Source organism: Pezoporus occidentalis, unplaced genomic scaffold (genome assembly GCF_034315485.1).
Source record: "Pezoporus occidentalis ecotype Australia unplaced genomic scaffold, CSIRO_AGI_Poc_V1 ctg25, whole genome shotgun sequence".
Taxonomy (NCBI): Eukaryota; Metazoa; Chordata; class Aves; order Psittaciformes; family Psittacidae; genus Pezoporus; species Pezoporus occidentalis.
In genome coordinates, this window is record NW_026914394.1 from 1 (window position 1) to 1,119,352 (window position 1,119,352).

General features: G+C 46.8%; 37 protein-coding genes, 5 long non-coding RNA genes and 10 other non-coding genes across 108 annotated transcripts; 27 read left to right on the forward strand and 25 right to left on the reverse strand.

Annotated features, from left to right (window-relative positions):
- The first annotated feature begins 6 nt into the window (after positions 1 to 6).
- LOC134165800 (E3 ubiquitin-protein ligase RNF220) lies at positions 7 to 58,762 on the forward strand. 5 transcript variants are annotated; one of them, XM_062622910.1, is made up of 11 exons: positions 7 to 162; positions 345 to 387; positions 8,303 to 8,424; positions 9,445 to 9,577; positions 25,473 to 25,569; positions 26,532 to 26,618; positions 28,325 to 28,380; positions 30,130 to 30,211; positions 45,224 to 45,332; positions 46,455 to 46,529; positions 55,920 to 58,762. In XM_062622910.1, the coding sequence occupies exons 1-11, from the start codon at positions 118 to 120 to the stop codon at positions 55,989 to 55,991; spliced, it is 921 nt and encodes a 306-aa protein (XP_062478894.1). In that variant the 5' UTR covers positions 7 to 117; the 3' UTR covers positions 55,992 to 58,762. The 5 variants fall into 5 exon arrangements, with proteins under 5 accessions (XP_062478894.1, XP_062478895.1, XP_062478897.1 ...); XM_062622911.1 differs by having other exon boundaries at positions 30,133 to 30,211; XM_062622913.1 differs by having other exon boundaries at positions 8,303 to 8,346.
- Positions 58,763 to 63,760: 4,998 nt separating this feature from the next.
- Positions 63,761 to 67,678, reverse strand: TMEM53 (transmembrane protein 53). Its single transcript, XM_062622915.1, has 3 exons — positions 67,586 to 67,678; positions 66,894 to 67,006; positions 63,761 to 65,110 (listed from the first exon to the last, which is right to left on the reverse strand). Exons 1-3 carry the CDS (start codon positions 67,626 to 67,628, stop codon positions 64,448 to 64,450), a joined length of 819 nt encoding a protein of 272 aa, XP_062478899.1. The 5' UTR covers positions 67,629 to 67,678; the 3' UTR covers positions 63,761 to 64,447.
- Positions 67,679 to 68,681: 1,003 nt separating this feature from the next.
- On the forward strand, positions 68,682 to 93,002 carry ARMH1 (armadillo like helical domain containing 1). The gene is given in 13 exon segments (XM_062622923.1): positions 68,682 to 68,895; positions 71,203 to 71,391; positions 71,709 to 71,802; positions 72,292 to 72,455; positions 73,886 to 74,082; positions 74,235 to 74,319; positions 76,536 to 76,591; positions 76,593 to 76,660; positions 76,956 to 77,030; positions 77,601 to 77,730; positions 78,496 to 78,517; positions 78,520 to 78,572; positions 92,543 to 93,002. Coding segments are annotated over 12 exon segments (1,254 nt in total). The 5' UTR covers positions 68,682 to 68,895; positions 71,203 to 71,210; the 3' UTR covers positions 92,672 to 93,002.
- Positions 74,744 to 74,858, forward strand: LOC134166001 (U5 spliceosomal RNA). Its single transcript, XR_009965734.1, has one exon. It is a non-coding gene; the product is annotated as a U5 spliceosomal RNA (small nuclear RNA).
- Positions 75,708 to 75,822, forward strand: LOC134166000 (U5 spliceosomal RNA). The gene has a single exon (XR_009965733.1). It is a non-coding gene; the product is annotated as a U5 spliceosomal RNA (small nuclear RNA).
- LOC134166002 (U5 spliceosomal RNA) lies at positions 76,291 to 76,405 on the forward strand. The gene has a single exon (XR_009965735.1). It is a non-coding gene; the product is annotated as a U5 spliceosomal RNA (small nuclear RNA).
- On the reverse strand, positions 79,879 to 98,853 carry KIF2C (kinesin family member 2C). 6 transcript variants are annotated; one of them, XM_062622918.1, is made up of 22 exons: positions 98,608 to 98,849; positions 98,437 to 98,531; positions 96,755 to 96,844; positions 96,483 to 96,531; positions 94,664 to 94,711; positions 93,684 to 93,803; positions 92,867 to 92,980; positions 92,366 to 92,466; positions 92,012 to 92,107; positions 90,802 to 90,856; positions 90,553 to 90,715; positions 90,188 to 90,278; positions 88,275 to 88,338; positions 87,095 to 87,186; positions 86,715 to 86,857; positions 85,064 to 85,268; positions 84,524 to 84,634; positions 83,971 to 84,038; positions 82,349 to 82,445; positions 82,155 to 82,271; positions 81,672 to 81,798; positions 79,879 to 80,381 (listed from the first exon to the last, which is right to left on the reverse strand). In XM_062622918.1, the coding sequence occupies exons 1-22, from the start codon at positions 98,669 to 98,671 to the stop codon at positions 80,305 to 80,307; spliced, it is 2,187 nt and encodes a 728-aa protein (XP_062478902.1). In that variant the 5' UTR covers positions 98,672 to 98,849; the 3' UTR covers positions 79,879 to 80,304. The 6 variants fall into 6 exon arrangements, with proteins under 6 accessions (XP_062478902.1, XP_062478901.1, XP_062478904.1 ...); XM_062622917.1 differs by having other exon boundaries at positions 96,743 to 96,844; XM_062622920.1 differs by lacking the exon at positions 94,664 to 94,711.
- Positions 98,854 to 99,147: 294 nt separating this feature from the next.
- LOC134166003 (U5 spliceosomal RNA) lies at positions 99,148 to 99,262 on the reverse strand. The gene has a single exon (XR_009965736.1). It is a non-coding gene; the product is annotated as a U5 spliceosomal RNA (small nuclear RNA).
- Positions 99,263 to 100,093: 831 nt separating this feature from the next.
- Positions 100,094 to 100,208, reverse strand: LOC134165994 (U5 spliceosomal RNA). Its single transcript, XR_009965727.1, has one exon. It is a non-coding gene; the product is annotated as a U5 spliceosomal RNA (small nuclear RNA).
- Positions 100,209 to 101,363: 1,155 nt separating this feature from the next.
- On the forward strand, positions 101,364 to 106,414 carry RPS8 (ribosomal protein S8). The gene is made up of 6 exons (XM_062622966.1): positions 101,364 to 101,492; positions 102,323 to 102,429; positions 102,808 to 102,907; positions 104,292 to 104,467; positions 105,420 to 105,549; positions 106,249 to 106,414. Exons 1-6 carry the CDS (start codon positions 101,489 to 101,491, stop codon positions 106,356 to 106,358), a joined length of 627 nt encoding a protein of 208 aa, XP_062478950.1. The 5' UTR covers positions 101,364 to 101,488; the 3' UTR covers positions 106,359 to 106,414.
- LOC134165995 (small nucleolar RNA SNORD55/SNORD39) lies at positions 102,169 to 102,253 on the forward strand. The gene has a single exon (XR_009965728.1). It is a non-coding gene; the product is annotated as a small nucleolar RNA SNORD55/SNORD39 (small nucleolar RNA).
- Positions 102,613 to 102,716, forward strand: LOC134165998 (small nucleolar RNA SNORD46). Its single transcript, XR_009965731.1, has one exon. It is a non-coding gene; the product is annotated as a small nucleolar RNA SNORD46 (small nucleolar RNA).
- Positions 104,706 to 104,779, forward strand: LOC134165996 (small nucleolar RNA SNORD38). The gene has a single exon (XR_009965729.1). It is a non-coding gene; the product is annotated as a small nucleolar RNA SNORD38 (small nucleolar RNA).
- LOC134165997 (small nucleolar RNA SNORD38) lies at positions 105,968 to 106,039 on the forward strand. The gene has a single exon (XR_009965730.1). It is a non-coding gene; the product is annotated as a small nucleolar RNA SNORD38 (small nucleolar RNA).
- Positions 106,415 to 106,839: 425 nt separating the features above from the next.
- LOC134165999 (small nucleolar RNA SNORA35) lies at positions 106,840 to 106,969 on the forward strand. Its single transcript, XR_009965732.1, has one exon. It is a non-coding gene; the product is annotated as a small nucleolar RNA SNORA35 (small nucleolar RNA).
- A 2,986-nt stretch (positions 106,970 to 109,955) lies between these two features.
- On the reverse strand, positions 109,956 to 114,102 carry BEST4 (bestrophin 4). The gene is made up of 9 exons (XM_062623257.1): positions 113,951 to 114,102; positions 113,550 to 113,644; positions 112,672 to 112,905; positions 112,216 to 112,370; positions 112,048 to 112,125; positions 111,597 to 111,749; positions 111,289 to 111,369; positions 110,726 to 110,880; positions 109,956 to 110,466 (listed from the first exon to the last, which is right to left on the reverse strand). The coding sequence occupies exons 1-9, from the start codon at positions 114,100 to 114,102 to the stop codon at positions 110,016 to 110,018; spliced, it is 1,554 nt and encodes a 517-aa protein (XP_062479241.1). The 3' UTR covers positions 109,956 to 110,015.
- A 1,560-nt stretch (positions 114,103 to 115,662) lies between these two features.
- LOC134165984 (SLIT and NTRK-like protein 6) lies at positions 115,663 to 117,979 on the reverse strand. Its single transcript, XM_062623258.1, has 2 exons — positions 117,908 to 117,979; positions 115,663 to 117,639 (listed from the first exon to the last, which is right to left on the reverse strand). Exons 1-2 carry the CDS (start codon positions 117,924 to 117,926, stop codon positions 116,405 to 116,407), a joined length of 1,254 nt encoding a protein of 417 aa, XP_062479242.1. The 5' UTR covers positions 117,927 to 117,979; the 3' UTR covers positions 115,663 to 116,404.
- A 3,977-nt stretch (positions 117,980 to 121,956) lies between these two features.
- On the forward strand, positions 121,957 to 128,335 carry PLK3 (polo like kinase 3). Its single transcript, XM_062622924.1, has 15 exons — positions 121,957 to 122,193; positions 122,961 to 123,068; positions 123,155 to 123,271; positions 123,699 to 123,828; positions 123,916 to 124,003; positions 124,532 to 124,627; positions 125,307 to 125,502; positions 125,848 to 125,974; positions 126,344 to 126,453; positions 126,540 to 126,657; positions 126,762 to 126,845; positions 126,992 to 127,154; positions 127,284 to 127,413; positions 127,509 to 127,619; positions 127,983 to 128,335. Exons 1-15 carry the CDS (start codon positions 122,035 to 122,037, stop codon positions 128,175 to 128,177), a joined length of 1,932 nt encoding a protein of 643 aa, XP_062478908.1. The 5' UTR covers positions 121,957 to 122,034; the 3' UTR covers positions 128,178 to 128,335.
- A 1,323-nt stretch (positions 128,336 to 129,658) lies between these two features.
- Positions 129,659 to 131,439, reverse strand: DYNLT4 (dynein light chain Tctex-type 4). 2 transcript variants are annotated; one of them, XM_062622927.1, is made up of 2 exons: positions 130,671 to 131,439; positions 129,659 to 130,399 (listed from the first exon to the last, which is right to left on the reverse strand). In XM_062622927.1, the coding sequence occupies exons 1-2, from the start codon at positions 131,205 to 131,207 to the stop codon at positions 129,719 to 129,721; spliced, it is 1,218 nt and encodes a 405-aa protein (XP_062478911.1). In that variant the 5' UTR covers positions 131,208 to 131,439; the 3' UTR covers positions 129,659 to 129,718. The 2 variants fall into 2 exon arrangements, with proteins under 2 accessions (XP_062478911.1, XP_062478912.1); XM_062622928.1 differs by lacking the exon at positions 130,671 to 131,439 and adding an exon at positions 130,565 to 130,651.
- Positions 131,440 to 131,905: 466 nt separating this feature from the next.
- On the forward strand, positions 131,906 to 139,811 carry BTBD19 (BTB domain containing 19). 4 transcript variants are annotated; one of them, XM_062622931.1, is made up of 9 exons: positions 131,906 to 132,228; positions 134,032 to 134,269; positions 134,665 to 134,718; positions 134,971 to 135,027; positions 136,279 to 136,338; positions 137,541 to 137,609; positions 138,419 to 138,550; positions 138,670 to 138,795; positions 138,925 to 139,811. In XM_062622931.1, the coding sequence occupies exons 1-9, from the start codon at positions 132,137 to 132,139 to the stop codon at positions 139,057 to 139,059; spliced, it is 963 nt and encodes a 320-aa protein (XP_062478915.1). In that variant the 5' UTR covers positions 131,906 to 132,136; the 3' UTR covers positions 139,060 to 139,811. The 4 variants fall into 4 exon arrangements, with proteins under 4 accessions (XP_062478915.1, XP_062478913.1, XP_062478914.1 ...); XM_062622932.1 differs by lacking the exon at positions 134,971 to 135,027 and having other exon boundaries at positions 132,066 to 132,228; XM_062622929.1 differs by lacking the exons at positions 138,419 to 138,550; positions 138,670 to 138,795; positions 138,925 to 139,811 and having other exon boundaries at positions 137,541 to 138,387.
- On the reverse strand, positions 139,805 to 161,851 carry PTCH2 (patched 2). Its single transcript, XM_062622926.1, is given in 26 exon segments — positions 139,805 to 141,116; positions 141,218 to 141,631; positions 141,793 to 142,038; positions 142,445 to 142,544; positions 142,821 to 142,963; positions 143,095 to 143,232; positions 143,738 to 144,021; positions 144,554 to 144,734; positions 144,824 to 144,966; positions 145,216 to 145,528; positions 145,615 to 146,020; positions 146,568 to 146,686; positions 146,766 to 146,891; positions 146,976 to 147,068; positions 147,194 to 147,349; positions 147,431 to 147,562; positions 147,792 to 147,939; positions 148,324 to 148,445; positions 148,541 to 148,736; positions 150,637 to 150,728; positions 150,956 to 151,025; positions 151,149 to 151,338; positions 161,146 to 161,338; positions 161,558 to 161,656; positions 161,658 to 161,779; positions 161,782 to 161,851. Coding segments are annotated over 25 exon segments (4,296 nt in total). The 3' UTR covers positions 139,805 to 141,116.
- A 13,096-nt stretch (positions 161,852 to 174,947) lies between these two features.
- EIF2B3 (eukaryotic translation initiation factor 2B subunit gamma) lies at positions 174,948 to 277,959 on the reverse strand. The gene is made up of 12 exons (XM_062622947.1): positions 277,833 to 277,959; positions 277,494 to 277,642; positions 274,766 to 274,905; positions 255,675 to 255,834; positions 247,963 to 248,074; positions 224,669 to 224,758; positions 206,570 to 206,700; positions 205,746 to 205,939; positions 201,612 to 201,689; positions 200,791 to 200,939; positions 186,570 to 186,673; positions 174,948 to 175,164 (listed from the first exon to the last, which is right to left on the reverse strand). The coding sequence occupies exons 2-12, from the start codon at positions 277,639 to 277,641 to the stop codon at positions 175,112 to 175,114; spliced, it is 1,359 nt and encodes a 452-aa protein (XP_062478931.1). The 5' UTR covers position 277,642; positions 277,833 to 277,959; the 3' UTR covers positions 174,948 to 175,111.
- Positions 277,960 to 278,547: 588 nt separating this feature from the next.
- LOC134165823 (E3 ubiquitin-protein ligase HECTD3-like) lies at positions 278,548 to 286,858 on the reverse strand. Its single transcript, XM_062622968.1, has 21 exons — positions 286,429 to 286,858; positions 286,166 to 286,326; positions 285,584 to 285,676; positions 285,044 to 285,179; positions 284,617 to 284,729; positions 284,291 to 284,404; positions 283,373 to 283,455; positions 282,992 to 283,157; positions 282,791 to 282,872; positions 281,747 to 281,929; positions 281,603 to 281,652; positions 281,419 to 281,483; positions 281,072 to 281,175; positions 280,713 to 280,832; positions 280,509 to 280,598; positions 280,188 to 280,394; positions 279,810 to 279,939; positions 279,368 to 279,442; positions 279,035 to 279,116; positions 278,892 to 278,963; positions 278,548 to 278,722 (listed from the first exon to the last, which is right to left on the reverse strand). The coding sequence occupies exons 1-21, from the start codon at positions 286,753 to 286,755 to the stop codon at positions 278,641 to 278,643; spliced, it is 2,535 nt and encodes an 844-aa protein (XP_062478952.1). The 5' UTR covers positions 286,756 to 286,858; the 3' UTR covers positions 278,548 to 278,640.
- Positions 286,859 to 291,484: 4,626 nt separating this feature from the next.
- LOC134165809 (E3 ubiquitin-protein ligase HECTD3-like) lies at positions 291,485 to 301,728 on the reverse strand. Its single transcript, XM_062622935.1, has 21 exons — positions 301,373 to 301,728; positions 301,122 to 301,282; positions 300,642 to 300,734; positions 300,230 to 300,365; positions 299,683 to 299,798; positions 299,304 to 299,417; positions 298,771 to 298,853; positions 298,245 to 298,410; positions 297,731 to 297,812; positions 296,616 to 296,798; positions 295,888 to 295,940; positions 295,507 to 295,571; positions 294,980 to 295,083; positions 294,527 to 294,646; positions 294,089 to 294,178; positions 293,520 to 293,726; positions 292,983 to 293,112; positions 292,469 to 292,543; positions 292,158 to 292,239; positions 291,965 to 292,036; positions 291,485 to 291,701 (listed from the first exon to the last, which is right to left on the reverse strand). The coding sequence occupies exons 1-21, from the start codon at positions 301,697 to 301,699 to the stop codon at positions 291,617 to 291,619; spliced, it is 2,544 nt and encodes an 847-aa protein (XP_062478919.1). The 5' UTR covers positions 301,700 to 301,728; the 3' UTR covers positions 291,485 to 291,616.
- An 89-nt stretch (positions 301,729 to 301,817) lies between these two features.
- On the forward strand, positions 301,818 to 305,944 carry UROD (uroporphyrinogen decarboxylase). 2 transcript variants are annotated; one of them, XM_062622950.1, is made up of 10 exons: positions 301,818 to 301,956; positions 303,461 to 303,573; positions 303,656 to 303,735; positions 303,935 to 303,997; positions 304,095 to 304,292; positions 304,536 to 304,697; positions 304,829 to 304,966; positions 305,081 to 305,181; positions 305,448 to 305,514; positions 305,675 to 305,944. In XM_062622950.1, exons 1-10 carry the CDS (start codon positions 301,949 to 301,951, stop codon positions 305,837 to 305,839), a joined length of 1,095 nt encoding a protein of 364 aa, XP_062478934.1. In that variant the 5' UTR covers positions 301,818 to 301,948; the 3' UTR covers positions 305,840 to 305,944. The 2 variants fall into 2 exon arrangements, with proteins under 2 accessions (XP_062478934.1, XP_062478935.1); XM_062622951.1 differs by lacking the exon at positions 301,818 to 301,956 and adding an exon at positions 301,970 to 301,984.
- A 919-nt stretch (positions 305,945 to 306,863) lies between these two features.
- Positions 306,864 to 406,321, reverse strand: ZSWIM5 (zinc finger SWIM-type containing 5). The gene is made up of 14 exons (XM_062622933.1): positions 405,625 to 406,321; positions 336,902 to 337,258; positions 328,154 to 328,302; positions 327,326 to 327,476; positions 321,513 to 321,692; positions 318,981 to 319,157; positions 316,492 to 316,638; positions 315,408 to 315,545; positions 314,688 to 314,948; positions 314,148 to 314,283; positions 312,395 to 312,552; positions 310,253 to 310,416; positions 309,887 to 309,968; positions 306,864 to 309,330 (listed from the first exon to the last, which is right to left on the reverse strand). The coding sequence occupies exons 1-14, from the start codon at positions 406,304 to 406,306 to the stop codon at positions 308,468 to 308,470; spliced, it is 3,645 nt and encodes a 1,214-aa protein (XP_062478917.1). The 5' UTR covers positions 406,307 to 406,321; the 3' UTR covers positions 306,864 to 308,467.
- On the reverse strand, positions 352,079 to 357,516 carry LOC134165985 (uncharacterized). The gene is made up of 2 exons (XR_009965720.1): positions 356,734 to 357,516; positions 352,079 to 352,927 (listed from the first exon to the last, which is right to left on the reverse strand). It is a non-coding gene; the product is annotated as an uncharacterized LOC134165985 (long non-coding RNA).
- AKR1A1 (aldo-keto reductase family 1 member A1) lies at positions 405,835 to 606,890 on the forward strand. Of its 6 annotated transcripts, none has more exons than XM_062622960.1 (9): positions 405,835 to 405,838; positions 588,380 to 588,475; positions 595,254 to 595,373; positions 597,044 to 597,195; positions 599,888 to 600,083; positions 600,717 to 600,916; positions 601,920 to 601,992; positions 602,936 to 603,022; positions 606,359 to 606,890. In XM_062622960.1, the coding sequence occupies exons 2-9, from the start codon at positions 588,386 to 588,388 to the stop codon at positions 606,422 to 606,424; spliced, it is 984 nt and encodes a 327-aa protein (XP_062478944.1). In that variant the 5' UTR covers positions 405,835 to 405,838; positions 588,380 to 588,385; the 3' UTR covers positions 606,425 to 606,890. The 6 variants fall into 6 exon arrangements, with proteins under 6 accessions (XP_062478944.1, XP_062478940.1, XP_062478941.1 ...); XM_062622956.1 differs by lacking the exon at positions 405,835 to 405,838 and adding an exon at positions 585,708 to 585,828; XM_062622957.1 differs by lacking the exon at positions 405,835 to 405,838 and adding an exon at positions 585,812 to 585,860.
- Positions 416,815 to 509,329, reverse strand: LOC134165818 (selenoprotein Pb-like). 2 transcript variants are annotated; one of them, XM_062622962.1, is made up of 5 exons: positions 509,323 to 509,329; positions 419,001 to 419,226; positions 418,685 to 418,897; positions 418,443 to 418,578; positions 416,815 to 417,804 (listed from the first exon to the last, which is right to left on the reverse strand). In XM_062622962.1, exons 2-5 carry the CDS (start codon positions 419,207 to 419,209, stop codon positions 417,538 to 417,540), a joined length of 825 nt encoding a protein of 274 aa, XP_062478946.1. In that variant the 5' UTR covers positions 419,210 to 419,226; positions 509,323 to 509,329; the 3' UTR covers positions 416,815 to 417,537. The 2 variants fall into 2 exon arrangements, with proteins under 2 accessions (XP_062478946.1, XP_062478945.1); XM_062622961.1 differs by lacking the exon at positions 509,323 to 509,329 and adding an exon at positions 420,022 to 420,057.
- Positions 421,420 to 423,921, forward strand: HPDL (4-hydroxyphenylpyruvate dioxygenase like). Of its 2 annotated transcripts, none has more exons than XM_062622948.1 (2): positions 421,420 to 421,507; positions 422,678 to 423,921. In XM_062622948.1, exon 2 carries the CDS (start codon positions 422,689 to 422,691, stop codon positions 423,862 to 423,864), a length of 1,176 nt encoding a protein of 391 aa, XP_062478932.1. In that variant the 5' UTR covers positions 421,420 to 421,507; positions 422,678 to 422,688; the 3' UTR covers positions 423,865 to 423,921. The 2 variants fall into 2 exon arrangements, with proteins under 2 accessions (XP_062478932.1, XP_062478933.1); XM_062622949.1 differs by having other exon boundaries at positions 422,742 to 423,921.
- On the reverse strand, positions 424,766 to 430,256 carry MUTYH (mutY DNA glycosylase). Of its 4 annotated transcripts, none has more exons than XM_062622943.1 (15): positions 429,823 to 430,254; positions 429,487 to 429,620; positions 428,675 to 428,714; positions 428,244 to 428,317; positions 428,070 to 428,111; positions 427,922 to 427,993; positions 427,617 to 427,730; positions 427,335 to 427,432; positions 426,909 to 427,053; positions 426,736 to 426,808; positions 426,486 to 426,659; positions 426,135 to 426,280; positions 425,761 to 425,913; positions 425,561 to 425,611; positions 424,766 to 425,344 (listed from the first exon to the last, which is right to left on the reverse strand). In XM_062622943.1, the coding sequence occupies exons 1-15, from the start codon at positions 429,929 to 429,931 to the stop codon at positions 425,240 to 425,242; spliced, it is 1,530 nt and encodes a 509-aa protein (XP_062478927.1). In that variant the 5' UTR covers positions 429,932 to 430,254; the 3' UTR covers positions 424,766 to 425,239. The 4 variants fall into 4 exon arrangements, with proteins under 4 accessions (XP_062478927.1, XP_062478926.1, XP_062478929.1 ...); XM_062622942.1 differs by having other exon boundaries at positions 426,733 to 426,808; positions 429,823 to 430,252; XM_062622946.1 differs by lacking the exon at positions 426,909 to 427,053 and having other exon boundaries at positions 425,221 to 425,344; positions 426,486 to 426,679; positions 426,733 to 426,808; positions 429,823 to 430,256.
- TOE1 (target of EGR1, exonuclease) lies at positions 430,283 to 435,218 on the forward strand. The gene is made up of 7 exons (XM_062622941.1): positions 430,283 to 430,493; positions 430,568 to 430,608; positions 430,752 to 430,848; positions 430,992 to 431,150; positions 431,465 to 431,724; positions 433,066 to 433,237; positions 434,274 to 435,218. Exons 1-7 carry the CDS (start codon positions 430,380 to 430,382, stop codon positions 435,066 to 435,068), a joined length of 1,638 nt encoding a protein of 545 aa, XP_062478925.1. The 5' UTR covers positions 430,283 to 430,379; the 3' UTR covers positions 435,069 to 435,218.
- Positions 436,439 to 553,352, reverse strand: TESK2 (testis associated actin remodelling kinase 2). 5 transcript variants are annotated; one of them, XM_062622937.1, is made up of 12 exons: positions 553,334 to 553,352; positions 551,819 to 551,940; positions 512,344 to 512,647; positions 492,657 to 492,778; positions 481,603 to 481,651; positions 462,103 to 462,249; positions 451,714 to 451,796; positions 449,954 to 450,029; positions 448,297 to 448,380; positions 447,085 to 447,171; positions 443,290 to 443,419; positions 436,439 to 441,351 (listed from the first exon to the last, which is right to left on the reverse strand). In XM_062622937.1, the coding sequence occupies exons 3-12, from the start codon at positions 512,563 to 512,565 to the stop codon at positions 440,339 to 440,341; spliced, it is 2,013 nt and encodes a 670-aa protein (XP_062478921.1). In that variant the 5' UTR covers positions 512,566 to 512,647; positions 551,819 to 551,940; positions 553,334 to 553,352; the 3' UTR covers positions 436,439 to 440,338. The 5 variants fall into 5 exon arrangements, with proteins under 5 accessions (XP_062478921.1, XP_062478920.1, XP_062478922.1 ...); XM_062622936.1 differs by lacking the exons at positions 551,819 to 551,940; positions 553,334 to 553,352 and adding an exon at positions 520,799 to 520,978; XM_062622938.1 differs by lacking the exons at positions 462,103 to 462,249; positions 551,819 to 551,940; positions 553,334 to 553,352 and adding an exon at positions 520,799 to 520,978.
- Positions 529,651 to 544,821, forward strand: LOC134165816 (uncharacterized). 2 transcript variants are annotated; one of them, XM_062622954.1, is made up of 6 exons: positions 529,651 to 529,776; positions 539,661 to 540,122; positions 541,132 to 541,455; positions 541,609 to 541,775; positions 541,914 to 541,961; positions 542,596 to 544,821. In XM_062622954.1, the coding sequence occupies exons 1-5, from the start codon at positions 529,710 to 529,712 to the stop codon at positions 541,938 to 541,940; spliced, it is 1,047 nt and encodes a 348-aa protein (XP_062478938.1). In that variant the 5' UTR covers positions 529,651 to 529,709; the 3' UTR covers positions 541,941 to 541,961; positions 542,596 to 544,821. The 2 variants fall into 2 exon arrangements, with proteins under 2 accessions (XP_062478938.1, XP_062478936.1); XM_062622952.1 differs by lacking the exon at positions 541,914 to 541,961.
- On the forward strand, positions 557,968 to 562,547 carry MMACHC (metabolism of cobalamin associated C). Of its 2 annotated transcripts, none has more exons than XM_062622964.1 (4): positions 557,968 to 558,079; positions 560,408 to 560,602; positions 560,968 to 561,120; positions 561,662 to 562,547. In XM_062622964.1, exons 1-4 carry the CDS (start codon positions 558,008 to 558,010, stop codon positions 561,971 to 561,973), a joined length of 732 nt encoding a protein of 243 aa, XP_062478948.1. In that variant the 5' UTR covers positions 557,968 to 558,007; the 3' UTR covers positions 561,974 to 562,547. The 2 variants fall into 2 exon arrangements, with proteins under 2 accessions (XP_062478948.1, XP_062478949.1); XM_062622965.1 differs by having other exon boundaries at positions 561,665 to 562,547.
- On the reverse strand, positions 564,689 to 570,783 carry LOC134165824 (uncharacterized). The gene is made up of 2 exons (XR_009965651.1): positions 569,670 to 570,783; positions 564,689 to 569,179 (listed from the first exon to the last, which is right to left on the reverse strand). It is a non-coding gene; the product is annotated as an uncharacterized LOC134165824 (long non-coding RNA).
- On the reverse strand, positions 573,229 to 581,631 carry PRDX1 (peroxiredoxin 1). Its single transcript, XM_062622967.1, has 6 exons — positions 581,499 to 581,631; positions 577,715 to 577,831; positions 576,610 to 576,763; positions 576,210 to 576,332; positions 575,242 to 575,372; positions 573,229 to 573,616 (listed from the first exon to the last, which is right to left on the reverse strand). Exons 2-6 carry the CDS (start codon positions 577,818 to 577,820, stop codon positions 573,531 to 573,533), a joined length of 600 nt encoding a protein of 199 aa, XP_062478951.1. The 5' UTR covers positions 577,821 to 577,831; positions 581,499 to 581,631; the 3' UTR covers positions 573,229 to 573,530.
- Positions 606,891 to 609,321: 2,431 nt separating the features above from the next.
- Positions 609,322 to 620,954, forward strand: NASP (nuclear autoantigenic sperm protein). Of its 3 annotated transcripts, none has more exons than XM_062622969.1 (15): positions 609,324 to 609,493; positions 610,447 to 610,497; positions 611,363 to 611,473; positions 612,033 to 612,113; positions 612,294 to 612,391; positions 613,078 to 613,962; positions 615,788 to 615,870; positions 616,627 to 616,712; positions 616,828 to 616,901; positions 617,946 to 618,134; positions 618,388 to 618,554; positions 618,988 to 619,041; positions 619,135 to 619,206; positions 620,171 to 620,302; positions 620,788 to 620,954. In XM_062622969.1, the coding sequence occupies exons 1-15, from the start codon at positions 609,432 to 609,434 to the stop codon at positions 620,839 to 620,841; spliced, it is 2,199 nt and encodes a 732-aa protein (XP_062478953.1). In that variant the 5' UTR covers positions 609,324 to 609,431; the 3' UTR covers positions 620,842 to 620,954. The 3 variants fall into 3 exon arrangements, with proteins under 3 accessions (XP_062478955.1, XP_062478953.1, XP_062478954.1); XM_062622970.1 differs by lacking the exon at positions 609,324 to 609,493 and adding an exon at positions 609,501 to 609,523; XM_062622971.1 differs by lacking the exon at positions 612,033 to 612,113 and having other exon boundaries at positions 609,322 to 609,493.
- A 1,278-nt stretch (positions 620,955 to 622,232) lies between these two features.
- CCDC17 (coiled-coil domain containing 17) lies at positions 622,233 to 625,216 on the reverse strand. Its single transcript, XM_062623259.1, has 9 exons — positions 625,032 to 625,216; positions 624,804 to 624,933; positions 624,572 to 624,710; positions 624,402 to 624,461; positions 624,192 to 624,322; positions 623,986 to 624,108; positions 623,204 to 623,373; positions 622,779 to 622,930; positions 622,233 to 622,352 (listed from the first exon to the last, which is right to left on the reverse strand). The coding sequence occupies exons 1-9, from the start codon at positions 625,140 to 625,142 to the stop codon at positions 622,343 to 622,345; spliced, it is 1,026 nt and encodes a 341-aa protein (XP_062479243.1). The 5' UTR covers positions 625,143 to 625,216; the 3' UTR covers positions 622,233 to 622,342.
- Positions 625,217 to 627,644: 2,428 nt separating this feature from the next.
- GPBP1L1 (GC-rich promoter binding protein 1 like 1) lies at positions 627,645 to 661,313 on the reverse strand. Of its 3 annotated transcripts, XM_062622973.1 has the most exons (13): positions 661,175 to 661,273; positions 658,249 to 658,335; positions 644,648 to 645,565; positions 643,684 to 643,798; positions 642,711 to 642,840; positions 642,059 to 642,342; positions 639,268 to 639,340; positions 638,054 to 638,247; positions 634,155 to 634,295; positions 630,521 to 630,679; positions 629,814 to 629,938; positions 628,832 to 628,934; positions 627,645 to 628,576 (listed from the first exon to the last, which is right to left on the reverse strand). In XM_062622973.1, the coding sequence occupies exons 4-13, from the start codon at positions 643,741 to 643,743 to the stop codon at positions 628,430 to 628,432; spliced, it is 1,416 nt and encodes a 471-aa protein (XP_062478957.1). In that variant the 5' UTR covers positions 643,744 to 643,798; positions 644,648 to 645,565; positions 658,249 to 658,335; positions 661,175 to 661,273; the 3' UTR covers positions 627,645 to 628,429. The 3 variants fall into 3 exon arrangements, with proteins under 3 accessions (XP_062478957.1, XP_062478956.1, XP_062478958.1); XM_062622972.1 differs by lacking the exon at positions 658,249 to 658,335 and having other exon boundaries at positions 661,175 to 661,313; XM_062622974.1 differs by lacking the exons at positions 644,648 to 645,565; positions 658,249 to 658,335 and having other exon boundaries at positions 661,175 to 661,199.
- A 436-nt stretch (positions 661,314 to 661,749) lies between these two features.
- On the forward strand, positions 661,750 to 664,115 carry TMEM69 (transmembrane protein 69). 3 transcript variants are annotated; one of them, XM_062622978.1, is made up of 3 exons: positions 661,750 to 661,945; positions 662,342 to 662,439; positions 663,075 to 664,115. In XM_062622978.1, exons 2-3 carry the CDS (start codon positions 662,395 to 662,397, stop codon positions 663,801 to 663,803), a joined length of 774 nt encoding a protein of 257 aa, XP_062478962.1. In that variant the 5' UTR covers positions 661,750 to 661,945; positions 662,342 to 662,394; the 3' UTR covers positions 663,804 to 664,115. The 3 variants fall into 3 exon arrangements, with proteins under 3 accessions (XP_062478962.1, XP_062478963.1, XP_062478961.1); XM_062622979.1 differs by lacking the exon at positions 661,750 to 661,945 and adding an exon at positions 662,037 to 662,265; XM_062622977.1 differs by lacking the exon at positions 661,750 to 661,945 and having other exon boundaries at positions 662,038 to 662,439.
- A 2,751-nt stretch (positions 664,116 to 666,866) lies between these two features.
- IPP (intracisternal A particle-promoted polypeptide) lies at positions 666,867 to 673,035 on the reverse strand. The gene is made up of 8 exons (XM_062622976.1): positions 672,698 to 673,035; positions 672,122 to 672,553; positions 671,657 to 671,812; positions 670,754 to 670,921; positions 669,823 to 669,960; positions 669,412 to 669,534; positions 668,501 to 668,721; positions 666,867 to 667,555 (listed from the first exon to the last, which is right to left on the reverse strand). The coding sequence occupies exons 1-8, from the start codon at positions 673,002 to 673,004 to the stop codon at positions 667,331 to 667,333; spliced, it is 1,770 nt and encodes a 589-aa protein (XP_062478960.1). The 5' UTR covers positions 673,005 to 673,035; the 3' UTR covers positions 666,867 to 667,330.
- A 135-nt stretch (positions 673,036 to 673,170) lies between these two features.
- Positions 673,171 to 677,130, forward strand: LOC134165830 (uncharacterized). Its single transcript, XR_009965652.1, has 2 exons — positions 673,171 to 673,506; positions 674,624 to 677,130. It is a non-coding gene; the product is annotated as an uncharacterized LOC134165830 (long non-coding RNA).
- Positions 677,131 to 684,417: 7,287 nt separating this feature from the next.
- Positions 684,418 to 695,718, reverse strand: LOC134165834 (riboflavin-binding protein-like). Its single transcript, XM_062622999.1, has 5 exons — positions 695,537 to 695,718; positions 695,106 to 695,205; positions 693,884 to 694,012; positions 688,800 to 688,911; positions 684,418 to 684,800 (listed from the first exon to the last, which is right to left on the reverse strand). The coding sequence occupies exons 1-5, from the start codon at positions 695,673 to 695,675 to the stop codon at positions 684,534 to 684,536; spliced, it is 747 nt and encodes a 248-aa protein (XP_062478983.1). The 5' UTR covers positions 695,676 to 695,718; the 3' UTR covers positions 684,418 to 684,533.
- Positions 688,361 to 903,356, forward strand: MAST2 (microtubule associated serine/threonine kinase 2). Of its 18 annotated transcripts, none has more exons than XM_062622984.1 (32): positions 688,361 to 689,315; positions 699,529 to 699,690; positions 728,279 to 728,426; positions 731,663 to 731,805; positions 791,464 to 791,495; positions 800,103 to 800,309; positions 833,082 to 833,173; positions 840,666 to 840,741; positions 843,219 to 843,239; positions 845,744 to 845,822; positions 849,737 to 849,891; positions 858,654 to 858,729; positions 860,023 to 860,232; positions 866,271 to 866,372; positions 870,296 to 870,428; positions 872,070 to 872,131; positions 872,759 to 872,844; positions 874,836 to 875,044; positions 876,189 to 876,327; positions 877,196 to 877,328; positions 878,678 to 878,843; positions 879,879 to 879,980; positions 881,604 to 881,726; positions 883,947 to 884,056; positions 886,509 to 886,663; positions 887,864 to 888,168; positions 891,473 to 891,688; positions 893,474 to 893,700; positions 895,147 to 895,269; positions 896,033 to 896,169; positions 896,378 to 896,565; positions 897,253 to 903,356. In XM_062622984.1, exons 3-32 carry the CDS (start codon positions 728,282 to 728,284, stop codon positions 899,328 to 899,330), a joined length of 6,030 nt encoding a protein of 2,009 aa, XP_062478968.1. In that variant the 5' UTR covers positions 688,361 to 689,315; positions 699,529 to 699,690; positions 728,279 to 728,281; the 3' UTR covers positions 899,331 to 903,356. The 18 variants fall into 18 exon arrangements, with proteins under 18 accessions (XP_062478968.1, XP_062478964.1, XP_062478965.1 ...); XM_062622985.1 differs by lacking the exons at positions 688,361 to 689,315; positions 699,529 to 699,690 and adding exons at positions 707,764 to 707,871; positions 709,660 to 709,749; XM_062622980.1 differs by lacking the exons at positions 688,361 to 689,315; positions 699,529 to 699,690 and adding an exon at positions 707,487 to 707,871.
- A 14,523-nt stretch (positions 903,357 to 917,879) lies between these two features.
- PIK3R3 (phosphoinositide-3-kinase regulatory subunit 3) lies at positions 917,880 to 997,617 on the reverse strand. 3 transcript variants are annotated; one of them, XM_062623002.1, is made up of 17 exons: positions 997,349 to 997,617; positions 996,071 to 996,764; positions 991,990 to 992,085; positions 991,673 to 991,750; positions 983,551 to 983,682; positions 980,709 to 980,910; positions 980,231 to 980,316; positions 935,201 to 935,312; positions 932,627 to 932,725; positions 930,968 to 931,148; positions 930,369 to 930,494; positions 929,465 to 929,607; positions 928,128 to 928,304; positions 927,211 to 927,285; positions 926,663 to 926,833; positions 925,037 to 925,234; positions 917,880 to 918,378 (listed from the first exon to the last, which is right to left on the reverse strand). In XM_062623002.1, exons 2-17 carry the CDS (start codon positions 996,384 to 996,386, stop codon positions 918,300 to 918,302), a joined length of 2,271 nt encoding a protein of 756 aa, XP_062478986.1. In that variant the 5' UTR covers positions 996,387 to 996,764; positions 997,349 to 997,617; the 3' UTR covers positions 917,880 to 918,299. The 3 variants fall into 3 exon arrangements, with proteins under 3 accessions (XP_062478986.1, XP_062478984.1, XP_062478985.1); XM_062623000.1 differs by having other exon boundaries at positions 917,880 to 925,234; positions 997,349 to 997,613; XM_062623001.1 differs by lacking the exons at positions 980,231 to 980,316; positions 980,709 to 980,910; positions 983,551 to 983,682; ... (2 more) ...; positions 996,071 to 996,764; positions 997,349 to 997,617 and adding an exon at positions 949,635 to 950,374 and having other exon boundaries at positions 917,880 to 925,234.
- A 6,046-nt stretch (positions 997,618 to 1,003,663) lies between these two features.
- TSPAN1 (tetraspanin 1) lies at positions 1,003,664 to 1,008,539 on the forward strand. Its single transcript, XM_062623003.1, has 7 exons — positions 1,003,664 to 1,003,795; positions 1,005,010 to 1,005,216; positions 1,005,610 to 1,005,684; positions 1,006,396 to 1,006,494; positions 1,006,868 to 1,007,005; positions 1,007,458 to 1,007,541; positions 1,007,814 to 1,008,539. Exons 1-7 carry the CDS (start codon positions 1,003,739 to 1,003,741, stop codon positions 1,007,865 to 1,007,867), a joined length of 714 nt encoding a protein of 237 aa, XP_062478987.1. The 5' UTR covers positions 1,003,664 to 1,003,738; the 3' UTR covers positions 1,007,868 to 1,008,539.
- A 6,068-nt stretch (positions 1,008,540 to 1,014,607) lies between these two features.
- On the reverse strand, positions 1,014,608 to 1,031,178 carry POMGNT1 (protein O-linked mannose N-acetylglucosaminyltransferase 1 (beta 1,2-)). 2 transcript variants are annotated; one of them, XM_062623004.1, is made up of 22 exons: positions 1,030,936 to 1,031,178; positions 1,028,875 to 1,029,063; positions 1,025,791 to 1,025,899; positions 1,025,287 to 1,025,402; positions 1,024,941 to 1,025,006; positions 1,024,388 to 1,024,501; positions 1,023,637 to 1,023,754; positions 1,023,258 to 1,023,356; positions 1,022,640 to 1,022,767; positions 1,021,999 to 1,022,069; positions 1,021,633 to 1,021,708; positions 1,020,150 to 1,020,233; positions 1,019,976 to 1,020,017; positions 1,019,840 to 1,019,898; positions 1,019,651 to 1,019,723; positions 1,019,229 to 1,019,357; positions 1,018,779 to 1,018,904; positions 1,018,555 to 1,018,619; positions 1,018,124 to 1,018,168; positions 1,017,819 to 1,017,954; positions 1,017,227 to 1,017,336; positions 1,014,608 to 1,016,969 (listed from the first exon to the last, which is right to left on the reverse strand). In XM_062623004.1, exons 2-22 carry the CDS (start codon positions 1,028,983 to 1,028,985, stop codon positions 1,016,867 to 1,016,869), a joined length of 1,980 nt encoding a protein of 659 aa, XP_062478988.1. In that variant the 5' UTR covers positions 1,028,986 to 1,029,063; positions 1,030,936 to 1,031,178; the 3' UTR covers positions 1,014,608 to 1,016,866. The 2 variants fall into 2 exon arrangements, with proteins under 2 accessions (XP_062478988.1, XP_062478989.1); XM_062623005.1 differs by lacking the exon at positions 1,030,936 to 1,031,178 and adding an exon at positions 1,029,993 to 1,030,011.
- LURAP1 (leucine rich adaptor protein 1) lies at positions 1,030,252 to 1,036,235 on the forward strand. The gene is made up of 2 exons (XM_062623006.1): positions 1,030,252 to 1,030,481; positions 1,033,645 to 1,036,235. Exons 1-2 carry the CDS (start codon positions 1,030,290 to 1,030,292, stop codon positions 1,034,332 to 1,034,334), a joined length of 882 nt encoding a protein of 293 aa, XP_062478990.1. The 5' UTR covers positions 1,030,252 to 1,030,289; the 3' UTR covers positions 1,034,335 to 1,036,235.
- Positions 1,036,236 to 1,042,177: 5,942 nt separating this feature from the next.
- Positions 1,042,178 to 1,054,117, reverse strand: LOC134165840 (uncharacterized). The gene is made up of 2 exons (XM_062623009.1): positions 1,052,851 to 1,054,117; positions 1,042,178 to 1,043,349 (listed from the first exon to the last, which is right to left on the reverse strand). The coding sequence occupies exons 1-2, from the start codon at positions 1,053,326 to 1,053,328 to the stop codon at positions 1,043,174 to 1,043,176; spliced, it is 654 nt and encodes a 217-aa protein (XP_062478993.1). The 5' UTR covers positions 1,053,329 to 1,054,117; the 3' UTR covers positions 1,042,178 to 1,043,173.
- A 1,751-nt stretch (positions 1,054,118 to 1,055,868) lies between these two features.
- LOC134165987 (uncharacterized) lies at positions 1,055,869 to 1,058,591 on the forward strand. The gene is made up of 2 exons (XR_009965721.1): positions 1,055,869 to 1,056,017; positions 1,058,053 to 1,058,591. It is a non-coding gene; the product is annotated as an uncharacterized LOC134165987 (long non-coding RNA).
- A 26,550-nt stretch (positions 1,058,592 to 1,085,141) lies between these two features.
- Positions 1,085,142 to 1,095,848, forward strand: LOC134165988 (uncharacterized). Its single transcript, XR_009965722.1, has 2 exons — positions 1,085,142 to 1,085,211; positions 1,095,328 to 1,095,848. It is a non-coding gene; the product is annotated as an uncharacterized LOC134165988 (long non-coding RNA).
- Positions 1,095,849 to 1,119,352: the final 23,504 nt, after the last annotated feature.

Below are 1,119,352 nucleotides of genomic sequence, written 5' to 3' on the forward strand. Positions count from 1 at the left end.
GCGGCGGCCGCAGGGGGCTGATCGGCGGCGCCTGCCGGGTCTCGCCGTATCCGCCCGCATCCCGGGCCGTGCGGGGGGCTCCGCCCCGGGGCCCCTGCCCACCGCCCGCCCGCGGCTATGCAGAGCGGCAGGAGGGGGCCCGGCGGCGGGGGCCGGGAAGAGGTGCGTGCTGGGGGCCAAGGAAGGGGGGGTAGTGCAGGCCCGGGGCTGTTGCGTTGTCCCGATGATGCGCGGGGCGGGGGGGCGCCGGGTCGGCGTTGTTTACCGGCGGGGGGGGGGTCGAGTTGTTTACGTTGGGCGCCCGCGGGCCCTGACAGTTTTCCGCTCTTGTGTCCCCTCTGCAGACCTTCCTGCGGGTGCGAGCGAACCGGCAGACCCGGCTGAACGGTGAGTGCGGCCCCGCGTTCCCCCCGCCCCGCAGGGCGGCCCCTGCCCGGAGAACTTCACAGAGCTGGGCCGAGTGGTGTGAACCAGCCCCTCCGAAGGCCGGGAGCTGCGGCCTGCCCCACCGGGGCCTCGCCGTGCTGCTGCACAGGGTGCACAGGGTGGGTTAGGGGGAAACCCTCCGCGTTCATCCTGGTTTCCCGGGAGGCAGCCCCCGGGATCCCACCGGTGAGGCTATAAAGTGGGCCCAGCATCCCGTCTTTTCTAGACCAGCTTTCCATGTTTTCATAGCTCATATGGCAGAATCTTGCAGTAAACTTTTAAACCAGCAGTCTGGGCGTCCGTGCATCTGACGTCATGTTTTGGTTGTGGCTTTTTTTTTCCCTCTCAAACCCACTGATGCTTGTGCGTTACTTTTGCTCTTGTATTTCTGGGTGTTCCTGGCAACAAAGTGTTCCTAGCAAAATATGTTTTTATATTTGAAGAACAAATCAGAGGTCGCTTTATTTCAGAGAAAGTCCCATCTTTGTGCTCATAAATCAGAAAACAAAAGCAGAAAGTATACTGTTTTGTTGTTGTTTGAGCTGAAGAAGTTGAAACTCTTTTCCCAGAGTTCAGAGAACTTAGAATTACACTTTAAATGGTAACAATACTCTGGCATCTGATTTTGTGTTGCTTGGAGCTGGTCTGATAAGTACCATTTAGTCAAAATGTGATTATTCAGGCTAATAGGAGGTTTATTAATTGTTATCACAGCTTCCTGCTGTCCCAGTTTAAGCTAACACCGGTGACATTGTGCTGCTGCGGTTTACTCAGAAGAAGATAGAGATACTTTAACAAAATAGCAAAAGGCTTTAGAGTGTGCTGGTGGCACAATAGGGTGCTTGAATTTGAAGTACTATGTGTTTAGCGTAGCCTGAAGCAAATAGGAGCATTATTATGACCCAGGATCTTTGATAAATGATACGTAACTGAGTTCAGATTCTTAAATATAAGCCCAGAAGGCCAGAAACCTGTGAGCTCTTGGAAGCCTGTTCAGTCGTACAACAAAGAGGTGAGTTGCTTTACCTCAGTTACAGGTAACTGCTGGTAGGTGTGCTCATATCTGTGCTCCCAGATGAGTGCAGTGAGCTGCCAGCATTGGCAGGTCCTGTTCCAGACAATAGAGACTTTAGATGGCTGCAGTATGCTGAGGTATTGCTCTGCAGTGACTTGTTTTGTGTGACAGAGGTCTCTGGAGTCAGCCATGTCAAACTGTTTCTTTATCATTTTTGGATAGATGGGGTTAACTCCCACCTTCCACCTTTTTTTCAAGCCAACAATGTGAAGTTACCTTATTTCAAATTAAAGAAATACCCCCCAAAAAAAAAACCCAAAACCAAAAAAAAACCACATCTGAGCCAGGCTTGTGAGGTTCTTGGTGTTGTGCAGTCCTTCAGAATGAATGAAAGCTCTTGATGACAGCATGCTCTGCTGAACTGGCTCAGTAGTACTTTATGCTTTCCACTATAGCCCAAAATAGGGCTTCAGCACAGTCACTCCTCTTGGACCCTGTTCTTGGATGTTTTTGTGAATCTGAGCTCATAATCTAAAGGGATGCTGGTTTTGAACAGCGTTTGCATTGCTTTTGCTGAACCTTTTACTCCTTTTATATATACCTTTTGGGGTACAGTGAGCACAACTAATGAGGGCATTTGTTTGATTTATATAATGCCTTTATAATGCTGATATTCCTGTCCTTTCTGTTGTACACCCTGACAGTACTAGGCTCAGACGTTACGGAGCTGGATGCAGGGATACCAGCTGAAGTGCTTGGCTTTGGGTCACAAAGAAGGTCAAACTAGAACAGAACTAGTTCCTCCTGACTTTAGCTTTTTATGATTCTGTTACTGCTGTCCTCAAAACATACCTGTAATGATATCCTATGCCCTTGGACTGACATCCAGCTGAATGGTTATACTGCTCCTTTCTATGCCTGTGACTTTCTATTTGTGACTACTGAACTCAGCCTGCTTGCTTGTTTTCTCCTCCACGTGTTTTTGGGTGTTTTTTTTTTTTTTGCACTAAAATAACTTTGTGGTACTCGTAAGCTTTGCCACATGATTGTTAAACAGTTATTTAAGCAGTGTTGCTCTAGATGGAGAACACTTGAATGCTCTGGGAAAAGAAAAAATGCTTATTTGATACTGTCTTGTGGTTTAATGAGCTTCTGATCAATCATGCAGCTTTGTAGCTTGCTTGGTGAGAATGGTTAGTTTGCATTGGCACAAGGACTTGTCCAAAGATACCTGGCTTTTTGTTTCATATTCTTATTGATGCACTGAAGAAATTCAGGATGTAGAAAATACAGCCTTATCTGTCAAAGAAAAATCTACTTCATTTGGGTTTATTAAGTTTTAAGTGTACTTTTGAATGTTGTTGTAACATGTTTATCTTGGTATGTCTGTCAAGCTTCTTCCCAGCTGAGTTCCAGAATCACATCTGGAAAAAAAAAAAAACTCTAAAAAAGGGCGTATTTGCTCTTCTCACACATCATCCTTGACTCAAATCTCAGCTGCCCACAGCTTTGCTTGAGCCCTGTCAGATCTCCTTGATGTCTTCAGTCCTGTTGTAATCACTTGGGAAAGTGCAACAAGAGCTTAGGAAAGAGAAGGTAGAAAGAGAGATGCCTTCTGTGGGCTCCTGTTGGCCTGGCTGTGACATGATTAGGTCCTGATGGTTACATGGTTCACAGGTACCTGACAGTCCAGAATTTTAATTCTGTAAGTCAAATCTTTGACTTAAATTGAACTGTAAGTAAGGTGAATGCATTTGCAAGCTCTGGAGGAAGAGATTAATGTTCTGTCTGTTAGACTCTAGGTTGAGTGTTTTTATCTGAACTTCCCTGTCAGCCTCAGTGAGTTAAACCCACACCTCTCACTTGTGCTAAACTCACTCTGCAGAGGTTGAGTCCTTGTGAACCCTGGAGTATGAGGTGTTGATTCCTTATGAACCCATGTGAGAAAGAAGGCAATTCTTTCACTTGCCTTATTTCCAGTGTTGCCAAACTGGAAACTTTAAGCCACCCTGTAAATTGATGCTTATGAAGTTCAGCAGTGCAGAGCAGGTTGGGTAGTCATTCCAAATTAGAGGCACAATGTTACGGGTTAGTGTTTCAGAACATGGATTCAGCAGGTTAAGTATGTGGCAACCTTGGAGAAGAGTGTCAGAAGGCTGCAGAAAATCATCTGTGGGGAAGTTTGGCCATGTAAATGTGAAAGTCCCACTGAGACCCTTCTGTGAATTTTGCCCTTAACATTCTCTCTTGGGTAGATGAGCAGCAAATTGTACGTGAGGTCTGAAACGCATTCATTCTTGACCATCTGGGTTTTTTTGCTTTAGCGTGTTCTTAAGATTTTTTTGTGCTCTGCCATTGCTGCCTTTGTTCCGTTTGGTCACATGCTCTTGGAGAAGTTGGTCATCCACACAAGTTTTTTGTGATAGGCCTAACAAAAATAGGTATAACCACTCCTCACGACTCCTCCAGTGGATTTGTAGAGAGCAGGTGCTAGCTCTTGTGCTTGAATATCTTTAATGCAAATTTAGGGGTATTTGCAAAGTTGGCATTTTCAGTGCAGTTGTAAAATAGGGCCTTACAAAGCTCCTTTTGTACCTGCCTGAGAAGCTGATTCCTGTTTTGGTGGTGACCATAAGCCTACCTTTGGGCAGACATCCATTGAGGTGGCCACGGTGCACTTTGTTGTTGAACCACCACCAGCATTTCATGTGCTGTTGTAGCTGATGGGTGTGGGGTGGAAGAAAGCTAGATGGTTTTCACTGGAAAGGAGACAAAAAATGTTTCCACTTAATTTGATTGGCCTGCCATTGCAGGAGCTGCTAATGATGTCTGCATGGGACTCGGGGGACCACTCAAACTGGTGGAGGGAATCATAAGAGATATTGCTAGTAACTTAATCATCTCCTTTGATGCTGTGGTAGAGGTTTGTATAGTATCCACTGCTAGATGCTGTGTAAGAGCACTTCTGAGGTAATTAATGCCATGTCCTGAAGGTGAATTTTTACTAGGAGAGGGGAGTACTAGTGAGAGCTAACATCCATTAGCTTTTCTCTCGGGAAGTTTTGCTGGGCTAGAGAATAACATGATCTTTAGGTTTAGCCTTGATGTGGGGAGCCTGTTGTGACAAAAGATCCTTGGTCTCTTCTGCTCATAAGGTTGGCTCCTCTCTGCACCCATGGGAAGGCAGGGACCAGTGTGCCCTCAGCAGCAGAGGCTCTGTCAAGTGCAATTTGGCTCTTCCTCTTGTGTCAAAAGCAGCTTCTCACCTTGTGCTGTCCCAAAAGACCCTATGTTAGGAAAGGGAAGAGCAGCTCCTGTAGCCAGCACAGCTCCTGAGTTAGGTCAGAGACTGCAACTGAGGCCTCAGCCCCTGCAGAAGGTCCTAATTCTTGCTCACCATCATGTGCTGCTTTCTCATTCATGTGTTGTAATGACTTAAACTCCCTGGGTGCCCGATGCTTTAGTGTAACCTGAGGGAGAACATGCAAGTGCAGCAGGAGCAGTGTGTAGGGTAATGTACGTCTGTTAAAAGTGAGGCCTCAGACGTGCTGGAAGCCCTCTGATGGCCTAATAATAATTATTAATGCTAATAAAAATGAGTGAACTCCTCACCTCCTGGCAGAAGGCTGGAATAATAACTATGGAGTCTTTGTTCAGTTACAGATAAGAATGAGGGGCTGAGGGTCAGCCTTGTGCGAAGACCTCCTTCCCTGAGCTCCGTCCTCTTCTTGCATCCAGTCCCCCACTGGCTGCATTTTTATCCTCCTGCATTACAAGAGGGAATGGCTCTTTTTTTTTCCCCCTTCTCCCCGTGTTCCTGCGACAGGAGCAAGAGGGAGAGGGATTAGTGAGCTAATTAGAAATGATCGCATCTATCAACACTAATTAACAATCCTGTGGCCTCACTTGCGTGTTCTTTTGAGCTGCTCCCCTTCGGGACAGCACCACAATCACCCCCTGCCTTTGGGGCCTCTCTGTCCCTTCTGCACTGATTGGAAGTGATAGCCTGGTTGCATGTTGAGTTGGGCAGGGACAGCGCTGCTTCAGATGTGCTTTCCAGGCTGCAGCATTCCCTCCTGGTTTCTGCTGTCACCTGGGGTACCCTGACCATCCATGGACACAACGCTGCTGCTGCTGACCACAGAATGAAAATGGCAGGGGATTTGTTTCCAACACCTCTTTCTTCCAGTGGCCTTTTTAACTTGTGGCACTAGAACTGAAAGAGCTGCTTCTTGGCAGAGCTAAGTGAGCCAAGAATAGGGGCTGTCTGCTGAGTCTTGCATGGAGCTGGAGCGGAGTGAGGTTCTGTTCCCAGCTCTGCAATAATGTTTTGACAGCAGATCAGGTGCTTGTTCTGGCAAAATGGTCCCAAGAATTTATCAGTGCAAGACCTAAAATAAGTTATCTTCCTTTTGTCACTGTTAGAGCACATGGACTAGAGGATAGCAGTAAAAAAGTTAAAAATACCAATAAGCTTGCCAGGCAGACTGACTGAGCTGAATTGATTGGCCATGGAGAGTCCTACCAGAATAATTAAACTGCTACCTCCCTACATTTCCCTGTTTAAAAACAAGACGAGGTAAGAGAAAGATGTGTCTGTGATCAACATAGAGGAGGCTTTGCTCCTGTGTTTTTCTCTGGTCAGATAGATGAGTGCTGGAGAATACTCAAGTCATACCTGATTCCAGCCTTCTATTTTGTGCTGGCTCTATAGAGTTAGTGAGCCAAGGAAAGAGCATCCTTAAACTTACACAGAAGAGCCGTACTGGAGGATACAGGTATTCACTAAACCAGAACTGGAGAGAAACCTTCTGCACTGAAGTACAAACCAGAAAGAGCATGGCTTAACTCTGACTACTTCTGAACAGGGCCAAATGATGTTGAAAGGGTGCAGGAAGGGGAGAGAAAACACACAAGAAATGTTGAGGGGTCATTGTTTTATTTAAAGCAGAACATAATTCATTTGGGCACAATGAAATTAGCAATAATACTTCATGATGTTTGCTTCTGTATTGACTGGAAGTCGTGTGGTTTATTTTCTGAAGGAGGAGCTGACAGTAGAGATAACAGATTCAAGCAGAAAAATTAGAAGGGAAACCTAAAATACCCCAGTAGGAATGCTGAGGTACCTGATGTGTGGGGAGAGGCAGGTGGGCTGTGGAGCTGGCAGTGTGGTGTACCCAATGAAAGGGAGGGTTGCGGAGCTTCAGCAAAGAAAATCTAGACAAGCGATGAAGGTGGTGTGTATTCACTTGGGAGTCTCTTGTTCAAAGTGCCAAGTATCAAAACCACTCTTGTTTTGATCTCGAGTTGCATCTCAGGAATGTCCCTTTTGCAGAACCCTTTTCATGGTGCCAGGAGTGGAGTTTTATTTTTCAGGGAATTTTTCCACAAATCTGTCTTGTTCAGTGAAGGAAAGTAATGCCCAGGGAATAATTTGAAGCCTTCTTAATCCTGGAGCATCAGAGAGTGTAGGGGATGCTGAATACTCCTCATTCTGGATTGTGGGAAAGAGTATCCTAACCCATAGAGTCCTGAGTCCAGAGAAGGCAAAAAGAAAGCCTTAAAAGAGGCTTTTCAGGTCTGTGTTAGTGTATTCAGCTGAAACTTTATAATTCACTTGGTGATGTGCATGCACTAAACTGAGGTACTTTAGAAAACAGTGACTGGCAGAAACTTTCACGTACCCTGTTCCTTCCCTTCCTGGCATTCCAGCAGCTTTCTCTGACTTGTTGGCTGCAGGGAGCTGTTGATCCTTCAGTATTCAGGCATGAAGGCTTTCAGAGCATGCTGCAGTGCTCACAATGTCAGTAACGATTTCTGGCTAACGCAGCTTTTTGGTGGTGTCATCTCTCATTATCACATGGGCTATCCTTGGGCTTTTCCTTGTCTCTCATTCAGAATTTTGACCTTCCTTATTAATTAAACAGCGACTTTCCTCCAGCCAGTGATTGAGTTATTCGGTAATACCTGCCTAAAGCCATCATAATAAAGGACAGAAGTTTTTTAATGCAAATGATTTGGTTCCAGATGTTTTGATCACATTAAACGATGGCTCAAATTAACCAGAGATTGGATTAAGCAACAGGCTACCTTGGCTGCTTTTTCTAATCATTGTGATTCCTGACATGTTAGTTTCCCAGAGCATGCCCTCAAGAAGGCAGTGTAGCCCCCAGTTTTCCTGTGTGTGAAAATAGTGAAATAAAAGTAATAGAGTGCCAGAAGCTATTGAGCATAGGTGCTGCATTTTTCAAAGCAAAGATCTTTCCTCTCTGTAAATGTTACCTGCTACTGAGATGCTGCTCTGACTTGTGATTGGGAAGAAATTATTCAGGGTGTACAGGAGACTCGGTGGTCCTGGAAGTGACTCTTAAATACCTTCTCCGGGGCTTTTCAGGTGCTACATCATCCTTCTGCAGTCTAAGCAAGTTCTTACATAGGGAATAGATGTGTCAGTGGATGGGGCTCAAGACTTAGAAGGCAAAATCCAGAACAGGATTCAGTGGCTTGGTCACTCAACTTTGAAGACAATTTCAGGCTTCCAAGAGAAAGAATTTAACCATTTGACTAACTTACCTGGGATGTGCAGCAGGTATTTCCTCTCCTAGTTATTAAATCATGAGTAGCTGCCTTTCTGAAATTGGGCTGTTCTCAGCCATGGGTTACAGATTTAATCCGGAAAGTGCTAAGTAACACTGTACTGTTCACAGAGGTCAGAATAGGGGTTTTCTGGTGTGAAATCTTACCATTTCTGCTAAGGGTTTATTTGGAGCTGAGCAAATAGCAGAGTGGAACTACAAACTTGACATGTCTTCCTTTCCTGTTTTTTGTTTGTTTTCTTTTCCTGGTTTCTCCATGCAGCTCGGATTGGAAAAATGAAACGGAGGAAGCAAGACGAAGGGCAGGTATGTCCCCTCTGCAGCCGACCTCTGTCAGGATCCGAGGAGGAGATGAGTAGGCATGTGGAACAATGCCTTGCAAAGGTAGAGGCGCAGCAGGATCGCCAGCTGCCATTCCCTTCTCCCTACTCCCAGCTTTGTCTGCAGTTGACCTAACACGGGGCAAAAACTAACACTGCTGAGCTTGCAGGCAATACTAACTGTCTCACTAAGAGCTGTGTAGTCACTTCTCTTTGTCTTGGAAGATGGATTTTTCTGGATTTTTCTCCTGTGTTGCATTAGTAACTTTCTTTCTTCATGCACCCTTTCGCTGTTACTGAAGTCTTGAGTTGCAGGCTGTGAAGGTAGAGCTATTGAAGTTTATGATGCCTTTTGTAGGACTTCATGCTTCCTGTGTAGCACAGCAGGAAGATTTCTTTCTGATCTCTGCCTTTAACAATATTAAAATTATTTTTTTGTTGGGTTCTTTTGTAACAGACTGGCATTTGTAAATGTTGCATGACCACCTTAACTCCAGGAAGTGCATTTGAACAGAGCCATTCTCTTGCTGTTCATCCCAAAGATTGAAAGGAAAGAACGAGCCCTAGGGGAGGGAGAGAGTTGTCATAGGGCTTTCTGTGCTTGTTTCTCAGGAAAAGCCCACAATAGAGATAAAAACATATTCACGCTCGTTGCCTCAAGAGGTGCATGGTGTAAAGAGTGGGGTCTTTTGATCAGTGTGCCCCAAAAATTATGCTATAGGAGGACATTCCTGCTGGGGATCAAAGGAATTTGTACTTTACATGGCAGGGTTGTTGTGCATGAAAGGCAGGGGAATGCATGTTGAAATGCACACCAGCATTGGTGTAGGAACCAGAGCTTAAACTTCCATGTGTAAATATCGTGAACCTCTCAACTTGTTTTAATCTTAAGGTTGTCACGTTCTTCCAGCACCCATTTACTTCTAGATTGAGATCATTGGGAATGGGAGTGGGAGTAGATGTCTGCTGTCCACTCTGTACTTGGGAGCAGTCCAGCTTTTCTTCTCCATTCCACCATGAGTTGTTAACCCCAAAGAGCTATTTCCTGCATCTCAACAATATGCCTCTGCTTTACCCTTTGCAGAGAGAAGGTTCATGCATGACTGAGGATGACTCTGTGGACATTGAGAACGAGAACGGCAACCGATTCGAAGAGTATGAATGGTGTGGGCAGAAGAGGATACGGGCTACTACTCTCCTAGAGGGAGGATTTCGAGGTGCGCTAGTGTTTTGGGGGCCCTTGTAAATTATTCTACTGTGGAAATTGATCATTGCCTGTCTTTAAAGGGAGGGAGCTAGAGATTCGCCTTTCACAAAGGGTGGGACCTTCAGCCTTTGCCAGAATGTAAACTGATTCCAGCTTTCTGCCTCTCTTGAATGATGAGAGTCAAAATTTGTGCAAATGTTGAACAAAAAGCGTGGTGCTATTTCTTGCTTGAGAAATGTGTCTGAAGAGGGAATGAGTAGGAATGGATAGAATGGGGAGATCATTTGGGGAAAATAGCTTCTTACATGTTACACATAGTAAGAAATAGGTGGAAATATATGAAGAGAGGGAAATAGAAATGAAACTGTAAAAATTCCCAGCCTGGAGTGACGAAAGCTGGTGTATCGGCCTCTGGTGATGTATTGAAGGTGACAGCTAAGTCGCTTTAGCACCTGCATAAAATATTAAAGGGCCAGTTGTGCATTTATCACTCCATCCCTTTTAAGGTTGATAAATGAGAATCCAGGAACCTGCTCTGCACCTGCAGCACTGCAAGCCCTTAGGGCTCCCAGACAAACACATTTTATTTTTCCTCCTTCTTCTGCTCCTTCCCCAGTGACGGGGAAATCAGTTACTGTGGAGAGAGTGAGTTATGGCAAAATTTGACCTCTCGTGAGCTTTATTGGTGAATGTAATTTTAGCTAGAAAGCTGGCCCCTTTCTTACACTCAGCCCTTTGGCCTCGAAGAGGAGGATTTACTAAACTGTTCATTGGCATGAACCTCTGGCACTAAGGAGAGTCTCTTGCAAGCAATCCACGTAGCGCATGCCTAATGAGAGGAGGAACGCTGGCTCCCTCGGTTCAATAAAGAGGATGGGATGTGATCTCTTCTTATATCAGCTTGGATTTTAATTTAAAATATCTCAAGAGGAAAGGCTACTACATAAGGAGTTGGACTTAAAAGCCAGCTGTGTGCTCAGTGACAGCCTGGCACTCCTGATCTGCTCTTACCTTCCTCTGAAATTAAATTGTAGCTGGGTTGTAGCAGAGCAGATGATCAGGAGCACAGAGGTGCAGGAGCAGCTTCTTTGGGTTTTAAAGGCTTCCCAGTGAAGCTCACGCTGTCACTCGCTGTGTCTGTAGCCGTATCTACCTTAACTGTTTTTTGTACCCACATGGAAAGTTGCATCTGTACATGACCTGATGAGACCATGCAAGGTCTTAGACCATGTTTGGCAGTACAGTCACTATAATCCATAGTGAAGCATGGGACGTCTGCATGCCCCTATTGTTGTCACTGCTAGTCCTGATTAGATAAAGCTACTTAGTTAATTTCTGCCCCTTTTTTCTCATTCATGGCTTCTTCCTTCACCCCCAATAAACATCTGAGTTTGAAAGCACAATATTCCGCCTGCTTTGGTATTGATATTGTGCTGCCTTCACCTAGTTAATGTTCCCAGATGGTTTTGAGTTAAGTGAAAAGTGTGATCTGAAGCTTTCATATTGCTTCTACTATATGGAGATGCTCTTTCAGATGAAGCTTCAGGTGGTTAAAATGTCTAATTGATGTGATTAGGCTGTGTAAATTCAAAGTACTTGCTCCTTTTTGTGTTTTCTTCCTTATTTTAAGGAATTCTCAAAAGGGTTAGTTTGTGTTGTATAGATCAGCTGCTTTCCTCCACCAGAAGTTAGACAGGTTCTAGCATCAGTCAGGGCTGTAACCTAAGCTAGATGGCTGCACCGTGCACGGACAGGTATTTCTGTGTTTCATAGTTAGAAATAGCCCTGCTTCCATCAGGAAGTGTGGGGTATCAGAAGACTAGCAGAAGAGTAGAGCACAACTAGATGTGGTTCAAAAACCCTCTGTAATTACCCTGATGAGAAGGCTTTTGGATTAGACACTTTCCCTTTGTGGTGCTGGATGAAAGGTGTCTGTAGATCAGCTTGCAAGCGCAGGAACCTCCTGGTAGCATTTGTCGTGAGGAACATCCTCCTTGTGCTGCTTTTGGTAGCAGAGCCACTGCTGAAGAGATGACTCCACCTGAGGGGCTGGCAGGTCCCTAGTGCATATGGTTCTCTCTGCCGTTCCTCCTCTGGAGCACACCTCTGCTGGCAGCTGGATTCAACAGCTAGGACAGATTCAACAGCAGAGGACCTCTAGAGAGGTGTCCTCTTCCCTAAACAGGGGAGCTTTGTGCCACCAACTTTCTACCTAGTATTTTGGGATGACCAGTTAATATCTGCAAGGTACCTACCTACTCTGCAAGAAGTTTCTGTAATATTTGCCATAGCAAAGCTGGAATCTCCTGTAGTTCGCTGATTGCTGCTTGTTTCTGTTTAAGCAAGTCACACATTTTTATGCTCCCTTTTGTGGTTTTCGTATTGTCTCTGGCTGCTGGCATTGAGAGGTCTCCATCAGTCAGGCCTGCTTTGTGCACTCTCAGGTAACCTTAAAGGTGACTGTCCCTTTCTCTGCCAGTGTTGGCTCTTGCCTTGTTTTAGGGACAGAATTCTTAATTTAAAGCCCGGAAGCACAGCACAACGTTTTGGAGATGCTTTCCAATGCTTAAAACTGCTTTGTCTGGAGTTGGCAAGGCCCTCGTTAACCCCTGTCACCCGGGGCTTTGTATTTGGCTCTGTTCCCTTTGCTGTGAAGTAGCAGCGATGTGGAAATCGAAGGCCTTTTATAATGCCAGACAGCCTTTGCCAGGCTGCAGCGATGTCACCGGTGTCTAAAGAGATGACATGGGGAAATACATAAAACCGGAGGGGAAAATAGATGGCCGTGTGTCTCATTAATTTTGGTTTTAATGGTGTGTTGCTTTGAGGAGATGTCACAGCTGGGCAAAGGGGGAGCAGGATGCGGTGGCCAGCATGTATCACATGAATCGGCCAGACCGTTGGGCAGCATTGCAGAAGTGACTCAAACTTAACACAGGTCCTGGCTTCTTCTTTTTATCACTTCTCATTAATGTACAAAGTTCATATCGCTCTCAAAGTGAGGCAAACTCTTTGCTAATTATATGAAAGATCTTGCCAGGCTCTCATGTGGGATAAGGTTGGGTTTTTTTTTCTTCTTGAAAACAGGAAGGTCAGAGAAATGAAGAGCCCTGCTCAGATGTTTTGGAAGGTGGTCTAATCCTTAGGAGCAATCACAGGCTGAAACTCTCACTTATGTGGTTCCTAGGATGGCTTTTTCTTGCTTCCAAAGCACTCGCAGGGAAATCTTGCTCCTGTCACCTATGGGGCTGGCTTACAAGGTGGAAATTCTGTTGTTTGTATTAGAGCTGCAAATCCTCAGTCAGGTCTAGGGAAGCAGAGCCAAAGCACACGGTTTGGCATACTTGAGGCAGCAGGTGGAAAGGACAGGAGATGGCAGCAAGCAGGAGCATGGCGTAACTGAGAAGTGCAGGGATCAGTATGTTGTTTCTTAAGCTGTTGGGTTTGATGGAGGCATTCAGTCAGGAAATACTTGGTACATCTACCTGTCCTCCTGGCTTCTTAAAAGATAATTTCCTATCACTTAATCTGCTGACCCAAAACTGGAAGAATGCAGGGTGTAAATGAAGATTATTGGCAGTTATCTAGGATTTGAAACCACTTTGTTTCAGCAGAGGTTCTACTTGAAGTAGGGGTTTGTAGTAGGAGAGTTCTTGCTTCTGTTTAGGATAGGTGCAGAAGGCTACCAGCATGAAATACCAGGTGCTGCTTGAATCAAGCTTGTGCTTCAAAGTGAAAAGCTATACAGTTATAATAATGAAATATTTCCCTGTCTCAGTCCAGTGTCACAAGACTAAAATTTCTCTTGAAATAACCTGAACATTCAGTAACCATCTATCCCCATGTCTCTGAGTCATCCCTCTCTGAAGCTCTTTGTTGCAGAGGATTATTTCATGCCATCTTTGTCTAATGAGTTTCTGTGTTTAGGAAGCCAGCAAGGCTTCGCAAGTGAAAGCATCAAGTGGCTTCCTCTCTGATGTTTTCTTTTAATGCTCAACATATTTGTAGCAATTCTTCTGTTCCTCTCCAGAATGGATGCACGTTACCCTCAGTGTTTACACTGTAAGGTTATCCTTTTAAAGAATTCCTGAGGGAAGTTCAAAAGGGTTTTTTTTCCCCTTTGAAAGATTCAGTGTCTCTTTTTGTGTGTATGTCTCTTACTTGAAAGAAGGGAAAGGGAGGGGGGAGTGAAAAAAAAAAGTGCTTTATCTGAAAAGAATCACATCAGCTTCGCACTGATAGAAGCCGCTGTCATCTCTTAAACGGCTTAGCACAGTCAAAAGGCAAGAGGACTTAAAACAGTGTCTTACACAGGGATCGATGGGTGGAACACATAACTCGTAACTGCAGAAAAAAGGGGGGGGGGGGAGAGATAACAGTAATGATTGCATTGAGGGAAGCTTGAGGGAGGCTGGGTCTTTGTAACACAGCTTCAAAGGTGTCCGGATCGGTGCCTAAGCAAACGGTCCTGTGAAGTCGCTGCCTCTGTAGGTCTAGGGAAGGCGGGGGGGATGCTTGCACCCTTCTGTTTCTTAGCAGATGGGACAAAGATTAGTAAATGCCAGGTTAGCAGCTCCCTTCTGTTGCTTTGGATTTGAGGAGAGGATTTGGTCACTTGGTTTCTTGCCCTCCATTCTGGGCTTGTCCAGGAGAGGGGAAGAAGGCGAGAAGCGGATGGGGTGGGGGGACGGGATGTCAGTTTATCGATCGCACCTCAGTCAGGAGAGCTGCAGGCGCAGTGCTCTGAGCACGAGCGGCAGCGTGCTTAATGTGATTGAAAGGCAGTTAAAATGGCGGTGACCTTTTCAGGGGGAATTAGATTGCCTGCCAAGAGTGGTTAGAGGGAGTGATAACGCCAGCTTGAGGAAGCTGTCCAGTCTGCTTCAAAGGGAGAGAGACAGGGAAAGCAAGCTGGCAGCAAGTACCATTTAAAGCACGAGCCGCACGATCTGATAGAACAGAGATTGCTGTCCTCTTTAGATATGAAAGAATAGAAGAACTTCAGCTAAGTTCTCTCTACCCGCCCTGTCCCCATCTTCTCCCCTCCAGCTCCCCCACCAAAAAGCCTTCCTCTGGGTGCACTAGCAAGCTGGTCACCACTGCTCTTGTGGGTCTCTCTTTCTTTCAGCAGATCAGTTTCATCAAAAGTAACACAGAAGAGAGAAAGACTTTGAAAATGTTAGAATGGTAAGCAGGGCATTTTCAGGGAAGGATGCTTTCTAAGAAAGATCAACATGACAAGGATCTGTCTGATAGATTGTGATACTCTTGAAGAAGGAGAAACACACAGGGATTACTTAACTCTGAAGTTTCTCTTTATTTCTCCATGCTGCCCTCCTCCCAAGCTGGCAGAGGGCTTGTATCTGTTCATTGATGTCTTGCGAAGGGAAAAGAACAGCAAGACTTAGCAAATGCATAGAAGGACATAGTAAAGCCTCATAAGCTGTAACAAACTGCAGTTATACTTGGGTGCCCATCTGCATTGGCTCTCATGGCATGTACCATTAGGGCAGCTGCCTGGAAAGTGGGACTGTATTAAAATATCTAAAAGTTTGCAGTGGATGCCTGCATTCCCACTGTTGACTTTCTGTCTCTGCAGAATCAAGATGTTCTTCAGTTTGAGCAGCAAATGCTGTAAGGCCAGCTTTTGTCCAGCATGGATTAGTTCTCCAAGGAAAAGCACTGGGGCAATAGCTGTATGCTCTCACCATTTCTTCTCCTTCTAAGTACATGCAGCATTAGAAGCATGCTTTCAAGTGTGAGGTCCTGTCCTCAAAATCTCAGTAGATGCTTTCCAGTCTCCTGCCTCAGCAGCAGTGACTTTGCTTGTGCCTGGTAACTGCCTGGCAGAAAGCTCCAAATAGAGGAGGAAAACTCAGTTGCACTTCTCAGTGCAGTTCTGTGAGCATCAAACTCTACAACAGAACTCCACAAACATCAGTGTTTGACACGTATGTGGAAACTGAAGTGTAGAGGCATCTTCTCTAATGCTATAAAGATACTAGCAAAGCTGGCAACACAGCTTTAAAGTTTTGCTCTAGAATGACCCCTAGCCAGCTGTGCCCTCTTTTTTAGATAATATATAAGGAGGTGTGTAGAAAAGCATCAGGAGGTAAGGAGACTTTCAATTTTTCCATGTCAGGAGGTTCAGGCTGCATTTAAGATCATACTAAGAGGCTGTAAATTGATCTACTCAAATTCAGCAAAAGAATTTGAGCTGAACAGTGTGACTTCTCCTAAGAGACTGTGTGGGATATAGAAGATGTCACTGGCATATTCAGGCTTTTTGGAAGAACGGTCTAGTAAATAGAATCATCCCTATTTCTGTATAGATGAGTCAGAATTCATTCATTTTACCCTGGCAGGCTGAAGCAAACTTCAGCTTGGATGCAAGAGTATAGGAAATCTTTGCCATAATGAAATTCTACTCTTCCTTCCACTTAGCAAGAGCTCAGTTCAGTGCCTTTCTTTGTCATGTTTCCAGTGTCAGCATCCCTTGTAGCTTAGTCTCTAAGGTGAATACATCTATATGTTTGAGCATCCTTCTTGGCTTTACAGCTTTTCCTTATTTGGGCTGCTACTTTCTGCTGGTCACTTCTACCTGCTCTAAGCTTTCAAGTGGGTGAGATGTATAAATTTCATGTTTCTCAAGTGCTTATTCTGTGCCTTATACCCCTCTTTAGCAGGCTGCTGAGTCCCAGAGGACTTGTATGCCTTACCTCAGCCCTTGTGTATAATGGTGGTAATCCTGGGTAATCTCTCTGTGGCTGAAGGATGGTACTTTGTACTGGTCTGATGGAGTAGCCCAACCACTCCTTAATGTTTGCACCTCTCTTCTTTGAGAGCAAGTACTTGTTCATAAGGTAATACTTGACCTAAAATGCTAACACATCTGCTTACATAGTGTTAGATGCAATAATCAAATGGGCTATACTTGCATGTCTTCTGTGATTTGTGCCCACATACAGAATGTGAGAGATTCTGTGGCTAATAAAGATCTCTTGGGTACTGTACTATATATTAATTTCAGAAGTTGACTTTAGTGAGCAGGAAAACCAGATGAGAATAGCATGTGATTTAAAAAGAAAGAGATTCAGAATTACTTTATACCTCACGTACAAAAGCCAGCAGGACCCAACCATATAGATGGTTCTTGATATCCTGTGTGTTTAAAGTTCATATACTGCTTCAAGGAACAGCGTTTTCTTCATTTTGGAGCACAAAGTAATCAATGGGACTTGGCAAAGCAAAAATCACTGTAGTTGCAAACAAAAAAAGCATGTTGTTTATTGCCTTTAAAAGTCCTGATTGTTGGTAGAACATTTTCCTTAACTTGAACACATGTAAAAATGTAAGAACCTAATTTTTGTGCTCAGACTGCCAGAATGCATTAGCTGAAGGGAGCACAGTCAACTAAACCTTGCTGTTTGATTTATGTAATTCTGACAGCCACTCTAAGTAGGGAAAGTTTTTCTGCTGGAGGAAGGGGAATTCTCTCCACTTGGCAGTATTATGTATCATAACTTGAGTTAGGAAAAGGGATGTGTGTCACCCAGGAGCAGGGCAAGGAGGTAAAATAAAGCAAGCAAACAGAAAGTGTAGTTGTAACACCTTGAAAATTGGCAGGGGGAGTAAGGGAGCAGGAAGAGCACCTGAAACTACTCAGTTTTTTGAAACTGAATACCAAGTTGGCAGCATCCGTTTGAACTTCTCAGGTCTTAGACATTCAGCGTAAGATCTTCCATTCCCGTCTGCTGCATTTGCTTGCCTGCTCTCTGCAGTCCATTTTTCTAGTGGTGTGTCTGCTCTGGTTTTGAGAATCTCAGGCTTTAAGAAGTCATTTGGTAATTATTTGTTTCCCCCGGCATATCTGCAGTTTTGCTACAACTGAAACCTACTTCTTGGACACTCAGGTCAAACTTCAGCCTTAAGCACACAATAGTTGATTGACGTGATTTTAATAGCATTTTAGAATACAGTTGTTAAGTCAGGGGCAGGGAGATTTTTCTAAAGGAAAAAGGGAGCGCAGGTCTCAATGGCTCTAAACAGCTCCTGTCTCCACATGTCGTCTCTTACACTCGGCGGTGAAACGCGTTATCGAGTAGTGCCCGGAAAGTGGCTAACTGCGTTTGACACACGCCAACTCCCTGCCTCCACACTGGATAATTGCATTGTCAACTGTTCAGCAAAGTGGCAGGTGACACTGCAGCCGGATTGATTGTCCTAGTATGGAGGCTCCCAAGACTGTCAGCCACCCAATCGATAGAGTTTACACAAGACACCATGACTGCATCTGTAACTAATTTCAGTTTGAACCTCACAAGATGCGCTGTCCCTGTTTCCTGGCGTCTCTTCTTCTTTGCTTGCATCTTCTCCCGGGATGAAGAAGTTGCTTTTCCGCTGAAAGCCCAGGTTTATTTCTCATTTTGGAGCTGGAAGTGAAGAAATCAATGGTGTGTTTTGTGGTTTCAGAGTTGAGGGCATTACAGCACATGGCTAACTAGCAGCTCCAGTTTTGCAATCAATAGGCTGATCAATTGATTAAATTAGCACTGATTTTTCTTTCTTCTTTCCAACCTAGAAAAGAATTAGTTTGGGGGGAAAAGCGCATGGGTTTGGCCTGTGAAATTTAGCCCTTGTTTTTTCCAGTCCTTGGCTGCCTTTCTCTCACAAATACAATCTCTGTGCTCATCATTATTTAAAGCAAACTGCATCGAGCCCCACCGCAGGCAGTAGCCCACTGTAAGCCAGGGTGTCACTTTCAGCTGTTCACCAGCCCTTGCTGCTTCATGCTCGGCTGCCTTAGAAAAGTCATCCTCCAAGCTCTGCTGTGCTGCTTTATTATTGGCAAAGTTGCGACATTCCTGTGATCCCTGTCAGTGGTGCTTATTGATCCAGTGATGTGAATCTGCTTAGTGATTCAAGATTACTTTAATTCTCCCTCTTCCTTTTTTGTTTGTTTCCACCCTCTCCCCAGGGGAACAAAAGCTTTCAGATCCACCTTTCCCTGGCTGTGGAAAAGGAGCTGTAGCTGCAAAGACCATGGCTGTTGCTGTTGCTTTTGTACTCTAGCACTGGGTTTTGAAGAGCAGCCTTTGAGATAGAAGTGAGACTGTTCTCACCTTAGTGCATCACACTAGCGTGAGGCTCTAGGAGGCAGCCATGCATGAATGGCCACACCAGATCAGACCTTTGGTCTGAGTGCGTTTTCCCCTCTAGCCACAATCTGTACCTGATGGATTATGGAGAGGCATTAAAGAAATCTCTGGAATACTCCATGGTGCTGTGAAGGGTGGGGAAGCCTCTTCCCCAAGCCCTGCAGCAGCTGGCTCTTACCCTGTACAACAGAGCTGGCCTGCCCTTTGTTCAGCATACTGCTGCAAAATGATGTTAATGGTCATAAAATTATATGGCCCCTTTCCTTAAAGGCAGCTGTTCCTCTGATCTGTTAGCAGAGATCACTGTAAGCATCCAAGACACTGGTAAGCAGTCAGGTCTCTGGCAGCCTCTTTGTGCCTCTGTGGGAGCTAATAGGTGCATCAGATGGGTGCATCTGCTCTTCCCGGTGTACGCTGTAATGGCACAGTTGGGTCTCGGTTTTCCAGGTAAATCACTGTTTTGCTTGAAAAGGTTCTGGCTCAAGAGAAATAAAACTGTTGCCCTATAAGCAGCTTTTGATAGCCTCTGAATGTCATTTTTCTTGCAACAGGCTAGGAAAGTCACCAGAAGAACTATTCTATCCCTTTTTGTGCTAGGAAAAGAAAACAAACGGGGGAACAATTTCACTGTCCCAAAAATAATGGCTGAGGTTGTGTTATAGATCTGTAGCAAGACTCCTGTTCAGCGTGGCATCATCTCTGCTTTCCTCTTGTTTTCAAGAATCCCTAATGGCTTTCTCTTTCTTCCCAAAAGCCTTTTAAAATGAAACAGCATCCGTGCCACCTTGTCTTCTTAGCACTAGTTGGGGATACTTCAGCAGCTGATGAAATAAACCCAGTTTAGAGCCGTTCTTGGGAAGTGTGTGAGGCCTGGCCGTGTGTCTGCATAAACTACTTTTATTGCCTTCGTTGTTTTTACTCTCCAAGAAGCCAACGAGTGACATTTTGTTAAGAAAATAGAGTGAACGTGCTGGAAAGGGAGGTTGTGCAGGAGGGGGTCACTGCAAGGAGTGTAATTAGCAAAGGCTGCAGTGCTGGAGATTTATGGGAGGCTTTTTTCTTCTTTCCTGAACATGTGTAAATTACCTGCAAGCAGAACGAATGCCTCTTCCCAGCCAAAACAGGCCCCAGCAGAGCTGCATGCCCCCAAGATGGATTTGGATTTAAACCCACTTACAGAATTTACACAAAATTCTGAGTTTCTAGAATTATTTCCAGTATAGATTTGACACTCCCCCAATTCCTTGGGAGCCAAACAGGAGAAACACTAATTATACAGATGAATTTGTTCCTCTGCGTGAGCAGCAGCTAGTAGCTGCTTCATAACAATGGTGCAAATAATAACACTAGCATCTTTGTTTTGTTCCTTGTTCTTGTTTGAAGTGACAATCAAATGTCTACTGAAGAGTTTGCCTCCAGACCTGATTTATCGACCCAGGAATGAGTTGAGGATCAGAGGTGGGGCACAGCCTTCCTACCTGTGCTGATGAAATGTGCCTATGGTCTTTTGAGTCTGCACTGGGGTGGTTGTCTCACTTTTCAAGTCCTGAGGCTGCTAGTCTCCCTGTGAGCTCATGTCTGCACAGGAGCCAGCAGTGCTGCCAACACCTGAAGCAGCATATGTTGTCACTTTGACCATCTGCCACTGCATGTGATGGGGGGAAAAAAGGGACTTGAATGTGAGGCCCTTTTATCTGTTCTGTGAATCTGCTTATATATAACATTAATGACTCTCGATCTTAGCTTGAGCCACCATTCACTTGAGAGGTGTTGAATTGGCCAGTCATCAGGGGGATTGCACAAAGGAAGAGAGTTTTGAGAAGCAGAGCAGAGGTCAAAGAGGATGTTTAGGCACAGGGGATGGCTTAGGAAAAAGAAAAGTGCTGTGACAACTTAGGGGGAATAAAGTGATTCCTGATGAGATTTATCTCCAGCCATTATTAATAGAAAGTGGGAAGTGTTTTCCAGTCTCCTACAAGCTCAGCCGATTGCTGTAGTGCCTGCAGCCTGACAGTGGTGAAAAGGCATGTGAATTTTTCCTGCTCTTCAGACCTCTTGAGTCAGTATTTCAGAATCACTGTTGCCTGTGTAGAGTACCTAAATTTTTCAGAAACTACCTTGAACTGGTGCTCAGACAGACTGCTCCAAGGCCAGCCCAAGCAAAGCTGTGTACACAGTGCTGGAGGGTGGCTGGGCGCTCTAGGTAAGTGATCTTGATAGGTACATTCTGATTGATGGGTGAGTTTGTCTCCCAAACTGTCACAGGGTTTATAGAGGTGCCACTCAATACCGGTGTTGGAATTGCTTGTCAGAGCACCTGGCTACAAGAGCAATGGGGATTGGAGACAGAGCTGTAACTTTGTTTTTTCTCTGCTTAATGGCCCCAGCATCTGACCTGCCTGCTCACTCCTGTTTGTCTGGACCTTAAGGAGGCAGCTGGGATTAAGACTGTCAGAGGATTGTGCTGCTTTAGCATCAGGAGGCTAATTGTATCGGGGCTGGCAGTATATGACAAGTGGCTGCCTCCTAACAAATGCACAGCAAGAGCAAAAATTTCTTCAACAAGGAAAGGGAAAGATACAGGAGAGCCTGCATTTTGGTGTATTCTTTTTTCATCTGAAAGCAGTGTTTTCACATTCACATGTGGAATTACATTCCTCAGGCCTTAGGTGACATCTCTCCTTGTAAGAGTTGCAGCTGTTTCTGTGAATAACAGTCTCCTGTAAATTCCTAGGTCAAACACACAACATTCAGTTGTTGGATTTCAGTTTATTAACACGTTGGGATAAAGTTCTGGTCCCGAGCGTTGACCTCTGGATAGTAGCAGTGGCCTCAGAGGTCCACTCTAGGCAGCATTGCTGATGGCTCGGAATTATTGCATGACCTTCAGAAGCTGAGCCTTGCTGGAGGAACCCTTCTCTGTTCCCAGTACATACTATTGAATTGCAAATCACTCAAGTGTAATGGTAGGGGGTCTTCTGGAAGCTCCCATTCTCCTATGGTAGGTCCAAAACAATGCTATTGCAGAGGCAGTTTTATTCTGCTCGACATCCTCTGCAATCCATCTCACATTTTCCTTGCTCCTGGATGGCAGCATACACTACTGGCAGGAGCTGGAAGTTGTGAGCCCTCTTTACACTTGGGCTGAGTTAGTGAGAAGCAGGTGTGATCCTGTCAGGCCTTCCTTGCATTTAGTGGTCCTCTTAATCCATTTATAACAGCACTTTTCCAGAAATCTGGTTTGAATGAGCCTGAGATAAATGAATAATGTCAAGCAGTTCAGACGTCAAATATTTGAACAGCTGCCTGGGTGTTTTCACTGGCTTTGTGCATGGAGGCATCCCAAGAAGTTAGACAAGGAGGGTCAGGTCGAAATTGTGGCACTAAACCCCAGGCCACTGGAACTGGCCTCAAAATCCATCCCTCGGCCCTGCTGCAGATGAAGGGGCATTAGGATGCCAGTGGCAGGCCATTCACTCTGCAGGTGATGCTGGACTGAGCTTTGCATCCTCTTTGCTGTTCTCTTGTGTGCAGGGGCAGTACTGAGATTCATGGACCTTTTGATTCACATCAGAAACATATTTTGTGGAGGGTTTTTTCCCCTTTTTTTTGTAAAGCAGCCTCTGAAGTCCTAAAACTGATAGCCCCACTTATATTCAAAGTCTTTTCTGGGTTTGCAGAGGTTCCTTTGGTCAGCAGTTAGCATACACTTTCTGAATCACTTTGTTTTTACCATGTTGCAATGGACTGCACTTGGTCATGTTAAAAAGAAATCCATATTTGGCAAAAATCTAAGAGTTGGATCATCTTATTGTGGTTTCCTTTAGCTGCTGGCCTGGGAGTCAGCATTTGATCAGGAAAGAAAATGTACCCTTCTCCTGTCCCTCATCTTAACCTATGAACTTCTCTGCTACACCTCCTTTATGACTGAAATGCTCTTTCAGGTCATCCCAGTTGTATCTGTCACTGTGACACATAACTGCCCAAACCCATCGCTGTGCACTCCCTGTGTAGAGAGGAGAGGATTCTGTGGCAATGCAGTGATTCCCATTAGAGACTTAGATTCAGCAAAAGCTCTGGAATATTTTCCTTTCAGACTTAAAAGGGATTTTCTTAAGTACAAAGGTTTTGAGAGCAAGGACACCAGGATTCTGAATTCAACGTACTTCAATATTTGTAAACTGTATCACAGTAAGCAGATCTTCTCTTCTTAAGCTCTAACCATAAACCACTAGTTGGCTTGAGTCATTTGGAAACAAAATTGATGGAAAGGTGCATATTTGATGTATGCTTGGCATCCTTGCAGATGGAGAGACATGGGGAGCGGTCCCACTTACACTCATTCTTTTGGACACCTTCACTCTCCTCAAGGCACTTGTTCCAAGTATTCATTGTCTGGCTAAGGTTCAGATCACCTCTGGGACTGGCCAAGTCACAGCTCCAGCTTTGCATGATTTGTGTTTCCTGCAGTTACAAGAAAAATGAAGACCTATGTGTCCAAAGTTTATGGCCTTTGAGAAGTGATGGGCTAAAGTAATGCCAGGTGCAGGGGATGGTGTTACTGAAGGTTAAATGCCATTCCTGTAAATTACCACGCCATCACCCACTGTGACTTGAGGCAGCTTTGAAAGACTATCCAGCTTCTTTGACAGGTCTCTCTTGCTCCTCTAAATCTTCTCCCAAGCATTGTGATGAACTGAAGGAGTCAAGATTTACTAGATAAGCCATTGCAGCTCATGACATGTGTTGGCTGGCAGCATGCAGCCAGTACGTGAAGTGCTTTATTAAGGGGCCTGCTAGGTGACAGCTGCCCCAGTGACACCCCAGAGCTGACCTACAAGTGTGGCTCCTGCAGTACCTGGCACAGATGGTGGATGCTGCATTGTCAATGCTCATCGTGTTACCTCTGCTCAAGATTAAGGCTGGCAATTACTTTGAAGTAAAAGGTAGTTTATGCTTCTAGGGAAAGGTTAGTCTTAAAATCATTGCCATGCTACGGTTATCACTCGTTAAGGGCCTTCTTTATATTCAGGGAAGAGAAATATCAAATCCATATAAACAAATTTTATTGGGGGCTTAATGAATCAGTGAGAGCATCCGTTCCTAGAGAGTGACAGTAAAGAACCGTGCCTGCATGGTGTCCTTGGAAATGAGACCTTCGCCTTGCCCTGCTCTCTGCACAGATGTAGGCTGTTAGATATAGCGCTCACTATTCTGGGCTAGGAAAGTGCAAGTTTGCAGCTGGCAGCACAAGCTTATGTAAGTCTGCTGTTGAGAGCCCAGTGGGATGAACAGACTTGGACATCTGTAGCACTAAAAGAGCTATCCTAATGCTTGGGAATGTCCTCATTCTTTGGATATGCATCTTATATTCAGTGCTTCTAGATTAATTTTAGCCTGTTGTGTCCATTCAGAACCACATTCGAAGTGCAGAAATGTAACCCCTGTGGGGAATATGTGCAAAGCCAGGACTACATCTACCTGTCTGCAGGTGGGATGTGCTCCTGGTCTAGTCATAGACTTAGGTAAGTTACCAGCCATCTGGATGTGCCAGGTCCTTCAGGCTCCACCAGCTACCTTCTGTGAGCCAGGTGTCCAGGTCTGCTGCCTGGACAGTGGGGTGCTAAGTGAAGGAAGGTACTGGAGGCAGCCGGAGTGAGCAAATTTCTGCCTGCTTAGCTTCTATCCCTAAACAGCTTAGATCTGCTGCAGTATCGAACACAAATGAGGACCTTACACCACCCTAGGTTTCAGGAGATGTTTAATTTCCAGTCTCATGGGAGAGAGCATATCCAGTATTAGATCTCATAAAGAGAGATCTAAAGAGTAAAAGAGTAAATTAGTTTCCCTTCTATTAATAAACCTAAGGCAGTAAATACCATGCGAAGGTTCATCTTTGTCAGTGTTTGCACACCAATTCAAGAAAAAGAAGCTTGGTTACTATCAGCAGTAAAACAGACGACAAAATGCTTGAGAACCAAAGTAAATGTGTAAGGTTTTAGAAACTGGCAAATGTTAAACAGTTCAGTCTCGAATGGAACTGTTAAAGCTTTAGTTGGGACTGACTGGTCTTGTGCCTGATCCACCTATGTTGGAAGTGCAGGACTCTTTTTGACTTTCACTGGAATTTACTCACTGAAGTACTTGTAAGGAGCTGTTGGTGACTGTGGAGGCTTTCTGGGTTTTATTTTATTTCTTCCCCTCTCCTAGAAACAGGTTTCCCATTCTTATATGTTTTTGTATTGTAAAAATCTAAGCCATGGTTAAATGCATTTAAAAAATAAAATGGCGTTTCTGATTGTATTTTAGTCTCTGCTTGCCCTTTGCAGCTGAGTTAAGGACTAATTCCAGCGGTCCCTGTGGCCTTCTCTTACCTGTTAGTTATGCAGTTTTTGTATTAACCACTTCTCTGAAAAACCAGTCTTCCCTATTTTGCTTCTGTTTTTTTTCTGCCTTTGAGAGAGCCTGCCAGTGCCATCAGCTTTAAAGTAACTCGTGGAGAGCAAAAATGTCAGTGTTGAGGGGCATTTTAGAGCATAAAATACATGAAGTTAGAGCATTTCTGTGAGTGCTTTCTCTGTAGTCTCCTAAAGATTATTCTTTTGCAGCCTTTGGAGATGATACCTTTTGTGAGGCTGTTAAGAGTAAGGACAGCCTGCAGACTGATGCTGTTGCACCATGCTTAGGAGATCTTGTACACTTCATCTCTAATTCAAATGCTCATCCATGTGGTTTATTTTCTTCCAGGTTCTGGGTTTATCATGTGCAGTGGCAAGGAGAATCCAGACAGCGACGCTGACTTGGATGTGGATGGAGACGACACACTTGAATACGGGAAAGCACAGTATCATTTTTGAAAGGCTCTTACTGAGAGGGAATTTAGAGATGCATCTTCAGCTAGCTTTCCTACAGCACATCCTGGGTATTGGTGGATAGTCTGTGTCCAGCCCTACTGGAAATGGCACAGCCTTCTCCAGTTACCATGTTATTTGAAAGAGGAGGAATTCTCAGTTACCCCCTTTGAGAACTTTCTGTTGATGCAGTGCTACTTCAGACCTGGTTGGAGAGGTCTGTAGGAGATATTATAGGAGATCAGAGTTAGTGATCTATCTTTCTGGTTTATAAGCAAACCAGGAAGATAGATCAGCAAATCCATGTTTCTTCCATGTGGGTAGTTTTTCCTGCTTCATGGGTAGGCATTGAGTTTATTTTCCACAAGATAATCCATTGTTTTCAGGAGTTTTGTGCACTATTCACCTGCCACTCCTTTCATTAGATATGGACAATCATTAAGGGCAGTTATGGGGAGCTTCTCTGTCTGGGAGCCAAGCTTTTCAGACACAGTTCTCCTCCATCAAGGAGGCATTCATGCAAGGGTATTAGGTAGACATTGACTTAGCTGTGATGAGGGGGAGTGTATAGCTATAGAATTAGACCGTATTGAAATCTGTACCAGCCTTTAAGACTGAAGCCCCAGCTCTTAGCTGGTAAAAGATCTCTGTACCTCAAACAGAAATAGTGGAATTGTGCAAGGTAGGCTTGCAGAGGTTGAGGAACTGGTTTTCCCCTTCTAGAAAGCTGTGGCATCATGTTGCTGTCAAAAGACTTTTCTGTTTCTTTCCACCTAAACCAGACTTTAATCAGGAATTTAAAAGCAAGCCCCTCCATGAATACCAGCCCCTCTTCCTTTGAGGTGTTTCCAGTTGGAATGAATTTGTTCTATATCCCAGATAGTGTCCTAACCATCTCAAAAGCCTTTCCACTATCTCCAGCAAGACTGCATGCTCCTTAATCCCTTGTGTTCAGGTACACAGAGGCAGACGTTATCCCTTGCACTGGGGAAGAGCCAGGTGAAGCCAAAGAGAGGGAAGCGCTCCGAGGTGCTGTTTTAAAGTAAGTACTGTACCTTTATAATTTGCTTTTATTACTTTTGGGGGAATCTCAATTTATTCAACCACTTGAGTGCAAGGATCGCAACAAGAGAGACTTAGATGAAGCATAGTGTGATGGGTGGGTCTCCATTTCTGCCCATGCAACTTTATAAAGCCTCTGTGTACACTCTCCCTCCCTTAACCACCCTGCTTCCCAGCCAGTGCCATCTCCTCCCTGAAGGGGCTGGACAGAAGGTGAATTCTGGCGATGGAGAAACTGTGTTGTACTAATACTTTATGCATCAACTTGCTTCACGATGAAGTGTGGCTTCTTAGTAGTATAATGTGATGCTGGCTGAATCATGTTCAGCACATTTGGAGTCTGGCACCCAGGGTATGATTTCATTGCATCATATTGTGTGTTGTGAGGCATGCAGACTAATCCTTCTGCGTTTGATTCTGGTGTTGGGGCAGGATGTGTGCTCTGCCCACATACATATGTGGAGAATGTAGGCAGCCAGTATTCTGGGTGCCTGGGGCGGCTTTCAGGCAAATAAAATGAGTCTTAACACGGAGCTAGGATTGCTTTCTAAGCCCTCTGCCCTGCATAAAACAGGGCTTAAATTATCCCTCTGTCTCTTTCACGGGGTGATCTTGTGAGGTCAAGGTTGAAGTGATTGATAGAGCAGTGAAATGAAGTTTTCTTACTGCTTAGCCTGTCACAAACACTAGTTCAAAATTAGGTTCCACTCCATAGAAAAGTGGCATTTGCCACACTGGATCCAAACCACTGGTCTGTTATATACTTTGCTAACCATGCTGGTCCATAGACAGGGCCTCAAAGATGCTGGAACTCTTTCACAGCCAGGACAGTGGTATTGTAGCAGGAGGATATCTGGGTATCCCTTGTGAGTGACTGTGGACACTTAGTGCTTGGTGAGACAGTTGAGGTCCTGAGGCCAAGAGACCAAGTTCCTTCATGTGGCTTGCACCTAGTACATTGCTTCACTGTTTGGGCAATGTCCTTGCACGTCTCCAGGATGAGCTTGTCTGCCCATCTCTAAAACAGGAGAGGTGATGCTGCTTGTAAAAGCACTTTGAAATTGCCAGGTTTTTGTAGAAACACAGTAGGGTAGCTGATGCTATGGAGCATGAGCCTGTGTTACCTTTTGAGTGCAACTGTCCTAGCACATAGAGCACATAGAGCCAAAATGTTATACAGCCACAGGTGTGCAGCCTGCTCAGAAGATTCCTTTCTCTCACATTCTCTTGCCGGCTTGCAAGTGAATAGACAGGGTTTTGAGTTGTCTGCACTTCAGCGCTGCTGTTCTTCAGATGGGAAGATGGAAAAGATGGGGCTTATGAAGGTGTAAAGTTATTCTTAAAGGGAGAAGCTATTGCAGCACTGAGGATTTCTGTTCACAAGTAGGGTTTTCAGAGTAAGGTTTTCATCTTTGAAATTGTGTATTCAAAAACGAGCCTTAGGTCACAGATGCTCTCTGAATCCCAGGCCTTCAGTTAACATCACTATCCCCATGTGATTCAGCAGAGGTCGCAGAATGTGGATTAGCACAAAAACACCTGGAGCAGACCAACTGCTCACATTTTGAAGCCTAGACTGATGGATAGAAGTATTGAGAGAGAACTGCTGGGTGGAAGGGGTAGCTTTTCCTGAGCAGCAGAACTTCCCATGTCCAACCTTTAACATTCTGCCCTTTTCTCTTTCAGTGGTGGCACACCCAGTACCCGAATAACACCGGAGTTTTCTAAATGGGCCAGCGATGGTGAGTGTTGAACTTATGAAATATTAATGTGTGTGCTGCAAGAGGGCAGGTAGATACTCCGTATCTTCCAATTGCCAGTAATTAGGCAAACCATAGTTACACATACTTTAGCACAGTAGCAGCAGATATGTATGCACGTACAATCACACTATCTTTGTGAAACTTTACCACACAATCAGCTGGAGTTAACGACAGCTGAAGGAGTTCCCAAAAATGCAACCTTAACTGATACAGTGATAAGAGATAGGGGTTGGATTGACTTGCTGTTGTGTCACTAAAAGACAAACTGCTGTATCACAGAGAGGGCCATCAGAGCTCGACTGTGTGGTGGCAGAGTTCAGCTGCTGGGCAGTTAAACTACACAGGCACCAGCTGTTTAGGTCTTTTTCAACAACTTTTTTACCATCCTTGCTTCTTTAAAAGGGTGTGCTGGGGACTTGTATCATGATCTGTTGGGTCGGTCTTGTCCTTGCCTGCCTCTGTAGGGAAAGAAAAGCCTGCAGCTCTGAAGCCTCCACCTTTGAAGTGGGACCTCTAGGATCTGTCCTACTTGATGACCTGTTGTTGAGACTCCAGCGTGAACGAGTGAATGTGACATTGTACCTATGCATGCATTATTTGAGAGCTCATAGCATTAAGGGCACAAGGGTGTTAAACCCATTGGACCGCTGTGTTTTTTTTATTTAATGCCTGTAGCACTGGAAGTGTAAGCAGCAACCTAGTGGAAATATGAGAATGATAAAACCTGGCACTTTCCAGCTGTAGATGCCAAATCCATTTCCAGAGCTGGGCAGTGCTACTCCAGCTCCCTTAGGAAGGGAACTGAAGCTCGGCGACCTGAAGAGACTTGTCCCAGTGATTTTGTTCACTGTTCTTTTACTGTAATGCTTTGGGCATTTGATTCCCAGCCTTGAAAGTACCTACAAGACATAATTGCTTGCCAGTGGGAGGGGGGTGGGTAGAACCAGTTTGCCAAAGGCATGATGATGAAATGGAAGAACATAGGATATCTATCGCAGGCATTTTCTTCTGTGGGATAGGCAATCTCATTTATTTTCTGTGATGTAGGAACAGTTGCCTTTAGGTGTGTTCAGCTTCAGTAACTACAGCCACAGAGGTGATGAGGAAGGAGCCCTAATGACATTTGCTATAAGCTGTTTTCTTCATACCTTTTACTCAAAACCACTGTACTGAACCTACAGCTCAGGGGCTCACCCTAGGACAGTTCACCTGGCTCATCTCCAGCTGGTATCTCACACCTCCTCCAGTGCTGGGAGGAGCCATAGGATTGCAAGTACTAGGAGACCTGTGAGCAGACTCTTCTGTCATACTGGTTACCTGGCATATATTGTTGATGTCTGAGGGGTCTCAGAAAAAGGGAGAAGCTGAGAGCAGGGGTTTTGCTCCAGAACCAACTTTTAAGAAGTACGCTTTGGCGTGGCAGCCACATCAGATCATTCTGAATTAAATCCTGGCTTGAACAAGTGCTACATCTGTGAGGGTCAGAAAGTACGAAGTGGGGAGACCGTAGGAATTGTATTTTCAGCCCTGAATCATAGAAGCGTGCTTTCCAAAGAGAGGGCCTCCCTCCCAGACAGGGACACGTAGCATCAGTCTCTTCTCTCTCTTTCCAAGAATCAGCATGAAAGTAACTCATAGGGATCCTCTGCTTCTGAAGCTGTAACTCACTCAGACTGTTTCATTGCAAGGATCAAATGCCCTCTTACTAATTTGTCTGTTCTTCCCCAGCAGAAATGCCCTCAACGAGTAATGGCGAAAGCAGTAAACAGGAGACCATGCAGAAGACCTGTAAGAACAGTGACATTGAAAAGTGAGTGTAAAGTGGATAGCTTTCATTTTTCTTTTTTTAAAAAAACCATAGCGTCTCACCTGGTGTTCCCAGAAGCAATGCTACTCTGAGGGTAGGCATGTTTGAAGCTTTTAGCACTGAGAAAAGAAGTTGTGCTCCAATGTGAAGCCTGGACTTGGAGCTGTTGGTGTCCTGACTTGCTGTTGCTGTGCCCACAGAGGGCCTGCGGGGGAGTTCTTCCCCAGATAACCTGCATAGGCAGGTACCCAATCACAAGGAATTGAGCACAACTTCCAAGTGGCTTCTTCACTGCAAATTGCCTTCTTTTAAATTATGTAAATAGATATATCCATGTTTTCCACCATATTCTAGTTACAGTGTGTTTTCAAATATGTTGAGTGATGCATAACAGCCTAGACTAGAGCTGGGACTTTGAACAGGAGGTGAAGATTCAAACCCACTTTAATGTGGCCAAAGTAAATGGCTTGTCAAGCTGTACTTATTGCAAGATTTCTGCTATAAATGTATCATGGGATCCTGCTTTTACAGGAGAAGTTACCTTATCTTTCCATCTTGGGTTTTGAGAGCATTCCTTCACATGGTCTCTATTCTGTTTTCTCTGTGGTACTTGCATTTTTCACGCTCCTTCTCTCCAGCAAAAGGGAATCCCAGCAGCCCTGTAACTTGACAGAAGCATCACTGAGATAATTTCTTTTCATTTAGGATCCTGATTTCATCTTTGTATGGTTGCTAATGGAAATAAGGCCTCAGTTCCTGAGGTTTTCACCTGCAGCCTTTCCAGTTGATTCAGAAGTGTTGGAATATGCAATAGTGCATTTGAATAACAACCTCTGTCCTCAGCCTCCTTTCACACGCTGCTATGGTGACTTATTGCTCAGGCAGATTCGACAGTCCAAGCCTAAAACTGCAGGCTCTTCACTGCTGCCATGGACTGCATTAATTGATGTGTTTTAAGTTGATTGTTGCCTGACATAAAATGTTCCCCCAAGATCAAGTGGGAGACAAAACAGCTCGAATGAGATGGAAGCAATGAGGTAGTTATGGGTTTTAAACAGATGGCATTTACATTTTGAGGCTGAGACCTATTGATAATTTGTGATTGAGGAAAAATTCTGGTGATAGCGTTAAGCTGATTTCCTGTAAAGTTGGGGGTTTTAAATGTAGTTTGTTCTCCTTCTGCCTCCTGGTCCCAATTTGCGTTCCTGGCACATTTTGGGATCTCTTGATGGTTCAGCCATCCTGGCAAAGCATATGTTCACAGTTAGGGGTTAACTGGGGAAACTCCCTGCTGCAAGAGGAAACTTTAATACTGCTTTGCTGTCTCGGCACTTTCCTTTTTAGAAGTCTTTTTATTAGCATGTCCCAAATATGGGCTGTCTGTGCTTCTCAGTGAGCAGACTGTCCAAGGACCACTGAGTTTGGCCTTGCAGGTCAGTGCAGAAGCAGCTTTGTCCTTAGAGTGAGCAACCACTGCATGCTGTCTTGGTGGCAAGGACTCATCCCTTCTGCCCTAATCTGTCAGCCTCTGTCTCAGCCACTGCTTGGCTTCCCTTTGGGCCTCTTGCCTGTCAGCCCAGCAGCCCTCTAGCCTCCCAGATCCACTCCTATTGAAAATCTTTAAACTGCAGGAGCTGAAAGGATTTGACATTTTCCAGAACACTTGAGTTCAAGTGATAAAATTGACATAGCTTTAATAATCTGATCAAAGAGGCTTTAGCTTGCACCTTTTGAAGGATCCCGGAATCCTTTCCAAACAACACTTGTGCTAACACTGCTGTGAAGTACAGGGAGCACGTATGTGCGTGTGTGCGCGCACATGTACGCACACACACCTTGCTCTGCAATAACCTTGCCCCACTAAAGCTTCAGTTCCACAAAAGGTCCAAAATGTCAGCAAAACCTAATAGAAATTACAGGAAAAGCCTTAAGTGCCTTGCTGAATGTTTCCAGTAACGTTGGTTTTTTTTGGAAGTAGAAGGTAGAGGTTTTTATTTAAGGCTTTTTATTTCACCATGGTTCAGAAAACAAGATGGTGTTTCAGGTGGAGAATTCCTTTTTTTTCCCCCCTCTCCTTTCCTTTGAGATTTGTGTGTGATAAATAGTTTCTGTCCTGCCATTTAAGGAGTCTGAATGCTCTGTGTGCTTGTCTGTGTAGAGGGGTTCTGTTAAATTAATTGATAACAGGGATCAGAGCTAGAAGCCTACAGAAAAGGAGGGGGAAGGGTTTCACACTGTCTGGCTGCTTCCCACTCCACTGCTGAGCCATGATATATGGCGACCCAGCCCAACAGGCTAAATTGATTCATCTTCAGTTCCTGTTTCTTAATCTGGAGCTAAATTGGTTTCATTTTTCTTGTTTTGGGCGGTGCTTACAGGAAGTTTTTGGCAGCATCACTTTACTCCATTGTTTGTAACTTTAATTTTTGCCTTTAAATCTGAGCGGTATTGACTGGCATGTTAAACCCTGCGCAGCATCTGATTAGCATTTTTTAAATTGTCCACAAGCACATGGCTTACCTCTTGTGTCAGCCGTGCTCTCTCTTCAGAGCAGTGCCTAATAGAGTTAGCAGCGATCCGCTATTGATCCTTCTCTCATAAGAATGACGTTCCTTCCCCCTCCCCTCTTCCAAAAATAAGCCTAGCAAGGAGAGCAGTGTGGTTTTGTTTGGGTTTTAATCCATTAATACAGTACAGCAGGTAGTCCTCCTTTTGACACACTGCTAAAGCTCTGCTTAGGCAAGTTAATTTAGTCTAAACTTAGGGTCTGGTGGAAGTCTCTTGCATGTTGAATAACTAGATGGGGTTTGGGGTAAGTCTGCCTTTGTTGCTTCACGCCTTGTGCCATGCCAGGTCATCAGTAGCTTGGGAAGGTTGACTTCATCTATGTTGAACGTCAGATGGCAGCCACAGGTAATGAGACATGATGCTGGTCCCAGCATATGCTGGGTCCTTGGTAGCTTGGGCAGATTTTTCACTGTCGGGCTCACCTGTGTTGCATTGAACTTCAGGTGGCAGCCATAGGTAATGAGGGAAGTTGTCCTGGTCCCAACACTGTGGGGTGTCTCAGCCCTGCTGAACTTTTCTAATCTCACCAATGCGAGGTGTCTGGGAGAGACACCCTGAAGGTTCATGGGGAAAGCATTGCACTGGCTGCAGCCCATCTGCTGAAGACTTGACTCTGCCCATCTTGAGTCTCTGAACTCAAGATGCAGCTTTGCTCAGGGAGAGCAGCCAGCCCCTAGTTGCGCAGGTATCCTCCTTGGCTCCTCCACCAACATCGTACTCTCAGCCAAAGCACTGTCACGCACAGAGAGCTGCAGAAAGCACTTTCCCCACAAAAAGTCTTCCTCCCCCCCTCCCTCCCACAATGCTGCTTGCAAGGGTCTGGTGCCATTTTGAAACCGAGGTTTCCCGGGGTTAAAAGCCAGCATCTTAATTCAGAGTGCCAATGTTCAATTTTGCTTTCTGCCACCAGACTAGATTGCAGGCCAGCGAGAGAGTCTGGGTTAGTGGCCCACTGGGTCACCTCCCATTTGTTTTCCTCAATTTTGTGTTGTCATAAATTCATTCCAGCCCGTTGTGGTTGATCAGTTTATCTCCGCCGGGGCAGGGAGCGCTGCGAGCATGATATATGGCACAGAGCATTGTAGCCAGCCTCTCCATGAATCACTCCAGCTGTTTGGTGTCAGCCCCAAAGCAAACAGGACCCGGCCGCTGAGCGTTGACTACGATGAGCTCAGTATGGGAAGAGACATGACGTATGAATGTTTATTTAATAATTCTCTAATATTTCCAGCGGAGTGTGGCTGTGCCTTCTGGGAGGGGTGAAAGGCGGGGGGAGGTTGAAGAGGGAAACTCTAATCTGTTGGGGTGGGTCATAAATCAGGCAGACAACATCATTAATCAGGGATGGGACAGAAGTGGAAGGAGGTGGGACTGGAGCTGCCATCCTCGGTGGGAAGGGGGCTGTGCTCTTCTTTTTTTTTTTTCCTTAAAACAAATCTTGTTTCTGATTCCGCTTGGCCCCAGCCGCGCCACCCGCATAATAGCAAACCCGGACACAAGGCTGGTTAAGTGAGTATGCTACCTCTGCTTATAAACCTCCAATACGAGCCTGCCAAGCATTAAATCCCTTTATAATTATCTTCTTTATATAACACTTCATGCTCATCATGCTTCATTGGATGAGACACTCCTTGGGTTAAAAAGAGGGGTTTAGAGACAAAAAGCAATTGTATTTGTTTTATTTTTCTTGCCTCCTCTTTCCTCCCCCTCCCTCCCACCTTACCTCTTTCCAGTCCAGCTGTTCTGAAAGCATCAGTTCCAGAAGGGCTCTGGTGTGGCAGCACAGGAAGGAGCATCAGTTAAAATGAAACAAAGTTTGGTTTGGGGTCCTTGTGCAGAGTCAAGTGTGTGAGAGCAGTTGGGGGGACAGCAGTGTCTGTCCCGGGGACCCTCCTCCTGGGCAGACAGGTCAAGATGGGAGCAGAGTAAGTGTGAAGCCAGAGGATTAGTAGAGGCCTTAAAGCGAAGGAGCCATGCTTAAGCTGGTGCATCAGATGGAAACAGAAGCTGTTGTGAATTGACACCAGAGGATAAGTGCTTCTTAGCCCTTCGCTATAGTGTCACACCATTAATAGGCTTTGGTGGGAGGCAAGAATGTCATATAGCAAAGACAGAATCTAAAAATCAGCTTGAGTCATAAATGAACTAACCCTTTGTGCTCTGCTGAGAGAGAGCATCCTCCTGGTGTGTCCAATCCTAGATCAGCCCGTGTTAACTTGAGACAGGATCCAGGAAGCTGAACTGAACCATGGGACTGTCAGAGCCAGGCTGAGAAAGCACTGCTGGGCTGTGCTGCTTGTGTTCCAGATTGTTGTCTTTACTAGGTTTTACTCCTTCCATTCAGTAATTCACTAGTGTGTAATACATGCTTGTAATGTATACTGGTGTTCAGTGTTGAAACGGTGCATAGGCAGATGCTCTGTTTCTTTATGAAGTGCGACTGTGTTGTTCCTTCATCCCTTAGACTGTGGTGTTGGAGAGCAGAGTGCTGGGCTGTGTTTCTTTATTCCGCTCCCTCTTTTAACTGTGCGGTAGAATTTGCAATGGTCTCAACCATTATTACCAGTGCACCAGCTGAAATTGTATCAGTGTCGTGGATTCATCACAGGCTAGCGGATGACGAAGCTCAGCGAGGCAGGCCGACTGTATGAACTTAGAGATGGGGGAAGGTGGTATCCTTGTTCAGTGCAGCTGTGTCCAAAGGTTAGGTCTCATGCCTTGGGGCAGTTTTCCATAGGTTTTTAAATTCTCATATATACTCTTATGTCTGTTGAACCTGTGGTGTTTTGGAGCTGAATCGTCTGCAAACACAGGGTAGCTGCTTGGCTTCGGCAGTATTAGCATCCTGTCGCATAACGTGAAAACCCTAGGAAGAAATTTCATTCCCATGTTGGGGGTACAATTTAGACATCTTTCCATTTGTATCTCTTTCCCTGCCCCTTTTCTTTTTTCCTTTTCTTTTTTACCTTAGTTTCAGAAATGCTGTTAAGTGTAATTTGTGGAGTTGCTTCCTGGGAATGAAAAATCGATGGGGGGCTATCGCAGTGTGAAATTCGACTGTCACTATTGAGCTATAGAGTTAGCAAGATGTCTTAGAAGGTAAAAAATAAATCGTGGCCCAGCAAGTGCTCAGCTGTGCTATTTCAAAGGGGATATGAGGCTGATGGTCTGTTAGAGGGTACTTCAGTTAGATGGATGATGATTCCCTGTGAAATATTGGAGTTATTCCATAGGTAAGAGAAACTTTAGCTTATAAAACACAAACAGGCTGCCTTCTAGCAGACGAATTCTGCCCTTAGATGTGTGAGCAGCTTGTCAGAGAGAGGACTTGTCCCTGAAATTAGCCTGTTGTGTTTAACAGCGTCTCTGATGGAGCATTGTAGATGTTGCTGTGTTCCTTCTGAAAATATTTTGAGGATGCGACTGTGTATTCACATTCCCTTACGCATGTTTGTACGGTGCCCAGATGTTCTCAAGAGAAAAGTAACAATTATTCTTGCATAGGCTGCATCCCCTGTTTGTATGGAAATGTTCCTTTGAAGAGCAGAAAAGGGATAATGTTGTGCCCTATCCATTGCCAGTTTGCTGTCGCTTTCGTGCATCTGCTGAAGGGCAGCCCTGGCGGCACAGGCTGGCTGTATGCTGGTGTTAATAGGGCTACTGCTTTCTTTGGCACTTACTGGCTATTGTGGACAGACTTAGTAGGTGTTTGTGCTGTGCCAGCTGCTGTATGACAACAGAATGATTGTAATTATGGCTCTTGGTGGTTTATGCATTTATACATTTATTTAACTGTAGTTAGTAAGTATAAATATGAAACAGTACCTCAGTAAAAAAAACAGCCCCGTTTGTATTACATCTCACTAAACTGTATCTGGAACAACTGTAGAGTCTGTAATTATTTCTCTTACACTTACACGCACAGTTGTAATGCCGCAGAGGGGAGCTTACTGCTGCAAGAAGGAGTTTTAAGCCACATTTAGCTGGAGCTTGGTAAAGATTTCCCAAAGAACTTAATGACAGAAGAATTCATTGTGCTTTCATCTCTCCTTCTGTAACACAGAGCCCAGCACTGCCTTTACAGAAGCAGTGTAGTAGTAAGTAATGTAATTAACTTAGTTTAATATCCATGTTGAGTTTTTGCCCTCACTTCACCATCGATACTTATCTTATCCTTACTCGCTCCCCGTTGCAGGCACTTCATCCTATTTACTACTTCTTTCTTCCTTTTTGATAGTTTCTGTCCATAAAAATCTGCTGTTTCCCACTCAGTTACATAAGCATTCCTGCTTTTCCCTCAGATAGCCGGCTCATGACCTGTCCTTCCTCTGCATTGCTGGTTTCCTCTTTCAGCTCTGGGACCACAATTGGTTATGTGATACTAATGTGCCGTGGCCTCCTTTAATAGCCTCATGTTTCTTTTTGAAGGCATGATTACCTTAAATGATACTAATTCTGATCCTTTCTTTCCCTGTAAAGGAAACAGCAACAGTGTAAAAGTTCTAGGGCGGCAGCAGCAGTTGTAGGAAGCTGTCTGGAGGATGTGTTATCGCACTGCCCTTGAGTACCTCCAATCAGCAGTCATGAATGGAAGTTCTGGAAAGCATATCACCTCCACAGCAAAGCCCTTAAAAGGCTGCAGATGAATCCAAGTGCTGCTGTAGTAGCATAGATATTTCCTGTTTATTTCGGCTGTTTGGATGCAGGCCATGGGAGTAGAAGGCATTTCATTGTGAACAGAGGCTGGCTGCAAGACTCAGCTGTGTGTCCAACCTTCTGAGCACCTTTCAGCCATAGGAATTTGCTATTCCTCTTTCCCTTCAGGGATATTTTACAATTTTGTGCCCTAATCATCCAACCAAAGCTACCACTAGTCCCAGGCCACGGTAAGATGACAGGTTACAGCTGCCATAGGTCTTCCAGTAGAAAAATATACCTGCCTAGCTATACGTGGAGTGTGGTCATAATCCAGACATGTTTACTTGTGGGTGAAGGCAAGTTTCAGTAGGCTGAAACCTGTAACACAATGTGCCTGAGCAGGGTGAGGACCTGCATTTTCCATTTCCACTGCCTGTCTTTTGTAGCCTTGACTTCTATTACGATAGAGAGCATGGTGCACCTTCACAGGTCTGTTAGGAGTACAGTTAGGGTCACCAGGATGAAGGATGCGATATTAACATATTAGATGTGCAGTAATTTCTATTTAGGAACTTTTGTTCAGAGAATCATTTTCTAACTCAGCCTCAACGAAACCTCGCTGCAGCAAAATACTTTCCTGTAGCATAGCTATTTCCTTTATCGCCAAAGCTGCTCCAGTAAAGCAATGGGATTGCGTTTGTTTTCTCTGTGGAACAGGGGACATAGTCTCTAAATTGAAATCAGAATGACCCATGCATTCTTTCTCCCAGCTTTCATGTCGAACCATAATTGCTCAAATGGCGCATTTAGAATTTTGGCGCAAGCTCAGGCTTTCACTAGCCGCCTTTTTAAATCAGTCCCAGTGGCCAGTGGATACTGCGCAGCCCTACATATGCATCTAAACATGCTGACTCCGAGGCTCCTTCTATTCTGAATGATCAGCTGGGCCATCTGTCTCTGTTTTGATTGGGGCTGGGCACATGTGTCCCAGCGAAACACGGGCCAAGAAAAAGAGAGAAAGAGCCAGTGCCTGAATTCACTTCCCGCTTCTGTAAAGACATTGTTGGGTTTTGTGTTATAGAGGCGGAGGAGATATGAAAGCATAATGAATTCTTCTGTCATTAAATTCTTCGGGGAATCTTTACCCAAGTCCCTACTAAATGCCCTTAAAACGCCTTCGTGCAGCGGTAAGCTCCCCTCAGTGTTATTGTGACAGCGCATGCAATGTAAGAGAAGTAATTCCTCTGTAGGGAAAAAAAGAGACAACATTTTGGTTTGCATCAAGATGAAATTATTCAGAAGCAACTCTGAATTTGGCAAGCAAATGCCAGTATTAACAAGTTGTGCAAGCAAGTATAAAATAGAGGCGCTCATGACTGAGAGAGCATCGTATGTGTGTGCCCTTGCATGCACCCCACTCCAAATTCACAACTTAGAACACGGAAATTAGAATGGGGAACATTGCATTATTCATAACTTGGCAACCAGAAGCCAGGGCACTTTGCCAGAACAAACTATTCTCTATAATTACAGGTGAAGCAACATTCTTTAATATCTTACAATACAAAAACATACATTAATCAAGGAAAGAGGGCTTTCTTTTTTTTTTCCTAGAGGACAATAAATTAGCATCCTTGCCAACTTCCTCAATACATGTGACAATGCTTTACAGGATTATAAGTCAACCTTTTTAAAGAAGGTTAGTCTGAAACCAAATAAACCAAATACATGAGATTTTTAGCTAAATAGAGGGGAAGCCGGCTCCTAAAACATTGATATCTTGCCAGAAGATTTGCTTTTATCACTGGCACTCACAGGCTGAGGGTCTAAACTTCACTCGGTGTGATTTGACATGGCTCTATTGCAAACAGCTTTGCTGGGCAGTTTTCTGCTGCTGGGGATCTGGCCCCTTCTGCTGCAGCCAGCTCATCTAGTGAAATAAAATCACAGTGCATCATGCCAGTCCAGTAGCTCACATGTTCTGGGGTGTTTCGTAGTCAGTCTGCCACCAGTCCCTGACACTGGACTTCTTCTCAGAGACTTAACATAGTGAAAATGCTTGAGCTGTGTCTGTTTCCTTTTAAAGCCACCTGTAACTTTTCTTTTCAGAAACTTCCTTATCCGTTTAAGCGTTTTGCTTGTTAATAACAAACTTTTTTTTTCAGCATTATGCTGTGTTCTTGCATTCCAGTAAGTGCGGGAGGCATTTGTGTCTTTATCTCCCACTGACTCTAGTGGTGCTCACCCACGTCTGCCAAAGTAAACTCCCCATATTGTCAGCTATAGCACTTGCCGCAGGTGGTGCTTGCTGAATTGAAAAAGGGGACAGATTCTTTCACCAGGTTGAAAACAGAAGCAGTTTTTATCCTGGAACGCTTAGGGTTGTTTTCAGTGAGTGTTTAGAACTCAGATAGCAGGGGAATTGTGCTGAAGGCAATGTACGAGTGAGAGCCAATGCAGCAGCATCATGCTCTGCCGTTCTGCAGTGCTACCAGTGTCACAGGAGCTACGCACACCATGTTACAGGCTAATAAAACATGGTCTCTTCTCTGAAAAAGTTGCCCTCTCACCCAAACGTAAATTGTTTTTGAGAGAAGGCTTGCAATTAAATGATTGAGCACTGATGCCTGGGTCATTTTTTGGATCATTTTATCAGGTTTAAAAGGTTTGTGCCCCACAGTGCAAGGACTGCAGTAGGCTTTCTCTTCTGCAGCATAGTAGTGGTTATGATAATTGTCATCTGTGGCCATGGTTGGATATGGCCAGGAGCAATTTCTCTGCTCCTGGAATCTTACTTTAGTTTGACTCTGTCTTCAAAACATCGACCAGTCTGTTTCTAATATTTATGATATGTAAGCTGCTAGTGACCTGACCTCTGGCCCTGGTGTAGGGAAGAGGCATGTATGTTCTGCTGGGATCAGGTTCTTCACCCCAGACAAGGGAAAATAAAGGCTTTGTTTAAAAATGAAGACATCACTCTCAGGTTTATCAGCAGTACTGTACATTTTCCACTCTGTGTTTACAGGCATACGAAAACACAAATAAATACATGTGGAAGAGGGAAGAAGGTCAGAATATCAAGTGTCAAAAGTAGCCCATGAAATTTTATTGGTGGTGCATTTAATCAGTGCTAAGCGTTTTTTACAAGGTACATACAAACGGTGGAATTGTAAAAATTTATGGAATGCTGTGTACAGTGTGGCCATTTATGAAGAAAGGGAAATTTATATCCAGTTGAAATAAACCAGAGGGGAATGTTTTATGGAGACTTGTCAACAGCAGGGTACATCGAGAGAGATCTGGGTAAAGGGAGGATGGGGGCTCACAGATCTTTGAGATGTTTTTCTGCTTCTTCAGTAGTGAACAGTTTGCATCTTTCTGTGGCTCTCAGATACACAGGATACTGGAGGCCGTAATAGTGTGGTGGATTTTCTGCGTAAAGGAAAGGAAACACAAGTGAACAGCTGCTACTGGTATCTCTGGTACAAGGCTCTTGCTCTTGGGCTCATTCCAGTGCAATAGTTCCTTGAGTAGCCCTTGATATCCAGCTGGGAAGGGTTAACTGAAGCCAATCACTTTGACATCAGCATTTTTTGTTTCCTTTTCCGTCCAGTATTTTGTTGATGATAAAGCACAGACTTAGTCAATTGAGAGATTCCAGAGCTGCAGAATCAGAGATAATTTAATTAACGGAATTGCTTGTGATTGCCCACTGGGACAGCGGGTAGCAATTGCTCGATTTAATTTGGAGAAACAAAGATCACATGCATGCTAATGTTTAACAAATAACCAGTGTTTGGGTTAAAGTCTATTTTTCCTTTTGCAAAGAGGGGGGCAGCTGATTCCCAGGGGAATTTCCCAGGAGGTGATTGCTGACTAACAGCTCAAAGCTACAGATAGGTGCTTTTTCCTTACCCAGGGTATTCTTACGCCCTTCTTCTGGTCTTTTACCTGAACAAAGCACGGATTTGCTCAGGGGAGGAAAGTTTGTTCTTATTTTCAGTGCTCGGGGGGAGATGCTGCGAACAGTAGAAGAACATGCATTTAGCACAAAGGCTGAAAACTAACACATGCCGTGTGCCCAGTTTCGCAGACTTGCCTCTTGGTACCCAGCTTCCTCAACTGCGACTGCCAAGTTGTTGAGGAGTTAACCACAAAGCCCAGAGAAAAGCACAGGACCAAGCTTCCTCTGCAAGAAACCAGCCCTTTATGTTCTTGCTCTTGTATAAGTGTTCTTGCTCATGCTCCTGTTTGTGGTGATGTAGGTCCACAGTGCATAGAGCATGAATGTGCCCTATTGATAGGTCCTCAGCCAGGGAGGACAGTTCAGGCATCAGTGAGGCCGCTCGCATGTTCTGGAACCCCAGAAGAGCAAGGGCTGGGGGTCCAGGCATTGCTTTTGCAGCAGTTGTGCTCAGCAGGTCTCTGGAGGCTGATAAATGACGTTATCCAAACACGTCAAATCAGAGCACTGAGGCGCAAAATTGTTCAAAGAGTCCTTCTATATCCAGCATGAGATCAAGGCAAAGCAGGGAGAGCAGGGCTGTGGAAGCCAGTTGCTTCTTCCCTGCAATTCCCTCTGCCTCCCTTGGCAAGGTAGGTTGTACACAGCCTTACCCTGGGTGTGGAGCTTGGCTTTCTGACCCTCACTCCACCCTGGCATTGCCCTGTAAAAATACTGCCCAAGCTGCTTCCAGCTGTGTCCAGGCAAGCGCGCATGAGGTGCGCACGGAAGAGGGAAGCCTGAGGGAGTTCCCAAGATTGCTGCTGCAGGAAGAGTTGCTCCTCAGCGATGCTTATCTTTAGGATACAAGCAGCAGGTTGACGGTAAAATGTTGCTAAATGGAATGGCATGTGTCCCAAGTGTGCTGGCCACCGCGGGAGCCAGACACATGGGAAGTGACTCTTGTCTTTATTCTATCCCTGGAGGTAGTTCCAGTTTCCTTTATTTACTAATGTTCTCCCTATTTCCCTTGACCTCATTTCCTCTGGCTTTTTGGAAGCAGCCATGCAATTATCATTCACTTTGGGTTGACCCTTGGCCGCCTTGTCCCTGGTTGCTGCTGCTCCAAGAGGCTTTCCTGAATTCTCAAGTGCAAAATACTCGCTTACGGCCAAAACCTCTCTTTTTTGAGGTAGGAGCTGCATCTTCAGCACTACACTGTGCATCAGGATTTGTCCTGAATGCACACTTGGCAGGGAGATCATGGGGTTTAAAGTCTGTCACAGCTGAGCTTTGATCAGCACTGGGAGATATTGCAGTGGCTAAAGCTCCCTCTCTTACCAATGCACCCCAGCCTTGTTAATAAATGTATATTTAACAATGTCTGGAGCGTATGAAGTGATAATAACTAAATCAATACCTCCCACATTGATTGTCCAGGATCCCTACAGCGTGACGCACGCAGCGGTGCGGTAATTTTCCAGCTAACTAGCACCCTGATCTACAGCCCTCCTATTGATTGGCCATTGTATCAGGCAGCCTCTGAGCATTATTGCTTATACCTCTATTCAGCCTCCTTTTCTGATTCATTCGTTTATTACTGGACAGGTACGATTATCTGGGAGACTTTCCGAAATTGGCCAATGGGGGTCAGCCATTTAGGCTTCTATAAACAAGCCATTTTCTATCTCCTCTGGTTGTTGCAGTGGCAAGTTTTTCCTTTTCACTGTTTGTGAAACAGTGAAAAAGTTTCCTTTGACTGTTATTGGGGTGGGCTTGGGGATGGATATGCCTTTGCTTGGATCTGTTCGAGGAATCAACTTTTCCCTTGCTGAGCTGCCTGCCCTTCAGAGGACAGATAGCTCCACAGATAGTAATAAGAGAATTTAGCAAGGGTTGAGGCTCTGCTTGCCACCTACTTTTGGCAGAAGCCACACTCACTGCCTTTACACCTCCAGTGCCCTTACTCGTGCTGGAAGAAGTGGATTTCAGAAAGTCAAGTTCAGCTGCAGCCTTCATCTAGCATCAGCTTGTTGACAGGCTAGACTGGAAGGGAAATAATTTTCTCATTCAAGAATGGTCTTCAAGCTATAAATAAATAGTTCTCTTTCTTCCTTGGACAAAACTAACACCTTTTAGACTTTCTTTGAAAACACTAACAACTCTTCCTTGAGGGCGAGAACCCAAGCTGGGATGCGGTAATAATTTATCCCAGTGAGTAGGAGCAAGTGGGTGGTTCACAGCAGGGAGCACTGTCTGCTACTGAAGCTCTTTCATTTCACTCCAAAGAATATTTATGGATACGCAGACTTGAATCCACAGTGTCCCTGTCCCTAGGCAATCCTCACCCACTGGTCTGTCAGGGGACATGTGCGTTTCTTTGCCTTTTTTGCAGTTTTAAAATCGTTACCATTTCACAGCAGCTGTCATTTGCAATGAGTCTCCTGATGAAGATCTTCCCACAGTTAACTCGTGCAGAGAGCGTCTGATGCGTGCAAAGGCAGGAGTGAACTTGGAGGAGCTCTGTAACACTGGTACTTAACCAGACACACTCCTGCAGCTGCGGTTTCTTCTGAAGTGTCATAATTAGACAATCAGTCAAGGTTTTTAACTAGTTGTTTCCAGAGCCTTGGGAGAAGCCAGCAGTCACCTCAAGGGAGATACCTCAGGTTCTTCCCTGCGTGCTGGCAATAAGTGACTAATGAACAAAGGAGTGAATGTATGCGTGCAGTAGGAGTACTGAGACTGCAGCTCACTTTATTAGTTGCAGTGATTCCACTAGACCTATGTTTTAGCCACCTGTTGATGAATCATGCTCTAAAAAGGCAGAACATGTAGGTGCCGCTGTGGGTTATGCTGTGATTGATGCACCTCCTGGTGGTGAGGGTACTTTGCAGGTTCTTCTGAGCTGGTTCTGCTTGGACAGGCCTGAAGTTCACTGACTTACATGACAATTGCTGGTTTGTTTTTTCAGAAGAGTGAAAGCTTTAATGTCAGTAAAAGCTCTAAACCTTTTCTGGGGAATGCTTGAGGGTCCCTCCCTGTCTGCACTGTAGAAATTGGGATTTTTGCAGCATGCTGGAGTGACACATCCTTGTCTACATTGCTCCCTGCATCTCATTTGCTAAGCGTTGCTGTCTGCCCTTGCTTTTAGGTTGGCAAGTTGCTCTTTTCACCAGCCTTGCAGAACCATGAAAATACACTTGTCTGCCCTCAGCACAGCACCTGTGTGACAAAAGAGATAATGCTGCCCATCAAAAATGACCCTAGGAAATGGGAAAGCAGAGATTGTAAAGCTGCTTTTATAGCCGCCCCTTTGGCACAGTGTCCATCGCTTTGTTTTCTTCTTTTTTTCAGTATTGGAGCCTAAAAAGCTAGGAGTTCCTGTAATATAAAAGTGTTGTGTTATCTTGTGTAATGAGCTGATTTTGTGGTTTGGTTGATGGCCAGCAAAGACATTTATTCTCTATGGGGAAGAGCAGCTCCTATCGTCTACAGAAAGTTATCTCACCAGCTTCAGAGCAATGTACAGAACTTTGTCCAGAGCATTTTGTCCTAGAGGAATCTCTTAAGGGGGATAAGAGGCAAAAAGCAAACAAATCTGTTCCTTAAATGCCTGTGTTTTGCGGAAACTTGCTCTCTGTGAAGCTGGCAGCCCCAGCACCGTTGTGTTCTGTCATGATGCGTTTGGAAGTGTTTAGTAGGACACCTCAAAGAATTCACACTGGGCTTTCCAGGAATTCTTCTGCAGCCCAAGTTGGATGTTGCCATTTCCTGTGTGGTACCTGTGATGGGATCCATTTCTTCCCAGACTCTTAACCAGTCTTGTGTGCTCAGTGATGCTCACTCTCCATCATCTTTTGCAGAATTACAGAAGACTCGGCAGTGACAACATTTGAAGCGTTAAAGGCTCGTGTCCGTGAGTTAGAAAGGCAGCTTTCCCGTGGGGACCGCTATAAATGTCTCATTTGCATGGTGAGTAGCACTCCACTTGTGGTAATGAATCAGAAATGCCTTGGTATCTTTGCTAAGGAGGAGAGAGGCTTGTCTCCTTTTTTTGGTAGAGTGGGGGAACTCACTTTTGTCCCTCTACACCAATCAGCCTTTTATATGAAGGTGCTGGGTTATTTTAGCAATTGAAATTTCTATATGCATTACACCGTTCCGCTGGTATTTGTAGCTGTCCATCTGTATAAGGGGTAGAAAAGCCACAACTTGAGACAGCTTACAGCCTTCCTATACAAAACTCCCAGATAACAACTTCCCCTTCCTGCATGTACAGGTTTACATCCATAGAAGAGAGCAGAAACTGTGTTCTGAGACTCATAATGTGATTTGGAAACAGGAATGCTGCCTGAGTGCTTAAAAGTTGTCGATGTCCTGCTTGCTCTGTGGTGATGCTGTGGCCTTCTTCAAGAAGAGCAGCAGCTCCCTCTGATGGTGTGAGCCTGTAAAGTTTCACATCTGCTGTTAGGTTTTTACCCTGCTGATAGGAGAAAATTCTGCTTGGTGAGGGCTCCCTCTACAACTTCAGCTTGATGCATGGTGCTCTCTCCCCCACCTCACGGTTTGTAGGTGTGGAAGCGCAGTCTGTGTCTCAGGTTAAGCAGCTTGCTGCTGATTTCCAGAGGTTTATTCACAATGATAGAAAATACTCAAGGCCTGCGCACTGACGTTCCAGCAGCACTTTTAGGATGCAGTTAAACTGTTCCTGCCAAATTAAGAGTTGGGGTAAGGATTAATCTTACCCTGTCACTGGTTTTCATATGCTCTGTGACCTTACAATGAGAGTGATGGCAGGTGGCTACAGCAACTTCAGATGCTCCTGTGATAACTGCTGAGCCAGGTCGCCACTTGAGTGGACTGTGGGCTTCCAACAGGAGTTCTGGGAAGTCAGAAAAAGGGACTGCAGGGGACTCTCTGCCTCTACTAGACAAACATTACAGAAATACAAACTTACATATCGCACAAGCTTACTTTTTTTAATGCAAAATAGAAGGCAATGTTATCCACAAAGAAGGACATTGTGATGGGCTTGGGAGCAAAGGATCAGTAGATCCCTGCTGTGGCAATAATCTCTTTGCTTCTTCTCTTCAGGACTCTTACACAATGCCCCTGACTTCCATTCAGTGCTGGCATGTGCACTGTGAAGAATGCTGGCTGCGGACTCTGGTGAGGCTCTTGTTTACTTTCTTGTTGTCTTACAGGCTTTTTCCTCTCTTCTGGGATACTTTATTTTAAATCACCACAGGGAAAGGTGCTTTTTGCTTTATTTTAAACTGAGTGCTGTGCATGCAGACTTCCCAAGCCTTGCAGTTCAAAACCCCATTCTGGCTTTGACTTGAATGAGTTTCATTGGATTCATCATGACCAAAGTGTAGCCCTGCCCCTCGCTTGCTCCTCTGCTGCTGTGGGGACAGACATTGCTCATGTAAGAGGTCTGTGCTGGGGACAACCTTGTCTTGCAGTAGTTTCCTCTGGGACAGCCAGGCAGAAGGGTAAAGCTGTGAGAATGGAGGCCAAATCCACTGAGATTTCATGGAATGGGTAGCTTCTGAGAAACCTAATATTCCCCATGAAGCAAAGGGAATCATCTTCAGGATACAAGATATGAAAGGGAGCTTTTATGAATATGAATCTGTATTTTTCAGATTATTTGAAACAGCACTGTGCATTTTTCATGTGTATGCCATTCTGTTTTGAAGATTGGGGACTGCCTTGAACACTGAATAGGTGATTCAGTGCAGTAGTAATTTACACATGTATTAAAGGAGATCAGGTTAAAATTTAAGGCATTATTAAATTAAGTGTTTTCCTTTCCTGTGTTAGAACTGTGGCCTTTATAATCAGCCCTTAATGTCCCCTGTGCAGCTGATTTTCAAGCTTTCATTTTGCCCAGGCTGGGGAGTGGAATATAGTCAGTTACGCTTTCTACTTCTCCTGTTAGCAAGATGATACAGTGTTGGGTTGCCAAAAAATGCAAGGGAATGCCACTCCTAAAAACCATTCCTGTAAGGCATTACTAAATCTACTTTATAGAACATGTTGTGTGCTTGGAATTACGATTAAGCTGATCATACTCCTTTAAATCTTGCCTTTTAAAAGTCTTGTCCAAGAAAAGTTACCAGGATGGTGAAGTGCCTGTGGGCTTGAGTAACTAATAGCAACTCAATAACTTGGCTATCCCTTGGGCTGTATTTTATAGCTCTTCAGCTACACCCCGTCACTATTTAGATTATACAAGCTTTTGTAAACATTTTAGCAGCATGTTATAAAAGACACATATGTGGGTACATAGCTGGGAGGTGTTTGGATGAATGTGTGCTCTGCCACCTTTGCTAAGTGAAGAGTGATCTTGTCCTTTAGCGGTGCTGTAATAGAGGATAAAACACTGATTTCTGTCTCATTTTCTTTACTCTGAAGTCTTTGTCTTCTCCTCTTCCCACCAGCCTCAAGTCATCTTCTAAATCCGTGGCACTAATTTCAGGTTGTTCTTAGCCTCAGCAGCTACTTAGTTCAACTTCAGTCAGGCGCCTTTGTTTCTTGTACTGTGGTTACTGCTGCTCGTGGGGATGGGGAAATCCCATTCCACGTACTCAGTGATTAGCATTTACCCTTGCGGGGGGGAGCCATCTCCTCTAGAATTCCCTGCGGAAGGTGGGGATGGAGCTGGCTGTGTGCTCTCCGCACACGGCTCTTCTGCCGGCCAGGCAGGCGGGATGGGAATAGTCCAGCAAGACATCATATTAGGACTTGGCACTTGCATAGGGGAAGCAATTAATAAGTGGCTACTCATGTGTTCCCCAGCCCCAGCCTCTCCCTGCAGCCCCCAATTTATTAAAGCAGGCCTTTTCACAAGGCATGCTTGCACTCCTTCTCCCGTCTCAAAAAAAAATCTCCCAGCCTGTGTTCGCATGTTTCTAATGTAACCATTAAAATGTAGCCCGAAGACAGCAATAAAAACCCTGGAACGCCTTGGTGCTTTTGTGTCTTGATCAAAGTCAATGTGTGTAATCTCGTTAAGACTGCCCTCCTTCCCCCCTCCTTGTTTTTATGAATTTAATGGCATACAGCAGCTGGGCTCAGTGTTTAATGCTCACCAACCTGCATTGTTCTAATTAAGGTATCTCCTTTTATTTCGGGCACAAAAGAGACTCTTGTGTTTTTTAACAAGCGAGGAGCTGTGGGATAGTGTGTGTAATAATCGCCGCCGTTACCTTTCCCTGGGTATAAAGCTGGCTCCCCAGCAGGGGCAGGAGGAGGGAGCCTGCGCGTGCAGCACACATGGAAAGACTTGGCCGGGGAAAAGGGGCAACGTTTTTCTTCTGTTGTGCAATAAACAATTTGTTGGAGTTAATAGGAGCTGGGGCGGGTGGGTTGTGTCGGGCTTCCGGCCCCTTTTGAACATTCTGGAGATCTGCCATCCCTGCTGGTGAAAAGTCCCCTTTCTCCTATGCGCCTGTGGTTTGTGTGCCCAGCCAAGATCTAATGTTAAATTAGAGTGTGAGTGTGTCTGAGAGAGACGGAGAGAGGGAGGACCGTGTATTGAACAAGGCCCTGGAACTGGAGGCTCACAGTGCCTGGGAGCACTTCTAAACCTCTGCAGGGTATTGAAGACAGGGTGAAATTTGATGTGCACCTCTGTCTATAGACCAGAGGAGGTGAAGTGGGTTTTAAAAGGCTTAAGCATTTTCTAGGATACAATGCTACAAGGATCTGAGCATCTCTGGTATCCCCTGACTTCAGTGGTGTCTAGGGCACTGATGAGGATTGGATCTTTAGAGCACTTGGGCTTTCTGAAGATGAAGCTTTTGGACTTTGGGCTCTTGATGTCCAGTTCCAAATTATAACTGTTCAGTTGCTAAGGGAGAGGGATAGATGTATTTAACCACTGACTCTACAAATGTTTGCTGGACTCTCTAGCTTTGGCACCATTATATTAGAGCTGAGTGCATCCAACTGACTTCAAGTTGTGGGGGATGAAACATTCACCAGAGGAGACTCCATCTCTGTCTCCTGTTGGTGTGTTGGATTAGCATGAAGGAAAGGCTAGGGCTGCAGAAAGGGACCCTGGAGATGGCTTAAGAGAACTGAGATCACGGTGCTCACTGAGTTAGACTGCACCTCAGTGCCAGTAGGAGCTGCTTGGCTAGACAGTCCTCCTCAGGGCTGTGGAGAAAGGGAGGAACAGTTTAATGGTTTTCTCTCCTTCCACTTGCTATGTGAGCAGAACTGTTCTCCCCGAGGGCTTTGGTCCAGGGGCCACAGGTTAAAGATGTGCTGTACACTGTGTGCGCTGTGGGCAGCTCTGTAGTTGTAGGCAAAACAGAGAATGGAGGCAAGCAGAAGGAGACAATAAGGTGTTACTTGATGCCATGTAATCGTGCCTAGGTTCCCAGGAAATCCTATTGGCTGGGTTTGTCTGCTGGTTTTGTATTGCTGTGTCTAATCTCACCAGTGAGCTTGCTACTCCCTGCTTGCTGGTTGTCTGGGGCACTCAACACAGTGATATTTTTCATTCATCCTTCCTGCGTGCAGAGATCTAGTTGACATCTTCAGGTAACACAGAAACTGGGATATAAGCCTGGAATGACTTCCCTGTGATCCCTTTTGGAAAGTCCTGAAAACATGTGCTGGCTCTTCCAAGACAGGAGAGGGAATGGTGCTGCAGGAAGGAAGCTCAGCCTGGTCAGCAGGAGGTGGGATTCATTTCCCTGGATGTCAGTCCTCCTAGCAGCAGGTATCTGTCCTCTGTGGGTTGTTGTACTGCAGCCCTGAGTCACTGGGTGATGGGGGATGAATCTCCCTCTAGCAGAGGTTTATCTGCCTCTTCTCCATCCTTCCCCATTAACTTGAGCTGCTGGTGACTGAGATTCATATTTTCCTTCTCCTGAGAAGAGTGCTTTGGCAGTTTGCTGCAGTGCTTTGCTGGAGAGGTCCTTGAAGGTGTGTGAGAACAGGTTTGGTGCGTGTCCATCAGCAGTAATTCAGGTTGAGGTGATCTTGCTGGGGAATGGGTCAGTGAGTTCTCGATGTCCCTCTGAGCTATAGTTCTGTGACCTCCCAAACCCTGGTGTCCTTCCTTATGAAGTAAATAGCATTCAAAGCTAAGTCAGTGGTGGAGCTGTTGGTGGGTGCAAGCAGGCAGGGGCTGAAAGAGGGCGGTTTTATTTGGGCAGATGCCATTTGCTGAGTTTCCCCCATCACCTGTACTGGGTCCAGCATTTCCTGTGTGTATTTGCAGACCCCAGGCTTGTGCTTGCCTGTCTTGGGCCTATTTGAAAATGACAACTGCAAGAGCAGGAAAATACCACTTCTAAAAAGCCTTCTTCACAGAGAATGTGCTTCCAGGGGACCCGTCGATAGATGTGTATGGTCTGCAGTTGACACATTTATATCTTTGGTAGATTACTACGTTCTTAGCCTCATCGCTTTTTCTAGGCTATAATAATGTATGTCCCATGTGGGCTGGAGCAGGTTTGTAAGAACAGTGCAGATACAGAGCTATCTTTCGGGGGGATTCCTTAGTGCTTCCAGCAACATAGGTACCTTTGGGTCAGCAGCTGCATGGACAGTGCTGTGCTTGATCCTTCACTGTTTCTATCTGTGGTGAGGTTATCCAGTTATTTATTAACATACTTCAGCTTTGGCCTCCCAAAACCTGTGGGGGTGATCGCCACCCTTTTGGGGGGGTCTTTGTGATAAAGATTGCTCTCCTGGTTGCTTTAACCCTGATAACCGGTGGAAACCCCCCAACGGCAGTGAATGGCTGCTTCTCTGGGAATTAGCATTTGCAGAGAAGCAGCTGCCACTTCATGTGGAGACAGGGGAGGGAGACGGGCTGTTGCCTCTGTTGGGAATTGGATCTTGGAGTTCAGTTCTCCTCCTAGCAGAAGCTGGCTCTTAGTTTGGGTCTCTCTAGTCACCTTTTAGAGGTCCTGTCACATTTTAGAGGTTTTCCTACCTCTAAGCTAGGCAAGCTTTAAGCCTAGGTTTGATGGTAGCACTGTGTAGGCAAAGTTGCTCTGTGTGTGTCTCTTTATTCTCTGTGCCTGGTAGTATATTCAGCTTGGAAATGGCCCATTTTTAGGACCCACAGGACAGCAGGAAGTGCCTAAATCCTTCCTTTTGAGTTTTCTTGTTTTAGCCACTTTATAGCAGACGTCACACCATTTCTTGGTTTTTAAGAGGCAACTTTAAGACAAAATCCTCCAATCCTTCCTGGCACCATCTGAGCCCTAACGACTTCTCAACATCTCAGCTCTCATTAATGTATTTTTCAAACTAGGACCCCAAGTGATTAGCCTGTATTGTGGATCAATCACTTGCCAAATTTTAATTAAGAAAGGAGGAGAAAAAATAAACTCCATCCTGGTTTCCAGCCCCTTTGCATTGCTTTGTAGCAGCCCTGGAGCAAACTTCTTGCAGCAGAGTTTTATAAACCCCTCAAAACTGGGGTTTATAATGGAAAAGCTGAGGTGGCCTTTACTCTAGCACACGCAGCTATAACACATCAAGGCTTTTCCATGAAGCCATGATGAAAAGAGCAGAAGGACCTGGAAAAAAAAAAGAAGAAAGAAAGAAATGGCCGACAGGTGGGACTTATTATTCCACAGCATTTTTATTTCAAGGGAAAAGTTTAGTAACCCCAGCTGGCAGGTGAGCAGTGGGGGAGCAAACGCTTTTTCATTGTGCCTGTGCCAGCATGTGTGTGTGTACAAGCTTATGTGCCTCTCTACAAGACAGGAGAGCTTAAACGCTCGTGCCAATAAATGTTGCACACCTACATCGAAAAGTCAGATGTAAGGAATAAGGTTCTAAGCAATTTCAATGTAAAAAGGACTAAAAAAATCAGGACTTAGTTCTCAATTTAACACACATGCTTATGTGTGCAGGGGATGACAGTTTTATTTAAAAGGGGGAAAAAAGAGAAAAGAGAAAGGCTTCCCCAAGGGTCCAAAGTCATTATTTTTGCTTGAACTGTTTAATACCAAGCATAAGTACTAGGGAGACCCGGAGACCCGAGCCCAGCATGCCTTGTGCAGTCAGCCTGCACAGCATTCGGGCCAGGCTGCTGAAGAGCTCTAGGATGCCATTATTCCCTCCAATGTACCCAGGCTTCAGAGCTCGAGAAGAGCTGCTCTTCCCACGTACAGGTGAAGCAACATCCACCACTGCCCTAAATCAGTCTGTGATCATGAAGCTTCTGCAGAAAATGGGTCAGGCTACACGTGGTTGTGTTCTGCTTTCTGGCATGATTGAAAACATGGCCCTGGCTGCACATGTGCCTTAGGCATGGGAGAGTGGGTCTCCCTACAGCCGTCAGCATGTGATGTAGAAAGCAAACCTCCAGGACAGAGATCCCGGGGTATGGCAGGGCAAATCCACTCATCTTCCCTTCCCTGTGGTGTGAAGGAATTACACACCTGATCTTACTTCGCCATGGAAGAGAGAGCAAAGCTGCAGTGGTTTAATCAGGCTTGTTCTGCCATCCTGTGGGCTGACTGTGGAGGACTTCTGCTTATAGCAAGCACCTGCACAGCCTTTGGAGAGACCGGGGCAGAGCAGCTTTCCAGGAATCTGTCCTTCCAGAATTTCCCACAAGGAGGTCTCTGATATGTGTTAGCGAGGTTGCCCTTGCCACGGCCCACATACATGTGCCTGCGGCTGGCTTAGTTCACCTCCAAATCCCAGAAGGGAGCACGAGATGCAGTGAGATGGCAGCACTGAGGTTTAGTTTTAGAAGAAGTTAACTCAAGGGGGGGCTCCTCCCCACGCACCAACAGACAAACATCTCCAGCTTCAGCAGAGCTAAAAGGGAATAACTACTGAAATGCTGTACAGCATTGCACAGGAGCACTGAGGAACAGGGGGGCAGCAAGCATCCTTTGAGGCGTTTCATGGCTCAGGAGACTGGTCTTGCAGAAGGTACCTCTCTCCCTGGTGCACTGTTCAGAGGAGAGGCTCCAGCTACTTGGTTGGATGCTTTGCTGCTTCTTGCCATTAAGCTGTGCCTGTCTAGGGAAGGAGAGCATGAACACAGATGTGTGCAGGAGTCACATCTGGAATGCCTTAAAGTCCCCATGCACGCTTCTTGTCAGGGCTCACAGGGCAGCTGCCAGCTGCAGCCCCTTTGACAACATGGTGTGAATTAATTCCTCAGCACCTCCCTGCCACTTCCCCTGGGACACTTCAGCTACAAAGATGATTTGAAGAGGCCAGCCAGATGCAACAGGCGCCTCTGAGGACCTGGGGACTGCATGGCAATGCAGGCCTGAGCAGGGAGTCAATTGAAACAGGCTCTTTTGTGACATTTGAATCCAGATCAGTGAGCCCCTCCTGAGCAGTGTTGTTATGTAGCCTGACCCACAATGGTTTTAAATGTGGCAGAAGGGGCAGATGTGTAGGTTTTTCTGTCCTACCTGTTGTAACTGCTGCAGGAAGTTTTTACTGGGACATTGAGGGACGTAGAGCTTGTCCTTATCTAATGCAGCTTTGGATCTCCAATCCAAAGCTCTGGACTTAAGCAGGAGCAAAGGGGCTTGTTATATAAACAGGCTCTGTTAAAGTCCAGTGCAGTCAGTCTTCAGTTTCATCAGGCTTTTAAGCCTTTCTTTCCCACTGTGGTTTGTGCTTGCTCTTCCCAGAATCCAGCACTCAGCAAAGACTGGTGCATGGGGTTGCCCAGTGCCTTGCGCAGGCACAGTGAGATGCTTCCTGCCCCAGAATGCTGAAAATCTAAATAGACACGGTAGTTAGAGGATGGGATAGGTCCCAGACAGCTGGAAGGATGTGCCCATAGGCATCAGCACCACAGCGAGGTCCACCATCCAAGGCACGAGCGCTCTGTCATTCACCCTGAGAGTGATGTCAGATGTGTCTTGGGTGTGTTACGTGTTTAATTCAACTGTAGTTCAACAGGACTTTATGCATGGCTATTTTAGATCTTGGGTGCAAGTGCCTGTGGTTCCAACATGTGTCAGAGCAGCAGCTCAGCCACGAGCAGCAAAGGGTTTCAAATGAGAGCCTGATTGCTCAGAAGTCCAAAGCTTGAGGAGCAGCAAGCATGCAAAGTCCATGTCTACCAGGAATAATGGGAGCAGGGTTCAAGGCTGGCTGGTCTGCAGGGGCTTTTTGGTAGTACTCAGTAGTGCAGAGCAAACATGACTTGCACCTCTTTGGAGCTGCATCCTTGTGAATTACTTGTACCTGTTTAACTTCTCTGTTCCTAGGATTGTCCTCTCCAGATTCTCCTGAATCCAAGAAGCTTCTAGGGGAGAAAGCCCCTGTCCTGTCTCTGCAGGTGTTGTCACAGAGCAGAGAGGACCTTTCCTAAAGATGCTTGCCTTTTGTAAGCAGTGGTGCTAGGGATGTACCCAAGTGCAGGCAGCAGTGCCAAAGCAGCATGGCAGATCATGGTCCTGCCGTGCCACTCCATCCATGTCCTGCAAGCTGCCCACTCACTGCCGCAGCTACTGAAACAAGCCCTGCTAAGGAAGAGCAGCAGCAGCAGCAGCAGCACTGAACTGAATGGCTTCAGTTCTGTCAGCGAGAGCCTGCGAGCTCTCTCACAGCATGCTGCATCCCTGGCAGCTTGCTTGTCACACCGAGCACTGGGTGTTAGCTGCAGGGAGGGCCTGACAGCAGTGAGCAAACTTGGGGTGCTCACACAGAGCCTGCGCTCAGCTGTGTGCAGAGGGAGGTTGTGTCGATGCTGTGGTCAGTGTTTAAAGCCAGGACATCCCAGTTTCCTGTGCTGGTGCTGTAGATGGGAGACTGCCTTGCAGCAGAGACATCATTCTGTCATTTTTCTCATCAACTGTCTGTCACATCGGCCAATCTAATGATGACCGGCTTAGGTTGACCCCGATTCTGAGGCTTATTAACACTCTTTTGCTGTCAGGCTCGGTGACAGATGGCACATCAGCCCTTGGTTTATTTCATGTCGTGTTCGTGTTGGCCGCCCATTTCCTCACCCAGCTCACATCACAGCTTGATGGTTGTAGCTCACCTTGGCAGAGCACTCATCTCCACCGCATCTCTGTGAGCTGAGAGGGGACAGGATGGGGTTCCCTTCATGCCAGCAGCTCTGGGTTTGAGGCAGTCCCCTGGTGTGCTGCCCTGAAAGGGATGGTCGATCCCCACCATGCGCTTCTTCCTTCTGGGTTGGGTTTCTGCCTGCTCAGTGACCTGAATTGGCTCAGTGAGGGCTGTAGGTAAGCAAGGGAAGCAGAAAGGAGCAGCTCTCCCAGAAGCCAGCGGTCATAGCGCAGCAGGACATGGGGCTCAGGATGATCCATCTGCAAAGACTCCTCTCCCAGGGCTCTTGTGCTGGGGACTGCAGTGGGATGAGGGGCTTGCGGGGTAGGGAAGAAAGGCACTGGGGCTTCTCCTTCTCACAGCTTGTACCTGCTGTTGGGAGGACATGGTCCTCTTGGAGGGGAAGTGGAATGGCCTCACTGCTCCTGTGCTGCTCCCCCTGAGGTCCCAGGCCAAGGGCAGGGCCATGCAGGTTGTCCTCCTTCCCTCTCTCACACCGTTCATCTCATCTGCCGGTTGCAGGGTGCCAAGAAGCTCTGTCCCCAGTGCAACACCATCACGTCTCCCGGAGACCTTCGGCGCATCTACTTATGAAGGACCCAGCGGGAGGGCAGGCCCCAGCTACTCGGCTCAGCTCATCCATCACACCAAGGGGGAGAGGAACGACAGCAACAACAAAAAAGACCTTTTAAAATTCAGAGAAGATGAAAGGTTACAAACAAAGCAGAGACTCCAGGCACGGACTCGAGGATACAGGAGCAGTGGGCTCGCGTGTTGAGACCTCCTTCAGCACCCGCAGCGGGCAAAACCAAACCCTTTGTTGTGAAGCCCCCTTTTTTAAGTACCAGTATTCCCCATCACCCGTCCCCTGGAGCTGGCTTTGCATCGCGGATGGCTCGTGAGCCCTCCTTTGGACTGTGAGGTTCACCACTCTGACCCCAGGAGACCTGGGGACAAGGGACCCTTGCCAGGAAGATGTTAAATAACCTGTAACTTGTGTTCTTCGTTCAGTTTTGTTCTGGTTTTGTTTTTATTTGGTTCAGTTTGGGTTTTGGTTTGGTTCCGTTTTGTGGTGTTCTAGTGATAAAACATAAAGTTTAAAGGAAAGAAAAACCCACACCCAGGCAGAAATGAAGCACATGTAATATAGATTATATATGTTTACAATGTTGTGTATAAATGGGATAGACTCAAACATTACATACTAATAAGTTTCCCTTTCTGGTTTGTTTTTTTTTTTGGGTTGTATTTTTTTTAAAGAAGAAGAAAAAAAAAATGAGCAGAGAACATTAAACCCATATTTTTCTTGGTTCAGCAAAGTTTTGGCATTAAAGTCATTAGTTTAAACAAAGTATATATATACATATATATAATATAAATGGTTTAATGTTCTGTGGTGTATATTTCCTCATTCAGATATGAAGTTAACAGCTTTTAGTAATGGCTGTAGCATTGCCCATAACTTACAGAACTTATGGGGAGTAGAGGAGGTGGATTTTTGTCATTAGTTGTAGCTAATGGGGCTATTTATAATAGAATCGTTATCCCCGGAAAGACACGGCTTTTAACTCCTCGCCAGGGGACCGGGCAGGGCGGGGGGATCTGGCTCAGCCCCCTTTGCCTTTCCCAGCTGGAGAAGGAGCAAATGGTGTGGAGCTGGAGCCCCTCGTGCCTCCTCCAAGGCCGTAGCCCCTTCCCCTGCCCCTGCCTGGCTTTGCTTTGCTGCTCCCAGTGCCAAGGCAGGATGCTGGGAAGCGGTGGGCACAGGGAGGGATGGAGGGGTCTGAGCGATGGCTCTGTTGGTGGCTTGGCCGGTCCCCTCGGTGCCCTGGCAGCCAGCACTGCAGAGCCAGCCCCTGGCTTCTCACAGGTCTCTCCTCCTGCAGCCTGTGTTTGCGAAGGGGATTTTGGCGCTGAGAGCCAGCCCTGCCTCATCCCCAGGGCTTCCCAGCTGGGATGCTTCCAGCTGGGGCCAGAGGTTCCCTGCAGCCCCAGGTTCTTCCACGCGGTCCCTCATGCTTGTCCCTGTGTCCCCTGTCCTCAGCCTTAACCAAAGCTGCCGTCTGGCCTGTTGTTTTGTTGGTTTTTGTTTTATCTCCAGGACCCAGGAAACAGATTCTGATCCATTTCCCAAGGTGAACGCATGCCCTGTGTGCCGACTGCTCCCAGCCCCAGCTTCCCGGGCAGCCATGGGGTGCCAGCTCCCCAAAGTCAGAAGACAGGGAGATGGAGAAGCTCATCTCCTCCACTCCCGCTCCGTCTTTCCAAGCAGATCCCACCTGGCACCACGGAGTGGCTGGGGCATTTTAAGACAGTCCAGAGCCAGCAGTGGATAAGGGGTTTGGAGCTGGGCACCGCTGGGCTGATGGGGTGTTTCCAGAGAGGGAAGGGATAGGGAGGTAGGATGCCTGGAGTGATAATCCCATTGCCACTTCTCTGCCCTGAGCTTGGTGCTGTTTTGCAGAGAACAACTGCTGTCCTTGGCATCTCCCAGGTGATTCCAGAAGGATCCCACTGCACCCAAACCAAATTGAAGGAGCTGTATTTACAAACACCTCAGCAAAAGGCAGCAGTTCCCAATTGAGATGCATCTCCTGGGTGTCCACACTCACAGCAGCATGGTGGTCTCAGACCAGAGCTGCAGCCTCCCCTCCTTGAGAGCACATCCCTGTGGAATGCCTGGGGACCAGAGGAAGCCAGGGCACTCCCATAGGGTCCTGCCTCCCCCTGGGCAGGGGAAGGGGCTCAGCGGTGGGTAACCCTCCAGCCAGCAGCACTGGGGATGGGGAAGGGCAGGGACAGAGAACGTGGGTCTGGGTTTATAGAGGTGGGAGGGAAGCTTTGGGATGAGTATGGATGGGCTGTGAGTGCTGGATTTGGAGAGGGTGCAGTGGGTTTGAGAGGCAGGATACCCCATCCTAACCTTTCATTGGGAATAGGCCCCAGGAGGGAGCCAGCCTTTCTGGCGGGTGTTGTGGACCAGCCGTGTGCTCTATGTACGTCTGTGTAAAGCCACATGTAACTCGTCGTTGGTTCTTGGTTTTGGGGGTTAGATTTTTGTTGCTTTCTTTGGTTTCATTGTAAAGCCATCCCCTGTTTTCAAAGGGGGGCTGCAGGGGGAAGGCTGGGGAGAGAGGTTGGTCACAGGCATCCGCCACTTCCCCTCTTCTGGAATGAGTTGAAATGATTTAAAAAAGAAAAGAAGACCTATTGGAGTTACCTATCTTTGCCCAAAGAATCCCAGTTGCACAAAGCGATATTCCGGTGTGTCGATGATTGTGTGTCAGTGTATATTATACAAAAAGGTACTTGTCACTCCCGTTTGTAAACTACATTTGACATTAATTAAACAAGTATAAATCTTCTCAGGCGCTTTCTGCCTTTCTGTGTTTCCCTTTGCAGGTGAGAGGCAGCCGAGGAGACACAAGCCCTGGATGTTGGCAATATCCCAAAGGAGAGCCCCAGTCCTATTTGGGATGCAGGGACAGATGCAGCAGCAGCACCCCCTCCAGACCCCACCATGGATGGTGTGTGTCCCCCCCACCCGTAGTGCCAGGAGGGGCAGGGTGAAGGGCACACCTCAGGGGACACCCCAGTAATGAAGTCTCATCAGCTGCATTAGCTGGGGGCCAGAGGCGCCCAGCCCCAACAGATCTATACGTCCTGCATTAGGGGCCACCGCCGCAGTATAGGGTTACCCCCAACAACAGGCACTGGGAGGCTGCAGGGACGGGGCTGGCGCCGACGCTTTTGGTTTACAAACATCCAGCAGATGGGTCAATGGGGTGGTTTAATCCCACCACCACCCCCCCCCCATGGCTGCATGCACAGTGATGGGGTGCTGGGAGTCCCCTGGAGCAGGACATCAGGGACCTCTTCCCAACTGCAGTGGGAAAGATGGGGAAAGGGGTTGATTTGGCCGCTGATTTGGCTGGCAGGGAGCGAGCAGAGCATCTCAGCCCATGGGAGGCCTGAGGGCAGGGTGAGGGGCAGGAACCCACCCTCCTCCCCTGCACCCGCCCCGCAGCAGGCTGCTAATATTTTATTTAGGATATCTTTAGGAAGCGGAGGCCCGTGATGTATCAGAGGTATTGAGAAAATGCTAATGTGTAATAGCGTGTGTCAGGGGCCTCGTTCATCACCCGGCGCCGCCTTCTGGGGGATCCATATCTAATTAACAGTAATGAATGAGGGAGCCCACCTAATGACAGCCCGCCAGTTTGTTATGGAAATGAGGCAATCCCATTAGGCAAAACACTTAATTAAACAAACTGCTCCGAATGGAGGCCGGAGCAGGATGGGCCCAGGCCCTTTGGGGGAGCTGGGGGGGGGGGGGGCTGTGGTATCCAGCCCCCCATATGCCGGGTGGGGGCACACAGAGGCTTCTGCAGCCCCACAGTGTCCATGGTCAACCCAGCAGCAGCAGGCTTGGGGAGCCGAGGGGGACCCACTGGTGGGGGCTCCAGCTGGGGAGGTGGCAGCAGGGAGGTTTACATCTCCCCCCCCCAGCCCTCATCTCTCTGCACATCGACGGGCACAGAGGCGGCAGAGGCCAAACACGGATTTCCAATCACACGTGTGTACTTGGCTCCTGCTCTATTGACATTGAAGCAAGAAGGGCTCAAGGTTAATTCCTTATCAATACCCTATTGTCAGCTCATTCATCACCCAGGGAGGGCAGGAGCTGCCCAAGCTCTCCCTCCTCCAGCCCCCCGTAGGTTTGGGAGGGTGACCAAGGATGCTGTGCACACCTCTGCCCACCCCAGCCCTGCCTGGGCCACCCATCTCTGGCCAGTGGTGCTGGGGTGGGCTTCCAGCCGTGTGAGGATGTAGAGATGAGGGGTTGTGGGCTCAAGTTCAAGGGCAATGGGATGGGGAAATGCTGTGCAGGCAGAGTGAGCTGCTGCCTGGTGAGCCCCTGCCCTGGGCTGGGTGCAGGAGCTGTGCATAGGAGCTGCATTGGGAGGTTCAGATAGTGCCTGTGGCCCCCATTTGTGCTGTCATGTTTCCTGACTGCCCTCCAAGCCCCAGCCCTGTGTGCTGTGTGGTCCTACCAGCCTTTTAGAGAGCAGTGCTAAGCTCAGGTCCCTCGTCAGGGCTTGGGGGCTACAGGGGACCTGAGGGAGCTCCACAGTCCCGATTTGTGGGGTTTCGAGAAGTTGGACCATGGTCTGTGACCACAATATTGTATGGATTTGCTTTAAAGAATAGTTAGCCCTCTCTGTGCGATGGGTAGGGAAGGTGCAACCTGACCTCCTGATGTGGGAAGAGCAGTAATGCTATTCCTGACATCAAGATTCCAGTTTATGTTCAGTTGAAGCTAAGAAACAGTACCTAAGTACAACTTCCCAGGGCGTGCAGCTCCAGGGCCTGTTGCTGTTCTCTATTAGCTCACCCTTTCCACTCCTCGCCATCAGAGTTTGCTCTTGCTGGTCTTTTTCCTTGCCTCACGAGGGGCCTTTCTCGCAGGAGATGCTCCCAGGCACACGCTCAGGTTGGGGTCTCCTCGGGTGGGAATCTCCCCACGCAGGAAGGAGAGCGGCTGCTGCCACCTCGTGGAACGCTGCTCTGCCCGGATCAAACGCCCCAGCCTGAGGGCTGCTGTGGCCACCCCCTACCAGCTCTGGCCTCCATCATCCCCATGGGGATGGAAACCAGGCTCACGCCTCCCCCCTTCTCTTTCTGGCAAGCAGCAGATGGAGCTGGGTTGCTCGGGTCCATTCAGGCCATTCACATTTCTCCATCAGTGGCAGACCTACGTCTGCAACGTCCCAACACAGATGAAGATGGGAGCTCAGCGCACAAAACGCAACAACAGACTCGGTTTAAAACAACACCTTTATTAGGCACAAGTCTTTGCTCAAGGGGCTGCTTTGAATTAGCTGTGCTGCAAGATGCTCCCTCCTGCTCCAAAACGTGACCCCTGGCTGGGCTGGATCATGCCCCTGCTCTGCACCAGTCCAGACCGCAGCCTCTGCCAGTGCCATGGGCCACCCTGGCTACACAGGCACCCCCCCAGCAGAGATCGCTCGTGCCATATCCTGCTCCCATCCCACAAGGCAAGCCCAGGGATGCTGCATTTTTCCTCCCAAAGACCACATCTGAAATAAATACCCTCCCATAGCTCCTCTCAGATATTTACTTGGATTTACCAGGATATCCCAACCTTTGGCTTTCAGTGTTCGGGCTGAAGCTCTTTAGGAACCCAGGCTGCACCAAACTGTGACAGTTTAGCAAGGATTAAACATCTGAAGCTGGATTTTTTAAATCCAGTAGTGCTTGGATCAGTTCTTGGCCGTGTGCCTTCAGGCTCCAAGTTATTAACCTTCTGTTTTAAATAACAAGCAACAGAAATAAAGAGGGCAGAAAGGGGACTGTGAGCATACATACTGTATAGGCAAGAAGAAGGTGATGTATCAGACAGTACATTTAACACACTGCTCATAAGCATAATTAAAACTAGCTGGGACACAGAAAACGAAACCCACCCAGGAGATATTGATGCTGATGGTGCCTCTGTAAATCGCTGGCTTGCTGGAGAAGCCCCTGCTCTTAGAGAGGTGTGTGCACTGACTAGCCCTGAACTCCAAGTCAAGTTTGAGCAGTGGAAATGCCCATGAGCAAGTTCCCACCTGTAAAGCCCAGGGCATCTCCAACTGCAGAGCTCCGGCACCTGCTCCCTGCCTGCTGCTGTGGAAAGTGGGGAGCTGGAGCAAAGCTGTACTGAATTAGGGAAGCAGCAATCCCATGGTGGGGAGGTGAATGTGGAGCTGACACTGGTGAGGCTCTTCCCAGAGGGAACCTCGCTATCCTGTTGCACAGGGACAGAGGGTTTAGCTCCAGCTCCTGCCAGCCATGCTCTGCAACAGCCCAAGTCCTTAAACAGGAGAAGTTCCAACACCCACAGCAATAAACAGGAACAGCAGATTCCCAGCCCAGCACAACTGCATTAATCCAGTATGTTACGGAGTGTTTAACTGTTCTGTAAATACTGAACCCACAGAAACCAGCATGAGGGCAAGCGCTACTTAAATAACCTTTTATCACCTCTACTCCCTAAGAGTTTTCCCAGTGCCACAAACGGGCTGGATGCTTAGCAGACACAGCCCAGATCCCTGGGAAGGCAGGCAGAGCACAGCTCAGGAGTTACAGCACAGCCAGCACAAACCAAGGGCCTGCTTTAAAAAGCTGCAAGATCTCTGATCTCTGGGTATAGGGGACCATGCCTGGATTCTACAGGCCGAAACTCTAGGGGGTTTGGAGAAGCAGCAGGCTGAAGCTATCTACCTATCTTACCCAGAGCAATCACAGCGCATCTTCACAGTGGCAGCTGAAACTGGGATCACAAGTACAGAAGACAACCTGAGCAACAAGGACTCCTGTGCCTGGAGCCAGTTCTTGCTTTAAAAAAAGCTGAAGATAAAACAAGCTATCATCAACACCTTTTCACTTAATTATCACCTGCCTACCCCAGTACATCCTTTACAGCCATGCCCAACATGGGGTTACTCTTCACTTTAAACAAATGCTGCCACACTAGCCTGCTAAAAACAGTCGTGCTGGCTGCCATCCACAACCCACCCTGGTGTACTTCCACAGAGAGCTCCCTCTCTGCATTTCGATTCAGAACAGCAAGTGCCTTGTAATTGTGGATGCCAGCATCCCAAGGGTGGGAAAGACAAGCACAGCAGCCCACAGGCAGCAAACAGCCATGAAAACCCTCGTGCTTTTTATGTTCCTGCTTTACAAGGGCAGGCCCTTGCTCAAACAAGCCTGTATCACAGCCCTCCACAGCCTGTTTCTGGCAATCTTGGACTGGGAATTTAAAGTTGGCTAATCCTGTCCACCACAAGGTTAATTAACTGGCAATGCTGTGACATGAAGTAAACATACTAGCAGGCTCTCTTCTGTCTTTATCACTGTTTCTCCCACAAAGAAACAACAAACCCCAAAACCAAACGTGGCTGAAGAGCTGTGCAATGAGCAACTTTTTCACTAGGTGGAATTAATTTCTTGTATTACTAGTACATGCTGCACATACAGCAAAACCTGATCATCTGAAGAGAACATTATGGGGAAAAACATTGAAAGTCACAGTCATTTGTGGGCTGGAAGTGACTTAAGACACAGCCAGCATAAATCATCGCTCCAAGAGACAGTTTCATTTTTCTCTGTAGTTCCACCTTTCTGTTTCTATGGTATTTGGGGTTACAGCTGTGCCAGTTTCCCTGCATTTCCCAATGCACACTATAGGCTGCTCAAAGACCCACAATAATAAATCAGAAGTTCTCATAGGAAGCAAAACTACTCAGAAGAACACACAAAAGACTGGAAGAAAGAGAAACAAACACAAGACACATTCAAAAAGGTTAACTTACATGTTTTAGTTGAAAACCACAAAAGTTATCACAAACATTTGAGCTCTCAACAAGGATCAAAGCTTTGAATGCTCTATCTCAGCTATTTAGTGGAACCAGATGATAGTATGGCCACACTGCCCTGCACACACTTTCTCCAGGTCTTACACTTGGTTTCTGGGCCTGAACTCCAGCAAGCAGTATAGCAAGAGATAGGATGCACCAAGAGAGGCAAATCCTGCACAGCTGCTTCTGTTTGCTCACTGTGAGGTAAAAGAAATGGCTCAGAAGAAAAAAACAGCTAAAGACATGTAAAATCAGCACAAGGCAACAGACCATGCATACTGAACATGAGTGAATAAGGACACAACGTGGAAAGCAGAGAACAACAGGAGAACAGGAAGAAACAAATAACCACCTGTGTGAAATTCTGGCCTCTGACACCCTGGTGCCATCATCAAAGCAGATCAACATCAACCATCCTAGGATTTCACCTTCAGTACTTTAAATTAATCCTTATCTACCTTCTGCTGTAACACAGAGGCTTTCAAACCTGTATATGGTGGAGAGAAAAAACCAACCCAAACAGCTAATAAGTCTCAACTTCCCTCCCTCCAAACATGTAAAGGCAAAGGGGGTGAAGTTTCCCATATAAACTGAGCAAAGAGGCAAACACTGGTGGTCATTATAACTCTATTGAGGTGAGCCCTCAAGACAGTCAGACAGGAAAGTCGTACAGAGGCTGCTGTAATAGGTGGGATATGCCCGCATGTGGCTAACATGAGCTGAATATGCAAAGTCCACAGCCTTCACAGAGACACCAAGCTGCTGACGGGCATCAGCCATGGACTTCACTTCGCTGGCCTTGATGATGGCATCGGCTTGGGAATAGAGGTAAAGCTCAGGCCACCGTGAGGGTGCTTTCAGCAGGACATCATAATGGCTCTTGTGGATGAAGCGGGTCAATGGGTACAGCAGGATTCGCAGCACAGCAGCTGCAGTAGCAAAAGCAAATAAGAGGAAATACTTGAGCAGCACATTCCTGGACACCAGGATTGTTGCAAAGGCACGAAGGGCTCCTCTCAGGTTTCTTCTGCCAGGGGCGCTATCGAAAATGGTGCCTGCTACTTTGAGGTCTTTAAATTGCTTGTGAGAGTGGAGCATTTCCATGATGTAGCGGTACAGCATGACACCACCATTGCTGAAAACATGGAAAAGAACTGGTCTGTTCTCAATGCTGTATTCAAAGAGTAGCTCCAGAAGTCGCTTGGCTGGGGTCTGGAGGGACCTGATGCCACAGGTCTCAGAGAAGAATACCATCCTCCATGGAGCTGTGTAGCGGATGACAGTGCACCCCTAAGAAGAACAGAAAGAGACCCCACAGACATTTAGGCTGTGCTGTAAATTACATGGAGTAGGCAAGCATCAACACAAAGAACATGAACATTTGGGACAGGTTTCCAACAGAAACTACAGGGCCAGAAGAAAGTCTTCAGTATCTGTAGCAATGCACCAATATGAATAGGATTATAATAATCATAACAGCACACAGTATTATGAAAAGGCTTATGTGGTACCAGAGGCCTGGATTTGATAATGTTTTAAATCCTTTCAGATCTTGTACTAACTGGCACAGCCCCTGTGGACATTGCCACCCGAGGTTTTACAAGTGTTAGTCTTCACCCAGGAAGAGAAAACCATCTCTCTGATTTACAAACCATAAGTATCAGCCATTTGGGTAAGAGGGGCCTGCTCTGGTACACATCTAGTTCGTGATACTGAAACAAATGCAAGAAGGAGAAGGAACTTCTTCCTGTCTTTGGGTAGTACTTATTTGCAGCTGTCTCCAAGACCCACCCACAATAAACACTGACATGATTTTCATAAGCCTTTTTGAAGTGCTCCAGCTGTACAAATGAAGAGCAGTAGTTCAGAGATTCAGAATGCCTGACCAACTGCCTTTACAGTTAAGGCCTTACATTTAGGTGTAGATTGGGAAACAGGGTCTTGGCAGAATTTCTTAATAAAGCAGATGGCACCACATTTATAAATGCTTTAGGTCTTTTCTACCACCTAAACTCACTGACATTACACAATGACAACACAAGCCAAAGCCACCAAGTCAGCCCTCTGGCCCAGAGCTCCATAAGCAGTGAACAACAAAGAAGGGGATATCAAGTTCTTAAATCAAAGTCTTCTATAGAGTCCTACCATGGTTGCAGCCACTTCCTTGCTAGGGAGCTAAGAAACCCCTTTCTCTCCTTTCCCATTTGTGTCATCTTTCTGACAGAAAAGTGTTTTTTAAAAAGTTATGCTGCCATGTAACATGCTCCCCATCTGCTCAGCAGCATTTCTTAGTCACAACAGTCACTTCACAATTAATTCTTCACTAGAACAAGGCAATTAATGACTCTTGCACTAGATTACACATTAACAATAATCTTGTTAATGTACAAACTTTACCTCCTATAGCTGAAACAGATCTGGATAAATACTGGATCTACAAGCTGGGGTCACTCCAGTACAATACAGTATTAGAAAATATTATAACTTACAGAACTAGCAATTACACAGACCTCTCCAGCTCAAACACAAGGAGCTCCCAATAAGCAGGTATGATTATTATAGGATGCCTGTTTCACAGACAGGGTAAAATGAATTTGCATTACAATATTTAGATGAATCACCTTCACAGGAAGCAAAAGCCAAACAAATGACAGACGCTGATAGGCTCTGTCAATCCTCAGCCTGGCCTCACCAAGTCTGTGCTGTGACCGATTAGGAAGCCATAAACCCATAATCTTTCCCCACATGTTTACCTGTTTGGAAAGCTAACATAGTTCGTATCATTCCTGAATAACTTCAAAAGCCTAAAAATACTCCAGTGATTCACACAAGTTTCTCTGAGACAGTAATTTTGTCTCAGCTGCACACACAGAGATGACATCAGCCACTGTTAGGTAGCGCTGCCTGGGCTCCAAGAGACAAGGAGTTTCCAATGACAACAGAACTTGCCACTCACTCCCAATGACTCTTCAGACTAAGAGAGGCTCTAGAGTGATTTTACCAACATGCACACAAAGAGGCAGTTTGTCAGAGAGCTGCATGACTGTCATAAAAATATGAATCAGGTACTCACCTTCTGGCTGTAGATTGTGCTGTATTTGGCCAGGTATCTGTCCTGGCAGCCTGCCCAACCCAGAAGGATCACCACAGGCTGACCATCTGCATGCCCTCTCTTGGTACTGCTTTCTGAAACAAACCACAAGATTTCAAATGACTGTCCTCCCGTCTACCAGAATCAGAACTTATGTCAACTTGCTTAATAAAGTTTAAAGGTAATGGTGAACTGGGTATTAGCTTAATTTCTCAGTCAGTTATGCACACTGCCCCATCCCAGTTTCACAAGGACTTGCAGCACAGTTTCAATCCCTGCAGCTTCCCAAAGCTCTCCACTGATGAATAACCAGCAGTGTGCAGATCACTACGGGGGGCACAGACACCTCCTAGGGGCTGGGGAGGCATCAGAGACCACTTACAGGGGGGAGAGTGTCCTGCGCTGCCCTCCACAGCCGATCACACACCTAATGCACAAGTGTCCCCCCGGCTCCCACCCCTCCCATAACCTGACAGGTCCCCCAGGCCCGGTCCCCAACGTCCGCCCTCAGGAACGAGGCCTGCTCCACTCGTCCACCCCCGGGAGCCCCCCAGGCCCGACCCCCGCCTCTCCACCCTCTAGGGTCCCCCCGGCCCTCCTGTCACTGGGGTCCCCCTGGTCCCCCCGCCTCCCCTTTCCCCTCGGAGCCCCCCCGGGCCCGCTGTCCCCCTCACCGCAGTCGTCCCCCGGCGCCAGCTCCACCACCGCATCCTCCATCCCGCTGGCGCCCGCGTCCACAGACCCCCACCTCCCGCCCCACCGGCGCTTCCGTTGGCCCTCACAGGAAGCCCCGCCCCCAGCCCCGCCCCGCAGCCAATGGGAAGGCGAAGCGCGGACCCCGCCTCGCTCTCCGTCCCCTCCCCTTCCCGCCCCCCATTTCCTTAGCAACGCGCCCTTAGCACCCGGAGGGGAAGCCCCGCCCACTGTGGTGTAAACTCTCTCTCCCATTGGGCAGGAGGGGTAAAAGCGGGTTATGATTGGCTCGGCTGAGGTGTCAGTTATTCGGCGGGTATCCGCCCCCTCAGGGAGGTTGAGGGGAAGTGGGGGGCCGAGGGGGGCGCTGCCGTTAGGGGGTGTAGGGCCTGGAAGGATCGGGATGGCGGGGGACTGGAGGGAGTGGAGGTCGGGACACGGTCAGAGGGGCTGGGGGATAGGTTGGGAGTGGGGGACTTGAGGGGGTTGCTGGTCCTGAGCTGGGCGTTTGGGTCTGGGGGAGCCCCTGGGGACAGGGAGTGCATGAGGGACTGTAGGGCCTGAGGTGGTTTTGAGGTGTAGTTGGGCTGGCTCAGGCCTGGAGTGGGGAATGTTGAGGCTGCAGTGGATTAGGGCAGGTAGGGGCTGGGATCTATGTAGGGGTCAGTGCAGGGCCTGGCTGGGGTTGAGGGGAGTGCAGGGGTTAGGTTTGGGGTGGTAGCTGGGGTTAACAGTAGTGCTGGGAGGCAGGATGTGTTGTGAGGGAGCGGCCAGTGGGACTGTGGGCGGGTAGGGGTTGGGTGGAAGGCATTGGAGTGTACTGAGGAAGGTGCATTGTGTATGAGGAGGGTTGTGGGGGACTTGAGGTTTGGCAGGAGGGGGTGAAACCTGCTGGGGAAATACAAGCGCTAAGCTTTGCTTGAGGCTGGGCACAGTCTTAGTGTTGCAAGATGCAAAGGTAGTGCCAAATCACCGTCACTCTGTCCTTCCATGAGTTCAAGGCTGTCAGTCCCTGGCACCTCACACTCAGGCTGAGGCTGATGCAATACCACTCTGTCTTTTGATCTCAATCTGATGATTTAGCAGCACTCTGGATGTAAAGAACTGCTGAATTGCTAGAGCCAGTTGCTAAATCACTTGTCCTTTTCTTGGCAGCAATAAAGCTCTGCCCTGACCCAGCCTTGTTTTGGTTATTAGGTCCAGTGGACTGGGGTGGCAGCCCAGCACTGTTGAGAGCAGAGTCTGAAGCCAGTTACGTGCTGAGACTAGCAGTGACAAACGACTCAGGCAAGTCATTTCCCATATGTATCCATCTGTATGTTCCCATATGTAAAATAGTCATCATAAAAATATTCATGTACATTTTCAGGGTACTTGTAATGACTACTCTGTCAGCAGCTGCTGTTATTATAGCAACCAGGGACTGATACCACTGTATCCTCAGAAGCCTCACGTTATTGTTTCCAACTTTTTTTTTTTTTGCCATTGATTCATAGGCAAGCCCTACGTATCCCTAAAATCCTCACGTCTAGAGGCTGGTGCTGGTATTTCTGAATAGTGGAGGGCTTACTGCAGCTTTATAATAAAAATAGGATAGCATTACACCACCAGCATCTTCAACATAAATATGGAAACGTTAATTTAGAATCAATTTTGGGATGTTTCAGACTGTAAAGTTCTTTTAACTAGATCTCTGTTGAGGACAGAGGAGCACTTTATGGGACTGTAAATTTCATGCAAACAGCGCTGTGAAATACAGGTTCCCCCTACACACTAGCTGTTCTCTCAATATCAATCATATGCCTTGCAAGTAATGTTTCACAAATATTCTGTAAATCACAGGAAAATGTTCGCAGTAATGTGAAATATGACTTTCACTTGACTGTTTTACCAGAGGCCCCTAACAGGCCATTCTCCTGTCAGCACTAACATTTGTTATGGCTAATAACATTTTCAATCACAACTATTTGGGGAAAATGGATTTATTTTAAACCTGCTTCCCTGCAAAGGAGATCCTGAAAATGCCCTGCCAAGGACACAGGCTCCTTACAGAGCACAGACCGTTAATTCCCAAATGAGATTTCATCTCGTCTAAGTTCTCAAACATTGTTTCTTAGACAGCTTTTTGAAGACATTGTTTGTTTGTTTTCAGGTACTGTTTTCAGGTACTGAGATTCATGTTCATCTCTTGGTCATTGCTTTCAGTCTGCTCAAGGTAATAGGAATAGAAAGTTACTTTTGAGCAGCTTGGGGATATTCTGGAACTGATCTGGAATTTTGCTCCATATTCTAGGGAAAAAAAAGCTTAAGAACTCTGTGGATAGGAAATTGGTAATCTTGGTAACTTATATTGCATTGAAAGAAACTTCTTATTCTGAAACGTGAAGATTTTGTGTCATTGTAACCTTTTTTTTCCTCCTAAACCACACTTTACATAGAACCTAAAATGGTGCTTTTCTTATGTAGGAAGTTCCAGACTGGTATTAGATAGTACATGAATTCCTTTCTCATCCTCAAGCATGTTGCTATGCCTTGATGGAGGACAACATACCTGTGTTAATGTAGATGTCTGTGACCTCATCCCTCTTTCTGCACCTGTTTCTGCACAGACACTGGTGTTTAACTGCAATGCTCCTTGAGGTTGGTCAGTCTCTTGAGGCCAAACACATACACATCAGTGGAATTCTCATCTACCTGAATGGAGAACTTAATCCTCTAATGTTTCATTCCTCTACAAAGTGTACCTTCACAATTGTCAAGTTGGACTAGGGGATATACCATAGTGAGTGAAAAGTGTGCGAAAGAATTTGGGCAAATTATGGATTGCTTTATTTAACACCTGTATGAAGGGATGGAAGGAAGTGCAGGCAAGGGATGTTTCTGGACTTTCTGTCAACTTGTCTATAGTTCTTATAATTTTAGGTTTTCTTAGATTGTTTAAAACCATGCCATAGCAATTAGCTAAGTAAAAAACAGAGCAAATATCTGTTGTGCCAAAGGGTCCCAAAGTGCTCTCCCACTGACAAGAACAAGCATGTCTTCCTGGAGTGGATGTGGACCCAGTCCAAATGACTGTCACTGCGTCACACAAATGAGGGCACGCTGCGCTGCTGTGCTAACAGGCATTTACAGCCCCTTGACCCTGTCACTCCCCATAAATCCATACCTATTTGTGATCTCATTTCACCCTAGTTATTCTGTGGCAGGTCAGATATGGGATGCAGTTTTCATATCATGAGGCTAGTGAGAAACCAAGGCTGGGGTAATGGGTAACATCAAAATGACTTTATTAACAGAGCAGAGAAGAGAGCTCCTGTGGTGAAGCCACCTGCCCTGGAAAATAATGTCAAGTCTGTTGCAAATTCATTGTGCAGCTTCAGACACAGCAGAACTATCCTTTCGCCTCAGGTTTTCTATCTATGAAATTAGTATAAAGGATAATGAGACTAAATTAATGGTTAGTAAGTGCTTTAAACCTAAATGATTCCATATTATTTGCCAGAGATTTTAAATCTGATCTTGGTAGAAACTCCTTAGTACCGACTTCTTCTATCTTCTAAGCCCTTTTTTAACTTCTTTCTGACTTTTCTCTAGGCAGAAGAGATCATGAATTCTGTCAAAGAGCAGAAAGCCACCAGGAGGCTCATGGTTTTCTTACAGGAATGGGATAGTGCGCACAAAGTTGCACGAAGCCACATACTGGACAACTTCATTAAAAGCAATGACAGCAAGACAGAACCAGAACTGGAGCTGGAGTTATCCCAGTGAGCCAGCAGCATGGCTCAAGGTGACGTATCTGCTTCCTTGGAGGTGGCAGTGGGATGGAGAGAAGGGGAAAGTTCTCCACCAAAAAATTGTTTAAAGAGTAAGCTTCTGTATGGAGATATCCATATCCAGCTGTGTTCTGCAGGGTTAAATATCTCTGTCTATCCAAAGATGGAACTAAAGGGAGAGCCACATAACCTGTCTCTCAGGGACCTAGAATTAGTGTTTTTTCTCATATTGGGATGAGGGGAAGGTCCATGCACTGTCACATGACAGAGTAGGCAATTCAGACCTCCACACCACCAAAGGAGGCCTGTGGGACACCACAGTGGTCTGCAGATCTCTCCTTAACCCTGCCAAACAGCTACACGTACAGCACATGCCTCAACAAACTGCTCAGGTCCATTGGCATCTTTTTATCTGCTGCAAGCGGGTGAGTATGGCATGTCACTGTATCAGAGGTGCATGGGGAAGGCACACAAGGGTGAGCAGATAAAGCAACAAGTCTCTGGACATGTTTTGTGAGAGCTGTGTAAGAATTTCAGGCAAGGCAAGCCTCAGTGAGGCTTCTGGTAGGAATTTGGAATGCTTTCCAAGCCAAATCCGCTGCTTATGCACATCCCCAGAGCCATCGGGTCAGTGACACAATGTGGAATGAGTGTGGTGAGAGTCCAAGTGCAGAGATGGAGCCTTCTCTGCCTGTGGTTCTGAAATGAGCACAGGATAAAACAGGAGTTGGTGACCTGCTGGCAGCAAAGCCTCCTGTTAGCAGGCATCTGCCTCTGCATTTCAGGCTAAGCCTCCTGGTGTTCCCTGCCTGGGCACCCGCGCTCCAAGGCAGGAGGTGATGGTTCCTGGGAGCATGATGTGGTGACAGAGGAAGTAGGCGATGCTTTTGGCTTTGTTCCCCCTAGCCTTGCAGACACAGATACCTTATAGAATTACTGGAGATCGGAGGTGTCTTGATTGTCCTGGAAATACTAGGGCTGAACTACCACAAAGAAGAGGACAAGAGGGAGTCTGTAAAGCTGCTGCAGCTCATTGAAGATGCTGGCAGGAAGTATGAGCTCATCTGTGAAAGCTACGGTATGCAGTGTGTCCGTATGTGCTTGTTCCTAGTTCAGACAAGGATGTTATCCCTTGACCTCTAGCCTCTGGGGCTGCTGTAGGTACAGAGCTATTCCTTTTTCTTCCCCTGCTGATGGCAGATGCCCCAGTGTCCTGCTAGAAGGAGTTCAGAGATTTGGCTGTTGTTGAGCAGTTGCATTTCATCCCCTCTCTCAGTTTGTACTGAGCTTGCTTTCTTTACACTCATTTCTTTTGATGCAATATGGCTGTCCTCCTGGTTGCATCTGCTTCAGTTAAAACCCACAAAACAGTTTCCCTTCTTACCTGCAGCATTCACCTACTGCAAGCTTTCCTCTTGGGGTGGGAGGATTTTGCAGTTTGTACCTTGGCCGACTGAACATGAGCCAGCTTGTGCCCAGGCAGCCAAGAAGGCCAACGGCATCCTGGCCTGTTATCAGCAATAGTGTGGTAAGCAGGACTAAGGAAGTGATCATCCCCCTGGTAAGTGATCATGAGCACTGGTGAGGTTGCACCTCAAACGCTGTGTTCAGCTCTGGGCCCTTCACTACAAGAGAGATATTGAGCTGCTGGAGCAGGACCAGAGAAGGGCAACAAAGCTGGTGAAAGGTCTGGAGCATGTCTGACAAGGAATGGCTGAGAGAACAGGGTGTGTTTAGTTTAGAGAAGAGAAGGTTCAGGAGGGACCTTATCTCTTCTCTACAGCTACCTGAAAGGAGGATGGAGGGAGGAGGTGGCTGGTCTCTTCTCCCAAGTAACAAGTGATAGGACAAGAGGTAACAGTCTCAAGCTGCACCAGGGGAGGCTTAGACTGGATATTAGGAACAATTTCTCCATCAAAAGGGTGGTCAGGCATTGGAACAGGCTGTCCAGGGCAGTGGTGGGGTCACCATCTCTGGAATTGTTCACAAACCATGTAGATGAGGCCCTTATTGACATGGTTTAGTGGTGGACATGGCAGTCCTAGGGTGGAGGTTGGGCTTGATGATCTTAAAGGTCTTTTCCAACCCAGTTGATCCTATGATTTTGAAAGAACATGACAACAGGTTTCTTCCTGTTTTGTTTCTTTTTTTCCTGGGCAGCATAAGCCAAACCCTGTTAGCCATCCTGTAGCTCAGATTCCATTGTCAGAGGCCATGAAGTGATACCTGCCTTCAGAGAAAGACAGAGCCGCAGGATCACCAGAGCGATCCTTAGCAGTGCCAGACTCTGCTCATGTAAATGCCTGTGGAAGCGTCTTGGCCACATACTCCACTTAGAATTTTGCCAACTGGTTTTCCAAACAAAGAACCTTTTTCTTGGCTTTTCTTCTTCAAGCCATATTTTGAGTGAGATGTGGTGCTGGGCTCCCTCTGAGGTGACAGTGGAACAGCTGAGGTGGGTGATCTAGGCTCATGCAGGCACGTGAGTTGGTGTCTCTCTTTGCACAGGAGTGGAATCCCTTGCCAAGTTCTTGGCCGCTTCCAACTCAGCAGAGGCTCAAGGAAACACGCAGATTCTGCTGGGCTCTTTGGGTCACAGCAATCCAAAGTACCAGAACCAAGTCTACAAAGGCCTCATTGCTGTGCTGCCGTGTGCCTCCCCCCAAGCCCAGCAGCTGGCTCTGCAGACACTGCGGGTCATGCAGGTAGGTCATGGCTAAGGGCAGCGTTAGCTTCCCTATCTGTCCTTCCTGCCCTGGCAGGAGCTGGGACAACCTCCTTGGCATCAGGGCTGAAGGAGGACAGCCTGGAGTATGGTGTGAAGACTGTCCCTGTCACTCTCCCCTTTCCCCCGCAGGATGTGGTGGGAGAGGTGCCCACAGCCATGGTGGAGCTGGTGCTGGGTGTGCTGCGCTCCACACACCTGCAGGTCCAGCACGAAGGTAGGACCTGTCTAGCCACCCTGGGCAGGGGCTGAGGGTGCTTGGGGGAGGCTGTGGGTGTGCATTAAGGGCGGCTTGGGCAGGGGATGGGATGCCTCGGCCCGTGTGGCAGCGGGACGAGACGGGCGGATCATCCCGCACGGGGCTGAGGCCTCCCTCGGTGACTCGGGTGCCTCATTAGCATGCGGCTCCTTAGCACTGCTGTCATTTGCATACCCAAGGTGCACTGCGGACGGAGGCCCCGGCCCCGTTAAAGTTGTCCGTTCCCGCGGGGCCGCCGCTGTCCGGGTGCGGGGCATTGCCCGTGTACGCCGTAGGGGAGGCGACGAGCCACAGCGGCGGGGACCGTCCGGGAGCGGCGGGGTCGCCGTGTCCGCTGGAGTGACAACCGGGGGAGGCTGCGTGTGCGCGGGGAAGTAAGGGCATACTCTGGTTTCTCTTCAGACCGCATAAATCTTTCGCCTTTTACTAAAGATTTCCGTGGAGAGGAACAAGCACGAGTGTCGAAGAATTTTTTGAGGCTCCATTTCGGTGGAGCTGACCCTATTTTGGTTAAAAACAGAACTCGTTCTAGTATTGTTAAAGAGGGGAAGGTGGGTGGGAGTTGCGATAGTGCAGTGACCGCGGAGTAGATAAACGAGCCGCTTTGGGCTTGAGTTAGCGAGGGTCAGCCTGGCCCCGGGAGCCCGGTGGGGCTGCGTCCGGCCCGGCTGCCCGCAGCGCTCAACCCGCTGCTTAGGCATCTGCGCCGCTTCTTCGGCGGCCGCTTCATCACCCGACCCTGCGCAGGGCACCCTAGGTCTGCCCAGAAGACGAGCGAACGGTCCCTTCCCTCGGACCCGGCGGTGCAGAGAGGCCGCTGCCTCCGGCAGGTCATGCTCCGAGAGAAGCGCCCCGCAGGTCAACGCCGCCCCGCACCGCCGCTGGGCTCCGCTGCGCCGCCTCTCCCGGTGCCGGCTGTTCGCCTCTGCGCGGCGCTGTCCGCGGGGACGACGCGACCCAACCCGGGCAGTGCCACGTCCCTCCCCGCTTCCGCTCAGGCTCCCGCCTGCCTCTCTCCATCGCCCCGGTCCGGTCCAGCCCACCCGGTCCCCGCAAGGCCCCGCCCAGCGCTGCTGCGATGCAGGGAGCAGGGTCCTCATTAGCATGTTCTTCATTAGCATGGACTCATTAGCATACCCAGGGTGCAGTGCGGGAGCCGGCCGTGCTGCCCCGCTGCTGCCGCCGCCCTCAGCCGGCGTGGCCGTCGGGCTTGGGCCGAGCTGGGGGTGTCGATAGCCGCGGCAAGCCAGTGCTGGTTGGGTGGGAGGTGTAGCTCGGAAGTGGGGTCGCCGTGTCCTACGGGGCAGCAGCTGGGGGTGGGAAGGTTGTAGGGGGAGCAGTGACGCATACTCTGGTTTCTCTTCAGATCGTATAAATCTTTCGCCTTTTACTAAAGATTTCCGTGGAGAGGAACAAGCACGAGTGTCGAGGAATTTTTTGAGGCTTCACTTCGGTGAAGCTGACCCTATTCTGGTTAAAAATAGATTAATAACAAAAAGTGTTGGTTAAGTGCTTCGCTGGGGCTGTGTGGTGGTGGTGGGACACGACTGGGGTAGCATCCGGCTCGTCGGGGTTTGGGGGGGCGAGAAGCTAGGGTCTTGCTGTGGGACAGGCACCGGCCGCGGGGCTGTCCGTGCCTCATCCCGCCCGCCCGCCCGCCGCTTCATTATCATGCTCCTCATCAGCACTCCGTTAATTTGCATACCCAGAGCGCACCGCGGCAGCGCGGTGGTGCCTGGCCCCGCCGGTGTCCGCTGCTGCGGCCGGTGCCGTCGGCCCGTCAGGGCTGTTTGCGGCCTGCACGGCTCGAGTGGCCGCGGCGGGGCTCGGTCGCGGGGCACCGCGGGGCCGGGAACGGGCGATGGGGTGTCGCCCTGAGCTATGGGTGGCGGGGCAGGCGGGCGGTGGTGGCTGGGGGAAGGATGGAGCATACTCTGGTTTCTCTTCAGACCGTATAAATCTTTCGCCTTTTACTAAAGATTTCCGTGGAGAGGAACAAGTACGAGTGTCGAGAAATTTTTTGAGGCTTCACTTAGGTGGAGCTGACCCTATTCTGGTTAAAGACAGATCAAATAGTTTACTGACGGTTACCTCACCATAGTTTAGCAACCACCTGATATCGGGGTGGGTGTTTCCTCCCTTACCATGATCCCTGCCTTTGCTTTCTCCTCCAGCCATCCGGCTGCTGAAGGTCCTCATGGCCCATCAGGTCCGCCCAGCGCTGCTTGGAGGGCCTCGTGGTGTTTCTGACACCATGCTGCAGGAAAGAGCTCACCTTCTGCAGCGAGACCGCCAAAGGTACACAGCAGGCTGCAGCCTGCCAGGGCGCCCAGCGCGGCGCTTCCCCAGGGTCCCTCAACTCCTCCTGCAGGGCTCAGCCATCACCCTGACTTGTAGGGGGAGAGGCTCTTAGAGCTGCGGGCATCATGCACACAGAGCCTTGCAGGGTGTTACATATGATATTGTATCCATAGGGTGTCCCTAAGGTGCGTTTCCTGAAACACTACATGCTCCTTTCGTGTTAGCCGTGTAACTGCACCTCCCCTCCCTTCAAACATCTTAAAAGTGTTTCAAATGTTCAACCTTCCTAATGTTCCTCGTGCCGTACCTGACCTGAAAGAACCCAAGCTGGTGTATAGTCAGCAGGCAGCTGCTGCAAAAATCGTTGGGTAAGAAGCTCGGGAGTAGAAACTACAGGAGCACTGAAAAGACCTTAGAGAAGAGGCTCCCTTTGGGTAGAAAAGGACATCAGTCACCCAGTGGAAGAATATAGTACCTATGACTGACTACAAACTAATGAAAATCAGACAATTCAGTATGATTTTCTCGCAGTGTCCACAAGATAGTGCTATCGGAACACTTTTCCTGCAAAAGCAGATGACAGAAAACTCTTGGTGGGTAGGAAGACATATGGGACTGACTTGCAGGGATGTGTTCATGGATGTAACGTTGGTGGCATTTGTTCGTTATGGTTACACAAGAAACTTGCTGGGCTTTAATACACATCTGGAAGCTCCTGCCAATCATTAAGCAATAATATCTCTGCAAGTCCACGTGTTAAATGATCACTGTGCCATACACAGTCAAACATTTCTTGTTTATTTTGACTCTGCTCTCTGTTGGTGTCACTGGGGTGACACACCATTTGCCATTGAGGTCACACCAAGAGGCCCAGCCTCAATTTGTTGCGTGCTTGTTCCCACACACAAAGTGAGGGCTGATGGTCTATCTCATTGCAGTGTCTTAGCAAAGGAGTCAGCAGAAGTGGCCGAGGAGCTGATCCAGATGAAGGCGGTACACGGCCTGATGGTTGCTGTGGGGAACCTGGATCGTGTGGTCAGCCAGAGATACGCCAGCATCTCCCTGGAGGTGAGCATGGTGGGACATCATAGCATGGGGTCTGCTCCCACAGCACCTGAAGAGGAAGGCTCCTTGCACTGTTTTGGGGTTTCTCATTGGTTAATTGGGGTTTTTGCCTAAGCATAGCAGGAAGGCTTATTCACAAAGGCAGGAGTGACACTTTCTTCAGGGAAGAGCTGTATTTCCACTCCTGCCACTCACTGCACACAGGATACTGGGAAGCCAAATCTGGCCCTCACACCTCTGTTCTAGCCCCAGGCTTGCTGTGGGTCACAAACACACAGAGCTAAGGGGGCTAACCAAGACAATTTGCCTGGAAAAAGGCTATTCTTCCCTGCTGATGCTGGCCTGCCTCAGCACAGCTCTGCCTGTGTAACAGTGGCAGGGAAGGACTTCATGGTCAGTAGCTGGGAAAGGCTGAATAAGCAATGGCTGAAACCAGGCTGCTCAGCTTCCTGGTGCAAGCAGGCACAAACAGCACAGCAGGATGAACTTCCTAGCAACTACCGCACGTAAACACGGTGTAATACTTTCAAACATCCTCCCTCTGTCAATGAAGGTGGGAACTGGCACTGGGGAACAAGGTGAGGCTTGAGTAGGGAGCCACAAGTTTCTCTTGCTGTGTTCACAAAGTGCCACTTGTAGTAGCACCAGCAGTAAAGGAGGTGGTGAGGGACTCACTGGCATGGGACACAGGTTAGCTGAAGCCACGTCATTGCTACAGCTCTACCCTCATCCCTTCTCCCTTCACATCAGCTCTCAGTTCTGTTGCAGTATTTTGTCCACCCATTTCCCTTCAGGAGGAGTGCATGAAGGATGCATTAGGGGACACGTTGTTCCAGTACTTCATGGTAAACATGTCTCCCTTATGGGGTTTAGTAGTGGCCCTAGGACCTTGGTCTGTTTTGCAGGGATGTAGGGTCTGGATTTCACAGGGAAAAAGCCTGTTAGTAGATGGGACTTTTCACAAGAACTAGTCTTGCATGAGAGCCCAGAACTAAGACCCCCTTTGAGAAGCATTCACTTTCAATCTCAGTGTTCAGAAGATAATTGTTCTTCAAGACAGAGCAAGGAGGGATCTCAGATCTTCTGTGAAGTAACTTGAACTCCTCCAAGTCAGGTCACTCCTGACTGGCTATAGAGATTAGTAACCAATGTTGGGACCAGTGAGGGAAGGTGGAACAAACCAAGGGCAACATTTGCTCCTTGCACCCAGGCCCATCCTTACTCATCCTAAAACAGCACTAGGAAAGGCTAGATAATCCAAGCAATTAATAACACCTGAAGTGGAACAAGACTGCCTTGCTTTAGTCACAACTAAAGCCCTGGTACTCTGGCTATGCCACCTTAATAGGATGCAGGCAGCACCCAGGTACAAGTCTGTTTTGACAGCTCAGAGGGCTCAACCCTAAACATTTGATCACAAAAGTGCCCCAGCTGTAGGGGATCTTGTCTGGGTTAAAGTATCCCTTCTCTAACTGCTTGTCACCACTGCTTGCCCACATCCCATTAACATCCTAAATCTTCTGCTGCCTTTTCCAGGACAGTCCTGAGACCTGTTACACAAAAATGGATCCACTCCAGGCAGAGGTACTGGCCTCCATTGTGATGGGTATCTCTTAGAGCCATGGCAAGGATACAGTCCACAGAAGGTGTGTGCAGAGCTGCTGGGGGCATAGTCACTTAAATTATACCCTTTACTTTCAGGGGGAGAAGGTAGCTTAGGGAGCAGATGAGGGAAATGGTAGAGGGAGCTAACATGTTTGCAGCATGTTAGCCATAGGAAATTATGTGAAGTAAGATCCTGGGGCTATCCTTCAAATCCTAAGTAAACTCCAGGGGTACAAGGGAGTATCACAGGACCTTTCCTACTTACCCGATGTCGTAAGAGCTGAGCCACTTACTACGTGTTGAGCTTTACTCAGCTGCAGGATAGGTACCCTCTAAACCAGCTTCTCCCTTGCTCAGCAAGTTCTAGCCAGCAAGATCTCAGAATTGCAAGACAAGATTTATTTTCAGTGATTTTTAAACATTACAAGTGTAAAGACTTAAAATAGAACGTCTGACAAATCAGCCTCTCTACACCACCTGTGAGTCTTCAGGGACTGTTAGACCGCACCAGAATCAACAAGAAATATTTTATAATTTAGAAGATAATTAAATCCAGGAACATTTATTTATCAAACTTATTAAAATACCAGTGTTGTATAATTACATACAAGTCAATTTTCTTTCTAGAAAAGCCAGACTTGCAATGTTTCAAGCACATCTGGAAAGGTTATGTACACTAGAAAACTATACACGTATATCTAGTTCTATCAAAACAGACCATTGTCACTAGCAAAGGACCAGAAGAGACATCTAGCAGACTCTCAGCCCCCCTCCCCAGGCCTTGCAGGGGTGTTTCTAGCACTCTACTAAGCACCCTGATACCAGACCATGAAGAAGGAGATGCTGCTGTGTTCTCCACCCTCAGGCACATGTAACCTGCAAACACTCTACCACATTGAAAACAGGAATGACACAAACCAAACAAACATGCAAGACAGAGAACTGCTTGTGAACCACATTTTGCTGTATTTACTAAGGCCTCTTTCGCCTCATCTGCTTGCTGGCTTGCTCCTCCAGTTGCATGGCAGCCCCCAGGGCATCCAGAGTTTCTGTAAAGGAAGATAGGAGTGACAAGGTGACTGACCTGGAAGCTGAGCTCCCTGGGCCAGCTGTCCCTCTCAGCAGGGCTCTGCCAGGGCCACAGAGATAAGTGGACTGGGCAATAACTGCTCAGCCAACTTCAAATCCTGCCTGGTCCCACAAAACTCTTCAGTTGTACTTGTTCATTTCTCCTCATCAGTAGTTGCAAGCCTGCAGTTTGCAGTTCAAACTAGATGCCACTAACCCAACCATCGCAGAGGGCCAGATTTCCTCAGCCTATAAGGCTGAGAGGGCAGCAGGGCATTTACTCATCCTATGTTGTCACCACTCTAGATGGCGAATGGAGAGATACAGCTATGGGGCTGCATTTGAGATGGGAGGACAGTCAGGGCTGCTTACAAAACAAGTCACTATTTCAGACTGACAGTTCACTTTGATGCCATAATATTTAGCCTCATTTTAAAAACTACAACCCTCATAGGCCTGTTTTTGAGGCACAGACTATGCCAGCTGCGATGGCTGGAATGGCAAAGTACAAGTTACTGCGATAGTGGCAGAAAGGTAGCAATTACCAGCATAGCTTCCCCTGTCCCAGCCAGGCAGTCTAAGTACGCACCCCTGTTACCACGTGTCAACCAAGCCCATGCATCTGCCTTACTGCCTCCCTTCCACCCCTGCTCCAATAAAGGTGAGCAGGGCAAAGGAAACAGGCAATTGACATCCTCCTGTGCTGAACTGGCAAGTCCCCAAACTGGGTCAATACTTAACAGTGGAGGGATTTTGTGCCACATTTATTAATGCCCTATAGTAAGGCAAATGCATGCCAAACTGAGGTGCTGGCAGATGTGGCATCTCAGTGTATGCCTGGCAGATTGATGTAAGTGGATGGTTATCAAGGCCTGATATCCATGAAAACAGGAATGGAAAGAGAGGGTACACCCCTATGAATCCCTAGAATATGGTACTAAGACCTATTTCTCAAAGTCTGGGTTTTGGCTAAGGCAAAAGGTAAACTATATAACCAACCTAGGCAAACAGACTTCAGCTCATCTGCTTTTTGTGGATATAGTGTTCTGCTCAAGGGAAGGCAGTGTTACATGGCAGTAAAAAGCAAGTGGAAATTTCTAGCCAAAATTTTACTTTGGAAAGCGCAGACAACAGGATATTTCAGATCTGCCTCTATGATCAGCAAAGAAAGTGATCAGAATCATAAGGTAAGCAGAAGGACTGGGTGCTCAAACCCCCAACAGGTGTGCTGGTGGAGTGACAGTGCTAATCAGAGACAGGCATTAACATACCTCCAACACTCAGGAGGTTTCTTGAGCTCTCCTCTACAAAGTACTTAGCTGTGCTCACAAAGGTCTCAAGATCATAGTCTGGCTGCTCCGTGATTCCCAAGAGGTAGTCAAGTTCAGTTTCCAGTCTCTGTTATTTACAAGGATAACAGTAAGAAATTGACTTTCTGGAAATTTGTTTCCTCAAACCTGGCACATCAATCAACAGAGCCAAGCTTCGACAGAGCGGTACCAGTCAGTGCTCACTAGCAGGCAAGTAGAGGTTTCTAGTTGGAGGGGAAGGGGGACTGGATGGTCACAAGCACTGAAATGCCCCAGTTTAACCAGTTGGGCAGGAAAACACAGGAAGAAGTGAGGAAAAAGCAACACAATAGTACAGCATCTTGCATTACAGCCTGCAGCCTCCCCAGCGGCACTTGGCTCAGAGAAGCAAGCTGCAATCAACATGCAGAAGGCAGCCTAACCAGGCTTGCCTCTTCCACATACCTGTTTCAGTTCTTTAAGCTGCTCTACTACCTTCTCCTCACGTTCACTAATTTGAGTCATAGCCTCACGAAAGCTGAACATGTGGGGAGAGAGCTCTTCCTCCTCATCCTTGCAGAGCTGCAAGAAACAGTCCAAGTAAGAACAGCAAGTTGTTCGCAGCTTAAAGATCTGTCCAACCCACTGCACACACATACATTGTATTGAGGACTTAAGCCTTCCATTTCCTCACTTTCAGTCTCCATCTGATTCTGTGTTTCACCACCTCCATTATGAGCGCTTAGCTCTTTCACCCTGCAACAAAAAGATTTGTCACTCAAACTGTTCTTCCAGCAGTTTCTGGTCTACAGCATCACAGAGCAGTACTGCAATCAATCAGTGTTCAGCAAGAAACATTCAGCTGCACTTATGTTCCACATTACCCCACCTAGAACAACTCACATGGGCAGAAATCTCAGAGGGCTGTGGGAAGGAAAGCTGAGATGTTTATCTCCAGGAGCTGTCCTGGAGAGAAACATCCAAATACACAATGCTAATTGCAGCAAAGCCTTTCACAGAAGCTGTTTTCCACATATCAGCTTGGTTTAGCATGACCAACTAAGAGAAGCTAGTATAGAAGGAAAAGGTTAAGGTTGATTTTTGCCCAGATACCCATTGTGCCAGAATAGATATAGAAGGATGAAAGTCATGGCTGATAACTTAGTACACAAGCTGGACATTTCATTCCAGTTACTAGTGTCAAATTCATATTTCCAGTCAGTTTCAGCCTTTTCTTGGGGCTTGAACTTGTCCTGTACACTGGCAAAGAACCCACTGGGCCAGCTCAAGGCTAGAATCTCACTGAAGCATGCCAAGTCAGATGTTGTCCTGTACTTATAGTTGAACAGGAATAACTGTCCACAAAAAGGAAAAAAAAAATGCAACTTCACTCCAGAGCCAGATCTGGAAATCTGTCAAGATTCAGTGTTCCAAATGCATATGACAAGCATTACCAAACACCCTTTCAGAGAGTGGAATGCTTTCCAGAAAGGAACCAGCAACATTTTGTGAACTAAATGAAGGCAAGTTACCAAGCCAAAGATGTCATATATTAACAAAATGATACCTGCATAACAGTCAAGTCTTATCTTTGCTTGTCACCTCACTGGAGGGGTGTAGAGGTATGTAAAGCAGAAACCAGGAGGCACCCACTGCTCTGACACAGGTGTTCCAGCTACCAGCAAGACACCCAGGGAAACCTGGGGCTTGGTCCCTGCCAGTCTACCTTACCCTGCAGGTAGCCAAGGTCAGCTGTGGGGCACTCCAAACACACTTCCACCATCTGCTTAGAGGCATTTGAGTTCTCAGGTCCATCAGATTTCACCCAAAGTCTCCAAGGTACCATACCTTATGAGCTCATACTAAAGCCCATCAAGAACAAAGTGTTTTGTGCCACCTGTAGGGCACTATAAGGGACACATTCTTAGCACACACTTAGAGATGGGACCTAAAGTAATCCAGAAAGTAAAGGGCATGGAGGTAATCAGGACAGGGTAAACTCTCTACAAAAACCAGGGCAGTCAAGTCCAGTATAACAGACTCCTCCTCTGAGGAAAGGAAATATTAGTCATGGTCTTATACAATCTCTGTTATGTCTCACAGAGAGAACACCCAGGTCAGTTTCATAAGACAACTCTAAGATAACTTGCTCCTAACAACAAAGCTCCAAATCACCATTACAAACAATGTAAGAGAACTCGAGTTTCCAAAGGTCAAATTAAAAACAACCAAAGCACTTTCTGTGACAAGAATAAAATCCCCAAATCATAAGGGCCATTACCTGTCAGCATATCTCAGTGTGTTCAAGGTGTATTCACATGAACTCATGCCTGGAGAAATCATTGCTATCTGCAAACAGAACAGAAGACCTCAGTGACTCTCACATCTGATTTCCACTCATGTTAATGGTCCTACAGATCTCACCAGGCATCTGGGACACATTAGGGCAGAGTTGAGCCATTCTCTCAAGTGCATTTTAATTTATAGTTCTGTGGGACATGCCAGCAGCCGTGCATCCAGCTTTGCACTGGCTTTGTGTATACCCACAGTGCTGCACCCCCACAGGAAGCAGAGCCCTTTGAGAGCATGCCAGGCTCTACTGTACATTCACTGTATGAAAGTGACTTCTGCAGCCCTGCTTCTACCAGGGCTAGGCATAGCTCACCACTGTATCTCAGTAACCACAAGCGAGTGGAGGAGGAAACTATGACTTTTTTGCCAGGGAAGTGAAGCTTTCTGCCTTTAAAGTCCCCTCATTCTAGAGGAGCACACAGTTATCCATCCAGTAAAACTGTAGAACCCATAAGCAGTGTGTGTCCCATGCACGTACTCACCATACAGGTCCTTGAGTTTGTTCCTATGAAAGAGTCTCTCAGCACCTGGGTCAGCTTGCTCTCCCGGAAAGGGGTGTGAGATTTGTTCTGCCCTAAAGCTCGGATACATTCCTAGTAAAAAGACAAGTCTTGTGAATGCAATATCTGCGTCTCTTCTCAACCAGCTCTGCACACTATCAGCCACAAATTGCTGGTAAATCCAACAGGCTGGAGAATGGTCATCTTTATTGCTCTAAATGCTTCATAGTCTTTAAATATACTCCAGGTCTCTGACTTTGACAGCTGGTATATCCATCATATGTAAAAAAGATGGCTTGAATGACGCTTGAAATGGCTGCAAAAGTGTATGGCCTGACAAAGCCGCACTGCTTTCCTGGAAGCACTCTGAATGGAATTATACACCATTTTCAGGGTTCTTGACATACTAAACTAGGATTTTTGGGGCTGTTCTTTTCCCTTGCACTGTAACGGAGCAGAACAGACGACCCCAGAGTTGAACAGAAGTCATTAGCACTACTTGCTCCCTGAGCTATAGCTTACCTTCAAAGCCAGCAAGCTCTTATTGATCTCTGCACCTTCCATTCGTGTCTGCCGATCAGCACTAGATGTGTCTGCACCCCTCTCATTCCCTGCCAGATCCACTAAGGAAAATTTGCCAAGCAGTTTCCCTCTTCGGCGTAGTAGGATTTGGAAGCAGGCGTGCGACCGGGAAGAGCTGGCATTTGCAAACGTCTGCCCAGATGTCCTACAGCAAAGATGCAAACAAGCATTAGAACTGTGTCCCAGAAGATGCAACAGGTTCTGACAGCGATAGCCAAGACTTGCAACCATTCAGTCAAGTTGTTTAACCTCCTAGGCTTTATCCCACATATTGGTACCTCAAGTTTGGATGAATTATGGAATTACTTCTGATAGAAGAGCGCAGAAGGACTGCTGTGAGAAATATGAACCTGAATTCCAGTTGTAGAGATTTAAGGCTATTTAAGCTGCCTGGCTAAACTCAGCCAGCCCTCCTGACTGCTAATGCGTTACATTTGGAGCTGGAAGAGGTGCCTTCAGCACTGCAGCTCTCTGCCTCAGAGCAGGCCACGTGTCATTTTCCTAATGCATTTGCCATTACACAGTAAGCTCAGCCAAGCTCCCCACTAAACAGCATTAGTTGTGATAGCACATTACAGTCATGGTAAATCCCCTTCTCCAGCCAAGCTGGCTTGGCACTTCACCTCTGCTGTGCAGTTGAATGTGCGCCACCACTACAAGATACAGACTGGAAGCTTAGAAGTTCCATAAATCTCCCTAAGACCTTCACTCTAAGGGGGAGAAAGGGAGGGAGATTGTCCCAAAGTGAGGCAGGAGGCTGTAATGTTAAACCCTTCTTGACTGAACTGTTAGACAAATTAGCATGCACAGCAGAGTGCTGAGTGAGCTTTCAGGATGTGCATATCTGCAAATGCAGTGTAATACAGAAGCCAAGGGCTTGTCATTTGCCTAATAATATTTCCACAGGAGTTGGCACTTAACTGAGACTTGAGATACAGATTATGGTGGGGGGTTGGAACTACATGATCTTAAGTCCTTTCCAACCCAAACCATTCTATGATTCTAGCTCCCAATTACAGGCACCAGTACAACAGTAGAGCTGCCCTGACCACAGCCTTCTTGCCAGGATGATGAACCAAGCCTGCAGCTGTCCCTTGGCACCTGCTCTCGAAGATTCTTTAGACAAGATCCCTGAACAACATGCAGCACTTTTGTTGCCATTGGAATAGCTCATCTGGCCTGCAGCTAAGCCAAAGCATTTTTTAACTGTAGGTTGATGCCAGCTGCTCTTCCTTGATCTTGGAAGACCACAGGGAGCTACATGTGCTCCTGTAAACTAGCTGATACTTCTAGAAAGCTCAGCTTAGCTATGGCACCAGGGCAGCCATCTCCTCATGTGAACAGTTTTGCTCTTCTTGGAGTTGCATGAGGACATAAGAACCAGGAACTCTGACCTTCTCTATGGAAGGAGGGCTAAACCTAGCCCTGTTAGCCACCTTCCTGGATTCATGCAGAAGTGCTGCTCAGTGCTTGCCTGTTACTGAGAACAACAAGCTTCTATTTAAGTCTCTAAGCACTAGCTACAGACATTTTTCTAGACATGAAGATGCAACAGGATATGACTATTTTTACTGGTTTTAAGGCACCAAACCTGCAGGCAGTGCCCATCTCAATCATTCTGATGACATCCTCAGCACAGCTGACTTGTCTCTCCTGGAGACCAACAACCTGGACCTGCTGCTTGCCATCCTCCAGGACTCGAAGCTTTGTCTTCTTGTTCAAGAGGTCAAACACCTACAAGGTAACAATATTGAGGCAAATCTGAACAAAAATTTGTGCCATCTTTATATAAAGCTGTACAAAACCAGCACCTTTAACAGAGCCTTCCAATTCAATTCCAAATGCACCGTAAACAATAGATTATATAGAACTATCGAAACTAGTGAGTTTCACTTGGCTACTTATGAGACATTCAGCCAAAGAAGTCAGGTCAAGATTAAAAAAAAAAATAAATAAAAAAAGGAGTCTTACCTTTCCATTGTATATTTCAAAGAAAGTCACATAGACTTCCAGTTCCTGACTCCTGTACCTGGGCTGGTTTAGGAGGAGGAAGACATCTTGTGCTAGTGAGGAAAGGCAGTTCAGTTAACTAGTTTGAAAGACATTCTAGTTAATACTTGATCTACATTCAAACATTGCACAGCCATAAAGCAGTGTCATGCAGCTGAATGATACTTATTAACAAATGCTAGTGAAACAATTAGTGCTGTGCCAACATCTGGAGAACAGTATCAGCAGCATCCACTTCCAGGGACTGCAAACACAGGGGCACACAGAAGTTTTTATTGCCAATGTGCCCTGTAGACAGCAATCCTCACTGCTGTAGGACAACACTGGGATCTGCTATTGTTTTGGACAGGCTTGAAAAAGTCTTGTATTTTTTTTCATGCATCCCTGAACACCAGCATTGCTGCTGTTTGGAGACACTACACCAGATTAGTTGGCCCTTTGGCTGGATCCGGTGCAGCTTTTCACAACTGAGCCAAAAAATAAGGATTTTATTTCAGGGCCAGTCTTAACTGACTTTCATAGACTAGTAAACAGGTGCTCTTGTTTCAGCTGTCTTGCCACACACAGGCAAGTTTCACAATATGCCTTTCTAAACAGGAGGTAGAGGAGGTCATGGTGCTTTCTAGGTCAAGGAGGGGCTTCTAAAGCATACGTTTTCTGGAATGATTTTGTATGTGGTAGGGTTTTTTGCATCTAATGCTTACAGGAAGAAGCAGAACATTTATATGCTTTCTCTATAAGAAGCTTTATATTAGAAATGGGTAGGGTTGTGTTGCATTCAAGTTGGGTATTGGCAAACACCATCTTGAGTTTAAGACAAAAGCACAGCAGAAGAATCAAAATCAAATAGTTCAGCCCAGCAAATGCCAGAATAGAAAACTGTCAACTCTTTGCCTCAAAAGCAAGTATCTTCTGGTGAGTTATGTGTGGACCTAGAAGCTTCCAGGCTGGATGGAAAATATTTTGTGAAACTGAAGAAACTAAATCCTACCTCCTGCCACAAATACCACTACTTATTACTGACAACACAAATGCTTTATGTACCTTCTACTGGAAACATTTTAAATAACCATACACAGACAGATCTTATCTAGGAAAAACATGCACTAATTTGATTTTCATATCTGAAGAATGAACTTACATGCAAAAGCATATATGCCCTTTGAGGCATTTTGTGTCCTCCCAGAGAAGTCTCCTCCCATAGTCTGTAAACAGAAAAGGCCAAGGGTAATGTGTGGTACAAACAAGTCAGGCTACCTGATTGTATTCCCAAGAACATACTAGGAAGTTACTGTATGTGTATATATATATATATGTTTTGATGCCAATGAGATGATTAGAACAGTGCAATTCAGGATAAAATTAGTTTGCTGCTTCCCTATCAGTTCACAAAGCAGCTTTGGACTATGCAAAGCTGCAGCTGAATACCTGCAAGGGTCTGCAGTGCCGCACAAAGCACTTTCTCCCAGGAGAAATGCATAGCCTTGACAATGCAACCCAACTGCCTCTGGTCAGAGGAAATAAAGCCTCATATCTTAGGGCATAGGTTGAATAAAGTTTTCATTGCTACTTGCAAAAGATCACGTGGTACCAAAAATCCATCAAACTTCCAGAGCAGACAATGCCTAACTCCTTTGACCAAGGTACCTTTAATCCCAGCTTTTTCAGTTGGTGCTGTCCTGACTCTACCATTTTTGTAAAAATGCCTCAGTTTTTAAAACATGACTCAGTCATACAATCACAGAATGGTTTGGGTTGGAAGGGACATTAAAGCTCAGCTAGTTCCAACCCCCTACCATGGGCAGGAACACCTTCCCACTAGACACCAGGTTGCTCAAGGCCCCCATCCAATTCAGCCTTGAACACTGCCAGGGATGGAGCAATCCCATGACACAGTCAGTTCAGCAGAGTTTAACAGGCAGCACTCCAGTCTCATGCTACAGCTATTGTCCTTGCACTACTTCTGCACCCTAGGGAAAGGGACTTCACTGCCTATAATTTTAGTCCCTCACACTTGTATTCCCATAACTATTCTGAGATGAGTATGTTCACCCATTCAAGTGCAATGGAGGCAGCCTATGTCCAAACTTCTATAAACTTTCAAATTGCCTTCTGGATTACTGGAAGAGATCTGCAGCTCACTGCATATCACTAATGATAGGAGATCCTAGCCTAAAACTTGGCAATAACACTGGAATGACAGCAACTGATTACTCAAACTGATAGGCTAGCCTAGCTTAGTCCAGATCACTGTGGTCTGGGGTAAAGGCCTCTTGCAGAACAAGACAGCATTTTGGACTCTGCTATCATGCTGTGAGGAAGGAGTTTCCCACTTTCCTTCCCTACAGTTTCCAGAAGGAGGTTAAAAAGACAATACAGTTGTTTAAATCAGAGCAGATCATCTCTGAGGCAGTAAACACAATCTTCAGGTCTCTTGAAGCTGCAACTGGTAGACTGGAAGGAGTTGTTAGAAAGTGAACACACCAACTTGCCCACTTCACAACAATACCAAATCACTTAAATGTTTATGTGCAACAAGACGCTTATTCTTTTACAGTTGCTAAAGTCTTTGGAATGCCTCCAAACTCTCAAACACAGTATAGAAAACAGCCTTTGTCTCAGAGGTAGGCTAACAGCCCCACTTTGCAAACTGGAGTTCAGCAGCAACAGCAAGGGATAGCTGTGACTAACATGTTAAGATATCCTAAGTCTTTAAAAAGCCAGCTATGAGGGGATTTTAGTATGATTTTCCTCACAACCTCAAAGGAACCCCAGTAATACATAAAGCTACCAAAAAAGAAGATTAAGAGCTGACAAAGTATTAGCTTTAAGGCAAAAAAACAAAAACACCCCAAGGTCCAAACTCGTTACACAATCCTATTATCATAGAATCATAGAATTAGGGTTGGAAAGGACCTTAAGATCATCTAGCTCCAACCCCCCTGCCATGGGCAGGGACACCTTACACTAAATCATTATTCATTATCATCATCAAGGAGCTTTACAATGCTTCAGATAAAGCTAGAGAATTTGAGACCTTGGAGAAGAACTTACATGTGTCTTGCCACTGCCTGTCTGGCCATAAGCAAAGCATGTTGCCTTCCCACCCTCAAAGATAGTCTCCACAAGAGGTCTAGCAGTGAACCTGGTAGGTAAAAGACAGTTAAGACAAACATTTCACACCCTGCTTCATCAATTTTCTTAAAAAGAAAGGAAAAAAAAAGCAAATAAAAGCAAATCCTTTGGAAATCAGCAAGACCATGCTAAAAATAAGATTTAGACTTTTCAGTCCTTTGGTTTCCTCCAAAAAGGATTTTAATACTTATTTCAGGTTGCAGTTTCTTTAAGCTCAGATGCTGTCTATCCACAGCTCCATGCTTTAAGCTTCGAAGTTATTCTCAGCAAGAAGAAAGCATTACCTGTATACCATTTCATTAGAAGAGGATTCATCAAATGAAAAGTCAAATCTAAATGCCTGGGTGTCAAGGTATTTTGTTAGGTCCACTTTCTGCTTTGGCTCATGCACCAGCAGGACACACTTGCTTGGAACAGTAATGACATCACATTCCTTTTTTTGCAGTTCTGTAGGCAAAAAAGACCCTCAGTTTTAACAAGAGTAAGCAATGTCAAACTGCTCTAAGGCACAGCTGCTTTGTCGGTACACTCACCTTGCTTATTGAGAGGGCGCTTCCTCACACAGACACAAATCCTATGCTCTTCCATCTAAAAGAAAACAAGTAATTATTTCCCAGTTAGACCCATATCTTCTTAGTATTACAGAGAGAAAGATCTGATGCTCCCTGATACCTACTTTTCTATATGTTGATCAGAGTTGCCTCCACTACTGATCAAACCCACTCATACAGGGATGCAAGGCTTAAAAGTCTGCTCAGTGCAAAAGCAGCACTACAAACAACAGCTTTACATAGCATGCTCCAGCATATTAGGTGGAAATGCTGCCATGCTATAGAAAGTGCCCCAAATATCCTGTATCAGAATTAGTAGAAAGTTTAGCCCTTGGCCAGCTTTCCAGTAAAAGCTGCCATATCAATACTGCTACTATAGTCAAATCATCTTAATTTACCCCAGGGGTGTTTTTTGACTTGGGATATTTTACTGATGCAGTAAGTTTAGCGATTTGTCCAGGTGAGTTTGGTAAAGCAGGAAAACCGCATATTCCACTATGTGAGGCAGAAAGCAGATGGCAAACTCTTCTTCTATCATGTGGTGATGCTTACACCAGCAGCTGGTTGTCAGCCCCATAGGATGCAGGCACACAAACCACCTAGTGTTCTAAGCTAATCAACACCTACTTTTTCTTTTGAGCTGAAGTACTACCATTTTTCACTGACTAACACCTGAGAACAAGTAGTCCTTGTTTAACAAAAGCCTTGTTAAACAATGCTACCTTTGTAATTGCTGAAGATAAACTGAGCCTAGTTTTATGGGTTTGTTTTGTTTTAATTCTTGACCTCTACTTTTGCTCCTCCACTTTTTGACCTAGTTTAAAATTACTTAATATGTTAATATTACAATAACACTTCCAGGGCAATAATCCATTTTAAGTTATACCTACAACAAGCTAAGTTACGTAATTGGCTCTGCTGTTTACAAGCTCTGGAAAGTACTGATGTTACCATGCAAATAATGATAATTGTTGAAGTGCAAGCTCTATACTAATAACACATGCAAAGCAGTGCAAGGCAGCTTAGCCCTAAAAAGGGAAGGTAAATAACTTCACATATACCACCAGGTACCTCAAGATCACAACACACTCAGAGGATTTCCAAGGTACAGTGATGCACTGAATTGCTCATATACTAACATCTTCAGTGCAAAATAGTCTGTCCACAAGCTGCAGCTTCAGTATTTACTTACTGGATCGGTTATACTTATTGGCTGGCAGTCTAAAGTTGCTCTGAATTCCTTGATCATCTTTGCAAACTCCCAGTTTGGACAGCTGCTGTCAAATTCCTGCATGGAAAAAAAAAACATGGATGCGTAGGTAATTAACATGTAACAGCAAAAAAGCCCCAGAGCATGATAAACCATCAGGTGTATGCAATTAGAATTATTTCTCAATATTAAGAACTTTCCAAAACTATAATCAATCCATCCTTATGTACAGCTTCATATGAACTGAGCTTGTCAAAAACATGGTTTAGTTTCGAGCATTGTGATACACTGTCTTTAAGCAATGTCCCAATACAGGTGCATTGTAGAGTACTCCACCTGTGCACGCTTGGTCCTGATTTCACTGATTTGAGCTCTCTTCTCTTCCCTCTTGTTTTTCATTTTCTCCATCTCTTTCACAATGTTGGATCTTCTCCGAACTAGATAAAAGCATTTCCTTGAATTAAATAACCACACTAGGTTTTAAGCACAACACAAGTATTTCAACTTCTCCAGGTTGCTGCCAGACTAGCTTGTACAGGAAACAATCATCTTCAGAAGGATGTAATTCATCATGCAGTATTTCCTCCTCCCAACCAGATCTACCCACCACGAACTTTTCAAGAAATCCCACTGCCACTCTAAAGTAAAGGCAGCATTTCTAAGGTGATACACCACTGTAATAGAATTACACATCTGTAACAAAAAATACTGACGATACTCAGTCTTACTGCCAAAGCCACCTTTTTCAAGCTTTACCCTTGGCGAATACAGAGCAGCAATCACATAGTGATGCATCACTGACTGGTGACGCAGTTCTTACCCACAGCTCCATGGTACCTGGGCTCACTGAAGAGATTCTGCCAGGAAGCAGGTGATCCTCTGTATTTCCATTGAGATTTGTCACTGAGGCTTCTGGAACACAGTTCAGCTTGCTAGTCCTGGTTCTGCCAGCTGCAGAAAGAAGCCAGACCAAACCCAGTAATTAGATCCCCAAGATCAAGAACAGTTTTATAATCAGTAAAGCCTTGTAGATCATAGGCATTCCTCAACTCTGGTTCTGGATCAGGAGAGAGAGCTGGCTAAAAACCTGTGACAGGTGTGCAAATGTTATTTTTTTTAATCTTTTGCTGACCACCAACTTTTATTCGAAGCTACAAATCAAGGCCACACTAACTAGACAAGAACTTAGTACCAAGTCTCTTATTTCAATGTCTTGTAAGCAGAACTTAATACAACAAGGCATGCCCTCCGCTATTCATTGCATAGGTCTGGTAAAGACATAACTACAATTTAGTAATTTAAGTAGGCTCAAGTTCTTGCTTTGATCAACCCATGTAGGTAAAACTACAACCAGTACAGTTACAGAGCATGTTGTCAGCAGTATTAAGGCACTTCCTTTCCCATTCTGGTGCTGTGAGTACCACTTTATGCTGTTAAGCAGATCCCACATCCACAACTGCAGCTATGTGCTTAATAAAGCCCCTCAAGGTAGGAACCCTGAATATTTACATTCTGATAGACCTCTAGGCCTCTCTTGCTTTATATAAAGGAGTAGGAGTTGCTCATTCCCTTGGGATTTGCAGTTTACCTATTTAAATGCATACAACCCATGTTGCCTCATGGTAAGAATTCACTGGGTTCTTTCTCCACTCACCAGGAACAGAGGAATTGTTTCTGGTTTGTGTAGAAGTGCAAGGATCTACCCCCATCTCATTTTCCTGGAGGCTGCACTGTGATTCTGCAATAACAGACATCCTGGAACGGCCACGCGCAGCTTTGGAAACACAAATTCAAGGTCAGTATCATGCCTCAGACACCGAGACATTTGCAAGTATTCAAATGCTCACAAAGTGCAGAACAGAAGGGAACAAGATGTGCTAAAAGGATATTTTCCAGATCTCTGATGCATTAGCAAAGTTTATCAGTGAAAATGCAGGGGGTGAAAAGTGATCGTGAAATACACCACTACGGGAAAGCAAGCAGTTCATTCCAGATTTGCAGTTCCATTGAATTTCTTTCAGATACCACTAAGGATTCACTAACATGGAAGCTCCAGAACCATAATACCTAGGAAGGAGAAAGTTACAAGTTTGTGAAATCTTCTGAAGCTTCACACTTGCAGGGCTGTGTGAATTAGTTGTTTGATGGTGACAGTAGTACTGCAACCTGGCAGTGGTCATGGGCAGCATCATGCTCACCATCCCAGCATCCACGCTCAGACAGGGTGCGTGGTGCACGGTGGAGGGGGAGCTTGATAAATGCAGCTAAAAGACTGTATAATCACAACAGCAAATCTTTGGACAAGTTCCTTTTATAGGGAGGCTCCATTGTTACATGCCAAGGTTATTTCTTTCAGAGAGCAAGTCCATCATCACAAAGCTTCCTAGGCGAGGGTTTGGAGCATACACCACAATAGATTTGTAAAGATAGCAAACCTGATATGAATAAACAGAAGTGTGATATGCAAACTAGAGCTACCTTCACCTCTAGCAGCCACAAGAATTGATCCAGAATTAATCACTACGATTTCAAAGGATACCAGATCTATTTCAGACCAAGGTTTAACTTCAATTCTGGATCAAATTCCCAAGAACCATATCCACAAAATTCAGTGCTGCTATATTAACTCTTTACCTGGAGTCCTCTGCTCAGGTGTAGAGACATTGGGTGTTGCTGCTGCAACTTTAGGAACAAAAGGCATCAGTTTCATTACACTCAGAGGTAGCATTTTATTCCATTTGTTTGTCACACATGTCCAGACCCAATCTCATCACAAACTCAGCAGCACATTTTCTGTAATACTAGCGCTCCTGGGCAGGCATATTGACTGGAGAATTGCTGCAGTCAAATGGGTTTGATTCAGGTGATTCTTATATGAGGTGATATGCAGTATCCTCCAAAACTCTTGTTGATTTTTGAATAAGAATTTTGAATTCTTGTCAAAGAAACAGGAGTAAGGCAGTGTTTCTTAATTCATCCTGAAAGCACTGCTTCTGCTTCTCTCACTTCCCTGAATGAGATGGAAACAGACACCTCCTGGATCTTGCTTAGTTTGTATGGACCAAGAACCAAAACCTGTAGCTGGTGTTAGCTTTCTATTTGGCACAGTACAGCTTGCAACCAGATGGACACTCATTGACACTCATGGGGTTTAGCTAGTTATAACAACGGATAACACTATTTGAGGAGTACTGAAAACATTGCTTCTCTCTTGTACTCTGAGCAGGTCTTCAGGGACAAGAGTGAGCCTGTAGGAAAGGCAACAGATTTCAGATTTGAAATTAGATTCTATAACTTCAGGAAAGCCATGACCTCTGTGAGGACATTTTCCCATCTATCAGTGGCTCAATTAACACATCTTTTTCCAGCTGGCTGCCCAACTCCATTAACTGACCTGTCTAGAAACAGTCATGACCATCACATCATTCTGCTTGCCAGTTCACAAAGTTTATGGATTTCACAAAACCCTCTGGATTTGAGGAAGATCAGGATGTTCTAGCACAGAACAACTTTTGACATATTAAGCTTCTTGGACTACTCCTGCCTCTCTGATACAAGGGGATTTGTTCTGTTGTCTGCTGGTACTGACTTCCCTGTCTTGCATCACACACAAACAAGGCCAGACAAGCCCAGCTGTTTTGTTTATAGCTCAGTTGCATGGGAAAGCACAAGTTTCAGCTAACTACACTCTTGAAGAAAATCATCAAATTAGCAACCACTCAACCTCAGCATCACACAAGTTTATTACAAATAGACCTGTAATGCTGCCACTTGCAATTCAAAAAGCTAGAAGAATTAACTAATAAGCTAAAAGAAGGTAGAAAACATGAGAGTTCAATTCCTGACACCTCAAGAAAAGCCTCTTAGTGATTTAACACTCTGACATCTCTATCTTCTCTTCTGGCTTTGCTCAAAAACATTGCACTGACATACAATCACTGAGCTACAGCACACCAGCTGGCACTTTGGCTGCCTGGTCCAAAACATCTCCAAGGATAAAGCTCTAGTTATTATCTAGGGGTACTGTTTGAAGAGGATACATCCATTTGTCACTGCTATTTCTTTCTTGCCCTTTCCACTCTCATTTTGACACTTTTAATTTTAATAAGTGCCACTTACCTTTTGTTGTTCATGGCATTTGCAAAAGCTCCGTACGAAACTCCTATACTCACTGCCACAGAACTGCCTAGTGACATTTAAAAGCAGCATCAAGGAATAACTACAGCAGTACTGCAGAAAAGGGCAACACATCAACAAGCCGCAGCTCACGGGAACAGGACAGCAATCTATTAGCAAAGTTTCTGCACTCCAAAATGTCAGTATGAAACATTATGCTCTTTGTTAGCACTGTCTGAACAGGCAGCCTTACGATTCCACTGAAGATTATTAGGACTACAATGAAAACATACCACTGTTTTACAGGGATATAGCACAGAAAAGAATATTTCCTCACCTTCCCTTGGAGCAGGGATTTTTGAAAGGGTTGATCTACGCTTCTGTTTCTGAAAAAACAATGAATGCTGTCAGTTATCAGAGTAAGCTGCAAATCCCTAGCACAGCACTTCAAGACAACATTGATACAAGAATTTCTGACCAAAGTCTAACTACGAGATAGAAAAGACAAGCTAGAGATCTGGATTTTATTTATAACAAGACCTATGCTGCTGACACATTAGTACCTTAGGAAAGACCAAACCCCTTTAAAGCACTTACCTGTACACTTACATTCTCTTGGAAAGGAAAGTTCTCTTTCAGATCAGCAGCAGGTAGTTCTGATAACTCAGGATTTATTGTTATTACATCTTTAATATCAATCTACAAGAGCAAAAGCAGAATTTTAGAGAGCAGAATATTGCTGCTACCACTTACAGCATGTTTATTTTCTTTTTAACCTTTACTTCCAGCACATGCAAACAAACCTGACCCACTGCTGCCAAACACTAAATTAAAATTGACCAAGAGGGCAAGACAGCAGTTCATGTTCTGAGGAGTCTCCTACATCCAAATATATGGGAAGAAATGTGCCCCCTAAGCCATTTACCCTCATCTGCCAAACGCCATGCAGTTCTGCAGGTACACTAGAGCACTTCTGAAGACACAGGCAAAGCATATTTAGCATGAGCTACTTTAATCTCTTACTGCTAATCTGAGTAAATCTCAGCCACTCTGTGGCTTCAGCACAAAGAGAGCATTAAGCATTTACTGTGATTGTGCTTACTGAAATAAACTTCAACGACTTTGGGAAATGAAGGATTCAACATTTAATCCACAAATCGATTCACCTGCATTTTCACTTGCTATTCTGAGTAATTTCACCTAGGGCCAGCTACTGCTGCCTGCCTGACCCTCCAGTGATCACAATCCTGGTCTGGTGCAAGAAGAGGGAGCAACAGCAAGCAGGCAGCCAAGGGCAGGCTCTGGCACAAGAGACAGCAGCTCTCAATGTTCTGTTTTCCAAAGCTAACGAAGCTGCAGGGGCTGAAATCACCAGTGCACAAAAACTCTGGTGTCACAGCAGCTTGTGCTAGAATTCACTGAGCAAAGAAACACAAGCACTGCTTCAGGAAGTCCTTGAGTTCTCATTTAACTTGCAAATTACTTAAATAAGAGTCCATAAAAAGAGCAAAAACAAGCAGGTGAACTTCGTAAAATGTGGAGATACCACATCCTAACACAACTGATCTATAAAGTTTGATTTATATGGAACCTGTGAGTAACTAATTGGAACATGAATTAGCTCAGAAACACACATGTGCACAGCATAATGTATAAATGCATATACACTTACTTATGCAAGCATATTAAAAAAATGCTGTATTTTGAAGCATCTTCATGAAGATTTTCTATCATAACACATACAAGCAATCTACCCAGCAGTTACATCCAAATCTGCGTGTTTTGCATATCTGAATGCAGCAGGCACATAAATAGTGTAAGAACCAGCTTCAAATAACGAGCCAATAACAACCAAATGCCAGGCTATATATGTTTCCAGACAGACCAGTAGGACAAGCATGTTTGGTCCATTACCAGAGGAGATCGTGCTAGGTATCAGGATTTCAGCTACATTAACCTCAAATGCCCCATCCCACCTCACACAATGTTCATGTACACCCATGTAGGGAGTCAGGAAACCAAACTCAGCCCTCTTAACATTACACGTTAAGCCTTAAGGAAAGGCTGAGGGTCATTGCTAGAGACAGAAAGGCCGCAGGCAGTCTGCAGGGAAACGGGGACTTTGGGGGTACTCCACAGCCCACCACCGAGGCCCAACAGCCCCTGCTCACCCGCAGGCCCAGCCGGGGCAGCGCAGCGGGCCTGCCCTGGTGTGCGCCCAGCCAGGCTCCACCAGACTCGTTTCCCCTGCTGAGAGTGCACCGGGACCACCCGGGCAGGGCCGCACTCACCTCTTTGCCCTTGATGGTGCCACCCTCGGTCCACTCCACGGACACGGAGGCCCCATCCACTCTCACGGTCTTCACCTTCGCCTCATGGATCTGACCTGGAAGAAGCGGGCTGTGAGTCCCGGCCCAGCCGGGACCCGCGCGCAGACAACCCGCTGCCCTGCCCACGCTCACCGTTGCTCCGCTGGATGTTGATGATGAGTCCGGGACAGACACGGCTATAGAAGCGAGAGTCCATGGTGCGGGCACGGCGAGAACGAGCAGCTGCTCGGCGGCAGAGCTACCCGGCCCCGCAGTGAAACCCAGGGCAGGGCAACCGCCGCCGATTTAAACCCCGCGCGCCGCCGTGCCGCGGGGCCTACCGGGAGACGCTGGCGGAGGGACTACATCTCCCAGCGTGCTCTGCGCCGCCTACAGCTCCCGGCGTGCCCCGGGAAGCGCACCGCCGCTACGGTCATACGGGGGGGTGTGCGATCAGCCGTGCTACCGAGCGGCTGCTCGGTGTACGGCGGGTCCCGGTGCCGGGTAGGGCTGAAGGAGGCACCAACCGCTATAGAGCCTTACGGGAACTGGGGGGCCAGCGGCACATCCTGCGCTGCGGAGCTGCTGCGGGCGGATCGGGGAGCTGTATGAGGGCATTGGGGGGCACTGGGTGGCACTTTGCGGTTGTCAGTAGAAACAGTTTAATTCTTTTTTTTTTACCAGGATAGGGTCAGCTCCACCGAAATGGAGCCTCAAAAAATTTCTCGACATTCGTACTTGTTCCTCTCCACGGAAATCTTTAGTAAAAGGCGAAAGATTTATACGATCTGAAGAGAAACCAGAGTATGCCGGACCCTTCTCCCGCGCCACACCGCCCGCCTGCCCCGCGACACATAGCTCAGGGCAATACCTGCCCGTTCTCGGAGCTGTGGCTCTCGACGCGGCCCCGCCGGGACCACCGGAGCCGTGCAGACCCAAACAGCTCGGATCGGCTGCAGCAGCGGACACCGGCGGCTCCGGGCAGCGCCGCGCTGCCGCGGTGGGCTCTGGGTATGCAAATTAACGGAGTGCTGATGAGGCGCATGATAATGACTCGGAGAGTCACAGACTGGTTTGGATTGCGAGAAACCCTAAAGCTCATCCATTTCCAGCCCCCTGCCATGGGCAGGGACACCATCCACTAGACCAGGTTATTCAATGAGGCGGTTGCGCGGGCAGGCAGACGGGGCCGAGGTCAGCTCCGCCTATCCCGATCCCGCCTCCGGTCCGCGCCCCAGTCAGAGCCTGTCTCCCCGTGCGGTGTTACCCCGGCCGGTACCGAGCACACACCACACAACCGGTCGCCCACCTGCTTGGTCCCACCCGCCCCGCATGGATGGGGGAAGAACAGGAAGGGTAGAAGTGCCAAAGTCATGGGTTGAGATGCAAGCGCAATAATTCAAACGAGCTAAGAAAGATGAAACCAGTTGTAAGGAAAACAATACAGAGAAATGAAACCCAAGCCGGACAAGCGATGTACACCACAACAACCGCCAGCCGCTCCCCGACCAGCGCCCGTCCTGCGCGCTTTCCCGCAGTTCACACCACTGCGACACCAGCTGGGAAAAATGTAGCATTCCCCGCTTTGATTGCAGTTACTGTGTATCGCGTTTGTTCTGTTTTTAACCGGAATAGGGTCAGCTCCACCGAAGTGGAGCCTCAAAAAATTCCTCGACACTCGTGCTTGTTCCTCTCCACGGAAATCTTTAGTAAAAGGCGAAAGATTTATACGATCTGAAGAGAAACCAGAGTATGCCCTCAGTCCTCCGCGCACACGGAGCCTCCCCCGGCTGTCGCTCTGTGGCACACAGCGATCCCGCAACGCCTGCCCGATCCCCGCCGCTATGGCCCATCTCGGTCTTCTCCGACGGCGTACACGGCTCAGTTCCGCGCCCGAACCGCGGCGGCCCGGCGGGAGGGGGGAAAGTACGACCGTGTCGGCGGCGCTGATCCGCAGTGCACCCTGGGTTTGCAAATCAGGCTGAATAGTAATGAAATGGGGCGGAGAATGGATTCAGGGCGGCCCTCCGGAGGAGAAGCAGCTCAACAGGAGCATGTGTGAGCTCACAGCCCAGAAACCAACCATGAGCTGGGCTGCATCAAAGGGAGCGTGACCAGCAGACTGAGGGAGGGGATTTTTCCCCTCTACTCCGCTGTCATGAGGCTCCACCTGGAGTACTGTGTGCAGCTCTGGGGCATTAATATAGGAATGATGTGGACCTGTTTGAGCGAGCCCAGAGGAGGACTGGGGCACCTCTGCTATGGAGAGAGGCTGAAGGAGCTGGGCTTCTTCAGCCTGGAGAAGGCTCCAGGGAGACCTTAGAGCAGCCTTCCAGTACTAAAGAGGGCTAAAAGAAATCTGGAGAGGGACTTTTTACAGGGACATGTAGTGACAGGACAAGGGGGAACGGCTTTGAGCTGTCAGAGGGGAGACTGAGATGAGCTCTTAGGCAGAAGTTCTTCCCTGTGAGGGTGCTGAGGTGCTGGCACAGGTTGCCCAGAGAAGCTGTGGCTGCCCCATTCCTGGCAGTGTTCAAGGCCAGATTGGACAGGGCTTGGAGCAACCTTGTCTAGTGGAAAGTGTCCCTGCCCGTGGCAGGGGGTTGGAACTGGATGAGCTTTGAGGTCCCTTCCAACCCAAACCATTCTGTGACTCCATGCCCCACATGATGATGAGGCGCCTCCACCTGCTCTGCCGAGCGCAGCCGCAGCCCGGTGGACTCTGTGGTGCTGCTCCTCCTGCCCGGCCGGTCCCGTTCGTGAGGTGACCCGCGGGGCAGGACGGGCGGACCTGCGGCAGTCGAGCCCCCGACCATGCTCCCGTTCCGAGGCTGGACCCCTCGTTGCAGCCGGTGCCCCAGCGCTGACACAGGCTGAGACCGGGCCTCGCCATCGCCCCCCCCCATCACCGCCGCCGCCTCGTCGCTAGGCAACGGCGCGCTGGCGGCGCCGTGACGCAACTGCCTCGCGAGAGCTCTCCCCGCCAAACCGCCCCCGGAGGCACCGCCCCTCCTCTTTGCGCCGGTGCCGCACCATGGGTGAGTAGGGGCCGCTGCCGTGCCCGCCCGCCATCCGCCGCCATCTGCTCGCCGCGCCGCTCCTGCCCGCCCCTGTCCCCTACCGGGTGACAGCGGGGGGTGCCGCCACCCTGCAGCGCCCGCCATCTTTGGTGGCCGCGACGGCACCGAGCCGCTGGCGGCAGGAGGCTGCCTAGGCCCAACATGGCGACTGGGGCGGAGGGGGGGCGGGCTGACGGTTTCGCTTTGGGTTCCTGCAGGTCCTAATCTCTGAGGTCTTTTCTCTGCGCCTTCCGCAGGGAATCCCGCGGATGAGGTGGGGTGGCTCCCTGGGGGGAACAGAGGAGGGGTGTGGGGTGACCTCGGGAAGGGCTCTGCAAGTTGGCGGGGGTGGGGGGGCACCCGGGAGGTCGGGTCCTCTGGAGAGATAGTCCCTGTAGAAGCAGGCTTGAGATGGGGCATCTCTTGTTCGGGCTCAGGGTACAGGTGGGATGGGGGTTGCTTCCCATAAAGGGTCTGCCAGGCATAGTGGATAGCACGGAATGTTTGCTGTAGTGTGCCTGGCAGCTCGGAATGGGATGTTTCGCATAGGGTGCCCAGCAAACAAGGTAGGTTTGGAGGCTGCTTTCCAAGGGAGACACTGGTAGGACATGGTGGTGCCAGTCTGCTTTGTACAGCCCTGCTGGGAGGGAGGATCTGAGTATCAATGATGAAGCTTCTCTAACTGCTGCATAAGGCCGAGTGCACTGTGCGGATACCAACCTTGGAGAGCTGAGGACTCAGAACTGTGCCCTGCCATGGCCAGGTGGGCTCCTTGCTGTCATCTTCTGACCACGCTGCTCTCCATTCAGGTATCTCCAGGGACAACTGGCATAAGCGCCGCAAGACTGGGGGCAAGAGGAAGCCCTACCACAAGAAGAGGAAGTATGAGTTGGGGCGACCTCCTGCCAACACGAAGGTGGGTAGTTAGGGGAGGGTGATCAGTAGTTGTGCTTTCAGACTCAGGTTGCTGGTTGTGTGTTGTTAGAGGCTTAAGTATATACTGTGTCCTGTGACTGGTTAAATGTCTGTCACTCCTTTAAAAGGTAGTATTTTCCTCTATGCCAGTGAAAAGCAGCAATACATTTTTGCACTAAGAGGCAATTGGAGTGATGAAACTTTCACCTTAGGTAGATGCAACAGACCGTTTTGGTCATTTACTGTATCTGCCAGTGCTGGGGTTTGTCATAGTTACACTGACCACATTGCCTTTGAGGTTAGGAGTTGGCTGGGCTCTTGCGTGAGCTGTGCAGCATTCCAGCACCAACACCACCCTGGTGTTTGTTTCCCACTGTAGATTGGTCCTCGCCGGATTCATACAGTGAGAGTTCGTGGTGGAAATAAGAAGTACCGTGCCCTACGGTTGGATGTTGGCAACTTCTCCTGGGGATCGGAATGTAAGTATGTCATGAACCTAATGTGTTGAAAAGTGTACTACAGCTGTGCTGGTTTTTGGTACTGCTGCAGAGCAGAGGGACAGTAATGTATGTACGGATTTTTAGGCTGGGTTTGAAGATCATGGAGCTTGAGTGCTGGGTCTGAAACAGCATGCATAATGATGATAACTTTGACCTTATGTGGCCTTAGGAGACTTGGATGTCTTCTAAATTCACCGTGATAGGAGTGTCATAGTTACACTGAGTGACATGCTTGCATTACCTTTTTACTGGCCAGAGGAGCAAAACACCTAAATGCAAGTAGTTCTTCATAAATGCAACTTTCTTTTTGTTTATTGATGAGCACTTACTAAAAGTTAGGTGATCATGTACAATAGAGTAAGGTGTTGAGGATTTTTTCTGAGAAGGCTTTCCCCTGGAACAATGTTACATCAGCACGTGCAGTTTAATTCATATTCTTGCTTTGCTAAGCAAAAGTGGGAAGCACTGAAGCAACAGGGGGGTCTGCTGTAAGGTGAGTCTGAAGCAAGGTGGATTCTCTTTAATTGCAGACTGAAACTATACAATTTGAGCCTGGCCTGTTCAGCATTACTCATTATGATGGTCAAACCAGCAGTAAGAAAGGTGGTGGCCAGCATGGTGTAAGGGTGAAAGGACATGGTTTTTCCCTGGTCAGCACAAAACATTGTCTGAACAGTGAAAAGTGCTGTTGCTCATAGGCAGTACAGCAGAAGCAAAGAGACCTGACTGTTCCTTGCAGAACAAGGATGAGGTACATGAGTGAACAGGAAAAAAGACACCTTGTGCCTGACCTTTGCACATGTGCAGGGCTGTATCTCCCAGGCAGGCAACTTCTAAACATTCAAATCTAGTAGTTAAGAGTGAATGCTTCAAGGGGGCCTTAAAAGGTGAAAACACCAGTTTCCCCTCTCAATTTACCCAAACCCTCATCCTATAAAAACAGTTTCTAGTATGTGTTGCAGAGCACTTCTGTTCAACACAGCTTAATTCAGTAATTCTAGTAAGGACAAACAGGGTTGAACCCTGTGTGTGGTTAGCTGGCCTCTGCTGAGGCATTTTCCAGTCCAGAAATTTAGTTTTTAGCACTGCTTAGTTTTATTTGAGATGAGCTCCAGCAAGGCCAGAGATGCCAGTGTTTCATCCTGGGATGAATGAGTTTCCAGGTGTTGTCCTAGCAACAACAGGAAGTTGGACTGATGAAAAATAAATACGTTTTACATAAATACATTTTACTTAGTCAAATTTAATTCAGTGCCAGGGAAGCTGAGGGATGTTTGGTGGGGTGGTGAGTGAGAGATGCTGTGGACTGTATTCTCAGTTGTCTGATCCCTGTAGGTTTGAATTCATACTCTTCTTTTGAAAGGCTGCACTCGCAAAACCAGAATCATCGATGTCGTCTACAATGCTTCCAACAACGAACTGGTGCGGACAAAGACCCTGGTGAAGAACTGCATCGTGCTGGTTGACAGCACCCCATACCGGCAGTGGTATGAAGCCCACTATGCCTTGCCCCTCGGACGCAAGAAGGGTGCCAAACTGGTATGTCTGGACTGTCATCTGGCCTCCTTGCAGACTGGAGTCTGCCTGGGAAGAGGCAGTTAGCTGTGGTGAGCAGGCAGTGCCTGACAGATGAGGATTGGGTACCTGTCAGTGACAGCACTGGTTATCTGGGCTATGTTCTTGTCCATTCCCAGTTCATGGAGTGTCCAGTACCACAGAGCTCTCTCAGGCATTGCACCTGTTTGTGCACAAGGACCTGCCTGTCAATCTCTTTGGTCTTCTAATGATGATACCCTTGTCCAGTTCTGCTACTGAAAGGAGAGCGATGACACTTGTATGATGCTGAGGAAGACTTTGCAGGTCAGGTCCTTGTGCTGGGAAATGATGGCTTTGATGAGAAGCTTGTGGCTTGCTAACTGAACTTCAGCACTGTTTTAACTGGCTTTAAACTGTCCAGACTCATTGTAATTTGTTGAAGATCCAAATTCCAGACTTAACAGAAGTTGCTCAAACCTCTATGTGTAGCACTCAGCTTATGGCTGTCGCCTTGCATTTAGAGCAAAGCACTTCTTACCTGAGCCCTGCATAGTTCAGCAGCACTGGGATAGCTCATAACCTGTCTGCCCGGATTCACACCGCACCCAAGTGCTCCCATTATGTCTGGAGAGGGAAAGAGCATTCGCTTTTTTTTGGAGGACGATTAATTCATCAAGAAAACCTTTGCAATTCTATTTAGTCTTAAGAGCACCCTTCCTTAGGGCGCTGTGCCTTGTAGTCAGCAGTGACTCTAGTGAGCAACATTGCATTTCTTAGCCTCAAAAGAAACACAGCACCTGGTTCTGTGAGGATGAGCTATTTGTGCCTCTGCCAGGTATGACTTGTGGTACAGGCTGAGAATACAAGGGTCTCCTTTGTATTTGTGGGGACCACCTGCATTAGCTGAAGTTGGCCATATATTTAACCTTGGTTTTGCTTATGGTCTTGTTTTTAGACTCCTGAAGAGGAGGAAATCTTGAACAAGAAGCGCTCAAAGAAGATCCAGAAAAAATACGACGAGCGAAAGAAGAATGCCAAGATTGCAAGTATTCTTGAGGAGCAGTTCCAGCAGGGAAAACTGCTTGGTGAGTCCCTGGCAGCTTAATGTGGATGGGGATAAGGGAATCGGGGTACCAGAGCGGGTCGTATTCCTCATCTTTGGATCATTTAAAGTTCTACCTGCTATGATAAAGCTGACTGCAGGGTTAAGGCAGCAGGGTGTTCCCTTTATCTTCAGGAGTATCTTTTGGGTCTTAACTTTTCTTTTACCTTCTCTGGAAACACGTTGATTTTGTCAGGAGGGGGAAAATCTGTTTCTGGAGCTTGAATGGCAACATTCCCAGCCAGGCTCCTAGTTGGCCTTTGGGAAAAATAATAGGGCTTGAGACTTGCAAAACAAGCAAAAAGACCCACGGGCTGCACTTGTCAGAAAAATGTCCTGCAATCACAGAACAGCTTTGACCAGGTTTGAGTTCAGACAGAAATAATTCTGTGTTCTGAAGTCTTCTGGTGATGAGACCTTTGTCCAGTTCTGCTACTGAACTTGAGCGATGACAGTTTGGAGATCTGAAGAGGACTTCATTAGGAACTCTGCCCAGCAGAGCAGGTTCAGGAGCAGGGTTGGTACCTTAGGGGGAGGTGCTAAAGCCAGCCCAGGAAGTGGTGTATCCATTACTGGTAACTTTTCTGGTCCCTGCTTTTGCACAGAGACTGCATGCAGTGCTTCCTGCAGCTGGAGTATCTGCTGGGGTGGTGAAGTGTTAATTGATGATTTCTCCTTGCAGCCTGCATTGCCTCCAGACCTGGACAGTGTGGCCGAGCTGATGGCTACGTGTTGGAGGGCAAGGAACTGGAGTTCTACTTGAGGAAGATCAAGGCCAGAAAAGGCAAATGAATAAAAACTGTTCTGCCGAGAGAACGAATAAAACCAAGAGTCTGCCCTACAGTAAAGGGTTGTGTGCTCATTTGTTAGGGCAGGGTGGAGGGGGCTTGTGTAGCTCCTCCTGCCTGTAAAATGGAAAGAAGGATCTCTCCTGGAATCTCTGAGTGCCTGTGTGTCTTCAGGCGAGCTCTGACCCTGCGTGCTCTCGACTGAAACATTTCCTTGGGTTCTGGGACAGTGACTTCATGGACCAAGTGTGTGTGGAAGAGCTGTCAGACTTGGACAAGTAGAGGATTTCCATTACTGGAAGCCTGCAAGCAGGAGGAAGGTGTAAATGTCCATGGGGCACTGGCTGGGCACATGTACCACCACCCCCCCCCCCCCCCTTTTCCTGTTGTGTAGGTCAGCAAGCCATGCTTGGGGTTTTAGAGTGAGGTCAGTGGGGGAACGGGCCCTGCTGCCTCAGAAGGGGAGAGTCTTCTAGCCACACTTGCTGCACTGCTCAGTGACCAACTGGCCTTTCCCTGACCTCCTTGGTCTCATTGCAGTGCAAGAGAAACTCCTTCTAGCAGAAGGGCCAGGCTCGCACCATGGTCTGTCCCTTTCGAACGCTGGGTACAATCTCCAGCTTTCTGCCCTGTCATGTGCTGGGATTGGAAAGCAGTGATGAACAAAAGCTTTTCTGGACGTTTTGGTGCCTTCAGTGTCATTCCTTGTAATTGATGCCTTTAAAGAAAGCTGTCACAAGGGAGTCCTGCATCTAATCGTGAAATTATTTGTGCAGGTATCAGGGTGAAGTTGGGAGCCCATCTAAAAGGCTGATCCTGGGGCTGCAGGGAAAGGCCAGGCTTGCACATCTTATGCCTGCTGAGTGTGCACGTTGCATGCTTCACACTGCTTGTATATTACAGAAGCCTTAATTCTTTGTAGGAATGTTCTGGTGTAAAACAGGCTACCTGCAGCCCCAGCTTCACCATTTTCAGCTCTGAAATCATAGAATCAACTAGGTTGGAAAAGACCTTTAAGATCAAGTCCAGTGATTACCTCAGTATTGCCAAGTCCACCACTAAATCGTGTCACTGGGGGCCTCATCTACAGGGTTTTTGAACACTTACAGGGATGGTGATTCCACCACCTCGCTGGGCAGCCTGTTCCGATGCCTGGGGAAGAAATTGTTCCTAATGTCCAATCTGAATCTTCCCTGGTGCAACTTGAGGCTGTTACCTCTTGTCCTATTGCTTGTTACTTGGGAGAAGAGACCAGCCACTTCCCCTCCATCCTCCTTTCAAGTAGCTGTGGAGAGCGATAAGGTTCCCCCTGAGCCTTTTCCAGACTAAACAACCCCAGTTCTCTCAGTTCCTTGTCAGATTTGTGCTCCAGACTCTTCATGAGCTTTGATGCCTTTCTCTAGACCCGCTCCAGCAGCTCAATATCTGTTGCAGTGAGGGTCCAGAACTGAACACGGGATTTGAGGTGCAGCCTCGCCAATGCAGAGTAACGGGGAATGATCACTGCCTTGACCCTGCTGGCCACACCATTGTTGATATCGGCAAGGATGGTGTTGGCCGCCTTGGCTGCCTGGGCACTGTCTGGTTCATGTTCAGCAGCCATCAATCAGCACCCCCAGGTGTGGCCCAAGTGCAAGACCCAGCCCTCTGCCCTGTGGTGAGACCCATGTCTCTAGTGCCTTAAAATGCAGGCTGTCTGCCCCACAAAGAGCTTGTGCTTGGTATTTTTTGTAAGTTTTACATACGGTTTTCTGCCCCAGCTGCTGTGTGTGGCAGCAGGAGGTGCTGGCGGGCTCAGGCGTCCCTAGCAGCATGAGTTCGTCCTGCCTTGCTGGCAGGAAGCCGAGAATGGGTCTGGGCTGAAGATGGAGGCACACACTAACCACACCAGCAAGCAGTACCTGTTTCCTGGGTGGCAGCAGCAGTATGGTTATGCCGTGGTGGGCACATGTGGCTTGGATGTGTGCTCCTCTGGGCACTGACAGCAGAGCCATGCCCAGCAATGCCTTTGGAGTGCTGGCAGCGGGACCTGGGCTGGGTGGGAAGTTTGCACAACCACATTCCTTCTCCATAGTGATCTGGGGAAAACTTTCCCTGCTCTCCAGCAAGGCCTGCTTTTCAGAGAGGTGGGGCAGAGGGGATAAAGGGCGCTTAAGGGGTATGTGTCACGGCTGCTTCCTCTGAGTGTTTCTTCTCTCCCCTCCATAGAACACAAACAGGATTCAGGGTGTTTCTGCAGGACTTTGTACAGATGGAGAAACTGATGCTTATGGAGCAAATGCCAACTCCGTGTCAGTGCAGGAGCTGTAAACCTGTCTCCTGATGCGCAGGATTATGACTAATTCATCAGTGCACGCTGCTTATGAAGTTATTGCTCTGAAAAACACAGCTGCCAAGGGCAGGAACTTGTGGGAATGAAAGCAGCGCCTATTGCCTGCTCCAGCCGTGCTGTAGGTGTGACACAGGAATGGGATGGTGTCAGCTTGCTCCCACGGTGGTACAGGCTGTGTGATTTGACCACAGGATGTATGGCTTCTGGTTTGGCCTTGGCATAGTCCCATGGATCTGCACAGGGATTTACCCACCCGGGAGGAGGCAAACCTGCTGTGCACTGAGCCAGGTTAAGCACAGCTTTAGCCTGGCTGGGTTTATGAGGTGACAAAGCCTGATCTAAGGACCTTGCCCACTTCTGCAAATACCTGTGAGGGCTGAGTTACACAATAAGCAACCAGCAGTGTAACCCACGTGAGGTCACTCGTCATCCTGAGTGATGCTCCTTGCTGCTGAGTGGCTCACTCAGCTCCACGCAGTATTAACTTGGTATTTTCACAGGACATGGTCTGACCCAGAAAATAACCTCATGGTTACCCTTTAACTAATCCAGCAGTAGCCTGGAGGGTAGCAAAAGAGCATTGAGGCTGGTTTGCTGCGGGAAAATGGGAGCTTTAAAGGAAAAGTGGCTCTTGGAAAGGGAGGCTAACAGGAAAGGGAATTATTTGACAGTTCTGCTGATGTTCTCAGGAGAAACACACGTTTCTGAGTGCAGGAATCTTTCTACAGAGGCTGAAAGCATCAATCTGGGTTTTTTTCTGATGGTATCACTTGGTCTAATACCCCACAACCATCACTGCTGTCAGTCCTTGGGGCTGTGCCCTTTTTACCCCAGAAGAATGTGCATAAATATAAGCACATTAAATACAAAAATAAAATGGATAAAATCCAGTTCACCCACTTTGTGAATAAATGCGGTGTCCCTGCTGTCTCACTGCTGGGGGTGACTTGTACCAACAAGGAATAAACTCAAAGCTGAGGCTGGTGATAACTTTATTAGTATTAAGGGGACATATCCATCACGGTGTTGGTTTTCTGCAAGACTAATTGCCCTCATCCCATCCCTTGCTTGAGGTGTGGGTTGTCCCCATCCCCTGCCATGGGAGCAGGGAGTGAGCCTGGCCAGCAAGTTGGGAGCATCATCACCCAGATGGGCTGAATCCTGCAGTTTTGGGGCTAACAGCGAGTGTTGAAGGCTGTTATCCCAAACCCACCAGGAATTTCCCATCAACCTGGGAACACATCTTGGCTCAGGGCTGGGTAGCAATGCCCTGCTTCTGGACAGGGAATCTGAAGGGAGTGTCTGAGGAGTACCTTGGACTGGGGGCAGCTATTCTGCCTCAGGAAAAGGGACACTTTTAGGGCAGCCTTGGTGCTCCGAGGCCTCTTGTCGATCAGCCCCAATGCCATCGCTGGATGGTGCCTTCACCTGGACCAGTGGCAGCTCCTTCCTCTGTACTTCAGAGGCTTCCAGTGGCCTGTTCCCCTCCAGATGACCACCAGCCATGGTGGTCTCACTGGCCCGGCTGTCATCCTCCATCTCCTCCTTGATGCAGGCCACAGCCTCAGGGTCCCCAGCATGGCTGGGATGCGGGGAGGGGAAGCCACCATCTGCCTGGGGCTGCTGCAGGTGGGGGTGAACTCGGGGGCCCCGGCCCAAGTGTTTGACGCTGATGGCAGGGGATGCAGCAGTGAAGAAGCGGCTGAGGAGAGGTGTCTGGATGCACGGCACAGCCTGCGAGGCCTCCATGGGCTGGCTCTGCTCTGTGTCCTCACACATGCTGCGGGATGATGGGGACAGGCTGCCATCCTCCACAGCACCACTCGCTGCCTCCATCCCAATGCAGGGAGCAGCCCCAGGAGGCCACATCCCTGCCCCAGCAGCACATCCATCACCCAATGCACCTGCAGGGGCTGGGCAATGCATTCCCGGGGGGGCAGTTGCTGTTTGATCGCTATAATAGGGCCCAGGTGGACAACCTGTTTGTGCTGTTGCCACACTGAAGCACTCACCCTTCTTCTCCATCCCCATTCACTCACCGCATGTCAAAGGTGGAGCCCAGGAATGAGGGCTTCAAGGTTTCAGCGGCTGTGGCTGTGGTGTAGGGGGGCTGAGCTGTGGATTCGTTCCAGTATTTGTCCTTCACGGCCGGGGGCAGGTTCTGGTACATGTCATCCACCGAGAGCAGGGACACCTGGGCACAGCAAAGGCATGGGACAAGGGTGGCTTTGCAAGGAGATGAGGGATGCAGATGCTGCTCCTGGTGCCAACCTGGTAGGGCTGGGCTCTGCAAGGGGTAAGAGAGGCTCCATGCCCATCTCTTGGCTGCATTTGAGGTTTTCCTCTTCTGAATGCTGTTTTCAGAAGTGAGGGGCTGAGCAGCAGTGCCAGGCTGCTGAGTATCCCTCGGGGGTGCTGATTCAGCCATGGGGAGTAGATACAGAGGGACAGAGATGGAAGGACAAGGTGCAGTCCTGCTTCCCTGCGTGGGGATCTACTTTGGACAAGGACATGTGTGTCCAGAAGCTGCCCCTGTGGACAGGGAGCTCCCTTTGCCCTGATTTCAGCAGCCACACACAGCGTAAGCTGGGGCAGGACCCACCTGCAGGTTCCTGTCTATCAGCTTGTTGGTCTCAAAGTCATCATCATCTTCTCCAAAGGGGTTAATGATCTGCTCTGCAACCTGCGGAGGAAGGGGGCCAGGGCAGCAAGGACAGCGACACCTTCCCATGGTGCTCTCCATCCCTTGGTGCACCCATGGGGTCCACCCATGAAATATGTAGATCTGGAGCTCCATGGTGCCCCAGTGTGATGGCTGGGACAAAGGATGTGTCCCCAAGGGTAGCCAGCAGTGACATGGGGTGCTCAGGGCCACCTCAACCCATAAAGCAAAGCCTTTCCATGTCTCACCTTCAGCCAGCCAGCATAGAAGAAGAATTGGAGGAGGGTGGAGAGAGGGATGTACATGTCCAGGTCCCCCTCCTGCCCTGGCTCTAGTGGCTCCAGGAACTGCCGCCCGATGAGGCAGAAGGCAAAGAAGGAGTAGACAGCGATGGTGACCACCTGCAGGGAGCAAGGGTCAGCCACGGTGAGGGTGACAGCCAGCGGGGATGCTTGGCACAGAAGTGAGGATATGAGAGCTCAGCCGGTCACTGATGCATTCATGGGCTTAAGGCAAAACCTGGGCTCCTGCACATCCCCTCAGGGCTGTGAACCAGTGGCTGTGCCACCCAGTTCAATAGGGGAGTAAAGTGCTCCCCATCAGAGTGGAGGGAGGAGGCTGTGGGGCTCCTCTGCCGTTGTGGGGTGGAAGGAGCTGGGATCTGAGCTCCTGGTGCCCATGGGATGCATGGGTACCCACCTGTGTGTACACCAAGGGGATGCTGATCCAGTCGTAATGGAACAACATGCTGCACTTGGCCCGGTAGAGATTCAGCTCCTGGGCGGAGAGGACAAGGACGGGTGACCAGGGCTTTGTGTGAGCCCTCCACAAAACCTGGTCCTTCCCGCATCCCTGGTGCCAACTCACATCCATGAGCAGGCGGAGGGCCACGTCATCATGGATGTGGCCATCCTGCCTGGCCTGGGCAGCCAGATTGGTGAACCACACGCAGGGGATCCAGTACTTGTTGAAGTCGGAGTGGAGGCTCTCGAACTTCTTGTGCTCATCCTGTGTCATGAAACCTGTGACAGAGAAGAGGCTCCCCTGTCAATGGGGGAGAGCCCTTCTGGAGACTGTCCCCAGTGGGAGCACAGGCTTTTCCAGGTGAAACTAAAGCCCTAGGAGACAGGCTCTGGACAGAGGGGACATGGGGCTCTTTGGCATTGAGTATCCATGCAAGGGTGCCACCCTGTGCGTGGGACTGTTTAGGACAGGGATGCTTGTAAGGATCCCCAGCACACCCTCCTGGTGACAGGGACACATCTGTGGACCCCAACCCTCACCCCATATTACAAACCATTAGCCCAGGGTTGAAGTCCTCACCCGCTTCCACCACGTGGTCCATGGTGGGGAAGCGCTTGAGCACCCTGGTGCTGACGGAGCGCAGGATGAGCACTGCTGACAGGTTGGCATAGCGGATGAGGGTACGCCGCAGGATCCGGCCCCTCTCGTCCTTGCCATGGACGTTGCTGGAGATGACGCACATGAGCTGGTCGGGCAGGGGGATGCTGGTGTACTGGGCCCACCACCGGTTCACGACCAGGGTCACATAAAAACCTGCACCGATAGACAGCACGTGGGGCTCAGAGTGGCTGGGCAATGGGACAAGGTGAGGATGAGCCTGTACCAGGAGAGCTGCCACGTTTTCAGGAGTGATAGATTTATCTGTGGCCAGGAGATAAAGTGCACATCAGGCTTCCCACTGGGCTGCCCTTCCCATGGATTGAGATGGGGATGTCCCTGGCTCTTCCTTATCCTGGGTGCAGGTGGCTCAGGGCATGTGTTCAAGGCCAGGGCAGTGTTCAAGGCCAGGTTGGACAGAGCCTTGGGTGACATGGGCTAGTGCGAGGTGCCACTGACCATGTCAGGGGCATTGGAACTTGATGATCTTAAGGTCCTTTCCGACCCAAACCATTCTATGATTCTATGTGTTGTAGATAAGGTACCCCTTTCCTGGGCAGGGGGAAGAGGGTGCAGGGCATGCCAGGGGAAATCACAGCCTCCCACTGGCATCCCTGGGTCAGGGAGCTGTGGTTGGTGGGTCAGGAAGCCAAGTGCCACCCCTGGGGTGCCAGGCTCCAACATCCCCCAACCAATGGTGTTCAAGGGATGTTTTGGTGTGGGGCAGGATGGTCTTAAGCCACCAGCACCACGGGGGAGCAGGGGAGCCCAACTCCTGTGTTTAGGGGAGGGACCCATACCTAGGACAAAAGACATGGGGATGAGGTCCGTGGAGCGATTGCAATATTGAGCCACTTTGGTATAGAGGCGCTTCTGCTCCTTGGTCAGCAACGACCTGCAACAGAATCACAGTGGGTCAGGGGCATGGAGCAGGGTCAGGGACATGCAGTGGGATCAGAGACATGCAGTGGGGTCAGGTGCAAGCGGTGGGCCTGGGGCTCTGCCTCGGACCTCTATGAAAAAAACATTGCCTGATTCCCATTCTGCTTTCCCTCCCCTGCACAACCCCAGCCTCCCTGGGGACATCCCTTGGGCTTTTCCCCTCCCTGCAGGGACCTCAGTCCATGACCAGTGGGGCATCTCTGCACACCCCAGTGGGTCACCATGGAGCAGACACAACCAACACCCTGACCCTGCTCACCGGTAGATGATGCTGAGCATGGTGTACAGCACCGCGAAGACGATGAACTCCTTGTACAGCAGCTTGTAGATGCTGCCCTTCCAGCGGAAGAGCAGCTTGGAGAAACCTCCAAAGCGGGAGTTGGCAACTTTCAGTGTGTAGGAGACGGTCATTGCAGCTCAGCCCTGCACCTCGCACCTTCCCTCAGTGGCTGCTGGCTAAACTGAGAACTGGGGTTCCCAACACTGTCCAGGCTGCAGGGCCTGGGCACATGCACTTGCTCCCACCCCAAGCTCTATGGGCCATCAGCAGGTTCGCCCATACAGCAACCCTGCCCTTCCCACACCTGCCTGCACCCAGTGCTGTTGCTTCTTCCCCTAAATACCCCAGCGTGGGCCCACACAGCTGAGCCCTCCCCATGATGGATTGGGGTTGTCAGAGGCACAGAACAGGGAACTCCAGGTCGGTCACACCTCCCTGACACCCGTCATGGCTGGAGATTGCAGTGGGAGCTGGGGGCATCAGAGACAGGGCTGGGCAGCACTCAGTGGCATGGTTTGGGTAATTCCCCTTTGCAGCCATGGCAGCTGAGTTTAGGCTCCATGGCAAGAGAAAAGGACCAAGGGTTGCATTGCCCTGGGAATGGGACCCCGGAATGTGCAGGCAGAACCAGCACAGGGAGGGCTGCAGGATGTGTCTGGAGCATGGGTGAAAAATGTGCCCATCACTGCCTGAGTCCTTGCTGCCAGCTACAGGCGGTGCCTGCGGCCATGGGCCAGGCTGCAGCCCCTGGGGAGGGCTGGCTGAGTCCTGCCTGGCACTGAGGAACCTCCCGGTCCCTCCAAGTCCCTTGGGAATGGCACAAGGCAGGGCACACCGGGATGCTGTGGCTGCAGTACGTGACAGGGTGTGATGGAGGGACATTAAAGGCTGGCACTGGGCCACTTTCCCAGGGCTGGGGAAGGGGTGTGGAGGGAACAATTCCAGGGGGATATAAACCAGCAGTAAACATCTACAAGCGACAGCGAGACACGCAGGGAAACCATCGCATCCTCATGCCCAGCCCACACTGGGGCTGAGCGCTGCCCGCGCCTGTGCCTCGGCCCACCACGGGCTGCAGGAGGCCGCGCTGTGCGCTGCAGGAAGCGCAGCTTCCTTTGCCGGCCGGAGCGCCGCGTCCTGCCCTGCCCGGCTCCCTCCCTTCCTGCCCGGGCACAGCGCCCGCCCCGGGCCCAGGCTTGCTCCAGTGGAGTGCAGGGTGGCTGCTGGGGCTTCCAGCTGGGAAACGTACCCCTGGGCAGGAGGGACGGGGCTCAAGGGCAGCTGCATCCCCCCCATCCCCAGGGAAGGGCTGAGGCACCCATGGGTGAGACTTGCTGGGGAGTGCCTGTGCAGGGGGGTGATTTACAGCATCCCCAGCCTTTGCCCCGTTCCCAGGAGCCCCACAAGTCCCTGTTCTGGCCAGGAACTGCAGCGTTTACAACAGGCTGACACCTTCCCCAGCTGGCTGTAAATCACGGCGCCAAGGCAGAGGCTCTGCTCGCCCTCAGCCAGGGTCCAGCTCTGTTGGCAAAGTGGCCCCGGGGCATATGAATGAGACCCACACTGGAGCATCACACAGAGCATGGGAGGGTATATGGTGTGGGAGCAAAGCCCCCCATCCCTACACTTCCCTCCGTCAGATGGCTCCCCACCACCCCAAACCACACAAACACAGGGATGGAGCCGCACTGCCAGGAGTAAAATGATTTATTTCTTACTGAGAGCTGGATCCTACAGGGCTTGGGAGCACAGTGAGCAGGGGATGCTGCAAGGGGCCCCCTCCAGTGCTTCCCTGTGTGCATGTTGTGCACCCTGCACACCCACTCACAGCTAACGGTGCAGAGTCCCTGCACACACATGTGCATGCACATCCATGCATGCAGCAGCACACATGCACCAGCTGTTTCTAGCCCCCATGGGACACTGCAGGATGTGGGGTGTGCAGCAGGCAGGGCACCCAACCATGTATGACACTCCGCACAGACCATGTAGGCACAGCCAGCCCCATTTCATGTCCCCAGACCCTGTTCTCTGCAGGCTGGGGAGCAGTAAGTCCATGCCAGATCCCGTTTGGCTACAGCAAGAGAGGATGGAGGGTCAGTCAGTGAGTCTGGCACACACAGTATTGTCACCTTGTCCCCAAAACCAGCCCCCACCTCTCCATGTCCTTCCTTGGGCACTTGCCAATCCGTGCATCCCCAAACACCACCAGCCTGCCCCGTGTCCTCACACCCCTTGCTGAGCTGTAGCACATGGCAAGCGAGGGGGGCACATGGTAGCACAGGGGAAGGGATGGGGATTTGGAGTGCAGCTTTGCAAGCAGCCACTGTAAGCCATAGCAGGACAGCTCGTGGCTCTTCTGCTGTGCTGGCTTTCACCACTGGCTGTCCTCTTCCATCCTGCTGTGTCCCAGACACAGCTCGAGTCCCATCATCAGTGCAGGTCGATGTTCTCATACTCCACGTTGTCTGAGTCCTCCAGCTCGATGCCGGGTACCAGGTTGTAATAGTTGGTTGACTGACTCATGTAGATCTTCTCCCGGTCAGCTGAGTCCTTCAGGACCTCACTCACGCTGACGGTGTCCACCTCTGGATCACTGCCCCCCAGCTCCTCTGCCCTCAGGGATGGGGTGTCCCGCTGCCTGCCCAGCCCCGTAATCCGCTGCCCTTCATAGGTTGGCACCTGGGACATGCTGGGGGATCCCACCCGGATCTCCACCTCCTCATAGAGGTCCCTGCTGCTGTCCAGTGCGTCCACAGAGGGCTGGAGCATGACTTGGCTCCCCAGCAGCACCTTCTTCTCAGTCTCAGAGGGGGCAGCAGGCAGATCGTAGGGGACATAGTGGTGGGGTTCTGCAGGCACTGGTGCATTGCCCCTCTCTGCTGTGGCCAGGTGGCTCTGAGACCTGCTCTGAAAGCTGTAGTTGGTCTTTCTCTTCCGCCTGCAGAAGCACCAGGTGACGATGGCGAGGATGAGGAGAGGGGGTAGGCAGATGAAGAGGGCGGTGAGGCTGATGGAATGGCACAGCTCATCCCGGGGGATGCTCTGGAGGTCCACACCGTGGTAGCGCTCCGGTGTGTGGCAGATAACCTCAGCGGCCAGGCTGGGCCAGTCCTCCAGGGTGCTGAGCAAAGCGCAGCTGCAGTCCCAGCTATTGTTGGAGAGCTGGAGATGAAGCAGAGACGGCTTCAGGAGGCTGGTGGGAAGGAAAGTCAGGGCATTGAAGCCCAGGTAGACTTCCTGGACCTGGTTGGATGCTCTCAGGAAGAACCTGGGCAGCTCCTGGAGCTGGTTGCTGTCCAGATAAAGGACCCTCAAATTAGGGGCATCTTCCAGAAAGCTTCCAGGGAGTCTTTCCAGCAGGTTGTGACTTAAGTGCAAGATCTCCAAGGCAGGGGGGACTCCTTGTGCATTGCTGATGTCCGTGATGCTGCAGTGCGAGAGGTAGAGCTCCCGCAGCCCCCGCACCCCTACCAGTGCTCCCCAGTCCAGGCGGGTGATGTTGGAGCTGGTGAAGTTGAGGCAGCAGCTCTCGGTGAGCGGAGCTTCCCGGAACACCTGGAAGTCCATGGGCTCCGTGCAGTTGCAGCTTTGCGGTGCTGGGTCGAGGGTAAGGCCGGCAGCGAGCAGGAGGCTGCCCCACAGCGACACGGTCCCCAGCCCAGCACCTGCGGGGACAGCAGAGTGGACGGACGGGTGACCGCGCTGCGGGACCGGCTCTCCCGCTCCCGCAGCTCCAGCCCACAGCGGATTGAACACGCTTCCCCCCACCGCCGCATCCCATGGAAGGCACCCGGATCCCCGCCGCCGCTCCCTCCCAGCCCTGGGCTGTCTCACACCCGACGTCCGGCAGCTCCCAGGGGGCAGCGAGCGACCCCCGGGGCTGCGCTCTCCCCCCCCCAACCCCCCGGCCCGGGGAGCCCGGCCCGGTCTCACCTGCCTCCGCACGCCCCATCCTCCGGGGCCGCTCCGTCCCCGCCGCGCTCCCCGCCGGGCGCGGCCGTCGGCTCCGCCTCGCCTCGGGGCGGCCCCGCCGCAGCCCGCCCCGGACCGGGCCCGCTGCTCTCCCCCGCGGGCCATGGGCTCCCTGTGCCCCAGGCACCCACCAGCCATGGACCCTCCAACCGCGATGGACAACCCCCCCCAAAATATTCCTACAATATGTCCCCTACAGCCAATATGCCTGGTGCCCCCGCTTCTTCTGCCTCCCTCCATAAACCACAGCACCCCGTTCCTTCCCCAACCCTCTCCTCTCCATCCCCCCGAAGCAATGTCCCTTCCCAGCTTTCCCCAGTCTCCAGCCGGCTCTGGCCCACCCACACCTGTATGTCTCTCTAGACCCCCCCCCCCATACTCCAGCATCAACCCCCCAGGATCCTGGAGAGGGGACAGGTTGGGGTCTGCTGAGTTGCCCCCATCTTGGGATGGGGAGAGGGCTCTGCCTGGCTGGTCCCCATCTCTGTACACAGTGTGACTCCCAGCCCCACTGGGGAGAGGATACAGAGTGGATACGCTTGCAGGATGGGGGCAAAGAGCCAACTCCTCTTTCCATCACTGGACCCCTTATGACTTCCTTCCATCTCATGTAAGTCCCAAGCCATAAAGGAGAAGTGGAATCAGATACGAGACCTCAGCCCACAGGAGAAGCAGTGCTGGAGAGGGGAGCTGGTTTTGCACACCCTGAAAATGCCTGTGTGCTCACCACAGTGTGAACTAGGTAAACTGAGACACATGGTGTGGCACCAACAGCGCTTTGCTTCAGTATTTGAGAGATGGGTGAAATGGGACCTGGCCTGCGCACAGACCCATCATCCTGTTTGTCTGTCCCAGACCCACAAATCCCACAGCAGGGTGATTTCTGGCAGCTGGACCTGACCTGTCCTGCTGTGGGCGTTGTCTTGTGAGTGAGGTTTGGGGTGCCAGCACCTCATGCTGTGCAGCAAATGCTGCAGCAACGAATCCTGTGTCAGGGATTTCTGCTGGGAGGAGGGATGGGGTGGGAGGGAGCAGGGAGGGAAGCAGGACTGGCTGCATCCCGGCAGGCTGCTGGGGTGGGACGCAGGAAATCGCCGTTTCAGGCCCATGAGGAAAGGGAGGTACCTGCAGCAACTGGCCTGGGGGGGAACAAGAATTGCCTCCGTGGTGCCTTGGACACGGTTACATTGCCCTTGGCTGTCACCCACGGGCTGGAGCCTGCTGACACCCTGCTTGGGGCAAAGCCTCCCCTGCTCCCCGTGCTCTGGGGCAGGAGCTGAGCCAAGGGCCCCGTTGCAGAGGATTTCAGAGAGCTTCCTGAACCTCCCTGGGCTGGATCCTGCCTCCCAAGGGGTACCTCCCAGCACTGGCATTTTACATACCACCCCAGATCCAAGCGCTTCCTTAATCCTGAGGGATCCGGGTCCTCTCATTTCTCCCTCCAGGCAGCTTTACCCAGATTTGCAGCTTCCCCCCTGCATATCCTCAGCCAGCCCCTGGGGCAGGTTTGCTCTGCTGGAGTTGCAGCTGGTGCTTCCTTCCCCAGTCACCAGAGGGACCATCCACCCTTTCCCTCCTCCTCCTCCTCTTCCTTGGTGGCTGCAGCCCCATCCTTTGCAGGAGCTCACCGGGTGAGGGGGAAATCCCACTCCTGAGGGGGTCAGGGCTGTCACCCCAATGCCAGGGAGCTCACCCACACCCCATTGCGTTGCCTGGGCACTGTATGTACAGCCCATAGCAATGCCATGCAGCCGCCCTGAGAAGCATCCCTGCAACCGAGCCAACTTGGCAGCTGGGTTCAGCACCACTGCTCCTGATGCTGCTCAGCATCCCTGAATACTGTGAGGGTGGGGGGACACTGAGACCAGGCCAGGTCTGAGTATAGTGGAGGACAGAGATGCCACAGATTCTCTGGGCTCCTGTTACATTTTACCATTCTCACAGGGGGGAAAGAAGTTTCCTGGTATCTAGATGGGATTTCCCTTGGCGCGACTTGCATCAGGTGCCTGTCCTGCTTTCACTGTACGCTTCCTAAAGACCCTGGGTCTCTTTTCCTGCAATTCCATTTAAATAGCAGCAGGCAGCCTTCCCTTGCCCAGGCTGGGCAGGTTGTTGATGTCAAACCACACTCCCTCCCGCTGCTCCAGCGCCGTAAGGGGAAAACCCCATTTTCCATGCTCTGCATCTCCACAGACCCCAGCTGCAGGTGGATGGGGGCTGCTCCCGGGCTCCATCTTTCCTGGAGAGGTGATGCCTTGGTGGGACTCAGGCTGCGGGGTCCGTCCATGCCCCAAACCCAGCCTAAGTTCTCTCCTGGAGGCAGGCAGAGCAGGAGCGGAGCCGGCAGCTCTCAGCCCTCGCTGATCCCCTCTGTGCCTCTGCAGGGGTCCGGGGGCAGGCCCGGGGCAGGTCCCCCGGTCTCTCCATCCATGGGCTGCTTCCAGACTGTGCTCCTGACTCAGCTCCGCCCAGTTTGCTCCTCCATCGGAAAGCCAACGCTGCCCCATGACGCTGCCTGTGCTCCGGGAGCCCTGGGTCCCTGGTGGAAACAGGCAGCTTTCCCCAGGGAGCAGCAGCCCCCGCCCGAGCCGTGTTCGCTGCCGGGTGGTGGGTTTGCAGGTGCTTCCCCTGCAAGAGCTGGAAACCCGAGGAGAAAAGCAGACAGATCTGGGTTGTTTCCGCTGTGTCTTGCAGGTTTGCTCAGCTTTTCTGCAGCACAAAATAGGGGGCTCATTCCTGTGTGCTATAGTGGGATGTGCTGTGGAGAACGGGGCTGTTTGGCCATGGGTGTTCATGCAAAACTCTCTGCATATTCAGGAGCACTTTGAGCATCAGTGACAAGAGCCTTGAGCTGCGCTGGGGGAAACTGAGGCACGGAGCAAGGGATTTGCTCACAGTCACCGTGTGGGAGTATGAGCAGCGGGATCTGCTTTTGAAGGGCTTTTGCAATGCTGCTGCTCCAGGCTCATGGGGGGCTGTGGGTTTGCAGCCACCTTGGGGAGAGATGATCCGCATCCTGCCATGACCTGTTTCAGGTGACACAGGCTTGTCCTGCTTATGGCCATGAGAGAGCAGCACCGCTATGGCACACTGCCCAGGAACCATCATTACCTTGGCCAGCCCAGCCAGGCCACCCCTCAACACCAGAGCCACCAGGACTCAGCGCCCAGGCACTGAGGAGCCAGGATGGAAGTCCCTACTGGAACAGTCCTGCAGGTTCCCAGTCTTGGACTGGCAGCTATGGGGAACCGATCCTTCAGGGTTCTTTGAGGGCTGCTGGAGCTGGGCTAGAGCCAGGGCAAAGTGTGGCCAAGGGCCACCTGACCATGGGATAGCCTGGCTGGGAGCTCACCTGCACCTTCCACTGTCCCCTGTGTCCCCAGCACCCCACCTGGGGTGGACTGTGACCCCTCTCCTCAGCCCCTGGCACAGAGTGAAAGGTTCTGCCTGCATCCAGGTTTGTTGGGGTGAGGGGCTGGGCCCACAGCGAACGCATTGGGCTTTGCATCCTACCCTGGATTTTGCCTTCCTGGGGGGTGTAACTGTGGGGTCCGCAGGGGTTTGTGTGACACAGGCTGACCATCCCTGTGAGGGGAGATGTCCTGTGAGTGTGTATTTACAGAGGTGTGTGCGGAGGGGACTCTGCGTGTCCTGGGAGAGAGGGGAGGGAGCTGAGGAGGGGTCTTGGTGTGTCTGTAGGGGATCCCTGTGTCAAGGAGGGGCTGATTGTCTGTGGGGGTCTCTGTATCTAGGAGAGGCACGCATCCACTGAGGTGCTCTGGGTGTACGGGGGGACTCTGTACAGTGGAGACAGCAGGGCCGTGGCTGGGTTCCACCCCCGCGGCTCAAGGCTGGCAAAAGTGTCCCAATGGGCACATAAAACTCAGGTCGCCGCTCCTCATTTTCCGTGCTGCGGCCGCTTTAAGAGCCGAGCGGGGCCGCCCGGGGGCGGAGCTCCGGCGGGTGACGTCAGCGCGCCCATTGATAAAACCGGCGGGATTCCCGCGGCGGCGGCAGAAGCAGGGGTAGCGCGGGGCGGTGGGGCCACGTGTGCGGGTTCCGGTGCTGGCGGTGGAGCAGCCTCAGCCATGGAGCCCGCCGGCCTGTTTCCCCCTTTCCCCGCCGTCTGCCCCCCGCCACCGCCCGCTCACACCCCGGTACCCCCGCCCCGCGCCGCCGAGACCACCCGCATCATCACCGACCCCATCTCCGGCCGCTCCTACTGCAAGGGCCGCCTGCTGGGAAAGGTACCGGGGAGCGGGGAAGGGGAGGGTGTGAGGTGCTGGGAGCCGCGGACCGGTGCGAGGAGGGGGCTACGCGGCTGCTCGATCCCCACCTCGGGGTCGTCCGGTGCTGGTTGCGGCCCCCTCGGCTGCCCCCGCCGCCTCCACCGGCCTCGCCTCTGCCGGTGGGCCCGCAGCAGCGCTGGAAGGGGTGAATCACCGGCTGGCTGCGTGCCTCGCCGGTTATCGGAGGCGCATCGGTTTCGGGGCGCCCCGCGGGGCCTGCGTGGGCCGCGAGTGCCCCGGTTCCCAGCGGTGCCGGCCCGCGCCGCTCCGCCGCACGCAACTTTTGTTCCCGCTGCCGGCGCTGTGTGTAGGAGGCGGGTGCCGGTTCCCAGCCCGGCCCGGGCGGCTGAGTGTGCAGATTGGAGGTGACATCACGGCAGGAAAAACCTGTCTCCACGGGGCTGCCTTTCGGTGGCCTCCGGTCCCCGGGCTTCCTGCCCCGCGCAGGACTTTCCAGATCGATCCGTCATGTGGAAAGATGAGGAGCTCGGCCATGGTGGGAGGGAAAAATGGCCCTGGAGGTTTTACAGGAACTGGGTGAAGAAAATCCCTGGTTGAGAGCATCACAGTTCAGATCTTAGTGGGCGACACAGCAGGAGGGAGCGTGTGACGCTTGCCGGGCTGTGCTGCAAGGGAATGGAGGAGGAGGAGGAGGAGGCAGCTTGTGAGCAGGCAGGGGCGAAGAGCTGTCTCTCACCCATCCATAACCACCTCTTCCCTTGCAGGGTGGCTTTGCACGATGCTATGAAATGACAGATCTCTCTAGCAACAAAACCTATGCCGTGAAGGTCATTCCTCACAGCCGGGTGGCTAAACCCCATCAGCGGGAGAAGGTGGGTGCTGTGGGGCTGGTGAAGTGGTGGGCTGGTGGGACACAGAGTGGGCCCTGTACTTACCTGGTACTGCTGCTCCCTTTCAGATCACCAACGAGATCGAGCTGCACCGGGACTTGCACCACAAGCACATTGTCAAGTTCTCCCACTACTTTGAGGACTCAGAGAGCATCTACATATTCCTGGAGCACTGCAGTAGGAAGGTGAGCACTGGTGTGGCCTTGTCAAAGGATCTCCTAAACAGAGCCATAGCTGGTTGGAGCAGCCCTTATCTGAGGTGCTTTGCTAGCATTCCCCTTCTCCTGGGCTGCCTCCTCTGTCACACCCTCTGAGCTCAGCCATAAGCTGTGTGGTTTTGCGTGGCATCAGGGACGCTGTTGGCTGCCTGTCCATACTGGCAGCCCATAGCTCCTGGTGGGGCCCCCATAAATCCAGTGGTTCTCCTGGCTCTGCTGAGCAACCTCAGCTTCGTGTGGAGTTTGCTGAGGTCATGGCTGTGGAAGAAGGATTATTTGTGGATGTGCAACTTCTGGAAGAACTGGATTTGACCCTGCCTGCCCCATGCCTAGTCAGCAGGGCTGCCTGTTCTCCCTGCCTCCCATCACCAAGCTGCCTTCTCTCCCTCTGCAGTCCCTGGCCCACATCTGGAAGGCCCGCCACACACTGCTGGAGCCTGAAGTGCGCTATTACCTCAAACAGATCATCTCAGGCTTAAAATATCTTCACCTCAAGGGCATCCTGCACAGAGACCTCAAGCTTGGTGAGTGCTGTGGTTGGGACAGGGTGCCACGTGGGGAGCGAGGTGCCCCAGAGAGACTTGTGGTGACACATCACCCTTGAATTGCAGGTAACTTCTTCATCAATGAGAACATGGAGCTGAAGGTGGGGGACTTTGGGCTAGCTGCTTGCCAGGATACCTCTGACCAGAAGAAAAAGTAGGTTTAAGGCTTCCCTATTCCGGAGCTCTCTGAGGTTTTTTCCCCTTCCTCCTATGGCTTCCTGGGAGGGTAGAGGGATGAGTGGTCGTCCCTGGCCTGGGGAGGGGAAGCCTTAGGGTCCCTTCCTGGTGTGGGGGAGTGATTCCTGCCCCAACTGCAGGCAAGGCGAGGGGCCTGGGGGCTTTGTGGCTCCTCCAGGAGGGAGCTTGCAGGCATCGGGGAGAACAATGTGCTGACTATGGCTATTGTGCCTGCCCGGCTGCCCTGCCGGCTGCGCAGGGCCGGGACACAAAGGCTCTGTTCCTCCCCGGCTCTAGGACAAGCTCTTCCCAACGGCTCCCCAGGACCAGCTGCTCCTGGGAGCTGGAGAGGGGGGAGTCTGTATGGGGCTGCTTGTCGGTGGAGGGAGCTTTGGGCCACAAAGCAAAGTGAAATGGGGGGATGGTCTGCAAGCTAAATCCCAGGGCTTAGAGCAGAGAAGGGTGTCTGCGAGGGGATGCACTGACCTGGCGTTTTGCCCCATAGGACAATATGTGGGACCCCCAACTACCTGGCCCCAGAAGTGCTGCTGAGGCAGGGCCATGGGCCAGAGTCGGATGTATGGTCTCTGGGCTGTGTCATGTAAGTCTGTGCTGCTGGGTTGGGAAGGGTCCAAGCAGGGGAGAGCTGGGCTGTGGAGCAGCCCCAATGAGGAAGTCCCCTTGTGCTCTGCCTTGTGGCTTTGCAGTGGTTGCCCAACAAAAGGCAAGGGGAGGGTAGAGAGTGGCTGGATCCTGCCCAGCTCTGCTCTGGTGTGGGTGCTGCCAGTCATGCCGGGATGCCTGTCAGGGGCTGTGCATGCAGGGTAGCAAAGGGCAGGTGCTCTTGTGCTGTGCTCAGCTCCGGTTCAAAGCACTGCCCTGTGAACCTGGTAAACAATGGAAAACCTTAGTGTCTGGTGGCAGCTGCTGCTCTGTTTGTTTGGGGAGCAATTGCTTAAGTGCATCCAGCCCTTTGCCTGGCTGCTGCCTGCAGGCTTCCTGCTCCGCTTTCCACCCCATCGGCCATGCAGGGCTGGGAGCGATGGTGGCAGAAGGTGGCCTTTGCCTGCCAGCCCCCTCTCCCTCCCCAGTGCTCCTTGCCTGTTGCTCTAAACAGTTGCTAGGAGGAAGCATGGCCGGATGTCAGCAGGGCAGCCCAGGGTGGAAGTGGTGCTCCCAGCCAGGTGTGGCGGCCAAATGCCAATGACTTCCTTGCTTTAAGTGCTGCTGAGTCACAAGCCTGGTGGGGATGTGACAGTGGCACGTGTATCCCCTCCCAGGTACACCCTGCTGTGTGGGAACCCTCCCTTTGAGACCTCTGATCTCAAGGAGACGTACAGGTGTATCAAGCAAGTAGAGTACACCCTCCCTGTCTTCCTCTCCCTGCCCGCCAAGCACCTCATCGCCGGCATCCTCAGACGCAACCCTAAGGACCGCTTCACCCTTGAGGAGATCTTGGACCATGAGTTCTTCAAGGTGAGTGTGTTGGGGTTTGGTCCTGACCCTTCTCCAAGTGGAGTGAGGCTTTTCGGGCTGTGTTGTGCTGTCCTTGGAGCCCAAGTCTCAGTCCTTCAAAGGAAGTAGCTGATGTCCTACCCAAATGCCAGCGAGGGGAACTGAGGGATCTGGTGTGCTCCCGCTGCCTTGTCCCTATAGCATGGGTTGTTTCCTGCACTGATGCCATTCCTAGGGCCAAGGCTTGGAGGAAATGCAAGCTGGCTGTCAGGAGGGTTGTGAGTGACTGTGGTCAGCCCAGGGCAGCTGCTCTGCCTGAAGCACGTGGGCTATGGAAACCAAACCTCTGCCTTGACCTCCCTGCAGGGCTACACGCCTGAGAAACTCCCTCCCAGCAGCTGTGTGATGGCTCCAGAGCTGAATCCCCCCAACCCAGCAAAGAGTCTCTTTGCTAAAGTCACCAAGACCCTCTTTGGGAAGAAGAAACCCAAAGGTGAGTCCTGGTGCTAGCCCAGGTGACCTTTCCTCCAGGGAGAAGTGGGTTCTGCCTCCTGGAGAGACCTCCTGATGGGTCTCTGTGGACCCCCTGCCTGAGGCCATCATAAGCTGTGCTTGCCCTCCTGCCTTTCTGGCACCGGTGGCCTGGCATGGGTGTGCGCTTCGAGAGCGGATGCGGTGCTGAAACCCATGGGAGCAGTTCCTCCTGGAAGCCCTCTGTTGCATGAGAACTAGGAAGTGAAAGTGGGAGGCAGCTGCCTGATGCTGTGCTCACCACCATGGGCAGATGAGGGAGAGCTGAGCAAATGGGAGGGGTGGCTGTGATGTCCCCATCCCCTGTGCTCATCACTTCCTTTCTCCTCAGCCAAGAAGGGCTCTTTGGAAGACAAGGATGACATCTCCAAGCTGGTCACTGGGCTGATGAAGACCTCAATCTGCCGGCAGATGAGCTATAAAACTGTGGAAGGGAATGAGGTGAGAACACCCCTGAGCCCATGCACACCCTCCTTTTGGGTGGGGGGGAGCAAGTGGAACAGTGATAAAGCCAAGTCTCTCCACAGGCCGCCCCTGTATCATGCCGCAGTGCCAGCTCTAGCCCCGTGGAGACAGTGGTGGAGGAGACATCTCACAAGTCTGCATCCCCTTCCATCCGAGGGACGATGGCCAGCAGCTGTGAGGGTGAGCAATACCTGCCTGGGCCACCCCAGCCTGCCCCAGGCTTCCTGTGCTGCCCTGGCTGATAGTGGGGCTGGCTGACTCAGCCTGTCATCTTCTGCCCGCAGCCTTTGAAGACTGCATCACTACCTCTGCCATCATTGAGTCGGCTGTCCGGCTCCTGCGGACCTGCCTCTCCTCCATGCCCCCAGGTAAACCGGTTGGTCCACTCTGGGATGGGGCAGGGAGCTGTGCATCCCCTTCCCCATGGGATGAAGGCATGGCTGCTATTCGGGTACTGTTAGAGGTGGGCAGGGGTTGTCTTCCTGCTCTGCTCATCCCTTCGCTTTTCCACCAGCGGGGAAAAATCCGGCTTCCCTGGCCCGCCACGAGCACTTTGTCTGGGTGAGCAAGTGGGTGGATTACTCCAACAAGTATGGCTTTGGCTACCAGCTCTCCAACCGTAGCATTGGGGTCCTCTTCAACAATGGCACGCACATGACTCTTTCCCCCAACCACAGGTAAGTGGTGGGGAAGGGGATGGTGTCTCTGGGGAAGCCCCTGCTGTAGGAAGGGGCAAGGGGAGGCAGTGCCAGGGTGGGTTTGGTGCTGGGTGGCCCCAGAGCTCATCATGGTCTGCTCCTTCCCAGGACTGTGCATTACAACCCAACCAGCAGCAAACACCTTGTGTTCTCTGTGGCCGCTATCCCTGAGCAGCTGCAGGGGCAGATGAGTGTCTTGCGCTATTTTGCGTCCTACATGGAGCAGCATCTCATGAAGGTGGGTGAGAGTTGTGTGTTGAAGGCTGTGTGTATGCTGGTGACAGCATTCCCATGTATGGGACCAGTGGCTTAATGAAGACTCTTCTCTCTAAGGGAGGTGACTTGCCCAGCATAGATGACCTTGGGCAGCCGGCCCTGCTCCTCCTGCAGTGGGTGAAGACTGACCAAGCCTTGCTCATGCTCTTCAGCAATGGCACCCTGCAGGTATGTGTGGGGCACAGTGGAGGTGCCCAGACCCCCATGGGGAGGAGGGGACTTGTGGCATCTGTTAGATCTTGTCTGCCACAGCCCACAGGCACAGTCCAGCTGTGGGTGCAGCATGCTGCTCCAGTGCCCAAAGCTGCTGGTCACAGCTTGTGCAGCCTGTGAGGGACATGATGCTTCAGTCGGCCACTTGTGTCTGCCCTGATGTTGGGGCTGGTGCATTCCTGCCATAGGGCATGGAGCAGGGATGCTCTTGGGCAGGTTGGGGAGGAGGAACGGGTTGAGGCAGGAAGCGTGGCTCCATCCTGGCTCCCGACATGCCGCGGGAAGCATGGGTTAAACCAAGTCCAACCTGTCTCCTAGGTGAACTTCTACAATGACCACACCAAGGTGATCATTAGCAAGCCTGACCACTCCTGCCTTGTCACCTACATCAACCGGGAGCGAAATTCCTACACCTACAAGCTGTGCAGCATCCAGGAGCTGGGCTGCTCTCCTGAGCTCCACCACCGCCTCAGATACATCCTCAAGCTCCTCCAAGAACGTGCTGAAGCCTAGTGTGGGACCTTGGGGGAACCCTTGCTGGACATAAAGGTCTCCCCCTCCCCTCCCATGGGATGGGAGGGATGTTGTGGTGCTGGCTGCCTGCCTGGGCACCCTGTATCCCGGTGCTCAGATGGACTCTGGACTAAAGACTCGTGGATGTGGTTACAGCAGCAGGTCTGGACATCCTTGCTGCTCTCTGGCTCTGGGCAATCGCTGTGTTCTCACTGGTAGCTCCTGCTCTTGTTGTGCTGGTCTCGGTGGGGTGGACTGGGGTGGCACAGGGAGGGAGGTGGTAGGCGAGTGCCCCACGGCCAGCTTTGGCCTCGAGGCTTTTGGCTGCTGTGGGGTAGGAAAAACCCCTTCCCAGGGGTGGACAGGGGTGAAGGTTGCTGCCTGCCCTGCCAGGGGCTCTGTGGGCTGGTGTGTGCCACTCCACAACTGCTACACTAAGGAAAGTGGGCCCAACGAGCGCCGTCTGCTCCTAAATTGTGAATTGTCTGGTGCAACCTGATGTTTTGATAAGGGGGGGGGGGGGGGATATGGAATTCAGGGGCTTGCCTGGAGGAGCCCTCATCTTGCTGAGACCCAGGGAAGTTTCTTGTTTCGAGGCAGTCTCTGCCATGTGGGACTATTTATGTATCTTATTTATATGGAATTATTTATTTTCCTGTTGGACTGTCCCTGTGCAGCTCCCCTGTCTTTGACTCACCTAAATAAAAATCTATTTGTGTAAGGGCAAACTGTGTTTGACTTGCTTGGAGCTTGGGCACCAAAGGGCTTAATCTTCATCCTTGTTCTAAGGCTGTTACTACCTGCCAGGCAGGACCCCTATTGCTGCTGCTGGGGGACAAGGTCAGGGATGCAGGATGGAGGGGAGGAGCCTGTCTGGTACCTCCACTGTTGCTGTGGATGGTGGGAGGGGCAGAATTAGCTGTTGCTGGTGCCTGTGGAGCTCTGGAGCTGCCTCGGTGTCTCCTTGCTGCTGCCAAAGTCTCATTCTCAACTGCCACTGCACTTGGACCAAACCCACCCGCTCTCAAGGTGTTGCTGAGATGCAGGAGGCAGGGGCTGAGGCCCAGGGGTTGGTGGGTTGCCAGGGTCCCTGCCCTGTGAGAGCTCATGTGATGGGATATGAGCTGGGACTGGAGCCAGGAAAAAGGAGGAATTTAATGTGCTCCATGAACTTGTTTCGAAGGTAATTTGTCACCTCCTTCCCCATCACTGTGTAATTGATCCGCCTGGGAGCGGCTTGTGCTGTGGGAAGCAGCCTGGGCTGTTCCCTATAGCATTGCCTTGGGCAGACTCCGCTCCCAGGGTAATGCAGCCCTTTGGGTTGCCTTTGCTGTAGCTTGGGTCTTGTAAACTGGGCTAGTGAAAGCTATGGTGTGGCTGTGAGCCCAGGCTGGGGACTAGTGAGCATCAGGGCACTGAGGTGCACCCACCCCTTGATCCTTGCGTGCATCATGAGGAAAGACTGCAGGTATGAGCCAGAGCTGGTGCAAGCCTCTTTATTTCAGCAGCACTACAGCACTGAGTGGAGGGAGAGGCAGGTCCTACTCAAAGTAGACCCCATGCACTGTGGCCACAGCAAAGAGGGATGCACTGGAGAAGGTGGTGGAGGCAAAGCTGTCACTCTCGGGGTCCCACAGTGCCTGGCTGGCCACCAGCAGGCTCTGCTGTGCCTGCTGCCCCAACAGCACGTGGCAGACCAGCTTGTACCGGGGTGGCACCACGTCCTTTGCTCTGCTCTGCAGCATCTCAACCAGGTTCTGGGCTAGCAGCGCACTGCTCTGTGGTGTGTAGACCATGGTCTCAAGGGCACCTGTCAAGGCTCCCTCCAGCACTCGCTGCACCCGCCCTGCATTGAACTTGCAGCCTTCATCTGGTCCTATCCTGTAAGTGTTCTCCAGGCGGGTCTTGAGGATGGGCTGGAACAGGGGCAACCCAGAAAAGCTCACGCGGCTGTGGAGCATCCAGGGGCCGATGGAGGGGCGCCTGCCCCCCGGGGCTGCCCCCAGCGAGCTGCGGCGGCTGGCCAGGGCTGCTGGCAGGGTGCTGAGGATGGAGCTGCGGCGGGAGAGCAGGAGCGGCGGTTTGCCTTCCTCTGTGCCCCGTGCATGGGGCTGGGACCCACGGCGGGTGGTTCGGAGCGGGTGGGCTTCGGTGTTGTCTGCAGCTATCGCCTGTGCTGGCACGGACACCTCTGCGAAGGGCTGCTCAGCCATCTGGGTGGCCTGGAAAGGGGGGTGTCAGGAGGAGGTAGGTTGTCCCACAGGTTGTTCACCCCATCTCTGCTTTGCCTATCTCTGACCCCTGCAATCCCATGGTAAGGGGCTGGGGGGACCACGGTAGCTGCCTTGCCTTCTCTAGCACCACCCTCCCCAGCAGCCACCACTGACCCACTGCATCCCAGGTCCACCCAGCCCTCAGCTCTCCCATCTCCAGCCTGTCCCCTGGCACAGGGGAGCAGCTCCTTCTGCTCCAGCCTCCCTGTCCCACGCTTACCGCTAGCCCTGCTCCTGCCCTGCAGGGGTAAACCCAGGGGACTTGTTTCCAGCCAGTGTTGTGCTCCTGGCTGCCCAGGACCAACCTTGGCAGGGACAAACCTGTTGTGCTCCTACAGTGTGTTGCTATGTGATACTGCAGCTCTCCAGGGCTGCTCTGGGGCACGGCTCCTGTAACTCCTTGTTTCCTGGTCTCTGGACAGCTGCAGTCACTCCGGGCATTCCGACGTTGGCTGCTCCCTGCCAGCCCCCAAAAACTGTTTCCCTGTGTTAAATGTGTGAAGGAAGAGCAAGGAGGGGTGGAGAATAGCCACTGTGATTGATGCTTTGCACCCCAGCTATGGGCTGCACCTCCAACAGCTTGATCTTTGCACCGTTTAGGTCCTTTTCTCCCTGTATCAAGGGAGACTATGGGCAGATGGGCACCCACTGAGCAGAGCCCTGGCCCGAGGGCAGGTTTGCTGGGGATTCCCAGCCCTGAGGGGGTTTCTCTCCACTGTCGGAGCCCAGCCCAGCTGGTACACCACCGCCACCCCATCAATGTGCCTTTGTTTGGCTCGGCTGCCAAGCTGTTTGAGGAAAGACGAGATGGCTTTTGTGTTTCTATCTCCCATCAGAGGTATTTATAGCCTGCCGCTGACTAGCGCTGCCAAGCGCTGGCAGCTGGACCCTGCTCCCTCGGGCTGCTGCTGTGGGCCCTGTGCTTCCTTCTGCATTCCACTACCACTGATAGGCAAAGACGGGTCCCTCTGCAGGCACCCCCATCGTGTTCCTTGGGTCCAGCCAGGCTTGGGAGACAGGGGACTGGGCATCCTCTGGTGCAGTGCCTGAGTGAGGCTGGTTATGCTTTTTTTTTGCCTGTGCTCTCGTGTCCTAAGCAGACAGGGGAGTCGCAGGGCTTTGACCTGAAGCATCAGCAGGAAAGATTACTTTTGCTGTTTAGGGGCTCGATCTCCCAGTGCAGGGCACTCAGCCATGCCCAGCAGCTTTCCATGGGGGCTGTGCATATAAAGGTGGTGGTGATCTTTGTGCATTGATCATGCACATGTTTTGCCCTTCCCAAAAATCCCATCTGCCTGTGTCCCTTCACCCCCATCCGCCCCATCCAGGGGCTTCTCTGCAGCAAAGCCACTGGCTGGGGGGGGACGGGACGACCCGCCCCGGTGCTGGTTCGCTGCTGTGAGCCACATCAGGGTTAGGGTATCGCCACGCGGACCGAGCCATCCAAATCCCGCCCGGCAGACACCCGGATGGTGCTGCCTTGGCAGCAAGGAACGGGCTTCACCACTCGCCACCCCTTTGTCCCTGCCGCTGCCTCCCCAGCAGCCCTTCCGCTCCGTGCCAGGTTTCCCTAGCAAGGGGCCATGGCGCATAGCTGCCTCCTCCCTGCGGGCTCCCCGGGCCGGCCAGCCCCCCGCCTGCCTCCCTCCTTCCTCCCTTCCTCCGCCCTCCTCCCCAAGGCAGCCCATGGCTGCTCCCTGCTCCGCGCGGTCGCTGCAGGGCGAAGCGGCCGCCTTCACCGCTGCCCTCCGCACCCTGGTCAACAACCCCCAGTTCAGGTGAGGGCTTGCGGGGCTCACCCCCCGCCCCAGCCGTGCCGAAGCCCTCGGCGCTTGCTCCGTGCTGCTTCCCCATGGATCTGAGCCTTGCTTGGGGTGGGGGGGTGGTGGTGGTGGTGGTGGTTAGGACCTCCCTTCTGCATGGACCTCCCTTCTGCTCGGCTTTTGCAGGAGCCCGGGGCTGCTGGGTACATTCCGCACTGAGGCAGCCACCACCTCTCCGGAGCAGGGAAGGATCCCAAGTGTGCCCAGATCCTCTGTCCCAGGGGGTGATGCCAGCATGGCAAAGCAATGTTACAGGCAAAATCCCGTGCTGAGGCTTCTGGCCTTGCCAGCAGTAGGGTGCTGCAGTCACCCTGCTCCCCAGGGGCAGCCAGCTATCCATGGTTGGCTCTTCAGTGCTTTCCTTTGATATCTCCAGCCTTCCGGCAGCACTGAAGGCAGGTGGCAGTGCTTGGCATCCCTGCTACCTCCTCCCGCAGCAGTGAGTGGAGATGGAGAGCTGCTGCCTCTGCTACCTGGCACCTACACGGCATGTCCTGCCTGGCAGTGGGCTGGCCCTGTGGTCCTGTGCTGAGGCCTGGCACAAATGTCAGTGCAATCTGAGGAAACCCCTGCCCCTGCTGAAAGTTTTGGCCACCCAGAAGAGAAATTCCAGTGAAAACTCCCCAGCCACAGCACCAGGCAGTGGGGAAGCGGCTGCCAGTGCCTGGTCTTCCCCAGCCCACTGCTTGCATCCCACACTTTTCACCCTGCAGCCTTCATTTTACATCCTGCAACTTGAAATCTGTGCTCTGCATCTGTCACCTTTATCCTACATCCTTCCTCCTGTAGCCTGCATCCCACAGCCTTCATTCTTTCTGCATTTTGCAGCCTTCATCCTCTGCCCATCCTGCTGCCTGAACCTCCATCCTGCATCCCACACCTTGCATCCCGTAGCTGCAGCCTGCATCCCACATCTCACAGACTGCTTCCCCTGCTTGTTTTGTGGTTCGCAGCCATGGAACAGTTAATTTCAGTCCCCCTTACAGTAGCAATCACAGAGAGCTCGGCTCATACTGCCCAGTATGCCCATCCCAATAGACATGTGGGATGACTCAGGTGCCTTTCCCTCTGGTGGACACATCCATCTCCATGTGGGACACCATGAGGTTTGGGCCATGGGTTTGTGCATGGCCAAGTGGCAGCTAGAGTTTGGGTGGCATGTCTTCTGTTGCCCTGCTGGGATGGAGGAAGAGAGGAGGAGAGGATGAATTGGCCATGGCTGCGTGGTGCACATAGGCTAGAGAGCCCCTTTTCCTCTCATCTTGCCTCCCATTCCTGGGAAGGTGAACAGTGCTGGGAGGCTATGTGGGACAAGGGCAGCAGGGCGGACCTTGTGCCTCAGAGTGCACCACAGGCCAGTGCCAGCCCTGCTGGCAGCAATGCCAGAGGCTGCACATCCATGAGACCATGACTCAGTTCCTATGAGTCAAGGAGGCTGAGCCCAGTGACAGCCGTGCTTTCTCCTGCTCTGCCGTGCCAAAAGAGAAAGCCACTTTCTCCAGCTGCCCCTGGCCTTTCTCCGCCCTGCTCTGTGCCAGCACTCACGTCTCGCTGTGCCCCATACCTGTCGCTGGCTGTGCTTTCCAGAGGACCTGTCTTGCTCACCCCACATTTCAGATGGCCATAAGGAGCCACAGGCAAGGGCCCTCTTGTGCCTCTGCTAGGAAAAGCCCACCCAGACAGTCCCTGCCCATGTGCCCTGTCCCAGCTCCCAGGCACCCCAGGCACCCCATCACTGATGGTCCCCTCTCCGTGCAGTGATGTGACATTCGTGGTGGGCCGGGAGCAGCAGAAGGTGTTTGCACACCGCTGTGTGCTGGCATGCCGCTGCCAGGCTTTCCGGGGGATGCTCAGCCAGGGGCCGCCAGGCAGCGAGGACTCCCCCAGCAGTATCTCACCCCAGGGACCCTTCATCCTGGGCAACGTGCAGCCCGAGGTCTTCCTGGCCGTCATCGAGTTCCTCTACACCAACAGCGTCACCCTCAACAGCCACATCGTGAGTGGGGATGGGGCTGGCAGGGACCATGGGCATGGGAGGGAGAAGGAGGGATGCAGAGGTGGGGGGTGCTTTGAATGTAGAGAGGATGCTCTGTATGACTGTGGCTGGTTAACAGTGCAATGAGTGTGTGGGGCTCAGCCTAGCACAGAGGAGTGTCCAGAGCATCTTGTCCCACATGTGTCTGCCCCAGCCTTGGGGGGCTGTGCGCATCCTGGATGATGGGAATGGAGACAATAAAGCAGGCCACATTCATATGCCCCTATGGAGCAGCCCTTCCTGTCCCATACCCCGCCTGGGAACTCCCGCAGGGGCAGGAGGACGCATGCTCTTGTCCACTGGGCTGCCATGCCTGTTCCTGCACCCGATGTTCACAAGGTCTCTCTTGCCTGCAGGCACTGGAGGTACTGACTTCATCAGTGGAATATGGTCTGCAGGACCTATGCAAGGTACAGCACTGCTTACTCTGGGGTGGTGGTCCCCAAGTGCCCCCATGCTAAGGAGCACTGCAAGATGGTCCCTGCGTGGCTGGAGGTGGTTCTGAGGATGGATCACCGTGGTCCAATGCAGGCTCAGCCCCTGCTTCTCAGTTCCAGAGTGTCTCTTCAGTGGGATCCCCCTTCAGGGGATGCTGCACCAACCAGGAGTCCTGCAGGGGCCAGGGAATCCCTGGGAAGCTCATGGAGTCTCATATCTTGCAGGAAAGCCCCGATGCTATCACCCACGGGTGTCCCGTGGTCATCTGGCTGGATGATGCTGTAGGGAAAGCCCCATTCCTGGAGAGTGCTCAGCCGTGGTGCTGCCAGGGGGATGCTGCTCAGGAGAGAAGGTTTTGGGAAGGCAGCAGGGAGCAAACAGGAGGGATGGGAGGCGGATGAGGGGAAGGAGCTGGAGCAGTTTGGCGTTGGAGCGGGCGGCTGGGCCACGTCATCAGGATGATTCCTGGATTACGGCTGTGCTGATCGCGTGACCTGCCATCTCACACCCTGACTTCCCCTCTGTTCCCACCCTGCCGAGGAGCTGAGCCACCATGGGCTGCTGTGTGCTGCAGTGGTGTGGTGGGACGAGTCCTGCCCCGTCACCCCATGAGGACAAGCACAGCCCAGATGTGGCACAGGGCTGTCAAACAGCTGGTTGGAGGGACATAAGGGGTGTTGCAGGAAAGGGGGATGCGGTGCCCCAGACACGTGAATCCGGGTGGGATATCCTGCAGTGAGCCATAGAGGAGGGGGGGAAGGAAAGGGGCTGACCAAGGGAAACCCCTGACTGTGTCCGCAGCTGCAGGGTGACCTCATGTCCCTGTTGCCAATGACTCAGGGCCCTTCTGCTCCAGCTGAAGGTTCCTCCCTGCATGTCACATCCCCTTTGGTTTCCTAGGGGCTCTGACCCCTTAGGGTTGGTGGTAAGACAGACAGATAGCTGTCACAATGCCATGTACTGCTCAGCGGGATTTTCCCTGAAGATGCACACAGCAGATGCTATTTAGAAGGGACAGGATCTTGAATGTGATGGTTGCTTTTTTTAATGTGTGAATGATTGCACATCTTTTTTTTCTATTTTGGGTGCTTATTATAAATATAACTTTGCATTCGTTAGTTTCTTTATAATATCTTACCCAGAACAGTCAGGTGAAGGGAAACTGAAATACAGGCAGAGAGCAGGGCTGGGCAAAGCTGACATCACCCAGCCAGAACCAGGGCTGTCCCCCATGGCAGGACACAGATGGGGACAGTGGCCAGGGTTAGGTGGCCCGCCTGGGGCTATGAGGTTGGCTGCGGTTTGGTGGCATCAGTCTCAGCCTATGGCTGAATCAGTGCCCAGGCTGGCTGCCCACAGGCTGTGCTGTGAGTCCTCATCCCACAGCCCATCACTGCCTGGGGGGCTGGAGGTGCCATCCCCTCATGTCTCCTGTCCCGTGTCCTGGGAGCTATGGGGAGGCTGAGAGTCGAGGAGAGGGGTGGCAGGGCTGGGCCTCTGCTCTTTCTATTCTCTCCCCATTTACCTTCCAGCTCTGCATCAAATTCATCAAGGACACTCTGAGCGTGGAGCAGGTCTGCGAGGCTCTGCAGGTGAGTGTGACACCAGTGGGGTCACAGAGGGTTGAAAACAACCCGTTCTGTTTTGGGACAGGCATTGGCCTGACCTTCCTGCTCTTGGCTGGATGGTGGGGCAGGATTTCCTACCCTGGCACATCGTACCAGGGCTGCAAGGGACACCAGGGCCACCGTGGCCTGGCAAGGGAATGTTCTCATGCTGCCCTAAACAGAGCTGGCCAGAGCTCCCCAGTGCCATGGCCTTGCCATCATCTGTATGAAACTGAAATGCACTGGGTTTCCACGAGTTCTCATGGTTTTGAGGCCAGCCCCAAAACCCTGCTGAGATTTAGGGCATCTAAAAATAGCCTTTTAGGCAGGTCCCAATGGCCCTGCAATGCTGCTTGGTGAGACCAAAGCTGCTCCCCAGGGTAAGGGGATTTGTTCCATCACCCACAAGACAAAGTGATGCTCTTATGGTGAGATGCTGGCCCCAGAGCACAGAAGCTCCTACCAGATGTGGTGTCAGACCACCCTGGCATAAACAGAGCCAAAACTGACCTGGAGGAAACAAACAGAAAACCCCAAAACCCCAGAACAAAACAAACCTGAAGAAAACATCTTCCATTCCTTCCCAGCTTGTGTCAGTCCCAGTCCCATGCCATGGTGGAGGGGGAGGCGATGCTCACCCTGCCTGTGCTGGTCCCGTGTACCCTGCACGCAGGGGCTGCCATTGGGACCAGCATTGCTGGGTAGGGCTGGGGGCATATAAGGGCACCCCAAATTCCTGCTGCAGAGGGGTGATGGTATCTGTGGGGCAGGCTGAGGCTGATACCAGGGCATGGGACATATATGGGGGGTCTAAGCTGTCCCTGTGCCTACACAAGGAGCACTGGAGACATGTGGCCCCATGTCCTTGCAGTGTGACCTCCTGATAGCAATGCTGGGGCTCCTTGCCCACCAGGGCTGGGTGATGTCCCTGAGCAGCAGTGGAAAGTCAGGTGCTTCCTGCTGACAGCAGGGCTTTCGGGTGATGGGGCCACCAAACTCTTTGCTCTGGGGCAGGCCAGGAAAGCAGGGACCTTGGTGCCCTTTCCCCCCACATCCGCACTGTGGCGTCCCCACACATGGATGCTCAGCTCGCCCTGGTCCTTAAGAGGGCTCATGTCTCAGCAGGGCTTTGGTGGGAGGTCCCTCCTGCCCCAGACCCCATTGCAAGTGTCTGTGTTGTCCCACAGGCTGCAGTGACCTATGGGCAGACAGACCTCCAGCAGCACTGCCTGGCCTTCATCGAGGGCTGCACTGCGGTACGGCTGCAGGCATGGGGGAGCATGACATGGGGTACCCCAGGGCATGGGGAGCACTGGGGGGCATGGGGAACACTGGGGAACACAGCATGGAGTAAGTCCAGAGGTGGCCACAAGGATGATCAGGGGCTTGAGCACTTGTGGTATGAAGACAGGCTGAGAAAGTTGGGGCTGTTCAGCCTGGAGAAGAGAAGGCTGCGTGGAGACCTCATAGCAGCCTTCCAGTATCTGAAGGGGGCCTATAGGGATGCTGGGGAGGGACTCTTCATTAGGGACTGTAGCGATAGGACAAGGGGTAACGGGTTAAAACTTAAACAGGGGAAGTTCAGGTTAGATATAAGGAAGAAGTTCTTCACTGTAAGGGTGGTGAGGCACTGGAATGGGTTGCCCAGGGAGGTTGTGAATGCTCCATCCCTGGCAGTGTTCAAGGCCAGGTTGGACAGAGCCTCGGATTACACAGTTTAGTGTGAGGTGTCCCTGCCCATGGCAGGGGGTTGGAACTGGATGATCTTAAGGTCCTTTCCAACCCAAGCCATTCTGTGATTCTATAAGGCAGGAATGCAGGGACCCTAAGAATGGGTTGACTGGAGGTTGGACAGGAGAGGAAAAGGAGCAAATGGTGTTCAGGGAGATGATGGGTGCCAGGAAAAGGCTGGATGGAGGGTGCTGGGATGCCAGGGGATGGGTGTCTGGTTGAGGAAGTGCTGGGGTGGGAGGCAGGGATGCACCAGGATGGGCTTGATGGCTCAGGGAGAGGGATGTGTGTGGGGTCCCTGTACCAGCGCCCCAGCACTGCGCTGTGCTGGCAGGCAGTGGTGCGGACACAGGGCTTCCACGAGCTCTCTGATGTGGTGCTGGCGCGGGTGCTGCGCAGTGACCGCCTGGCCGTGGACGAGCTGGACCTGGTGCAGGCTGTGCGGGAGTGGGCGCACGTCAGCTCGGTGAGTGCAATGCATGGGCACGGTGGGGTGGTCATGGATGGTGTTCCGCATCAGGCAGATCCACCCAGAGGTGCCCAAGCCATCACCAACCCCATCCCTTACATTCTGCTGTCTCGCAGGCTGTCCTGGAGCGCCCCGTGTCTGAGGTGGCTGCCCTGCCTGTGCAGGAGCTGCGCCTGCCCCTGCTGGCACCCAGTGAGCTGGCAACGCTGGAGAGACAAAACCAGCGGGATCTGCTCATCCCGGTGAGCCTCTGCCTCCTCCCATGGTGTCCTGGCTCACCTCAGCAGCTGGAGGATGCTGTAGGGTTGGGTTTGAGGGGGGACCACGCTGTGGCCGTGCTGATGCCACCATCCCCGTCCCCATCCCCATAGGCAGAGAGCATCGCGGCAGCCTGGCGGTCCCATGCCCTGAAGAAGGGCAGTGGGGTGCCCTCGCACCTCTGCCAGCCCCGGCGCGGCACGCGGCCCCGCGACCACCACCGTCACCTGGACCCACACGCCAAGTAGGGGCTTGGGCAGCGGCAGTGCCCCCCAGTACAGCGGGGCAGGGTGCGGGGCTGGGCACTGCCAGAGGTGCCACCGTGGCCAAGAGCATCCATAAAGCTCTTTGTCCCATGCCACAGCTCCAGGGTCAGGGCAGGATTCCTGGTTCACCCCAAGAAGTGGTGCAGGGAATGGGGGCTTGGGCCTGCGCTATGCGGTGGGTGTGAGGACCCCCATACACCCCAGTGACGCAGGGGTAGGGGGCTAGGCTGCAGGAAGGGGTCCCTTGTGGGATGGGGATACAGGGTGAGCCCCCCTTTCCCCAGCCCCATGCTGCCCCCAGCCGGGCTCTGCGCTGGGCCCTTCCCCGGGGCCGTGCTGCCCCCCTGCGGCAGCGGGACTGAGCTGCAGCGGGCAGCGAGCACCGCGGCAGGGCTACAACATCCCCTCCACGCACCGCTGGGGAAGGGACTGAACGAGATGGGGAACCTGGGGTTTAAGAGTGAGGGGAGACCCCCGGCATCTCTGCACCTACCCAGCACCAACACCAGTGACCCCCTCCCCAAGCCCTGCCAGCATCCCCAGCTCCTTATAGCCCTGGACACACGCACCACACTGCCAGCCCCCCATGTGCCACACACATCCCCCTCCACACAGCCTGTACCCCCACTGCGCACCCCATTGCATGTGCACACACAGCTGGATCTGCCTCAAGCATCCTCCCTTCCCCCAGCTATGCCCCCCAGGATAAAGGGCCGGACACAGCAGGTAATTTATATATAATATATATATTTACTCTTTAAAAATAAACCTTCGGTCCCCACTACCGCCTGTACAAACTACAAAAATAAACCTTTGCTCTCTTTGATATAAATAACTTAGATGGCGTGTTGGGGAAGGGGGGGGCTGCCCACCGTGCCCACGCCTGGCACGGGGACAGGGTCCCAAGGGCCACCCCAGTGTCTGGGGCTGGCGGGGGGACCAGGGCCATGGGCACGGCAAACACCGCTGGAGTTAAAGTGCTGGGTAACGGCATGGACAGTGCCCGGGATAGGGATGGGGATGGGGATGGGGACAAGGACTGGCATTCGGGGACAGCCCCATGGCATGGGAACATGGTGAGAAATGCGCTTTCCAGTGGGATGTGCCCGGTGGCAGTGTGGGCACCCATGGGAGTGTGCACTGCCCTGTGTGTGGCACAAGGGGCTGTGACTGTGGGACAGCTCAGGGGCTTGGCACAGCAAGGATCACCCTCAAGGACACCCCCCCAAAACCCCTGCCTGTGCAGTGGGAGCAACCACATCAGGCACATCCCCGATCTCCATCCCTCCTGTGATCGCTGGTGGGGAAACTGAGGCACGGAGCAGCGAGAATCAGAGGAGGGGAGAGCTGCCTGTGGCCACCCAGCACCCCATGGAGCTGGGGGGCATGAACCAGGTCTGTGCTCCAGCTCCGGGCTCCCACTGCACTGGCAAAGGGTGTCCCCCCTTTCTGCCTGGGCTGGGCAGCTGGGCGAGGCCATAGGCTGAGAAATAAACCTTTAAAAATAAGCTTAAAAATATATATCTCTCTATAGATAGTTTCCCTTTGCAATAAATAAAGGTGGGGGGGTGCTCACCCCAGGCCTTGCCCACAGCACCCCAGGGCATCAGAGCACCCTGTTGGGGCACCCCAGCTTGTGGCCTGGGTGAGGGGTCCCAGGAGGAGGTGACAGGGAGCAGGCAGTGACCCCACAGGGGGGGAGCTGGCAGGCCATGGAGCCTGCCCTGCCAGCAGCTCCAGAAACAGAGTGGGGGGGGGTTAGTGCTTCCATTTCGGGGGGGGGGGGGGCAAACAGCCCGGGGCAGGGTAACCCCAAACCCTGGGTGAGGGGATGTGGCACCATCGGCACAGCCCCGGGTTGGGGACACATGGGCACAGCATGGCCTGCACACAGCTTGCATAGAAGTGCCAGCCTGCCCTGCTGACCCCCTTTGCTGGGGGGGGCACGGTCCTCCGAGACCGGGGGCATCGCCACACCGGTGATTAGCAGCACGATGCGGGCGACCCCGCTCTGCACCCTCCTGGGCCTGGGGAGCAACCTGTGGGGAGAGAGAATGATGGGGGTCAAACAGGTCCCTCCAATCCCACCCTGCATCCCCATGCATGAACCTAGAGTAGGGTGCCCATGTCCCCAGCTCACCTAGCGCCGGGCGCCCACCCCGTGGCATCCCATGCTCTGCATCTCAAAGGTGTCGGGCATGGTGGTGCTGCTGGTGCTGGGCACGCTGGGCTCTTCCAGGCAGTCCCGCTCGCTGCTGGTGAAGCCTTCAGGGATGAAGCTGGGGTAGGAGCCGGGCAGCGTGGGGTGCAGGGCCACTGTCACCGAAGCGGTGGCTGTGACGGTGGTGTAGGTGCCGGCAGGGCCCTGCAGATGGGTGCTGTAGGCAGGCAGGGCTCCGGGGGGCACTGGCTGGGCACCCGGCGGGCAGGGCTGTGGGTGCTCTCGGGGTGGAAGAGAGCACGGCTCCCTGAAGGACAACGGGGGTGCTGGCTGCGGGCCGGGAGCCTCCTTCTTTCCCTGGATTTCTGGGCTGTCCTTATAGGGCTTCAGCACCTGGATGGGAGGACATGGAGCATGAGGACCCCCAGCCATGCTGAGCATCCCTCTGGCAACCCCACCAGCACTACCGGGGATCCATGAGACCCCATCCCCTGGCTCTGTCCATGACCCTCTCCCAGGGAGATGGTAATGCCATTGTGGGCAGAGGTACTTACAGTGATGCGGGGGAAGCTGGGGTCCTTGCCGGCCTCCAGCAGGATGTGTGCTGGGGTTGGGGGCACAATGAAAGGCCCCCGTGGGCTCCCCGGCCCCATGGCCTCTGTGTAGTGCTCCGTGTCTGAGGGGTCAGGGAAGGTGGCAGGCCAGGCTGGGGCACGGCGGACATAGAGACCCCCAGGGCCCAGGCATGGGGGCACCGGCTCTGACGGGGGCAGGCGGGGGCTGTTATCCACCAGGGATGCCTAGGGGGAGAGAGGATGGAGTCAGAGGGACAAGGAATATACAGGGATGGAGGGCTGTGGGGTAGCAGGGATAGAGGGTAAGGGATGTGTAGAGTGATAGAAATACAGGGTGAAGCAAGGATGGGTTCAAATGGGTCAGGGAGGGATAGGGGGAGTTGAGTGTGGGGTGAGGCAGGAATGGGATCAAGCAGAAATGGGCCAAGTTGGATGTGGGGCAAGGAAAGGATGGGATAAAGCAAGGATGGTACAGGGTGAGGGATGGGCTCAGGTGGCAACAAGGTGAGGTTGGGACAAGGCAAGGATGGGTATAGGGTGAAGGGGGGACAGGGTAAAGGGTGGTAGGGGATGAAGAGAGGTGGGTACAGGGTTGGGGAGGGACAGGTAGGGGTGGGATGGGGCATTGTACCTCAGGGGGTGGCCCGATGACAGAGAGCACGACTGGCAGCAGCACCAGCCCGTTGAGCAGCCCCAGCAGTGTCAGGATGGTGAGCACTGCAAAGAAGTACCTGGGGAGGGAGCAAAGGCAGAGGGAATAAGTGGGCACAGCTACCACGAACCCCATGCCACCACAAACACAGCTTCCTATACCACACCCCATAACCTCCCCATGTCTCCCCAGCCTCCATTTAAGATGGGGTAGGTACCCCCAGCAAGACACATCGGCACCAGCTGCCCCACATCCCCACCACCAGCCAGGGGGCTGCCACGCTCACCAGCCTCCGCTGCCAAAGCTTTTGGCAGGCAGCAAGTAAGGGGCTGGTTTAATCCCTGCTGGCACTCACCTCATGATGAAGTCAAACTCGGAGCCAGCCAACATAAGGACACCCAGGAGGGTGGAGACAGCTCCATCCATCACAGGGGCGAAGGTGTGCTCCAGCGCTGCAGCTGAGCGCACGTTCCTGCTCCCCACAGCCGTCAGGAAGCCCTGCATGGGATGGGGATGTCACGCAGGGCTCGTTCCCATGTGCCACACGTGATGTGGCCCCCCATCAGCGCATGGGCAAGGGGTGAGGGTGCCAGAGAGTGAGAACTGGGCAGGGGTCTGCTTGTGCTCACCAGCGCCACATGGACGGTGAACTCCACACCAATGCCCACCGAGGCGATGAGGATGACCACGGGGATGGCGCTCAGCTTGATGCCCATAAGGCCCATGATGCCAAACAGCTCCACTGCCATCATGGCCAGGATGGAGACCTGGGAGGGGGTGGTGGGGTCAGTAAGAGGTGGCTCCGACTGGCTGTCCCTTTTGCTCCCAACATACCCAATCCTACCCCTCCCAACAGGGCACCTTCATCCCATTGCCCCCTTTCCCTTTATTCAGTGTCCCTCACCCATCTCTGCATGGATTTCCCCAAACTCCTGCCTACTACACACATTCCTTTCATAAGGGGTGCCCCTGGTCCCTCCATGTAAGGCCTCCACTCACTGCCATGTCCATGCGTGCTCCCCTCACCCTCTTCTGCACTGATGTCCCCAGACCCCTGTACCCGCCACATGTTCTCTTCATCATTGAAGTCCCTGATCCCTCCACATGGGTGCCCCTTTCACACAAGGGTGTCCATGTCCACCCCATCCCCATGAAGCAGGTCCCCAGTGCCACCCAGCGGGATAGCAGCAGGCCTGGATGTCCCTGTCCCTGCCATCAGGAGGGCAGCATGGCCGGTCACCCCTGTCCCCACGCATCAGGGTGCGTACTCACGATGATGCCAGCGGTCCAGGGGTTGAGCAGCAGCAGGGCGCAGACGAGGAAGGTGCAGGCCAGCAGGATGCTGATGGCCAGCAGGAACCAGTGGCGCAGGCCGATGTACTGCTCCCAGAAGAGGAAGGGGTACCCGCTGGGGTAGCTCAGCACCCCGTGGCGCTGGGCAGCCTCTCGGCAGATGGCACGGACACTCTCAATCGCCTCCACAAAGTCGGCCGTGCGACGCAGCCCGCTCAGGTAGAAGGGGAACTGTGCGAACTCCAGTGGCTGGGCTGCAGGGACTGGGGAGGAGAGCACGGGCAGTGTGAGGGGATGGGCAGCATGGGAGTGCAGGCAGCATGGGGCACCCAACTGCTGCAGCCTGAATGCAGCCTGACGCCTGGCTGGGTACCACAGGGCTGGGGAGCATGTGCAGAGCGGACTGGGAGCAAGGACAAGGGTGTTTCTCTGCCAGCAGGATGCATCTGAGTTAGTGGGTCATGGGGAGCAAGGGGTTTCTCTACAGGACAATGTTTGTGGGGCAGAGTGGAGGGGCTTCTTTGCAGTGAGATGCTCATGGACTGAAGCAGGGATCTGTTGCTGCATGCTAAGGGTACAGGGAATGCACAGCGGGGTGGACGGGGACAAGCACGGGGCACAAGGAAGCAGCACAGTTCCTCTACCAGAGGATGCTGATGGGATGAGGGATGTGGGGGTTTCTCTTCAGGGGGGAATGCTTGCAGGGCAGGAAAGGTGCAGGGAGCAGGGTCCTCTCTGCAGGGGGGATGCCAGGAGGCAGGAAAGGGCCATGGGGAGCCCACTGCGCTCACTCACTTCGCAGGTTCTCGCCCGTGGTGTCGTACTTGTCATGGATCCACTCGGGGGGCGGTGGGTAGAAGTTGGCTTGGGAGGCAGCAAAGCCCAGGGGGTCGTTGCTGGCCCACACCGTCAGGCAGATGTAGAAGGTGTCAGGGGGGATGATGCCATTCTCATCCACCAGCCGCCGCGTGGTCAGCTACAAGGAGAGCGCAGGAGTAGGAATGAGCTGAGCAGTGGGCACAGCATCGTCCCCAGCCCAATCACCCCAGCCCAGTCCCTACGCACCTGATTGAAGTTGAAGGGCTCCTTCTTGTTGCCAGTCTGGATTAGGAGCTTGTACGCCAGCGCCCCATCCTCAGAGCCATTGCGGTAGCTATCGTGGGTGATGCGCCCGGCTTGCCAGTCCCTGTCGAAGGTGGCCTGGAGCCCTGGGGATGCAGTGTGGTGGGTGAGAATCCCCTGGGGCACGCCACCCTGCACAGCATCCCGTGTACCCGAGGGAGTATGGTGCTGGTGGGATGGGCATGCAGAAACCCCAGGGCATTGCTAGTCACCCTGGGAACGCCATGGGACCAGCCTGCCCAGGGAAGACATTCCCAGATCAGGAGGGAGCATGCTGGCTGGGGAGAGGGTCCTTGGGCAGGGGGGTGGTCACGGGGAACAGGGATGTCCCTCACCTCTCAGCCAGTCCTGGAAGTAATGGAGCCACATCTTGGGCAGGTCGCTGTTGTCCTCCCGCACCACGTACTTGACGGTGCTGAAGGCCTGGTGCAGGCTGAGCAGGGCAGCTTGGGCGCCGGGGTAATGGAAGCCACCCTTGGTGACGATGAACATGTTGTAGAAGGAGAAGTACTTGAACTGGGCCGAGATGAAGGCGTGCGCCTTGGTGTCCCGCGGCACGATGTCCGTCAGGTAGAGCCCGTCGTGCACCATGGTGGTACCATAGAGGCTCAGCCCCAGCAGTGCCAGGAACAGCACTGCCACCACCGCCTGTGGGGACAGCAAGAGGGAGTCAAGCAGGGTCCTGTGCCAACAACCCACCCCGGGTGGCGCCTTTGGGGCCAGCCCCACCTCACCTTGGTCCGGGTCCGCAGTAGGAGCGGGGCATACTTCTCGCGGGCGAAGTCAGCGAGGCTCCAGCGGCAGAAGGGCAGCGGGACACATTCCCTTCCACTCTTAGCCTCATCCATATGGGCCAGCAGGTCCCGCGTGGAGCTGGATGGGGCGAAAACCTGCGAGCCCATGGGGTCGGTGGGGGGCAGGAGGACGGCGGGTGAGGTGCACACTTGCGAGGTGGGTGGCAGGACGGTGACGACGTGGTGGCCCGAGGGGTCGCAGCGGGTGAAGGCTTGCACAGTGGTGGTGATCTGGGTGCTGGTGGCCACGCCGGGGTGACCATAAGGGGATGGGTGGCAGGCATGGTTGTCATTGGCGTCAGCAAGCTCCTGGGGCTGGATTTGGATAACCCGTGAGGAGCAAGGGCTGTGGAAAGAGAGGAAAGGAGAGAAGGAAGAACAGGATGAGTAAACTGGGGGTGATTGGAGTAAATTTGACAGGCTGAGAAAGTTGGGGCTGTTCAGCCTGGAGAAGAGAAGGCTGCGTGGAGACCTCATAGCAGCCTTCCAGTGTCTGAAGGGGGCCTGTAAGGATGCTGGGGAGGGACTCTTCATTAGGGACTGTGGTGACAGGACAAGGGGTAACGGGTTAAAACTTAAACAGGGGAAGTTCAGGTTAGATCTAAGGAAGAAGTTTTTCACTGTAAGGGTGGTGAAGCACTGGAATGGGTTGCCCAAAGAAGTGGTAGTGGCATCCATCCCTGGTAGTGTTCAAGGCCAGGTTGGACAGAGCCTTGGATGACATGGTCTAGTGTGAGGTGTCCCTGCCCATGGCAGGGGGTTGGAACTGGATGATCTTAAGGCCCTTTCCAACCCAAACCATTCTGTGATTCTATGACAGTAGGTTATGTTGAAGCAGAGGAACAAGGGTGAACACGGGGTCTGCCCCATTGTGGCCAGCCTGGCACTGGTACCTGTAGAAGCAGCAGAGGATGTCGAGCCGACGTCTCTCCCGGCGGTACAGGTCCAGGCTCAGGATGGCAGGGAACACAAACAGCACCATGGCGAAGTTGAACACCACAACCACCGCAGCCTGTGGTGCAAGGGGACATGTCAGAGTGGGGCCTGGCCGCCCTTCCTGCCCACACCCTCGAGAGGGACCCTGGCCCTACCTGCAGGGAGAAGGCACGCAGGGCAGGGATGGGCACCAGGGCTGCCATGAAGAAGGCGATCATGTTGCTGACCGAGGTGAGAGCCACGCTGGTCCCTGTGCGCTTCAGGCACTCACCCGTTCGCTCCTGTGGGGACAGAGGGAGGGAGCGATGGGGACTGCAGGGAAATGGGAGGGAGCCAGGGGCCCCCAGGCAGGGCTTGGTGCTCACCTTGAAGGGGATGTGCTGGCTGGTCTCTGTGAAGGCATGAGCCAAGAGGAACATGTCATCCACACCGATGCCAAGGGCCAGGAAGGGCAGGACCTGCCAGAGCAGCTGGTGTCACTGAGAGGGGACATGGCCACCACCCAGGAGGGGACCCGGCCACCCTAACAGCCCCCAGGGTCCCACCAGCCCCATGGTACCTTGGCTGTTCCCCTAGCACATACCTGGGTGGTGGCTGCGTTGAAGGAGATGCCCAGCAATGAGCAGAGCCCCAGGCCAGAGGCCACGGAGAGAGCCACAAGCAGGACCCCAGCCAGGCCCACAGCCCCTTGGGACTTGGAGCAGTCCCACCGCAGCATGGTGACACAGGCATAGGCCAGCTGGAAGAGCACAGTGGGTTAGTGGGGATGGGAGGCAAGGGAGGGACGGTGCAGGACAGAGAAGGGGACATGCATACACACCATGAGGAGGTAGCCCCCAGCCACCCGGATGACACTGACGTCGGAGAAGGACTTCATGATGTCGTTGAGTGTGGTGGTGGAGAAAGCATGGACGCTCTGCGTGGCATTGGGTGGGATGGAGTCCTGTGCCAGCTGCCAGAGGTGCACCCCGTTAGAGGAGTCAGGACCCCCCAGCTCCCCATTACATCCCCCAGAGCCCACAGGGTATCAGCATCACCACTGAGTGTCCCTAGAGACCCACTGGACCACAAGAGGGTGGTGCCAGGACCCATGGCCACACGACAGCCTGGACACAGGGGGGATGCCACATACAGGCTCACCCCTGCCCCAGCCCCATGTGGGGGCCATTCCTGGTGCCTACCTCAACGAATTTCCTCTGCCAGGCCTCCAGGATGGCGCCCGCCTTCTCTTCGCTCCAGCTGATGTCATGGATCTCGTAGTCATCCTTGAAGTGCTCAAACAGCTGCCGGGGGCTCATGAGGAGGAACATGGTCTGCAGGGCCTCGGCGCTGGGAGACAGGCACGCACCTCGCTGGGACCGGCTGCAGCACCCCGGGATGCAGGAATGGGTCCATCCCCCACCCCATGGCTCCCAGTCCCACTGCGGACACCCAGGGGAGGACCCAGGCATCCTGCCCCCCATCATCCCCACCTTGCTCCAAAGCACTGCCCCACTTGCCAGACCCATACACTCATCAGCATCACATGCTCTTCCAGACAACCCCACAGCCCCTCCTGCAGCCAGGGCAGGTGCCCGTGGGCATCACATGAGGATGAGGATGAAGATGAGGATGAGGATGAGGGAACCCTGCCCCAAACCATCGCAGGGGTGAGTGCTGCAGCTGGGACCCTACACCATGCCCTGAGGACACCCGCACCACAGCAGCTCTCACCGTAGCAGCTTGCCCTGGGAGTCTTTGGTCGTGCCACCTAAAATCAGCTCCTGCTGCCAGCGCATGAACTTCCTGGAGAAGCCGTGGCAGCCGCCTGAGAGCTCAGCTGGGATGTCAGGGCTCTGCGGATGCAGGGGAGGTGTCAGGGATGCAGGGAGGCAGGTGGGAGAGCAGCAAACCCCTGCATCCCTCCAGGTCCCCACGGGCTGTAACCCACCTGCTGGCTCTGCTTGTTGGGAGCACTTGGGGGGCACTGGGGATCATGGGGGTCCAGGCAGGGCCGCTCCATGTAAGCCTGCCCCACCTCTGCCTTGTCCAGCAGCTCTTTGAAGCCTTCCAGGGATGTGAACTGCCCCAGCTCCTCCATCAGCTGCAGAGGGTCCAGGTTGCTCCACTGGATGTCTGGGCGGCCCCTGGGGAAAGAGCGGGACCGGAGTGATGCAGGATGCTCAAACCCACATGTGGTACCACCACCACCACTGCCACACCATCCCATGAGTCCCGGGGGTGCCTCTGCAAGGATGCAGAGGAGTAGCATCAATTCCCAGCGCATCCCTTATCCCCTCCTGGGGCCGCCTGCGGCATCCCCCGTGCCCTGCGCGGCACAGCGGCCGTGCCCCGAGTCAAGTAGCATGCCTGATCCTGTTAGGCTGGGACAAAGCGGGGGGAGCCGGCCCCGCTGCCTGGCCCCGCTTTGTGCGAGCAGTCAGGCCGATTACTGCCCGCGGGCTAACATCTTGATAGAGGGGAGCAGGCAGGGAAGGGCTCCCTGCATCCCCTCAGCCCTTCCCGCTGCATCTCCCCAAGCTGGACAGTTTGGGGCTCAGCAGACATTCTGGGCGCTCAGGAGAGGACACAGGGGTCCAGCAGGACCCCATGGGAACATGGATACCCGGGAAAAAGGGCTTTTCCATTGCCTGTGGATGCTCTGCTCCCTCCATCCCAGCCCAGGGTGCCGGGGGCCAGTTCCCAGCCTCACTCAGTTCTTTTTAAGACAGAAAGGACACACAAAAAAGCCAGTAACCCAGCCCAGCACTCCAAAGAGGGGAAGAAAAAGCCCCGAGCAAGTGTGGGCTCTGGGGAGAAACGCAGCCTAATAATTCATGAAGGCTGGCTGGGCCGGAGCCGGCCGCTCGAGATTCCCACATACCAACCGGAGCTGCTGCTGCTTCCAAAGAGAGCCCCTTTTATCTGCTTTCGCTTGCTTCACTGAGCCAGGGCAAATCCTTTTGTCTTTCCATAGATTGCTGCTCTTTGTTCTCCCAGCTCCCGCCCCGCTCACCCCTCGGCGTTAAAAAGGGGGACGGGTCCCCATGGGCTGGCCGGTGCTCAGCCAGGGTGCCCGCCCGGGGAACCCACTCACCCGGCTGCGAGGGGAGATGGGTCCCACCGCTGCTGCGGGTGCCTCCCTGCCTGTCACTGGTGCCACCCTGCCTGCCATGTACCCCTGCCCCAGGATGCTGCCCACCCCGGCGGGTGATACCTGCAGCATCCCTATCAGCACAGCCACCCCAGTGCCGCTCGCTCCCGCTCCCAGCTGCTCCCCAGGGTGCGATGGGGAGAACCGGAGTTCTTGGGGGAGCAAAGCTGGTCCCCCAGTCCTGGCTGGGGATGCTGCGGCCCCTTCCCCCTCCTCCCGTCCGGCAGCAGCCTGAATAAGGCCACTATTTCATCTGTTTGGCAAGGGGCAGCTTTCAGAGCAGCATTAGCATGAGAAAGCGCGGGGCTGCGTTTGCTGACAATGCACAAGCCGCCCGGCTCTCCCGGACAAACACACGCGTAAACAGAAGGAATGCAGGGGGGAGCTCCCCCCTGCCCAGCCCAGGGTCCCCAGCCCCACCACCGCGGTAAGGGGACCTGGCCGGGAGTCACCCACCACCCACCCTGGGCATGCTGTGTGCCCTATCCCCTTAGGCACAGCACAGGAGTGTGGGTGCCTTCTCACCACTGTAGCACCCAAAATGTGCTCTGGAGGGGAGCAGAACCCAGGGACATGCTTGCGGTACAGCCTCTGTCCCTGCATCCCCATCCCTGGCTGCTGTGATGGCATGGCATGGCATGGCACAGCACAGGATGGATGGGCAGCTCCTGCCCTGCCAGGCTGATGAGGACAAGGACCTGTCCCTGGGGTGCTGATCCAGCAGGACAAGCCATGGTGGTAGGACCATCCTGGGGATGAGCAGGACAAGCAGCAGCACTGAGGAACCTTGGGGGAGCAGGGCCAAGCTGCATGGAGAGGTCAAGCACAGCCCCCTGGAAGGCACCCCAGCCCCTGGTCCCAGCCACAGTCCCCAGGGCAGCCCCAGCACTCACGGGAGGTAGGCTGATCCTCCCTGCAGCTTGGAGCCTTCCCAGAAACAGTCCAGGGGCGTCAGGATCACGCAGGGAAACAGCTTCTCTATCATCTGGAGGAGGAGGAGATGCAAGGGGTCAGCAGGGATGGATCAGGACCCTTCTGGTCCACCCTCCCAGCCCTGCTGCACTGCCCAAACCTGCACCCTCCCACATGGAGGTGGCAGTGCCTTTGCAGCACATGGGGCTCGTAAATCCCATCCCCACCACAGCCCGTTTCTTGAGGGACTGACCCCTGTGGGGGGGCTCCATGGGGGACCACACCATACCCAGCACTCACCCTCTCGATCATGCCATTCTCAATGATGGGGACACCCGACTTGTAGCAGATCTTGTTCAAATCCCACGATCTGGAAAGGCAGGAAGTGGAACTGAGGACGGGCATCACCCCACAGAGGACACAGCAAGGGGCAGTGGGGCACGCAGGACACAGTGGGGTTCCCTGTCCCCACCCTGTCCGGAGCCGGACTCACTTTCCGTACAGCGAGACTTGGACTTTGCTGGCGGCCAGGGCCGCCTCGAGGTGGAGCTGCAGGGCCTCCTGCGTCAGGATGTTCTCCCCATCCCTCTTTGGGGTCTGGATCAACATCTGGGACGTGTAGACGGACTCCTCGCCAAGCTTCTCCTTGGTGTAGCGTAGCTCCTGGCTCACCCGACTGCCCGCTGCGGAGGGGACCATGACGTGCCCAGTCAGTGCCAGGGTGAGCAGAGCCTCCATCCCACCAACCTGTCCGGCCCATCAGGATGCCCATGGAAGGGGGCAGGCAGGACCGAGGCCCCACAGCATCAGATGGTGCCACATTAACCCGGGGGGACTTCTTGCCATGGGGTTACCCACCTGCTGCATCCTCTGGGTGCTTGCATCCAGGGGACCCAAGCAGGGAGCACCCCAGCCTGCAGTGGACCAGGCACCCCCCTTCCCACCAAAACAGGTATTTCCAGCCCCACAGCAGCTCATTGGTTTTGCTTTTCCTGGAAAAAAAACCCCACAGATGGATGGATGGTGAAGCGGATGGGGAGCATCCTGCCCGCTCCCACCCATGTGCTGTGGTGGGTGCTGCAGATGCCAAACGCAACCAGCCTCAATGCAGCAAACAGAACTGGGGACACCCCACCCCATCCATGCCCAGCTCTTCTCTGGCACCCCAAGGTGAGCAGTGTTTTGGCCAGGGAATGGGTGCAGGGAAAGGCGGGCACCCCCAGCCTTGCAGGTGCAGGCTGCCCCAGCAGGGGTCTGGGGACAGGAGAGGGATGCAGTGCTGGGGAGCTCTGCAGGACCCTTCTCGGATCTGTCCCTGATGGAGCAGGATTGCTCCAAGCATGGCAGAGGTTTAAGGGAGAAGCCACAGACTTCATCTGCAGCTGCCTCAGCATGGAAGAGAAATCTGCTCCCGGCCAGCACGGCTGGGGCTGAGATCAAACCCTGCATGGCCTTTTGCATGCGGAGCAGCATCCCAGGGACAGCCATTCCCATCCAAAAAGGGGCTCCCATCCCTCCTGGCACAGCAAAGGGGGCACGACACAGCCCAGAGGAGGGTGGGAGACCAATCCCAAGACTCCCCCTACCAAACGCAATACCCACCGCCCTGCTCCCGCCCCCTGCCTGGAGCATGGGGATGCTTTCATGCAGCCCCCCCCCCACTGCCACCCACCAGGGACACCCCAGGGTGCCTGGTGCTGGACAGATCCCAAGGCAGAGCTGCAGGCGGGAGGGAGGCCGGCTCTTGCCCTGCCCTGGGTGCTGGGGGGGGTCAGGATTCATCCACACTGGGACGCTCCCTCAGCAAGAGGCGGGAGCCCCGGCGGGCCTGGCCCCCCGCCAGCACTGAGGAGGCCAGAGCGAGACCACAAATAAAGAGCAGAATCTTCCCTTTTAATGACTTATTATATGGGTTGGTGTTTTTTGGTGTTTTTTTTTTTTTTCCCCTGCTTTTTGGGAACGGGGAGGGGGAAGCGTCTTTATTGTTCCTGGCTGGGCTGGGGAGCAGCTGGTGTCCATCAGATGCCAGTTGGGATAGAGGTTGTGCCAGGGCCAGGGAGGGGGGGACACGGACACGGCCTTTGTGTGTGTGTCAGAGGGGACAGCAGCGCCCGGGGCGAGGGGATGAGGACACAGGGAGGGTGGGTGTCACTGGGAGGTGGCAGGGAATGGGACACCCATCCCCTTCCCAGCAGGCTGGGAGGTCGGGCAGGAGGTGTACCGAGCTGCTCTGATCTCAGCCGTGCCACCCATGCTGAACCCGGGTGGGTGGTGGGACGTGGCCACGGGGGGGGGGGGACGGACGGCTCAGCATCACCGCCATTCCCAAGGGACGCATCCTGCTGTGCCCAGCGGGCATCTCCACCCAGCACGGGAGGAGCCACACATCTGTAAGCGTGGAGTAAGGGGGAGCCCCCCGAAAAATTAAGGGGGGGGGGAATAAAGAGAAGAGAGAAAATAAAAAGCCGTCCCTTGTAATTAGTGTTAATTTGGAACAGGGCACTGCGAGCCGTCAGCAAGCTTCAAAGGCTGTGAGGAAGCCTCAAATTCCAACACCCTAATTAACCAAAGAGCAACATGAAAAGACAAGGCAGCGCACACAGGGCTGCCAAGGACACTTCAAACGGGCGCGCACCCGCCGGCCGGCCGGCCCGGGAGCGGGGTGAGACGCCCCACACCGCACGCAGCCCCCCGGCCCGGGGAGGGGGCCTCCCCGATACCAACAATGGGCACCGTAATGAGGAACTGTATGTAAATTCTTCTTCTTCTTTTTTGTAATCCCAATTAACAAAGGGAGCGTTTGGCTTTTTCATGCAAAGGGCCCTCTGGTTCCAATCAGACGCCCCAGCCCTGCTTATTACAGCCCGCTCCGCTCCTCAGTGGGGTTTGGAGTCATCCCCCTGGATCCTTATGCTGGGCAAAGTGACATCAACATCCCCCCAGAAGCCCACAGTGGGCCTGGGGGCAGCCCGAGCATCCTCCCTGGGGTGGGCACTGCTTTGGGTACCACTGGCTGGGGGGGGTCACACGGTCTATACATGCAGCAGTGTGGGCTGCAGGGTGGATGGGACCCCAATGTCACCCACACCCCAAACACCAGGGGTAGAAAGCGGGCTCCCACTGTGCCCAAGTGGGGACAGCGGGTGGCAGGGAGGGGATGGGGGCTGGTGTGGGGCTGCCTCCTCCCCATGGGCCACACCAGGGGAGCCATCCCCGTAATTACAGCATCCACCACAAAATTACAGAGCAGAGCAGGAGCCTCCCTGCCCCTTCCTGGCCACCCTGCCTGAGCCACCTCCTGCCACTGCTCCCCCAGCTCTCCTGGCACAGGACCCACAGCCATGGCCTCTGCACTGCAGCCGGGTCACCCTCTCACAGGGGGATCAGCTTGTGCCCTCAGCTGCACTGGTGGGTGCCAAGACTGACCAGTGCCATTCCCCCCTACACCCTCCAGCTATGGGCAGCCCAGCCAAGACAGAGCTCCAGCCCCTGCATTGCCCCCTTACCAGGAAAGGGTCTGACCCAAGCTGACCCCACTTTCCTTAAGGGGCTGCCAGCACCCCACATTATCAGCTCAGAGGGTTCCAAGTCAGAAGAACCAGGTCATGGTGCTCCTGGCACACATGCAAGCCCCCCAGCACAGGGCTGATGCAGCCACCCACCTGGCATGGTAGCAAGGGGACATCCCACCATGCTTACCCAGGGCAGGAGGTGGGCAAACCCCATGGGAACCCTGTCTCCAAGCACCTATGGGTCTGGAGCAGTGTGCCTGGGCAGCACCAGGAGGGCAGTGGGTCAGGGCAGGCTGCCAGCCCCACACCAAGCCATCCCTGCCTGACAAGGGCAAAGGGGCTGGAGGTAAAAGAGGGCCATGGGAGGTGCTGGGGGCCTCAGAGAGGCACTGATGTCCCCCAGAGAGACACATGCTGCTGCAAGGACCACGAGGACCACTCCATGTCCCCCAAGGGTGGGTGGAGTCTGTGGTCAACACCAGTGCCACCACTTTGGCATTGCCAGCAGCAGTCACCACTGCTTGGGTGACCTGGACCCAAGGGCAGAGTGGCAGGGAGGGAGCACACCTGGGGTACATGTCCTTGCTTGGCCTCCAAAAGTCAGGCCCTGTTCTCCTGCCTGGTGCAACGGGACTACAGGATGTGGTAAATCCCACATTCAACTGGTACATGGGGGATGCTTCACCTTCATCCCTGGGCCAGCCTGACCCCATCTCCAGATGTGCCCCCCTCAGTTAGGGAAGAGCTGGGGGGTCCCCTGGGGAGCATCTCCATTTCCACAGCACAACATCCTAATGCCAGGGCTACAAATCCCTGCTAAAGCCCACAGCTGAGAGAGGGGCAAGGTCATGCCAAGATGCCCTGGCAAAAGCCATCCCCATGGAGACCCCCCTCTGCAGCACCCTCCCCACCGCAATGACGGGCACCCACGGGGGCAAACACCAGCCTGTTGAGCCATGCTGCAGCACAGACTGCGCGCATCCACTGGCAGATTCACCCACCCCTACGCGATTAAAGCCCCCAAGGGCATCAGAGAGATGTCAGCAGCATCCCACATCCCCTGCGCCATCCCACATCCCAGCGGGAAGGGTTCCCGAGGCACCGCCCCGAGCATCCCTCAGCCGTCCGCTTCCCCGTGCTGAGCTGCGCGCAAGCCAGAGGCCACCTTCAAAGTGTTTTGGGGCGGATTAGCTGGATTAGGGAGGCAGTGAAAGGACCCATGCTGCTCCGGAGGAAGTCTCGCCCAGGGCACGCTGAAAGAGCCATTTTTACCTGTCCCGGCCGCTACCGCCGGCCTCGCCAAAAGCCCCGCGGCCCCGTCCTGTCAAAACACGTCCTCCCGGCCCCATTCACCCCACGGAGCGGGGCTGGCCCTGGGGAAGGGGGGTAGGTGGGTGGCAGATGGGTGTCCCCAGCAGCCGTGAGGGATGAACGAGGTCTCTCACCGCTGCCCCGGCGCCTCCAGCCAAACCCGGCCCCACCGAAGGGGCTCCCGGCTAAGTCAAGAGGGGCGGCAGAAGAGGGGGGGATGCCTTCAAAAAGCCAGCGGCAAAGGGGCTGAAAGGGCCCGTTTGGGGCCAGCTTCGCAGCCGCCGGCCCCGGCCAAACCCCTTTTGTTTAAGGGCGAAGCTAAATTAATGTCTTTATTACCCCAAATCGCGGGGCGGCGGTTCCCAGCGCGGGGAGGGGGGCAGCCGGGAGGGGACAGAGCGACCCCCGAAAAAGAAGGGGGGTAAAAATAAGGGGGGTGGGGGGGGAGAGAGAGGGGATTCAGTTGGGAACTATTCACCGCTAAGACTCCTGTCAGCATTGACATAAATTTCCACTGGTGTTGGCATTTAGGCATTTGCCATTTCCATATGTATAGGGCTGCCTGTACTAATTATGCTAATCACCCCCTCTGTTGGCTGCTGTGAAAAATGGCCACATTAGGCACTCCACTGCTTGCTAATGTCACTTAATGTGTGGTTGAAACATACATTCATCCCCCTCTGAATGGTGAAATTTTTCCACATTGCTGGCTTCATTCAGGCAAGAAATGAATTTTTTGAACTCAGACCACTTTTCCAGGCCCGAGGGAGAGGCAGATAATAAAACCCTCTTCTCGGGCCCTGCCGCTGCCCCCTCCCAGCCACCAAATCACATTTAAAACGCGAAAAAAGAGCCCCCTCCCCAAGTCGGGGAATATGGGTGAGTTTAGAGATAAAATAGAAACACAAAAAGCACGCAAGCAAAAAAAAAACCCCACTTTCTAGGAAATAAAAAGAACCCGTGTCTATAAGTTGAAAAGCAAAGCAAAATGGATAGGGGCAGATAAGCCACAGCCATCTGTAAAGAGCCTCCCAGTCTCTTCGGGTTAATTAGCAAGATTTTCCAGCCCGAAAAAGATGACCGAGCTGTCAAGGAAGGGAAAAGGAAAAGCCAGAGGTTTCGCGCTCGCCTCCCCAAGATAAATAAATAAAGGCGAACTGCCTGTGCCCCATCTTTGGGCGGGCTGGGGACTGAGCCCTCCCCATGGAAAGAAAGGTCCTTTCTGAGCCAGCTGGGCTGGGAGGGAAAAGGCGCTTTGGAGCAGAGGGCAGAGCCAGGCAGGCGGGTTTTGGTGATAACAGGGACCTTGCTACTCTATGGCAGTAATGCCCCTGCTGCCCCTCACTCCCCCGAGCCCACCAAGATGGGGGCACAGAGACCCCAAGGATGCCCACACGCTGCGAATGGAGAGGGCTGTGGAATCCCAAAGGAAAAACCCTACCAGGCCGGGCAGGAGGGTGCCCAGGGCTGCCCCTTCCCTCCCTGTGGGGCAATACCTGTGTCACTTGTGCCCTGAGTGGGGACCCCAAACCCACAGGATGCTCATCTGGGGACCAAGTGGGGACGTGGCAGCCTGGGAGCCACCTATTGGGCTCAAGGCCGGCTCAGGCCAGATACCGGCAGGAATCTCGCTGCCTCAGCCACAGACACAAGCTGCCATCAGAGCCGCCATGCTACCAGCACCAGCCCCACACAGCCCTCCAGCCCCACAGCCTGGCTTTGCCATCTCTTTTCTCAGCCCCTGCATCAACATCTCGCCCCACAAAACCCACCCGCCGGCAGCCAGGACCACCCACCTCTCCCCGTGCCCACCCAGGAATGGCCACGGCACCCCGCTCCCCCCACAACTGCTGCCCACACTTCCCTGTGGGTCCTACAATGCACAGTGGGGACAATGGCTCGGAAGGGGAGCCACAGAGGGTCTCCCTAGGGCAGAGGCAGGGTGGGGAAGGCACTGAATACCCATCTTTAGCTTTCTGTTGTGGCTTTCCCATCCCCGATGGCCCTCTCTCTGCAAAGACAAAGCCAGCCAGGGTCTCCCCTGCTGCTTGCCCTTGCTATAGGGGGTGCCCCAGGCTGCACCTCAACCCTGCCCTGGGTGCTGGGGAGAGGACACCCTGTGTCAAGCCCTGTTGCTGAGGTCAAGAAAGGCCAAAAACTATTGCCAAGGGGGTTGAGGGTGTCTCAGCTTCATGGTCCAAGCTGGGACCGAGGCGGCAAGTTCCACTCACCCCCATATCCCGCATCCCATTTCATCCCACCAGAACATTTGGGGTGTCCCTTACCCCTCCAGCAAAGCAACAGGGTCTTCTCCGAGGAGACTCATCAGCTCTTTGAGAGCGCGACGGCTGCGTGGGGCGCTGGGCTGTTCCGGTTAGGAATTAACCCGGCCTTCCTTTGAACCAGCCCTGGGCGCTATAAATCAGGCAGACCCATTCACCACCCAGGGCTCTGCCTGCCCGGAGCTCACCACCCCGGCCCCTTGGCCCTGCAGACACCCTGGGAGAGCGGGGAACAGCTGCCAGGTGTCCAGAGGTAACTCAACACTCACTGCTAGCCAGGGTTTCAAAGCCTCTGAGTGCCTAATTGCTTCGGAGGAGCCTAATTGAACATTTCCACAGGCAAGTCCAATTTATAGGGTGACATGGCCGCCTTCCATCTCCCCAACAGGGATGCAGGTCAGGCATCACCCCAGGACACTGCAAGCATCCCCCCAGGGCTGATGACAGCCCCTGGGTTAGGACAGGAGAGCCTGCACTTTCCCACGGTGGTTGGGGTCACAACCCAGGCTCAGGGGGGACCTGCCATCAGCATGCTCTCAGCGCTGACCCCAGCGATGGGGCCAAAGGAGGGATGCTCATCCTATTCCTGCAGTGGTGTGGAGAGCAGCATGGTGTCCTCATGGGAAGCAGCTCCTTCCCCACCAGGTCCCCAGCGGGGAGGGCTGAGCTCAGCCTGAAGCAGGGACAACCTTGAAGAGGGTCATGCTCTGCTCCTGCAGGGTTTGGACCTCACCCAGGTGAGGTGGTTTGGGTTGGAGCATCACCAACCCACATCCCTCAGCCTGGCTAGGCAAAGGCAAGTGGTCAGGTACAGGCCAGTTTCAGGGCGTCATCAGAGGCTTCCTGAAATCATCAACCACCCTGCCTCTGAGCTGAGACCTACTGCCCTAGGATGATAGGAGCAGGACTCTCTGCACATAGGCCCTGCCCCTTAGACACCCTGCATCACTGCCTTAGGCTGGGATGGACCATGTTCCTGCAAACATCTCCTCACACATGCCCAGAGAGGGCAGGAATAGACATCCCCTGGCACCCTGGGGATCCAAAGCTTTAGGGCCAGGCTGATGGGGCACCAGCTTTGCAAGAGCTGCACTCCCTTGACCTGACACAGCAGTACCAGGAACACTGCAGAGGGACACTCACACAAGCCACCTTGCTGCACACCCAGGGACAGCAGAAAGTGGTGGCTGAGAACGTACCAAGACAGCTTCAAGTGGTCCGGATCCAAACGGACAGCCTGGGAAATTGTGCTCAGCTCCCGAGGGGCAGCCCAAGCCCTCCTGCCCCCTGATAACACCCATCCCCACACCAGCAGGACAGGGTGCAGAGACCAGGGAAAGCTCGGTACACCCAAAGACACCAGGGAAGGCTTTGATCTACCAGAAAAAGCAGAAGCACAGGACAGCAGAGAGGAAAGGACCCACAGATGGTTATGGGGAAGGGAGGCAGCCCCACAGCTGATACACGAAACTGAAAGAGCCACTGCAAACCTTCCTTCCACATCCTGACCCACGCATGCCCATCAGGGACCCTGCAGGACTAAAGCCACATCATCCTTGGTGGTCGCAGGTAGTGCCAACGCCTGACAACAGCCTCCCTGAGCACACTGGGGCCGTGCCACCCAGGAGCAAGGCACAGAGGGGTCAGCCCCAAGTCCATGCTCCTGGGGGAAAAGCTCTGCTGGGAAGGCCAAAGGGGTGCCCTGAGCAGCACCCTCGGCATCATACACCATCTGCACCCCAGGCACTACAGATCCAGAGCCGGGGCCGCATGCAGACCTCAGTGCACCATCACCCAGGAAGGGGCAGGACACCCCAGGTCAGTGGTGTTTTGCTGTAGGGTAAAATAAATCCACCTCCTGACACCAAAGAAAGTGCCCCAATCATGAGAAAGACCCAGCTCCCCAGAGAAGCCCCAGTACCTACATTACAGCCACACTACAGCATGGGAGGAATATCCCCCAACAGCAGGCACAGTCCCTCCTGGCTGCACCCATGCTAGCAGGGAAGCACGGTGGGCACAGAAAGTGTGTGCAAGAAAAGCCGGGTTTCTGGGCACTTCCAACCATCCCCAGGCTCGGCCCCTTCCCCATCCCGCTTCCCTCCCCATGCACCACAAGTCCTGTTCCCCCTCCAAACAGGAACAACCACAGCTGCTTCCCTGCCTCCGGCCGCGGTTGCACAGAACACTGACTCCTTGCAACCCCAAAAGCACAATAAAAACCCGATGGAGCCGGAGCCACGACCCGGAGCTAGGGAACCACGGCGGGAGCGCGTCCCTCCTCCAGCAGCCACCGTTCAGACGCCGGCCGGACCGGGAGGTATCACTGGGTTTCTCTGCTACGTGTTGCAAAGGAAAAGGGTGATGGAGACAAGATCTGGGGAGAGGAGGGGGGGACACGCGTAGAAGCACCCTTGGGAAGTGGGGAGCAGGTGGGAGAGCCGGGCATTCCTGGGCAGGGGTGCGTGTGTGCGAGCAGCGAGGCAGCGAGCGCTCCTCTGTTTTTTTAAATTGAGGGGAAAAAAAAAAAAAGGGGGTGGGAGAGCAAAGTTGCTTCTATTGTTGAACCAAATCCAAGAGTAGCTGAGGACCACACAGGGAGCGGGGCGTGGGGGAGGAGGCAGCGCTCCCGCACAAAGATGGCTGACACCCCTCCGCTGAGCAACATCTGCCCCTGCACAGCACCCCGCGGGGACCCCAGCCTGCGAGACCCCCCCCCGGCAGGGATGTAGGGGGGAGGCCATGCGGGGTGCTGCCCCCTCCCCACCCGCCCTCTTTCCTCATGGGACCCCCAAAGCGGGAAGGAAAAACACAGCAAGCAAATCACAGCACCGAGGAGCTGCAGGGAGAAGGGAGAGAAAAATCCACGCTGGAGTTATTAATAACAAAGGAGGGGGGGATCAGCCGCTTCCACTCGGAAACGGGGATTTGCTCCTGCCTGACCCTGCCCGCTCCCCCCGGCCCCGCTGGGCAGGGGGTCCTCAGCCGGGACCGGCAGCCCCGCGGCGCCGGGTCTGTCCCGGTGCGGGGCTCCGGAGGCTGTTCCCGCGGGGAACGGGGTGTCCACGCGTGGGGACGCCAAAGGCCGTGTCCGCCGGAGCGGGGACCCCGCCGGGACACACGCGTGAGGGTCCCTTCCCCAAGCACCGAGCGGCCGCGCGGACGAGACCCGTGATCACGGGCACCCACGGCCGCGTCCTCCCCGAGCCCACTCGCGGGACGCCCGACGGCATCATCACCATCCTCATCCTCCTCCCGGCCCCTCTCCCGCGCTGTCACCTGCCTCCGGGCCGGCCCCGCACCTCCGCGCCTCGCAGAGGGACAAAGCCAAGACCGGGAGCGGGACCGTTCCCACGGACGGACGAGCCCGCGGGGCCGCGCTTACCTTCCACCCAGAGGTGCTCGATGTCGGTCTCGATGGAGGCCACCCGCAGCCCCACGGCCAGAGCCCCGAACACCAGCAGCCCCACGAAGAGCACCTTCCCGCAGTGCCGCTGGATCCGGCAGCCCAGGGCGAAGAGCAGCGCCTGAAAGCGGGCCCGCAGCCACAGCGGGGCCCTTTGGCCCAGGGCCCTGCCCTGGAGAGAGGGCAAGGATCAGGATGGGGGATAACGGCGACCCCGCAGCCGGGCGGGATGCTCCGTGCGCTGCGGAGCGCGGCCGGGAGCCCTCCGGCACCCGCGACGCTGGCGGTCCCGAAGCCGAGGGGCACACGGGGGTACCCGCAGCGGCTCCGCGCCCCCACCCCCAGCATCGGAGCCCCCCCCCCTCGGTACCAAGCGACGCTCGCCCCTTACCTCGGTCAGCGGCTTGCGGCGGGCGGCGCGGAGCGGCGGCGGCGCGGCGCGGGGGGGCTCTGCCGGCATGGCGGGGCCACTGGCGGGGCTGGGCAACCCCCGTTATGTGGGGCCGAGCGCGGCGGCCCCCATGCGCGCGGCGGTGCCGGTGCCGGAGCAGCGCGGTGCCGATGCGGAGCGCTCTGTGCCGCCCGCCGCCCGCCGCGCCTCTAAAGGGGAGGCGGGGGCGGGGGGCGCCGGGGCCGCGCCGCCGCCGCCGCTCCCATTGGCCGCCGCCGCCGCGGCAGCGCCCATCACCGCTGCTAGGCAACGGCGCGCCCGCCGCCGGCGGCCACACACGGCGGTAACCCCCCCCCCCCCCCCCCCAGCACCAGCCCCGCACGGCCCCGCCGCGGGGGGGAGCGCGGCTGCGGCACCGCGGGAAATGGACACCCCCCCCCCAACCCCGGCACCCCCCAGGTCACCCCACACACCCCCCCCGCCCCCCAGCAAAGCCCATCTGCAGGGTATCCCCCCCCCCCCCCCCACAGGCACCGCCGGGGGTGGGCGTCCCCATGCAAGCACCCCGAGGGTGGGCAGCACCCCCCGAGGGTGAGATAACCCCACAAGTGGGGCGTCCCCCCATAGACACCCCTGAGGGATGAATGTCCTCCTGCCACAGGTACCCTGCAAGGAGATGCCCCAAGGGGTGGACATGGTGCCCAAGGGTGGCCCAAGGGCAGGGTGTGCACCCCTAGCGCCTCCACAAGCACGGGCATCCCCCACGGTTCAGGCATTCCCCCTCTATGCCCCCCAGTGCTGGGCAGATGCCCCATAGCCACCCCAGGGGCCAGGTATCCCTTTGAGGGCCATTCATCTTCCCATAACAACTTCCCAAGGGATACACAGCACCCCCAAAGGCTTGGTACCTCTCTACCTCCATCCCCCAAGGGCTGGGCAGCCCTCTATAGCCACCCCAAGGGACAGGCAGCCCCTTCCCAGAGGCTGGACATCTCCCCTGTAGCCATCCCAATGGATAGCCATCCTTCCTTTGAGGACCAGGTATCCTCTCCCAAAGGAAGAGGTATCCCCCTGGATTCCTTTTGTCAAAACCAAACTACACCCATCCTCCCTCCAAGAGCAGGGTGTCCCTACACCCCCAGTGCCAGCTGCCCTCCTCAAGAGCCAGATATTCCCCTAGGGACATGATGGGAGGCAGGAAGACAGCACACCCTTTGGGTGGATGCTGCCCCGTCCCCTGCTATGGGGAGCCAAGCTCAACACCTCGGGGCTGGAGGCAGAGGGGGCACAGCAACCCCATCCATGGGGCAGGGGATGGGCAAAAGGGCAAGGGGTAAATGCCACCAATGATTTGTGGGGTAATAAGGGTTATTTCTTTGCTCATTTTATGCCCTTCTCAGGTCTTCATTGGACAGACCTGGTGCTGCTCCCACCGGGAACATTGCCCGGAGGAGCTGCCGAGGACACCCAGCGAAGTCAGTAAACCCACATAGAGCAGCAGCCACCCCACAGGCATCCCCACCCCAGTCCTCTGGAGCATTGATGGTGATGTTCATCCTGGCACCTCTTTCCTGGCCGAAAGTGGGAGAGACCCCAATAAGTGAAGTGAGCTCCTCGGGCAGCCCCTCTGCACGCCTGACCCATGGCTGCCAAGTTCTTCTGGGCGCCAGCGGCATGTAAAGGGTTTCTCCCTCGTCCGGCGATAGGCCTGTAGCATCTGGCGTGTCCCCAAATACAGAAGGGAAACGGCTATTCAGCACTTCTACTGCCTGATTGCTATTAACAGCTCCATCATTCCTCTTCCCCCATGGACCCGCTCCACCGCTGGGCAGCTGCTGCCTTTTGTGAGCTTCATCTTGGAAAACTAAGCTGTCATCTCCCCTCCAGCACCACCGGTTCCCCTGACCCACCTTCTGCATCCGCTTCCTATCTGTCACCATTGGCTTCCACCTGGGGCTCTCCCGTTGGTGCCCTACACTGGGAAATGGCATCAATATCCATGGAAAAGTTGTGGGATGGTCAATGGAGACATGCTTGATGTCTGCTGGGCCCCAGAGCTGAGCTGGATCTGCCCCATCTCAGGGCACCAAGGGTTCCCCCAGGATCTGGGCTCCCGGTGCTGCAGGACCAGCTTCCCTGACCCCATCCTGGCTCACCCATGCCAGCACCAATCTCCTGTGAGGACCACACACGACTGGCTGTGCCAGGACCATCCCTGGCACCCCTGCTTGCTGGGGGGCGGGGGGGGGGGTGACCACCCCAGCGACAGGGCCAGATTCTGCCACGCCAACAGAGATTGAAATCCCAACTGGAAAACGCCTGTGGGCAGGACAGGCCCCCGCCCTGACGCCACGGAGATGGGCTCCCGGACAGTGGGTCTGCTCTGAGCTTTGGGTCTCCCTTCAGGGCACTTATTTCCCCTAAAGACTCCCAGGAAGGGACATGGAGCCCTGTGGGCCTTGGGGCAGTGGGATGGGGAGCAGGGTCTCGGCTTGTATGTAAGGACGCTTTGCTCGCTGCTTCTTGCTGACCGGCTGTTTTATATCAAGGCGGGAGGGGGGATTTGCTGTTCTAGATGGTATTTTAATGGGCAGGCAGGCAGCTGGAGCCTGGGAGAAGCCTGCTTTACATTGTTTGGGGTTGTAACAAATAAATTCAATTAAAGGCAAATGGCTCCGCGCAGCTCCCACCCTGCGCAGTGTCTCTGTGGCACCGGTGGCTGCAAGAGCTGAGGGTGCGAGGCGGGAGCCAGGGGCTTTGCCCCACAACGGGGCCACCCAGTGCCATCCCTTGCCCCTGCCATGGGGAGGTGCCAGGGCGAGCCGATGGGATGCGGCGGGAGTCAGGGCACGGCACCCACTGGGCACCCGGAGCGGGAATGGCGCGGCTTGCGGGTCCACCCTGTCCCCACTCTGGGCGTTCCACCCCGTCGAGTGCAGAGGATGGGAAAATCCCCGCGGGCAGGATCCACGCCGCAGCGGGCGCTCCTCGGGGAAGGGCAGCCCAGGACAAGGGCCCCGGCAGGCAGCGGCATCCTCCGGGGTGTGGAGCTGGGCTGCGCGGGGCCGCCATGCAGCCCCGGAGCCCTGCGGCCAGCGGGGAAAGCGGAGGGGACTTGGCAGGGACGTGCCAGAGCCTCGGCACGCTGTAAACAGCCGCCGCCGCAGCAGCAACTCCTCTGCCGGGAGCCAGCGCCGGGCGTTTGTTAGTTGGAAACCAGATGGTGCTCTCCCAAGCACCGGCACAGCCCGCCCGGCTGCGGCCCTGCGCCAGCAGCGGGCTCCCGGGGACCCCCGGGCTGTGCTGCGCCCAGTGCTGGCACCCCATAGGGGTGACCGCAGAGATGGGAGTGCCAGGAGGGCCCCCCGGATGTATGGGTGGTATCGTACATCCATCGTGCCCCATTGTTTCCCCAAGCCAGCATCAGTGTGTCCCAAGAGATGCTGTGTCCCAAAGGGATGCTGTGTCTCTAGGGATGCAGGAGGGCAGAATCCAGCAGAGGGGATTACAGGGAGGATATTAACATACCCCATAAAACCTCACACGCACCCCTGTACTGCACTGTGCCTCAGTTTCCCTGTGCCTCCCCAGCAGCAGGAGACTGAAAAGAGGGGATAGAGGCTGGTCCTCAAGCTGGAGTCCACCTGGTCCCCCAAATAGGACTGAGATATCAGGAAAGGGACAAATCCCCATCTCCAAGGCCAGGGAAAGCCCTGGGAAAGGAGCAGAGGGGTCCGTGCCACATCCCACCTGGGGACACAGCACAGGGAACATGGCCAGCGAGCCCCTGTCCCAGCATCACCAGTGGGACCCGGGGGTCCAGGCTCTTCCCCAGCCCCAGCAGTCCTAGGGCAGGTGCACTGAGGGGCACGGATGGACCGATCCGATCCCATCCCATCCCTGGGATTCTGGGGGGGTCTGCAGCCAGCAGACAAACAGACAGGGCTGGGGAGGGGCCGGGGAGCAGGACGGCATCGCCGGTAGCCGTGGCGGGGGGGGTCCCGCAGTGTTTACAGAGCTTAAAACCCGCCTAAGCCCAGCAAGGCCACAGCGCACAATAGCATGTGGACGTGGTGACACCGGCCGTCTCCACACCACCTTGGAAGACAGAGAGCCCTGCCACCCACCGCCAGCACCGGGATTAATTATGATAATGTAGTTCTTTCCCCCTTTGTCACCCTAATGAATGGGCCCCTTTAGGATTTTAAGGCCTTTGTTTGGTGCCTCTTTACTGCGGTATTGTAGGATGGGGACTAGCAGGTGGCAGGTCCCCAAACAGCCCCTTTTGTCTCCTTTGGGGGCTGTTTTGTGGTGGAGTTGGGGAGGGGGATGCGAGGATGTGGGGAGGGAGGGGGCTGCAAGGGGGATCCTGGACGGGACCATAGGGCTCACCCCATCACTGCGAGGCCGTGGCACCCCACACCCTGCAATGGTGGCATTGGGGACCGCTGGCCCCGGCCGTGCCCTGAGCTGCCCGCGCCCTGGCCCGCCCGGTGGGCAGATGCCGGGAGCCACCGTCTGAGCCCCTGCCTTGATCTTTTACTGCCAGGGCAAATCAATTACCCGGCAGAAAAGTCCCTAAATCCCACCATAAAACCCGTTTAGCAGCCGCCGTGGCGCTCGCCAGGCCCTGGGCAAACCTCGCCCGCTGCCGGCACGAAGCCGGGAGCGATTTGCTGCGGGGAGGGTGGGCAACTGCTGCTGCTGCTGGGGAAGGTCGGGCTGCAGCCACAGCTGCCCAGAGCATCCCCATTCCCGGGAGCCAGTGACAGCTTACAAGGGGTTCTGGCTGTGCTCAGACCCTTCCCACAGCTCCCTGCCCCTCTGCACCAGCCTGTCCCCATCTGCATCCCCTGGGCATGGAAGCAGTTACGGATGTGCCAGCGCTGGGGACTGGGGACAGACAGATGAGGTGGCACAGAGGCACAGGGAGAGGGGACAAGGCAGGGCATGGAGGCGCCTGGATACCAGTGCCTTGTGCCAGCGTGAGTCTGTGCCACCGGCTGTGAATCAGCACCGTGGTGATGATGATGGAGCCTTGCAGCCAAATAGGAGCATCTTTAATACCATGGGGACAGCGCCAGCACGGGGACAACACCAGCATGGGGCTGAAGGGCCTGGGGATGGTCGAGGTCTCCCTGATGCAGGTTGGGCTGGGAGATCCCTTCAGGTTCATCCTGGGTGCATCACCAGGTGCCAGGCACTGGGGACGCCTGAGCCCCATGGTACCACCCCCATGGCAAAGGGGACCCCGACTACCCCATCCCCCTGGATGAGCAGGGCTCCCCACGGGGAGAGATCAGATCCTGTCCCAGCACCGCCGGGGGCTACGAACCGGTGAGCAGCGGGGTGGTAAAACGGTGACAAGTAATTGGTGTCCCGGCCAGTCCTTTCATGCTGACGCCGTTTTATGGGTGAGGAAATTGCTTGTGAGTCAGGAACACAGGAGACAAATTTAGGAAGTGCTCTCTGAATGTGCCGGGGTCAGGCGCCGAGGCCGAGTGCTTGAAACCTGGGTGGCCTCGGCGCTCGCCCCGCATCCAACCCCCCGGCTCCTCGGCATGGGAAAGCAGACCTTTTATCTTATCACTGCTCTTCCGCCGCTCCGGCATCCCCCACACGGCCCCCTCCCGGCGCAGACACAATGCACAGTGGTGGCCAGACCCATATCCAAGACCCTCCAGGAGTTCCTGGGCTGCCAGGGGGCTTGGGGTGCCCTACATCGCACTGTGTCCCCTTGGGAAGCAGCCTTGCTGCAAGCTGCTGTGGCCTTGGGGACGTGGCGATGGATGCAAAAGCATCCATATGCCATGGGGCAAAGCGGTGCCTGCAGCCAGTCCCCATCCCATCAGCAAAGATAATGGGGTACACCGATACACTGACCCCCATCCTGCATCACTACCCCTCACACCTCCTCCTTCCCTGCATCCTCTCCATGCTCCAGGGAGCAGGTTGTCCCTTTTGTTCGTTTGCTCCGGTTTTAATTGGGAGGAAAGGCCGTGGCCCCATTAAAACGCACCCGGATGCAGCCGACGGCTACCTTGAGCGCGCAGCCCCCCGTTCCCGGGCGCTGCATGGAGCGGTTTGGATGTATTTGTCTTGATCGCTGGCCAAGCGCTCTCTCCTGCAAAGCAGCATGTTTCTCATTTTCTGTAGGTTTAACTCCAAATTAATTTGTAAGTGATCTAGGTTTCTTGTCCCCCGAAAGATACCTAATAGCGGGGGGGTGGGGGGGTAGCTCCTGCCAACCGAAACGTCTCAGCGGGGTAAAGGAAAAGCAGGAAAAAGAAACCCAGGAACTGTGACCCCTGGTGGGTATTTAACAAGGTGTCAGGGCGAGGGATTTTCGGAGCCGGCTAAGTGGATGTGACACCGGCCCTGCGGGTCGGGACGGGGCGTGGGGATGCTCCCGCTGCTGCAGTGGCTGCTGCTGACAGGTCCCATCCCGACCCAGTCCTTGTGGGGAGCAGGAATGGGGAGGGATGTTCAGCAGCCCACTACCTGATGGGTGCTGTGAGCCTGGAAAGATGGGGTGAACCCTCCCACCACGGGCCATGGGAGATGCCCTCACGGGGTACCGATGGAGCCTGGTGCGCGCAGGGAGGCCGCACAGAGCGGGGGTCCCCGGGGCTGGTGCGTGGTGCAGGGGCCGCATGGGAAGCGGGCACGGTTTAATTGGGCGGGCGGCCGCGCGGCGGGGCCGGCTGCTGGCAGCAGGACACAAGCTCTTTTGTCTCCGCTCTCGCTGCCGGCACCGGCTGGGGCTGGCAGGACCCGGAGCGATTCAGCCACCGAGAGCCGAGCTCGCCACGGGGGCAAGCAGCCAAACCCAGCCCGGCTCCTCGGGCTGACACAGGGCTCTGCTGCATGCGAGGCAGCGCCCAGGTGGCCCGTGAGGCTTCCCCAGTGATTAGGGGGTAGGAAACGTGAGGCAAACCCCGGCAAACAGCCCTGCAGCCCTCCCTGTGCCCCTTCTTGCTGGGAAAGAGAGCGGGAGCAGGCAGACCCTTGTCCTTCCTGCTGGCTGGGGCTCCACAGGGCTCCCAGGGGGATGGCTGCATGGCCAGGGCTATGGGGCTGCAAGGGTGTGAAAGACCTGGGCTCTCGCTCTCCAAGGCTGGATCTGCAAGGATCAAGGAGGGATCTGCAGCAAGAGCAGCACTGCTTTTGGATCATGGCTTCTCTCAGATCCCCTCTGTGCATCTCCCCTATTCCCCAGTAACCTCTGGGCATGGTGGTTCTCCAACGCCATGGGTGACATCTGTAAGGGTTGGTGTTGGCTGGGAAAGAAGGGGGCTGCCCCCCACTACGTGTATCCTTTGCCTGCTTGGTCTGGAACAGCACAGTAAGGAGCCCAGGAGCCTGCTCTCCCACATCTTCCTCGCCATGTTGGGAACAGGGGCCATGAAGGTTGGAAAGGAGATCATTGTGGAAGCAGATCCCAAGTGATGGAGGGACGGCCCGGCCACCAGTGAGAGGGAACTGTCCCTCCTTGCAGAGCAGCTCCAGCCCCTTGCATGCGGGAAGCAGAGCTGGGGCGGTTGGGTTCATCGAAGCCAACTGTGGATCAGCGAGCAGAGCACGGCCAAATCCCTTCTTCCCGGCATCTGGCACCAAACACCCTCTTTGCAGAAAGGCCCATGCGGGGGGAGATGCTGCTATTGCTCAATGACCCTGTGAGGACCCAGGTTCCAGCTCCTCCCTGGAGCCGCTGGGAATGGCTGGACAATGCGGCTGAGCACCACCAACCCAGAGGTGGTGAGGGACCTCTCACGGGCAGTGCAGCCTGGCCAGGTTTGGCTCCCTGAGTCTCCCAACCCATCACTGGAGGATTCCCAGCTTCCTTGCTTGGAAGCATGGCTGGATGCTCTGGGAGAATCTCAAGTGCTGGGATGAAAATCAGAGGGAAGGGACTGCGGGGCATCTCAAATGCACCCAGCACTGCTGCTGACATCACCAGTCGGTCATTCCTCACCATCCCTTCCAGCTCTCCAGCACTGTCAGGCTGTGTGCAGCCAGGGGGTGTGTGCCAGCCCCGTGCACAGGTGTTCATCAGAAACCATGGTCCTAAGGGACATTGGTCGGTCCATCACCGACCCCATGCCTTGGGGTGACCCACATCCCGCCGCGGGGTTAAACTCCCCAGGGAAAGGAGGGAGGAAGATAGGAAAAACAATCACAAGAATTTGTTTCATGCTGCCTGGATCCCTCCCCGCACGCAGCAGTGTTTTTGGACGGCCAATTTATAATCAGCAGTGTGGAATGTTGTAAATTAAATATTTTTAAACAACTTTGCTCTCTCTCTGGTTAAACATTTCAGAGATCGCTCTTTCTTGTCTGTCTCTTGCTGGGTGGTCCCTCCATTCGCCCGTACATCTTCCTCAAACACAATTAACCATTTAGATGTTGCACAAAGGAATAGCTTATGCATACAACACCAGTCGCTCGCTGCTCCGGCGCTGGGGGAGGGAGGCAAATAAGAAGGCAGCTTCTTTTATTTTCTACTAAAAACAAAAACAAGAAAATCCCTTTTTCCTTCCCAAAACTATCCCATTTTTTCCTTGAATTGTAAAGGCACCGATCCAAGCTCATCAGCTGTCCTGGTGCTCAGTCCAACAATCCCTTTGCGTTCCCCCCTCCCCTGAAATTCAGCATTAGCATTTTAAAAGCCTTAAACATACAAGTTTATTTAGACTCAAGCTCTCCCAAGCTCTTGCTTTCCATATTTATATACACACGTATTTTAACGTATATAAAATGTCTGTCTATAGGGCCTGGAAGGAAGTTCTCGTCTGCCGGCCCGTCTGGGAGGCACAGGCACGGCTGTGGACCTTGGCTCCCGGGAGATGGAGTGAAACCTGACAGGATCCAGGAATCAGCTGCCCAGCTGGGAGCGAGTGAGGCTGCAGAGGTGCTGGGGGGATTGGCCGGGTGCTGGACCCTGCGAGGGAATCTCCATGGCCCCACATCAGTTGCTCAGTGAGAAGGTCTCTGTGCCCTGCATGCCCCCATGGCACCAGGGAGGCTGGGATGGGGCATGGTAGGCAGACTGCAATGCTAAGGGACCTAGCTCCAACAGCCTGCTGCAGTCTTCAGTGCTTTAAAACAGGTGACCAGAGGCCACAGGAATGGGCAGGGTGACAGAAGGGTGGCACTGATGGCCCCTGTAACATCCCAGGACCAGTGGTACCTGGGTTCTGGGTTACACCATGCACAACGTGCTGTGAGCACCAACTGGGGCTTGATCTAGCCCCCCTCCCATGGCAAGACACTAGGGCAGGGACCAGAGCAGCCAGTGGCTCTCACTGCAGATTTGGGACAGTGTGGAGGCAGCAAAGCACCTCCTGAGAATACTGGTGTTCCCTAGACCTGTAGGGTTTGTAAGGAAAGTTCTGGTCTCCTGGGACAAGAAGCTCCCACGAGCAAAGTCCAAAGCATGGGCAGAGCATGGGGATGGCCACTCTTTCCAGGCAGCCAGAGGAAGGAAAGCAGGGTGCAGAAGCCAGCAAGAAAGCCTGAAGGAGCAACAAGACTCTGCAGGATAAACCTTGGAGACTGGAAGCAGGAAAAGACTAGTGAGTCCTCATGATGTCCAGCTCCAAGAGGTTCAGGAGAGTCCTGCTGCTAGGGCTGCACACACAGCATCAACTTGATAGATCATGGGGGAGCCAGACCTGTGGACCTGAGGCCATACAACTGCTCAGCCTGGTGCTCCTCTCTCCTTCCTGCCCACAAACCAAACAAGTGTCCCAAAAGTGAGATCAAAGGCTGGTGCCAAGAAGGTTTTGTGTCCATCTGAACACCACTGAGGTGGGCAGCCCACTGTCCCACGGAATGACTGGCTGCTTGCATTCCCCTCATGTGACTCTGCTCCAAGGCTGCCAGGAAGATGGGAGCCATCCACTTCGGTTTGACTGCATAAGGGATCAGATTTGCTGCTCCTTCCTGAAAGATCACAACCATCACCTACAAAAGCAAACATGAATGGCTGAGGGAGGAGATCCATGTCTCTGGCATGTGTAACCATCCAACAAATGCTTTTCACAAGTCTCGTGTCTTGCAAATGGGTTTGGTTGCAAATACAGAATCACAGAATGGTTTGGGTTGGAAGGGACATTAAAGCTCATCCAATTCTAACCCCCTGGCATGGCCAGGTACACCTAGTCCACTAGACCAGGTTGCTCCAAGTCCTGTCCAGCCTGGCCTTGAACACTGCCAGAGATGGGGCAGCCACAGCTTCTCTGGGCAACCTGTTCCTGTAACCACCCTGAGAGTGAATAATTTTTTGCTATTATCTAATCTAAATCTCTCCTCTGTCAGCTCAAAGCCATTCCCCCTTGTCCTGTCACTACATAGCCTTGTACAAGTCCCTCCCAAGGTTTCTTGTAGTGCCCTTTAGGCTCTGGAAGTTGCTCTAAGGTCTCGCCAAAGCCTTCTCTTCTCCATGCTGAACAAACCCAGCTCTCAGCCTGTCTCCATGGCAGAGGTGCTCCAGCCCTTGGAGCATCTTTGTGGCCTCCTCTGGACCCACTCTAACAAGTCCACATCCCTCTTGTTTTGGGGCTCCAGAGCTGAACGCAGGACTCCAGGTGGGGTCTCATGAGAGCGGAGTAGACGAGGAGAAACCCCTCCCTTGACCTGCTGGTCATGCTCCTTGGGATGCAGCCCAGGAGAAGGCTGGCTTTCTGCAAGTGCACACTGCTGGGTCATGTTGAGCTTCTCACTGACAAATACCACCAAGTCCTCCTCAGGGCTGCTCTCAATCCATTCTGTACCCAGCCTCTATTTGTGCATTGAATTTTCCTGACCCACATGAAGGACGATGAACATCTTGGGAAGGACATCGCTGCAGAGCTGTTGCAGGTGGTACCCACCTCTCACAGGAGCCAGGGCAAGGGACAAAGCTTCAGGTGCCCCCATCATGGTGTAATAGCGGTGCAAGACTCACAGGAAGGAGTAGGGTGCAGTGTGTGCACACACTGCTGCTGGGCTCTGCACCCACACCAACCTGCTGCCCAGGGCACTGCCCAGTGACACCCAAGAGCCAGAGGTGCTGCTGGCTGGGGACCTCACTGGGCATCATGGCAGGCCTCTGCTTCACCACGTGCAGATGCAGCACGTGGCATGCCACTGCAAGAACCTTCTCACATCAACCCCGGTTGTACATCTGCCAAGGAAGTGCTCAGGACAAGCCTGTCCAAAAGCACCGGCACCTACAGAGTTGGGACGTTCCATCTCAGAGAAACATAAAGAACCAACTTGGTGTTAGTAGCACTGTGATGGGCACGGGCTGTGACAGTCTGCTGCATGGGTACGATAGAGCAGCACAGTGAGGAGACTTACTTGCTACCTGAGAGGTGACCCATTCTTCAAAGCTGATAAGTAGCTCAGCTAGCAACACCTTCCTGAAGGTGTGTAGGACACAGGATCAACAGTCACATCTATAACTGGGAACAGAACTTCATTTCCTTGGTCACCTACCCAGTTCTCTTGAAGACAGTAACATTTATGACTGAAGTTGCCTGACTCAACCCATCATCTGCTCACCTGATGATGACAGCAGTGTGGAGACCTGCTTAGATGAGGAAGGGTTAACCTCCCAGTGCCCGCCTTGGGATTCCTGAAGGCCCTATTATCCTGAACTATTTTTCATAATTACTGCCACACACGTCGAGTGCATCAAGAGTGAATCTTCACTTTGATAATTTGTGCTGCGAAATCTCACTTTGGGATCTACTTTTATCTCACCCCAAACACCTGCAGGTCGTAAAAGGCAAAAAGGAAAAGAAAACGCCTCAAATCCCGGCCAGGTTTTCAAGTGTCAGAGAACACTAAATTAATGCTAAATTCTAACCGACACAGTAAAGAGCCCCCCACCCTCTTCTTAAATTAGCTAAACAAAAGGACTGAGACTTTAACGTATAATTAAGGCACAAGGAGGTAAAGCTGTAGCTGTTAAGTAAGGGGATGTGGACTTTTCAGAAGCTAAAATGTATCCTAAAAACAGAAAGGGAGAAGGCTTTGTGTTTAAGTCAAAGTCCCTGTGGACCTCTCTGGGCTTTGCCACAGCTTTCTGGCTAAATGCAAAGCCAGGTAATTACGCTCCCCTCTGCTTCTGTTTCTACACACCCAAAATGGATGCCTCGCTCCTTGCCGCACACGGAGACAAGAACTCTCTTTAATTAAACCTTTGTGAAGCCTCTGCGATCCTTGGATGAAAAAGGCTTCGTACCTTAGGAACATGTTTGCGCACATACGTGAGGCAAAAAACCTCTAGCACGAAGCTGGAGCTGAACTGCAGCATGTTTCTTCTTCCTGCAGCTTGTCAAAGGCCTTGAAGCTCATCCTTACCCCCACTTCCCATTCCAATCTGGTCCCTTAGAGAAGGGATTTTGTTTATGAAACTCAGGGAACGTCTGGATTATAATCCCTCTCCTGTCAAATTAGCTGGGAAATGGTAATTTTCCTCAGGGGACACTGGTGCCCACGAAGCACACATCTAACATTTATCACTTCAGTTAATGAAATATCATCCCAGCCAGCTGCTGTAAGCACCTCTGGATGTCAAACTGCCAGGGGCAGATAAATGTCCCGTTGAATCCTACCAGATTCTAATAAACAGCTTTTAGGTAGGAACTTGTGTCCAATTTATAAACGTTAAAGAACAGCTTGTGTTTCAATCCCATCCAGGTGCTTTACAATCCTGGCACAACCCCTGACCACAAGGCTATGCGTTTCACATCAGCACACTCGACTCATCGCACAGATGTAGGTAGTCATCCACAGATTATCTAGATGTGGGGAGGGAATCTCTTGCCTGGGATTAGGAACGTCAGACTGACAAGTGAAAGAACCATCAAAATAAGGCACAGCACTCAGGGTTTAGCCCCACTTCCCCTCCATGCTCCTCCATCCCTCTCACATACTTGCTCTTGGGCAGGATTTCAAAGTAACAGCCCAAACTCAGCCCTGATGGAAATGGGTGCCAAACTCCTCAACTGCAGTACAGGAGAGGAGAGGCGCAGCTTAAACCCATCTGTGCTATGGGGCAGCATCATGAGAGCGAGGAGGAGGAGGCTGGCAGAGCCACCGGGCTGCAAAGAGCAGCCCTCATTACGGCTGTGTTCCGCTGCCCGCCTGCTGCGTTGATGAGATGCACCAGCCGCATCCCGAGCGGTCTCTCCCAGGCTCGGGGACGGTGGTGCAGGGCTGCAGGGACGTGGTTTACATCGCAGGGAGGGCGGCTAAATCATTCTTTGGAGTGGGCACAGTCTGTGTGGTCCCTTCTGCTGGAAAAGTACAGTGCGTTCGGCGGGCGCAGGAACCGATATTACCCGGCACAAACCCACGTGCATCCCAATGAGGGGGGAAGGGCTGGCGGACACACCGCTCTGCAAATACTGCTTTATTAAGACATAAATATAAAGCTGCACAGGAAAGGAGCAATGACAGGGTAAACCGTGCCAGTACTGATGTGTTCGGATGATCTTACGATGCTTGAACATCTGGTTCTGCTGCTGGCTTCCATAAAATCATCTTTAAAACCTACTCCGGTTATATCTCCATCAGCTGTTCAGTGCCCACAATGACTTCATTAACATGTTTGGCTGAAAAGAGAGAGAGAGGGAGGAAGAGAAGAGGAATTGAGTTTGCCACAGTGCTTCAGACCTCTCATTTTGCAAATCTGCAACTATAAAACAAATGAGAAAAGCAGATTCTGGGGAGCTCAAACACGGATTCGCTGCCTTTCTGTGGACTCCAGCATCAATCCCACACACATGGCAAGAGCCTAAACAACTGACTAAACATCAGGAGGTTTCCCTAATGAGTTTTCACATGTATGTGTCACTACTAAACAAGAGAGCCCGGACGGAAGTCACAGCTGCTGCTGACAGGTGTAATCCTTGGTTGAGTCGAAGAACCCTCCACATCCGATGTGGAGATGTGACATAAAATTAGAGATCAGTAATGCACCCGGCCCTGAAGAGCGCCGTGTGGCCTCAGACTGCAGGCAGCCTGGGGAGGAAAGGGGCTGCTGAGCATCTGGGGCCATCATGGAAGAGGGTGAGATCCTCTCAGCAACCCCTGAGATCTCAACCTGGCATCTTGAAAAGAAAGAACTTTTATTTATTTTGTAATTTAAATTTGACTTCTCCCTCCTGGATTAGGCTCTGGATGGAGCCTCTGCAAAAGCATCTGTGTGAAGCAAGGTCTCTGAGCACTGTTATCACCTCTAAGGGGAACAGTGGACAGCCCTCCTCAGACTCCTTGTGGAGCAAACATGTTGGAGAGGCCAGTTCCACAAGGTCACTCCTTTGCCTGTTCCCAGGAGCTCTGCACAGCCCCAGCGGACACATTCATGTGCCAGTCCCTGCCCCAGCACTGCTAATGCACTACTGAAAGAGCCTTCCCTTTAAAATGCAAAAGCAGCTTGTCAGGGAAGGACTGCAAATAAGGGATTTGAAGCCAAAATAATAAAAACACGTAACTGAAAGCCCAGTGCCTAACCCCCCCCCCCCAAGCATGTGGCCTCAGAGCATGACACAAAGCTGGTGTGCTCGAAGTGGGTGTCCTCAGGGTACCATGGGGGGGAGGTGGTGAATCTAAATTGCTCTCTGGGAGCTGGACACCTATTCAGGTGGAGCTCAGGTGGTCTGACCCATGCCCTCAGGCTTTCCATCTCCCCTTCTGCACATTAGGAATAACAATTGGCTCTGGAGCCCGGGATAAAGCTCAAGGCTTGCGAGGTGCTGGGATACACTGATGGAGGCTGTGTTGTCCCCCACATCTTACACAGCAGTGGGGGTGGATAGCCAAGGATGATGGAAAGAACTGGTTGTGTTTTATTTACCCACCTAAAACTCCTCCCCTCAGGGGAGTGGATTTTGCAAGACTGCTGCAAAACAACAAACATGCCACCTTTGGCTAAATGAAGAAATTCCTGGCAATCCCCAGGCTGGCTGGGCCAACATGATGTTTCTCTTGGTTTAAAATTCAAGGCATTACCTTTGTACCATGCAAACCAGTGCTCCAGAAAGGGTCTGATCAAAACCTGCTCTACAAACTTCAAGGAATATTGGACTGTGGCAAGACAATTTCCCAATACAACTCCAATCCTATGAACATATGGATCCTGCTCTCTCCTCAGCCTGGGTTAGCCACACACCTCCTTACAGAGACCCTTCATGAAGGCAAGAATACAGGGATCAAGGAGCTTCTCATCTTCAGCATCAGTTTGAGTCATTTAGTTCTTTGCTGAGGGTATTCAGTGACAAATGACAACGAATCCTGGAGCCTCATGCTAACATCCTGAAGTTGGAATGTGGAGCTCCATCTCCAGCACTTTGGGCAGGACGAGCAGAGGTGGATGCAGTGCTCAGGAAAATGAGGGACTGACTGTACAAGTGCCAGGTGCAAGTGTGATGTAGGTAGCACCACACAACCTCTGCAGCACAGCTCTGCCAACAGCCCCAAGTCCAGCCTTCAGCACCTCTCTCCTCCCGTCCTAGACCCCACACAGCTTTGCCAAGGTACCTCAAATCCAACCTGCAGCACTTCTTGCTATAACATTCCTCACCCCCAACAACTTTCCCAATATATCTCAAACAGGCCCTGTAGCAACTCCTGTGACTCCATTCCTGAACCTTCTCCAAGCAGACTACCTATCATGTTGATTTCTATGATGTGAATAAGACCCTGGCTACCATCCAGTGAGAGTAATTACGTTATGCCTCTGCAGATTAAACATGCCTTCATCTAGGCTTATAAAGAGCCATGTCAATTTATGGGTCTATATATAGGTTATCTGTAGCAACACTTTTTAATGAGGAACTTCTTGCTTCGTTTCAGACAGCATCCTGCACTGTCCTAAACACGCAGAGCTGGGATGGGGCCTGTCGCATACTTTGTGGCAGAGCGGCTACCATCTGTTTGTATTGTGCACTGACATGCTTGCAGCTGACTTGTATCTTGCATTTTATACCTGATGAATCCAAAAGACTACTTGGGAGTGGGCAAATAAGATCACTCCTATTTTACAGATGGGGAAACTGAGGCAGCAATGAGTTTAAAGAGTTTAAAGGCACACAGGAAATCAAAGCATGCATTCCCTCATCTCCATCCTCCTGCTCATTTCGATCCATGTTGACCAGATTTCCCAAAGTGGGCACACACAGCCTGCCTGGTATGTCACTGCTACTTCAGACTCCCATGAAATCACCAAACTCATTTCTCCCTGCACAGCCTAAAAGAAAACACATGAATGTGCCTGCCTTAAATCTTCGAGAAAGTGTTTAAGTGATAAAGAGGAATGGTTTTGCTAGAAACAAAGCCTGATTCCGCACCCTGAGGGGATGCGATAGGCAGATAAGGATTCACCCTGCTTCCCTCTTCCCTTCCCAAAGCCCTCCTTGTGGAGGGAAGGGAATTCAGACTCCTCCGTGTGTGCCAGAGAGCCGAGCTGCAGATAGCGTTTCATTATCAGCCGTGGCTGCCAGTTGCCAGTGGCTCTGGCTGGTACCAGCAAGCTCAGTTCATGCAGAAACTCTGCCTGAAACTCCGGGGGAGGAGGGAGAAGTACCTCACATGCTTAGCTGTTCAGCTCCCTTCTCCTTCCCTAGCTCCCCATTAGGGATTTCTTACCAGGCTGCCTTTTATCTGACACTGGCAGGGTTACAGATGCATTCAGCCCACAGAGAAAGAAGCGGGATTAGAGAAAGGACTTTCAGAAACCCTTAGAGTTGGACTCCGCAACCTTAAATCATGTTCAACTAGATCTTCTCAGATTGGGAGCATCTGGTGCTAAGCGAATCCAGAGCTGATCAACACATTCAACCTTCTTGATTAGCACTTTGCTTCAACTTGCTGATGCAGCCCAGCCTGAAGCCAGCCTGGGCTCTTGAACCCAGCGTCCACGGGGATTTTACTGAGTCTAAATCAAAAACCTGTCACTCGTTAGAGATGCGTTCCTGCTTTGGAAGACATTTGTTTACACATACTGTACACTAGCCCCTTAAAAACATACGCACAAGGCGAGCTGGGGAGCAGCGTGCAGCTTTTGGTGCTTGGCTAAAACCAAATTGTAATGCAAATAAACAGAGGGGCGGAAATGACTGCGCACAGGCCAGCACAAACCCCACCAGCACCCGGGGACCCCCGCTCCCCAGCCTTCCTGGCAGGTTCCTGCCAAGCTGCTCGCAGAAAGGGGATGCCGGAGCATTCCTTTAAAAGCCATGTGAAAGCATCTCCTTGTTGTTTGCTCAATTAGCCCCAGACAGATTGCTGCTGCTGCTGCTGGTGGCAACTCTGGGTTGTAAAGGAGGAGGGGAAGGAGGGGAAAGGGAGAGGGGGGGGGAAGGAGAGAGAGGGGAAAAAAAAAGGGTTAGGGCCTAGGCCCAGGACCACCACGAAGTTCCAGCCCTCAGGGGCTCCAGAAAACGTTCAGTTTACTCACTCAATTACATACACTGTTTTATAAACCCTTTAAAATAAAATAGAAAACAGTCCCTGGCACAGAATTACTGCTCTATTATACAGCAGTGATGAAAGCCACTGCTGTGTATTTGCTCTCTTTAAAGCAAGAGATAGTTTAACTTAAAAAACGAGGCAGGGGGGAGGGGAGACTGCAGAAACGCATGCACGAAAACACGCTGTGGGTGGTTCCTACCACATTCACCCAGGACAGAAAGGATCAGAGAGTGGGAGAGAAGAGCAACTTGTCTCTGCAGTGATGGTTGGCCCTGGAAAAGCAGCCAGGTTGGGAGTGGGGGGGGGGGGGGAAGGAACTAAAGGGGCTTAAGGGGATGGGAAGCAGCTGAAGCTTGACTTTGGGAGGCTGGAGGGTGTTTTAAATTACATGCAGAGATAAAGAAGGGAAGCAGGTGATGGGGGCTGATTTGTTTGTGTTTACAGAGCAGTGGGGCTTTCCAGTCAAGGCCTGCTCGCTCCACAGCTACGCTGTACTTACAGGATCACTGGAGATCAGGGGTGACCACGCTGTGGCCCTAAAGGCTGTCAGTGCCTCACAGATTTGTCCGAAGTGCCGTGTCTCTGTGCTGGAGGGTCTCCGAAGTGATGCTGCCCATCAGCTGGGTGCCCCTGCTGCTCCCAGGGGTGGGATAAGCAACTCACCCCAAGGGCTGGTGAAAGCTTCAAACAGATCAGCTCTGGCCTATACCTGGGTCTCCAGCCCATGGAACAGGCGGGCAGCTGAGACCTCATCCCAGCAACCATGCAGCGCACAGTGCCAGTGCTCACCTGGTTCAGCTGAGGCTTTTCTCATAGTTCAACCAGTATTAACACCTTTACCCTCAAACCCGCCTGGGGAATAGATGTGTACTGGGAGTGTAAAAGAGACAACACTGAATTCAGTGCCTGAAGAGAGATGAATTTACTGTGGCTTGGAGCAGATAGATGGGGAGTTAAAGGTGCATGGGAAAGTGATTGGTCAGGGACCTATGAGGAAGGTTAGTAAAGGATATGGGAGACCATGAGCTTGGGATGTGCCTGATACCAAGCTTCTCAGGGAGGGGGGACACACTTAGAGTACTGGTACAGAGTCCTAGCAAAGTGTTAAGAAAGGGACAGGATTGTACTGACCAATGTGCTCCCATGGACTATCGCCACCTCACAGCAAATGTAAGCAGGGATCTCAGAAATGCCAGTTTGAAAGACTGTCTACACTTCCTGCCAAGATGGCAAAGATGCCGTATTTGCCTGGATACTGCTGCCTGCTGCGCTGGATGCAAGCAGAGGTCCCTTTCCTTTCTCAGTGTCCTTTGGGGTGTTCTTCCTGGCCCTTTCATGTGGCTGGGCTCTAGCAGAGCACAAGTGGTTATTTTCTCTGCGTGGAGCATGTAAAAATATTTCCACAAGGTTACGAACTGCTGCCTTATGGGTAGACTCCACAATGGACATGCTGCGAATGTGGCAGCTCGTTTAACCCGCTCACTCGGGAAGCCTGAACTTCCCTGGCCAGGAATGATAGTGTGCCGAAGTGTGACAGTCCCCAGTGGCACAGGGGAGGATGAAGCATTGCTGAATGGATATTATAGGGAAGTTTAATGCCACTGCTAAGGCAGAACTCATAAACCATTTTTATACAACTTGGAGAAGAGGCTTATTAGGATCAGTTAGAAATGTAGTCCCTGCATGGTCACTGAGACAAAAACGACAAATACTTAAGAGATGCCTCTTTTAACTGCCAACAATATCTTTGCCACAGACACTCAGCAGTTAAACTGCTTTAGGGAGCAAATCAGTTTTGCTATAAATTTACACCATTCCTACATCATCTCCAGCTCATCTTGCACCCCAGTGCACAGTATACATGTGTGCACTGTTTAGTCTGTGTCTGTTCTTCATGAGATTTCCTAACTCCCATCTGTGCTGCAGCATGCTTTCTGATCCCGACCTTGTGTCGTGCTAAGTGTTTTCAGTTCCTGAAGACTTCACCAGGAGGTACTCAGCATCTTGCAAGAGCAGATGCTCACCCCTACTTGAATGCAGAGCACCAGCAAGTCCCTCAGTTACTTCCTGCCCCTATCCTGCTAAATCTTGCCTGAGGTGAAGCATCCTCACAAGCAGTCACCCATTCATATGTAGAGGTTTCATAAACTGTACCTGCCTTCAGAGGATGACATTAGAGAAAAATGTGCTCTTTGGCCCTCATTAAAATAAAACAATCTTACTCTGTTTCATTGAGAAGTCCTAGGACTCCAAGCTTGGAACAGGACTTGGAAAATGATTGGGAACAGGAGCCAGTCCTTACTGGATATGTGCCTTTTTCTGTTCTTGTGTGAAACCACAGAGTTTTGGCTATGTGATAAGCCACTGGAAAAAAATAAATCTCAGTTTGCACGTGTTCTCAGGAGGGCAGCTAAAAGCTCCAGGGACTGTCTGCAATGAGCACTCTCAACCATGGAAGTGCAGGAGGAAGGCAGGACTTCCCCCACTCTATGGACCAGTGCAGTGCACAGAACTGCTTCCCTCCTGTGCCCAGAACAATCCTGCCTGGGCACAACAGTGGTACAGAATGGGACACAGTCTGACTCAAAACAGTCAGGGAACAAGTGCCAGATGGGAAATGGAGCATGGGACTGTTAGGCAAGGGGACTGGAAACAGCAGCTATGCTCAGACCAGAGGAGCAGTCAGGTGGATATCTGGGAATACCAAGTAAGAGGGAAAATCAAAACTCTTTGTGGGAGAAAGACTAGAGGAAAAACCAAAGAGAAGCCTAGGAATGGGATGACTCTGGTCCTGGGACAATGACATAGCACAACCTGTGAAGTCAGGATCATGTAGGACATAGGAGATGTAGTTGGGGCTCAATGCCAATGCTGGGAATAGGAGCAGTGAAGTCTACAATAACTACAGCCTTCTCCTCCCAGTACCAGGAGTGGATCTGAGGGCTGCTGATGCCCATGGGCATTTGTGAAACCTCCTGCAAAGAGGTTCTCTTGTCCCACTGCAGATCCAGCTCCTTTTAATGAAGATGATCCATCACTATCAGTTTCCATCAGCTGAAGCAGCAAAAGGCAGTACAGTGGAGTTCAAGTTTCTGACACTGCTAATGGTCCATGCAAGGGCCAATCCTGCATAATAAAACTTTTCTTGTTTCTTTTTTTCAGTGGACTGAACCTTCCCTCCCAACATGCACAAAGAAAATGCTAAGGCTAGAATGTCAAGTCTGTAATAGCTAGGAAATGCCATATGTAACATCCAACTTCAGCACTTAAGTTGGCCAGTCCAAATGAATAGGTACATGATTGGAATCTCCCTGTCTCGCAGGTCTCTGTAAAACAGAGAAAAAAAAACAACCACGTTGAGGAGGTAAAATGTGGAGCTGTTAACAGTTGTGAGGCATTAAGATGACAAATGTTGCAGAAAAGCCTTAGAAAGGAAGGATCTTGCCTCTTGCATAGTGTGCAGTAATTAAGGTTTGAGACACAAACTGAAACAAGACAGGAAAATGAGGAATATGGAAAGCCCCAGCATTCAGCAAGCACTACTCATTCTAGGTGCTGACTGTGTCAAAGCACCAAGGAAAATAAAAATATATGGTGGCACAAAAACTGCACAGGAACAAGCACACTGAAGTTCTAGTCTACAGCCTGACCACAGAGGTGATGCTGCTACTAAGTATGCACCAGGATGCCAAGCTAAGATTACATCAGCATCCTGAATGCTGGTATTTTTTCCCTTTCTGAACATACACTTTGTGGCAACAACACTCCTGTAATGCACTTTTGTGATGTGCAATGACTCAAGCTGTCCTTAAACAACACTGGCTCCATAATTCCCAATGCACATAAAATATCCCTGCCCCAACAACAACAGAGATGAGGGTGAGAGATAACACAGTGAGTTTTATGTCAGTTTTGCTAGTTCTATCCTATGTGTGTGTGTGTCTTTACCATCTCTGTTCCTGGTGTTGCTTTGAAGAAAGGTTAGGCCCTTTACTGTGTATGCCTCTTCCCAGATAACCTATACCAGATGTATAATGTACTCCCCGCTGAATCTGGCCTAGAGACTCCTTTGGGAACTGTACTTACTGACTCCAGGGCTCATCTGACTCCTTGACTGGCCCATCACCAGCACTCCCTCCCTCTAGTCCTACTTCAATGCTGCTTTTGAGCTCCTCTTTTAAAATAGGTTCATCAAAAAGGCTGGAGCATGATTCTAATAGCTGTCTTCAAAACAGTGATTGAATGCTCTGCGCAATTAAGTTCTTCCAGAACTGCTGCCTGCCATTTCCTACCCCTTTAATAATTACCTCCTTTTTCTTAGATACCAAAGTGTTTTTCAAACTGCTACCTGCATGAGGTAGCTTCACAAAGCCCATCTGTTAATTCTCTGCTGGCAAATTCCTTAAATTAAAGTATCAAAGAGGAAGGAAAGTGGATGCTTCCTAAGCATGGTAATAAAAGCAGTAGGAAGAGAACAGTATGACTCTCGGGAGGCACAGCTTGCAAATCCAGAAGTTTAATAAAACTCCATACCTTGACTTTAACAGAGGCACTTAAAAGTACCATCTCTGGCCAGTGCTGTGATGGGGCTTAAGTTAAGGTGAGACTGGGACATCACAGCTGACAGTTACCTGCCCCTTCCTGTGTCTCTAACTTTCTTTTCAGGTTGAAAATACTAAGCTGCATCTGATCTACCCCAGTAACCAGTGCTGGAGTGTTGCCTCTAGTTAGGTGTCCAGAGCTTTGCCAAGCCCCATTATTAAGTGATGAGGTCTCCCGCCATGTCCCCAGGGAGATTATCCCACAGCCTACCAGACCACATCGTTAGGAAAACGTTCCAGATAGCCAACCTAAATTGTGTTTAATTCAATCCCATTACTCCCAGCTGTACCATTTGGACCACCCTAAATATGCCCATATTCTTCCACAGAAGGACGAGAGCTGGTTTGAGTTACGTTTGCGTATCATTTGTGGTAGCTGTTCTCCTGCCATCCTCCTTGCATGGGACTGGAGTTCATTTCATGAAAGGAGGTCAGAGCAACACTGGCTCAAAGAGCTCCTGTACCCCGAGCAGTGTGGCCAGGACTCGTACAGCAGAGCAGGGAGCACGCAGCCAGTTCTGCAGCAAAGTCAACTGTGGGATTTGCCTGGGGCTGTGTAGGATGATTCAGGGATATTTCTACCTTTGATGAATCCTGGCTGATGCTCTGGAATAAGGGACTGCTGTATTTCTATTTTTTTCATGTTTCTGGGAAGGTGTACACAGCTTTGCTGAGGAGGTTTCTAGCATGTAACTCCCAGACTAGGGTCAGCAGCCAGCTGCTACTGCTTACGTCTGCTCAAGTGTGATCAGCTTGCAACAAAAGGTGGCTCCAACCCAAGAGAGAGTTTTTTTTCCTAACCTGGCCATGGAAGCTCGAGTTTGAAGAAGGAAAAGTTACCAAACAGAACAACACAGCCAAAGTCTTGATGAAAGGAGGAATATGGAAACAGACTTACAGGGCCACACCAAAAGCTTGGCACAAGATACAGGAAGTCTTGGGCAGGGGAAAGGAAGTCATGGCATGCTTTCACAGCGAAAAAGAGAGGACCCAGTTTACTACAGGACCAGCCAAGGTCAGAAGAGACATGCTGGGCTGGAAAGACTCCACAGTTCAGGAAGTAAGTCATGAACTTCGCAGACAGATCCCAGACCACCGAGGAGAACCTGACCCCCAGCCCAAAGAAATTCCAGAATGGTTAGGAAACTGAGGCAGCGAACTGAACTGAGCCTTTATTTTTTCTTGCTCAGCATAATGGTGTATTCATGATCTACCTGAGTGTGTCTTTGCTAACGTCAATCATAGGTTTCTGAACAGTTTAACTAGAGGGCCCACAGACTCATTAAGAAGTGGGTTTAAGCTTTGGAGAGGTGAGCAGGCAGCAGACTACAAAAATAGGCAAACGAACCACAGGTTATAGCTCTGTTACTCTCCCTGCAAATACATCTGCAGACCCTGAAAAATATTCAGACAAGGACAATCAAGGAGAACAAATGATTTCCATTCTAAAATCAAGCAGATTAGGATCTGGACCCTGGAAGAGACTACTGATGTGAGCAAGGTCAAAGGGTGATATTTCTGTTTGATATAATCTATGAAAGAAATAACACATATTCCTATTTCCTAAATAGCTAAAGCCTACGCTCCATCTCCTCATAGTTCATGCTGCAGGTTAACAACCAAACATGAGCTGATTCAGATCTCCTACTGATTAATGCCCATATAGCGCTTCAGGACGTGGTTTAGTGGTGGGCTTGGTAGTGTGGCAGTAGTAGGTTAATGGTTGGACTCACTGATCTTAAAGGCCTTTGAGTCTATGATTCTATGTTCAGGCATCAAAAACAGTGCAAATCTTCACTGAATGAACACTGCAAAGGCCACTGATTTAGACTGATGTGATGGGCAAAGCCATGAGTAGGCAAAGACTGGCATACAGGAACCAAGACCAGAGTGCACAGAACACTCACTGGGTGTTCCCTACAGTATCAGAGATGTGCAACTGCAAAATCAATACGCTGTTTTCAGGAGTCTTTTTCACTTTTAGTTTCAATTTAAAGGAAAATTTGTCACATGCATGACTGACAGCAGGCTACTTTATACTACATTAAATGCAAACCCTGCTCTATACCACAACACTTACAATTGAGAATCCACCCATAAAGACAAAGCAAGCAAACAAATCCTGATCTGAGTAAATAACCTCACATGGAGCCTGAAAAGGAACTCACTTTTGTCCTCAGTCCACACCCTAGAGTGGGGATCTGCCAAACCCCAACAATAAATATTCATTAAAAGCCCTCTGCTTGGGATGCAGTCACTGAGACAGCCATTTCCTGCCCATTATCTCTTAGGGCAGGAAATCAGCAGTTCCACTCAGGCGGTTACCACCGAGCCCTCCCCACGCGCACTTCCAGCGGATGGCTTAAATTTGCCCAAATGAGGGCCACGTAGTTGTAATCCCTCTGAAGTCCCAAAACAGCATTTCACAGCAGTAAAGCAGATCTGAACATAGCTGCTCTTGTATTTAGTAGTGAGCACAGCAGCTCCTAGTATGATATTCCATCTTGTGCTCCTGCTTGGAGCAAGGTGAACAGGAGCATGCTGGCATTGTGGGTTGGTAGCATCTACAGAGAAGGACGTCTGTGTGATCAGTAATTTGACTGACGAAGATTACTAGTCCAAGTAATGGCTCCTTCTGCTGAGGACAACTCCAGGCTGATCTAATTGTGGTCTCTGGGAAAAGACTGTCTTAGCACCCAATCTTTCTTTATAACAATGACAACAGACCTTTTCTGCCAATTTCAGAGGACCAAGTCCCTGAAGCTGTATTTTCTTATGCCCAGAAGCTGTACTTTCCATGAAAAGCAAATCCCAGTATTACAGGACATTACACTCAAGAACTGCCACCGTTTACTGGCACTTCATGAAGAAGCAGGAGTAAAGCCTCAAGGAAGAACTTCTGAAAATGATTACAAATGTACTGTAAATACAGCTCTGTTGCTTACCTTTGGTTTCCAGCCTCTGATCACTTCCAATCAAACAGTCTTTGATGTCTGCACCCTTCTCTATTATTGCGTTATGACAAATGACACTGCCCTGAAGAGAGCACCTACAAGATAAACACAAAGTAAAGCAAGAAAATAATTTAAAATGACAGGTACAAAACAAAGGTATTCACCGGGATATCTAATGAGCTTGCTACATGATCCTGTGAGCAGGTTCAGTTCTCTCTTTTTCCAAGAACTCCACTATTCTTTTCCTGATCTTCACACCCAGTTGCTGGAAAAAATGAAATGCCAGCTGTCAGAATGGGTTTGCAAAAAAGGGTTTCCAGTTTCCCCTCCTGTTAGAACAGCTTTCCTCTACATTTCCTTAACAGAATAAACACTGCCAGAGGATTTCATGGACAAGACAATGGCTTGGGACTTGGGACCTGGATCAGGTCTTGTGTTTTCCACAGACAGTCTGGGTAACTACAGCAGTGTGTTCTCTGCTCAGCTCCCCAGTTCAAAAGAGGAGCCCAGTCCTTGCCTCCGCATTTTTCTCGGAAGTTTCCTATGTTCCAGCTTGCCAGGCACTAAGCAAGGACTGGGAGAAGGGACAGTTCAATACCTCAGCTGGTTGGCTTTGTTCACGTTCAAGCACCCAAACGTAATTACTGTGCACTGAACCAATGTAACCCACACTGGACCTGCTCCATCTTCCTTGGATATCTTCACATTCACATAGTCTTTTGACATCTGAAATGCTACACAGGATGGAACTTTACCAAAAGTCACCTTCTTCCAAAATATGTTTGAATCTGTGATAACCAGCTTTAAAATCTGCTCATCTGATTGTCCAGACAGGAAGGAAATTCAGAGTCCAAGTGCTGGCTTTGTAACTCCCCTGTTGAGAGATACTCAGTGAGTTTGGTCTGAGCCCCTCCATGCAGTAAAATGGAAGCTGTGAATCTTTACTAGTGTCAGTGATGTGTCCTGAAATGCTCTTCACTCAGCACCACAAGTACTGATAAATTCCTTCCAAAGCTACAGAGAAAAAACAAGCTATGATGCAAATTATTTGTTTCCTTGTGTTCACATGTGCAAAGATAAGCAAGAGGACAAACTGTCATTGAAAGACACAAAATTTGAAGGCACCAAGCTAAGAAGTGCCTAAAAATACTAAGTCTGACATACCAGCTGATTGGGAAGAAAGTGTAAGCAAGATCTGTAACGCCAGGGAGACACAGGTCATCTGCTCCTCCATATTAACCCTGCTGTGAAGCACGGCATTTCATATATTCTCCCCAGTATTTCTGCTAATATTAACTATAACAACTGTGAATATTCTTGCTATCCTCAGTTGAACAGCTGATCTCAGTCATGAATTTCTGCATGGTGGGTGCCACAGTTCAATGACCTGCAAACATTCCCCATCTTGGTCACAAGCATCACCACTACTCATTGCACTAGTGAAATACAGCTGAACCACACCATTGGGCCCTGGAGTCTGAGCTAACAGCATAGAGGAGTTTTGGTATCAGGTCAAAGACCTGAGCCTCCATTCTGTACTGAATGGAGAGCTAGCCAGCCATGGTCCTTAGGAGAAGAGAGAAACATCACTCCTCACTCCAGACTGCTGATCCTAAAATTAATTCCTAGCATTTTCCTGCTCACACATCATTATTATCTAGTGTACAGAATGTGCCATTAAACATATTACGATTCTGTTGCTTGTGTGAGTCAGAGCAGAAACCATCTGCCCCACAAAACCAGCATTAATTCTGCAGGAGTAAAAGCAATAAAACCGGACCTCAGTCGCAGTGGTTAGCAGTTACGACCCCCCTTGAACAGACTGTCCCCTCTGAACAATTATTCTTTTAACTCACTTAAACTCCCCCTCCTCTGACCTATAAGGAGGCAACGTGAGCAATTATTCCACAAGTAACCAGCTCAGGTTGCCTTGGCAAGGTTTTTACTAACATGTTAATAAGATAAAAAGCGGCAAAGATACACAGCAGACCCCTGCCTGCCTTTGCTCTCACACTGTCACGATCTGCTTCCTTTCCAATAGCTTCATGTGCCCGTGCAGCAGCTCAGGCCATCGTCTTGCGCAAGAGCAATCACTGAGAGCAACTTTGTCTTCCTCTAGGGAGGAAGGACTGCCCACCGCTGCCACCCTGACTTGGCTTTCAGCAGGACTAGTGAGGGCGATGGGAGAGGTTGCTCACTTCCCACTGAAATGGCTCCCATCCAAAATGCACACTCCAAAATACCTCCTCCTGAGACAGGCGGATGAGAGCTTTCCCCTGCAAACTTTTAGGTTCCCACCATCTATCACGGCTTCTGAGCATGAGAGCAGCTGTGAGTGCACTCCACCTCTCAGCATTATCCTCATGCAGGAGGATATTCCCCAGCAGAGAGGAGATTTAAGCTGTTGGTCTGGAGTTCAGGCTGGAGAATACTGCATGTGCGTTCAGAGCCTACTTGGGGATAGTTTTTCAACTAGCATTGTAACCAAGAAACTGCTGATGACATTAACATCAAAGATAAGGGAAGTTCTTGCCAAACCATTTGCTGGGAGGGACAGGCCAGGGAACCAAGATGAACTTGTCTGTGCCAGGTGTTTGCAAACCAACCCTTCCCTAGTGCCAAGGTAAAACAAAACCCAAGAACTCCACCACCCCGGGAGTTTCTTAAAACTTATAAACCCAACCAAATGCAGGAGTTTTAAAACCATACTCGATGCTCAGATTACCCCAATCACACAAACCAGCAGCGAATCCGGCTTTTATTGCTCAAGTGGAACAAAACTTCAAGAGATAAAAACACAATTTGTGGGTGTTCCCTTCACCCGCTGACAGATGTAACACAGCCATTTTGAAACCACTTGCAAATGCCTTTTTTTTCTTTCAAGAAGTATGTTATAAAAGCCTGCCAAGAGAAGTATTTTGTGTGTTTATTTAATTTTTACCATTTTTTTAAGTTGAAGAGTAAGGAATAAACTTTTATTCTCTTACAGGGTTACTGTCACATCTTGGGGCACTCTGCTATATTCTCCTTGGCTAAACAGCCACCGTGGCTCCTGCCTTGCTTAACAATTAGGTGCTATTAGTCCTCAAAGGTGCTCCAACAGCATCCAGCTCCATCCACACTGTCGTGTGTGTGCATACACACACATCTGATGTACTGCTTTATAATGCAAACCATATTTCTGCCCCCCTCCCTGAAAATGTAGTATATTTTTAAACTTTTCAGCACGGTGAAAACGGATATCTCCTGACCTTAAAATCCAAAGAGCATGTTCAAACCCACAAGAGGAACTAATTTGGGGCGTTTGATTTATGGCCGAAATTTCAATTTGAATTTGTTGTAAGTGTAATCACAAACTGAAAGTCTGGCAGCTGGGTGTTTTTGAGAAAATAAATAAAAATACATTCGGTGTACGTCTGCATTCTGCAGAGAGCATTTTACAAGCCCAGTCCTGTAGTGGGAACAGATGTAGCTAAGACATTAATTTGTAATACAGGTACAACGTGCAAATGGAAGCATATGCGTGTACGTCTGTGTCTGTGCACACATACGTGCGTGTGTCTTACAGAGAGGCTGACTTTGGGGTGGGTTTTTTCCTTTGGAAGTGAGAGAACAAGAGCAAAAGGAGTAGTGGCCAAGGAGGCATGGGGGGATTACAAGGATTTAGGTCTTTAAACTGCAGACCACCTAACAAGATCACTCTGAAATGCCACTAATTTCAGTTAAGGCCACAGACCTCCCTTCCTCTGCCCTCCCTCTCTTCCCCCATTGTAAACAACTAATCCCAGCAGAAAACAACAGAGAGCAAAATGTACACACATTCTGCAACATTCCAGGTCCTTCTTTATCTTTTATTTATTTTTCTAAAAGGTCAGCTTATGGAGGGAGGGAGGGGGGAGGGGAAGAAAGCCAAAAAACCTCAAGTCCATCTCTTGTGTGGGCTTGAAGGAAGCTGGGAGAAAGCAAAGTCCAAGAGCATACAATATGGAGCTTTTATAGCACAGCAATTCCTCGACTCGGCTTACTTCTCCCTCCCTCTGTTTGTGGCAAAGTCACATAGCTTTAAACCAAAGGACAGGGTGGTCGATTACATCTGAAAGAAATGTAAAGAACTGAGAAAGAATTCCATCTCCTATCGACATTATAAATAAGGAAGTATTAGTCCCAGAGACAGGCTGATTTATGCAGCCCTGGAACTGCTGACTTTCAGCCCGCATATCGGTCTATAAATCAAACTCTTAAATCAAGTGTGTCAATTGCCGCAGCACTGTGATACTTAGGAGAAGCAAGGCACCTACCACTGAAAGCAGGAAGATTGCCAGGGGACTGAGGTGCTGTACCCTTCTTAATTTTCTAAAGTGTAAATCTGAGATCAAACATCCTTTGCGGGAATGGGAAATCAAAATACGCAGCGCTCAGCACACCGGGAGCAGGCTGCAGGAGTCCAAGACACAACCCCCTAATTACAGGCTACCCACTGATTATTTAGGACTCTGTGATTAAAGTGATGAACGCTCCTGGGAGAAAGGGGCTTAAGTAACTGAGGTCAAGACCTCAACTGCAGCTCTCGCCCTAGTTGTGCAAGCTTAGGAAGGTATGAATGTCACAGGTTTGCCTTACAGCAAATCTCCTGAAATGCCAGTGGAAGTTATCCAGGACTGCTAGTTTAATCCAATTGTGCCAAAACCCCGACATAATCTTTGTTGGGCAGCAAAGCAAATGAGGTGTCTAAAATGCAACGCTTAAAACTATACACTCACGAGGAAGAAAGAGCCTGGAGCACAGAGCTTAGGACAGCCTGTTGGTACTGCTATGCCATGCCAAGAAGCCGGCTCTCTTGCTCCTCCAGATGAGCTACGGAACGGATAGACTGATTCAGGAGTTAAAAGCAAAGGGTGACATGCCTCGGCAGCTACTTTGCTGACTGAGGGGTAACAGCTGTGGATTCCCCTGGGAGCAACATCCCATTCTGCCCTGACCAAGAAGATAACAGCTACAACAGGCACCTTAATAACACTGAGAGGTGGCAAGGAGAAGGGTAGAGCTCTAAAACCTATGAGCAACCCCTCAAGGAATCCCGTTAGCTAGCGAGTCAGTGACTAGGACACGGGATCCAGGAGTGAGGCACAAAGACCATGGGAAAACAGGGAAGAGCCAAAAACATTACTAGGAGAAACTGGAGAACCTGAAATGTTGCCTTCACCAACATGCTTTACACACCAATACATTTTTATACCAACACAGTTTTCCTCGTGAACTCAGGGCACTGTGAATCTCACGATATACACTCAAGTAAATACCAAAGACTACAATAGGTGCCAGCAGTACATGCTATAATTTATAGATACATTTCAAAGCAAGCATTCTTAAGTGAATTTGGGCTTTGATCTCCTGTTTTTCCCCTTGGGGGTAACAAAATCATTCTACCAACCCCCCTAAATTCTTCACCCCTCTCTGAGGGTGTTTTCACTAAGGAACTTGTTTCATGTCTCTTTTCTAGCCAAGCTCATCACTGTGGTATGGCTTCTTTACGCTTCTTCCCCACACCCTAAACATTTTGCATTACATATTGCATATACTTGCCAGCACTCGTATTTTCCAGTGAAAGTTCAACTGACCTTACAGGATTGCCTCAAACCTACCTTAATGTGTTTTATTAAGTGAAACTTGGGCTGCTGGGGGAGGTCACCTGGAAGGTTGTGCCTCACCTCTGAAACTTCAGTTAAATCCAGCTGATCTTGGAACAAACAAATTGGCAGTCTTTTATGTAGCTGCAAGCTCGGGTCTGCACACTCCAGCAAACGCACGCTGCAAGGAGTCTGACACCAGGAAACCCCCCACACGGGGAAACTGACCTCCCTCTGCATTCTCTCTTGCAGAGTGGGAGGGCCACGTCCTGCACAATTTTACACTTAGCTGATGACTGGGAAAAGCTATCGCTGTCTATGTGAAGGTAACAAAGCAGAAAAATGATATACTTACTCCCATCTCTGGGTTTGCTTTACTTTCTTGCTAGCTGGCACAGTCAGGCTGAGCAGAGCAACTGGCACACACAGCAGAAAGACATGCTCTCTGGGGTTTTCCAAGGGCAATTCTGGGTTAAGACCTATAGCCCTCCATAGGACATTACTGGTTAAATTGGCTTCTGCACCACATGTTGCTAGGTTGACAAGGAAAAGGGTTTTCTAAATGTCAGTTACAAACTGAGCCTGGCTTCTTAGAGCCAAGTGGAACTTGTTCAATCCCACAGTCCCCTTAGGAACTTACAGGCACGAACCTGGCACAATGTGATCATTTCTTCCTTTTCCATATCCAAGTTGGGGAAGATTTTCAGGAGCACCAGAGACAGTCAAACCTGAATTCCCACAAAAACCCAACAGCAATCAGCTGCTTGTGAAAAATCTCCATACTCTTTGATTAGACCCATGTGGCTACCAGGAGGCAGAAGCTTATTTATAGCTCTGAAGTCAGATGTACCACTGGCCACCTGAAGAAGCAGATCAGCAGAATGAGCGATGTTTTAAAATGCCACTTTTCAGAGCTGACCTGTGTTTTAAGTTCAACATCTGATGTAGAAGATGTTTGGAAAATTGGGAAGAGCTCCCTGCGCTATCTGGGAAACATCTGCATCTGAGATTAAAGAACAGGTGATTTATTTAAGACAGACTGATGTACCAGGAAGCTAGCCAGAAGAAAACATTAGGGGTTTTTGAGAAGCTGCTAGTAATAATGGTTCAGACATTCACAAGATAACAGGTACTATATGAGACATATCCTAAATACATCAGATATAGTAGAATTTGACTTCAGTTGAAAGTCACTGAAAACTAGCCCTGCAAGTAGCTTAACCCTTTCTGCTCAGTGGTTTCCTAGTCTGCCCTCTCTTCTTCCATTTATCTTTCTGAAAGCAAACTCTGATGGCCAGGGGTAGTCTCTCTTCAGTATCTTACACAGCATGTGCATTGAATTAAACAGTACAATGAAAATTATGGTTCCTGACCAAAAATGTTTACAGTTTAAAACTGAGAGGTGTGACAGAAATGACAGGATGTAACTGCTACATCACCAAGAGGAGTAAGAGCCCTTTTTACAGTCAAGGACTATGCCTAGCTTTCTTCATATATTCTTGTTTAACCATATCCATGATATACTTTATCCATATATACACTTTATCCATATATTGAAGCTGAGCATGTGCTTTTTCAGAATCAAATTCACACTTTCCATGTGCTTTCTGCTAAACCTATTCTAACCTCATTCTCCTTTCTAGGGCTAGATAGTTCAAGGGCAACTGGTGGTGGGAGACAAAGTATCCAGAAGACAACAGCCATCTTAAAAAATGGTTCAAGATACAAAATGTTTGGGAATCCCAGCATAAGCAAATGTTTATTTCCAGCTTTGCAAGCTATGGTGCTGGAAAGAACTTACTTAACCTCATTCCTTCTCATGAGGGCATGTACTGTAAAATATATTTTACAATTTCAACAAATGTTGCCTTGGCAATAGGATTATTCCCTTGTACTGCCATTATCCAAGGGGAAAAAGACTACTTATGCACTGAACCCCTATAAATGCTCAATTCCACCCTGGTTTTAATTAGAACTTTCTTCAAACCGCTGAGGGTTCCTACATCAGGTGCTGATTTGGCACTATTGAGGAAACAACCAATAAACTTCACAATCAATCTGCAGTTAGTAGTCAATCCAGCTCGGCTTGCTTGTTGTTTTCTTCCTTTGTACATTTTCTCATAGAAAGTAGCAACAGATTGGAGACATGCGGCAACCCGGAGTAGCCTTTAACCAGTCACATGTGGTCTCTCGCCAGTCCCCTCAACTGAGGGACATTACAGAATATGTGCCATCTACTTTATGCAGGTAGCCAGAACACCTTTAACAAATCCAAAACATAGCTCAGTTGTCTTCATATGACTGAACACAGAAGATGCTAGTTTTGGCTGATGTAACATTTTTGGTGCCAGTCCTTCCTCCACAAGTTTTTAATCCAGCCTGTTCTTTCTGCCTAGGGAGTCAGAACTCCCCATGGTTTACCCCATCCATGGGACTTACCTTACTTTACCTCTATCCTCAATAGCCACATCACCTCCCTACAGCTTTTGTAACCCACAGTGCTTGGTGTCACCTCCCTTGCATTCCAAGTTCCCTGATGTTGCCACACTCTGCCATCACGTGCAGCCTGACCTGAAAAGTATCTGCTTGTCTTTTTAACTCCTTCCCTTTCCAAAAGGTAACCACAGCCGTGTGTCATATGGGGAATTTCAGCTGTTCTTCCTGGGTAGTATGTTTTTATGGAGTTCCACAACTTGCTGTAAGCTTTACAGACACAATAAGGAGATAAGGTTATCATTCAATAGTTCCTGCCCCTGCACACACACACACACGTTAACCTCTGTCACATCTGCAATCCTGGCCTTAGATCCTGAAATGAGACTGCCCACTACACTGGGCAATCTGGCAATTGTCTGCTGCAAACTCCTTCCTAGAAGAACCTCCTCTCCTTCTCTCACTGCTATTCCCAGTTCGGGATACAGCCTGGGGAGATCAAAAGCGAATAATCTATTGAGACATCGCATCAAAGTATATCCACACGATGGACACCAGGATAAAGACACTGGTGTACCTGCAAGGGGGAACCTTGCAGAGTTCCAGCCAGAGAACTGTTAAATGTCAGCAATGTAAATACCAGAGGCAGGCAGTACCTGCCTGTCAGAGCTTGTGATTCTACACCCCACAAATTACACCTGTGCTGGCAAGCCCCTGTGCCACACAGAGCATCTCTGACTGCAGAGTGTAAAACACGCAGGAACAGAGGTGCGTGTATATATATTACAAATGGAAATGGGGACTAAAATGAACATGAGGTGGTCAATTGACCCTGAACTTTCAAATGCAGATCATCAGCAGGTGCCGACTAAAATTCTCTGGCCTGTGCAAGCAGATGACCAGACATTTCATTTGTCTTTTCCATCATCCAAAACCAATCATTCCCAATGAGTAGTTCTTCTGATAAAATTACAGGTGAGACAGGTTGAGCTCCCTTGGTTACTCTGTGTAGATCTGGTACTTTCCAGCAATGGAGGTGAAATCTTGATGCAGACCTTGGGCTGTTTGCATTTTGCTCTGATAACCATGGCACCCTATTGATGACTTCCATTAAAACATCATTTGAAACAAAAGGCTTTCCTGTATTTCCATGAAGAAACAAAAGCAGCAAAATACTTCATTTTGGAGACTAAATCTGCCACAGAGCCCCTGCCGTACTGATTACCAGCATGTCAACGAGACCATTTCAAAGCATGGGTTACTGTGGACTCAGTATTTACCTGAGCTTTTCATGCTTTCCTCTTCAATGACCTCTAAAGTAGCCCAAAAATCCTTCCTCTACTATAGTTCCATCTCTTGAATCTTTCCCAGGGAAACATTCATTTTCCACAGCCAAGGAAAAAGGATATACTATGCATGACAAAATGGCTAAAATCCTTTCAGTAAGTGTATACACTGGGATAGTTTTACTAACAAACAAGAGATTTCAAAATCTTTATCTGCAGGGATGGAATAAAGAATTCAACAAGCTTTTCCTGTTAATATTACTTGTAATGCTCAGAGCACTTCAGCACAAGGTCCTGTATGATCTGAGCAATTAGATGTTCCTACTGCCAGAAGTTAGAAAAGTAAAACTACAAAACTGGTAAAATAAAGCTGATGTTTGGAAAAAAAAAACCAACCCAACCCAAACCACCACAAAAACCAAACCAACCACCAATTTCTAAAACAAAAGCAAAACCAGGAATCTGTAACTAAATTCATCCCTCCATTATCTAGGTTTCATTTCCAGGAAGCTAAATGTGCCCGAGTATACCAAATGAATCACAGTTATCATGCTCAGGTCAGCATAATTCATTGCGAAACCCAAGAACAGTTATTTCTGTTCTATGAAGAGATCAGGGTAGAGTTAGAATCACAGAATAGTTTGGGTTGGAAGTGACCTTTAAAGGTCATCTAGTCCAATCCAACCTCCTGCAATGAACAGAGACATCTTCAACAACATCAGGTTGCTCAGAGCCCCGTCTAGCCTGACCCTGAATGGTTCCAGGGATGGGGCATCTACCATGGCTCTGGGAAACCTGGCCCAGTGTTTCACCACCCTCATTGTAAAGAATTTCTTCCTTATATCTAGTCTAAATCTACCCTTGTTTAGTTTAAAACCATTATCCCTTGTCCTCAGGACTCCAGGATGCATCTTACAAGGTCCCATAGACTTCTTTTCAGGTTCTGTAGGTGGTCATGAACCTAATCTTCTTTCACAGTGAGGAGCGACTCTGATCCCCTAGTCCCTGTCTTGCCATCCATCCACTCAAGAAGTGTGGGAAGAGAGACTGCCAGTGAAGACTGAAGCAAAAGTTGTTGAGTACCTCAGCCTTCTCCTTGTCTGTTGTAACCAGTTTGCCAATCTTGTTCACTGGGGGAGTAAATCTCCAGATATCACTTTTCATTTGCAAATGGCATGATCTCCCTACTTCAGTCAGTCTGCCAGCGTTACAGATTGCAAGCGAGCTTTAATGATGGAACTCCTGCACCAATGACACTCAGTCCAGTGGCTCTGTTGCACTGCACCACCCTTAATGCAAACAGAACAAAGAAAAGGGGCAGACTCAAGCTACTCTAGAGACTGAGGAGACGTACAGCTACTGCAGGAGCGCTGAGATATACAAAGTTTTCAAGTGACCAATAACTTCAGCTCAATTAGTCGATTTTCTCCAGCTATGTAACTCAGTGCAGTCATTTGTCACTGAGCTCTGGGGAGTCATCCAGGGAGAAACAAGAACCCTTTCCCCACTGCAAGCTGTCACCTGGGCAGTCAGCATCTCTCAGCACTTGGGCTGTTGTATAAATTACATCCCTCCCAGCTTGGTCAAGTATGTCCATCATTCAGCACATATGTAATCTTCGCTATTTTATTGTCTCATTGATGGAAGAATTAGCTGCACAGTAGGAAACACATTAAGAAAGGACTAGCAATTATTTCGCCCGTGTTACTAACTTCTTTAATCCTCTGTAATCTCTTCTAAGGGGGATTCATATCTACTCAAATCACTTCACAGGAGACATGTATAATGTAACAGAGACCCTACACATCAGGAAAAACAAAAAACCCCTTCTACTGGTCCTCCAGAGCATCAAATGCACCAGCCATTGCTGGAGGATGGATCATAATTTGCAAACAGTATGCAATGGCACTGTCCAAGTTCCTTGATCCATTCAGCTGGGAAAGGTCATCATCATCTAGGTCATAACCTCTGTTTCTCCAATTATGAGCCAACCACAGCCTAACAATAGGAACCTAGTGCTGTTCTAAGCACCTTGTGGTGTTCCCATCTGCGCAGAAAGAATCTACTTCTCCATTTAGGAAGCTGGTATCTAATGTGGTGAGGCTATTCAAAACCTTTTTCTGGTTTGGAGATGTAATTTGTGGATCTTGAAGGCTCAGGAACTATGTCACAGGATCCTCAAATCACATTACAGGAAGACCATAATGAAATAAATATTTTTAATCTGTTTGTTTGTTGTTTTGCTTTGTTTTTCTATACTGACATAGTGAACCAAAGCTGCTGATTACTTCTGCAGCTGAGATGGGGCAAACCAAACAAACACACAAAAAGACAGGCAAGATTCAGCCCAGAGAAGCTAAGGTGATGTAAGTGGCAAGGGAATTACCAAGGCAGTGCCATGTATAATTGTAGCTCTTGATAAATAAACTTAGATTGCAGAGCAATTTTTGCATTTGTTTGTTTCCACTCTCCTGATTTTCAGCAATGATTCACCCAGTCTTTCTTTCTTCTCTAAACAGCTTTGTCTTTTCCATATGTGCCCTACTGCAGTCTTCTAAGCCCGCTTCAAGTTGGTGTTACTGCAATGAACACTACTGGGACTAGCCTTCACTTACCACTCACATTTGACTAGGGCATTAATAGTTCATTAGTTTGGTGAAGCTGCTCATGTCAGCTTTAAATGTATATTCTTTAAATGACGCAGTGCTATTCCAGAAGTTTCCAATATACAATACCTTAGATGGTGTTAAAATTGGCTTACTTGTCGGACATTTGCTATACAACAAAAAGTGAATTAGATCTGTCAAGGCACTTTATTATGTTCATTTTGACCTGTATCAGCCAACATACACTGACTTTAAAACCCAAGACGTTTTCTGAAGTTGGTGATTAGATAAAGCCTGAGTTATTTTAGAGGCACCTGGGAAAAGAGATGTTTGTAAAGAGCTGTCGTCCATTGTGGGTAGTTTAAAGCAAAACCACATATAATTTATCCACCTGTGGCAAATTGATCCATCAACATGCCTAAGAATCACCAGCATTTGAACAAAAAACCTATCAGATTTAATCAAAGTCATGAAAGAGGGTCAAAATACATAGAAATTCTTCACTACCTTTCAAGCAAGATTTCTTTCAACAAAACTCAGCAGCTAGAGTACTTCTTTATCTCACTACCTGTGTATGCCTGACTTCATACCCCTCTAATCTTAGGGCTTACCATGATGCAATAAGAAATACTTTATCAGCTCAGTGTCTGTCCAGACCTACACAATATGAATTACTGTATGCTTTGAAATAAAGCTCTATGATTTTAATTCTGGCTGGAGAGGAGTAATTACTCATTTGATTCCAGTGCATCAGTGTGCAGTAACCATAGAGAAGCTGAAGGGGGTAAACCCCTGGTGAGGTTTTTCACTCAATGGTGGCTATGTTGTTTTCACTGAGAGTGACTAGGGATGACACTGTTTCCCAGAAATTCACAAGTTACCCCAAAAGTTAGTTTATCCCTCTTTAAAAAAGAATATCTCACCTTTATGATGCTTGTGGAATTCTGTGAAATGCTTAAGATAATGACTTTGAGTTCGATTTAGGGTTTAAAAGAGAATAATGCTATATACCAGTGCACAGAGTCAAGCTGATTTGAGACTCTCCATAAAACCAGCACTATTCATACACTTAGCTGTCTCTGTGATTTAATGGTAGAGCCGCTCACCTCATACGCAAAACCATACAAATATGACTGTGGCATCAATTCATTAATCACAATGACAGAGGGTCTCAGGATCAAACGAGAGAAGTTCTGGTACTTTTAATGACAGCAGTGCCTGTGATACTGCCATACTGGATCCATTTGTGATTGAACTGGAAACCAGCTATTTTCTATACTCAATGGAATTCTGATTTATTATGTGCTTGAAATTACTGTGGATTTCTATTAAAGATAAACACTTGGCAGTTAGGTACCATACTTGCCTGTAATTTAGTTATGTAACAGTAGTATCCTCCATAGACCCCACATCCTTTGGGGTTTTTTGTTTTTCAGATATGCAACTTTCAGAACCAACTTGGCATTTTTTAAGAGTTTGGCCTTCTTCCTGAGGCCCTAAGCAAACCTCAAGCCATGAAGGAGCGGGGAATTTATAGAGGCCTGCACAGACTCAATCAGCAGTTTCCTTTCCACTGACATCCACAGGAAGCCAGGATGTATGGAAAGATGGGGGCATGCAGACATCAACAATTACAGATAGGCCACTTTTCCCACATTTGGAAATGTACAGCTCAAGGCTACCTATTTAGTGTCTTTAATGCATGGGAAACCTTTGCTAGCTGGCAGATACTCTCTTTGAAAACTTTATTAGTTTATCCTATTACTCAGCATATGCCATGGCAAAGGAAAGCTGCAAGATGACAAAAAAGGGCCGAAGAGTATGACATTTTGGGTGAAGCTGTAATGTTCAAAGAACATTTCTAATTGGTAAGTGTGCCACTTGAAAATATGCTTTGTGACTCAAATATTTCAGGTACGCTCATAGACAGAGCTACTGAAAAAAAGCTTTGAAAGATGACACACAAGCCCATATGGCCTCATACATTCACTTAACTTACTTGCACGTTCTGAATATAGTATGATCTCCTCTAAAAAGAAGAAATTTATGTTGAATGACTGCAGCTTGTTAATTAATTTGACTTGTGCATTTGTAAACTGTTTATAGAGACTTACTACTGACTCAGTCTTTAGAAACACCCCCCCCCCGATATCAACTGTTCTGGCTGAGGATTGCTTACAGGGCAAAAACTACTGACTCAGAACCCATCTAAAAAAGAAACTGCAAATTTAGGGGACTGAGATAGAAAGAAGTGACATACCCTTCCTCAATCGTAACAGAATTCATGATGATGCAGTTTGTTATCTTAACTCTGTCTTTTATGATACACATGCTGCCGATGATGGAGTGTTTAATGGATGTCTTCTCCCCCACTTGCGTGGATGACCCAATGATGCTGTCTGATCCAACCTAGGGAAGAAAAGAATGGAAATTAGCAAAAGCACCCAGAGATGTCTGATACATGCTCTCCATACACCTTTTCCAAACAGCACGTCTCAAGCACTCATCATCAAAGCGTATCCTGCTCTACCCTTAGGGATTCTTGGCAGAGGAAAGACCTAGAAACTTGAGGCCCATCCCATATTCAGAGAGTTGGACAGTCTCCCCAAGGTCTATTAGCTTGGTAAAACTCCAATGTCTAGTCTTGCTCTGTAGGCCTCATGCAATAAAATAACCATAGTAAGAACAGTCCTGATAGTACTTTGCTGGTTTAACTAAGGTTTGCCCAGTGAGACCTGTGAAAAGGAGACTTGAAGCTGGTTTTCAAGCAAAATTCTTCAGCAAGAAGCACAGCTAAAATACTGACCTCTTCTGAGTTTGGTGTCCTTTGGGAGGCAAACTGCTCAACTACTGTGAACTGGTATTAGGAAACAAGAGACTATTGACCTGGGAGCAAGACAGACTTTTTACCAAACATTTCTAAAGACCAAGACTCTGGGCTGCGTCACCTACACTGTAATTCCACACTTCAAAACTCAGCTTCACTTCCAACAGTAGAACTGAATTTTAGGAAGCAGTTCTTAAAGTAAAGGGCATAAAGATTGTATTAAAAGAGCAGAGACTGGAAAAGGGAACACTTACCATGCCTCTGTCAGTGATCTGTGCTGTCCCGTGAACCAGCGGCTCTTCCAGACCCAGATTAAGCAATAGTTTAGGAACCTGGATGGAAAAACCCACATCACAAGTTAACACACAGTTCTGTACCCTCAAGTTACATAAACAGCTCAATGATGGTTTTGATTCCCATTGCACTAGTGCATCTACCATAAACATTTAACTTAAAGGAAAACACAGGTTCCTGCATTTTAAATCTGCAACCAGATAAGCGTGATTTATCATCTTGCCCTTCTGTATGGGAAACAGGTACACTTCCAGTGCAGTGCACACTGCATGTCTCAACTCAGCTTCCCACCTGTGGAAAGCAGAGGATCAGCAGCAGCAAGCAGGCTGGCTCCAGCTGAACACAGTGACATCCTGTACATCACAATGTCCAGCATCTGCCACTTCAAATGCAGATCAATGTTGTTTTACACTGCTCAGAGGGAAGCGAGTGGTATTAAATATACATCATTAAACTGGCACGGAAAGATGACTATGTTCAGCCCACTCAGTAAGATAGTATGCTGAAGTATAGGCAACAAACAGTATTTCAGATGTTTAAGCAGAAACTGAAGTTGATCAAGTGGCTATTCCAGATGGTAGAAAGTTGTAAAAGAAAAGGCTCTTGAAAGAGAGAAGGCAGGTGTTAGATAAGCAGACAAAGTACAATGGTAATAGAGAGAGACACAGCCCATGAGGTAGCCAAGAACAAATCCATGGAGAGCAATTCTGAACTGGCTCCTGAAAAGAAAGGGGAGCCAGTGTTGTAGGAGGATGGGATATCACTCCATCGTTCCTCCTTTTCTGGGTGAAAGAGCAGCCTGAGGCACTCTGCATCTCCTGGCGTCAGGCTGGGGCCAAGGTCACACACCAAAGAAGAGGTGATGACAGCACGGGTGGGGATTTCAGAGGAGGTGGGAGTCTCACAGCAGTACACAGATATACTGCTGCACAGCATTGCTTGCAGTGGTGATGCAATGTATGATGCACCTTGGTAGGCCAGAGATGGCAGTCAAAGAAACACAGCAGATACAGAGGGTGAGCCAGGATGCATGCACTGACTGTCCATCTGGGATGTCAACTGGAGTCTCAGCACAGTGATGGTGTAACCGGGTTTGCCTGAGGGGAGGAAGTGGTACTCATTAAGTCTCTCTTTTCCCTACCTAGGCACCTATTTTTACAAAACTTTTAGGAAAGTTTATCTTGGAGATCTCCATTGCTCTGAGATTAATTTGGCTGAGACTTGCCAGCAATTTCCAAAGCTGCTATGAAGAAGCTGCCATACAGTATGATTGTGTAAAACAACTTCCTTAGAAAGCTGGGATCACAAGAGCTGATGGCTAGGGAGTGAACTTCAAGAAGGAGATCCCACAGATCTGAAGTTGGGATCAGAGGAGAAAAAAAATATCTCAACATCTCAAATGAGAAGATATTTGCAGGAAATTATTTGGATATTCATAATATGACTAGCCCATTTCTCTTCCAGCATGCAAGGATGAATAAGCAGCACTGGTTTTCCTATGATAAGAATTTTCACAGTTGATGCTACATTCAGATGAGTGAGATGAGCTCAGATGAGCTCACACTTCTGTGCTATCATCTGAAGCTGCCTGTTGCCCCCAGCAGACATTTCACATCTGTAGTTCTTTACATCTTGAAGACGGTCCTTCCTACTAGACTTGTGTTTTCTTTGTTCTTTAAAAACCAAGAGTAGGTTAGATCTCTCAGTCCAAGGTGTAGGTGCTACAGAAAACCACCAGCTTACCAGAACACCACAAACTAATTCAATCTGCCTGGATGGTGCTGGCTTGTTGAAAGGATGTTGTCCTCACCTGACACACAGCTAGGCGGCCACAACAGACAGATCCGGAGAGGAACACACACCAAAGCATACCTACAGCATAGGTTGGAAAGATTCCTACTACCCAGTGTTGCTCTTTGGGAAGGGAAAGAAATGAGGAAAACCTCTTGCCCTCCTCAGTGGAAAGATGGTGTGGTGAAATAAATAAGGGATTTTACTGGCCAGAGCAAAGCCCTTATTAGAATCAGTCAATAGTTGTGCAGCCTGAGGGGTAACCCAAGAAAGCTACCAGCTCAAGCATTTTGCTCTGAAAAGGAAGGTTAGATAGGGGGCAGGAGTCAGAGGGAGTGCCTGTGTCAAGGGAAGGTTTAAGATGTGTTTGGATTTAATTCATCTTACAAAGAAACTATTTCCTGCTATTGAAGATAACTCCCTCCTGAACCCACCTGCCCACACACAGGCTGCAGGCATCCAGGAACCCAGCTGGAAGTGAAATGCTGTGAGCAAAGTGTTTCCTCACCAGAAGGGCAATGGGTTAGGATGCCATTCCTTCCCACGGCTACTGGGCTGGACGGCTACTGCTCCCTCCATGAGTCTGTCCTCTATGGACAGCAAAGTTACAGGTCCTGGCTTTGCAGCAAGGGAATCAGAATCTGGTCTGTGAAGACCAAGATAAGAGCAAACAAGACACAAGAAACTCTTCTGCAGAGATGGTCAAAACAGGTTAAAAAAAGCAGATAAAATTAAACATGTAGCTTTTATGAGAATCTGCAAGAGAAACAAAATGCAGTGGCACTGAAAATAAGGAACTCCTTTCTCACAACCCCTCATTAAGCTCCATTTTATGTTATACCTCCACATAGTTTCCTTAGAAATTTTACCATCCTGGAAAAGCAAAAAATTCAAAGAGAATCCTTTCCAGCATTGAAGGCCCCAGTGTGATTTCAAAACACTAATTCTATGTACCACCCAGGAGCAAACACATTTCCTGCACTGACCAAAATGTAGAATATTTAGGTTAAAAAGAAAAAAAAAAAAAAAAAAAAAAGAGAAAGAAAGAAAAAAACAACACAAAAAAACCCACATGGAGTCTGACTGGCTTAACTCAATAACTTTTTACTGAAGTGGCTGCTGCCAAATGTATACGCACACTTCCCCCAGCAAGTGGTGTTCTCCCTTAACCCTTTGGGCACACTCGCTCCTGATATTCTTGGGGAAGGTTTTCCCTATCTAACAGCAGTGCCCCTCCTCTCTTCCTCATGTCCCTATCACTTTATTTCTGTGCTCCTCTGCAGGCACTGAGGAGAAAGAGCTCCAGTGTGTAAACTCACTCTGCCATGCTGCAATTCAATTTGCATAAATTCATCCATTCATTTTATTAAAAAGGAATCAGCTCAATCTGAGAGCACTGGCAAGGCAGTGACCACTTCCAGCATCCCAAATACAACTTTATTGCTCTTCCAGCCCCACTTCCAGAGATCTTGAGTCCTTCCCTACTGCACTCCCTATTGATTTTCAAAACTAGATGAAACTGTCCTTTAGTTCAAGCAACAAAGTTAAGCACTAGCACAGTGCAATGAGAACTTACATACTGCATCAGCCAGTGTAGTAAATAACCCCCCAAAATGCCCCCCCCCCCATATTAAAAGCTTTTAATCATCAGCTCATTAGCTAGCACAGGGTTTCTGTAATCCTCCCCTGTGATCTCTTCTTTTATGAATTTTCGGTAGTGTCAACGTGAAAGCTGCAGCAGGTCAACATTTCACCTCTGTACCTAGAGCGCCACTGTAGTGAAACCTCTTCATAAAATAATTCTTTCAGAATGGAAAGCATTAGGCAATTTAGAATGCAAGGCAATTTGAATGTATGGGTAGTTTACGACTTCCTCAAATCATTAGTAACCTTTGCCATAATCACTGAGATAAACAGCTGTTAGGAAGAGTCCAGTCAGAACTGATCTTGCCTTTAGGACATGGAGGACACTGATTAAATGAACTATCAAAGCTACTTCCAGCCTTATTTTCCACAATTCTTGGCTCTTTGGCTGCAGGTCTTACCACCCCCAAAAACCAGAGGAGTGTGTGAAATGGGGGCTTTCTTAGCTCTATCAAAGCTATGGAGTAAATTAGTGACAGAACTGTTTCCAGGCCTCATGTCCCTATCCAGAAACCAGTAGGGTGATGCGCGTAGGTAACATGGTGTTGGTTCAGTTCCCACACGTTCCTCAGCTGTATCGCAGGGAGGCATTCCTGGAGGCTGACATGTCCCATAAACTACTGCAGTATTCCCACATGGCAGTTCTGTATTTTCCTCACCTGTCGGTTAGCTTCAATATACAACCCAAGAGTATTCACTCGGTAGCAAAGTCCCTCTTTCATTATATGGACATAGCAGCGCACTTTTCCTTCATGGAGAGTTTCATTCATATCTCCTCTATGATCATTCCAACAGGAGTTATCTGCAGCAGGTTTCAGCAAGCTATTATCTTCCTTTATGAAACTGTAAATGTCTGGAGAACACACACATGCATAAAGTTAGACAGGATTTAATGAAATGCTTTCTGAAGAGGAATACTATTAAAATACTGTTGGTGAAGGGAAATCTTTGCCTCGCATCATCTGAATGGCTAGATACTTAGCAATCATTAACAGATTTTATCACACACAGAGTGAGTAAGTGCTTATTTTTATTCTGCAGGTGTGAATCAAGGGATCAGGACACATGCAATGTTTTGCCCAAGGTCGCACAAGGAGACAGCGGAAATGCTAAAAATAAGTTTCAAGATCTGAGATCCTGTCCAGTTTCCAGTGGAGGGTAGTTAAGGCCTAGTCTGTTGTCGTACGCAATTCAGGAACTCCCTCCTAGAATTACATTTTCAAAAGTGCATTTACTTTGAATATATTCCAGAGAGAACATACAGAGCATCCAGCTGATCTGGTTTCATTTTACACCAAAATAAGGCAGGACAAAAATATTTATACAATGCACAATATTGTTTGAAGAAAGAATCTCTGCTATCATGAAGTATAACGGAAAAAAGCCCAAATCCTTAAACTAGTGTTTCAGGCTCATTCAGTACTCTACCCAGTAATTAGCATATGGGCTTTAAAACCATCCAATCTTTGATACTTGTACTGACCTAGGGATGTTTGTTCTTTTTTCTTCTGGTCCTCTTCTCTGTTGTCTAGTCCTTGCTGCAATGATGTAGGAGAAGAGAACTGTTTCCTAACCAGATGTGGAATCAGCTCACTCCGGAGAGATGTGATTGATCTGGGGAAGGAGATGCAAACATGAAGGCCATAAATACTAAAACTTGCACGTCTTCATTCTGTTTGCGTAACATTATCAGACATTTTGAACATTCTTCATGATGACAAATAAGAATTCTGGGTACTCCGAGACATCTGGCACTAAGACAGTGTCCAGTAGTCACATGCTTCCTTAATGCATTAAAAAATAAAGGAAAATCCAAAATAAGGAAAAAATTTCATCTTCAGAACTAATTCCCCTTTATTTTAACAGAGATGTCTATAAATTAATATGGCATCATCCTGCAATTCATGCTTGTGTGCAGAAAGTACCAACATCACAATGACAACAACTGAAATCCACTTTATGTGGCTTAAAAAAATAGCATCAATTGACAGGAAAAGAGAATAAAGTGCCTACAGAGCAAAAACCAAAGCAGCCACAAATGCCTTAAACAAGGACCCTGGATCACTAGATTATCTTTCCTCTTGCATTGCTTTATACATCACAATGAATCAAGGAAAAAGTCTCCCCAGTAGACAAATATCAATGTAGAAAGTCTACTGTGCAATGGGATTATAACCCTGGTAATTTAATTTTGACTATTAGAAGATAATTTTCCTTTTCAATAAGGTATTTGGAAAAGGCCACAAATCAATAGTTTTTACAGCAGGAGTGCACGAGATGCAGTCTTAAAAGAGCTTTATTGTTGTTGTTTCATTATTTTAACAATCTGTATTTAGTTATTGAGTTGTGGATTATTTAAAGTAGTGCTTGGGAAAATCATGCGGAAAATGAACTCAAACTTGGCATGTATAAGAGGAAGTGCTAAACTTCAGAGGAAGGATTGGGAGAACTAACACAGAGAGCTTGGCTAGGGGAACTCCACAAATGATAACTCACAAAGAAAGAAGAATTACTTAGAACAGAACACAGAAAAATTAGGAACTAACTGTAGATTAAATTAAACAAGGGAAGTACTAGAATGAGTATCCTGAAAGTGATTTTGGTTGGGAAAACCTATAGCAAAAGGGGATCTGAAACAGTTCAAACTTTAAGAAACAAGCAACTCATAACCTGCCCGGGCCTCTGTTCAGGTCAATGATAGTGAAGCAGATCTAAGGACCATAACAGTCTTCCCTGCCTATAACTTTGACAAGAAGATTCAGATGTGATTGCCAGTTCAGCCTTATGACCAAATAAAGTGTTTTCCTTTTTCTTGAGAAACACTTCTTTCAGTCCTCAACTGTAGGTGGTGTCCCATCCACCCTCCTTCAGTGGGATGATCTAACCCATCCCAGATCTGAAACCCTGCTTTCATTTTTCATTATAGACAAGGAAAATCTCCAGTCTTCAGTCTCTCCTCCTTCTTGAAAATAAGATTATAATCACCTTCAGATAGCTCTATTACAGGAACTAATGAAGCAAAACACTTCATTCTTTAGTCACCAAATTTCTCCCTGCTAACCACTTACAGGCACGCTCTGCCACGAACGCCCTGGCCCCGCGCTCCGACACACGTGTGGCTCTGCAGATGGGCAGTTTACTAGCTTACACTGTTTGCCTGCAGCTGTGCCATTCAGCAGTGATTTCCTGCTTGGGTTTTATACTCCATCCAAAACCGACAATCCTGTGTTTCCCTCAGAGGCTGGCCATGGCATTTATAAGATATATTACCTATAAAATATCCAAGTATTTGGCAGTCTTAAATAGTCTGATGCAGCGGACAACACAACACAGTAGGAAATGAAAGCACTGGAAAGGGGAAAAGACAAAGTTTTGCCTGGTTTTTGATGGTTTAATCTTTCTTGGCCAAACTCCTGAAGCTTTCCTGCAATTCTCTGAAGTGCTAGCCACATTCCTACAGCAAAGGTGGAGTAAATCTCCAAGTCATCCATAAGATGTGGCTCAGAAACACACCCTTCTTACTGGAAAAGGCAAACCAGGAAGGTTTGACTTTGCTTGCTGTTTAAGCAATTTATATACGACATCAGAGGAATTTGCCTTTGGAAAGTATTAAAAAAAAAATGTGGTTAGGCACTTGGTGACAAAAATTTGTGAATTTCTGGTGACAGATCTTGCAAATGTGGATATACGAAGTGAGAGCGTGAGAATATAATCTGACTGTCAACAGCGGGGGAAACCAAACATCTGGCTGGGACTAGGGAAGGAATTTAAATCAAAGGAGGGATAGGACTGAAGACCCTTCATCAGGAGAGAAAAAAAATCAGGAGGAGTTTGGAAGAACCAACTGGCCTGTAACCTAGATTTAGGAGAAAACAAACCAGAAAGGTTTCTAGTTTAGTATCTTAAAAATTCTTACAATCAAATCCTCAACTACATGTGCCTACATTAAGGAGAAATAAGTGTAAGACTGTATATGCTGAAGAAAGCCTTTTTTTATTCTCTTCAGGTTTTAAAACTTGGCATCCCCCTGGTTTCTAAGCTTGTTATTTTCTTTAGCACTAAGAAGTAAGAATGAAATGCCCACTGAGACCAACATAAGGAAAAATCTACTAGACCCAGGAGAAAGAAAGTGGAGGGGTGGCTGGAAGGAGGGGAGGACACACAGAATTTTGGCAGAAATCCAGTTATAAGCCAGCTCAAAATACCCTGCTCTGATACCTCACAGCAAAATCCAGACAGCAGAGAGGATAAAATCTCTGCTTTTGAGAAACATTTACCAAAACAAACATGCTTTCATGAATTCTAGCCCAAGTGACGAGCCTTTTTCATGATCTTTCAGTCCCTAAGATGTGATGTTTGCAGTTATACATACCTGTTTACACCTTGACAGAAAGCAGTAGGTTTTCAAGTAAACCATGAAGGAGTGAGAGTGCTGTTACATTGCTGCTTAAAGAGAGAAACGGGGGGGACTAATCCCTGAAGCACTTTATGTGGTTTCAGTCCTGTGAGAACAACAGGCAGCAGCAATTCTGAAAGGGGTTGATCCTGATCACATTTTAAGCAAGTAAAATGAAGAAATGTCGCTGGGATGGAATCTGCCATCCATACAGGTCACAAGAAAGTGGGATGTTGGGAAAAGACAGTGCATACATGGGGAGAAATGAAGACAACGGGGCAGTTGAAATTCATGGTGCACGTGCAAGAAACAGCTGGGAATGCAAGGGAAGGTGAAATTTTTAAAAGCAAAAGAACCCCCTGGAAAAGTTTACATTAAACGTACCTAAGAGCTCAGAGCACACACCAGTCATTTGCAGTCAGCTCTGCAGGCTGCAGCCTCAGACCTCAGCATTGTAAACCTAAGGTATTCAAGGTTCATTTTATTTAAAATCTAAGCTGTTAAGGTACAAAAATGGATACTTGGTGAGACAGCTGTGATTTCACCAAGTACTGTCCTTACCAGAGAGACATAAGTATCATACCTTTAGAACCCCTTTATCCCTGGTCCTTGTGCACTACAGTGTCTTCCCAGTGTTCCCGGGATTTTTGCAAGGCAGAGATAAGGTTCATGATATATGAAAAAACTTTAATTGTGAAGAACATAAGGTGAAAATACCTCAGATCCTTAAGTTTCGTATTTCAACACAGCTACACAGAAGTTTTGGGGCAGTTTTAACCACAAATAAAACTAGAACACTCTGTGATATGGCAGAATTTTCTATCTATGTATATTATATTACATTACATATATTATGGCCCACAGAGGGCCAACTTTTACTTGTTGCTGAAATGCAACTGCCTCTGGGATGAAGAGAGGCTTATTGAAACTTCAGCAAGAAATGAAGAACAATGGAGCCAGATGAAACACAAGAAGCATTTTGGGGAAAAAAATAAATGTTGACCACTTACATTCAGAAAAGTTATGTACTTCACAATTATGGTTCAAGGGGGTGAATTCTGCTCTTAGACGTAAGTATTGCTGGAGCCTCTGTCTTTCATTTGACACAGAAAATCATGGTTCTGACCAACACTGGTAGAAAAATCATGGTTCTGACCAACACTGGTAAAGAAAAAATCTCGTCAAATATTTTATTATGATAGAAGAGTCTATTTATGTATAAGTTTAGGCGATCTTGCAGAAGTCTAGGTACCAGGAGGTGCTGTTTGGCTTGACCCACAGCAGGAATGTGAACATCCACAGCTTGTATTCCCTCCAGCCAGTTCTCACCAGCTTCAGACACCCTGAACACAACTGTCAGTTCCATTTACCGGCTGTCTTTCATTTTCCATGTTTAATGTTAAACACCATAAAACGGTATTAATGAGTATTAGCATTTTAATATCCTCCCTGTTTTATTAATCTGTGATGAAGCATGAAATCTACCATTGCTGTCAGCACCCACCTGTGAAATCTGCTGTTACTCTCCATGGGCTAGTTGCAGGGGGGTCTCTCTTGCTATCATCATTAGCACAATCAGCTACATCTACAGGTGCAGATAGTGTTTGTGATTTCCCCACTACAAACAAGATGATTATTCGGCCTTTTATAAGCTACTTTTGCTTTTTTTTTTTTTTCCCTAACAGGCTAATGTTAGCTCTTGTACAATTATGCAAGTATACAGTGGGTTGGGTTCTGATCTTAGCTCCATGGCCTTCAACGGAGATTCTTCAGATCACATCAAAAGGAAAACATGAGGCTGTATTTCAAGACTGGTGCACATAATTAATGTTAGAAATGTATACATAAATACAACTAAACAAATCCTAAGGCACTTACAGTTTTGGCCAAAAAGAAGTTGCATGTTTATGCAGAACAATAAAGATGTAAGAAAAAGGGGGGGGGGGGGAGAGGGTGTGCTGGAAGAAAGAGAAAAGTTAATTCTGAACCCTGTAGGTACATAGTTCATGGTTCTCATTGCTTAAAGGATAAAGCCAAATAACATTTAAAAATTCCATGTAAGCTGGGAGCTCTCTTGTTGAATCTCAACGTTATTTTCTCCTGATCCTTTGATGGAGATTAAAAATTTCCATGTGAATACAAAGAAAGAAACAACAGTTACTCTGAGATTTTTTCCCCAAGCATTTAATGCTCCAAACTAGAGCAGCCAGCCACCGTTCCCATCTCCTCCCCCCTCCTTCAAGGGGAAAAAAAAGTCAACTCACTTTGAAGAAAAGACAAAACAGGGTCAGGGCAAGGGGGATTAGGGAAATGATATTTATATCATGGACCAAATTAAAATGTCAATGCAAGAGGCAGGCAAACAGCCCTTGCCACATATATACACCAGGCATGTTTCCTCAAGGAAACAGGAAAGAGATTTGAAAAGAGTTAATGCAGTCCTGAGTTAATACCACCTGCCTCAGACTCAACACCACTTAAAAGACAGTGTTTGGGTCCATTTCCCACAACGCGGTTTTAACAAGCACAATGGAAAAAGCAATTACAGGCCTTTTCCCCTTCTTCTCATTGATTCACTGCTAAAAACGCTGGAATTTCTGAGACATGCTAAGAATGCGGAGAAAGCAGAGGACTGGGTTCAAAAGGAAAAAATATCAAATGATGAATTTATAGGGTGTGCCACATCCCTGCAGAAGGCTATTTCTGCCTTTATTCCTTGCAAAAATCTTTTTGCCTTTGTTTGGCGTGCCTAAGACCAATTATAATAAAAGAAAACTCCAAAGTAACAAGGCAAGCCAGTAAATTACCAGGCAATTAGTTGTACCCAATTCAATAACCAGCAACACCAATCATGGCATCAAACAGATGTTATTTCTTGCTACATTCTATTTGTCCTGTTCCACTTTCAAAATTTCTATCACAAAAAGAGTAACCGTATTTCTCATCCCTCCAAATGTCACATTAATTACTTATTTATTACGTATTGCCAGTGCGTCTTATTATTTTTGGAGCTAAAAGTCTATGGAGAAGACAAGGAAACTTTGAGACATTTTCTAAGAGGTAATTCCACATGACTGCGTTTGTGCTTCATTTATCTTTCCATACTATTTTCTAACCAAAACCTTCAAGTCTGACAGCAACGTACTTCCAACATTCATAAGAGTGTTGTATGACTATTTCAAAAGCCATTGCAGATCATGCCAGTATAAAAGCTGGTATAAGCTTTGCTTTACAGGCTCAAGTTTATGAATAACTTCCGAAATTGCCGCCAAAATCCCTGCATCCTGGATGATGGAAGGAAAGCAGAAGAAGATATGCCAAGTGACAGTCATAGACACCACAGTGCAGAGAGGATCCAGATCAAAGTATGGAAGGGATGGTATGGATGCAAACCACATAAAAAGCCGTTCTCAAGTTCCACCAAGTCTGGATGCACTTAAAGGAGCAGGGCTCTAACTTCCACTTCTGCCAAAAAACCCTTTGGGAAACAAGGCAGCTTTCTGAAAAATTGACCACAGAAATTAAAACTCCTCAATTACACATCAAATCCTTTGAAAGCGTGTGTGCACTCAGCTTGGGTCACCTAAACAACCTTACCTCTGCCCACTCACCAAACAGCCAGGAACGCCCCACAGCTCCCAACTAACACAGCTTTTGCATGGGATTGCCAGCAAGTTTAGACATTTTTAGAACTTCTCTCTGACCAAAAGTCTCTGAGGCCGTCGGAGGCCACCCAGGGTGTTTGGCAGGTTGCACATGCTGCTGAGGAATGGATCTCATTCATTCCCAGACAGCATCCCATTCTTCTAAAACAAGCGCACCTGCACCAAGCGTGATTCCTTGCCAAAACTCATCTTTCCCCATTCTCTCCCACCTCCGCCTTTGCAGCCATCTGTGTCTGAGTTAGCCATTTCTTTCTAAATGCCTTTGAAATTAGGCTCTGATAATATGCCTAAACAAACACATGCATATGATGCTTTTGATAAAAATGACATGTATCCACAAAACGCATGAACTATGTAAACTTAAGGTGCAGCAGTATATATTTTGATAGACTTGAACTATTCAGATTTGGCTGTATAAAAAATGTGTCAAAAACCACAGACATGGCTGTAGCTTCACATGGGTAAGCTCTTCCACCCTGCTCCACTGGGGCTACATTGAAGGCATCACAGATGTCCAAATCACTTTGCTCTGTTTCTCCATGCACATACTGTGTGTAGTGTTCTGCAATCAAATGGACCCATTCTTGGTTTGGCTTCACAACATGCCCATTCTTTCAGCAGTCTGGAAGATATACTGGAAGCTCTGGTGTGTAGTTCAGTCCTGCTTCTGCCTGTGCAAGGCCCATTTCCACACCCTCACTAATCCTTGCTCCACCCATCCCTGTAGGACAACTCTTCTGTTCTGCTTTCTGTGGCATTTGCAATGTGATCTTTTGTTCTGTAATAAGACTCAACCTTTTTTTTGGTCACTTTACTGCTTATCGAAGAACTTAAAGATGAAGCTTTTTGGCCAATGAATCCCATGTCTTCTTCTTCAAGAGCCTACTTTTATTCCTAATGTTCTTTCTGTGTGGTAGTCACCCAGAAAAGTTTGGTGTAAAATGCTCTGTGTGCTACACTTCAACTCTGCATCTTCGATTTAGGGAAATCCTCCCCACTTTAGGCCTTTGACTACTTCAAAACTGGTACTTAACTAGGCAGCACCCAGCATTTCTCATAGACTGCCCTGTGGCTGTTTAAAATATTAAATCCCCTTTTAATTTTTCACCTTGTTTTAAGTGAAGAAATTTGTAGCTGCTCCCTCTTTATTCAAGACTGTTCTAAGATCAGCTTTTACCCTCATAATCTAGCTACTTACCACATTCAAAATGGAACTTTGAGTATTGTTACTGACTGATGATTCACTGACTTAATGAAGGTATCTCTTCCCTACTCTAAGCAGGCATGTGTGCCCTATCATCATTAATAGCATTTATTTTCCCTTCTATATGCAGGAAGTTAAAAGTTTCCCATCACAATAATTCAATGCAATAATGAAGTCAGCAACAGTGCTACAGACATCTTTATTATTGTTCATGTTTCACTTGACTGGCTAAGGAACAATGAAACTGGAACAGGTTGCCTGGAGAAGCTGTGGCTGCCCTAACTCTGGAAGTGCTCAAGGCCAGGTTGGGTGGGACTTTAAGCAACCTGTTTAGTGGAAGGCACTCCTTTAAGGTCCCTTCCAGCCAAACCCTTCTATCATTGGACTACCACCTAGAATACAAAAGCTATGAGAAGTGGAATAGTAGGGGAAGAACCACTATTTTCTTTCTTTTCCAAAAATTCAACTTGGAAGTAAAAGGGACTCAGCCATTCAGAGGGTCAGTCAGTGGCTGAGGTGATGTGGGAGAAAAGAGATTGTAGAAGCAAACTGGAGAGGGGAAAAAAGGAAAACATTCTCTTGAAAATTCTTGAAAGGTTGTACAGTCAGATCATCTAAATAGGGAGTACAGGAGAATTATGTTTTCCACATATACCACGATATCCTATACAAGGATCGCATCCTCACAGGGAGATGGCCAGCATGGTAAGACAATAATTTCACCGCAAGTATTATCTTACATGCAAGCAGTGCTGTGTGGAAGAAAATTTACTGCACTCATGAAAGAATACTTAGGGTGATACTGTCCAAGTGGCAATGATTTAAGGAAAAAGAAAGTAATAAGCTCATATAGATAGATAAAAGAATAATCATTCCTCCTTCAAAACCCACATCTCGTATGAAGACAGAAGTCCATTTGACTGAAGGCTACCCAAGGAACAGGGAAACAGTAGAAAAACAGTTAACAGTTTTAAATGTTTATTATCAGATAGAGCAAGCCCAGCTGAGGCCACCAAGAAGGCCAGGAGCATATGACGCAGGAGAAGCTGGGGAGCTGGGCTTGCTCAGCCTGGAGAAGAGAAGGCTGCAGGGGGAATCTGGTAACAGTTTTCCACTACCAAAACTGAAGTGATATAGAAGATAACCAGACTTTTCCAAGTTGTATACAGTCAAAGAGCAAGAGACAACAGACAGAAGCTGCAACAAGCGAAATTCCAGTTGGGACATAAAGAAAACAACTTTTCAGTCAGTGGTACAGTCCTGGGACAAGGCCCAGTCTTCATCCTTGGGGATTTTAAAATGTCAACTACAAAAAAAATCCCTTGAGCAACACAAAAGTTAAGACTTACTTAAGCAGGAGTTTGGACTAGAGACTGCGAGAGGTCCCTCCCCAACCTGAATTCTTCTATGATCCTATAACCGAATGTCCTCTCGACATACTTTTCATAGGCAATTCAAAGGGTCCTTATCTGATGCTGTAAATCACAAAGTTAAATTTGAAAATTTACTCTAGAAAAATCTGCATTAGGAGTAGCTTACATATATAGAATACTGCACATGCTTTGAGTATCTCAGCCACATGGCCACTACGGCACATCATGGCCTCACAGGAAGATGCGCTATATTATTCATGAAGTGAATCAGCTTCAATTCAGAACATCTAAAGACATGCCTGTTCCCAGGTAGTTCACTAACAAGAAAAGGAACTGTATTTGTTAACAGAAGTGATGTGCAGAAAAACATAATTAGTTTAAATCTAGTTTGAGTCATTAGATTTTTTCCCCTGGGAGGTTTTGGAGCTTGATTGGTACCATGGAAAGATGATAATGCTAACGATACCCTGGAGGAGGACATCAACAAATTTTAAGTCTTGGCATTTCTAGTGGGGAACAGAGAAAGCTCCAACAGCTGGATATGTTTGACAAGGAAAGGAAATGGGAAAGATAAATTACCATTTCACATTCTAATAGAGTAAATGCGCTAAGGAGGAGTTTGGTGTGCTGTTTTTCTTTTTCTTTTCCTTGTTTGGAAAGCTACAATCTATTTGCCCTGTCTTCACACAGTATTCTTCCTGTAGGAGCTATTTGTTTATTTACCCATTTTAATCACAAGGAAAGTATTCATTATAAAATCTCTCTTTTCAGCAAAGGAGAAACCTTCCAGCCACACGGCTGACACATGTTAACTTGCAGGTATTCACAGAGCAGGTTCTGTTTTAAGCCATCTTTCAGGCAGCCACACAAAGACCACCAAAGCTGGGTGTTCAGCTCTGCCAGACCTCCCCCAGCCAGCAGGCTTTGCCAGGAAACACAGGTGACAGCCTGAATGATAAAAAGGCATTTAGAGGGGAAAAGAAAAAATGCACTGGTTTAGTCTGGGCAGCACCTTAATATAAACCTGCAGGGGCCTTTGTGTACAGCACAGCACGCAGCCATCCAAGCAGGAGCTTCGGAGCCAGTCACTCGCACCTCCAGTTTTCAAAGATCTCCTACTGCCCCTGCCATTTATTGGCAAGGAGAAGGGTGGCTCCACTGCAGCTCTTATGGCCGCAGATCTCAGCACACAGCAGAGACAGCAAACCTTTCCCTCCCCTCCTAGTGCTGGCCCAGCAGAAACTTTCCGGACCCGGCAGAGAAGGAAGCCTGCTCTGGGAATGCAGCTGAAGCTGTTTGGAAAGGCAGAGCACTATGACCTCACACAATTTGCTCTTATTTACTTCAGCAGTTCAAAAAAAGAATCAACAAACCCCAGTGTTTAACTTTGCAAACAAATCATACTGACTTTGGCTATAAGGCTTACTGCAAATTTGCTCAGTTCAGAGAAGAGTTTCTCTACTGGCAAATTCTGGAAGGCAGCTTTCCAGCACTGGAGGAGCTGCAGAAGAGCTGATTTGTTTCCTCAGCTTCAGCTCAGCTTCTCACAGGGTGCACCCTGAGAGGAGGGCTCTGATGGGAAAGTGGGTTTCCCTGGTGGCAAGCAAGATGTCAGCACTCAGCATTCCCAGGACAAGGCACTGTGAATGCTTACTCAAGCCTTTTGAAGAGACCACAGTGCTGCTGTTTATCATTCTTGCCTTTCCAGCACCACACATCATCCCTCCTGGCCACAAACAGAACTGCCTGTTTCCCAGGTGACTGTACAAGGGAAACAGTGGCTTTTTCTACACCCAGCAATTCAGAAATACTATATTTGGGACAAAATGGTTATTTGCAAAACACATTACTAAACACAATAAAAATTTTACCATGCCTTTAGGAGAAAGAAGGGGGAAAAAGGGAGAAGGACACACAGAAGTCTGTGAAATGTTCTCATGTATTGGGAAGATGTGTGCTATCACTTTTAGATAGATGAACATAGTCTTTTGAAACGAAGTCCAAAGATCTCCTCACATTAGAAAATGCAGTTGTCACTCTGGCACGTAACAGAGAAGCCATGACATCTGAACAAACACACAGTGGCATCTGCCTCCATAAAACCCAAGATGACTCACTTTCAGGTAGAATTGGGGTACCTATACATAATTCACTCAGCATTTCCTATTGTGAGCTTCTGTCTTCACCTGTTCGCAAACTTTGCCAAAGTTTAACTGTTTTGGCTGAAATCACAGTGCCAGGTGTTTGCCTCAAGCTGAATTTGCTTTTTTTTGATAGCTTCATCAAAAATCTCAACTATTTTCAAGAACAATTATGGAAATTAACAAATTATGGAAACCCTCCCTTGTTTTGTCCATGTTAAAAGAATATTCCAAACTGCTCTGCTGAAAAGCTCACACGATTCCATGCTTGCAGTTTGGCACACGGTTGTCTTTCCGTCAGGGTGTTACACTTGTAAACATAAAAAGTGCCCATACTACATCAAGCTACTGTTTGCACAGGCTTGGAAAAGACCTGTTTTGCAGCTCAGTATTTTGTGTCCTACACTGGGCATGCTCCGTTCTCTTTCTCTCTTTGAAAGAAAACAGAATATGCTCTAGACCAAGGTTACAGAGGCTGAGCTGGATATTCTTTCAAGTTTAGAGCATCCCATCTCCTTCTGGTGACTGACCTGAAAGGTGATAAATCTACGTTGATAATGGCTACTCTATTAGCAAGAGTCACAGTAGCCTTACTAATTCAAAAAGTGTCACATATATAAAAATAAATACTCTTAAAAGAGCACCACAGTAACAGTTTGGGCGCTCAACTTAAGAAAAGCTAAAACTATGCTGTTTATACAACCTTAATGAAGACCTCATATGTACACATTATGCCACAATCCTTAAAAACACACCTACATTTCCTCTCTCCTCAATCTCAACCTGTTCTTCACCCAATGTAAAGATGAACTATGCCTTGGGGATGCATCAAGGTTGTGTTATGAGGCAAAAGAATGCCTGCCTCATTTGTTAGAACATGTGTGTTAAATATACAAGGAAGAGGGCTAAGAGAGGAGAAAAGAACTTCTAATATTTAAGGCAAATGAATGATGCCCAAAGATCAGATTTTTTTTTTTTAATCCCTTTCTGTCAGAGGAGTTTACAGATTCTGAATGCAGAACATAAATCTGCTTTCTGTAAGTTGCTACTGATTGTGTGCTGTTGATGTGATTAGTGTCACCCTGGACAGCTGTCATCAATGGTAAAGATTCTTTCAGCATTAGGAGCCTCTGTATAACATTAAGGTCTGAAAAATGGCATACTTAAGGCAAAGATGCTTCAAACTTCAGCTTGTGTGTATCTTAGTTTCCTACTTTCAGGAAGGAAAGACCGCTGCTTCACTAATAGGGGTGCTGGATAGTTAATGAAGTGTGTACAGAGCATTATAGTATCAGTGATGAGCACCGAGAATCCAAAAGGAAAGTATTTACCTTATCTTCAGAACAGGGTTTAAACAGTGAGCAAGTAAGGATGGTGGCCTTCGCCTGAACTTCAGAAGTTACATACAACACTGAACAGTGTCTCCTTCAGCAAGCATCTTAGGCAACAGATGAAGCCATGGTCACAGAGGAAAAAAAAACAACCAACCAAACTTGAGAGTCTTGTAACTGGAGACTGTACCATAATATGTGGTGCATATAGAAGCAAAAGTTTGCACAGGAAGCCTCAGCTGTGGCATTTCCTTAGTGCCAAGTGCTTAACCTTGCAAAGTTAGTATTTTTAAATTTGGCTTTTTGTGTGTCCAACCTGTAACTAAGGATCGATTAGCATGGTCATGACAAGCTCTGCACTGATGAAATTTGACAAAAGTGATTTTGGGGAGGTTACTTAATACGCAGGACCACATCCTGCTTTGTTTGAGGCAGCCTTGATCTGACTTCAGATACTGTGGTCTACCTCAATGAGAGGGGAAAGGCAGTCTCTGCGTATCTACAGGCTTGAGGTGTGAGAAGGGTGAAATCCTTACACATATATCAAATGTTGTCATCTGTGCCTGCACAACTGACTGTGGGCACAATGCCATTCATGCATACCTATATTATAAATGCATATTACACATACTTTTAAGCATATACACAGGATATATAGACACACATCTTCAACACTTAAATTTCCAAAGCCAGACTGAATTTTCCTTGTTAAAAAATCACAGGGGAAAGGGACTGCTTTTTATCTATCTCCCACCATTGCTCTCCCCCAAATCAGGTATCTTACTTCACCAGGCTAGAGCTTCAGAAACACTCTAGAAAAAAACAGAACACAAACTACCACACAATTGCACTCTGATGACATTTCTTCTGCCAGTAGCTCTGCTGGGATTGTTAGCAAGCCAACTGTCAGCACACAGTAAAGAAATACCAGTGCATGCCTGTGCAGCATGCCGGGCTCACAAGGCACAGTCCTGGATCCTGCCCTCCCCTACAGATGAAGTTCACAGGGGAAAGGGAATAAGGGCTCTCTTCTTCCATCTGCCCTGAATGCAGCAGCAAGGCAGAATTCCAACCTAGCACTCAGGAGAGTGCCAAAAAAGGGGACTGGCTACTGTGCTGGCTGCCACCCCAGGCCCCAGGGGTGTGAGGCCCGCCAGCTGCGGGGTGGAGCCGTGCCCCCAGCCAGTTCCAGCCTCTGCTGCTGTCTAGCCTGCTGGCTCAGCTCGAGTAAGGATCGCTCTGAGAACAGCAATAATGTGCAGTTCATCGTATGGTGCAGGTGTTCACCTTCAACTATCCCTATCCGTGCTGGCAGAGCAGCTCCTGAAACACACACGCCTGTCTTCCCCCTGCCACAAAGTGCAGCACCTATAAGATCCTCAGGTTAGCTTTATTCTGGAAAAGGAAGTGTTTAGGAAAGAAACGCTCTCACCTGAATACAGGGAGATCTCAGCCCCCTCCTGTGCAATGACGTGATACAACTGAGGATCATAGAACGGTTTGGGTTGGAAAGGACCTTAAGCTCATCCAGTTCCAACCTCCCTCACCCTAGACCATGTCATCCAAGGCTCTGTCCAACCTGGCTGGCCTTGAACACTGCCAGGGATGGAGCATTTACCACTTCTTTGGGCAGCCTGTTCCAGTGCCTCACCAGCCTCACAGTAAAGAACTTCCTTATATCTGCCAAACCGAGACCAACCTCTGCGACTCTAAATTCACTGATGCAGAAAGGAACCTGGGGAAGAACCAAAGGTCTCTGCACAAAAACCCCCAGACACAGTTATAATCAGCAGAAAATTCATCCCAGACAGGCTGCTGCTTGTTCACATTGAGGTCATGGTCCCTGTTCTGATGGGATAAATCCGTTTGGTAGCAGAGTATGGTCTGTGACCTCTTGTGAAGCTAGAGGGAACAGACCCTGAAGTCATCAACACTGTGGATGCAGGGATGAAGATGTCCATCCCAGCACAGAGCTCTGAGTGCTCAAACTGGCACCCCTGGCAGAGGCTGTCACTGGAGCTGATTAAGTGCACTCAGATAATCAACCTGCCCAGTAATGCGGGAGTGGGGAGAAAAGGGAAGGAATAAATACCAGCTGTAGGGAATAACAAACTGCCAGGGGCAAGAATTTCTTCAGCTGTTCCTCAAGGCACTGTGGAACCATGAGTGTTTGACCTTGGTACATCTGGACAGGGTAAGACATACATATTTGTATGTCTGGACATACATATTTGAGGGGGGTCTCATAAGCAGACCATTTCCTCTGACTTATGCAAAAGGCACCAGCAATCTCTGCTTTTTAAAACTCAAGAATTTGTTTGGTTTGCAAATTTGTTTGGTTTGTTACAGTTCAATAAGACCTCAAACAGCAGAACTACTATTCAGTCCTATTAAATTAGTTCATTAAAGTGTATCAAAGGACTACAAACTCAGTTACAGACTACTGAACAGTATTTTGACCTTTCCTAATACCTCCCATATTAGAATCTCACTGCTGCCAAACACTGATTATTCTCCAAACAATCCCACACAGAAAAGGAAACAAGTGCATAGAAAAATTAAGGGACCTTTCTAGTACCACAAAGCAAGACAGTGGCCAAGCTGGTGATAAAACCTTGGTATCACAACTTCATTCTGGAGCTGAACAACAAATTCAGCCTTTTTCCAGATACGTCATATAACAAAAGTTGCCCAAATCCTAAAGCAAGATTCATACACTTAGATAAACCAAAGCTTTAGCAATTTCACATTCTCTTTTCCATTTTCATAGTAGTTGCTAATTCCTTTGGACTTTACCTACAATGCATATGTTGAAGTGGAGGAATGTAATTTACCCTTACAGGTGCAACTACAAACTACCTCGACATGGGAAGAGCTTGTTCTTGCCACATCTTTGCAGCTAAGCAGGGACTACACTGGTCTTTCATCCCATCTGAAGCAACACAATCACATTAGTTTTCATATAATTCTTTGACCTGAAAAATAATCATAATTTTCCTCTGCAAACAGAGAGAGCTGTTGCCAGCTGTTGATCTGAATTTTTTACTGCTGTGCAACATCTTTTCTGCTTTGGAATGTCAAAATAAAACCTGAAAAAAAAATTGTAAATGCTTCACTGAGCTACAAACAATGAAAGAAGGTGTTCTGCCTGCCATCAAACCCCGCTGCTAAAATATTAACACAATGTAAATATTGTAATATTGAGGAAGTACACTGTGTCAGTACTTCCTGGCACCGCACAAGAGCTTCACTGTTCGCTTCAGTCCCTGCTGTTAGTTTTAAACACGCACAACTTAAACAAGGCATGTGAGCTTCTCCAGTCCTGGTGCGGAATTGCAGAGAGGCAAAATCCTACCGTAGGTTCCCTCTAGACTAAAAAACAAAGTATTGAAAAGAATTCTTAAACCCAAACAATTATGTGGATGTCAGTACTTTTGAGGCAAAAATATTCCACAGGGTCTTTCAAAAGTCCTGGCATACTGCTGCCAAACATGGAAAGATCTTTGGATATGCACTGTCCTCCCCTTCCTCAGGGAAGAAAAACAAGCTGCAAATGCCCACTGATGCCAAAAGCCTGAAAGCCCAAGTTATTCCTCATGGCAAAAGTCCCATTCCTCAGATTTGCCAGTTAAGCACATTACTTGCAATTGACTCTCTTTCACTTGCCTCAGTAAGCAGCGTGTGTGTAATAAGGAGAATGAAGCAGCTACTTGCTATTAGTAAGCCAGATGTTGCTATCAGATCTTAAGAAATGCTGTCTAGCTGCTGTAATTATGTATTGGTCACAGAAGCATCACAGAAAAGCAGCACAGCTTGAAGAAACAGTGAGGACAGAGAATGACCTCTCTGTAGAAAACAGGAAAACCAACTGGTCATACCTGCAAAAGGTCAGTAGACTTGCTCTAGGGAAACCTGGGGACAACTGGGAGAGTTCAGAGCATGACTTCACTCTGCTGACTTTGGTTAACACAAGGTGAAATCCCACCACCGGCAAAGCCAAGGTGTCACCAGTTTCAATGGAAATAGCATAAAGCCTTGAAATCTGAAGTTACCACTATCTATGCTTAGAGGCCTCATTGTGTCACACACTGCAGCATGTCTGACAAAGGCTGTCCTTGTCCCACAGACATAATGATCTAAACTCAAACAAGCATAAAATACCATGGTAAAAAACCCTGGATGTGTGAAACATCTAATATTCCAGAAATGTCTAATCCCAGCAAAACTAGATAGGTAGGATTTCAAGAAATGAGTCCATGTTGTGTTATGAGACAAGGTGTAAACACTGCCTCATGTTACCACAGGAAATACAGGAAGTCCCAACTGTCACTGACTTCCTAAAATACGCTGAATTTGGTAAATCTGGTTTATTCCAGATTTGAAGAATCTGCTGCTCCTGAAGCTTTCTCACCTTTCACACATGTTCCCATGCACAAATGGGAAATAAAATGACTTGTACAGTGTCCCCATGTGCCAGTCAAAGTATCGGATAAGCTTTATTCTTGTGCATGCTAAGAAATTGCACTGGGGGTTAACACAGATTTTCCACTACATTTCAACTCACTCACAGCACTTCATTCTGGAAGAGCTCCTTTAATCATTTATCCAGCTGTATCACTGTATTTGTATATGATGGAGACTAACACAAATCTCCCCTCCTCAGTGCTTTTTCACATGTCAATTTATCTGCTAAGGAAAAGCACTATGAACGCAACACTTAGCCTCTTTATCTTTCATCTTAAAAGGAGAGAAAAACTCTTGGGAACTCAGTGAGCAGTCAATATATGCAATGGGCATGAGAGCACTGCAAAAAGTCTAGGAATAGGACATCATTCCAAAACTGCTTACTGTGAGAGGGGTGGTTCATTTGTTTGTTTTTTAAAGATAAACACGGGGTTTTTTTTCATCTGTTTCATGAAATATTATAGCTAAGATCCTTCTCCACTTCCATAAATGGATGTTTTTCTTACTCTCGGTGGGTGGTCTCAGAGTTTTGACAGAGGAACATCACAAGCTAAAAACATGGGATGCTACAGAGATAGCCCACCTGCAGTGGTGGTGGATGTGAAGGGGGAGAGAAGAGGTGATTGCAAAGGCCAAAACAGACTGTGGTGGGGGAAATCAAAGGTCAGAAATGTATTCACAGCCCTAACAATGGGGGAGCCCTGGTGAAACGAGCAGCCAAAAAGCACAGATACATTAGGAAAAGGAGAGATGAAGAAAAGAGGCAAAAAAATCCCTTATGCTGTTATTAGATATTTTCTTTTTAAAAAAGGCCTGAATAAGAATCTCATACATAATGCTTGGTATTCCTTTTAGTGCAGTTAAAGCATTTTGAAAACTGCTTTCTTCCACATTTCTATTTTATGCTATCGAGTTTAACGAAACAAATCTTCCCTTAAAAGCTGTGGTATGAACCATATGTCAATGCAAACAACTGCTACGACCTTGTGTATTGTTTGGGTTTTTTACCTGTTTTCTACAAGGAAGTCTACCACGTATTTCTTCAGACAGTAGAGATGGGCATCCATCAGCCCTGTTCTGATGTGCATTCTGGGGTGCCTGGAAAAGAAAAAAAGGAAAATCATGGAGCTTTGCATGGCCATTTACAAGAGCTTGCCTTTGCACTTAGGTCAGTGGCTAGTGAAAAGTGTGCAAAGGCAGATTTGTTCCTTTACATCTACTGCTGGAATAAAGAGAACAGTGCAGGCTGCCATTATTGGACTGTGTCTATAAACTTACACCTGCTGGCCCTGGGCTGATCTGCTGTGAAAGAAAACACCTCCTCCAAGGAGTCATTACTCCTGCTACATCTTCTCATGTAAGTGGAAATTGCACATTACTGGGCAGGAAGCCAAAGTAATGGGCCCAGAGTGCTAAAAGTTACAGTGGGTAATGTCAGGGTACAATAATTCAAAGCTTTTGGCTAAGTGCCTGCCTTAATATGCAAGGCTGTGCTTGTTCTGCTAGCAAACACAACAACACTACTGTATTTTTTCCAACACTTCCTGGAGGGGAATAGGGGAAGGAGATGGGGTCTGCTCACCTTTCCTACAGTACACATTACAAATGACTGCCACAGCTCAACTACAAAGCATCTGCCTATCCAGCCCAGTGGGGTGGAAAAGATCAGAAAAGCTCTCACACATTGATAGGCAAACAACAGCAAAGAGGGAAGTCTTTGCTTTCAGAGCAGTGGCAGGTTAATATTTCAGAAACTCAGAGATCTCCAATAGCTTCAATACTTTAAGAACCAAATTGTATATCATAAAGACTCATCAATTACTCCTATGCTCTTTATGGATTCTCTGCTCTTATGATAGCAGAACCCCTTTTGGAACCTGTCTTAAAGCAGATGGATATTTTATGCCAGTATTACTTTTCCTTCCACATACCTGTAGCCTCATCTGAGAGTGTTCTGGTGGTCTGAACACTCACCACTACTTCTCAGGACAGAAAAGCCATATTTAGATGGCTTAGAAGGTAAGAATATTTAGCTTGCATATTAAAAAAGACAAAACACAACAGTCAGGGACTACACTGGGCTGTACCTGCACTCACAGTCCAGAGGCTATTAAGGACAGAAATTTTAATCCACACCTGAAATTGCCTCAGTTTTCATTTTTGTCTCCTTTGGTTTTTCTCCATTTTTCAGTGTATTTCTCAATTAATGCACTGAACTACCAAAGTATTTAAGTCTTAACATTTTATAATTGAGGTGGCATTTCTCAAGCATATCATTCAGTTCAAGCTAAGCATATCAACTATAACAAATTCCTGAAGTCCCACTTGGAAAGGAAAGCTCCTATAATAGTAGTACGACACTTTGCAGAAAAGTATGTGGTACTAAAAAATGATCTATGCACTTTCAGTAGATTACTTCATTAACAAAACATGAGCTCACCTAGCAGTGCTCCAGTACTGATGCTATCAGTGGCCCAGATGTTGCTGTGGAAGTCAGCCCAAATAGCAGTGTGCCTTATGCAAAGAGGTTAGGGAATCCACTAATTTTAATGAGGTCTTGCAGTTGGAAGTCAGCAGACTCCCTCCTGCTCTGCCTCCTGAGGATGGTTTCCACATTTTGTGTATTTATGAGGGGGAGAATTTTCATACCTTCTCTGAGGAAAAGAGCCCCCTTGTACTTATATAACAAATATAATAGTTTATTCAAATGGGTGAAAGGGACAAATGGAAAGAAAAGAAGCAAGGATGCAAGCTGGGAAAATGAACAAAACAATGGAACAAGGCAAGAAATATGTAAAAAAAAAAAAAAAGGATGCAATATGGGAAGGAGAGGGGAAAATAGGAGGAAAAAACCCAGTTCTTAACTTGAAGATGACAAACAGGACACAGTTTCTTTAGTGCCAGAATGCCACGTTCTTCTCTCCCTACCCAAGATCTACCGCAATCCCCTTTAAACACAAAGCAGGGGAAGGCTGCAAGGGGCACATATCAAGCAGAAGAGGGTAAAACAAGAACTCCTCAATAAATGCCGGTTCTGCTGCCAGTGTCTGTGTGGCTTTCACACATCCAGTCTCCCCACCTGCGCACTGGAATAACGCTATTTAGCTACGCCACAGGACACTGAGGATTTGAAGGCTGAAGTTTGTATCTGCATGCAAGTACTGCACCAAGCTTTTCTGTAGCTAAGCAACTTTATAAGAGTTATACAAAATCAGTGCAAGTGGATAGACAGTAGCACAGTGCTATCCTCGCTACAGCTCCATCACACACAAAAAACCCCCCACAAAACCCAGCCAGACAACAAGATGTACTGAAACACCACCCTGAGTTAGCTTTCAATGTAGAATATACTAACAATAATGGAACATCATGCTGGACAAGAGGGAGGTCCCACAATGAAAATCCTCTGAAGCACAGACCACCTAAGTGATTTGCAACAGAATAGTCCCATAGATTAATATTATAATCACAGCTTCAAAGGTCAAACAGGCAAGTTTGGGCACATGCATAAACAAAGCTGTGATTTCTGTAAACCAGACTGCAGGAGAGAATAGCCACACTAAACCAGACTGATAAGAGCACTCTATCATAACAAGCCACTAAAGATGATGCTAATTTTCATTGACATAATGCTTAAACCAGTTTATCTCCAGGTACAAGCAAAGGAACCAAATAATCTAACAGATAACAGCAAACTCCATCACCATTTCAAATGAGCATCTGGTTACTAATATCGAAAGCCACACTCCCTTCTCATGCCTCTGATCTCCCACTCCATCAGTTAATCTTTACAACATATGAAAAATGAGTCTGTCACTAGGAACAGCTGATACAGACAGAATCGAATAACAAACAATGCATGTGCTGAGAGCTGACGCACCTAAACTTTTCCCTCTGAGGGAGATAATACAGGAGGCTTTTAATTATATCATCAAAGCAAGGGAGAAGGTACTAGGAGGGGCTGGCTGCAGATGGTTAAGTGTTAATGAATGCAGGGATGGGTGGTTTATCAAAAGAAAGACTGGATATGTATCTGAGAGGGTCACCGTTGAGACAAAAGTTGTAACAGCCATTGTCAGAGCTCTTTAATGAGCGAGGAATGTCAAATGTGAACCCTCAAAGAATCATACCAATTACTAAATGAACTTCGGTTCAATCTAGCAAATGTAATCAAGCACAAGTCATTAAAATACATGGTAAAACTCCCATTGGCGCTGCCACTATAGCGCCTATTATTGTCCGTGCTCCCATGCAAGGGAGGGGGCTGCTCCCAGTTGTAAGCCCTGTGTGTTATGTTAAGTGATGGCAGATTTTAGCCCTAATGACGAGGCATGGAGGGCTCCCTGGCAGAAAGTCGACAATGAGAAGGCTCAGAGAGATCTGTGGAGAAGTCAGGGAAAGATCAGCAATTAAAAGAGCAGTTTCAAAGAATGCAATTTAATGTGTAAAATTAGCTTTTATTAGCACATAATTCCACAAAATCCTGACTTGGGATGAGAGTGCATAAAGGTCTGCAAGAGTCCTTAGAAAGGTCTGTGCCCGTAATTCCTGACACGCCATTGTGAAATAATAAGCAGTACTAACAGGATTGATGCATGCTTCATACATGGCAGTGCTTTGAAAGTGGAGCCCGGAGCTTTTCTCTGCCTGATAACCCCTCTCAGGATTTCCTCCCTCAGGGAAATCAACCACTGATAGAGCAAACTTCCCTTGTTTAAAGGCAAAAAGAGGGACAATTGTTTCAACTGTAAACTAATTAAGAGAGATTACCACCAAGAGTGGAGGTTCAAACCAGTCCTGCACTCCCACTGACAGTGTGATAATGCCAGGCTGGGGTCAAAATCATAAATCTGAAGGGAGCACACACAATGCTTAAAGCCAAAAAGCCTCTCTACTAAGCATGGGATATTGCCACATTAACCTCAGCACCTCACAAATAAACTAGCTGAGAAAGAGAAATCCCATGGCCTCTTTAACTTCATACAGCTGTTGACAGAAAATATGAAGGTCTTTAAATAAGCTCAAGGACCTGAGGCTGTCTGTACTGTAACACTAATCTGGGCAATAACACAATAAAAATCCAATCATACCTGTTATTAACCTGGCTCCTGAACCAATATCTGAATTACATCCACCCGAATTACCAGGTATTAGTTAATCTTCCGCCCCATCCCTCAAAACCAAGTAAATAACAGCATGCTAAATGTGAACTATGCAGTCCATGCTCATTTCTTTTCTAATTAATTGCTTGTAGCTCACATAGTCCATGTAGCCAAACAGTCTACTGCATTCTTCCTTTCCCTCACACTGTGAACTGTATTCTTGCATGAAGAAGCATGCCATCCAGTTCAAACACCCAGTGCTGACCCCTGACTGCCGGCATGGAGGTGGTGCTCTCACATTGATGCAGAGCCAGCGTACAGATCAACACGAAGAGAAGTCTCACGGCAAAAGCTGCCAGACCACCTTTAATATCTCAAGCATTCCTACGTTTAAAGGAAAAAAGTCTCTAAATCGCATTGCTCATTTACGGGACAGCTCTTGGCTGTAAGCTCACTAATAATACAAGACCACTGTTACATTGGCTCTTCAGAAATCCCAGACACCTTATGACCTTAAGGTTTTTTTTCTTTTTCTCTCTCTCTACACAGTGCTTTTGGTCAAAAAGATCCCAAAGCACTCAGCCAAATGAATGTCCCCACTGTATCCCAGGGCTCCTTTGCCCACCAGTGAAATGCTGCCACCTCCGGGCTGATTTGCAGCAGCTGCATCAGTGCAAGCCGGGGCCCCACTGCAGGACCCCCTGCTCCTTTCTGCCCTGCACCCCTCCGCTGCAGGGCTCCAGAGGAGGGGGAGCACTGTTTAATTAGAGGGTGCTGCTCCTCGGGTGGTTCAGTTCTGGCTATGAGGGATACCTAGGTGATGTGAGAGCGCTAGCATGGAGAGGAAAGGGAGAACAGAAAAGCGATAGCCCAAGATTTCAAGACAGCATAGGCTACTGCAAGGTGTCTTACAACATGACCATGACCTCTGGCTCCCAGTTCAGAAGCACCCCGTCGCTGTTTCCCTTCCTGCAGTTCTGTTACAACGTTAGAGAGACAGGGCAGCAAAGGTGCACTTTAATCCCTTGAGGAGCTGGCAAGCTCTGCCCAGAGGCAGCTCTGGTGACCACCCACTGATCCACAATCCATCCTCATGTTTGCTGCTTCTAAAGAGAAGCCGCATCAGGAATGGGAAGTACTTTCCACATGAAAATGTTTTACTGATCTAGTGACCTAAGTTGCTTGAAAGCCTTCCGAATAATAAATATTTTTCATTCAAAACCTTCACCACATGCCATTTGTCTTTGTTGTATTATATTAATATACTCATGAGACTATAATACAAGCTTTGAACCTACTTCTGAGGAAAACATGCTGAAAACTTCTTGGTAAAGGGACCAACTTTTATTGAAAGCCAAAGATTAAATCATTTGCTCTAGTATGAACAGTATAGGTTAGCAGTCAGAACTCAGGATTAATATTAGTTCAAGGTCAGTAATGGTTTACAATAAGCCAGTGTGACCTCCCGTAGAAAGAGTTGTTATCTTGGCACCAACACCGTACTTTAGCATTAACATCTCTCTTGATGGTGATGCTGAACAGCAAGAGTGCTGATGGCTGCACAGCAAACCCACCCGAAGACTTGATATAAAACGTGTTCCTTTGCCTTGCTTCAGCTTCCCCATATGAAAATGAGACAACAGTTATTCCTCACCCACCCCAAGCCCGAGGAGTGCTCCCGGGGGGGGGTGATGGCCACATCACTGGATGCACGTGCATCCATCCCCCTGGGAGCACGCCAGACACAGCTGCTAGGGAATGCGTTTCCTTAAACTTGGTTCTAAGGTTGTTCTCTCTGCCATGCTGAATGTTAACAGCTGTAGGAAATAACACTGGGGCCAGGCTCCCCACAACACCCCTGCTCCTTTTCTCTTTCCCTGCCACTGGAAAAACAGAACTCAAGCAAATATTTCATACTGGACACTTTCATACTAGATTCAAACTTGCTAGAATACCCCTACTGCCATGTAGAAACTGGGGAAGCAAAAGAGAGAGACCAAAATGATAATAAGTTCCGAGTTTGGTGTGAATAGAAGAGAATACACTGTGAAGGAGGGCGGGGACTGCCAGAGACATTATTAATAGGTTTTACCCTTGAGCTCTGGCAGCTACTTGTTCTATACACAGAGGAAAAGGATTAATCAAGCCTTGCACGTAAAGGTTCTTTCTGTGGGCTGCCAAAATATTTAAAGCAGTATATACAAAGTGTAAGCCTTATTATTATACACATTCAATGTAATCATCTTATGCTACAGTTAAGGCTGGGATGACAATAAAGTAGATTATTGTGCACTATAACCAATTCAATTCCAACACAACAGGACATGGCTTAGTCACTTGGTTCAGATCTGGTACTGGAGCTTATTTTTCTTATGCTGGGCTAAACTGTGATTTAAGAGATTTAATCAAGCTTTGGGAAATGCTTTCTTTGCTAAAGAAGGAGAAAGAACTCAAAGTCTGCACCTGGCAACCCTAATCACTTCCAATTTTCAGCTCATTTTGCTTCCTGGAAATTCACCTTAGTAAATGATTGTTCCCTAAAATAACTGGGGCTGAAAGAATGACAACACATAAGAGGAACAAGTTTTAAGCAAACATCTGAAGCTGGAGGATTGTACAGAGGCTACTGAAGAGCAGCAGCTCCTGCTGATCCCTCCTATGCCAGTTCCCAAAGGGCTATGCAGTAGACACATGATATATTTTCTTAAATCAAATAATTACAGTAAATGCATGGGAAACAGCAAAACTAAATACTAGGTCAGAGCTGTAGGTCACTAGCAATATATAGCTTCAACACAGCAAGGCTGCCACAGTTTCTTTGTGTCACTGGCCTAGACTCAGCAGCAAACAAAACCAGTACTTGGCAGCGTGGCTGGCTGGTCACAGCATTGTCTGATAAAGCTCCAAAGACCCCCCAAACCTCCCAGGTGAGGTGGGTTTTATTTAGCATCTATGATCTGCAAAATCTAGGAATTCAAGGTAATGGTGTACCTCTGGACTACTAAAGCACACAGGCAAAAAGAAATCCTCCCTCCCCCAGCCTTACATTGCAAGTAAAAGCAGGAGGAAAAAAAACCCAAATTCAAAACAAGCACTGTGTTTCCTTTTTATTTTACATGGCCCAGGAGTAGGACAAACTGAGGCTGTCACACACACCTTTGGGTTTCCCACTGTGGCCTTCCAGGTACCTCATGAAAAATCACTTACTGCTGTACCACCAGTTTATGTTAAAAATCCCTCTTTAAACCTGTTACTGTGCATAGGCCATACCTGATCACTCTGTTAGGCTCTTCACCTGAAGAGCAAAAGGGCTCTTATGATGGATGGTGTATGTTTACGAGTCTTTCTTTAGAAGATACTTGCATTCAAAGCAGTTAAATGTCATGGGACTGGAGAACAACCTGACATGACTCCAATAGCAGGTCACCAGGGTTAGAAAGAAGGAAGGGAGAGAAGAGAAAAGAATAATACATGTTGTGTGTTAGGCAAAGCAGCATTTAGCTCCCCCCAGCACTTACAGTATAGGAAGTACAAATACGCGAGCTTTGAATACAAAGATGGGAAAAATTCAAGTGTCACAGTTTAAATTACCAAAACCTACCCAAATCCAGCCCACGTAGGATGTCTGCTGCAGTAAATCAGGCAATGCTCATTTCCTTCATCTACTGCAAGTGAGTTATACTTAGCTCCGGCTCCTCAAGGGCCCGCAGCTTCCTCAGCTGATGCTTTGACCCATGTTTCCTTTTGATTTCCCCCAGGAACCTACTGCTTCTGCTTCACTCACGATAAGCTTTTACAGTCATATCTATTCACATCTCAACTCCACCAAAACCTGGACACTGGCATCTGGCAACACAGAAACCATGCTTCACCCTGACAAGATCACACCAACTGCAAGTGTCAAATATTTAATCAGATAATGAAAACAGATTTATCTCAGGCAGAAGTTAAAGCGGGCACAGAACTTGGCTCTGCCACCACTGCAGAGGGAACCTGGCTGTGAGTGCCAGGATACAGGCTGCTCCACATCTTGGCAATTCTGAATGGGTACATAGAAGAAAAATACATTTTAGGGGAAACTATGCTAAGGTAGCAGCAGCCAGACTTGATGAATTCTATTTTCCTAAAGAAAAACAGAGGGGATTTCTCCACTTGGCTACGCTGAAGTCATGACTCAGCTCATGTATCCAGATATAGAATCATAGAATAGTTAGGGTTGGAAAGAACCTTAAGATCACCCAGTTCCAACCCCCCTGCCATGGGCAGGGACACCTGACACTAAATCATATCACCCAAGGCCTCGTCCAACCTGGTCTTGAACACTGCCAGGGATGGAGCATTCACAACCTCCCTGGGCAACTCATTCCAGTGCCTCACCACCCTAACAGGAAAGAATTTCCTTCTTATATCCAATCTAAACTTCCCCTGTTCAAGTTTTAACCCGTTACCCCTTGTCCTATCACTACAGTCTCTAATGAAGAGTCACTCTCCAGTATCCTTAGAGGCCCCCTTCAGATATGCTCAGACACATCCTAGCCTGGATTTAAGGCAACATCAACCTTGAGCCATGAGATTTCAGAGAGAGCTGTCAGAGCTTGGGACATTATCAGCGTTAGAGCACAGCCTGATTCTGCAGTGAAAAATACCACAAATAATAGGAACATCACACAAGAAATAGAGAGATACTTGTTTTCTTTTCTAGTTTAAAAGAACCTATACTATTTATCAGCTAATATTTTCACAGTATCAAATAAGAACATTAAAACAAAGCCTTAAAGTTAGAAAATCCAGCATTCTTTCTGCAGAGCAACAGCAGAATTTAAAACCAAAGGAGAACTGAAGTCAGACTGAAGCCACCTGTAGACGCCTCTTGTGTTTTCAACCCAGAAGAACTTTATGATTAATTCTTCTAATGGCTAACTGGCATTTTACAAAACACCATTAGAAATACCATGGGATGAATGCATGGCATGGGGGTTGGAACTGGATGATCTTTAAGGTACCTTCCAACCCAAGCCATTCCGTGAATGTAAGTACCAAGGGAAAAAAATAGAATAGGAAAAATCTATCATTACCACAAGAAGAGCTGAACATCCACCCAAAGTCCAAATTTGCATTTTTCAAACTAGTAATTACAGTGGCTACAACCACACTGGATTAGGTTTTGGTCAGACCAGATTACTCATGACTTAAAATTTTCAGATCTGTTAATAGCGCTAACAGAAGTTGCTGCTTATTACTGTAAGGAACTGAGCTCACACCTAAATGTTTTCAGGAGGATGCTAAAGTTGGAGCACAACAGAATTAAGGCTGAGAAAGTTGGGGCTGTTCAGCCTGGAGAAGAGAATGCTGCGTGGAGACCTCATAGCAGCCTTCCAGTATCTGAAGGGGGCCTGTAAGGATGCTGGGGAGGGACCCTTCATTAGGGACTGTAGTGATAGGACAAGGGGTAACGGGTTAAAACTTAAACAGGGGAAGTTTAGGTTGGATATAAGGAGGAAATTCTTTCCTGTTAGGGTGGTGAGGCACTGGAATGAGTTGCCCAGGGAAGTTGTGAATGCTCCATCCCTGGTGGTGTTCAAGGCCAGGTTGGACAAGGCCTTGGGTGATATGATTTAGCATTAGGTGCCCCTGCCCATGGCAGGGGGGTTGGAACTAGATGATCTTAAGGTCCTTTCCAACCCTAATGATTCTATGATTCACCCATTATTAGGAACTTGAGGTTGGGCTGGAGCAATTTCACTCCTTCTGGAGAGTGATAATACGGCAATTAGAATATTGTAGAGGACAGGAGAAAATCCTGGCAAATTCAGTGCAGTGAAATGGTGTCCTGCGTTCAGCAGTAGCAGTCATTTTTCTCCTTCCTAGTAGCTGGTGCAGTGCTGTGTTTTTGATTTTAGCCTGAGAACAATGCTGATAACACTGATGTTTTCAGTTGTTGCTAAGCATTGCTTACCCTGATCAAGGACTTTTCAGTCTCATGCTCTGCCAGTGAGGAGGAACATGGGAAGTCAGGAGGAAGCAGAGACAGGACACCTGACACAAACTAGTCAAAGGGGTACTTGGAGCAGTAGGCTGACCTTCTTCCCTGTGATGGTTACTACTGACTGAGAAACCCTAACAATGAAAGCAGTAGTACAGAACCGGTTCTACCACTGATCATGAACTGGTATTAAAAAATCAAGAATGAAGATGGCAACTGAACCCTGTGTTGCTTGTGCCTCCTGGGGTAGTGAGTTAAACTTCACAGCCTAGAAGCAATAAACTGCCTATGGCAAATAACAGAGTTCAGATGCCTCCATAATTTGCTCAGAACAGCTCTCTGTACAACAACCAGAATGGCAACAAACCCAGCCCTTTTCCTTTACAAGGCTAAACCCATGGCAGGACCATTTCCCCATCTTGAAACACTTATCCTAGCAGAAAGAGAAAGAAAATGGGTAGTGGGTGACCTGAAGATTATCATTTACAGTTTTACGGGAACCTCAAGTAGTATTAAAACAGAACAACTATTCCCTTCTTGCTTGGAAGAGAGTGGTACTATTCCTTCTGTGGTTGTGGACTGTTTCAGTATTATCCAACTGCATAAATGAAACTAGTGTCAAAATTAAGTTTTAAATGGCTTGAGGTTTATAGGAATTAAAGAAGGAAAAATTAAATTTGAAACTCTGCTTGTTTACTAGCACTAATTAAATATGCCAGATTTCTGGGCAAGCTTCCTAGCCTGTGGCTACTACGTTACTGGCTTGTAAAACAGTCAACAAGTGCATGAGTACAAAGAACAAATACAATAACAGAGATTTCGTCTACAGTCCTGCCCTTAGTTTATAAAGAAAAAATGTATTGGAAACAATCTGTAACTCTGAAGACCTGTGCTAGCCCTCTAGACTGTATCAGGGCCAGGTCTACAATGGTTGCTTTTGCTGAGAGCAGTGAAAAAAAACTAAAGAAAAATCAGATACAGGTAAGCAGTATTAAGCACACCCAAAATGAACAGGAAGCCTTAAAAGACCAGTTTACCTCTACAAGTCCCATGCTTCTGGGCTCTGCTTTCAAAATGCTTTGCTATTAAAAATAAAAGGGAATTTTCGCACTTCCAACAGAAGTGGGTCTGATTATTCACACCATGGAAGCTACACTCCTCACAAACAGTAGATTTTATTACTATATGGGAATTCACTAGCAAATAGGTTTATTCTGAAGACATGGATTTTCACACTGAATGAAAGCAAGGGCTATATCCATAACTGTACAGCCCATTTAGACTCTAAACTTTTAAGACAGGCAGTATCTTTGTGTTCTACATTTTAAAGCAACCAGCACAATGAACTCATAGTCTATGAGGAAGCTCCAAACAACCAGGAAAGAACAAACTAAAGCTGACCTCAGATAAAAGGAGCCTCTGGAGGCTGCTGATCTCAGCACACAGGTGAAATGAAACAGAACAAAATGCAATGGTTCCTGCATTATCCCAACTTAGGCAGCGGTAGGAGGAGGAGGGACAGTAAGGTCCCATGGCCTAAATGCTGCTCTTTGCACATCCTTCTTTCAGGACAAGCTCCCCATTTACTTTCCATGGCTGAAGAAGCCATTTTTACAAAAGCAGCAAGCAACTCTTAATGAAGAAACACTTCAGGACAATTTGCTGCTTTGACAGCTTTAAAATGAATAGCCTTTCACAGCAACTCAACTTAATGTGTGCTCCCACTGTACAGTAGCCTTGCTCAGCTTTAAGGAAACCAGGAATTATGCTTCAATAAAAATTCAGCCACGCAAATATTCTGCTATAAAAAGAGGCATAAACATATAACTCTCCAACTTCCAGAATCACGTACATGAGGCAAAGGGAAACGATATAAAAATAACTAGGTTTTTGTTTACATCTCAGATTTACAAGAGCAATTCCAGAAACTAAGTTCTTCCACAGAGGCATTGATTTAATTAGCCTGCATAGCATGCTTTATTTGCATTCACATCTCTGACGTACACTGGTGAAAAAGAAACAAATACACAATGGATACACACTAAATCATTCCCCAAACTTTTATTCTGTGCCCAGGTGTCAGGAAGAACTCTCAAACATACTTTCATGGGCTCTTCCATGCAAATGATCCTTTTTTAACATATACAAACTCCGTATGTTTTCAATTAAAAATATGACTGGATCGATTGGATCATGTATTCTTGCAAACCAGCCAAAAATCAAATACAAACTGAAGCCCTGAAGGAATTTCTGGAAGTACAAACCATAGAGCACTACAGTTCTACTTCTGGCATGGAGAATCACCTCTCCTTCTGTAATGAAGCTGGAAGTGACAGCAGTACATAAAACCACACTGTCATTCAGCAGTGAAATAACTGCATTAATGAACAGTACTCAGAAATAAGAAAGGTAACTGGTGAAAATCTCAGCAAGTCAGAACACAATGATCAGGTAACAGCAGGGCACTTGCTTTTTGATAACTGATAATCTCATATGGGTTACAAAACTCCAATTTTAGATAGAATTTAAAAGCTGCCATCAGGCAGCCAAACTGGAAGTGGGGAGCAACAAACAAATGCAAGGATTAATGAAACATAAACATTGCTTTTCCTCCTTTATCCAGAGTACCATGGACCTGAGAAAGCCCAGACAACTAAAGTTCCTGCACCAGAACTGGCTCCTACCAAGTCCTTCTGGTATTTCCCCAGCATGCCCTGAACCCCACAGGACTGGCTTGCTCAGGAGCTGTGATGCGTGCCCAACTACACTGCTGCCAGCCCGGTTTGGCCCTGGCAGCACTTGTGTGTTAGCTCAGGTGCACTGCTAGGAGTTGTGCCATACTCATGCCAGCATTTGTAAAGCCAGCTCATGTGCATGGAAGCAATCACCTATCTACGAATGTGATCATGTACACTCAGGAATATTGGCTTGTTAATGCAAAAGAAAACATTTTTCACTCTATGTCCAGTGCTTTTGTATCAAGAACTGGAGAATCAGTACATAGAAAAGAAATGAGAGACAGAGGAGTGATAAGAATAACAGCACATAACAATGTAACACACAATAAACTACACAATAATGCATTTAATACTACTGGGGTCCGACATGCAGAAATGCAAGTGCTGAAACAGAAAATCTAGGTTTAAATATGATCTGCAGCTGATGCTGTATGCAGTGCTACATCAGCTCCTTCCTGCAGGTCATTTTAACACATACCGTTCTCATTCTAAATGTAGGAAATCCAACAGTTAATACCCTGTAGTCAGAGCAGCATTTTACATTTACACTACCAATGTAAACATTCATGAGTTATACCCCCATGAGACAGGAAAGTAATACTGCATTTGTTTTAAAACGTGAAGAAAGCATGAGACACAAACATCAAGCGGACTTCCCAAGGCCCCACAGCCAAGCAGAGAAGTGAGATCTCTTTGTACATTAATTACAAAACACTCTTACTGCAAACAGGTGAGGCACATCAACTCATGTGTTAATTTTTACCCTTTCTAGCAGCAGATCACCTGTAGGACAACAGAACTCTTCCTCTGTAAACACAAAGGTTGCTTAAAGGTTTTCCACAACATTTCTGTTTTTTTCCAAAGACAAGAATAAATTACTGAGAAGTAAGGTCAGAACTTTTCTGCAAACCCTTTAAGTCAACAGTTGTCCAGAATATGAAAAGTCATTCTTTTACCCTGGTGTAAGTTTATTCTTGTTACATATAAAAGCCTAGAATCTACATAGCATCCCTAATATTACAACCCCTTCTTTTCAGTTGACAAACATCAAAGGCATAGCAAAAAAAAAAGCCAAAGCCTACCTTTTTGTTTCTTTCAGATGGCTTACTTCATATTATAACGTAAATCCTGCATTCTAGAGCTACACTATCATGTGGTACATTGAAACAAACACACGCAAGCGACATAGTCCTTAAATCTGAAATACGTACTATTTTCTGAAAGGGTAAGGTGTAGAAAAACATACCAGCAGCCACTTATTTGTCTGACTGGTCTGTTCCCTCAATAGCCAGAGGCTACTTTTAACTGCACTGACTTAGCAAAGGAATCCAAATTGTATAAATCAATGTCTCAATTAACATTTTGTTTAGGAAGAGTTACGGAAAAGAAACAGAATGTAATCATTTGCTAGCACAGTGGCTCCAGAGGTCTGGGAGCGAGTGCAAGAAGAATGGAGTTGAATGTGGGAAGGGTCCATTATTCTTTCAATAGCGTCTGGTACTGCAAAGTATGTGCTTGCATACTTTCCTACTGGAAAAGCTTAAGCCTTCAGTAGCTCCTTGGTCTGGGAAAATGGCAGGCACCCAAATGCTAACCCAGGGATCTACGAAGGAGATCTACCTGAAGAACAATATTTTTCAAGTGGCTTTAGAAGTGAAAAACAGCCATAAAGAGAAGTCTCATTCCCAGGGGATTTTATTCCTTCTGTCTGGCTGCTGTTCGTCAGGTGCCGTTCCCCGCACACATCCCCAGCACATTCGAATGCAAGAATGGAGAGGGGGCCTCTCTGAAAATAATCACACTTGCTGAAAGACCTGCCCTGCATAAATATCTCTAACAACAGTACAAACAGAAATCAGACTTCTTGCCCGATACTTTAGTTGAAATTTATGGCACCGCTGGCAATGATTCTGTTATTACTGTTCTACCTGGCTACGGCTCAAAGTCACAGAAGTGGGAATTTCAGAGGTATTTTCAGAAATTATGTAGATCATCTGGGGGGGGAAAAACCCAACCTAGTTCAAAAATGCTGTACCAATGCATTAGTGAACAAAGCTATATATTTAATATATATGTATACATGTACAAACACATACCATAGGGATGGGATGGGGAAGTTAGGGACACACACGGCCTCTAAAATGGTATTTAATGCTACACCCTGGGAATAATAAAGCAAAGGGAGGAAAAAAAAGAAATCAAAGGGAATACTGAAAGACAGTCTCTTCTGCTATTGCAAATATCACCAGCTGCTAGAGGATTTATATGCAGAAAAACTAGAAGTTGAGCTTTAACTCATATTTCCCTTGCTTTCTTACTGGTTTGCTTCCAACCCTCAGACTTAATTAAAGTCTATCAGCCAAATTTTTTCTGTTCCTAGACCCTAAATTATTCCCTTTTTAAATGTCTCTCTATTGACCGACCCAGAGTTTTCAAGATGTTGCACTTCCACTAACCTGAATGATGAATACGCCCCCACATGGGTTTTTAAAAGGTTAAAGGATTTCAAGATGATCAGCCCAATACCAACAGCTATTGCTGCAGGTATGCAGGTACATGTAAGTTATACTCAGAATGACTGATAGTGCAAGATACAACATTCTGCACTGACAGTTCACATATCAAGGTGTAATAGCCACTTCCTATTAATTCCTCAAAGAGTATATTGCATGCAGTGACTGGGGAATGAGAGAGTATATAGGAAAATACCCAAGACGTGGCTAAGAAGTTTTACTGCTTGTAAAAAGAATCTCTATCTAATCTTCTCTAGTGGGGAAATGGTGCAGTAAATCTGATGAAAAAGGAAGGATTTAAAGCCAGGGAAAACTAGGATTTCTCAAAGCAGAAACATAGAGGACATGCTGCCCTTAGGAATAGATCTCTGTTATTTAATCGATGTACTGGAAGAACTCCCGGGAAGCATGTCTTAGCACGAGAAAGGAAAGTTTGCTATGCTCTTCATTTCCTGTGTAATTCCAGAAACTGCCAGCACAATGCTGGTTGGGGAGAGCCACACTATGGCTATTCAAGGGGGAATTCAGCATTGTATTCTGAATGAATGGAAACATTCTGAAAGATATATATTTGCTGCGAGTGAAGCAGAATGCAAACCCAGTAAGGATCACAGGCCCACATATACCTTCAACCAGCTAATTATATATTCTGACTCTTTCTGTTATGATTTTCACAGTACTCTCAGCAGTGCTAAACATCAGAGCAAATCATCCAGGTTTGAGCTCGCAGTAGCCATGAAGCCAGTGTAATAAATCACCACTAAAAATATTATGCAACTACAGTTCAACTGATACCAAGTATAGGTAATTTTAATGGAGATGCGATCACTTTTATGTATCCCTGCAAGTTACTGATTTGGGATCTCAATGACTGGATGAAGGAAAGGCTCTTCAAAGTCTGGGTTTCTTAGAATAAGCTAGATGAATGGTTCCTTGCAAAAATCCCAAGGGTATATCCCTCCATCTCACTGCAGAAATCTTCTGTGAAGCATGACAGTTTAAGGGATTAAAAAAACCTTAAATAACATAGAACAGCAAGGGAACCACAAGCTTTGGCTGGGCTCACAAGTCAGGACCTCAGCCCCAAGCAGAATCAGACCTTTTAACTGAAGAGGAACAGTCACATGCCTCATTTCACCCTTACTTTGCTTTAAACTAGACCGTTTCCTCCCCCTGCCATATTCCACATTGGCTGATAAATTCCCCAACGGCGGGTGTTAACTAACTCCGCATTCCAGTCTGCTCTGCGTCATGGAGTTCCACATCCCACTGATGAGGAACACATGGTGGACATGTGGTAGGGGAGAGCCTGACAGCGCTTGCACAAGCAGGGATAACTCCTCTGACCTTTGGCTTTTTTCCTCTCTGTACCATCCCAACTGCACAATAAGGAGTCTGTGCCCTGTACTAGTCATTCTGGGATCACTGGACACAACCTGAAACTCGAAGACTTCAGCAGGCAGCTATACTGAGCACACGCCAGGGCTCAAAACATACATGAAGAGCAAATAACTGATCATTCTGTGTCTCTCCCCTAACCAGCCGATTCAGAGGAACTCTTAGACCATACAGGTTACATCTGGATCAACTGGGGTAAATATGTCACAAAAATCAACCGGTGATGGCCATGTTTCCCATCAATTCTGAAATAAGCTAACTCACAGCATTGCTAAAAAATACACAGTGGCAACTGCATTAAAGTATTAAGACATCTTTCTAAACCAAACTGACCATTTGTCATCTTTTCAAGACCCAAGTCTGGCTTAAAGTAACAATGAGATTTGACTTCAGTGGTGTCCAACTTGATGACTCATCCGGAGCACTACATTCACCAAGTCACATGGACTCGAGGGTGGCCAAGCAATACAGTCATCCCTTCCTCCTTCGAAACCTCTAAAAAGTAAAACCAAATCACAGGCTAAGTGCTGGTCTGAGACCACAGCAGACAGACAGACAGATGAGTAATGATAATACGTTTACTGATGATTAGAAACCAAATGCTTGAGCCTCACACTCTCTGCTTTTAGTCTTACGCATATCGTAACTCTGGCAAGAATCTTGCAGAAAAATTAAATCTGTTACCAATAAGTCTTTCTATAGCTACAGTCATTAGAAATTCCTACTAATATTTCAGATTCTAAGATTCATGACCTCTTACCTGTACAAGCTGTCAAGACATGGCATGACCTCTCTTTTAGAAAGAGGACCTGGATATGCTACACATTCCTTTTAACCTCCCACACTGAATGACTAAAATAACACAGCATCAGGAATACACAATAAAATCCAATGGAAGCAACAGCATTAAAATCAGTAATAGCAGTATGTGCTTTAAAATATAAAGTCAGTGTCTCACTAACTGCTTTGACAGGATGTTCATGTTTATTGTACAAGCATAACCTATAAAAGCACCAAATTAAAATGTTTTCCTTAGATGTGATCCTTGAGGTCCCCTCCAACCTGGCGTTCTATGATTTGGCTACATTCATTTTAGAAACGGTAACTGGTTTCATCCATTTCTGAAGCTGAAGGCTACACTCATCCCCAGCAGAGCAAGCTGAGCAAAGTTTAAATGCATAATAAAAGGGGCAAACTTTCTGAGAAAAATCAATGCCTTTTAGTTACAGCAGCTACCTGTAGTGAACTGGGAAACTTCTAAACAGGCAGGCAAGGCCTCCAAGGGCATCTTCAGAACATCTGCTCCCAACTGATGGCTCAAACAACGACTCACAGGCCAATGTCTTTTTCTAAAACCCTCTTTTGTAAAGAAATATGATTAAAGCTACACCAACATTTTTAAAGTGTTATAGTCTGAGAAGTTAGTGTGTAAAAATCACACCCTCTTATTCAATCGACCTAGTTCCCCTGTTTTGATTCAGTCAGATCCGCTTTACTGGCTAAAATGACTTTTTACAACTTTCTAAATTCCTACTAGTACTGTGAAACCAATTCAGTTCTGGGAAGCGGAACCAGATTCTTTTCTGGTTGTGCATCTGCAAAAGGATTATTACCTAAATCAACACATACAATTTCTGTTTGTGTGGCAGAGGAGCCAAAAAGAACCTGACTGGATGAACAGTCAGAACAATTTATTTTTATTTATGAAAAGAGCAGATCTGGACTAACAGGAAAGACATGAAGATCTACACATCACTCTCTCGAAGTCACATTTTATAGCAAGAGAGATTATATCCAACATCTTTCCACAGTATTCCTCATAATATCACTTGAATGCAAAGGAAACTTGGTAACAGAAGTTTGCTAACAGCAAAACCCACTGATTTTTCCAACAGGGGAATGCCACCCAAGCTAATATATGTGTATTCATCCTGTAGACAGCTGAGCCCAGCAAATAGTTTTTGCTCCCTGGTCTGCCCTGAGTTGCTCCGCAGGATTTTCCTATTGAATTGGATTATTGCATCGCTTCCTTCCCTGCCAGTGGCACTGCTTGTGGGGGACCACTCCCAATTGTGCAAACTAAAAAGAACCAAATTATCAAAGTCCTGTTGTTTAATCTATTAAAAGTAATGCAACTAATTTTGAGACACATGGCTTATGAAGAACTTGCTCATACATGCAGCTGGGGCAAGCTAGAGTTGGTGGCCCCCTTCACCAGTACAGCTGGGGATCTGGAAGAGGACATCTGCCCATGCATGATCTACTTCAGGATGCTTTTACAGTGGAGTATCTGCCTATACCTGTGTTATTCTCAAGTCTTCTTGTGGAAGTAGATTTTAAAAGAAAGAGAACCACCATAGGAGTGGCAGAGCATTTCAGAGATGCCAGTTTCCCAAGGAGGGCAGTTCCAGAGAACAGAAACACTAAGGAAGTTGCAGTGTGTTTATACATGATCCAGTTACTTAAAACAAATTATCAGCAGAAAAAAAAAAAGGGCAATATCCCAAGGCAACAGAAAGGAAATCAAGTGTATCAAAGCTGTTCCTGAACTCCCATTACCTACCCACTTGGCAACGCTGACTTTTAAAATTATACTACACTATTCATTTTTACTCTCATGATGCAAGGAGAGAAGGAAGAAAAAACTCCCCCACTTTACCCCCCCTCTTTTTATTAAAATATCTTAAAAACAGATCTGTATTGTTACTTCAAGGTTACTAATGTTAGTCCTGTATATATTTATAGATGAGGTATTCCTTTCTGTCTGAAGCACATGAGGTAATAAGTAGCTGGAATTGTCACGGTGATTTATTAACATATTCTCTAGGAGAAGCCCTGCACCTGCGTCTGTGCAGACCGAACACCCACGAAGGCTGAACTCACCCTTACACAGCCCACAAGATCTTAAAAGGAAATGCTCCAAATTTAGACCTGCTCCAACAGGTGTCTTTTACTGTCTCACTTTGCATGACCATAAATATCAGAGGTGGAGCAAAAAGCTCCCTGTCCATTGTCACCATGCTTTGAAAACAAATACCTTTGCCCCCTCCAAAGGCAAAGACGGCAGCTATGGAATTCTCATCATTTCCTCACTCCTTCATCCTGTCAAGGTCCAAGTCAGAGAGATGTCACTGGCAAAACCAGGCTCCAGGGATGAGCACGTAACTTTATTTTTTTCTCTTCAAAGGGCCCCAAGCTGGCGCTGAAACTTCCCCAAACTGTATTTCTTTCATTCTGGTGTCTCATCTTGCAGCTATTTGCCAAAGTGAATGACACACACAGGCTGTTCATGGCTTTTTTATAAGCTCTCATTACCCAAACAGGGAACCATTTCCTTGAAAATGCTTTCGCCAGCAGCATTAGTCTCTCTAGGCACCACCAATAAATTTGTCTCCTGGCCCATCATGATGCACACCAAAACGTGCTTGGATGGATGTACTTGATACTGGTTTGCACTTGTTTACTGGAGGGAGGACGCTACCTGTGGGACTTGTCATCAGGGTGATTAACAGCACAGGAGAAAAAAAAAGGATAATCTTAACAGCTGAATGGGAAGCTTTGCCAGATTTGCTTTGGCAAGCAAAGGAGCAAAATGAGGCTCTTTTCTGTGTGTGGTGTAACATGGAGAGACATTCTCCAAACCAAAATGGCTATCCATGACTCACAAACCCCCAAACCAAATCAAAACAACAAATCTGGAAAAGAACTCCTAAACAAACTGAGAAAAAGAATAACAGGTTACACCAGGAACTTGGAAATCCTATTAAAATGTTTCAGTCTGTAACACTTTTGTTACTACAAAAATGCCCGAGTCAAGAGCAAATAAATATTTAATACTCAACAGGTACTCAGAAGAATGTGTGTTTTCCCTTGTCCCTCTCTACCAGCTGCTCTTTTATGGCAGGAAAGTGAAGAGCGTGAAATCCAATGATAGGAAGATGGCAAAGGTCAGGAAAAAGGTTTTTCTTCAAGGATTTAAATTGGCGTACTACAGCTTTGGCTGTTTTGTCAACATAACTTCCCTCCTGTGAGGAGGGGAAGCCAAAGGTCCTTTGAAACATTTCTGTATGGGATCTAGATTTTTACCAGCTTTAAAGATTCCTAGCTTTAAAGAAAAGACCATCCTCCCTCTTCCTATTCCTTTCACCACTCCCTGCCTGTCCCTCCTTTCACCCCCGTCTTTAAAAAGGGAGAGAAAAAAAGAAAAAAAGGAAAACAGAAAAAGCATCTGAAGAGCAAAACAAGCACCAAAGGAGTTCTAGAGTTCATGTAACAAGACCACTATAGCCCTTCAAAAGGACCATTAAAAGCAAAATGAGCAAAAGCAACACCCTCAAGATGCCTATTGTATTTTAGAGAGGAACATATGAGTGTACTGGAAATTCTCCCATTCCGCCACAAAGTCTGTTATTTCATCAAAACAAAGTCCAGAGATCAAGAAAGGACCAACATGGTAGCTGAAAGTCAGTCACTTCAAGTGATCCATGAAGAAAACGAGACTGGGCTTGCTCTTCTTTTTACCTCCCCTTGCTTTACTATCTTGTATTAAAATAAAGAAAAAAAGACTTCAAAGATTGTTTCAAGCGTCGCTTTTGTTTCTCACATGAGAAAGCCAGGGCTTGAGCAGGTCTAGACAACACAGTGGTTAAAACATCATCAGCTGCCAACACTTTGTCTTCCTAGAGCTCCCACAGTTGTTGCTATGCTGAACTCCCGCATTTGAAAATATTTGACAACTTCCATGTACTGTTTTGCTTCCCTCAGAGCTTCTCCAACATGGCAGCAGTGAAACAGAGAGCACAAATCCAATGCAGGCAGTTTCAGATGGCAGAGGCTCACCCACATGGATACTGTCCCAGTGCTTCTGCAGGATGCTTCAAAGCGTCTTTTTCTTATTTTTTTTCCCCTTCTTTTTAACACTTAGCAGATCTTCTGTCTTTGTGCTTCTAGACTATCCTATCATCCGTGGGCTTTTCCTGGAGGGTATCTAACACTTTACATTAGCTTTCATAGCTGTGCATATGGAAATGTAAGAAAAACAGGGAGACATACAGATTTTTATCCCATCTGTATACCTCCAACACCACATTTACCAAATCCCAAACAGTTACGCTCAAGAAGATCTGCTGAAGACAACATAACTGAACAGGTGTTCCTGAAGACAAAGTTTGGCCTGCAAGATAAAGCCTGATTAATTTAGCTATACAGTAACAGGAATGAGAATCCTCTGGTTAGATGAACCTGTAAAATCAGAGGTCAACTAAGATCACACATGTTTCAGCAATTTCTAAGTCGTTATGCCACAGCCACCCACTAGTGACAAGAGAAAGCCACAGCCCATCACTACAGTAGATGAAATATTCCTCCCTAGCACAAAATAGATTAGTGTTTGTTTGCTCAAAAATATAGAATGCAATGGTACTGAATTTCCTACGCCAGACAGATCAGCTGCTGTCTATGTACACGAGGCTTGTCTGCAGCTTGGTCCCTGCCATGTCCAAGGAAAACCCAGGAGACAGCCAGTGGAAACATGCAGTTAACAGGGCTCACTCTTGACCACCTTCCTTCTAGAGCAATCCTTAAACTCGGGCAGAAGAGGAGTCACCTTTCCATGGGCACACAGCACCTCCTTCACATCTGGTAATGGGATGTTCAAGGAAAGATTACTCCTAGCTGTGGCCTACAGCACACGCCAGAGGCATTTTCACAGAAGAGATTTATCTGAGAGCAGGCCCCAGATGTCCGTATCCTTGACTTACAAAGTCCACATGGATGAATTTCTCAGGTCTCAGATGGCTGCCCCACAGGTGTCTAATCTCCCAGTGAAGGTCTGACTATCAGCCTGAGACAGACTACAAAGGCTGGCTTTTCAAGGAGCCAGCAGATCTTCCACAGAACATCAGACACGTGTCTGAGAAAGCTAAAATCACTGTACAGAAGAGCATAAAGAGCAACAAGCCATCTTTTCTTCTGCTACTAATGGATAGGAATTATGCTGTGCAGGAAGCTCAGCTAGTGCAGCATATTTAATGGATTCATCCAAGTCCCCAGTGCAGTTTAATGGTGGATATAACATGGATCCCCTAATGAATCTTTTTGGGCCTGGAAAGACAGCTGAGGTTTTGTGCCTCATATGCAGAAGAGTGTCATGAAATCCTGAAAGCCTCTCTGAGATACTCTGTAAATCCATACAGATGTAAATCTACAGATTCTCATTGGAACTCAGGCAATGAGAATAGCTTTTAATTTATGGACATAGGTGTACTGCTTCTGAATCTCTATATCTAAACTGTACTTGAACTATGGCAATACTGGCTTCATTTCAAGGAGAATTAACTTTTCACCCATTTCTTTTCTTTCCTTGTAATTCTTCACAATAAAGGCATGACACAAGCCCATCAACTGGTTATACTGACATAATGAATAATAAAATACTGCTCCCTGAATATTGCAAAGGCTTTTTCCTCTTCCCTTCTCATCCTATTTTGTCTTTAACCATCACACCTAGTCCATTGTTATGTACCCCAATCCCAAATTCAGTTTCTATTACAAGGACTCATAAGCTTACTTCTGAAGGATGGATCTTTTAATGACAAGTTCTTCATCCAAGTCAGCTTCATTAGCCATGAAGAGCAATCTTTTTCCTGTGTCATCCACTCCAATGAAGTCGCGCTGCTCCACTGAAGTAGAAAATCAAACACAACCATTACATAGCCCTGTCTTCAAGCAGGCTGGAAAGACAAATGGGACCACCAACCACCCCAAAATATGAAAAGACTAACCCAGCAAATCAATGAATTAGCAAAAGTTATCCACAATATTTATTAACTTATTTCCAGCCAGGGTAGCAGATATGTATCATGACATCCAAAACACCGGCCCTGCAAGCTTTATGCATCCCTTTTATGAAGATGCCAACTACAGGTCCTGACATGCAATGCTCCATCTTGAGCTATGCTTTCCTCCTCTTTTAAAGAAATTAATAAAAAAAACCCTGCTACGTGAATTTACACAACAAACCCAAGGCAAGCAGAGTTCTTAAAAACCCAGCTGCTTCTTCCTCATCATAAATCACTCCACATTAGAATTAGGTGGTCTGGAAAAGATTGTGATTTCAGTTAAGACATAACTACTTTGCAACTGATCTCCTATTTCAGATAAATACCGACAGCAATAGAAATCCTAAATCACATACACAAACACACATAAAAGTCTAGATTCTAAGACTCCTACTACTGATGTTTCTGGGTGGATTAACACGGTTTAAGTACCCACTTATAAAACTGCCAACCAAGAGAATACCTAACAAACAGTCACATAAAGTTATTGTGGCAATTCCCACCTCCTGCAATTGGACTATGCATCAACAGTGACTTTGGTTTATTGACATGTACAGCTTTTGTTTTTGAACAGTCTTCCACAACATCTGAATACAGCAGTGGCTGTATTGCACTCTGTAGTGTGAGCCATAACTCTGGTGGCAACCATACGCTGATCTTCACAGGAACACATGGCTCTACAAGATGCCATGGTACAGTTCTAACAAAAAAACCTCCTCTCTCCCACTAAATACTATTGTTTTGGGCCAAACTGGCAGATACTCAGTCTCTCAAGTTCTAAACTTTCAACAACATTGGAATAACAGCATGCTCTATAAATAGTTAAATCCCCAAGATGAACCCCATCCTTTATTTTACTTTTACTTGTTCCTTCAGTTACCATAGCAATAAACAGTATCAAAATACAATCAAATCTATGCAGCTGTTGAAAGTTCTCCTATTGGCAGTCTTTGATCCAAGTGATCAAGCATACCCTTCCCAGAAATCACATCCCTTCTCAGCAAATAATAATATAGCCAAGTACAAACATAGGCCTGAACATGTAACACTCTGACAAGTACAACTAGGATAAAGCTCTCTTGCTCTAAAAAAACAGAAATAAGTCTTGAAAGCAGCGCTGATTCTCACACTTGAGAAGGGAGACAAAGTCTGAGAGTAGGGGCCAATCAACCATCACCACTGCCACCTAAGTGGGGTCTCCTGACAGGCTAGAAACACAACCAAGTTCTGTTCACGGCTGCCCATCTCCTGACTATTCATACAGTAACACAACATCCTACACTGTTATAGGGAAGCTCTATGCAATAAGAACAAGGGAGAAGGAAATCCTGATGAAAACAGGACCAGGTACATGACTGCCACCAAACCGGTTTCTCTTGCTTATGTGGATAGGTAAGATACAGACAGTAAAACCACGTGAGTGTGCTATATTTTTTTTTTGCAGTGGATGCCAGGTCAGTTTTTTCCCAGTACACTGGCAACAAATTGCATTCCTTCTGTAAGTTAGAAAAGACAAAACTTATTACTAAAATCCACTACCCAGAGATACAAGTGTGCTGTTTCAAATCACACTGGCATTACTTAGTGAGGAAAAAAGTAAATGGAAGAATGAATAAATAACTAGTTTACAAAATCCCTCCAAGGAAACTATAAGAAAAATCCTAAAGCTGCACTGATGGTAACTAAAAAATCGTTTAAAGCATAAAAATGGAATGCGGGATGCGTTTCGCCTCCTCAAAACAGATAAATAAGGATTTGACACAGCTATTACAATTTATTAGTTACCTTAGAAATTACATCCCCAACAATTTTTAAGGGTTCTAATGACCTAAAGAAATCATGACATCACAAGAGAACGGAAGCTGAGCAAATCAGTGATGAGAAATAATTTTCAGTCAGATTTTCTAAAATGCTGTCCTGGGTTCAGCAGTAGCAGTCATTTTTCTCCTCCTTGGTAGCTGGTGCAGTGCAGTGTTTTGACTTTCAGCTTGGGAACAGAGCTGATAGTGATGTTTAGGTTTGGCCAAGGACTTTGTGAGCCTCATGCTCTGCCAGGGAGGAGGGGAAGCCAGGAGGAAGCAGAGACAGGACACCTGACCCAAACTGACCAAAGAGGTATTCCATACCACAGCACGTCATGCCCGGGATGTAACTGGGAGTTAGCCGGAAGGGCTGGGAGACTGGAGGGTTGGAGGAGGTATCGGTCGGAGCTTGGTCGGGCTGGGGGGGGCGAGTTATCGGTCGGCTGGTGGTGAGATGATGTATTCTAAAGGGGGGGAAGTGAGCGAACGAGTTACCTGACTGGGTTTAAACCACGGCAGTTCTTTTTGGCGCCCAACGTGGGGCACGAAGGGTTGAGATAACGACAGATCTGACCAGATTAATAGTCACTCGTCACAATGCTGATTTATTGGCTCTCAGAGTTGTTCTTGTTGATCTCACAGCTTCAGAATGTTGTAACTTACGTAGAGCCGGTATTTGCTGTGATAGTGTTTATCAAGTATGGGGCCTGGGCTAAGGTTCTTGTCTCACTGTGCTTTATGGCAATGGCTTGTAATACGGGCGGGCTCCAGCAGCAGGGCGGGACGGACGTGGCCGTGGACTTGTACCTGGCCGTCCGGCTGCTCTTCACCGTCCTGGCCCTCGCCCTACTCTCCATCTTCGTGAGGCTGCGGGGAGCTGAGGGGGAGCGGCCCCGGGAGCCGGCGGCAGCCGAAGCGGCCCGGGAGAGCGGCCCCGGGGACCAAGCGGCGGCGGGAGCGGGCCCAAAGGCCGCGAGGGGACGGCTGCCGGTGGAGGAGGTCGGGGCGGTCGAGGAGCAGAAAGAAGGGGCTGCCGAGCAGCGGGAGAAGGCGGCGGAGGAGCCGAGCCCCGCGGAAGAGCCGAGCCCCGCGGAAGAGCCGAGCCCCGCGGAGGAGCCCAGCCCCGCGGCAGAGCCCAGCCCCGCGACGGCCGAGAGCATTTCCCGGAAGCCGCCCGCCGAGCGCCAGGAGGATGCAGGAGACCACGCAGCATTTCCCAGCAAGGCAGAGGAGGAAGAGCTGGACTCAGGAAAAGAGAAGCTGGTGGTGGGAGAGCCGGCAAGCACAGCGGCTACACCAGCCCCAATGATAAGTACAGCAGCATCGTTTGAGAGTTCTGGAGGTTTTGAATGGCCTTTGAGTATCCTTGGGACCTGCCTGCTGATTGTGATGGGGATCAGCATGTTGGCACACACGCAGACTGTGTGCTACCCACAACCATTTTGTCTGATCTCAAAAGTTAAGCAGAGTCAGGTTTGGGTCTTGTCTGGGGTTAGACGAGGATATGGGGGGACCAAGAGATTTTCCCCAAGGCTGGACAGTCATGAGTGGCAGGGTGTGTGGGACAGTATGGGCAAGTATCTAGTCCACTGGGCCCCTCCAGTGCTTTGGAAGCGTCGGAGATGGAAGGCAGCTGTATGGAGTCCCCAGCAACAAGCTGCAGAAACTGCTTAAGGGGACAGTGAATTATTTTAAGCCTGGTGGGCCCATGGCACTTCAGGCCATCAGAGCAGAGATGCCACACAGAGATGGACTCATGATCGAGGGGTGGACTTAGCAATGGACACTATTGCCCAGATTATTCACGAGTGTGAACACTGCACACAGTCTCTCCTGCTCTGGAAGACTGTTACAAGAGATGGAGCCTGACATGGACCAGATGGACACAGCAGCTTTATAGGGACTGGTCCATGCACTAAGATAAGAGTATATTGAAAATGTGGGATCTGAGCATGACGTGAATGGTATGGAATAAGGGGTGGATAATGTCCTGGGTTCAGCAGTAGCAGTCATTTTTCTCCTCCTTGGTAGCTGGTGCAGTGCAGTGTTTTGACTTTCAGCTTGGGAACAGAGCTGATAGTGATGTTTAGGTTTGGCCAAGGACTTTGTGAGCCTCATGCTCTGCCAGGGAGGAGGGGAAGCCAGGAGGAAGCAGAGACAGGACACCTGACCCAAACTGACCAAAGAGGTATTCCATACCACAGCACGTCATGCCCGGGATGTAACTGGGAGTTAGCCGGAAGGGCTGGGAGACTGGAGGGTTGGAGGAGGTATCGGTCGGAGCTTGGTCGGGCTGGGGGGGGCGAGTTATCGGTCGGCTGGTGGTGAGATGATGTATTCTAAAGGGGGGGAAGTGAGCGAACGAGTTACCTGACTGGGTTTAAACCACGGCAAATGCTTTTTAATCAAACATAATTAATTGACACTTGGGAAAAAGACACCTTTGTTAAAGATTCACTATTCCCACCCTTTCAATTAAAGGGAGAAAATTCACACGATGCAGCCTGCAAGACCACCAAGAGGTCTTCTGGCAAACACAGGGAATACCAGTGATGACATGCCTGCTGCTTTCAAGACAAGAAAAACAAGCAGGAAAGACTCGTCATCCCTATCTTTTCTGCTTTTCTTTATACATCAGAAAGGTTCAGACACCCTCTTCCACTCAGTCCCTTGCAGGTCATCTTTAAGCACATGGCTCCATTCTGGGTGTCCAAATTCCTGACACTCTCTGTTTATTTGGGTTACTACCATTCACTAGCAGCCTACTTTTTCTCTTTTTTTACTTATTTTATTGCCATTCCTCTTATTGATCAATTAAAAGAGCCAATGAGATGATTTTTGTCAATGTATGAGCCCCTAAATATAAAAACCAATTAACTTCACTCTGTAGTTTGCACCTGAGGTGTGTCAAACGTTTCAGGAAAGCATCAGCATGAATTTATAGCTGCTTAACACTGCAATCCATGCTCATTTTAAAACTATTCCTTACAATAAAGTTTTTGAATGTTCAATAATATCCCCAAAGCAACAACTTTGTATCAGATTCCACAAAATGTCTTGTTGCTCCTTCTCAAAAATGAGTGAATTTGTAGGAACAGTGAAACAATCAAGCAACAAATATATTGAGTGACTTGTCAGGACTAGGGATCTATTTTCTAATATCAACACTTGAGTAGAACAGAGCAAGCACATAGAAGCATGTATGTGCCACGATTTACAACTAATAGTACCACATGCTATTAAAAGCTGCCTAACATGTTCCATATTAATATCTTGTCTTCAGCTGCTTATAAGCTTCATCAAATTTTAACTGTTTGGGATGAAATTTCCAACACCAGGTGCCTGCCTTAGGAGGAACGCTTGGAAAACTTCAGCAAAAACAGTTCAGCTGCTTCTAAGGTTAAAGAAAAAAACCCCAACATGTTTAGCCTAAGCTTAAATGCTTAGGTGGCCTGTCTCTTGAAAAGCTGTGCTATTCCAGTTCTTCATCTAAGGTCTTCTGTACCATCAGGTGGTACAAGCAAAGCACACAAGCCACGAGGCTCCACGGCCATGCTGTGATGACTGCTCCAGGGGAAAGAGCTTGATCTGTTGTGCCTTTGCAACTTGTTTTTACAAGAAAATTAAACTCATAAGCTCAAAAGGATAAAAGGAAAAAAAGCATAAAAACAAGGACTCTGCAAGATGGGCTGGGAGAGAGAGAAAGTAGTCTCTGAGAACTGCTGGAAATTGGGGATGTTCATGAAAAGACCCCAGAGAAAGGAATGAGAAAAGAAGAAAAAAGGTGACTGCGGACAGATAAATGAAGCAGGTTGAGATGAGAAGCAAGAAGTGGAATAGGGATGGGAATGGTAGTGAAGGAAGAGTGTAACATATGAGAAAGAGAGGCTGGACTCCTAACAAGGATCCTTGAAGGAGACAACTAAGCAAAGAGAACAAGAATGGAGGCTGGTGGTGACAAGAAGCCAGCATGGGAAAAGATACAAAGATGAGCTAGGATTATGTTGACAGCAACAGAATGCATTCAGTCAAGTAGGAACAAAAGGCAGGAGGGTCTGGTGCTCCCTAAAATGTACCACCCCTCACCAGGACCTGGAGAACCACCTAAAATTCCTGTCTCAGCACTCCCGTACTTTTAGCAAATGATTGGAAAAGGTCTAGTAGGGTTCATGTCTCATCTGAGGCAGCTCATAGAAAACAACTTACTAGTGCTTTCCATGATAGCTTGAGTAGTTTTGAGTGTGAAATCTTAGTATCAAGCCTCACAGAAAAACACTGGCGGTGTCAAAACACTTCAAGAGAATGGAATTGTAATGCTTTCAAGTTTGGTCTTCTGCAGATCTGAGAAATCATACACAAATTTTAAAAAGTCATGGAGTAAGAGTTATGCTACGAAGTCAAGCACACAGACATGAAAAACAAGAAAATTAAGAATGCATGTGCAACCTGATGTGTTTATATTTTCAAAGAGTCTTCATGTGATATTGTTTAACCTCACAGACCTCCTTGCCCCCAGCTTGTGTGCTCAAAGCTCATGTATTGGGCAGCTCTATGATATTTAACCACAGACCCATTAGTTTATAACTCATGAATGCTCAACTCTGTGTCTGCAGTAGTGCTCTTGACAAGGTTTTACGTGCCACTAGCACTTAGATTGTCTGTTCAAAACCAAGGAGGTTTAGAGCTGTTTGAGAGTTCGTCCTAAAAGCTTTCAGCTCTACTAACCTTACACTTTGCTCCAGAAAAATCTCCTAATGCAGAGTCTAAGCAGCTTTCTTTTAAAAACACACTTCCTCCACTTTCAGACACACACATAGTCCAACAGTTGGCTTGCATTTCATTCCTCTCTCAAACAGTTTGAAGCTTCACTTTCTTATTTGTATTACTGTAATGCGTCTGAGCTTTAATCATAGACCAGGACCCACTAAGCTGGCAATAATCAAGCCTCAGCAATTTAACAGATATCATTAAAATAAAATGAGAGGTATGGTATGGGAACAACTGTATGGTGTTTAGTACTTTTAGCATAAGTAAAACAGGGATAATAGCCCTGCCCTGCCTTACAGCAGTGTTGTGAGAATAGATACATTAAAGATTACAAGGCACTAACTAAGATATTATGGTAAAAGGGACAAGATAAGCATCTAAGCAAGACCTTGAATCAGTGGGAGTTTTGCCTAGCAAAAGGCTCCTGTATGTGATCTCAGAAGAGTAATTCAGTAGATACCATGAGATGAGAGATTTCTAGAAGTATTTGTTACCCAGCTAATACTGGTTCCTACAGTCAGTGGTAAATTCCCACTCATAATCTGGCTGATACTTAGTGCTCTTGAAAAACCTAACGGTTCTGATGCTCATATGTAACAAAAATCTAGGGTTTGATCCAAAACTCACTGAAGTCATCTGGAGCTTTTCCCTTAACTCTTGTGAGCTTTGGATCACAGCCTGCAAGATTACAAGAGTCTAATACTTAATTCTAAAATAGAAAAACCCAAGTCACACCCCTACCAGGGAATCTGAGGAAAAATAGAGTATCTGTAACTTTTTTATTTCTTTCACTCTGAGATTAATAACTAAACATATGTACAAATGGTATCTCTAGAATGTATTAATAAATAAAGGTATTCCTATCTACATACCTGGCTTTTTTTTCCCTTTCTGTCCTGGTACCACTTCTGTGGGTTCATGAGTTTTCTTCATCAGCATGGAGAGAGTAGCATCATGAGTCCGAAAGAGATCCACAACTTTATATAAATCAACATCTGTGATCAAATCGCAGCTCAACACCAAGACATCAGTCTGTCAAAGAAGAAAAGCAAAACAAAACAAACTATTTAGACATACAAGTGACCGCATACGGATTAGCATTTGAGGACACAACAACGAATATACCCATGGCTGGTTTTAGATTTTTCTTTAAAATACACAGGGTCTGCCATACTTTGCCACAAATAGTTACTGGTTTTTACCAGTTCACTTGAGTCCTGCTGTTACTGAATTAGTTAGTTGGTTAATGCTTATCCAGCTCTGGACCATAAAGAATATGTGACCATCTAAACTGCTGTCATCGGCTCCTAAAGGAAGGAGCCAGGACACAGAAGCCATGGCTTTCAAGACTGCCACAAAATTCTACAGTATTTACAGCAGCTACTTTTAGTTACATAATGATGTAGAAAAGAAATCTTTCTGAAGGAATCTTTTTTAGCTGAGTTCGCATCTGGCTACAAACCACTGGAAAAGATATTTAAACTATGTTATTTTATCTGGAGGAAAAAAAGCAAAGACTATCTAGGATGTAATTGCACTGCCATGGTGGCCTCAGTCTAGAAATACATTTCCTAAAACCAGCAATACCCCATATAAAAAAAATAAAGAGGAAGTTAGGTCCTATTTAATAACAGGCTTGTATTTAATTTTCATCTCAAAGGATTCCAAAGTACCTCATGAAGTATTTAAGAGAACTGCTGCCTATATCACAGAAACATTGCCACATATTGAGCGAGACACAGCAGCTTCATTAACCAAGCACACTACAACATACTCCGATTAAAAACACTTACCTAGGAACAATTTTCTGTATTTCAAGTGGGTTGTGGAACGTACTGCCAAAAATCTACTAGTTGAGCAATTATCTTCATTTAAACTAATCCTAACATAATATTTGTGCAGCATGGCCTACAGAAAAGTAGCAAGCTTCCACTTTATTTTTTGTTAATGATCAACCTTCTAAGCACGTCTCTAGAAGATTGTGTTTCCTTCTTGACATCTACTATTCTCACTTTCTGTGCTACCATTTACTATGGCAAACCTCCCTCAGAGTGTGACACGGCTTCCTACTTTTGTCTTTTAAACAGATACTATTTGATAAGAAGGGCACTAAAAGTAGTTGGTAAAACCAGAGTTAACTCATAGAGGATCAGTAATTCTACTTTTATTTGTGAAAATTATCTTGGTTTAAAGGATATTAATTCAGCATTGACCTTTATGAGAGGTTTATTATGGAAACGTCTGCATTACAGACTTCATCTAATACTAGGAGATTCCACATTGTAGGCAAGGAACTGATGTCTGGTATTTACATTATTTGACAGGTTCTCCTTCAAATACTGGGCAGTTTCATGTGTTTACCAATAAGTCATTGGAATTCACCCTGTCACAAACTGTTAGAGCTGCTGATTTGGCATGCTGTGCAAAAGGTCAAGCTCTGAGGATTTTACACATTCAAAACCTGACTTGTAGCGCCCTTTCTAGCATACTTTCAATATGTGTATTTTATATTATGGGTTTACCCAGGAGAAGTGCTTTAATTATCCCTTCTCTAAAACAACATGCACACACACTGGAAAAAAAAAAACCCAACACAACAACCCACAGCACTGAAGCAAGCTGCCCAGCACTCTGGAGCAGCCCTGCTCCAACATTCCAATGTGTACAAAGAAAGGAAGAAAAAATACAGCTTGGTAAGGAAGTAAATCTCCCGCTTCATAACTGTAAATAGTGAAGAAACACCTATTAAATATCCTGGAAATTCCTGACAAATTTTCAGATCTTCTGTTCCTATGAAAGCACAAATGAGTTACAATATTTGCAGAAAGACCAAAAGGTCTCCATGACCCATATAAAGTGACCTGTACTTTTCAAACTCAGTTTGTAGAAGGAAGAGATCGCTGGTTTCAAATCTAAATGCATTCACTCCAGTGGTAAAATAACAATAAAAAGAGACAGACACACCAATGGACTTATCTTAACGAACAAGTATTTGGAATTGTAAAACAAACCTTGTAATTATTTCACATTTTACTAAATGCCTTAATCTGTCACTAGAGCGAAAACCCAACAAGCATTTCATAGTTGTGGACAGGCTCCGGGTTTTTTTCTCCTCACTATAGGACAAGCTTTTTGCAAAAACTGAATGCAAGACCCCTGAGGAGCATACGGGAACAGAACCACCAAATGTCTGGTTGCCATCTGTTCTACCCATTTACTCTCCCAATATGTAAATAAACGTCAGTGAGCGCAGGGACCAGTGAAACACACAGTTGCTCTGTAAAGCCCACATTTCTGCCTCTCCTCCTGATGAGCAGAGCAGTGGCCTCAGAAGCACGCTGAGAATACACCATGAAAGGCTCTTTTGGGACTCGACAGCCTCCCCTTTGAAACACCACCCCCCTCATAAATAAAGCCCTCACTGTCTAATGGATGCACTTTTTTTCCAGTGTACAACTCCTGAACGAATAAACTAATGGCTGAAGGAAAAAATAAACTATTCTAGAACCCTAGCAGAAGTGTGTGTTTTTCTTTACGTTTTTAGGGTGGGTGTAGAAGAAAGAAAATAAATGGTAGAGCTTGTGGGTTTTTTACATATATATATATGCCAAATAAATACAGTGCACCTTTCCCAGTGAGCCACTGATACAAAGAAGTACATATTTACTACACGCACTCATGTGCTAACAAGGGGTATGTGAACATACTTGACTTCATGAATTATGCAAACACCTAAGTACACACACATAGATTTCTTAATGAAATACATGTAACTATGATTACATCAACCCCAAACTATTATACAGCAGATGATAAGAATCAACATGAACTGATTAAAAAAACCCAGCAAGCACACACCCCAAGCAGAACCACTGCAAAGGAAGAAAATGCATGCCCAGATGCACTCTCATTTACCATTACAACCATGGGAAGGACAAGGCAAGGGTCTTAACTCAAGGAGGACCAGCCAATGGATGGGGCATGAAACAAATGCTTGGAATTTCTGGCATTCTCTTGCTCTGCCAAACGTGATAGGGTATTTTGTTTATTACTTTTACGACACAGAGGAGCCCTTGTCACAGACCCTATAGAGCTCTACCACAGAAACTGCTCTACAAGAAAGGGCGAAAGCACCATGAAGCATAATAAAAGAGAACAGCAAATTACTTTGAGTTGGGGAACACAAGCAAATGCTGCCGTGCTACACAGGTACAGGGACAGCAGCTGGCACTTGCTGGCAGCACACCTCACATTTTTTATGAGCTTCACAAGAGCCACAGAAAAGACGAAGAGAATGTGATGCTCCTTGAAAGAGTCATCTGGGCCTGAGCAACCCCACTGAACCTCAGATCTGCAGTTCATGCACTCAAGTTCAGCCTTTAGACTCGGCTGCTGATCAGTGGAGAAAGGTCCTGCAGAGATCATCCCACTTACAATCTGAGTTTCGAGGAGATGTTTCTTTGTCCTTACTGCCCATGGATGAAGCCTTAGGTTCCCAATCTAGCCATTGCTGAACAGTTACGTTCAGTCAAAGTCAAGTTTGGAAACACAGCTCTTAAGGCTTCAAAATCTCCACTCTCCCTTTTTAACACTGACTAACAGCATTTTACCATCAAATGTTTCCAAACTGCGACCTGCTCATATATTATCAGATAAGTTACATACTCAATCTGGATAAATACAACACTAACAGAAAACATCAAGAATTTTATACAAAATAGAGAGGAGAGGAAAGAAAAAAAAACAACTGTAAATAAAAAGCACTCAAACCCAACATGTCAACAATTATATTAAATCCAGCACAATATGGAAAATCTACACAAAAACAAGACCAAAAAGCAGAATGTTTCAAGAACTCAGTTCAAGACAACTGATTTAAAAATAGAAAACATGTTTTCAATGGAACTAATTCATACCACAGATCAAAAGATGGATGCAATTATATGCTGTAATATACCAGCATAAATAAAAAGCCTTGGACTTTCTCACACCCTGGATACAAAGGCAATGTTAAAAACTCTTTTATATTCAGCAATAATTGCTGGATCCCTTCTGTTCAAACAGGAGATATCAAGGTTACCACAGATAGCTGGCAGCAAATAATGAATTTTTAGTACTGTTCACTATGCTTTTTCTATCAAGTACAGACAAGGGCAGGACCTTGTATCCTAAACTGCTGATGGCCCCAAAAACTGCAGACTAGAAAATGAGAAGACATGTGTTGCAAGGAAATCTCTAATTTGAACAAAAACAGCCCCAAGAGAAAGAGGGAAACAAATGTCAGATTGCATTACAAGCAGAAAAGCAGCAAAATATCCATGAGCAGTAGAACCACCTCCTAGCAGAACTGAAAAGAGACAAAACATTGAAGTTAAATGCTGAGTTTCCAATTGCAGGGTATTACAGCTGAGATTTTGACAGGAAAAGAAAAGAAAAAAAAAAAAAAAAATCAAGGTACTAGGCAGACTTTGTTCCTACACCAGCCTATGCTACACACATGCAGAAACAGAGAACTTTGCATCACTTCCTGCAGTGTCACCATACAACAGGGGAGAGAGGAACAAGTTATAATTACTGCTGGAATTAAGACTGATTTTTATACACAATACCCTGGAACTTCACCCACATGTTGCATTAACAGTGGGGTTTGTGTGTAATGCTTTTATTATTCAGAAGAGTAGAAAGGGAAAGAACAGTTTGGCTGTGGGCAAGCATTCTGATTGCTTGTGAGCATGCTCCAGGCAAAGCCAAAGATACCTCCCAGCAACTGCATTACTCACCACTCTTCAGATCAGAGACTTACATCCAAGGCTTTAGAGAATCCCTTTTTATCTTAGTCTCCATTAAGAGTCCTCCAATTTCCACACCTGTGACCTCTTTGAAGCTCTATAGCTGTTGCTGTAACTGGAGCAGGGAACCTCATTTATTTTTGATGTCTGCAGGATCTTGTTAGCTACCAACTGAAATGGCCGCCTTTGGCTGGGAATTCCCACTCTGCTTTTGTAATGTCCTTGATAGCAAGATTCACAAGAAAATCATGATTTAGTACTTTGTTAGCAGACATGAAGCATTTACCTACTGTGCAGTCACCGTGCAGCAGCAAGTCTGCTGTAGACCTGCACCTTTCATAACTCTTCTAAGGACAGAGGGCAGTGAAAGCACAGGATGTCCCTCGATCTGAAATCCAGCAGCAGCCTCATTAAAAGATGGAAGAAACTTTTTTTTTAAAGACTCTGTAATGTGAAAGAGGCTTCTTTTTTCTAAAAGGAAAACAGAAAAGTTTCATGCGGGAGCCAAGGGAGTCTCTTCTAATTTCTTGGATGGCCCTGAATTCATCAGGTGAGGATATCTTAAGGCAATGTGAATGCCTCCACATACGTAACCTGTCAGCATCACTGTTTATCTTCTCAAAGAAAGCTGGAAGAAAGATGCCAGAAGCTGGGGAGGAGACTTAACCCCAGTCCCATCATACGGCTCATTCTACGCTTTCTATCAGATGGGATCACACAATGAAAACACCATTTTAGGTTATCTCTGTATCTCAAGAGCTACCATCCAAAATCAATATTTTTTAATTTACATACATATAAGCTAGGAACAGGAAAGATATTCAAGCCTGGAAGGCATCCTGTCTCCTCCCAGGAGGAAGTCTCCTTACCTATTGCTCAAACTGACACGTGGGGTGGAAAAGGGTAATTTACAGTTATCAGTAACTAAAAGCCGGAGTTTAGAGATGAACACAAGTTCAGAAGCTTATTAAGAATGTTTTTAAAGCAGGATATTGATATTACGAGAGTTGGTATTACGACACTGAAGTGTAAAACTTCTGGTCTGGAACATAAGCTTTGCAATCCACCTTTTCCTCTGGCTCCAATTAAAGCAATTTTGTCCTACTTACAAAGTACTCCAAAAATCATTTTCCCAGCTTCCTCCTCCAACCACATCATCTTTCTTAACTGGTTTCATTTTCTGTCACATCAAGCACGAGTTATTTACCCTCCTTTTCACAGTCTATCCCTTCCATTTTCCATGGATTTACCCAATCTACTTCTGCCTTATATCAGTAAAGGATGCCAGCTCTACTACCTGCTTGTATCTTCTAAAGGATACAAGTAGATTTAGGCTCTGATGTCTTATATATGTATATATATATATACATATAAAATAAATCTGCTAGTCTTACACTTACAGAAAACTGACAATTATCAGGCTACCAGTATGCTGTGGCACCAGATTGACAGACTGACCCATATTATCCTGTCTCCTAGGCTCTCTCATTTGTCTGAGGTCAGGAATCATCTTGTGTTTACATCCAGATCCCAAGCATGACAGGGGAGACTGTTTTTCCCCATCTAAAGGCACCCAGAAAGCATGCACCATCATTCACTAGAACCATGTCTGCTAAAGCTCAGGGAGCACCCCATAACCCAGGCTCTGAATTCACCAGCTCACAGAGCATGAGCCTGCACAAACAGATCCCTTCTTCGCAGGCAGGAGAACTCAAGAAACAAATGGTGCTCTCCTCATCACTCCTATTCCTGGAAGGCAGGTTTCCCGGACTACCTGGACAGCAGCACTACCAGACCTGCTGTTCAGCTGATATTGGACTCTGCCTCACATGAACAGAAAGGAGAATGCTGCAGTCAGGCTCCAATCTCAACAGCAGCAGCACAGCAGGCTTGCTGCCAAAGCCCAGAGCTCAAGTCCAGGCTTAACACTTAATGTAGGCAGAGCCTTAGGCAGTCAGGTGCTGTAGTCACACAAACAATAATAATAAAAAGTAGTCCTAATGGAGCTCAACCAGCTCAACTTATTGAAGTGAAAGGCGGCTTTCGCCTACAGCCTTCTCTCCTAAACAGGAGATCTCTCAGCAACACAACAGAAAGCAGAAACAACTGGATTCAGTGGCTAGAAATCAGCATTCAGCATAGAAATAAAAAGCAAAGTGGTTTAAGAGGGAGAAGAGGTATAATGTGGAATAAAATACCCAAGGATATAATAAACACTTAATCTAATAGGATGTATGAATAATGCTTTGCTATCTTTCAGAAACATATTAAGTCATCCATAAGTTTTGGGGCTAACAGCCCTGATTACCATGTGCAAATTCCCCTAGAGACCAGAGGATCATAATGGTTCCTCGCAGTCTCAGACCAGACTATGCAGGAAAACCAAGACATATACAGCATGTGTCCTCATGTGTCCATTCTGCCACCCCACAGCTAGTATCAGCATGATCTTAAATTAAAACAAAATGGTCAAACCAAGCCATTACACAACTCTCAGTTTCAACACTGCTCCAACAAAAAACCCAAATGCTATTCTGCTCTGCAAAGCACAGGTTCTGTGAAACACAGTCCAATGGCACTGCTACTTCACACAACCTGCACTGAAGTGAGTGTCCATTTCTGTGGGACCTGATCAGCTTTGTTCAAATGTTGGGTTTTCTCCCTGTAAAACACAGTCATGCTATACTAAATAAAAGTACTGGTTTGAAGCATAGATTCCCATATTATCTTCCACACAATACTATTTACACCTCCAGCACCTCTCCATTTTTTTCCAGTGATATCTGGTCTGCAGCAACTGCTGTTGTAAGAAAAACATGATGAAAACTTCAAGACTTCCACTGTTTTAAACAGCACTATTTTCCTACATCCAGAATTTTCACCATCCTCCCAAGGGAGCTAACAGAACTTATACCACAGAAGAAGGCTCAAATTTGCTTTGAGGAAGATGAAAAACTAGATAACCTACATGGGTTTCCCAGATAATATAACATGACAAACATGCTAAATTAAATTCCAGGCATCCTAAGTCCACTGATCTTCACCATGGTTTTCGCCCCATTAAACAGTGCCAGAAAACCAGTGCTGAGCAAAGCAACAGCCTCTGGGATAGCCTGTTATCATGGCCCTATTATCAAAGTTACAGTACTGTACCAGGCTGCAAAAAAAACCCACAGAAACCCCCTCTCTAGCACTGTAACTCCCCAGGTTGATGTTTGGCACCTACTCACTCCCACACTCCCCAACAACTGGAACTACATACTTAGGTCAATGCACGCAATTGTGTCTGATGTGAACAATTCCATTTTCTCTTTCAAGGGATGATACTGAGGAATCATAGAATGGTTTGGGTTGGAAAGGGCCTTAAGATCATCCAGTTCCAAACCCCTGCCATGGGCAGGGACACCTCACACTAAACTGTGTAATCCGAAGCTCTGTCCAACCTGGCCTTGAACACTGGCAGGGATGGAGCATTCACAACTTCCCTGGGGAACCTGTTCCAGTGCCTCACTACCCTCACAGTAAAGAACTTCTTCCTTATATCTAACCCAAACTTCCCCTGTTTACATTTAAACCCATTACCCCTTGTCCTATCACTACAATCACTTGCAGGAGGGTAACTGACAGCTGTACAGCCCACAAATACCATGGAAAGCCCTGACCTTCTGTGAGGGAAGGCCTGTTAATATCCAAAGATGGGGAAAATACACAAGTAGAAACCATCCAGGCTTGAAACAAAGTAAAAAGGCTGCAGACAGCAAGGAAGGAATGTACAGACAAAAAAATGTACAAATACCCTGTGACTGCCTCCTTGCCCTACCTGAAGCCAGGGGAGGCCTTGAGTATCATGGGGAAAGGCCAAGGACATTGGAAATTAGAAGCAAAAAATTAGGAAAACATCAGACCAGATGGCAATTTAACATTCAAAACAAGGACATCATAAAGGAACACCAAACAAAGCCCTACACAACTTACTCTGCTCTGTGGAGTCCAGGGTGGCACAGACATTAGTGATGCCTTCATGCTGCCCTCCAAGTCTTCACCCAGGTATGGGTGACAGTTGCGTCTTTGAGGCTCACATGTGGCACAAGACTTTGCCCTCTCCACTAACAGCACCAAGGAAAAATGAGAGCTAGAGGACACTGACCTCCCCTCTCCCAATGTTAAAATCTTACTTTCTCTTTAGAAATGCACAGATTCAATTCACACAGACTTCATTTCTTCGAACATTCAACACAGAGTGACTTTTGAAAACCATTAACATGAGCTTCATATGCCTGTTAAAATGAGCCGATAGTAAAGGATGTTTGACTCTTCTTTGCCTTCACATGTCCATGAAAATGCTGTTAAAAACCAAAAAGGGCAAAATTATATTTGAGATGCCCTTTACTAAAGCTGTAGTTTCCCCTCAGCACACAGCACAGTAAGTTATTTACACAAGATTACCGTATATACTTTAAATATGGAAAATGAAGGATGATTTACAAAAATGAACACTAACTTCTATTTACTCCCAAAAAAGAAAACTAGTAGTAGCTCATAAAACCAGGAAAAGATTTATACCAGGATGCTCTAAAACAAATTATTTCAGCTATATACACACGCAAAGAGCTTACTATGTCTGCAACTAGAATAGGTCGAATTTGTGTAATTCATCAGAAACCACATAGGGTCTAAATGAAAAACAAATACTGTAATACAGGAGAAATGCCGACAATTAACTACATGGAAACAAGAGGTATTGGTTAATGTGACGAGCACAGGCCTCGAGTTGCCAGGAGCATGAAAAGGATAAGGACGTACAGAGGAAGATGCACCAGTTAAAACTGACAGCACCTCAGGTCTGTCAATGACTCCTTGTAAAACACCTATGTTTTTGCCTGCATGCATAAAGAAAGGCAACATCTTTAGCTGACAACATGCAGAATAGCAAATACCCTAATAACCATTCTTGATCCTAACCTTCAGAGCTAATTGCCTCATTCAAACTTCTGGTGTTTTAGCCCTGATCCATAGTAAACCCTGGCAGCAAAATAATTATTTTAATTACCTACATTCTTCTAAAGCTGAGTAACTTTAAAACAAAAAAAATCCCAACAACTGTTGAATTCTCTAACTCTTACCCCGCCAGGAAAAATAAAGATCAGAGCAAAGTCCTGAACACATTCATCAAGCACACACAGTCAGGCAGCGCTATGTCATCCCTCCAGCAACATCACCAGCCTGAGCACCTGCCAGTGTAGCTGCTTTCTAGTAGACAATCAGCTGTGCTTTGGGAACAGGACCTGACTACGCAATTCTGCCTAATGCCATAGTGGTGGAACTTCCAATCAGAGGTAGAGAAGGAAACAAGACGCTACATACCCTGTGAATTGCCATCTGACACATCTGCTTTTCCCGTGCAGCACTAACATTGTGAAAGGCAGAATCAGAAAACCTGGCAAGAGGGAAACTTTTATTTTCATTTTAGACACTCCAGTAAAGAGTATTTTCTGCCAGGTCCGCTGGAAAAATCTGCTGAAATCCTTTTTACTATTTCAAAATAGATGAACAGAATATTTAGTTAAGTCTTGCTTATACAGAGATCTTCTCACTTACAAATGCATTAATTGTTATTATTTTGTTATTTCCATGGACAGTACAAAAAAAACTGCATAACTGTATATTATGGGGTCTGAAGTTTTTCTTTCTGTGCTCTCCAAACTCTGCTCAGCTGTACCAAAAAGATTCAGATTCCACCTCCCAGCCATTACAGCTTACTTACATCATGTGTTTGGAAAGGAGATTTTTCAACAGAGGAAGCGAAGCGCTTAGCCATGCCGTCCAAGACTCCACGGATCAGTGACCCTCAGCAGCATACAGACCACCACCGTGACATCACACTTTCCACAACATGGCTCCCAAAGATGCACATACCAAGAGAATCTGGAGTTTCAATCTTTGTTTATTTGCTCAAAAGAAAGTTGGTTTTTCTTCTTCTTTTGGGTAGCTTTTTAAGGTTTGTTTTACTTTGCTTTTTAAGAGCTGTATTACTTTCAAATCTTCCTTTTTGACACTGAGAAAACCAGGTGGACCACCTGAGATGAAACATTTCACATGCAAGCACTCACTAGTGATAGCAACAGAAGACATGCTGATTAATTCACACCATATTAGTCAGGGCTTCCATTAACACAACTAAGGGCTCATCAAGGAAGGAAAAAGTGAAATTGTTCCATTGCTGCTACTCCACTGGAATGCCACATTTTAATCACTGGCTGGAGTATAGTTGAGTGACATAAGGGGGAGAAATGCTTAACAGAAGATGAAAATAATATAGTTTAGTGTTCGGTGAAGACAAATGCTTGATGCAGGCACACCCACACCACCCCCTGCTTCTGCCTGAAACACAGATTCATGATTTAACCAGATTTCCCAGCCTGGGAGGTGGCGCCAGACAGCAGCTGCTGGGGTCTGGTAGAATTTGGCAGAGGGAACAAAATGGTCAAACATGAGAGATGCCTAAATTTCAGTGGAACTCACTTGCAAAGCACACTGACACCCCTGACTTTTTTTCTTGTTGTTTTTAGATCAACAACAATTTACAAGCCACAAAAAGGTCTGCAGCAGTCTGATGAATGGTACAAGCAGAAAGTCACAGGAACGCAATTCTCAAAGAGTTTTCCTGACTTGCAGTTTAGCCTCCTGCCATTCCAGATATTGCCTTACTTAGTTTATTTAAAAACAACCACCCCCCCCCCCCCCCAAAAAAAAAAGAAAGAAAAAAGGCACAGCAAAAACCAGCCTCTCTCTAGTATAAATTTAGAGAATTTCTGTTTCCATTACTCCAAGACTGTTTCGCAATCCTATTCTGCTCCGATTAAAACCTTTCTGCAATTTTCAGCCTATGTTTTCTCACAGCAAATTTAAACCCAGTGGCATTCCACTCTGAACATCTCGCTGTTGCGGTTTACACCCAGTCAGGCAACTCGTTCACTCACTCCCCCCACTCCCGAAGGGACGGAGAGGAGAATCGAAAAGAATGCAACTCCCACGGATTGAGATAAGAACAGTTTAGTAACTAAGGTATAACACAAATCACTACTGCTACCACCAATAATAATGATAAAGGAAATAACAAGGGAAGAGAATACAACACCTCAGCACCAGCCGACCGATAACTCGCCCCACCCTCCCAGACCAAGCACTGACCGGTATCTCCTCCAACCCAGCGGTGCACTAGCCCTTCCAGGTAACTCAGTTACATCCTGGGCATGACGTGCTATGGTATGGAATACTTCTTTGGTCAGTTTGGGTCAGGTGTCCTGTCTCTGCTTCCTCCTGGCTTTCCCTCCTCCCTGGCAGAGCATGAGGCTCAGAAAGTCCTTGGCCAGACCAAAACATCAGTGTTATCAGCTTTGTTCCAAGGCTGAAAGTCAAAACACAGCACTGCACCAGCTACCAAGAAGGAGAAAAATGACTGCTAGGGTGGTGAGGCACTGGAATAAGTTGCCCAGGGAGGCTGTGAATGCTCCATCCCTGGCAGTGTTCAAGACCAGGTTGGACAAGGCCTTGGGTGATATGGTTTAGTGTGAGGTGTCCCTGCCCATGGCAGGGGGGTTGGAACTGGATGATCTTAAGGTCCTTTCCAACCCTAACTATTCTATGATTCTACTGCTGAACCCAGGACACTCGTCTTCTTTTCTAGTGCTTGTTCCACATTTGATGCATTTGAGTTCCACACCTGTGCAGTACTCCATGCAAAAAAAAATCTTCCCATTGCCTTAAGGAACAGTATTCATTTCTCATCTCTACCATAATAAATATTTTCCCTGATACATTTTAGCCTTGTACATTTACCCTTCCTTCCTCCATCAGACTGGCTACTCACCATTACCCTATTCAACTAGTACATCCTGAGACATTGCAATTTACTATTGGATTCCTAGTCCTATTACAATTTCTTGTTGCCAATCCTCTAAATCACAAGTTCTGTGTTACCAACCAAAGTCTTGACACTATTACTGTGCTATAACATGGCAGGTTATGGCAAATATATTTTGTATACTAGTCCTGTGAATCATCCAAAGGAAGTCTACTAAACTGCAAAAGAAGGCCTTTAAGAATGGTAGAAGTCGTCAAATAAATGAAGACATAAATCTGGACTGAAGAAGTGACAGAGCAACATACTGGAAGGAATAATCCCACTGAAAAGCACCAATAGATGTTACATTATGACTTGAAAAAAGCGTGTCCACTAACACCAACTACAGAGGGAAAGCCTCCCTAAAGAAGCCAGGGAATTTAATTACATAAAATTTCAAGAGACATCAAAATAAGTTAACCTTTTAAAAGGCAGTCACAATTATGGGGGGTGGAAATCACCACTGAATGAGGAGCTGCCTACAAAACAAAACTGCACCATCTCCTACCACAACATGCAGCACTCATATCTTTTCTCCTGCTTGAAAGTGTATCAGGTATCACCACCAAAACTGCCAAGACTTTCAACTAGTTTTCTTATCATTCAGATTGAACTCAGCTGAACGCTCCAGCCAGTGCCAGAAACAGGGACTGTGATAGTTATTGAGGAGAAAGCAATTATACATGACCCCCTTACAGAGACCCCCTTTCCCACTGCTCCGGGCTGTCAGCAAGCTTTGGATTCTAATTGAAATAAATAAAAACATGAACATGGAAGTTATCAAATTACACCTTAGCACCTGCTCTGTCTCTGTCACACCTGTAATACCATCCTTACTTTACAGCAGCATGATGAACATACGGTTTTGCTAACAATGCCAAACACTGACCTCATTTAAAAACCCCTTAATCTTGAAGACCAGGTGTGAGGAAAATTAAAGACAAATCCAGAGCAAGTTTAGCATTTTCTTATCTATGGAAGAGGTATTCAGTTGTTCATGACTGGGGCTAGATTAAGCCATCCTTACACACAAATGGTTTGCTCATTTTTCCCTAATGAAAGTTTATCCTTTAGAGAAGCTGACTCTTAATAAAGTAAATTATTTCTTCTCCTTTACAACTTCTACAGGTTCCTTAGCAAAGCACACAAAGGCTATATACCTCCCATGCTTGTAATGGATGAAGCAGTGGCCAGTAAGTAATTGATGAAGTAAAGAGATCTTAAGAGATAGATTCTGCCCTAAAGAGCTCAGAGTCTGCTTTCATTAATGTGCATTGGATGAGGTATTTACCTGTTACAGACTTAGAGAGCATCGACTTTGTCATTTAATCTACAAAAATAATTTTCTGAGGTTTCAAAGTAATCCTCAGCAGTGATTCTTGAAACCAGACATGAACACGTAGCAATATTTTAACAGTCTGACATAAAGACAATGGATTGAATAAACTGCACAAGAATACTGCTTTACAGATTTGGAACTTAAGGATAGAACTGCTTGATTCATGGCTTGCTATAGTCCTTCAAAGTTGCTCAGTTTATCACAGCTCTTTGGTGTCTTCAAGAGATTTAGTAAAAGGTTTTTTCCCCCCTCCTTTGCCCAGCTTTTCAAAGGCTAACAGGCACACAGCTGAAGAAACCCCTGGTAGTGCCTCTTTTTGTATCCTGTAGGTCTTGCTGGACCTGTATTATTTCCATGCTGCAGGTAAGGCAGGAACTCACAAAGTACTGAAGCTTTCACTAAGTAAATCACTTCAGAATTACTCTAGTATAATTGCATATGTGAATAATTGAAAGAAAATTGAAGTCAGAAGGCATTTAAAATAAATAAAATAAAGTTCCTGTAATTAATTTACTCAGCTACAGAAGCAGACTGTCATCTTCCAAAATACATTAAATTCTTTTATACGCCATGCTTTTGCCATCTGGAATAGGGGAGCTCTCTTCACTCTTCATGACCAGGGAAGGTTATCAATTCATACTTCCAGGAATGGAAGCCTGGCCTGTTCCTGTGTTTGGGCTAGATCCTGAGAGGACAGAGATCTTTCTCAACAGCACAGATCACAGGTATCAGCCCTATGTTGCTAAAGCTACAGTTTCAACAAGAGCATTATCATACCGCCAACTATGAGTCTACAGTTTGTGTTCTACCATTTCCAATCCTATATATAAATGAGAAAAGCTCTGCAGCTTCACTTTGGTTTTCATATTTTGAAAAGCCATTCATTAGCAGTCTTGCAAAAGATGACCAGAAAACTAGGAACACAGACCCAAAAGAATAAAACTGTGATATTATCGTATAAGAAAAAAGAATGGCCATTAGCCACAGGTATTGCCATAAAAGCACACAAGACTATAGCAAGATCCTGAAAACAGCAGCATTCTGGAGCACACCCTGTATGAAAACAGGCTGAGAAATTTGGGGCTGTTCAGCCTGGAGAAGAGAAGGCTACATGGAGACCTCATAGCAGCCTTCCAGTATCTGAAGGGGGACTATAGGGATGCTGGGGAGGGACTCTTCATTAGGGACTGTACTGATAGGACAAGGGGTAACGGGTTAAAACTTAAACAGGGGAAATTTAGGTTGGATATAAGGAAGAAATTCTTTCCTGTTAGGGTGGTGAGACACTGGAATGGGTTGCCCAGGGAAGCTGTGAATGCTTCATCCCTGGTGGGTTGGTCAGCTTGGACAGAGCCTTGGGTGGCACGGTTTAGTGGGAGGTGTCCTGGTTTAGTGGGAGGTGTCCCTGCTCATGGCAGGGTAGTTGGAACTGGATGATCTTAAGGTCCTTTCCAACCCTAACTGTTCTATGATTCTAGGGAAATGTTGGGATTGTCCACAGGAGAGCAATTAAAGGACATGATCAACAGTTGTCACAAAGTCCTTAAATTGTTTTCATACCCCTGTATAAAACAAATCACGTAAGCATATTAGTAACTCCTATACTTGCTTTTTGACATTATTTTAAGAGCTGGACTTAGTGCAAAACACTGATAACTGTTATACTACCCAATAAGGCAAAAAAAAAAAATAAAAAAGAAGAAAAAAGACAGGCAAAATAAATCTCTGCTGGTTTCCATTTCATATGCTGCAAAATGATTTTCACTTACATACATTTAGACCCATGCATTCCCATATTTAAGACCTTTTTAAAGTCATAATCACTGAAAACCCCACAACACTCACGATTCAGAAACTGGACTGCAACTCTACTGAAGTTTCTATTTCATCAGTTTCCATTTAAAAGATCTTCAACTTGTGTTAAATCTCTTGTCCTGATGGCTTTTTCAAGGTGACGAAACAGAGTATGCAACATGCACACAACACAGTATAGAACTATGACCTCATGAACAAAACCAAGAGAGATCTGAGACAAATGTCATTTCTAGTAGTTACAAATCTCTAATGATCCAAGGTAAATTACTGCACCTCGAAATGCCTCAGTCCTCAGCTGTAGAGTTGTGAAGACTGGTTAATGATGCTAGCTACTGAGACCACGGCATTGAATGTTTAAATACAAACAAATAAAACAACCTGCTACACAAGTCAATTCAATTCAGCAGTTCAATAAAGAACTACTGGTGATAAATAGGCCAAGCTGACACCCAGGCCTAGGAATACAGAAAGCAGAACTCACAGGACCAAGTTCACTGTTGTTTATTACTTCTCAAGCAGGTGCCTTTTGGAAGCAAGTGTAGCATAACATCTTTATTTGTGAAGGATCCAAGAAAAAGATACATTCAGACTTGTAATGAACATAAAAACCTTAATGAAGCTGCTACCTTGTCAGTCAGGTGTAGGCTGAGACAGCCAAAAATAACAGGAAGAGTTCCAGCACAGCAAAGAGCCCACATCTACTATACCAACTCTTGGAGTAAAGGCATCAAAAAAATCCTCTGTGTGTAGAGTGGGTGAACAGCAAACAAACTTGAACAGGCTTCCTTTGCCCTCACAAAGAAAGAGTAAGACTGGTAGTCAGCTGCTTGTTGCTGTGAATCAAAATAGTCACTCTTACCTGCCCCCAAAAATGCTAGCACCAAAAAGTGGTAAAACAGCAATGCAAGTTATCTTCAAACTATCTTTCCTTGGCCCTTACAGTCTTCACACATATGTACTCTCCTGCTACTGCTGAATGCCATTTTGTAAATCTAATCTCATCATCTAATTTTTAAAGTATTGAGCTTCATTAACCAAGGTGCAACACAAAGGCCTGCAACTGCAGAGACAACACACAGCAATGCTGCTGCACCGGTGGAACTCCCTCAGTTTAGTGCTAGGCAAGGAAGCAAGTCATGAAATTTTATGTTTTCTTTAGAGTGGTCCAACATTTATGCACATCTCAATCTGTGATCAGCAATTCAGCTGCCCTGAGACGTATTTCTTACTGTGCATTTATAATCTTGGCTTTGCTCCCTGTCACTTGCATTGCACACAGGCAAGCTGTCTGTACTGTGCCACGTTACCTCATTTTTATTGAGCATACTTGCTCTTCTGTTTGTGGGCAATTAGCTCAATTTGCGACAACTAAATTTCAACAACCAGTTTAAACTTCTCATCAGACTTCTGGCATGGGCTGCAAAAAGCCTGCCAGCAAACTATGGCCACAAGCAGCAGTTGTTTTCACCAGGGAAACTCATTCTTCAGCAACATCCCTCTCTCGCTCCACCACAGGCAGAGCCAACGAACAGCAGCTTTTCAGCTACCTCTACTGTGTAGCTCTCACCTACCTCACACATGAGAGGGTATACCCTATAAGAGGTGCACCAGTGGTATGCATTTACTAGAGGAATGGCTCCAAAATACACAGTGCAGCAATCTCCTCAAGAACTCTGCACAGGCTTCTTTCAAATAAGAGAGCACTTTGTTCTCCCCAGCCAAACAAGCAAGACATGGAATAAAAAGGGCAGAAGCAGTTGCTACCATTCATACACAGCAGTTGACTGAAGAAGCTGTGTGGGTTTCAGGACTACCTCACATCTTTCCTAAGCCTTTTTGCTGAAAAATAAACAGAATATTCAACACTGCTGCCTCTGAAGACACAGTCTATTTTCCTACCCCACACGCTTTATTGCTGTCTCCCAGGCCTCCCCCTTCAGCTGACTTGCCTGGATTAACAAAAAGAGGGATACCCAGACAGCAGGACTGCTTGCTCTGATCAGCCAATACAAGTGTAAGGTCGGGGTCACAATCTGCAGCACACAGATATTTCCTTAATGCATAAAGGCAATTAAAAAATACTGCCAGACTGAGTTACGACAGAGCACTATTCTCCACAACAGAAACATTCTAAAAGTTAAACTAATTCTGTTGATTTTGCTTTTCCTTTTCATGTTTCCTCTTCATCCTCTAAATTATTCTAGTCTGTGCATTAATCCCTTGCAGAATCTTTCTCGTTGTTTCACCCAGACACCTGTATTTGCCTGTAAAATTTCATCTTGCCTAAACTGGAGTCTTTCTCTTGGGAGTACCCAGCCTGTTACACTACATATTACCTTCAAAAAGAGCCTGAAGACAAAAATACACAGTTCATTGATGTTATGTTGCAACCTTTATATACACATGGCCAATTTGGCTGAGATGGCCTGAACAGAGAGGGAACAAATCAGAAAGATTAAGTGTATGACAAGGACAAAACCGAAATTCCATCCCAGATCATGGCAAGAGCTCGGAGCAGCATGTCTGCCTTACATGGGAATGTTTTGATTGTGTAGCCAGAAACCTAAATTCTGTGAAGTGGCATTTTTATTAGAACAGCAGCCCTTTATCACATTTGTGCAATGTTTATCAAAGAGCTTATGGACAAGCCAGTGTAAGAAAAGCAGGAAACTGAAGCACAGAGCAAGCCACTTGCTAACAGCTCAGGCAACCCTGTGGCAGGGCTGAGAACTGCACAAATTTCCTTACATGTGAAGGTCTTGCTTAAGCTAAACTGACAATGAACATTTGTGCAGAACTACTTCTCCAAGCACTCTGTGGACAACAGCTATCACACATCATATCAAAAACTGTACAAATAAATACAACTTTTTAACTGACCAGCCAGAAGGCTAACACTAAGCAGCAGCCAGTGCCCAGCCTGGATCTGCTCCAGCCATCCTAGCTGTCAATTCTAGTCAGAGTCTGTTTGAATTCCCCCATAAAGTGACCTTTACAAAATTCAGCTCTTCTGAAGACCAGGAAATTCAGTTACCATCAATATCATTCCATGGGAAAGCTAAAGCACAATGAAAAAAAAATTAAATAAAATTAGACACAAATGTCTTCCAGTAATACCTTAATTTTCTGGTGAATATGTCTAAGTGAATCTGCTGTACCCATGTCCATGTTGTCACTGATGCACACGAAATCCAGCTTCATTTTTGTGTCCAAGTTTAGCATCTTCTGGATTTCCTTCCTCGTAATCACAATAACCTCTAGGATAGAGGAAAGTGGAATGAGATCAAGCAGGAAAAAAAAATATCGATCACAAATAAAATACACTTTTTATTCACAAAGGCTGATGGACTGTCAGAAGGCTTGAGTAGCATAATGGGGTTCTACATGAACCAAGCTCTTGGCAATAGTTACTTTTAAAGAAAAGAATTAAAGTCCTAATGCATATGAAAACAATCCCTCCTGCTTTGTGGGGGTGGAGCCTGTTACTGAAAGGGACACATGCATGTGAGTGGCATGAGTTAGCAAGACAGAATAGAAACATCTTCTGTCATTAATGAGCAGCTTCAAACCATATGTCCTCAAACAGCCCAAGGAGACCTTGCATTAATGTCTCCAATGATTTAGAGCTTTGTCTTTTGCCCACCCTGATCCTGTATAATCCTCTGCAGACCCCACCACCAACCACAGTAATGCAATACAATGGTTAAACTATTTCTTTGCACCATCTTGGCAAGAAATAGAGTAATATGTGAGCAACTCATTCCATCTACAAAAGAAAAAAGGTGAATGCATATTTCAATGATGCTAACAGTGGCATGAAAGTGTATCTTCCAAAGTGAAGGATGTGAGAACAGAAGCTTTGCAAAGTAAAGACAGAAAACAAAACAGCAAGAAACCTCTTTCCCTGGCCTCAAGAACTGCAAGGAAAAGCAACAATCAAATCCTCAGATTAACAAACCCCACACCCCAAAAACAAATCCACACTGTACCACAGTATTCTACATAGAATTTTAACAGAGAACTAGGGGAAATAATCCAGCCCTCAGCCTAAGAAGCTCCTGTGGCGAGACGAAAACACACTAAGAATAAATCTGTACCAATTTATTCTGAACTCATCCTGAATCTGTTAATAGAAAAGAGGATGAAACTGTAAACATCAGGAATTGTGTGGCTGTTTGGTACCAGAGATACGGGAGGGCTCCTCTCCCACTCCATACTGGATGCCAACTTAGATTCAAAACAGGGCTGAAGAACCTAGAGAAAGGGATTGAAAGCACACCTTGAATTAGGAAAAGTAGTAGCTGATGGAGAAAGAACTGGTCTCAGGTGGAAGTTATAAGTCCCCATGTTTCAGCATAAATCCAGTGAGCTGGACAAAGTCTCCTAAATATTAGGAGAGATGCAGCGCTTACAATTAGGACAAAAGGGACGCAGTGAATCAGCCTCTGGAACACCTACTTACTAACATAAGCAAGTATGAGGAACTAAAGCCCCGTGTCATACTTAATGAAAATCATGATCCAGGGAGACAATTCTTGCCAGTGGATTATTAACACAGAAACACACAGCTTAGTCAGGGGACAGAGGCAGTAGAGGAACAGGAAGGTGGCAACTTGCCTACTGAAGCTCCATGTATTCATATATATTCATATATTCATGTATAAATCCCCAAATTTTCCTAGGTGATGGTTAAGCTGAAAAGCCATGCGTGAAAAATGGCTGTAACACCACCTACTAGTGGTCAAGAGCATCAAGTGGAAATGGTTATTTCTGATAAAGAGCCACACAAAGCACAATATGGTTACAGAGAAGCTTTTATCTACCCATATATTCATATCACTGGATAAAAGCATGATCCTAGAAAAAAAAAACAAAAACAAAACAAAAACAGTCAAAGAAAGGGGACATGCAAAAGGCAGATTTCAAAATACAAGTGAAAAATAATTCTTAATGAATTTCTTAGTAAAAGGATTTTGTTTCATTAAGGATTTCTTAATGAAACAAAATAAAGATAGTCTTAAGTTTGCTCACTCTTCTGTTCTGCACACTGAAATAGTAAGAGGCTAATAGGGATAATCATGAGCTGATCTTTACATGTTCACATTAAAAAAGAAGCAGTCATGAAGAAAGCCACAGTCTCAGTGTGGAGCACAGAATAATCGCTCAGGAGAAGCAAACCCAGAGAAGCAGAAAGGCAAAAGACAAATATAAATGTGAAAACACAGAAACATGGAAGGTGTTAGGAAAAAGTTTTATAAGAAACAGAGGATCACTACTCAAAAGGTAAACAAAAACCTAACCCCAGAAAACAGTAAAGAACTTCAGAATGTACTAAATACTGTTTCAGCCTTCCCGTAAAACAAGGCCCACAGGTGAGCATGACAACTCTGCCACTTCCACTGTCCTGTTCTGTCCAGAACCCAGCGCCTGGCTCCACGCTGCAACATGGACTAAATGCCTCAGACAGAGCAAGTAACCCTGAACTTCAGGCCAGACTGAAGCAACAAACCAAGAGACATCCCAGGAGAGCTGACGCACTTCTCACACTACTTCTACTGACGATTCAGAGAAAGAAACAAGTGAGAGACTCCCGGTTAACAACAGCCTTGGTAAGGGGAGGGGGCGCTGGCACACACAACCTAGCGTGAAGGAAGGGATGTGACATGGGCCAACAGCACAACCCCAATGCAGAGACCTGCTACAGCACCTGCCGCCATCAACAGGGCACCTGCGACAACACATGGGAAAGAGGGGAAGCGACACAGAGGTGACCACGGGCAGCCTCAGGAGAGCAGGGTAAGCAATACAGCCTCCACTCCCACACCAAGACACCGCCGCGCCTCACCTTCGAAGCCAGCCCGCTCCAGGAGGTTCAGCGGGTACCAGAGCAGGGGTCGGTTGCCCACGGGGAGCAGCGGCTTGGGGATGCTGGAGGTCAGGTCTATCATACGGGAACCGCCTCCCGCCGCCATCACCACGGCCTGGAACTCCATGCTGCGGAGGGAGCACAGGGGCAGGGCCCCGCTTAACCTGGCAGAACCGGGCCGGGACAGGGTCGACCTGCTCGGTTCGACCCGGCCCAGCTCGACCCGGCAGCACTCCCCGGAGCCGTGCGCCGGCTCCCCGGTCCCCACGCCCCCCGGAGCCCGTACGGAGGCACCGGGACCCCCAGCCCCGCCGTTACCTCAGCTCGGGCGGCCGCCGGCTCGCAGCGCCTCACTGACAGCACAGCAATGGCGGCGCCGGCGCACACTGCACATGCGCGCGGAGAGCCGAGTGCGTCGATAGAGAGCCGATAGTCTCGATCAGCCGCAATCGGCTCCTCCCGGCCAGGGCAGGGAGAGGGGCACCGAGGGACGGATCCTGGGCTGCGGAGCGCCGAGTCATGGATCACGGCCCGGCAGCAGGAGGGGCTTGGCGGCACAGCGCCGCCAGGCGGCCAGGGGTAAGCCTGCAGGCAGGGAGAGGGGAGAGCAGTTTGCAGGGTTCATGGGGGGGCACTTTACAGGGTGCATGGGGGGGGCAGTTTGCAGGGTTCATGGAGGGGCAGTTTGCAGGGTTCATGGAGGGGCAGTTTGCAGAGTGCATTGGGGTGCAGTTTGCAGGGTGCATTGGGGTGCAGTTTGCAGGGTGCATTGGGGTGCAGTTTGCAGGATTCATTGGGGCGCAGTTTGCAGGGTTCATGGGGGGCAGATTGCAGGGTGCATTGGGGGGCAGCTTGCAGCCACACTCCCCACACACATCATGTCTGGGGAGGGGACAGCTCTCTCCGTAGTCCCCACCTTCACCTCATGCTAGCACAGCACCCAGCAGACAGTGCTGTGTTGAACCCCCAGTTGTAGCACTGGCCATGTGCACTCCAGTCCCATCCCTCGAGAGGCACGGACACAAACACATCCTGGGGCAGGGCAGCAGGATCCGGCCCTGCGGCTTTATTGATGCCAGCGTCCCTGGAGCATGTGGGTCCCATGGCATGGGATGTCCGGGGGGCTTCATTCATCCCAGTTCCTGTCAGTGTCGATGGACACACAGTTGTATACAGCATACCGCAGCATCTCCTCACATGTCTTGGCCCTGGTGGGTTGGGACATGGGGTCATGGCCATGACAAGGCACCAGGACCCTCATGCTTCTCTCCCCATGTTACCCAGACATCCCCCAGGACAGGACATGGAGAGCCTGGAATGGGACCCCAGTGCCAGCCCCCGGGAAGGGGGAGCATCCCTGTCCCCAGCAAGACTCACGAGGAATAGCTGGGCAAGAAGAAGGTGCAGGAGCACGTGGAGGCATGTGGCATCACATCCACTGTGTTCAAGCTTGGGAGAAAGGAGAGAGGGTCAGACCCCGGCACGGCACAGGGACCCCAGCCTGGGCAGGATGGACTCACTTTGACCTATCCGGGTAGACAGTGATCTGAACTGGGAGGCGGCTCCGGCCACTGACAAACTTGAGGAAGCGGCTGAGATCCTCTGGGGGGAAGGACAGGCTTCAGGAACAGGGACAGGAGTGTCCCAGTCATTGCCATTGCACAATCATCCCAGGAGCATGGGCAAAGCCAAGGGATGCTCTCAGCATCCCAGGAGGGGCCAGGCGGAATGACCCCAGCTGAGTCCCAGGGAAGTATCTGTTGAGCATCCCTGTGGCGTAGGGCAGTGGGTACCCTGTCCCCATGCCCACCCTGCTGCACAGGAAGAGTGGGGAAAGAATTGGGGCTGCTCACCACTGGTGAAGTTGCTGAGTGCCTCCCAGAAGTTCTGCATACGGGTGTCATTGGGCTCAAAGTCCTCAAATGTGACTGCGACAAAGAATGTGCAACAGCTCCATTAAACACTGCCAGCAAAGCAAATGAATGGGACATGTCCATCCTGCCCTTCTGTGAGAGCCCAGAGCAGAGGCAGGAGAGGAAGAGACCCTCTTGGTGAGCAGTCAGCACCCCTGAGCAGGGCTGGCACCCTGCGTAAGGAAGGGTGGAGAAACAGGGGTCCCGGTTTGCAGGGTGACCACTTGCCTCTGCCCATAGCAGCTGAGGATCAGATGGAGCAGAGTGGGGACTGGTGGGGTTTGCATCCCTACCCAGGGTCCCTCTGGTTCATCCTCTCCCAGGTTCCACCCGGCTAGGGACTCAGCATGGGGCAGGATGAGTGCGCAGGACAAGCACTTACCGAACCTCCGCAGGTCAGACACAGTGATCTTGGGGTCCCCGCAGACCTTCTTCTCCATCAGCTGCCAGGTGAGCAGGTCCAGCACAGGCTGTGGCACCACACAGAGCAGCCCGGCACGCATGGCTGCTATCTTGGGGGGACACAGGAAGAGCCCCATGTCACTGCAATAAGTCTGAGCCCAGGGCAGCCACCAAGGGCACCAACATCAGGGACCGCAGGATCCCAGAGGGGATACCCAGGGCATCCTGAGCATGGGATGCATGAAGGAACCACCCAGCTGGGGCTGGTTTTGGAGACACATTTTCACAGCCACCAACCCCACAGGTACCAGAAGCAGGGTCCCCTTGGAGCCACACTGGCCCTGGGGCACAGCGTTACCTGCTCCTTGCTCTCCTCCAGTCGAGCCTTCTGCACCAGGCGGATGAACTCCTTGCGGTCCTCATAGCACACCATAGTGTTGCTGCCATTGGGGATCAGCTCCACCACATGCTGGTCACTCCGCACAACCGTGTAGGTCAGCTCTCTGCCAAACATGAACTCGAAGGCTTCCCTGTCCATCCCCTCCATCATCTCCAGCAGCTTCACCTGCAACCCCAAAGGCGAAAGCCATCATGACAGAGCCAAAGCAGCGATCACGGTGGAGCCGGAGCAGCCACAGCAGCGCACAGCACTGCCCTGCCAGACCCCAGCCCTGCTCACCAGCTCCGCATCCACAGCAGCAAAGTCTTTGCTCCAGACGACCTCTTCCCCTGCCAACTGCTTCCACACGAGTGCTGGCAGAGCCAGCATCTGCCAGAGGAAGCAAAGACATGCATCCTCCACGTGCCCCTCCATCACCTGAGGGGTGACACCGCAGCACCCACCGCAACCCCTTTTTGGCCAGGGGAAACCTGATGTGCTCACCAGGAACTCCCTGCTCCTCAGGGCTGCTCCTATCAACTGCCCGATCCACACATACTTGGGAAAGTCCTTGCAGGAGGGATTGGGGACGTACATGTCCCTGGTGTCACTGCTGCTGTTACCCTGCAGGAGAGAAGCTTAGGACCTGTGGACACAGATGTGACCAGCCCAGCATGGTCCCTCCTGCAGCCTCCCTCTCCATCACCCCTCTGCCTGCCTCTCCTGTCCACCACACAGGTACAAGCAAACCTCCCCAAGCCAATAGACCTGTAAGCATTAAGATAGAGCTAACATCCAAAAGCCCCCAGGCTCTGCTGTCTGTACGCCCAGGGCTGGAACAGGCGGACAATGGGGTACCAAACCTGGTTGGAGGTGCGGACGAAGAAGGGCAGGGGCACAGGGACATTGTCCGAGCTGGGGCACAGCTCTTCCGACATGTCTGACAGGGTGTCCCGAAAACCACCACCTGCAGTAGGGGCAGAGGCTGGTTAGTGCCTGACACAGCACAGACAGATGCTGGTCCCAAGGATGCAATACTGGTGGGGTACAAGAGATGCAGGGACCACCACGTGTGTGCAGAGAATGGCTGCCTCCCACAGAGAAGCCGGGACAGTGGGGACAGCCCACATGAGTGGGCAACCCACTGAGCTGCACCCCAACATGAAAAAGCCCTGGGGAGAGCTATGAAGCAGCAGGGGAGAGCTCTCACCATTGTCAACGATGCCCTCAGTGATGAAATCGCACTCCCACCACTGGGTGTAGTTTCTGGGCCATCTGTGGGGAAGCAACAGCCTCATGCACATCCCTCCTCCGAGAAAGGAAGAAGCGCATGGCATTCCCTGCATCTTGCTCTGGGGAGGTGACACCCCAAAACTGTGATGCTGAAGACCGACCTGTAGTCCAGGGGCTGATTGTGCTTGGAAGATCTGAGGCCTTCGTACAGCTGGAGAGGAGCAGGGAGGAAAAGGGATAAGATGCAGCAGGGACAAGTGATGCTGAGCTGGAAGGTACCCACACAGGGCATGGTGTTGCCGTACCTGGGTGAACACGGTGTGCCTGTAGCTGGGGTCCAGCACGGGGTTGGCGCGGTGCTCCCGGGCCAGCAGCCTGTTGATGCGCAGCTTTGGCAGGGTGGCAGGGGGGTTGCTCTCTGAGGACTGCAGGCAGTGGGCAACGAGGTCTGTGCTCTGCTTGGACAGCAGCAGGAATGGCTTCATGTCCTACCAAGGGACAAGCTGAGATGGTTACTGTTGTGGTTTAAGCCCAGCCGGTAACTCAGAACCATGCAGCTGCTCACTCACTCTGTCCTTTCCTTCCCCCCCTGCTCCTGCAGGGATGGGGAGGAGAATCAAAAGATTCTAACTCCCATGGGTTGAGATAAGAACAGCCCAGTAACTAAGGTATAACACAAACCACTGCTGCTGCCACCTATAATAGTAATGATGATAAAGGGAATAAGAAGGGGAGAGGATATAAAACTAAAAGGGGCAAAGGAAAAGAAACAATAAACACAAGCGATGCACAGTACAATTGCTCACCACCTGCCAACCAATACCCAGTTTCTATATTGGGCATGACGTGCTGTGGTATGGAATACCCCTTTGGCTAGTTTGGGTCAGGTGTCCTGTCTCTGCTTCCTGCCTTCTTCCCATGCCCTTCCTCCCTGGCAGAGCATGAGACTGAAAAGTCCTTGATCAGAGTAAACATTACTTAGCAGCAACTAAAAACATCGGTGTTATCAGCACTGTTCCCAGGCCGAAAGTCAAAAATACAGCACTGCACTAGCGACTAAGAAGGAGGAAAATGGCTGCTACAGCTGAATCCAGGACAGTTAGAAGCCTGATCCTGCCATGGTGTGCCTGCTTTCCCTCTCCACAAGCACAGTTTCTAGTGTAATAGGGAATGCCCAGCTTCTCCATCTCACTGGCAGTGCCCAATGTGGCAGCTCTCAGCATGAGCCCTGGGCAGGTCTGTCCCCATCAGATCAATGGGGCTATGCCACAGCCTCCAATAAAACCATCCGAGTCCATGACAAGATGCTCCTACTGGTCCCATCCCAGGGGAGTCCAGCAAACACTCACCCTGAGTGCATTGAAGGTGCCAATGCTGTCCTCGGAGCCGGGGATCAGGTAACACAGGACACTGTCCAGGATCTGGACAAACCTGGAGACCAGAGAGGAGCAGTGTGAGGATGTGAGGGGCTTGGCACGTGTGGGGAGCCCTGCTAGAGGCCAGGGCACAGCTCATCTCAGGGCGCAGGCTCGCTCTCCTGGGGATGGTACCTCTGAATGAGCACTGCCCGCCGGTACAGCACACTGGTGTCCACCCCTTCCAGGAGAGGGTAACGCACCAGCCGGGCTGGCTGGAACATGTCAGAGCTCAGAATCAGGTCCCACTCCCAGAAGGACTTCATCTTAATCCCTCGCAGGCGGACATTGTACCCTTGGTCTGCCAAGAAAGGACAGTGCATGGTGGAGATGCTGCAGCTGGGGGCAAGGAGCACCCAGCACCTGCAGCATCCCAAATGAAGCTCATTCCCCAGCTTTTCCTCCAATGGACCCCCAAAAGCAGCCAGTGTGGAAGGAAGAACCTCAGGTACTGGGATGGCTGCAGATTTAGGGCCAGGCTGGGCTGGCAGCCCCAGTCCAGCAGCACAGGCTCACCCCGGCATTCCAGGAAGCGGATCTCCAGCACTGGCAGGTGGAACTTCATGTTGCGGAGGATGCAGACACACTGGAAGCTGTTCCTGCACACAGCATGAGGAGAAGTGGCAGAGCCACAGTGCACAGGAGGTGGCCAACAAGGCACGGGCCACTCCGGCTCCCCAGCCAAGGATGCACTGCTACCCAGAGCAAAAGACCCCTCACCTCACTGTGGCAGAAAGGAACTCAGCAGAGAGAAGAGGCTGTCAGAGGCACAGAGATATCCTGAAGAAGGTGGAAGCAGCACCCAAAGAGCCAGACAAGAGCATAAATTCAAAGCAGAACAGATATATGAGATGTCTGAGAGGGCATCACTGTTCCCAGGGAGTCCTGGGTGCATCTTGCAAGGGCACAACCATCCTGCAGGCAGAGCTGGTCATGCAAGGGTGATTGTGTTTTGAAGGAAACGGATTTGGGAAGATGAGCAATCTGGTAAGTGATTTGCTTGTGTTTCCAAAGTCTTTGGCAAGGTCCTATCAAAGAACTAGGGGCATGAGGTGAAGCACCCCAGGGCTTCTCAGCTACAACACAGCAGGGATGCTCAGAAAGGTGATGGCAGCAGCCCATGTCCACAGAGATAAGGAGGAGGAGGCAGAAAGATTCCTAAAGTCACCAGGGAGGAGGAAGCACACTGCAACCCAGTTGCACGGATGAGGACCAGGAAAGGAGATGAAGCTGGCACATGTAGGCAGGGGCCACCATGCTTGTGGGGACAGATGTAGCCTTGCACCCAGAGAGCCCAAAGCCGCAAAGAGCCACCATCACCAGCAGGTCACTCAGCACCAGCCCCTTTCCTTAGCGTCTGCTCAGGGTGCAGAGACAGCTCTGGAGTTTGGCATAAGCTGGACCCAGGCTGCTCTTAACTCAGTCTTAACTCACTCATTAATTAGGACAGTTCTTATGTGCTGCAGCCTGTTCGGTGGCCCTCCATACACAGCCACCCGCCTGGGTATGTACGAGCTCTCTCTCCCATCCAGCACCAGCCACAGCTTCCTGGGGATGAGAAGAGCAAGGGTCAGTGTTGTCCTCCCCTCCACAGAGATGCCCCTGGAGATGAGGCTGGAGGCAAGGCTGTGTCCTCCTGGGGTACATCTCAACCCCGAGGCTGGGGGAAGCTGCACTCAGGAGGAAGATGGTGCTTTGCCTGGCACCCTGCCCTTCCCTGGGACAGCTGCTGGCAGGGAGGGGACACCCCGAGGGCTCACTTGACAATGCTGCCTGTCTTCATGCTGAGCCGCACCCAGTGCTGCCCCGGGGGCCCGTTGCTCTCCCAGAAGCTCTGTGTCGGGTTGTTCATCAGGATGGCTGCTCCGCAGTCCTGCAAGAGTGCAGCGAGCGCAGCAGAGAGCTGAGCATCCTTGGGCACGCCATGGCCACCCCTGGATGCATTAGAGGACAGCTCCTCAGTTTGTTAGGCTGCGGGTAGACGGTGACTCCTGCTCAGAGCAAGCTGAGCATGGCCACAGACCCTAGAGATACAATGGGGTTTTCCTGCAGATGCCCAACTCCCATCAGCTTCACTAGAGCCCATCACCATTCCCTGCCCCTTTCAGGGCTGGTCCTCCCCATAGCTGCGACAATGCTCATGTATCTGACACTGATTTCAGGCTACAGAGGAGCCTCACTACGTACCACCTGCGAGGAGACCTCGATGTTGCTGACGTACTCCGTCATGCAGTCCCCATGTTGCAGCTCCTTCTCACTGTGATCGTACAGGAAGCGCCCCAACTCCATGTCATGCTCATAGCTCCAGCCTAGCGGCACAGACCTGCAAGAAGGCTCTGTGTTAATGGCACGGGAAGAGCAGGATGCAAACCAAACCTGCTCACCAGCAGGTGCCCCAGCTCATAGTGGCCACAGCATCTCATGGTCATCACAACAGGATGGCGCTGGGCACAGGCAGATAACATGGCTGTATCTCACTACTACCACACCGGGTGTTTATGGCCACCCCAGCCCAGTGGGAATAGCACTATGCAGTTGCTCCAATGCTCCATGGAGCAAAGGCCATGTTTACTTGAATGGTATCAAACAGTATCAATGTAAAAGGCATTGCAAGGCACCCGTCTTTTCCACTCCTGACCCTGAAGCCAGTCCTGATCCCGCAGGCACGTCCAGCCCCAGCCAGACACCCCTCAGGTATCAGAACTGCTCTAGAAGATGCACTCATACCGAAACTTCTGCACCGCAGCCTCATCCTGCTCTAAGAGTTCGGGCTTCTCTCCCAGGCATACGGAGTAGGTCAGGTCCACCACCTGTTCCCAGCTGGAGTAGCACCCATGAGGAGTCACACAACGGAAAGAAAGATGGGTCAGTGCTCAGCACACCCAAGCTTTAAGCTGGAATGGAGGCAGCAGCAGTGAGGGAGTGGGGGTGACAGCCAGGGGCTGCAGGAACAGCTATAGGAGCAATGAAGAGTGTCCCAGCACTTAGATGGTGGAGAAAAGTGGGGAATCCAGCCCTGCACACGGCCTTTCATCACAAAAATCAAATACGAGCTTTCCCATCACTGTGTTACCGCTGCATCACTGCTCCGCCCAAACCCAATTGCCTCAGAATCCCCCAGCATCACTTTTTATCCTGTGCAGGTGTTGCCGCAGGCAAACAGGATTAGCCTATGAGGGGACGCCTTTGGTTGGCAGGGATGCGTCCCACCTGCACAGGAGGGAGCAAGGAGGCCGTGCTGGATGAGCCGCACATCTTCCAGAGGTACCAGCCACACGCACCTCCAGCACCCACAGCCCGGGGCCGTACCTGACCACGGGTTTATAGTCATTCCCGAACGTCTGCTTCTGCCACTGGATCTTCTCCACGGAGTCAACCGGGACCAACTTATCTCCTCTTTCCCCGAACCTCTGCGCCAGAACCCAGCCCTCCGCCAGGTCACGGCTGCCCGTGTACTCCTCCAGCTGCTCCTGAAAGCGCAGCCCGGCTTGTGACCAGCGCGGGGAGACAACGTGTGCCCCGGGGGGCTCCCGGCTGCACGGCGCGGGGCTCGTCCCGCACCCCGCCGTTACCTTGCTGAGCTTGACCCAGAGCCCGGCGCTGTTGCAGTACTCCTCGCCGGTGGCGCGGAGGCAGCCGCCCTTCCGCACCTCGATGGTGGCCCGCGCCGCCCGCTTGCCGCCCCGCGCCGGCCCCGGGCTGTCCCAGACGCTGAGCAGGCTGCGGGCGGCGGCGGCGGCGGTGGCGGTGGGGTCCTTGCAGATCTTGTACTGCACCTCCCGCGGCACGTAGCAGAGCGCGGCGGGCAGCGCCCGGGCGCGGCGGAAGCACTCGCTGCACTGCAGCAGGAACCGCAGCCGGCCCAGCACCTGGTGCGGCGCTTCCCCGTCCGCACGCATCGCGCTCCGGGATCCGCTCTCCGGGCCGAGCCGGCGCTTTGCCCCCGGCAGCGCCCGCTCGCCTCAGGCGGTGCCGCCGCGCCCGCCTCCCTCCGGGGCCGCCCCGCCGCGGGCACGGCCCAGCCCTTCTTCACCCCTCTCGCTCTCCGGGGGGTGTGGGGTGTGTGTTCTGTGTGTGTGTTCTGCGTGGAGCCGCTGTCATCGCCCCCTCTGTGTGTTATGCCCATCCCCGTGGTCCCTGTGTCCACAACTGGAGTTGACCCGGGTCTCCTGCATCTCTTTGCACTGTGGCTTAGGATCCTGCTCCGCTCTGGCCTCGAACATCCCTGTCACTGCCTGCATCCCTACAAGCAGACCCCCTAAAAGGGGGTCCCTGTGAGGTCATGGCACAGGGCTACATCCCCGGTGTGGATAGGGAAAAGAGGGAGGCTGGCATCCTGCTATGGGGAGAGCTGTCCCCTGGCTGTTTGGGGGAAGATATTCCTGTCTGAAAGCACTGGCTGGGGGGTATGATGGGCTTCCCAGCCCAGGAGCTGCTTTACCCCAGCCAGCAGTAGTTTGTGGCACCAGGAACAAGGATATGACACCCAGCAGCACCCAACCACCCCCAAAGGCTTGCAGTGTGTCACCCCACGTCATGTCTGCCTCTCCCATACCACAGTGAGGTGGTGGCAGAGAACAGCTCAGCTCCACCCTGATACCTGAAGTGCTCCAGGTTGGGCACAAAGGGCTGCGCTTAGAGATCAGGAAGCAAGGAGGCTGGCAGAGCTCAAAGGTCCCTGCTCCCCGGCAGGTCAGAGTCCAACTCCATCCCTGCAAAGGCACAGTGCAAAGAGAGGCCCAACACCTGTCACCCTACAGCATTATCCGTTGGACGGGCATGGCTGTGCCTTATCGCTGGGGCCTTGACTCTTGCTCCTGGTGCCCTGAACCACACAGTGTGAGAGAAATGCAGACTTCCGCCTTGGTTCCTCACTGTGGCTATGTCACCCTATCAAACAGCTTGCAGAGCTGCTCCAAAGGGTTGAGACAGTCAATAGTCTGAGCCACCTCCCTGACACTGCTTTGAATGTAAAGGGTACCACAGGGCTTCTCCTGACTCTGGTCTCCACTGCTGTTTAACCCAACAGAGGAAAAACCACCAACAGGAGACCAGACAAATCATGAGGAAGACCCACAGTAGTTAGTTCGCTTTATTTTAGATCCTACATGAGGTAGGGACAGATGGATCCTGTCAACCTAGTCATAGCTTGTCATACTCCAGGGTATTAGTGGAATAACAAGAGCAGCCAGACTACACATGGGGTATCAATCACCTCCAGCTATTCTATGACAATTCCGCAAGCTGAAGTCAGGAGAGAGTGAGTGGTTACACAGAGTCGTCACAACATCAGTCCCTGCCCCTGCTTGTCCCTACCCACCATGTAAAGCTGCAGCTCTGGCCCGACAGATGTCTCCTCAGCAGCACAGGGGCACAAGCATCTTCTTTACAATGACACTGCCTTGGAAATAGTTCTTGAATGACTTAAGACTGGGTGACAAGGTGGGGACATGGAGCCGCTGGTTCCTTGAGCCCAAGAGGACTCCCTCACCCCAGCCCACGTGCAGCAGTGGTAGGAGGCAGCTCCTACCAGCAGCTTTAGAGATCAGAGGAGGAGGAACTTGCCCCAGCACTGAACTAACACCCACTTTAGGCCCCTGAGACTGGGCAGAGCAGAGCCAGGCTGACCTTTTCCACAAATCCCTGGGGTATCACAGCAGAAATTCAGTTTGTGATTGCCTTTAAAACACCACAGGTGAGCCAGAGGAATGCACAGAGGAGATCCAGGAAGGTCACAAGCTCCCCCTTCCCAGCTCAGCTTCGCACCACACACTCAGCAGCATGATCTGTTGAATTTTCTGTTATCTTGGTGACCTTGCTCAGCAGCTGCATTTGTCCAGACCCTTTGACCATGCACTTGATGGCTGCTGCCATTCTCCAACATGTACATATATCTCCATCATAAATTGTAAAACAATGGTATTTTTGGTAAAACAATGTTTTTCTTGATATGTTTGTAGGGGTTAAACCCAGAGCATCCTGGATGAGCTCCTAACTGCAGCCTTCCTGCTAGGGCCAGAGTCCTGTTACTGCAAGTATTTTTTAGCTAGAAGTCCCTGTCAGCAGCTAAATCATCACCCCAGAGCTCCAGCCAGGCCTTAGGCAGCACTCTTTTCTCAGTGGCAGGAAAGAAACCCAAAGATGTGAGAGGTCAGGGGATAAAAGACCTTACAGGAGGAAGAGTAGAGACATGTGGGAAAAGCTAGAGCAAGTAGCTCCACAGTTATCAAGTGCTTCAGGTTAGAGAGAACCGAGTCCTGAAGCCACAGGGTGAGACTGAAGGTTAGACGAGATTGCCCAGGGCTGTAAGACAAGTCTTGAGCACCTCTAAAGCTGGAGATGCCATGGTGATCCTATGGAAGGATCCCACTGCTTCAGCCAGGCTCTGCTCTCAGCATCACCCTGCTCTTCCCTTGTCATGGTGGCCTGGGACTGTGTACATGGAGGACAAGATGGAACAGAGCTGTTCAAGCAAGCTGAGCTGCTCTGGGTATCTCCGTAATTACCTGCTGCCCCCTATCAGCTGCAGTTCTTTCCACCAAGGCCAGGGGAGCATTGGTCACCTACTGGGGATGCCTCAGTCAGAGGTGCCTGTTCCACTACAGATGGTCACCCCAAGCAGCCCCAGCAGGCTCTTAGCAAGCCCATTTCCATAGGTGACATCAGCTCACCCTCTACTGCAGACTAGGGCCATTTTAACCACCCCACTCTGAGCCATTCATCAACTGACCACCCCCTGCCCAGCACAATAAAACACCAAAGAGAAGTAAACTTTTCTTGTTACTTCTAGTTCTGCTCAGTAAATAATGTGACCTCCTGCTGATCTCCCTTTAGAGATAAGCTGGCAAGGCTGGAAAAAAGCAAGCTCGATTCTACCCAAATGTCAGTGGCCAGAAAGGATTTAGGATGGCTCATTTCAAATCCCAGCTCAATGCTGAAGACTCCATCACCAACTCTCCTGTGCAAGGTCAAGCCAGCAGATCAAGCTTTTACCAGCTCACTCAAGCCCATTTAAAACAGACACCCTAGGAAGTGACTCAGCCAACCAGCATGGCAAGGTGTCACACCAGCCCTGCTCCTCTTCATGCCAGATGCTGAAATCTGCCACAAAACTCAATTCTGAGATAACTCTAGGACTTAAAAAACACCTCCTCCAGCAGATGGGACTTCACATGCACCCAGCTGAGTGTGGAAGGCTCTGCTGCAGGCAGTTGTTGCCAGGGACAGCTTCCCCACTCACCCTATGCTCCTTCTACTAACCACAATATAGGAGATGGTAGCATATGCTCTCTGCTGCTCCTAACATCCCTTTAGCACAAACCCCCTCAGCAGGTCCAGGAATAACACAATTTAAAAGGAAACTGGTGAAGGGAAGGACTTTGTTTACAACTGCAAGCAATTTCTGTATGACAGACTCCTTCAACAGAGGAGGAAAAAGGCACGAGGCGTTAACACAGGATAAATCTTAACTCACAGCATCAGCTGCACCCCAGTGAAGCCCCAGTGACTCAGTGGCTTTTACTAGTGGTGGTCCAACAGACCACCCAGGCTGAAGATGGAGCTGGGTGTATAAAAGTGGACCAACATCTGGTAGCTCACAGTGCTAGGCAGTGACTAGCCCTGCCCAGGGCTGGGAAGATCAAGGAACTTTTCTAATGGTCTTGGAAATTGTAAAGCTCTCATTGCCCACTCCTCGCTCAGTGTGTGTCCATCTGCCCAAGGAGCTCCAACCCTTGGTACCCAGAGTCTCTGCACTTCCCTGAGGTGAAGACTTTCCCAGTCCACCTGAGGCCTTCAGCTACCTCCATGGCAGAGGAAAGCAGAGCACAGCACTGCCATGCCTGCTACTAGCCCCTGCTGTATGGGGAGACAGCTTGGCCTGCCTGCACATCTCCATGAGAATTAGAAGAGATTAGTTGCAACACTGACTTTTAAGGGGAAACCAAGGCTCAAAAGAGCCTGGGAGAACAGCTGCTAGGCCACCAGCATGCTGGATGTGGAACTGAAGGTTATGGAGCAGGAGGGAAGCAGGCAGTTCCCACTTCCTGCAGTCACTGCTATGCAAGGGGTGCAGGGAAGCATGGGTGATCACAGAACTGTGATTTTGTGTGATGTAAAATCGTGGGAGCCCTTTCCTGACAGCAGCCGCAGTCCTGCTGTACAGGTCCGTCATGACACCTGGTGGCCAGAGGCACCCCTGCAGCATCTGCCACCAGCCTGCCCCATTTCTTGTGTACCTAGATGAATGACCTCATTTCCATTGACCTCAGGTGACAGCAGGAATGAGGCAACGGAATGCAGTTAAGACATCAGGCTAGGACACACTGGGCATCTCTGAGCATCCCTGTCGTCTCAGCAGCAGCTCACACTTCTCTGTCCTGTGCTATAACCCGCCATGCAGCTTTGTGGCTCTACCCCACTTCTGTTTGGAGCAGAGCACAGCCTGGGAGGAGCAAGAGTTGTGGGGCAGCAAAGGGGACAAGTGGAGAAGAAACTCATTACAAAATCCTATCAGATGTTCGTGATGCATGACGGCTGGGCCAGGTTTTCATTACTATAATCGTTTACACTCCAAGCTAGCTCCCATTCTGCTGAAGAGCCAAACCTCCATGTCCAAAGAGGTGCTGGTTATTGCTGCTGGAAGCTAGGCTTCATGCCCTTATGTTTATTATATATACACATCCTGGGGTGACAAGGGAGCTCTTCCCACTGCTCATTTTTGTTGAACAATCGTCCATGTTGCTCAGTCAGGCTGCAACATCATTCTTCCCACGGACTCATATCTGTGTCAATGGCCACACAGTTATAGGCAGCATATCGCAACTTCTCTTCACATACCTTGGCACTAGGGATAGCAGGAGGAAGGGGAAGAAAGAAAAGACAAGGAGGAGTTGCCATTAGTCCTTTGCCAGTGGAGAAGGCAAGATGCTTTCTGAGATGGAGGCTACCCTTCACCAGCCACTCAGAGAGAAAAATCACAGCAGCTAGATGGTACAGGCACAGGGATATAAATGTGGCAAAGCGATGGGACTCTATGGGTCAGCACCAAGGTTAAGAAAGGAGCCCAGAGACACAGTCCCCTGGATGTAGGGAAGCACCAAAACTTACGTGGCATAGTTGGGCAAGAAGAGGGTGCTGGAGCAGGTGGATGACTCCGGCAAAGCATCTGTCGTCTCAGAGCTTGGGAAAAAGGTGATAAGCTGGTCAGAACCAGCAGGCCAGCAATGCAGCGGAGGCCAGACCACACATCCTTCTGGTGTGGGATCTGTCAGCCTTGCAATCTACAGAAGAATGGACTCACCCCATTTTGTCTGGATAGATGTAGATCCGTGCTGGAAGGCGGCTTCTGCCAGTAACAAATCTGAGGAAGCGGCTGCGATCCTCTGTGAAGGGAAAACAAAGACATCAGCAGACCCTAGAGGGATGCGGATGGAATACAGCCACTTCCAAGTATCCCCAGTGCTAGCAGTTCCTTCAGCCCAGAAGCTTGTTCCCCCTGGCTCCCATCTGTTCCCCAGGCTGCTATGAGGGTGGCTTTGTCCTCCTCGCTCCCAGCCAGCATGCAGGGTCTGTCATGGCACAAGATATATGGGGACAGAGCAAATTACTCACCATTGGTGAAGTTGTTGAGTGCTTCCCAGAAGTACTGAACACGGGTGTCCAACGGCTCAAAGTCCTCAAACCGGGCTGGCAGAAAGGATACAGAAGTTTATTATAGATCCAAGCTCCTCCTGGATAAGCCAGAGCAGCTCCCCCTGCTCACCCAGGGGTCTTATGCCAGCACAGGAAAAACTTCTAGGTGCCTGCAGGGTGTGAACATGTAGACGCAAGGTGTGAGGGACATATGCAGTCAGGCTCCTCCCACAAAGGGTATCCAGGTCCACATCTCAAACAGAGGCTCAGATACTGGCAGCCTAAGGATGCTCCAGCCTGGACTCTGAGGCCCAGCATGGAGACAAGGGACACCCCTGCCCTCATCAGCACTCAGCTCAAGACAAGAAGTATACAAGGCCACATTCATACTTGTAATAAGAGCTAATATCAGCCTCCCACACCTCTGCTTGTCCCAGCTCAGAGAAAAGACAGTCTTGTTTTCAGGGAGTTTTCAGTAGAGCCTTTCACTTACTGAGCTTCTTCAGGGCATCAACTGTGACTTCAGGGTCTCCGCAGACTTTTTTTTCCAGCTCCTGCCAGGTGAGGAGGTCAAGAACAGCTTGGGGCACCACCTTCAGCAGCCCAGCCTGCATGGCCATGATCTGAAAAGGAGACAGGGCAGGTAAGCACCATGTCTTGTCCATTTCCCTGGCTCATGGTTGAGCCTAGGGACTTGACTGGATGCAAGCCATGAGACTGCTCACAGCAAATGCTCCAATCAACCTGAAGAAGGGAAGAGGATCTGAGATACATCCCAGTTTATTCAGGAAGCCTTTGTCAGAACTGGAAATAAAACCCCGTCTCCCGTGCTGCTACAACCCCATTTGCTTCTCAACAACTGCATGGACTCCAGGACCTCAACAAAAAGAATTGCCTACGACTGCACTAATGAGCACAGGATCATTAGCTACAATGCTTTTTACTCAAAACAGATTTGAGGAGCGGAAGAGGGGGTTGTGCGTGTGTCTCTCAGAACTCAGTGACCCCTGATGCTATAGCACAGCATTACCTGCTCCTTGCTCTCCTCCAGTCGAGCCTTCTGCACCAGGCGGATGAACTCCTTGCGATCCTCATAGCGCACCACGGTGTTGCTGCCATTGGGGATCAGCTCCACCATGCGTTGGTCACTCAGCACCGTCGTGTAGGTCAGCTCATTCCCAAATTTGAACTCAAAGGTGTCTTTGTCCATAACTTCCATCACCTCCAGGAGTTTCACCTGCCCAGGCCCCAGATGAGAGCTTGTTAGAGAGATGACCAGTGGGCAGTGGTGTGCATGAGTCCCCATCTCCTCCCTTCCCAGATGAGGGCTACAGTGATCCTGACAGGAGCACAGTTTGGGATATGCTGCCCTAGAGCTGTATAGCAGGCCCTGGGACATCGCATATTTGCAGCAGTAGTCAGCATCTCTATATTAGCTATCAGATTCATTAAATGCATCTGACAGAAGTGCCCTTTTTGTGCATGTTTCTTTGGCACGCAACAGGAGGAAGCAAGTACAACATGAGGACAGGGACACAAAGCACCACCTTGATGAGTGCCACAAGGAATATGATAGGCACAGCCCCCAGTCCCTCTCACCAGCACAGAGTCCACAGCAGGGAAGTCTTTGCTCCAGCTGACCTCCTCCCCTGTTAGTTGTTTCCATACGAAGCCAGGAAGAGCCAGGACCTGAAGAAGAACAGGGATTTTGCTGAGCCTGTGTGAAAGGAGTCATTCCCAAACATGGAGATAGGGCTCAACAGTGAAGACAGAAAGGAGATTCCCTAATCCTCCTGTCACATGCAGAGCTCATCATAGTTGAGCAGAGATCAGACACTTCTCCCAAGCCCCCAGCAGCATCTCCCAAAACTCAGGCTGTGAGCTTTCTTAACCTCTTGGCCCCAGATCCTGCCAAATACCTTTTTTCCCCAGTGTGATCACAGAGCTCTCCCATGCTCCTGTCAGACAGGCTGCAGAAGGGGAATAACAATTCCCTTTGCAGCAAATCTCCATGCAGGGATGGGACTGAAGGCTTACCAGAAACTCCTTGCCCCTCAGAGCTGCTCCCATGATCTGCCCGATCCACTCATACTTTGGGAAGTCTTTACAGGAAGGGTTGGGGACGTACATGTCCCTGGCTTCTCCAGTGCCGTTACCCTACAGAAGGGAGAGGCAAAACTCCAAGTCACGATCTCAGCAAGCATGAAGCACCACAAACTCAGTTTCCGCGTTGCCTCTGGGCACTTGTCACAACAGAAGTGGGCTAAACTCCCCCATCTTTCTTGGCAACATTCCTAGTCAGAGACAAGTATCCAGGCCCCTGTCACCATATCCTAAAATGAGATGTCACAAAGCAGTCTACCCAACCCTTCCCACGGAAAAGCCTCAGACCAGCTAAAGTAGGTACCTCCCTGTCATGCAGGGGGACAGGGACAGGACTGCATTGCCAGGCACAAAAAGATCTGCATCAGATACCCCAATCCACAGCACCTGGTTGGATGTGCGCACAAAGAAGGGCAGAGGCACAGGGGTGTCTGCCGAGCTGGGACACAGCTCCTCCGACATGTCTGCCAGACTGTCCCGAAAACCGCCACCTGCAACCCCAAAAGAAGGGCATTTTTAGTGATGTGAACATCTCATTTTGCTGATCCTCAGAGTTATGGAACAAAGATGAGGAATTCTGGTCCAATCTGCCCCCGTGCTGAGCAGAAGGCTCCTGTCAGAGCCTTATGGCACCAGAAGAAACAGGGTAAGTAACATCCCTGCCTGGCCTGTGGAGGAGAGCCTGAGGGAGCATTGTCAAAGCTGCTGTTAGTGACTAATGGAGGTCTGGTCCCCATTCCAGCAAGCAGCTCTCCTCATCCAGGACATGGCCAGGGTGGCAGGACAAGGCAACCTGCCCTCCCTCTCTCTTCAATGGGCAGTAACATTAGGAGCAAATGAGAGCTCCTACAGCAAGTCACCCCATCAACCTCTGCCTCTGCTCCAGAAGAGCTCTTGCCTCACACAGCCCTTACCTTGGTCAATGATGCCCTCTGCGATGAATTTGCACTCCCACCACTGGTCATAACGCAATGGCCACCTGTGGAGAACCAGGCATGGCCTGAGGAGCTGCTCAAAGCCAAGGAGATGCTGGGGAGGCAGCAGGCACAGCAGGGTCAGCAGGAGACTAGAGTGAACCAGTCTCAGTTTAGGACGGGACAAGATCTCAATCTCCAGAGGTAGCTGCATCTTCAGTAGGGAGGTGACACCCTGGGAAATAGGCCATGATCCCATGGCTGAGCTGGCTCCTGCCTTTGCAAACCTTCTCCAGAGCACAGGGGGCACACGGGTTTCCCAAACAGCCTGCTGGACATTGCTCCCAGCAGTGCATGATCCCCTCCCTCCCCCATGCTTACCTATAATCTAGAGGCTTTTCAAACTTGTCTGAGGGTTTCAGGCCTTCATACACCTGCAACAAGCAGAGATCAAGGCTGGTATCCCCTCTCCAGGGGAACTGGTGCCAGCTGAAGGCAGGAAATTCAAGAAACCTGGTTTGCCCCAAACCTTTAAATAGTAATCAAAGCTGATCTCTAAATGGTCTAGGAGCCCTTCATTATTGGAAATGGAACAATAATTACAGTGCTAAGCACTGTATGGCGCTTTCTGGTCTCAGAGGTACATCAAATACACATTAAGCCTCACAGCCGTCTAGGCTGTTTATGCACACACAGAGCAATAGATCTTTTGGAGATGGGGCAGAATGACAATAGGAAAATCAGCATTGCTGTAAAACCATGATACAGAACTGCATGCAGCTGCATTATTGTTGCCACACAAGAATTACATGCTGCCCTTTCAGTGTAAGGAGATGGTTATGCTCTGCATTAGCAACATGCCACAGAGAGCATCCAGGATAGAGATTTCAACTTAGAGGACCCAAATCCCTCCTAGATGTTATTCCTGGATATGGGATCATCAGCACATGTAATTGTAGACCCTACGAAACACGTGAAGAGGCCTCGAGGACTCTAGGTATCTCCAGCTCTACACTGTCCCCTTTCACCCATCTCTACATAGTTCATCTTAGTTTTAGGATGCCCCACTCTCCCCAGAGCAGCAGGGACCCTCCCAGGAGGCACGGTACCTGGGTGAAGACAGCGTTCTTGCAGCTGGGGTCCAGGGCAGGGTTGTCTCGGTGCTCCATAGCCAGGCGTCGGTTAATATAGAGTCGTGGCATGAAGTTAGGCTTGCTGGTCTCTGAATCCTTCAGACACTGGGTAATGAGAGCTGTGCGCCTCTTGGACAGCAGCAAGAACTGCTTGATATGCTGCCAACAGGTATGTCCAAAACATCAGAAGTGCTCAGTGTCACCTACTTCCTATTGAAGGTACTGCACTGCCAGGTCTCTCCCCTTCCCAGGGCCACTGCCTTCCACACACATTCTCCTTGACAGTATTTGCCCTACTTCTGCCTCTGAATGGTTCTGCTTTCTGGCTTAAGGGAGATACTAGGCTCAGTCTTCTCTCCATCAGTCATCATCTGTTGCTCACACTCCAGTGTTGCTTGAATATTCCTTCACCCTCATTCTCACCAGAACATCTGTCTTACTATTCATCCTATTTGTAACCAAAGCAAGCTCCCCTAAACAAACAAGAATCATCAAATGCTTTGGATCCTGTGTTGAGCCTGCACAAGAATTACAGTCCTTTCTGACATCAGGCCTGGAAACACAGAGAATGGGGCTATCCCAGTAATGTCTGGCATATATTCTGGGAGAGGATGTAAGGAAAACAGATGCCTGGAGGGACAAACCCAGTCTTATGAGAAAGATGAAAATCAAAAGCTTATTAAAGCCAGAAAGAATTTACTGGTGAAAGCTTTGCTGTTTGGACACAGCCAGCTCAAAGCTGCTGGCAGCAAGTACGGGAACAGAGTGTCCTGGGCTGAGATCTCAGAGGGGATGTGTGTCCAACTCACATGCCCAGTGCTGTTGGGCTGCTCAAAATCCTTTTGAGGGTGAAGTGCTCTTGTTTGATTCTACTTGTTAGCCCATAGCTGTATGTTTCCACATCAGCATTTTAGCAGGAAACTAGCCTCTAAACAGTATCACCTTTCACAGCTTTAATGAACTGAGCCCAGACACACATCTCCCTGGAGCTGCTTTAAAGGCAACAAGCACTGACTGCCTCTCTTCCCACAGCCCAAGCACAACCACCCTGCCAGACTGAGGCCCCACAGGACACAGAGGAAATCACTCACCTTGAGTTTGCTGAATGTCCCAACAGTGTGGTCCCAGGCTGGCACCAAGTGATGCAGTACACTGTCCAGGAGCTTGATGAACCTAAATCCCAAAGAAGAAGAAACTGCAACACAGGAGGGACAGAGATATGCACAAGCCTATTGCAGACCAGCCACGAGCTGAAAAATAACAGCTGACCCAAACCCAACCCAGCATAGCCTTTTCTATCACAGAGCCTTCAGTACTGAATTCCCACTCTCTGGGCACTGCAGGCATCTTGTACCCCTTTCAAGGGATTCTGCACACACCTGCCCCACACACCACACAGATATACTGCATTTGGAACACACAAGACACTGAACTTGAGCTGCAGAATTCCTCTGAAAGCATAGGCGAGTTATCCCCTATTGTTCCCAAATGGCTCTGCTATTTAATCCAGAGCCGAAGATGCCCATCCCATGGGGCGGCACACAGCTTTACAGCTTCTAGCCACGGTTGTGATGGAGACAGCACCAATGCCCCCCCCCCCAGTACCTTTGAATGAGCACAGCCCGTCGGTACAGCAGGTCAGGGTCTGTCCCTTCTAGGCGAGGGTAACGCACTAAATTGGGCAGCTGGAACATGTCAGCACTGAGCCCCAAGTCCCTCTGTCGGGAGGATTTGATTTTGATGCCTCGGAGGCGAACATCAATCCCATCATCTGCCAAGGAAGACCACGCATGATACACTAAGACAATGAGAAAGCAAGCCTTCCAGCATGGAGTTCTGTAAGTAAAAGCACCAGGAATGTGACCAGCTCTGGGGCTAAGCACTGAGAGTCTGAAATATATCTGTGAAAAAGTGGGGCATTACAGAAAGAAGGAAAATGAACTGAAGGCAGAGAAAGATAGGGTGAAAGCTGAGAGCTTGCAAGCCTTCAGGTCCCACTGGAGTTTCACATGGTTCTTCTGCATCTCATCTGAAACAGCCCGCCGAGCCAAATACAAGCCACAGGAACAAACTTAATGTACAGTATCTTACAGATTACATTATGGATGAGGCCATTAACACCCAGCCCTACCTCTGCACTCCACAATCCGGATCTCAATGACAGGCAGGTGTGTTGTCATGTCCTCAAGGATGCACACATCCCCAATGTAGCTCCTGCAAACACAGCACAGATGAGGGCTGCAAGGCTGCTCCCTCACCCATCCTGCCAAAAACCACAGGCCACTTGTAAGGGAAGAGGGTTTGTATGTTTTGAAATGGGAGTCTGTGGCAGAAACACGGATTCAGTTGCCTACAACACAGCCTATGCTGAATGCCTGAACCTGCTGAATGCCTGAACCTGCTGAATGCCTGAACCTGCTGAATGCCTGCCCCAGGTCCAGATGACATGATCCCAATGGGTCTCATAATTGGATCAAGACAGCCCTGATGATTGTGCTGTCTGCTATTGTAGGTAGAGTGAACTTGCAGCTCAGATACAGAAAACGCCTGTCCCAAAGGCCTGGGTTCTTTAAGCCAGGCTGGCACTGGCATGACTGCTTAGGGTCAGGGTGTCCTGCATCTCCCAGCCCATGCAAGGGCCACACTATACTTCCAGTCACTCACTCATCAATGCCGACATCATTCAGTTTCTTCAGATTGTCCCCCTCGCCTCCATACACAGCAACCCGCTTGGGCATGAAGTTCTCATCAGTGGTATCTACTGTCAGCAGGAGCTTCCTGAAAAGGGAAGCATGAAATGAGGAGAAGGCAGCTGCATCTGAACACCCACCACTGCTCTCCCTCATTGCCTGGTCACACTTGTCATCAAGTACAGCAGCTGGTGCTGGGATCCCCAGGCACCCTGCTCAAGCTCAGAGCCAGAGCAAGGACTGAGAGGCAGGGAGTGCAGGGCAAATTTGGGCCATGATGGTCTCATGCAGGGTGAGGGGGCTGCAGGGCTCGCCCCAGCCATGAGCCAGCGCGGAGGGGAGAGGTGCCTCACTTGACAATGGTGCCTTTCTTCATGTTGAGCCGCACCCAGTGCTGGCCCTGGGACCCGTCACTCTCCCAGTACGTGTCCGCATGGCTGTCGGTCAAGCATGACACATTGAAATCCTCCTGGAAGAGGGCAGTAAATGGAAGGAAGATCACATGGGGGCAGGATTAACTTCCTCTAAATTACTACTTTTGTCATCAATCTTGGAGGCAGAGGGCATCAAACTGGCATGTTCCCTTTGCTGGGCTGTGGCTAGACACAGGGAATACAGAGCACATAAGACACTTGGCCTGACTCTCCAAGGTGCTCTGGGGTCACACATGCAGCACAGAATATCAAACCCTCCCTAAAATCAGCTTTGCAGCTAATATCAGCGTTTGCTTCTGAAACCACAGCCCTTCCTGGGGCCACATTACACAATATGCTGTATGATGCTCCCCAGGCTTCTCTCCCACATCCTCAAACACAGCCCAGCTCAGCACATCAAGCACCACCCCTGCTCCCCAGCCCCGTGGCACAGCAGGGCTGACACAGCCTTGTCCCTTAAACTCACCGTGTAGGATGAGACATCGATGCTGTCCACATACTGCTTGACACTGCCCAAGTTCTCATCCTCCTTCCCAATGTGATCATACAGGAAATGCACCAGGTCTTCATCACATTCATAAGTCCATGTTGGGGGCACAAACCTACCAGGGAAAAGGGATTAATGGGTCTGGAGGAGAACCAGGGGCAGCCAGGCTAGCAGGTCAGCGAAGGCGGGTCCATGTTCTGCTTTCCATGGCCTAGCCCTGTTTTCTGTTTGTACATGCTTATCTAGGACAAAACTTCGCCAAGCAGAGCCATTCCCCACTGCCTGTCTTCCCTCCTCTCTGCCAAGGTCTGCAGGAGATGGCTATCTGAACAACCAGGGACAGACACTGCCTTGTACCCAACCACAGAAGAAGCTGGGACAGAGCTCATACCGAAGCTTCTCTACTGCGGCCTCATCCTGCTCCATGGGCTTGGGCTTCGCTCCGAGGCGCAGGGAATACGTCAGATCCACCACCTGCTCCCATCTGAAACAACCCAGAGAAGAGGGGAGTGAGAAAATCCCAGGGGAAAGAGTGTGAACTACCTGGAAGGGAAAGACTTGAGTTTAAAGCCCCAGCGCACTCCATCCTTCATCACTCACTCCAACCTCATCCACCACCCTTTCCTTTCCAACCATCTCCACTTCTTCCAACCCAAATGGCAGGTGATGAGCAGTTACCGAGCCAAACCCAGTTAACTCCACATCTGTCATCCCTATGGCCTCATTTCCATGGAAGAAGTGGCCAAATGGACCGGGGCTCCTCAATGCACGGCAGGAACGGCTGTATACCGAGACACCCTGCAGCTGGGCCTGGGTGAACGGAGGGAAAGAACCTCCTGCTCTGCCGTGCAAAGGGACCCAGACCCCGCACCTGATGACGGGCTTGTAGTCCACCCCGAAGAGCTGCTGCTGCCGCTGGATCCGCTCCGTGGACTCCACCGGCACCAGCCGGTCCCCGCCATCGGCGTGCTTGCACACCAGCACCCAGCCCTCCTCCAGCTCGCAGCCGCTCCGGTACTCCTCCAGCTGCTCCTGCGGGAACGGGCGGCTCCCGTCAGCGGGCGGACGGGCCCCTCCGCAGGCAGCGCAGGCCGCGGGTGCCTCCCCCGACCCCGCCGTTACCTTGCTGAGCTTGACCCAGAGCCCGGCGCTGTTGCAGTACTCCTCGCCGGTGGCGCGGAGGCAGCCGCCCTTCCGCACCTCGATGGTGGCCCGCGCCGCCCGCTTGCCGCCCCGCGCCGGCCCCGGGCTGTCCCAGACGCTGAGCAGGCTGCGGGCGGCGGCGGCGGCGGTGGCGGTGGGGTCCTTGCAGATCTTGTACTGCACCTCCCGCGGCACGTAGCAGAGCGCGGCGGGCAGCGCCCGGGCGCGGCGGAAGCACTCGCTGCACTGCAGCAGGAACCGCAGCCGGCCCAGCACCTGGTGCGGCGCTTCCCCGCCCGCACGCATCGCGCTCCGGGATCCGTGCACGGCGCGGCGCGGCAGCGACAGAACCCCGCACTGATGGGGTCGCTACTCGCGGGTTTACGGCAAACCCCGCCCGCCGACAAGGCAAGATGGCGGCGCCCAACGGGGCGGACGTAGGGCAAGATGGCAGCGCCCGTGTCGCGTAGGGAGGAGCGAGGAACGGGGCAAGATGGCGGCGTACGGAGCAGCGGGAAGCCTGGCAGGATGGCGGGGTAAAGGGGGCGGGACAAGATGGCGGTGTACGGAGGGGCGGGACAAGATGGCGGTGTACGGAGGGGCGGGACTACGGCAAGATGGCGGTGCCAGCGGGGCGGGACGGGGGCGGGACGCGTTAGGAGGCCGCGGGGAGGCTGGGGACGGCGCGGGAGTATGGAGGACAGCGAGCGGCTCCTGTGAGTAACCGGGACCAGGGAGGGCGACGGGGCGGGGGAGCCTGGGTCCGCATCCCTGACCCCCTCCCTGGTCCTCTGGTGCGGTGAGGGGGGGCAGGCAGTGGGGCCTACACGGGGGACACTGGTGTGGCACTGGGGATACGGGTGCTGTGGCGTTGGGGTCCTGTACTGGGGACACTGGTGTGGCACTGGGGATGGTGCTGGGGCACTGGGGTCCTGTGCTGGGGACACTGGTGTGGCACTGGGGATGGTGCGGTGTGGCACTGCGGTCCTGTACTGGGGACACTGGTGTGGCACTGGGGATACGGGTGCTGTGGCATTGGGGTCCTGTACTGGGGACACTGGTGTGGCACTGGGGATGGTGCTGGGGCACTGGGGTCCTGTACTGGCGACACTGGTGTGGCACTGGGGATACGGGTGCTATGGCATTGGGGTCCTGTACTGGGGACACTGGTGTGGCACTGGGGATGGTGCTGTGGCATTGGGGTCCTGTACTGGGGACACTGGTGTGGCACTGGGGATACGGGTGCTGTGACGTTGGGGTCCTGTACTGGGGACACTGGTGTGGCACTGGGGATGGTGCTGGGGCACTGGGGTCCTGTACTGGGGACACTGGTGTGGCACTGGGGCTATGGGTGCTGTGGCGTTGGGGTCCTGTACTGGGGACACTGGTGTGGCACTGGGGATGGTGCTGGGGCACTGGGGTCCTGTACTGGGGACACTGGTGTGGCACTGGGGATACGGGTGCTGTGGCACTGGGGTCCTGTGCTGGGGATTCTGGTGTGGAGGTGGGTCATTGGTGAGGCACTAGGAGCACTGATCCTGCTCTGGGATGGGTCAGCCGGGCCACTGGTCCTGCAGTCACTGAAGTGACTGGTCCCACACTGGGTGTTTTGGGTGCTTTGTCCCTGTGGCCCTGGCTGGTCACAGCAGGATGGTGCTGGCCACCCCCTGTGTTTCCTGGGGTCCCATCCCTATGGCAGGCCAGGCTCCAGCACCCCCTCAGCAGAGGCACTGCAGGGGGAGGCTGGGACACGTGGTTGTCACCATGGGCTGCACAGCACAGATAGGAGCTGGGGACATCAGTGGCAGGGATGGACCCAAATCTCTCCAGGCGGGAGCAGCTGCTGGCCATGATAACTTAATCTCATGGCCCCCTGGGCTGGGTATTGCCTCCCCCTGTGGAGGCCCCCCTAGTCCCAAGCAGGAGAGGGCTCTGGACCATGATGGGGAGCATTCGTCACTGCTGGGCACAAGCCCTTTCGTGGGGTCACCAGCCAGGAAGTGGGGATCTGGCAGGGCACTTAGAGCCCTCATGCGTGACAGCCCACATCTGCTCTTTCATCCACAGCCCCAAGGGTTTCCCCAAGCTGAAGAATGACACGTTCCTGCGAGCAGCACGTGGGGAGGAGACAGAGCACACCCCAGTGTGGTGCATGCGGCAGGCTGGGCGCTACCTGCCTGGTGAGTGGGTGGAGGGGTATGGAGGGGCACAGCAAGGGTGGCCCAGCACACACCCCATAATGCTCGTGCTGGTCCTTTGCAGAGTTTCGGGAGACCCGGGCAGCACAGGATTTCTTTGCCACTTGCCGGAGTCCCAAATTGTGCTGTGAGCTGACACTGCAGGTGAGCATCCTCTGGGGATTCTGTGTGTCCCCTCTCGCCACCCAGAAGGGGATGGGGAGTAACTTTGGGTCTGGTCACCCCAGGTGGCCCCAATAAGTTTTGCAGCCCTTGGGGACCCTGCTGCCCATGTGCTTGTCCAAGTCTTCCATGGGGAAGGGTATCCAAGCCCCTCACTGATGCTGTGTCTTCCCTTCCACAGCCACTCAGACGATTTCCTTTGGATGCTGCCATCATCTTCTCTGACATCTTGGTGGTACCCCAGGTGAGAGCTATAGCTGGTGGTGGGGATCAGTGGCTGGGAAAGGGACTGGATTGAGGGCCACCCCATTCCTGCTTCTTCCATTCTTTGCTGTCCCCAGGCACTGGGCATGGAGGTTGTCATGGTCCCTGGCAAAGGACCCACGTTCACAGAGCCCCTGAAGGAGGTGGAGGATCTGCTGAAACTGCGACAGAAAGTGGATGTGACCGCAGAGCTGGGTTATGTCTTCCAGGCCATAACACTGACACGACACAGCCTAGAGGGCAGGGTACCCCTCATCGGCTTCTCTGGGGCGCCTGTAAGTGATGTGGCTCCTCCATGTGGCTTTCCTATCTGGGCTTCTCTGCTCTTTCTTCTGAAGTGACACCAGCCATGACAACCCCAGAGCTGTGGCTGCTAGAGGGGTGTGTACGTAGGGGACAGTCAATGCAGGAGAAGCTGTACCCCAGGCTCTGGGGTGCTCAGAGGTCCTACCTTCAGCACTGTGACCAGCCCCTCCCATCTTCTTCCATCGCTGTCCTCACTTTACTCCTTCCCACAGTGGACGCTCATGTCCTACATGATCGAAGGTGGTGGCTCCACTACAATGGCCAAGGCCAAGAGCTGGCTCTACCAGCACCCCGAGGCAAGCCACAGACTGCTGCGGCTGCTGGCCGATGTCATCACTGACTACCTGGTGGGGCAGGTGGCTGCTGGAGCGCAGGTGAGTCCTGGGGCATGGGGACAGGGCAAGGCAGGAAGGCAGGGACTGGGGACAGGAAGCAGAGACCGTCCAGCTTCTGAAAGCAGGAGGAGGGGCTGAGGTGCAGCTCTCCCATGCCCGTTTCCTGGCAGGCGCTCCAGCTATTTGAGTCCCATGCTGGGCACCTGGGCCCGGAGCAGTTCCAGGACTTTGCCCTGCCTTACATCCGAGACATCGCCCAGGGTGTCAAGAGCAAGCTGAAGGAGGAGGCGCTGCCCCTGGTGCCCATGGTGAGTTGGGGCTGCCTGGATTGACCCTGACATCTGGGGGCTGCCAGACATGGCGCAACCCTTGGTACCTATCTGACCCACAGCAGAGTTACTGCCTGTCTCCTCCCTCTCCAGATCATCTTTGCAAAGGATGCACACTATGCACTGCGTGACCTGGCCCATGCTGGTTATGAGGTGGTCGGTCTCGACTGGACCATCCGGCCCCAGGAAGCTCGGTAAGACTGTGGCACCGCACTCAGGTGCCTGGGCAGCACCTTAGGCCGGGTACCCTCACTTCTTCCTCTGACCTGAGTCATCCCAGGCTTGGAGAGTGCTGGTCCAGCAGTGGGGATAGTCGGGCCCCCATGCTACGTGATGCTCATAGCAAACAGGGGCTGCACTGAGGACTCCTAAAGTGTGCTGAGGTGGGGGCTGCAGGCACCTGGCTGCTCCCAGTCTCTGTACCACATGCAAGAACTCACCTGCTTCCTCTTTGCTGCAGTGCACAGATAGGGAAAGATGTCACCCTGCAAGGAAACCTAGATCCCTGTGCTCTCTATGCACCCAAGGTAAGCTGTGGCCACTGCCAGCAACTGGGCTAGTTCTAGCCTGTGTTAAAGGCCTCCTGTCTCAGTTTCCCCACCTGCATTGCTGGCTCGTGTCCCAGCAGTCCCCCAGGCTGGCTGGTGACTGGTGGGATTGATGAGTGGTTTCCTACTGTGCCTACAGGAGAAGATTGGTGAGCTGGTGAAGAAGATGCTGGAGGGTTTTGGGACGCAACGCTACATTGCCAACCTGGGCCATGGCCTCTACCCTGACATGAGCCCTGAGCACGTGGGTGCCTTTGTGGAGGCTGTGCACGCTCATTCCCGCCACATCAACAAACACAGCTGAGCCTGGGGACAGGACTCTGATTTGGGCACAGTCGCCTCAAGTAGCGTGTTGTCACAGGGCTGGCTCCAGGCTGGGCTGCAGTATTAAACCAGCACCTTCTCCACAGCAGCCGTGTGGCTCTGGCTGGGGCGATGGGAATTGGACAGCCCTGCAGGAGAGGGGCAGTGATGGCAGCCTGGCAGTGGGGCATGTGAAGTCAGGGGGAGCCCCTGAGCCTTGTCCTGCAGGTCAGAATGGGGAAACTGGGATGATAGCAAAGTAGGGGCGGGATGCCTGTCCCGGCCAGGCTGCACAGTATTGTGCCAAGGGGTGGCAAGAGAGGGTGTGAACCCAGAGCACAGTAGGCATCTCTTGGCACTATGGATGCACTCAGCTCTGACAGGGGAGGGGAGCTGCCTGAGGCTGGGAGCTGGGGGCTCATAACGCACCACTGCCACAGGCTTGACATAAGCAATGTCGCTGTACTGCTCATGTGGGAATAGGCAACATGGCATTAAACCAGGGCATCATTTAGTGGGTGGGAGACCCATCAGGACTCACCTAGGGGACAGCCAGCCACATGGCAGGAGCCTGCAGACAGTACCACCACCAGCACCCTGCCACACTGGCTGGGATCACAGCAAAAACACTGTGGCCATAGCACTGCCATAATCCTCCTCCAGCTCCCAGAGACTCTTTGGGATCATCCCACTGGTCCTGGAGATCTCTTCCCTCCTTATCTGTCTCCTCTGATCCTTGGGCAAAGTCTGCCTGGGGCTCAGCAAACCCTGTGGGAAGCAGCAACCCTGCTGCCAGCACCCAAAAACCCTGAGTTATGATTCCATACCACCCTATCCCACACTGCAGCACACTCACTGTGGTCCAGGCTGTCTGTAGAACGGATCAAGATGTGGACACCAACACTGCTCTAGCTGGCATGGATGGGGCAGTGTCCCAAGCTAGGCAGGGACCTGCTGACACCCGGCCACCCAGCAAACATGGTGACCCCTCCAACTTCAGAGAAAGGCAGTGGAGATACAGGCAGTAACGTTCATCCCTTTTATTATTAAACATCAGATGAAGGTCGCACACACACATACACGCACGCAAAACAAAAAAGTAAAAGTAAAGAAAGGAGGAAAAAAAGAGAGAAACAGACTGGTTGAAGACCGCTAGTTTGGTGGCGACACAGACCGAGTACAATTGGTTTCCTGGCCGGACCGCGGACACAAGTCACTTGCCAAAAAAGTAGAAGTCAAACCAGACAGCAGATATCTAGCCCACATTCTCTAACTATAAGTCACCATCCAGACTGGCTCTGCCCCCCCCCAGCCATCCCGACCCACTGGCAAAGAAATGAACCAAAACCAAAGAGCTGCCAGCCCAGGTCTGGAAAGTCTGCCCCTGGCATGGAGCAAAGCCAGGAAGGACCAAGCATTGGCTGCACCACGAAGCTGGGAAGCCAAACAGTGCTTGCCCCTGCTCCCTCCCCAGGAGCCAGCAGCCCTGGTGCCCACCTGCCTGCCCAAGCACCTCGCACCCCTGCGCCCGTGGGAGACGGTGTGTGCGAGGCGATGGGCTCGTGTCCTCCATCCCCAGCATCCATGTGTGTCCGAGCGAGCGTCCCCCGAGCCCCTTCCTTCACTGTCCTCAAGCGCTGGGCTGCTGCTCCTCCTTCCTTCTGTCCATCCACCTGTCCATTCGTCCGTCCCAGGGCTGTGAGTCGACATTCGCCTCCCCCCACACCCTTCTCGCTGCCGACGATGCCGTGGGGACCTGAGAAACGTTCGCGTGCCTCCTCCTCTTTTTGTCTGTGGTTTTTGTTTTGTGTGTTTTTTTAAATAATAGTTATAATAATAATAATAACAATAATAATAATAGCAATAATAAAAATAATCGCCCCAGCCCATGACAATTTCAAGTATCCCCCAAATAAAAGACAGAATTATAAATAATTATAACTTTACAATTTAATAATTGACACATATACTATAGTATTTACAGTATCATAAATGCTTTTTTTTTTTCTTTTTTGTGTTACTTTTAGTAAGCAATCCCTGAGAACAGTTACTTTAACTTGTTTTATTGAAGTATCTTCACAAATAGAGGAGTTTGCATGTCTCGGGCGGGCGGGAGAAGCGCTCTGCAAAGCCATCGCTTTTGGTGACGCATGAGGTTCTAGTGTCGCAGGTTTCTTTGCTCGCTCTTCTTTATTTTTTTCTCTTATTTATTTTGAATTCCCCATGTAAATTTAACGATTTCTGCACTTTGCAACCTTCAGATCCCTCCAGCGACCGCTTCCTTCAGGAAAGAGGTATTAGATTTCCAGGTTAGCTTTTGGTATTGGCAAGGGAGGGCAGGGGGCTGAGTGAACCATCCTTTTTCCCCGTGGTTGCCTTTTGGTTTGTGCCCAAGGAATCTCTGGATCCTCTCAGTGTGTGAAATGGTTAAATCCAAGAAAGGAAATAAAATTAAAAACAGAAAACAAACAAAAGAAAACAAACAAACAAAAAAAAAGAAACAAAAAGACCAGAACAGAGCAGCCTCTGCCGATGGGGGGGAAGGTGATCTCTGCTTTCCTTCCTTCTTCTCTCCCGAGTCCCCTTGCTGTGGCCGGACCCTGCCAGTGAGCATGGCAGGGGCCGGGGCTCACCCAAACCGCTCCCGCACCAGCAGCATCAGTTTTTTCTTGCCTTTATAGATTTGTTTGAGATTGTCAATGAACTGGGCAAACTGTATGTGCCCGTCCTGCGCCAGGAGGAAGGTCTCCCTGGCCTTGCTGAGGAACTCGATGAACTCCCCGTAGTGCCGTGGGCTGATGTGGGTGAGCCGGGAGTGAGTGGTGTTGATGTAGGCGCTTATCGTCGCGTCCAGCAGCTGCCGCAGTGGGGCTTTGTCGGTGGACATCAGCTTTCCCGAGTTCCTGCGGCCGGGAATGCCGGCCAGCCCTGGGGCCGTCATGGTGCAGCGGCGAAGGATGTCCGAGAGCACCGTAGCACAGTGCACGCTCTTCACCACCAGTGGGATGATGGCCGCCAGCTCGTTTTTGCCTAGAGAGTGGCTCAAGGCGCAGGCCCAGAGCACGTCGTTGATGGCTGGGTGCGTGTCCTGGTTGTAGGCCAGGTTGAGATGCGTCATGGCCAGCGAGGCCAGTTTGAACGCCCGGAGCGGGTAGCCCCGGTGCTCCATGTAGCGGGCGATGGTGAAGAGCTGGGTATAGGTCATGCCGGTGGAGGCGGCGTCGATGACGATCTGGTAGGCGGTCTCGAAGGCGATGTGGTCCTTCTCGCAGAGGGTCAGGGCGGACAGGGCGCAGTTCTGAGGGTCCTTCATGGCACACTGCAGGGCCAGGGTGCGGGCGCAGCTGGCCAGCTCTTCCCGCTGCGGGTAGTCCAGGCTCAGGCGCAGGATGGTGTTGTGGGACATCACTGTGGCTGCCACAATGCTGGTGGCTTCCGTGGGAGTGAACAGCGAGTACCAGCTCTGCAGGATGCTCACCAGGGCCCTCACCCCTGCAAGAAAACACTGGGGTCACAACACAGCCCTGGAGCCTGGCGCAGATCACAGAGCTCCTCCAAGTCTCAGGACAAAAGCCAGGGCAAAGCAGGGACAGGGCAGAAGGGGACAGGCAGAGGTTACCCTTCACTGCCATGCTGCAGGGCACAGCAAACACCACTGTCCTGACCCAGGTCCAGGGGACCTCTCCCAGCCCTGTACCTGGCCACTGCTGTGGCCCTATCCCTGCCAGCTCTGAGGTGCATCCAGTTACACAGGGTGCTGAGGTGCTGGCACAGGGTGCCCAGAGAAGCTGTGGCTGCCCCATCTCTGGCAGTGTTCAAGGCCAGGTTGGACACAGGGAGTTGTAGCAACCTGCTCTAATGGAAGGTGTCCCTGCCCATGGCAGGGGGTTGGAACTGGATGAGCTTTAAGGTCCCTTCCAACCCAAACCACTCTGTGATTCTATAAGTGGGAGGCCCAAAAGAGCTCAGATGCACAGGGCTATGAATGACCCTAGGGACCCTCCCATCACATGCAGGCTGGGTCTCCCTAGCACGGCAAGGCACTCACCCACTTCGGTAGCGCACGTCACCAGCCACCTCACCATCTCCCGCCGCCGCCAGTTGAGGGTGGACAGGGTCATGCGCATCACCTGCAAGGCAAATTCGGGGTGACTGGCTGCCCCACAGGGCACCCAACACAGTGGTGCTCCCCAAAGATCCCTCTGTCCCACCTGGCTACCAGCTCCCCAGTGCTGCCTCGCCTCCACCCAAACTGCATCAGGCACAGGGGCCTCCCAGGCCTGAGCTCCCGTGCTCAGGGAGGAACTGACCCCTTCCACAGGGGACACCCTGCTTGGTGGAAGACCATCACCAGTGCCACTGCCAAAGCACATGGGGGAGAAGGGCCACCAGCATTCCCAGTGCCACCCCATACCTGGAGTCCCAGCTCAAGCGCCACGTTGAGCAGCGTTGTGTCTGAGTTGCTGTCGGCTGGCGTGGCGATCTTGAACGCATCCTGAGCCAGCTTGAAGATCAAGGAGGAAGAGTGGATGTTCTTCTGGATGGCCTCCAGCACCGTGCGTAGGCGCAGCATGTCTCCTGGGTGTAGGCAAGAACAATCAGATGGGCTCAGCCTCCCCCCAGCTTCCCCTCAAGCCCCATCTCCTGCCTGCACTGAGTGGTTAAACAACCCCTTCAGCCCCTCTGGACACCCATGCAGAGGGATGCTGGATCAAGCCCTGCAGTCCAACAGCAAAATGAAGTGTCCTCCCCGGGAGGTGACACATCTTACAGCACCCATCCTCGCTCAAGAACATCCTCTCACAGAGAGAACAAACAAGCCTGAGTGATCCCAGACACATCCTGGAGCATTAGCAGACGTTTCCAGGCACCTGAATGTTCTACCCTGGATTCGACAGCTGTAAAGCAGACTCTTCCCAACAAAGGAGGGGTTTGGGGAGATGCCCAGTGCTGAACGGCTGCAGAAAGGTCATTCTTCATTTAGAAACAGTAAAAAGAAGAAAAGCTGCTTCCTGTACACATATTGTCTTGATCAGGAAGTCCCTTCCCTCTGCAAAGCTATCAAAGGCTGGGCCAGGGCCACCCAGGTACACTGTGGCTTGGTCCTGGATGTCCCAGGTCACAACTGAGAGAGGCTGAGGTACCCCCAAAGAAGGGGGTTCCTGGCACAACACTCAGTGATGTTGTGGGTCTCCTGTCACTGGAAGCCATGGGTGCTACAAGGGTATGTGATGGCATTGGGAAATGGGCAGGATCTTGGAAGAGGGACCCATCAAGGCATATTAGTATCATGATGCTGTATCTGGCCTGGGAAATCCTCCTGTCAGACCCTGTGGGACATAGAGTGTGGAAAGGGACCTTTGGCATGGCTGCAGACCAGAGATACCAACAAGTCATATTAGGTCTCTCTGCTTTGTTCCAGGTTCATGTTTCTACTCTCATAGCTCTAAATTAAGCAGATGAACCTTACACAAAGAAAACCAAGTAACACACAACAGTCTGAAGGACCCAGTGCTGCACCTGGGTACACAGAGACATCTTGGGTGACAAACAGCTAAAGGTATCTCCTGCTACCCACAACAGCCACTTGCCTCCCTAAAACAGCTTGTGGGGGCATAGGCAAGAGAGGCCTTGAGGACATGCCATGGTGGGAGACACCTGGAGAAGGGGATGGTGGGAAAAACAGATGCAATCCAACAGCCCTACACCCCTGCCATAAAAATCTCATTTCCCATTAGGCACTGGAAGGGTAGAAGAAACTAAAGGACAAACCAGGTACAAGCTCTCCATCAGGACATCAGCCCTGGAAAAGCAGCAATGAGGAAGAAGATGCTAAGGCAGTGAGCCTGGATGTTTAATGAAAAGCCTGTGCTTGCCTTCATCATTGTGCCTGGGCAGTGACCAAAGAGGCCTGAGAGACCAGTGAGGAGATGTTTTACGAGTCCCTTGTGGCTGGGACCAAGGTACCCCACCCAGCACAGCTGGCCCCATCTCCAGCCCTGCCGAAAGCCACACATGGTTTGGTGCACAGGGAGGTATTCTCCCTCTTACAACCTGTGTAAGATCATTACTACAGGGTAGAAAGAGACAAAACAGAGGTAAAAGGATAAGCAGCTTCAAACTAAACCATGGCATGAACCTACAACATGGCTGGCAGGACTAGCTGACCTGGCAGCTGACCATGCTGTGGGACAGGAATGGTCCAGCATCACCCAGGGACAGAACCCAGGATCCGCAGCACTGTGGTTGGCATCCCTGCAGGGTTGCCTGCATCTCCGCAGAGCCTCCTGTCCTGCCCTGCCAGAATATGAGCCTTGGGGCCCTATGGGACAAGAGCCCTGGGGGTCCCAGACTCTGGTGCACTGCTCTGAGGCCAGCTTACTGTGCTCTACGCGGGACAGTGCCAGGGGCACTGAGCTGGACTTTGCCAGTACTCAAGGGATCAGAAGCAGGAGCTCCCTCTTCTCTCCAGGAAAAATCCCTTCGATGCTGTTGTGCAGCATTGTCCCATCACCCCTATCCCAGGTTCATGTTCAGATTCAAGGTCCCCACCAACCTTTGGCTGCCGTGAGCATGGTGGAGGCCAGCTCGCACTGCTGCGACTCCAGGTGCCCCAGGGTGAACCAGCGTGGGTACCTGCTGGGGACCACCGAGACCAAGTGATGGGGGTGAGTGACATCGCCGGACGGGGCTGTGGTCTCCAGCACGGGCAACCTGAAGGGCAAACAGGTGAAGGCAACATCAGACCCCAGCTTAGCCCCAGCATCGCCCCCTTCTCCCCAAGGAGCTGGTGAGGTGAGGCAGGGGCTGCCTGCAGCAACACCTTTGAAAGCATCCTGCTGCTGTGCACGCGTGGGGCTCCCGAGGCTGCATGCTCAACACATGGGCATAGGGATCAATCTCAGGCTGACTTGAAAGGAAGAGAATGATCCGTGAAGTGACTTACAAACTTGTAAGGAAAAGTACAAGCCTTAAAAAAAACAACAACCAGAAAGCAAATTCCCTCCTCCCTCCCTGCTCCTTTCATGTCAGAGTGCCCGGCAGAGCCTCTGCCTTTATCATCTGGTTCTTCTTAAAATGCCCAGTTATGATCAGAAGCAGCAGCAGATTTCCCCAGGGCCTCTGCAGACGGGTTAGGTTACCTGCTCTTGCAGGGGATATCTGAAAGCCTGGAAAACCCAGGGGAGAAGGAAGCCTAAGGAAGGGGAGCAGGAGTCTCACACCGCCGGCCATGGTGTCAAAACCATGTTGGCTCTTAAACCCCTGAATTGGTGCTGGTGTCACTAACGTGATGACCAGCCAAGGTGTGCAGGAGGGCATTTGTTCCCTTGGACATGGAGAGCATCCAGCCATCTCTGCTGCCCTTGACTGCAGGCTTGGGGTATAACCATGGGGCAGCAGAAGCCCAACCTTCTCAGCCCAGGTCAGAGACACCTCAACATAGAGAGTCCTGGCTGTGAGCAGGGGACAGGCTCTAACAGATGACAAGGGAACAACGTGCACCCCATGGACACTCGTTCCTACTCCTGTTTGATGGCCCCAGACACAGCAGAGGCCCTTGGCTACTGGTTGTCCTCCTGAGCAGCTCTCCCCAGTACAGGGGAATTTCCAAATTTCCCTAAGTCTTGGGGAGAGATGGCTCATTTTGCCAAGGAAATGTCACAAGAAAGATGATGCTCTGAGCTGGAACTTTTAATGCTGTTGGAGGGAGAGGGCTGCTCTGGGGCTGATGGTCCTTCAAAAGCATTGATTCATTTGGGACGTTCAAGCCTGTTCTAGAACCATCCAGCCCCTGCCAAAAAACTGCAGTCCACAGGCTGATGTCTGAGGTGTGTCACACACCATGGAGGGATGTGGGGCAGCTGTGTCCCCAGGCCCAGAGATGAAACTGGACTTTTATGGAGAAGAGAGTGTGACTGTGCTCTGTGCCTGGCTCTGCGATATCCTGGAGCCAGGGGCAAATCATCTGCCTGTCTGTCCTGGGATAACAGCCTGTGTGCCTGGGACCTGCCCAGCAGAGGATGGAGCAGCCTGGGGCAAGGGGCTGGCCAGAGGGCTGGACCAGCAGACCCCTGCAAATCCCTATGGATTGGGCTTGAAAACCAGGAGTCACCCAAATGGAGAGCAGAAGTCTCTTTGCACTGCTGCTATGCCCAGGTGGACCTATACACTCAAAATCCCAGGGATGGCAAGCCCCAAGCCTTCATCTACTCCATCCCTGCTCTACAGTTGCAAAGCATCCTGGATTCCCATCAGAGCATAGGAGAGAGGCAAAAAGGGGGCAGAGATAGAATCAAACATGCACCAACCTCATGGCCCGCAAAGCCAGCTTGTATGCCAGGTCTGCATCGTGGGGCAGCAGGGCAGAGAACAGGTATTTGGCAAAGGTGTGCATGGGGACGCTCTCACGGTGGATGACTTCTCCCAAGCCGCTGAAGGGACCACCTAGGCAGAAGCAGAGCCCATCAGCCATAACTAGCACAGCAGCATCTGTGTCTGGGGTTTGCACTGCTCCAAAGCTTTGAGGATCTGCTCAGCAGCTGGTGCATTACTCAAGCTGGACCCAGGGCAAAGAGCTGCTCTTTTCTTTTTTTTCAGGTCAAAATCCCTCAAAAACCAAGGTCCTGGGCTTAGCACCCTTCTCCATCCTGCCTCTGAGGTGGTATCACTCAAGGGATGTCAGCAAACCCTTGCTTTGCCAGATGATGGGGCAGAGCAACCATCCTACAGACTCAGCGCCTCACCTTCAGAAGCCAGGATGGGGTCAGCCAGGTATAAAAGGGCACTCTGGAGGTGTTACCAATACTCAGTTAAGACACAGAAGCCATCGGGATGGACCAAGCCCCCACCTTCCAGCAGCAAGATGCACTGCTTCCGCAAGGTCTGCACCAGCACGGGGTCCAGCTCCAGGTCCTGCAGCCGGGCAATGATCTGCTCCTCATTGCGGCACACCTTATCCTGGGCGTAGAGACCTTCAGGCATCACTCTCTGCTGACCCATCCCCATCAGGGCCACCTCTAAGGCCAGGGACAGGTAGGACTCGCCACTGTCTTGGCTGCTGGTCGCAACGGGCACGTGTTGATACACTGGTGGTTTGGAGTCCCCAGCATCTGGAAGAGGGGAAAGAGATGCAGCAGGGTTAGAGAGAAAAACCTCTCAACTTCAGAAGCAAAGACCCACACCTCTCTGCTGCCTGCCTTCAGTCATCCATGATGGATAAAAGCTCCCTGTGGGAGATGTGGGCTTCACCCTCCTTCCTGCTCTCACTAGGAGATGCAGAAGACCTGAGATGTGCAACGGGATCTGACACCAGAGCCTTCCCATGGCCCAGCATGCCTTGGGCCAGCTCTGCTAAGCTGCCCTCCTGCTCTGCTTTGGCTGCAAACCCTCAGGGCCACTAACTCCTGCTCTCAGCACTGCAGCTCTTGTCCTCACTGCTCCTGCAAAGGCACAGAGAGGGGGGGATTCAGAGCCCAGGAGCCCTGAGTCCCAGTCCTAGCCCAGGGTCTGCCCCCCAGGCTCAGTTCAGCAGCAGCCACCAGGAAGGAGCCAGGAGGAGCACTGGGTACCTGAAATTTCAAGGCAGTTTTCCTCTTCTAATCTACAAGCTTCGGTCAGGGTGAGAAAGAGGCAGCCGATGGGGTTCAGTGGGTGGCCTACCCAGCCCTCCAAGTTAGTGATGGTTGTCGCTCCTCGCTGCAGCAGCTCTGTAAAACATGGAACAGAAAGACTGTAAGAGTGAGGAATTTAAAGACAGGTTCTGCACCCACAGGAGTCCCTGAGACCAGAGCGGCCTTTTCTTATCCCATAGCCTGGACTTAGGGACCTTCAGGGCCAACTCTGGCATGGTAGTTCACAAGGGCAAGGAGCAGCCACCATGCACACTGCCAGACATCAGAAGGAGCAGGCACCCAACAATAAAACATGCTCCTAAGGCCCCTTAAGGTGCAATGGCTTGTTATCTGTACCAGGAGGACATGAGGGACTGCAGAGACCCAAGATGGAGTTTATAAAGTCAGAGTTATGGACTCCTTTGCAATGGTAGCCTGAATGTTTTGGAAACACAAGCAGAAATCTCTCTGGAGACGACAAAGATTCCCAGTGAGTCTCAAAGGCTCCATCTTTTGATGTTCTCAAGCTGCCAAGGTTCAGAAGTCACTGATCCCCAGCAGTACTGCAGTAACTGACCCCAGCTCCCTGCCAACTGCAATTGCAATAGGAGAAACACTGGGCTTACCTCCTGGAACAATTTATTCAGCAAATGCAAGGTGGAGGTAACACTCGCAGCCAGTTACTGCAGCTCTGCAGACAAGCAGCTCCTCTTTAATGCAGGCATCACTTGCCTGTGCAATCCTTATAGGCAACAAGTCACAGCGACAGTGGGAACACGAACATCCCTACTCCAGCAGCCTAAAGACAGCACATGGGCCCCTCTGTCCTTAGCATGTGGGTACCAATGCGTTGGCTCAAGCAACCAGATGCATCAGTTTGCCTTTCTAGGGTGTGAGTAATATCATACAGCAGTGCCCAACATCAACCTCTGCTGCTCTGGATGGGGCAGCACTTCTCTCCGAGGTGGAGAAGACATTTTCAACCAGCTGAGACACTCCAGCCAGACCTCGTGAGACACTTCTCCCAGAGCTCCACTCATACCTTTCTTCTGGTGCTTATATATCTCCAGCTGCCTTTGCTGCTGCAGTCGCAGGGTGTTGATTATGGCAACAGTTAGTCGGAGAGCTTCTCTGGGATAGCCATGGGAGCGCAGGGCATCCACCCGAGCGCAGGCGGTTGGGACGTGTTCTGCAAGGCAAGGACAAACACAGGGGCATGGCTGAGCCACAGGGGCACAGAAATTCATAGAATGGTCCTGATCAGGGGTGAAAACCTGCTAGCATCAGGCTTCAGGGCATTTTCTTCTTCTGATCTTCCCCAAGCCCCTGCTAAACTCCTGCTCCTTGTCTTGAATTCATCCCTTTCTCCTTCCTCCTGGCAGGGATACCTACCAGGAATACTAAAAGGACTCCTACCATGTTCAACCCACAGCAGCTACGTCAGTGCCTAAATCCCCACCTCCACAAACCTTATCTAATGGAAGCATTTCCAACACACCACTGCTGCAATATGATGGCTCCGAACCCAGGTTGTGACAACCCTGCCGTTCATTTCTCCTAAAATCCACATGGCTTATGGTGATTTCTCTCACTGCTGTGCACCCAAACACTTCCTGGCGTCTCATCCAACACCTCTCCCAGCTCTCACGGCACAGGTGACGGCTGTGCATCCAGCCCTGCGCTGGGGGCACTGGCAGATTGGAGGTGATGTTTTGAACTGCTTCCTTAACACCTCCATGGGGCACGCTCTGCAGACACCCCGTCTCTTCTGCAGCCCTCCTACCTGGTGTTTTATTATTAGGAACAGTTGCATGACCCCCCCCCCCCAACTCAAATTGCTTAGGAATTCATCTGCTCCTGCTGCTCACTGCTCACCTGAAATCTCAAGCAACTGTGAGGAGGATTATGACTGAGTGAGAAATTAGCAGGAGCAGATGACATGACATGCTGCATAACAAGCAGTGAAAATCCCATTTTCTTGCAAAACGTCCTAGCAAGGCTGGGGGGGGGGGGTTTAGGGAGCGGGGGAAGGCAAACATGAAGATCTAAAATTGTGGTAAAGGGATAATTTCTATTCCTGGAAGAACTCAGAAAGCTCTGGAAATGCAGACAACCACCCCCACAAAGGGGGTTTCCACATCCCAAAGGTCACCCGCAAGAAATACACGAGGAAGAGGTTTCAGAACAGACACATCTGTAAAAGAGCTTCTTGTTGCTCCCTCTATTCATTTGCTAAACGGATGGAATATTCAGCTTCTCGCTGAATTCATCACTGAAGTTGCTGACGAATCACACTCCTCTCCCAGCACCGAGTCCCTGAAGGGGTGCCAAGAAAGCCAGAGCCCAAAATCCCAGCAAATACATCAGAAAAATAACACGCACCAACCAACTGGGCCAAAGGGCTCAGCAGAGCCCATATTATGCTAGGGACAGGGCAGCTGGGGACTCCACATCCCTGCTAGATGGAGTCCATGGAAGCACTAACCTACCACTGCTACCTACAGCTGTGCAGGGAGGAAACCTGCTGCCTGCAGCTACACAGAACTCTTCCCAGAGTAGAAGTGTCCTCTCCTGCTCCAGCTAAGCTAGCAGCAGTGCTACCAGCAGCCTTCACACGTGTCCTTTTTAACTTATCTCCTGGCCTTACTAGCAACTTAGAGCCAGCTGCTGCAGAAACCACATCTCTGGATGACTTTAAATACTCTCTCCCCTTTGGCTGGGTGATGGCAGACCCTGGCTGCTGGAGCAGATGACAGTGCAGTGATGGGTTCTGAGTAGCCCCATGTCCATATATTCACCTCTTAGGCTGTAGGGATGAGGCATCCAATCTTATAGAGGTCTGGGGGCCTGCATTTCCCATTTTGGGGTCAGTCTGAGGACTGACAGCTACACCAAGCACTCACAAGCCCTTCATCTCACTTGTTCTCATCCCAGCCATGTAGCTGTTGAGGGTCTGCGTATCTACCCAGGGTCATGACTTTGCAGTAGAGAAGTTGTGTGGATTGAGGTACATGGCCTAAAGGTCTACAACACAGGAGGGTACTGGGCTTAACTGGTACAGGATGCCTTACACATACAAGGCTTAATTGTACTCTGCTAATTGCCTTTGAGGGAAGACTAAAGAGAGAGTGAGAGCAGGGAAGAAAAAATCCAGAGGATACAGCTGTGCCCTCCAGACAACTTTCAAGGACTTAATTGTCCAGCCCTGCTGCACTGGAAACAGTGAGAGCTAGCATGGGGACAGCTAATATTGGGAGGATGAAAGAGAACACGATGAACCTGGTCCAAGCTGCCCAAGGGGAACCCAGACTGTAAAGATGTGGGACTTGCTGCAAGGACTGTGGCTGGCGTGTGGGAAAGCATCAAGCTCTTCTGCTCGCCCTATCCTCAGGCTAAGGGCCAGGGAGGTAATTTCAATCTAGGATGCAGAAGCTTTCAAAGAGCCAGGGTACCAAAGCTTTTTTGGTGCTTTGGGTGGCTCTCCTCCACTAGCATCTACCCACCCAGGCCATGCAAGGTTTGGATGCTCACCCAGCCACAGTGGCTGCCCCTGGGAGTTGAAGAGGAGGCTCTCACCCTCCCGCTGGTAGGAGGGAGACACGTAGAAGTCACTGCTGATGATGCGCTGCAAGTGGCTGTCCTGCCAGTGCAGGTCACAGCCCTCGATCGCCCGCGTGAACACGGTTCGTCTGGGCCTGGCCAACGAGTCTGCAAAGAGAAAAGCAATCAGTGCCTTGGTGGGGCAGGGGCAGCCTGTTCCTGCCTCCAGACATGACCCCCTGGGCACAGAAGTGTCTTTACAATGAGAACAAAGCCCCACCGGCTCCCACCCCAGACACTGCTAGCTGAGCACAGGGGCTCTGGCTCCTGCACTGCGACAGATTGCCTTTAGATATCTCTGCTGCCCATCCCATCTGATGGAGACTGCTGTCTCCTTAGACAGCACTGCAAAGTAACTTGCTAGAATAGCTGCCTTGATCAGAGAGGTGCGAAAAGAGGCAGGACTGCCCATCTGTTTGCTTTCCAGTGATAATCCCCAGTCACATACGAGGCTGACGCCTTGAAATGTGGCAGTGCCTTCCCACCCCTGTGACACTCAGTGCTAAGAGTCAGGACTGGGCTTCCTCAGCGTTATTGCCTTGCATCACTCTTCTGCTCCAGCACAGTCTCCCAGCTTCATTAAAGCACAGTGACCCAGATCAGGTTTGATGAGGCTTTAAGCAACCTGGTCTAGTGGAAGGTGTCCCTGCCTGTGGCAGGGGGTTGGAACTGGATGAGCTGTAAGGTGCCTTCCAACCCAAACCAGTCTGGGATTCCATGAAGCCATGAAGGGAACTACATGAGTGTGTCTCATCTGTCTCCTGGCAATGGGGGGATCCATCACATTCTAGCAACATCTGCAGGCTGTGTGAGAGGGCTGGAAGGGAGGAGATGGCATCGTCTGAAAGCCCACTGTTGCTCTGCAGTAGATGTCTGCTCCTCTGCAGAGCTGCTCTGTAACTTCACTGATGTTTTTGAAGCTATCAAATGCTGGACAACCATTTCACACTGTCCAGACAGATCAGACAAGTGGTCTGTCAGGAGGAAAAGGCCTGTCTGGAGCAATCCTGCTATTGCTCCAGCCACATCGGATCATGAAAGCCAAACACAGCCGGCAGGCTGCAAAACTGGAAGCCCTAAAGGAGGTGCAATGATGAATGTTAGGTCCTGAAACCCACAAGACAGGCCAAGTTAAAAGCATTCAAGAGTGAAAAACAAAAGGCACTGCTCAAAGCTGATCCAGGGAGGCTGGATAAACACACTAAGGAAACGATGGCAACAAGCAATTAGGCTGAATGCTCTAGGCACCCCAAGGTGGAGAGAAATTAACCAGGTGCTGCTAGGTAGAGAACTAAGCCTGCTCACTTCACCAGGAAGGATTTCAGGAATCAGCTGTTCTCCTTCAGCAATAAAAGAGGCTGGCAGCAATCTGCAGCAGTATTTGCATACACACAAACATTAACCCCGGGACACCTCCAGGATCCATCCTGCTCTCAGTCCCCTGCTTGGAGACACAGGAGCATAGAGACACAGGGATGTCCTCGGCCCATGATTTGGAAACTCCCTGCTTGTCTAAATAAAGTGACCTGCTCAGCCCCGGCAACCTGCCCCGAATACCACAGCGAATCCTTGGTGGAGCTGGGAACACCAGGGGGGAGTCCCAGGGCTGGCACAGGACATGGAGCAAGGCCAGGTTTAATTTAAGCTGCTCCCAAAGGATGCGCACAGGGAGACACACAGGGACACGGGGTCCTGGCTGTGGCTGGGTTGGCAGGATGGCCACCCGCCTGAACCCCTGCTATGGGCCTAATCCCACCCAGGAGAGTGAAGTTTCCTTCCTGGCATAGCTGCCATCCTCTCCTCTTCCCACTTTTGCCACACATAACACACCAGAGAGTAATTACAGCACAGCAGATGGAGGTACAGTAAGAGCAGTTAATTTTCAGTTCATTTCCCCTCTTCCTGTTGTGTAAAGTGGACAAGTGGTTAAATTTAAAGGGATCAAATGCTCTGTCAGGGGTTGAGGAAATACTTTGGCATGAAGGAACAACCCCATAACTACATTGTTTCGTTTGAGCTCTGCACATGAACTGCATTTAACATTCCTGGCTAATGGCTTATCTACCACCTGAATCACAGCCCATAAGCAAGGCTCAAGGGTTGAGAAAGGGCTGTGCATCATCTCCAACTCTTCACTCCCACATTACAGCCAGGGCTTCCAAGCTCAGCTCCCCTCCAACTCAAGCAGCACAGGTTTTCTGTAGAACTGCATACCCAAACCAGACCATAGGGGTCTAAACTCCCCCAAAGTCAAATTGCTTTAGAACTGCCTCTAATTTGATGCTCAAAATAGAGGCAACTTCACCAAGATGCAGCAAAGACCCAAACATTTCCAAGACACGTTTCACATTCCCATGACTCCCAGACACATCATCACAGGTGAACTGATGTCTCTTGACTTTGGGGTGAGTTGTGACCCAGACCTAACCCCTGCCTGCATTTCCACTCCCTGCCCGGACTCACCTTGGCTGTGACCAGAGCTCTGCGTGAGCGCATTGGTGATGTTGGGAAGCTCGTTACCGTAATTGCCATCTTCCAGGGGACACACATCCATCTCGCCCCACTTGCGCAGCTGCCGGAGCCAGCAGGACTTCTCTTCCAGCTTGCAGTGCGGGTTTAACACCACGCACACCCACAGGGCCCCTAAACAAAGCCAAGGAATCAAGGAGGTGCCACCACCGAACCCACGGGGCAAAGCTCTTCTGCTGCCTCAAGAGCCCGCAAGGTTTTGTTGGTGCTCGTAAACTCATTTCAGCATAATGCACGGACCCAGGAGGGGGATTTACACAGCTCTTAAATACAGTAAAACTCCTCCATAATGAAGCTAAATTATAATCTCCTGAGATGGGGGACAGTGGGGAGGAGGGAAGGAGAGAGCGGCTGTGTATGAATTTGTGAGTGCTTCTGTCTGCCAGGACAAATCTAGTGTTTGAACTACACATCAAAGCATGCTTAAAAACACTCTGGCAAGCTGCAGAGTCTCTATCTCCAAAGACTAACCTGATTTTGATCCTACCCACGTTCCAAGTGCTTTAAAGCCCGCTCCGAATGCTATTTCATCTGCCATTGTTCTTCAGGACATTTGCATTCAACTATTTAAAAAGGCGATTTGGTGTATTTTCTTCCCTTTTTTTTTTCCTTTCCTTTCCTTTTTCTTTTTTTTTAATCCCAAATAACCCCCAGAGCCTGCAGAGGAACCTGGAACTTGGCTTGATGTCATGCAGGCAAGAACCCTCCGAGGTGTGAGCCCTTCAATCTCACAAGCAGAGGTGCCCATCAGCAGGACACCCATGCTGACACCCCTGTCATGAGACCTCACAGGCCTGATGATGCTGTCTGCTGCGTGACAGGCAAACCCAGCCCCAAGGTCATCTGTTGTCATCAAGATCCAGCTCTTCCTTTCACAAGACAGGGCTGACGCTGGTGCTGTGAGCTGAGCCTTGCTGACTCTCCTGGGTCACCCACTGCTCTGAAAAGGGCTGCGACAACCTAAATAAGTACAAAATCAGGAACTGCCCTTTAGCTAATGGCGTTTCTGCCCAAACCTCCCTGCAAGGCTGCCAGCGTGCAGCATGTCCCCTCCCTTGGGCCGGCCCTGTGGGGGGGGATAGCTGCGCAATGTCCCCAGGGATCCCCCTGGGCTGAGCAGCCTGCGCTGCTCCTCTCTCTGCCCACACTGGAGCCTGCCACACACACAGGACAGCCTAGCCTGCCACAGAAACACCCTCTCCTGCTTCTCCTCCATAGGCCCAGCAGAGACCTGGAGCATCTTCCTCCTCCCCACCCAGCCAGCTGCTCTCCCCCACCTCTCCATCACTCCCAGAGCCAATGTTCCCATCCCAAAATGACAGCCAGCAGCAGGACAACATGACCCGATATGGCTCTGCTGCTGGCGATGGGATTCCTCCACGTGCCCAAACCACCTCCCTCCCTCACTGTTTTGTGAGGCAGCTCCCAGCTGCACAGCCATGAGTTGAGCCAAACAGCTCCGAGCGAGGCTGCACCTCTGACACAGGCAGATGTGAGGCAGAACCAGGCTGAGCAGTGATGTCCTCATCCAGCTTCACTCCCTGCTTCTCTGGGTTACAGCTGAGCTTTGGTGGTGCTTTCGGGGTGCATCTCCTGGGTCCTCTGATGGTTGCGACTTGTGGACATCTTTGCTTCAAACCATTAATAAGGCTTAGAGGCCGTGCTCCAGCTCCTTGGAATGGCTTGGCTTGGCAGAAGAGACATCACGGTGTCACAACACAGATGGTGGCAGCAGCATTGCACCCAGGAACGCAAAAAGCAACCACAGGCACTGAAGATCAGCAGATACACAAAGCAGCCCTTGCATGGTCCAGCTCCATCCACATCTCAGCTCTGCTGCTTCCAGGAAACCCCATTGAAACCCCACTCCTTTCTGATGAACGAGGAGGAATGAGACTTCTGAGCTGCAGTATCAGTGATTAATACAAGCACAAGAGAAGGTCTATCTCTTCAGGGGCCTTCAGGGCCCATTCTTCCCAGTGCGGGTCTATGTCACACTCCAGGCTCCTGCAGGCTCCATAGAGGCTGCATGGACACGGCGTCTTTGACTAAATTAGGTCATAGCACCAGAAAATGAGTCTTCCTTAAGGCTATGGATGCCATCCCTTGGCTGAGCAGTGGGCGCCTGCTCACTGCCACCCCGAGGGCATAAAACTGCCACCCACAGGAATCGGATGCGCCCACTGGATTGTTGGCTCCCACAGCTCGGCTAAGGTATGATCCTCGGAAGCCTCATGACTTTGCAGCCTATTTTTGGGAGCCCTCTGAGGCATCCCTTGCCTGTCAAAACACTGTGCCCCTGGGCTCTCCTGCCGACGGGAAGCTGTGGCAGGGAGGTGGGGACAAGGAGGCAGGAGAGATTCGCATCTGTCTCGGCCACAGCTGTTATCTGAGAGATGGAAAAGAGGGGTTTTCTGAGCCCTATGGTCAAGTGACATCAGCTGACAGCACAAGTGACTCCTGTCCCAAGCCAGGCTGGGTCAGGCTGCGTCTGTTCACATGCTGCAGAAACCTTCATGTGAACTTTCCGATGGCAGGAGGTTAAGCACGGAACAAAGCGGCAGATCACGATTAAGCTAAGCCTCTAAACAAAAATGCTTTTTGATGACGGGGCTGGGTGCAGGGACAAGGTGGAGGGGGGGGGTGGGCAGGTCGGAGCCTTCCCAGCCCAGCGGTCCCGGCTGCCAGCCCCGGAGAGGCCATGCGCTCCCGATCCCGCGCCCGAGTTTCCAAACCATCAAAGAAACTCTCCTGTTTCCCACAGGGTCGCTCCCCGGCTTAATCTGCTGAAATTCCCCACTGTAAACAAGTGGCCGAGATAAATAAACCCGTCTGCGGGCAGATTAAGGTCAGGCTGCACTTCAGCTGGTTTTTCGTCTATTTTCTGTAATTAGGCTTTAATCGTAAGTACTAATGCGCCAGGGCAAATGCTCCCACGCCGCAGAGCTCTCCATGCAGCAGGTCTTTCCTTTGGCTCCCCAGCAGACGGGGCAGTAGATGCTCAGTTGGCAGCACAAGCACGAGCAAACGATGCCATTTTTATTGATTTAATTCCTTTTATTTTTTTTCCCACCCTTTTAAAACTCTGAAATCCTGCAAAATCCTTTACATTTTCCCCAGCATAAATCCACAATCTTCTTTAGGGCTGATCTTCCTCCAATCCCACGCAAGTCTGTGATACAGCCTTTGCTAAAATCGATGATTAATTATTAAACACGTGCCCAAAATCACTTCTGTGAGGCCCGTTTTTCTCTTCCACGTGGCAGGGGAACACGGGCTGTGCCGGGGCTTCCCGCAGCAGCTAGCAACAGGCCCCTAATCCCTCCTCTTGGCAGCAGCAGCAGCAACGCCAGGCAGCTTTGGCATCTGCAGCCCACAGGCAGTTGGACAACATGCCTTCACTGCCCCACGTGCCCCAGCTACTGTTACCCATCCAGTGATGGCTTGGGACATCTTTCTGCATTGCTAATGGTTATTACTGGTGCACACCTCAACTCGCTGCAGGTCTGGTCCCTCTGTGACACCATCAAGTCAAGGGAGGTGATTCTGCCCCTCTCCTCTGCTCTGGTGAGACCCCACCTGGAGTACCGCATCCAGCTCTGGAGCCCTCAATACGGGAAACACATGGAGCTGCTGCAGAGGGTCCAGAGGAGGCCATGAAAATGATCAGAGGAATGGAGCATCTCTCCTATGAGGAAAGGCTGAGAGAGAATTGGGGTTGTTCAGCCTGGAGAAAAGAAGACTGCAGGGAGAGCTTATTGCAGCCTTTCAGTACTTAAAAAAAAACTATAGGAAAGATGGGGAGAGACTTTTTAGCAGAGCCTGTTGCGATACGATGAGAGTGATGGTTTTAAACTAAAAGAGGAGATTCAGGCTGGATGTGAGGAAAAAATTCTTTACAATGAGGGTGGTAAAACACTGGCACCGGCTGCCCACAGAGGTGGTGGATGCCCCATCCCTGGAGACATTCAAGGCCAGGCTGGATGTGGTTCTGAGCAACCTGATCTAGTTGAAGCTGCTCCTGCTCATTGCAGGGGGTTGGACTAGATGAGCTTTGAAGGTCCCTTCCAACCCAAACTATGATTCAGTGGGATGATCTGCACCTGCAGCAAATGCTGCCCAAGGCTAAATCCAAAAGGCTTCTGTATAATGGAGGGAACAATGCCTACTTTTGAGTACAGTCCATGCACATCCTGCCCTGGAGCCACTTCTTGGACCATCACTGTGTCCTCTGCAGGGGCTTCTCTTCAGCACAGAGATGTCCAGACCCTCCTGCATGCCTTTCCTATGCCAGGCGAGCCGCTTGATCTGACGTACATTGGCTGGCACCATGCTTCACCTGCTGTCACACTGATCCAGCCTTGGTAGAGCCCTGACGTTCCTTGGCCACCTTGCCATCTGCTGACGGGGACATGCTGTCACCTCCTCCCACTCTGTCAACCAAAACCAAGCACATCAATGTGGTCCCTGCATGGCTGAGACTGAAACCCAACCATTCCTGCCTCCTGTGTGCAGAGAGGGAGGGCCCTCGGCTTGGAGGGTGGGTTTGAAACCTGACCAAATGATCTGGGTGAATTGTTTCCTGTGTCCAGGCCTGCCCTGACACCCATCCATCCACATTTCACCGATGTGTTTGCTTTTTTCCATGTGGAAAGTCTGGCTTGGTGGATTTGGCCATGTCTTCAGGATTCTCGCATATCCAAACATCTAGCTGCAGCGTCCCAAAATCCTGGAAATATCTTCTTGGCAAGCAAGCACAGATGAGCTCTCCAGAGCTGGTATGGTTATTTCCATCCAGAGAACTTCACACAGAAGCAAGACATCCCACCCCTGCTTGGCCCTTGTCTGCATTGTTTGGCCAGGCTCTCCAGTCTCACAGCTATGTCTGCATTCATTGGGCACTTGGTAGGAGGATCTGGGATCCCAGCTGCAGTTTCAGCTGCTCAAGACCCTGGACCACTTTCATACTTCTTCCAGCTCTACAACATCCCTTTGGTACCAACCTATGAGCCCTTGTCCTTACACAGCACCTCCTACCAGCAGGCAGCACATAAGCTCAAATTCACTATGGCACAAGTCATAGCCATAACAAGATGTGTTATCCCAAGTTAGCAGAACTGCTGGGTTAACTCCACCACACAACCAACCTCCCTGGGCCCACATCATCTAAATGTTTCATTCTAATGATATCACAGTGTCAGCCAGCTAAGCCGGTGTCTAAGGTGCTTGGGTAGAACTACCCAGAATTGCATTTCCCTTCAAGCCAGGCCCTGTGCTGGCCATCCTACCCCCTTACCCTGGAAATGTGCACCAGAGCAGGCAGAAATCTGTTAGACTGGATGAGCATCGAGAACCTGCCTTTCCTCCTCCAGGAACAGCACTTCCATGTCCCGGCTACATCCAGCCTTTGGAGCTCACCAGCCCCTGTGTCCTCCCTTGCCAAAGCTTCAGGGCAGCACCCCAAGCACCAGGCTGCTGCAAGTATGGGACCAGCCATGTTTTACACACAGATGATGATCCTTGACCCCTTTGCAGGAGAGGGGCTGGTTTAAGGTGTTGAACTGTGTAGTTTGAGCCTGATCCAGCTGTCCCACAAGTATTTCCCCAGCAAGGGACAGAGTTAGCTCCTGCCATCTCTCAGGGCCTCTGCCCCACCAAAAAGAGCCTTAAGGCCTCTGGGATGATGTCTGCTGGCCCAGCAGCCCAGGCAACCCTGCTGCTGCTCTCTGCAAGGTGGTGACCCTTACCCAGCTCATCCCAGAGCTGCCGGCACTTCTCCGTTATGCCTGTTCCCTGCTGCCTCCAGAGGGAGAGCCGAGGATCAGCCATGAACTGCTCCGTTATCAACGTCAGCATCCTGGCCCCGTTGGAGTCCCTCATGCGCAGCATCTCCCGGACCTGGAAAGGACAGAGTGAAGGTCTTTTGTGAGACAAACCATGATCCCTCAGAGATGTTTAAGACATCGTCACCTGGCTGGCAACCCACGGTTCCCTCAGAATTGGGGTCCAGACTGTCAATATATACATATATGTATAATCATAGAATCATAGAGTGGTTTGGGTTGGAAAGGACCTTAAGATCATCCACTTCCAAGTATAGTCATACATTATAATACTCATGCAATGGCTGTGACGTGGCTGGTTGGAATTCAGCTGTGTAGCAGCCACAGCGTAGGCTGTGAAGAGGACCAAGCAATCAAGAAAATGAAAACAAGGCCCTTCTGCAAAGAAAGGGAAGAGCCCGCAGGCTGGTGCCACCTCTGCGTGTCTCTGTTTGCTCTGCAGGGTTGGCCTTCCCTCCACCATGCTGATGGCGAGATGGGGAAAAGCCCTTCCTCGCACAGGGATCACGGCAAGCCCATGGCGAGGGAGGAAAGGACCTGCCAGGAGAGCGGGTGAGACAACCCAGGCCTGACCCAGAGCCTGGATTACAACTGCCTGCTCCGTGACCAGGCAAGAAGGCACTGGAGCAGAGATTCCCAGCTGTGACGGGCACCCTGCCAGGGCAGCCGGCGAGCTGCCGGCTACGTGACACGCCGAGCGGAGAGGGGAGAGAGCAGCGGGCTCCTCCTCACCTTGGCAAACATGGAGTTGAGCTGCTTCCCCGAGCCGTAGTACCCTCCCTGAGATAGGAACAGCTTCACCTGCTCTCGGACTTGTTCCTCGTCCAAGTGCCAGCAGTTCTCGTCGTCAATGCTGGCCCCAGCAGTGGGGTCAGGAGCGCCTGGGGGCAAGGGGAGGGAGGAGAAAAGAGACAAATGTGTTTAGAGCAGCAGTCCCACCAGCAAGAAGTGGACCTGCCTCTATTATATATGGACCCACTTCTATTTTATCAGCTGAGGTGTGGGAAAACCAACCAGGTTCCAGGCAGTGAGCCCCAGCTGGCAGCATCACGCTCTCCTTCCACTGCTCAGCCATCAGGAAGGATCCTGACCACAGGGTTAATGCCAGCCCTTCTCCCTCTGCACCCCACGTGAAGCGAGGCTGAGCTAGTGCAGGTCAAAGCCCCAGGGGTGCAGGCAATGCAGCTGCAGTGCCCAGAGTGCTCCCTGACTCCAGGGATTGCCCAGGGTGCTTCTCCTGCTTCACATCACTGGTTTGTTTAAGCATCAGTAAAGCTCCAATTCCTGCAAGCCCTTCCACACGTTAGGAACAATCTAACAAAGGCACCACTGCACTGGGGCTCCAGAGCTCTGGGTTAAACACCTCGTCCTGCCCCCCCCATTTGCTTCAGGACAGGGGACACATCCCTGTGCATCAGTGTACCTGTCTGGGAGAGACCCTCTGCTGGAAAGAGCAAAGGATCAATACTCCTTCAAAGAGCAAACTGTAACCAGAGCAGGGCCTTTGGCAGACACACACTTGTGTTCACACACAGCCTGCATTTCACCTTCCAGAGAACAAAAAAAAACAGCAGAGGAAACCCCACAAGTGCTTTAAACAACAGCTTGAATCCACCTCCCCTTGCCTTGCCCCTTTCAATTCCCATTTCCCCTCCCGAGCTCTGCCCTACTTCCCAGCATTGCCCCAGCTTCTCGGGCTCACGGGGCAGACAGCAGCACAGATCCAGCGAGCAGCCAGGAGTATAAAAGGGAACAGAAGTTCAGCTTTTTGGATCCTTGCTTTTGAGTCCTGCTCTGCAGAAACTCCTCAGGGAAAACCAGTGCCAAGCAGGGACTGATATGGCTGGAGGATGCTCCACTCCACTTTGGTTTGCTTCTCTCATCTCCTTCTCGAGAGAGGAAGAGGGTCAGCACAGGAAAAGCAAGGTGCTGCACAGACAGCCAAGGGATGCTGTAGCTGACACATTCCCAATTAAACCTTAATGATGTCTTCCCATTCAACCGGGATCTGGTTTGGGAGCAGACATTGCTTTCATCTGGTGAAAGCTCTGGATGCTGCGCACACCCCAGCTCCCTGCAACCAGGAGCTCAAACGCAATTCATGGAAATCAAGCTCCAGGATGCCTGCTCAGCCAGGCAACTGTCTCTTCTCAGCTTGTAAATGAGAGGATATCAACCCGAAGGGTTCTGCTCCTCCGGCAAAGGCTGAGAATGCTCCTGACCTGCTAAGATACAGCTATTTGTATGTAATGTCCTTTACAAAACTCCTTTAATTTCTGCTAACAGTCGCTGCCCAAGAGCGGTTCCAGCAAGCTCTAGGCACAGCCTGCACCGTGCTGAAAGGACAGGATGCTGCTCCTCCCTCTGCAGAATAATTTATAGACAACACAACCACATAATTGGGGTGGGAGCTGAAGCAGCAGAAAGGAAATCACAGCCCCTGGACAAGCACAAAGGCTTTCACCTTACAGCCCTGCATGTGCCCTGATCCTGCTCCCCTGGTGCTGGTGGCAAAGCCCTTCGATAAGCCACGAGGGAGCACAACATCAGGGATAGTCCATCCTGGTCATCTCAGCTTTTCTGTGCCTTTTTGCTTCCCTCCTCCAACCCCATCCTTATCTCACAGATAAAGAGCAGACAAGCCAGTGATTATCCCCTATCAGGAACCAATGAGTAATCCGTCTACCACGAGTGCTTATCCAGCCCCATCGCTGAAGTATCCCAGACGATCACCTCTTAATATCCTCCTCCCCACCATTCCCAGCTGCAGCTATCCAGACCAGCCAAACCATCTTTACTGCCTCTATAGGGTCACCTGCCTGCATGTATAAGGACCAGGAGGGTGTGGATGCCTGGGGTGACACATCCCACTGAAGCTCAGCTCATCCTCCGTCCCTCGTGGAGGCCGATGTGACACATAAAGGTGTCGGAGTTAGCAGGATGCAAAATGTGGCTGCGTTTCTCTGGGGTTCCCAGGGCTACCCTTGGCGCTCGCCGCTCACACATAGCGTGAGTGATGGAAAGCCCAAGCAGCGAGGAAAGAAGCGTGCAGCTAAATAAAACCTCCTCATCCCACGCAACACATTGAGCACTTCGCACGTTGGGGTTCGGGCCGCAGCCAAATTAGCAACACGCCTCCAAATAAAACCTAAATTTGCTTGTAAATGCATTCTGTTCTCCTATAAAAGATACAGGGAGAGGGTTGTAATAGCAGATTCCCACATGTGCAACGCAACCCAGCAGATAACGGGCTGCCCAATTACGCTGGGGAGCTGGATAAACATTTAAGAGCAAACAACGGGATTTGTGCTGGGTTTAAATATTAATGGCAGGATTTGTCCACTTCCCCTTGCCAATGCTCACACCGTGGGGGCTTCGGCAGCAGCATGCTGTGACGCAGCCGATGAGTGATTCCATGTCTCGGCTCCAAAGGAGCAGGGAACGGCATGTAAAACAGCCCAGTGCCTGCGTAACACATTTCTCATATAGCAGCATTCCTGCTCCAAAGAGCCCTGTTTCAGATGCGTTGGATCTTGGTCCTGCCGGATTCAGATTTAAGGGAACACCATTGCACATCTTGAGTGGAAAGAGTGTTTCACCAGCCCATTTACACTGGCTGTAGAAACAGAGATAAAAATGCAATCCATCACACTCCAAGCAGGCCTCCCCCTCACTGTGGGCTCAGGATTTAACTGTTTGACAGCCAAGCCAGACTTCTCCAGGCGGATACAAAGACTAAGAAATAAGGACTGGAAAAATCTACAAATTAGAAAGCAGAACGAAGCCAGGCATGGAAAATTCAGTGCTTTGCTTAGAAATTAGCTGCCCACCATGAAGGAAGCAAAATGTGCTCCCAGACTGGAAAGCAGCAAGTTTCCAGGGCTGAGGAGGTGGTGGGACCTCATGGGTCATGCCAAAGCATTGGCACATCCTGAATGCAAGATCCCAAAACCAAGAAGGGAAAGATACATCAGCTAGGCAGCATGGGAAGCACTCCTAGAGCATCTCACCAGGATGGTGACACAAAGGAAAAACGGTAATTATCTAGTGCCTGGAGCTGATGGTAAAAGCAATCCAGGGATGCAGGTGGCCACCCTGGCATCTCCCTCACAGTCATCCCAGCTGACTGTGCCCAGAACACACTGGTTGCTCAGTATCTGGCCATGCTGGTCCTATGGTTGCTGGTGTCGAGGAGGGCTCTGCCAGCCGGTTGAGCCACAGAGCCCGGAGCAGGGCTGACCGTCGTGGTAGCAGTTCACAAGGGCCATCTCATGACTGCACGTGGTGGTGCTGCTGAATGCCTCCCGGCTGCCTCTCTGGCGTCCAGAGAGAAAACAGACATGAAGGAACAGCTCCGGGCAGGGGGTGGGAAGGACATGAGCAAATAAACAAACAGCAGAAAACCTCAGAGAGAAAATAACCAGGCACCAGAAAGGAAATGAACTCTAACAACAAGGGATTAAAAATAGCAGCGAAGCCAGGAGTCAAGCTCCGCCAAAGCTCCTGGTTCGTTTTCAAGGGGAGGCAAGTTGGATGGAGCCTCCAGGGCAGCCTGAAGATTCACACCCATCTCACAGCCATGGGGCAAATGAAGCCAGACCAGCTCCCATGGTGGCCAGGAGTTCTCTGGTCCAGCTGATACCAGTGTTGGGTCCAGCTTGTCAAGCTGGAAGCCAACTTCTCAAGCATCACACATATGGTCTGGGGTAATTCAGTAACCCCAGTAGCTCTGCAAGACAAGGGGGAAGAGCTGCCAATTGAGACTTTACTTCCAGCACTCAGGTGTGTTGTTTTCCCTTACATTCACATCAGCTCAGCAACCAGGAACAAGAATCCCCTGGAGACCTGACCTTCTTCTCATCCCCAGTGGGCAGGCAGAACTTCAAACAGATTTACTGGTGCTGCCCTCCAGATGCTGTTGTGGGATGATCTCAAAGTTAAAGACTGCCTGAGGACACCTCAAACATCAGCCCTGGCACAGTGTGACAGGGTAAGCAGGCAGGGACTTTCCACACAGACAACCTGCTGTGCGTAAGAGCAAGATGGACCAACAAGTGAAGGACAGTATTAGTCCAGGAACTGAAGGAAGGGCTTAAGGTGGTCACGAATACATCTGGGATAAAAGCAAAAAGAGGAAGCAGAGGGCTCCTTAAGGCTTTTGCATAAGCAGATCTGGTTTTCCCATAACAAATCCTGAGCAGCCATTCCCACCAAGAGTCCTCTCCTCCAAGGAGGCTCTGAGGAAGGTCCTGCAGGACCACAGAGGCCCCTTGGTGATTCACACTGACTCTCCACTGGCTTGGCCTCGGAGGGAGCTGCTCTTGCACTGCAAACAGCAGAGGTTTTGTGGCTCTTCCCACTTCTGCCTGAGAAGAGTATCCCAAGCCTTTTGATAGCATCAGCTGAGTGTCACAGACACTGTGTGACCCCCTGGCATTTCCATGGGGCAGACAGACTGCCCTGACCACATCTCCTGGGCTGAAGGCAGCAGCTCTCCCTGCCATGCTGCTCAAGCAGAGCGAGTTACCAAGCTGCAAACACCAGGGCTGCCAAATCCTCCTGTTCCTTACCCATGGAAGGAAGGGACAGACTTCACTAAGGATACACAACGGATACCTCTAAGCCCCAAATCTTCTGGGCCCGCAGTCATCAGAGCTGCCGCTCCTGTCTTTAAGCTTCTAATTAAAGATTTTAATGACCACTGTCTCTGGCCCTGCAGTGGTTTCCATCAGCCTCCTCTCCTTCCTTGGCCACAGACGGCTTCTGCCCTCAGGAATAATCTAACATTTGCCTCCAAAGTCCCAGCACATCCCAATCACAGGCTCAAAGGATGTTTCTGAGAGCAGCTTTCTTCTGCACACCCCACACTGATCCTGTCTTTCTCTTAAAATAAACTCAATTCATTCCCTACAAGCTGTGCCACAACACAAAAAGAGATGAATGCAACCTCCCAGGTCTGCTGGATGGCTTGGACCCTGAGCACTCGCTGCTAACGGGTGTTGGATACATGCAATGAGAGCAGCAAACCCAGCGTTGCTATCAGGCCTCACTGCTGCTTCTGAGCTCCCCCTCCTCCACACTGCTTGCTTTTGGCCCCCAAATTCCCCTCTCTGCCTACAATTCCCATTCCAGCTCTTTTTCACAGCCTTGCCTTCTCCAACACCTCCTGGCCCTCTCTGCAATACTTTACCGCACCGAAGCAACCACCCTCTGCTCCTCGTTTGCACCTCAGAAAGAGACACTCTTCCCATGTTTCACGGTAGCAGAGCATGGAACACCCCAGTGGCAAAGCTGCACTTACCCCAGCACATCCCACCATGGCCAGTGGCCCGAGCCACTTTCTCAGCTTGCATTTCCCCAAGGCCAGGTTGTCCCAAGGGCAAACCAATGCAAACCCTGAGCTGATGCTCTCGGAAGAGTGGAATGAGCAGGGTACCAAGGGATGCTCCTCACTCCATTGCAGGCCTGGCTGTTGGATCCAAGCTCTCTAGTTGCAGGACCCCAGCACGAAAGGCCAGGCAGCCGCGAGTCACATTCAGCGGTGCAATGACAGCCTTGCTCCGTGCCGCACAGTCCTGCCACTGGCTTTGTCCCCAAGCAGGGACACACTCGGCGAGGGGACGCAGCAGCACTGAAACCCACCCTGGTGTCCTCACTCCAGCTCCCACTTCAGACGCGGAGGTGTCAGACACGTGAGACGCTCTCGCTGCGAGCACGCTGCCCTTTGCAGCCGGCTGTGAGAGCAGAAATGTGACCCACTTAAGCAGGCAGAGGTCAAGTGGGGAGCAGAGCGGCAGGCACACCTAGAGCGCTGCGCTCGGATTGAATCCTTCGAGAACACGCGCGCTCCTTGGCTGCGCTCCAGGGCTCCATCATTACTGGATAGTTTGCATTTCCTTCTAGGAAGGCAGCCGGGAAGATCGGCATGCGGCGCACAGCCCGCGGCTACAGACTCCTGCAAGGAACAAAGCTCTGACGCCCCGAGACGAGCGTGCCAGACAATGGCCTGTGATTTTCTTTGCCGTTCAGGCTCTGCAGGGGGAGAAGGAGCAGCCCTGAAAAGCCTCATTTTACACAACCAGACAATCTCCTTGCACAAGGGGCATTCCCCAGCCAGCCTGGAGCACTCCTGAGTGCAGAATCAGCTCCTCTGTCACACGTGCTCACCATCGACGTGGAAGGAGCAGCTCTTTGGGTGACTAAAGGCAGGCGGGGAGGACCTGATGCTGATCTGAAGTTCAACAGACCTCTCCTCATAAGAAATGGGGTGGGGGAAACTTCTTGAGAGGCTGTTCTTGCTACAAGGGGTAATAACCTCAGGTGTCCAATGCACACACTGGGTTACTGTTTGGGCTGCAGAGGTTGGGCAGCCAAAATCCACTTTGACTTTAACCTCAAGGTGAACAAAGGTGTGACCCCAAGGGTCTGAACTAGACACAGACAAGAAATGCACACATAAGTCCATAAAGCTCTATGCAAAGTGTACCTTGAAGAATTTCAAATCCCAGGATCAGCAATCCTGCAGGAACCACAACTGGGAAGGGCAACATGGGAGAAAAATCTGGATCCCTTTCAACAGGAACCCCAAAATTGCTCTCTTATATGCAGCCCCACACACGTGGGGCTTACTCCTCACCCTGAGATCACTGCTCAAGTAGCTCTGTGATGTACTTGCACTGCAGCTGGGCTTCATCGGCAGGCCAAGGAGGGCAAAGCTTAAACCACTCTTCAGGATTGAGAGCCGAAGTCCTGGACAACATCGCTCTGAACCTGAATGTGAAGGGTTCTTAAGCCTTCCTTTTCACAGGGTGCAACATCTATGATTCTCAGATCACCTTAAGATCATCTTAAGATCATTTCATCATCCTAAGGTTGATCTGGATCCTCCCCTAGGATGAGATGAGGCTGTTGCCCTGCTTGCAGAGGCATTTACTCACTTGTGCCCCCAGCCAGGCAGCCACATGGGTGTGGGATAGGTGCTACCTTCTGCTGGGTAAGTCAACAGTGTCTCTGTTGGCTCAAAATCACATGCTGGAGTGGGTGAATTTGCACGTATGTGATGGGACAGAGAATTTTTGCTGTGTTTTTTAAAGCCACTCATAAAAACAAGAGGCAGATATTGAACCGGAGCCAACATCTGTATCTTTGTAAGACTCACTCGCCAGCCTTTTGCTGACTCCAGAGCAATAAATATTCAGAGCCTTAAAGGCTTTTCTTCAATCTGCTTAGGAGAAAGCAGCCTCAAACAATGGCCAAGAAGGGATCTTGCCCAACCTCAGCTTCAGTGGATCAGCTCAGGGAGGGAACAGACCTCACCAGATTCTCGCAGTACCACAACTCCTCATTCTTTTTTAATGACAAAAAATGAGGAACCGCCCCCAAAAGCCAGTAATTTAGAGCACAACCACACACGCAGCAGATGTGGGCCAGCGGGGGAGACAAAAGCCTCTCACAAGGTAGGAGCAGGAACAACCAGATAGAGGGAGGGGAAAATATCCAAGATCAGAGCTGCCATCACCCCTGTGGTGGAGGTGGACCCCTGGCCTCACCTCTACATGTGGATTCAACCAGTTCAGACCCTATTTTAGGCTGCATATGGGACTTTTCATCTTCAGAGCACTTAAGAGGCATGTGTTAATCCTCACAACGCCCTGCCTTGGCAGATAAGTGTTTATTATCTCCGTTCCACAGCTGGTGGGACAGGCGCAGTGGGGAGCGGCTCATTGTTGCAGACCCCGGGCAACCTCAGCTCCTGGGCTCCTTGAAAGACACAGCCAGGGTGCCCAGTTTGAGCTGATGAAGGGAGCCCCAGGGAGCCTGGGACACCTCCTGGGCCACTGGGCAACTGAAGCAGGGCTGGGATGGGCACCATCCCCCAGCCAGTGCTTCCCAGGGGAAGAAGTCATAAGCATCTTTCAAACACAAAGACCCAGCACACATCTCTGCCACCTTTGTACAGCAGGTCAGGACAGTGGCACTCATTTATTATGGACAAATTAATGCCCATGGAGATTAAAGCTTTATCTACCACCAGCTCAGCCGCATCTGACTTAGACATGTGCAGGGCTGGGCTGACGTGTCCCTGCACACTGGAGGAGCCACATCCCCAGTGCACCTCCAGCACCACGTCCTTCTGTGCTGTGGACTAAATGAGCCTCCTTCCTCCACCCTTGGCTTCTCCATCCTATTCTGAGCTGTCTTGTGCACCGCCAGCCTGTCTGCTCTGCCTTTTCTTGCCTGTTGAAGCCAGTGTTTGACAGATAAACACAAAGAAGAACAGAGGCAGAATGGAGATGCATGGCCAACACCCATGTGGTTGCAGCACCCATATATTAACATCAGTTTGACACTGCCACTTCTGCGCAGCAACAGACAAACATGGCAAAACAAAGGTCACCACTGTTAGCGTTAAACCATCACCCCAGCCCCAAACACGGAGTGAATCAGTGCTGAGCCACACAAGGAGGAGGGAGGAATTACCATGCACTTGGTTGATCTCGGAGTTGGATGACAGGATCTCATCAGCCAACTTCTGGGCAGTGGGCAGCACCTCAGTGTGATGTGCCGTGATCAAATACTGAACAAACTTCTGGAGCTGGTCCCTGTTCATCTGGAAAAGGGTCTCTGAGATGGGAAGACGGAGTTTGACCTGGTCCGGCTTGCGGATCCTGTACAGTGAAAGCGCCACGACATGGGCACAGTAAAAAATGTCCTTGTTCCCGCAGCCGCATGTCACTGAGGTGATTTTGCAGCGGTCGAAGCTGATGGCCACCTTGTAGGTCACCTCTGGTTCTGTTGCAGTCGCTGGCTCCGTTACCGTCCCACTGAGGTGGAAGCCTAGAGGGGGAAAGGAGAAGAGGGAAAGGCCACGTTAGTTTCCCTCTGAGCACGACCACCCATGCAAACTCTGGCAGGAGATCAAGGCCAGCCAAGGCTGCTCATGCATCGCAATGTCAAGGAGCACACCACCCAATGCATACACATGTAAGCCATCCTGGTGGCCTACACCCAGCAACACCCAGCCTGCATATGAACACACTTCTGCACCAACACACAGATGCAGCCAGACTCCTCGGTGAGTTTATTTAACAGCCAAACTCCCAGGGGAAGAGCAAAGCTGCTCAGTTCCCATTTGTTTAAGAGTCTCTCAGACTGTTTCTCTCCTGGGATTCATCTTCATCCACGCCTCCCTCTCACTCAATTTGCAACTCACGTGAGTGAGGGCTGGCAGAAAAAGGCCAGGTTTTCTTTTCTTTGAGGAGGCAGACAAAACCCCCCACAAATTAAATGCAACCCAACTCCAACTTCGATCCCTCAACCAGGTAGAGCGCTCCAGGGCATGGCCACAGCTCTAAGCTCTTCTACGCAGCAGGAACAGGAGCAATGCGCAGCCCAAAACATGGGCTGTGGGGGAAACTGTTTGTTCCTTGAGCTCCACAATATTTGCTGCTCCCATGGGAGCTTTTTCCCGAAATACTGCTGCCAGGGAGCCAGCTGCTTGTTGGTGTGATCCATGCTTTGGGCTGCAAGGACAGCCCAAGTCGCTCACACAAACGCATGGTGCTCCTGACAGCACCCACTGTGCCATGAGGGGGTGCAGCACCTTTGGGCACAAGCCACAGGAAGTCCCAGCACATCCCAAATATGGGTTAGAAGCATGAAAACGGGCTTGTAAGGACCTCTGGATCCAAGGAAGGTGAATGCATCAAGTAAGCGAGGGATAAGGCCAATGAGAAAAGACTGGATGTCCATTACCCTCAATCTGAAAGCCTGGGGAGCCCTTCCCAGGAGCCAGCTGTGGAGGAGGTCCAACACCAACACTTTGCACTTGCCCAGCTACATGGAAAAGGGGCATTTTTGCTTCCCCCATTCTTGTTCCTCAGAGGAGAACAAGGCTACACCAGGAGGTTAAATAACATGGCCAAGGCCACCTTATGCCTCCATGGCAGAACCTGGTGTGGTACCCATGCCCCAGCACTCCACTCTGCCCATCCCAGCCCTCCTCCCCAAAGAGAATGCTCACTTTTCCCCGCCACTGCAACCTTATTAAGCCCATGTTTACGCAGAAGTCCCTGCAGAGCCTGCTGTCCCCCCGGAGAAGGCGTCAGACAGCTGAGAGCCCTACAATTAGCAAAAGAAAAGAAGGGGGGGGTGGGTGTGAAGATTAAAATACATTAACTGCATCAAACCCTTGTGCGTTTGCCAGCTCTCACAAAGGCTTTCCGAGACAAATTTTACCAGAGGTTTTTAATAAATGGCATCAAAACCAGCTATTCACTGCCAGTCTCTTTAAAGCCACGCCAAAAAACCACATTCAAATCTGATTAAGCATCAAGGAGGTCTGCTTTTACTTTAGTGCAGGGGAGGGGGAAAGCAGACCTGTCCTGCTGCCATCATCCGAAACCTACCCCATATGGATGGTGAAGCAGGAGGGAAGGGATGGACAACTCTGCGCTACCCTCTCGCTCGCACGCTGCTGGGAGTAGAAGTGCAGCTATGGAGATGCTGGGCTCAGCGCCGCGGGAGCAGCATAGCCAGGGGCTGACAAGCACCCCCCTTCCACACGAGTCCATGCCCCAGCAGCCAAACTATATAAATCCTGAGGATAAACTCCAAAGTGTTTATGTTTTACCACTTCTCTGGTCTGCAATGCTTGGCAGGCGGCTCCGACTCGCTGCCAGCTTCTCCCCAGTTTACTTTCTGAGCAAGTTAAAAGGATTGGAAACCGCAGTCCTGCGTAAGAATGTATGTATATATGCATACGTACACCCATAGGCACATACGCACATATATATAAAACTCTCTAAGACAAATTACTAGCTATAAACACTGCCTTGAACTGCTTACTTTTAGCAGAACCATGGGCCAGACCCCACTTGGGGCTAACTGGTGTATGGCTGGAGGAACTCATTTAACCAAACCACCTGTTTCAGACAGGTCTGACTCTGAAAATACATCAACCATGGTCTGAATCCAGCCCCTCAAGAGAGGAGATTTGTCCAGATACTTCCCAGGCTGCTCTCAAGGCACCCTAAAATCTGTGCTCCCCCATGTGCTGTGAGAGCCTAGCATCACAACTCACAGCCAGTGTCCACACAAAAAACAGGACCATTCAGCGTGTCAGCAGCTGCCAAGTTCACCTGGCACTTGAGCCCTAAGTCAAGTGTTGGTTTAGATTTTAGCCATGATGGCAGCAGGTCTATTTAAGATAAACTAGGAGCTCTATACAAAACATTTATCAAAAGCTCAGTCAGAAATTAAACACGGTGAGAGGGGGAGAGAGAGAAGCTGGTGGGAACAGACGCGTTGTTTGGGAATATTTACATTAATGGGAGGTCAGCCTGCAGCTACCATGCTGCGCCCTGCTCTGCAGCGAAGTCTGCACTTCAGCACCCATGGGCACTGAGCATGCCAGCTCAGCAGTGATGGGTATCACTATCCCAGAGAAGAGTGGTGGTTAAAAGGAAGGTTATAGTGTGGTTAGTCCATCATCCATCGAAGCACTCACTCCTGGTCCATACAAAACTTATGCTACAGTCACTAGGAGGCTACAGGTCACTCTGGAGAAGAATACCCTGTAAAAGCTGTCACTGTACCCTCCTCTTCCATTCATCTTGCATCCCAGAAGCACACGGCACAGGTGATACCAGCACTCCAGCAAACAGAAACACAGCCCTGGCTGCAGACATGGGGTCTGCATAGCACCGAGAGCAAAAACATACTCCTCCATGTCCCCTCTGCATGTTTTAATTTAAGATGCTCCCACAGCCGAGTGCTTATCTAGGACTTCATCTTCTGTTCCTTAACATAAGCTAACTTGGTGTTTGATTTGCTGCCAGCAAAGTGACAGTGCCAGGGCTTGGAAACCATGGAAAAGAAATAATTAAATACCATCTTTGTAACTACAGACTAATTACGCCCCATCGGAGCCTAGCTTTGTCCCAAGAACGACATCGTCTCCTCCCTGCCCCAGAACAGCCTCCCCTACTTCTACCGCAGATGCTTCCCAGTGGATGTCTCTTGGATCCAGGCTCCAAAAGGAGCTGAGTTTTCATATCTGCCCCAGAAAGAGCACAGGAAGGTGCAATGAATGTTCACCGGCACACAGGGCACAATGAGCACATCTTTTTCTTAATCCCACTTACCCACCAAATGGGGACAAAACACTGGAGCAAGGACCTTCCCTGCATTAGTGGCACAGGACATCGTGCCTCTGATTCAAATTAAAATAGACCCTAGAAATGTCTCATGGAAGTCTGTGAGCTCCACACCGGTGGCACTTCCAAACCCATCAGCTGGGCAACACTTTCCTCTTTGGAGCTGATAAACCTCCCAGGCTGGGAGGAACATGGATCCCTGGACTCCGAAACAGCTACGAAGGATCAGGCCTTTAGCAGGAGGCTCCACAACCATTAAGGCTTCAACAGAAGTATACTTAACCAAGGTAAAAATTCTTTTATCTCTAAACTTATTCAACTAAAGGAGCTTTGCAAACTCCCCCAGTTCTGTAAGAGCAGGCAGAACCTTTCAGCTGGGCATTTTTAACCCAGATACTCACCAGCCACCCATCAGGAGAAAATACTGGTGGTCCTGCAGCTCCAACCCACCACTACACCAGCTGTGGATGCCCTAGTCTCGAGTTCTTCAGCAAACCTCTAAAGGTAAAGCCAACGTTCAAGTCTGGAGAGAGGCAGACCACAGGTAGGAATTTCAACCCCAGAAACAAGCAAAACCCCAGTGTAACCCCTTCCACTCCTATACCTGTGTCACTGAGAGCCCTCCAACAGCCGCGAGCAGGAGGAGGAAGAGGAGGACCCCACAACTACACCAGCCGGGAGCCTGAGAGCTCAGCTCTGTTCCCTCTGGCAGTTGCTGCTCACAGCCATCCCCCGGATTTCACACCACAGCCCGGAAGAAGTCACAGTTGTCATTCGCAAAGTTTTGCCACTCAGAAAAATGAGCTCGCTCTTCCCAGGCGCAGCGCTCGCTTGCCTTTCATGGGATGCTAACACAGCCCTGGCAGGGAGGCAGCCTTCACACAACAGCAGCCATCTCTAGGACCTAACCCTGGACCAGCAGGGACCGGCTGAGGTTGCTGCACTGCACAAGAGGATGGGGACCAGTGACACACAGGTAATGCGAGGAGCACTTCTTCACATCACTGTGGCTCCTCTGCAGGCTTTTCTCAGCGTCTGTGTAAAGCCTGAAGCAGGGCAAGGAGCAGCTCTGCAAAGGGAAACGTGCCACCACATCCATCCCCCTGAGCAAGGACTGTCGGTGGATGCAGCCACACACTGTACACTGAAAACTCACCCGCGCATCTGGCTGTCAAAACCCTCAAGTGACCTCCTAGTAACTGAGGCTGATGTTTTGGGCAGCCTCTGTTAGAAGCAATGTGATGGGAAGTCCATCCACACAGCTTCCTGAAGGCACCAGCCACATCCGCCTGCATCCTGGCCAGAGAGGGGTGGCTGCAGCAGACAGCAGCTTGGTTCCTCACTGCTCCTGTACTCGGTACAGAGCTCCCAGGACCCCATTTCAAACCTGTGTTTGGGAAGCAATGCCTTCATGCAGGCAGGAGCTCTGCAAAACCAAACAGGAACAAATACACGGATATTTATGGGGCACAGCAGATGCAGGCGAAGTAAACTGAAATTCTCACTCAGCCCAAGTCGTATACACGAGGTTAACATGACCCAAATATACCTCTTTTTTTTTTCTAATTTCCAAACCACAGCGGAAAGGTATTTTAAACTAAAACGATTCCAAGCTCTTTAGTGATTAAGCGGACTGCAGCTCCAGCTTCTAGTGGAAAAACCATTTGTTTTTCCACTGTGTGAAAGCCGTAACTAGCAATGAATAATAATTGCTGCACCGTGTGTTATTTATAAGTCATTCTCAGTCACATTTCCGTGCCTCAAAACAGCAGCTTTCTGAACGTGAACTTAAAATCGGTCAATATTTGTAATGTAGACAACACCCGTGGGAGGAAGGTGTTGGTGTGCTCATGCAGTGGGAAGCTGAGGTTAGTAACATCCCCCAAAGCTTTCCAGCTTCTAGATCAATTCCTCCAGCCGGCTGATGCTGACAATTGCTCAGTCCCTGACCTTGCAGTTGGAAAGGAGATGGGCTCATGAACTCATTTGCACATGACAATGCTCTGGCAAAGTGAATCATCTGCCTCCGATAGTAACGGAGAGTACGGTGCGCCCCAGCCCTCCCGGGCTCCATTCAACCAGCTCAGGGCTGGCCTTTTGTGCTGCCAGTGCAAGAAAGACTCGGCTGAAGATGTGTGCAATTAAACCCACTTTTCTTGTTGCTCTTTTGATTCAGAGCGGCTCAATGAGAGGCACCCTAGGCAGGTGTTGTCACACACAGATAAAATGTGCCTTTTCAGAGCGCCGGCAGACAAAAAGAAAGAGGGTAAGGCTGAATCAATTGCCATTTTTCCCTTGCAAAATAGGGAATCCAGGCTTCCAGTGAGTTGATGAGCAGAGCTGCTATGAATTTACATCCTCCCTCCTCCCCAGAGCAATTTCTTTTTGGGGCCACAGGCAAAGGTGTTGCTGTTGAACGAGACCTTGGCAGGGATGAAGAAGGCAGGCGATGGCTGGCCAGGAGGATGCTGCCCCAGCAGAACACTGCTGTGATTCTGTTGTACCCTTTCCCACCACAGCCCTCCTCCCTGGTCCCCACCATGCTCCTGTCCTTGCCCAGTCATTTCTACCCTGGAAAAGCACCCCTGGCTCTGCAGAGCTAACAAAGACCATTAATAGCCCCCAAAGACCATTAACAGCCCCCACGAAGGAGCTGTGCCTGCAGCTAAGCTGACACTGAAGGAGCTGTAACAAAGGGATACGGTTCAGTAGGAAAGGATGCTCCATGCCTGCAAGCGTCCCCACACATACCTACAGCCTCAGACAGCAACTACCACAGGTTTAGGAGAAATACTGTCTCTCTGGATAGGCCAGGGAAGAAGCATGAGCTGCAGCTGTGAACAGAGGAGATGCAAGTGGGGCTGTTTGTGCTGGAGGGAGCAGTAAGCTCCTCTGAGCAGCTGAGTAAGCTGGAGGGACGCTCTCTCTGCCATCTGCTCTGATCCCACAACACCTCCTGCAAATGAAGAGTCAATCCACTGGTTTCTATCCCTGTTAACCTCTAATCAGCCAAGAGCACCAGCCTCTGCCTCACTCTTTATCCGAGCCTGCTAATGCGTGAAGTGCACTGCGCTTCCCATCTGCTCCAGCACTACTAGAGTTAAATGACAAAGCCGTTTCCCTGTCCCAAGCATTCACTTACACAGATGCCCTTGTATTAACTCAATTTCCCAGTGATTTCCATTATTACCCTTACGAGATTTCTGGTGTTTGTTTATCTAGCAGCCTGAAATGGAGGGTTTTTTTTTCACCTCCCCTTATTCAGCTCAGGGGGTGGCTGGATCAAGGCCAAATGAGTAGCCCTGATCTGTGACATTCCCAAAAAATATTCCCCGTTTTCCCCCCAGCCCAGAGTGCTCTTTGTTACCCACCCAAACCTGAAGAGCCAGGGGGTTTGTGTCTTTGTTGCCATCCCCAAAGCCAAGACCACCCTTTCCAGCATCACCTTCCATATCCTTCCGCCAGCAAATGGGTTTTTAATCTACCCAGATGCGCAACCCTTGCTCCAAAGACATATGGTTTGGGGGAAGAAATAAAAATACAACCAGTTTTAAAGCTCAGACTGATTTCCTCTGCTAAGGTGCAGCCATGCAAGCTGAATTCCTCTGCTAGCAGTTCAGATTAACACAAACAAACCCAAATGCCGTTTCTGCAGCATCATAAGCAACAAAAAGGGCTTGAAGAGTGAATGAGTTCACTGCATCTTTGCTAGCATGTGTTGCCCATGTAATAACTGGGGGCAAAATGCTGTCAAGTCTCTGCTCTATATTGCTGCAGTATATTTTATGGTAAGCTTGAACATAAAGAGCTTTCTTAACATCATAGAAAATTAGAAAGATGAGGATGTGCAATATGTTTTTTGGTAGCAGTGAACAAACCATCTCTACCTCAAGGGAGAAAAAGCAACACATCCCTGTGACCATCCCAAAAACATCCCCCTCTCTCTGCTCATGAGCAGCTGTATCTGGACAAGGAGCAAGACGGTTCCTTGTTACAGGTCAGGTGTTTGTACTTAGCAGAGGCAGGGTTGTTTTCAAGCATGAAAGAAAATATCCATGGAGAGGAAATTCACTTTTGCTGGAGTTTCCGGGCTCGTGCATCCCATCAGTGGAGGCTGCCATTGAGCAGACCCAGCCCCGTGCTGTCACCACCCCGGCTGCCTCAAGGAAACCAATGGGAGATGCCAAAACTCACACATGAGGATGAGTGTCTTCCAACTTCAATGGAGCCACCCAGATTTCCAACAGCTGAAAACCTGGCTTCTAGTACATAAAAGGGTTTTAATGAGGAAATGCCTCTTATCCCTGCATGCAAGTGTCACCACAATGGGATCACTGATCTTCACAGCAGTTGAAAGAGAGCGGAACAGCGCTGCTCCCGCCATCACCTTTTTTATGTGGCAACTCACATAACAACTTAGCCCCACAAAAACATAATCCTGACCCTAAAAGCAAAGTGGCTCCCATGCCATAGCCCTTATCCCATTGCTCCTGGCTTAAAGGCTCATTCCTGGGTGCCTTTGGGTCCCCCAAGCCATAGACATCCTTCTCTCTATGTATCTGCTCCCCTTGCTGACCTGCTTTTCCAAGATACGGCCTCTCTTCCACACAGACAGCTTTTTCCAGCTCTTAGCCTCAGCCTGGGGAGCAGCTTTGGATTTTGTCTCCAAATACACAAAGATAAACTGTATTCAAAGCACATTTTGCAACTCAGAACTGCCTCCAGAGCAGGCTACCTCCAAACCAACCCCAAACCCAGTCCACCGGTACGGAAAATCAAAAGCAAAACCAAGCCTGAGAGCCTCCTGACTTGTTTTCTTCCCACATTTTGGTTTTGCACGGGGCACGACTGTCATCCAGCTTAACAAGGGCCAGAATCAAACCAGGGCATCGCACAGCAATGGAGGGAAGCAGGACGCCACCCCAATCCTCCCTGAGACACCAGACCTTAAAATAGCAGCTCCACAATTTCTAGGGAAGTTATTAGTTATAATTTTCCTGGCCCTCAGAAGCCTTCCGAGGGAATGAGGCAGCCTAGATTCAGTACGAAAATCTGCTCCAAATTCTTCCCCAAAAAAGACGTATTTTCCACTAAGAATAGCTCTTTCTTTTAAGGGAGGATAAAGTCTGACTTTCTAAGTTATTGGCAATGGTGTTAAATGAACATTATACTTTAAAAGCATTTCAATAGCATTTGTGGCAATGGCCGCGGCAACAGATTTGCTGAAAAGGTCAATTAACTTCCTTCCAAAACCCCTGCTTTTAACAAAAGGGCTCTGCATTGAAGCTGCTCCCTCAAAGTGGAAAAATCACTGAGACGTCACTGTTTTGCCATTCCTGCTCTCCATCCCTATTCGGGAGTTGGACGCAGACCAGGACAACCCCCTTCTCCTGCCAACTTTTACAGCCCCCATTTACAATAAACCCCAATATATACATATATATTCTTCTTTTTTAATATTGAATTTCACTAAGGATACCACAGGCAAATGGTTTTTATATTGTAGAAATATTATTCTACTTAAAGGGCTCAGCTCACTTCAGCAGCTCACAAAAACTTAGTGGTTTCCTTCCCCCCCCCAGCCCTCAAACCAATAAAGCTTAAATTTTGGAGCTTATTAGGGCAGCTCCACATAGGGAAATTAACTACTCATTGCAGAATAAATTATTCAGCAATTGGTATCCCAGATCAGCCCCCTCTGTGGACATTTTATTCCAGAATCACTCTGGGAAACTTTGTGCGTGGATTAACTATTCCTGAAGGTAATTCCAGGACAGGGAGTCAATCAAGTAACTGCTGCACGCCAGCAGCTGGGCTGGTCACACTGATGACAACCCTGACCAGAGCTATCCCAGAAGAGGACATGAGGAATGGTGTTAAGCTTGGGAAGGTTGACGCTGAAGTTCAACATCCAGCAAAAGCTGAGTTGAAGGAAAAGGAAAGCAAATGATTCCTGTCCCTGGGGTATCTGCACAGAGCTGGGAATGGGCAAGCTCCACGGGGAGCTCCATGAGGACCACACTTTGGAGGGGGGAACACCTGCTGTCATGTTGTGTTTCCCACATCTCCATCTTGACTCTGCTCTTCCTATGAGAGTCCTGCCTGTACATCACAGTCCCCCAATCCCTGTCGGTGCCTCACAGGAGGGATGCCAGTGTTTACACGCATCACTGGGAGATTGCAAGGCTTTAATCCTTCATATGTGTGAAGTGTGTTGAGGGTATTTGAGAAGCACCAATTCTGACCGCGGAGAGACCTGAAGAGCATCCAAGTGTACTGCAGCAGCTCCCAAGCCCAACTCAACCTGCTGGTGGATGAGTTCTCTGCTTCTTCCACAAGGACCAGGCTTTTGTTGGGTGTCCTCCGGTCCCACTAAAATATACAGCATACAAAAAAATCACTTGGATAACCACAGAGTCAGCTCCATGGAGCCCAAAGGCTGTGTCAGAGCAGCTGGACTCCTTGCCATCTCCTGGGCATGGCCATTGACCCAAACCCCACAAATGGCATCACAAAAGGGATCCTCAATAACACCATCACCACCAGCCACGAAGCTCAACACACTTCAAAGGCAAGCAAGGCAGCACATTCAGGCACTATAGGGTAAATCAAACAGGGGCAAGACCAACCTAAGCGAGGCAACCCCATACAAGTTCTCAGTTGCCAGTATGTGCTCTCTGGTGAGACCCCTCAGCAAACTTGAGGTCACAGCTGACGAGCAGCCGATCACCCAGCTCTGCATGACGAAAACCCTCTGCAGAACAGTCGTCACGCTTTAAGTAACACTTAAACCCCCCTTTTGATCACATTAGTTTTCACATGACCCTTCTGAGAAGTCAGGAAGGCAGCAGGAGGTCTGCGGAGCACAGACTTCCCCAGCAGCCTTCCTTGCTTGAAAGGAAGGCGGTTGGGAGACAGATGCCTGACAAAGATGCTGCGCTCTCCTGCATCAGCAGTTTTCACCATCTTTAGCACGCAGGCATTTCATGAGAAGCAGATTCCCGCACAGTGATTTTAAGCCCCTCAGCACCACCTTTTCTTCTTCCAGACATGCATTGTCCCCACTATCTCCTAGCCACGCATCACCAACCTCTGCTGTAGTGAGGAGTCTGCAACTGGAAAGCTGTCCCAGTGGATCTACCACATAGGAGAAAACACAACCCCTCCTGCTTTTCAAGCTCAAGATGACTCCACCACGGCTTTGCTGCTGTCAGAAACACGAAGGGCCACAAAAGCTGACACCCAGGGAGACATGAGCCATCGCTCTGCTGTGTTGGGAGCAGTGCTTGGGCCGCCTCTGTGAAACTCCTGTTTCTGATTAAAAACTTCACAGATTTTTCTGTTCTGGGAAAACATTGTTATTCAACCCGCAGCCTAGACTGCAGGCTCCTCCGTTTGCTTTTGGTGCAGCGCAAACATCTAAAATGACACTGCGCAATGACAAGATCTGTCATCGGGATGGCTGTGGCTACAGTAGAAAGAAAAACAAGGGAGCGATCCATTCCTTCTCCCTGGAATTCATCACAATTAAAACAAACGGAAACCTATATTGTGCAGTTAACACTAAATACACAGGACTGAAGGGAAAGGGGAAAACTGTGACGTAAGACATTCAGCGGCAGTTTTCTCCCATTATGTGGCATAATGTTCTGGTGGTGGATAGAGAATCTCCAGCTCCTCTAACCACAGACCTATGTCAGTAATGAAGGGGAAAGGTGAAAGGAGAAAGGGGAAAGGGAGGGAAAAGAAAAAGAAAAGGAGGAAAGGGAAAAGGAAGAAAAGGAGGAGAAGGAAAAGGAAAAGGAGGAGAAGGAAAAGGAGGACGAGGAGGAAAAAGAAGAAAAGGAGGAAGAGGAAGAGGTTGCAACATCCCAGCTAACTATCTGCTGGCTGGCTGAAATACAACTTGAAAGCCTCACTGGAGTGAAATCCCACCCCTGCAGCTCCTGGTTTGCCTGGCTCCTTTTGGAACAAGCCAGGCAGGGCTCCTTGGCAGTGGACTCCACACACACCCAAGGGTTATCAGCAGATTTATCTCTGTTTGGAATTGGAAGCAACCAAAAATGCAGTGAGCTCAGCATAACGGGTCAGAAACAAAGCAAAACCAGATGAGGACTGGGAAGTTGACTCCTCTCTTCCCTTTGAAAAGGGAAGCTGGTAATTTGAGAGAGAGTGGTTTTAACCCACAATCTCAGCAAAGGGTTTTAAGAATTGCCCTAATTAGCTCATAACCCAAGTATTACACAGTGTTCCTACTTGGAGACTGGAAAGAAGTGGGAGGAAATCTTCCCTTGCCCCTTCAAAGAGGGTCCACAGATGGCTCTGGAAAACGGAGAGCAGCTGCACACTGTGGGTGACATGTCCTGGCTTTGGGGAGGGGGTCTCCCTCCCAGATTCCAGCTGAGAATCTTCCCCAGGAGTGGCACCCACTGCCTTCCCCTCCCTGTACTGAGTGAGGAGCAGGGTCCCTCTTCACCTAGCCAGGAAACCAAGGCAGCGGGGGCTGGCAGCAGATGTGAGTGCTGTGGGGCAGTTGGCTGGGAAGCACTGAACAAGGGATGCAAGGAGCTCACACCTCTGTCACTGCCTCCCCAGGTAGGAAACCTCCAGGCATCAAGTACCCTCACACTCAAGGTCTGCAGATGAGGAACAGCCAGGAAATAGAAGAGGCCATTTTCTCCCTCAGGAGCTGACATCTCAGCATCTGTTGGACTCCTGCAAGCTCCCACCAGGATGCTGACCCACAGTGCATGATGATGAACAACATCCATCAAACCACTTGTGGTGGAAAAGCCCCAAGCTGTAGAGTCACTATCACAGGCACTTCAAGAAGATGCAAGGACGAGTTGTAAACCACACAGAAAGGTGCAGAAACAAAACTCAGTTTTCTTCCCAAAGCTCTACTGTTTTAAGCAGATCCGACTGTTCTTCTCATGGCTCACAGCTTAAGTTTAGTTGTTCGCTGGTGCTAGCATCACCCTGATGCACACAGAGCCAGCTCCGCCATCATCTCCACATTCCCACAGAAGGGGTATGTACGATGCTCAGGGCCAGGCCACCTCCAAACTGAACACAGCACTACCTTGGACGAGGGTCTGAAGGAAGAAGCTTCTGGCATATAAAAAAGACCTGCCACACATTCAATGGCAATGCTGCTCTGGAAAAGCAATGTGGAGATTGCCCAGGGAAGATGTGTCTGTCCAGTTGTGCTGGGTTTCAGACTTACCCAGAGCTAAAGGAGATAGGAACCGCTAAGCTCCCAGCAAGACCAGCTTATTTCCCCCCACAGCCCTTGCTTGGATACCTGTTTGCAAGACTTTACACCCAATGCATGTGCTCACAGGGAACGGTCATATTTTACTGGCTCTGATATGGACGTGCCTGCCTCAACAGTGAACAGTCCCTGCAACAACACCACACACTCCCCATTAAAACAACTGCAACCTTTAGCAGCCTCTTGCTCTAAAGAGCAATTGCCATTACTTATTGATTTGTTTCCTCAAGATAAACAAGAAATTTATTAAAATCTGAACTGGAAAAGGAGCACACGGGGCAGCGGAGGGGCAGGAGGTTGCCACTTGTCTTTAAAGAAATAAATACTTCTACATTGGATTACACTTTCCACTTGCTGTTCCCCCTAGGAGCCAATTTCACACTGTGGGTTTCCTCTGCAGGAGATGTAAATCCCACAGGCAGGTTGAGGGCTCAGCCATTTTTGAGGGGAAGAAGCACCAAATTTGGGACCTAGCAGGTGACGTGTAAATAAAACTAGTAATCTTGAAATAAAAGCCAAGTGCATCTTAGTGATGAACACATCTGTCTACAGGCTGCTGTCAGGGATCATGACCCCGATATCTTGCAGAGATATTGTATTCTTCCAAAATCAATTCAGTTCCCTGTTCAGAGAAACAACTGCATTAAACCTAGAGACAAACTCATCATAGATAGAGGGACCGACACTTCTCAGGAGAGCTGAAAGCAGAGTCTCGATCCATCCAGCCAACAAGCAGGTGATGCTTGAAGGTATAACTGGAGGTGTGAAACTCTGCAGTACAATTTCCTGCATCATCTACAGTGAGGAGAAGTGGCTGGAAGTATGATGAGAAGGAGAGCTCCCATCACACTCACGATGTACTTCTGCAAAGGCACCCTGGCATTTGTTGGATCTTCCACTCATGCAACAGCCACTCCAACAGCCTTGCTTTCATATTGCATACATCTCCCATTGTTCCTCCAGTCATAGGAGAGGATTAAAAATGGCTGTCACCAGCACAATGCAAGTTATCAGTTGCATCACCACACTAGGCTGAAGTAGAAGTAAATTACAGAGAATCATAGAATGGTTTGGGTTGGAAGGGACCTTAAGATCATCTGGTTCCAAACCCCTGCCATCAGCAGGGACACCTTCTGCTAGACCAGGTTGCTTCAAGCCCCGTCCAACCTGGCCTTGAACACTGCCAGGGATGGGGCAGCCACAGCTTCCTTGAGCAACCTGTTCCAGTGCTACTCTGTTTGTAGGAAATCAGGAGATAATCAGGACACCTACAATACAAGTGGCGAGCTCACAGTCACGGCTTCAGTCCTGGTGGTTTACTGAAAATCAACCTGATTTTTAAGTGAGCAACACTAAATAACAGCACTGAGGAAACCTCCAGGGCAGTGGCAACAACTCCACCCTGCAGGACTTCTAGGATGCTGCAAAGCCCTCATTCATCAGCCTTTTCCTTAACAAAGGTATGAAAACCCATGCTAGCATTCTCATCATCTGCTAGTATGTGTAGGTTTGAGAGTTCTGTGCCACCAAGAGATGCTGGTGGATGTGGCAATGGGCCTGAAGTGTGTCTGGGGGAGACACCACCAGACCCGTAAGTCTGAGTAAACTAAACTAAAAGGAAATGAAAACCAAACCCATTGCTACATCAGTCCCATCACAGGCTCTGTTAAGCTCAGCCAGTCTCAACTGCTGTCCCCTTCTCCTGCAGCTGCAGGGTCTGCCCTAGGCACACCTTTGTAACTCCCATGCCTAACACTAGGGAAATGCTACCCCAGCTCAAGACTCTTGGAAGATGCAGTGACCAAAGGGTCACCACTGACATTTCCAGGCTCTCCTACAGTGAGTTGACAGCCGAAACAGCACAGTGGAGGCTGGTGCAAACAGCAAAGCCAGTGCTGGGCAGCCCAGCCTCTTCCTACCCTTCACTTTCCAGTCCATCATTTGCCCAGCCTGCATTCTGCTCCTCCTCATCCAGAACAGGCTGTGGGTATCACCCAGTCTCCAAGGCAGTTTCTGCTGATCCCAGCTACTGCCATTGAAGACACCAATTAAACTCACCATGTAATTTTTGTCCGCCTGCATCTGTGCCAATTGGATATTCAAGCTGACACTTTTGCACGTTCGCTTTGTCTGAAGCCAACAGATCAACGTGCCTCAGATACAGCAGATCTCTTTTTAACACTCCAAAGCTAATGAAAAAAATCCCCTCCGGTGAAAGGACAACGCTGGGTCAGAGAAGTTTTATTAGTCCTGAACCATGCAAAGTTGGAAGCTCGTCCCTGTTGAATTCTAATACTCCAACTCTGTTACACATTAACTGTATAAATAATCAAATACTTCACATGACAGAGCCATACTTCCAATCTGGGGCCAATAACTCAGAGGGTAATGAAGGGTGTAGTCTTCTGGGCTGAAGGATTTCCAGCGCTCTCCAAAGAGCAGAACAAAGACAGCCCCTTCCCCCTCTGCTGCCTTCAAAGCAAAAGCTTTGATTCGCTCGGCAAGACCACATCAAGCCAGAGCGCAGGCATGCAAATGGTATGTATCTCATCACCCCCCTCTTCTCCAGAGACACACGTGAAGCCACCAGCCATTGTGTGGTCTCAGCTCTGTCAAACAACCGGTGCTCCCTCCTAAAACACCCACCTCCTTCCCATCCCCGTGGGCTGGGAGCCTCCAAGCATCCCTCTCGCCTTTGCTCTGTACCACTGGGGAGGCGAGACAGCAGCAACCCACCCAGCCCGTGCCAGTCCCAGACACAGACCCTTCTATCAAACTCCCTCAGTGCTTCTCCAAGATGAGCATTTTCCTGGTGAACAACACTTGAATGAGACAGGAGCTCCAGTTCTCCAAACGCCTGTGGTCTCCCACATGGCTCACAGTGGGCGACGGCCTGGCACCTCTAAAATGAAGCTCTTATCCTCTTCAGGCTTTGGTTTCCCTGGCTGCAAAGCTGGGATAATGCCCCTTTTGGGCCTCACAGGGGTATTTTAAGGAGCAGGCTGAAGTTTGGCTCGTTAGGAATGACTGGTGCAGTTGCAAAACACTGCAGAAAGATCTATAGAGGAAAAAACCCTGCCTGAAAGAAGTTAAAAAATGAAAAGCTGCATTAAAAATACATAAATCTGATGCTGACCAGCTTCCTCTTCCGAGGCCAGGCTGAGGAAATTTTCTGGAACATGTAATAACCTGATGTCCAGCACTTCCCCAGTTCAGATTGATGCTCTCACTTTCAATGCTGACTGAAAAGCTTCAAGTGAAATTTGACAATCAAAGTAGCAGGAGCCAAATGAAGACCCGCAGCCCTGACTAAAACTGCGCTCTCAGTCTGTCTGAGCTGACTTCAGAAAATCAGTATTGGCTTTGCCAGAACCCAGGAGAGCAATCCTGCATTAATTATCACTCTTGCTCTGCAGACAGGCATACAGAAACTAAAGACAACTGCAAGGCTTGTTCCGAACAGGGGACCCAGCACCAGGTCTCAGCCCAAATATTTTCTCCTTCAAGTGTTATTCAACCATCCAGCTCCTGAAGAAAGCCCTTGACTGCACCTACACAGCAAGGTAAAGCACGGACTCACCGTGAACCATACAATTTCTGTCCACACTGATAATTTTAGCTTCAGCACGCAGATCCAAAGCTGTACAAAAACTGACCCGAGGTCAAGCAGGGGATGTATTGCCCAGTTTCTTGCTACAGTGAACATAAAGCTCCTCTGGAAGGGGCACAAAGCCTTCTGGGACATTCGCTGGCACACCAGCCCATGCTCTGCAGCACCTCACTCCTGCAGCCAGTCCATACAGATGTGAGGGCAAGTGGATGTGACCGAAGGGTGGGCTCACTTCCCAGGCAGGGCAGCCACACCAAGACTTGCACCTTCAGAGGAGTCAGGAGGACTCCTCCCTATCCACTGCATGCGTGAGAAAAGACCCATCTCCATCACCACACACCTACCTGCATGGTTGAGAGGTACAGTGTACAGTCCATCATGCCACCTGTATATCATTATTTAGACTGAAGCAGTGTAGCCTGGAGTTGCACTGTACTGATACGGGGACCTGTTTCAGCAGCAAGTTCCTCTGCTTCCCCCACCAGGCCACCAGGACCCTGATGTATCTCCTCCTCCTGCTGAAAGGGGAAAGCACGGTTGGCAGGTACAAGCACAGAGAAGGTTTCTAGTGCATCAACCATGGGATGTGGGAACCCAGACGTATTCTGGAGAAAAGCACTTTCTGGTCAACCCATCATTTTCAGTTTGCTCCTCTCAGCATCCTCATGAAGCACACACAGCTTATACAAGAATATAAAACACCCTTTCAGGTCTTTGTGGACACAGACTGTCCCACGTGCACAGACAACTTGAGAGTGTACAGAGCAAAAGTGACCAGAAGAAGGGTCCCAGATCCTTGCAACTTGGTCATTCAGAAAGCCACATTGGGAAGGATTTAGCGTTACTTTCCAGCATCCACAAACAAGTTACAGCAAGTAATTCAGATATCATTCAAATTACTGGTGTGGCACCAAGGAAAAAACCCTGTATGAGCATTGGACACAAGCCCTTCAGTCCCTCCTGGCTCCCGCACCCATGCTGACACGCTTCACAGGCAAACTACCCACGCTGAGAACAAGCAGCCTGCTCCAGGGCTGATTTCCACTGCATCTCCCATCCTTATTTAAAATGGGAGATAGCTGCTTTCCCTGTTGTACATGGTGTAATGCCAGCAGCACTGAACAGGCTTCATCTAAAACACAACCCGCTGCCTTTCCAAGCCAAGGGGGAGACGTTACCCCAGTCTGCAAAGAGTAACTTCAGAAACCCTTAAAGCTGAGCTCTTGGTCTTGCTTTCCTTGATGTAGCAAAGACAGAGAGAGCACCACAGCTCCCTGACAGCAGCTTTTTTGCCAGCTCCTTCAGCGAGATGGAGCTGCTTACAACCCTCTTCCATCTCTGCAGCCAAGTCTTCTAACAGAGTCACACCAGCCAGGGCCTTGGAGATGCCAGGGACATTTCCAAAGGACAGCAGCCATTGATCAAAGTCACTGTTGAACAGATTTCCTATTGGAAAGGTTAAGTCTTGAAGACCATTCCCCTGCCCACTCATCCCAAAGGGAAATATTGGGTTTAAGGCCAAACAAATGAAGCAAATTCATTCAAATGACCATGTCCCAGCTTGTGATGCCACAACTGCACACCCACTGGAGCAGCACAGTCCTTCAGCCATTGCCTGTCCCATCACTCTCCCTTCCCATGGTAAATGCAGAGAACCCAGGAAAAGCAGAGAGGGCAGACAAGGGTCCTTCTGAGGAAAAACCCCATATCTCATGGGGCTGATGGAAAAGCCCTACCAGGATTATGTCCAGGAGCTCACAGCAAGGACTCTGTGGAAGCATCTATGCAAGCTTTCCTTGCATGTATGCTCTTCCCTAGACACCTACCATGGCTCAGGACGCTCAGCTACCTCCCCAACAGGCCACAGACAGATGGACAGCACAAGAAGCCCCGAAGCAGAGCAGAGAAGGCAGCATCACACTGCACACCTCTGAAACGCAGGCTCCTGGGCTGGAGGCATGCAGGACAGCTGGGATGCTGCAATGGAGCTGCTGCCACCAACCTCCTCCTACGCCAGCCACCCGCTGCTCCAGCACCACCAGCAACCGGCGGTCCAGACCTGGGAGGCAAAGCCAAGAACCGCAGCAGGAGGATGCAGAGATAGGAGAGCCAAGGGCTCTTCACCTCCCACACAGCCACGGAACCGCGACCAGAGAGACCCTTTTTGACTTGCAGTTCCTCATGCTGAAAATTCAAAGCTGGTTTTTGCTTCTGACTTGCAGATCCTGAGGAGGAGGAGGAGGAAAAGGAATATAAAAAAGCCAGGCCATCTGCTCAGGGTCCCTGCAGCAGAAGAGAAGGCTGAACACGGCGATTCTCCAGGCAGAGCCCTGGTACAACTTTCAGGTTGACTTGGCCGTTTGATTTCTTCACTGCAGTTTTGGACCCAGATGTTTTATAACACACAATATAAAGCACATACACGTGAGGAAACTAACTCTGATTTGAGTATCCCTGAGAGCACATTGCTCTTATTAAACACACTCTGCAGATCTATTGCTCCATGCGGCATTAGACAGTACAAGACGTTCTGGTAGACTACAAAAATTGGCCCATAAAAAATAAACACTTCTGCCTCACTAAGGGCATCTGGAAATGACCCAGGGAGCTTGTCTATTTTCATTGGTTGCATTTTTGTACAGCAGAAGAAAGAATTTGATTGTGAATTAAGAGCAAATGTTCCTCAAATGCTTACAAGGAATCTTCCCTGAAAACATGGGCAAGCACGCCAGTCACCCAGCTCCCCAGGCGGAAAGCTGGAAGACCACCAGGCAGCCCCATTTCACACAGGCCTTTCCCCAAAACCTGAGCCGCCTGCTGCCTCCCAGTAAATCACAAGACAGAAACTTGTGTCAAGCACAGACCCTCCTACAAGCATCCAACCCCAGCACAGCACACACAAGGCAGCATGCAGGCAGCTCTCTACCATGATGCTCCTGCAGTAGCAAACTGTAGTTCTGAAAGGAAATCTCACTAACGCTGTTTACAGTTGATATATTTCTGCCTTTGCACTCCCCATGGCTATAAATTGCTGCCCTGGCAGCTGGATGCAGCACTGGTTCAAATCCAAGAAGCAGGTTCCTCCTTGGCATTTAGGGGTATAAATGTGAAACCTCTATTTGTGTGCTGGAGTCACTGTGGTCATTTCTGGAGCTTCAGCATATCTGCAGTGGTGTCCTCCCACATCACTGCAGACAGCAGCACGTCCTGCCACGCTGCTGTAAAACACCACTGAGTTGGGAAGCAGGAGGTCCAAGAGAGCTCAACTGACCTGAACACTCTGCTGCAGAAGGGAACCAAGAGCACTCGCATCCATCAGTGACGGGGCCCCGGATGAGCAGACAGGAATAAACACCAAAGAGACAGCATCTTCTTCAACAGCCTCTTGTCCAGAGACACGCTGCTGATGTCTGGTCTCTCAGGGCTCTCCAAATTCCTGCTCCAAGCCCATCAGAGTGGAAACAGGAACACTGGAGTCCCCCATCCCAGATCCTACCCAGGGGACTGCTCTGCTGGCTGCCTGGCTCCTTCCTTCTGAGCAAAACACTCCAGAAATGAACAAAAACAAACCAGCGTCATGACACTTGTCACGAGGCAGACTCCAGGCTCTCCAGCCAGGCCCAAGTGCAGACGCTAGAGAAGTTATTAATTTAAAGTGACTTTTGAGCCTGAGCTTGCAGGAGGAACCCTCCTTTCTTCACAAAGTGCTTGCGGTTACTGTAAAAACTGATTTTAGCAACAGTCACATTTCAGGCTGTCTTTAGAGGAACCATCTGCTGATCTCCCAAACGTGGCACAAGCATTTCTGCAGACCTCTGCAAGGACTGCGTGCTGGAGAGGCAGCACCCGGCGAAGGGCCATGACTCAAGCTGCAGAATTAGGAAATATTAGAGTGAGACAAACTGCCCTGATGTGTCCCTGTTGCACAACACCCTCCCATGTTTTCCTCCAGCCCTGCAAGACCTCCCTCCTCCAGTCACTATCCCATTTTCTGCCAAGAGCATCTCTATTTTTCCATGTTCCCTGCCAGCCCCAGTCCCACCTGCCTGCCTAGCCACAATGAGGGACAAGCTCCCCACTGTGTCTGCTCCCCAAAGCAGCTATTAGAGGGAAAGCCTGCTCTGGTGCAGCTTGCCCCAGGCTAGCACATAGGGAGTCACTGGCTGAGGATGGCCGGCATCCAGCCTTGCTTCCCCAGGGAGCCCTGTGGGAAGGAGCCTTGTCCATTGTGAAGGGACTCGGGTAATTATGCTGGAATCAAATAAGTCTCTGCTGAGCACATGCAAATTCCAACTTTCCATTGGTTTGGCCACGTTTGCAGAGGGATGGCAAAGATGTCTCACAAAATGGGCACCTCCTCCCCCTTCCCCTCGCATTGAGCTTCACAGCAAGCTCCAAGAAAAGCTCCTCAGACTTCTTCAGCAGGGCAAACCCAACATTCTTCTGCAAGCCTGCTCTCCAAAAATGGCAGGACCATCTTACACTCCTTTTCTTCCCCCCTAAAATAAAACAGTTTGAGGTCGGCATCCAGCATGGAAATTGAGAGGTTAAAACCCTGACAAAATTACAAGCAAAACTGAAAACAGGGTCTTATCTTGTGAACTGCTGGGCAAATCTTAATGATAGCTGGTGCCACCAACCCCGCCTCCAGTCATCCCCATCCTCAGTCAAACTGCTTCCAGACACCTGCTCGGCAGCGCAACGGCACCCATCTCAACTCGCGCCTCGCCTCTGCCGACGCTGAAACTGAAGCAGACTGACAGCGGGATAATTTAAGGGAAAATTACATTTTCTATATAACTTTCATACGTGACTATATTTAGCAGATGGAGAAACAAAGTCCATGTATTCAGTAAATATGTATTTTTATAACCATAAAATTATAAACACATATGTATGTTCCAAGAGATGTGAAGTCTATTTTAAGATGCTCTTCACATGCGGATCATTAAAGCCTACAACATAGCTCCTTTCCCATATGATAATAAGTATGGAAAGTGAATACACACTTCTCAACTCCTGTAGGCCACGAGAGGCCTAAAGATGATCTCGTTTCTCCTCTGGTCGCCCTCAGTGCTGTTTCAAAGGGAAATTAGTTTCATATGTGGGCTGCCGGCACCTCGCAGCATCGCTTTGCCTGCAAACCTAATTTAGTGAGCTGCCGAAACACTGTAACACAGGCACGCATCAATTCCAGACCTCCAAAACCCGTAGGGTCAACATCGGAAACTAATTCCTCGTCTGACAGACTGCTAGCCTTGCAAGAGCCACAGAACTAGCATCCTTCCACCTCTTGCGTTCAGGAGGCATTAATCACACTTGCGTTGCTCCAGCTATTGGAATTTCTGATCCAGGCTGATTAATTTCCTCCCCGTGCCCGTTTCACGCTGCTCACAAGGTCTGGGATGGGCCTTTGGGGAGGGATGCTGAGCTCTTCCTGCTCCCTCCACGGCCAAAGCCAGGAAACACGACAACTTTCCCCACCTTACTTCCTCAAGACTTCTGTCCCTGGGGAGTCAGCAAGGTTTTAATCAGCACCTGGCACTATATCTATCAGATATGGTAATAAGGCACCTTACTTTAACAAACACCCTCAAGAGCAGACTCATCTATCTTAATTGGTAAACGTTTCATTAATAATGCAGCTGAGGAGTCTCAGAGCTAGAAATATAAATAGCAAGTTCTGATGCAAGGGCTTTTTTTCTGTTCTAGCAGTACAGATTGAGAAGGAAGGTCTCTCTGCCGTGCCCTGCTGCACACAGAAGAGCCCTTTGCAGCCTGCACAAAAAGCCTCTTCTCTGCATTTCAGGGGTCCAAGTTCAGATCATCCCTTCCGAAAGGAAAAAGACGGACACACTGGAAGGCATTCCTGGGCTGGGAGGCACTCAGGAGGACGGGAACCCACCAAGCACCATCACAAAGGTCAATGTGACAACGCTACCGAGACAGTGGCTTCCAGCCCGCTGATCGATGACAGGAAAAGCATTAAAACGCCTCTTCGGTTAAGTCACGAATTCCAGTCCTATGATTAACGCTGCTCTTAGCCAGGGAGCAAAGCAAAGGCTCAAACGTCACGACCAGAAGGGATGTCTGAAGAAAAAGACCTTGTGTGTCTGAGACTATATATTCTGCAACAAGATGACCCCAGGCCTACCATGTTAATCTCCAGCTTTCCATTTTAAGGACTTAGCCAAAACAAGGCAGCGGTGTCTCTGAAACCCAGATCTACTCATGAATTCCAGCGGTGCTGAAATAGCAGGCTTGGGTTCTCCTTTTTCTTATAAATTCATCCGGCAGACAAAAAGCCAGACAATTGGGGATTTGAGGCATACTCAGTCCAGCCGGAGACTTGATCTTGCTGATCTTAATCAAGTTTCTTGGAGTGATGGCCGTTATTTGTACACAAGACCATTTTTATTGGCCTTTCTTTAAAAGCTTTGCTTATCAGTCCCTACAAAGTCTGAATGGGTCACCCTAGGGATTTAAATCTAAATGTAGAAGAGTGTGTATATAACAATTGTTGGTAAATACCTTCCCCCTAATGACATTTGGAGGATTTAAATGAAAAGGAAGTGTTAGATCAAATCCCAGATAAACAGGTTTTGGCAAAAAGTTCAACACTGAAAGCAAGGAAGTTTCGTCCGCTTTTCTTGAGGAAAAGCTGCCAAACCAATTTTGTCCCAGATTCAACTACCATGTCCACATCTAAATTTTATCCAAGCAACCCTCCTCTGACCCCATCTCTGACAACTCACAAGTCTCCTTCTGCATTATTAATGGAATTTTTCTATGGCAAATGGCTCTTCCAAACTGTCACAGGCTTCTTTCAGAGGTTTTCAAAGCTGGTCTAGAACGAGGCTTGGAGAACAAGGCTGCTCTGCAAGTCCAACTCTCAGTGTGACTTCAGATCCTGTGCTTAAAGGCTCCTTTGGAAATGGCTCCTGGGCACATGTGAGAACACCTGACTGGAACAAAAAGGCAGGCCAGAGGCTGTGTTTCTGAGGGATCACAGTCACACCTGGAAACGCTGTTTTTTCCCCAAATCCTCTTCCAAATTCCATTTAGTGTCTGTGGGATAGCAAGAAGAAACTTTTAACAGGGTGTTTGCCAAAGGTAAGTAACTTGGGTTTTGCACTCATTAAGAAGAGCAGCTCAGCAACACCTCCAGGGCAGCAGCACCACAATGGGATTTTGCACAGAGGTCAGCATGGACACGGCGTCCTTGTAGCCTTCCACTGATCACAGGCTCAGCATTACCCATCCCATCCAGTGCCTCTGGCTGGAAGCGTCTCGTCTCAGACAAACCCATCATTGTGCAGGATGCTCTGCAGCGCCAGCCCGGCAGGACATCAAGGACATTGGAAACTGATTTCTCTGGCCAGCCTGAGCTCCTGCCTCCTGCCCCACTGATTAATGATTCTCCACCACAGGAGCTAATAGGATCCTCTTTGAAATCCAAATAACCAGCATTAGTGACCTCAGAGCCCTGCCTGCTAACTGGACGTACTCCCTGACTTTAATTCTCTCAGTCTCCTGTAGCATCTTCTCTACCAAAGCTTCCTTTCCTGTCATTTTCTTTCCGAGACCCTACACCCCTGTTCTGCTGATTGCTCCCCATTTGCTGCCCCAGCTACACTCCAGTGTGTGGATGTACAGCAGCATCATCCCGACCCAGCACACCCTCCTCCGGATCCCCCACGCCTGGGGAACTGCTGCAACCCCACAGCAACATCTGTACCCACACAAAGTCCAGGCCAAGGAGTTACAGCAAACGCTCCCCTGAGGTGAGGAATTGCAATCGAGTGCATCCCACAGCTGATTCTCAGCAGCCAGCAATTTAAAGATAAAATTCACTGGGCTCCCTCACTGCTCTCACACCTAGCTCAGCAAAAGCCTGTTTGTAAGGGACTAACACTTGGGCAACCAGCTCTGACTACAGTAAATCTCCTTCCTTCCTCTTTTTTTTTCTTTTAATCCATAACCACCAGCTTGAAAGCTTTAAATCAATATCCCCTCTCGCGATCTGCATTCAGCGAGGAATTATTCACATTGAGAGCTTTAAAAATTAAGCTAAACCCTGCAGGGCCCAGGCCAAACTTAAATCACAGCAAAGCTTTAAACACTGGATCAGGGACACAGCATGAGCCATGTCCTGGTCTTAGATGCAAACTAAATGCAGAAAACAAAGCTGCAGTCACTGTGTTAAAAGGAAAAACCATAAACGGTCCATGCTGTGGCTTCTCCCAGGGACACAAGGGACAAGGGCTCTCCTTCCATGAAGAGGGGTCAGCTCATTCCAACCAAACTCTTCGCAAAAGAAAGAAACTAATTGTCCCCACAAAGGAAAGAGACTTATTGCCACTGTCTGAGGGAGAAAATGGCATCTGATCTATTCACACATTTGTGATGCTGGCCAGAGGCAGCTTTTTCAGAGGGACGATACACGGGCAAAGAGGGCAGTGCCATGTGCTGCCTCTGCAGTGGTACCCACATCCATGGGAGCAGTAGGTCCTCAGCATCGCTCACCCACTGCCGCTCACTGCCAGCAACATCCAGCCTCAGGCTGGGCAGAAAGTGCCAGATGCTGAGCTGAGAGCCCACAGCATCACTGGAGATGTCAATTTTAAGGAGCAATTGAAGGATGGGGGATGTAAACCCCACAAGCTAAACCAGCTCCTGTCTGTGCCCTAGAGGGGCCGAAAGGCAGGAAAGGATGAATGAAAGAGCAAGGACTCTTCATCTCACTAGTAAGAGCTCTCCTCTCATCTCTTTAACTTGAGACGGGGTCTAACTTGCTCAATGCCAGGACCAGGTATTACAGGGAAGACCTCCTGCACTGAGATGTAGGGCTGCAAGCACCTGCTTCCATACAAAGATACCTCAATCTACCCCATCACCCATCTGATGCTGTGATGGTAGCAAAGGTAGGGGTTTGGGTATAACCACCCCGGAAAACAACATCTGCATTTCTACCACCCTCATATTGGTGTCCAAGTGAACATGAAATCCGTCTCTCTTCCTTGCTTGAGGGATGGCATGAAAAGAGTTCATCTGGACTGCGCAGAGAGCATCCTTGATCCCACAGCCACCAGCCCCAATGCAAGACACAACAAGGACTGGCAAGGGCCAAAAAGCTGGAACAAGCCTAAGAAATGGGTACAAAGTAATGCAAATCAGGAGGCTCTTGTGGCCCCAAACATCCTTGTTGTCCTGCTACACTTTGGCCTAATATAGCTATGAACCACACAGGAGACCTCTAGGCTTGAAAGCACCCCAACACAGAGATTACACTTCATGTTCAACCCTTCAGCTGCCCACACACAGCCACTTCTCCAGCTCTCAGTCACAGGGGTGACTGCCCAGGCTTTAATATTTGTAAAGTCCTTAGGAAATCCTTGGAAGGGAAAAGCAGAGTATTATTATGAAATAATAGCTTTTTATGCTGCTCCATCTGAAAGCAGCAGTTCTTTGTTCGGCCCCGCGCTGCCTAAGCCAAGGGTTAAAACTTGACTGGCTGGGATGTAAGAAGGCCATCCCCCGCAGTGGGGGAGAGGCAGACTTCTGAGGATCTGAAGAACAAGATGTCTTTCTAACCTGTTCGGACTCCAATAAGCAGCTTTAAATCTAACAATAGGGGGCTGAAAACCCAAATGCCCCAGAGCCTGGAGGCAATCAGGACTGTTTAAGCATCCACAACTGACATTTCTAACACCACCTGAAACGTGTATTTTCCTTTCCATTTCAAAGCCTTATTTTCCAATCAGATTATGTGCAGGATAAATATCCTTATACGGTGACAGCAGGCACTGCACAAGAAAATTGGGGATAATGGTAAATGCAAAGATTTACAGATACTTATCTCAGCATCTGCAAGAAGTATTAGCTTTGAATGCGGTGTTCAAACACAATGTCAATCACCAGAACTCAGAGAAACTTCAAACTTGCTTAGCTGAACTCAGCCATAAAATAAATGAAATAAAATTAAATAAATAAACCGCACTAGGTTTTTAGAGACCATCTCTGGAATGGAAAGTAGCAGCCACATGCCCAAAATGCTAAGCTGGTCCAGGCTGACAAAGCACAAGAATGGATGAGTGACCAAGAGTGATGACCATGGTGCACTGGGAGAGCTCTTGTCTGGGGCCAAGAGCACCCAACCATCAGGGACCCCATGATTGGGCAGGAGACTTCACCACCACCTGCAGATACAACACATACACACACACACCATGGCTGCCATGGACTACATCAGTGGGGGTCAGCCCAGCTGGAGGAATGGCCACACAAGCACCCCAAGCTCACTGCAGTCACAATCCCCACAACCCCTGTGGGGACCATGAAGCCTCAATGGTTTCTGCTGTCACCATTCCCTCCATTCCTCCCACCCAGGAAAGGGACCCCAAGCTCAGGCTGTTGAGAATGATCCCTGACAAACATGAACCAGGACAATGCACCTACACACAGATTTGCCAACCAGCAGCCGTTAAATGCATGCACAAATCCTACACATTCCCACATAAATAATCCATGTAGCAATAAGGTTCCCACAACACATTTGCCCTGACACTGACCTAGGAGGAAAGGATGTGCAATCTGGTCCTTAAACTTTAATGAATCACTTCAAAAAAGAATACAACAGTCATCAGCTTAAACAGTACACTATTATAGTGATTCCAATGGAGAGATGAAGGAGGAGAATGCCACTTCAACAGTCCAGATCTTCTTACCTCTCTAGATCCAATCCATCCGGGTATCTCTTAAGATGTGGCTAGATCTCCTTTAGCTGGCCAGCCATGCTCAGAAAGCAGAGGATCCACAATCCATCGCCAGCCTCTTCCCCCTGCACTTGCTTCAGACACTGTTCAGTTCAGAACTGAACATCTTTCACACCCCCAAAGTTAGCCAGGCATGCAACCGATCCTCCAGATAAACAGCCCCACATCTAACAGCGAGTCTTGGGCTACGGCCATAGATCATCAACAGAAGAAGCGAAGCTGTGATCTGAAATCTTATCTGGCCACTGCAGAAATGCAGCGGAGAAGGTCAACTTTCTATCATGCAGCAAAGAGATTCCGTGCCAGCACACAAAGAAACACTAAAAAATACCACTGTTGAGTTAACACAACTTTGGGGTTTTTGCTTTGTGGCCAAATATCACTCAGCGGTCATTAAACAGATTTTTTAGCCATCAGTGGAACATTAGAAATTCCATGAATTTGAAGTTTATTATTTCCACGATACAGTTTATACTTTTTTCAGGATTTATACTCCTTGGCTTCACTCTTTCAGCTATAAATAAAACCATTTGCTAAGTTGGCTGATACACTGCAGCCCATGACTGGCACATTTATGCAAGTTGGCTGAAAAGCAAGATGGTTCAAGGAATCGCCAGAAACACTAAATCCAGTTATTTTAAATCCATTTTGAAACATCTAATAAATCTGCAGGGATCACTTGATATACAGAACTGGCTAAACTCAAGTAGCTGTGCTCCTGCACAGCCTCTCTGACGTTTATGGAGTGGTTGATGTGCGTTTTACAGCTTTCAGTCTCAAGTCCTTCACAGTCCATCACAAAATTCATGTCTTTGGATAGCCTTCAGAAAGGAAACTAGGAGAAAGAAAGGGCAAAAGTGATCCAACATAACAGTATTACAGGATTCTCCGTGCCTTCCCACAAGAAGCTGGCAATGGAAAGGAGACCCACATCCATGGCTTCCCAGGACGCACCTGCCAGGAACAGGATGGCACATGCAGGGATCTTTGCACCCTAGGCATCCCAAGCAAGAGGATAACCCATGTGTCACTCAAGAGACTAGTCTCCACTCCTCCAGACCTGGAACACTTTCCTTGGTAGAGAGAGCATAACATTCCCTTCCGTCAGCTTTACATCTCCAATGAATCTATTCCACAAAGCTATGCGGCCCCTGGGGCTTGTTCACATTGTCTCTTTTGCACACTAAAGACATGTTCTCACCACCTGTTACGGCAGCAATGAGTGGTGTGAGGTGCCATGAGAGGAAAGCCTTCAAGTGGACCAGAGGGCTGCAGCTTTGATCTTGCCTGAAAGTCAATGTATATAGAGGTTCATCACAAGCAAAAAGCAGACCTGGAAGCTGTTTTAGTCCATCACCAAGCCCCAGCAAGACAGCAAGCCTGCACAGCTACTCCCTTAGTTAAAAGGAGTTGGAGAGCTTTGAGCCTGGTGAGGCTGGGTCAATGGCAAACACAACATTGGACTGAATTTGTGCAGCTTTTGGGGTAGACGGAAGCTCTGGAACCTGCCCAACTCTCCAAGCTCTCTGGTTAGCAAGAGGCAAGCGATGAAAGATGTGATCACAGGAGAAAAAAATAAAGATTTTCTATGAAAGAGATCCAACTCTGTGTTTTTATCATAGCACTTGTAATCTGTGCCCTGGGAACTACTCGGAAACAGAAAGTAACTTTAGCCTCAGGATACATACATCATCAACAGATCTTACCCTGATGCACAAGGGACTGACAGCAGCTTTGCTTTTCCAGTATGACAAGCAAGCCAAAGGAGAAGGCACAAAAGTCATCTCCCTGGGAAAGGAAACCCTAAGCTCTAGGCAGGGGCTGAATATTCAACAGGAACTTTTGCATATGTACTTTCTGAGCAAAATGAAAACCTTGCAAACCTGCTCAGATAGGTGATGATCAGCATGGCAAAAGCAAGGCAGGCCCTCCAGCAACAAACTCGAGGTGTATGGAGCTCCCAGCCACAACAGAGCCCTGGGGAAACTGCAAAACGTTGAGCCTTGATTAGGCCAAAGAGAGATGTGAGAGAATAAATCAGAGCACAAACAGGTGAGAGCCACGGTCCAGGGCTTGTCTCTGCCTCCTCTGCTCCAGGAGGCAGGAGCTGATTTTCCTTAGCCACCAAAGTCACACTTCTGAGTTTTGCCTTGGGGTTCTCCAGCCTCCAAGACTGACAGCTTGGGTTATGTTCCACAATAGCTTCATGTTGGGTTTTCCTTACCTGAAAGCATCATTATCGCTCCAAAGTTCCTCCTCTCCCTTTGTATCTCCCAAACAGCAGCAATAGATCACTGCCAGCAGCCATATATCACCCATGGAAATGCCAACCATTTCTGAGCACACAACACAAACATAAAATACGCCTCCCTGCTGCCCCCAACCCTTACAGGAGAATGCTGCTGACCACCACTGCAGCATGCAGCACCCAAGGCACAAATCACGGCTAGACACTTCACTTCTGCTCCTGCCGCCGGGAGCCAAAAATCAGTCATTCCCTGCTCCTCTATTCCTGCCTGGTGCAACTGCTCAGAAACTGCTGAGTTCAACCTTACTTATCACTGGATGTAGTGCAGTTCTGTTTTCTAATCCCCTACATCTGCATTTTGTACAGCCCTTTTCTAAGGCTCTTCAGATCTGCTTTACAGTTTATCACCCTGCTCAAGCGAGATGACGCATCTTTAAACTTTCCACTCAAAAGAAGCGCTGAGGAATGAAACCATTCAAAACCCGAGGAGCTGCCTCAGAAAAGACTCCTCTTGGAAAATGGTCCCCACGGAAAATGGCCAGCAGGAGATTTTTGAAGTCATAAACTTAATGAGACAAGGGATGATCTTTTCTGCTGGAAAGACTCGTCATTTCTGGTATCATAACAAAATATTGAACCCTTTGAGAACTTCTGTTATTAGTTTTGCTCAAAAACCAGGACGACAACAAGCAAGTGCTGAGCTCAGAGTAAATAAAGAAAGAACATTTCAACAACATTTTTGTTTCCCTACATGGAGACAGAAAAAGGCTTCCCAGCACAGACCTAACAAACAGTCCCTTCTCCTCTACCCCAGTTCAAGAAATCATTGTATGTCCAATTCAGAAGACCCTAAAGCAACCAAGATCTGACAGGTCCAGGCTTAAGTGTCCTTACAGATACACACTGGCAGTCAGAAAAGGTTTATTATATTCTCTAGAAGCTCAAACACCCTTCAGCAGTTCTAAGGTCCCTCAATCCAAATGAGAAGAAAACCAGCCCAGCCTGGCTGGCAAAGTTATTTGTGGTGGAAAAGACCAAGAGGAGCCAGGCAACACACACCAAATAGAACAAGATCTAAGAGCAGAGATGCTGCTGCTGCCTGGCCGCCTACAGGGTTGACATTTACATCCTTCCCCTTACAAGAACCTCAGTTTTACACCCCCTCATGGGTCCCTGGGGACCCCCATCACACAGGGGAGAGCATTTGCTTCAGTTCATGCGGGGTTTGGGTCTGGCCAACACACATGCATCAATCCAAGCAACAAAGACAACAACAGTAGACAGGGAAGCATTTCATCCCATGTCTTAAAGCCATCAGCCTGCTCTTCCTCTTCTGCCCTTGACACCACAGGGAGCCTCTGATCCTAACCAGCTCCCTCTGCACAACCCTCAGTGCCTTGGAGTTCAACAGGGGGGCTCTCTGTGGGGGTTCAGGCTCAGTTTCAAAGACAAAACATTGCCAGAACAGGAAAACACTGGATAAAAAACAAATGGATAACTCTACTGCTCTACATCAGGCCTGCAAGCCAAGGACACCTCCAAACACCCAAGAGACAGGGTCCCCAGTAAGGGTTCTAAGTCAGGAAACACATGGCCTGACAACCCTGAAGAGCACATGCAGCCTCCCACATCACAGCCTCGAAGGATTATTTGTATGCAAGGCTTTGCTGAATCAGGGCAGCCAGAGACAGTGCTGTGGCTCCAATGAGGTGCCTTCCCTCATGGTGGAGATGACCTGACCAGCCCTGTCAATAACAGCACTAAGTTAAGGAATAGCCATGGAACTGGTGGGGCAGCATCTTCAATGGGAAAGTCTGGGGAGCACAGACAGACCAGGGGAAAGCCAACTTTTCCTTAGCCCAGCAGTAGGCAGAGGGACCAAAGATGATTCCCAGCCCAACACGCCACCACTGCTGAGAGCAGAACCTAATGCCTTGCTCTACAAGGCATTGTAAAGTCAGTTCTTCTGGACCAACCCCCTGTGGCCTCAGCTGAGCCCTGGGAAAATGCTGGGAATATCTGACAGCCCTTTGAGCTTGGTTTATCATCTGGAAAATAAAGGACCCTCCACAGCGCAGGCAGACGCTACAGTCACTCTGATTCCAGAAGGAAACTTCTGTCACTACATCTGCAACCACTTTTCTGCACTTGGCCCCACTGATATTCCCATACGGGGGGGGGGGGGGGGGGGGGGGGAGAAACACAAAAGAAACACAACCAAGGCCAAACAGTCCCTTTAATTAGGTTAAATTCTGCTTTTACTGTTCAAGGTTCAAGCTAGATGCTGACTACCTGTATAACCACTGCATTGTCTGGGTTGGTTGCCTTAGATTTGAGTTCATCTTTTTTGGATCAAAAGAGGGGGAAAAAAAAGAGAGAGAAGATCTAAAAATAAGAAACCAAAATGCTGGGTTTTTTGGTCCCCACCAGGTGATTTCCTGCTCTCACCTGAGTTCAGCACACAGATGCACAGCACTGGCAGCACCTGATGGAGAACCTACTCACGCCAGCAGCACAAAAACAGTTCCAAGCCCCGCAGCCATCGCGTCTCCATCCCTGGGCAACCCCAGCACAGCACTGCGATTTATTAGAGATGGCTTCATCAACCATAACCAAACCTGACACCCAGTCACCCCCATTTGGCTTGTACCCCTGCTGTCCTGGGGAAGGGGCAAGCCATCCGACCGCTGGGCTAAACCACAATCAAATATTTAAATGAACATTTCTTCTTTAGGTCAGCTTCGCCTTCCTCCTGCCGGCGGCTACCAAGCGGCAGAGCGATCTCCTTGCATTACCCTGACAACCTGAGGATGGGTTACAGCCATTGCCAGGCTGCTGAATGGCAGCGTTTGGGTACTTGACATGCTACAATAGGATACGTTGGCCTTTTTTCCAAACGAGAGGCTGACATTGTGAAGCAGTTAAAGCCAGACATCCAAGCGAGGCCATCACCACACACGGGCTCAAAAGGCTTTGTCTGCCCTTCTAAGAGAAATTTCATAATATGCAAGGGTGAGCAGTCAGCAAAAGGCTTGGATCTCTCGACTTATAATCATCCCCGGTTTCCTCACAACGGCCCTGAATACATCTTTGATTGGTTATGTATGAGAGGAACCGTCCCCAGCATGGTGCCAGACATGTGCAACGCAGACCTGGGTTGGACTCTGGAGCAGGAAGAAGAATTCAATTCAGCAGCCATGCTTGAAGGGGAGAAAAAAAAAGAAGTAAAAATGTGGCAATTATTTCATCCCGAATGGTTTCAAGCTATTACTGGTTCAATAAGGGCTTGCCTGGAAATTAGAGGCTACAGCACTTGCATCCCCCCCCCCCCCAAGAAACAAGGCAAGGAGCCAGTTCCCAGGCTACAGCTCTTATCCCCAAGCAGGGCATTTCCACCCAGTCTTCTGCTTCTCACCCCAAAGGTGAAGGTCACCCCTCCCTGGGGGGATGTACAGGGATGGGAACCCATCCCTCCCTGCCTCCAGCATCCACCCGGGACCCCAGCCTGGCCCCACCGCAGGCAAGGAGGGGAGCGGGGCATAGATCCGGTCTCCATCCATCGCGCAAGTGGCTTTCCTGTTGTTCCAGGCAAACAAAAGCCGAGCGGCTCAGTGGGCCCCGAGAAGGGCGCCTTCCCTTTAATAAACGTGATTTCAGTCCCAGTGAATATTCATAAAATTACCCCGGCTCTAATTTGTATAAAATGACAGCCTGCAAACCAGGGATGATTGAAGAGGACCAAAATCATTTTGTTTGATTACAATCTCCCCTCGCTCCTTCCCCCCCCCCCCCATTATCTTTTATGTCTATTTAAACTCTGGACACTGCATATTCATCTCAATTCTCCCTCCATCTCTCCTTCTGTTTGTGGGCTGCTTCTGCTTTTAGTTTGGGGTTTTTTTTCTTCCCCCTCCCATCTCTCCTCCTTTCATTGTAATTTTCTTCTTGCTTCTGTTGTGCATTCAGGGATTTGAGGAGGTTTTCTGGGGGTGGGGGTGGACTTCATTTTATATAAAAAAAATAGTGTGTTGTCTGGATAGAAAATTACATTTGCATGCTCGAGGGGCCTGAGGGCTTCTCTGTGGGCTTGGCAGAGATCCTACCTCGGGGAGGGGGGAGGGAGGTGGAAGATGCTGATTTGATTTCCTCCTCTTCCCACCCCTTCCCCCTTTCCTTTCCATATTATAAATGTCTGCCTGATTTTTCTTTTCTCTTTCTGCATGTGCAAACCACTTGAAGAACAATGGCACAGATTAGAGGCCTTCCTTAGGGCTGTTTATGAATGCAGTTGTGGAGTTCAGCAAAGCAGAAACATTACATACAGTAATTGGACATTTAATTACTAATGAAGCTAGCAACTGGGTATTTTTTTTTCCAAGGGTCTGAAGCAATGTGACAGACCCTCCAACTGCAGGTTTAATTATGGTGGGAGATGGGCTTAATACTCCATCTTACACTCTATTACCCTCTCAAAAGCCCTTCTGTCTTTTAGTTGTAGTATTTATGCCCCTGCCCCCTCCAAGGAGGGAAACATCCCAATGCTCAGGCCACTGGAGAGGCTGATGCTGCTGCTCTCTATTGCTGTGAAGCTGAAGCCAGTCTTGTACATGTTTCCTACGGAGCCAGCTCTTCCAGTAGTGTGGAGGTAAAAGATCAGTTTCGGTGGCCAAGAACAAACAGAACCAATCCCTCCTTGCATGATCATGTCCCAGTTTTGGCCATCTCAGCAGGTTCCAGTCCCTCTTTTTAAGAAGTCAAACACTCAGATCATTTATCCCCCACTGGAGGGATTTCTTTTCCTCCTAGTATTTAGCTTCAATTTTCCCTTCCTTCCTCCCCTTCACCAAGTCTCTGCCTTCTGCAAAGCCCATGGGGCAACAGGAAATGAACGCCTTTGTGGAAGTCCCCACCCTGCAGAAGAACCGGAGCAGGCTCCAGTCCTTTGATTTGTCCCCAGAAAGTTTTGCTTCCCTGGGTTTAGAGTCAGGCAACACGGGGTTGGCATCAGGAGGGAGAGGTGAGCACCACATGGGTCTGGGTTCACTCAGGTACCTGAGGTCTCAATCCTACCGCTGGCAGCACATCTCAGAGGACTCAAAACCAGCAAGCCCAGCCTGCACTGGATCCCAGCTTTCAGCACTGTCTTGTCTAACAGAGACTGACAACCTCTAGGAAGGCACAGTGCGAGCTTTTCCCCTGCTTGTGGCAAGAAGCAGCTTCAGGACTTCCTAAGGTGGAAGCTGCATCTGGACCATCTGGTTTAGCACCACTGAAATGGGGCTGGAACAGGGCTAACAAGCATGTCTGGAGCTTTTTGATCTCATTCTGCCTCACTGCGTTCCATTCATTGCTGCTCCAATTTCCTTCTTCAGGTGAAAGAAGACTAAGTGCCAGGCAATCCCACCTCCTTGTGCGGAGTGCTAAGCTCCAGGGAGCAGAACCTCCAGCTTCTGTTGATCAGAAAACCTTCTAATTGATTACAGATGAACGGCGTGCAGCAAAACTGCTGGATTTTGAGAGCACAGAGAGCACTTTTGGAAAATGTCATATGCATATTGGGATATATCTTTCCTGGTTTTAATGACAAAGTGCAAATTTGGGGGGAGAAAAGGCGGAAGGCAGAATAACAGATGTGAGGAGATTGAAAATGCTCATAAAGAGTAAGTCACACATTTCTTCCTCCAGATTTCCCAGCACATTCTCCTACCTCCGTAATACTGCATGCTTTCAAGGTTTGTCATGCTAATGTTCATGTGTGTTACAGAGCCTGAGACCAACACTCAAACAGGGGCCACAGATTCAACTGGCCTGCACAGTCCATACGCAGCAGGGACATCTCTTCTAGTGTCAGGGTACCAAGCCAGCGGGAAGAGCTCACATCTGTGGGAATGTTGTTCCGATTTAGCTAAATCCATTGCAAAATGGAGCAGTCAGTCTGTTCCCCACTCGCATGGCTGATGGTGGGATTCATCTCCTAAGGGATAAGGGTCTAAGCCAGCAGACAAAGCTTCTCTACCATCAACTGCAGGAAAGTCATCTGTGTACGCCAAGGACTGTGTCAACGTCACCTCTAGGCAGCACCAGTCTCTCCAGTGACTATTAGAGCTCTTGGAGGACTATACTGGAAAAGACAGATAACTTTCAGACAGCTGACAGCAGGGAAGAGGAATCCCTCTCAAACAGCATTTGTTTGGGTAATACATGCAATTTCCCCCCAGGATTTACCTTCCAAGTGTGGGATTCAGACAGTAAGCATATCAAAAGTTCACTGGCACGGTGAGAGGCCCCACTGTTCTGCCTCTGACTTGGATCCCAGACAATTTGCCCCTGGCTGTTTTCAGAAGCAGATACCATGCTCCTTGGACCAGGAACAAGAGTCTGCACTGAGCCTATTTCTAAACTTTGCCCAGATCCTCAGCTTTGACTGAATTCAAGACTCTCTTTGTTGCACGGACCTGGAGGGCACTCTTGCTGGCTACTCAGCATGTGGCAGACAAGTCACGCTCCAGAGGAATGCCAAATTTCATCCAGAGCATCTCCAGGAACACCTCAAGCCCTGGCTCACCAGCAGCAGCCCTTTGGGAGCTCACCATTGCTGGTTCAGTGCTACAGAAATGCTGGTGGCCAGACTCATCTGGTTTCCTGCATGCCAGAAAAACATGACCCATTGACTCAGCATTGCCATCTTCTCAGTGACCTCGTGGCACCAAGAACATCTCCCAGTGGTCACCTGGACCCAAACTTCTGATAAACATCACCTGTATTTCAACCTATTTTACAGCAACAGCAATAAATGTAAAACACAACCTAAATACAGACTATACACCAGAATGGAGCCCTGATGTGACCTGCCTTTAACAAGCTCAGCTCCATGCACCCCTCATCATAAGAAACCATACTTTGCCCAAGTGTCTTGCAACTGCTGCTGTCCATCTGAGAGCTCTTAAATGGGGCCTGCTCAATAGAAAAGCATGAACACCCCCCTGCTGAAGTCTGGGCCTCTTCAAGATGTCTCAAGTCAGACGTTCAACACTTAATTGCTTTTGAAGACCAAAGAGCCCCTCTCCATTTTCCTCCCATGTGTTTATCTTCTGCAGAAGTCAGCTGCTGAGTTTGCAGGAGAAAGATCAAATAACAACAAAAAGAAGTTTTAAGTTGCACACCCACTGCCATTAATCACATTTGCAACGTCTTCCTTCCCTCGCTGCCTTAAAAATGCTTATTTCCAGACGTGGGTCAGCCTGCTCCCTCCAAACACAGGTATGGTGCCAGAGAAATGGCTTCCATGGAAAAAACATGCCATCAGGCATGAGAAATTACTCCCTTATACATCCATCAGTGGTGGACAAAAGCACCAGCAGAAAACTAGGAGGATATGACATGTCAGTCCTGTCCAAGGTAGCTCCAAGGCTGGAAGGGAAAGGAGACTGTCTCCTCCATCCCTTGGGCCATGGGAAATGCCACTGGTGGGAGGGAGCTGAGTCCTCTGGCAGTGCCAGTTCTCATTTGGGGTCTGGGTGCTGGAGCCTGAGCTCACCCTGCAAGAACTCATTGAGGTTTTGGGACCATTCACATCCAGATAGCCAAGGCAGCTGTGTTGAAGAGAGAAATTCCCTCTCTGAGTGCCAACAGACCCTTCAAGCCACTTCAAAGAGAACACATCTGCCCAGCAGTTGTCTTTTTTCCAGCTGTCCCATGGCCCAAGAAATCCATCACCTTCCCACATGTTGCCAGATGACATCCTAGACAGGGATGCCCCAAACACCCTCCAGACCCAGCCAGCAAACAGGACTAATGCATCAAGCCCTATTCAGACTAGAGCCAAAACCAGAAGGGAGCCTGATCTCTCCTGGTTCTCTCACCACATCCAAACTGGCCTCTCAATTCCCACTCGGTCCCAGGGATTTCCAAGGTGAAACTCAACTTTGCTCCCAGTTTAGGGGGCTTGTGGCAAGGGACAAGTCTGGGGTGGCATCAGGAACCACCCCATGGCTCACACAGAATGGAGGAGAGGTGAAAAGCAGAGCTCAGAAACCCATGCCAAAGAGATTCAGTCTCCAGCAAGGCCAGAAATGTCAAGCCTGCGCCACGGCTTTGCTCAGCGTGAGCTGGATGGAGGCAGTGGGGCCCTGCCTGCTATTCGCTGCCAGGTCTGGAACTGGGATGCAGTAAACAATCCAGGAACCATGATACTCATCCCCCAGTCCCAAACCATTCCCACTTCAAACCCTGGAAAACCAGGTTGGAGATGTCTGCCACTCACCAAGACCCTACTGTGATGACAGAGGAGCACACTGCTCTCAAGCTGGATGCTCTTCCAACATCTCTAACTTGCTACAGCTGTTCAACTGCTAAAAGCCAGCATAAGCCGATTTTGCAAAGAGTCCATCTATGTAAACCGCGCCATTCCTCCAACATAAATAGTATGATCCTGGCTTATAATTTCAGCAACTTGATGTTTTCTTGGCCAAGAATGAGCCCAAGGAACTTGAGATGGAAACGGCTTTAGAAAGCCTGGCCAACCATACAACAGAGTCCGAGAAGGTCCCAAAGGGGACAGTACTCACAGCCATGTGGCCAAACTAGCACCCCTTAGCACATACTACACCCCACAATATGCTCCTGCATGGCTAGGGTTATCAAGGGAGGTGCACTGCAATGCTGGCAGAGAGACGAACCAAGAGTCATGAATATCCTAAATCTAATCCTGCTCCTGGTAAAACCTGGTCCTGGAGCCTGGATTTTTAGGACAAAACGTTCTCCTTCCTGCTACAACACCTGGAAAAGATAGATGAGGAAAGCACGTTGCTGTAGAGGGTCTACAGCTTCCACTGCCACCATCCTAGTGTCTCTTGACCTTGTCTATAACCCAAGTGGCCATGGCAGCTTGGTGACTACTGGTGGGCAGTCCTGACCTCACCTGGATGAAGCACAAGGAGCTGCACATCCCATTTAGACAGAACCTATATCACACACGGCATCTCCTGAAGGACACAACACCCTCAAAACCAGCTACAAGGCTCCGCTATGCTGCTTGCGCACTGTATGTAACATAGTCATTAAACCCATGTAGTGTCCTACTAAAGCAATGCTGCTTCTTTGTTCCCTAGTGAGGAAAGCATCCTTTGAGCTAGCTAGATTTCAAAGCTCTCCACTCCTCACTGCAGCCAGAGATAAATACATTAGGATGCAAGGAATTAATAACTTAAGACAACAATTCTGAGTTTAATAGAAAATGTTCCTCCCACCCCTTGCTCTGAAGAGGAGGAAGGCTGTTAAACCTGTGCAAAACTTGCATTAATTCACCAACTGTTTCCATGGCAGAAGCGGGTGATGCAGTGAAGTCAGTGACTTCATTTCCTGAGGACATCAGATCTTGCTCTCTACTAAAAATAGAGATTTGTATTTTAGGTCCACCAAGGGATGCTGGTTTTCAATCTTCCACAGAAATCTCTGGGAAGACGTCTACCTGAGGAGGATTCAGGAGAGCAAACCCTTCAGTGGACGTGCAGGCTAGTCTTTCACCCTGGCATCGATACCTCGTATGACTTGCTGCTTGGAGACAGCAAGAGAAGACATTTGTCAGAAAAACCATCTCCTTCTTTCCATCAGTGCCCTTCAGAGAAATATGATGCCCATGGTGGCTGCTCATGCTTTGATACCAGAAGCAAGGAGATGTTAACGCAGCTCAGAGAGGAAATGAGCGGAAGCCTCAAGAGATTCATCTGCCACACATGCAAAATGACAGTCAGCAAGAGGCTGAGGAGACGGCACAACGTGTAAAACAAGCGAGAGATGCACTGCTCTATTTGCAGGGCGGTCGGCAGTGAGATGGAGTATCCATTTTACACACCTGAGCTATCTTCAGCAACCTGCTGACACTCCTCTCCCAACTGTGCAATTCGTTTTCGTAGTTAATTACAAAGAGAGATCAACATCGACCTGGAGAAATCAGGCAGCACCTTAGCTATTTTTGGAACAAAAAGCACAGACAGAAAGTGATCTCCTTTGATGGGTAGAGAAGATACACAAAATAAATGGGTCTTTTATGCATCTCCATAATTTCTGTCCCTTTTGTTTTCATTTAACATCTTTGATCATTTTAAAACAAGACCCACTCTCGTGAATTCTCTCCTAATTAAATGTTCTAATTAAAATGCACCACACTCCATAAATTTACTCTGGTTTTAAATGCTGGGTTTTAATCTGGAGGGCAAATAACTGATCTCGAAGTTGAAAGGACAAAAACCCAAAACACCCCAACTTCAGCTGATTCAACAAAGAAACCTACCCCAGGACCTAGAGGGTAAATAGGAACATTCACCCCCACTTAACGTTGCCAAGATGACACTGGCAGGCGAGATCACCTCTTCCCCAGCCTGTATATCAGCTGGCATAATGGTAGTGTCTAATACAAATATTTACTCGATTTCTACTTATGTAAATACCTGGAAGGTAAGGTGATGTTTACGGTTCACTGTGATCAATTTAACCAGTGTCCTATGTGCCCTGCATAGCCCTTCTCTAGTCCTGTGCTGTAAATCCTAATACATCCATGTAACTTGTGTATCTACTTGAAGATCAAGCAGAGGGCACAATAAAGCAAAATTCTTCTTCAGTAAATTTGTAGTTTCACAAACTTCTGCCCTGAGATTAAAAGCACAGGCTCCGACAAGAAGAAAGCCCCTGCAGTCACAAACATGAGCATGCCTGATATTGGGATAAGATGTCCCACCTCCTTCCAAAGAGACTGGAAGGGTGAGTTTAGCACCGTGTTTTTCCCCACTGGTTATTAACCAAGGCACCTCACTCAATCATGCTGTGTGTTAGACAGATGGTGAGTGTCAAACGTTCAGACTTAAGATCAAGTCTGTTGTACATATGAAAAGGTCAAAAAGCGGAATTCAGAGAGATACCACATCAAACCTTGGCCTCGGCTGCACCTCCCAGTAAAGCCTCTAAAGCGGCTCATGACACCGAGCAGATGGGTATCACCTCCTTCCTGCAAAACCAGAAGGGGATTTCAAAGCAACAACTTCACTTGGGGGAAGATTCCTCTACGGCTGACGCTAGGAGGACATGGTGCTGTAAGTCCCCATGCTGCACAGCCCCACTGGCACTGACACCCACAGGCAGTCCCTGATGCTCACACCCCAAAAACAAGCTATAGCTTGACTTGAGTTGTGTCAGAAGCCATGGAGTGGAGCACATAACCAAAAGGCATTGCTTGAAACAAGAGCTCTGCAGTAACACATTTCCCTCACTCGCAGTCATGATATACACTTTTGTTTAGTTTCCTGGAAAGCAAAAGGATCCTTGCCCATTTGCCAGTATACCTCTACATATTTTACCAATGTTTAGCATCCTATTTGAGCAAAGCTTCTTCCTCTACGGGTTTTTCATTCCAGCATCTAATTGGTTTGAGGACCTGTCCTCACAGGGACTAAATCACTGGGAAATAAGGTATTAGCTGACTATTCTAACACACTAGCTACACTTTTGCAGGAGAAGAGTCCAAAATAGATACAAAAATTGATTTTCTTTGGATGGGCTTTAGGAAAAAAAAACAAGAAAAAAAGAAGATCATGATCATTTATATGCAACCAAGCCTTTTTCCATCCCTTCCCCCCCGAATATATGTTCACATAACCTAAACATTTCCAAGGGCACTGATGGTGAGGTAGGCTCTTGGTGGCAAAGAAGCACTAGTAGTTTCTGCTTCCTAATGCAAGTTGCTGTGAATCTTACACCAATTCAACGCTTCACCACAGCCTCACCAGATGATGAAAACGGGTTTTTAGGGGAAAAAACTTTACTTTAATCACAGATCTTCAAGATGACAGCTACACTGCAAAAATGAAACACATTCATGAAGCCCTACAGGAAAGATCAATGGTTTTAGGTTTCAGGGAGATTAGACTGTATATTTTTAAAGTTCTGCAATATGAATTTGGTTTAGACAAGAAGAAGAAAGTGGGGGAGAAGTGTAATCTATAACACTTGTTCTTTCTGAGTATGAAAGCCATTTATTATTTTGGAGACACTTCTGCAGCACAATTCCCAAGCGACTAAGAATGTGATTTTTACAGCAGAATTAACCATTACATCGTCTGTGCTCCCTCAGGGTACACTGGCCATGTCCTTCCAATTCTGCAACAGCCAAGCTCTTGGCATCCTGAGGAGAACTGGAACAACTTGATACCACTATGCTTGGAAAGGAGGAGCTAATACCTTCCACTTCATTCCACACACTATTGGCTTTGCCACCAGCCTCACCACAGTGGCCCCCATGAGCCTCATCATTACCTGTAGAGGCACTTCACAAACTGCCCTGGAGAAACTATCTCCTTTCAACATGTAGCCCTCGGTCTACTGCCTGGAGAGGCAATGTCCCACTGGCACAGATCGTTTCTAGTCATCATGAGAATCAGGTGCATCAGCTAAAACAGGGCTTAGGTTCTCCTGTAGCACTAAGATCTTCCATTCAGATATTCCCTAAAACTAGAGACTTTGTAATCCTCTGAGCTTTTCTAACTTGAAGAATATATTGGCCTAGGCATCACTATTTAATTAAAGAACAATGATTTCAGGAAAAAAGCTTTGCTGCATTTCACGTGTGCCAAATACCTTCATCTTCTGTGCTCCTCAGGCTACACTGCCCATGTCCTTCCAATTTTGCAGCAGGACTATTCTCTGCACTACCCAGCTTGACTGGGAAGCTGCAGAGGCGAGAGCACAACACCTTCAACCCTTTTCTGTTTGCAGATCTTTATGCATTTTCCCAGTGGAGATGCCTGAAAACAGGCTGGGTTTTCTTAGCCTATTTCTGCAGATTCTTTAGGGTAATCCTTAATATCCAGGTCCTCAGGCCACAGCTACTGGGAAGGCGAAGAAGCACAATGATGGCAAAGATGGAAAAGGAAGGTGGAGGGGAAATAACGATTTGGAAAAGATAAACTACAAAAAACCACAAGTGAAGGGAGGATAGTAAACCCCTGCCACAAGAGCATCAGCAAAACATGTCTGCATTCCTCCGATACCTCCTGCCACTCAAGAGCTGAGGGCCAAGCTAAAAAGTACTGCAGAACATTGATGTTGGAGGCATTTACAACTTATTGCCTTACAATGCTCCTGCCAGGTGCAGGTTTTGTTCAAGTCAACGTGCCACAGCAGGGGTACACAATTATAGGCAAGTTCTCAAAATTAGCAGAAGACGAGTTTGTCACTTAGCACTTGTACAGGCTCCTTTCCTTTGTTCAGTGGCACAGAATGGAACCCCAGAGCGAAACTCGTCAATTATGGACTGTGGGGAATAGGCTGTCTCTCCCATCCTATTTACTCACCTGATAGGGAAAAAAGCAGCTTAGACACAGACAGGGAGGCAAAGCTCCAGCTGTGCTAAGAAAGCAGTCCCAACAGCACAAACATCCCAACCCCAGAGAGCAAAGTCCGTCCCTCCCAAATCTTTGGTGGCTGAAAATTAATAATACACACCTGAACATCAGATGAGCATTAAGTCAGAAAGAAACCCGGTTTCTACAGCACCCCAAGCCCTGATAACCCCAATGAATTTCCGCAGGGCGCCCTCCCAGAGCAGTGGGGCACAGAGTTGCATTGATCCCATCAATCCATTCTTCACAATGCTCCCTGCAGACGATTCACAGGAGCAAACAAGCAAGTGCTAAGGGAAACAAATATCCAGGTTCTCCGGCTCCCCAAATCTCCCAAGATGCAAGGCAAGCAGGGACATCAAAACAGATCCTCTTGCACTACAGGATCATGATGCAAGAGGGAGGCTCAGCAGGGAACCCAACAACCAATACCAAAAGGCTGAAAGACACAAGGACACACATTAAGAGCCCATTCCCAAACAATGAGTTATTCAAAGAAATCCAGGAGGAGGGTTTTTCAAAAAGGAGAGAAAGAGAAGCCTTCAGAAATGTGGGTCAGGAAAGGCAAAGGACAGCCCTTTGAAGTCCAAGTGTTCCGCTCCCCCTTAAGCCTTAAGTGGGGCAAAGCACCTTCTCCGGTTCCAGGATACCTCTTCCCAGCACAGCAAGGACCTCTTCCAATAAATAAAATGGAGAAGAGCTTATTTACTTTAGCTGCTCTGAAATGTCTGAATGCCAAAGTTGTTTAGAGAAGGGATGTGTCTGAGCTAGCTAGTCTGCTACTCAGTTAGCAAGGGCAAAACACCAGCTCTGCTTGGCCTCTTAATAGGTTTGCTGCCCAGGCATCATCTAATTGTCACTCCAGTTTACGAGCTGAAGATTTCTGTTTAGACTGGATGAATTTTTGGCAGCATGTCCAGAGGAGACAGGAGGCTCAGACCTAAAGAAACCTAATTCAATCACGTCCTCTCTCTGTGCCCTCCTGCCCACTGGCAGCAGCAGGTCCAGAGAAATGGGATAAAGCAGCAAAGATTGTTACAGGGCCAAACTGGTGATTCAATCCCAAAGATCAAAAAACGCTCCTCACTTTGAAATAAATGTACTTGTTTTAAAGTTCCAGACGGACCTCACACACTGATCTCCTTCCAAAACAATAAAGGCTACTTGAACATACTGTTCACCTGACCCTGGGGCCAACACCACGGTCAATGATGTTCTCTTCCTACAGCAAGTAAGCTTCTTACCCTGTCTAGAAACGTCCCTGTCACACTCCAAATCAGTAACTCCTACGGAGGGATCACAAAGTGGAGCTGAGGTAGGTCCTTGAACTCTCACAAGATCATTCAGCCAGAAAAATTCTCCAAGTTCAACCACCCTAAGCCACCTCAGTTGGGATGCATCTTGTCCTACTCCAGAGTCAAGCGACAAAGCCCTTTGTCTCAACTGCTCATCCACCCTCCCTCTGCAGCCAGATCACCCACAAAGTCCCATCTCCTTCCTCAGCAAAGGGAAGCAACCCAGGTCTTACCTGGGAAACACCATGGACATCCCCAAGCACATCCAACCCACTCCCATCACACTGCCAGCCTGCTCCAAACTGGCACACTATGGGACTCCCTGAGCTCATCACCACCCCATAAACCAGCAAGAGGACATGACTTACAGCTCCTTCCCCTATGAAAATGTGCTGAACTGTTATAGAGGGTAAGGTGACAAGCAAGAGATACATAGAATCATAGAACAGTTAGGGTTGGAAAGGACCTTAAGATCATCCTGTTCCAACCACCCTGCCATGGGCAGGGACACCTCACACTAAACCATGTCATCTAAGGCTCTGCCCAACCTGGCCCTGAACACCACCAGGGATAGAGCATTCACAACCTCCCTGGGCAACCCATTCCAGTGCCTCACCACCCTCACAGTAAAGAACTTCTTCCTTATATCCAATCTAAACTTCCCCTGTTTAAGTTTTAACCCGTTATCCCTTATCCTATCACTACAGTCCCTAATGAAGAGTCCCTCCCCAACATCCCTATAGGTCCCATTCAGATACTGGAAGGCTGCTATGAGGTCTCCACGCAGCCTTCTCTTCTCCAGGCTGAACAGCCCCAACTTTCTCAGCCTATCTTCATACGGGAGGTGCTCCAGCTTTCAGTGCAGATGTATCTTGACATATCTTTTTTCTTGAAAACATCAAGAAATTCAGAATTCAAGATCAGGAAGCCAAGCCTATCAGATTACTGCCTATCTGTTTTCACCCCTATTAGACACTAAAACCCCCCCTACAAACCTGTGACTGCACAGTGCCCCAGCACCCCCCAAACTTAGCAGGCGTTTTCCTACGTTCCAAATTCCAAAGGCGGTTAATTAGCCAAGACTCAGCAAACTCCGGTTAAAAAAAGAAGCCGCTGCAGCTCCGTCAGGGAGGCAGATGGCAACGGCGCGTTTCAGACACCGCGGGCTGCATCAGCACTTTCTGCAGCCGATGGTGTCTGAACAGGGGAGGGCTGCAGATTGGAGGCATCGCATCGGTCCGTCTGCCAACGGGCCGCAAACAGGTGACTCATCACTGGGAAGAGTTCTGCCCTCAGCTCACGCATGGAAAAGTGTCCGATTGATTTATTAACTTGCTGGAAGTTTTCACCTGCCATGGGTTGACGCTCCTGCAACCTCATGCACACACACAAGCATGTGACAGCCATAGTATGGGTGTTTATTGGGGTATCCAGAGCCTGGCATTTCACCCTACTTTTCCCCAGACGTGCTTCCCACCTCACTCACTGGGATACAGGAAAAAGATATGGCTACTGCCAATGGTGGGGGAATCAAAGCGTGTCATGGGAAAACCTGTGCTGGATATGAGAAGCAGTGAGACCAGCACCTGTGCAGCCCAGCTGACTCTTCAGAATAAGCCCTTACGGCAGCAGGAACGCAGCCAGGTAGACTCAATTTAATTGCAGTTCGCAATGCAGGAGTCAGAGGTCCCTCTGGACATGGTACCCAGTGTGGCTCAGATGTTGAGCAGACACTAGCAGAGGTCAAACTTGCTTGCGTTCCATCCATCCATGTTCCTGCTTTTCCTTCCTCTTGGTTTTAAGCAGGTCTTCACACCCTCCCATGTGATTTCTTCCCCCAATGCCCTGAGCTCTGGCAAGCACCATAAGCCATCAAGCTACATTGGGAGCAGCATATCCTGTCCCTCTCCTTCAGAACCTTAAGGTACATCCCAGCTGAGAAGGAACCGCAAGGGCACAGCATCAGGCAGTGCTTTACACACACTGGGAATTCCAGCACAGTTTCTCTTGGACTAGTAAAAGCCACATGGCAGAAATGGGATGCTGCACTTCCAAAAGAGCACTTGGCCTCTGTGCCTGGCCACAGTCACTAAGACACTTTGGGGGGTTTTCTTCAGATGATCAATCAGGTTCTCCTGCTGCCCACAGACACTGCTCCTGAAACCCATACCATCTGTAGGCTCATTGCCACCTTATTCCAGCCCAGTTATAGACTGAGGGTTGCACAATAACATACATCAGGAGAACCCACATCACATTCCCAAAGCATTCACCTGGAGCAATGAGGAGCAAGTGACCAGTTTCAGCTAGCGCACAACCACAAAACACCAGGTTCTCCAGATGCCACCATGGCCCAGATCCGCTGCAGCACTGGGTTATGGTAACTGTTGCACTTCCCAGGGCAGGCACAGAGGACAACTTCCAGCTGAGAGGGAGAGGGCACTTCTGATCGGACCCTGACTTGGCCGGCAGACAGGGTCTGGGATCCTTATCTATAAGCTTCAAAAGGGTCTGGAAGATAACGAGGGACTGGCTGCCCTGTACACAGTGTTAAAGCCTCTTCAAAACATCCTGCTGGTGCTCTGGGACTGATCGATAACAATCAATTCCTGGCATCAGAGGGATTTTGCAAGTGCCTAGTATCTCCTGAATGGGGCCATTAGCACCTACAATCTCAAACTAATAGCCTGTAATGAAGGGATTTTACCTATGCTAATAGCAGGGGAGATGATAAACAGCAATTTCACTATCCATGTTCACCGGAGTGAGTGAACCTTCTCTTTGCCACAGCAGAGGAGAGAATGCGCAGGCAGAGATGATACTGGTACCCTGGGAAGTTGGCAATTAAGAGGGACAGGGAAGAAGCAAGGCACTCAAAGAGCCCAAGAAGGGCCAGGAAAATGTATCTTTATCACAGAAAAGTAAATGACTAACACAGGCACGCTCTTCTGGCCTGACCAGGGCAGTCTCCAAGACAAAAGAACTGAGCACATTATATTGACTAAATGCAAGAAGAAATACATTTACCCTATCTTCTGATTTAAGAAGCTGAGTTTTGCCACTGGCTCTGGGGAAGCACATTTCCCTGGGAACTACATCCTCACACGACCACACGACCTACATCCTCACACGACCACAACATTTGAGCAACAACTGGAGTTTCCCCCCGTTGCACCATCTCCTCCCAAGTGGATACATCGATGTCTGATATAAGGGCTGTGTTCACACTGCTGCTGCTTCCCCCTGGAGACCTACCAGGGATGGGCTCCTGTCCCCTCCCAAGGCCACGCACCCATCAAGAGTTAACTTCATGGCTGGTTCCAGCTCCCGCTTTGTGGGTTTAATACGCCTGGAGCTGTCGCAAGGGTGTTAAACTCCCACTCTTCCAGTTCAAAGGCAGCTTTGCAGAGCTGAGCAGTCTTAAAATGCACAGCTTTTCAGAAGTGTGACCTTTTCACAAGGTTTCCAACTCAGTAAAGATTTGTTTCCTCCCTCTGCAAGCACGTAACTAATGGTAGTCATGAAACACCTCCTCCAACAGCAGCAGGCAGGCGGGCCAGGCTCCCCACCAGCCTGGAAATGTCATGACCAGCTCCCTTTGGTTATTCCAACGCTGTTTCGGCAAGCGCTCAAGGGCACAGAAAGTCACCACACCATCGTCAGGCATCCAAGCCCTTGCACACCAGTCTTGCACAGCACTGCCTTGATTTCTCACAACAGAGGGGACAGTTTCCAATGCACACCACGCAGATAGGACACCAATCCCCAGCCCTCACCCTATACATGCTGCCAGGGCAGCCTCACTGATGGGATCCTGCTCCCACTCCTCCCCACCAAGATACTTGCAGTTCCAGTACTTTCCACGTTGCAATCCAAGAATAAAAGCTATTGCTGGGCAAACAAAGCAAAGCCTCAGGCTGACAGGATGGACAGCTGCATTGCCATGCAAAGGGACTTTTCCATCCTAAATGCCTGCAAACCCACAAGCCCCCAAAGAGCCTTGGCACAAGATACTGTTGCTGGCTGCCATCCCTCTCCTTCCACCCTAAAGCAAGCAAAACCCCTGTGCACACCCTGCCTGCCCTTTTCCTCCTCTGCTTGCACTGCCTGGAAACTTCTTTCATCCCCACACAGAAAGGGAGATCTAGAGAAAAAACACAGGCTGGTTTTCACCCATCTGGGAACTGCCTCCGTCTGCTACCTACCTAGCTAAGGCATGAACCACTGAACTGCTCTGTCAGACAGCTCCCTTTCACGTGTCATTTATTTCCCTGCAAATGAGTTCAACATTTCATATTTGCCCTTTCTCCCCTGTTTATACAACAGCAATGTGGGGATGAACTGCTGTCCCCTCCAAGGGCAGCAAGCCAGCTCTCAAAGGCTACCCAAACCCAACAACGTCCATGCTCTGCATATCCCAACCAAAACCAAAGCTCTGTACACCCCCACCAAAACCAAAGCTCTGCATACCCCCACCAAACTTAGGTAGTGGTGTTCAGACTGGGCCACAAACCTTCGTTGCTGTTATGTTACAACCACGGACCTCATTTCAAGATGCACCCTTCTTCCACAGTGCCCAAGTCATTACCACAACAATGAACCCCATGATGGGAGGGGACTTGGTCCTACAGACATCCACCACTGCTCCCACAGCTCAGGAGACTTATGTTACCTTAAAACACCTGGGATTAGCAGTCTAAGCAGGCAAGTCACATGCTCCTTCGGGCACTAGTCAAGTGCTGTAGGAACTGGCCTCAACTCCAGGATGAGTGAAACTCTAGTACAGTTACACTGCTGAGAGTCGTCAGCATGGATGTGCCAGGTATTTCCAAGCTAACCAACGGGACCCACCACCGATCCCAAAGTTTACAAACTCCTAAGCCAAGGCACTGTCAACAACACAGTTGACATTTGCAAAGAACGCATTATTTTTATGCTGACAAAACTTTTCCAAATGCAGGGCACGACATCACACAGGCCAAGTTTAGAGTTTAGGTTACGAGCTTCCCGGAAAAACTTTGGGCCAACCAAGGGGTAATTCCAGCCTTACACCAGACCTCATAATCGTGCCATGCATCTCCAAAGCAAACCTTGGCTAACCTGCATTTCAGCATTTTCCCTATCCATTGTGTGTTTACTGCACGGGTTTGTTTGGATGTGTTTTGCTCACGACTTGCTCTTTGGAGCAACTCCAAATCTGCCTCCCTCTTAAGTTGCGCTACAATATAGTCATTCAAACTGATTGCAAACATCAGAAGCGAGGGTTGATTTCTTTGTGCACACTAATTCTAGACTAGGTCACCAAACTATTTTCATAGTTATGTCAGCACTGTCTAGACAAACCATTAAAAACAGGATGCAATGATCATCAGAAATGCAACGTCAAGCTTGTGCCTAGAGATACTGTGGGAGCCATGGGGAGAGAAGAAAACGCCAAATATGTCCCGTTCACATAGGTTGGCCAGAGCTGGCTCACTTTTTGTTTAAATGGAACTTTACCAAAGCTCACCAGAAGAATATATATTTAACTGCAATTTAAAATAGATAAGCTGACATCAACAAGCTTGGAGAACAGCAGAATCTTTTGAACGACTCCCAGTGCAACAAACCCATCCAAAGCTGGCTCCTCTGAGCTACTGGATGCTCGCTCCTTGCTACCAGCACCAGACTCTCACCATGAGGATAACCACCCCATCACGATCTCCATGCCACCATGCAGAGTGCCTTGCGGCACAAGTCCCATCACGTACACCAGGATTTGGCCCTCGACACTCGCCCTCACCAACCAGTAGGCTCCCATCCTCACCACCAAAACCACAGCCTCTGCACCCACGGAGAGTTTCTCGCTGGCACTGCGCATCAGAAAGGCGGCTTCCCGTTCCTTGCCACTTCTTGGCAGGGAACTCTTCCAAACTCCAAGAACACGAGCTGTAATCTTGGCAGAAAGGGACATGCATATAAAAATCACCACTCTGTCAAAACAGGAAAATAATGCAGAGCTGATCTGTGCACATTAATCTGCTGCAGTCATGAGGAGACAATTTCCCTAGAGTAAGTCATACATTAAAAGGAAAAAGGGGGAAAAAAAGGGGGAGGGGGAGAAAAAAAGATTAATGTGACTTTGAAATATCACAAGCACCGTTTATCTCCCTCCTGCCACCACAGGTTTCTTGACTTTATTTTTTCTCTTTTTTTTTTTTTTGTCTTTTAATACAAAGAGCCTTAAAATTCACAGTGGGTACAGCCCCTCTGCCTCAGATGTGCAAACATGGGTGCGTTACAGCATAGCAAAAATAGATAGCACCACCTCCTCTCTCAGCACACAACCTTAACATTTCTATTAATTCAATGAAAACCCCACAACTGCTTTCCAGGGGCACAACCTCCTAATCACACTCAGGGTCGATGCATGCTTCTCAGAGCTTCTACTTATGCTGGCAGCTTGGTCACACACAAAGTTCAGTCCTTGGTACTCCTGTGCCGGCATGGAAGCTGAATGGAAAATATTGCTCCCTGGCATACATTTAGGAACAGATACAGAGCTCAGGCCATGCCATGGGCATGACTAGAAATCCAAGCAGGATTCATTTTCCAGGGCAGGACTAAAAGATTTTGCCAGTTAAATAAAATGAAAACAAATAAGGTTCAATCTATGTAACACAAAGAAGACAGATACGCTTTAAAGCGAGGTGAATTGTGCGAACTCAGCCTTTGGCAATCCTGAAACAAATGAGCTCACCAGTCCGTTTATATTCTCATTTTCTTTTTACACATATCCCATAGATCATAAATATACATTAATAACTGTAACAGTCAAAGTTTACATTCGCCTGTAACATTTAGGATCAATACTCTTCAAATGACCTTTAATAGTAATGAGCTGCCATAACACTGTCTCAAGGACATTAAATTTTTATTAGAAATACTTTATTACAAAGGTTCAAACCTGTCTCCATGCACTTGTGCACCCATACAAATATTATCCAGCTATTTTATTTTCCTTGACAAAAATAAAAAGGCAGGTCTTCCAAGGTTTTGGAAAGAATGTGCAGTGCAGAAGCTTTAGGTATTTCACAGTTTCAGATATGGGTTTTTCTCTTTGTTGTCTTTTTAACCAGAACCCATGAGCCAGGGGGTGGAAAATCATCCACTTTGAAAAGTGATAAATAGGCATTGTTCCCATGTGGCTTGAACAGGATGGGACCGAGCTCCCAATTATCATAAGCCCTCCGTTCCAGGGGGTGGAGAAGGTGGGAGAAGCTGATACCCTGTGGACATGGGACCCTGCATCACCCCCTGGCCCTGCAGACCACCCATGCTCCCCAGGGATCACAGCCAGAGGCTCAGCTCTGCTCCTGACCCTTATCCATGGGGGTCCTGATGGGGACCCCCATAAGAACAGATCCATCTTATACAGCTCCAGCCAACTGAAAACAACACAAAGATGCAGGGAAACAACAACAAAATGGAAAACAAGTCAAGATCCAGCCTCTCCTTAATTACTTTTTTAATGACTAGTCAAGTTCAAAGTCAGATCACGCGCACATTTCCCTGCCTATTTTAAGAATGCAAAATTCACAGAATGGGGGGCTTGTAGCAATTTATTTCTTCAGTTGCAGGTCTTGGACTCAAGCTATAGGGAAATCTGATTTTAGCAGAACAATGAAACCGAGCGTATGGAGGTGAAGTCAAACAAAGGAAACACAGGGTGGGAAGAAAAATACTTCACTGCATTGTTATTAGATGCCACCTTTAAGAGCTGCAAATTAAACACATTCAAGGCAGCATCATATACTGTGGTTAATGTCCTTTGAAGAACCTGCCTTGGCTCAGCACAGACACCAGGTTGCTACAAGGAGCCAGACCTGACTGGGAGGGCAGCACAAGCACGTTCCCGCATTTCATTCTGAATTCCTTGGGATTCTTGACTCAAAAGAAACATTTCATTTTGCCTCTTTTTCATGCTAATCTAGAGCTTACTCTCTCTAAAAAAAAAAAAAAGACATTTTCTGATTTCCAAGCCGCTTCCTCAACAGCAGAGATCTAATTGGAGTGGGCACCCCTGTAAAAGCACTGGAAAGAGGCAGAAAAGCTGATCAGTCAACACTTGCACACCTTAACCCTGTGATTTTTAGGGAGATGCTCTGAAACCACAGCAAGTATCTTCCCAAGTCCTTTGGAGAGGATCCTCTTTTCTGATGGTGATACCAGGAGGCAGTGCGCACCCTGCCAACCACACCCCTATCCCGTCTCTCAGCAGAAGGCAAACCTCATCCGCCCACCTTCCCAAACCCCTTATGTGGGTCAGGGTGGTGGCTGCCCCTCACTGCAATCCCCATTTCTCCCATGGGCTCCTGCATTGGCTCATTAGGGTGGAGAAAGGCTTCAGCGCATCATCTCTGTGGGCTTGTCAAGGGCTGATGCGTGGCGGGTAATTCCCACTGCTTAATGACCCGAGACCAGCCAAGGTGGAATGGCAAATGGGAAAGGGAATCTTCTCATTTGTTACCCTTCCCCACATCCTGATAAAAAGAATGATTACACTTTTAAGTTCGAACAATTCCCTGCAGTTGTAGCCATGTCATATCTAGATTGTCTAATTTACATGCATATTCATAATCCCTGTGTATTTAATTAAATTCTTCCATCCCTGGAGTGTCTTTCCTAAACAATAGTAATTTATCTTGCACAGATAAGGGTGCCCTCGATTTATTCCACTCTGTAGCTAACAGCATTTCCTTCTGATCAAGGCTAGGAAGCAAACTTGAACAGAGGGAATCTTTAAATATATTTAAATTGCAAGATTAGGCTATTTCTCTTTCTTTCCCTCTCACCCCAAGTTACCCTTTTAAATAATAACACTTTCTCCTGAGCTCCAAGGAAAGCCTTTCACCCGGCTTCCTGATAACAGCTTCGTGCTCCAAATGCAAAAACACTGCCCGAAACCTACGTTGCAAAGAGATCTCCTAAGCCTGGCATCACGAGTTACCAAGCAGCAGGGGTTGCACTCAGCATGGCCCATGGGACATCCTCTGTAAGCACCTTTCACTGCAGGCATCGAACTCTTCCTTTGCAGCCCACAGCAGACAAGGCCCATGTTAAAAAGTCACAGCCAGAAGATGAAGAGAACTTCATCTTTCCAGCAAATATCCCTAGACCGGGAGTCATTTCTCAATGGATAATGTTTGGCATCTCAGAGAGGGCCAGGCAACGCCAAGATGAGGCAGCCCTTCAGAGAGACGCCACCACCTCCAGACTGCTAACCGTGTTCAAGTACTACCATGGGGAATTTAACCCAGCCTACAATTAGAGAGGCATTGAAATATTCAGTAAAGTCAAACTGATGAAAAGATCATGATGGGGAAGAGAAGAATCTAGCATTACCACATGTTTTTCAAATACACATTTCTCTCACCATGTTAAATCCACAGCTCTTAATAGCCTCACTCCCTCTCCCAAACCTCAGCCTGTCACTCCCTCAGCCCAAACCTCCCAAACCAGGCTCCAGGATGGCGTCAAAACAGGGTGGAGAAGTACTGGTGTCTCCAAAGTTCTCTTTGGCCCCACCAGCTCTGCGTCACTGCTGCCTCCCAGAGCAGTGCCATGGTCCCTGCCAGGGAGCGGCCATCCCGCTGCCAACACAGAGAGGATGCTATGCCCCAAGGAGACATGGGGATAATCCCAATGCTGCAGGAGATGTGGGACCAGGCTGCTGTCACAAGCCATCTCCTTCTGCTTCCACGCTGCAGTCGAGGAGCACGGCAGCCCTTTGGCTGGAGAGGCCACTCATAACAAGGAAAGCATCCCTCTGCTCCAGCTCTGTTTCTTAATCTCCTTCCCAAGCATCTGCTGCTGACCATGGCTGGACACAGGGGAACCCAGCTGCTCTGTTCCCAACCAAGCCCTCTAAGCCTTTAGAGATGCTGTCACTATTTATGAAAATAGGGTGAAGATCCTGCTGTCAGCTCCTTCCTGGGTTGCAGCATCACCCATGCCGCAGACTCAGCTCTAGGAAAGCCCTCAGGAATGGGACTGCTGGGACTGATGATGGTCAGGCTCTGAGTCACAGCTATTAAACCCACACTAGAGTACACTAATCTCCTCCTACCTGGGTGTCTTTGCACCCAGGACCCTGGACAACCCCATCTTCCAGTTTCACACAGAATCACATCCACCAAGTCCTTCTCAGGGGCATCCCCACAGCCACAAGATGCCACCACTGCATCACAGCCATGTCTTAACAACCACAGCCCTAAGTTGCAGCCTCTGGCCGACACCAGGAAGAGTCCCTACCCTTTAGTTAGTTGCTTCTCTCCTAATTCAATAACAGGAGAAGCAATGGATAAGCACCAAGAAGCAATGGAGCTGAACCTTGCACTGCCCTGAACAGTAAAGGTACTCAGGCAGCCATGCTGCCCTGTTAATGCTGGGCTCAGCACCTGACAGCCTGCAGGACATCAAGGTCCTCCATCAGCAACACGAAGCCAGCTCGCCAATACAGCCTGCCATTGCCAAATCCTCTTCCCCAGGAATTCATAGCTGGATTCAGACATTCCCAGCCTGTTACTTATTTCAGTGCTTTCAGCTCTCGAGAGCACAGGGACATCCTGTCTTAAACCTGCCGAGCCTCAGGCCAAGAGGACATCTGCTTGGAAGACAGCCCCTCTGGCTGACCCAGCCCTGGAGGGCTGCCTTCCCGTCTCTGCAAGATCCCAAACATACCCTTGCACCCACAAAGCCAAGCCAGGTCACAGCAGAGCCAGGAGCAAGAAGAGCAGCTCAGGCAAACCACAGCTCCCATTCCCACTTCTGAAGCTCTGCAAGACTTCTTAGACCTTGGAAACATTTTCTTGCTACTCATGGCATTTTTAGGTTAATGGTTCATCAAACCTCACAGTCCAGGAAACCTTCGTGTGGCTGACCAGGGTGTGGGGGTGGCGATGGGTGGGGAGGGAAAAAAGCCCTCTTGGGCACCAGTCCTTCCCACAGCACTTGAACTGCAGGCTCTGGGCTGAGCTAGGAGCCATCAGAAACAAGGCAAAACCCAGGCAGGCAGGCAAGGGAAAACCTCACCACTGGCTTCTGCCTCTTTTGGATAAAGGGAAAACAGGGAGCAAAGCAATCCTTATGGAAAGCATCAATCTCCCATTCAGGATGCTCTCCAAAACACAGTGTCCCCACATGAGGAGCCATGCCTGCTGAGCCCCTATGCAAATCCCTGGAGATGCTGGCACTAGGAGCACCGGGTGAAAACAGCAGCAGCAGCAGAGGGAACCTGTGAACTCTCCATCCACCCAAGAGCAGGTCTCCAGTGAAACACAACTCTGATTCCCTGCACTGGCTTCATTTAGCTTGGTCCTTTCCACCTAAGCCTTATTTTACATGCATTACTCGAGTGCAGAACAGAGCAGAGCATTGGTGGTTTTAAGGAAGAGCCCTCAGCTCCCTGAAGCTCACTCTTCTTGGAAAACTAGTGCTTTCAAGCAAATTTGGACAACACCCATGAAGTCATTCTCCCACTTCACCCACCCTCTTTTATACAGTGGAAGTCGAGGAGCTGAGCCATGGTTAGGAACATCTAATCATTCATCTTCATCCTGGCCAGTTTTTCTAAGTTTTCAGTTTTCCAGAGCCTAACTAACGTCAGATTTTCATCACAACACAGACTGAAAGGCAACAGAGCAAAATTTACTTCTGTTCCCTCTCCCAGCAAACACAGCACCAGTTATAACACACTGCAGTTCCCCCTCTGCCCCTCAGGTTCCCCATGGGGAAGGCAGCCCACCACGAGCCACCAGCAAATAACCTCCAGCTGAAGCAAGGCACAAGGCATGGGAATCTTTCAAAACACGTCACTGTGCTGACATCTGTGGACACAGATGTTCGTGCTGTGCAAAGGTTGTGACTCAAAGTGGGCAGAGTGATGCACCTGAAGATACCCGCTTTTTCCATATGCCCCCAGTTATGTGGTTAGAGGTGACCAGAAACCATCTTTTCATAAGTAACCAGTAACTTCCAAACAAAAAAAGCAAATACTTGCTCCCAGAACACCTCACTCGCATGGGAACAGCCTGACCTTGCCAATCACCTCCTCATCCACACCGACCATAAAAGCAGAAGAAAGCAAGGACGTGCTGCTCTTTGCCATTCGTTGGGTGAGGCGGTTTCAGAAGCCGCTGTCCTTGTATCATAGAGGGCTGTAGGCAGGTGTTAACAGCAAGGTGTTATGTCCTGGCTCTGAAACCAGCAACCTCACAAACCCCTGTCTGAACATGTCCCTCCATCTCAAAAAAAGCCATCTGCTATCAAGCACATCTGAAGGGGGTTTAGCTAAAAGAGCCTGAATTTTATGTAGTGGGATAAGGTCCATAGAGCAAAAGCTGATGAGTCAAACTCGAGAGAAGTTAAGAGATGCAGAGAGCTCTAAGAAGGGGAGGCAGAGGATGTTTCCATGCCGCCTAGGAGGTTCTGGAAAAGAGCAACTAGGCTAAGCTCCACTCTGCATCGTTTCAGAGGGCATAAGTTTAAAAGCACTCCAAAACCCACTGCTCGTTCTTGGTCATTCTCACAAGCACCTGCTTTGCGCCTGTTGCTGGTGAGTAATATTTTCCACAGGGGGAAGCAAATGAACAGAAGCAGCACGCCAGAAGACGCTGAGTTCACCATCACACTTGGTCACACATTGGCTCCTCTCAGCAAAACCTGCAGGAGCTTTTAAGGTCCAACCTCATCATGACCCAGGGTCAGAAGAGCATACTTCCAACTCACCATCCTTCAAAGAAGGTATCTGCTTAAAACAGGCACTCTCTTCTCACCCATCTTCTAATCTCCAGAAGGTATTTCCTAATGCCACAGGCCAAGCAACACAGCAGGAGCTATTATGAGAAGAGGCAGCTGGGGACCACACCAGGCACTGAAGCCCTCTGAGCGCGCTAGAGGCATCTCTCAAAGATGCCAGCTGACCTCAGAGACAGCCAAGACTTGGACTGAGAACCTGCTGAGACCCCCAGGCTCTCAGTTGAAGTCTTCAGAGGACTTCCCAATGCACCCTTATGTTTCCAAAGTGGATTTTACAGCCTGATGTTTTAACTTCGAGGCCAGATGCCCCTTGTTTTTGCAAGTACACCAAATACAGCTAGTGCACAGCTTATGTGTCAAATAAGGTAGGCTTAGAAGAAGGGAGATTCAAGAAGAAGAACATACTTCCCAACAGGAAAAGAAAAAAGAAATACAAGATTTACCTCAAAATGTAACAGACTGAGGGGACAAATTAAAAAGGGAAACCATAAAATGCTTGCCCAATTCCTTTTTTTGATTCTTACATCTGCTGCTTTACAGTAAAGTTTCATCTACTGTGTATAATTAGATATATGTTCCATGATTCTATTCTATACAGATTTGAGACTTATCCATGCAGTTTTAAACTCCAAAGAAGTTTTAACTGCAATAAAGCTGCAGTAAGAGTATCACCTCACACATAAAGGTCTCGGAAATGCTGCAATGTGAGCAGGTCAAACTTTCAGCCTGTGGTCCGCAGACCCATGTAAGGAAGGCAGCAAGAACACACCAGCTTATTGCTGCTCACCTTCAGCTCCCCGCGTGGGGCCCTACAGCTCCAGGAACACTTTAAAGACCTGCAATTTGGAAATCAGATGCAAATCCCCACTGCAGAGCAGTTCACCAAGAGGCAGCAGTATCAACACTACATGGCGTTCCCATCACCGTGCCTGCTCTGCCTGCTTGGCTCACTTCACACTCCCAGAAGCACTGCAGAGAGGCTGCAGCATATAACGTGGCAGCCTTACCTAGAGAGGACTTGGGGACAGGTCATTCCTACACAGTATGTTTGGACACCAAACTGAAATCGAAGGCTACCTACTGTCTCCCAACCCACCACCCCTGCTCTTCCTACAGCAATCCCAAACCACAGACACCAATGGCACCTCTCCCACCTAAGATGCTTGGCAGCTCTACTGAAGCAACTTCACACTTCATGGATGCTCTTGTACTGAAAGGCCAAGGCTACATGAAGTCCCCTGCCCAGCTCTCTGGATCACACTTTCAGGACTGGGCTACACTAGAAAGCTCAGGGCAAAGCTCAGCAGGTTTCCCAAGAACAACCCCACATTCATCCAGGCCCAGCTCCTCTTGTAAAACAACCTTTTTGTCATTTACTAGGAGAAGGTAAAGATTGCTTGGGATTTCTTGCTCCATGAAGAGGTTATTACCTTAGAGATGGGAAACAGAACAGAGAACTAGAAGGCCACTAATTCCAGTGCTAAAAATGCAGCGGTCCAAACAGATACGAACACAGATCTGAAGAAGCTCAGGAGCAGCAGGTCCAGGACATGAGCTTGACCCTGATACTCAAGAGCCAGCAGATAACTTCAGTGGGAGAAGGGCAGACCAGTATATGGGCAAAGGGGATACCCTTAATTTGGAATCACAATCCCACGCTAATCGTTTTGGCACAAAGGAAACCTCAAACTCATTTAGGTCATGGTGCATCTCCTAAAACCTTAAAGTCACCTGTCAAATGCCATTGCACTTTGATATTAAGCACTTAAAATGTGCACAAAAAGGGAAGGGAACTGTCTCCACTTACACGGGAAGGACCAAACACCTCATGCTTTACCAGGGTAGAGGAAAGAGCATCAAGCCTGCAAAGTATCCAAATATCCCATTCCCCTTCGGACCCAATGCAGTTCACACTCCTGGGAGAAGCCAATCTGCCCGTGTCTCCACCAACCATGAGGAAAACCAAGGCGGTAAGCAACAGCAGACATCCACCAGCTGAGCTAAGAGGATGAAGCATTTCACTGGAAACAATCAGGTTCTCTAATAACAGGGCTGCAGCAGCGGCGTGAAAGGGAGGGAGGAGGAGCAGGCGGGGAGAAAGGGACTAGCTGGATATTTATCCCATCCTCATCTTTGTGTTATCAGTACCCCGGTATCAGCATTGTTCAAAATGGCTGCTTAGATGGTTGCCAGCAGCAACAACAGAATCGGTCCATCTGCTGGCATTCTCCCTAATCTATCTCAAACACTGGTCTTCTTTTTAAATGCACGCAAGGGAAAGAAGGGGGGGGAGAAAAAAAAAAGTCTGCCTTGTACAAAGAAACAGAATCCTCCTAGAACAGAGCCTTTTAACTAGATTTTATGCCACCCCTGTTTCCAGGACACACAGACAAAAGTTAATTTTACAATAAAAGAACCAGTGTAAGGTGCTTTTTTGTTATGAGATCAGAAAGCAAATGGAATTTGAATTGTCTGCAGTGGCATGTATCTGACAAAGATTAATTTAAACAGATATTGTCTCTGAAACCAAAGTCCATTGAACGGCTTCACAGCCTATCAACCATGCGAAAGCAGCTCCTTAGCAGCACTGCTGACTCCACCGCTTTCTTTAAAAATGGCTTAACCTATTTCTTGTAAGATAAAAGGTCATATATAGTTCTATTTTACACACCCATAATAGCCAAAGCCACACCAAGCGAGGACAATCGGGAGAAAATAATAACGGGAGGGGGGGATTTCCTCCCCCTTCACACACAGATGCTCAACACTTGCTGGGTATTTTTCAAAGCACGCCGGTAGCGAGCGGCTGCAGCACCACCAAAATGTTCCGACATCCTTGGAATAGAATAAAAACCCCAGGGCCTCTGCAGGTCGCCAGTGCAGGATGGAGAAGCCCACCCGGGTGGGGACGCTGCAGCTCACCACAAACGGCATGGGATGATTCCTTCGCAGAGATATAAAGCCACAAGGATGCAGGGAGGAGCAGCCAGGCTGCTGGCTCACTTGGTCCTTGGGCCAAACAGGCAGGAGCAGGCAGCGGCATGCAGGAGGGGAGAAGCACTACTCATACACACGCACGCACACTCCCCAGCCCCTCTCTAAACACTGGGGTATTATTTCTCCTTTTAATCACAAGAAACAGATCTGTGCATGCCATCAGCGGGCTGTGTGGATGGAGGCAGCTGCTCAGACTTCAATGGGACACACACACACACAGAGGGGAAAAAAAAAAAGCTGCAGAAATCCAAATCCTGCAATTTCTTCCCTTTTTATTTCCAGTTTATACGGAGCACCGCAGGGAAAATGCTACCAGACAGCTTCAGAGCATTTGATACAGCAACGACCCAGCTTTGGGAGAAGAACGAAGGCAAAGCAAAATAAAAGATGACAGCCAAAAGCACTTTTAATATAGTTTCAGTACTTTCAAGAGAAAGCTTCTGTACACAGAGCAGCCAACGAACTGTTACCAAAATAAACACAACTGGCTTTAAAAAAAACTAAAAAAACTCTTTCTGATGATAAAGAAAATCAAAAGAGACGAGAACCAGAGAGTGAGGCAGAAAATACATTTATTTGTCATCCTCCAGACACACTGCTTTTAATTTGGCATCCAAAGCCATTGCAGTTCATTAATGCAAATTATATTTATCTCGGGAACCCATTTGTTGCTCTGCCACCCCTTTGACAGGGCACTCGTCTTCATCAAGGCAGCCGAGCAGGCAGGGCACAGCACGTGGCACCTCCGGAGCTCCCTGCCTTTAACAACCACATAACACCAACAGCGAGTAATGGCTATTATTGGCATCCTGAGCAGTCACCCACACGCCAACATCGGCTGAAGGATGGAGGCCAAGGCTACTGGACAGCATCCGGAGCGGAGGCACAGCCTGTCCTGACCTTGCCAAGGACCCAGACACCAAGTCTCCAGCATTCCCATGGGGAATCCCGCTCTGCCGGCAGCTGCGGGGCACAGGCATCGTCTCCAGGTGCAAGGACAGCAGCCAGGCAGATACCACACCACATCCTGCTGAGCGAACCTCAGTAACCATTAGCAGCCCTTGGTCAAAAGAGCTGGGTGGTATTGGTGCAGGCAGCTCATTACGGGTACTCAGCAATGAGGCAGGCATCCAAGGGGGACACAAGACACCCCCTCTCCCATTTCAAACCAGCGGTGACAGCAGTAGGACATTTGTAAGATGACAAGCTGGACAAATGTATCCACATGCAACCTTTCCAAGCTGGCATCCCAGCAGATCTGCCTCCTGCGCACATTCATGGCTTTGTTTTTAATGTGAGAAGTAAGATTGCGTCCAGTTCCGAGCACCTCGCTACAAGAGAGATGCTGAGTTGCTGGAGCAGGTCCAGAGAAGAGCAGTGAACGAGGCTTAAGAGAGACCTCTCTACAGCTACCTGAAAGGAGGATGGAAAGAGGAGGTGGCTGGTCTCTTCTCCCAAGTAACAAGTGATAGGACAAGGGGTAACGGCCTCAAGCTGCACCGGGGAAGATTTAGACTGGATATTAATGGATATTTTGACCCAGTGGTCAGGCATTGGAACAGGCTACCCAGGGCAGTGGTGGAATCACCATCCCTGGAAGTGGTCAAAAAAACACGTAGATGAGGCCCTCAGCAAAACGGTTTAGTGGTGGGCTCAGCAGTGCTAATGCAAACGGTTGGACTTGATGATCTTAAAGGTCTTTTCCTAAATGATTCTATAGAGGAAAAAAAAAGAAGTGCACCTAGAAAGCCAAATGTGCCACAAAAAAAGCCCAGGATTTTATTAATTTGTGCATTACTGTAAATGCACCATTTTACAAGGCCTAACCCCAATCCTGCACAAAGTCCTAAGCCGTAAGCTTGAGACAAAAAAGAAAAATGCTCTTAAAACGCAGCACTAGAAAATCCATTTGGAGAGCAGCACGGTGGTGTCGTGCACAGGTGAATCCTCGGCATTTAATAAAACACTCCCTGCACCAAGTGGAATCTATTCATATTTAAACATCAGGATAAGAAAGAAAAGCCATTAAAAATCTGAATTTTCACTCCTGCGACATTTCATTGTGAACCCATGAAGATGCTTTCCCACACACATCCCCCAAGAAGTGTTTTGCAGAACCTGTGTCTCTCTGCAAGATGTTACCAGGCCTTTTCCCAAGTCTTGTTGCAAAGGGTCAAGTCAAGGCTCAAGTCTGTACATCAAACCCTTACGGACACCAGGAGAAAAACAAAATGGGGCTCAGTCCTGCTCTTCCAAGCACGGAGGAGAGCATCTCCAAGGCTTCGCCAGCTCTGCAGGCAGAGCTCCCCACCACGATCCCACATCCTGGCTCCATCCAGAAGGTAGACTTGTCTTACAACACCTATTAATGTAGCCAAGATTTGGTGTCCTTTGAGTTATTTTCATCGGAAATTTGATCAATTTCTATTGATGCTAGAGAAAGCCAAAACTAAGTAGAGGCAGGAACAAGTTATAAAGGAGCCGCTTTCCTCCCCTCCTCTCATCCCCAGACAACCAGGAGTATGACAGTCCCATGACATAACCTCCCCAAGACACTATCAAATATAAGGTAAGACATACTGTAAATTTATTTTAATACCCTCAAGATAACTACTCCACATCTCTAGCTACTTGCAGAATAAAATCACCAACATCAGCCACAGACAGGGAGCTCCATAGAGAAACACAGGTTCAACCGTCACCTGCCTCCTGCTGAGCAAAGCAGCAAAGGAACCCGGCACCCACCTTCCCAGGTCTCCAACAAACCTCATCCACAGCTCCATCAGAAGAAACAAGCACTGCTAAGAGACAGGGAAGCAAGTGAAGGCTCCTTCCCCCACTGCTCAGCTGCCTTGAGAAAGTGAAGAGATGCTGCTCCTCCCAAAATCCCCACAGGAGCTACTCCAGTGATGGAGAAACTCACATCGCCATTAAACACAGAGCTGCCCATGCCTCCTAAATGCAAAACCCCTATAAACTGAACACAAGCACAAGGTTGACCATGCTATTCATATGGGCTAACCCCAGATGGGAGTAGGTCTCCTGCTGGGAAAGGGGAGCAGGACATAACCTCAAAACCACCAAAGACTTGTCACCTCCCCATGGACCAAGTCCTCCTCCAGGGCTAGGCTCGCATACGCGCCAAGGAAACACATCAGCCCACAAACTCTTTCTCCCACCCTAAAGCTAAAGGTTTTTTTCCTTTTTGTAATATATATGTATCCAAGGAAAATGAAAAGCTGACACACCACAAGAGATGATTCACAGCTGAATGTGACTTTACAGAGCTATTGCGTAGACGAGCTCATTTAAGTTTTCCAAAAGTCCTATCTGAGGTTAGAGGGACTAATCATAAAACATCGAACATCAAAGCAAGCGTCAAGTAACAGCAAAGCACATTCCCTCGCACAAAGCTTCAGAAACAAAGCACGCAGGCACATGTGGTTTACGTTATTGCAGTTTTAGCACAGTTACATGTTTCCTAAAAGATTCCCTCTAGATGTGGGCAAAATCAGAATCTGCTGTGAACGACACACAAGCTGGAAGTGGAGAAAAGCAGCTTCTTACCTGGGCTAAGCTTTATAAAGCACAGGTAAGCAGCGAGCAAACTCCTACTGCCTGCTCAAGCCAGAAACCAGGACTTGTCACACTGAAAAACACTTCCAACCTATTTACTCTTAAAGCCAAACTTAAAGATTCCATCTCTTGTGCTTTATTTCCCAGGTCTCTAGCCTCTAAGCTAAGTTTTGCTTGCAGTAATTACCCACCTCATTAAACAAGATGTCCCAGCTTCAGAAGGTCTGTTTAGACTCTTAAAAAAGGCTCAAAAGCCAATAAAGAGATCCACTTAAAAAAAAAAACAGGGCAAAATTCCAGGTGTCAAAGCCCTGCTAGCTCTCCCTCCACTACCAACAAGAAACTGGTGGTTTCCATCACCTCCGATCGCAGGTTCTGTAATACAGTCCCAGAACACGCTCAAAAACTACCTCACCTATGAGGGAACTGCAATAAACAGATCATAAGTTGTAATGCCTGATAATCCTCTGTTTTAATTATGTTAAGGAAAGAAAAAACAGAAGCCTAAAGAGTTTAATGCATATTTAAAGTGTTCAGTTTCCATCATGATAAGGCTAATGAACCTCTGCCAGGCCCTTTTATGTGGTTTAAAGTATTTTAATATATATGGTAGGGTAAAGTGCTCTGCCCATAAAGAAAAATGAAGTTAAAATTAATTAGCAAATTGGAGACATGTTGTACAACAACCACCCCACCCAAAAACTGAGAGCATACAGAAGAACTAACTCCCTTAGCAGCACCCTGCCACAGGACACCAGGTTTCACCATGAAATAAATACATTTTGTGACCCATGGTATTCCTCTCAAACCTGCTCTTGCTGGATACAGCCTTAAACCTAGACCCAGGAAGAGAATGATCTTTACACAAAACAAAAGCAACCAGGACCAGCCCTTAGAGCCCCATCAAAGTGTTTTCCCCAAAATAAACAGCTCTATAAAGCAGCACACCACATAGACTTTTTAAACCAACTGGATACAAATTTAGACTCTGCCCCATACCACAGCACAGGGGAGGGAAACCAAATGCTCACCTAAAAGTAAGCATTTTTAGAAAAAAACTAAAATAAAATCTAAATGAAACTAAAAGGGGGGGGGCAAAAAGTGGTTTCAACCACGTTAAGAGCAGAAGAACCCATCGGTATTTTTACCCCTGAAGCTGCATTTCAACAGGCATCATTACAAATATACACCACCAACAGAAGCTGAAAACTATCCTGTTGCAAAAAGCTTCCAAATCAAAACTCCCTGCACTTAAAATGCATTTGTAGGTACTATTTACAGGTAGCAGGCCTAGCTTAACCTCTGCCTGGGCAGAAGGCTGTTGAAGCAGGGTCAGAAAATCCCTTGTGCCTAGATGTCCAACTAGGAAAGCTGGACATCCATGGCTGACCTGCACAGCATCAGATAAAATACTCAGAATTAACTGCTAGTCTGAAAAACCCAGGCTCCCTCCAAGTGTTTACAAAGCCTGTGCATTCTAAAGCCCTGGTTCATTGTTGCTCTAACAGCAAAAGTAAATTCTGCCTATGTACTTATGGCTGGACTGCATACCTCCCCATTGGGGCACAAAGGCTTATCTGCAGGGAAGGAGCACACGCACCACGGAGGCTCCTAAGAGGCTGGTTACAACGCAAAGAACAACACAAAGCTTGATGTTTCCTCTTATGAGTAATCACAGAAAGCAATGGAAAAGGAGAATTCCCACCTAAAACTGCCACGGACACTCACCCACCCATTGGCAGCCGCGACGACTTGAGGCCAAACCACACTATGCCGTATTACACCATACTAGGGAGCGCAGGCGAGAAACATGAATTTGTTCTGCCAGATCACAGCCTACTGTCAAAATCCACCAAAGGCCTTTTCTCTCTCCCAAAACCCAAGAGATAATGGTGTAAAAACTTTTGTTCATAAATATTTATGCGAGTGAACTTGTTAAAAATTAACCGCTGTCGTTAAAGGTTTTGTATCCTTTAGGATTCCCGGCATGCAGTGCAGTCGCATGCTTTATATTAAGCCTGGCATTTCTGCATTCCTTTCCTGCATGCTTTTGTCATTTGTCTAAAAATTAAAAGGGAAAAAAAACCCACACACCACACACACACAAAGACGGGATCTGTACACATAATAATAAAGCAGTTTTTAAGAAGACAAAGATGCCTGTGTTCAACATCCAAGATCTTTCTTTGAGCAAGGGGGGGAAAAAATCCATTTAATGACTCCAGTGAGATCAGGGTTTAAGCCTCGTTTAAATTTTACTAAGCATGAAGGAATTATTGGTTGATAATGCAGCATATATGTTTTTCCTCAGACCTGCCAGCTTTGTGAGCACGAGGGAGCTGAAGCCCAAAGCAGTTTATCCCCATGGGTACAACCCTCACCCCTCCACACCATCTTCCATCTCCAGAAGGTCATTCCTCTTGGATCTTGCCTTTCAATTTTTCAAGGAGATTTTTCCAACCACAGAGAGCAGGAATTTCACATCTGTACTATCCTTCTGGGTTTTTTTCTTTCACAGGTCTGAGTCAGAAACACAACTGTACAAACATCTGATCTTTATTAACAGCAAATCTCAACTGTGCAAGCCTCAGGTCGTGACGCCAGGAGCTGGCGGTGTCCATTAAAGGGATCCTTAGAGAGGAACAGTAGTTTTGATTTAGCGCCGGCGAGCATCAAGTAAGCCAGGGTTGGGGTTTTATTTTTTTCCAAGACATAATGGTTCCCATATAAGCCAACAGCCAAGTTCCTATCTTAACTGCAAACACACACACGCAGCCACAAAAGTGTTTGTGTCTCCAGTGGCTGGAGCTCTTCCACCTCACCTTCCAGCAGCATCCGCAGGATGGATGTGGAAAGTTGGCGGAGGACATCTCAGCTATGCCTCCATCCACCCCGGATAAACACTCAGCCCTTCACAGCCTTTTGTTTGATGTAAATCTTCCTGCTCCAGCTCAGGGCTGCTCCAGAGACAAAACCTGAGGTGTCTGACCCCGCATCACCCACCCGCTGCCATCTGAAGATGACCTGCACTACAGCCAAGACTCGAACCCCCCCTGCTCCTAAAGCAAACTCCCACAGCCAGCATCCCGCATGCCCCTCTTGGGCTGCATAAATCACCCAGTGACTTTGCAGCGAGCGCTTCCAGAACATGCTGCTTCATCTAAAAAGACGATGGTTGGGAGGACAATGCGAGCAAGCTCCGATTTCAAAGCTGGGGAGATGGTTTACACTTGTCAGGGGATATGAAACACCAGAGCCAGGACCATCCTCGCCGTCCTCTGGCTCGCCCAAAGCAGCAGCGGGGAACCGCAAGGAAACGGGGTGCGCACGATGCTGGATGCAGCGCTGAATGTCGCTTTGGGATGGGAATACTTTGCGTGCCCCGCACGCACCTGACCCCAGCGCCCACCCAGATCCTTCACAGCATCGGCTAAAGCCTCGTCAGAGCCACATTTCAAAGGTAAAGAAATTTAAAAACTCATTAAAACAGGAAAATTCCTTTGTACAGGACCAGCCCTGGGTTTAGGCAACCACTGCCTCCATCTCCCACGCCGGCTGCTCACTGCACCCACACCTCGGTGGGCAGGTCAGTAAAGCATCACCCACAGCAAGCTATTATTTTCCCTCCCCTCCTAATTTTAAAGTTCCTGAAGAGCTACTCCTCTCCTTCGAACAAAGAATTATTTGGTTTCAAGTTTAAAGTATTTTAAACAGAACAATTAATCATCTTAACACAGCCCTTAGAAAATATTAATTCAGCCAAAAAAGGGTATAATCATATCCTCGGAGAAAAACCTTTTGTGCTACAGGAATTTTCCCTGCATATCCTCAGAGGTGGGAGGAGAATTCTTCTGCTGTCACCTATTTTCACATCTCAAATGGAAAATGTTTTGATAAAGCTCTTCTGGATGTAAACTGTACCAAATGGGATTCTGATTTTTTTTAAAGCAAGGGGTTTTTTTTTTGTCCCCAAAAGGAAGAAGGGCTCTTTAAATAAACACGGCTCAACTCACCATTCCTTACAACAAAAACCACCCTCCCTTCACTCATTCACGCCATACCCTGGCACAAGATGAATTTACATTTCACATTTGCAAAACAAATTCTAGCCTAATGTCATTTTAATGGAAAGGCGCATTTCAATCACTTCCAGTAACAACCAGGAGTGGATTATTATACGTAAAAGACCACAGTTTGCTTCTCTTTAAATATATGCGGATATAAGGCGGATTTCAGATGGGGACTAGAAGGATGGGGGAAGAGGAAGAACATTTCCTCTCCAACAATCCCCCTCCGCCAGTGCACACAAAAGCCACCTGCCCATGGAGAGAAAACACGATGCCTTTATTCCCACCACCATTCCCACGGCCCCTCCGCCACCAAAGGAGAGAGAAGAGGCCACGCACATCCGCCCCCGAGCATCGCCAGTGGTACCCACCAGTCCACCCAACTCGTCACCCCAACTGTCCCCTTCCGTCTCCAACAGCCAGTCCCTCTGAAGGTGTCCGGGCAGAGGTCTGGGAAAGGGAAAGCAGGGAACAGATGCCCCCCTAGAGATTTTCCAAGGGGAAAACAAGCCGTGATGGAGAAGACAAAGACAAACGCTGAGAGCTGTTGGGGAGATGCGTTACGTTGATAACTCCCATCCCCCGGTGGAAGCGCCGGGACCCCAATGGGAGCATGGGTCCGGGTGCTCCGGGGTGAGGGGGACACCGGAGCGGGGCTTCCACACAAATCCCCGACGGGCACTTGGGGAGAAAGGGGGGCGGGGGGGGGGCGTGTCTCTATTTCCCACTCGGGCTGAATGGACGGCGAGCGCGCTGCGGGCAGCCGCCGGTGACACCCGGGGACACGAACCCGACCGAGAGAGGATGAGGAGGGGGGGCTACCCCCAGCCCTCCCACCCGCCAGCCGTCATCTTCCCAGCGGATCACCAGGCGGTCCCTGCCCCCGGGGCAGGATTTTCCTGTCAAACCACAACCGCGCCAGACAAAAGGCTGAAGCGCTTGGAGGGGAAGGGGGGGGGGGGGGCGGAGAGGCGGACACAGAAGCCACTCGGGGCCCCGTCCCGGCGGCACTCACCGACTTGCAGCACGTTGTCCACTGCGCCGGTCTCCAGCAGGCGGATGCCGCGGCGGAAGGGCAGCCCCTCGCCCTGCGGCGCGGTGGCGGGGGCAGCGGCGGGCGGCGGCTGGCCGGCGGCGGGGCTCTCCTCCCCGGCCGCGGCGGGGGCAGCGGCGGCAGAGGGTCCCCCCGCGGCGGCGCTGGCGGGGGATGCTGCGGCGGCGGCGGCGCGGCCGGGCTGGAAGCTGGAGTACATACAGATCTGCCGCTCGCTGCGGGGGAAGCTCCAGTAGACGATGCGGCGCTGGACGGGCTCGGGGATGCGCTGGAAGCGGCCCTCCACCCGCTCGAAGGCCCAGCTCCCCGCCACCCGCTTGGCCGCCGCGTCCAGCAGCGACTCTGGCTGCAGCAGGCTGCCCGCCTCACCGCCGCCACCGCCCCCCGGCCCCGACGCCGCCGCCGCCTGCCCCACCGCCCCCGCCGTGCCCGCCGCCGCCGCGGGGCAGCAGCCGGCCAGAACCGGAGGGGCCCCGCTGGCCCCCGCGCCCGGCCCCGCACCGGCCCCTGCGGCCCCGGGACGGGGGTGAACGGCCCCGGTGCCCCCCGCCGGGCAGGCCCGGGAGCACAAGCGCTTGGGGCCCGGGGCGCCGGCGGGCAGCGGCGGGCGGAGCAGCTCCTCTCCCTCTCCTCCCTCCGCCATGGCTGCGACCGACTGAGCCGCGCGAGGGGAGGAGAGACGGGGAGGAGGAGGGGGAGAGGGCGGGCACCGGGGGTGGAGACTGCAGGAGGTGGTCCCGACGGTCCGGAGCCGGCCCCGCCGGGGCGGGACGCCCCACAGCTCCCTGCCCGCCCCGCACCCGCCAGACCCCCTCTCCGACCCGCACCTGCCGGGGGCAGGAGGGCAAAGGGGAGCCCCGGGGGACCGGCCCTGTGCCCTCCTGGCGGTGTCCGATTACGAGAGGGGGGACACAAGGGGGACTCTGTGCCCTCCGTTCTCGGAGGACGGGGAGCGGGAAAGCCCCGTGCCCGTAGATCCCCACGGCGCTGGGGCAAGGCCAGCCGAGCTTGTGATGAGTGAGGGGGCTCGGCGGGGCTGGATGTGCCCCCCTCCGCCGGAGGTGTCCGACGGGAACTGGGGACCACTCTCACTGCAAGCCCCGCGGTACCCGGTCTGACCCAAGGCCCAGCCTAACCCAAAAATCACCTACGGATTTACACCGGGTACGGGAGCAGACAGCAGAGCCCTACCCTTCAGCGGCACCAGGGTTTGCTTTTTCGTTTGAAGCCCTGCGGTAGAGGCTCATCCCACACACCGCTGCAGCATCCTTGGGTGCAGAGAGAATACCGGATCCCTTGGGAGCTGCCTCCCAAGGCAGTGCTGACCCCCCGGGAGCTCTGCTGTGCTCTTAAGTGAGGTTGCATTAAAGCAAGGTCTTTCAGCACATCTTGCCTGACTTGGCACCCCAAAACCTAGGGAGCTAACCCAGGGGCTGGGTGCTTTACTGCTGTGCCCAGCAGGACAGCATCGCAGGATTTTTGCACAGAAATACATTCCCATTCTTTTGTCCTGCCCAATTTTAAGTGACAAACCTCTGAGGAAGAGCAAACCTCACTGATCTCAGAGTTTCGTTTTCTTGCAGTTATTCTCGCTGCTTTGTGAACCGATTCCTTTCTATCTGCAGTTCAGTCACATCTAGACCATTACTGGTTACTCCCTTGTTGCAGCGATCTCCTATTTACTCTTACTGACAGAGCAAGAGTACATTTCCTGGAATAACAGGGAGATGCAATTAGGCAACAGGAAATAATCATGCACCTTTGCTATGCCACGAGGCACCTCCAAGCCCAAGGTCTCCCTAACAGGACCCGGAGGGAAGGAATCAGATCCCAGGCAGGCAGTGAGAGCAGGCAGAGCTACTGCAATGAGAGATCTCCATTTTAGAGAATAAACCTCATGCTAATCGATGAAGGTCAGGAAGAGGTTTTCCTTGAAGGCTGAGGTGTTCCTTACTGCTGCGGCTGCTCTTGTTCAAGGTAATCAGTGCTAACCAGCAGCAGGGCCTGGCCTCAGGCGGCAGCTACACGCAGATTTGTTTATGTTTCCCCTAGGAATCACATCCCTATTTCTTTAACCCCGAAGGGCATTTTGCTCTCTGTAAGGGATTGTTGCGACAGGAAGCATTTGCCAGCACAGCACTTTGCCCCTCACCATCACCTCTGCTGCTGTGGTGGTGGGACCTGGGGGAATGAGAAGGGCTTCATCCACCTCTGCCCCTCCCTGGCTGCATAGGGGGACCTCAAGGGGCCGTCCCAAAGCACTCTCTTGCCCCAAAGTAATGTTCAGCTTCCCAGCAGAGACCGGTCCTACAGGATATTAAGCTCTCCTGGTGATGGAGGCTGCGGGCTCCAGTGTTCAGCAGCCTGACCGCCCGGGAGTTTCTGCTGGCACCCGCATCTCCCCATAGGCCCGTAGGGGGGAGCCTGCATGAGAGCTGGGGCACAGCACCCCAGCTTGCATGGTCCCTCTGTCACCAGTGTCTGCAGAGCTCACCTACTGACAACCTTGAGTGTCCTTACTTATGTCATCCCCAGACGATGCCAATAAAGAGGATTTTAGACTTCAGCCCGAGCAGGGATGTTATTCATTCCCAATGAGCTGACTTTTCACTGCATAAAACATATAATCCAGACTCAAATCAAAGCAAGGTCAGTGCAGTAGCCGGCCAGCCTGTCTCTGGGGGGTTAGCATGTTATTTCAAAGACAAATCAATCTCTTTTTCCTCTCTCTCTTCATCAGAACATTTGTTGCTCCCATTCCTGCTCGTGCTTTTCATTACTGCCTTGAATTTCACAAGGGGGGTGGGGGAGCTCTCCTCCTCCCAGAGAACACTGACAGACCTCTTCTCCCTGGGGAAGGATGCAAAATGTCAGCCGCCCGCTCAGCCCCTGATGCTGCTCATTCAGAGCCTGGAACCAGGTACATCAATAATTCACCGCACGCCTTCCTGAGCCCGGCCATTTGCTGAGCCTCTACGACTGGCAGCCCTGGTTCCCTCCTGGCTTCAAGGCTGTTTGGTCAGGCTCTGCCCATGCTGTGACCCACCAGCTCCAGCTCTTCTGGCCTGAGTGCTGGCATTATTCAGTGCTGAATTTTCCCGCTGGCCCCAGAAAGAGTTTCGGTTTGAGTCCCTGGGTAGATAATTTGCTGACCAAAGGGAGCTCCCATGGCTCTATGCTGCAGTTAGGCAGCACTGCAGTGCAATATCGTGGGAAATTATTTGGGTGCCAGCTTGATCAGAAGCCCAGTTTTAAGTTGCAGGTGCTGTGGGACAATAAATGTACTCTCCTCTTGCTACAAACTAAATTGAAGAGCCTTAAAAAAGCGAGAGGAAAAGAGCGCTGCTGAGATGCGCCCTGTGGGTTTCCTGGTACCTGTGCTTTGTTCTGTGGCAGACAAGGTAAGTGCTGGTAGGTGCCATGTCTCAGCCAAAGGGGATCCCACCTTCTTGTCCACCTGCACACCTTCGTGTAGCTGCTCTCCTATCCCCACCATGCCCAAACCCCATCCTCAGCAGAAACACTGCCTTTCCCTGGGCATTGTTCCCTCTCTCGGGTGCTCCCATGCATCTTTGACATTGCTTTGCCTCTGAGCAGTCAAAGTTGTGCCAACATTGGCTGAGCCTTGCAGAGATGACAGTAAAGCTTTGCAAGACTCAGTGACCACCAAGGAAGTCCTCTGATGACAGAGGAAGACATAGAAGTGCAGCAGAAGCTTTATGACCAGCTAACGATGGGAAAGGAGGCAGCAGAGTGCAGGCAGCCACCAAGCTCTGGCTCCAGCCATCCAGAGGATTTGCTGCTCTGAAACAGCCAAAGCCAGGCTTATCAGCAGCCAAGCTCCAGTCCTAGGCACTTATTGGAAGTATGGCTCTTTCAGCCTTTTCAGTGTTGATGGTGCTATTCAGAGCAGAGGCAGAAGGGCAAGGACATGGGAAGTAATGCAGACTATAACTTCCCTGCCTTAATGCACTCAGGAGCAGAAGGATCTTTCCCTAGGATAGTTATTCCTTACCATCCCTATGGATCCAATGTCCAGGAAAAGACAGAGAGCATTTCCTTATGAAATATTCAGTCTTGCAAGCAAGAAGAGGAATACCTTGGTTTGGTTGCCCATAGAGTTGAGCCCCATTTTTAGATTCTCCAGTGCCCAACAATGTCTCCAACAAAGCACAGGCCTGAGCTGGAGCTTTTTGCCATCAAGCTGTTTGAATCCCCCATGGATTCTCCACTGACTCATTAGTGCTGAGTTATTGCTGCGCTCCTCTTTCAGCAGGGCCTCTAATAAAGTTGCTTTTCGCTAGCCAGGCAGTTATTTTATGAAACTTTCCACAACTGACAATCCCAGGGACCTCCTTCAGGTGTGACTCAAAATTGTACTCAAAAGAGAAATGCAAGGACTAAAAGTGCCATCTCCCCTCTCCAAGCACAAGCTGAATTCATAGATCTGGTGTGGGACTGGCTGCTCTCACCTTCACTTTGACATAGGAACACCTCTGCTTGCCTGTATATCCCTGTATCTGCTCTGGGATGAATGAGTTTAAAGTAGGGGATGCTCAGGGTGCTGCAGCTGCATTATCCTCCGTCTACTGTCAAGGGAGAAGCTCCTTTGTACAGCTGGAGAGGGGGCACCCAGGAGCAGAGGGGAAGGAGGAACAAGGGAACAGCACCGAGGAAGGGAATAAAATGGACCGAGGTGCTTGGGTACCAGGTATGAGGCTGGGATCAGGCAGATCCGGGCAATCCCTTGTATCCTACCAGAGAGCTGTGGCTGTCGGGAGCTGTTGTTCCCTCTCTCCCCCACACACACATGTCAGTACATCTCTGGCTTGCCAGGGCTGCCTTCCCCCAGCCCCCATAAGATGATCAAAGTGCTGAGCCTCTGCCGAGCCATGGAGATTTCTGCACCCTTCCAGCAAACGCATTTGCTGCGCAGGCCAGCAATTAAGCATGGAGGAGCGGTTGGGCAGGGACCCTGGGCCTCCAGGAGGAGCAGTCACCTCCCTGCCACAGAGCCTAAAAGCACATAGTGCTCCAGAAAGGAACTCAGCCCCGTGCAGAGGCAGCGTCCATCCCAGCCAGCCTGGCTGCCGCGGGGCTGAGCTCAGCAGAAAGCAGCCCCCCGCTCATTACCCCCCTCCCAGCAGCTGAACATCCCTCTCCTTAATTAGAGATGCTAAAATAACCGGGAAGTCATTTTGCAGGCTATAGGAGTATGAATAAATGATGGCAAAGCGAGGCATAAACAGCGCTCCTGTTAGCCTTTGGCACCAGGTCTACCCTGGCTTCGGAGATGTGAGCTGGTCACAGCATCCAGCCAGGTGGGAAGTCGGAGTCAGGCCAGGCATTAAGCTCGTCCCACAGCCCTCCATCACACAGGGTTCTGCTCCCCTTCCCTGGGCAGAGAACTGACAGTAGATAACACAATAACCCCTTTGCATCATCCCAGCCTTTTACCCTCCACAGTTAACACGCTTTGCGAACGGTATTTCACATGTAAGTAGTTCTGTGTGGGGAATGGTCTTTTAGGAAAGGAGGGAGAAATTAAACCAGTGGGAAACAACACACTGCACCAGTTTCATTTTTTTTTCAGGAAAAAAACAAAAGGTCTGTAATGGAGAGAAGATGAAACACAGATTCTATGAGTTAAAAATCAGCAGAAGAGGCTGAAAGCGGGACAAATCCAGGCTCAAAGAGAAGCTACTAAATCTCAGCTATGGAGAGCAATTAATGCCAGAACAAGGGAGCAGTGGAGCCTGCCGTGGATGAAGGCACGAAACCCAGGCACCAGCTGCTGGGGTGAACAGACCTGCCTGCTGTGGACCATGCCACCTCCAATGGGCACACGAGGCACAGCTGGTTGGTTGAGAGGCTACAATCCCCCATGGCTGATTGGCTGGGAGGTTACAAGACCACGTGGCTGATTGGCTGGGAGATTACAAGGACACATGGTTGATTGGCTGGGAGATTACAAAGCTCCATAGTTGATTGGCTGAGAGGTTGCAAGGCTCCATGGTTGATTGGCTGGGAGGTTGCAAGGCTCCATGGTTGATTGGCTGGGAGGTTGCAAGGCCGCCCGGTTGATTAACTGGGAAGCTAGAGTGCCCCAGGGCTGATTGGCTCCTTGGCCACATCACTGGATGCTCATTGGCTGTGTGGCCTCATTACTGTATGCTGATTGGCTGGGTAGCTAAGGAAAGTAAAGAAAATAATGGGGCTTTAGGCAACCTGTTCTAGTGGAAAGCGTTCCTGCCCGTGGCAGGGGATTGGAACGGGATGGGCTTTAAGGTCCCTTCCAACCCAAACCAGTCTGTGAGCCTATGAAATGAAAAAACCAGCTTTGAGAGAAGTCAAATCATTTCAGCCCAATTTGTAAGTTTTCTCCTCACGCCCGGCACTGCTGGGTCTTCACAGTCGTCTGCACCATTTTGTCAGTCCTACTGAGCCGCTGTTCCTCAGGCGCTGCTAGGACCGGGACCATCACTGTCACGTCTGCCGTCATCCCAGGCCACTCTCAGCATCAGGAGACACCTGGAGCTTCTGGTCTGGGTCGTTCCTTGTCATCCATTTCACCAATTTATTCCAAAGTCACAGAATCACAGAATGGTTTGGGTTGGAAAGGACCTTAAGATCATCCAGTTCCAACCCCCTGCCACGGACAGGGACACCTCACACTAAACCATGGCACCCAAGGCTCTGTCCAACCTGGCCTTGAACACCACCAGGGATGGAGCATTCACAACTTCCTTGGGCAACCCATTCCAGTGCCTCACCACCCTCACAGTAAAGAGCTTTTTCTTTATATCTAACCTGAACTTCCCCTGTTTAAGTTTTAACCCGTTACCCCTTGTCCTATCACTACAGTCCCTAATGAAGAGTCCCTCCCCAGCATCTTTGTAGGCCCCATGGGTCTCATTTCCATGGGTACATCCATGTAGGAAAAATAGACTCCAGCCTGGGATCTCTTCACTAGTAAAAACCAACAAAGATCATTAACTTGGCTTTTCTTTTATAGATTTACCAGGGCTCTTACAGGAACCAAGGAGCTGCCCCCCCCAGCTCAGGATTTGTGTCTTGTCAGTAGCCATTACAGTGCTCTCTCTCAGAGGCTGCTCCATGGGTTTGTCCTCTTCCTTCAGCTCCCTTACAAGATCAGGCATCCTCCTCATGACAGATGCTCCTTTCACTCCCTGCAGTGTGGAGAGCCCACGTGGAGACCCACTTGTGAGGCCAGATCCCAGCACTACCCTCAGCATTAGCCAGTCCACAGGGGGACAAGGGGAGGTTGCACCATGCCGACCTTCCCTTTGAGAGCCCACGCACCCCAGCTCCCCTCCACAGCACCGTGTCCTCACACATCCCTGCGCGCAGGAGCCAGGAGCAGACGGTGACATTTCAGCAAAGGTACTGGCAGTTCCAGTACGAGGCTGTGCCACTTGAAGCCGCCCAACACAAGAGCAGGATGTGGTGGCTCAGCTGGAATCCAAGCATCGCACCCCACTCGACTTGAGGAGAGACAGAGACACAGCAAATCTCCCTTCACACGGCAGCAAAAAAAGGGATAGCTTGCTAGCTGCTTTTGTGGCAGGGAGACAAGAGGAGAAGGGCTTAGGAAAGCTCCTATGAATGCAGGGACCAGCACAGGACCCAGTCAAAGCCTTGGGCGTCAGCTCCGTGATGCAAATCTATGCATGTTGGGCTGGTGAGACGTGCCTGTCCTGGGGTGCTGGTTGGGCTTTTTCTGCTCACACTGGGCTCCCTTCAACCCTCAGATCAACATCGTCAATAACAGAAGCAAACTGTGCCCTCTGTGCCATCGTACCTCGGCAGTGAGCAAAGGTAGGGGCTAGAAACAAGCAGCACAGAGAAATGGCTTTTGTTCTTGCTCAGCAATGGCTGGACCGTGCCGAGTGCACAAAGAGAGGAGGTGAAGCCACACAAAGCTGCACCAGGGAGGCACTGAGAGCACCTATGTGGGGATGAGAGCCTTGATATGCCATGGGGCTGCGGCTCCACCTCTGCCTCCCCCAGATCACTCTGGACACACCAGGAAGGAGAGAAAGAGCTGGAACGAGTCTCCTGTAGGTCAGAAAATGGCCAGGCAGAGACTTGGAGGCCTTTGGAGGGAGAAGAGAGGTTACAACAAAGGAGAGCAAACCTTTTGAATGCACCTTTGCTCAAGAGGCAGAGGTGCCTCCACCCTCTGTCCCTGGGGACTGCTTTGGGGTGATTCTGTTCTGGCTCTGCCAGCAGAAAAAAGATGGGACATGCCAAGCAATGGGGCTTTGAAAACCTGGGGACTGGGCTCTGCCCCACTGGTGGCCTCATGGCCAGCAAGAACCCATGACTGATGCTGGGGAGGGAGATGGGAACGAACAAGGCCAATACCTGATGCACTTCCTCAGCCCCGTCCTCATCAGTCTCCAGCACTGGTGGCCACACACGCAGGGGACACAAGTCACTGGGGCTGGCTCATTCCTGCAGCTGTTTCTCTGCCCTGTCCCATCTCCTCGGGTGATGCCACTCCAGGATGAGTCTGGAACTGCTCACCAGGGACATCAGCAAGTTGGCCAAAGCTGGAGATGATCTCTCCAGCCCTCACTCCCCAGCCCCTAACCCATGATGGAGATACAGGGCTGCCATTCCCAGGCAGCAGCGTTCATCCTCACCCCACAGAAGCAAGAGGGGCCCGGCTGGAGTGGACTTGGGGGACAGAAATGCAGCCACTCTCATGTATTTTGCCTAACAACAGTGATCTCTCTGTGTATTTTCATTCTGTTTTCCTAGGCTCAGCAGCCTCCTCAATGAGATGTTTCCAAAGCAGCCTGGATTGGCGGCACGCCAGCCCCACTGCCAGATGAATGGGCGGAGGAGGAGGGACCCATTCCTCTTCTTGACACAGCATCACTGTACAAGAGGCCTCTGTTGACATTAGAACTGGCTGTTCCCTTCTCTCCCAAGAGTATCTGCCTGGCCCTCGGCAGGAGCAGCACACAGGGCCAAGGACGCATGTGATGTGGAACTGGCATCTGTCCTCCTCCAGGGTGGAGGGATAGGGTACCAGGGCAGCGCAGCGCATCATCCTCCAGGGTGATGGTACATCCATGGGCACCTGGGTACTGCAGTGCATCCTCCTCTGGGGTGGTGGCACAACCACAGGCACTAGGGTACTATGGAAAAGCACTGCTAGGACCTGAAGTCAGCCCTAGTTTCGTTCCCTGCATCTCTGCTGCTGAGCCAGCCCCCCAACAGCTGAGCACTCCTTGGGGATCCCTGGCTCCTGCTAACAGCACACACTCCCTGAGACATCAGGGATGTGAAGAGCCTGTTAACTCCCCCAAAACACCTTTCCTCAACCCCACTCAGAACAAAGCACCACAGGAGTGCAGACACTGATACAGGTTTTGCAGACCTCCATGTCTCCTTTCAGGGGAGAGTGATGCCATGGGGGCCCCAAACACAGCACCCACAAACCCTTCAGGCCTGTGGACAATACTATATGGAGCAGCATCAGCTTTACGCTCAACCTTTGCCATTACTCAGACGTGTAGGACTTCACCCTAACAGTGTCACAGCTCTTTCCCAAGCTTCAATTTCAACACCTGACGCAAAATACCAACCCAAGCCTTCAGGGCTGGAAGTTCATCTGCTGGGAGGTAATGAAGTGCCACTGGACTGCCCACCCAGAGCCAGACATTATCCCTATGTGGGACACTGCTAATTGCAGATCTGGTCATTAGCAAGGGAATGCAAATCTATGTATGTCCTGCTCATCACCTGTCACCTTCTTGACAGGAGCCTTTAGGAGCTGTGCAAGGAATGGATGTGGAGTTTAACAAAAGGGCTGAGGAAGCATCCAAAGGCAAAAGAAAGAGAGAAAAGTCATCAGCATCATTCCAGTGCACACCTCTCCCCCCTGTGGCATCTCCTGCGGGTGGCCAGCACCCAGCTGCTGCAAGCCATGGACGGGAGGCTGGGTCAGAGCAGCACGCAGCAGACTGCTCCCACCAGCCGTGGAGGGGAGAGGGCTCTGCCTGGATCTGGAGGAAAAGAGGCCAGCCACGCATGGATAAGATGAATTGGTTGTCTCAGCAGCACCGGCAAAATGAGTGAGAGCAGCGGAGCCCGTGAGGCCCGGCCTGCTTTGTTTCAATTACAGCAGCTGCCAGAAGAAAAAGATAACCTCGATATTGATGGCAGGAGCGGCAGACAGAGGTGCCCTTGTGGCTGCTGGAGCAGGTAGAGGAGGAAGGGGGAGGAGGAGGAGGAGGGAGGGAGCAAGAGAGATGAAGGGGAACAGAGGCTCAGCCAGCAACCCATGGGAGAGCGTGGCTGGCTCCCCTGGGCTGGTGAGGAAGACCAACCTGATCCCGTTGTTCTCATTCCCGTGAGGAACAGCTCCTCTTCACCCTGGCTCTTGCCCCAGTCACTGGGTAGAGCATTCCCTGCAGAGACAGGGTGTAGGGGTGCAGAAATCCAGCTCAGAGCATCAGCCTGACACGCACCACACATGGCACCGCATAACACTGAGCAGAAAAGACATCTCTGCTCCTCACTAAGGCTGTGGAGCCTTGAGAGATGGAGAGTTCATGGCAGGCATTGAGTGGGGCTGTTTGGGATAATGGATTGAGCTGGAGTGAAGTGCTATGGGGCTGGAGTTGAAGGCATGGGGCAGCCCAGGGTGCCTACCAGGGGTGCACGCAACTTGAGGGCTGGGGAGCTCCACAATATGCTCACAGTGGGGGCTGGTCTGGGCACTGGAGCCAAGATGCCCAAGATGACTTTGGACTGTGTGTGGGAACTTTGGCCCCACAACAGCAGCTCAGGGCAGGCACCCCGACATCACACCTACAAACCGGAGATTGAGGTGTCTGGCCAAACTTCCCCCTTTGCAGTGCAGGTGAATGCCCTGCCCTGGGGGGCACTAAGCAGGAGGACGTATCCAGAAGGTAAGAAGAGATGGGGTCTCTTTGATCTTAGACCCCTTTACCTCTGCACAAGGGAATGCAAACCACTGCCAGCTCTATGGGGTCCACATCCCCCAAAGATGTGTGCCCTGTGCCCACCAAAAAGCCCAGGGCCAGCCTGTCCTCGGTGAGCTTCCTACGATCTCTGCAGGAGGAGCCCCACCAGAGACCAGGCTGAGCAGGGTTCGCTTCACAGAGGCTTTATTCACTCCGGATATTGGCATCATCTTCCGATCTCCCATAGCAGAGACCCCAGCATCCTCACCCCGTCCTCCCGGGGCTGTGGGTCCTTGATACAGCCCCTAGGTCTTCACGAGGGGACAAGGCCACCATCTTGCGGCCGCCCATCACCACTGCACATACCCGTGTGCAAGGCTTGGGGGTCCCCAGAAAGTGGCAGCTATGGGGGTACAGGGTTTAGACCATGGGGACCTGCGACTGGTGCCCGCATCCCCTGGGATCACACCTTGCGGGGCACACACTCTCCCTCCCCTCGCTCCAGGACACCCAGGGGTGCCAAGGATGAGCAGAATGTGCCAGCAGTGCTGCTCCCACCCCAGCTCTGGCCCTTCCACCCCTGTCCTGCTGCCCCGTGCGGTGTCAGCCAGCAGCGACCGGGACATCCCGGTTTGCACAGCAGGCTTCATGAAGCACGGAAAGGCAGGCAGGGGTGGAGGAGGGCTCAGAACTGAGCCCTGGGGCTGAGCATGTGGCACCCCGCAAGGTCGGAGGGGGATTTTCATCCCTGGTCACAGGATGGGAGCAATGACCCACATGGGGGATGCTGGAGGGGGTTATACCAATACTGCTAGTGATGAGCAGCCCAAAGCAAGTCCTTTCAGGCCTCTGGGAAGCGAGCTGGCATGGTCTGCACACTACTGGGTTCTGCAAGGCTGCCCACCCTGGTTTAGTGCTTATTTGCCTCCTTCTGCTTCTTCCCCTCATGATGGGGCTGGCCATGGTCTCCATGGGGCTGGCCATGGTCCCCATCGTGGTGGTGAGCATGGGTGGCACGTTCGTGGTCCCCACTTGGGTCTGTGGCTCTCTCGCTGCTGACCCCGTGGTGATGGTGAGGATGGACGGGGTTGTGCTGGTGGATGGGGGTCTCCGTCTCCTTCCCCTTTGGTTTGGGAAGCGGGCTCAGGGTTGCAGGGGCCTCCGTGGTGCTGTTAGCCTGAGGAGAGCAACACAAGGGCTAGCGCAGGGTGTGAGTGCACACAGAGCCCTGCAGTGACCCTGCAAGCACAAATCTGAGCTGGGGTGGAGGTGGAGGAGCATCCATCATACAGAAGGCTGCATGGGTCAGAGCAAAGGCTTTGCAGCCCTGACCCAGAGAGGACAGGAGAGGCTGGAGCACATAGAGTAGAAGCCTCTGTACCTACATCCCTTGGCTCAAGTTGTCTGTGGCCGAAGGAATTCCTGAGCCAGGAAAGGGACTTTGCATTTAATATTTCCAGATGGATTTTTTCCTAGGAAGTGAGCAATTACCTGCCGAGCCCAGAGCTATGTCCCTTCTATCGCTCTGAGTGTGCCACCTCTGGTCCACAGCCTGCCCCTTTCTTACATCAGAACAGCCACAACCCTAGTTAGCTCTTCCAGACCTGAGCTATGACCCCATTAGTCCACTCCTTCTCCACTTGAAAGCTCTGACCTGTTTAAGTGCCCTTACTCCAGACCTCTCATCACCTTCCCTCTCAACCACGGCTGAGTGTGGCTGCCAACCCGGAGCTGTCCCTGACATGAAGATAAGGTTGATGTGCAACGCCAGAGGAGAGAAGGGAGCCGGCTCCAGCGAGCATCCCTGCTCCTTACCTGCTGGGTGGTGTTGGCGTAGAGGGAGCAGTTGCCACAGAAGTCCTTGCTGTGGGTGAAGCGGATGGCCGACTCCACATAAGGGAAGTGGAGGAAGCTGTAGGGCAGCTGGATGTGGAAAGCCAGGCGGCCACACCTGCAGGGAGACACCACGGTCCAGCTCAAGCCATGGGGGGAGCTTTTGGAAGCCCATCAAACACCCCATAACCAGGAAAGCCCCAGCCGAGACGGGGCACACTCACCGGTCATAGACAAGGAAGTCATCCTTGTCACCCCCAAGGACGTGCCAGACATCGGGGTCCTCCGGCTCCGGCTGGAAGACGGGGATGCCCAGGGGGGCCTGGCGCTCCAGCTCCCGGAACATGGCGCGGGAGAGCGGTGCCTTCTCATTGACGATCATGTAGCGGACATCGACTGCACCCCGCCGGGCCAGCTTGTCCCGCAGGCCCCCGAGGCTGTGGGGATGGAGGCAATGGGATGGGGGTGCCAGGGTGAGGGGCTGTGATGCTGTCCCCCAGTACAGCAGGGCTGGGTTTGGGGTAGGGGAGCAGGGCTCACCTGCGGGCCTGCTGCAGGCAGAAGTGTCAGCTGGCCTTCAGCAGAGCCACCACTGTCACCTGCCCCATAGCCCCCTCCATGGGGCTCAAGCCATTGATGCTCCACACTGGTGCCTCCTGGCAGAGCCGGCTGCTGTTGTCTGCCCCTTCGGAGGCTGAGGCCAGCCCCAGCCCTAGCCAGGCAGCCAGGGCCAGCACCAGCAGCCCCATCCTGGACCCTGGACCCCCTGGCAGGGGGGAACAGGGCATTAGTGTCCCCTCTGCCCCAGGGCTCAACATGATGGGGTCCTCCCAGCCTCACTGCAATCCCAACTCTCTCCATGCACCCCCCTCCAGGACAAACAGAGACTGGTGGGCAGTGTTGGACTGGTCCCAGCACAGCACTGGGAGCTGGAAACCACGCGTTGTGGGAGAAAACAAAAAGGGGATGGGGTGAGGGAATCGTGGTGCCCAGCTCCTGACAAACACAGCACCCTCACTGCAGTCTTCGGTGGGCACCCACTGCCACAGCTGAGTGTCCCCATCTGCCCTCAGCACCAAAGCAGTCGCTCCATATATTAGGGGATGAAGGTCCTGCTCCCCCCCCCGTGGGTCTTCTCCACCCCGCTGACCCCAGAGCCCAAGCCCAACCTCAGCTAGGGGTCTGTCTTTGTCCCAGAGGCAGGCAGGGATGCAGCCCCTGACACCTCGGCTACCAGTGGGGAGTTACTGGGACTAGGATGGTTTCACCTTCAGGTCACCTTGAGAGTCTTTGGCTCCCCACGAAGCACTTTAGGGATGCACAGAGCCTTTAAACCCCTGCTCCCTAATATCTGCCTGAAGCCCCTTCCTCTCACAGCCCACCTAACCCAGCCCACCCAAAGAAATACGGGCATCCCTCCAGCATCCACATTTAATAGGCAGGGGGAGGACACGGGGCCGGAGCGGGAGCAGGGGGCTGCAGGGTTTGTTCAAGATGGATAGATGCATCTACCCCCAACCCCCAGCCCTCTCCCCCATGAGAACGGGCCCCAGTACCGCACTTCTCACTGCTGTCCTCCGGCCGGACCTCCCTCCTGGTGGCCCCAGCGGCTCCGGGCAATGCCCACCCGACCCTGCTCTCCCTTTTATCTCTTGTCCACTCTCCCCGCCCAGGAGGGAGGAGAGGAGTTTGGCTGGAGAGGGGACGGCGCCCCGGCCACCGCCGCCTGCCTCGGGGGACGGCAACAAGGCAGGCACTGTCCCGCTCGGTGCCACGCAGCCTCGGGGTCCTGCTGCTGCAGCCAGCCCCAGCCTCGCTGGGGCAAAGCGGTGCCTGGTGCTGGGCTGGAGCAGAGGGTGCCAGGCAGTGCCGCAGGGAAAAGATGGTCACGGCCGCTCGAATCCCCCCCCTCCCCACGGGCACAGGAGCACTGGGGGCATTGCCAAGGGCACTGCTTGCAGCGAAGGGCTGCAGGACCCGCACCCCTGGGGTGCCACAGCTCCCTGCCCTGCAGGATGCCACCCCAAAGGCCATGCTGTCCTGCTGCACTGTGCCACGACTGCTCTTAGAGCCCACTGTGCCTGGCCCCACAGCAAGCCCCCAGTGTCCAGTCTCATGCCTCCTGCCCAGCCCCACGCTAAGGGGGCTGCGGTGGTGTGAAAAGCCTGCATTCCCTTGGGAGTGGATTCTGCCCCTCAGGCGAGCAGGAGGAGCTCTCCTCTCTGGTCACACACACAGATGTCTCCACAAATATTTGAGCAGTTTTATCGTACCTGTGCTCTCCACAAAAACATGATAAGGCCGCAGCAGACACAGTGGGGGCAGCAGCACGGCCCAGACACATAAAGGGGGGAGACAGAGCCATAAGCAGCAGGGAATTGCTGCCGGGGCTGGAGGGGCTCAGGCACGTCAGCAAGGACGTGAGGCCATGGGCTGTGGTCAGGGGTCAACCTGGTGCAGCCCCATCCCATGAGCGATGTCAGACCCTGTCACCCTTCACATGCACACTGCTCCCCCCAGGCCAGCCCGGGTTCCCTGCGCACTGTGAAGCACCCAGCACTGAGCAGGGACGCACATCCCACACTGCGAGTCCTGACCCAGCAGGATTCCCGCTGTCAGGAATGACCCAGCACAGCCACGGGCCGTTTCACCTCCAGTCCCAGGGGACCCCAAGCCACCACCGGGCTCCTTTGCTCACCCCGGGGCCGGTGGCCGCGGTGCGTGTGGTTATCAGCCTGGTTTCTGCCCTGCACACAGGCTGTACGCGCTGCCAGCACCCTTAGCGTCCAGCCGCCGCACATGCCTGGCTTTACACGAGCCAGAGCAGCTCCCACGCCGTGCCGACACAGCCTCCACCGACTCATCCCCCCCCCGGGAAGCCATTCCCATAGCCCCGTACTCCCCTTGCACCCTCCCGTGCACCGCCAGCTCCCTTCCCGGTCCCCCCCCCGGCCAGCCCGGCCAGTTGCATGCCGGGGAGGAGCGAACTGAACCGCCTCCGGGGCCGGCGCTGCCCGGCATCCCCTTCGCCCGCAGCCTTGACCCCGGTGAGCCGCAGGCCGAGGGCGAACCGGGGCCCCGTGGGGCGGGCGGGTGGCAGGAGCTGGGGCGGGGGGGGGGACACACACACGACAGGGCAAGGGCTGGGACAGGCGGCGGTGGGAGCGGGAGGGAGGGCAGGAGGGAGCCCGCGCCGTCCGGGCCCTGCCCATGCGCTCACCCCAGCAAGGACCCTGCTCCCCATGGTGCTGCGGAGCAGCCGAGGGCCCCACCGGGGCTCCGCTGGCCCCTGCTCCCCCGTGGCAGTTGGGGGTTGCAGCCCCAGCGTGGCAGAGCCCGGTGCCCTGCCTGTGCCTCTTGTGGGGGCTGGTGGAAGGGGATATTTAAGCAGCTCCCCCCCCCCACCAGTGCACCTCGGTGGGGTGAGGAAGCCTCAGTGGCATGCTGCAGGGAGGCGATGCCGAGTGGGGTTTTGGACAGAGCATTTTCCCTTCTTTGTAGTGATGGGTATGTGTGTGGGGAGGCAGGCCACTTTTCCTGCAGTGCCTCTTCTCTTTCACCCACTGCACCCTAAAGCGAGGTCACGGCCCCGAGCCTGTTGCAGGGAGCACAGTAGCTCTGCCCTGTCCTCGTTGGGGAGGGGAGAGCACATCAGTGATCCTGCTGCTCACCCCCACCGTTTGTGGACACTACAGGCACAAGAGCCCTTTAGCTGTAACCAGAGTGTAGCTCCCTATTTACCAGTCCATCCTCCACGTTGCTGGTGCTGGAACAGAACATTCTCTCCCTGCCCAACCCGTGTCCCTACAGTCTTGCTTACACATGCAGCACATCTCCTTCACCCCAATTACCCCCAGCCTCCTTGCAGCATCCTTGAGGGGCAAAGGGCTCCAGCAGGGACCTGCAGGGCTGCAGCCAAGGCTCAGGGCTTTCCTCCTGTGCGACCCCAGGCACAGATGTGCAATGGGGCAGCATAGCAAAGGGGTGGTGGGATGATTTGGCATCTTTAGGCAGCTCTTTGCAGGTGGTCTAAAGCTGGGTGCCCTTACACAGAGTGGATTGGCTTGTGAGACCCACTTATTTAAAATACACTCTTTTAAGGGGTGCAGATTTACGTGCATCAGTGCTTGCAAATGCACTCGGGCTCTGTGCAAGGTGGGGAATGACTGCTTCCCGTGACCAACAACCCCCCCTGACCCCATGCATCCTCCCCACAGCCTGACCAGCCATGGCAGCCTCACTGAGCCGCCCCTTCTTCATCTCTCTCCACGTGCCCTACAGGCAGGGCTGGGCCCAGGACCTGGCCAACACCTTCCGCTTCCAGCCCATAGCCATGCGGGAGACGTCGCGGGTCCGGCAGCTGGCTCTGTGCCGGGGATGCGCCGTCTTCCTCCTCAATGAGCGCCTGAACCCAGCACCTGCCACTGATTCTTCCCATGAATTCCTCTACGACGTGGACCCCCGGCCCACCTTGGGCACAGCCTCCAATGTCTGCTTCGAGGTGGACGATGTGCCGGGGCTCTGCAGGCAGCTGCAGAGCCAGGGATGCTCTGTGCCAGTGCCTCCCACTGAGGTGAGGGATGACGGCGGGTCCGTCACCTATGGGGTGGTGAGCTCCATTGTGGGCAACATCAGCCATACCCTTCTGGACCGATCCTGCTACCGGGGACCCTTCCTGCCCGGCTTCCAGCCCATCCAAGGAGCATCCTCGGCCACAGGGGATGGGATCGAGATCACCGACTTTGACCACATCACGTACGTGTGCCGGCGGGGCGGTACGCGGGCAGCTCTGGACTGGTACCAGCGCTGCTTCGGCTTCCGACGCTTCCTGCTGAACCCGCAGGAGAGGCCAGAGAAGGGGTATGTGCTTGGGGGGCAGGGGACGGGGATGCTGCTCCGTGCACTGCAGAGCGCCCAGGGTGCCCCAGGACACGGCTGCAAGCTCGTCCTCGCTGAGTCCCTCTCCAAGGATGGCACCAACCAAGTCGACACCTTCCTAGAGCAGCACGGTGGGGCCGGGATCCAGCACATCGGCCTCCGCACCACTGACATTGTTACCACGACCAGGACGTTGCAGCAGTGGGGAGCGAGGTTCTTTACACCCCCAGGCACCTACTACAGCCGGGATGGCAAAGCAGAGGAGATCCAAGGGGCTGGGCAGGACCCACACACACTGGCAGAGCTGGGCATCCTGCTGGACACCACAGCACCCAGGGACAAGGGCATTGATGCTGCAGAGAGTCCGTCCCAGGAGTATCTGATGCAGATCTTCACCCATCCCATCTTCTCTGAAGAGACTTTCTTCCTGGAGCTCATTGACCGGCGGGGAGCACCAGGCTTCGGGGAAGGCAATATACGGGCACTGTGGAAAGCTGTGCAGATCTATATGGACCAGCAGCAGTAGTGGCAACGCTGTGGTCCTCCTTCAGCTCCCCATCCTCTCTGGTCCATCCCTGGGGCAATACAGGGATGGCTCCAGATCAAGCCAGAGCCAGCTTCATGTGGGAGCACATGGCTCAGGGCCATGTCCAGACTCTGAGCATCCCCCATGATGGAGGGTGATTTCTCTCTTCCCTGGGTTCCCAGTGATTTATTGACCTCACGTGAAGAACTCTTCCTTCATTTCATGTTAACTTAATGAGACTTGCTCTGCACGGCTATGAACACTGCTGGCACAGCAACTCCTCCCCCATAGGGGGATGAGGGGCTGCCAGAGGGGAGCAGATAATGCAGGAGCCATGGACACTGCCATTCATCAATGGCTGCCACCAGAGCATGGCCAGCCCCTGTGCAGGGCAAGTGATGGGCTCTTGCTCCTCTCCATTAAAGAATTAACTTGCAAGCACTGCTTTGCTTTCTCCTCTCCTCCCATTTAAGATGTGATGAGTGACCCTCAAATCAGGCTTTCCCCAGTCCTGCAGTCCCTAAATTGAGGCCACTTGCCCCTTGGACACCCCCAGGACAGGCCCCTGTCCCTGCCACCCCCCAGGCTTGTGCCTTTGCAAGGATGCTCCTGTGCATCACAGTCAGAGAAAAGCCACGGCCTGAGCACAGGAACAGCCTGATGGAAGAGGACGGGAGCCGTGCAGGGCCCAGGGCTGATGCCTGCCCTCGCTGCAGAGGTGCTCTGGGTGCCGCATTTGGGGTCACCAGCACTTAATGCTCAGCTGAGGGATTCATGGGTGCATTAATGAAGTAACCCCTTGCTGTCCCCTGCCCAGATGCAGAGATCCTGTGGGCCATCCTCACATTCAACCATGGGCTGCCCCACACCTTGGCACAGTGCAACAGAGGCAGAAAGTCACTTACAAAACCCACACACACTTTAGATTTATTATTAGAAAGCCTGTGGCTCAGGTCTGGTAAAAACAAGTATATAAAAAGGGCTGTGGGAGGCCGGGAAGGGGACAGCAGGATCCACAATCCCTGCCTGGCAGATGAGGTGCATGCAGAGACAGGGCTGCAGGAGCAATGTGGCCACAGCCTTCCTGCTGCCACGAGCCCACAGTGCTGGAGCAGCGGTTGTATGGAGCCAAATAAGCCCAGGAGGGCTCCAACCAAGGCAGGAGGGCAAGCCTGGCTCCTGGCACATCCAGTATCATAGGGGCCACATCAAGGCACAGCTCCCCATGGGGGAGCCTGGTGGATTCTGCAAGGAACGGGACACTGTTACAGGCCTGTGAACTGGGCTCACAGTAATACAGGGGAATGCCATGCGCACACCACAGGCAGGACTCACGGCAGCACAGGGCTCTGGTGGTCTCATGTTGAAGGTGCCATCATGGGGCAGTTGGTGGCCGGAGAAAGGCACGGAGGGAGAGCTGTGTCCCAGGGCTGGTGCTGCCTGTGCCCTGTGCCTTTGCCCCTCGCTTCCTCTTGGAGCCCTGTGGAAACACAGCAGGGCTCAACCCAACCCCACGGCCCCCACGGATCCCCTCTGGAGCAAGGGGACCCTGGTACTGGGGACACACAGGGGCAATGCCCCAGGATGGGGATGCTCCTTGGCCTCAGCACAAACCCCAGGGGGACACCAGCACCACACAGCAGAGCCTGACCCCCAGCAGCTCCTGGGGCTCCCTGCACCCTCCAGCAATGCTCACCTGGCCAGGGTTGCTCCTCTTCTCTCGCTGCTTCTCACACACTTTCAGGACCTGAAGGAAGCACAAGAGAGCCCGGAGCTGACGAGCAGCCAGGTCCTGGAGCTCGGGCCGCCCACAGAGGTTGGGGGGATGCCAGAGGCTCTCCCAGGAGCCCAGGAAGACTCAGGGAGGGGAGGAAAGGCCCCAGGGGCCCCCAGTACCTTCTTCATAGCTGTGGAGACAGCTGAGGCATGGAATTCCTTCTCTGTCACCCAGCGGGATGGGGATGAGGCAGGGTCGAGGGTCACATCCCCATCCAGGGACAAGGAGTAGACCACGTATGTCTGGTGGATGTGAGAGAAGATGTGGACGACCTGTGAGGGGATGGGAAGACGTATGAAAAGGGCAGCAGGCAGCAGAGGATGCACTGCACAGCTCCCCCACAAGTGCACGAGGTCTGCCAAGGCTCTGAGGAGCGGGGCAGGACTCAGGAGGGATGACAACAGGGAAGGGGGGAACCCTCTTCACCCCATGCTAAATCCCCCATGGCTGAGCACAGGGGACTCGCGCTGCATCCATCCAGCTCCAGGCCCACCTCTCCGATGAGCTGCAGGTCTCCAGCCACCACAGGCTGCCCTATCCAGGTCTGGAGGTGCTCGGCCAGTGCCTCCCTCTGCTTCTCCTCCTGTAGATCCTGAGCCAGTGGGAGACTTGGGAACTCCCACAGCCCGGCCAGGAGACCTGGAGAGGGTGCACGGCAGGGATGTGAGACGGCAAGGGGCACATCTGGGGACGCTGAGCCCCACCACAGCCTGCAGGGACTCCCTTCCCCATCCCAGCAGCATGGACATCACTGGTGCATCCCTCCCCCAGGCTGCTCTGCCTCCCATGCAGGTGGGAAGGGGCAGAGCGAGGCCCTCGCCCCCCTCCCGCCCAGCCCCATCACCTGAGCTGGGTCTCTGCACGATGAGGTACTCGAGGCCCCTCCGCTCCAGCACGCACGTGGCCGCTCGCGCCACCCGCGGCTGCTTCTTGGCTGCTTTCCGGGGGAAGTTGGTGACCCCCAGGCTGCTGTCCCACGGCTCCGCGGCCGGAGGGCACAGGGAGCAGCCCCCAGCACCTGCAAACACCCAGGTAACACTCGCCACAGGGCTCAGCCCAGGAGCCACATCAGGGGTCTCCCCAGGGCTTACCACAGTCCTCAACATCAGGCACTGGGGTGGCTTTTCCAAGCAGCTTCTGAGAGGCAGAGGCCAGCTCCTTCTCCACCTGCAAGGAAGGGACATGGATAAGCACAAGCTCATCCACCAGCCCACCCTGTCCCCATGCATGGTGACCCCTTAAGGCCTGGTTTTGGGGCTATACTTGCCCTGAGCCGTGCTCGGCAGTGCTGTTTCACAGGGCACTCCCCGCACAGTGGGGCCTTGGGCACACACACAGTTGCTCCCAGCTCCATCAGGGCTTGGTTAAAATCCCCCGGGCGGCTCCTGTCCACCAGGGCATTGGCCATGTCCCTGGAAGAAACAGCAGTGAGCAATGTGGGGCTCTGCAGGGAGAGGGCTCAGGACCTTTGCCCGCCTCCTGCCTCTGAGGGGAGATGCTCTATCCCAGGCAGGCACAAACAACACAGCTCCTTTCCCCACCATTCCCAGTAGCATCTGCTTCCCAAGAGCTTCTGCACCACATGGATCTCTCCCTTTGCAGGCTCAGCTGCCCAGGGCTCCCAAGTGATCCTGCCCTTGGGCACCAACAGCCACAGCCATAGCTTGGAGCAGGGATGGAGCATTCCCCTTACCAGAGCCGGTCAATGACAGCCGGGCTGCTGGAGTCAGCACCAATGCACCGCAGCCGGCACAGGACCCGGATCACGTTCCCATCCACAACACCAGTAGCCTGGGACAAGGAGCAGGGATTAGCATGCCAGGAGGTGCCCGTGCTCCCAGCAAGGCAGGCAGCTGGGGTGCTCCTGGGACAGAAGGAGCACACAAGGCCCTGGGGAGCCCCTGGTTTGTGAGACCCAACAGCGGGACCTGGGTGGCAGAGAGGGGACACGGGTCCACTGATGTCCAGCTCTCACCTGCCCATATGAGATGGATGCGATGGCCGCTGCCGTGTACCGGCCCACTCCTGGCAGCAGCTTCTGCAGGTCCTCAGCTGTCCTGGGCATCCGACCAGCCAGCTCAGACACCACCTGGCAGAGAGGGGACGAGGTCAGGGGAGCAGCCAGGGGATGTGTGTGCGACCCCCTTTCCCTGTGGTAAGACAGGATCCCAGCCTCTGTAGCCTTGTGCAGCAGCACACAGCCCCAGTGAGACAAGGCAGCTGTGAGCCAGCACCAACACATGGACCACAGATGCCCCCCACAACCCGGCACCAGGGCACCTTCCTCGCTGCCTCCTGCAGACGCTTCCCTCTCGAGTAGTAGCCAAGTCCAGCCCACAGCTCATTCACCTCCTGCTCCAAGAGACACAGTGCACTGTTAGGAAGAGCCACGAGGGCAGGGAGAACACCCGGTCCTAGCAGTGCTCACCTCCAGGGATGCCTGTGCCAGAGCCTGCAGCGTTGGCCACTTCTGCATTACAGAGAAAGAGACAAGTCAGGGACAAGCAGAGCCGTGCTCTGCAGCCAGGGTTCTGCCACAGCAAGTGGGTAAGTGCACAAAGGGGCAGCCTGTGGGCACAGGACTCTGTAGGGCAGCAGTTACCTGCATCCAGCGGTTGTAGTAGTCGATCACTGTAGCCACCTGTGTCTGCTGGAGCATGATCTCAGACACCCACACTGCAGGGAGCACAGCAGGGATCAGAGCAGAGGCATCAATGCCACACACATCTGCTATTGCCGTGTTAGCACTGACTGCAAGCATTACACCAACATCCAACCCATGGGGCCCCTTCCCATCCTTCACCCTCCCCACTGGCTGCCTTACAGGAGCCCCCTCAGGCTCCATGTGGGCTCTGCAACCCTCCAGCACCTTTCCAGGAGGATCAGTGACTCTTGTGGCCACTCCAGGCAGCTTGTTCCAATGATGGGAACTGAAGCCGTATTTCCCCACCAGGCCACATTGCACATTCACGTCAGGAGGCTGCAGGGAGTGGGGCACCCCATGCACACCAGGGTGCAGTCTCTGCTCCTCACCTGCATATGCCCGTCTGTCAGCATCTGGCTCAGTTGCTGCCTGAAAGGGGAAGGAGATGATAGAATATGAGAAACAAGGTGACACAGGGCCCCACTGCAGAGGGGACCTGAGTATAAAATAAAATTGCTTTTGGTATTGTTTGAACACTGCATGGGAATCTGCAAGGAAATGTCTCCCCCAGGCACTCAGAGGTTCTGAGTTCAGGCTGATCAAGTGACAGCCAAAGCACCTTCTCCCTGATTCCATAGCAAGAGTTTACCTTAGAGCTTCAAAATCCCACCAGAGGAACTGCCCCAGATCCAAGCCCCTCTACATAGAAGCAGTCACAGGCAAATCCCACACAAGGGCCTCGCAGTTCCGGCACCCCTCAGACAGATGTTGCTGTAGAGCTGATGCCCACCCCCAGCACCCTGATCACCATCCAGCCACTTGCTGCCAGGCTGAGCACTAATAAAAACGCTTGGCCAGCAAATACATGGAAAACCTTTTCCTTGCAGCAAGGTGCCATGGATGCAGGAACAATATGGGTCTGAAAGACAACTGGACTACGTTACCGAAGAAAAGTTGGAGGTTATGCTCAAGACTTGTGGTCTCACCCTGTGTCCTCCTTCACTCTTTATACCCCGGGACTGGCTACAAACCACCTGCTACAGAACTGCCAGGACTGGCTAGGAGCATGATCCCATTTCCAGCACCATCTTCCATGCAGTTCAGAATGCACTGCACACTATGGTCACCTCAGCAACACCACCTTAAGGCAGAGGGGCTGGTTCCCCATGACACCTCCCGGTTTCCAGTTGCCCCCCCTTACCCGTGTCCTCCAGGGAAGGTCCCGCTTGCACCTGTCGTACCAAGCGAGCAGATTGCTGCGCAGGGCCTCGGTCTCAGCTGGGTCGCTGAAGAGATGCCGGGAGCACGGCGGGGACGGCGCTGGAGCTGGGGCCGCTGCCGTGGGGAGGCACGGGGTCAAGCTTGGGCGTGGATGCAGAAGGGCTGCGGGGCCCGAATGCAGCACCACCGGGCCACCTGCGGGACCCCGACGGACCCGCTGCGGGCGGATGAGCACCGGCAGCTGCCCAGGCGGGGGGCGCCGCTCCCCGCAGAGGATGCCTCGCGTTCCCCCAGCCCCCTCCTCCCCACCAGGCACCTCTGCGGGGTGACGCGTCCTTCCTGCTCCGCCGCGCAGGAGGGGCTACCCTCGGGCCGCTCCTCCGGAGCCCCCCGGCGGCGGCGGCCGCGGCCCGGAGCTGGCTCATGTCCGGCCGGTGCCCGCCAGGACCGGGAGCCGGGGCGGCGCCACGTGAGACTTTCCCGGGTAAACGTTTCCCTCCCAGCGCCCCGCCCACTTTCCGCGTCTCAGCCAATCGGAGCGAAGCGCGGGGCGGGCTGACTCACGCCCTCCCGGTCAGCCCGGGAGAAGGGGCGGGACCCCCGCTCGCCGGAGCCAATCAGCGCTCCGGGGGAGAAACGAGGCTTCTTCCTTCTCTCGCCGGTCCCAGCGGCCTCACGAAGGACCCCAAGGGGTTGCCCCAGCTAAACGCCTGTTTACTTAAACAACAAATTTCGGCTGAAAAGGGGTTTTGGAGAAGAGACAAAAATCCCCGCTGGCGGCTGGCGGGACCGGGCAGGCAGCTCCGGGCACGGCGGTGAGCAGCAAGCTCGGCTGCGCGGGCAGCCGCGCGGGCGGAGGTCCCGGGCGCGGCCATGTCGCAGCGATGGCGGGTGCCGGTGGTGGACGTGCAGAGCGACAACTTCACGGAGCTGTGGCCCTCCATGGTGCTGGCGCTGCGCACCGCCACCTTCGTCGCCGTGGACACGGTGAGGCGGGGCGCGGTAACCGGTGGCGGTGGGGGTGAGCGGCGGCGCCGCTGCTGACGGGTTTCTCCCTGCAGGAGCTGAGCGGCCTCGGCGCCAGGAAGTTGCTGCTGAACCCGTGAGTGCCCGGGCATGCCGGGGGTGGGGGGGGGGAGAGCTCAGCCGGACTTACCGGCACCGGTTGCCCGGTTCCCTTCCCCTTGCGGGCTTTGCTGCCTGCGGTGGGACGGAGGCGGCAGCTCCCGTTCTCCTGCCGCCCAGGTGCATCGAGGAGCGGTACAAGGCGGTGTGCAGCGCGGCCAGGACACGCTCCATCCTGTCCCTCGGCGTCGCGTGTTTCAAGCAGCTCCCAGACAAGGTACGTGCTCGGTTCCCGCCCACCCCCCCCCGCCCCGAGGGAGCGGCGGCGGGGCTCTGCCTACCCGTGCTCCGTGGAATTGCCCCTTCGGCAGCTGGCTGTGGTGGGTAGCCCTGCATGGCCTTACACGCTCTGCTCTGCAGCCTGAGAACACGTATCTGTGCCAGATCTACAACCTGACACTGCTCTGCACGGAGGATTACATCGTGGAACCGCAGTCCGTGCAGTTCCTGGTGCAGCACGGCTTCGATTTCAATAAGCAGTATTCCCAAGGGATCCCTTACCACAAGGGGAATGACAAGGTACAAAGTGACTCCTCTTCCACTGCCTTGGCTTGTGCCGGTCTTCGGGGGGTTGCTGGTATTCCCTGGTGCTGGCAACTCCTTTACACAGCTGCCCAGTGAACATGGGCTCATGCTGGAGTTAAGCATAACACTGTCCCCTTCACCTCCCAGCTGGTTTATATCCAGGCTGCCACTTGTTGCAGTTGCTCTTCCAAATGTTTGTGCCTCTGTTTGGTCAGAGCAAGTAAAGGCTGTAGGCTCTGTTGCAGTAGGATGAGGACTGCCCAGGACAATGCAAATCAAGGCTCATTGACTAATCCTTGCTCTTGCAGGGCAATGAGAACCAGAGCCAAAGCGTTCGGACTTTTTTCCTGGAGCTCATACGAGCGAAGAAGCCTCTCGTTCTCCATAACGGCCTGATTGATCTGGTGTTCTTGTACCAGTGCTTCTATGCTCACCTCCCGGACAGCCTCGGCACCTTCACCACTGACCTCTCAGAAATGTTTCCAGCAGGAATATATGACACCAAATACGCATCAGAGTTTGAGACTCGCTTTGTAGCATCCTACTTGGAGTACGCTTACAAGAAGTGGTAAGTAGGACTCTGGTATTTAAAGCCTGTGGGAGGAAAGGCAAATGGAGCATCAGCAGTTGGTGTGGTTGTTGGCTTTTCCAGGCAAGGGAGGTGGGTCTTTATATTGTGTGAAGAAAGGGACTTCCCCATTTCTAGGGCAGATGCTCAGTGCATGAGGGTGCCTTTTGTGATACACCTTGTCTGTTCAGTGGGCAGCTGCTGAAAGAGGATTTCAGAACTGAAGACTGACCACACAGTGCCCTGATCTAACTGCAGACTGACTCGCTGCATGGCTCTGGCCCAGCGGTGGCAGGAACACATACAGGAGAGAGACACTTGAAACACAGCTAGAGAGCAAGAGAAAACAGGGTGGTGCCTGTAGGGTCTGGTAATTGTAAGTCAGTTTTGCAAGGGATGGTGCTGTTAAAGGGTGCTCCTTGCACCTCCTGATGATGACCTGCTCTGTCACATATCCTCCTGCATGTGACACTTGCATGCAGCCATCCATGACCCCCATCATCTCCCTCCCAAGTCAGGGTTGCTGTCTTGTTCCAGGACACGTTTGTCTGCTTCAAGTGTTGGTCTGGTGCCTCCTTTTGTGCTCCCCATGCAATATAAACAAGCCCCTGGCAGCAATACAACCCCTTGAATCTCCATTAAACTGAAGTCACGCTCTGTAGAGGAGAAATACTATTTTTAGTGACTGTTTTATGTCAGGAAATGCCACTTTGACAGGTCTGAAAACATTCAAGATGGCTTTTCTCAAACATGAGAATGCTGTGTTTTGACAAGACAAAAATACTTTTTAAACTGACCTTTTAAATATTTCGACCCACAGATCTGGTTCCATGGAGCCTTCCTTTTGTGCCTTTTAGCCAGCTCTTGGGACAAAAAAAGAGTTCTTTTTCTCATGACCTGGAAAATGTTTCCTTCTTGTCTGTATTGCTCAGGCTCAACCTGTCTGGGTGGTGGCTCCGGGATGCTCTACGTGGTACCTCAGTTTGGGGGACTTTGTCTTCATCCATTAAGATGATGAAGACTAATGCATATCTTAGTGCCCTTACTACTTAAAATCAAACCATGTGTCCTCCTCCTGTAGCTTCACCAGAGATGCTGGTGTCTCTGCCTGCGTGTTTGCATAAGAGAAACCAACTCTTGAATTAGTACGGAAACAACTACTTACTAAAGCTGTGTGCCAAGGGCTGTGTTTCTTCCCAGCAAGCTGTCAAGGTGGGGCTAGAGCTCAAGAGCAGGAAACTCGTGGAGTTGAGATATGGTGGAAAGCAGGGTGTTTGCACCAGCTCCACACTGAGCTACTTTCAGTGAGTTACCTGCAGTGACTGTGTACTCTTGTTACAGCAAGCGAGAGAACTGCAAGCTGAAGGACTCCAGCAGTCAGTACCTCACCATTGAGTTCTGCAACTACCCTGCCAACATGTCCATTTACATTGACTATCGCCACTGCTCTCTGGAAGAAGAAAACCACAGTGTGGGAGGGGGAGATAAGGTGCCTGTCTGTGAGAAATTTTCGGTAAGTAACTTGAATCCTTGCTTCTTTCCTAGGTCCATGGAAAGAGCAAGAAGTGGCAGGAAGGCACCTGCAAACTTCCCCTTCTTGCTTCACAGTACAAGGAGGATTTGCAAGCTTCAGATGGCTTCATGATGGAAAAGGCAATAGCACGCTCTGTTCAGAGGCAGTGAATTCTACAAGGCTGCATTAGACACAAAGATTGAGAAAGAGATTATATGGCCCTAAACAGTGGGATGTTATGAGTAGCGGTACCCATTGCTGTCTTGGGAGGGCAGCAAGTTCTGAATTAGTTTGGTTTGTCCTCTGAGAAAGAAATGCCATCTCTTCCCTCCCCAGTTAGGTATCAAAAAAAGGTTACCTCTGTACAGCTTCTGACAGGGTGTGATCCACAGGATCTTGAGTCCTGGTGCTGCTGCAGCAGTAAACAGCCCATCTGATCAGATCATAACTGGTTTCAGGTGCTTCAAGGAGAAAAGGAGCTCTTCCAGATGTTACTGTCACAGAGCACCACAGGTTGGGGGGATCTCTGGAAGTTTCTTACCTGACCACCAACTCAGTGTTGCTCAGAGCTTTGTTTAGTGAATATTGAAAGTGTCTAAGGACGGAGACTGCAAACCCCCTCCAGGACCCTGTTCCAGTGCTTGACCACTTACTGAAATATGTAGTCAGAATTTCCGCTGACTCTTACCACGTCACATCTCCCTGTGCTCCCTTCAGAAGAGTTTAGCTCCATCTCCTCTATAACCTCCATCTATAGCTAGATATCCACATTTCCTTACCCTTGTCTTTTCCAGGCAGAACAAACACACTTTCCTTAGCCTACATTGTGTGCTGCATGTTGACAGCTGCCTGCTGCACTCACTGCAGTTTGTCAGTGCCTTTCATTTGTGTTGTGGAGCCGTAACAACACAGCACTCCTGACACAGGATCACAAGCCCTCAGTAGAGGGGAATAATGAGCTCTGCTCCACGTTATGGTGACAGGATGCTCTAACCAGCACACTGGTAGCTACAGACTTCTTTCTTTCTCTCCATAGGCCTATGGCTGGTGTCCAAAAGGGGTGAAGTGTCCACATTCTCATAACATAGACCTCATAATTGATGAGGACGACAAGATTTGCGAGAAGAAGCGGAAGAAACGAAAGCAGAAATGCAGGCGTCAGAAGAATATAGGAGAGCCTGCAAAGGAACAGGAAAGCTCAGGGAAAGAAGTGGAGCTAGTTCAGAATGGGGAGGAGGGACCACCACAAAAACGGGGCTGCTGTGAGCCTCCAGCTGCCACAGTGCTGGCAGAGATCACACCCAACTGCGAGGGCAGGCCACTGGAGGAGAACACGGACATGGAAGCAGAGGTCAGCTCAGATACCAGTGCACAACGGGAAGAGGATCTGGAGAGCACAGAAGGAACTACTGCCCAGGCAGCAGCTGTTGTGAGCCCTTCTGCCAAGGGAAATGCCTCTGATAGTGACCAAGCGGAGGGGAAGTCAGACTTTCCCACTGGGATTGGCTTAGTAGTGAATCACTCTGACATCCCTGAGACTGAAGCAGCGTGTGCTGCAGAAAAGGAAAAGGAAACCCATGGTCTGCCTTCGCAGGGGGGCACACACCGAGCTGGCTTCGATGCATTCATGACTGGCTATATCATGGCTTATGTCTGGATGATCAAGAAAGAAAAAAACACAGACACTGGTGCAGGGCCCTGGTTACCAGACTGCCACAATAAACTGTACCTCAGTGGGAAATCAGTGCCCCTTCATATAGTGAAGAGCTCATTTTCCAAATCTTCCAAAGCTCACAGTCAGAAGATGAAGGTGGCCTGGGGCAGTGGATAGAGCTAGAGGACTCCTCACTGAACTGAGGGCTTTTTCTCCCTTTCAAGTTTTGAAGTTCTTCGTTTCATCAAGAACTGACAAGAAGTGGAGCAAGTTTCTTACTCTTGTTTTTGTTTTAACTTCTGACCCATTAAAATGCTCTCACTTGGAGTTCCCCCTGTTGTTCCTTAGTGGCCTGCTGGGCTGTGAGGAGGAGGAGGAGGAAAAGCACACCTCCTCAGCTGCACCCAGGGCTGGGAGTTTCAGTTTAGTGTCCTGCACTCAAAGTGGGTTTTGTAAAAACAAGCTAGCATTGCTCTTCTGGAAAGACCATATGCTAGCTACCTTACCATGGGTTTCACTTCTTGCAGAAGGGGGTAATCGCTTGATAACAGGAGGAGACAGAGGCCAAAGCTTCCCACTTAAACTTGGCATGTTAGAGCTCCAGCCTCCTCCCTTTATATTTACACATGCTGCCACTTAACCCAGTGGCTTAGGGTGGGATAGACCTTTTCAAAATGAGCATGTGCTAAAGGTCAAAGTCTTACCTACAAAAACACAGCTGAAAGCTCCCAGCTGTTGACTCATACAACCAGCTTGAGAGAAAGGCTATAAACAGTCACTGGAGAAAGATGTGATGCTTCTGCCAGATGAAGGGCTTTTCAGGCATTCTTCAGGCAGAGCATTCATAAAGATGTGTGTTTAGTCAGGTGTTACTGCTTTCAGTCACTGCTGGTAGGGTAACTCCCTATAGCCCTTATAATTATTTCCTATCCTTCTGCACAAGTCAGGAAGGAAAAAAAGGGTTGTCTTTTAAAAAAAGAGACACGGTTTGGAACACGCGCTTGGGAGAGCCATTCTACTTCGTAGCTGTACTTCACCTTAGTCTTGGTTACAGCATATGTAGATGAGAGCTTTGCTTCTATGGGCCGGCTCATTTTAGTGCAGGGTAACTGCATGCAGAACCAAGCCACAGTCAGTCTTCAAGCTTCTCAGTAAGGGGAGATGCAGTGGGACAAAAGGCACAGCCGCCTGTGCTGCTGAAGCTATTTAGGGTTAGAACAAAGCAGCGGCAATGGCAAGCTCCCTGCGGGTTGAGTGCTATCAAAATCCATCTTGTCTTGTAGGTCACAAGCTATGGCCCACTCTGAAGAGTGCTATAACACAGAAGAGAGGAAAAAAAAATCCTCGGGTCTCATGGATTTAATAGTGTAACACTATAGTAAGATGCAGGAGAGAAACAACACTAAGGATGAGTTTTCCTTGTTTATAATTCAGCACTGAGCAATAGCGAATACAATCTCAAGCGAGGTATTAACGTCCTTCATAGCTTAAGTATTCAAACCAGCTCTTTCAACCTAGGCTTGGCATCTCAATCACAAGACTCAGGCCTTGATTTCATTTTTATTTTGAAAGCAAGTTGGGAAAGTTTACAAAACCTGACCAAGAAAAAAATTACGAAAATACTTAACTGGATTCATCTTTGGTTACTTCTTATTGCAGTTCCAATGAACCATACACCATTTCTAGAGTTCCAAAAAGTCAAAAGGTCAATCAACATAAAAACAAGACGTGCTTTCTTTACATAGTCATAAATATCTGCAATATTAGAAAAGTCGTGTTGCAAAGATTCTTTTTCTGGCAGTGTTAACTTACTATTATACACAGGCTACAAACTTCTTCCTAAGCCTTTAATTACAAGTTGAGCTATTTACAGACTGCAAAATATTAAGACGTAAAACTCCTTCATAAATACGAAAATAGATCATCTCGCAAAGGTCTTTATACTTAATCAAATATCTGGCTGCCCCTCCTCCCAAAAACAAAAAAAAAAGGTTATTTGTTTTGCATAGAAATGTAGTGACATGCAATATAAACAATAGCATTAAGTGCAAACAGGAATTATTCAAGTCTCTTTAGTTGTACTGGCAAAAAATACCAATGTTCTGTTACATATAATACCTCTCCGACAAGTCCACTACAGCCCCTTGTCTGCTCTGCTTTAGAGGGGTAGCAATTCACATGCATTTTCTTAGTTGCAATCGATCAACCTGCAACCACCACAAAAATAGCTTATAACAGACATTTAAATGAATTCAACATAGAAGGATTTAAAGTGAATTAAAAACATCTTTGATCTCTTCAGGGAACCTACCAATGTGTAGAAAGTATTTTAAAAGGGCAAGAACTGCTCCCATAAGAAAGTCAGAAATCATGATAAAATCCAATCACAATAAAACTCTGTTACATCACCATAAAACACGCAGTTTGCTGACCACGTTTATATTCATGTTCAGCAGTAGCTGTCAGAAAATGGCCCCCTGTAGAAAAGCACCCTCAGGCAGAAAACCTACGAGTAGTTACTAGGTGGAACCTAGATTCAGCTTTACACCACCCAAGGGTGAGACGTAGTGAGTGCCAACTGCATCTGGGCCCTTGGAAACACTGGGGTTTAGCAAGCACTTAGCTAGTTCTAAATAGCCTTTTACTCTAGTTTCACACACAAGCCTCTTTTCCCATGCAGACCAAGAATCCAGGAAAGGCCTGAGCTGCTATCCCTTGGTGTTTCTGACAGCCACCTCAGTACTAAGAGCTAGAGAAGTTGATAGATGTGCCCTGTACATGTCAGCTGGCTGTGCTTAGAGTGGACACTTAAGAAAACAAAGTGTTAGCCATGCTGCTTTGTAAGAGACCTGTTCAGGGCCCAGAAACATTTTAAGAGACTCTGGTGTAAGAAAAGAGATGAGGTCACTGTGATGGGTGCCACAGAGGTACCCCAAGGCTGACTGCATAGGCTATACAGTCAGTGTCAGAGAGGGCAACATGCTTCATGATGAGGTGTCAGTATTGACAACCAGGGCTAATGCAAGCCACAGAGCAGCCAGAGCGTGTGTGTGCTCTCCAATGAGGCCGCAGGCAGTTGGAACGTGCTGGACAGCTACCTCGCAGCCTGGTGACCCAGAAGTAAACTATTCCTTATTATTGCTTGTTTGTCTGAAGTCACACACCTAAAATGCATTTGTGACAACAGAAGCTGGTGCTGATGGTTTCCCTCCTGAAAGATTACAACTGTATGAAAGATTATAACTGTATAAAAGATAGAGGGGAAAAAGAAAAATTAAAAAGCAGGCACCATGCAGGCTGCTAGCTGGCAATTTGAGTTCTGCTGACCCTGTCCTCAAATGAAGTTACAGGCACACAGTGCCAGCCATACAAGCTGTTCTGCACTCTGCAGACACCAGCCCTGCAGACAGGATACACAAGACAGACTACTCTACAGATCAGCACCTTCAAGAGGCAGGGAGGTGTGGGCCAAAAGGGGTGATGCTGGAAAGCACAGGCATTTTCTCTTTCACACTGCTCACAGCTGTCTAATCTGGCATGGACTGTGCTGAGTAACTCTGCAACACTGGTTCTCATTTAATTCTTCGCAGCCGCTGCCAAGGGATAACTGCTGCTCAGGTTAACACATACTTCACAAGAGGAAGTCATAACTCCGAATAGTTACCTGCACCTCTGAAAGATAAGCAACTCAGCCAATAAAGAACTAAGGCTTTCTCCATCTTCAAGATAGGAAGAGTAGGTAGAGTCTTGCTTCCATCAGAGACTAGCTGACATTTTCCATCCTTACAAGTGAGCAGGAAGAGAGTGTAACAGGCTACCTGGGTGAAATTCTGGGCTCCACTGCATGACCATCTGCTCAGCGGGTGTGCAATGCATACCTCAGTTAGGAATGATAATAATAGAGGTTAAAAAAATAATAATTTACAAATCCCATCTTGTTAGGACAATGATAGTATAAAAGGGCAGGATGCTGCACAAACAGTATCACAGACCAAGCTTTCTCATACATCGCATCTCAGAGCTGGTATCACTGATGCTGGTTCCAGCAAGCATCATTAAAGCTTGTGCTGCTGCTTCTTTCATATGTACCTGCTGGTGGAGAGAAGAAAAAGAAGAAAAAAATTAAAAAAGAAAAAGATCATCCTATTCAGTGTTAGGAGAAGCCAATGAAGACAAGAGCTTCTTTCTGCAGGATTAAAAAAAGGTTCATTTAGGACAAGCTAATTTCTTCAGTTTGACAATTCAAAACTCTTCTGTGAGCTTACTGTCTATCCTCTCCAAGAGCACTTGTGCAGCTGCAACACTGCTGGCTTCCCCTGAGCAGGGGATTCCTGTCCTTCTTTCAAGAAGTCTGGTTTTAAATAGGAGCCTTCATTACTGCAGTGATATTATCAGTGAGATGGGATATCATACCAGAGAGGGAGGTGAATGCAACCCTTCCAGCTTAGTGGTAGAAGTCAACTGTGATGTAGATACTGTATTTAACTAAATATTCTGCAGAAACAGATCATGATGTCCATTCAGCTCTTCAGAGGCAAGAGCCTGCACCCAAAAGCTCTTTGCAACTGCTACTTTCACGGACAGTTTCTCCAGAAGGCCAGAAATGACAATGTCTGGAACATGGCTCTCCTCTTGTGCCCTGGGCAAATCCTCCTCCACATCTGGGTTGAGGCACGTGCAGAGCTGTACAAGGAGGATAGCAGTGCTTACCACATCCTGCCTCCCTGCACTGACATATACACATCACTACCAAATCCCAAGGGAAAATGAAATGCCAGGGAACAGATTCTTCTTATCAATCACAAAGTACTTATGTGACTCAGCCTGCAGATTGCAACCAGCATGAGGGGTTCTGGGTTTGCTGCTTTTGAAAGAAGAGCTTGTTTAACACTGCAACAGCATTCACAGCATCTCTGGGACCAGAGAGCATCCCTGTCTGCTCAACATAGGTCTGAAGGATCTCTGTGCCTGTTTCTAAAACAGAGGCTCCGACTCACATGCACTGCTGCAGAATGTTAATGCAAAGTATGCAGTGGCAGATATCTGCTCTAAGAGTAGGTGGTCAGTTGGAGGAAGCGGGAAAAACCTCCTACCCAGAATGGAGCTTAAGGCCTTGAAATGTTCCATACTGGAATCCAGGTAAAACTGTTTACATGGTGCCTGCTCTGGCTGCTACCTCTTGGAAGGACTGTGGGTCCCACATGGCCATTCTGGCTGGAGTAGTTCCCCCTCCTAATGCAAATCAAGGAAGAGAATAAGCACGATTTGAAATAAAGTTAAAATAATCAGTCTCTCCAGACACTATCTGCAGCTATCTGTTTGACAGCCAGTTTCTACCATCTGCTGAGTCTCTTTGAAATGTGAAGCCCAGCACTACAGAAAAGCAAAAATTTAAGTGACTGGGAACAACGGTTCCCTCAAGGACACGTTCAGTTTGAGCCCTCTCTTCATATATCACAAGCTGACTGTGTGCTGCCACTTGCTGAGGTGCTGGAGGATGTCTGAGACAATGGGGCAGGACTGTCCCCATCCTGCTCCCTGAAGGGCCATGCCTCTCTCTTCAGTTCAGTAGAAGGACTAACACTGAAGAGAGGCTTTGTAGTCTCTAGCAGAGCATTTTTCAGCAGGTCATCTTCCACCTCCATTTCTTCAGAAGGGACACAACCTGCAAACACTTGTGAGGAGCCACGTCCCTCAGAGTTCACTGAATTCTCAGCTGGGAGCTTCTTGTAAGGTAGCGGCTCAGGCTGGGCCAGCACTAATGGCTGATTACATGCTGGATCTCCACAAGTGTTCTCAACAGGGCAAAACCCATTTTCCTCCTGGGCCACTGGCCCATCTGAACAGTCCATATCCTCGTCTTGTCCTGGTACAGGAAGAAATCCTGACCTGTGAGGCTTGGCTTGAAAGGGGGGAATCTCTGACACGCCGTATTTACTGCTGCTGAGGAGTTTTTGCCGAACCTCTGCACCCAGCTGGATTGGGTCACACCTGCTGACAGTTGAAGACAGTCCCCCAAACAGTCCATATTCCTTGTGTGGCAGTTCAGGAGAGAGCGGAAGTGATCTGCATCTCCTCCCAGGAAGAAGGGAGGTTTCTTGCCAGTCTGTGCTATAGGCCTGCCGGAACTGGGAATGGCTGGCTTTCAAGCTCCCACCTGCCTCTGGAGAATGTAAGTCAAACACAAGGGAAATCACCGACTTGCTTGGCATGTCAAAGAACTTGATCTTCCCCCCTTTGAGGTCCTCCCGGGCACTGAAGGGATTCACTTTCCGGCCTAACCCTTTGTTAGGCGTATAGTAGGGGTCCTGCACATTGATCTTCCTGGAAGGCTTGCGGGAGAAGATATCAGACTGGCTGCGTGACAACCAGATATTCCGACGTGGACGGGGTGACTTCGGTGGGATCTTATCATCCAGGGAACTCAAACGTTTTACTCCTGGTCCTTTTTCAATTGACCCTGAGTAGAAGAAGAGAAATACTCTTAGCTTATAAGGAGCTATATACCTGCATGTCTGCTCCCTCACAGAGCCTTCATGACAGCTGTAAAGAAGAAACTGTATTTCTGATATTCCAAAGCATCTTCTGTAAGCACATGTCTGCTCATTCCTTACGAACACAAGCACATTCTCTTCTCCTCAATGTATTACTGTTTCAAACATGGTGATTTGCCCTGTCCGTAGCTTTTAAATGCAAGGCAGGCAAAACTGCATTTAAATATTCTCTCCTCCTTACTCATGCATCAAGCTAATTAAAAGTCATCTTTAAGACTGGAGGAAATGTAAATTCATTTAATGACATCTTGCTTACCTTGGCTGAAAACTGGACTGCTTCTTTTCATTTTATGATCAAATCTGCTAACCACATTATGGGGAATGCTAACTTGGCAAGACATAATTGTCTTCAGAAAATACAGAGAAAAGGAAACTGCACACAAGTTTGGTAGGAATAAGGAAGACTTTCCCTCTTCTATCCAAACCCTGTCCTTCAGGGCCCCTTCAAACCCCCTCACTGCCAGTACACTGATACAGCAGAGACGGCACAGGGTGGTCATGGAGAATTAAAATTGGCATGTTTCCAGATTTACCATCCTGGCTTCCAGCAGAGGTTGCCCAAGATCTGTCAATGATACTGACCATGAAAGAGAACAAATACAAAACATGGTTGCCAAAGGTATTGGGACTTTTTCACCCTGATGGGAAAAGTCTGAGACTAAAATAAATGATGTTGTCACTAGAACAGGACTAAAAAACTGTAATTGTTTATGACAAGATGCTAACTCCTTGGGTGCTTGAAACATGCATCTGCCACTGGCTCTCCAAGTGTCTCTTAAAGAGCTGTGCGTAGAGCAACAACAAGTGATATATCCTTTTGATTACCATTTCCAGAATAAGCACATACAGATTTTCACTTTTCCCTTTAAATACTGCCACAGTTTAGACTGTAGTCACTCCACCTAGGAAAGACTATGTAAGTCAAAGCACAGCATGTCACACTTCTCCAAGATGATGTACGTTTGACATGCATTCCAAAGGGAGAATGCCAGGAAAATAAAAAAAAAAGAAAAAACAAGCCAAAAAACCCAACAACAAAAAATATTTCCTTTTGAACCCACACCTCTTTAAGATGCTTTCCAGGTGTAGAATAATTAGTACACGTATGCACTCCACGTAGTTTGAAATACAGACCTTATTTCAAGCTATAACTATATTACAGATAGACAGATATGTATAGATATATTGCATGTTTATACATACACAATATGAGAAACCATTTTTATCGTAACTCTAAATTTCCAGTGCCAGAAGTCTACTAACATAAAAGATGCCAAACTCAGAACATGTCCCTGCCTCCAAGAACTGCTTGCAGTTTGCTCCCAGCACCAGGTGGCACTAGGCAGCTTCAGAGAGAACCCTTCACGGCCAGCATTCCCAAGCAGATCTGGGATTCATCTTTTCCCCAGTCTAGGTACTTTATAATACCTTTGCCTCTTCTCTGCTCTTCCTCCTGAAGGAAGTTAAGAAGCATCTAAGAATTACATGCAACATACACCAAAGAAATTATGTATATGCACTAAGTATGGCGGGGCAAAGCAGAAGTTGATGAATTTTCATGTACTATTACCAACTGACAAAACCATTCCCAAATGAATTCTGAACTTCCCCTCTAGAGCTTGTGAGCAGAATCTTTTGAGGCACTTTAAGAAACAGCTGTTTGTTTTACCTAAAGGACACTCTGCAGTGCAAAGAACATAGCACTGTTCCAGAATAATTTTCAGGCTTTGAGTAAAATCATTCACAAGCTGTAAATAATGCTATATACAGCTGAAATCCCAGTTTTCAAATATGAACCCAGTGTTCACAGCCTGCAGCAATGTTTGTACAATACAGACACTTACCTTTGGGTTTTCTTTCACTGTTGTCAAGGTTCAAAAACTTTCTCTCCGTGTCCTCATTTCTCAGGCGGTTTAAAATACCCTCCAGTGTTTTGACAATATCAGAGAATGAAGGACGCAACTTTGGATCCATCTGTGAACGCACACAAATCAAGAAGAGTTCGTGTGGGTTTGTCCAGGCTATTCTTACTTACACAGTGGACAGACAGAAGGATAATCTGAAGGAACTAAGGAAATTAAAGACTGTTTTAAGAAGTGTATTGTCACTGCAAAAGAAATAAACAAAGCAGGGGAAAAGTAGTATTCTTCCCTAGTTTAAACTTTCTCATTTTGTGATCAAGCTGTAAACACTACTCCATGAAGAAGATGCATTTTAAATTGAAAAGGTGGAAAGCTGTTAGATTCAGGGCTTGCAAGGGGGTTGGTTGGTTTGTTTGTTTGCTTGAAAAAGCTTTCATAGTTCAAGGATTTCTTTCTGGCCTCCCAAATTCTCAGTCAGAGATTATATATCAACATTATTTCAAAAGGATTAAAGTTTGCGATTCTTCCATCATCTCCTTGTGGCTTTAATTAAAACCTACCTAAATAGCATTGCCGATCTTGAAGTTTAAAATGTTGCATCTTTCTATCTGTTAATGAACCTTACTGGGTGTACTGGTCTGTCTTGTGGGGAGCAAGATTGCTTATATCATTTGAGAAAGTAATACAATAGCAAAAAATCCATCTTTGCCAAAGTAAAATAACACCCACCCCCCCACCCCCCCCCCCCCCGGCATCAGTATGCATTCCATTTGTATTTATCAGTATGCATTTATTTATTCACCCTAGTAGGAATGGATCTCTAAACTAAGTCCAACCCTAAAATTATACTAGAAGGCGAGCAGCTCAATAAAAAGTAGTAACTTAGAAGGTATTCCTTCATTTTGAACACTGACGCTGTATATATGTTACAGGTTTAACTACTGCAGGTAGCAATTTGTAATTCAGCAGCTGAAAGCTAACGTCATTACACTATTAAAAAAGATTCTGGTTTAGCTGATTCCTGTTTCCAGCCCTCCAAAAGCTTTTTCAGAGCAAACAAGCCCAGACAGATCTCACCTCGGGTACAAAGGGAACAGTGGTGCTTTGTACACAGCAAACCCTAAAGACCTCCCTGATACTGCTTTGCAGGTCCTACAAGATGGATCTTTCTGAAGACAAGTGGTATGATCAGCAATGCCAGAACACCTTCTAGCAACACAGGGTAAAGGGCTAAGAATTCATATACACAGTAGTAAAAAACAAACAAACCATACTTGAAAAGCTCAAGACCAGCAAAAAGTTGTTCAATGCAGCAGCTGGAATTTCCTGGCATTAAAAAAAACATCTTTTTCTGCTTTCCTTATTTCACTGAAAGAGTAGGGCAGGGGCAACATGAAAGCACACTCTGTACTCTGGCAAACTTACCAATTTGGGAAGCTTAGGGAGTTGTTGCAAGCTATGGAAGTAAGAAGAGTTCTCTGGCCATTTTAATTTGTCTAGGTAAGATCCAGGACAAGAGAAGCAATGGAGAAGGAACTTAGAGCAACATTTGCCTCTTCCCTCCCTGAGCAGTCCAGATTCTGCTCAAATGGAATAGAAGGTTTTCCCTCAAGGCAGCAGCTGCCCACAGCTCAGCTTACGCTGGTAAGCTTTTTGCAGGATATTACATTATTAAGTTTATGAGTGTTCACACAAGTAAGCTTACAGTTGATCAGCAGCCTTAAGTTTTAGATTTCCCTGCATGTACCTAAATACTTTATAACAGTAAATTGAAGAAATTTTAATCCAGTACTTGTACATGTCAGTTTTTATTGGTTTTCTTAGGCTGCCCTTAACGCCCAGGGCTCTGCACATTAGTTCAGCTAATCAGCTGAGCTATACAGTTTACACTTTGTTGACCTAAATAATAAAAAGCTATATAAACATCCACATCTAAAAGCAAATTATCACACAGATCGCCTATTACTGAAGCACACTTAGGTAGGTATAAGAAAGCCTTATCAGTTCACTGCCTTTTTCCTCCTACTAGGTAAGTGGTGAGTAAGTTATAGCATGCCCCACACTGAAATCAGCATATAAACGGCTTGATCACAAGACTCATTTCCACTTGCAGTTCAGGGAAAGGATGTTTATTATACAGGAGCAGCAGCTGACAGTAATCAGCCAGAGAAAAAATGTTTTCTCTGAACACACCAAATTATTATATGAGAATATAGGATCAGTGACTTGCCTTTCTCCATAAGTAGTTTTACTCTGAATTTCACCTGTGCTGAAAAACTGCTTTGAATCATGCACCACGTGTGTGGATGCAGTATGATTTCTGGAGTCTGCAGGTGGGAGTTGAGATTTCCAAAGTCAAATCCTACTTCTAGCCAAACCCTTTAGTGCTTACGTAGTCAAAACACTTCATAAACATGAGTCCCAGGTACCACTGTCCTGGTGAAGCAAGCTCCACTGCACCAAGGTGAAATCAGAGGAGTGAGGAAGGTGAAATCAGAGGAGTGAAGTAGTTTGTCCAGAATAAGTTCCACAAATATTCTAAGAATTAAATTATGCTATCTTGTGTCAAGAGTGGCAGTCACCCCCGCCTGCTCACACCCTTACCTTTATACCATTCCCTTTGAGCATGTGCATTTGTGCTAATACAAAGTAAAGAGCGAGCTCAGGACAAAAATAAGCATCAAGAGCATGGAGAGATGAGACTTTTCTTACAAACACTTGCACACAGTGCAGGTATTGACCCCAGTGTGGCCTCACTGCGGAGCCCTGGTCATAGTTTTGTTCAGTAACATTTTTAGAAGTTGCCTCAGCTTGAGTTGTGCAAACTGGACATTCCCAACCTCAGCTGAATCTGGTGGAAGCTCAGGTTCCCTTACTTCATAGAAACTGGTACACTATACAAAGGCACTAACAACCTCTGTTATGGATAATGCACAAGAGATCTACCTCCTTGGAATTTTCACAGGAGGAGCCATGAAGGTGTGCACATCATAATTTTACTTGAATAATGGGCAGAATATTTACTCCATACAGCACATTGCCTATAGCCTTACTGATATTCAGTCATTTGGGTCCAAGTTTGCTTTTTTTGGAACACAGGCTAGGGATTTGGAGGTTTATCCCACTTTCCAAAAAGGCATCATATAGACTTCAAAAGTAGTTTAGTGGGAAGACTTTCATCCCTGTGAGGCACTGGCACCCACTGCCCAGAGAGGCTGTGGCTGCCCCATCCCTGGCAGTGTTCAAGACCAGGTTAGACAGGGCTTGGAGCAACCTGCCCTAGTGGAAGGTGACCCTGTCTGGGGCAGGGGGATTGGAGTGAGATGATCTTTAAGGTCCCTTCCAACTCAAACTTCTGTGTTTGTATGTGTGTGATTTGTCTCCTCTGTTTGTGAGAACAACTCAGAATTCTTTCTTCATGGCTCAATAGGTCTGTTCACAATAACAGCTGGATTTTTGTGAGCCCGAGGGCTAGCCAGTGTCAATAGCATATAACTGGTTATGAGCAGCCTGAGCAGCCTGCAAGAAGCTGCTCAGTGTGCAGACCTGTTTGTTTGGCATGACAGAACACAGAACTGCAAAACCACAAGACAGACCTTTTTGCAAGGAAAGGGTTATAGAAACTGAAGGGGACTTTCTGGGTTATCAGTATGTATGTTGTTTTTATAGGTAGGCTCGTCAAGTCTCTTTTGTAAATGCTTTAAGCTCTATCTTCAAAAAACAGAGGGATTTAGAGAACTGCAGTTTTGGCCTCTCCCCTTCAAGGAAGATACTCACATTACAGCAGTTGAAGGCCAGCTGGAGGAAGTCAGGAGGACAGTCTCCCACCATGTGCTGGAAGGCATCATAATCTAATCCAAAATTCTGTATAAACCAGAACATAGCACAGAGAGATAAATAAGGTCTGCTATCTGGCCTAAAGCATCTTCTTTTCAGTGGGTCGTATATAGAGTGTTACCAGGAATAACCACGAACACCATCTCTCAGCAGCCATATACAGAGTATTTTGAGAAAACTTCATGCACAATCCAAATTGCAGCATTCCCAAGGGGGATTACATTATACAAGGTATCTGTTAGAGAATGACTTCAAAGCCCATTCTTCTTCCTGGACTCAACTCAAATCCATTGCAGTTGAAATACTGCTTCCAGATCCATACAGGCAACATTTTACATTATGATGTTTCACCCTGGTGACTTTCACCATGTAAATTAAAAGCCTGCTATAAAACCAGAGGTTTTGCTATGATTAAAATTTACCAATTAAGATAGTTAATTTTTCAATTTTTCAGTGGATGTTAGACTGGTAATACAAATTATCCAGTTCCTTAAATGCACTATAAAATCTGAAAGGCAGGGAAACAAAAGGATCTGTTATTTACTGCAGCTGAAGACCTAAGCAATTTTGCATTTTCAGAACCAGAGGGGGACAGACAATTTGGAAGACCCCCAATACAGGGCCAAAAGCTGCCCTGCAGATGGGACTCAACTAAAAGGCAAGTTAAATAAGAAACATCTCATTTGATTTGTCAATTCTAGCTCAGACCCATGGTGCTTAGCACAGTCTGTGCAAAAGTAAGGGTGAGCTTATTTTAGCTGCTGCTAGCATAACTCCTGCCCCTTTCACAAGGAGGGGCTGCTTAGTGCACGCAGTGTGCCAGAAGTGCTCTGCTCCAAAACTGGCAAGAAGTCTACATGAGCTATCACTCTACAAAAGGAAGAGTTTGTGCTGCAATGCTCTCAGTGTTCTGCCAGTTAGGGACAGAAAGGATTTCCCATGAGGACTGCAGCTGGACAAAGTCTCTGTGAGAGTGTCTTCAGTGAAGCTTCTTACAATAAAAGCACAGAAGGACAAAAGCCTTTTACAGGCTATTTTTAATGTAACACCTATTCATCGTATCTTTGGCAGCAGTTCCAGCAGTTCTAAAGGCCAGCCATTATCATGGCATACTTACCACCTCCCACTGATGTTATAAACGTAACCACTTACCTCTGTGCGAGGGAGATAGTCTGGATCTGCCTGTATTCTTGCTATAATCTCACACAGAATTATACCATAGGAGAACACATCCGCCTGAGAGAGGAAAAAATATAGGCACATGGTTCAGCTCTGAATACTCAGCGTTCTTATCTGCCACTGAGTTTCTCTTTATTCCAAATGGTTATCATGAAACAAGTAAACCAACACCACAGCCTTACAACACTAAGTAACTGCATTATAGTGAACATTTTCCATGCAAAGAAGCCCATGCTCACAGTAAAGCATTCTTGTTGCACAAATAGCAGTAACTTTATAACTCTTCCAAGAAAATAAATAAAAAAAAAAAGGAAAAACAAAAAACCCACCAAACCATAAATAATCCTTTGCATAAAGAACAGTGCAGTCGCATTTGATGTCTTACAGATGGGAGTAATTAAAAACATAGCAAAACCATGACATGCCCCTTTATCACTGTGGTTAGAAAGATGGGTTTGGAATACACAGGATCACAGCTTATCCAGAATATTAACGCTGGTTTTAAGAAAACCTTTTCTCACAGTTCAGTACCTCTGACAAAACAGTGTCTTTCCCAAAGCTTGAGATATCCAGTAACACTGCACACCAGCATCAATTTCCACTGAAATTTCCATGACGCTTAGTAATCCCTTATCTGACTACCCTTGGAGCTGCACAATTCCTCAGATTTCCACCCACCTGATTTACCATGTAATAAAATTTAGGAAAACATGGAATACAAGTCTACAGAGGAGAAGCCAACATCCCTCATCCCTTATGCATCAGGCAGGCTTATGTCATCTTTTATGCTGATGAGGTGCGAGACCCGCTTCCTCTTTAGTCCTCCACACCCTCGGGTTAGTGAAGAATGTGGCACCATGGATTTGGGTGCTACATTATTAATTTAGGTCAACTGGAACTGTTAAAAAAGCTTTGAAATGCTAATTATTACATTCATTACTGATTTAGCTACTGCCTTCCTGCAAGTTAAAAGTACCACCAATTAAACAGATTGAGTACTAGTTATAAAAAGGTACAGGATGTGGGCTTTCACACAGAAAAGCTGTGAGAAAATCCTGTGTAAAGAAGAGCTTGATTGAAAATGCTATTTCTAAATTCCAGTATGATCTGATCCTCCTCTGAAAAAAAACATTTCCCAATGCCACAAATAGGAAAATTTAGAAATCCCTTTGGAGAACATTTTAAAGGTATCTTACCTTGAGAAATGTTGATTTATTTTTACTTATTTTTTAATTAATATAATTACAAAAGTTTCTACACAGACCTTTTACTTCTACCCAGATTTCACTAATGTTATGGTCAGCGAAGCAACTTCACTATATCTCTCATAAGACTTGTTGTGTTAGGTCGACAAGCCATTACCATATATTTCTACATATGGGGTATTTCAGAATAGAAGTAGCATAACAGTGAATTATACTAAAGGTAACTCTATTTCCATATAACAATCCACACCATGAATTTAAAATAGCTATTCAACTACACTCTCTCTTAGTCTGAATGGCCTCAATACAGAAATGTCACAGATTAAAATAACAGTAATTTTAGTTGTATGGAAACTTCAAATCTTGTATACAGCTACTGAAGACAAACATCTGACAACTGAAGTCCATTTATATCATGTACTTACCTTTTCATTGTAAGGCTCATCTCTGAGAACTTCTGGTGCCATCCAGAAGGGTGAACCCACCACTGGTAACTTCTCACTATATAGATATGGGATAGATGGGGGGAAAAGGAGGAGACAGAGAACCACCATTAATTAAATGCTCAGGTATGCTACTAACTTTCACATAATTCCAAGTATCTGAGAAGCTTTCAGTAGAGGGAAGTCAATACAAGTGGACTCTACAACATACTGTACAGTGGTTTCCTACTGGAATCATGCAATAGCAGGAGGAAAATGTGAAAGAAAAAGAAAGCTTCAGTCAGTTGCTCATATTTTATTTCCAGTTTCTAACCACTTTAAAAAAAACCAAATTATTTTAAGGTCATGGCTGTTCAATAGCTTGGTTTCCAAACTCTTGGCAGAGATGGCTCCTTCATTTGTACATAGAAAGGTTTGTGGAAACCAGTTTCAGGCTAGATGTCAAGTTCTCCATTTATGCAGCAAGCCATGCAGGTATCCATCCCTATGTGTATACCACTAAGCAGCTCTGAAAGTATTCAGCACAGCCTGCTTGCAAACTGTATTTTTTATAAGAAGGTTGACCAGATGAATCCTTTAACAGGGAAGAACTAGAAGTAACCAGAATAGAGCAGATTTGAAAAATTTGCAGTATTTCTGTATGGCTTAATACTAGAGCCTTAAAAAAAGGCCTCCAGCTTGCCACCCAGCTGACCCTGAAGTTAAAAACCACACGAAAGGCCTCTGAAGGCCTCAAAATAGCACAGCTTGCTAGCCAGCAAACTGGAAACAACAAACTGCATTTGAAAACAGAGGTAAGACTGACATCAAACCAAAGCGGTGGCTAACAACAATTCTATGATGTCATTTGTTTTAGTATCAAGTTCCCTTAACTGTAGTTATTACTGTACTCTTGGTTTTCAGGGCATCTCAAAACTGGTTATTAAGAACACCTTAAGGCACCTGGGATGCTTTCCTGATTTTGTGATGGATTTGTACAAATACAGCTGAAGCTGTCAGCACTTTAAAGGGAAGAGATTCCACATAAGTGTACAAGGTACACACCAGCTGTACTTAGCAGTAGTTTGGAAATCAAGATGTCTACTTTGTTAAGCTTTTAGATCAGTATTTCATCAACGTTAATGCAAGCCCCCAGACGTTCCAAGACACAGCTTGAGGATATGTGCAGTTTAAAAACAGTGCAAAACTGAGACTGATTTTTATTGTTTTCTTTGTAGTCAAAAGAGCTAGAAGGCTTTTCATTTTAAACAGAAGCACACACTGGAGAAAATCTGACAGCATATTTCACAGCCAGAATACCCTGAAATACACAAGTCAATATACAGAGAGAATAATGAAATCCTTGTCCTTGATCTCCCTAATGGAGGGATGACAAAAGGACTATTTCCAATTGTGACAGTAGCTTGTGACAGTCACCTGTGCATTCCTTACATGAGTAAGATTATAATTTCATCCTAGGGAGAGCAAAATGGTGAGCTGCTGTTGGACAGTAATTTTAATATCTCTGTTATAAACCTAGATCTTAACAACTAACCGAGAGGTTAAAGAGAATAATACTGCAATGGCACTGAATATTGTTTATGAAAATAAAAGAAGCCAATTAAAGTAATTTGGAACAAACAGAAGACATTTATTACAAAATCACCCCAATCCAGTAACGGCCTCAGGACTCTGGCTCATCAGAGCTTCTGACCTGCAATCGCACTGCAACTCTCACTGTATTTATCTCACTGTTCACGTACCTGTGATCAGGAATTTTCTCTGCTAAACCAAAGTCTCCCACTATTGCTGAGTATCCATTCTCATCATGTTTTATTAAGCAGTTCTGTGGGGAAAAAAAAAAACAGAAGAGTTATTGTCTGGCCATGAAACCCATACACCATTTGTTTTATTTATTTTTAATCTGGGACAAAACTGCAAGGTATTGTTTGGAAGACATTAATTTATGAGAAGGTTTTGTCTGAAAGCAACCACCCTTTTCCCCTACCCTCCCCCTTGCACAATCACGTGTCTGTCAAACTTAAGATGCTGCAAACAGCATTACACTTGGTTAATAATCTACTTAAAAACTTGCTGAGAAAGCAGGCAGCCACAGGCAGCACGTATCCAGTTAGGTTCTAGCAAGAATTAAGATGATTTAGCTCTCTTACTGCTCAAATATGCAATACATGTGGTTCACTATGACACCTTCAACTTTCTCTTTACAATTTGCCTGCACCTGACCAGAATACAAGATCAGAGCAGGCTCTAAATGCCTTTGTATATTTTTCTACACCACCTACTGAAAAGGAACTCGCCACTTTGCAGTAGATTTTCATCAGAAAAATACATGTGACAACATTATATGTGCATTTGAAGTCTTAAATAAAATTATTCTATGGTACATCATAAAACTTGATTTAAGGGAAAAGCCTAGCAGGAAAAAGCTGCCCATCTTTTCCGTTCAGATGTACCCTCCAGTGTCAGGAAGGAGGGCAATTTAAGGACACACATACAATTCTGTTCTGGCAGCATCACATCACACACAGAGCATTATCCATTTATTTTTGTTACTTATTTAAAACTCTGAAAAATATGCTTTGACCATTCCAGTACCGCATTTTTTCCCTTCTCACCAAGTGAATAGAGAGCCGACTTCCCTAAGTTCTTTTTCTGTCCCGCAATAGGTGCAGCAAGACAGAGAATTCATTCCCTTACCACATGCCTTGCTCTGTATCCTTCTGCAGGCAGTACAATAGCAGTGACAGGCAGCAAAACCACTGCTGACTCCTACAGTGGTACCCTGCATTAATTAGCTAAACAGCAGGAAACACTTTCTAGCTTTATTGTGCTTGGATACACAAAAGCCCCTCGCTGACCCCAGAGCATTAGCTTGTCTGCATAATGCAGCTACCAAGAAAAGAGAGTCCCTTGTCTGAAAGATCAAGTTCAGGTCATCACTGTTTACATTATTCAGAGATGATTGTGGCTCAGGTCATGAAGTGAGTTTTCTTCCTGCCAATTAAAAGGTTAAGCAAGCCATTCCTGCCATCATGTAAAGAAAATGCATGCCAGCCTCTTGAAACACATCCCAGGCTCCTCAGAAGCAAAGTTTTATTTGTTTAGCATGACTCAAGTATAGTAAGTACAGTTAGTGTGGGGATTCATAAGCATGTACCCAAGTTAAATCAACTGACCTTGTCCAAAGAGCAGCAAAGCTTCTCAGTTACGGGCTTTGCTGTCTTGTATCAAAGAGCACATTCATTCGGCTTGCCTCTGTTTAAACATTTTGTCGCTGTAAGTGGACTTAAAACTGAGAAGGATAAAACTTTTCTGAAAAATCTTACTCAAATGATTCAGATGAGGGGAATTTCACTGCGTACCACACAGAAACTAGTCCATGACCACACCAGACATTTTGCAGTGTACAAGAATGCTGATACTATTTTATGCAGCCAAATTACCTGGTTATTTTCTGCCATAGATTTCTCTTGAATTAAAGATGATTTGTAATTCACCATTTTTTAAAGGAAACCTCTATGATTCATAAAAGAACTAGCTTTATAATCTAGATTTCCCTCTTGTGTTAGCTTTAACTATGTACATTTTGTTCATTTTGAGCAGCAAGACTGCAGTAGTTCATTTTACCTTCTGAGGTTTGTGGATTAGGTTTATTTGCCAATAACCCCTGGTGTCCAAAATTTCAGGGGAACGTTTAAATCCAGGCTAAGAACCATTTTCAACAAAATATTTCTACTGACCTTGAGATCTGCAATAATTTAATGGTCTGCTTTGACACCAAAAGGAAGCTTAAATACAACATCATCCTGACAGCAAATTTTTCTTCACCTTCTTACCATTATACAATCACATCCCATTAGACAGCAATACATCACTAATTGAAGATGAACAATCTGACCCCCCACCGAGCCCCAGGCAGTCTCAGCTCTCAGGTACAGCACTGAACTATCATACAAGTAGCTTATTCCTGGATAAATCATAAATTAAACCAATAGCACATCAAATCTAGCTACCAAGTAATGCCACCTGACAGATCTGAGCTCCTTCCCGGATGAGCAGGAGCTGCCTGCAGCAAAGCTAGGTTCCCTTTCAGTTGCAGGCCATTCAAGAAACCAAACAGAGTGGACACTCCACCACTGTGGGGTCCAGAGGTGGTGCAGGGCACACCATGACCAGGCAACAGGGGAAACATTGAGCAACATTTCTGCTATAAAGCACTGATCAATTGGCTGCATAATGTTAAATGACATGAAGAAGGAAGCTAAACTATTCTCTCTCACTAGTGGAAGCTTGTCTTTTGTCTGCATATGAAGAAGTGCTGAGTGTGAATTTAAATTCATTAGGATATATACAAGAGTGACTTTTTCATTCACACTTAAACCAGCCATGGGCAGGTAACATGCACCAGTCAAAAAAAATGCCAGTATCACTACAAATGTTCACTGTAGTAAAGCTGAACTGGTTTGGGTTGGAAGGGACCTTAAAGCTCATCCAACCCGCTGCCATGGGCAGGGACACCTTCCACTAGAGCAGGTTGCTCCAAGCCCCATCCAACCTGGCCTTGAACACTGCCAAGGATGGGGCAGCCACAGCCTGTCTGGGCAACCTGTGCCAGCGCCTCAGCACCCTCACAGTAAACAATTTCTTCCTTATATCTAATCTAATTTCCCCTTTGTCAGTTTAAAGCCATTCCCCCTTGTCCTATCACTATTTGCTCTTACAAGTTTTATTTCATTCAACTAAGCACCAATTTCCTGGAACCCAGAAAGGACGGAAGCCCATTCTTACCAAAATCAGTAGTAAACCTCTTCTATGGATACTAGCATGGCCAGATGTCACCTTTGAAGCCTGCACTGCTCATTCAGAACAAAGTTTTGCAGATACCTATGCTTCATTCTGTGCTGAGATTCTCCAATTTCTAAACTCCAAACTGTACTGCCAAGATAAATCAGGATGAAAAAGGGACAAAGCTCCATTAGAGACCAAAAGTAAAGAAGAGCTTTTAAATTTAAGGTAAAGGTGGTATATCTTAGTAGGAAAAGTACAATAGAGCATACTGCACTGTTTCTTCTGCCAAAGTGATACTTCCCAGTTTCTACAAAAAAGAATATATCAATCTGGTACGAAGAAGTTTCATTGATGGATTTTGGCATAGAGGCACGAGAATTCAAACTCCTACCTAGTGCAAAGAGCCTCTCGAGAACTGCCTATGAGATGAAATGCCAAGCAGCTTTACAACATGGGCTTTAGGAAAATGCTGTCGACTTACTATTGCACTATTTGTATAAGCTGCAAGGCAATAAAACGTGACAACCTTCCCAAGCTTTCTCTTTGGACCTCCACAGACAGGGACATTCTTTCTTTTGGCAGCTCACACAGTCAAAGAGGGCAGTATTTGAATTCAGTTAGGTTCTCAAGGATTTCCACCCACCCACCCCCCTGAAATGGGGACCCCATCAGTCCTTCCTGCGGCAGTCTCTTAATAGAAGCAAGGAGCTTTGTATATGAGCCCTAAAGAGTTAACAGAGCTGTTTATGCAGAGACAGATGTGAAAGAACATAAAGCCCCCTTTGTGTGTTACAGGAGCTTAACATCTGCTTTGCACAGCATAATCCTACTAAGACAAATGCAATATTCTACTCTCCCTTTTACATAAACAAAAATGAAAATAGACTCAAGAGTTTTGGAGTTAAAAATAAGTTGCTTAGACGAAGAAACCCCATCGTTTTACTTTACACCCAGTCTAAAATTCTCGGAGATTTTATTGCTCTCCAGAAAATACAGGAATGCTACTGTCATTTGCAACCCTCTGATGAGTGCTGCTGAATTAAAATACTTAAAGGCCAATTGAGATGTATCAGCTGGTTTTAAAGTGCTATCCCCTAGGAGAAACACTACTGACAATTAAATGTATACAACAGGAAGTTTACAATACTAGATACACTTTTGAAACTAAAACCGTTTTGTTTAAGGGACAGGCTCCATTTGGGTCCCTAAGTACCAGTGAAAGTTTAGTATTGCGACAATCATTAGAAATAACCATCTGTAACGGCTACTTTTTTTCAGCACAAGCCCTCCCCTGCAGTGCAAAATATCCAGACGAGAGCTTACTCTAGCACAAAGGGGACCTTACAACCACAGCAGCAAGTATGAGACTCATCAGACAAAGGTTCTGTTCACTGCTTGGGTTTTATTTTGTTTTATTTTGTGTTAAACAAGCAAACAGCATACTAGGTAAGTAGTCAGGGTAGGTCACTTTCAAGCCCAAAGGCAGTGAATTTGTGTTACATCAGTTAATCCACATTAATTGCTTACATGCATGATACTGTCCCCTAGTAACTGAGACTACTCCTCTCTCAATGAAAGAGGGGTAAGACAATACACATTTACCGTGAAGTGAAAGCAGATGTTGGCAGGAATACATACATGAATGCATATGTGTGTATATATATGCCAAATTATATATATATATATATATATGCCCAAAGATTAGAATTTCTTCATAGATTATCATCAATGGAGCTCTCAATGCTCCCTAAAACTGCTCACAACCTACTATTCATCACAAGACCTTGCTTTCAGTTGTACATGGTTCTGCAAAACTAAAAGGCATCTGTTTGGGGTTTTGCCTATTTGTTTTTAATCAAGAGCTTTGCTAGTGGGTTTTGAGGGAATGGGGTATTCAGTTAAGACAACTCAGCTCTCTGGAGACCAAACGTAGAGTATGTGTTGCAAGCAAATTTTGAAATAATGAAAATAAAAAGGCCAAACAAAAATATTAGCCTCTAGTGTCATACCAGCTTTGGCATGTTCTCAACTTAAAAATATGATTAAACTTCTGTATAAGATGCACCTTTTGCCACCCCTGCAAAAATCAGACTGAGACTGGACATACGCTCTGTGAGTAATTTGAAAAGTGAATAAGGTGACCAGACAGAGCAGGAGTCCAAGCCAGGGGGCTGGCAGGGGCCAAGACCAGGGTCTTGAGGTAGGTTCATGAGGTAAGGGGAAGAAAACCCCAAAGAGTATTACAAGGATGTAAAAGCTACAGGCATAGCAAACAGGTGGTGGTGGTAAAACAGAGCTAACCTGGAGCAGCAGAACAAGGAGAGAGCTAGAAATGGCTAAACATATTAGAAAACAGAAAGCAGAAAAATAGCTTGTATAAAGCTCCAAGCAAGAGCAATAGGAAGAGGGTAACTGCAGTCAGCCAGTCCAGGAGACTGAACAGTAAGTTCAGGGGCAGGAACTGGAAGCAAAGAGCCTTAGATGAAAAGTCTGAGCAGAGGCTGGCATTGAATGCTAGCAGAAAGGATCAGATAGTCACAGAGTTCGTATGATCAGACTCCTAGATGTTTGCTTCTCACTGGCAAAAAGTCTCTCCTGCTGCTCCATAGCAAAAGCACACGATTATTAGTAATAATTAAAAGTAGCAATAAAAACTAATTAAAACCAACTCCTGTATTAGTTACTGTATTAACTAAAGCAGCAGACACCTCTGCCATGAATCTCAAGCTTCTAACTCAGCAAATGAAGTGCATAATGCCATTCATTTTTTTCCAGAATCACTTTTAATCAGTGGGAAGTTGCACACAACATACACTACATCAAAAAAGAAATACCGCATAAAAGGTGGTATAAAAAACCTCCTGTAATAACTTTCATTCTTCCCCTTATGCATACACATTAAGGTAAAGTCCTTAATTACATGATCACACAGTTTTTCACCTGGCCTCTATACCTTTCAGTGCACACATTCACACTGACGATGAATTGGGGCTGTACGTAAAACCCTTGGACCACTACTGTCAGGACTCTGGCCACTCTTACCACAGAAACAGAAGGGTGAGAGAAAGGCTGGGAAGAGATTAAAAAGAAAGCCTGGGCTGGAAATTAAGGTCTTCTGTCTTGTGGTTTAGGTTATTGCAGTGTTGCCCCAGGATCTGGATTTTGGCCTTCCTCAGCATCACAGGAGGATTCTGTGACAAGGAAGTCAGTAACAAAATCTTCCCGAGACTGTTGCAAATCTTGTGCTTTTTCTGCCTCCAGGGGTCAAACTTGACTATTTTATAAGGGCTGTAATGCTTCCAACTGCCTCTGAGGTCAGTGAGCATATTGCCTTGAACTTAAAACATGTGTAAAACGCCAAATACTCCAAACAAAGTCTTAAAACACATACCAAATATTCACCAATATTCTTGCTTTTAATCTGTTCTGATAAGGCTGAGTTTATTCTTCTTCCTTATTTCAGAGATAATGTAAGAATAAATTAACTGATACTTTGAGAGTCACTAGTGTAAACTGCCAAGGAAATCGACACTGCTTCTAGAGCAGGGTTTGAATGCAATGCAAATACAGCATAAGGTGCTGAAGGACCTCCCTGCATAGTAGTAAGATACTTGTTTTGAGGCGTGAAGTACAAAAGGATTTTGTTCTATTCTTTTTGCAAGCGGAACACTTTTTTCCTATGCTTTCTCAAACACTGTAACTACAGGCAGAAAGTTGCAAAACAAGTCATTAAAAAAAGCTTTATCACAATCCACAGGCTACTGTTGAAACACTTCAAACACTTCATATTATGATTTCTGTTTTAATGACTGCATCTTTTGTGACTAAGACTTTTGGAGTTAAGATTCATAACCAGACCTCCTTGAGACTCACTGAAAAATGAAGAAAATACTCATGATTCCAGGATGCAAATCCTCCTTGTGAACATTACAACAAGCCCCCAATAAAAAAATGATTCACAAGGGTTGCCGTGATATGGATAGAGGACAGGGAATGAGCCAATGAGGCTGGTTGTCACAACCCATCTATGGCTTAATTGTTGTGTAAATCTCTTTATGACAAGTCGAAAGTGAGGACACATTTATTGGCTTACAAAACATACAAGTCACCCTGCTCACACACCTATCAGCAGACTGGAAACAGCCAATCTGACCACTCTTCCTTCTGACAGATTCAAATTAGGCTATTGCTCTTGACCACAGCAGATCAGCCTCATCAGCTACAGCAGTGTAAGGATGGAGGGGCTCACAACATGGGTAAGTCCTGGCTGTCTGGGCAGCACACTCTCTTCTAGCAAGCACTGCCTCTCCCTTTGACAGAAGGGCAGCAGGAAGGGCAGCAGTGGGATGTCAGGGCTGACATCCCCTCTGGGCTGCTACATCGACTATAATGACCTACATGTACTCTTCTCTGCCGTTATCCCCTGTAGCTTTCTGCAGTATCAGTGCTGGTTTGCTACTCTTCACACAGTGCAATTAGGAGGAGAGACCACCCTGCTGTATACTAATTGTCAAAACCACTAAGATCTTTCACTCTTAGATTCGCAGGGGATAGGAACCTTTCCTCCTTTAAGATTTCCTGCATCCAGTACATAGACACATACAATGTTACTGTCAGAGCAAAACAACTCTGCTGCCATAACTGACAGAATAAACTTCATGTATTCATGCCACTTGCTCCAGAAGCTGCAGGAATTGGATGTTATCAGAAACAGTAAAAAGGCAGAAGCACAGGTCTAAATTAATCTCAAATGATTTTTATAGTAAAATACATATTAAAGAGATAATTTGCAGTGGGTTATTGTGATAAGTGTAATAGTTAAAGAATGGAAACATTCCTGCACATAAAGTCTCAGTTTCATCCTGTTTGTAGTTCATTCAGGGCCAACAAGTTTCCTAGAAGGATACCTCACTCTCCCATCCTGCAAACTCAGTGTCTGCTCTGATGTTTGCAGACTAAATCCTTGTCTTTGCCTTCATTTGATTAATAAAGCCATCACATCAATTACTGAAGTTCACCAAAGAGAGAAGGACAATATAACACAGTTCAATGCAGATCACAAGTTCTCTCCCAAGGAAGGAGCTCATCACATCTTCCTTCAGTTTTCTCACACAATTCATTCCACCATCAGTACAAACCCGGTTAAACACAAGCCATCTTCTCAAGCAGCAGCCAAAAGCCACAGTCAAGAGCTGAAAATTTTGGTGGCAGATTTTTGCTATGGTTATTATCTTAATCTTCTTGCTTTGGAACGAAGCAAACTTACCCAGCCAGCAGGGCAAACATTTACTCAAAAGAAGAGCCATTTGCCCTACAGATTTAAAGTCTAGTTTCTCAGTATAATAATATACTAATAAAATTCACAAGTACCCAGGTGTTTAAGGACAGGCTTTTTCATCTACTTCCATTCCCAAACACAACAAGCAAGTGCATGTATCACCTCAAAAGATTTAAAAAAATAAAACCAAAAAACAAACCAACCCTAAAAACCCCAAAGAAACTGAAAAATACAGCCTGAGAAGCTGGAAAATGCAGACTATAGCTGATGACCTAAACTTTGATCCCAACAGCTTCCAGCTTATGCCACGCAGATACTATACCTTTAGTGCTAAGAACCATGCAAATATAACATAGCCATTACTAAATTCTTAGGGTTTGCTTTGTTGTTTTAAATAATCCTTATTACTTCCTGTGGCCACTGATGAGTTTGCTATTGCAGTGAAACCAGGCACTCCTCCAGCGGGTGCGTTTCTAAACAACTGACATTCAACAATAGATAATATTGAAGCATTGGTAGGGCAGCTCCGGGGAATTACAAATTATTTATGTAGAGCTTTGAATAAAGGCATTCACAGAGGCCTCAGGAAATTGATTTTCATATGACTAGCCACCACAGCATGTGTTACAATAAATGCTGCAGGCAGAGTTCTCCTTAGTTACTTTGGTTCCCTGCAGTAACTCTACTTCCTCACTCTATGCTAAAATACATTCTGAACTGTAAAAAGAAGGGGAAAAGCAAGTAATCTTTTCAGTTATTTTTACACATCTCTTATCTGCACACTGTAAGGTGACTGAAATGGAGCTTTCTAAGTGTATCATGTCAAAGCGACATGACTTCAAGTCTGGACATTTTTCATAAATGTGATATTTTTCCTTGAGTAATTCAGTATTTTGCACTCAAAAAGGACACCCAAGGAAATATTTTATGACTTCACTGAAATACTTCTTTGACCTACCAGTTGTGGTATTTTTCCCCTTGGCTAAATGCACATTCTTCATCTGTTTAACACTGCAGTGAGGCAGCTTTAAAAACCCCTAAAACTGGATGGAGGTTTAGTAGTCACTCACATTTGTAAAAGCATGGTGCTGTGGTTTTGTTTTTAAAAGCTGTTTCTAATCTTAAAAAACAGTTCCTTTTAGGCTAAGATAACATTCTGCTAGATGCTATTGACTGAAGCAACATTATGAAGTCCTCCCAAGAACAGTTGTAGAGTACTTTCACATTGCAAGGCCCCAGTGAGCTTAAGCTAGCTCATTAGCTCCAGACAACAGGACAGACAGGACAGCAAAGCCCTCAGCTCAGGCTGCAACGGATGGCAAGACCCAGTGTGAATACTGGGGCAATTTGTTCACGGGAGCTTAGTGCTCCTCTGTCAATATTCTAGCTGAGCTTGAATGAGCTACTTTAGCCAACTAAATTCAGACAAGTTGTCACCAAAGCAGTGCAAAAAAAAAATCTGTGTCAATTGAAAACTCTGCCATTGAAACATTCAGGAGGGAATTTTGAACTTTTAAAATTTCAGGTAAATGGTGTTGATCTTACTGACTTTAAAAAGGAAGGAAATTTAAACCAGGATTGTGGACAACACAGTGCTGAATTAGTAATGAAAGGTCACTCTTCCTACAGAAGATGATTTGTGAAATTTATGAGGAAACAAAAACAACAATGAGATTTTAAAGTGCATTTGTGGTAATCTCCTCAATTTGGGTTCTTTGTATGATTAACCTTTTCCAAATGTTAGATTGTTATGCTTAATTATCCAGGGATTTAAAATACTTCACTGAGCCATAATACAGAACTAAAAAACTCTGCTTTCTGGGAAATCCTAATCTGAACTCATTTAAAGAGTGACCTTCCTTCAGGATAGTTATTTCTCCAGTTTGCATACAAACTATCAACACACTGAGGAAAATTTGAATCCTATAAACTCTATGACAATTTGTTTCTCAAAATGTCTTAGATCACACCTTATATAACTGCAGTTCTCTACTGCAAGAGAAAGAACCAAACAAGTAGTTCTAATAACTTCATTAAAAAGTTCCCTTAATTTTACAAACAGTACCTTGGATGTAAGGTCTCGGTGGAAAATGCCTTTATAGTGAAGATAGCTGATTCCCATAGCAATGTCATATGCCAGTTTCACCCTCACTGTCCAGGGCAGATGTTGGTTACTGTCTAATAGTTGTTCCAGGTTACCACAGTTGATGTACTGAAAAGACAAAGCAACATTAGTAATTATTTAGCTCCATATATTGTCAGGAATGTAAAATTCATCATTATGTAAGTGTCCTCAGATCAGCTACCGCTGAAAGCTTTTGTTTTTTTTCCTCAAGGGCTAGGCAGGCACAAAGTTTGCAGGTCAAGAGAGTCTAAAAATGTCTCCCTTCGCTGGCTGTACCAAAGCATTTATGTTAAAGATGCATGCACAGCCACCACTGCATTAACTCTGTAACATTTAAATACTGGTTTTTATATGGACCCTTCAGAAATACCTACAATACAGTATCACCCTCTCAGTGTGAGTAAAATAAGGTCAATAAGATGAAGAGCTGACTCTCATACAGAAAGAGTCAACAAAGAGAGGTCTAAGTATCCAGGTGTAAGAGCATGATCAAGTTCCCAGATATCAATTCCCTAAACTGAAGCAGCAGCAAAGAAAAACATTGCAACACGTTGCAGTAAATTACAGTTTTGCACTGCTCTTATCTACAAGTCCTAATCAGCAACCTGATTCCCTGCGTTCAGTACTGCATTACCCCCATCAAATGGTAGTCCTCATGAAAAGGAACCTACATTAGGTGTAAGATAAATTTTACAAAAGACTGTGAAACAAAGCAGCACCCAGATAATACTAAGAAATATAACCCAGGTTTAAGACATAGCAGCTCCACTGCTCAAATAATCATTAAGCAACAGTGGGCTTATGCTTTATGTAGAGACCTTTCATACCAAAGGGCAGCTATGCTGTGCTTGAGTAACTTCTTGTTTCACTCCCTGATACCCCACCCCACCAGCAACAAAGCAAAAAGCTCACTCCAGAAACAAAACCTGGCATCAATGCAGTGACTTCTCTCAAGAAAAATCACAGCAAAGCAGACAGGATAATTTGGTCCCAAGCCTGGTCCAAGCATGAAACAGCGTGGCAGGCTGCACCAACTGTGTTCCTTTGCGCCAGCCAGCTCTCCAACTCTCTCTCTAGAGGCTTTGCACTTTCCTGTGTCATTCACCCAGAAAAAAACACGTGCCACCATTATCACGTTAAAATAAAAATCATAATTACAGGCCTTGCTGTCTCAGAAACTTTGAACTTCGCTGTATTTTGTTGAGCTTCTCAAGCACAAGCAAATATGAACCACACACAGTGTGGGTGCAGCTGATACACTCAGACTATGCTATGATAAGGAAAGAGCACATATAGATAGTTAGGCCCTACCTTCTGAGCTCGCCTGTTAATTTTGAAAACCTTTTTCAGCAGATAAATAGTTCCTTGTGAAACTTGTGTAACGAGGCTAAGTTGTTTGGCCAAATGAGGCACAAACCAATGTTTAACTGCCACAAAGCGGTGTGGGGCTCCACTGCTCCCCTCAGCTACTTGGCATATCCCCTGGGAGCTGAGTTCTTCCCAGCCCCAGCACAGCAGTGCGTTTCACTGGCAATCCAGGACATGACCTCTCTCTCTCTCCTCAACAACCTGCCCCTTATGTTAGGAGCATGAGTCAGGAGAGCAGAGTAGCTCTGGAACAGGTCACTCTGAGTTTATGCAACCTCCATCCTTGGAGATTTTCAAGAACAACTGGACAGAGCTGCAGCCAACAAGACTCACGTCTGGAAACAACGCTGCTTTGAGCTTTCCCAACTTTGATCTTTCTCTCTCCTTGTTTTTATTTGAACCCCTAAAAGAGCTAGATGACTTTATAGAGCACTTGACCTCAAACACACTGCTCAATATAATTCTTTAATTTTTTTTTAATCACAAGATACTAGCATGCTTAAGGAAAAAATGGTGAATAAGATTTCTACAATACTTCTATATTCTCAGCTTCCTTGGAACACTGAGCAGCACTTGTGTCCTGGGTTCAGCAGTAGCAGTCATTTTTCCCCTAAAATCAAATCCCCTTGAGGTATACTTGACATCTAGTTATGTTCAAATCAGAACAATATTGACCAACCTGGAACACAAGGCACTAAAGCTCAATAACCCCATTATAAAGTGACGCATCAAGTATCTCAAACCATTTCACCTTTCTGACTGGGCAATAACAGACCATTCATACAGTACTACCAAGCTTTAATTCATTGGCAAGAGAATGCAAGGGGGAAGGGAATTGCTGGCCTGGCTTTCCACTTCGGTTAGGGTCAAACTGTGCCATACCATGACAGTAATTGCTCCAGAAATGCTTATAAATAAAACAAGCAACCCGTAAGAGAGCATTGGCATACACACTGAACTGTGACAATAGCTAGCTACTATTTTAAGCTTGTGCTTTCCTTTTCAATAAAGCAGCCTACTGATTTGATCCACTGCTGCCATATTAGTTAAGTGTATTTAATATAGCTATTCCCTCAGCACTGGCTTGCAGGGTAGGGTCATACACCCATCTTGACTGCAAGGACTGGATTCTAACAAGAGCTGGGTGACAAATGACACACCCATAGGACACAGCATGCAGGAGCTGCAAGGGCAAGGCTCAAACCTGACTCTAGCACATAACACAAAACCCACTAGGCCTTCTATCCAAAACTGCCACCTAGCAGACTCATTCATTGGAGATGAGAGTTCTGGTTTTAGCTCTAATTTCTAGTGTATTTCTATGAAGCACAGCAGGATAATCACCAAGTGAAGAACTGAACTAAGAGTTTCCTACTGACATCTTTTCAGACTCCAATTGATCTCAGACTTCAGCTGGCCAACAGGTAACATTTGCCTGCAGAGTACTGAATTGTCCCTAAGGCAAGAAGCACACAGAGTTCAGTGCTCCCTCGTATCACACAAGTAATCCAGTTCTTCCAGTCATTCAGGCTGATAATGCAGACAGACAGCACGATGGCCTATTTTTTTTTCCAGAGTTCTTCAACAATGCCTTTTCGCAATAGACACAAAATCATGTACATTATTTCCTAATGGCCAGTGTGACTGAAAGAAAAACACTTGTTCTCAGTCTCTTCCTAGCACAAACCAGCTCTGTGTGGTAAGAATATCCTCAAGGATAGTATGTGCACCTCTCCCAAAGAGAATACTGGATTTTGTTTTGTCCCTGAAGCATCTCAGTGATGGTACAGTAAGGCTACAGCACAAACATCTCAAAGCATTATTCAAGAGCTATTGCACAAGTGTACAAGCAGCTGGAGCAGAGATCCGATCGGGCTATGACAATGAAAGCAAAGGCCACTATGTTTCATAAAGAGACCTCACAGCTAAATGGAGCAGTGTTCAGACCTTTTCAAACCCAGTATCATCAGGTTGCAGTGAAACAGCTACCCATTATTCCTCCTGCTAGCTTTTTGTCATGTAACAGGACACCAACACACTCAGTTTATCTGGTTGCCAGAATCTGAAAGTAACCGCTTCAGGTTGTTGATTTTTGCATTTATTACAACTCACCACAGTAAATTTGACACTGGTTGAAAGGACTTGGTATTTTAGCCCACAAAAACAATCTCTCCTATAAAATTTATCTGTGTTAAGAGCTCAGGCTTTTGTTAGTACAAGCGAAGATCAGCAAAACTTATTTCTTACACCTCTCCCAAACCTTCTAAGGCAAGAGGGCAGCAGCTTCTTTGAAGGACAAGCTACCCAGAAGCTCAGCCAAGCGTAGGTGCTTTCTGGATCAAAGAGCCTTGAAGAGGCTTCTGATGTAATAGCTTAATGCTACAAAACGCAAAAGCAGCAGTATATAACCCTTTCCCACACAAGAGTCAGGGCACAGGGGACAATGCAATTTTAACCTAAGAACAGCATGATAGGACTGCTTCCTTGCAAGACATTATCAAACTCAAGCATATGAAATGAGGAATGGAATGAAATTCAGGGTATAATGGTACATACATAAAGCATTATATGGTTAATTTCAAGATATTAATACTAAACTTCAGCAGGCAGATTTTAGCCTTCCAAATTTAAAATAAAGGTTTGAACACACTAATATGAGAACTAGAAGCTTTTAAAGAAAAAGCTCATCAGATTCATGTGATGTGATTCCAGTAGTTACTGCTCAACAACAAAGACTCCAAATATTGCCAACTCTGTGGGGAAAGACTGAGAGCAACTGCAAAGAGTTTTCAATACTATTTTGAAAACAAATACTCTTTCAATATGTAGGTCTAACATAAATAAACCACCACTGCACAAGAAAGCCAGAAAAAAGTTGGCCCACTATTTTCTCAGCTTTAAATGTCACAGCTTGCCATTTAAGAAGCAACGAATAACCACAAGACACCCCTATACAGTTGCCCAAATGCTGCCAAAGGCAATGCATTAAGTGGTTAAGAAAAGTAGGTGTGGAGAGACCAAATGAGGTGAGTAAAGAGCTCTGGGGACCCAGAACTACAAGACAAACACTGAGATAGCAATGAACTATACTGGAAAAGCCCAATGAAGAAAACAGGCAGAGAAGCAGGAGAAAAGAGAAACCAGAGTTGTGGCTGTAGTGCCTTCAATGGGGAGAAGTTAGAGAGACGTCAGAACAAAAGCCAGAATTCATAGTTGGACTCTACTTGGAAAGAATAATAGTAACATTGCAGACATTGGCAACATGCATTGAAGCAGTGTCAGAAGAGATAGAGCTTGCATATTTGTATCATTTCTAATGCTGGAAGTACGAAGGTAACTTTCATGACTAATAAAGTTGAGATCTTTACACTCAGCTATCTGCAGAAGTTTTAAACCACCCATTCCAAGGAGGACACAACCCACCCTTCAGTTCTCATATGTTCAACAGTCAGCTGTCACAGTTGGCACTAAGTAACTACTTTGAAGGCTTCTGGCTGCAAGGCAACAAGGCGATGCACCCTTCTGCCACAAGTGACATATTTAGCTACAGTGGGAGGACTGGAAATTTCCTCATTTCCCTCACTTTTTTCATTAGCTTCAACTGTTCAGAACTGGAAAAGAAAGAGAACCTCAGTATGTTCAAATCTGCAATATGAGATACTGTATATGTTCATACACCAAAATTGACTACCAGATTAAACTGACCTTAAGTTACTTCATAGACTTCCATTTGTTAAAAAAAAACCTCCCATGGTTTAAAAATACACAAACCTACCTCACCCAAGAACCCCTAAGCAGTAACCTTCCGTTTCTAACTCAGTGAGTGCACTAAATAAATCAAAACATTAAAACCAGAACAAGTTGAATGTTTAATTTGGGCTGTATGAGTGTTCTTTTGAACAGCAGGTGAACTAATGTTGCCAAGGAAAAAAACACAAGTACCAAAAAAGTCAGAACATGCAGGTGAAGCAGACACGTTTCGGAACAAAGCTCAGAGTTTTCCATGAGGCACCAGAAGAGCTCAAGTGGCTGGGAAAAATAGTCTGATTGAAAGAGCAGAAGTAAAGCCAAAAGTCTTCCTCTAAAGGCCACTTTTCTTTCCTGCTCCTCAGCTGATAAAAACCAAAGGGGGGGGGGATTCTTTAACCTAAAGTCAATTTCTCAACCAGTAGACACTATTCAGTTCTTTGCTACAGAATTATGTATTTTATTTAAAGGTGTTAACCATTACAGGATTAAAATAATCTTTACAAAGTGTCAGCTATTCATAGAGAAGAACACAAGCTTCCTCATGCAATTGTTACAGCCTAGTTACTCATCAGAACTCAGAACCAAATGCCAAGAAACGCAACAGATCTACCTCTGTTCCTTCTTCCGTGTCAGTTGTGGCACTGATTGATTCACTGGCTCCTCCTTCTAAAAAGGCCTGCATAGGCATGGCTTATTTTATAAGGGCAAACAAGAATTGACATGCACTGAGGAAGGAGCTGTAATGAGAACCATTTGTTGCATTCCAAACATTTAAGTGTTGGCATGGAAAAGAATATGGCAAGATCTGTCTTCCTTTAGTTCTCTACATTCAACAGCTCTTACGGTCAGCATGATGAATTTATCCCTTTCCTGTCATTCCATTCAATCAAAAAAATCTCATGTTCGCTTGCTTGCCTGCTGCTAGAAAGAGATTACTGGAAGGAAGGCTTCAACTGCAGGCACCTAGCAACAATCCACTGTTGCAACCCATATGTATGAAACAAGGTTTATGGATGCTCATTCATATTCAGCTTTGAAATATTTCAGGAAATAAGCTTATTTTGTTGGAACCGGAAAACACTCCCAGTGTATCTCTACAAACTGACCTTGATAACCATTTTTTCCTGTAATTATATTAGCAGAAAAAATCAGAAAGCAAAGAACGCCTAACAAAACCCCTGCATTTATAATCTGAAGTCATAACCATTTGGATTCTAAATAGAGCCCAGTTTCAGTGCAGATAAGAATCTGGGATATGGCAAGCTAGCAATGGCATAAATTAGCACACAGGCACAGAAGAGAAAGTACCTTGTTGCTGACACTGGCATGAGAAACAGCATCTCTACAATAACATTTCTGTTAAGAGCAGACGGCTCTACCCATAATGACAGCATTTCAAACATACTATACACTCAATTCTGCCTAGAAGCTAGCTCTAGCCCCCAACAGGAGCCTCTTATTTAAATAAGGTCTTTTCTCACCTTCCCCACAAAGATACCAGCAGTAGCAGCCCACAGATTATGTGCCTGCAAAATTCCAGACAAACAACCCGTTTGCTGCTTTGTTTGACATAAAAGAGCCACAAGGATCTCCCGAGCACAAAAGTTACAGCACACAAACACCTCTCCTAGTACAAATTTGGTTTAAATTCTGCACAAGGAATAGTGGGCTTGAGCTGTTTCAGAGTGCTTTTCCAAGCCTCAATACTCCAGCTGTGCCACAATGTACATTTACATTTGTGGATGCTCAAACACTTTATTGGCCATTACAGAATGCACCAAGATCCCTATTTATAGTGGTGTAAAAAAGCAAACATAAAAGCAATCTTCTTGTACAACTCAGTTTCTGAATGGTTTGGAAGGCTGATAAGTGAAGTGAAACTACAAACCACTTGTTAATTCAGAGCTATGTTTCCTGGGGTCCGGGGTGAAGTGGCAAGGGGAAGAGAGCATTACAAACTGAATTGACTGGAAAATATATAAGAAAAAAAATCCCAGACAGAACTGGACTGCATCTCTTCTTACACGCAACTAACAAGAAAATCTAGTCCGAGGCAGTAGTCATCTCTCCTTCCACTCTCTCCCCCTCACACCATAAACAGTTGAGAAGCTTGCATCTTCTCACTCTTATTAACCTAGACATGTTGGCAGGATATCAGAAAGTGACCATACAAGAATTGCAGGGGTTGCAGTTCAAGAACGTTTTTTCTTTCTCCCTTGAGACAGTGGCAAATGGGCCAGTTGGCTTACAGTGAGTGTCAAAACACTGACACTAGAAATCCCACCCCAAAAAAACCCCACGCAACACACAGAGGCACCATCTGCATGTGTGTGCCACACACATGCAGAGGAGAGAGAGAAGGGAAGAGACAATGGTGCTTGCTGTTCGCAGGTCAACATTTCTCTGCCACTTATCTTACTTTCTTCTATCCTTGAGATATTCTAAGGAGGAGGAAGAGGTTACCACCAGCAAGATATTTAGCAAGCCTTCCTCAGAACACAACGTGTTTAGATGCATCTCAATTAAAATAATAAAAAAGTCCCCTGTGCACTATTTACAGGCTCTGAAGTGATGAAACAAGTTACCCTCCCACAAGAGGAGGAAAGCTTAAATACAACATACAGCCTGTACAGCTAAGAGAGGGGAGAGAGAGAGAGGTTTAGCTATGACTTCTTCAGTTCATACACAGACGTTTAAGAGAAACTAGAAGTCAAAAGCTTGAACATTCAGAAGTTCTCACTGAAATAACTGGTTGCTCATCTCTTCTGATCTAGCACCTGCATGCACAAATATAGACTGTGTGCCTGAAGTCAGACTCATCTTTTCAAAGCCTTGGTTTCTCTATTTACATGTGTATTTCTTTAGTGTCTCGATTATAGTACTTTTTACATCTGAACTTCCTTTTCTGTGAGAACTCGCCCTTCTCTCTTCGCCTAACCACATATTGCAAATGCATCTTGCAGTTTCCCTGTGCCTTCAGCACAATGCACTGCTTGCACAACTTTCATTGCTTGCTTGCTTTTGGCATAAGGAGAGACTTCCTCTGTAGAACTGTCCCTAGTGTGTTTAATTTACCAGGTCACCACCAACAGTAGGTTTTTCCTTTAACTGATCTGCCAGTACTTCCCTCCTGAAAGAGAAACTGTAAGGCCAGCTTGAATTCTCCATAAGCCAAAGTTTTTGCCAGCTTTCTCTTTCCCACAACTGAACTTTTTACTGCAGCTTTCTGAGAAACACAGAATCGTTATGGTTGGAAAGGACCTTAAGATCATCCAGTTCCAACCCCCCTGCCACAGGCAGGGACATCTCACCCTAGACCAAGTCACCCAAGGCTCTGTCCAACCTGGTCTTGAACACTGCCAGGGATGGAGCATTTACCATTCCTCTGGGCAACCCGTTCCAGTGCCTCACCACCCTTACAGTAAAGAACTTCTTCCTTATATCTAACCTGAACGTCCCCTGGTTAAGTTTAAAATCCCATCAATTCAAGGACCCACTTGAACCTCTCATACTTAGTATTCCATCTCTGCACATATACACGACAGGAAGTTCACTCTCTTAAAAAAGAAGATGCATTTTGAGGGAATCAGGCACAGCCACAGGAAATCACACGAATTCTGTCATTAAAGCTTCCTCCTGTCCTCAGAACAAGTGTTGGGATGAAGTACAGCAGCGTTTAATTTCCTATCAAACTGAAGCTATGCCACAGGGGCCCCTGTATTTCATGGGGATAACTTGGTATTATTATATAATAATATGTAATATATATATGTATAATTACATAATAACCCTCTATTGTTTAATGTTTTCCTGGAAACCCCAGGTCTTTGATAACTGTACTCAGACAAGAATGGTTCACTTTCATTCGTAAAAAAGTAAATAGCCATCAGATGTAGGGGAAAAAAATAATGGAAAGATCACCTAACTTAAATAAGGTCCTTTACAAGCTTTCCAAGAACCTGACTTTTGATATTTAAGCACTCAAAATTGCAAAGCTACAAATCAGACAGACTCCTGTGGAGGCCTGTATCATTTTTGCTGGAGAAAGAACTAAAGGGTCAAGCACACCACATATGCCAAAACATCAGCCTGCAAGAGTATGAACGGGAGATGGAATTTCAGCCAGGGCACTAAATTTCCTGCCTCCTGACACTGAAAGCCAGGCCCCCTTGTGTGATTTTAAATGGACTTTTCTGGTATGTGCAGCACATCAAGCTGTGCTTGGGACTGAAGTCTTTTTTCCTTTTAACTAATTTACAAAAATATTTGGTTCCCAAGGAAAATAGTATAAACAAAGTAAAGAATATGTACTTTGTCTTAACTTCTGTAAAATAACTTCACTAAGACACACTGCTTTCTTGTTACAAAATAATTAATGAAAGCTTAAAATGATAGCGTAAGGTTTAAACAGTGTAACAGTTTCCAAATCCTATCACTACCCTCCCTTTTCTATCAGCTTTTTAAACTCCACTTAATTTGAGCAATCTAATTCACATGTACCATGTTTAGATTTAATGTTGCACCCACTGCTGCATACAGATGAAACAGGTTTACTTCTACCTTTTATCAGCCTAACTCATATCTGATACACAAGGTATAGTGATGGGTACCAGAGCCTTCAAGTCTTCAGCTCTTGGGATAATGAACCATGTAGGCTCACTACAAGTGCCTACAGCGTTATTTCAACAAAAATGGGATGTCTTTGACTTACAAAACAGCATGATGGTGCTCACATTCTTCTGACTCTCACTCAGTTGATAATCTAGACTGAATCACTACTGGAAATGCCTTGTTTGGTTTGGGGTTTTTCTCCCTTTTCCTTTCACCCTTTCAAAAAAAAATATAGGTATGGCAGACACCCCTCATCTCAAACCAATACACTTGGTTAGTCTGGCACTCTCCAGTTAATACTGCATCAGGACATGGTTGCTTCTAGAGCTACCCATGCTTCTTGACACAGATCAATAGCACAGGAACGGGTCTCTTCAATTCTGCAGGCTGGGTAATGACAGATATATTAAGCCTTTCATACATGGATCTCAAGTTGAAGAGAGACATGCTGTAATCCTCTAAAGAGACTGAATACATGGGGAAAAAAGGACACAAATCTGAAGGTGAAACATGATGCCTTGTATGGCACAGAGAAAGGATGCGATAAAGCTGATCATCAAGCATCAATCTGCATTTGCTGAGAGTGCATTCAGCCACTTTTTATAAATTAAATTGAGAACCTGACAAACTGTTACTGCAAAACTGAAACCGACACTCCATATGCTGTGAAGAGAGCAAAACTAAACCCAAATATGGCCCAAGTGTTGACAAGTATTTTTAAAATCCTATTATGAACAATGAAGAGATGAAGGGAAGTGTCTGCACAGAACCAAGCTTACAAAAACAATTATAACTGCATTTCAAAACCATCAGAGATGTACTAGGAATCACTTTGCAAGCTACACAGGAACAAGAAAAAGCACAGGCTCTACATGTGGTCCTGGACAAAACCACTGAAATAACTTATTTCAGATGGACACATACAAGTGTCTAATAGTAAAATTTATAGGTAACTTCTTTTTTTAAATATGAAATAATTTAAGCAAAAGCTAAAACTGATACTTTGACACAAGAAAGCTGAAGCACATCCCGAGGCTTATCACTTCACAGATTCAGGATCTTTAAAATTTCAAAACGATATTGCTAGATACTTGGTTTGCCATCTCATAAACACATTCATCTCAAAATATAAACAGAAGTTTCATAACTGTCCGGCTCTAAGAAAAGTCCTTATTACCTATCTCTATTTCCTTTCAGCAAAATAGCTGCTGTATGTGACAATGAAGGTGATACTTTCAGTTCTTCCCAACTTAGCCCGTGTTCACACGCAATGAAGTAGAAAGCCCAGACAACAGATTTGTCTTTCTGTACAAGTTTAGTTTGTTGGGCTTTTTAACCCCAAAAGATTGAGCTGATATTCACATGTGCCAAAGCAGGCACACAGTAACAGAGGCTTTGCATCTTGTAGGTTCATCTTAACACTATTCCCCAAAGTAAAAAGCTTCCACAGTCTTATGTATTTTTAAAAAGGATGATAGAATTAACTAGATATTTCAAAGCATTATTACCTCTCAGCATTTTTTTCTGTGGTAAGTGCTTTTTTCAAGAACAGAAACATAAAGCACTATGTAAATAGTGAACAGTCCTAACAGACACCTCATGTGATGCATTTATTCTCTTTTAGTGCTGATAAACACTATTGCAATGAAATGGAACGATTCTCACCTTTTGTTTTACAGGCTAGCGTAGTCTTCCTAAAACCTGAGTTATCTCCCTTTGTTTTAAACCCTCTTTTTGTTGCCATAACCCCTATTCTTCTGCTCAGGTCCTACAGCAAACTTCTCACACAGTCCTTAGTCATTAAGGGGGAGCACAACTACTGCTGCATCAGACAAGGTGACCATTAACTCCTCTCTAGAGGTCAAATCCCTGGGGTCCAGACAAATGGTTTTCTCTTGATATCAACGCAAGTATATGCAAGGCCTGACTCTTAATAACTCCTGTAAGGGAAAAGCTAATGAACCCAAACAACCAAATTAACAGAGGACATAACACAGATGTGTGCTGGATGGACTTCTAGTCCTACAACAAAAGCAGAAAACTGGGCAAGCAAATAACAGGTACTCTAGCTTCATACCACATCACCATTCTTGTCATCAAAGCATACCTACCTGGAATGAAATATATTCAGTTCTAATACCCAAGTCCATTCCAGAAGGGGTATAAAGTAACCACAGTCTAGTAGAGGACCCGAGGCTCCTGACATACTTTTGGTAAGGCTGAACTTACACTCCTGATACTTGGGGTTTATACCTGCAAAGGCCCAGACTGCCTCTACACATTACAGTTTCCAGCACTGGCATCAGTACAGCACCACTGAAAGAACTCTTCTTCCTATTTCCAGGGAGGTATATAAAAATGAAACTGTAGCTCTAATGAAAGCTACAAAAAAAGATCTGAACTAAAGACAAAAAGAATAAAGCATACAAGAAGAGATTTATTACAGTATTAATCCACAGGTCATGCTATTCATTGGCTGAGAGATCATAAGGATCAATTTAATCTGCAGAATTTTACACATACTTGGAGTTCTTACAAAGTTTAAGCAGCAGGCCTGTGCAGCATCCTACAGCCAGGAGGCATTTAAAAATGCCAGCTGGTGGCTGCTGAAAGTAATCTGAAAGATACCCTTTGTCATCATAGGGTGCCAATCTATTTTTAAAGTTACTTCAAAGTAAATTCCATCTTTTTACACTGCTCTGTATCAAGACTTATTCCTCTAAAACAAAGACATTGAGAACCAACAGGTATATTCTCAGAGCTGCAACAAAACCATCCAAGTTTGCACAGTCGCTCACTTCATTCCCCAGGAAAGTCACAGCAGTTGACAGTTCTACAAGTCTGTAAATAACTTGAACATACTGCCCAAGACCTCTGACACACACAAGTAAGATATTTTATGTATGCAAATGAGACCAAATTGGACCAGACCAAAACTGAGGAGAGACAAAAGACTGAAACATCTCTATGTATCTCTAAAACATTTCCCCATCCCTCCTATTTTTTGCTCCTCCTCTTGATTTTCTTTTCTCAATGCTGCAGTCAGAAACACTGTACAAAGAGCCTAAGGAAGAGTTCAGGAAGTGGGGGTAGCTACCAAACAGGACAAGATATGGAATACAAACTGATGCAGAAGCCTCTAATCAGTGCAGCTTGGCTTTACACATTAGGTAATACCTAAACCTTTAATATTACATGAAGTAAAGGGCTTCCCTAACAACTCCGTGTTTTTTTTTTCCACAGAAATTGGAAATCCAGCAGTATTCAGCAGATGAGTAACATTTTCTAACTGGATGAAGTTGAGAGTTCTTTCATTTCTTTTAATTTTTTTACTTGGCGTTACCTTTAATACAACTTTCATCTTCTCTTCAGTTGTCTCCAAGCATAGCTTAATCAAGTGCAGCTATTCTTTTTGGGGGACAACCGCCTACACCATCTTATCCAGGAGCTAAACCCAAGCTGGTAAACAGGTAACCATTGAGTGGCTTGGGTTGGAAGGGACCTTAAAGCTCATCTATTTCCACCCTCCCTGCATAGGCAGGGACACCTTCCACTAGACAAGGTTGCTCAGTACCTAACTGGGAACAACTCCTTTGTTGTATGGAATATTTGCAGAATGACTGATAATAGGAACCACAGCTCTAAGGACACAAAGTTCCCTAGGGTTGACAGGCTATTGTGATCACCAAAGCAGAGTTAAATATTTGCAGTGCTACATGAGTAAAACTGAAGTTACTCAAACAATATGAATCACACTGGTAGAATAACAGAAGGGATTAGCAAATGCTACAGGAGATGGGAGGAGGAGGGAGCAAGGAAGGAATGATGTTCCAAGGCTTTTTAAAACTTTCAGAAGTGTGCAACTGCTATCTAGAAGGCAATGTATGCCTACAGGTTTTGCTGTAGCATAAAGGTTTAGAAGAGGACATCTAAGCGACATCTGTCAGGTTTTCTCCATTCTAGGGTCAAAGGCTCTTCATAGAAAGGTGCCTAAGAACAGAGGGCAGGGAAAAGAGAAAGAAGGAAAACCAAATAAAACTTAGGTATTTTAATTAAATTATAGGCTCTGCTTGTGCAAGCAGGAGAACTTACTTTCCCTTCAGCACAACTGTAACAATTCTGATAATTTTAAGGTTTTAATATTTTTTCTTCCTAATCAGTGCTATATCCAAATTAAAAAGAAATAAATTGAATCCTACCTAAAAACGAAGGACTTTGAAGGCCTGAAACTCCACTAATTGCATTTATAGTTTCCTTAAATTGTTAGTCTTGGGAGGAACAGCAGAGGAAGTTTTCCATTACCACAGAAGAATTTATTGAAGAAACCTCTCTCCCCTCAAAAGCCACAGGCTTTACATTAAGATGAGCTTCATGAGTAGAAGGAAGAAGGGGAAAGCATAAGAAGGGGAAGGGTGGAGGGAAAAGTCTTTTCCAAACTGCTATGTAACAGCATTTTTGTCTCAAAACAATGAATTGCGGTTACTGGTAGAAACAGCAGTGTCCAGTTCAGTAAGCTACTATGGTGCAACATGTCCAAATTATCCAATAGCCATTATCTTGCTGGAGAGGGACTCTTCATTAGAGACTGTAGTGACAGGACAAGGGGTAACGGGTTAAAACTTAAACAGGGGAAGTTTAGGTCGGATATAAGAAGGAAATTCTTTCCTGTTAGGGTGGTGAGGCACTGGAATAGGTTGCCCAGGGAGGCTGTGAATGCTCCATCCCTGGCAGTGTTCAAGGCCAGGTTGGACGAGGCCTTGGGTGATATGATTTAGCGTAAGGTGTCCCTGCCCACGGCAGGGGGGTTGGAACTGGATGATCTTAAGGTCCTTTCCAACCCTAACGATTCTATGATTCTATGATCTTGCCCAAGATAAAAATTAACATGTCTGGAAGGATTTCCATAGTAAATTTTTTCCTGAGGTTTATGACACAGCTATAAAAAAACATATATATATATAATTGAACTACAAATATGCAGGAATTCAAGGAATTCTGTGGATTCTTAAAAAAAAAAACAAAAACAAAAACAACTTAAAGCAGCAGTCAAGATTTTTCTTACAGCACTTTTTGCCTAATACCTTGCATTAGGTTCTGCTGTCTACACTATACAGTGCCACCACACATTACTGAATACACCATCACACTATTTTAGACTGCAATGCACTTCCATTCACCCCTGCATGGGATGCATGCACCTCCTCCTCCCCTGGTGGAGCAGAGAGCACAGAAAGGCTGGCTCACCCCTTAGAGTTCTCTCACCATTGGTCCAATGCCGTGTATACAGCACCTTAAAACCAAGGCCGCTCAAATATGCTCTTAGACCCATAAAATATCTAATACTGCACCGTTGGGATGGAATCAGAATGACGGACTAGGTAGAACACACCAAGAAGAAAGACTGAAAGACTGCAGGAGAGACATGTCAAGCAGATCCAGCTGCTGGCTAAATCAATACTCTCCAACCCTCCATCACAGGCTGTGTGGTGCTATCACACTGCCACTACCCTACTCCCTGCCTGAGAACGCTTCAATGCATGTCAGATCCTGCTCTGAGCAAGTAAATCTTCAGCATCAGACTGTAACAGTGGAACATTTGTGCTCTTATTTTACTATCATCCACTATGAATTAATAGCCATAAAACTTGTTTTAATAATTAGCTATTGTCTGTGAAGCAACTGCAATTTCAAGATATCCCAGTCAACACCGAGTAGTTCTCCCATCTTCATCTCCTATACACACAGCTGTCAGGGGTTTCATTTCCTTCAAGAGGAATTATCCAACTGTACAACTCGTTCTGTGCATATATATACACATCTACTTATAACAAGATTTTAGCCTGATCTCTCTGTTAGAAATTCAGATAAACCTGCTTAAGAGAGTTCTACAAATAATTTAAGATCTGCAAAAAGGTATTACATGCCTTTTATATGCCAGACTGTATGCTGTTATCTGCTTCAGTGTAATAGTACAGGCCAGCAGAACCTGCAACAAAAATCAATTTGTTTGCCTCCCATCTAAAATGGGTATTTGCTCATGCAGCTATTCAGTGGTAAGTGTGCGTGGGGTAAGATTGTATGCTATTGCTATTAAGCCACAGGTCCTCCATGCTAACTGGCTCACAGCTTCATATCCCCTGGAGTGTATACTGTCTGCTAAGCTCCTGGCACTAACTTAGATGTGGTCTCTGAATGCTCAAAGGCATTTCATCCTGACACCAGAGCCTGTACTACTGTGCAAGTTTCTCTGAGGATGCTGCTATGTGCCAGGAAATTAAGAAATGAAAGTGAATAGAGAGTTGTCAGATTAGGAAGATGGCTGGAAAACAAAGAGAGGCTTGAAGGAGAGGCTGGAATTAGGTTAGAGAGGCATACAAGTACAGCAGGAAGCCCTACAGGTTCTTGTAGTTACAGAAACAAACCACCAGCTATAGATTATAGCTGAATACTGAGAAAGGAATACCCAGTTCCTGGTTTTACAGAAAATGATCACAGCAAATCTGTGCCCATCAGCACAGATTAGTGCTGCAGACTATTCACAGATTAGTGAAGCAGACTAATAACTGCCAAATCATTTGAGTGGTACCTATTAAGGCATCTACTTCACTTTCCTTAAGTGTTTCTGAACTACGTGCTTGCAAGGATAGAGGTCCCTGTCCCCCTAAACCATTCTGTGACTCTAAGGATAGACACTGACCAGCTTCAAGAAGAGGCAGATGCCATAGCTTCTGGCTTGAGCAGAACTTCAAAAGCAATATTGGATTTTCAGAACTGGCAAGACTGTGGACTCAGAACAAGGCCAAAGTCCTGGTGCAGTCCATAATGAAACAATTCCATTCTTATTTTCAAAAAACACCAAACCAAAACAAACAGAAACTGCTTATTGCCAAACAGCTTTAAAAACAAAAGCCTCTTGAGAGAGTACAATTAAACCCATGTAAAATGCTGCCAACAGGAAAAAACCCAAGGCCTACATATGATCAACACCTTCCCTAAGCAAAAAAAACTGTTCCGCGTGATCTGTGTTTAGCCTCCTGTGCATTTAAACATGCAAGAAAATAAATCCCTAATATTTCAGACTCTGCCTTCCAATAACAAAGTGCTGTATACTACTAATGCAGCCCCCTTAACAGGCTTATAAAATCCTCAAGGCCCCTCTAACACCATTTGTGGTTGTTGCCCTTCCTGTTAATAGTACAAGCCATCTCATTCAATTGAGCAAACATTTGCCACAAGTTCTCAAATTCTTCTGTCACAGAAACATAGACATACAAGTAAGCATGATATGTCTGCACCCTCAGACATAAGCTCTAAGTGATGCTACATCCCTTTTACTTTGGCATATCATCAACTGTACTCTCAAAACACAAGAAGGGATAATTAAGCTCCTTACAGAACAGGTCTAGCACAAGCTAGTGCAAGAGAGGAATCTCCTGACAGTGACTCAGACATATATTGAGCAATGAGGCTTCTGAATCCAGTTTCATCTCCAAAGAAGTGAAATCCCAGCAGAAGTTCTCTGGTTGCTCATAGTATCAGTTATGTTGAGCACTTGAAGCTAGGAGACCAGCTTTTTGGATCACAAGCTGAAAAAAGCCACAAGACAGCGGCTGATTTGTTCATCCTCCTGGGCTATATTTGAACTGGTGAGTCACCATGTCTGTCTTACTAATAACTCCTTCAGCTAGCCATTTCAGCCCCCTTCTCCAACCTCCAGAAGTCTTCAGAACTCAACCACTACTCTACACACACTTCAAGATAAAAAAAATCCCACTACTGTTGCCAGAAAACACAACTAATTCCACCACTTGGAACATACACAGCTCTTAACTTTGAAAAGCTCTGTAAAAATCAAAGAACAACTACCGTATTGCACAAAGTGGTATATGGATTCCTTACAACAATTTATAATGGCCTGTGGTCATGCTTTCTTCTATTGAAGGCATTAAATATCCACCTTGCTCCACTGATCACTGCATGCACTTTTATAATATGCCATTAAAGCTATTCTCTTTCTCAAAATTTTACAACCACCTTCTTCATTCTAAAGCTTTTCCTCTTTGGTCTCAAGATACTTCAGGAATCTCTTCTGTTACTCTGAATTGTATCTATAAAAAGTTATTCTTTGAAGTCTTTCTTATTTTCTTGCCAAGAATTCAAAAATAGCTGAACAAAGCAAGCAGCTACAAAATTAGCTCTCCGTAAGGAAGCATCTGTGCTGGTTTCGTTTTCTTGGCTTTCTGGGTGGGGAGGGACATAAAAAATGGCAAGAAACTGGGATGAAGGAGAAAAAAAAAACAAACCACCAAAAAACCACACTGAGGAAGATCTGCCAAGACTGTGTACAGTGACATGTTAGGAGGACGTCTCTTCCAGGACATGTTTAGTGAAAAGGCCTGAAACCTCCCTGCTTTAACTGATTAGAGGTCCAAAAGAAATAGGCAATAACATTATCAAAGCCTGCCTGAATGTCTTCATCAGCCATCAAATGCCAAATCTTAGAAACATTCCCTCTCCCGAGCACAGGAGCAGGGAGGGAGCCTGGAGGGGGATCAAATAAACTGTCCCTCTCATATCAAAGGATCCCTCATATGTGCTGTATCTTGAAATTTCTAAAGGGTCTTTACTTTTGCTCTTACACTAGATATATGGTCATTGTGAAATAGTGTGCATCACTCTAATAGTAGCTAGAACTAAAACTGCAGAACTGGCACCCCAGATGGTGAAGAATTTCACCACCCACATACGTGCATCTTTGCCTCAGAGTGGCATATGAGAGTTACAGAAAGTGATGGCCACACGTATCCAGATAACTGGCATATAACTACCCAGTCTTCTCATTTTATAGTAGTTTTTGGCAAGCATACTGGGAACATGTTTTAATTGCTAATTAATAATTATCTTTGGGGGTGGGAAAGGGTTAATTTTTTAATTGATCAGTTCCTACAAAATCAAAGTAAAAATAAAACAGTACTTTACCACACATGAGTTTCCCCTCAATCTGTACCCAAACTATAACAGCAGGAAAAACATTTTACTGATTTTTGACTCAAAACAGGCAATGCTATTCCTAACAAGAGCATACTCCTTTTTTTCTGAGCAGTTTACAGGGTGATTAAACATACAACTCAGTAAAACTTGGTGGGAAGATTCACATGAACAGAAACTTTAGTTTCACATTTGATGAGAAACTAAATCTCATTTGATCTTGGCCAGCATATATAGGCAATGAAATAATCCCTTTCTACGGGATGCAGATTAAGCTGTAATCTTGCTGTTACTCCAAATAAGAAAGTAGTATGGATTGAATACACCAATACCACCCAGCTGAAATGTCCCAGATTTACCTGTGAAACATGCACACAAATGGAGTATAAGATTTAAATACAATGCAATGTCACTGAAACAACCATGTTTAGGAGCAGCTCAACAGTAATCCAGATCTCTCATTTAGAATAGTATCAAGTGAAATTTTATGTTATGTGATTTTTTTTCCCTAGTAAGTGCTTCTGAGGAGACAAGACATACAAGGGCTACGAGCAAACGTACAGTTCTGAGGCCTGATTCTGCAGTCTTCCCACTGCATAGCAAGTAGCATGTGTTTAACTCACGAGTCACCATAAAAGAAACTATCACTCAAGGTGAACAGCAGTTGCAAAATCTGGCCTGAGAACTGTTTCATATTCAAAGTATATCATGAAATAGTCTTACCTCAGTAAGTGCGTGCAGCTGTCCTTGATGCACACAGACACCCATAAACCTACAAGAAACAAGAAAAGAAAAGTGGTTTGGGCTTTTTTCCCCCCCTCTTTTTTTCTTTAAAGAAACTGAGCTAATAAGTAGTGCTGCATATGCCATGAAAGAAGGAAAAAGAAAAATCAGCCCCACAGATACTGCATACCTCAAGACTGATTATTTAAACATCCCAGCACAAAACCAGGTCACTTGTCTGTACTACAACATAATTTGAATTAGCAGTTCCAAGAGAGGACAGGAGACATTTCAAACTAAAGAAGGGAAGTTACCAATTTGATGATAAGCAAAGTCCAGCATAGAATGATTTACACAGGAGGAACAATCTCAGAGTTCTGTTTTAAGGAAGTTTAAGCCAAGTTATCCACTGTTGGTCTGCATAAACAGAAAATTACTTCCCTTTGCATTTTGCTGCTTCAGCATAAAGATGTTTCTTCCTAACCCATTCCTAACCACTTAAGAATATGATGGCACATACATGCAGTATGCTTCCCCTCCCCAACCGCTTATTTCCAACATTGGAGTCAAAGCCAGTTTCAACAGTACCCAGTATACACACACTCCACTAAAGCTACCTACACAGCACAAGATTCAGACTCCTGCTGTTAATGGCAGTGACTATCACCCTTGATTCTTCTGGAAAGTGACGGACAAAGCACCAGACATTTGATTTCATTTCAGGCACAATTGAAAGCCCATTTTTACCACCATACAAGCTGAACTTAACCATGACAAAATGCAAATTAATATTAACAGTAAACATCTCCCATGCAAGAGTTCAGTAAAAGTTAAATTCTGTGCACTTCAGAGCACAGTTAAAGCATTGAGTCTTTTCAGATTAACCAATTCTCAGTTTTATCATTTCGATTTTGGTCTCAAGCAAAACCACACTGTCATTTCCACAATGTTCACAAACTTCTATGTTGCAAGCAAGTGATAGAAATTAATGGTTTCATTAAGTGTGACAGGAGAATCTTGTGGAGAGGAGTTTGAAGGAAAAGGACCTTTTAAATCCTCAAATACTTCTGAGTTGAAACCCAAACTGATGCAAGACACATGTAGTACTAGTTTGGCTAAGCCGCTTTTGAAGAAATGAATGATCCTCACTGTTCTCTTGTCTAACAGCTGACTGGTAAATTACAAGCAGCCAGAGAAGAAAGAACATAGGTAGGGCCCTTTGCATAAGCCAAGCTGTGGAAATCTGTTTTTATAACCAAAGAAGCAGGACTTGTACTTGAGCGTCTTTTGCCTACTCTCACCTCCAGTAATACTCCCCAAATTAAATATATAAGTACTAATTGGAGAGACAGTGAAAACGCAATTCCTCTTGTTTAATGAAGAGCAATAGGACATGACCAGGTATCCGGGGAAAAGGGAAGAATTTTTTTAGATATAACATCTATTCAAAACATTGCTGTTTGAGTTTCACTTCATAAAGCAATCACATAGGAACAATTCTGCAAACAAGTTGACAAAGACTAAGAAATCCAGACTCCTCCAGAGCAGAAATCTGTTCCTTCCCTAATGAATTCTGAAAGTCTGCAGAGCGATCACACATGGTCTTAATAGCTTCACAAGGAAGCGGGGGGGGGGGGGGGGGGGGGGAAGTTTTTTTTTTCCCTTTAGATACGAGTTCCACTTAGACAACTTTCAAAAGTATTATTTTCTCTTTTATGAGACATGCTAAAGCACAAGGTTAACCGAGTACTGCAGTATTTTCATTAAGCAAAACCTGAGGCTAAGTAATTAAAAGTAATGCTTTCATCTCTATATCAACTCTTCCTTTGTAAAGGTGTATCACATCAGTTTCAAATCAGGAACTCGCTGTATTTGACTTAATTCTAAAATATGAATCCAATTATGAATTTAAATTTAATTTTGCCATAATGCTGATGTCTCATTTTTACCAAGCCAGAAAACCATCACTGTCACTCAAAGACTGGTAGAACTTAACTTTTTCTGTCAACCTGTTTTGGTCAAGGGACGTCTCAATGGAAACATATTCATTACCTATGCTTCAGGCAGAAAAGACACACTGGCTCAGGTTACCAAGAGTAAGGGTTCAAAAATTCCTAATGGTTTAGGGTTTCTACAGGGAAGCAGACATACATTTCTAACTTTAAATCAGAAATTAAAAACAAAGCTCAATATCATGATCTCATGGAAAAAAGCTGGACATAAAGATATATTTAGAAACCCTATGTATTTAGAAGTTATTACCCAGGAAAAGAGAAACCAGATACACTGATAAAGGCAGAATTAATGAGTTTACAAGCAACATATTGAAACAATTTAAACTTTGTGTCAAGAATCTCAGTTTTCAGACTCTGGAAAATAGATTGCTAGAATAGACCTCTAGTGATCCAAATTCCTGGAAAACCTCTCTGCTGTATCAAGCAATAATAAGCCACTGGTTAAGCCAAGGACTGCTACAAAACACTGTTGGAAAGCATTTCCACTAAATGATAACACACACAGCTACAGCTGCTACCAGGAAATACACTTTAACATAAGATTTCGATTTCTGAGATTGCCCCAGATGAGATTCCAAGTTCTGCGGATAGGAAGCTGACCTGCTGGTCTGGTACAGCTGAGATGATTCCTGTTGGCTAGACACACTGACTCCAGAGCCAAAATGTGCTTGTAGGTGAACTTCAGCAGAATGCCTTGTCAGCCAAAGGTTACACTTCCTATAAGCATTTCTAGTTGGAAGAAGCTTCATTGAGCCAGTCATCAACAAAACAGGAGACCATTTGCAGATTTAAGGAAGTTGATTTTCAAGACAGTGTATCTGGCCTTATCAGGAAAGCTGAAGCACTTCCAAAAAATCATAACTATTGGTTGGAAAAATTTCCCCAGAAGCTGCAAATACAAAGGATGATATTTGAGTCCATCTTTGTAAATACAGTGCAGCACATTTCCACCACAAAATACTTTCTAAGTAATGTCAGCAATGTTCAGATGTTAGAAGTCTCTTTCCATAAACCAGGTTATTCTTCAGTCTGGAATACCTGCACTCTTAGTGCATTACAGCAGTTAGCCAAACTGTTTTCAGTTCAGACTGCTTTTCAGGCAGACTGCAAGGGAGAAAATTCTAGACAGGAAAGGGGAGACTAAGAACTGTTGCCTCAGTCTGCAATCTTTGCCTCCTTGATAAATCAAAGATAATATCCAGATTATACAGCCACTGTGGACACCTAGACATTGAACACATGCTTCCCGTTAAAAGAACTTCACTGGGACATGTTCCTGTTGTGTGGCTAAACCTGAGGCAGCTACAGTCAAACATAATAAATTGTGGTCCTCTGAAATCTACTGCTTGTATGAGAAAATTCAGCAATTTGATTATAAGATTAATCATAAGAAACAAACCAAACACACCAATGCAAAAGTCTCTCAAATGAGCTCAGTAACACAAAGAGAAGGTCAAAAGGCATTGCACTGAGAGAGAAGGAAGAGGGTGAGTAAGCAGTCTGCACTAAGTAAGAAGCCTGCACTAAGACCCTCAATGTTTTAGGCACCGTGCTAAATTAAAAATGGATTTTAAGTTTTCTACTATTTTGATGGTAGACATAGAGGCAAGCATTTAATCTGTCCTTTCTGTAACACACACACAACGCATACAGCCTCTCTTCTGCTGTCTCGTGCACAGCATTTCTAAAATACTCCTTTTTGATAAACTCCACTACACAGAGAATTAAAAGTAATTTTCTTTTTTGTTAAATCACTGTTTAATAGAGGATAAAGAACGTTAAAAGACAAAAGCCATCCTTCCAGCTATTGTAACAAAGCCCATCACCAGTACTTTCACAAAAAAGAAAGGATTCAAAAGGAGAAGATCGCACCAAAAAACCCCACCAACCTAGTACTGTGTTCCTAGGGTGCCAAATTTGTCTGAAAGGAGATGAAATCCAATTCTCCTTGAAAGAAGTCCATGCAATACTGCTTATTTGTGTGAGCGCACACAAGAAGGTGGATGTAATCATGACTCAATCTGCCTGCACGCTCACTGCCAAACACACAGCGATACCCCCAAGTGCTCCCACGAGAGCACTTAAGACATGAGCTAAGGCTTTCTGTGTACAGAATGTTTTAAATGAAGTCCCCAAGGTACAGATCAAATGAAGAAATATTTTTTCATGCAAACAGTAGTGATATTAAAGACTGAAATTCTATCTCAAAATTGAAGATACACTAATTTAAGAGACAGCAGAAGAGATGAAGAATCTGTGAAAATGAGAAAAACACACCTGTAAGACATTACCCAAATGAAAAGGCATCAGGTCTCTCAGACTGCGGCCCTAAGGCTCCCAGCCTAGGACACAAGGACAGAGATTTATTGAGTCCTTTCCAGCCCCATTTTCTTACTTTGATTTGGGTAAAATCCAATGACTATAGCAGCACATCAATGTTCAGGAAAGCAGCAAAGCAGCAAATGTTACAAGCATACACTAGACCTTTCATAACCCTGGTACCAGATCTAACCCAAGCCTTGAACAGCACTGCACTTTAAATGGGACTTAACCTAATAAGGAAGTGAAAAAATGCTTCAAACTTGTTTTCCCTAACCCCAGCAATTAGTCTTGCCCTGTACCAACCAACCTGCACTAAAGCAGCTACAGTAAACATCTCATGGTACAAACCAGAACTCCACCTTGCTTTTCCATTCCTGCCCTCACCATCTTTTTTGAGGGTAGATGTGATAAAGCCAGCACTCCCACACTCGGGGCAAGGAGAAGTGTAGATCAGAGGCAGAAAAGCCTTTTAGTTCTCCATGTTTAGCTTGTATGCCAGAGTGACATGGAGATAGGAGATGAAGTTGATGGTAGAAACGGAGCATAACACTCCAGAACACCATTAGTCTGCTTTTGGAATCATAGAATAGTTAGGGTTGGAAAAAACCTGAAGAGCATTGGAAGCAGACATGAAGATCTTGGAGCAGATTCTCCTGGAAGGCATGCTAAGGCACATGAAAATCAACAAGGTGCTTGGTGACAGCCAGCATGGCTTCACTAAGGGGAAATCCTGCCTGACCAATTTGGTGGCCTTCTATGATGGGGCTACAGAACTGATGGACAGGGGTAGAGCAGTTGATGTCATCTACCTGGACTTGTGCAAAGCGCTCGATGCTGTCCCACACAACATCCTTGTCTCTAAATTGGAGAGACATCAATTTGATGGATGGACCACTCGGTGAATAAAGAACTGGCTGGATGGCCACACACAAAGAGTTGTGGTCAATGGCTCAATGTCTGGCTGGAGACCAGTAACGAGTGGTGTCCCTCAGGGATCGGTGTTGGGACCGGTCTTGTTCAACATCTTCGTCGCTGACATGGACAGTGGGATTGAGTGCGCCCTCAGCAAGTCTGCTGATGACACCAAGCTGTGTGGTTCGGTTGGTACGCTGGAGGGAAGGAATGCCATCCAGAGGGACCTTGACACGCTTGTGAGGTGGGCTGATGACAGCCTCATGAAGTTTAACCATGCCAAGTGCAAGGTCCTACACCTGGGTCGGAGCAATCCCAGGCACAGCTACAGGTTGGGCAAAGAAGAGATTCAGAGCAGCCCTGCAGAGAAGGACTGGGGGGTGTTGGTTGATGAGAAAATGAACATGAGCCGGCTTCAGTGTGCGCTTGCAGCCCAGAAAGCCAACTGTATCCTGGGTTGCATCAAAAGGAGAGTGACCAGCAGGTCGAAGGAGGTGATCCTGCGCCTCTACTCTGCTCTCGTGAGACCTCACCTGGAGTACTGTGTGCAGTTCTGGTGTCCTCAACGTAAAAAGGACACAGAACTGTTGGAACAAGTCCAGAGAAAGGCCACGAGGATGATCAGGGGACTGGAGCACCTCCCATATGAAGATAGGCTGAGAAAGTTGGGGCTGTTCAGCCTGGAGAAGAGAAGGCTGCGTGGAGACCTCATAGCAGCCTTCCAGTATCTGAAGGGGGCCTATAGGGAGGCTGGGGAGGGACTCTTCATTAGGGATTGTAGTGATAGGATAAGGGGTAACAGGTTAAAACTTAAACAGGGGAAGTTTAGATTGGATATGAGGAGGAAATTCTTTCCTGTTAGGGTGGCAAGGCACTGGAATGGATTGCCCAGGGAGGTTGTGAATGCTCCATCCCTGGCTTCCCTGGCGGTGTTTAAGACCAGGTTGGACGAGGCCTTGGGTGATATGGTTTAGTGTGAGGTGTCCCTGCCCATGGCAGGGGGGTTGAAACTTGATGATCTTAAGGTCCTTTTCAACCCTAACTATTCTATGATTCTGTGATTATCTAGTTCCAACCCCCTTGCCATGTGCAGGGACACCTCACACTAAACCATGTCATCCAAGGCTCTGTCCAACCTGGCCTTGAACACCACCAGGGATGGGCCATTCACAACTTTGTTGGGCAGCCCATTCCAGTGCCTCACCACTCTTACAGTAAAGGATTTCTTCCTTATATCCAAACTAATTATATCCAGTTTTGCCCTGTTCATTCCTGAAATGGCCCTAAGCTGGTCCCTGGGGAAAAAAAGCAAAACAAAACAAAAAAAAAAACCAGCTCTTTCATAGTTTCTTACGATCACCAGACAGAGACTGAACAAAAAGTTACTACATTACAGTTAACATCTACTCTGCCTCTGGAATCACACTTGCTAATTGAAATAGGAACCAGAGGAAGACAAGCAAAAAAATTCTAAACCCCCTTACTATTTACCATCATGCCATTGTAGCTGCAAGAGCTGGAATCTTCTATTCCAACATCTACTTAACAGACTGACAAAGAGGTTTCATTTTTGCTAAAATAATCCCTCTAATAAAGGGCAGTTTCTCATTTTCTTGATAGATATATGCATATATTTGACCACTAGAATCCTTATGATGTATGGGGATGGAATACTTACTGGGGACTTGGCAAATGAAAACTAAACTCTTCACTTACATCAGTCTTCTGATCAAGACAGATCTATGTAGCTGCCAAGAGTAAAACTTGAGCACAGAAACACTGAAATGAGTAGGGATATTTAAAGTCAGATTTTCACTCCATGCCCAGAAACACACGTCATTTTAAAGCCTAAATAATTAGATTGATACTTCAAGCATTAGAAGCCGAGAAACTGAAACACCTTGACGTAACTCCATCTCCTAAAGTAGTACAAAAGTATGATGAAAAACACAGACCTGCCTCTAGGTAATCTCTACTGAGCTAAAGAATGGAAGAAAGTCAGCAGCTACTGGCAAACTCACATTCCAGAATGGTGACTGCAGGCTGGATAAAAACCTCAAATGACATCTGTATTTGAATGTGAAAATGAGTTGATATGGATGGCAGAGAAACAAAAGCCAATTTCAAATAGTCAGCAACATTTATTTTTCAGTCAGCGCAATCAATGGCAAAAATGTAAGAATCTTTGCAATAGCATCCTGAAGTTAACTGTGGGTACATTGCAAAAACTTGATATGTATTTTGGAGCACTGGCAAAGTGATGGGGTTTTTAATCATCCAAAGGATAATGATGATCTTTGGCCACCAAATACACTATTAGGAAGAGAAATCTCTTTTCTATTCCATATCACTTAGCTCATATAAACCAAGGCAGACTTCTAGGACAAAAACACTGATTCAATGCAAATTTTAGGTACCAAAGTATCAGGATGTTCAAAAACACAAGTACACAACCAGATTAAGGAAGATTTCGTTATATTAAAAGAATTCAGCATCATTGCTGAATCTGACATCCACTTTCTAAAACATTAACTGACTGAGCTGCACATGTTGAAATAGGTTAAGAGCAGATTTTAGGTACCATAAAGCCAGTACCTATGAAGTTTCGTAATTATCACAAGCCATTTGGTATCAGAGCACCTGCTACAATTAACCACTATACAACATGATGTCAGCATTTCAGCCTAAGAATCCAGCAGTATCCTATCTGGCAGACAACAGATCAACACGAAGGAAAGGAACTTGTTTACAGTGTAAGTTAACAGTAGCTAGTCCTAGAACTAGGGAAGATGAAGAAGCACAGATATATATTATATAAAATCAGAGTAGACCTTCAAGGCACATGGAGGAGATCCAGTGACCAATAAATAAAGTTGATGCTAGTGACAAAACAGCTTGGCAATATAGAGGAAGAACTTCAAAGGACAGAAATAATGTGAAGAAAATAACTTTAACAGCCAATTGAGGTAGTTCATAGTCCCTGGAAAGGAGAATTTACACACTAAAACTTCTTGGAAGAGGATCATTCCCTATAAATACTAAAAGAGGCTTAAAATCTCCAAAAATAATCCCAGAAAATGTTTCAGCAGAAACATGCTATGGTAGAACATTTTCCTCTCAGCAATACTACTGCAGCTGCTCTTATTTGACATCATGATTTTTTCACCTCTCACCACTATACTATAAAAGCTAATTATTACCAAATACTATTTTTAATGTCTTTCTCAAGTAGGAAATAAATCCTAAACTAACTCTTACAACAGTAATAGAAGCACCTATGATTTACTGGTTTTTGAAACAGAAATACATGTATGTATGCGGGTTTGTGTGCACATATATATATACACAAACACAGAGATACACATGTATACATACACACAGATATATATATATACACACATACACAGATGTATACATATACATATATAAACAGGGGCGAATATATATACACACACACATATGACATGTATATACCTGCATATACACCTGTATATTAAATGTTACCCGCCTGTGTGTAGCATTTAAAAAGGGCACATCTTCTTCCAGATATAAAGGGACTGGAAACACTGCAGCCGTGTGATTTTAAACAAGAAATAAAATGACAACTAGCACACAAAACCACCAAGTTACCTGCTACAGAATAAAAATAATAGTTTTTACTGTGTATTATCATTTAATAAAAGAATAAACTAAAACTAAATAGGGTTTTCTCGTTTACATTTTCTGTAGGAATGTCCTTGCTCCCTGCAGCAAGGGTATAATACATAAGAAAAAGGCAGTAGTTTTTTACCAGAGAACCAACTCTCTTTGAAGAGGCCTCAAATCAAACAACTCATAAAGCAAGTTTATTCTTCAAAACAAATTATGCAAAGATAAACCAATTCTATTTAAGTAATTTATTTCTTATGTATTCACTGATAACTGCTTAGTTGAGCACATGGGGGAAAAGCAAAGATTTCTCTATCAATCCTGTGTAATAACTGTGAAACCAAATGGAATTCCTTTTCTGCTTCATGCATAAACCAACACATTATTGGTTTTTCTTCAGGACCATCTGTGTGACACCACTGACTTCAAACAGACTTGAAGGCCAGAGAGGGCCGGTATATCATCCATATAATCTCTTAGACTTCATAAGACATTTAAATTTCAGCAATTACTCAGAACTAAGCACAACAACTTTTGTTCACATCAACACCTCTGTAACTCCATTCAAGGTAGGGCAGGGTTACATTAAGCTGCAAATGAATTCTTTTTGCCTGTCAAACAATCCCTTTCCTATATTCCCTCACCCCAGCCCAAAAGAAATACTTTACTTTGAACAGAGTTGTAAAGCTAGATGGTTTTTCTTTAAGTTAAGATTTACAAACCACATGAAGTTTGTAATGAAACTGATGTCATCTATTGACTTCATGATTCTGACAATGCCAATCCCAGGAAGTTATTCTCTCCACAGACCTTACTAAAAAAAAGCAGTTGTATCAGTTCCCCATGATCATATGCTGCTTACCTAAGAATTCTGAGGGAAAGGAAGTGGTGGATAGCTATAGGAAACAATTGATAATCCTGAAACCTAAAATGCCAGATATGTGACATCATTAGAAAAAAAAAACAAAACCAACAAACCCAAAACAATCCGAAGAGCCAGAGGAGTTGCTGGGAATCTCACCTCACCTTGGAAAGGAGAAAAGAGACTAAGAATTTTGATTAGGGACAAACTACTACAACACTTGGATAAATTTACTGTTCTAAAAATAATACAGTTTACTATGAGTAAAATTATCCAAGTTCACAGGCTTTAAGGAAAAAAAAATACAAAAATAGAAAATAGGCATGAGTTGATGGACTGTTCCCTACAGATAAGCACCCAAATGCTTCCGATAGGTCCCCTCATAAATACTATAGGAAACAAACAAGGTAATATTGTCACACATCAGCTAACAAAGACTGAGCCAGGATTTCAAGGATAAAAAAGTTGTTTATAAAGGATTTCAGGAATCAGTACTATGTCTGTGCTATTTAACAGTCTGGTGAAGAAATTCAGGTCCTTAAAGTTCACCATGTCCCCAGAACTTTTCAGAAAAAGCTGTACTGGCTGAGACTATCAATATGGAGCTGATTATTTGGTGCACTGTCATCACACCTTAACTTCTTAATGTTATTGCTTCAGCTAATGATGTTCATTGCTTGTCACATGATAACAAGAAAGCAACCAAGACTGAAAAGATTAAAGGAATAACAAAATACACACTGAAACATTCAGATTTGCATCTAGTAGTCTACTGATAAACAAAAACTACCTCTTTTCCTTTCAAGAGCAGATAAATCAAATTAGTTCACCTCTACCTTCTTGAGTCCCTCTTATTCCACCTTGAAATACTATAATAAAATACCATAAACTAGAAAACAGACTTAGAGATATAAGGAAGCTATGGCACTTTGCATTGTTAATCTGCAAGATCAGTAAACAGTTTATTTGTGTAGTGTTAAATTTGCAATAATTTAAATTCAAGAAGAGAAGCCAAGTTCTACTCTTTATATTTTAATGATTCATCAAAAATTCATAACATGAAAACTTGTTTTTCTCTGAAATAAGTTACTCATTACTGGTAAACTCCAGATACCAAAATCATGTGGATTTTCAATTTGCATTTTTCTTCTTCCTCCCCTTCCTCCATTAAATTAGAAGCTGATCCTAACACATTCACAAAAAATACACCCATAATAAAAATAAGTAAGAATGCAAAATAGGACAGCTTTAAAGACGATCTATCTCTATAGGACTCAGAAAAAAAGCCAGTGTACCTTAAGATGTTCGGATGTGAGAGTCTATTCATAAGTTGAACCTCTTTCAGCATGTTTGCTCTGTTGCTGTTCAGTGTGTTCATCTTCAAAGCCATTACCTGGTCTGAAGTTCTGTGCCTTACCTATGGGATGCAAACAAACAATGGTAAGGATATGAAATATAGAATCATAGAATCATAAAATCATAGAATGGTTAGGGTTGGAAAGGACCTTTAGATCATCTAGTTCCAACCCCCCTGCCACAGGCAGGGACACCTCACACTAAACCATCTCACCCAAGGCTTCGGCCAACCTGATCTTGAACACTGCCAGGGACAGAGCATTCACAACCTCCCTGAAAAATGAAATATGAGACTGAAAAAACAGTAATGTTGTAGTACAATTTAAGAGATCCTTCATGACAAATGACTTGATTTATATTCTGATTTCTGTAGTCTTTATCACGCAGATGACTTTCTATAAGGATACTCTCCAAGTGGGAAAAGGTATTTTATTCTTCTCTTGCAACCAGTGAAGACAGAAAGCTTGAGAGGGAGGAAGGAAAGCTTGAGAGGGAGGAAGGAAAGCTTGAGAGGGAGGAAGGAAAAAGACAAAACCTACACACAACAGAACAAACAGCTTTTAGTAGAAGTGAAAGAAGACACTCATCTGTCCAGAGAGAGAAAGTTTCCTAGTCCAAGACCTATGAAACTCACCTTCATTCCACCTATACCCCTCTTCTTTCCCCCTGCAGCGTTCAGTGTCATTGTTTCACAGACCATGTTATGAGAAGACCTGCTGGTTATAGCTAGAGGGCATATTTCAGAGATGTTCAGTGCTCATTTCTGAACCAAGACTATGGACCAGATGATACATTCAGTGGACAAAAGCATTCATAGCAACCCCTGCTGCAAAGCAGGGAGGTTACTAAAACCAGTATCACCTAGTCTAAGATGTTAGTAGTGGTTGCAATGTCCGCACAAAAAAACAGGATTTCTTCTAGCAACTGCACAGAACCAGCATACCATGCAGTTAACTTCCCCAGTGAGAAATACATGATTGTGGCCACTTCTAACCTGATACACGCAAACTAACCCATCTGTCATCAGCAAACAGACCAGTATCATGTAGATGTGTGCTACAATTAGAAAGGAGTTGTCACTGTAGTGTAAGGCTTGCCAGTCATTTGAACCTCCTTGCAGTTGGGCATTCCCACATGCGTACTGGTAGCATTCATGGAAATTGTGCTCCCATTATTTTCTTCCTACATTGGTAGCTGCAGGTCCTATCTGTGTACTTCTCAAAGCACTGAACTGCCACCATGGTGAATTCATTCATATTTATGGAAATTAGTTTAGAAAAGTCTGTGATGCAAGAATTTGAGACTCTCATTAGCTTTCTAATTTGAAACAGAAATCTACATTATGCTGTAGGTACATATAAACTACCTACACTTTGAGCAACGGAAGCCTGCCTCCTTTTATTCCAGGAGACTGCTTTTCCAGTAAAAAGCTTCTTCAGCTGCGATATGTGTGCTACAGAAAGAACAGTTGAACTCATGATAAGCAGACACATGAAGAAAGCTGGGTATGTTTTTTGGAGGAGAGTCCTACTAACAACCTAGACTAGGGGATACTGTTCCTAGTAACCTCCCTGCTTTGCAGCAGCGGTTGCTATGAATGCACACCATATGTGTACAATAGGGGTATATTTTGGCTAAACATTCTCACCTAGAGACAAAGCACTGGGAATTCAGCACAGGGATGTACTGGGCGGAAAGTGTCATGTTTCAAATGTGTGCCTGGCTTAATGCCTCTGAGTTGCCTATTCCGTCCTAGTTTGAAGTATAGGGTAGCACTGGAAACGTTGCAGTTAAGTGTAGTAAACAACATCGAGGGACTGAGCAAGTAGGATAATAGCCCACAGATGGTTTTCCTTCTGCTTCTCCCCCTGCCTATGCACGAGTTCCTCAGATGCGTCACCCAGAGTCACCCAGTAATCCCAGTACAAGAAAGATCAGAGAAAGGAGGTGGAGAAGGATATAGAGACCGGAACAGAAAGCAGAAACGAACAGCAAATTCATAAGCATGGGACAACTCCTTTCAGTAGCAGTACTGGCTTTAAAATAAAACTGGTTGAACTACAGTTCAGTGTAGTCCATTATAACAAGATAATCCAGAATCCTCCTGCACACAACCTGTCCAGCCTGCTTGGCATGCTTATTGGTTTTAAGCAGGATGTGCATGTTAAGTTGATGAGGTTTATTGTTACTTGTCAGGTCTCTTGTTTCTACTGTGCAATTCATTAATTTTTAATTTTATGCAGCTTTTGCATACCCAGCCAAATTGAATGAAGGAGCTGTTGGACAGGTCAATGTCTATTTACAGGCTTTTAAAACCTATTTTAGTTATACATTACTTTTATCAGAAGTAATGCTGTGGTGGAGGAAAAAAGAATAAAAATGCTTTCATAGACCTATGAAAGGGAGATTTTTTCCAACAATGCAAATTTAGATTAAAGAAAAATTTAAAAGCTTTAATCTATATACAGCAGCTAAATCAGCACACTGCCTCTGGGACAAGGCTTAGGAATCTCGTGTTTTGTGGTGAAGAAATCTGGGCTTTGCAGGGAATGGGAAAGAATTCAAAGGAACTTAACTCCTACAGGCAGAGAGATGCTCTCAACAGAACTTCCTCAGAAATCAGCCTTCCACTAACACAGAAGCTTCAAGGTCTGCCAACAGGGAATGAATAGTGGTAGGTGAGCAGGAACTCAGATGGAGTGTGGTCTTAAACAGTATTTGCCTTCTCATTAACTGCCAGCTACTTCTCAATTTCCTGCCCATTTCTGTAAGTCACTCAGTTCCATGCCAAAATATCAAGGCCTTTTGCCTCCACTCTGAGCTAACAGTAGAATCTGTATCATAAGTTCTTCCTGGCTCTTTGCCTTTTCCTTGTTCCAACTGTTCTTGTTCTGCTGTGGAAACCTCAGAAAAGAGGGCGTGTAGGTTTTGGGACACTGTGTCCTGCATGCTTCCTGGTTTTTCAGGTCTGATGTGTAAGAGGAAGAGGTTAGCAACTGCTTCTCAAAGGTCTGACTGTCCACTGTACTAACTCCATGTCCAGAGAAAACTGAGCCACTTCTGCAAAGACAAGAATTTTCACCCTCAATTTCAGAAGGATATCCTGCAGTCTTTTCAGTCTTGTCAGACTCAACAAGGTTCTGTGGTGAGATCTGGGGAGGCGGTTGTTAAGTTTTATAAAATCATTTTTCCCATGCTTAGAAATAGCTCAGATTTCTACCACATACAGCATATTCTGGCCATATAACTACTCTCTGAACAACACCCAATACTTGCTATGCTTTGTTTCACTTAAAGTGACACTGTAAGGTAATACCAGCAATTTTATCTGAACTTCCGTATACTGTTCTAATGTACTGCAGGATGTTCCTGACAAGTCTGACAGAAAAGTTACCCAATCAAACCAAAGGAGAGGTGGGAAAACAGGGACTCTTCCTCTCTTGCTAGCTACCCTTTAAGCGAGGAAGAATAAGCAGAACTGGAAGTCAGACAACATAGTGGACAAAACCCAGTATTACAAATAAAAATCAAATACCAGTTTATATACTATGGAACATTGATAATCACTTGCGGTATACATAAAACCAATTGTGTTCTCTCCTCCGAAGCACTGCTGGCAAACTGTACTTGCGTGGTAAGAACAGGCTATGAACAGGGAACAGACAGGTCCTATCTTCAAGGTCTGGGACAAGCTCTAAGACAGACAAGATAGAAGGAGCTATCAGTTACACCACCCTCTGTGCCCACTTACCTGTCAGTCATACCCTAGCAAATTTGGGTTTGTTTTGGAATCCCTTGCCAAAACTCTGCCAAACTTTAGTTTTAATCCTTGCTCTCCTTTCAGGCCACCTCTGTGGGAGGAAAGCGGGAAGGTGATGTTTCAACAACCTGACCACTCCAAAAAGCAAGCTAGTAAATATTTTGGAAATATTGCTGATCCAGTTTAACATTTGTTTACAAGACAGTCTGCCTCACACCTATGCTTGTATAACCTAACATAAGCAGGGATTCACTCATGCAATTCAAACCTTTCAGTGATGCAACTTGCAGATTGCTGTAAAGCTTTTAAAGCTGTTGACATTATTATTAATTAGGGTTCTTTGCGTATCAGAGCAAGTAACCTCTCAGTGATAGCTGAGCGATCATGTCTCTGCAAAGAAATATTCTGACAATCTACAGCTGCTTTCCCCACACTTCTGACTTCTCAGTCTGCTTACCTATGTGTCTCCATCTCCAAGGTCACAGTAACCAGATATTGCCTCTCTCTTTTATTGCTGACAGGCAGTTAAACTGTCCCTTTTTATTCTGATTCTTCTAGGATCAAAGTCCTTTGTAAGTACTTTGGCCTGGCTGCGGCAAGCTGCATGGCCTGCCCGTGCACTGTCTCTCCAAATCATGTACTGATCCTAGACCTTACTCCTTCCTTTAGAAGCAAGTGAGAAGTAGAGGAAGACATGATCCAGGTACAGAAATAGGAATATATTTGAAGGAAATCTCATAATAGTGATTGAGCAGGGCTCACATTCAGAAGAACTAGTTGCTACAGTAATGCTGTACAAGTTCACATGAGGAATACCCTGCAAAAATTGGTGGATTTCATTTTTAACTTGCTACTTATCGACAGATTTATTTATTAGGTGGTGTTTTAATAATAAATAATTATCTAAATAATATTTAAGTCATAAAATTTGCCAGAGCTTTCTGAAAATCCAAACATTTGCATTATTTCTACTTTTTGCCTGGATTAACTGTACCTTTCCAGGTGGCCTTGAAATAAGCATCTGAAGAATAATATTGAAGTGATAAATCTACCAATACAGCTTTCAACTTTGCTCCTAATTTTTCAGTTCATTGGCATTATTTTCCAAGTCATCATTATATAGATGGAAGTATTCTGTCACTATTGCCTTTCAAAACTGCATTAATTGCTTTCCACTTTTTTTTTTTACCTTCCCCTCTTCTGGTATCCAGCCTCACTGCTTAATTACATTTACAGATCTTTACTTATACAGCCTACTCCATAAAATCATGCTGCCCCTCTACCTCTAGCACACACCAATTCTGCATCATTTTAAACACCTCAGTCTTCATCTGGCCATTTCACCTTTATCTTTCCTGCCGTGTGTCCAAAGAACCATTTTAAAAGCATCCCTTGCTAGTCCAAATATATTACCTTCCCTGACCATTTCTAAGCACGTTGTATTAGGCACAAAAATGCTGCACAGATTTTTACTTACACTGGCTTGGCAACCTTACCAATTCAACTATTTCCTCCACATTCAGCCTACAGCACTCATATTAGTGACATACACAGGAATCAAATGGGTGATTACTTATGCCACCTTCTATCAACCTATTTTCTATAACAGTCTGTGTTTTCACCTGATTTGCAGGACAAAAGATGAAAACATTACCTTAGTTACTTTTCTAGGCCGTTTGCACTAATTATGCTATATAGTATAACTTTGATTGACCAAGTTGACCATAAAGCTAGCTAAACACATGAGATTATAAACCCAATTATTTATTAAAGAGAAAAGACTGCATACAGGACCCCTACTAAATCATGGGGAAGAAGTCCTGAAGTGGACCAGCATTTGGCCCTCTCTCAAAACCAGCCTCCTTCCTTGCTGTGACAGCAGAAGGAATCTTACAAGAAAAGGTAGGGTCAGCTGTATTTTATTCAACTCTCACAGTGAAGCCATCAAGTCACCACATTCATATGGACATATACTGATGCCTCGAAGATGAATGTATTAGAAGAATGCCTAAACTGCATGTCTGATTGAAGAAAGTTCCCTTTAACTGAGAAGACAAACCCGTTCTTCAGCTCAGCTCGTACGGCCTGCAAAACTGGAATCTCAAATGTTTTTCTAAACATTAAAATGTACCCAGTCAGATACACAATCATAGTAGTGATATCTGTATCAAGTCAAAAATCTCACGTCACTAGGGAGATTTACAGTGACATATAGAAGCTTAAAGAAATACAACAGTCTAGATAATATTAAGCTGCTATGTTGATGCTAAGGAGTCAGACTGGGTTGTGGTTGTTTTCATAGTAGTACATACTGTCGCTATACTCTAACTTCTTGCCGCAAGAGAGAAGCCTGCCAAGTGTAACAAAACTTTGCCAAACAAAACTAGTCAGCGTGTGTTACAAGAGCTCTAGCACAGGTTCAGAACATGCACAGAAACTAGGCACAAAACAAAACCCAAAACCTTTTAAAAGCCTGACAGTGATTGTGACACCACTAATTTCTGTTACTAAAAGCAGCTGTGAGAAATACACAGAAAAAGTTGGAGCCTTTGCTATTTTCCCTTTAGTACAAAGGCTTGGTATTGGTCCTCAAGCAAAGATGCTACTTCGATAACTGGTAACTTCCAGCATCATCAGCTCAGCAAAGCAACAAGTTCAATCACTACAGCATATTCTGTACCTACAGCCAAACAACTTCTCCAATTGTTTTGCCAAACTGAAGTGTATTTATGATTACTGAGACAGCAGCACCATTGATACTTTGTAAATCCATTTGTGTGTGCCAAAAAAACACTCAATTTTTCTTTTGTATTTTGTTTTTCTTCATTGGCCACTGTAATGTAGAACCAGGGCCCAAAATACAGCATTCATTTATTCTAAACAAACCATTTATTGATAGGAATCTATGCATATCTCTCTGCTGTTAACTTGATCTCAATCAAATCATAAAGGCAAAAAGAGACTACAGTCTTATTTTGAGAGAAAGCACAAATTAATCAGAGAACTATTGTTCCACAGTTTGAGATGAGATATAAACAGGCAGAGCCCAGGTGGGGAAGTTGACTGATTTTGTAGCCAGTCCAGCAGAATGTAACCACATAAATTTCCTTTTGCCATCCAGGACAAGGAACATGGACCCACCTCTTAAGTACTATGAAGAAAATGCAGAAGAGCATTTTTATACCACAACCTCAGTACATAATCAACTACGTACCTTACACCTGAGTCTATGTCATAGTCAGGAAAGAAAAAGAAATACTGAGTTTGAAGTACAGAACTGGGAGCTTACTCTTCCTTTTTCATGTTAGCTATCATCATGAGCTATCATCAGTTCACTTAACAGCCCTTGTCATGCTACTTCCCCTACTTTTGTTCCCTCTTTAACTCTATCTATAAAATGGAGGTGATATTGCTATCTACCTGCCAGGGAAACTGGAAGTTTGACATCTGCAAATGACTAGTGTAACATCCAAAGATAAGACATAATCAGATACTGTATCTGTGTCCTTATTTTCTTGTTTAATTTTTAATACTTATAGTTAAATATTTCCCATGTGACTGTGGGTTTATCTTGCATGACAGATGATGGTATTTACATAATCTGCAGATGCTTTTGAAGCAAAAAACCCTCCAGGCTGAGTTTTCCTGACATATAATTGCACCTTCAGTCTTTTACAGTTTATTAACAGTTTGGTACTGAGCATGCAGTCCCCCCAGTGAACCAATGGTGTCGTCATTGCTATTCACCAAACTTTTATTTTGGGCAGAAATAATTTCATTTCCTCTAAAAATCTTTCAAGTAAATGTTACCATACATGAGTAAGGAAGTCAGTCTATGCTTCAGAACAGAGCCTGCTGGCATACAACTATTGCCAATATAATCACAGTTACAGCAAAACCACAAATAAGAGTGCAGGGAGTATGAAGGAGCTATATTTTGCTTACTTGAGGATACTTAAGTTTTTATACACTGCTACATTTAATAACTTTCAGGCTATAGCTCAGAACAAAAGTTCCAAGTAGTTTCTTGCTATTCAAGCCTTCACAGAACTGCTCTTCTTGGGAGTTAAGCTCTCCTAACAAAAAAAGTAACTAATTAAACACACCATGCAAATTCTCATGTACTTCATTGTCAGTAAAGGCCAGGAAGCACAAGAGCTGGCTTCGCAGATCTCAGTTGCAGGCAGCTGATTTGAAAGCTACACACTGTCATTAGTAAGTCAGTGACAGACATACAGTCAGCTACAGATTAGTTAAAAAAGCAATACTGTCTCGGTATTGACTACTCCAGCGGATGTGTCATAGCTCTGTCCCCTCCCCAGCTCCTAATTCAACACGGCCATCAAGCAGAAGGCCTCACCCATGCAGGGCAGTGCCCGCTGCTGCTGCTCAGCTCAAAGGGCCATGCTGCCACCCAGAAGCATGCTCAGGCTCTGACATGCACAGCAAGATCATGGGTCAACAACTGTAGTGACTCCCAGCCACAGGAAGCTCACGTGAACAGGAGAAGGGAGTCCCTACAACTTGGATATGACTGCAATAGCTACTGGGAGCAGGATGTTTTGGATGACTTGCATTACAGAATTCCCAACAGCTGGAGCAATAAAGACTAACAGAAGCCCTATCACAGAGGTGTTGAAGTTCCTTTCTCTAATCATGACCAATGGTTATTGAGGGGCTATGACGAGGCATTCCTTACAAATCTGAGACTGCAAACAACATCCCTTTCCTGTTACTGCCATCAATAATGATTTGCAATTTTCACTTTTAGATTTCATATTGGTCAGCAATGCATACATGTGTATGCATTATGTATACATGTGTATTACCATCACACACACATTCTCCAAACACAGGCAATGAAATCAATCACTGAAACACATTTAACTTCCCCTCCCAATATCAGTAAATAAGTGTTCAGAGAGATCTGTCACAATGATGCTAAGTGATGCACTCTTATTCTCTAGGCACAGTCACGTTAATACTGGACATATGCCAGCACAGTTATTTGAAGAACAGTAAATCAGCACCTGTCTCTCAGTATCAGCTATGAATGAGCTTACACAAATGTGCATGTTTGCCAGCTGGCAAAACACAGAAAATCCCAGAGCTGCCAACCCAGCACATCTCCATCCAGAACAGAAAGCTAAACAGATCATTTAACTGTGCTTGAGAAACTATTATGGAAAACAAGAGAAAAAGCACCCAAACATTCCTGTGCCAAGTGAATCTCGCCACTCGCTTTGCCCCTGGGAAACTGCCCCATGATGCTCAGATTGGCATTTTTCTTCCTGAAGAAAATGAAAGACCCAAAGGACTCCAAAACTACAGCAGTCACTGTTCTGATCTACTATTGCAAGGCCCCACTTGTTACAGTATCAGAGTGCCTTTCCTACTGCTGACAGAATTTGTGAGCATTCTCTCTAGTTGCGGGGACAACAAAGACTTGCCTCAGACACTCAATGTATCAGCTGTTCAACAAGAGTTAAAGAGGTCAAGCTCCCAAAGAGATAATAAATACATTTCAAAATGGACAACTTTACATTAATTTACAGTCATTTTTGAGTATTCTTTTAGCATCAAGTTTATTTCAGTGATTTCTGTTCTAGCTTTTTACTAAAGAAACAAATCCTTCACTTCCAGGGCATAATGACAGTTCTGCCATGTTTTCCAAAGACTTCCTTCTTCAGCAGAGAAGCTGGATGACCAAAGCATAGTCAAGAAATGAAGTGTAAGCAAGACTGTCCTATATTTTAATATGCTTCACTCAGTACAGTTTTAAGCTTGTAGCTGTAGTGATGCCAAGTAGGACTGGAGGAAAAGGATTACAGAAATAGGATTTTGAAAATTTTCTTAGAATTTTTCAGCACCACTGCAAAAGGCTTTCACTAGATCTGCTACCTGGTGACAGCTTTTGAGTCCCTCCCAGTGTTTCCTCAGCTGATGTTATAAGGTGATTATAACATGCACATCTTAAAAATTCTAGCCAGAAAATAAATAAAACAAAAATCAGGACTGATTTTGGATAACCCCTGTGAGCTGCCTTGTATTTCAAAGCCTTCTCGATTCTGCTAAAGGTAAGACTAACAGTGCTCTGCAAGTCAGACAGGTAATTCTGAATTTTAATGATACTCACACAAGTGGGGATGAAGTATTTTGCCCTGGTTGTGCAATCCACAAAGAACAACAACGCAGATGAGGTTTTTAATTTCTGTCTTAATGATGTTGAAGTAAGGCTTATTTATTACTACTTCCCCCCACAGCCTATGTCCTAGAAAAGCATTCACTAATTAAGTAACAAGGAGTAGGATGACAGTGACTTGACACCTCAATAACCAAAAAGTCATTAGCAAGAGGAAGACAACTGTCTGGTTTAATGGTTACCATACAAATCATCTTAGCAAGCTGGTAGAAGGGTTACAAAAGGCTGATACTTCACACATCAGTGTGAGACAAATCAAATTTACAAGACTTCTAACTTTGACCTGCACCAGCATCCTCAGGATTTATGCCTCATCTCAGTTCCAGAATGGTGCTTCTTTCTACCCCTGACAAGTATGAGAGTAGAGAGACTGATTAGAAGCATCAGGCTGATATAACTCAAGAGCTTGAAATGAAATTTCTAAGTTATTATAGCCTTCTTGGCCAGTTTATATAAAGCACAGGGTGACTGTTTTCCCAAACAAACAATTAGCAGCATGTTTCAAAACCAAAATTTCACATAAGAGACATTAAGCCTCAAATATCTTCCTTCTGTGAGGTGAAAGAATTTCCTTCACTAGTCAAAAGGGGAAGATTTTCAGCTTAAAATTGAACCCTACTGAAATAAGAAATGAGACCAAAAGGTACATGTGCACAAGATTTACTGTCTGCATATCTAACAGGCATCATTATTGCACAGGGAGGGCAGTAACAACTGCCATGTTCTATTCCACTGCAACAGGAAGAGGAACACACCACACATGGGTGAGGGAAGACATGTACTGCTCAAATGGGTGTCATTTCTCACTCACAAGGTGTATGCCCCACAACTACAGGACCAAATACTTGATATGCAGAACCAGTATGTAGAATAATCCACTTACTCATCCCCTGCTCGTTCTCCAATCTATAAGGACTTCTGCCACTGTATGTCATAAGCAGAGCCTGAAATACTCATTTTGCCTGATGTAGTAACACCAATCTCAAAGAGAAAACTAAAGCACTTCAGTGTAAAAAAAAAAAAAAAAAAAAAAAGAAAAGTTAAAAAATCCAATTGTCTAGACAACATTAGTTTCCAAAATTGGTGGCCTTAAACTATTGGTATTTTTTCAATACCCTGCCAAGCTTAATCAAGAACATTCTAAAAAGCCAGGATGGCTACAAATGTCACTGATGAATCAACAGGAGAGACAGAAGATAAGTTCTGGTTGGTGAGGCTGCTCCCACAGCCATTTCATTTTTAAAAGCAAGCACAATTCTTATTACAGCTTCTGCCATTGGGCTTTATTTTGCCTTTTTTCATTACACTAAAGGGTCCCTTCAAACAACTGTTTTCTCATTGTTAACCTGTTTCTGCACTGTAACGACATCTTTTTTTACACACAAACACATTAAGACTGAAGTCATTTGCTGAATCACTTTTCTAGTTATTAAATGAACTTCTACTGCTTATTTTTCCTCATGTTGACACCAAGTGTTACAGTTCTCCAGCATTAGAAAAGTCAAATAGCTAATGTTGAAAGAACATTTAATGCATACATCTAGATAGTTTCCTACAAATACTTCATAGGGTAACACCTTTTAAGCCTATCAAATAGTCCCACATGTATCAAGGATACTGTGTGATCTCACCTCTAATGTTTTACAAAGTGTTTGAGGAACACCAGCTTCTGTTCAGGCCCCTGATCAGGCTGCCTGTTCCTGAGGCAATCAAGAAGGATCCTTTCCTAAAGCAAACCATACACTACACACATTAGAAAACGACAGAACTCTGAAACTGAAACAGTGAAGACAAAGCATGAGATAGATTTGAGGTTTCCTGTGAATTTCCACATTATCAACTGACTTCTACTTGAGTGCTGCTTTCAGAATATTAACCTGAATCCCAGAAATACTTCCTTATGAGTTATGCAGAAGATATTTTTGTTGTACTTCAAATTTCTGAATCAATAGTGTTAATATTTCATTCCTCAAGACAAAGTGACAATCATTCCAAATAGAGAAGGTATGACTGAAGCATATATAGATGCTGAAAGGCAAATCTTCCAGATACTCTCTCACTTCCTTGGTAGATTTTTACCATCTCTCTGCCAAGAGCTCTGTGCTTCTGCCCTCCCAGCTCAACCAGATGGAGGGGCTGTTCATGCACGTCATCTTCACAGGAAATGAGAGCAGCCTAATCTACCGCTCGAAGTTTTTCAGTCCAGTGTGGCTTATGGTGCAACCATTCCCCTCTTGCTCAAGAAAACTCACTCTTCTGAGATACCTGGGGGTTAGTATCTTCCATTGCAGCAGCCTCTACTATCAGTTTTAAAGAGTAAGTTAAGGAGATGTCTATGAAGAACATCTCTGCGCTGGGACAAAAGAATGAAGAGCAAGATAACGTGAAGTCTTTTCCAACCTCATGCTTTATAAATTTGTGGAGTCAAAAACAAAGAAAAAACACAAATATGTACAGTGTAGTGGGAAGGCCTAAACAGTAAGAAAAATGGCAAAGCTTAACACAGGCAAAGCTTGCAGAAAGCAATTATGCCTAATGGACAAGTTTTGGTTTTGAGGAAATAAGCACAATTATCTCCAATACATTAATGACAACAGGAAAACTCTTGTTACTGCATTGTAAGTCTACAGACATGATAAAAGTTCACACACACACTGGAACCAAGCTATGGTTCCAGCAACACTAAATCTCATATACAACAGCTATCAGAGAAAAACACCTAAACACAATTAGTCTTCCTATCTTCCTCTACTTAAACACACAAGCATTCTGCCCAATTAAGTGATTTTATGCAGATACTAATGTCACCTTGAAGAACGTAATGCTGGCCTAAAGTCTGGTGACAAAGTAATGAAGCTGTTCAAAAGCTAAAGCCAGAGTTGTACCGAGACAAATTCATCTCTTAGTTTCATATTAACAAAGAAACAAACACTGAAAACAGGAAAAAGTTCATGTTGAGAGTTTTGAAATAATAATCAAAAGGGTATATTAGGATTAAGAAAAGTTTATCTCTAGTTGGAATGCTCAGGATCTCCTTGATTTATGCTGACATTTAATCCATTCTTCCTTAAAAGAATTCAGGGAGGGAAAGTATTGGTTTGACAGTTCTGAAGACTGACATCCCATTTATGCAGAAAACAGGTGGACACTGAGGAAACTTGCTTGCAGAGTCCTGGATGTGTGCTGGGGCCAGTTTTATTCTTGGCCATCCTGCAAAGACTAGTGATAATGCACAGATTCGTGTTTAGATTTAAAATACATTGACAGGTCAAATATTGCAGTGCCTGCTTATCTGTCAAAAGCCAAGTTAATAAAGATTCCAGTCCTGGCAAGTGCTGTCTGCAAACTCTGAGCCACTGTTTCCAACACCTTCTCCAGTGGGATTTTGCTGAGCAGGGGAAGCAGCTCCCTTGCCTTGAATTCAGATTCTCTTACCCCTTTTTCTGCACCTTTTCCATGTCCTTTTTGCAGTCATCCTCTCCTTTTAATCTGAATTGGCATTCCTTTCTCTGCAAGCTCACTTATAAGACTACTCAAATATCTTCTTCCCAGAGTAAACTATCTGTGAATGTGCGGAAGGAGGGAAGAAGGCCCCTCCATTGACATGATATATCACTAAATGCCACAGGAAAACTGAACCCACTGTCAGTAATGGGTTGTTACAGTAGAGTCAATAGCAAATAGATGGAACCAGCTGTAGAAACATCTCAAACTGGGAAGTTCTAGCTACAAAAGTATAATTTAAAAGATAATAAAATATGGTCTGAATACACCAAAGGCGGTTGCAGAATCTCCTATAATGGAAGTGTAAAAGACAGGCCTGACAATAGCCTCCAAGAAGAATCCACACATACTTACTTGAGCCTGGCTCAGCTAAGGATACTGGAGTAGTTTTTATAACATCCCTTCCTAGCTTTACATTAATTTTAAATTACATATTTAATTGTGTAGATGGTTTATAATAGCTATATACATACATGAACACAGACATCTGTAAGACATCTGACTTCATGCCACAACCCACTATAAGCAGATTGAAGACTGGCTAATGATAGCTCAAGATACAGTTGTACCAGAGACACTGAGGGCTCCTGTTACTCAATATTTTGCATCCACTTCCAGCTCACTGATGGAAGCTGCCACTCAGAAAAATTTGAAACTTCTAAGTTTGTAGCATTGCCCTCTTCATGTTATTTCACTAAGTAGTGAAGGCCACTTTATATCTTAGGTCCATCTGAGCAAAAAGTACATAGCCAAATTAAAAAATTCTTTATAATAAGGACTGAATGCTACAGGAGATCCACACCCATTAAACATAAGGTACTGTGCTATGATAACAAGTGGTATGTGTTAGAGTGTGACACAAAGCAGAAGGAGAGTTTTTACATGTGATTGTAAGAAGAAAACTAGGGCATTCGAAGTTAGGATGTCCACTTTCAAAAGAGAAAGATGTTGGAGACGATGTTGGGAAGACTTAAACATATATTGCAAGAACTAGGTCATTCTCAGAGTGGGGGTTGGACAGGAAAGAGACAGAAATTGGGACTATTTAACACACCAAAAGGGTGAAAACCTAACTTGATAATATACATCAAGTTTTATAAGGAGGAAAGAGTCATTAAAAGGATGCTGCCCCAGCCAAAACAATCCAGAGAACAACTGAGCAGACCAGCAGGTCCTTCAGGTTAAGTACAAATGTACAACACTGAGATCACACACCGAGCACTGGAATCCATGACACTATCTTTGAGGTCTTCAGAACTGAATTAAAAACTGTTGTTACAGGGTGGGTGAGAGGTATATTTGTGTTGTACATGGTGGCAGTGCATGCTGTAGACAAAATACTAGTTACCAGTAAAATATGACCTTTGAATATGTGCCAGTGTCTGCGCAGATGTCTCAACAACTCTTCCAAGTCTTAACTGTTCAAGAAGTCCATAATACCTTTATTTTTAAACATATAGTTTAGCCAGGAGACATAAGGGGCAAAGTATAACCTGAAAACAGATATTCATGCCAACAAAGAGATACTTTTTCTTTTGGGGGGGGGGTGTCAAGTGACCTGTCTATTGTCATAATTTTTGTGTCTGAAATCCTATGAGTTAGTCCCTCACTCTTGTATAGTTCTTACTCTACACTGTTTATTCTAGATAGCAAGTTCTGGCAAACCTAGGTCAGAGGCCAAAAGAAAAAGGTGACATCAAACATCTCTGCACTGGACTCATCAAGGTCTGCAAAATTACCAACACAGAGCCAGCTGTTAATCAAGCAGAGTGGTAATAAAGTCAAAAAGTACAGGAAAAAAAAGCTCTCAATGAGTCACTTTGGGAAAGGCAGATCAGCACTATCTGTCAGATCTACAAGCCAGATGTTTCAGAGATCAAGCCCACCAGCATGACAATGTGCCTGAGAGACACAGTGTCATACTTGACATAAACCATAAATTACAGCAGATAGTGTATGCCAGAGGTACAGAACTACCAGTTTTATCCTAAGTACAAGTATTTAATAAGAAAGAATTATATGTGTGCTCTTCACTCTGCCCCTAAGCACCACTCCACATCAGCCCTGTTTCTCATTCCACATTAGACAGCATGATGCTGCTTATCTTTAAGGCACCTTGAAGACGTGAAATAAATACGAGAAACAGGATCCTAGCCCCAGGCACAGGGTATGTATTTAGACAGGCCACATTCCCTGATCAGCCAGCACTTTTGAAATTCGGAGCACATGAATCTGACCACACAAAATAAAGACTAAAAACTAATTGACTGAGTACCATCATTCCAGGGTATTCAAATAGCAGGCCTGACCGCATAAGCATGTACAGAGTGAATAACCTGAGGATACTGGATCTTTGCAACCACCACTCCACTTTGTATTCAGACTTAGCCTTGCAGCTGGGAAGTGCTAGTTTTGTAGTTTGTGAAGTCCATACATCACAGAGTACACTGACATATTTCCAGCACTTGCTTCTCAAGGGTATCCATATGATATCAGCCCATTGTATCTTGTTTTTCAGATGGCTTTGATGTGTCTTACAAGACATCTTCGTAAATAAGCCTGACAAATGTAACCTAGAAGGAGCTACCATAGTGTAGTAGTTCCATAATCAAAAGAGTAACTAGTGGTTCACAGGTAAACCGGTGAGATTATCAAGCAGGACTCCAGAGGAATACACCTGACATCAAACCAGGGAGTAAAGGAGGCACAAGAACTTCTGAGACAGGATTAGAATTCAAAGTGATTTTGAACTTCTTGAAGGGGGCAATACACACACACACACACACGAGAAAAGCAGCATTATTCAACCTACTAGGGATTACTAGGTAAAACCTGCTGCAAAACCGGGAAAAGTGTGTAGCCAGAAATCTTGCAGAAAGGATCTCAAGTTACAGGGGATCATAAACTAAGTGCTTAGTGCTTGGGGCTGTCAGTAAGCTGTAATGCTGGAATGAGACGGCTGACTTCCATCTCAATATTTTCTTTGGAGGCACCCATGCTCAAGTGCTTAGCACTTCAGCTCTAAAAGATAGTGTATTTTACATTATGCTTCATACATCTTATATTCATAGGCTCATCTTTGCCCATCCACCATAAAACGACTATTTCATTAACCCATTTTTTTTAAGGCATTACACACCTTTCTCACTGCTCGCAGGAATAACCTTCCCAGGTGTATGCTTGAGATACAAACCATACTGACACACTGCTTAGAGTATTTCAAAAAATGGAATTTTTTCCCCTGATGACTGATTCTGAATAATAGATCTTGACTCCTTCAAGGTTAAAAGCACAGTTAGAGGTGGTCAAGACTGTGGCCCTGTTGACTTGAATTCTGTCTTCAAATCTGTTCTCTGCCTGTCCCAGAGATAATCTCTATAAGGCTGCACTAGCTTTAGGTAGTTTAGTTTTGTCAGAGCATATTCCGTGATAAACAGAACTTATTCTTCTCTGATACACATAATTCAACTCTCTAGCTACTGGGGATGGGGGAGCTTTCAACAGTTAATCTCCCACATCATTACAACAGCAGTGATGTATATATTAATGATCATACGTGTTATGAGGGACACATCTAAGCTGTAATGTATCCCTATTCCCAAGTTAAGGGAATCAAATTCTGCCCACTGTACTAGACTGTATTTAAAAACGAGTTTCCACAGAAAGGATGGAGGGGAAGAAATCACTGAAAACAATTGCCTGTTACATAGCAAAACAAAAATCCCAAACCCTCAAAACAGACCAAGCATTCTTGCTAAATCCCTTGAGTAAACCCAATGTTTGATACTCTGAAACAATAGACAAAAGATGATTGAAAAAGCTCTGGTGACATGGGGATTTCTTTTTAAGACACCTTTGTTAATTTAAAGGGAAGCCTTTACTGCTTTTGTAGAGTTACTTACGCAGCAAGTCTAAAACTATTCTGGATTTTTTTCCAAGTTCAATCATTTAGCTGGGAGCTTGCAGATCAAACTGAACTTTAACTGTGTCAGACCATGAGGCTCTCCTTCCTGGAAGCACATCAAGGTTCTTGCATGAAATCTGATCATCAGCACAGTAGGATTAATGGCAGAGGTGGTCAGACTGATAAACTAGCAGAACAGAAACCTGATTAAACAAGTATGGAACTGCACCTAAGATAAGGTCATAATGCATTCTCAACCCTTTGCACCAAAGCTGAAGCCAGACCTTGTTTGAAACTGATGTGAAAGAAAAGGCTTTATCACTCATTGTCTCCCTGCAGGAGGTCTGTGGTTGTTGCTGGGAAAACAGACACTAGATACTCAGACTACCACCATCGCTTAAGAGTAATGCCACTGACTGAGACTGACACCACGTGATGTCTAGTTTAGCTGACTAAATGGGAAAATAGCAGGGGAAGGTTTTTAAAGAGTTGGAAGGCTTATGTATGCACAAGAAGATAAACTGGGCATCAGGGATCCCTCTCAATCAATGTAAGTTCTCAAACAGCTGTTTACCACTGTATGCCACTACCTGACAAAACCAAGTCCTCTCAAAGTAAGATAACAGATCAATCACGATGAATGTGGGAAATTTACCTTTACTTTTAGCCACTTTTCCTCCATCTATTTTTGTTTCCTAGCAACCACTAATACCATACTTTTCTGCCAGATATGGAAGCACCTTGTCTCAGAGCACTTCTCCATGATGCTACTCACCAGTGCATGGTAGATTATTAGTTAATTCACCTACTCTGTTCACAAAGTACATAGCTACTCAACTACAAAACTTTTTGAAGTCCCAACATAAATATGACTGTCAATACCACTATATGATAAATTTATAACCTAAGCACTGCAAAATACAGGTATTAAAGAGGGTTAAATCCCAAATTTACAGAATAGGGAAAGACACAAAGTCTAATCTGCAACACTGATAGAAACCTGAGACATAACTACTCCAAAATATGAATTATAAAATTCACACAAACAAACCAAAGTCTGATACTCCCCAGTTAAAGATTACCTAATTCTATTTGTACCTTTATACACTTCACAGCAGCTTCACCATAAAAGCTGTACAGATGAGTTCCAGTCACACACAGAACTTAAAATATCAGCTCACTTCATATTAAGAAATGTCTAGATACAAAATCAGTTGCTAGAAAATGCATTACAGAAAGTTTTCCAAACAGGTAAATAAGAAAAAATGTTATATGGAGATATAAATTATTTTAATGATTATTAAAGCAACATAAAATTAACTTTCATTTTCTAATTCACGTGTCTATTCACAGCAATAAAGCTGAATAAGAGGTTTCTTTTGTTTAACTTCTTAAAGACCACATGAGGTGCATGGAATGGGCACAATATACTGTGAGATAAAGTCTTCTGGCATTTCACTAAAATGGAAACTATTTCGAAGGTGACTTTGTTTAAAGTCAGGAACTAGAACAAGAAAAAAACTTCTGCAGTGCCTGAAAGCCTGGAAGTCAACTCAGTGTCCTATTCCTCTACAACAAAGCTTACAAGAACAGTCAAAACAACAGAAATATTAGGAACACTACAAAACTGGGGTTACCTGTATGGTTTCACAGAGATCTTACCCACTTCCCAGATTCATAGCAGCAAGTCACTGACAACATCAGATTTTCTCATTCAGACCACTTACTTCAAACCAATCTCTGACTGAGTTAGAAGCATGGAATAACAAGTACCAAAGGAAACAGAAGAGCAGCTAACCTTATGGTAATTTCAGTGCAATCATTTTTTTGTTTGTTTCAATTTTGGTGTAGTGTTGGGAGGCAAAGACTATCAAAGGAATGAGTGCAATCCCACAAAACTAATAAACTAACTAAATTAAAGACATTCATACTTATGTATGAGAGAACCAATAGCCATTGGTGTTTAATACACTACATGATGGCAAAAATACATAGCAGAGTCCAAAAGATGAATCAATTTTTTCAGCTTTTACTGTTTCTCCCAAAGAGCCCCTACAACTCTGCAAATAAATTACAAGTGATAAAAAACAGCTGGAAGAGTGACAGAGAAAATATCTGAGGCCTGCAAGGTCTTCACCACTCATCCCAAGTAAAGCAAATACAGTTGTCTTCCATTAAAAGAACTTTACTGATACTCTCAGACACTCTCAGCACCAAACACTGCGCAACATGAAGAGGAAAGAACTAAACACACACCTTGAACACCTCAGAGAAGAAACCAGAGCCAATTTTCTCACATGTGAAGTCATCAAGACGAGTAAGTCTGGAAAAGGCACTTATCAGGGCTCTGTACGAAGAGGTACAAACTCTTCCTATCTGGGATGCAGTCCCTTCTCCTCCAGTGCCACCATCCAAGTCTTCAGCGCGCTCCAGGCGTGGTGGAAATCCAGCTATTGAATTCCGCTTACTTCGGTCCATTTTGAAAACAAGGTTTTATTTTGCTAAGGGAGGACTTCTCACATCTTAGGTAATTTGCTGTCTCCTCTACTCTTGTTGGATCCTAAAATACAGGAAATTGAGATTACCATTATTGTAAACATATCTAATAAGTTTGATAGAAAACCACAACCAATCACAAAGCATCATCAGCAAAGACAGACAATTAAATTTTCATTTAGATCCACAGAAATACCCTATGCTCTGCCTATTACAAGATGAATAAGTCTGGAATTCATAATTTCACTGGTAATAAACAACTTTCATTCCCTCCCCCGGCCCATTTCTTTTTTAATTAAGTTCTGGTTGCTAAAGCAAGTAACTAAGCAGAAGGAAACCCACAAAACGTAATGTTCTATTTACTTCAGTAGCAGCTCGTGACCAATCAACCGCTATTCCAAGAAAGCATTTCACACTGGGTTCAAACTTAAACAGGGGAAGTTCTGGTTAGATCTAAGGAAGAAGTTCTTTACTGTGAGGGTGGTGAGGCACTGAAACGGGTTGCCCAAGGAAGCCCTGGCAGTGTTCAAAGCCAGGTTGGATGGAGCCTTCAGTGACATGGTTTAGTGCAAGGTGTCCCTGCCCATGGCAGGAGGGTTTGAAGTAGATGATCTTAAGGTCCTGTCCAACCCTAACTACTCTATGATGAGTAGGGACTGCGCAAGTGATCCCTAACTATACAAAAAAATAGATCAACTTTCAGTTAACATAAGGGAAATTATTAGCTATTAATAACACTAGCTGGAGCACTAAAACCTTTGTTTTTAAAGCTTCCACCTATAAGTGTTCCAAGATTAATTCCTTAACTGGTATGGACATAAGTTTATATCCACTAAAGATCTAGCCCTCATATTTATAAAAACATCAACAATCCTGCTACAAACCCAAAGCTTGTCCCCACAAACACACATTTTAAAGCTATATTCATTTCAGTTCAACTCAATACACAGCAAACAAGCCACATTTGCCAAGCAGGAGAAAAGAGAAGAAAAAGGAAAGAAATTTAAAAAAAAAAATCCCAACCCAAGAAGTAAGGAAATTTTTTGTTTTTAAGAGGCTGATGAAGTACTCTGTACAACTCTGGAGCCCATCTGATTCAGCCTGGACTGTCAAACTTTACAGGTAGCCTACTTTCATTATTGTTATTACTATTATTATTATTTTTAACTTTATACTTAGGAGGTTATTCATCTTTTCCACACTTAGCTGTTCATTTACAGCAATTTGGTAAGCCCCTTATAAAACCTGAGCAAAGCAAGCAGTCACAAAGAAACCAGATTTCTCTATCCCCTCCCCACCTCTGAGGGTGAATGAAAACCTGGAGGGAGGGGAAGGAAACCATAAAATCTAGAATAAAAATGGTGGACAAAATAATCACCAAGCAGGGAGCAGGGGATTCTACTTCTGTTTACACAGATGTACAGAACCAGAACAATACACTAAATTTGAAGAGCATTTCAAAACCAGAAGCACACCAGCTGTCCTCTGAATATACAACAGCGCTGCAATACCCACGTGTTGTATGCTGTGTATCTTTCAGAGGTGCTCTGTGCCAACACATCAGAACAACACATAGTCCTTCCCTGCCTTCAGAAGTAAGCTCTGGTGAGCTGCATGGAACTTGAGCTTGTACTCTCCAAGAAAAAAAAAACACACACCATCACCACTAAAAAACTCCGTATTTTTCAAGGGTGTTTATTTCAAACATCTTAACACTTACCTCTAAAAAGGAGTCAGTGGGTATGAGAGATCCTTACCAGGACCTGATTAAGAAAATTTAATCTCTCTCAAACCCCACATCATGGTATTCCTACAGAGTTTTATGTGCAGCCTCCTACATGCGTGAGCTTACTGCACGTTTCAGATGATAGTACTACACAGCCTAACGTTATGGTGTGGCCGACTGCCACACAGATCATCAGGATCCAATTTCTGACCTCATATTCTTACCCCATGAGCCTTGAGGGTCTGGAAATGGTACAGAAGCACCATGGGAAGATAAAGCCTGTTATATATCCCCAGATGAGAAAAATAGCTCAGAGAACCTCCTCAGCTGCAGAGAAGATGCCCAGGAATTTCCAAGGCACACTTAAATAATTCCTTTTGATCTGAAAGGACCAAACTATAATTTGGTTACTTTGCAAGGAGATAAAGAAAGAACTGTCTATGGAAGGAGGACTGATGGGAAACCTTGGTGTTAATAATTCATTTTCTGGAACAGGAGATGGAAGGATCTTCAGAGACTGACCAGAAAAACTGCTGCAATTGAAGAAACATTTTTTTAGAACTTATTTGCACCACAGTATCCCCATGTGCTAGACACTCTCCAAGGAAGGGAGCAAGCACTTGCCCCAGAAATCCACAGTCTGACATTCCAGTAGCACAGTAATGCCATATGACGTGGCCCCTGGAGCTTATAGACACCCCCGCTAAACCCAGTGAAACACATCCACACTGCAGCCCAGCAAACTAAACCAACCTATAAATCAGGACTAAATTCAAGCAAGAGAGATGCAAAAACAAAATAGGGAAGACTGCTGTTGCCTTAACCAGAGGAAGATATCAAGTTAGGTAAGCTATCTTAAATGGGAGGAAAATCCTAGGTCTGTCTTAAGCATCCAGACACCATTAACAAAAGATCAGCTCTCAACATAGTCTCTCAATCTATCTAACAAAAACAAAACAAAAAATCCCTCTCACACATACACATCCTTTTGATTGAAATCACATGGTGAACTTTGCAAAACTCTGCACAAATCCCACAATGAAAGAAGAGATTCAAAGTACTTCGCACAACATAAACCCCAAAAGGTTTTGCCATCTGGATTCCCAAGTAACCCATTCCTCCATTTTTGCCTGCTGGTTTGCCTTCTTTCCAGACAGCTACAAAAAATCCTTGGAAATTACTAGGATAGAGCACCATTTGTCTAGTATTCTGCCCAGGACTGCATACACAGAATGAGAGGAAGAATTTAAGTGGGCACCATTCCAAGTGGGCTCCTGTCATTCTGGCCAATTAAACTAATGGTCACATTCTCCATGAAATCAAGCAAGGTTTAATCGACTTTCAAGTCAGTCTGAGGTACTTTAATTTACTACCTTGTATGATTAATTAAAGTGCCCTGAACAGAATCCAAGACTATCCTGCAAATCCTGTAACCAACTAAGAGGTTGTTGGATGGGTTTTCTTCAGCTTCAAAATTCTACAGCTGTGTTCAACAGCCAGGTAAAAAAGAGACACTGAACACTTTAAAAACAAAACAAAACAAAACACGTCCCAATAAATTCTCAGCTTTCAGAACAATTTTTCTGACATCTTTATACAAGAAAAATGCTCCCCACTCTGCCAAGACAGAAATAACTTAGAAATGCACCTCTTAAAATGCATACTTGCCCTACTCATCCATTTATTACATTACTGAAAAGCACAACTGCAGCATATTTCATATCCTACCACATTTTCATTTATTGGTAAATGACATTGAAGAAAAAGAATCCATGTTAGCATTATATGAATATCAGTTTCTCCACTAAAAGAAAGCCTTGACTTTTTAATCATAGAAAGTACTATAAATACAAATACTGTCAGCATTTCTTTGGCTATGTAGAGGTTTGGTTTTCAAAACCAATGCATAAGACTTCATTTGAAGATGGAAACCCCACAATAGCACATCAAGTTATACCCCACACTAACAATGTAAAACTAACAGGTGACATATATTAGCCAGTACTTAACATTTTCTATTTCATAGACATAAAAAGGGACAAGACTTCTCAACTTTAGCAGCATCCCTTTATACCTCAGGGCATAAAACAAGATCTTTCCAAAAAAAACATTTCAATTCATTACTAAGATGTTTTCTGTCCCCAGTATCTTTATAAATATGTGCATATTTGCACTCAAATGTCAAACTCACAATTTCCTAAAAGATGGCCTTAACAACAACCATTTTTAGACAGAAGACTGTCGCTAGGCATTCAGCCTGGAAAGCCATAAATCTGGTGGATGCATGGTATTAATTTGAAAAGGTTTTCTGAGGAACAAGATGCCAAAGCTTTGACATAAGTAATTTGCCAAGAGTTAACTATTTAAACTCACAGTCTGATGTAGCTTCAAAACCCAGCACTACAGAAACATGAAGGAATTCTGCTGGCAAGTGTCACTCAACAACTTGGGGGGGTGAGGGAGAAAATTCACTGTAGTAACGTGCAAATTTCAGAAAAGCTTCAAGGGAGCATAAAGAACAAAATCTTCCAAAGATAAAATTGACTTTGAAGTCATTTGCCTGCAGGAAAAAGAAAAAATGGGAATGAAACATGAGAACTCAAACTAAACAGGTAACGAGGACCAGGCATTCCACAAGTTTATTCTCATCTGCTGTCATCCCCTTTCCTAACAGAGGGAAGTTCCTTGGTTTGTCTGCAACTTGACTTTGGGAGAAAGATAGTACCAAATATTTACAGACAAGGTAGCTATAAGTACCAGAGCTTGCACTGTGTTTGGCCAAGCTCATCCTGAAGCTGAAGTTTTTTTGACTGCTTTTACAGGACAAGTCTCAAGTGCAGTTTATAGCCTCAGTTACCACACTGTGCTTGAATGTGAAAACCTCAACATTTTCTATTTTCATTTAGGTAACATTTTGCTTTAATTTCATCTCCCCTTTAGGAGATAATTCCTAGCTCTAGCCAGTACTGTCAGAGCACAAGCTTCCCACAACTAGGGCTGACATTCCCCAGAAAAGACCTGCATTAACCCTACTACACCACTCCAGAAACTAGAAGCCTGCTGAACTGCACTGTGGTTTTATAATGCAAACAAACCTCCAGGAGAGGCTAAGCTGAAACAAACAGTTCATTTATTTTGTGACTGTAGCCAAGTTCGAAACCAGTATGAGAGACTAGCTATTAACTTACTGTAGAGCTCAGGATTCAGGGCCAAGGTTGTAGGTTTAAAAACATTTGCACTAAGCATAGGCATAAATTCTGGCATGTATTTAGAAAGCAAATATAACTGGGGGAGCTAAGAGGGGAGGAATATTAAAAACCCACAAACAGAAACCCACTTGACCCTTATGCCCACAGTATAACTGCCAACAGTTGCCAGGGTCCAATTATAACACAAAACTACACCTCCACAGAAGACCTTGCAAAAATCCATTCCTCTCCTAGCCTGGGTTTAGTCACTCCAAGCCACAGTGCAGACAGACTCCAGCCTAGTTACAGAGCATCACTAGAGTTAAATAATCACTCAAGTAGATCATGTACAATACACAGCTGCTGCTTCAAATGGATAATTTAAATATATTATGTTTGCCTAACAAAACAGAGCTCAGTAAAGACACTGAGAAGCAGCTTATGCCTTCCAGGTGTCAGCAGGCTGACGTTTGCTTAGCTCTTCAGAAAAACAAGGGGAATGAAAGCCTTCCAGTACCACCAGGCATTGTGTCACATCTCAATAATCAAGGAATTTCCCCTTCAGCCTCTCTGCCAGGTTTATGACTGAGGGCTGATAGCTCTATTAGCAGGACAGCCTTCACAAGAGACAGGAAACAACTTTCAGTTGTTTTGATGCAGCCAGTGAGACAATCCAGCACAGCACAGGCAAGAAAAGAGAACCAGAACGCTTGGATGAAGCCAACAGGCTGCATTTCATACCTGACTGACCTCTCTTGGACACAATCTTATACACCATCACACGAGGCAGTCAGTATCAGTGTTTTCCAGCTAAAAGTATCATCTCCACAAATATTTAAAGCACATTCTGTAACCTACCCTTAAAATACAGCTGAAACACCACTCCATGCTACTGGCTTCGCATTACAGTGAAACACCAGGTTTAATTCAGGTACCAGCTGCACAAACCAAACAGTAACAGAGTCTTGACTTGAGAATTTTTGAAGTGAGCACAGGGCTTCCCAAATCTGTTGTTGTTGTTAAGGTAGTGGGGACATTGAAGTCTGCTGGTATTTATGTATCAATCTGAAACACCCTGGGTAACAAGGGGAAACATAGAACTCACACTTTGTGTACAGTCAGCCTTTAAAAGCACATCTCAACTACATTCCTGGTTGCAAGAGCTATTGCAGCTCCCAGTGCAGGCAATGGGATGAATAATCATACCAAAAAAGTAGCTTAGCCACTACCAGAAATGTGCTCAACTTAAGAAAAAGTGACAGGACCATATGAAAAGCAGCTTACTATCTAAGTCAAAAAGAGGACTGGGCAACAGACAACAGATGGAGCCAGGGTGATGGAGTTGCCAATTATTAGATGTACTTATCGATAAATACACAACTTCAAGAGAAGATACAAGGGAATAAGCAGGAAAAGGGTTTTAAAAAAGAAGAACTATGAACATTTTCCCTTTTAGAGCTTGCCTAGAAGAGCACTTGCTGTTGTGCCAGGCTGCAAGATACCATGCTGCAAGGATACAATAAAAAGCTCTGCCATTGTGCAAATGCATGGTTCTCTGCTACAGGAAGAATACAGAAAGGGAACCTATGATGCAAGTGAACCACAGGCTTCATTCCTTTCTGCAGCAGACACCGAGCAAAAGTCCTCTTCTTTAACACTGCATTTCTTTCATGAATCTGTAAAATCATTTGCATAAAGAATTCCAATAGCAGAAGCAAGTGTATAGAGTCAGTGGGTACAATGGGAGGCCTATACCACCACCACAACACCGCATCTGAACCAACTTTCTGCTTCCACAGTCACAAAAATATCATAGAATCATAGAACAGTTAGGGTTGGAAAGGACCTTAAGGTCATCCAGTTCCAACCCCCCTGCTATGACGAGACCATGTCGCCCAAGGCTCTGTCTAGCCTGGCCTTGAACACTGCCAGGGATGGAGCATTTACCACTTCTCTGGACAGCCTATTCCAGCGTCTCACACCATCCTAAAATATTAAGCACTGAAGTGAGGATTGCTCCATCCCTATCTCCTGATCTGCTCCCGTTGCCGGCTGCTCACCCTAATGAAACAGCACAATTCCAAGCAAAAAAACACAGGAGAGAGCACACACACACACCACCAGGTACAGTGAACACACCCCTCTGCCTTCAGTTCAAGTTATTTGTGTTCTACCTGCAAGTTTTACAGGAAAAGAAACCAAAATGGACAATGGAATCACACAGCTGTACAGTATACTTCTTGCAAGAGTCAGAAAATGACATTTTTATTGGCCTATCAGGATATGGTATGCAACAATAATTTCCAAAGATGATGACTAAATGGAAAGGTTTATAACTAGTCCACTGGGCATAGCGGAGGTTCTCATAAAAAAAAAAAAAAATCTTATCTTAGGTTGTAAATTCCACTGCCTAATTAAGCCCATGGAACTGTAAAAGCCTGTTGATTCTGCAGACAATAAAACAGGCTAGAACTCTGATCTCTGCTGAAAAATATATCATTTCAGTTGAAGCAGAAAGGCTTCTCATAAATTAGCCTAAATATTAGCTGCAAGACTTTTTTAGGGGAACAAAGAGAAACGTGTAAACTTGCATAAAACTAGTACTCCTGAAATTTCAGCTTTCACCTATCAAGGTACCACCTATCAGAATACCTAAGTGGAAAGTCCTCCGTAAGTAAAGCAAATGTACTTCCCACCCTCAAAGGAATACAACATGAAAAGCGATCATCTGCATTTATACAGCACCTTTCATCTGGAGGCCATCAAGCAAACATATACACACATACACCTGAACAGTCGAGCCTGTCATTAAGTCATGATTCACGTACTCTTATGGGGCAGAGCCTGAAACAGCAAAACTCGAGCCAAGCTTTCACACCTCTTGGCAAAATGACCATCTCCTGCGGCTGGGCAAAGCTCCGGCCGTGCTCAGGCAGACCCTTGCTCCCGGATCAGGGCACGAGTTGCAGCCGCCGGCAGCTCAGGAGTCTCACTGAGCCTGACCCGCTCCCCGTCACCCCGCGGGGGAACGCGGCCGCCCCACCGCAACGCATCTCTCCTCTCACCACACCCCCCGGGGCGAGGGGCGGCGGGACCCCGCCGGCTGTCCCGGACCCTCCGCTGGAAGCTGCCGTTCCCCGGAGCGGACCCTCACCTCCGACGCGGGTGTCCCCAACCCTCAGGTCCTTCCCCTCAGCGGGGACCCCGGCGGAACGCGGACACAGACAGACGGACACACGGACACACATACACATACATACTCGCCGCGCGCTACCACAGACGGCCGCGCGCCGGCCGTTACCTGAGCAGCGGCGCCAGCACGGCCTGCGGGCGACGCGGGCTCTCATGGCCCTAAGCCGCGGCCAACTCCCGGCCCTTCAACAAGCCGGCGAGGGTCTGCCGCGCCGCTGCGGCAAGCGCGGGGGCCCCATGTGAGGAGAGAGCCCAGCTGCGGCAACCGGGGCCGGGATCGCCGCGGCTCCTCGCCAATCGGCGCCCAGAGAAGCTGGACGGGCGGCGTCGCTCTGCCAATGGAGGAAGGGAACTTAGGAGGAGGGACTCACAGGTAGTCTAATATGAATATCCTTTTCTAATTGGTCACAGCCACTTGATGGGCAGGCGGCTTGACCAATCAAACGAGAAACAACAACTCCAGAGGGAAGGGAGGGAGCCAGTGGCAGGAAAGAGAGGTGGGCGTTGCTAGGGGCGCCTCGGTTTCACTGGCCAGCTTTTGAGGGCGGGTTATTAATAAGACAGTTAGCCAATAGAAGTGCGGAGCGCCAGTGACGGACGGGAGGAAGAACCAATCACCGTATGTTTATAGGCAGCCGTGGGCTCAAAGCTGTCAGCGGGACGGGTACCCCAAGGGGCGCGCAGGTGCCATGGTGACGGCTGGCCGGGGCGCTGAGGAGAGCCGGCGGCGGAGCGGCTTCGACCTGGGTAGTCCCGGCACCGGCCCTCGTCCCGCACCCGACAGCCACACACACGTAGTGACCGTAATTGGGCTCCGTGACGGCATCCCTGATGTTATTACCCCTAATTACCTGCCTCTATGTTTCCCACAGGATCCATCCCTTCTTCCGGGCTCTTCCTCCCTCCAGCTCCAGCACTGGAGCTTTTCCCTTTTTTTCCAGCCGCCCGCAGCCCTGCCGTGCTGTCAGTCAGAGCACAGAGCATCCTGTTCAGCCCCGCGAGTCCCTGCGTGTAGCCTGCTTAATGCATCTCAAATATTCGGAGGTTTTGGCTGCCAAGCTGTAATAAATCTGTGATTTTTCACAGACAAACTGTTATTCGTCAAATTAGAACTTATCCACATGCAGGCAGTCTGTAACAGGTATAGAAAACGATACCTTTCTTCCTGCTAGGATGCACTGCCAAACTTCAAGTATCCATTCCAACACGTGGCAGGACTAGAACATCTCATTAAATGGTTCTGAGGGGGGGATTGGTTTTGTTTTACATTGACAAGGGACTGATCTTTTTCCCTGACCTCATCTTTGGCAAGAGCTGAGCTATTTTTACTGAAACTCTTCAAAAAAAAAACACAAAGTTCGTTTGCTGTAGAGTCCTGTATAGAATAATCAAATCCCAAACAGTTAAAACTTGCAGAGTGTTAACTCAAAAGGGTCTCAGACAGGAAGAACACATTACCCAGCCTTGCCATTACTAACAGAAAAGACTAATTAGAAAGCATTGGTAATATGTGTTCTCATTATCCTTTGCCATTAAGTTTACATCTAATCTTTTCAGCTCAATCCAGAATTCACTTGGGGGAGTTTCATGTTGGAAACATTAGCACCAACTGTGCAAATAGTACCGAACAGAGATTTATCCTTACGGTTGGATTAAGATCTCTACTCTGAGATTTATTGATTGAATTTAGTCTCAGAATTTCACCCAGGTCTACAGTGAAACTTTCTCTGGGTATTTAACTGCAAAACTCATAACCATTTCTGCACAGGTAACAGATTAAAAGTACTTTGTGTGGGGAAAAGAATCGTCCTGTTTTCTTCATTTTCTGTCTGGATTTCCTTCACAGGAAATTTTCCCACACTCACAAATGTTAAACACCAGCCATATGTAAACATCTATTCTAATGATGGCTTAAACACAGGGTGCAGTGAAGCTTCTGTAATTAAGCCATTAAAAACTTATTATCATGGCTGTCATATTTTAATCAGTGACGAAGCAGATGGAACTACTCAGATCCAGTGTGTTCTGCTCTTGGGCACTCAAGCAGGTTGGAGCTCCCGAATGGGGCTTTTCAGCAAGACTGATCTTTTAGAACTTACCTTGTAAAGTTACATTCATGTTTTGCTGGGATTTATCCAAACAAGTTGGAAAGACTTTGCAAAGCCAACTCTGGAACATCTCCGTCCCCATTCTCTGTGCCAGGGTGCAGTGATCCCTGTAGCCTCGTCCCCTTAAAGAAACCCCAGTGCCTTGTCCTTGCATCTTGCATTCCCCGGTGTCTCTCGCCCCTGCTGGTTTGGAAGTTATTCGTCAGCTTCAAGATGACATCTGGTGGTAGGTTTTTATTACTTCTCTTGCTGGGAGCTAATCCCAGCACTCAAGCAAATGAATTATCTTTCCCCAGTTGCCCATCATAAATTTCGCCTCTTCTCTGCTTCCCAAACAAGATATATGTTGTCTCAGCTTTTGGCCTGCAGATGTCTTACTGGTGATATCCATGAATAAGCATTTATCCCATGGGCTCATGGAAAGGAACATCATTAAAACATGCCAGTGTGATTCAGTAAAGTTAAACCTCAGTTGGAAACGCTCTCACTGTATTTTATACACCACCACATGATGTATGTCAGTGATGATTCCTGGTTTGAGAGGGAAATAAGACAGTCTTATGACCCCTCCTACGGCTTTATCTTAAAGGCCTATGTTTTGAAAGCAGAAAAACATGGGGTTTGCTGGTGACCATGTGTGTTTGTGCCTCAAGAGCATAACCTTTGTCTCAGGAAGTCCCACATCCCTCCTGGCAGCCGGCAGAAGCACCCCAGCAAATCTGTGGCCTTGAAATCTGCAGAAGACTTTTGGAGCCTTCCCAGAGAGAGGAAAATTAACTATGCATCATCATGAAGACTCATCAAAGAGACTCATTACAGGCAAAGTCTTACAGATGTCACAGCGTACTTCGTTCTAACCATCTCTCTCTTTGCATCGCAGAAGGGTCAGGCTGCCTGTAAACACCACAGGAAGCTCTGCTCCCCGCAGGTATTCCCCTTCTCCAGCTGCCCCCAGGCTGGCTGCCCCATGCAAAGTTCAGCCACTCCGAAGAGCAGCTCTGTGGCTTTGCAGTTTGCTGCTCTCAGGCTGACTCTCCTCCACAGACAGACCGTTTTTGCTTTTAAAGGTAACCAGTTTGGCAAAAGAGCAGCCAAGGGTGAATTCACAGGGTGGGGATAAAAATAGGCATGAGACAAGTTGGGTGAGAGCAGGAAGGAGGGGGAATTCCCTTCCTCTGGGCTTTGGAAATGCCCCAGAGGAGAGAAGTCTGGAAGACTTCTCCTTGGGAAAGGGGAATCTGCTGCAATGTGGCCACGCAGATTTGCCTCCCCTGTAGCAGAGCAGGTGTTGCCTCAACAGAGAGGTTCCAAAATTAAACTAATGTCAGGCAAAGGGCACTGTTTTCTCCCCTCCCAAGGGACCAAGAGAGTGGTTTCAATTCACAGCACTGTGATGAGATTGGGCATTTTAGTAATTTAACCCATTTAATACTTCATGTAATGAAACACGTCAAGGAAAAACATCTTCTTTAGATAGGATTGGTCAAATCCGGCCCTGATTCACACCAGCAGGCATCTGGAGCCATGCCACTGGAGCTGGAGGAGTGAGTCCCAGAGGGAATGCCTGGAATTTGCTCTTGTCTAATGCCAGCATTGTCCCTTTCCTAGCCCCTGTCCATGGAAAATGATCCCTTCAGGCTTCCAGTCACACACCAAAACTAGATTTCAGAAAGCATCTTCACAGGCTCCCTGAAGGTGCACCCTCCTGCCTGCACCTCCCTCAGCCAGACTTGCAGGTGCCCTTTGCAGTCCAACATGTTCATGGGAGAGAGGGCATTTCCCACCACTTTGAGCAGAGAAAGCAGAACTGGGGCTGCCCTTGGACTGTGTGCTCCTTGTCATATCATGACCATCCTCCTGACAGCAAGGAGGGCTCTGGATGAGGACTCAATTCTGTCTCACCACCAGAGTGGGCAAGGCAATCAGCATGCCCTCATGCACAAAGCCATGCTGCTGTGACAGTCCCAAACCAGCACCACGAGTCTCTGCATGCAACCTGGCAACCATGGGATTGCCAGAGCATCTTCCACATCATTGCTCTTCCAGGAGGCTGGGCAGAGCCCAGGCAGGAGGCTGACAAGCACCAGGCACCCTGCCTCACGAACCAGAGAGGGCTTGTGCTGGGCAGATGGAAGTTCCCAACTTGGCAGCTGCCATGCTGTGACCAGTGTCATGGTCTTGTGCTCCCCTCCCTGCCCACCATGGCCATCTGCTGTCTTGGCTTCTATCTGGAGCCTGTCCACACTGCGATGGTGCTGTTGCATGGCTATAGCCAGGTTTCTGGTGGCACCATGGGCATTGGAGCAGCATAGATGCTGTGGTGCGCCCAGCTATGAGGCTGTGCAAGCACTGGCATGGTGAGCCACGACTGATCCCATGTCACTGTGCTTGAGTGGTGTCAGCCATGGCAGAGCCCATCAAACAGTGCTCAAGCCCTCAAGAGCTGAGGGGAAAGGGTGAGATCCCACTGCTCAGGGCAGGCTTGGGGCACAGCTCCTCTCAGCAGCCCTACAGGTTTTGGGTTGTCTGAATACAAAATACCAGTTTTGTAGGGGAAAACCTTCAACATCTGACAAAGGTATATCCACATCACGCTCACCAGAGTGCAGAAATACAGACTTGCACTAGCTTGGACTGTGGTGGACACCCAAAGAGACCACAGCCCTATTAAACATTGAGGCCATTAGCTCAAATGACCATCAGTCCCACCTCTCCTGCCCCATGGCAAGGCCCAAAAGAGTTCCTTCTTTGCCTGGTGACCATCCTCATTCCCCAGATAACCCAGCTCCTGTCTGGGATGAAAGCACAGCAGCCTCCCCTCCTCTGGTTACACTCCTCACACTTGCTGCCCTTATGTCTGCAACTACAACGGTACAGAGACCCGTTCCTTTCACGGCACTGAAATCAGAGACCTCTGCCACAGCAGAGCTCTTCAGCTTGGCCACCCCAGCACCGTAGCTCTCCCCTGACTTCCTCGAGCCCTTTCTGCAGAGCTCCAAGACCTACAAGCATCCAGCTGCTACCAGATCCTTCTCAGCTGAGAGATCCCACTCTCAGATCAGCATGCCCCCAGATACATTCAGGTATCCCAGACGCTTAATTTTCCCTGGCTCCCTGAGCCAGCAAAATCCCAGTGTTTGTTGTTCCTTTCCAAGAACAGTTCTTTGCCTCTAATGCTTTGCTGTCTGATCTCCTTGTCTCCTTCAGTTTTGTTCTTGGTTTCTTCCTTCGCTGTGAAGAGCTCTTGAAGCGGAAGATGAGTCAGGAGAGATACGCAGGGGGAAGAAGACAAGCTCCCTGCCTTGAAGTCAGGTTCACTGCCTGCGTCATTGTTATTAAAAATAGATGAATGGCAGTGTTCTTTGCATTGGAGGAGAGACAGAGGAGATGCAATATCCCGGGCTGCTGGGCAAATGCTCCCTCTGCCTGCCTGCAAGTCACCCATAGCATCTCCTGCTCTTTGATAAATTCCTTTTTTTCTTGGCTCTGACTTGTGGGATTTAATTTGCTTCCCATAAAAAACTGTTAATATTTCAATCTTGGGGAGCGGGGGATGACTCACTTTGGATTAGCTCTTCTGCTCCACTCAGCTGGCAACCAGCTCCCTTGGGAACTGAAAATCCCCGAGTTCTGAGTTGAGTCCCTTTGAGAGCAGCCCCTCTTCCTATCCTGCAGTAAAGTGCTCCACGAGGATGAGAGCAGCCATCTAGGGGTGATATACTGGCCTGTGTAACCCAACACCAATCCTAATCATGCCCAGTCCTTCCGAAAAAAAGGAGGTTTGCAGGGGGGCATGGAGCAGGCTGGGATCCACTGAGCTCTTTGCGAGGCCAGGGTGAGATACCCCATCCCTGGCAGTGTTCAAGGCCGGGTTGGACGGGGCTTTGAGCCACCTGGTCTAGTGGACGGTGTTCCTTTCCATGGCAGGGGCTTAGAACTAGATGAGCTTTAAGGTCCCTCCCAACCCAAACCATTCTAGATTGTATGTGTAACAGTGCTGCTCCCAGTGCCCCATGGCAAAGGGCAGAGGAGAGAGGGGCACAAGAAATGGGATGATTTACCAGAGGGCTCCCATTGCTGCCACCACTCACCTCCATGCTGCAAAAAGGAGGTGATCACTCTTCAGGTTGTGTGGGGCCGTGCTAGGTGGCAGTGGCAATGGGACCAAAGCCTCACCACTGCTCTGCTCACTACGGGGGCTGAGGGCACAGCCCGAGCACTGAGCTTACACGTCTCTCCCAGGACCAAGATTTCCCTCCCTCCTACCTATACCCTGACTTCCCCTCAGCCCTTTTGCTGCCACTATTTTCCACTCATTTATTTTCTGTGATCTTCTTCTTCCTATTAAATTAACGTAATCAACATTATCATCTCTGGCCTGCTCCGTGCTTTGGCCACCGGCCAGAAACGAAAAGACAGGAACTAAATAAAGCCACTGCAAAAGAGAGCGTGGAGACTGGCAGAAGTTGATGGTTTTGAGCACAAAACTTTCTTTCAGAAGTTATTCTAAGTCTTCAACTCTTGCTGCTACCCAGACCTGTCTGGCCTAGGCACTGCATGGGTTTGCCAAGGGCGTTTTCAGTCATCCTCAAAGACAGCTCAGGGCAACTACCCCTGAGCACATCAGAGCACCTACATAACCCACACGGACACAGGGGGCTGCTGCCTGGTGTCTAAGGGGAGCGTTTTTGCTGTTCCATGAGAAAGGCTGTGCACCAACAGGGAGATGTTGAAGTGCCCCTTGGTTCTGCTCCCTTCTCCAGGGTGGGAGAGCAGCAGTGTCACCACAAAAACACCGTCATGCTGATGCAGTCACTTCTCTTGCTTCCAACCGCCCCCTCCGTGCTATGGGGAGCGGAAGATGCCTCATTAGTGTGTTAATCACAGTCCTAATGAGTGCAGGGATCAGCTAAAGTAATAGCAGTGACCTGCAGGGGGGCTCATCTGCTCAGGTTTATCGTGCTGCTCACAAGACCCTTGGGGAAATGCCAGCCCATCGCTCTCCTTGTCCCCCAGCTGCTGAAAACACCCGTGCCATGTCTATATGCTTAATTAAAGCAGAGGGACCGGTAACCTTGACGACTGGGAGCCACTGTCTGTAAGCCAGCTGAGATGGATATCGTTCTGGCGTCTCCAGAGAGAGAGACCAGAGAAGAGATGCGAGTCAGAAGCTTGCAGGCGTTGGACTTGCTCATGAACTGTGGTCACAGCCAGCAGTGCTGACATCCCTGGGGCTCATGTCCTCCCCAAGGATGGGTGTCTGGAAATACCCTGGTCTCTTGCTGGGGAGACGTGGCACACTTCCCACCACCATGAGGTGCTAGGTTAGGGATGCACACTGCAGCACCAAGAGCCCAAGCTTGTCTGGTGCAAAGGGGTTTTTGTTCTGCACGGCAGCCCTGTGGTGACTATGGGGAGTAGAAGACTTAAAACTTACCAAGAAGTTGTAAATACACTTAAAATAATTCCCCTTAGAATTGGGACATTTGTACAAGCCCAATCACTTCTGCCTTAATGGGACGCCAGAAAATGGTACATGTGGTTTTGGTGGTGGTAAGTAGCAAGCAGCTGCTCCAATGAGGGGCAGAGATTTAATGTTTGGGTTTTTTTTAATGAGCTGGTAAAAGATGTGATCAGTTCTGCATCAGTGTTCTCTCACTGCCCCTGAACTGAGGGCAGGAGTTCCAGAGGATTGCACATTGAAGAAGGAAGGCAACACTTCTGGGGGAACAAAAATGTTTCCACCTTCTTCCCCTGCCCTGTGGTGCTGCAGACACGGGTATTGGAATGGGGAAGGGGAGCCACAGCCCTGCCTCTGCCAAAGCAGCATAAGAGAGTGTCAGCAAGAACCACAGGTGCCTTCGAGGCCCCGTGTTCTTTGTACCTTCCAGGCAAAGGGCACTTTCACAGGTCAGAAAGGCCCCAAATCTCTGTGTGTTTCTGTGAGAGTTGATGGGACAGGACAGGAGGGCTTGCTCCATCTGCACCACATGAGGCTGGGCTGGGGAGGAAGCACCATTACAAGATATTTGCAAAGAGGTTTTTGGTCCTTCCTGAGGAGACAGGGTGCCTGGCTGGGCACCTGCCCACTGCCAGCTTTGCAACGGGGTTTCTTCCTCAGAAATGCTGACCAGAAGAGAGCAGTCAGTCTTTCTGAAGGACCTTCACAGTGCCTGGATGGGGCTGGCCAGCACCCAGGAGGCTGGGAGGGATGTGGGGCCATGGGGCTCCCCATGGGCTGCAGAAACCAGCAGTGGCATCTTGAGCACCCAGCTCAGCCCTGGCCAGGACAGCACTCAGGGGTGCTTGGAGCAGTGCACGGGTACTCAAAAACAGTGCAGAGGCCCCAGGGCAATGTCCTGTGTTGGACTTGGCTGCTGTCACCATCCCTGTATGGAGCAGAAGTGGGGTGCCAGGCTCAACTGGGGGTGCCAGGGGCAGATTGGGGGGTGTCGAGGGCCTGGACCCGGATCACTTGGACCAGCACAGAATAATGAAGTGGTTCAGAACCAGACCAGGGATGCACAGCACATGGAAGGACGAGACTGGGGCCGTGCTTCCCGAACCAGGGGTCACTGCTCCGAGGATGCAGGAGCCAGTGCGGGACTGGACCAAGAGCGCCCAGCCCGAACCGGCCGTGCCGGGGACCGACCGGAGATGCCGGTGGCGGTGCCAAACCGGACCGCGGGTGCCAGGGAGCGAACCGGGACCGGCCCGGAGCGCTCTGACCTAAACGGAGGCGCACGGAACAGGCTCGGGGATGCCGGGCCCGGGCCGGCCGGGAGCGCGGGGGCCAGTGGCGGTCCCCGCCCCGCGCCTCCAGGGCCGGGGGCTGCACCACGTGCCGCCCGCCCCGCCCCGCCTCGGCACCGCCCCGGCTCCGCCGGCGGAGCCAGCGCGGATCGGCCCAGCATGGAGGGGACGCGGCGCGCCCTGCTCCGCCTCGCCGCTGTTTGCTGCCTGCTCTGCGCCCTGCCAGGTACTGGGGACGGCAGCCCGAGGGGTACCGGAACGCGGGGAGGTGGCTCGGGGGGGTCCCGCCCGTCTCACCGCGGCCGGGAGAGCACCGCCGGGAGCAGCCGTCGGGGCAGCGCCGGGGCCCGGGCTCCTCCGCCCGCCGGTGGGGCGGCGGGAAAAGGGTCCGGGGATTCCTCCTCGGGGACGAGAACCTCCTGGGAAAAGCCCCCCGAAACTCGGCCCAAGTGCCCTGGCTCCGGCCGGCGCGCTGGGAGAGTGGCCCGGAGATGCCTGGGGGGGGGAGCCCGGCGAGCCTCACGCTCACGGCGGTAGCGAGGCCGCCCGGCCGGCCCTGCCCGTACACGGCAGCGCGGCTCCGCCGGGGACCAGAGGGGCCGGCCCGCGATCACCTCCTCGGCGCGGCGAGGAACCGAGGGGATGCTCGGGGAGGGGAGCGGCGAGCCCGGAGGGACTCTGCTACCGGCCCCCATCCCTGCGAGCCCGCTCTGTCCCACCCTGCAGCTCACGGGTCCCCACAAGCAGTTGCCGAGCTCCCATCGAAGGGACCCCGGACAAAGCCCGAGCGCTGCCGCCTCCCCGCACGCACCGGACGCCCGTCCCGCCGTGCTGCGGGAGAGCGTTGTCGGCGTCCGGGATGGAGCAGGAGCCAGACCCCGGCCCGGGCAGCGTTTCCCACGCTGTGTTTCGGCAGCATGCCATGAGCAACACGTCCCCACGTGGGCAGGCGCAGTCTGCAGCGTGGCGCTGACAGCCCCGTTCACCGGCACGGCGCCGGGCCCTGCCGCATGGCCGGGAGCGGGCCCGAGCCGGGCTGCCGGCATCCCCGCCACCAGACCCCGGCAGTAACAAGAGGCTGAGCTGGCATCTAGGGACTTGCCCGGGGCTCGGGAAGCAAACGTGCTTCCTCTTGTTTGCGGCTGAGAAAAAACTCTTAGCCAGACTCTGTCAGGGTGATGGAAGCAGTAGAGACGGGGGGTGACGCATAGAAACTTCGGTCTCTAATAGTTAACTGTGTTGGTAAAACCCTGGTGCAGGGCTGAGCTCCAGCAGTGAGAGCAGTGCTCATGCACACATTCGGTTTTTGGTGCTGAATGCAGTTTGGCTGGGTTTGACGCTGAGCACAGGGAAACAGTTCCAAACCAGCTCCGTTTATCTGGGTAAAGCTTCGGGTAGTGCTGTGTTCGCTGTGTATGGCTGTGCTGCGATGGGGTGCAGGGACGTGAGCAGGCACTGGCAAAGGAATGACTTGCTGGCAGAGGAATGACAACTTGGGATTTCTGTCCTCGGGAGCAGGAGGAGGCCAGGGCTTTGCTGGCTGTGTCAGCAGCGTTTCTGCCTCTGGCACACTGGGGTACCCCCTGGGAGCCCCTTGACCCAGCTGGCTCCTAGGAGCTGTCTCATTGCAAAGTCCAAGACTCAAAACTGCTGGAATGTAACAGAGTTAAGGTTGTGCTGAGTTTTTCCTGGAATCTTTCACTCTTAGTGTCCCAATCCCAAAGTCCCTTCGCAGTCACAGGAAATGGCACCTATGCAGCTGGCCTGCTCCTTGTCCTCATGGCTTTTGGATCCTGTAGCTAATCCCAGCCACAGTTTAGAGAGCAAATGTTTTCTGAAAACGGATGGCATGGAAGAGATGCCACCAATAAAAAATGCCCCATGGCAAACCCAACCCTTATATCGAGACACCAAAGAATCCATCAGGACAGTGATGGAGGAAGAGAAAGGTTCACCTGGAGATTGTCCCCAAAGCCAACAGTCCCTAGACAAACCGATCCACAATTGGGCTCATCCCAGCTCCATGAGCTGGTTTCTGCCCTGCTCCTGATGCAGATCCTCTTTGTATCTTGGTCCAGCAGTTCCTGCTCCTGCTCCCTGGACAGGTTTGCTGCGGGGCCACAGAGGGGTTCAGGCTGCCATTCCTTGTGCTCTGCCCACCTCAGCTTCTCAATGCAGCCTTTCTTTGCTGCCTGCGGAAATCCACTTCCTCTAGTACCGTCGGCCGTACGAATAAAACCCCAAGTAACTCTGTCCTGGGTATTTTGCTGCCTCCCCTCCCGTGTTGAGCTGCCTCACAAGCAGAGGGGACGGTGTGGGGCCAAGGGCACATAAAGCCCCGTCTGTCAGGGCTGCGCACACAGGCAGGCAGTGTCTGTGTCTGTGCAATAGATTTGCAATGATTTTTGTTCCCCTTTTTTGCCCAGGGCAAGGGGGAGTGGATGGACAAGGACAAGGGAGAATGGCTTTAAACTGAAAGAGAGGAGATTTAGATTAGATAGTAAGAAAAAATTCTTCACTGTGAGGATGCTGAGGTGCTGGCACAGGGTGTCCACAGAAGCTGTGGCTGCCCCATCCCTGGCAGTGTTCAAGGCCAGGTTGGACACGGGGGCTTGGAGCAACCTGCTCTAGCAGAAGGTGTCGCTGCCCGTGTAGGGGGTTGGAACTGGATGAGTTTTAAGGTCCCTTCCAACCCAAACCATTCTGTGAGATTCAACCCCACCTGGCTGGGGCAGCTCCAAATCTTCTGCACCCAGAACTGAGCCACAGTTCGGTTCTCTCCTCAGGGCAGTACCTCTGTCTGTGTGGGGTCGCCCCAACCCTGCACTCCCTGCGCAGCCCCATCATGTCATGCTGTCTGTCTTCAATGCCATTTCTGTGTCTGCTCTTCCCCCAGCTCCAGGTGCAGAGTGCATCTTGGCTCCCCACTGCCTTTCCATGCCCTGACCCCTTGGCTTCATTCCTCTGGGCAAAGGAGAGCAAGGAGGATCCAAAGCACAGAGGCCCCTCTCCTTCCTTCCTTTCAGCCAAGACCCTCTGGGTGGGCAGACACAGTTCTTGTTGCAGGGGTTTCCGTGGGGCAGCCTTGTGGTGCCTCTGGCTGCCTTCATCCCCACCACACTCTATGGGGCAGCTCTCATAATGTTCAGCATTGCTCAGGTGTGGGGCCATGTCCCAAGCCCTGTAGGGCTACTCCAGGCAGGGCCAGGGCATGTGCTTGCCCCACATGACCCAAACTGCTGCTGCTCAGGGCAGGATGCACCCTTCCAAGCCCCACAGCCCATGAAACCAGCAGCCTCACAGCTGGAAGGTCCTGCTCTGGGCTGAGCAGGCTTCTTGATGTCCAGACTCCCCCCCAGCTCATGCCACACTGCACTGGAGATCAGGCTCCCTGCTGACATGGAGCTGTTATTAAGGCAACTGGCTAATTAATTTTCTCCTAATGATGTGCGTGCTTCCTCCACTGCAGCTGTGACTCCTGAGGTGACCAGGGCTAGGCTGGCTGATGCCAGAGCTTCCTGCTGTTGCTGTATTTTTGGGGTTACACAGCCCCAGAGAAGGGAAGGCTTCCCAGGGCTCCTGTGTCCCCAGCAGCCTCTGGGCAAAGGGGTCTTCATCACAGCTCAATCCCTCTGCCGAGGAACAAAGCAAACATCATGGGAGCTTCCAGGGCACCTTCTTGCCAAGCAGGATGCTTCATAGCTGCATGCTGCCAGTGGAAAATAACTGGCTGGTGTGACAGTGGTGGCTGAGCAAGGCATCCTGCTCTCCCCTTTTGCCCTGCCATGGGAATCTGGGATAAGCCTTCTGACCTCTGTAGTGGGGGATAAGTGATGGGGCTTCATGCAAACCTGTGGGAAAGCTGTTTCTTGCATCTCTCCTTGGGGCTGCCCCCTCCCTGACTCAGGCTCCAGTACCACTGTGTGCTCAGGGCATGTCTATGCTGTTTATGGTTTTTTCTAGTACAGAAGATTCTGACCTTGACATTTATGGTACTGTTTCCAGGGCTGCTCATCTCTGCTCTTGAAACTCTTGCTCTGCTTTGCCATGCTGTGCCACGGTGGGCTGGTTGTCCCTGTTCCAAATGCGGTGTCAGTAAAATCATACAATAGTTTGGATTGGAAGGGACCTTCAAAAGTCATCTAGTCCAAACGCCTGCAATGAGCAGGGACATCTTCAGCTAGATCAGGTGCTGGGCTGTCCTTCCCCAGCACCCAACTGAGTGAGCTGTGCGCGCTCAGTACCCCATATCTAATCTGAGCCCCGTCTCGTGCTCAGCTCGTGGACACCTGCCTATCAGGCTGGAAGGAGCTTCTCAGTCAGGAGACCCGGTTTCTATTCCTGTCCCTTACCGCAGCCATGGCTTTGCAGCGTGCCTGGCCTGGCAGCTTTCCAGGAGGTGCTTGGCACTCAGCACCGCCAGTTCACACCCCTCAGCTTTGCTGCCTGCGCAACAGGGCACAGCTGAGCTCACAGAGGCCACATGTGGTGAATTAAACTGCTGCCACCTGGGAGCTTCACTGTGGTCCCAAGGAGGCTGCGAGGTCTGATCTGTCCCTGCACCAAGGCTCCTCGCAGCACAGAGCCTATTCAGTCTCTCTGCTGGGATGGGGATGGGAACAGTCCTGCCATCAGCCCTGGTAGAGAGAGCACTGGATCCTGCAGCAAATGCAGCCCGGTGACATCCTGCCTCCATAGAGGTATCCAGGTATCCAACTGGAGCTGAGTTTACAAAGCAGTTCCCCTTTGTACTGAATCTCCATCTCTGAGCCTTCCTTCCTTGCGATGAGGGTGTTTGCTCTACAGCATCCCTGGGTGCATCTGGCACCTACCTGGAGAGCTCTATGAATCTCTTCTGCCACTTGGGGCTCTTGAGTTAAGGAGGTCAGGTTGAGCCGATGTCTAATCAGCAGCTACTCTGGTTCTGCTTTTGCATGAAATGAAGAGCCTCGGTTTTAAATCCCACTGTATGGTTTTATTTGCATTTGTGCTCAAGCTCTTTTTCCTTGAAGAGGTTGTTTAATTACCATTGGTTGGTAACCATAAAAATGTAATAACTGGCAACAAAAGATAATTTCTACACTTAATGGAGTACTTTGCTGAGCAACAGGATATAATATAATTGCTTAAATACGTATAGGTTACAGCTTATGCTGTTACTTTTTAAACACTAATTTTGCATTTTACTAGGTTGTTTGCAACTTGAGCTGTTAACTTAAATGGGAATTGAATTCAGTTAGTGAACGAAAATAGCATTTTAGAAGGGCTCGGGTGCCTTTTCAATGAATCAGAGTGGCAGTTTGACTTGCGCTCTGTAGGAAGCTGCTTGAAGCGAGGTGCTGTCTGCAGTGACAGCCTGTGCAGGAGGATACATCCACACCAGGGAGCCCTGCTCCCAAAGGTGGTTTCCCGAAATCCTGGGTGGATTTTTTCTTGTCTTTGTGCTCAGCTCTCACCTGGGTCTCTGTGCCTGTTCCAGTGGTGACTGCAGCCTGCACCCCTTTGCCCTGCTCCCCCAGAAGCCCCAGCAGCCAGCCTGCTGCTGCCTTCTTTGCCTTATGTGGCTCTCCTGCATCTCACCCTGTGGGATTTTAGAAGCCTATGGATTTCGATTTGGGTTTGTTTTGTCCCTTGGGGAGCTCAGGCTGCTGTTTCTGGCTGAGATAAGGAGGGTGCAGAGGATGCTGCTGGAACTGTGGCAGGAGGGTTGTGTCAAGAGCTCGTCTGCAGGCTGGTTCAGCTGAGGCCCTGCACTGTCTCTCACTGACTTGTTTTATTCTGAGATCAAAATGGATGTTGGGTGGCTGCTGTGGGAGAGGATGGAGGAGACATCCCCACTCTGCATGGCTGCCCTGACACAGCAGCAATGCTCTCTGCTGGTTGTGCAAACCTTCCTCAGCCCCTCACTTGGCCTCAGCCCTGAAACTTGGGCAGGGAGCACAAAGGAGGAACGGCCCCCCATCTCCTGCAGAGCTGGCTTCCTTCACTCCTCTCAGCTATGGCATATTTATACCATGTCTACTCTGGAGCTGTTGGGAGCTCTTGTTGATGCATGGAGGTCCCTTAGTGCTGGAGAGGGGCTGAAGCTGTGGGCTGATGCTCAGAGCCCTCCCTTCCCTCATGAAGTTTCCCACCCTTGTCCAAGGCAGGGGCTTTCTTGGCTGGCTGCATCCCTCCTCCCTTGGGACTGCTCTCTTCCTTCGCCCCTCTCGTTTCCCAGACAGAGGTCACTGCAGTCAGCATTGTCTGATGGGAGCTGCCGCTCCAGATCCACCTCCCTGCCCTAGTGTGGTCTGAGCCTGCTGTTTCTCACCATGCACAGCCTGAGCCTGGTGGTTAGCCCAGACCCGGGGCTGCAGCCAGGGGACCTCCAGGCAGTCTGCTTTAACAGGCACTGTAGCGTGACCAAAGCAAACCCACCCCTGGTTCCCAGAGATGCTGTTATTATCAGAGCTCTTGCTTGCAGCTGCTCCTGCTTCTTCACTTGCAGCACAATCGTAGTTGCTTTATTATGGATCCAGGAGTGACTGCACCTTCACCACCTGCTTTGGGGTGCTGCAATTGTCAGGCTTTGGAGCATCCCAGAGAAGTTGAAGCATATCCACACTAACTCCTTCCCATTTACACCTGAGACAAGATGGGCATGTGGTTCCTTCTTGTCTCCAGGAGCTGATGGGGGTGATGCCTTAGGCAATGCAGCCACAGCTTTCCTGGCATGTGGTGCAGGAAGCAGAGCTCCTTCAGGAAGACGCCAGAGTAACGAGCTCTGACCTGTGTCTCTGTAAGTAACTAATAAACAGCTAAAAACATCATTGCTCGGTGACTGGAGCAGCAGGGACAGTGCTGGAGATGGGGATTTTCCGACCTGTTCGGCACCAGGGATTCAGAACAAACCACAGTGGTGGGACCCTGGAGGATCACAGCTGCTGTTGGGTTTGCTGGGTCTCGTCCAGCACAGGCAGCAGCAGCAGAGCTGTGCTCCCCACACAGGACTGCAGGGTTTGCACCGGGCTGGGTGGAAATGAGTGATAAAACTCTGGGAAACAAAGTTGTGGCGTTGCAGCAATGATGTAGCAGATCTTAATGCAAGACACTGTGCGGGAGTGCTTTTATTTTGAGACCAAGCTGAACTACGCCTCATTAGTGCTTGCACTCCAACGCTCACAAGCACCAAGTTGAACCTATAGGGTGTTTCCCCAAGTGCTTTGCTTGGCGACTGTGTGCTGGCTTTGGATGTGCTCTTACCCTAAAGAGCTGACAGACAGATGAGATGGTGATCTGTCTGTCTGTCCCCAGGTGATCATTATTTACTCACTGTCCTTTGTTTCTTTATCCATCTTAAGCTCTTGCCTTGTTCTCTATCTTCCCACCATTATCTGTTAATGGCTTGAGTCTTTGTGTTGGCCGGGTTTGGGCTCTCCCTTTTTTCAGGCTCTCCTTTGTTTTCCCGAGCTGGTAGCACTGTGATAAGCAAGGCTGGATGATCTGCTAATGCAGGTGCCATCAACACCTGCCATGCTCAGAGGCGTCGGAAGGGATTCCTGCTGCCCCAGTGGTTCCTTTTCCTGCTCCATACCTGCCAGTTTTCTGCAATCTCTTCTGCAATTCTCTACAAAGCAGGTTTTACACACCACAGTGCTGTGTTACACCAGAGCCGGGCCAGCAGCCAGCACAAGTCTGTTTGCAATGGTCCTGCTAAATTCCTGTGCGATGCAGGTCTGGAGCAGCCTGTCCACCCAGGCACCACTTCCTCGGTGGTCACGGACATGTGGCGGCATGGAGACATGTGGCTACATAAGGATACAAGAACTTAGGGGAATACAACTCCCACTAGCTCTCCCTCTAGCAGACAGCAGGGAGCTGTGTGTACAGCCCATCCTTATTCACAGGGGAGGGGAGCTGCTTGTGCCCACAAACCCGTCTGCCCCACAGCACCTCCTGGCAGGGATGCCAGCTCCTGACACTGATGTGACTGTTTCAGAGCTGCTCGGGCCTTTGTACAAGACAGCTCTTCCCAGATCTTTCCTCTGCGTGACCCCAGGCACAGCTTGCCACCCCGCAGGAGCTGGCCTGGGCACAAGCCAGCTATTCAAAGCAGCACGTAGCCAGGCTTGCCACTGGCCAGGCACCTGGCCACCACCTTTCCTGTTTACCCCACGGTGACAGCGCAGCTCTGTGTGTGTCTTGCTGCATAGCAGCAGGTAGTTGGGTGTTTACAGAGCAAGCATCTGCCAGTGCCCAGCCAGGATCCGTCAGCATTCCCCCCAGTGCAGGCTCTGGAACTGCTGGGATCTCACCCAAGAGGCAGCATGCTTGGTTTCAGGCTGGAAATTCTCACATGAAGGGCTGTGTGGTTTGGTGCCTGATCCTGGGAAACGCAGTGCTTGGGTTTTTCCTTCTAGGTGTTACTGGTGTACTGTGTACCTTAGATCCATTTTAGATTAGACATTAGGAAGAAGTTCTTTACTGTGAGGGTGCTGAGGCGCTGGCACAGGTTGCCCAGAGAAGCTGTGGCTGCCCCATCCCTGGCAGTGTTCAAGGCCAGATTGGACAGGGCACTAGAGCAACCTGCTCTAGTGGAAGGTGTCCCTGCCCAAGGCAGGGGGTTGGAGCTGGATGAGCTTTAAGGTCCCTTCCAACCCAAATCATTCTATGATTTCAGAGAGCAGCTTGCTTTGTTTAGAGGCACATTCTGGCTATAGACAGCTGGATCCAGGTGAAGCCAAAGGGAGCATCACTTATACCTTCAGTCCTCATGTTCAAGTTGCTGCAGCCGGGGCTCCCCTTGAAAGCTTGTTCTGTTAATGTGTGGAGCAGGGTTGTGCTGCCTGCTTGTGCATCCCCCATGGAGCCCTCCTGGGACTGGGGCCCTGGGCTGGGGAAGCACAGCTCTGTCAGGCTGCTGTTAGGTTTTGAATTCTCCAGCTGGTCAGGGTACTGCAAAGGTCTCTTGTGAGAGATGCATTGTGTCTTTTTTTAGGGCCTGTTAAGTGCTGTAGCTGGGGAAGAGCTCTGATAACTGTGTCCATTCTGAAGAGCTTTTAAAAACTCCTGAGTTTTCCCCAAAGCCTTGGTATGAGAGTGGGCTGCTTTGTTGGTGGATGAATGCTTCCTGGGTACAGCATCTGCCTCAGATGCTTCTCCACTGTGGAGAGCAGGCATGAAGATGGATTTTCTTCAGTACCTGTGTTTTTTCCTGCAGTTGGCTCCTCATGCCTCTGTGGCTTGGTTAGAAACTTGAACAGAAATCATCAAAATATTGACCATGCAATGTTTTTAAATTGTCTGGAGAGTCCATCCTGCTGGTGCTCCATTTCTCTGTTTTCTTCCTGTTTACACCCCGAGAAACCCTCACAGGACCTGTGTTTATGAATGGGCAGTGTAAGAGCTTTGTGGTGTTCCTTCTCCCTCATGCTGTCACACTGTCTAGCAGCTTAGGATCCGGGGGGATCCTTGCTTGCTGCAGGTTCCTTCTAAGGAAGCTGGCCTCGTTGGTGTAGTGGGAGGCTGAGTAGCCCCCATTTCTATGACAACAGTTGCACTTTATGGTGGTGATGTGTTCATAAATAGCTCATGAAGGTGGCTCCCAAAGCACCCCACCAGCCCTGCTAGCTGTAGTACTCTTGCTACCCATTTCACCTTTCCCTCTAGCAGCAAGCCCACACTACTACTAAGATGACTAGGATATATGCTTTACGTTTGCCAGCACAGACTTTTTAAATGCTTTTCTACACTCTGTCAGTCCAGGGGAGCTGGGGATCTACTGCCACTTCCTCCCCACTTGTATTTTTTCCTGTACACTGCTGACTCCCAACGAACCAAGGAAGACTTACCTAAGGTTCTCACACAATCAGGTCTCAGGTGGTACTTTTAAAAACCCAAATCCCTTAAAGGGTTTAAAAGGTGCTCGAGGATAGAACAGAACAGGAGCACAGCGGGGAGGAGGTCCCCACCTTACAGAGGAGGGACAGAAGAGCTGTACCCCTTCCTCAAGTGTGTACCTGGAGTTAAAGGGATGGAGAGGTTCAGTTCCTGGCCTTCCCCTCTGTTTTTCCTCTCAGTGTGGGATCTCTGACAAACTTTTCATCCATTCTTTACTCTGTTCCATAGGAGAGGGTCAGAAGACATCAGAGGTGACACCACCTTTTCTTAGCACAGCGCCAACCTCGCATCAGCCAAGGGAAGCCTCTGCCTTCAGTGCAGTGACTGCTGCCATTCCTGAGACAAGCCTGGAGAAAAACTTGACTGCTGCCACACTCAATGCCACTGGAGCCCACGCTACAGAGATGGAGGATGCCTCCATCCCTACCACCCCCATGGTGGGCACCAAGGCAGAGACACTGCAGGCTTCCACCACTGCCAGCACCGAGGACGTCACCATTACACAGCATGAGCACCACAACATGATCTTGTCAGTCAACAGCAGCACTGAAATCCTCTCCCCTATCCCAACTGCCAGCACTCTGGAAGAAAACCAGCACCACCACGAGGTCCCTGAGCCTTTCAACACAACTGAAGAAATGGAGGAGGCCAGTAGCGCAACCCCCACGCCTCCCCTGAACAGTGTGACAGGTAAGGTTTTGCCTTTCCTGCCTGTGTGGAACGTCCTGCCCCAAGGGTGCATAACCTGGAAACTCCTGTGAACTCTCAAGGCCAGTTCAGTGGGACTGACTTGCAGAGCTGCTGTTAATTCACCATCCACTTTGCAAACTTCATTAGTTTATGGTATTAAGTGTGCTGGCTGCTTTCCGATGAGGACTTTGATTGTGTGCAGGGATGTCCTTTATAGATCTCATCCAAAACAATGTGCTTCAGCAGTGCTGCACAGCTGGGCTCGTCCAAGACCAGAGCTGGGGGCTCAATAGGAGCTTTTTCCCTGCTGCAAGCAAATGGGGCAGCACACCCTCCTTTAAACAAAGCATGCAGAAGGGCAGGCACAAGCATCAGCCCATCCATCTCTGGGCAACCATGGGAACCCCTACCCTACCTCCAGATCCCTCCTAGGCAGCGTGAGGACTGGCTGTAGGTCTGTGATCCCAGTCTCACCCACCTTGGGGCCTGCCAGGCTGTCACACACCCCTGTTGGAAGGCAGCTATTGATTGACCATTGATGTGCATGGTGGTCATGCACAATCGCATCCTTCACCCTGGCTGGTGTCACGGGGTCCTGCTGTTCTGTGACACACAGACACATCATCACAGGGATGATGCTACTCAGTCCCTGGGCAGCCCCTTCTGTGGTCCCTGTAAGGAGGGATGAGAAATCTTTCCCAGTCTCTTGCTCAGGGGTGACCCTCGGCTCTGTGCAGAGCTGTTTGAGACTACTCTGCTTGTCCTTTGTCCCCAAGAGGATAGGACTTGTGGACCCAGCTGAGGTTAGCTGACATTGCAAATTGGCACATATGAAAAACAAGAAGACTTTCCAGGCACTGTGGCTGTGCTATAAAACCTGTTTGTTTCCTGAAGGGTTGTCAGTAAGGTGCTATTCCTGTAGTCCCAGCAGTAATCCCTACAGCCCTGCTTACATCTTGTCACAGATCCACTTTATCCTTTGAAATAATTGATTGGTTCTATTTTGCAGCAACAAGTAACAGCTCTCAGCCTTTTGGTGGGCAGACCATGGGACCCACAGCAGCAAGGTCCGAAACCAGGCCAGGAACGAGCCCTGTGCATGCCACAGAGGAAAGCACCACAGAGCCCAGAACCTCCTCTGCTCCCATCTCAACCACAGGGAGCATGTCCTCTGCTACTGCCTCCAGTACTGTGACAGTGAGACCCCTTGTGACCAGCTCCACTTATGCTAGCACAGCTGCCATCCCCACCAGCACACCTACACTGGAGCAGGCATTAGAGCCCATGCATGAGAAAGCCTCTGTATTGGATGTTGGTGATGATGAAAATCCAGGTAAATGCTTTGCTTTTGTTCCTGCTCTTACAAAGAGTTGGGGCTACTTCAAATTGCCTCCCAGTTGTACTGAGCACAACCAGCAAAGACAAGGCTTTGCTACTCCAGCCTTGAAGGTTCTCCTTTGGCCTCATTCTCTTGGTATCCTTGCAGAGCTCCCCAGTTCCCCTTTGGCTGATACAACGAAGGCTGATCCCTTGGTGATCACCGTGATCTCTGTCTTCGTTGTCATGGTGGGCATCCTAGGCCTATTGGGCTTCCTGAGATACCGCCAGCACAACAGCCGCATGGAGTTCCGGCGCCTGCAGGACCTGCCCATGGTGAGTAATGCCTTCAGCCCAGCCTGACATGGTCCGGCTTGCTACTGGCTGCTCTGCAGTTCCCCTTCTACCACATTAGTAATGCCTTGGGTATTTGCAGCAGCATGAATGCTGATCACAACTCCTGTTCCCTCTTAGGTCCCTCTCCTTCAATCCAGGGTTTGAATCAAGACAGCAAGTCTCAAGGTTGGCCACTAAAGAAGCTCTCTGCCTTTCCCTCACTCTGCAGGGGAATGCTAAGAGGTTAAATAGAGAGAGGAAGGGGAGCTCCATCCCATCTTCCCCTGAAATGACACCTTCCTAGCTGCTCCTCCTGTATTCTTGATATATTTGCTTTGTGACTCTAACAAAGCAGATTCCGTGCTCTGCTCCAGCAAGGTTGTCTGTCTGTCTGCGTTTGAGCTTTTGGGGCTATAAAAACATATGAGGGTTTGAGAGGCTGGATTAGCTCTGGGGAAAATGCAACTAATTCACTGTGCTTTCTGGGACAGAGGAATACCGAAGGGAACTTCTGCAGCTAGCAAGCAAGCTGATGCTGTTTCAAGCTGAGTGGAGTTTTCCACAGCCAGGGTTTTCCACATCCCTGCAGCAGGCAGGCTCTTCCTGAATGCACCTCTTCTCTCCAAAAGCTGCAGCAGGAAGAGAGAGTGACAGCCCAAGGAATTGCACAGGGACAGATTTAGAAGGATTGCTGGGCAGATGACCACAACTGTGACAGTGTGGATGAGAAGGCTGTACTGCCTGCACAGCACTCTTCCAGGCTGGAACTGTGTGCCACCATGCAGACTTTTCATTAAAGCACGCTCTTCTCTGCTTCTAGGATGACATGATGGAGGACACCCCTCTCTCACTCTACAGCTACTAGGCAACCAGGCTGTCCTCTGCCTGGCCGGCTGAACTTCCCAGAGGAGAAGGCCTTGAGGACTTCTTGAGGTCCCAGACGATCTGCTGAGGAATGAGGGGCTGTGATTTGCACACAACTGAAAGATCCTTTTCAGATGGCTTTTGGTTTTAGACATTTTCAGTAGTTCAATGTTGAAGTTTTTACGCTGAGAAACAGAGCCCAAGTCTGGCCCTTTCCTCCAGGGTGTCCTTGAAACCATGCCTTGAAGAGGTGCCTCCTCCTTTTAGTGTGGTGACCAATTAGCCAAGACAACCTTTGCCATCATGTTCCACATGGAGCTCTTCTGTCCATCTTGGCAGCTGCTGCTTTCAAAGGAGGTGGGCAAGTGATCCATACAAGAGCTCTTAACACTGGTGGTGTCAGCACAGTGCTAGCAAAGGAGACTGCTGTTTTCTAAGGGAGCCAAGGATGTGGAAAGCAGTTGTCTTGGGCTCCTTCTTGTTCTGTATTTTTAAGGTTGTTTGGTTTGGTTTTTTTTTCTTGCACTTTTTTTGTTCCTGTTTCAGCTTTAGTCCCAGGATTGGCACAGCCCATCCTGAAACACCTACCAGGAGGATGACAGACTGCTCTGCTTCCTTCCTACATGCATACCTTTTCTCTTTAACCAGGGAAAACAGTTTTGTGGCCACTGGAGAAGTGCCCTTGCTACTTGATGTTGCTTTGAAGTTGCTGGGAGGAAAATGAACATAATTTTAGCTTAACAGGGCCTGATAGGAGTCAGTCTGTTGCAATTAGACACACTAATTTGGTCTCACCAAAATTAGGAAACCGTGTCTCCCATACTTGATGCCTTCAGCATATGTGTAAACTCTGCCCAGGCTCAGTGAATGCTTTAGTCTATTTCTCTGCCTGGATTGACACTTGCCTTTCCTCAGGTACCTCCCATTTTGCTGCTAGCATCTGGTTGCTGAAAGCTGTTGTACAAAACTAGTACTGCACTCTGCCTCCTCTGCTATGCAAGGTCAAAGCTCCTTTACCTTCTAATGTTGGTCTTTATGCCAGTTGGCATCTCATCATGAAGACAGATCTTGGGTGTAGGTGCCTTCCTCCACTTCCCTTTCTAGATGTTAGGCTGATGAGATTCTGCACTTTTGCCTCAAAGTATCACTGCTGTAGACTGCATCCAAGCCTCCTGAGTCCCCTCAAGGAATGGACCAGAGTCTCTGAGTGTAAGTCTGAGGATCTTTTGGTGCCCTTGCCTCAGAAAGACCGTAGTGTGCATGACATGGAATTGTTCATGTAATTAACACTTGCTCCTATTTTCTAATTCACATTTGACTGCAGGTAAAGAGAAACACATAGCTTCTCTAGAGTGTTTGATTTGTGACTAAGCCAGTTGCTCCCTCAGGATACAGAAAGGGCTAGACAGAGATTGTCTATCACATTGCTCTTACAAGCCTCAGTCTATCCTCTCCTTTCAGTAGCAACACTCACTGACCCCACAAAGGACAGATACCAGCCCTCACTAGCAAAACTACCTTTTTTTTCCAGTGTTGTCGTTACTTGTCTTAGCAGGGAAAGGGCAATTTCCCAGTCAACAGGTTTTAAATTACCTGCAAAGCCCAAAGATGGAGCACAACTGGTTTGGGTCAAATAGATGAACTGGGTAAAGCAGTGGTTCCTCCTTACTGTGCTACTACTGCCTGAAGTGACAAAAGGCTGCAGTGCAATTTGGGTTCTGATGTTGGCTTTGGCCTTGCATCTGTTTATTGTAAGGATGCCCAGTAAAATAGGGAAGAGGGTTGGTTCTCTCCTACTATTACTGCATGAAAACTAAAGGGCAATTGTCACGACTCCAAAGTTTTTGTATCAAGCATTGTCTGCGCCGAGCAATCTCCCTAGCTACAGACTTGTTTCCCCTGCTGGAGGGCAGGGTGCTACTGGTTTTTGGCACAAAGAGAGGCAAGTAACTGGTGGAAAATAGAACTCCATCCTGGCTGGAACTGGTGCAGGCTGGCAGAGCTGGAAAGTGTCTCTGCACACAACAGAAAGGGCAGGGGCTGGTGGTTCTGGTTTCCCATGCATCACTGTCCAGGGGAAAGGGGTGAGGAAGAAAACTCACCCAACACCAAAGTGCAACTTTCTGTGTAAAATATGTTAATAGTGGATTTTTTTTTTCTGCAATAAAGTTACAAATGCCAATGGTGTCCTGGTCCTCATATTTTCATTGCAAACATCTAACTGAAAAGTGTTTGTAAATCACAATGAATCTTGTGGTAGATAAACAGCAGTAGTTTGGGGTAGGAAGACTCACAGACCTGATACTGATGAAAATGCCAGACAGCTACAAATCAGAGCTCTAAGGGTTCAGAAGGACACCACCCCCTGCTTGTGTTGCTTCTTGTCAGGGTCATTCCCTGTCTGGGTTGAATGAGATTAATTTCTATGTGGTCAAATCAGTTTAATTCTCTTTCAGAGAACACACTAGACCAAATAATCTAACATAGACCTTTAGACTCTGTTTCTTTGCCTCTGATTGAAGATACCCTTATTCTCATCTGTTGTCAACTGTAACCCCAACTCTATTTACAGAAATATCCTGAAAACCAGCCTAATCCAAACCTTAGTAGCATCATCTGTCATGCTTCTTTCTATAGTACAGAAGACAAAGCAAATTGAAAGGCACGTGCTTTTTTGTGTAACGTTATAGCTGTTTTGAACTCTTCTCTTTGGAGCTCGGACCAACACAAAGGTAAGCATTTGTGGTTTGTTTCAAAAGCCCAGCTCTTGCTACAGAGCTGATAAGAGTCTCTCCTGAGCTGTTACAATACCTCAGCAAAATCACCCAACTTATGTCATAGACTGTGTTCTGAGATTTGCTACTGCAAAAGCAAAGTACAGCGAGTGAAACTACTCTATAAAAGCAAATCTCTGGAAGATCTAGAACAAGGGGAGAGCAAACAAAGACTTCACAGCCTAGCAAAGTCCTTGCTCTGAATAATCGGAAGACTTGCAAGTGAGCTCTAAACCCTGCAGAGATTTCAATCCTGTCCCAACATACAACCATACAAAATGAAAGAGCTAAGTAACAGAACAAACATGCTACAACTAAGCCAGTCTCTTCTCAGGCCTGAAGTCAGCATCATTCTAGTGATTGATGTCGGAGTTTCCTCTGTTCTGCCTTTTTACCACCAACCTCACTCAGAGCTGATTCATTCTTTGCAGAACGAACTGCTAAGAGGTAGCACAAGGCAGATCTGCCTTAGCCAGAGAGGCAGCAGCAGGACAGGCTTGTGCAGGCAGCCGGTCTCGGGAGGCACAAAGCTGACTGCCTTTGCCCAGCCAAGTTCTGACTTCCCAGCCAGGTGAAGCAGTCTCTGAGTGGCCAGGTTTGAAGAGGGATCATGGGCAGTTGTGTAGGCTTCATCCTTATGAGCAGCAAAGCAGACTGACAGAACCAGAAAACAACTGCTGCCAGTTTCTGCATGTCTCCTTGAACACAGCTCTTGCTGTTGATAAGGTTTAGTTTAATGGCCCTTAGGCTAAGGTACAGTTATGCTATTAATTAACGAGGGGATGAGAATCAATCAAATCACATTTCAAGCTAAATAGGAAGGAAAGAAACCCCAATAAAAGCAGAGTTTGTGACCCACCTGCCTTCTCTGCCGTCCCCTCTCTGCAGACTCATGTTTTGAAGGGTAGGGGATCTAAGCAGATGAAACATGACAGTGCCAGAGCTGCTGTGCTAAGTGCAGGGCTACCTGTGCTACATGCCACTTCTCTGCCCATTCAGTTGTCCTCCATGGCTCAGTGCCTGGATTTTATAGAATCACAGAATAGTTAAGGTTGGAAAGGACCTTAAGATCATCAAGTTCCAACCCCCCTGCCGTGGGCAGGGACACCTCACACTAGACCATGTCACCCAAGGCTCTGTCCAACCAGGCCTTGAACACTGCCAGGGATGGAGCAGGGATTTTAGCTTTCAATACTGTTTATTTTCACCATCGTGTCAAATAAGGCTGCAGGTGGTGTTCAGAGACAGAGAAACCGCCATGAGGAGCACGAGTGTACAAAGCAGCGTGTAGATCTCATAAGACCAACAACCCCATGAGGCTCTCCCATGGATAATAGTCCTGTGTGCTTGCTACCACTTAAAGCAGAATGAAAAAGGCATTGTACTGATCCAGAGAGCAGGAATGCAGGAACAAGCCAGGAAGTCAGAGCAGTAAATTTTCAGTAATGAAGGCTATGAAATGATGTATAACCTGGGAAGCTTTTAGTAGCTAGTGTTGTTTTCATACCCAGGAGACAACAGAAAATGCCTACTGTCATTTCCCAGACACCTAGGAAGGAAGGAAACAGGTTGCTGCACGCCTCCACATTATTTATACTCGATTTTCTATGACTACATTCAATTCAGTATAAATGTGGATTTGTCATGGGGGGAGGGGAAGAGTTTTTCTAAACTACCTCCTGAGGCTCTGCCAAGGATGTTCCCAGCTACTGCTACCTCTGTCTCGCCACACAGAGAAGTGAGAAAGGGATCTTCTCACTCTTCTCTCCCATCCCCCACAAAGCAAATAGAAATCATGCATTTCCTGCCCATAAACCAGGCAAATCTGTGGTCCTACTGCTACATAGCTAAGTGATAAGCAAATCTGTAAGACCATGACTGCTAATATAAACGTTCCCGTCAGTATTAGGCCCCAAAAACTGTTTGTTGTTTGGGTTTTTTTCTTAATTCCCCCAAAACTTTGTAAGATAACAGAGTTCTTTAAACTCCCCCAACATGAAGACTCTTCCCCATTCTAATGCTACAGGGGATACATTTCCTCACAGACATGAGAAAAATCAACCTTCACCCAAAGCACAACTTCAGAACACTCTCAGAAAATAAAACACTTAGACCCGCCCAGAAGACTTCCTAATTGTGGCTGGTGTTACACAGCTTGTAATCTAGAACCCCACCACAGCTGATTCTGCAACATTAGTAACCTTTTATAAGAAACCATTAACTATTACAGCAAGGAAGCACAAATAGGGTGCTAGACAGTGTCAAATTTGATAGATGTGTGCATTCTAAAGACAAAGGGATGGATGTATTCATCTGCTTGACAGCCTGCACAGCCTTCCTTGTGCTTGTTCCTACTTCCTGTCTAATAAATACACTTGAAAGATATAGTCGGCACAGGTCTGCTTCATGTGCACCAGCAGTTTAACAATGGTTAGCCTCAGTTCCTCTCTAATATTGTTCCTTTTGAAAGACCCATCAGTCAAATAACCCCCTGAACCACAACACCAGCTTGATCCTGATCTGCGGACAGCGGCCACAGAAGCAAGGAAATAACTGTGTAAAAAAATATGTGTTTGTTTGTGCTGTTCAGCTCCCTGTTTAAAGGTAGACCCAATCCCCCACCCACAATTCAAATAAAGAGCTAAGTTACCAGAGGTACCCTCCCAGTCATAAAACAGGTCTCCCTGTGATGAACTGCCCAGAATTAATATATCCCTGCAGCAGAAGCCTTTTGCTAGTGCTCTTTGAACTATAATGGAACATCTGTTGACAATCTCCCGCAGGGTAACTTCTCCCCCCACCCTGTTTTAATCCTCTGCCCTTCAGAAGTACTTTTGCTCTGAAATTAGACACATCAGTTGCCACAGGATGACTCTCAGAAGCATTTGAGTGTTTCCTTTCACACTGGGCTTTCTTGGGAGCTGCAGGAAGGGGGATGAGCACTCAGCCCTGTTCAGTGTTTTCTTACAAAATGTGCTGTTATGTCTGAATTCTAGAAGCTTGAAACAAGACAAGGCTCACGGGTTCTGGAACATGCCTTCCAGCCAGATTTAGGTACTCATTTGATTCTAAAAAGGGTTTTACTGGGGACAACTGCAAAATAAGCAGTTTTCCTTTTTGCTAATTCTGGCTGTCCCTTCTGATCACACAGGCAGACCAAGCCACTAACTTAACCATTACTTCAGTTTCCCTGATAAGCTTGGGGCAGGATGAGAATTCAGAGGTGGAAGGCAATGGTGCACAACCCTCTTTGTGGCTGGCTAGTAGAGAGGCCATTTTCAAAAAGGGCTGAGAGAGGCTCCAGGAAAATAAGTTCCCTTTGTTTTACAAAGTGTAACCTGCTGGATCACACTGAGTGATAGAGAATTGGTCACTGCATCCTGCTCAAGTCTTTTTCTTGGATGCATCAGGTCACTTTCCAGTCCACCCTCAGTCAGATCCAAGCCACTCAAGCAGGGGTTTATATCCTGGCCATGATCTGCCAATGGCTGTTCACACGTTCAGGTTCACTCTAAGAAGTAGAGTTGAACTCTGGGAAGCAGCTGTTCACTGGAGAAGGAAAACTAACTGATCTCAGCCTGAACTTCAAAGCAAAAGCCATGATTTATGCAGCTGAATGAGATGGAGGTCACAGGAGCAGCCTCTGCCACTGTGTCTTGTCTTGATCTATGCTCAACCCTCCACTTGACGATTCCTACTGCTACTCTCAGCACCACCAGTCTCTGCCTGCCTTTCAAACCAGTCCTAAACAAGCTGTGCTGCCTCCCCCCTCCCTTTACAGTATCCTGACTCAGTCCCACATCCCAAGGACTGAGAAGTAGGCAGCAAAGAGAATGCCATACATCTGTCTCCTTCATTGTCCCATCTGCTAGACTACAAAGCATTCACCATCAAATAGGCAGCGGTCCTCTTTCCCCATACTCTCAAGGCTTTCTGAACTCAGTGTCGTTCATTCACCTCTTCCCTTCTTCACCAGCTTGCAATTCTAAAGTAAGTTCCCTGAGAAGAAAAAGGACTAAAAAAATTCAAACCACATTAGGAAATTTCACAAGGCCCCTTTTAGCCACTTCATTCTCAAAAACAAACCCAGCATGGTGGTTGCAGAAGTTTCTGTGCAAAGAACAGCATTTCTTACTCTGTTTGAGCCATATAAGAGGAAGCAATTTACCAACACTTGTCAAATCAGCTGCTCCATATTAGGTCTTGTCAAACAGAGTAAAAATATGGTCAGTCTATATCTGTTCTTGCTATGTATAGTCTCCCTAAATGGCACAATCTAAGCCCAGCTAGATATCCCAGAGCTTTAGCTAGCCAACAGCTTAAGCAATATCCAACATAATCCAAAACTTGCAATATACTGGTGGGGTATATTGGAGGGGGTGGAACATTTGAAGGCATTAGTAGAGACAACACACACTCTTTTCTCAATTTGTTCTGTTCCACCAAGTAAGAGAGAGCTCAGAAGACAGGATTGTACAGTCCATCCCATGGGAGGGGGTTGAAGAAAAGGGCTGCACCTAGGAATTCTCTGACCCTTGAGGATATCCCACAATACAGACAAGCACCACAGCATCTCTCCCTCTGCAAGCCAGCTGGCAACAGCAGAAGCTGATTGAGGCACCACAAATCAGGCCCTCCATCAGTGTCTGTCACCTGGAGTGAAAGAACACTGTGTTGTAAAGGCATAAGGTGTAGGTTTAAGCAAGAGAGAGAGAGATGACAGCCAGCATTTCAGGTCTCGGGTGGAGAGTGGGACTGGGCAGATCTGTGAATGACTTCTCAAAGTGGCTATTTCCCTTCCTTTACTTGCCTCACCTGGGTAAGACCCACCCCTCATAGCTTCCAGGTCTGGGAAATCCAGGTAACAAACAACTCAAGAAGAGTTTTCCTGCCTAGGGAAGTTAATATCCTTTCTATCTTTTACTTGTTCCTTGCAGTAAAGAGCATATCTTTCAGTTAACATTAAAGGTCATGCAGCTTTAGTTCAGGCAGGCTGTCAGACAGCTCACTGCTGAGGTCACCTGCTCTGACTATTTCCAGCCTCTTCTCCAGCACTGCTTCAGCTCAAAACACAGCATGGAGATATCTTTACAATCTACACCAACAGAACAAGGAATTAGCCTTCCCCAGATTCCTTACCCAATATGCTAGCCCTAATGGCAGCCTATGTCTAGCCTCTCCAGCACTGCTCAGTGTGGACTGCAGTCAGTATCAAACTCTAATAAAAAACATCCTCATTCATCCTCTGTGGAAACAGAGAAATACCAAGAAGCATCCTCACATAAACTCAAATAAAAATAGGTGTCTATGTAAGTGAATCATGGTTCCAAGTGTCCTAGTAAGCTTCCACCACAGCTACTGCGTGCCCCTACTGTAATACTGGCCAGGGTTTCTGATGCGACTACAATATAAATATTTACTACTAACACTAAGCAACAGGTAACTATCTGCTTTGTATTAAATGAGTGGTACTGCTTGAGCATTTGATCAGTAAAGCTCTATGTATTAGTCCCTACCTGGCACGTGCCTCAGAATAAAAGTTAAAGAGAAAAACTTAACCCTTTGATGGGACATAAAGACTCCTTAGGCATTGTGCTAACAGCAACCTGACGTGTTAGGGCTGCATCTACAAAGCAGTTAATTGTAGCACATTTACCAGTAAAGTCTGAATCAGCAGGATTAGTAAATTGGAAAACCAGAACACAGAGCAGTTTAATATGCCTTACAGCCTCCATTCACAAGAATCTTAAGCATCTTACTAAAGTAGGGCATGATTTTTTTTTCTTTTAAAGGAACATTAGCCCTTTGTGCCTGATTTCCTTTAATTCTAAGTGTTAATGCAAACACAAGGGGCTTTTATATCCTAAAATCAAGGCATAAATCCAAAAGTATAAAGAGGCTGAGAGACAAACCTTCCTGAAGTGAGCAATTTTCACCTTCCTAATCTCACTGGCTGTGTGTCAGCACCAAAACAAAAATGGAGCCACATTAAAAAGCGGTATCTTGGCACTGTCAGAGGAAGTGATAAGTATCATAATTGGCCCTCACATACAGCTTTACATTACTCTGACACTAAATGAGGAGGGAGGATGAAAGAACAGACACGCATGCACATGTTACCTCTGTCCTGGCACATCAGTAGTGCTCTCAGAGCAAAGTTTTAAATGCAGCCCAGGTGGTAGGCCACTACTCCAAATTGTATTGCCTTCCTGCCTTTAGGTGCCTAATACTCATCCCTACCACTAAAACTGGGCACAAGAAGTGCCTCTAATCAAATTATCTGTATGACCTCTGGAATGCCCTGAGCAGTAGACAGGTTCTGCAGACCTCTGTCATCTGCATTACTGTGGAAAACCCTGCTAGGGTTCTTCAGATCCTGAGGGAGCAGGAACCAGCCACACTAACCTTCAGGCACCTGGATTTCTGCAGGGCTGGAAAGCTCATCAGAGCTTAAGTGTCTGAGGTGGAAACCTCACCCAAAGATGCTGAAAACCACTCTGCCTCTCTCAGCAAGTTCTTGCTTCTCTCTGAAAGAAATGAAGCAAGCAGCAAATTAGGTCAAAAGTTCAAGGATGAACTTGCTGAGCCTAAGCCTCCACCGTCTACCTTTTGTGACACCTCTCATCACTTGGAGAAACAGCTGCTATTCTGATTTAATAGCATTTTATTTACTCTTGCATGATATAAGCAGTGGCATGAGGCAGCACAAACCAGGTTCTATGATACACAAACCTAGGCAGGAAAACACATTGGCAAAAATGCTCAGGGACTGAATTTCATCTGTCTTTGACACCAATGGCTCCAACCAGCTCCACATCATGCAGATTTAAAACACAATGAATGGGCTCATTTCTGTTCAAAGACACAGCTACAATGCCAAACCCTTCCGATACAGGGGTCAGTTTGTGCTGGAAAGGGACATCAGGGCACCTGACCCAGCCATGAGATCTCCAAAGCAAAGGGAGGTTGGAATACCATGCCCCCACGTGTTAGTACACGTGGAATAAGTGAAGAATAGTTTCTATGATCTGTCTTTTCCTGCAGGCTCAGTGGATGGCATCTCCTTCAAGAACAGACTTTTCACTTGATCTTTCAGGTCAGAGACTGTGGATCTGATTGAAGCAAAAAGGTAACACTGACAGTCCCTTAAGTTTAGCAATGCCTGTTAGAATAATTATTGGGATGGGGATGGGGTGGGAACCCCTTTGCCAGGGTTTCTGGCACAGTCATCCCCCATAGCAGCAGAGGGCACTTCTGATGAGCAATTCAGTTGTGCTTTCAGCAGAGGAACAGTCTGGAAGCAGAGCCTCTGCCTCTCCACCAAGCCCTGTTCACGTTGTTATCTCACTTGTGCCAGCAGGGTTTTGTCCTGCAGCAGCACTGTGATGCACACACAACTGCAGGGGGGAAAAATAATTAACAAACCAAAACAATGTCATACGTTTAGAACCAGCTCAGCTCCTTGATGGGATTTACAGCACGGCAGCAACTCAGGGGGCAACGTGCTGTGAGGCCAGGGCAGGAGAAAGCAAAGGGGTGGCACATTTTAAGCTGATGTTGACAGCACAGACACATCTCATGAAATCACAGCTTGACAAGACGTGGGAGAGTGAAATGAGGGAAGGCCTTAGGCTTTTATAGAAAGAAATAGGGAATCGATATTTAATTACAGTAGAACTGCAGTGAAGCTCCATTATTGAAAACCTCTCATCAAGTTGATACAATATCTTTTATCAAAGGAAACCTAATGATAGAGCTATGTTGACCTACACACTCACCAATATTTCCCCACTTTATGGTCAAGAGGAAGAAAGATCAGAAAAAACAGACAAGGAATTAAGATATCTTTTAACTCCATTTCAGTTACCAAATCGTCATGAGTCTTCAAACTATTTGTGTGGCTCTCTCTCGGGCTCCTACCTAATGCAGAGCAATAGTTCTTTAACAGGATCAGAAAAAGGTTTCAAGAGCTGTGGATGGAATGCAGCAGGAAAGTCCTTTATGTTATAAGCAGTCCAACATTGTGTCCTGGTGATACTTACTTACTGTTCTGGAGAACACAGAAGATGAAAGAACCTTTCTGCATGAATACTTTATGATGACACCAAATTACCCTGTAGCTCTTGTGACATCAGCATTAGCCTGAGGGAGATGAATGGGAGTGTTGTGGTTTTCCTAATAATAAAACAAACCAAACCCATACCTGGGACACAGACGCTTCACAGAGACATCGCTGCCTTCCCCCAGGGGAGTGATGCATATTCTCTGGATGCTGTTTTACTGTTGCATAAAGCTGTATGAGGAAACAAACACTGGAAACAGTGACACGAATCCTCAGCTAAACCTGTGACAGTTGGGACATCTGGCAGATGGGGTTGAAGAGGATACAATTAAACAGAGCCAGAAACATCTAAGGATCCTCTACAAGGAAGCTCTGCTGTCGCTCATTTTCTCCAGGGAGCAGGTCAGAGCCCTCAGGTACAGGTGGAAGAGAGCAAGGGCCATGATCACATAGGTTAGAGGCACAAGCAACGCTAGTTCCCACCAGCCAAGCACGGTGAGAAAGGAAAGTGAGGGCAACTGGGGAAACTGGGAGGGTTAGAGCTTAGGCACCTCTTCTTGGAGGGACCGAGTATTATTTCCAGTTATTTCAGCAAAAACAAGTAAGGTTCTGTTCAACTAGCAACCAGTGGAGCATATGGAGCCCACCACTACCCTGACAGAGGGCTTGGACAGGGACAGAAACACTCCAGATTAAACAAGGCAGATGAGAGGAGGCTGTGAGCTAACTCAGATCCTGACAGCTCAACTCTAAGGGCAGCTGGGAAGGGAACAGCAGGCACCTATTCTCAACACCTACATGCAATAAGCTGAAGGTGATAACCTTCAGGATATAAATGTCTCAATAACAGAGGCTGCCACTTCACCCTAACTGTCTCAGACTAACTGTCTGAGAAGGACTGAATGTTTTGCCTGCACTAAGCCAGAGGTTATCTCCAGGAGAGGGCAGACACTTCAGCCATACCCACTTCAAGCATTACCAATTACGGATTTAAACAGACCTCACCTCACAAAGCTGACAAATCTACTACCTTCAGTATTAGTAAAGCCAGTACTGTGCTAGCCATGGAAATGAACTGTGCTCCACAAGACAAATATTCTATCCAGGCCTGTACAAAAGCCAGCTGGTAAACAAGAACAGCAAGATCAGTCCCCAGCATCTCTGAGTTTGCCAATCCAGCCCCTGTGAAACCGAGCTGCAACAGCAAGAGCTGTCCTGCAGAGCTCTGAACAGCCACCAGCCAGGAGCACCCTCATGTGACACACGCCTGCAGCTCTCAGGCAGTTAATCCCCTTGAAATGCAAGAGCTGCGTTTGTCACTGCAGCATGTCCCAGGCATGCGTGGACCTGGGCAAAATCCCTGAAGGTACCCCCTCTATCTGATGTGGCCAAGCTTCTGTTAGGTGCTCTGCAGTTCCAGCCTGAGTTTGTCTGAACTTTAAGACTGTGGTTTGTGGCTAGCACCTGAGAAAGAGGGGACAATCACTTCCAAGCATGTCCCAGAGGCAGCCTATGATACAGCACACCAGCATTAAGCCCTGCAGAAAAATCATGTCCAGATGAGGCCAGAAAAACTGAGAAGATAGGAGAGAGCTGGACATAGAACACGCCACCACCGCTGAACACTTCATGTTTCTTGTACCAAAGGTAATGCTTGGTTTCTGTCTATGCTTCTGGGTTAAGACCACAATACCTGGCATACCATACCTGGCTAGTCCTCCTCGGCAGGCATTAAAGGTTTTCTACAGGTGGAATAGCAGTTTCGCCCACAGTGCCCATCCTACAGTGCAGTTGAGAGCATGCTTCCACCTCCACTTGGGAAACAGATTACAAACCCTGGCTGTGCAAGATCGTCCTGCAGCACAGGGTTTCCAGAAGAATGGTAACATGCTGCTTGGTGCAAAAGATATAGGCCAGTTGTCAGCCCTACTCTCATTTCAACCCTTACCCCTCAGCTCTGTCCATTCCCTATTCTTCTCCCATCAAGTCTTTTCTGATTATCCCTTTTGCAAAGGTCATCTACTTCTGCAACAACTGAAAGAACGATTGATTTCATTCTGGCTGCAGTAGGATCTGTTCTATCAGAATACATACAAACACTTATCTTTTCCCCCCACCTAGTACCTATTTTGAAGATACCTTTCTAACTGCCCTCCATCATTCAACACTGGAACAGGAAGGCCTGTGAGGCAGGAAAGGCACTTGCAGAGCACCCTGAACATTGTAGCACCACAATTCTAGTGGTACTGCAATTCTTAATAAAGAATACTTCCTCTGTTGCAGGCAGCAAGAGCATTTTTCATTCTGGCTACTATTCATTAAACTCTTTATACATCAGTTTCAACACTCAGGTCTCCTCCACAGATCCCAGTAGCAAAGCTTGCTCCTTCCAAGAACAGGTCTGCCATGGGCCATCAAACCATCCAGTGCCAGATTTTGGATGGAAGAGGTGTGACTATAAAGCAGCCCACCTTGCAGTGTCGACTTTAAGTTCTCTTAACTTAATCAGTTGTAGACATCAGGCTCAGTAGTTCTTCCTCTTGTTGAGCTGTGCAGTAAACCAACTTGACCTCACACAGACCCAGAGAAAGGCTCTGGCTAACCTGCATCCTGCACCTGATTTTCCATCTATTGTCAGGCAAAACCTTACAGAACCCTATCCACCCACATCTCTCCCAAGGCAAAGGGTGGATTTAGAGGCTGCAGGCACGCCCTACGCATGTTCTCCTCCCACAGCTCTCCCAAAGCACAGCATGGAGTCACAGCTTGCCAGCCCTGTGTATTCTTTACTTCTCCTCCAGCACTGCCTGTTCAGCACTGTTCCCTGGTTTCATCTTCCCAAACAGAGATCCTCACCTATAATAAACCATTATGAACACTACAGTGCTTCCCATGGGGGTTGGTTCTGCTGGACCACTTGGGCAGCAGCAGGTTGTCCTGTGCAGAATCAGACTTCTGACCGAGCAAGGAGCAGAACACACCACCACTCACTGACTTTATGCTGCAGTTGCTGCAAGTCTCTCCTCACACATTTATCAATTTGTCACAATAGTTTTTCACTGCTTAAAGAAAGTGGCAAAAGTTACATTTTCCTCTGGTTCCCTGCACCAGCCCTGGATCTACAAAGGTCTTAGCACTGACCTCATTTATTTCTTGTGGACTGTTGGCATTGGGACACAAATGAGATGTGCAATCTCCATGCTGTTGGGAAGCACTTACTCACTATAGCATTCATCTTTCAACTCCTCTGTCCTTGTCAAGAACTCCAGGCTGCTTTACAATCACTGAGCATCCTTCCTCTGTAACAGCAAACAGGACAGGCAGGAGGTGTTAAGGTCCTAGCATAGCTCTTCATTTGCTGGGACAAAAGGAATAAGAATAGGATCAAGGAACACTCAGTAAGATGGTTTTAAGGTTCAGTCCCATACCAATCCCCGACAGTGACAGAGTAGCCCAAGAATTCCCCTCTGCCACTATGTGATATGCTCAGCAGACCACAGGAACCGTGTCTTCCTGGACCACTATATTCAGACAGAAAAACAGGCAAGATGCCCATTAAAAATACATGTATTTGACCTAACCACCCTCAGAGGCTTCCTAGACAAGAAATTATCTGTGTGCGAGGCTCCTGTAGCCATCAGTGCTTCAGTTCCAGGGCCTTTACCTTCACTGCCTTCTAGCCTCCTGATCTGCTCCTGCTGGAGCTCTTTCTCCTGCTTTAGTCAATTCACAGATGAGTGAGTGATCCAGAGAGCTGAGCAGATGGACAAAACCAGATTTGGTATGAGAACAACTCCAGGAAAGAACACAGCCAGCAGGCTGGTTCAACTTCGGGAGCTGGGAACACAGGGAGACACGGAGAGAACAAACCTTAAGTCTTACAAGGGATGCTTCTGCCTCCTCCTGCAGAGGAGCGTAAGAAACAAGTCTTGGGGTTATAGAAGATACAAGGGAACTCCACAAAGAAAGAGGTTTGCATATCTGAGGTAGTTGTGACCTCAAGAACTTGCAGGTCTGGTGCTCTGACACTTCATAAAACTCAGGATTAATGGCTGGAGAACGTTGCTCAAGAACCATAAAGATGATGTTAAGTAGCTTTGGTAAGGAAATCCAATCTGAGGCTTGGTCTCCAACATAGCAAATGTGTTGGCAGAGAACAGGGAAGCAGCAAAGAGCACGTACCTTCGGGTGGGGAAAGAGAAAGGATTATCACCAGAGACCTTGCTACCTGCCTTAGTGAGCGGCTCCTACCCACAGAGGAAGGTGAGGCTTGCAAGCTGCACACAACGGAGCTCAAACACGCACAGTACAGATCAAACCAACCGCGGTTACCAGGGGCTGTGAAGCGGGAGCACACCCGGCCCCGCCACTGCCAAACCCGCCTCAGCGACCGCCTCAGCCGGGGGGGGGGGGGGGAGGACGCGCACTACAGCTTCCAGAATGCCTTGCGCCGTCTCCTAGGAGACGCGGCGGTGTGGTTGGCGGAGGGGCCACACTCCCCCCGCCGCGCCTCCCGTGGTGCCCCGCGCGGCATGGAGCGGCGCGTGGCGGAGCGGCTCCGCGGCGCCCTGAACCCCTTCGGCTTCGAGGTGCACGCCTTCAAGGTACTGACGTCACGGGGGGGGGCGCCGTGACGTCACGCGCCGTGACGTCGATCGGGGAGGTGTGCTTATTGCTTGGCCCCCCTTGGAGGGGAGGAGGCGGTGGGGGCCGGTGACCGCTGCGGCCGCCGACGGAGGTGCGAGAGCCTTTGGTTCCCCCCCGTCACTCCCGCTGGAGGCACTGCACCGCTGTCGGCGGCCGCTTGTCCTCGGGGGGGTCCGGGGCTGGCCGTGCTTGGTCGCCGGGCCCCCAGTCCGCCCTCCAGGCCGGCCGGACGACACACCCCCCTGCGCTAACGGCGGCGGTGCTTGCCTGCTCCTCGCGCAGCCGGCAGCAGGCGGCACTGCCTCTCCGGGCCTCAGCCGTTCTCCCCTCCGTTTAGGCTTCAAGCCAACGCCTGACCACCCCCCGTCCCAACGGCTTCGCACTCTCCTCCTCAGGCCTGGGGAGGGGAGGGCGAGGGGTTCAGAGCCCTGCTCTAGGCGGTCCCGGTCTGGCACAGCGGTTCCAAGGCTCTGGAGCCATGTTGCGCGGCGGATGGCGCAGGTTAATGGACAAGCGTGAAGGCCTGTTCTGCCCGTGCGGGGAAGCGGGTCAAGGTTAAGGCCGTGGCTTGGTGGCAGCGGAGCGCCAGCCGGGCTCGGGGGTTGCGCGGGTCCTTTATGTTGGTCCCAGTGTGATAAGGTCGAGAGAATTAAAGATATATCTGGACCAGCAGAGAGTAAAGTCCTCTAAGCAAGCTTGAACTTTAAACGTAGAAACACGTGTACTGAAAGTGCAGAGTGCCTCATCGTGGTAAGTGGCTGCTTACACAGCAGGCAGCCTCTTCCACTATCTCTGTGTTGAATTGTATTCCCTCAGCTCCCACCAAACCTTGGGGGTTCCTTCTTTGCCCACGACAGGCGCAATCTGCAGTAAATCACCAGTCTGCAATATCAAATACAAATCGACAGTCAAATATAGATTGGTACAATAAACATGACCTTCCCTTCCTTAGGGAATGTTGCATTTGTCACCTGAAATAGTCGTATTTCCGACTACATTCTTGATCTGACAGTTGAAGGGAATGAGGCACTGAGAGCAGTGAAATCTCCAGAATTTGAAGAATCTAACACTGCTTTCCCAAAACACAGAAGCAGAATTAGGGGCAGAACCCGGATCAGAAAGACTACAGCTACCAGAGGGAAACCTTATAGTGCTGTGTCTCTTCCCAGGTTTAATTTTCATACCTCCTGCCCTGATACACTGACTGTTGTACACTGGGAAATCAGCAAACCCTAGATTCTCGCCTGTGTACTTTCTTGTAACATCTTGATTCAGCATCTGAAACAAGAGCTACAAAACTGATTAAACTTTGGGTCTGATACAAGAATGTATCTTCATCTTAAACTTAGTTTTCAACCTGTGTTTCCGTGTGGGCAGGCCTGGCAGCCAGTGTCACCTGCAAAGTCACTTTCAGATTCCTTTCTGAAATATTACTATTTAGAGGTGACCAGTATTTTGTGTTTTCAGACTAAATAGTAAGAGTTCTGTTACTTGACATCTCTCTGAACGTTAGTCCTGGTCTTTATGGCATCCCAGGAGAGTGGGAGTTGTACTAACCCCTAAAAAGACTGATGTTATTGTGCAGCACATTAGTAGTGGGGTGCAGGGGGATTCAGCCATTTCCACCCCCTGCTGGTAGTTGCTGGTCTCAGGCCTGTCCTCTTGCTCTTGTTGCTGCTCCGGTGTGATCCCTGATTTCTGGACTGTGTTATAACACATCCAGCCCTGAAACAAACACCAAAATGTGTGTGTGTCACAATCCATGCACTACAGCTGATGGTTCTGGCAGGTTTTAGCATTGCTAGGAGCTTCACATCCTTCATTTTCACACATCAACATTTCCTGCTGAAGAAATAAACCATGCAACTTGTCACATGAGCAGAAGTACCAGCTTCTTTCTGGCTGAAGATGTGAAAAAAAAAACAAACCCAAACCCAACCCGTAAAAGCTTTATCTAAACCAAAACACTTGATTTGCAGTGGCAAAACTGGTTGCTGCTACTTCCCTCTAGGGTTTCTGAGCAGCAGAGCTGGATAAAGGGCAGCCTTGAGCTGAATGCAGTAGATGATTTTTATCTCTCACGCACACCTCACAGGGCAGTTTCCAGAAACTCCGAATCCCATATGCAAAACAACTTGGTTTGAATGGAAGGCAGCAGACAGGCTGCATATTCAGGTTGCAAATGAAGGTGGCTACACTTCATTCCACTTCTTTAAATTCCTGCATGCCCAGTAGCCAAGAGTGGCGCCTCTGTTCTAATGGAGATTTGTTTTTCTTTGCCAAAGGTTGGATGGTACAATGCTGTTGTGCAGCCCGCCTTTCATCTTCCCTACCCAGATGACACACTGGCCTTCGTGGTACTCAGCACACCTTCAATGTTTGAAAAAGCCCTTAAACCTTTTGTGAACAAAGAACGGTTAAAAATAATCCGGGATCCTGTGGATCAGTGTGTTTCTTATCATTTGTCATGTTTGAAGGAGGTAAGAACCTGAAACATTGATTCCTTTTACTATTGTTGTATGTAACTGGGTGAGTTGAGCAGCAGACAATGCCTTCCAGGTTTCTGCACATGCTCTTTAGAAGGGTAAAGCATTACTCATGATTGTAAGAGCATCCACAGGCTGTTGACCTGCTTTACTTACATATTCTGTCTCTTTGCCGTTACAACCTGTAGCAATGTAGAGTGCTTTACAGTCATAGTTTGAAAACCCAAGGCCACAAGCTGATAGGTTTCATTAGCAGGATGTCTGGAGCATTCACAGGTGCCTGATTTGCTAGCATCCAGCAAGTAGTGGCAAATCTTTTTCCATGAGCCTGGGCTGACTGTTGGTTTTAATTTTCCCAGAAATTCTCTGACCAGACAGTGGACATCATGTTTGATTATGAGCTTCTGCCAAACCGAAAGCCAAAGTTCTTGGCTCAGACAGCTGCCCACGTTTCTGGAGCTGCGTATTACTACCAAAGGAAGGATGTGAAGCTTGATCCTTGGGGGGAAAAGGTGAGGCAAAAAACACAGCCTGGGAAGAACCACTAAACTGCAGTCACTGAATCATACAACTATTGTTTACTCACTAGTTCTTCCCATTGGAAAATACAAAGTCCAGATTACATATAGATGCATGAAGTGTTTCAGACAGGAATCAGAAGCTTCCAGGATTCTTCAGGGTAGTGGGGAGATGCATACATGGAGAAAAATACCTTGAGCTATGAAAACTTCTTAGACAAGAGATTTCAGTGTAAAAGAAAACCTGTTGCTTGGAGCATTATAAATAGAAAAAAAAAAATTGCACCATATTTAATTTCTTTGTTAGATTTCCAAAAAGGTTACTCTCCCCACAGTGCAGGGTGGTGTGAGCATGGGAAAATGGGAATGAAATGCAATGCTTTGAGCCACATGTTCAGGAATTCCTTTCTTCTCTGTGTGGCACCCCAACAGAGGGCAAGAGTGTAAGAAGCTGCATTGCAACTTGATCCGTTGAACTCTAACCATTACTAGAGGTAAAGTAAGACATCCCAGATCCTTCTTTTTTTTCTTCCAGAAGATCTTTGGTGTATGTATCCATCCCAGGTATGGTGGCTGGTTTGCTATCCGAGGTCTTCTCCTGTTCCCAGATATTCAGGTACCATTCCTGGAGCAGCGTGCCCCGGTTGACTGTGTGAGCACAGAGGAGCAAAGAATTGAGTTGCTGGAGCAATTCAATTTCCACTGGCAGGACACTCGCTACCGGGACATAATTGAAGTGAGGGAAAAGTATTCAGAGGAACAGAAAGCCTACTTTGCCACCCCTCCAGCAGAGAGATTCAAACTGCTAGGGCTGACCCAGGAAGTCCACAGAAGCATATTTCACTGAGTAACACAGTTCTATGAAGGGACAGAGGGCAAGTGGAGTATAACTCATCAGCACCTTCTTTTCCATGGTGCTGACGAAGACAATACGCTGATACAGAGGTGGCAAATCCAAGCAGTGTGTGCAGTGTCTCAATCCAAACATCAGCTCCTCAGAGTAAGAGGGAGCGCTGCCATCGTGGCACTTGTGGTCTGGAGGAAGGTGGGAGCAGTCTGTGCTGTTGCTGATTTGCTGTGTCTGTTTGGGAGTCCGGCAAGATGCCGATGAGCCATTGGTTGGGAAAAGTTCAGCCACCCTGGCAGCTGGAAAACTCATGCTGCTCATTAGAGAAGTCATTCTTATTCTGAAGAATTTTCTTTCCAAATGTTTTGGGTTTATTCTATGTACAAGTAAAATTTCAGTCGTTTGTACTCCAGAATGTTTTGCCTGACCTCAGGGCAGGTACTTTTTTAGATGTATCCTGCGTTTTATTCCCCTGTGTCATAACTCTCCCTAGGGAGTAAGTGTCCAGTATTTTCAATATTGCCTTCCTCAGAAGGGAAATTTGAGCTGCATTCCTTCACTTCCAGTGAAGCTGGCTGAAGAACTCTTAATGTCTCCTTTCCTTAACATCCAAAAGAAAATTCTCCAGAGATTGTTTTGTTGAGTAGTGTGGTCCTGCACATGGAGCAGGAGTGAGGAAAACAGAAAACAGAGCCGACAGCTACCTCCTTCAGGGTAGTTACGAAAGGGAACAGGACAGTACAAAGGTCACAGCTCAAGCCTGCCATTTCCTCTTGGCCGAGGGTCAGCTCCTCAGAACAAGGTGATGTCTTTAGGTCAATTTTAATCCATTGTATAGAGCAGCCAACTAACATCTTCAGCAAGATGCTGAATATTGGTTTTATTCATGTTACAATAACTGACTGAAAAAGACAGTTCTCATGACCTTTTCCTAAGGTATATGAGGTTTACATTTAAGGTACAAGCTACACACACTACAGTTTTACTACCATGGCTTCCTGTTGTGCTTTCTGTATGGGGGAGGTAAACCTGCACACACATAAAAACCATTGCACAAATGTTTGAATGTGTTACAGGTTTGCCTGTCACGTACACAGGCAAACAAGCAGAGAGAAGAAAAGAGAAAATATTCATGACATTCATGTGACATATTGTTTTCAGACAGAAACATAATTTTTTTTCATTATTTTCTCCTGTTAGATTTGTCCAGAGGTTACAACATACTGGGAATCAGCAATTTAATTTATCTGAGGGTACTTTGAGGCTCAGGCCTCACTGAAATAATATAATAAAGTAAAATAGTATTTTGTGAGAGTTTTGTTACTTGACTAGAGTGCAGTGCTGCAAACTCTTAAGTACTTTTTCCCTGCCTATCAGCATGATGAAGTAAAAATACTCTGCAGAACTGAGCCCTTTCGTTTTATTTTACATTGTTATTCTTGGTGCCTTTTGGAGACTCAAACACTAAGATTGCCTTCACACTAAGTCACTGCTTGATACACTTTTTCATAGTCTGTATATTAACTAAGCACAATCTAAATTCAGTGTAATAAGGTTGTTTTCCTGTAAACACAGTAGTGAACTGGATTTGTTCAGTGTATTTGCTGTTACAGAAACATCTCTGTTGGTTTCCATGCCTTGTTCACATCTGACTAAGGCAGACACCTTATTTACTGTGCGGTAGTGATACTGTGATTTTTTATTTAAGCAAAATAAGGAAATTTGTATAAATTCTGTTCTTATGTTATAGAATTACTTCTGGTTAAAGTGTTGCTTGAACTTTCAGACCTTTCCAATTGAACTGTAATTAAACAGGGACTTGAATTAATGGTTCATATTAATAACATAAACAAAACACTGATTCTCTTAGAAGGATAAATACAGAAAGGAATCAGATTTATCTTTTTACATTTCAATTTAAAGTAAAATATTTTGCTGGTTTGGGGTTGATTTCTTACAAATATTTAAGTCTGTCTTATTTGTTTGGGGTTTTTTAATCAGGTTGCTGTTGCCATTTCATTTCAATTTTTGTAATTTATTTCTCTTCACATGGTATTTTGGTTAATAAAATATACAAAGTTGTAAGTAGCCCTCTGTTACTATTTTTATTTAAACAATGCAGTGATTAGCTTGCAGAGAGCTAAAGATTAAGCGACAATCAATTAAGTTTTTAATATACTGAAAACGTGAGCTACCTAAGACACACAAAATCCAGTATCTGAAAACAAAAGAAAAAGTTAGTTATCTTGGTGGAAATTAGTAAACTATTATGGCAGGCTCACAGAATCACAGAATGGTTTGGGTCGGAAAGGACCTTAAGATCATCCAGTTCCAACCCCCTGCCATGGGGAGGGACACCTCACACTAGACCATGTTGCCCAAGGCTCTGTCCAACCTGGCCTTGACCACCTCCAGGGATGGAGCATTTACCACTTCTTTGGGCAATCCATTCCAGTGCCTCACCACCCTCACAGTAAAGAACTTCTTCCTTAGATCTAACCTGAACTTCCCCTGTTTAAGTTTGAACCCTTTACCCCTTGTCCTATCACTACAGTCCCTGATGAAGAGTCCCTCCCCAGCATCCCTATAGCCCCCCTTCAGATACTGGAAAGCTGCTATGAGGTCTCCATGCAGCCTTCTCTTCTTCAGGCTGAACAGCCCCAGCTTTCTGAGCTTGGGATATAACAAAAAGTAAAACATACAGCACATCATGACTAAGTCTAATAAATTTTTATATTTGCCAGGTCGTTTCAGAAAGCACATGACAATGCACTTTCATATTTTCCTCTGTTCCTGCAGTAACAAAAGTTCAAGGTGTCCAGTGATGCATAACTGATATTTGAGGGATTTTCCCTCAGGAACTTAAAAGTAATACCTGTAAGTATGGGAATTCTTATTTATTAAACATATTAATGAATACTGAGTCACAGGAAGGGCAAATGTGTGTTCTTTGTGCTTCTGGCAATATAGTTAGGCAGAACGAAGTACAAGTATTTAATAACATTTCCATTCCTACTACAGTAATTTTGGTGTGAACTGGATTGGTTCTTACTGCCTTTCTCTTAGATTCGTTACTGAGACCCACAGCTGCAGCTGGTAATTTTCTGTCTTTGCTGGTTGGAGTGTATAATGGTCTTTGTCTTTTAAAACTGAAGTTTGAGAACCTGTTTGACTTATCTCTTGGGACAAGACTAGACATGGTGAGGAACAGATCATTCTTGGATCCTGGGGCATTGCGAAGGCATTCTTATTTTCAGCACTTAGAAATGTCAAACAAGTAATACAAGCAATTGCAAATACTTGGATAGATTTACTTGTTCATGGATCACCTTTTATGTTTTTGGACAAGTAAGTTGTTTATCCAAATCCTAATTTTTACACATATTAAAGTATCTTTTTTCCTCAATATAACCAAAAGTGAGTATTCAAGAACTGAATAGTAAAAAAAAACCCCAAACTTAAATTAAAAGCTACTTTAATTTGAATTAAGTTTTAGCTACAAAATACTCAGTATATTTCAAGCTAATAAATATTCAAGAATTAACAAATTTGTAATGTTTTTTGTGCACATGACATCATTCATCTTCAATTAAAATTTCCTGTGTTTTGGCTTCATTAAAACAACATTTTTGTTAAGATTAAAGGTATGACAGAAAATACTGATCAGATGCAAAGCATGGTCTAGTCTGGTGATGAGCAGCCATCAGGGTTATTACTCAGAAATGGAAAAACACTTGAAAAAATGCTGGTTTGATTTTTTTTCTTTTGTGCCAGTTAAATCAGTTACATCTCAGCGGTACAAGAATAAGCACTGATGTTTCTTTAGGGTATGAAATTGAGTTTGGCAAACTTAATTCCCAATATGGCCTTATTTCCTTCTTCTATAAAAAGGGTGTCTTGTAACAATCCTGGCTTTGTCTAAACGATGAAAGACTGAAGATGGTTTGCTTGTATAAATCAGTAGCGGTGTGTCAGAACTAGCCAATCTTATGACAGCAGAGCACTCTTCTGTTTTGACATTGGGTTTTGTTTTGGATTTTTTCAGGGCTAGATTGTTCTCTGGCTCAGAAGCATAATTTTACTCATTCAGTGTAGTACATGTGGTCTTATATTCATTTGTGAACAAAATTATTGGTGGTGTAGCTACTATTTAACATAGGTTATATTACTGAAAATGCAGTGACTTGAATTTGATTATAAAGAAAAAAAGTGAGTAAATACTCCTGTATTTCTAAACCCAAGAAGTGGCAGCTACTGATCAGCACCTCTGTGGTTATCAGCACTCTCTTCAGCCCCATGCAAAGAATACATGTAAAAAGTTACCTTTGAATACTGACATAAGTGGCAAGAACTGCAAAGTTGTTCTTCTAAGGGGAAGTGAGATTTGCCATCTACTGCAGCAGAGAGCCAGCTGCCCCTCTGCAACCTCAACTGTCACTAATTCATCTACTAAAATGAACGTGGGTATTAATGAGACTTTTCTTGCTGTAAAGTTGGCTTCATGTCATATCATATATCCTGTGAGAGATCATTACGTTTGCTTCAGAGCACTTCCCTTCTATGTTTTCAAGGAGGAAACAGAAACAACCAAGGAACACAAACATACTTTTCTCTCTGTGACTGAAACAACAGACAGATGTTCACATTCCTTAGAAAAAACAGTCATTTAGATGAAAAAATAGGTGCTTTTTTTTTTTTCAAATAACTGAAACACAACAATGGGAAATATGGTGGGAAACTTCAAAAAATGAAATATGCTATCACAGCATAAGCAATAAGATATTTTACTGGAATTCTAAAATCTCTCCGCTATTCTACCACAATCTGCAAAATGTAACTATTTATGTATAAAATTATTTGGAATGGCTACTTCCTGAAAAAAATCAAACACATAACTATCATTCATTAATATTACATCTATAATACATTTCATATTTTTGTTGATGTTTGTACATAATTAAGTGAGCAAGCAAATTTATTTTTAGTAACCCCATATGTTTTATTTCTCCCAAACAGTTCCTACAGGAAATTTTGAAAGAGAGCTTGAACTTTTTCTGATTTTTAAGATAGTAGAATTCCTGCAAGTAAATTAAAGAGAGGATGGGGTGGATTTGGGAGGTTGAAAAATACCCTACAGAATCTTAAATGTATGCAGAATCCTTACTTTTTCTATGAATGCATAAAACCTCTTATTCCTTGCAAAGGAATTAGCTACTTCTAGGTTTTAATTTCATGTCAGAACCATTTTTCCAGTCTTGTTCTGACCAGCCAATCTTTTTTTAACAGGCTTTTCTGTATAAAAGACTACAGCAATAAAAATGACTAAGAAAATCACCTTATTTTTGTGAACACTAAATTTCATGGAATACAATAATTTTTAATTACATTTTTTTAATAAGTGTAGATTAAAGATTTCTCTCTTGATGAAGGACATCACTCTTCTTTGTCAGTGCAGATACCTCAAAAGTATGGTGCTTTAGAACATGGAACACAAAACTCCTGAGCTCACAGTTTCAGAGGACAGCACAATCTTAGTGACTTCACATATATTCGTATATCTATGGTCAAGTGGTATCTCGCACAGGAAGACTAAATTGAGACACGTGTCCTGTAATACGCACAATGATTTAAGTTTCAGTTGAAAGAGCCAAGTTTCACATTAAAGTCCAAACCTATCATCACTAGGTGTGGCGAGAGGAGCTTACACAGGCACATCTGTTCTAGAGAACTGCAAACAATTTAAAGCACGATGGCAACCTGTTCTCTGCAGCCACATAAGCATGTGCAGCATAGATTAGTTCATTATGCAGGTGTTTGATTTGTACAGGCTTTGGCCTGCAAAACCATGCTGTAATATCATACTCCTATGTTCTGTGACGTGTTTGAATTACACCAACATTACAGGTGAAGACACTGACTAGTGACTTGATAGAAACACAGACATGTGAACAGCCAAAGTAAAATCAGTTCTGGCTGTATGTTAAATGCAAATTAATCTGGGTTTCTTTTATCTTCTAGTATTAAAAATAGAAGCTTATATATTAATGATCAAAATAATACCTATCTCTTTGACTGCCTAGTGCAGTGCTCTGTGTGTACAATTAATTTGTATCCAAAAAAGACACTGACAGCTTTAACACACTTTCTGAATTGATGTATAAGTGTAATATGTTCCTACTAGTACAGGCTAGACAGAACCACCAGTCTGTGGCTTCAGACCACTCTTCTGCACTTACTTCATTTCACCCTTGGCAAAGTAGAACCATGATGTTTCTGTCTTGAGCCCTCTATGCTTTATCTGTCTAGCAAGATACTTCAGAATATATATTTACGCATTTTGTCCTCTAATATTGAACACCAGACCCACTGAAAATTTCAGAGGATATACGTAATATTTTTCCAACTATTAATATGATAAACCCCGTTAACTTTAGCAAAATCTTTACATGACTGTTGCTTTGATGTATAACATTACAAAAAAGTACAGCCATGGAGCTTTTGTCAACATGCTTTCCTAACCAAAGTGCATCATTTTGCAATACCTGTTAAGTGTAAACTACTTGCTTTTGTTCTTTGAACTGTATAGATCTGTTGGGTAATCCAACTTGCTCTTCAAAGGCCCGATAAAAAGGCTGGAGCACTTAAGAAAATAGTACTTTTTAAATTTAGTAACAGTTTGGAGTATTTTTCAAAGCCAGTGAGAAACCTGGTTTGTAACCATGTTAATTCTTTAAATATGACTAAGCATTCCTGTTCTTATAAACATCTAGAAATAAATACACAATCATTAATTTTGAAATAGCATTGTGCTAGTTTTGACTGGGATAGAGTTAATTTTCTTCAGAGCAGCTGGCATGGGGCTGTTTTAGATTTGTGCTGGGAACAGTGGATAACACAGGGATGTTTTTGTTAAGTGCTGAGCAGTGCTTACAGAGTCAAAACCTTTTCTGCTCCTCACCCCATGAGTGAGTAGGCTGGGGGTGCACAAGAAGGGATCCGTGCTGGAGCAGTCTATTCCTGAAGGACTGCATCCATGGAAGGCACCCACACTGGAGCAGTTTGTGAAGAGCTGCAGGATGGACTCATGTTGGAGAAGTTTGTGAAGAACTGGCTCCTGGGGTAGGCACCCCACACTGGAGCAGGGGAAGAGTGTGAGGAGTCTTCCCCTTGATGGAGAAAGGAGCCATTCCCTATTCCTTGATGCTGCTGGAGAAGAGAGAAAGTAAAGAATTTGGGAGTAAAGTTAAACCTGAGAAGAAGGGAGGAGTGTGGAGAAGACGTCTTAACATTATGTTTTTATTTCTCATTATCCTACTCTGATTTGATTGGTAACAAATTAAGCTATTACCTCCCCCCCCAAGATGAGTGTTTTGCCTGTGACAATGTGTGAATAATCTTCCCCTGTCCTTCTCCCATACAAATAATTTTTCAGAGATTATCTTAAGACTGAAACTTCATATGCTTGTAAAATTTTCCCATGCTCGTAAAACGCTCTTTAGCAAAGCAGCAAGCCAGTTTTACAACCCCCCAGTAATCACAGCAATCAGCTACAAATAAAGACAACTATGAAAGAGGCACTGTAAGATGTATGTTTCCCTTCACCTGACTGTTCTGAGATATAAAGAAACCAGTGAATACAAGATTGTATTTATAATAAGCAGCCAAAATGGGAAATAAGAAAGATGAAATTACTCACACGTTAAAAAAGGGCAAACCAGACTCGAGATTCCATCCTTTCTAAATGGCATCTGCTGTGTACACCTTCAGGGAAAATCCCAGTAAGCAGGACAGGACACTGCAACAGCTACCTGTCTTGCTACCAAAACTGAGTGTTGCTGATGTGTTTTTACTGGGAAATATGACACCATTGATCATGAAATCAAAACCAATTCATAACTGTAATGAAAATGGTACATGAAAAAGTGTTTCTTAATGAGGATAAGAGTTATTTGAATGTCAAAGAACACCAATCTAAGATGTTACAATACCAGGAGTGAGGTGTACCCTAGAACACTTACTGGAAATTCCAAGTTACATCTGAGCTAAGTTTAAGCAAAGAAATAAACCCAGGCTCTTCTTGATCTGTATAAGTGGTAAGCGTTACCCATACTGCGTGTTACACTACTCTTGGAAACATTAAAATGACAATTTCACAAATGTTCCCATGAATTCCTCACATGCCTGAAGAATAAACAAAACTCTAAAAATATTTAATTGCATCAATTCCCACAATCATTTGGTGTAAACATGTAAGACAGTTCCTAACTCACAGGTGGTTTGACTCTTGGCTGTTTGAATTTCCATATTATCATAGAATAGCTTGGGTTGGAAAGGAACTTAAGATCATCCTGTTCCAACCCCCCTGCCATGGGCAGGGACACCTCACACTAAACCATCTCACCCAAGGCTCTGTCCAACCTGGCCTTGGACACTGCCAGGGATGGAGCATTCACAACTTCCCTGGGCAACCCATTCCAGTGCCTCACCACCCTTACAGTAAAGAACTTCCTCCTTATACCCAATCTAAACTTCCCCTGTTTAAGTTTTAACCTGTTACCCCTTGTCCTATCACTGCAGTCCCTAATGAAGAGTCCCTCCCCAGCATCCCTATAGCCCCCCTTCAGATACTGGAAGGCTGCTATGAGGTCTCCACGCAGCCTTCTCTTCTCCAGGCTGAACAGCACCAACTTCCTCAGCCTGTCTTCATACGGGAGGTGCTGCAGCCCCCTGATCATCCTCATGGCCTCCTCTGGACTTGTTGCAACAGTTCCATGTCCTTTTTATGCTGAGGACACCAGAACTCCACACAATACTCCACCAGTCACTATGATATTTAAGTACATACCATGAGTAGTGTCTCTGTGGTCCAACTCGCAGTGGACAGCAGCTGTCCAGTTATAAGTGCAAGGTTTTTCTCAGTCACAGAAGTTTTCCTCAATTAATAGCTATTTAAGTAGTGATCAAGATCAACCACTTCTCAGAACAGAAGAATTAGCACATGAACACAACTATGACTACTGGCATATTTAAAAGGTGGGAGGTGTTAAAAATACATTGTTGAACATTAGACATCACTCAAAGCAGGAGTGCAGCTGTGTTAGCAAGGAGGGTGAACACCAAACCTGTCAGAAGTTGAGTCTCCACATGACCATTACTCAAAGGAAACACCTCACCTCACCTCACCGAACTCGCTGCATCAGAGGCGCGGGTCAGACAAACGAGGACAACAGCTATTCTGACCGGCTCCCGGATCTCCCATCGCGGCAATCCCGGCCTCTTCCCGGCCGCAGCCACGCCGCGGAGGCCGCTGGACACCGCTGCTCCCGCCGGGGGGCGGCCCGGGCACTGTGTGAGGCGAGGCTCCGCCCGCAGCCAACCGGCGGCCTCCGTTGGGAAAGCGCGGGAGGCAGCGGCGGCAGGAAGGGCCCGCTGTGGTGAGGAGCGGCGGGCGGACCCAGGGCCGGGGACAAGCACGGCGGGGCTCGCTCTGGCTTCTGGGAAGGAGGTCCAAGTCCAGAGAACCCCTTCACCCCTACAGCACGGGCAGGCAGGAGAGCGGCCAGTAACTCTATTCCTTTTAAATGCACTGGTTTTAGCATCTGAGGAGTGAATACAGTAAAGGGTTTGAGAAGGGGTTTCTATCATAGCGAAGGCCTGAACTTCATCATTAAAGTAGAAGCCCTCAGTTTGGCACAGAACAGCCTTATTTGCTATGCTATCAGGAGTTAGGAGGACATCATGCAGCATTTCTCTGTGTGTGTATATATATATAAAATAGCCAAATTAGAACAGGTGCAATTTTTCTAAGAGCAGAAGTTACTTTAGTTACACCAAAGACTCCCCATTCCACAAGCTATGAACACACTAATACTGTACACCCTCTAAACTGCTGTAATCAATTTTATAACATTTCAATGCTAATAGAGCCAGACATGACTCACGTACATTTTACATTAGATTAGCACTGATTTTACTCCTTTTCATTTGCTAGGAAAGAAGGTCACCATATAATAGTTAGGGTTGGAAAGGACCTTTAGATCATCTAGTTCCAATCAAACTGGTCAGTATTCATTCACTTACCTTGAACCCTATACAAACACTCTTGTTACTTCTCAATGCCACCCTACAGCGTTACCCTCATTTGTAATCTTGATGAGAATTTTGAATTTAAACACTAAAGCAAAAAGTTATCCAACTAAGCACAACTTTCATATAGCTTCAGATTTGTGGTACTTAAGCAAGACCCAGGGGATTAGCTACTGTAGTGTTTATTGCAATACTCCCCAGCAAGGCTTCTGCAATGAGTACTTCTAACTGCAGAAGGCATGCGACTTTCACTTCTGACTCACGTTGAGTTGCCCTGGGCCTCAACTTCATTACTGCTCACTTTAAGCAGGACAGAACTTGTTTACTGCTTGAGGAGCTGAAGTTATATGCAAGATCTCAGGCTTTAAGAGTTTGATCTTTACAGGTACATCAAGATCACAGGGTTCTATGTGATCGAATTCACTTCCATTACTAGGCAATAGCTCCTCACCCAAATCCCCAGCTCTGAAGTTCAGGACTTTATTCAGGCCACCTTTACCCAGGAAGCTACACAGCTTTAATGTAACTTAAGGCCACAGTCATGTGCTTTTCGGTTTACATTATGCACACTTTTGTAACACAAAGATAAAAGACAAGGCTGAGCACACCCAAGTGCCAGATTTTATAGCGCTGCCCTTCTTTTGATCTTAATCATACAACTACAAGCTAATGGGTAACTGGCATATTCTCACTTCCATGTAGTGGGAAAGACTAAGGACAAGTGCTGTATATCCAAGGAAGCTTGCTTTCAGAAAGGCCAGTCTTCCACTTCTGTGAAGTGTTGAAACTGAGTACTGATGCCCAGAAATTTAGCATAAATAGTCACAGTTCTGACCTGTGTTTTAGAAATTACCAAATTGACACAGAACATGAAAAATATGGCCAGCCTTTGTTAGTCACCTCTACGCTCCATGCCCTGGGAACTGTAGTATTGCTTAACTGTGACAGATCAAATCATGCTCCACTACTTAGTAGCAAAGTTGTGGCAAGTGTAAAGAGTACTTTACTACTGCAACATGAAAACCATCAATATCCCCATTCTAATAGAGCTGTAAAAGGCCTCTAGAATTGAGATATCTACAGACAGCTCAGCAGACCAAACTTTCAGAAGTTTAGCCTGCATTGCTTTCAGGTCTCCTGATGATGATACATAAGAACAGTAGACAGTATGCTCTTTCCACAAGTTTAATAGAGTTACAAAAGGATACCACTGCTCTATATGCAACACATGTCTAACCACATACACTGCATTGTCACTAAAGTCATTAGGGCTTAATGTACAGATACTGATCATTAAGATTTTCTGTGAAGGTACTGTCAACAGGACAAACTTTCCTTCAAGTAAAAAAAAAAGTTACTGCTTATACCTATAGGATGATCCCTTGACTCAGATGCAATGACTTAGTCAAAGTTCAGTAACTGATGCTTGCTCTTTACATAAGGCATACTAGTTTCCATGCAGACTGGAGGTTTATTTCTGCTTGGAGAAATACTCTTTACTTTTGTGAACATCAGGCTTGATTGTGTCACTGCCAGGCTTCCAGCCAGCTGGGCACACTGAAATGATAAGAATGTTTTAAGTCTTACCAGCTGCTCCCCCAGAACATGTTTTTTACATAACATTAAAGCGAACTAGCAACTCAAAACATGTATATGCCTATGCAACATACAGAAGGTGAATTATTCAGTGTAGCAATATGTTAAATTCATTTTACTCATTTACATTTGTTTACTAGGTAGTAGCACGTAAGGAACTTTGTGTTTGACCACGGAACAGAGGGCCCTTTATGCATACACCCGTCCCCACCCTGCTTAAAAGCTTCACAGAAGCTTGACAGCAAGGTCACACCAACTCCAGCAGCCTCGATGAGAAAGGCTTTATAAGGATTACAGTTTACTTCTCTGCTCAGATCCAGTCAAGTCTATATTCTCCTCATCTTTAAGTCAACCTTAGTTACATCCTCCAGTTTAAAGGGGAGGGGGAGGAAAAGTTAAACTCTAGTTCCCCTATATGGCTATCAAAACGCTACCAAGATGAAAAGGTTGCATGGCCTAAAAACTGCAGTATTTTTTGGACATGGTCTTCCTCATCTACAGCCATGCAAAGCAAAATGCTTGCTCCACACACAACCAGCAGTCTTAACTATAGTATTGTCAGCTTTTGAAAGTTGCTCCACACCTTATTCTGGTCTATCCTGGTTTAGACGAGACTGCAGTACTAGTTCTGGAAGAAAATTTGCCAGCTTTTGGCTACTCCAGGGCACAGTCAATCCCCAAAGGCTTCGCTTGCATGACATGTGACTACTCCACCATCAAATATTAGGGACATGTCCTCAGCTGACAGAGGATGGCATACAAATGAAACACTGAATCTCTTCAGGCTAGCACCTAGCCACAATTACAGCTCATTTTAATAAAACCTGTCACTGATGTACCAGTTCTGAAGCAAGCTACATGTGACCAGCAGTCACATGTACTGTACATTAACCAGTGACAGCTAAAGACTGCTAACACCTGCACAGCAATTTTGAGTTTCCATAACCTTTCAAAACTTTCATCTGCAGTGCCCTTTTTTTTTTAAAGCCTGCAGAAAAGCTACCAGCCTGAAGCACATTATCATTCCTGAACTATGGGCACAAAGACTCCATTTTCCCCTCATCTATCTTCCCCTCACTATACTGTGTTCATGCGTAGCAGGGCCAAAAGTCAGCAGGCTTTCTGGGAATTTGGAGACCTTGTCTAACACTGCATAAAACTTTGCATTAGTATTAATGGTCTCAACTTACCAAATCTGAGAGGAAAGCCTAAATTATGCTTACCCTTGCAGCTTAATTATTACATGTTCTTAATTTCCATCTCAAGTATTTTATGTATCTAACTGAAAGGGATACAACTACTATGTGCTCAGCAAGCCACCCAGCACCAAACTGAGTTAAATGGTATTTCAGCACAATTAAGTGGAAATTAAGGACAATTAAGTGGAAAAAGACAGAGCACTATGGTGTCCTTCAACAAGCAGCTTTACAGAACCAGCGCCATTTCAGACTGATTGCTACATGTACTTAATACCTGCGATTAATACATGTACTGCATACCTTTCTGCAAACCTTGATTTAACCTGCTTTGCTAATACTGTGCTCTAGAAAAACACACTCAAGATTAGAAAGAGGAAGAACTCTTACCTTCTCCATGCTTATCTGTAAACTGGAAGGCCTGGACAAGCCTGAGGGTTTCATCAACAGAACGGCCAACAGGAAGATCATTGATTGTTATCTGCCTCAAGATCCCCTTCTCATCAATTATGAACAGGCCCCTAAAAAAAAAAAACAACAAAAAACAAACCACAAATAAAAAACAAAACAGCCCCAAAGTTAAACACAGCTTCTAAAAGACTGAAGCTCAGTATTCTATTATGGCAGTAAGTTGTGACATCTGTATTACTAACCTCTTCCTAAAAACTAAAGCCTTTGGTGTATGCATAGCACAGGAACATTAGCAGCTGAAAGCCTAACATTCAGCAGAAACAGGAGCCAAGTCAAAACACTTAGGCAGGAAAACAGTGCTTCCTATTTAAGGAAGATACAAGCAGAGAAACAAAGTGGAAGAGAAGCCCAAGGAAAAAAGTGAAGGAGAGGCATTCTTATATACAAAGAAAAGCTACACACACTGTTCTCAAAAACCCAACCCAGCAATGGCTCATCATTTATTCCTCCAAGGTCATGTTAAGAATTAAAAGAAGTTCAACTCCCTTTAAGGGAACAGTCAACTACAAGATACAGATTAATTAAAACCCAAGTTGTACTTGGGTTTAAACTACTAAATACCTGTAATCACTGCCTTCACTATGTATGTCTTGCATTACCAATGTTTGCAGCAGCTCACCTGCAAGAGACTTCCACTGTGAAGATCGGTAACCCAAGGGAAGCAGCAGGCATTTCTTCTGCTTACCAGAACCATGAAGTCTAAACACTGAGAACTAAGCAGCATCTCCCCTTGTAGGGATATGTCTGACAGTCTGAAGCAGTTTACAACTAGAGTAGCTAATAGCTTCAGCTCGCTGTAGGTGTTCAAATATACGCAAGCTGCGTTCAGCTGACATGCTCTATTGCAACATACAACTTCAACAGCAAGTTTACCTTTTGCACCTTACCTGTATGCAATACCTTCATCCTCCTTAAGTACCCCATATTGTTTGGCAATGGAACGGTTTGTGTCTGAAATCAATGGGATTTTCATAGTACCCAAACCTCCCTGTTTCTTTGGAGTGTTGATCCTAAAAAAAAGGCAGTTCAAATGTTATAAACACTTCATTCTAAACTGTCCATGTAAGGTATAACAGAAGCTGATCCCTTCCACAATATCGTACTTGGCTTGCCACGAGGCAACAGATAACCTGTATCCTCAGATCTGTTCAGAAGCACTTGGTGCTACCAATACTTCCAAGTGCCTTTGATACTTCAGTAAGCAAGTTTCAATACACTCAGGATTCAGTTCCTGCAAGAACTGAGACCAGACAGAACATCCTGTTAAGTTAAGAGGCCAATTCTTACCAGGCAAGGTGACAAAAGTGAGAGTCAACAGAAGCTCCAATTACTTCACAGTTAATTTTCTTGAATTCATCGGCTCTGTCACTGTATGCAATAATTTCAGTTGGACAGACAAAAGTGAAGTCCAGGGGGTAGAAGAAGAACACAACATATTTTCCTGGAAGAGCAGTACAGCCAGTTAATCTCTCCTACCTTTACAAGAGAGGTCATATTCAATATCAACCATTCAAATACTGGTAGAAGAGAAAGGGCTTGATACAACTTTAAAGATCAAATGGAAAACTACAGATGCCTCTATTTTAAGAGTTGCTATATAGGTGGCAAGCCCATAAAGCACCTTGGGGGATTTGTAATTCAGACAAATACCATTTACAACAGCATTCAAGGCCACTCTACAGCTAATAAAGAACCCAACTCAGTCTCCAAAACTAGACTGTTATATTTGACCAGGAATGCCTATCTCCTGGGTCTACTCCCATGGGCCTTCCCAGAGTACACACACTAGAAGACCCTGTGATTGACTAACAAGAGTGCAGCAATACCACAGGTCTGAAAGGCTACAAGCCAAGGAGACATTTTAATTGAGTGGGTGACCAGCCTATACCTACTCACCACCCTCACACAGTCCAAGCCACAGCATCTTTAGAAATGTCTTTCTAAAGCCATCCACATTAGTATTCAAATACTAAAATCAAAGGGAAAGCCTGAAGTAAGTTTTTTTGGCAAGGCAAACATTTTGCTAGTACTCTAGAAAGGAACTTCACTAGTTAGAGGAATGAAACTACTTTCCCATTGACAGTCTACGAGAGATTTTGCTGGTTCCACATGGTTTGGAGATGTTACACCAGTCTCATAGTATGACAGGACAAACACATCTGATCCAAGATTACAGTTTAGAGGCATTTTATGCTAATTACCCACAACTCCCACAGCTGGGACATTCAGCCATGCTGCTGACAGCTTCCCAAGCACAGTCCAGCTATGCCTGAGAACCACTACACAAGTTGTGTATTTCAGTCCACTGACAACTGGTCACTATTATTTCAAAACCAAACTGAGATGTATCCACCATTACATATAGCTAGATTAGAGAAGCACAGAAGCTTACCTCTATAGTCAGAAAGTTTGACATCTTTGAACTGTCCATCTGGCATCACAGCCGTGGCAGTAAAGTCAGGGGCTGGTTTTCCAATGAAAGCGTTTCCCGAAGACATCTTGATTTAATCTACATAGGGGTTAATGACAATACAGTTTAGATAATAGTAGGTTTACACCTGGGAGTAAGCATTTATTCAAAATATCCTATCAGTGTAGACTGAACCCCGAAGACAGTTTTCCAGCATCTGGTCTTGCAACACAAGGCTTAAGAGTGAAATTAGTTCTGTCAACTGGGTAGTCCAGTCAACGCACTAACTTCTCCCCTCAGTCTACATATCCAGATAAAGCTGCTATAAACACTACTAGCTCTTCACAATTTGTGGTTCATTCACCTTCTAATGATACAATAATAGTGATCTTTGACCAGAACAGCTCAGAGTCTGGGACAGGGCTAGCTCAGAATTTCAGTAGTACTCTGTAAATCTTTCCACCCTCCCATTCCACTTTGGTGGATGAGCTAAAGTCCAGTTGTACTTTCGGTTTGGGTTTTAGTGGGTTTTTTGTTTATATATTTTTTTTTTAAGACTTTTTGATGAGGAGACCCTTGTTCAATTTTACAAGGGAATTTAAGTCCTCAAACTTTATCCTCCCATTGATTCCAGAACAAAAGAACTTTTGTTAATCCCCAGAGACCAGTGCTCTGCATAACTCCAGCCTTTCAAACAATTAAGCCTTGTTTTATTTGTGACAAGACTCATTGTATACATGGCAATCATATCCTATGTTAGCAATTAAAATTTCACCAAGTCTTAAACCAGTACAGCCAGGTTGTTCCCCCCCCCCCAAGCCTACTGAAAAAAGTAAGAGGGCACAGAAGGACAAGAGAACTTTACTTCTGGCTGCCTGCCCTAAAAGCCAGTCATTTGTAATACACCCTGTACAGTATTTTTGCTCTGTCTGGGAATGCAGTGGATCACTTTAGAATTCCAGTTACTTCCATAGCATAAGATTATCTATTTGACTGATTATGAACCTGGTTTCTTCAACTCGGAGTCTTAAGTGATTTCACTCAAGTCATTCCATACACTGCTACAAGCACTAGCTGCCTTGACAAGAGGAAAAAAAAACCCCTCTGAAGGTTAGCATGAGTCTCATGTTACTAATGAAAGCTGAGATTCAATGATTTTTCCAAGTCCTACCTGCAAGGCACCAAGTCCATTATAAAAAGGGTTGAGAACACCTACCTCATTTCTTGGCTCTTTCTCCCTTGCCAGCCACTTTCTTCCTGAAAAACTAGCCCGTAAGTCATAAGCATTTAGCTTTCAATCCAAGTTTAGTATTTTTAGTAATGGTTTTACATTTGAAAGTTTCTCTTCGATACCCTGACAGTATACAGACAGTAATCAACTACCTCTCAATTTTCATCTTGAGGAGTGTCAATACATTCAGCATTTCTAGCTGCTTTTTGCAATAAAATTCTTTATCCATGTGTTAACACAAGGGTTCAGTCTTCAACTGCAGCAGGCTGGGAGTGAGACTTACAAATGAAGGTGGCCAGAACTATCAAGTGCTCACACAATTGTACAGGAGCAGCCTAGCAGGAAGGCATTAATAATCCCTCTGCCAAGCATCACATGTGACAGGTGTTGCAGGTGGAATTCTGAAACCGCAGCTCTGTAGTAGGTACAGGAGGACAGCCACTGCACAGTATTTACTTGAGATGCTTACAAGTAGCAAGTTTTATCTCAAAAGCAAGAGCTGCTCTTGTCTGGAGTGCAGGACCTCACATTTATTTTATCACTGAATCACATTCGTCTCCATTACTCAAACTCAAGGTCATCCATCTGCTCAGTACTATGACAGTCCTATATTTGTTCCACCAGCAATCCCTTATTTACTATGCATTCAATGTCAAAAGCTGTCAGACTGCTCTTTGATACTTCCCCTTTCTAAGCTGCAAGTTACTGCCCTCTTTTTAGTTTACATGAGTATTTTTAATACTGGCAGGAGATTTCAGTTGTCTTGTACTGCAGGAGAATCATCTGCTTTCCTCAGAGCACTGACTGACTGGCCAACATTTCCGTTTTTCTGTGTGGGGTGAGCATGTGTTCTCACATGCTCTGATTGGATTTTTAACCACAGCATTTCCTAATCCACAGAGGAACAGACCAGACTCAATGTTATTTCATAGAGCCATAGAATTGCTTAGTTTGGAAGCAACCTTCAAGATTGAGTCCAACTGTTAACCTGGCACGGCCAAGTCCACCGCCAAAATACACCCCCAAGTGCCACATCTACACGTCTTTTTAAATACCTCCAGGAATGGCAACTCAGCCACCTCCCTGGGCAGCCTGCTCCAATGCTTGACAACGCTCTCAGTGAAGAAGTTTTTCCTAATATCCAATCTAAACTTCCCTTTGCATACCTTAAGGCCACTTACTCTTGTCCCATTGCTTGTTACTTGAGAGAAGAGACCAACCTCCTGTGAGGTAACTGTAGAGACAGGTCTCCCCTGAGTATCCTTTTTCTCCAGACCACACCGCCCTGCTTCCCTCAGCCACTCCTTCACTAACTTTATTGCGCTTCCCTGGGCCTGCTCCAGCACCTCAATACCTCTTGCAGTGAAGGGCCCAGAACTGAACACAGTATTCGAGGTGCACCCTTCATCAGCACCCAGTACAAGAGGACGATCACTTCCCTGACCCTGTTGATAAAAGCCAGGATACTCCTGGCCTTTCTGGCCACCTGGGCATGCTGCTGGCTTATGTTCAGCTGGCCGTCAACCAGCACCCCCAGGTCCTTTCCCCCCAGGCAGCTTTCCACCTACTCTTCCCCAAGCCTGTAGCACTGCACAGGGCTGCTGTGACCCCAGTGCAGGACCTGGCACTAAGTCGAACTGATCGCTCTTCTTTCTAGACAGAAGGGTGGACACTGCCAACCAAGTACACTTGAATCAGGTCAGAACATCTTTGTTGCTCACAGCCACACACGGCCTCAATTATCTTCAACTTGCAATTATAATAAGCCAGGCCTTCACTCTTAGCCAGCAATTCATACCTTTAGGATATCCTGAACAAACGCGAAAGGCCATTTCAAAACACACCACCCACCTTCCGCTTTGCTACCTTCAGACTGCCACCAAAACGCGGTTAAACTACCGGGCTGCGGTCACAGAAAAGCGATATCGCCACAGACCTCCTGGGTTCCAGCACGCCGCAGCCAGCTACACGCAGACCACGGAACGCGCTTCGCTGAAAAACCCTCTTACGCCAATTCCAAGTATTTACCTGCGCAGAAGGCCACTACATCGCCCTGCTACACGGAACACCTGCCACCGTGTATGCTCTACCAAGCCGAATCAGCATTATTTTGAGGGGTTTTAAGGATTTAGAAGCGAGAGGCCGAGCCACGGCTTCCAGCGCAGCGGGACGCAGAGAAAGCTTCGCTCCCGGCCTCCCCCTGCGGCACAATAGCAGAGCCGATAAAGGCAGGGTGCAGGGAAGTTCTCTGCGGCCGTGTGCCGTCGTGCTCCCGCAGAAAAGAAGGGGAATACCGCACAAGGAAAGAAAGCGGCGCTCCTTAGGGGGCGCGATACGGAGCGAGAGCTCGCCCTTGAACGCTGCGCTCAAAAGCCCATCCGCGCAGAGGGGGAGGGGAAACAAACCCAAATAAACGCAAAAAAAAAAACCAAACAAACAACCCAAACCAACAAAAAAACGGAAAACACAGACTGCTCAAAACCCTGAACCAACACCACCCTGCAGCACGCACGCGGCCCGCTCCCCCGGACTTACACAAAGCGCCTCCTCGCAGCTCACACCCGCACTACAGCACCCGGCCGACTCAAACTGCGGCAGCTCCCCCCGCACCGCCCGCTTTATAGCCGCCCCGATCTCGCGAGGAGAGCCTCTCCCAGCCCGCCTCGGGCTGCGCGGCTGCCTGCAAGGGCAGCATGACTCGGCAGGTTTGTGCTGGTTCCCCAGGGGGATAAGGTGCCCCTTATCTGAACGGAGACACTGCTGCGGGCTGCTGGAAAGAAGCAGAGGAATTCGAATAAAGGGAGATAATGCGGTGGATAGGGTCCTGGGAGGTGCCGTGGAAATGGGCAATGTAATGGTTGTAAACAAATAACGGGAAGATGATTCAGGCGGCTTATTGCAAGAAGAAACTGCTTTATTAATGTCTTAATAGGTCCAAGCTATACATATGAAAAGTCATCAAAGAGGCGAAGGGTAGGCAGAATTTTGAGGGAGAGATGGCTGGCACGTCATTGGGATGGACTGGACCTGGTGGTGATTTCCGTAAAGCCAGACTTCCTCTTACAGAGCAATAGACGTTCCCAGTGTTAACGCAGGTCAAATCTTTTATCCTCTCATTCTGCATTACCAACTTCCTCCTCAACCTGAAACTGATTCCCAAGCTTTCACTAATCTCCTTCAATGGGAAGACTGATCCAAGTCGTGCAAGTCAGCGAAAAGCTTAAAACTAAAACAAGAAATCAAAGTCTAACCTCTGAGCTTTGAGGAGTAGGATGGAAACTCTTAGACACAGCTACAGTTACTCACTTCAGGGAGTTTTGCATCATTCACAGAGTGAAAGCGATTCTGAGGAACACTTAGCATCTGTGAATCCTTACAAACATTGTGTTTGGATCCAAGACTGAACTGAAGTAGTGTGGTGCTTTTTTGAGGACCAAACCCTGAATTTAAATATAAAAGCTTTATTAGACAATGAATACTAAAGGCCATTAAGGACATATCCATGACAAGCTGCTTGCTTTAGTCAAAAGTGATAAGGTGTTTATCAGCTGATTTTTACTCATTTATTTTGCAGTTTACAGCTATGTTTCTTCTACCTGCTAAAATTTGATTATAAATTGTAATGTGGAGAAAACCATAAAGGATTAACAAACTTTAAATGTTTGTAATCTGCATCACTGTGTAGTGTTGCTGGGTGATCATACCCATATGGTGATTCACCCTAGAGACAACTGGTTTCAGTTCCAGGTGAAATTAGTCCTTAAATAATAAAAGCAAATAACATGCATACATGTACTTAAGAAAAAAAATCTGCATTCCCCTTAATGCAAATAATTTATCTGCTACTGTTTCTGTTGCTATAGCATACTTAGTCTTTTACAAAAAGAAATGTTACTTTCTTAACATCAATGCTGTGATGGCAATCAACATCTATAAATTGAGACATGTATATACCTACCTATTAACCCAGGCATGTAAATGAACCTATCAACCCCTGTTGACCCGAAAGGTCAAGCAGTCCTAATTAAAACCACCAGAACAATGTAGTCTTACTGCATCTCTGGCAAGTTTACCAATGGACAAAGCAGTAATGACTTTCTCATGGCTTCAGACTCCCTTAATGCTTGTGCTCATTTCTCATACTTTCAGATGCATAATACACCCATTTCACATGGCTACCACAATGCAGTTTGTTCCAGGTTTGCGCCTTAAGCATTACATTTCCATTCATATGTCCATGGCCTCATTATTTTTTATTAGTTTCTGAGCTAGTCTTTCCAAACATCAGTTTCTGTAGGTTTTGGAGCGACAACTTGCCACAGCCACTCCTTGTTCATGAGCAGATGGGTTTCTGTAGCCTCTTTCAATCTTTAGATGCAAGATACTACCTAGATTGAAAAAAAAAACAAAACCAAAACCAGACTTCTCCAAGAGAAACACAGCATGTCTGCCCAAGCAGGTGATGGAATGACAAGAGTTTCCCATACTTTGCTTCTCTACACTCTGTTCTTCACACAGTGGCTTAACCACGCTCTAGTATTCTGCTAAAACAGCTGCTAGACAGGATCAGCTTGTACCTGGTTAGTGTGGAGCATCAGGAGCCCAAGTGCAGGCCTCTTTGCATCCATACAGATATGGCCACAGTAAGCAATTTATGTATTAACATGAGGAGCTGGCTGGCCCTGAAGTGTCAGAGCGCTGAAACTACCCGAAGATTTCTAACTTGGTAACCATGCCAGGTTTTGCATGGATCATTTTGTATCTCCCATGTACATTGGGAATGGGTTCCTGATATGAAAAACAAAACCCCCACGTGTAAAAACAAAGGCAAAGAAATAGGTCCTATATGAGAACACTACCACACATTTAGGTTTCCACGCACTTTGTCAGAAGAGAATTTGGGGATTTTATGCAAGCATATCCAGGACTTCTAGAGTAAGATGAACTTAGAACAGCAGTGTCATCTGTGTTTGGGCAATGCTGGCACACCACTTGAGCATATCCATGTTAGTGCAACAGTGGAGATGATTCATGCATGCCCTCTAAAGCAGCACTTTAGGACATCATCACACATGTTCTGTAGAGCTCATCACTGCATGTGCAGAACGTCCGCTGAATCCAGAACATGCTGAGCCTCCTGTATATGTATCAGGGGTACAGGAAGTGTAAAAGCCTGGCCACATGGGACATTATAATATAATATATGCAAAAAGTCACCTGAAAACTCAAAGCTCACATGTTCCCAAGCCGTGGGGCATTTATGCACAAGCAGCTGGTGCACAATAGTTTTAATCAAAACAATTACATATTATTAAATATACAATGCATGTGTTGGCTTTCCTTGTTTTGCTCAAGTGAAGACTGTTTCTAGGTCAAAATGTTTTGCATTACCTCTTCCTTCTCTGCATATCCTTTTTTTCATTTAAATTAACAAACTTTATTACTGTATGTTTGAATAATCACTGTCTTTTGATGGCAAAAGGTTACAGTCTTCCTTACCTTTTCTCTCGTACTCCCTATTACATTATTGAAGGCTGAGGTTTATTAGTTTCCACGTGATCGTCATATAATTCAAGCATCTTCTGTTGTATTAAGACTATGGATTTTCAAATAGATTTATGACTGACAGGGTCCCCATAAAGATAAATCAAATCCAGCAGCGGTTCCTCCCCCTTTCTTCTTTCCTTTTCTCAATTTTCTATTTCCTGTTATTTTTCTTTGTCATCTTGTCCTTGCACTCTGCTTCCACTTTCCTGTATTTGCTCAAAACAGGCTGTGCAACAGAAAAAGCTGGTCACGTGCATGCCCAAGGGATTCATTAATCTTTGTGCCTTTAAGCCTCCTGAGCAGGTTGAGTCAGAACAGCAAAGAATCTGCTGCAGAATTACCTTTCTGGAAATAAGTAACAGCCTCTTCAAAGCCCTGTTGGGTATTTTTATTGCCTTATTTCTCATCTAATCGTACTGTTTTCAAATTTTGAATGTTTGTAAGTTATTTACAAAAATGGTAGCCTGGAGTAAAAGTCAAAACTGTTTGGTTTGGGTTGTTTTGTTTTTTTTTTTTGTTACGTTTAATATTGGGTGTGCAGTCTTCTCTCAGTTGCAGGCCACAGTCCGCTCCAGTTGCAGGCTGCATCTGACTACAGTAGTAAGGTTGTACATACCCGTAAGCAAAACTATGCTGAAATCAGTTGGCTTTAATCTTCCTTTCAGTCTCGCTGGGATGAGGACATGCACTCCTGAGCACCTGCAGCAGAAGGAACCTCAGGCTTTTCAGAAAGTGCCACTTCTCTTTCCGCACTTTTCAGCACAGAAGCTGAAGCAAAACGAGTGTGACTGGCCTTGCACTTCAGCTGCATTCTTGTTATTTAGGGCTGCGAGTAAGAGTGGGGAAATTCTGTTTTTCACCAGTTAAAACCAGCTTTGAGAGGCCAAGACAAGGAGACTTGTATATGAATTCATGCACTCGACCTTTATCCGTTAAGTCTGTATTTGTACTTCCTTCCATGTGGTGGGCGGATAAACCCATCTGATTTATCGCACTCGGCTGTGACTGGGGGCTGTCTGAAGTTCCCGATGGGCACCGCACCGCGAGGAGAAGAAAGATGAACAGAGCAAACCCGATGGAAGACCCGGGAGCAGGCCGTGCCGGGGGGGGTGCACACAGCGACCTGCAAACCCCTCGCCACAGGACGGGCGGCAAAGAGGCCGGCCCTTCCCGTCCCCGCGTTGCTGCGTTATTTTCTTCCCTCCGGGCAGGGATGACCCCACAGGGCCGCTCCGCTCCGCTCCGCCGGCACTCCCGGCCGGAAGCGGAAGCGCAAGCTCGGGGCCAGGCGGCAGCGGTATAAGCGGTCGGCAGCGCGGTAAGGGGCTGGGTGATGCTCGGCGGTGGGTGGTGAGTGCCGTAGCGGCGGGGCGCTGGCGGGGTCTTATCGCCCCCCGATGCGAGGCTGGGCCGCCACGATAAGGGGGTGGTGGGCGCGCTGCCCCGGCGAGGAGCGTTTGGCGCCTCTGGGGTTAGCTCCTGTTTGGGGGGAAGAGCGATTCGGTAGCAGGGAGTTCCGTATTTCCAGTGTATAGCTATTTACATATTTATGTATGTTAATTGAATACATATTTATATGCTTTTAACTGTTGGAAGTCTTCTTGAGTTTAAAGGATTAAACTGGATTAAAAGTGAGTTGTAACTATGGGTTGATGCTCAGGTGTACTTTACACTTCTGTAGTTGTTAGTGCATCCTCCTAGCTGGACTGCTTATGCTGCCTTTGAATTATTCTGAGCTTCAACTCTTTGATGTAAATATGGCAATCGATGGGTATTGTAAAGCCAAAACCACATCTTACTTGTCTGGAATTGGTTTGCTCTATGTTTGCTTTTGTCTTTGCCTTTCTACAAAGAGGCTTCCCGCTTTTTAATGAGCCACATAATGATGGCTAGCAGATATTGTGGTTCTCTTGCATCTCCTTGTTAGGGGAAGAATCTGAGTGGAAAGTATTAATTCGTGTATTGTCTTCCACTGTCTCTGATTCTGGCATGTTTCCATTCTTCCAGGGGCTGTAGTTCTCTCTCTGCAATGTTAATATATGACAGTGTTAAATGAAGCAGGATGGGTCTTGGAAAATGTGCTGATGCTAGTTATTGATTAAACATGTGTACCTTGTCTTCTGGGGCAAACTGTTGCATTTAAGATGATTGTGTAACATGGTTGTGTGAAGCATATGGTTCTGCCTTATCTGTGTTATAGGCCAGTGTGAATCAAAAAGTCTTAAGTCTACAGTTGTATTGCATGATATATGCAGGTACCTGTAAACAATTAAATTCAGGTAAAAAGCACCTGTTTGTTGGCTACAAAATGGCTATGAAATTCAATAGAAGGGAATGCTGTTGGCGTTGTCATTTTACCTTCATGGACTTCAAAAATATCCCAGAAATTAGATGTACACTCAAAGTTTGTTTCATCAGGTGCTGATTGCCTTCAGCACCCATATCTGGACTTAATACATCTCAGTGCAAATCCAGAGCCGTTATTTTTGTCTTTAACTGCTGTTTTGCACGAGGAGGTGCTGGTCCATTGCAATTCTGATAAGAAAGTCACTCAGACTCTCTGAAATATCATATCAAATGCTCTTTGTTGAGCTAACCCTGTAAAGAAAGAGGATAGAGTTGATAATCTTACATCCCTTCAGGAGCTGGGAGCTCCAAGTTATGCAGTATTGAACAGGTCTCCTCTGATTCATGCACAATGTGCTCTACAGGCCCTGTCTGTAGAAGGGGTTACCCTGTTTTGGTCACTTGAGCTATTAGGGATCCTCTTACAGGAAAACAACTCTGTTCATCATTTCTTCTGTCAAACAAATGATGCTTGCATGAGAATGTCCTGCCTTTTTAGATGAAGGTAAGGACATGTAGGTGGTGTAATCACAGGTACCAAGCTGCCTGCAGGCTCATCTGTTACAGCTGCTGAGCATACCCCAGAATGCAGGCTTGAAGGCCAGGCTGTACATGAATCACAGCACAAGGGAAGCCTAGACCTGCTTGGGTTAACTGTTACCTGGATCACCAGCTCCTTGGTGTACAATGGCCTTCGGGTCAGGATCACTCCAACTACTTTGTTAGGTGTCTCTGTAAACCAAGTGTGGTGTTTGATGTCTGCTGTAAATCTACAGAATGTGGCTTGAGAAGCTAAGCAAGAAATTGAAAATATAAACCTTATGTGTGAACACATCCATCGGCTGATGAAGATTTTAACAACATGGAGAAGGCAGAGCCATTTTGGGATGGTATGCTGTGTGAATGCTCTGCTTTGAAAATACTCATTCTTCCTACATAGTCAGCTATTCAGCCAACATTGCATGCTTCCACTCCTGCAGTGTTTGGTTGGTTTGGTTTTGTTGTTGTTTTTAAACAAATAGCATGATGAGTTTGCACACAGCTGAACTTGGGAAGTAACTTCCTCAATTTCTGCTGAAATCAGCTAGCCAGCCGTGGAGCTCATCCTGAATGTGGTTTCATTTTAGCAGTTTGACTAGAAACATAGATTGTGTGGATGTTGGGACACACTGTGAAAGCTTCCTTTTTTGATAAAAAAGCTTTGACACTCTTAGTCGATTGCTGCTTGTGGTAGCTATAAGGCCAGCAACAGGGAGTGGAATATCCTGTTGGACTCCTGTTCTGTTGAATTTCACAGGGAAGATGCTTCAATATCACAGCTCAAAGCATGAGAGAGAAGTCTAGGCTCAAGGGCTCCTTTTCTAGTCTCTCCAGGGTAACTGTTAGTCTCCTTTATACTGGTAAAAACTGTAAAGAACCTACTTCATCTTTATTCTGTCATCTATTTTTTATATCAGATCTCTATTTTTTACATAGAAAAGGTAAACTGTTGCAATTTACTGAATTTGTTTGTTCTTCTTCAGGCAAAAATGTCTGCAGCATGCGACTTCATTGCACTCCACACTGGGCAGAAGATGCCTCTCATAGGACTGGGAACTTGGAAAAGTGAGCGTGGCCAAGTAAGCAAAGAACAATGTGATATTGTGTTCTCAACTAGTATTTGTGGCTTGTGCACCTTCTTTGCAGATCCTAGATTTGATGCCTGGATCCTTTGCTTGAATTGTTTTAATCTTAGGCACACTGAAGTCAATGGGATGTATGTATTTGCATGACTTAAGGCACAAAAGCAGCAGCAGCAGATCCTTTAAGAATTGTTAATGCAGGCCTCAGGCAGTGTTGCTTTGGGAGATGAATCCAGAAAGACACCAATGAGTGGGGTGAGGCAGGAACAGTGCTGTAGCTACAATATGTAGCTCTAATATGGACTTCCACTGGCAAATCCTCAGGCTGCCAGTTTGACCAGACATTCCTCTGGCTTGGGCTGATGACTGAGCTGAAAGCATTATTTTGGGAGGCAAGAACTCCAGTTGGTTTTGTAATAAGTCCTGCTCCAGTGGTCAGCCTGTGTTTAGCAGAAAAACAGAATTTGCTTGGGTCATCCTGCTTTTAGACTAAGATGACTAATGTGTCGTTAGACATTCATTCTGCTTCTAATGCAATGAATTGGCAAACACCGTGCTGGGAAACAGCTCTGTGTGTTACTACAAACTGTCTGTGGGAATGTTTGCTTGCTATGGACTGTACCTCCTGTTGTAATTCTTCTCCTTGTCTGTCTTTTCCTCTTTGTTTCATTTAGTTAAAAGATAAATTCCTGGGGGAAGAAATTGCACACACTTGCTGTGAAAGGCAACGTCCTTTGCTTGGTGGAATTCTTAGATAGTATTGTTGTCTATAATGCCTTCTGGATTATGTGTACCTTTGCATGTCTGCAAAGTAAATGCTGCATAGTTTTGCATTAACTCCATGATGTTTTTTTGAGTAGATTGGATGACATTGTGTTTGTGACTGAGAGGGAAATTTAAAAGGCTTCTCAAGATGGTGAGCTATTCTCTCATACCAGCTGGAGGAAAATGTGGGGAAATAAGCTGTAAAAATCAAATCTTTTCAGAGCCATTTTATTGTTGGTCTCCCTGTCCAAACAAGCGGACAGTGAATGTATTGGGAACAGAAGCCCTGCTAATGTGGAAACTAAGTTGGTGTGAGAGCTCAGTCAACCTCTTAAATGAGGATGAGAGCTAAACAATGAGTGTTCAGCTCTGTCACTTAAAACATCTGCTGACAGCCAAATTAAGTTTATTGATGTGCAGCAACTGAAAGGATGAATTTCTGTGCACTCAAGGCAGTTAAATGTGCGTCGTCTAAAAACAGCGCCTGAAACAAAACAGACAAAATCTGAATGCATTGTTTATTTTGTGCACTAACTGTTCTGGGGAAAGTGCAGCCTTATAAAAGAACCAGGGAAAATCCTGCTCGTGCATAATTTAAAATGAATCCAGATGGATTTTGCTATAGTAAGCAGTGCTTCAGCAGCTGAAACCAGCCATCTTCTCTGGAGTCCCAAGAAAGCCATTGGGAATCACTTCTTTGGAACATCTATCTTCAAAGACATTCCTAGAATGTATTGAAGGCAAAATCTGGAAACCACAGTGAAAATGGAATTTCAGGAGCTGCTGCTATTCCTCTGGAATAAATAAATTCCTGTTCATAACTCTTGAAAACTGGGAAGCATATGATTCACCCTTAAAAGAACATGATGTAGTTCAGGGAGAATAGTTGTAATTACAAATTTAAGACTAAGCCAAAACCATAGAGAAGCAGAACGCTTATTGACTGTATTTAATCTGTTTCCCAAGTAGAGGCTATTTATGAAAAGCTTTTTGTGCAAGGGCTGCATTAGAAGCAAGAGTGGAAATGGATGGCCTTTAAATTATTTCAGGTAAATATTTTGCAGATTGTAATTGTTTTCCTTGTCAAGCTGCTTTTCAGTCTTGACTTTACTCTCTTGAGTAATCTCTTTATTATGGCTGTTACTATTCCTGATATTAAACAGGCTTTGACCTTGTAGCTAGACCTTAGAAGTCCAGTACAAAGGTGTCATTGCAGCCCTAGTTTTCTAGATAATAGGAATATGGAGAGTAAATTATTGAATCTATGTTGGAAGACTGTAGGATAATAGGATGTTTTCTGTATTACATGAGCAAATGCTGGAAGAGAAATTTGTTTGATGTGTTACCATAGGGACACGATGAAGGGCTATTGAATGGGAAGGGAACACAATACAGAAGCTTGTGAACTGGCAGCATGAGTGAGTTGAAAGAGAAGTCCATTCAGACAGGAGCATCAAGAATATCAGTTGCATGTTTTGTTTTAATATTAGGGCTTGATTATCTGTAATCCTTTAATGCTTTGTTCTGTTCTCTCAAGTGGGCCATGCTTTCAATCTGGAAGATTGATCCCCACCTGATGAACAGCCTAACCTGCTGTGGCAGGGACTGGTTCTGTGGGGGAAAGGGATGCTGGGCTTTGAGAAGTTGTATTTCTGTGTGAAACGTCAGGAAAGCTGGAGAGGAAATGTGTGGCTCAGCAAACCAGTCAGACTGGGTGTCTTGTGATGGGATTGCAGCTATGGAGGAGGCTGTTTAGTTCTTGGAAGTTTGTTAGAGAATCCTAGTTACATGCACAAAAATTCACTGCTGCTGGTCAGTATTGAGAGGGACTTAAATTCATTATATGAAGCATTGGAGGCAAATGTATTTTATGGAACATCAGCTCTGAAGCTGGCATTACTTACGTGGTGCTCTGAGTTCTTTTTCAGCAAATTTTAGTGTGGTATGGACAAACTGTGATTTAGCAACGCTTACTGGTCATTGCATCTGAATATGATGTGAACCCATGATCTATTGCTTTTTTCCTGTTTCCTGTCAGCAGATGGGACTGCTAAATTGTGGCAACTTTTCAGAAGTGTGGGAGACTCAGCCTGTTCTTTCCAAGTATTAATGACTGGGACTGTGAGAGGGAAGGCCTCTTTGTAATGGGTTGAGGCAATGCAGAAGAGGCTTCCTAGTCACGTAAACTCTATGCTCCTTGGAAGCATAAAGTTGGCTTGTTAGTTTTTCACCTTGTGATGGGCACATTGAAGAACTGGAAATCTAGGCATGGATAGTATAATAGATTGGGACTTACAGACTCAGTTTCTGAATCTGCCACTGATTGTTAGCAATACTGTGTTCCTCCATCCTCAGAGCGAAAAGAGAGTGGGTAGAAAGGCCAAATCCCTTGCCTCTATAAATGGGAGTGTAGTTCCTAGGGCTTTACTATACTATGAAGGAGAGTAAGACTTCAGCTACAGCAGTGTGTCTGTTTTGGGGCAAACCACTTAAAGAAAAGCATGAACCAACTGATGAGACAGCAGCAGCAATGATGCAAGGTTTGGGAGAGGTGAATTGTGATGAGAGATGGAAGTACCTACAGTTACATGGTGCAGAGGGGTTTGAGAGATGCATGTTGGCCCTTTCAAAAGTCACAAAAAACCCTCACAAAGGGGAAGCTGTGGATTTCATATCTGTAAGGAATACCATGTGGTTCTTGGTTAGACACCTGAAACGCTTTGAACATAAAGATCATAGAATAGTTAGGGTTGGAAAGGACCTTAAGATCATCCAGTTCCAACTCCCCTGCCATGGGCAGGGACACCTCCCACTAAACCATGCCACCCAAGGCTCTGTCCAACCTGGCCTTGAAAAAAGATACCTAAGCATTAGAATAGACTGCCTGTCACTTACAAGAAGGGTTGTGACAAATGTGTGTAGGAGTGATTTAGACTTAGTTGGCCCCGCTGTGGGGCATGAGGATAGACTTGGTGATGTCTCAAGATCCTTTCAGACCTACTTTCTGTAGCTCTGTGATGCTACATTGGTGAGTCACACTTAAGCTGTGTGACTCAACTTGCCTACTGGAAAATGAACTTGGTGATTGTTCCTTCCATAGCAGTTTTGACAGGCTAAACTAAAGAATAAGTTCAAGGGATTCTTTGGCTGTTGTTACTTCACAAGACAGATATCCAGAGCATGTGAATCTCTTAACTACTTCTGTTGTCTTTGGCTTTTTTTTCCCCTCTGTGTCCCAGGAAATGCATGTCCCTGACTGAACATAATCTCAAAATTACAGAACTTTCTGTTAAAGTTCTGTCGTGGTTTAAACCCAGTCAGGTAATTCGTTCACTCACTTCCCCCCCTTTCTTGCCCTCCCCCTGCTCCCGGAACGGAGAGGAGAATCGAAAAGAATGCAACTCCCACGGGTTGAGATAAGAACAGTTTAGTAACTAAGGTATAACACAAATCACTACTGCTACCACCAATGATAATAATGATAAAGGAAATAACAAGGGAAGAGAATACATCATCTCACCACCAGCCGACCGAAACTCGCCCCCCAGGCCCAACCAAGCTTACGATACCTCCTCCAACCCTGCAGTCCCCCAGCCCTTCCAGCTAACTCCCAGTTACCTCCTGGGCATGACGTGCTGTGGTATGGAATACCTCTTTGGTCAGTTTGGGTCAGGTGTCCTGTCTCTACTTCCTCCTGGCTTCCCCTCCTCCCTGGCAGAGCATGAGGCTCACAAAGTCCTTGGCCAAACCAAAACATTGCTATCAGCTCTGTTCCCAAGCTGAAAGTCAAAACACTGCACTGCACCAGCTACCAAGAAGGGGAAAAATGACTGCTACTGCTGAACCCAGGACAAGTTCTTAAATTTACATCTATCCGTTATTCCCACCCCCCAAGAAATGCCTTTTTTGCATGCGTTCTCTTGATTGTTTGCCTTTTGTGTGGAGCTCTTGGTTCACTTTGGAATGTCTTAGCAGGCTGAAAGTAGTTCAATACAGATTTATACAGTATTAATACAGTAGCAAATACAGATTTAGTCCAAATCCAAACCTTATTTAAATAACCAGTCCCAGTTTTCAGTGCTGGAAATGTATCAAAACATGCTGATACAGAAATGCAGCCTCCTGCTTATTGCTTTGCAGAGATATGTTTGGAGTGCTTTATCCCTTGTTTTCTGCAAGTGGTTCTTACTTTAATTTTATGGCAAATTTTGTGCCTATTTGAATTAAGCCCCCTTATTATCCAGTAGAAGAAATGAGGGACTAATACAGGCAAAGAACAGTGCTGGTTTTCCTTTCTGCTTCAGCACCACAGCTCTCAACTTTTTGAAGGGTAGATATCAAATCTTAAAAGCTTTTTAGTATGTCTCAAGTGACTTCAGCATTACCATGACGTTGATTGTGTAGGAGCTTAGGAATGTCTTTGTCAAGGGCTGTAAATACCATCCTGCTGGAGAAAGGAAGAGTTTACTTCACTGCTGTAGTAGAAGTGCTTTGTGATCCTGACTAAGGGAAACTGGTCTGATTTTTTTTTTTCTTTTTTTTTTCCTCTCAAAATGCCAAAGAATGCAGTCAGAATATCCTGTGTCTGCCTTTACTGCTGTTCTTGACAAGAAAACAAATGAAATCCACCAGAGAAAGAGAGGTCTTTTTCCCATTAGATTCCCCCTTGTCTTTCTGTAGCATCTGAAAGCAGGACTGTATGTGTCTTTAATTGCTGTTACTAGTTTTGTTAGCTTTAAAATTGAAAATGGTGCTACTTTGATTAAACTGAAAGAAATCAATCTCTCTCTAGCCTTTGTGAACATGTTTTTTTTTTAATCTCTTGATGACAGAGATGTAATCTCTGTAAATATTTTGGGGCCCTACTGCATCAAGCTTTATACACAGTAATTTATAATCTCACAGTCTTGAGACAAGTCAGTGAAGAGCAATGTATAGGAATCCCTGTACAGGTAAGATATACTCTTACTGCAGCACTTTGGATGGATAGATGTAAAAGAGCGTGTGCTTACTTTCCACTGGAAGTCAAATGAAATGACATTAAGATTTTACTTAATGCTCATCAGCCTAATGGAAGATGATGCCTGCAGTGGAATCTGTGGTAATTCTTGGTTCTTGTGCAGTTGGTTATTAGAAATCTTTATTCAGAAGCTGCTTGTAAGTCCTCAAAAAGATGACGTTCTGTGTTTCGTTCCTTGGTTTCTAGACCTACTTCATATCTGAGGTCTGCATGTGAAGATGTTTTGTACTTGGGCTTCGTTAGAATTTTAAAAAGCAAAAAGATTGGCAGCATGGTGCCTTGGTTCCCAACCATTCTGGCTTATGTGTAATAATATGTAGCAAGGGAAGTGTTGCTGTTGGTAACACCTATGTCAACAATGTGGAAAGCAAACTGCAGAGTTGTCAGCATCATAAGGAGATTCCCTGCAGGCCATGAATTAATACACAACAGTATAATGACTTCCATTGTTGTGCAGTCAGTGCAAATGAGACCTGAAGAAAAAATGCACCATAAAATATCATTATCTTAGGAATTTAGGTGTGAGCAGTTGAACCAAACCTGAATTCTGGCAGTTCTGGAGTTGGAAACCAGGCTCTCCCTTTACTTGGAGAGAGGAGATACAATAGGAGATAATTAATAGATGAATCCTCATCTATTGGGTTAGGAAATTTTGTCTTCCCATGCCATCATTTATTTAAAAACTGCTTCTTAAAGCTCATTTTACATTTAAGAAAAATGAGAAGTATGATTAATAATTAATCCCTGCTCTGTCTGGTGAGTTCTTGCATGCTTGGCTTGTGTGCATGGCCTGTATTCTTGTTGCTTTTGTCTGCTAGCAGTTAGCTCTTCACTCCTGTGCCACAGAGGACCATATCCTACTCTTTGAGTCTCATGACCTTATGTACTTTGGGGGTGTTTGTCACTAAGTCCCTAATTTTTGATTCCTTCCCCCCCCAGTGATGTGTCCCTTTTCAGTGATCACATTGGGTTACCTGTTTCTGATTACAGGTGAAAGAAGCAGTGAAGTATGCTCTAAGTGTTGGTTATCGCCACATCGATTGTGCAGCAGCTTACAGCAATGAAACAGAGATTGGTGAGGCTTTCCAGGAGTGCCTTGGGCCCAACAAGGTAAAAACACAAGAATCACCACACTGCTTGGGTATTGTATCAAAATTTACAACTGTGACCTGAAAGTAGACTGTAAAGTTAACATCTGTGGCTTTTCCTCCTGGTCTATCCCAGATGTATGTTACTAATCAGGAGCAGGCATGAAAGAGGGCTTTCTCTCCTCTTATACCCATCCTGGCTGTCAGGAGGAGGAAAGATTTTTAGGAATGTTTGCATGGAGCTAAAGAAAATGCCCTTTTTTAAAAAAATTCCCTCCCCACCCCTTTTCCCCCTTTCAAAGTATCCCAGTTTGGCTGCTCAGAAGTCAGAGGTACCAAGAATCAGTAGCTATAATGTAAAGTATTTGCAGTGATTTATATGAAAATTACTCTGTTTTGCTCCTCTGGGATAGCATGGTCAGTAGCCATAGCAAATTTGGTGACTGTGGGGCTTCTTGATTATGGACAAAATAAGTAAGTAAATATGTACTTTGTTTTAAAGAGTGATTGCATTTGAAGATTTGATAACTGTGGCTCTAGGGCTTGCACTTGAGAGTCTATGACCTAAATATATGGTAATGTGGCAGGCATTCCTATAGGCGACCTCGGGTGGAATATTAAATTCATCCCCTTGCCCTCTTGTTAGCCCGAGGGGCCAGAAAGATTGCCTGTACAGCCTCAGAGCTCATGGAAGAAAAGTTCTTATGTTCCTGCTTTCCTGCTGTTCTTGCCTTGGCTTTAGGGCAATCTCTTTGTTATGTGAGTAGCTTAAGAGAGGCTGCTTTTGGCTTGCTCCAGGGATTCCTTCCTACTAGATATGGTAACTAACACAGGGAAGCATAGGAGGCTCTTACTCAATTCATATTAGCTAGCTAACCTAAAACTAGAATTTGTAAAACATCTTTCTCTTTGAACACAACAGCCACATGTGAAACAGAAATAACAATGGTTGGAGGAGATAAACAGGGAATTAATTATTCCATCTTCTAAAAAGTATAGATTTGAGTGAAATTTGGTCACACAAGGCAGTGCGAAGTACCCTCTGATGCTGTGCTGTGCTTCAGCTTGCCAAACGTGATCTCCCTTTTGCATTTTATACTTCCTGCTTAAGCAGCTCCCTGTTTGTTTAATTTCTGTGTCTTACCCTTCCAATACAGGGTTCAGGGCACTCAATTCTTAGTGTGTTTCTTCCAGAAACTAGAAACTTAAGTGCAGAGCTTTGGGGAAGCTTCTTTTCTTTATTTTCCCATGCCTTTCCCTTGAGAAGCATTCCTGGTTTATAACATGTGATGAGTCTAGTAAGTTAGCTGGTTGTGCCTAGAAAATTGAATTGTTAGATAGGAATTACAAAAGTCACATAGGAATAAACAGAATAATCTTTCCTTTGGCCATTCAACACTTAATAGTGGCTTTTAGCCTTGAATTGGGAAGTTTGGGAAGTGTGTGTAGAGAGGATTGTTTTGTATTTCAGAACTTGTGAACTATCTGGTACACTTTAGGTCTTGCCAGTGTGTGTTTCTCTTGCTTTTCTCTGTCTAGTGTATTTTGAAAGGTTTAATTTGTGGGTTCCATGTGTTACCTTTTTTATTAAAACCAAAGAGAACAATTTAAGTTTAAAGGTAGTTGGGGAATTGCTGCAATTCTCTTCCTGAACTCGTTCCAGTAAATTATGCTCTCCTTCCTTTCTTAAAGGTTATTAAAAGGGAGGACCTGTTTGTAACATCAAAGCTCTGGAATACCAAGCACCACCCAGAAGACGTAGAGCCAGCACTAAGGAAAACACTTGAAGATTTGAAATTGAATTACTTGGACCTGTACCTCATGCATTGGCCTCATGCCTTTGAGTAAGTTCTGTGTGGAAAGGGCACGGATTGCAGAAGCCCCAGTTTTACATGAGTGGCTGGTGTTACATCCTCAGGACCTTCTCTGTGAGCTGTGAGTTTCTTCCTGAGTATATGGCCTGCAAGATGTTTTTTTTGTAGTGTGGCTAAATAGTGTAGTTCCATGGACTGTTGCATAGACACGACTCTCTACCTGTAACCTATACACTGATTCATATGTGTTCACAGAAACAGTTGTTCAGTTTTCATTCTTTGAATTTCAGTTTGGTGGGAGTTTTAGATTTGTAGATTTTAGATTTGTTTAGGTCAGATTTGTAGCTTGTCTGTAAGCATACATTACAGGAGACAAAACTTCTTGTTTTGTGCAGAAGTATTGTAAATAGAAAAGGGATGATTGTTCTTATTATTTAGCAATTATGAGTATTAAATCTTCATTTAAAATCTGGAAGCAATTACTTAAATTTTTTACTAGTGAGAACAGCTAGGTGATGAAATTAGGGTTGCTAAACTTCTTACAGTTTGGCATGAGTGACAAAGGTAGGTAACTGAAACTAGTCTAACTGGGAAAAAGTAATGAAGTTGTATGTGACAAGCTTCTGTACTGAAGGTTGCCATTTTATACTAGCTGAGAATTTGGTTTGCTCTGAGGTGAAATCTCTGAGTTTAAAATATATTAGAAGCTTAAATAGCCTGGTGCTTTCATCCAGGCACTGGGGAAGTGTGGCAGCTCTTCTTGGTTCTGCCATTGACCTACAGGGTAACCCTGAGGAAAGAACAAAACTGCTTTGTGCCTTTCCTTTACTTATCTGCAAAATGAGAATTAAGCCTTTTGAAAGGCCACACTTTTCACTAATAGTTATTAACTGCACTGGAGTGGCCAAGCATGCAGTGTCATGGTGACATCTGTATGAGGAAATGAAAATTACTTCTTATAACATTTTAATTGCAGTAATTCTATGATTTGAGGAAATGAGAGACAAGGAAGTCTTCCAGTTAAGCGCTAAATGCACTTATCCTACAGCCCCATCAGAACCAGAGTTCCTTGCTTTACTTTCTTGCAGATGTGGAAGCCATTGTTGGTCCTCCCCACTTCCCCTTACAATCAGTAAAATGGAAGGGGGAGGACAAATCTCCTGACCAGATGCTTGCATGGAGATAAGCCCCTGTCAGTTTAAGGGGCTTCTGTCTCTTCTGCAAATATGAGAATTTTTTGACTGCTTCTAGTGATATGAACTGAATTTTACAAAGCATACAACATTAATGATTAGAGGAAAGATGCTTGAAGTATAAATGTATTCCTCAGCCTAACAGAATGAGGAAGTGTGGCCAACTAGAGCTGGTTCAGAGGAAGAGCTGTTAAAAATTCCCCTGTTATGAAACAGGTTTGTTTCCCAGTTGATTGGAAAAAAAACCCCAACAAACCCCAGCATTAAACACTGCTTTGATAATGACAGGTAACACAAATATTGATGTATGTTTAGGTATTACTAATATTTAAATTAGCTTGATGCTGGGGAAACTGTTGACAAAACTGCCATTCTAATAAAGCAGTTTCATGTTTTCTCATTGGAAACTGTTCACTCTCCAGTTTTCTATTAGCTCTGCCTCAACTGTTGCAATGTGTGGTTACCTGTAATGCCTGCAGCTCTGGGAAGCTGAACAAATGAATGTTATTTAATTAGAAATTAAAACAGACTTCCATCTGGAAGTCACAGTGCCTCTAGGTCTTGAAACTTAATCCCTGACTGTGTACTACTGTTGACATGAGGCTGCTTTTCTGAGTTGGGAGCTCATAAGGCTTTCAGAGTTATTTTTGGTTCTAGATTTATCAATGATATGAAGAAGAACCATCTCCCCTTGTCCCCAGCTCTCATTTCTCACACCATGTCACTGCTTAGCTGAGCAGCGTAAAGCAGCCTCTTAGATCTGAGCTAGCAGATTCCTGCACTGGGTATAAGAAGCATGCTGCCAGTGGAATTACATATACCCCTCTGAGTGTGGACTGCTCAGAGGCCAGTCATAGCCCTTTGGCAGTGTGGTGGTGTCACTTGGCAGAAGCAGGTTCATTGTGTGGGGTTTGTGTTTTACTTTATCGTGTTTTTTGAATGGGTTGGTATGACTAACTGGGAACACACCCAGCCTATAAGCAACATGTATGTGTTAAGACTTTGGTGAGAATCTGTGCTTGTATCAAGTACTGTCACTGCTATAGAGTCCAGAGGGAATGGGAAGGCCAGTGTGCTTTGAATGCAGTCTCTTCTAGACAGCTCTTAAACCAAGATCACTTTTGTACCGGCTCCAAACAGACTATAAAGAATCAATCTTCTCAAGGTGAGAAACCAAAGCTACCCTCTGAGTTGGTGCTCTCTAAATCTAGCTGTTTTGCTAGGATCAAAGTGTGCAAAGAGCTGCTGCATGTATATGGTGGCTTATCAGTTATCTGTGTAGTCACTACTATGTAGGTAAGTAGGTCAAAGTACTGTCTAACAAGTTGACATAGGAAAGACTGTATGTGAAATAATCTTTTATAGGTGAAGTCGCCATAATTCGTGCATTGAACAGACAAATATGCTTAGTATGTACTCCACCCTTTAACCTATGTGCAAGCTTTTAAGAATACAGGAAGGTTTCTTTTAGTGAAGAACTATAATATAAATGTGGTGAATGTACTTACACTTTACCTTTGCTACTGTAGACGAGGGGACAATCTCTTCCCAAAGAATCCTGATAACACAATGCGTTACGATTACACTGATTACAAGGATACCTGGAAGGCTATGGAGAAGCTGGTAGGAAAAGGTCTTGTGAAAGCCATTGGGCTGTCAAACTTCAACAGCCGTCAGATCGATGATATACTAAGTGTGGCTACTGTCAAACCAGCTGTGCTCCAGGTAAGTTAAATAAAGAAGAGGACAAATACCTTTTCTGTTTGTCCATAAGTGAAGAATCTTCAAACCAATGCTGTGTGTTTAGCCCAAGGTGTTCAACTTCTTATGTACAGGGAAGAATACAGCCAGCTCTGCAGGAGCAGGCACACAGAGCCTATCATTCCAGGAAGATTAGTTTGTTGGGGAGGCGACCTACGTCCACATTCTGTGGTCATTTATATCTGCTTAGTTAAGCAGGTCTGTGGGAAGAGCTCATCTTCCCTGTGAGGGACAATTCAGGCTATAAGGAAGAAGCACTGTGAGAGAGTAACTTGAATCGCTTCTTATAGGGAGTTTCCTTGCTTGTTGGATTCTGTTTTGGTACATAGGGAAAATCCAGTGCTCTAAAGTTGGGTATCTGTTGTTTTTCCTGTAGACGTAGCCTACCAGATGCTTTTTCATTCTGGTGGTAAGTTATCCTCATAAGGATACCTTACTTAACTTAAACCTTATCCTTATAAGGTTTTTTAGAATCTGGAATGACCTCCTGTGATGTGTTTGGTTCTGCTGTGCTCTTGACTTCTTTGGCTTCCTATTTGTGTAGAGTTTTGTGTTGCTATCTATTCTCTAGCCACTCATTGTGGGACGTTTTAATAGGTAGAATGCCATCCTTACCTAGCTCAGAATGAGCTGATAGCTCACTGCCAGAAGCGAGGACTGGTTGTCACTGCCTACAGCCCCCTTGGTTCTCCAGATCGCATGTGGAAACACCCAGATGAGCCTGTGCTTTTAGAAGAACCTGGGATCAAAAAGCTGGCAGAAAAGTACAGCAAGTCACCTGCACAGATCATCCTCAGGTACAGGACAACTGTCAGAGAGGGTGGCGTTTGGGACCTGGCCTTAAATGAAGCAAAACACTCACGTTAGAAGGAATCTACTTAAAGTGTGTGTTCTTCTGCATCGGTGGGGAGTTAAAATCACAGGGAGTGCCAAAAGCAAACCCCGTTTGGTGCTTGTTTGACAGAGTTGGTAGAGTTGGCTCTGCCTTAGGGTGGGTGGATGGACTAGATCAGAAGGGTCTGTTCAGGGCCTGAATGCATGCCTGGGACAGTTCACCCATTTCCATTGTGAAACAGCAGTAGCATAACTGCAGCAGTGAGCCAAGATTGAGGGCCACCTACTGAATGTGCATACTGGCCAGTTGCTAAACCCTGGAGTGCTTGTTGCTGCATTCAGGTAGGCCCTCAGGAAGAGGGGCTGAGGAAGGGACCTTCCTTCTTTGCACTGCGGAACCACTGGATACTGGGAGACAAGATGGTTGAGTAATATCCAGAATGTGATCAGCATCTTGTAAAATAAAATTGGGTTCTACCCTCACTTTTTGTTTTGTTTGTCGGGCTTTGTATCTATTAATTTCACTAGCACAGTCTTGGGCAGCAGCAAGTTACCCTGCCAGATGAACAAGTTCAAGATTTTGTGCTTGAGCCACTAGACAAGCACTTGAGGGATCTGGGTTTTCTTCTGGTTTCTTGGTGGTTGCGTTAGAACTTGCATAAAATGCTGAAGTACATTTTTGTGACTGTTTCTTGGGCTTCTACTTAAAGCACCTGAAACTTTGGTTGTTTTTTCAAAGCATGAATGTCTTCCCTTTGTTTAATTCATTGACTACTGTCTTGCTTGAGCTTGCATACACTCATACTCCTAACAGAGTACAGTGCTATGCCAGCCCTCTTCTGGGTATTTTCATTTCCCATAGAAACATAAGTGGCATCCCTGCTGACACAGGTTGTTACTCAACCAAAATAAACATTGTGGGTTTTGGGCTGCACACACAGAAAATCTCTCTCCTCCCCTTAACAGATGGCAAGTGCAGCGTAAAGTGGTTGCCATTCCCAAGAGTGTCACTCCTGCTCGCATTCAGCAGAATCTCCAGGTAAGTATAAATGAAGGAAAGGAGCTTCAGCAATGCCCTTTTCATGTGAGTAATATCCTGTCCTACTACATGCAGAGCAACAAGCTGAGGCACTTGGTTTATACTTGTTCATCGATGTATGCATAGACTTGAAAAGGACGGTAAAGACTTTTGGAAAACAAACTTGATATGTTTTAAGCAAGTGTGTGAGCATGTGCACATGTACACATGCAGAGTCTTGTTACAAAAGGTAAAGAATGTACTTTGTAGAAGTCTGAGTGGAAAATCTTTACTGAAATTTATCTGAGGTACAAATCTATTGAACAAGGGAGTCTTCTGATGACATTCGGTGGTTCTTACTGATGAATAATAGTGGCTCTACCTTGTAAGTGAGGGTTGCTGACTATTTCTGCAGCAAACTGCCACGCTAATGATGCTGAAGGAGTAAGTGTGGTTCACTTCTGCTCTGAAGTAGAGTTCACTTTAGGAATTGTGTGGAAACTCTGACTTCAGATAACCTTGAGGGAGGTCTCTGAATCACCTCTTGTGATCTTTTTCTCAGCCCTTAATCATAGAGATTGGCTGGTTACGCACTTGTTAGGAATTGTTTCTATAACTGTTACTCCCATTAAAACAAAGCTTGCTGTGTAGTAAGCTGCTAGAAATCTCCAGAAACTTGAGTAAATTCTGCAGTTAACTGAGGTTTAGTGCTGTGTGGGAAGAGACCATTGATTCAATTGGCAGGACTGACTTGGAACAGTCCAACTGCTTTTTATCTTTTTGGAAGAGTGCTCTGCAGTATCAAGTGTAGGCTTAGAGCTGGCAAGTGTATGAACACCTCAGACTTTAAGCCTCTGTTTTGGTGTTTGTTATAAAATGAATTTTAATGGCAACATCGTGTTTATGAATGTAAGACAAACTAATTGTAACCTATGGTTATAAAGCCTCTTGCTTTTGTTCTTAGGTGTTCGATTTCAGCCTCACAGAAGAAGAGATGAGCCACATTGGAAGCCTGAATAAAAACTGGCGTTACATTGTGCCAATGATCACGGTAAATTTCTCGTGTTTCTCATAGTTTTCATTATGTGCATGTGGCCACAGCTTGGGTTTTCTGCATTTTTCTTTCTTGTACTGTCCCCATCAGAACTATTTACTTATAAGTAGTATGCATAAGTATGTTAAGTAGAAGATGCACTTACTTTATCTTCTTAAGGTATCTAAGATGAAAGGATTTTTCAGAAGCTAGGTACAAAAAAGGTCGCTTTTTGAAATCTTTCCTCCTCTGTTTTGGCTACTGAAGGAGTTCTCATTACAAACCTGTCCATGGGCCTTTAAGCCAGAGTCCCGTCTTACTTCAGATCTCTGCAGACTCTTGCTGATACGTCCTTCTCAGGTACAAACAGGCCGAGGTCCATGGCATTCCTTCAGAAGTAGTCCTTGTTCCAGCTGTCCCCATCTACTTTATACCATAAGCCTCTAGGATCGGTGAAGACTGAAGGTGCTTTTAGTTCTCCATACCCATCATAGAAGTCATGTGAGGGTAGTTTGTCCGCTTCCCTCCAGTGGCTGTCCCCCCTTTCAAAATCTATTTTAATGACTTTTCTCCAATATAAGGAGCTTGGCTTAGGCTGTTCTGTTTTTCTGTCCCCATCCATTAGCTGCAGCATCTTTTAGCATCAGTAGTTTTACTCTTGTCACATGAAACTTTCTACCTCATCTGCTATCAGTTGGCAGTCTGGCTTTAGAGAAACTGAAGCTTTGTATGTGTTGAAGTCCTCTTGGTCTTCCTTTATATTAAAGGAACTAACCTTTTTCCTTTCCTCTCCGTGCAAAGAAAAACCCCAAACCCAAGTCACTGCCATGTTGTCTGCTGTCTTCATGGTATTCCTCATTTCTTACTGTCCTGCTTCTGATTATGCCACAGAAAGCTGTTGCCATTCCCTTGTGTGTCACTGACCACCAGACTGTGCTATAATGAGTCTGAAGTGATGTATCCCTTCTCTATCATACAGTACACCGCATTGACACAGTAGGTCTCTGCAGATTTGGAAGCTGTCAAGCATACCCTTGCCTCTGCAAGCAGTTTGTCTACGTGTAGATTATTCTTCGTTAGTCAGTCAGTGGCTGCTGGCTATAGGAATTCTTTTGGGGAAAGTTTTTCTCCAGGATTTCTCATAGCGCTTTTTTGAGTACTTGAGCATGTCAGTGACTAATCTGAATTAGAAAAAATAAGTGACTGTGGTGAGTAACTGTCTCATATCAAGGGTAGATACTGGTTACAGCTTTCGCTGTTTGTCGTATTGCAGCTTCCAAGAGCTTCAAGGCCTTGCTCTTAACTGTATGTTGCTTCAGTATGTGTGTGTAAATATAAACCCCCCACATCCCTGCAACCAAAATTATCTTTGTGTTTATGGATCAGGAGTCTGTACACCAAATGACAAGCTTAGCTCTGATCTGTGTGACTGCAGTAGTGACAAGCACACCTGCTGCTGACAGGATATTTCTTTCAACTGCTTTGCGACTCGTGCTGCAAACAAAGCTGCTTTGTTAATGAAACTGCAAAATACATTAGGATGTAGCCTCCTTGGGTGAGCCCGGGCTGTCATGTGCTTTTGTTACCTGGGAGACCTGATCGGATCACAGTGACTCACAAAGGAGAGATGAAATAGAGTTCAAAGTGCTAGCCCATCCAACTAGAAAAAGGGTGAATGATGCAGCTGGGCTTCAAAGATACTGCCATATTGTCAGATAACAAGATGGGAAGAAGCACGATGAGGAGAATTAAAAGGTGACTCTGCAGCTGTAAGATCTCTAGTGGAACCTTTTGTCTCCTGCTCACCCCTTCTGGGCTCAAAGAAAAGAATTTTCATCAACTGTGAATTAAAATTCTAACCTTTTATGCCTACCTCCCCTCTGAGTCAGTTTCTGGATTTCAACGTGTGATACAGCAGTGATATCGGAGCTTCTGCCATAACTGACAAGACAGTTTTTCCTTGTTTTGCTTCATTGATACGTAACCACAAGTTCTTACAGTTGTGCTGCTCTTCTCCACATTGTCTTGTCTAAAGCCTAAGAAGAAGCTATTACATTGCATGTAGGCAATTCAAGTTGCTTTATACTTTTAACAATTCATTATCTGCATAGAGGCTGGAAATTGCATTGCACTGGCCTGAAATCCCAAACTTTTGGAAACACTTAATTGAGCAGGGAATATACTTAAGTGAAACCTGAATGACTCGCAAGCCAGGAAGAGCAGGAGTGATGGTGTTGTACACATAATTATCTGCTTTTGATAGCACCACTGACCTGCTCTGTGCTCACTGCTGATTTTACCCCACTGCCTTCTCTCAAATTCCTGTGCTAGACTGGAATCAGGTACCTGAAACATTGCTTCTGGCAGCTGCTGTCTTGGCATGCTGTGACACTTGTCCACAGTTTTAAAGATTGCCTTCAGTTGACAGCTTCATTTCAGCTTCATATTAATCTGAGCATCAGTCAAACCTTAACATCTTAGTTTTCTGCTCTGTAGTGCCCCCAAGTGACTAATTTCATACTTCAGTAGTCTCTGTGACATTCATCATGGGGGATTCCAGTTGGTTTGAAATGCAGGCTTTATACTGAAGGCTACTAGAGGGACTTAATCTAAGTTCTAGCTGAATACTGCTAGTCTGTTGCCCAGGGAGGTGTGTGTGTCTTCTACCAGTGCTGCACCTAAATTTCCCCAGACATTACAGATGAGGAGCAATGGACTTGGTGCAAATAAAAATGCATTAAGTCCGTGCATCTGAGTGCTTAGGCCAGCTGGTGCCTCTCTTTCATTACCTGTGAATACTGGTTTCAGTATTCCCACTTTACAGCTGGAGAAGCTGGTCTTCCGTGGAAATGTTCTTAAGCAAAAAGTGCTGTGAGGGAGTTCAGTGACACTGTTAATGCTTCAGTATGTGACCCTGAACAAGTCATTCGAATGCATTTCATCTTACCCATGTGTAAAATTGGCAGCCCAGCAACTTTCCATCATGGAAACACGGGGAAAGAGCTCCAATTCCAATAAAGTGTTTTGAAGTCTGCATGTTACAACATTGACTCAATAACAGCTACAAGGCAAAAGGCTTTTAACTATTCTTAATCTAATTCTTCAAGTCTCAGCAGCTTGAAAGACTTGCTCCAGGCTACAGAAATCTGTCTCCTTTTTTTTAATGAATTTTTAAGTTTTCCTTTCACAAAGTGCTAGGAGGACTCGGGAGCAGGGAACCGGCTCTTGTTTAAGCTGAAAAAGACTCCCAGGTGTTTGGATCTTCCTATCCCAGAAACTGAAATCATGCAAACCTTGAAACTGAGAGTAAGAATGAATTTCTGTCCTTCTGACTTGAGTCTGCTTGTTCCACAGGTGGATGGCAAGCTCGTGGCCAGAGATGCTGGACACCCGCACTACCCCTTCAATGACCCCTATTAACTACAAGAAAATAAGGTGTTAAGGAACATGCTCCTCTGCATGTCATTCCACAAAATACTTGTTTCCACAAAGTAATTGTTTCCACAAATTGTCAAAATCCTCTGTCCAGATGGAACCTTCCTTCCTGAGTAGGTTTATTTACACTGCTTCTAACTGACCTCCTTTCTGGAGATACTGTAGCTTCCCTGTCAAAGTTTGTGGATTTATTACAATGACCATAAACTTGCTCCTGGAAGCATCAATCGTTTGGGAATTAGAGAAATAGTGGGGGAGTCTAAATCAAGTTCCTAACATATTGTTTTGAGGCTGGGGCAATACTTTGGGGTTAATGTCTGTGAAACGGTTTTGAAGGCTTTAGTTATTGCCAAAGCAGGGAAACAAAAACCACAAGGTGAAGGAGTGAAAGCATTTTAAGTCTACACAACTGCTTTGCCATCAACTTTGATATCTTTATTCCCTGCGTAAATTACTGATAAAGTGAAGTGTGCTGTGGTTGAAGTATGTCTGTAAACCATGCACTAAACCCCAAGTAACCAGCCGTGCCCAGTGCTTTTTATCCACTTTGAGTACTTGTGGGACTTGGAATTCTCCCTTTCTCTTTTTATTGTAATTTGCCTGTAGATTTGAGGAGAATGAATGCGCACCCTGGTGCAGGCCTCTGGGGCAAGCTTTTGTGTTGCTTCTCACACGGATAGGTTTTGGCTCTTGACAGTAGCTCTGATCATCCTGTCACAAAAGGATCCAGACCGTTTTTGCAAGTCTTGTAGCAAACCAGCCTGCTTTTCCTGTAGTTTCCCAGTGTCTCTTTACCAAAGATGCCCAGTTTGAGTTTTGGAAGGTCACAAGATTTTAAAAACAAAGACCTGTCAGGGGGCCCCTTCCATTTTAATGTCACATTTTGGACTGCTGCTGGGTTGATGCTTGGGAAAGCTGGTCCTGCCCCCTGTTCTTCTGCCGACCTGCTGGCAACACTGGGCAAGTCACTTGCCTTTCCTGTGCCTCTTTTCCTACTTGACATGCCTCCATGTTACTCCGTGGTGGGAACTGGTTTACGGAGTGCTGATACACTGCTGAGCAGGACTGGAACTCCAGCTCCAACACCAGTTCAGTCTCTTAAGGAATTGTTCAGCCATCGGTACAAAGGCTGTGAGGTGACAGCACCTACCAGTACTCTGAAGGTGATACCTTCTGTGGCCTTAGCAGTGTTAACCCTTTACTTCGGTTTTCTCTACCTGTAAAATAGGCTTAGTGCTCATTTGCCTTGGTGCAGGCACAGTAGCAAGACAGTTTCTAAAGGCCTCTCAAATGTAAAATAAGGGCACTCTCTTATCTCTGTTGATGCCAGAGACAGTCATAGACTTCTCCTTTGCTGCAGGATAAAGAAAGTTTAACTGACTGTAAATGAAATAAAGAGCACTTGGAAAGATAATCCTCTGTATTCAGATAGTTCAAAAATCAAAGGAATTAGCTTTTCATTTTGATAACCTCATTTACAGTAGGCCTATAGTAAACCTACATGTTCAACTCGAGCAGAATGCTGCCTTAGGTATTTCCTGCCCTGGGCCTCACAGCATGCAGCTGAACGGTGACAAACCTGTTTTATCACTCTTTGTAATCCTTATGTAAAAACCGAAGAACTCCTGTGTTGGGTGTTTCCTAATTCCTGCTGAATTTACCTCGGTGGAGAAAGCCATTACAGCTCCATTAACAATCTGTACTACCCTGGAACGTTTTCTCTAAGGGAAATGAAATCCCTGCCGTTTGGGGTTTTATTATTCTAATCAAACGCGGGTGACTTTAACTACAGTTCTTACTGCACATCAGTAGGGAAGCAATTCTCCTTTGCAGGCGCTGTGTGGGATGTTAACAGCAGTCATTATGCCAAGGAGAGCGGCTTTTGTTGCATGGATTTCCACTTGCATGTCTTAAGTAAATACTCGGTGTATGACTTCGGGACTGTTTCCCCCTCTTTCCTGTCGGGGCCCCAATTAACTTTTTGTAGTTACTTCCTTTAATGAGAGTAAGCAAGCAGGCAGAGAATTCCTAAGGAAAGCAGTTAAATTCGGCCTGTTGAACCCGCAGTTCCCAGCTCTGTGACTCCATGCACTAACAGGGTGCCGTTGGGGCCGCTGAACTTCTATCTTGAAACAGCGCGGGGGGAAACGAGCTTCAGCTCTCTGCCAGCGGCTTTCCTGCCGCTGTGCGAGTTCTCTGTCCGTCTCTGCAGCAGCAGCAGCAGCCATGTCTGCCTTGGCTGGTGGGAAACGCATGGGCTGAGGTTACACCAGGGCAGGGGCGCTACTGCTGCCCCAACCGCCCAGTGGAGCATTACGAGCCCTTGCGTGCGCTGGTTGTACCCCGCGGCGGGGAGCGCCTGTCCGCTGCCCCATGGCAGGTCAAGGCGTGCGGGCCCGCCGGACGGGTGGGCTCTGCCTGTGAGCGGCGGAGGAGATCGGCGCTCCGGGACCGCAAACAGCGTCTGGCTTCTTGACCCGCGCTGAGGTGCGGGCTCGGCCCCGCCTCTGGGGCAGGCCGTTCTGCCCTCCACACGGCCACCTTCCCCCGGGGCGGGAGCGGCGCAGCGAGGCCCCGGCCCTCCCACCGCCGCGGGGACCGCCCAGATACCGGTCGGGGCTGCCGCGGGCACGGCGGAGCCGGGGAGAGGCCGGCGGCGCGGCGGCAGGACTACATTTCCCAGCATGCCGCGCGGCAGAGGCCTGCCGGCTGACCGCCATTTCCCCGCCTCACCCAGCACTACACTTCCCAGCGTGCCGCGCGGCCTCTCCGGGTCCCTCCGCCCTGGGACTACACTTCCCAGCAGGCCCCGCGCGGCAGCGCTCCCTTATGTCCCGCAGCGTGCTGTCGCGCTGCATGCCGGGAGTCGTAGTCCCCCCGCGGAGTGCGCGCGCCGCGAGGCGGGCCGGGGCGTGTCCTCGGGGGTATATAGGAGGCCGGAGGGGAAGGGGTCTACACTCCGCCGCCGCCGCCCCTGTCTACAGCAGGTTCTATGCAATCTCCGGCTGTCGCCGCTCCCCCTTGCGTCGAGCCCGCGCCGGCCTCCACGACGAGGTAGGGCCGCGCGGGCCGGCCCCGCTCTCGGTGTGTGCGTGTCGGGAGGGGTTGTAGCGGGGGAGCGCTTTAGCGCCGTGGGGTGGGGGGGGCGGCCGGCAGGATTTCCTCTGGCGGGTGGGGGAGATAAGGGCTGGAGGCCGAGAGGTCTCTCCCGGTCGCCTGCCGCCCCCTTTCCGTCGTACCCCCCCGTGCCCTCGCGGGCGGTGGTACGTGCCGTCCCGCTCCCCCGGAGCCAGCTGGGCCCGCTCGGCTCGCGCGGAGCCACCACGTGACCCCTGCGCGGTTGCTGCCATCTTTGTTGGGGGCAGCCGACGCTGCGGGTCCTGCCCGTGGGGCGGGCTGGGGGGGAATGGTCCTGCGGCGTCACGTGACGCCGCGCCGGCAGCCCGTCAGGAGCCGCCGTCGCGGTTTGGCGCCAGTGGCGATGGGCGGGGCTGGCGGAAGGCGGGAAAGGCGCCCATTGTTTGCGAGGGGCCGGGGGGGCGCTGCGGCCCTGCCTGCCTCGCTCGGCCTTTGTTCAGCCCGGGAGCTCCGCAGCCCCGGCCACGGGTCCCCCCCCGTGCCTGTCAGCTGTCCTGCGGGGGCCGCGGCCAGGGCCCCGTGGGTACGGGTCTGGGTCTCCTGGTAGGAAACGCGGGGTGGAACTGCCCGGGTTTGCGTGTGGGGACGGGGCTGAGCCGCTGCGAGCTGGGGATTGGTGGTGCCAAGTTTACACGGTGGATTGGCTGGCAGGGCTTGGTCTGATACATCCTGGGCGTGAAAGCTGCTGCTTCCCTAACAGCGCTTCGTGGAAACGGGAAACAAAACAGAAAGTAGACGTTTCTCCAAAACATAGCTTACGAACGTGCTCCGGATGGCTGAGCACCTGGAAGGCTCTTCCTGGCCCTGCCTCTGCACCTCCCATCTTGAAACGGCTGGCCTGATATAAACACTCGATATTTTGTTTGCAGGATGGAAGAGGAATTGGCAGCTCCTTCCACATCCACAGACAAGACAGACAGGTGAGATGGGAGTCAGGTTTGGCAGTTACTAAAGAATGACAGTGGCTTGGGTTGGAAGGGACCTTGAAGATCATCTAGTTCCAACCCCCTGCCATGGGTACCCTCCACTAGACCGGATTATTGAGTGAAACGAAGAAGTCACCCTTCAAACTGGTTGTTAGGCTTGAAGTTTAACTGGTGGGGCTGCTGTAGATGCTCACAACTTGTACTCACCTGTAGTCTGCATGAATCTAGTCCAATAAAATGCCTTCAGGGAGTAATAAGCACACAAATACCGGCTGTTGTTTGGGAAGTTCTTGATCTTTGAGTTAGTGCTGGGGAAGCATTAGACAGGTATCAGTAGGTGACTACTGTGTAGTAGTTCTGTGTGTGTGCAGCTCAGCTTGTCCCAGTCCAAGGTTCTGGGCTGGACCTTTTGGAAATGAAACTGTGACATGTGCTGCACTGAAACAAAACTTGCATCTGCCATTCCTCAAATGCATCATGCCGTGCTATGAGAAGTCAGAACTTGGATTTAGTCTTCTTTTTCTTGGCTTAGCTAGCATTGGAGTCTGCTCAGACACTGCACAGTACTCAGTGTGTGACTCTTAAAGTATGTTCTTCAGCATCCGTTGTCATACCAGATTCTGATACCTGCTTCTTGCAGTGTTTGGTTAAAGTAAACCATCTGCCCATCTGCCCTCAGTCATAACAAGTCAAAGTTGGTCCAGATTTAAACAAAACAAAGTACCCCCCTACCTTGGTCCTTCCAACCAGTGTGACATCTGCAACTTGCTCTTATGTAAAGCTGACTCAGGTTTGGAAGCTGGATATGAAATTACTGTGGAAACTAACAGAATACTGTTTTGTTTTATTCCCCCTCCAGTATGGATGTGGATGGAGAATCAAAGAAACTATTGGGTTTAGGACAGAAACACTTGGTAATGGGAAATATTCCGGCTGCTGTTAATGCATTCCAGGAAGCTGCGAGCTTACTGTGAGTAGCAGAATGTTGTGTGTGGTTTTGCAGGGTGTGGGGTTTAGTTTGTCTGTGCTGTTGTGTCTTACACAAGGAAGACATAAATTGTTACCTTACACATGCTGCTGTGTTTGTAATGCAACTGAGGAGAGGATAAGCTACTTGATTTAACTCAAGCATTGGACAGTGCTGTAGTTGGTGTGCAATTTAGACAGCCTTTGTGTGATAGTAATTGCCAATGCAGCTCCCAAAGGAGGAAAAGGGATTTGGTATTTGATTTTGCAGTGTATGGTTCTGGTGGCTGTTAATAGGACAATAATGAGGTAGCGTTACTTGCTAGTAACTTGTTTACGCATCTTGATCAGTCTCTGAGGGTGATGCCTCTGGGTTTTAGATTAATCTGCTTTGCTGGGTGTTGGAGAGCCGTGTCTTGCAGAGTCAGAGCAGCATTTTTTACCTCTTTGAAACAGTGGGAGATGAGCTAACAAACTGATTCTTCCTGTCCAGGCGTCTTTAGCTTATAGGTACTAAAACCTAGAGTAGGCACAGGGAAATAATTCTTCATTAACTTTTGTAGGGGTAAGAAATACGGTGAGACAGCGGATGAGTGTGCGGAAGCTTTTTTTTACTATGGGAAATCTCTTCTGGAGTTGGCAAGGTACGCTGACAGTTTCTTGTTTAAGTCTGACTGGTGTAACAGGATTCCACCCTCATATAGACTGGAATACACACTAAACTTCATCTATGCTGGGTGGGATGGGCCGTGGCATTGCAGCTTGTGGAATTGAAATGGTGTTGTTACAGGAGCTAAGGGATAACAAACTTTTCTTCCCTTTAGAATGGAAAATGGCGTGCTGGGAAATGCCTTAGAAGGGGTGCAGGTTGAAGAGGAAGGAGAAAAAGCTGAAGATGATTCTGCATTACCAGCTGCTGATGGTATGTAAAGCTGTCAGATGTGTCATGGAGGCACCAAGCTGCGTTTTCTGGTGTGAATGATCCTTTATCTTGGGTAGCCTGAAGCATTCTGTTGAGACACTAAGCAGCCTTAACAGACTTTGTTTTGTTGTTGTTCTTCTAATCTAGCTTAAAGATTGAATGAAACTGCAAGGAACTGGTCACTGAAAGCATGTGTTATGGTCACCAGGTGTCTGTGTTGTGAAACACTGCACTCAAACTTGCTTTCTTAAGCTTCACAGTCGACCTGCTTTGTAACCTTGCAGCAGTACAGTGTGTGTAGTAGGACAGGTTGGAGTAAAATGTCCAAGAACAGTTGCTATTTTATACTCCCTGCAGCTGGAGATAATACAGGAATTCCTGTCCATCCAGGCTATTAAAACACTGGCACCTCTTGCTTAGCTGTGACTAAACGCTAGCGCTCAGAACTGCACACTGCTTGAGCAGCCGCTTGCAATAATACAGTCAGGGGAAGGGATTTTCTTAGTTTGAGTTACTGTGTTGGTTCTGTCCTAATTCCTTGTACTTTGAAAATGAAGCTTTTAGGAATGTCATCTAACTTGATGGCAAATCAACACACTGGAGGGTCTGAGGGTGGTGGTGTCAGTGCCCGTTAATGTCTTTAACACTAAACTCGAAGAAATGTTTATGCTTCCTCAATCATGTAGAAGAAGCAAGGAAGGACTTGAGAGAACAGGTATATAACGCTATGGGTGAAAAAGAAGAGGCCAAAAAGTCAACAGGAGAGTCTCCAGTGGTATCTGAGAAGGAAAACATAGAGAAGGATGTTGAAGTGAAAGATACCGTGGAAGAAAATACAGAAGAAGGAAGTGCTGACAAGGATGTAAAGCCTGAAGAGGCTGAAGAGAAAATGGAGGTTTCTGTGGAAAAAGAAGTAGCTTCAGAAGAGCAGAAGCAGCAGGAAGCTATGGAGAAGGAGGCCACAAAAGAGGAGGCAGCTGCAGAAGAGAAGGTAGTGGAAAAAGAGCAGAAGGTGATGTCTGAAGACAAGGTAGCAGAGGCAACTGAGGAGATGGAGAGCACAACAGAAGTGATGGATGAGGAGGCAAAGGCAGCTGTGGAAGACGCTGGAGCTGGAAGAGTGGCTGTGGAAAAGAAGGGAGAGCAGGCAGCAGAAGCAACAGAAAAAAAGCCTGCTGTGGAGAAGGGAGAGGCTGTAGAAGGGCAGGCAGAGACAGCTGTGGATGAGAAGGCAGTAGCACAAGTGACAGCAGAAGCACAGGCAGCAGTTTCTGTGGAGAAGAAGGACACTGCAGAAAGGGAGCCAGAGGCAGCTGAACAGAAGAAGGTGGAGGAGAAGCAAGAGCCAGTAGAGACCACTACGGAAGAGAAGCCTGATGAATCTAAAGAGACAGAGTCCTCAAAGGAGCCTGTGCCCACAGAGGGTAAAGAGCTGTCTAAGGACCTGGAAGAAAAGGCTGAAGTAGCTGCTAAGGTAGAGAAAGAGGAACAGAAAGATGACCTGATGGAAGAGGGTGAAGGTGCTAAGGTAGAGAAAGAAGAGAAAGATGACCTCATGCAAGAGGGAGAAGGTAACAGGAGAAAAGTACTTGTGGGTGGATGACTTGATGGATTTGGCTAACAATGGGTAAAAAGTGTTCCATTCAGGATTTTCTGTTTGCCTTAGAATAAGGAAAAGGCACAGTAAAGGGGCTCTTGGAGGATTTTACATCCAAGTAAAGTTTCAAGGAGTAGTGAATAGTCTCAGTTTCGCCAGACTAACGCTTAACTAACTGCAAAGCAAATCTTATTTGAAAGCAAACTTACAGCCCTGTGAAATGTGTAAGTAATGGCTAGGCTGGTGGAGAATACTGAATGGATGTTCACTTGCATGCGTCTGGGTTTAGTGCACTAACCTCCAAATAACTTGAAGCACAAGTTGCCTCTGGTGTTGTATTTGATTTTAAAACAGTGGAGCAGAAAAGTAAGAACAGCTGAAGCCTTAATGTAGTAAATGTGCTTTTGGTGGGGTGAAGGAACTCTCCATTTGAGTCTTTCTGGTTGTAACTGCAGGGAGAATTTGGTTGGCAAATCTAAACTTCATTTGCCCTGGAACCTGAAGGCTTATTGCTGCTATCTAGTGCAGTCTTGCAGCTATCTAGCTTTTTCTGCCATTCTGCTTCGCTGCTTCATGACAGCTGTTTTCAGGATAATGTTAAAGTAACCCACTTCAGAGTAAAACTTGAGCACTTTGACTTATTACTTGTATGGTCTTAGTAGGCCAGTGCTTTGTGTTGCACAAATTGATGAGCTGATAATTGAAGCTTTGCTTGTCAGTAACTCTGCTTCACAGGAAAACCCATACTGGGAGTAGCAAACATTCAGGCTAAATGGTTCTGGACACTGAAACATTTGTGCTGCTGAGCACAGTGAATGCTCAGTGGTGGAGCAGCTGCCTAACAAAGTGGCTGTCTGAACAGAGTGTAAACTCTGAACAGAACGTAAACTAAGAGGAGTTATCCACTCACCATCCTGTGAAAGGCTGCTTATGTACCCACACTGCTGCTTTTTGTCCCCAGCTCTGTAAGTGTGAGGATACTCTTGGTCTGGTGCTGTGTTATTCCAGGCTCCTCCCACTACTTAAATTTTAACTTCCTAACATCTCTTCTGTTTTACCTTTGATCGAGCTGTCCTCACACTCGCAGGTTTGGCTCCTTCAGTGGTAGGTGTGTGCTTTTGGGGAGCTAGACAAACAGGCTCATGGGTTCCCTAGTTCCCACCTCATCAAGCTCCTGTTATTCTGGAATTAGTCAGTGGTCATGATGCAGGAATTAAATATGAGACTTGAGAACACTAATTGATTTGTATGTAAAGTTATTGACCATATTCCTTCACTGCACATGTCCTCAGAATGTGTTCTACTGGTAGAATAGCTCTTATCAGAAGACAAATCAGTGCCACACAATAGCAGGTTTGTTAATAACATTGCCACTTAAGTGTCTTATGTGAGGAACACTAATTCAGAAATGGTCTTACTTGTACACAGTTGGCAGCTGTCTTGCTGAAAACACTATGTGTTGCATGAAGTCCAGCAACTGAGCAGTACCTTCAGGGCTGCTCAGGATGCAAAGGCTTCATTGAGGGTTCACAGTTCTGTGTAAGTTTCCATTCTAGTTTAACTTCATAAAGTTGAACTTAAAATGTGGACTAAGGTAGTCTGGAGCTACTTGAGTCTACAGTGCCCAACACTTTTGGCGAGATGGCTGCTGCTGCTGAGAATTTAATACACATGTACTGTTCTTGCACATCTAACCTGTCACTGGAAGAATGAGGGCCGGATATGATATGTTCTACCTGACTCCATGTGAAGCAAGTGTAGCGCCAACAACTGCTCTCATTCATCTCCTTTCCTTGTAGAAACAGAAGAATCTGAAGAAGAAGATAAAGAAAATGATAAAGCTGAAGATGATAAGGAGAATGAATTGACAGTGGAAGACAAGGTGAGATTGTGAGCTCTGTTATCTGTGCTTGGGGGGGAGTGTGGTACTTGTCTAAATGTCATGTCAGTATCTTCATACAAGCTCAGCTGTATTTCATCTAGTTCTGTTTAGGAAATGACTTTTGCAAATGAATTCTGCCCCTTCCTCAGGCAATATCGTGCATAGTCTGCATTGTAGGATGCTGCTCAGCTCTTTCCTATAAACTTGGGCTTGTTTAGCTATGCTGAAACAAACACTTGTGGTCTGCTAATGAGTAGTGCAGCCTGGTAAATGCAGGGGCAGACAGGGAGAGTTGCTTTAGCTTGCTGCAAGAGTTACTTGGAATTCTGAGTTTATTCGCTGCTTGTTTTGTTGTTGTCTCACTATAGTCATATTGAATGCACCTAGTCCAGTGATTAAGGTGGGGATTTAGTGGGAAGTGCAGTAAAGCGGAACATCAACTCCTTTCTGTTCATCTAAATAGCACCTCAAACAAAATCTTATTCTTGGGATAATATTGGTGCTTGGTGCCTTGTTCCTGGAAAAATGTTAAGGCCATATCAGCTAACAATGTAAGCTTGGATTTCACTTAAAACATCGTCACTGCAGGCAAAGTCTCGGTTGATGCAATAACATCTTCATGTTCTTTTTTTTTTCCTCCTAGTTGTAAACTGTGTATCTCTTGAAATCTGTTCCTTGACAACACTGCTTAGAAACTTGGTGTTGTTGTTTGATGTGGTACGTAACCAAGTCACTTAATCCTTAATGCACGTTTAGTCTTTACAGGAGAGTGAGGAGGATGAAATTGGAAATCTTGAGCTGGCCTGGGACATGTTGGAGTTAGCAAAAGTCATCTACAAGAGGTAAAGACTTCTGTCCTAATTTGGACATGTGCTGGATAAACTCATTGTAAATCGGGGGGTGGCATAATTGGTGAGTGTGGCACATTCTGATTAAGATTTAACTATTTCTCTTCAGACAAGAAACAAAAGAAGCTCAGCTCCATGCAGCTCAAGCTCATCTGAAGCTAGGAGAAGTTAGCATTGAATCTGGTAAGTCATACTAATTCTCATGTACAACCGATTCAGTTCCACTTCCTGACAGCTCTCTTTCAGACTTTCAGATGAGTGGGGGTGAGTTAAGGCTGTTAAGATGAAAACAAAATACTTTGTCTAATTATGATGGTGCCACTGCATGAAAAGCTTTGGAATCAATGGATGATCAAGTTGGTTCCTTAAACAGGATACTCCATGCTTTTCCAGACCAATGGAAGAATGCTTTGAGTAAGAAGTAATGTGTTGCCAGATCAAAACCAACCTTGTGTTGTGCTTTATAGGCGAGTTTTGGTTAGCTTGTGAAAGTTAGGAGACGCTTTCCTTATTGAGGGAGTGAGCCACTGAGCTCAGTAGTAGGTGTTGGTACCATGCCTTGTCCAGAACAAAAAGACTGCAGATGAAGAATGGTAGATTCTCTTAAACTTTCCAGAATGTATGTATGTATGGTCAGAAAAGAGTGCTATGCATCAGGAAGAGTAGGAAACAAGCCCCAGGTTTGCACCTTCTAATGTGTCTTATCTGCCCTTCATTTAAAGTGTTTTAATCTTGGTAAATCCAGATGGAACATAATGTTTCTCTATGGCAAGCACTGGTAATAATCTTGACAGGCTTCTGGACAGGGACTACAAAATGAAGGTTGTGTTTCTGTGTCACTAAAGAGCTTGACTGGAAGGTAGCAAGGGACCATCCTTAGCTCTAGATTCAAGCTGCAGTTGTGACCAGTTACATTTGATTCATGGTAGCAGGTAAAATAGGAGGATTTGTGTGCCTGGGTTGACTTGGCTGCTTAATTCACTGTGGTGCTGCAAATAGACAAAGCCCTCCTGAGGAACTGGCCTCTAAATCTATGAGGAGGGAGGCAGTGTTGTCATTTGATAGTCTTAAAGCAGCCCATCGTTGAACTCGGGTGCTGTGTTCAATGGTGGTTCTGTTTTCAGGCTGTGTGAAGTGTAACAAAATACAGAGTGAATGAGGGTTTAGATCTTGCTTGTTTGGATAAATGAGTGTGGTTTGTAAAGACCTCATGGTTTTCCTCTCTAGAAAACTACACACAGGCTATAGAAGAGTTCCAGGCCTGCCTTGCCCTGCAGCAGAAGTACCTGGAGGCTCATGACCGCCTGCTTGCTGAGAGCCACTACCAGCTGGCTCTGGCATATCACTACAACAGCCAGTTCGATGAGGCCGTTCTGCAGTTTGGCAAATCTGTGGAGGTCATTGACAAGAGGCTGGGTAAGTGGATTTCTAAAGCTGCATACTGAATAGGAGAGCTTTCACAAGTCAAAGCAGACTTTAACTGCACCACAGGTAGCTAAGTGTGCTTTATTGCCTTGCCTTGACAATGTTTGCTGGTCTGAAAGTGGCAGCAGGCTATACTGATACGGGGTTGTTGAAACTGTGTTAGGGGATGCTTGCCTCTGGGTGTTAACTGTGGGCAGCTACTTTGATTGTTTTTGTTTTTGCCATGATAACTGTTTAATCCTAGCAATGCTTACTGAGCGGATAAAGAAGGCAGAAGGTGGGTGTCCTGAAGATGAGAAAGAGATTGAAGAACTGAAGGGACTGCTTCCTGAAATCAAAGAAAAGATAGAAGATTCAAAGGAGTCTCAAAAGAGTGCAAGAGTAGCTGAGTTGGCACTGAAAGCAACTCTGGTTAGTGTGTCCTGTGGTTTCTTTTGACCCAAACGCTTTTCCAGGGAGACTGAAAGTAAACCCATAGTGGGAGGAGCTCAGACTTGGCTGTTGGGATTGAGGGCTGGTGGTTGCTCACATTCGTTACAGGCTGTGATTGTTGAGAAGTAATTGAGGTACTTGATATCTAAAGAGAGGGTGTTTTATTTATAAATACCCTGACATTAAGTGTTCCAAACTAAACTTGAATTCTGTACTCTTCTGTCACAATTTAATGTGTCGGGGCTGGCAATGACAGATCAGCCAAATGTGAGAATAGATCAAGTGTTGCACTTGTCCTGCGTGTGTATGTAGAATGGAGTGGTAAGACATGAAAGGTCTCTGTTTTCTGTCCCTTTCTGAACTAACATGGTCTTGCCAGAATTTGTTCACTGTTTCTTCTGCTTTTCTGAAGGTTGGAACTACATCTGGCTTTGCACAAAGTGAAGACAGCGGCTCTGTTTCCACAGTAAGTTAGCTGAAGATGGATGCTGATAATTCATGTCTGCTGTAAGGATTACTGTTTGGTGTTACTCATGTGTCCACGTCTATCTTGTAATAGATTCCAGTAAGAAAAGCAGCTGATGGTGCATCTCAGTGTGTTACAGACATCTCTCACCTAGTCAGGAAAAAGGTGAGTCCAGAAATGACTGGTTGAGCAGTTTGGTAGAGTACCACTGGCTTGTTCTGCATCATTGGATTTCTTGTCTTAAAGCTTTTTTCTGAGCTTAATTTTATAATGGTCAAAAGCCCTCTAAAATGAAAACCAGAAATAGTGGGTGAAACACCTTTCCACTGGGAGCCAGGCAGTCTGGGAACCATCCAGCCTCCAGGAGTCTGTTCCGGGTGCTTCAGTACCCTGCCTGACTCACACTGGTTTAACTTCAGACCGAGTTGTGTGGCTTCTGCTGGCCAGGAGTGCCCTCCTCTGCTGAGGGCCTGCAAGAGCTGCAGGGCTGCCTACAGATCTTGAGCGCAAGCAACAAGGCTGAGCTGGGTTCCCTTCTTTCCAAGTGGAAATGGAGAATTAAATCTTAATGAATAGCAAAGCCAGTTTAATGGTAGTAATGATAAACTGCCTCTTAAAGAGACAGGTATTGAGCACTAGGTTCCTTCAAAGGTGTGTTGTGTTTTTCCTAGAATTGCTTACTAATAGTACTGAGAAGAGCCCTCATAGGATCTTAGCTTTTATTTTCTATGCTGCTGTGGCACAGCCTGGCCTGTGTTATGTTTATTGGCCTCTTTCAGTTCAGGTTTGCCTGGAGCAACTTTGATCTGCTTTATGCAGGTGTTTGTGTCATAGATGTTCTAATTCCATCCCTTTTAACTGTTACCTGGCTCAGCAGTTGAATGTTTCCTTGCCAAACTATAACTAAGCACTATAGGTACCAGCATTTCAGTAGTGGCTTACTAGAAATCCTCTGTGGTTGAGACCACAGAGCTTTGGTTAAATCTTAATGAACATTGAAGTATCCATGTTGAACCCGGCAAGCAGAGCTTGAGCAGATGATATGCAATGATGTCTAGATGCTAACTCTCTAAAAAATACTTAAAATCTCATTTCTACATAGTGAAGACTATAAACATTTTGTCCTCAGAGGAAACCAGAGGAGGAGACTCACCAGGGAGACAATGAAGCTAAGAAATCTAAACCAGAGCCGGCTGTCAATGGTGGTGGTGGTGGTACTGTCCCCAGTGGAAATGAGGTTGCAGAAAAAATGGAAGAGGAGGTGGGCAGCTGAGGCAGGACCCTGCCCTGGGCTTTGGTTTCCTTTTTTCCTCCCTCCTCTGTTCAGGTGTGGGTTTGTGCCTGGGTTTATTCCTGCTGGCCTTCACAAGGCTTCCCAGGGGAGGTGGGAACATTCCCCACTTAGCAATTATATTTTATATATATAGTATGGTACTTGTGTTATACCATAGTCTCAAACACCACATGGGCTGGACAGACACAGCTGTGGAGACTTGCAGCCTGTCGGGTGGGACAGAAATGTGTTCTGGGTGCTGAGCTACAGCACAGGGCCTTTCCCCAAGTAATTGTCAATACCCCTGGGCTGCAGTGGTTCCTGTCAGTATGTTAGGGTAGTGTTGTGCTTTGAGGACCAGCAGGAGGAGTCAGTTAAGGCCTCAGACTGCAGGAACCTTGAGCTGCTGCATGAGTCGGTGCTGTCAGGGAGTCCCTTGTGTTCTAAAACCAAACCCTTTTCTTCTCTTTTAGACAGAGAAAAGGCCACAGGCAGAATCAGGGGCTGCAGTTGAAAGCACAGTATGATAATTCTTTAACCTTGGACACTCCTCTCCTTACAAGGAAAATGGTTTTGTATATAGTGTATTTTTTCACTTTTTGGCAACTTTTGTATGACTTCAATAAAGATTGTAAGCAAATGTTCCTTGGCTTGACCTGCTCCCTGTTACAAACTGCAGCCTCTGCTCCTCAGTCCCCTCCCTAGGGGGACTTGGCACAGTGTGGGGCCTCAGCCTTTCCACTCCAGTCTGCCTAATGAGGCAGGAGGGAAGGTGGGTGCTGGGGCAGGCTGGGCTGGCTGGTGCTGGGCAGAAGAATGAGGAATAAAATTCACTGTAGCTGTGTCTAAGGCAACTCTAGATCAGACTTCTTTTGCCTTCTGCTGGGCTATGCCACAAGCCCTGGGGTTGTAGAATCATAGAATAGTTAGGGTTGGAAAGGACCTTAAGATCACCAAGTACCAACTTCGCTGTCATGGGCAGGGACACCTCACACTAAACCATGTCACCAAAGGCTCTGTCCAATCTGGCCTTGAACACTGCCAGGGATGGAGCATTCACAACTTCCCTGGGCAACCCATTCCAGTGAATTCCACCCTCACAGTGAAGATCTTCCTTATATCTAACCTGAACTTCCCCTGTTTAACCCGTTACCCCTTGTCCTGTCACTACAGTCCCTAATGAAGAGTCCCTCCCCAGCATCCTTACAGGCCCCCTTCAGATACTGGAAGGCTGCTATGAGGTCTCCACGCAGCCTTCTCTTCTCCAGGCTGAACAGCCCCAACTTTCTCAGCCTGTCTTCATACAGGAGATCATCCTCATGGGACTCCTCTGGGCTTGTTCCAACAGTTCTGTGTCCTCTTTATGTTGAGGACACCAGAACTGCACACAGTACTCCAGGTGAGGTCTAACAACAGCAGAGCAGGGGGCAGGATTACCTCCTTTGACCTGCTGGTCATGTTCCTTTTGTTGCAGCCCAGGGTACAGTTGGCTTTATTGGCTGCAAGTGCACGCTGAAGCCGGCTCATGTCAAGTTTCTCATTGACCAATATGCCCAAGTCCTCCCCAGGGCTGCTCTGAATACTAGCTATGGTTATATTTTGTTCTTTCTACCCTGAGCCTGGGGTGAATTTCTGGGGTCCCTCCCTTACGCTGCTCAAGGCTAAACAGGCTGGGGATGGCTGATAAGAGCTTGTCTGGCCCCTGCACCCTCTGTAATTGCCAGGACTCTGCTCAACCGGCATGGGTGGACTGAGGGAGGGGTGGGGGCAGGGGGTGATGGCTTTTCACAAGGATGTGAAGGTGCCATTCTCTGAGCCAGCCTCAGTCTCTGTGCCCAAGTGTGGATGAGAGGCTGCTCTGGGGCAAATGTATATGTTTTATATGTATATACATAAAAACCAAACAGTGCCTAAGAACTGAAGACCAAGAGGCTGAAGCTATTTATTAAACGTGGCAGATACGATGAAATTCACCACGGGCTTTGCTCTCTCAGGGGTGAGCTGTGATTACCTCTTGTTGGGCTTCCCCTAGAACGGGCTTGTGGTGGGGATGTGGAGCTAAACTATAGGGAAAAGGGGGAGAGGGGGAAAGCGACTGTGCCCCACCACCAGTCCTCACCCCCCCCCATGACAGGATGCAGCAACTCAGCTGTGGGCACTGCTGGGGCAAGGAGCAGCCTGAGGTGGAGGCTGAGCCCTGGAGTGGCTCTTGATGCTGTCAAAATGTCCAGAGCCTCCCTGGTCCCAGGAGGGGCCCTGTGTGCTTCCCCCCTTCCCCAGCACTGCAGGGCCCTGTGCTCATCACACAGCTGGGCCCAAGCCCCATCCCTGCAGCTGTAACAAATTTTGCCATCCCCTCATCACACTTGTTGTTAACAAAGCCCCAGTTTCCTGCTCCAGCCTGGTGAGGGGACACTGGGATGCTGGGGCAGTGCTGTGTGGACATGACCCATTCCCAGCTCACCTCTGGGGATGGGGAGGTTTGTGCTGTGCTGGGAGCTCCTGAGCAGGTGGTGGAGGATCTTCCAGAGCCACAAAAGAGGTGAGGCCCCGGGGCACATGGGGGTGGCCGGGGGCTGTGGGGCTGCCTGGGCCCAGGGCAGGCCTGGGAAAGTCCTGGGAAAGGAGGAAAGTGGCCTTAATGGGAGGGGGTCCCAGCACTGTCCTGCCACAGGAAAGCCATGGTTTCGCACTGGGAAGACACACACCTCCTGCTCCAGTGGCCCCAGCTCCGAGGACACCCATGTTCCCAAGTGGAGCCAAAGGAGCGCTTCCAGAACCACCTCCCCAAGCTCATCCCTCCACAGCCATCATCCCAGCCGGCTCTGCAGCCCAACCCCATCTCCCCTCCCTGCAGAGCTGGAAACTGCCCTCAGATGAGGCTCTTACCACGAGAAGCTCTGGTGCAGCCAGGGCTGGTGGGAGGGGGGGGCGCACGGGGGGTGGGAGGTTGGTGGGGGGCAGCCGAGGACCCATCCACTCCGTGTGGCATTGCAGCATCCCCACCTCTGCCTGGAGCTGGGCCAGCTCCTGTGCCTGCCGCTGGGCTGCCTGTGAGCCTGGGGGCCAGATCACCACCATCACCATGGGGTTTATACTGCCCCATAGCCCCCCAGCAACCCCTTCTCGGGATCCCATTGGGCTCGTGTTCAGGGTCACTGAGGGGGGTTCCACTTGTGCTGCTGTTCTGATTCTTTGTCCCTTGTTAGCCACGCAGTGTCTAAGGGAACACTGTCCCCCTGTCAGTGCTGTCACTGTGCAAGGTCAGGCACAGAGCCCCCACCGTGGGCTGTGCAGTTACAGACCCCAACTTGCACGTATTTGCATGAGCCCAGGGGCTGTGGGGTGCCGATGGGGCTCCCCCTTCCCTGAACCCACAGAACTGGAGAATCAAAGAATCCTAAAACAGTTTGGGTTGGAAGGGACGTTCAAAGGTCCTCCAGTTCCAAGCCCCTGCAGTGAGCAAGGACAGCTTCAGCTAGATCAGGTTGCACAGAACACATCCAACCTGGCCTTGAACGTCTCCGGGCAACCTGTGCCAGTGTTTTACCATCCTCATTGTAAAAGATTTCTTCCTCATCTCCTGCCTGAATCGCTTCTTTTAGTTTAAACCCATCACCCCTCATCCTGTCACAACAGGCCCTGCTAAAAAGTCTCTCCCCATCACCTACCGGCATCAGCTCTCCTCTCCCTCCTGACCTTCACTGCCAAGAGCTCATCTTCCAGCCGCCGGTTCTCCAGCTCTACCACCAGCAGCGCCGCATCCAGGCCCCGAGCACCAGTGCTGGAGGGCTCTGCTGGCACAGCTGGGGGGGGTCAGTTGCCAGCAGTGGGTACAGGGCCTAGGCTGGGCAACGGGGCTGGGGTTGGTGCTTACTTGGCCTCTTGCCTCTGTGCTGCCCTTGGGGTCCTTTCTCCAGCACCGTGGCCTCCACCTGGAGGTGGAGGAGCTGGTCCAGGATGTGCGGGTCGTGTCCCCCAGCTCGCAGGTACGACAGGCGCAGGGCCCTGCCGCAGCCAGGAATGAGCCGGTGCTGGGGCTCATCGGGATGCTCAGCTCAGAGCCGCCATCACCCACAGCCCTCACCTGGCCTCGGCGGCGAGCGGCCCGGCGGCTGGCAGGAGGCTGTCGAGGTGCAGGGTGGCCCTGGGGAGGCACAGGGAAATGGCCACGGGGTTCTTGATGGAGAGCACCCGCTCCATGGGTGCTCCGTGATGGAGTGCAGAGCCCTGCTCCCCCCCCCAGCCAGGCCTCACTGTCTGTGTGCTGCATCCAGGTGTCTGACCGGGTCCTGCGGGGCTGCGGGGGCCTGGGTCAGCTCCACATCCCCCTGGCTGGGAGGTTGGGCCTCCATGGCTGCCTGAGCCCGCAGTGCCGCCAGCCGCTGGCACAGCCCTGTGGGACAGTGAGGGGCTCAGCACGACCCCCACAGCCCCACTGCACCCCAAGGTGCCTCTCCCCCCCACCCCAACCCCTGCCCGCACCCACCCTCTCTCTGCTGCTCCAGCTGCTGGGTCCTGGCCCGGATTTCGGCCATGTGGCGTTCATGGGCCTCCACCAGCTCCTGTGGCCGCTGCCGGTGCCCCCGCGGTGGGGCTGGCCGCTGGGCGGGCGCATCCTGCTGCACAGGGGGCTGCAGCGGGCGGAAGGGGCCGGACCCCACCAGCCATGGGGCAGGGAGCCGATGCCCACCCCGGGGTGCGGGGCTGGCCGTACCTCCACTGTGGTCCTCCTGGACGCGGGCTCGGCCGCACGGAGCAGGGCCCTCTCGCGGGGGGTGAGCACGGCCCCCAGGGGAGCTCCCCGTGCTCGCCTGGGCCCCTGCATGGCCGGTGAGGAGCCGGGAAGCAGGAGCAGTCGGCCTGGCCCGGCGTGGTCCCCAGCCTGGGGCACCCCGGCCTCCGGGAGGCAAATGGGAAAGGGGAAAAAAAATGTGAGCTTTCCTGGCAATAGACGCACCAAGGGTTCCCCGTGTGATGGGGGTGTGTGTGTGTGTGTGTGTGGGGCACGGAGCCGTTGTGGCTGTGAACCCCCATTTCCTCACCCGCAGCACCCGTCCCTGTCCCCATCCCCACATTACCGTGTCCTGCGGCCTCCCCACCATGCCCGGAGCCCCCTCCACAGGCAGCGGGTCCCCCTTAGGGAGGCGGGAGCGGGCGGCCGCCGGCATCCCGAGGCACAGCTTCTCCTCATGCGCCCGCAGCAGTGGCCGGGAGCTGAAGGCCATGCGGCAGCGGGGGCAGGTGAAGGCCGCCATGTCCAGCATGCGGCACCCTGGAAGCGCAGCGAGGGGGTCACTGTGGGGTGCCCCTGCCAGGGGAGAACGGGGCGTTCTGCTGGGGGTGGCAGAGACCTGCTCCGTGCTGCTGGTGGCTGCCGTGTTTGAAGCCACCGTTGCTAGGCTGGGCCAAGCTGGGCGCGCGGCCGCACCCTCACCCTGCCCATTCCCGCTGCTCGGGCACCAGAAAGGGGGTAAAATGGCGCTTGAGAAGTGAACAGCAAACAGGCGGGGGAGGCCCCATCCCGCAGTCCTCTCCCTCCGGTGGGTACAGAGCACTCCTGCCAGCCACGCCGTGCCCCTTTTCCTCCGGGCGGCCGCTCACAGCAGTGCCCTGCAGTCTTTAAGCTCCTCCGCCGAAGTGAGTTGGCTCCATCCAGCCACTGCCCCCCCCCCGTCACGGCCACAGGCGTCCCCAGAACCCCTGCCCTCCTTCGGTCCTTGCCCCGCTCTCTGCTGGCACCGCCAGGCTCACCTCAGGGCACCGGTCACCTCCCCCTGCGATTCAGATAAGGTAAAATTCTTCCCTGTGAGGGCGCTGAGGCGCTGGCACAGGGTGCCCAGAGAAGCTGTGGCTGCCCCATCCCTGGCAGTGTTCAAGGCCAGGTTGGATGGGGCTTGGAGCAACCTGCTCTAGTGGAAGGTGTCCCTGCCCATGGCAGGGGGTTGGAGCTGGGTGAGCTTTGAGGTCCCTTCCAACCCAAACCAGTCTGGGATTTGGTGAGAGTGGGTGATTTACTCAGGAAGAAGCAGCAGTTTGGTGTGTGAGGGATTGCTCGGTGAGGTTCCAGGGGAAGCCAGTAACACTCCAGCAGCTTCACTGATGTTTAAACCACACAGAGCCCATAGGAGGGCAGCCGCACAGCAGATGCAGGAAGAAATCAGACCAAAACTCAGAGAGCTCTCATTACCCATGTGCCCTGCTGCGCTGTCCCTCTACCAGGCTATTCCTTACTCCAGGCAGCTCTTCAGCACCACTTCACCCACCACAAGTGGCTGTCAGCGTGGATTTGATTAAACTTACCCCATTTCTTGACACCACCATAAGCACCTTCCAGTTTTTCACTGAAATGGAGGTAAGGAGTTACACTTTTATAAATTGGACAAACTTCTCCAGACAAAACCAATGATGTTTGATAGCAGCAAAGCATTAGGAACTTCAGGTGATCTGTGAAGTATCTTAAGAGGAGCCAAAGCACTTCCCCAAAGGAAAGGGTTGAGACCATGAAGAAGCACTCTTGAGCTCTGGTGTCTGCAGGAGCTGAGGCACAAACAGCAGTTAGACCTGGTGTCCCTGAGTGTTCCCTTGAGTCCAGATGAAAAGATTCACAACTAACCATTCCCGTTCCATGACACATCTGTCCTGTCTGCCTGCTCAGCAGCGGATTGAGAAATACCCAAGCAAGACCTTGGGTGAGACCCCCTCAGGTCAGTGAGACCCGAGCACTTCCCTCCAACCCATCTGCAAACAGTGCACAACCATGCGGATGCTTTCCAATCCAAAACGTTTGTGTAGCAGCTGAACTTAAAACAGACACTAAAATAGCTTAGGCCACAACTGAGTTGTTTGTAAAATCCTTTTTAATCTAATAGAAATGTTTTCATGAAGTTTTAAAAAAGATTTCAATGAAAACAGCTTTGGATTCAGACATTCCCTTGCCACGTTGTGAACAGAAACAGCAGCATTGCACTAGGAACAAGTGACACCGACCGGTCGAGCTTCACCATTTTGTATGAAGCGGGAAAAAGAAAAAAGCAGCAAACTGCTTCAGTAGAAGAGAATTTGAATCATTTTCTTTAAAGAAACAAAAAAACAAACCAAAACCCAAAAGAGAAACCAACCAACCATGGGCTATCATCTCAGCATTGTTCTCTCTCTCCCATCTTAAAGGGAGAGTTTAGCTTCTGCAGTCTGAGTGCTACAGCGATGTTTGCCAAGTGGAAAAAATACAGTGGGAGAAGAAACTATTTATCCCCAGTGCTATTAAATCCCCCAAAGTTGCAAGTCCCTTTACAGGAAAGCTTCTCTTACATAAGAAAGACAATTAGAATTGGCAAACTGATGCAAAATATTTATTCCAAGTTAGTTATTTTTGATGCAGTAGTTTTTCCCCCTCATACAGACTCAATGTGATAGTCACTTTTTTAAATCTGTAAATAATGTTATCAAAATAATCTTAATCTTTGAAATCTCACAAAAAATTTATATTTTACAATCCACCCTGAATATCAAGGCTGCAAGAAGAAGAACACAAACAATTCCTATATCCAAATATTTTACAGCTGTACCCAAAAAAAAAAGAAGAAAACCACAAACGCCTGGTTAAGTGATGAAGCTCCCCGAGCCGCCAAAAAAAAATAGAATAAAATAAAATATCCATGTTATTAGCATTAATTTAACATAATTAGAACTTCAATAGCCATTTTTGTCATTGACAATGATTGTTTTAGCACACTGTTGCCGCACGCCATTGTGTAATGCGGGCAGCACTGTTAGAAGCTTGTTGTTGCAAAGATCAGTCAGCCACTTGTATCCTGCTTACAAGACTGAACTTGTGCACTGCCCCACAAGGGATTTTTGTCAAAATTTGCTAGCTGCACAAACTTCTATTAAGCATTAGGGCAAAACCAAAAGAAAAAGCTAAAGAAGCCAATTTCTCTCTTTGGGATACAATTATTTCCCTTGTGCATGAAGTATCAACAACAAAAGAAAAAAACTGAACAGACTGGAGACAGAATAAACTCTGTTTAGTTTATACAACCCCAAACACGTGTTGAACTATGAACTGAGTTTATTGGGTTGGTTTTATTTATTTTAATTTTCTTGTGCCCGCTTTCAGGCATCGTCATCTGACGTTTCGCTGCTACTAGTTTCTGTGTCTGAGTCCTCAATCTTTGTCTTAAAAGTGCTTCTCCAGTGGAACAACAGGCTGGAGCCGCGGCCCTGAAGAAATCCATTCTTCCCAAATCCATTTCTTCTTCGCTGTAGGAATGAAAGTAAGTTTTAAAACAAGCACAAGCATGGAGAGTGACTGTCACTAACCATCTGTGGGCACAAATTACATGTTTAACTGTCTACACCCACACTGCATGGATAATGCAGTCATTGACTGCACTACAATTTCACTTCAACCCTTTGTCTTTTCTAGTATCCGTAAGAACTACACCACAGACAACCTGTGCATGAGAAGGGAGAGGGAGAAGAGCAGTCACAATTGGCAAGAGCTGTAAAACATACCTGCTCTGATTTAATTTGGAACTCTTTGAGCTCATCCTCCGTGAGGGGAAGGTAGTTCTCATCATTTTCAGGATATTCCTGCCATCCCATTTCTTTCAATAACCTGATTTGTGGAGGAAATAAAAATTGGAATTAAAGCAAGGCAACAGTGGCAAAGGAGAGGACATTTTGTCCACGAAGCACAAAGTTTTGCAGTAAACCACTCCCAAATCACCAGGGAAACTTCTGATATTAGACATGACTTCAACAATGCTTCACGTTCACCCAACATTTTTCAATGTCTTTTACAAATATTTAATCATGAGGAGTCTTGTACAATGGGTAAATAACTGGCCTGGCAGACAAAAAAGCAAGGCAGAGATTTGAAATTCTACCCAAGGATACTGAAGAAGGACATGAGGCAATCAAACCAGTATCACAGCTCAGAATGTCCTAAAACTTCCTATCTGCTTGCGCCAGATGCTCACACACTGCTTGTTTACTGAAGGGAGATACAAGCTTAGATAGTAGGTAAACACTTTCTACACTCTCTTCCACTTTTACAGCATTTAAAGCAGCACAGGAATATTCTATGCACAAACAGAAGGAAGTGGTGTGTGTGTGTGTGTGAGGGTGTATCTTCAGTCTTCAGACTATTACATTTAGGACACCTGCTTGTACATCAACCAGAATCACACCAGGTTCATGCTGACTCCCAGTGTGGGCAGGTAAATATGTAGGCAGCATTAACACACAGGGACGTGGGCACTGGAGAAGCACTGGAATTTAATTACAGACCATGGTAAAGTCTTGGCTCACCTGTCATCAGTGTCTTGTTTTAATTTCAGTGAGGCTCCACCTAGTCCAGCACTACCCATGAAGCCCACACACTGGTTTAGTGTGCACAAAGCTACTGCTGCTTCTGAAATAGTTTCCTTCTCCTCACACAGTCCAAGGATTCACCCTCCTTTACTCAAGACACTTTATTTTGCCATTTACTCACCTGTGTTCTGCTTCCAATGAATGAGAGAGGTTTTCCCCCTCCTCTGGCAAAGGGAGAGAAAGGCCATTCTGATGGCAGTTCTCTTCCCAGTTTTCCTTTGGTTCTGGTGTGCTGTTGCTCTCCATCTAAAGAAAAACAAAAGCATCAAAGAGTGCTTGCAAAGACCATGCCAATAGCAGATTTCCCAGTCCAAGCTTCTGGTTTTGGAAGTAAAGTCAAGCCTTTCACCTTGAGTCAGTGCTTTTTACAGAGCCTGCACTGACAGTGGTTTAATGCAACTTCTGCCTGACTGTGACAACACAGTATGAATGATGTTTGGTAGACTGCACTTCTGTGTGAAAGGAGTAAGTGCTGGCATTACAAAACCATCATCAGTGGCTTCAGGAACCTCAAAAGCTAATTCCAGTATTAAAATATGGTATTGTTTCACTCCTTAGTGAAACACCTTGCAAAAATCTAGACTACCTTCACCATCAGAGACCTGCCTTTCCATCTCATTACTTATGCATTTGTATTTCATCAAGTTAAGATCTCCCTTCATCGCAGTGCTGTGTACTACTGCTGCTGGCATGTATGCCAGACCACTGGAAGTCAATCCTTTCTTCCTCCAGGGCCTGAATTACATACCCAGCTGTTTTTTTTTACCTCCAGTACCCAACTCGTTAAATATATAATGATCACATATACAGCAAGGACAGAGATCTTACATCATCCAGCTTGTCACATTCTCTGTTCTCGGTTATCTCCCCATTTCTATCATCTTTCAGTGCCTTCAGGAACTCGCTCTTCTTATCAGTGGTACGGCGCATCAGCTTTGTCAGGCGTGAAGAGCAGATCTCGATGGGAGGGGTGGTGCTGGAAGGACTCTAGACAAGGAAGGTAAAAAACAGAGACCTTCAATCTGTATTTCTGCAAAGATGGAGCCCTCTTCAGTACACTGTTCTCCCCACTTATCAGTATCAACCCTTAACTTTTTCTTCTCCTAGGAGTCAATTCACATGGCCATGAATAGGTTTATTTTGTTTCTTGCCAATGCAACTCTAAAGCAGTGCCAGAGCCTACAACAATATGAAGGCAAAGAACTTCATGCAGGACTCTTACTCTCCAAAAATTAAGATTAGGCTCAGTTAAAATTTGCATCTTAAGACATCCTGACAGACTCTATCCTGAAATCATGCTGCGGGGTTATAATCCCCTTTCAGGGAGTGGTCACACCCTTAACTAACCACAAGTGATGTGAAATAGGTAGCCACAGCCTCAGTATCCTCCCCTGGAGAGTGTGCTGCTGATTCCTTGCTGTGTACACTCGCAGCCCAGATGGTTCAGTGTGGAGCCAGACACAGACAACCCTGAAGCCTGTGGGGACTCTGCTCAGCTCAATTCACAAATCCAAGGTAACCTCCCATGCTCTTCCACAGTGTTTAAGCTTTCTTAATGATTCTGAAGCTGTGAACCAGGGGTAAGGCACAACAGTTTGTGCATTACCAGTACCCCAGCCATGATACTGCAACAGAAACACTGCTAAAGAAGATGAACTTTCAATTTAAACTGTTCCATCATTTCCACTGTACACACAAAAGAAATCTAAAAGCACGCTATGTGAAAGTTCTTGATTTCTTAACCTTCTGCTCATGTGGATTTCATGTCTGGTTTCTCTAAGAAAAGGAATTTATTCATTAATAAGGATACCTGACACCAGCCTCTTGCATGCAAAACTATTCTTTTCCTTCACTTACTTGGATTTTTTTACTCAATATTAAACCAGAGTAACATTTCCTAAAGTTTGTAGCATTTCTCTCTTACCCATTTGGGGTTTTTTAAAGCTAGGATGGGAAGGTTGCAAATTCAGGCTCTTCAAAATGAATCGCCTTTGTAAAGTACTTTCTTAACAGACTCATAGCGCTTTGAGCAAAGATGACGGGAACTAAAATATTTAGCAAAACAAAACCAAGGCAGCAACTGCTGCTTGAATTTGTCATGCCTGTTGCACATAAAACGTGTGGAATAACGCCCTTCAGGGAAGTGCGTGCTGAAAGGAATGCCTTACAGTAGGTATTTCTCAGGTAGCCTTCGCAGATTTTGCCTAATTCAACACAGTAAAGAACACAGCAGCAATCGTAACAGATGTAACAAGTGACTGTGAATATCAGGATAAAAAAGCCAGCACAGTACTGAAATTATGCTCTTAACACAGCAACTAGCTTAACTTCAGAGATGGAAGGTAACAATAAATGAGGCTAAAACTTCGATGTTTTCTGGTTAGCTCTTTGCTAACGGCTGTTTTAATGTTTCATAAACTGCTGAGGTACTAAAACTTAATTTCTACCCATTAGTGGGAAACAGCTGAAAGTTTAGAAACACAGATTCCTGAAAGGGAATTTAATTTCACTTCAATTCTGGTTTTATGCAGAACTTCCAGTAGAAATGGTTTTACATAACATTCTCTTTTAGTATTAAAGGGGTACAAGTAGGCATTTTTGGCATCTTTTCTAAAGGTAAGTTTAACCCTTTGACTTATCAAGGCAGCTGTTTTCATTTTATTGAGAGCACTGCATCATCTCAGATTGTTCAGATGTCAATCTATGTAACAGGGATGGCTACTCCTACAGAAAAGTCACCCTGAATCACTTTAAGACTTCAGACTGTATCTTAACCTGGTTATTTTAGACTGGTTTGTGGGGACACAGTGTCAGTGCTCACTGGCACCCTTTCAGTTTTCAACACACTGCGATCTCTTATGAATAGAAGTGCTATTTGCAACACTTCTGCAGGAGGGTCATTATCCCCGTTTCAGAAATAAAAAGGCAGAGATTACTTGCATCAGGCCTGTGGAACTAGGATTACAGTAGTATCTGCTGGCCATGCTCCTGTGTTTTTATACTGCAAGTCTCCAACAGATTCAAAGAAAAAAAATGTTCAGTTTTAGTGGGGAGGAATTTTTAAGCCCTTTTGTTCAATTGATTGACACTGGTAATACAAGAAGCATTCAAGGCAGCACTGCTTGTTCTGGGGAAATCCCAGCTGCCTACTCTGGTTGTCAGACAAGTATCTGGCGTCTTTGCTGACTAAAGGTTCACACAAGACCTTGAAGGGGGGAAGGGACGACTTGCGTTACTGACATATGATACAGATATGCTGTATGATGTGAAGTGAATGCCCTTCTCAGTATCTGCCTATTGAACTTTACATATTTATCCTGCAAAGGTGTCCATACTGTGCTGTGCATTACACAAAAAGGCAAGCTGTCAGTAGCACAAAGGACTCAGTCTAAGGACAGACAAAAGCAAGGGAAAGGAATGGAGTGTAAGATCTATTTGTCAGTGACAGGCCTATGCTTGTTAACTATTGCTTTTTAATGACTGCTTTTACACTCAGCAGTGGCTAAAGCAGGAAAGTACATGCTGCTGTAAAGCCTGCAAAGCACAGAATCATGAAGATGACAAGGCTGTATTTTGGAAGTAAGATCTGCCAAGGAACAAGACAAATGCACAACTAGAAGAAAACCCCAACCCGCTGTTACACTTGAATGAATGTCATCTATCACAGTCTTGGGTTTTGTTTGTGTTCCTTTTACATATGCTCACAAAAATTTTGAGAAGCAGAGGAGAGAAGTTATTCAGTGCCACTTTTCTATTTAGCGTCGTGGACTTCCAAGGTCCAAACCAGCATTTTCTATACAAGCTACGGAGCAAGGCATAGGAATGCTGGCCAAAACATGTTATATCATCATTACTGCTGAAACGTTACTAGAGTTATACACCAAGGCTCTCTCTGTACTTCAGACCAAAACCAGAGGGAGTCAGTTTCCACCTCAGCACATTACTTCCTTCCAACACCAAAATTAAAACCAGACACTGTAGCTGAAGACACATATACACGTGTTAAACTTCCCCAACCTCCTCAGAGATCACTGCTTGTCCTGTTGTGCTCCTAGAGAAAGGATATGAGGCAGATTGTTCTCCTTCCCCTTCTTTCCTCATACTGAAGAGCCACATGGAATCAGTTCACTTATCTATTTACACCAGTTCTTGGTATCTGCACTCCAGTAACACCAAGTCTGTGCATGTCTAGTTATGCAACACTATTTAAAGGATTAGTATGTTTTTTCATATTTGAGGAAAATTCTAACACATTCAAACACCAATGGCTTTATATTCAGGTAAACCACATTTTTATTTCTTTTAGTGTATCAGATGTGGCAGAACATGCTAAGAACGTACAAGCGACTCATTCTTCATGGGTGCAAAGGTAGGTACCATATACAGAAAGGACCTTATGTTTCAGCTACAGTAGGTGACAGTGACAAGAGTTCCCACCCTATTCCCAAACCCAACCCCTTACCTCTTTGGGAGAGGTGAGGACTGAGCCACTCGCCAGTACCGCTGGTTTGGTTACAGACACTGGACTGGTAAAGGCAGAGTCACGGCTGGAGGAAAGCGAGCCTGGTTTGTGTTCACTTCTGTTGGCTTTCCATGGACTTGGCTATATTGAAGAGAACACAAGATATTGGTCAGTAAAGGGTAAGGCACAAAAAAGGGGTTGCTTGCAAGAAATAAAACAAATCAACATTGTCTGTTAAGTGGATATTTCTTTCCCCTCTACAAGAACAATCTCACCAAATTCACCTTGACAGCAATTATTTGTTCCTCTGTCTTCTTGTTTCCCCCAAATCACACATAGTTCTGCTTCACGGGCACCACCCTCCAGTAAAACACCATTAGATCTCAGAAAATGCAGCACTGCTCTTCATTAAGTGGAAGCACCACCAAGTAAAGCAATGTAATCTTACAGCTACCCACAGATGGGCAGTAAGAATGCCAATTAAATTCACATTTCATATGGAAGCACTGTATGCCACAAAGAAAGGGTTTGCAACACTTGACAGGACCTTCCCCTGTGCGAGGAAGCAGCATTATCAAGGAGTATTTCTGTCCAGGCTGAGAATGCACATTATTTATTTCCTAGGGCTCTGAAAGTGTCCATCATTGCACTGATTTAGCAACAACAAGGAAAAAAGTAATAAAAAAAGGAGGAAAAGCTGCTGGTTCATTAAAGTGCATGAGCACTTGCTGTTTTGCTCTGCATACTCTGCAGTACCCCTTCAAACACACTAGCAATTTGGCTGAAAAACAAAGACTTTGAAAAACAAAGATAAGGTTTTGTTGTTTGGAATGTTATCCTTGAGCCTCTCTTATCAACCAAGGACAAACACTGTGAACTGCTAAGTCTTTTACAAAGAGGATCCTAACAAGAAACTTGTTATCAAGTAGCACAGAAATACACCTGTCAGAGCATTAAAACATACTGGTTCTTTTGACCCATCAGACTTTTTAAGCCAGCTTCAATAACTCATGCACAAGTGGGATCCAGTTAAATCTGAGACTGAAAAAACATTCCGCAAGCAATGAGAGCAGAAGCCATTATTGCACTATGTTCTCACTCTCCACTGGGTTATTTTATTCATTTTTGAATAAACAAATCAGTAGGGGAGGCCATCAGCATTACTCTTCCACTCCAACTTAAAAACAAGAGCAGTCCACATTACTGAATAGATTATTCAGCATTCACAGCACACATTCCAAACATTCCCTTCAAACCTAGAAAACATCCTTATCTGTGCAATATTGGCTGGTACTAAAATTACTGTGACAAAGAAGTTTCTCTCCACAGATCTGATGGCAGTGCTGTTTGGCTGCCCAGCTCTTTGTTGCCGATTGTTGTTCTCCCAGCTTCCACAAAGGGGCACTTCAGACAAATTCAAAGACAGACCCTTACTGCTTCCTTAGGGAGGCCACTAGATTCAAGCACAACTCGAGATGAGTATCAAAAGGAATCGTTTGCAGATTATGACCCTCATGGATTTCTTGACTGTGAGCCATCACAATTAGCCCAGAAGGAATGCACCCGTTTCACTGACACCAGTTCTCTTCCTTTCAACACTACTTAGTATAACAACAGAAAAACATTTCTCACTCACTTTGCCTGTGACAGCTTTCCAGTATCGCTGTCTTTGTCAAAAGGATGTTTTGAGCTGCTATTTAATGCACTGCAACTCCTGTACAACTTTCTAGAAGTCTCTAGCATAATGCATCCTACCATAGCTGCTTTATGTCTGTACCTTTTAAAAAAGGCATTGTGCACACAGGTTTTCTTGCTAAGGCTATGCTGGTATCCCTTTATTAAGCTTTGCTACATGATCTCCATTCATTAACAGAACTGCTACTGATTACATCAGCAAACAATTCTTCCCTGCTGCAATCTCCACCACTGAGGAGCAGTATACTGGCCAACAACCACAGCACCATGTCATGCATACACACATAGTAAGTACATACTTACAACATGCTTACTTAAAATGACTGATCTCTTGGCCTATAACCTCCTCCACTAGCCAAATAACATTTCATATATTATCAATACTGTAATACTTCAGGTATGAATCTGGGCTTACCAACTGGTTCAGTACAGTAAATACTTAATTAAAAGCAACTTAGGCAGCTACCACTGCATATTGCCACAATCTCTGATTTAAATATAGATTCACAATCTGGAATGCAAATGAGAGCTACCTAACATGTAAAACAAGCTACCAAAAAGAAGCCCTACTATTATTTTTGATTTAAGGTGAACTTCCATACCACCCGCAAGGCTGCCTCAGAAGAACAGAGCATATTTACCTAATTCTCTATACAAATTAAAGGGTTTATTCCAACTGTGAGCACTGATTAATGGATTTTTTGTTTAATCGGAAGAAGCAAAACTTCCAAGTCTAATTTCAGAATGCAGTTAGGAAAACCTTCAATAACAGTAACAGTAACAAGACATGTACATAGCTTTCACAACCACATTTCAACCTTTCAATCCCTACACCTGGTACAGCACTAACTTTAAGACCTCACAAGTTATCTTTGCCCTCAACAGCAGCTAAGCGAGAAAAGCTGTTGGCACTCCTGTTCACTAAAATTCTGTTTACTTTGAAACAATCAAAGAGACAATCAAACAGCCTGCAAAGAAACTGTATTTTTGGCTTTTTGTTTCAAAGACCATTCAAAACATCCAGACTAAAGCCAGGTAAGACTATATACACACATATATCAAACAAGCTGTACAAGCAAAAAATAAAAGCCACAGGAGACTCCCTATCCATCACAAGCTGCATCTTGTTTAACTCTTCCAAACAAGTACATTATGGACTGAAAACTATGCAAAGTGAAAAACTCTTTTATTAATAGCCTGTTAAATGGGGTCAGTTTACCCCATCTCACCGAGGAAGAGATCATTTGTCAGATTAAGGGTTTACACAAGATTAGCTGATAATCATTTTATCCATTAGGATTTTTCCTGTAGCTGGCAGAATTTAGCCTGAATTAAGAAAAACTTATCAACAGGAAAGAAGCTCTAAAACTTGCTTTCTCACAAAAAAAGTTGTTAATCTTTCCTATTTTGCCTTTGAAGGGTGTAAAACTAATCTAATCACAGGGAAGATTTTGCTGGAATGCTGCAGCCAGCATTAGTAATTAATAAATTAAATTTCAGAACTCGAAGTATTTTGACACATTTTTAAAGATCCACCAAACCAGTAATTTCCTTTAGCTTCTTACTTTCCCTATCAATCCTACAAAGTTTTTAAGGCATCTACACATGTAGGTTCTCTGGAATAAAGGGCAAGATAAAGCATAGAACTAAGAAACAAAAGAAAATACTTGGTGTTTTTTTTTTTTCCCAACACTCCCGTATTTCTTTCAGTAAAAGAATTGTAGCACAAATCCCATTACTTTTCCAGGTTGTCTTTGAGGCTCAACTAAACTAGAGCTAAATTGCAGGATGTTACAGTCTAATCTGATCTTCGCCTCAATTGTGTTTTAAACACATCAAAGTGCTGTAACCCAAATAAAGATTTTTTTCAAGGTAGTCATGTGAACAATTCAAGCACATCTTAGCACACATTCCACTTCTCCAGCATTGCTTGTTTTGTCTAATTTAGGTAAGGATTTGTCTAATACATGAGACATTCAAACATTTTTATAGTCAGAAGTTAATTCTCTGTATGGACAAGACCAAATGGCATTTTAACAGGGAACAACAATTTTAGTAGTAAACAGACCTCTGCTTTGAAAGCCCCTACCCCAGAAACTACTGGATCCCAGCTCCTGCTATTTGTTAGGGGACTGATTCACTTGCCAAGGGACAGAGTTCTCCCTTGGTCTGCAGTTCACTAACTTTGCTGGAAACCCCTGTACCTTGGAAGGAGGAGCTGCAGGTTTAGGAACCAGATTTTTGTAGACACTTGGGACAATGGTGGTGGCTTTGTTGCCATTTGCCAGGTGAGAAACAGGTGATGTAAATGCAGCTGAGAAGGCAGCGGCAGGATCCTCTTTTGAAACCTTTTTGATGACCAGCATCTTGGTAGGTTGCTTGGCACTAGGGGGGTTTTCTGTAAGAACAGAACGAGAAAGATTCTGAAATACAGATGTTCAGTTTCGTAACAGCTTCAGAACACTGTTCTGGTTTCTGCCCTCTCAATCTTAGGTTCTACATGTCTGATTCTGAGACTGCTATTAAATGTTCTTTTGTTTCAGCTTTGAGCAAAGATACTGGAAAAAGATGTCAAAGTCCAATCTTTTTCATTTAACCACAACAGCTCCCTTGATGCTGAAGGGAAAGAAACTAAGTGGTATCAGCTAACAGCCTTCCACCATACTACAGGAATCAGAGCAGATACTAGCATCTTTTTGAAAAACCATTAACACAGCAAAAATACACTGCATAAGTTATACCTCAAAAGACACAGTGCTTTCAAAAACAGGTAAAAGCCACATAAATGCTGATTGTTATTATTTTTGCAGCAGAACAATAACTATTGAATACAATCCAGTACTGCAGCAAGAAGTGGTTTTGATTTATTTGTACTATTTACTGTATCTAACCCAACTGATGCAGCTACATTCTAACCAGATATTAACAAACCTGAATTTAATTGCCAGAACTGGTACCCTGTTTATTTTTATTTTTCATATATTTGCCTACCAAAAATAAAAAGCAAGACTGTTCTGAGTTAAAAAAAAAATAAAATAAAAAACATCAAGTAAATCTAAACCACAGAATTAGGACAATTTTGCTCTATTTCAAATACAAAGATCACAAGTCAGGAACTGAGGTCTAGTTCAGTCAAATCTACTCTGCCCTTCAAGTGAGGTCTTGAAATTATAAACTTGGAGTAAGCCAGGAAGCAAAGGCAGAACAGTGACTTTACTGCCACCAGTAGTGTTCAATGACAAGCAGTTTCAAGTAGACAAAAAAGCCAAGAGATTAGTGGATTGTGGGAGGAAAACAACAAAGATTCACTTAAGTCTTTAAAATAGTTTGGAGTGAAAAAAATACCATGTAAATCATTGGTAACACCTTTCTGCTTCAGCAGAAAATTCTGTACGGCTATGTAAATACCTTTACCTACCCCATACTCCAGAAGGTGTCCCTAAAGGTTTGTTCTGGTTGTTTTGTCTTCCAGCTTCTGGATTCAAAGACGGCTGTAGAAAGACAATGCAAATGAGTGTATTATTATATTGCACATAACAAAATAATTCATCATTAATATAACATTATGCTTCTAGGAACCCAGAGTACAGGTGAATTTCTCCGAACAGTATCTGAATTAGAAGAGAGTGCTTTGTCACAAGACATCTGAAAATCAAGTTTGTATTCTCCTTGGCTTCTGCTGTATTTTCAACAGAACTATCAGTGGGTTCAAGATAAGCCCTTTAGTCTCCTCCTATACAACTGAGTAGATTCCACCAATCAATAAACACATGAAAGATTTAAGAATTTAATCAGCAGCTTGAGTTATAAAACAGACTCCACATCATCAGTATTTGAAGATTCTAGTCTAATTTCCCAAATATTTTTATATAATAATTACAATTATTAACCAAATAAAAAACTCCCCACAACACACCACCACCCAAAAGCAATACTAGACTCCTAATGTAAAGGAATAATGAATACATATACAATTACTGACAAAAAAACTACATGTAAATTAACGTTAAGCTTCAGGGTCCACTTGTCAGCACAATATCGCATGCATACTCGGTGATCTCTGCAGACTTACCTTTAATTCAGTATCAGAATTCAGCTTAGTAGAACAACTAAGGACATGTCCAAGCTCAAAGCAGAGCACAGAAAATCTCAACATTCATTGTCAAGCTTTCCAGATTAGCTACTCCTCTTACCCCATCCCAAATAACTTCAGTTCAAAATAAAGCCATCCTTTTCCTCTTTTTAATGAATTCTTCATATGTTAGTTACTATGGCAACAGTGTAAGTCTTTAATAATGAGCTTCTGAAATAGTAGGCATTCCTGTTTATAAGAGTTTGGAAAAAATGTGACACCATAGCATAAATTCCTGCTTCAGACCTTGGAAATTCCTCTGTTTCAGTGCTTCATTTTTTAGTTACAGGTCAGTTTTATAGCAGACGTGCTCATACCATAGGAGAACTTAGGACTAACAAACTATTTTGCAGGCCTTCCAGGAAAAGTCATCAGCCACACAGGCCTAACAGCCACATACTTAGGCACAGTATACATTAGTTTCACCACCTATGGCAAAGACAATACATGAGCTCTTTAGCAATGCTTGCTACTAAACAGTGTGTGGTATTCTCATCTAGAAAAAAAATGGGGGAGGTAACTACAGAAGAAACAGCCCTGCACATGGGGAAAGGCACTTGTCAAGGCACTGAAGAAGAGAATGAAGAAGGATGTGGAAGAAAGATCAAAACCAAGACAGACTATGACAGTGCACAGCTCCAGTCATTACAGTAACTTTATATTTCATCAAGCTTTTGACAGATTAAAGAGGTGGCTTACAGAAATTCTTGAGAAATCAGATTAACTGAAATCCACACACAAGCTTTATCACTGCTCTCCAGGTGTTAACCGCCCCATCATGCACGCTACCACTCCCAGCAGAAGCAGCTGAACAAGAGCATGCAATCACCCCCCAGACACCTCAGTGACAAAGCCCAGCACCTTAAATCAAACTGGCTCCTGTGGCAATTTAAGTTTTACAATTTAAGACTCTAGATTTTGGCCTGAAGCAGCTACAGGCATTCATATATTTCATTCCAACTCCTAACTTCCTGATAGAAGTAGTGCCATGAAACTGCCATGACAATTTCAGCTGTAAACAGCTTTCCAGAGATAAATGCTGAACAGGAGAGCAAAAAGCTCAACATGGTGATACAACTATGTTTTTGGTGCACACTCTCACCGAAAACTCTCATTACTGGATGCAGCAGTGGCTTTAGCACTGGAGATAAAGTCAGAAGAACTGCATTAGATAAAGGGACTGAGTTACCAGAACCTTACAGATGATACTGATGTTATTATGAGACTAGAGATAGCAAGAAACAAGATGCAAAAAGCAAAACGGGTGGTCTTCAGGGACAGGGGAATGCATTTAATTGGAAAGAGAAAGCACAAAAGGTGTGTAGGCCTCAAAGCAATAGCATTAAGGAATGCACATGGTAAGGATGAAAACCGTGAGTCCAAGTACTATTGGTAAAGTTTGGAAAACTGAAGATATTCCGGTAAAATAGAGCCAAGATGTAAGAGCCTATCATACTGATAATACCACGTGAATCAGAATGCTCGATAGGAACATGAATTGGAGAAACTGATGGAAGAAATGTCCTGAGAAATCTGAATCCACAAATTGAGATAGAAAACCATCTCCGATCACAAAATACTATTCCAGAAGACTCAAGACAGATGGTTGCAAAGGTCTGAGCATGTCATGAATAAGCTTGGAAAGGTTATCACGAACACCAACATGGACCACGACGCAGAAGACAGGAACAACATGCAGACTGAAAATAAGCTGAATAGATGTACTTAGGAGAAAAAAAAAAAAAAGGCTTTGTAAGCAGAGCCATGAAGTCAATACAACTGCTCTTCCTGGGCAAACTCAGGTATCACCTTACGGGTTTTGCTGACACTCTGGCTTGTGTGTTACAATGCAGTCTTCAGTTCGCAATAACCATACGGTTAAAACGTATGTGACAAACCCTATAATCCAACAGGACATCAAGTCCTGAGGACTCTGGGTGCCAATTAGCACTGGAATAATCTGTTGTGATCTCAAACATGGAATGGAACGCAACTCTGCCGCCTATCAATGCTAATAAATGAGAAGTGAAAAGCCACTTCTCACAGGTGCTACTGCTAGTGTGAAGCTACAACTTACAAAGTCTTCTTCCTCAAATTGCAACTGCTCTTTATCTTCCTTCTTCTCTTCCCTGGATTCAACAGGCAGCTTTTCTTGAAAGGCGGAACTTTTCCGAGAATGGAAGTTGCCATTCCAGTGGCGATGAACTCCAGTTCCTCCTCCACCACGCTGGTTCACACCATCATGGCCCCGAGAAGGACCGTGCCAGCCAGGCTGACTGCCAGAAAGCCCAACATGAGCTCCTTTAGAAACACCAGAATCTACAGAATCATGGCGGAGAAGGGACGGCTGATGCCAGCAGTCTAAACAAAAGAAGAAAAGCATGCAATTAAAAAAGTCAACACAGCATGGAGAATACCGGAGATATCAGGCTGCAGTTCTTGTTGTGAATTCAGTGTTCACTAAGGACCTATTATGCCAAACTTATTAAGCTATTGTGTGATTTTATCAGCAAACAAACCAAGCTACACAATGCACATATAGCTATCACAAAAAACCCTTCAGGCCTGAGCACATGGCATGGGAGAAGAGAACACCACAAATTTCTCATGTGACATTTTGAAAATGTAGAGTTTGGTAAAAACGCTGGTTATATTCCGCACAATTCTTCATTCTGTAGAACATTTCGAAATGCCTGCTCTCAGGCTGCATTCTGAGCCTTCTCACTCACCTCCCGCAGCTCGGAGGGGCCCATTATTGAAAAATCCATCCGAAGAGTTGTGTCTCCTACGGCTCACGCCAAAGCGGCCCTCTCCCCGTGGAAGATGCTCTCCATGTTTCTCAAAGGTGGCTGCAGGGGACTGCAGAAAGTAAAAAGTGGTTTAATGAAGCATTCATTAGGGCATTCCAGGAGCCTGTTGGTCCAACAGCAACATTTCTGTTAATTGAAAAACAATTAAAACCAAACCCTCATATTCCTATACTAATTTTTCATGTACTAACTTTCAAGCTAAAGGTTTGTTTTAAATGAATCAAAATGATCCTTACATTATTTGTGTGTTCTCATATTTAAGCATGAAGGTGAAAGTCATATTCTTTCTTATTCATCAACATTGCTGATCGTGATCTGTTCTGATATTAAAATGTTTGTCTTCTCTGCCATGCACAAGTAACACAAACTGTTGAAGTCGTGGGTCAGCCTAAGGCGCCTCTGGAATCAGTCTCAGAAAGGTGTCTGGCAAATTGCCCTCATTTTAAAGTTGCAAAAAACTAATGAGTATTTTTGAGTTTGCAGCTAGAGCCCCAGGGCTCATCATCAATACAGTACTCAGCAAGTGTCAGATTATCTTCATAAATCAAACCCAAATTATATGCTGAATTGTAAGTAAGTGGCAGCTCGAGTCTTGACTTCACAAAGATTAAGAACCATTTCTTTAATGATTTTCTATCTGGGATCCCACTCAATTCTCAACACAAAGACATGAACTACTTCCACGTCTGAACACAAAGATTGTTCCTCCTCCGAAATAAGATACATTTTTTGAAATAAAGACAACCAAAATTATGTCCGTGTTAGTTTCCAAAAGCCTTCTTTATAAACACAAAAGAAGTTAAACATTCTAATTGCAACAAAACTCTGGGGCAATTTTTAAACTGTTATTATTGTCATAGCTGTAAAAGGAGGTGATCTGGATTAATGTTACCTTGGTTGACTGTGGTGTTGAGAAGTTAAGCCAGGCAGGAACAAAGTCATGCTGCGCCATTTAGGTCCAGTGTCTCCCTTCAATAAAATGAGGCATCAAACCTCATGGCCAGGATCTGTAAATGAAAAGAACATTCTCTGTCATCTTTTCCAAACTGAAATACTAATACCATTTATTTCCCAAAGCTTGGCCTACATGAATAGGAGGGGCAAAGTGCTGTATTTTCGTATTACACTTCAGTACTTTTTTCCCTGCTGACTTTGTTCCTCTGACCAAAACAGGTAAGAACTTAAACATTCCCAGTTATTTCCTGTTTACAATGAGCACACCCATAACATTTGTGATAGGATGGGTGTGAAGGTGGGAAGGAAGTAGATCAAATAGCACATGAAAGCCATACAATGCACAAACGTGTAAAATCAAGACATGACAGAACGTGGGGCTCTAATACACTGCTCAATGTCTCAGTCTACAAGGGGTTAATCACTGCATGTCTTATTCCAGGTGCTGTAAATCAAATAAGACCAAACCAGCAATGCTGGAGGCTAAGAGCAGATCAGAGACCTGATAGACAACCATATGCCAGCTCCTGCACCTCCAAATTAAAGTCATATCCAGATCCCCTAACTGTCATGCACAGGGAATATACCATGCTGAAGCTGCTATTATAGCTAAGAATCCAAATGGTTAGGAAAACAAGGTGTTTGAAGGACCTTAATGGAAGTTCAACTGAAGAGCAGCTGAGGCATCTCAGTGAGCAATCTGAAACTGGACTGCTCTTTCCAACGTGTCATAGCAATTTCCACTGCTCAAAATAATGAAAATTCCATTATTGCTCTGTATAACTGAATTCTGTCTATGGAAGCTTCTCCAGATTACCATTTTGTTTCTTTTTCAACTTTAATTTACCTATGAACAAGTCAACACTATATAACCAAAGCAGTAAGTACACATGGTCACTTACCCTGAGTTTGGCCTCTGCAGTCCAATGTCCTCAGTTTCTGTGCTTTACTGACCTGTGGGCTCCTTCCCTCCCCAGTATGCTCTAAGGCCAGCCTTGAGGCAATAGTGCGTCTCGAAGCAGAGCACGAGAGGCCGCACTTCGTGCCAACTGTGCCCTTCACTCCCTCAACTGCTCATTTTAACTTCTCTTTGCTCTCTCACTATAAAAAGAAAAAAAAAAAAAAGGAAAAAAAAAAAGATACCCTAGAAGGTAATTTATATTGAAAAAAAAGAGCCACGACCACGTTCACCTCATTAAATTTCCTCTGGTCGTGGTAATGCAGAAGTCAGGCTTTACATTACAAAAAGGTTTGTCAAGTGTGCATGACAGTATTCAGAGCAACACCATGGTTAATACTGAACAGATACACCCAAGTCTGCTGGATAATTCATGATCTGCAGCAGATTAGCCTGAACTCTCTGGAAAAGTGACGATGTTGCGTAAAAACTTCTGCCCCAAATGCTGAGATCTAAACAAGAAGCATCTGCCCAAATGCTCTTAAAATATAAACTTCATTTTTATCACATACATCTGCTAAAAAAAGGTATACTATTTTTAAAAAAAGAAAGTTAGGATATACTCTGGTCTTCACGTAAGTTGGCTAACGCTCCACAGAGCTAAGCACTACTTGATATAAAGCTCAAAAGCAGGCACAAATGTTTTCCTCGTTGTTCACCATTTACATGCTGAAACATAGGTCACATGAACGAAAAAAATGCCAGGTCCAAAAATAATTTCTTCTACTCTATTTCTTGTAGACTGGCTGCTGCTTTTAAAGGGACACAATTATTCCACAAGGGCTTCTTGTTCTACAGTGGAGAGTTCACTTCTGGGTTATAGTCCTCTTCCATCAAAGAGGTGAGACAGGAACTGTAGTCACTATAAAAAACAAACAAACTCCCATCAATATAAGCACCATAAATATGACAAAGTATGACTGGAGAGAAAAACAGAAGGAGAAATTCAGCAACTACAGTGCAAGTGCCCAAAGCTGTTTGATCCTTGATCAAAACCTGAAATAACCTAATTTTTTTTTTTTTTAAAAAAGGTCCCTGAAAAGGGCATTTTTGCTTTTACATGATCACTTCCCAGACTTGGTTTATAAAAAGGGTAATACAGACAAGCTGAATAAGAGTAAAGGGAAGAGCAGAGGAACTGCATGTGGCTGATGAAAGGAATTTCACACTTTGTAGCAATTTAAAAACCTGCTGCTAAAATACTAGTAATACTCTAGGCCACAGGTAGGCTTGGCCATTCCACGTGCCTTATCTCCTCTGTGTGCCCACATCATTCCTCACCTGCTCCAATACAGCCAGACTCCCCTCCCAAGAAGCTCATGACAGTAATACATCCAGTCTGCCATTAACTCCTCCACAGAAAATACTAGCAACAGAAAAAAAAGATAAAGTTTTTCTGCTACAGCCTGGTTTTCCTTGAACCATCTTACCTAACCAGAAGCAAACTCCTGAAAACACCAGATTTACTCCTGAAACACCAGCAAAGTTACATTACTGCTTTGATGCCGTCAGCGGTTTCTCAGGATCCCTTTAGGTGTGCCTTATTATGCCTTTATATTTGATTTATCAGAGTTTGTTTTCTTTGCTTGGGTATGTTTCCATTCTTTGATCAGTTTTGGTAATGCCATTCTTTTTTTAAGACTGTTCTGATTGAGGCTCAATATAAATACACATAAAGAACGGTAAAAGAATCACCACCTTTTCATCCTCTGGGTCATTCCCTTTAATAAACCCCTAATTTTCACATATTCTTTTTCTTTCTGAAACTAGATGTTATTGTGTAGTGGATTTTAGAAGGAGGGAAGCATTTTTGCACACAATCTGTGAGCCATGACAACATTTCCAGATACAGAGCAACAACAAGTCACCCTACAAACTACCAGCCAAGATGAGGCAAAACCAGAGTGAACGTGGCCACCCACACACAATACTGACCTGGGAACTTTCTTAGCATCCCATACCACAAGCTAGTAAGCATCACACACTGCAAACAACAAAAGCACTAATTTATCAAGGCCTGTTTTTATATGAAAGGGTAATTTTTCAGTGTGAATAGGGACATACTGGAACATCCAGCCTATGAGGAAAGGCGGCTTAAGCAGAGACCTTACCACTACATGGCTACAAAGATGATGGAGACTTTTTTTACAAGGAGTTACATGGAAAAGATGAGGGGCAATGGTTCAAGTTACTCCCAGGGAGATCCAAGTTGGACACAGAAGGAAAATTTTTCACAATGAGAACCATCAGCCATTTGGAATGATCTTCCCAGAGAAGTGGTTGACCCTCCATCATCGGATACTTCTAAGATTCAGCTTGACAGGGTATTGGGCCATCTTTTCCAGACTGTGCTTTTGACAGGAAAGGTTGGACCAGATAGTACTTGAGGACCCCTACCAATCTGGTATTCTGTGATTCTGTGATCTGCTGCAGACAGAACAGTCTTCCCATCACACTGAACTTAGCACAGGCACAGAACTCCTTCAGATATGGCATTCTTAGGCTGCTACCAAATGTTTGAGTAGTAAGTAGATGATGAAACTGGGAAAAAGTCAATGCAGTTGACCATATTTAAACAAGATTCATTACCTTCTGAATAAATATGCTTTTCAGAACAAACTGTATAGCAATTAAGCCATGTCAAACTATTGTCAGAATTCATACAATTTAAGAAGTCGATTTAATGAACCATAAGAACAATTCACAGTGATGTGAAAATGGACCTAAACAGAGCCAAGCACACACAGAACTGTTCTCTGGATTTAAGGGTATCTAAATAAATGAATGTCAGAGAATTACTGTTCTGAAGGAGGAACTAGGTCTGAGTACAATGCACAAATAAAACCATCACAAAAATGTAATACTCAGGTTCCACTTCACAAAAAGGTTCCCAATATCTTTGGGAAAAGGTCTGCAAAACGTGATGGTGCAAGACATCATCTTCTATTTCAGCACAATCAAAACCCAGATGAAACTCTTTGCGAAGCTCCAACCATCAATTTAGAAAAGATATCACAGAAGATTCAGATCTCCTAACTTGCTATTTGGATATCACTGCTAGTATCAGTGGCCAGGATAGTTCATCAGGGAGCAGTGTCTAACATGCACGTAAACGGTCCCAGTGCGGTTTCCAGACATGACATTTTGGACTAATGTCCAAGTCTTGCAAACATCATGCTTGAACAGTTAGCATGAATTAGGCACTGGTGATCAGAAAACTTTATACTTGTTAAAGGAACGACCTTCGCATCAACTCAAACCTTCTAAGCACGTATTTTGACACTTCTGTAACCTTTATTCTGAAACAATCTCATCTGTGGGTGCCACAGCGGCTGAGAGGTTCTGCACTGAGGTTGCAGTAAATTAAAGCAAGATACCTAAATTAATATCCACACATTTACCCTCAGGTAGTGCACAGAAGGCACACTTCAGCTAGTAGACTCAAAGCAGACTTATGTCTTGAGCCCTTTCAAAGCTGTGTTTCCTGGCATGAGCAAGGTACTGAATGCTATATACCAATACACTATATGCCAACACAGCCTGTAGCTGTCTCCATATTTCGGTAGGCACATATCCTGCTCTTCAGCCTTCTGTGCACACACTATCACAAAAAGAACAAGGTATGTGACATTAAAATGCAGTATTTTTTCTGTTACGTGAAACACTGAAATTACACTACTACTGAAGCACTTCAGAATTCAGGCTCAGCCCACATGCTCAACTTTACAGCCTCCTCACAAACACACTCTGAATCCTGTCCAATGCAACACCTTCAACCTACCTAAGACCACTTTCATAACCTACCATACTACTGACAACAGTAGTATCACAAAATCATAATGGGCAAGAGTCAAAGCCTCTCAATTACCTTCTCTGACAGCAACCTACAGTAAGTTCTTAGGAAAAAAAGAGCGTGAACAAAGTGAACAGCATTGGGGCTCTCAGGATACTTTCTTAGACTTTTAAGCCAGGATCTGTATGACTGCTTATTAGCAGTCAGAGCTTCTACATAAATCTGTTCAATTCCTTTGTATTTAGACACATGCAGAGGGGTTGGAGCTAGATGATCTTAAGGTCCTTTCCAACCCTAACTATTCTATGATTCTATGACTTACACATTTTTGCATCCCAAATGAGAGGGCACAGTTTACTTGTGCTTTGTGTAAAAGTCAATTTGTGGTTATAAAAATGTCAGCCTCAATTTAATCAAATGTTTTCTTGTGCCCAACAACATTCAAGTCATTTTGTTTTTACAATACTCATGATTGTATACATGATATATGTACTCATTGAGTCATCCCTCTTCCAGGCTAAATCAGACTATTTTGTGGAAGCTTTCTGAACTATCCTTATGAGTCTTTACAGTATGTTTTAGATATAACATCACCAAATCTGCATAAAGTGTTTAAGATTTGGGAGAATAACCAATTTATACAGTGGTAAAACTGTGCAATTTTTAACCTTGCTTCTTAATATTTAACATAGTTTCTTGTTTGTTTTGTTATTACTACACAGAACCGAAATGGCCTTTGCCAACTACTCAATAATGAACAGAGCAAAGAGATTCCTCAAAATACAGATGGGTGTCTGCTTTTCTCTGGTCACACACATAAACACGTGTGTGCAAATACACTCATGCATTCCCTGAAGGCAAAGTTCCCAATTCTTCTCATGTTGCATTTATAGTTCAGTCAAACTGGTCTCTGCTTCATTATGGAAAACAGCAAGGACAAAGATCATTTCCAGCAGCCACTCCCGATTCCAGGAAAAAAAGGCAAATGAAAATGCTTGTCAATGCAAATTTAATTCATTTTCTCTCTCCTTTTAAATGGATTTCAGTTTGAATTATTTCTGGAAATACAATTCAGAAAAAGAGAAAATAATAATAGTATCACTAAATGAGATGCTCTATAAAGGCATCCTTTCAGACACCTCCTTTCAGAACAATGAAATCTGCATTAATGAGCTTTGTTGAAGAAAAAAAGGTTGTCTGTCACTACCCTCAAAACATTCTTTCACTGATCAAAATTAAGAAGTCTTTAGAGAGTAATATAAGCACGTAAAAAGTTAAAACTCTGTATTAGCACTTGGGTTCCACTTGCTAACAGTAATTAACCTTTAAAGAAAATAATTTCAATTATCAAGTTTTCCATGTTGCATTAAAAATGTTTTAACTGTTATTTCAGAGCAACCTCTTTTTTGTAAGTTTTTGTTGTTACAAAAGTACTTTTTTCCCCTTAAGCAAGTGCTTAAGTTTCATATCTAAATATCACTCACCATGCCATTCAACATGCAAGAAGTGATACTTATCACAAACAAGTTAAAGTTGTCAGGTACTCTTTTATATTGCCAGATTTCATTGTGCATTCATCTAAACAAACATTAGAAACTGACACGAGAATGGAAGGAACATACAATCATACTCAATTTAAAGAAGAGACACAGACCACAGTAAGGAAACATATGTAGTCCAAGAAAAAAAATCCCCATTGTTCCATATACCATTCATAAAGAGTTCTGGTTGTGTTGCAGTTGAATACAGTTGCTCAGTTGTTTTAATCTTTCTCTTAACTTTCATTTCTACTCTAAACCATGAGTTTCTAAAGCCTGGATTCTCAAGTTGAGGTATCCAGACGTGCCTGGCACTAGGAACCAAGGAGGTATTCAATATATATGTATCGAATACTTACACTATTATACTATAGTATAGGTATATGCTGACCAAAATGTGACCAGAGACAAGCTAATCAAAAGCCACTGGGCTATGAAATGACTCCTTAGAAACAGATCAAGATGTTTCAAAAGTCCTAAGAAAGCACACAGACGAGCCTTATAAGCAGTACATTTTTCCTACTACCTTCTCTTCCATCTTCTGCCTTGGTCTACAAACTGGAAAAGCCCAATAGGAAGCAAAATCTGCCCTGAGTTACAAGATCGCCTGCCACACTGTGCTGTTCCAGCACACCAGCTCTCAGGGAATACCCAGAACCAGGGATTCTAACCTTTGCTCACATTACATACTGCAGTGCACATTTCTGAACCAGTCAGGTTTTACTGCGTGCTTTTTCTGCTTCACCGTACCCTGCAAGCCTCCTCAGGTCCCTTCAATCCTGCTGTCTACCTAGAATCCTATTAATTACGGCTGCTAGCTCCATGTCTCCTCCCCTGCAACAGCAAATCACAAAGATGCGGAAGCTCTAGCAGAAAACCATCAAAAAAGTAAACTTGTACCCTTCATTATATATTTATCAATCCAGATAACAGCAGCTATAAAAGGTCACAAGGACAACATCTGTCTACCCCTGCCACAATTTCAGTTCACTTCGCTGCATTTCCATGTATGACTCTGAATAGAACATGTTTACTTAAAAAAAAAAAAAAATTTGTTTTTCTAGTTGGCCAAGTCAATTGGGATTCCAATAATATTCCTGAAGATCAGATGTCAGCTGGGTTGCAAAAGCATTCAGAAAAATTAGTGAACAATTTAATGGATGCATAAGGCAGAACAGAATTTACTTCCCTCATCAGTTTTCTTTCTGTGAAGCTCTTCTAAAGTTATTTAATCAAGCAGATATGCCTAAGCACACACAACAGACCTTTTCACTTAGCTACTCTTCAGAGTAGATAGAGTTGCCATTTAATAGGTGTATGTTAGTTTATGATAAAGAATTAACACCATATATATTTACTAAAATATGATCTTTTTCTCACACCTTTTGATTCATCCTACACATTCACAGAAACAGGGAGTCACAGTCTGGAGCACAACCTAGGAAGAGTCAAAAGCACACTACCGATTTCCTTAAGGATAGCAAAAAGCCACACATGAAATCTCATTATCCTGTTTTCCAAAAAAGCAGAATGCTGCTTGGCCTTACTATTATTAGAAACATTTTACTGAATAAGATAATCATATTTGGGTGCACAGCCCTGTTAAAACAATGTAATTATAAACCCTGCTTTAACCTTGAATGCATTATTAGGCCTTACTATAAAAGACACAAGTGCAGCTTTACTAGCTTAATAGCCGTCATAACCAGTAAGCTACTTCATCTCAAGTTGAGATCATTTATTTGCAGTTCACCTACATAAAGTATCTTACAAAACAAACTTACTCCTATTTTGCTTTCAGCTTCCATTAGTACAATTGTCTAGACACACCTTCAGCCTGTCTACATTGAAATATGGCTACCTTTTGAGAGGACAAATGTAGCTGTTCCAGAACGGCACGTACAACTGGTAGTGCTCACACACCTGAGGTATTGTGCACCAGAATAACTACCACATAGATCTGCCACCATTATTTGTTTCTTTCCATTATATCACACAGCCAGACCCCCAAAAGGGTTACTCGAATAAAAAGGACACTTTTACCAATTAAAAATACTGCAGAAAACATTGTTTAAATTGTATGTGCAGCTAAAAATGCAAAGCATCACTCACATCAGCTTTTCTAACGTTCTGGAAACACAAACCCATTAAAACACTAAATGATGGATTAAAATGTTAATCATGTACCAAACCAAATCTCCCCAGATACAGATATTAAAAGTTCTTGTGAAAACCAGCTATTACTGACAGATTAACACCTTGTTTTTCAAGTTTAAAGCAAACAAATCTGTCTTGCAGAATCATCAAAACTGTTTTGTGTTCTAGAAACAACACTGCAAATCTATATATTCCAAGATGAAAACGTGCCAGCAGCTTGTCCATACAAAAGTTTTTCCAGGCTGGGGGTGGGGAAATTCATATTAACTGTTATGTATCCGATCACTTTTGCAAACCAGATGAATAACTTGAACAAACTGAAGTTAAGAAAGGACCATATACGTAACAAAGGCATGTCTACACCCTAAACCCATTTTCTCTAGCGTCTCACAGAACACTCCTTCACAAACAACCTTGCCATTTACCTACTTATTTTTCACTTCTCTAAGGTCACACTGACCAAATCTTACCTCCTTCAAAATTTCTGGAACAAACACATGCACACAGCCATGTAGGCTGCAAAGCCCAGTCTTGTGAATACACACTGAGATCAGAGTATTTTTCTTAACAGCAATTAGATACAAGGGCACATGAGAGTCACATAACCAAATCACAGAGGAAAGTGACTTCTAGGACTGCAATGTAGGAAAGACTTCACTGAATGGGAAAACGCCACTGACAACAATGTCACTTTAAGCAATACTGACTGACTGATTCCTGCCTTTTCAGCCCCAGCCGATCCAAATGTTTGCCAGGAAGGCCAGCACTACATCACTACTGGATCAACAGTATCAGGTGCATTGAGGGGACCACAGAACCCAAAGCAGCAAGCTTGCCTTTGGAAGCATGCTGTATTTAACACAAAAGCCCAAAGCACATTTTGGAAAAGGCAGCATCTTTGGGAACCTGTGCAGAAGCCTGTGTAAGATGATAAGGCTCTGACCCTCAGCCAGCTAGTGTGATACACTGCAACTGAACCGTTCCAGCGGGTTTTGAGTTTACTCCAAGTACTAAGGACCATTTTAAATATGTAAAACCTAGAAGACTCAATTCCTTATAAGCACAGAATGGGGACACCACAGACTTCCTAACTATTATGCCTACCAATAATTATTCCTGGCTATTTTATGCTCTACAGTCACTGGCAATACTGTCATCCCTTATGCCTCTCTCCTATGCCACTTAAAATTCCACCTGCCTCTGATGTCCCTGTAACAGTCTTTAGTACTGTTTATGTTAGAGAACTGCAGTATTTACCTGAAATATTAAAATCTGCTCACTGCTCTGCCTACTGCAGGGACTAAGGTTCCAGGGATCGTACACACCTCTATTAAACAAGTGTATCTATTGACATAACTGATACAAAACAAAGAAACACATTTTAAAAAGTATTAGGCTTTAAATGTGAACAATGTTCTGAACTTTCAACCAGCTTTAGCATTTTATTAAATAAAGTATTTTAAATCTGGAGATGGTATTCTGCTAATTTTAATCAAATCCAAAGGTCTTTTTAGCTCTTGAAGGGAACAAAATCAAACATCTAATTTGTAATGCACTTTGATCTACAGACCTTTTGAAAGTATCTGAAGTCAAGCTAAGGCTGTTCTGCTCTGAACCTAATAAAGCACAACACCTCGTCATGGCTGCCTTTAAAGGTACCAGTATCACCACAAAACCTCAGGACAGAATGAGTGAAACAGCAATGAAGAACACATCTGTATGGTCTGCCCAAAGCATTAATGAACCAAGTCACTTCTGCTCAGTAACGTATGCCAGGATAATGTTCCCCATCATAAGGAAAGAATTGCAAATATGTAATTACTGGTTTATCCCTGCTGCATACTACATACCTCCTGCCTACCTGTCTTCCAGAGGTGTAGGGAGAGCCTAAAGAGAAGTGAAGTAAGTAGCTCTCCAGTACCTTAAAAAAAAAACCCAAACTATGGGATGGGTGTTTCCCACTAAGGGTATTTTATAAGCCAGTATTTTACAAGGGGTACTATCACTACTATAGTACATTTACATTTAAATTTATTCTGTTTGAAGCTGAGAAAAACATATTTCCTTTGGAAAAGAGCATCAAATACTCCAGACTATTTATCAAATATTTGTGTTGAGGCAAGAGACTATAAATCAAGTACAGGGAAGTACAGATCTGCATTCCAGATGAAGGATAAGAGAAGGCCTGTCACTTGCAAAGACAGTCAACGAACTCAACACAGAAAGACACTAAGCAATAAAGAGACCATTCTCCTAAACAGTATTATAGTAATTCTTCCCCTTGATACCACCACTGCAGCCCTACAAGACCAGTCCTCCAAACTGGGAAGGGCAGTACATTCCAGTTGTAGGTACTTCCCATGCAAAACAACAGGCTAAGACTGGGGGACTGAGCATACCCTCTCTGCCCCTCCCTCCACTTGGATTATTTCCAACCCATTTTACCTCAAGACCAGGACAATATGAACAAACTCCACATTTATTTGTCTGTGACTAGGACACGACAAAGACATGTTCACTCAGCATTTTTCAACATGTGTACAACACCTGGGTTACACTTTGCAAAGTTTTCACTGTCTGCTATGTTTTCATTCCACTAGCTTAACATTTTCAGCACTTACTTTAACTGATAAAGCATTATCAAACATCAGTGCCGAAAAGTCACGCAAGACAATTCAGTTTTAAACATGTCCTATAAACACAAAATAAACTGCACAAATAATAAATATTCCACTTGTTTGGTCTTGGCTTAAAAACCAAATAAAAAGGGAATAAGCAATCCTAATCCTGTGGTCTGATGACTTGCTGCAGCTGGTATATATATTCTTATTGGATGTTCATAGTGTTTTGCTGGAGCGTCCTCTGTGATCTTGTCTGTGAAACTCTTAGAGATCTTACAGAGAATATTCTGTGCAGGCTAAGAGTTAAACAACATCATCCTCCTATCCTATGTCCTACAATAAACTAGGGAATACTAGGAAAACATTATGGGTGAAATCTTCAAGGTTGCATAGCTCATCTCCTTCTCCCGAGATTTAAAACACTTCAGCTCTACCCTTACCCATCAGATCTCTTTGAAAACAAACTAAACAATGCCCTCCTCCACCAATTTGTAGTGATCTTCGGCTGCAGGAGCCCAAACATTAAACGCAAAGATGTCTCAAAAAGTATCAGAAAAAATGAGTTTGTTATCAGCAGACTGGAATTCATTATGCAGCTATTCATACCTCCACTGGAATATTTTTGGGGGAGCTGTAAATCAAAAGAGATTATTAGCATACCACACTCTCCAGCGTATCTCTACAATCTGTTTTGGTTATTCTTACAGCTTGAAAGCCTGTCCCTGTACCTAATGCCTAACCTAAGTACACTCTGCAGTTTCAACTCATAACTTATTTTATTCAGGATAGATATGGCAAGCTGACTAACCTCTCTTTGCAGATACCTTTTAAGACATCTTTTCTCCAGACCAGTACTTCAGTACTCGCTGCCTGAAAGGCAATGTCAGCAGGAGGGGGTCATGGGGTAAGCCTCTTAGACCACCCTGTATTCCAGCACAATTTGGCAGCAGAAACAGTACGTAATGTCATATTCTTGGATCAAATATAGTCTATTTAAAAAAAAACAAACCAAACACCCACCACCACCACTCCAATCTTACTGCTGAAGCTCCAAACTTTTAAGTTCAAAGCACTGAGGATGAAAAAGCTGATGAGACCCACCTACCAAGCATGACAGCTTGCAGGCTGTGACAGGATGTCAGAGCTGCCTCCCAGTTATACCCACAGGTAACTTTTTTAAGCTGCTTTGTAGATCACCTGCTGATGTCTGATGAAAATACAAGTTGTATAAAGCTGTTTCTGAGCTAAAGATTCCCTCCCCCCCCCCATCCTCACTATTTCTTTTACAGACTTAGTTCTATCTTCTTTACAGATCTTGTTATCCAGCCATAAGTTTCCCAAAGTCTGATGGCATCACAAACTGAACAAGATGCTTTCAGGTAAAGACCTAACACTCCTCAGCAGAATGGTTAAACTGCTTTATACCTTATTTACAATGCTCTTATACGTTCCAGTATGACAAATGAAATCTTCATGACAGTGATGCTGCTGACTCATGACAATTTAGGAACCACTACAACCCCTCTATACTCTTCCCACAGAACTGCTGCGTAGCCAGCTGTTACTTGTCCACATAATGCAATATTCCTAAGCACAGTAATTTGAACCCATCTACACCAAAATGGCTAAAATCAATGCTATTGATTTCAGGCCATTTCTTGAATTTGTCAAGATCATATCATCTGTGTGTTCAGTGTTATTTCAACATAGAGAAGTGAAAACACAGAACAGTACATGACCCAGGACAGGCCCCCTGATGTGAACACTCTTCCTTTGAACATATCTAGGTCCTGCCTTTTGCTGGATGTTATGAGGGGAAGCACTCCTCAACTCTTTTCAGTATTCTGGAACTTTTCCTACTCCCACGGGCTGTCAGTTCCCTAAATACTGTAGGATACATTCCATAAGCCCCAGCCAACCTGAAGACATTAAAGTCATTATTAACCTGTTTCTCTACTTTAACTAGAGTTCAAAGTAAATGAAAAGACAGTTTGCCCAAACTAACAGTAAAAGCTCGCAACACATATAACATTTTCAGGGTGAGAGAGTTTCCTTGGTGAGTTTTTTAAGATTAGCATCAAAAGTCTTTTTAGACCACCTCAGTTGGATCCTGATTAATTCCTTAACGATGGATGACGCATTGGAACACAATGGCAAAACACTCCTTTCTGCTGAAAGGCCGGAGACCTATAGGAATCTTCACTGTACAAATCCACCAGCAACTTTGTGAATACTAATACTTTATGCGCCCAGAATAATACCATGTACCTCCATGGCAGACTCAGTCCTTTATTTACAAGGTAATTGTTCGTCACAAACTGATGATGACAAATTCCAAGAGAGTGATGATCATTGCCACATGCTCTGTATGTTGCAACTATGCTATGAGGGTCACAGAGATACCCAGGAGAGCAGACCCTGCCACACTAAACCCCTATCCCTGCTGCCAGTCATTCTTGGCCATACCACCATTCACCCTTACATTTACCTGAACCTAGAACAGACACTGAAATAAAAGTGCTCCAAAGGAAATGAATTTAAAATTCTACATTTTTTCCTGTGTTGGAAAAGGGGGGGTTCCTAAAACCAGGGACATGCATTTAGACAAAATTATACGGCACCACCACCCTCCCCCACTTTTGCTTATTAACAGCCACCAACATCTCACTATGAAGCTGTGATACTCCTTTCAGGGTGGAAGGTAACACTATGAAAACACTGAAGTGATAACAAAATTCAAGGAGAGGAAAAAACAAAACAGAAAAAGAAAACAAAAAAGACATTGGCATTTTTGCTAGAATGACTGTAAATCCTGAAACTTCAGTAGCTCCCAGTGAACTCTCTTGTGTACAACAGTCCCTGAGGCACAAGGTCATACTCTGCAAAAATATTTGTTTCTGAGCATCATTTATTGCAGAAAACCTCAAGATATTGTTTGGATACACTGGTTCAAAGGATTTTTGTTAAGGCAGACCTTGGAAGTGGAACTATTTCAGCTTAGTCATTTCACGGAACTGCATACAACAACAGTTTGTAAAGCCTTTCTGCTGTTTTATATACAGAAAGGTCTGAAAAGCATGAAGTGTTAAAATTCTTCTTCTGATGTTTTGGAAGGGCAGCTAAAGAAGGCAGGAGCTGCAATAGTTGAGCAGATTTTAATCAAGAAATTCCAGTTTGCAATGGTACAGCCTGATCACTAATATGTATGATTAATTTAACCAATGTGCTTCCCTTCCCACTTATTGTCATGCTAATGGCCTTCACTAACCTAGAATTTTAGGTCTGCAGAGTGTTTGTACATACACGCATGGGGAGGTAGATACTTGGCCGCTATCAATCTCTTCCTAAATCCCCTCCCAAAAATGTAAATTAATCTTATGACCATACAGTAACTCATTAAAGTTTGGCACATTTTCACAGGAACATATTAACTTACAGTACACAAGTTAAACAACATCCTTGCATTCATGAAGTATTCTAAGCAGGACCACGTTTCTGCCAACTTCACTGGTTTTCATCAAATCTGACAAGTAAAGAGAACACACACTTCAATGACTTACTGAAACAAAGGCCACATACGATTTACTTCGTATCCTGGTCACTATGTAAGTGGCAGTAAAATGTCTACTTGGACTGCTAGAACAAAAAAGTAGCAGAAGAAAATCTAAACCCCTCCTGCCTCTACAAATACATTAACATAAACTTAAAAATCCCAAACAAACTTCCCAGTACACACACTACCCCACCAACTGCAAAACTCAGTAAATATGACCTTTCCCTGGATAACTTACAGCAACTGTCCTCCTGTGGCTGTGTTTTCACAAAGCCCTAAGAAAACGCTGTATCCAGGCAAGAGCAGCCAGCACTTTACTGAAGAGAGGTGCTTTATGTTTTAGCTCTACTGAACAGTCACAGCCCTTTTCCAATCTGTTCATACAGATGAATAAAGCACACTCTGAAGTGTACTTCACAACTATGTCAATTCAGCAGCTACACAACTAACTTCAAACATCTTGCAACACTGAAATCAAATTAAAAGCAACTTTAATTCTTGAGCCAATAGTTTTTGATCACTTGGGTAAAGCCAAGAACTATGTTATCTGACACCCACACTCCTGAAGAAATTCACAGATCCAACCGCAGTATTTTTCTGTATTAAAAACAAGTAGCCCACAATTCTTGAAATACTTTTTTGCATTTCATGAAAATGCTAGCAAAGATTATTTTTCCGTCATGACTTAATCTCCTAATTTAAAATAGCAATGTCAAGAGGCAGTGACACCATGGACAAAGCAGCCACATGTGAGACAAGGTATACATTCCCCACAAAACGTTCTCAAAGTAAAGTACTTTTCCTAACAATCAAAGTGTGCACTTTCACTTGATTTGTTACATATCACATCTGCATTCGGCTAATCCTACTTCTGAGACATCAGCAGAAAAAACAGGACCTTTTTTTTTTAAATGCCATCTGTTCCTTGCATATTTTCACTTTAAGTCTTAGTATATCTGCAATGGAAACTTCTGTGTCATATAGGATTCAGACTACAACCCAGAGATGAATACAAAACACAGAGGCTGCACTTCCCTACAAATAAGAAGCAAAAAAAACAAACACAAACCCAAAGGAAAAAACAAACCCAAAGAGGGAAGTACCACCTGAAAGTTTACTGTTCAAAATACAAAACTTGAAACAAGCTCTTCTTAAGGTACGTTTCTTTAGAAACGATCAGAAAAAATGTCATAGTAAAACCCACACTTAAATCTGGTGATTTTATTTCCTCCTGCTACTGCTCTATACCTATTTCCTTCCCAAATCAGAGACTGGAAGTTCAAAATACAGGTCTCCACATGGACGAGCACGAGGAACCTTTCCACCGAAATACCAGCCGTATCCATTCACAAAGTAACATTTCCATAAGCTTTTTTCGTAACCACCTAACATTTTTATAGAAGCAACGTCAACTCCACAGAAAACTCAACTTTGATGTCTTCGCAATTACCTGTTTTCTTGTCTCCATACCACCCTCTTGCTGTTTTCATACTCCACTCATTTGCTTGCAACGTTTCAGAGTATATCAATATTACTAACACTCGTGTCACTCCGACCTCGGGGGCGGGGAAAGCAAGGCCGACTTACCTGGCCATGTTAATAATCATTTCATATTTTTAAGCAATGCTCTTACACGATTCCTCCATTACTTACAAGGATTTAAATAGCGACTGTTCCTCTAAAGCTGTTTAAAAACTTGTAAGTTGTGAAGACGCCCACTAGCCGCTCTAAAATCGTTCCAAAACAGCTTATTACTAAACCGAAGTGAATTCAAAGTCTTAAACGCATCTTTGCAATGCTAGGTGTGAACTAGCTGTCCTGATCCAGTCCAGCCACAGCCGCACGCAAAACTGCAGGCCAACAGGACGTAAAACACACCGGACACACAGAAATAACTTTCACGACGAAAGAAAAAGCCACCTCACGCGCACGCCAAGCGCTGCTTTGCTGTGCACAGATAATGAGGGGCGCCTGACAAGTTTCCCGGCCGCCGTTTGCCCTGGCCCCGGCCGAGCGGGGCTGCAGGGGCTCGGCTGCCCGCAGCACACGTGTCACCGCTCGGCGCCTGCCGGAAAGCGCGGCCGTGAACCCCGCAGAGCCGGAGGGAAACGGCCCGAGCCAGCACGGATCCTCCGCTTTCGTTTCCAGCTCGCAATCAAAACAGCCCCGGCGCCTCACCCGCGAACGCTCCGCCCGCCCCGGGGCCGCCGCGCAGGAAGCCCCGGCCTGACCGCCCCCCCCCCCAAACGCCCTCCGGGGACTTCACCCCGCAGCCCCGGCGAAACGCGGCGTTCCGGCCCGTCCTTCCGCCACCTCCCCTCCTCCTCCCCCCCCACCGACCGGCCAGCTCGATGACAGGACAAGGCTAAACTCCGGGCGGGAGCCAGCAGGCCCGCGGCAGCGCCCAGGCCGTGTCCAGCGCTCCGAACTTCCCGGCTAAGCAGGAAACAATAAACGACGGAGCCTCGGCCCCAACCGCCCTCCCCCGGCCCGGCGGCCCTGCCCCGCAGGGAGCCCCTCGCCGCCGCATTCGGGACTGGGTTCCCCACGGGACCACAGAAGGACGCGAGGATGGGAGCGCACCGGGCCGAGAGTGGAGGGATTCCCCTTCTCTCCCACCCCCCCACCCCCAGGGCGGCCGCACCGCCCGCCGCCAACCGCCAGCGGGGTCCCGGCCTGGCGGGAGGCCGATCCCGGACCGTTCCGGAGCTGCAAAGCAGACGGGAGGTGACAGGCAGGGTCCCGGGGTGGCTGCCGATGGGGAGGCGCGGCGGGGAGGCGGAAGGAGGGGTGTGGGAGCCGCACTCACCGGCCAGGCCCCTCTCGCTGCCTCCTGCGGCCCCAGAACCATAACAAAGCTCTGCCCAAAATGGCTGCCCGGCCCTGCCCGGCCGGGGGCCGGAGGGGGCGGGGCCTGCGCGCGCGCGGGGCGGGGCCGAGGAGGCGGAAGGGACACGCCCCCACACCTCCTCCCCGCCTTCCCCGGCGGCCACGCGGAGCGCTCCCCACCCCCGCCCCACCGCTCAGAGAGGCAGCGCGCACGGGGCCTCACGGCCCGCCGGATGCCACCGGAGACTACATGTCCCAGAAGGCCGTGCGCCCCACCTGCCGCCAAGATCGGCCTGTCGCAGTGCCGCGGGGCACGCTGGGAGTTGTAGTCCTTTCTGCGTGGGTTCCGAAGCTTGAATAGCAGGCTCGCCCCCACACGCCACCCCCGTAGCTACTCCGGGGCCCTTCTTGCTCCTCGGCCAATTCCGTCGCAGTCTTCGGTGTTCGGCGGCAGTGGAAGGAGCCCTCTGCTGTCCCCGGCCCATTTCCCCGGTCCGACGGAACAATACGAGCCTCGCCTGTTCCTGCCCGGACTCGCACCGCTGTGCACCGGGGCCCTACCAGAGCGCTTCCGGGGGCAGAGGAAGCAGCCACGGCGAGGGGCAGCGCTGGCTGTGGAGGCCGCTGCCGGGAGCCGGTGGGTGCCGCCGCGGTCACAGCCGGTGCCCGGCCTGCTGCAGCTCGCTTCTGCCGAGCAGCAGCACCGAGAACCGGGAAGTGAAGTCCGCGAGTGAGCTGCTCGCCTTTCCCGGTTAGTGCTGCAGCCCCCTGCAGGCAGCTCGCCCACAGCCTGGGGTGAGATGAAGCTTCCACTCGTTAGTGGTTAAGGATAGGGTTTTTTCCCACGCCGGAGGAATTGGCCGTTTATCAGCTGCGCGCAGTTATTTACCCCGTCAGGAGAGGATCCTAAACGGGAGCCGTCTCCGCTTCCAGATTTTGAACTAGAAATTCTTCTCGTAACAGTTATTCCAACTTTAGGATTTTAGTTTATAGAACTACCTGAAGCTAAATATCCTGTAGTGGACAAATAAAGGTTGAGCACATACAGTGCTTATCTTCAAATACGCATCTGTGAGTCTTGCATCTGATAAACAAGTCTAGACAGTGACTTAACTTGAGGCATAAGACTAACTCAGCTATTCATCAGTTTCAGACCACCTGTCCTGAATTTTTCTGTTTTAGGGTCTTGATAAAGCAAACATGTTTCCTCTCATACAAAGATGCTGCTTCCACACACCTTTCAAAGTAAGTTTCTGAGGCCTTTTTTTGTTTTCTGTTTTTTTGTTGTTGTTGTTGTTGTTTTTAATTAAAATGACAAAAAGTATGACCAGAACACTGGGAAAAAACAAAGTGAATTATAAATTGGAGTAGCCCCATGTTGATTTATCACTGAGCCTTTCTGAGAGATTTCCTAGTTTGTGCAGCAGCTCTGAGCCAAAACTAAGATTTTATAGTTTAAAGGTCTTTTTCCTCTCTCTTTCCAGTAGAATAGCAAGGAGATAGTAACTAGTTTCTGGGGTGACCTTATCCTACTTCTGTAATCATTTTATAGCATTCCTTTTTAGAGTAGAATATAACATAAAAATGGTTAAAGAATGCATGTGTGGGTGGGAGTATAGGTGGATACACAAACCTCTTGTAGTGAGTAAGGTTTGCTTACTATGAAGAGCCTAATTGCTCTTCATCAGCTAGCTTGTGAAAGATGTATCAGCATAATTAGTGACCATAATTAGTAACTGCCCCAAAACTGAGAGTATAGGCAGCTGTTACGGGACCTGACTTGGAAAACTGCTTGGTACATTATTTTGTAGGTAGCGTAGGTATGTGTAGATCCATAAGACTACATTGTAAGATGTTAAGAATGAGTTTTATACTTGCAGCTCCAGAAGTTAACTGCTCCCAGGCCACTGCTTTATGGAAAGAATAAGACAACTTGCTCTTCCCTTGGCCTCTGGCTGCAGAGAGATGTGTGTCCTCTCTCAAGATCTCCACACCTCAGCGTAGCATCGGTATATGCAACCAAGCTTCAGGGTCTTCACACCTCTCTCCCATTCTTCAAGAGGAAAACCCCCAAGGAATCTGAGACCAAAGCCTCCGGTGTCTTGAAACGAAGCATGGAATCACTAAAGGATTCTCCCAAGCCAGCCCTCTACTTAAGCCTTGGAGGGCTGATCCCTTTTGTTTCTATACCGCTGTCAATGGCCATCCAAGGGACCTACTACCCAGAGCTGGCATTTGCTCACATAATGTATGGTGCTGTGACAGTATCTTTCGTAGGAGGGATGAGGTGGGGGTTTGCTCTCCCAGAAAACAGCCCGGCCAAGCCAGACTGGCTGAACCTGGCTAACAGTACCATTCCTCCTCTACTTGCCTGTCAAGCCTTGCTCTTTAAAGATGTCACCCCAGCTGCAGTAATGCTAGTAATGGCCTTGGGGATAGCACTGCATTATGACGTTTCCCTTCTTCCTACTTATCCTAGATGGTTTAAAGTACTGAGGGTAGTGGGAACACTGGTGATGGTATTCTCACTGTTAGCTACTGCAGCACTGAAGGCTATTTCAGAGATAGAGCAAAGTTACAGCAAGAATGAATGGCGGAGCACAAAGTAATAGATCAACAGGGAAAAAGCTGTTTATCTGCCAGTAAGAGATTTGTATTGAGTTCCAGAAGAAGTAAAGACTTGTGCTTGGAAGTTGTAAGATGGCAGGGATCATGATGCTTATTCATGAAGCAAACAACTTAGCTAGTTTAGGAGGGAAGGATTGTAAATAGCAATGTCTTCCAAGGCAGGCATGAGTCTGTCCTTATTTGTAGAACAAAGTATCACTCTTGAGATGCTACTGAAGTTAAAATGGAGATTCAAATGACATGGGTATGAATTGCTCTATGCTGAATCATTAAAGTATCTGGTGTAACTATAATGTGTGATAATATTCTGTGGTGGGGAAAACAACTGTGTAGTCATGCACAGTAATGAGGTGAAAGTTCTTCTAGTTTAGCGTTTAAAGCAGCAGCAGAGAATTTTGTAAAAGTACACACATGTTCAGTAAATATGTTGTGGAACAAAACTCGTTTCAACTGAGAAGGTGCTGAATTTGCTATGTGATTAAGTGATAGGCAAAAGATAGGCAAGGTCCATTGGCAGGGGCAAGGTAAGGTAGAACTCACCTTGTCATCCAGGTGCTCTGACGGACTGGGGACAGCTAGAATCATGGAATGGTTTGGATTGGAAGGGTTCTTAAAGGTCACCTTGTTCCACCCGCCTGCCATGGGCAGGGGCACCTTCCACTTGATCAAGTTGCTCAAAGCCTTGTTCAACCTGGCCCTGAACACTGCCAGGGATGGGTCAGCCACAGCTTCTCTGGGTAACCTGTTTGTCTCAGAGCAAGCAGAAGTGGACTTGTAGCCTGCAAGCCCTCCATGATGAGCCAATTACTGAAAACACTGCAGAACCATATGCTTTTTGTACTTAAGTCTCCTAAAACATCATTTAGGGGGATGAAGACAAAGCTTAAGTTACATGGATTTTCTTTTCTAGACTCAGCTATTTCAAGAAACTTAGGAAATTTTATGTCAGCATGTTTACTGTTGGCTTTTTAAGTATTTTTTATGTACAGTGTAAGTTGCAAGAAAAAAAACTGAAAAGTGACATCCACACGCAGTCTTAGTACAAATTTAGATACTCCTCATAATTTTCTTAATGCAGTATTCTTCACTATATAAAGCACTTAAAATTTGTATCTATTCTTTTTGCAAAGAATAGATGCTGAAGAAAGACCTGTTTATCTTGAAGACAGCCATCTTCTTTATGGTATTGCTGAAATAGCAACTATATACATGAGCCTCTAACTTCTGCAACATGTTAACTTTTACATGTTAACAGCATCATAGGTGTGAAACAGTGATGTATTTCTGCACTCTTGAATATAAAGGAAGTAAAAATGAGTTTGTGAATGAAAAGAGTTTTCTAGTCTTTCTTACTTAGACATGGTGTTTTTTTAAGATGGTGCTCTTCTTTGGACCTACCTTTGCCTTAATTCAGGGAAAGAGGTGGAGAGTATCAGAGAACATAACTAACTTCAAAGTTTCATTCAAGCATGATGGAATCGACTGTAAAAATGGAGAAGGTGACCTCATACAACAGCAGACTCCCTTAAGCTCCACTGATCCAAGAAGTTTATGGGTAGGGATCAGAAGTGAACCCCTAGTTCCCAAACAAATAAAATACAGCTAAAGTCATGTTCCTCAAATAGTTCAATGAGGGATCCTGAAAGTAAAGAAGAAAGCCTATGAGATCCAACTCATCATTTGATCCTAGAGCAGGCTGCAGAGTTGACAGGGCAGCCAGGCTTCCAAGAAATCGGAGTGATTTTATACTAAGAGGAGAAATACATGTCTATTTTACTACTACTGTGTTACTTGCAACTTTCAAATAGTACACATCTATAAATGATCTGGTGTCCCACAAGGAAATAGGATTTCCAGTAAAAAAAAGGACCTATTATATGAAAGTGGCAGTAACAGGAAACCAACCTACTAAAGAGCATTCCACAGTCAGTTCTGAAAACGCACTTTTATTATGAAAAGCTATTTAAAACAAGTTTAAATTAGGAAAAGAATATGAGAGAATAGACTTTAGTTCACACACGTAAAATATCTTTGAAGTAAAAGCACACACAAGATTCTAGAACCATCAGAAAAATAAATGTTCCATCATCAAGTATGTGTCAGTCTGGCAATCTCCCAACCCTGTGTTAGAATGTAAGACCAAAATTCTTACAGTACCTGCAATGCTTACCTTGAAGGACTTTATTCATGTATTTATTTGTTAATTTTACAGAGGGGATATTGACCTAGACAGCATGAATGCTCCTTTGTCTACACAGTGCAGGCTTCCTGTTTTGTGACATTCCAGTTGTGGTTTTGTATTCTAGAGTAACACTATCAAAGTTCAAGCAGCCTTATTTCAGACTCCATTCAAATCATCCACAGTTGTGCAGAAAATGCAATCATATTGTGCAAAAAGCAACTTCAAGTATGTTAATTAAATGAATCTAGAAATAACTCCAAACTCTCAGTATTGCTCTACTAAGCGTATCCAAGCCAAATACAAACTCCTTAAGACAAAACACACTAATAGCACCACTTCAATGCTGAATGCAAATAATTCTATCACAAAACCCTCCGTTTGCTCAAGTCTGGAAGAGGCAGGATATAAGATGTAGCAAAGATGGAGGTATGTACCTTGTAGAACAGCATGTATTGCAATGCCAAGCCTCAGCGTGTGTCACACAGGATAAAACCACTACAGGGGGGTGGGGGCAAAAAGCTTTCCCTACATTTTTATACTAAGAGCAGTCCAAAAGAAAACAACTAATCTAATGAATAGCATTTCCATTTAAAATTCATCAGAACTTAAAAAGGAGGTCATCACTGATACCACTGAGAAAAGCCTATGCTGAAGTGGAATGACATTATTAGAACGATGAGAATAACCTTCCAAAACAGGAAAATCTCAGCCACTCACCATCCAAGTTAGTGAAGTGGCCAGAAAGTAAATATCCAATTCCTATTTAATGCCCATCATGTCCAGCAGCAGCAAAGAGGTTCAAACGCATTGAGGTCGTAAGTAGAGGTACCAAGTCTTCCCTGTCTGTTATCTTCCTTCCCCCCCCCCCATCAGAAAAGGACAACTAATGCTAACCAAGTAGCCCAACTGCTCTTATCCACAGGTAACTTCTAGCTATCTACAGTAATCTCCTTCCAGATTGTAAAAGCAGCTAAAGATGTTAGCTTTGGTGCACCTTACAGAGTTAACAATCTGATTGCTGCCCCTAACATGCTGGAATGATTTCTTCAGATTCTTACAGGACATATTCACCACCTATTTCAGTAAGCTAAATGGAGTCAGAGCCATTTCTACTCTTAACAGGATACCCCCTGAGACAGACATCAGATAAGCCAATTTACTTTGAAGGGCAAGAGTTGTAATATTTCCTTCTGCTCAGGAAAAGCCCTCTGACCCAATTCTCCACTGTCTCTACTGAAGCTCCTGTGTTACGTTTCTGACCAATGAAACCAGAAATCTGAGGAGGCAGATTTACTCATTCCTTGCATAAGTTTTCTTTGTTGTGTTTTACAGCACAGCTACACCTCCTTCACAGCGGCTGGTGATCATGTTGGCGATTTCAGTCCAACTGTCCGTATGAGGATTATAAACTTCAACAGAGTCAGAGGTTACTGGCGCAGCAAAATCATGACTGGGAGCTCGGCCTCCTGAGGCATAAAGAAATCCATTCACAGCCACAACACAGACACCAGCTCTCGGTATCTTCATCGACGCAACTTCAATCCACTTTTCCTAATGAGATGGTGAAATAGTCAACAAATAGTTTAGGGGCAAGCCCAATTCTGATAAAAGTTTAAAGCTTAAAGACTGAAACATATACAAAGAACACTACATATACACTTCATAGGCTCAGGTGTGGCATGTGTACAGAATCAAGAGGATTATCAAGACTGGAATGACAGCACTTTCACAAGCAGTCCAAATCATGGTAGTTACTAGAGTCACATAGTGTCTGTACAGAACTCCTCTCCCTTTCCTCAGTCACTGCAAGATGCAGTTTGTCTCCGAAATAGAGAATAGTACGCAGTTTGAGGTGGAAAATAAGGAAAACTAGATTTAATTACAAAAGCAAAACAGAATGGCACACTGGATTATGTTTTGTTTTTAATAGTAGCTACTGCTCCAAAGAGCATCATAGGAACATGAGCAATAGCAGTCAGGAACAATTTCTTATCTTATTCAAAAGTTTAAGTGCTCAAAGTGATTTGTATAGTCATGCTGAAACACCACTTTCGAAGTGGAAGAAAGATCCTCAACTTTGAAATTTTCAAAGGGCAACTTCCTTTTTCAGGGACTTTCTTTCTCTCTAATCAGATCAATTATCATTCTATTGCAGAGGGGGAATCTATCCCCCATCTTAACCCTAGTATGTATTTACTAAAGGACAGTCTATCTATGCATCATCAGTATTGGTTTGCTTTCAGTTTTGCAAAAGCCTGCATGCAACTTTGTAAACACACCACCAAGCTAGAGAGCAACATTCTACAGACTGGTTAGGACAGACAGATCCACTGAGGTCACTGAGGCTTGGTTTCACTCAGATTAGCAGCCAGTAGTGAAAAGGAAATGGAACTCCCAACTTTTTCCTTTTTAAAGAAAGGAAGTAGGCCCCCTCTAGAGCATCTTACACAAAGTTGATGCAATCTACATTTATGAAAGAAAGGGACTCTACCATACCTCTTCAAAGGAGTACTTCTCCACAGTAGCAAGTGCATCCTGAGCTTCATTCCAGCCTCCCACAGCATAGATACAATCATTGAGAGCAGCTACACCAAGATACGCTCTTCGGGTGCCCATTGGAGCAAGCTCAGACCAACGTTTAGATATTGGGTCGTAGACTTCAACAGAACGTAGCTCTACTCCTTCATTGCTGATACCACCAACAACATAGATCAAACCTGTAGAAACAGTTTCTCCTCTGATAGGTTTCATAATACAAAGGTTTGAAAGACAGAAAATGTCTGTCACAATACAAGTTTCAGCCCAGTATTAAGATGGCTTAAGAATGCCAGATAAAAATCCTCCATTTGTCCATTAGCAACAGACATAGAACTTTCAAATGAGTACTTTGAGGCTCAAGCACTAAAAGCTCTGATGAAAGCAATAATTAATCAAGTATGGGGGAGAGAATTCAGAAGGCTGCAACTGCTGACCAGGCTTGGATTAAATTAAATTAATTAAATTAAATTAATAAGTGCAATTATAGATCAAGTCTTTACACATGCCTGTCTTAAAATGATGTGTGGCAACTCTTCAGATTGTCACAAAGAAACACAAACAAATGCAAGTACGGAAGGTAAATAAAAGCAGTGTTGGGAAGGATAACCAGCTGTTAAAAGACTATTTGGGTAACCATACCAGCAGCCATATAAAAACTGTGTCCATGAGATAAAAGGCAGAAGACAGAAAGAACTTTATACACAGTCTTTCAATTCTGCAAAATTAAAGATATGGTATTAGAAGAACAAATAAGTGAGGCACAAGCATGTGCAACTGACAGCACAGTATGAGACAAAGGTAAAAATTAAACAAAGCTTCAAAATCCAGTGCCTCTCAGAACTGTTTATGGATACAAACTTAATATTCACCTTGCATTTCACAACAGCCAAAGCAGTAACGGGGCATAGCCATGCTTCCCACCACATCCCAACTATTTTCTTCTGGATCAAATCTTTCAATTGTGTTGCCAATCTCTGCTCCAACCCAACCTCCTGCAAATAACAGCAAATATAGGAAAGAATTTAATGACATGAAGCTGTGTGTTAGCTGCATTTTTAGACAGATGAGACATTGTTCCAGAACAGAAATAAGTTATACCTGAATGACAACTAATCCACAAAGATTTGGTACACTAACGCTCAAGGAAACAGCTGTTTTTCAAAACTTCAGTTCGCAAATTTGCAACACCAAGATATAATATTTAAGATCAAATCAATTTACAAGTTTCATGAATTAACACTTAGAAATTAACTTCACCTAGAAAAAAAACCAAAACTTACCCAAAGCATAGATAGCACCATAGCATGTGCACACTCCCAGTCCACAACGAGGGTGGTTCATGGAAGCCACAGTGGTCCACTGCTTAGTAACAGGATCGTAACATTCAGTACAGTCAAAAATCATTGAGTCCTTCTCACCTGAATAATAAGACCAAGAACAGAAAAAACGGAAATGCAACGTTTTGCACTGCAGGTATAGAAGCATTCTTCAACTCCTTCCAGGACAGACAACATTTGAATACAAGATCTTTCTTTTAGCTAACCAAATAGCCGAAGTAGCAAAAGCTTTGTTTATACCCAGAACTGAATCATCACCAGGAACAGCTTTCATCAACAGTTTCCCAAAACATCACTGAAAGCATCAGAGGGGCAGACAACCACAGTGCTACACACTTTTTACTCCGTAGCACAACTCATGGTGTTTTCAAGACCAAAGAATATGTTCCACAATGACAAAAACAGCATACATAGGCATTCTTTTAATGATGGGCTAGTACAGCTGAGCTACTCATCACATCCTTGAACAAACATACATAACAAGCCTTTCCAGGTAGGCAGACAACAAGTAGTCTGTCTTGTACCCCTGCCTTTTAGGCTATGGACTTCTGCTGAACTACATGTGAGAAAAGAAATGCTGTTAGGGGTGGTACACAAAGTCCACAGAATATCCAACTATATACCATATATGTCAGCATATCTGCACATGTCCACATGCCTACCTGTGAGTTGCTACACCATGAGAGGAGAGCAGGTTAGTAAAAAATGGCCAACATAGGAGCCCAAACAGAGCAGTGATGGTAGAGAACCAAGAATCCCCAACTCAATTGTTATATCTAGAAGTTGTATTATCTACTCTTGGGTTTCTCAGAACCACTTACAAGAAGAGTTCTTTAGTGTCCATGTTAGAAAGAAAGCATATTTCAGCTGTTACCTCCAATGGCATAGACCATTCCTCCCACCACAGCCACACCGAGCCCACTCCGGGCCTGGTGGAGAGATGACACTGTGGTCCAGTAGTGGCTGAAGGTGTCGAATCGCTCCACACAGCTGAGGGCTCTACTGTCACTCCAGCGTCCTCCCTGCAGTCGGGTGTACCCACCTAGAAAGTAACAGCTGAGTAAGAGCTTCCTGCTGGTCCCCATGCTCCTGTATCTAAACCATTAGATAAAAAATGAGAGTAACACTCATTAGTCACTTCTAGTAGGAACTAGATTTTCCCAAATAGCATTGTTTCTCCAGCACACAAGGAAGAATGGTTGCCTGGGGAGTCACAAAACTTGTGCCTGAGCCTCTGTACCTCAACACTAGAAATATCATTTGTGTTCTTAGCAAAACACAGAGACCAGCTTGTGCTATCTTAAATCAGTGTTACTTTTCATAGGGTGAAACAAGAGCATTCCCTTCCAATACATAGCTGCAGCTTTGCTGAAAACTTGCAATTTCAATTATCCCACCACATGAACTGAAGCATCCTGGACAGAGAAAACTTCAACCTTCAAACAAGGAATGCAGCGAGTTTTTTGTACACCATTCCAGCAGTGAACCATAGGCAAATCCTCTGCTGGTTTGCAGCTTTCCATCCTAGGCAAATAATTTCTAAAAGACAAATCTAAGGCTTTGAATGCCATGTCATAATGACAAGAAATGTGAACGCGGGACTCCTGGGTAATTCTAAGCAGAAAGCAGCTAACATGGTAACTCAGCCAGATGAAACGTTTTGCTATTTCTATATCTTTTGATTAAACCTAATAAATTCCAGTATCTCCGTCAGTACTGTAATAAGAGATACTACTTCATCACTTGTTTTACAAGGTTCAAGCAGCCACATTCTAACCTACTGCATAAAGGTACTTCCTGGCTTTCCTCCGGGGACGACCTTTAGAAGCTTGCAGAAAACTGCTGACCTTGTTTTCTTTGGGAGATTTACAGACTTCACAATATTCTTTCAGCAGGGTTTGCAGGGCCACCCGAAGGCTGAAATCTGGAATACCTTGAGGAAATAAAGAGAACAAAAAAAAAAAAAGAAGGCACAGTGAAAAGTTACAGATGGTAACTCAGTTGTTGAAAAATTATTATGTTCTCCTAAGCAAGCAGGCAAATCAAGATTGCCTACTTCTATAAGATTTGTTTCTACAGCAAGCTGTGCTTATTTGTTAAAAAACAGAACTTGTTTGCTATAGAATAAATCTTTTCACTCATTGTACTATTAATCTATAGAAAGCCATCAAAATCCTGTAACTGAACAACACATGGTTTGCTCAGATACAATCATCTGATAGTCTTTCCTTCTTTCACTTACTTTCTATGTATTTTAATAACCTTTGTGCTGGTAGCAGAGGGAATCGAACAGGTTCCAGTACTTCTACGACGTATTTCTTTCTTTTTCCCACATCCTTCAAAATCCATTGCATTGCCGCTATGAAAACTTGGTACTCGTCCTCGATGCTCAGGTCCTCACTTCGCAGGATCTTAATCAGCTGCTCTTTTGTCAGCGCCAGGAACTCCTCCCCGCTCTGCACCTCCAGGAAGTGTGCATGGATGTAACTCTCAGTGAACTCCATCAAGTCGTGACAGGCTACCTGCTCGGAGAACTGGAAGAAACCGATGCAGTTCAGCGGGTCGATCTGCCCCTTCAGGAACTCGCAGCAGAGCTCCACCACCTCGGTGAGCTGCAGCATGTCAGCAGCGACGATCAGCTCCTGAACGTTGTGCTCCCCGATGTTCACCACCCCTGCGGGCACACACATGACAGCGGGGCTGTGATCGCCAGGCAGCCTGCACCCCGGCCCTGCCATCGGACAACTGGCCATGGCGGGTGCCCAGGCAGGCTGTCGGGCAACCATCATCTTGCCCGCCGCCCCCCATCAACCGTTACCTGTGTAGATGAAGTCAAGGAGCGTGTGGAAGGTGTCCGCCTCGATCCCCGCGATCCGCACCACATCCCGGCCGGACTCCTTCATGCCACCCGCGAAGAGCGCCGCGAAGTAGGGGCTGCTGGCCGCCAGCACCAGGCGGTGCACAGCGAACGCCTCCGGGCCCACCTCGAGCCGCACGTCGCAGAAGCTCTGTCCGGCCCGCAGCCGGTTGATCTGGGCCAGGAGGAGGCGGGCGTGCCGATCAGAGACGGAGCTTACGGAACTTACAGAACTCCCGCCGCCCTTCGCCGCCGCGGCGCTCGCCATCACGGTCCCTGAGGTGCCGGGAGCCCCCTCCCCTACCCGAGGGGCCGCCCTGGCGCATGCGCACTGCCGCCGCGGCTCCCGCCTCGGCTCTCCCGCAGCGCATGCGCTGAGGGGGGAGGCTGGTGGCTGAAGTGGGCGCTCGCTTCATTGGGACGGTAGAGTTTCGTTATGGCAGGCTTCGCAAAAGAGCCTCTGCTGAGGTGTTCTCTGTGCTGAGTACTCTTCTCCGTCAGCGGGTGTAGGAAGCGGACCTGCCCTGGTGGGGGTAGGTCTGTCTGATCCTTTATCTACGTGCTTGCCTCGTCGTTTGGCTCTGTGGAGCCTGTTCACCCCCACAGGCACCTCTGGCCACCACACCATGGGTGTGTTGCCAGCTCTGTGTGGAGCTTTCTTGTCTGTGGTTAAAGCTGGTCCTCTGAGAGCTTTGGTCTCTGTGGCTGGTGCTGAGGTAAGTGGTGAATGAGCTGTCACACAATCTGTCCCTCCATCACATTCCCCTCAGGTGTGCTTTTGCAAACTGGATTCCCAGCCACCTTAATCTGTGCTTGGGAGAGAGAAACATGGCAGTGCTGGGGAGAAACTGCAGCTGCCGTCTGCCTGGGGGAACCCCAGAGACAGTAGACACTGCCTGCCATTAGCTCAGGCCTGTGGCATTGGAGCCAGAGCTGACTGGAGGCTGAGCCAGCCCACATTCCTCCGTCCTTTAGCATCATGCCATGTTTGGGCCTTCCTTTTCATTCCAGCACGAATGTTTCATTCATCACAGTGTCCTGTAGCACTACCATGTGGGCCGCTGGGGTCAGCACTGATCCTGAGGCAGAGCATGCTTCCGTCTTGGTCTGTGTGATTCATGGAGTCACAGCATGCCTCAGCACTGAGTGAGGGAAGAGCATCACATACTGAGTTACATGCACATGGTCACTGGGTCTGGCAGATCTGGCACTGATTCTGAGAGAAAAGCATCCCTCCTGGGTTTTCCACAACATGACAGGCAGCCAAAGCAAAAAGCAATCAGAGAGCGCCTTGGAACACGTCCATATCTATTTACTGTGAGACTGGGAAAGAAGAATATGTCTGCTTACAGTTTCAATGGTCATGGCCCCTCAGGCTTTTCTCATGATTCCATGTTTCATTGTAATAACTTTAAAATGTGCTTCTGGAAGGAATCTGAATCATGGTACTCTCTGGGGACTGGTGGTTTCTCCATTCATCAGCATTACATTCTTGACAAGAGTGGTAAAATTACCTTTCGAGCTGGTCTTAAAAAAAATGCCCACAGAAAATAGTGACCTAGATAGAAAATAAGGTTTCTGCAAGCATGCACAGTTGGATGCATGCTGATATAACTCAGTCTAAATTTTAAGCTAGGCTAATAAATGCTTTTGGATTTTCCTTTAGTTGATGAATTAGTAAAGAAACCAGACCCCTCTCACGCTGACATTTTATTCATTGGAAGTGGCCTGTGAGTAAAGGGCTTAGAATTCTCCTAAATGCCAGTGGCTCAGTGGCTGGCTGATGTCAGCTGTTAGACACTTGGCCAGTATCAGGATTTCACACCGTAGAGCCAAATTTACTGACACAAAATAGCATTGCTGAGACTGCTAATTTTGCCCTTGCAGGCCTCTCCTGTCCTGTACTAATGTGGTTGAACGGCTCTGCCTCCAGAAGAGGGCACTGCTTCAGCGTGTTTGTTCCGTAACCGTGCAGAGGCTGTACAAGATGGACCTAATGCTCTCATGTACTATTGTGCATTTCCCAAACGAGCTGTAGAATTTCAAGAATGAGTCTAACAGTACATTTGACAGTGATAAATTGCACTGTGTAATTAGGAGCTTTCTGATTAACTAACACCAACTACAGTGAAGGAATCAAAAATGTCTTCAATTTGAAGTTAATAGGCTCCTAACATGATATTTGCCAATAAGCCATCTGAATGCTGGCTGACATATAGGACAGGTGGCAAAAAAACCATGCCTTGTGCTCATCACCATGTCCCCCTGTTCATGCCTGCACAGAAGTGCTGCTGTTACAGTACCAAAACCCCTCAGGGAGAAGACTCTCACAAACAAGGGATTTAGGCTTTATCTTGAAAAAACCCTGTGCTATGCCAGAGCGCCATGGAGCATTGCAGTCCTCCCTGTGTTATCGCAATGAGGCCCATGCTGCTCAGATTTCCCTGGCTGAAGGCTTCTCAGTAAAAACTTTCCAGATGCCTGGAAGATGTTCTGCGGCGCTGTCTGTCCTTCCCCTCTCAAATCCTGCAGATGGTGCTGTTACCACAGGATGGTATTCTGAACATGCAACAAAACCGGGTGGCTAAAAGGTGTTCCATGTGTGGTCCTCTTGTCACGGAAAGATCTTTGTTAGACCTGAGGTTTTGTTGGTTTGGGTCTTCTTCCCCTCACGACCCTTTTTTTTTTTTTTTCCTGAACTCCATAAAGATAGAGGGCTTTTACTCTCAAAAACACCTAAAAGAAAAATAACTTATTTAGAAGTGCAGTTGTGCCTCTAGTCTGCCTCTAGTCATGAGCCTTTCCATTATATCTATAGCTTTAGGGATCATTCTGACTTACTAGTCAAGCAGTATCCTTACCATACTTGGCTTGTTTCTTGGTTACTTCTCTGTTGCAGAGGAGACATGAAACCCAGGCCTTGACTATTTGTAGGTACGACAAACCCTGTGGGATGTTTTGTGATAGGGGGCCACTTTCCATGAAAGTCAACTAGAATGTGCTGGGTAAAATTCTTCTCCCAGTTTCAATGCGTATGAAATCTTCACTTCCTGTTCCAAACAGCACTGTATCTCTGACTTTATCCTCTGTGCTAAGGCATCTGCTAGATACAATATCTCAATGGTACTGTCAGTTAATTAGAACAGTTACTGTTTTAATAACAAATTACCCATTGTAGTTACAACTTACAGCTTAATGCACTTGACCTGTCAGAAGAGAGGTGTTGGACAACCTCACCAAAATGGAAGGGAGCTTTACTTTGTGTTTTGGTGTGCAGGTCACAAAACCTTCCTAGGATACAACCATTTTTGCTCTACTGCCCTAAGTTTCATAAGGACTTGAATTCAAACTTCTCCCAGGGAAGCCGAAATTGCAGAAGTATAGAACCACTAAGAGTTTGTGGGGACTAGAAATATCTGTAGTGTGCTAAATTACATCTCTTAAGCTTCCAAGACATCCTCTCCCTGTTAAAGCTGATATTAGCCTAAGTGTCCCATTTACTCCAGATGCCACTGCATGCCCAAGGCAATGGTGCAGATCAGCAGTCTCTGTTGATGCACAGTTTAGTGGAGTGGTGTTACGTGCTGCATGATGAATCTGCAGCCCCTAGTAGGGGTAAGATGAGAGAGGCTCCTGCAGTTCACATTCATGAAACATGGAAGAAAGAAGAGGCTCCCTGGGGACTTTCATGGTATCTCTCAAAGACAATGGTGGTTAACTTGTTATCTCCCTAGTGGGATTGGTTATCATGTTGTCTACTCAGTCAAAACCCTCTAATAAGTGTCAGGCATTAGATTCTAATTAGATACCTGCATGAATCTGTTGTCTGTTTATGTTTTTATGTGACATATAAGCTTCAGTGGATGGAGAAACCTCCCTTTGATGTCAGAATGTTTCCCATCATAGTGGGTAAAGGCTTCACAGGGACATAACACATTTTCCAGACTTAAGCCAGGCATGAAAACATTATCTCTTGACAGGTTTGGGCCAGCCCCAAGAGCTGCTACCTTCATTCTTGTGAGGGTTAATGAATCCTGACGATTATATGTGTGTGTGTGTGAGGTAGAGGTCTGAACTGGAATTCACCCAAAAGCAGAGAGCAAGAGGGGTCCCCAAAGCCAGTCTTTCTGCATAGGCAGCCCCAGAATATACAGCTTGTGTGAAAACTTTTACATTTTCACACTACCAGCAAGGTGGTGATGGCTCTGTCTATTACTCAGCTGAACTGTTAATGTCTGGGGAGAGTGTAAAGCTCAGTGAAGTGCCACTCTGAATGATTCTCCTCCTCATCTTTAGAAGCCTTTGTGAACTTTTGAAATTTGTGATTATTTTTATTACTTTTTCTTTAATATGGTTTCAGGTAAATGTGATACTAAAGTAAATGCCTGAAACCAGATTTGTCAGTCCAGGCAGGTTTAACATTCTTGAACCGGGTATTGAGAAACTCTCCTGAGTATCCACCTTGCACCAAAGGTACTGAGAAGCTATGCTAGAGTCCAGCTGACTGCAGTGATGCCTTCCAGTGACTAGCCATGTCCCTGGAAGCCGTTTGGCAGGCAGCAAAAGTGGGGAGCATGTCTGAGCTGCAAGACCCTTCAGAGGGAATATAACATTCCCAATGAGTAATGCACACATAGGGGTTTGTGATTGCAGGAGTACTAGCAGTATTTCACTGCTGTTTGCTCCAGGCTTCACCTTCACATTACTGTTGGGTAGAAAGGTGACTGGTGTATGATAAAAAGTAATTAAAAAAAAAGAAAAGCAAGCCCATTTTCCAGTCTTAAAGAATGCCCCAGCAATGAAATGAGTGTGTCATCTGACCTGCCTGTGTGGAGAGGGTATGCTTACCTAGCAGAAAGTTTGGAGGAATTCTAGTGACACTGGAAATGTTGTGCAACATGCATGGCTACAGTTCCCCACCAGTTAGAAGATTCTTGTGTTGAAGCCATAGATCTGGAGCAATTCCAGGCAATTTGATTTAAAGTAAACATCCTGGATGCAGTGTGTCAGATACTAGCATGATATTGTTTCAATCTTTCTCATTTCTCCTGTGGGAATAATCATTCCATGGAGAAAGAAAGTGATCTAATGAGAGAATTAACTCAAGAGCTTGAACACTGAATTAATCACAGCTGTCTGAGAGGGGAACCAAGGCAAACTCCACAGAGAGCTCACTGCATTTCCAAGGAAGGAGGCCAAAAGAATACTAAGACTTGGATAGTATTTGGTGATCAAAACAGACACAGGAGAGATATGCTTTTAGTAGCTAAAGAGAATCAAAACTGTGAGCAGTGAGAGTTTCCCCTCTCATTTCTCTCAGGAGTGAAATCTCCACTATGGGATCGCTGCAACTTTTTCTTGCAGAGGTTGAAAGCTGCCAGATTATTGGGGTCTGATCCTAACTGTGTCCCACACGTCTCTGAAGTAGATGATTGATTTAAACGCTTGGCTCCTTTTTTTCACACCTAGAATTGTCCTGCAGCTTTGTGCTGAATGAGACCTGTTTGCTAAAGTGATTTTATCAAAGGTGCTGGTCTTATTTTTGCCAAAAGGAAAAATGAGTTGTGCTTGAGAATTATCAGTCTTCAGGCACGTGGGACTTTAGTCTTGCCATTAGTAAAGCTTGGCAGTGTTTCAAATTGTAATCCAAATCCTAATGCTTTTTGGACTCTAACTGTTCTTGTCTAAAAGGGAACACAATTATTTAGACAAGTAAGTGGAGTTAAGAGCAAACACACAAGAGCCACATGAGATGTCTAGAGCATGTGGCTTTTTTATTTTCCAATGACTCCAAGTTATTAAAACCTTTTGAACAGGAAAAAGGAAGGAAAATAACCAGAAACTATGCATAAATCCAGCTAATTTTATTCTCTTTATTTTACATAGTCATCAGATTTATATATCAGAAGCATGTTTGCTCTCCTAGAATATATTACACTTGCATTGACAGAGCTTGTGAGCTGATTTTATTGAGAAGATGGATAAAATTAAACTCTGCCTGATACCCACCACATTCCACAGCCTGTGCGTGCAGTGGGGTCATTCCAGAAGCAGCGCCTCAGTGGAATGTGAGATACATACATCACAAACTCTGAGTAACTGTTAGCAGGATGTCTGTAGGTCTTACATCTGCTTGCTTTGTGAGTCAGGACTTCCAGGGCTCCGCATACATGGAAGACTTAAAAGAGTAAAACTTCCTCAGTATGACATTTCAACTGTAAATAGCATAAGTTTCTACCATGTGTCCCAACTCCTTGGCTGCTCTGCTGTTCCCTTGTCATGTATTTCCCATGTCTTGTTTTTCCCTGGATGACTTTTTTCCTTGATTAACCTTTCCTCAGTCCCAGCATTTTTCATTTCCATTTTCAGAATTTTACCTTTGGAGGCCTTGACTAGCTCTCTGGTCAGAAAGATTGTTTTTATTCTCATCTTGTCTTTCAAAGTGCTTGCAAAATCTAAGCAGAAGTAAGCAGAAGTATTGACTAAAATCAGAACAGACCCTCTGCAGTTCCTAAAAGAATATCTGTCTGAGCTTAATGACAACATGCTCATAGTAATACTTTAATATAATTTTTAACCAGTTGTGCACCCATGTTATGGTGATTTCATTTGCACTTCGGTTTTCTCAGTTTGCTTATCAGACTGTTAGATCAAATGTTACCAAACCCCTTATAAGGCCACATCTCATCTACAGCTTTCCTTTTTTCTGGTGGCTGCTTGTTTCTCAGCAAGAGAAATCAGCCTGTTTTGACACTATTTGCCTTAAATAATCTAACAATTATTATTTTTAGAATCATAGAACAGTTAGGGTTGGAAAGGACCTTAAGATCATATCGTTCCAACCCCCCTGCCGTGGGCAGGGACAACTCACACTCAGCCATGTCACCCAAGGCTTTGTCCAACCTGGCCTTGAACACTCCCAGGGATGGAGCATTCACAGCTTCCCTGGGCAACCCATTCCAGTGCCTCACCACCCTTACAGTAAAGGACTTCTTCCTTGTATCCAATCTAAATACCCCCTGTTTAAGTTTTAGCCCATTACCCCTTGTGCTACCACTACAGTCCCTGATGAAGAGTCCCTCCCCAGCATCCCTATAGGCCCCCTTCAGATACTGGAAGGCTGCTATGAGGTCTCCATGCAGCCTTCTCTTCTCCAGGCTGAGCAGCCCCAACTTCCTCAGCCTGTCTTCATACGGGAGGTGCTGCAGTCCCCTGATCATCCTCATGGCCTCCTCTGGACTTGTTCCAACAGTTCCATGTCCTTTTTATGTTGAGGACACCAGAACTGCACACAATACTCCAGGTGAGGTCTCATGAGAGAATTTTAGAATTTTGTTATCCCTGAAGGCACATGGAAACGCATTGTTTAATAACATGTTCTATTTTTTGGATGCTCAGTTTTTTGCAGTATTTTATTTCATAAAATACTGGAGTGTGTCCAGAGAAGGGCAGTGAAGCTGGTGAAGGGCCTGGAGCACAAGTGTGATGAGGAACGGCTGAGGGAACTGGGGTTGTTCAGCCTGGAGAAAAGGAAGCTCAGGATAGACCTTATCTTCTCTCTACAACTACCTGAAAGGAGGCTGTAGTGAGGTGGGGGTCAGTCTCTTCTCCCAAGTAACAAGCGATAGGACAAGAGGAAACAGCCTCAAGCTGTACCAGGGGAGGTTTAGACTGGATATTGGGAAAAATTCTTCACCAAAAGGGCTGCTGAGCACTGGAACAGGCTGCCCAGGGAAGTGGTTGAGTCACTGTCCCTGGAGGCATTTAAAAGATGTGTAGCTGTGACACTTAGGGACACGTTTAGCAGTGGACTTGGCATTGCGAGGTTAATGGTTGTGCCCCATGATCCTAAGGGTCTTTTCCAACCTAAACAATTTGGTGATTCTATGATTTCTGCATAACTTTTGTCCAAGGATCACCTTACAAAGTGTAACTCCATCTGCAGTGTGAAATAAGGCTCTGAAACAGGACTTGTCTGTGCTAGCCCTAGTTCTGCAATACTTGCAATGATCAGATAAGTCTCTTACTGATTCTCTCCCACTGACTCAGTTTGCTTCTCACTATGTATTTTCTTCTCAGGTATATTTTGAAGATTAATGAATATTTATAAGATGTTCTGAGTGAAACCTACACATGAAAAATGCAACAGAAGTTGAAAATGCCATAATTACTGATGCTTATTATTTTTTAAAAAGGAAGCTATGTTGCAATCAATATCCATGGAGAATTATGAGCTATAAAAATAAACTGAGGACTAAAGATACTCCAGGAAATTGTGGCTGGAACAGCTAAACTGAAGGTGAAAATCACACTAAATAACCTGATGAAGAAAGCCTTGCAATGGCACAAGATGCAGTGGGCAAGTTTTGTTAATAATGCTTAGTATTGAAATATGCAGAGTGAAGTATTTGTATTACAGAAGGATGATGAAATCCCTTCCAGCCTGCAGGTAATTAAAGATGAGGTTCATCATCATAAGTAACATTAATAATTTTAAAGCAGCAGGCTCAGATAACTGATACTAGAGAGCTCTGACAGAACGAACAGAACAGAGACCTCATCTCTAAGAACTCATGGCATTTCAGTGAAACCTCAGAAGTCTCACAGTATTGTGCCAATGTTTAAGGAAAGCAAATTAAATAAACAGAGCAAGCAGGATGACCCAGCAGCTGAGTTATGGTTAACGTGACACCAGTCCCAAGCAGCACAGTCCAAAAGCTGATAGGCAGGTCATAAATGAGTCAATAACTAGTGATAATTTTTATTTTTATCAACATTGCCTTGTTGATAAATCCATTTTAATTTATTGATAAGGTTGCAAGTCTGTTTCCTACTGATTAGTGCAGGAACATATTTCACAACATATTTCACAAAGCATTTGATGTACCATTGTGACATTTTGATAAAGATCTTAGTTGAGTCTGGTGTCACTGAACACAGAGACATTTCAGTTGTCTGGGCCAGCATGGGTCCAGAAGCAGGAGGTGTGCTTTTGAGCTGTGATGCACAGCAGGCACCTCCCAGATCAGATTAGCATTAGCTGGGGATGACTGCAGTCATCAGCAACATGGAGCTTTCTGTCTCCTGACTCACCTTCATAATGATTTTTAGTGTTATTTTTCATTTTGCTTTATCTGAGTTATCCCAGCCTTTCTGTAAGCGTAAAATTGCCACTGAAAGCATTTCTGAGTAACACAGAGAATTGTCTAAAATGTAAGTTACTCTGAGTATAAAGCAGATACACACAGTGGGTTAGGAAGGTTGGCATAGTCACACAAAGGATTTGTAATACAACCAATCTCAAAGCAATAAGCCTGAGAGCTGAGATCACAGTTCACACCCCTGGGAGCAGGGAGCTGTATAGTGGAAAAGAGTAATGCCAAGAAAAAATGAGGAATCATAGCACATGGACACTGGAGTCATGCAGAGAATCAGAATGATGCTGCAGAAGTCTGTAGAGAGGCAGGAACATGGTTCTCTGTCTGTAGGTCACCCTTAACACTGCCTTGGAGTTTGGCTTTGATTTGTACAATCTAGGGAGGATATTCGTGACTGGAGAAGCTACAGAGGAGAACCACAAGTATCATTTAAGGAGAGAGGGAATGTCTTATGACATACATAAGTTAAATAGAGCTGAGGTAGAGCTAATTGCTAAGAAGTGGTTTGATGCAGTGTATATGTTGCTGAGCAGAAAATCAATGCTGGCTACTGAAGAACTCTTTAACGCGACAGGTTTCAGCAAAACACACTGGCTGAAAGATAAATTAGGGATAATGTTTAACACTGAGGAAACAAATTGGACAATTCTCTGTTATTCTGAATTTTAAATCAAGACCGAAAGTCTTTCTGGGTGATAACTTCTATTTAAATAAAACATATCTGGATCAATAAAAGAGTGACCAAGAGGTCGGGACAATTTCTATATTAGGGACAACGGAGCATTTCTTGACTTTTTGGCTCAGAAAAGAGATCAACTAGAGGGAATGTGGTAGCTCTGCAAAAGCACTGGGGTCACAAAAGAATCAAATGGTTTGAGTTGGGTACATCATGATTCAGTGCTAAAGTTATGAATAGGAGCCAAATGGTGTTGGTCCCTTAGCTGCTGTAAGATCCAGTGCTGTTCAAAAACATGCAGTAACCGGTCTCATGGGTCATCCTGAAATTAAGCATGGAAGAACTGTTTGGTAAGAGTGGTTTCAAGACTAATTTAGCCAGAGCAAAGAGGATAAAGTGGAATGTGAAGAAAAAGAGCAGAAACACAGGCAGAAACAGTTGTGCTATACTTAACAAAAAACAGGAAGGAAATCTTTGGCCATGGTGATAGAGAAGTTGGTGTTGTGGCAGTGAGAAGGGATAATTAATTCCTGAATTTTGAGCCCAGCAAAATAAAAAGCAGGAAAATTTCTGCTCTGATTCAGGTGCAATAAAGAGGCAGAGGAAAGAACAGAGTTAGTGAAATAAGGGGAAAAGGGACTGTCGGAGCTTTACAGAAGGCCAAATTCTTGTTCTTTCTTTTCAAACAGTAAAACTAACAGATTGAGTTAGCATGAAATGTAGATGTGGCAAAGTACCATCCTAAAAACAGTTCAGAGCTGGTAGGAATCAGTGCATTGTTAAATACACTGAGAAGCTGGTTGGAAGCTGAGCATGATCTAATGGGTTGAGCATTACTATTGCAGCTGTGTGAAACCACTCCAATAAATAAACAGTCCAGTGAAGAAAGTGTGCTGGATTTTTAAGATTCTCCTAGTTTAATAGGATGTGCCAAGTCATTGTTCTCACTGTGGGCCAGATTCTTACATGCTGTAAGGTGCTTAGCACTGAGCTGACACCCTCCCCCCCCCCCAAATCCTTCTCATGGTTTTCCTGGGGATACCACTGTGAAAGGCTGTAGAGAATGGCACTGACCTGCCACTCTGCAGCCATGTCTGAGGGGGTGTGGATGCATAACTGAAAGCAGGACTTCATTTCTCCTTACTTGGTGAGTCTCTCTGGGACTGCTGCAGATTTTGGTTTTAGTTTGATTGTAACAGTGATGGTGGGAAGCTGAATTGCTGATGGGAGAAACCTGATTGGGGCCTTCTCTGACACTTCCATTTGATAATCAGGGAACATTCTGTTTGGAATCATTCAGTGAGATTAATTGCACTAGAATTATGCTTCAAATTCGTATGCAGGAGTCTTTTGTACTGCTGTTGCTTAAGAAAAAAGCCCACTGCAACAGACTGCATACTGTATTCTGGCAATGTATGGATCCAGGGATTTATCTAGTAGACCACAACCCCCTGTTTTGTGAAAATGTTTTTGAGATACAAAATAACTACACTTTTAGTGGTCAGTAGCCAGGCTCACTGACCTATTTCTGCCTGCAGCATTTCTTTTTTATCTGAGCAGTGCCAGGCACGGCGGAACTCGTGACAGGAGTGCTGTGTGCCTATGCTAATCAAGGGTTTGGGCTGAAGATTTGGTGCATTACTGGCATGGCCTTTCAAAGCTCTCTAGTTCTCACCGTTCCACCTTAAGTAAGCAGGAGCTGCCTGTGCCTCTCCTCTTTGAAAGTGAACTCCTAGATGTTACCTTCAGGCTTCTAGCTCTTCAGTTCAAGTCACAAGATTACACCTGTGCTAACCTGTCTGGGAGCTTTGTGATGCAGATGCAAAAACATCAGAGGAAGATTAATATAACCAGCCATTGATTTATTATGTTCTAGGAAATAAGGGATAAAGCAGGCTGGCGTAGTGCCCTGAGCCCAGCCTCCATGGTGATTTCTCTTGTCCTGACATACATCCACCAGCATTTATCTTGTATGTTCCTTTTCCTCTCCCTTTAGTTTCTCAAACTTCAGGAGCTTCTTTTGGCAGGCACGCTCCTCACTGCTGCTGCTGCTGCTGCTGCTGCTGCTGGAGCTGCTGCTGCTGGAGCTTTCCTCTGAGCTCTTGGAGAGGAGATACTTGATTGCCACCATGTCCTTCTTGTTCATTTGCAAGCAGAGGCAAGAGGACTTGCTCACCTTGAATGACTTCCCCCACATACTCTGGCACATGTCAGTCCCATTTGTGTACATCTGTGTGTCAAATAAGAAATGTATCAATTACATTTGAAAAAAAATAAGTTAAAACCAGTGTATCAAAATGAGAAACATATAACTTTTAAAGAACTGGTACTGGATTATAAAAAAGCAACTGGCAGTCATTCCCTGTCCTGCTGTGTGCTGTGCTTTATCACTTCTCAGATATCTTAAAATGTTATCCAGTCCCACAGCTGGCAAAAGAGATTTGCCTGTTGTGAAAGCAAGTGATCACACAAAGTGCAACGTGATCAAGAGCCAGCCCTTTGTTTCCCCCTGGGGCTGACAGCCCAGCTGGCTTTCTGGGGCTGACAGGCCGAAGCTGTGTTGAGAGGTTCTACAACTTGCAGCATGTCAGGTCAGTCTGACATGCCTCTGGAACTGAGTAGTGCTGAAAGTGCCAGACTGTGCTTTATGGGAATCTTTATTTCTACAGCCTACAGACAACCCAGTGGAGTCACAGCTCCATGGGATCTCACTGTGCCTGCTGCAATGTACATCGTGACCAAGCAGGACCTCACAAAGAATGTAACTTAGAAACTGCTTGAAGAAAATATGTTCTCTTCAAGCTTCCAAAGTGCTGTGTCTAGTGGTACAATGGCCTTTCTGGCTCAAGAAACTGTAAACCACAGCTTCTTTAATCCTACACTGTTTCTCTTAGTGCTGTGATTTCTGGATGGTGTGCTGGTTTACTGTCATTGCCAGTTCACATACATATCTGACACCATGAATCTTGGAGAAGGTGCCCTCTCTTTGTGGTTGGGACATTTCTGCATGGAAGCTGCTCTGTGTGCAAAAAGTTAATGATTACAGATGTAGGTCTATTACGTGGAAGTGGGCCTGGGCATCTGTAGTCATACAGCTTCTTCTGCTCTACCTATTTTCTACAGCAAGTTCTTATGAGATGTCTTCCTGTCTCCCCAAATGCAAAACTGTGTTGACCTATTACTGTGCAGGAAGGCAGATGAGAAATCATAATAATCACTTTTGCCTTAGAAATCTCTCCTTTGTGAATAATACAGAGTCCATTCTAGATAGCCCCAAAGACACTGTAGTCTGTAAAACAGCTTTTCATTTAACATCATCTTGAGCCAGGGCTCGCTCCATCGCTTCAGTTGCTGGAGGAGGAGTGTGGAGGTTGGCCTGTGCACTGTGAACAACACAGGGCCAGGAATGGAAAGGTTTCTTTATCTAGTTCTCTCCTCGTGTTCTCAGGGCAGGCAGAGTGTAGCTGTTTCTTTCCCACTATTTCTTTTAAGCAGCATTAGACATTTTCTTCCTGTGCAATTCCTGGATTTCTACCTGCTAATCATTACAGAAAGTATTAAGAGCTGTTATGTGGGTTTTCTTTGGTCTGTATGCAAGAGACATGGCTGCATTCTATTCTTGTGTCCCACAGGTTCTGTAACATGTATTTATGCTTTTGTACTTGCTAAATGGGTGATTTTATTTTGACCTTCTTCCTAACTCTGCTTAAAGATCAGAGCCTGGCCAGAAACCTGCAGCAAACAAGCAGTGCATGCAGCCCATTTATCCAAAGTGTCCTTAAATTACTGCAAAGGATTCTGAGTCTTCACCTTCTTGGAAAATCTTCTAGTCTGTGCATTAACACTGCCTAGGGAGCACTCAGCTGGGAGAACAATGACAAAAGGGGCCTCATTTTAGCCAGGCTGAAAGTGCTGGCTATGATCCATTGTGCATTTTTAATATTCAGCATTTGTTCCATATTCAGCATTTGTTCCAAATAGTCCTTACAACCACTTGCAGATGTCAAATGTAGGGCTGCTGACTGCTTCGCTGTATGATCTGAAGACATCAAAAGACAATGAGCATCTGGCCACAGTGCTCTGACACTGGAGAACCCATTGTGCTTCTGGGTAACTGCAACTTTCTGCTCCCTAAGTTGAGTCCAAACCAAGCAAAGAGGTGATCCTGCCGCTCTATTCTGCTCTTATGAGATCCCACTTGGAGCACTGTGTGCAGTTCTGGTGTCCTCAACATAAGAAGGACATGGAGCTGTTGGAGCAAGTCCAGAGGAGGGCCACGAGGATGATCAGGGGGCTGGAGCACCTCCCGTATGAAGACAGGCTGAGAAAGTTGGGGCTGTTCAGCCTGGAGAAGAGAAGGCTGCGTGGAGACCTCATAGCAGCCTTCCAGTGTCTGAAGGAGGCCTACAAGGACGCTGGGGATGACCCTTCATCAGGGTCTGTAGCAACAGGACAAGGGGGAATGGGTTTAAACTTAAACAGGGGAAGTTCAGGTTAGATACAAGGAAGAAGTCCTTTACTGTAAGGGTGGTGAGGCACTGGAATGGGTTGCCCAGAGAAGTGGTAAATGCTCCATCCCCAGCAGTGTTCCAGGCCAGGCTGGACAGAGCCTTGGGCAACATTGACTACTTTGAGGAATCCAAGCCCATGGCAGGGGGTTTGGAACTAGATTACCTTGAGGTCCTTTCCAACCCTGAGTATTCTATGATTCTAAGTCTAGTGTTTGTCTGTCACGTAACATTCAGATGGGAAATGTGTTTTTTTAATTGCTTTGAAGAAACTTCATCTTTATTCTGACTTCCCACGCAAGCCTATTTTGGGTGAAAAACATGGGCAGTTTGGGGTGTGGTTCCACTTAGTTGAGAAGTAGCTGCGCCTGGCGTCAAGTGATAAGATGTCTGGATTTGCTGACTGTTTTCCCTGCAGATGGTATATTTTTCTTAAGAAATATGTAGAAGGGAATTTAAGGTTAAAAATTCCTATCTCTGGACCTTGAGCAGGGACTGGAGATTATTTACGGAGATTATCATTTTGGTTTTCACTTCATCTGGAACCACTGATGATTTAGCACATCTGGGAGACTCAGCTGTAAGTTTACGCAGCCCATTTGGTTTTTGGCCACCTTCCTGAGCCTGCTGATCTGTGTCAATTTTGCAAGGCAGACAGCGCTAACTGGACTGTGACTTCCACTTGTATCAGTTGCTGAACTGACTTCTGGAAGTATATGCACTTGAACTCAAAACAATGAATCTGGAATCTCTGCAAGTCTTACTGCCAGTCCCTAATCACTACACTTAGATTTCATTTAATTCTTCAATTTGGACAGTTTTCATGGGCTCAGTGAAGTTCAGATATTAAAAATGCTCAAGTAAGTGTAGCAGTTTTAAGTTGTATTTTTTCATCCTGATGCTAAACTTGCTTGAGTCACTAGAAAAAATCCTATCTGACTCTTTAAATGTCTGTAGATCAGCTTTGTTCCTATAAGTCTTATCAGTTCTCATTTTATACACTTTTGCCCATAAAATCAGTTATCCCAACCATTAAACATTCTCAGAAAGACTGGATGAGCTCTCAGAAAGCTTATTAGTGGTGGTCTTTAACCATCAGAGTTACATAGAGCAAAGCTAGCTCTGTCAGGCCATTGGCAGAGACAATGGATATCACACATTGGAGATACAAGAGGTCTATGGAGAACAGAAGGGAGACAATTAGAAGAAATGAGGAATTTTGAGGATGGAGAAGGATTTGAACATACCAAAGTAAAATAGAGAAAAAGGCAAAGATGCCTAATACGCAAGAAGACCATAAAAATGGCTTAGTAATTTGGGAACTTACATCCCAATTTAAAAATACAGAGGTAAAACCCCACATTATATAAGGAACGTTATAAAATACCTCCCAGAGTCTCTGTTGTATGAACAAAGTTAATTTGTCTTTTACTTTCTAAGCCTGACTGTGGTTAAACATATCTGTGCTGCTTGAACTTTCAGTTTTGTTTCACAAGTGGTATGGACAATGGTTAATTAAATACATATATCCTTAGAGTAAGAGATCTACATAAGTATAAATGCTTAACTATTTCTATACTTAAGAAGTCTGATGTAGGTATGGCTTGAAACTGCTGAAGTAAAAATAATTCACTTGTTGCATTTTATACCCATATACTCAGGAAAAAAGAAAGACCCCTCAATACCATTCTTTTCTGCTTCAGTTGATCAGGTTTTCTTACCTCACTGTATGGAATACATTTATTGTTACAGTGGTTTTCTCCACTTCGATCCCATTCCCAGTCTGTCAGCCAGTTACGAACACATGTGGAATCATCTTTGCAGGCTTCATACCTTCATGGAGATTAGTGGAAGTTACAGTTAATTTCTCTTACTTCTTTTTTTCAGTGGACTCAGATTCAACTCTAAAAGCCTATGTGAGCTATGCCAGTAACATTGTATGGTTGCACAGTGCAGCTTAGCAACAGATCTTCAAAAGATGTGCACATTATCTTAGCTTGACATGTACATAAACTCTGAGCTGACCGGGAAGACCTAAATCCCAATGCAAACTAAACAGTTCAGCCACTACATTTTGTACTCACAGACTTAAGTAAAGGGCTCATGTTCTGAGGAGCAACGCTCCTTCATGCAGTGTTTTCTGATGGTTTTGTTTGCTGATGTTACTGAGTGGGGAAATAACTGTGTGGGGAGGGAGTTTTAGGAATGCTGATGTTCAATATTGTGGCAGAGCACAGGTATGCTAAGAGTGAACTGTCACTTGGGGGAGGTGTGTGGGAAGTTTGTATTTATGAATTAATTTGGGAAAAGAATAATTATATTTCCTAGGCAGGGGGTTCTATAAGAAACATGCACTGAAATAAGGAAAATATACGAACAACAAAATCATAAAAACTAATAGGCTGTCAGCCTCAGAATGGCAGTTTCAAAGCAGGTAAACTTGAAGTGAATGAGGAAAGAGAAGAGTCTTGCAGGTTACAGGTCCAAAATATTAAATTTGTTTTTAACTTATAAGCAGTAATGTAAAAAAAAGCCTATAAACAGGGACGAATACAGTTTGCAACTGCTTGGTTTGTGTGATGAGAGATCTCATAGCTTACCATTATCCTACATCATTTCCTTCCTTCCACTTCTTTTTATGTTCCACTTTTTGTCTCTTACCTTTCTTTAGTATCACTTTCTGCAAATCAGTTAACATCTACTTACATTTAGTCTCAATAGCTTCAGGCAGACTATTCCCACTAGTAACTGAGAGTGCCAAAATCATGAGGCACAGCTCTCAAAAAGTTAGTGTTGCTCAGCATGGTATTTATAATTAATGTGCCTTTGGATAGATTTTCTGTTTGTCATTTTTCATCTTCGGGGTCATGTTTCCAAAACTAGTTTGATATCATGAAGGCTGCAGACTTACATTTTTAAATGAAATATGAGGCTGTCTTGTGGGCACAGAACTACAAGAACACATTGCAGTACACGTGCATATGCAGGTGCACATCCACAGAACCTTCACATAGGGGTTTTTTTGCTTTTTGGAGGGAGAAAGAACAGCAACAGATGGAGGGTAACCAGGGCCTGAACTAAACAGGTGTAGGGCAGGAGACCTGTATTTACAAATGTGTTCATCCATGAATCTGCTGTCAGAGGTGGGGGCTCTGCTGGAAATACAGGCTGCAATGTGATAAATTAATGTAATGTGGCGCTACCAGGTAAATCTTCCCAGTTCGTGCCATGACTGGATTTGGGACGAGGGAATGTAAGAATAACTGGTTTGTTGTTTGTTAGCTGCTGCATGTACCCTGACTGAGAAAGACAACAGAGGTAAATCGCCAGTGTTTCTCTAACACTAGACACTTTGCCTGCTTGAAGGCACACCAGGTAGGAGCATCAATGCAAACTCTTTGATATTCACCATCTACAGACTCCACATACCAGTGTCAGATTCAACAATTGATTCTTCAAGCCACGTAGGCACGTCCTTCACTTTATGCATGCATTTATATTCATTGCTTTCTAGCACAGTCGATCAGTATCTACTGTGAGCTGCCTAATACCAGCACTTCCACTGAAAGCAGCTGTGCCCTTCCCAGAGTCTTCTTTTTCTGGTTTCCTTTTTTATTTGCCTAAGTGTTTTTTAGCCTGATGAGTTCCCAGACCCAGGTTGCTTCATGGCCTCTCCGACAGTGCTGCTGGCACATGGGTGGGGACAGGGCAAGGGAGGGAATGAGCAGCCCTTGGGGCTGAGGAGAAGGTGGAACTGCTTCTTGTGAAATTTGTGTTTCCTTCAGTTATACTTTTCAAATAATGAATAAGTATTTCAGAGTTTTGTTGACCTGGGTCATTCATGTTATGCATCTGGTTTCCTCAGGAATTTGAATTAAATACATTAAAGGATTTATATTTTTTCACTGTTATCTATTGAGTTGTCAGATGAAATGTTTCCTAATTACAATTATTGCCTGACTCTGGGGTTTGTTATATATCAGGACCAAGGCATAACTATTGCTCTGAGTTTTTCTTTATCCCAATGGAAGTAATTCTGAAGCTAAATTTATAAAAAGTCATGACTTATGAAAAGTCTGTTTTCTGTTGCCCGTAAGTGGTTTCTTCAAATATTAATTAAAACCTGTGAGAAACAGAAACACAAATACCAGCAAGATCCTCCCTGAACACACCAGTTTCCTATGCACAATGAGCAGGATGTTTTTATTTTAAAGCTTCTCCCCCTGCTTTTTTAGCTGTTTCTCTTTTAAGGGCACAAGACCCTCTCACAGATGGATCAGAAAATGGCTTGTACGTGGGGCTCTTTGAAAGGCAATAGTTTTACAACTAGTGGGAGCAAGAAATCCTAAGACAATGGGAAGAAAAGGAAGGCCCCAAGCAAGTCAGATGAATTTCTTTTAAATGAAGTCACTGCTCATTCAGAATCCTCAGCACATTTCTGGCCACAAAGACATACAGTATGCAGCAGGCACACTCACGGCATGTAGAGAAAGTAGGTCACATCACCAGCAGTGCTACACACGCTAAAGGGACTCCAGTGAATAGAACATGAAAAAATGCTACTTTCAATCACCAGAAAGAGTGGGAATTCTGTCCAGCCTCTTTTCTGGCCCCAGGCCTTAAGCAGGGTGAGGGAATGGGTTTGACATTGGCATTAGGCAGGCACACAGACTAGCGTGCATGGTACTGGCTCATCATTACATTTTTGATTCAGGCCAGGCATCTATGATGCCAACAGGGGCAATAGATCATTGTTCAGCGTATGTTTAGAGTAGAGCCTGCTCTCTGTTAGGAGGCTCTGTACAGGAAAATGATAATTTTTTTTCCTGTGCAGCAGCTGTCAATCATAGCCCCACACTTTCCAACAATGGAGTTTAAAATGCCATTTACCTGGAGGTTCTGGCAATAGCTGGGGGACACTGAGGGCTTTGCCATGTCATATGGCCCACACTATGTGCTTCAGTATGAATCTCATATACACTAAGGCTGGCTTAAACCAGTTCATAGATGCAAACTAAACTTATAGGGTACATTTTCTTTCATCTTTATACTTTCACTGCATATAGCAGTTTGAGTGATGACTTGTATGCTACTTACTGTGGGATACATTTGGTTTAGATATTGGTACTTCACTCCTTTGCCTGTCAGATCTATTCTAAAGCTCACTGCCAACTCCAATGCTTTAATATCCAAATGCTTTTGAATTTTGGAAATACTTGGTTCTGAGCTTTGACATTCTGATCACTGAGGCAAATTCAAGGTCTCAGCCTTTATCTTCAAGGAGGTGATAATCTGGATTCAGTTTAGAAGATTATCAAAAATTTAGGAAGGAAGACTGCATGTGACAAATCTGTTCCTGAGGTACATGGAGCTTCCTAGCACAGAAATAAAAGTAATCACTAGAGGAAATTCTAGGGAAGCTAAGAAATACATCAGCCTTTCTCACTATTTTCCATTACAAATCCCAACCATGTTTTTTGTTTCTCTCTCTGGCACAAAGCAATGGAGACATACTGTAGACAAATCCTACCACAATACTGCACTGCACACATGACTTTGCCCTTGGAGAGAAGGTGAGAGTGAAAATGGATCCATGTGTCAATAACCAAGTTGTGTAACCACCAGGGAAAGCACTTTACAGAGCAGTGTGCTACTGTGTGTATTTTCTATGCTTCCAAGAAAAGCTCTTTCATAACATTTTTGAAGTATTAAAACAGTGTTCCATGATTTTCAGAGCAGCCTAAGAGATTCACAGTTCACTACTTTCAAGGGATGTAGCAGTTACGATCCTATACTGTGAACACAGCCTGTGCTGTTTGTAGGATGCTTCGCACCACTTTAACCATACTATCTGTAGGTCCAGTTACTGCAGTTACTTAATATGGTACTGACTGAGATTTGTATGTCACATGATGACATTATTTAATCCATCATATCAAAATAGGGAGGGAGAGATATATGCTGGATATGGGCCACTGAAAAACTCCCAGTACCCCACCTGGATATAATGCTCCCACCCCAAGACTAAGGACAGACAGGTGCTGGGTTGTTCCACTACATGTGTTGCACTCAAAAACTAATGTGATTCCCTTATGCTATATTTTGGGAAAACAAATGGTAATTAAATGTTTGTTCATTGCTATTAAAATTTTTAGCATTACTTGGCTGCAAGTTTCTCTGAGATTCAGGCTTTTAGAAGTGATTTTAGAGAAGGATGATGGAAGGGAATAGAAAAGGCCAAAGGTGCAAAATTAAGGAATTAAGCTAATTTGTTATATGAATTAATTGAAAACATACAGGAAGTGTCTGCTTTCATAATTGCATAGTGCATTTTATACAAATAACTATCATATCATGATCAAGTATTTAGATTTCAAATGCTAACTGCACAAATGTTAACTTGTAGGCATTGCCTTTTCAAAGGGTGGGCAGGACCCTGACTGCTGTTAGTTCCTGTTGACATGGTGGGGAGCTTCTCCATCATGTCAGGCATTTCAGATGCCACTGCACTGCATCCTCATGGACAGCCTGGCAGTGCTGACCTTGGGTCACCAGTGACTCCATCCTGCCTTCAGCCTGTGCCATTACTATTTTGGGGGTAGTAGCTTAACTGAGGAAAAAAATAGAGATGACAAACAAGAAATGAAGAGGAAGGAGAAAAGGTATAAAGGTGGTGCCACACCATCAAATCTTAGTGCCAACTGACTGGGAGATCTGTGCTTCATCCACCCATGCTCTGTGACATCCAAGTAACACAGAAGTATTAAAGATAAACAAAAATACTTTGATAAAAAGCTGAACCTACCAGTCATCACAAAAGTTTTGACACAGTGGAACAGACCGAATAGCAGCAGTGTAGCTGGGATGGATCCAGCGAGCAGCATATGGAGAACACCGGTAAAAACACTCAATTTTCTTCATGAAATCTTCACAGCTGTGGTGGGTGAGAAAAGCCACAAATAAGCCCATTTCTTAGCATCAAGGCTAGAGCCTCAGTTTTCTAGGCCTGCTTTGATGTGGGTGTAATACACATAGAAAAGCATCCTTGCAGCCTGTTAAGTGTCTATGTTCCAAACTCATTCCTTTGGCATTGTGTACAGACTCTGACTGTGCAATTACCATGGCCAGCTAAAGAGTGAACAAATGTTTCCATGCATATTTCAGCCCTATTTGTGTAAGCTTTCTGTAAACTTTTGAGGCCTTGAGTTTTCCTGGCAAGAACAATTCCAGGCAACGATAAAATGTAGTTTAAAACTATAGTACAAAACCTCTTCGATTTTGTAGCCTCATGGTTTCATTGATCTTTAGATTTTTCCCACAGCCCAGCTGAAGTTACTTAAAAGCACATACTGTTGTGCTCTTCTGGGAGCGGCAGACAAGAGCTGTTACTTTTGCACATCTGTTTTTGCTTAATTGTTTTGTACTTTCATTCTTTTATTTCTCTAACTTGCCATGTTTCACAGCTCTAACATCTAACAGAGTACTTAAAATCTTAATTATGAAGACATTCTTCATGGTTATGAAACCCACAGGACTACAAGAATTTTTATTTCTAAATATTCAGAAGTTTCATTTCCGGACTCTTGTGCCCCTAGTTTGTGACATTTAATAACATAGTTGATCTGCTTTCTAAGCAAAGGAAGAAGCCTGGTCTATGTTGACTAGGGCTGACACTCATTTGGATGTGATGGTTGCTTTGGAGAGCTACAGAGGTGTGGTGTGGTTGTTACTTACTCAGTTTATGACTGCTTTGCATTGCTAGATCTGATTCTATACTGAAAGCAAACATGAAAAAGCATAACCTTTCTGCACAAATAGTATACACATAGGGATTCATGGGGTTTTGTGAGAGAAGAGGAAGAGTCAGCCATTGGTCAGGTGTAGAGAAAAAATGACAGGAGCTGGGTGGTGTAATTGCTAGGACAACCTGGGGATTGTCCATCCCAGGGGGAGTTACCATTAGCTGTGTGGCTGCCACAGCATAGATCTATTGAACCAGGATACAGACAACATCAAAGCTGACTTACGGTTTACTGAGCTGCCCACATCTGTTCCAGTAGCTGTTGCTTACTTTAATTACCGGGGAACGAGCCAATTGCACTGTGAAGTCTGCATAGCAACAGGAAGCTGTTACGAATGAAACAGAGACGTTGCGATAAGGATTTTCTCTAATACTGTATTTGTAAGTCACAGTATGTGAGATGAATCTGTTTTGGCCCATAACTTGATTTTCTTTTAAAAGAAGATAAATGAGGGCAATGAGAGTTTTGCAGTTGACTTTGTGAAGAACCAGTATCTTACTCTTGGTTTGCACGAAGCAATATGCCAGTGAAGGAAGCTTGTCTTGCTTATACTGCATCTTGCGTATTTTTGAGAAATTAAGGGAACTGCTAAAGCAGTCAGTGTGTACAAAGCTGTAGTTCTAGACTATATTTGGCAAAAATTAAACTACTCTTACATTTAGAGTACAGAGTGCATTCACGCATATTTGGCTCAGGACTTGGCTTCAGTTTGTGGGTGCTCCCTTCCAGACATCCAAACTTTCGGCAGGTGGATGACATTATGACAGCAAAGAGGGTGACAGCAAACCTCAGCATTGTTGTTCAGCTCTTTTTCCTGTATGAAGAGAACTTTTATATCCTTTATTTCTAGAAGCCATAACATTAAAAAGAAAGACATATATAACCAAATAAAATATGCTCATCAAAGATTCACACATAAATATTAAGCCATACATTCTCCCTTTCTCTTTGTGTACTTCTCAACACTTACACTTCTGCTGCACAGTTTTGAGGTTTGGTAGCAAATGACAAAAGGCAGTTCAGGCTATTTATGAAATCATGTTATACTTTTCGGTATTTCAAGAAAATGATTTTATATTTTCTACACTGACCTGAATTTATCTTTGAACCCTTCCAAAAGACATTCCTGTTTCACTAGATCTGAACAAAAGGTTGATTAGTTCTAAAACTTGCAGAGTTGCTTTGCACACTTGGAAATGACACATTGAATACAGCTGCAAGTGAGTGGTCAGCACCTGAGCTGGATAAATGACATTGATAACTTGCCTTTGTTGAGGCTATGCTCATTTATACTTAAAAATCTGATCCATTATTTTCTGCTTCTTTTGTGGAGTTTGGTCAAAAATTCAAGATAAAATGGTTTTGACTGTGCAACAAACATTTCTCTAAACACAGACTATGTATTAGTGAGACATATAGATAAAGCTAGGACCTCTTACATAAATCAATGCATAATTATTTATACATGTTAGTAATTCAACCCTTCATCCCTTAGTTAAAAACTCCTGTTACCTTTTTGAACTAATATTGCCTGAGTAAGGACTGCGGTTCCTCTATGTAACCAGACTTTTCAGATACAAAAACCCCAACATACTACAGAAGAATAAAACTGTCTCTCCAGTTTCTCAGTAGTTTCTCACCTCTTTTGCTGTCCTTCTGGGCGATACTTCTCTGTGGAACAGGAACACAATAAATTGTTTTTCTCATTTTCACTTTATATACACACCATCTGGCATCAGTGCTCCAGAATTTGTTTGCCCTGGAAGAACTCCTTGACCCTTTGGAATGTTAACATAGATTTATCTCTAAAGCAGATGCAGTGACCAGCACATAATGCCCTTTTATTGCTTGCAAATGTCAACATGATAAAGAAGAAAGTACAAACATAGGTTAGAATTAGAAAAACAACAGGTCTCCTATATACCAAGTACAACTAAACCCCTGCCTGATTTTTCAATGATTCTTTGTCTCGTTAATTCACAGAAGCACAGAATGGTTGGGGTTGAAAGAGACTTTAAAGATCATAGGCAGGGGCACCTGCCACTCATCTTGCTCCAAGCCTCATCCAACCCGGCCTTGAGCACTGCCAGGGATGGGGCAGCCAGAGCTATTATTAGATTCATTATTATTTTTTAATTATATAATACAAAATACATATTAGACTATATATCTAATAACGTATTATTAGGTTCATTCCTAAAACAGTTTCATGGGGCTCTTATCACAGATTAGGACTTCACTGAATTAGAGACATGAAACCCAACACTTATTTCAGCCTGACCAGCTTAATTTTGGCTACAGAGATGATGGCTTCCTGTGGCTTACACAGTGATTTTACTGCAGCCCATGGAAGAGAAACCATGTCTCCTGATTCCCAGGTCTTTGCTCTTTCTTCACAAGATCCCTTTAAAACCTGCTGCTGTTTGCTCTGGATACTCGATGAGCCTCTTATACGCTCTCCAACCACTGTCACAAGCACCACATGAAACTGTTACCTGTATATGACTCCTGGTTGGATTTCAGTGTGAGCTCTGCTTTCTGCAAAGAGGATTCAGTGTCTGAACATAAGGTAGACATGCTGATTGCAAATAGTTGCACTTACTTTCATAAATGAAATCTCATTGAGTACTGTGAAGAGCAGCACTGCTCAGTACCTTGCAGTTAGACTCCTAAATGCTACCAACAGTAGCATCTGTTGGTCTTATCTTTAAAGCAGAACACTGCTTTGCTGGATAATACTCTGGCACTGTTATTTACAAACCTTTTTTGTTTGAAAAAACAAATACTGGCACAGTGGAAGCTTGGTATGAATCTCATTGCGTAAACTCACTGAGCACGATAATAAAATACTCCATATAAGCTATAAGCACTGATTCCTGTCCTAGCTCTAGTTAAGTGCCTCAAGGCAGGAGTCTTCCTGGCCTAAAAAGAGCCATTTCCAGACCAGTGGAAACTGAGCAATTTTTATGTTCTAGAATGAATTTAATTAAGGCAAGTTTAAAAAAGCATAAAGTAACTATAGGAGAAACTGAAGTAAATGTAATGGCTTATTGCCTACACCTTCACCTCTTGTGGCATGATCTAGTGTTGGTTGAAATTAATGGAGCCCCTTTCTCATGTGTAATGTAAAGGATCTGTGCATACTGCTTGGCACTTGGATCTGTGTGCTCTTACACAAACGAAGACCACTGTATAACATGAACATTCACTTTCAGCATTGTGACGGGTGATAAAGCAGCCTGGTAAAAAGCACAGGAATAGCACATGCTCTTTGCCTTGTTGCTTGGTTTGCATAAAATGCGTGCACTCTTGTAAAGGTGTAAAGCATGCCAGGAGCTGTCTTGTAATGCCTCTGTTCACTGAACTGACATACAAATTATATTAAGCTATAGGAAACTGGGATCTCTTTCAGGCTTTGAGCACGAGCCAAATGGGACCACTTGCTGGGAGATTAGGCAGAGTTTCTAGCAGCAGGAAGGAAAATTGTCATATGTTTGTGATTTCTCAGACTTGGCTTTGGTTTAGCAATACATGTAAGCAGGCTCAGGCTAAGGAGCTTTTTGAGATCTCAGCTATACATCTTTATCACCTGAGAATCAAATCTTGGTTCTTTTTTCTTAAAGTATTCTCTAGCTACTTATTTTTTTGATGCCTTATACTTAGCAATTTGCTGAAGGAAGTTTCTTACCCCTTCCCATACTTGAATGAATCATTTCGTTTTATTTGTTAAAATTGAATTTACTTCAGTGATGTTTGTGTAATTTTAAGACTCCTGCTGCCTTTTAATTTTAACTTCAGTATCTGTGCCCTGTAACTTCTATTCATCTTTTCAAGAGCTACAGTTAAAGTATGTGTGATGTTAAGTGATCGCCACAGACAGCAATTCCAACACCACAGCATTTAATTATTATTATTATTCTTATTATCATCTGATGATCTAATTGATAGTGGCCTATTTGGTAGTAAAAGCATGCATCTGTTCCAAGCCCACAACACCACTACACTCGGTCTCAAAAGCCATCTCCTGAGCAACTTCCTTCTGCCAAAAGCCATTAGCAGAAAACTAGGGGAAAAAATGTTTAAAAAATAGAGCTAGTTTCTAACTTCCCAGCTTCTGGCCGTCAGTTTAGTGACTCTGTCAACTGACATCTCCTAACGCAACACAGCGATTCCTGTTCTGTGAGTCACATCTCTTTAATGACTGCAGTAGCTTTTATGCTTTTATCCTTCTGGTAACTCTGCAAAGCCGAGGTGGTTAAGGGAAAAATTGTTTGTACTTCCAACCAGTGACAACTGCCAGATCCATTTCCCTTCTTGGCATCCTGAAAGTGTCACAACAGCATCACCGGAGGGAGACTGAGTTTCAGGAGCGTAAAATAGAGCATTTGGCCTGTTATAGCTCTATTATATATGGCAATGTGTGCTAATGAAATTAAGCTGTTTGCTCCTCATATGTCAGTGTGAGCCTGCACGTTCAGAAGATGGAACTGTTTTTCTTGTTAACTGTAACTAGAGATTAATTAGGAGCACAGGTTGTCATCTAATTTAGTGTCATTCCTGAAGCTCCTTTGCAGAACTGCATTTAAAGTTGCAACAAGGGCATGTTATTTGATGATCAGTTAAGTATATATTCATCACTTTATTTCAGACTTCAGAACCACAAGTGCATGTTCACAAGTCTCTCTGCTGAACGTTTCACGTCACAAGTCAAGCTGAATGCCAAAGGAGACACTCCAGATGGACTCAGTCTGGCGCTCCTGACTCTGGAAAAGAAAAGCTGAGGTCAAACCTCAACGCTACTGAATTTAAGGTGTGATTTGTTTCTGTTCGCTTTGGTGGGGCTAGGATTTCTCCTTTTATTTTGTCAGTGTAAGGAATACATCACAGCACGAAGTAAGGCTTACTTGCTTTATTTGAGTACAAAATGTTGCTGAACTAGCTCTCCAACAGGGTGCAGGAATTACAAGAGCACCAGTAATTTTCTATAACCGAGAGTGAGTCAGTGGGGGAAAAAAAGGCAGATATTTTCATGACTAGTAGGGTTAAAAAGCAATCACAACCCAAACAATGAAATTATCATCATAAAAATGTTTTTTAAGCCCTATGTTAGGTTTTTCAAAATTAAAGGGGACAAAAACCTACTTATTTTAGCTTATTACTAAGTTGAAAGCACCTCTTAAAATCATAACTGAATGCTCTTCCTTTGCCCTAGTCTTTCATTTGCCTTTCACATTCTGCTCATCTGTTACTGTGAGGTTGCCTGAACCACTAACAATTATTGTTATTTTTTTTCTACAAAGCATGGGCTTTGGTTTGGATAGCTACTGACTGTGTTCTGTGCTACTGACTGTGTGCTGTGCTGTGCTGTGGGCTCTCAAAAACGACATGGAAAATCTGGGCCCAACTTGACCTATACTCCAGAATGAACCAACTGCAACATCTTGTTTCTACTTTAAACTATTAATATTTGATTTAATTTTCTACAATCCCTTATGAATGATGAATGTCTTCTTAGGGGATTACGAATGCTATTTTTTATTAGTTACATTTTTGTTACGGGTATTTATTATTTGGATAGAGGTAATGTGCAGATGTCCCAGCATCAGGTTTTGATGTAGTGTTTTAAAGTACTTGGTAGCAATGCTGGATTATGGATGGCCATATCCCACAGTCCCCTTTTCTGCTCTGATCCTGTACAACCCACTGGGGTTGTGCATCCAGCCAGATGGGGGAACTGATCCAGCATAAAGAAACCCAGCACCTCCCCCTGCCTCCAGTGTTTGTAGCCAAATCAGTTTCCCTGTTCAGTTTATAGCACAGCTGCAGAAGAGTTGTGTTGATGTGAGCCAAGGGGTGGTATATCACAAGCGGGAGAGACAAATAGGGGAGGGTAGACTGGCAGTACTTTAAGTCACATCTGACAACCCCTAGGCCCCACAGGGTTGGTGTTTTGTTTTTTTTTTTTTAATTGTTATGTTGAACACCTTGTCTATTAAAAAAACACAAATACTGCAAGCACAAGGTAACAGTGAGATCATGCTGGTCAACATATTAAAAGGCAGTGACTGGAAACCACCAGATGAATCATTGCTGAGCTTTTCCTGTTAGTATCACAGCAGGGATGAATTTTAAGGAGGACACAGCTGAGATCCATACAGTGTCCCTGCAGACACCTCTGACGAATGACTCCCACATATGTCATATTTGTTCTAGGTAGCTTGACTCATGGTCCTGTGATAAAGCTGTGTTTAGAAAATTGACCACAACAGTCATGGAAAAGGTATTTTTTTCTCAGTGCCTTTCTTTACATTGGCACTTTTCTCTCTGCAAATGGCACCTCTCATCCCCCAAATGGCTCCCCTCTCTTCCATATCAATACAAACTACTTTAACTTCCAACTCCTTTCTCAGGTTATCTATGCCCTTTCTGTCTGTTCTCTTTCAATACATACATATTAAGTCTTTTGTAGCACGCAAAGAGTTGTCATTAACGGCTCAATGTCCGGCTGGAGACCAGTAACGAGTGGTGTCCCTCAGGGATCGGTGTTGGGACCGGTCTTGTTTAACGTCTTCGTCGCTGACATGGACAGTGGGATTGAGTGCGCCCTCAGCAAGTTTGCCGATGACACCAAGCTGCGTGGTTCGGTTGATACACTGGAGGGAAGGAATGCCATCCAGAGGGACCTTGACATGCTTGTGAGGTGGGCTGATGCCAACCTCATGAAGTTTAACCATGACAAGTGCAAGGTCCTACACCTGGGTCGGAGCAATCCCAGGCACAGCTACAGGTTGGGCAGAGAAGAGATTCAGAGCAGCCCTGCAGAGAAGGACTTGGGGGTGTTGGTTGATGAGAAAATGAACATGAGCCGGCTTCAGTGTGCGCTCGCAGCCAAGAAAGCCAACCGTATTCTGGGCTGCATCAAAAGGAGCGTGACCAGCAGGTCAAAGGAGGTGATCCTGCCCCTCTACTCTGCTCTTGTGAGACCTCACCTGGAGTATTGTGTGCAGTTCTGGTGTCCTCAACATAAAAAGGACATGGAACTGTTGGAACAAGTCCAGAGAAGGGCCACGAGGATGATCAGGGGACTGGAGCACCTCCCATATGAAGACAGGCTGAGGAAGTTGGGGCTGTTCAGCCTGGAGAAGAGAAGGCTGTGTGGAGACCTCATAGCAGCCTTCCAGTATCTGAAGGGGGCCTATAGGGATGCTGGGGAGGGACTCTTCATTAGGGACTGTAGTGACAGGACAAGGAGTAACGGGTTAAAACTTAAACAGGGGAAGTTTAGGTTGGATATAAAAAGGAAATTCTTTCCTGTTAGGGTGGTGAGGCACTGGAATAGGTTGCCCAGGGAGGTTGTGAACGCTCCATCCCTGGCAGTGTTCAAGGCCAGGTTGAATGAGGCCTTGGGTGATATGATTTAGAGTAAGGTGTCCCTGCCCACAGCAGGGGGGGTGGAACTAGATGATCTTAAGGTCCTTTCCAACCCTAACAATTCTATGATTCTATGATTCTAAGTGTTCGAATGCAAGGTTCCACTGCACACCAGTTGGATTTCCATGGCTTGCTTTCTTGTGTTTCTTGTATAGCATGACCAGCAGGTCGAAGGAGGTGATCCTGCCCCTCTACTCTGCTCTTGTGAGACCTCACTCGGAGTATTGTGTGCAGTTCTGGTGTACTCAACATAAAAAGGACATGGAACTGTTGGAACAAGTCCAGAGGAGGGCCATAAGGATGATCAGGGGACTGGAGCACCTTCTGTGTGAAGAGAGGCTGAGAAAGTTGGGGCTGTGCAGGCTGGAGAAGAGAAGGCTGCGTGGAGACCTCATAGCAGCCTTCCAGTATCTGAAGGGGGCGTATAGGGATGCTGGGGAGGGACTCTTCATTAGGGACTGTAGTGATAGCACAAGGGGTAACGGGTTAAAACTTAAACAGGGGAAGTTTAGATTGGATAGAGGGAGGAAGTTCTTTACTGTAAGGGTGATGAGGCATTGGAATGGGTTGCCCAGGGAGGTTGTGAATGCTCCATCCCTGGCAATGTTCAAGGCCAGACTAGACAGAGCCTTGAGTGACATAGTTTAGTGTGAGGTGTCCCTCCCCATGGCAGGGGGGTTGGAACTGGGTGATCTTAAAGTCCTTTCCAACGCTATATAGTCTATGATTCTATTTGTCCTCTCATTTTTGGGAAGCATTTCCATGAGTAGCACTAGAACAAAGGCAAAACTCATCTTTGTTCAGGTGCCCGAAGACAGGGTGACAGCAGTTAGGATCTGATGCTATTCCTGCTTGTCAGCATCTCTCCATGTCCCATGTGCTTCCCTTTCTGGACTTTTCACAAATACACACAGAGGTACACACTTTATATGCAGATGCAGTTTGTACTCTGTTAACACCTAGGGGTATCAGCTCAACTGTGGCAACTGCTGTACAACTGAGTCCAAGCTGACAGTGTAAGCAGTGTATTCACTGGTCTCCTTCTGTCTCTTTAAAGCTGTAATGTGTTTGATGAGCTTCTGTTGCTAAGAAGTGCTCTTAACTCAGCTATTGCACTAAGCTCTCCCTAAACCTCACAGCCATACTTTTAACTCCTGTTACATATTTGTATATTTACATCTTCTACCTCCTTTATCACATGTAAATATGGTATCTAGAACAAGGCTACAGCACTGCAAAGTTGTCACTTTGACATACAAGGATTTATGTCTTTCATGGTATATAAAGAAGGGAAATAACAATTGGAAAGCAAATCATATCCAGTTAGGACTGGGCTTTTCTTATATCTAGATCTAGTAATTGCCATCCTGGACTAGGTTGTCAGTTCATTTACTTCTTTATTCTGTCCCTAAGACTGATTAATAGTAGTAGTTTCCAGTGGAGATGCACTGGAATATTATGCTAATATACTTTCACGGAATAACCTGCCTGTAAGAAATTCCTTCCTAATATTCCTTAATTCAATGATAAGTTTGTGCCATGAAAGATGAGCATTTATATCCTTCCTGTAAAAAGTCCTCATGTAACTATGAGTATTTTTACTAACTACGCAAATGTCTAATGGAGAACTTCTCGAACAGCAGACCTCACTAGATCCAAATCATGAGTAAATTTTGCCTAGATTTTGCCAAGGCCCCAGACTTACTAATTAGCCTGTATTCTTTTGGAAAAGCCTGTATTTCTTACCATTTCCCTGGAGTTAGGGGTGGTGGTGATGAGCTGCAACACGCTGTGGCTGCAGCTCTCAGCTGTGTGGGCAGCCTGCTTTGCTTGGATAGCCTGGCAGAGCTGGAACTGGTGTCTTGCTTTCTGTGGAACAAAATGATGCATCATTCTATAAAGAGCAATTGATTAGTCTCAGTCAAAGCTTTTCCTAGCGAATGTCATTCTGTCTGCAGTTCATGTAACTAGCTTACTTACTCCTAGTTTTATTTTGCTCACAACTGGCATTCTTTAGTTGTATCACATTAGGTTTTTTTTGGTGAATCTTGAAAAAAGAATGCTGTCAGAGGGGTGAAGTTAGGGAAACAGCCAGGAGTCACGGCGATGACGTGCAGCCTGTGTAATTACTTGTCATTACTGACATTCTGTGCAGGTATGGTACAACATCCCAAAGCGCTGAGCCGCCTGCTGGGCTGGATGCATGTTGCCAATTGCCAAACATTAGTATTCCAGTGTAAAGACCAAAACTTCTCTGTGAATACCATTAAAACTGGGTCACCAACAGAAGGTGTGTGACAGCTTAACATGCAGAACAACAAAAAACATTTCCTTCATCGCACACAGAGCAGAAATTCTGAGAGTGAAGATTATGTGTATAGTGTGAGCAGAATGATAAGTGACAAGGCATGTTTGGTGGCATTAGTGATGCAGTTCTGCCTTGGAAACAGTGAAAATGGGTGATCAGCTGGGTTTTGTGCTGTACCAGTTTTGCCAAATGTTCAAATTTAATAGGAATTCAAATGATTAAGTATTTCCTTTTGTAAAGGGCATTCTCTTGCTCAGCAGCATCCTAATAACATCTACTATTAGCATTTTCTATTCTGTTTGGAATAAAGAGGTTTTAACCTCACAGCTTCAAGCTGTAGATTTCTATTCCAGCTCCAGGAATTAGTCCTAAACTGTGTGCTCAGCATTCATAAAAATGCTGCAGATGGATTTGTCATTTCAGAAAACATTATGGAATAAGCTGGACTGGACTCTGTGTTCTTTAAACCAGACAGAGAAGAATGGAAGGGAACCCTTCCTGGATAGCACTGTTCCAGCTTCTACTGAAGCAGAAGGGCACGCCGAGACCTCCATGAGGGAGAAAACAAAGATGGAATCCAGGGAAAAGAAGTATCTGGAAGTGCAGAGAGAAACAAAATTAACTAAGTATTAGTCAGTGAGCTATGGAGGCTCTATGTGTAGAGCTGCTTTTGCTGTTAGTTAGTCTGGATAACATAAGAATCAGTCCCTTTATAAACCTTTATTAATTACTCTTCTGTCTTTTTTGGATGTGACAGGATATTTCTGGAGAGAAGCACCATGAGCACAGGCGTGGCATCATACCATCCTCTGCCTCATTCATCTGTACTGCTTTTCCCTGCCAAGTCTCTCATGGTTTGGTCAGTATTTTTAAAGCTGGAAAAACTTCAGAAAACTAGCTCATATGGAAAAGCAAAATCAGGTCACTCAGATGGCTCTGCAGATTCAGGTCATGTTCAGTGGTGAGTTTAAATGGAAAAAAATATGGGAACATCAGTAAAATTAGGAGTCTTTTTCCTATTTCTTCAAATGAATACTCACTGTTCTTTCTAAAATACTGGAAAGCCATCTCAGCTCCCAAAGACTAAATAGGGATCAAACAGAGAAGGGTACAGTCCAAAACAAACCAAATGCAATCTTCACAAGTGCAATGTCCTGTAACCCCCAAACAGCTTTCTGATTCAGAGTGACCAAAAAGATTTTTCAAGTGTTTTGAGTGCAATGCTGAACCAGAAGGCAGTTATTTGCCATTCTAATGAAAACTAGCAACCAAAGATTTGGTTTTACTATGTTTGTCTGTGTTTAATAGGTCGGGCAGGTAGTGTTATTCAGATTCTCATTGTGACTTTTCTTCCTGTATTCACGAATTCTTCTTTTTGGCACATGAAGCAACCAGGTGTGAGCCAGTGCAAGGTGGCCCACAGGCCATAACCAACAAATAACTAATTGGCATCTGTGTTGCAACAGGGCAAAGATCCAGCCAAATTATGACAAGGCGCCATGCCATCCTAATAGACTCACATTATCACAGATGCCAAGACTCCATAAATCTGCATTATTTACATTTAGTTAGGGCAGGATTCCCAGCTGGGAAATTCCACATGGTTGTCCATCTCTATCATACACAGTTATGATGGAAAAAGATCTCTGTGACTAATCCAGCATCCTGAAATGGTTTTCAGTAAGAACTTAAAATATTCTTAATGATTCTTTAAAAATGCTCCCACTCATCTACATCAGTAAATTGTTTGAAAGCATATTTTTGTTGTCTTTGTAAAAAATGAGTAAAAAATGTATAAAATCAAATTGTTGAAGATGTATGAGCCTTTTTAGCTTGTTCAAAAGGGAGAAGGAACCGTTTCTTTTCCATGGCAGTAGCAAGGCTCCCGACTATGTAACAGTGAGAAACAGGACAACTTTGAAGTTGCTTTTGTGAAAAATGAATGCAGAAGCTGGTAACTCGCACCCTCGGGAAATAACCTGCAAAGACAGAAACGCCGAGAGGGTGTGAGTTCCTTAGATGAAACGCAAGATGATGATATATGCTCTGATTACTCCTTGAGGTAATGAATCTCTGTCGGTCTTTTTCACCAGGAATGCTAAATTATATCCTCATCTGCTCCATCAAAGTGGGCTGTAGCATGCAATGGTTCCTCTGGTAGATGTTTTCCTGCCATTCGGTGTCCAGGCTGCGGGATGCCATGAGGTGCTCCAGTCACTGTGGGAGCAGGGGCTTGATTCCCACTGGCTCATGTTGGAGGAGCTGGAGAGCCACTTGGCAGAGATGTGTGGCTTTTTCCCAAAATCAGCCTACTTTTGGTGACACCTCAGGAAAGGGTCTGTGCTCAACACTTCCAGGGGCAATTCAAGAGTTCATTGGCATGGAAGCTGTGTCACTAAACTGGACAACTGCTGCTGGACACCTGAGCATGCTGATGCACACAGGGCTGCCCTCAGCCTACACCCCTGAGCCTCCTTCTGCGACTGCAACGAAGCAGCCCCGTTTTCCTCCTCTCCCACCATGGAAACCTCTGCAAACGGGAGGCGTCACACACCCGGGCAGCCCTACGCGAGCCAGGCTGCCGGACCGGTGCCGTTCCTGCACCCCATTTATTCCCCCTGTCTGTCTGTCAGGGCGGCCGCCCACCTCCCCTCAGCAGCGGCCACTGCCCTCCCAGCGTGCCCCGCGCCCTTTCCCTCCTCGCACCTCCCGCCCGCCTCCTCGTGACGAGTCTCGCCCTCCCCGCCTCCCAACTCTCGCGCCCGTTCCCCGCCGCGAGGCCGGCGCTCTCGCGATACTCTGCGGCGGGCGGGCTGTGCTGTCTCTGTGTGGGGGGCGGAGGGGGGGGGCGGTGCCGCGGCAGCCGCTGCGCCCGCGCTCCCCTGACAGGCGGGCGGCGGGACCGGCGGCGCGGGCATGTCCCCCCGCCCCGCGCGCAGGTGGTGGCGGCGGCGGCGGCGGTGCCGCCCCGGCTCTCCGTGAGTCCCGCTGGCCATGGCCGGCTCCGCGACGCGGGGCCCCGAGTCGTGCCGCAGCCGCCACCACCAGCACCGCTGCTGCTGCTGAGGAGAAGCCACCGCGATGAGGAAGGGCCGCTCCCGGGGGGACAAAGCGGCGGCGCCGCCGCCGCCACCGCGGAGAGAGCCCGCTCGGGCGGTGTCCGCCAGCGCGGCGGAGCGGAGAGCCACCCTGCTGGGGGGCGGCGGCAGGAAGGAGCCGGAGGACAGCCGGGCCGCGGGGGCGCTGGAGAGGGTAAAGCCGGGGCAGGGGCCCGGGGGGGGGGGGGCGGTGGCGGCTGTTGGCATGGAGACGCGCGCCCCGCGCCCCGCGTGGCCGGGCCGCGGCGGGCGGAGGCGCCTCGAGGTGCCGCCCTCCGCGCCCAGCCGGGCTGCGGCTGCCGCAGCGCCGGGGCTCCAGCGGCGGGGGGCTGCGCTGCGTGCGGCGGCGCCTGCTGAGGGGGCGTGCTGCGAGCATCCGCTCGCGGTACATGCGCTTCCTCAGGTAGATGTTCCCCGCAGGAGAAGATGGGTCTGGTGGTCGGAGGTGGAGCGGTGGTGGTGGGTCAGTGTGCCGCCGGCGTGGCGTGGAGTGAGGGCTCCGGCGTTGAATGCACATGGAGAAGCGAATGCGGTGAAGTCTAGTTTGTGATACATGCTTGGCACTGTTAATAATTACAGAATCCCTCTTGCTAGTAACCTTCTGTAGGTCACTCCTGGTAGCGATGTTACTTATCATACATTTCCCAGCATTTTTTAGGTCTTAATGCAGGAAATGTTTTATTTAGGAAACAGACCTCTGCAGATACTTGAAAATGCTTGGGATTGTTCGAAGTGAGAGTGTGTAGGTTCAGTATGTTCACTCTAATGCCTCTCACCCCCACAAAGAAAAGATGTGGTTGCTGCTCAGGGTTACAGGGATGAGAGACCCAAGAGATACTAAACTTCTGTTTCAGTGTGTTTTGATATTTCTGGTTTTACAAGAGAGAAAAACGTGGAATGAGATTCAGCAGTTAAAAAATGTAGATGATAACTAATGCTTTCTTTTTCTGAAGAAGAGTCAGTATTCTAAGTATGAAGACTCCCAGGATGCAGTAATTCATTGCTTTGTTTTGGCATTTTTAGGAGCATGGTGGTGAAAAAATAGGTTCTTTGGCGTTTCTTGTCACAAAGGTGTCTTTAAGTTCACGTCATGGTTGCAGATGCACAGGCTTACTCTTTTCTGTTTATGATTCCTTAGTTTTTTCTAGAAAAGCTGCGTTACATTGCCTTCAATTATAGGAAACTTGTACCTTAGCTGTGACCAGTGGATATCTCTTGAATACAGATTTCTCACACTGGGTCCTGGAAAAAGCGAGCTCTATTTTTTAATTTTTTGTTTTATTCTCTAGTGCCTTCTTAAGCCAGCTGCTGCTTTGGGTGCTCATCACTTCCTGAAACAATTAAAGAACACTGGTAACCTTATTCAGGAAAGAAAGTAATCAAAAAGACTTAGTTTCTTCCCAGCTGTCCATTAAGATAGTGTTTGGCAGAGCTATCAAAGACAATAGCAGGGTGCTGACATACTCTATTTGATATTGATACAGGATCATAGAATAGTTAGGGTTGGAAAGGACCTTAAGACATGGAAATTAGTAGAGTTTTTTTCATTCTTGGTAGTTGTGAACTGAACTTTCTACAGATTGGGTGCAGAACATGCTACATGCCATGTGATGTATTGAGCTTGGGAAGCTTCACCAACACAGCATTAATATTACAAATTGGGAAGGGCTTCAAATTGAGATATGTCAGTTTTTCAGCTGCACGAGGCTTTTGAATGGTGGCTTCTGCCAGTCTGCTTTTAGCTTGGGTGCTCTGACTAAAGCCTGGTATGACTTGCAGGAACAGGTCCTTATGTGCTGTCAGGTACTCAGTGCAATGGAGTCTTCAAGGAGTTTTGCAGCTGAAGAAAGCTTTGATGTCCCTAAACTTCAGAGGAGAACCCCTCTACTCGCAGCATTTCTGTCTTTTAAGATCAATAATCCGTTATTTCTTTAAACACCAGGGGTTGGTAGTGTGGATGTGATGGAAAGGGCCTCCAGAGATGCAGAAGGCAGTGTGATACTCCATTTCCACTGATGCAGCTTGTAGCTTGGTAAATATTTCCTTTGGGGCCGCTTCTGATTTAAGTAGCTTTGGTGTTTCCAAGCCCATAGAATGTCCTCAGCTGTGCCAGTGTAACAGTGTGCACAGCTGCAGGGAACCGTTCTGAATTAAATTCAGATTTCACAGTTTGTTTGCCATACATTTACATGAGTTTGTGGTTGGGGGAGACTAAGCTACTCTAATGTTGGAAAAAGTACTTGTCAAACAGTGACTGTAGTAGTTAATCACTGTAGTGACCTTTAGGCCTCTGAAAATCCGGTCCTTTAACATGCTGTGCTTACAGTTCTGATGTACATATGATTAATGTTTTCATTTTTTTTATGAACGACGTAAGAACATAAAAATGACTCCACTCGGTCACATTAGAGATCCCTCTAGCCCAGTATCCTGCCTCTCTGAGCTGCCAAAAGCAGATGCTGTTGGAGAAGAGCACAGTGTATATTGAGGAAATACCTCTCCTGGCCTCCAGTAATTTGTGGCTCACAGGTTTCCGGATCTAGAGGTGAAATTTGTTTTTAATGCCCCCAGTGGGTTTTTCTTCTGTGCATTTGTCCAATCGGTACTTGAAGCCATGTAGGTTTGTAGCATCCACAACATCCTGTGGCTTAAACACATTTTGTGTGGAAAAAACACTTCTTGTTTGTTTTTAAACTTTCTACCTGCTTGTTTCATGACTTGTTTGTTAATGCTTGTATAGCATCTGCTTTTGGCAGCTCAGAGAGGCAGGATACTGGGCTAGAGGGATCTCTAATGTGACCGAGTGGAGTCATTTTTATGTTCTTACGTTGCAATGAGAAAGAAAACCCATGTTATGCTGTGTGGCTTATGGGTTGAGAACTTTCTTTTATTTGCCATCCCTGGCTTGTGACTTTTCCAGAGGCGTTTTAGACAGAAGTGACTGGATCCTTTTCATTGTTCTAGCTGTTTTCTTTGCAGCTTTTGCAGGTGTGTTCTTGATTGGTGACAGTGATGCAAGAATTGGAGGAACAGGGCTGGGGAGCAATAAACCAGGACTGGCTACAGCATTTCAGCATATGACACCCTGTAAACTTATACAGCTTATTAGGTTTTATTATTTAAGCTTCTGCCTGCTTTTTCTTGATGATCTTTAAGCGCTGAGTTGGCACCTCTGGAACTGCTGTAACTCTACAGTCCCTGTTTTAAGTGGTAATAGCTAGTTCAGGATTTGTGTGTATAAATTTAGATTTTTTTTATATATATGTATATATATATTTTTTTACAGTATTCATCACTTTGCATTTATCTACGTTTGATCTTATCTGCTGTTTTACAGCCCACTTAAACAGTATTATTAAGGTCATCTTCAGATCTTTGGCCATCAGTTTTGCAACCTTGAATAACTTTAAGCATTGTCAGCAAACTGTCATCTAACTGTTAAGCTTCTTTGCCAGATTTTCCTTTAAAATGCGGGAGGTGCTGATCCTAGAACAGATCCTTGTGGGACTCCACTGCTGATCCTTCTTCTCTGGGAAAAAGGCCAATTGTTCCAAGTTCTTATTTTCTATGTTAATCAGTCATTAACTCTTAGATGAATTGTCCTTCTTATCCTGTTACAGTTCAGTTTCATTGAGCGAGGGCAACTTTGTCAAACACAGCCCACTTGGATTTTCATAGTGTCAGCTTAATCATCGTGTGTTTGCTGACTGCATTGAAGAAAAAAAAAAGGAAAGTTGAGGCGAAAGCTATTGTTGCTTATGAATGACAGCCGCCCTCATCCAAAGGCGTATTCTAAGCATTAGATCGTTTCCATATCATACTTATGTAATTAGCTTGAGACACTGTAATATTTATTGTGAAAGCTCTCCCATGGGTCATAGCCGGTATTTGTCAGAGGTGCCTTTATTGGCATTTTCCCCAAAGTCAAAGGTCAGAGTTCTCATAGTAAGGATTCTTCAGTGTCTAGAAGCTATAACTTAAGGTGTGGTTATGATGGAAGTGTACAAGACCATGTTGGTATGTAGAGGGTAGACAGCAGACTCCATGCTTGTTAGTATTTTACCCTCACTTCTGTCAAGCTTCCCTCCTCTTGCTAGGAGGAAGGTGCTACATCCTTCCCTGGATGGTCAGGACCAGAAGAAAATTTGAGTAGATTCCATGACTTTGTGATGCTGTGGGATGATAAACAGATGAAGGCAGCAACAGTAGAATGAAGAAGCAGCAACAGCAGAATCTCAACAAGCAGTTTAAGCAGCTGGAAGAAGTACTGCAGGTTGTAGAGGTGGGATTTTGGGTTAGATGGACCTTTTGTCTTGGATAAAGTTGAACTTGGCTGCTGCTGACAAAGAGTTGAACTGAAATGCTGCTAAACCCGGAGGCTCCCCTGCTGCTTGTATGTTTGTTGTATAGGAAACGTTCAGCTGATGCCAACAGACGAACTGCATATGTAATATACAGAAAGACAAAACCTTCTTTAGTCCAGGTCAGTTTTCTGTTGGGGGAGTCCTTTCTGTAGGGCAGGCAGTGCAGTAGGCTATCTCCAGCTGTAAATTGTGGTGTACCTGAAGATCTTGTGTGTTTCCTAGACAGTACATTCTGTCATTTCTGTATTGGATAGCAAGTATTTCCTGAGCTTTGAACAAAGTGAGTGGTTGACAATCAAGTCATAGAATCATAGAATATCATTAGACATTAGGAAGAAGTTCCATACTGTGAGGGAGGTGAGGACGTGGCACAGGTTGCCCAGGGAAGCTGTGGCTGCCCCATCCCTGGCAGTGTTCAAGGCCAGGTTGGATGGGGCTTGGAGCAACCTGGTTTAATGGAAGGTGTCCCTGCCCATGGCAGGGGGGGTTGGAACTGAATGAGCTTTAAGGTCCCTTCCAACCCAAACCATTCTATGACTATGATTTAACTATTGCAGTCATTTGGAACTGTAGTGCTACACAGACTTTCTGAGAGTAGCAAAAGTATTCCTTTCTCTGTGGGTGTCTTTGAAACTTTGCGGATCTGTATGTACCAAAGCCAAATGCATTGCTGTGATCATCCAGTGTGATTTCCCCATGTTTGCAGGCTTCAGAGCTTTCCTGAAAGATTAAAACATCTCTCTTAGAAATTGATCTTATCTTAGCCTTAGATCATGGTGTGTCTGTCACCTCTTCTGGAAAGCTCTGCCAATGTTTAATTATTCCTGCAGTTAGGAAACTAAACCACATCTTATTTCAAAGCTTGTTTTGTCTAATGTCCAACTTTCAGCTGTGGAATATGCCTATGCTAGCACAGGCAGTAAAAATTCTCTACTATCTGATATCTTTTCCATGTGCAAGTATGCAAAGTGTAAAATATAGCTTCAATTGGGAGACACTGAGTTCTTTTGCTTCTAGTGCTTTGTGCTTCCCCCGGTTGTTCTTGGACTGTGTGTACCAGAAATAGGTAATACTGTGGCAGCAGCCTGTAGTAGTGTGGTCACAGGCAAGGTTACTTCTCACTACTGTGTGATACTTGTCCTTTTCCAGTTTCGGGATTGCATTACCACAGCTGGGTGTGTCGGATGAGAAGGTTTTGTAACATTATGCCTATGTGGATATTTCTACTCCCGATGTTCAGGACATTGTGAAAATTGGTCCAAGTCTATAACTTAGAAAAGACAGGTTAGGAAGCTTATCTTCCCTTTCATGTTGTCTTTATATTTTGATTTATTTCTACTTTTTTAAAGGAATGGCAAAGAATATTTTCCACTGATTTGTCACCCTGCTCACTTTTTTGGAGAGCAGTCAGTGACCAGCAGGGAGAAACTGGCCAAAGCCCAGAGTGCTGGTCAGATTTATTTTGCCTTCACAGCTGCAAAGAAGCTGTTCCGATGCTTCCTTTGCTGCGTGGCAAGCCTGGAAATTGAGGAGGTCTTTTTTGCCTAGTCAGAACTTCTGTGCTTCAAATATAAGTGTTTTTTCCTTTTTTTCCTTTTCCCTCTAGGTGCCCCCAGTACTATTAAATGCAGTACCTCTATTGTGATGAATCCTGTACTTAGACTGCATGACAGTTGGTGTTCTTTAGGTATTTCTACTATGAGCCTTCGCTTTTGAAAGGTGAAGAAGCAAGCTTTTTGAGTTCAGTTGGCACTTTGCTTCTGAGCTTTCTCTACAGTTGTGTCTCCCAGGCTGCTGATCAAAGCTCTGTTGCAGCTTCTTTTCTGCTCCTCCATCCATGCACCCTATGCTTAACAGCTCGCAGTACTTGAAGCTGTTTCTTCTCCTTTCACATCAAAATTTACAAGCTGGGATGAAACTTAATCTGAAGAAGATGGAAGTTGATTTCCAACATTCACGGGAATGATCAGAATCAGGTGGATATATCACTAGCAATGCAGATTGTGTTTGCAGTAAACTGTAGTTTTTAATATTCACATTGCAGGTTCCATAAAAGCAAATACAGATTAAACATAGCCAAATGTGTTCTGTGAGTATCGTTGCCCCTTCCTATCAAAGGAGGGATGGAGTTCTGCTGAATTTTAGAAGATCTGTATCCATCTGTTTACATAAATACTTCTAGCTGCCTGTTTTGGGGTATTTTGCTGTTTAGGGCTGTTTTTAGGGGAATTCTGAGCTGTGCCTGTTTCATCAAGGGAGCTAAAGAAAGGAGCTCACTGGTAAAGACTCTTAAATTGTGAGCTGTGGATGTGACATCATTAAAAGCTCAGCTGCTGTTTGTAGGCCTCAGTCTTTCTTTTCCCATTTCCCTTTCTTTGTTGCTGTTTAGCTCTTTTTCTCATTATAGGGAGAACACGACAGATAAGTGTGTGGTTTCATTTTCTTTTAATTGTATCTTTTTAATACAAGTTGCCAAGTTCTAGGCTGTATAGCTTCTAACATGGTGAACCAGTCATTCTTGCTCATTCTCAGAGTTTCTGAAGTTTATCCCCTTCTTTGTGGAGACATAAAGGTAGTGAAGAAGCCAGAGCATAGCTGTGGAAGGAGAAGCAGTTCCCTGTAGGGTTCATGTAGGGTTCTCTCTGTTTTCCCCTCTGTCCTTTTCCTGAGGAGGCAAGAATAGAAGCCAGAAAGAACAAAACTCTCTGTGTCTTGTAGGTATGTTTTGTTCCTTTTTATAAACTGATTTGTGTTGATGCCAGAGCTACTCCTGCCTGACTTCTTCATTAACCATAGTTTTGCCTTTCTGTATTTTGGTCAGGCAGCAATGGCAGCTGCTGGCAATGTGTTGTTCTGAGTTCCTTGTTCTTACTAACATTTAGCAGGGGGAGGAAGTGATTAAAGAAGAGAGAGTCATCTAAATGCAGGGAAAGGGGAATGGAGTAAAGTGATCAATTCTGCAATGTGCTTGTTAGATAATAGCAGAATTGAGCCACTGAGATTCATCTAGAAGCAGACAAAAGGCACATAAAGTGGCCAGTTCTGCCATGGGCTTGTTAAGCAATAGGAAAATAGCACCAAAGGGCATATAGCACTTCTCTGGCCTGATATAAAAGCATCACTTCCCTCAAACTTGTGTATTAGTGGACACACCTAATTTGTTTAAATCCATTTATGTAAATCATTTATAGGTAGGCATTGCATCAGCAGTTCAGATGATTCAGCTTGCCTGTTGAAATGTCCGTTTCCTGTCACAAGTGAAGAGTAAGAGCAAATATTGTGTATTGGCCACATTAATTTCATATCCTGCACATTACTATAGCTAAGCAGGCAGTTGAGAGATTATGAACATACAGGTTTTCATATTGCAGATGAATTGCATCTGAGTTTAGCAATGCACTGTATTATGTGTCCAGAAGGAGTATAAAAGTGAAGGAGCCAAGAGTCTTCTGTCAGAAGTGGCTGGATTTGGTGTGGGACTATAGGTCTTTATAATCATAATCAGTTATTTGCTTGAAGGGAAAAGCTGCCGCTGCTTAGTGTTTGTTACAGAGCACTTGAGGATAACAGTGGGGTGCTGTCCAAGGCTAGGATTAGGTATCTACAAAACACTCAAATGGACTTTAGATCCATTCCTGACTGTGTGCTTTGGGAAACCAAGTAGTATCAGTGTATTGTGTTGGAAGAATGGGTATGCGTTACTGACTTTGTGCCTAGAAGTTGACTGACTTCTAGAGCAAACTCATGTGCCTTCTTGCAGCACAAAGAATGTGAATGTTGTCCTGCCTGTCAAGGTAGTTCTTACAGTCTCTAGAAAAAGCAGTTCTTTATCTGGTAGGTTATTTTTATTGCCTGAGCTGCTGTTTGTGCTCTTTAAAAGCTAACATAGCTTTGATGCTTATAAGAAATGCAGTGGATTATTATAGATACAGTGATAAGCATTTATTTCAAATAACAGATCTTATTTTTCCCTGTTATTTAATTCTTATTCATGGAACCTGAGTAGCTGAAGCTAAGGAAGCAGTGAAGAACAGAAGTGAGACGAAACCAAAACGCTTTATCATCCATGAAGAAGATCTTGTTCCTCAAGAATCTCAGTAGCTAAATGGACAGGTCATGTAGTGTCTTAACAGTTTTATTTCCATATCAAATAATGACGTGCTGTGGTTAGTGTCTTTTTGTAGTGATGTAGTACTATTTGAAGTCTGGTGAAAATGCTGCTCTTTGGAGGAAGAAGCTGAGTGCATGGTCACTAGCAAAAACTTCTGCTTTTTTGCAAGGAAGTAGAAAAATCTTTCAAGTGAGGAAAATGCACACGTTTGATGTCTTGATAGACACCACTCTTGGCTGTAGGAAGTTGATGCTTTGTGATATCCCATTCTAGTAGAAAGATCTGAAGGCCTTGTTTGCTTTGTAGTGAAGTAGCTCTGTCATTATTTTTTAAACCTGCTTTGAAGATTTTCGTACTCGCTCTTCCTCTAAGCTGTGTTTTTTTTGTGGTATCGTACTGTCTAACTTCCAGCTGAGGTCCCATGAACCCTAAAACTAGTAATCTGTCAGAAATTATTGTCAAATGTTCTGTTACAAATACACACTACAGTGCAGTGAGGGAAGAGGATTCAGGACTGAAAACCCAGCAATAATAAAAAAATCTGTGTAGCTTGCCAGTCTTTGGAATTGCTCCAGCATTAATGGAGGTCCATTATTTACATGCAAAATAGGATGATAGTCTGCTTCTTTCCAGCAAAAATCACACCTTTGATATTAAAACTATGTTGTAAATATTGTTACTTTTTGTTATACACGTCGTAAATAACAATAATAATATACTTCTGAAAACCTTTTAGTTCATCTGGATTTTCATGAGTGTAAAAGCAGAACAGTGCTTTAAAACAGTCCGTGGACCTGTTTAAATTTCCAGAAGCAGACAGCACTGCAAGGGCTGGACTATGGGGAGTTCAAGAATCTTTGAAGTGTATTTTCTGATTTGGTTTTAGTCCACATGTATCTTCATGAACTGTCTATAGATGAAGATTTTCTCTAATGTATTTTACTGCAGTGTGACAAGTAATCCACCATAAACACTTTCATTAGGACAAAGCCCAAATAAGTTACTTAATTGAATGACACTTGGGTAATTTTTTACTGTGTGATGCTGGCATTTCTGAAACTTGTTTGGCATCTCAGCTAATTCTGCTAATAATAAAAATAATTACATTAACAGTTACAATAAGCTGAATTCAGTGCACTTGTGGAGTGCTGCTTCCATTGTGTACACATGTTCAAACGTTCCACAATTCATTCAAGATAGATTTCCAGTAACACTTAAAATGGTTGCTTATATGAGGCTAAATTCTTCTAGTTTGAACTTTTTGCAGTTACTGTGCGCTGTTTCAAGGAAATTAGCTCAATATACACTCTGTGCATTTGTCACTTCCATCCATTAGCTGCTACCACATCAGGATTAAAAGAAAATTTAAATATTTGTAGGTCCTGCCATCCCTGTTGATTTTTCCCTATTGGATTTGATGGTGGAGTTCACAGAGCAGTTTTTCTTTCATGATAGAAGAGAAAGTACAGAATGGTGACAATGATAAACAATGCTGGCCTGCAGTATACAGGAAACAGTTTTACTAAAGACCAAATTATGTGTGTTGGTTGGACCTCAACTTGAGACACTTTGATGTCTTTTCTTAATCCAAGCAAACAAAAACTAGGTGCAAAAAAGTATGTGCACTAAGGAGCGAGGGGAATTCAGTGCTGTCTGTGGGATGAAAACTTGTGAAAATGTAGCTGCCTTTCTGGAAGCTTGAAGATTTTTATGAAGTATAGTACTTGTAAGAGTGATTAATTGATACTTGAGCATGTTGTTCTTTTATCCTTCAAACACACAGCTGTCATGCTTTGAGCTCAGTAAGAATGCTTAATAAAAAAGAAAAGGTAATTTTCTAATATGCCTTCCTGGTACTATGTATAATAACTGGAACTTATTACCGCTGCTTAGGCTTTTTTTTTTGTGACACTGGAAGTCATACACACATGCAGAAGGAGGGCATAAACGCACCTGAGTTCTCTATAAATTGTGTAAGCCTGGTTTCCTGTTTCCAGAAGGCTGTCTCCCTGTGCACATTGATTTCCAGGGATTAAATTTGGGGCTTACTTCTTTCTGTGTGGAAAAGCATACAGCTTATAATCATCTCACTGTGTTTCTCTGCACTCTCACTTGGCCATTACAAAGCAAGGATACAAACCAGCACAACTGCTTAGTTATCTTCATCCTTAAGTGGCTTTCAGAGCTTCTACAAGATCTGAAGAATCCAGCCTCACTGGTGCAAGCAAAATGTTGAACTCTTGGAGACTTTTGGAACTACTTAGGGAAAAAAAGGCACTGATAGGCAGTGAAATAATTACTGTTTTGCTTTATTTTCTTGTTGTGTTAATCTCCTGATAGTTCCATGCCCTCTGTGTACTGAGGACTAGCTGAGGGGTAGCAGCAGCTGCTCTTATGAGTATGGTTCGTTTCATTTGAAATGGAGTGGGACCCCGCTTTTATTTTAAAGAATCTATTGCAAGGCCCCAGAGCAAGGAAACGTCCTTTCAAAAACTGAATGCTTAATAATTAAAACAGGTTGATTAGTCACTAAAATGATGCTAATATTTAGTGCATTTAAAAACATTTCATTATCGTCATACAGATCAATTTTTAATATGGAGCTCTTGAAAAGACCTTTAAAAGGAAATAAAGTGGGCAGGACTGATATTAGGTGTTCCAGGCAGCATGAGAAGATCAGGAAGTACAAATAAATAAATTATAGTCACTGTTTTAGAAGCAAAGTTACAAATGGGTTGTAAAGTTTATACAGTTGAGATGTTTAAACATTTAGCCATAGATGGATGCAGTGGCATATTAGTAGCAAATACGTCTTTCTAATTTATTAAATGACTTAAATTGGACCTGTGCAGTGTAAAGACTGCAAAAATACGTGACCCTGAACGTGAAATTATGCATTCACGTAGTTGCGTGTATGTTCCTTGCCCTTTACATTGATCTTTGCTTTTAGTGCAGAGGAGAATCTGTTCACAGCATCGTTGTGTCAGTTTAGCAGGAGGGCCTGCTTACTGTAGTCTTTCGTTTGAGCTTGAAGCCTGATGCTGTTCATAAACCTAACAGTTGGGCATTGTTTTTGTTCTTAAGCATAAGGGAAGAAATACATGCCTTGTCCTTGAAACAATTTTGGCTGTTGTTTCTTTGGGATGAAACTGTATTACATTGCTTGATGAGGAGAATCTTTTGTGCCAGAGAGACTTCATTTCTTTGTACAGACATCAATAAGAAATGTGAATTAGTTTATTTCTGGCTGCCATTTTATGTGATTTCTGTCAAAAAAAACTAAGGATTAACTGCTTGTGTGTTTCTAAAGGTTAACTTCATACTGTTTATATCTAAAGCATATTGGTAGTTTTATTTACAGTCTTATAATCAAATGATATTTTTTTCCCCATTCCGTATGTGCAGATCTGCTGTTGAGTTTGGGAGAAAATTTGTTCTCAGGAAAACTTCCCATAAGTGCTTCTTATTTTTGCTGTGCGTTGATGTGCTTATCTCATTTGTGGTAGGAAGTGAGAAGACTTCAGATGGTTTATGGAGACAAAAGTATTGATGCCAAAGGCTTGGAACAAAACAAACAAAAAGAAAGTATTTGATTCCCCCCCCCCTTTTTCCTACTGCAAGTAATAATCTTCCTCAGTGATGATAACATCCGATTAGAATGTATCTTGGTCTTTCCTCGTCCTGGCAGTGTTCAAGGCCTGGTTGGACAGAGCCTTGGGGCTACATGGTCTAGTGTGAGGTGTCCCAGCCCATGGCAGGGGGGTTGGAACTGGATGATCTTAAGGTCCTTTCCAGCGCAAACAATTCTGTGACTCTATGAAATAGTGCTCTAACTCTTAGCAGAGCACTGTGACTTGTTAATTTTGATTTGTCCATCTACAGATGATTCCACTATTACTACTATTCAGGACATAACTGCAATGTGTAGAAGTATCTTGGTCAAAAAAGTAGTGTGGTAAAAATGATTCCTGTAGTGTTTTCTGGTTTCGTACTTCTCTTTCCAGGCCATGTGCACTGTTGATAAATTAAGACCAAGTCTTAAAATTGTATTACACATCTGCAATTAGTCGTTGATTAGAAAAGCCCTTTTAACTCACCTGAGTGGTTCTCCAGCAAAGTTCAGTTCATGAGTTGCCTTCTTTAATCTGTAGACAGCTTCATTTGAAGCAAGCTTTGGAACAGTTGGGCATGGATTTGTCTCTACCTACCTCCCTTAGTCTTGGACAGTTTTTTAAGGGCCACATTTCATACTGCACCAGCAAAGATTTTTACTTGAGACTACTTCAGACTTATTGGTTCTTAACATTTTTCTTTGGCAAGTGTGCTTTTAAAATTTGAGAAGTCTGCACTCTTAGTAAAATAAATCACTTGTCTACAGCATGCACATTTTAGTACAACGTATTATTATTCACTTGCAGACTGTATTTTCAGCTAGTCATTTAGTTTTAAATGTATTTGATTTGTGCATTAAATGTAGAAAATGCTTTATAGGATTGAGAATCAACTAACACAGATAACTCTCGGTTTTTGAAATGTGACCCAGCGGTTCCTGTGTGTAATGTAGGAAATTAGGTGAAACTCTCTTCCAGGTCCTATTGCTATGAAGCAGCTGTTTGTAAATTGTCTGAACTTTCAACTAACCTGTCGCTAGGTCTTGTGCATCTGTCCCCTAGAAAAACAGAGGCAGTTTACATTTCCAATGAAAATTACTTGATTGTGACTTTGTTTATACACTTAAACCCAGAATTTACACATGTGTAAGTAGGTGGGTATTTTATGGTTTGCTCTTTCCCTGTGGATGAGACAGTGAGATGATGTTTGTCATATGAACAAAAATACAGTTGCAGATCTGAAAGCTCACTCATTCAAATAAAAAACCCGTAGTATCGGTGTTGCAAGGTACCCTGCAGAATGTTCTGGTAATTTTCCTCCTTTTATAGCCAATATGAAATCGTGGGTCCCTTTGCTTGCACAGCTTAAGATACAGCTGTGTTTCTGCTGCTTGCCTGATTCTTTAAGCAATTCCCGTTCTCATCTTTTTTTACAGTTTAATTATAATGAAAGGTGTTAAATTCAGGGTTTTTGTGTAATAAGTATCTGAATAAATCTGTAAGAAACTGGCAAATGAGAAGTTTTGGTTATGTTGATACTGTGGATTATGGTCTTTAGTAAATTTAAACATACGTTCTTAAGATCTTGTAAGAATATAGAAGATAAATGGCATTTGAATTACATAGGATGTAAAGAGAACTTGCAGTAATACTAAGTAGTGTTGGGACACATCACGTGCTTGGTGTATCTTTTGAGTTTCATGGAAGAAAAAATTCAAAGAGAAGGTGTTATTGGTGTCTTATAACACCAAAATTAATTACAAATCACATCTTTTTGGGTCATAATTCTTTTAATCCTTACAGCAGACAGGATTCTAATGTACAGGTGATGAATTTTAGAGTTGTTGATTTTTTTTTTTTTTTTTTTTTTTGCCTGGCCAGGAGTTTGCTTCTTTGCTCTATACAACATTCTTATGTTTGAAATAGTCATGCTGGAATACCAGTGGCAAAGTAGTGATGTGGCCTTTAATGTGCAGTGTCTTTGTTCAGACTGGTTTTGTTTTCAGTGTAACTAGTGAGCATGTTGTAGGGTTTTGAGTCTTGATATATTGATAGTGGCTTCTTTCAGCTCCTGTAAAGTTTGATACAGACTTTAGTAGAGGCTCTGTTGCTCTTTCTTCACTAGATGAAATTCTTTTGGTTTCTGGCATTTACAGGCTGAATTCAAGAGTAACACTACCCTTTTGTGTCTTAGTAGGGGGATCCTGAAGTAGGATCAAGTACTTTGCTTGTTTAAACCATTGTGGTGTTATTTGTATTTTCATATAAGGACCAAAACCATTCAAACTGATATAATTTAATCACAAATTACTTTGTCTTCTAAATGCAGTTCCATTAGGAATAAATGATTCTACATTTCAATGGTCCTCAGGAAGGGGTAATAATGTACATAGTTGCAAATATTTACTTTTTCTTTTCAAAAGGCTTTTTAATGTGCTCCTGCAGCTGGGAGCACTTGGCAACGAAGTGAACAACTTGAAACAACATTAAATCTTCAGATTCATTAGTTCCAATCAAACATGCCTTGGAGTTGTTTCCTGAAGAGTTAACAAGAAAAAAGATCTTTGTATTGGAAGAACACGATAAGGAGAGTGAATCTCATAGAGTAGGCTTCTGATCCTATGTCTTTCGGGAATCATTCTTGTTTGCTTGTTTCATAGAATCACAGAATGGTTTGGGTTGAAAGGACCTTAAGATCATGCAGTTCAACCCCTGTCATAGGTACACTAGACCACGTCGCCCAAGGCCCTGTGCAACCTGGCCTTGAACACTGTCAGGGATGGAGCATTTACTATTTCTCTGGGCAGCCCATTCCAGATCCTCACCACCCTCACAGTTTGTTTGCTTACTTTTAGCTGTGGGATTATTTTATATTTTACAAAATATATATAGACTGATTTAAATTTGGAATTTGTCATCTGCATAATCAACTGCAGATGAATGTATAGAGGAAGCTGTAGGTATTCAGAATGTTAAATGTGTGCATGTTGCGCTGTAACTATTGAAGCCATTGCTGTCCCATACTGCTTAGCTTTCCAGTAATATTAAAAATTTAATATTGGCATTTACTTAAGTTTTTTCTCTCTTGTTGATATAGTAAGCCAATATATTAGCATCTAAGAGGCTTTGTTGATTTAATGTAATTTTCCTTGATTCTGCTGTCTGGCATTTTTCAGGACGCTGCTGGCAAGTGCATGAGTTTAAGCAGATACAGTTAAGAAGTGTCTTAGTTGCAAGTTCTTATTCAGCCTACAATTTTGGTCACATTTGGGCTCACCTCAGCTTCCTGGTAAACTGCTGGCCCTCTTCTCTCAATGTCATGTCCAGGCTAGCAAGTTAAGGCAAAAAAAAGATTTTTGTTGTAAATCTCAGTGCTAAATACTAAAGCAAAATACTATGGTTCCATTGTATTAATTGCTGTATATGATCTGTTCTTTAGGTCTTTAATTTTCTTTTTTAGTGTACTTTAAAGTATGTTAGAGCAGAACTAATGGCAGGATCAGATGTATTTTTTTGTTAAGGGTATGTACGTGCATTACAGAAAGTGATGAGGAAAGGCTGAGAAGAAAAAGAATGCTTCTTAGATAATGTGCACACCATCCGGACACGACAGGCTTTTATCTTCTAAAGGACAAACAGTACTGTATTAAAAAATAGAAGATGCAGCTTTCAGTATTGACTGTTTTTCTTGCTTTAAAAAAAAATCAGGAAGTGTCAAATCCCCTTGAGTTACATTACTCATTGGTTATCTTGCTTACAAAACAGACTATTATTAGCGTTTTCTTTGCCAATTTATTGTATATAAATTGTTGTTATTTCTTCTCTGTAACAGTTTGCTGGAATTCACTTCCAGGTGACATCAGTGGTTGTGCTCATTGGGCTTGAAAAAAAAGAACAATTTTTTTTTTCTCCTGTTAATGGATTACCTGTTCACAGTGAACTCTTATGTAGCTTTTTTTCCCTTCTTCTGCTGATAGTTTAACATGTTTTGACCTGCAGATTTGAATATTTGTTAGTCCCAGTTGAGTATTTTTGCTTGTTGTAGAGATTGCTGGGAAACACGTATTTGCAGCCCAGAAAGCCAACCGTATCCCGGGCTGCATCAAAAGGAGTGTGACCAGCAGGTCAAAGGAGGTGATCCTGCCCCTCTGCTCTGCTCTTGTGAGACCTCACTTGGAGTATTGTGTACAGTTCTGGTGTCCTCAACATAAAAAGGACATGGAACTGTTGGAACAAGTCCAGAGGAGGGCCATAAGGATGATCAGGGGACTGGAGCACCTCCCGTATGAAGAGAAGCTGAGAAAGTTGGGGCTGTTCAGCCTGGAGAAGAGAAGGCTGCGTGGAGACCTCATAGCAGCCTTCCAGTGTTTTGAAGGGGACCTGTAAGGATGCTGGGGAGGGACACTTCACTAGGGACTGTAGTGATAGCACAAGGGGTAACGGGTTAAAACTTAAACAGGGGGAGTTTAGATTGGATATAAGGAAGAAGCCCTTTACTGTAAGGGTGGTGAGGCACTGGAATGGGTTGCCCGGGTAAGCTGTGAATGCTCCATCCCTGACAGTGTTCAAGGCTAGGTTGGACGAGGCCTTGGGTGATATGGTTTAGAGTGAGGTTTCCTTGCCCATGGCAGGGGGATTGGAACTGGATGATCTTAAGGTCTTTTCCAACCCTAACTATTCTATGATCCTATGTAAGGAAGTGCACCTTGGCCTGATCTGTTATATACTAAATGTTGACTATAAAGACAGGTCTTAAGATTTTTTTTCCGTAAGACTCATCTGTTTCTGATTCATCTGTCTCACTAACTGTGTAGTACTTCATCTTGCAGTTTGAGGAAGAACTTTGACATGCATCCATACTTGAAGTATTCACCTGCCATTTGTAGGTTAGGATCTATGTTTCTCACTTCAGCGCCATTAAATGAACAGTGCGCACTACTGAAAAGCACTGCAGTGCTGGATGCTCTGCTTGTTTTTATTTCTTGCTTGAATCGCTGGGGGGACTTTCCCTGTGCGATGGAATGGAAAAGATGACTGTGAAGGTTCCTTGTAGCTATATTCTGAAATTACCAGATCAGGATTTTAACATGGGGATGTAATCTTACACATCAGGAAGCACATTTGGTTTCTTGGCTTTTGTCTGCAGCTGTTGTTGCAATCTGTCTGGTTCTCCCATCTTGCTGAGTGTAATAACCCGTATGCGAGATCTCAGGCAAGAGAAACAGGCTAGTATGTGTTTCCAGTACTGCAACTATCTTAACTGTTTTTCTGTGCAAGCGTGGTAAGTGAATGAGCTGAAGAATGCCTCTTGCTATTTAAGAAAAGCTTTGGCCATTTTTCTTCATATCCTACTGTTTCAAGTTATGTGAGCAAACTTTTTTACACCTTTGAAGAGACTGATAGGACTAACCTTTGCCTAGCAAATCAAGATTCTTTGTGTGGTGCTTTTATCTTCAGCCATAAGCTTTACAACATTCAGCTGGCTGTTTGAGCCTGATTTTTGGCTTGTGGCAAAAACCACAAGGACAAGTAAATTAAAGTTTCTTCCTATCACCTTTGAAAAGAAATAGTGGATGAAGGCTCAGTCCTTTGCACGCTGTGGGCAAGTGTTTGTTCCGTGCTTACTAATGCTTTTATTTCCAAAGCTGCAAGAATTTTTTTCTTTCCAGAAGTGAAAGTGGAGTCCTTCAAATTGCGTCAGTCTGTGATATGTAATCTGTTCTTCAACCACTTGCTCTGGTAGTCTAATGTAGTAATTTGGAAGCATGTAAGCAAGATTTTGCTCTATCACTGCAGAGAGTATCCATTGGTTTGGGATGTTGTGTAAGGTTTTTCTGTCCTTTGTACGCATTGCTTCTTGCCTTGGGGCAAGGACAAGGAAAGATCTCTTCCTGTAAGCTTTTTTTTCCTTCCTTGATTAAGAGTGGTAACATAAACTCTTGCTATTCCCATGTAGTTTGTCTCTGAACTGCAATATTCCAGCTGGGTTTTGATGGATGAGTGGAAATAAATTACAGTCTTATGAAAGACAACTCTATTGTTGTCAAGTTAAAAACTTTCCCTTGTTTTGCATGAGCAAAACAATGATGGGCATAGCTCTCAGAAAATGAAACTTTGAACTGCCCATGATGTACGCAGCAGTTTATCAAACATAGCAGCCTGCCTCAGAATGGTGCAGTAGGTTTTCTTATTTTTCATATGTTTGAGAAGTGAGTTTAACAGTATACAAAACTGCAGAGCCTGATTGGGGTCCTCTTCTTCAACACGTTCAACAGCTGTGTAGTCTTCTGAAGTGCCCACGTGTTCATTGTACTTAATAGAAAAAGGGCTTATGAAGAATTTCCCATACGTGAAATGTACAAAGCTTATCTCCTGCAGAACACGGCCTGGCTGCTTCAGTGAGTGTGGGAAGCTGTTAGCTTTCCACTGTTCCTTTAATATCTTTGTAGTATAGGTCCTGATAGGGAGCAGTTGCTCGTGCTGGGGATGGCTGTTGAAGGAAGGTGTATGGAATGGTGTTGAGAAGCAGCAAATACCATTGGGTTGACCTGAAAGGTGTGTACAGGTAGCTGAGCGGGTATTGTGGTAGAGTAACCGAGCCCTTCAGTACTGGTGTTCCAGGTGCTCCTTCAGTTGGGGTTCTTTTGACTTTGATGTTATAGATCTGAAAAGCTTATGTGCTGTAACTCAAGAAGAAATATTAAGGATTTGTAATTATTTTTACTGGTAAGAGTAACCCAAAACCATTGACAAACAACCCCAAAATCTTGGACAAACAAGGAAGTCCCAGCTAGAAAGCTTTTCTTTGAAAAAAGAGGTTCTTTGCTCCAAGATGTGTATGAGGAACCTTGAGAATAAAGCATTTACAGGTTGAGCAGTTTTCTCTACCCCAGGCTACTTGTTTTCATGCCTCTCCTCACTCTTGCACCAACACAGCTGTTTGCAGCTGTGTGATGAACTGGGTAAGTGAACTGACCTACTTTAAGTTACCCAGGTCTCTCTCTTGATCTGGTTTACAGGCTGGCGACTGAATGTCTAACTGTAACCAGAGGAAGAAATTGTATCAGCACAGTACTTCTCAACCTGGTGAAGGTGCACCACTGCAGCAGATGTGGAGCAAAGCATTCCTGTCCCCCAAACAAATTAACTTATTTACTATTATAAGGTGCCAAAAGATTTTGTGATTAAAAGGACGGTGGGGGAGGGCTAAGAAAGGCTGAGAATGAATGAATGATTCAGAGCTAAGTGGGGATTCAATTTCAAATCCATTTTCTTTTCCCCATGTAAACCCTCTTTATTTATGTCCTTCCTTCCTTCTCCCCCCCCCCCCCCAAATCATGGAGTTTTAAAGTGTGTAGTCCTGGTCTGCATTTTATGGTTTGAAGCATAGCACTGTAGACTGAATAGGTGTGAATTAATGACTTCAAAAAATAGATTTTGACTAATTAAAATAAATTTTAATAATGAGCACTACAGACTAGATTTTGCTTTAAACGTGATTTAAAACCGTGTTAAACCATGTGGTGATGTATCATGCAGGGAGACTGTTCCTTTCAGTTTATTTTCGCAGTGGATGAGATTTTGCAGGGTAAGCATGGCTTGAAGTGCTCTATACCTAATGAAAGGCATTGGGAATAAAATGGAGCAGTCCATTAAGACATGTGGAACATGTTGCATGACTGCAGAGAACTTGACCAAGTGCACCTATATAGTTCATAATGGACAGTGTCACATTATCTTCAAATCCATGTGTGGTAGCTAGGCTTGTGTTTCTTCTTTGGGTGTGAAATAAGAGTTTCACACCTCCAGAACAATTAAATGCATAAGGAAAGCACTGTGGGTGTACTTGCTGCTGTGCTACCTACTGCTATTTTGATTGAAAGATTGCTCTGTGCTGTGAAAGGAATTTACATGTGTGGGAGTGTTTCTGACAAATACAGGTCTAATTTTGTTTAGAGTAATAACAAAGACATTACACAAAGGATGATCTGTATCCTAATTATTACTTAGCTATATGTATGGTCTTGTAGTGGAGCTGTAACTTATAATAGGAGTTTTGGGTTGCAATTAGAAATTGCAACAGTTTCTTTATAGGCATATTACTCATAGACTGGATGGAATAAATATTCAAGAAAGACTATTCAAGAGAAAATACTCTTTGCTCTAGCAGGAAATGGCTTGAATCAAAGCTGAGGATGATTGTTCAGTAGCTTCTTTTCCCACATACTGTAAGAGCAAATAACTGCTGTTTTTTCTGACTTAATAATAATATTCCTTACAGCAGTGGAGTTCAAGTACCATATTTGTCTGCGATCCTGTGATGTGCTTTTTGCCCAGATACGTGGCACCAAAGGGGGATTTACAATTTTAAGTGCATGTGTGTTTCCTTGCTTGTTTTTAAACTGTCTCATTTATGCTTTGGAGATTGTATGTTTCAGGCTTTCATTAACAAACTTACTGTTTTTCTTTCTACAGGAGATGATGACAGAGTCCTCTCCGTTACGATGCAGGAAGCTCAGCAATCCCGACATCTTTTCATCTGCTGGGAAAACCAAGCTCCATCGTCAGCTAAGTCAAGATGACTGCAAGCTACGAAGAGGTAGTTTGGCAAGTTCTTTGTCAGGTATGCCATTTTGTAAAGACCATATGACGATTCATTAGTATTAAAGATGCAGTATTACTTGTTGGTATAACAGGTGTGGTAAGAGATGTTGATGTTTCTTACTGGGAAGCTGGCTCAAATTATTATTTAGTTTCTTTCTGGTTTCAAAAGCACTGCAGGCATTTGTGATTGAAAGTAAAAATCTTGTTTACTAACTAGATGTTTTTTCAGTTTGTATAAAGTTTGGGTTTTTAACAGTCTTCAGCCTTGCCAGAGAATTCCGTTTGTCAGCTGTAGAGCCATGGAGTGAGAATAGCCTCGTAATTAGCCAGAAAAATGGAGGATGAAGCTGAGTAGTTTCCTTTTTCAAAGACTTTGTATGTTGGCTAGGAGATGGTTTCACAGTTGTTTAAAGCTGGTATCTAAGTCTGTGATGCTGGCATTGAACCTACAGATCTGCATGATCAGTTTAGAATGAACTAGCTGATCTGCCTGAGTACCGCTGCTGTTCTTTAGGGTTAACTTGCAGACCATTTCCTCCCTAATTAGGCTGACTGTTTGCCTATTTGCATGTTAGTGCAAGAATCAGAAGGGTTGCAAACTCTCAGGTGGGAGGGAAAGAGGAAGAGGGTGAAACCACCCATTTTGGCAGCAGCATGGGCTTGACTTACAAGATTGTAAAAATACATCCAGCCCTAGTCCCTCGTGTCTTTTATGGGGGAAGATGAATTGTTTGATGTTTGAGGTGCTAGGTGTTTAGGAACTAAATAAGCACTAAAGCATGCATGTTTTGCTTTGGCATGGCTTGTTCTTAATGTTTTATTTGTACTACGTGGCTTGTTTGTGAAAAATAGAAACATTATGAATGTTTTGTACTCATGTAGATTTGTTCCCTAAGGTAGGTTAGTCACTAGAGGAGAGCAGAAGTTTATTAGCTACACAGCTGCTAGATGATTACAGTGGCTGAAGATAGTACTATAGTTTGGTGGTTTTTCTTGCCTTGAGTAGAAGAAAGAAAAGTAAATAGGAGGAAGCTGGAAAACTGGAGAATTTCTGTTTCTTTTTTAGAAATATTTTTTACTGGTTGTAGGTGACATTCTTGTAACTTTTCTGTTCTGAAATGATGACATTCTCCAGAACTTGTTGCTTCATCTTACTGACTTTTCAGCCTACTATAGGCTGATTCAGGAAGGGGAAAAGAGTCCCCAGCTATATTAGTTTGACCCAACTGGATAATGAAAATGTGGATCTTTAGGTATATAATTTAAATGTGGGTGTTTGGAATGTATGTAGGACTTTGAGGTATGGCAGTTAAAGAGGCTTTAGCTTTTCAAGCTCCGTACTGAAAACAATTCCACCTTATTTTTGCAACAGAACCAAAGGAGTTTAAAGAGTGTAGGTGATTGTGCTTCTGAGCTGATTGGCTTAGATTTGACTCTTGATGGAATTTTTCCTGGATGCAGATATTGTGGAACTAAAAGCAGATATCGACAATTACATCTCATGGAGCTTGAAATAATGTTATCTTTGCTCTTGAACACTGGTATTTTGAACTGTTAAATAATTATATGGTTTGAATTGCTATTATAGGATATCTTTGGTAGTGGTTTACTGAAATAAATAATAATGTACATTTCTGTCATTTTAGAGCTCTGCAGAGAAGAGGAGTCTTTATATTTACTCCTCGTAGAATCGTAGAGCAGTTAGGGTTGGAGTGGACATAATCTTGATAATGAGCAAACCATAAAAATCATGTCTCCAGCTGTAAGCAGATTTAGTGGGACTGCTAAGAAAGGTACTAATATGCTGTGTCTCTGCTAGCTGTAGTTGAGCCTTCTCATGTCTCATACTCCGACTCATTCCATTAGTGTGTACTCGGTCCATTGTTTGTAACTTTCATAGAAAATTAACATAAACAAGTTAAAAAAGCCACCATTTTCCCCCCATCATGGCAAATCACATTGTGTCACTCTTCCAAATATCGTATCTGCTTTTATGTAGCGAGGTATGACTATTTCCCACCTAATTTTTCAGGTGAAATTGAATTTGAAAAATAGCTTGCAGCCTCTGAGAAAAGTATTCTTCTACAGTATATGTGATTAAAGATGTAGTCTTCCTCCTGCTACTTATTGCAACAAACATCTCAGTCCCGCATGATTCCTGTTGTAGTATCTGAGCATGTGATAATCAGTTGAATGGTGTGTGTAACTTAGTCTCACAGTCCTAATTTTAAGGAAAAGGGGTATTCACACACTTTCTGCAGATGGTGAAATTGAAGTACAGAGGTTGGCTGACCAAGGTTCCTGAGGAAGTCATCTGGAAGCTAATAATGGAACGCAGATTTACAGATATTTTCACTTAACGGGTTTTTAACCACAAGACTCTCTTTTTGGTGAATAGCATTGTACGTAAAAGGAAAATGTCAAGCTTGATGGAGTCAAAATATGACCTACTTTGATTTTGATTCTTTCTTAATGTGGAAACTCGCTGCTTGACATTTTTCAAAAAGGAATGTTATATTGGCTAGGGAAAAAAAAGTATTGAGTAGCTCCTTTTATATAACTGTATTCCCTGCAGTAAAGTCCAGTGGTGTGAACTGGTTGAGATAGGAATTGCTTTTCTCCCTGTGTATGTAGCATGGGAGGTAAGTGTCTATGCTGAGCAGTCTGGTACAAGGGATACTTGGGAAAGCTACAGAATGTTTTGCCTTGAAGATAATACGATGTTGCTGAAGAGTGAAATTTTTTAGATGGAAAATCCAGATCTTATGCATGACATCTACTGCTGAATGTTCCAATGGCAGGAGAAAGTGGGGATGTCTGGGTGGCCAAGCCATTTAGGAGATGTCATATGTTACAATTATGAATGCATTTTCATAAGAATTTTTAAAATTAAGAGATTTTGCAACAGTAATGTTTTGTCTCTATAGGACAAGAAATTGTTTAATTGGCAGCAAATATTGTTTTTATTTTTTTTTTTAAAGTTGTGTGAAGTATAGAAAGGTTATAAAGATGAAAAGTCTGTTTCTACAAGGGTTTGGATTTACCCATTACCTCATAATGTAAACTAGATTTTTGTGGAGATACTTAGCTGTCAAACATAATGAATTCACAGGTAGTGTGCTCTTACAAATTCCAAGATACCAAAATCTTTAAATTGCTTTTTCTCCACGTGCAGTATTTGTTTTCAGCATTGTATTTTGAATTTGCAAACTTGTTTAAAAACAAGCTGATGGTATTTTGGTTTTGTTTTTAAAGGAAAACAGCTACTTCCTTTATCAAATAGCGTCCACAGTGGAGTGGGGCAGACGATGTGGCAGCCACCTGGAGATACCTCAAACCTGGTCCGCATGAGAAACCAGTCTCTAGGGCAGTCTGCTCCTTCACTTACTGCTGGCTTGGTGAGTGAGTCTGGGGATATTCGTGATGATTTTGTGCTGTAAATAAAAAGTGGTGTGATCTCGTGCTTTGGTTTTTACCTTGCTTTCTGTGCTCCTTCTCAGTGAATGCAGCATTTTGTTCTTGTGGGCCCGAAAAAGGGTATAGGGTGAATTAGGAGGACAATATATTTGTCCTGCCTTTGACAAAAAGCAGGAAAAAAATGTGTATGTGAAGAACAGCTTGTTTTGGGGGGATACTCCTCAGTGCTACTTAAGCTGCCTGATACCTGGAAGAAAAATACCACTGGAAGCCTGGGCACATGTGTGCACAGGAACTTGATCATTTAAAATAAGTTTAATTGGGAAAACCAGCTTTCTGAGTAGCTAGCTCTGCCTGTTTCCCTAGAGGACAGCTGGGGGATGAAGCTGAAAGAGATAATTGTCCAAGGAATTGAAATACTGGAGCTGGTATCTGCTCTTTTGTGTGGTTTTTCTCAAAAAGATTTTGGTGAAGTAAATGTTTGAAGAGAGTATTCTGTATGGGGGGTGTGTGTGTGTGTGTGTGTGTGTGTGTGTGTGTGTAAACTCAGGGCTATAGTCAAGACTGAATTGCCGATCCAAAGGAACACATAAATGTTCCTTATCTCCTCTAAGTATCTAAAATCACTGAAGTGCAAGCAGAAAATGTAAGAGTAGGAACAGACAGTTACTTGTGAGCAGTCATATATGCAACAGAAATTGCTGCTAAACACTAGGCTGAAAGCAAAGCTAGAAGCTTTTTATTTTTTGTTGAACTTCCATAGCATTACCTGTATAACAAGTTTTACTCCAATAAAAAGATTTTGGTATGTGCTGCTTTATAGAGTGTGTAAATTTGTATTGCATTGTAAGACTGTTTAGAACCAATGAGCCCTTAAGTAAAAGGGCGTGCCTTGGATCTAGCCCTTAGATTGTTAGCCCTTACAATTTTTGGGGGGGATCCTAGACAGTTTGGCACCACCAGGCTATGTAAAGAAACTTAAATCTTTGAAGTTCAAAAGGCCATGCATTTGTGTTACCATTAATTTTGATTTCACAATGAAGTATTTCTAGCTTAACGTTTTCAGACATGCTACTGTATTGAAATTCTTCTGATTTAATTGTTTTGTGTCTTAGCTTGGTGCCTGTTTAGCATTTGCCTTAAATTTCTGTTCTTAGCAACAGTTATAATTTGATTATATCAATGGAAAGGGGAAATGCGTGAACTTAGCACCTGAGTATAAGGTAGAATCATAGAATGGTTTGGGTTGGAAGGGACTTTAAAGATCATCTGCTTCCAACCTCCCTGCCACACCTTCCATTAGACCAGTTTGCTCCAAGCCCTGTCCAACCTGGCCTTGAACTCTGCCAGGGATGGGGCAGCCACAGCTTCTCTGGGCAACCTGTGCCAGTGCCTCAGCACCCTCATAGTGAAGAATTTCTTCCTAATATCTAGTCTAAATCTACCCTCTGTCAGTTTAAAGTAATTCCCCCATGTCTTGTCACTGCACGCTCTTGTACAAAGTCACTCTGTAGATTTCCTGTAGAACCCTTTAAGTACAGGAGGGCTGCTCTATGGTCTCCCGGAGCCTTCTCTTCTCCAGCCTGAACAAGCCCAGCTCTCTCAGCCTGTCTCCAGAGCAAAGGTGCTCCAGCCCTCAAAACATCTTTGTTGCCTCCTCTGGACCTGCTCCAACAGTTCCACGTCCTTCTTTTGTTGGGGGTCCCAGAGCTGAACTCAGTACTCCAGGTGGGGTCTCATAAGAGCAGATTAGAGGGGGCGCATCCCCTCCCTCAACCTGCTGGTCACGCTCCTTATGATGCAGCCAGGACATGGTTGAGTTCTGGGCTGCATGCACACAATGCCGGCTCCTGTTGAGCTTTGTGTCAACCACTGACCACTAATCTGATGGGGATTAAGAAAGGTAATAAGTTAAAACACAGGCAGTCGAATGCATTGAAGCTTCATAAGTTAATGAAAAATAACTGTGCTTTACATCAGAGCATTAATTCTCAGATACTTAATTTGGAATACTAGCTCATTGCTCAGCAGCGAGCTGAAGCTCTGTTTCCATGCTCCAATTCTGTACTAACATGATGAATTTTCAGTTCGTCATGGCAGTATGTGTGCTGTCCATCAAATGTCTTGACATGAAATGCAATGCCAAGAACTTACTTTAAAATGATTTTAAATTCTTTGTTTTCTAATTAAAGCAGAGGAATGCAGCTGTAAATCCAGTATTTCTTCCTCTGTGATGGTGTTCGGTACTGAAGTAGATGTTCCCTTTCCTATGTCTATAAACTTTATGGTGGGGGCTGTATGTTAATTACATTTTCCGTTAATTAAGCCTAAAAATTAAGAATATTTATAGAAGTGGCTTCTAAGGCAGTGACTAAAGAGCTGGTCACAAGATGAGCACCTAATTAAATGCAGTGAGTCCTGGGATCTTGGAGCTGGTTACATGTTTGCAGCTGTTTTAATATGCTTGTGGTATTGAAATATGTCTCACAAATTAGAATACCAAAAGGTCTCTTGCCAGTATAATTAATCTCCTTTGCAGAATAGCTCTATTAAGAGATGAGTAGGGTCAGTAATGCAGAGTGTCATTTTAATATGCCAGCCTTGATTGCTAGAGCATTTAATTCCTTTATTATTTGTTATAATACAATAGACGGATAGCTAGAGAGAAGTGGGAATGCTGCACGGGAAAGCCAGAATACTCAAAGCTGTGTGCATTGTTTCTGCTCCCTCTTTTTGGCACTTTAGGTATCAGTGGATTTTCCTTTGGTAAATTGCTTTGCTGGCATTCAATAATGTTGTTTTTTTTTTTCCCACTTCCTAACCACTATTAATCCTAAAAGATTGTTTGCTGTGCTTAAATTGCATTCTTTTCAACTTTGAAAGTATTTGCAAAGCAAAAAGATAACGATAACAAATCTATAGAAATTAGTTTGCAGCTTCTGAAGCAGGACTGATAGCTGTGCTAGTTACCAGCAAGAACTCAAGAACTGGAAATACATCAAATTCTAACATTCTAAACTACACAAGCGCACTTCATTGTTAGACAGAATCTTTCAGTTTGTACATGTGTGATAGTCTGGATTAATGTGTCTGCATAGCAGTTGCCACTAGATCCTTGACTTGAGAAAGGAGCCAGACAGACTGAATGCTGAGTGCTGTCATTGTGGAATGATAGATGTTGATCTGATCTGTGTGCCTTCTAAATATGTGTGAGGATTTGAGAGGATGACCTTCAGTTGATCACGCACTCTTTAAGAGGATGGCTCTGATCCTAGTAGATTGAATTCTGGTGGGGAGCATCCAATTTAAGACTTGTAAATCCCTAGGATAGCCAAGGAAGTAGTCAGAGGAAAAACACATAAAGTGTCATTGTGGGTATCTCAGTGGTGTTTTCTTCTCTCAAGACCCAAATACAGTAAAAACTGAGTGCTCTGGAAGTGTGTATTGTGTGTATAAGGAGCAAAAGGGTAACGATGTGGAAAATCTGTTATGACTTTGGGGGTTTATTTTACCTGAAATCTGGACTGGCAAGCATCCTGCCATACAAAAGAGTTCAAATTGTCAAAGTGCTTAAAAATTAAAAAGGCTCAGGTTTTGAATAATAATCTGGAGGATAGAAAGGCTCAAATGCAGAGTTGAAATTACCAACGAGCTGAAGAACTTCCTGTGTTGAATAACACTGCGCCAGGGACACTGCCCATTCAGCCTGATTTATTCTGATTAATTCCCTAAAGCCATGTGGATTAGCCAGTACTGGGTGGAGTAGGGGGAACAGTTGTCCTCATGATGGTGGGTCCTAGGCTCTGCAAAGGAGTGTGTCTTGGAAACCTGGAAACTGAGACAGACTTCAAACTGGGGCATGGTATCGTTGATGCCCAAGTTGGGGCATGCTTTTTAGATGTAAGAGAGAATATTTACTGCTTATTTTGTAAGGATTTTAATATTTTGCTTTTCAAATTTCATTTTAGATATACTAAGAATATACAATTGATTCAATTGTATTTACCCTATTACAGGAAGTTTATGTGTGATTTCCCCTGTGCAGGATGCTCTTCATTACAAAAGGATGCACTTCAAATCTGCATCATTCCTGACTACCAGGAAGAGTGGCTAATGGGCTACAGATTTAGGTTTGTGGGCAAGACAACGTAGGCAGTTCCCTTTACAGTTGGATTTCGCTTTCAAGTGAATTTACATAATTTTCCACATGAATTTCTATAATTTTTGTTCATCTGATTTCAGGTTTTTCCACATAATTTGGTTTCAGTACCCTCACCGAGGCCGCTGCGGTGCTGTGCTGCCATCTGCTGGCGGCCGGTGGCACACTCAAGTGACCCCAAGAGCCGAGTCACTGTGTAAAACGCGTATAGAGATCCTGGTGATCCGTTAGTGATTTTCCAGTACAGGCACGGCATTTCTGGGGTGATGTTCCACAGTAACCACTCGCTAATAACCTGGCCTTTTTTAGTTGGAGTATAAATTAGCTTCATCTTGTCATGCTATACATGGTTTGCAATATTGTTCTGGTAACAGAGGGATGATGGTTGTGATAGTTATGAAGAAAATGAAATATGTGTATTAAAATTCGAGGCTGATTATACAAATCATTTCTCTGCAATTTTTAGGTCAGAAGTTGTATTGCCTAACTGCGTTTTGGTCTATAGCCTGCTAGGTGGTGCTGGTGTACTGGAGGACTTACTAAGCTGCAGTTTTCAACACAAAATCATAGGCTGGTTTGGGTTGGAAGGAGCCTTAAAGCTTAAGGTTCCTTAAAGGAATCTTAAAGTTCCAACCTGCTGCCATGGGCAGGTACACCTTTTATTAGACCACACTGCTCCAAGCCCCATCCACTGTGGCCTTGAGCACTTCAAGGAATGGGGCAGCCACAACAATTACACAATTACTACAGGGCCAACCTAAAGAAAGAGCTAGAGATACTTTCCTGTAGACTGTAGCTAAAGGAGACCTTAATTCTCTGTTAATTCATTACAGAAATTAATAATTCAAAAGGCCTGATGAAGTGCAGTGGAACTAGAAGTTCAAGCTTTTTTACACTCTGCTTCAGAAACCCTTCTAGTTATAAAAGAAAATTCTCTCTCTGGGTCTCCTTCTTAGTTCCTAGCCCTTCAATGGATTTAATGTTTATTATTTAGGATCTCTGCTTTATACAGGCATCCAGGTGGTGGTTGCTAATCTCACCGAGATGAGGTCTTCGAAGGAATAAAGTGTGCAGTGACCAGCAGGTATCTGACTAGCAAATTAAATAGTAGTTTACACAGCACAGTAGCTGGACTTCCACTGAACTCTCCACCTTCTTCTGCTCTATATATATGGCAGTGAGGTGAGCAGAGAGAGCTGAGACTTCAACCTCCTCACAAAAGAATTAGATGAAAGCTCTGTCTTTTTCTTGAAAAATACAGTATTATTTGGGGGACAAATCCCTAATGCCAGTTGTGCATAGGGCTACTTCCTGCTGATTGACTGGATACTTCCTACAGAAGCAGACACATGAATCTGGTGAGAGAACTTCATTTACATTTGTGTCTTCTGAAACACGCAGCTGTTTTGGCATAAATAACCTTACTTTTAGTCTGTAGTTTAAGTGGTAACATGTTGACTATTTAAATGTTGCTGAATACAGCTGGAAGTGTTCATTAAGGTTATAGCTGATGAAGACCATAAATCATTTTGGGGAGTAGGGAATGTTCAGTACTTGACTGTATAGGTGGAATTTCATATTTTTATATTGTTAGAAAAGCAGATCGCAGAAAATGCGGTTGTATGAACAAATGGATCTTATTATTGCATGAAGGTGTGGAAATTCCATTTTAAAATACCAGTTCTAATTGTGATAACCTGGGATGGCAAGGAAGTGGATTTCCAAATTAAAACCATGTGAAGTTTAATTTTGTGCATGGTAATGAAAAATTTGCATTTCCATAATGTCCTGGGTTCAGCAGTAGCAGAGTCTATGGGTGAATATGGTATGTTACCAGTTTTGGAAGATGTGGCTGTAAGAGGATAGATAGAAGATAAGTGAAGCTCTTGAACTAAAGCAGTGTCCAGGCTTGTGTTTGTTTGAGGGGACTGGGTTTGAGCAAGCAGTAACAGCAAGCTCTGGACAGACAGCTGAATGTATTGGCATGAGCTGAATGATAAAGCTTAAAAGTAAGAACAAGGAGTATGGATCTGATAATGCAGAACAGTGAAGAATAAGGCCTTTGCAAAGTAAACAATATTGTAAGCAAACTGCAGAAGAGCTTCTTTGAATGTATTTAAGTATTATAAGCATTGGACAGTGTTTAGAGTGCTTGCACTGACTTACCTTTGTCGCAGCTTTAAGGTATCTCTGGTATGAAGACTAAAATGCATGTGCTATATAATTCTGTGTATTTTCGTGATAGATTCAGGACAATTCCTTCACAGTGGCATTCAAACCTGATAGTCCTGATAGGTTTTTCACTAGTAAACTCCATTTGGAATAATTCACGTGTATCTGTGTAAAGAACAGCAAATATTTGTGATAAATTCTGTACTAAAATTATATTTGATATATAGCGCATATTACTTAAACACTGTCAGCATCTTGCTCTGAAAAAAATTCTGCATATTAAACACAGCCAGCATCTTCTTACTTCACTTAAGTGAATTCCATTTTGGAGTGGGCTCATTGGCTCAAAGGAGATTTTCATACTTGAAAGAAAATTTGAATACCCTTCTGTGTAACCTGGGGCTTGTCACTGTAGGAAATATGAATTCATAAAACTTGCCTTGTGATAATTGTTAGGCACTAGACTGTCAGTTTGAATGATTGCAGTTCTCATTATCTTCAGATGCTGCGTGTTATTTTTTTTGTCTATGAATATGTTGAATTGATTTTTGGCACATGCAGTCAGTTCTGTTCCTGACAGCAGCACTATTGTAGGTGTAAAGTGAGAAACTGCTGTAGTGTGCATGGAAAATGAGCTTTTCCGCTTGGGGAGCTGTGGAGAATTTAAGATAAAATAAAGAATTTTTCAGACAGTCTTGATCACAGAGTGTCACTGAGTGAGGCTTTGTTCTATAAGAGTGTTGTTCTTTGGTTCTTACTGACCTCCATATAAAACCATACTGATGTAGACAATAAAAATTCTGTTTTTTCATTAAAATAGTCAAAAATTGGCTGGCTTATTTTGGTGATTTCAGCAGGTATTTCCATAGAAAGGGACTGTGAGATGTCTGCATTTAGCATTTTAATATGGCTGCCTTCTGTGTCTGTAACACTTCTAGGAACTGTTTCCTAGGATGTGAAAGAGAAGGATTAGTCTTTAAACATGAAATAGTTTGTTTGCCTAAGTTCCAAACTGCTTTGTCCCAGAAATGCAAACTGTTCTGAGCTTTGGGACACGTATAAAAATCCCTTTGACTAAACAAAAGCTTTGGGGATGCTGTAGGAATCAGTAGCATAATCCTCCATGTTTGGCTGCCAGTTTTTGTTTGGTATGTTCTCCTGTTCTGTATCATTTTGGTTTGTTGAAGCTATGCAACATGCCTTTCCAACCATCTAAACAGCTTCAGCTCCAGAGACACAGTGATGGCTTATTTTACCACTTGGAGGAAGCAAAGAATACAGTGGTTTGTGTGCTTCACCTCTGAGCAGCTGCAGCTCAGAACCTTCCCTAAGAGTTAGTCTAGAGGTTTTATTATGTTGAGATTACTACAGAGGGGGAGAGGTGAAATCTTTTGGCAGAGGTAAGTGTAGCCTTGTAAGTGAAACACTGTGACTTGTGCAACAATACTGATGTCTGAACTTTGATGAACTGAGATACAGAGAGGATAAGTAATTTAGTCATCAGTAGAATTGGGAGTAAAGCATAGCTCTCAGACTTGCTGTAAAGCTCAGTTTATGAATGCTGGCATATGTTTGAAGCTCAAATGGAATGAAATAACTTCTTGCAGTTGCTGTATATAGTGTGCCTGTGTCATTCTCTTGTTTCTGATTGTGTTAAAGATTGTTAGATTTTAAAATCAGTTGTTCAAAAAGCCAGGGAATAAATACCTTGATCTCTTACCTGGCTTTGCTATGTTATTATTGCTGACACAAGCATTTTTGCAGGAGTTGTGAGTTCTAAACTCTTCCCCTGGTGGGAACTGCAGAGTCCTTGTGCTGTAAGAACACAAGTTATGAAGTCAGAATAACCGTTACGCTTGCAAGCTTGATTTAGAGTTGATATCTGTAGTTCTTCCCTCTGTGAACAGACTAGGATAAATAATGGCCAGGCTGTTTTTTCAAAGCATTATTATAGGAATAGGTGAGGAGAATTCTTGTACTGTGGCATGTTGGATTGGTCAGACTTTTCTTCGCTGAAACCAGTTATGGCCAACTACGTGTGCATAGTGCAAACTCTGCTGAGAAGGGTGCCTTATGTGTTCAAACCAAACCAGCTTACCTAAGCTGTTTTATTAGCAAATAGTATGGAACAACTGACTGAGGTGCTTCTTGTTTTCGTTATTTAATGCAATGACTACATTTCTATTAAAAAAATTAAATATCCTGTGTGTATCACAAATATAAAATGCTGTCATACTGAGACAATAGAGTGAGTATGCACAAATGTGTAACTTTTGAATCTAAAGTTATTGGCAAGGGGGAAATGTTTATGATAGAGGATTCAAAGATGTGCAGGGTTTCAGATCTGTCAAAAGGGTGTGAAATGTAATTAACCTAAAATAACCTTTAAAATACTTTCTGAGCCTGACAAATTAAATGAGCTGTTGAGATAACTTAATGAGAGAGTTTAATTTTATGCCTTAAATAAGACCCTATTAAAATCCTCATGATTTTGCTTTGTGATGGAATCCACTGAGACTTTACATTTTCACAGTGACCTCATGGTTCAGTAGCATTGTTGATATATTCGGTGAATATTTGAGAGATAAGGTCTAGGTTAATGGCAGCATTTGTTCCTTAAGTGCTTGAAGCCATAAAGCTCTAATTGAAGATATGAATGTTCAAACTTCATTATTTTAATGTGGTCACAGGGTATAGTGACAGAAAAAGTAGTTATATGATGAAATCTGGTGGCAGGGTTCATTATTTGCCCATGAAAAAAAAATCATGTGAAACTAGGATTGAAAATTCTCAGCCTTTCAGTTTAAATAACAACTGACATTTAAGGTCCAGCATGTCTGTATTTGTCTTCACTCAAAACTAGAAAGAAGGATGGCATACCTTTTGATGTAGAGAATACTGCATTGATTGCTTTATACAAATAAAGTTACAGTGCATACACTGATTTTTTCACACAAAGTTTTCTAGTTACTTTGTTACAGATTCGTTTCAAGTAGTTAAGTCTGCAGACTGACTTTTGGCAATTTTACAGCTCCAATTTCCTAAATATTGGGAATTGAACCAATTTAATGGATGAGCTGTTGCCAAGGAAAATACATCGCAGTGTCAAGAATCCAAGGGTTTGAAGACAGAGGTCAAAATGTTCGTTGCTGCTTGCATTTCATCAATGGTGCTAACCTTGGTTGCTTCTTTGCAGCTCTGCATACTGTCCTGCCTCTGCTGTGAGCTTTTATGATCCCTCTGGCCTGTTCTGATGTTCCTAAGCTCTCTTCTTCCTCCTCTGTTCTCCCAGAACTATCTTTTTCTCTGTGGCTTCTCCTACCACCACAGAACAGGACCTCCCCCCCCCCCCCCCCCCCGCCGATGAGTTATTGTTTGATGATAACCGAAAAAGTGGTGAATTCAGACTGCTTTGTGCACAAATATACTTCTGCTGTGACCTCCTTATTCCTTCTCCACTGTAGATTCTTTGGGCTGTGGACTACTGGTCTGAGAATCAGTGGTGTGAAAACTAGAGAGTTCTGTCTTCTATTACAATTTTACTGTTGATGAAAATTTGCATGGCTCAGTTACAGCACAGTTACTAGTTTTGGTACAACCTTTATTTCTGCAGTATCTCCTTGCTAAATGGATGGGGTTCTGAATCTTTTTGATCCACAAGCTCTTTGACTCTGCTCAAACGACAGTATGCAATGTAAAATTAAGTTTGTGGGTATTATTAAATCTATTGATAACTATTTGTTTGGTTTTAGGTAAGTTTTGCCTTAATCTATTAAATAATTTCTTTCAAAATAAAGGACACTGTAGGGTGTTATAAATTTAAAACACATGCATTTCTTATCAAAGAAATCTTATTAGAGCAAAACAGGCTAATGAAGTACTCAGAAGTTTGGCAAGAGGAACTGATGAGGATTTTGAAAGAAGAGAGGAACAATTTTTAATACTGCATGCATGCGTAACTCTCTGAATTGAGAGGAAAAGCACCATGTCAACACTGTCACATTATATTGATCAGGCATCAGCATCAATCCTGATTAAATAGGCAGCTGTGTAAAGTGGTATATTTGACAATGGCATCTGTTTATTTTCTATATGATTACGTGCCTGTTGACATGTTTATTTTCTTGATATAATTTAAATACTGTGTTTAAAATGTTGCTGACGGAGAAATATTTGACTTATACCAGACATAGGGAAGAAAATCGTTCCTTGTATGACTGATACGGACATGTATGAATATCTGGTAATATCTCCAAACCAACCAGCTGATTTATGTACCAACTTAATTCCAAGAGAGCGCTCTAATAAGTTCAATGGAATGCCTATATATATATATATATGCTAAAAATAATTTAAAAATCAATTATATATAGATTAAATTTAAAGAGATAATTGCAGCAAGTCTTTGTATAAATGAGTGGTGTTGAAAACCTTGGGGGACCTTCTTCCGTGTGGATTACTGTCTGTGGTATCAGCTTCCCTGAGAAACTGTTAAGAATGGATTAAAACCTGTGGGTTCTTGGCCATTAAACTTGCCTCTGCAGTGATGTGAGAGATATCTCGTACCATTCTAATTGCTGGATTCCTCTATTTTTCCATAAGCAAAAGGTAAACTGCTGCTCTTCCCCCTGGCTTACTATAAATTGCAAGATTTTTGAGAGAACGGTATTGTGGTGCCTACTTCTTTAATGAAGAACCTCAGTGGTACATCCCTTCCATCTGCTGTCTGATTTTTCTTTTGTCCCATTATTAACAAGGCTTTTATCATCAAATTTTTTCTGCCTTATATGAAATCTCCATTTGAGGATAGTCATGGACAGCTGTTAGTAATTCTTAGCTGCATTTTAACTTGCACATCAGGAAACTTCTCTAGGAGTTTGAGGTTCAGAAGTAGGTCATCACAATTTCACATTCTGGAGCAAGCAGTGAAAGATTGGTTAAACTCCATTTTGTGTTAGGTAAAATGGATAAAGTTGGTTTAACTCCATTATACCTAAGCTTCATAATTGAGCTTTTGCTTTCTGTTACAAGCTTTTGTCCTGTGTTGAATCCCTCAGTTCAGTAGTGGAAAGTGTATAATAGTGTTCACTACCCGCAAGTATAATTACTACATTTTCTACTAAATGTTTTACAGATAATCACTTTAATCCCATAAAATGCTCAAACTCTGACATGGCTATGCTGAGGGCTGTCTCATTGAATGCAGTTCTGCATCCCAGTATTGTGTTTTTAAAGTATATGGGAAACGTTTAAAGAGGTTGGAGTTGTGGCTGGGTTGTGCTGCACGGTTGAAGACCCTCTCCCTACTCCCATTTGAAACAGACAACCCATCAGTGAGCAGCAGAGGCCACCAAAGTGTTGAAAGCTGGATCTAATTAAGCAGTAGTAATGTGGGGTCCATATTACCCACTGTATGATAGGGATTGGTGATGGTGACTGTCGTGTGGTGAGGAAGATGATGCACTGCAGAATGAAATGTTAGTGGAAGACTTAGTGTGGCATGTGTCCAGTCCACATCTGGGACATGATAAGAGTAGACTTCCCATGTTCAGTGACTGTTACATAGATACAAGCTCTAGCAAAAAGCCCATGGGAGGGCAAGTAACACTGCTTTTATCCTTAGCAGTTCTCAGTTCTGGTTTAAAATGTACATCAAAAAGCCACCCTAAAGGCTGAAACTAGGATATATGTATGCAGAGCTAAAAATAATTAAAACCCCACTAAAGTTGCTTTCAGTTTCAAAAAGATGAACTGATTTACAAAGAGGAAGCTTGTTGAAAAGCAAGGAACATCAGCTAAGAGACCTGTGTCTTTAGTGTCTCCATGGAACTGACTTAAGGATGTCTTCTGCAAAGCAGACAAATGGAGTGTTGCCCCCTCCTACTCCTGAATAAGAATAAAGAATGGTTTAAAGGAAAGCTGAGTGGTTAAAAACAGAATAAAAGAGGTTGTTAATTCAGTGAGTAAAAGGAGGTAATGTCACAGCTTTAAAATTATTCAAAGATGAAGCATGTGACCTACTGTTTGTGCTGTGCAGCAAATTGCTTAAAATAGTTTGAGTAGTTGAGGACTGGAAGCTAGCAAATGTGGTACCAATATTTTAAAAAAGGGATCCAGAAGAGATCTGTGCAGTTACAGAATTACAGATGTTTCCTCCATGCTGTAGTTGCCTGAAACCTAATTCCTATGGGTGTGATTTAGCATTTGGTTGCGTTAACACAGTATTTGAATAGAGCAGCCTTACCAAATCATTCATATAACCCTGACAGTGCTGTTACAGTATGTTTGTCATCAGTGGTTTTATATTTGTTTCCAGGTCATCAGTTAAAATCACAGAAGGTTTGGATTGGAAAGGACCTTAAAGCCCATCCAGTTCCAACCCCCTGCCATGGGCAGGAACACCTCCCACTAGACCAAGTTGCTCCAAACACCATCCAACCTGGCCTTGAACACTGCCAGGGGTGGAGCAGCCATAGATTCTCTGGGCACCCTGTGCCAGTGTCTCATCACCCTCGTAGTAAAGAACTGCTTCCTGATACCTAATGTTATGTGCATCACTGTTTTGTTGACATGGAATGGTCAAATTCAGTAGCAATTCTTCTGACAGCTACTTTTAAAAATTCAATTGATCGGCACGTTCGTAACCCAGAAGGTTTTGCTGTTTCTTAGAGATATATTTTCTAAAAATACAGTTTGCAGCCAAGTTAAGAGCTCTGAACAATGAATGCAAAGTCTGATGCCTTCGTGTTTACTTTATCAGCACAGGCAGTAATTTGGACACCCTGACCCTCACCTCCTCCACCCAAAAGCACTGAAGAGCTCTGCTCAGAAATTGCAGTGATTTACTTGCAACCTTATTTTCAACAACTGATGTTACTTCACTTTTTCTGTGGAAAAGCTGACACAGGATTAAAATAATTATTTTGCTTAGGATTGATACCATCCTAGCTGCTCCTGGGTAATAAACTTCCTGGGTTATCTGCTTACTCCTTGACTCTTGTTTGCCTGGGCTTTTTTTGACTTTTCCTCTGCTTCCTGTTGCAAAAGAAGCTTTGAAGGCGGTACTGAGAGGGAAAGGGGGCTGCTAGTGTGGGGAAGTTCAGGAGCACAGGACAAAGGGCTACAATAAACTGATAACACTGATGTCTGGTAACTTTGAGGTATATTTAGAATTGTGCTGCTGTGTTTGTTTTGTGTGTAGCTCACAGTTTTCATTCAGTTGCTTTCTACTTCAGTGACTTCAAAAGGAAACCTTAGGAGACAGGAGTTGCTTCTTTACCTGTTCTGGAAAGAGCTTCTCCTTCCCTTGAATTCCACCTTGACTGAACAGATTTGTGTTGGGCTATGAGATCATTGTGGCTTGTTTATGCCACAGCTTTCCAATTTCAAAAGTCTCCTTTCAATATTGAAACATCCACCTTATGCATCAGCAGTTTATTTTTCAGCATGAACTGTGAATTGCTGCTGGTGATTGCTAGTATTTATTTCTTCTATGAAGATCTAATGTTTTGGTAGAATTAAATTCTCTATTTTCTCATGTAGTTTCCTGCATTAATCAGTTTCTCTCTGGGTCCTGTCAGACTCAGTAGGATACCAGTCTTCTGAGAAGCTTCTTTTGTTGATGCATTTAGAAAAGGCTCTATTTCTTTCATGGAATGAATTTTCTCCAGGGATGCTGCCAAGGCTCAGAAGACCAAGAAATCTTATGGCTTTGTATTTGACTGTAATCAAACTGGCATTCATCATGATTTTGTCTTTTTAGAGCTGGAATAGACTTGTAGGTGAATATGTATTTTTGGCATTGGCTTTAACCAGAATTGAAAGCAATGGTGTAAATGACCATGATTGCCAGAAACGTTGAGCAGTTGTAGGGAATCATAGTTCCTGCAATTGTTTCATCTTTCCTGGTAACTTCCAGGCCAATGGCCAATTTCATCCCAGCTTGAAAAGACGAAATGTCAAAAATAATTGTTACTGCAGTTTCGTAAGAATTGGAGCCGAGTAGGAGGCACCCCCTCACATTCTCTGAGAGAGAGTTCATTGTTCATTGTGGCTTGGCAGCTCTGGTGACACTCAAGTATGACAGCTCTCCATTAGCTGGGGGAGATGCTGTCTCCAGTTGGGTGGAGGTAACACATGAGAGCCAGGGTTATGTCTGTGAAGACTGTGGAGGGAGCAAGATGACAAAAAGACAAACTTGAGTCTGTAGGAAACTGGGTATCTTTAATTCTGTTGCTTGTGGGGCAGCTTGTTTATTTTGCAGTACTCAAACAATCTGACATCCTTCGGCTTCCAGAACCATTGATGTTAGTGACCTAACTCTGGGCCAGATTAGAGGGACAGCATTTGAAATGCTTCTTGTCATGGTTCCTTGCTGTCAGTTTGGCATATCACTTTTACTGTGTAAGGAATGGTGGGACGCTACCCCAGCAAACTCAAGATCGTTTGACACGCTGCCTTTGCAGTGTTCTGTGCTTGTCCCAAGCTGAGACTGCTCTGAAAGGGCAACACAAGGAAGTGATGGTTGCCTTCTCTGCACTGTAAATCTGACCTTTCTGAAAGAGGGGAGGGAACCCTCACGTTTTGGTTCTGTGTATTGGAACAGAGCATACTTGTGGCATCATCTGCAGTTCATTTCTTTGCTTTTCACTCCTAAAGACATTAAAAAAATTAGTATTCTACAAGCTTGAAAGAGAGACTATTATCTAATTGGCTTTTGGTTAGGAGGATACTGATTTCTAGGTCAATGTAAAACAAATGAGCATTTAAATTGAAGAGGAGCAGCTGTTCCAAAGCCCCTTTCCACAGTGCTTGGTTTTGTTAAGGATAATTATGTCTAATTTTAAATTATGATAGCTTTGAGTATTGAGCTTTGCCTTGTTACATCCACTAGCTCATTCTCCTTCATCAATAAGAATGTTCCATCATGGAGCTAAGTTTCTGATTGAATTTGTTTTTCTGGGCCTTTTGAATTGTGAAGAGAAATGCAGCTTTTAAAGATGGGGTTTTCAACACTTTCATGCCAGTGTTGCCATACTCCCATTTTATTTTTCGAGAACTCAAAACAGATATACTGTTGTCTGGTACTGGTGGGAAAATACATATTTATATAAATATGTAAGATTTTTGTTCATATTTTCAGCTTGAAAATGGAAACAGACTCTAGTGCTGAAAAATCAAAGAAAGCTCTTGTCAGCCCTTGGAAGGACACATGCGCTAAAGATGTCATGTGGATCACGTAGTGCTTGTTTCAATTAACACATTGATATTCTCTGTTGGTTCTTGAGACAAAAGCCCAGGTGACAATTCAAATGATGCATGAAAATCATATTTCAGTTTTTTTCTGGTAAGCTTGAATTTATTCCTTTTTTAAAGCAAAACCCCAAAGATTTTGACTGCTAAGCTCAATATTACATTAGTAATTCAGCAGGATGCCTGAACTGTTTAAAGAACATATATTGCAAATTTATTGCTGCTGCAATGAAGCACATTTGTTTTTATGAAATGTTTGTTGCTGGACTTGGCAGTGTTGTAGAGTAATGCATAGGAATTGTGTGTTTGAATTGAATTTAGAATAAAATGTGTCTGTAACTATCAAGATAAAATATATACATTTTGCATTTAAATTTAAAATACGAGCATTTTTTTTTACCTGCTAATTTTATGGAAAAAGCTTTTCTAAAGGTGCCTTTTAAAATAACGAATGTCACACGTTTCCACTGAGAAATAGTATTTGAGGCTTTAAGTCAACATCTCTTACAGTTTTTTGTTTCTTCTACCCAGATTAAATGTAATAGGTTCTGTTAAACAAAGCCAAGAAAGTTTGAGAGATTGCCAAATTATTACAATGCACCTGTGGGTTTCAAAGGAAAAATAACTTTCCTATTAATAAAAGGCAAACCAAAAACCAAAGAGGAGAACTCATAAAAATGGGAAGTCTGACACAGATCCTGGAGGAGAGGAAGAATAAAAGAGAAAGTTTGTCACTGCGCTGTAAGTCTTTGAAAGCCTGAATGAATTTATTCTTGATCTTTTTTTTTTCCTGGTTTGGTGGATGAATGTTGGGAAAAGGGATGTCTATTAAAAACAGCCTGCTTTGAAATGTCTAGCATTTTAAGTTGCGAGAAATGAATAGCAAAGTTTTGTCTGAGACCAGAAAAGGAAGAACAAAATCTGTCAGAATCCATTGGCAAAACACGCTGCTGTGAGATGTCTCCTTAGATATCAGTGTAAGCTTAGTCTCGTATAGACAAGTTGAGTAGAGGAGAGTAAAACTCTCTAGCTCCAAATATTTTGTCTTATCATCTGCAAGTGTTAATTTTGAAGGCAGTGTTTGAATGTTGGTCTTAAGCAAGCAAAATATTTTTGGAGGCTTGTCCAAGCACTTTGATGTCAGCTGGAAACCAGGGTAAAATTCAAGGTGTATTGAAATGAATTGCACGTGGGTTAAGGTGGGAAAAATATATTCAATGCTGTAGCATGATAAAGAAAAATAAGTTGTTAACTTTCATGGGTTTTACCCGATGAGTATGTCTGACTTTCTAATTCATGATTTCTAAATGTTATGCTAGTGCAATAGAAGGAGTTCCTCATTTTGCAAAGCACCAAGTGTTTGTTCTGAAGAACTGAGTGTCTAAAATGACAAATACCCTGTAGATGGAACTGAGAGGGAAAATAGAGTGAAATACAGCTTGGCATAGTCTCATACCTCTGCAGTTTTCAAGAAAACCTCTCTAACTCTGCAAAGGGAGTGCTGTCTCTATGTAAAAATGTCCAGCTTGTACTTCAAGGTTAAATCTGGCTTCATTGATGAAGTAAGAATTGGAAGCAGAAAAGTTTAGGAGGAGTTTAGAGAAAAGGCATGTATGTGCCACTGCTGCTGTGGTGAGGCTGCAGGAAGAGCACTGCTAGCCAGGAGTGTGGAAGAGAACGGTGGATGAGATCCTATGTATAGTAGAATTTTGGGGTATTTCTCAGTGTGTTCTTGTGTGAGATGAGATCCGTCTGTGTGTTGTAGCTTTATTGAAACAGTTTCTGTGGCAAAATAGCTTCTGGGCTAACTGGGTTCATGATGACTTCTGTGGATTTCTTGAAGCTATAGGTTTTGTTGCTTCTATAAACTTTTCAGTATATACCAATACCTTTCATTAGAGAAACACACAAGGGTTGGTACTGGGACTTGAACTTTGCTTCTGTTGCCATTCTGCTTAGAGGCATTCACTGCTGATGCTTAAGTCCTAATGTGTAAAGCGTGAGGGTTGTCTTACAATAAAGTAAGAGAATCCTGATTTTGGTAATGTCATCTAAATGTTTACTAAACAGACATGAAGTTTCTTCCAGTTTAAATTCGCAGCATATATTGAAAGAGACTGCCTGTTGGAAAGAGTGTTTCTTTTAAAAATGGCATTTGAAATGTAGCATCAGAGAAGCTAGTTTCCATTCTGTTCTAATGCCAGTTTAACTCCAGAACAAGAATGTTTATGTAGTGAATTCACCATCTTCTGTAAATACTAAAGTTTAATTTGAGGATTCCTTTCCAAAGATGTTAGCTTTTGGAGGGGCCCGAGCCAAGGAACTTGTTTCTGCCTGGAAGCCGGTGTCTCTTCTGAGTATACCTTCACTGGTACAGTATGAAAGCAGTCGGTCTGTAGATGAATGAACTCTTTCCTCCACCCTTGTCGACAGCGAATTTACATTTGCATGGAAGATTAGTGGGTGTGCCGCCTCTCATAATGTATTGAATGTGGGGGATGGGGCAGCCTTGCCCAGGAGCCTAAACCTAACAAAGTGGAAATGGAAAATGCACTGTGGAAGCCTGATTATTGCGTAAACCTTGAGGATTTTGGTCTTCTTTTCAGCATTTCTTCTCCCTGGGACCAAGCCTCATGAGCAGAGCTTGTTGTGGTTCGGAATGAACTCCCATTGGGGTTTGTTGTTAATGTAGGGCTTTGCTCCAAGGGAATCAAGATTCCGTTATGAAATGGAATCTTGTAAATAGGCAAGAAATCCAGAAGAAATTCAGACAAGCTGTCAGGCGAGTTTCCTTAGCCGGACTGCCAAGTTACCTCATCAACCTTCCTTGTTTCAGTAGTCTGTTAGTTTATCTCAAAGGGACACGTTTTTAAATCTCCAGATAAACATAGCTTGATCCAAATAAATAAAACCCCTCCAAACACTTAAGTTTCGGATTGACAGCGAAACATTTGGCTCATTTGGGTTGCAGAGACAAATGTTACCAAAGGCTTAAAAAAAAATTCCACTGAAATTGTCAGCTGATGATCTTTTGAAAAGTGATCTTTTTTCCCAGCAGACAACATGTTATGTAAGGAAATGTTATATCTTTAAGGTTTACCACGGCTTGACGTTCTGTTGCCTTTAGTTGTGACTTAATACAGTAAGAAATACAATGAATTCTGAATAATGAAAAATATGATTCTGAATCTCAGTGTTTAGATCAGTTGGTCAGAAAAGTTCCTTGATAATAAAAACATGCAGTAAAAAACATTACATCCAGTTGCAGACATTTAAGAAACTGTTGGGTTTTTTAACCTGATTTCTGGGTGGGAGTACTCATCACTGGATCATGGTTTGCACCATGTCTCCCATGCTGGGGTCCCAGTTCTGTGGATCAGCTTTCTGCTCTTTCTGCAGTTGATACTAAATATCACAAGTGGCTTAGTACCTTTTCTGACTTGTCAGTGTAAGTGGACTTAGCTGTCGTGTTATGAGTTTGCGTGTGAAAGATGTGTGTGGATATTGGATTCACTTAAGCTATGCTAGAGAGTGCACTATTATTTTTATCCACATGGATTGCAGACAAATGGTTTGATTGCTAAAATGACCTTTACTGGTTTTGCTTTTTTGGTGGTGGTAAGTTTCCATTCTGATGCAATGGTTTAGATCACAAAAGATGGCAGGGTGCAGTGCCGGAAAATCTGAACAGACTAGGAAGTCATAGCAAAATGAATGGCTTTCTTCTTTGTATTTTACATAATTCTTAGTAAACTGAATGAAACATTTTCCATGAATGTTGAGTGATTCCTGGAATAATGCCTCATTTCAATATCAAATTAAGGTATGTAGAAGGTATTTTGTGTTCAGCATAGATAGTACAACCAAACTAAACACAGCTCAAAGATGAGCCCTGTGATTCTACACAGGTATGTCTTTGTGCCTATGTGTATGTGCACTCTAATACAGTAGATAGACTCCTTTCTTATTATCCCCCTTTGCAGTTGTTTTGGTGATTAGAAAATGTGAGTAATAGGGTTATTCACAATTTCCCAGTTATGTTTTCATAAAATGTATTGTACATAGAAACAGTCACACTACTCCATAGCGAGCTCCTGCGGTCATTGCTTTCCCGTCTGTGAAATCAGTACGCCTTTGGTCATCTTCCGCTGATGCTATTTGAAAACCTGTGGGCTGCAGAATAACTAAAAGAATTGTTGCTTCAATTGTTCTGAAGTTAACAGATGGAAAAGTCCGGTCATCTTCAGGCAATCATTGCGACTGTTCCAACCTCTCAGATTTGTCTTCTGTAAGACAGAGGAGTAATAGATTTTGTAGCAGGCAGTGGGATGAGGTCTGAATCAGCATGGGTGAAATTCCTTGTTATCAACAGAAATGAAATGCTAACCTATATGTAAGAACAAGCCCCTCCTGGAGAGGTGGGGTTGGTTGCTGTCTAGTGTGTAAGGAGTATAATTCCAGGTACATTCTTAATATTCTTGGTTATCTTGTCATACTTGTGGCCTTTCCTGTGTTAATTAAAGGAGGTTGAGTTACTAATGTCTTTAACTCTCATTTTTCTACCCCGAAAACATCTCTTTGGCTCTTTGCAGCTTATCAGTATTCATCCTGAAATACAGGTAGCAGATGTGATTTTCCATAATGATTTCATCAATACTGTAAACAAAGACAGTACCACTCATTTATAACTTGAGTTCTTTTGGTTTGTTCAGGGCTTACATGAACTGTTACAGCTGTAACACTATGTTGAGAATTATTTTTCAGCTTACAGTTTCATTGTTAGCCCTAGTTCCTTTGTAGGGCTGATGCCCTTTAGAATGGAAGACACTGTTGTCTTCAGTGAGCATTACCTTTGTACTTTCTACCTAAATAAAAACAGAATGATTATACTGGATGAGCCCATTAGCTTATCTCTGCTAGCAGCTGATAGCAGGTGTCTAAGGCAGGGTCTCTTCCCAGAACACTTGCAGCTGTTTCTGACTCTGGATCGTCTTCAGTGTATTTTCCTCTTATAAGAGTTCTTGGCAGATTCTTCAATGAATTTGTCCAAAAGCTTTTAGCTGTGTTCATGATTTCCCCACCCTCCTCCCACCCCCAGCCTTTTACAGAAAGAAATAGCCCAACGTGACTATTGTATACAGCAGTACTTCCTTTTGTTTCTTTGGAAATTGCTCTTAGCCTCATTTAATCCATCCCAGTATTGGCAAGCTGGCGAGCTATCCTTCCCTTCTTACCAGACTAACCATTGCAGGAATGTATCTACTGGAAGTTCACGTCTTTTCCATTTCTTGGTGTCTTCAAATCAAGATTGAATAGCTTTTTCAGAGAGAGAGCTGCAGACAAACAGGAATGGCTTGGATTATGTCCAAATGATCCCAATACCACACTACCGTTTCTCGTTTCATATTGCTGCAGAGGAGAAACCCAGGATTTTTCCAGTTTTGTTAATTTGATGGAGGAACAAAAATTGAGTTTGAGCTTACTGAAGTTATTGGTGAGCAAACTTTGATCTCCCCTTTTTTATCCCCCTTCCCCTTTATTTTACTTTTTTTAGTGAAGTTGAGTGCTAAGGTAGATGCTTTAATTCTTAAAAGATTCAAATATTATATGGCCTGCTTATTTTGATTTTTTTTCTTCTGCTAAACAGGTATTTTATTAGGCCCTTTTAAAATGCTGCCTGCATTTGAAAACGGAGAAATTTGTTCTCTGATTAGTTTTTTATATAAATGGTAAAATTCTATTTCCTGTAATTCAGTTTCTTTAATATCTTTCAGTAATATATCTTAGTGAAATGTCTTATACAAATACATTCTCATCTTTCACTGGAGACTTAACCTGCAGACCTTTTAGGATATTAAAACGAATGTCTACAGATGGCGTAATCTCTTGATGAAATGACAGATAAATTTCTAAAGGTAATATTTTGTAAGAAAAAATTTCCATGTCAGAGAGTTGCTTTTAAATCCCATTTCACCTTAGCTTCGTTCAGTTTGGTGCTAGGTATTCTCTTCCACCCTCTTTCATCATTGCTTTTCTGTGGCAGATTTCTGTAGAAGGAAGAAAAAGGGAGAGTGGGTGAGTGTTAACAGTTAAATGGGAAGGGAGAAAAGCTGCTCACCACTTTCAGGATCTTTTTGGTGGTGGTTTTTTATGTGACATTTAAATAAGGATTGTTTGCTCAGAGGAAGGGAAAGGGAGAGGGAAGCTAGAGGAAAAACCATGCCTGCCTTTTTGCAGCAGCCCTGATTGGCTTCTTTACCCCAGAAACTGGGGAAGTGTGGCAGGCAGCCAATTTGAAAGCATTCTCCCCAAGAAAGCTTGAAATTTGGAAGAGAACAGATGATTCTCATGGTATTTTGAGTCTCGTGCCAGCCTCAATCAATTATAAGTCACTTGTGAAGACGTTTTGAGAATTGGCAGTGTCTGAGTAATAAGGTAAATAATCCAGGAAGGATTAGCTGTATATGTGCTAATGAGAATGTTTTCACTTATGTTATAGAAATAAGTGGGGTGTATATGATTGTTGTCAGGCTTAAACATTTTCATTTAGTGGCTGTTTTAGGAGGAAAATGCGAATGGGATTGCATAATTGCTAAGATTCCTTGATTCCTCCCACAGCGTATGTTGTTTAATGCTGGTGGCCTTAGTCAGAAGAGGGTGATCAATGATCCAGCTAGTGCATGGTCTAATGTAAATATTCCTAAAATCTCTTATAGACTAAAATAAACTGCAGAATGCATGTGATATATCTGAGTATGCATGCCAGTGTGTTGTTTCTATGGGATTTTTTTTTAAGTAAAAGCATTTCTTTGACACTAATGTCTGATAAGCAAAGTTATAGTCTTTGGTATATTTGTCTGTGGAAGCTTATTTGATGGTAAAATACAGGAAGCAGTACTGAAATCCATCATAAATAGTATCACAGTAGAGGAACATGATCATGTTATGTCTCAGTCTGCTTTTAAAGAGAGCTTTACCTGTATTTTGATGTTGCTGTCTCCCTTGTGACATACTAAGTTCTCATGCGGAGTTCGTGCACAGTTTAATGCTGTCCAGTTCTGTTTGCGAAAGAAGATGCTGTTCCTTTAAAATCGAGTGGTTCATTGAGTTGTTTTTACTAGCGCGCTGCTTTTTATATGGTACAGTATACTCCATGCAAATGAGCTGCCTGCTCAGCCTCTGTGCGGCTGCTTGCCCTCTTGGGGAGCTCACAAAGACTCTGCAGACCTAATTCAGCATTCAGTTGTTTAAAACGGCAGATGGAAGGAGGTATCGGCAAGATGAGGATTTATTAGCTACTCACAATAAAAGACCACACTCGCTCCACAGAGGATCAGAAAAAGCCTGGTGAATGGGATTGAGTTGTATCTGCTTTCAGCTGACTTTACAGTGATGTGTTTAGCTCATGTGACTCGGTCACTTAGCATGAAGATCAGCTAAAGATTTCCATGTAAATATCTATTCCTTTAAGCACCCTCAACCTGTGTGCTTGCATTGAGACTTTTTTTGGTTTGCAGCTGTCATAACTGTGGGAACAGGAACACTTCATCGAGCTGTGGTAGGCAGCCTATGGTCTGGGCTCTCGTTGTTGTTGCATTTGCACACTTCAGGATGTCTGGCTGAAATCCCCTCATAAACACAGCTCTCGATGAAGTTTGATTTCTTTTATAGCTCTTGTGAAATCTTTCAGAAGCTGAGGTTAGGTTCTTTCTAAATACAGTATATGTATTCCGAAGTTAAAGGCTCTTCCTATGCTTTTATCAGGAGATGAAATCTGTTGCTTTAGCTTTCTGCTAAAAAGATGAAGGTCATTGCGGCAGTAGGTTGTGCATTATATTTGTGATATTTCCTTCTTTCCGTTCTGATACAGAAAGGGCATGTGTAGGACAAAGGCTCCTTGACATGCTCAGTAGTTGAAGTAATACTGGGATGAACACACCTAGATTTTTGGGTTTGGTGAAATGGTGTTTGGTATAGCTAGAAGCATTAGCATTGTTTATGTTTCAGCACAGGCTATATGCTCATATTTTAAAATGGGATTGGCTTAACATGCATAAAGGGGCAAAGCCTTTTTTGATCTCGCTGGGGTGTTCTGTTTGAGGGTAGCTGGAAAACAGAAACTGCAGGACAGCCTGAAAAAGCCTCAGCTGAACTGTGCTTTTGCTTTCTTTTTTTGCCTTTTTGCTATGGCTGATGGTGAGGGAAGGGCTTAAGACAGCTCTGTCAGTGATGAATAGATGGATGAATTCTTAAATATTCAGAACTTGCAACATGTGCTCCAGACCCTTCAGCATGTAAGAGTCGCAAGATCTCAGCAACGAGCTGAAGAATGTGCCGTGTCTGCTGCATATGAGAAGGGGACCAGCATACCTCAGAGATAGCAGAAACAAAGAATGTGTGACAGTAGCTGAAGAATTTGACAGGCTCTTGGGCATACAAAGGAGTAAAGGAATCTTTAAAAATTTGGGGAAATAAACTGTCTTTTCCATAGGGAGTTTTTTTCTGTATTTTAGTGCTGTATCCTGTGTGTCCACAGAATTGATTTTTTTTAGTTCAGTGTGACCGTGTGTTTTTTAAAGGAAATGTGACCTGGATTTTGTGAGCTTGTTATAAACAGTAAATGAAGGCAGCTGTTGTAGTTTACTGATCCCTTATAACAGCTCAAGTAAATTGAAATAAAGCAAAAAATACGCTTGTGTGGGATCTGAATTAAATGCCACTCTTCGGCCTTACATGGAGTCATGGATTATTATATTTTTCTAGCCTGTTTTGTGTATGAGGGGAGTGAGACATCCAACCTTGGAAAGATTTAGGAAAGTCGAACAGATTTTTCCCAATGTGACCTGCTAAATCTGCCACAAAGGAGGCAGGCAAAATTGTGTACAGATAGTCAGAGACCGTGGCTGCAGCTCTTCATGACAGGCAAGTGAACGACCACGTCCTATTTTTAGCAGGTGGACAGAGAGGGGGTGGGAGGGAGAGAAAAGTTTGAAAATAATGGACTTCTTTAACAGTTCGAGAGCAAAGCCAGAAGCGAGCGAGCTTTAGCAGGGATCTGTGATCAGCAGAGTCGACATATGGATGATTCAAGTATTCTTCGAAGAAGAGGGCTGCAGGTAAGTGCAACTTCAGGATCCCTTTTTTCCCCCCTTCCTGTTTGCAGTGTCGACGGTCTCATAGAATTGCTGCCAGTCTTTGAAGTAAATCAGGTTGACTGAGTACTTGGCAGTGGTGCTAGAATCTGAACTTTTCTGTTTTCACTGGTGTCTTATTAATTAAAAAAAGGATTTTGTATAAAGTAGCAAACCCCAGTTTGTTATTTGTTTGGTGCATATCCAGTAGTCTTGTGAATATTCTGATGGAAAGAAGTGAAGTCTGAACTAGGAGGCTTATCTTATTTTTGAAACTTCGCTTTACCAGAGACTCCTAAAAATCTGTTAGGTGACTTTCCAGACTTGCCTTAGAGTGGCCATTTTAGTTGAGCATTATTTAGAAATCAAATGTCAAAGCAGAGTGAATATTCTCAGTTATTTCAGAACTATGCTGCTTTATTACTTCACATGCACAGAATGCAGTGCTGCAATGCAAATGACATTTTCACCACCTATTAAGTTGAAATAAATCCTTCTGCAATTTCTTTTGAACTTTAACATACTGGTGAGGTTTTATTTTTGTAGTGGTGCTGTGGAAGCTTTATTCAATTGCAGTAGTATTACAACAGTTGTAATCTGTGTTAGTGTCAGTCGTGTATGATGACTGAACTGATTCTTATGGAGTAAACCAGCTGGAAGTGAGTGAACTCCAGAATCTTGTGTGAGCTGGGCATGAAATAGATTTTTTGCTTGAAAGCATCATATTCCTTTTTTTCTTTTGCATTGTAATGGGATATAGCCTATTACATACTTGCTAGCATAAGTAATTGTTTATAGACCATGAACCTCGCCTATTAAACAATAGGACAGGCATGGTTAATTTAACTTCCTTTGAGGAAAACAAATGTACCGTTTTAGCATACTACCATTCATACCTTGCTGATGCTTTAAGGCAATTGCAGAGCAATTGTTGCATTCTCTGAATATGTTCTATGTCTCACCTTTTTATATTTTGTGTAAATTTTGATTTTTTTCTTTGTGCCATCTTATTGATATAACTGAAATAGCTTGACACATTGTGCTGTGGATACAGTGGTGACTGTGTTATGATAGTGTATTTGCTCATAGTAAAATTAGCCAATTTAATTTTTGTATAACTGACTATATAGGTACACAGCATATAAGTAAGATTGCTTTTGGATAAACTGATACTTATTTTTAATATATTTAACTATATATTAGTTGGAACTTTATAACCAAGAAATCTGTTTCTGGCCACAGATAATCAGAATTTTTCAAGCCCTATATACTGATTGTTTAGAGCTTTCCTGAGCCCAGAATTTCTCTGGGATGTTGTATCTCTTTGACGTGAAGGGGAGTGGTTTTCATAGTGATGCTTCAGGGCAGTGTTGGAAAAGGAAGGGAGGTTGAAGGAGCCCAAATGTCTCCTAGTGTCAGCTGAAGACATGCTGGGAGTGAGAATGCATTTTCCTGGTTTAACTGTGTAGTGTGGTAGGCTTTGATAATTTTAGTAGTCTTGAGTATTTACTGTCTATATGTGGTGGTGTGTCTGTATGCATTTGGGTAGGTATGTATAAATACACATGCATATATATAGGTGTAAGTAATGCCTACATAGAAAATGCTTCAGGAACTAAGAAAACATGCTAAAAGGACATCAGGAAGTAAGGCAGATGTGCAAGTCGAAAAGGAATTTAATGCTGGGCTTTTTTTCTGTTCTTGCAGTAGATTTATTTTAGAAGATGCTGTGCCTGAGGAAAGTGACTGTTTTGCAGATAACAATCAGGAAAAATTAAAAAGCTGTTGGTTCATGTTGGCACTGCCAAGGCAATATGTTTTACTTCCTTATTTTCTCTGGGAGCTGGTGATAATAGTTTGGAAGCAACTGATGGGGAAAAAAAAAAACTACTTTCCTAGTTCAAACTGGATGCTGATGACTTTTTAAAATGAGCATCACAGCTTAAATTAGGTCTTCTAATCCAATCTCTCCACTCAAAGCAGCACTAATTCCAAAGTTAGATCAGGTTACTGAAGGTCTTGTCTGGGCTTGTTTGGAGTATTTCTAGGCATGGAGGTTTTCAGCCTTTCTTGGCACCTCTTCTGGTTCTTAATCATTCACCCTGTGAAAATATTGTTTCCTTTATATATTGCTATAGAAGAACACTTGTCACAACCTATTAGTTCTATTTAATTTAATATTTACAAATTGACTCCTAAAGATTGATTCAGATGAATAAATTGATTTTGTCAGCTTTATTGGTTTTATTTATTTTTCCCCCACAGTGTTTCTTCTTTACTTTGATAACCTCTGATATTTTTTGGCTGTTTTTGACATAGTTGATTCAGATTTGCACTGATATTGCTTTGCCAAGACTTACATGTTTTAGGGGTTTTGTCCTTCTTTGTTTTCATATCCTGCTCATTTGACATCTTATATAGTAGAATCCTTTTTATTTTGTGGTGATGTTTCAGTCTTCCTTCTCTTCTGCCTTTCTCCCTCTTGCTTCGTTTAACTGGGTTCTCAGTATAAGGACTGTGAACACGCCTTATGAACACACCTCTTTCCTTTCGTGTGTTACTTCTGCTTACTAACAAAGGGGAATGTATTTTTTTGTTTTCCTTTCTCCTGTCCCTATGGAGAGCAGAGTCTATAAGGCAGCAATCTGAATTTCCAGGTGCTTTTCCAGTCTCCCCACTCTTTGTTCATATCCACAGAAATCTATCTTTCACCTTTTGCTCTAACCTTCCTGAAGTTTCTTTTACTTCGCTTTCTCTGCCTATGTTGAAGGTTGGTCTATTCCTTTCCTATTTTCAGTGGTCACCTGTTCAAAGACCTGGGTTTCATGACTCTCAGGCTTCCTTGTGTTCATCTCTTGCTGGTGGCTTACTCTTTTCAAAGCCTGTTCTTTTTGCCCGTTTAGGTAAACCATTTGCCTTAACCACCTCTTGTTCTTTAACAAATGCATGCCTATGTTTTCCTTGTGCTTCCTGTTGACTCCATTACCTGAACTATACTTGATACCACTACTGTGATGCTTTCTCCCTCCTCTGGGAATTCTCCTCTGCTGCCATTCCTGCAGTAAATAGCCATGTAGTGGTGTAAGTAGATAACCTAAAGGAGCAGGAGTTGTTTCTACAGACTAAGTCAATATATTGGCATGTGGCCTGTCTGTATCGCCTCCCTCATTTGTTCAGTCCAGTTTTGTTGCATCCCGTTTGATGTTACAAATTTGGTCTGCCAACATGTAATAGTGAAATATGTGGAAATGAAGGTCTAGGAGGGGAAAATCTGCTTTTTGGTGCTTGTATAAATATATATATTATTAAGGCTGAAACTTACATACACACACAGCTCTGTCAGAGGCTGAGGTTGCAGTGCAGTATTATTGACAGAAGGCTGGGAAAGTGCTTCTGATAATGGAATATTCTTTTAATTTCTAGGCTTTCATTTTAGGTAATGAACTTGGACCATTGACATAAGTTACTGCCTAGGGACAAGTGCTAATGCAGGTGGTGGTGGTGGAGCTGCTTCTGCTGTACTGGACAGAGATCTGTGTTCTTGTAGTTACTTGCTGTGATGTGAAATACATCGTGACATTAGCCACAGATTTTATGAGGCTACCTAGGTTTGTTATTGTTCCCTATACACATGTACCATTTGTCGTTGCTGGTAATTTTGTACAGATGAAAAGTGGTGGTACCCAGTAGTCTCTGTGAAGATGAGCTTGTATTTTGAACAACATCTTGTACCAGAAATCTATGATTTTTTGTACACTGCAGTAGCTGCTGTGGATGTATGCTCTTACTTTTCTCCTACATGCAAGGCATTTCTATCCCCCAAATCCTTATGAGTAAGTGCAAGTGAGAAAAGTAACGGAGAGTGTGATATTCCAAGTTTAAGATACTTGTCATAGAGCTTAAATTCTGCATTTGAGGTACTTGAGCAATATTCAGATGTGGTTGTATGTTATCACCACAGTTTTCTGCATCCACATCTTCTATAGAGTGCAAGCCCCCTTTTGTTTTCTGCTGAAAATCAGGCTGAGTTCAACTAGTTAATTTACTTTGTTGGACCATTTTTCTGCTGGTTTCAGTGCAGGTGTGAAACACAAACTGCATCACAGTACTTGAATGTGTTTATCTTGGCCAGTGTTTTCTACTGCACAGCATGTTTGGCTAAAATCTCTATATCTTATATAAAGTATAAAACCCTCAGTGGAATGATTCCTTAATTATAAAGGTAAATCTTAAATTTTCCTCCTGGGCTTGTGTGTGGGGGAATAGGGCATGAAGAATATAATCTCAGAATGTTTGGTGAACTTGGTTTTGAGCTTATTTATTTCACTCAAAGGACTGAGCTCCTTTTTGTTTTATAAGGAGAGGGAATCAGGGAATTAGTGGTTACAGAAACTCTAAGCTTCAATATATGTAACAAGAGAAGGTTTAATGTAGTGTTCAATTTTCCATACACTTTAAACCTTCTCTGGGACGTCTTTGGACTTAAATTAAAGACCCTGAAAATCTATATGCTCTTCTATTCTGTTTCCTTAACAATGTCTTTCATAATTACCAAAGCTATTTTTTGGTGGATACAGAACTGGTTCCAAGATCTAATGCAGCAGGCAGTAAAAATGTTGCTTTTTGCAGTACTTCTGTAAAAAGTTAGAAGTAGAAATTGTGTTCTATAAGGGAAAATAAACTATTTAGAGAGAGGGAAAACTGTGAGTGTGATCCCGTTAGATATTTTTCATGTTCTGCTTTTTAAAAACTTTTCAAATATGCATTAACTGCAAGATTAATATGTAATTTTTAGATTAAGAGAAAGGTTAACTTTAAATTTAGCAGGGAAATGCATGCGTACATACACAGGTGAAAATCCTCAGATATTACGAGTCTATTGGATTTGAGTTTTTGGAACTGCTACAAGGTATCCTGCTATGGGAAATATTGGCACTTACTCCCAGGGGAAATCTAGCTTTGTTTTTACAGCCTTTGGAAGAAATTGGACTTTGAGTGGCTTTTTGAAATGATAGAGATTCCTCTCATCTTTACACCTATGAAGTGTGGTGCGTTTTTCTTGACATACTTGTCTTGTAGTGCTGTGCTGAGCTGTGCAAACTATCTGATAACTTTCAGTTACTCTGCACTCACCTTTAGTCTCCCTCCAGATCCTCACTTCAGGGTTCCACAGGCAAAACTTGGTCTGCCCAGGGATGTTGGCTGTCTTGGTTTGGGGTTTGGTCTGGACTATGTAATTGTCTTTGTGCTTGAGTCTTGGTGGGAGACAATGGGAAGTATGCTGAAAATGAAGGAGGATGTTCTGGTTTTTAAGGGGATTGGTTCCTCTTCTATACTGGAGATTTATATCCTTTTGGGATACCTGTGGTGTTTAAAAGAAACAAAGGAGAAAAAACCCTCAAAAATTGAGATTAAAAAGTTTGAGCATTTTTCCTCAAACTTTGGATTTGTTTTAAATAGTATTCTTCTAAAATCTTGGAGTAATAGTACAAATTGGGTAATATTTCTCTTAAATGAAACGCTGGTGCATATGCTGGCTTCCTGTAAATACCTGTAGTGTTCACATGTGTACATGGAGTAAGGACTTTGCTCTGTTCTTAAGACACAGAGGAATGACAGTGTTATGTTTATATCAAAGCAAAGCTGACAGGTCTGATTTGATAGTTCAAACTTAAAATGTTCTTTAGAAAGGAAGCAATATTATTGAAATGATGCTTAGAGAAACGTAGATATTTCTCTGAGTTATGGAAATTATATCTGGAAGATAATGTTAGAACTTGGGTGTAAAGTTTCACGTTTGAAGTCTGGACTAATATAAGGCATTTTCCTGTAGTTAGACCTGTCATTATAGTTACTTGAGGAATTCAAAACTCCAAAAGAGAAAACAAATCCCCCATGGAACATAATGACACTTTCTTTCTGATTTAGATTCTTTGCATTAAAAAGGCTTATTTTATGCTGCTTACAGAGTTACCAGGAACACAACCAAATCCACAGCTCAGATGCCTGCTGAAGGGCTTCCAGCAGTGATGATTTAGGCGGTCACCAGTTACATTGACACCTCAAGAAGAGGTGGTGGTACAAGAAGATAATGATTTATGCATGTACTGAAATTGTAGATTTATCTTGGGATACTGGATACTGCATGCTGGTTTTCTTTCAAAAATACTAGTTTGAAAAGTTGTATTTTCAGGCTAACTTTGAAAAAACCCAAGATTTTCTACTCGGGTTTGGTTCTTGTTCTCGCAGTAAATTTTTGACACCTGAAATTAAAATTTGGACTGGAGAAGATGTTGATAAGATAGTCTGGATTCTTCAGCTTCTGTGAAAATTAGCAGCTGACAGAAGGAGAGGGATCTGTGTTAGTGTTAGCACAGTGGTGAAGGCCAAATGAACTTGCTGTTACACACAGGTTGGTTGGTGGGTGTCCAAATTAGCTGAACCGTGTGAGCTGTCTTTGGCTCAGGTGGAGTCTCTGAAGGGACTTGAGTGAGGAGAATGAAGATTGAACACTGACTGCAGATGAATAGTTGCTAGAGTTCATTAACTAGATGGGTCCTAAACACCTTGTTTTGGCTAAATTCAGTCTGTGGAAACAAATCATGAAGTTTTGTACGAGTCCATTATGATCTTGTTCTTGGATGCCATATATTATAGGAAAATGGATTATTATGATGTGTATGAGTATACTACATCTCATTGTAGGATTGAAGATTCATGCTCAGAGAGATACGGAGCATCATTGAGTTTTGGTGGCTGTGTGGCAGGTGGGCTTTCATGCAGCTTTAATTTAAGATTGGTGTTTGCGGTGCACTTTGCAATGGAATGGGAAATGGAACTGGGTGGAGGGAACATATGCTTCTGGCATTCACTTTGAACACATTAGAAAAAATACCAAGGGAAAGATGTGAATCCCTGTCAGAATAAGAAGTCCTTGGAATATGGACAAGGAGAAAAGGTTAAATGGTTTGCTCATGCAGAAAAGACAGCATTTGGCTGTGTCTTTGGGGTATTGTTAAATTGGTCTGATAATTTACTATAGTTATGCTTAAGTAAGTGCTTTCAGTTTGTCAGTAAGGACTTTGTGAAAGCTTGTGTAGCCGAGCTAAACTTTTTATTTTCAGCCTGTGAGAAATGATAAAAATGCCAGTGATTAGCTCTGCTGCTTCAGGAAGGAAGGTTTGTTAGCTCGAGACTGCATGGATGAATGGTTGTGTGTATGTGCATCCGAGTCTCACTAGATGCTGGACAAAGGGCTTCCCAAACATGAACAGTAATATCTCCCCCCCCCATTGGCTTGAAAGGGTCTGCTTGATAAACTTGCTCGTTGCCAGGAGGACACGATGAACAGGTTTTGCTTCTGCTGATAGTTATGGGGGTTGCTGTGTACAGAGTGGCTTTTGTTTCTTTTTTTCCTCACCATTAGCCGCTTGGGGTGTTTCACTTGTGTTAATAACGCTTCATTTTGTACTTGCTTAATGCTGGAAATCCCAGATCTTAAAAGGAAACATACTTCTCCAGCCTAGCAATGTAATGTGCTGCTACCATGCTGCAAGACTAGTGTTTAATCTGCTTATCTTTAATAGTCTTCACTGCTTGCACAGACCCACTTACCTCTTTAATGAGAAGAAATGTCCTGCAGTGAGGCAGCATGTATTTTGCTTCCAGGCTTATGTCATCAGCCTAGAAGTTGAAATTGGTTGGAGCACTTTCTATTTTCCTGTCAGTTCTGCTGATTATGGTTGCCTCTTCAGTTTCTGTAATGCATTGAAAGGTAGTGGATTTTGTAAAAGGAAACCTAATTAAAACACGTAAAATGAAAATCTAGTTTTAAAAAGCTGTCGGTATTGACTGGGGGCAGTAGTCCTCTCATATTTTCAAGGGATAAATGTGAAGTATCTTGGCATTCAGAATATTTCTTATTCTTATTTGACTATATTCTTATTTGGCCACGAGTCAGGTAAGTGTCAAAAGTACATTATGAGTTGCAGTATTTTGGTAACACCTAGAAAAGGCTCTCAAAAATGTCAAGAGACATTTAAAGTCAGTTGTAAATATGTAGCAGTATTTCCCATACGATTTAGCAGTTGTTCTGCCTTTATTTTGTATTAAATTGCTTTACCCAAGGCATTAGTATTCATGGGAGTTGAAGAGGATACGTGATTTTACCATATTTGGGAACAGGACAAGATAGGCTTTTGAAAGTTGGTTGTTCTTGAATTTTAGAATCATAGAACAGTTAGGGTTGGAAAGGACCTTAAGATCATCCAGTTCCAACCCCCCTGCCATGGGCAGGGACACCTCGCACTAAACCATGTCACCCAGGGCTCTGTCCAACCTGGCCTTGAACACTGCCAGGGATGGAGCTTTCACAGCCTCCCTGGGCAACCCATTCTAGTGCTTCACCACCCTCACAGTGAAGAACTTCTTCCTTACATCCAATCTAAACTTCCCCTTTTAAGTTTTAACACGTTACTCCTTGTCCTGTCACTACAGTCCCTAATGAAGAGTCCCTCCCGAGCATCCCTATAGGCCCCCTTCAGATACTGGAAGGCTGCTATGAGGTCTCCACGCAGCCTTCTCTTCTCCAGGCTGAACAGCCCAACTTTCTCAGCCTGTCTTCATACGGGAGGTGCTCCAGTCCCCTGATCATCCTCGTGGCCCTCCTCTGGGCTTGTTCCAACAGTTCTGTGTCCTTTTTATGTTGAGGACACCAGAACTGCACACAATAATCCAAGTGAGGTCTCACAAGAGCAGAGTAGAGGGGCAGGATCACCTCCTTCGACCTTCTGGTCACGCTCCTTTTGATGCAGCCCAGGATACAGTTGGCTTTCTTGGCTGCAAGCGTGCAATGCCGGCTCATGTTCATTTTCTCATCAACCAACACCCCCAAGTCCTTCTCCTCAGGGCTGCTCTGAATCTCTTCTCTGCCCAACCTGTAGCTGTGCCTGGGATTGCTCCGACCCAGGTGTAGGACCTTGCACTTGGCATGGTTAAACTTCATGAGGTTGGCATCAGCCCACCTCACAAGCGTGTCAAGGTCCCTCTGGATGGCATTCCTTCCCTCCAGCGTATCAACCGAACCACACAGCTTGGTGTTGTTGTGGTTTAAACCCAGTCAGGTAATTCGTTCGCTCACTTCCCCCCCTTTTCTTGCCCTCCCCCTGCTCTCGGAGGGACGGAGAGGAGAATCGAAAAGCATGCAACTCCCACGGGTTGATAAGAACAGTTTAGTAACTAAGGTATAACACAAATCACTACTGCTACCACCAATGATAATAATGATAAAGGTAATAACAAGGGAAGAGAATACATCATCTCACCACCAGCCGACCGATAACTCGCCCCCCCCAGCCCGACCAAGCTCTGACCGATACCTCCTCCAACCCTGCAGTCTCCCAGCCCTTCCGGCTAACTCCCAGTTACATCCTGGGCATGACGTGCTGTGGTATGGAATACCTCTTTGGTTAGTTTGGGTCAGGTGTCCTGTCTCCGCTTCCTCCTGGCCTCCCCTCCTCCCTGGCAGAGCATGAGGCTCACAAAGTCCTTGGCCAAACCAAAACATCACTTGTTATCAGCTCTGTTCCCGAGCTGAAAGTCAAAACACTGCACTGCACCAGCTACCAAGAAGGGGAAAAATGACTGCTACTGCTGAACCCAGGACAGGTGTCATCGGCAAACTTGCTGAGGGCGCACTCAATCCCACTGTCCATGTCAGCGACAAAGATGTTAAACAAGACCACAAGGGACACCACTCGTTTGTCTCCAGCCGGACATTGAGCCATTGACCACAACTCTTTGTGTGCAGCCATCCAGCCAGTTCTTTATCCACCGAGTGGTCCATCCATCAAATTGATGTCTCTCCAATTTAGAGACAAGGATGTCGTGTGGGACAGTGTCGAACGCTTTACACAAGTCCAGGTAGATGACATGAACTGTTCTACCCCTGTCCATCAGTTCCGTAGCCCCATCATAGAAGGCCACCAAATTGGCCAGGCAGGATTTCCCCTTAGTGAAGCCATGCTGGCTGTCACCAAGCACCTTGTTGATTTTCATGTGCCTTAGCATGCCTTCCAGGAGAACCTGCTCCAAGATTTTGCCAGGCACAGAGGTGAGACTGACTGCTCTGTAATTCCCTGGGCCATCCATTTTCCCCTTCTTGAAAATGGGGGTTATATTTCCCTTTTTTCCAGTCATCGGGAACTTCACCTGACTGCCATGATCTTTCAAATATGATGGACAGTGTCTTAGCAACTTCATTTGCCTGCTCCTTCAGGACCCGCGGATGGATTTCATCAGGTCCCATGGACTTGTGTACACTCAGGTTCTTAAATTTTCTAGAAGCTACTATTAAAAAATACAGAGTAATTTGTAGATCCCAAAGTGCGGCTGTGCAAAATGTCTGTGGTGGTTTTGTGTTATTCTCTACAGTATATGATATTAAATCTACTTAGCGTGCCAGTGAGATGCCGGTATCTGGATTCCTTGTTCAGCAGCTCCATGAGCAACATAGAGTTTCTGCCCACCAGAGCAGCGTGCAAATACAACTATTTCTCTTCGCATCCAAGGCAGTTCAGGTATTCCCTGTAGTTTGTGTTCAACTGTGTGGGTATACTTTGAAATTCCAAATCTATGGATACACTTTAGTTGCTTTTACTCTTACAGGAACAAACTGTTTAAAGTTTACATAGTCTTTCAGGAATCAAAGAAATGGGGTTGGCTTTGGTGCGCTGATTAAAATTTTGCTATCTGAATGTTCATGTTTCTGCTAGTTGAAGATTTTTCTTAATTATCATACAGGTTGAGTAGTATAACTTCTGGCCTGGCTATAGCATTTGAAAGAAATGGGTAAACAAAATAAAAGCCACCTAAAAAATACAGGGAATTCAAGAGGTACAGAAATGATTTATTAGACTAGGTTTGCTATAGCCCAGTATGCTTTAAAATACACATTTTTACTTTCCCTATATCTTGTGAAAACACTGTATTTACAGTGTAAATAATGCAGCACAGAGTTCCTTAAACTTGACTATGAGCTTTAAATCATTATCTCCTTTTGGAAGGTTTACTACAAATCCCATTTCACAGTTTTGTGGCTGAGAGCCTAGAAGAAAGACAGGTAGGTTATGCCTCTGTTAATTTGTATTTGCTAGTCTTGTTTACTCTGTCTTAGAAAGCTGATTTTGCTGAATTCAATTATCATATACTATAACATAAATACATAATACATGACAGCTTACACACATGCTTCTATATGATTAAACTTCAGAATTTCTCTTTTTGCTCTAATGATCAACATCCAATAAAACGTACTAAGTTGTTTCAGGTTTTGATGGTCTTTTTTCTAACATTCAGCCTCACTGTCCTTAACTGCTCTTCCATATCAATTTTATTATTGTCTGAAGCTAATAAGGTTCACTTTTCCACTTTCTGGGCATGTGTTCTGCTGTGGGCATCCGGGTGAAGTGTTCTACTGCAGGCTTTTAATGATATAGTGGATAAAGAGTTTAAGTCTTCCACTTTCTATGCAGAAGATATCCTGAGATAGTCATTGCCATCCTTTTAATGAATTTTTTCTTTCTTAAATGAATAATTGCATTGATGATTTTGTATTGTTTCTCTTTGGACATGAGCTATGTATCATTAAAATAAGGGCTTTGAAGTTAGCAGCACTTTGTCTATGAATGCAAACAAATAATTCTCTGGATGGAAAGTGGTTCAACTTTTTTTTAACCTGTCTTTGGTCAAATCTATAAATGACTCATTTTGCTAATAGCAATGCTCCTTTTAAATCAAATTGTTTTAGCACAACAGATGCTTTTGTAGCCGAAAGTTTCTCTTTCCAAAGCTCTTGGATGTTAGTGTGATAAAACCGTGTTCAGAATAAGGATGAATATAATTATTGCCTATTGTATGGCATAGCTTAAGCAACTGTAACCTGATATAATTACTTTTAAATTACTTTCTTCAAAATATGGAAATATTAATTGACTTTGACATTTATCACTTGTTTTATATCAGCATAGGCTAATAAATGTCGCTTGTATTGGCAGCCAAAAAAATGAAATCATATCAGATGTCATAGGGGTAGGTTAGTGTAGTCTGTGAATAAGGTCCTTTCTGCTCCATTTGTTCTGTGAGCTGTAGCTTGTACATGCTGGCAATGACTCTAGGCTACATAAGTTTGAAACAGAACAAGCCAAACCCATGTTCGTCTCCTTCCCAGCAAATCTGTGGCCCTCAAACTGTTATGAAGCATCTCCGATGTTACGCTGCTTTTTGTCTTTAGGTGTATGTTGGGATCTCCTCTGGAACACCGTGAGTACTTCAGCTTTATTTCAGCAATTGTAATGAACATTTTGGCCAAGGTGCAGGAATGTGTATTGGCTGGAGATTCCACCTTGGGGGCTAATTGTTGGGTGCCTGTTGGGAGGGCATTAGGATGTTAGAAACGATAATCAATGAGGATAAACTTAGAGGCCAGAGGAATGGATTGTGTTGAGGTAAGGGAAAGAGAAAGACTGGAGATGACTTGAGCAGGGCCATGAGTGATTTTACATTTCAGATTGGTACGAGGATTGCAAAGCTTTGGGTTGACAGTTTATTCTCTCTAATGGTCTCCAGTCATTTACTGTTTGTTTTTCTAGCTTTTTTCTTTTGCTTTTTTAAATGTAGATGTCATGCAGCTTCCTGTTCTTAGCTTGTTGACTGTTTTGGCAGGCCCTTAAAACTCAGTGGGACAAATTTAAATCTGGCAGTTCTGTTGCACTTCGTGTCTGAGAAGATTTATATATATAAAAATATATATATCATATATTTATGATATAGCATCCAAAACCTGTTGTATTGAAATGGGCAAATGTTAAAGACTTTTTAGCAACTGTATGATTTGGGACAGTTTTGCTGTGTGCTGGTGAATGTCTCTTTATAAATTTTGATAGTTTGACAGTCCTGAGCTGATATTTTTCTTCCAAAGTGGCTACCATGAAGAAAGCCCCTTAGGGACACGCGACTACTGTAGACTTTCAGAAAGCAATGTTGTGCTTGATTAAGTTTAGACAGATGATGGAGTGATATAGTAAAATCATTTCTGTTAAGGCATAATATAACACAGAATGCAATGTAGTACCATTGGGACTTATAAAAATGAAATACTAAAGAAAACCCATGCCCCTCTATGTAGCTTTCAGCAGCAGATGCAGTAGATGTAATTTAGTTGTGTGCTGCTGGAAACATAATATTGATTTACCATGAATCAAGAGAAATAGCTTGTACCTTGCCTAGCTCTAAAGATTGCAGCAGTCTTGGTGAAACGTGTTACCTAAAAATGGTACTGTAAGAGAATTCCTTCTTTTTGATAGCAATGAGAAGGCGTTTGTAGCCAGTTACCTGGCTAAACGGGGAGCTGAGAGGCGCTTCATGTGCTGTTGCTGGGAGCTGCCAATCTCCATGTACTTAACTCATACTTTTTGAAAGTAATGATTTCTTTAAAGCTAGGCCTAGTGTAACTTGCGTAAAATTAAAGGCAGTGGAATGAGAGGGGGCTGGAGTAGAACTTGCCTTGCAGTACTTGCACAGATAATTCCGTCTCTTTGTGTAGTGTTTGTGTAACACAAGATAACAGTATTTTTTTCTGTTAAAAAGGGGGCTGGAACTTGATGATCTCAAGGTCCTTTCCAACCCTAACTATTCTGTGATTCTATGATTTGAGGTGAAGTTGGGATGACTTCAGGGAAGGTTGGTCTGGTTACTGTGTCATGTGTAACTTCCTTCCGTTTTTGAGTTCTTTTTGAGAGGCAGTAGTTCTCTTGGTCTTTACTAGGTGATTTACTGGATGAAGTGATTTCCATTCCTTGCTTGTGAGTTGGTTTTTTTTTTGGCAGATAGTATAACGCTAACAAACATTTTACTAACTTCACCTTTCAAGCAGAAACGGTGTTTTTGTATGGTTTAGGAGGTTGGTGTATGGCTTTTGTTCACTTAATCCTCAGGTGTCCTACTTTCTTGCTGAAGTAAAATGGATTTGTTGTCGAGACAAACATAGACACTGATATTTTAAAGAAAGCAGTCTAGTATTGATGTCTTGGGTTCTTGAAAATAATTTCTTCGTGCTGATCACTAGTATCGGGGGAGAAGTATTTTGAGAAACAGCTACTTTGTATTTTACTTTTGAACTTACAAAAATTTCCAATTGTAGGCAAATCAAAGCCTTCTCACAAGAGGGCTTTGCCTCCCTTTGTTATTCCTCATTTATCTTTCAGACAGTGTGCAGGTCTTAGTTGTCCTGCAAGTGAAGTCACACGACTTCACAGAACTGTGCATGTTGTATAATGGGACTCGAAAGGAGGCTTAAATTTCTTCTGTTTTCTGAAAACCATGGAGTTTAACAACAATGATTTCAATATTCTCTACTTTTCTTTCAGTAAGCGAGCTTGATTAGAGGGCTGCTAAATTAATGGCAGCAGGGTGCATTGTGCAAATGAAACCTGACCTCTTTAGAGGAGACATGATGTTTTAAATGGAATGGCTGCATTTACTTCCCCCCCCCCCCCAGTCTAGCACACTCAATTTCTCCCCAAGTATTCTTGGTGAAGAATTAGTGCTTCCAAACTCCTATGAGGGAGATTTGAGAAAGCATTAGAATAATACCTTTCGGTATTTCAAGAGCCCCCCTGCTCTTCTACAGAGAGAAATTAATACAGCAAACTATTTAGCAGTAAAAATAAAAATAGGCTGCCTTTGTACGTAGGCTCAACTTTTGGTTCTTCGCTGAGTGTTTTTATGGAACTGCTTGATTTGTCTTTATTTTAGAGAAAGGAAGAAATCAATGTGGTTTGTTTTTATGTACCAATGACTGGCATAAATATACAGTCTTGTGTGGAACAAGTTGCTGTTAGGATCGGGAAGGATGGGTGACCTAAATTGTATGTGAAAGCTGCAAGTGGTCTAACAGTTTGAGATGCTGAGTCAGTTCAAATAGAGCTCTCAAAACAATGAAATTCCTATTTGTGTGACAAGCAGGTTTAGCGACTGTATTCTGCTACACAAATACAGGGGGGGAAACACTTAACTCCTGAAAAGAATGGGGATTCGTTCTTAAACGTCAGCCATGTCCCACATTCTGTGCCACTTTTGTCTTGGATATGTGTTAATTTTAAAAGAGCAAAACCAGAATAAAATCCTTTTGTTAGTGTAACAGATAGTGACTGATAATTGGTGGTGTGGCTAAAAATTGTTTTTTCCCCACAGTGTCTTGGAACAGTTTGAGCAATATGGACTTTTACCTAATGTGCCTCTCTTAAAATATTGTTCTAGCCTCTCACAAGTCTTTCAGCGATACAAACTGACAGAATTGGACATGATATCTTTTTCGATCTGTTTGAAATAACATTCACTTTACTGTTAAATAATTATTGCTCCCCCCCCCCCAATCTTCCGTTTAGTATTTGTGTAGTCCTGAAGTGCTTTGAAACGGCCAAAAGCCACATGGAAACAGAGGATGAAAAAGGATGCAGACAAAGTATTAAAATATCTGTAAATATGTTTTAAGTTGTAGCAAAAGACTGTGCTTAATTCCTTGAATGGAGTAAAGATTTTTCCAAACAAAGGGCATCTTGAAGACTTGTACCTGGAAAGCGTAGACAAAGGAGTCAAAATAACTAAAGATCATAATATTTTGACCTAGATTTTGGCATATGAGACTCTTAAGATGATAGCAAACAAGACTTTGGTCTTCTAATGTATGTAACGTTAAAAAATAGTTACGTGCTTCAACCCGTTTTTCAGTACTGGCTGGGTGATATTAGAGCTCTGTTAAGCAATGGAAAATTAAGGAGGTAGGAAGGCCTTGAGGAAAAAAGCCATGAGGAAAGCTGTTGAAATTGTAAGAACCCAGAAGGATACTTAAGACCAGAGTCTCTCAGTGCCTTCACACCTGAGTCTTTATACACAGTGATGATTCTCTTGTTACACTGAAATGAGTTCTTGGCTCAATGGCAGGTAAATTGAGCACTTTGAAATCTCAAATGAAAAAAGATCAGAATCTTCTAAGCAGTGTTTGCCTTTATAAACTGAGCAGGAATCAAAGCCAGTGAAACCAAAATGAAAACCTAGCAAATTTGAAAGCAGTTAACTTTAGATTTAACAGTACTTAGAGGTTATTCACCATTACCACTGTGAAATAAGCTGATAGGTTATTGAATTGTTGTGTTTGGGGAAAAATGACTCTAGAAATAATACACTCAACTGCTAAAATCAGGCAGCCTAAACCAAATGTTTTTAGAATTGAATTATCAAGTAGCTGTCAAGTTCTTAGGGAAAAACATAGAACTAAAATGAATGGGAAACTCCTAGATGGGAACAAATAGAATGCCACATCCAAATCATCGTGTAAGTTTGTATGAGAGGAATACTGAAGGGATTGCTCTGGAAATATGTTCCTTGTTTTTTAGTTGCCCTGTCAGAGAAGAAGATCTGATTAATGGTTAAATTTTATTTCCCATATTAAAATCCATGTTTGGTCTTGTAAATGTTTCCATAGACCATCTGTATTATTTTTCATCAGAGACTTGGTTTCAAATGCATGTTATGAATGAAAGGCTGCAGTAAATGTGGATTCTGATCATATGGATATTCTCTTTTGAACATTTCTGGAAGCAAATCTTATTTTACTGCTTTAATATGTTTGAAGTCTAAATTAATCTTACACCTAGATTAGCATTACTGGGATGTGATAATGGATTAAGTACTGATCTTGTTGCCCCCTGTTTTATCAGCTGCTTTGTTCTGCAGGAGTGGTAATTGCTTTGGAATGGAAATCTTCAAATGGTATTTCAGTTGATAAAGATTTGTGCAATAACCATGCAGGTATTCTTTTGCATTAAAAAAGGATTTTTCTACTATTTATTTTGACACATTAACTAGTGTAAGAGATATCAGAACGTGAATCATAATTCCTTAAAGAACTCATGTAATAGCTATATCAGTAGTCTTGCAGAAATAAAATCAGAACATGGAGATCAGCTCATGGAAATTTTAAGCTAAAAATACGAGTATCAAGTAAGAAATAGAACATTTATCGAACAATAGACCTAATTCCACAGGACTTACTATATATGAAGTAGAACTGTCATAAGGGGACAATGTATTAGCACAATGAGAAAAGTACAAACAGAAGTACTAACATTAGTGGAAAAGCAGTAACATTACTAATGTGAATAAGGTCTCCTATTTTTGATCCAGGTAAAAATTCATCTATGCTATTTTGGTCCGGATGATTAAAGACATAGCTGCAAATTTGATGGAATTCCAACCCCAGAACAAATAGAAGTCAGCTTTCAACATCAAATGAATTCACCAGAGCAGGCTAGTGTTAAGAAAGTTAACGAAGGTAATGTAAGTAAGGCTTGTAACGGACTTGTAGCTGTGCATGTGGCCAGCTACTGCATCTGACTGGGATGTGGCAGCTTTGTGTCCTGTCCTTACCTGATCACTTGCAATAATTTGACCACGGCCTGGTTTGCAGGCAGTTTGAGAAGTAACTGTCAAACAAGACCATTTATGCTGCTCTTCAAGGACAATCTCAAAACAATGGGAAGAACTTTATTGCAGTTAGTGAGGGCAGCCAGTATGCCACTAGGATTATTGTAGTGATTCCTTGTTAGGGGTAAGAGATTAGAAGTCCACTGACAGCAAAATATTGAATAAGAACATTTACTAAATACGATTTGAACTTCCAACAGAGAAGAATATTGCAGAGGACAAAATTGGGAAAACCTGCCCACCAGTGATACAATTTTACAAGAAATTGATTTTTTGACATGGGAGGTTCTGTTCACAAGACGTAATGACAAACTAATACTGAAAGAACAGCCAGATCGACTCCCTTTGTCCTCTGGCAGTGCACAAAGTCGAACTTCTTCCAAAGTACATAAAATTTTAATTTTTACAAGTAATCCAAGATGCTGATGCATGAACAACGCTGCCAGCAATCACTGTTAGAGGATCCAAAATAATCCTGTCTCAGTGCATAAAGCTTGCGTCTTCATCTACGGAAGTTGATCAGGAGAGAGCTGTCACTCTCCTTTTATTGCAGTATTAATGGCGGAGATTAATCTACTGGTGTGTTTCCAAAGTCCATATCATAAGTATATGAAATTTAATAACCAAGTCAAAATGAAAGTAAATACTTTCATTGATTAGCATAAAGGTGCTCATTTCTTTTTCAAGGGTGAAAGCTGAAATGACAGCTCACGATAGTTGCTGGGATGAAAGGCAGATGAGAAAACCTTTGGATTCTTGGTAGCTCTTTCTTCTCCTGGAAAAAAATCCTGATCCACAGTGTCTTCTGCAGCAGTTTGATTCCTGCTCCTGGAGTGCATCCTCTTGTGGTGGTGACTTTAGCTCCATCCATCCCAAACAACACAGTTGTGGTTTAAAAAGTATTTCAGCTGAGACCTCAGTGTATCAGCAGCAGACAGGTCTTTCTTGCTGAAATTTGAGGCTGATAGTCTGCAGCTAACTTCTCATGAGGTAGCTTGTAGTGCAGTGTACTAAGAGGCTGGAGTAGAAAGCCAAAAATCCTGTGTGAAACTAGAGGGGATCCACTGAAGATGAGCCACAAAACAAACAAAAAAGTGTCCCCATAGGAAACAGCAGTGGCAGCCGTAAAATCAGACAATAAAGTGATCCTACCATCAGGGCAAAAAAGCAAAAAACAATTAATCCTGCCCAGAGAATCAAACTAAGCAGAAAACAAAAAGCAAACAGGCTTAGTGCAGAGAAACACAGGCACAGAGCAGCAGCCACGTTGCCACTAAAAAAATCCTGTCCTTAAGCAGATTAGGAAAATTCCTCTTGGGCTAAGCTTTCACAGCTTCCCTGCTATATATATGTTGAAGGCTGGTTTTGAATGCCTCCATAAATTGCACGTCTAGAAAATGCATTCCAGAAACCTGTGGCTTTTAAGCCTTTAGTTTTCCAAAGATGCCAAGTTGGTTGTAAAAGAAGGTGTTACAAATAATACTACAGTCTGTGCTGCGTCAATGCATTGGAGCAAAATTTGTTCTTCTGGTGTCTTTGAAGTTCTCTCATGTACAAATGAAAATGTGTGAGCTTTCCATTTATCCCAAGAAAACAGAATTTCTTTGTGTGTCTAGTCATATACATATGCGTGTGCACACATATGAATAATGTATAGACATTGTCCAATTGTACCTCTTTAGGAACACAGAGAATGTCATTACTTCATAATCTGTATTGCTACTGTTTTAGAAACGTGGTCTTCTGAAAATGAGAACCTTTTGATTTCCATTTCCAGCACTTCTACATGCATCCATTTGTATCATTCTTTTGCCAGTGTTGTCCTTTGTTCCGAGTAGCTTTCCTTCCATGGAAATTCTCACTTGAATTTTACTCAGTGGGTCCAAGAGACTGGCCTCACTGCAGCTAAAGACTACTTCTGCTGGAGTCTGAATTTGAATATTCATTTCTTTTAGATGAGCTATGGAGATGCTCCTTGCTGAACTATGAAAGACGCTGCTCAGTGCCTCTGCTGTCATACTTGCAGGGCTTTGAAGCTACCTCTCTTTCGGCTAGAAGGACAAGTTATTTCCTGTCTTCTGAAAACTTGTTCCTTAAGTTGGTCTTTGGGAGCTTTTTCTAGTTTTAGGCTCAAGTATGTATTACATAGGAAAATGAATTTTAAGAATAGTAGCAAGCTGTCTCGGCTGTGAGTCTGGGATTTGTCTTAGGAGTGACATGACTAGAACCAGACATGGCATCATAGCTGCTGATGTGCTCCTGATTGAGCTAATGGCATTATAATAATTTCCATATTATGTTCCATCCTGTTCTTGATGCTGCCTAACAGTTTATTTGCCTTTTTCTCCAGATTACAGCTGTACATTGTCTTCGATTCGCCGTCATAGTTTCTCCCTGTCCTTTCTGAAATTAGTACTAATTTGGTGTTGCATGAGTTTATGAGTAGGTAGTTTTGTGTATATTGATTCTGGCATTGTGTTGACCACTCACCTAATAAATTCCTCACACTGCAAGGGGTTTTATGCAATTTGGTCTAACGCAGTATCTACTAATATGCTGTATGCTGGAGTTATTGGAAAATCTTATGGTCTCCCATCTAACATTTTGCTCTAATAAAATTGTGATATTTCTGCTTTTTTTTTTGTTTTGTTTTTACTTCTGTAAGATGTTTCCCATGCCTAAAAAATACCCAGGTTTCTGTCTGAGCATATGGGATACTGAGAATTCCTAGCCTATTCAGAGCTGCAGGAGTGCAAGTTGTAGAATTTTCTACTTTGTAAAGTGAAGAGGGGACAACAAAACTGTTGTCTTCAGTGAAGAGAGAGAATGCCTAAAATCAGTGTAAAAAACCCCCCAAACCGACACAGAAACCCGACAGCAAACCAAATGTGCTTTTGGTTGTATCTAACCTATTTGTAATTTGCTTAATAGAAGTAGAATATGGTGGGAAGAAAGTAATCATAATCACTTACTGTAGAAGCTTAACTAGTATTAGCTTCTAATACCTAACACGTTTTAAACGTAAGATACAAGTAAAAATCTAGCATCTAAGTGAAGGGTTCTCCAGTATTGCAGAGAATGCGTAACATGGTAATGTAGTCAGGGCGCAGGTCTTTAACATGTGCATGTGGTTCAGGGAGCTCCCAGCACTAAGAATAGGTTTTGCTCTTTTAAGCTGAAAGTAGCTGAAATGGACCAATTTAGTAAAGGTATCTCATAGATACGACCTACAGAGACATAATAGGGTTTTCCCATCTGAACTGTCGCAGCCTCTGTGCTATGGATGAGGATGTGTAGTTTAGGAAAAGGGAAACCTGCTGGGAAGCAGGGACCCAATCTTTGGGAAAGACTGCCTTCCAGCTGATGTCATGGTATCCTTCTGTACTGGGGAGACTCTTGCAGCAGGGGTGATCCCTGAGGATAAAGGGAAGCTGATAGTGACGGTGGGATTCTGTTAGTAAATGCAGTTAAATGTATTTCTGATGGAGGGTGGTCGAGGAGGGATACTCTCGAGGCTGCCTTCAGGTTGCCAAGTGGAACATTGAAATAAAAGATTTCTGTGATAATGTTCTGTGAAATACCCACCAGCTCCATGTGTTGGAATTGATAGACAAGAGATTAGCAGTCCCCAGGTGAGAATGACATAATGGTGCAAAAGGAAGCGATTAGGTGTGATGGGAGCTGATCAGCCTTTTGGTACTGAATGCATCTGCCCAGGAGGAATGCACCACAGTCAAGAAAGAATCATGCTGTGAGCATGAAAGATTAAAAAGAAGGTAGCAGACTGGATACAAATCCAAAATAGCATCTCTGCTTTTTGTTTAGACTGGTCTTCCAGGAAAAAAGTATTTCATTACCTCCAAAATATTCTCTCTGTTGCTTATCCTAATAAGGCACTGGCCCAGTCGGTCTGGATGGCTGAAATCTATTCTCATGACGTGTCTTAACTTTGCAGCTTCCCTAACCTTACTTAATGTTTCCTGATTATTGTCACTGTCCTGGACCTAAGAGTTGGTAGCATAGTCATGGAACTGTATTTTTTGCTGTTACAGACTGGAATTCCTGCCCAAAGAGATTCCATGATTCTTTTTTTCTGTCATATTTTTATCCTGGTAAACATGTGGAGAGCCACTTCCCTGCCCATGCATCTTAATCCATCATTCCTGAAAAATAGATACTGACAACACTATCCCGTAGGTTATCCTCCTGTGGGTAGGTGTGTGGGATGCCCATTACAGAGGATGGTTATTTGATGCCAAATATACTTCTGTTTTGTTTTTTTAGGCTTCTAGAATTAATGTGGAAGCACTTGTAAGTTCTGTTTTGCTCCATTGCTCAGTACTGCACATGGCAGGTAACTGGAATTCTAGGCAGATTAATTTCCCTTTTCCCTTATTTTCCTGTTATATCATTTATTTGCCCTTGGCTTTTTGAGCCTTTCTTGCTCCCTGCATTTCTCAGGCTCCAGAGACTTACCTTGATATGAATACCTGAAACTATGAAGGCGAAAGCCTGTTAGGTATGAAGGAAACCACAGGTAGAGATTTTCAGACAGTACAATGGACTTAATTTCCCACTTTTTCCATTGAAATTAATGGAAATTTGTGCAGCGAGGTCCCTGTATTGTTTTGAAATACTATCTTTTTTGTCAGTCATTTGCTTTATCAGTTCCATATCCTGTTCATAAGCTGTCTAGGACTGAACAGGGTATTTAAGCATACTGAAACTGGCAAAACTTGAAATACTAAGACTAAAAATAAGGTTTAGCACTGTTCAGTAGGTATCTTGCTAATAATTATTTCCGGGTTTTACAGTACAGGTTTCTAGATTCAACACACATTTAAATTCTCTGGTTACATCTGCATTTAATATTAAACTTGGGTAGAGAGGCTTATAAATATTCAATTAGCATATTGGGAAAATGAAAAGAATATTTTAGTCATCTATAACATCTATCGATTTTTAAATAACTAGGCATAATGTCTATTGATTTTAATTTTTTGTTAAGCAAGTTGTACACTGCAGTTTAAGCAGCCCAGGCGTAAATGCTGACTAGCTTCTCACAGCTTCAGGTGTGGGTGGGAGTATGAGTACAGTCGCTTTACCTCCAGCTGAAAAATATTCCAACAGCATGTTAACAGAGCAGCGCACTTTCCCAGGGGCTCATCTCCTAGTAAGGCAGCAGACTTGCATCTGAAAACCTGCTTTTTCTCTCAAGACATGTATTTTTTTGGCCAAACCTCTGATAGTTCTTGTCTCTGCGTGAGCCACCTCAGTATTTTTCTTAGATAAATGTCAAGCTGATGTTATAGTTTGTTTCAAAGATAAATACTTGTATGAAAATAAATGATGGGCGAAAAAAAATCATAGTCTTGTTTAAGAGGATAGTGGTGAGTTAATAACAGTGAAAAAAACCCTCATGAATGTTACCTGTGACTTGCTTTTTTAATCATATAAGTGAGAAAAGACCATTTAAGGTGTTAAGTCTGTAACTTAGCATATATGTAAATCTGCAGTAACCCCAGAAGCTGCACTGGGATTACGTATGTCACTTAAATCTCCTAATCCAGTCATCTGTAATTTCTGGACCAGATGGTGGTTTTGCTTTCTGATGTTAAAATTGTGAATTCAGCAAAGTCTGCATTAAAAATAAACCCTTAAATCCTTAAAGTTTCTGTCTGAAGATGTATCTGTCCTCTTACGTAAACTGAAATGCTTAAAATGCAGTGGTGAATTTGGTGTAATGTTTTAGGCCCAAGAATAGGATCTAAGTGGAACCCAATTTAAATGGAAAGATGGAATCTCCATCTTTCCTTTTCCTCCCTTCACTTCTAGTTTGTGAGAAATTGAAAATACATTAAAAAGTTTTGAACTTGTTGCAGTCAGAATATGTTGGAACTATTTTATCAATTTCTAAACTTCTATTGACATGAAAAAATATCGTTTATCATAGAATATAAATTTAGAGGAGAATGAACAAACTTAATTCAGTTTTTGTGTATGCAGTGAATGATTTTACAGGAACACTTTAATTCTTTTAATAATCCTTGTTTCTGGCTGCTGACGTTGCACTTCCCTCAGGAGAATTTGGTGAGCACCAATACGGTGTTGTAGCATAGGCTGGGAGAAAACATTAATGTCTGAATGTGGATTAATGAGTTAAACATCTAATAAAAAAATAAACCAAGGATTTTCTTATGGAGAAGACAACTTGCACCAAAGAGCATATAGGAAGGGGGTTGCCATTAGAAAGTTAAATCTAGGGTGTTTCTTTGAAACCCATTTAGGTTATCTCTTCACAGATGGTCAGTGAACTTTTTATCTTTTTATAATTTGTAGTTTGGTCCCTCTCAAAAATGCAAAATGGTCTGTGCAAACTCTCATAAGAATTTCTTTCTCACTCGTGAGCATCACGGAAGTTAAGTGTTATAACATCTGCAACAAATACCCTTTGTATAGAATGTCCTCTAACATCTATGGAAAGGACACCAAAATTATAAATTCTACCCTGAGAAAAGCTATTGAACCAGGGTTGATTGTTACTGGAGTGAGATAGGCAAAAAAAGATTGGAACCACATTTAAAAAACATCAGTGAGGAAGCTTGTACAGAGGTTTATAGGTGCTTGCACCACTTCTGTACTTGATTGTTTTGATGTCCTAAAAATTTGCCTGTTGTGTGGTTTACACTTGACGTGCTGCTTCTCCTTTCCAGTATCTATAACTTTTGTAGGTTTTATAAAGTGTGTGTTGGAGAAACATGGACTTTGGTCTGGTGTTCCAGTTCTCCTGTAGTACGGTAAAGACTTTGAGTTAAAAGTACTGTATTAAAGACTTTTGATTCCCAGAAGCTGAATGCTTTAACCGTGCATGGAATTGAACCAGGAAGTGTGAACAAGGTCATTGATTAGACTAGTCCTTGTGAGATCTCTCAGGTTCAGGAAGAGCCCCCTCCCAAATCCTCTTTGGAGGACTCATCAGTGATGATTTCTGATGGATTTGCACATCGTTCATCAACTTCAGAAATTTCTTCTGTACCCGTAAGAACTAATTGGAATATACCTCAAAATCTACCTTTGAAGCCAGCACCCGAATGGAAAAAACCTTGCAGTTTCTTCCAAAAGATGTAGAGGATGAAGAGAACTGTGTGCTTGATGGTATGGAAAAATAATGATGGTACAGACAGTCCTGAGTACTTGAGAGGCTTTTCCTGGTGATGAAGTCAGTGTTTGTTCTAATTTGAAGTATGGTAAAGGACAGAAGACAGAAGTTTTAGAGATTGATTAATATCTTTTGTCTTCGTATATTTTCAAGAGAGCTCATATTTATAATTTAAATGCAACAGAAAGAAAATCTTAGCCAGAACATGTCCTTGTAATAGAATCAGCTGTTTCTGTCAGTCCATTACAGAGCACACTAATCGCCCATCAGTACTAAAAGTCATTAGGCACAGTCTGCAGTTTCTCAAATCTGTGCTTTGGGAGTGAGTGCCTGTATTTTACCAGTACTTTAATTGGGGGTGAATTTTCCTTTACTCTGAAACAGATCTCTTGGCACCAAGTAAGTCTGAATTATCCAACTGCATTAAATGTAAGGTTGTTCAGAAATAAATCTATGAAAGATGTTTAGATGGTATCACATGCTTTTTCATATGAGAAATCTTACTGATCCAGAAACCTTAGTTCACTTGTCATTTGGGCAATTTATGATATACCTGAAGAACAGGACTGGATGTAGTTCTTTAAAAACATGCCCAGGAATGAGGTCAGTCAGTGCTTATGGCTCCCAGCTCTGTTGTCTTTCATTTTGAAGGCAATAGATGTTGCTTTCTTGAGATGTGTTCTGCTTCCTCTCTAAGCCTGAAGATTGTTTTACATACACCAGTATGAAACTCTCACCACACTTGATCTGTAAATTCCCCTTGGGTTTGGCCTAGCACCACTTTCCCCATGTGGATTCCACCTCAGAGCACTCTCACATGTCAACATGGCAAGCAGTGGTGTTACCTTGAAATTAAGATAGTCCAAGATTATAATTCTAAAATTAGGGTAAGGTTGGTGGTTCTTACACTTATAACTTGCCAAAACAGAGAGGACCGTTGAATTGCCCCCCTTCTTTTTGTGTGTGTCTTTGTGGTTAGTTTAAATAAGCAAATAAAACACCTGTTTGAAAGTACGTGTGAAAGAGAGGATAGGAGAGCACGTTTCAATTTAATGTTTGTTTTTCACTGAAAATATTGTTTTCCAGAACTAATTATAAAAAGGGAGTTGTAGAAATACTTTGAGTCACACTAAGTGTGATTTACATCCCTTGTATTTTGAGGAATGAATGTCTTCCTGTACACATAATACAAATGTAAACTTTCTGTGGTTATTTGCTTTTGTTGTAAAAAATATTTATTGTCTGGGAATGAAGCACCAGAGCCCTTTCTTTCATCACTTCTGTCAAGGTTTTACAGTTCAGTTTGGCTGCAGTTTGGAGCCCAGCAGACATAAGCAGCATCAGAGACCATTCACTTTTGAGGCCAAAAAGAGAAGTTCAGATTCTGGTGTCTGCTTACAAAGATGTAAATCCTGGCTGGCATCTGCTTATTCCAAGTTTTCACATGGTGCTCAGCCTGTGGATTTCTTCATTAAGTGGATGATGGCCTTTAACTCTTCCTTTGCAAAAAGCAATGAGAAAACCCTTTTCCTGTCCGTCCTTCCCTGCTTGGGTTGGGCAGCAGTGATTTGAGAGGGGTAAACTGAAGTGCCTCATGTAGATTAGCTAAGCAATGAAAAATTACATCTCCTTGTTCTGTAAATAATGTCCAGTCAGAGCAGATGTAATTAACTGCTGAACTTAATGGATGCCTCGTGAGGTTACAGATGCTATCAGTCATAAACTAGATGAAGGCAAGGGAGCTTTATGCGCTTGGAATTCCTTTTAGGACTAATTACTAAATATCTTTAAAATTGATTGCTTATGCTTTCCATTTCTGAGAGTGTTTTCACATGACGTATGTGGAATGGACTTGCTGCAGCTTTAGGGGAGGATGGGAGGCACCTCCACTGTTCAGGCTTTTTGAAGAATGAGAAGGTTTCTCTTCCCTAGAACTTTCTTCCAGACTGCTATTACTGGGAAACTTGGACTTATCTCAGGGGTTGCCAGGCCATCCAGGGAGACTGCTCTGACAGAGATTTTCTTCTTATCTAAATTAGTTTGCAATTATAAAGATAAAATTCTGTTGATGTATCAAAAGTCTTAGCCTAACAATTGCAAAGCAATTGGAGACCTGCAGCGTGCCTCTCAAAAACAACCACCAGAACTTAATTTCTGCCTGTCTGCTTCCAAATGCTTCACAGGTTGGGGGGTTGGTGAGAAACCAGCCTGACAGAATAAACAGAACCCTTTGGACCTTTGGACTGTTGCGAGGTATCTGCTGCTGCTGATAATATTGAGCTGACCAAGTACCTTTTCTTGTTTCAGCCGCAATGTTGGACATTGTCTCCAACAGTGCATTCCAGAGCGTATTGACCGAAACTCACCAAAATGATGCTGGACTTGATTATTCAGTTTAAAATTCATTAAAGACTGACTAAAGAGTTTTATAAATAAATGGATGGTCAGGTAGCCTCAATGTCAGCTGTCAATTCTTTCAGGAGCAACCTTTTAAGGAGTAGATGTGTGTATAGGAGAAATGACAACTGACTTAATCATAGAGTAATATTAGTGCAAGCCAGCAAGGGAGCAAATAAGCCAGGATTTGTGTATTTGTCATGCTCTTGGCATTTTTAGCAGCTGTGACAGTTTCCTTGTGATTGTTGCATGCCCAGTCTTGAAGGAATTTTTGGTGCAAGTCAAGACAGAGTCATTTGAAGAGCAGTTTCTAACAATAGCGTTCCAGCTGCAGTCCTGTGCGTCTCCACGATGACTCCCTTTGCTGCGTTCTCCAGAATGCTGTAGAACGTGACCTTTTGACTTAACATTTCTGAAACTGGTGCGCTCTGGCAAAATGAAAGAATGTTGAACAGTTGCTCCCATTATTTTGGATGGCTGTTCAGTGCTGGGCAGGCTTTTTGACACATGGGGTGGATCAGTAATGTGCTTCGTGGCCTTGAAAAACCAGAATTAAGTAATGCGAAAGATGAATGAGCTGTCTAAGCTGTGGGCTTTATTCCTGCCAGTATTCCCTCTCCCTTAGGCTAATTTGTGCAAAAATATAATACATGTAAGGAAGATTTGGAACATTTATTAAGGGTGTTATTGCTCAGGTTTTGAAGTATAACCTGCCTTTTATTTACAGGGGACTACCATGCATCTTGCTGCTTATTTCATTGATCCACACGCACCTTTTGGGTAGCTGTTACTGTTCATTTCAGGGAATAAGTTATCATAATGGTCTTCTGAAGCCACTCTGCTGTTGGAATTTATGAGTTGTCTGTTACGAGAGCAAATTCACATTTTTCCTTCTGTTCTGCTGTTTTTCCTACGCTGCTGCACCACATCTAAGACTCTGGGTTGGCAAATTCAAGCTGCAATCTTTAGATTTTCCTGCAAATGAAATGACATCTTCAAAACATCATCTTTTATGTGCTACCTATCATTTAAATGTGTTTGGCAAGTGTATTTGAAGAGGGCTGCTGCTAAAGGGGTTTTTCTTTCAGCCCAGAGGAAAAAAAGCCAAATTAGTAAATTAGTTTGCTGATGTCTAAAGGTTGAGCAGCTGAGTTACTGTACCTGCTGTTCTTGAGGTGACCAGGGTTCCCAGAGGTTGTTTCTAATTTCCAGAAACTGTTCAACGTTCAACCTCGTGTGAAAAGCATGGAATCAAATAGGAAACCAGCTATTTTCCTCACTAGACTGCTGCTTGACTGGTAGCATGAAATTAGAGTGACCCTGTGCTCTTGATCCCAAAAACCCCAGAGACAGGAATGAATCCTGTGGAGGAAATGAGATTTGGAGAACTGCAAGTCATTTCATTGCTCTGGCTAGTGAGGGATGTGCATGTACCACCCTGCCCTTGGCTGCAGACACCTACTCCTTGCCTAATCTGTATCTCAGCTGTGGCAGCTGGCTTATTCCTGGGGTTGGGTAACTCTCCATTCACCCACTTGGGAATGTGGTTTGCATGCATCGGTTTGATTGTCACCTGCCTATCCAAGCCATGATGTGTAGCTCCAGTGGTGTTTGTTACCACAAGTGGATTCAGTTTGGCCTATGGTGTACTGTGTCATGTCATATTTTGGGCTTGAAAACATGATGTAATGTTCAAAATACGGAGCAGACATTTCAGCTTCCTAAAATACATATATGTGGGAGTGGATACTGAAACTATTCTGAGGAAAGCGGGAATTCTTGTCTGTTTTGAGATGTATTCTGGAATTATTTTAGGTCAAGTAACCAATATCCTAAATCTTATGGAAAGCCCTGAGGTTAAGTGATGTAAAAGGTTACTGGGCAACTTCTGGAGGCATATATTCTTGACAGGTTAATGCACAGATGTGACCTGGAATCCTTAGCTTTGCCTACAAAGGACGAACATTGTGTTTTCCAGCTGGGAGGGAAAGTAATTTGCTGTGTTTGAGAATTTTGCTTAGAGTTTAAAGGGCTTTTAGCTTTATTTTCTTCTGCAGTAATAGAATTTGAAATGAATCCAAAGGATTTATTTTATTTTATGCTGACTAATATGGGATTCCTAAGCTAAAGAGAAGTGAAAGGCCAGAAGATGCTAAAAACATTAAATGCATCATTGGGTGATTCATGACCTGTGGGTTTGAAGACTGATATAAACTGATTATTTAGAAAAATAGGGTTGCCTGTTGGTTAACCAGCTGAGGTTTCTTTCCCCATTTGGATTTATATGTTAATGTACTTTGCAAATTACATTTTTACTGACGTGTAACTTGTGTTGATGTAGAGAACTAATCCAAATAATACATGTAATTTGCTTTGAACTTGTAATATATTTAGGGTAACACAGGGTGAACAGGTACACCATTAACTCTTCTTGTGCCACACACATTGTCCTGAAGGTTCTAGCATCCTGTCACCATGAAAGTGAGATGAGATTCCTTAGGAAAGGGCAGTTCCAGACAGTTTGGCTGGTACTGGAAATGTGGGAAGATGCTCTGGGTCTGAGCTATCCATGGCAATTCAGGATTTGTGTGATTGCAGGCATAAATTCTGTATAGTGTGGGGGAAGGTCTGGGAATTAAACTCTGTGTCCTCTCAATATTTTCAATGGCATTTGCAAGAGCTTGGGTATGCATTTTCTGTATTTTGAGCATCTCTGTAGCTAAGCAGATGATCTAACAGTATGATCCTGAATTTAGTTTCTAAAGAGCCAGTATGTTATAAAAAATATCTGTAGCATTTACGTAGGTTAAGCTGACATTCAATACAGATATGGTTTTAGTGGTGGTATTTAAAATCCTTTGCTGATGAGTTTGGGTAACAAGTTCAGATGTGATAATTTCCGGAGAGAGAAATGAAGAAGCACCATTTTTAATAACCAGAGAAGAAAATTTATTTTTCTTGACAGATTCTGATAGGAGAAAGAGAAGCTTAATGTGGGGTGGGTAGTTCTTTTTTTTTAATCACCATGAAAAATTCCTCCCTGTTAATCTGATGGATGGATTACAGTTTGTCCTTGCATGGCCAGGTTGTATTTTCCATCAGAACTGGAGATTCCAACCCTCATTATATCATTTCTGTAATGCAAATGGTTATGTATAGAAAGAGATTTAATTAATCCCCTGCTGGTTGGTAGCGTACCCTAAAGCCAAACAGAGCCAGCAAAGGGAAAGTAGTAAAACACGAGTGCATGGTACCAGGTCACTGACTGTCAGTGGAGTTTCATCATCTGTGAAATATTAACTTATTAACTGAGATGTATTTACTGTTGCAGCTGTAAAAATATTTGTCTGTTGTCCCACCTGGTATGATAGTGAGCTACCTTGCAAGAGAGCCAAGGTCAAAGGCAGTCGCAGGAATCATGCTGTCTGCTCTGGCAGAAATATTAAACAGCCTGAGTGTAGCGATGGTTCTCACTTTAATATGAAAGGACTAGGTTTAAGCTGCCATCAGTGCAGACTCCAGCATCCAACTTTGCCTGTGGGTCTGTGCCATATGTGCAGCTACAAATTCAAGGACAAATTGCAAGACTGAGAGAAAGTGACAAAATTTGAGTGATGGGCTCCTGGTTTCTTGACACTTTTATAATGTAACATTATCTATTTAAAAGATACGGGCTGTATTGTAGGTCAATGAACAAATAGATTTCCAGACTCCCATTTCATATTGTGTGCCTATATGTAGGCAAAAAGCCAGCAGTCTTACTGCTGCCTGAAACACTCCTGTTTTCAGATGCAGTTTCTGTACATGAAAGATGACAATAGAATACATTTTCAGTATCTGTGTGCTAAACAATATATTATGTAAACAGAAAAGTGATCCTTAAAATGACCAGTGTGTCTTCTAGCTTCCTTGCTGCCTCAGAAATGATAGTGAGGATCTAGTCCTATTGTGAAACCTGAATCGTAGCATTGTGACAGTGTCCAACTGATTTTATATCTGCATGGTCTGAGATGATAAAATTCGAAGGAAACAAATACAAGGAACCGTTTTGAAGGAGGGTGTTTGAACCAGCTTTGTGTAGACTCCACGATGCTGAGTTTCGTTCCCAAGGTTCAGTTTTTAACTAGTTGTCTGAAAATCTGCTGCTTCTTTTGTCATGTAGAGATCAAGTCGCATGGTTAATAATTATGCCTTGAAATATGGAACTGATACAAAAAATTAACTTTCAGAACAGTCTGTTCATGTCACTTCAGTACTTCAAGATTTAATACACTTCTTATTTTTTTTGGATCTGTGAAAGAAGTACTTTCTGCTTCTGAAAGCATGAATAATGTGCAAAAATCTTTTAAAATGTTCTTATGCCATTTATTACTTCCTATAAATCCAGTATAAATGTAAGCCTGTCGTTTGAGGGTTATGTTGACCTAGAGAGCAGGTGGCATGGAGGCTGGCTGAAGCAATAATGGTAATATATAGAGGTACTGGCAACATGAGTGCCTCGGGAGGCAGATGTGCTGCTGAAGGAGGCAGCCTGAATCTTGGATGTTCTTGTGTTGTTCTCATCAGAAGGGGGGTCTTGAATGAAAAATGTTCTTTAGGATAAACTAGCACATTTACTTAGAGGATTTCAGCTGCACCCTGTAAATAGCGTTTCAGATCAAGTAGTCACAGCTCAGTACTCTTTTATTAGTAACCTTACCTCTTAAAATGTGTTTTCTTTTTTCAGGGTATGTGGATATACAGTACCAACCTCCTTTCTGGAGCTGGTGAAAACCAATCACGTAACATCACATCCTTCATCATTTGCTATCTAAAATGTTTACTATGAAACTGACTCTTAAGTGGAGTTTTACCTTTATAGGGTACTTGTGAAATGCCATTGAACTTCAGTGTTTCCCATAATTATTTGATCAATGCTTTGACATTGCCCCAGCATTTTTAGATGTAAGCTCCTGTTTGGTCCCATCACACGCATTAAAGTGTGAAGCCATCTTAAGACCCAGCTGAGTCTCCACCCTGTGTGTGTATCCCTATCTCTGGGAAGCGTTTTTGTTGTCTGCTGTGTTCCCTGGAGGTGTGCAGTGTTCTCCTGACAGTGGATATCCTCAAATAGGTACCCTGAAGTAGGTCACCCGTGCTGTCTGCAGTCTGCTCCTTCCTTGCTTCCGTCTCAAGGCATTTTCTTTCTTCTTCTTCCCTGGGGTGTAGCTTTTTTAGACACTGATGATTCAGGAAAAGCAAAGCTTATAATTACACTGCTCACAGTATTGTGGCTTCCAGCTCCAGTGCTTTTGTACTGGCTCCACCATTCCTGGCCTGGTTTGGAGGATGATAAGGAAGTGCTGTTCCCAGCCATGCTGTGGCAAGGTGGAAAAGGGCGAATAGGGCGCAGGCCTGGTGTTTCTCATAGGACAGGAAAAGTGCTGCAGGAGTTGGGGTAGGACTTGATGTACAGCTCACGGGGTTTTTCAAGGGGATTTTAAGGCTAACACAAGATGAAGTGGAGTGGAACAACAGGTATAAAAATTGATTGCTTTGATTGTACTCTTTGTTGTCAAGACCATAAAGATATTAAATTCGAACTGCTGGGTATCGATTCCAGAGCCGCTCTGTGTTTGTCAGGTGGAGGTGCGGAATGAAACCGATTGCTACATGGATAGAATAATATTTCAGGTGTATCGAGATATCACCTGCTAGCACTTTTCTCCTTCCTGATGTGGAAACTCAGTTGATCACAGATTTCAAAGGATGATTTCAGGAACAAAGCCCAAGTGAGTCCTTCTTTAACCTTGCATACAGTGAATCCTGAATTAGCTACATTATAGGAAGTATTAAAGGTAATATTATTGTGCAAGTAAAACAAATGTACAGTAGTAGAGGAACAGAAAAGGTTTGTCCACTCCTGTTACTGGGCCACGATTCCTGTGGTGTATGTCTGTAAGTCACAGTTAACGGACCTGTGCTTTTCAGTGGCTTTTCAGCCCTAATGACTAGAGCAAAGCTTGTAAAACTGAATCCTAAAAGCTCAAAAAATAGAAGATATAGAGATTTAAAGGTCACTGTTTTCCTTTTTCATCTGTACTATTAAATTCCAGAGTTTTCTACATCCATTCTGAAGTGTTTTGGGGCTGACTGTGTTGGAATAAACAGAAATATGCTGTTTGAATTGAAAAAGTACCCACTGCTAAGCACCTTTGTTATATCAGATATTCTTTAAAGGTGATAAATTAAATACACCTGAGGAGATGCTGTAAGAGATATATATATATATAGATGCAAAGAGAGTAATATATAATAACTGTATCTTACCTATATATCCATTTGCAGTGGCAAAAAGCTGTCACTGCTACCTAGACTTCGCAGTTGGAAACTAATTCTTTCCAACAAACGGGAGTGGAAGAAGCACCTTTCTAGACTATAAACCACACAACCTGTTATAGATGCTAATGATTTATTATCTTACATACTTGAAATGTTTTGATTAGATCTTGACAAGTTTGTCTGATGATAGGAATTTATTTCATGATGCTGTAAGCTGTCAGGCTTGTGAGAATTCACACATGGAATTTGCTCAGTGCTGTTCAACAGCAAGGAAATTTCAAAGTGTAGGGAATTTGAAAATAAAAACAGCATGGGTAGGATTTAATGATGCTTTAATGTTTTTTGTAAGTTCTCGTAGCTGTAACTTCTTGGTATCTTTGAAAAACTTTGCCAATGACCAGTATCTGACTTAACAGATCATTGGCAGGTTGTGATTCACACTGTTAATCATGTCAGTCAGCATGTCACCATCACTAAATACGGAAAAGAGATCGCTGGAGATGATGGATTTGTTCTTCTATTGACTATTGTCAATGTTCGGGGGGCGGGATCAGGGCTAAAGGAGGCGGGGCCAGCACCAAGGGGCGGGGCCGAGGGGCGGTGTCAGGCGGGGCTGAGCGCGGGGCAGTATCGGTAGCGGCGGCTGGCGGGCGGCGGCTGCCACCTAGTGGCTCCGTGCGGAAGCGCAGGGCGGATGTATGGGTGCATGGGGGAAGCACCGGCGTGCTGAGATGGACGTTGAAACCCAAACCCGGGGAGGGTTGGTGTGTCGCGGTGCTGTGCGCATCACTGCCTGTGCCTTCTGCGTGCTCGTGGTCTGTGTGACTGAACAAAAACCGTAAAATTTCCGGCCTTCCTCTGCTTTTGGTGCTTGGGCGAAAACCGCTGCTTTGAAGTGGTTGCTGATCTCATTAGCCTTGGATTTCATTTTGTGATAATATGTTAACTAGCTAGAATAAATAAATTAATAATTAGTTCCACGTTATTTAATTATTTTATTTAGTGTAATCTTGTTATATTTAATATTATTAAAATAAATAAAATAATGAAACATTAAAGTAATGTATACATTTAAAAAAAGCAATACCAAAAGCCACTCTATGGCATTAATTTTTCCTTCTGGTGAGAGGATTGGAATATTGGGTACCACGGCTCTGGAAGGGGTGCAGGTACAGTGCTGATGAGGGATGTAGAATAGAACTAATTATTGCTTTATCTGTGTTTAGGCTTTAATTTCAGTTATTTTTGCTCTCTTGATTGCTTATGACTTTGAGACTGCAAAGGCAATGATTATTCGGACAAAATGAGTTATTTTTATACCCTGAACTACAGTGCTATAGTGTGCAGACTCACATTTTCACTCTGTGCCCAGCTATACCCTGAGCATGTGATCAGAAAGGCCAGCTTGCTACTAATTTTGCTTCAGCCCTTTACTGATAAATAAATGAGTAATGCATAATAACAAGTGAAATTAACTGAAGGTTTCCGTTCTTTGTTTTTGTTTCAGAAGGAGCTCAGCCTCCCCAGAAGAGGAAGCTTGTAAGTAGAATTATTCTTTATTCATCACTTGGTTTGTTTTGAACATATATAGCTGTTCAGTTGTGGAAATCGTTTAAATGGGCAGATACTCTGTTTTGTCTGTTAGCATTTTCAAGAATCTGTCAGGCACTTGGAAGCAGCTAGCTTGAAGCCTCTATTCATTTCCTTAAGTGTAGCAGGAAAAGCAGTAGTAGTGTAAGCTTACTTCTAATTACCAGCTTGAGCTGATCCTGATACAGAAGTAGCTGCGGTGTTGAGTGTTGCTTGCACTGACATCGCTGAACCGAATCCACAGAAGTCACTGATTATTTATGTGATATGGACAACTTTGATGACTGCTCTTCAAACAGTCTGTTGACAGAGGTCTGAGTACGTAGCTCCTGGGCCATGAGGTCAGGTGTTTGTGGAGCAGTCACTGTAATGGAGATATTTCGACAACGTGGCAATTGGTGGGGAAAGTAGGCTTTTAAAAATGTGGTTTAAGCAAAAAAGCATTTCTTCAATACTTTATGATGTTTAAGGACATTAAGTGAGCTATCTTGTGTTTCAGTGGTATTGTGACAGCTTAGCTTCTGCTGTGCTTACAGATTTATGGTGGAAGAAATTGTGTTATTGATTGCATTATATAAAAGAGAAAGCTCTTGTACTGCCTGCTATTGCATTATGATTCTAAATTGTTTCCCAAAGCTTGCAGACTACAGACACGAAGCTGACAGAAGCGTGTAACCTTTCTTCCTCAGGTTTCTGGTTCTAATGAGAAATTATTTCCAGTCGTTCAATGTAAGCTATCCCCTTTGTACAAGAACCAGTGTTTAGAAAATGCTGTGTAGTGCCAGTGATTCAGGACTGAACAATACAAGGGATCAAAAGGCCTTTTTTTTAAGATGGGGCATGACCAGACCTTTTTGTTTCGTTCATATGACAGGGGTGAACCAGCCAGGGAATTATTTAAAGAACATGAAACATGGGCTGCTTATTATATTTTAGCCAGCATGCCTTAAAGGCTGACTTAACTGTATGTGGTAGGTTTGTACGAAGGGTGGTGTTCATGATTTGAAGGTCATGAAGGTTCTTAGAACAAATGGTGGAGCAGCGAGTTATCAGTAAGTTTTTGGTTTAATGTAACTCTTACCCATTTTGGTATAAAACTTCTGGAACTGAAATTGAGGATGCCAGAGATATTCCCTTCCTTTGTTCAAGCGTGGAGGTGGGTCTGACACAAAACCATTCGTGTACTCACATTTCAAATATCTGAGATACAAATAGCTTCAAATGCTTTATTTAGTAGTAACTAAACCAAGTAACTGAATGTTTTATTTCTATATTGATGTAACACCTTCAGTTTTCATTACTTCACTTGAGTTTTCTTCCACAAGTGAATGCCTTTTAAGACATCATTATGTGAAGAAATTTAGCAACCTGTGTCCAGAAGATCCAGGCTATAAATTTTAAGCATCAGGTTGCAGCTGTTAGTGAGGCTGAAAATCTATGAAGAATTGAAATGTCTTCTGTCAGTTGCCTGTGTTTTGTAACTGTTTGAGTGCAGTTTCTGGAAGTACAGATTACATAGTTAAGTCTACCAAGTGATTTCTTGTTGTTTGAAAAGTTTAACTATTTAAGCAGTCAGTAGTACATGGTGGCCTCTGTATATTTGTGTTGATGCTGTGCTGTTAAGCATATGGGTGTTGTGGAGCTGATGTACATGATTTGCATATCTCAGTATCAGAGTGCTTGCTTGGTTTAGAAAAAATCCACTGTTAGTCTTGGAATGAGGAATTAGAGGAATTTATATCAAAAAGTGAAATAATTATGTGTGTGTATCTATGTAAAAAGTACACATATGTAGAAATTTGTTTAACTGTTCTGTCAGAAAGGTTGGCCTAATGGTGTGCACTTACATACAGACTGTAGGCAGTTCTTGGTTCTTCTGGAGGCTTTTCCTGTGCTTGAATCAACTGAACAGTGAACCTCAGAAGCAAAACTGAATTCTGAAAACAAATTTTATTCTGAAAAGCTGTTGTTCCATAGCTAATGAGCAGGGTTGGTTATGGATGTAGCTAAGCCCTGATTCATCGACTGTCATTCATTGACTTTTGTTCACTGACAGGAGCAGAAGCAGGAATTGACAGAAGGATGCAGTACCTGGCTTGGAGCCAGAAACCCTCAAGAGGTGCATCCATTTTCTGCACCAACTCCAGCCTTTGTAGCAGTTCAGTACCAATTGCGTTTTGTAGAAATACACAGCCCTGCAGCATTTGTCTGTGTGCTAGTCTGGACCTTGGGTGCATCTACTACTGTTAAACATTGTATTTGGGGAGGAAATAATTATTTTCCATCCAGACTGAAGAAGAATGAAGGCGTGATTGTTGCTGCTTGCTAGGTGATTGCTTTGGTTGATTGTCGAGTTAGAAAGGTTTTACACTGTGGACTAGCTATGGTATTTGTCATCGCCACATGTAGAAGGTCAAGCTCTTCCTGACAATGCTTCTTTTTCTTCACCTGACTCTCATTGCTTCATATTTGCCTGGGTCAGTGTTAGTAGTTGCTATTTTTCTGCAGGAATTGATTGTAGGCATAACAACGGTTGATACGCTTGTTTGCACTGAGGAAAAAGAGTGGAGTTAGATGGCTGGCTGGAGAGCGTGAGGAATTTTGTCACCTAAAGAAGGTTTTGGGTAGAGACTGAAGAGAATGGATGGTGAAATGGAGCCTGTAAAGTCTGTTCATTAGCAATTCTGCTTCCATATTAGAGGAAGTGAGCACAAGCACAATGTAAATGATGGCTTTGGCCTTGAAGATCTTGTAGTCTAATCGTGAAATAATCAGCGCCGAGTGAGCAGGCATATAAAACAGATGGGGGAATTGTATGCATGGTGACATTAAGAGGAATGCCCGATTATTTAGATATCATTTTGTTGTTAATGTGCTTAAAGTGAGTCTGTTTCTGTTAGGGGGATTATATTTAATACACTAAAGGGAAGTATACTCAACTGAGTTGCAGGCTACTAAGGGTTGAATAATATAAGCATGAGAACAAGAACAAGGAGTTATCTTCTCTCTCTGGTGTGGTTCAGTAATCAGAGTTCAAAGTTTTCCTTTGATAAATAATACATATAAATGTATTGGTTATGTTTTCCCCATGCTTTGTTCACAAAAAGTAATTAACATTCATGAATATTTTCTTTAATTTCAAATAGTGAATGTGAAGTGATAGACCCAAACTTTGATCTCCATCCTATTAGTGGAAGTGGTTTAATTATTTCCAGTGATTACCCAGTTCTGTTCTTTGGTGCTCTCTTTGCACAGAGATTGTTTTTTGTATTGTTGGCTGCAGCTTTCAAATGGTTTTGATGTGCACCTGCACTTGAAGCACACTGGAGACATTCCAGACTTGAAAGGACAAAGGTGGGATCTGCGCAGCAAGATGGGGCTCCTGATGAAGTGCTCATGTGCATTCATGTGTATAACACCAACTCGGCATCCAAGAGACCAGGCTGTAAACTGCACAGGATGCAACACCGTCTTCTCTCAATTGCCTCCCCAGCTAATCAGCAGTCACTAAATCGAGTTGGGGTTGTGTTTGAACCGTCTGCTTTCTTGTTCAGTACCCTGTTTTTAATAAATTCACTTGTTTATAGCATGAACTCTATTGACCTGTTCAGATTCTTATGAGAAATGTGGGTTTATATTTGCCATCCACATGGCAACCCTAGGCAGGGTTGCTAGCCTGGGTCGCTGTGAGTTTTGTACTATCTAAACACAAAATTTTCAAGAAGAGAAGATTTCTCTCCTACATTATATCTAAATTTGAGAAGAGTAATTTCCACAGCAAACTAAATTGGCTAAACCAGTTTCTGATTTCGGATGCAAGTTATTCTTTGTTAATTCCTTCCTGCTGTCAACCATCTGTACCAAATATAATTTTAAAGTCTGTGTGGATGGAGGAAGAACACAGGGACATGAAAAACATGAAAAATAATTATAATTCAGAATATGTGCAGTAAAATACACATTTAAATAAATCAGATATTACCAACTGCTCTTTTGAAGGTGATGGGTGCTGATAAATAGTATTTATCTCAAATTTTTATGTCTATCTTTATGAAATGTGGTAAGGAACTTACTAGTGCTGAAGACGAGCAAGGCTTTTATGGTAGTTTTTATTCCTTCTGATCTCTCTTTAAGGCAATTTATGTCCATTGTGGGGCTCATTTTCTCTCTTTCTCTCTCTCCTGTGCCCTTCCCTCTACTTACAAACCTCTGAAGGTTCTTAGTTTCTGCAGCCTTAGACATTTCATAGGCTGCTTCATTAAACAAGTCTTCATCGTAATTTGTTAAAACTTACCCCCAGTTTCTTGACAGTAAAATAACACACAAACACTCCAAGGAATTCCTTTGGGAGGATATGCTGAATACCAGTTTGTATCTGTTTCTACTTGTCTTATTTTAGAGCTTGGAAACAACAGCAGGTTTGATGACAGGAAAAAAGAATTCTGGCCTTTGGTGCTGGTTTATGTCTTTGTGTTGCCATGCTCAGGTGCTGTGGGAATTTCCTCTGTATCTGCAGAGAAATGGAGTATATCATTCCATTTCTGTTCTCCTTGGTGGCTAAGCGCTTCTGCTGGATGCCATTTCCCTGCCAGGAGCAAGTGGTGTGCCTCAAGCGTGGAGAAGTCAGTGTGCTGGAAATGGAGAAAAAAGCAGTTCTGAAAAAGGAATGGGGAGTTTTGCTTCCTTCTCACTCTGTTCGGTCTTGGATCTGGAAACAGAGTAAGAAATAATGCGTCTCTTCAGTGCTTTCTGCTTGTGAAACTTTGTATGGATGGGGAGAGAAAGCGGTGGTGTTTGCTAACCACCCCATCCTTTTCTGAGCTGCGTAGAAGCAGCCCACAAGCAAGTAGATCAAAAATAACCAGGCATTCTTAAACTGATATGTGGGGCTGGCTCTGGGGGTGGAACGTGCCGAATTACTCCTGCAGGTCTCCGTAGGAGTGTTGCTGTTTGTATATTAGGCTTTAAAAATAATGTGAAAGCATTGTTTCTATTAAAAAAGTGATACAGTGAATAAGGGGGATTTTAGTGTTCTGTGTATAGCATCATCTCAAAGACCAAGAATTTATGGAGGTTTTTATCAGTGACTTAAAAGTAAGAAAAGTCTTTTTTTTCTGTTTTTATTATCAAGTTTCCACTACTTAATCCAGGTTCACATTGAACAAGTATAGTAGAACTGTACATGACATAACAGATTTGTACCTTTTGTGACTTGCTGTGCTTTCTTACTCTGGAAGCATGGCGTCGGGTTGGGGGCAGAGTTTAGGGGCTCTGGTTATTTAAGGAACAGCCACCCTGGGCACCCTGGCCCTTACTTTTGGGACTGGCAGGTTCTTCTCCTGATGGGACATAGTTTTTGAGAGGTTGGGATCTTGTAGTTTGGGGCACTCCTGCTGTTGTTTGAATCGGGGGAGAATCTGAAGATATATACCTTCCAGGTTGTATCCTCCAGGGATGAAGACACGAAGATACATCATCCAGGAAAGAATCTGAAGATATATCTGGAGTTGTAATCTGGAATTTACTTGGTTGATGAGTACTTGCTCATGAGAATAGCAGTCTCTACCAGCCTAGAGTCTTCAACACTTTAAAGTCTATCAAATAAATATACAAGGAAATTTTTTTGGGGGAAGCTACCTTCTTGGAAATACACATTTCAAAAGTGTTGGGCATTATTTTGGGGCTGTTCATTAATAGCTGAAACTGATTGAAATTACTTGAAACTGATTGAAATTACCATTTGCTAACAGAAGTGCAAGACTTGCACTGTACAAGTGTTGTCTCCTAATGAAGGTGTGTCCCCCCTCCCTCCTCCTTTCTTCAGCATTTGGCTCCCCAGGCTGCTGCAATGGCTGTTGCTGTTTTCAGTGGGAGAATCCATAAAGTTTGTAGCAGAAGCACAGCTCTGGAGTTACAGGAAGATGTTTAAGGCTCAAGTTGTGTGTGTTCCTGAGGGGATTGATTACTGAAGAAGGGCTGGTTCACGTGTTCCCGCCGGTCGGGAACAGCTGCTCCTTGCACCGCTGATGACTCTGCAAGGGCTTTGGCGGGGAGCAGCGACTCTATTCCTATCGCAGTGTGAGTTTTCAAGCTGCTATGTGAGATTTCTGCCAGAATCCTTTCAAGTGTGCCATCGCTCCCTTTGGCTTTATGCTTTCCTTTTGATTTGGTGCGAACCACTGTTCCTGCTCCTTGAAGCCCAGGAGAAGTTTGTCGCTGATTTGCTGTGGGCTCAGCCAGGGTGGGTCTGGGCTGTATCGCTGGCTGCGTGACAGGTCAGATGGCCAGTTTGTGTCTTGGACTCTTCTGTGCCTTCCTGTCGTACTCGTGGGCTTCGTTTCCTTTCCTTGGATGCTACAAATAGACTTGTAGAAGATTTTTCTATTATTTTTCTTTTACAATAGTTAGGTTTTTGATATGAGCTGTGTGATTAATCCGGACCATTACTGAACTCCTGAGCTCTCTCTGACGTTGGGGGTATACGAAGAGCTTGGAACTGCACTGATTGTTCTGTGCTCTGTGTTGGAGTGATAACGGTGGGTTCTCCTTCCTGGCTCTAAGCCTCTTACACGCTGGGAAGAAACATAGTGTATCAGCGCAATGATGAAACGGAGGAAACAGAGGCTTGGAGCCCCATCTCTGCGGATCCAGTAAGGACTGTTGTGAAAAATAAATTTCACCTAAATGTTTCAAATTGAAACTATGAAGAAGAACAAGACAGAATTTTCTGTTTGTTAGAAGTTTCCTTATCTGTGGTGCTTATTTTGGCTGTACACGAAATTTCAGTTGGAAGCTTTACTGTTTTACTCTTTGTTCAACATTTACCGCAAAGTACAGCCAGAACAGAGCAATATTTGGGTGTTTTTAAATGGGGTACATTGTGGTTAGGCTTTGTACCAAACATTAATGAATATAGTAACTGTCTTTCTCGTTTTATCACTTGTCAGATTTAAAAAGTACTTTTAATAATCTGCCAGGAAGCTATCACGAGCTCAAATCTCCAGGCTTTGTTACCTTTCCTATCTTTTAAGAATGTTATTGGAAACTCTCAGATTTGGAGCAAATAATCTTTACTTACATTGCCACATGTATTTCTACAAACGAACTTTAAACAAGCAGTTACTTTTTAGTGCTTGTGTCCTTTTAAAATGCTTTGAAATCTACTAATGAAAACTGCTATTTATGAAGTTTGTAATTAGATTTATTATTTCCATTAGGTAAAATTAAGGAAATTGTATATTTAATACTAAGTTTATAAGTAGCGGAGATTAAATGAATCTAGTGAAGGGAGGAGCAGGGTGTGAGGCAGGCTTAACCTTTGCTGCGTATGGACTCTGTTTAAGCAGAGATTGCTGGTGGAGAGGATGTCCAATATCCAGAGGTTACTTGCTGATGAGTATTTGGATTCATTAGGAAATTTAAAGCAAGGAACGCTGACAAATGTGCTTAACTTCAGGACTTTCAGTGTAAAATGCTAAACAAAAGCTGAAGCACTCCCCAGCTGTCTCTTTTGCTCACTTTTATGTTTACATATAGTAAATAGAAACTTTTTTCAGCCCTCAGTCAAATCAGAGTTAGAGTTGTAAGAATACAGTGGCACTAGTTTGTAACTAGTTTGAAACTAGTGTAACAAGTTTCAAATACATGAGCACACTTTACAGTACCAGTATTTGTGTATTAACTTTTACTTTATTTCTAGTGAAGGACATCTCATCGTGTATAGCTCAATAAAGTAGGTGTTAGAACCTCATTTTTGTGTTCATGTTAAAGTCTGTTTGCAGCTTTTTGGAAAGCAGCTACTTTGGGATATTTTCTGTGCTCTCTGTGTATATGGATGCTTGTTGGCTGCTAACCCTGCAACGCACTATAGTGCACAGAACCAAGCACAGAGCTGGGGATCAGTGTCCTCAGCTGTAATCTGGACACTGCAATGGACGTGCTGTGGACAAGTCACTTGACTGCTTTGTGCCTCAGTGTCCCCATTGCTAAAATGAGGATAAAGCTATTTTGCAGTGCTGCTTTCAGGCTTACTTAGTTGTTCTAAAACACTGTCAGTGCTAACCGTTATTTCCTAGTTAATGGTTTGGTAATTCGTGTTTTCATAGTGGCATACTTCTATTGTTGCCACAGTGTGGCTTGGAACCATGGCTCCCAAATTGTGAAGGCTGTGGTATAAATGGTCAGTGTCTGTATGGGTTGCCATTATCAATTTGTTATTTTTTCCTCAATTAAAGGTTTTACATTAAGGATTTACATTAAATGATGTGTATTCCAGAAAGCCTGGGAATCAGTACAAAAAAAGGATTTGGCTAATTCCAGCTTGGACCATTTTCATAGTGGAAAAATAACGTTGAATAGATACTAAATTGGCTGAAAAATACGTTTTGGTTTGGATGATAATCAGAAAGATTACTTTTGGTCACTTAGTTTATTGCATTTGTTAAGAAGATGTAACTTATATTTTGGAAGTATCTCGCTTTTTTTTTGAATTGAAACAGAAGATGTGATATTGACCCTGATTTATGCTTTTTTTTTCCTACTGCGGTACCTTGTCAGAATCTCCTCTCCTTTGTACTCCCACTGCCGAGGAACTGATGTTCATCAGCACATGTTCTCCCCTACGTCTGCTCCAGGTCTGCAGCACCTTAAATTCCCATTTAGTGCTGACTGTGCACTTGTTACTTCTCCTCTAGTATTTTACCTGAACTCACAACCCCACAGCAATCCATCTAGTCCATGCTACAGCCATCCTTTTCAGTGGAGGTAAGGAGAGGTATCGACTAGGACTAACCGTTTGGTGTTTGTGTGACCATTTATGAACTTAAGAAAGATAAAGTGAATTAAGGAATGGGAACCTTTCTACCTGTGTGTGCATGTAAATTCCTGGTTGTGCCCTGTGCTCGCTTCCAAGTACATGTGCGGCTTGTACCATGCAGGAAAAGAACCCTCCCAGGCATGGCTGATGTCAAGAAAACCAACTTAAAAGTAAACAGGCGTAGAGTGTCCTAAAAAAGCCCTGCCTAGAACTGTGGGGACTGCACTCTCTAAATCCACATTAGTTTTTAGAGAAGCCAGCAGGTTGAAGTCTCTGTCTCCCAACACGGTGACTACAAAGAATAATGAGTAAAATCAAGCCTGTTGTTAGCAGGCTTAAATGTGGGGTACAAGAGTTTGTAAACTGAAGCAACTTCAAACCAGCTCAGTCTCTATTAAAGTGTTTGAGAGCTTAACTGGTGTATTCTTCCTGCAGGATTAGCTCTTCCTCCATGTTGTGCTACAATGGAACATGCTTGGCCATCAGTGGCCCCAGTGGAAACCTTCAGATTAGTCACTAGGAGGAAACTTCACCTAGTGAGGCAGTCACAGACCAAGGCTAAACCAAGCTAGAGATCTTTGTGTGTGCAGTTATGAAACTGGAACTTGGAGGCACCTACTTAAAACTTGAGCCAGCATAGCCATCGGAGGGCTGGTTTTGAAGTTCACATGCTGCAGTGTGGATGTAGCCGGTCAAATTTCAGTTACTCATCAGGTGGTAATGCAATAGCCCCTGGATCTAGACTGTTATTTCAGAGGAAGATTGCGCTTGCTGGCCAGCTCTTGTAAGAGTAACCAGAAAATGTGAAGTTGAACTATTTTAGGCATCTGTCCCTCTAATGGGCAGTAACATATATCCCATGTGTGGAGTGGAAATCAAGTTGTCAGTGAAAGTAAGGGATGTAGCATGTGTCTGTACTTACTGTGTGCTGCTGTGATGAGAGGTGCTTGCCCAGTGTCCCTGCTGCTTTCCCTGCACATTGGGAAGCACTTAGGGAAAATTCTTAATATGGTGCTCATCAAGGCTGCACTTGCAGTGAGGTGAAGGGCAGTGGCCAGAGAGCAGTCTCTTAACATTTTAATACCATTGTCATCAATATAATTTTAAATACATGTTTGTTATTTGAGGGCGGGTATTGGGTAATGTGCCTTTACAACAGGGTGATTAAACGCGATTAAATGCTGTTTAGCTTTGGGGCTAATTCACAGACTGGTAAGTAGCAATTAAGTATCAAAATCAGATTACTGTTAAAGTCAGTTGAGAACTGTTCTTTTTTATTATTGATTAGTTTCAAAAGCTTTTCTGATACTGCTTTTTTTTTGTTTCCTCTGGAATCCTTCAATCTTCAGGCTTTTGACATAGGTCCGTGTATATTTTTCTCTTTAAGAATAGTTCATATAAAAGTCTTAGTGTCAGGTTATATTCTACTGTTACTATTGACTCTTCCTGCTAATATGTTTTTCACATATGGGGACCTTCCAGCCATCTGCTCTCTAAATACTGAATGGTTGATGATTCCCAGATACATGGCTCTGTGTAAGAGCTTAGGTCCACTATAATAACTTTTTATTTTTGTCCTTGTTGCTTTCACCTGTGCAGCTCTTGATCCTGTTTTATCCAGTCTTCCTTTGTTGTAGTTTTGTTTACTTGGTTACAGTGCCAGTGATAGCCATTCCTACTTGCTTAGAGCAAAGGTTCATCTTGGCAAGTTACTGCTAGCATTGATCTACTCGGCTTAACACCCTCAGGTTAGCCAGGCAGTAGTTCATTTCCGTGGATATGCAAGTGCTACTAGGAACTGGTGGAAAAATTAGGCTGAAAAACTTATGCCTTACTTTTAACCATTTCTCACTTTTTACTTCTGATAGACTGCATTTGCAAGAATCTACGTTGCTTGTATTTCCTGATGTTGATATTTTTTATGTGGACCACGTTGATGCATCTTGGGACAAGTCAGCGTGGAAGTCCATGGCTTGTGAAAGAATTAGTCTAAGAATGCAAATATTCTATACATAACCTTTGAAAAGAATGCAAACCTTTCAAAAGAGCAAAAGGAAATGTGAAGTGGCAGCATTACAATAATAAATTTGATAGCAGGTGAAATAAGACTGCTATAGTTGATGCAACTGTGGGTTGGAATTAAGGTCGTGTATCTTTAGGAAGAAAAGAGAATGGTGTCCAAAATTAAACTGAAGTATTGAGTCTCATATTTGGGATCTCGCACTCTTCTTGGGGTAGCAGAGAAGTCAAATTACTGAAGGAGAAAATGAGGCCATGATTCACAGCTGGTCCTATTTATGAGTTGGCAAGTCCTTTGTACACCCATATTTGTCCTTTAATCAAAATATGATTTACAGCATTTCTTGATATCAGGTTGCTTAAAAGATGCCATGAATTAATAGTTCTAACTTGGAAGAAATAGGTTTGAGATTACAGACTGTGCATTTCTCTCATTTAAAAAAAACATTACACTCCCTGTAACACCTTTGGCAAGGTACAAGCTGGAAATGGATTAATTTGTTTGTGATAACAGGATGAAAGTGTTCAAGTGCCATATTTCTGGCATGTCTGGGTGCTGCAGGTGAGGTGAAGTCTCAATGGAAATTTGCTTTATCCTAACAAATCAAAGAGAAGAATTTGGTTCAGCTGCATTATTCAATGATTTTTCTCACACTATTTTGCTTTAATGAATTCGTGCTAGCTGTGGAACATGTTCTTATAGGTTTATATGGTAATGATTATTTTTATGAGACTGTTTTCCCTTGGATGTTCTAGTTTTAATAATGTCCATTGATAATAGCTATTAATTTTTTATAGCTTTGCAGAATACTTTCATGGATTTTTTTTTTTTTTCCCATAATCTGGTCATCATCTCTAATGTGATGGTGGTCAGATCCTTGCTGTCTTGTTTAAGTAAAACAAAATGGGAAACCTAATGTTGCTCCAAAATACTTAAGTGTTTGAGCTCAGTACATAATTACTTGATCAGTGTGTAATTATGATGTTATGAGTTTTATATAATTAGGATTTTGTGGACATCTATGGTATCATTTAAGAATATATGAATTTATTTACATAAAAAGCCTATTCTAGGAAACAAGTATTTAATCAATAACTGTGGTAAGTAACAAGAATATATGTAGGCATTCAGCAAATGTACTGGGAGAGCTGCCTGTTAAAGCCTTTTTTGTATAAGCTGTTGCAGTGGATGAGGGGAGACCTATATTTAGTGCTATGGCTTGTTTGGGTGTCTGAGTGTGGCTGGATGTGCAGTGTCCTCAGCGAGTCTGCTCTCTTGGGTTTTGAAGGCTACACATATTTTACAGAAGCAGGGCAGCATCTGTAAATGGGAGAAGTTCCATATTTTTTAGGGAAGATAAAAAAGCATTTCAGAATTCAGACTTAATGAGGTTCTTTATGCTTTTATTTTGAAATATCCAAAAGCTTGTCAAGAGTTGCTGATCGTTTCCTATCTCTACTTAAATTTCCTTTTAGTTAAAAGTCACTTGATACAGGTCTTTAGAATTTATTTTAGTTAGAATTTCCTATTTGACAAATGTCAGAGGATTAATGAAGAGGACTATATTCAGCTTGAATGACATTTGGAAATTGTTCTGGGTTTGCAGCAAGTGATACCCTCCTGGTTTAGTGCTTGGTTTGGTGCAGGTTCTGCTTTCTTAAATGTGCTAAATAATTGGTCAGAGTTGACTGCAAGACAGTATAATGTCACTTTTGAAAACAGAGTAGATAAGCAATTCAGGAATAATGAGCAACAGAACAACTTTGTGAATATATCATTATGCAAAATGTGAAACGGTGAATTTTGAGTAGGTAATCTTTTGGCAACTGAATTGTAATCTACATCTCACATTGAATGAATGAATGAGTTTCCCTGAATTAATTTCTTTTTTAATGGAAATTTTTCTTTTTATTCCTTTTCTTTTCTACCAGTTATTATTCTTGGGAATAGTTTTTCCCCTCTATGGGAAGGAGACTACAGGGGAGGGACATATTGGTGATACCTAAAACTTGGCAAGCTCAGATGTCTTTTTGTTTTTCTTATGCTGATCAGAAACTGGCCATTTGCTTGCCACGTGGTTGGAAATAGTGAGGTGTTGTGGTCTGAATGTCATCATTTTTTCACGTCAAGGCACTGTATAAATGCTAAAATCCCTATGTTCTGCCTGGAGCTGCAGTAGCAGAAGAGTTAAACCCTTCAGTTTGAAGCTCGAGGTGTGAATTCCTGTCTCTCTGGCTCACCATTTGGCTGCCCTCAGTGGGACCACTTGTAAAGTATAACCTGGTAGTTTGCCCTGGGAAATCGGAGGCTCCCAAAGGGGAGTATGTACTTGTGACTTGAGAAGTTGGTGGGCGTTAGTGTTTGCTAGCCATTTCACCTATAGTCCAAGTGTTCTGTAACTGGTTTTCTGTATAATTGTTTTTGAAGGCTGTGATCTGCTGGTAAATGAGCTGACTCATTTACTACCCCTACCCTGTTCAAAGCGTTTGGGATGGCTGGGACAAGCTACCAACTTTTAGTAGGAACAAAAAGCTTAGAAGGTTCTTAAGAGACTGTAGTAAATACGGAAGCTTTTCTTTTTCTGTCCTTACTCTCAGATAACAGTGGTTTTCTCAAATGATAGTAGTGTGCTCAGTTCTGTACAAAAAGCTATCCTTCCATATAGTTTCTCCCTCAAAGGCCTTTTGATCTTCAGCATGGATACAGAAACAACCCCTGTGTTGAAAGATTCCTGGCAAGGGCATAATTCTGAGAAAGAAATATATATTCTTAACCAGGCCGTCATGTGTTTATTATTGTTGATGGAGAGTCCCATGAATCTTCCAACATTTGTTTTTAATTGTACTATGAGGCAACCGTGTGCTATTTTTAGTTTTGACTTGGAAAATAGGTGAGTGTGCAGACAGGCCTGTTGACATCCCGTACTGAAACACTAATAGTAGAGATGCAGTAACAGTGAGTACTTAGTGCCAACTTAATGGACTTGAGCTGGGGAGAAGCAGAGATTGGGTGACACAGCTGCTTGCATTAGCATGGGACTGTTCCTGCCTATGAGCAGGAGATAAGTATTTTCTTAAACAATAGCTGTTTGAAGCCAGGAGTTGCAATTTCTAATGCAGACAGATAAACCATTTAGTGGATCAATAGCACCCTGAAAGCTTAAGGAAAGTTCAGAATGTAAAGCAGGTTTCAGGGTACCATTGCACCAGTTTCTAAAATTGTATTCCATTTCAGCTGTGTCTTGCTAACCTGCACCATGTTGGATTTTTGTCTCAATTTTAAGCTCTTGTTTGTATATTGAAAACTATACCATGCCAGAAGGCCCGCAGCAGAGCTTTTCTTCTGTACTGTGTGCTTGCATGCTCTTTTCTACAGGCTGCATCTGTTCTCCCCTTTACTTCAGTATCTCTATTCCTGTTTTTGTTCATTCATCTCAGATTTGCTTGTTCTGGTCCTCCAAGTGCTCTTCCCCTCGTTTACCTCCTAAAATTTTGCTGCTTTGGCTAGTGGTTATTATTCTGTCATTCAATCCCTTGTGTGGTACTTGAGAGCATAATCTTCTAACCTAGTTTACATTACACTGTCATTATGAATTATTAATGTTCTAAAATAAAATCTTCAAACAGTAATCTTGGCTGTGGTGAAAGAGCTCTGTGTGCTTTTGTTTTCCTTCCTGTCCTTTCCTTTCTTTAGACCTTCAGGTCTTTAGAGCAGGGGTGTTATTGATCCAGCTGTCTGGGAATGACTTGCTGTGCAGTGAGAGTCAACTTGTCACATCTTTGGGTTGATGAGATAGGCGTTTATTTATATAAACACACAAAAAATAAGTTGTGGAAGTAATACTTTTGTGTCTATTAGAAGACTTGGCTGTGCAAGTAGAAGTGATAATGAAAATTTGGGTTACAGCTTGTCTGGAAGACGAGTATTGTTTTTTTTTGTGCTTTCTTTATTGTTCCAGTTTTTGTTCCTGTGATTCTCAGTTTTATTTGTGAAGAGATGAGAAATTTAAAATAGCAACAGAACAGGTCAGGTTCTAATTCTCAGCAAATGTTTAGGGCAAAAGGGTTCAACCAAAAGAAATATGGTAAAAATCCCTATCAGCTTTCCTCCGCACTTCGTTTTAATGCATCCGTTCATCCATTCTGCTTATGAGAAGCTGGAAGAGTCCAAAATCATTAAATGTCCAGTTTCCAAGTGAATCAACGCACAAATATTGACCTGAAGTATTCCTTTTAAAGTCACGAGTATCTGCATTGCCCTTTCAGAGAACCTGCCATTCCTTTGAACAAAATGGAGTTGATTACAGCTGCGTTCAAGCTTTGACATAGAGGAACAGCCCATGGGGACGTGTTCCAGCCTGCACCCCATGCTTAGTGTGCGCAGCCTCCTCTGATACCAAGATGGATCATAAAACTGTGACCTGTCGCTTCTGCAACTCTCCCCTTCCTACTCAGAATAAGGGCAGCTGCAGACTACATCATAGAACGCCACAGTCTGTTTTTTACATACTGTTGTTGTAAGTGGTTGATATTGTAAAAAGTACTTTATTTATTCGTTTTGCAAGTCTGATTTTCTCTGCCTAAAGTTCGTTCTTTGGACAAGCAGGTGGTGTTGCATGCACAACTTATCTGTTTGTTTCCGAGTTCGTGTGTTCTACCAAGTAACGTAACGAGCTAGAAATACTTGGTTTTATTACTAGTGGCAGTTTTATAGAAGCCGAAATTTGGTTTTGTAAGAAAATGTTTAAAAAATTGCATAAATTTTGTTTAAATTTTGGTATTTTGCACCCATACCTATAAAATTTGTAGAGTGCTCAATTTGCTAATCACTATTTGGAAGATAAGAAAGTAAAGGGAGTAGAAGATGAATATTCCCATTTCTGAACATTTTTTCTTTGTATCTGAGGTGGTTTAAAGATCACTGTTGAGATGGGCTATGTAAGTCATACTTATTTTAAAAGTGAGCATTTCTGTTATATATTTTTGTTTCTAGCTATATTATTTGTGCCACTTTAACGTGTTAGAGTGTAGTGAGATTTAGCATTTTAAACTTTTAAACTTTGTTATTAATATTTTAAAATGCATTTGTCTCTGGAGGTTGTAGAAATCAGTTAAAGTTCCATATGTGTCTATTCTGTACTTAACTTCAAATCAGAGCATTCAGTTTGGGCTAGTTTATCTTCATTTATTAAATTGGCTTCTGTGTTCTAGACCTCCCTACTTCTATGTACAGGAGGACATACATGTTAGAAGTCATATATAAAGTAAATTCCCTTGTTATAAACACTTCTAAATATTATGTGTGTTTTAGGATACATTACTTTTGTAATGCATCACCTTTGTGGGTTTCTCAGAATTACTGTAAAACAGTTTATAGAGGTGTATAAATCTGTACTGTTACAAAAATCAGTTGTCCAGGCTTGTTTTCATGTTCAGTCTGTCTTGTTCATTGTATTTTCTGAGGCTCACAACCTTGAGTAGTTTGTTTGCCTGTTGGTTGATAACATCTTTCCTATACTTTAAGATAAAAAGCTAAGCTTCTGCTGTGAAAATTCATATTATTCCAAAGGAATAAGTAAAGCAGTGACCAATTTCTGTTGAAACATCAGTGCCAAATTAGGATGCAGTTCTGCCTTTAAAACTGGATGAACTTTTAGTATTTCTTTTGTAGTATACCAGCACTCATGATGTTTCCCAAGCATGGTTTTGATTTCTTACGTCTCTTCTGTGCCATGGCTGATTTTTTAAAGTCTATTCTTATCCCATGCTCTAACTTCATTAAGAATTTATGCTTGAAAATGTAAAATTCATCCTCTTAGTCTGTTCATTACATTAGCATTCCCCTTGCTCCCAGAATAACTCTTCTTAGCCAACATTCTACAAAATAAGCTTTTTGTCTCAGAAAAGCTGTGGTAAATGCAAGGGCTTTACAATATCCTTAACATTTCATCTGAGCCTAAGTGTGTTAATAAAGGAATGGGAAAACAAGCTGGGAAGTGGAAGGTCCAGCACTGGAGGTTCAGATTGGAGGAAACAGCCTGAATTATACCAGGAAACACATCAGATGCCAGAGCTTGTTTTAGAGTTCAGGCTTGATCTGGTCTTCTGGGTAATGTGCTGTCAAGCAGATAAGGGCACTCCCAGCTCACTGGTGACCACATGTAGCCCCAAGCCTGGAGGCACCATGTTGAGCCTTGGTACTGTGTCTGCACAGGTTGCTGCCGTGAGATGGGTATGAGAAATTTGCCGTCTTGTATGGATGAGGGACACCCTTTTTGCTGTTGTGAGCTAGTAGTTGGTATCTGGGTAACAAAAGGCCCTCTAATTCACCCACATAAGTGCAGCTCCATTCCCTTTTAGCTGTTTTTTACTCATTTAACCTTAATTGTGTGTGTGTTATTGTGGTTTACTTGTAACCATCCACTGGTAGTTACTCTTCAGTCCTCAACCCTTGCAAAGACATAAAGTGTCTTTTAATTTGTCGTTTAAACTGCACACTGCAGTTTTCCTGTAAAACAAGAGGGTAGTAACACCTGCTTTTTCAAATCTGCTGTGCTGCAGCAGTCTTGCTGGAATGGCTTATGGATAATGTCTATCGAGTGCCATGTGTTCTTTGGAATATACACAAAACCCCCTGTTTTAGCAATAGTCTGGTCTTGTTACTCAGTGCAGGGAGCAGATGTGGAAGAATTCTGCAAAGAACTGAAGTTGATGAAGTGCTGTACTTCTCAATGGAGAGGCTGATGCTGGTTGGAGTGTCAGGGGAAGAGATTAAGAAGATATCTTCCTGATTGCAAACGCTGTTGCACAGTAAATTAACATTATATTAAAGGTTAGAAAGTTTTAAGTGCCTTGCGATAAATAATACATGATAAAGATGAAGAAATGCTATGGTGGCAACAAGAGGCTCGCTGGAGGTTTTCCTTTGGATAAATTTCAGTTGGTGAAGAGGAGGGAAGATCTTTGGATCAGGGTGTCGCGGTTACAGCAGCTCTTGTGTTTCTCACGTGTGCTACTGAGTGTTTTCAAGCATATTTCAGCTACAATGTTAGATTTCTGTCTAAACATGAAGTGACATTTTCAAAACTGATGTTCAGTATTGGTATTTTTCGAATAACATTTCTCATTTTTACGGCGTTGAATCACTGTTGAGGTTACATTTGATTAAATCAGACAACTGACATTTGAATAACTCGTGGAGACAACGGGGCTTGGGAAAGAATGCAAATTCTAGTAACTTATTTAATGAGCATAATTGACCTTTCCAAGGCATCTGAGCCCAATCATCAATTTTGTGAGCCTGAAATTGTTTAGTTTATGTTCTCTTGAAGTTGCCAAAGATCTTACCAGTGCTATTTTTGAAGAATAGTATTGTATGGAATAATAGCGTACAAATAAGTTATATTGTTGTAAATAGAAATAGAAATACAAAGAAAGAATCCAAAAATAGGATTTTGGGTGCAATTAACTTTGTATTTTAGCAGTGCTTGCTTCTTATCACTATTTGGTAGTGTTTTCATTTAGAAAATATTGATTGTGATGATGTAGCTATAGTTAACATCCTCTGTATCTGAGTACAGTTTTGTAAGAGTTGTTTTAGGACTATGAAATCAGAGCAGTTGCTTATGATTAAGCTCTGCAGTGGTACTGGAGTGAATTAGATAATGTTTCAGGCTGTCCAAATGATGGCAACCCCTGTTAGTTCAGTAACTGCACCGGATTAAAGTTACATGAGAAGCTGGCAGCTTTAATTCAGGTATATGTGTGCAGTGCCTGATAGCTGGTTCAGTAAATGTTTCTGATCTGTTGAATCATTAACTAGTGCAGACACTAGATGTTCCCTGCATGGGAAGTGCACACCAAAGACAAGTTTGGTTGTTCTTCACCTCCCAAAAATTTGAACATCGGGTCTCAGTTTAATCTCGTGTAATGTGTTTTTGGAAGCTACTTTATACTGAGATAGCAATTGAAATCTGTGTGAACCATTGTAGTAGAGGAGTCTGTGTGGTTTTGTATTGGCTTGGTGATTTCTGGAGGTGGGGTGTTTTCTGCCAAGAAAGAAATAAATCAAAAGTTGTGTAACCCAACAAACAACAACATAAGAATGAACCTTAAAGATATATTCAACTTAATGTTTTCTGTCAGACTGTTACGTGCCTTGAGATTGCAGTCTGCTCAGACACTCTCTTCATTTGCTCAGACACTCTTCATTTGCGTAGGTCATTCTTCAAATAATAATGATGCCCCAAATAGCTCAACACGCATCATCCATGTAATTTTTTCTTAAAGGAACCCTCCTTTTTTTAGAAGCACATAGGAAGAACATTCTTTATGTTGAAAGACCAAAGTTTTCTGCTGGAGTTTTTACATGTTACACAGATTTAACTGTATTGTTAATGATATAGAGCAGGTATCTCTTCAATTCTTGTGCATTGACTTATGTTTACTTATAGTAGAATAATTTTTTGTGCATGTTGGGTGTACCATTTAATGTTTAAGATATATCTGGTATTCTATTTCTAGGGAAAGAATGTATCTTCTCTGTAATGGCCCCTCTAGACAATTTAGCTCTGCCAGTAAAACAGTTTTAGTGTCTGAATATTTCTAGTGAATCATTAGTGGGTTTGAGGCTATTCAGAAAAGTTGTATGGCTATTAAGAAAAGTTAAGTCTGAAAGTATCAGGTATTTATGTGACATTTGGTGCGATGTGGCTATTCGAGTGACTGAGTAATTAGGAAGAGGTACGTTTTTTCCAATTAGTATTTCAGCTGGCTTCCATTGAAAGCTTTCCTTTACCGTAATGTGACTCAGGAACTTACCTTCGTTTGAAAACTACTGGATTACTACATGTTTTGTTCTCATTGAAATATTTAAATGTAGTCAATATTTTGTGGGAACTTCTCTTGCTATATAGTCAATTCAAAATGTGATCAATCACAAGGATTTTAAATTTGGGGTTATTCTTTTTCAAAAGACATTCTTCTGTCTGTGGAAGGGGGGGCTAGAACTAGATGACCTTAAGGTCCCTTTCAACCCAAACTGTTCTGTGATTGAAAATGACCTCAATGATCTCCTTGGTATGGCCTCAAACTTTAGAAGAAGTTCAGCTTACTTATAAAATGACAGGTTTTATTTAAAAGAAGATGGTCTTGTGCCAAGTGAATTTGTTTAATGATAAATGTAGCTGCTATGAAAGAAGTCCTGAAAGTAATGGGTTTCGTGTGGACTGTTTGCCTAATTGCATTCTCATTTAATGTCAGGCTTAATTAATGTCCTACTTTGGTAATGGTAAAGATGAGAAATTGGGGAAGTCGTTGACATTGGCTATTTATAAGTGTCCAGTGGATGCAGTGTCATTAGGAGGGCCTGGAAACTGCACGTTTGGTCGGCAGAGGATACTTCATCATCACAGGAGCTACTGAAATGTTCTGCAGGTGGTCTTTTCCGAGGGCAAGTTGGGCATGATGTGAAGGTGCATTAGGGAGATTGGTGGAGACTGAATATCCCGAAAGGCAAGCAGAAGAATTTTATAAGGGAAGAGGCTTCTTCAGGCTTGGAATTCCTCAGGATCAAGAATTCAAAGATACATATTAATGTTTTAATGAGTTAAAAATAGAAAACTCCTCTCGTAACCTATTTGCATGTGATGTTTTTCTTGACATGCTTTTTGATATGCAAAAGGCTGTATTTTTAAGCTAATGAGAAGTTTCGAGTCCTCATTTTGCAAAATGCTTTACTTATGCAGTGACAGTAATACAGTTCCATAGAAGGATTTCATTTGTCAGTGTAGATGTGAGAATCCTTATGCTTCGTACCTCTGTTACACCTGAATTCTGCAGGTGTTGACATTGTCGCCTTTTAAGACGTGCCATATTTATAAAAGGTGTTTGATGGTTTCATTGTGTTCTTCTGGTTTTGTAGCAAAAACTCCAAGTATTGTGTCTTCACATATTTTTGGGTTCTCTGAATTTTTCTGTGGTTGATGTTTGGGACAGTCCCAAAATGAGCTCATTGCAGATGCTCATTTGCCAGATTAGATTTTGCTATTGACATGTGGAACGGGCTTTTTGAAAAGCAGGAATATGAAGTGTTAAAGAAATTCTTGCTGTTTGTGTGAACCAGGGTTATATAATTCCCAAAGTGCTTTTTGCAGTTCTTGGGTAAATGCTTTGCTGCAGGACCATGTTAAATTGGTGGATGCACAGGTTTCCAGTGATAGAAAACACTCCATTCCCTTGCCCTGCTTTGGGTGCCCTGTGCTCCCCAAGAATGGCAGAGGATAGGCAGGGTTTCACTGGGTTAACGCTGTCATAGAGCAGTCAGTCACTGATGCCAATGAAGAGTGTTCTCCTAAAATGGCTTCTCCTTTTTGTGTCCTTCCTGTAAGGGATGTGAAAGAGCTGGTGCCGAGTATAGTGATGTTATGAATCATATGCCTTCAACCTCTGAGTTTTCCATCACTTCTGAAAAAAACCCACAATTAATACGAATACAGGTGTTTCAGCTGGTTGTGGTCTTATTTGATAACTGTAAGCAGTCAGGAATTAATTTTTATCGTGATGGTTTTATTTTGTTAGTTAACTGAGTACTTTTTTCCCCCCATTATTGCTCAGGAATGTAAATCTGTCAGCTAAACATGATTTGTTTAAACATGCAAATCTGAGTATACCTTTTCAAAACCATAGTTTGTTGGAATTGGAAGGTCATGTAAAGGCTAAAATGCTGTTCCTCAGCTCTGCACTTTATTGGTATAGGTTGTTATGTGGCCACAAAAATGAATGTGTTTGCTCTTTCTGATCAGCAGTAGACAGTGGCAGAGTTTTGTCTGGTTGTACTCTAAATTAACTTTGTGAAATGAAACCAAAATGTGATTTAGATTCATTTGATACAAATGTTTAAAAGCACTAGAAGGGATGGTTGTGTTGAGCAGAGAGTTGGTTCCTGTAGCACTCAAAATCACATTTCCCTGCTTTAAAGCTCAGATGAAAGGGCATGCTTTGCTGAATCAGATACTATGATTCTTGATAAATGTATGTATTTAAAATGCTCCATTATTTAATGGAGAGTTAGGAAGACCATCTAATTCTTTCATGTGATTCAGTGGAAAGCTAAAGGCAGCCTACTGGGATTTCTTTCTCCCAGACATTTATGTGTGTTTTAAGGGCTGTATTGTGCATGGAAGGCAGTGCCAGCTGTTGATTGTCATCTTTCTCATGTCTGTGATAAAAAGCCACTCAAGAAGGCTGAAATATGAGAACGTCATTAGCTTTCCTACTGGCAGAAGTGCTTAAAAAAGCCACAATAGAAGGAAAATAGATTGCGTATTGAAATAAAAAAACCAAAAACTAAAGGAAAGAAAAGGCAGCTACAGTGAGGTTTTGTTTAAATCCTGGAAAAAGCAAAAACATGGCAAGGAATTTCAACAGGCACAAAGAGGGGAAAGTGAACCTGTGGCTGATGTGCAAGGGTGTGTGTGGGAACCCTCTGATGTGCATCCCATGAGTTGCGTTTTGTTGTCAGAATTCAGCCAGTTGAGTTGTTTTGTAGGCACCAAGTGCTAGGTAGGAGTTCATGTTTACCGTGACTGACGTGTATATGGTGTGCCTGACTTCAGGGGGAGAATGGATTTGTGTTTTTAAACTGATCTTAAGTGGCACTGTAATATTGCCAGCTGCTTCTTTTTATCTCCTCCCAACCACTCTGCCTGCCCCCCCCGGTTTACTTAAGGTAAAAGGTGGGATTTGTTTGAAGATGGGACATTAATTAAAAGCAGCAAAATGCCCCTGATATTCTTCCTGTCATTAGGAAGCAGAAGGGCGACCATTTCAAAATGAAACCAGGAACTAGGCAGCCGGTGGTGCTCTCTGTGCAGACACAGCTTAAACCATGTGTGCTATTCAGGATTGCAGACAGAGCCCGGTTATGGTTTTGCTTGAAAATCCTTATGACTGTAATTGGGTGTACACAGAGAGATGTATGTAAAGTGTGTATGCTGTGTATACAACAAACTCCAGTTTTAAAGTGTCTATATTAGGAAGGGAATAAATATCTCATTTTGCACTGCCTCCTAAGGTGGAGGGAGGGAGGCAGGGATGGAGCCGGGAGAAAACAGAGGCAGTGGAAACAGCAGCAATATGTACGCTTGCCTGCCTGCCTCACGTTAATGGAACAGCTTGCAAGGTCTACAGGGAATTTGCATTGGCTCTGTCACTGGTATTATTTAGTTCCTTATTTATTGCTAGTGGCTTGATTGTGCTGTATTTTCCCAGCAATGAAAGCTTTTAAAGATCATGTCTGACTCCTTTTGGACAGTGCTGTCCAATTTCTCTCTGCCTGCTACCAGCATGTTGAGACGATCCAAAAGGTAATCTAAGGATTTTGCCAGTAATTCTTGTGATGTTTTTCTAATCTGTGTGTTTTAATACTGTTTAGGCTTGCTTTCCTCTTTTTCTTTTGAACAGATTAAATCATATTCCTAGTGTATTAGGTACAATTTCTTAATTTCTCAATGATTTGTGGTTGTATTCATTGTAAAAATCATACTGTGCAGATCCACTGTTCATTCTTTTTAAGGTATGCATTTAAATGCATTGTTCTGTAGTTCTCAGAGTATGTGACTGTGATAAGGGTGTTTTTTTTTCTACAGAATGATGGATGGATGCTTTACTGAGAACAAGCTGCTTTCGTATTCAAAGTAGCAAAACAGTATTATGATGAAATAGGCAGCAGAAGGCAGGGCTTGCAAATATTTTGACTTAGAGCACTTGCAGTCATCTTAGAGATATGCATAACCTCACATTTTAAATAATTCTTAATACATTTAACATTCGTTAGTTGGAGATGTAAATATGTTAACTTAATAGGATGACTGTTTGTATTTGTGCTACTCTCTGGATTTTGATAAAATCACATTGAAGTGTGTAAAGTAATGAATGGTGTCAGATCTGATGCAGTACAGTGGTGTCCTTTCAAGACTGGGAAATATCACCATAATCATTGCTCATCAGGTGCTCTGTGGAGCTTAACATATGTAGCCTGAAACTTACTGGTGAGTATGGTAGGTAGTTAATCCCGACTAAAACAATGTATTTAGGTTTGTGAGTAAACAGTTGCAGCTAGTATCAGAATTTCCCAGCAGTGGATTTGATACAGTTAGAAATCTATGTAAGACTCAGAATACAATATTTGACTTGATTTTTAGTGTGAATTTTGTTCATCAGCTGTCAGAAATTATATTAATCTTTTTGAGGATTGCATCTTCTACAGAGTAATGTACTGGAGAGCTCTCTCATTCCGCGTTTGTGGTTTAAATTGTATCAAAGTTGTCTTCTTTGCTGGCAATGTGTTTCAGAAATTTTACCAGTGATGAAGAAAGATTCTGTAAATAAAATCGGATCTTAGTTGCAAAGAATTGCATCAGAGACATTGCTCTCTTCAGATACAAGTTTTGTTGCCCTTAGCCTGTTTTTCAAAGGAAAAGAGCTCCTTGAGGTATAGGTTGTGTTGCTCTCTGCTCCCAGCAGTAACTTTCACACTCATTGGGCCCTTGCAGCAGCGGTTTGATGGAGGAATAGAACTGGCAGAGATAAAGCTCAGCATTTCCTTACAGATTTCTTGAACTTGGCTGGGGAGAGGAAGGGGGGGGGCAGTTGCTGTCCTGTGCCTCCATTTCCAAAGAATAAGGTAGGTAGGGCTTGGCTTTCAAGTGCTTCTTGGATGCCAACTGGTTAGCATGGAAGCAGCATGGTGTAATGAGACTTGGCTCACTGTGAGAGCAAGGTGAGATGGGCAGAGCCAGGAGGAGTGAAGGAGTTGGGTTAGTGCAAGTGAGGGAAGGGGGCTTTGGTGAAGGCGGGCACTATTCTGTAAGAAAATAACCCGTGTTAGACCTGCAGCTCATGGAGGTCTAACACTCATTTATTGCTCCTGCTTGCAGAACTTTGTTTTTCTAAAGCTCGCTCCATTCTAAGTGTATTCAGTGTGGATAAAGGTAGTATTTTGAGCAGATTCAACAATCATGAGGTTCCATACAGAGCGGACACCTGCAGAGTTTCCCATAACAAGAATAAAGTGTCTTTATTTTTCAGTACCTTTTTAGTGTGCCACTTTGAATTTAAAATTGGGCATCAAGGACAGAAACAATATGCGAAATTCTAACAAGGGTTCAGGTGCAATATTTTGCCAGAAAGCTCCTACTCAAAATTTACAGTTCCATTTATTTGCTAGTAGTTGAAATACAAAAGGAAAGAAATTGATCTGTAAATCTGCTGCGCATCTTAATGGAAAAGACATGAGCTTTTATTGATTTAATCCCATAAATGACTATTAGCTATTTCAAAATGATCAAACAACTCTATGAGGATTCATAGCAGAGAGCTGCTGCACGAAGTCTTGTGATGGAAACCCTATTCCACACAGCATGGAAACCACAGCCTTCAGTTAGCCTTAGAAATGAAATTATTTGAGCATGTGTGACAGTTTGCTGGGAATATCACCCTCTGCCACGCTCCACTGGTGCCTTGTAAGCTCTTTGCCTACCATCTTGGGGGAGATGGATAGGCAGGTTGGGCTGGTCTTACATTTATTGTGATAAATCAGCTAGTTCATGCAACATACTTTTGTATTGAGAGTCTTGCCAGGGCACTGGTTCTGAAACCATGTCTACACATGTATGTAGTAGCTTTGCTCCCAAGAGTATCTGGGCTATGAGAGTGGTTGCTGTAGCTCTAGTGTGTTGTAGTGCTGGGACCTGGGTGTTTCTGTGTGTTCTCAGGATCATGGCATCTGGGCACTTGAGTGAAGTACCATATCTGTTTTAATTGGCCCTCTTTCAAAGTGTCATGTTCGCTTCTTAGGTAACTTCTTACTTTTAAAACCGATGGTTGCAATTTACATTTCTTCTTAACACGGCAGTCTTGGGTGGGCATTTTTAGCAGCAGAGAATTTTTTGCTGTGTCAAATATTTGATTGAGTTTTCCTCTGATCTCTTTGTAAAATTTCTATATAGTCCTACTGCATTTGTGATAGCTTGTGTGCTCTTAATTCTGGGCTTTACCACCTTTGATTTCTCTTAGGTTTTAATTTGGTTTTGCATCGCTAGAATGGGTAATTAGTGGTATTCTGACTAATGTGCAATGGCACATTTCACTGTAATGACGGCTTCTGACACACACTAAAAATCCTAAAGGGCTTCATTCCCATGTGGCTTTTGCTACATTAGGAGGCAAATGGGAAGGATTCCTCTTTCCCCTTGCAATGTTTTGTTGAAATGAGCTCTCTCGTGCAGCTGGTGGGATTCTCGCCGCAGCTAATGGTACTGTAAAAGTGAACCATCTGCTCCTCCGGTCAAAGTGGCTGGCTTGTTTCTTCTTGAGTGTATTCCCGGAAGGATAGAGAAAGTCAAGAGCAAACTGTAAATACGTGCATTTGTCATGGGAGGGGTGACATAAACGTAAATCAGATTTACCTGTCAGACTGGTTCTGTATAAATATTGATGATTTTAAACTATAGAAGAAATATGAGAATTTCTCAGTTCAGAGGGCACACGGGGTTGGCATTCTGGTATCAGCTGTACTGAGGCATTACGTATTGAAATTGGATTATGGAAAGATAAAGCGTAATTCTGTCGTATTTAAATTAAAGGCCTCTCTTTTCAAATCCTTCTGTTCCTTTGCACTTTGGGTGTATCTTGAATGTACTCTTGCAATTTGATATTTACAGCAGTGTAGAATTGTGCAAGTGGCTGTTCGTGGGTCTTGAAAAACTGACTTAGAATGACGATTTCTAATGTTTCCTCATTTTTTGGAGCACTTTAATCCTGTCTGGGTGGAACAGACTGGGACTGTGGATTTTAATAATTTCACTTTTGTTCAGTGCCTTTCTTTTTGTGAAGTTAAGACGGGAGATTGTGGAGGGAAGTGACTTGAAAGATAACTCTAGGTGATGACAAAGTTGGATTTCTGTTAGGAGTGATGTGCTGGGTTTGTGTCCACAATTGCCATTGATCCTTTAATTGCCTTTTCTCATTTCCTTTCAGTGAAAGGGCATCAGTGTTGCAGTAGTTTGGTAATCTGTTAAAATCACAGGAATTAACTACCCTTAAAGTGTAAAAAGGATCTTTAAGTAGTAAGACATCTGTAAAATCTGAGATTCAGAAGTATCTGAAATACAATGGAAATCACTGTATTTCATTATAAACAGTTTTTTGGTAACTAAGTAAAATGCTTTATTATTGAAATACTCACAAACAATAAGAGAAACCACCTTTCACTGGGATGTAAACAAATGAGTGGGAAATAAGGAGGTGGCCAGGAACATGTAATGAGGCTTTCTGATAGCACTTGTGTATTCCTGCTAACTTTTAAGCTACCATAACAGGACTGTATGAGTCCATACATATCCCTTCAAATGTATTTTTTATGCTGATTCATCTAGATTGACATTAAAAGCTGTGTGTGTCCACAAAAGCCACCTCCTCCATATATACATTGTCACTTTGAAGAAAAACAATGCTAGCAGGGCACTTTTTTTGTGGTAACATAAAGCTAGTCTTAAAAATATGAGTCTATGCTGTAATTAACTTTAAAGTGGCAGCTGTCATGCCACACGTTTCCTTGCCTAAATGAATAAAATAAGAAATGTTTCCTTATACTGGGAAGGTTGTGAAAGACCTGGAAATTTGATGCTTTTGATAATATTTAGCTCCGTTTTTTTTTACCTAGCTCAGTATATTAAATGGCCTCCTGACATTTCTAATTAGAGAGGTAATTTCATTCAAATTACTTGTGCCAGTATTTCTTTTGTGATACATTTCAATAAGGCCTTAGAAAAAAACACGGGGGGGGGGGGGGGGATAAAAAAATTCTACATTATCTTCTGAAAAGCTCTTTATGAGAATAGTCTTTTGGACTGCATGAAAATGGAATGGGTATTTTTCTGTCTAATGGATGAGTTTTGTGGAGGCTCCAGTACGCCCCTTTATGTGATATTGGTGCTACTTAAATACAATGAAAGAACTGGTTTGCCATGAATGGAAGAACGGTCCTCCTGATATCCAAAATAAGTGTAATAATTCAGGGAATACACCTGGATTCTTTGTAATTTCATGTTTATTTGGAATTCTGCCTGTGTAAATCAGACTTTAAATTGGTTTTGAACACTCTTGGCTGTTTCCCTGCTAGTCTAAAACCCAAAGTGTCCTACAGGGTTAACACTGAAGTTTTAAGCTTGAAAGCTCTTTGTTCAGATGAAAACTGTCATGTATGAACACTTGGCTATTGCCCAGGACAAACCAGTTTTTCAAGGCAGAACTTTTGTGAAGAGGAAACTGAACAACACAAAGGTCATGGAGGATTTCATGAATTATTTGGATCCTTCTTGTGAAGGAGGCTGCTGAATATAAAACAATTTTACATTGATGTTTTTAAGTGAGGGAAAGAGACTGCTTTCAGAAGAGGTAGGAGAAAGGAGATTTTGAACATTGCAGAAGACAGATCGGATCAGTGCTACAATGGAAAGTAAGACAGAAAAAGTACATACAGGCATGTGTTTTGCCTGGAAATGTGCAGTTCTTGTGTGTAATTGAAGTTGACACATTTGAGGTTTTGAATCCTAACAGAGTCTGTACATCTGCTTATTTCAACTGTTGTTTGTCTCTGACAAGTGAGTTTTAAATCCGGAGCACCCATCAGCTTAAAGCTCTGGGATGGACTTGTTGATGTATCTGGTTCTTTGGAACCTTTGCCCGTGCTGTGTCACTTCTCTTTGCAGGTCCTTGTTCATCTTTAAAAGGTCATGTGAGGAACAAATCAAGCGAGATGTTCTCCGGTGCACTTGGGATTTCTGTTATTTTAATGGCAGTTGAATGCTGATGTTAACAAGGAGCTTCACACCTTAGGACAAAATGTGCTTTAGAAAAAGCATGCCTTATTTAAGCAACTGAGAGAAATGGTGTATGACATCAGCATCCATCACCATACACCTACTTGGAGGAATGTTACTTAGTTTTTGATCAGATGCTGAACACTTGGTGTTGACCCCCCTCTCAGTTACCATATTGAGAAAGTATGCATTAGTTCAAAGCATTAAGGAAGATAACTTTTGAAGTGATTTGATTCTACATTTATAGCTAATTATCAGATATTCCCTGAATAGTTTTTCTCAGTCCATACCCATTTTTTTTTCTATTATTTAAAAGACTACAGAGTAATACCAAAGTGCTCTTTAGAGTAGGCTTGTAGATAAAATAAAAAGCACTTCAATAGCAAAATCTCATCATTTATTCCAAGCCTCTTAAAAGTTTAGTTTTTGAAGCCTTTTCTGACATGCTTGCTTTTGGTATTGTGTTGGCTGAAAGTGGAAGGGTCCAGAGAATTGGGACTCAGAAGGGGAATGCTTTTAAGTCCTGTGCAGCAGAGTCCTTGTGCCAGCTGTGACATTAAGCCACCTTTTACCAGCTCTCTTGGCTATCGATTTAGGCAGTGCTGTGCTGTAGATTGGACATGTTTTGAGACTGTAAGCTGAATTAATCATGATCTTTTCCATAAAAATGCCTCAAGTCTGAGGAATTGGCATTCGACTGATATTTTATTTGAAGACAAAGCTTAGTCATGTATTGAAAATCTAAGCAATTGCTATGCTTATATAGCAGTATGATGCTTGTATTAGTCTCCCCATTACCATTACTGCCTGCTGTGTTTCACAATTAATAGAAGATGCAGATGTCACTTTATGTGTTTTATGTGATGCCGAAGACACTGCCAGTGAGCATGTACTAGAAGAGAGACACCAGGACCCAAAGAGATGTGAGCCTTTGTCAAGGGAAATGTTCTGCAAGAGCATATGAGAACTGTCCTTCCCTGAATCTTTGATCAAGAAGGAAACTATCTTGAATTCTGCAATGGCATTTGAAATTACTTATTTCCAGTATATTGTGTGTTTTCCTGTCCTTTGATTTTGTTCAGTCTTGATTGCATGGTGAATTGCTATGTTACAATTAGCAGACTTAATTTAAGCATGATTGCTGTGGAATTTGAAAACCTGACTTTCTGTGTTTGTGTTTAGCTTCCTCTGTGTCTTCATTCCTGTACTTTCTGCAGTTTTCATGGGTCTCATTTGGTTTCACATTGACAATGTTAGTTTTGGACTTTTGTGGGGGAACAGAACTTGTACAGCAAAAAAAGCAGGATATGGTAATACTCAGCTCCCAGAAATGTAGTTTACAACAATCTTTTACTTATGCAGATATAGGCTAATTTAATTTAAGAGTCCTGTCTTTCTCTACTCAGAAAATTCAAGCTGTGTTTGCCTGTGCTTGTGAGTTTGTGCTAAAGTTTGTTACCCGTGATCTGTAAAAATGATACTTACTTGTTTCTAGTTCTTTAATTATGGATAAGAATCGTAAAATTGTTCGAGCTGTAAAGGATCTTAAGACCATCCAGTTCCAATCCCCCTGCCATGGGCCAAGACACCTCACACTAGACCGTGTTGCCCAAGGCTCATCCACCCTGGCCTTGAACACTGCCAGGGATGGAGCATTTACCACTTCTCTGGGCACCCTGTGCCAGTGCCTCACCATCCTCACAGTAAAGAACGTCTTCCTTATATCTAACCTAAATCTCCCATTCAGACTTACATATGTTTAAGTTTGAACCCATTACCCCTTGTCCTATCACTACAGTCCCTAATGAAGAGTCCCTCCCCAGCATCCCTATAGGCCCCCTTCAGATACTGGAAGGCTGCTATGAGGTCTCCAGGCTGAACAGCCCCAACTTTCTCAGCCTATCTTCATACGGGAGGTGCTCCAGTCTCCTGATCATCCTCATGGCCTCCTCTGGACTTGTTCTAACAGCTCCATGTCCTTCTTATGTTAAGGACACCAGAACCACACACAGTACACAGCAGGTGGGGTCTTACGAGAGCAGAGCAGAGGGACAGGATCACCTCTTTCGACCTGCTGGTCACGCTCCTTTTGATGCAGCCCAGGACACGGTTGACTTTCTGGGTTGCAGGCTGACACTGCTGAGTCATGTTAAGTTTCTCATGGACCAGCAAGTCCTTCTCTGTAGCCTCCCACAGCAGCATCCGCCATTGCAATTCTCCCTCTGAGCCTGACCCACAGGCTCTGTTGGCTCATCATCCTTACCCGGCAAAGTTCCATACTCTACAGCCTATCATTGACATAAATAGCTACACTGCCTCCCCATCCGCCCTCCCTGTCTTTCCTAAAGAGCCTATAACCTTCCATTCCAACACTAAAGTCACAGGAGCTATCCCACCCTGTTTCCATTACGCCGATGATATCATATCCTCATACATGTGCACACATCTCTTACTCCTCTTGTTTATTCCCCATTTTGTGCACATTTTCATAGAGGTATCTCAGCCGAGCTCCAAATAAATCTGACTCATTGGCTGGGGTACCTCTGTATTACTCTGAGCATTCATTACAGGTGCTGGCATCTGACTGGTAGGTTAATAAGTACATAAAGCATTCAAAAAGCTTTTAGTGGTTTCTTCATTTGAGATCCTACCCAATTTTAGAAGAGGTACATTTATTAAATATCTGCCTTTTTAATAACTGTAAATTATGGCTCCCTGATTTTCTAGGATTTAGTGTTTTCCTCATTTCTTTTATGATTCCTTTTTGTCATCATTGCCGCCATCCATTTATTTTTGATACATTTGTGTATTTGTACTTACTGCTTTCCACCACCTTACTCTAAGTGGAATTGATTTTATCTTCAGCCTTCTTGAGTAAAAGAGCTACTAACAGCTAAAGCAAGGATGCTTTCTTAGGTGATGGCAGAACTGCTTTGCCCTTCGACATGTACTGCATCAAGCTTTACCTCTCAGCTCGTGGCTTTTAATGTTTGTGTTTTTCTTCAGCCTGGTTTTGTGAATGATCGTTGCAGCTTCTGGCTGTTAAAATTTCAGAGCTCTCTGTGTGTATCTCTTTGTAGTATGTGTTTGTATAGGTAGTAACTGGAACAGCCATCCTTGTATGAAAAATTGATAGCTATTAGATAATGAACATTTGGCTCAGAAAGCAAGTGAACTTTACACAAAAGAATGAGGTTTGACATGTGATCAGGCTTGATTGCTCCAGAAACTTAGCCTTGCTGGAGAGCTGAGGCCTGTTCTTTGTGCCAGGGTAGGAGCTGCACCCTGGGCTCCCCCTCTTCTGCTGCCTTCTGTGGTTTCGTTGCTCCATTAACTTGAAGTGCCTTCTACAGGCATATTTTTTTTATTACGTTATAGTAGGCTGCTTATTGGAGCTGATGCACGCTGCAGTGTAGTTATCTAATGTGCTTTTGTAGTAATTTTTTCACGTCTCTTAAGTTTGTTGGTTTTATCTGAGACGATAGTTTGTTGACAGACCTGCCTCCATAAATGAGTATGGACCAAATAAGCGAATACTTTATTTACAACAGTGTCATGTATCTCTATACATTAATTTATATCAGTTTTACTTGCTATGCTGGGCGTTTCCAGTGTCCACCGAATTCCCCCTCCTGTCTGTCAACTTCTTTGGCATTTAGAGCCCATTCTTACCTAGGTATCATTTTCCCTTTCTGCCATTCAACGAGTGTATTGATTCAAAAGGATCCCAAGCAGTGTTTCTTTTCGCAGAGCTGAAGGGAACAAACTGAGCAATACGTATCCTCTTTCAGTATCTGTTTTGGATTAAAGCAGCCGGCTGGCATGCACAGCTCACCTTTATCTTGCTTTGGTGTAGGGACAAGCTCTGCTCAGACCCTGTTGAGTGCAAACAGGCACAGCACTGCACGTTCCTTTCTAAGACAGCTTAGTCCTGGATAAACATCAAAAGTTTTGTAGCTTATTGCTGGGATGGCAGTTTTGTTAAACCTGGGTATTTTCCTAATGTGTCCACAAGGCTATTATCAGCCTGCCTTAGCACCACATGCATTGCCTGTGTGTTTTAGAGGTAGTTTGAGGATTTTTCTCCCATGTTCGTGTGTGCAAACATAACGAGCAGTGAATTGTTTTTAGTGCTTCTGTTTGAACACCTTTGGAGGTGGAATGTTTGTGCATACGTACACAGGTTTTAATAGTTCCACAGGGAAGTGATTTTTGCCCTTCTTGAGAATTAATGAACCTTTCTTTATTGAACTGTCTTTAGAAGTAACCTGGCCTCACTAAGAAATGTTGCCAAGTTGATGTTGTTTTCTTGGTTTGGGGATTTGGTTGATTTTTGTTCATTTGTTTTGGTTTGTTGTTTTGTAAGAAGCTGAAGAGTTGGGAAACATTACTGCTTTAGAAAGGGGAAGGTCTCGTATAGTGGTAACACAACGTACACTCATACCTCCTAGTTCAGAAGCAAAAGTATAAATTCAAAGTGTGATAGTAAGGTAAGCAGATTGAGACTGGTTTTCTGGATGTATATAATTACCTATTTGCTTTGCTATAGGGGATGAACTTGTGAATTGTCTGCCTAGTGACCTGTTCAGTAGGGTTGTTACTGTCTGTAGTTGGAAAGGTGAGTCTCGCCAACAGGGTAAAATCTTTTCCAGTGGAGCTCAGGATTGCACAGGGCCTATCTGCCTCTTCCAAACTACAGTTTGGGAATGGTCAGTTCCAGCAGTGGGGAGTCCTCGGTGCAAACCAGTGGTGCTGCTGGCTGATGGGTAGATTGGCTTTCCACCTGTGGACTAAGCATATTCAGCTTGGGATCTGCTGAACCAGTACTTCTGTGTTGCCTTTTTTGAAGGGAGGGTAGCATTAGGAGACATATATAAACCACATATATTCTCTTAATTTCCCATGCTCTGTCTGTTAGTATAGACGTTTCCTTAGAGTACAGTCTGTGCTGGCATTTGCCCTATCTGTCAATAACTTAAGACTGGTCAGACATGATGATCTGTTTGAACAAGAGAAGCAGCTTTTTGACTTCATCAAGTGAAAAATCTATGTAGTTACAAAAGTATCATTGGCGCATCATATTTATGAGTTCCTGTATAATTTATTGAAAAGATTTGAGCTGGGAATTATCACTAGAAAATAAACTCTGGATGTTGTTTTTATAGGGAAAAGATTACCTTTTGATTTGATTATTTGACACAGGAAGAGTGTAGATTTGCATCACCTATGTGTATCGATTGTGTTGGTCTAACTGTCAGAGAATCTGTCTGTAAAATTTGGCAAATGAATCAATTGTAAACATCTTAGTTCCATTTACATTCGTAATGCTCCCACCCTGGTTAATACGCTACAGCACAAGTGTGTGAAAATACGTGCTCTGTGCAGAAAAGGCGACTCATTAACACAGTCTGATTTGGAGATTATTTCAATGTATTGTTAGAATAACTTTTAAACTAGAGATGTAGTTTATCCTCACACTGAGGTTTGGAACTCCAATTAACTGATAAAGCCCTAATTTGGAACGTTTTTTTAATACTTGAACAGTGAAAATGCTCTGAAACAAAATGAAGAGAACTGTTCACATTGTGTGCCACAAAGCAGTTGCTTTGAGTGACTTTTCATATTGTGTGATGCAAGATTTCTATTAAATGTCCTCACTTTTGAATGTTAAAAAACTTGTTTCTTTTCGTTTTCTGTTTGTGTGCTTAGTTTTCTGGATGCAAACTTTGGGTTTGTTAAATTACACACCTCTGTGTCATTGCAAGCTACACGGTTAAAGGATTAGAAACAATATAAAATCACTTTGTCGTTTCATTCTTGAGTTTGTTTGCTGGAATGTGATAAACTATCTTCCGTGAGAATTGCCGAGTAGAGACTTATTTAAAAAGCAGTTATGCTATGTGAAGCATTTAATAATAGAGTTTGATGAAATGGGAAATGAAAGTATGCAGTTATGCTTAGTTTTCATTAAATCATCCCTTCACACTCTGTGGTGTAACTTCATGGCAGTAGAATGCATAACACAACTGAAGTAGGAGATAGTTATGCTTGAGGAGGTCGGTGTTTTCTCCCATTAAATATGGCCTCTATTTATTCTGATGCGTCCCTTCCATAATCAGAGATATATACTTTTTTCTTACTGTTTTTCTTTTCTTATAAGAGCAGATAGGTTTGGAATGTATTTGGGAGGGGAGAATTATTTCAGAATAAATTGCCTTGATTTAGTTGAGAATGGCTGTGCCAGTCATTGTAATTTGTTGTGACACTTCATTTTGTTTGGCTTTACAGAGTTGTTTCTATGTTGTTAATAATGCAAAAGGTCTGTACTATACAGCATGGTGTAAGCAGGTGTGCACCGGCCTCAAACATTAGGCAAATTAGACATAAATTTGGTGTTAACTGGCAATTTTAGCCTTTTCTTTTCTAATTTCTTAGCTTGAGGTGATGCTGCTTCTTGAATTTGAGCTCTAAATGAAGCAGAAAGGTTTCTCTAATATATGGCTTATTTTAGATGAAACCAAAATGGTCTTTCATGCAGTAAGTTAATTCCTAAGTACCAAGATGTTAATTTTCCGTCAAAGAAGCAGTCTACATCCAACTTAACCACGTTTTCTGCACCTTGCGTTGTTTGACTCCTTGTTCATTTCAGTTAGCATGTTTGTTAGCATGTTGAAATGTGTGGCATTATGGCAAAAGTCGTTCTCCATGTTTTTTATCTCCTCTTGCTGTCTTTGGGTGTCTGTACAGAAGTGCAGCGCACACTTCACAAGTTGACTCACATCTTTTATTCCATGTTCCTTGTCTTGTGGAATTCATCTCTTTCCACAGGCATCTTCACAGTGACTAATTTACTGGTACCAGCATGAGGCACAAGAGCACCCCTTAATGCCTGTCTTTACTATGGAAGGTAAAGGCTTCAATGGTATAGGCAGGACTTTTCTCTTGTTCCATTGCAAAGTGAAGTCTTTTTCACTTTCTAAGACTTTCTTATACCTCATAGATGATTGTGCAAGATTTCTTCCTCTGAAACAGCTCCTGCATTGCACATATCTGTATGAATATAAAATAGGCATTATGAAAAAGGAGGGAGGGGGATAAAGCTGTTCATTCCACATGGAACAGACACCCTTGAACCCAGAGTAAGTCTGCAGCAGCCTGGTACAAGTGTCACCTACAGCTAACCAGAAAACCTGGAGCAAAGTGTCCCATTGTAAAAAAATATTTAAACTTGTCCAATTTATGTCCTCTTGTGAGCTTCTAAACAGAGGGCAAATTTGAGATGCCCCATGGGATGGTGTCAGATGCTTTGCACAAGTCCAGGTGCCTCAGGTTGGCAGAGGTGCCTTCATGCCTCTCAGAAGAGAGTTGCCTGCTGTTATTACTCAGTGCCTTTTCTTAGTTGCACTGGCTGTCATACGGGGAGCAGACTGGGCTGCCGGGCTCCAGCATCTCTCCTGATGTGGCAGGTCTTTCCAGTCTGCACAGTGGTGAATTGGTTCTGCAAGGGCATCTCAGGCCTCGGGGGAGGTCTCATCCTCTTACTGGTCCTTGCCCTTGCAAGCTTCCGTTCTTCTGCATTATTGGCCCTTCTCTGTGTGCTGTTGGGGGAGTTTTTGGCTGTTTGGCCATGTGCTGTGGGTTCCCTGCAGGCTGTACTTGGAACCAGCTATCCAACCCCTTCTCAGCCTCCCTGATGTTGGGCAGCGTCCTCCCCACCTGCTGCAGCTCGCCCACTGGCCACAAGAGATTCTCTGCTTTGCAGGTGGGTTTGCTGTCCATCCGTGCCTCAGGAGACAGGTCTGGGCACCTCCTGCCACCTGAGGTGTGCAGCTTGTGCTTCCATCCTTCAAGTCTTTAGGGAGTGTAACTGTATTTCCTTAAGATAAAATAAGTGTTTATTGTAGGAATGTGCAAAGTACCAAACGTACACTGTGAATAATAACACTTTTATCCCCTGTTATTCTAGGATGAATAACTTTTAAACTATTCTTGAACATGAAGAAAAAAATAATCGGTTGAACCAGATGCTTACTTATTCTTATCTATTTTAGAGAACTAATTATCCCTGTTGTTGGTAGTGCTAAAGCTTACAAAATTGCTTCCATCTTTGAATTACTATAATTAAGACAATAACTTCCACATCTAGTTAACATTGCTGTGCAGCTGGTGCATTCATTGACATGCAGATTTTGCATTTTGTAAATTTTCTGCCTTTGTGATTAAAAATTTTAAATACTTATTTTCATTTCCAAAATGTCTGTTTCTCATAAAGACGTCTTTGTAAAGCAAATCAACTGAAACCAAACTCCTGTAACATCAGAGGAGGATCTGGTGAAGTTTGGTTAGGTGATAGTATGTTTTAGGAAGATACATAACCACAGATAGCTTTTGTAGGTGTGATCACTCTGAGTTTTGGTTCCCCTTTCATAGCGATTTGGGTCACTGAATTAAATGTCAAATCAGGAACAAGTCTGTTGGACTTCAGAAATGCTGGAATGTTTGGAAGGAGTTGCTGGTTGATGCAAGAGTTAATCCCGCACAGGAACAACCTGAGGTTGGTTACAAAACTAAAACTCTGTAATTAAAAATCACTAATATGAATAAAACAAAATAATGATTCCTAACCAAAATGTGATTTAAGCTCTGCTTTTTCTGTACATCTTATTACTCCACGTTGGTTTCTATCGAAGTCCATTTTGATAGAAGACTCATGCAGTCGGTGCTAATCTTGTTTATTTGTATATTCAGCAGCTTCAATGAGAAATTTTACCAGGGCTCTAAATTTAGATAGATTTTGAGAAGCTTCCTTGTCACTATTCATTTCTTAATAACCAGCAACGCCATGAAATTAGTTGATAGTGGTTCCTGGTTATTTATTTTGAAATTGTTTTTCTGTGGCCCTTGCTTTCATTACATGAATGCCTCACGGACATTAATCAGTTTTGCTCAGTGAGTTAGAGACGTCCCCAGAGCAAACTGCTAAAATAAAGAATCAGATATTGATTTATGCTGGGACTGAAACATTGATTTCTTTTTCAGACTGAAAATACATATGAAACAAGGTGTACTAATGGTGCTTGTTTTAGAGGCTGACGTCGGATTGTCTGTGGGTGCATAGGAGAAGGTTTGTTAGGGTGTAGTTGAAGAGGACGCGGGCTGCGTGCAGCTCTCAGGTACGATACCAAATGTTCTCATAAATAGTGCTGGCTTGAGGGCACATTTCAGGGAGTCCAAACCCAGTGTCCAGTTACCAGACCCAAGTCCAATGTCCTGCAGTGTTCAGTTTCAAGAATGCATTGGGAACACTTCAGTACATGTAACAAATGTTATTTTTACTGCAGGCAGAGAAATTAACTCTAGAAATTGGAATAGCTCTATTTCTGTAGTGATGGCAAAGGCATTGTTTCAAATATTTTGATATAAATCATCCGTTTTGCTGAGAATGTTCAGAATTAAATCAAGTTTCTCTTGTCTTCTTACAGATCTCTAGACCTAGGTTTGGCAGCATGCGTGCTTGGTGGCCTTGGCGGCACAGGGGGTTTCAGGATGGCAGAGGGGGGATTTGCATCTTGACAGCCCAGGAGCTCGACCCTGCAGCCCGGGCAGTACAGAAACCCTGTGCTTTTAAAATCATATTTTGCCTAAACTGGAAGACCTGGAGGGGGTTTGATCTCTGGAATTATGAAGTGGGATCTGAATAAAAAAGGTTAACAAGACCCATACCAAATTGCGAGAGGAAAGGAGGGTCTGAGTTCAGCTCGCCTTGCATTTAATGAAAATAGCAAAATGTTGGCTTATAAGCAAGTAATAGTGCTTGGAATCTCTCTGGACCAGTTAAGAACTTTTTTCTAGTTGGAATACTCAGAGATGTATAGGTAACCTTTTCCCTTTCTACTTTCTCCTTCTTCTTCTGTTTTCTTATGCAGATTGAAGTATTTTTAGGGTAAGGAAACATAGACTGTTGTTCAGAGAATTTGTGAACTGTAATATACAATAGTTAATGCAATTTATAGGGTTAATAGCCCTGTAGCTCAGTATTGAGCTCAATACCGTCTGTTTGGCTAAAGTGTATCTTCCAGGAAATAGTTTTTTCTTCATTTGAACCATTTCTGCCAACACTTGAATTGACTAGTTTGAATTTCTTTGGCACAAAGCCCTGGTTAAAGCCAGCTTTTCTTTCTTATTTAGCTGTTCTTCTTTAGGAGGTGCTCAGATGCTGTCGTGGTGACTTCTTGGGGGAGGCCACCCAACTGAAGTCTTCATGTTGCCTCCTCCCTTTCCCCCTTGTTTTGTATTTTAGTGACTACCGGAACTTCATCTCTTTGTTCTATAGTTTCTCAGGGATTCCAAGATCTAAAGGTTTTGTGTGTATACCCAGAGAGCTCTCCTCAACCAGTAGAGAGTATGATTGTATTTGTATATTTTTCTCATCATACAACATGGATTGAAGAAATTATGAATTCTGTTTTTAGCCTCTCTGTTTAAGCTTTGCCTTATTGCCAACACACATGGTTCATAGAAATGGCTAAAGAGGCCTAAGTGATGTTCCCCCATCCCAGATGAGACATCCAGGGAAACAGAAAGTTATCCAATTTCGAAGGTGTAAAGAGAATAATGTTTTACTCCTAACTTGGGGCTAGGCTTTCACTCCAAGCCATTCCCTCCTTTGGGTACATTTGTGTAAACCTGACCTATTTTAATGGGTCTCAGCTGTGCTTGCTCTCCAGCCACTTAACCCTTTCTCTTTTGGTTCCTTATCTTTGCAAATACAGCAGAGAAAAAGGGTTTGTAAAACTCGGTTCAATTTGGCAAACGTGGGCAAGCAGTTAAAAAACTGAGTTTGGGACAGTTCATGTGTTGTGATTTAAATATACTGAGTTTCCATAGCCAGCGCCAGATATCGCTGTGGTATAGTGTATTTTAGGAACTGTCTTCAGCAAACGGATATGACCAGAGAGGATGGAGCTGTGTTTTCTCATTGCGCTGGTGTTTTATACTGAGCAATATCTTAAAGTCTTACGTTATAACTTGTATTAAAATACCCAGGGCTTCTTTATTTCTTACATAGTAATATATATTATATTAGAATACTTAGGCCTTTCATGTTGCAAGAAGGATTTTCTGGTAATATAAACATAATGATTATGTGGTATTAATGTAGAATTGAGGATTCTTGTTTTTTTTCCAGCAATTACTGAAATAGAGTAACTGGAAACATACTAAAAAAGTCCCATGAACTGAGATTTTAAGCTTCTTAAAATCAGACTGTTAGTTTTTCCATACAATATACACAATGGCAATCAGGTTTTGGATGGGCTATTGTTGAATAATACATGAATGTAAATGGAGATTGTATGGAATCAGTTGGATAATTTTGAGGAATGTTTTAAGTACACTAAAGAGCCTGAATAGCAGTTAATGGTGCTTCAGCTTTATTACTGTTTATTACAGTTGGCAGTTCAGTTGCATTTTTTCCTGCATTGAGTTCTCTAGTTTCCTATAGAACAGCAATAAAAAAGCTTACAAATAAGAACAGTCAGATGCACTGTATCCTGTGGCAGAAGAATAGTTTCGCCTTGAATTGTAGTTCTTGGCAGTTGGAGCGTGTTTATTGTTGGGCAGCTCCAGAAGATCAGCCGGTACACGAAGGACTGGGGCAGACGTCAGCATTCAGAGCTCTGCAAGCAAATAGGCTTTGCATGTGTCTGCGGTAACCCAGCAGGGAGCTTCATGGGACACCTCCAGAGCTGAGCCAGTGAGCTCCTGATTCAGCCTCAGCTCAGCCTTCCCTGCTCCTTCCTATTCTCCCGCTCCCTACCAAGACAAATACGGTTTTAGTTGCCTGTTTTGAGAACTGCTGAAGTAAGCAGATATGTTTCCGCCATCTAGAAAGCGAGAGGTGCAGTAAATAAATGTACGTAGCTTTAGTACTTAGTTGTGAGATTTTGCTGGGAACCTGGACTGTTTGTTGTGTTTAAACAACAGAAGAAGTGGTGATGGGAGAGTGATTTAAATTATCTAGTTGTTCACAGCTCCCATGGTTTAAAGATCTTTCCCTTGCCCATTGCAATTACTTCTATCATCTTTGGAGCTAGATGTTTGCTACTAGCAATCACAGGCTGAAAAACAAATGGAGGAATGCAGTGTTCTTTTTGTTTGGCTAAGTTCTGAAACTCAAGTGGGGAAAAACCCCATTCTGAACTGCTTCATACCGAAGTATTGCTTTCTTTGCTAGAGCAAGTCATGGCATTGAGGGGAGCTTGTTCAGCAGAGGGCTTATCTGAAACTTGCTTTGCAGAGCTTTCTGTTGCTGGTGTTCACAAAGACTCTTGAATATCAGGTTTTAAGTTTTATTAGTAATCCTGCTCGTCTGCTGAATTGTGCCAGCGCATTGTAATTTTAACTCTACCCCGAGGAATATGCTCTCATTTCTTACAGTAATAGCCAATAATTGTAATAAATTTATCTGCTAAGTTAGACACTGGTAGGAATAAGTGAAGCACTCTGGGGTATTTCACAGTTTTCTGCTTTTTGTGTGATTTGTAGAGCATGAGTTGCACAAATCTGGGGGATTTGTTGTCTGCTATCTCTAGTGGCCTGTGCAGCATGAGTTAGAGTTTTTATATTGCTTCCAGCATATTATATCACTTATTGATGACAGAGTGCCATTTGTCCCTGCATGCTTCCTTTTTTTGCAGGGTCACTACCAACCTGAACACTGGGAGATTCCTCCTTAGCTGACAGATGTTCTGCAGGACCTGCCTTCAGGTGCTTTTGTACATCTGACTGTGCCTTACGGTTTCTATTTCTTTCTTTCAGCTGTCGGACAAGCAACAGAAAGAGCTTGATTGTAACATCCAGCACATCTCCAACTCTCCCACGACCACATTCCCCTCTTCATGGACATGCAGGTAACTTCTTAGGACTGCTTTACCTGGACATCATTAGGAAAAATGTCAATGTTCATTGTCGTGAGTTTGACTGTGTTGATACTCTATGTCAAAGTATGCTCTTTGAAACAATCTGACTGTAGGTTTTCGCCTTTTCTAGCTTGTAAGAGGGTCCTTAGTTTCAAAAGAAATGTTTTATATCCTCTCCTGCTCTGTACTTTCTAGTTTGCTGCCATATCCATCCTCTTTCTGGGGACTCGATCCTCTAGCATCCTGCAAAAGAACCTGTGATAGAGAATGAAGTAAAATAAAATAAAATAAATACATTTAAGTAAATATCTTGTTTTGAGTCTTCTAACACGGTTAACTTGTGCCAGTGATTTCACTGCAGTTCTCACAAGGAGAAACATCCTGCTTGCTTCTGTTTGCCTCCAGCAGTCTATCAGCTGTGCAGTGTGCCATCTTATGGTCTCTACCTACTACTTAGAGCACCATGAGGTGTTTAGGATTCTTTTTTTTTTTTACGTTACTGCCAGTTCTACCATGGCAGCAACAGGGAAATGCTCATTTCAGAGCAAATGGGCAACTGCTTTAGTCGTGAAGGTACAGTGTGTGGAGAAGTTCTTTCTATAGAATAAAGACTGATAGCTCAGCCTACAATAACTACAGATTTTGAGACAGGATCATGCATGCAGATTGAACAGCTTGCCTGAACAGCATGTTCCCTTGTTGTTCTTATTGCTAAAGTAGGTGGATGATGTGTGATTACTTTGTTTTTGAGATTTCAAAATGCCAGCAAAGACGGTTGGGCTTCAGGTATGGCCCTAACAGACTCTAATCAGTAGTGTGAAACAGGTGGAACATTTGTGCCACGTCACCCACAATAGAGCCTGTCTGGAAGCCCATCACAGTGGCATGTAAGAGAAGTAACTGTTGTTTTCATTGTAATCAGACTTTCCTCCTCCTACATGGCAGTATGTTCTGTAAAGACTTTCTGGAGATTGAAGCTAAGGAAATGCTGAGAAAGAACAGCAAATTTGGAGTAGCTCAGCTAGAAGGAACCATCTGCTTCTGTTTGGTCAGCATAGCATCTCAAGAAGTGGCATCCAGCCTGTTGAAAGGAAAAAGAAGACCAAAGTTGTTCAGGGATGCCCATGAGAGCCTCAATCACCCTAAGCTTTCCTAAAAACCTGTCATATTTGCTTGGTATGCTTTAAAGAAAGCCCAGTCATGGAAGGCTAAGGAGTGACTTTAATGGCATTGTTCTTTTTGAATGGCCTGTGATTTTCAAATGAAAATGCTAAGACGGTCTTAGAAGTGGTATACTGAAAACATTTTCATTTTGCTTCAGAATCTCCGATACAATGCAGGGCTAAAAATTTGCACAGGGAATCCCTTTCACTTCAGATTCCCTTGGTTCTGTTGTATGTGATTATGGTAGGGATAGCTTTGTAAAATTCGGTTTCAACAAGGCTGTTTCTTGGTAGAGATTCTACTCTGAGTTACACTGTGCTCTTTACTTTGTTCTTAGAGTTGATACATATATGTTGGATTTACCGAATTCTGAATTAGCTGTACAAGCCTTTAACTGACCTGACGGAGAAGGATGCTCCTCAGAATATGAAAGAAGTGTCCTTGCTTGGCAGACTGCAACAAGATGTTGACATGATCATTGCTTAGAAAACAAATGCAAAAATGTTCACAGTAGAAACATTTACACTGTCTTTTGATTTGCTTTTTTTGTCTGTCTAGTATCTGAAGGGGAGCTATAGGGATGCTGGGCATGGACTCTTCATTAGGGACTGTAGTGATAGAACAAGGGGTAATGGGTAAAAACTTAAACAGGGGAAGTTTGGATAGGATATAAGGAAGAAGCTCTTTACTGTGAGGGTGGTGAGGCACTGGAATGCGTTGCCCAGGGAAGCTGTGAATGCTCCATCCCTGGCGGTGTTCAAGGCCAGGCTGGACAGAGCCTTGGGTGACATGGTTTAGTGTGAGGTGTCCCTCCCCATGGCAGGGGGGCTGGGACTAGGTGATCTTAAGGTCCTTTCCAACCCTAAGTGTTCCATGATTCTATGAAAAATCACTCTTACTGGTTTTGAAGCTGTGCTGGGCTTTACAAGCTTACAGTATGAAGTATGGAAGTGTGTCCTAGAAACAAGAGTACTGCTAATCAGTGGTATCCCATCTTTCCTCAGCAGTAATTGTTGAATATTTCCATTTTTGTGCTGATGTTGCGTATGGGATTTAAAACTATTAATTAAAAGCACATCCTTTGTGACTTCCACGAGTAGCCAGTAGAGCATAGGAAGATAAATTGCGTGTAATTTGAGTTCTCTACCACTTCTATATTTAGGAGTCTTCCCTGGGAAAATTAATTTATTCAAGAGACAAAAGTAGATGAAATTTAGAGTAGAGTCACAAATATTTTCTTAAGAAATACCATATCTGAGATGTGAATCTGAGAACAGGCTGTGATATTTGTTTAGTATTTGAACAGAATCTAGCAATCTGTTTGTTCAGGCACATACACTGGTAAGTTACTAAGAAATGCTGGAGCCTTTCCCTGGCTTCTTTTCTCTTGTCTTCTTAATGCCCCTTCTGAGCCTCTGTTATGAATCAAAGGAGCAGCAAGCATGCAGAGAAATAAGGGAGGCTTTCTAAAATGTTTCCATTCAGAAACCACTCTGAAATCAAGTCCTGTGTGGCACTAGCCTAAGGAGTTACTCTTCTGTATGTAATGTAAAAGTCAGTGGGTGTGATATTGCACAGCTGATTGTCTGTTGGGCAAACCTACCTCCTGGTGAACAGTAATCCAGGCAGATACTCTCTAAAACAGCATCCAGGAAATTTCATATCCTATAAAATTGAAAAGAAAAGTGATACTTCACAGATCTCAACATTTGAGATGAAAGTACCTCCAAACAATTGCAACTCTGCCATGAAATCACTTCTCATTCAAGAACACTTAATGGAGTTGAAGTGTGCTAATTCAGTTGTCAAACTGCATGAAATGAGGTTTTCCAAAATGAGCTGGGACCTTGGTATGGAGAGCCGCAGCTTGTTGACTCTGTGGGAAACACACTCCGCGTATTTAGTCTCCAAGACTTGGAAGTGCCCAGTTTTAGGAATACAGGTTTGAAAATGATCCTTTTATTCCACGTTATGTTTCTTTCAAAATCAGAGGAAAAATATGTACACATATTTGTGTACATTTGTTTGTATTTCCTCGAATCCATTTTTTTCAATCTGAAAATCACAGAGAGGTTCCATCATGAGGTTGAATCCTAAGTTATCATTAGATTGTATTTGAAAATGAAACGCTTAAAATCAATCAAAGAAGCAACATCATGTTTACAAGAGATGGAAAAAGAGAAATGAAAAAAATAGATGAAATAGATAGATGAAAGAGAGAAATATAAGGATGAAAGAGAGATGTTCTCACAGCTGGATAACTGAAGTTCAGGCTATTTTAAAGTTTACTTTCCACAGCTGTAAGTAGCCGGGTTGCTTGCTGGCTTCTAGTGGAGATGCTGGTTACTGCTGGGACCTTTATCCTGCTCCCGTCTGTAATAGCAGGTGGAGGGAGCTGCTCACAGGCAGCACTGTGGTACCAAACGAAATGATTCTGCTCTTACATTGCAAGTTCAGTTCCACCTTCTGGCAGAAGAATGGCTGTTACTAAGGATTTTATTTATTGATTATTTTTAGGTTGGGCAGGTGTTGTCCTGGTTATCAAAGCATCAACATTTCATGTGTGATCCTCAGGTGGTGTGAGAGTGCTATGGCATGCATTATATATGGGGCAGGTGGTACACAGGGTGCTTAAAATATTTGGTCATTTTGAGATTTGTGTTGCTAGAAAACAGCTAATTTTGTAGCATGCAGTGAGGTCTTTAGCTGCTTGTATAAATACTCAGCAAAAAACATCCTACACAGAAGATCACAACATCTTTGTCTTTTGTATTTGTATTGGGCCATGAGGATGATTCAGGGGCTGAAGCACCTCCTGTATGAAGACAGGCTGAGAAAGTTGGGTCTGTTCAGCCTGGAGATACGAAGATGTGTGGGGACCTCAGTGCAGCCTTACAGTATCTGAAGGGAGCCTACAGGGATGCTGGGGGGGGACTCTTCATCAGGGGCTGTAGCAATAGGAAAAAGAGTGATGGCTTTAAATTTAAATGGGAAGTTCTGGTTAGATATAATGAAGAAGTTCATCCTTGTGAGCATGGTGAGGCACTGGAATGGGTTGCCCAGAGAAGTGGTAAATGCTTCATCCCTGGCAGTGTTCAAGACCAGGGTGGACAGAGCCTTTGGTGACATGATCTAGAGTGAGGCATCCCTGTCCATGGTAGGGGATTGGAACTGGATGATCTTGAGGTCCTTTCCAACCCAAACCATTCTATGATACTTTTAATATATTTTTACAAATCTCAGAAGCAGGTTTTACAAAACGGTTCTAGTGTGAGTTTTTGGAATCATTACCTATCTCATGAATGTCATGTTTGCAGATGATAGCTGAGACTGTCACCCATTTATTGCCCTTAAGGTTTGGTTTTGTATTTTGAGGGTAGCAGATGTACAGATGCTTTGGCTGCATCCTTCTTCCTGTGTCCGGAAGATGCAGAGGCTCATGCCTGAATTATTAACGTTCGTATAACTGTGTTGATTTACCTAATGGGCAATCATTCTGTGTAACAGCCTCCCTAAAGACAGTAATTTCAGGTTCAGTAGTAGCCAACTATAACCCTTGAGCAACAGGGGAATTTACCTTTGCTAACAGAATAAATAGGGTTTCGATCAGTCTTGCTGAATAAGTCCGTGGCACTAAGGCTTCTCTTATTAAAATTCCTTCGACTAGAGCAGATGTGGCAGTACTGGGAAATTTTAAGGAAAGTAGTAATTCCCCTTCTCCCTGTTGTTGCTTTAAAGGCTGCACCCAGACTTGAATTGACTAGAAAACTAATTGCTTTTCATTTTAAAACTAGAAGCAACTCACTGGGGATCTAATTAAAATTCCAGTGTCTGAAAGGAAATATGCCATATAAATCTGACAAAGTAGTTGCTTAAGAATTAGTAGTATCTTCTTACCAAATTGTGCAGGCTCAGAAGAGTTCGAACACCCACATGCTTTATTTCAAAATATAGAAACTCTCATTACCCAATTTGCTCAGTTACTCCAAAATCCTATTTTGGTTGTAATCTGGAAAGTTTACAGGAGATTGATGAAGATATAAAAAGGCAGTGACAGTTCATTGCTTGTTTATAACAGCATTGGGCAATGGGCTTTTTGTTCAGAAAGATCATCTTGATGCAGGAGTTTGTCGGCAGTAAAGCTTGCAAATGGGAAGGCCAAGGTTCCCACCAGAACTGGCAGTCTCCCTTGCTTTGTTACGTCTACATAACCATGGAAAGGCACCAGTCCTGCTGCATTTCATCCTGATCATGCTGCTAGCAAGTAAATGGTGACCCTAACCCTAGTTGGGTGCTGCTACCAGGACATGTCAGTTTATTCACCACTGAGTTGTTCTCTTTGTGGCTATTGTAGCCTTCATCCATCTTTCTTGTAGGCTTGCAGACTGTTTTTGTGCTGTGACCATAAGAATTAAAATGAGTCAAAGCTTAATAAATGAAGCACTAAAAAATTACCCAGTTACTGGTTTCTGATCACTGTCTCCACTTGGGATGCACTGGGTTAAATGGTACCCAGTTTTGGGTGAAGAGTTGCACTGTATTATATTACACTGTGAACTCCTTGTTAATTCTTAACAATACAAAAGAAAACCTGCCCAAAAGAAAACAAACCTGTTGCTCAAAGCCTTTGTTTTTAATTTAGTTTGCTCTTAACGAAGCAGATTGTGGAGTGGTCTGGAATTCACTTACCTCTCCAGTTCTCTCGTCACCCATTGACACATGTTAGATCAGCCCGGGGCTGCTTTAATCTCAGCCAGCTGCTATTTTTCCCCTTGTAGACTTGTAGAGCAGATGGAGTTTGCAGGCCTGTGATGTGCTGGGGCCATCCTCACACCCCAGGAGGTATCATCTTGTTCTCCCTCTCCTCCCTGCCTGCCCAGGCATGTATGCCAGGTGTGCACACACCTTGCTCACAGGAAGTTGCGGAGAGATGCTACTGCAGATTTTTGTGAACCATTTGCATAGATGAAGTGTGAGTGGATGTTACCTTCAACCCAGCACAGTGCTTCTATGCCATTTCTGCTAAGCATAACAGTTAAGGTGTATTAATAACTTGGGTTGAAATTAATGCACCTTAAGTCTAAGTTTCAGTACAGTGCTGGATGGAACTGTAATCTCACAAACAGTCCAGGGTTGGGGGCAAGCTGAGTACCTGGTACTTCTTCTGAAGCAGAGAAAAATGCTTTGCATCTGACCCATCACTGGAGTTTTAACTTTTCAACCTGACTTTTAAAATAAATCAGTTTTATATAGGATGTAAATTTGAAAACGTTTCTGATGAGCACAGTTGCAGTATACCTTGCAGTATATTGCTTATCCAGTACCTATTTAGTTTTCCTGCTCTTATTTTAATGTTATTTTACTGTCTGTGCACAAAAAAACTGCTGTTGGCATCTATTTGCCCTGTACAATTTCTCTTTTGTGCTTGTATTAAGGATCTGAAAGAGCAAACCTCTTAAGAATATGCCTGATAGAAAGCACACTCGCTGACATGAAGCTTCTAATTCATCCATAAATTTCAAAGGTTTCTGCAGTTAGTCTGTAAATGAGTCTGGCTTTCAGAATGGCTTTCTGTGAAATGGTTGCTTTTTACTTCACAATAAAATACATTGCAATATGCCACTTACCAACCGTATGCTTACACATCATATGACAAAGCCCAGAGAAAACACACTTCTGCCAAGAGAAAACCAAGTGTTATTTTATCCTTGCTCAATGAATTCACTGAAACTTTCATTTTCATGATAGAAGTATTGTTTCAGAAAAGTGGTAAAGGTGAATGCTGATACATTATAGCCTGATCACATCTTACCTGTGTCTAGTCCTTCTATTATTATGTGCGGTTCTTTGGTATGTCTTTTTTTTTTCCCCTCAGTGAATTTTGCATTCAGCCTTGACATAACATTGTGAACAGATACTTTGTTAGTATTTATTAGTCCCCAAACTGTCATCGATGACATTTCTAACCCAGGTTTTTCATTGGGAAATGCTAGGAAAAGCTTATATATAGAAATTACTGCAAAGTATTAGAAGACTGTATTGTGTTTGAGTGGTAGATTACTCATCTGAAAGTAAGAAAGAAAATGTACACCTGAGATTATCTTAAAAGGAAGGAAAATACTGATACATCCATATCAGAACAGTTCTATAACAAACTAATACTCAAAGGATCACAGACTCAGAGCTCCATGTTTTCAGTTATCTGTCACAGCTTGCAGTTCGTAGTCTTTCTGCACAGTGAAAACTTACTCCATTTGTTGCGAGTGTGAATTAAATGGGTTTTGGGTGTTTTGTTTTTGTTTCCCACTTTCTCAAACAGGTAGCAGCCCTTTGGACAGTCCCAGGAACTTCTCTCCAAATGCACCTGCTCACTTTTCCTTTGTTCCTGCCCGAAGGTAAGACAGGATCTATTCTCTTTGGACTGGCAAATAGTCTATATACTTTTAGTTAGAAATGGCCTATGGGTTGGAAGTTTTTTGATTGTGTTTTACTTTCTCTGTTTCCAATTTTATTTTATTGTTTTTGGTTTAGATCTTGGCAGCACCCAGAATGTGTTCAGTGCTTTTCAGACATAGAAAAAGATAGAAGTAAATTAAGTAGTCAGTATTCCCTAGGGACGAGACAACCTTCTCCCAGAAGGATGACATATAGGGCATGTGAGATGACAAATTATTTAGTCATAATGACATTAAACACAGTTATGACTGGGATTATCTTATTTTAGTTGTAGTCCTGGATGATGCTCTTACTGAATAACTGAGGTGTATTCAGAATATACTGATCTCTGCTATGTCAGCACAAAGCCATAAACGTACCTAAATTTAGGCATGCACAATTGTGTGTGCCTTCATTTGCTGCCTTCCAACTGGTAGTAACTTTATAGTTTTCCCTACTGGCTTGGGCACTGGTGTCAAGAGTACATTATTGCTCTAAGGAGAAAAATAGCTGGTAATTGAAATTCTAAGTCTGCAAGAGTGTCTAGAAGAGCAGCAGCATTGAGAGATCTGAATGTGAAGCTATCATCTATCCTGGAGCGAATGCTAGACAAATGCTGGTCACGCTGTGTATCAAACTGATGGAAAGAAAGCTGATACTACAGTGATGAATTTAGTGTAAGGAATGAGATAGAAAGAATAGGGGCAGCTGGGAGAAGCAGACAAATGGTATGTTGAATGTTGTATCCCAGCAGGTAGGGAGAAATGGATAATGATACAGAAAGTTAGATTTTTTTTGTGGAGAAATAATGAACAGGAAAAAAGAGAGATCCCAAGCGGTTTGGGCATAGTAGCAGGGTTGTTAGTCATGTGTAGGGAAAATATTCTGGATTTGCTAAACTCTGCCTCTATGGGAAAAAAAAAACAATCTGTGTTAAAATGATCTGAGAATGGGAAATATGTGATCATCCAGAGGGGAAGCGGGCTTTCCAAAAATGACAGATTTAGCTTGAGGAGTAGTTAGAAAAATGGTAGGTCTCAAGACTTCAAAGGAGAATAAAGAGTTAGGATTTGATGAAATAAGGTACATGCTTTATCTGAACAGCAGGTAAATCCCGGAGCATTTCTCCATTGTGGTGATCTGCTAGAAGACCTGGTGTCCTTGAGTACTGTTTGAAGTAGACTTTGGTCTTCAGGTCTTACATAAGAAAAAGCTGGGAAAAAATAAGAAAGCTCATGCTTCACACATGTAAAATATGACAGACAGGACATGTATTTTCCTGTTGCTTCAGAGGGAAAAATCAGTGTTTTACCTGCTCATAAAACAATTCAAATGGACTCACTGCACCCATCTTTGTTCTTAAAGAGGTATCGGCGCTTGGTCTGGGTGTATTTAAATCTCTGTTAAAATCAACAGTTTTTATCAGTTTTCACAGTATCTGGAGTTCTGGACCCTGGAACACAAGAGGAAAGTTGTAGCTGAAACCATTGTCAAAACTTAACATAATTTTTCAACATCCTGTTTCAAATTGATGTTTCAGTATCTTTGCTTTTCAAAATTTCAAGCAGGCAATAAAGGTTTTAATACTAAAACCCTGAAGGATGCCCTTTCACACTTCTCCACCTTTTACATCTATTTTTTGAAAGAAATAGGTGAATAAAGTTTAAGTCTGTTCCATCAGATACTGTGGTTCATTTTACAGTATGCATGTTGCTCTCTAAGTTTTCTGTCACTGAAAAGAACACTTAAGCACAGCTCGTTTTAGAAGCTTGCTTCTATTTTCTACTGGCATTACATCCTGAATAGCTATGCCAGCAATACTGATATGTATTTATTAGGTTATCACATAGTGGTATCAGAATAACTTCTATATGATGGTATTAAATAATTGCAATGTTGGTGCTCTGTTGCCACAGACAAATGGATATTTCACTGTACACTGATCAGTGTTGGGTGGGTTTAAAGAGGTGGTTCATACCTGATTTCCTCCTGTTGCCAGCACGGAAATGATTTGTTGATGATTTTCTGCATTTTAGATTTTGTATAATTTCTTTATTTATTACCTAGTTTCAACATCATTTGTGAATTTAATTCTTTCATTATAGCTCTGGGATGAGTTAATTCTTAGGACAGAGTAGAAAAAGCATTTGGAAGACTCATTGTAAAGCCAGTTTCACTAGAGTATACTGCAAGATTGTCCATAGTTTGATGAAATCCCGTGCTAGACACCCTTTCAGTGACTGTGTCATAGCCACAAAGTTAGCATGATGAGGAATCCTCCTGTTTGAATACAGAAATATGTGGTTAATTCTGTCCATATTCACTAAAACTGGTCTTAGTAGAATAGCAGTAACAGAAGATGAGGTTTCTTTCAGAAATCACGTGTATCTTTTATTTCTCTCTCTCTCACTGTCATTGTACAATTTCTTCCATACAGCCACGGACACAGAGCAGACAGGTAATGTGTATTGTATTGCTGCTGCTTGTGTGTGTGTATGAACTATGCTTCTGTGCAGCTGAGCCCCTGTCCCTAACGAGTTTGTGCTGTAATAACCCCATTTAGGCATTCAGTTTCTACTCCGTGGTAATCAAAACAGCCTTAAAATGATAAACAGGTAGTGCTCTAGAGAAGATGTGTTATTCTTCTAGCACCTTCTTGTTTTGAAATTGATCTACTGTTCATTAAATAGCATTTAGCTGCCATAAAAATACCTCCTTAATTAACTAATTAAAATGCCATTTTAGAGGCCAGATTTGTTGTTCACATGTTTTTATTTTATTAGCAGAGGGAGTATGATAAATAAAATTCAAGACCTAAAAAGTCTTTCCAAGTATCTTTTCTTGCAGCAGCATTGCACAAGGTCTCTCTAAAAATATGTTTATTACCAAAACACTGCAGTAACTTTGAAATGCTTTGCATAAATGAAGGAGGAATTTCCTTGTAGCCTTTTTCCCGTTGCCTTTGATTTGGAAGATTTCTACTCTTATTCCCCTTCTTTCTGCTAGACTAGAGCTGATATGCCTTGTCCTGACTGCTTAGCACATTGCTTGCCTAGATTGCATCAGCAGAAAATAGCCGAAGCATGAAGAGGTATCCTCTAATTTTCTAACAGAAGGATTTCTTTCTTCTTTAAACCATGTCAAAATGAAAGTTCTGATGTAATTTCAGTCCACAATTTAGGCAAGTCAGTAAGAAAGGGATTAGGCTTTCCTTTTGCAAAAATTCGGTGACTTGTTTGAGACAGTAACATGCTGTCTTGCTTTGGGATTGAGGGTCCCAGCTGACCTAAATGTGTGGTTCAAGAGGCTGAATGAAGATCACTGAAGTTTGGCATTGACTCACTGACCGCATCACGCAGTGACTGTAATGCTCATATTTGTTAGTTTTCAGGGTCAAGAAAAGAATTTCATTTCTCTTGGATTTGTTTGAGATTATTCTTTTACATGTTATTGTCTTGCCAAAGAAAACCACCTGTGGCTAAATGGGGTTTAGATGTAACATACGCATGCGGTAGGAATCTGTGTTACAGCTTGATTATCTTCTTTGAAATGCATGAAGCATGAGTCTTTTTAAAAACTCCTTTGACATGAAATTCTTTCAGTGATGTAAAACAGTGAGTTTATTTCCCTCCTATTCTCAGACAGATGGCAAAGAGGAGTGGTGTGTATCGGTGCCTGAAAGTAAAAGGAACTAGATCTGTAAAAAACAGAAACAGGCATTTATGTCTGGATGTGCACTGGGCTTATTTCTGAGGATGAGGTTCAATGGGTGTGGATAGTGGGATGAGAAATATTGCTGTGAGGATGGTAACAGTTGAGTTTTTAATAAGCACTAAGCACTATTTCAGACCTGTACCAAACATCCTATTCATAAGGCACTTGCAAATGTACTGTATCCACATGTACCAAAAAAAAACCCAAATCGTTCCAAAGCTAGAATGAGGAACTGTTCTGATTTATCAGCAACTGGTCATAAAGTGAAGATGGTCTGTTTTAATAACAGTAACAAGCCAATGGAAACAGATGTGAGGAAGAGACGTCTTTAGCATCCATCCCATTGTGCCACAGGACACATTTGTCCATTATAGGACACAAAATGTGTGCAAGACTGAAATGAAATCAGAGGCAGAAAAAGAGCTGTGAGACTGAGCTGAATGTAGTTCAGTTTCCATCCTCACCAAGGCAGGTTTTGAGGGGAGAAGAGGGTTTTGGAGAGGTCATTACTGATTCTTCTCAAAGCAGTTGTGTAGTTCCTCAGTTTTGACATTGGTAGAACAAGGCCTTTTCTGCAATATCTCTGGGATGTTCTGGCTGTTTTCCCTGAGCATCATGTTTCTTTGACTGCCATAGGGAAATAACTATTAGTGTTATATTGGCTGGAGGAGAAAGAGACCCTAGGTGAGATGTCTTTGATTTCTCTCTCTTCTGTGTTTCGAGACGACACCTTGGCACTGTTCAGGTCTGCTGTAGTGGATTTAATCCACCAGCTGTGTCAGGTGTGCTAGGCAGGATGCCTTCTGACTAACTAAACAAATGAATCCACTTTCAGTTGATTCTTGATCTAATTTGACTTCCCCCCCCCCCCCCTCAATTTTAAACTTTAATGTGTTAAGCATGACTGTCTTTTTCAAATAAGTTTGAAATGTTTTGACTTCATTTGTCTGGTTTAGAAACCCCAATTTTTGCACAACTGGTAACATTTACAAAGCATCTACTTAATGCAGGAATCTGATGCCCATTTGCTTTATCCTTTCTAAGGTCACTTACTTTTGCTTTTAAAAACTTGCCCTAGCTGGTTTGTCACAAAGGTCATTGTAAATGGGGCACTTGATTTATCTGAATAACTTGAGACTTTAATAAAAATGTGAGGTCAAGAGATTTGGAGTTGGAAAATGTTAATTTCCCCCAAGATGGAGCCACAATATATCTCTGACAGTAATTTCCCTTACTTCTTTTCTCCAGAACGGATGGACGCCGCTGGTCCTTGGCCTCCCTTCCTTCATCTGGATATGGAACAAACACCCCCAGTTCAACAGTTTCAGTAAGTGACACAAACTTTTCCAAGCAGTTCCGTTTGTACAAATACACCCTAACAAATCAGTTTCTGAGTCTTTACTAAAATATCTTCATTTTTTTGCTAACATTATTTAATATACTAATTATTTTAAAAATTATTTTAATTATTGGTTCTTCTGCTTTTTCCACCATTTCCCAGCTCCTACCATCTTGCACTTTGCCTTTAGCATTGGTGAAATCCCAGTGCAGCACTTGGCTCGACTGATCAGTTGAGAGGCACAATATCTCCGAAGTGGCAGGACTCTTAAGAGTAAATAATAAGTAGCCAGCTCTCAGCTTTTTTTGTAACTGGGAAATGAAATTCTTGTCTGCTTTCAGGTTCTTAGTATGAAAACCACTGCTATCAGGCTAGCAGAAAGACCAGCTGATAATAAACCTCTGCTATTCAGCTGCAAGAATTGGAACCTCCTCATAAAGCTTTTCAATTCTTACACGTCATTAGAAAGGCTGGCTGCAGTTTGCTTGAGTTCTGTACTTTCAAAAGACAAGTATGTCATTACTACCAGTGAGGTAGCAGCACCCTGTTAACCCTTATAACTCTCAGATACTTCATACAATGAATTTTATTCTTTAGTTTGTATGTACTAGATGTTGTGGTTATCCACAAAACAACATTGGAAAGGCAGGTATAGAAACATTGGAACTGTTAGGGCTGCCTGTACAGTCTTAATGAAAAGCTCTTTTGTATGTGTGTTATGGTGAGTGTCTTCAACTGTGTGGTCACATATCACTGCCTCGTTCCATAATATTTCTACTGATCATCTAGCTTTATATTTAGAATATGCTTCTAATTGCAATACCTGCATTAATTAGGACTCAATACAATACATTATGCAAATCTTACACTGAATGCAGTATCATTGTTCTTCCTGTGAGAACAATGGTCTGTTCTATTAAGTTAATCTATAAAGTTTCTAGTGCCTCTCAAACACAAATTTATCTTCGCAGTTCCTTAGGAGGCAAGTATTAAATTCAGTCTAGATAGCAAGAGAAGAAATTGTGGTCTAAAGTTTCGTGTTAGTATAAATTGGTATGATTAAGGTTTGATTTTGCAGTGTTACTCTCACCTCTATAGCTTCGTATGTTCAGATACATTTGCCCAGACTCTAGCTTGCACAGTTTCCACAATTTGTTATCTTTTGTCCTTCAAGACATTGGGGTTTTGATGGTTTTGGATTTCTTTGGGTTTTTTTTTTTTGGTCCTGTTAGAAGGCACCAAAAAAAGCATTCAGTCTCCCGTAGGAGAAGTCTAAAGGCTGTGGAAATCTGTAGCTTCTGCTTTATTTTTTCCGTCCAAATGAGGGATGACACTTAAAAAATACACTTTTATCCTTGTCATACACATCATGAAGACCAGATATATATCATCAAACCAACACTGCAAAAGCTGGAGAAGACCTTCTTTCAAGTTAGGTAAATGTAGAACAGTCAGTTGAATGGGCCAGTATACAGTTACATCTCATCTTCTATCCATTTTCTAGATGGAGAGTAACATATAAGCTACTACAATATTAGCTTAAATTTTTTTACTGGAGAAGAGTTGGCTAATTCTGCATCTGTAATTAAGACACTTGAGGATGTTCGTATTAGTCTGCTGCAAGTATTGAATACAGGGGTGTAATTACTTAAAAATCAATACTTCAGAAAGGTTTCACTTTGCTTTCACACTTTTTTATTGGAAGACTGTATGCCTTGAGATTGCTAGAGAAGCCCTTGGCAGAAGAAGGTCCATTTCTCATCATTTTATCTTCAGGTCTTTATCTTCGGGGCTTTCTTTAATTATACTCTGGAATTACGGACTTTGTGATCTGATTGCCTTTAAGGAGAGAAAGTAGAGGGAGGATTTTGTTTGGTCACCCATGAGTTGACTAGCACTGCTTTCCCATGAATTTTGCTGTTGAAAGAGATAAAGTTTTTAATGCTTTCTCTAGACTGTCAGTTTTGATTTTTTTCTAATGCCAGTGTTTTCTAATGTGCTAACTTCCCTTAATGTGGTAGGTTTAGCTTAAATTTGTTTTGACTAAGATGCGTATTTGTAATGCCAGAGCTTGAGTACCTGCTAATGCAGGTTTGTAACACTCTGTCTTTAGTAGTTCCTGCTCTGTTGACATAAGCAGTGTGCACAGCAGGATAGCTGTGAGCAAAGGGGCTGTCAGATACCCAGCCTCTTCATCTTGGCTTCAGTGTGGATTAGGCCAGTGTAAGCTGATACACATTCCATATAATCATCACTGTGTGGACATTGTGCTGGAGATGACTTTCCAACCTGCCTGAAGAAAAACTTATGAAGTGGCAGCTTCCAGTTCCAGCCACACCTGGGGAGCTCATGCATATCCCAAGGCTTTCAGGGGAGTTCTTTTCTGTAAAAAACTCTGTGCAGTGCAGAGGGAGTAGATCTGGGATCTGGAGCCAATCCAGTTACATTTTTATTAAAGAATATGGTCTTCAGGTTTGTAAGTTCTCACATTCAGATCTCTGTCTCAATCCTGGCTAGAATTCTTCAGGATCTGCAGCAATCTGCTTAGTTTTAATTCATTTCAAGTGTAGCTGTTACCTTGATAAATTTGAATGTACCTGGTTTAGGTGATTTCAGAGTATTTCCTCTTTGCTATCAGTATTACAGACATGCAGGACTCAGTGAAAAGCCTTGTCAGCATCTGGCTTTCATTGCTTGGCCATACGTCTTAGCTTTCGTTTCCAAAAGCCATCAACAGCAAATAAGTCTAGTGAAGCACACTAGAAAAGTTAAAGCTTGCCATACATTTTATATAATGTATAATTACCTGGTACCAATACTTCTGGTGCTAGGATACAGTCCTTTCCAGTTTGAGGGAGGGTCATTGTAGCAAAAGGAAACGTTTTTTCCATGTTTTTCCCTATTAGATAGGTAAGGAGCGTTGGAACTTAGGTTAGGATGATGTTTTTAGTAAAGCCCATTGGTGTTACTCAGTGCTACTCTGGTTATTCAGCACTTTTTCTTCCCCCCCCCCCCCCGCTTTTAAGGGTGATTTTTAATTTGTCCTTACATAATGTATTATCTTACTTCTGTAAAATGGAAAGGGGCATTGAAAAATCACACAAGAAAAAAAGGCATTTGCTAGTTGACCTACAGCTTTTTCCCCTGAAACATCCAACATTTGATGTTATTAAAACTTCCCACAGATATTTGTTTTAATCTCAGGTTTCTTGAGGTTCCAACGATTAAAGCAGTTTCATGTTGTATTGTTATCACAGGATGTGTCATATTTAAAGATGAATAAGCTAACTCTTTAACGAGAGAGTCTGTTAATCTTACAACTCTGCAAAGTCAGCTATCTACATTTTGTTACTGTCTTTATTGTTAGAGAAGAAGCCTGATAGGTAAAGGAAGGGAGAAATAAAATCCTGACTGTTTACAATAGCAATTCCCAATGAGAGCCAATAATCAGCAAAAACTCTCATGTCTACACAGCTCCATAGCATTCTGCATGCCAGTGAAACTCCTGAGCTAAGAGAGCATGAGGGAAAAGGAAAGAAAGTTGCTCACCACTCCAGGAACCTCCTTGGCTTTTCCAGAGTAGCACTGGTACTCATGTACCTTCCTTTCTTTCTCCTCATAGTAAATTACTTTCATGATCAGATGTAACAGTTCCAGAATCAGATGCAATGGTTCCCTAGCCTTCTCTCAAAAGTTTTCCTGATCTCACCACCTCTGTCATTGTATGGAAGGATTGGATTAGCCTAATGAGAACAATAAAAAGAGGCACCTGGTCTGATAAATAGCTTTCTTTTCCGCTGGAGTGTGCAGTGTCCTGCAGAATCCGTTCCTCTTCCATTCATTAGCTGACCCCTATGCATGCGTTTAGTGCATTTCTTTTCTGTATTTTTTTCTGTACTCAGTCATCATGCTCATCTCAGGAGAAGCTGCACCAGCTGCCCTTTCAGCCCACGGCAGATGAACTTCATTTCCTGACAAAGCATTTCAGCACTGAGAGCATCACTGATGAGGAAGGGCGCCATTCTCCAGCCTTGAGGCCTCGGTCTCGCAGTCTCAGGTGAGCTTCAGGTTGTTTGTTGAATGTTTAAGATATTGGACGCATGTGTTGCATTTCTGTGTGTGTGCTTTCAGATCTAAGAAAAGTCATTGTAGTTTTGTTACATAGTTTTGAAACATGTAAGTCACCTAATCAGAAAGGGTATAAATTTTGTACATTTGATGCTGAGGGTTTGGGTTGCAAAATGGTTAGCAGTGTCTGCTTTTGTATCTTCACAATAACTCTATGAAAACATGATCCACAAGTGTCTCGGGCTAAATCTACAGGATAGATTCCCTTTAGTGAAGTTTCATCTCAGAATTTTGCTGCGTGAGTGTAAGGAAGTGGTTACAGTCACTGTTAATAACTTTTCCAGCAGTGCTTCTGAAGGGTTGTGAAAACTAGAGTAGGTCAAGTCAAAACCTTAAATTGAATTGCACCCAAGAGGAATTTTGTAATAGTGCTGAAAACATTTCTCCTGCATTAGCAGTTGAATAATTTTTATGGTTGCTTTGGAGAGCTGGTTATTCAACAATAGCTTTCCAGGGGTTATTTCCTTCTGCAGCTGATTTTTCCGTACTTAAAACCAGAAGCAGCTAGAACCTCATCTTTCGCAGTATTACAGAATGACTGAGGTTGGAAAGGATCTCTGGAGGTCACCTTGTCCAAGCCCCTGCTTAAGCAGATTGCCCAGGACCATGTCCAGATGGCTGTTGAATATCTCCAAGGACAGAGATTCTACAACCTCTCTGGGCAATCTTTCTTGCAAGCCTCAAAAACTTTGTGGAATAAATCAGCAAACATTTCATATCATGGCAAAAGCCTTAAGCTTTGCTATGCATTTAGTGGGGGACCAAGTGAGTGAAAGCGTAGAAGTGTGTACCTCTAGACACCGCATCTTGTGAAAGAAAAAGGATTTATACAAGTAGGGGACAAGGAGGTGAGGTCTGCCTTGTTCTCATCTGAGGGTGTCAGAGGTGGATATCACCTTTAAATTAGTGGGCAGGATTCAGAAACTGTCAGCTGGAAATACTGAATCAGTGTGCCCAGCTCAGGACCTAGGCCAGGGTTTGTGATAGGGTGTGAAACAGGCCAAGATAACAAAAAAACCTCCATGGTGAGTATTGTGTCATGGCAGAGCTAACCTTTCATGATTATTTGTAATTATTTGTGTGTTCTAAACTTCAGTGCAGGCTGCATGGTAATTGCTTATGGATCTACTAAGTGTAGTTACACAGTAATCTACAGGAATAGGTAAGTACTATAGGTAGTAGCACACTTAGCCTGTGATCTCTGCAAATTGCCATGTACTAAGACTAGTCATATGATTTGTACTAAGTCTCTTTGAACAATAGTCCTACTTCAGACCTGCTGCCCTCTTTAATGCTATTGCTGAGTAGTGTAACTGCAGTAGTACTAATTCCTTATAGATTATAAGACAGCTAGTGTAGGTAGACAACACTTCACTAAAGTAATTATAGTCCTTTCTAACACAGACATTTTACTGTCGCCATAATGAAGCATGAGACACTCTTGTTAATGCAAGAATGATACAAACAATAAAATGAAGAGCCCGATTTTAATTTTTTCCTTTTTAATATGGATTATCAGCTTGCTGGAATTTTACCTTTGTGAGCCAATTTAAAAGCAGAGTTATCACATAGTAGGTTTATAATCTGTGACGAGACTAGATTAATTCAGTGTGTCATACATCTATGATTAATCTCCCTCCTCTCTTGAATGCTTTCTGTAGCTCTCTGGTTTTCAGTGTGATAATGGCCAGCCTTATTAGTATGCCAGAGATTAGAATGAAGTAGTTTAATTTTTTTAAACTTACCGTGCCTGATTTGTTTTTCATTTTGCTTATTGCTAGCACTGTGGCACTGTGTGGCTCTAAAGCACCCTTGCCACTCCCAAGCATTCATGCTGGCCCTTGCACATCAAGGGGAAATCGGTACGTCAATGTGACCAATTGGAGCAGTGTTTGCAGGAGTAAATACCCTTTTTGACAGAGGGTTGTGTGTCCTTGTAAACAAACGAGTACTGAAATATGTGAAAACCAGACCTTATTCACTGCACAGATTGCTTTTGTGTTTGCCCACACGATAAAGTTGGCTCACTCGGTGAGAGGATATTTTTACTTACTTCAAAAACGAAAAAATAAAATCTGAGCTGTTAATTAGTTCAAAGTTAAGCAGGAATTTTCTAAAAATGTAGTATTTCCATAAGCGTTTAATGGGCTTATTTGATCTGCTGTAATGGGAAGCAGATGAACAAAATACATCAGATGTTCTTCTTAATTGGTAGTCATAGCTTTGTAATTTAAAAGATGGTCTGATATTTATGACTGACTGTTAACATGTATTCATTTTTCATCCTTTATGACTGCAAACTTACATCTCTCTTTATAGAGGGGAACTGGCATTTTGAGATGCCACTGTCAAATGCTTGGACTACTGTTTTTGAGGGTCTCCTTTTCAGAAGAATCAGATGATCCTTTTCTGCTTCTGGATAGAGGAGAGTATTGCCTAGATGTAACTCCTGACAAAATCTACTTTGACTAGAAATTTACCATTTTCTTGTACCTAGCTGCAAATGTTCTGTTCATACAGAGCAGTTTTAATGGTCAAAGTGGATGGAAAAAGTAACAAAGCGTGCAGTTGTGGAGGATAGCACTGGTGACAAGTTGATAGCACCTCCATTGGTGAGGTGTCTGCCAGTGAGGCCTGAAGATACTCTAAATTCTACACCAAAGAAGTGGCACTGGTTCTTTTCCAGCTGCTCTCTTATGCAGGGATAAGGAGGTAGCCTGAGACCAGCACTGGAATCCAGAAGTGTGACATGCTTTTGAAGCCTAGTTCCTAAAGCCAGAAGGCTGTTCTTTCATCCATCTCCAGTAGATCCAGTACTTATACGCTAAACAAAAGAACATATTTCTGTGTGACCCACCTGTTTTGGTGCTTACAAGGTGTCTTCAGTGGAAGAGAGTGTTTCTTTATTACCTGCAGATGTAGTTCCTAAATATAAGCTCTTGACCTCTTTTTTCTGTGTGTGCGGGATGCAGCCTTCAATTCCTCCAAGTTATTGAGTAATAGAGATGCTCAGACTACATTCACTTCATTTAAAACAGTCTTGGGCTTACCCTGGAAAAGATCTTTTCTTCCAGGAGTGAAATGCATGGAGGGTGAATTCTTGCACCAAAGTTTGCATCATTACTCGTTTTTTTAAGTTGAGAGGTGCTGCCCTCCATCTTTTCCCAGTTCTCTTTACTTGACATTTTGCTAACACATGGGAATGCATGGAGAATGTCAGAGATAAAAGTAGAGTTAACTAATAACAACTTCTTCAGGAGCTGCCTTTGTGCAGTCACTCAGCCCACCAATCTGTCCGTTTTTCTTGATCTCTTTTTCTGTTTCAGCATAATGTTGTCTAGGGAGAAAAGGGTTGAAGATCGTAGCAGTGAATTTTTATGTAGTTGAAATAGATGAGATCGTCCTTAATCAAATATGCTCCTTCATCTCTTTGCTGGATAGTGCTTTTTAAATGCAGTCTTCCAACCTGACTTTTGACATACTAGATCCTGCCATTAATATACAGAGACAATCCTCAGAAAATACCTGTTGCCAAGATGGGCATCTGACAAAAAGATACCCAAGATGGGAAGAAGGTGTGTGGGGCTACGCCAGTGGCCCCCATAGTCCATTTTTATCTTAAAAACTGATCCTGCAGGTTGTGGAGCTCTCTCACCTCACTGCACTTAATCATCAGCTTTAACTGCTTGAGGAACCTTGGTGGTTTCATCACTTCACGCTGCTGCTTTTGGAAGGTGCTGTCTGCCACAAGCTGCAGAGAAGCAGGCAGTGCTCCCTGCAGAACAGGGATTCACCCAGCTATGGGTTTGCCAGAGGAGAATGGTTTTATATTCTGAAGCATAAGGCATCTGTTGCTTACGGAACTACTTTCTAACTACATTACAGATAACGATGGTCTCAGATTTCTCTTTCAAGACAATGAGTTCTATGAACTTGATTTTAAAAAGTTCTTCAAAATGATAGCTTGCAAATTTGTTCCTTTCTGGTTTCACTCACTGTCTTTATGGTTTTCTGTTAATTGGAAAACTGGATATTCTTAGTTATCCTGTGTACTGCTCATGAGCTTAACTTTCTAGTGTTTCGTGTCTAAAGCAGCTTCGGTCTCTGCTGGCATGCATAAAAAACCCTGAAGTATTGGAAAGAGCTAGTTGTAGCCCCTAGTCTGTAGGACAAGCTCATTGGTCCTTACTTTCAAAGAGGTTGTGATTGAAATGTATTCCCCTTCCCATAATGTTGTCATAGAATCATAGAACAGTTAGGGTTGGAAAAGACCTCAAGATCATCCAGTTCCAACCCCCCTGCCGTGGGCAGGGACACCTCACACTAAACCATCTCACCCAAGGCTCTGTCCAGCCTGGCCTTGAACACTGCCAAGGATGGAGCATTCACAGCTTCCTTGGGCAACCCATTCCAGTGCCTCACCACCCTCACAGTAAAAGAGTTCCTCCTTATATCCAATCTAAACTTCCCCTGTTTAAGTTTTAACCCATATGTACTTACCTCTTTATTGTTTGCTAATTTATTATTTATATATACAGATATTTAGAAAATCCCCTGCTTAGCTTGTCACTAGGATCAACATTCATAAGAATGTTACTCCTATTATAGAGAAGAGCTGACCTGGAAAACAGTTCCCTGATACAAAACCAATCACAAATAGTGTTTGTCTGCAGATTAAATGTATCCGAAGCTCATGCTTGTAAAAATGAATTAAAGAAATCAAAAAGTATGTTAAAACTCAGAAATTTCTGTTCAAAGTGCTTGATGAGAAAGCCTGTTTTCTCTTTCACTGTTTGCCTGCCTCAGATCCCCCTTTTTCTAGCAGCACTAGAATAACTGCTCAGTGTGGGCTTGTGTGCTCCTTGGTTATGATTATGCAGGCAGAGGGAACCTTTAAATAAAGACTGAAAAATAATCCAAAGTTACATTTAATTTTCTATATGGTTTCCTTCATTGTATAGGTTGCTATAATTCTGTGGGAAACTGCATTTCACTATTACTGTGCATGTTGCATCAACTCGGACTTCAGCAGATCCTGTAGATCCTGCTCTGCTGAATTCAGTTCTCCTTTGGTCATTGTCCTTTCCAGAAACAGGATTAGGCCTCAAGGTCTAGTTGTGGTCTGTATGAAGCACTGAGCCGTATTTGCTCTGAAGTTTCGTGGACTTTTTGATGTAGATTGTCCGTATTTGCTTCTCCTTCATTTTCTTCTTTTTCCAGGGGGAGTTTTCTGACTTACTTCTAGTATTAATTAATTTGACTGAGGTCAAAGATTTATGTGTTTGTTTCTTGGGGGAAGAGGAAAGCCGATACTCTGCTCACCTTCAGGAGAAGGTTTAACTTAGTTTCTACTTCATACAACTTTGGCTTTCTAGTTCTGAATTCCTTATTTATGGAGATCAGAAACTTAAGGCTACGGTTTTAATTTTCCTATGGACATTGGATTTGGTAACATACTGTAAATACATCCTCATTAAACCTTTATGTACAGTCTAGAAGCAGTGGGGAGCACGGTGCTTTTAGCTCCTCTGCTTTTTCCTGATAAATACAGCTGTCACAGTGAAGGAAAAATTAGGTATTCATAAACACCTCAGTTCTATTTAGTCACAGTTAAACTAGGTTTTGTAAGATTTAACTTATTACTATAAATGCTGCTCCTTCCAATAGCTGTCTATAAGCTATTTTCACTCTCTAGCATCAGGTAAAGACACATGAGTTTTGACAAGTTGAAGGCTAGAGACCTTTGTGGGAGATAGATGTCACTGAAAGTCTATCACCACATCATTTCCTAACGTGGAGGGAGGGTGAAGAAGGGGAAAAGAGAGTAGTTTTTCATTCTGCTGTTAAGCTGAAGGAGATGGATATTATTCTTCCAATGTCTGCTCCACTGAAATGAAAAACACACTGACAATAATCATTTCTTTGACCTACCTATCTACACCCAGAGAAGCAGCCTGCTTTATATCTTAAAATGTTATGCACATGCACAGTCTGTGTCCTCTGTTTTAGAGGAAATCATCTGTTCCTTTGTGAGGCTTGAAATGGTTGTCTGGTTTAGTTCTGTACGTGAAATTTTTGGTGGTAGATCGATCATAGAATCATAGAATAGTTTGGGATGGAGAGGACCTTAAGATCATCCAGTTCCAAACCCCGCTGCCGTGGGCAGGGACACCGCACACTAAAATGTGACACATAGATGTGTGAAGCCCTTGCATTTGAAAAGCTTTCATGCCAATAAAAGGTATTAAACTCCTGTTTTCATTCTAAGTTTCCTTACGTGGCATTCAGTTGCTTGCCCAGATTTAGTTATCAGTCCTGGTTTCTTTCTCGCCTGGTTGTGTCTCAGAGGTGCTGTAAAGTAATCAGCAGTGCCTGGCCTTTGGTTAGTTAGTGTCCATCTAATTATTTCTGTAGATTCCCAGGCTAAGGATCAACATAAAAAATTACGGTGCAGTATATTATGTTGCAGTCTTGCTCTAGTCAGCTAGACTTTTAATTTGACCTGTTACACTGGGCAGATTTATTTAGAATGACAGTTTGAACCTCGATCCTAGGTTTTATCCAGAGTTGTTTGGACGCGCTGTTGTTTTAGGTTGCAAAAGGTGGCATCAATCAGCTTCCAAAACTGCCAGTCCCCCCAAGGAACATAAAGGGATCAGAAGTGTTTACTTTATTGCCAATCCCTAGACTCTACTTTGTTTCAGAATCATAAAAACCAAACCCAAACCCAATAAACTCCTGTATCATTGTGGCTCTCCTTAAGGAAACACTACATCTCCTGGCAGGACAGCTTAAGTAGCATGATTTCTGCAGAGCTCTTAATTTCCTGTATCCATACAAATAAAAGCAAAAGGCAAAACCCTTCATATTTTATTGTAGCCCTAAGACAGCAAATACTTAAGCAAGCACAAATTTTAGTAGGACTACTTTAATGTTAAAATGAGGTATGCATGTGCCTCTGTATTTCTGTAGTTAGTATCAAAGGGCTAAATATATCCTTGTAATTTATACCTCACTTAAATCACACAGAGAAATAATACATTATATAAAAATAAATTCTTCAATAACTATATTTGCCAAGTTCTTCAGCTCCATATGGACCGCCAGTAAACAAGTGTCCTGTGTTTGTGTCAGATGGTTTGGTCTGGGAGAAAAAAGGATAAAGATAACAGGCTGATTTGGGAGAGGATTTGTTTGCAAGTCTGGAATTTAAATGTTCTTTTATTCTTTCTTTTATGTCATTCCCTCTGAATATAAATGTAAATTTCTTTTTTAAAGCAAATGCTCCTTGCTTAAAATTAGCCATGTACCAAGTGAAGGGATAGATTTTCTTCAAAACAAGTTGATGAAAATGTATTTTTACCTGGTATTCAAAACATACAAATCAGATTTTCTCCTTTAACGTAAGGATTTAGTGAGAGATTTAATCTGAAGTGAATTTTCCCAAGCTGAGGGATAAACCTTAATAAAAACAAGACACAATGTATTTCATGGAATTCCAGCACCAAGCATGAAGAGAGATTGGTATTGCTGTATGCTTTGAGCCAGCGAGTTAAATTTTCTTTGTATTGTAAATATATGTTCCCAAAAGAATGTTTTTTTCCTTTAAATAGGTTAGCAGCAAGGTAGAAACTGTAATTCATTCCAAGTTTAAAATGCATTTATTCCATTTAGAGAGATTCACTTCATCCTTCATAAGAAAGTTTAAAATGTTTGAACTCATTCAAGACAAAATCATATTTTTTTGGCATAGAGGAAATATTTTTAGTAACATGTAGTACTCCTGAAATCATAAAGACAACAATCTTGTAAGATGCCAAATAATTGAGGCCCTTGCTTGTCTTGATCATTAAAACAAGGTAACTGGAGAAATGAGATGCTGTAGGCGATCCTGTAGTGAGGGATTATCTGCATTACCTCACTCGGGCTGTCCTCAGTGGCAGCATGAGTCAGAGCACTGCGTACCATCAGATGTGATGAAATGAGATGCAACTCTGCTTGAAAAAACCCACCCAAACAGTAATATAAATGCAGTTTGTCAAGATTTAGTGTCCTGGTTTTTTTTTGGTGTGCCTTGAAGTTGCTGGCTAATCTATGCATACGTGCGTATGCATCCACAGTGTAACATGCCTCAAGGGAGTGCAGTTTTCATAGAAATATTCTGTTCTTATTGTTGGTGGTATTTGTATATAAGAGTAAGCTGAATAGCACTGCTCATGCATCCTTTCTGTAGTGTGGTATCCTTCAGACAAAGGAAAGCAAGTCATCCCAAGTTCCTTGTTTCGGTTTACTCTGCTCCCTTCTGGCACTAGAGACTAGAGACAGCAGTGATTTCTTTCTGAGCAGGGCTGCTACCACTGCCAGGGAGGGCAGTAAGAAGAGAACAAGGGGAATATCAGCAACAAATGCACTGAGGTTTTGTGCACTGCTTGTATGTTAGGGTTTGCATTCAGTGAAAATAAGTGAGTTTCTGCTTGAGTTCATGTGAAGACAGGAACGTTAGCAGCTTTCAGATACTATAGACTGCCACTGCTTGCTAGCATTTTCTCTCAATTTAGGCATCTGCCCATTACTGAAGTAAAAGCTTTGGAAGGGCTGCAGTCAGTGTGGCAGCATTATGACCATCAGTGGATTTTGGAGGGTTTTGATGTGATATCTATAAATGATAACATGCTTTCTTTTCTCCTCTAGCCCGGGTCGCTCCCCAATTTCCTTTGACAGTGAAATAATAATGATGAATCATGTGTACAAAGAAAGGTTTCCAAAGGTAAAGAATCACTTTTTCAATACTGCATTCAATGAACTTGTGACCAAGCTCAGAATTAATGTAGTGCTTGTTGGAGAAGGAGCCCAGCTCCTACATCCCATTTCCAAGCAGCGCAGTTTGCTGAGAGTTTGAAGCTGCTTTCTCTGCTTCGTGTGTTAATTCTGTAGTAGAAGAAATAGATTGAATGGAGAGATTCAAATGGAAAGGGTGAAAAGCTTTATGGTTTTGTGTATGTATTTCATATTTACTAGATTTCTCCTGTCTTGTAATGGGATGACACATGTTCACAAGAGTAAAGAGAAGGGCCATGCTTTGGCTCTCCATATGTTTTTAACAAATCTATGGGTTTTTATTTAAATTTTGAATCACATCAAGGCTGAAAGAGGGAGGTTTTGTTTATTTCCATATATACTTAAAAAAGCTATTTTAAAAAGCCATTTCAAAATAAGTTTAATACCATTCTCTCAGATTTCCTTATATAACTGCTTTGAATTTGCTTTATACTGATCCAAACTTCTTTGGTTTTGGTGGACTTTCCATTTACATATTGGAAATGCAGGGTTTTCTTTTAAAATCATTCCAAATTATACTGGAGGTTTTGGCAATAATCACATTTGCCCCTTGGCCTCTTGGTACCAGAGAAACAATGAAGATAGATTTGGATTTTAGAAAGTCAATCCCAATTCAGTTACATTGAAAAAACTTCAACAGTTTCTGAAAAAAGCTGCATATTGAAGCCTGTAAAATAAAGCATTGAAAATAACATCTCATTGCAGTGAGTGTAGAAGATTGACATCTCACTGAAATGAGTTTAGAAGATCATGTATCCCACAGCTGTCGATACGGCCATTCCTTCCTGTTCCTGTACCAATAGGAAAAATAGATGTTTCTCTGGAGACAGGATATCAGGGCTTATAGTGATAGAAATGTGTCTGTTGCTTGGGGCAGTGATTTTTAGCTTCCCTGGTCTTGTCTAAAAGGTCTGAAAGCTGCTCCGTATCGTATGTCCTTACTCTGGAGACCCAGGGAGGAATTTCAGCCTCAGCACCAAGATATTTTTATGGTCATTTGCATTTTCAGAAAGTGTGTTCTGATTAATATTTGTTGTCTGCTCATGTGCACATAACTTTTGCCTAGGGAATGCTATTTAAATTCTCAGCAAAATGCTATTGTATTTTGGAATATTTTTAAAGCCTCTTGTGTTTTGGAATTGCAAGTATGTTACTTTAGCACCCGATTTGTTTATGGTTTTAAGTTCTGGGATAGTAATTTCTCTTTATTCTGTACTCTTAGGCCACGGCACAGATGGAAGAGCGGCTGGCTGAGTTTATTGCCTCTAATGCTCCAGAGAACGTGCTGCAATTAGCAGATGGGGTCCTAAGTTTCATTCATCATCAAGTTATTGAACTGGCCAGAGATTGCCTAGATAAATCACGTGAAGGTCTTATTACTTCTCGGTACTTTTATGAGCTGCAGGAAAACTTGGAGAAACTTCTCCAGGATGTAAGTGCTCTCTGGAAAGTGGAATATATTGTTTTGATTGAAACTTTAAATAATAGCCAGAGCTTTGATTTTAGGAGAGACAGTGTGGATTCTGGGGGAAGGGCAGTGGGTGGGGATGTCAGGAGATCCGAGTTGTTCCAGTCTGCTGTTGATTTGCCATGGGCAGATGTGAGTAAATCACTTCACCTGTGTACTTAGTTTGTACAAGTTAAATATGCATATGAGTAAGTCAAAGGAAGTCTTTGCCATTTACGAAAATTGGGTTCATCCAGATGAAGGAAATTACTGAACTTTTCTTTCATGTACTTCAAACCTCTGAATGACTTATTAATTACAATAGTGCCTTCAAGGAGTGAAAACACCATAGTTTGTAGTGTTGCTATCAATTTTTCATAAAAGGTTTTCTTGAGCTGAGCTTAATCCGGTTGTGGGGTTTTTAGTACTTCAATGCGTTGTGTGGTGTTCAAAGCATAGGAAAATACACAAGGGGGCACAATTTTAATGCATGCTCAGTGTGCTTCAGCTGCTCATTAAAAATTGCTCTTTTCCTTTAAAATGAAAACAACATTGAATTAAAAATATCTCTCAGAATTCATGTTATAGCTGTTGTGAAGAGTCAGTGCTATTACCAGTTGCTGGGTCCTGACCTCCATTTGGGAATGTTTCCCTAACCCTCTGCTTTGATTTAAGGAGATAGCAAGCTGAAAACACAGGATTTACAAAGATTGCAGTCTCAGATAACAGAGACGCCTAGAAACAGAACACATGAAATAACTACTTTTCTGTGATGCTTTTTAATCTATTTGGTGAAGGTGTATTTATGTGTCATTGATCAGTTTGCCAGCTCACAGGCATGAATCGCCATGGTTTGTGCCCCTTTGCCACTCTTTTCAGACATTAGGAAATGGCAGATAAATAAAACTGCAATTTTAATATGCAATTATTGTATTAAAAAGCTTTGTGAATCTTCCCTTGTATCAGCTAAAATCTCTGACTACCCTTTTTATATGAGTGTGGCTGCAATTTCCCTGATATTTGGTATGCATGGGAGAAAAATGCCTGATGTTTGGTTTTGTGGTGTTCTGGCTGGATGGGGAAAAGTAATTTTGGCACATCAAGAGAGGTAGGGAATATCTTTCGAGGCCTTGTTGGTTGTCTAACTATGGGATATCAGTAACCACTGTGGATGCATTTAATAGTAAAATATGTGTTTCCTAGTAAAAGTGGTGTTCCTTGGATGCTGTGCAAGAGTTTGACCATTGATGCCACTGTCCAGTGCGGAGAAACTGCATCTTGTGGAAGAAACTGTTCGGTATTTGCAGTCTTTAGGAGACAGGAAGATGTTTCTGAAGTAGAAAGTGGCCGTGTAGCCTTCCTGGGCAGAATAAACATCACCCAACCCAGCAGCGGCTGGCAGAGGCATGTGAGCAACCCTGGATGTAAGGGGCAGGCAGTGTAAAGGGGAGATGGGGGTATGCAGCCAGATAAGTGTCAGTGGGTCCACCTTGTATCTCCAGAGCCTGGAAGCAGGGTGTTTGCATGCATCAGCTATGAAATAAGGGATTAGGCCTCTTTGGGTGGTGTTTTTAAAGTTGGAAAGATTTCACTTGAAGTGAGTATGTGTGCTCAGCAAAATAGCTTACATTTCAAGGGGTGCAAGGGGACTACAGAGTGTTTAACTGCTTTTGGTAGCAGATACTTGGAGCTTGAAATTCTCCAAGATTTCCTTCTCTGTGTGTGGACAATGATTTCTCATACCATAAGGGATTAAGAGAGCAGTAAATTGGGTCTAGCCACTTCTGGGCTGTACTTCCAGGCCTGTGTTCTGGCCTGAAGACATTAATCAGGATCTTTGAGAAGGTCCGGTCAGATAAATCTACTTGTTCCTTTCCTCTCCCCTTTCTCAGAACAAATCCTCAAAACACACTTCTTAAATGTCCTTTTCCCCTTGATCCTACATGCATTAAACTGCTGCTCCTAAGCGCGGGGAAGGATGACATTGAACTGTTATTAGAGAAGATATGATAGTTGTCTTTGGGCTTGTTCATGAATAGATGTTCAGGGCTCTCTCTTTGACCTCTTCCTCCTTAACTTCTGCAGAGTGGGGCTGAGAGAAGGGTCAGTTCTTAAGTTGATTTACTTTAGGAAGTAAAGTGGGCAAGACGCAATTAAAAGGAAAGCTTAGAAACAAGGGAGGCAGAACAGGCTGGGAAAGAAGACAAGGAAATTAAAGACAGCAGAGAAATGTCAAAGACTTCATTCTGTACCTTTCTCATTTGTTTTTAATGTCCTGTCGTAATTCCTTGGCTTTTCAGTATTTTAATATTTAAAAGCTACTTGTTTTCCCCTGCTTGCCAGTCTGTGCTCTGCCCTCCAGACTGCATTCTGAAAGGAAGTAATTGGCACAGTTCATCCTAAATATATAGAAATTGGTGGGAATATTTCTTTTGGGGGACCCACCTGAAACACAGGAAGTTTGGAGTCAAGTTTAGATGATTCCAAATTTGAGGGTCTTTGCTTAGCTTGTAAGGTATCGCACAGAGCTACCTGCTATATAAATAATACCAGCTGGAAGCTTATCAAAAAAGCTCTTCCACTTGGGCAGTTTTATTGTGCAGTGGGATATGTAGTTTTATGGTATATTTTTATGACATACAGAAAGACTGGGAAGATGGTTTATTGGTGAATAATGAGGTCAGCAGGTGGCAGGAATATCCACAGACTTTCATAGTTCTACTGTGAAAGAATGGATTCTCATGACATTCTTTTTTAAGGGGCCAGTTGTGACACACGCTAACAAACTAAACTTGCACAGTATTTCAAACCATAGAAAAGAAACCTGATGCAATATGTTGCGGTTTGAGTCTACTTTATGTTGTAGGAATACAACAGAGTAATTGGGTATGTAAATAATGAGCTGTTTATATATACCAAACCAGAAAGCTTTTAAAAGTTTTTAGATCCTGGCTTTTGTAATAAAATGCCAACAAATCCCGTTAGTTATGGCAAATGAGATCTTCTCCCTTGTTTGGAGCTTGAAATAATGTCTTTTAGCCAGAAAAAAAACCTATTGCTTATTACATCATTGAAATTATCCTGAAGTAAAAATGAATAAGGTATTTTCTTTATTTTGGAAAACATGAACTTGAATGTTGCACTTCACACGGTAAAAATATTGAAAAATAAGATAAAACACTTAATAAAAAGATTCTATAATATGTGGCATTCAGTTCTGTATCTGCTACCATTGGGGGTGGCCTTAGAGGGTGGGATAGGACCTCAGGTCACTGGGGGGGAAAAGACTGTTAGTCAGTTATTACTTGGCTGAATTAACAAGATAAAACTGGCCAAAAGAAATTTAAAGGCTTTTGCATAGGTGTAGCCAATTGGTGAGGAAGGTGAAGGATTACAGGTGTTTCTGTGCATGGAACAGAAGGAACAGGGAAAAGTATCAGTATTACACTGCAGTGACTGATGCTGCACATTGGCAAATGGATATTCTGATTGGGATTGATGTCTTAATATGAACCTGAGTGTAAATTTATTGGTTCTTGGCATTGCAGGTCTATTGTTTTGGTTTCCATCAGTATATTAACTTAATTACAGCGTTGTGAGTTGCATATCCCAGTTATTGGTCCTGCTGAACCCCAGGGGAGGACAGTGATTTTAATTTCATGCCCCAGTAGCTACAGTTAGTGACGGATGGGTCTTTCAGATAAGGGAATCGGTTTGTAAATTACCCGTTGCTACCTCCTGTACACGTGTCACTGGCAATGTGTGCAGGAATGGCATCAGCCTCTACCCACAGCCCCTATAGCTTCTCCCTCCTCCCCTTGGGAGGCGGGAGGGGAGGAAACCCTGAAATGCCACCAGCAACCTTCAGACAAGCGTGTCGTCACTGGGAAGCGGTGATGAGATGGCACGCCTCATGCCAAGGCACATGGAAGCTGCAGGCAGTGCTTGGCTGTATAACCCTCTGGTTTCCACACACTGTCCTCGGGACAGATTGCGCACAAAGATGTCTGTAGGGATGTCTGGGCTGTCCTGTGCGAGAAGGAAACAAGAAGAGGCAGTTTTGCTGAGGATCTTGGAAGAGCAGCGCTGTGCAGAGATGATGGCTGAGTGGCTGTTACAAGTTGTGTTTGATTTTTTTATCCTTTTGCTTTTCTATATCATTTGGCAGTCATGGTTTGGCTTTTCGTTTCCAACACCTGATGAAATTAGTTACATTTTGAAAAGGAGAAAACAAAAGGACTTGATTTAAAAGATTGTTTAACAGTACAAATGGATGCAAACTGATGAATGATTGGTATTTTTTGTGTAATATAACATATAGGGGGAAAAGGACTTTCCAGTTGCATGGCTCATTTTTCAAATGATACAAGGTTGTTGTTGTTATTTATTCATTTCAGCGCAGCTAACCCCTGGTGATCTGGAATGGCTTTTCAAATGTGAAAACATTAATTTCTCTCTAGAATTCATATTTTAACTTACGAGTTTGCATAATGCATTAGGGGACGCAGAGTGAATACTGATCACCTTCATTTTGATTATTTTCTATTTTATAATTAGAAAATAGCTTTCAGTTAGGAAAAAAAATTGCAACTTACTTCAGTGCTTTTGAAATTATCTTTTTTTAAGGGTCTATAGCCAGGAAGCATCTTAGATACTGTTTGAGATAATGAACTAGCAGGTACATTGTTTTCTTCAAGGTTAAAATTCTCGCCCTGGCTTCTCAGTGCTGAAGGAGACAATTCAAAATCTGGCATTCTGACCTGTGTCCTAATGAGAAATAATAAATTTCTGAATTTTATTTTGTTTGGTAATAAAAGATCAAGCATATTTTATTGAAAACACTGCCTGGATGTTTCTAGCTCTGAATTCCTGCTTCCCTCTGCTTTTACTGTTCTTTTAGGTGATCTCTGCTGTGATTTGACTTCTCACCCACATCTTTTTCTTATATGGTGCTAATGAACAATGCTAAATGAACCTTTAGTTTATTGCTGCTTGCATACTTGTTGATGAAATATTGTTCCTATAAGCAAGTGGCTCTTTGCCAGCATTGGATCATTGGCTGAGCTCTGGACTTTATGTCTGTGGCTGTGCTAAAGCCTAATTTTTAGACCTTTGGGAATAAATAGTTATACAGAGTTTCACTTTTTACATGTCATTGAAACCATCTTTTTATCACCCTGCAATGAAATACTATTTTATTTGAACTTCAGCCCTCATAATGTAACTATAGTGCGCTTGAGCAAAAGAAGAGGAATTTACGGGAGGGGGTGTTTGTTTGGAGGGGATTAATTTAATTATCTCTTTAGTGTGTATTGTTATAAAAAGATGCCTCACACAGGCACATACCTTGAAACTAAGCCTTGAATTTATACTGAAATCTGGTGAAGCAAAAGAAGGGGACAAGAATAAATTCTCTGAGTTAAGTTTCTATATGCTCTTTGCTTTTCTCTTCTGCTTGGTCCTATATATAATATATAGCTATTATGTATTATATTGTACATATAATATGTACATATAATACGTACAATATAATATGTAGCTGATCAGCAGGATCTATAAAATTAAGGAGAAATACAGTTTAGTTTTTCTTGATGATGAACAGAAGTGGTTCGAATTCTGTTTGTAAGTAAAGCTGAAAGTAAAGTCTAGAAATATATGAGGCTGTTAATAATTATCTATGTCAGGGTTCTGTGGAAGGTAAAATTGAGAAAACCAGTATTCCTCTTTTCATTTTTAAAAATTAAATAAAACCACATCCTGTGTAGTATAATTGATAGGTGGTATCATGCAAATACAGCTTTTGAAGTCTCTCTTGCATGGCAAAAGGAGTCAGTTGCAATGGAAAAGCTGCATGTAACTTGGCATCATTGAATGAGATGGGATCATTGCCTGCTCTGACTCTGTCATGCCTTTACTTCTGAATTATGGTTACTGAGCTGGTGATTGCTCTGCATTCAGTATCTGAGACATGAAATTGAAGAGTTCACTGCTAGGGCCATAATGTGACATTCTGCTCTCCACAGGCCCACGAGCGATCCGAGAGCTCCGAGGTTGCCTTCGTTACTCAACTTGTGAAGAAGCTGATGATTATCATTGCACGACCAGCTCGGCTGCTTGAGTGCCTGGTAAGTTTGCTCCTCAGGAAGAGTGCATTTATGACCTAAAGAGCGAGGTGTGTGTTTGAGCATACAAGAAGCACAAAGCCTCAATAGAAAGCTTTAAACTCTCATCAAAACATTCATGAAAAATAAATCTGTATTATTTAAAAAAGGAGTACTAAGTGTCTTTTGCATTAATATAGAAGTATCTTTCCAATGGACTGTCTGTTGCAACAGCCAGCTACACTATATTTTAGTATAAAATTTATAGCTAAGGGACCAGATGTAGCAACTGACATCATTTCATGCTACTTGCTGCCACCTGATTTTCCTCTGCTTAGTAGCTACAGCAAAGAGCCTGTAAATGTATAGTGTGCATAAGGTGCCTAGAGAGCTATGCTAAGAAAGTACTATCACTAGGGAAGAAGTTCCTTTCCATGATATAAATGGTGTTTGAGTTCTTGGACTGAATCCCTTTGCTGTAGACCCAGCAATTTCAGAGAAACCTGGTGTCAGGTTTTCCAGCTGTGAGCACAGAGGGATAGGCCAGTGAATGATCCAAGCAGATTTGGAAGCCTGGGCTTGAAATCCTATGTGGTGCTCTTGGAATACATGGAAAAGGAACTCTCATTGCTTTTTTAACTTACTCTGGCTAATAAGCATGTATTTTGGTTTTTATTTAATTCTCAAAAATGGTGAAGTGTTTAGGCCATCTCAATGAAATAAGCCACTGTGTCCTGCCACTCAAAATATATGTTATAGGTACAGTGGAGAAGCAGCCTGAACATGCATTCTTACTGTGATGCCACAGCAAGAGAGTTACTATAAACCTTGAATATCATAGGATCATAGAATGGTTGGGGTTGGAAGGGACCTTTAAAGATCATCTAGTTCCAATACTCCTGCCATGGGCAGGGATTCCTTCCACTAGACCAGGTTGTTCAAGCTCCCTTTCAGCCTGGCCTTGAACAGTAGAAAGATGTGATTTGGCCTCTGGTGTACACAGTGTTGTGGTTATTAGTTATTCTGTGACTGTATTGCAACAGGATGTTGAAAAACTTTGGTGAGAGCAGAGGGGAGTGTCACAAAAAGTTGTTGGAGTGTGGGAGAAGGTGACTCAAACCTACAGTAAAACAGGTTTGAGACATCAGAGAAGTTGGCAAACTTATGAATCTGTAGCTTAATCTAGATGTATAGTTAACATCTGAGGCACGTTGAAGACAGTGTGTCCATGGACAGCCTTTAGCAGTTGAGTCACTAGAGGGTAAATGAGTTTTGCAGAGCTTTCTTAGACAAAGTAGACACAAGTGGTCCAATGTTTCTGATGATGATACCAACTTTTAAAAACTTCTCAGAAGTACTGAGAGCCAGTAAACTTTGGAGGGTTCTCTTGCATCAGATGGATGGCTCTGCTGTGAACCCTGTGGTACAGGGAGGACCACTGTCAGTCATGAAGTACAACCAGAATATGACCATCTGTCTTGTACAGCCAGCAAGATAGATGCCAACCCTTACTTATTCAAGTCTCTATTAGATTACATTGAAAATCCTGGGCAAACCTCCATTTAAACTGGGGATTCTTTGGCTTTCAAAACTATTTTTGTGATTTAGATGAGTTTAGCAACTCCAGTTATTTTCCAGTACTTCTTCAAAATCTTTTTTTTGGAAGTAAAAACAATGAAGAAATGAAATAAATTTAAGCTTATTGGGTTTCTATTTGCTGTGTTAATCATTGTCATTTATGCTTGTATACGCCCTATTAGTAACATGTCATCTGGGAAAACATAAAACTTATTGAAGTTTACCAAGCAAGCTGTTCCAAACTCAAGCCAGCTTTTTGCTGCAGATCAATACATCTCCAAGTTCCTCCAGTATCTTCTGCACCTGATGTTCTGCAAAGTGAGTGGGAGCAGGTGGAAGCAGGAAAGTCATTGATATTTGAGTAATGAACTCCAAAGCATGTAGTGACAACCCTGACAATGAAGTGGCTAGACTTCAAAGTATAAAAATAATATTTTGACCTCTATATTAGTGTTTCCTGGGTATTTTTTAACCTGCATTGCCTTCCTAGCATTCCTTTTTCTCCAAAGCATATATTGTATTCTGTTGATGTGAAGAATTAAATATTGATGTTCCTTTTATCATATAAAAGAGCAAGAAATATAGTAGATGATAGTCAACCATTTAAATAGCTTGACGACTACATGTCATTTTGAGTGTTTCACATACTTCTTTTGCAGCTTAACCTTTAGTTTCAATTGTTTGTGAATTCCTAAACAGTTTTTCTAAGTATTTACTATTAAGGTTAATTTTACTAACACAGCTCATCCGTATTTCTTCCTTGCAAGTTAAGTAACTGATCACAGAGGCTGTGGTTGAAATGGTTGTGATTGTTGTAATAGGGATGAAGGCATTTAAATATTAAACATTAGTTATTTGGCTTCAGTCTTTTTATTACCTGTTGGGCTGCGAAATGTTCATTTATGGGCTGTGAACCTCTGGAGCTTCAAGAAAATAATAATGTTTTGTGTGTCACTGAAACCGTCTTTGGGAAAAAGTACGTCGTTTATTCTTTTTTCCAGTTTATTTTTCCATAGCGCCTGCTTCCCTTTAGTGGTGTTCATTCCTCTCTATTCAAATGATTCAATAAATCTGCTAAAAAGAGGACAGAACTGGAATTTATTTAATTTCTTAATTTTTTTTTATGCTTGAATTTTTTGTCACCAGACTTTTTTTTTTTGCCCTTTACTCACCAATAAATGATCTCCAGTTCCATAGAAGACTATGCTTTCCCATTCACCTGTATCATATTATTTCCCTGTATCATATATATTATATCATAATACATATATATATGTATGTATAAATACATATATATACATAATACATATATATGTGTATATATATGGTAACAGCATGTATACAGGCAGCATTGCTTAGAGCAGTCAAGATGTGTGTCTTTTCTCTGTTTCTCTAACCATTCAAATGTCTTTATATCATCACAATCTCTAATTTCTCTTTCTTGTTTAAAGGTCTGTGCTCTCTTTTCCCTTACGCTGCTGGCGCACTCAGACCAGTTCTTCCCTGATGCCCTCACAGCTGTATGCTCTAACTTCCCCTTTTGTCCTCCCATTTCACTAGAACATTTCTGAAGAGTCTTGACAAAGCTGCTCATTGCTGGTGAATGATGAGGTTCGTAGGGGAGAGTTAAAGTTGACTAGTGAATGTGCTTCTAAGCAGAGTGCTCCTGCTTCCAACAGCTTGTCTTCTATTCCCAAGTACATCTGTTTGTCTGTTGAAGGAGATCACGCCTTCTTACAGCCTTGCCTTGCCTTTAGAGATCACCTACACCAAGACTGGGTTGATAGCATGATCGTCTATTGAATAGTACAAGAAATACTGCTGCAGCATTTCTCTCATAGAAAGAGAATAGCAATTGCTATTTTATTAACCATTTTATTAGCAGTTGCTAAGTTTGGGACAGTTACAGGATTGGGTGGGTGTATGGTTTGATCAGAAGTGACGTTTGAAAACAGGAGAGGTTTATATTGGCTTAACTCACCTATCAGATGGAGGTGGCAGAAGAAGGCACTTCAGTCCTCAATGTGTCAAAATCAGGAGGTGTGTCCATACCGATGCTTACGTTGTCATGACATTATTTTCCAGTAGTCCATTATAGGTTCATGAAAAACTCCTACCGTCCTTTTCCTGTTTTGATTTGCAGATCTGAGCCAGTGAACATCCAGCAGGCTCTGAATGTCTGCCATTTTTGCAGAGCAGAGTGGAATGCATTGACTTCCTTGTTGTACCTGCAAATGTTTCGTATCACTGCTGAGCCCAGAATTAACTTTGGATGTTTCCGAGGAATCTCCTATATGGGGGAAGAAACTTTTGTAATTGGAAAGCTGAGTCATTTACCTCTCTCTGTTTTTCTCCCCACCTTCCTCTAGGAGTTTGATCCTGAAGAGTTCTACCATTTGTTAGAAGCTGCAGAAGGCCATGCCAAGGAAGGGCAAGGAATTAAATGTGACATTCCTCGTTATATTATCAGCCAGCTGGGACTCACCAGGGATCCCTTGGAGGGTGAGAACTCTTGGCTTGTACTCTCCAAACTGCTGAAGGGATAACCAGACATCCTGATCACTGCATAGCTGAAGGAGGCTTTTGTTTTATTGGTTTAATTTCTAAGCCATTTTTCTTTATTTTCCTGTTTGCTGTCAAATTCTAGACTGTCCTTTCCAGCCCCATGTCTCAAAGGAATGTTGCTGGGCTAATGATCGCACATCAACAGTGACAATCCTTTACTTATGATGTTAATAATGTCTCCCTGTGTTATAGTATTATAGCTGAAACAGTGTTAGAAAATGGCTTTATGATTTGACTGTTTTCTCTGTGCTGTTGGGCAGTAAGTCTAGCCGTTACTCTAATGATCTGCCTTCCTGCTGGTGTCCTGGTTGGAAAGTATCCTATTGTCTCACTTTGTTGTCCTCTCTGGGAAAAGTGTGTTTGTTGTGGTTTTCCAGAAGAAACCAGGACTAGTACCAATTTTTAGGTGGAGATAATGTTGTATTTTTACATCTCCCATAGCAGTGAAACTAAAGAGAGTAATGCTTTAGAAGAGAGTAACAGCTTTTCTGCTGGGTGCCAGAATTCCATATGGTAAATTGAATACACTGTAAGCGTACAGAGGCCCAGAAGATCCTGCCTTTGGAATTTGGAGTTGATGTTTCTGCCTGGCACTTTGCTAATCGTATGACAAGTTTTAGGAGCATGCATAGCTTGCTCAACAACAATAGAAAGTGTGGCAGAAACTGGAGGTTACTGTGGAATATTTCAGTGATTGAACTGTACTTTTTATTCTCTCAGGAGAGCATAATTTTGGCATAAGTTAGTTGTCTGGATAGGACTAGTTTAACTTCTGTGGTGTTTACCAGAATGACAGTGACAGGTTGACTTCAAGTGAAGAGCTCTTCGGGAAAATTTCTACCAGAGATTGCTAAATGCAATTTAATAGCATTTGTTGAAATCTGACATTAAAGGGAAATTTCCTTTGATCCCTGTCATGGGAGAGAACCTTTCCATCATTAATTCCCCTTACTAAAGTCAAATTTTCTTTAGAGATGTGTGGAGATGTCAAGGTGCCTTATTTCCTTTTTGTAAGGAGGGCACCCAGAAATGTCAGTGGTGTCTGTTCAGAGACTAGTAGTTACTGTAGGATTTGGGTTTGCAAAGTTTATAGCATCTCCTAAGACAGCTGAGTAGCCTAAACTGGCTTTCTCCCAGTTTGCTGCTGCTCAGCATTTTGCAGAATCAGACACATTTCATGCAGGGAGGTTGTTTGAAGTGTAATGCATTTTCTTTTGAGGACTACAGAGGTGCCACCAGGCTACATGCAGACATACATGCATGGAATAGCTTTTAATATTAACTAGGCAGCAGTTTCCCCAAACATGCATTTATTGCTTTTACTTATTATAGAAACCATCTCGAATAAGTCAGGCTGAAATTAGAGCAATTAATTACATTCATCTTTATACGAAATACTGCCTGCAGCTTCTACGATGTTAAAGGTTATCACTGTATAATTGGGGTGACTTTTTACAGAGGGGAAGAATGTCCTTCATCATCTACAAGCACCTCTTAAAATCCTGTTTGTCTTGTATAAACAAAGAGAATAGTGTTTGATTGAGATCATTAGGAATAATCTTTCCTCCTTCTTTTCAGAAATGGCCCAGCTGAATAGCTATGACAGCCCAGACACTCCTGAGACAGATGATTCAGTCGAGGTAAAGCAGTAATACTCACTCTGTCTAGCACAATTTTTTTTTATCTCTGGAAAGAAGTAGTCTGCAATAAAGAATTAATTATAATGCAGAGCAATTTTAATTAAAAAAAAAAAAAAAACAAGTGCTGACATTCAAAAGAACACATTAAAACACTTATGAAAAGGTGGAAATCTCTCTACTGTGGTGATGAATGCTTAAAAGTTCCAAACAGGCATTATCATCAAGTTTTGGTGATGTCTTTTTGAGTTGCAAACAAAAAACATCTGGAGAAGTTCTTTGTAGCTGCATTTGTAAAATCTGATGGGTTTTGAAGGGAGATGACTTCAGTAACAGACGATTAGAAAAATCTAATTCTATAACCTCTAAGTTTCAAGGTTCTTTAGTTGTTTATTGTCTTTTAAAATGTAGTGTTGAGGAAAGGCTTGAATCTTATAGTCCACTAACTTTTGGTGCTAATAATTTGTGAGATAATCCGCAAGGGTACTAGAAATACAGACAGAGATACATCCTGATGTTTAGATATGTGTTCAGATTGGGTGAATGCTGCTTAAAGAAGAAAAGGACAAAAAGGTGTGTGTTTCAGTGAAGTAATTCCTGCTCCTGATTTCCGTTTTCTTCTTTCCCCAGAGCCGTGGGGCCTCTGTCCAGTCAAAGAAAACTCCATCTGAAGAAGAGTTTGAAACTATCAAACTGATCAGTAATGGTGCTTATGGGTAAGGCTTTGCTTCAGAAGAAAATATCATTGTCCTACCCAGCGAAGGGCAATAGCAATGTTTCACGAATGATTGATTTTTGTTGGGTCCAAAGCATAAATGAATTTTGCTTGGGTCTTAAACAGATCCCACACTTCTGATGTCTTCTGCATTCTTCTGGGAGGTACCCTGTCTTGTATGTTCTCAGGGTTTCTCAGACAATAGCCCCTGTACTGGACTTAGTTCCTGACTGTGGAGTCCTTATATTGCGTTGAACTGACACACAGCTTCCAGCTCAGGAACCTTTTGTAAAAATTAGTTGCCCTCCTTTAAAGATTTCAGAGTCTGGTATTCCTAATCCTTTTGTGGTGCAAGTTTTCTGAAGCCCTTCCAGGCTGTGTCCTTAAGCCTGTTTTTCCAGGAACTATTTCTGCAATGTTTCTTTATGGTAGGTAGGTAAGATACAGACACTTCGGTGCCTTAGCTTGAGATGATGAAAACCTTTGCCCTAAACATTGTCTCTAGTAAGAATATTATCACTTAGATTATTGTGAGATCCTTGAGTAATAGTAAAAAAATGTAGTTCCATGGTCTGAGAACATTATTTTGTACCAGTTTCCTTATTGCTTGTTAAGCCAGTCTGCATTTCCTTTGATGCTGTTTGGTTAAGTCCTGTAGTTTGTATTTGGTTAAAGGCTCAATGAGTGAGGGTAAATTCTGTAGTTGCAAATATTATTGATGTTTCATTGATGATTCATTGAAACAGCAAGAATATTGAGAGAGAAATAGCTTGTGCTTTCCTGTTCTTCCATGTATTCAGATTTTATATGTAATGTGGCTGTTCTTAAGCACTTCAGATACTAAAATTACATTGGGGCAAGTCTGCTCTGAGAAATAATACAGTAAAAATGCCATTGGATTTTATTATCCATTGAAGAACCCAAATGAGGTTGATTGGTTAAAATTTTAACTACTCATACAAACCTATCCAGAATTATAAAGATGGTCCTTTGACTCTCTCCAATTCATAAATCCTTACCAGGGAAATCACTAGGCTGTAACTGAAAGGTGGTGATATTCAGTAGGTCATAACAGCAAAACTTGAGCATGTGCTTGAGTGTTTTGTTGAAGTGGGTACTTAGTTAACAGCAACTCTTTTTTTTTGAAGTTATATGTGAGAAAAGTGGAATGGTATTTTTTAGTCAGTGAAGACACAATGGAGCTTGTTGAAGAGCCATATTGTTGGACAGGAAGATTTTATATCTCTTCAGTCATGTTTCTGCACAGACCCCATTAAATGTAACTTGGCTTAAAAGAGGGGAGAGAAGTGGTTGTTTTGCTGTTACTCGTGTCTGTCTTTATCCCGGGTGTATTTTATAGTCAGCTGCTGGTAGGACACAATATCATGTTAAATGTAGTATACTCCGGAGAAAAGGAAACAAGTACTGATTCAATAAGGCGGGCAAACTGGATGAAAATTTTATTTGCAAACTGTATTATTAAAGTGCAGGGATCTAATGATCTGCAAATGATGGAAATGTAACTGATACTTTACTGAAGGAAATCCCTGGTGACAGTGTTGAGTCAAATTAATTTTATGGAGCTGGGAAAGAAATCGTGCTGATTCCATACATTTTGGACCATTTTTTTAAGTGGAATGATGACTGTAGTGTTGAAAATTACATGCCTCTGCAATGCTGCTTAAGGAAGTTTGTGACATTTCTGTCTGAAATACCTCATTAGTCATATCAGCGAAAGTGCTGCTTAGTTCAAGAAGACAGAGTAGCTTCTGGAAGGAAGCATCACGGGGTTCCTTCTTTTCAGGGGGAGCTGGGCACTGACATAGAGTTGCAAATAAGTCTGTCAGGATCTATCCAAAGCAGTTACAATCACTGTTTAAAAAAAAAAACCAAACAAAACCAACCAACCAATAAGCAAGCAAAAAAATAACCCAACCGCAAACAAGTTTGAACTGAAAATGGAACTTTTCCTCTTGGTATGTGGTTTTCTAGGGCTGTGTATCTGGTGCGACACAAGACCACCCGTCAACGTTTTGCCATGAAGAAGATCAACAAACAGAACCTAATTTTGAGGAACCAGATCCAGCAGGCTTTTGTGGAGAGAGATATCTTGACTTTCGCTGAGAACCCCTTTGTGGTCAGCATGTTCTGCTCCTTTGAGACCAAGCGCCACCTGTGCATGGTTATGGAGTATGTAGAAGGTATGGTTGTCACTGTATGCACCTGCAAAGGGACCTCGGTCAGCCCTGCAGTTGCAGGGGAAGCTGTGATGCCCGTTCAGGCAGGAGTATATAGATAGCTTCGGACTGAGCCAGTGAAATGACTCATTCTACCACCAGTACAGTTTAGGATAAGGAGACACTCCATTTGTGAATCTCTGTGTCTGATACAACATGATTGCAGTGCAGCTGAGGAAACGTAAAGCTACAATGCTGGGGTCAGAAGTAAACATGGACTTTACAGTCCTCATTGGAGAGAAATCCTCTCTCTTTCCTGTGGGATGGCAGGGCTAGATCCATAGCATGTTTGCTTGGCATTGCAGTTAGAAAAAAGGCAGTTAAGAAACATCGCCAAGCAACATAGTCTTTATTCTTGAGCAGCCTTATTTAAATTACAGTACTATTTCATGCTGGGGTTTTTTGCTTGTTTTGTTTATTCTTTACAATATTATCTGATTTTATTTTATCTCTGTATCTTGCTGTAAGCAATATATTTCCACTGGTGGATAGGATTAATTTCTTACGCCTGCCTTGCTTGGCTGAATGTTTATGAGAAATGAGCTTATAGTTATTGTATCAGTGCTCTTTCAGATAAATTAGTGGAATGAAAACAGATGTATTGGCATAAAAAATTTTAATATGGATTTCTATTTGTAAGTAGAGATGAAGGTCAAATGAAATGTGTGGGCAGTGTTCCTTAAAAAGCTTGAATCAGGCACCCACAGACTTATTTTCATGACTCTCACTGTGTTCAAAGGCAGGGCTGCCTCCCCATGCGTAGGGAGAGCCAATTAGTAGTTGTAGAGCTGTTTACTTACTATTTGAAGAAGCTTGTATATCAGAAGTAGTATGTGTCTCAGTGGTGGGAAGCAAAGAAATTTATAGAGGCCAGACAGTCATGAACTGCCCGTTCTTCAAGGCTTGCTTAACGGTTTGGAAATGGCATCTATACAGGTCTTGAGCAAGCATGCCCAACATACATGGATCTAGATTTTCCTAAGATTTTAACATTTATATGAAGCTCAAGACAGAATGTACAGAGAGCTTTAGAATTCAGGCTGAGAGAGTTGAGATTGAGCCTCATGACTGTTCTTTCACTGTGCCATATTTTCAACTTCTTTCTTAGGAGGTGATTGTGCCACACTTCTCAAGAACATTGGTGCACTACCTGTTGATATGGCAAGGATGTATTTTGCTGAGACTGTTCTGGCACTGGAGTACCTACACAATTATGGGATTGTTCACCGTGACCTGAAACCTGATAAGTAAGTCTTTAGCTCTTCAGAATCATAGAACCATAGAATAGTTAGGGTTGGAAAGGACCTTAAGATCATCCAGTTCCAACCCCCCTGCCATGGGCAGGGACACCTCACACTAAACCAGTGTTACCCAAGGCTCTGTCCAACCTGGCCGTGAACACTGCCAGGGATGGAGCATTCACAACTTCCTTGGGCAACCCATTCCAGTGCCTCACCACCTTCACAGTAAAAAACTTCTTCCTTAGAGCTAACCTAAATCTCCCCTGTTTAGGTTTGAACCCATTCCCCTTTGTCTTATCATTATAATTCCTGATGAAGAGTCTCTCTTCAGCATCCTTATAGGCCCCTTTCAGACACTGGAAGGCTGCTATGAGGTCTCCATGCAGCCTTCTCTTCTCCAGGCTGAACAGCCCCAACTTTCTCAGCCTATCTTCATACAGGAGGTGCTCCAGTCCCCGATCATCCTCATGGCCCTCCTCTGGAGAGAAATGGTTCTTTAGGGTCTTTCTCCATAGGCAAGAGGACATGGGAGCTAGAGACAATAGAGATCTTCAGTGGCATCTGACATGTAGGAGATTTTATGGAGTCTCTTGTTACTGATGTAGAACCAGATAGACGCTGAGAAAGGGTGGGAAGAATGACTTCAGATACTATTTCAAAGCTGTTACTACACTGATGAAATTTTGGCAGAAGGTGAAGTCTGATTTCTAGTTGCCTTGGCTGCCCTATAGTTAATAGGAGGTTCCTTCCAGGTGTTTGATGGGGATGTAACGCCTAGAACTTGCTTAGCATTATCCTATGTTCTTTTTTTAAATTGCTTTTGGGCAACAGTTAATTGAATGTTGGATTATTTTGCTGCTTCTCTTTCTTCTAGTCTCCTGATAACTTCCATGGGTCACATTAAACTAACAGATTTTGGACTGTCTAAAATTGGGTTAATGAGCCTTACAACTAATCTTTACGAGGGACACATTGAGAAGGATACCAGGGAATTCCTGGACAAGCAGGTAAGCTGAATAATTTTGTCTATTGTTGTGGGATCAGATGCAAGATTCTCTTGGGTTAGAATGGGATTTTATAGCACTCCCTCTGCCTTGATGCTGTGCTCTGTGTTGTAGAGTAGGAGGAGAAGACACAAGTCTGTTCTCATGTTTGTGCATAAATTGGCATCTTCTGGTATTTCAGCTTCACGTTTTGGAGTGATGCACTTCAGCTCCTAGTTTAGGATATTGAAAATGTGGCCCAGGCAGCAGTGCAGGTGTGAACAGACGTTGGTTTAGAGGCATAACACAGATTTTGCTGGAAGGTTGTTCCACGGTCTCCCCCTTCTGGTGCTTAGAGAGTTCATGGCAAGTTCCTGTATGTTTCTTGTGATTTTGTCTCATGGCTTTTATCCTCATGGGTTTTATCCCCATGATATTTACTGAGGGTCATTTTTCTCCTTAGTCTCCATTTTGCTGGGCTTAACCAGCAAAATTCTTCTTGGTAACAAGACAGATTTTTCTTTGATGAATGAACAGCACTTCTGTGCACCTTCTTCAGCTTGAATTGCTATTTTCTGGCCATAGTTGGCAGGAACTATACTCTTCTGGATGTAGGCTCACCATGCCTTGTATAACGGTATTAAAAAATACTTCCATCTTCTGAGAATACCTCAGATCACAGCTGAATTTTCTTTCTCAGCTGTGCCAAATATTAATTCATAATCAGTCTGTGGCATTTTTGCCTTTGCTTCTGAGTAATTATGTTTTTTTCTAGCAGAACTTCTTTGGTCACAAGGTCATGGCCTTGCGCTTTGCAGTGTTACAGCTATATTGTTGCTGCTTCTCAGACTCAGGCAACTTAGACCTTCCCATATGATTTCCTTAGCCTTTGTCTCTGCCAGAGGTACCTCCCAGGTTTAAATGCTGGAGTGTGTAATCATGCTGTGCTGCTAATCCTGCATCTGTGAAACTAGGTTCTGCTAGCACAGAGATGCAAGAGGTTTGTCAAAACTGAGTTCCTTATAGCTGTAGCTCTGCCAGTAGACATCCATCAAGCAGACAGACCTGTACACACAGAATGTGCATTTTTCCCATATGCTTTACTGTATGTGCACCAAAAAACTCCTTAGCTGTCATATCCACACAAGGAACATTTCATATTATGTGATATCATTTATGTGTAGGTAATGTGTTCCTCAAATACAGACTCTTGCTCCATGGAAGGTAGTTCACAGCATAAAGTGGTTAGTGGCAGAACATTAATAACTTCCTTGTAGTGCTCTGGGGAGGGAGGGAAGTAAAAAAGACAAGAATAAACCTTGATGTGAATCTGGCAGTTTTTAAGTTAATTGCTTTCTTGTGTTTCTCTTGAGGTCTGTGGTACTCCAGAATACATTGCACCAGAAGTGATCCTGCGCCAGGGCTATGGGAAGCCTGTGGACTGGTGGGCCATGGGAGTTATCCTGTATGAGTTTCTAGTTGGCTGTGTTCCTTTCTTTGGGGACACACCTGAAGAGCTGTTTGGACAAGTGATTAGCGGTATGTTTCTGTTCTGTCTCTGATGGGGTTTCAGAATGTACTGTGAAAATACCGAGGATCCACAGTTTAGACAGGAAGGACTAGGTGTAAAATAAAGGCTTTTAATTTTGAAACATTTATCTTTCTGTGTCAAAGTAGCATCTGTCTGATTTCAGCTATCAAGAGTTGTTGAGTTGCTTCATGTCTTGCTAGATAGCTCTTTCATTGTGCATGGTGTGGGAGTCATGCAGATGCTTGTGGGATTGGGGAAAAGTGTTTGAGGATGTTTTCCATCCCGTCTTTTAACTTAAATGATGGAGAATATGAAAGGAGCAGCCGCCAACTGGTGTAATTCAGCCTGATTTTGGTTATTTCTTCTCTAGATGCAAATGTCAGTCAATTAGTAGTTGTTGTATAGACGAAATAAAAAGGAAGGTCTAAGCAAAACACATTGAAGCTGTTGTACTAAGCACCTTCACATCTTGTGGCTTTTTAAACCTATCTCCTGCTTGGAGTTGGACAAATGATTGCTTTGTGTTCTCTCAGTGAATACGCCAGTGAAAACATTTCCTATTGGGAATACTTTCTGAAACAGTAAATTTTTAACACACTTGGCAAATGTCCTTTGTAAAAAAGCAAATTTCAGCAAAGAGCTAAATATGATGCGTGGAATTGTTACCTGCGAATTGTTCTCTCTGTTCCAAGTATAACAAGCTTGGAATGTGCAGGCACAAGATACAGCCACAGTATTGTCAGTGTCTTTGTTTATGGATCGTCATGGAAGTCCCATTTCATACTTTATTAATAGAGTTCTTACTGCTTCTTTTCTCCACTAGCAGTGCTTTGATTGACAGCAGCTTTAGCTGACGCTGAATTTTATGCATTTTGGAAAATGTCAATGCTTGAATTATATTAAGTATGCAAGCTGCTGAATTCAGGGTATTTGCGATGCTGGGGCAGTACTTGAACACTGCATTTTAAGGTATAGGCTCATGAATGGTTATTCAAATCAGTCATGAAGCTGGTAGAAAATGTCAAGTCTCTTTTTGTCTCCAGATGAAATTGCCTGGCCAGAAGGTGATGATGCACTGCCACCAGATGCTCAGGACCTCATTTCTAAGCTGCTTCGCCAAAATCCTTTGGAAAGAATGGGAACAGGTAGGAACCTTGTGCATGGGAAAGTATTATCCAGAAGGAGGAAAAGAATCTACCTTGCCAGTGATACATACCCACCCATGCTGAAAAATGCTCATCTAGAACTGGGAAACCGTTTGTACTGGGCTCAATGAGTCTTGTGTGATGAAGCTCTGAGAATTAGTGTAGACTGTACATGAGGCAGACAGATATTACTGTCTTGTTTGGCAAAAAAGAAAGGGGCACCATCAGCTTGGCGATATAACTGCTCAATTTTGTGCTGTTCTATTAAAGGCTTGAGGGTGGTTGTCTCCATTTGAACAGTGTATAATCAGATCTCTTTGAAGTTCTTTTTGACTAGGGGCTTAATCCCCTACATGGATGTTAATTCCTGGATGTAATGAAATAAACGAAAACTTTCTCATTCCTAGAGGCTTGTACTGTGGAATTCTCCAAACATACAAAAAATCTGATAATGTCTTTGGTGAAGTCAGATGTGCACATCAATCTTTCTGTATGTTAATGTCAGGTTTGTAGTTTTACAGGCTAACACTTCTCATTTGCTGGTAGTGAGTTACCAAAAATAATCTGTAGCTACACTCTTGTTTTAAAACAATTTGTGCAATTCTGTGGCTTCACAGCACAGGTTGGCTGTTCTGTTGATTTTTTTTAATTTGATTTAATTTTAGATTTTCAATTGGAAACTACACTTTAAGGATAAAATAAAAACTCAGCTGTATCGCAGTTCCAAAAGGCACGTATATTCAGCAACTTAACACGTGCACAAAAGGGTGCTGAACAGATCATGAATGAATAATGATATCAGATGGTTTTCACATGTTCTTCTTTACTTCAAATCCATGTACTTGAAAGATGTTGCTGTCATGGGAAAGATGTAGAGTTTCTTGCCTTATGAAATGAGTTGATGGACTGATTTTTTGATTCCTTATACACCTGTAATGCTGAGACTGCTGTTCCGCTTGGCATCTTGTAGTGCCACTGGCACTCAGCAAACCTTTTATCTCTTTTCCTCTGCTATATTCTTTTTTAAGAAAGACAGTAGCATCTTTTATGAATATTAATTTCATTTGGAAAAAAAAAAAGCGTATGCTGGTAGACAGATAAGCCCCAGTTTTCCCTTCTGGGTACCCAGGCTTCTGAGCTTAATATCAAAAGATACTAATTCAGGAAGATAGGTGAGCCCCTGCCTTGTTTTAAGCACATGAATGAGTTTATTCATGACAGTGGAGCCACTCATGCTAAGTGCTTTCTGAGTCTGCTCTTTATTCAGCTATGAACAAGGTGGTATTTAGAGCTTGGAAATTTTAAATTAAGATGTTAATTAGTTCTTAATCTTGCACTTGCGTGGAATGTAATAGCAGATGCTGTTTTCCAGCCAGTTTACTCATGTATTGACATCAAACAAGAGGAGGAGGTGGGAAGGAGGAAATCTTGTTCAGATTTTATCCTATATCACCACTTTGGTAAAAGGATAAGTCGTTACTCAAAATTCTTGGAAAATGGACTCCAGGTACTTAATTGTACTTGGGCACATTCTTTTAGGCTCTTGATATTTTTAGGGTTTATTTTTTCACATTATGCAAATGCTGAAAGAAATACTCTGCAATGAAAGATGCTTTATTTCAGGTAGTGCCTTTGAAGTGAAACAGCATCGGTTCTTTAAAGATTTGGACTGGAATGGATTACTTCGACAGAAAGCTGAATTCATCCCACAGTTGGAATCTGAGGATGACACGAGCTATTTTGACAGTAAGGCTAAAGATTCACCCTAAATGGCATCCTGGGTTTTGCGCATATTTCATTTTTTAAATTCTTAGAGATAAGTCATTGGTAGAAATGGAATGAAACACTTGATGGAAGTTGCTTTTGTAGGTTTCTGCTCAATGCCAGGTAAGGTTTCTTTGAAAGCAAATGAATTTTAAATGAAAAAGTGCTGCTGCTGAAGTCAGTTGACTTTTCACTGGTGCCTGTGGTCCTGCCAGCCATGGCCCTGCAGTGAGAGGTACTGCAGTTGCTATGCTGGGTTTCTTACAATACTTCCAAAGCATTTGGTAAATGCAGCTTTCTTGAGCTTTTGAGCACTATTATCTATCCCTAGTGGCTGTTTTCAGCCAATATTTCTTTAAACAAAACAAACAGGCCCTAACCCTTACAGACAAGTATGTAGGGAAAATTCTTATTTGAAGTAATTTCAATTATTTTCACTGCAAGTGTATCACCTTATTTTAGTGTTACTGACTCTAATGAGATATGAAGTGAAGTGTCTGTCTGGTGTGTATGAATGTCTGGGAACTGCCATGGTATCCATGCTATGTAGGATTCCTGGTATTTCCAGATAAGGACCAGACAGTCAGTGCTCTTGGGAGAGGAGGGAGGAGGGAGTGTCATGTGAGGGATGGAGAGGTCTCTGTGCCCAGAGCCTCTGTTCCCCAGCTTTCCTCGTTTGGCTTTGGGAGCTGAGCAGGTGGACAGGGCTTGGGCTTGTCACTGGTCAAGGCAAGGGTCTCTCCCCAACTCCAGCTGCAGCACAGGATGATACTAGGCTATTTAAGTTCCCTGAACTATGGAAACTTCTGCCTTCAGTGGAATCTCTTCCATCCTTCTAGGCCCAAGGGACTGGCTTAACTCCATGTGGAGGGCATCTGTGTTTCTGTGCTCCTGTGCTGTGCTCAGGGAGAGAGGGAGAAAGCAGCCTGCCTCCAAGCCCTCTGCTGCCACACTGCAGGAGCAATGATCCTGTTTAGATAGTGCTCTTCCAGTTGGGGAATAGGTTTTTAGGTTATGGGTAGGATGGAGAGAAAGATAATTTGATAAGTCTCTGTGTACTTGCTGCAGAGAGCAATTTGAGTCAAGCTGTGCAGAGGGGCTGAGGTGTGATTTGCATAGATTGAGGTTGTATTGATACCACATACATGTAGGAACCAAGGTGGTGGTGTGTTCCTACCACTAACTGGACTTACTGGACACTGAAACTTGAGCTCTGGTCACTGTGTTGGGTCAGTCATTGGGAGAAGCACAATGCAGCAGCTGTGAGTGGATCCTGCTGGGTAAAAGCACCACGTAATGTTCAGGGGTGCAAATCACTGGGTCTGTCAAGTAGGAATGATGGCAAACTCCCCAAGTACCCAGGCATGCTCAGCAGGTTATCAGGGTGCCGTTGATGTGAGTCCTTTATGAAGGCTGGAATTCTGACATGAGGGAATATCTCACACAGACACTGATAAGAGTTGGTGTTGCTGTTATAAACCCTAATGCAGGAAAATTTAGAATTTATAGAAGTAGCTTTCTGGCTGATACAGTGCAGCAAATTTGGCTCAGTATAGCTATCAGCCTTCTGTAGCCAAACTTATTAACACCCACCCCTCAAAATCCGATGTGGCTGGCTTAGAAATCCAGTGCTGCAAATCTCAGCACCTCTTTTAGGAGGCAGTTGAGATTTTTGCAGTAAAAAATAGCTTTGCATCTTGGCTGCTTGCCTGTTTTCTTTAAGAAAACCTTATCCTTTTGCTAGTTGTAGGAGAGAGAAGAGGAAATATTTTAGGGGGTAAATATTTTTATTTTGTTCAAGAAAGCTTGGTTGCAGGATAGACTTTGTGCAGTCAAAAAGCTGTCTATTGGAAACTGGAATAGTGAATTGTTTCAGTGTTTCCTCCCTTGTGATTGTTTGCTGTTGAGAAGAAATATCCCTACCACAAAGGGTCTGCAGGACTAGACACCTGCTGAGTACCAGCTGCTTTTAGAATCTGATACAGCTGAAGATGTAAGATAAATTCAGTAGGAAGGAGGTATTCTGCACTGCTAACTACAGTATGAGCAAAATTAGCTGGGTATGTTTCGTTATTAAGGAAAATACCCTGCATGGTATATGAGCGCTCAAAGTTCTTGGTAAACAGACAAGTAGGAATGCTTGATGTGTGAGAGTCACCTCTAGTCCTTGCACTGATGGCATATGCCATGCCTTGTTCACAGCCCGTTCAGAACGGTACCAACACCTGGATTCAGAAGAAGAGGAGGACACTAATGATGATGATCATGTGGAAATTCGGCAGTTTTCCTCATGCTCACCGAGGTTCAGCAAGGTAGGAGCATGCTGACTTGTTGAAAGACAGGAACACAGCTTCATTGCTTCATATGAGGTAGATTTTAGTCATACGGTTCATATGTTTGGGGATTGCACGGTGTTTTAGTATAAACTGAGGAAAGAAAAACTGTATATGTTGTTTATTCTGTGATAATCTGTGGCCTATTAGAAGGTGAGTACCAGATTAATTGGAGAATAAGGTTTTGTATTTCTTCATGTTTCGCTAATATGCAGACGTCTCTTCTGTCTCTGATAGTTTGGTGTTTTTCCTGATGACTTGGATGCTGGCTTAGGTAGTATCCAAAGCTTATTTTCTTTGAACAGTGTCATTCTGAAAGGGTCTTCCAGTAGGTAACAGGATGAAAATTGATTCTGGCATTTTGGAATAAGGGTCTAAACTCCAAGAGATCCCGTGTAGTAAGAGCACAGGTGAAGCTTGCGCCTCTGCTGTTGTTTATTGTCTCAAATACACCCTGAGGAACAAAAGGTGAGGTGATAGTTTGAAAGAGAAGGATCTGAGCATATAGTGTATCATGAGTTAGATGTGCCAACTTACTGAAGCAAAAAGGCAGTTGCCATAGTGGGAGATCATGAATATTTTCTGCAAAGGAAATGAAGAAATCCTTTCCATCTGCTTAGTGCTAGGAGGGCCACATCTGGGGTACTCTGTCCTGTTCTGGGCAATGTTCTTGAAAATAAACAGGGACCAGTAAAAGAGAGTCCAGAGGAAAGCAACAAGAATGATCCGAGATCTACAAAACATAAAACCTAATGTGTTTCCAAATACATAACTGCTAGAATGAAAGTACAGTGGTCTTCCTCTTCTACACAGACCTAATATGAAATGATGGGCACAAAGGGTGTATACGATAGACTGTAAGAAGTAATTTCCAATGTGGAACAATAATTAAGCCCTGATGTGGGTTGCCTGGCGAATTTGGAGCATTTCCATCTCTGTCAGCTTTTCAGAACAGGTTAGAGAAATATCTGTCAGGTGTTAGAGGAGACATGGCTCTGCTTTGAGGTGAGGAAATGGTCAGGAAGCCCTGAGGAGGTCCCCTCTAGCCATGCTTTCTGGATTCAGGTCTGTGCGGGTGGTTCAGGTCTCATTCAGGTGGTTGGAAATAAAAAGCTGGAATTCTGGACACTTCAGAGTAGTACAACTCCACTGTTAGATTGGATAAAATAAAGTATGTTTGCGGCGGGGCAGAAGGGAGAAGGAACGCTGTTTTGGCGTCAGGTCACTATGAATTGTCTTTTCCTCTTCTTAATGAGACGGGAGTAGGAATTATACTTAGGACCTCTGACATATTTCAAGTTGTCATGACAGTTCCTCCAGATTTCCACCACTGAACTCAGATTATGAAGCACCAGTTTGTCCTTCTTTGTCCTCAGCTGGGCTACAGTGGTTTAAGTAACAGTTACCATTAAGTTTATGGAGTTGCTCCTGATTTGCATCACCAAAAGTATGTTCAAAATTGGACCTGAGGATTAGTTGGGGTTTTGAAAAAGTTGTAGTGCGTACATAAGGGTTTCTTTTTTCCTGCCTTTTCTCACCATGAGTATTATTCATCTGCTAGACTGAAGCTTTTCTTTAGGGTTCAGTGTTTTTGCCACAAAGAGAAAAAGTTCACTTTTAATGAATTTATTCTAAGACCTGGGAAATTATACAGCATTTGTAATGTGGGAGGCATAAAAGGTTCATTGTATTTTGAAGTTCTTGTCTGACAATTCAGCCATATGATTTATTAATAGTTATCTTGTTGATGCTCTGAATTTTTAATAACATTATTTTCATTAATCTCTTCTTATGTAAATTAGGTCCACAGTCAAGTGTAGTTTTAAAAGGATGGATTTTTTTGCTTAATCATTTAATTATTTAAAGACGGCTGTAAAACCAAGAAAGGCACTTTCATTAAGCTGTCAGCATTATAGTAGATTCCTTGAGGAGGACAGGACTTTTTTGTTCTGAAATAAGCTTGGGGCAATGCTGGTAGACTGATGATAATGAAATGGGGTCATGAGCATGATGCCTATCACTGAATTGAATTTGTATAGTGAGATTTCAAGATCCAGATGCCAGCCTTCAAGACTTGTGGAGCCTACTTTAGCAATATCTCCTCTTGAGTTTGAGAATGGTTAAAAACTAAAATCAAGTAGTTTCGAAAAGTCTTAGGATTTCTGTGGTGTGCTGGGCTGTTTTCAGGGGAGAGGTGTTGGATGCTGTTGTAGAAAGGCATGTTCAGTGTTTCCGAAGTTTGCCTTTTTCCTTTCCTCCTTGGCACACTTTGAGCATGTCACATCTGCACTGTGTTATTTAGTTAAAGAACATTGCCAAGTTCATGCCCTTGGGGAATATCTTCCATTTTGAGAAGAGATTATGCCCCTTCATCAGAAAAGGCCACGTAGGTTTGTTTTCTCTGTATAGAAGGATCTTTTGCTGTGTGCAGGTGTACAGCAGCATGGAACGTCTTTCCATCCATGAAGAGAGGAAGACTCCACCACCAACTAAACGGAGTCTGAGTGAAGAAAAAGATGACAGACTGGACAGCCTTGGTAGCTTGAAGAGCCGAGACCGCAGCTGGGTGATTGGGTCTCCTGAAATGTAAGTTCTGTAGAACCAAGCCTTCTGGGTTCTCATAGCGTCTGACCTGCGCCAAAACTGACCAGTGTTAGGTCAGGGATGCTTCATATGATGTATTTCCACAGATGAAGCCTGGAATAAATAGCTGAAAATCATGGAACGGTTTGGGTTGAAAAAGGCTTCTAAAAATCATCTAGTCCAACCCATCTGCTGTGGGCAGGGTCACCTTCCACTAGACCCGGTTGCTCAAAGCCTCACACAACCTGGCCTTGAATGTTTCCAGGGATGTGGCATATCTCTGGGCAACCTGTGCAAGTGTTTCACTATCCTTGTCATAAAATCAATGCATAGAAGTGATATGGTCCTTAAATGTATCTTGATAAGTATTAACATCTCCTAAGTTTATGCCAAGTACTTTGAATGAATGTAAAGGAATTATAACCTTAAGTAAGGCTTTAGTCTGTGGAATGACTAGTTACATCACAAATGTCCCAACAGCAGTTGTTTCTTAAACATCAGTTGAATCCACAGTGTGGTGTGGCCAGACTTTTACCATTTGTCACAAATGAGAGAAAATATTAGCAAAGTCCAAAGTTTCTAAAGCTCAGAATATCCAAAAGCCTCTTGTCTTCTAATAACAAATGTCAGTAAAATATATTAATACCCAGATTTTGGATATCCACCATGTTTCTAGCATTCCTGAAATAATTGTCAGCCTTTCCTTAAAAAATGGTTGTGTCACATTTTGTGTAACTCCTGATTGGCATTACAAGTTTAAATAAAAGGAAAACAAAAAAAAAAGAAGAAAGTTATAGATTACACTCTTAGCTCACGTGCATCTTGCATCAGGCCTTCTTGGCTTCAGATTCACAGCAACTTTGAGAGAAAAAGCCATCTAATTCCCAAAAGAACATGGATGATGATTTGCATTTTGTAATTGTGGTTTTTATAATCTTTAATATCATCTTCATTGAACTGTACTCTTCTTTGGTATTATTCCTTCCTCTCTTAGAAGCTTAACAATGGAATATATTGGAAATCTAAACTCAGATGGTGCCCCAAGTCTGTGCTATTTTAGGTCCTAATGATGTAGCTCAGTCTCCTAACTTCACCCTAAACTGGCTCCAACTTTGTGAGTTGGGTCTGTGTGCTATTCTCACTCTTTATAGTTCATTATCCTCCTAACTTGATTGAGGGGCTCGGTCTTGGTTTTTCCCTTAGATTGCGTAAGCGCTTGTCTATGTCTGAATCCTCACACACGGAGAGCGACTCCAGCCCACCCCTGACCGTCCGCCGGCGCTGCTCGGGGCTTCTTGATATGCCCCGCTTTGCCATCTCCACTGAGGACGAGGGAACTGTTCTCAAAAGACCACAGTCTGAGGGGATGCTCTTACCCACCGTGCAGTCACGGGAAGGGCTGCCAGTGCCCATTCCAGAACAGCCTGTGGAGCAGGAGCTGCAGCTGGAAGGTGATGCTGGACCTACCATCCCCTCCACAGCTGTCAGCAGTGCCTCAACGTTGACAGGTATGTGTTTGGTGTGATGGTGTTGTGGTCCCCAAGAAAGCCCTCTTAGCTTTCAGACATTAACTGTAAAACTGTGGATCTGGATGGCAGATGATGTAAATGTCTCTTGCAAAGTGGTTATTTTAGTATAGTTTTGTGGATGTGCTTGACTTTGAAATAACATCAGTGGTTTAATCTCTTCAAAATTACAGCTTATATTTCAGTTCTGGCACTTCAAATTATTAAGGTCTTCTCATGCTTGAGACCCATATGATCTATGCCTCCTTACAACCACTGTGTGCCTGCCTAAGGCAGCATCATTTTAAGCATTCATCAGAGCAGATCACTGCTGAGTTGGAGCTGGAGAATATGGGTATCAGCCACATTAACAGATCCCTGTTTCCTATGGTTTTATCTATCAAAAACTTTTGGAGTAGAGACTTGAAGTTTGCTGGGGTGTGAGGTTTGTGACAGGGACATGCTACTTGCTGTCTCAGCCAGATATCCCAAAATTGAGCCAAGCTGCAGGCTTAAAAAAGTGCATCCTAAGTTTAGTAGAGTGAGTCTTAGAAGCCAGGTTTTGACTTCTTAGAAGCTTTGACTGTCCTGGGGCCAATCTCCAGCACTTGGCTGAGCTGGACCTTCCCTGCAATGGTGCCCTGGGCTGCTGCAGTGCGGGGCTGGGCTCTGGATGCTGAGTGTCCCCAGCTCCTGACCATTTCAGGGCACCAGGAAGGCAAAGGACAAAGGTGCCTGTTTCTGAGAACAGAGGAACAGCTGGGAACTGGTGGGAAGCAGTAAGGATGAAAAAAAGAAAAGCCAGTTTGGACCAATGGAAGAGATTGGAGAATTTGAATAGAAGGTTGGCAGGTTGGTTTACAGCCCGGAAAGCCAACTGTATCCTGGCTGCATCAAAAGGATCATGACCAGCAGGTCAAAGGAGGTGATCCTGCCCCTCTGCTCTGCTCTCGTGAGATCCTACCTGGAGTATTGTGTGCAGTTCTGGTAGTTCAACATAAAAAGGACATGGAACTGTTGGAACAAGTCCAGAGGAGGCCATGAGGATGATCAGGGGCTGGAGCACCTCCTGTACGAAGATAGGCTGAGAAAGTTGGGGCTGTTCAGCCTGGAGAAGAGAAGGCTGCGTGGAGACCTCATAGCAGCCTTCCAGTATCTGAAAGGGGCCTGTAAGGATGCTGGAGAGAGACTCTTCATCAGGAATTATAGTGATAGGACAAAGGGGAATGGGTTCAAACCTAAACAGGGGAGATTTAGGTTAGCTCTAAGGAAGAAGTGTTTTACTGTGAAGGTGGTGAGGCACTGGAATGGGTTGCCCAAGGAGGTTGTGAATGCTCCATCCCTGACAGTGTTCAAGGCCAGGTTGGACAGAGCCTTGGGTGACATGGCCTAGTGTGAGGTGTCCCTGCCCATGGGAGGGGATTGGAACTGGATGATCTTAAGGAACTTTCCAGTCCAAACCATTCTATGATTCTGTGATTGTATTTGAGAAGGAAGAAATATTTAGGGGAAGAACTAGATAGTAGTGTTAAAGAAAAGGATTAGCTGCGTTAAGAAAATAAAAACAAGTTGGTGGATGAACCTGAGAACAAGCAGGCAAAGCAATTGTGGATGCATTGAGGATGGAAAGGAGACGAAATGAGTACTGGGCAAGGAGTCAGAATGACAGCAAGACTGGACATGGACAAAGTGAAGGGCACTGGGCAGATGTGATGGTGAATTGATAGCAGAAGGTGGAAATGCGTTAGAGGAAATTCACCTCCAGACTAAAGCCAAAGAACCCCACATCTCATTATTCCTCTTCTGCAATCCAGTCTGTGAAATTCCTTCAGAATTTTCCCATTTTCCACTTTGGCTCATCCTTCCAGAACAGGCCCAGTGCTTCCATCATGTACTCCATTAACCCGTGAGAGGAGGTATAGGAATGAAGGAAGTAAGGTACCACATACTTGGATGACATAGGTGTCATAGGGGAACCTTAGTTTGTCCATTTCATACTAAAAGACCAGAAACACGCTACTAAAAATTGTGAGAACACCTTAATTACAAATACAAGTATCTACAAGTTGAAATAGGCAAAACACAAAGCTTCCCTGGGCAGCTGCTCACCTGAGCCTAATGCATTAGAGCAGTCTTTAATCTGGGATTCAGGGATACCATTGCTTCAGTGTCCCCAGTCTGCACAGTTAAGTCAGAGGCAGGGAACTGCAAGAAAGGATTTAATTCCTGTCACTGTCTTGAAGTGCTCTGCTAATGTTTATCACAGCCTTTTCACACGCAGCCTCCAATTCGGGTGTCTTCATTGTCTGGGAGCCTTATTTGAAGCTCTGTGGCTGTTAAATGTGAACACGCATCTCGTACTGAGGTCTGTGGGAATGGTGCTTTGAATTTTTATTTTCGTGGTACTTCCTGCTTGACTTAGTATGCAGAGCAGTGGTGCCCACTTAAATAACGATGATCAATGTTTTGTTCTGTCCTCATTGCTCAAAATGTGGCCCTAAGGCTTTATTTATTGCACGCTGCTTAAAATTTGCTTTTGAAGACAGAATGATTAATTTCCCTTGTGGACTTGCTGTGATGCTCATCACTTTCATTTCTAAGCACCTTGTAAATTCTAATTAATGTATTTTCACAGAGCCCCTTGAAGGCATCAGATGGGGAACTGAGGCACTGAGCTCGAGTACAGCACCCTCAGCCCTCAGCATTGTTACATGCCCAGTCTGATTTTCAAGCTTATTTTGCATTTTATGTATAATTATAGCAGGTTAAGTAATTTAAGACTAAATTGCAGTGGTGCACAGAAGGGGACAAATTAAGGTTGTCTTTGCAATCCACATTTTTACTTTCCCCGATTTTAGTACTTTCATATTCTCTTAAAATGGATTTTTTTATGTGCAGCTCCAGTAGAACCTGGCTCTTCTACTACAGGCAGTTTTAACTTAAAGATTGACAGTTCTTGCTGGTTGTAAAACTGGAGCACTTCCCATAAAGCTGTTTTCATCTGTGAACAATCCCATTGAAATGACTTGCCTGCAGAACTGCACTGCAGTTTTAGGATTCATGTAACTGCTACTCAACAACGTGATTTCATTAGCGAGCTTTTCCAACAGAACAGAAGCTGCTAATTTTCTGTATTCAGAATAAGACCATTTCTGTAAATAAAAATTCAAGCCCTGGGGTTTCTTCTTAGGAAAATTTACTCTTGGACTTCATGTAAACATGACTTTGATTTAATGTATTTTGCCTGTAGGGGAATAGACTGTTAGGAATTCCCTGTGGTTCTAATCTGTTTTAATTTAAACTGTAGCTGGGAGCACTGCAGATTTCTCTGATCCACGAGCTCGCAGTAATAGCAATGAAGGCCCAGACTTTACCACTCCAAAAGCCATCAGCGATTTGGCAGTGCGGCGGGCACGACACAGGTTGCTCTCTGGGGAATCAGGGGAGAAACGTACCTCAAGACCTATCAATAAAGTGATTAAATCAGCATCCGCTACTGCCTTGTCTCTCCTGATTCCCTCAGGTAAGGAATGCCTCGGGTGAGGCATTGTCAGAATCTGCAAGCACTGAACAAAAGGTGTGCAGACAGAACCTCCCCATTTGCTCTTCTGGAATAATGCCCTCGCTGGCAGGAGGGGAGAGATCTGATTTTTACAGTCGGTTTAATATTTACTACTCAACAGGATAATGAGTACTGCTTTGCCACAGACAGGAGCGTTGTGTGTGTGGTCTGACTGCAGCTTCTGCAAATGGCAGCTGGGCCTTATTCTCTCCCCAGTTTTGTTCAAATTGGCTCCTAGCTGGTCTCTAGACAATGGTGCAGCAAGGAGGTATAGAGACATGGGACAGTTTTAACCCTCAGAGTACTATTTTTGGGGGGTCACATGCTAACTACAGCGCTGTGTGGGAACTGAAGGTGTCTGGTGCATTCATGCACCAGGAAGTTTCAGTAACTCCAGGTAACTTGTTTGAGATTAAGTGTTTAAGAATTCAGTAGTGTGAGTGACTCACAAAGTGAGTCATTGAATAGCTTACCTCGTTGGCGCGGCTCTGTCTCCAAGCAGAGCCAGATCTTGACAATTCCTCATGTCAGGTGGTAGATTCTAGTGAGCCCAACCATGCCAAGCTGTGACAGACTGGTTCAGCAGGAGGCTCTCCCTACAAGGACTTTGTCCCTTTTTCCAGAGGATAAGACCATGCTGTGTCTCCAGGGCTGTACCTGTTCCTGCCTAGGTGGGAAGAGGGAATTACAGCTTGTCCATGAGCGCCAACCCAGCAGAACCTGCTGGCAGAGCAGTGCCTTGCCCTCTCAGATGGGGAGCTGGAGGCAGGTATGCAACTGCTTCTTGGCACTGTTGTGGTGATGCACATTACATTTCTTGTGGTTTGGGCATTGGTTGCTTTTCAAACTACAAACTCCCTCATGAAAATCTCTAAAACATGTATTTAATCACCCAGTAAAGGTCCCTACAGAGCTGCTGCCGTCTGCCAGGTAAATATGTGCTGGGCAATTCAGCAGGTGTTTCTTAATGGATTAGAGATTACTTTTTACAGCTGCATTTAGTATTCCTGCTCTTTGGGTTGATTTTACTGATGTTGACCAGCTTCACTTTAAAACAAGAGTTCTGTATTTGCTTTGTATTTTTCAAAGTGTATGTTGTTCCACGAGCAAACAGGGTCAGATAGGTTAGCCGGTAGCCCAGCCCTTGGCTGTTCAGTTGGGAAACACACTCTAAAATGCACTTGTGGTGTCTTTTTCAGTAACAGAGTCCCTGCAGTAGCTAATTTTTTAGAGCAGTGAATTTAAAACACTGTCAAAACTACCTGGATGTAGTTGTTGTCTGACTGCCTACCAGTTTTTTGTGTGATTACTAACTTAATTTTGGTTCATCTCAGCTCCAACATATAACTTGCACCAAGATCTAGAGACTGCCTGATCTTTTGGAGAAGGATAATAAGTCATAACCTTGAAAAGGGGGTGTTCCAGGGTTGTGCCTAGAGCAAATGTTTATGATGGGTTGTAAATCCCTGGAAGAGAAGTAAACACTGTGAGCCAACTGTAAGCCTAGGCAAGCAGTGCTGCTGTACTAAATACACACCTCCAAATGTGTTTTTTGGGGACACTGTTGATTTTCATATTTCAAAGCATGAATTAGTTGAAGCTGCAGGCAAAGCCAGCTCTGGTGAAGACCAGAAGCTTTAAGAGCACTGGGAGAGGCTTTTTCTTAGCTGTTCTCTTAACAAGAATTTTCTCTCTTTTGGAGGCTTGCTTTCCTAATTGTTGCCCACCTTTGTGTCATCACTGTAGATCACCACACGTGTTCTCCATTGGCCAGTCCAATGTCACCTCATTCTCTCTCCTCCAACCCATCTTCGAGGGACTCCTCACCCAGCCGTGACTTTTCTCCTGCTATTGCAAACCTGAAACCACCAATCATCATCCATCGGGCTGGAAAGAAATACGGTTTCACTCTCCGTGCCATTCGCGTCTATATGGGTGACAGTGATATCTACACTGTGCATCACATGGTCTGGGTATGTCTCTGCTTTTCTAAAATGAGTACCCTCAGGGCCAGAAATGCATTTAGCCGGGGGTGTGGGATTTATCTTACCCTGTTTTCTTTTGGGGGTGGGAGAAACCCTTCCAAAATAAATAACTTGGGGTTGTACCTGCATCTGTTTTCAAGCCCCATCAGAGCACCACAGCAACCTTTCTTTCCTTCTTTCTTCCCTGGTTACATGAATCCACCTTCTTTCACCTGTAGCACATACTTTAAAGCATGTTTCTGTGTACATACCCTCTTTCTCCTAATTGGGGTTGTTGCATGAGGGCCACTCATAGCTAATTTATTCAGACCTATGTTGGTGATTGTAGCCAGCTTCTGATCACTTTGGTCTGCTGAGGTTTTCCAAGCAGTCACTTGGAATTGATTACAAGCCTTAAAGCATCACTGTTGCTATGTTGATTGCCTAGGGATTCAGCTCTTGGCTTAGTGTTGTGCTGTGCTGAAAGGTCTGGTTTCCATGTCTGTATCTCTTCCTTCCCATTAAGTCTGGTACTTGAGCTCTGTGTTCCTTTTTTGTTAACCTGTATGACTTCTAGGAAGGATCCATTCCCCAAAGCAGTGTTGTTTATATTGTGTAGCTAGGGAGAATGGAGCCAGGGTAGAGGTTGGTTGTTTTTCTCCTTGTATCTCTCTTCATTAGACAATTTGGACTTCATATGCTTTGATTGTTATTTAACACTCATTCTTACCTAGAAAATAATTGAAGCTGCATTTTTTCCCTTGCTTCTCTCTGCTTTCCTTGAAAAATGCTGAGTTTACCAAGATACTGATTTGTAGTCTTTCTGGCTATAGGGAGAGTTGTAGTATTCTCAAGCGTATCTGTCTCCTCACTGTAAAGAAGGCTTACCCTTCTGAACAGTGATGGGGAAAGGCATTGTGTTCATGGGGGAAAAGATATGATGTTGAATAGGTTAATAAAGGATGGAGAGTGGAAAAAGAAGCACTGTTTGGGATGAGATGCAACCCCTAAACACCTGGCACAGAGTCTTATTTAAAAGACTGTTGTCTGCCTTGGGTTACAGCATGTCAGTGGAAGGATGCTGGATTTGAGATGGCAGAGGAATTGAAAAAGATTGAATGCTTGTCTGGATATCAAGAGTATCTAGTTAATGTTCCCGAGTGCTGGAAATACTTGGAATCGTGTTAAGCCTTTTCGTTGAGAGGAGCTGGTCTCTTGGTCAGCTTAACCATCCTGGATGGATGGACTGGGAGAAGACTGGCAGGGTGCTGGGGGAGGAATGCAAGAGCACAGGTTTTTGTGCTTGGTTGTGCCAGTCTGTGGTTTCTTTCACCCTTCTTTGAAGCAGCTGGTGCTGGCTGCAGCAGAGGTGAGATGGATGGACTTTGAGTCTGATCTGGTCAGCAGCCTTGTACATTCCTTTTCTCAAATCAGTCATCCCCTTCTTGTTGCCAGCACGTGGAGGAAGGCGGCCCAGCACATGAAGCAGGTCTGCGTGAAGGGGATCTAATAACCCACGTCAATGGGGAGCCGGTCAATGGACTGGTGCACACAGAAGTGGTGGAGCTGATTCTGAAGGTAGGGACTCAGCACTGCTAGATCTTGGAAAAAAGAGCCAGCTTGTTTAAAACAGTGTAGGTATCTAATTGCATTGTCTGTAATACAAGTATGTACACAGCACCTACTGGTATATAAAAGCAGCCTTGTAATAGTTGGTCTTAAAATTATCCATTTAAATGACTTGTGTTTTGATACCTTCTCTGAGCTGTATCCATTTACAGAAGTAAAACCCAAAGGTCTGGACTGTTCCAAAAGGCAGAAGTCTTCAGGACTGCAAATAGAGGAGCAATAAAAATTATTTTATAAGGATTAATTTTTTACTTTTTTTTCCTTTTTTTTTTTAAGATGAGACAAGCCAGGCTCTGTGTTGCAGAATCAGCATGATAGATGCCTGATATGCTCACATCTGCTGTCAGCCAGAGCACTGGGAATAGGATTGGTGACAGAATATCACTTTGTTCAAGTTTCCAAGTATAACAAGTATTAAATTGAGGCAGTTGGGATCTCAATGGGAGAGGTCAGATGCTGTGTTCTATCTGCTCTGGGAAGCTTTACCTACCAGCTGGGGTCTGAGCTAATCATTTGTGAAAGCCTGACTAAAGAGGGCTCTCTCAGCAATTCCTTAATAAATGATAGCTGGAAATGCAAAGGGGAAAATGGAGTTTGACAGAGGATTACAAAATGGCAGGCAGCAATAAACTAGCAGCCTAGCTGCTTAGCCTGCAGATCTGCTTCAAACAGCAATGTTTTAAGCGATGCCTCTGTGCCTTGTTTCTGACAGAGTGGAAATAAAGTGTCCATCTCCACCACACCATTTGAGAACACATCCATCAAAGTTGGCCCAGCCCGAAAAGCCAGCTACAAATCCAAGATGGCTCGTAGGAACAAGAAGAGCAAAACTAAGGATGGTCAGGAAAGGTTTGTTGTGATGTTTCTCCTTGAAAATTAAGCGGTAACCAACATAATGGAAGAGATCTTGCCAAATCAATTTCCAGATGATATATAGCAGCACCTACATCTTTCAGTTCTTTTTCTCTTTAATTGTACCATAAGTTTGACTGAAATGTGCCAATAAAGGTTTGGGCTCATTTGGGCTTGTAAACAACTTCTGAATGCTCTTCCACAGTAAGAAGAAGAGTTCTTTGCTGAGGAAGATCACTAAACAAGCATCGCTGCTTCACACCAGCCGGAGTTTATCTTCACTAAACCGTTCTCTGTCTTCTGGAGAAAGCGTGCCTGGCTCTCCAACTCACAACCTGTCTCCTCGGTCGCCAACGCAGAGTTACAGATCCACTCCCGAGTCTGTGCACTCAGGTAAAGAAAGAAACAAAAGAAACCAAACCCAAAACATCCCTACAGAGTGATAAACCTTGGAGAAGATTTGTGCTTATTGATTAATTTTTGAAGTGAAATACACAACAGCAGGTATTAGGTCTGTTTGTGAAGGGAAACAACAGCTGTGATGTCTATTACCTTAAGTATGGATGTATTCTTTTTCATCGATTCACTTAAAAATGAAAATCCATACATCCTTTTAAGAAGGCGTTTGCTGTACTACAGCATCCTTTCACCATCCCTTCACTTTGATGCAAACGTCTGTTGTAAGTTTTTGTAGCAGTGTGACACATTTTCTGTATTAGTTCAGAGAAAAGAAATCAAAACAATGTGGCAAAATTGTATTTGAAAATTGAATCGCTGATGGAATAAAGAGATTTGTGTCTTGAGAATAGCAATAGAACACTTGGTTTATCTGCTTGGAGGAAATCTTTCAGGAAAAACATTCTGGTAGCAGAGTGTTTCTTACTATATCCTGGTGTTGTGTGACAGTGATGGGATTTTTCCATCAGAAGCAATGCAGTATTACCTTATAATATTGCAACAGTGCTTTGTGGTAATGTGGCATTTTGTCTTGATTTTGCATGTCTTATTTTCAATAACTTGTTTTAGTGGTCAGGTATATATTAATGTTCTTACTCTTTTTTTTTAACTCCCTCCTCTAAGTTGGTGGCAATTCTTCCCAGAGCAGCTCTCCCAGTTCCAGCGTTCCCAATTCTCCAGCCAGCTCTGGACACATCCGCCCCAGCTCTCTGCATGGACTAGCACCAAAGCTTCAAAGGCAGTACAGATCTCCGAGGCGTAAATCTGCAGGAAACATCCCTCTGTCACCGCTAGCTCACACTCCATCACCAACCCCACAGTCCACATCGCCGCAGCGCTCCCCGTCTCCTTTACCAGGACACTCAGTTGGCAGCTCCAGTATTATTCAGTCTTTTCCGGTAAAGCTGCACTCCTCTCCACCACTGGTGAGGCAGATTTCTCGCCCCAAAAGTGCTGAACCCCCTAGGTCTCCTTTGCTAAAGAGAGTTCAGTCGGCCGAGAAACTGGCTGCCTCGCTGTCCTCTTCTGAGAAGAAGCTGGGTTCCTCACGTAAGCACAGCTTGGATATCTCACACTCTGAATTTAAGAAGGAGATGCTACAGAGGGATCCTAGCCTCCAGAGCTTACAAGAATCTGCGAATGAAACAACAGGCGGCAAACTGGGGCTAGCAGAAAAGGGGATGTTGCAGAAGCCGGGTTCACGGAAGTTGGGTGCTATCCGACAGGACAGGGTGGAGAGAAGGGAGTCCCTGCAAAAGCAAGAGGCTATCAGAGAAGTGGACTCTTCCGAAGACGAAACGGATGATGGGTCAGAAGATAGTCAGGATGGGAGAAGACTCGACAAGCCCCCTGACAGTGGAGACCAAGGCTCGGATTCTTTTAATGAGGATAATAAGTTTTCATCTAAATTGGAAAGCAAGGATAGTATTGAAGATGATGCCTTTCTACCTGAAGACCCGAAAGGTACGGAAGATTTGCAGAAGGGAACTAATCAACAAGCCAAGCCTGTTTCAGAGCCACTGCAAATCAGTGCGCAGCCTTCCCCATCAGGGGTCCTCCCAAGAGCTTCTCCACAAAAATTAGCTGATTCAGAAAAGCCATTACTAAGATCAGAAACAACTGCAAAGGAACAAAAATTGCCAGAAAACAAAACTTTTGAGTGTTTTGGTCCAAAAGAGAAACCTTCTGAAGCAATCAAAGACCTAGGGAGAACTACAAGTACTCAAAAACCAACAGATCGGACAGAACGTATACAGTGCCCATCTATCAAACTCCCAGAACTTGAAGAAGGTGACTCTTCAGGGGCCTCGTGTAGTAAGCTTGACCAGAAAGACCCTTTGCTAACAGAAAGCAGCCAGAAGAAACAGGACTCTAAACCTCTGCTGGCACTTTCTTCATGGTGCACGGCAAGCGTGAGCACTCCTCCCTCAGTAAGCCCTGTGGGCCACAGCGAGAAGGATCGCAAGGAGACCCTTCAGCCTGCAGAACAGCACAGCCCCTCGTTTCTGTCTCCTAGAAGCCCAAGTGAGGTGTCCCAAAAAAGTCCTTCTGCTGAAAAGCAGCCCAGCTCGTCCCAGGCAGAGAGTGCTCCAACCGCCAGCAAAACCAGCCCAGCAGGTCCTGTATCCTCCACGCTCCTCATCCCCGGCGCTATCGAAAGAGCTCTCTCCGTGTCTCAGTTAGTACCGCTAGCTCAGAGTGTCTTGGGCCCTTTGAAGCTCAGTATGTCTGGTTCTGGGGAGGTGGAAAAGAGAAAGGATTTCCCCCATTTGGGTGCCTCCTGTAAAGAAGAGAGGGATTTGAAACAAAAAAGACAGGAAACTTCACAAGCAGGAGCGTGTCAAGAGAAAGCCAAACTATCTAGCACAGACAGTCTGACGGCAAGGAGCGTATCCTGCACGGAGTCGTTACACTCAGCCAAGCCCTGGGAGGCAACGTGTCCTGTGGTGGCAAAAAAGGAGGCAACTTTTTGCAGTGCTGAAGCACCTGAAGCGTTGGGAGGTAGCTGCAAAACCACTCCATTGAAAGAGCTGTCTCACGCTCTTGGACAAGCAGCTCTGAGAGCCTCTCCTCTGCCAGATGGCAGCACGAGGCCCTCAAAAGAAGGAACTCTGGCGCAAGCAAAAAGCAAAGAGGTTGGAAACCAGTTAAAAATACAAGACTTTCCCCTGTCACATGATGATGCTGTAAAGAAAACATAGCAGCATCCCTGGTACGAGCGGACTGGAGCATTCTACATTCAAAATAGAGACTGCATGTTTGAATTTTGTAATATACACTAATATAAAATAGAACTTGTGTACATCTATTTTTGGGAGGGTTTTTTTCATACTGTTTTTTGTGTTTTTTTCATCCTTGCTATTCTATTTTTGTACACAGTAATGCTTGCTGTTTGAGGTCTCTTTAGAACAGGGTATCTTTAAAGCAGGGCTTAAGAAACAGTTTGTTTTATTTTATTTGTTTTTTTCCCCTTCCAGACTTTTTATTTTGCCTGAGTTTAGGGCCTGTTGTGCTCTTCCCTCTAATCCCGCATTTATTTGAGATCCCAAAAGTTCTGAGTACAAAAAAGGCAGCTTACTTTTAAATTTCTGCCTTTCAGTTTTCTCTTTGAAATGCCATTGAAATTCACAGATTTCAGGTTTGGTCTTTGAATTTACAATCTGATGTCCTTGGACAAGGAGAAGAAACTACTCTCATCCGCAGGTTGTTCTGGAGCTGCAAACCCTCTTCGGTGCAAGTGAGAGCTCTTTGTCACCATGTGCATCACAGTCCTTAGAGGATCCAGAGGCAAGGGACTTGGCTGGAGGGGTCAGACACAGAGAGATCCGTGTCTGCTCTTTAAACCCAGTAAAAGTAGTTTTCAATGGAATTACCTGAAAGAGAAGTCCCCAATCCGTAAGCTGTTTTGGGGGGGATTGTTTTTACTTATCGTTTATGAGACACTTGGCAACTTTTCCCTCTGTTTTTATGATTTTAGTGATGTTTTCTCTTTCTTTCTCTGGCTTCAATTCACAACTTGCCCTGCCTCAGAATAAATGACCCCAGGAAAGGGGTGCCTTGTAGGTTGGTCTTAAAGTAGAGAACTCTGTAGTCGCGTGTTCTCCAGTATGTGTCAGGCAAAGTTATCTTGATGATAAATGGCCTTTGGAGACTTTTCCTTCTCTTGGTGAGTCTAAATAGGTAGGGATTCTAAGGTGTTCCTTAACATTTCTGAATTGGAGCTTGGGAAACTTGCTGAGTTTTCTGAATCTGCCCGTTTTAAAAACAAAAGAATCCTGTGAAGAGTTCAGATTCCTCGAGTTCTGTGGACAAGCTGCAAGCAGACTTCAAAACACATGTGATATTTTAAGATTTCAGCTTTGATAGCTAGATCATTTCCACTGCTGAGGTCACTTTCCATTAAGAAAATTAACTCTCTGCTCTTAGGTTTAGACATTGCTTTGCTTTAAGTGTGACCAACTCTGGATAACAGTGCTCTTTGCTGGGGATTAGATCAATAATCATACACCAGTAAACGTGTCGAGTGGTGATACCTATAGCACTGTAAAGCCATTTCTTCATCCAGTTAAAGGTTCCTCTCAATGAACACTCCCATCATTTGTCCCAGATTGTGCTCAGCTTTTAATCTAGTCTTGTCTGAGTGTATCTCCTTGCGGATCACCCGCAAGGTCTAGTATCCTGCTCACTGGCTTATGCTGTTAGAAGCAGAATGACTGTGCAACGGTATTTCAAGCTAAAATCTGCCTCTGTTGGTCTGATTTCATTACACCGCTGCCTTCTTCAGTGTCTTGTTTTTTTCTGTACTTGAAGTTTTGATTTGCTTTCCCCTAAGTGCAGATATGTTTTTCTATAGGAATAGATTTCCTCCAACTCTTTCAACTTGATTTCAGCTCAATCCACAAATCACAAAAGTCTCTGGAATCTCACCCTGCTTCTTTATGTATAACTGTTGTTTCCCCCCTCGCCCCATTATATACTTGATTTTGGCTGCTTGGATTTCATTTCTGGACCAAGTTTTGGTTTGGACTTTTCTTTTTTAACATGTTTAAAAGAGTGTTTACTCTGTGTGTCTGTGTGAACATGTATGGTGTTGTTAATACACTAACCAAAGCCTCAATGCTCCCAGATAACACGTTAATAAATCTTGCTGTGACGGTATTGAGAGCGGAGCCTGCTGTGCTGTCTCTTTGCTCTTTTCCCTGGAATTCATAGGCTACTCATATACCCTTGGTTTGCAATAATAATCACAGTATTTCCACTGCCTTGTCAGGGTCCTGGCTATCTCCAGCCTCTCAAAGCACTCTTGTTGATGAGCATCATTCTGTGCTGATTCGGAGCCATGGCAAGTAAGGAACAGGCTTGGCAGGATCTGGTACTTACCTGTCTGGTTTTCAGCCTGGTGGCTTGATCTGCTTAAACAATGCTGAGAAACAAGGCCTGATCAGCAGTGCAGTACAGGATAGAATGGACAGGAGCAGTGAGAAATTGATTCAGCATCCTGAGTCTGTGGTAATTATGAAGACAAGTCTCAGGCTTATGTCCTGAGAGCACCTAACCTCAGCGAGGTTGGAGGTCTCTGTGTAAATCAGTGAACTCAGAGTTGTGTGAGGACAGGGTCTGACCTGGCTGCTCCCTGGTTGCAGTCCCCTCTTCCTTCTCCTTGCAGTGACACAGCTTCTCCTGTGTGCATCCACAAAGGGTGCTGCATTTTAAGAACCTGATGGGAAAACCACCCCCTGCTCCTAGGAGAGAGGGCTGGGTAACCTAGCTCATCCCATGGTGAGGGTCTGAAGGTACCAGCTGTATTAACTGCTGACTGCCTCCCTTTGCAGGTGGTGATTCCAGTGCTGAATTGCAGTTATCCTTTCCTACACATAAAAAGAGGAGTTGGAAGCCTTGCTGTGTCACAGCTTTTGCTGCTGTTGTTGCCTGAACTGGCCCAAGAAGAGGTGAGGTGTGTGTTTAGTCACCTCTTTTGTAGCTACGGTACAGAAAGTGATGGGTGCAATTTAAAAAACCATGTTTTTTTGGAAGCCAAAGCCAAACAGCATTGCCAGGAGAGCATCCTAGTGAAGCCACATATCCCCTGTGCCTGGTCAGTCCTGCAGTTCCCCTTGGTGTGCCAGGTTCCACCTTCTGTCAAACTTACCTGGAGCACCTTTGGCAAAAAGTCACTTTCTATTAGATTCCGATAATAAACCAGGTAGATGCACCAAGACTTACTCCTTGCTCTGCTAAGAAGTGCTTAAACACCTCAGATAAGCTTGTAAAAAGTGTCGGGTGGGAAGGAGATGTTGGAAAAGCTGAGTGAGATGAGTGAGGATGTGTTCCCCAGGGCAGGATCGGACCCGTGGTACGCGAGCAAAGCATTCAGCAAGACAAGAACTTGGCCTCTGTAGATAACCCTCAGACAGGCGGGAGGTAGAAGGTGCGTGTGGTGTGTCTGATGAATGAGCCGTGCATGTAACCATCCCAATACGCTGCTTTCCTGCTTCGTTTCCCTCTTCCCTTCTGTCGGCTTGGCTCTCCTGCTCCTCAGGTGCTGGGGTGACAGCACCAAAGCTGGCTCCAGCCCCTGCAGCTCCTCTCTGCTCCTTCATCTAGCCATCGCATTCCTGCCCCGTGCCTCATTTCAGTGTTACTTTTCCCTTTGTCTCTTACTGTTGCGAACTAAGAGAAACGGATGATATTTATTGTAAATATTAGACTTTAGCATTGTAACGGCCACTCCTGGGTCCGGATGTCAGAGGCCTTTGGCTGCTATTGTACTGAAGAGCGCTTGCTGGGAAAGGGGTAGGAGTGACCAGTGGTTTTGGTTGCCACACTTGCGTTAAGGTGTGATTTGGAGTATTTTAACTATTAACTATTTCTTTCTTCAGAAGAGGGCAGGATAAAGTCTTTCTCTGGTTTTCTCTTACTGGATGTGAAGGATAATTCTGTACTTCTAGTAGAAGATTGGACAGAAGTGTGTGTTTCCCTTGTGTTCGATGACCATATCCAGGTGGCTGGGAGAGCGCCTCCTGAGCTGGGCTCCGCCAAGCTGTGTCACTCAGCACTTAGCTAGATAAGAGGAAGTGTGGAATTTCTGTGTTTTTAGAAACTTGAACAATTGCCACATAATAGCGGTGCAATAATTTTTATTCATGTTGTACCTGCATGTCGGTGTTCGAATCCTCCTCCAAAATAAAGAATTTGGGTTTGTTTTTTTTTTTGTTTTTTTACATAAATTCACATTTGTGTCTGTCTCTTGTTGGGTTTCGCCTCAATCTCCTGCAGTGCTGGGGGTGCTTTCAGCATCAACTGGCTGTTGGATGGGGCAGAGAACAGCCTGTGGGGTGCCTGGGTGTGGGAGGTATCGAAGTAAATCTGCCAGGCTGTTTGGGTTTTTGTGTTTCGGATGTATGGATAAGCCAAAGCTTTCCACTCTGAAACTGAAGCCCAAATTTACCATCCCAGAAGGCAAAGCGTATCTTGGGCTGCATCCAAAGGAGCGTGACCAGCAGGTTGAGGGAGGTGATGCTGCCCCTCTGCTCCGCTGTGGTGAGACCCTATCTTCAGTCCTGCATCCAGCTCTGGGGCCACCAACACAGGAAAGACTTGGATCTGTTAGAGGGGGTCCAGAGTAGGCCACAAAAATGGTCAGAGGTATGGAGCATCTCTGCCATGAGGAAAGGCTGAGAGAGAATTGGGGTTGTTTAGCCTAGAGAAGAGAAGACTCCAGGGAGAGCTTATCACAGCCTTTCAGTACTTAAAGGGGAGCTATAAGAAAGATGGGGAGAGACTTCAGCAGAGCCTGTTGCAACAGGACAATGGGTGATGGTTTTAAACTAAAAGAGGAGATTCAGGCTGGATGTGAGGAAAAAATTCTTTACAATGAGGGTGGTAAAACACTGGCACCGGCTGCCCACAGAGGTGGTGGATGCCCCATCCCTGGAGACATTCAGAACAAGGCTGGATGCGGTTCTGAGCAACCTGATCTGATTGAAGATGTCCCTGCTCATTGCAGGGGGTTGGATTAGATGGGCTTTCAAAGTCCTTTCCAGCCCAAACTGTTCTGTGGTACTCCACTGTGACCAGTCGTGTCCGGTGTCCCTGCTAATGTGGGGTCCTGATGGTCAGCCCTGACTGAAGGGGGAAAAACATATAAGACATGAAACTTAGCTGAGCCACAGAAGAAAGCAGTGAGATGGAGGATGTGGCTGACCACAGCTGAACGCAATAGCTGATGGGTGTATGAATTACGTGCACACAACAACATCTAAAGGGCAGCAGCTGCCAGTGGCACAGGTATGGCTTTGGTTCGCATTAGCCAAGCACCACAAGGCAGCAGGAGCTGCACAGCCCCCGTGTGTATCCACTTGTTGGGCTGCCCTGATAATACACCCCGCAGACCTTTCCAGAAACAGCCCTTTGCTTTTAACACCTGCAGGTGTGCGCTCTCACATGGAAAAGCCTTCAAAGGCTTCTTCCTGTCCTTGGAACCGAAGAGCTGGGGAGACGCTCGTGTCTGAGGGGATCGGGCTCAGCCTCATTTGCTGCTGCTGATGCTCAAAATATCCCTTGTCTCCGTGCTCCGGAGGAGCTGCCAAGCACAGGGATGAAGCAGAGCTCCATCCACGGGAGGTTTGAAGCGCTCTGCCCGCAGCCTCCCGCCGCACCGCTGGTCGTCATTGCTGACGTTGGCTCATAGAGGAGCAGAGCAGTGCTCCTGCCCACACCGAGGGGATGCGCGGTGTGGAGGGATGGGAGCTGGGACCTCGCAGCCGCAGGATGCTGCTGTTACATCTCCTGCTGCCTTAAGCAAAACGGCCTTTCTGTGGCACAGCTCGGATCCTGTGGTCACCGACGGGTTCAGTGCAGGGACCTCATGCAGAGCAAGGGTTGGCTGTGCCCACTGACCAAGTCCATTGACACAGGGAACCAGGAGCATCGCTTTGATCCTGTTCCTTAGGCACAACCAGAGATGTGGCAATGAGAGCTTTTCATATTACATCTTCATGGGAACATCCCAGTGTTCTCCTTGTTAGCACTGGCTAAAGTTCGCTGGCTGAGATTTAATTCAGGTTAAGTTTAAAGTCACAGCCCTCCCGTAGATATTCCCCCAGTCAGGAATAAACTGCTCTTAATTCACAGTGGTTTATTCTTCCAGAGGATTCAGCTGCAACAAATAAGGGACATTTTCCCCCTGGCTGATGACATGCACATGGGCAGCTCAGTGTGCTTCAGTGCTGAGATTTGAGTCCTTCCCTGAGGATCAGAGCACGTGAGCCAGACCCTGGGAGAAATCCCACTGCCCACAGCCAGGCTGCCTGCAGTTTACCTGGGATTTCAGACAGGAATTAGGGAAAAGCCAACACAGGTGCTTGGCTGCTGCTGTTGAGTGCATTTCCCAAATGGAAACCGCAGCTGGAATTGCTGTCGGATGCACTAAATGGTGACATGACCCCATCAAAACCTGGCAGCAGCAGCAGCAGTGCTCGCTGCACCCTGTGAGCAGGGGGAATTGGGGCTTGTCATCAGTGCAAAGCATTTTCCCCCTTTTTTTGGGCCTTCTAATAATAATAATAATAGATGGTGTGTGGTGCAGGAGGGCTGCCCTTGGCAGGGGGAAAAGGTCATCCCATGGGAGGTTTTGCAGCAGCATCCATCAGGGTCAGGCTGAGCAAGGGGCACGTCCCTGAAGCAGAGAGGATTTGTTCTGTGCTGGTGAACCGGATGATGCTCCTGTGAGTTCACAGCTCTGGTTTCACATGGGTTCAGGTGAGATCAGGCTGGCTCAGGCAGTTTCCCCACAGTCAGGCTGCCAGAAGAACAACACGTATGAGTTCAGACCCCAGCCCAGGCGCTGGGTGCAGTTAAGAGAGGTCCTGGGTTGTATGTTGTCCCAGGGATGTCACATCCCTAACCCTGGACTTGTCGTTCCCACTTGGACATATTCAGCTCACCAGGGTTAAAAGCACCCTAAAACCTCATTAAAACCCATTGTTTCCCTTCCACCCAGAGACCCCTGGAGCAGAAACATGGTGCTAATTGCTCAGGGTATTTACTATGGCTGATGGTTCCTCCATCCCTCCCGCTGCCAGTCCTTAGGGACATGAGGGTCCCAGTCTTCAAGGTGGCCCATTTGGGGCTTTCCAGCTGGGAAATCCTGATTACAGGGGGCAAAGCAAGAGGTTTTGGTGTGGCAGAGGGATGCTGCAAGCCCCAGGCGGGACTTCCAGCCGGACACAGCAAGGGATGGGACTGAAGACGGACCTGGGCATCTCATGTGCTGTCACCCTGAGTGTCCCTGCCTGCGCCTGGTGTGGAGCTGGGACAAGCACTGAATGTGGGGGCTGAGCTTTGGGGTGATGTGTGGATGTCCCCACAGGGTTTAACCCATCGTGTCTGGCTCTGCTGTGCAGCCCCATTCCCCCTGACCACGGGAGCCCCCAGGGGCTGGCCCACAGCCACCCCCCCATCTTACCCTCATCACGTGCCACTGGGCTTTATGTTTTAAACGCTGATTAGGGCTGACCTCATATTTCAGAGCTTACTTCATAGTCACTAATGAGGGATTAGGAATGTTAAGCTAATTAGCAATCAGCAAATGAGGCCTCTGCCAGGCTTCTCAGCCTGACGTGCTGTCAGTGAGCGGGTTATTTGATGATCATTGTAAACCCGCTCAAACAGGCCGGCTAATTCTGATGGGCAGCAGGGAACCGGGGCAAGCCGCAGCCCGGGCCATGGGAGCCCATGGTCCTGAATGGCCCTGAATGGCCCTGGCCACTCTCCTCAGGCTCAAGAACACCGGAAACCTGCCCCTGGAGTCAAGGGATTTAAAGAAATCAACAAACTGGGGCTTTGCCCCAGCTGAGATTTACGGAGTGATGGAGTTTGACCTGCCCAGCCTCGCTGTCCTGGGACATGCCACCTAAGGAGGAATTTGGCCGTCCCTGGATGCTGCTCAGCTCTGTTGTGGTCAGGAATCCCATGGCAGCATCAGGGCTTGGAGCTGGTGATGAGCCTCTGGGACATGTTAGTTCTTGGCTCACGGGCAGGGGTTGCAGCTGCATTTTGTGGTGCTGCCCCATAACTGACCCCCTCCAGCTTCATCCAGGGGGAACAGAGGTGGGAGCTGATGGGAACTGGGCTGGCAAGGAGGTACAAGGAAGGTGCTCACTCTCTATTACCTCTTTGTGTTAGTGCTGATCCAGGAGGGCACAAGGGCTGGGGGGGGTCCTGGGCTCTGTCCTGCTGTTTCTCCACCGTTTTCAGTGTATTTAAACCCCAAGGAGGTCCAGCTCCACACCTGATGACAGCCCATGGGGACAGAGGGCTCAGCCATGTGCCAGGGACGTGCTCCTGCTGTGCTGAGGGCAGTGGGGGAATGAGGGAAGGGGAATGAGGGATTGGATTGGGACTGGTGGCATTGCTGCCTGGCCAGTGCTACCACAGAGGGATGGGTCAAGGACTTTGTGCTGGGTGATGCCAAAATGGGCTGTTTGTAACCCTGGAGATGGGGGTCAGGGTGGTGGCAAGGGCTTGTGGATGGATCTGGGGCAGGGATGGGGCAGGGATGCTCCCATTGCTCATCAAACCCCATTTTCCTGCTTTTCTGGGGGAAAATCCAGCTTCCTCCTCCTTTGCAGCCAGTGTGGGCAGACGTTTCCTTCCCACGGGGGCTCAGCACCGGCCAGGACATGGGGCCGCGGTCCCCCCCCCGCCCCTCCATCCCTCAATGGGCAGCACCAGGCAGGGATGGATCCAACCCCCCCTTCCCCGTGTGCCACCCCAGCCTGGCAGCCTGGGAGCTAAAAATACGCGAAGCACAGGGGATAACCGGGCTCCTAAATATATCCCTGCTGGAATTAGCGCCAGGCGACTGCCTCCCAGTCACGTCCGTCTGCCCGCTAATCCCAGCTGAGCCGTGCCCGCGTCAGAGGGCTCCCCCGAGCAGCCTTCCCCAGCTCCGGCCGCGGAGCATCCGCACACAGGGAGGCTTCTTCACCCTGACCGTAACGAGGGCTGACCGGGGTGGCCGGGGGTGGAGGGCAGGGTGATGCGCTGCTTAAACTGGTGCAGCGCTGAGGCATTGGTCCTCCTGGTCTTGAGATGTGCAAGAGGTGGGGGGTGATGTGTGCCGGGGGGCAGGAGCACCCCCAAGATGCTACATCTTCCTGTGCACCTCGTCCCTCCTCCCCTTCCCCTCTCTGGTCTGAAATACCTGCAAGTGTCCTTGCAGCTCTCTGGTTAATGGGGTGTTCTCCCACGCCGGTTCCCGGGATGCTCCTGTGTGCAAGGCTGCCATTGCGCTCGACGGGGTCAGCCTGAGGGAGCATCCTGCTCCCACAGATCTCACCTAGGAGTATCCCTGGCTCTCCCTGGTGCTCCCCTGGGGAGCCTACAACCTGGAGAGGGACATTTTACAAGGTCATGTAGTGACAGGACAAGGGGGAACGGCTTTAAAGTGACACACAGCAGATTTAAATTAGACATTAGGAGGAAATTCTTCCCTGTGAGGGTGCTGAGGCGCTGGCACAGGGTGCAGCTGTGGCTGCCCCATCCCTGGCAGTGTTCAAGGCCAGGTTGGATGGGGCTTGGAGCAACCTGCTCTAGTGGAAGGTGTCCCTGCCCATGGCAGGGGGTTGGAACTGGATGAGCTTTAAGGTCCCTTCCAACCCAAACCAGACTGGGATTCTATGATCCTATGAATATTTAACCCACTGTAGCTTCACCAAGCTCTCTGGTCCTTCAGTGGCAATTGGGTGAAAGCCTGAGTTGCACCACAGATCCTGCTGCTGCTTTGAGCATCCTCCTCTTACATTTCTAATGCATACATATACAAACGTACGTATTTCTGGTCTGCCCCTTTGCAAGAGCAGTGTGTGCCAGCAGGGAAGGATGCAGGGAAAGATGGGCTAAACCCAGAGGCCTGGTGGCTGCAAACTCCTCTCTGGTCAGCATCCAGCTCCCTTCCCCTTGCTAAGAGGCCAGATTGTCCCCAGGCTGGCTCCTGGGATGCTCTGCACTCAGCACAGTGCGGGGGCAGCATCCCAGAGGGATTTCCTTTTGGATCCTTCAAAGTGTCTGGCCAAGCCGCCCCCACTGCTGTCAGCCAGGACACAGGGCTGGGAATGAACCTGGGCTTTGCAGTGGCAACCCCTGTTAATCCCAGAGGAGAAGGTCCCTGGGAAAGGTGCTGCCCTCCCAGGTCACCGGCAGCAGAAGGCTACGTTCCCATTTAAACGGGCCTGGCTCCCTGCCTTTAATCTCCCAGCCTGAGCCGGGGCCTTGGGACAGAGCCAGGAGCCAACCCTCTAAGCTGGCTCTTTCTGCAGCATCTGTCTCCACAATGGGCTCCTGAGCTCTGGGGCAGGATCCTGACACCTCAGGCACAACCCATGGGGTCTGCACATCTTCTCCTGCTCCCTGCCTCAGTTTCCCCTCAGCAGTGAAGTCCTGGTGGGATGCTGTGCCCTGGATCTCCTCCCTTTGCTGGATGTAGGATGCTCCCCATGTTCTGCTGGAGTGGCTGGGGAAGGGAGATGTGCTGGGGGGTGGGTGTGTGTAGGGGGTCGGGCACAGCCCCACATCTGCTGCAGATGTTTGCTGGTGGAACATGCAGCACCCAGCAGCACTGACCTGGGGTTTGCCTGTGGTGGTGCTGGGCTGGGACTGGCTGTGGGGCTCTGCAAGGAACCACTTTGACAAGAGGAAAGGTTTGCAGACAGAACATAAAATTCCATGTTTTCCTGTCTTCCATGGGAAAACCTCGTGTGGTGAGAAACTGGGGTGTTTGGATTCTCCTGAGTGGGAGGGGAAAGCACCAAAATGAGCCCTATGCTGTTAGCTAGCTAGAAGCCCTAACCCTTCCCAGAGCTGGGTGCTGTGACCAGCCCTTGTCCCAGCTCTAGGTGCCACCTACGACCAGGGAACCAGTGCTTGCCCCTGCCTGAGGAGCAGCACCCAGGGCTCCTATGCTGCCTGCAGCCCCTGCTGTTTCCACCTCCTGTGGTTTGGGGTCCAGACCATGGGCGGCAGCTGCCAAAAAGGCTGTGTTGGTCCCAGTGTCCCTCTAGAGTGGTTGGGATGGCTTTAGGGAAGGGCTGCACCAGCTCCAGCCTTTTCCGGGTTACTGCTGGGGGAGAGAAAGAAGAGAGCTCTGTAAGGAGCGGGGCTGAGGCTCTGCCTTTGCCTCCAAGAGGGAAGGGACGGATGCAGTGCCCTGTAAAGATGGATGCTGCAGGAGCTCACTAACAGAAACTGCAGGAGCAGCATTCCCGGGAGGAGGCAGCTTCCAGGGACTGCCATCTGCGTGCAGCACGGTCCTGGTGGGAGCCTAGAGCTCCTGGGGCTTCATCCCATGCTCCAGCACCGCAAAAGCCCGTTTCCTGCCCGTCCCCATCCTCCGGTAGCCGCGGCTGCTCTGTTGGAGCCGGGAAGGAGGAGATCAGGATGGGCTCGTAAGGGTCTCCAGCCCCAGGTTCGCTGCTGTGGCATCCCGGGCTGCTCCGCAGGGAGTATGAAGGCAAATGGGCTCCTGTTGCCTCGCTCCTGCTCTCGCCTGTCGGTATAGAAGCTGATGCAGGTGCTGGATGCTCGTTAATCATTAATTAGGGTTGTGAGTGCCATTGGGTTTGCCTGATTGGGGATGCGTGTTCCCATGGTGGTGGAGGGTGCTCCTCTGGGGTGGATGGATCAGGCTGCTCCCCAGAACTGCCCCTTTCCCTGTTTCTCCATTAAAAAGGCAAGGATATTCAGGGGACAAAGAAGGGAACAGGGCTGATGGTGCCCACCGCCGCGTTCCCCCCAGCCCCTTCATGCCCATGCTCTGTCCTTCCTGGTTGCGTTAGCCATGAAGTGCTCTGGGCCAGGAGGACTTTTCCCCCTCTCACCTCTTTCCCAGGTCTCCAGCTGGATGTGACGCCGTCCAGCAGAAAGCCGTGGGGCCATGGGAAGGAAAACTTCACTTGGGGATGTAAGCGTTGAAGCACAAGGAAATGGTGGTGGAGCAGCCCTGTGGAGCAGCCAAGCCCCTGGCCTGCCTGAACCGTGCTCCTGGACCAGGCTGGGGGGCACAGGCAACCCACCCAGCTGTTTTGCAGCTGGATGGAGACCCCGCTTTTCCTCTTCCCCAGGAAAACCAGAGCCAGGCCAGGACTGCCCATGCAGGCAGATGCTTTCTGGTTTCTGGCGCCCAGGGGAACCCCTCCTGCTCATGGGACACTCCTGTTTCATCCTTGTGCTGGATGTGATATCCCAGCGACTGGGAGACCAAGCGTGGATTCTGAGGTCTTTTGGATTTGGCAGTGTGTGGTGGTGTGAGGTAACAGAGCTGGGATGGCTCCTTGTTCTGCCTGCTGGGGCCATCCTGCGCAGGGGAAGGACATGCACACACATGTGTGCAGACATACCCCGAATTCAGGGCCCTCTGGCCCATCCTGCCCCAAATCCTGCTTCCTGTCCTGTGGACAGCTCAAGGGACGAACAGCAGAACTTTCAGGGCAGGCACTGCGCTGTGGATACAGGGTGATGATGCTCCTTTGTGCACTATTCGCTGGATGGGACATCTGCTGCTCAGGGAGAGGTGAATAGCCCCAGATACTGTTCGGGTTCACAGGGAGGGATGCAGGGATGTGCCTGAGGATGCTTAGGGAGGCAATGGCAGAGCCAAAAATGCCCTGTGGCACCTGCAGCCCTCTCCCATGTCCCACTGCCTCAGGGCTGCTGCAGTCTCCTGGTCCAGGGCTCAGCTGGGACCCATGGCAATCCCCAGTGCGAGGAGAACAAGTGATGTATTCCCATTCAGGGAATACTCACCGCTCCTCCCAGCCAGCTGGCAAGGTGCATCCTTCATGTCCAGTGCTTCATAGGTGCCAACCTATTGTTTGTTGGGGGAAAAGCCCCATTCCCCAGCATGGGGCTGGCTCCCATGGGCTGCTGCTGCTGTTTGGGGTTCCCTGATGCTGTTCCCACTGTCAGTGGTGGAGGGGGATCTGCTTCCCTTCCCCAGCCACTGCTAATCGCACAGCAGGGTCTCAACTGTGCCAGGAAGGGGGGGACACCCTTTTGCATCCACAAGTGCTCCCCTGGGAAGCAAAGTGCTGCAGGAGCAGCAGGGCAAGGGTTTGGCTGGCGTCCCCATGTGCAGTGGGTGATGGATTCCAGATGGCCCCACAGCACACGGGCCTCACTCGGTGGCAGAGGGTCCTGTCCAAAGGCAACATCCGCCAGGGCTGGGAGGAGGAGGATGAGGAGGAGGAAGATGAGAAGGAGGAAGAAAAGGAGGGGGTAGCTTTAATCCCAGGGCAGTGGCGATCACACGGGGCTGACTCCATTTCTCCATCCCACCCATCCCCTCCAATCCCTGCACTGGAGGCAGTGAAAGCGTGTTTCCTGCTGCCTAAAAATACCTGGGATGCGGGCAGTGGGCGGGGAGGGTTGGCCTGCCTGCCCTGGTGGGGAGTCACACGTAACCCATGCTGTGCCCGTGTATGGGCTTGTGGGGACCATCCCTAGGGCTGCAGGAGGGGAGAGCCTGGATCTGAGCATGGGCTCAGTGGGGATGGGGGGGGCATCCTCTCCCTCTGTATCTGGGGTATGAGAGTGGATTTTAGACAGAGATGTCTAAATGACATGTAAAATGTTTAAAAGAACATAAAAACTGGCTGGAAATCCATCAGGTTTGGGGCTGGTAAGGATAAATATGCCCGTCCTCATCATCTGGGGGGGCTGGAAGGTCTCCTGAGTGTGCAAGCTCCCAGTTCCTCTGGAAGAGGCATGGTTTGGGAAGCAGCCACAGAGCTCTTTGGGTTTCCCACCCCAAGGAAGGCTGGGATTTACCAAGTGGGTTCAGAAACCAACCTCTGAGCTAAAAATGATGGTGATGGACACCTGAGCTTGCAGGGAGCTCCCCCGGGAAGGGATTTCTCCCCCTTGGGTGCAAAGAAGGAGTGCTGCGTCCTCAGAGGGGCTGTGGGACTCACACACGGTGATGCTGCACCCAAAATCCTTGCAGCAGGGGAGGATGAAGCTGGGGTTTGACGGGTGCATCAATGGAGCCATCCATCACTGGAGCCATGCATCACCTGTACCTTGCTCCCAGCAAGAGGTTTTCCTTCCTGGAGCAGCAAAAAGTTTCTCCTGGAAGCTATAAGCACTCACAAAAGTCACGCCTTGAAGCAGGATGAAAAGAACCAAGAGCAACAGAGAAAAGGAAAGAAAAACCCCAACAACCTGCCCCGTGCCCGGGATCAAAGCAAGGCGCTCTTTGGAAGCCCTTGCACAGAAATATTCCCGGTTTCCTTGGCCAAGCACTGCCATGAAAAGCCGCTTTGTTCCTGGGGCCTCGGCCTGCTGTTTGTCCCTGTGGAATTCCAGGGGCTGGGGGCAAGAGCTGGGGCCCAGCCCAGCTCTGACTCAGCGGCAGAGCTTTGATGGGTGCCCAGGGGCAGGATGAGGAATCACTGCTGCTCCTCTCCCTGGCCACCCGCCCACCCACCTCCGAGGGCAGGTATGAGCTACCCAGAGCTATTTATTCCATGAATGATGTGCATCCAAGTGCCCTTACATTCCTGCTCACCTCCTCTTCCGCCCGGATTCCTGTCTTCTCCACACCTCTTCCCAAACTTGAGGCCAAAGTTACACTTTTTGTTTTTCTTCCTTTTTATTTAGCTATTTCTGTGGTCCTGGCCTATTTCATAAGATGCACCTGGAATTTCCCCCCAACATCTGCTTCTAAGTGTGTGTGTGGGGGGGCTCATCTCTGCGGGGCTGGGGACAGCCAGGTTTGGCCAAAGTTCTCTTTGCCAGAGTTAAGGAGCACTGGGGCTCCTGCATCCCCTCGGTGTCAAATCTCCAGGATCCCACATCTCCAGGTCCTGCATCCCGAGGTTCCACATCCCCAGCTCTCAGCCTGAAGGTCTGAGGCTGACTTCAGTCCCTTTAACTGCAGTGCCTCACATCAGGCCAGTTCAAATCCCGCCCAGGTCTGGGACGCGGTCACGCTGACTGGTTTTGATGGATCTGATGTGGGATGGGAAGGGCGGCTCTGGCCAAAGCCCAGCCTGGGAAGCTCGGCCGGGCTCGGTGCAAGGGGAAAGCTGCCCAGAACAGGCCGGCCCTGTGCAGAAACGGGAACCTGCGCTGCTGATGAAAGGTGCTTTCTTTGGGTAGGATGTTTGTGTTTCCTTTGGCAGAGCGGCCGCAGGAGCGCTCACAGCACCTGCGCCGGGCCGGCTGGCTCTGCTCCCGGCGCACCCAGCCAGCCCCTTCCCTTGAAAGAGGGAGGAAAGGGAAAAGGGATGGAAAGCGCTCTGGTGCCGGTTCTGCTTGAAGCAGGCTTGTGGCTGGTGAGTGCCTTGTCTGGGTAAAGACCTCTCCGTGCACGCTTCTCCCCAGAGAAGCTCATGCAGGAGCCCAGGGAGAGGCGTATCTGCCAGTGTGTCTGCTCCCGTGGGATGAAGGGGCACATGCTCCATCTGGGACTTGCCTTTGTGGAACCCTGGGCTACTGTGACAGTTAATGCTCCTCTTCCTGCTCCTTATCCCCCTTCTGGGAACTGGCCCCTGGATTGCTCTGGTTTGCATCAGGGCTGGGAAGTGGAGCCAGCTGGGCCTGAGGCATGGGGCTGGAGGCTGCCTGCCCTCCTCCTCCTCCCTCTCTGCTCCAAGGCTGGGAGAATGGCTTGAGTTTGGCAGGCACGGGGAAGGGAAAGGGCTCTGCAGCCCTTTCTCCCCTTCTCCGCCATGTTCTCTGCCCCAAGGAGGACAAAGCCGTCATGCAAAGGGTGCCACAGCAGCTTGTCCCCCACCCATTGCTTCTCCACAAAGTCAATTTGATTGCCCCAGGGAGAACATTTTGTCATTAGAAAGTGAAGATTTGGTGAAAATTCAGGGAGAAAACAGTAGCCAGTGAAGCGGTTTATCTCAGTCAGGGCGAGACGTCGTTCGTTGAACCTCTCTGGGTAATGGGATGCTATCAGTAGAGAAAGGCTAACACTGGTGTGGGACTGTACCTGTTGAAATGAAGTCGTTGTGCTGGGTTTTTTCCCCTTGCAAGCATTGTCCAGAGTCAGATTTTGTGTTTTCCCATTTTGTTCCAATTTGGATGAAACCTGGCGAGTGAGATGACAAGATTTCCCCTGAAACAGGGATGCTGAATCCATGGCCAACCCTAATGCACCAATTTACTTGAAAGCTGCTGGCCCCTGCTCCAAGCTTGGACTTGATGTTCCAAGGGAAGGAAAAGCTCTGTGTCATAAATTGTTGGGAAGAATTATGGACAATATTCCTCCATCCTCCTTGCGTCTCCCTGGTTGTGCATCCTTGGGGTCCTGCTCCTTCTCAGGCACCTTTCCACCCACCCAGACCCGATCATGGTGGGAACCGGTGTGAGAAGCAGCTGCACTGGCTGCATTTCCATGCTCAGCTGCTTCATTAATGGCAGATGAGTCTCCCATGCATCAACCCCACATAATTGGAGCAGGATGGAGGGGACAGGCCACCATGGCTCTTGTCATTTCTATAAGGAACAAGGAACCATGCAGCCCACCTGAACTGCCTCACCATGTATTTATGAATGTCTGTGATACTTCAAGCTACAACTGGTGGTTGTGCTGCTCCAGCTGCCCAGCAACACGGTACCTATTAAACTGTTAGATTAAAACCAGTCTATTTTAAGAGCTGAAGCCAAGGAGAAGTGGAGTAGCTTTGTTTGCTGCAGCAAGCCCCCGGCCTCCAAACCACCAGTGATGCCTTATATCAAGGCATTTTGGCTGACAGAGGATGGGCTTTGGGAGATGGGTTGGGATATTTTTATCCCATGGGGAAGATCTCCCCCTGAATCTCCACTACAACCACCTCCTGCCTGCCCCAGGGGGAACAGGAAGCCCATGGAAGCACCCCAGGGATTGTCTGTCTATCCATCCGTGTAGGGCCATGCCCGGGACTGCTAGGACATCACCTTCCCCCGGGAAAGGTCCTGTGCATGATGGGGGAACCCAGGGGACTTGCAGGAAGCTCCGTGGCAAGGCTGAGGATGGAAAAATCCCGCGGATCTGCCCTTTCTCTGCGCAGACATCTGAGCTGGGAGGTGTTTTTCTTTCCATCCAGTCAGCACAGCTGCTTGGAAATTTCCTACGCCGGCTCCCAGCTGTAATGTTTTCATAACAAAACAAACTGTCTGGCAGAGCCCTGAAAAACGATTCCCCAATTAGGGACTGACATCTTTCCTGTAATCCCACCTCATCAGCCCTTAGTAAAAGAAATAAACTAAATAATAATAGGAAAGAGCCAGTCCCCTTGCAGCATCCTCCCAGTTTCTCACCCATCTTTCCCCTTTACTCTCCTCCCGTTTAGGCACCCAGGGGTGCTGATGTGGTGGACATCAACCCGCAGCGCCCATGGCTCATCCATTGGGAGTCATACGGCTCCTGCTGCCTCCGGGTGCTATATCTGGGGTGGCCACATCCTTCCAGCACTGAGCACCATCCCTGCAGACAGAGTGGACCTGATCTTGAGGTGCTTTAATATGGGAGATCCTCCTTGCTCACCATAAAGGTCAATGCCTGAGCAAGCTCTCGGGGTCCACTTGGATGCCCTCCACTCCCCAGTGCCATGACCAGGGGCTTTCCAGACCTTTTTGGTGCTCCGGGCCTGTGGGTCACTGATGGGGGGAACGCTGACTCAGCAGCCAAAAAGGCTTACCTGGCACAATGAGGAAATGCTAGCACAGCAGTTTGTTGTAAATGGTCAACTCAGCAGGTTGGAAGAACACCGCTCAGCAGTCTGTAAAAACGTCCACTCATCGGGTTGCAAAAGCACTGAGCCATTTGCAGCCCCAGCCAGACAAGCCATGCATAGACCAGGCCTCCCTTGCCCTGACTGTCGAAGGATGCTGGTGCAGCATCCCATCCCATCCCACTCCCAAGTTTGAGGGCTGAAGCGCCCCAGGTTTACCCTTGCCAGTCCTCACACTTGTCCAAGCCCAAGCCCCAGCCCTTTGGCTGGCCACCGTCAGGCTGCCCTATGCAACTTGAGCTTCTCTTCAGGAGCTCCCAAGACCTCAAATGGAAAATGCAGAACATGCACATGGAGATGTATGTGTGTGGTAAACCCCGTCCCCAAGCACCCCATGTGTGGTCACAGCCTGGGACAGTAAATCCCAGGGCTGTGCTGCTGCATTGCCCAGAGCTCAGCTGTACATCACTGCAGCACTGGGAGCATGCTGTGACGCTCCTGCTAACACCTCCAGTTGAACTTGAGGAGGATCAGCACCACCACCCACAAACTCATTGACTTTTCAGTGGCCCCAGTGCCTGGTGCTCACGGTATTGGGAAACCAACCTGTGATTTCCCACACTCTTGCAAAATCAAGGCTCTAAACCAATGCATCCAGATGAGCTGGGTCCTTCAAAAGGCTGCACCAGCCCTCCCTCCCCTTCCCAGCACCAGGAGCACCATCAATAAACATGGCTTTCCCTGGTGGCAGAGGAGGCAATGAGGCATGCAAGAATGCTGCTGATGGCTCCTGCTCTCTCTAAAAACACTGTAAAAGGAACAGAGGAAAGGCTCCATTAAGGAGCTCACATGTGCTACATGCAGCCCTCCTTTGCGTTGGCCCCAAAAGGGTTTTGGGGCCTGGCTGCTTCAGCTACTGCTTACAGCAAGTTGGACCTCTACAAGACTCTTTAAAGCCTCTGTTAAAGAAGGTGCTCATGGCCTCACAGCCAGGAGACACAAACACAGCTAACACCACGAGAGCCCCACCACGCTGCAGTTCTGGATTTATTAGAAACAGCCGTCAGTACATCCTTCGAAAACATTACATGTCAATGTGCTTTATTGCAACTTTTTATTGCATTTTTTTGATCTAGAGCAAGTAGGCCCAGGATGCGTAGTGTCTGGGATTTAAAAGCCCAACCATCTAGTAAAAGAAAGTACAGCAAAATTGGAACACACCTGGTGACAAGTACAGTGTTGCATTACTGAGCTAGGAACTACAGGATGACTTGTCTGAAAACACTAACATACAATTGGTTTCCTTATGAAGCAGTTTGATTCTTTTCTTTAAAAGTTAAACTACATGAATTCCTTTTTTTAATTTTTTTTTTCCTTTTTTTTTTTCTGACTACACCATAAACGACAGAAGAACAGGTTTTACACAAATAACAAACAAGAGTACCAAAGTTACATGCTGGAATTCATCTGGAAAACAAAACAATTTGATAGCTTCTGGAGAAGCAGGTTCTTAACAGATGCAGTTTCCCTTAAAGAAAATAGAAGTCAAAGAAAAGCAGAAACATTAATGCAAAGGTTATACAAAGGAGTGTGCTGTTATTTCAGCCCTCGATACAAGATCAAACACCCACTCATGCTTTACACTGAACCACACCTTATACAAAGAGTCCACTCACAAAGGGACACGTACCAACACCACCCATTGCACATCAGCTCTGGACAGGGGGATCTGGGGGCTACTGAAACGTGCAAATGCTCCCTGTGCTATGCAGGAGAGCAAAAGGGTTTCTTTTGCTAAACCTTTGCTTGGACCAAAGCTGAATGCTTTGTCCCAGCAAGTAACACCCCAATTCAATTGGGTTTACAAACAAAGTAGGACACCCCCACCCAAGGAAATCCAGAGTTCAGCATTTCAGAAGCACATACGCAAGATGAACACAATAAACTCCTTTTCATTTGACAAAAACAAACCCAATTCTGCCTCAACACATGGCAGAATGTGCTAACAGGGAATTTTGTTTTATTTTTAAGGGGCAGTGCCACTTACAGCTAATGCATATAAATGTGTACGTGAATATATTTTACATATATCTATATACATACAGTACATATACACACGCGCACACGCACACACACACAGATGATGCAGACCATTACAATCCCGTGGTGCAATAAACAGCCAGATATACAAAATCAACAGGTTTCATCAAACATATCTTTGCTGGATGTAGAAGTCACTCACAAAAACAAAACAGACCAAAACCCCCAGCAGCCGACCAAACATGAACCCCCACCATAGCCAACGCAGACTCAGAGGCAGCTTGTGGCTGGCCCCAGCATCCTACAACCCCCCCTCTAAGCAATGAGACTGATGCCGGGTGGGGGGCGGTGGCATTCACCCTTGGAGCCTTTTTTGGTCTTTGGATGCAATCATCGTTCCAAACAATCCTAAGCCTCTTGGCTAAAACCACTTGGAAAGCCATGGATACAGCACTGCTGAGTACAGCGTTGGCCAACGCTGATCTCGCAGGAGCAATCCCAAGGGAAGGTGGCGGAGGGGGACATCAAATTAAAGCTGCTTTCTCTAATACAGGTTGATCAAAGAGGTGGTTTTTTTCAGTCAAAAAGGGCCCGTTCTCACATGTGGTTTTTTTTGCCTCTGAAGCTCACATGGTACTTTTTAAAGGCAAATTTTAGAACAAATGCTGAGTCTCGTCTTAAAATACATTGTCTATGCCAATAGCAATTTAAAAAAATGCTAATTCTGCACTAATTGTATGGAGCTAGCCCCAAAGACCAGCACTTCAAGCACTGTCATGATCTGAACAGTTAACAAGCTAAAGCTCCCTATCTGCCCCTGTGAACAAACAGGAAGGAATTGAAAAGATTTCAAGAGAGATTTGGTTTTTTTCCCCCTTGCCATTTGGTGGAAAATATTTCTGCCCACAGAATGCAAGATTCACAAAAATGTTGGACAAACTTCATCTAACCCCATCCAAAGCTACTCCTCACGCAGTACTTACTTAACTAGCCAAGCTGCTTCATGAACAGGCCCATGTTTATCTAGGCTAGTAACTCAGTTCCCTTCTCCTGGCTGCACACATTTTGCCAAGGGAAATGAGGGGATCAGCAATGCAAGTTCCCTTTTGATACAGAAAGAGGAGTAACTCTTAAGGACTTCTACGAATTTCCTAACCATCTCCTTGCACGCACATTTAAGGAGCGTACCACTGATTATTCCAAAGGGAAGGGTCTGCTTTGGTATCTCCTCTTTCTTTTGTGGTTCAAGACAGAGGTCCTACTTCATGGTCTGTATACTGCTTCAAACTACAACCAGAGGGATGCTTTAGGATGCTGACCCTTCCTCTTCATTAAAGCTGAATTTGAGCAAGCCTAATCCCCCTCCTCTCACAGCATCTTTGTTCTTCAGGAATGTTATTTTGATTTTGCTGTTCCAAAAGCAGAGGTTGCAAATCAACATTAAGGAAACTACACTTAAGAAAACCTGATTTTAAATATGGTCTAAACAAAACAACCCCCAACCTGTCATAGTGCTTTGTAAAACTGCATTTTGAACCTGTCTCTTACCCCTCCTGATTCACCAGCAGTACCTGTTTCATGTCTGCACAATGCAGCAAGCATACAAGACTCACTAACATTTCAGATTTTTATTCCCTGTTAGTGTAACAGAAGTAAAAAATAAACAGACATTCAAAAACAGAAGCAAGATTGTTCAAGTACCAAAGAAGGGGCTTTTCCAAACTTACAAGGTGTGACACTCCTATAGCAAGTCCGCTGTTCTAAACAGCTGCAGCCTTCAATTACAGACATAGTGCCACCTAAGCCTGCAGAGAGGCCAGGATCTGGGACAACCAAGACCCTCCTCCTTCCCCTGTCCTCCCCAAAACAGCATTAAGTGTCAACATCAATTTCCACAGTCCCTATTACAGTTGCCTGGCTCTGTGAAGGACAAACTGATTTTTGCCCTGCTGTGACTAGAATTCAGGTATGATTAAATACAAGCTCTTTTCCTGGGAATGGCTTTTGGTTGTGGAAGTCTTGCTTACACTAGTGTCAGTGAGAAAATAATCAGGCCCATCACATTAAATGGAAAACTTCTTGACCATCTGCCACATCAAGAGAGATGGGTGTGGAAAGAGCATTTATTTTTGGCATAAGACAGAGGGGTGTGCTGGATATAACTCTAGATTGCAACTACCAGTGGTGCAAAGCAGAGACCCAATCTGCTGCTGCTGACAACTAAAGAAACCCCAAAACACAACCCCCAGATCTAGAGCACTCCATTATCGGAAGGTGGACAACCGTATGTTATTGCTTCACATAGCAGTGAAGTGCCTGCTGGGATATCCCTCTGTTTCTAGGTTGGTTCTTCCCATGTTAAGATTACTTGTAATCAAGAAGGAAACTAGTGGAAAAAGATTTGTAACTTACTGACTTCAGAAACATGGCACTGGTGGCTGATGCAATGGGGCCAATGGCAACTGTGGAAGTAGACCTGATTTCCATCCATACAGATACAAAATACTGAATCACCCCTGATCCCTGCAAATATACTTCAAAACAGATTAGAAGAAACTGTGCATATTCGAGTTTCAACACCCCCCACCCCCATTTAACACTGTGCAAAAAATTACTTAATTCTACATATATATTTAATACAATATGGGTCAATGAGATCAGTACTCCTCTAACTGCAGTCTGGTAACAGACAGCTGCTACAACAGTGAGACTATTTCCCCTTTCCTCCTGATGTTTTGACTCTTAAAATGGAAACCTTCTCACATCTTACTGTTTTAAAAGAGCTTGAGTTTTTGTGTGTTGCCTTTATATCCACATTTCCTGTATTTGTTTTAGGTTTAGCAGCTGCTTCTCCTAGTAGGGTCTAATCCTGCAGCTCACAAGCCTATTTCTGATTTCTCAGTCATGCAAATGTAGAGCAGCTCCTGGAAGCCATGGGGTTTCTCCCAGCTCTAACACTACTGAACAAACAGAAGCAGGCTGAACACAATGAGAGCAACAGGACCAAGCCCCTACCCCACGGATCACACCAGCTACACATCAGTTGGTTTTACACCCATTTCCACTTGCTCTGCAAGCGCAAAAAGGCTGCAGACAAAATCTGTGCAATAGCGTGAGTCAAAGGGGAGCAATTGGAGCAGCTGGGACTTCAGATGCCTAAAACCAAATACAGAGAGATGGAGCGGCAAAACACAGCCTCAGAGAAACTGCTGAGGGTAATAGAGCCAAATAGGAGGAACGTGGGCTTAGTCTGCCCATAGCCCTGATCTGAAGGCTTGGGCAAAGCAGAATCTCAAAGAATGCTTCAAGATGGCTTATTGGCTCTGAGTGCATCATTCACAGCAAATACATCACCTGTGATCAGCAGAGAGATCTCGGAGAGTGGGGGGCCAAGAATCCCAACTCACTCACACCACTATAAAACGAAGCTACCTCCATGGATGCCAATGGAATTACACTGTATTTACCTTGGCAGAGACAGGGCCGGAGCCTGGCCCAAGACCTCACAGGATCAGTTAGATTCCACAATGGGGGAACTTCAAACAGCCCCGCTCTGCTATCCTGCTGCTGTCAGTGCTGCGAGGGTGTGCCAGGATTTATGAGCCTGAAAGCAGACCTGTGTTTGTTTAAAACAAAACCAAACCCTACCTAAAAATGAGGCAGATGTGAAACTTCAGCCAGGTTGTCTCTGTCACAAAAGCAGGGACCAGAAAGAAGTGCCCCATCAGCCTCAAATGTTCACACTGCAAATAAGGGGAGAGCCCAGACAGATCACAAGGGCAGAGAAAACAGACACTCCTCTTGCACAGGTTTTTCCACAGGCATGAGGCACCTGGCTATCATTTGTGCCTTTGAACTGCTTTTCCTCATCAAGCATTTGGACTCAGCCCAGCACCAAGGGAACATGAGATGCATAAGAGGTGTGAGAATGACAGCTTTACAGCTACCAGATTAGAACTGCAAATTATCCAAGAGGTAGGGCAAGTTTCTTTAAAAAGAAAAATTTCCATGTCCATATACCACTGAGGAATCCATTCAAGATTTTCACTAAGAGCAAAGGCTGTGTCTCAGTTTTCCTTTTCTTGGGGAAGTGGTAGAGAAGGGCACACAAACAGACATGGGTCACTTTGATGAAACTGCTTGAATGAATTTTCTTCTTCTTGCATAAAGTTTTGGTTAAGTTTTGTACTGTTTCATGTAAAGTGGCATCTATAGAATTCTTTGCCTGAAGATTGTAAATCTGGCTGATTAGAAAGTACCTGGGATAAGTCAGGGTTATTAGTGCAAAAAAAACCATCTCACAGGCATACCAGGCAACCAGACTACCCTTCCTGCAGTGGCTGCCAGTGCTCCAGCCTTGTCACTTCCCTGCTTGTAAAGTCACGGCATTCAGAGAAATAATACTTCTAGTGTAAACATTAAGCATCAACAAGCCTAGCACTGCTGCCCAGGCAGTACAGAAAAGAAAACCCACCACATTTGGACAGGAAATCAGTCCCAGGGTCAGAAATAGGCCTACAGCATTCTCAGACCTGCATGACTGTCTGCTTCCTGTCCTGCACAATGGGTGCATTGCAAAGGAACTGCTTCCAGCAATAGGAACAAAAGTAACATTCAAGGTTGCACACTGAACAATTACTTTGCCAGTTGTGCTTTGATGCCAAGTGGTTTAGTTTGCCAAACTTAGCTCTTTTTCATTTTAGAAGCTTTAAGGAATGGAAATAAGATGCTTTGTATACTTTCAAGTGAGGGGATTTATTGGATGGGTTGTGGTACTTGATGAAGCCCAGGACTACTCCCTCCAGTATCTGACAGCTGCTCTTGTCAAAGGATGGTACCAAGCATCCAGTAACTGAGGAATACAGCTCTCTTCCTGTGTTTTGCATCGTGTCTGATAACTACAAGGGAATTTAGATGATACCAGTGTAAAATCTTGCTTGGCTGCAGTGGTGGGAGAGTTCAGAACCTAGCTTTCAAACAATAAATTAGAAGAGATCTATAATTAGCATGCTCACTTCTGTGCAACTGGAAGTGACTACACCTCATGAAAGAATTTGGAGCAATAAGCCATCCAGAAGCATTCGATTGTACCTACCTCTTTATACGAAAATCAAGTGTTACAAGAGTCTGTCATTGTTCAGCAAGAGAACTGCAACAGGTGAGTGCAAGCTTCATTCTGATTTACATTCTGAAGCACAGTATCATTAAAAACTGAAAACAGAATCCCAAGCTAAGAAATGGGAGGAAAAGGGGGTGAAGAAAGAGGAGAGTAGGCAATTACATCAGATCAGATAAATCTAGTGTTTTGAAGCCACACAATGTTTAGCTTTTCCTTTTATTTGTTTCAAGTTTTGGTGTAGAGAGTATGTGCAGATGCTAATGCAACCTTCCCTGTAAGTGCTCGATCTAGCAACGAACAAAGTTTTGGTGTGTTCAGTTTGGTTATAAACGTTTCCTTTAAGTGAAGACCTGTAGTGCCATTGAAACCAAAACTTTGTTACTGTTGGCAAAAAAATAAAGCAACTTTTCTTTACAAGCATTTTTCTGCTTAAATTAAAAGCCTGAAGCTTTCCCATAATTCCTTTGGTCTTCTCTCACCAAATTCCATGCTACCTCAAGACAAGCCCTCTTTCGGAAGTTCGGCTGAATCGCACTGAAGCTGCTAAAATTAACAGAGAAGAATTGCTGTGGTAAAGTTTCCCCCTAGTTTCTTGGGAGTTTAAGACTGAAAGACATTACTAATGCCTCAAACAGAGGCTTCAAATTGTCTCTACGAGAACAAGAGAAAACAAAATCCGATCAGAAGTTCCACTGAAGGTTCCACTGAAGGTGCCTGGCAAAAGATTATCTCCACAAAACGATGTTTTGCTTCCAGTATTTTTGTATGCATTGTGTTGAGTTTATTCCCCTCATAAGGAAACAAAAGTATCAGTGTAAAAGCACAGCTGAGCTTTTAAGGTAGCACCAGGACACCTACACCCAAGTTGTCATCTTGTTGCTGCTAGGCCTCTTTTTGATTCACATTCACAGAATCACTTCTTGTGCAAAACAAGCAGTCTAAGGAGAAAGAATGCCCTCCAAGTTCTAATAAAAATTGTAGAAAAGAATCCAAGATAGCCAACACTTTCCTCCTCCCCAAAATTTACCTGCAGAGAGAGGGGGGCATCTGTGCGTAGACAGGATAGGCAAGCCTAACATTTAGGGAATCATTGTGTTGGACAAGGGATGTCTGCTGGTAATGAAGAACCAAATCCTTAAGTGTGCTGTACAGGTTATACGGTTCTGCAAACCCGTAACCTCTTGGAGTGCTGTAGATCACACAGTGTTTCACTTCTCCATCAGCTCTGCAAAGAAAAGAAACAGGAGAGTTTAACATCAAAGGACAAACCCAAAGTGACAGTCTATTAACAATTAACTAACACAGCAACCTGCTAGTCACTAAATTACATAATGGAGGATCCAGTAGATGCAAGTAGAGGAGATTAATATAGTCTGTGAAGAAACACTGCTTCAGGGCATACGATTAAACACTCTTGCATAATAATCCACATAAGAGGCCTCTTCTACCCCAGCAGTAGAGTTTCCTAGTGCACTGCTCTCCAAATGATTCTTGGAAAAACAAAAAGTCAAGAGCTTAACCAAGAAGATAAGCACCTAAACTCCGCCACGACTTTGAGCTCAACTTATCTGGATACCTTTCCACTAAGTGAAGCAGCCAAAGCCCACAAATTCTTAGGGCCTAAAGAGTATTTCATGAAATGCAGCACTAGGCTTCAGTGTGCATTTTTTTAATGTGAAGCATGGCATGAGTTCAAGGTGGTTCATTATCTGAAGTCATAGTGACTGAGTCCCTAACTTGGCAAAGCAGTTACTGCAACACAGTATTTCCAAAGCTGCTAGAAAAAACTTATGTGCCAGAAAGATGGAGTATTATGTTATCCCTGTACTGGAGCCTATTATAATCCAAGTCACATGTAGGAACAGGTTACATTATGTCAGCCCTTTCCTAGCTTGTGGTACAATACCAACCAAGCAAAACCATCTGATGAGCAGAGTCACTCCAGTGACAGTGATAAACAGTATCTTGAACATAGCAAAAACTACAATCTTCAGTTGCTTTGAGGTCATATACCTTCATATATTTATTTCTCAGACTTGCTTTCAGAAGTAATTAACTTCATGTGAAATAAATCAGTGAAAGCCATTTTGCACTCCAGAGCAGGCTTGAAGGATTTTTAGATAATGGAATCAGAGTATTTCTGACCTCCATTACACCAGCATAAAATGAAGAGAAACACAAGAAATCAATGCAAGGCTGTGTGAATGTCATAAAAAATACGGCTCACAAATAATGCCTCCTCTGAAGCTTCACTGTTACCTTAAACATACAAGATCTACAGTTGGGCATGTCTGAAAATGGGAACAGAAGATACTAGAGCTTTACAGACCCATTTACCTTCTTCCCATGTGTTCCTTGTCAGGGAAGGATATGGGAGAATTTGGCCTTAATTTATGTAAGACTGTAGAGCTTCAAGTTGGGATACTTCAGAATTTTGTACTAGCTACTGTGGTGACTGCAGAGACTACAGTTACTGCACATTCAAAGCACATTTGTTTGCAACAAAGCTTTTACCATGCTAGTCTTCTTGCAAACACTCAACACATTCCAATGGGTAGGCCTAGGCTATGCCTGGCTTTTGTTCTCCAAAATAAAGAGCTGTGGTAGAGATTTATGAATTGAGCAGTTAGAACGAGAAGGAAAATAGACTTACACCACAGAACAAGCATAACACCCTTTCTTGCTACTCTCGCGAATTAGAAATGCTCCATCAGGTTTCCCACAGAGCAAGTCTTCTGCTTGGATACGGTTGAGATCTCCCACAAACCAAGTTTTCTCATCATGATGTGGCAGGTTTTCATCTTCTTCATTCACAAAGTATGTGCTGAAGCAGAAAAAAAAATTGTTAACTTAACCAGTGGTCAGTAAAGGAGTTAATAAACAGAGTGATTTATCTCTGCAGAAGTCATTCAAAGAAATACCAGAACATAGCCAAACTGGGAAGTCAGACTCCTAATGGACAGATATTAAATGCTTCAACTACAAACTTGACTGTTCCAACTTTGTTTAATCCTCTGTGTTTCAGCAAAGTTGCTGCTTCATGTCACAAAGTTCCCTCCAAGAATTTCTCCCTTTTTCTGCAGTTCTTTTTTCTACAGTCCTTTACTGAGAGGACTCATGTTTTGTATTACTGATCCCACAACAGAAAACACTTATTAATGGAACACTTCTCAGTAAAATCATATATATAGTGACACTTACTCATCAATATTTTCATTTTTGATCCCCAGCCAGTCGTTTATTCGCTTCTGTCTCACCCCTTTGTGATTGAGCCATCTGCCAGAAGAAGAAAGCATTAATACATTACTTTAGGGTACATGTATGGTTGGTTGGTTGTTTTTTTTTTACTGAGCAAGCTGAAGCTTAGACACAAGATAACAAAACAGTCTGGGGCTTAGTTAGTTCTCCAGCAGCAGAAGCCACAAGAAAGATCATAGATTCCATAAAAGCACTTCCTTGCATCATCATCTGAGATGCCTCCTTTACTGGACACAGCAAAAAGAAGCCATGAAGTAACCTCTTTAATGGAGAAAGAAGAGGGTTGTTGAGCTGAGGCAGAGGTACTGCCTCTGCACAGTGCAGTCCAGAAAAGAAGTGGAATATAAGTTGTGATAGCTGCCTTTTTCTCTTGGAAAAACAAAACGGGTATTGCCATTGGCTTCTTCTAACCAAAGACCACCTTTTGAGAGTGTTTCCCCTCTGTCTTCTGCCAGAACTCTAGTGCACTGACTCCAGCCCAAGGACTTTAGGATCTGGATAAAAGGTTGTCAGTGAAATCAAGGGTGGGTGTGAGCAACAGCTGCCACACCCAGCACAAAAAATATTAACCTCTGTTGTATTAGAAGGCACAGGTTCAATGTATAGCTCATTTATATTAAATGCTTTATTTACAGGAGTTACAGAATGTGCACCTAGTTGTGGCAGGCTCTTGCAATCTCTAATGAAGTCATGAAAAGGCCAACCAATTGCTCAGACATCCCATGCCAGAACATAGTACCTTAGCACACACAGAACTCTGGTTATGAAAAGAGAATTAAATTCCTATTATCACAGTGGAAACAGTCATTGATCAGGTTCATCAGAAACACTCTTCTGAGGTACAGGTCAGGCTTACTTACACAAGATACTGATCTCTGATTTTGCGGAGCTGAATTAAGTCAGGCTTGATACTATTCATTTTCTTATCAGTCTCCCTGTTGTCCAGAGCTTGTTTCTTCAAATCTTGCTCCAGGCGCATTTTGCTATCATGGATCTCACCCAGGCGTGATTTTAATTTTTCATAGTTCATCATGATCCTGCAAACAAGTGTAATATTTGAGAGTTGAAACCAGTATAGAAGGACTGACCCTTAACAGTAGCACTTACATAACTGTATCACAAAAACTACCATAATAGCAACCCCTTCAATTGACAGCCTCATCTTAACTTGAGAATTACTGTAAGAGCAGCAGAAAAGACCTCTTGCCAGAAGGCCTACAACCTTTTTACATAGTATGAACCTTCTATTTACCTTAATACATTTCCTTCTGGAAGAGATGCAGGAACAAGTTTTCTCTAGGAAGGTAAGCTAAAACAGATTCTTCCCTCACTGTCAGATTCTTTTTTTGGTATATCAATTATGCAATCCCACTATGGCTATGAGTACTAGCAAGACTTCAATTACTGATCAAGAGCTACCAGGAAGTAATGCTGCCTGTCTCTTTATTCAAGGTAAGTTTGCAGGTTTGGTACATTTCAGGAAAATCACTTATTTTCCCTGTTAATCGATCTTAAGTCAGAATGTAGCATCACAATCATGTAACAAGATTGTTACAGGTGACTGCTTCCAGTCTGAAAATCTCCTTAAGGTTACCTTACCATGATTCATAAAGCAGTGTGTCAAGTTAGGCATTATACCTGGCATCTCTTCAAAGACCCAGAACACATACATCTTTTCCTGCTGTTATCTTCACAGAAGGACAATTTCAAATGAGGCCCTTACTGAATGTCTGTTAGATGACCACTGTCCACTAACAAGTAGTGACAATTAAATACTGATCTACTTTGGAAATGATTAAAACTGATTATGGCCTATAACATTTACCAGATCTATGTACATTTCACAGTTTGCAAGTAAAGGTTTTCTGGAATTCTATTTGAATTTGCTCAGAATATAAGTGGGATAAGCAAACTAAATCATTATTTCCTGATCTTCTCCTGGTCCTCATCACAGTAGCTTGATTTACTGCAGTCAAGACAGAGAATAATCCAGAGATCTCCCACCTCTTCTGTCTACAATGCAATTCATCAACAGAACAGGGCTTTACTGAAGGTCCAGACACCTTGGGGGAAGGTCTCAGAGAAAAGACCGAGTTTATTAAGTGATTTATATGATACAATATCAATAAAAATTTCACAGGGGTGCCAATGGGGACACTTGTTCTTCCTTATAAGCAAGTACAACTAGAGAGCCTACCGTTCGATTTCTTTGTCGTTTCCCTCCCTGCGAAACCGCTCAATGTATTCTTTGCTGTATCGCTCTTGTGAGTGGCACTGTTCCTCAAATATCTTAATAGTTTCATTAAATGCTTCAATTGCGGTCCTCTTCATCTGAATTTCCTATGTGAGGAAAGAGTCCATCATTTGTTCATGCAAGAATGAGGCAATACACAATGCAAGACTCAATTATGCTTCCTAAAATTGACTGAGATGAACTTCCCCCACCCCTAAGTCAAGACATGATAGATCAGTTAAATTTAGTCAAATATCCAAGCACAGTCAGGGAAGTACAGGGAAGACTTACTCCCTGTAAGTCAAACCTCCTCCCCCACATGATGCTCTCCATTAGGCTGCAAACCCCTCAAATATTTTAGTCATATTTTCCATCTTAGTTTACAGGAAAACTGCCAGCAAACCTCCTCTCCATGTATGAGCTACTTACTTTACAAGAAGCAGTCCAAATACTGTATTCACACTTCCTTAACTCATAATATCTGCTAACTGATTTGAACATGCCTTTATAAGAAACCTGGACAAGCCCCTCTACAATTCTCACTACAGCATACAACAGCTGGAAATACTCAGCAGCCAAGACAGAAGTTGGCAGTCAAAGTTTGCAGGTGATGGCCTTCACCACCACTCTACCTTATACTACAAAGTTCAGCTCCTCTTTCTTCCTGCCACACACCATACTTCTAGGACTACTGACAACAACTAATATTCACTGAAACCACCTTGCTCTGTTCCACAATTTACTAGGTTTTTTCCCTTGCATTTTCCGACCTTGGACTGCCTTTGTTAGCTGTAACAGGTTAATATAATTTTCTTCACTTTTTAAGCAACAAGAAACAGACTCTACAGATAGCTAAAGCAGAACCAACCTGTGATGTTCTAGTATATTCTTCATACAATTTGTCATACTCTTTACTCTTCTCCTGATATTGAGCATGGTATTCTTGAAGCTTTTTACCTACTGCATCTATATTATCTTCTTTCACCAACTGATCCTGTGTGATACAAAAAGCCATTAAGAAGTCTTCAAGCAAAGCAGCTTTTCCTTCAGAGTATTCATTTGTCCACTTATGCATATTTGCATCTTAAATTAGCATAATTTTTATAATCAGATTTCTACGCAACAAAAACAGTGCATCTAAAATCCCCCTTTCTCCATGCAAGAAGTTCCACAGTTTACAGACAGTAGGAACTGAAATTATGGGACATTAAGAACTACGCCAAAGTACCGTGTTTCCAAAACCACACTACAGTTAAGCTCTAGGATGGCTAACCCCTATTGGAGAAAGGAAAAAGAAATTGCTCGGAATCTGAAGTTAAAAAATCAGAGTACCCCTTATTATGAGCAAGGTGAGCTCGAATAAGAAAAATAAATCACATTTCACATACAGAAAACAACATTATATACACATTTGCAATTTTCTTCTTGTCTGCACTAATAGTTTTTGGGACCTGATGAAGATCTTACCTGCTGGTACCGGGACACCGGATACATCAACTTCACATCAAGCTTCGGGTTATACTGAGCAAGAGACTCATTGCGGTAATGGTTGATCAGTTCCACGACTGAATTAAACGTCAGTGGATCAGAAAAGCCGTATTTCCCATCCCGATGGTAGATCTTTATCAGTTTGTTGTTGCCACCCTTCCTGTAAAGTGGCACAGCCATTTAGAGGTTTTACTCCTATCCCTCTTCAACACTAAGGCTGCTAACAAAGACACCAGCGAAATTCCTGGCAAGTGGCTTTGACATTGTACACTTCATAATGATTCTTTACATACTAGCAGATATTAGGTAGTTTAAGAGTCAATACACACAGAATTATGATCAGATATTATTTGAACAGGAGCAAAGCCCAAAGTAAATCTCTTCCTATGTGTTCATTCTGGAGTCAGCTTATGGTATTTAAGACCTAGCATTGCCAGAAGTTTTGCAAAGGAAAAGAAGTATGCTTAAGGCTAAATAGAGAAGCCATATGAAAACCCAAACCCACTATTTCCTGCAATTTGGGGTCACTAATAGTATACAACCGAGTATACATTTATACAGTGATTAACAAGTCTTTTGAGTTATGGCTGCTAATACAGGATACACAAACCTAAACAAAACCCTTTGAGGATTACAAGAAGGTTGCAAGTTTAGGACTTTACATAATCCAGATTTATACATTCTAGTGGTTTCCAAAAATATAGTGCTTATTTCTTCCTTTTTTTAACCAGCAGACTATTTAGACAATATCCTGTCCTTTCTGCACTCTCAATTTTGGTTCCCAAAGACATCTGCATTCAGCAAAATAACCAAATCATGCCAAACCTAGACAGCACAAGCTGTGAACTTCAAGGTCAAAGTCAAAGTAGAATTTAAACTACACCCTTGGGGTCAAACCTGTCATTAGACAACAGAATTTCATGGCAAGATCAAACATCTACTGTATCGTAGTAACTCCCAAAGGTGTGCTACAGCAGCAGTGGCTTATGCACCTTGTCCATTTGCCTCTAACAACCAGTTCTGGGAGTCTGGCAGAGGGAAGTGGCTGGACAGGCTGGGCAAGGCACCAGCAGCTAGTCACATGAGGTCTGCTGCCTAACTGCAGTAGACAGAGCTGGGGCAGCTCTGGGAAGTCTGCCACTTGCAGGCAATTTTAATGAAGAAAGCAACATGGCTCCAGTTCAATATGTCATGGAATCACAGAGTGGTTTTGACTGGAAGAGACCTTACAGATCATCTAGTTACAACCCCTTTTTTACAAAGACATTGTGTTCAGTTCTCCAGAGCTGCTTGCTGATATTCAACACACTCCCGTTAATCAAAGACCTAGTTTATAAATACCTTTTACCTCAGCAATCCTGAAACTACGAAGCACTACTGAGTAGCTCTCCTCCCTGAGTCCCATCTAATCTACACAGAGATCATTACAGTAATATTTGCTGAGCGACAGGATTCAATGCGTAGAACAGAACCAACTACCAGACCTGGCTATTTATTTGTTCATTCTGTGATCTGCAGTTCCTTTGGGAACATCTCTCAACTTGAGCCATCCCAGATTTACACAGCCACTGCTGTCATTGGTATAGCAACTAGCTACTCAGGGATTTCCTATGTGGACTACAACTGCTCTGTGCTTACCGCAATGTCAGGGTGTAGTCTCCCTGCATCTTGGTTGATGCATCACGCACCAGGAATGTCCCATCTGGCATGTCTCGTAATTTGTCATTTACTTCTTCCCTGGAGAATGGAAAGAAAGGTAAAATTACAAGTGCTAAAGACATGATTATAGAACAGTTTGTGCTGGAAAAGATCGCCTAGTTCCAAAACCCCTGCCACAGGCAGGGACACCTTCCACTAGACCAGGTTGTTCAAAGCCCCTTCCAACCTGGCCTTGACAACTGCCAGGGATGGGATCATCTTTGCCACAGGTATCAGCACTGGAGGAAGGAACACCAGCATGCATAAAGAGTTCAGTCTTCAAAATAACAGGCAATTCTCTTTCACACTCAGGCTCTCCGGTCTTCTAGGCCATCTAAAACAAGTCTGAACTTGTGTAGTTAAACTAAAAAATAGCAGCTGCAGTCAACTGCCACTTCGGAAGAAGTCTCTGTTCAAGCAACAGTAGCAGCTGTGTCTCAGAGTTCACAACCTTTCCCTGTAATCTGCTCAGGTTTTAAAGTCCACACTGGAAACAGGTGCCCTTTGAGAAGCCACTCCTGACCTCTTAAGAAATGGTCTCTAGCATCATGGCTCAGAGGTGTCTAGAGTTTAGCACAGTTTTAGTCTCAAGAGACTCATTATTGGCTTAACTCTGATCTTATTTACACTAGTTTTAAACCACTACAACCTTTCTAGCTTCAGTGCAACTTTTCCTTATTTACAACTGAAGCAAAAGGATACTCAGTCCAGAACTTTAAGCCAAATGAAGAAATAGTTTAGTTAAAGTGAGTACCAGTAAGCATTTAGAAAACTATTTCATCTGAAAGATTAAGTGTCTTGCTAGGCTTAACTATTTCACTCAGATTCTATATCTCACTTTTATAAACAGCTCCCTACAGGATTAGAGGCACTGAACAAATTTGAATACTATCATTTGGAAACTAAAGTTTATCCAGTAGCCTCAACATTATCTAAGTCAGGCAGGAAGCCTACTTGCATCTTGAAAAGAAAAGTCAACAGCAGCTTTTTTGTTCAAATACTAAGGAACTAAAGTATTCTTACAAAATAGCCTTAGTTTTGATTCAGCTACCTGAAAGCCATTCTGTTCATAAAACTGACTCCTGTTAAGCATCAAGCGCATATCCACTTAGTCCTCTCAGAATATTTTACACATTGGCCACAGTTAACTCAAACAGCTCTCTTCTTTTTGAATGGATAGGTATGTTCTAAGGGCTTGGGCTTATGCCCATGAGTTGCACCCTGGAGCTCATGACAACATTTTTAGCACATGTTCTTGACTGAAGAAGACATGGCTCCTGCCCTGACAGCTTGATGCAGTCCGTACCCGCTGGCTGTCAAATTAGGGTTGTAAATAATTCCATCTTTACATGCACGTGTATCACATTTTAATTTAATAAAGCCACTCCAATGTGATTTGTGCTGCATTAGCTCCTGCCATCACGTGCACTGTTAATTAAGGAACAAATCCAGAGTCAATAAACTGATACCAATATTGAGCAGTTTTAAACAAACCCTGCCTAGTGGGGTTTGGGATCAGGTTTTGTCACTTTACTGCAATTTAGAATTAATACCTATCAGAAAAATATCACTGCCGAGGCCCTTCAAAAGCAAGATCTATGCAGGTTTGCTTTGTAAAGATAAGGGTGGTACAATAAAGATATGAGAACTTTTTTTTCCTTCTGAGAACGTCAATGAACTACTGTGGCAAACATGCTTTTCTTGCCCCTATCTGGCAAAGTGTTTCAAAGTATTATGTGCACAAGTTTGAGCAATTCCTGATCACATTCCCAGCATGCTCATGTTTCCCATTACAGATTCAAATGTAGACTCTTTAGAAGTGCCTTAAGAGAGGAAAGGATGACTGGACACTTCCATTCTTTTATGCAATTAAGTATATAAAATCTGGCACTTCATTTTCTGAACTTATCCCAACCTATCTATTTTCACAAGCACACAGAAAAGGGTTTTCTTAAGAGGGAAATCTTACTTGCTATGCGTCTGTATCATCTGCTTAGTATAGCTGGTGATGGTTAGCATTTGTAAGAGCTATTTTTATACCAACATGTAATAGAAATCAATACACATGCAAATTTAACCAAATGTTAAAGAAACCAAAAATAAGAATGAAACTCTTTATTCTGAGCAAGCCTCCTATGGAAATTTTGCAGAACTGCATGCATCTCAGAGTTGTATGCTTACAAACCCTTATTAGTTAACATATTCAGAAGCACTTTTCTTTTGAATGAACTGATTTTCTCTATTTTAAAGACTGTGTATCTGAAGAAATTTACAAACCCAGAATAACTGTCACCAAGATTGGTAATATCTGCACCACAACAGTAACAACTTCAGCACAAGCCCTAAATCCAGTCAAATATTTTCATTTAGGTGCTTTACCAAGTATTAGCCCTGAAGCATTTCCTTCCTGTAAAATGCTGCCTGAAATGGCACGTTCTTTTTCTCTTTAACAGGCTTATTCTATTTTTAATGACATATTAATATATTTTAATGTATTTTAGTAATATTGCTTACCTTGAGATGTCCCCCCAGTACCACTCTGCTTCCTGCAGAGAGAAACTGGAATTGTCCTTTATTCCATTTGTATTGACTGGAGTCATTGGTTTGGGGGGCTTTGGAGGAAGAGCTGAAAATGAAGGACATATTAAAGAAAGGTAAACAGGGGAAAATAATCACTAAACTGATAATAAAATGACAGTGAAAAGGCAAGAGAAAATATGCATCTTGAATTTTAAGCTCTCTCAAATGGAATTTGCCATTTTTAAAGAATTCTGAAATCAACCGCAGCACTGTGATCCCAGATTTCCTAGTACTCAAACCAAACAGGTACTTGAGGGAAGAAAAAGGAGTGGAATATGAGGAAACATGAGTTTTTGTTAAAAGGAAGACTGTCTCAGGCATGACTATGCAGGCAATCACCACCTAGAACTCCAAACAAGTTACAAAGGCGTGTTGTGTTTGAAAGCCACATCCTGGAGAACACTGTGCACCACTATGGAAAAACTCCTGTTGCTCAGGTATCACCACTCCTTATGGCAACTTGGAAGAGCAAACAGGTAGACTCTTCTTCAGAGGGAAAAATGCAAGCAAGAGAAGTGATAGCTGGGCAGTGGCACACCCAACATAGACCCAAGGTTCATACTTCATACTAGATGTGTCATGTAGGCTCCTGTAGGCACAAAAGCTATGACTCTCAATGCCGCTAGACATGAGGTGATAACGGAAGGGGAAAGGGGACATTTGGTGCAGGCATTTAATAATGACCTCTTTACATAGCTGAAGTGTTTATCACAGGAAAGGTGATCTTACAAATCTCTAAACGACCAGCAGAACTACACATCTGTAGGCCTTGTGCATACCTGCCCAGAACTCCCCTATTCTGAATTCAAGACAAACAGGCTTTTATTTCAGTTCTCAAAATAGGTTACACAATGCAAGGGAAGGGAATACAACACACTGAAGCTCTTTCTACTTGGCAAGTTTTTGCTCAACCAACTTCATAATGGTCTTGAATGTAAGCCCTGTATCAGAAGTAATTGAGCAGCCACAGGCATGCTCATGTAGTGCTCTCCCCTGCTTTGCAGAGGGTGGACTCTTCATCAAGAAGACTGCCACTGAAAGCGAGTACTTTTCCAGGCATTTCATGAGACAGTGTTTTACAGGGACAGGTCACATCTGAATTCAGAGTAAGAAAGCAACTACACACATTGATTTGCTACTAGCATATTTTTAAGTCAGACCCTGAACATCTGTGCTCCAGTCCTGTCCCCTAGCCATCAGATTACACAAGCATCAGCAAGCAGGCCTGACACACTGACAACAGCCATCTTTCAGATGCACATGATCCCAGCATACAGGAAGAAATACAAATAAAGGGAGCAGAAAGAAGATTTTGATCTCTACCTCCAGTGTGGAATGGCTTAATGCTGAGAGGTGTGCTACTTGGCACCATCCATCTGCTCACCTCCGAGACACACCTCCCACATTAAAGAAGAGAAAACAGTGTTCCAACTGCAGCTCCAAATACCATCTCATGTTGAATATCCAACACAGTAACTTTACTGTTCTCTTACAAACCAGTAGATACGTTAATCGAGCCAATCTAAACTAAATCTGAACCTTGACCCAGACATTTGCACCCTGGGGTTGCTGACCAAACACCTGATTCAGATAGCAGCATTCATTCTGCGGGAATGAGCATTAAACCGTAGCATACAGGTTCTTTTTATGGGGTGAGCTGGGAACTTTCAGGTGCACACATATCTAGTGAGGCAATAACAGGTCTTGTTATAAAAGGAAGGTGAAAACCTTTGGATTCAGTGAATTAGCTTCCTGGTTAGCAGGCTTCAGTTATTCCTTGCTCAACTACTACAGTTGTTTGTATAGCACCTAAGTATTTGTACAAGGCACCATTGAGAGTATGACAGTTGTAACCTTACCTTGCTTGAAGCTCCCAGCCCCATCCTATTTTGTGGAGACAGAGGAGCATATATCTAGGTCCTGAATTTTCTAGAAAATGTCTTCACCTCCTCCCTCCTCCCCACCTCTCATCTGGACTCTGCTACCCTACATACAACAGGCCACATGCAGTGGTTCAGAGTCTCATCAGTGCCTGCACATGGCAGTAAATCTGAGTTCAGAAAACCTGTATAAGTTCTGATCTACTGCTGAATCCTGCTAATTCCGAGTCACCACCAAGCACATATGACACTGTGGAGAATTCTTAGAAAGCTATACCAGCACTAACAATTATTTTACTGGGTCTTGCAAGTTCAGGCTTGGATGTATCAAATACTTCAAGGTATTTTACAGTGTAAAAGCCTGTTTTACAATGGTAATAGGGGCTTTCTAGAAGAGCCTTTCAAGTATTCCCTAGAGTACTTGAATACTTCTCTAGCCCTCCTTGTAAGATTAAGTCTTGCTCCTTTATATACTGTGGAATCATTTAGCAGCTTTCTTAGGGCTCACTCCAAAGCACTGGGCACAGAAAAGCAAACTAACAAAGACTAGAAAGGTAAGGAACAGGAGTTTGTCACACAGAGAACACTAGGCATTACACCAAACGTCCTCACTACAGGTGAGGTTTTCTCCTTCTTTCCCTTAACGGGTAGGTATCAGTTCTCACTATCGGGGTTTTGTCTGCAGAACTTCCTTCTGCATGAGAAAACTGGAAGGAAATTCTTCCAGGGAGAAGAATAAGGCTTGGACTAGTTCCTGTAAAACCTGACTCATGGAAGCCAGTCCTTTTCACAATAGACTTTTGAAAAATGCCTTTTAATAGCTTGCAGATTTAAAAAATACAAAAGTATTTGCAAGGGTGGATCCTGTTTCCAGAAAGCTATGGACCCAAGTCCTTACTTTCAATACTTTGAGCTCTTTGCGTCATAATAGATTTTCCCCTGTATTGGATACAGAACCAGATCCTGGCTATTGCTTTACCCAGACTAACATGCCCACCCACTTCAGTGTTTCTTGGCTTGCCTTTCAGGCTGTATGACTGTAGCCTGTACAAACGGAGAACTGAGCACGAAGGTGGTTTAAACCCACAGCACAAAACCTGTGATGATAGAAGGGGAACATTTTGTAATACCATGGCAAGTGTGCTGTAACAGAGCACCCTATCCACCCTATTGCTGCTCTCGAAACACTGGCCCAATGGGTTGCTACATGAGGCATCCTAATAGTTTTTACTAGTACCTAGACAGTCCTAGCCACCTTGCTAGGAGAAATCCTGTGACGTTTTTATGAGATGCTACAGAGAGCCTTAAAGAGTCTAGAGATTTTTATTTAAATTAAAAAAAAATCCAGTTTTGATGAACATTACAGAGATAAAATCCTACTGTAAAATAAAGCTGGCTTGAAGTCAACAGAAATGCTTTCAAGAACAGCCGTGTTTCTTTCCATGTCACTAGGTCCAATTCTGATCTAGCCACAGGCACAATCTTACTTTATCTCAGAACAAGCTCTGATTAGAGCGAATGATCCTCATGGTTTCTTGCCTCTTTTTTTCCTGGGAGAGAAAGAACATTGATCACAAGTGATTAACAGCACAATGGACCTATCTGGTCTAATAAGGAACTTGCTGTTAGCATTAGATACACAAGCATCTTTCCCCTACCACATCTCTAGGACAGCTTTACAGCACAAATCTTTCCAAAACCCAAGAGACAACAACTCAGATGGACCTTTCAATTCCACATGAGTGCATTCCCAAAATCAGGTTCAGCCTTCAGTGACCGCTTGGCACACAGTGATGACAGCAGACTGGCTTTTCCTTATGCACTAGCCGACATCCCTGCTTTTTCTTTCTTTAGCAACTCTAGTCCCCTCTTCCTAGCTTCCCCAAGCAGCCTAGCTTGAGCTAAATCCCAATCCCTGATCAGTGTCACTTAGAAGGGCAGAAATAAGAAAAGGAGCTGGTGATGAAGTGGAGGCAACAGCAGCCAATGCGGGCTGGACCCTGGATCGGATGTTGCTGACGTCAGGGGCCGGAAGGCTGCTGTGCCGGCTCCAGCAGGTAGCTTCAGCTGAGCTGCTCTGCAGAGTGCAGCGCAGGCCCTCAGAGAGAAAAGCCTATTGATTAGGCTTTGCCAAGGTAATTTTTTTTTTTATGCTTTCTTGACTGCATAGAATTGCTTTTTATAAAGGCTATTCAACATTTATTTGACTTGATTCCCTGAAATTCAAACCACCTCCAACACCAAGACAACCAAGAAAGCTGTCAAGTGCTGAAGTTTAGCACCATTGTATTTTTTTTTTAAAGTCTCTTACATAAAATAGTAGCCTATATTAATCCCGAGTTTAACTTCTGCACAGTACTCCGTGACATCCATGAAATAGGCAGTTTCCCCAGTCAGGTTTTTGAATGAAAAACTTCAAAAATTTACATGATCTAAGAGCCACTGATCCCTATGCATGAAGGCTTCCAATGGCACTAATTCTAACAGAATGAAAGCAGAGGAATGTCTTGGGTCTCCAAGTGCTACATCCACACAACACCCAGTCAAGCAGCCCAAACTTCTCTGGCTGCAGTATTTGTGTACATGATCAACCTGCCAGTTAATTCAACTCCAATTTGCAGTTTTAAGGAAGGTGCCACTTAATCCCAAGAATGGCACCATAACTTCCTACTTCCAGTATTTTCCAAGAGCTGCAGGCTAGATACCTAAAACCACAGCAGGTTTAAACCGTTAAAATAATCGTAACTACCAAGTATTCTGATGAGAAAATGTTAATACACTCAGCACTTCCATGAGCTTGTTTACAACCTTCTTTCTGATGGTCTCAGTCTACTCTCCTTCCACATTGTGACAAGCAAAAAACAGATCAGAGGATTTCCAAGACAGTTACCCAGCTTCAAAAAGGCTGATGTACAGTAGATACTCTACAAACCATAATATAAACCTCCAGAAAATGTCATTTCCATTACATGGAAACATACAAGTAATCCATGGTGAGGTCAGCTAACATTGTAATGACAGAGTCCTTAAGGACAGAAGGGCTTTCCCTTTGGAGGTATAGATGAAGACTTGGAATGAAATTGTAGGCTAGCTTTCTAAAAAACAGAAAAGTCTCCCAACCTTTAACTGCTCTCTGTAGTCTTAATTTCTCACTTTTCTCAATTTCGGTAACAGTTTTAAGGCAAAGCCTCAAAATCCCTCCCTCCCTTAATAGCCCTATAATTTCCCCTGCTGCACAAGACCCCCTTCAAGACGCTCGAGAAAAAAAGCATACGCTGAACAAAGGTGCTTTTTGCACCCTGTTCCCATGACACTGTACCTGGTGTGCCAGACAGACCAGTGAGACACCATGCTTTCAGGGAGATCCTCCACCTGACAAAGAGGAGTGTCGCACACACCTGCTGACAGCAGTTCATTCCTCACCACTGGCAGGTCAGTGATCTTGGAACTCCACGTCTCGCCTCCTCAGTTCTCTTGCCAAGAGCCCTTTTGCAAAGCACTGAGCACCAGCGCCCTTCGAAACTGCCCTTCCTCAAAGGCCAGCTAGCACGCACCGAGAGCTCCTCCAGGGACGGGGAAGGGAGCTACTCAATCACATTATTGCTGGCCACAGAACCTCAGGCATGCTCACATTATTGCTCTCCTCCCCCAAAACAGGCGAGATGCCAAAGAGTAAGACATATTCAAAGAACTGAAGTCTTTCAATATCTCATTACAGAAAACAGCAGACAAGTTGGCAGGAATCCAGGCAGGCTTCCAATGAAAACACTCCCATTATAGCTTTGCTTGTGTTTCTATGAACTTTCATAAAAACCAACACCTTTAAGAAATATTTCAGTTTTGATTAATAGGCTTTTTTGATAAAGATCTGTTTTGTTTGAAAACTCCCCAGTTATCCTGTCCTCTCCCACATCTCCCAACCACTGTTTAAGCTCCTACAGCCTGCCAGACTTCTGCTGCGCTCTGCTCTTCACAAGCATCCACAGCTACTGCACAGGTTAAAGATTATCTGCTTCAGGATACCTGCAGAATCATGGACAACAGTGTGTAAAGAAGAGCTGGCTTCAATTCAGAATTCTTTGGGGCATTATACAAGTACCCCTCAACTACTTTGCAAAGCTTCTTACTCCATGGCTGAGACAGAAGAAATGGAAAACGCTCACTGCCAGATAAATGACACTGGCATCTTCTGACTTCTGTATTACAAGGTAACATAGCACAGAGGCTGGAATGAAGAGGAGATGCTAAGTTGTGAAGCCAGAAAACCTCAACTTCCCAATTATTTTCACTGCTCAATGAAAAACAGTTTTCCTTTCAACCCAGACCTTAGTGCAACAGCTGCCAAGCTACAGCAGTGTCAGAGGTTCCATGATCATCAGGGCTGAGACGTCTGTTCCAAAGTTAACATGAGGAGGATAAAAAGGATAAACCCTCTTTTACCTACTAAGCATAATTAGCACACTATTAATAAGCTAGATACGTTTTAGAACTTTTGCCATACTTCACTCAAAGATTGTCACTACCCAGCATCACATGCTCAGCTCACTTCAGGAAGGAACAGCTTTATCTTCCAGCCAGCAGGCCCAGGCTTTTACCACATTTTTGGACGAAAGTTCACAGCAGACCTTTTATAGTCCATGAAAACCTGAAATATTCTATAAGAACAACTGTAATTTATAGTATCCAATGGCAGGTCACAAATACTGAACAATAAAAGTAAATGTAAAATTCAAGGAACAAGTAGATTCTCCTTTTTGCTTATTAACTAAAACAGTTCTTCAACTGCCTTCACTGAAGAAATACTTTAACATGTTTTCTACCCCTCTACAGGTAGAACCTTCAAATGGCTATTAAAAAATACTCTTTGGTCAATACATGGAAATAGATTCTGGATAAAAGTAAGGACAACACAAAATCCAGCATAAACAGAGCTCCAGTAATTTAGAATGAAGAACTAATTTTTCATTGTGGGAGACAGAGAGTGAAGTCACACACTGTGGCTAGGAGACCGACCAAAGCCAAAATAAAAAGGTTTTTTTTAAATGAAAACAGCCCAGGGCTCTTTTCCTCAGATATTTCAAAGACTAACCATTCATCCAGGCATCAGGTACAAACCTTATAGAAGAACCAATTCACAGAAATAATTGACACTACTGAGAAGTTTGCTGCACATGAGCTTACTTAAAAATAATAATACAGCTGTAAACACATATGACGCTGCTCTAAGCAGCATTTTATTTCAGCTTACCACTAAATCTGGCCTTTCAGAGCAGTATGTAAAACTGTTCTTCATACAGTACCTGTCCTTGCGTGATGCCAAACTATGTTCTAGTTACCAAAGTAGGAATATTTCAACACCATCTAAATTGCTAACAGAGATCCATCTAAATCAAGATCAAAAGGTGCATTTCAAATCAACACTCCAGAAGAAATGTGAAGGTAGGAAAGCATTCAGAGGAAAATTGTTGTACATTTTGTCACGCATCATTTTTTTCTAAGAACCCTGATCCTGAAGGACACTCAATTGAGGCAGAAGAGCCAACCCATGCAGTCCTACACAGTGCCCTCAGTAGAAGCTGAGATTCAGAGCAGGCATGGAGTAGCCTCAGACTGCACAGCCACTGTGCATGGTGAGATCCCAAGGTAATAAAAGAAATGGATCCAATCTCCTCACTCAAGTACACTATAATCTTCAAAATATTTTAATGAAATCCATTCCACAGCAGCACTTTCACTTCTTCCACTGTCCAAAAACTTATCAGTGAGACTGTACTCTACCCTTCAAAATACAAAGGATCTTCAACATTGATCTCATTGATTCAAGCTTCCTTGCATCCTTCAAGAGATTACATTTGGAGACAGGAGATGAATCAGAGTAAAGATGCCACAAGCACCAAAGACTTCTAATTCGACACTTGGGAGCAGCTCCTCAGAGGGCAAACAATCTAGATTCCTATGATGTCCCCAAGATGACTATACAGGGTAGTGCAGCAGGAGTACTGACAGCTTGGAAAATTCAATTACAACATACAAATTCAGGCTGTAACAAACAACAGAACTTACAGGCACAATATTGCCAATGAACCTCTCATCCATCTCACCTCTAAAATATTTTCCTGGGGCAGGTGTTGGAGGGTAAATCCTACCAGCCACACTCGAATCAAAACACACCCTAAAAGTGGACTGTGTTCCCTCATTACAGCAGTTTTTCCTGTAATTCTGCTGCAGCAGCTCTAGTTTTGGGTTTGATTGTTTGCGGATAAGGACTGATGGTTTTTCGATTTGTCCAAACCTACAAATTTTTGTGCTGAGAAACGTGACGTTTTTCAAGTCTTTTCTAAATAATATCTGATTTAAGAAGTAACATTCCTAAGAACTATCATTAAAATAAAACAAAAAAACAACCAAAACAAAATATTTTTCCAGTTCACAAAAACTAGTAGAGACTCTGGGTGAATGTTAGAAGCAGCCACAGGCTGAAGCAGTTGAAGTGTTTCATCTCCTTTTTCAAAGAACACTGGATGGAAGGTTCTTATAGAACTCCCTGTATATAGCCACTGTTCTTCAGGAGAACTAGAAGAACTTGACATGCTGGAATATATTCATTGAAATATTGCAAAGTCTTTGCCTATTGAGTGGAGGACACAGCAAAGATGACGGACAATGAATATCTCTTCTAAAGAGGTAACATCCATCACATTGTTTGGGGGCTCAGCATTAGCCCATATGCTGTAGTTCAGACTATGTGGAGAAGCACACTCTTGCTTACTTACCCCTTGTGCAGATTTTAACCTGTCAGAAGAAATGAGATAAAAAGCAGAAGAAAAAAAAAAAAAACAAACCCAAAATCCCCTCCCTTCCCCCCCATTTCTACAGTGGCATTTAGTACACAAGCAGAGACTTACTTTGAACATTACTCAGCAACCTACTTTACAGAAACGAGTTTCCAAAAATCCAGCCAGAACAGACCTCTTGCTTTAACAGGGCCAAAGTTTTACAGCAACCTGTTTCAACAGAGTTAACAGTCTTTTTGACAATAATAAAGCCTCAGCTTCAAAATATACAGGGAATGCTGATAAAAGTGTTCGTCATGGCGTTGTTTCTAGTGTTCTCTAGCTCTCTGCCCAAAAAGTGACTCACTAAACAGCCAACATGGGATGATGTAAGGCACCCAACTGCTTTTAATACTGGGCACAGAAGTGTATGACCAGCTATGCCACCCTGTTTTCCCAAGCTGTAGAGCAAAGATAAGACCAAATAGCTTCATTCTGGAGTAAGATATCATGCAGGCAATGGCAAAGACAGAAGTCAACTCTGCTGCTGGGGAAAACAATATTCCCCAGTGGAAACACCAAGAAGAGCCTTCTACTTTTAAAAAAGTGAGGCAGAAGGTCACAACACAGTGATTAATTCCTGTCAGGTACAGTCATCATACAATATACAATTGTTCAGAACAATTGCATAAATAACGTTTGCTGCAGGTTTTGCCTTCAAACACCCTCAAAGAGCTTAGTTTCTTCTCAGAACATTCTCCCATGTTTTAGTTTGCATAAACCTACAGCTTTACGAAAACACAGAGCTGAACAACTCCCTCCAGCAAGCTTTCCCTGCCCAACTATTTCTATATCATCTGAGAGCATCCTGATAAATAAAAATGTCAGCCTTTTAAAGCAGGCTCTCCCATCTGAAGCAAAACATCATTTCACTTTATATTAATGCTATTTTTTGTGTTCATGTATTTAATTGAAAGCTGATGAGTGATATTCTTTAACAGTTAGAGCCATCAAAATGAAAACCAAATGCTAGGAATGCAAAAGCAAGCCTGAAAATGCAATCAGAAATAAAAAGTGATTACAGCAGTCTTGAAATGAAAAGGCCAACAGAGAAATCTAGGTGTAACAGAACAGAATACAAGCACTTCACATCACTGTTGTCATAGGAGCTGAGACTCAAAGTCAAAGCATTTCCCATGATACACAGAATACAAGCAACTGAACCTTATTTATTCCCTGCAAAACAGTCTGCACAAACTCCCCTTCTGTAAGAAGGAAACTCTCCACCCCCAGCATCTGCTGTTTTAAAATCATTATCTTCAGCAAGACTGAAATTTGCAGTGAAGACAGTTGCTGCTACAGTGCTGCTGTCTTGACTGCATGCAGGAGTACAACTACACATTTTTAAGATATGTAGGAGAAGAACTTTGATAAGCTTCTGGAGTCAGCCCAGAAAAAGCTGAAGGACAATACTGACAATGCTATTAAAATTTGCATCTGTTCTCCCACTGGAAAACTAGTCAGGCATAGACATGCAGTGTTCACCTACATCTGGCCACTGCATACCACAAACCCTATTTGAGAAGCCACAGTCAGCTTCCACTATAACACTGATAATGATACAGCACGACTGGTATCCGAGTAAATGCTGCGCTTGAGATCCAAACCCTGTGTTTTCCAAATTACAATTATAGTATCATTCCCCTAAAACAAGGGTTGTCAAATTATATATGAGTAGAAAATAGAAACTATAATGAATAAATACACTTTTTCCCTTCAGTACTTGTCTCCCTCATACAATGGCAGTACTGCTTTTGCAAAGCCTATAGATTACTGCTGCTCTCCCCTAATTATTAAAAGATTTTGTACCACCAGCATTTTTACAGTTGGTCCCAGCACAAGGCAAGGAAGAGCAGTGTTCTTGAAAAAGATGGCTGGATCAAGTAATAAATGTTGTTGATCATATTTGGGCCTAACAGGCTCCAACAAGGTATCTTTCATATAGCTTTAGGATAAACACTTACTCTATTATCTTCGCACAGAGACAACCCATTCTGTACTAGTAAGCCTACTTCTAAAACTTGTGGTTTTCTTCATAACCCACACAATGAAAGTAACCTCTAAATTGCAGTTGAGCCAAATATCTTTGCTGACATCTGTATCTCAAATCCCAGTGGAACACTCTTACTGATTTTCATCCAACTGTGACAAAATGTATTCAGTGATTACACATTTTATCATCAGCACAACGGATAATATATCGCACATCTACAGAGGGAAAGACATTACTTTGCCCTATTAATTAGAAGTGAGAAAACACAAAGGTAGTAATGCTTTTGGTGCTCTAGTAACTTTTGCAGTCAATTCCACATCCTCCATTCAAACACTTAACTTCTGGCAGTAACAACTTTTTTCAGACCGGAACGGATGTTGTTAAATAAAAACTAAATTCAATCCAGTAACCTTTTTCCTTGTCTTTTCAGACAGCAAGACCCACAGCAGGAACAAACATGCAAGTGAACCCTGACAGCCAGTTTCCTAATGCCAGAACCACCATATGACGCTGCTATGGCCATAATACTCTAAATTAGTCCTGGTCATAAAGTTTAGAAGCTACTATGTTAGTAGTATGCAACTGATGGTTCCAGTTTTGTCTTTAGACAAAAAGATATTAAGTTTCAACTAGTATATTTGCCACATATAGATGCTACCTTATGCCAGTGATACATTTTATTATGCATTTATACATGCAAGCAGAAGGAGTCACCTCACTGTTTGTCACTGTTGTTGCTCCTGTATTAGTTGTACTGCTCTAAGGCATGCTTTCCAAGGCTGTCAGAACTGAATCCCTAGTTCCACTGCTCTATTTCTATTTAGGAAAACTGTCCCGCTCCTATGTTTAGGATGGATTAAAAGCTACCAATCCCTTGTTGCCCACCTCTGCTGGAATTGGAGAAAACTCATTGAGCAAGGCACCAACTTCATTACTACTTCTAAACTTTTGAGCAAGCCTTCTAGCAGAGAGGCTTTAGGACCTGCTCTGAACATCCATTTGCACCTACAATCCTGGATAGAAAACACGAGCACACTGATAAGCTGGTGCAGGTGCACTGAAGCCTGACAGAAGCTATGGCTGCGCTGCAGGCTGCCTGCCATCACAGGGTTTTATTTCTGCATTATTATTGGGCCACGCTAAGGTGGGTATTGAGACAGCCTGCCAAGATAAATTAAAGAGCTACTGGCCCTTAACAAGAAACAGTATCCCCATCCTTGACTTAGAGGTTACGGGTGACACCACACATTATGTTCACCTTGCTCTTGTCTTCTGCCTCAAGTTTAGATGCACTAAAATGCAATCACCAACAGTCATGCGTGATTTGAGCCACTTGGCTCCCAGTATCAGTCGATGCCCAGCACTGCAGCATAAAGCCCAACCAGGGATCTCCTCACACAAGTTCTGCGAACAAAGGAGTGTGCTGCCTCCTTTGGCAGCGGACACACTCGCTGCATACTGTTAGTTTGTGCGCTGCTGAGAAAACATATTGCCACCATTCAGCTGCTCAGGAACTCCAGACACAGCGCAGGGGAATGCTACACTGAAAACCTTCACAAATTTTTGTTGGAACCAGGCCAAATGGAGTTGTGGTTGTTACCGGGTGCAAATGCAGTGACTTTATCTCAAGGCATGCCGAGCGTTAAAGCATTCCAAATAAATTCCTCCACACTCCCCTTAGGGATGACCTATCATCCCAGACAAGAAAATGCTTTCCCACCCCACCACTTCTGGATGAGTTAGAAGCAGGCCACCTCTGCCACACTCTCCCTCCTTTCCCCTGCAATTTAAAAGTTATAGTTCTACAAAATCGGGATGTATACATGGGATTCACCTCATCCATTGTTACCAGCTCTAGCTTTTCTAGTTGAAAAATATGAAAGATAAAGTTAGTGAGCACTTCAGAGACCAGCATGTAACATTAAGTCCTTTTGATAACTGGTGCTTGGACCATATAAAGCCCTGATCCCTGACAATAGGGCTCCAATGATGGAAATATTGCCATCATTAATGACAGAAATGCTGCTTCTTAATGTAAAGTTAGGCTGCATGGCCAGATTCCTGCAGAAATACTAGAAAGTTTTTCTGACCAGTTCAGTCAGACAAGCCCTTTTAGCAGCCTCCTTGCACTGAGCCATTCAAGGGGCTTTAGTTTTTCTAATAAACCCCACCACGCCAATTGTTTGAAGTCACCTACAATGGAGCTTGGGTTTTTGTTCACTTGATGCAAGCAAACACAAACACTAACCTCCTCAATAGTTAAAAGCATTTACAGGAAAGCTATCCTTTGAAATTCACAGAAGCAAACAGATTTCACTGAACTTCATGCTTTCAGGAATAACATCTAAAAATAGGTAGCGTCAGCTATGCAAGAATTTAGTGTAGTGGCCAGTATTGTGTGTCTGAGAGATCTGTCCAATTTTTGAAGCGTCAGTTACTAAGGGAAGTGAGTACAGCTCCTTGAGATCCAAAAATCTCAGGATGATCACCTCCTCCTCTTTTAATTAAAGTACCACATACCTATGGAGAGGAAAAAAAAGAGCTCACTGCACTGAAACAAAGGGACTAAACCACACTTGGAGATACACGCCACAATTCAAGCACAGATTGAAAAGTGCATTTTGAAAGTCTAGCAGTACATGCCACACAGAAGATACCACTTAGAAGTAATTATTTGCTATCAATTTCTCTGCCAGCTATGATTTTCAGCGCATATTTTACTGTAGCTTGGCTGTGCAGATCAGAGACCAGAGAACATAAAGGCCCTTCAATCCTCTTACTGCTCTCACCCTGTTAGACTCTTACAGGTAGAGATATGGTTTCACCAGTACCCATTTCTGCTTTATTACCAAAGACTCAACTTCTTCTTCTCGTAAGCCTTCTCCCTCTCTCTTCAGGCACAAAAGAAATTTTGTCCCATCTGAAAACTTCAGGCAAACACATTTCTACATTTTCAGCACTGTCAATACATTAAATAAATAAGAAGTTGTATCAAACCCTTCTCAACGAGGTTATTAAGCATTATCAAAGTAACAGTGCCTCCAGGGATGGATTCCAGCCGTTCCCAGGTTTTATTCCCCCAGCACCAAGACCCAGCAACAACACACACTTCATCTGTCAATGATGGAAGAGAGCTGGCGAGAAAAGGGGCTCGGAGACTGTAAAAGCGATTAAACTGGAACTGAATGGAGGTAGGTAAATCACTACCATCAAAGTGTTACAGGCGCATAAAGGCACACAGGTGAAGAGGCTAATAAAACCACTTCTCGAGCAGCGAATACAGCCAAAATATACGGTTTTCAATAAAGGCTTTAAAAAATAAAAGAGACTCGGGAGAGGGGCTGCGAGCAGCTCCCCTCCTCCTGCCTCTACCCACCTCCCAAAATGCACCATAAATCGCAGTTATCCTCCCACTCTCCCCCCCCAAAAAAACAACCACCCCAATATTAGAATACTTTCACCCAGGAGATTGCGGTTCAAGTCCCTGGAAAGTTTATGCAAAGTTTAACTACAGATTATTTGTATTTTCCCCTTCCCCTCTGCAGATTCCCCCCCTCCTTCCTCAAACGGGAAAAGTCTGCAGGGAGGAGGCAGGAATGAAAGGCAGCCCCGACCCCTCTGCGAGGGGTGCCGGGGCAGGCACGCAGGCTCCAGCTCCCTACCTGGAGGGTCCATCTCAATGTAAAAGATCAGCTCAGTGGAATAGGGCATCATCACTTCCCTCCAGTCCGGGTCATCGCGGTCCATATCCCACACCGTGTTGTACATCGCGACAGCCGAGTCCCGGCAGGTTTACAATTAAGAGGTTGGCTCTATCGGCTTTTAATGGAGGGAGGGGAAAAAAGGGGAGGAAAAAAAGCCGAAAAGAATCCACCCCGCTCTAAAATAATACTTTTAGGGAAAAAAAAAATATCGCAAAATTAAACTTAATTAAAAAACCCTACCACACAAGCCACCTCAGCAGCTGCCCAGCAAGAACTAAGATAGGTAGTTATATATATATATAAAATATACGTAGAGAGAGTGCTTTTTGTTTAAAAAGACACCTTTCCACAGAAAAGCCACTTTCCTGAAGCCTCTCTAAAAATCGCCATATTCGGGGTCTTTTTTAAAACACCGGGCTGAAAGCAAAACAAAACCCCCTCACAAAAGCCGCGGGCGGGGGGGGGGAAAGATGTGAAGAAGAGGGTAAAAAGGGGCGATTTCAGTCTCTGGATGAATTCAGTCCACCGGCTGAGGAGGAAGAGAAAGGAGCGGCCGGCGGGCAACAATAACGGCGGGCGTAGAGCCCGAGCGGGGCGGGCGGCGCTGGGGGCCGCTCGGTGCGGGTCGGGTCGGCTCAGCGCTGGGCGGGCAGCCCGCGGCGTGTCCCGCCGTGCCCAGCTGTGGGCCCGGCGCGGTGCAGGCGGGAGGCGCTGGCCCGGGCGGGTGCGGCGGGCGGCAGCGCCGGGCTCGGAGCGATGCGGCCGGCCCCGCTAGGCTTCATTTTAAGAGGCTCTGAGGGGCCCAACCGTCGCCAACCGCCTCCTGGCGAGGACGAGGCCACGCCCCCAACCCGGCGCCGCGGGGGCGGGGCTTCGCGCCGGCTTTTTAACCCCTTCCGGGACAACGGGGTTGGGGGGGGTGTGCGTGTGTGAGCGGGCGCTTCCACAAAGCCAGAGGAGGGGGTGAGCAAAAAACCCTCCCCGCTCTTCCCGCCTGCGTGACATGCCCGCGAAAGAAAACATGGCACAAAAAACAAATCTTATTTCCCATCTTTTCTAACTTTTATCCGGGTCCCGTTCTCCACTGCCGCCCCTTCTCTCGCCACTTTTTCCTAGCCCTCTTTCTCCCCCCTTCTGAGGAGAGCGGGGGAGGTGGTAGGTCCCTCGGCTGGCCTGTCGCCAAGGGGCCGCTGCCGCGGAGCACGCGCGGGGGGGACGGGGCGAGCCCAGTTGCCAGAGCTGCCGTCTTTGTCTGAGGGAGCAGTGAGCGCCGGGATTGGCAGAGGGCTCCGGACAGCCCACCCAATCAGCTGGCGGTGAAGCCGGCCGGCTCGATGGCGATTGGCTGGGAGCCGCAGTTACTAAGCGGGACAAAGGAAGGCGAGCCCTGAGGCGGAGAGGGGGCGCGGGGCTGAGGGGGTGCGCGGGTGGCCCGGTACCGCGTCCCGGCCCGGGCCGGGCCCAAAGCCCCGTCACAACCGGACCCAATGCTGCCGCTGGGGAGATGTCCCCTGCCCACAGCGACGAGGGGTGCACTCCCCCCCCCTTCCCCCCGGCCGGTGCCCCGCAGCTCCGGGCCTTCCTGCTAACCCCCAACTAGGGCCGGCTCCGCTCTGGGGCCTGTGGGAGCGGGCCGCGGCTCTAGGCCCAGCAGGCCGTTTGCAGGTAGAGTCCCCGTGTCCTGCTGGGGTTTAGGCGGGCTGACCTCACTGCACCGCCCGCAGCTGCTGCCGGACACACGGGCTGTCCTCCCTGCCTTGCCTGGCATCCCTCATAACAACCTGAGTGACGGCATCATAACCATCCGCTAACTAGAGTGTGACCCTCGGGAAACCGAATGCTCGTTCTAGAGATGTAACCAAGGGGGAAATAAAAGCAGAGGGAAAGGCACCAAACCGTGTGGCAGCTTCTGACAAGTTTGGGGTAAAATTTGAGCTGCAAACAAACCCAAAGCTGAACCTCAGACTGCTTACTAGCCGCATCCCGATAGCAGCTACAGCCCGCAGCCCACAAGCACCGGCGGGAGGCAGAACTGCAGCCAGCTCGGCAGTCAGCCTTGGTCTTAGCGAGGGGAAGCATCCTTAAAGAAAGGCAAAATGACAGCTGTTGAGAAATTCAGGAAAAAACCCTTTCTGGAGACTTCCAGCCAGTGTCGCAGGCACAAGGGCAGGCGAGCACCTTGATCTGCTGCGGAGATGTCAGGGAATGTTAAAAAACTCAGCGCTGAAGTTGCCCACTTTATTTGCACTTTAAAAGCATGGAAGAGTAAGCTATGAATAATTTCTCCTGCTTTAGCACTGAGTAGACAGCTCCTGAAAGTGTACTTCTGGCTTCAGTGAACCGGAGGGTGACTGCAACACTGAGTAACTGAAAGGCTCTACCCAAAGTAAGAGTATGTGGGAAGAGGATCTGAATGTTGCTGATGTATCACAACTTTCATGGCAAGCGACTGGGAGCAGCACTGCTCCAGTAACAGAGTTCCTCGAGGGACGGACAGCTGCAGAGGAGCGCAGGGCTTTGATTCAAATAACTCACTGGGTATAAATTTGTTTTATATCCCCATCCACAAACTGATGAATCCACAATAACCAGATCAGAGTCCTTTTTTCTTTTTTCATTGTTAAAATAAGTGTCTTGGGCTGATACAACATATCAGCCTGAATTTGCTCCAAGCAAAATGTGCTTCTTGGAAGCACACCCCTCTCCCCCAGTGAAATCTAAGTTGCTTCCATGGGTACAAAACACTGATAGTGTGTGTGTGGCAGGGCTGCTCTGCAGCCCACGAGGGTTGGGTGGTGAGTGCAGGTAGAGGTGGAGGTGCCAATGCTGCTTTGCAGCTCCTGTGGACCCTGCTGACCCTACTGCAGTCCCCAGACTTAGATCAGCAGCTCTGGTGGGGGGAAGGAGGATGCAGGCTTGGGTTGAAATTCATTTTCCCCCTTCCTGCACCTCATTATAAGTTCCACCCACATAAGACCTAATTACTTGGCTTTTATGCTGGCAAAGTGGATTTCATCCTTGCTGTTTCCCATGGTGGTTGCCTTCATTTTCATGGCGGCACTGATGGTTACAGCTTATTGATGTTTTCACTTTAGTGATTTAAAGCAGAATACATTTTGTTATTAGTGCTGGTTTCTCTCATTGCTGCTTTAATCAAAGATGCAATTTAAGGCAAAGGATTGTGTGTAATGGTAAACAGTAGGATAATGCCTTGAGAGAACAGAATATTAATGTGTTTTTGTTTCTCAAAACTCTGCTTATAATATATCCAGAATTACTTGGCTCCCAGCATGCACACATGGGGTGCTCCCTTTCTTGCTACAGTGCCTGCCTTGCAATAGGGGTGAGTGGCTGTGTTCTGAGAGGGGAGAGGGAGGCACTTACACACTACAAAATCCCCTCTGCCCATGCATCCCTCCTTTATGGGTGCAAAATTTAAGCATCCAGCATCATGGCAGTGCCCTCAGAGAACAGATGCTCAAGGTCTGGCCAGGCACTAGATCACCCCAAATTGGGAAAAGCTACATTAAAACACTGAATAAAATAATGGTGATAATGACAACACTTGAGCAGGGGCCACAGTGCTCAAGAGAGGATCCTGGTGCCCCACACTATGTCTGACAGGCAAGAAGTGAGCACAGCGTCTGCTGCCTCCCTGACATCCCTGGGTCGATGGGCCATGCATTTGCTCACTTTCATTTCCTTGCATCTGACAATTTGCATTTCAAGGGAAGATTAAATATTGAAGTTTTGAGCTCTTCCATGTGCTTCAGGAGGAGCCGAGCGGACCCGTGCTGGAGCAGCCTGAACACAGAAAAGCCATTTGTGCCAAACTGCTTGGTTTCCTCTTTGCCGAGCCATGATAATGTGATATCCGACAGCTGAATGTAGGCCACAACAGGCTTTTATAGTTGGAGGGGTGGAGGAGGGAGGGGGACTGAGTCCACAGCACTGTCAGCCAAACACACTAAAATGATGAGGGATTCTGGGGGCAGGATGGAGACTCCTGGCCACTCCTAAGATCCAAAAATGAGCTTCACCTTTAGCACAAGCTCAGGGCCTGCTGGAGGAGAGCTTGTAGAAGGCAGAGCTGTGTTCCTGTTGGACGACTCCCTGGCCAGCAGTAAATACAATATGAAATTACTAGCCCTGTGCTGGACAGACACAGGATTTGTGGGGTATCTGTTGTAATTGGTGGCCAGCTTCCCATGGGGGCAGCTGCATCTTGCAAGTAACAGCATGAGATCAACCAGTCATGGCAGTTTGGTTTAATTAATGGATTACTCCTGCGTGTTTCTTACCTCCTGGTGTCGAGGTGACAAGGGAGGGCAGGAGGGTTGGCTGCTTTTGCTCAGACACTGTGCTGGGGTCTCAGGGCGCTGCAAGCTAAACCTGGGGCTTGCTGACGGGGGAAGAGGTGGTGGAAAAAGCAGAGGTTCTACCTGAACCAGCGTAGTGCTAGCAGCATGGGGACAGTGCAAGCACCATCTTCCCCTTTGAACTGTACAACCTGAGCCCTGAAAATACCCGGAGACTGCAAAGCATTTGCCACCAGATTAAGAGTATTAACCCTTGTGAGGGTGAAGTATCAGTGGTTTCCCTCCCCACACCCTCCTGCACCTTCATATGAAGTGTAATGAGTGTTTTTAACAAGGACTGTGCTTCCTCCTCTTTGCTTTAGATTCATTTTATGTCCTAAGAGGCAGCAAAGCAGTTGCCTTGCTCCACCCCAGATGCGGCTGCATTTCTGTGGTGAGGAAAAACTCTGGCAAGTGTGCCCGAGTCGGGTGCTTTGGTTTGAAAATTATACATTGCATTAAAAACCTGTATTAAAGAATAATATGCGGTCTGCAAAAACATTCAAATGAAACACTTCAGTGTTAGGAAGTGTCTTATTTACAGCTGTCAGAGCAGCTTGTGCCCTGGTCCCTTCCGTGTCCACACAACAAGGCAAGAGGTTGAAGCAGGGGCTCACGTAAAGGTCGTAGCACAATGCATGCACACAGTAGTTGAGTTTGTGAGGAATCATACATTAGGCATTTCCTAACTTAAAAGCACTTGGCTTTGCATTGTAAACAGCATTCTTTTAGCATAGGAAACAGCATTAAGAAAAGAAAAAGGTCATTTAGATAAATGTCTACAGCTGAGGTTATTGCAGCTGGACCTGAGGTATTCCTCAGCGAGCTTTGGACTGGCGTTTCCTCACTGATCCAGAGGTTTTTGCCCCCAGAACTGCAGGAGTAACGGTCAGGGCTAGGAGTGGAAAGCCAAGAGGAGGTGTGTGTGGCTTTTGCAGCCAGGCAGCATTTGCCAACCCCACTGGTGTTTGGGGGGGCACACGTCTGTGCCAAAGGGTGCCCAGGGATGGATGGGTGTGCAAGGGGGTGGGCACCCGGGGGGGTGAGGGAAAGGACATACTGCACTGAGCTGGGCTGAGTTGCTGCTTTGGCAGACAGCACCAGGCCAGCTCTTTAGAAAGTTCACGTTCAGTTATTGTTTTGACAGGCTGCCAAAGTTTTCCTGAGGAATGCAGGCAGCAGAAGGGAAATGGCGATTTTCAAACTTCTCTCCTTTCTTTTCTTTTTTTTTTTTTTTAATAACTCAGCCAAACCAGAATGGAATTTCATGGGAAAAACAAAAGGTACATCTCTAGCCTCAAGGCATCATTGCTGCCAAATTTCAAAGGCTGGCTGTGAACAATGGAGGTGTCAGAGCATCCCTGATCCCCGAAGCATCACACTTTTCCACTCACATGTGCTCACACACACACTGGGAGCATCTTCTCTAAGGGTGAGTGCTTCCACCGTACACTCAACACCCCCAAAAGACTGACATCAACCTATAGCCATTAAATTCAAGCATATCCGTGGTGTAAAGGCAGAGACAAAGCCAGTTTGCAGCTGATTAAAGGTTTGCAACTTGGCCTTGTGAGGATGCTTAGGTGCTCTCCCCAATCCCAACCTGCAGCCATGGGGAGACCCCTTCTCCCCACATACCCTTCACTATGACATCCCAGAGCCGCGGGGTATTTTTTGCAGGTTTTCCTACCCTTAGGAAGGGCAGGAGGTTCCAAAGCTCCCCTCCTCCTCCTCCTCCTCCTTCATGGAGCAGCAGAGCAGCCGGTGAGCCAGGCTCTGGTGCTGCGGCACCCCGGGGTCTGTGGGGCTGTGGAACTGGGCTGGGGTGCTGCCAGTTACCTTATATTTTCCAGTACACTAATTCCTCTTGTCATCTTGCCAGTGACAAAGAGAGAGAGTTAAACAGCAATCCATTAAAGAAGCAGCCTGACAGACCGACTGTTAAGGGTTTCAGCGATCCCCATTTACAATGCCTTGAAGAAAACTTAGCCTCAAGAAGCTCCAATTACAGAATTATCGGACCACACTCCAGTCCCTTTGTGCACTTTGCATCTCTGTCATCGTTCCAGGCCTCTCACTACTTAGTCGCTTGGAAATGGTGAGCAAAATGGAAGGAGACTTGTAACAAGTTCAGAGAAATTAGAGCGGGGGGAAAAGAGAGCAAAAAACCACCCCCCAGTTCTAATGTCCTGAACCAGGGCATTTTTGTAATGTAACACTCTACAGGAATCTAAAATATTTTTCACTTCCTCTATTCATTGCTTTAATGCACTGGAACTACTTGCTCAGATTTTATATTTTTTTACCCAAGGAATGTACAGTAACCACTCTGTAAATTCCTCAGGTCTGATTTTAAGAGGAACCATAGAACTTTATTCATGGAGGAACAAAATAATCCCAATACCTTCATGCAATAACGCGTTCTTTTTAATAACCATGGCAATGTATGCTTTGGTCACAGCCACTGATGCAAATGGCAGGAAGAGGAAATCAACAGAATGTCTAGGAAAAGGGAGGTCTCATCCCTGCTTTGCTGCCATCCCACTTGCTGACCTTCAGGCTGAATTGCCAGCATTGGTTTGAAGGTGGCACCATTCCTGATAGGAGTAGTTCTGGGCAAGCCCAGATGAGTGGTCACTTTTGCAAATGCAAAGCTTGAGCTCTGTAGATTTGTTGTTATTATGAGACAATAACCCCCAACACAATAGTTTTCCTGCCCTAGGATGCAAAGCTGAAGGGTTTCCTAACCCTTTACCCATGGCTTGAGCCAGGCATTGTCACCCATGATGATGTGGCTACATGACAATGGTCTTTATGCCCCCAGCCAAGTGTCACCCCCAGCAAATTCTCCCATTCCTGGCTCTCAAACTTTACCATTCCATAGCTAGTGTTATCTTAGCATTAATACCCTCATATATCCATAACACATTACCCCACAGCAAGAAATACTCTCCTTTTCTCACAGAGATCATCTAGTTTCCCAGGGAGGAGAAGTGAGTGAAGCTGTCCTATGTGATGCTTAGGGGCAGGCTGAGATCAGGCTTTGGTGCTAGTGCATGAGTGAATGCTGGCTTCACTCTAGACCTAAACAGAAGGAAGTTTCTCATGGCTGAGTCCCCTTGTCCCTGTCTCTTTCCCTGGGATGCAGTGGAACTGACCCGTTGCTTTTCAGGTCCAGATGCAAAGGCATCCTTAGAGCTCCGCTCAGCCGCAGTAAGAAACTCCCACCCGAGGTTTTGGGTTGAGATAGAAAGTGGGAGAAAAAAGACCCATAACAACCCAGGATGCTCTTAGGGGTATTGAAAACTCCATCTCATTCCTCATTAATCACTTAGGCCAAAAATTCAAACATCGGCAGCACGTTGGCAGGGGTTGTTTTCCTAGCAGTTATCCACATGCAATTCATGCCTTGGAAAAAGACCCATTTACCATCATGCATTGTTGCTTAGCTACACGCACTTTCCCTCTAAGTTTTCCCAAATGGAAACATGGCTCTATTTGCTTTGGAGATAATTTTCCCTGGCTTTCTTTGCTTTACAGTAAATAAGCACGAGAAGAACAGCCTCTGAACACTAAGCAGGGAAATAAAACAAACAGCACTGTGTAGGATAATAGTTTAAAAACCAGCACATGAACGTGATGCCTTCCCTGTCCAGCTGAGGTGATGGGCAGGGAGGGCTTGAGCAAAGCCAACTTGCACATCAGCTTTAAGACCTGTTTTGTCTGTCCTTTGTATTAAGGTTCTTTCCCTCATGAAGATTTCCAGACCCGAAGGGGGAATTCTGTTGAATAATGCTGGGTTCCCAAGAGAAGAACATGAATTCCCTGGAGGACAGATGGGACTTCAGGACACTGACAACTCACTCTGTGCCTCTGCTGCCATGCTTGCCATGTGGAGTCCTAGGCATCCTCTAGAAACATGCAGGAAGACACCTCCCTTATACCTGTAAACCACCACACCACTTTGCACCACCAGATGAGACTTTATCACCATTTCACAGGACTTAGTAAGTCCTGGCTGCAGTAGCATAGCTGTTGGTGGGCACATCATGGCATGGAGTTCATCTTCCCAGCACACCAGGGAAATCCTTTGGCCATTTGCTGGAAGCCTGAGCCAGCCAGTGCCTATCCCGCACAGATGTCCTCCAAGCATGCAACAAATCCAGAGCATTTGGAAGGCATCAGCTTTACTGCCTGTGCAGAGAGGGACTGCGCAGCACTTGTGCGGCTGGTCTCCTGCCTCCTGGGAGCATTGGTCTGTCTAAGCATGTGCCTTAGGGCTAAGCTGTGCCGGCATGGTGCTCGAGTCCAGGAATTCCAGATGTCCAGCAGTTCTGTTCCTCAAGGATCAGGCAAAACTTGCAACTTCATCAGATTTTAATGAGGACAAAGTTTTTTGGGTAAAAAGGTAGCTGGGTCTCTCACAATATGTAGGTTGGTAGAGACCAAAGTGTAAACCCTTTTGTTTCTCAGTGCCATGAGCACACACAGCACATGAGCTCTTTGCAGAGAGTAGGCAAAGCTGGTAGCTGCCAGAGCACTGGGTGCCTGCAGCACCCAGGAGTGGGACATGGGTGAGCACTCACCTTGCCTTCTGCTGACAAAGCATAGAATGTGTATTGTCTCCGAAAAGAAATAGGGGAGAGACAAAGTAAATAGTGTGATACCAATTACCAGGTCAGCTTACTGGTCTAAGGTTTAATACAACAGTTTCCAAGCCAAGAATCTGCCAGAACGTGAAGAAGGATATTGTACCTATGCAAATCCCAGCCAGTGGGTTAACACATCCCAGACACTGCATGCTCTCTGAGAGCTGCCAGCACCTGAAGAAGCCACCCTGACTGCCCCACTGTTTGGAAGCTCTTATCTTACTTTAACCAAACGTACACAATACAACTACGGTTTAGGTGATACCTCCCAGATGAACAGTCTCTTAAAAGGGCTTTGAGGAATTAAATGAGAGAGAACAGTAGAAGGGGCAGAGGCAGGGAATGAGAGAAAGGCTTGCTCCTGCACTACAGGAGACAAAGTTGGTGGATACTAAAACCACTAAACAAGGAACTATGAGCAGAAATAAATGGGTTACCAGGCTCCCTGCCACCAGAGGTACCCAGAGACAGTGGCTCTGTCCCAAAGCGAGTAACCACTTCACCATCCCTTGTGTCCCTGCAGCGAGGATGTGAATGCTGTCACCTGTGGATGCTGTCTGGGTCTGTGCAACTCCAGCTAACCTGCCCTCATCTCCACACACACTGAGCTCATCTTCCTCATCCTCATGGCACAGTCCCATGGCCCTGGCTTCCTGCAGTGAGCAGGTTTCAGCACAGATGTTCTGGGAAGCCCAGCAGGTGATGGGATCAGCCAGTGCCCTCTCCTTCCCTGTGTCACTGCATTCCTGCAGCTAAGGTCAAATCCTGCTTCTTGCACTCCCCTCTGCAGTTGATGGGGAAATGCCAGGTCCCTCTTGCCCTGGAAAAAGGGTGGAAACCTGTTCTTAGGAAGAGTGTCTTCTACCTGGAGCCATGGGCTCCTGCTGCGGGCAGTGGCAGGGAACAGGGCATGGCTGATGCAGAAGGCAATGGGAGGACCAGCACACTTACGCTTATAGTATAGAATCACAGAATCATAGGATGGTTTGGGTTGGAAGGGACCTTAAAGCTCATCCAGTTCCAATCCACTGCCATGGGCAGGGACACCTTCCTCTAGACCAGGTTGCTCGAAGCCCTGTTCAGCCTGGCCTTGAACACTGCCAGGGACGGGGCAGCCACAGCTTCTCTGGGTGACCCATGTCAGTGTCTTAGCACCCTTATAGTAAAGAATTTCTTCCTAATTCCAATCTAAACCTACCCTCTTTCAGTTTAAAACCCCCTTGTCCTATCACTATATGCCCTTATATGACCACAGATCTCAGTGCCACCATGCTGTTGGAGAGAAGGCAGGACGGATGGCCAAGAGCTGCATCCATCAGTCTGGCTCACTGCAGGCTGGGCACCTGCCATAGGTCCTGGAGCTGAATCAGGCCAAGGGTACTTTTTAAGAATGGAAATTCCTCTGGGTTTATTGTCTTTGAAAGCCTGGAAATGCCTGTTGCTCAGAGGAAGAGCAGGCAGGCAGGATAAAGGTCTGGCAGTACTTCCCCTTTGCCCCACGTCCTTCCTGGGTACCCTTTGGGGCCCAGCCCTGCTGACACCCAGTGCCCCCCATAGTTGGCTTGGAGTTGGCCCTGTGAAAATCAAACATCAAAAGGGCTCTTTCAGCAAGGGCTATTTCCACATCAAATGCCTACCTCCAGTCCTGAGCCGCTGGGGAGAGAGCTCTTCATAAAAGGAGAGGGAAGATTAATATTATTTTTCAAAAGTATAATGGGAGGTTTCCACTCCCCAAGCACTTCAGAGTTGGTTTTTGCACAAAGCCAGAATAATTCCAACCCCAAAGGAGAAAGAAACAGAAAAACACATTAGAGAGGGTTCCAAATGCCTGAAAAAAAGGTTGACCTGAATAGAAACATCATGTCACTGTGACTTTGGGGGCTGGAGGAGTCTGCCACTGGGAGACCCTGACTTTCCCATGGAGAATCGTGCCCTCCATCCTCATTCTCCATGGAAAGAAAAGCAGCATGAATCGTGGCCAGAGACTGGCCGGCATTGTGCCTGGACCACGGCACAGCTCTGCTTTGGAAAGGCACCTGCGGCCTCAACATCTTCCTCTTAAAAACATGCCATAGCATCTCGGAGGAGCCACATCCCAGTAGCCTTGACAGTGAGTTTCTGCTCTGGGAACATGAGCTGTTGGGCCAGACAGGCGTATAAACAACTATTTGATCACTTCCACTGCAGGAACCAACTTGAAAAATAGCTCCAATTCACAAGCTTGCAGCCTGGTCCTGAAAAACCAGACTAGGAGCAAGCTCCCACCCTGGAAAATCCCTTGCCTGTGTCTGTTGTGCATCCTTTCCCGTGCTGGGAAGGGTTGAGCTGTCAATGGCATGTGCTGGGGCAATGTCCCCAGGCTGCTGGGTCAGCATCTGGGAGGTGATCTGTCCTTGGGCGACTTAGTGCCTTGCTTGCTTTCTGCTTCTTAGTCATTCAAGAGACAGGGCTGAATCTCTCGCCAGTGTGTACCTCACCTTCCCCTGAGCTTGGGGTGGAAATGTGAAGTGAGATGGGGGACAGTCCTGTAGTCTCAAGCATCAATGTCACTGGTGACATGGGTGATATGAGAACCTCAGTGGTTTTCATTTAGCAAGAGGGTAGGGAGAACATCCTGGTGGGTAAGGGAGAATAAAATGCGAAACATGATCCTGAGGGCTCAGAAAAACTCTTCTGGTTAAACTAGATCCTGCCTTTTCCCTATGCTTGGAGATACCCATCCATTGAGAAGGCTGGAGCAGGCACCTTCACCATGTAAATCCCACTTAACCCCTCAAAGAAATGTTTTAGTTGTACTTAGAATCATAGAATCATAGAATAGTTAGGGTTGGAAAGGACCTTAAGATCATCTAATTCCAACCCCCCCTGCCATGGGTGAAGATGACTGCTCCAGCCTTCTCAATGGACGGGTATCTCCAAGCATAGGGAAAAGTCAAGATCTGGCTTAACCAGAAGAGTTTTTCTGAGCCCTCAGGATCGTATTCCAGGTTCATCTGCTGGACCCCACAAGGGCAAAGATTTCACATTCACCCAAGAAAGCAGAAAAATCCTCCAGTCCCTCCGCTGGAGATTGATGGGAGGGCAGCAACGGGAGAAAGAAGCAGCAAGAGAGGGGCTGAGCAGTGGTTTGTGGGACCAAGTCAGCCCCAGCATCCTTCCTCAGTGGCTTCCCAGCACACCCAGAGCCAAAGCAGGGGGGTGACAGCAGACGCGGCTCCTCTCCCTGCGACACCGTCTGCCACCGGGAAGGTGGGGAAAGCCCTGGGAAAGCAGCTTCATGCCGATGACGGGTGCTGACGCGCGGTGGATCAGTGCTGGGAAAGCCAAAGGGCGCGCTGGAAACGGGAGACGCCTGCGGCAGATGACTGTGCCAGTAGGATACAGCCAGTTTGCTGCCCGCGGGACTTCAAATGCTCTGCCCAAAACAACTTACTCAGATTTACTGTAAGCGGCAGCCAGGACATCTATAGCTTGTGGTGAACATACCAGCCCTGCCTGCAGAAAGCGCTGCGGAAGCCAAGCTGGACCCTTGCCCGGCAGGCTGGAGGAAGGGAGCAAGGGGGCTGCTCCACAGCACTGCCTGTCCTGGCCTCTGGCCCACGGGAGCAGCATTTCCCAGAGGTTGCTGCTGACTGGAGAAGGCATTGGAATTCAGTGGGCTGCTTGTTAGAGAGGCAGCAGGAGAGGAATACAAGTGGTGAAACAGGGGTGGGCCCCTCGGTGTGTGTAACACACACACACGTGCACACACAGATGTGCACACACACTGGACCCCCTCCTGATATAGCCCTTCCTGCCTGCAAACCTGCTACTCTCCATGCACAGGTCCTGATGGCACAGAGTGGCTTCCCACCTCATAGCCTCCAAACACAGCTGTTTGCCTCTGGTCAGAGCCTCCCAGTCTGCCTTGGGAAAACACCCATCTAGGGCTGGGTGTGGGAAGAGGAGCTGTAAGGGGGATGCTGCTGCAGGGACAGGATGCTCTGGTAAGGCCATGGAGCTCGTGATTAGGGATGGCTTATTTTCCACTCACATCAGGGCTAGGTCGCTGTGAATTCAGGGCTGCAAGTGAGGAAGGAAACCTGGATGGCTCTTCTCACCCATGGTCCAGCAATGGCCCTTCTTTCCCTCCCACTCCCACAGCATGCAGTGCTGTTGGTTTCCAAGAGGAAATTCAGGAGGTTTTTCCCGTGGGAAGGGGCTTTGGGGGAGCCAGTAGCTGGAGAGGATGGCAGAGCAGAGCCACAGCTTCTGATATTCAGAGACTGTGTGGGTTAAGACAGGAGGGTCTCACCGCTGCACATGTGCACCACTGCTCAGCCCTGTGCCAGGCAGCAGCTAATGAAGTGTGGCAGAGACAGGACCCCCGTGCTTCAGCTAGGAAGGCAACAGTCCCAAGAGGACATATCTTCATTACCCAAAACATCTGATGACCAAATCACCCTTTCTTGTCCTCCATCAACAATCCCCATCCCACCATGGATCTGGTTGCAGATTGTCCTCATGTACCTGGTGGCATTTGTGGAACAAACCCACCGCAGGGGGTAAATGCAGAAGGTGGCCTTGAAGCCTACCTAGATGCCTTCAAGGTACTAGGGGCACCTTTGACATAGGATATCATAGGATGATTTCTGGATGCTGGCATGCAGGAGTCAGAAGCACATCACCAGAGGGGACCCTACCTGCCACCCCAGCCCTATGAATACAGTCCCCACTGAGACCCCACAACCAGATCAACTCATTGCTACAAGACACATCCCAAGGGGCAGCAAACCTCTCGGTGGGGCTGGGACCCACTGGGGGTCAATGTGCTCCCTGTCGGTGCAGCCACGGGTCCTGTTGCAGCCAGGTCCATTGTCTGGCTGCCCCATTGTTGCTGGCTGCAGGTCCCAGTGCCAAGTTTAGAAACACCTGAGGTGGATTCTCTCTTGCCAGGCGCTTTCTGCCACCCAGCATAATGCTTAACGCTGATGCTACTAACATTAACCCTGGATCAGTGGGTAGAAGCTGCTGTGATGCCCCAGGGACCCCCCAGTCTCCCATACTGGTTCCACTGCAGGGAAAGCCCCAACCACAGCAGAAACCACTTGAGCAGCAAAGCAAAGTCACACAGAGCCTGGGAACCCCCTTGCTGCGCCCTGCTTCCAGCCTTTGTGCAAGGATCCGGGGCGGTGGTGGTGGCATGGTGGTGGCCATTGTGTCACCCGTGCAACCCTCCGTGCCCTAGGAGGTGCTGCCGGATGGAGAGGGACCATGCGAGGTCTGGCCAAGGGGACACGTTGTCCCCTCCAGCACAGCCATGCCGGCAGGGAAGTTTCCTATACTGCCGCGTTCGCAGAAGCCAGGGGAGGTTCCAGCCTGGGCTCTGCTGTCCCGGCTCACGCTTCCTTCCCAGCTCAGCCTGCAGACCTGGCACTTGGAGCTTAGCGCTAGCAGGGTGAGACCGAGGGTGGGCAGCCATTTGGGCCAGGCCCTGTGGAGCAGAGCTGGGATCCAGCCAGTGCCAGTGGCTGCTCCAGCCCTTCTCCTGGCCCCTATCCCAGCTGGGCTGTCTTCACTGCCAGATTGCACCAGCTGTGGACTGCCACAGAGATGCGTGCTGCCTGACACCGTGATGTCCACCCGCATTGCATTCATGTCCCCCTGTCCCAAAGCATCCCACCGGCATCCCGTAATGAGGCACTGCAGCCTCTGGCAATGGTGGGCATCACTGTGCCATGGGGTGCCATAGGGGCCAGGGGCTAGGAGTTTTGCCTCTCCCCTTTCTGGCATGGAGGTGAAGCATCCTGCAAGGGAATACTCGTAAAGGGATGGATCCTGCTTGCAAGGTTGTATCCTGCAAGGGAATACACGTAAAGGGATGGATCCTGCTTGCAGGGCTGTATCCTGCAAGGGAATACTTGTAAAAGGATGGATCCTGCTTGCATGCAGCCACTGTGCTAGTGCCCACCAGCAGGCATCAGTGTGGTCTGAGGACTGATGGGCCTGATGCAGCACAGGCAATGGAGGATGTGACTGCTCTGGCATGGGGGAACCAGGGGACACCAGCCAGGGGTGCCGGGAGTGTGGCTGTATCCTGTAGCAGCCTCCCCCTGCCTGCCCCAGCCACCCAGCACTGGTTGTGGATGTTTTGTGCTCTCCAAGGAATCCAGCTGAAAACAAGTGGGGCTATGCCTGCAGGTGCCTGCTCCAGAGCTCAACTTCTGCTCTGAGTTTTAATCATAGAATCACAGAATGGTTTGGGTTGGAAAAGACCTTTAGATCGTCCAGTTCCACCCCCCCTGCCCTGGGCAGGGACACCTCACACTAAACCGTAGCACCCAAGGCTCTGTCCAGCCTGGCCTTGAACACTGCCAGGGACAGAGCATTCACAACTTCCTTGGGCAACCCATTCCAGTGCCTCACCACCCTTACAGTAAAGAACTTCCTCCTTACATCTAACCTGAACTTCCCCTGTTTTTCTTGCAAATGTCCCAGTTTTTGCTCTGGCACAGGCTCTGATTTTGAAGCCACCAGCACTGAGCTCCTAGGGACTGAGGGGCTCCCAGTGCCTTCCCCTCTCCTGCCTGTGGGACTGGCAAATTGAGTCTGACCATGACCCACACAGCCCTCCAGAGCCAGCCTGGCCCTAAACTCTCTCCTCTGCAGGAAGAGTTCAGGCCTTCCAGTAAAATCTGGGAAGGAGTTAGCAAGTCTTTGTGGCAGGCGGATTATAGGCAGAGATAAATACTTCTGCTAAGTGTAATCTGCCTGGTTAAAAGCTCAGCTCAGTCTCTTTCCCAGCATTGTCCTTGCTTCTTGTAAATATAGAAAACACATCTGCAAACAGGGATTGTTCCTTTTGCCTATTTAAAGCCCCAAGAGTTTGGGGTGAGCCTGTCACCCTTCTCCTCTCCCCAGGGTGTCATTAGGGTTTATTGCCACCCCGCTGGTGCCCTTTTCTCCAGGATGGGGTTGGCGCTGGCAGCCTCTGATCCTGCAGGTGCAGCAGGAGAGGGATTACAGCTCATGGGGCCGCAGGTCAGGCCAGGTGAAGGCAGCAGAAGTTCTTGGTGTTGGGGAAATTGGGCTGGGGGCAGAGCCAGGGCCTTCTTTCACCCCACAAGCCAGGGGTTCCTTCACTTCCATGCCCTGGGGAGCCCACCTGGGTGGGGTGGAGTTGGGGGAGATGGGGACTGGGAGGCTGGGGCTTACTGTGAGTCATATAGGGACACAAAGCAGAAATAATTATGGTAACCATATAAAAATAGGTAACAGTTACCTGGGTCTTTCTGAAACCCTTATTCAGGAGGTGGCATTAAGGCAGGAGAAGGAGGGTGGCAGCTCCTCCTGCGACCCTCCCTGCCCTGGCCATCCCTCCTTATGGCAAGAGCATCCCTGGGGGACCTGTCCCCACCATCCCCTGCAGGTGACAGAGGACTCCCTGGGCAAGGCTAACCAGCACCCACATGCTGGCCCCAGGAGCTCGTGTATGCCCTGGAGAGGGTCCCTTGTCCCCAGGGCTGAAGTGTGCTCAGATGACCTCTCACTGGGATTATGGCCAGCATGAGAGGTTCTTACTGGGAACATGAGGCAGGCAGAAATGGGGTTTACCAGAGATTAAGGTATTTTTCATGCATTTAAACTAGTCATCATGAGCCCAGAGTTATCTAGGAGTGAGTGACCTGGAGCACAGCACCCAGGGGACAGGGGAGAGGTGGGGGGGAGAAGCTAATACCTGCCCTTGTTCCACCCCAGGGCTTGCAGGGACCAGGGGGAAGATGCTCACAGAGTCTTGAAAGCCTGCAAAACTCCAGGGATAGCCTGTGAAACCCAATTTGGGGAGAGAAGAACATGGGCTGCACAACCCCATTGAGATGCACGCTGGCAGGGGAAAGGATGGAGGGTTTTGGGGGGACAGCAGGAAGCCCCAGGGGTACAGCAAGGCCCCGTGCCCTCTCTGGGGCCAGGACAGAGTGGTGCATCCCGGGAGGCATGAGTTGCTGGGTGGCTTCAGGATCTTGTTAACCTTAATCCTCCCTTGGATTAATGCTCAGGGGAGCTGGGGACAATGTTTAAACCTGCAGGAGTGAGCTCTTGCTTTGAGTGCTTCCCTGCAGTGGGGCTGGGGGGGACAGAGGGCGTGAGGAGAGGGGCAGGTGGCCCTGTAGCCTAATCTGACATGTGGCTGTGGATTCTGTGGGCATGTTCCTGTGCTCTGCCCTCCCTGGGAGCAAGTGGATGGGCAGCATGATGCCCAGCTCCATGATGGGGTCACATCAGGTGAGCAATGCTGCTCCAGGAGGCTGCTGCTGGGTCTGGCTCTGCAGGGTCACTGTGGGTCAGAGCAGCAGGGTGGAAAGCGTCTGCTCTTGGAAGGATGCTCTTCTGGGGGGTGTGTGCCCGGGATGAAGGTTCTGGGGTGACATCCCTCTCTTGGGCTAAGCTGGTTGAGAAACGTGGGGCTGTTCAGCCTGGAGAAGAGAAGGCTGCATGGAGACCTGGGGAGGGACTCTTCATTAGGGACTGTAGTGATAGGACAAGGGGTAATGGGTTAAAACTTAAACAGGGGAAGTTTAGATTGGATATAAAAAGGAAATTCTTTCCTGTTAGGGTGGTGAGGCACTGGAATAGGTTACCCAGGGAGGTTGTGAATGCTCCATCCCTGGCAGTGTTCAAGGCCAGGTTGGACGAGGCCTTGGATGACATGGTTTAGTGTGAGGTGTCCTTGCCCATGGCAGGGAGGTTGGAACTGGATGATCTAAAGGTCCTTTCCAACCCTAACTATTCTATGATTATATGGTTTCCAGGCAGCTGAGCTTTCAGCCTGGCAGTGTGAGGATGCTCAGGGATGCTCAGATCCTAGCCACACAGACCCCAGGCTGACCCCAGACCCCAGCAGAGGACCCAGCATTAGGAGCCACCCTCTTCTGCAGCCACTAGCCATGATGTGGGGCTTGCAAGGCCACTCAGGGGCAGAGCAGCCTGGCTGGCATCCAGACCACCCATCCTTGGATCATCCCCAGCTCTATCTCCCCACCAAAGGAGGTACTAAGAGCCCCATGCAATCCCCTGCAACACCCCATCCCAGCCTGCAGGGACCCCACACCAGGTCCCCAGCCCTGTCTGAGCTGCAATTGCCACCTTCTCCCTTACAGGAGGTTCCTATCCCTTGGTAGCCTGAGTATAGTTCCCTCCTGAGCATCCCCTGCTCCGAGGTGTTGTGCCAGGCAGCACAGCCACCAGCATCCCCTGGACCCCAAGCACCAGTTACATCTCTTTTGCCCCTCTGCAGGCTTGGATCCTCATGGGAATCTTCTGCTTTATGCCTAATCCGGCCCATGGCACCATGCTCTGGGGCTGGCACAACCCAAACCTGCCACCTGCCCCAGGAAGGTGCCACAGGACATTGTCACCCATCAGACAAGGCCAGTGTCACCTTGGGTGCCTTGGGATGGCCTTGCAGGGGCTGTAGGTGCCATGGGCCTGTCCCTGGGGCAGCATGGAAGAGCGGGATGTGCTGTTCTAAGTGGCGTCTTAACTAGATCTGATCCAGCCTTGCAAAGCCACAGTGCCTTCAATTCCCTTAGCACTCCAAATCTGCTACTGTGCATCTAAGCGGATTATTTTAAATACCCCATGATGGACTGCTCCTTTGTAATATAATCCAGCCTTGTGTGTCCCATTCCCCTCCTATTTGCTGTGATTTAGCAGCAGCTGTGACAGCTAGAAACTTCCCCAGCTTCTCTGGCTCCCTAGGAAACATCCCTTGTAACAGCCCCTTCCTCAGCATCCTGCTCTGACCCATATGGCTGGATCCTGATGTTGCTCCCTTCCAAGCTCCCTTAGCATGGAGCCTTTCATGTCTTGGGATGAGCAGTGGCCATAGGATGTGCTGCCCCAGAGTTGCTTCATCTCTACCCAGAGCTGAGCCCCTGCACTGGCATTGCCCTATATCTTGGGGCCAGATCCGTGCAGAATCTGGCTGCTTTCACCCAGATAAGAGCTGTGCAGGAGCCCTTTTGGGTGGGTTTTGACAGTTTTCAGGCCTCTTGCTCAAGCTGTCTCTGACACCTCAGCCCTGCCATGAAGTCAGCCAAGTGAGCAAGCATCCTGCCTCCTGCTCCTGCTGGAGAGGGGATCTGGGGAGGAAGAGGCCGGCACAGAGCCCACCCAGCACCACTCTCGGCAGCGGCAAAGAAGCCACCACTATTCCAAGTGCTTCCCTTTGGGGCTTGTCTGATTAATGAGGGCTTGTTATTTCCAAACTGTTTGAAATCATGTTTATTTTATCTGCCGCCGGATTCCTCTGACTCAGGGCTCATCGTTAACTGCCAAAGATGAGTGACAGATCCCGCTAATTACAGCTAATGATGGCCTTAAAGGAGCTCTGTGCGTGCACGTGTGTTTGTGTGCACACATGCCAAGGACCATTTATAATTTAAAGTGGGGAGAGTCGTTAGCATAAACCGTGCCGGGATTAATTGCAGAGAGCGGCCTCTCCAGGGAGGGTGCTCACCGAGAGGTTGTGGTTTCAAGCGCTGGATGCTGAGGATGCTGCAGGCTGCCTGGGCAGTGGCAGCGTGGTCCCAGGCCGGGTGTCAGCCTTGGGGACACCAAATCAGAGCCACCACATAGGAAATGGTTGGTGCAGTCACTGAGCAACCAGTGGGGACAAAGGGGACCTTTACAGATGGCACAGGAGTGACCAGCTCGGAGCCATGCAGGGCAGTGGGAGCTGACATCCACCCCTTGGCAGAGTTCTGGGGGGGTCTTTTCCAGTTGGAAGAAGCACTGTGCCCAAAATACCCAGTTCTGCCCCAGCCTCCATGGGAACAGGCAGTGAGAGCACTGGGAAATGCTTTTTATGGCCTCCCTGTGGACAAAGTACTGCAGGAGCACAACCCCTTACTAGACACTGGAGACCTCACCTGGAGACTGGGGCTAGACTGCTTTGGGAAGAAAGCTCTTCCCACTTCAGACCATGGGCAGTCCATCCCTGCTGTTGCTTTTACCTTTCTCTCCAGGAGGGAAAGAGGGAGGATGGAGAAGACAAGGGTTTACCCACCCTTGGGCAGCTACAGGAACTCACGGACAGGCAGGCAGCAGCCCATGGCAGGGCTGATGGGGGGACTTCCATGACCAGCACAGCAGGGTTTGTTCCAAACCCTTCCCTACAGCAGCTCTCCACTTGCCCAGGCTGATTTTCACCCTACCCTCTCCCCCGCAAAGAGGGCACACAGGGACAGACTCACGTGTCCCCAGCTCCATTCACTCACCCTTCCTCTCCTCAGGTGTCCAAGCAATACCCTCATCCCTCTCCCAGCCCTGCTGATGCAGGCCATAGAAGAAGCATCCAGAAGGAAACCAAAAGCTGTTCCAGATGGCAGAAGGCTCAGCAGAGCGGAACAACTGCTCCCCAGCCCTTATCTTTCTGCAAACCAAATCCACCCTTCTTGGAAAGAAGTAATTCAAGCTCCTCGGCCTTGGCGAGTGGGAAACGCAGAGCACCGGCGCCAGCTCCCTGTCCTGCAAAGTGCTGCTATATCGGTCTCTGCTATGAGGAGGTCTAAATTGGAAGTGATGGCAGCAGCATCGGGATGCCAGGATGGACTCTGGGGCCAGCGTGAAGGGGTTGCAAGGGCTGGATGTGCTCAGCGCGCAGGGATGCCTGCCAGCGCAGGACACTGCAGTTCTAATCCTACTAAAAGCTGAGAGGAAACTACTTGGATGAGGGCTGTTGGCTGAAAAGACCACATTCAGGTTAAGCCTGATGGCTTGTGAATTTGTCTTGGATCTTTGGAAATGTTCTGAACCCCAAAACGCTCAGGTTTCTCATTCTGAAACATTCCAGATGTTTCTGTTTAAGGCTTTTGCAGAAACAGCTGTCAGGGGCTGTGGAGCAGAGCTTCCCTCAGAAACGTGCAGCCATTCGATGGCATGACTGCTCCCACAATGGCCCAGAGAGGCTGTCTGGGACAGTACGAGCTTGGACTGGTGCTTTTTAAGTCACCAAACCACTGTTACTGGGAATTTCGGCCCCTCTAAACCCCATTCACACAGGGGTCCTGGGGGCTTGTGCTCTCCTAACCCTGCTCTTTCCCCTGGGTTACTTCCTTTGCCATCCTTCTCCCTGCCTTCTTGCAAAGCCCTCTCCAGGCCACCTTCCCCATAGGTTTAAATCCCAGTGTAGCAGCACTGGAAAGTGACAGGAGAGATGCTCTGGAGAAGCCATGGGCTGGGAGTCAGAGGCACCGGTGTTGGTGACCTCTGGGACATCAGTCTGGGCAGTCCATGTCTGTGGCACACAGAGCCACAGTATGGAGATGGGAGGCTTTGAGATCCCCAAGTGACTTTGGGGTGAGTAGAACAGTCTCTCCAAAGCCCAGGTGAGATGATTTTCCCTCTGTGCCACATCCACACAGGGTTGGAGCCATCCGAGATGTAGGGTGAGAGACAGGGGAGGTCACCATGAGGGTGTGGGCATCACACTGTGAGCTGCCTGCTCAGCAGCATGCTAAGCCCTCCTCAAATAAGCCCCATGATCACCATCACCCAGCAAAAGAGCCCGGTTGCAAAGAAAACAGGGAAGCAGCTGGAAAAATAAAGGCGCTGCCATGGCACCGTGCACGCCAGGTCGGAAATCTGGGGTGGTGCCGAAGCACAGCCCTGGATACTCCTCCTAGGGCATGAAGGACTAAATTGGGATGGAGAAATTAGGAGTGCTAGAGGCCAGTGGGAGGACACTGCTGACAGCACCAAGGACAGGCAGCCAGGACTTACGGGTCCTCTGGGTACTTGGTAAGAGCGAGGATGCTCAGCAAAGATGCTGCATGAGGTCGAGTGGTCTGGGCACAGCCCCATGTCTCCAGGGAACAATACAGTGCTAAGCTGCTTGGTGAGATGCCAGCCTCTGTGGGTACCCCAGCTCCTTCACCAACTGCACTCCTCCCCAGATGCCTGAAGTATCCAAAACTTGGAGAAATCTGCTCAGTGACCACAAAACATGGCCATGAGCTCCCAAAGCTCTTAATTCCTAAGCCCTGGCCATAAGGCAGTGACTTCTTCTGCTGAAGAATGAATGGAGGTGAACTGAGCAGACACAGAGAGAGAACTGGAAGGTCACCAAGCCTTGAGGTCAGGATAAGAGGCAATGCCAGTGCCTGCCTCCCAACCCTGTGTGTAGTACTGCCAGAGACTGAGAACCCCAAACTCCTTGCACTGCTGCCCTAGGGTCTGGTTATCTCCAGCATCAGCCTGCCTGGGGGCAGGAGCAGGTCATGGCACCTTCTGGGATTAGCTCTGCAGCATCAGCAGTAGCTCCAGCAGCAGCTGGGTAGGAACAGATACACACAGATAAGGCAACCTGAACCCTGGGGACAGTGAACCAGCTTCATTAATCCGTGTACATCCAGATGCTGACGAAGATGCTGTTGTCCCCTTTACCTCCCCAGCAGCTTGTGTGTGGCTATCAGCCCTGGCTCACCCAAGGGACCTGCTGACAGTATGGGGACAGGCAGCCAAGATGGACCCTGCCAGGCCAGGGGCACAACACAAGCAATGGAGACCCATGGGCGGTGTGGGGCCATGCAGCCAGGATGGGGACCCAGATGGCATGGGGACACAAACTGTAAGAGCCTTGGGGCACAGTGATGCTGCAGGGCAGAGGATGACCAGCAGTACCACCCACCTCTGATGGCCTGGGCCCCATAGAATCACAGAATGGTTTGGGTTGGAAAGGACCTTAAGATTGTCTGCGTCCAACCCCGCTACCATGGGCAGGGACACCTCACACTAAACCATGTTACCCAAGGCTCTGTCCAACCTGGCCCTGAACACTGCCAGGGATGGAGCATTCACAGCTTCCTTGGGTAACCCATTCCAGTGCCTCACCACCCTTACAGTAAAGAACTTCCTCCTTATATCTAACTTGAACTTCCCCTGTTTAAGCTTGAACCCATCACCCATCCTCATCCCCACATCCCTACCTAGGCTGTGTGTTTCCCACTGCAGCAAGCAAGAGAGTCCAGCACCATGCAATCACATCGAGGGAGAGAAACACCACCATGTCCCAGCCCGCATCCTGCAGGCAGCTCGGGAACAGGTGCAGCACGGCACTCCCCATCCTGTTAGCTCCAGCATGAAAGCGCCCACAGCTCGGCAGCCGGGCCTGGCCACGATCTCCACTTCCAGGTAAACAGATGAGGCAAGCGGCTCGCTTCCCTCCCTGGCCACACAGACCTGCCATTCAGCCCTGCCGCCCCGCACAAACCCCCACTGTTCAGCACAGGGCTCACGCTCCCCAAGGGGAGGACACGCCGTGGCCGGTGGTTGACGCTCAGCCAGGCTGGAGCGGGGCCAGTGGGCACAGAAAGAGCCGCTGTGTTTTGGCTGGCTCCTGCTGAGCTGGGGCAGGGGCAGAAAAGGCCCCTTGTGCACAGGACCCAGGGGTGCCCCCATGGATGGGCTGCATCCAGGGTCCAGCGAGACTTTGGTGGTGGTGGTGGTGGTGGTCACTCATGGGTCCATGGGGTGGTGGTGAGGAGCTGGGGTGGGAGCCCGAAGGGGTAAAGGGGTAGGAAGAGGCAGGTTGGGGATCTCAGCCGGTGCATCAGTGTGCATCCAAAAGATTTCAACCCCAGACCTGAGAGACAAAAGCGGTGTTGGAGTTTGACCATGACAACCAGGGACAGGCTCAAGGGATGGCAGAGGCAGCAGCAGGAGGCAGCTTTCCCTGGGTTTCTTGCTGTGAGCATCCTCTCCAGCCAGTGGGAAGGGTGGGCACATTCCAGGCATGTTCATCCCATGCTCCCACATGGATTCTGCTGGCACAGTTATCAGGTGACCCACTCAAGGCGTGCCTGTGGCACTTCTTAACAGGACCAAGTCAGGCACTTGCAAGGATGAGACAGGAGGGTACCAGCTTCTGGCCCTCCAGGGCTCTTCTTCCCCTCCAACATCCTGATGCTCTCCCCAGGCTTTCTTCAGCCTGGGATGCTCTGGCTATGGTGGGGCTTAGAGGGACCATCCCTTCAGGGACCCTGTCACCAAGCTGAGTGCATCCCTGCTTCAGCCACAAGCGTCCCCATGGGACCACTCAGAGAGAGGGGAAAGCAGGAGGCACAACCACAATGCTCCAACATTCCCGCTGTTCCTCCTGCTGCCTCCATCACCCACAAGCAGCCATCAGTGCCTTTGCTGGGGACAATGTCTTCCATGCCTGGCACCTTCCTCCCTTGCTGCTCCCCTGAGAAGGTGTCTTTCTTCCCCAGAGAACACAGGGAAAGCATTTTCCAGCCCAGCAGATGAAAATAGATTCGCAATCCAATTTTACCCTGGTACCACTTCAGTGATTTTGATGGAGCCGCTCTGGATGGGTGCTGGTTTGAGCCAGAGGACAGCTGTCGCGGCTTCATAGACCAGGGGTTTCTTATCTGTGTCACCTTTGATTACTGTAATTGAAATCCTGCTCTGATCCGAGCCATGCCCGAACGTTCCTGCTGCCTGTGCGGCTCTTGACTGGAGCGGCAAAGTGACGTTAATAGATTGTAAAGCCAGGCGAGGCCTGTGAGAGCGTTCCTGCCTGACCTCCCAGACAGCAGCCACCACTCACCCCAGTCCCACACTCAGCCCTGCTGTCCTCCCATGACTCATTTCCCCTCCTGGAAGCACAGATCCTGCCTTTCCCCAGAGCTGCTCATGTGTGTGCAGGCAGCCTGCCCCCTCCCACCCCATCGGAGCAGAGCCGGGATGCTCTCAAGGGATGAAGGGCCCAGGGGTGCCAGTGGGATCATGGAGGGATCAGCTCCCCTTTAGCCCACGTGCTCCAGCATGGAATTTCCCATGGCAGCATTGCCCTTTTCCAGCACCTCCTGACTAAAAGGGCAGCAAGGTGTCATGCTGCTGCCCATCCGCTCCCAGGCAGGCTGCAGGGGACAGAAATGCTGCTGCACACCAGAGGATGCTCCTGGCTTTGGTGCCAGGCTGGAAAACCTGCTGTGGCCGGTGGTGTGACCGGTGCTTTGTCACCCTCCCATCTCCTTTTGGGAAGCCACTGGTGGTGTTTAGCCAGAGGCACTGCAGTAGGAAGAGTGACTCCATCCCAGACAGTGACTGAGGGCAGGAGCCGGGAGGACACGTGTGCTGGCACACACGCTCCTGCAGTTTGGCTGGGTTGTGACAGCAAACCTGGTGGCTCCATCCAGGATGGGGAGGGTTTGCTCAGCCAACCCAAGCTCTGGGATCTGCCCTCTGGAGCAGAAAGGGACATCTCCACTGCAAAGCCCCATCCGGAGAGCCCTGCAAAACCAAAGGGCCAGACAACCTCCCTGGACCACCAGGGTTTCTGGGACAGCAGCTTGCATGGCCACACACAGAGCCAGGATCTGGCTGGTGCATCCTGGCACAGCAACCTGGGCTTGCACCAGTGAGGATCTGATGGAGTCATCCCCAAACTTCCCATGCAGAAAGAAGGGAAGGCTGCCCGGACAGCAGGACCACCCCAGCATCCCATCACCAGCACACATAAAGGCTCCCTCCGAATCCCGGCTGGCCAAGCAGCAGCGCTTCCTCTCCGGCAGTGAAACTCCTGGAGGGTCATGGACTGGCGGCACACACAATGCTAGGGGTTATCCAGCCTGTTATCAGCCCTGGCCATGCAGTACAGGGAGGAAAAGGGTTTCAATCCTAGCCGAGCTGTGTTTCCGTCGGGAGCTGTTCCCGCTGTCACGGGGAGGGCTGGACTGTGCCATGCTTTCAACACTGGGACCGGTGAAGCAGGGCTGTGATTGCTATGGGGAGAGAAGGGACCACAAGACTGTCACCCTGTATCCCCATGGCATTGTTAGGGTTCTTCCTCATCTCCAAGCAATGCAGTTGCTCCTGCCCAGCTTTGCCCTGGCCTGGGCATGCCCAACATGGAGAGCTTGGGGATGGGAAAGGGCCAAAGCTGGTGACCCCCAGGAAAAAGGGGGTGCCACTGGCACATGTGGCTGTAACACTCCTTGCTGGATGTTTCCACTCCTAACCATATGGAAGCATCCCAGATCCCTGGAACACCAAGAGGATGCCTGCCCAAAGCAGTAGTCAACCCAAGAAACCCCATTGGCAAAACCACCTCTGCCAGCCAGGAGGGGAAACTGAGGCATGAGGAGATGCTGAGAGAAGCCTCCTACTCCTTTATCCCTAGGCTGACATGGGATATTCAGGGGCGGTCCCTTAAAACCATCTGGAGAAGGGGAACGCGGCACAGGGTTAATCCTGGTTCCTCAGCCCAAACCAAAGGGTGGATGCTCACCCCAGCCGTGCTCTCCAAGCCCTCCTGCAGTGAGCAGGGGTCAGGCAGCGGCTGGGCTTGCCACGATCCCTCCCGCCCCATGATTAATTGAACACAGGCTAAAATTAGCTGGGAGGCATCACCCCTGGGGTCTCCAGCAGCATCCCACTGCCTGCAAGTGGGTCAGGCAGCAGCTGCCTCCCAGCTGGGGTGCTTGGGGGACCCCATCCTCCGCTGCGGGTGGGAGCATCGCTTCCTGCTCCACTCTGCTGCCTGTCCTGGAGGCTTTTCCCTGTCTGGATTCACCACCGGGCTGGGCTGTATCATGGCCAGAGAAGCTGGGGAGGCACAAGTCCTTCTTCTGGGGTGGGAGGAGTGCAGATCCCTGTCATGTTCCTTCCTGTGCCTTTGGGGATCTGTTATTTTTAGCTGCTCTCCCGATGTCGCGTCTCTAGCTAGGCTCTGGCTCTCTTTCCTTCACCCTTCCAGCCCCCCTTCCCCAGTGTCAACTTGTTTTCTCTGTGTTATTTACAGATTAGGGGGGGGGCAGAACCAGGCACAGGGGATCGCTTGGTCACAGCCTCCCCATGCTGCTCTCCACGCAGTGGGGTTTGGTTGGGTTTCTTCCCAGGCTGTTTTTAACACTCATCGGCTCCCTATCGGCAATGAAACACCAAGGGGTAATGCAAACCAGAGGCACCCCGGTGTACCAGAGGACCCGATGTGTCAGGCCAAGCAGGGGGATGCTCCCATGCAGGCATGGGAACACCTGGACATGGCCCCCAGAATCCCATGTCTGACCCCTCCTGATGCCTTGCACATCCAAGGCTGCAACCTCCACCACAACACATGAGACAGGGAGAGCAAGAGATGGGCTTTTCCCTTGGATTCAGAAGAAAGCAATCAGGAACAAAGTTAATTAAAAACTTCAAAGCCAGATACTTCTAATCTGGTTTAACAGTGCAGCTCTGTGCCGTGGTGGTGCTGTCACAGAGGTGCCTGCTTAAGGCTCAGGCTGGGAAGTGCTCATGAGATGTCATGGGTTGTCACCCATCAGCAGCACTGCCACAGCCCTGTGGCCTCCATCCCTGTGGAGCACTAGGGTGCAGGGTGCTAGCTCAATGCTAGGCATCTAGGGACTGACCCTGCATGGGGCTTGATTTTGGAGCTACTGAGGCTGTGCCTCAGTTTCCCCATGGCACCTGCTCTTTGGGAAGGTATTTTCAAGGCGTTTGGTTGGGTGCTGGAGCCTGATTCCCACCTGCTGGAATTATACTACTGCCCTATATAAAGCAGGAGTCCAGGGGAGCAGGGGGTGCCTGCCTCCATAGGGTTCAGAAAAGCAGTGGTACCCATCCTGGAGTGAGTAGGGGAGCCCAGCACCGCTGGTCCTGTCCCCTCCATCCACTGCTCTGAAGGAGAAGGGGGCATCTCCCTTTCCAAATTCTCATTCTTTTCCCTGAAAGGAGCCAAAATCCTCTAATTTTCTCCAGAACCCCGTGCCACAGGACAGTGATGCTCCTGCCCCCAGCTCTCTGATGCCTTTCCCTGCATCCTGCCCCCACTTTGTGGGGGTTTTCTGGTGGGGTGTTGGTTGGTGGGGTTTTTTATTCCAGTTTCTATGCTGCGTGGTGAGTAAAGACATCCTGCTATCTGAGGGCTAACGGCTTGCTGGAGAGATAATAAAGCAAAGGGGAGTAAATTAAAGTGCCTATAAATAGCATCAGGAGAGGAAAAGGAGATGAAGTCATCTTCCTTCAGCTGAGCTGGTATTTGCATCACTTCTTCCCTTCACCTTCCCCTGCCCCCTCATCCCGCTTGGAAAACAGCCTTCCCCAGCCCTGGGGTCCTGCTGTGGGCAGTGTGTCCCCCCAGGTCCCCCCAGGGCTGTGGGATGTCCCCGTGCCCCAGCACCAGGGGCTTGCTGGAGGGCACAGCAAGGTGGTCTGGATGTGGTCAGTCGGCCTCAGGCTCCATCCCGTCTTTGCCAAGGATCCATGGCATGGCCTCATTCAAACCAGTGCATGGACCAGTGCAAAGCAGTGCCCCCAGTATGACCCCAATGCTGCATCCCGTTATCACTAGGAAGAGCATTCGTGAGCCATCACAGCCCCTTCCCATGCCATTCCACTTCACAGCCTGAACATGAGCAGCTGCAGAGACCCCCCAAGAGGAGAAGGGATGCCACAAACTCAACAACAGCAAATTCCCACTAGGAAGCCCCTCCAGGAACCAGATTTCATAATTTACATCTCTATTCCCTATTGATTTCACATCCAACCCTTCACCATCGGCCCCAGGACACATGGGAGAGGTGGGACCCCAACCCTGCAGGAGCCTCCCTGGGCTTAGCAGCCAGCTTCGGAAGTCACCCAAAGCATGACCCTCACTGCCACGGTGGCCACTGTCCCTGCAGCCCCCAAGAAGCCCCCTAAACCCCCATCTGCCCTCTCACACAAGGTATATTTATGCCTGAGTCATGGTTTCCTCCGTGTCAGCTACCGACTCCTATTCCTGTGCCATGTGCACACACCCGCCGTGTGTGTTATTGCAGGGTATTTATAGCTATTTTACATGTATAATTATAAAGCCACAACTCCACACACGCACAGAAATAACTACGGTGCTGGGACGCAAGGGAGCGGGGCCAGGGCGATGGGAGCAGAGCCGGGGCACCGACCCCACCGCTAATAATAATTCTTTGCGCTTTATATATAGCCCCCTTTCATCCACATCTCTCAGAAACTCTTTGCAGGCATTTAATTAAGCTTCCCAACATCCTAATGTGATGACAGCCAAGTAATAATATCCCTGCTTTGAGGTATGAAGAGAAGGGAGGTGGCACGACTTGTCCAAAGTCCCACAGCGAAACAGCAGGTCCAAGTGCTCTGTCCCCTGCCCCGCACTTGTGGGGTGCCCAGTGGGGGAGATTTTGATCCAGAAAGGGGATAAGGACCACAGGATGCTGCCCAACCCCTCTGCTCGGTTTGAGGTGGTGGCAATGGGTGACAGCGCAGGGTCTAGTGATGGCAGCAGTGACCCCAGGGACTGCCAGGCTGCAGCTGCCCAACATCTGGATCAGCGGGTGGAAGAGGCATATGGATCTTGACAAACTCGTGGGAGAGCAATAAATAAGATGACAGGTCTGAAAGGGCTGATTTACGAGGAATATTAAGAGTTGTAATCCTGCCTGGCCTGGCCACCCCTCAGGGAGGCAGGGTGATGACAGGGACCCAGATACATCACAGACAGACAGGCTTCACTGCGGCCAGCGCTGACATATCTCTGAGCAGGAGGGCTGGAAGTAGTTTTGCCTCCCAGGGTTCTGGGCAGCTGGTGCAGACACACAGACAGATCTCAGTGGCTGCCTAGAGATGGGATCCCACAGGGATGATCTCTGTTGTCCTCAAGGCTTCTTGTTTGTGTTCCACTGAGCACCCTTCCCTACCCTATTCTCCATCCCTGCCTGAATGGACAACTTGCCTCCCATCCCTGGGGTGCTGCAGAGGGCACAAGGGGCACGTGCTGTGTTTTTGGACACTGATGGGACATGAGATGTCACCAAGCAAGAGGGACATGGCAGAAAAAGGTGGCCAGCAGAAGGCTGGAACTTCAACCACCAGAGCAGAATTGGTACTGGAGCAAACTGGTATTGGTTATAAAAAGGGTAGAACTGCAGTGCAGCAGGGGGAAGGCTGCATGGAATCATTAACATCTGCACCAGAACACACAACCCTGGCTCCTTTCCCATGCATGAAGAGGTGAGGAACAAGGACCCATCCCCATCCCCTCCTTTGGGGTGCCCCATGGGGAAGAAGCAGCACCACGTCAATGGACACAGTGTGGTTCTGTGCACGTGAAAACCAGACACAAGTCAAAAATCCCAAACCCTGATTTGATCCTGAGCAAGCACCATCCTGCCATTTTATGGCTGTGTTGGTATGTTTTTCCTCCCAGGCTTCAGCCAGACCCCTGCTCACTGAAACAAACCACACAGCACCCGAGAGCATCCGCACCTACCGAGCCCCCAGAATGGGGCACTGGGACCTGCTTGTACCACACTGAGATCGAAGAGCAGCAATATTGATATTAAGCAAGAAGATAGCTGCAAACCTTCAGAGGGCTGCAAAGAAATGCCCCAAACCCAGTTTCTCTGAGGAGAAAGGAGGAAGGGAAATGGGCACAGCCACCACTGCAGAGATAGTAAACACCTTCCTGTCGCTGCACTGATCACCAGGACAGATCTGTTGCCATCACCTCCCCAGAATTCACTCCCTCTGGCGCATCTCTTACCAGGGGCTGCTGTTACCTCCGCTGCCTCGCTGGCCATGATGAGGGACTCAAGGATCCTTGCACGGAGCTCAGGGCCCACCTCAGTGCTGTGGGGAGAAGAAAGGGGTGTATCTGTGAGGGTGGCAGCAGCTCACCCCCACCAGAGACCCCCACACCTCTGGGACAGGAGCCAGCCACCCCCATGGATCTCCTGTGGGACTGGAGCAATGCTGCTCATCCCAGTCCCATGTGTGCCATCAGGCCTGGTCACTGGGCAAAGAAGAGATGGGATGGCTTAAGGTCCTTTCCAACCCTAACCATTCTACGGCAGAGCATCACACATCAGAGATGGGGGCTCCCAGCTCTGGCCTCCCCCTTTGGAAAACTCAGGGCTGAGCCGCTTGTGGGCTCTCACCAAGCACAACCAGCTTGGTTTGGTGCCTGGCTATGGGGACCCTTCTCCTGTCCATCCCATCCCATGCATGGAGGGGCACCTCACCTGCCTGCCGCGGGGCGAAGGAGCAGCTCCCCAAACTGCTCCCCGAGGAGCCGGGGCGAGGGGCGGCTCCGCTGCGTGCCCTGGCAGAGGTGGCAGAAGTGGCAGAGGAGCTGGCGCAGGAGCAGTGCCTGGGGCTGCGGCAGCGCCGGGGGGGCCAGCAGGGCTCTGGCTCGCTGGCCACACTCCTCCAGGCCCGGGGTCTCTGCAATGAAGGGGAAACAGAAGGAGAAAGGTCAGGTCGGGAGGCTGGGGCATCCTCTTGCCTCTCATGGGAGACTGGTGCCTACCAGCACATGTGATGTGGCAGGTCTCTGCTCCCCAAAACCCTGACCTCAACCTCGCCCCTCAAAACCATTACTATGGTTTGCAGCCCATCCCTCCCCACAGACAGGCTGTGAGACACATGGGTACCACCGGGAGTGAAGAGCCCATACAGGTGATGCCCTGAAGGTATCAGCCACTTCTTGCTGTGGGCTGCCAGCCCCATTAACCCACTGACACCACTCCAGATCAGTGAAGGTTGACTTCGGCACATTCTCTCTCTCAGCACAACCAGGGAGGGAGCATGGGGAGCTAAGCTGCTCACCTGGCAGGGGCTGAACCTAAATACCCCTCACTGCTGCTCCAACAGAGAACAGCAAAAACCCTGACCTGGTGCACAGCAAAGCCATGGGAAAGGCAGAGCAAAGCAGAGGTGGGGAAATAGGCACCAGCAGGAAGATCTGCCAAATCTAGAGGCCCAGCCCTCCCCTGCAGTAAAAGCAAACTGGGAAGGAAAAGGGGTTTTAGGGGGAAAAAAGCTACATTTGGGTTGACAGCAGCCCCTGCATCCCTCCCAGTGTGGTCTCACATCCCGAGATGCAGCAGCAGAGAGGGCTGACTCTTGAATTGCCCATGTGAATAAAAGCAGGCACCTAATGGTGTTGCACACCACAGAGGTGCTGCCAGAACCTCTGTCCCAGCTGCCCCGAGCAGCCCTCAGCCCTGCAGTGTTCCCACCAGCATCCCCCCACATTCCCAGTGCCCTCTGACAGCCTTGGCCAGGGCTCCCCTGTCTTGTGAGCTGTGAGCTCAGTGGCCTAGGACCGCGGTCCTGCCCTGGGCATGGGAAGCAGCTGCTCTGCAGCTCCATCCTCCATCCCTGCCTTGGCCTGGCCCTTTCATCTGCGGGGGACAGGGAGGTCCCCAGGGCTGCATTGCTCTCAGCCAGCTTCAAAGCCCGGCTCGGCTGGGGCTGACTCAGCTCCTCATGGCTCTTTGCACCAGGGCTGAGGCTTGGCTGATGCCCAGCCAGCTCCCGGCATCCATCCTTGAGGCCGGGGTGCACCAGGTCTGCAGGGGATTGTGATCCCCTTCAAAGCTGGTCTGCAGCCCAGCTGGGATGGTGATGGGACGCTCGTGTGCCTGCATATCCAACGAGCAGCTCCTATGGGGATGTTTGGCTTTGCTTCAGGACACCCCTACCCCGATTGGCTGCTTTTTGTACCCTGGGGATGCTGTAGGGGGAAAGTCCACATCCAAATGGGGAATGTGGGGATGTTTTCCACCTCCTTTTGCAGGTGGTCATCCCGCAGCCTGGAGCGGGGCAGGAGGAGTCTGGCTGCAGGGCAGGCTGCCAGCCCCCAGCACCATCTCCTGACAGACTTGTGCTTCTATTTTCTCCCTAAAGCCCCACTGAAATCCCCATCGGTTTCGCCTCTGTTCTGCCCCCTCCTCCTCCCCCTGCACCCGTTCCTTGCACTCCAGCACAGGCTGCAGGGAAAGGCGCTTTCCTTTGAAGTCACTTAACGAGGCAACCCAGCTAATTGCTTCCTAATTGCGTTTTTATCCTTGGAAGGGAGGCAGCCTTTGATTTCTCCTCTTGACTGGTGAGGGGAAGGCAGCTTCTCAGTGCCACCGGCCCCGGGAGTATTTCTCCTGGCTCTGTGTTTCTGTGCAGGGCAGGGAGGACAGGGTGTGAGTTATCCCTTTTCTTTTCCATGTATCCCTCCTGCCTCACTGGAGGCCATGAAGAGCCTGTGACATTTTCCCACATAGTTAAGAAAAGGCCATGCCTAGCCTCTTAAGGCAGCCAAGAATATGATCTGTGCATGGGGAGGTGGTATGTGAGGATGGAGGATGCTGCAGTGACCAATGATGAGAGCTGGTTTGAAGGTGGCAAGGGGTTCAGGTCCTAGCGAACATGGTGGGCAAGGGCTTTGTGTTTGCTTGGTGATGCCCACAGGGCCTTGGACAAGAAGATGCTGAGCAGCTCTGCGAGGATGCATTTGAAATGGGTTGTGGTCCAGGCTCCTTGTTAGGATGGAGCATGGACTCTGCTGGTGTGGGTACCAGCCCTGCCTGCTTTTTTGAAAATACAAGGTGAAATAAACCCAAACCCTTGTCAGTCTGGTACATTTACACAGAGGCTGGGGACCTACAGGCACTTCCTGACAGCGCTGAGCTGAAAAAGCAGGGAATTTTCTATGCCCATATAAAGCCAAGAGTTAACAAGATTACAGCAAAAAATTCCCGGGAAGCAGAGCCAAACTATTATAATAACGCTTTCTTCTGGGGCCAGCATCACCCAGCCCTGGCAGCCACCCGGCCGGGCAGGCAGCACCTCCTGCTCCGGGCACTGCACCATGCTGCACTGGGGGAGAAGCTGCCTGCAGGGCTCCCCTTTCTCCCAAAAGCTGCAGTGCTGCTCCGGCACAGGGGATGCTCCCAGTGATCCTTAGTGCAGCATCAAGCAGGGGATGGGGTGAGGAGCCATTCTGGAGGTGCGTTGGGAAAGATGCTTTACAAAGCATCTTTAGCCACACAAACATTGCAGGCACAGGGTTAGCCTGGCTGTGCTTACCTTGAGCCATGAGAATCAAGTCACTGTAGAGAGCCGGAGGGATCAGGGGTGATGGAAGCTCCTGGAGGTACCACTTCAGGGCCTCTGCCAGTGTCTGGGCCTCATACAGGTCCATGTCCACAGCTGAGGCATCTGCAGGGAGACACAGCAGGAGCCCTTAGCCCGTGGTGCTGCTCCTCAGAGCTCTTCCATCCCTGCTAGCTTTCCTCTGGACATGGGTGCTGATTTCGCCACACATTCCAACCTTTCCCAGGAATGGCAGCCTGTGATTTCACTGCCAGCACCCCCAGCAAATATTCCTGTCCCAGTTTCCACTGGCCCAGAGTCCCATGTGAAAGCATGAGGCAGCATCTCCATTTTGTGTGAGCTATACATCCAGCTATACAAGGGGCTTTCGCCATTCCACCATGGTCCCACTGAAGGATAGCACCCATGGGATGGACTGAGCAGCTGCCCTAAGGCAACCTCTGGCCATCAGGACCAGGCACCATGTGCCAAGGCCAGCCCTGGAGGAACTTCTTGGAAAATGCATCCATGTACCAGGGTTATGCTCCCCAGGCAATGCATGTTGCTAAAGGCCCACATTACCTCCAGCAAGGCCAAAATGCCCAACCAACAGCTATTATCCTGGCTCCGAAAGGCAGCTGCCCTGGTGAAGGAGCTTCAGGGAACAGGGACCTGGGCTTGGGACAGGGTCAGTGCTCCAAGCAGACATGTCCCAGGGTCCAGCAGGAGGCAAAGAGTGGGATGCGTCTGTCTGAGCGCCATGGCCGGGCTGGAATGAGGGCATTGCTTCACCAGGGTCCAGGGGGAAGAGCCCTTTCAGCATCCTTTGGTATTGCCTCATGCGTTTGTCTTGGAGGTCTCTCAGCGTGGTCAGGCCAGGAGGTGGCTGCCTGGAGGGTGATGGTCCCTTTTGCAGCAGAGATCTGGAGGTTTCAAAATCTGGCTTTGATTCGAACTGGAGTCATGTGCAATGTTTTGAAATTCTCCTCATAGGAGAAATCTTGGGGGGATTAGTGGGAAAATAGAAAGCCCAAGATATTTGGGATTGTTTGAAATGGTTCATTTGGAGAAGCCGAATTTCTCACTTCTTCTGAGTTAGAATATTGAAAAAAGAACAGATTTTGCACTTTCTTACTGATGAGGTGTCAGGCCCCACATGGCCAGGTGCGTTGTGATTGAGATGTTTGGCTTGCCCTGCTCTGAGGCCCCTTCCCCTCCTCTCTTTGTATCTTCACCCCCAGACTCAGCTTTACTGAAGTTGGTGCCATCCTGGGAGATGCTCCATCTTGAGCCTCCAACTATTTCAGCTGACCACATGCGGCTGTGCTCCCTTTTGGGGTGATAAACCCAAAAGAGCAGGGAAAAGCTATCTCCTAGGGTATACCTCGCTGGGCTGGGCTAGGGAGCAGCTCCGCAGCTCACAGCAAAGGCTGATTTGGGGCACCTTGGCCTTGAACTCCCCTGCATAGGGCATCTCCACCATGGACCAGGAGCCTGCCTGCCTCCTCCTCTGTCTGCTCAGGGACAAGAAGCCATGGCGGGTCCCTTATGGTTAGTGCCTGCCATTTGGCTTGGAGACCAGAGAGAAAACAGATTGACCAATGCCCGAAAAGAAGCCTTTAACCCAGCCGTTGGAGACGCTACCTCATTTCCAGGAGCAAGCACCCAGCTTGCTGGGAGCTGTGCCCGAGACAGATGCCACTGTGCTGGGGCGGGCAGCTATCCAGAGTGGTCAAACATGACCCGAGGCAAAGGCGGATGCTGCCTTCCTGGCATCCCCCGCTGTCGCAGCATCACTCCATGGACCACTCTGCCCCCAGGATCCTCAAGCTGGGGCAGGGCTGTGGCAGTGCTCACCTGCTGCAGCCCAGCCCCACTCTGGTCTATGCAGATGCTCCCATCTCCCAGCCAGCCATGCTTCTGGACCTTTTTGGCTGAAAGGATTATTTATATTGGGATTTATGGGCCAATTCCCCATTTTTGCTAGTACATGCCCTGGAAAAGTGAGCTGGCAGGTTGGCTCCTGCTGGGCAGGGGAAGGAGAGCCGGGTTGGGGATACCACAGGATGCTCCAACCCCTGTTTTGGGCTGAAACCCTACAGTGCACAGCTGAAACCCAGCGATGGTGCTGGATGGGGTTTCAGCATCTCATTGCTTGGGCAAGCAGCTGCATTGAAGAGAGCTGCTCCATCAGCAGAGTGCAAACCCCAAACCCCTTCTCACCCAGGGCAAGCCCGGCTGCTCTGCCCTGCCTGACACGGAGGTTTCTGCGGGGATCTGTCACTTCCCTTAAGGAGGCTGGCGTGGATTGGGAAGAGCAGCCACAAGCTGTTCCTGCACAGGGAAGGGGCCGCTGCTGGGCATTGGCCCCAGGCGATCAGCCCTGGGCTCCACCACGGCCTAATTAGCTCATTTGCATCATTAGGCATGGGCTTGGGGGAGTGTTCAAAGGGAAGGCTCAGCCAGTTTCAAAGCAAGATTCAAAAACATCTTTGCATCCAGAGAGAGACGTGATGGGGAGACCATGGGGAGACAGGGACTGATTGCTGATGGCACCATTTTCCTCGGCACCTTGGCTAGAAATAGCCATTAGCCCATTGCCCCCATCCTCCTGGAGTGGCACCCTCCTGCCCCAGCTTCTTCTGGGGCTGCTGTGGTGAGCTGGGCTCCCCATTAGGCTGAGAGCACAGTTGGGGTGTTCCAAGCTGCTCCCCAGCACAGGCTGTGTCCCAGCAGCTTGGGAAGGTTTGGCCAGCAGCTGGGGAAGGGTTAATCCTGGAGCCTTCCCAGCCAATTATGCTGGCCTGACCCCATGGATGCTGCTCTCCCCTTATCAGAGGGAGATGATAACCAGCTATAAGAAGTTAATGATGCTGCAGGATGAGTCAATGCTCTCCTGCTGCTCTCCAGATGTTCCGATCTCTTCCCCAAGGGAATGATGGAGGGATTCCATCTGCCTGGTACAAATAGAAGGAAGACACCCCAAAAGCCCAACCTCACCCCCCTACCAACCTCTTCAAACACACAACCTGCTTGTTCTCCTGCCAGCAGAGCAAGCAAGCAGCTGGGGACCAGTGGAGAGCATCCACATCGCATGGGGGATGAAAAGCAGGAATAAATTTGGGGCTGGGGAAAGGGTGCACACGATGACCACCAGCCCAGAGGGGAAAGCAATGGGTGCTCCCAGCCTCTTCCCACCTGGATGCCAGACCCATATCTGGAGCTAACTTAAATACCCTTTCCAGACCTTTTAAGTTTAATTGTCAGCTGGTGCTGCAGGGGTGTCCTTGTTGTCCAGTCCTTGGGGCTATACCTTCCCATCCCCATGGATGCTACCTGCACAAGGACCTGTACCTCCCCTGGACCTGATCAAGCATTTGAGGCTCCTGGGCATCCCACAGTGTGGGTTTACTGGGGCGCTGTGCACCAAATCAGGGGCTATCTCCCCAGCTAGGATTCAGTATCACTGTAACATCCTTCAGCCACCCTGCTAGTACCTTGTGCTGGAGGACTGGACACTGCCAGGACATCCACATCCCTTGCCTATGCACAGCAGCTCCTGGCAGCCCCAAACACCTTTCCAGCTGGGTTTCACCACTGACTTGCACTCAACCAGGGCAGGGGTGCTGCAATACCCTTCCAAGGGTGCCCAGTGAGGCTGCCTGCCCCTGCCTCTGCTTCCTAAAGCCAGTTCCCTTCCTCAGTTTCCCAGCAGCTACGGGAAGGGATGGCAAAATCTCACCCCCTGTTCACCCCGCTGGGTTTGGCAGGGATGTGTGTCTGCTGCTGTTTATTTACCCTTCTTTCATCACCACCAAATATAAGAGATGAGCTCATGCCTCTCGCCAGGCTCTGATGACACGGGGTTTATTTCCACTGCAGGTATAAATAAAAAGCAGTGCGGCAGGCACCGGGGCGCCTTGTGTTCGGGAGTAAAGTCATTGTGGTGGGGTTAATAGCCTGGCCGGGGGAAAACAGAGCCCCTGGGGGCCTCACACCCCCTCTGGCATCCCAGGGATGGGGATACACTCCCCCTCTGGGTATCCATGCTGTGATGATGGGGGAAGCGGTGTGTGGTTGCTCTTCCCTCCATCCCAGCCCTTTCTGCCCAGCAGCAGCCCCGGTGAAGCTCCGGGGCCCACCACCACTCGCTAATCCCCACCGAGACCTGACCTAATTCCCGGGCATGTGAGCGTGTCTCCAGGCAGACTGCTCTGCGCCGGGGCCCGGATCAAAGCGCGCAGGATGGCAGCGCAGGCACGGCACGCCTGGAGACACCGGCTCCAATCCGCCTCGCGCTGCTGCCGGATTCGCCCCAGCACCCAGGGATGCAGGCAGCTCCTGACCGGCCCTGACAACAGTGGAGGCATTTCATAGTGCTGCCTGTGCAGACGGGGAAGGGTCTCAGTATTCACGCCTGCAGCTGGACCCCAGAGTCTGGATCAGGGCATCCGTTGTCCAAAACGTGGGAGGTTTCGGTGCTTTGCCACCAAACCGAATGGGTTCAGCCCCATCTGAGCCAACAGAGCACCCAAGGAGCCATGCAGAGGGGGCAGTCTGCAGGGTCTCTGTGCCCTATCGCCACCGGAGAGGAGGGATGGGGATGCAGACCATCCCTACCCAGCAGTGGCAGAGCGCTGCCAGACACTACCTGCAGGACTGTGCAGCCATCCCCATGCCGAGCCTCCCCCAGCTTGGATCTCTCTGCTCCGACTTGCTCCAACATGCACCAGCCCACCCACCAGCCCGAGAAGCTCCCAAGTTCAATGTCAGCCTTAAGAAGAAGGCTGCCTGGCACCTGTCAGGGGGAGAGGGGTACAGGCAGGACCCTGAGCAAGCATGGGGTGAATAGACATCACCCCTGGGCACCGAAGGTGCTCATAAACCTCTGTCTGCAAGCACCGTGTCATTTGCCTCATCTGCAGTGCCCCAAAGAGCCCCTGAACCACACACAGGGGATAGCAGGAGTGCTGGGGGCTGGAAACCCTTGGGGTTACCATGTGGCCCTGGCACAACGGGCACAGAGATGCCCGCAGTCACGAAGCAGCCTGGCACTGCAGGGAGCGCCGTGTGCAGCCAGGATGAGTGTTGCACTGCCGCTGCCATTTAAAGATGTGCTCTCCTCTCTTTCTGCTGCCCAAAGCCCCCTCCCTGCGGCTGCACCAGGGCTCCTGCCCTGCCTCATCCCCTGCAGTGCTTTGGTGAGTCCCCCCCGGCCCCCATGGGGCTGCGGCTTTTTGCTAAGTCCCTTTCCAGAGCCGCCACGTGATGTTGGCTCCTGTGTTCAGCCGTGTCGCGTGGCCCTGCTCTCCTCTCAGGATGTGAGGGTCTGAACCGAGCGCCGAGTGTCCTAAACCAAGTCATTCCCCTCTGGAGCCAGGGTAAGCTGGCTGTGAGCCCATCCACCCTTCAGTCCCTGCTGCACCCGACGGCTCTGGTGGCATCTTGGTTCACAACCCCCCTGTTATCGATGAGCTCTGTCTTTGCTTTCCTGATCTTTCACCTATAAATATCTTTTCCTGTATTATCCATCATGGAAATATCAAGTTTGGTGCACAGTCTGTGGCCACCATCCTGCAAGATGTCACTATCACTGGGATAGGGATAGGCTCAGCCCAGGCTGTAGAGCCACATGGAGCCATGCTGCATCCAAACCCACTGTGCCCAACACTGCTGCAGCCCCATGAGGATGGAAAACCTTCATCCCAAAGCCTGGGGGATGTTCAGCTTGGAGGCTGCCCCATGAGGCTTACCCCCATGGGTAGGGACTCTGGAAGGGCCAGGGATGGTGAAAGGTTTGATAAGCACAATTCAGCCCCAGGGACACAATCCCCAGGGCAACCAGGATCACTCTGACCTGCATGGCTACTTGTCCCCAGAGAAACCTGCTCCTCCCCACCAGAGGTTCAGATGCTCTGTCAGTGTAGAAAACACCCTGTTTTCACCTGCATCTTAAGGTTTAGGGGTTAGAAAAGCAACACCCAAACTCTTACAGCCCCTGCTCCTTCCTTGCACTCTCTAGCACTTTTCTTGCCACCTCTGCCATACACCAGCATGATTTGGGTATTTGCAGGGAAGCTAAAACCCCCAGAGGGAACCCGGTTTTCCCCTCAGCCGAGACACAGTTCAGTTCCAGCCACTGCCAGCCCCGGCTCTGATTTCTCCTTGTTCCCTAAAATGGAGCTTGACTTTCGCAGGTGGGCTGGGAGAGATGGGGTGCTGCAGGGATGGATCACCAGGAATGCAGGAGGAAGAGAAACACAACCCTCACTTCTGCCATGGGGCATGCAAACTCCATTTTTTTGGCAGAGATATTTTACTTCACCAAATGTAATGCAAGGGCTTCTATGGCCCTTGGTGCTCCTGACAAATGCTCTCCTGTCCTCCCCAGACCACGAGAGACCTCGGGCAGCACCACTGGGTCTCTGGTCTGCAGGAGGCTATGGGGATGCAGGCTGCCAAGCCTGTGCTCTGCCGGGGTGCTTGGCCCTATTAGGAACATCATCCCCATCCTATTTGCAGATCATCCCTCTGGGAGGGCTGAGCATCTTTAGCTGAGGTAGCAAATGTGTGACATGTCCTACCCCTTCCAGCCAGCTCTGGGGAGCTCTGGCTTTGGCCAGCTCAGTGTTCCTGAGCACAAGGGGCAGCTCCCCGATAACAAAAGAGCTTATTTAAGTCCTAGGGGAGATGGGGGGCTTGGGAGCATCAGGTCTCTCTGGGCTGTTGGGGATTTACCAAGCTTTCAAATGGTTTGAAAACAATGATGGCAATTCCCTGCCCAGTGCTGTGTCCTGCAGTGGGAGATGAAAATCTGGATGGACCCAGCGGCACCAGCCCAGGCTCTGGCAAGGCCAGTGGATTTTGCCCCTGGTCTGTGGTTCTCTCCCAGGGCTGGGCAGGAGGATTTCGATAGTGACTGCTGTGGGGCTGCTGGGGAGCCTTATGCCTGCTTGGGATGCTGCGGGATGAACAGAGGATCCGTAACTCCTGCGTGCTCAGAAAGCAAAGCATCCTCCTTGTGCTGTTGTCAGTGCCCCTGCCCAGCCTGGGCACCAGTGCCCAGGACACCCGAGACCCCAGGGATTGCTCTGCGGATGCCTTCACCTCCTCAGCCGGCAAATCTGGGCCGGGGGAAGCGGCTGTGCTCAAGGACACCCCTTCCCCTGCCTTCCCCACACCGCAGCAGGGGCTTCTGCAACGGGAGAGGAGCGGGTGTGGGGTGCACCTTGCCCCACATCACCCCCCGGGCGAGCAGCGCTGGGACCCGCAGCACCTCTCCCCCTGCATCCCTCCCTTCTCCGCAGCCCGGGCCCGGCGGGGACTCGTCTCCCGGTGCGCGGGGAAGCGATGAGGTCATGCTGCTTAATATAGCGATTTCATCACAGCCCTTCTCCCCAGCAACACGGCCCGGCTGTCGCCGGCTCCCGGCGCTGGCAGAGCCACCGGTCTGCCCCCCCCGAGCCGAGCCGAGCCGAGCCGAGCCGGGGTGCCCGGCTCCCGCGGGGCTGTGTCCCAAGGGCAGGCGGGAGGGGGGACGCGGTGGCACAACCGGACCGTGCCTGGAGCCACAGTGCCGCCCTCCGGGCACCGCGGCCCGGAGGAGGGAGATGCTGGACGCAGCCCCCCCAGCCCAGATTGGAGCGGCTCACTGGATCCGTCACGTCCCCAACACCCCCGTGCCATTCCAGCCGTGAATTGCGGAGCAGCGCCGGGAAGCGGGTTTTCCCTCCTCCCCATCCTGTTCGTGCCCGTTCTCCTAAAAAATAAGCTTTTTCTTCCCTTTTTCTCACCCACAAGAGGCTTTCTCTCTGCCCTCTTTTGCAAGCAGGAACCCTACAGGTTTGCGAAACAAAACCTTTTTCTCCCTAAACAAATAATAGAGATTCCAGTGAAGCACTCCAGCCCCACACCTGCATCCCTCTTGGCAGCATCACGCTGGCATACTGGGGGAATTGAGGGAGCTGGCATGGAGGCAGGACCTTACAGGGCTGAAAGAAGGCTGGAGGCAGTAACCCATCCCTGCTGTGCCTAGTTACATGGCTCGTCTGATAGCAGCACCCCCAAACTCTCATCCCTCCTGGGATATGGGGAATGATGTGGCTCTAGGACTTACCCGTCAGAAGAGCTTGCTTCAGCTCAGCATCCCCCAGTGAGCTGGGCCCGGGTCTGTAGAGCACCTCGCTGTCGAGACCTGAGGGGCAGCCAGGAGAGAGGGGTCAGTCCTGAGCCCCACATCCTCCCCTCCAACACAATGCAAGCGGGCAGGGACTCAGACCGCACCCCTCCCTTACCCTGCCCCGGGTACCGGCTGTGGGGCGAGAGGTTTGGCTTCAGTGATGCCCTTGGGGCATCTCCGAACACGGACAGAGCGGGGGGCTGAGCGTGTGCACCCATATACGAGCCATGGAAGGACACCACGGCTGCCCATACCTTGTTTTTCCAGTGCCTCGATGAGCCTGGCCACAGTTGGCAGCGCCTGCTCCGGGAGAGTGGGGTACTCAGTGAGCTCTGCCTGCCCAGGGAGCCCTGTGATGGAAAGATGTGGAGAAGGGGCTTGGAAACTCCTGCCTGCAGGAATTCCAGCCTCTTTCCTCAGCTGCACCAGGACAAGATCAAGCTGCTGCTTTGGCAGAGCCACAACCAACGCTCGGGCTCATGTGTGTCCAATTTTGGAGAGCTTCTCCCTTATTTTATCCTCTTTTTGCAGTAAGAGTCACTGCTGGGGGCTGAGCTGCTTGCTGAGATGCAGAGATCTGCTCTAACCCATGCCCTTCCCATGGGGAACATCACACCCTGAGCATGGCCAAAACCCCTTCCCCACCCCTCCTCCTATGGCACCGAGGCTGCCCCTCTCATCACCCACAGCCCTTAGTGCCACCAGGCAGGAGCTGGGGGGCCAGATCCATACCCACCACAGACAAGGCTCCCTGCAGCACTCGCCCGCTTGGGTTCTCTGGTGTCTGCAACAGGGTTAAGCACAAGCCCAGGCAGGATCCTTATCACCCCAGCTGATAAACCCTTCCTGTGAAGGTTATACCCAATGGAGACCCTGGCAGCACAGTGCTGGATTGAACACCACCCCCCCTTACAGGTCCTGAGCCCCTCAGGAAGGCAGCAGGCAGGGAAGAGCTGGCAGGGGCTGCCATCGGCTGCAGCACATCAGAGCTGCGTGAGACCGCCGGGGTACGGACGGCATCTGGAAACGCTGATGTGCCAAGAGCCCTTTCCCTGTTTTATGTGGCAAGTGGGTCTGTTCAGCTGGAAATATATAAAATCCCTTATAGCTAATTAAATAAAGCCTGAATGTGAGTTTTTCCCCCAGCGACGCACACTCCAGAGCAGCCAACTCCCTTGTTAAATTCATTCTGTCTTTGGCTTTTGCTATGGGGCAGAAGGCAGGGAGCTCATGTGTGAAGCCAAGAAACCCATAACAATTTAAGGAATGAAAAAGGCAAAACAAAAAAGGGACTTTGGACAAAAAAAAAAAAAAGAAAAAAAGAAAAGCCTTCGACTTTTTGCAAAAACACAACCTGGCTGCAATGGATCCAGGCTCTGATCTTTGCTATGGTGATGCCCTGGTGCTGCCTGGAGAGCAGGGAGGGGATGCAAACCTCTGCTCACCGGTGGCTGATGCAAGCCTAGCAAGAGGGTCCCCTCTCCTGCCCAGTGGGGATGTGTGGATGCCCTGGGTGGGAAAAGGGAAGATTTCAGGTTTAAAAGCAAAGTGTGTGGTTGGGAACCCATGGAGAATGCCCCCATTGCATGGGTGGATTTTTAATTAGGGAAAACTGGGCTTTGGCCTCCAAGCTGACAGGGAGAAGGTGCTGACAGCAAAAAATGTCTGTTTCTCCTTACTATTAACAGCAGGAATGGTCCCAAGCTCACGCTGGAGCTTTAGCCCATCCTGTCCCTGCAGAGTGCCAGGCTGGAATACAGCATCCTCATGCACCACTTTCTCCAGCCCTGGGTGAAGTGGAGGTGATGCCACCCAGGACAACCAGGCAGGGGCAAAACATCTGAACTCCTTGGAAGGCCACTGGTACTTGGACCCACTGCAGAGACCCTTCTAGGATGTTATTTAGTGCAAATGAAGACCATTCCTCCTTGCAGAGCCAGCCCTGGCTCCAGGGCATGGCTGGGTGATGCAGGGTCTCTCTCCCATTCAGGGTTCACCCCATAGCTTCATCCTTCTCAGGGTCCCTGAGTGGCACAGGGGCTTGGTGGGCACTAAGGGCATGCAAGGCAGCACATTGCCGTTGCAGAAGAATAATCGTTTGGGGTGGCCAAAGAACCACGTCCCTCAAAACCTCCATCTGGGAATGGAAAAAATATGGGAAGAATTTTCCAATACTATTAAAAAATGAAAAAATTCCCTTTTCTGTCAAGAGGATGCTGAGGTTTTTACTCCAAGGGAAACCTCACCAGGCAGGAGGTTTGGTTTTAAACAGACATAAAGTGGTGCACGCTGCTTTGCTGCTGCAGAAAGACGTGGTCATGCGGCACGAGTGTCCCCTGCTAAGGTGTCTGCACACCCTGGACAGTGAGGCCGGACACAAGGCCATGGCCAGAGCATGTCCTGCAGATGGCAGCACCCTCCTCGATCTACCCCAAACCCTGGGTCTGTTGGAGTTTTCCTATTAATAAAAAGGGGGAAAAATAAATCTCAGTTTTACACTTTTAGGGGGCTATCCTGGCCCCAGGCACATGCAGCCTGCACCTTATGCATGGGCCAGGCTGTACTTTGCTGCTGAGGATGTGCCTCAGTCTGTGGGGCACCAAACACCCCTGGGTACATCTCACAGACCCTCGGGGAGGAGCCCATTAGCACCCTCTGCATGGGGCAGGCATGATGCAGTGGTGATGGGCAGCAGGGATGTAACAAGAAGGCGGCTTCACGCTTCTCCTTGGCAAATGGGGCTGGAGAGCCCTTGGGTCTGCTCCCGCCTGACCTGAGTTCTCCACACTGCAGCATCAAGTTTGGTAGGGTTCTGCATGCCAAACAGCCAGGGGCAGAGGGTTCCTCATGCACCACTGAGCTTAACTGGGAAGGTGGCTCCAGCCCCTTGTCTGCTAGGGGCACCCCCCAAAATGTGGCCTGCTCCCTCCTACAAAGGCAGTGCATAGCTGCTCACTGATCCTCACCAGCGCTGCTAGGACTGTGGGTGCTTTGGTGCACTCAGAGCATCGGTCGTGGAGGAACACCCGTGTTGCAGTGAGGGGATGCAGAGAGGGGTCCCAGCATCTTCCCTGTGCTTTTGGAGGGGTCTGAACTGCCGGACCCACATGGCAGCCCCATATGTGGTGATGGATGGTGGCAGGGAAGGAGAAGAATTGACTGCTACTGCTAAACCCAGGACACTGCCCCATGCCAGCTGAGTCCTGCTGTGCTCAGCCCAGGGGCGAAGTGGTCCTCACCCTCTTAAATCACGGTGGCAAAGGGACCTTAAACCATATTTTGTAGGGAGATGGACTCCTCATCAGTGGGTGCCCCTCTAAACCCTTGTCCAAGGTACCTCCGATGCACAGAAAGCATCAGAGGTAAGCCTCTCCAGTTACACATCTGTGCCTTGGTCCCAATCTGGTTGAGGTGGGTGTCTGAGGCACCAGACCATGAGCTGGGCAGGTTCGGAACAGCTGTGTCTAAAGGTGATGCTGCTCTCCCAAGCCCCAGCCGCACACGGAGCCATTCCTCCTATTCCTCCTCCATCACATCCCAGAGAAGGAAAGCACCATGGCTTTGTGTAACTGGGAGGGGAGGTTCTTTGGGATTTTGGTTGATTTTTTGCTCAGGTACGTTATGTAACTGATGTGAAATTCCTCCCAGCCCCAGCGCACTTGGCTGCGGTGAGTGGCGAGGGCAGAGCTGGCTGCAAGATCCCATCAGAGAAATGGCCGGAGGTCCCCATGCCAGAAGGGCCCTGCTGAATTTTCCCCACTCCCCAGCACTGCGCCACAGCCCCTAGGAACGGAGAAGCCCCTCAGGAACCAACCCCATTGCCTGCTGAGATCATCCCCTGCCCCAGCATGCACAGAGTGACAGTGAGGCCAGGAGCTGGCTGGGGGCCAGCGCTTGCCCGGGCACCGGGAGCAGCCGGATTCGGGTGCCGCAGTGATGGGGAGAAGAGCAGTTGGGAAAAGAGATTCCCGAGGACCACCACTTTCTGCTCTTTGCTTGGAGGGCCAAAAGGCTCCTGCATCTTCTCCTGTGCTCTCATAGACACAGACCCCCTTGGACGCAGAAAGCCTGGGATACTGGTGAGGAGCAATCCCTGCAGTGTGTTTGTCTGCAGGGGGTAGCGATACCCTGGGTAGCCCCTGTCCCTTCTGCAGCTGCCTCGATGCATCAGGGCAGATAATTCCCAGGGCAGCTCCTCCTTCTGTGGCTGGATCCCCATCCCGAGGGTGGATCCCCACTGAATGCAAGCACCCACCCGAGCTCCACGCCACCCTCACCATCTTGCATTGAGCACCCACCCATAGGATCCCACCTTCCTGCTCCCCTAGCACTCACCCCAGGGTGCAGAGGTCCCAGCGGGTGGCGGGGGCAAGGGCCGTGGCCTGGCCTTGGTGTTGGAGGTGACGATGCGCGTGGGACCCAGGTACTCCACGTAGGTGCCGGGGAAGTCTCCGCGCTCTTTGGTGCGCTCATTGAGGCCGTGGAGCCAACCCTGGGGGCTGCGCTCGTCCCCGTCCTTGTAGCTGGGGCTGCTGAGCAGCCCGGCCCTGCTGACTGTCAGCACGTCCCCGGGGCTCAGCGCCAGGTCCTCCTCCCGGTCCTTCTGGTACTCGTAGAGTGCCCGGTACTGCAGCCCATCCGAGGAGGCCATGGTGATGCTGTGTGGTGTGAGTCACACTGCCTGTATCCAACCAGGCATTAAGGCCTGGGGTGCTCACACAGAGCAGGTATGGCAGTGCTGGGGCAACACGGTGCAGATGGGAGTGTTCCCTTCCCTGCACACGCAGAATAGGAATGCCAGTGTTGGAAAACCTCAGTGTTGAAGAGCGGCTCCTGACACCTCCAGCCCTGGAATGGCGGCAGAGCCAATTCAGCGCCCAGGGCTCAGCAGTGTTGGTTCAGGTGTGGGTAAGGAGCCTTTTCATCACCAGGGCAAACAGAGGGGAACAAGAGAAGCTAATTGGGGTCCAAATGTGCCATCCTCTTCTCAGCCTGGCCTCATCTGCATGGTGCTGGGACCTCCCTCTCTCTGCCAGAGAGAAAGGCAGTGTCTTAGCGACCAAATTGCTGTCTAATCCCCAACCCACCACCTTATCCCCCCATCCCAGCCTCCGGACACTGGGGAGAGCCCAGCGGCTCGCTTAGCTCCTGCTTCCCAGGGATCTCCCGCCAGCAGGGCTCGGCCGCTGCACGCAAGGAAAGTACCGGCAAGAGTCTGGAAAGTAGGGCAAGAGATCACGCCACGGGCTTTTAAAATAGACATATGGGCTGAGAAACCGCCTGCCGCACGCAGCTCCCCTCCGGCAGCTCCAGCCTGGCACTGCTGCACGGAGCCGGCGGATGGAGACGTAGGATTTTGGGGTGGGTTTGGGTTTTTTCCTTCCTCTTTTCTGGTGCATTTATAGATATTCCACCATGAGATACATCTTCCCCGGAGGGGGGGAATGCTGTGCTGCTGCCAACCCGCTGTCCTCCCGCTCCCCGCAGGACCCCGGGGAAGAGGGATGGATGGCGGGATGCTGCTGAGCACCGGCAGCGGGGCCGTCCGTGTGTCCATCCATCCCTCCATCCACCCGCCTCCCAGAGCCTTCCCGCTGCCCCCTCCAGCCTTACCGGGCGCGGCGGCTCCCGCGGCGGGAGCGGAGAACGGGAGCGGAGCGGAGCAGAGCGGAGCCCCGGCCCCGCCGAGCCGCTCTCCGGCGGTGATGTCAGCGTCCCTCCTCCCCGGTAGCCCCGCAGCGCGGCGGGGGGGGGGGGGGGGGAGCCCGGCTACCGGGGAGGGGGGGAATGGAAGGAGGAGGTGGATGATTTCATCCCCAGATGCAGCATCTGCTCCCAAATTGCCTCCTCTGTGGTTGGAGAACCACAGCTGGGGGGGGCTCCATCCGTCCTTAGGGATGCTAAATGGGACCAGCACACCATAAACCTCCCCCCCTCCACAGCAGGCAGCTCTCCCTGCTCACCCACAGAGGACCCCATCCCTTAGCCAGGCTAGAAAACACACACAGGACAAGGCAGGAGCTGTCATGGAGAATCCCAGCCCAGGAATTCCTCACTCTCGTCTTGAACATTTAAATGGTCCTCAGACCCAGGGTACGGACTGGGTACCACATAAAGCAGCGCAAGGTGATGCTGCAGGAGCTCCCGCATCCTTAAACGTTAACAAAGCAACAGCTAAAATTTAGTGGGGCAGAGAACTTGGAGGGGGCTGGCAGGGTTCATGTGGAAGGGGCCAAGCTCAGCCACAGCAGGGACACACACAAAGCCAGCCTGTGACAACAGCAGCATGGTCACATGCAACAAGGGCATCAGTTCTCAGCTCACTGCCAGCCCGGGGACACCCATGCTGGGAACGTCTCTGCTCTGATGTGGTTTGTGCCCCAGTGAGTCGCAGCAGAGCCAGTTACAATGGGGCATGGACAAGATGTCCCAATATCTGATTGCTTGTGAGGCACAAAGAGGTTGATGGGATGTCCCCAGAGGTGTTTTGGGGTTTCTTTTAATCCTTGCTCCTCACACTGACTTCTCCAAACTGGCAGCTGCTCCTTGTCTTTGCTGTGGGTCAGGCATCCTATAAATAGATGGTACCTGAAACATGGGCTTTGGGAAATGCACACTGGCACAAGGTTCAAGGGAAAACCCAAGGTGCTGAGTAAGGCTGAGGAAGCTGAGGCCCAGAGGCCAGCAGAGCAACACAGGAGCGGTACAAGCCCCTCCACCCCATAATTTCAGCAAATCCCCCTCTCCTTTTCCTGCAACACATGAACTGGCCATGCAGGGCAGCAGCATCCTGGAGGATCGCACCCCAGGCGCATATTGCTGGGCCCCTGCTGCCAGCTTTTGGGGACTAAAAGGGCCTTTTCTCTCCCTTGTCCCTTACCTGCTGGCACTGTCAGAGTTGGCTGCAAACAGCCAAACACTGCCCTTCCCCGACTCTGCTTCCCTGCCTGGGGCTGTCTCCATCGTGTCCCTGTGCCCCAGAAAAGGATTAGAGCTCAGGAAGGTGATGGGTGCATCACCACCTGATATTACCACCCATTTTATGATCAATCCCAAAACCAGGCCAGGAATTAACACAGTCCCAGGGCTCTGGGGCAGGGATACACTACAGCATGACATCCATCATCTCCCTTCCCAGGCTGCTGAATGAGATTTCTCCTTCCTAGCAGCAGCAATCTTCCCCTCCTAATGTACTTCAGGGTCCCCAAAGCCAAAGGCACCATCTCTTGCTGGACCCAAGTCCCATTGCCCCCTCATTCACCCCAGATGGGGCTGAGCATCACCCCAGCATGGCCAGCTCCTCCCCTAGGGCCCCTTCTTGGTGCTGGCCTCTAACCATCCCCAGAGCACCCCTTACTCCCCACTCCAGGCTCACTGCAGCAGCATCATTCCCCAAACTCCCCCACCCTGAGCTGCCCTCATCCCATTTCTCCTCTACACTGCTAATTTAACCCCCACCTCACTCCAGCCCAGAGGTAGTACATCACTCAGGATGAGCAGAGAACCCTCAGGAAGCACCCTATGAAGGACTAAGAAGTGCTTCAGCCCTTCACTGCTATTTATTGAGCACGCAGAGGAGCTGCCTGTCAGGCCCTGATTAGCTACAGATCCTTCCTCGTTTGCTTAATGAGCAGCACTCATCGCAGTGAGAGCTTTGCCTTTGACTTGCCTGGTCTCTGCTTTTCTGAGGTGTGCAGGAGGAGGCATCTTGCATCCCACGTTCCCCTTCAAGCTTCCCTTTGCTCATTGCCCATCCAGCCCAGGATGGGGCTATGTGAGGAGAACGACATGTCTCCTTGCTGGGGTCCCCGTGCTCTGCTGCCATTCTCTCCTGGATGGAGGGACAGCCCTTGGTGGGAGCATTTCCAGGGGCTGCCCAGTGCCATCCCAGCTGGCCCCAAGATGCGTTGGTCGCACTTACCCTGTGCTTCCCGGGATGTTAGCCACATGGCTGTGAATAAACGGAGCATAAATAGAGTTGTTAATGCGCCGGGCTGGAGTAAGTGAGGTTGTGAAGCCCTTCCCAGCTGGAGAAATCACAGAAACAATGTCTGATTTCAGCTGACATTTCACAGTCGGCTTTTTTGGTTTCATCTCCGCTTCCTCCCTCCGGAGAGGGCCACGCTTTGCTTTCTCTTCTCTTTAGAAGCAGCAAAACTCCCTCCCTCTTGGTTTACTCTCAGGGTGCCCAGGAGTGAGCTCTGGCCTCTGTGGGTTTTGTTTGAGGAAGTGCCAAGTGCTTCTTCAAACAACCTCCCATCGCGGTGCCCACAGCAGCCAGGAGCTGCTGGCTCCTACATCCCTGCTCTGCCACCACTGCCACAGTGCCTGCCTGGGCTGGGGTACCCCCACCTGGGAATGCTGGAAACAAAACCAAGGAACATAAGGAAAAGCTCGGGGCTCTGCCTGGGGCTGGCACTGGGGCTCTTCCCCTCTCTGCAGGGTTGAAGCTTCACAGTGGGGAAGATGCCAGGAGTGGGTGCTGGCAGAGAGACTGCGGTGCCAGGCAGGGCAATCTGTATGGCACCGGGTACCGATGGCCCCTCAATGCCACCTCCCTAGGCAGCAGATATCAGCACACCCTAGCACTGCGCCCTGACCAGAGCCAGGTCCCACACCTCAATCCATGATGGGAGAAGGTCCTGTCAACTGGGTGAGGCAATGAAGAAGGCTTTGCAGCCCTGCTCTCACTTGCAGCAGCCCCCAGAGCATCAGTGCTCGGCATGCGGTTGTCCTGGTGTGACCCCGCAACGCAGCCCTCTGCATTCCCCAACTCATCCCACTTGGCTTTACAGCAGCTGGTGCCTCGACATGGACCTTGCTAATGAATTTGGGAGGGATTTTCTGGCCTGAACACATATAAGAAACAAGGAAATGTTATCTTGGAGGGGTGTGGGCAGGCAGCCAGTGGAAGGGCAGGCACCGGGGGACCCTCTGTGGGGGGTACATACACAGGAAGAGGCTCAGCTCCATACACAGGCAGGGAGATGTCATTGAGCCCCTCTTTAATTGCATTATTAACACACAGCTAGAAACAGCACCGTGATTAAAATCAGCTACGTAAGGCACAGGGCTGGATCCTTGCCCTGAGGGACTCACTGTGGGATGCACTGCTGGGACATACTTGCAGCTCCCACTTATCACCACTGTATTTCCACCCCCTGGCACAGATCATGGCACTAAATGGGTCAGATCCTGTGTTCTGGACTCAGGCTGTAGTTTTGCACACAGCCATGGGGTTGGGGCGGATTCCCCCAATGTGGGAGCTGCAGCACAATGAAATCAGTGTGGTCCCACTGCCCAGTCCTTCCTGGGGAAGAGACATGAGGCAGGGAGCAGAGCTGGCAGCTTTTCCATGAAGAAAAACCTAGGGAGGGGTGCTTGGTGCAGATCCTGACACCAGACATGTGCCCAGCATGGGTCAGCAGCTGGGGTGGGGACAGAGGACTTTGGGGTGACCGATTACAGCCACTTTCCTGCCCTCAGCCTCCCAGAGCCAGGCCTGCTGAGGAGGAGCCGTGCTACCCATGTCCCGGTGAGAAGCATCCCTGTGCTCCAGGGAAGGGGATGCTCAGTGTCCAGCCAAGCTGCATGCAGGGATGGGAGCAGTGGGGAGGTGGCAGGGTCCTGCTGGGCAGGAGGGACATGGGAATGTCACCAGGCTCGTCCCGCTGTGGCCAGGCCAAGCCTTCCTGAAGAGCCAGAAAATCCAGCCCTGGCTCCCTAATGGGGCTCAGATGGGTGCTGCTGGGGAGCGGCCAAACCCCAGGCTGCGGTGCTGAGTGCTGGAGAGGTGAATGGAGCAGCCCATAGCTGGTCCTTTGAGTTTCCTTGTATCTGGGAATGATTGGGAATGAAAGCTACTACTTATGTATTTGCCTCAAAATCTTTTTGAGGAGGGGGGATTGTGTGCAGGCTGGGACGAGGCGATTTCTGGGAGAGGGTCAATATGATGGGGGTCTTGTTTTGCATAGAAGGGTAACAACCCCTTTTGGGAGAGGGATAAAGGCTGAGCCCCTCACTCTGAGCAGCTTCATGGCAGCAGTGGATGCGCAACTACTGCAGGGAAGGGTTTAGGGGGAAAGGGTTAAAACCCCTGGCTCCAGCACAAGTTGCTCTAACACCCAGGGTGCCTGGGAGGGTTGAAGGCTTCCCCAGATACCACTGGGCTTTGGCTGGAGCCCAATGGGGCTGACTTCATCCTGCTGAAATGTATCATTATGGCCAGGCAGGGAATTCACTGTGGGGTTTCGGGGGAACTGGGTGCAGGGTGGAGTGTGCTGAGCAATCAGACCCAGCATTTGCCGGCTGCTGCTGCAGGATGAGAGCTCCCCACCCTCCTGCATCACTCCTCGGTTTGACGACAAGCTGAAGGGACACACTGTGGGTGCTGGGGGGGGGTCCGACACGAGCTCCTGCCCCAAAGACACATTGCATGAGTAAGAACCACCTCCATGGTCAGTCCTGGGGATGCAGCATCCCTGACTCTCTGTTGCAGCCCTGTTTAAGCAGCCCTGTTTCAAAGCCTCTTTCCAAAGAGGATCACTTTTGGCAGCCCTTAGGCAATGGCAGGTCTCTGCTGACCTGCTCCAGTGCTGGCATCTGTTACGGCTGTCACTGTCCTCTCCTGCTGTCACCCTGCTGTGTCCCCGCCAGCAAAAATCTGCCTCCCTGCTCAACGGTTAGTGATGGCACATACAACTTTGGGTTTTCCTTTGCAAACTGCCTCTGTGCCCTCCTCTGCCTGCTCCTGGTTTTGCCCAGGGAGCTGGAGATTGAAGTTTTGGAGATCCCTGCCCGAGTGGTCCCAAGCAGTGGGGCCAGCAGTGTACACACAGCATCAGCCTGGAAAGCTGGGGGGACACAGTCGTGGTCCTGCAGGAAGGGATGGCAGAGAGGGGCGGCAGAGAGGGGCCAACCAATGGGGATGCCCATGGCCAGAAAATCCCAAGGCCAGTGCCCAGCACTGCTGCTGAGCGCCTGTGCAGGAGGGCAATGGGGTGGTACCCCCACCATGGCTGCAGCATCTGCCATGGAGGGAAGCTCCCCTTCTCCACCACTCCCCCCACACACACACCCCGGAATAGATACAATTGCCCCCCAAAGTCATAGAGTCACAGACTGGTTTGGGTTGGAAGGGACCTTAAAGCTCATCCAGCTCCAACCCCCTGCCACGGGCAGGGGCACCTTCCACTAGACCAGGTTGCTCCAAGCCCCATCCAGCCTGGCCTTGAACACTGCCAGGGATGGGGCAGCCACAGCTTCTCTGGGCAACCTGTGCCAGTGCCTCAGCACCCTCATAGTAAAGAATTTCTTCCTAATATCCAATCTAAATCTCTCCTGTTTCAGTTTAAAGCCATTCCTTTTTGTCTGTCCATATGTGCCCTTGTATAAAGTCCCTCTCCGGCTTTCTTGCTTCCCCCTCAGGCACTGGAAGGGGGCTACAGGCTCATCCTAAGGGTCACGGCGCTTCCAGGTTGGGTGTCAGCGAAGACGCAGGCAGGGATACTTGTCCTCGAGTGTTGTCAGCTCACAGGAGCACTGGGATGGGGATATCATATCCCCAGCCCCACCGCCGAGAGGCCGCGGTGACGGGCGCGGAGCAGCATCCAGCCTCACTACCTGCATGCCCCGGGTCGGGCCGCTCCGGCGGCAGAGGGCAGCAGGCACCAGGTACCCAGGGACACGCGTGGCTTCATCCCCCGTCCTTCTTCCCTCCCTCCCTCCCTCCAGGGGGTGGCCCTGTCGGGGCCAGGCTGGACGGGGCGGGGGGGGGGGGGGGATCCAGCGGAGGAGGCGGCCCCGGGGCCGTGCCCGCTTAAAAGGCGTCAGTGCGGTCGGGACGGGGCGCTGGGACCGGTCCGCGTTCAGGTAAGCTCGGCTCGGCCATTGGGGAGTGCGCCCCGGGGATCCCCCTCCTCTGCCCCTCGGGGGACTGGCCTGGCGGGGGGCTGTGGTTGGGGATCCCCCCTGATCAAGTCTGTGCTGTCCGCAGGTGCAAAGATGGGGTGCTTCACCTTTATCAAGGTCATGATGATCCTCTTCAACCTGGCCATATTCGTAAGTGCGCCCCAGATGATGTCTCTTCCCGGGGGGGGACTCGACCTTGGCGGCTTCCTGCCCCTCGGGAAACAGGGATGAAAGGCTGGGGACCGAGGGAGCGGGTCCTGGGGAGCACACTGAGCCGGGCATGGGGCTGGGGAAGCCATCCCCTGTGGGGTCTCCCGCCCCTCCATGTCCCTGTCTGTGGGGGACTGAGCAGGGGATATAGGTCCATGCGGGACTTGTGCTCCTGGGACCCCGGTGGGGTGTGAGGTCTGGGCTCTGGCACCAAGCTGAGGACTAAAGCCTTGGGCTTGTAGGGGTCTTGCTACATTGGTGTGTCCAGTGCTGGCCAAAGCCCGGGGGACCATGCTGGGCTCAGGGGATGGTGGCTGTTGCATCAGCGACCCATGTCCTTCCTTTTGCTGAAGCTCTGGTGAGGGGTGCAGTGTGCCCCAGAGCAGGGGGGGTTTGCTGGGTCCCTGCCTGTAGGGGAGCAGCCCGTGTGTGTTACAGTGACCTGCAGTGCTGGGGGTCTCCCAGTGTCCGAACTCCTTTCTAGTGTTGGGATATTGGGAGTTTCCAGAGCACATACAGCCTCTGTGTGGGGTGGTGGGGCTCTAAGAACGACCCTGGCTACGCAAGAGCGATGGATCCAGCGGGAAGGGGCTGTGGTGGGATAAAGCTGCAGGAAAGGGGGGGGCTGCAAAACCTCCAGCCTCACCCTGGTGAAACACTGCTGCCTTAATGCTCCTTCCAGGGCTTGGGAAAGGTGGAGCGGGTGGAGGGCAGGGCTGGAAGCAGCCCTGAGCTGACCTTGCCAGGTGTATGTGAGCCTCTGGGGCTCCCTCGATCCGCCGCTCCCCCGTGTAAGTGGGTATCTTCCTTGGATGGAATCTGCGGCAGTGTAATGGTGGCCAGTGTGAGCTGGACATGTGGGTCCCTCTGGGGTCAGGGGGTGGTTGGTGACACGGCTGGCTTAGCTGCCTTGAACAGGGGGAGCTGTGACACCACAGCTGGGAATGTGCTGGTTGTGGGGTGTGTTTAAGGATACTGACCCACCCGGACACACCAGGTGTGTGGCAGCAACACCCTGAGCTGCCTTCAGTGGCCATAAAGTATTGATTTGGTGTAGCAAGAGCTTGCAAAGGGGAGAAATAGCTGTGCCAGGACCTTCCCCAAATCACACATCTCTGCCTGCCTGGGAGCTGACATTGTCTTTCTCCTCCCAGCTCAGTGGTGGGACCCTGCTAGGAGTTGGCATCTGGGTCACAGTGGATGGACAGTCATTCCTGGATATATTTGGGGCAATCTCCTCCAGCATCCTGCAGGTTGTGAATGTGAGCTACTTCCTCATTGTCATCGGTGCCATCCTGCTGGTGATCGGCTTCCTTGGGTGCTACGGAGCACAGAAGGAGAGCAAATGCCTCCTGATGATGGTACGGACCTGACTTGTCTCCTTATCAAGCCTCACTTGAGCTTGGCCTCTGGTGGGGGATATCTGAGGGATGGATTGTTCCATGGAGATGTGCTCCGTGGATGTTCCCATGTGGCAGAAGGCTGGGTGGCCCTTGGAAAGGCAGTGCTGGACCTAAAGTCTGCCCTGGGTTAAGGGTGAAAGGAAGCAGAAGCTGGTGCTGAGCAGAGGTCTCCTTTGGAGCATGTCCGGAGAGATCAGCCCCATGGGGAAGGCTGGAGGATCCCAAGGTTCTGTTGCCCATGCCCTGTGGCAGAGCTGAAGGCAATGAGACGGGGATTGAGCCCTGAGGTGGTGTCCTGTGGCCTTGGGAATCCTGTATTGCTCTGACCTCCCTCCCCTTGCTGTATTCTAGTTCTTCGCAGTGGTGCTGATCATCTTCATTGCTGAAGTTGCTGCTGCCGTGGTGGCTCTGGTCTACACGGGTGTTGTGAGTACCATCTGAGGCTTGCTTTGGGCTAATCTGGGACCCATTCCTACCCTTTGGGAAAGCAGGAGGCGATGGGGCTGGTGGTGCTGCCCATGGGTGGGGAAATTGAGAGGTGGGCACTGCTGCTGGAGGAAGGGATGCTGGACCCTGCTGGCACCAGCTATGTGGGCAAGGTGGGGCAGCCTGGCTGGCGTGAGGATGGAGTGAACAGGGATTCCCATTGCCCTGAAGAAATGGGCATTATGGTCCAAGTTTTGCCCTCTTCTTTCTCTCAAATGCCTTAAGCTAGTACCAGCCTTGACACCTCTCCACCTCTGATGGCAGGAGTCACATAGGAGAGGAAATCCCTAATGCTTCATGCTCAAACTCACCCCCTTATTAAGCACCTGAGAAACCACCTGGGGAGAAAGGTGACTGCCTCATTAGGCACTGGAGAAGTCAACCGCAGAGCAAACATCATTCCTGGCTCCCTCAGTTGTGCTGCTTATCAGATGACTCACGGGTCATAAGTGGCCTGGGTGCCATAAAGTACTGGTTAGTGGGGAAGGGGCCAAGCTATCCTCAAGCTGAAAGGATGTGGTGTGACGTGCTCCTGGCCACTCTGGGCCTGACTGGTCTCCTCCCAGTAGCTTGAGACCAGTATGAGGGATTTTAACTCTGTGATGCTCACCAGAACCTTCTCTGATGGTGTTTCTCTGCCTCTCCTTCCAGGCAGGGACACTGCTCATGGCTGTGGTGACGCCTCTCCTGAAGGATAAGTACGGGGTGGATAAGAGCTTCACACACATTTGGAATGTCACCATGATGGAGGTGCGCTGAGCCCTGGGGCCCCCATCTCTGGGCCAGAATGCTCCCAACATGGCTCAGTGGTGCAAACCTGGGCTTTGGGATGGGCAGTTCCCATTCCGGGATGGGAATGGGAACACCATCATGATCCTGCATGTGCTGAGCTGTCCCCTCCCCCAGATGCCTGGGACCTACCTGCTTGGGATCCAGTGGTCCCATGGCTGAGGGGAGAACTGTACATGCTTGAGTATGGGCAAAATCCTTGTCCCAGGAAGGCCATTGAACACCAGGGTTGAGCTGGGTAACCCCCTCCATGGGGCAGCGGTGTTCAGACCTGGACACCAGGAGGAAGACCTGAAGGATGCTCTCCCCATCCTTTCCTTTCTCTCCTTCTTAGGTCCATTGCTGTGGCCTGAATAACTACACAGACTTCAACGACTCCGTCTGGTATAAGGACCACGGAACCTACCCTGAGCCCTGCTGTAATAGCACACAGCCCTGCACCTACATGGCAGCTGCAGAAAGCAAAGTCACGGTATGGGTGCACCAACAGCTCTTCTGGCAGAGCCTGGTTTGGGGTGTGCTTTGGCATGGGGCAGGAGACCTCCCATGTAGCTCCAGCCCCAGCTTGGGACATGGTGCTCTCATGGACCTTAAGTCCGGGGGGATGCCTGGTGGAGGCATGCAAAGATGCTGCCATTGCTCTGGTCCTAAGGGGAGCTCTGTCGCAGGTTGGCATGCCTGGAACTGAGCATGAATCCAGGCACCACTCTGGTTTACTGTGTGATTTCCCTGCCTATTCCCCTCCTTTCTGCCCCTAATACCATGATTTGGCCTGGGAAGTGGCTGAGTTGCCCCCCGATACCCCCAGACCATCTCCGTCTCCATACTGGAGAACTGTACCACCCTTCCTGGGGCTGCTGTGCCCCAGCAGCTGGGGGAGCACCACCTCTTGCTCACCCTCACCTGTGTGTTTGCCTCCTGCAGGGTTGTTTCGATCAGATCTTGGAAGAAATCAGGACCCATGCAGGTGTGGTGGGTGGCGTGGCTGCTGGCATCGCTGCCTTGGAGGTGAGTGCCTGAGCATCATTGTGCTCCTTCGCCTTGTAACTGGGTGTGAGTGGTGACGCAGGGACCAGCCTGGGTGGCAAGGGGCTGGGGCAGCCCTATGGCCCACCATCTGCCCCAGGGTGGCTACTGAGCCTTATTCCATTGGTACACCCAACTCTTCCTCCTTGAGCGTGCTGGGGATGGATGCTACAGGCTGTGACCCAAACCCATGCTGGGTGGAGGGATGAGACAACACACACCTGTGGGTGCTGACTTTCTTCTTGCCACCCCAGATTGCAGCCATGGTGGTTGCCATGTACTTGTACTGCCATCTGGACCAGAAATGACCCCACAGAGCAGGAGATGATCTGCCCCCTCATCGTGCCGGGGTGCTCCCATGGCGTGCCATGCTCTCCGGGGGACCCCATCGCTCCCTGGGCCTGATGCTGTCTTGTGCACTGTGATTTTGTAGCTGCGTTTTGATCTACTGAGCTGGGATCTGTAGAGTTTGTGTATATTTTTGTACTGTTATGGGACACTGAGTCTGTACATAGTGATTTGGGGGGGGGGGTTGAAGGGGGGGAAGCTGCTTGGTCTGTTTAGCTGATGCCAGAGGGAGATAGAGCAGCGCAGGGGCTGATCAGAGCTGCTGATCTGGCAGTGGCGCAGTGATGCCTTGATAAACCCTTGCGGGCAGGTGCTGTGCCTTTCCCATGCTGTCTCCACTGTGTCCCTAAGTGGGGGCTGCTCCGTGCCCCCTTCATCACTCCATTGAATCATTGTAGGTGGTAACTACACTTCCTATGGGGATGTATCTACCCCTACACATGTTTTCTGCCAGCCCTGACCATGTTGTCACCTAAATGAGGCACTGGCTGGTCTGTGCCCCTGCCCTGGCATGAAGACAGCCCTGTTGGTCCCTGTCCCTGCGGTGTCCGGGGCTGCCCCCCTATCACACCATGGCTGAGCCCTCTCCATCTGTAAAGAAAACCAATTAAATTGTTCATCTTGGATACAAACCTGGAGCCGATCCTGGTGCTGCTTCAATGAACGGCCTGTGCCTGGGGAGCACTGCGGGGTGCGGGGCTGCTTTGCCTTCCCCATCCCCAAGAGCCCCATGCAGGCAGCACCGTGCTGCCCGCAGCCTCCTCACCTGCTCCGGTGCTTGGAAACCATCAGCCCCGTGTTTGCACAACAGCCGGGAGTGGCGGGAGCTACCATGAGCCTTGCAAAACAGCCCTGCCCTCCGCAACAGCCGCTGCTTGCTCAGCAATGTTGGGTTTAGGGACTGGGCAACAGCCTGGCTTGAAAGGCAGGGCTGGTTACTGGGGGGGTTTGGCCTGGTGTTCGTGTCCCCATCAGCCCCAGGAGCGTCAAATGGGGTGGTACCTTCCCCCCCCAACTCCATCTCTGAGCATCTCTATCTCCCAGCATTGTCCCACTCTGATGCACCCACAGTCCTTCTATGGGGGGTGATGGGCAGGTTTCCAGCCACCCTCTTCCCCAGCATCACTCCCTTGTTGCCTTTGGCATCATGCCCCCCTTGAGCATCCCCTTGCCATGCCTCACTTTCCCCATTTCATAGAATCACAGAATGGTTTGGGTCAGAAAGGACCTTAAGATCATCCAGTTCCAACCCCCTGCCATAGGCAGGGACACCTCACACTAAACCATGTCACCCAGGGCTCCGTCCAGCCTGACCTTGAACTCTGCCAGGGATGGAGCATTCATAACTTCCTTGGGCAACCCATTCCAGTGCCTCACCACCCTTACAGTAAAGGACTTCTTCCTTAAATCTAACCTGAACTTCCCTGTTTAAGTTTGAACCCATCACCCCTTGTGCTGTCGCTACAGCTCCTGATGAAGAGTCCCTTGCTCATTTTAAACATGAGGTGGTTTGGGGTGGCTGTACTGCTTCACCCCCTTTCTGCCATGAGGTTCCCCACCTCCCCGGTGTGGGGCAGAGCACTGTGGGGCGGCGGCTGTTAAGGACGAGGCGATAGGCAGTGGGGCAGCAGCCCAGTGTGCAAACACTCTCCCCATGCACTGCCTTGCTCCAGCATCCCCTTATCAGCTCCTGCACTGGGTACGGGGCTGCACCAGGGCACAGCTGAGGTTCCTCAGGGTCCAGCACCTCGGTGGCACCATCCAGCACCTAGTTGGGGGCAGCGGGGTGTCAGTGGGACAGGCGTGGGCACCTGCTCCCCACCCAGGGGTGACTCAGCCCTGGGGACATGGGTTCTGGCCCTGCCCCATGGCGAGGTGCGTGGGGAAACTGCTATAAAACAGCTTTCTCTTCCTCTTCCTCCTCTCTGGACACATGAAGGACCTGGTTCCGGCCATAAACAGTGACCTCATGGGTGACGTCAAGCCTTTTAATCCTCTTTTCCCTCCCTGGGTATGCAGGAACCCAGTGCTGCCCAAAGCCTTTCCTGGTCGTGGTGGCCAGGTTGTCACTGAACCAGGCACCGCTGGGCACATCTGGCCTGGCCTCGTCCCTCTCTGCTCCTGTATGGGTTTCCCTCGCCAAGCAGGGTCCTGGCAACCACCCTGTGCCATCACCCCAGCAGGGTGCAGTGGGATCGGGGTGATTCCCGGCTGGTCGGAGGCTCCTGGCTTCACACCTCTTCCTGGCCATGGGGTTTCCCCGCTCAGGGCAGGCCGTTTCTGTGGCGCTGGCTGCAACCACAAGCTTGGTTCCCCCCCTTCACCCGCTAGGGAAACCTGAAGGACCAGTTTCTCCTCCCGGATGCAATTCCTCCCCATCACCCTTCCTGGCTCTCAGCTCCCCTGGCAGCCCAAAGGGCAGCAGTGGGGCAGTGGGGGTAAGTCTGGATGGCGCAGCAACCCCTGTGCTTCCACAGTGCCACTTCCCTCTGCTTCCCACTGCCCAAGCATCTCCAGAGCTGTTGGGATCCACAGAGGACCCCCATCCCAGCTGGTCCTGCACCAGCCCCAGGATGCACCCCAGCCCACCACCCCAAGTGGGTGCCACCAGGCATCTCTGCACCTTATAACCCTTAGATTGCCTGATCCCCCAGACTGGCACCCCAAAAAAGCTGATCATTGTGCCACTGGAGACCGAGGCCAAACAGTTCCTAGGGGCACATGGTAGCAAACACAAACTTCCTTATTGCCCCCCCCAGAAAGTGTCCTTGGCTTGAAGTGCCCTGCATGACAGGGTGTGTGTGCTGGGATGGGGATTACTCTTTTCTGCCCATAACACAGGGTTGGGGACAGCAGGAGGGTAAAGTCTCTCTGTATGGGGGCTGCAGGAGGGTAAAGTCTCTCTGTATGGGGACTGCAGGCAAGCGAGCAGCACCCTGCCTCCTGCCAGAGCCCAGGCTGCTGCTGTACCCTTCCACACACCCCCTTGCTCACCCCAGTCCATGTGTTGTGCCTTGCCCCATTCCACCACAGGCAATAGCCCCCTGTGAGGGTGACAACCAGCCTGGCCTTTGGAATGGGGAGAGCTGGTGGGGGTGAAGGGAAGGGTGGCTGAGCCCTTCTCTTGGGTAGGGTTTGCCCCTATCTTGGCTGAGGAGGTGATGAGGATGGTGTGGAGAGACCCGGCTGTGTGTGGGGTGGCTGGGAGCAGAGATGGGGTCACTCTTAGGGTTGGCTCAGAGTTGGTCCTTGTGATCTGGGATTTGTTTTGTGGGGAAACGGGTGCATGCAGACCCCACAGCCACTGGAACAGTGTGGCATCTCCAGCCTCATCCAGTCTGCTGCAGCCCCATGAATCCACGTGTGATGGGGACCAGCCCAATGCCACCATATCACCCACCCTGCAACAGCCTTGGAACATCTCTCTACTGGAAACAGCCTCTTTAGGAGCCCATGTAGGGAATTTCCACCTGCTTGGAAAATGGGATGACTCAAGGGCAAGCTGCTCCCTCGGAAGCAATAAGGAAGGGGCTGGTGTGTGTGCTGGAGGCTGGGTGGATCTGGATACCCCATCAGCTTCCTGTGGGGCAGCATCCCCATGAGCACAGGGTGGGGAAAATGAGGAGCTAGAGCTCTACAGGGAAGGCAGATACATGAAGAGCTGCCTTTCTCTCCCCAGCAGCCCCATGGGGTGCCTGTGCACCCATTGCTCTGCCACCATGGGTGCCATGCACCAGCCAAAGCCTCAGGGGATTTACAGGGTGTGTTTGCCACCAGCATTGCCTATTCTGGGGCACAATGGGCAAACTGTGATTTAGGACATGAGCTGCCCTCGTCCTCCTGGGAATTGGCGCTGTTGGGGGGACAGGATTATCATGAAAAGGAGGAGGAATCACAGCTCTTTGGGTTTGTGCTGATAAAGTGAATGGGAAGAAAAAGCCAACTCATTCATCATGAGCTGCCCAAGGAGTGCCCGCTGTGTGGGTTTTCCCCCCACCCACCATAACAGCCTGGCCATGACGTTCCCGGATCCGGCAGGAGAGGACGTCCTCGAAGGGCATGGGCTGGCCTGGGGGAAGAAGGGAGGCACTGCACCCTTTCCCCAGCACCCCCTTCCTCCCTGGCTTCCCTTCTCCTCCTCCTCCTCCCTGAGATAAACCACCCTGGGTGCCCACCCAGCCCCAAGGATGCTTTCTGGGCAGCTCCGTGTCCAGTTAATTGTTGGGTTACCAGAGGTGTCAGAAGGACTCTTCGACAGCAGCAGGCAGGAGCTGACATTGAACGTGAGGGTTAATCATTAACGTGGTGCCAAGCAGGACACAGCGTAATAACCATCACAGGGACCCAGTTGAAGATTAATTTGCCACTGGGCTTTGTTAGGTGCGGGCACAGGAGGTGGCAGCAGGGGATGGGGACAGGGATGGGCTGGGCAAAGCCAGGACCAAGGGGAGAAGCCAGGCAGAGCCCCTTGAGCACCCTGGTGTTACAGGGCTCTTTATAATGCAGAAGGTGCTGCCTGGGGATCAGCACCCTGGGCCGGATGGAGGTGGCCTGGGCACAGCATCACTGCCTCCTCCCGCACAGTGATGAGGACAGGGCCAGCACACCCTAAGCACTGAGATCCCTCCATCCCACAGGACCTCGGCTGCTATCCTGGAGGACAGTGGCTGGAGGGTGCTTCCCTCTATCTGTGGGGCACAGAGGGACGGATGTGCCATGGGAAGGGCCAGCACGGACTCTACCTCCCACATAACAGCCCATCATCGGAGCTCAGGCGCTCCCTGCCCCTCCAGCACAGAGATCCCCACTGAAAAAGCATAATGCATACAAATAACCACGGTCAGAATTCATGCAACATTCCCCTCCTCCCCCAAGCTCTGGAAAGGTCAAGTTTCATGCCAAGGCTATTTTGCCTTTGTTTAATTATCAGCCAGCTCCTGGGAAGCCGAGCAGCCCAGACAGGTTCTCTTTTGTATGGCTGCACAAAGCCAGGAGGCCGGGCTCCGGGGGGCAAGGGAGACTGGGAACCCACAGCTTAGGCAGTGTGTGCTCAAACTGGTGCCACATGGGGCTAAACTTAAACGATGACACCATGGGAGATGGCAGGTTGGTCTTCCCAGGGAGGGCAGGCGATGGGATAGCTGTCCAGCCAGCTCCTAGACAGCTGGGTGTGCTCCAGCACCAGTGGACTGAGCTGGGAAGTGAGCAGGACCCTCACTGATGAGGCAGGATGAGGAGGGACCTGGCTCCTCGAACAGGCTCCCCAGGACTAAGGCCCTTCAGGCAATGAATCTTTGCATCATCACCACCCAGGGAGTGATGTGCTGAAGCTCTCCATCAGCCTGCCACAGGCACTCCACTTCAAGGGGGGTTTAGCATCATCACCCCATTTTGGGAAGAAACTACTGTAAATGCTGGCTCCTCGAGGTGGACACGAAGTGGTGGGTCTTGAACCTCAGCCCACATCACCCCTAGGCATCAGTCACAGCACCCTGGCAGGGGCTCAGTGCTACAGGGTCTTGCCTCAGCAGGAGGTGGATGTGGATGCTGCCAGGAGGTGAGATCCACTTGGCAGTGCCAAGCAAAACCCTTAGGGCTGGGCAGAAAGGCTCTGGCAATGGGATGCTCTCCTTGAAAGCTGTGCCTGGTCCCAGGTAGGTGGCGTCAGTTTAGGAAGAAGCCCAGCCTGGCTGCAGGGAGCAGGAGGCAGCTGGTCCGGGATGCAGGTTGTGGCTGGTCCGTGCTGGTGGCTGACGCTCTTCCATTGTGGTTTTGTTTGGGTTCTGTAGTCTCTGCCCCAGAAGTGGGTGCACCCCAGCTCTCCCAGGGCTCCCTGCCCCACAGAGGCAGAAGTCTGGGGTGATGTCCTGGGCTGCCTGCAGAAGTCACCCACACAAGGCTGACCCAGAGGGTTCCAAGGTTTTGTTCTCCGCTCTTCACTTGGCTTCACTTCACCCCTGCCCACACCCATGCTGTGGGGAGGAGTAAAGCTGCTGCTGTGCAGAGGTGGTTGTGCTGGAGGTCCCTCCTGCAGCCTTTGCCATCCCTGGCCACAACTAGGTAGGGTTGCACAACTCAGGAGCAGGGCAGGGGCTGGCCCTGGTGCGGCATGACCTGAATTGTCAGGTATCAGCTCCAGTTGTGGGTCTGATGGCAAGGGCCCTGTCCCCTTCGGCTATGACGTCCCTTCCTTCTGCTGTGCCCCAGGGCAGGGGGTTCTTACTGCAAAATTCTTTCTCTCAAAGGAAAGAAACCCAAACGCACCAGAGAGGCCAGAACTGCAGCTCAGCCCCATGGGCTCAGCTTGCTGGATGGTGGGGTAGAAGTGCCAAAGCTGGCTGCCTGCTGCTCCCCACCATAGGACAAGCAGTCACTTCACCCTGCTGCCCCACAGGGGTACACCAAACCTAGAGCCAAGGGTCACAAGACTCTCAGGGGACAGCAGCTGGAGGTGCTGGGGTAGCACAGGGGCTGGTTATACCCAGCAGGTCCTCAGGCAGCTGGTCTGAAGATAGAAGTGATAAAGCCCAAGGAGGAAACAGCTCACAAACCTGTGCCAGCCAACTGCTCCGATCCAGCACAGCACGTCTTGGAGGACCTCTGCTGGCACAGCCCTGGGCCACCAGGAGCCCAGGTGACACCAGAGGAGAGGGAGCCGAGCCCTGGGCCATGCAGAGGGCACATATGGAACACACGAGGCTCAACAGCTTTGCAATGTTTACTCCTGAAAAAATAATTCAATTCAGAAAGCAGCAAGCCCCGGGATGCCCACGCTCCCAGCCCCACCACGGCCACCACACCACAGCCTTACTGGGAGAACAGGGAAGGATGGAGAACAGCACCAGTGGGCCCATTGTAGTGTGTGGAGAAGGGGGATCTTGAAGCCCACCAGTCAAATCCTGCTGTTGCTGAGCAAAGGGAGCCCCAGCCCCTGGTTACTGCAGGGCAGCTTGGGTTTAGCCATTCCCTATCCATGGGACCACTCTTCCCAGCTCCAGGAGGAGCTAAGAGGAAGGCAAGCCTGAGCCCTGCCAAAGAAGGGAAAGGGAGTGCATTTAGTTTCAGGAAGGAGGGAAACTGGGCCTTGGGAAGAAGAGATGCTGAGGAAAGGGCATCATGGTGGAGAGCTGTAGAAGTCTTCCCAAAGCAGGGTATGGGGAGCAAGCTGCTTTCCCTGGGAAGAAGCCTGTCCCTTTCCTGTCGTGCTGAAAGGACCTGCTCTACCCATGCTGCCAGAGCAGAGCCCCAGCCAAAGGCAGTGCTGGTGGTGGCAGAGGACAGGGTTGAACCCAGTACCGCAGTCTCAAGGTGCCACCCTGCACCCTCCTGTTCCCTTCCTGCATCCATCCCTGATGCTGGGTCACACTCAACCTCTGCTGTGTCCACACAAGGCTCATTGTGGGCCACACAGAAGTGGATTTCCTGGGTTCACTATTCATTTCTATGCTGGGCAAGGGAGGAAGGAAGGGAACAGAGGATGGAGCTGGGGACAAGAGACAAACCTCCCATGACTGCCCCTGTGCAGGCTGGGGGCTGCGAGCTCTCCACACTGCTTTCCTGTTATCCTCCCCCTCCCACAAGCAATAAATAAATAAGTTAGTGTAGCGTAGACCCCGATGCTCAGTTCACAGTGAGAAAACAAAGGGGAAGAGCCCCCGTGACCACAGGGAAAGGGCTGAGCAGCAAATCCTCCTCCCAAGGGCAAGCCAGAGCGCAGCATCCCTGCTCAGTGCTGGGGGACCGGGCACAGGTCTCTTGCTGCATGGATGAGACACAGAGGTGTACTGAGCAAGAGGACCAGGGCTGTCCCTAGTATGGGGACACACATTAGTACCGAGTGGCTGGCGATGGGAGGGGGCTCTGGGGTCCTTCCTAAGGCACAGGAGGGGGAACAGGGACCCCCTCCCTCTGCATGAGGGGTGTACCACAGCAAGAGAGCCAGGTTGCCCATTCTGGCTCACCTCAATGTACCAAGATAAGGATGGGGATTCAGAAGAAGCCCCCTCTGCCTTCAGCAAAAGATGGGGGTACCTGGCCAGGGAACAGGGAGAGACAGGGTACAGTACCACAGGGAAGGACCATCAAGGAGCACTCTCCATCCAAAGGAGGGGGTGTCACTGTGTCTGCTCACATCTCACTCTCCAAGGCACTTTCACCCCCTCTCCCACAAGTCAGGGGACAGGGCTGCTCCCCCCAGAGATGGCTGAGCTGCAGCACAGAGCCTGGTCCACTTCCATCTACAGCCACTTCTGGCTCCCAGAGCTGCAGAGCAAGGAAAGGGGCACCTGACAGCTCCTCGTGCTGGGTATGGGCTGTCCCCTTCATTCCCACAGTAAACTCAGCTCCTCTTCAGCATTTCCCTTTTGCCATGAGCTGGGCTGCACCAGCTGCTGCAGCCCAAGAAGCAAAATCAGTGTGCGGGGAAATGCCCAACCCAGCAGAGTCTTCAAGGTGCATCCATCATGCAGGAGACAGAAGAGATGCTGGAAGACCTACTCTTCACCTCTGGGCACAGAACCAGCCAGGCATGAGTTAATAAATAGCACCCAGCTGACACGCTGCAGCACCTGCACAGGAGCATGCTGCCTTCTCAGGACTTGAGGACCAAAAGGGGAAGCTGAGGTGTTTCTTGAGGCCCCCTCCAGTCTGCAATTGAGCATCTCCTTCCTCCAGCCTTGCCCAGCCAGGGGGCACAGGGAGCAGCGTTAGTAGTCCGTGTTAAAAAAAGGAAGTTCCTGGGATGAGGGGTGGCATATCTACAGGGAGGAATCCCCATCCCCTGCTAGGGAGAGCAGGGAGACCACAGCAAGGGGCTGGAGGAAACCCAAGATCTCATTTTGCAGCATGAAATGGGAGCGTGTGTCCAGTCACCAGCCTCTGAGAGCTGCCTCTGATTCCGACTCTGCACCATGGGGGTCCCTGGCTTCCCCTGGTCCCCTTCGCTTCCCTGCTGCCAGTCTCACGTCTGCTCTGCTGCAGCAACTGCTGGCACTGCCACTGCCCCCTCCTCCTTGGCGGGGGGTTCCATGTAGATTGGTGTCACTGATGAGGGCTTCTTGGACCTGCAGGTGAGAAGGCTGCATGGGAGCGGGCAGGGGTGCTGGTCCCCCTCAGGATCCCAGCTCCCAATAGCACTGCTTCCTGGCATGATCTTCCCACTGGGGTATGTATCCCATCCCCTCCCACCACACTAGTTAAGAAGGAGGGTGGTATGCCCCAGGACTGGGCTGGGGCAGAAGTGGATGATGCAGTGCACTGGACGGGGGACAGAGCCATGAGGATGGGGACATTACCCAGGGTGCCATGCCCTGATACTCACGAGTAGGGGGAGGCAGGGACCCCCACCACGAGGAAGTGGTTCTTCTTGCGGAAGAGCCGCCACAGCCCCTTGTGGTTCCCACGGACGTCCAGGTCCCAGATGTGGAGGCACTGGGATGGTGGGGAGGGAGGAAGAGGCATCAGAGCCTGGGGACAGGCACCAGGGCCAGGGAAAAGCCAACACCCCCACCCTCACTGAGGCACAGCAAAGAGGGCTGACCCACTTAATTGGGGTGGCCCAGGGCAGCACCCCATCAGCCACCATCAGTAGCAGGAAAGGGGGGACCTGCTCCCATCCCTTCCTTAGGACATGTAGTTTGATCATCACTTCTAGGAAAGGGATGGGAACTACCAGACAAGCTGCTGTCACACACAGGGAGGTCATAAGACTTCTCCACTGAGACAAGCATCTGCCCTGGATGACCCAGTGCTTTCTGTGAACACCAAATGCTTCAGCATCACCCACTGACAGCAACAGTCTATTCGCTGAGCTGCACCCATTTCATGGGCAAACCCCAAAACAACAGCCAGATGTTTCCCAGTGATGCCAAGACCAATGTAGGGGTTCCGAGGGGCCATGTCAAGGGGCTCACCTTGGCAAGCTGAGTCCAGGTGGTGAAATCTGCTTCCTGCTCCATCTTGATGAACATGACGTAGACCCTGCCCTCGGTGTCGGGCACAAAGGAGTCCTCACAGGGGTTCTTGCTGTGGTCCAAGACCTCAGCCTCACTGCAGACACAAGAACAAGGAGTGAGAAGGTATCCCACCTCCTCCCTATCCCCACTGCAGAGTACTTCAGACAGGCAAGCAGCAGCTGGGGCTGCCAGGGCCACCTCCCCTCTTTCTTCTGTCCTGGTTAGTTTACCCAGTGTCTCCCAACCCTCCTGCAGTCACATACCCCAGGAGCCGATGAATTTCGGTCTCATAGGCATCCTTCCTCAAGCTGTTGGAGGAGGAGAGAACACAAAGATAAGGGCAGAGTGAGACAGTTTGATAAGCACAGAATATCCCAAGAAGATCCAAATTTAAGACTGACCCAGTGTAACATTAAAAAGCAGGCTGGAACCAATAAATGGAGAGCAGACTGCCATGCATCCTGGAGGATGTGGCAGCGAAAACATAACCCTTCAAGATGTCCATCAGGAGCACACCATAGCTGAACCTGAGCTCACAAAAACCATTGCAAAGACTCCCCAGTGAAGGCCAGTGTGCTGGGGCTTGGAGGTTATGGCTGTTCTTCCAGAAGGAAGGGAGACATGCCCAGCACAAGGGGACAAGGGTCAGATCAAGCAACTGTTTCATCCAGATCTCATTCTGAGCAGCACTCACCTCTCCACATTTTTAAGCTGGACATTTGGAACTGTGTTGAACTTGTGCTTCTTGAAATAGGCTTCCTGGGAGGAAGAGAAACGAGAGGTAAGGAAGGAAAATGGGGTTCGGTCAGGAGTCAGCACTACTCGGAGGTCACCTCAAGCATCCCTGCTACTTGGAAAGGTGACCAAGTCAGAGCTCAGCACAAGGATAAGGCTTGGGGGCTGAGGGAGGTCACTCACATGGAAGTAGCCGTTCATGTTGAGCCCCACGATGCCAAAGTGGTAGGAGCGGGAGATGTCGGGGATGATGCACTCCCGGCCCTTCCGCTGCTCAGGCATCCGCATCCACATGTCCCAGTCCCAGAGCTGGGGAGGAAAAACTGCCACTCAAGCCTGGGGACATAACTTGGTAGTGTGGCCATCCAGGGACCTCTCTAGCTGCCCACACCAGCTCTAGCCCCTTTGGCTCCAGCCTGCCTGGGCTGTTCCAGCCAGGTCTGTGTCTGGTTGTGTGGTCCTCAAGTTGCTGTCTTTCCCAGATCCATTCTGCTTGGGCATTCTTCCCAGCAGAAGCTCAGGGAGAGCCAGGGGTCTTCCAAGAGCTGTAGCCACAGGATCTGGATGATGACCAGAGACTGCTGATGAGCAGAGATGGGGATGCATAAGAGAGGATCCCTCTAAGGTACTCACCTTCTCAGGGGTTGGCCACTTTGGCTCCAGCTCGTCCTTGTACAGGCTCTTTCGGAGCACCCAGCCCAAGCCTGGCATAGTCTCCACACGGTACAGGAGGGAGGGGTCCTCAGCTGTGTGTTCATAGCCCTGTGATGTTATGGGAAGCATTCAGCACCCTGAATACACCTCTATCCCACCAAAAAAGGAGGCATCTTGCTCCACTGAGGCTTTCAGCATGGGGAGCAAGGGACAGCCACTGGGAAGGCTAGGACAGGATGATTTGCAGGGGCACTTCTGAACAGCCCAGGGCTGGGGAGACAGACCCACTTAGGATGATAGTGGTGGGACACCCTGGTTTCAATTGGAGCTTGGACCCCAGCCTGACATGGGAAGAACACAGGGCAGAGGTGTCCCTGCTCCACCATCCTCCCCTGACCCACCTGGTCGTTCCAAGCCGAGATGCAGTACAGGCTCTCATCCTCCTCCAGAAGGTGTATGGACTGGCTCAGAAAGCTGAGGAAAAAGTTGCCCAGCCCCTGGTCAAACAGCATGGCAGGAATCTGGCCTCTCCTGAGCAGTCAGAGAGCTTGTAGGAACTGCCCCACCCAAACAGGGACCCACAGCTTTACCTGAAGAAGTCAACAGAAATGTCAAGGTCCTCCTCCAGAACCACGGCAAATTTAGCATCCTGTAGGGGAAGGAGAACATGAGAAGGATGGAGAGGAACAGGACAGAGCAGCTAGTCAGGGCAGAGGTCTCACTCACCGGGAACAGGTTGAAGGTTGCAGTCAGACTGGCTTTGTAGTGCTACAAGAAAAGACGGATTGTTGCCCAGGTTACCAACAGCCTGGCACTGATGCAGGGGTGAACCAGCCTCCTTCAAATGCTATCCTAGACCCCAGGAAATAACTCTTCCAGGGTCTGGGGAAGGTCTCTCACCTGAGAAACTCTGGCATTTTTAATGCTGATGGGAGTGTGCTGGATTCCTGAGAGGCCAAACAGCTCCACAACATCCATCGGCTCCTGCAATGGGAAGGTACAAAGCTCATCAAATGTGTGGGTCTGGATACATCCTCCCCACCCTCTGCCTGTGTCAGCTCCCTGGGACAAGAAGAATATGCCTGTGGGATGCCCTGCATGTGGCTGTCCCTCCTGGGGACAAGTGAGGCCTAAAATGAGGCTGTGCTCTTGACCCTGCAACAAGGAACTCACCCAACTCTCTCGGCCCTTCAGCCCTAAGTACTGCCGTAAGTTTCTGTTAGCCCTGATAGTCTGCAAACCCAAAGTTGTATCCAAGAATATGTAAGGCCCTAAAATTTCCAGTCCCCCACTGACAATGCAGAAAGAAAACAGGTATAGGCCGGAACACATATTAGATGCTTAATGTCAAGACCACAATCAACTTCATTTTCTCTCACAGTTGCCAAGAAAGAGACCTATCTGCACTGGGGTTAGAAGTAATCACATTTGGGCTGACATCTCTATCCCAAGAAGGCCTCATCAATGCCTTCTCTATCCCCTTATTGTCCACCCCACCTCCTAGCCACAACAGAAGGATCTCCCATTGCATCAGCCTTTCCCTGGTATCCACCATGGCAGCATGGCTGCCCCCTCATAGCTGAGGGATTCTGCTCCAGTTGCCATGGCAATGGATGCTGCTATCTTTAACCACTCTGATGTGCTGCAGCAAGAGCCTGCATAAACAACACAGCTCCCCCAGCCCCACAACCTGGCAGTGGTGGGAGAGGCCTGCAAGGGAACAAGCCTGTTCCCTTCCCTATCTCCATCACAAGGCAACCAGACAATACCTCATGGGCTGCTGCAGAGATGAGGGCTAGCAAACTCCTGAGACCTACTAAGGTCCCACATGCCTGTTCCAGAGCACATCCCATTGCCAGAGCACCAGATTGCAGCGGGATCCTCCAGGGCTTTATAAGGTTGAGCTGACAGGAAGGTCATTGCCCTCAAAAGGGCCAGTTCTCCTTTATCTGGCTTCAGCTTTTATGATCCTTGTGAAAACAGACTGTTTTGGGTCTCCTCAGCTCTCACTGAGTGGAGCTGGACAGGCATGGCTGGACTGGTTTCCTCCACTTCATGTGAGGGAGTTGGACACAAGGTATTACACCCAGACCTGCTCAAAGGGCTGGTGATACTCATCAAGTGAGAAAAGGGGATGCGAAGAGCCCAGCAAGACCACCTCATTCCTGTAAACCAGCCTTTGGAAAAGGCCAAGGCAGCTTTATCCACACTCATGGCTTGGCTAAGCTGACTGTGCAGGAGTGTGTGAAGAGCAGTGTGACCCACAGCAGGAGGAAGGGTGAAGGGGCTCATTGACTGCCACCCACTGAAGACTGGGCCAGCACCACATACTCCCAGCTGTGGGACCAAGGACCTGGCTACAGGGACCTCTGAATGCTCTCACCTCATAGTACCCATCAATGAAGACTGTGATCATCTGCGGATTGACTCCCTGAGCCGACAGCAAGGAGCGCAGCATCCTAGGGAGAGATCAAGGGGCCTGAGCACAACACAGCCCTAGTGGGCCCAGGCCATTCAGCAGAGAATTATGGATCCCTTGGGATAGGGGAAATATGCATGATTAGGAAACAGGACCTATTACCCCAGGGCTCTTCCCTTTCCCATGGCACAGAACCCTGGGAGCTGTTCAAGCAGGTCTCCCCATACAACCCTGGGAGGAGGCTGGATCCTGCCAGCAGGATAAAGGGGAGAGTCTGGGCCATGCCTGGTGGCACAGAGCAGAGCAGCTGTGTCCCCTGGAAGTGCTTACCTGTACAGGTAGTTGGGGCGGTTCCCTGCAATAACAGCTACAGGCACATCAAAGACTTTATTGTCTTTGAGCTGGAAGAGAACAATGTGTGTGAGTGGGGCTGGGAAGGTCAGGCCAACCTAAACCTATGCCACTGAGAGCAGGATTCATGGGGTAGGGACCAGCATAGTCCTGCCCCTTGGCTCAGGACCATACCAACCAACCAACCAGGATTCCACTTAGCACTGCTGGAGACCCTGTCAGCTTCCCTCCCTCACCCCACCTCAGACTCAGCTCCCAAATCCCAGCTTGCATCCACCTGGAGACTTTTGTCCAAACCCTTCATCACTGTGCCAAGGACAGTCCAAAGGCCATAACAGCTGCTTCATCTCCAAATGTAGAGGCTCTGCTGCCTACACTGATGTCCCTAGAGCCATGGTACTCTGGGAGCTCAGGCCAGACACAGGGCAAGCAAACTCCCCTTCCCCAGCATGACCCAACCACATGTATTTTGTATTCACCTTACCTTTGCTAGTGCTAAGGGCTTGCCCAGGCTCAGTTTGCACCATTTAGCTGGTATTTAAGGACAGGGCTCTGCAACTGAGCTGCAAACACAACTGGTCCATCCCTGCCCTCCCTCAATACTCTGCCCCTGCACTCACAGGATCAGGGTTGAACTCAATGGGTGTGGGGTCTTTGCAGCTGCAGACACTGCCATAACCTTCTACTTTGCTGCAGAACCTCTTCCTGCGGTGGTTCAACTCTGTGTCAGGCCAATGGCACTCAGCATCTAGAAGCATCAAAGAGAAAACACAGACTGCTCATCCCCATGACCTCACCTTGAGTGCTCCAGGCTGCACTGCCACACGTATGGCTCTCCCTAAGCAGCACTTATTGCTTGCTCATGCCAGATATAACCCCAGGAGCCATTCAGAAGCCTTCCCCATCACAGAGCCTCTCTGAGCAGCAACGGGCCCTGTTCAAGGCCAACAGTCAGAAAAGCCTGGACCAGGCCTGGTTGGAACAGGTGACAAACAGCCAGACCACATCCCTGCTTCCCCATCCTCACCTTTCTCAACAGCCATGCCTGGAATTGCCATGGAAGCCTGAAGAAGGGAAGCTGGCCCCATTTTAAAAATTACCATCCCCATCTCAAACACCGTTACATCCATCCTGGGATCTTGCTAACAGACCCACAGCTTTGACTCAAAACCATCAAGAGCAGCAGGCAGGCATCTCCCAGAGATACCTGGCACCATGAAGCACGTATTGCTTCCTACCTTCCACAGATGTCAGATGAACTTCTGTCTTCAGCAGTACAGGGTCACCCCACGTTGATAGGGCAGGTGACTTGGCATGCTTCTCCCCGTATACTTCCCCTGGAGCAGGGACAGAGGGTCAGGACTGTCTGCAAGGGCCCATCCCCGCTGTGTCAGGGCATGAACAAGGCTTTGGCACCTTTTCCCATGGCCTGTGGCGAGCTGCTGAAGGGACATGCTCTGTCTCCTTCCGCACCCTCACCGCCAGGAACAGATCTGCCACTCTCTGTGACTTGCTCCCTGCTCTTACAGCATGTTGGGGATGGGCTGGGTTTGTCTTCACCTGGCTTCTCCCACCATAAGGAGCCATGTACGCTCTCCCAGTCTGTGCAAAACCCACCTCCCTTCTTCCCCACAAATGTCCACATATCTCTCCAGCTCAGGAATGGTGCAACTTGGCTCCCCAGGCTTTTCAGGACATTCTTGGCTGTGTCCTTGAGGTGAAAGGAGCCTTCATCCTGGAACAAAACACAACCCTGCAGCTGAGGCCTGGCTCCTGATGCAGACCAGGAAAGTCTCCTATGAATACTAAAGAGGTACAGAGCCCACTCCTACCCTTGAACCTGTTCAACCACAAACCTTCAAGAGCAGGTTGCTGAGGTCTCTGTGCCACTAAACCTAACCGTGGCTTCATCATGACCCACAGGGAGGTCAGAGTAGTTGCAGACCTCTGCTTCCTCGAGACCAGATTGTTCTCAAGCAGAGCCATTTGTTCAGCAACACTTCACACAGCTAAACCTGAAACCCTGAAGTAGCACAGTACTGCTCACACAGCCATCTAGATCCAGAAGGGTTCCACCATATCCTTATACTTCCTTATGTCCATTCTCAACCTAACCTTTGTTTATTGCTGCAGGCTATCACACAACAGCTTTTTGCTCTCCTGCCTTGCTGAGCACACAGCAATACCTGTAGTAGCAAGGGGGAGCAAGAGGACATAGGAGGTGATCCAGCCAGGGAGGCATAGCCCAGTGAGGATGTGACATTTAGCCCTGGGAATGCCTGATGTCATTCAGAAGACAACTGCCCAGATAAGCTTTAGGGTGCCCTGACTCAAGATGACTTTTTCTTTTGACACTAAGGCAACATACCTTAATGGTGAAGATCAAGATCCGGCCCCGGGCAACCATGTTAAGGAAAAGCACCATGGCTTCATCTTCATGGGGAGAATAGGTGTCAAAGACCCTCTTGGCCATCACATGACCCTGTTGGTATTCAAACGTCAGATGCATCTTAAATGGTATATGGGCAGCACATGCAATGTTATGGAAATCCATCCTGGAAGCCTGAGTTCCTAAGTAACACAATGAGTTACTTTGCTGGTATGCCAAGAATTTAGACCCCAGGCAAGCTCAGCCCCTGGGGCTTCACACAGGACATGAAGTGCAATGAGGTCCATAGGACAGCACAATGCAACCTCGCAACTCCTCTCCTGCCTGCTTCCCAAGGCCAGCCAGAGAAGCACAAGAGAAACACTACAGGGACTATTTGAATGACTGTGTCCTGCTCTGGCAAGTGAAGACAAACAAGCATTGGGGAGCTTCTCTCTTGGCTGCCCTTTGCCTCCTGCACCCAGCAGTTAAAGAGCAAGGACAAACAGTGCCCAGTAAGACAGACAAATGCAGACACACAGGGATGCTTTACCGTAGCCTGATTTAAGACGATGACGTGAATCCCTCTCCCCTGCTCCCGAGCCTCATCTTCCAGGACCTGCAAGTGGAGAAGTGATGAGAAACATGTCAAGACCTCTTATTCCCTGCCCATTCACTACAGCAGAACTCCCAGACAAGAAGCAATTCTCTCTGCTGTGACATTTTGTCTTTGCTGATGGCAGTGATGGATACCAGAGTAGAAGGCAACACAGGCCAGCACCGCCAGAGTCCTGTCTTGCCCACCACTAAAGTGCTCTCACCACCTGCCACTTGAGGCTTCACTTCATTCAGCAATATCCACCGTCTGCTCAGCCAGCCAGCCAGCACCTATAACTCACCGTTGTCCCATCCACAGCCACATAGACCTTTGACCTGCTGGAGTACACCTCGACATCCAAGACCTTCTTGTTGCTGACAGGGTGCCTAGGGACCTCCACATTCAGCATCTCATCATCTACAGAGGAAAAATGCATAGTCTCAATCAGCCAAGGCACCTCTAGCTTGTTCACGCTTGGTGCTAGCACAGACGAGCCTCCAGAAGGTTATGCCCACCAGGTATCCCAGCCCAATAAGCCACGGGTAAGAATGCACAAGGACAGCAGTTAAGGGAAATACAAAATGGCAACAGGTCTGGCCCCAGCTATCCCCACATCGATATCTGCAGCCAAACGTGTGGAAGCCTTGAGTAGATAGAATGGGAACAACCTTTTCTATTATTTTTTGTTAAAACTACATGCAAACTTTTATGCTGTAGCTGGTCAAAAGTTCATCCTGACTTGAAGAAATTGCTTCCCTCCCTCCAGTTTTCTTGCTTCAAAGAAAAGCAAGATGCTGCCCCTCACCATAGTCCTGTGCAGACTCCTCTTCCTCCTCATAAGCAGCTCTCCTGGTGTCCAAGATCAGCTTGATGTTCACAATTACAGTCACAAGCAGGAAGAGGACAGCACCTGTCTGCAGTGCAGGAGACTCTGTGTTAGCAGCTTGTAAGTAACAACCCCAAATTCAGGCCACCTCCTTGGCAGAGGCTGCAGGGCACCCCAAGAGATCTTGCAAGGGATCATAATTATCTGTGATTTCCTGTTTTCTTCTAGGGAAAGGCAAAGATAAGGAAATACAGGTGATGACCATGTTTTACATTGAAATGTTTTCACCAGCTGGAGAGCATCAACTTCTTGATACATGAGAATTAACCCACTTCCAACAAATCCCTGCTTCCAGATCTGTGAGCAGATTCCTGTCAAAATATTGCATCAAGGTTGAGGGTCTGTGCATGCAATTCAGAACTGCAGCTCCCACAGTAACCTTAACGTCTGCCTATCCTGCAGCATCACTACTCTCATCCCTCCCTCTGCAAATAGAGGATGTATTCACAGGGACAGATGCTGTGCGACTAAAGCAAGGCAAAGGGAAGAAGCTGAGGTCTGACTTGAGGAAACCACACTGTGCCACAGGCTGCAGAAAACAGCCCACAGCCTTGCTCTCTGCAGCAATCTTCAAGGCAAGCTGCATGGATGCCAACACAGAGGGTGATAGGAAGGTCCAGTGGCTATAGAGCAGTCCACAGGAGCCCCTCAAGCATTACCACTCCCCATGGCTTTGTGGCTTCCAGACCAAGAGGATGGAGAAGCACCAGTACTTAAACGCACCTTGCTCCTCTCTTGCTCAATTTCAGTCTTTTTCCTGGTATTTGGACCCAGTGTAAAGCAGAAACTACTCCACGCTAAAGGGGCCTTTTCTGAGACAGAGCCACACAGGAAGACTTGGACCACAAACATCCCATGTTGGGGAATAATCCACCTGCAGGTGTAAGCTTAAAGCTGCAGTGCTGGTCTGGGATGCAGGACTGAAAGATAAGACCTCAGCTGAAGCAATTTGTCTTTCCCTTAGGGAGCTTTGTGACCGAAGGCCCAGGTGAAAAGGTGACAGCAGCATGTGGAGGCCATGGGGCTTCGCACATGGATAATGTTCCTGCCCAGCACCTACAGCCCTGCCTCAGGGCTGAGGAGCAGCTCTAGCCCAGAGCTCAAAAGCTGCTCTGGACAGTCATGCTGCAAGGGGAAGCTTTGCCATTGGATTTAAGACACAAAGCCCTGAGGAGCTATTACCCCCAAAGCTAACACTGCTGCAGGGCTCCACCAGGCTCCAGGCCAGGAGGGTACATCCAGCTCACAGCAGAGTCACCACAGAGACCCAAATCTGACTGCTGTGTGCTGCTGACAGATTCATCCATGGCCCAAAAACTCTGGCCCCTTGGCCTAGCCATTGGATGGTTTCCAGTTTCAACCAGGCAAGCTCAGGGTCCTACTTTGAGTTTGGAGCATCTGCCTGGAGCACCCCAAGTTTCAGCACGGAGTTCACAACTAACAAGGAAGAAGATGGGAGAGGCTGGTGGAGGCTGCTCATAGCCTAGGCTCCCAGCAAAGGGATGTCAAGACATGTCATGGGTGATTTTGAGACTATTCCCTTGCCCCTCAGCCCCCAACAGCCTGCTGCTTAAAAATCTGTGCCTTTTTCAGTTCTAGGATCCTTGATTCTCTGAGGTGCGGTATGGGGTTGAGATCACACACAGGCCTGCCCTTACTGAGAGGCACTAACAGAATCCTGTCCTACCTGGCCAGCTACTACCTCTGTCAAGCAGCCACATGGGTTCAAGAAATAACTGAGGAAGATTAAGTTGGAAAACCAGCAGTAAGACACATGACAATATAACTGTCACTATGGCATTTTGGCTTGTTGATCTGTTGTTGACTCAGGAGTATGAGCACCTTTGGGATATGTGCACAGAAAGCTTTTAAATAGGCAAGAATAGAGCCTTGGACTCACAGTGAGGGGCAGACTGCTCCTGGTGGCCAGCAGCAAGGCCATCTTACCAACCTGCCTCCAGCCTGGTCAGCACTGGAGACATGGGGCAGTGGCCCTGGTGACCAAGCACTAAGCAAGACCAGCAGCTGAGTGTAGCAAGGCTGGCTTGATCAGAGCTGCTGATAGAGGCCCAGCTGCTATAGAACTGGCTGCTTCACACCTGCGACTCCGGTTTACGTATTTTAAGCCCAGTTTTTATGTGTTTTAAGCCACAGCAGTGACACAAAGGAGAGAGGTGACAGCAGACTGGCTCTAGCACACTGCCCCCAGCAATGCCTACTTGAATGACCTGGCCTGTTCCCAATCCCTGAGCACTGCAGGGGACGCCAGACCGAGCCCTCTTGCTCCTGAGGGAGCCCTCATGAGCCTTCATGCCCCCAGGAACACAAAAAACCTTTCCCTGCACCCTCTTACAGCAACGAACTGCCAGATCTCACAAACTCTGCACATCCCAGGAGCGGCCCCTTTTCTGCAGCTTGCTGCTATGGGTCCAAACCCTTCCTGTCCTTACACCCCCAGACACCCCCCAGGATGCCGACTCTGCTGAGGATTAGCAGTTTTCCAGCACAAGCAACCAAGCCTGCAGCTTTCCCAGACACCAGCTGCCTTTAGGGCATGAGATCCTGTTGCTCAGCCGTATTTTCTCTGTCCACCTGCTGTGTCTTATACCAGGCTTGATTTGCAAATTAAATGGGGCAAGGACAGTTTCCCACCAAAGGCTGAGCCCTACAGCACTTGGCATGGGTCCGGAAACAGAAGGGGAACATTCAGTCAAGTTTCTAGCTGAAAGCTTCCCAAGGACACCTGGATAACTATAATTTCATGCCACAGCCACCCAACAGGTCCACTTCCAGCTGGAAGTTGCTGCTAGAAATGTCATATCCTTCCACGCATGAGCACAAAATCACTGGAAGTAACATTTGGGGGGACAAGTTATGTCTCCCCAGCATGCTAGGTCACCCAGACTGCCAGCAGACCCACTTCCATCCACGCAGCATCTCCATAAAATCACAAATCCTGCAGATTATCCTTCCTAATCTACTGAAGGCCTGTGAGTGACTCACCTGGCACAGCTTCCGCAGCATGCGCTGGTTCATCAGCTTGTACTTCCAGGCAAGATACCAGCTCCGCTTCTTGTGGGGCTTGACGGCGGGGTTGGGTTTCCACTCATCCATAGTCACAGGGGCTGGCACAGCCGTGTGGGGCAGGGGTCAGGACGTGTGCTGCTCCGCTCTCATGTTCATCGGAGCTACCTGTCGGGATGGGATGGGAGCACAGTGAGGGAGGTGAGTGCTTTCAAACCCTCTCCCCAGCAAAGACAGGGCCTGGCACAAGCAGTGACCATGAATGGCACTCACATACCACAAGCAAAAGCCCCACGGAGCCTCCCCACCTGCAAGCACCCCCAGCTCTGCAGGGAGCAATCCAGGAGGCCAGGCTCTGCTGGAAGACTGTAAGCAGGGTGATGGGAAGCCCTTGAACTCACGGCCAGTGAGGATTTCTGCTCCAGCCCACCTTACAGAGGCCACTGCAGTGCAGCGGGACCACTCCCACACACTGCAAAGGTGGCCAAGAGGCAGGAGCTGGTGAGACCCCAAACCACCAGGCATCACAGTGTCATCACTGGCCGTATGTGCCTGCAGGGTCCCCGGTGAGGAGAAGCATCTTCCCTGCTTGCAGTAGGGTACCTATGAAGCAGCACCATCCCCACTACGGTGCTTCTCATAGCACAGACACGGAGCCACAGAGGGGCCATAATCCCACTGGAGATCCCAGCACCCTTGGGGCAGAGAGGCTGTGCCCAGGTCCAGGTTCCGTGCTGCGAGCAACCTGCTGGGCCTGGGGGAGGATGCAGAGGTCCGGCAGAGCCAGGGGCCTGGCTGGAGCACAGACCCCGCCAGCGGGGCCAGGCACGGTGGGAGCCCCCAGCAGCCGCCCGCAGGGGAACGGAGGAGTGGGGCACCCTCAGGGGAGGAGCGCCGGGGCCCGGCGATGCCGGGCGGGTACCGCAGAGCGGCCCAAGCACGCGGAGTGGGGGGGCCCCAGGGCAGCGGGGGAGAGCCGCGAAGGGGGCCCCAGGCGGGGGACGCGAGGGCAGAGCCAGGCCCCGGAGGCCCAAGCGGAGCAGCAACGGGGGGAAGGCCCATGCGCGGAGCCGGAGGGGCACGGCCTCGCTACTCACGGTCCAAGAGGGGAGGCCGAGGCGAGGCCGGGCCGGGCCCGACCCGGCGGTGCCACCGCGCCGCGAACCCCGAGCGCCAGCGGGGCCGCGCTGCTTCCGGCGCCGCAGAGCCGCCGCGGGGGCGAAAGGGGGCGTGGCCAGCGCTAACCCCGCCCCCCTCCCCGCGCCGCTCTGCGCTGCCCGGCGGACCTCGCTGGTGCGGGCAGGTGGAGGCGGGGGGCGTGGCCTGCGCGGCGGGGCGGGGCCGCGGCTCGGTCCGGGTGACAGCGCTGACGCCGCCGCCGCCGGCCCGGCCGCATGGAGAGCGGCGGGGAGGCGCTGCCCGCCGACCTGCGGGACCTGGCCACCAAGGTGGGGCGGCGGCCGCCCGCCGGGCTGCTGCGGGGGCTGCGGGCAGACACAGCCCCCGCGCCGCCGCCACCGCCCGCACCGGCCCGCGGCGCCCGCCTGCCGCTCGCCGAACGCCTCCGGGCGCTCCGCCTCGACATGGTGAGTCCTGCGGCACCGGGGCGCTGCGCACCCGTGGGGAGATGCGTGCCCCCCAGCTGCCCGCTGTGCCCGCGATGTCTGCCCGTAACCCCTCGGTAACTGGTCCCCTCGGTAGCTGCCTGCACACCCCCCCCCCCCCCCCCGGAATAGTTGCATCCCCCGGTAACTGCCTGCCACCTCCCGGTAAGTTCCCCGCCCCCCCCGGGTAATTCCATCCTTCCCCCCCATCCCGGGATAGCTGCATCCCCTCCGGGTAACTGCCTGCCATGCCCCGCTAACAACCCCCTGATAGTGCCCTGAGCCCTGCCTGCTTTTTGGGGTATCCCTTCTTTTCCTCTGTGCATTAACAGTCCTTCACCCCGTCTTTCTCTGCTTCCCGATCTACACAGCATCCCCCCCCACTTGGGGTCTCACGAACCCCTTCATTCACCGCCGTCCTGCTTCCCCTCCTCACCCCAGGCGCTGGCTCCGGTGGGGATCAGAGTGTTCCAGGGATCAGGATTTAGGGCAGGGACCTTCGCCAAGGGCATGATGGCCGGGTCCCCCCGCGGGTGTCACCCCCTGAGTGACAAGGCACAAGCATCGCTGGGAGCTTTCCCGGGGTTCGCTTCCTGCTGGGGCTTCTCTGGTGTCTCGTAAAGGGTTGTGCTCCTCTGGCCGCCTTTCCCGGGGACCGTGGGAGTGTCGATGGCAGCCTTCTCGCCTCTCTCTTTCCGTGGAGGGAGCAAATACCGGCGATGCCTGCGGCTCTGGGAAACGTGGCGAGATTGGGCAATGGGTTCAAGTGCTGCTGGGGGAAGGGACTCTCCCACGCGTGCACACACAGGGCGGGTGGGTGGGAATGAGCATCGTTTCCATAGGGAAACCGCCTAAATACGCCTACATCCCTGCCTGCCACCCGGGGCACCGCTGCTTTGCCCCATTCCATATTCCATATTCCCCATCGGTGCTTTCATCCTCCCTTCTCTTTCATCCTCCCTCCACGCCAGCTTCCAGGCTGCACTCTGACCGGAGGAGAAAGGTCTGTGGGCCCTGAGTTGCTCAGAGGAGGAGGAGGAAGAGCAGGAGGAAGCAGCCGTGGTGCTTGCCCTGCCCAGGTGCAGGCAGGGTCAGCTCCCAGTCTGCAAGGCCTGGTTTTGGCTGTGTGTTATTAACCTTGGCTAAGAAAGCCTTTTCCTTTCTCGGCCCTGGCTCCTCTTGTTGGCTGAAAGAAGCAAGGACACCTCACACCCAGGTCAGCAGCCCTGGGAATAGCACCTGGGTGCCCAAAACCCAGTACAGGGCTCCCCCATTCCCATGAAAAAGAACCAAAATCTCCCCTCCCCAGCAGCAGAGACCAGCAAATCCCAGTGGTCCTTGGAGAAGCTGCCCTGGGAGTGGGTGATGAGGGGGGAAGACAGCAAATTCCCATACTTGCCTCTTGCTCTGAGGAGGATGTTTCATCCCTAGGGATGAAGGTGCCTGCAGGTTTCTTGTGTGCTGGGGAGGGGAATGGGACCGTATCCTCCCTGGGAGGAGTGTGATGCTCCCCTCTGTGGCTGTCCTTGGTGCAAGGTTGGTGCTGTGGTGCTGCATCACCACATCTGGAGGAATACAAAGCAGCTGGACCTCGGGCTTCTCCCATGTTATTCTTGCCTTGCTGGAGAGGGGGTTTCTTAGGGTGCAATGGGATGGGGTCAGGCTGGCCTAAAGTACCAGCAAAGCGATGCTCAACTCTTTCCAGCAAACCATATGGAAAGGGGGGAGGGGGGGTGTTTTCCCACCTCCTGCTTTTGGGGTGGCTCCCCGGCATCTCTGACAGCACTGTTGCAGCGAGGCAGAGAAAACCAGGGAACCCCCTCATCAGGGTTCCCAGCCTTCCTCCTCCCGCCTCTTCTCCCTGCCAAGGCCAGATGCTTCAGCAGCCTGTGCAGAAAAGTCCATTGTAGGCAGTTTTTGAAATAACTTGCCTAGAAAGGAAGTTTCTGCACTCCAGTGCTGGCTCCTGCCCCAGTCCGGGCACATCGCTGCTATTTTTCATGTAAATCCAGCTTGCGGAGCACGGGGAGGGGATGGCGGATTTGTGTTGGGTCTCTACAAATCATTGCCCCTTTTTTTGTGTCCTCTGGACTGAGAGGCATCACGTGCTGAAATCCTGGCTGGAGTTTTCCCAGGCTCCTTCCTCGGATGCTTTTGTTGCTTGCGCTCACTGTGGGACCGGAGATGGGGGGTCTCAAGAGACCAGCGGGTCACCCGGGGGCAGGCGGGTGGCTCTGAGGGTACCGGATGCTGGGGACCGGGTGCTGTGCTTAGAAAGGATCCTGTGGGGCTTGCTGGTGCTGGGGACAGAGTGAGCTTGTGAACCAGTCTGTGGGCATCTGCAGCTCCCAAGCTGCCGGTACCTGTCCTGCAATAGGTTTCTCTCCCACCACTGCTGTCTTATTCCCCTTCCTGGCAAAATATTTGTGTCCTGCACAGGGGAAATCCAGTGGCTTTCGGCAGCCAGTATCACATAGACAGGAATGTCTTGGCACGCGGGGCTTTCCGTTAGGAAAACAGATGTTTCTGCAGCAACCGAAGCTTTGCAAAGGCTTGGAGGGGCAGGAGTCTTTGTGGGAAGTGGTGTGGTCAGCAGTGACTGTTCCACTCCACTGTCCTCCTCTGGTTTTTGGGAGTGATTTGGATCTCAGGCTCCAGATCCTGTCACATTGTCACTAGGCTTGGATCCGACCCTAGAAAAGGGGAACTACATGCATGAAGGGACCCAGCCTAAACAGCCTGGGGAGGTGCTGGTGGTCCAGACAGACCCCTGCTCAGAGCAATGCCCCTGCTTGGTCTTCTTGCCTTGCCACCCCCTAGGGCTTGGGGGATGCTCTGGGCTCAGACATACACCCAGTGCCTCCAGTTCCTTGCTTCCTCCTGTCCCCATAGGAGACAGTGACATAAGTGCTCTGGGTTTATTTCCCTGAAGGCGCTGGTGGGTGGTAGGCACCATAAGTCATTGGTTGCAGTGGTTGTGTCCCTGAATCTTGGACAGGGTCCCCTGGGATGTTTCCCAGTGCCATGCTGTTCATCAAGCAGCCCAGCAGACCTGTGGCCACTACAGTGGCACCTCTGCCAGGGTGTGCTGGGACTGGGGCTCACCTTGGTCCCCTCAAACCCCTGTTTTCTGTCTCCCCACCAGGCCTACCTGCGAGCGGTCGATGTGAAGATCCTGCAGCAGCTGGTGGTGGTGAATGAGGGCATCGAGGCGGTGAAGTGGCTGCTGGAGGAGCGGAGCACGCTCACCAGCCGCTGCAGCAGCCTGGCCAGCAGCCAGTACAGCCTGGTGGAGAGCCAGGCAGCCTCACGGCGGGGCAGCTGGGACAGCCTGCAGGACCCCAATGACCCGCTGGACAGCATCTCCGTTGGTAGCTACCTGGACACTTTGGCTGATGATATGGATGAGTATTCTCAAAACGCAGCCGAAACCGCCACTGCATCCGCATCGGGCAGAGCCCTGGTCAGGGCGGAGCAGGATTGGGTCAGGATTGACCCCGAGAGGGGTCTGGCAAAGCAAGAGAAGGGCAAAGCAGAGCACGAGTGGCCCCACGTGGACATCTCCTCACCCCGGCTGCCCCAGGATCACCGGTTTCCAAAGGAGCCCCAGGTGGCCAACGGGCATTTGGGCCAGCAGCTCTCCTCTGTGGAACCAGGCAGAGACACCAAAGTGCCCTCAGGCGCTGGGGAGAGGCTGGGGAAGGGGAACCTGGATGGGAAGGCTCGGAAAGCCGAGGGTGACTTCGAGAACTGCAAACTCAACAGCAAACTGCACTTGGAGTATGATGCCCACTGGCGCTGGCTCCAGTCTCAGGATGATGTGACGTTCTTGTAGCCCATGGCTTCGCCCTTACCACGCCAGCTCTCCCAACTGCTCGCTCTGCTTCACTTGTCTCTGCTTGGGAGAGCTGGGGTGGCTGGAGAAGGGAGGACAGGCTGGCTTGGTGGTGCTGCACTGTTCCTCTAACCCCCTGTCAGTGTTCGGTGATGCAGCCCTAAGGGATGGGGTGCTGGCCCTGCAGCAGCTTTATGGGAGAGGGGGGATGAGGTGGGTCCCCATAAACCTAATCGTTTGCCCTGGGGTGGTGCTTGCAGGTGGCTGGTCACTCCTCTGTTGTCCTTCACGCTGGTGGCAGGGAAGGGTTGGTGGGAAAATCTGGTGCGGTGGGACCTCTCCCCTCTAATCCTCAGCCTTCTATCTGCAAACACTGGGGACCCTTCCTGTAAACCGGCTGCCCAGAGAGGACAGGAGATGCTCCCACACATCCATGGTGGCACCAGCATGCTCAGTGTGAGGTGTGGGGCAAGGCCAGCAGCAGGTTATCCCTGTTGGATGTGCTCATTTCCATCATTGTCTTCAAGGTCAGTGTCCATCCAGGGTAGAGTTGACCTGGGGCACCTGGGGCTTGGCCTCAGCACATGGGGGATGCTAAAACCCTCTTTCCTGTGAGTGGAGCCCTGCCTGGTTTGAATGCCTTCATCCATACCCTGTGGAGGAAGGGTGATGGTGCAGACTTCCCTTCCAAATGTGATTACTCGAGAAGGGTGATGTGGTGAGTGGGAGATGGAGATCCAGTTCTCCCAGTTTGTTTCTGGGCTGTCTTCCACTATTGGACCATGTCCTTCGGAAACCCCGGGATGTGGCAGTGTATGGGCAGCCCGGCAGAGCCTGTGGGGCCCAGGCCCAGGGAGTGCTTCCCCCTGACACAGTGTGATGGGGGTGATGACTGGGATTCTTCATCTGTGTGATGAATGGTGCCAGGTCTTTACCCCCTACCAGCAACCAGAAACATGGGGCTTCTCTGCCAGGGTGGATTTGCAGTGCCCCTGCCTTGGAGGCATCTTCTTTGTCCTTTTAGCCTTGGCTTCTGCCTGTGCCTTTTACTGTCCACGCACTGCGTCCCCCAGCACACCCCTCGCTGCCTTGTAGAGCATGGCTTCAAGCTGGAGCTGCATGAGAGCTTGGACAGGCCTGCTGCCTTCATCAGACAATGCAGGAAGGACCTGAGCATCCTGCTTCAAGGAGAGGGGCTATTCCGTGTGCATGGAAAAGCCATGGGTGCATGGGTGCTCAGTGCTTTGCTCTCACCATGATGCTGTTGTTACCCTGCTTGTGTGGGTCACAGCCTGGCTCTTCTCTTACTGGCGTGGTGGGAGTGGGGACACCATCTCCTGATGTCAATGGGAAGTCAAGAGAGAGGGAAGACCTGTCTGTGGCTCTCCCTAGATACGAGATGTGAGCTGGCCGTGGTTAGGAAGGTGGTTGTGTGCATGACAGGTTCAGCTTTGTGCCTCTGAAGCAGCACCTTCAGTGGAACCTGTACTCCATACTGAGGCCCCTGAGCATCCTCCCTTTGCCTGCAGATCCTCAGGGCTTTCCTGGATGGACATGGAGAGCACAACACCCACAGTTCCAGGAGATGGCACCTGCTGAGGACTTGTGGGAATCTCAGCAAACTGGGACCAGGTTGCCCTATGTGAGCATCCCATCTGCTTGCCCCAGAGCAGCTGTGCTTGGCTTGCCATTGCCTACAAGCAGCTTATAGCTCCCTGTGTAGCTCCACTGCTGCTAAGCCACCACGTCCCCCAAGGCTGGCTGTCCCCTGCTTCCATTCTAACCCTGCATGGCATGAAGCAGATGAGGGTCCCTGAGGGAGACAGGGTAAGTCCTCCAGCACTGTTAAATCATGTTCATCAAAAAATAGCTGGCTTAATAAATGATAGCGTGTCTCCCAGGCCACAGTGTCGGTGCTTTGCTGAGCTTATGGGGGTTTGTAGGGAAAGGGGAGAGTGAGATCCTGTGGAGCTGCTGGTAGGTTTAACCCCAGTCCTTTAACCCAGACCATGTGTCCAGGGATCTGTCCCTTCTCACATCAGGGTGGTGACATATAAAAGTCACCCTTCCTGCAGCAGTTAGGTACCAGAGCACATCTGCTGGGAGCAAGGATGCTGGTGACACTGGATCTGTGGGAGATGGGGTGTATTGAGCTCAGCTGATCCATGTCTCCACTTACAAACACCCTTCCTGCCCAGATTTCCAAGGAAGATCTTTCTAGGTGTTTGCCAGCCACATTAGCCATGCTGGAGTCATGTTTGCTTCCCCTGTTCTGCGTCTGCAGCCTTGGTTCCTGCAGCCTCCTCCATCTAGGGTGTGCATGGGGGTCTGGGTATGGGACAGAGACTTCTCCAGCCCAGCATGGGGTGGGAGCAGCCACAGCTCTGATTTGAGGCTGTTGGGATTTGCTCCTGGGTGGATTTTAGAGGGTGGGTCCCTTTAGAACCACTGGAGCTCGTGGAAACATCAGCCTTTCCAAAGCAAACGCAGGCGGCTTATCCAGCCTTGCCATCCCAGCCCAGCATCCGTTCCGTCTCCTGGCTTTGAAACCATGAGTTTTTGCAGATGGGGAGGTGGATGCTGGAGCCAGCAGGGTTTGGCAGGATTTCCACGTTTTATGCTGGGCTGAGGTGAAACATAACGTACGGAAACCTTAGAAACAAAATTCTCAGCCCGTTCCTCTTCCATAGCTAGACCCAGCGGTCAGGCAGCTCTGTATTGCCTTTGCTGCGGTTCCCCTGGGTATGGACTCTTAAGCCTAGCCTACAGGAGCCTCAGCTGCGCATAGAATCGGGGTATCCCCTTCAATCTCAGCGCCTCTTGCTGCAAGGTGGGCGCAGCAATGGGGTGCACAGCACCCATGGGTGAGAAACAGCCTGCAGCATAGGCATGGAGCCTCCCTTCTCACCACTGCCCAGGGAGGAGCAGTGCCTGGCCCTGCCTGCTGCTGCCCTTGGGCTGTGCAGCTCTGGTGTTAGGTAAGAAAACAAGCAGATAAAGCAGGCAGGATCCCAGCCGGTGCCAGAAAACACCCACCTCTTACAATAAAAACACCATGCAGTCATCTTTTTTTTTCTTTTAAAGATATACACAGAGATTAGACTGACTTAACGAGGCAGTAAAACACTTCAATGGCTCCCCTTGCTAGCTATTAAACACTCCCCTGGGCCTTCCCCTCCCCACATGCAGCTTGGCTCAGAAAGGGCCCATCCCCTGAGTGCTGCAGCCATTTAAGCGATTTATGGTAGTTCCTGTGGGGAGGCACCAGGAAAATAACCTTTTTACAGAGGGGAAGAGCCCGGTGCCCGTGGTCAAAGGGGGGGTGGCTTCCAGCCCTTCCGCCCCTCACCGTGGCCTTTGGTCTGGCAGACCTATAGCCCCATACAACCCTATCAGCTGGCTGCTGTGGGGTGCATTGCTGTGGAGTGACCAGGCGAGTGGGTGCAGGGGGTATGGGGCTGGATCCTGGCACCGGGACCTTCACCAGGACTTGGGGCAGGGATGCTCCATGTTGTCCCTTGTATCATTCCCTGTGCCTTGCTCAGGGATCAGGTGCTGGGAGGAAACCTGTAACAGGGCTGCTTGGGGCTGCTCTAAAATGAACCTTTTGGGCTCTGCTTGAGGCTTGTCTCTGGCATCCACTGCTAACATGAGAAGGTAAGAAAAGGTCCAGATGGACCAAGAGTAACCTGGGGCTGACAATACCTTGCCCACTGCTTTCCCTGAGATGATCGCAGGCTGCATTACAGGGTGACCTGCCTGAAAACCAAACCCCTCAAGAGAAAGTGTTCAGCTGTAGGGGTGCAATGATGTGACCCAGTGACACCAGTGCCAATGGGGAGCGTGTCCCATTCACCCCACGGTTCTCTAATTGCCAGGAGCAGTGCTTCAGGCAGAGCCCTGGGCTTGAGCTGCCTGACCCATTGCAGGCAGTGTGGGGCAGAGAGGCCAACAACTAAGCCAGGAGGGGCTGGTCATGCCCCCAAACCCTGCTCTCAGATTGCCCTGTTTTGGCTGTGGGGATGTTCTCCTGGGCAAGGCTGAAGTGTTGGCGCTGGTGGAGCCAAGGGAGAGCCCCATGATGCCAAAATCACCTCCAGATCAGGAGAGCATTCACTCCTGGCACTGAGGACCTGGCTCAGGCTGGCCCCATCATCTAGCTCTCCTTCTCTCCTGGTTTCACCCAGCCTGCTCCCTGTGCCCTTCCCAGGACTCCCCTGTACCAGGTTAAACCAGCCCAGTGGAGGGTTCCTGTGCCCTGAGTTTTCAGCTGGTTTCCAGTTTTTCCTTCCCATTCCCTCAGGATTACAGGTTTCCAAAGGCAGAACCTCCTACAGGTTTGTGCAGGGGCAGCTGAGAAGGAAGAGTTGCCTCCCGCCTTCCGCCTGTTTTCTAAGGACGGGCATGCTTTCAGTGTGTGCTCAACCTCTTATTACACACTGGAGAAGCCACACCAGGCAGGGGATGCTCTGACTGCCCAGCGTCTCATGGGAGCCTCCTGCCTCCTGTGGTACCCCCTGAATTCCCCCTGAGTCTGCTCTTGGGTCAGCAGCTGAATGACCCACAGGCTGTTGAACACAGGGACAAAGCTGGAGCACAAGCCAGGAGCTAGCTGAGCCTTTGGGAAATGCCTCCCGGGGCTGCTCCCTGCCTGGCCTTCGCTTTGGATTCTAATCCTTTGGCTTTAGAGCTTCCCAACCCTGCTTGAGAGTGAAAAACAAACATGACTGCTTGGGGCCTCAGGGCTGTGACACGGGACGGGTGACAAGGACAGGTTCTGGGCTGGGTTCCCTGCCCATGTCACCCTTCCAGCCCAGCCAAGGTGCCAGGAGTCCCCTTCCTCCTCCCTTGGGTGGTGCGCACCCACCCCGGCCCATCAGGGTCCGCAATGTGCCGCCTTCTCCTTCCCATTTATATACCCATCACTTGGTAAGAATCCCCCCTTTCCCATGTAGAGTGGGACCTGGGTTCGCTCAGTGCCACCCCAGGGGTGACACCTGAAGCTGTGTGTGCCCAGATGCGTGTGCTGCTGTCGCCACCTCCTGCCCGCTTTCGGTTCCCCGTGGGGAGGGGAAGGAAAATTGGGATTGCTCCTTGGAGAAATTCATCTTCTTTCACCGTCTTATCTGGGCCTGACCTAGAGGACCCCCCCCCCCCCCCAGGCTGGTTTTGTCCCTTCCGCGGTGTGTTTAAAGGGAAAAATACATGTTTTGAATATGTTGCAGAGGGGCTGTCAGGGGGATGTCAGGATGCATCTCCAGTGGGACAGGATGGGGAGCAGGACCAGAGGGATGCCTCCAAATGGGAGCTTGCAGTCCTCCATGGTTGGTGGTGGTCCCAGGTGTGTGACTGCGGCTGGGGCTGGGTAGGGGGACAGAGCTGGCCACTGTGACAGGGATGGGAAGTGAAATGTGCCTCTCCCAGGCATCAAACCTCCCATTCTGCATCCCTTCTCCCCAGGCTTGGAATGGAGCAGAGAGGCCAGGCAGTGGCTCCACTCTTCATCCATGCACTTCTGCAGCTGTCTGGCTGTAACATCAATCTGTACATCAGAGTGCTGTAACTGGCAGAGGGGTGCAACACTTGCGGCCCTCAGACACCTTCTGCAAAGGGGTTTTGAGGCCACAATTATCCCCAGCCAGGATCGGTGCCCTGGGAGAGAGACAACATTGGGAACTGAAGGGATTTGAGGGAGTTCTGGGACAGCAGCCCCCATCTTGAAGGCTCAGTCCTGGGCCTCGGGGTGGGAGGGCACAGGCAGTGTGTGCGGTGAGGATTATGGCTGCCATAAAAAGCACCGGCATCTCTCACCCCTGCTCCCTAAGGTGCTTAGGGGAGGAAAGAGGAGCTTAAACAGCAGCCTCCTGCACTAAGGAGGTGCAGGCATGGGAGCAGGTGGAGCAGCCTGGCACCCTCATCAGCCTTCTTTCCCCTTGGCACCCCCCAAACCTCCCCCAGGCAAAACAGCCCCCAACACCTCTTCCCATGGACCTTCTCCCTGAGCCCCTGATGTTGGATGGCTGGACCCTCATACCCTGCTTGGAGGAGGTGCGGGACAAGGAAAGGGTTGGTGGGGACAGCCCAGCCCTGAGTAGGGGTCCTGGTAGGCAAGAGGAGCAGATGAGGTTGCTGTCATGTGCCCTGGCCCCCAAACAACCCTTCTTTCCCCACCCTCTCAGTTTTGCTTGTCCATCTGGTCCTACACTGCCACCCCGCTTCAAAGGTGCTCTGAGGGTGCTGGAGATGTCCTCCAAAAAGCAGCCAGTCCAGGGGTGGGTGCCTGGGCTGGAAGCCACTGATGTCTTGGAGGGGCAGGGGCTGCTTTCAGCCAAAAGCCACACTCTGCTCCAGTTTCTGGAGGCAAAACGGCTCCATGGCGTCTCATGACTCTCTGACAGGTTCAGAGCATCCTCAGAGCTCAGCACCAGTGCGGTGTCTGTTGATAAATCACGGCGAGGCAGGTGCCAGATGATGGCAGTGATGCAGGGATAGGGGGATGGAGGTGGTGTGTGTGTGAAACTGGTGTCCTCTGCTGTTTCCCCTGTCGTGTTGCGGGTTCCAGTGAGGTCACAGGAGAGAAAGCAGCTACAGCCATGGGGTCCTGCACAGCCCCAGGGCCAGCCCGGTTCCCGGTGCTGAGCAGGTGAGACGCTGTGGCTCAGGTTGGTGGTTTCCCCTTGCCATAGCATTACCTGAGGCTCGGTTGGTCTGGGGATGGGCACAGCATCAGGATCCTTCCTTGCATCCCTGCAAAAAAGGGGGTTCAAAGGAGGGGTCCTGGCTCCAGGAGGGGAGCGGGCTGAGGGTGATTCCCCACCAGACTGCTCCCAGCCTTGAGCAGCCCGGTAGACCCGGTGCCGGTGGCCACAGGAGGGAGCTTGGCTCCTTCCTTCTCCTGCTCGGAGGACAGTGTCCTGGGTGGATGACAGCCACGCTGATGCTGGGTGCGAGCTGCTGCTTGTGCAGGAGCATCCCCCAGGGTCCAACCGTGCCGTGTGGGACCCAACAAGTGTCAGGAAGGGAGCAAGGACTCTGCTGGAGTGGAAGGGGCTGCTTCCATCCACAAGGAAGCCTCATTTCCAGCAGCTGCGTGATGGATCCTCAGTGCAGATGAGCAGCTGGGGCTGTTGCCTGCAGCTGTGGGGGGACCAGTTGTGCCCGGTGAGGGCCATGTTCCCATGGCAGGGACCAGTCCCTTCGAGAGCAGTGCCAATGCTGGACACATGGCCTCACTGTACCCCCAGCAGTGACTGGGGGCAGCTGGGTCACCCCATTGCCCAGCCTCTATGTGTTGAAAGAGCAGGGAAGAAAAGACCAGCCTTCCCACCACATATAAGCTCCTGTCCCACAGGAATCTGGACCTTCCCAGTTTCCCCAGCACACAGCCAGCTCCATCACTGACAGACCCAGGCTCACCCCCAGGATCCCTCCATGTTTCTGTGGCATTGCTGCCTGTCTTCTCCTTGACAGCCCCACTGCTGGACCTAGCATTACAAACCCAGGGCCAAATCAAATAGGAGAAGAATGCTGGATGGAGCAATGGAGTGTCTGATTGGAAATGGTTAATTACTGAGGGGTGTTTGCGGTACTGTAGCTACTGCCCTTGCTTGCTGCAAAGCAGACAAAGCCCCAGCGTGGGACTGCTGGTAATGGCTCTCATTAAAAGCCATCAGAGCAGGAGGTGGAAAATACATTCATTTTCCCCTAACTGCATTCAGAAGGGGAAAATGACGCTCTGGCTCCCGCTGTTAGGGGTGCTCTGTGTACCTCAGGATGGGAAAGGCAGGGCTCGGCTCCCTGAAGTCCTGACCACTTGTCTTTTCCTGGGACCAGATCTCTGGGCCATTATTATAGCCTTTTATTAAGGTTAGGAAATATGTGGAGATCAAAGGGACCTTCATAAGGAAGAGGCACTGGGACAAAGGAATGAGGTTGGTCCTGGTGCCTGTGCTCTGCTATACAGCGAAATGATGGATCCTGGTTCAAAACCCCAAGCAGGGCAAGAACTGGCCTTAGAATACCAATTAAACCATCATGATGCTTCTTTTCCCACTTGGTCTGGGAGGTCACCCCCCACCTTGCCTGCTGCTGGCTTCCCCTGAGCCCCTTAAAAAAGGGGAAGTGAGGATCCACCTGCAGTTAGCAATGGAAAGGATGCCTTTGGACAGAGAAAAGTGGGGAGAAGAGAGAAGGGCAGTTCTGGGTGGCAGTGCCCTGGCAGGGAGGAGGAAGGCACCCAGCAGAGCTGCAAAGCTAAGGGGTGGAATGATGGCCTGTGCAGATCATCGATGTACAGGGTTGGATTTGGCTCCTACTGACCTTCCAGTGCCTTTCTGCAGCCCCCAACTCATGCTGCAGCCCCAGCTCCCTGCTGTGTCCTGGGCTTCTCCCCAGAAACAGACACCCCCGTTTCTCATGCTGCCTTTTTGTCGCCCTTGCCCTTTTCACCATCCATCCCTGTGCTGCAGGGCAGCCGCACACCAAAGGACCGCCTGGCTCCTCTCTGGCTCATTCCTCTTGTTGGTGGGTGTATTTTGCATTTGCCTTTCTTTTTTGCTATTCACAGGGAAGAAAGGGAGGTCATGAACCCATGGGCAGACATCAGGGCAGGACTGACGTGCTTGGAAGAAGGGGAATGCCACCCACCCCAGCAAAGTCCTTAGAGGCTGGCAAAACCAGGGCGAGAAGGGCTTTGCTCTGTGGTGCCTTCTGCCCTTCCCTTCCTCTCTTTGCCCAGTCCTGCATGGTGGCTGCTGCAGTCCCACTGCATCTTCCTGCTGCTCCATCGCTCCGCTCCATTCCTGCTGCTCCATCCCACCTGGCCCAGCCACCGTGCCCATCACGTCTGTTGTGGTAAGTGGCAGGTCTCGCCGATGGTGATGACCACGTCCTGGGGCTGGCGGTCCCGGCGCCGTGGCACCTCGGGCATCTCACTCATCTCATTGACGCTGTTGCTGATGCAGTTGACGTCGCTCTTGTTGCTGTTGTCATCCGGGCTGGGGCCAAAGATCCAGTCTGGAGGAGGGAAAAGCACGGAACAAGCTGCTGGTTACGTCTGGCTGTTCCCAGAGTCAAAGCTGTCTGGGAAATCACTGCCTCCCACTACATCCTGCCCCTCACTCTGGGTATTTACCATCCCACCCCTGCCCCTTCAGCCCCCTTGGATCCCCTGGTACTGGGGTCTCTGCTCTTCCCAGCTTCAGGCTGGTTTTCAGGCTTCTTGTTTCTGGAAGCTCTCCTGGCTTAGGCAAATGAAATCACACTGCTAATCCCAAAAATGAAAATGAAGTGCCTCTGAAGCGAAGTGTGCATCTGGGCTCTCTGGCAATGTATTCCCCACAGCAGGTTTTTGCTGTCAGAAACAGAGGGAATGATTAAATAACCATGTGACATCCAAAAGGGGCTGGAGGCATGGCTGGGGACACAGCTTATCTGCCATGGGAGTGCATCACAGCCACACCAGGGCTTCAACCCTTCCGTGGGCAGCTTTGGGGCTGTGCTTCTGGCAGAACACCAGAGCACCACAATGTGGCTCTGAGCTGATCCAGCTACTCTAACAACCCTGGGGGTGAGTGATCCCACTCCAAAATACAGTGGTCACTGCTGGAACATGGTATGACCAAGACATCCCTTGCAGCACAAAGCGCTGCAGCTCTGTGGTGTGCTGCTTCCCAAATAGCTGCTATTTAAAAACCTGGCTGTTTGGGCAGTGAGAGGCCATGTCCAGCCATGATGGAGACACCCCAGCAATGAGCAAACCAAAGGTGGGCGAGTCTAAGTGACAGTGGTGGGCAGTGGAGCACCAGGACCTTTCTGCTTCAGCCCTGTTCTCAAAACAAAGCAGAGATGAGTATCAGGAGGCAGACAAAAGTCCAGCCTTGTTTAGTTGTTTCTGAGGGGATCCACTTATTCACCAATGGATCCTGTTTAAGAAATAACATTTTTCTCCTTTGTGGCGTTTTCTGTCCCCAACAGCATTTCAATTGCAGCTCTTTGGAGGAGGACGCAGGCTGCCTGGCAGAGCAAGGCCAGAGAAGTGCAATCACAGTGAGACACTGCCTTTTTCAGGGGCTGTGGAAAAAAGCTTTGCAGCCAAACCAAGGCTGAATGATAACAAACGCAGGAGTGGGATCCCAGGTGTGGAGGGAGGGGAAGATCTGACTTTTTGGGTCACCAGTGGTGTCCAGACATTGCTGCAGGAGTGGTAAGAGAGATGGCAATGACCTGTGGTCCTCCCTGTGCTTGGTGTGTGCACTGTAGGTTAATGCTGGGGCTTTTCTGAAAGCCCCAAAGCTTCTTCTGTGAAGAAACACCAGAAGATTTATCATTTTTCTCCAGCCTGAAGCCATTTGGCCACACCATTCCCAAGGGCACAGGGCATGGCTTTTGGGGTGATGCTCATGCTGTGGAGCCAGGGTGGGTGTCCAGCCCTGCCAGAGCGACCAGGCAGAGAGAAGGGGGGTGTTGTACCCCACTGCTGCTGTGGGCTGGCTGGACATGGGTGCAGGTTACAAGGAAGAGAAGGCTTCCACCACGCTGGGCACTGTGGTGTGTCCAGACAATGACTGTTTGTTTCTTGTCTTTCCTTTTTTGTTCACCTCCATCACCTCCATCAAGATTTGCTGGTTGTGTGAGAGGAAGGGCAGGACAACCTCCACAGTCCCCACAGCTACCTTGGTGCTGCCAAGAGTGATGGGAGAACTCATCGAAGACACGGCCCAAAGGCTCTTGGGGAGCCCTGGATCTGCCCCAAGTCCCAACTGGGGCATTTAGCTTTCACTTGCATGGTCCACAATCCCTGGGATCTCCATCGCAACCCTTCCCTGAGGAAAGCAGCCAAGCCCGGAAGGCTCATTTAGGTCTTTTTCCCTTTATAGCCTCCATTTTGCTTGGATTTACTGGATTTAGACCAAAGCCAAACACTCCACTGGCTGCTTCCTGGCTGCCTGGGCTGGTTCCATGCTGGTTGGACCCCCCCTCTCCTGCCCCTAAGACCTCCTAGGCTCACATGCAACCGCTTGGCATGAGGAGGATCTGGAAGACAATAACAAGATTGCCTCCTACAAATGCTATTAAAGTTCTCAGCTTGCTTTCCTTGACGTCAGCCATAAAACTCCAGCGGGAGTAGGGGCTGGTCTGGCAGGGAAGAAAGGGAATATCCTGTAGAAAAAGAGGTGATGGGTACCCAAATATCCTAAGACCCACTGCAAGAGGGTTGCAGCATGCGATAGGAAGCAAAGAGCACAGCTTTGCATGCCTGTAAGTGAGGGGAGGTGGCATTTGGTGGCCAAGCAATGAACACTTGAGGGCATTTGCAGGCAGCAGAAGAAACCAGAGCAAGGCACAGCACCGTGATACCATTATAAAGGGAGAAATGCAGAGGATGGTGCTTTGGGAGAGCAATGTGGGGTTCAGCAAAAGCTATTTCTATGGGAAAAGGGTCAGGGTGCGTCATCACCAAAGGGTGACAGGGTGCCCAGGGAAGGCGGCTCATGCGAGGCTGCCACAGTCTAATTCCTGGGTAAGAGCGGGCCGGATTGTACGCGCTAATCCGAACCGCTGCTTCCCTGGGAATTATTTCTGGAGCCTGCTGGATCTAATTACCCAGTAATCTGCAGGAAGATGTAATTAGGCTGTCATTAGAGGGTATTTACTGCGATGCCTTTATGATTTGACTGTGTAAGTAAGGAGTGAAGTAATTACACAATTACACGTTATTTGTGGCCATTTATGGCCTGTAACTTCAGCGTGTTGCCATGTGTGGAAGAGGGGAGCGAGGCCCCATGGAGCTGATGGAGGATCTCCTGCCAGCAAGACCCTGGAGAAACAGCCATAAAACTGTCAGCAGCCTCAACATGCTCCTCCTCAGCTTGCCCCCCCAGCTCCTCTCAGCCTGCGGTTGGGAAACCAAAGTCTCCCATGGGATATCTGAGGAGGGATGAAGGGGAGGAGAGAGGAGACCTGCACGGCTTTGGCCCCATGAGATTAAACCTTGCTTCGATGTGGAAGGATCTTTGCAGGGGATGTGATGCACAACCTTACGTCATGCACAAGCACGGGTTAGAAACCTTGATAATGAGCCCTGGGGAGGGGGGGTTGTAATCAGGTAATGGAGGGTAGTGAGGGGGTGGGAGCTGAGGGATGGTGGTGACCCTCTTAAGGTAGCTGAAGCCTTTAGCATCGTGACAGGGATTTCTCTCTCCATCCCTTACCTCTGGCAGGGGGTCTGCATGAGCAACAGAAAATGGGCACGGTTGTCACTGAGAGGAAAATGAAATCCTCTTTTGGAGGAAAGTCACCATTTGAGTTCACACAGGCTCCAGCCACAAGGAGTCATGTGTCATGTAAAGGAGAGGGACAAAATGCCTCTAACCCAGAGGCACCTCTCCCTGCTGGCCAGGAGCTGCTGGGGCTCAGCCTGCCTCCTGAGGTCTTGCAGGGCGAAAGGCGAGGTGGAAAGTGCTGAGATGGGGTGAGATCGATATGGAGGGATTGATCCAAAGCAGCTGGGGAGAGGAGATAGGGCAGGCTAAGTAAACCAGGAGTTGTGGATTAGAATCTCTCCCTAAATAGCTGAGTGATGTGGCACAAAGTGCCCCTGCACCTCCCTGGCTCTGCCTGGGTCTTTGACTGCATCCCTGGAAGCAGGATCCTTAGGATGTGCTGTGTTTTTAGGGGCAGACAAACGCTGTTCAGGGCTTCGCAGATTTCACAGTGCGTTTTACCTCTCCTCATACCAGCACCATGAGGGGTGATCCTCACCTGGAAACCCCTTACAGTGCAGGGAGTATCCTCCTGCTGCTTGTGTCCACAGAGCACAGGGATGCTTCATGCCAATCTTATCCAGGCCAGGTCCCCTGCATCCACTGGTAAAAGGGTGGGATGTCTAAGAGGCACTTCACTCATTGGACAAGAGATGTCCCTGACAGAAGAGCAGAGGGAAGTGGGAGAAAGGGCTGAAATTTAAATGCAATGCAGTGAGACATTCACACTCCCTACAGAGATGGAAACAAGCAACGGAAGGGGAAACAAGTTAGATGAACAACTGAACTCGTGCTCTAGTTTTGTTTGCTTTAAATGGAGTTGGGTGTGAAAACAGCTGCTAAAAAAGCCCCTTTTCCAGCAGCAGGAGCAGGAGCAGAAGCACCTCTTTCTTTGAAGCATGTCCTGACCCAGCAATCGCCCTGTGCTCTGCAACAAGGCAGGACAAGCTCTGGCCAAGTTCAAGGGTATCCCTCATGTGACTCATGTCCCTTTGCAGTCTCAGCTGGACATCGTATCTATCTCATTTGCAGGATGGACTCTGCTTATTCATTAGCAAAATCAGCAGATATCTCCCAGGTTTGTTCTGCTGGAAAATCTCTGTCTGCCTCTGGCAGTAGTAATTTGTTATCAAGAAGTCCCTTTCCCCCCAGTCTTCCTGAATTAGATTGCTGTTGGAGTCTGTTCTTCCTTCCCTGTTTTGCAGAAATTTCCTAGGTTAGTCATGCTGGCCAAGTCAAAACTGTCCTACACACCAAGCAACATGAGCATGCTGCTTTGCTGATGGACAGGCAAGGACACTGTCCCTCTGCGGAGCTGTCACCTGTCATCAAAGGGGGTGATATGGAAAAGGCATTCAGTTAATTATGATATTCTCTTAAAAATAGCTCCTGTGCACCAGAACAACCCTGGACCAAGGCTGCATTTGATCCCTGGGCAGTGTTGCTGCTCTGGAGAGCAGGTTTCAGAGAGGTGGTGACTCAGGTGTGGTACATGTAAGGCAGGGATGCTTCTGGCTTGGTTATTTGCTCTCCTCATCCTCCAGCCCATGGAGGCAAAGATGGCCAGAGAGTGAGGAGCTGTGCTTGGTCTCAGCTCAAAAACATCAGCACTTGCAGAGGAGTAGAGAGGCACGGTGCTCACCTTAGGGACCTGACACAGCCCATTGCTGGACCACTGGATGGCAGGCATGGAAATGCCACTGTGGGATGGCGTATCCCTGAGGCCAGGCTTGGTCGTTCCTTGGCAGCATGTGCTGGGAACAATCACTGCTCAGGCTTTGTGCTTCAAAGGTTTGGCTGCAGAAGCAGCTATCCTGGAGTGAGGCCACTGCTGCCTGCTTTTGGCAGGGCCAGACCACTGTGACCACTTGTCTGGCCGACAGCCGCAGCCTGCAGCTGTGGTGATGCCAGGATGGATGCGGCAATGGGGCATCTGTCTGTTATTACAGTAGCTGGGAGTGGGAATTAACCCACTGGAAGCCATCCTACAGCAGCTACTGCTGGACATCAGCACCCCTAACCAATGCCTAAAGAACCACAGTGCACCCCCATGCACCCAAAGGGAAACTGAGGCAGTGGGTTAGTGTTAGAGGTGGGTTAGCACCCAGGTGGGAAACAGAAGGGAACCTGATGTAGTCTCTTCTTTTCCAACAACTTTGGGAAGCAAATGAATCATAGCCAAACCAGAGCCCAAAGGGAAGATGTAAGTCTTCTCCGATGGGCCTGAGACTCAGTTTGCAATCCCTGCCACGGGCTGAATTATCCTAAGAGCCCCGTGGTTCTGCGTGGAGCAATTAAAAGTGGATCCTGACTCCCTGCAGGATCACCCAGCAGTTATTTTCAGTAACGCCAAGTTCGTGCACAATCTCTTTGTTCAAGGAGACCATTTCCTAAAGAAGCCTGCAATGTGGCGGGTGGAGATAAGGCTGAAAAAGAAAAATACATCTGGTGGGCCAAAAGGGCAAAGAAATGAAAGACCCTGCTCCAGGAATGGGTTAAGGTTTTGAGCTGCTCTGAAGCCATCAACCCACACAGTCCCACCAGCATCAGTGAGCTTGCCCTGCCGTACCCCATCTTGGGCTCATCCCCAAAGGAAAAACTTCCTCCGGAGATCGGCAGCTCAGAGGAAACCTCGTCTGAACTGGGTGACACCAGCAAAGGTCTCTTTGCAAAGCATCAGCTCCCACGCAGACCTGAGTGGTTCTGTGCAGGCAGTGCGATGCTTTCCCAGGGACCGCACGCGCTGTGGTCCCCATGGCAACAGCTTTGTTTCCAGTCAAACTTTTGGGGTGTTTTTTTTTTTTTTTCCCTTTTTCCTCCTTTTTTTTTCCGTGTGTTTCAATAAGGGCAATGTGCAGTGAACTGCTGGGGACGGAGGAGGGAGGGCGGGCTGATTCCCAAGGATTGCAGTAATTAGGCGCTCCGTGCGTTGGTGACAGGCTTGTCATTTGCCAAGCCGGCACTTCTCCGCAGCGCCGTCCCTGGCAGCTCTCCAGCGCTCCCCAGTTAAGCCGCTTTCCAAATGCTTCGACCCAATTTGTCTTAACTGGTGGCCTTGGTCTGAGCGGCTCTCACGCAGAGCCTTCCCCTCCTGCCTCGCGGGGATTGCATCCATCCCCAGGCAGAGATGTCCGATGAGTTTTGGGAAAGGCGCAAACATGAGGCTTTGTCAGCTCCAAGCAAGTGGGAAATCAGAAACCAGAGAGAAACCAGGCTCTCCCTGGCCAAGTGTGTCCAGGAAAACCTGAAGAGGGGCCTTTTTCAGAGCCCTCTTATCCCTATCCAGGGGAATGAGGACAGACAGGATCCTCACCCTGGCTGGAGGGGATCTCTGCCTTCATCCTCTCCAATAATACATCTTTCCCTCTCCTCTGATGCAGCCTCTCATTTCCTGCTATTCCTTACCAAACTGGGCATCACAGCTGCGTTCATCTCTCCCCAGGGATGCCTGGACAAGCTCTAATTGAATTTTAAGAAGCAGCTGCAAGAGGTGTCAGTGCCTCAAATACCCATGCAGACTTCACAGGGGAAAGAGCTCAGCAGCATCCCGAGAGCCCCTTTGCCCTCCTGAACTGAGCCCAGCAACTGGGTCCCTGTTGGTGCATGGAGCTGGTGATGCTTTGAGTCCCCCAGTGGTGTCCTACAAGCTGCTGGTGAGGAGTTAAAATCATCCTTGACGTCTCCGAGTGACTGTTTAAAGTAGTGATTAGCTATTCACACTTTAATCTCCCCCAAACAGGCTCCAGCCCTTTGGCATCTTATTTCCATCTCTCTGTATCCTTATAAATATGATTAGTGCAGAAACTCTGTTAGTGGAAGTTGGAGCTGCTGCTGAGTATATAAATTTGGGCATTGTGTTAAGGCAGCTAATAGACCAGTTTCTTATTTACTATCCCTTGGTCCCTCTGTCCTGTCCCTGAAGTAATTTTATGCAAACTCATTCAAATGGAACCTTCTCTTTAAGGGCTGTTTCTTGGCAGAGTTAACAAACATGGACTTGTCTGCTTTCCTCCAAGGACTGGCTCATTTTAAGCGCATAAATGGTGTGAAGACAAGCCTGGAGTGCTAAATAGGACGAGTCAGAGGCAGCCTTTGGCGCTGAGGGGTGCTGCTGGAGTTTGGTAGATGCCTTCTCTTTCTGGATGGGGCAGAAGCTCACATCTGGATTTTTGACCCTAACTTGGAGAGATGTCACATCCACCAGGGCAGAGAGGACGCTCTGTGCCCAGCAAGGATGTTCAGCTGGGAAAGGGCTTCTCCAAAGTGGCAGAAAGTGGGTAGATATTCCCAGCGCCTGGCCAGCCCTGGGATGGCTGTGGTGCTGTGAAAGGCTGTGGCTGTCCGTTTGTGGCTTTGCTAGGGAAGGGACACCCCGCTGACCTTGTCCCACACAGAGGCAAATCAAAAGGTGCCCAAGGTCACCAGGGTGCACTGATCCTGAGCACGGCATGGGCATGGGTGCCTCCAACCCTGGCTTCAGCCTCTCTCCCTGCCTGGAAGAGCATGACGTTTATGTGGATTTTGGTTCTGTTTTCCAGCACTCACCCAAGAGGTGTTTTTGAGCACTCACATCCATGCTCTCCTGCCCCAGGTACCCCAGTAAAAAGGGCAGGGGTGTCTGCTCCGTGTGGGCATTGTGACTCAGAGGGGTTTCTAACCTGTCCTGACCTGGTCCTTTGCGCATCTCAGGGCAGGAGTGTGTATAATTTAGGTGCTGTGCCTTTGTTGGGAGGACAATGCTAAATCAGATCAGTGGCAGAGCTGGGAGACGTTACAGCCCCAGCAAGATGCTGATTAAGTGTTATATTTAACACTTTAAGACATAACAGTTCCCTTCAAGCTGGGGCAAAGAAAGACTTCTCAGCAGCAGCTCTCTGCTATTTTCCTGGCTGAGCCTCACGTGAGACCCCAAGCACTGCTGCTTGCCAGGAGGTTCGACCTTTCTTGTCCCAAATCCCTCCTTCCCATTTACCTAAGTCCCATATCTGCTGGCCCCTGCCTGCTCATGACCCCCTGCCCAAGGGACTTGGCTTGCCCGTCCCATCAGCAAGGCATGGGTGCTCCCTGCCTTGCAGGCAGTTGGTTAGAGTTTTGACTGGTGTGTACCTCCTGCATCCCAAGAGCATGGAAATAAAGGGAAATCATGAAGGAGCACGTGTATTTTGCTCCACATGAGTGTGATCTCCCTCCCACTGCAGAGATGGAGCCTGCAGGGCTGCATCCCTGGCTGGGGGGCAGGCTCAGAGCAAGGGCTGTGCAGAGGGATTTCAGCTCTCTTCCCCTGCAGAGGACATTGCTCCTCAGAGCTTTCAGTGGGGGGGGTATATACATCTGCAGGAGCTAGGAGCTTATATTCATCTGTGGATCCCTCCTAGCCCCTCATCTGAGCTGGAAAACTGCCACCAGCTCCCTGCAGCAGGGCCCTGTTCCTAAAAGGACATGGCAAGCTGGCTGTGGGGGCCAAAAGTTACCATGCATTCCTTAGGGAACTGAGTACATTTGCACTCCCCAGCACGACCAGCCTGACAAATCATGGGCAAACAAGAGTGCCACTGAGGGCATGCTTTAAGCAGCCAACACCTCTGCCTGCACCTCTGCCTGCCCACAGCGGCTACAGCCAGCAGAGTGTTTGCGCTTTTGTCCCCAATGACAAGGGACCTCGTTCATCAGCAGCAGGGTGGAATGAAGAGCCGGGAAGCCAAATCCCATAAAAACATGCACTCTTTGAGCTATCATTGTCCAGATTTGTTGCACAGGCTGTAATGGTTGTGCTAGGTGCTGTACAAGGGAGTCAGACTGCTGAGCTGCGTTTCCTGGGAGTTTGTGGATTCTCTGGTGTCTGATCAGGGGTTAGGCTCATATGGCAGCTATTCTTTCACAATGCACTGGCGGGTTGTTTTCCCGTGCTCAGGTATCTGTTGACATGAAACTCTTCATTTTGGAGACCTCTAATCCAAGCTCAGTTGTTTGGCAGCACCAACTTAAGCACACACACATTTATACATACATGCACAAGCCTCATCTCTTCAGGAAGGGAGCTGAACCCAAGGATTTTCTCTGGGAAGCTCATCAACACACAGCTCAGCTTGGCGAACCCAGCACATCAGATAAACTAACACTTCTGTAAATGTGAAAGGGTAAAGGCTTGGTCTAAACCCCACCAAATCAAAGGAGAATGATCAGCTAGCATCCCTGGGCTCTGCCCCAGGCTCTTTTTGACCACATGCACACAGCGCCTGATGCCTGCACTCACCTATAAAGTCATGAATGAGGTCCTTGATGAGATGCCCGACGATGGCATACGCCACTGCCACCACCACCAGGGCTGCCATGAGAAGGTAGAGGACAGCTTTGGGCAGAGGAATGGCATCTCGAGGAGGGGGCTTATACTCCTTGTAGAGCTGGTCATTGTCTGAGTACGAGTACTGGAACAAGTGGTCCAGGCCAGCCGTGAAGTTGCTGGAGTTCATGGACTGGCTGTTGGACAGGTAGCTGTCCTGCTCAGGGTCCTGCAGGACACTTACCACTGAGCTGGTGGTGGCTTCCACTTGCTGTACCAAGTTCAGAGTCTTGTTAACGCTGGGAAGGATCTGGGAGAGGAAAGTGCTCCAATCTTTGATGGCACTGATGTTGCAAATGATCATAATTGCAATGGGGAGAGAGGTCTCCAAGCCCAAGAGATTTAAAAGGGAAAGAAAGAGGCGAGAATTGCCGTGCTTACACCAAACCATGTACTGCAAGCTGGGCAGAGAAGGTCTTGCTGGGGTCGGTTTCTCATTTGCGAATTCTTACATGATCCAGTAGGGATGTATCTGTGGTATGTTGGTCCTCACCCCTGGAAATGTCCACGGCAAACCCCTATGGACATGAAGTTCTTTGGAAAAAAGTAGGTGCTAGAATGATTTTGAGCGATACCATTTTTGTCCCTCAGCCATCTCCCCCAGGTGCTACTCGCTGATGAAAAGCAGAGAGGCAGGATCCTGTAGCTATTTTCAGTCATCTGGAAAACAAAGATTAATCACCCTTCTCCAGCCTCTTTTCACAGGTGATGGTCCTTGGAGAGGCAGAAATCCCTCTTTGCCATCCCCCAAGCTCAGTGTGGGTACCCGCAGGCGCAAGGTGTGCGGTGCCGTGCCTCTCCTCTCCCGTAGTGCTGCCTGAAGTGTCCGCAGAGGAGAAATGTATGTTCAAACCCCACAAAGTTCAGCTGCTCACAGTGCGTGTCAGAGCAGGCAGCAAGCAGCTCCCAGCCGCGCTCTCAGCAACTTCTTTCTGTTGCCGACATCTCTTGATTGATTCCTTTAAGAACAAAACCATGGTCAGAGACGATGTCCACAACAGCAGCGAGCCCCGTGCCTGGTCTCCAAAGGGCAGCCCAGATGAGGAGTGGCTGCTCTCGGGTTTTACCTTAAGGACTTTTTCAAGCGAACAGATCAGCTATCCTGATGCTCCAGCTTGCTCTATCCAGCGCCCGGCTCCCTACAGACCTCCTCGCAAAGAGCAACCGCTCCGGTGCCGCTGCCTGCGGGGTGTGTGTATGTATACTCCTCCTCGTCCTCTTCCTCTCCTGTCCCTTCACCCTACAGCCCTGCTCGCTCTTCCCAGCCGCCGCGGCTGCCAGCAGCGAGGGGCATTATCCACCGCCGAGGGGCTGGCTCCACAACTCCCAAGCGCGCTGTGAAGCCGGCGGCTGCTCCCCGGGGAGTTAATCCTTTTGATTCCACAAGACGTGCCTTGATCCGCCCGATGGATCCTCCCGCTGGAGCGGTGGAGGGGAAGGTGGGCAGCAGCCGGAGCGTGCGTGTGGGTACACGCGTGTGCATGAGAGCGCAGCCGGCGCGTCCCAGCGGCAGCACAGGATCAAGCAGCGCTGAGGACGGATCCGGTGCCCCTCCGGCGCGACCCCCTGGTCCAGCCCTGCCGCGAGTGCTCAGCACAGCCTTTGTATGGGAGCTGTGCTACCGGCAGGGAGAAATCAGATCGCAGGCGCTGCCGGGAGGAAGGCGGACATCATCAATCCCACCGCCAGCATCCCAAGGGAGCGATGCTCCACGCAGCCCTGTCCTCCCCACTCCCCGCCCAGGCCAAGTTTTTGGCATCAGCGGGATGCCCGATTTGCAGAAAGCCTGCAGGATTTGGCGCTGAGCTCCCTTGCCATCTCCCCACGCTGGGTAGCTCTCTATGCAAGCTAGTAAGAAGCAGCCTGTCCCTGGTCACCTTGATGATGGTTTTTATTGGTCCAGGTTCCCTGCAAACACTTTTCGTCCTCCTTGGTAATGGGATTTCACTGGAGTGCTGGCTCAGTTTGAAGGCACTGGGACATTTTTAAAGAGGAGGAAGAAGAAATCTTAAAGAGGGGGAAATTGTCTTTCTATATTTGGAGGTGAAAACATATCACAGCTCCATCTTTCACATCCTTCTTTCTTTTTTGGGGGCAGCTTCCCCATGTACAAAATAGCTGTCACGGAGGCAAGGAAATCACCGCATCAGGCCTGAAGGCAGCCAGATGGAGCTTCTGAGAAATAATGGCAAAAGATTAACTTTAAATGTGTGTGTTACCAGCAGCAATCCAGCCAGCTGCCGGGGGGGTGGAAGGGTATAGGATAAAATGGGAACATCTCTCCCTTACAATGAAATCACCAGGGCTCAAGTAGGTGATGGACAGATTGTACAGCTCAGAAGCAAAGAAAAGCTTTTCTGCCCCTCTTGGAGTGTGCATGGACCAGGTGCCAGTGATTTCTGTCCCCCAGGACCATTTTGCAGCATCCAAAAACTTCTCACAAGTAGCGGGTCTGTGACTGATTGCAGAAACTCATCTGGGCAGCTGCATGGAGATGTAATCCTGCAATGGGACATGTCGTAATGTCCCATTGCCCCAGTGATCCTTGGTGCTGGAGCTGCTTTTCTGCCTCCAAAGCATGAAGATGGGATGCTCTGGGGGCCAGGGCAGGAGTCAGGAGCTAAAGGCAAACAGCTGCTCTCTCAGCCTCTGCGTCCTGCCATGCCAGATTTTATCTTTCCAAGAGGGAAAATGGGGCAAGATTGATTATAAGAACTTTTTAGGTGGGTTTTGGGCTCCATGCAGGTGTAGCATGTTGCAGTCTGGCTTTGCCCTGCTCCAGAGACACATCCTTTAGCTGGGGTCCCCAGGAGGAGATGACAACCCCCAGAATATGCCCCCTGGTCCTTAGGGACTGAAGCTGCTTTGAAGCTGTATTGTCGTTGCAGCTGTTTGGTGTTAGCAGTTGCCATGGCACCAGTGCATCAACCAGAGGGAAAGGGAGAGCATCTGGTCCAGGCTGAACCATGCCTGTGGCTGGCTCTGGGTACGACCATCCCAGATGTGCTCCCACCACTCTGTGTCCCTTTATTCCCAGAAGGGAAAGGAGCTGGGTGATCTGGGGCAAAGTATTTGCAAAGGTGTATGTGAGTGGGGAGGTCAATCAGAGGAACTGAGGACAAAAGGGGATGCTGTGACTCTGGAGGTCCTGAGGCCGTCACCACCTTTAAGTGCTTTAATCAGATATGGGTTAAAGTCCCCGAGGAGCTGGGTCAGGTTCTCTGCCCCAAGTGATAGGGGTAAACACACCCAAAACAGAGGAACTCCTAGGTAGCAAGGACCAGCTGCATGAATGGCTGAACAGGGTTGCAAGCAGCAGATGGCTTCCCCACCGACAAACCTGTGGTGACAACAGCCCTTTCCTTCCTGCTGTACCATCAGAAAAAGGTTTTTCCTCATCTAGACCTAAAGGAAGAACACAGAGACCTGGCTGACACTTTCCTCTCCCCATAGCTTTGCAAGTGCCAGCCAAAGGAGCCATGGTGCTCGGCTGTTGATGGGGCTGTCAGGGGTTCACTGCCTTTGGGCACCCTTGAAAGCTGGGACACACAGAGACCTGCTCACAGTGCTTTGACAGTGTGGATGCTGGTGGTCCCTGTCTTGCTCCCCATGGCCAGGAGCTTGCAGCACATCTGGCACAGCTCCGTCTCCCACACTTCACACCCGGCTCTTTGGGAAACGCGTGGCTGTGAATCAGCACATCGGGGGATGAAGCAAGCCATCAGCCATCAGCTCTCTGCTTGCCTGGGGGCAGCTGGTGACAGCAGCTCCAGCAGGACGGAGGGCAGCCCCCCTCGGTTTCCTAGACCTCCACCGAGCACTCCTGGGAAGAGGCAGGAAAAGCGCTTGGGGGAGCTCTGAGGTCTGCTGCAGGCGCTGAATTCATTAAAGAGGCTTAGGGTAATGCCAAAATATACTCCTCCACCTTTTGCGTCTCCCTGCAGTGACAGTAAAGGTGGCCTCTTTCTTTTTCATTAACACCCATATCAATTCAAAGCGACTAAATAGATGTTTAAATGTTCATTAGACACTCTCTGCATCTCTCATCTGAAAGGGAGGCTTTATTTCCATGATTACAGTTTCCATCCCATTACAGAGGGAGAGAACATGGATAAATATAAAAATGTGGATTTTAATGTATTTCATACTCTCTGTTATTAAAAAAAAAATATTTTGCATTTGGTGAGATGGCGGGGGGGGGGGGAGATTAAAAGTATTGCCATGGATTTCTCGTTGGGAAAAGTGCTAATGATTTTAGTAAATCACTTTAAATAAAAATCACAATCTCCACAATTCCACTCAAATGCCATTTGGCAAAGGGGTTGATGGAGAAGCAAAATGAATATCAAAATTAGCTGTTTGTCCTAATGCAACTGGGCAAGTTGAATTTAGGGATACACACATACCCAACGATACACACAGCTCATGCAGAAGAGCGGTGTTTTGGCTCCTGGGAACAAGAACAAATGATGTTTTAGTGGGTCAAGAAAGATCTTGTTCCTCAGGATGGATGTTGAGGGTTTGTTTCACCTGTTTCCTTATTATTTTATGGCTTAACTCTCTGTGTAACTATAGTCAAAGCGCTGGTGTTTTATTCCACAGAGGCAGGATCAAACTGACTAATGCTGGTGTCCATGCAGGGCTGAAAATCCACTCTGACACATCACAAGTGATGCCCTGAGCAGAGTCTGGTTTCTTGTTCATGACTGGGAGCAGATCCCAGGGTTTCTACAGGAGCTAAAGCCTGAGGTTGTCCTAAAGCCCAGGGACTGCACCATGGCTGGAGACCAGACCCGGCTCCCAGCTCCACTGCTGTCTGCATGGCCTCCTTTGTGACACATAAGGGATACGGAGGCTGTGAATGTGGCAACGGCTGTGAGGTGCAAGCTGAGCAGTAGGGATGGAGAGTGTTGCAGTTTATCCCTGTGAAGTGTGTCATGGCATGGGAGGGCTTGTGTCTCACCCTGGCCAAGAGCTATCCAGTTGGCCAAGAATGCAAGAAGTATGTGCAGCTCCAGCAGCAATATGTGCATCCCTATCCACAGTTTTGAGCACGACATTTGTCTGCCCAAAGATAACTTTTCAGTCTCAAGGATTTTTGGTGTCTCCCTTCAGTGCTGGCTGCTGACACCATACCCTGAATCCCCACCAAAGGTGTCGCTGCACCTCTCCAGCAGAAGAAGCAGCGCAAAGATTTATGACCTCGTTTAGAACAAGGTAAACCAGTTTTTACAGGACTTCTTCAAACCATCCCAACTCTAGCTCTGCAGGGTGACATCCACATTCATATCCAGCCACCAGGTCGTGGGGGCTGCGCAGCTCATGTCCCAGTCTCTGCAGCCTTCCCACGGATGAGGCATGCTGACCTTCATTCATCCCTGGATGGGCCAGATGCTCTTCCCTGCCTCCCTGTCTGGCTGTGTGCTGCTGCTGCACTACACCCTGAGCACTGACTTCATTTCCAAGCAAATTCCAGACCTGTACCAAAGTTTTGTCAGCAGCCTTCCTGCACAACAAGATACAGGCTTATCCTGGATTTCCATTCCTGGCATTCCTCTTGCCCAGCTATTTCTGCTTGAAAAAAACCCAAACAAACAAGGGACAGCAGCAGTTTTTAGCAGATGAATCAGAGCGAGCTATATTTATCTATCTATCTATCTATATATAAAAACACCTTTTAACAAAATGGCTTTTTTTGATACTGTATTATTCATGCTCCCAAAGCTGAAAGAGTCCAGATTATACTAATAAATAACCTCACGAACTTGCCATATTAAGTGCAATGCCTAGGAAGACTGTTCTCTATCTGCTGTCTCTGGTAAACAAAGCAGGGTTTTAACTCTATGTGTGAACTGTTTCATGAACAGCTTGGCTAATTCAATGGATTTGAGAGGCTGAAGGCATGCACAAAAATGAAAACCTTGCTTTGATGAAAGAAAGGGGAGCATTTCCCAAGTAAACAAACCCAGGCCAACGGGACTAATCGCAGTGGAGGTGAGGTGGGAAGAGTGAATTACGTGTTCTCTTTGCATCCCTAGAAAGCACTGCTTAGCCACAGAACAGGCAAAAATGGCTGAAAATTATTTCAGGTGTTATCTATGGGTAAATCAGACACAAATGGGCAAAGAAGATCAGGAAAGCTTCATCTTAACAGGTGGAAAAAAATGATGGAAAATGTTCCCCCTCCACTCAAAGCTTTGCTATCCTGAAATCCAGGGAGAAGGTGAGCCAGGCTGGTGGCATCCGACACCTCCCAGAGCCTCTCAAAGGGATCTGGAAGGAGAAGCTGGCAGTCTCTACATATTCTATCTTCTCCACCCTCTAAGATGGACATGTAGAGTGAAAATAAGAAAGTCACCAGCTGTTTCTTTCAGCCAGAATAGAGAAGAAACTGGCAACCAGTTGCATTTCAGACACCCAGCCCTACTCAGCTCTTCCTCCACACCTGAAACACCAGCATGACTTTCTAGGTGCCATGCTAGAAGCAGGTCCTTGAGCAACGACTTTGCAAGGGACACACAGCAGAGCTGCAAACTCCTGTGTGTGTCTGTAGGGGAAAGATCTTCAGAGAGTTTAAAAGCGAGGGACTGAGGGGTCTATCCACTAACGTCTGGCCAGTGCTAATGCCTGGGCTCCAAGGGGAAACTTTAAGTGCCAACCTTCCTGCATGACAAGAAGTTGTGAAATACAGGCTTATCCTTTATCCAGATAAAGAAACAGAGCAAGGCAAGTAGGAAAACTTACCTGCTTCCCTGAAACACTTCTCCCATTGCAGCTAGAGATACAGAAATACAGACTCCCATAAATGCTAGTTCTCATTCCCCTACAGACACACACTGGAGTGTGTAGCTCTGCTTTCTACCCCTTGCAATGTCTTTGCTCCGGTGTTTTCTTCTCCCAGAGCAGAACTTGCTTGTACCATGGCACCTGTAAAGCTGGGCTGGTATTTCAGGTGTGGAGGAGGAGCTGAGTAGGGTTGAGCATGTGAAATGCAGCTGGGTTGCCAGGCAGGTTACAAATACTCTCTGTGACTCCTGATTAATCTGCCACAGCATCAGAAAGGTGATGCAGTGCTCTCTTCTGCATTGCAGATTGTGCTCCAGCTGTGCCCTTTCCTCACCACCTTTCTTAACCCTTACCTGCTATTTCCCAGGCACACATTCAGCTCTGCATCACACACTGAACTGCATGCCTGATCCCTACACTGTTGCCTACTTGAGTTGGATCTGGGTCTGCAACAGTGCTCTGTACTCACAAGTGGGAAACCAGTCTCTGGGACCACATCCTGGCTGTGTCTGCAACTCCACATATGCTCACATTAAAAAAGCTGATAGCAGAGAGGGGGCTGTAATGTTAGCCTGTGTTTCTTTCAAACCAGCAGATCCAGTGTCCTGAATGAAAGTGGGTAACACTCCTTTTCCTGTGTTCCAATGCGTGCAACTGGTGGATCACAGATGAGAACATCCAGCTGCTATAGGCGTATGGGTTCCAGAATGGAGGAAAGATGTGGGCACAGCCCTTCTGGACTGAAGGATGTATTGCATGATAGCACCACATTGCTCCATTTCCCCTTCAGGTGAGGCAAGATGAACCAGCTCCTCATGAACTGCAGGAGCCCTGGACTGAGTGACAGGAGCATGAAGGAGCTCTAGTCTGGCCTGAGCTCTGCTGCCTCTCAGCAGAGGCTCATTGCCTCGAGCACCCTGTGGTGCTCCAAGTCTAGCAGTAGCGCTCCTCTTGTCAGCAGCAGACAGTTGTCATTGGCAGTGGCAGCAAGACGCTTGAGTACTTTGGGATAGGATAAACTGCAGAGCAGAACTAGTGTTCAGTCAGAAATATGTATTTAACAAGCACAGAAACCTCTTTTAACCCACTGCAGCCAGAGGTGTGTTTGCAGCCCTTCTGTCTTTTTATGTCGTGATGGAAGTGCTGCATGTTGTTTTTCCAGTCTGCCTGTCCGATGCTACCAGAGAGTAATTTAGCCAGGGGAATGTTCCCTTCTAGGAGCTGAAACCCCGTGAGAAGGCTGAATTAAGACTAAAGGTGACATTCATAATGAACAGGGCATGATTTTGTTGTGCAGGCTGTCAACCACACAGAGTCCTTTGACTCTTGCACTTTACTACTATGAACATATTAGATGTCCACTCATGTTACATCAGATAGTCCACAGCTCACCAAAGCCCTTGGCTTTCAAAATGTTGATTGCATTGCATGTTCTTCTGGCTAAACCTGCTGTTCCACGGATGAAGGAGGTCTCTTATCAGTGAGGAGCTATGCAGTCAGTTCTTGTCCTTCATTTTCAGGTTATAGCTTTTCCTAGTGAAGCCAACTTGAGTGTTCTTCACTGCAGTTGGAGTCCACATCTTGTTCTGTACCATCAAGCACAGAGAGCTTCCTATTTCCTTCTTCACTGAAGCACCCTTTGCTGGTTTTGATGGATAGAGCGCTCTATAGATTAGTGTAAAAATGACCTTACATGTTTTATTTCTTTTATCAGAGAACAGAAAAGGCTAAGCCACATCCACTAGGTCCATGCGTATTTAGACAAGTCAGGAAGAGCAGGTGAGAGATGGAGCAGCAGCCCCCCCTGCTCATGGTGATGCTGAGCTTCAGTGAAACTGCATACACACCTTTTGTCCAGAATGGGATCCTGCTGAAGGTGACCATGGGACCTGACCAGATTGAGAGCACAGACACTGATATTTCTGTCTCAAAACCAGTTCTAACTGTGGAGTTATGCCGCAAGGAATAACCCTTTCCAAGGAAATGAAGCCTGATGCTGGCACTCAGAGATTGTAGGCCTATAGTCCCCATCCTAGACTATGCCTGTCTGCACTTCTACTCTATGCAACTATTGCCTCCTCATGTCAATGAAGCAGAAGTCTCCCCTTTAGACAGCTGAATGCACTCTGCTCTTCTGTGCATCTCAGCCTATTCCTGGTCCTGCTTTCCCATACCCAGGGCATGCTGCACACTGACTTTCCAGCCTTAGATTTGTTTTGCTGTCGTGTTTTGCCTGTGCCAGCCTCTAGGCAGAGAGCAGACAAGCAGCCCTTCATCCACCGCTGCTGATGATTTATAACACTGTCAACAGCTCTAGGGCTTCCAGTCACCTACGGGTTAATGGCTGCTACCAGAAGACTTTGCAGGTTTAGGCTTTCTTTAACAAGTGTCCAACATGCACTTGAAATATAACTGGCTTTGTTTGATTATTCTTTTGTTCAGCTCGGTCCAAGGTCAAAGCCAAGAACAACACAGAGGAGCAATAGTAAAACACACAAAAGCCTTGTGCAAACTTCACTGCAGGGCTCCAAAGAACGAGCATATTTTTATCCTCCCCATGGCTTTCAGCAGGAAGCTGGGAACAGCATCTCTGTATCACAGACAGGGAAGCTGAGGCACACAGCAGCTGAGCACCAGAGCCCAAAGTTATTAGAAACAGACTGGGTACTCGTTGGTTTCAGTTGACTTTAATTCACAGAAAGCTGGGTAATACCCAGTTCATTCGCTATAAACAAGCTTTTTTTAAACCAAAACCAAGGCTGTTTCTTTAATGAAGGGAAGAAGCAGAACTAGGATGGAAGGAAACATGGCAGTGGAGGTGAGCTGCCAAGCCTGTGCTAGTAGGAAAGGGGAAACAGAGAAATCTCATATCTGAGACCCCAGCATTAATTCATATGTTGATGAATGCCATAAATTAGATTGCAATCAACCTGCATTCTCCAGGGACCTATTCCATGTAACGAGGCAGAACTGTGTCTGTTCTGAATCCAGAGAACTTCTGGAGACTCCGAGCACGGTTCCTTCCTTCCCCACCCTTAATAAATAAATAACATTGGAAAAGAGGAAGGTATTAAGCTGTGAATGGATTTTAATTGAAGCAACAGTAAATTCATTTCATAATCTTTAATTAGCAGGCATGCTTGCCGGAAATGTAATAAAGAGGAAACTTGCTCCTTAGCTTGGAAGTCACTGGAAGGTCCCAGCGATGAGGCTGAGAAGGAGCTGTGGTCTCTGCAGTCTTCTAAATAACACATGAAGGCCCAGGATGAAGGCACTTGCCTCTTGGGGTGAAGCAGACAGAACAGGCAAAGGGTCTCTCAGCAGGTTCAGATACTGGCTCCAGGTACAAACCTCAGTCCAGCTTCTGGCTGCGGCTGAGAATCAAGCAGGAATAAAATGACTGAAGTCAGATGGTGTCTGGGCTCCATAGTCTGAGTCTGTGGCTCTGTCTGCCCTTCACAAACACACACAGCCGCTCTCCAGCTCCTGACCTTGGCTTGAACCTCACTGCTTTCTGCAGGCAACGTCCCCTGCCCTTCTGTTTTAGTGTCTCCTGGGATGCTACAGTTCTCTCCCACCTCCTGTTCCCCAGGAACCCTGGCCCAAGGTTCATCCCCCGGTACAACTGGCTTACTGAAGGTGAGCTGGGGGGTTTATCAGCACAGCAAAGACAGTGGGCAACTGTTGAAACTACTCTTCCTCCTCCAATATGTTCTCTACCGCAGGATGCTTTCTCACCTCAGGGAACTTTCAAAGCCCATCACTGTGGAGACAGGACAGGTCACAAGGGATCCTGAGCAAATTCTGGGAGGAAATGATGAGTACTTGAACTGGAGACACCCAGAGGTCCCTTCCAGCCAATGTGCCTATGAGTCTCTGAAGTTAAATTAGCCTGTCTGGAGCTCCCAGTGAAAGAAATGGCTATGAGTCATGCGTGGTGATTAAGGACAGCTTTAGGTGCAGACACTCAGAATAAAATCCTAGTGCTTGCTTCTCTGCTTGTCTTCTCTCTGTTTGTGCTCCACTTCTTGCCTGCATATGCTGGGTTGAAAGCAAGATTCCTTTCATCTCAGTTCCTAGCGGAGCTAGAGTTGTCCCAGCAAAGGGAATGTGAGCTGGTTCTACTCCTGAAGTCTGCTGACATGTTGCTAAAAAACCCCAATTACTAGGAGAGAAGGGAAAGGAAAGACATTCTGCCCTTCCATGGTGAAAACTGTGCGGGGTGTAATTGAGAGAATAAATCTACCTTGGCACATAACTGGGAAGAATTTAGCTTGAACGTGAATCCCATGTTGGGTTTGTTAAGCAAGTCATGAGAAAACAAGTCCTTCTCTGGTAATCTGAAAGCACTTTGCAAGGAAGCCGTGGGAAGAGTGTTCCCTGTGCCCTATAATCTAACATGGTTCTTCAGAGTTGGTGCCAACTATGCATAACACATCTCCCTTGGCCCAGTTTCTCCTTGATAAGAAGAGACTGACACTGAATTGCTGACTGTGTAATACCTGAGGTGTGTGTGGTTGGGGAGGGGATAGATTTCAGTACCCCATGCCAGCCTCGGGCCACTGGAGTGTGAGCACAGGGAGGTACCCCAAAGCTGGGGACTCCAGCAGGGACTCACTTGTGGGTTGCTGTCTGCAGGGTGATCTTGGTTTGGGGTAGCCTTGGAGCACCCCTCATGAGACCCAGGAATGGGGTGCTATGGGGATGGATAGGTCCATCCTCCCTCATTCCTGTATACAAGGGGAGTGAAGCAAAGCTGTAAAGAAGTGCCTTTCTGGATGCAGCAGGGAGCTCCTGTTTTCTTCCCCCTTCATTAAATACCGTGTTTTCCTCTAATGAAGGGGCCATCCAGAGCAATAATGAAACTCTTCTCACATCTCAGTGTTTCAAATGCCACTTTCCCTCCCTGTGCCGAGATGAACCCAGGCTTCGGCAGCTTTGAGGGTGGGTGCCTCGCTGCCTCCTCGCTGTTTCTCTAGCAATATAAAACCAAAATTAGTTCCCCACCAAGAACTGCAAAGCACCCATGCAGGGGGCTGCTTCATTCATCCCTTCTCCCCCTACATCAATAATGCCTTAATCTCCTTCCCGCTGGGTTCTGCCACATGCTATCTTCCTGGAGAAAGGCAGCACGGAGCTCCTGCAGAGCTTTAGTACTGCCTATTCCCCACACAGGCTGCCTTGTCAACGTCCGCGTTGCCCATCAGGGAGTCACCATTGGGATTCAGATAAATCTGACTGGTCTCTGCTTTGCCTTAGGTCTGGTGTTTCTATGGGGTATATCCTCACTGGGGTATAGCATCCCTAGGTACCTGGATATCCTACATATCCCACCATATCCAACATCCATGGTGCCAACAAGTGTTCCCTCTTCATGTTAGAGGTCATTAGGTAGAAAGTCCCCTCAAAGCTATGAGCATCCTCACTCCTGTTAAAGGTCCAGCAGCTAATGCTTGCCTCCTGCATCCAGAGAGTCTGGGAGCTGCAGACAGGCGATGCCCTGTGAAGCAATGTGACCACCCAGAACGTGCTTCAGGAGGCAAATGTGCCATGGATCCCATCAGCTCTGGGCATCTGCCCCTCGGATCTTCTTGACTTTGCTCAGGATGGGGCAGCCTCTGTGGTGTGAGGATGGGTAGGGGTGGCAGCAGCTCCAGGAGTGACTGTGCAAACACAGCGGATGGCCTGTAAGTGTGTCCTCATCTATCATCAACGTGAAGTTCAATTACAGCCTATTGGGGGTTTCTCGATTTGCCAGTTAATTAATAAAATCTGCATCGCAGATGAGTTCTATTTACATAAGAGCTGAAGGAGGCAAGTCTTCATCTTATTTAACAGCAGGGAATATTCAGATGTCAGATTAACTCATTGCTTTCAGTGCCAAATTGATGTTTACTTGGCTATGTTTTAAAGATACTCTGAATCTCCACTTTCCTGTTGTGAAAGAGGCAGTAATGGGATCTTTGCTTTCTTGAGCCCTGGTTCTTTTATTGGAACAACTTCCAATAAGTTGCAAAATAGGTTCTGTGTGAAGGTAGGGCTCCCTGGCTAGAACAAGAAGCGCTTAAAGGAGTAGTGACAGAGATGTATCATATCATGGGCAGTGCAGAGCTGGATAGGAAGGACTGCTACCCTTCCCTCATAACTGGGTGTTTCTGAAAGCAAACAGGCATAGATTTAATACAGACACAAGCAAGTTCTTGTGTTGCCCACCCTGTTGCCCCAGGACGCTATGGAGACTGACATGAGATTATGAGGAATTTGACAGCGTTGGCGGATGTTAAATGCTATGAGCAGGGTATGGCCTTTAGCTGGTGAAGACCCTTGGACCACACATCACCCAAATAAGAAGACTGGGTAAGGGACACTTCGTATGTGCATGTTTCCCTGGACTTGTATGCAGCCACTGAACAAGAAGGGTGGGCCACTGGTCTAAACCCATAAAGCCATTCCAATTTAGCTGCTAATTTGGAGAAGAGGCAATATAGGTCCCCTTTGCTTCTATAGTTGAAGGGATTCAAGCAGATATGTCTGAGAAGGCTGGTACATAGGGAAGCCTTGAGTCCTGATGGGTTTTTATTTGCCTTTGAAGTAGTCACGAGCAACATTTTAAGGTGAAGATCCTGCCATAAAGAGTAGAATAACACAAGAGAGTGCCTCCCTTTGGATATAATTCACATCTGACCTTTTTCTGTTAGTTTCTTAGCATTGTCCTTGTCTGATAAGCTTCTTGGAGGACTGAAGAATTAAGAGGCTGTGGAGGTGCCAAAAGAAATTAGGCAATATGATTGGGAAGGAAACCTGGGAAATGAACCTTGCTTTTTAATCAACGCACCAAGCAAAGCAGGGCTAATCAGCACTAATCAAGCAGAGCACCGTTGTTAGATGGAGGCCCTGATTTAGGGGGCTCTACTAATGACCCAGCAGAAGCAGGAGATTTTTGCCAGCTAGAATTCCCTTGCCCAAGACAGTGATTGATTTGCTGAACATGTATTGATCTGCTTTCCCAACTGCACAGCAGCCCCAGAGCTGCAATCATTTCTCCTTTTTGCAACACAAGAGCTGGGTGGCCTCCATGGGAAGTGAATCTCAAGGCAGCAAAACACAAGCCAGGCAATAAAACAGCATCCAGCAGGAGCGAGGCATTCTTGTTCTCATTATCCAGCCAGCATGTGGGTGTGCATGGCTCTGCCCTATCAGTAGATGTCATCTTGTAGGCAGAAAAGCTGTGAGAGCAGGAATTCCCTTGGAAAGCAGCCACCACCCCAGAGAGATGCTCAGAAAGCTCTTCAGGTGGAATGGGGGAGGCCGAACATAGGGATGCCACAGTGCACCCCTAAGCCCAAGCTGGATACCTGCACCCTGAGCTACGTTAAATGGTGTGGACAGAAAGGAATGGGGTGTGTGGGTTTGCTTTTAGCCCACAGGGTGGAGATTGTCCCAGAGGGGCCGAGTTGGCAATGTCTACACTAGAGAGCCAGGTCACTGACCCAATGGACCCGTTGGTCCATCTGCTGTCATTATTATCATGGTCCGTCGCACTGCTTTGGTCCATGCCAGTTAACAGCCTTCTGGTCAGTGACTGAGCATAACTACAAGGACAGACAGGCCAGAACCTGTTCCCATAGGGCAATATGGATGTAGCCACACAGTTCTGAGGAGAAAAGCTTTGGGCTAGGCCCTCAGATGTGCTGTACCGTGGCCACTTGCCAGTGACCAAAATCAGGCCTGTTTTATTTGGGTAGCTAGAGCTATTATGGGCTACTATGCTGGATACTGTCTTTGTACATAGTGGGAACCACTCCCAGATGAAACACAGGTGGAATAGGAAGGACAGGTAGAGAAACTGAGGCAGAAGCCAGTCAAAGGAGCTGTGTGGGATCAATGGCAGAGGTATGAGCTCAGTTTTCCCAGGACATGTCAGGTCCCTCTTCACACCTAACAGGAACGTCCAAGAGGGGATTCCACTTTCAGTGCTGCCTCTGCCACACTGACAACTGGTAATTCTTTATAAGTAATTGCTGTCCATGCCATTAAGCCTGGGCGTGTGGGTGATAACCTGGAGGCTGAGCGCAATGGGGAGGCGGAGACGTGCTCTGCTTTCCAGATGAGGCAGCTATGTTTTTTAGAGTCCTTGTTCTGTTCCATTAGCCAAATCCTCCCCCTGCCTTGCCATCCCTGATGTTTGAAGTGTCAGGCATGAAAGCAAAGGGAAGTCAATCAGACGTGTGGAGGCCTATTGGAGATAATTGCCAGGCTGCCTCCCAGAGAGTTCTCCCTGCTCAGCAGGGTCAGCTGGGGAGGGGAACATCATAAAAGTGATGCCACCAACTCCTCTGTGATCTTTTCCTCCTCCTGAGCAGAAATAGGCAGAGAAACAGCATCTGAGGAAGCCAAAAAACAGCTGGTCTTGTGGGAGTGGGGCAGATGGGCCCATTGCCTGCCAGAGAGGAAGGGAGGGCTGTGTGGGCAGTGCAGGCTGCTGTGAACGTGCTCGGGAGGCTGTGGTGAGGAAGTGATGGAGGACTCAAATCAGGCTCTTCACAGTGGAGCATAGTGGGAGAATGAGCAGCAATGGATGTCATCCAGAGCAAGAGAGGTTCAGACTGGTTATATATATATCTATATAGATACAGAGATGATAGATCTAGATATATGGATAGATCTAGATACAGATGATACAGATATAGATATAGATATAGATATAGATATAGATATAGATATAGATATAGATATAGATATAGATATAGATATAGATATCTCCTCCTTCTATGGCACAAGTTCTCAGTACCTGAGGGGACAGAGGGAAAGAGGAGGTAGAGAGATGGAAGCTGTAGACCAAAGAAAGCCCTTCCAGAATTAGGGAGTGGTAAGTACCGAGATGCCTTAGTGTGGAAAAGGGAGTTTATCCATCATTGGAAGTCTCTAGGAACAGATCAAACGCATGTGGATTGAGACCAGTGGGCAGACTTAATGTGAGCTTGTGTGCCTTCATGTGTGAGCCTGAGGCTCTGAGGTGACATTCCTGCTCTCCAGTACTGAGCTGGACCATTTTGAGGATGAGGAGGGCTGCTCCAATGCCCTTCACCTCCAGGACTCTGTGGACCTTGGGAGTACCATGCCTTTCTCAACCTCCCATGAACCCCTTTTAAGGTCTGCTGCCACCCTCACATGCTCTGCCCCCTCCAAGTTGGCACCGTGCTTTCTAGCAGCATCCCCAATGCTTTATAGGAATCTCCTTTCTAGAACCTGTCCTGGGTGCTTCCTAGGAGTTGCTCTCATTTCTTTCCAGGAATTTCCTTGTTGTGTTCTAGGAGTGTTCCAGGACATTTTTCCAGGAATTCCCAGTGTTGAATTCTTTGAGTTTTGTAGGATGCTTTCTAGGAGTTCCCGCTTTGCTTCCTCTGAATGTTCCATGATGATTTCCAGGAATAAATCCCACATTTTCTCAGAATTTTTGAGCTTTCTAGGAAAATTCATGTTGCTTTCTGGGAATTTCTCAGGTTGCTTTCTCGGAATTTGCCTCTAGCCTTCTAGGATTGTTCTCAGGTGCCTTTGAGGAATTTCACGTGTTGATTTCTAGAAATGTCCCTAGGCATTTTCCCAGGAATCTTCCTCTTGTTTTCTAGGAATTTCCCAGGATGTTTTCCAGAAATCTTCTCTTTCCCATAATTTCTGCTTTGCTTTTTTTTGAATTTTCCCAGGATGTTTCCTAGGAATTTCTCAGACTTTTTTCCATGGAATATCTCAGTATGATTTTAGGAATCCTCATATTACTTTCTAGGACTTTTAAAGTTTCTTCCTTGGAATTTCCACATTGCTTGTGGAAATATCCCTTTTTCTTTCCAGGAATGCCCCATGTTGCTTTCAAGCCATTTCTCATGTTGCTTTCTAGGAATGTCCTCAAGAGCTTACCAGGAACTTTGCAAAGGTTTTCTCACAATCTTCTAGGATTCTTTGTTGGAAGAATTATTTGCTTTCTAGAAATTTTATATCATTTCCCAGGATTTTGACAGATTCTTTCCAGGAATCCTAGAAACCACTTTTTGTTGTTCTACTAGACCCCTTTTCCCTTCATGCAAGTCTCTTTGAGGCTGTTTTCCCAGTACTGGCATGGGGAAGTGGTTGAGGCTGCTCCATGGAGGCATCTTTCCTTTCTTTTCCTCTACTGACTCATGTGGAAGTGTGCTTGTTACAGCAGCCCTGGGACCACTTCCTTGCTGTGTTCTCATCACCACCTCTGTGGAAACCTCATGCAGGTTTCTTTCTGCCACTGCTGCCTCTGAGGCTCTCTAATTCCCTTCTTGAGTGAACACCAATCTGCTGCTTGCTCAGGGGTCTGACCAAGCCTTGAGCCACTTGAAATAACTCCGGTGTCAAAGCACCATTTGCTGAAAGGGTGCTTATGCCTCCGAGCTGATGTTGTGAAGAGCAGCAATGTCTTCTGCTCTTCCATAGCAATAAGAACAGTGTTGAGGAGGTTTCTCTTCTGTCACACGAAGCAGAGGTGGTTGCTCATCACTCCAGTTGTGTGCAAGCTGCCCAGGAAGAGTGATCATAAAGCACGCTGGAGAAGGCACCTGGATCAGCAGTGTGAATCATGGAAACCACCACGCTCCTGCACAATACAGTCCCATTAATCTCCTAAGCAGATAATGAAGTTTGTATGGAGTGCCTGGAAATGAAAGACTGGATGGAGATTTTAAGCCTTTAGTGCTATGAAAGGCAACAGCAAAAACCAGTGAGGGATCCAGGACTGGTCCTATAGTTTCAAACCTTTGACTTGGTGATGATTTACTGAGTGACCTTGGGTGCGACCCTGGCCTCCCATCAGCTGTGGGCCATGACTGCAATAACGAGGGCAGCTGTGCCTTTCTCCCTCCTTGTCTCTGTGTCAGAAGTGTAGCAGATCTATAGAAGCTGAAAGCTTTTATGGGTAAAAAAAGAACAGCTTTGACAAATATCTCTGCTGTAAAAGAGCCCTCAGCTTCTTGAAAAGCCCCGCTTTGACAACCAGAGTTTGAGTTTCCTAATTTGAAACACCCTTGCTCTGCAATTTGAGGTGATTATTAACAGCATGCTCAGAAGCTTCTGAAACAAAACATTTTAATTAGGCCAAACCAGGTGGTTTTATTTCAGTTTAATTTTTAATTCGCAGAAGCTTGAGATTTTGATCTTTCATCCTCAGCTGAAACAGGAGAGGAAAAAAGCAATCTCCAGAAGCTTTGCGAAGTAAACCCTTACCCGCACTGCTCTCAGCGCTAGCACTTGGAATAACAGCTCACGTCTTTCATGTCTTTGCCTGTTGGTGGGCTCAGTAAACCTCCCTCTCCTCCAGGTAAATAAGAATTGCAACCCTCAGCCGGGTGTTGCCTTGCAAGCAAATACGCTCAGCTGTGAGCTGGGGAGGCTGAGGCATGAGCACGCATCTCTTTCAGCTGCTCCTGTTGGCAGGTGACATCTCCCAGTGCAGAAGGCAGGTTTGTGGCACTAACAGTTTTCCATGCAAGGTTCCTAACCTGGATTTCTGCAGTTATTGGTGGCTGTAGTAGTTTCTCTGTGGGGAAAAAAGATGACAGACTCGGTTACCTCTTCTGCCTGAACGTGCGTGTCAAGCTTTCTGCGATGCTCATGCATGAGAGTGCTGAGTCCCAGAGCCCTTCCTCTGAAGCAGGACCAGATGACCTTTCGCTGTACTCATCCAAGTGTGCTCAGTGCAGCTCTCAAGGCAAGCATGGCAGATGTAAATATGCAGCTCATTTGAATGCTGAGCCTTCTTTGATGAAGGAAAGCACTCAGGCATGTTAAGGGGCACCTATTTGCTTTCTTCAGCCCCCACTGAACTTTCCAATTAGCTAGAGAGTGTGTGATGGAAGGGCCTTCTGTCAAAGCAATCACACAAGCTCTGCGCTGCCCCGCATGCATCTGCTATGGGGTGGTAAGAGAAGCAGCTCTTTACATGGAGGCAAACTGCCTAGTACTCTGGAGAGAAAGCCTATGAGCCCCAGCATCCTGATAGACACTTGTCTAATGGAAGTCTAGTCTGTAGAGCAGGGCCTGGTACAGGAGATGGCTTGTGCTGGAGTGTTAAGGGAGACAGGTAACTGCAGCAGGGGACTGTAGTTCATTGAGATACTCTTCTTAGCAGTGCAGTGGGATGTTCACTGGGAAAGATCAGGTGGGACCATTCCTTGAGCTGGTGAGATTCCATGTGGTATTCAAGGAGGAGATTCAAAATAAGACTTTGGCTTACTATTAGGCACAATGGGCGGTGTAGCAGGTTTGTCAACATGCCAGACTTCTGCTAAGATCACCCAGAATCTACTTAACATAATTTGGCATTTCATAACTCTTAAAATTCTCTCCTATGGTTCTCTTAATGACATGCAAAAACACAGACTTTGCAAGGAAGAAATGAAAAACCCAGCGAGCTAACAACCTTTTAATAAAAATTAGACACGAGGCTTTGTGGCAGAGGGAGGCATTCGTTTCCCAACTTAATATGGAAATAAAGGGCAATCAATCACAGCCAATCACTCCCACAGTGCGGAGTAAGAAAAGATGGGGCTGACGGTGTGGGGGAAGACACAACAGAAAGAGGCACTCTAAATGTTTAATTTTCATGTTTTCCCCCGGTAGCACTTTCTGCCTTTCCTTTTCCAAGAGCCAGAAATCTGACACTTGCCAGTGGATGTGCTGTGGGGGGCTCTGGTGGGCATGTGAGCCTGCAGCATGTGAGTCAGGAGCTCACAGTGGGAGACCTGGGAGTAGGACCCTGCCACAGTAGAAACCAGCAGTCGTTGAGGGTCTGATTCTTCAGCTGAAACCAAACTGCCCCAGCCCTAGGAGCCCTGAGCCCTGCTCTGAGCAGGGATTTCTCCTAGAAGCAGAGATTTGTATTTCATCAGTTGCCTTCAGACATGTTCAAACTTTTGGGATCCCTCTGTGTGGGAACAACTCATGGCTCATGATCACGTTTTCAAGCTCTCATGTCCCCAGTGGGAAGACTCTGGGTGTCCCAGAGAGAAGTTTCCAAACCAAGTGATAGACTCCAGCAATGCCTATGCCAGTACGATTGTGCTCTTGAATATCTCCATGCTCAGGGGAGCTTTGTAGCCCAGCCAAGGCACAGAGGTGACAGTGCTTAGCAGAAGCTTGACATCAGATTCAGTAATGGGATTATCTGGGGATAAAGAGGAAGAAGGAAGGTGGGTGGGAAAGGTGAACATCAGGGCAAGGATGAAGGGGGAGAGGAAAGGATGTGTGCTGTCCAAGTGGAACCTGTCCCCAGAGACTGGCTTTACCTCAAGACAGGGCACCGATCCTGCTCTCACTTAGCTTCCCAGGGTTGATGTGGATCTAAACCACAGGTTTCCTCCCTGTGAAGTGGGCTGGTATCAGGGAAATGCTTTTCAACAGGGCCAAAGAAGTACGTGATGCTCTAAGTTTGTCTCCTAGAGGCTGTGAGATACACCCAAGGTGTTAGGAGGATACAGTCCCATGGTCGCTTTTCCTCTCTGCCACTGACAGCCCCTGTGACCTCTGGAAACTCATTTTCCCTTTTACATGCCTTTATTTCCCTGGTCTGAAAAAGAGTGCTGATTATTCCACTTCCCTCTGCTTTCCTGCCTGGTTTTCACCAGTTTTCAAGAGGGCCTTCTTGGTAGAGGAAATAAAGACAACTTTTTGACTGTATAACAGTAGCAGAGCAAACTTTATCTATGCAAGGAGGTCAGGAGGGGGACCACAGGCAGACTGAGCAGAAGCAGGTCAGAATTTCAAGCTGTGAATGGCCCTGGAATATTGTTTCCCCCCCCCTGTTTCTTAATCCTGGATATTAGTTCTTCTTCCTGACACAGACCATTATTTCCAGAAATCAGAGTCATTTGATAAGGAATAAAATAGCTTCATCAGACAGGGAAATTCTCCCGAGATAACAACCAACAGCACAGAAACCAGCAAAACCAACTTGTCAGGTTCAAGCAGGATGAGAGTCATAGGGATCTGGCTCAGAGTCACTTCAGAGGACTTGCTGCTGTGCTTCATGCCTGGATGCCCAGCTCACATCCAACTTCAAAACCTCCTGCTGCTGCCTGCTAACATCATTGCTTCTGCAGCTTGCGTGAAGTCCGGTGCATCAGCTCTGAGCATGAGAAGATCTTTGTGCTGGGGATGCTGTTAACTGATGATTTCTAAGGGGATGGATGCGGGTGGGCTTGTTTCCATTTTGACTTTGTTGACAGCAGACAGATGGTGAGTGAATAGCAACTGGTTGTTGACTGTGTCTGTTGTGGAAATATTTAGCTCAGTTGTCCAGGAAGCTTCAGCTGCAGAGCTGATCTCTGCCTTCATTTACACACAAGCAGCCGTTTGGGTCATGTGGGTGAGCAGGATTCAGTGACAACCCGAACCAAGCTGGACCCAGTTTGATCAGTAATATGGGTAAGAGAGCTACGTTTGTCGCTTGAAAATTCATTGCGCTTGGTATGAACTCTGGGTTAGGGTTCAGAGATCTACAAAGCCTACAGCTCCAGGGACACTGGGGCTGCAAAAGGCATGCCAAGGGGACCAGTTGGATTTGATGATCTTAAAGGTCTTTTCCAACCTAGCTGATGATTCTATGATCATGTTCAGGCTTTGCTTTATGCTCACGATGAAGGACAGAGACTATCTCCCAGCAGTTCCTGGGAGGTATGGCCTGGTTAATGGGAAAGCTGACCTACACGTTGGTTCACCCAGTAGAGGAGCTGTGGTGAAAGAATTAAGCAGTAGAGGACTTTCACTGATTTGATGTCAGGATGACTGGGCTCAGGAAATCTTATGGGGTTGTGTAAATAGGCAAGAAAATCAACCCCACCACAGAAATGGGTCTTTCATGCCTGACCATCACTGTGCTACTGAGGTCTTGTGCTTCCACTCTTTTCCAGTTGGACTGCACAGTCTTGCTGGTGCAATTCAGCCATGTGATGCTAATGCAGCAGGTACCCCCTGGCTCTCACACTCATGCAATGCAAAATACCATCATCTTTTACCTGAAAGGAGGTTATAGCAAGATGGGTGTTGGTCTCTTCTCCCAAGTAACAAGTAACAGGACAAGAGGAAATGGCCTCAAGTTTTTTGGCCTTGATGACCTTAAAGGTCTCTTCCAGCCTAATTGATTTTATAAGTTGTGCCAGGGGAGGTTTAGATTGGATATTAGGAAAAATTTCTTCACCAAAAGGGCTGTCAAGCACTGGAACAGGCTGCCCTGGGTGGTGGTTGAGTCACCATCCCTGAAGGTATTTAAAAGACACACAGATGGGGCACTTGAGGAGATTTAGTGGTGAACTTGGCAGTGCTATGTTATGGACCTGATGATCTTAAAGGTCTTTTCCAACCTAAATGATTCTATGACTGGGTTATGTCAGAGGGGCAGTACCTCCAGTGATTTCTGGAGGGATGCAAACCCCAGTAGCACCCTCACTCATCTGAAGTGCAGAAGAAGGGAAAAGTGTTCAGTGCACGAGCAGATACGGCCACAGCAATCGCACCACCACGAACACGGCTGTAGGGAGATGGGCACTGAGAAGCAGTGTCTGGAGGCAGCACCATGGGGGGGAAGCAGAGATGTTAATTATGGCTGCACAGGAATGGGCTGCCGGCAGGAGCCTGGTTATGCAGGGACAGATGGTGGCAGAGATGCAAATCCAGGATGCAGGGAGCGCTGCCAGGCCCTAGAGATGGTTAGTCACTTTGTAGGTGGAAGTATGGAGCTAGTGGGACAGCAGTGCACAGCCCTGGGATGGAGGGAGTGGAAAAGCATGCAGTGTGTGCCCCTGAGCATGAGGGGACCATGTAGGATGGCTGAAATGCTGGATGGGCAGGAACTCCACAGCCTCCTGCTTGGAATAGGGCTGCTACTGCTGGAGCAGGGCAGCCAGCCTCCCCCTGCCTGGGGAAGGGGAGGCCCAGGTAAATGAAGGACTAGAGAGTGGAGGTCCAGTGGGACTGAGACCAAAGGAGTGAGAGGCTCAGAGAACAGCGAATCCATGTCTGTACTGCCAGAGAGTGGGAGGTCAATGGAGTGGAAGGGTGGAGGTCAGTTCTCCTACTACCCAATAAATATATGGATGGAAAATGAACGTGAAAGGGAATAATTTGATTCCAATGAGCCTGCTTGCAGTCTCAGAAATAAACCTTCTGCTTTCATCCCACTGCTAACTCAGCGTGTGTCTGCACAACAAGGAAGACTGCAGGGTATTTCAGTTATTTGTCCTTATTTTCTGGTTTGGTTTGGGCTTTTTTTTCTTCAGAAAATGTTTATTTTTCCTTCCCTGTGGCTCAAAAACCCTCCAAAAAAGTGCATTTTGGGAATACAGCCTTGGGGTGTTTCCAGACCCGCGTTAGTTCCCTGCACCATGAAACCAAGGCAGAAGAGGTCCCTTCCGTGGAGGAGGCTGGTCTGTCCCTGCTTCCCACAGCAACGAGGTGCTGGGGTGTCAGACCTGCTGTGAGTGCTGTCCAGCAGCCCTGCTGTCCCTGCAGCAAGCTGGGGGCTAGAAGAGGCTGAAATCTGCAGCACTGCATTAATGCTGCTCCCTGCAATGGGCAGACAGGAGTACATCCTTGTACTGTTACTCTTTCAGGTGCTATTTTCTGTCTCTTTTTTCCCTTAGTGTCTCAAAGGACAAGCGATTAAACTGCAGGGGGGCAGAATTCCCCTGTAGTACCCACGTTCCCAACTGGTTTTCTAAACACGTAACAAGGTGCCACAGCATTGGTATGGATCTAGTTGGCCTTTCAAGTCGTACAGCATACATTAAATGCCAAGCTGCCAGAAAAAACACACAGAACTTGATTTTTCTCAACTCTATTACATGGGTTTCCTGATGGATGATGATGAAAAGGGTGCTTACCGGAGCAAGGACAGCCAGGAACGTAGAGAGGCTTGGATGAAGCATAATTAGTATTTGTCTCCCAGTGAAACCTAGTTTGGAGGGATCATTAAGCAAAGAAGTGGAGGGTGACATGGGTTTTGCATGGCTCCTCATGGTCATTTGAAGATGGTGAGGCACTCACCAACCACAGGGAAGGTTCCACGCTGCTTTTGATTTAGTTGTGCGGACCTTCTGGGTGTAAACTCAACCTAAGCTCAACCACTGTTGTATGACTGTGAATGGTTCCTGGAGGTGCAGTTAACAGCAGAAACTTCTACACAGGCAGTGAATTTACATACCAGAGAAGCTTCTGAAGGTCTGCACTTAAAGGCCACCCCATCATAGTGCTGAGAGATTTGGTCTGGCTCTAGGAATGCAAATAAATCCTGGAGTGCTGTAGCCTCATGCTGGGTACCTTTAAGCGGCCAAACCCAAGTCCAGTAACAAGCCTTCACCTGGCTTTTGTCACACTCTGGGCACTGTGAGCCACAGTCCTTGGTTTGGTGGGCAGTGGAACTGGTGTGAGGTGTGCTTGTGCTACATCACAGTGCTGCAGCCCTGTGGCATTGACACTGGCAAACGTGTGCCTCGCTGCTGGGAAGGACCCATGTCCACCCACGACAGTGTGCATGAAGACCACAGATTGAGAAGAGTGTGGTGAGGGGCAGAGATGTCTTTAGCTGGAATGGCAGACCACCAAAAATGACAGATCCCCAAAATCAGCTCTTTAAGCCAAAACAAGCAGTGCATGTCCTTGGAACCGTCTTGGGCTCGCAGCATTTGGTGTTAACATCCATCTATGTAATGGTGGAGGGGGAATGGTGTTTCCTGGAAGAGGGACACTGAGCTAGTGACCATGCAGGGAGAAGAGACCAGTCTGACAGCAGGCACATCAGCCTAGGCCACAACCCACGGACTGAGTCTCATTGTTCCCTGAAGTCCAGACCCACTGTGTGGGTGAGCAATGCCAGCCCAATGCAGCCCATTGGCAGCGAAACCCAGCAGAGTCCTGAATGGGCACATCAACACAACCAGAGCCACGAGCCTGTACCATCACGTGTGGACCAACAGGCATGGAGAATCCATGGCCATGGGCCAGCGGAAGCCTGGCTACTGCTCAGGCTAAGCAGTGCTTCATTGCCTCAGGAGGGGATCAAGGGGTGACCACAGTGAAAGAGGCCAGCAGGCCAGCTGCACTGCACCAGTGCCTGTCCACAGAGCCATAATGCAGCTTAGTGATGTGATCCCAAAGTAGTCTGCTTGTCCAGCGAGAATCCCTCTCTGGTTCACCCTGGGTTTATTGAAGGAGACACTCATCCCCTCCAGCCCGGCTTCCCCGGTGACCAAATAATCACCTGTCAAGTGGCTTAGACCGGAGGAGGGAGCACAGAGCAGGGGGGATTCATTGCTTGTAGGTGGCTTGTAATATCCAAGAGGCAGTGGCAGACAGGAGAGTGATGGGAAGTGTGGGCATTGGCAGCACATCTGCCGGGAGCTGCCTGTCCTGCAGGCACACAGATAGTCTTCTCAGCACATTCCAACAGGAGAGTAACCTGCACTATAGTGTGAAAGGGGAGAGAAGCACCACAGGATGAAAACCTGTCCAAGGGGGACAGGGGAGAGCAGTGTCCCTGCAGTCAACAGGGGTTGAAGAGGGTGTTTGAGCTGGGATAAGAAGGGAGCAGCAGGAGCTGGGCTTGATGGGGTCCAGGTCATCGTAAGTTTTAGCTATGTGAGGATGGACATTTGTGCAGTGCTTGTGGGCTGGGGTGCACAGCCTCCTGCCTGTTTGTGTATCTCTGGTGACAGGGGTTAGCAGGAGGGTGTTTTTGCAGTGTGAAGATCTGTTCATGGGCATTTATGTTTCTTGTTAGTGGTGCTCTCTTTCCATAGCCAGCAAAAGGCTTGGGATTAGCTTTGTCACACATGGGTTCAGAAGTACCTTTCTTCCTGTGGTCTTTTGGAGCTTTGGTTCAGTCTTCAGGTCCTGATGGCTTTGAGGATCTTGCAGTCAGAGTCCAGTTCTGAACTATCAGTGCAGTGCAACCTACTGTTCCCAGAGACTGAACCTGTTTCTCTTATCTGTAGCCTCAGCAGTGAGGTGTAAAGCAAGAGGACTGTGAGTATCAAAGTTCCCTAGGCATTCCCTAGACAGATGCTTCATCTGCTGCTTGTACCGTGCTCCAACTCAGCAGATATGTGGTGTGTTTTGTCTATACATGCTGTGCAAATATGGCCCACCAGGAGCATCCTGAACATTGGCTTCTAACACAGCTGAGAGATGGTGTTATCCTGAATCCCCAAACCCAGCGTTTCACTTTAGACAGTGCCTAAACCATGAAAAATCTCCAGTTACTCATTGCCATGGCTTCCTGTGGGAGGAATTCACCTGGCAAGTGTCAGCACAACCAGTCCTATTGATGAATTCTTCCAGAAACATTCCCCCCTCCTTCTTTCTTAAATGAACATCTCAGTTTCTGCCATGACCTTGGGAGATGATGGTCTTAATTCGTTTCTTTTTCACTTCCCAGCCATCCAGGGAAAGATGCTCAGATTTCAGGGCTGAATGTATCTGGGAAATTAATTTTCTATTTCATTACCCTACTCAACACCTCTGAGAAGGTACGATAAGGAGTGAATTCTTCCCTCCCTTTTATTGCTGGTTGGCAGTAAGCTATTAACAGAAAAAAGATCTGGAAACACCCCTTGCTGCCTTAGATTTATTTTCACTTGTCACTCTGGGCCTGATTTATCACTTGGCCTCAGCTGGAGCTGTCAATGGACCTGTCATCAGTGCCTTGCTTCGCTCCCCCTGCTCAGTGAGGGCCACCTCTGCTCCCAGCTTGCTTTCCTTCAGAAGCAGGTCTACTCTGGCTGCTCTCTGACACCCAGCCTGCCTTTGTTTCCAGCTGAATTGATTGGCAATTGCGCAAACATAAATGTTAACATGTGTATTTACTGAGGAGATTAAGTGTCCTTCCACCTCCTTTTTCTTGCTTGCTTCTACCTCATTACCTGATACAGCTCTAGTTAAGCCCATTTTGACAGATAAATGGGTGCTGTCCTGCCCCTCAACTGGGAGCAGGAGTTGGACTTTGACCCCCAAAGCTCATTATTCTCCTCTGGGGGCTGAAAGAACAAGTGGGTTTTTATCCCCCTCCTGAGTCAAGCGTGGGACACGGCCAGCTCGATGGATCACTTTGTTCCTGGTGTGATGGGAATGGGTGTTTGCTGTGCTTGCAGCACCTGAAATCATCCCAAAACTGCAGAGGTTACAACTCCCAACCTTCCTGCTTGCTCCACTGAGCCTTAAACTGGGAACAAAGAGAGCAGCTGGGGCTTGTTCATTCCCTCATACCCTCCCCAAGGCTATGGAGCTCTATGCTGAGCCAAAGCACTGTGTGCCCCCTAAGGCAGAGGAAAGATATTATGGGCTGGCCCCTACAGCTTTTGCACAAATGGTCTCTGCTAGCAGCCTGATCGCTGCTTCCTCTGTCCCAGAGCTTGGTAAGCTTAGAGGAGTTAGTGCCATGCTGTGCTTTTAGGAGAGAGATCATTGAGAGACAGTTCCTCCTCTTCCACCTGGGTAAATCACTCCCTTTGTTCCCACACCCTCAGTGCTCTCAGGTATGGTTGTGGTCAGGGATGCTACACTCAAAACCATTTGGGTCAAGCTTCCAGTTTTTCACTATCCCAGGCAGCCCTCACCATTTCCATACTCGAAACCTAAAAAGTCATTTTTCTTAACTAAAGCTTCCCAAATGGTCCCGTGTGAAACACAAACTGAGCTGGTCCCAGCCAAGAGGTTCTCCTTGTGCATTGCTATCAGTGTAAGAGAGCTGCTTCAGTCTGTGTCCTGCTGATACCATTTCTGGAGGTTTCTCTGCTCTCCAGTCAGTGAGTACAACTGCCTTTGAAGCCTCTGCTGCAGGGGAAAGCTCCAGCCTGACTCCAGCAGGATTTGTTCAGTTACCATCAGCGCATCTCTGCATTTCCCTGTGTATCTCTGCATCCTGCTGCCTGCCAAGGGGAGGGTGTCCTGACTCCTGCCAGGCACAGCGCACACACATTCCTCCCCAAAGCACCTGCCTTGCTCTCAGGTCTATTTCTGTCCTCTTGTGTCCTTTGATCCCCACTTCCATGGGGTGCTGTGTCTGTTTCCTGCCTTTCTTTTCTCTTGCTGTTAAATAGGCATTCTACTTTAAAGCGAGGAGATGGGGGTGAGCAGAAAGGTTAAACCGGTGACTCTGGCCTAGGTGTCTCCTGGAAGATGTGTGTGAATGAGGCCTCAGTGGTGGCAGAAGTGGGTGAATTTGGGCACAAGTTTTGCCTCTTTTTTGGGAGGGGGGTTATGACTTTTGGCAGGGTTTGCCTGACCCAGCTGCTGGGAAAGACAAATTCTACCTGCTTGGGAAACAGTCCTGGGGAGAGGGGCGAGTGACAGCAAGTGACAACATGTGATAGGTGCTGGGGTGTTCAGCTTAGGGTCAGTTGGTGATATGTTGGTTTCTGTCACTGTGGGGCTCAAGTTCATTCTAAAGGCATCGCCTTGGAGCTGACCTTATTGATGCTTGCGAGACATGGCTGCTGGCTGCTGCATCTGAGCCCTGTTGCCTGTGGGGTGGAGGGGTGACCAGGCTGCCTGCCTGGGGAGACAGCACCCAAGGAACCAGCTGCCAGCATTACCCTGCCTATTCACGAGGCTAAGGAAATGTCACCTCCACCCTGTCACCATGGCAAGGCTTCAGCCATCCGGGATGCAGGAAGTGCTTCTTGGCTCTGAAGGTTTTGTGGTGCTGGTTGCAGGTGCAGGAAGATTCTCTCCTTGGGGCTACAGTCACCAGATTTTAACAGGGTAAAGCTTTCCTTCCTTGCATTCTCAGCTCTTCGGGACACAAAGACCATGGAAAATCATAGTCTTCAGCAGCCAGGTTATAGGAGTATCTGCAGCTCCTTTCAAGGCAGACTTTCCTCCCACTGTCTCTTATTTCACCCAGTTGAGCTTACAGCTCACAGGCTCTCTAGCCTGAAACTCCTCTCTGATTTTCTTCTCTGCAGCCCCTCACTGGGTGCTTTCCAGTGCCTCCCAGCATACTCTATAATCATATCAGCTCCCTGCAGAGATCCATGGAGGGACACTCGTTCTCAGTGTCGAACTGATTGGGTTTGTTTCAACACAGGCTGATTGTGAAGAGGTTTACTTGGGGCTGTGTGGTAGCTCTGCCTTTGGAAATGGAAATGTCCTGTTATATCAGCACTTAATCGTGGCCTTTTGCTGATGAGCCCTGGGTGAGCTTTGCACAGAGCCTGTTCTTGGGAAGGTTCTTATTGCAGGGGATGTGGGGTTTTGTGTCCGTGTGTTCTGTATTCCTCCCCTCCTGCTCAAGGGAGGAGGAAACAAGAAAAGGGACAAGCACCAACCTGCAGCCAAGGCTTGACTCCCGTGGTCAGATTCCTCCTTTGGGAAGATGTGCCCCTGGGGCTGACTTACTATTTTCTTGGTCTGCAGCTTGCGTTTCGAAATGGCTCTTGTCAGGATCAGAGCTGATCCCCTTTTTAATGATTCTGGTGCAGATGTCTTCATGGAATGAGCCCAGGTTCCATCTGGGTAGAAGCTTTCTGGTGGGGTGGTTGAGCTCCAGACCCTGGTAGGTGGCCAGATCCCACCAAGGCTGGAAGCGTCTCCTGGTGTCCCTTGTGTGGGCCTTCTTCTTGCAATGGAAACATTTTGGCTTTCCAGAGGGCTGCAGAAATTCAGTCTCCCATTTCCCCAAAAGGAGGTTGTGTTCATTAAAACAGACTTGCTCCACCTCCAGCCAGATGTATTCCCCTGATGGGCTTTCCTATTAAGCCAGTGGAGTCCAGGCGTTCTCCCAGGGAGCTCAATCTCCCATCTGCAGTTTCTATAGCAACGTCTTGCCCTAAAAGAGCCTGAAATCCCTTTGTAAACACAGCTTGAGGATATGCCCACAAACACGTGTGGCAAGCAGGGTGGCAGGTGCCCCAGAGCCCAGAGGGGCACCCAAGAGGAAGTCAAGCGGCACCTTGTTCCTCTCTGGCTTTGCAGGCAGATTTGAGAGAGTTGTTTCTGCCAGCCCAGCTGGTGCTTGAATAACTCGACTGCTGTTTTGCACTCAGAGGAAAAGGGGCAGAAGAGCTGTTCTGCCTCTAAGTGGCTGCGGGACACTGCAGCACCTTCATGGCCTGCACCTTGGTTCACAGCGCTTTGCCTCCCTCTGGCAGCCTTGCAGCTAAGGAAGCTTTGATCCAGCATCCTTGGACGGCGATGGAGAGATTCCCCTCAGTGTAATGGAGATGGCTCACATGTGTTATGAGCAGGGCCCAGCTTGCTTTCTCTGCAAGATCGTGATGCCAAGAACAATATGCCATTGGGGTAGAAACTGAGGTAGTGAACTCAAATATGGTCCTGTATTTGTGACTGACCCTAAATCCTGGTAGCTGCCGTGGTTAAATCCAGTGTGTATCACAGTTGCTCTAAACACAACGTTGCTGCTGCTGCCCTGTTCCCCAGGGATCCTGAAGTCCTTCTTGTGGCTGAGACACTGCATCCCTAGTGTGTGCTGAATGCACTTGCTAACAGCTATTACTCTTGATTGCCCAGATGATGGCACGCAAATGTTGGTGGCAATAGGAACAGCTGACCAGACAGGTCTGCCTTCAGCGATATAGACATTCATCTTGCCTTTGGCCATGAGTACCCAGGACCTGCTAAGGTCCTTGAGTTCATCACTGGCTGTGCGGGACTTACCTACATGGGGCTAGTTTTCTACCCTTGTCTTTCTATCCTTCCCTTGGATTTTTGGCATGAAATTTTCTAGAGGAAATCTCATGGCATAGAAAGCTTTCCTACCTTCTGCCTAGGATAGACAAAGGGGTGGTGTAAAGCCTACCCTAATGCTCTGAAGAAAATCTTTCTGGTACCCCCATCATCACTGAGACCAGTAAGCGATGGAGGGACACCCACAGTATGTTTCCAAAATAGTTTCAGTGAGGCTTTCAGTGATTTTCCCCATTATGCAGGCAGTCCAAACCATCTGGAAGCTGAAATAGGTGTTTGATGGCTATGTTTCCAACACCGGCCAGAAAATCATTTGTCCTTCCTCTGGCATTTCCTGATAGCTGAAGTGAGGACAGCTGGAAATGTAATGAAAACACATCTGTAGAGGTGTGAAATTCTGCTGTCCCCAGGCAGGCATTGCTGACCATGCATGTGGGTAACCTGATGGAGTCCTTTCAGAGCCACCTCAGAAGAGGTGCCACAGTCTCTTCTCAACAAGTCTTTCCTGGAAGTCCTCAAATGCTGTGCTCAGCTTTAAATGTGCCAGTGAGCATCTGCTTCTGCCCATGCCGGGCTCCATTGCGACACCAGTTGTGTAAATGATTTTGAGGATGTGGAAGTTGTGGTTTAGCACTTAGTTTAATGGAAAGGAGCAGAGGGGTTGGTAGCAGAGGAGCAGGGAACCTCTGTGCTCTAGGAACACAAAGCAATTGGCATGAAATGATGCTGATTATTCATTTATTAACTGGAAAAAGTAAAAGCTCTGGAGGAGGCTCAGACTAATTTCCCTCCTGAGACAGGCACAGAGAGGACTCTTAGAGCAAAATCCACCCTTTGAAAAGTCCTGTTCAGTAGCATTAATAACACAAACCCAAGGAACTTGTCCTGGGGTTAACGTGACTGGTTAGAGAGGGTGAGGTGACAGTGTCTTCTCACATGCTTATGTTCTACCTCCTCCCCCAGGGTTAGAGCTGGGTGAAAACACAGCTGCCTTGTTGACGCTGAGCATCAGACACTGACACTGTCTGGAACGGGGTTGGGATCTGCACAGACACAGGGTCTGAGAGCTGATGGTTGAAAACGAACCAAGAGCTGTCACCTCTGCAGGTGAAGAGATGATCCTCATGCTTGACTGAAGCCTCAGACCTTCCTAAGCAACCCTCGCTGCAGGGAGCCTTGTTTGTTCCTAAGCTCTCTGCCAGCTGTGAGAGGCTGGAAGGGGAGCAAGGAGGAGAAGGCACAGCTGTTGCTGGGAGACAAGGGATGACTGCGTTTGAAGTCACTTCCCTGAGTTGTGTTGTTTTATCTCCCAGCCTTGTGACTCTCTGTACCTGTGAAAAATGGACTCTGAAAGCCAATACACAGGAGAGGGAGGTGTGAAAATCCTGACCTTGGAGATGGTAGGAGTGTGACTGCTTCGGTGGCTTCATTTATTTTGCTGTTTCACTCTATGGGTGTGCTGCTGTGTGGTTTAAACCCTGGCCAGAAGTTTGGCTCAGTTTCAAGCCTTTGGTAGGGATTGATCTTTAGATGCCACTTCTTCTTTCTTTGTAGTTTCTTATTGCCAGTCCAAACAGCCTGGTGCTGGGACATGCTCCATCCCAGAGCTCATTTGGGCACTTGGGGCTTCCCCCCTTAAAGAAGTTGGTCAGTCCTTGAATGCTGTTTGTGCACAAACACATAGCAGTTTGATGTGGCCAGGGATTAAATTGATGGACAGGGTGAAATCATCCCTTCCTGCCCCAACCAAGGGGACAGAAGAGCCTAAGTCAGGTGAGTAATAACTGGGATTTTACTAGAGGAGGGGCAGTTACAAAGGTCTTTATCTGCCTCACACAAACTCATATCAGGGCAGTTTGCTTTCAACAGGAAGCATGTAAAGTATCAAGAACAATGCCTCTCTGCTTACTTAAACACATTATTTGCCTTAGTAATGAGGGAATAAAATAAGAGCAAGAACAAACTGCTCCAGACCTGCTGTTTAGCTAAGAGCCTGTGTGTATATTGCTCAACAGAGCGATCCTGTAGTGAGAAGCCTGGTTAGAGCTGTGTGCGAGTGGGCTTGCCTAAAACCTCGTATGATCAATGGAGACATCCCCCAGCTCCTCGGGGTTCTGCAGCAGGAGGAACAAGGATTCTTGGCTGATTTGTGCCCACGACTTGGACTGACTTCAGCTTTCCATGGGAAACCCTCCATGTGCCTGCCAGTCTGGCTGCTTGCCTGGGTTAGCACTGGGGTGATGGATGGTGGCTTGGATGTCACCCAGGCAGTGGAACCTCGGTCTTCTACTCCTGAGCATGCAGCATTGCCTGCAGTAGTGTGTGTGAAGGCTGATATTCCCTGCTCTTCCCTTGGGCTGTTAAAGGAGATAGGCAGCTCTGACCTTCTTAAACTGTTTCCTGAGCATCCCATGAGAAAACAAACAGTCCTTGGGGCCAATTAATTGAAGAATATGGAGGGATGAGATGGAAAGCCTCTGAGACTCAGTGTCCAGAAAGGTCTGACTGGGAACTGTGGTGTTAGCAGTGGGGCTGAACTGTGTGGGACTGGAGGAATGACCATGAATAAGGCTAATATAGCTATCACAAGGCTGCTTGACTGTTCAAACCAGGACTGGGTCCCTGGGGAGGAGCACTGCACAGCTGCTGAGTCCGGGTTAGGGTGACCAGTTATCCCTGTCTAGCCAGCCCAGGCTGCAGGTACTGAAAATCCCCTTGGGAGTCTCTCTGGGACATGGGATGTGTGAGCATCTATGTCAAACCCAGGCTTGGGGAACTGTGCCCTGCCAGTGTTAAGGCACAACAGAGGGCTCAGCCCCAGCCTCCCCTGGGTCCTGTAGCTTGGTGCTGGCTCCATCCTGGACCAGAGAATCAGCAAGATGTTCCCTGAGCAGCAGAGCTTGAAAGAACCCACAGCCTGTGTTTTTTAATATGTTTCCCTGCTGTCTAAAGAGGTATGAGGTTGGGTATTGAAAGCCCTCCCGGGGCTCTCTCTGATGTCTACAAAGGGGCTGAGCTGTCTCAGCAGGGTGGTCACTGGGGCTCTGCCCCATCCCACTGCCTGTTTCCCAGTGGCACATGCACAAACTGAGTCTTCTGTCAACCTCTATCCACGTGTTAAGTTATGTGGGTGTGATTAGCTGACCGATTAGTAGGTTAGGAGGGTGGGCTGACACGCAGGCACTTGCACACGCTGTGCTGCTGCCTTTTTTTGGAAAGCCTGGTTAATAACAGTAATAAAGCCAGCAGCTTTGCGGCTCGGGTGATGTATCAGCATGTTGTCACGCTCTGATGGCAAAACACTTCAATCCAAGCAAGCAGAAGGTGATGGGCCTGCGGAGAGACATATGTTCCTGCTCTGTTATTTGTATTGTTCTTAATAGCAGTGCTTTTAAAAGCCCTTCATTTCCTGATCACACCTTTAAGTGACAGAAGCCGGTCTCCGCACAGCGAGAGGGCAGGAGGAGGGACCCAGAAGGGGCAGGCGGCTCAGGCAGTCACTGTTTAAAGCTCAGAGGCTGTGAGCAGAGCACGTTGCGCTCCTGAGAAACCGTTTGCTTCGTGTTTAACCCTCTGTGGCTGCTGCAGCAGCGTGTGCTGGGGGAGCCCTGCCGCACCTCATCAGCTCTGCTTCGTACAAGCCGCTCTGAAGAGGCCCCGGCTCTCAGCGCATTAGCGATGCCCCATCTGCACTGATTGACAGGCAAGAAGAAACACCAGGGCTGGGTTATTTGCTGGCCTCCCCAAAACCACCACTGGTACCCCTCTCCTGAAGCATCAAGATTTTGGTAGCCAGCTTCAAGCTTAAGTAGCATCATGGACCAGAAGGGCAGAGGGGTGCATTCAACCTTTCCCTGCTGTCCCCAGCTCCTAACCAAAGGAGGAATGGGGGGGGGGTGCAGTCTGTTGGAGTGAGATGACTCTAAAACTACATCTTCTGCTGAGACCTGACAAATTCCTCCCTGTCACCAATGACCAAATGATCTAGTTGAGCCAGGGGCTGAGGTCTCTCACTGTAGGGTCACACCAGCTCTGGCCAGGACCCATACCTGTTACCTAGGTAGGGGAGCAACCCTTAGAAATCCTCACAAGCTGCTAAATCAGTGATCTTTAGGGATCACAACGAGCTGGAATACCAGTGCTGAGACTTTTGCCGTGACAGCTTCTGCTTCCAAGCACTAAAGTGTCACCCTGCAATGGCAGTAGAGATGCACTTGGCCCTGGGCTGGTGATGAACTGCAAATCACCCATGTTCTGTAGCTGGGCAGTTTCTCACTCTGCTCTCCACCTGCAGCAAGAGACGCCTGTCCTGCAAATCAAAACAAAACAGAATGAATTGAAGAGTTCAGATGGAGAAGCCTGTCCCTGCAGGAACACTGTAAATTGCTTTGCCATCTCCCCGGGAGGGTGGAAGGGGGGATACACGTGTATTTGCTCTCCATTTCCAAAGAAAATGTGACACAGGGAGGTTTGGAGGCAGCAAGAGGAGTTCAGGAGAGAGCTGCCTGTGTGGGTGGAAGTGCTGACAAGCAGGGAACCTCCAGCCTAATAGAAAATGCAACCTGATAGATGCATTTAATGGCAAAGAGAGCCGGGCTTTCAGTGCCTGACAATCAAATGTGTGGATAGATGGATGGGGGATAGATAGATGCTAAGAAGAAAAGCCTGATCCAGCAGCCCCTGTATGCATGTGGGAGCTGGGCCTGCCTGGGGGTTTGAAGCTAAGCCTGTGCCAAAGGGATGGTTTCGAGCAGGACAGATTGTTACAAGTGGTGGAAATGGTCCAGCCTTCCCTATCAGTGATTGCTCTCCCCCAGTACATTCAGGGTATTTCCTTTCAGGTATATTAGTACAGGGGTCCCTGCCCTGCTGCAGTCCACCCTTATTTGCAGCACAAACCACAGGGCAGCACTGTGCCTGGGTCAAGCTTGTCTGAGCCCAACAGCCAGCATCATCTCTGTGACCTCTCCAACCTTCACGGGCCACGGCCAGGGCATTTGGCTCTGTTTTCCCCACTGATCAGTGCAAAAATGACAGGTCCTTTGCTCTGCAGAATGCTCGGAGCACCAGCAGGAAGAGTTTTGCCTGAATGGAGCAAGGGGAGGAGGGAGAGGACGTGTCCCTGGCAATCTGTGAGCTGGGCTGGTTTCAGTGATCAAAGGTGACATTAGAGAGGGACACTGGGAGAGGAGCTGCTTTAAATAAGTGGGTTTCATCTTAATTGCATCTCTGTAAAGCCAGTGTGGCTGTTGTGTGAGGAAGCCTTTCTAAGCCAGAGCCTGATTGACAGGATGGAGCAAGGGAAGAAAGGGAAGGGGGAGAGCACTGCTGCATCCTAACCCTTCAATGGGGATGGCAGAAGAGGCTGAGACTCACCAGGACACAGCTCTGTGTGTGTGTCCCTAGCACTCTGCTGAGCTGGGTCTTGGTTTTGAGACCTCCTTGAGGGATAATGGACCCAAAGGGAAGGGCAGTGGCTTCTGTAGGGAGTCCCCAGGGACTGCAGGGAGCCCAGGGCAGTTTCTGTCCCATGTCACAGCTGTGAAGGAGGAGGGATGAGACCAGTGGTGACTTCTGCCTGCCCAGGGCCTGGCTCTTGGAGCTGTCACATCCATAGGGCCACAAGCAGGAGCTGGAGCCACCTTGGGCTCCAGCACTGAGGGTCCCTGCTCCCTCCAGCTGAGGGATCAGATCTCTCCAAGTGCCCATCTTAAGAGATCTCCTGCCCCATTGCTGGTAGGAGCAGGTGTCTGGGTCCCCACATTGCAGCCAGGCTTTGCAGTGCACCCAGCAGATCAGCATCCCCACATCCTGCCCAAGCCTGTGGAGGTCTCTGCTCTCCCTGGCTCTGTCCTGGTGTTTGATTTTGAGCTGGTAATGGTGCACTCCATGCGTGCACGTGCAGAAATATCCCTCTGCCACCTTCTGTGGTATGGAAGCAGTTGATGGAGCACTGGTTAATTACCTCGTGTGAATTAGCAGGGGCTGGCAGGATGGAGGGGGGCGAGGATAAGAGGAAGGATAGCAGCTGCAAAGCACCATCCTCTGGCTCAGCCTCCTGATGGGGTACAATTTCATTGCCAACAATACTCTCTCCTGGCTCTGCTTCTTGCAGCCAGGCTGTTAGACCTGGGGGTGAAACACACCAGAGCAGCTCTATCTCCATCACAGACCTGGGAAGCCTGCTGCTGGGAGAGGCAAGGTGGTGGCCATGGGGACTAAACACCCATGTGCTGTTCAAGACAGGCTGCCGTGGGGGTAGGTGGCTGTGAGAGATGTGAGGATGGAGGTGGGAGAGGAGACAGAAGCACAGTCTGAAAGAGAGCTCACGTCTGGGATGAGACTTGCTTGCTAGATGTCAGCAGAGCCCTGAGGGGCCCTTCTCCATGTGCGTGCAGAACCAGGGAGGGATAGCAACACAGCTGAGGAACTTCAGCATCCCCTGGTGACAGAGGTGGCAGCACACCACGGGGCTGGTGTATGATCAGCTGAAGCCAAGTAGCACTAATGAGCAGTTGATTAGCGTAATCACGGCTTCCCCTGTTCATCAGGGGGATGGAGCATTTCCCAGTCAGCTACAGGAGGGGCCCTGGAGAGTGGTCCAAGGTCGAGGAAGTTGAGCAGCAGCAGGCAGGAAGAGGACACTGCTCTTTAACATGTACTGGACGCAGCAGGAGTTGCTACATGTCCTTATTTTCATTTAGTCACCCTGGTAATGCTGTAAAATTACTCCCTGCCCCAAAACTGAGTGTCTATGAGACCTGGCAGAGAGCACAGTGGGGCTGAGGAGGAGTGGGGGCTCTTCGGCAGGTTTGTGATGTTTGATGGAGTGTGAATTTTGAACTCAGAGCCAGGGATGCTCCACAGATGTCCAAGAACATGGTGTTGGTACTTGAGGTTTGTTAGCAGCTGGGGAGCATTTGGTCGGAGAGCACTCGTGCTTCTCTGTGACACGTTTTTGATCAAGATGTGGCTGTAATCTGAAATGGGAAATGCTTTGCCTGGTGCAGGAATGCAGCTGCCCTCGGGGGGCAGCACCACAGCTCACATCACCAAGAAGCACTCAAGAATTGCATTAAGATGCAAGCCACAGCACAAGCTGTGCAGCCTCCCCGTGCCTCAGTTTCCCCACTGGGTTTGATTGCTCCTAGGACCTGCCCAGAACTGGCCCTTTAGCTGAGACTTCCCATCGCTGGTAGCTTACCTGGGAGCCCCTACACTGTGCTGGGAGGGAAGGGCTGAGCCTTCCCCTCTAGCAGCATCACTGTAAAGCCACTGTAGCTGATTCTTTACCCTCAGACTGAGATACCCGCTTTTCTCTGCCTTTTTTTATCTGCCTTTGCCTTTCAAGCCCTCAGCCCCCCAGCACACATCCTGCCATCCCAGCTCTGCCCGGTAGAGGAGGATGGGGACAGTTGCATAAGACACACACTGTCCTCCAGCCCGCTCCCGCATCGGCATTCATGCTGCACAGCCCCTATTATCGGGCTTGCAAATGACACTTAATTTCCCTTCCAAAGCCCTCCCTATAATTTAGCAGCAATGTCCTGTACTCAGATATTATTAGCTGTGTCTTACGTGAACAGTTGCCCTCTTTCTGATAGCAGGGGGGAGATAATGGACTTGATCGGGACAGCAGACAGGGCCCGAGTGCCTTCATCTTTAGTTTCTAATTGACCTGGCTGGCTGGGGTAGGAATGGTGTTAAACAGGTTCTGCTTCAGCCAGTCTCATTCCTCTGTAGCTGGCACTGTGAGCTCAGGGAGGATTCCCAGACCTTTGCACTACTGGAGCAGGGTGTCTTAGGAGGTGACCTGCAAAGGCAGTGGACATAGGGCTTTCTAACCTTCAGGTAGCTGTGATCTATTCCGAGACCCATTACTCGGAGAGCCTCAAAGCCACAGAGCTCTTTTGTTATATCCCATTCCTGCATAGTTTTATTGTGCTGGGCTGAATACAAGGTGACCTTGGACCTAAGCTACACCGCACATACCCCTGCACGTGCTCTGTCAAGAGCAGAGTGAAAAATGAACTGTGAAAAGACAAGCTTCAAATACACTGACCTGCCCCAACCCATGGCTGTCCATGCTGTGAGCAGCTCAGCACATGCTGTGCTGCCTTCCTGACCTTTCCTGCCCATGCCTCGTCCTCCAGCCAGCACGCTTTTTCCAGCCCAATACAGGATGCTATATGGGGAATCTCTGGTGGCTCCACAACCATGGAGTAACACTTGGCTTGGTCTGCAGCTCCTCCTGCTCCTCCATCATAGTTCAAACGCACGTGAACAACCAAACACAGTGTCCCCACTTTCTAAATGACACTTTGCTCTTGCCCTAGCAGGCAATAAGGTGGCTGTGAGAGGTTTCTGCTCCAGCAGAGTGGTCCCTAGGATGCTTCTCTAGTGCACAGCAAGGAAAATAACCTCCAGGCAGGAGGTGGTAGGGTTGTCTTCAGCAGGCACAGGGCTCTATACACTAGGCTTCTCTTATACTCTTTCATCTGCTCCTGGCCACACTTGAAGATGGTTTTGCACTTGATGGCATTACTGGTTTTCTGAAGATCTCCTGCCTTAGTAAGTTCACTGGCCATAGGCAGACTTTGCTGCTGGGTATGGACAAGCACAAGAATCAGACCCCAGGGACCCAGGGAAGGAGCAAATGAGGGAAGTGGAGCGGCGAGGTGCTGGACAGGGTTAGGATTTGGAGAATGCTGCTAGAAACTCAGCTTCCTCTCCCTGGACACTGGAGAGAGAACATTTTCCTTCCTCCCACGTAGCCACCTTGTACTGGCGATAGATGAGGAATTAATGCTCCAGCATTGTTAATATTTTCTGCATGTACTTGTACTCCACAGTGCCATAAGTTTGTGAAAAGGATTTGCATCTGGCTAAGTAAACACATTAGAGATTCAGTCTATAGAGGAAGACTTAGAAGATCATCTTCTGTTGACCTCTCTCTTCCTGATTATCATCCTTCGGTCGAGCAGACGCTCAGCTCCACAGCAGGGATAGCAGATGCTGGCTTTTTCTCAGCTCTGTTTCAGCAAGAATGTAATATCCCCACTGATAATTAAAGACAAAATCCAGGGCTTTGCTGGAGGCCATCTCTGCTGCTGACCTAGGAACGTAATCTGGAGCTTAGTAAAGATTTTGCTCATTTAAAACCAGGAAGGGCCACTGGGCTCAGTAACCAAGGGAGAGAGAAACCCCCAGCCTGAGTCAGACCAGCTTGTGCTGTCATTTCTTCTGGCTCTGATTCAGTTCTCCTGGGAAGGCACCCAGCGGGGCCCTGCTCCTTCTCCACGTACCTGAGGTTGCTCCATCAGCTGGCTTCAAAGCTTCAGCGCTGCTAGAGATCTCTTTGAAGTGTCCTGTGTTCACCTGAGACCGCAAAACATAAAGCGGGGAGGAGGATGAAAGCGAGGAGAGGGAAAGCGCAGGGGGCTTTTGGAAATGTGATGGACACGGCCCCTGAGTGCTGGATCAGTTCAAATCCTGGGGGCTTTGGGAAGATCAGAGCGCCTGCCCCTGAAGGGATGGGAGGAGAGGGCAAGAAAAAGGGTGGAAAGAACCAAGCCCCAGTGTCACCAGAGCCCTTGCAGGATGTTGCAGGAGGCTTGTGGCACTCTGCTGACAGAAGGGGACAGGCTCAGCTCCCACACAGGCAAAGGAGGTGGCAGCAGCCACAGGAAGGGGGAGCAGAGCTTTCTCCAGCTAGCTCTGAAAATTAGTTGGGTTTGGTTAGTTGGATTTAGACTCTGAAAGCCTCTTCAACACATCCCCATCCATTGTGGAGCTCTGCTGTGGTCTCCATAGCTATTCCTCCTAGGGATTAATTCACAGCTTAAGACTTCACTTTCCAGGTTCTGATCTTTGGCTTTAACTTTGACAACTCGTTGCGCCTGGTCCAAGTGAAATGAACTGACTAAATGAACCCAGAGGCCTCAGAAAAGAAACCAGAGCCACGACAGAGAATGATGACATACTCCTTGGGGTTGAAGGAAACACCAGGGTGCCTCCTGCAAGGCCTTTCCCTTCTCCCACCTTCACACTCAGAAAAGCACCCAGCTCAGCAGAATTTCTCAGCAATAACCTTAACCCTGCAGACGTCAAGGTGCTGATGAGGACCCAGAGAGGTCTGTGCCAAGTGTCAGAGCCTTTCAGTGGCTGTGATGGTCTCTTAAAGATGATGCCACATGGGTGCCTTAGCCAGGAATAGCTGATTGTGAAGCCACCTATGATTCAAAGCCATCAAATAATGGAGGTCCCACTGCTTTCCTGCACAGGTTGCTCCAGTGGTCAATCCATAGGGAGAAAAAACCTAACAGTATTCCAGTCACATTTGCATTTTTCTGCCTTCACATGTGGCCCTTGTAGCCCCTTTCTCTGCTGGACCCTATACCCCTGGGAAGGTATCTGTATGGGACATGCAAATCACCTCACTCGAGGTGAACATTTGGTTACAGGGAGCCAAATGAGGACCAGGATCATAGGGAGAAGTGGGCAGGAGATACTGATGCCAGGAGAGGCTCTTGGGAGTTTCCTTGGGGTATCAAAGCTGTTGATCTCTACAGTGTCTGTCCAGAAGGATGTGGTGGTGCTGACAGCTCTTCTTTCCTGTCCAGGATGCTGCTGGGGGTGGATTAGCACTGATTTCACTGGCTCTTGGTATATTAAGAAACCTCCAAAATACACAAATGAGTGAGTGGAGGAGGTGAGCTCACGTTGGTGATTATCGGCACTCTGATCAGAGACACGTTGTAATTGTGTGGTCTGTGTTGTTGGTAATGAGATGATCTTTATCACTGCTGAAATAAGCTGGAGCTATCCCTAGTGGAGTAGAAGAACTGAGCAAACCCTGCATCCTCCCTCCTGCCTTACCTGCTGGCCAGCTAAAGCAGTGTGCACACAGAGTGCATGGTGTCTGGAGGAGCTGAGCATCCCTGCTCCCGATGCCTCCCTCCCACTGCCAGCGGCTGGCCCCTTCTTCGGGCAGCAGGGTTTTATCTGCCCAGACCATGCTGCCTGTTAAGCTGTATTTTCTCACCATCACGGTGATTTCTGATGCCTCTGTTGCGTTGACTCCCAAACCCTGACATCCCATGAGCCTGCCAAGATTTCCTGCAATCTGGCAGCACATTGTACCCAGGAATATTGCTAATGAAACAGCTTTGAGAAGTGTGGAAGGATGAGAGCTGCTGCACCTTCCCTGGGGGTTTCTGGGGACATTACAGAAGCTGTGGGTAGATGATCCTGAAGTGTGAGGAGGGGATTTTTGCTGAAGCTTGGTCCATGAGTTTGGAACTGGATCTCAGCCCTGTTCTGGGACCCTGGGGAGCTGCACATTTAGTAACGCACTCTGGTGACCTCTCCTGTTGCTGCAAGAAGTTATTAGGAAAGAATAAGAGAGTAGGGAAAGTCTCTGTGCCACTGTATAAATCCATGAACATGAATCCTTAACAATGTGTTTCATCCCCACACTCAGCTCCAAAGGCGTGGCAGAACATGGGAGAGGCAGCAAGGATGGCCACTGCTGAGTGGTGTGTCTGTACAAGGAACAAGGGGTATGGGACTGTTTGGCCTTGGAGCATCTTTGCTGCATGCAGCAATCACACCTTGGCTGACATATTCTCAACATATGTGCAGAGTCCATGGTGTTATCCATAATGTTATCACTGGAGATGAGAAGAAGACTGACATTGCAGAGCTGGAGAGGGTAGGAATAGCACCAGGCAAACAAAACTGGCAGGTGTGATACCACCACAGGTCCTATTTCAGAGAGCAAAAAAAATTGCTTGGAGGGGAAGAGCTCCAAGCCTTTGTGAGCATGTGCTTCTCCGTCAGCAGAAATATGCTTTAACACGTGCCACATTAAATCTTTTCTCTTTTCAGATCCTCCTAATATGAAATCAAATGTGTCTTGATTGAGCATAAGAAGGAGAAAATGGAAGGTGCATGGCACAGGGCTGATGACAGGAAATCTCTCTCTTGCTCTGTCTCAGGGACTTACTTCCCCAACTTTGCCAGCCACTGAGCTCCTCCAGAGAGGCAGTAGAAAGTCTATGTACCAGTCAGACAACGAGCCATCAGTGCTTCAATGATTCAAAGCCATCAATGCCAGGCACGTGGGTACCATGTAAACAGCCCCTGTGGTAATGCACAGTTTGTTCCACCTGGGAGATGGTGTCTGCTCCTCGAGTCTGCAGCCAGAGTGTTCCAGGCAATGGAGGCCAATTACCTTGCACATCGAGCAATTTGGGAGTGATTTCACGCTTCCTGGGTGTACCAAAGCCGTGCCCAGAGAAACCACCCTTCTGGAGCAAAGATGCTAAGCATCAAACAGGACTTGAAGTTTCCAGTGTTTAATTTCCCATTTAGCCAAGGCAATTAAAAGCATCACCATGTAACGCGGATGATTTTCTCCTGCATTTTTATTTGCCTGTGTTCTTCAAAAGAGTGCCTCAGAAGCAATCACATCCATCCTGCAGCAGTGTCCTACTGCGGCATCAACAAGCCCGGCTGCTTGTCCTGTCAAGGGCATCTGAATGTCTCCTCCATAACTACAGAGCCCTGAAAGCCCAGGCCCTAAGAAGATGCCCTAACCCACCTGGAGAAACCAGTGTCCTGGTACACCTCCATACGAGATGGCTGTTTGGATGTTGGTGTAGCCAGCAAAGGAAGGAGGATGAAAATGAATTTTGAGGATACAGCCACTGACTGGGGTGGGAGGGTTCTGAGAAGAAAGAGCCAGAGTCTTGGGGATGCCAAGTGAAAGGAAGAGAGCAATGGATGCAAGTTGTGACCAGTGAAATTCCAATTAGATGTTAGGGAAGAAATTCACCCCTCTGATGGTCAGACATTGGCACAGGTGGGGAATCTTAGTCCTTAGAGATATTCAAGAGATATCCTTAGAGATATTGGCTGGATGAAGCCCTAGATCTAACTTTGCTCTGCTTTTAGGGGTGTTGAATCAGAGGCTTCCAGAAAGGTTCCTTCCAATCTAAATTATTCTGTGACCCAATGAACGAGTCATGTCTGGGCAATGACACCAACAAGACTGAGGGATACAGTCCTGGAGTTAATGGTCAAGGCTGCCCACAACTGGAGGACATCTGGGAATATCTGCCCTAGTGTCCCACTGGTGGATACATCCCACTAGAGAATGAGTCTAAGTTTCCCCATGCCTCCCTGGTGGTCCCATGTAGTGCCAGACTTCTGAGGACTTTCGTCACTGAATCTGCTTGGCTGAAGCCATGGGATGCTTGGAGCTCCATAGCCAGTACCAGAGATGTGGTGACTGCTGGATGGCCCTCTTTGAGCTTTGCTGCCTAGGCTGTAGGCAACACTGGCTGCTGTCTCGTCTGGAGGGGTTGCACAGCAGCCTCAGGCAGGGTTACAGGGATAAATGCCTGGTGGTAGTCCTGCTTCAGGCCAGGCATGGCAGGGGTGGCTCAAGGCATCAGCTTCTCTCTAAAAGATGGAGAACATCACAGATGAGTGTAAAACAGGTGAGAGCTATATGAATGGGATAGTAAAGGTCCTGAAATCAGAACACAAATGACTCAGCTCTACACCAGCATGTGAAGTTTGCTCCAGGTGCAGGTCATGCCTTCATCTGACCATTCCCTGGACCCTGGCTGCTCCTTAGGGCATGTTTATTGTCAGTGCTGGCTCTTGAGGAACTTTGAAGTGTGTTTCCTTCCATTCAATTATCTCTGGGAGCTGTGAAGTGCAGCAGCAGAGGTGGATGTATCATTCCATTTGTTCCCCTGCAGCAGACAGGTTTTTAACCAAGTAATTAAGGGTTGGTTTCGCTTGTACCTGAGAATCAACCAGTGAGGCAGAGATAAGGTAACAGCAACGCAGCAGGTACTCCGCTATTATTTCTGGCTATGAATTAATCAGAGACACTATGACTCTGCGAATAAGTGCATTGATCATGTGCTACAACAGTAAGGATTTCAACCAGTTACGCTCTTTTCCTCTCTAGAAAGACTTTGGAGACTGCAGACTTAATGAGTACGAGTCCAAGCTCTTCCCAGAACACTAATAGCATCCCCTTAAAAGAAATCCATCCATTTATTTTGTGCCTGCTGAAAAACCTGTCTCTGCTAACTGCCCATATCTGGGCTCTGCTGAGGGAGACTGAACTCTCCGATTCATAGGAGGATCCAAGCTGTTCCCTCGGAGAGCCTGGGGAAGATTAAAAGCAGCTGAAAGCAAATCATGCTGGCTTGACGAATGGTGTTTGGATGCTGTCATGTCGTGGTTGCTGGCACAGTCTTCCTTGAAGCTGTAGCATGAGTCTCATGAAAATCAATGCTTTGAATAAAGCCTCAGGGAGTCAAGGGGTGAGCTGAGAATCCCACTTTGCCTTTCTACTTTGTTTTTTTATAGCTCCATAGTGATGGGGATGAAGCCCTAAACTGGGAAATGACGTTTGATGGCCCTGAAAGGCTCAGAGGAAAAGAATCATTGAAGCAAAATGGGTTCTTACCTTTTGAAGCCAGGTATGTGGTTTTTGAACCCCTGAAATTCAGTCTCTGGCGTGAAGAAAGGAGGGAAACTCAACACTGGGCATTCCTTTACCCAGAGCAAGACAAGCCTGAATTTTGGAGACTTTAAATATTGTTTATTTAATCATCCTGTCACTGCACCCAGGAATGGTCACCATGGCATGAGTGCCATGGGGACGGGATGACATGAATGCGTATGAAGCCAGGCTTTGTTGCTCCTCTTTCCAGAAAAGCAGTGATGATGGTGCTGAGGAAAAAGCCAGATGTGCATCCCATCAGGCACAACTCCAGCCTGTGCCCAGGACCCTGTACCATTCCCACTGCACACTTGGGATGAGTGGCACAGCCGTGAGAGTGAGTGGTAACAGGGAGGGTCTGACTGGACCAGGATCATCTCTAGATGGCTGCTGTCGCGTGCTTACATCTTCATGTGGCTTCCAAGGAATAAGGGTGATTAAATGCAGCCATGGAGGAGCCACATTTAGCAGTGTGTTTCCCCCACTCCTAAGTAGGTACTTGAGGAAATAGTCCATGATATCAAGTGAAGTTTTGGGCAAGTTTTTTTCCTCTTGGAACAAGGATGATCTATGCAAAGGTAGAAACAGATTCAGAAAATCAAAGGTAAGTTCTGTGCAGACTCTCTAGCCCTTACTGAAATACATTCCAATTTGAAAGGGTTTGGGCTTTATTATGTACTAACAGCGTTTGGTCTGTGTATTTACATCGTAAACTCTTTCACACCAAGACTACCTCCCAGTTTGTCCATCTGGGAATTGGTGGTGTAATATTCAGTGGAAACTCGGCACATGCTGTTTTGTAACAAACAGAAAATTCCCACACATTCCTAACGACTCCAATAGGCAGGATTGTTCACTCCAGTTTCCCACCCAAACAAACACGGGAAACAGCTGTCACAACCGACTTACCTTCAAGAGCTGAAAATTCCAGCATGGGCTGCATTGGAAAGTTCAACATTGACTTCCGTTGCACTCCCAAACTACTTAATTCTCAGCATGGGTCAAGCAGTGTGTTTCCCTTACGTATTCTGGTTTTACCTAGTTAGCCTTTATTTGAATTTATATGTTATAAATTAAAAATTTTAATAATTCAAAGAAAAGCTGATTTTTTTAGAGCCATAAAAAATATATTAAAAAAGAACATGGACTGAATCAAAGTGTTTTCATCGTGGGTTTTTTGTTTGTTTCAGATGGAATAGCTGCCTTCAGCAGGCTTCGGCAAACATTTGGCAGGGTGACCCACTTTTGGCTCACTTTTCCCACTTGCAGATGGACCCTTATTACCACAGCTGGTGGAACTGAGGATAACGAAGATGGGTCCAGTCATGGTAGGATTTACCTGCTTGCTTGTAAACACCTATTACTGATATGAAATCATTTCCTAGACTTTCCCAGAACTTTAACTCAGTGATGAATAAGCTGCCTTAAGTGATAGACAGCACAACCCAGGAAATTCCTTCGCATTCAAGTGGTAAATATTTAAACATTGGTTTCACAGCAAAGAGCCCCTGGGTCACAAAGGTCTTGCTTGGTTTATTTGTTAATAGTTTTCATTTACTGAATAAGATGTACAGAGGAAAATGAGAAAACACAGCAATAATAAATACGTAGCTGCCAAGACATTCCTGGAGGATTCAGACTTAGAAACCCTCAGTGTTATCATCAAATAGGAGGGATTCAGATGAGAAACATAGAAATTAGTGCTGGGGAGTTCTGCTTGAACTTAGTGTCCATTCTCCCAGAGATGCCAGAGATGCTGGGGTTAGAGATAGGGCAAATTAAAAACACAAAAATAAGAATTTTCCTGGCTAATTCAAGATAAGCTGTATTTTCTGGCATATTTCTTGTATATACTCTTCTGACCCTTCATTTTCCAACTCTGGAGGATAGCTCCAGCATGAGTATCTTCTGGGCCTCCGATGCAGAACACCTTGGTGGGCTGGCTGTGACACATGTACCAATGGAGTGGATATGCCACTTTGACCACAGGAGGTTGGTCCATCCATCCATCAGGATACCATGCCCTAAATGTCTAGGAGGGTGGGAGAGAAGCCTAAATAATCTTGAACAGCACAAAGAAATGGCAATTAGTAGTTATACTGTGCTCCTCATACCGTGAAAAATGGTACCAGTGAGAGGATCAGAGGATTTGGAACAAGCAAAAGGATGTACTTTTTCACACATTGTGTTACTGAATTATGGATGTTATTGCTCCAGGCACAAGTGTAATAGATCGAAAAGCAGCCTGGGAATTTCACAGGAGAAGCATCCTTTGGGGCCTGTCAATAGCTCTATGTCAGCCTCCACTTCAGGCATCCATCAGTCACAAATTGCTGGAAACAAGGAAGAAACTTCAGGAGATAATCACTTGAGACTCGTTTTTTCTCCCCTAAACTCCTGCTACAGTCCCCTACCAGTGCCAGACACGCGTGCACGATGAGATGGACTTCTGGTGTATCTTTTCTTGGTTTATGCTCCTAAATGGCAATACCTTAACTCCTACCCATGGCAGAGCCTTTCCTTCTACTAGGCTGGAAATTCTCACCATTTCCAGGAGGAACACCAAACAGGCTCAGACCACCAAGCCCTTGGAAGCCAAGATATGGTTTTGACTTAGAAACCATGAACATTGAGCTGGTGACTGAAGCAGGTTTTGCTCAAAGCCTGTGCTCAAACATTTTTCTGCCCTAACAAGGGCAAGGAACTTGGATTTTCTTGCTATCAAGAGAAAATGAAGCACCAGGCCACTTTATAGGCTCCTAAATGCCACCTTGGAAACAACCTGGCTTCTCTCCGGCTTACGCCTGTTATCCAATTCCCAGTTGAAGGCACCCAGAGATACTAAGAACCATTCTCCTTGAGTTTGCTCTTCCCATTTATCTCCCTCTCTGCTAAAGATATGCTCCCTATGTCTTATTTGCATTTGTCTGCCTTCATATCTCAGCCGTGGGCTCTTGTTCTGGCTTTCTGTGATAGATTAAAAAGCTCTTTAGAAACTGGTGTTTTCTTCTGCTGCCGGCACTTACGCACTGTAATCAAATCACCTCTTGACCTCCTTTCTGATAAGCTAAATAGACTCTTTGAAAGCCTCATTGAAATTTTTTCTCTTGCTCTCAGATTATTTGCAAGCTCTCTCCTACAGCACTCAGCCTCTACGCTGCACTCCCGGCCTCCTCCTGGGATAGGGAGGGGGGAAAATGGGTGTTTTAAAGAAGAGGGAAAAGCTGTGCTGTAACTGAGGCTTTGGATTCACTGCAGGAGCATCTACCTGGTCCACGATCTACCTGGCAACCACGGCATGCTCCCCCTTCACCTCCACATGCCAAATCTCACCCTTTGTAAAATCAGTCACACTTTGCCCTATTATTTAGGGCACAAATGGTCTCAGCATAGAGCAGCCACAATTCCCAGGCAGGAACTCTCCTCAGACAGTGCACCAAGACCAGTGTACATCCACCAAGCAGAAGTGACCTGCTGAAGTGACTTGTGGACCTGGGACAGAGCTATGCTCCAGCACATCCAGTGCTTGCTGCTCCTCTCTTTGGCTGTCCCCTTCCAGAGGACATCTTCTTCCTTTCTTCTCCAGCCTTCACTACTGCACCCCCTTTAAGGATCTGCAGCCCTTCTTGGGACACAACAGCAGCATCCTTGTCTTGTGTATACCCCTTACAGAGGTGTCTCCCCTACCTCAGAGCCCTTCTTTTGCTTCAGGGTAATCAAACATCTTCTCTGCAGTGTTATAAGAACTGCTGGGATGTGGAAGACCATAGAATCACTGAATTACAGAGAGGTTTGGGTTGGAAGAGACCTTAAAGCTCATCCAGTTCCAAGCCCTCCTTAGGGCTAGTGGAAGGGACACCTTCCACTAGAGCAGGTTGCTCCAAGCTCTGTCCAACCTGGCCTTGAACACTGTCAGGGATGGGGCAGCCACAGCTTCTCTGGGCAGCCCCTGCCAGTGCCTCACTACCCTCATAGTAAGAACTTCCTCCTAATATCTAATGTAAATCTTCCCTCTGTCAGCTTAAAGCCATTCCCCATAAGATCCTCCTTTCGGCAGCCGGATGTTGTCAGCTTTTAGTTTCTAGCTCCGTCATTATTAGAGATGCTCCCACAGCATCTGCATTTTTTCAGTGATGAAGTGAGCAGCCCGGGAGTTGAGGCCATTCCTCAGTGTGTCAGACCTGGATTGACTCCACTGCCTTTGCCCACCGCTCTGAGGCATTCAAGAGGTGTTTAATTAAACCCACATCAGAGAGCTGTTAGCAAGCTATCTCCAGTTAGCAAGGTAGAGAGGACTATATGTCATGGGGGAAAATGAGCAGACACGAAATGGATTTGTTCCTATACCTTCTGCAGTGTCAGATTAATTGGCACTTTCCTTCCAATTTAAGACAGAGCTTGGGGCACAGACAGGTCACGGCATCACAGTGCAATCCCATCCCATTTTCTAGTTTCCTCTCTCTCTCCCTCTTTACATATGATTGAAAGTTTCCTGAGACACCTGAATCATGTTGGGCTTTTTCTGCCAGGGCAAACTAAGAAGGAAAACTGGTGGCAGTCAGGTTGGTCCTAGATGGAGGATCCTTTTAGAGCTCCACTCTTCTCTTCCTTACCTGTTCTGTGCATCTTGTGTGCACGTTGGCTTTTTCTATTGTTTTAGCACATGCCCCAAATCACAACTGGCTCAAATCAACCTCAAATGGACTTGCATCTGCTCAGGCCTTTTCTTTATGGAGCAAGTTGAATTAATCAGATGGTGATCTGCCCTGACGGAGGATCTGCTTCCATGGATGACAATTTGAACTTGCAGGAAGCCACAAGGATCAGACGCAAGGAGAGATGCCTCTTTGAGAGTGTTAACAGGAGACTTGTGGAGCAGAGGCACTTCCCCTGCCTCCCCCAAGGACCTCCTGGCTCTCAGGGGGTGTGTGATACACACCTGAGTCCTTCACATGCACTATCACAGCCCAGTGCCATGTCCCAGCTGGGGCTGCCACAACCCTTCCATCACTGTGGGACATTCCTACTGGTTACAGTCAGTCAGTTCTGCAAGGGTTGCAGCTGGAGCACTGGACGTGGGCTTCTTTCATATCTGAACATCTCCACACAGATACTGCCCCACTGACTATTCACCTGTGTGCTTGTGGGAAATAATGGAACAGTTGCAGGTTTCAGGCTTGGCTGCTTCTACAAATAAAGCTAGAATTGTAGTGTGTTTTCAGTAGGCTCAGTTCTTGTGGCAAGTTTTATCATGGTTCATTGGCACACTGCTGGTTTATATTCTCCTCCAGAAACCCATGCTACTTTTGGACTACGGTGATACACAAAGACAGGTTCAAAAGGTACAAGAGCCCTTCCAGACCTGTGTGGCCAGTATGGCAAAGAGCAAAGTTAAGCTGGATTGTCATCTGGGCAGCATTACGTGATGTTGCATGACATGATATCTCATCCTGTGGCCTTGCATCCCTCTTAGGATCCAGCTAGTGATCCCAGTGAACAGTGCCAGGATGCCTGGTGGTCAGCACAGACTCAGAGCAAGGTGTAGACCTGTGGCTCAGGAGCTGGAAAGGACCACGTGCTGAAGAGAACCATGTACTGGGACTGGTTAAATAACCAAAGCTCTGCTTCTTGGGTCATGCTACATGAACAGTGACACAGCACTGCCAAAGACTATGTATGCTTCCTTTGGAAGGAGCGGGAAGCTGACTTGCACTCCAGAGCACATGGGAACAAATTTAAAAGCACTTTTCTTTGATGCTGAAAATCAAAGTCAAATCTAGGCTGCATTTTCACCCTTGGAAATCCCTACAGGGGTATCCTATGGGTGTTGACAATCAGTTCCAATTTTCCTCACACATTTAAATGCATTTACAATTCCAACAACACAGGGAATCCTCTTGTAATCAAAGCAGGGCACCAGGTTTTGTTTATTACTTGCAAATAGCAGACCAGCACATACAAAAGAGCCCTACCTGAATGCAGGAGCCTGCAATGGAGCGATGCTGCTATGACAACATGAGGCAGAATCAGCCAGAGAAGACACACGTGATTGTGTGATCACCTGTTCCCTCTTGTTCTAAGGAAATTTTATTAACACCACTGAAAGCACATTTGAGACCAAAGCATAAAGCATCCCCACATCAGCCAGGGATCAGTTAATCAGTGCAAGCACTGACTGAGCCTGGTGTTTTAATGTTTGTCTATTCAGCATTTCAGGCTTACAGAAACTTGTGTCTCTGTGTGAACAAGAAAGACTCCATTTCTACTAATAAATAAACATTTATGGCTTTTGGGTCTTGCTGAGAACACCAGAGTTTTAACTGCAAGATGTCTGTGGTCAGTGGAGGGACAGTCTGGATCCAGGACGGTGGTTAGACAGACATGACTGATGGCAAACATGCCTTTTTTAATACTTAAAAACCCTGAAATCCAACAATTAAGGACAGCAGGTGGGAGAGGAGAGCTGGTCTGTTGCATTACAGGAAAAAAAGGAATGCACAGGGTCATTAAGTCACTCAGCCATACATAAAAATCCATACTGTTTCTGTGTTTCTGCTGTGCATGTGCATTAGCCATAGCATCCATTTCCAACGGGTAAAAGTGCAGTTCCACTTGTTTCCATCATTTCTCCTAACACAAGGGTGCCAGAATGGTGACTGATTACAGGACTGTTTCCTACGTCCTTTTTTAGCCATATAACCCCTGGGCAACACAAAAATGGCTTAATTCCAGAATATCCCTAAATGTGAGTGTTTGGTGCTCTTGTTTATGCTCTGTCCTTTCCAAACCTATTGGTGGTTTTGCTTCCTGAAGTCTTTCACACCTTAATCTCCTTCACACAGAAGACTCTACCAGGTATTAAGGGCTGCTCAAGTGGAAAGAAGCCCATTGTATTTATTAATCACACTCTTTTTGAAAAGGTGGTCAGAAGATTCCAAAGGACTTTTTTTTTTAAGCATTTTGTCAAGATTCCAACACCCAGTGACAAAAAAAAAGCAATTTCGATAGGGCACTTACAGCGTTTGAAGATTTTCTGCCAGGAGCATCAAGGTCATTTTTACACAACTTGGAGACTTTTCCATCAATGCTCCTTTCTGATACTGCCCAAATAAATATCACTTGAGTTCACCCACAAGCTGATAGGAGGCATTGTCTGCAGCAGCAATAACAGCTGAGATGTTCTCCTCTGTAGATACCACACATGCATGAGGGTCTCACTGAGAATATTTGCACCTGGTCCATGGTGCCCCATGGAATGGAAGACGTGGGTATTCCACAAGAGCCATGCTGACACTACCCAACCAACCACTAATAAAACCAGCCCCTGAGTAATCTGAAAACAAGAGGGCCAGATGTACAGACATGAAACAGGGCTGAATGAGCCTGTGCTACAAGCCAGGGCTATTCCCTTCAGCGACAGAGCAAATCATGAAAAGCAGCATCTCTCCTCACTTTTCTCTGTACGTGGCACCAAGGTTTAGCCAGGTGCAAGGAGGGACTGTTTGAAAGTCAGCTTCAAAAGGCAGCAAGGAAGAAATACAAGAGGGAGGGTAGTGAAGCATGACACTTGTAGACAGAAGTAAGACCTCTGTGTTGCAGAGAGGAGCAGACAGTGAGGTGCATTGAAAACTGGCTGAATGGCTATGCCCACAGTGATGGTGATCAGCAGTATGAAGTCTAGTTGGAGGCCAGTAACTAGTAGTGTACCCCAGGGGTCAGTATCGGTACCAATCTTGTTCAACATCTTTATTAATGATCTGGATGATGGGGAAGAGTGTACCCACAGTAAGTTTGCAGATGATGGAAAACCAGGAGTGGCTGATACACCAGAGGGTCATGCTGCCATCCAGAGGACCTTAACAGTACAGGAACCTCGTGAAGTTCAACAAGAAGTGCAAAGTCCTGCATCTGAGAGGGAACTGCCCCAAGCACCACCAGTATATTGTGGTGACCAAGCACTGGAACAGGTTGCCCACAGAGGTTGTGGAGTCTCCATCCTTGGAGATATTCAAAAGCTGACTGGACATGGTCCTGGGTAACCAGCTCTAGGTGGCTCTGCCTGAGACACGTAGATGAGATGACCTCCAGAGGTCTCTGCCAACCTCAACCATCCTGTGACTGTGCGATTCTGTGGAGGTTTTAAAGGGCAGGTTGAACAAATATATTCTCAGATTCTTTTACAAGGGTAGAATCATAGAATCACAGAATGGTTTGGGTTGGAAAGGACCTTAAGATCATCCAGTTCCAACCCCCTGCCATGGGCAGGGACACCTCACACTAAACCATGTTACCCAAGGCTCTCTCCAACCTGGCCTTGAACACTGCCAGGGATGGAGCATTCACAACTTCCTTGGGCAACCCATTCCAGTGCCTCACCACCCTCACAGTAAAGAACTTCCTCCTTATATCCAATCTAAACTTCTCCTGTTTAAGTTTTAACCCTTTACCCCTTGTCCTGTCACTACAGTCCCTAATGAAGAGTCCCTCCCCAGCATGGATGGACTAACATTGTGAAGGATCCTCCAGCCCAGCCTGGATCCCAGTGTGACCACCTTCACACCAGGTCTATACCAGCTGGCAGTGTCTCAGACTGCCAACGGACCAGATGTGGCAGCTGTGTTTGCTGAATGATGCTGTGGTGTTAATAGGAATCTTCAAGATGAGGTGGTGCTATAAGATTTCTGCTTAAGAATGGGGGAAATCTTGATTGTTCTGTTAATATTTAAACTGGAAGTGATCTGGAAAAAAAACTAAAAAATCCACACACTTTCTGATTTTGGATTCTCTTGGCAACTACATCTCCAGTCAGAAGATCATAATCCTACTGCACGGCTTCAGAAGAGCAGAGGGACCTGTGGGCATGGCTGTCACTTCTTTGCATGTTCTCAATGCTACAGGTTCTTGTTAGAAAGACAAATTCTAAGGCAGGAATCTCAGAAAGAAGATATAAAAAAGCAACCCTATGATCTTCCACTGCTTAGAAATCTGGGGGTGCCTTTTGATGGGATCCCCTTGCCATAGGTGAGGAAACCTTGTGCGTTAGCCTTTGAACTCAGTTTCCCTCCACAGTTTGGCAGATAGTTAGGGAAGGGCTGATAGTTAGGGAAGGGCAGAAAGGGTCTGCCTCAGATCTCTTCCTTGAACTCTTCCCCTCTCAGACAAAGCTGGTGAGGGTGCAGGGGATGGACAGCATGAAGTGTGGAGGTGGGTTCTGCTATGTTGTGTTATCAGTCATCTCCTTACCCCACAAGCCCAACTTCAGAAAGATGGGATCCTTTCTACCTGTCTCAGTGAACAGAGCCATAGGAACACACAGGCACATAGAGAACAGAGATACCCTAACCTGGCAGAAAGCAGACACTCTGTCACACCTCCAAGGGGAGAACTGATACAGCCTCTTGCTTCTGTTTCAAAACCAATTTCAAGCCAGTTCTGAGAAAGAAATGGCAGAAAGGGCATTAGGTCTGGCAACAGAGGCTGTCTTTCCTGGGTGATGGACGGGAGATGAGTACAATTACCTAGATGCCTAGAGCTGGCACACAGCCTTTTCTGTTCAGCAGGCTCTGTCTGTCCTTCCCCACCAGCATGAAGATCAAAACTAACTCTGCAGAACTCTTATGGGACTGGGTTTGTTTTTCGCTCCAGCTATCTTGGAGACCAGAACAGGGAGCAGTAGTGGCAGCAGCTTAGAAAGGACCACCTGTAATGATGTATCAAAGATGATCTGCTGCACAGTGATGCAGGAGAACCTCTCATGCATCGACAGCACAGTGCCATGGCTGCTGTCCTGCCCTCTGGTCCCATACGGTGCCCTGTGAAGGGACTCTGCTGGCAGCACACTGCAGCAGCAGCCTGACCTCCCTAGATAAGAGCTGACACCCCCCAAAAGGTGTATCCCACGTCAGCCTTCACCTTGGTGGTGTCGGTGTCAATAACATCAGCCACAAACTCTTCACCAGGTTATCTACCAAAAGGTCCTTGTGAGTGAAAACACAGGGCTGTGTTTACACTAGTTGTAAGAAGTGATGCTAAAGTTGTGCCACATCAGTCAAGCATCGAATCCGTCTCCTTCCTGAAGGCCTGCAGGTGTCCTGCTGCTCACCCCCAGCACTCCCAAAGGGATTTCCAGCATGGGCAGTCTGTTGGCAGAACAATCCCATTGTTTCCTATACCTGCCATCTCATCTCTCCCACTCTCACCATCCCTTTCCCTTCTGTACCTAATGAGAAGAGCAAAGCAGAAAACGCAACACCAGTTCCTAAATGCATCCTCTTGCAGGTGCCACCTTCTTTCCTTTGGAGGCTCACCTGGAGGTTGTATGGATAGAGGAGTCATCATGAGCTTGTGGAGAAAGCAGTACTGAGGTCCTGGCACCATCCATACATCCAGCACTCAGTAGGAGGATCTCACAGGGACACCTGCTCAAGGGTTGTGTGATGCTCACAGAGCTTGCCATGCAGCAGGGAGAACCAGGCAGCCTGGAAGAGGCCAACATGTTGAGCACCTTTAGCTCCTGGATTTTACTTCTGTGGAAGAAGGAGACATTGTATAGCAAGCAAAGGGTGATGGTTGCTGCATTGCCCCTGATTGGCAAGGGTCCTCCACTGGCTTCTTAGCTCTGCTTCTCTTTGGAGGTCAAAAGCAATAGGAAATGCCAGAAAGTGGCCATTCAGAAGATGTGAGTAACTGCTGGCTGTGGTTTCTCCCAGGGCAACAAAAGCACCGGGATCTATAGCCAGCTTTAGGAGAGATGGGGACCACGGCAGCTCTTGTTATTTGATGAAATTAATGAAGTCTAGCCTTTTTTCTCTTGAAAATTGAAATGCTTTGGGAAAACTGTATCCTCTGTCTCGTGGCTGCAGGCAGCTCTCCTGAATAAGCTATTGTCAGGCCTCAGAGATGTGAGTCAGAGCATCTTTAATCTCTGGGGGGGAGTGTTCTCTGTGGCTTTCATGCTTCGGAATAAATCTTCAGAGACGTTCCCAAATTAAGCACGATTCCTTTCTAATCTCCTTGCACTTCTCCCTCTCCCCATTTTACCAGCCAGGCTCAAACATATTTTGCATGGCCTACTTCGAAGCAAACTGATTAACGCAATCGCTTCAGGTTTTAGGAGGGATCAGTGCTTACAGCAGGGGAAAGGGCTCCTACTGTTTCCAGCAGCCCCAGCTCCACAGGGGCTTGGGAGGCTTATAGAGATCTGCCTGTGAGCAGAGCTGACAGCACAGAGTGGCAACAGGGATCACACACTCACAGAGGCATCTTAGAACTCCAGTGGGAGCCTGCTTAGTGTCCAGGCAATTCTCCAAGCCCTCGAGGATCAGAAGCGCTGCATAATGTGGTTGGTTCCTCCTGGGCTTGGGGGAGGAGAGCGGAGCTGCTGGTCTGCATGAGGGATGTGCTGTGCTGCTCAGTGGTACCTCTTCCCTTCCTGCCCCTTCCTGGGTGCCACAACCTCAACTTGCTCCTTCAGCCAGAGGCAGCTGAGCAGAGGATCACAGCTCATACTGCTCTGCTGCAGCTGGCACACATCTGGCATAGGAGAGAGGTTTTGGGTTTGCATCATCACCACATGAGATTCAGGCCTAGCTGTAGGATGCGCAAGTCTGGGAGCAGCTCTCTGAATGTCACGCTGCTGCAGGGCAGGGGTAAGAAAGGGATGCTGAGAGCGGGGTGGTGAAATGCTGCTGGAAAAGCACTAGCTCTGGATCCATATGTGTGTATTGATGTTGCTTGCTGGAGAGAAACCCACTCCTCTTGGCTTTTTTGAATCCATTTTTCTGATAAAAGATGCCATCTCTCACTGCCAACCTTGCCTGCATTCAGCTCATGCAAGTTATCTTCTGTTTGGCTGATGGAGGGGCTCCTCATGTGTGGCGTCCTTGAATAGCCCCTAAGAGTTTACAGCCTAAATAGACAAAAGCTGTGTGCAATGATTAGCTCCAGTTTACAGATGAGAAGCTAGAGATGGAAAAATTATGCAGAAGGGAATCTCCTTCGGCATCTGCAGTTTTGGAAAAACAGGATCCTGAATCTATCTGTACATTTGCATGGGGCTGGGAGACTCCAAAGCTTTAACTGCTCTTTGATTTGTCACCAGGCTTCCCAGCACCAGAGTGGGACAGGCTGTAGTTTTTGAAGGTGAAATGAAATAATAACTAAAATGCTGAGCTAAAAAGTCAGTACATTTTGGATGGGTAACACCAAAATGGGACATTGCCTATGGAAAGCTTGGAGTTCCGTGGAGCTCTTGATAGGAGGGGAGAAGAGAGGCATAACTAAAACTACAAACCCCAAACCCAGCCTTGACAGATGTCGGCCTCCAGAAGCTGCTTCAACTGCGGAGTCTTTGCCTTTGCCTCCTCAAGCAGGGTTGTGAGGAGCTCCACCAGCTCCTCCTTTTGCAGTCTGGCCCATGTGCCTATACTCTTGGCTTTTTGTCTTGATTGACAAGAGCGGAGGACCCTCATGCTTTACTGAGTGTATAATGGCTGCCTTGATGTCATTTACTGAAGCTTTGGAATAGCTTTCTAATTACGTCTTCCCGCCTGCCTGAAGAGCACCTTTTGCTTTCAGATTAACTTCTTGCTGTCTCTTTGAACTTGTGCCTCTGTACTCCGAGCACCCTGGGGTTTGTGAGATCAAGGCAGGCTTGGTTAAGCTAAAAGGCAAGTAGTGATCAAGGTTGTTTGGGTTTTTTTTTTTCCTTTTCTGCACACAAACGTGCCAGGTTTGCTGATTAGACCGTGTGTGGCACAATCAGCTGACTTAGGGACCTTGTGCCTTTAGGAGAGACTCTCCAAGAACAAGCTATTAGGCTGCCTTTGAAGGGAAAAGTCTTCTTTCCAATGTTCACAGGGGCATTGGTAGTGTCCAGCATGTCCACATGCACTGCACATACATTTTGGACAGCCACAGCAGCCACTTTGCTGTGCAAAAGTGGAGATATTTGGTCTGTGTGCTTCCTATGTGAGCGCAGTTTTACAGTTCAAGCTGGAAGGGTTGATTTCATCCAGACACTCAAATGCCCTAGATAGAAATGTCAAAGCCCAGACTCAGACTGAATTTCTCCACTATATAGTAGGATAGTGCTTTGGCTGAGTTTAAATTAGTAACAGTTGCATTGCTCTTATGGAATATAAATTCAGCAGAGCTTTTAAAATGCTAATTCACTGTAGTTTTGCTGTGGCATGGAGGAAAGTCCCATGGTTTTCCTGAATACAGATAGGAAATTGAGGCATAAATGATAATGTGGAATTTGCAGCACCCTTATTGTCCAGAGCAATGGGGCAGGAGTTATCCCTGGGCTTTCTGAAGCTGACAAACTGGCATCTTCTCTTCTAAGGTTTATATCCTTCCTACCTATTTCAGGAAGAGCATTAAGCTGCTGGTGGTCTCCTCAGTGATTGTGGCTTCCTTATGGAAAACTAGATATTAGGTCAGGAGGGAGTTCTAGGGGTCACCTCCATCCAAAGAGTAAATCAAGCTGAAAGGGTGTATTGCTTGCTCTTAAAAACCATCCCTGTCCAGAAGAATTATTTTTCCTCTTGGCAAGGTTTTCCTTAGTTTCTAACCCATATCCTCTTGGGCTGCAATTGAAGCCTACCACTTCCTTTCCTACCTGTTGTGATCACAGAGAAGACTCCTTCTTCACAAGAACTCTTTGCAAATTCACAGATTGTTCTCATATTTCCCCTTTTTGAGACTAAAACAATAGCAGCCTTTTCAGCCTCCTCCTGCACCTCCTATTTTCAAGACCTCTAGTAATGCTAGTCACTCTTCTCACCTCCTGACATTGAGATTGGGTACCCAAAACTGGGCACAATATTGCACCTACGTAGACAGGAATGATGTCTTGATGCACCTGATGGCTTATCCCTAATGATACACCCCAGGGTGTAGTAGAGCTCTTTAGCAGCTGCACATGGGATATCTCCAGCAGGTCAGGACTAAAGAAGCCCTAAGCCCAACTTCCTTCCATGCTAAAAATCATTGCTGCTTGCACAAAAGCATTGCTCAGAGCAAAGTGCAAAGCCGTGCCTAGGGAGACAGATGAGCTGAACCAGCACAACCCAATTCCCAAGGAGCAATTCCTGGAGGCCAAACTTTGCTTGGACTCCACAGTGCCCAGTAAATGAGATGTTTTGAGTCTATCGACAAGAGGCATTTTGTGCTGGCGGAGTTTCTGTCTCCCCAGCTGCCTGCTTACTGCAGACTTGTCAGAAACGCAGATCTGGTTCCCCTTGTGAAAAATCTTGTGCAAGCAGCCAAAGGATTTAAAAGTTATTAGGGAAAATTAAAAAAAAAAGAGAACAGCGGCATAATTCTGCTTCCCTCAGAAATAAAGCTGAAGAAAGATGAAACGTATTTGCCTCAATTTTCTGCAGGCTTTACCTCGACAGCCAGCTGGAGAGACTTTGGGAAAGCAATTCCAGGAGCCTGGAGCTCTTAGTGTCAGTAAAACCCGCCGCTGGGACAGCTGAGCCATCTCACTGCAATCCGTTTTCCTCTGCTTCCTGGCAGTTGGAGTTTTCCTCTTGTGGGTTTTGTGGCTGAAAGTCCCCCGATAGCTTGATCCGCTTCCCGTGCAAGATTGCCCACAAATGGCAAGCAAATTCCTTGCCTGGCGGTCCAGGTTGTGGCATTGAGGTTCTTCCTTTTCCTTTTATTGCTTCAGAGACTCATAGACGAGCCCTGTGCTCCCAGAAATGCAATTGCTAGCAGACTGATGGAGGGGTGAACAAACAAGGATGACAGACCAGGTATCACAGCTTTGGAGTACAGCTTGAAGGCTGGCTTGTGGTGGGCCTAAATGTCTACAGCATGGCTGGTTTGGATGAGGCTGGTTTGGAGAGCACCCACATTCAATTCCTCATGTCCCTACTGAAGGCTGTGTACAGAGCCTGAAGGTTTTAGCAACCTCTGGCTCACACCTTTATTTTTGAGGCTATTTCCCCTGTGACTGTAGATACCACTGTGTATGCCAATCCTCCTGGATTTTTTCCACTACAATCCCAAGGAGTGAGGGGCATTGGGACATTTTTTCATCAGGGCACTGAACCTGGAAGCTGAGAACTTGGGTGCAATTTCTATATGACTGGGATGAAGGTGCTGGGCTGTCCATCCACAGATATCTTCAAAGCTCAACCAGACAAAGCCCAGAGCAAACTGACTTAATCTTTGATGCTGGCCCTGCTTGGAGAGTGGGGTTGGGCCAGAGACCTCCAGAGGTCCCTCCTCACATAAATGAGTCTATGATTGCAGGCATGATTTGAGGTAAGACTCACCTTTATGGACCTCTGGTCTCCATCTCAGGAAGAAGGAAAAGTCACCTTCCTAACTCTGCATTATCTGTCCAGCCAAAATCATAAAGTAGAAAGTCAAAAATAAAATACCCAATCCCCTTTTTCAAGGCTGGGAAGATTATTGTGCTTGTCAGACATTTCATTTTTTTATGACATTTTCACTGATTTTTTTTTTTTTCTTGAAAATGTTATTGCTTTTTTAGCTTGACTGAAAAGCCAGCTTTCAGAGAGGAGAAACTCTCAATAGCCATCTTGATAATGCTTTCTGGAGCTCTTTCTTGGTGGTGTTATTTATTTTTTTTGAAACCCAAATGATTAAAACCACTCATCACAAACGCTGAAACTCCCTCGTGGTCTCTCTCTTCTGAATCCTGCAAAATGAGAACAACAGATTTTTCACAAAATAGCTTTTCCTCTGTCTTTTTTTTGAAGTCCTTCCATTCAGGCTGTAAGCTTTTCAGGGCAAAATTTGCCTCTTTAACAATGTCATTTTCCAGTTCCCACTTCACTAAGGTTTTCAATTTGGATGGGAGCTCTAAGTCCCATAATCATTCAAGATCACAATGTCTCTGGCTCAAAGCACTGCTGACCAGTTTAGGTCACAACTCCAAACTAAGAAGTTGCAGTTTATCAAAGAGTGAAGTTTGAAGGTGTTTCCCCCCCCCAAGTAGCTGAGTTTGTTGGTGCCCTGATTGCTTTGTGAAGTATTAGTAAAAACAAGTTATGTTTTTTCAGGGAGGTGCTAGAAGTTCTCTACTTCTCATGAATTGCAGCTATCAGAAATGATCTTAATGCCTAAGAGATATTTCATGTCTGTCCCTTCCTTAACACTCACAAACATGTACCATGTTGATGTATTTAGATGGTCATTTAAAGGCAAATTGCTTGCCCTACTTTTTGCTTCTTATTGACTGTCATGTAATTAACTGATTCGTTTCATTAATATAATCCAGAGTGTCTACAACCCACTTAATCAGCAGAGCCTGATCAGAAGACTAGGGTTTGATGAGACTGCACTAATTGCCCCAATGAAATGACGTTTCCTCTGTCCTGAGCCATTACTTAGAAGAGCCAGATTTATTTTATTGATATTTAATCAGGGCACAGAGAGGAATATTTTGCCTCCTGACAGAGGAAGGACTTCTCTAAATAAAGACAAAGCTGTTGAGGAGAGCAGTCACACATGGTTAGAGGTGACACATCCCTTATCAGGTGAGCAATATGATGATCTGCCCACCCAGTGAGACTAGGTGTATTTACAGTTGCATGGTCCATGCTGTGAGCTCCCAAGCTGGCCCCAGAGTGCACTGGATCTAGGGCAACTTGGTACTGTAGTGGGAAGGTCTGTGAAGGACCATGTGTTGCCACAAAATAATCTGTAAACCTTGTTGCCTGTGTGTTATACTCAGCCCCTGCCAGCCCCACATTAAATAGAGGAGGTAAGTTGTCTGGGGACCATGCACACTTCAGAAGATGCCTTCTAAGGGGTGCATATCCACCACCCATCAGATGGTTCCTTAAACCTAGGTCCCAGCATAGCGAGCACCCCTGCTGCCAGCCAGCCTGATTCCTGGCCCTTGGAGGTTGTATAAATACCAAACATCATATGCAGGGGCCAAACTGTTCTCCCAAGGGTGGCAGCGCTTGGTCTCTGCAGAGCTCACACAGTAGGGAGGGAAGCAATTCCTCCTGCCCTGGAGAAAACCCAAGAGCAGAGAAGTCTGTCTTAGTCATGCAAGCTGATCAGCAAACGTCGTTAAATGTGGTGGAGGGTGCTTGGAGATAACTGCTTAGAAAGTCAGTGTGTGTGTGTCTGTATATATATAGAGAGAGTATATATTTATATATATGTTCTGTCCTTCAGCTTTCACACCCAGACTGACTATGGTGGGTGTCACAAAAGTGACATCATGGAGGTAGCTGTAATGGTAAGAGGGTTGCACTCTGATTTATTTCAGTCCTGGTCCTGTAACTGTGTTTGCGTAAAGGCATGTTCCTATCCATGAGTGCAGCCCCAAAGAACTCTGGTGGCAGTGCTGGGTGAGTGGTGAGGACCCAGCAGGACCAGGGGCTGTCTCTGGTCCGTAAGGCTGAGATCCACCCTTGGCTTTGTTCTGGAGGTCTCTGAGTGCTCTGTAAGTGCTTGAGCGTGGCAAGGAAAATTACAACTGATTGCAAATTCCTCACAAAAATGGACCTTCAGCAGGGCTAAACCAATCTGCAAAATCAAGCTGAATTTGGGAAGTCATTCTGGCTTCCCCTCCTCCACTTTAGAAATGAGAGATGTGTTTCTGGAAGTGCCAACACAGCTTGACTCTGACGCTTCCTAAACCCAGGCTTCTTTATGTGTGCGGGTTGTGCTGTTGGCTCGCCTGTTCTTATGAAGGTGAGGGAGATGACTGGCTAATTAGCTCCTGAACAAAACAGAACATTTTGCTTTGCATCAAATGAAATATTTTGGGTTGCTGACTTGCAGACTTAGGCTTGCTTAAAAAGAATTTGGGGGAAGAATAAAAAACCCACAAAGAGGGTGCAGGGGGAAGGAAAGCAGCCCATGGAGACAGCCTTCCTCCTGAATGAAGGGCTGCCTCTTGGAAGCAGTCCCAGGGAGTGGGAAACAGCTGAAGCACTCAAATTGCTGATGTTTTTTTCTTGGAGTGGGGGGATTTTGCTTTGTAGGTGAGGGATGCTAAGCCCAGGCTGGTGGGTGAGCCTCTGCCTCCAGGTACTCTTCAGCCAGTGCCATGAGCCTGAAGAGGAATCAGGTGCTTAATGTTAAATTAGCATCAGGGACTGTATTAGTGCTGGATGCAGCAACAGTGTGGAGAGAGAAGGCCCAGGGTTTTGCCTCCGGAGAAAGTTGTTGCATTACCTGCAGGCCAGCCCTATTCCTCTTCCCAGCTCATCCCACTTCTTCCCCCTCTCTACCACTGGTCTGTTCTCTGCCTCATGGCTTTCAAGCCATGGCATGCAGCTCAGCACTCTGTGGATGTCTTTGCCCTCAAGCGGAGGGCATTTTGAGTCACAAAACAGGGGCAAGGAGGTATTTGGAGAGAGACACACCAAACCTGTGAGGAAGGAAATGAGTGTGCAGCATTCCTGGGGCTCAGAGCTCGCTGGAGCAGCAGCTGTGATTCTTTTCTTTGCTCCTTCTGCCTTTGCTGCTTCAAGGAAATAGGATTTGTGGTCTTTTTTTGGTAAATAAACAAGATTAGCAAAGATTCCTTTTTTCTTTTCTAACAGTAATAAGGATTAGGTACCACTAGGGCAAAAGGGACAGCAGTCATAAACGAATGAAAAGACACTGTGAAATTTAGTATATAATGCATGATAGTAAAGAGCTCAGAGATTGAAGCAGGCAAAGCCAACCCAGCTGTGCCACCCCACTATGGGACACCAAAGCTGTGCCTTTGGGTGTGCTCATCACACAGTGAGGTTCAGGCTGAAGTGGGTGCTGTACAAGAGGGTCCTGCAGGGATGGCTGGGTGGGATGTGGGCCAGCCCCATAGCCACAGCCCTTTGCCGCTAGGCACAGCATTAAGTGCTCAAGCACTGTGGCAGCTCAGCAGCCAGAGGGATGGAGGTGGGAAGAATACAGTCTGCTCGACTTGCACCATTCTGGGCTCATGACTCAGTTTTCTTCCGGGTGATATTCATGGAAATGTGCCAAAAGCATCAGCGGCAGCGCTGGGATCCTCACTGCTAACTTTGCCTCCATGCAGTATGCAGCCTGGCTGCGTGTTGAATGGCACACGACCTCCAGAAAGGAAAAGGATTTTTTCTCCCTGAAGTTAACGTTTTTAAAGCACTTCATGTTTCCTCTTTCCATAAGTGGCTTTGGTGGAAGGGTAGTTGAGCTGTCTCTGATAAGGATGGAAACAGATGACAACTCCAGCTGACAGCAACTCGGTATGATTGCATTCAGTTTCCCTCTCGTGGTTTGCAAAGGAATTAACTGGAAGGACATTTAACTAATTACTTTCTCAGCTGAATACGGTCAAGCTATGCTGGTGCACAGGAGTTTTCATCCTGGAGTCCTGATCTCTCCAGAACTTCACCTGAGAAGATCCAGGTAGCACTGCTGAATTGTATTAATGCTCTAGCTCTGCCCTTCCTATCATGACTACTGATTTTCACCTCTGCTTTTCATTGCAGAATGGCTGAAGCTGTTAGATGAGGTCTGAGGTGTCCTTCCATCAGGAGACATTTCCTCACATTATCTCTCCCCCATGCTGTTTTATGTCTGCTGCAAAGGTCACAGGCTGTCTTGGGCAGGACCTGTTCTTATTCCTGCTTGCAAGGAGCTGGATACGAGGCCCCAGCTCCTGCAGCACTTCTCTTCAAAGTTTCTGTGAGGAACTGGGGAGAGCCTGTGCTCCACAGCAAAAGGAAAGAGCTGCCTCCTGCCCCCAGAAAATGGGGGGATGCAAAAGAAGGGAGATTAAACAAATCAGGAGGGTCACTGGAATGCATCAGGGACTGGGTGGCATAGTGGTCCCATGGAGATGTGGTGGTGGTTGATACTGAGGGAGTGCCATGAGTTCATACCATGGTGGTGGCTGGAAGACAGCCTTTATTTTATGATTTTTTTTAATTTTAGGGAGTCTGGGGTTTTGGTTTGGTTTTTTTTTTGCCTAATCCTGTAGGGTCCCTGAGGAAGATGTTTGGAATCCTCCCCTCTCCTTGCTCATACTGGAGGGACTCAGCATCCTGCAGAGACTGCAAGAGAAATCACAGGATTATTCCCCATGGTGATTATCCTGTGATCTCTCAGGGCTGCTTAAATGGGAGCTGATTACAGCTAGAAAAGGAGTAAATTGTGTAATTAGAAAGGGGGAAGAGGGGAGGATTTAACCTCTGCCTGAGGGTGCCAGTTTGGGGAGAAGAGTGGAAAAGAGAGCACTGAGCAGTGCCTGTGCTGGGACCCATTAGGCACTGGAAGGGATCATCGCTGACCTCATTCCTGGCTGCTCCTGCAGTCTTTGGCAAGCCCTTGGGTCTTTCCATCTGGAGAAAGATGCAAATTTCTTTTTCCTGGATCTCTTTGCCAGTTTCTTTGGGAAGAAAGGGGATCTCCCTTGTGCATGTACACCTTGCCCCAGGCTTGCAATGTGGTTTGCAGTTGAGCGGGCTGGCCACACTCAAGCATTAGCATCACCCCACATTTCCCTCTGGAACTTCTCAGAAATGGTCAGAAGAGAAAAGCTGTTGCAGGACGCAGTCCCCATGGGTTCTGTGTCAGGTTTAAGTTGACTAAGACCTTTCTTGTCACTCTACACAGAGCAGGAAAGAGCATTTTGCATCCCCTTCCTCTTATTATTGACCCAGACTGGCCTGGGCCAGAAAATGCATCTGTTCCCATCAGAGACAAAAAGCACACAGCAGAACTGCTCTCAAAGCCATGGTAAGGGAGGCTATTAATGTGAATATTATTCATGCCAGGAAAAATTGCCAATTACCTTCCTATAGAACCACTCTCTGCCCAGTGAGCCAGTAATTGCAACATCTAACATTTGTCACTGAGCTCTGAAAGCACTTTGGGGATGAAATAGTGACAAATGGCTCTGGACTTGAAAAATATGGGGGAAAAAAGTAAAGTTTCAAGGTAGTGGATATTCAGGAGGTGTAAAGGGATGCAGGGGAATCTATGCCCACTTATACCTCACATCCTGGGGATGCAAGAATTTGGCTTTATCTTAGTGTCACCCTATGTTTTAAAGGTGCATAACTGTACTAACATAGATTGTTTAATAAACTGAACAGAAAATTAGTATGTAACATGAGGTGGGGATACTGCCAAAGGGGCTTCTTGTGTGCTTCTTGATTAAGAAAGCCTCTGTTCAACTGGAAGTGACTGAAATACGTTTTCTCCTTTAACAGCAAAGGGGAAATCCATCCTTTCCTTACTCCTTTTCCTCCTTGGAGGAGGAAGGAAAGAAAAAGTTCTTTTAAGAGCCACAGGGTTCTGCATGTTGACTTGTTTGCTCCACTGGACTGCACTGAAGGCCACATTTCGCTCCTTGCCTGTCCCTAGGTGCAGCACCTAGAAATTCAATGAGTTTAAACAGATTTGGGCACA

Bases quoted from the DNA above. Each gene is read 5' to 3' on its own strand.
- LOC134165800 (XM_062622910.1), top strand. From the start codon at position 118: ATGCAGAGCGGCAGGAGGGGGCCCGGCGGCGGGGGCCGGGAAGAG. The intron at 163-344 runs GTGCGTGCTGGG...TCCCCTCTGCAG, and splicing joins GCGGCGGGGGCCGGGAAGAG to ACCTTCCTGCGGGTGCGAGC. The intron at 388-8,302 runs GTGAGTGCGGCC...TTCTCCATGCAG, and splicing joins CCGGCAGACCCGGCTGAACG to CTCGGATTGGAAAAATGAAA.
- TMEM53 (XM_062622915.1), bottom strand. From the start codon at position 67,628: ATGGAGGATGCGGTGGTGGAGCTGGCGCCGGGGGACGACTGCG. The intron at 67,007-67,585 runs GTGAGGGGGACA...GGTTTGTTTCAG, and splicing joins GGCGCCGGGGGACGACTGCG to AAAGCAGTACCAAGAGAGGG. The intron at 65,111-66,893 runs GTGAGTACCTGA...TGTTCTTCTTAG, and splicing joins GCACAATCTACAGCCAGAAG to GGGTGCACTGTCATCCGCTA.
- KIF2C (XM_062622917.1), bottom strand. From the start codon at position 98,671: ATGGACTCTCGCTTCTATAGCCGTGTCTGTCCCGGACTCATCATCAAC. The intron at 87,187-88,274 runs GTAAGTTCATTC...TTTCCTCACTAG, and splicing joins GGGCATATATGCTTTTGCAT to CACAAGATGTCTTCCTCCTC. The intron at 81,799-82,154 runs GTATGTGGAAGA...TGTAAATAACAG, and splicing joins AGCTTAAAGAACTGAAACAG to AGACTGGAAACTGAACTTGA.
- RPS8 (XM_062622966.1), top strand. The intron at 102,908-104,291 runs GTAAGTATGTCA...TTCTTTTGAAAG, and splicing joins CTTCTCCTGGGGATCGGAAT to GCTGCACTCGCAAAACCAGA. The intron at 104,468-105,419 runs GTATGTCTGGAC...TCTTGTTTTTAG, and splicing joins GCAAGAAGGGTGCCAAACTG to ACTCCTGAAGAGGAGGAAAT.
- BEST4 (XM_062623257.1), bottom strand. From the start codon at position 114,102: ATGACCGTCTCCTACACACTGAAAGTTGCCAACTCCCGCTTTGGAGGT. The intron at 110,881-111,288 runs GTGGGTCCTGCC...TGCTGTGCCCAG, and splicing joins TGATAGACAGGAACCTGCAG to GTGTCCCTGCTCTCGGTGGA. The intron at 110,467-110,725 runs GTGAGTGAATGG...ATCATCCCGCAG, and splicing joins GGCTCCACCTTTGACATGCG to CATGTGTGAGGACACAGAGC.
- PLK3 (XM_062622924.1), top strand. From the start codon at position 122,035: ATGGAGCCCGCCGGCCTGTTTCCCCCTTTCCCCGCCGTCTGCCCCCCG. The intron at 126,454-126,539 runs GTGAGAACACCC...GTCTCTCCACAG, and splicing joins AAACTGTGGAAGGGAATGAG to GCCGCCCCTGTATCATGCCG. The intron at 126,658-126,761 runs GTGAGCAATACC...TTCTGCCCGCAG, and splicing joins GATGGCCAGCAGCTGTGAGG to CCTTTGAAGACTGCATCACT.
- DYNLT4 (XM_062622927.1), bottom strand. From the start codon at position 131,207: ATGGGGTGGCGGTGGTGTACCAGCTGGGCTGGGCTCCGACAGTGGAGA. The intron at 130,400-130,670 runs GTAAGCGTGGGA...CCCCCTTTCCAG, and splicing joins GGGCAGGAGCAGGGCTAGCG to GCCACCCAGATGGCTGAGCA.
- BTBD19 (XM_062622929.1), top strand. From the start codon at position 132,137: ATGGCTGCTCCCTGCTCCGCGCGGTCGCTGCAGGGCGAAGCGGCCGCC. The intron at 134,270-134,664 runs GTGAGTGGGGAT...TCTTGCCTGCAG, and splicing joins TCACCCTCAACAGCCACATC to GCACTGGAGGTACTGACTTC. The intron at 136,339-137,540 runs GTGAGTGTGACA...GTTGTCCCACAG, and splicing joins AGGTCTGCGAGGCTCTGCAG to GCTGCAGTGACCTATGGGCA.
- EIF2B3 (XM_062622947.1), bottom strand. From the start codon at position 277,641: ATGGAGTTCCAGGCCGTGGTGATGGCGGCGGGAGGCGGTTCCCGTATG. The intron at 205,940-206,569 runs GTCAGTACAAGT...TGTGTTCTCCAG, and splicing joins AAAAGAACAAACATCCCTAG to ACATTTACAGTTTCATAAAG. The intron at 200,940-201,611 runs GTAAGTGTTCCC...TTTCTTCCCTAG, and splicing joins AGATCACTGACAGAGGCATG to GTTGGATCAGACAGCATCAT.
- LOC134165823 (XM_062622968.1), bottom strand. From the start codon at position 286,755: ATGCGTGCGGACGGGGAAGCGCCGCACCAGGTGCTGGGCCGGCTGCGG. The intron at 283,158-283,372 runs GTGAGCCTGTGC...CTTTCTTGGCAG, and splicing joins CCGCTTCCTGGAATGCCGGG to ACCAAGGGTACAATGTCCGC. The intron at 279,940-280,187 runs GTAACGCTGTGC...TGTCCCCCCAAG, and splicing joins TGGAGGAGAGCAAGGAGCAG to ATAGCAGCCATGCGTGCCGG.
- LOC134165809 (XM_062622935.1), bottom strand. From the start codon at position 301,699: ATGCGTGCGGGCGGGGAAGCGCCGCACCAGGTGCTGGGCCGGCTGCGG. The intron at 300,366-300,641 runs GTATGAGCTCTG...TTTCCCTGGTAG, and splicing joins GCCGCAGTAGAGAAGCTTCG to GTTTGTGCCCCCAACATGGA. The intron at 291,702-291,964 runs GTAAGTTTTGGT...TGCTATCCCTAG, and splicing joins TTCTTGCCCAACTATGCCAC to TGCCAAGGTATGTGAAGAGA.
- UROD (XM_062622950.1), top strand. The intron at 303,736-303,934 runs GTGAGCATCCTC...TCCCTTCCACAG, and splicing joins GCTGTGAGCTGACACTGCAG to CCACTCAGACGATTTCCTTT. The intron at 305,515-305,674 runs GTAAGCTGTGGC...CTGTGCCTACAG, and splicing joins GTGCTCTCTATGCACCCAAG to GAGAAGATTGGTGAGCTGGT.
- ZSWIM5 (XM_062622933.1), bottom strand. From the start codon at position 406,306: ATGGCGGAGGGAGGAGAGGGAGAGGAGCTGCTCCGCCCGCCGCTGCCC. The intron at 327,477-328,153 runs GTGAGGAGGAGC...TGTCCTTTCCAG, and splicing joins TCAACTCCATGTTTGCCAAG to GTCCGGGAGATGCTGCGCAT. The intron at 312,553-314,147 runs GTTGGTGCATGT...TTTGCCCTTCAG, and splicing joins CTGGCTTTGCGGGCCATGAG to GTTGCCCGTGCTGGAGACCA.
- HPDL (XM_062622948.1), top strand. From the start codon at position 422,689: ATGGCAGCCTCACTGAGCCGCCCCTTCTTCATCTCTCTCCACGTGCCC.
- MUTYH (XM_062622942.1), bottom strand. From the start codon at position 429,931: ATGAGCCAGCTCCGGGCCGCGGCCGCCGCCGCCGGGGGGCTCCGGAGG. The intron at 426,660-426,732 runs GTAAGCCCTGGG...GGGTGTTTGCAG, and splicing joins GCCTGATGTTGAGGACTGTG to GTGCTGGGGGCTGCTCCCTG. The intron at 425,612-425,760 runs GTACTGGGGGCC...TGCTTCCTTCAG, and splicing joins TCTCCACAGCTATGAAGAAG to GTCCTGAAAGTGTGTGAGAA.
- TOE1 (XM_062622941.1), top strand. From the start codon at position 430,380: ATGTCGCAGCGATGGCGGGTGCCGGTGGTGGACGTGCAGAGCGACAAC. The intron at 430,494-430,567 runs GTGAGGCGGGGC...TTCTCCCTGCAG, and splicing joins CCTTCGTCGCCGTGGACACG to GAGCTGAGCGGCCTCGGCGC. The intron at 431,725-433,065 runs GTAAGTAGGACT...CTCTTGTTACAG, and splicing joins GAGTACGCTTACAAGAAGTG to CAAGCGAGAGAACTGCAAGC.
- TESK2 (XM_062622937.1), bottom strand. From the start codon at position 512,565: ATGGACCGAAGTAAGCGGAATTCAATAGCTGGATTTCCACCACGCCTG. The intron at 462,250-481,602 runs GTAAGACTATTT...TTGTCTTTTCAG, and splicing joins AGCTGCACGCACTTACTGAG to TACATCAACTGTGGTAACCT. The intron at 447,172-448,296 runs GTAAGTGGTTAC...TGGTTTATACAG, and splicing joins ACTATCTCCCTCGCACAGAG to AATTTTGGATTAGATTATGA.
- LOC134165816 (XM_062622952.1), top strand. From the start codon at position 529,710: ATGGAGGGGACGCGGCGCGCCCTGCTCCGCCTCGCCGCTGTTTGCTGC. The intron at 540,123-541,131 runs GTAAGGTTTTGC...TCTATTTTGCAG, and splicing joins TCCCCTGAACAGTGTGACAG to CAACAAGTAACAGCTCTCAG. The intron at 541,776-542,595 runs GTGAGTAATGCC...CTCTGCTTCTAG, and splicing joins GCCTGCAGGACCTGCCCATG to GATGACATGATGGAGGACAC.
- MMACHC (XM_062622964.1), top strand. From the start codon at position 558,008: ATGGAGCGGCGCGTGGCGGAGCGGCTCCGCGGCGCCCTGAACCCCTTC. The intron at 558,080-560,407 runs GTACTGACGTCA...TCTTTGCCAAAG, and splicing joins TCGAGGTGCACGCCTTCAAG to GTTGGATGGTACAATGCTGT. The intron at 560,603-560,967 runs GTAAGAACCTGA...TAATTTTCCCAG, and splicing joins ATTTGTCATGTTTGAAGGAG to AAATTCTCTGACCAGACAGT.
- PRDX1 (XM_062622967.1), bottom strand. From the start codon at position 577,820: ATGTCTTCGGGAAACGCTTTCATTGGAAAACCAGCCCCTGACTTTACT. The intron at 576,764-577,714 runs GTAAGCTTCTGT...CTGCTCTTCCAG, and splicing joins CAAACTTTCTGACTATAGAG to GAAAATATGTTGTGTTCTTC. The intron at 576,333-576,609 runs GTAAGAATTGGC...CCTTTTTTTTAG, and splicing joins CACTTTTGTCACCTTGCCTG to GATCAACACTCCAAAGAAAC.
- AKR1A1 (XM_062622960.1), top strand. From the start codon at position 588,386: ATGTCTGCAGCATGCGACTTCATTGCACTCCACACTGGGCAGAAGATG. The intron at 600,917-601,919 runs GTACAGGACAAC...TCCCCTTAACAG, and splicing joins CCTGCACAGATCATCCTCAG to ATGGCAAGTGCAGCGTAAAG. The intron at 603,023-606,358 runs GTAAATTTCTCG...CTTGTTCCACAG, and splicing joins ACATTGTGCCAATGATCACG to GTGGATGGCAAGCTCGTGGC.
- NASP (XM_062622969.1), top strand. From the start codon at position 609,432: ATGCAATCTCCGGCTGTCGCCGCTCCCCCTTGCGTCGAGCCCGCGCCG. The intron at 610,498-611,362 runs GTGAGATGGGAG...TTCCCCCTCCAG, and splicing joins TCCACAGACAAGACAGACAG to TATGGATGTGGATGGAGAAT. The intron at 612,392-613,077 runs GTATGTAAAGCT...TCAATCATGTAG, and splicing joins TGCATTACCAGCTGCTGATG to AAGAAGCAAGGAAGGACTTG.
- CCDC17 (XM_062623259.1), bottom strand. From the start codon at position 625,142: ATGCAGGGGCCCAGGCGAGCACGGGGAGCTCCCCTGGGGGCCGTGCTC. The intron at 624,711-624,803 runs GTGGGTGCGGGC...ACTGTCCCACAG, and splicing joins GCTGGAGCAGCAGAGAGAGG to GGCTGTGCCAGCGGCTGGCG. The intron at 623,374-623,985 runs GTAGGTGATGGG...TCTGGCCCCCAG, and splicing joins GGAGAGGAGAGCTGATGCCG to GCTCACAGGCAGCCCAGCGG.
- GPBP1L1 (XM_062622972.1), bottom strand. From the start codon at position 643,743: ATGGCGCAGCATGACTTTGTTCCTGCCTGGCTTAACTTCTCAACACCA. The intron at 642,841-643,683 runs GTAACATTAATC...TACTTTCTGCAG, and splicing joins CAACACCACAGTCAACCAAG to TCCCCTGCAGCCACCTTTGA. The intron at 630,680-634,154 runs GTAAGGGGTTGG...TTCCTTGTCTAG, and splicing joins TCCTCACCTCTCCCAAAGAG to AGTCCTTCCAGCACCACCCC.
- TMEM69 (XM_062622978.1), top strand. From the start codon at position 662,395: ATGTTTCCTCTCATACAAAGATGCTGCTTCCACACACCTTTCAAA. The intron at 662,440-663,074 runs GTAAGTTTCTGA...TTATACTTGCAG, and splicing joins GCTTCCACACACCTTTCAAA to CTCCAGAAGTTAACTGCTCC.
- IPP (XM_062622976.1), bottom strand. From the start codon at position 673,004: ATGGCGAGCGCCGCGGCGGCGAAGGGCGGCGGGAGTTCTGTAAGTTCC. The intron at 671,813-672,121 runs GTAAGTGAAAGA...TATTTCCTCAAG, and splicing joins GTTATTAAAATACATAGAAA to GTATTCCAGATTTCAGCCTT. The intron at 669,535-669,822 runs GTAAGTTTTGGT...TGTTATTTGCAG, and splicing joins TGGTGCTATCTATGCTTTGG to GAGGTTGGGTTGGAGCAGAG.
- LOC134165834 (XM_062622999.1), bottom strand. From the start codon at position 695,675: ATGCTGAGGTTTGCTGTCACCCTCTTTGCTGTCATAATGTCATCCACC. The intron at 695,206-695,536 runs GTAAGAGTAGTT...CATTCGTAACAG, and splicing joins ATGCACTCTGTACTCTAAAT to CTTCCTGTTGCTATGCAGAC. The intron at 694,013-695,105 runs GTAAGTCAGCTT...CACCCACCACAG, and splicing joins TGTGGGCAGCTCAGTAAACC to CTGTGAAGATTTCATGAAGA.
- MAST2 (XM_062622980.1), top strand. From the start codon at position 707,701: ATGAGGAAGGGCCGCTCCCGGGGGGACAAAGCGGCGGCGCCGCCGCCG. The intron at 843,240-845,743 runs GTAATGTGTATT...TCTTTTCTCCAG, and splicing joins CACGGACACAGAGCAGACAG to AACGGATGGACGCCGCTGGT. The intron at 895,270-896,032 runs GTAGGGACTCAG...TGTTTCTGACAG, and splicing joins TGGTGGAGCTGATTCTGAAG to AGTGGAAATAAAGTGTCCAT.
- PIK3R3 (XM_062623002.1), bottom strand. From the start codon at position 996,386: ATGGCCTCCTCGGATGGGCTGCAGTACCGGGCACTCTACGAGTACCAG. The intron at 928,305-929,464 runs GTAGGCTCTCTA...ACTTGTTTGCAG, and splicing joins AACGACAAAGAAATCGAACG to GATCATGATGAACTATGAAA. The intron at 926,834-927,210 runs GTAAGTGTCACT...TTTCTGCTTCAG, and splicing joins AAAAATGAAAATATTGATGA to CACATACTTTGTGAATGAAG.
- TSPAN1 (XM_062623003.1), top strand. From the start codon at position 1,003,739: ATGGGGTGCTTCACCTTTATCAAGGTCATGATGATCCTCTTCAACCTG. The intron at 1,003,796-1,005,009 runs GTAAGTGCGCCC...TTCTCCTCCCAG, and splicing joins TCTTCAACCTGGCCATATTC to CTCAGTGGTGGGACCCTGCT. The intron at 1,005,685-1,006,395 runs GTGAGTACCATC...CTCTCCTTCCAG, and splicing joins CTCTGGTCTACACGGGTGTT to GCAGGGACACTGCTCATGGC.
- POMGNT1 (XM_062623004.1), bottom strand. From the start codon at position 1,028,985: ATGGATGAGTGGAAACCCAACCCCGCCGTCAAGCCCCACAAGAAGCGG. The intron at 1,021,709-1,021,998 runs GTAAGCACTTCC...ATCTCTCCCTAG, and splicing joins CGCCCCAACTACCTGTACAG to GATGCTGCGCTCCTTGCTGT. The intron at 1,020,234-1,021,632 runs GTGAGAGCATTC...TTCCCATTGCAG, and splicing joins TCATTGATGGGTACTATGAG to GAGCCGATGGATGTTGTGGA.
- LURAP1 (XM_062623006.1), top strand. From the start codon at position 1,030,290: ATGGAGAGCGGCGGGGAGGCGCTGCCCGCCGACCTGCGGGACCTGGCC. The intron at 1,030,482-1,033,644 runs GTGAGTCCTGCG...TCTCCCCACCAG, and splicing joins GGGCGCTCCGCCTCGACATG to GCCTACCTGCGAGCGGTCGA.
- LOC134165840 (XM_062623009.1), bottom strand. From the start codon at position 1,053,328: ATGGTTTGGTGTAAGCACGGCAATTCTCGCCTCTTTCTTTCCCTTTTA. The intron at 1,043,350-1,052,850 runs GTGAGTGCAGGC...TCCCTCCTCCAG, and splicing joins CCTCATTCATGACTTTATAG to ACTGGATCTTTGGCCCCAGC.